General features: G+C 41.7%; 25 protein-coding genes and 1 non-coding gene across 64 annotated transcripts in view; 12 read left to right on the forward strand and 14 right to left on the reverse strand.

The window, feature by feature from the left end:
- The window catches only part of LONRF3 (LON peptidase N-terminal domain and ring finger 3), a 19,774-nt gene extending 18,829 nt beyond the window's left edge, over nt 1-945 (forward strand). For all 4 annotated transcript variants that reach the window (XM_032702290.1, XM_032702291.1, XM_032702292.1 and 1 more), the window contains one exon: nt 1-945. This exon is cut by the window's left edge. The gene's annotated coding sequence lies outside the window, so the exon portion shown is untranslated.
- Nucleotides 946-16,808: 15,863 nt separating this feature from the next.
- On the reverse strand, nt 16,809-56,535 carry KIAA1210 (KIAA1210 ortholog). Its single transcript, XM_032702361.1, has 14 exons — nt 56,354-56,535; nt 40,555-40,631; nt 35,866-36,034; nt 31,477-31,606; nt 29,387-29,545; nt 28,741-28,806; nt 27,312-27,524; nt 26,726-26,828; nt 25,286-25,555; nt 24,081-25,132; nt 23,446-23,494; nt 23,174-23,322; nt 22,582-22,687; nt 16,809-18,955 (listed from the first exon to the last, which is right to left on the reverse strand). Exons 1-14 carry the CDS (start codon nt 56,413-56,415, stop codon nt 18,783-18,785), a joined length of 2,778 nt encoding a protein of 925 aa, XP_032558252.1. The 5' UTR covers nt 56,416-56,535; the 3' UTR covers nt 16,809-18,782.
- An 18,454-nt stretch (nt 56,536-74,989) lies between these two features.
- Nucleotides 74,990-81,322, forward strand: PGRMC1 (progesterone receptor membrane component 1). Its single transcript, XM_032702125.1, has 3 exons — nt 74,990-75,370; nt 77,152-77,307; nt 79,391-81,322. The coding sequence occupies exons 1-3, from the start codon at nt 75,052-75,054 to the stop codon at nt 79,489-79,491; spliced, it is 576 nt and encodes a 191-aa protein (XP_032558016.1). The 5' UTR covers nt 74,990-75,051; the 3' UTR covers nt 79,492-81,322.
- Nucleotides 81,323-83,415: 2,093 nt separating this feature from the next.
- On the reverse strand, nt 83,416-94,654 carry LOC116793964 (A-kinase anchor protein 17B). 7 transcript variants are annotated; one of them, XR_004359657.1, is made up of 8 exons: nt 94,585-94,654; nt 93,173-93,269; nt 90,746-91,014; nt 90,366-90,490; nt 88,322-88,558; nt 87,265-87,456; nt 85,950-86,114; nt 83,416-85,380 (listed from the first exon to the last, which is right to left on the reverse strand). XR_004359657.1 is itself a non-coding variant. In XM_032702232.1 (8 exons), the coding sequence occupies exons 5-8, from the start codon at nt 88,409-88,411 to the stop codon at nt 85,244-85,246; spliced, it is 1,449 nt and encodes a 482-aa protein (XP_032558123.1). In that variant the 5' UTR covers nt 88,412-88,558; nt 90,366-90,490; nt 90,746-91,014; nt 93,173-93,269; nt 94,585-94,654; the 3' UTR covers nt 83,416-85,243. The 7 variants fall into 7 exon arrangements, 5 of the variants coding, with proteins under 5 accessions (XP_032558123.1, XP_032558120.1, XP_032558119.1 ...); XM_032702232.1 differs by having other exon boundaries at nt 86,400-87,456; XM_032702229.1 differs by having other exon boundaries at nt 85,950-87,456; nt 90,746-90,844.
- Nucleotides 94,655-99,997: 5,343 nt separating this feature from the next.
- SLC25A43 (solute carrier family 25 member 43) lies at nt 99,998-118,788 on the forward strand. Of its 3 annotated transcripts, none has more exons than XR_004359662.1 (6): nt 99,998-100,353; nt 102,907-103,148; nt 104,133-104,305; nt 115,374-115,508; nt 116,554-116,832; nt 118,623-118,788. XR_004359662.1 is itself a non-coding variant. In XM_032702244.1 (5 exons), exons 1-5 carry the CDS (start codon nt 100,082-100,084, stop codon nt 116,755-116,757), a joined length of 1,026 nt encoding a protein of 341 aa, XP_032558135.1. In that variant the 5' UTR covers nt 99,998-100,081; the 3' UTR covers nt 116,758-117,908. The 3 variants fall into 3 exon arrangements, 1 of the variants encoding a protein (XP_032558135.1); XR_004359661.1 differs by lacking the exon at nt 118,623-118,788 and adding an exon at nt 117,670-117,908; XM_032702244.1 differs by lacking the exon at nt 118,623-118,788 and having other exon boundaries at nt 116,554-117,908.
- On the forward strand, nt 116,718-121,538 carry SLC25A5 (solute carrier family 25 member 5). Of its 3 annotated transcripts, none has more exons than XM_032702247.1 (6): nt 116,718-116,832; nt 118,623-118,688; nt 119,528-119,693; nt 119,805-120,291; nt 120,407-120,547; nt 121,149-121,538. In XM_032702247.1, the coding sequence occupies exons 2-6, from the start codon at nt 118,639-118,641 to the stop codon at nt 121,304-121,306; spliced, it is 1,002 nt and encodes a 333-aa protein (XP_032558138.1). In that variant the 5' UTR covers nt 116,718-116,832; nt 118,623-118,638; the 3' UTR covers nt 121,307-121,538. The 3 variants fall into 3 exon arrangements, with proteins under 3 accessions (XP_032558138.1, XP_032558137.1, XP_032558136.1); XM_032702246.1 differs by lacking the exon at nt 116,718-116,832 and adding an exon at nt 117,353-117,454; XM_032702245.1 differs by lacking the exon at nt 116,718-116,832 and adding an exon at nt 118,283-118,492.
- Nucleotides 121,539-126,442: 4,904 nt separating this feature from the next.
- Nucleotides 126,443-131,065, reverse strand: C14HXorf56 (chromosome 14 CXorf56 homolog). Its single transcript, XM_032702248.1, has 8 exons — nt 130,962-131,065; nt 129,993-130,500; nt 129,684-129,801; nt 129,517-129,558; nt 129,261-129,399; nt 128,651-128,740; nt 128,410-128,502; nt 126,443-127,651 (listed from the first exon to the last, which is right to left on the reverse strand). The coding sequence occupies exons 2-8, from the start codon at nt 130,114-130,116 to the stop codon at nt 127,589-127,591; spliced, it is 669 nt and encodes a 222-aa protein (XP_032558139.1). The 5' UTR covers nt 130,117-130,500; nt 130,962-131,065; the 3' UTR covers nt 126,443-127,588.
- An 89-nt stretch (nt 131,066-131,154) lies between these two features.
- UBE2A (ubiquitin conjugating enzyme E2 A) lies at nt 131,155-140,320 on the forward strand. The gene is made up of 6 exons (XM_032702249.1): nt 131,155-131,470; nt 131,806-131,886; nt 132,000-132,025; nt 137,248-137,337; nt 138,382-138,470; nt 138,863-140,320. The coding sequence occupies exons 1-6, from the start codon at nt 131,427-131,429 to the stop codon at nt 138,989-138,991; spliced, it is 459 nt and encodes a 152-aa protein (XP_032558140.1). The 5' UTR covers nt 131,155-131,426; the 3' UTR covers nt 138,992-140,320.
- A 1,518-nt stretch (nt 140,321-141,838) lies between these two features.
- NKRF (NFKB repressing factor) lies at nt 141,839-150,465 on the reverse strand. The gene is made up of 3 exons (XM_032702162.1): nt 150,138-150,465; nt 146,725-146,846; nt 141,839-144,678 (listed from the first exon to the last, which is right to left on the reverse strand). Exons 1-3 carry the CDS (start codon nt 150,341-150,343, stop codon nt 142,682-142,684), a joined length of 2,325 nt encoding a protein of 774 aa, XP_032558053.1. The 5' UTR covers nt 150,344-150,465; the 3' UTR covers nt 141,839-142,681.
- A 523-nt stretch (nt 150,466-150,988) lies between these two features.
- Nucleotides 150,989-180,581, reverse strand: SEPTIN6 (septin 6). 8 transcript variants are annotated; one of them, XM_032701889.1, is made up of 11 exons: nt 180,505-180,581; nt 173,872-173,986; nt 166,602-166,797; nt 165,281-165,467; nt 164,889-165,050; nt 160,780-160,876; nt 160,352-160,520; nt 159,707-159,839; nt 158,857-159,047; nt 156,894-156,937; nt 153,411-154,405 (listed from the first exon to the last, which is right to left on the reverse strand). In XM_032701889.1, exons 1-10 carry the CDS (start codon nt 180,529-180,531, stop codon nt 156,934-156,936), a joined length of 1,281 nt encoding a protein of 426 aa, XP_032557780.1. In that variant the 5' UTR covers nt 180,532-180,581; the 3' UTR covers nt 153,411-154,405; nt 156,894-156,933. The 8 variants fall into 8 exon arrangements, with proteins under 8 accessions (XP_032557778.1, XP_032557777.1, XP_032557775.1 ...); XM_032701888.1 differs by lacking the exon at nt 180,505-180,581 and adding an exon at nt 174,719-174,818; XM_032701887.1 differs by lacking the exons at nt 153,411-154,405; nt 156,894-156,937 and adding an exon at nt 150,989-151,894.
- Nucleotides 180,582-182,193: 1,612 nt separating this feature from the next.
- On the forward strand, nt 182,194-184,173 carry SOWAHD (sosondowah ankyrin repeat domain family member D). The gene has a single exon (XM_032701713.1). The coding sequence runs from the start codon at nt 182,383-182,385 to the stop codon at nt 183,385-183,387; it is 1,005 nt and encodes a 334-aa protein (XP_032557604.1). The 5' UTR covers nt 182,194-182,382; the 3' UTR covers nt 183,388-184,173.
- Nucleotides 184,174-187,601: 3,428 nt separating this feature from the next.
- Nucleotides 187,602-189,700, reverse strand: RPL39 (ribosomal protein L39). The gene is made up of 3 exons (XM_032701731.1): nt 189,224-189,700; nt 188,909-189,012; nt 187,602-187,922 (listed from the first exon to the last, which is right to left on the reverse strand). The coding sequence occupies exons 1-3, from the start codon at nt 189,224-189,226 to the stop codon at nt 187,874-187,876; spliced, it is 156 nt and encodes a 51-aa protein (XP_032557622.1). The 5' UTR covers nt 189,227-189,700; the 3' UTR covers nt 187,602-187,873.
- LOC116794137 lies at nt 188,038-188,172 on the reverse strand. The gene has a single exon (XR_004359705.1). It is a non-coding gene; the product is annotated as a small nucleolar RNA SNORA69 (small nucleolar RNA).
- Nucleotides 189,701-190,154: 454 nt separating the features above from the next.
- UPF3B (UPF3B regulator of nonsense mediated mRNA decay) lies at nt 190,155-223,172 on the reverse strand. Its single transcript, XM_032701732.1, has 12 exons — nt 223,168-223,172; nt 205,856-205,860; nt 196,739-196,996; nt 196,368-196,474; nt 196,149-196,255; nt 194,985-195,083; nt 194,528-194,638; nt 193,779-193,822; nt 192,964-193,152; nt 192,320-192,471; nt 191,304-191,616; nt 190,155-190,462 (listed from the first exon to the last, which is right to left on the reverse strand). The coding sequence occupies exons 3-12, from the start codon at nt 196,973-196,975 to the stop codon at nt 190,316-190,318; spliced, it is 1,506 nt and encodes a 501-aa protein (XP_032557623.1). The 5' UTR covers nt 196,976-196,996; nt 205,856-205,860; nt 223,168-223,172; the 3' UTR covers nt 190,155-190,315.
- Nucleotides 197,257-198,126, forward strand: NDUFA1 (NADH:ubiquinone oxidoreductase subunit A1). The gene is made up of 3 exons (XM_032701730.1): nt 197,257-197,440; nt 197,643-197,732; nt 198,024-198,126. Exons 1-3 carry the CDS (start codon nt 197,339-197,341, stop codon nt 198,078-198,080), a joined length of 249 nt encoding a protein of 82 aa, XP_032557621.1. The 5' UTR covers nt 197,257-197,338; the 3' UTR covers nt 198,081-198,126.
- On the forward strand, nt 200,020-201,813 carry AKAP14 (A-kinase anchoring protein 14). 3 transcript variants are annotated; one of them, XR_004359570.1, is made up of 6 exons: nt 200,020-200,169; nt 200,289-200,391; nt 200,485-200,576; nt 200,668-200,910; nt 201,231-201,283; nt 201,659-201,813. XR_004359570.1 is itself a non-coding variant. In XM_032701729.1 (6 exons), the coding sequence occupies exons 2-6, from the start codon at nt 200,298-200,300 to the stop codon at nt 201,744-201,746; spliced, it is 504 nt and encodes a 167-aa protein (XP_032557620.1). In that variant the 5' UTR covers nt 200,021-200,169; nt 200,289-200,297; the 3' UTR covers nt 201,747-201,813. The 3 variants fall into 3 exon arrangements, 2 of the variants coding, with proteins under 2 accessions (XP_032557620.1, XP_032557618.1); XM_032701729.1 differs by having other exon boundaries at nt 200,021-200,169; nt 200,488-200,576; nt 200,731-200,910; XM_032701727.1 differs by having other exon boundaries at nt 200,023-200,169; nt 200,731-200,910.
- On the reverse strand, nt 202,317-207,318 carry NKAP (NFKB activating protein). The gene is made up of 10 exons (XM_032701722.1): nt 207,052-207,318; nt 206,620-206,700; nt 206,166-206,239; nt 205,836-205,955; nt 205,355-205,400; nt 204,855-204,970; nt 204,632-204,707; nt 204,004-204,153; nt 202,712-203,381; nt 202,317-202,668 (listed from the first exon to the last, which is right to left on the reverse strand). The coding sequence occupies exons 1-9, from the start codon at nt 207,300-207,302 to the stop codon at nt 203,207-203,209; spliced, it is 1,089 nt and encodes a 362-aa protein (XP_032557613.1). The 5' UTR covers nt 207,303-207,318; the 3' UTR covers nt 202,317-202,668; nt 202,712-203,206.
- ZBTB33 (zinc finger and BTB domain containing 33) lies at nt 207,388-217,452 on the forward strand. 4 transcript variants are annotated; one of them, XM_032701714.1, is made up of 2 exons: nt 207,388-207,490; nt 212,425-217,452. In XM_032701714.1, exon 2 carries the CDS (start codon nt 212,427-212,429, stop codon nt 214,458-214,460), a length of 2,034 nt encoding a protein of 677 aa, XP_032557605.1. In that variant the 5' UTR covers nt 207,388-207,490; nt 212,425-212,426; the 3' UTR covers nt 214,461-217,452. The 4 variants fall into 4 exon arrangements, with proteins under 4 accessions (XP_032557605.1, XP_032557608.1, XP_032557607.1 ...); XM_032701717.1 differs by lacking the exon at nt 207,388-207,490 and adding an exon at nt 209,957-210,070; XM_032701716.1 differs by lacking the exon at nt 207,388-207,490 and adding an exon at nt 210,988-211,087.
- Nucleotides 218,795-242,103, reverse strand: TMEM255A (transmembrane protein 255A). 2 transcript variants are annotated; one of them, XM_032701725.1, is made up of 9 exons: nt 241,979-242,103; nt 237,559-237,701; nt 233,448-233,510; nt 229,039-229,128; nt 228,298-228,360; nt 227,270-227,358; nt 225,358-225,520; nt 223,924-224,067; nt 218,795-221,124 (listed from the first exon to the last, which is right to left on the reverse strand). In XM_032701725.1, the coding sequence occupies exons 1-9, from the start codon at nt 242,034-242,036 to the stop codon at nt 220,966-220,968; spliced, it is 972 nt and encodes a 323-aa protein (XP_032557616.1). In that variant the 5' UTR covers nt 242,037-242,103; the 3' UTR covers nt 218,795-220,965. The 2 variants fall into 2 exon arrangements, with proteins under 2 accessions (XP_032557616.1, XP_032557617.1); XM_032701726.1 differs by having other exon boundaries at nt 225,358-225,517; nt 241,979-242,080.
- A 2,348-nt stretch (nt 242,104-244,451) lies between these two features.
- Nucleotides 244,452-254,119, forward strand: ATP1B4 (ATPase Na+/K+ transporting family member beta 4). 2 transcript variants are annotated; one of them, XM_032701723.1, is made up of 9 exons: nt 244,452-244,576; nt 244,764-244,828; nt 246,881-247,043; nt 248,718-248,846; nt 249,712-249,816; nt 250,069-250,265; nt 250,906-250,962; nt 251,662-251,757; nt 252,683-254,119. In XM_032701723.1, the coding sequence occupies exons 2-9, from the start codon at nt 244,766-244,768 to the stop codon at nt 252,842-252,844; spliced, it is 972 nt and encodes a 323-aa protein (XP_032557614.1). In that variant the 5' UTR covers nt 244,452-244,576; nt 244,764-244,765; the 3' UTR covers nt 252,845-254,119. The 2 variants fall into 2 exon arrangements, with proteins under 2 accessions (XP_032557614.1, XP_032557615.1); XM_032701724.1 differs by lacking the exon at nt 244,452-244,576 and adding an exon at nt 244,580-244,645 and having other exon boundaries at nt 252,683-253,295.
- An 850-nt stretch (nt 254,120-254,969) lies between these two features.
- LAMP2 (lysosomal associated membrane protein 2) lies at nt 254,970-268,898 on the reverse strand. 3 transcript variants are annotated; one of them, XM_032701718.1, is made up of 9 exons: nt 268,739-268,895; nt 267,570-267,688; nt 266,862-267,075; nt 266,062-266,223; nt 265,075-265,292; nt 264,449-264,568; nt 264,116-264,194; nt 263,134-263,301; nt 254,970-257,378 (listed from the first exon to the last, which is right to left on the reverse strand). In XM_032701718.1, the coding sequence occupies exons 1-9, from the start codon at nt 268,893-268,895 to the stop codon at nt 257,236-257,238; spliced, it is 1,380 nt and encodes a 459-aa protein (XP_032557609.1). In that variant the 3' UTR covers nt 254,970-257,235. The 3 variants fall into 3 exon arrangements, with proteins under 3 accessions (XP_032557609.1, XP_032557612.1, XP_032557611.1); XM_032701721.1 differs by lacking the exon at nt 268,739-268,895 and adding an exon at nt 267,915-268,319; XM_032701720.1 differs by lacking the exon at nt 254,970-257,378 and adding an exon at nt 259,515-261,843 and having other exon boundaries at nt 268,739-268,898.
- An 8,134-nt stretch (nt 268,899-277,032) lies between these two features.
- Nucleotides 277,033-302,142, reverse strand: CUL4B (cullin 4B). The gene is made up of 20 exons (XM_032701919.1): nt 300,974-302,142; nt 298,193-298,308; nt 293,496-293,599; nt 292,505-292,574; nt 292,043-292,116; nt 290,886-291,048; nt 290,696-290,785; nt 290,329-290,411; nt 289,228-289,295; nt 288,001-288,119; nt 287,041-287,233; nt 285,872-285,961; nt 285,447-285,572; nt 284,618-284,703; nt 283,981-284,088; nt 283,616-283,729; nt 282,703-282,808; nt 282,454-282,626; nt 281,761-281,913; nt 277,033-280,606 (listed from the first exon to the last, which is right to left on the reverse strand). Exons 1-20 carry the CDS (start codon nt 301,503-301,505, stop codon nt 280,511-280,513), a joined length of 2,664 nt encoding a protein of 887 aa, XP_032557810.1. The 5' UTR covers nt 301,506-302,142; the 3' UTR covers nt 277,033-280,510.
- A 3,247-nt stretch (nt 302,143-305,389) lies between these two features.
- MCTS1 (MCTS1 re-initiation and release factor) lies at nt 305,390-311,390 on the forward strand. Its single transcript, XM_032702130.1, has 6 exons — nt 305,390-305,519; nt 306,111-306,263; nt 306,966-307,063; nt 307,803-307,936; nt 308,965-309,032; nt 311,154-311,390. The coding sequence occupies exons 1-6, from the start codon at nt 305,509-305,511 to the stop codon at nt 311,233-311,235; spliced, it is 546 nt and encodes a 181-aa protein (XP_032558021.1). The 5' UTR covers nt 305,390-305,508; the 3' UTR covers nt 311,236-311,390.
- A 3,028-nt stretch (nt 311,391-314,418) lies between these two features.
- C1GALT1C1 (C1GALT1 specific chaperone 1) lies at nt 314,419-316,444 on the reverse strand. 2 transcript variants are annotated; one of them, XM_032702140.1, is made up of 2 exons: nt 316,361-316,444; nt 314,419-315,607 (listed from the first exon to the last, which is right to left on the reverse strand). In XM_032702140.1, the coding sequence occupies exon 2, from the start codon at nt 315,600-315,602 to the stop codon at nt 314,646-314,648; it is 957 nt and encodes a 318-aa protein (XP_032558031.1). In that variant the 5' UTR covers nt 315,603-315,607; nt 316,361-316,444; the 3' UTR covers nt 314,419-314,645. The 2 variants fall into 2 exon arrangements, with proteins under 2 accessions (XP_032558031.1, XP_032558030.1); XM_032702139.1 differs by lacking the exon at nt 316,361-316,444 and adding an exon at nt 316,002-316,044.
- GRIA3 (glutamate ionotropic receptor AMPA type subunit 3) lies at nt 316,272-919,247 on the forward strand. 9 transcript variants are annotated; one of them, XM_032702135.1, is made up of 24 exons: nt 316,272-316,465; nt 336,222-336,311; nt 584,907-585,044; nt 627,695-627,810; nt 672,478-672,553; nt 678,704-678,712; nt 764,766-764,918; nt 768,772-769,175; nt 769,960-770,116; nt 772,266-772,424; nt 805,537-805,776; nt 836,347-836,534; nt 853,923-853,976; nt 855,434-855,595; nt 859,197-859,364; nt 862,691-862,795; nt 864,121-864,228; nt 865,358-865,564; nt 875,153-875,529; nt 882,645-882,843; nt 897,412-897,659; nt 913,639-913,753; nt 915,939-916,186; nt 916,756-919,247. In XM_032702135.1, exons 9-23 carry the CDS (start codon nt 770,026-770,028, stop codon nt 916,182-916,184), a joined length of 2,667 nt encoding a protein of 888 aa, XP_032558026.1. In that variant the 5' UTR covers nt 316,272-316,465; nt 336,222-336,311; nt 584,907-585,044; nt 627,695-627,810; nt 672,478-672,553; nt 678,704-678,712; nt 764,766-764,918; nt 768,772-769,175; nt 769,960-770,025; the 3' UTR covers nt 916,185-916,186; nt 916,756-919,247. The 9 variants fall into 9 exon arrangements, 7 of the variants coding, with proteins under 7 accessions (XP_032558026.1, XP_032558024.1, XP_032558022.1 ...); XR_004359634.1 differs by lacking the exons at nt 316,272-316,465; nt 336,222-336,311; nt 584,907-585,044; ... (3 more) ...; nt 764,766-764,918; nt 768,772-769,175 and adding exons at nt 769,490-769,516; nt 898,217-898,331; XM_032702133.1 differs by lacking the exons at nt 316,272-316,465; nt 336,222-336,311; nt 584,907-585,044; ... (4 more) ...; nt 768,772-769,175; nt 913,639-913,753 and adding exons at nt 769,490-769,516; nt 898,217-898,331.
- A 7,308-nt stretch (nt 919,248-926,555) lies between these two features.
- THOC2 (THO complex 2) lies at nt 926,556-974,413 on the reverse strand. The gene is made up of 39 exons (XM_032702372.1): nt 974,263-974,413; nt 968,506-968,561; nt 967,230-967,321; nt 966,025-966,076; nt 963,924-963,994; nt 963,097-963,218; nt 962,208-962,341; nt 960,682-960,848; nt 959,982-960,074; nt 957,492-957,647; nt 954,897-955,069; nt 954,560-954,755; nt 953,423-953,464; nt 952,430-952,560; nt 952,242-952,343; nt 951,094-951,178; nt 950,652-950,745; nt 950,092-950,172; nt 949,718-949,814; nt 947,840-947,957; nt 947,151-947,330; nt 946,416-946,580; nt 945,494-945,769; nt 944,942-945,083; nt 942,427-942,584; nt 941,707-941,835; nt 941,089-941,220; nt 940,819-941,003; nt 939,912-940,096; nt 939,507-939,609; nt 938,682-939,118; nt 937,785-937,843; nt 936,247-936,282; nt 931,951-932,088; nt 931,548-931,617; nt 931,310-931,467; nt 930,595-930,671; nt 930,442-930,489; nt 926,556-927,413 (listed from the first exon to the last, which is right to left on the reverse strand). The coding sequence occupies exons 1-38, from the start codon at nt 974,322-974,324 to the stop codon at nt 930,462-930,464; spliced, it is 4,782 nt and encodes a 1,593-aa protein (XP_032558263.1). The 5' UTR covers nt 974,325-974,413; the 3' UTR covers nt 926,556-927,413; nt 930,442-930,461.
- Nucleotides 974,414-975,175: the final 762 nt, after the last annotated feature.

Genomic DNA, 975,175 nt, shown 5'->3' on the forward strand with positions numbered 1-975,175 from the left:
CTCATTTAATTTGTTGGCTTCACAACAGAAATTGTAACTAGTGCAGCACATAGTTTAGGATCTGGGGTTTATTCCAAAGCTCAGTAAATCACTGAAAGTCTTACAGCTACAGAAAAATGGTAGTTTGAGCAAAGTGACTCTCTTGAAACACTTTGCTAAATAAATATTGTCTGAAAGGAGAAAGAAACTAATCTGCTTAGACAGGATTAAAATGGTGGATAATAAAAACCTGAACTATTACATTGACTTACTCATCCAGGTATCATGTGAAGTGCTTACTAATGTTGGAGTTTCATAAGGTCTAAAGTAACCCTCACATAGAAGTGCCTGTATTCTGTTATTGCCATTCTTGAGCTTTTTAATAGTCATAGCCATATATTTTATAAATATAAAACATATGCACCTTTTAATCTTTACATTCAATTTGCAGAACAAAGGTTTACAGAGCAGAAGTGTAGCAAAAACAATGTAATAGCTTCTATAATTCCCTGATGAGGAACGGGAGAAGTACAAAAATGTGGAGCAAAAGACTATCTGTGTAAGATGTCTTAATTTGGAACCATATACTTGTCCAATTTAATTCCATCAAGCTATGTGGTTACAAGAGTGCCAGAAATATATCTATCAAGCCATTTTAAATAAAAAGTTTTGTGGACTTGTATATTCCATTTGTTTGTAAAACATCCTTTTGTGCACTGTAATGAACTTGAAATGTAACTTAAGTTATACTCTCATATCACTGGACAGAGTACTGTTCAGCTACCTCTGCATAAGGTTGAAGTAATTTGTTTTTTCCAGATTTGTTTGCATTGTCATATAAAATATATTTTAAAAAAATCATAGTCCAAAGAACCTGTATGTGTTTGTAGATGTACTTATAACTATGTTGTACCAACGAAGTCTGTGTGGAGAGTTGTTTCCTAATTAAAATTTTTGTGTTCTTTACTCTTTGGCTTCCATAACAAAGAACTACAGAGATGAACAAATATTACACGGGAGATACTTTTTGTAGGTATTTTAGACAAAGGAAAAAAGAACAGCTGGATCCTGCAGTCACACAACAACACTTGAAGTGAAGAAGCCAAACCGTAGAAATCAAGTTGTTCAAACCTCAGAATTTGTAAAAGAAAATACAGCAAGTACTTTTCTTTTTTTTCCTTGCCTTGTTGCTGTAGTAAAGTAAGAATAATGGGAGCTGAAGAGGGCCTGGCTTACAGGACCACCCTGCACTTCTCTGGACTTTGCTTCCTCTTATTCACTACTTTACATTTGCTTTACAGTCTGCTGTGATTTAAAACTGTGACCAGGATACCTTCTCATTTACACTCTCAGGCAAGAATGCATCCTGGCCACACTTAACCTGTATCTATGTGGTGATGAGAAGATTGTTTTTAGTGAAGAAGTTCCATAGGCTTATCAAAGCCATTAACTTCACAGAGAAAGCTAGAGAATAGTTTTATTCATAAACTTGAGAGTTTATTCTACTAAAATTATGAAATTTGCAAAGGTTTTTGCAAGTCACATATGTATGGGCTGCTTCTTTTACCTTGTCATTTAAGCAAGATGTAGCCTGCTTGTGATTTGCTGCCTAAGCCCCAGCCACTGCTAGGGTCAGAGGTTGGCTTGCTGGTCTCTCAATGTAAGCTTGTTCAGGCCCTGCATTTATTTTAGAATCCAGGGCACAAGCTAAGGCTGTATATGGTGGACCAACAGCTCATTATGTCAAAGCTGCTGTTTTCTACAACAAAATACATTTGCTTCTGCGTAGAGGAAGTGCTTTGGTTAAAGTGCTTTTTCATTGGGAAACAGTAAATAGTCAAAACTGAAGCTTTGCTAGGGAAAATGTTGATTTAAATTATTGTTTTTAAGTCATAACTTTAGTTTTGAAACCTTTAGGAGCAGTTATAAAAATGTGGGGTTTAGATGCAGTATAAAACAGAATTTAAACCAAATATAGGATAGCAAAATATTTCCCATTTGCTCACTGTGTTCTTGTTTTATAAGTGTACCTACACAGATTGATTCAAATGATATTTGAAATATGCTAAAGTCATCTACACTTACATAATGCTTCATATTAAAATTATCATTAGCAATTTTGGATGATCTCTATCATATGAGGCACTTCAAGGAAAACTTCCACTTCCAGTCAGCCTTTGCTTCCCAGTTCCCCGACACAAGACCCGGTGCTGACTTCACTGTGGGTGTGAGGCTGAGGGAAGGGAAGGGTGTGTCACAGGATAGCTCCTGGCTGTGACCTGCCACAGCTTTTAAGATGTCAGTCAGCTGTAACATATCTTTTATTCTGTGAATGAGATGCCACAAAAATCCTGGAACATCTCTTAGCATGCTGTGGTTCTCTGTATGACTGGGTGAAAGGTGTGGCAACAGCTTTTAGCTTCAAAAGCTGTGCTGACTTTCTTAGTTTCAACAGTTCTTCAGCCCTGCTGTAGGAGTTATGGCTTGCCTGGTCTTTGCTCCATACTACTCACAACCAAACCCAAGGTAAGGAATGCCATCAATCAGCCTCTTGGCCACACATATAGATGAAGGAAGACTAGAAACTGCATTACTAAACTATTGCAGGGCTGGGACTGTTTTTTTTTAGAATTCTTTCTGATTTTCAAACAGGTTTTCATCAGCAGTAACTAATACCAAGTTCTCTAAAACATACACAGTAGAATAACTGGTTAAGTCGTGCCCACCAGTGAACAGCAGTGTCATTGGGCTGCCTTTACCTGTAATGTTATGGTTTTAATTACCCAGATAAATTGTATATTGATACCAAAAATTAACATACAGAGGCTACCTGAAAAACACAGCACTGATGTAAAGAGCAGGCATTGCTATGAAGATTAGCCAAATACTGAATAGTTCACATCTTAGGATAGGATGGCTTTCAAGTTCTTAAAGCCCAAAAATCACTGGCTGGACAAATCCATATAATGAAAATCTGCACATGCTGTCAATACCAGTTTTATGCCAGTGTAACATCTTTTGTTTCAGTAGATCTGCTCTTGATTTATAATTCCATATAAATGAAAGGAGAATTAAGCTATTTATGTAAGTGATTTTATATAACTGACTTATGCTGTATTATGAGATGGAAAAGAAAACCAAGCACATGTCTTTTTTGTGTTTTCTATGAGCTACAGAAAGATTTTGTAAAAGTAGTGCTAGTGATAAATAGTTTTCTCTATTTGACATATTAGAAATTCATTCTCATCCACATGGATATTTATCATGAGTGGAATACAGGGTAACAGATGACACAATAATGTGGAAGGATTTTAGCAAGTCTGCAGACACTCCAGAAAATGTGAATGCTGCACATCACAATTTAGACTGCAAATCAGTTCAACAAAGCAATTGTTATTCAGGTTCTTCCTTGTATGACTCAATGATTTGTACTGTGACTATTAGTACTGAATGTACCATCTAAAATTCATTTTGAAAGATTACTGAAGCATTAATGATTTTAAAATGGGTTCTACAAGTATTTTTTTTTTTATCAATGAGAATCCCAAACACTATCAAGGCTAAAGAGTATACACAAGGATTTTCAACATTACAGAATTAGGGTGGGTTTTTTTCACGTACTTTTACATTGTTTTTTACTTCCTAGTGAACGATGACTATATAATATTTAGGAAATCAGGGTCAGTAGAGTAAATGTTTCTGTAGCAATGTGGCAGACACACCTTTCATAACTCATAAAGTCACTACTGGAAAGGCACAACTGGGTCACAGAAGTGCATGGTGGGATGCTGCTTTCCAGTTATGCAACCAGGGTAACTAAAGGTTAGAGCAAGCACTTGAATAACGAGCTTTTTGCCAGAAAGAGTCGAACAGAAAAACACAGTGTTTTTAAATGCTGGCTTCTGAGCAGCAGCCGCCTAACGTGTCTAGTTGGGAGTCATCAAACCGAAATAGAACCGGATGCGTCAGAACTTTGAAGAATGGCAGCTCAACATCCCAAAAGAAAAATACATCTGCTCGTATTCCAAAAGCAGATCCTACCGGTTCTCTCATTCCCACAGATGATACTAGAGACATTTGCAGCGTGCTGCTCCGCTTTTTCTCCTGGCTCACTGCAACTGGCTTTGTCACTCATCTTTTTACTTTCCCCATCATCCAGCAACATCTTAAACTTTAAGGAAGTCCAGTTTGCTTCTGTTCTCTTTCCTCCTTCTATTCATATGTTGCTGGATTACTTATAATAACCATAATTATTGCAGAATTCTTACCTAACTTCTGACAGAGGAAAGAAGAGAGAAAGGAATCACTATAATGATTTTCCAAGGTTTGGAGGGCTTGGACATAGCCCGAGGGCACAAAGTATGACATAACTAACAACTAACTGCCATCAGTTTTGGGGATATTAGTTACAAAAACTGAAGGCTATGGCAAAGAGACTAAATAAAACGGTGTTCTTTTAATCACAATTACATCTTCTGTTACAGCTGCACACCAGATAAATATATTAATCAAAATGACCTCATTTTAGGCATGCGTAGCAGCGTGTTATGTAACCATGTTAAGTATGCTATTTTATTTTCCTCTCATCAAGGAGAAATGGTGTTTGTCTTACAAGAGTTCCAAATAAGTCTGGTTTTAAAGTGATGGGGAAAAGAACAGGAGGGAGAGACGAAAGTGAGAGCACTAATAAGCAAAATGACTCATTCCCCAAGTGCAGAGGTGACGTTACACTCTGCTTCTGTCTCAGGGGCTCTATAGGAAACTAATGTTGTCACCAGCAGTCTCAGCATTCCTAACGTGCCCAGTGTTTCTCAGGATGGGAAAAACAGATGTGTGACAAAGATGGAAAGTACGTCTTTTCAGATCTCATTGGTTCACAGCATTCTTGGTTTGTTTTCAAAGCTGTTTGTGAACGCTGCTTCCATAAACAAGGAGTTTGCAGAATTCCTGTCACTCTTTTTGTTGCTCACTTCTTTGGTGAAAAGTGGCATTCAATTAATTCTTTTCTAGTGCTACTAATGATGCTTTAAACAAGCTCAAAAGCACCCTTAAAAGCAGAATACATCCCCCCCACACACATAACAAGGCTGAGGCTCATCTAGATTTATACTGCACTACAGAAAAAAGGACCAAGAGGCGTACATTTTTGCAATATAAGATCACTCAGCCAGAGAACTCTGATAAGTGCTGAAAATGTGAAAAACAAATGGCAGGGTATGCATTTCCCATTTGCTCAATACACACACATAAAAGAAACACTGTGTAGGCTTCTCTGCAGCATACCAGTGCGTCCAAAACTCAAAGGTTAGTTACATAAATGATAAGGCGTGGGCTTAAATGCTTCATTCAGCTTGTTAATTACTTGCTTTGTGGCCTGAGCCAATGTTCTGAAGCAGGTTCATCCAATATTGTGTGGCTTCCTCTGAATTTTCATTTATTGTATTAAGCTGAAGTGCTGGGAACAATTTGTTGCAATACCTAGGAAGAGTCTGTTTTCTTTTCAAGCAATTCACAGAACAATCTTACTCAGACTAATCCACAGATGCACTTTAAATGTCCTTGCTATTTCAGAAAATTGTGAGATTTAATTCTTAGAGCATTCTCTTTAAACAAGGGAACTGCTGGCTGCATAAATATGCATGTGTTATTGGTGTATGTTTTGAGGGTTCCTTTTTTTGTGTGCTTTTTAATCTACACAATCCAATGTGGGGAAATGAATGGCAGTGTGTTAGAAAACTCTCAAAATACTTGGTATGTCTCCAGCAGAATACAAGTAGATTTACTTTTTAGTAGCAGATGGAAATATTTCCACCTTCAATTCTCTTAACTGGGACACCTCATTGATGAGGCTCTTTAATGCCACGGCTATGAACGAGACCTCAGTGATCAGCCCATCCCAAGCCAGATAGACCAACCAACCATCTACTTCATGAGATGTGCAGGCAGAAACTGGAGGTTTAGAATTCCTTACCCTTTGTGGAAATAAATCATATTGTGTTTGGAGCAAACTGCAGTTTTACTTCAAGATCTCTCATCGAGATTGTACCTGGGAACCCTAAGATTTACATCAAACAACAGAATTTGTTTTAAAATTAGAACTTCATACCTTGTTCTGTTTTCAGCTGTGTACACCTGCAGACATTTTGATTTGCAACTCAGACATGGGCTAAGAAGCCTATGGAGACCTTGAATTTAACAGCAACAATAACATAGAAGCAAACTGAATGCAAACATCTCAGAAGCTCTTGACTACCTTATTTTAAAAGATTAAGAAACATCCTTCAAACCTCACCTTTCTATTTCTACATGAAGGTTACATTTTTTTTCTTTAGTAAGGATGTCACTTAAAGATTTCTGAGTCACAAATGCAGATTAGCATTTGGATTTGAATTACAAGTCAAAAAAAAGGAGGTTGACTGAACCAGAAATCTCATCTGGTCCGTTATATGGACCAACTGCAAAATACAGATTGCAGCTGCCAATCTGGACTGAAAGGTGATGACATTTTCACATTCCCAGTCTATGTAAAACCCTATTTCTACATCATGCTCCAGATTTTTCCAGGAGTATTGCTTCTGAGGTTAGTCATTCCCTTTGGTTCTGCATTTCATGTTATTTTCCCTACTTGTACCAGCTTGCTTTACTTCACACATTTCGTTATTTCCTGCCCATGGGCCATATCACATAATTTCATCAATATTTCATTAGAATTACTTCCTACTGGAATCAGTACAGATTTCTGCTTAAAAATTGATGATGCAATATGGCCCCACATTTCTATCCTTATGTACCTGTTCCTCTTGAGTTACAATCCCTCTATATCTTAATACTTCCACTGTTCACATTGCTTGGAACAGCAGAGTATTCTAACTGTACTTAAACTATCAAATGAATACAATTTCTAAGTTAGAACATGTATAAAAATGCATTTTCTGTTACCAAGTGAGACTCAGCCACAGTATTTAGCTGATTTCACTACACAGATCACTTTTGTCTTCAGGCTAAACATTGTTTCTTCAAACTGAAGATAAAAACTACAATTAAATATAGGCCACAGATGTTCAGGATGCAGAGGACAAAAATATAGGTTTCATAACTCGACAGTTATGCAACCAGTTGCTTTTCACAAATTAAAACCAACATTTAATTTTATGATCTTATTTACCATTAATCTAAACACAAATAAACCTGCAAGAGATTCTGAAAATGGTGAGACTTGAAGAAAGATCTATTGTAATCTTAAATAATACTTTCCTCAAGATGTTCATTGTTTTCTAATTTAACTTCAGATCCCCAAATACTCAGTTCTCAATTGCATTAATGAGACACCTAAATAACTTCGAGGATATCAGTCTTAATTTTGTCACAGATCTGGCAAAGGCTAGACTATTTTAAAATAAAGTCATTATATATAAATGTTATTTACCTTACTTACTGCATCTTATTTAAAGTGTTTACCCTGATAGTCGAAGTCCTCTCTGGGCTTGGCTGCATGACACCCTGCAGCACTGAAACTCTCATCTGGTAGAGTACAGTCATACATGCAAGAGATAAGATTTTTATAGCAGCTGAATCTAGACTATGGAATTTAATCCCATAGCAGATAAAAATGATCAGGGGAATAAGCACTTTCTGTACTTACATAAAAATCCTTTTCTTCAACTTAGCTTCCCTCTAGTAAATCACACATATTAATTATCTCACACAAAAATAAAGCAGCAAACTGAACAAGTTGTTCTGTTTGCTGACTGTAAAGGGAGACAGAATGTAAAAGTGAGGGACTGTTCTTCTTACAACTGTTTATACTTTTAGCCTGGTTTTCTACAGAATCTTCACTTACAGTATGATCCTGCCTGTCCATCCCCTCTGAGAAGTTTTGAACCAGGTGGCTGATTTTTAACCAATTTATTTGCCATTTCTACCACCTCCTTTCAAATTTGAGACTGCCAGCCAGTCACCCAACATGCAGGTGCACACACAGAGAAGGTGGTGAGCTTCCAGGTGGCTCTGGACTATCTTCAGCATGGAGTAGATAACACAAGAAATCAGAGACCAATATGGTGGAAAACATGGAAGAGAAGGTGTACAACTCTGTATGAGAGCAAAGTCCTTCAGCTTCAGTAGTCACAGAATTAACTTCTTAAATTCTCAGGAGAGTACTTTGGCAGTACAAGCACAGTTCAGAGAATGAGAAATACAAACCAAATGTCTTGCTAGGTATTTCATAAGTTGTTTAAATTAAGGCCACAAAGCACTATCTTAATAATAAAAACAATAACAAGTAAAAACAGGATAGGAAGACAATAGGTTTGCCCAGAGTCAATAAAGGCAATCATTCCCACAAGAAGTCATTTTTTGTGATCAATGAGATAGGCCACATAGATATGTCAATTCATATTTTATGCCACAGTGTGGATATGCAGAACAGGTATGCTTTTATTTTTAAGGTTAAAAAGTTTAATTCAGACACAGAGCCTCACAATACCATTCTGCAGCCATTTTAGAAGCAAAATTGCACTTTGGAGAATGCCAATCAGAAGAACTAAGAGTCTAAGATTTCTTAGAAAAAAATCCACATAAACATCTAGGAGAGCTCTTGACCCTTTTGCAATGTCTGAGGAACTGGAAAGCTACACAAACAAGACACTTAATAAATTTGAATTACAGCTGCTGGTATAAAACCCCAATGTGTGTGACTGTTCATTCTGAGTCCCCATGGCCTTGGAAAGCCAGAATCAGCTGTTCCCAAATTCTGAAGAAAATCTTCAGTAATCTTTTCTAAGAATCTGACACGAATCTTTTGGGTCTGTCAGGTTCAGGCAAGCTGCATGAGTCAGGTCACAGGAGTCAAGAATAGAGTTTTACTGGTAACTCAGAAAGAGAGAGATGGAGAGATGGTTGTTTTAAACCCCCTATAATAGCCAGTCTGAATCTGGCAGGTCAGTGCCTCTCCACATCACAAAGCAAGCTTCTCACAGTTTCTAAATGAAGCACAAAGTCCTTAATGCAGTTACTAAATGAGAAGTGGCATCTCAGTGGGCTGCCTCAGTGGATTAATTTTAAATGCATAATTCAATATAGACCCACATAAACCTTTATGAATAGAAATAGAGGTTATATAAGCATGTTCTTACAGCATATATTGCAAATTTAAAGGCCAGTTTGAGTATAAATCAACTATCTTTTATTAATATTTTCACCTTCCCATTGGTTCATTTCTCTAGGAAATGTGCTAATCAGATTACTTCCTCACTCATACACTGAGATGCCTAAAATAAAAATGGCATTTCATTGCCAGAGATCAACTTTTTTCTTCAATCCTTTAAGAGACGTTTTAAGAATCAGGTTTATTCTGTGGAGGCAGTTTGCATCAGTGATAGTTCAGCAAAGCCACTGAACCATCATTTCACACTGGTCAAAGTTAACCATCCACAAGTCCTGCATGTCTCACAAAGCCTTGTCTCACCAGAGCATAAAAGATTCTGCACAAACTTCTACAGAAAACCAGTGCTCAAAGGCAAACTTGCAGAAATTTTACATTCCAGGAAACATCTTTAGACAAAGTAACAGGTAAGAGCAAAGTGGGATGTCATCTAAAAAACAAGGCAAAAGCTCTATGTCTACTCCCTGCCTTCCTTGGAGCAATAACACACACACTCCTCTGGGAAACCAAAATGGAAACCAACTTCCTATTTTCAGCCCTTCCCAGCGAGACAAAGTTGGCCTGCCAGCATTAGATATACAGGCACTCTGCTGCTTCTGTGGCAATAAAAGGTCACAAGTCCATCAGTTTAGCTATCATTTCTGTGCTTTAAGCACTCAGCTGTTAACTGATCAAAGAGTTCAGAAAGCCAAAATAAATCAAGACCTATCTCAAAACTATTTTTCATATAGTAGATGAACCTTTCCCCATAAACTGATTTCTTTCAAATGAATAATAATATACTTCACTGCACTACAAAAAATAATAATAATTAAAAAAAGGGTTAGTTTGACGATTCCAGAAATACAAAGAGAGTAAAGACAGCCATCTTTTTAGCCAGGGATTAATATTGCCTTCAAGCAAGGTAAATCCCTAGCCCAGTGAATGCCAATTTTGCAAAACTGATTAGCAGCCTCACCAGTTAAAAAATATGTCCAAAGCATTACTACAATTCATGATTAAACATAATCAGATTAATTAAGTCAGAATGTCAGGCTTGGGCTATTAGTAGAAATATTTATGATTACGTGTTGATAGCTGCTGCTATTAGGCTGTATATTAACAGAGTGAGTCCAAAATGAACACTGCTTATAAGAATGAGAAGATTGCATGGGTTTAAAAGCAAAAACAGTCCTCCAAATATCCCCAAGCTTTGGGGGAATTCAGATCCAGATTTGGATCAGAGCAGCGCATCTGAATTAGAGTTCTACAACACACAGTACCACAACCTCAGTTCAGTTACTGAACTCTGGAGAACTTTCCATCTAACTCAAAATGTCCCTTTCTATTTGGGGTCCACCATCAATGCAAACATAAGTGAAGAGGGGGCTGTGGATGCCCATGGAAATGCCAACACTCTGTTTTGCAGGGGGATGTGACCTTGCTCTCCTTTCTCTTGGAGTCAGGTGGATGTTGGTCAGTTCTGACCAAAAAGCCACTTCACCAGAGGCACCACATCACATCAGTAAAGCTGCAGGAGAGGTGACATGTGGTGCCACCTCACCAATTCAATTGTGAAATCTCCCACTTGGGGAAAGTTCAGGGAAGAAATGTCTGCAGTGACGTCGAGGGAGTCAGGCAAGCCAATAAAATAGTATTTTTAGTAAGAGACAGCTGTTAATTACAAGTCAAATTCTGAAAGGGCTGCCTAGGAAACACAGATATTTATTCAACAATTTTTTCACTGTGGACTAGTATCAGACAGCATGAATTTGAGGAAATTTCCTCCCACTTCAGCATAGTCCTGGCATAGCTAGGAGGAGACTTGTCTTTAAGCTGTTTACTAAAATTTATTTTTGAGCAATGCAGAAACAGAATGGCTGAATTATAATCTTACTTAGAACAAACTAATTCCATTGGCTGTAGCAGATTTATTCTTTTCTGACAGAGATGTTCCTAAGATCTGAAAGAAAGCCTAAAGTGCCACTTAGCACTGAAATCCTTCCTGTTATTTTACATTTCTTTGGAAAATTGCATGAAGTCTGCTGTTGTTTAAGTCACTCCCTGAAATAAAAAATCTTTGGTGCAGTACTGTGGTTACAAACCCATACTGTTAATAAAAACAAATGCAGAAGTCTAGTAAAAGTATGAGTTCTGTCTGGAAAATAGCTGGTTTTATCTGTTCAGTCAATACAAAAGCGTGTGCATACACTTCTGAAATTCCCATTATTAAACAGAGGGAGAAGACTGACAAGCTGCCTCTTTGAGGCAAAGGAATCAGATGTTCCAGCAGCTCTGGCTCTGGACACCGCCAGCATTGCTGGCTCAACTTCTTTCACGTGGTAAAAGCTGCGAGAAAGTAATTTTGAAGACTGGGTTATTATGCAATGGCCTTGGTTACGTCAGCACAGCAAGGGAAACACTAGGGGAGAGTAAATAAATGTCAAGGCTCTGCGCCTGCAAGACGCAGCCGCCTGCAGAGTGTCTGCAGGAAGCCGAGACACTGATCCTGGCCGGGAAGGGCACGAGTGGCTCCCGGTCAGCACAGGCACTGCCGCGATCCTGCAGGAGGAGCTCGAGGCTGGCTCAGGCCGTGGGACTCCGGTACCTAGAGCAGCCTCCTGGTTCACCCCACTGCACCCAAGCCAGGTTTCAGGTTCCTGGCCAGGGCAGAGAAGGTGAAGCAGGAAGGGGAATGGGCTCTGGCACACCTGAAGTCCCCATAGAGAGGTCCAGGCATCCCACCCCTCCATCCCAGCCCCCTGTGTTATGCTATTAGCTTTTCAGAGATACAACCTGTCTTTCTAAAGGAATGGAGTGCTCTAAAAAAGAAATAGGCATGGCAGTGTCTCTATATGCTCTCACTTTTGAGTTACTGCCTTCAAAGGAGAAATCCACAAGGAAAAGGATGAAGTAAGATACAAACTAGCATAAACAAATTACATTCCCACCCAATTCCTGTCAATTCCAGTGACTTTGGCAAAATTGCAAATGAGACCTTTGCTACATTGGGCCAAATCAGTTTCTTGCACTCATAAGGACACCTGTGCTGTAGGAAACCCACTGAATTAGATTAATTAAACATTCCATGGAACACACCAGAGGTCCCATCTGGACAATGACTGGCTGCAGCTCACTCACCAGTCTCTAAACTCAAGTTGCACAAACATTTCTTTCTCTGAATTGCAGGAGGGAGCCTCTGTCCCAACATAAAGCCAAATGTACTGTGGAGCAGGATGCTCGCTGGCATGGATGCAAACACACTGCGTGGAGCAGCTACTCCTCATTTGGATTTAAAGGACTCAGAAGTAACTTATCAAACTTGGCTTTAGAGAAGATGCATTTGCTTGGAACTTCTGACTGAAGTCATCAGATCCTTCAGATAAAACCATTTTGGGGTGCATTACCCAGGAATGAGTGAAGACCTTCACACTCAGCAAGTCTGAGCCAAACACACCTCCTAGAGGTGTAAGACCAATCACAGCCCCAGAGTCACACGGACCTGGTTACCAGACCTGGATTCCCAGGACTAAGGGGTAAGACCCAACTTTCCCCCCATTCAAGGGCAGTTGGACTTGAGATTGCAACATTACTTTGTCACATCAATCCATGCCATTTCAACCCCCAAGTTATATTGTTTAAATTTGGATGACATGGTTGATTATAAAAAAAAATAACATATTTTTCTAGAAGTTTTTGTTTCACTTTGTTTAAACATCTCTTAAAAGGAGCCAAATCCAATTTCCAGTGTGTCCAGTCAAGAGCAGGACTAGACCTGCAGTCTAACTTTCTACAGGCCCCATGGGGTCAGTCCAAGCCCTACCCCATACTGATCCATGCTAGAGGACTTTGTAGAATTTGTGCTTTAGTAGCAAATCATACTCTGAAACTATTAAATAAATAGCAAATAAGAAGTGATGTTGATTCTCCTAGCATTTTTCATGCAATGTGCATATTCCCCATAATTATTCTACCACCATATGTAGTACTTCTAACAGCCAAAGCTCTTATTTTATAAACAATGCAAAGTAAGGAGACAATTATTTTTTTAAAAGGGATCATAACACTAAGGATGTTTATGTAATAAATTGTTCAGTCAAAATGGAAATTAAAACATAAAATGAGACACTTCTGATTTCTTTTCATGCAACTACAGGTCAGGTCACTCATCTTTGGGTAGAACTACTTTTACAAATTAAATGTTCTACTGAAACAGATATTTATTCCTCCTCTTTGAAATATGTATGACTCAGAATCCAAACTGAGTAAATGCCTCTTGTGTTTAAAACACAGCTCTAGTTTAATGTAGATATATCCTAATTTGTACATCTAGCTGTGACAGAAATGTCACTTTATTTACTCCTGTATGAATAAAACATACCTCCACAGCTCACAAAGTCCAGTGAAGTTATTTCATCCCACAGGCACAACTGGTAAAATGCTGCACCTTTGGGGTGCACGTCACCCTTCCACCTCTTCTCCGTGACTGTCACTTTACCCCTCTGCCCACGTCAGCAGTGATGCTGGCATTTAGCACAGCCTGAACGACACACAGAGCCAGCCAGCAACATCTCCTCCTGCTTTGTCAGCTCTCAGCAGTGCCAGTGACACCATTAGGGAAGGCTGCTGCATGGAATTTAAACTCTATGGAAACACAACACAGTCCCAGGACTTCAACCCTTTCCCATACATTGCTGCCGTTGCTACAGTGAACTTATTGTGTAACTTGGAAAAAGTTACCTCAATGCCACAGAAACATATTCCTAAGCATTGTGTACTGGTTCTAATTTTAAAGCAGCCAACCTCATCCTTCTGTGTTGGAAAATACCTGCAAATCAAAACTAATTTGAGGTCTGACTGGTATAATAGGGAAAATGAAGCTTAACCATGTAGGTTAGGATGACCTTTGAACAAGATACTGTTGCCAGTATTGACAGGTATGTGATCATGGGCTTGTCAGCTTTTCATCCAAATTCTGTAAAATATGGCTGATTACAAAACAGGTTGAGTAAAAATTGGTTTTGATCCCACAAATGAAAAGTAAGAATGCTTAGAGAGAGAAGTGAAATATTGTGAGGCAGAGAGAAGAAAGGTTGGAACAAGAGTTTCAGATACCAAACAATCTTTTCCATGTAGGTTATTTATGTCAATCAATCCCTTCCTGCTGCCTTTTCATTTCTACATCATACAAAATTATATAAATAAAATACTCCACACTTCAGCCATTTCCATACCTGCTTCTTGTTTAGCAACTAACTTGGTTTAGACCAGTCTAAGAATTGACAGTTAATAATCCTGTTTAGATAATCTGCCTCCAGATTTTTCTTCTTTGAACTGCCTCTAAAAAATAAACAGCTTTAAAATAGCTTCTTTTAAAATCACTCCTAGCACAATAAGAATAAAAATAGCATCTCACATTTTCCAGTCAATAATCTGCCCCTCAAGACAGAGAAAGCTGCTAAACTTTGGCTTAGCTCACTCCTGAGAAGCTGCATTTTTAACACATAGATTACACAGAAATTCCATTTAAACTGTTGTGCTGCTGTGGACTTGACCAGCAGGTCAAAACCAGTTTTGATTTGCAGTGCAGTCATGGTGCTCACCTGCTTAATGTGGTCCAGAGCAAGGAACAAGGTCTGGTAAAGAAGTGTTACCTCTCCTGGGCCAAATGAAGTAGAAGTATACAGGCTGCATCAAATGAAAGAAGGGAAAAAAAAAAACAAAACCAACTCTGGATGGCAGTGGGCATCTCTGATGTATTTCTGCTCTTCACAAGAACACATCACATTCTGCTGCCTCATGTGCAGGGAGAAGAGATGCATGAAGAGCCACTACTTCAAGTCCCCTTTCATTACCTTTCCTTGGGCTTAGATCCATCCCACTATGGAAGAATAATTGGAATTGCAGCTTCCCACTCTAAGCCTGTTGTTTCTCAGCTTGAACTGTCATTCACTGCAACCCAGCCATGCCCTTTCAACCATCCAGCTGGAAATACCTGAACAAGCTTTTTGTTCTGGGCAGAGGAATGGGTTTGTGTTCCAAGTCCAGAATTTACAGTTTATTTCACCTGTGTACTTCCACAAAAGACATAAAATTCATTTTCAGTGAAAAGCAGAGGTTTCAGTGAACCTCTGCATCAACAACTAACCGAGGTTGTAGCCTGTAACAAATATTGATACTTTGGGTGCAATACTTCCTGACAACATAGAACAGGCAGAATTCAACAACTACAGCAGGCAAGAAGTCAAGGTCAGAATCCTAAACAGGTGCTCACGTTCCCCAAATACAAGAGGTTCAACATCATTATTAATATTTTGGTGATGGCTGATGAGACAAGTTTGTCAAATCTTATAACCTGATTAAATCTCTAACAAAATTGTAGGTAGGTTAACACACCCTGGAGGAAAAGACAAAGAAAAATGTTTGCTTTCTTCAGTAGGCTGCTAATCACATCTCTCATTACCTGTATCCTTCAGATGTATCATCTTCCAGGAGCAGTTCTAAAGGATAGAGTATCTCCACAGGCTAATATCCTTCCTGTATTGATCTCAAAAGCACTTAGCAGAGCAGGTGGCACAAACTCAGGAGTCACAGCGTCGCTAAGCTTAGAATTTCTGCTGTAATGGTTCAAAACAAATTACATTCGCTATTTTAGACTGCAGCCCTTAAAAAGACATAACGTAATATGTTAGGGGGGCCCTCTCTATCCAAACTTTAACATGAGAAGGGCCAGTGTTTAGTGCTTTCCCCTTACTTTAACAGTGCACCTACAACCACGCTGAAATTCGCCTTCTCCAACACTGAGCAGCCTCTGCGCCGCTCGGGGAAGGCTCCAGCACCCTCTGCTGTCACACAGCAGCACCAAAGCCAAGCCCCAGTCTCTGGACTGTGCACAGGGAATTCCAGGGACAGATTTCTACATCCTCTGCCAGAGATCCCGAGGCACAAAACCTCACAGTGACGTTCTTCAAAGAACTCCCCACTTCAACACAGCTCATTTTCAAAGATGGTGACTGTGTCTAGAAATAACCACCCAAAGGGTGCTTGTTATGTTGGTTATTTTTACTGATCGAACACCTGAAAACCACACTTGGACAACAGGAAATCAAAACCCTGCTAATGGAGTTACCAACTTCTATAAATGCATCAATAAATCCCTGATACTCCAGAGCCTCAGTTTTGATGTTTTCTCTATGTGCTTTTTGTTCCCTTAGTTGGAAGAGAGAAACTTGAAAACAATAATTTCAGAAATCCAAAATGCAAGTGAATTTCAAATGCAACATCACATGATTCTCTTGTGTTTTCCTTCTTTTTTAAAGCACCTCCAAAATGTTCTAGAGCAGCTTGTTTGAACACATTTGAAGAAGTATTTTCAGGGCTTCCTACAACCATGAGTGCTTGCCTTCAAACCAACTCTTCACTGGAGGAGCAATAACTCCAGAACAAAAGGAGAGCCATCAGCTCTCTGATGATATTTTTAAACTGCTAAATAGCTAGATTTAGAAAAGTTTCTTAGTCTGACCAGCCATGTTGATCAGTCTTAGGTTACACAAAATCACCTCAAAACAAAATCTGTGCAGTATATCCATGCATAGAGTCTATATTGACCAAAGACCTCTTTTTTATTTTTTTCCTTAATGAATGAGGGTCATTCATCCCTCTTTTTTTCCCAGAAATTATACCATCATCACTGGCAACAGCATTTAATAGTAAACCAAATATGGGAATGGAATACAAACAGGGTTCCTTCAAGACAAGGATTACAAAAACATATATACATACCAAACATAAAAGACAGGAACAATATTAAGACCAAAAGCAAACACAGGGAAAGAGAGATTATAGTATCATTTGCAGTACTTTGGATGAAGGATCACAATCCATATTAATAAAAAGAGATGAGAGTTTACTGAATATAGAAATGCCCGTATTTCACAGGGTCAGTAAGCTTGTGATGGGATGGCAGCTGTAGAAAACTTCATGAATCAAAGCTGAGTATGTTCACTTACATTACAGTCAAAAGTTTCAGAGAAATACAAATGTTTCAGTTCTTTGTAAGAGAAGATATGCTTCCTAAAGCAGAGAAAAACAAGTAATAAAATAGATATTGATTACCAAGCCAACGTGAAACTCCTACTCTTTCTGGTGCTAATTCCAGAATAAAGAGTATCTATAGATTCTGAGCCTACTTGGGTAAGTTTTCACCTATATGAAAAAAAAAATTAAAAATCACTGTCTACCTCATAATTAATACTGTTTTCAAATTGCTACTTATTAAATTCAGGCCAAGACTGGAAGATTAAGTCTTGTTTGAGCTGATCTGAACCAATTTAATTTCATTTTGCAGTTAATTCTATCAATAGATATTATTATCCCTAAAATATCTACCAACTTTCCAGCTAAAAACAGTCCATCAGCCAAGTCAGCCTTCAAATCTTGCACTGACTGTAAACAAAAGCTACATAATGTGCAATGCTGTAAGAACTGAAAAGGACCATTAAGTGCTACTACCACTTATGTCACTAACATCATTTTACAAAGCTTCTTTTTTAAATGTCTGTGTCCTTCAAAGCCAATAGCAAAACTTTTGTCAGTTTAAGTGACTGCAAGGCCAGGCCCTGAGAGAATAATCCTGCCCCAGCTGCACATTCTCAGACTGATGTTGAGTTACAGGTTAAAGACTGAGGAGACAAGAAGGAAAGCAGATGCCCCTTGTATCACTAATATTAAATACAACTGACTAAATACATATCCATATGAACATAGAGAGTGGCACTTCTTGAAAACAAGATGCCACCTTCTAAGGAGCAGAGTTCTCATCCCCAACACAGTCTTTAAGAGAGACAATTGGCTGAGGAATCTCACACACACACAAAAAAAATCACTGTTTGCCATAATTAAAGAAAGGATGGATTCTTTTAGCAGAATGTCTAAATTACCCCAGATTTCCAAAGGTGGAACCAAAAGCAGAGCATACACTACAGTGTGATGGTTTTCCAGTGCATGGCAGAGAATGGATGTGTGGCTCTGGGCCATTCCACTGGGTATCTGTGAGCAAAGCACCAAGACCAAAGCGTTGTGACTTCAAACCACACAAAAGCCAGAATTGCTCTAACTCATAATGTGTTTAGATCTCACAGCTATCACAAAGAAGATCCATTAACAATCTGAAGCAAAGTCAGACTGCCCATCCCAGAGCATTAGAGAAAGAAGTGTGATGACATCAGTGCCCATGAGTCATGATGCGTCAGTGCCCAGCATTGTATCTATTCTATAGCATACATTAATTTCTTAGCTCAAAGAAACTGCACAAAATACTGTATGGTCTTTAAAAGAAAGAGTTTCTTTAAAAGAAACTTTAAAAACATATTTTGCTAGAGAAATGTTGCAAAAGCCTGAAGCATGTCCTCTTTGGAACATCACCATCAATGCATAAGGATATAAAAATCAAGTTTTCCTAGTGTTTGGTAGTAGGAAATGTTCAGCTTCCTAATACATCAAATTAAGCCTGCAATGGCATTTCTTCATCATGTATTTACATACAACAGTCTGATCAAAGCTTTAAGGCTCTAATTTCTCCAAAAAATGGTCACAGTAAAGAAGGATTAAATGGAGTTAATGCAGCTATTGGCAATACAAAGAAGGATGCTCCTGTCATTTGCTATTGTACAATCTGGGGCATTTCACTCCATGCTTTGGCTTTCTTCTTGGCCAGGGACAGCCACGGTGGTTCAGCAGGACTGCAGGGTGTCATTGGCAGGTTAGAGGAGTGCCTTGCTTCCTTTTCAACAGCAGGAATCACAGATGCTTCCTGAGAAATAGGTTCAACTTTACCTGCCAACAAGAAGATATCCATCACTCATCCGAAGGCTAAAGACTCCATTTCTGCCAGTAATATTTCCTCATCTTTAAAGCAATTGTTTTACAGCCCAAAATGCTTGTGAATCACAAATAAGTCAGAAGATTGTTAAACTGGTTATCTCTGCACTATCTGGTCCAGCTACAGCAGTAGCAAGGGCCAGCTACTGCAACGGGAAAATTGATAGCAAGCTGCTAGTGAGTAATATAAGAATCTTCTCTTCAGTCCCAACAGCAAGTGTCTAAGCCCTGATAAATGAAGAAATTCTCAAAATTCTTCAAGCATGTGGAGACTATAGCACCAGTTATTTTTCTAATTCATATTCTCGGCTAATTAATTTCTAATCTTTTCAAACACTTGACTTCCATTAAAGTGCACAGCAAGGAGTTCCACAGACTACTTCTGCTCTGTGAGTGCAAGAAAATCCAGGAATAAGACTCCTGAGTACATAGGAAAATGGAAGCAAAATATCTGCAGGATAAGGATCACCCCAGGCTTGCTGTGGAGTTAAAAGTAACTGGTATATGTTTTTCAGCACTGAGAAGACTTAAAGTTTTTTTTCAGTCCTCACTGCTGGCACAAATATTGCTGCAGCAATATTATTAAATACTAGGTAGGGATCAAACCAGTGCTTTATATTCTTGGACTTTTAAGCCAAAAAACTGGACTAGGTGTTTCCTCTTGATGCAGCCTAACAGAAGCCTGTCATCCTCACAAAGGAATGAGGAATACAGATAATGCTCCCTGTATGCCTTTGAGTGCCTATTTAGAAAAGGCCTCCTCCATTCATCTTATTTGAAATTTTTCAAAATTAATGCCTTCAGACAGACATCCCAGAATGGGGCTTCAGGGAATGCAGCTCTCATTCTTGAGATATGGTTCACAAGTCTTTTCATCATCGTGCTCTCTCCATCCATTTCAATCCAGGGCAGTACTTCATTTCTGCGTCAGTCAAACTAAGAAAACTCAGACTTTTTCTCATACTTGACTAGTCTGTGTGTGGTGTGAGGCAGGTATGATTAGGCTGCTGTGCTCCAGCACAACAACAGAGGCCACATGTGGACTTAAGCCATGTTAAGTGCAAGAAGCTTGAGCTTGCTTGAGCTGAAATCAATGGAAAATATCCATCAGCTCCATCAGTCACACTCCTGAGCAGAGCCAAAGTAGTTCCCTATTTCCACTCAGGAGGTCCCTTGTCTTTCAAAAATTCTGGCTGGTTGGTAGTTCTTGTGGGAGGCAAACTGTACTTAGGAATACTAGAGGAAGTATACTATTCATTAAAAACAGGCTGCAGCTCTACATACACAGCTCATACGCAGCAGACTTTCAGAAGTATCTAAGAAGATGTAGGAATTTAGGTGTTACTGAAATTTTTATTTTGAAAATTAATTTCCACATTTTGGAAGACCTCCTTCTTTTTAATAAGCAAAAGCGACTCTAAAACTGTTTGCATGGTCTCAACAGCACAAGGTAAAACAAAATCCAAAAACAGTGGCTCACTCCTGTTTGCAGGAAGACAGGCTTGAGACCAACCTCATGGGGCTTAAGGTGAGGTGGGAGAGCAAGAGGAAACTTCCCTTGGTTGTGACATGGGCTGTCATGCAGTAGTAACAACACTCATTAAAGTAAGGAACTGATGTCTTGGAATTCTCTTCCAAGCTTAGCTGACCTTGAGCTGTCCTGGCTCTTGCTGTTGCATGCAGCTTGTGTGGATCACATAGAAAACTTCAACCAGTCATTAAGAAAACTGCTAACAGTTAACATATGCCAAAAAGCATGATCCAAATTAATAATTCCTCTGGATATTAAATCTACAGCCTGTTCACCACCAGGACCTTCAACTAGCCAAATTGCTGGCTGTGCTAATGGGAATCAAATAAAGGGGAGGTTACATTTGGGATTCCCAGTTTCCTACTCACACATGGACAGTGCTGAACATTTCCTAAACAATAGGGTGTGGTTTTGCAAGCAGCAGAGGAGCAGTGTTTTCCATAAACATCAGCACTAGTCAGAGCTTTTCGTGATGTTCAAGGTGTGGAACACTAGAACATGCCTATAAATAAACGCTGTCTCTGGAGGCAAGGAAACAGTTATCAAATGTCAGGAAACTAGGCCAATTCTTAGGAAGAGGTGATGCACAAAAACTTGTAATTCTGCTGCAAGGACCACAAAGAGTGCAAGTTCTAGTAAAGGAGTAGCGGATTTGTTTGTGAAGTTCTGAATTTTGACTGAAGGCTGCTGGCTTCCAAGGTTTAGATGATTCAACAAACAGAAATCCAGTCTGCTTGTGCCAGTCTTTCAAAGGAAGACCTAATCCAAGCAAAAATCTTGGCCTGTTTACATTTCATCTCTCACTTTGCACCTAAAAGCATAAGACAAAGCTGGCTTGTAACAAAACCCTTTCTGTATGTTAGTCACACAGAGTTAATTGGCAACTGCCATCAGAGCTTCTGTTTTGGTGCACACATCCTGAGCCAGCCAGATATCTGTAGCGAGGGAGAAAGCTTATTTTGTAGAACCTGTAGATTCAGAAATGGATAACAGCTCTAAAAACAACTACTACAGGGAGCAGCACAGAGGTACCACCTAAAGTCTCTAGCACAACAACTCTGGATGCTGGCAGATTACAAGGGAAAAGTGGCCAGGAGCGTGTGCTCTCTCTAGACAGCATCTCCTACTGTGTCAGCACAGGAATCTGGAACAGAAAAGCCACAGCTCTGACACAGTGGGGCATTTCTCATCTTCTTAGGCAGTATCTGAAATCAATAGCTTTCAGCCGGCACAATATGCTTTTACAGCTGAAGAACCAGCTTATCTATATGTAGCTGGAGGTTTGGCACCACACTGAGTAAGCAGAGAGGGATAAGCTGCAGCCCAGCAGAAGCCTTGGAAGAGGGTAATGTGAGTCACGATGTCTGAGTCACACTCTTCCCCTGCATCTTTATTATCCAGAAACTCAGCTAACAGATCAGGAGAGGGGGCATCGAGCCTCTGTTCACCTGAGGGTGAAACTCACTCTGCCTAAATTATTCTTGATACGTGTTTATCTCTTCAACACATCCAGCAATGGAAACTGCATACACTCCATATGCAAGCCACACTTTTCTGCACTTCACCACTCTTATTATTAGATGGTATTTCCTAACATCTAAGCTAAACATCCCCTGGTGCATTTTAAGCTCATAAAGACTAGCCTTGGCCTCTACAGAAAATTCTATTGTCTTTTCTAGACTAAACAAATCCCCTTCTATCAGTAATTTCCTGGCTGACTGAGGTCTAGAAGTCCTGACCTTTTTTTGCTGCTCTCTTCTGGACGCTCTCCAACTTCAGCTGCTATTCTTTAGTACTGACCTTGGCCGGTAATAAATCACCAGACTGTTTATATGCCATTCCGTGAACTGGCAGTGGAGATAGAAGTTCCTCACTTGCTTTCTCTGCTGAACGAGCAAGCCATTATGTTGACTTAAGTACACTCTGAACGGGCCTTATATAAAATGTGCTGACTATAAAAATGGGTCTATCTTCCCCCATCACCTGCCACCTACACCACTTACTGGTATAAACCATAGCCACTACGTAAAGATGTAAAGAAAAAGAATACCTGTTGCTGCAGACACATTGGTCTTCATTTGCATTTTCTTCTCCTGAGAGCTCAAGTTGGAAGGCAGATTCTTCTTCAGTATGTTCTCACTAGCACAGATCCCTTGCTACAGCATGAGGGGAGAAGAAAGAATGCAACTGAACCACTAGCCACTGGCATTCATAAAGCTCACCCTGGCAACATCCCAAACCCGACTGTGGGAAATGCAGCAAAAGCCAGACAAGGATGGCTGGGGACATCCTGTGGGAGGGAGGGAGAAGGCAGTGAGGAAGCTAATACAGCTCAAAGCAGCTCTTGGGCTACATAAATACATTCTGGGCAATAAGCAAGCTCTGAAAATGTTTGGGTTTGAGTAGTGCAAAGGAACATACAGGAGCTCTGAAACAAATCACTGGGATAGTGTAGGCACATGTGTGTTTGCTCACTTGCATCAGTTGTCTGTGTCAGTGTTTTTAGAGGCCAGCCCTGCAAATCTTTCTTTGGGTAGTGCTCACAACACACCTCCCATGAAGATGACATTGAACAGTTTGCAAAAGCACCCAGGCAACCTAGGGCAGGATTCACACCCGTGCAACATTACTTGGTACTCTACCTCCTCCTGATCCACTTTGGTCAAAGCTTTGTCTTCAGCTTTATGTTCTTTGGCAAGAGGGTGGTCCTGGAAACCCTTTTGTTTTAGCTTTGCCATGGAGACCCAAGCTGGCTCAGAGGAAGCAGTTTCCAAATATGGAGTGACTTTTTCTACAAAAGAAGCATTTTTGAAGTAAAGAAGGGATTTAGGTCAAGTCAGACTAAAGCTAGTGTTCATGTTTTAAAATCCTTCAGCATCTGTAATACTCTTGAACACTGTGGAGATAAAATTACCTTCCCTGATGATTTTGTCCTTGGCAATAACTGCTTTTTCCTGTTTATTCTGGAGTTTTTGACCTGACTCCGCTTCCATTTAAGTCAATGGCAGAACTCCACTAAGGTCGTTGTGAACTGGATTTTGTCTTTGAAACAAAATCCTTATATTGCAGACTAAATTAACATGCTAAACATGATTTTTTTTCATGTAGACAGTAAAATACAGGCTGCCTTGTCACTTTTTAAATATTTTAAATTAAGTCATTGTAGAAAAAAATAATCACACCTAATGCAACTTCTAGTTAAGGTTTGAGCAGATGCAGTCTGAATTATTAACTACCAAACAGTAGCAAGTTTTAAAAAACTGTGTTAAAACTCTGACTATATGCACAAGTACCTCGTACCAGAAATGTTTCAAATATAGCCCTCAAGTTATTGTTGTTATTCTTGCTGGAACACACCCCTCATTAAGATAAACCAAGAATTCTCTTGACTGACCAAATCATCAAGCCAATTAAATTATAGTTCTGACAAACTCAAGGCTGAATTTGGTCCTCACCAAGAGGATTTTTATCTTTTGTTTGCCACTCTGCCAAGCCTATTACATGACCACTGTTTTCTACAGTGTCTGGTTAAAAACACAGCATAAATACCTGAAGGTTTATGACCATTTTGCTTCTTTGCCACTTCTTCTGATCTGGTCTTGGGGGATTTTTGTCTTCTAGGAGATCAGGCTTTTTAACAACTGGTTTTGTGCCAACAGGAAGGCTTGGAGGTGGCTTCCCAGTTCCCATCAATTTCTGATCCTCCTTGGTTGAAGCAGAAGAAGTAATGGGAACAGTTGAGGGGATCAGCTTTGGAGACTCTACACGGCTTTCACTCTGGTATTTTAGTAAAGAAGATGTTCTCCTTAGTCTGATCCCAAATGGGTTCTCAGCATTTTGTGTTTCATGGTCAGCCCACTCCATAAAAGAATTCAAATGCAGATCTCTGTCCTTACAATCTCGACCAAATCTATCTGAATTGGTTTTTGCTGATTCCTGGATGTCTGCATCAAAACGTGTGTGCTCTTTTGTTGTTCCCTCAAAGAATTCTGGTCTTATAGGGGATGTTGGGGAACTTCTGGAATAGGAATCTTCCTTTGAATTTGAACCCCCTGAGAGAGATCTTTGCCATGCTGGTGCAATGGTGAATCGGACTGGTTTAGCAGAAGGAGTCTTCAGTGGAGTTTTCACATTTTCATCTGAAGACTGATTGCCTTCCACTGTTTTTCTGTGAGAATCTGTACTGCTTATCTGGTACTCCCTACTGTCATCATCAGAAGGTATATTACTCTTCAAGCCAGCCAAACTCGAAGAGGCAAGACACCCAATGGAAAGTTTTTCAGAAATGCACGATGTGCTGGCCTGTTTGTTACCCTTTGAAACAGGAACAGTTTCTGCTTTAAAACATCCTTCCAATTTACCACGAGGTAGCACACAACCTGCTTCCGAGACAGATGCAGCAGTGTCTATTTTTTTTTCTGCATTGCCTTTGGGTGACTGAGATTCCATAATTTCACAAGTTTCTTTCTTATTTCTTGTTACTGGACTGTTTTCAGGCTCCAAAACAGCCACTGTCTCAACGCCACCACAAGACTCTGAATCAGCTACTGCAACCTGTGAGTGCTTAGTGCAGTACCTGGGACGCACAGTTGGAATGGTTTCTCAGCAGTACCCAAGCAGGTTTCTACTTTGCCAGTAAACAGTGGATCCCCCTTTTCCTGGGCTTTGATGTTTGGGTCCACAGAATTTAGTGAGGACATATTTGCCAATATATCTATGTCCTCTGTTTCTGCACCACCGCTAAACAAGTCAGCTGCTGGTATTTCTGGAGACACAGCAGCTTCTCCTTTGAGTTGTTTGCACCTCTGGAAGTGGAAGTACTTCAGTCCCAGTACTTTGCTGGTGTTCTTTCAATTCATCAGCAGACTCATCTGAAGAGTGCAACACTTTTGCACTGTAGTGTTCCTCCAGACTGACTGGGGAAGGCTCAGGTCTCAGAGGGAGTGTGGCTGCTCTATGATGATGGTCCATGCAGGGAAGGCTTGCATCCTCCTGCAGCAAAGCACAGGAGCCTCCTGCCACAGCTGTGGAATCACAAGAGTCACGGGCAGCATCAGTGGGAGTTTTACACCCAGTGTCTCCACAGAACTGCCTCCCTTTGAAAATTGTCCCACCTGGGCTGATAATCCTGTATTAAACAGAGAAGAGTGTGCACTTAAAGGTTACAATTCAAACACCATCTGTATGACTAATTCATTCCAGACAGTACAATCATTTAACACGTCTGGGTACCATTAACTGATAAATAAGGCTGTTAAAAGCATGTTTAGAAAAGGGCTGTCCAAGTGAAAGAATAACAAAGTTTTTAGTTTGAACATACCTAATCCAGAGAATCCAGGGAACGACTGAAAGTTGCTGTCTGCTTCAGGTGTACCAAATTAGTTGATGTTTAGTTGTTTTTTGTGCATATCCCCAATCGTAAGACTACTAGCTAGATTTCCCTAGACATTTCTTCATGCATATGCCTAGAAAGGCTGTCTACAATGACCTGGAGAATTCTCTGCATATAAGCATGACACCTCAACATCAGGTAGCTCTGCCTCCTGCAGCTTCAAGCAGGGTTGTTGATCACCTGGATAGCTTAGATGTGCCTGCACACACAGTAACTGATGCCTGATAGCACTGGGTTTGCCCTGAGTTTGCCCTGACAACAAAGTGCCAACGTTCCCATAACACCATTGCACTACCATCAGCCAGGTAAGGTAGTGCTACAGAGAAAAGTCTTTTGGTGCTGTTTGGAGAAATTTCATTTGTTTTACAACTTCCAATTGTGTTACTACTGGCAATTAGCTGTTATTCAGTTGATAAGGGGGTGAGCAGCAAAAGAAGCCCTAGTAAACACAAGCCAGTCAAAGTCACCTGTCACACATAACAGATATAATGCTGAGGTTAAGGTTTTCCTTAGTGTTAAGGAACTTAGTTTGATAGCCAATGTGACCCAAATAGCTGTGTAGGAGAGGTACTTCTGAACATGGTGCTTTCACTTAATGTATTTTTTAATGCTGCCCTCAAAGTTCACCACTTCAGCACCACTGTGTTGAGTGTACATGACTTTTTCCATCATAACACTTTAGCAGCCAGGATTGATTTTATGATATAAAACCAAAAGATAACTAGTTTTAAAAGACTTAAAATTCAAATAGGTCCTGTCAGAGTTCAAGCACCTAAAGTAGCAACAATTAAGTCTTTATTACCTTCCCAATCACTTTTATGTTTGTCACTCTCAAGTAATTCTGTTGAATTTTCCTTCTTTTCTGGAGTTGCAGGAACACATGCTCCATTTTCCAGCTGTTCCACCTAATGAAGTGCAGTAAGATCTTTTAATTAAAGAATCACGCACAAAGATTGTATTTAATACACATGAACTTTTATGAATACTCAAAACATAGACACAAAACCTCCACCCTGTAATTTACCAACACTGTGGTTAATGTACTACTCCAGTTAAGAACTAGACTTGTAGAAATAGACTTAAGCCTCTTTAAAAATGACAGCTAGCTTTTCAAACAACAGGAATGTTTTTACAAATGAAGCATAACCCCCAGCTTTTTGGCTAAATAACGAAAACCAAAACTTCCACTTTCTTCAGTTTCCATGATACTGAAGTTTTCCGAGGCTTTTTTTGGTTGGTTGGTTGGTGCAAATAGGTGGTTTCCCTTCCTCCAACACAAGAAGTAAATGAACATGGATAAGAAAGAAAAAATTTAAAACTATTTAAATACTAGTTAAAATTCCCATTATTTCCTTCTGCTGAGCGATTCTTTTCAGGAAAACACTTACCTGGAGGGGTTGCTGATTCTTGTTGGTAAAGCCTTTCTGTTTCCGAGGGTTTATGGCAATCCTGTGCCTGGCTGCTGAGGTGTCCAGGCAGCCCAGGGGACTGGCAGGGGTGGTGAAGTCAACAGGAAGGAAGCTGCTGCCTCGTGAGATGGAGACCCCCAGAGTGGCAGGGGAGGAAGGACTGATGGGCCTGGAGGAAGCTCCAGAAGGTGTCTGTAAAAGACAAACACAATGCTCTACATTCTGCTTGGCTTCCCTACAACTCTGGAACAGTTTCCTCCTGCTACCCCTTCCATTTCAGAAGTCTGAAATGGCTGTGTTTCGGGGCATAAAACCTCTTTTTAAAATACTTGCCTAAAGTCGTCTTTGCACAGAGATTACTCAGTTCTGTGTGTTCAGCTGTATGTTACACAGAGTGAGAAACACCTGTCTCTTGCTTTCCCACAGTAAGAGCCTCAGCTTGTCTCCTTCCCATTTCTTATCTGAAAACCCGTTTGCAGTACATGCACACACCAGCAGGAGACACTGGTGCCGTTTGTATAGCTGCATTCCCGTATCAGTAATGTGACAGTACAGGAACACAGTAATAAAAAAAAGTACAGAAACCACCAAAAGTAGCATGGATGCTTGTTCCTCTTTATCTCTAAGAAATTTGTTATAGCCACTTTCTCTTTTAATATCCACTTTCAGGAGAATCAAATGCTTCTGTCCAACAAGTATCCCAGAACCATCTTCCAGACAGGGATGTGGATCTCAGCCTTGCAGCAATGCTGCTCTGGGGAACTAAAGAGCAGTAACCTTAGATTAGGCTATCAAAATAAAGGGTTTACACAAGTGTTCATAGAAAACCCCCTAAACATGCAGTTTGACTGGTTTTGCTACTGTTTTGAAACGTGGACCAAACTTTTTGGAACATCTGCAAAATGTCACAGATGTGCCAAACAAGCTTCATTCATAAAGCAAGGTGACACACAGCCATTGCACTGAGCCTGGCATTCAGATTTTAGTTTTGTTTCGGCTTGGGATATAAAACAGCATTTAAAACATGTACGCTGATGAAGTTTAGAGATAATGAAAATATCTTTCCATCCGATCTACAGAAATTGTCAAGGTACATTTTTTGTGTGTTTAAGGTAGCTAAAATTTTTGTTGTGTAACTTTGCAGATTCATACTTCGTCAAAGAACTGACTATGCTGTTCAAACAAACCACTTACCACTAGATTTCTGCCTGACTTTATTTCTTATTCAAAACTCAAAGAGGCACATTTTCAGTATTGCTTGCCTCACTCTGGAGTGCTAAAGAATTGTTTCCTGGGATACACTGTACCCAGAATAAATTTTAAAAAGTAAAATGATTGTACTGGCTCCATACAGACACCACACATGCTGTCTCAGGAAAGTTTATTAACAGGAAAAGTAGCTATTTACCTGTTCATCTTCACTGTCTGTGCCGCCTAAACTCAAAGAGCTATGACGCTGAACAGGGTTGGAGGACTGTGGGATAAAATGAGGAAGAGGGTAAGTCAAGGGAAGTATCACACTGAATTATCTGGGGCTGGATATCCAGTGCTAATTATGAGAAAACACAAGAGGAAAGATAAAGGAAGGGTCACTGAGTTCCTGCCTTACACAGTAGCTTTCATTTCTTCATTGGGATCAAACAAAGTAGCGGAGCTTTCTCCTGCTATGAGATTTGCCATGAAGGTTGACCACATGAGGCAACATATTTTATACAATTATTTTGGCTTATTGTTTTAAAATCTTCAAATTTACAAGTGCTCACCTGTTCTCTGAAGTCCAAAATCATTCATTTGCTAATTATGTAGGTCACAACTGTCTCAGTATTGGTCTACACAAAAGCATGGAACATTTTACCCAGAAAGGGTATTTGTAAGGTCACTTTCTAGATATCCCTCAGAGTGACAAGTCCACAATCCACCTATTAATTTTTTCTGGTTCTGACTGATCCATACCATCACAATTTATCACAAGCAAGCAAAAAGGTCTTCCCCTTCTCCAGGCAGATTTTCTCTTTTCTGTACAGGTGGTCATCAAGGTGACGTGACAATTATACCTTGTTTGGTGAATCTGTCAGAACTTCATGAAGGGTTGAAATTTCAGGAGGGCTTCTAGGTAAACCATCATCCTCAGAAACAGCACCTGCATCTTCCAGTTTCTTTCCAGTTATAACAAGAGGAGGTGATCCAAGTCTGACATTCTGCTGCAGCTGAAGCTGTGGTTGAAATTTAGAATACAGACTTTCAATGGCATTATTTATAGGGAACATTTTGGACACTTTTAATGCAGTTGCTCCTATTAACAGCAAGAATGACAACAGCAGCCAGGAACAGCTTTGTTTGCAAAGGGATATGGGGATTCTTTTCCAAGATTGCATAAAAGAATGCTCTGGCAGACCCTGAACCAAGAAAAATAAAACAAAGTCTGCAAACTCACAAGCAGCCAGATGTTCCCTCAAACTAAAAATGTTCAGATTTCAGGAAACACCATTACTAAAATTCTTGGCTTAAGTCTGTCAGCCATGTCAAAGCTGGAATAGAAACAAGGTCTGAACAGAAACTTTGTCCTTCAACTGAAAACATCTCTACAGAATATTCCAAGATAAACATGTAGACTTGTGGTTTTTTCCACTTCTTTGCTTATTAAACCATATTGGGAAATTCTAGGCCTAATTCTGTGTTTTCTTGCAAGATATGTATTCATTTACATCTCTGTAAAATAGATCTAAATAGCTGCAATTCTTATTCGACAAGATTAATATGCAATGTAATTCCTCAAGATCTAACAGCCACACAGGGTAGCACAATGTCACCCTTTAATGCACCAGTCCTCCAGTTCAAACAGATTTCTAGCCCTTATTGCAATATATGGCAACACAAGACATACAACACACCTGTGCACTTAATGGGAAGGAAAAGGCAGAAAGTCAATTTGCTTTGGTGTATTTGCACAACTTCCTATGTTAGATTTATTAAATTTGTTACATGCAGACAGCAAAGCTGTGTGGGGGAAACTCTGAATTTACAGTCTGTCTTCTAGTGGTAGAAGTTAATTTAGATTGCTAAGAAAGTAACAGCTTTTATTAGCGCTTGGCTTTTATTCTGACATGAGTCAAGCTCACAGAAAAAGGCTGTCTCTTACAGCTACAAAAATAGTGCTGGCAGTATTACATTACCTTGCAGGATGATGGATGGATGAGGAGAGGGCACAGTGGACTGGAGATGGTATGAAAAGAGCTTTTTTCCCCCACAACAAAGTTCTGTCATATATAAACATGATTTCTCCTGCTACTCCTATTGTTGTACAAAAAATGTCTTGGACTATTTTGCAGTCTTATGGATGAACAAGCCCCTCCATGCATCTTCAATTACTTACCATGTGATGCAATTGTGTTTGCAACATGAAGCTCACACTGAGCAAAAGAAGAATTTCAATGGCCTTTGGCTCCTTTATCAACTATTTGTATTTGACCCCTGGAAAAACCTTAAACTTTTATCTCAGTGTTCCAAGCTGGGCAGTTACTTAAATGCATTTAATATAACCAACAGTTCATAAGGGAGCTGTCAAGGAGGGTTCAGTATAGCCTGGGAAGAAGGAAATGATCTAGCAGAATACAGTATCCTTTGCTGGCAAAGACCAGAAGAATAATCATATAAATAAAGCTGTCACAGCACCCTGACATATCCATCATCCCACAGACGTACACAGTCACTGGTGATAGCATGTACAGTGAAAACATCAGAGCCAGAATTGCCAAAAAAAATAACATAAATAATATTTAAAGTATAACAGCGTAAGGGACAGTCTATAGTATAAATAAATGGCCTTAACCCAAAAGCAGTAGCTATGAAGTAAAGAACATAAATCCCACTGAAAGAGGACACGTTCAATAAGGAAAGTTTCCAAGAGTCCATGAACTGGATTCATGTCACTCCAACACTGTGAGATCTGGGCAAGGCTGAAAGCACCAGCACTGCTCAAAGATGCAGCTTCCAAGAGGCAGAATAGATCCAAAAGTAGTAAATCTGCCTTTGGACACTTTAGTCAGCAAAATCTTAAGGCACACAGCAAAGGAATCAAGAAACAGAGTTTCCTAGGAGACAGTTCACACAAAGCAGCACACGAATGAGAGGATGATGTTCTCACCTGCAAAGTTTTCACTCTTCCAGGTATGTTTTCCCGAGACAACACATCACCTGCCACATTTCCTGGTGCAGATTCAAAAATGAAGACACTGTCATGGGACAAGGCTTTGTTTCCCATGCTTCCTTTGGGCCTGGGAAGGAAGGAGGGAAGAGTGGTCAGTGCACTGGGTACCTTCCCCACACTATTTCACCAGGGCAGAAGGATCATAAAGAGTTCCAGTGCAGGATGCATCTCACTTACTTCAGATTTGTGCATGTTAGTTGTTTAAGGTAGTCACTGCTAGCTTCTTTTATACTCAGAAGGGAGGGGAAACACTTTTGAGGATGATGATTGAATGCAGATGTCTGTTTTCAGACTACTCAGCATCTGCATTGAACACAGATCAGTCTGTGTGAACTAGAGAGGGAGCCCAGGGTGATTAGTCTGATGGGATTTAGGTGGATGCACACCACCCTGAGAAATGTCTACAGTGCAGAAGGGGGCAACAGAAATCCCCTGCCCTCCTTGGCTGGCAATGGGCCAAGCATGAGACATTCAGGATACAACCTTTGCATCCTGGTGTGTGTCATACCTGCCAAAGATAGGGGGTTATTTTTCTGCATCTCGCAAATGTGGGCAGAAAATTAAATTTTGTTACATTAACAAACTTGACTCAAATCCTCTCATGTCCAGTAATAAAACCAGTTGTGTTCACCTGTATCTGGAACATCCCCAGATCCCAAACATATTAAAAAATATAGGTGGGACAAATGTCCATGTCCATATTTACACACCCATCTGTGGCCAAGTTAAAGTACCCAGGTAAGATATTCCTGCTCTGTTTCTGTGCTCACTGGGTGTTCAGCCCAGTGAAGCAAAGTTGAGTTCCCACAACAACTGTTAACTGAGTTGTAACAGGTGAGATTGATTTGGTTTGAGCTATTAAGTTGGGCAGGGAAAATTTTACCCTTGGCTGGCACAACAAGGAAGACTTCATATCATTTATTCACCAAGTTCCACCATCATAGGCAAGCACTGTCTGTACATTACTTTGTTCAGAAGACCATAAGGATGGCCTCTACCAGGATTTCATCCTAGCTTTTAACTAATATTCTCTCATCGTAGGCCATGAGATCACTAACTCAAGTTACAAGAATTCCTTGGCTCAGGAAATGCTCACTGGCTCTGGAAGTTTGATTCTGGGTAACACAGGATAATTAGGAACACAGCTCTGACAAGAAAAATCCAGGATGTCAAAACTCTTCTGCAAGAAAATCAAATATTTCTCTGTTATTTGCCCAACCACAGATTCTCTATTTAGAAGAAAGCCCTGAAGGACTGTGAGCTCTCATAAAGTAAATACACCATGCAAAAACACCCCAAAAATTACTCTTCTTCCTCCCACATCTCCCTTCTTTAAGTCTCCAGAGACATCTTCAGCTGCTTACTAACCCTCCTGTTGCCACAAAGGTATAGTCAATCAGTTTACAGTTATATCGAGTCTCACAGTAGGGCAAAATAATTTTGCTCCATGTTTACATTGTGTCAAAGGCAATCTGAGCTCTTTCTCTCACAGCACAGGTCAGAGTTTGTGCTTCCTTCCATTATAAGTGATGGTTAATGTCTGTGTTAGTCTACAGGACAGCAGTCCTACACGCAAGCAAGGCACTTGCCTTACTTCATGATTAAGTTAATGAAGCCATCCCATCCTTTTGTGTGCTTGCTTTTATAGTCCTTTTCAGCATGAAAGATACTCCATATGGGCAAGACATAATTTTACTGCATTCGGAAAAACAGTCATGTAACTTTTATTTACTGTAATGTATAATCATTATTACTTAGCATATTCTATTTACTGCAAAGAGTGTATGTGCATTAGGATGTGTTAACCTTTCCAGTCGGGGATTTCCTCACTTTCTTCACTTGGAATTCCTTGGCAATCGCAGCTAAGGTTTCCTTGTTCTTTAGACTGCCAGTTCAAGACCTGTTTCTTTTTTCCTCTCTCTGCATGTGTATCATATGTGTTTGCAAGAGAATGACTGTATTTTCTTCTGGCATTCACAGAAAGAGCATTAGATTAAACATAGAATTAACTGCAGCTTTAGTACAGATGAGTCGCTTATGTGCAAATCTGCATTCCTGTGTAATTCCAGGCAGTGTATTTATATTTGCATTGACGCTAAAGATGCACTACCTAAAGCCCAGATCTTTTAACCACTGTATCTCCACAGTGATTTCCCCATACAAATGCTCGATTCATTCATGTGCATCAACATTTGAGCTGCCATGACTAAGGAAATGATGGGACTCTGCAGGCAGCAGGAAAGCAGCTCCTAAACCCATTGTGGCCTGTGCTGTCTTCCCTTTCTTGTTGCTGCAACCCCACTCCTTTTATTAGTGTTTGAAGCAGAGGGATGAAAAGTGGTGGTAATTGGTGAGTGATCTCTCCTTGTCTGTATCTTGACCCACAAGCCTTTAACTATATTTTCTCTTCCATGTCCAGCTGAGGAGGAGGGTGACAGAGCAGCTTTGGTGGGCACCTGATTTTAAAACAATGCTTAAAAAAAAAAGAAAGAAAAAAAGAAAACCAGTGCTTCTGCCTCAAGCACAAGCAAAGAGCAGCATTGTTCTAGAACTGGGTTTTATAGTCTGCATGCCAGAAATTGCAAAGCTCAGGGTCCTGCTATAAACCCTCCACAAGCTGTATTTCCACTGGCTTTCAGGATCAGGTTTTCCATAGGATTACATGGTTCAGTCTCTTTAGGTACTTATAAAGTGTGCTTATGCCATGCACAGTCTGGACATGACAGGGTTTTTCAGTAGCATAAACATATCCCTAAGTTTTTTCGATAGTCCATCTAATCCTATCTCTAAGGGAAAAAAGCAGAAGGGTTTTACTCATTTCCTGATCTCTGATCTTGCAAAACAGTTCATAATCACTGGAGGATAGCACTGAGGTAAACAGCAATTGGACTTGAAATATTTGGTTAAGGGTAAGAGAAAGAGTTTGCACCGACTGTGCCTCTGGAGCAGACAGCTGCCTCCTATGGGCTGATGGGGTAAGCTCAGCTGTCTCTAAACTTTTTGGACTGGGCTGAGTCACTCTAATTCCCCCTACCCCAAGAGACTGGTTGTGTGGTCACTTACTCTGTTGCTGTTATGCTAACAAACAAAACAAAGAGATTGTTGTTTCGTTCCCAGATCATTTTCATGATACAGTTGCATAAACAAAACCGAATGAGTGAGGAAAGGTGGGGCAAGGAGGAGCCAGCACCCATGAGAAAGTAACATCTGTAAGTTTTCCACCAGAAGAAATGCAGTGTCCAGCTCCACCCAATGCCCTATTTGATGATACAAAGCATCTGGCAGCAGTGCTGATTTCAGTCATGTCCCACTCTAGTCAACTGTTCATGCCCTCTACCAGTGTCACATCCATCCAGTGCTCCCTCCAACAAGACACTGCAAACCATTGGACATGGCCAGTGTTTTGTCACACTTTGTTAGCCTGCAGCTCCACAACCCGAGGTGTAGAGTAATCCAAAGAGAGGCCTGGTTTAGTGGCTAACAGGGGAAGATGAGGAGGGTGGAGGAGCTGGAAAACAGCCAAATTTACAGGTTACCCGATACTGTTCCATGACACACCTGGCAAGAGACACAACCATGCTCAGAGGGTTATCCCAGCCCAGATTCAGTCAGAGATTTGCAATGTAAGTGTTGTGTAGTTTGGTGGTCTAACATCAGTGAAGCAGTGTTAGCAGTGCAAGCTGATAGCTTGTACAACACCGACTGAAAAAAGGACAAGGGTTTGAACTAACATCACTCAGGGTCTGAGAACTGCTCTGGACACACCTTATGGACTTGTAAACCTCACTCACATGCCCAGACCTCCAGGGGTGGTGACACAAAACCAGGGGCCTTCAATCATTTTCTATGCCTAAATGGCTAGGTAAGAAAGTTAAAGAAGCAATCACATGCTGATAATATACCAGAAATACTTCTTTCTCTTTACTGCAGCCATGATAGAGGGCACTGATGCTAAAAAAGCAACTCCACACGTGTTCTCTGTATTAACACTACTCAAACATCATCCTCTTGTAAAGCTGCTGCTGATCAGGCCTTCCAAGACAGATTTCAAACACTAAAACCAATCAAAACAATCTGGGCTATCTGTAGTTGTAGACTAAGAGGCTGGATCACCCCCGCCCCTGGCTGCCCTCCCCCTCCTCTCCAGTCTGACTTTTCAAGCACTAGCAAAGAAAGAGGAAATTCCTGGAATTCCTTCATCAGCATTAGGGCTTGTTTTGCACAAACTTGGACAGAGGTTGCTCCTAAGGGGCCAACTCATGCTTTCATCCCACTGCTGTGAGAGGCCTGCTTTTATTTATTTATTTTCCTTCCTTGCCAGCTTACCCAGACTCCTTCGGTGAATGAAGTGCAGTAGCGTTGAGCACAGCGATGCTGACATCGCTGCTGGACTGGCAAGGTTTTAAATTACTTTCCCCCCTGGGAGGTGGAGGCTCTTTCCTTTTCTTCTTGGAAAAGAAGTTCTTGAAAGTCTGAAATTTGGATTTTTTCTTTCCTGCAAGATGAGAAAAATGAAAATTTATGAAAGTTGGTGATATCGCTTAGCTTGGAGAATGTTATCTCTTAAATTCCGGAGCAAGCCTTAAAGCTAAGGCAGCCCATTCAGTTTTAGTCAGCTCCTTTTAAATTATTCAGTGCTAGAGTCCAGTGAAAGGTGAAGCTGCAGTTCTTACATCTGCTGCCTCTAAAGCAACACTGGCATTAAGCTGACAATAGTGGTGCCTACTTAGGTTCTAGTTTATGCAAAAATACCCCTTATATAGAGAATGTATCTACCTACAACTGAACACCAATCATAATTGCTGTATTTTTAATAAAAAATTGCTGTCAATGTCTTTAACTCTTAACGTTCTTTACTTAGCTTTGTTTAGTTCTGCTTTCTCTTTACTCAGTGCAGTAAGGAGACAACACCTGTAGGACATTCAAATTTGGCAAAAAGATTGAAACTGGCAAAATAATTTATAAACTCTAAAACAAAAATATCTGTTTCCACATTAAACCACTGTCCCAGAATAAAAGCAAGTCCTTCAAGGACAATGGAGCAAACTTAAATTAAGACATTGCCCTGCAGGACACGAAAGTCCCAAACACAGAAGCACTAAGAACACAAATAGAAAACTGTTAATCTGGTTTCAAATTTTCCATTGTCTAAACAAAAATAACAAAATAAACCATATGAAGCTTCACTGACATTTCCTTTTTAGTAATCTAAGATACTTTAACATTCTTAAGTCTGCTTTCTTTCAGCACACAAGTACTGCATTTTGTCACTGACCCTTACATTGAGGGGTCACTTTGGAGTGGTTTGGGCCAAACTATTGTACTAAGACCCCCGTGATTGACTAAAATACATAGGCAGAGCAATAACATCATTGCAGATCTGAGCCAAGTTCTTCGTTCAATAATACTTTACAGCAGTTGGCATAATAAATGCCCACAGCTGGAGGATTCCTTCATAAGCAAGGCATTATTTCAACACAATTATTGTCTTCTCCCAGTAATGATTTAGTCGCCGATGCTCTGTCTCAGCGTGTGCCCTGTACGTGGAGGGACCTCTGCCAATGGGCCTTATCTGGGCTGAAACTGTGCCACTGCACAGCTGCATCAGACAGTGGCCACTTTGAGAAATAAACAATGATACTGAGGTCTACTCACCCTGTCTCCTCCCTGCTCTCCAGACCAGTGCCAGCACCACACATCAGAACATGCAGGACACTGTTGCACTGTCCAGCGTGGACTGGCGACACGGCAGAGCAGCAGCAGCCAGCAAAGACCTGCACGTTGCTTTCCAAGGGACGTGGGCTGTCTCTGAGACCAAACTATCTTTCAAACTATCTGGAGCAAACCTGTCACTGGAATCCCACTCATCTGAATAACAATGGAATGTGTCACTCTTACAGAGGGTTTGTCAGTGGAAGGTCCTTCCATCTTCCATGGTTGCTCATCAGTGAATGAGACAGTCACAGAAAACATACAGGTCATATTGCCTGGATCAGACTACAGAGCTGATCTCAAGGCTTTTGGATTTGTTAAGGCTCTCATGGGGCTCAGTGAGCTCCACGCTGCACCCATAGCAAGAGAAGAGAGGTCACACAGCAAGAATAGGCCACAGAGCCTCTCAAAGAAAACAAGTATGTTGAGGGTGCTTTAGAGAGTCTTCAGAAACACCTCCTGACCATTCCTGTCTTTCATATCAGGAATTAAGACAATGTGCATGGTATTCTTCCAGGAAACTTGTCAAAGCTGATCTGGTTTATTTTAGATAGGCAAAACAAAAGTTGAAAAAGTTTCATGAAAGCAGTTCCCCAAAACTATCTATTCAGCCATGTCTGCTAACACAGTCCAATGACTCAAAGAACAAAATGGCAAACTTTGATACAGGCAAAGAGCTCTGCAACTCAAAAGCTGTCTAAATGAGAAACAAGGACATTGTCACGTACATTGGTCAGATGACAGTGGTACAGACAGAAAGCAAGTTGGATTTTAGTGCAAGTATTACTGAGCTTAATTAGGTGCCGGTATTTCCAGAGACCCAGAGGAGTGTTAACAAAGCAAACCAAAAAACCACAACACAATAACAAAAAAGAAGTGAATCCATGGACATTTAAGAGAAACAGACATAAGTCTTACCACAAAGGCTAACATTGCCAAACACTACTCCAAATACTTGTCTAGATCAGAAGTGGTGCTAACTTTAAAGTGGAGCTCATGGAAAGGATTTGCAAAAACTGCCAAGGAGCAAACCTCAGCTGGCATGGGACAAGGTTTGGGTATCATTGTGCAACAGAGAGTCCTCTGATGCAGACACATCAGTTGCTTCAGTGCCTTCTCTAAGCCTCTAATTTATGTAATGTGCAGGGTACATCCCCTCCAGCAATAACTCCTCTTCAACCACGCTCTGCTCAGCCCCAAGCCTTCAGCTGTCTCGGATGAGTCAGAAATCAGTAAGTTTCCCTGGAGTTCCAGAGACTGGCACTTGCTATATTATTACATTAAAAAAAAAGATAAAATCACTACTAGACACTTAGTGCTGGATGGAAACTGTGGGGCTGCTCTGTGTGAGAGCATTTGGCACAAAAGGCATGGTTCAGAAGGACAGTACCCATATTTGCTTCCTGCTGTGAACAGCTGTGCACTGGTTTTGCACACCATTAAAAGGATGCTACATTTAAGTAACAATTCAGTGCACTGTGAAGTAGCTCAATATATCACTGAATTGGTAGAGTGCTCTCTGATACTTGAACTAATAATATAGAGAGGATCTTATTACTTAAGATGGAAAAATTTCGTTGCATAACAAAAATCCAAGCCCAGACAACTACATCTATTTCCCCTTCACCCACTGATGAACAATGACTCATGATTTTTGAATTCTTATGGTTACTAATCTTAAATTTCATGGCATTAAAAATAAAATATTAAATTTAAAGGTTACTACCCTAAAAAGCAAAAGCCTTCCCAAATATTAGTTGCTTATGTTAACTATGATTTAGCCAACTATAACAGAAAAGGAGCAGGAATAACCATCTTGCTTTCTCTGTAAAGTTTGTATATTCTGTATTTTTTGCTGTTTGTGTACTGCCTATTTCATTGTGTCTTCTGTGCACAGAGAATTAACACATGACTTTCTGCTCTTTCAATCATTCTTTCCTATAACAGGATAGAAAAGATAGATGCTTCTTCCAGTGCCAAACTGAGACTGTAAAAAGCATAAGAATCATCTGATTTGGGAGTTCAATGATCATATTTAAATTAAACAGTTAATTTAGGGATCTTCTATGGTCTCTGACTTCCTAGGGTGCGGTCAGGATAGATTTTCTGGTTTTTCCCCTCAAATTCAAGGACTGGATACTCTTAACAATAAAAACACATGAAAACAAAAACCCTAATCCATAGACAAAATTTTCAGAAAATACCATTATTCTAACTCCATAAAAAAACACCTGATATTGCCAGACAGGCATTAAAATCATGGAATTCAGCAAGGGTAACATTGGGTGCTGACAGGTTTTGGTCAGTGACCTGGTTACTGCCATCAAGAAGGAGCAGCATGCACTGGAAGCCCTCTGCTACTAGTCAGAGAATAAGGCAGACCTCAAGAAATCGATTTAATTGACAAGACTGTGAAGGCTGAGGATTTTAGCCTCCTGGAACCTTTAGATCACAAACCAATTAAAGTTATAAAGAGGTGAGGCAATCCTTCATTATACTGGAAGTAAACAAAAGATCCTCAAATGGCTTTATCCAGGTCCAGTCAAGTGTCTCTTGAATACCTTGGCAATAGAGCAGCAGCCTTTAAGTATTTTGCATTTTTGTTCATTTAGAGACAGAAATATTCCTGGTGGTTTTAGAGCCAACACTTCAGATCATGAGCCATCTCCTGCTTTCCCTGTCACCCAGCTCAGAATCTGATCCATTTTGTGAATCTTAGTGAACCTGAGTACAAAATTTTCATGCATGGGTTTCACACAAGCTCACCAGTTTGACAGGATAGCACTAGACTGTGTAACAAACTAGATTACAAATTTAAGAAGCCAGCCACTGCTGAGCATCCATCATTACACTTTTTTCACCTCTCTCCATCTGCCATGCAGAGTTCAACTAACAGTCACTTTGCCATTTGCTTCTCTCTTCTAATAATATTTTGATGGTGGCAAATATTAGGGGGTACTAATACAGCTACCACAGACAGAAGTTGGTTAACAGGCTCAGCTCCCACCTCTGCAGGATCTACCAAAGCAGGCAACACAATCAGCTCTTCAAGTTCTAACATCGTGCTTTTAAAAATCCAAGTCAGAAACAAAAAGAATATCCTCCATCAGGATATGCTGCTCCATTATCACACATTAAAAAACCTTTCTCATAATACTGACAATGGACAAAGCCATATAGATATTTTTTACACTACAAAAAACCAAAACAACACTGCAAAATTACTCACTACAGACCCCTCTGCCTGAAGAAAATAAATTTTGACTTCCAAATCAGCTATACATTCTGGGAACAACTGCTTACCTGTGCACTCTTCAACTGTGTCTCCTGATTCAGGTGACTGTGTGACCTCTGTGGGTCCCGTAGCCATGATATAGTCACTGAAATAGAAATAAAAGTACCAGTTAAATTTTAGTCCATTGCCCCAGTAGAATATGGTCCCACTCCACATAAAGAAAGAACATGGATGGATTCTTTCTGAGACCACATGCCCAAATGGTTATCACAAACATGGCTTGCACACTTTTTTGTACATTGGCCACAGAGCTTTTCCTCATTTTTTAATAACAGTTATTTCTCCAGCCACAACTAACAAACCAGTCTAATTATTGCCAGTACCTCTCTCTTTTTAGGAGACCAGAATTAAAGTTTGCTTCCATGAAAGATGTCACTACACTTGCTCACCAAACACTGTAATGCTTCCCAGTCTTAGAATAATGAACCTTCACTAAAGAGTGACAGCTCCATGCTACTGTAAAAAATGTAAGTAAGTGCTCTGCTGCCCAGGGTTCATGTTTAACAGTGTCCTCACAGCAGGCACCAGGCTAGTCTGTCAGCATTATTAAAACCAGTTAAGCATCAGCACTGAAACATCATTCTGGGCTATGCTACATTTGTGGAAACCAATAGATCAAATTATTTTGGATACAGTGCAATCAGCTTTTAGCCACAAGCTCTGAAACCTTATCGCCAGCAGGGCTATTGATCAACCAAATTAGCTGATGGCATCATCTTCCTCCCCGATGAAAACAAAAGTTCAGCCTAGTTTTAAGATCATTCAATGTTAACTGGCTCCACTTTGTATTTTCCAAGACTCCTAAATGAGTGTCTGTCAGAGACAAAGGAATGAAGCAGCAGTCCAGAGAGTTACAGTACAAATGTCAAGCAACAATGGAAATGTGACAGTTTAGCAGGGCAGCTCATAAATACTGTCCTTTGCTTTGGAAGATACCTAGGTGGTACTTTTATATCATTAGCAGTTCCAATACACTGTGTCAGGACTTGAAGAGTAAGAAATCTTTACAAACAAATGAAATTACCCAGAAACAAATCCTGCTCCCTCTTCTGCATAGATCTCATCTAAATATTTTCCGCCTGGAAGTAGTGTAACAATATTGCCAAGTCAAGTACCTCAACAGCAAGCAAGACTGATTCTGTACTACTTTGGCCAATCACTAAACTATTTCTTCTGTATCACCCACATATTCTATAATCAGTTATGCCCAAAAGCACTGGGACTTTCCTATGAGCCCACACTCTCAGATAACCTTAAGGTGCACAAACTCAGAGGGAGAGGTGATGGGACTGTCTGTCTGAAAAAAGAAAAGTGCAGCCCATGGAAGTAAAAGAGAAAGGGCTCCTGCAGAAAGACAGGTTGTGGAGTAAGCTTTCCCTGTGTGAGCCACACAGGAATGCAATCTGCCACGCTGCTGAACTGTGAGTGGGAAAGGGGGAGATACAAAGCAGAGGCAAAGTGCAGTCTAATATCACCTGCTAGCACTGAACACAGGAGAGCATCAACACACTGTAGTTCCAAATAATCTCACCCCAACTTGCTAAAAGGTAATGAAAAAGTCATTGCAGCAACAAGGAATGATTATACCTTTCCTAACTAAGATACACTGGAGTTGTTTTTGAAACAGTTATTAGACAATATTGAGAAGCAACAAAAAAAATAAGACTTCTAAGATTTTCTCCTTTCAGATGATCATAACCATTCAGCTCTCATCCCTTTTCCCCCATGTCTCATCATCTACCCATAAAAAAGTTTGCATTTCCTGCATATTTTCATTTCATCAGTAGATTTTCTCATAGACTCTTTCTCTGTATTAAAAAGAAATTTGGTTCCAATTTTTCCTCTCAACTTTATACACCACGCATATTGCATTAGATTTTTCTTGAGGGAAAGGGAAATGCATTTGAAACAAAACACCAAGAAAGAATTCAACAAATTTACAAGAACAAACTGGCAAGTCTCCAGACTTGAGCTTTTTTTCATAGAATGTGTGTGGACCCAGAATTTGGCTCATTTAGACCTCTAACTCCTGCTTTACCCACCTTCAATTAAAGCAAAGCAAGAGAAAATTGCTGCTTTCAGATCCAGCTTTGTTTGCACCAGTTCAACATTTATTTTAATCACTCAATCATCTCAGCTGCTCACTCAGAATCCTTCCAGGCACTGGAGATATTTTGACTGCAGTGTTTATTGTAACTGCAAGCATATATTTCCAAATGGTATATCTTTTATACAAGTAGAATTGTAACTGCAAAGCAGTTCAGCTCTGGGGAGGTTTCTTAAGTCAAATCAACTCCAGCATTAACTCGATTTTATAGTTCTCTGGGGCACATGGAGCTCAAGTGTCAATTACAAGGGTGCCCCATTTAGGACCTAATGGTTTGATGCCTTTCTATACCTCCTCACAGTATCACCTTTTTTCAAGTGAACTGAACATCACAGATTTTCCCAAGCTTTAAGTTAGCAAGTATTTGAATTAAAAGAGAAAACCATATATTTAAGTGGAAGTTCCATCATTAAAAACCTGATTACATACCTGGAGGAAAGTTAGCAATTAGATGACACATAGACTTCCAATTTCTGGTGGCAGTGAGTTGCACTTTACAGAGAACAGCTAGCAAATGTTCTGAGCCACAAACCCTACCCTGGGGGTCAATGTAATAGAGTAAAAGAGGACAAAACCCCATCAATACAAATACATGTGAGTGCACAGGCATTAAACAATTGAACCTCCAGACATTCACCACTTCCAGGCCTTAATGACAGCAGACAGATGCAGTGTCAGGATGTATCAATACCATGTACATCAGTTCAACCCAGCTGGCACCCTGTGAGCTCTCCCAGAGCATTACACCATTAGAGACAAAGTTTTAAAGAAATCCTGTATGTGTATTGATTTTCAGTGATAAAAATAGCAGGTTAAATAAATGGCAGTATTTCTGGTACCCTTCAGGTGCTACAGGACATCTGGGAGAAGGAGCTTGCAGAGGGATGGAGGAAATTGTCTCCTCAGTGCAACAGATACGGCCAGACAAGACAGTAGAGTTGTCAAGTCACACCTATCGATTGCTTCTCACTAGAAGTGGAACAGTGGGCACATTTCCCCATTCTACAACTTTCTAACCATGTTCTTAATCCTATGTCTAACAGCATTTGCTATGCCTGTATATGCATAGGCCTCTTGCTGCAGAGGTAAAGGGCAAACAAGATGCTGAATCTCTGCCAGACCCCTCAAAAGTCAGACTTGGCCCTGTTCAGTAAGTCCACTGCATCAATTGCTGCATAGGGCCATGGAAAAGACTGAAAACTTACTGAAAGCACAGTATTTGCCTCTCCTTGCACAGGGTGATGGGCTGGATTACCACAACTATGAATTAATGAATTACTTGCAAACAGTGGCTTCCTATATAGATGCAATCACAAAAATAAAACTGACATTATTGGACCTTATTTGCATTGCTAGGGTGTACTTTAAAGCAATAAAACTCATACAAAGTTGCAGGGCTTGCTGTACTTTCAAAGCAGACAACAGGACTTTGTTAGCAATCATCACTACCCTTGCTTGGTTTGATGGTTTAGATCTAGGCTCCCTGCTATCCCATACAAAATTTCCATTGATAGCCCTACTGTGTTGCACTCACTTGGAGCTCTTCAACTCATTACAGGAACTAATGAGCCTGAAGAGAAAAAAGAAATCTCCAGGAACAGGAGAAATGTCCTTGTCTCCTCTTTACAAACCGAGGCAACTGGACAAATATTTGGAGTGCTCTATAGGAGGGCAGTGATAGGGCAAAAGAATAAAGTTTCAGGATGGTGTTCTGACCATTCGCTTTTCCCAGCTGAACACATGACTTAACATGTACATGGGGGGTAGGAAAATGCTAAATGAAGGAAAGACAATTCCCTTTCACTGCTTGGTTTGTGTATTTAATGCCTCCTGGGAAGTTAACATTATACAGGACTCAAGTTTCCTGCATTTAACAAAGGCCCAAGACAAATGCTTTCTGCTCGGCCTCAGAGAAGGGACACAGCCTCCTTGCTGTCTCTCCAAGGGAGCAGGAGACCTGGAGACTGCACAGCAAGCAAGCTCCTACCCCACCTTTAGTGTTTCTTCAGCTTCAGTCCCATGGTTCTGTATAAGCATTCCGGAAGGCCTTATGACAGAGAGATCAAAGGAGATTCTGAGCCCTGAACAGCCTCTTTCCTATTAAATAAATGCTTGAAGAAACAAAGACTCAAGAATGTGAGGCACTGTATTCAGTTAGCATCTTCATAGCCTACAGAAGACAGACAATGGCAAGCAGCCAAGACAAAGAGGTGAAATTTTTGCCTGGAGCTATTAAAGACCAATTTCCTTCATGCTACAAAAATTATTTGAAATCAAGCTTATGCTCCAGATTTCAGGACACACACATTTCACAGCAAGGTGGATCAGCACAGGGAAATGCATGCCCCCATCTGGTCCTCTAGGCCACCACCCTGCAGCCAGTCTCCCTCAGAACATACTTCAAGCTACCGCAGGACCTCAGAGAAAGACCCTCTATTTCTCCTAAGAAGCAAGGTTCAAAAAACCACAGATTTTGGTATGGTTTAGTGTTCAAATTACAGTCTTCAGCAAAAGGTGACCAACAGATTAAATTTTATTCTCTCTCATTAAAGCACGTTAGAGGACTTTATTCTGTCAAAATGATGGCTTTCCTCTCTGGGCACCCAACAAGGTAGCTATCAAGGAACTTGTTAATCCAACAGGTGAAGGATAAGTTTACCCCCTGTAGCTCCACAGAGCAGGATTTCAGACTCAATCATGGAGCAATAGCAAAGCCAGCAAGATTTCTATTCAATTTCCACACCCCTTGAGCATATCAGAAACACACCAACCAAATATCCCTTTGCTCTCCATGCAATGAGATGAGTGACCTGCACTTCAAGGCCCGCAGTCACAGAACATGCTGAACAGTGTGGGATTCCACACACAACTCTGTTGAAATGGGGTACAATCCAACACGACAGCAGGAACCAGGACCTGACCTTGCACAGCTGATCCCATTGTGCTCTTCTGGAGTGTAGTGTTTCTAGGATGAAATTCCCAGGGTTTCTTGCCAGCCTCTAGCTGGTATCTCCCATGGGGTCCCTCCCGTGACTGCTTTATGTAGGCATAAAAGAATAGCACAAACAGCATTAGGATTCTTGCTACTACCTCCACTGATAACAGTGACGGGAAGAGTTTACCAAGTTAATGAATATTGCTCATCTAATTTTCACTGAAGGAGGGATAGTTTAAGAAAGTTTAAGGTCCTTTTCCAGGGATCACAAATAATACAGCAATAGTATCAATCAGGAAGTCTGGATAAGCATCTAGATAATACTTAATATCAATAAAATATTCTCCCAGAATCAAGCAGGTGGTCATAATAGCAACAGACAACATTCAGCTCCTGCCCTTGATGAGATATCCAGAGCCAACAACCGGTCACACAGAGAGATCTGTTCGCAGCTTTCACACTTTGCATTCAGACAGCATCCCCTCACCCCCCTCTGTCCCCACACCTTGGCTTCTCCACGAAGGCTCGCCAGAAGACAGGTCCCAATGTGCTGAACTCTTTTTACCTACAATCTACTTTGAGAAGCCTCTGTCTGACAGCGATTCTGAAGGACTTCTGCTGTTCAACAGTGCCTGAAGCATTATGTGCTGCCCTCCTAGTGAGTGTGTGTGTAACACTAATGGAAAGCAGCTGGTGGGCTGAAGCCAACTTTAAAAAAAAAAAGTAAGAGGAGGAAATGCCTTTCATACAGTCACACAGGCTCAGTCTGTAATTGTGTGAGAAGCCAAGAGGATAAGAAGGGGGAAGGGTAAATAAGACAAATTCATAAGCACTGTTACAAGTCCAGGAACTGAGAGAGTCAGTGCCTGTGTTCCCTACACGCTGCCCCACCTCCACAGGCTCCCTCCCTCCCAGCACTCATGGCATCTGCTGATTTAGCCCTGCAGAACCATCTCCCTGCATGTGGGGACACACCTGTAGGACACATACACAGACCTGTGCTACCTTACACCTGAGGCAGGTACCAGTAGCAGGGCAGATGTTAGTTTGTAGTCAGCTCGAGAGGCCAAACTGCAGTCCCACCTACCAGAGCTTTGCAACACTTGGCACCCACACCAGACAGATTAACCTGGTTTGGACATGGCACTTCAGGCTGCCCTCAAACACCTAATTACTCCACAGTGCTTATTAGCATGAACTTGTGTAGCTCCTGTCAGTGAGAAGATCTCAGCTGCAAGTTTGTATCTGCTCAGGGAGTAGAGTAAATACCTGTTTCCCAAAAGCCAAGGAAAATGTTTCTGAATAGCCCATCCTTCGTAATAATTTGTCGCACAGTTTTTCCAGTGCATTTTCTGGTCAGCACCAATAAGAAGTGTGACAGAACTTTGCTCAAACCGAGACTGGCACTAACAGTCATGATCTAAACCATGCAAGAGCTCAGCCAAGATTTTGGGTCCAGACTGCCTCCATTTTAAAGGAATGTACGTTAAATAACACAGCTGAATTCCACCATTTGGCATTAGCATAGGAGTAGGTCAGTGCTTTTCCCATGTAGTAATTCTTTTTCTTCAGACTGTCACACTGAGGAGATTTCAGGAAGCAGCTGGAATGAGGATCTTCTTCCACTCTTCCTAAAAAGAAGTAAAAGAAGCAGGAGAGTCTTCCAGCAACTGCGCTAAGGAGCCAGCAGTAGGAGATACTCTCAGATCTACTTGACATGGATACATTTGAAGTAGTTTGGAAGGAGAGGGAACATGCATTTACAAATCAACAAGCATGTAACCAAAGGCTGCCTTTGCCAGTTAGGGAGCTACGCCCAATATGTGCTGCTGCCTTTGGAAATGGTTTCAAGAGCAAAGCAACAGGAAATGTCAAGCCACTATCTCTGAATGCCTCATGCTAGCAGAGTCAAGATGTCAGAGAGTCAAGTATGGGTATAAAAGTCAAGTTGCTGTCTTCTGCCTCTTCAAGTGGTAAATTCAACAAATAAGTGTCATCTTCCATCCCAGATCTGGTGGTGGGCATATTTGGCCACTGTTTTCTAGCTTGTGTGTGTGCTTTTTACCTCCTCTCCAAAGTCCTAAATTAATTTTGTTTCATCTGTGGCCTTCAAGCATAAAGTTAGATGACTGGGATCTGACCTGTGGTGTGCAGAGCCCTAGGAGTCCATAGGCTGCTTTTCAGGGATCAGCAAAAGGCAGCTAAGGAAAGGAGTTTGCCATCAGCTGGCTTCAACACGCTCTACAAGGGCCTGAAAGACTGTGTGCCTGAGAAAATGGAAATTGCCAATATCTGCAAACCATGAAGGTGACAATTATTAGTTTAGACAGTAAAATCTATTAGATAGAGCTTGTCTTCAAATATAGTCTAGCAGATGGAGACTACAGGGCTGGACTTGGGTAGATCGACTGATTTTCCTGGCTCTATCACTGGATATCAGGGCAAATTACTGGATTTCTGACAGGAGCCTAGAGTTTCTTTACCTGTGGAATCAAAATGGTCACACTGAATGCCTGAAAAGCCTAATGAGCCCTATAGAAGAACTAAGTACTGCCTCTGCTACAGGAAGCCAGCATGCTGGAACCATACCCACTGACACTGCTAACAAGTGCTACCACTACACAGAAGATAAATAACAAAAAACCCATAAAATTTCACAATAATAGCCTGCATATCTGCCATGCCCCTGTATTTGAGTCACAGTGATTTCTAAAATGTTATTCTCACAAAATGTGAAGAATCATTACATCCTGAGCCTAAAAGAAAGAGTCTGGAGGCACTTTTACCAAATTAAGCTGTCTGACTACTGCAGGGGAAATGAGGCTGAAACAATAGAGAACTGAACGCCAGAACTGAAACATGGAACTTCAGGCTATGTCTAAAGCTTTCTTTTGTTAAGGTTTTTCCAAAACAGTCACTTATCCCTCGGTTTGGGGGTAAAAAGCAGCTTAAGGATGGGAAAAAATAAAACGAAGTTTTCAGATAGATCAAACTTCCCAGGACACGTCTCTTGGAAGAGAAAATAAAGACACTTAATGGCCAAGAATGCAAAGTGCACTGAAAAAAAAAGGAGAGGCTAACAGAAATTTCCAGGATGAATTGTGTTACAAATTTTCACTCTGAGGATCAAAACATCATAAAACCAGTCAGCCATCTTTTGGCTACAAGAAAGCAAATAAAACACAGGCTTTGTGGTCTCAAAAGCTGCCTTTGGCAGGAAGCTCAGGAAATCTCTCTTCATGTGAAGTCCCAAAACCTATTTGGGGCAGTATCTACTGCCTGTACACACACAAAAATAAAAAACAAGGCCAGCTCCTTCCTAGGTTGAAACATACTGTGTCCGGCTGGCTAAATCCCCTGAGTTCCCACTGCCCGTGGGTATCTCTGTAATTCAGCCTCTATTTTGGCTCCTGATCAAGGAAGGCCTGAGGCAGCCTTAGTGCTTGCAGAGAAGCTTTTCTACAGCTGTGTGTAAAGTTTGATGGTCTCCCTTCTTTTATTCTAAAGGAAACCTCCTGCTGTCCCTGCTCTGCTTTCCTGGCTGCTCTCTCTAGAGCCTCAAGTTAGGCAGCTCCTGAAGTATAACTGGTCTTGAAGCTCATGGAGAACTGTTGGAGCCAAGGAGTATCATCCATGTGCTCAGTGCAGTTCCTGAGCCATTTCTGTCCCAAGGGCAACTACTGACCTTTCACTTTAGTATGAGCAACTGCTAAAAAGGGATCCTACTTCTCTGGGATTCCAGACACAAATACCTCTCTAAAACAGGATCATCTAAAATAAGATTATCTGAGCTAATGCTGTTTTGCACCAATGGAGTATCAAGCTGTATTCAACTGTGTTTTGAAGGTGGTGGTACAGCAGCATCAGAGAGCAAAGATGGTACATGACAGCAGGAAAACCCAGAAGGGTGACACCAAAGACAACAAAGACTTCAGGATGGGGTACTGAAAAGCAGGCAGTGAGGGGAAGCAGAGAGGGAATCAGATTGGGACAGACATTCTGTAAGGTCTTCATAGGCCAAGGCTGAAAGGAAGGAAGCAATAAGACAGTTGCAAGTTTTTGAGGGAAAGCAATGACATTTCAACTTCTGAAACATTCTTTTCACTAAACTGAGATGCTGGAAAGCAGTTTAACTGCTGGAGTGAATGAACAATTCTTCTGCACCCCTGTCAAGTCTGTATATTCCCACATACTCAGGTAGGTTGATGATTACCATGATGTCTCCATTCTAAATCTGAGCTGGAGCATTCAAACACTTCCTATTTGCATCAGAACTACTGTGTGGGTCAGAACTGCGTTGTTAGATGAGTGATACCTGGAAGACCCAGCAGAAGCACACACTTACATTTTTCTGAGAATGAATAAGCATAAAGGAATTCATCATGAATAAAAGTCAAACATTTAGTTCACTAATTAGCACCAGATCCTTGAATCTCAGAGGCCAAAAGAAACAGCCACCACAAGACTTTGAAGATGGAAAGCTGCCTTAGGCTCTGGCTAGATGGTTAAAAAGCAAGATCGGGTGGCTTTGTCTGCACAGCCAAGTTTCTCTGCTCTGACCACGAGTGCTACAATTCCCTCTAAGAGCATGCTGATCTGGGCTGAAGTAGAGCTAATTTTCATCATAGGAGCTGGTAGGGGGCTGTGGCTTGGATTTGTGCTGGAAACAGTTTTGGTAACTCAGAGATGTTTCGTTTTTCACCGAGCAACACTTACCCAGAGCCAAGGCCTTTACTGTTCCTCGCCCCACCCCACCAGTGAAGAGGCTGGAGGGGCACAAGGATTTGGGAGGGGACAGAACTGGGACAGCTCATCCCAACTGACCCAAGGGATATCCCAGACCATATGGCCTCATGCTCAGCAATAAAGCTGGGGGTGAAGGAGGAAGGGGGCAAGTTTGGAGTGATGGTGTTTGTCTTCCCAAGTCACCATTACCCGTGATAGAGCCCTGCTGCCCTGGGAATGCTGAACACCTGTCTGCCCATGGGAAGTGGGGAATGGATCCCTTGTTTTGTTCTGGTTTCATATGCAGCTTTTGCTTTACCTATTAAACTGTCTTGATCTCAACCACAAGTTTTCTCACTTTTACCCTTCCAGTTCTCTCTCCAATCCCACCGGAGGGGTGGGGAGTGAGCAGCTGTTGTAGGGCTTAATTGCTGGAGCTAAACCACAACAGTTGCAAAGATACCAACATGCTCTAGCATGGGGACAGGATATGATAGACTACAGAACATTGTGGCACCTGTACACCTGTATGAATGCAGCAGCAGCACACACCGGTATAACAATGCAGTTAAAGAAACAAATAATGATGTGTGTGGCCCAGGTCTCAGCTTTTTCACATACATTGTGTTGGAAAGGTTGAGCTGTTGGCACAACCCTGACTATTAACATAGTGATGAACAGCATCTACAAGTAAAATCAAACAGGATATCAACTGACTGGGGGGTTTTCTTGTTTGTTTATACAGTGACTCCCTCAGTGGGGCCTTGGAGGGCCACCTGCTATCTTGATACAAATAATTACGAATAAAATAACAATATAGATAAAGTGAGTCTGCAGCTAGTATTTGCTGTATCCAAAATAATTTTACCCAACCTTAAGACTCTAACAGATTTAATGTAGAACTATAAGCTTGAATTGCATTAGTGTGGAGCACCTTGTGCTCAATTGTTTTCTTACAGCAGCAGTCCCTAGGAGAAATGGGGGGGGGGAAGTGGAAATCAACCTTGGAATTACCTTGCTGGTTTTTTCCTGTTTCCCCATGGACAGGCTTATCTGAGATTTCCCCAAGTCTGTCTGGTAATCAGCTCCAGCTGCCCTACACCAGCTCAGGTAGGTTATCTACCAGAAGTACAGTTTGGACCTACTACATTTTTGTCCCACATATCATCAAATTTCAGCTTCTAAAGCCAATTCTAGGCCTTTACATCACAGCTATTAAATTTTCTATACCTCTGCAAGAGGATGAAATGACAATCCCTCCAGTTGGCTGTAAAGGTACAAAGCTGGACACTTTGAGCAGCAGAAGTTTCTGTGTAAGAGACAAAGGCCAGAGTCTACACAAGGCAAAATTATGACACGATATTTTCATGGCTCAGTCTGGCAAAATAATGTAGACAAAAAACCTGGCAGTCAAATGATGCAGAAGACTGAGGATCACATTCAGCAGACTGTCCCAAACCAAGAAGCTTCTGCTCCAGTGCAAGTGATGTAGGACAAGCAGCATTAGAGGTCCATTTGACAGCATGTCTGTCAAATACTCAGAACCTTGGTGATAGGGAAAGGGCTGAAACCAAACAAACTGGCATGCCTGCTTGGAATTCCTCTGCCTACAGCCAGCAAACACACTGCACCACTGTGGCTGCTAAAACAAACACCATCCAGAGAGAAGCACGAACAGAATGAGGAGGACTGGGAGATGTGGAGTGACTCACTCGTGTATTAAGCCAGAAGTGAACTTCTTGCACAGAGATGAGTCAAATGGAATGAATCAACAAAGAGAAATAGTTGATTTTTTTTGTTACTAATATAGCACCATTGTACTAACTGTGCCCAACTGCCTGCAGTGCCATGGCTCTGACACCTCCTGACTGCTTTTGTTTACCCTCTCTATCATTCTTGAGTAAGAAAACAGGACTTAAGCCTCCACACATTTAATACCAGGCATAGCACTGAATGATCCTTGTGGGCCAAAACCAACATGCTCCCAAATGTCCACTCTGTATAATTGCCAAGTACAGGAACATGCTCATAAGTTGTGTATTGAAAGATTTCCTTGAGAGACTTACAAGTCCAAGGACTCCTTTCACCTCAGCTCATCCTCTCTAACTTGGCCCCAGCTGGGAGAGCTCTCCACTTTCCACAAAAGCTGTTTCTTGAAACCTAATATTGTCACTCCTATGTGGATCCAAGGATTGTCTGCACAGGTGAACTTGCTTTGCTGGGCAGAAACTACCTATCATGCTCAGATATTTTCACCTCAAAAAAACCAACACTGAAAAGCTGTTAATGAATCATTCTTGCCCTTGTTGGGAAACATTGTGTCAAAGTGATGTACAATAGAGACATGTAAACAGACATATTTAAGAATACCAAAGTGTTCATGGAAAGCATTTCACCACAATTCATCAGCCACACAGACAGATCCCTAGCTCACCACAGGACCACTAGTTCTGCCACAACTCCCAGGAAGCACCAACTCCAAAGCTGCACAGCCTTCTGACTGTGCCAGTGGCACTGAGCCCATGGACCACTGCTGAGTCGAGACAAGCCCAGATATGCAGGGGGATACACAGGCAGGGACGGCCAGGGAACTCAGTGTCTTGCTTTAAACAGCCTTTGAGCCTTGGAGAGATGCTGCATATCTAAAACCATGCCAAAGAGCACAGCATCATGTACTGCAGGCAGTCAGTACACGCAGCTACTGAGACCCCGTGGTGATTACATGGCTCCAAAAAGGGAGAGAGGCCACAGGAGGCGAATGAGCTGCTGACAGAGAAAAGCCAACAGTTTTAAACTGTCAAGTTGCTACTTCAGTAGCAGTCGGTAGAGCTTTAAACCACTTCCAATTCACTTGCTACTGTCCAAGCTAAAACAGCAGCTGCTTGCTTTGGATGGGGAGCAAAAGGCTCAAAGGACTCCACACACGTATGAAAGCTGTAATAAAAGTGTAATTAGCCCCAAGGACAAAGGGATTTCTGGCACTCCTTCCACTGTCCCCTATGAGCTTCTCCAACAAGAGGGCTTGGGGTGAAGGTGCAGGAGGCAGTGAACAGACAGCTTGGTTATCTGTCAAGTGGACAGCACTGTACCAACTATGAAATAAACCCAGCAAACATCAAAATCTCTTCCTGACACTCATCTGAACAGGCAATATAAACTACAGCAGCAGCACCTAACCTAGAAAACACATTTTACTGAATTTCACGGTCATAACATTGTTCTACATTTGCAATTACTTTCATCTCAAGCAATTTAAAAATATATTGAAAATTCTACTGATGTATTCCTTGATAGAGTTGCTTTACCCTAATGCTAAACTTCTTTGCAGGGCAAAAGTGCACATCAGCATTTTTTGACAATTTTGGACTATAGAAAAAGAACACGATTCCCTACTGGGAATGCAGAGCTTAGCATAGCAGAAGACATTCAAATTGAAATGTCCATAATTCTAGGATTGTTTGTGGAAGGCACCGTGAAATCCTGAGTGACCACATTGAAAGCAGACCAGTTACATACATTTTCTTATAGTCTGCTATACAAACCAGTTCTGAGCTGGCACATAAAACCTTCAGCCAGCTATTTTATATAGCTTCTAACACACTATTTTTGTCTTTGGAAATTGGCAGTTTCTGTTGACCATCAGTGAACCTTACTATTCAAGCAACCACATTTTCAGCTTATAACAACATACTTGGCTAGTACCAAAAACTGAGGAACATATGAAAAGATTCCTCCACAGGTTTTAGAAAACTTCATCCTATCTGTCCAGATCTAATTTTTTTTTCTGACACCACACTTGGACCGAGAAAAAACAAAACTTTGCAACAAGGGTGATGAGCTATAAACTTACCAGAAGAACAATTTAAGGTTATTCAGCTGGCTAAAGAGAAATATGAAAGCAATCTACAAGTTTTACTTCAGTGACGTAGCAGCCAAGATTGGAGCCGTGATGCAGAATTATCTGGATTAGGCTTTGGCCTTTTTCTTTATGTCATAAAAGAACATTAAAAAAACACAGGTACAAGACTGCGCACAAAGATCAGATTCAGCCACACATTATTGCACCAGGGCAGAGCCTTTGCTTTCTCTTGCAAAACGAGGGGAAGGTAAATGTGACAGCAGCACAGGAGAGCACTACCCAAAGCTGCTTTTAAAACAGCCCAGGTGCTTTAGCTGGACTCAGCAGCTCAAGGCCCTGGAGGGAACCCTCTCCCAGTGTCCATGGCAGGTTTCATGGCCTGCACTGAGCTCTGTGCCACTTTGGCCAAACTCCTGCTGGTGCCCAAGCCAACTGCTTAACACATAAAAGCCACTTCATTCCAAAAGAGCTTTCATTCAGAAAGCAAACTAACTCCTACAGGTCAAATGACCACGTGAGAACTTGGGGAAGCCATTCCAATGACGCATTTGTCCAGAAAGACAAACACTTCACATCAAACTCCAAACAAATTTCATCCAAAATTAGTCTCAGGCTAAAAACATCACTATTACTGCAACGGGTGTCTTGGACTTATTTTAACTGCTAATAACCACAGCCAAAGCAGCATATAAAATTTGCAAAGACTGCAAAGTATTAATAGTTGCACTAATTCACTTGGGAACACATCACAGGGCTGAAATAACAGGCTGAAGAATATGATCTGTATATTATCAAGTGTAGAGACCTAACTGAAAAATATCAAGAATGAAGAATCTGTTGAAGAAAAAAAGCCCTGTTCCTCATAAATCAGGTGGAGATCTACCAGGAAAGAAGAGATGGTATACCACATGTAAAAAGCTTCATCTGCCAGCCTTTATAGCCTCTCAGACTTTCAATTTTGTTTTAAATGCATTAGATGCTGGAGAATTTGGGGAGGGAAAAAAGCCTCTTAGCATAAATCCAACTATGTAAACAGGGGGTTTTTTTGTCAATTCAAGTGCCAACCCACCTATCTTTATCAAGACTCATTCTTAGACCTTTTGCTAGTTATGATGGCATACTCTTCCTTTATTTAAAGCAAATATTAAATATTAATTCCCTGTTACAAATTTCAGAGGAGGAAAAGAGTCAATATGGGATGGAAATGCTAACTGAAATCCAATAGAGTTGTGTGCCTTTGAAAATGCACATTTCCACCAGAGTAACTTGAGACAAACTGTTAGTGTGAGGGATACAACCTTTAGGAAAGGGAAAAGGAAAAAGAATCCATCGCCCCTCTGCTAACTAGGACTTACACATTCAACTGTCAGCATTCACATCCTAAGCCTCAAGACACAGCTTCACTTGCCTTCCACTGTGCATGTTCCCTGTCTGTAATCCCACACTGGGTGCAAGAATAGAGCCCTCTGCAGTCTGCTGGCGCAAAACATGATCAAACCACTGCTCGAGTTTGGCAGCAGGAAATTTTGTTCCATTCCTTAGCAGGGGGAATGTCAAAGCAGAAACAGAATGCATCTTCATGGTGGTTTAAAGCACAAACACTAACGTGCATTATCTCATTCTCTTCTCTCTTTATAGTCTACTCCAACAAAACATGTCAGTGAAGCAATAAAAAAATATTTCTTTTAAATACAATCGAATCTCTCAACAGGGAGCAATTACAGAAACAAACTTCAGATTGCTTATAGAAAATCTGAGCACATCAAGTTCTTAAAGAGCATTTACTGCCAGACTTCTAGCTGAATGCTTTTATAAAAGCCAATGTACATTTCTGTATTTCTCATTTTTATGTGTTAATATACAAACAATATAGCTAATCACTAAGGAAGAAGACATTTTTCCTCTTGCTATAGTTAAACAGGAAGAGATTCTTAATTCCTTTTTCAATATTTCATGCCTACACCTCTGAAGGAAAAAAAACATGACCAATTCTCACCACACTAATATTTTACTCAGGACTAATTTTTTGCACTTCTGCCCTCAGAATGTTGCTTCAGTCCCAAGGCATAAGCACTTTGCTCAGTGCTGCAGCTGCAATACAACAAAGACAGGTTTTCAAACTACTCAGTAGACTCAGCTCACTTTGGAAAGGTGGAGGGGAAGGCTCAGCATGGCACTTACTTTTTACTTTTCAGGCACCCGTAGAATCCAGCCATGGTGTTTCCCAGGCGGCGTGTGTGCATTTAATTCATCCCTGCGTGTGGATGCCAGCAAAAGGTTCTGCAGCCTTGTGTCGTGCTCAGCACTTGCCCACACGCGCGCACAAGGCAGCCAGCATGCCGATGCAATTACTGGCCAGATAAAGTTCCTGATCTGAGGCCCTCAGACTCTGCTGAACTGGGTCCAAGGAGGGCTGTGCCTGCTCCATAAATGGTTATGAATTGTTAACTCCCCCTTTTCCTGTCTCCTTCCAGCTCTTGGTACGCGCAGCATCCTAAGTGTAAAATACCATATGGCATTTGATTCTGTCTCGCTGTGGGACTAATGAGAGGCTTGGTTGTAATTAGGATGTGAAGAAGCCCTGAGGAGATTAATTGTTATTGTTATTTTTTTTGACAGAGAAAAGCTACAGAAAATACTTGCAACATCTTAGAAATAACCAGTAAAAACTGTAATTATTCTCCAGCACATAAGGGGTGCACAGCACCTTCCAAAACAGGCATTATCCCAATTCACTGTAAATCATAATCTATTCTAACAACACATTAACAGAGGGAAAAAAACCCCAACTACATCCCTGCAATATTGCAAGGTCAGGCTAAAAGCTCTAGAGTTTAAATTAGCCAGCAGACCCATATGACAAAATTACTGCCTGGTGATGACCTCTGACAATACACTAATGATTGTTACTCACTATCACAACTAAGGACACCCTCACTGGGTGTGGAAGGAGGAAAATGCTGGGGAACATAAACCTCAAGCAGCTTCATTCACAGGGGTGACCCAAGTCCGGGGGACAACATAGCTGTACACATTTCTGACATTATATTGCATTAAATTCATGTGGAAATGAATTTGCATCATGGCTGTTAATGGCCTCTGTTGAGGTAAAAGCAGAGATATGAGGCAAGACATTGTTTGTGCTGCTTGCACACAACAAGGGAGCAGCAGCAGCCAGTAACACATCAGTCTGTTCCTGGAGTCACATGTCTTGCTAAGAATTTCAGCTCCTGATTTTAAAAATGCACATATATTTGAAAGTAGGAAGTTCATAACTCTCATAATAGCAAAGGAAATATTTACAGTCGTTCCTAGAAGACCAGAAGAAAACCACATTTATTTGTGTTTCTCAGCTAGTACACAGTACTAGCTTACTGGCAAGCCAGTAAGAGGCAGTATTATTATTTCTATATGAGCTCCTCTTAAAGGCATTGAGAAGCAAGACCAGATCTAAGGTGGAGCAGTTCTTCTGGAATACTAGGAAAAAAGTATTTTGTTTTAATACCTTTCCGATAACAGAAACACGATGTTTGAGAAATGGGCCTCGGGTGAGAAGTCACATAAGTGACTCAGCTACAGCAGTTTCCCACCAGTGCAGAACTTTGAAACCTATGAACAGACAACTCCATTTCTCTATTTTCTATTCAGGCCCCTTCACAAAGGAAAGTCATGACACAAATAACAGATGACAGCAAGTGCAAGAGCCATCACAAAGAGGAAACAAATCATATTCTAGTCTAGTTTCCCACTTAGCAGGCAAGCAAAAGCCTCTCCAAGCAGCCAGCTTCAATGCCATCCACACAAGAACTGCAAATCAAACCTGACCTCGAGCAGATACACTTTCTGTCTCTAAGAAAAGAAAGAAGCAAAAATACAGTAACACTGGTTAAAGTTCTACCCAAGGAAGTTTCACCATTGTCCTGAATTACTGCATTTGTCACAATGACTTCATACTGAACTCCTAATCCCAGTAGAAAAAGGCTCGCTAGAGAGCATTAATCTCCACCCATCAGAGAAAGCCCACAGGAAAAAAAAAAATGCAAAATCAAGGTTTCAGTTATTGGGTAACAACCGCTGGGAAGGAATTCCTGGAGATTACTGGAGAAACCTTCTGACTGGCCTAATGTTCAAAACCTTGGATGTAGGATTGCATATGAAATTTGCCTGGCATTTAGTTCAGAAAATGCTGCCAACAGAAACATTTGTAGTACAGTAAGAAATGAAGGAGACCTCATGAAAAATTCACATTTGTATTTAAAAGCTGGAAAGATCAAATGGCCTTCCAGTGGGAAGGCACAGTCCCTAAAGCCAGTGGAAGGGTGCAATCTTGATGGCTTTGGAAGAATTTCATCACTTCACCTGGTGTGGAATACAGCCCACAAGCTCCAAAATATTGGAGTTTTTGCTAACATGAAGCGGATTCCCTGTCTCCAAACCTCCTCAGACGGTTTGCCTTCCTTTCATTATTTTTGTTTTCTTTCATGCATTTTTGTCTTGAAGTGATTTACCTGAACATGCAAATCTTCCTCTGATGGGTTCCATTTAGGTCAGACATAGTCCCATTCCCAGCAACTGGCAGTTTAGCAAGACACATTGCACCATCTCAAAACTCCCTTACTTTCCAAGAAGCAAAAACTAGTAAACAGTCATTAAAAATAATTACCCTACCTCAGGATTTAATCCTTTTTGATTCTCTATCTTCATATCACTCTCCAAGCCACTTCATGTTAGATTTATTATTCACTGCTCTTCTTCTTTATCACTAGCACAGCTCCAAATGGCTACACACTGAGCTTTTTGGGTACAGGTCTGAAATGTTAGATGCTGAAAAATATCATGGCTCCTCATCTACAGGTAAATCAGTGCAAGTAAGCAGTTATGTGCTGCACCGTGGGTTTGAGAGCCAAACATTGTTACACTTACATTAGCTCTTCATTTAAGTGCTGAAGTGAACAGGCTGCTCTACTGCCAATTAATTAAAGCTGGTTTTAACTTGGAAAGTTAGTGAACACCAAATAACCACAAATACAGACTTTGGCAAAGTTGGTTCTTTAAAGATAGGGAAGACAGCAAGTTTAAACACCTGGAAGTTGAATCAGATCTGGATTTCCTCTAAAGTTTGTGGCTTGGCTTGATTAAAATAGCCTACTTTCACTTGAAAATTATGGCCTTCCCCATTTTAACTCACTGTCAAACTCACTGTCACTGCCTTCCCTCAACAGCCCAACATTGCACCACCCCCTGTGATCACTGCACATCCAAATCCACCTTGCTTCCCCTTCTGGGAGAACAAGCAGTCCTGGTGGGAAGCTGCCTTCCCGCAGTGGTACCAGCAGCAATGAATGGGCAGCAGCAGAGATCCAAGTGCCTGGTAAACGTCCCAACGAGTTTCTCAATTTCTCCAAAGGAAGGAGGCAAGTCTGAGCAAGGCCCAGGAACCCAACCACTGAAAAATGCTTGCACCAAAATACAGCTCCTAAAATCAGCAAGCTATTCATTTCTCAGGCACTGTGACCTGTGCCATGGCAAAAAAAAAGGTCTCTTCAACATAAGTAACCAACAGCAACTACTAATCCAATGGAGGAAATTCAAATATATACATACTACAAATACATAGGGTACACACCAGCAGCCTGACAGCAGAGGTGTCAGGAACTATACACACAACCAGCAATTCTAAACATGTTCCATGTCTGACAGAACTACTGCTGTTTTTGTAGCCTCTTGCAACTGGGTCTCTAAGAGCTGACCACATCCTTGCCTCCCCGGCTTCCAGATTGCAAACACTTCCAGCTTCACAAATTGCCCATCCAAAGCTGGCTTGCTCTGTCCATCAGGACACAGACACAGTGCACAGCAGCAGGGATGGACCAGATGTCACACAGTTAGGAAATCCCATGATTCACAAACTGTGTTTAAACATGGACGTTTGGTTTACATTTTTTCAAATTTTTTCCAGAAAGGGACAAAAGTTTCATGTGAATTTTTCACTAAACAAATTTAGAGGTAGGAGTAAAAATCCCACAGCAAACTAATAGACCACAGCATTTCAGATTTCCTTTAGATTTCTATGCCTCTGAACTGAATTCAACAAGGCAGACTTTAGTCTCCCATTTTTAGCCTTCAAGCTCTACCAAAATCTAATCTACTTTCTTCTTTCCTAGTCACTGTAACATTTTGATTGCATTCCTCCGGTAAGTTTTGCTGTTTTGAAAACAGTGTCTATCAGGTGAGAATTCACTGAAGGAGGTTTGCAGCTCCCCTGTCACCACTGTGACAGGGTGAGCTGTCATATACTGATCCATGGGCACTTGGATTTTATGCCATGAAGATTCCATGCATTTCTTACATGCATGTTGCATCTGTACTCCTAACAATGCCCTGCAACTGTGTGCCAGCATAAACATGATTCTCAGAAAATACTTTCCTGAAAGATAGATGGATTCAGTTTTCTTACAAGTGAGATTCCCAGGCTGGCAAATCAGCCTGGCTTAGAAATTTTCTGTGAAAGCCCTTCAATTCTAAAGAAACAACTAAATGTGCACTGCTGTTAAAAGCTGCAGTATCAGAGCTTTAAACAAACAGGGTTAGAATCAAACACAGTACTCTACAGACAACAAAGAAGTGGAGATAAGAGGATTTCTGCCTTGCAGAGTTTATACATCCATCTGTGATTAATAGTAGAAGGAAAATGAGGGTCAAAGCCTATCTGTGAAACTGAAAGTAGAGAGTATAGTCAGACACCTCCAGCTATGCACTATTAATGGCTTTTTATTCATGCATATAAACCAGAAGAATTTGCTGTGATACTTTATCTGGAGTCTAATTACTGTACGTTGCTCTAATTAAGTCTATTTTCACACTTTGTGTACAATGTGTGGGATTTGGGGGATTTTTGTTGTTGTTATTCCCTGTTAGAGGACTTCCTGCAATCTCCTTCAATAACAAGAATATTTCAAAGAAAGCAGCAATACATATAATCTCTTTGATTCCAGTGTTTGGTAACTCTGAGTCTGAATTGTTTCTTGCAGTTTACCACAAACAGACTGTCTTCACCTCTGAGGAAGGAGTGAAGATAAACTTCAGTATGGGATATCCAGTGCATTACCGAATTCTAAAATACAGCCAAAAATACTGGTATTCTAAATCTATCCTTTGTGTCCCCACAGCCAAATGTGAACTCTTCCTGGATTATCTGGAGATGAAGGTCAGACCATGTGTCATTCAAAAGGTAATTTCCTCTAGATTTGCAACAGGATCACAGATGTAACCTCAGACTTCAGTGAGAGAAAATAGCAATTGACAAAAAAGTAATACATATCCAGAGACAGATTGTTTGTTTGACATTTTACAACTGTACAAGGATTTATTTGCATATAAATATATAATTTACTAATAGAGAAGTGACAGCATCCCTGTATACACAGACAATATAGCCAGCATGTGCTGCCTCTCACGTTTCTGCTTTTTTCATCCAAGATCATAAATCTAAAGTCTAAGATTTTAAAGAATCTGAACAAAAAGCAGATTATTTTTGACACAGTGGAAGAGCTGGTATTTCCTGTGAAAATACTAGCACGGTCAATATTTTATATACTAGGAAACTGTGGTTCTTTTGTCTAAGGGGGAGTAGTGCAGAAGTTGAACAAAGGAGCTCTATTTCTGTGGATTCTGACTTAAGAAAACACCGTGTTAAAAATATTAAGTTCCAACAACACAACTTTTCCTTCTCGGTGTCCAGGCAGGCACCAATATACAAGACCATCTGGAAAGAAATGTGAGAACACAGTATGTAGCTACAGGCACATGGACCAGTGCCTAGTCTAGATGTCGAACATCAGAGGTAACAGTTACTGAGTCTAAACAAATATCCTGAGATGATGTGAATAATGAATTGAGTTTTCTACGCCCCATTCTTCCCAAACTCCCCTCTAGGGATAGATCCAGTTAATGTCCTTCCAACACTCTCGCCAAGCTCCCTTGGAGACAGATCAGATCAACATTGCCACTAATGCCTGTGCTGTGAACAGCAGTCAAGTTTAATGACTTCCCATGTATATTAGTTTTGCACTAATGTAGACCCACCTCTTCAACAGAATTACTTCTGATTCGTTTGTGCAGGTATAAGCAAGAGGAGAATCAGGGACTCCCACATCTGGAATAATATTCCTAAAGTCATCAACATCCTGAATTTCAACTGCAACTGAAATAAAAATTCAAAAGCGAAGGTCATCTCTGATACCATCTCAGTGGCTGTTGGCTGAGGCAATAATACGGGAAATCACGGAAGCACAGCTCTGGGGAAAAGGCTGTCTGGCTCCAGAGCCTGCGAACACAAGGCTAAAGATAAGGTGACCATTAACCTTCAGAGAAGGGCAGTGAAGTCCCAGAATGTCCTGCCTGCAGGCTTTATTGCTCCAAGGGGAAGCAAACAGAAAAATAGAAGTCAAAACGGCATATTCTTGACATTTAACTCAAATTAGTAGGCAATGGTAACATTGTGTTTTCTTTGTTATCTTTTCTCTGTATAAAAGCATGAATACTGTACGTGGTTCATTCCACAAGCTGCAAAATAACAGAAAATATTAAGAAATAATAAATTTATTCCTACCACTTGATACCTGTGAGATACCAGACCTGTGTCCCTCTGCACAGGATGTATTACTCCATACTGCAGATACGGTGGGGAGAACAGAGGACAAGTAAATCAGTGACTATTCCAGAATCCATAAACTGCAACGGAACTCAAAAATTCCTGGTGCCTGGAACTGTGTTTTAGAGTCTTTCCCCATCCTCCCTTGCTCAATAAGGACAGCCGGAAAGACCCTACAAGAATAGTCACCCTATAAATACCCATGATAACTGTAAGTTCACTAGCCAGCCTTCGGCTGTGGGAACTCTTACAGGAGCACTGGCATCAAAATGCTGAGTTAAATTAGAAATCAGTGAGTGCATTGCATAATTTGACCTCTCATGTTCAGAGTTTTAAAATCGTCACATAATAAAAAATACCTCATACTGAGCCAGTTTCTCCAGAACAGACCCATAGCACAGCAGAGTCCTTACACAGCAGCCTAACATGTTACTCAGATTCAAGTTCTGGCAATCTTTAAGTATCCCAGTGTGCTCTCAATTGTCTCTTAAATATGCTGGAGCTGTTCCCACTATAATGGGAAGGGAAAATATCTAATAAATATCCAGAGGCAGGAAATAAGCTAATTGCAGAAGAATTTTACCTAAAACTGTTGAATAAACCACAGTTCTGTGTCACTAAGTCACATAATCACATGCTTAAACTGGATCTCTGCTTGGTCCTTCCCAACCCCAGAGCTTGGCACACACTTTAAGCTGTTCACTGAGCCGATGGGTCTATCACCCCAGGATCAGTTGTATCCAAAAATGCTGCAGTTAAGAGCCATGACAAACTTAAGTCCATTGTTTTATTATCTTCCTGTCTTACCACGGAGTTTAGGGGATACCAACAGCTTTCCTAGGATAAATGCCACTCTCAGCCTCACCACTCCTTTAAAGAGAACATAATTGATATCCACTGGTATTGGCATCAAGCCTTGAATCCTTGCTACTAAGTGGATCCTTTCATCCAGGTAGTTTTCAAATACTGAAATGCCAGCAACACTGTGGGTCCAAACAGAAAGAGAAGCAGTACCTGCAAAGTCACCTACCCGTTCTACAGGTTTTATCAGCACCTCCCCACGAAGACAAACTCAGATCCTCTCATGAAACATTTATCATAAGAACCTTAACATTTTAATGTATTTTCTTATACAATAAGATATCGCTTTTAATTATTGCAGAGCCCACAGCTTTAGGAGTTCAACTCATTAAATCCACTCTTCCATCAGCACAGTAGCAACACAGTGATGGTGTGTGAAAGACAGATTCAAAAAAAGAAAATAAGCAATAAAAAAATAAATGCTCAAAGAAGTACATGCTGGTAGTTAACAAGAGGTGTATAAACAATCTCATGTTCTTCTGTTCATTGTACTGCTCTTGAACCTTTAAGAGCACACGAACGTTGCATTGTGGCTTTGAAATTTACTTTGATGTGCTGCATGCTATGTCTCTTTCAAAGGACAAAAACCTTTAAAAAATTAAAGCTTTATGCATCTGTAAATAAGGTCTTTCTTAACACATCTACAAACAAAGAACTAAGGATTTTGAAAAAAACTGTCATTACTGTTGTACAGAAGGCAATTCCTAGATGGTATCACCAGCTGAGTTTAGTCTCCTAATGCATAGGAGGTTTTCTATGCCCCATTCTCTATAAAATTGTGTTGACATCTCTCCCTTTTTAATTCAGATTTAAAGCCAATTATATAAATCCACAAGTTCCCTATGAGGTGTTATATCACTTGAAGGTAAACTCAAATACAACACATAGATTGAAAAAGCTAGAAAATCAAGCAAGCACCATTAATAAACACTCCTGGCTTCTAGCACGTTTCTGGGTAATTATATTAAGGGTTTATAGTTTAAATTTTTAGAGAAACTCTTGGATCATTTCTCAAATGTCAAGTATACCACACTGTCTGCCTCTCCTGCTTTCTTTCACTCGTCCTTTCCCTTCCTCTTACTGAGATAATGAAATGTATCATATAAAAAAAAGGGTAAATTCAGAAGAGCTCAGAAATCCTGACACTGCTTTGAAAAACAGGATCAGAGGATGCATCTTCTCTAAACCTTCCCTCTCTTGTCATTACCAGTGCTTAGAAATACACTAATAGCTTCTTGAACAATGGGATAAAATTTATCCTGACACTGTGAGGAAGAGCCTTAGACCTCTTTTATCTGCCTGCAGTAATGTGCCACAGGACTGGGAAAAGATGCTGGTTTGCCAGATGCAGGATCCAGGGAGAGACAAATGTCCCCACATCACATCACAAGGGCTGCAGCTCCAACTCTGCTAAGTCAGAAATCTCATTAAAAAAAAAAAAAAAGGTGCAAAAAAGAGTCTTGGCACTCAAAATAGCAAAGACCCAGCCAAATACATGAGCATTAACCCTTTTTGTGCTGGCAGGTATCCTTCCTTTGTAACCTAGTGGAATACAAAACAGTCTCATAAAGTATTAACTGGGAGAAAGGAAAGGACACACTTGACCACAAGCTACTATAACATTTCCTGGCAAATGGTAGCAATAATATTTAACAGACTCCTATGAATAATGGCAGCCTCTTTTACTGGCAAATGTCATTTAAATTTAAGAAATGCATGTTCAGCAGAAAGAAGAGAGGGTGGAACAGTAGATGAAAAGCCAAAGAATGGCAGTGAAAGCAGGATGGGCTGTGTGACTCCTTGACACGCCATTTTGCTGAGGTCAGCCCTAAAGACAGCATCAAAGTTGTAAGCAAAATAAGTATGTGCACTAACTTCCATTTTTCCCCACAGGCTTTCAAGCAGAAATTTCAACAGAAGATGTGAAATAAGATCCTCATTGCTTCCTACAGTTTTAAGAGCTTAGAATAGTGCAGCCACCCAAAATTCAGCATTCCTGAGTCAGCAAAATTATGTGATGCCTTAAACAAGCAGGCATACTGGAAATATTTGGTGGTCTCTTCATTCTCAGTTTCTGAATCATTAAAGATCCTGCTTTCAAGCTTTGTGGCTGGGCATGTATTTTGACAGTTTTGCCTGGTTTTGTTTGCTCAGAAGAATGTTCAGTCTGGCACGATCACCTGGCTGTGTGAGCTATGACCTGATGAGATCTCATGGCATTTGGGGGGAACTGCAACAGTCAGCAGGAGTGAGGGAAGAATAGTAGTTACAACAATCCTTGTTAATACCATCAGCTGCAAATCTCAGTGCTGCTCGCCAAAGAGGTGGTTTCAAGTTCTAACCTGTAGCACTCCTTTCATTGCACATACAAGCTGTCAACTGAAGATATGGAGATAAACCTCTCCAGATGGAGAGATACCTAGGTAGCTTTATGCTTAAACTACACAATAGATTGACCTTAAACAGACAGAAGAACTGGCATAGAAACACATCTGAGGGAGTGATGAAGGGACAGAACTGCATTTCCACCAAACCCGGTGTTAAGTACCAAAATCTTATGCAGTGTGTTTGAATTCATTTAGAAGAAAATGATGAAATACAAATGGTATCTTTGCTTGTGGCACTGGCACTCCTTTTGAAAGCTATTTTAAACTTTAAGAGGATGTATATGTATCTGTGCATGCATGACTCAACATGATGCTGGTGGCATTCCAGTGAAGCCAAGCCACCGATCCTTGAGTTTGGGCCATATCCACAGCTCATTAAAATCAATGACAGTCTTTCCACTGAACTCAGCTCTTCCCATCATAGTGTCAGCCTGCAGTCTGATGTACCACAGAGACTACAGTCACACTGCTTTGTCCCCTGTTTGACTTACAGCACAGCTTGATGTTTATGTTACATAACTAAAGATATTGAGACCGACCACACCACGCACACTGTCCACAGTACAAACATAAGGATTACTGAAAATCCTCAGGGGGAAAAAAAAATCAGCTCCCCAGTTTGCTAAACCATGTGTACTTCCTTTTCATTTACATAGAGAGAGATTTCGTATAAATAAATAAATACATATGAATGAATGTCTAACACACGTCAACAGTATCAGATACAGTAAAGCGTTCTGGTCAAAGTCATAGCGGATTTTAGCAGAGATTAAGCAGGAACAACTAAAGATGTATTTGTTTGTATTAAATGTTTCAGACTCTCACATACACAAAATACTGTTCCTGAGTGCCCGTTTTCACAGCTGTTGAAAATTGAGCAACATCTTAGCCCTTCTCTTAAGGCTTATGCATGATCCCAGTATTTGCACTGGCAGCGAGTGCTTTCTTGTGAAATATTCTAAGTAACCATTGATCTCTAAATAAATTAATGAGCCTGTATTAAGCATGTCTTTGGACCAAGTACAATTTCTTGTTTCTTCTCTGACTGCCATACATCATCCTCTGGTAAAAGAAAACATAGGTGTGCATTTGTCTGTAGCAAATTCTCTGACTGGTAAGTTAAGAAACAAGTAGACACAAATACTAACTTTGAAACAGAAACAAATGTCAGTAAATCTTCTAAAGTGGTAAAATTTAGCTTTTGCTGAATAAGTCTGCACTCGCTGGATCCCAGAAAAACTAAAAAGAAGCTAAAAGGGGATTTAGTTCCCAAATGTCTGAATATAGCAAAAAACCCCTGTGCTGTGGGTTCCAAAGGACAAAGAATTTTGAGTCATCAAATCTGCCCTGGGCATGTCTCCATCACTGTGGTCACAGGAATCTGTGACATTTCATTTTCAGAAAACTTCCATCAAATCTTTGACAGAAACATAAACAAACAGCTTAAGTGGAAAAGTCTTCTTCTTCAGGAATTGGCCTGAAGCACTAGCAATGTGGTCTCTATATTATACAGCTAGAAGTCCAAACTATAAACAACCAAACAGTGCAAAAAGTAATTCCATGCTCATGAAATCACTGGATTAATTTTTCACTTGTTTTGTAACAGCAAGACAAATATATATTTGTATTTCCTATCTTACAGTGTACCTGCAAAAGTATTGGAGTCCTAATTATCATCTACTATATAGTGTGAGGGAAACAGAAATAGAAAACTCACAATGGTGAAGCTGTTAATAAAAGATAATGTCACCAAACTTGTTTTTCTGTTTTAAAGGTTCCTAACAGTATATTTCAGATTACCTGGAAAAAGGGACATTTTAAATGAGAAACTCCTCAGTTTTCAAGAAAGGAATTGGACTACACTATGGAAAAGACTGGAGGTGGTTTGCTGAGGTTCTTGGATATTTTGTGCTCATACCCTGCCTGCAGATTGTCACCTGGATGAAAGCACTTGCCCTTACATGAGCCACACTGACTTGTACAAGGATAGTTATCACAGGAAATTCATTAAAGTCATTAAGGCGTTACTCCTGCATACAGCTGTTTGCAAGATCAAGCTATGGAGTGTCTCAGCAAAATAAACAGGACAGAAATTACTCAGTGGGTGTCTTTTCATCTACTACAGCTCATGTATCTGACCCTTTACTACTTCTCTCACGTCACTCCTTCATACTAGCTCTGAGATCACATGGATTCTCCCAGTGCCCATACCAGTGTTAAGACTTCACTCCTGGGAGACAGCCGCCAATTCCAGCAATTCCACTAGCGCTGCAAGAGACAAAATAAACTCCAGATCATATTAACAACCATAACTACTCCAGCTAACTAACGTAGGGTTAAAAACCTGTTTTGGAGCATAAAATGCAGAGATCCGACACTGGAAGCCTGCGAGTCTGTAGTTCGGGACGAGGATGCCCGTGGAGCGTTCGCAGCCGTAGGAAGCCGGTAGCCGGTGAATACAGCATCGGAACAAAGAAAGCTTCGCAGAGAGCTCACGCCGCTCGCCTCCGCCACGGGAACACCCGCCAGCGTTATCCCAAAGCTGCCGAGCGCCCAGGGCTCCGCGTGTGCAACGCCCGACACAACCGAGGAGCTCCCCCGGCACCGAGCGGCCGGGAGGGCGGGAGCGGCGGCAGGAGCCCTTCCCGTGCCGGGGGCCGGGGCCGGGGCCGGGGCCGTGCCCCTCCCGGTGACCGCCCGCCTGCCCGTCCTCCCGGTCCCGGTCCCCGCCGCCACTCACCGCCCGCGCTCCCCGCACCGCTCAGCGCCCCCGCCCCGGGCGGCCCCGCCCCGCGGGCACCGGGCACCGGCCCCACCTCCCGCCACCGTGTTACCGGCGGGGGAGTCCCACGGGAGCAGCACGGACACCCCTGGGGCCGGTCCGATCCCCGCCTCCGCCCGAAGCCTGCGCGGGGCGTCGGAGACCACCTGACACATTCGCTGCAGGAATTTTGTCTCTTTCTCACGCCTTTGCGGGATGGGAAGACTGTGCTACGTTCAAGGCTTCCTGGGCTTCCCACGGGTTTGTTGCCCACGAAATCTTACAGACTCCGGCCTGAGGGACCTGTAATAATTCAGCTGTGAAGGCATGGCCTCAGCACGATCACAGAGTAGTAGAATCATAGAATATCCTGAGGTGGAAGGGGCCCATTAGAATCATCAAGTCCAACTCCTGGCCCTACACAAGACACCCCAACATCTGAGAGCGTTGTCCAAACATTTCTTGAGCTCAGACAGGTTTGGTGACCACTTCCCTGGGGAGCCTGTTCCAGTGCTTAATCACCCCCTAGGTGGAAAACCTTTTCCTGATACCCAACCTAAACCTCCTCTGACTCAGCTTCATGTGATGGTAATGGCACTTCTGGAGCCCAGCTCCTGAGACACAATGTCTTGGGAAAGCATTAAGGTTGACCTAAGATGTCATTCAGCACATTGCCTGGAGGCTGTGAGTGCAAGGCATCTTCTCAGCAAAGTGACACAGGTAACATCGCTCAGGCTGTGGGGTGACTTGGAGGGTCTGAAAGCTCTTCCCATCGAGGACATCATATAACTAGAGCAGACGAAAATTCACCAGGGTGGAAATTAATGCAGTGCTTCCTTATCACGTTGAAAACTGCATTCTACTGGATTAGTACTTAGCATTTTAGTTTGTGTCAAACTACACGTGACTGAACTGTCTTCAACTATTGAATAAGGTCTGAAAACCAAGGATAAAAATAATCAGACAAAAATTTGTCTTGCACATGGACGTGTATCTAATCTAGATAGACACTTAGATGATTTTGTAAAAAAAAAAAAAAAAAACAAGTGATAATCCTGCCACATGTCTGTCTTCCTTTATGGTTTTCTCCTTTTTACTCAGTCACCCCATCTTGTCTGTGCTGCTTTGGACTTGACCACCAAACTAAACCAGATTAAAGAAAGGTAACAAAAGCCCTCTTTGTAATCAAGTAGGGTGCTAGATGCAGATTCCAGCTAAACAAACCGAGATGAGAATCCCTGTCTATCTTGTTGCATTTCTGCAATTAAATTGTTGCAGAAACATTGCATAGAAAACCTCACAGTTTATTGATACCTCCCTTCTTCTAATCTTTGACTCTATTAATGTTGAAGCTGGTTGCCAATTCCCACTGAAACAGACTGATCTGCTCTGTAGCAGAACTGGCACTGCATCCCAGTGGCAGAGAAACGACAGGCCCTACTTCAGGGATACAGTGACACCAGTGAAAATGGCTCATGTATTCCAAAATACAAAGTAATGTCTCCAGTGTAAGTAAAAATTAGTCCTTGTGAACAACACATGTACATGCAATGGATACCATTTCTCTATCCAAAACTAACGGAGCAGAGATAACATTCCCTACTCCCTCTAACAGTGCTACTGGTTTGACTTGATCTGGGAATGCACCAAGTTTCCTTCATGTCATCCAGTTATTTCTGACACATAAAATCCTTCTGGCTCATCAGATCTGTAAGCAAATCCAAGTTGTTATATCCCAAGGAAGTCAGGGATTTTGTTTACTCTTCCAATGTAAATCAGTGTGCTTTCTAGGGATACTGAACCTCTTACATGGCAAGAATCACATGTGGATTTGTGTTTTCTTTTCCTTGCCTCTTCCAGAAGTATCTACAGCTTGTGCAGATTGTTTCTGACATCTGCTCCCTTTCAAAAAAAAGAGCCAATACTGAGAATTCACACCTAGATTTTCATCTATAGTTAAAAGACACCTCCAAAACTTCCTAGTGTACTTGCTGTACATACTGACCGAGCAAGCTTTCTTGTCATGGTGACTGTCAGTCCTGTTTGACATGATTGAATCAACACCCACAATCCTGGTAGCCTACAAGACAAGCAAGCAAGGGGGAAGATAAGGCTGATGTGGGGAAGATTTTAGGTGCAAGGTCACAACAGCGTATTTCTGAGGAAAGCAATTCTCCAGCATGAGTGGTCTCTGCATTTCCAATCACCTTCTCCAACACATTTTCTAAAACTTGTTAAAAATTCCCATCTGGAGCTGTTTTATGCTGCAGATGTGTACACATATATCTGCAGGAATGACACGGTCTTGATAGCCTTCAGCACAGTGTCGTCTTCACATTGCACAGTCATTTCTTCTCCCACTTAGCTGGATGGAGAGCACAGCTAGAAAGACAGAAGATGCAACTGAAAAAAGAAACAGAAATGTGGTGGAGACGGAAATAAAACCTGAAAAAAAAAGAATTGTCCATCAGAAAAATGCTCTCTGCTTTTGATCTGAGGACTAGAAGTAATTCAGGGCATTCCTAGGTCTGCACCTGGAACAGATCCGCTTCATATAATGCCTTCTGCCAGCATTAGTACATTTGACCTACTGGATCTCTGCAGTTTAGGGAGGGGTTCTGCTTCCTTGGCATAGGTAGGCCCTAGTCAGTAAAAGAAGTGTGAGATTACCCCATCTCATCTTTCCTTTCTTTTTCCTTGTTAGTAAGTTAAATTATTACTGAGGGCAGGGAACAGAGGGGAAAAAAAGAGGGAGATGTAATAATCGTATTACACCAAACTAGTCAGACACGATAGAGCTTGCCTACGTAAAAATATTGAATGGTCTCATATAAGACGTGGTCTCCCTAGAAGGTTTGATTTCCTGGTGTCCTTGTAAGGCACATTTAATCTTGCTTTTAAAATTCTTTACTTAGGGAAGTCTACAGGTTCCAAGAGGCCATGGGACCACAAGGCAAAAATCGCCTCTCTATGGCTACTTGGTGTCACGAGCTGTTTGCACTGCAATCCTACAGCACGTTCCTGAAGTCTCTCAAATTCTCGAGTGGGAGCTACAAATCAGTCTTTAGTCTGGGAAGCAAAAACCACTTTGCCAGTGGTTTTATTTGTCACCAGTTCTCAGTAATTTCAAAGACTAAGATCTCTGCTTCAGAAACCCTGGGTCCTTGCAGGTGGAGTGAAAGCCAGCAGTAGATTAAATTAAAATGGTCAATCAGGTAATTCAGAGAAAGGAATTCCTGTGAAGGCCTTCCAATGAGAGAATGTGAGGCCCCAAACCAGCTTGGCAACAACGGTCCCCAGGTACTTTGCCAAGATAAAATGTACCATGGGCAACGTAGGCAAAGCACACTTTGTTTAGAAGCATTAGATATGCTCTAAAAGATGCATTACATCTACCAGACAAGTTCCAAAGTGGAAATAGAGCAGTAAGAAGAATGCTGAGGTGTAGTAGAGCTACTTTTCCTTCATCTCGAACAGATTTATGCTGCTTAGAAAAAATACAAGTAGAAATATTGTAAAACTGATTGAACTACTTTGATTTGCAAGGATATGAAAGTTGTCTGAGTTCCAGTGTTTTCTTCAATTAATAAGAGAGCATTTTACTAGAACTGCTCTATCAACCCATCTCATAGGTGTTAACAGAATGGTTTCAAGGAGGAAGCTATTGTCTATCAAATGCAGAGGAAAACCTGTGTGGGAGCATGGCTGATGCCTGAGGTATTTAACTAGAGCTGGGGCCAACTCTTCTCTGACTAGAACCTGTTTAAAGGAATTGACACACAGGCTTGCTAGAGAGAAATGTGTAGTGAAGGGTACATGAATTTAGATAATTCTGACTGATGTATCATAATTTTATTCATACCCACTTATTTCTAAATGTCTGTTCCTATTTTTTTTTCTTAAGATGCATTCTTAGGCATATGACTATTTTTATATGCTGCAAGGTAAAAAAAGAGCTGGAAGTTGGGCCACTGTAACTTGCAGCAACAGTGCTTGTGTGGCAGATAACTTGAGATTCCATCAATCTTGGCAATGTTTCCTGGCCCTTCTTTATCTAAGAATGAACTGTTCTTGGATGGTTTCTCTAGGATACTAGGCATAAACAAAGCTTCTTTTTCCTTGACTTCAGTGTCTGGTTCAAGGTCAAATTCAGGGCTGGGGTTGTTTTGGAGTCTGGGGGTTTTTTCCTTGCTTTTGAACAAAACGTGTTGTAAAAAAATGAAAGAAAAATCTTCCACCAAAATTTCTGGGTTTTTTCTACATCTATTCCTATAACATGTAATATCAACACAATGAAGTGTAATAGTGTCATGTCTACACTGAGCAGAATTAACTAGGTAATACAGCTCCCAGTTTGAATAAATCTGATGTTTTGGGTATTTCTCTAGTATACTAAATAGGCCCAAAATTCAGAGCTACTTTATTAACAAGTACAAATCTCAGTCGTCAGATCAATGAAACAAGTAGTTTTTGCGGTTACACAGCAGGTGGAAGCAAAAGTCAGTGTATACCATGAAAGGACAGATTAAAGTTCAAGTGCTGATCAATAAAACAAGGAGCTTCCCAAAGGAGACAGCAGATGGAACCAAACACCCTCCCTTGCAAGAGCCAACATGTTTAAATGTCTTCGTGCTCAGAGGTTTTGAGTGTACCCCAAAAGGCAAAACTTCATCAGTATCTCCTGTGGCCCACAGAGTTAAAATGTTCCTAACACTGAGAATTAGAAAGTAAATGAAATGCACTGCTTTTGGTTTTCTATAAACAAATGTCCCAATGCTAGGTTCAGTAAAACCTGCCTCCTTCCTCTGAAGCAGTGATGTGAGCCACCTGCCATGCTGTAATGCAAGATAAGGTTAACAGTTAGACTCGATGATCTTAGAGGTACTTTCCAACGTTAATGATCCTATGATCAAGCTCAGTATTCTACAATTCTTCTCTACGTGTACCCTGAGTGATGTTACTGACTTGTGTAGAGGGAATGACAATATTCTAGCAGGGTATTTGTTTGTGTTCTTTTTGAAGGATGGTGAGGATACAATTTGCAGAGATCCAAAACATCATTTACGTTTTCTGACAAAAGATATGAAGGAGCAGAAGACACCAGGGGTACAAAAAGGTATTCACGGCTCCAGTTGCTCCATCTGGACACCATATCAGGTAGATACATCCAGTTAGTGCTTTCTTCAGCTTAAGTTTTACTTCACCAAAATCTACTCAGAAGAAGCCTGAATAAAGAATTCCACAACAGGACACTTTTCCATGTTACAATAACACATTGTGGCTGCTGCTTCTGTAGTTTTGGGTGGGGCAGGGTTATTACCTGAATGACAAAACCCAAGAAGTTTGTTATTTTTGTCCCTTTTCTCCTGCATTGAGTTTGGCACCATTCCTAGAGAGCACTCCAAAAAGTCACTGCCCTGCCAGGAACACGAAGATGTTCCCTGGCACAGGTGGAGAAACTGCAGGGAATCACAGAATCGCTGAATAGGACAGGTTGGAAGGGACCACAGTGGGTCATCAGGTCCAACCTCTCTGCTCAAGCAGGGTCATCCCAGAGCACATTGCACAGGATTGTGTCCAGACAGTTCTCCAGAGGGGGAGACTCCACACCCTCTTTGGGCAATCTGTTCCAGCAGTCACACGCATAATAAAGTTCTTCCTCATACTCAGGTGGAACTTTCTGTGCATCAGTTTCTGCCCACTGCCTCTTGCCCTATTGTTGGACACCACCGAGCAGAGCCTGATCCAACCTCCATCCTTCATCCCATCCATCCCGAAGGGCCCGGCGGCTCCCAGAGCCCAGCGCGACAGCTCTGACATGCCTCTAACGCAACGCAGAGGGGTCTTTTTTCCGGAATTTCTATGGAGCCGTGTGCCGTGGAACCGTGTTCCACGGAGCCGCCGCCGCCGCGGCCTGGCCTGACCCGCCCCACCGCCGCCTCGGGGGGGGCCAGCGGCCGGCGGGGCCGCCCCCGGCTCAGCTGCGCGGTGTCCCCGGGCAGCGCTCGCCATCCCGGGCCCGTACCACCACCTAACGCCAGCGAAGGGCTCGGACCGGGCCCGCCGAGCGCGCCCGGGCCGGGGGCGGCACCGCCCCGCCCGCCGCCCCTCCCTCCTTCCCCTCCCACCGCCCCCGGGCCCGCCCCGCCGGGCCGGCAGCGCTCGGAGCCACCGCCCCGCGCTCTCACACCCACCGAGCTGCAGCGCACCCGGAGCCATGGCCCGCGAGGAGGCGGCGGTGGCCGGCGAGGAGGCGGCGGGCGAGGCCGGCGGGCTGCTGCTGGAGATCGTGGGCTCCCCGCTCAACCTGAGCCTGCTGGGCCTCTGCCTCTTCCTGCTCTACCAGATCCTGCGGGGCGAGCGGCCCGCGGCGCCCGCGGGCGAGGCGGACCCGCCGCCGCTGCCCAAGATGAAGCGCCGCGACTTCACCCTGGCGCAGCTGCGGCCCTTCGACGGCGTGAGCGACCCGCGCATCCTCATGGCCGTCAACGGCAAAGTCTTCGACGTGACCCGCGCCAGGAAGTTCTACGGGCCCGGTGAGGGCCGGGGCGGGCGCGGCGCGGCCACCCGGGTGTTGGCGGGGCGGGGCGGAGCCGGTGCTGCCGGGAGCGCGTTCCCTCGGTGCGCGATCCGCGCTCCTGCCCGACCCGCATCGTGGGCCGGCTCCGGCTCCGGCGGTTTGGGAAGGGCCCGGCTGGATTGGAGCCGGGAGGGGCGCGCACACCGAGCTGCCTCCCGGGGAGGCGGAGGGCAGGGTTACCGCTGCCGCTCGAGCTCCGGGGTCGGGCCTCGGTGGTGCAGAAACTCCTGCTTTGCGAGCTAGCGTTGCTTCATTATTCTGTGTGTTTGCCCATGGCAGGTTACAAGTACCGTAAGGGGTTGGGCGGCTTCGTCGGCCTGAGGTGCCTTTGCCCGATGCCAGGCGGCAGAAGCCAAGAGTTCTCTGAGTGTTTACATTCCCTTCCCAACTTTTAGTGGACATCACTCTGTTGCATAATATTTATACTAAATATCTACCAATTTAGATTAAGCCAGCTTCCTAGCAGGAGCATAGTTCAAACGTGCAAAGATTGAATAACCTATGCTCGTAGAGCAGCCAGTGATGAGAAGGGTGGGAGTAGGTGCACCCAGGTGCAAGAGTTTAATCACCTCCACGTGGGCGTGGGGGTTTATTTTTAACAGAGGCCGCCTGTTAAAAAGCCCCACTCAGGCTTGCTGATTTGTACCAGGACCTGTCTGGCATAACCACTCTTGAGCTGTCCAGACAGCTGGTAGCTGCAGTAGTGAGCTGCCAGTGCTACTTAGAGACAAGAAGAATAGTGCAGGACACACAGTGTATTTGTAAGTGTTATCAGTTATACTTTGGTCCATACATAGACTGGAGACTGTCACTGAATGATGTCAGACTGTAACTTTGCTTTCTGCAGCAGTCAAGATGATAAGTACAGATGAGTTAGATGTGCAGTTTTGTATTTGTGCAAACTGAAAACCACTTAAAGTCCATGCTTTGGATGCTGCCTTCCCTGACAACAGTAAAAGCTGCTGGATGGTTCACCACAGTGTCTGGCTGGTTTGGTTTTCATTTTAATGGAAACATAAGATTCTTTTGAGGAATTTAGGAAAAAGCGTGCTTTGGGAGGAGTGGAAGATGGCATGTGCTCTACAGTAACCAGCGTTCACATCTAACTTACTTAAGCTCCCTTAAGAAGAACTTTGAATGTGTAGTTGCAACATGCAGTATCTCAAATTTTGGCTTGTCATGCAAGCAAGTTAATCATTAATGAAGTTTATCAAGAGTCTGTCTTGGTATCTCTGATGTTCTGTGAGTTGCATGTTTTGGTAATTTGAGTTCATCTCACATTTTGAAAATTTTAATAGATGTTTTTTCCAAGTTAGTAATTTCTAGTATCTGCACTATTTTTTCTGTCAAGCCATCCTTTCATCTCTTTAAGTCAGGAGCATCCCTTGGAAAACTTTTGTCTCACCTCACACTTAAAAACCCTTCCTCTGTTCCTCGTTCTGACAATGTGCTTCCCAGTTGGTGCTTGTCCTTCCCCTGTCTGTATGTGCCATGCACCACTGTGGTGTAGCAAACTCAGTGTCTTTTTCCCATGGTCTTGTTTCTTGCCCTCTTCCTCTGTTTTCCCTTATTACCAAGTAGCATAAAACTTAAAAACATTTCAGAAGCTTGAGGCACCTCTGACCCACAGGTCAGGGTAGGAACTCTTTATCTGTTTTAGTCTGAGGTCTCTGATCCATGAAGATCACACAGCATCCGTTATCTCCGTAATAATGCAGCTTATGTTTTTATTTTAAGAGGGTCCATATGGCATTTTTGCTGGAAGAGATGCCTCTCGAGGTCTTGCCACTTTCTGCCTGGATAAGGAGGCACTGAGGGATGAGTACGATGACCTCTCTGACCTCAACGCTACCCAGCAAGAGACCTTGAGGGACTGGGAGTCACAATTCACTTGTAAGCAATTTTAAACCTATTTACAAAGAAGTCAGTAACTGGTGTGTAAGAGGGGAAGCAATGGTCAAAAGGCTGTTACCAGCTGAAAGCATCAGTCTGGAAATTAATACCTGGGTTTAATATTACTAGAATTACTGTTACTAGAATTACTTTTACTTAGAATTTAAGAGAAATGTCAGGTTCTCCTGCATTCTCCCTCCCTCTGTTCCTTATTGAACAGTAGCAGATACAAGCACTCTATCACAGCGTAAGATCTGTAAGACCACCCAAAAAGTTGACAAGATATGGAAATAAAGACCATGTTTTTTTATAAAGTTAAGACTGCTTTTACAGAGACTAATAGATTTTAATGCTCTGGAAAATGAAGCTTATGTCCCATTCAGCTTCTCAGAAATAACAGTAACATTTTAATTATTACTTCTTGGGTTTTAGTATTTTTGAAGACTTCCCCTTGGAGCTCTTGATAGAACTTTTTCTACTCTCAGTAAGTTATTCTGCATGGCCTTGCTGGTGGCTGTGGCAGATTCACAGACAGCTCTATTCAGTTGACTTTCTCCCCCAGAAGGTGATCAGGAAAATGGGCAAATGTCCCCTCTGTGCTTTCAAGCTGCCTGATGTGTACCGTACCAGTGATGGCCAGAGGAAAAAAGGCAACTTGAACACTTGAGATGTTTGCTCTAAAATTAACAGGAGGAAGTCACTTTCATAGTAGCCTTGTTTTATGCTTAGTAGTAAAAGTTTAAAAAAGCAGTTCCAACTGGTTTGTGTCATGTGTCTCAACTTGCTGCTCAAAACCAACTTCAAACCACAGTTTTATGGAAGTTGCTGTTCTGACCTTGTACCAGGGCATGCCCACTAGTATGATTTTTTTCCCCTCCAATTGCATATCTTGTTGATGAAAAATAATTTCTCCATATCTCATGATGCCTTTTAAGTGAGTGAACACCAAGGCAATTAGTTCTATTCATATAAGACAAAAAATAAATATGTCAGTTGCTTGTCCTGATGAATTTATATATATATATATATATATATAATCTCCATGAGGGAAATTGCATATACCAAAAAGCAGTATAGTGGAAATCAAATGTGTTTTGTTTTTACATCTAGTGTTCAAAGATTTACTCTAACTGGCTACAGTGGAGTTTTCCTGCACATCATGTTATTAGAACATCTCAGTCCTGACCTGATGTGCCCCTACTATTTTGGCTCTCTTCCTGTCTTAATCAAGACTGTTAATCATGCCACACTGAATGGCTGTTTTATTATGCTAACAAGCACGTAGCAGAAACCAGAAATGTGCTACCAAATATCTGACCTAAACTCGTGTTTAAATGTACCTATACAAGAGTTGAGCATCAGGACTGACAGTGAACTTTTTATTACTGTGTTTCTGTTAAATATGCCAATTAGTTGCTTTGAATTCTTATAAATTATAACAGCAATGCTAGGCCAAGATACCTGTAATCCGGGGCATCTTTTGCTCTGTTGAAGTTGACACATGGGCAACACAATATAGCTCTCAGTTCTTACATGTATATGATCTTGGTTCAAAAAGAGATATAAAATAAATCAGAGGCTTAATCACATAATTGGATAATAGATCCATCTTTATCTTCGGGAGAAAGAATCTCCCTTCTGTCCTATTGGATATTTTCAACACACAAAAAATAAAACCCCTTCAAAGTTGTGTATATGGCATGTACATGCATATATGTATGTGCATGTTTAATATGTAAGTAATCTGACAATGCCATCGGTTGAAAAACCACCTTTGACACTGGCAAGAGAAATAATCTAATCCAGGATTCTGGTTTTTGTCTTTACATTCATTCACCTTTTGGCTTAGGCAATAGAATGAGAATTACAGTTACATTCACTTGGCATGATTCTTACACTTAGTACCACATTAATAGTAATTCAGGTAGTTGATTTTGGCTCTTCTCCTTCCCCGCAATGTTTGAAACAAGTTGCTCAGAGTTATTTTATTATAATACAGGCATTTTGTTAATTCAGAAAACAGAGTTAAAAAAGGCACATCTTCAGGGCAGAATAATTACTTGGATTCTTTTTTTTTCCCCAGTTAAGTATCATCATGTTGGTAAGCTGCTGAAGGAGGGGGAGGAACCCACTGTGTACTCTGATGAAGAAGAAAAAGATGCCCAGAATGCAAAGAAAGAGTAGAGATTGCAGTGAGGAACAATCTGTTTTTGAATCGTAAAGGATCATTTGTAACATTCCACTTGTTTTACAAGGTGCAGCAGCAGCAATGCTTACAAAAGGTCCAAGAGTTACAGTGAATTGTTTCTCTTCAATGGTTTCCTTTTCAAATTCAGTGGCAAACTACTGAAGATCTGTCTTCCTTTAAACCCACATAATCAGAAGTGTGCACAACAAATATCTGTGGAAAAGTAAACTGCAGTTTTGGCAATAAAGGACTATTACTGGTTTTCTGCCATCACCATTTAGTGCAGAGTAGGTTGAAATCCAGTTTTTCATTAACAACCTACTACTGTGGACACAAACATGAGTAACTTCACCTATGCAACACAAATTCCACTAAATCTTCTTTTGTTTTAGCTTCTGCAGGGTCTGGCCCTTGGGTTGTAGTTCCTCTAGGAAAGGGACTATATTTTATTTGTCCACGAAGCACTGTACTCATTTGTTGCGCAATGTAATTCAATATTATATAAGATAATTTGGCTTTTAAGGGTTGTGTTAGCGGTTTACAGATGAAACACTAACTGCTTTTAACAAATATCAAGAATTTTTCAGAGGTTAGATCACTTTTAGATACTTAAAAATTAATAAGGACTGATGAATACTTGATGTATTCAACATGCATAATTTTGCGTGGATTAATATTCTTTGTTCACAAGTGTTACAAAGGTTTAGATACTGAGTGGAACTAGGCACCCCTAGAGGTACACCATGAAGTGTGACTGCACTGGACTGCTGTTCATTCAACTTTCTTAGTAAAACTCTTCTGTTAATTTCAATAAAATTATGTTAAACATGGAAGATCAGCTGCTCTTGATTCCTATGCGTAAGAAAAACAAAGGTTGCTCCTATGGCATGATTAACAAGTGCTCTTGTATATGCAGCTTTAACTAGCAGAAAAATGTTACTGGTCAACATAATTTACACAAGTTTCCTGTACACAATAAAATAACATGGTGTAAGCCATTCTGTGCTGAGGCCCTTGTTGCTTTGGAACTTTGCCATTAAAAGAAATGGCACAATCTAATTCATAACCAGCAGTGGGGACCTGACCTTTGAGTTGCCGTTTACTTATTTGCTCTCTTTCCTTACATCTATGCTTAATTACTACGTGACCTGCCTCCTACCAGAGAGGGCTGGGTAAATGGATCTGACCAAGGAAAAATGTTAATGTGCTTCATCATCACCCAAAATACTTTTGTAAAACTTCCTCATAACTTCCAAGATCACTGATGATTTGCTGATCACCTGTAAATGCATTTCGTGTCCAGGTGATTCCGCTGGTGCAGAATATCCCAGGGTGCCTGTCTGGTATAGTTCCCTCTATTTCATTTCTCTGGCTTGGCTGTCTGGTCGTTTCAGTTTGGCAACACGACCAAAACGATGAACTGAGTCCTGAGTGGGAAGGTGTAAACTTCAGTGTTCAGAAGTAGAGTGCATTGCACAACAGCAGCTTTCATAAACAAGTTGACACAACGTGTTTAAAGTGTCTGATACCATCTGTGGTGAGAACAAGTGACTTTCCCTCAGTCCAGACACTGTCCTGGCATTTTCTTTAGGTTGCACTGGGCCTTCCAATGAAGAGCATGATTGTTTGACAGCATGAATAAAGTGGTACTGTATGAACTACCTAATGAAGGTCTAGAGACAAATGTAGACCTTGTCATGACCTTTGTGTTGCTGTTTTATTTTTAGAGACATTTATACTCTTTGCAAACTACTACTAATGGTTTACCTCAAATTGGAAATGTGCTTTTATTTGTTTAAGGCAGAAAATAAAATACTCTTGCATAATGGTGGTGTTTGTTTTCATTAACTGCAACCACATGTGATACTTAACCCTCCTCTAATGTTTCATCTTGTCTTTCTCCAATGTTTTACATTATCCAACACATGGATCAGTATAATACGTTCTAATCAAATGCCAGTAAATGCAGTTCTGTGTAGCATAACTTTAGCAGAATATTAAATAGACAACAGGTTCATGTTGTACAATATGCTTTGTTGTTGCAAAAGCAGAGTCAAGCAAAAAAAAAACCCCACCACACAATTGTTAATACTGAGCAGAAGATGGAGCTTTGTAAAGCTGTCATGTGGTGGAACTAGGCTAGGCTATAACCTACCCTTCAGCAGACCCAACCACCTTACTCTTAAGTTACTCCATAAAATATCCTAAGGAACTGGACATTAAGTATTAATCTATACATTACAACGGGATGCATCAGAAAGAAAAGTAACAAAAACGATGCAGGAAATGGGCAGTAACACAAGACAAAGCTTAATATCTCTTGGGAAGGAGGTATGACACTTTGGTAAGACCACTACTTTCGTCAGAATAAACAGAATTTGTTATGAAAGGGGAAGAAGCAAGTCACGGAAGCATGAAGCAGCAGGCATGGATTTTTACTTCCTTCTAAAATGTTGTAGAAAATGGATGGGTCTTAGCTTCTTTTTTACTCTCTGCTCATTGCAACTTGATCCCTTCCTTCAACAGCGACTGGCAGCAATGACTATACAAAAAGAATCATGCCAGGCAGCTTATCAGGCTGTACATTAACCAGATAGGACATGATGACACGCTAAGTGCAGAGACTGTCACCAATCTCCCTCCTCTGAAGTGTCCAACACCTGTTAGGAGTGTCACAGAGGAATATTTGAGGAGCTCCTGGACAAATCAAAACAAATGAATAGCATCTCGTTTCCAACCAGTTCTGTCATAAGGTCAGCTGCTTTGTAAAATTCAGATATTCTTTTATCTGGACTCTCCCTGCTCTTAATCACCACTATTTGTTCTTAATTCCTGCTGTTTCAGCTAAACAAAAGTTCAGTAATGAATGCTTCTGTTGAGAGTTATGTAAGGGGCTTTACAAAAGGTGAGGCATTTCTATGCATTGCCTGGAACCCCTGGATTAAGAAGAAAGGGCTTCATATCATAATTGCTGTATTGTATTTCAAGCAGATGGACTGATGTAATGGGCTTTGTGTATTTCTGCTTTAAAACCAGCCTTTAGGATTCTGACTTCAGAATTCAGCACAAGGTACAACCCACAGGTCACGTATTTTCAGTAACAAAGCCTTGTTCAACCAACTTCCCTGAGAGGACTTCAGTTCTTACCAGCTCTATGAGGAGGCATTTGCATTAGTTCTGTACAAAAAGTCATATTTGATTGCAAGGTCTGCAGCCTCAGGGCCCTACTTCATACATGTCAGACTAAACTGTTTCCATAAAAAGAACCCAGCCTCCTGAAACACCAGCTGGGCACAACAGCACACACCAGGCTTGAACTGAAAGGTGTTCTACATTGCCACTGCTGAACTATATAAATGCTGCTTTGAATGCATATTTTCACCTAATAATTGTTCTAATTGCCAAAACATTCGGTAACTTCCATACTTGAGATGTGATATTTATTCCTGTAACTACTAAAATCCAATCTACAAAGCTATGTATTCTAAAAGTTTTAAAGCAAGCTGTTACATGTCTCTTTAAAGATTAGACTTCAGGATAATATAATTTACTGAGCAGTCCAGCATATGAAAGGATGGGACTCATATTAAATGTGCTGATAGGAAAAAGAAATTCTTGACTGTGAGGGTGGTGAGGCCCTGGCACAGGTTGCCCAGAGAAGCTCTGGCTACCCCATCTCTGAAGGGTTCAAGGCCAGGTTGGATGGGGCTTGGATCACCCGGTCTAGTGGAAGGTGTCCCTGCCCATGGCAGGGGGTGGAACAAGATGGTCTTTAGGGTCCCAATCCAAACCATTCTATGATCTTGTGAAAAGTAATGAATTAATATTAAAACACCTGAAAACAGATTCTAAATAATGTCACCTGTAAACAAATAGGAATCACAAAAGTTCTGTTTCAGTATGAAGATTACAATGGTGTCTCAATTTAAAGTGCATGCATATTTTATTTACTAACGAGGTTTTACATGGAATGAGGACTTGGAGACAGAGGATTTGCTTTATCAGTTTCAATCAGTGTAGGTGAATGCAAGAAGCAATTGCAGAACTGGAGTGTTTATTTGTTATTGAATATTGTGCCAGCACGTTGATAAAACACTGGAAATTTACACCGAAGGAAATCATTTGTTCCTTCTCCCCCAGATTAACAAAAAGAAATAACTTCCTCACCTGTAATCAAAAGGCCTGTCTCATGGGAAACAGGTACTCATGGACACAGAACTGCCTATAGATTGACAGAGGGGGAAGTTTTGTCATCTTTAATCTGCAAATATTGCATAGAGAAAAAACACCCTTGGTATGTCACATCAGTGCAACTGAAAACATTTTACACAGTCAACAAGTACAACAGTTGATCTTCATTAGAAATGTATAAAATACTAAAAAGGAGACTTAAGAGGGGCATAAATGTTCTCCAAAATAGTCAGAAAATATTTCTGTCAAGAAAATAAGATCTTTTTAGATAAAAGTAATAGATTAACACTACTTTGAGTAGCAACCATTTGTCATTCATAACCCTGAAAAGGCACTCAACATCTGAACATATGAACAGAGAAGGCTGATAAAACCTAGCTTAGAAGCCTGTAGGAATCACCAGTATTGAAGACTGGGGGGAAATCTATCTACCACAAAAAATTACAATTATTCTTTTTTATTACTATTTATTAGAGCAGAAGTTACAAATATGGGTAAGATTCTATGTAATGAAGGCAACATTTTCACATTAACTTAGTCTACTGACATGTAATAAATAAAGCATTAATAAAATGAAAGCTGCAATAATCAGAGTATTGAACTTTGAGCTGGTCCTCTATATCTTGCTAAGGAACTTTGTCCAAAAGCAATTGTGGCTGTCTTGTAGATATAGCCAGCTGAATAAATATGGATATAACTCAAGCTCCTAGACTGCGTTTTCACATTTTTACCTACATGCAGCACAAGTCCCACAACATTTCACAATTCCTCTGGAAATTATTTGTAAGCAAACTCATACTAAATAGCTACCTCACCACATGTGCCTTGGAAATTGTGTGAAAAAACTGTCAACCTGCATTTACAGAGGACTGTCAGCAGGCTGAGAAGCATTGCCCTTTCATTATTGAACACTCAGAGCTTTGCTTAGACAACCATTCAGATTCCTGGGAACACTACATCGAGCACAAGTTCAGTGAAATCCTTCCTCCCAAAGACCAGAAAGTTTTCAGAAACACCTCTAGAATTGTGAATAGAAAACAAGCATTTTTCCAGTGTGGGTTTTACAGAAGATGGGATTTTTTTCATATCTGGAAATCTATTACTTCACACAATTGAGTATAAATGTCCCCCACACCTTCCAGCCCCATCATTATAACAATCTGATTGAGGAGGCACTTCATATGCTTGCTCTAGGATTGACAAGTATGTTTGTTTCCAATGACTCATTGCTAAATACTGCGATTTTGATATTTACATGATTCCCTACATTTAATCAAAGTATAACACTCCAACATCTCAATTCATATCTTTTCAAATTCTTAGCAGCTGATCCATGAAAGTTTGTCTGGCCCTGGGGAAAGTTTTGGTCCTCTGTTATCCAAAAGGCAAACACAGATTCTGCTTTTGTGGGTCACTGCACCAGTCAGATATTCTAACCAAAGGAATTACCTAAGCAAAAAAAACCCCAAACCAGTATTTCATATACCTTTTAATGATCAAAGGGCTTTCTTCTCCCACTTCTGTACAAAAAATTCAGAACTATTATATCGTAGCTGTTCAGCATCCTCTTCTGGGTTCTGCTCCACAGAAAGTATCTGAGCAGGGGTTTGTCTGAATTATCTCAAGAGGAAATAGAGGGCATCCTCTGACATCTGCATCCATCTCTCTTCTCAGCATTAGTTTCCTCTCATCTCCTGTAGATAAGTATATGAAAAAGTTGCTTGAAATGAGTTTGTCAAGCGGGCAGGAAGGGAAAAGGATGGGGAGGTGGCTGTAAGGTGTCCACCAACCACCTGAAAGCACAGTAAATTGTGAACGGGCTCTAACAACTGCCAGTAGCAATCCTGTATGAAGATCAGATGATTACCTCTACAGAAATTCACTAACCTCCGACAGTACTTCCCACACAGCTGTGCCACATATTAATTGCCTATCAATGTTTTAGTTGTCTAAAGCATGTTGTTAGCATGCATGTTCTTTTAACAGAATAAGCACCCATCTGCAAACGCCCATGCCAGATACTTTGCTACCCAATTAAGTAGACAAATACTACTCTTCAGCTGCAGCTGTGTGTACTGTTTCTGAGCTAAACTGAACAAACCTGTAATTGCAGAGAAGCTGCACTGTTTCTGTATGCCACAGTTATACTTTTTAAAACTCTTTTCAAAAACATCATTCATCACTGTAAGAACTGTGGCGACTGACCTCACCTGCAGGGTCTGTCAAATTCAGTCCCCTTAGTTGTGGTGTCCCTCTTTCTCACCTCTCCTCTGGAGGGTCTCCTGAAGGGGTGAGCCATCACAAGGGGTCACATCTGGTGCTGCCATGGCGGTGTGAAGTGTCTTGAATTTCACTTTTTTGTGGAACATTTTCTTACATTTTCTCTGTATCTTTCTGAGCGACTCCAGCTGCATGCAACTGTCCGTCTCTGAAAAGCCACATTCATCAGATAAAAAATTAGAAGAAAGCTTTTTTCGCTTTTTCTTCATTTTATGAGCATTTCTCTCCTCTTCCCTGGATTGTCTCTCACTTTTCTGTCCTTCATGTCTTAATCTACTACTAGACCGCTTGCACGACTTTTTAAGCTTATGTTCCCACTGCCTTGTCAAGCTCTCATGGACAGAATTAGAACAGGAATTACATTTGTTGGTTTCCTTCTCTTGACCTTCTAGAGCTACATTTTTATGGTAAACCAGCAATTTTCCTTCCTCACCTCTTCCAGGCAAGCACCCTCTATTGCAATTGCTGTAAATTCCTTCACATCTTTTTTCTGCTCTCTTCATTGAGCTGCCACATGCCTCTCTAAAGTACTCAGAATCACTGATCTCTTCCAACAAATCCTTTAATCTGCAAGCAGATCTACATGTTTCGTATGATACAGTGCCTTCATCTCTACCATCTTCTCGTTTGAACTCCTTATTCCAAGTTACAGCAGTGCACTCCAAAGAATGATTCAGAACTGCATGTGGTAAGTTATCAACAGCGAGTGAGTCATTCCTCTGCACTTGCAACTTTTTTGCAAGCTTGCCCCCATGGACCTTGTTTTCTGACGCTTTGTCTGTTGATTCAAGTTCCCCAACAGTGATCACCAGTCTATAATTACTATCGCTACTACAATTTCTCTTCTGGAGGTTTTGTACAGGACTCACTTCTCTGAGGTGCTGCCCATGTTTGTTACTCAAGCTGATATCAAAATCACCACCATCACCAGACACCACTCTCTTCCACCAGGACTTGGTCGCCGTGTTTTTTGGCTCTAAGCAAACACGTGCATAGTGCGGTGTCTGATAGTAGTTCAGTAAATAATGGATGAATTCATCAGTCTCATAAACCTTTTGCTTTTTGCAATCATCTTCCTCAGGCACTGTCTCTGTGTGAGCTGCATTCAGTGCTGGGTGGTCCCTTCCACCGAGAGATTCGATGACCCTGCTGTCCTGGGTGACCGTAATCAGCAAAGATCCCCAGCCAGAGGAGTCGCACACGTCTCTGCCAGGCAGTCCCTCAGAACCCGGGGCTGGAGAGGGCTCATTTAACACTGTCCTGACTATGTGACAAGCAGATGCATGGAAATTACTCACATCTCCTTCCTCACTGCACAAACCACCACCTTTTCGGGTTAACAGGCACTTAAACTCTTCCTGGTGTTTCAGCTCTTTGTGCGTGCGACAGTGGGAGTTAATCTGTTCCTGGGGGATGTCTTTTAATGCTGTTTCAGAAAATGAATCGTCCTTCCTTACACCCAATGAAGGATCCACTTTTTGACTTGCCAACTGTGAAACCAAGAAAACAGAAGTTCATTTAACATGTCACCTTCATGATTAAGAAGGCCAATGTCAGATATTATGGGGCCCTAAAATTCATGCAGAATGGCAAGGGTAGCCTCTGACTTCAACTCATAGTACATTATAGACCTCTGGAAATCTTTTACATCTAGGACTGGGGAAAACATACACTTGTTAAAAGCTTGTAAGCAAATCTTTTTGAACAAATAGTGAAGACAAAGCCATGTTAGAAATTAAAGCCCCAGAGAAATTAAAACCCCTGTTTTCATTTAAATTCTTTTTTTTAGCCCAAAGCACTAAACTAAACCTCCAAACATTAATCTGTGTGCAAAACACTATAATTTTGCTCACTCCTCTGCTGACTTTCTCAAGACATTAACTGAATCAAACTGAAATGAACTTGATAGATTAGTGCTGGCCCCCCAAAAAAAGAGGCTATTAGAAATGCAACTGGTATAATCTGTGACAATTTAATTCAGTCACTTGTAGACCTGAGATAAACCAAGCAGAGAAAGCATGACTTGTGTCCCCACCCCAAAACTCCTTCCTTGCAGTGCTGGATCAAGTCTAATAGAGCTGATACAGCCCTTCCACCCCTATTTTTTATTCAGTAATGACAATGCCTCAGAAAAGCACCAAAAGCAAAGTTTCTGGCTGAAAATGCACTACACATTTGCTCTCAGGGCAAGACTGAGAAGAGATTGTCACAAGACACAGACCTCAGGCCACCTCAGTGTTTGGTCAGCCCCAAGGCATTCTTCTCAATAGCATCAAGACATCAAATGTCTAGTGAATTATTCAAGATCTAGTAAATATCCTTCAAAATTTAAAATATGTTTTAAAATAGTCTTACGTTCACACGATTTAACAGCACTGTAAGCAGTCTGACAGACTCCACTCTTCTCTGAGCTAGCAGGGATTTCCTTTCTTCCCATTCAGGCATATTCTCTGGCCACTGCTGCTCTTCAGCTGGTACCTTCTGCTGCTGTGGGGGGTGTTTCTCATCTCCATCTATCTGCCTCTCTTCTCTCCTCTCGAGCTTAGCTTTCTTTTTTCTCTCTTGAACTTCTTTTCATCACCACGTCTTTTTCTAGGTAATTATCAATATGGGACAATTTAGATGACACTTATTTTACAGTTTGAGTCCTGGAGAATTGGATGTAAGTCTTTGAAGTGCTAATAATAAGCAACCAGTCACCAAGAATCACATGTGATTAACAAGGAATCTTGTTTGTTAAAATAACATGTTTCAAAAAACATGGCATAAAAATTACACACACACAACTGATGCCCACAGTTAGAAAGTTCTTTGTCTCTTCAAATTGTTTGTATTCTAGTGTTTTCTTTATAAGCACTGCCAAGACAACAGTATCACATGGTTGTTTGTCTCCAAGGACACAACTAGAGACTAATCATTTGGATCTAATTCTTAGATTAACAAATCTCCCCTACAGATTAGCAGGAGGGTCCCATTTAAGAGGTATTACAAGAGTAATACGGGGGTTATTGCTGAGCAGAGCTTACCCAGAGCCAAGGCCTTTTCTGCTCCTCACCCCACCCCACCAGTGAGGAGACTGGGGGGGCACGAGGAGCTGGGAGGGGACACAGTTGGGACAGCTGATCCCAACTGACCCAAGGGATATCCCAGACCATATGGCCTCATGCTCAGCATATAAAGCTGAGGGAGGAGGAGGAAGGGGGGGACGTTTGGAGTGTTTGTCTTCCCAAGTCATCATGACACGTGATGGAGCTCTGCTGTCCTGGGGCTGCTGAACACCTGCCTGCCCTTTGGAAGTGGGCAATGAATTCCTTGTTTTGCTTTGCTTGTGCACATGACCTTTACCTATTAAACTGTCTTGATCTCAACCCATGAGTTTTCTCACTTTCACCCTTCTGATTTTTCCCCCCATCCCACCAGGGAGTGGGAGGGAGGGAGCAGCTGCTGTAGGGTTTAATTACCAGCTGGGGTTAAACCACAACAGGCTGTCACTGCTTTTTGGGAACCTTGCCCTGCAGAAAGTAAATCTACCAAATAATCAACATGACACATCACAAAAAGCTCCAGAAAATTCAAGGAACAGTGTTCACACAAATAAGTGTTTAAAAACAGGTTTTTAAGAAGTATTTGAGTAAGGAAGAATTAACAACTAAACCTTTTGGAGACCTAGCGTGCTATGCTTCCGTTGCATGTCACTATGCTCTGCATTCTGAGTGTTGGGGTTTTTTAAGACATGAAGGTACATAACATGATTAATTACTAGTGACAGTTTAGGATGTCATCCAAACACATTATCTAGAGAATCAAAACTTCAATATGCTACTATTACTCATACACAAAATTTAAGAACACTACTCTAAAGATATCAACAACGAAAAAATAACATGTAAAAATGGGTAAAGAGAGAAAAGTATTAATTTCTAGCTTTGGACCTTCCAGTCAACTGGGAGGCACCTAGAAATGCATGTCACATTAATTTTATTTCAGGGCATAACGACATCATTTATGATGATGCAGCACAGAGCAATACAAAAAGTCCACATGCAGAAATCTTAAGCAATCAAGCCTCAGATCAACTTGAGAGAAAGAGCTCTCTGATTTCACGCCAGGCCCACAGAGTCATCGAATAATCCCATCTGAAAGGGAACTCGGAATGTCTCCAGTCCCACCTTTCTCATAATCAAGACCCCTGCATCTGATGCCTTACACAGAATTATCATGATGCTTTGCATTCTGAAACACATAAATTAACAACTACATAGTAGTGTTTCAAGTTCTCCAACTCCTGTTTCCTCAAAGCCTGGATTTTCACATAGCTGCTCTTCCTGGATTTGACTCGGTACGAGGCAGTGTAACAAATCTCAAGAAAATGGGACATTCTCTAAAAATATACTCTCACCTTTCAACCCCCTCTCTTTTTTTCCCCCGTTTTCGAATGTGCTCCTGTTCTTGCAGCTTTAGTCTTTTCAGGCTTCTCTGTCTTACAGCTCCTTCACTAAAATGCCTGGTTGTATCAAAAGTCACCTGTCACAGAAGAAGCAGAATCAGACTTAGCAGCCCAGTTTGCCGTGTATTTATACAAACACAGACAACATGCTGAGCAAATGAGAGATCTCAGGTGACTCCCAAAGCACCACTACACTCATGACAATGTCCCTCTGTACCCTGACATACTAGAACACCTCCTCTGAAGCTCACACTGGGTTTCAATGAAGCTCAAACACCCCACTCCCAAATGTGCCCTCCCTGACACCAGAGGCTCAAAATCTGACACCATACCTGTGACCAAACCCGTTCCTGGCATGCTCTTCTGGAGACTCAGTTCAGCATGTTCAGCAGAGCATTCCTGGTCGCAGGATTCAAGCAGTTCTGCCAAAACTAGAGTCCACTGACTCTTAGAGCAACATCTTTTGGATCAAATGCTTATTTGCTTGCTTAAAAATTGATGAATTCTGTTGATGTGTGCTGCATTTCATCAGCTTCAAATGCCCAGATGTGAGCACACTAAAACAAAATACTCAAGCAAGTTGCATCAAGGTCTACCTACACTGAAAAAATAAGTAATAGGATGTATTATTTCCAGCACAGAGGTAAATATCAGGATCACAGTTTAGAAATTACCTTCTGGGGGAAAAAAAATGGAACAGGGCACACCTTAATAAGTGCTTACAGCGGCAAGCTAATAGGCTGCTGAAATTAAGCTTACAGGTTTGCACATTTTCTTTTATAATGCCACACTAAGCATAGCACTTCAATGGATTCATCTCTCAACATACCTCATCAAAAAAGGTACAGAGAAGAGAATAAGTACCCTTTTCTAGCCAAGAATCACCTAAATTAGGGCAGCTGCTGCACCTATTTCATATTTAACAATAAGAAATCAAGTGTCAGTTCCTGAGATCATCTCCCAGTTTCAGTGCCAAGCACACTGAAAACAATGACAAGTTTTAGCTTAGCCAGACAAATTTTTAGGACATCAAAACAATAAAACCCTCTTTTTTGATTCAAGGACTGAAGTTCAGATACTTCAACTCAATATATCAATATCTTACATCCACTACAAACAGGATAATCACAAGGGTTGGTTTTTTCCCCGCACATGGTTAAGTGTCCAAAAAGTTTACAGAGAGGCTTCCCTTCCACTGGTTAACTAGGATTTCTCAGACCTAACTTCCAAGGAAAAAAGAGCAGAAATTGGAAAACCACCATCTGTGCCGGTTTATTCCACAAAATCTTATCACCCATATTTTTCTTTATTTTTATCCACCATTTTAACATAAATACAGACTAAACCAAATTGGGGGGGGGGGGGAAGATACATATACAGAGAGAACTGCAGGAGTGCCACATAAAAGCTTCCACCAAAGAAACATGAAAAAAAAAGGTTTTCCTAGGTTAAAAACTGTACTGCTACTGCTTGAAAAATGCCTGTTTGCCTTCAATACAGGAATGTACAAGGGAAGACAAGCCCAGAAATTGTTTGGAAAAAGAAGGTGATTACACTTTATTGAGAATGATGAAGAAAAAGCCCCACAAATGTACTGAGGAAAAGCTAGTGTAATTAAAATAAAATAACCATGAATCTTGGAAGCAGCAGCCACAGCACAATCTGAAGGACTGAATTGCTCCTCTTAGGGAACTGCTGCCAAATGCACTCAATCAACCATAACTTTCTCAGGCAAGGCTGAATCTCTCAGGATTAATCTCTGCATATAGGAGTGTATGTACATACACACACCTTCAGTGTCTCATATAAGCAAAGTAGATACACCCAAAGAACTTACTGCAAAACTGAAGCAGTCAGTAATCTCTAGAATCCTTTATTCCCACTACGCATTAAGATAAAGAGAATCCTAAAGCTAAAGTGTAATATCAGCTATACTTCTTCCATCACACCAAGATTTGTGGTGCAGCAGGTTAAAATATCCAGGACACTGCTGTTGTAACCTGTAGAGATATGACAGTCAAGCCTGAAGAGCAGTTGCTGTACCCAAAATCTTGTTCTGTTTTGCAAGTACTTCTCCTATTAAACCAACTGATGTTATCCTGCCCTTGCAAATCTTCTTTCACTTATATCCTTACACCACCGTGGCTGCAACCATGTTGCTACTACTGTAATAAATCACCCAAAAGTAAGCCCAAAACTCCCTTCACAGAACTGAGTAAGCTATAGTGGTTTGCCAGTGCACACTGTTACCCTTGTTCTTCTTCAGAGCCAGGAGCTCTTCAAGCATCAGAAATCTATTTCTCATCATGTAACTGTGTACAAAGCACAGAATTATTTACTGCCTGATCTCAGCAGCATGGCCTTTTGGAATCAACCCTGACACATCAATAAGCTGTTATCTTAGGCTTTAATTGTTCCAACTGAATAAATCACAAGAAAATTGACATTCCACCCCTTTACCAAATTATTATTATTTCCTTTTAGCCATTCTGTTATAACATTTGGAACACATCTGCCCTTGAACTAGGGTTTCTTACGATAACTGCAGGCTGTCCTTATCTTACAACACCCTAAAATGTGTTACCTAAGTTCATACTTTAAAACAAAATTACACTCTAGGGAAACATTAACAACCAGGCAACATCTGACCTGAAACACTCATACAGTCCACATGAGCAACATGCAAGTAGTGGGAATACTTTGATCCAAAGGTGTCCCTCATATTTGCTCACAGTACTGCTAACTCAAACAGCTCTTACCAACCCCAGCTTCCCAGCTGGTCACTCATGCCAGGCCCTGGGCCATCACAACAGTTTCAGAGACCATACCATCAACCAAGTCAGGAAAGAGGGTTATCTTGAAGAAAAAGAAAAAAAAAAAGTATTTTGCCAGGTTACTTTTCAGACATCTGGTTTCCCTGCCCTCGTGCACAGAGTAGTCCCAAAGCCTGAGAGGAAATATCTTAATTCTGCAGAGGTGGGTACACAAGAGCACCTACAAGCAAATGCAATGTGGCAAGTATATGAATTGATACATAGCAGCAGAGAGTTTATCACACAGAGAAAAAAGCTCCAGTTGTTAAGCCTGGAGAAAAGGAGGCTCAGGGAGGTCCTTATGACTCTCTACAACTACCTGAATGGAGGTTGTAGCCTGGGGTCGGTCTCTTTTCCCAGGTAACAAATAACAGGCAAGATGAAATGGCCTCAAGTTGCATCAGGCGAGGTTTAGATTGGATATTAAAAAAAATTTCTGCACTGAAGGGGTGATCAGGCATTGGAAGAGGCTGGAATCACCACCCCTGGAAGCGCTCAAAAGATGTGTGGATGTGGCACTTGGGGACATGGTTTAGCGGCAAACACGGTGGTGTTCCCAGATGGACTCACGAGCTTAGAGGCCCTCTCCAACCTTAGTCATTCTACGACAAGTGTCTATCAGGAAAGAGCCACTTAGAGAAGTTTAAACAAGAGGTTTAATCCGATTTTTAACAGATGAGAGCAGTTTATCCAGCTAGCTCTGTGCAAAATAAGGTAAAAGGAGAGGTGACCAGATGCGCGACTGCTCGAACAGACATCGCAATAAAAGGGACGTTTTGAAGGGAACGCTCCCAGCGCCGCCGCGCCCCATCCCGCCTGCCTGAGCTGGGGATACCGCAAACCGCCCGCCAGTCCCGGCCCGATGGACGCGGCCGCCGGAGGCCGCGGTGCCCGGAGCTCCAGCGGGTCGGCAGCGGCCGCAGCCGGGTGACGGCACCGCCGGCCGAGCGGAGCCCAGCCCACCCCCGCCGGTCCCGGGGGGAGTCGCGCTCTCTCCAGCCCCGGGGAGCTGCGGGCCCAGCTCCCGCCGGTCCGAGCGCTGCGGCAGCCGCGGGCCGGGCCGGGCCACTCCGGGTCGGGCAACCCCAGGGCCCGGCACCCCCGCACGGGCCGGGCTCCTCCGGTCGAGCCCGCCGCCGCCCCAGGGCCGCAGGGGAGGCAAGGCCGTCCCGTCCCGGCGGGCCCGCGGGCTCCGGGCAGCCCCGCCGGAGCCGCCGGGCACCGCTCCGCCCCCAGCGCCCGGCGGGCGCTGCACCTTCCCCGGCCGAGCGGGGCACCGCGCCCCCCGCCCGCCCGGCCCGGAGCGCCCTCCGCCGGCAGCGCCCCGCTCCCGCTCCCTCAGAGCCGGCCTCCCTTACCCTCCGGCCGCGCTGCACCGCCGGCCCTTCGCGCCACCACCCCGGGGCGGAGCGCGGCGGCCGCAGCAGCGCCGGGGGGACCCGCCCCTGGGGCGCGGCTCTGCCCGCCCCTCCCGCGCGTCCCGGTCATCGCCCGCCCCGGCCGCACCCCGGGGTGTTTCGCGGTCGCCAGGCTTCCGTGAGGGGGCGGCCCGGCCCTTGGGTGGTTGGGGATTTGACGGGTGCTTTTGAGGAACGATTCGCGAGGTGAATCCCGGTGGTGCCGGTGGCTGCTCTTCCCGCCCGGCTCTTTGCCCTTGAGGGTCCGCACAGCCCCGGGCTGACCCTGCACGCCCGGCCTCGGCTGCACCGGCCTGGACCCGGCATCCTCGGCCTGTGGGCATCGTGTATGTGCAGTGTATTAAAAACATGCGAAAGAGAAAAGGTCGCCCCTCAGCAGCTGCCTCGCTCGGGCAGTGCGAAGGCCTGCTTGTGATACAATACCGTGTTTTCCTTTGTCCTGCAACACAGGTAGTTCATCCACCACTGCTTATGAGAAATAGCGTGCGAGGGTTTATGTCTGGCTTTTCCCTGTATTAGCACTGGCTTGTACGTGTTTGCCCAGTGGGAACACTGTGCCTATGTCTCAGCACCGTACCAAGGCTCCCAAAGGTGCCAGCACCTCACCCGCGTGCTGCTGGAGGTACCAGCACTTCCCAGCACTTGACTGTTCTGCTCCAAGATCTCCAGAGGAACTCAAGGTAGAGTAGCCATTCACTCAAATACTCCCTCTGTTTTCAGTGTTGGTTTTGTATCTTGCGATCTTCCAAACATAACTGTAAAACATAATACATTTTTTATCTCTCATGCCCCATGTTAGAAACAGACACTTCTATCTCTTCTCCTGGGGCAGTACGGTTGTAAATATGATGGGTGATGATCATAGGACATACACAGGGCTTGGGATGCAGGCAGAGGGTCTTTTGCTGTTGTGGAATATCCTGCCTGCTGGGACTGAGCTCTGTACTGGAGCAGTATGAAGAGTTACTCTGGGAATGAGCAGTAAGTTGTATTTCCTCTAGGAAAGGAGACAGGAAAAACTGATGTTAAGGAAATCACTCTGGCAACGTTCTCATGTTATGAAGAAGTGTCTTGTCATGTTATTAAACATACCAAAGCCAAAATTGATAAAAGGATGATTCAGTTTTACACAGTGGATGAAAGAAATTATTCCCTTTTACAGAGTGAACAATAAAACTGTGGAAATCGTTGCTACAAAGAATATGGGAGACTGAGCACCTTGCTTCAGATGTGGGTTTGATGTTTACAGAAGCAACAACAAAATACAGAGTTGTTTTGCAGATACAATTTTAAGCCAGTATTAGTTATCTCATTCTATGCAAAAGATACAATGTTGAGACATTAGAAAGAGATTTTGAGAGGATAATTTTCCGATATCTCCCTCTTGCAGAGGAGTTACACTTCCCCCTGCACCCTGCAAGCTTCTAGGCTTTACCCCATCTGTTACCTGCTTACATTTGCTCTACTCTTACAAAAACTTTCTTCTTAGAACTGGTCATAGCAAGGAAAGAGGAAACCCTTGCCTGAACAAGTCATATGACACCTTTGAAAATCAGTTCAGGGAAAACTGGTGCCAAGGACTGTGCAGAGCCAGCTCATTTGTTTGTTCTGGGTTTATTGTCATTTAGCTAAAGTGGATTTGAAGTGAATCAACTTTAGTGCACAGAAATTGCAACATCATAACCAGCTACATTTCAAAGGGGTATTCTTTAAAGCCTGGAAACCAGTGTGCATAGGCAAGCTTCTCTGGAAGCTTCAGGATTAGGCTGGGGAGGAAGATGGTTGGAAGATTTGAACATGAAGTGTGTTTGAGTATGTGAAAGGATGAATCTTGGCTATAGTTCTGCTTGGGGCTTGGTAATGCCATTCCAGGAGCTATGTCTGTATGTTATGTACTGCTCAAGTAATTTAAAAGCTAGGATAGCTTTTCCTGTTGAGACTATATGTCTCTCTACCTCTAGGTTGTACAGTCTATCAAAAAAATCAAACCTCAGAGTTGGTTTTCATTTTGAAATAGAACAAGGGACAGCAGGAAACTTGCATGGTTTCATTTCATAAATAAAAGTGATACAACCTTGCTTCATGCAGATGGTTGTCACTGTGGATTTGACTCAGGAAACTAATTTGTGCACTGCTGAGATATTTTTTCCCTAGATACTGATGTGATCAGTTATTGAGAGGCAGCTGACCTACACAACCACTTTCTAGCCAGGAGCAAGTGAATGATGGGTTGAATACTGCCATCCCCTGGCTGGCTGCACAAAAAACTCGTTCAACTTATATGTCTTTAAGGTAATATTAAAAAGTACGTGGTGGTTTGGTTTGGGTTTTTTTAACGTGTTTAACTTCCCTGTCAGGACCTTCTAATCAGCCTGTGTGGTGATGGATTTAATCCAAAAGAAGGTTACCTCAGAAATACTTCTTATATAAGGGAGTGATTTTGCTTAGAGGGAAAGAAAGAGAAAGAAAGAGAGGAAGAAAGAAAGGAAGAAAGTTAGTTCATAGTCCAACATGTAGTTTTGGCTTTAAGAAGAATTAGTTTTCTAGAACATAGGCTGTCCAGCCATGGGAAATATGGTAATTTATAAAGTCCTGAATACACAACCCTTAATATAATTCTGTTTTATAACATTTTGGAGCTATGCTTAGACTGTGTATTAGTGGGAGATCTTTTATATAGACCAAGTTTCTTGGTTGCTTCCTCCTTCTAAAGTCTGCTCTACAACTACCCAACCCAGCTGACACTGTGAGTCGCTCGTGGTACTGAGAGGCAGCTACTGATGAAGTCACAGGAGTAACAGTGTGAGGTTCTATTTCTGGCTCAGTCACAGACGTCCTGGGTTATCAGAGGCAAATCTGCTAATTTTTGCTATCAGGCATACAGACAACCCAGCTGCTTGCTGGAGTGGCTTCTCCTCCCACCACCAATGAAGGAATGGACTGAAAGCACGTTGTGCTCTAGGAATCTCCAGAAAATGTCCTGGAAAGCAGTGGCAACTGAACATCTGTGAGCAGGGCTAAATATAGAGATTTTCTAGCTTGTGCGTGAGGATGGCATGGGCAGAAAAGGGGGTTCTTTGATAGCTTTGTTTATTCTCTCTTCCTCATCTCAGAAGATTTCCATGAAACTTTAAACATATTCTTGTTAGATACTGACATGGCACCCAAGGACAACAGTATCAGAATAGAAAGGAGTTTAATTTAGAAAATGACAGCACACTCCAACACCAACTTTACTAGTAAAACCAGTGTGTGACAGATCTCAGTGCCTGATTCTGATGTCAGCCACACCTGTATTGTGCTGAAGCAACTCATTGATAGTGACCAAACTATTCGCAGTCACAAAACCAAACCAAACCAAAACCAACCAGGCAAACAAAAACCCAACTCAACCCAAACCAAACAAAAATCACCCAAACAACAACCCCCCCCCAAACCCAATCCAGATCTTGATGTTTTCACTGCAAGGGTTTCTGGAGCAAATTATTAAGGTGGTCTTTTCCAATTAACAATTCTGTGATTCTGTGTCATCACTGATTAAAAGATGTGTATTAATGCAGGATGATGTCAGTGTAGGCATGATTAAAGAATTAACTAGCAGCTACTTTAAGACAGTGTACGTTGTTCTTTATTAACTACAACTATGCAAGACAAAGGATAAAGAAATACCCAGCAATCTTCTAGTAAAGAAAAGTTATGTTCAGAATAGTTCTTACAAATGACTCAACTGCATAAAACATTTGTTTAGAGAAATTCGGTGTCCAACTGTTATAAAAATCTATTTTTATATAAATAACAAAAATCCCTCAGAGGATTCACTGGTAGTTTTTGCAGTGATAGCTTTTGAGACAGAGGAAACTAAGCAGTACATAAACAATATAAACTTGATTGAGCTGGCAGAAAGGGTGAAAAGAAGGTGCAATTTAAAGTATTCATTTTTAGTAATCTTAGATCATAGAATAACAGAATGGGTTGAGTTGAAAGGGACCTTAAAGATCATCCAGTTCCAACCTTGCTGTCATGGGCAGGGACACCTTCCACTAGACCAGGTTGCTCAAAGCCCCATCCAACCTGGCTTTGAACACTTCCACTTCCTGCTGGTGACAATCAATCTTTTATTTTAATTTTTTTTTTAAGGACCAGTTTTCTTTTGTCAGGTCCCTTTATATGGGAGAAAAAATAACAACAGAGAATCTCACATCAACCATCTTCTTCTCCATGGATTAAATTGTGCTGTGGAAGGCTGAGGTCATCTGGTGATTCATTTCGTCATGCAGAACAATTCTGTAAAAACTTGCCCCAAAATGAGTAATGGAAATGGGAAGACTGGATGAAAAATACCAGTGCTCAGAATCTTAAGCTGAGGTTTGTCTTGTGCAGACAAGCAAGAAAAGCAAACCTCTGTAAGAAATATCACCCTTTTATGGTTAGAAGTCTTCTGTTTCCAAGCATTATTAATATGTGGCGAGTTACACCCATTTATCATTTTTTTTTCCTCCTCTCTGGTGATTAAATGGTTTCTTCCTACCAAGGAAATACAAGACCAGAAGTAGTTGAGCTCCTGGCAACTGATGTCTTTTATCTCTTTTATTGATCTGGGAATACTCCATTGGATCATCAGCAGAGCATTCTTGCCAAAGACAGGCTAAGGGACATTTGATACTGTTCTGTTGGGTGCACTGTAAGAAGATATTGAATGTAGGTTTCAATTTAGGTGGGTTTTTTTGTTTGTGAGGTTATGTTTGTTTGTTGGTTGGTTGCTTGCTTGTTTTTTTTTATTACAAGAAACAGAACAGTAACAGCAAACATCCTGTTTTAGGGCAAATCACTTGCTACCCCTTATCTCCTCATTCCATAGATCCTGATCGCTACTTGTATCTCACTTCCATTTTCTTCTCTTCTGTTCCCGTGCCCTTTTTCCCTTTTCTCTGGCAGTACCTCAACAAAACCTGAAGTAACTGACCCTGTAAATCTCATTAATGGTTTTCACACTGTCGCTCACTTCCAGCATCAATGCACAGGGCTTCAGAAGCAGAGCTCACTAGTTGGGACGCAATGTTTCTGTCCAGGGTAGTGCAGTGAACGACCAGCAACTGGTGGATGCATTCGATCCCTGTGGGAACATGTAAAGGCGAAGGGGAGTGTCCTGAATGCGCCCGAGTCACTTTTTAAGCCACATAAATGGAAATAACGCGACGCTGTGTGAGTTCAGGCCCGAGCAGGAGCAGGGACCGCCGCCGGGGCACGGGCCGGTCCCAGGAATCCGCTCCGTGTTTTCCTTCCGCCTCCGCACAGCGCACCCGCGGCGCGAGCGCCCCCCGGCGGCCGAGGCGGGCGGTGCCGCCCCCGCGCTGACCGCGCCCCGCCGGGCCGGGCCGGGCCGGGCCGAGCGCTCCGCTCTCCGCGCTCCCTCCGCGCCGGCGGGGTCGGCGGGGCCATGGCCACCCTGCGGCGGGACGGCCGGGTGACCGCGCTGCAGCGCCTGGGCTGCGCGGGGCTGGCGGGCGCGCTGAGCTTGAGCCTGACGGCGCCGCTGGAGCTGCTGACGGTGCTGGCGCAGGTGGGCACCTGGCACTGCCGGCGGGGGCTGCGCGAAGCCGGGCGCTGCCTGTGCCGCACCGAGGGCCTGCGGGCGCTCTGGAAGGGGAACCTCACCGCCTGCCTGCGCCTCTGCCCCTACAGCGCGCTCCAGATCGCCGCCTCCCGCCGGTAAGGGGCCGGGGGGACTCCCGGAGGGTCCGCGCTCGCCCCCGCTGTCCTGTCTGTTGCGAACGCGGGGGGGGAAGGTGGAGAGTTTAGTCTGATGTCTCTCTGGTTATGCCCCCTCTCTCCCCAAAGGCACGGACCCTGAATTATAATTTGTTAATAATTTATTTAGTTTATTCAGCGCGTAGCGATTCCAAGGGCCTGGTGGTATGCCAGCTTATAAAGTCTAGGTGTTAGTCACCAGCAGTTTCTTATAAAGTCATAGGTGTTCTTTCAAGTGATGAAGGGTCGATAGTCTTAAAACTCTTCTGCTCAGATTCCTTTAGAAATGAAGTTACAGCATAACCCGCAGATGTGGCTGCCACATCTGTTCTTTGCAACCAGTTTATTTTATTCATTTATACGCTCTCGAGTATTTATGTTGTCTATATCAAAGAAAATAGCGAAATCATGAATCAAATATTTTACCCGATCGTGCAGCAGTTGTTAAGCAAATTTGATCAGTTTTGACGTTGATATGTGACATTATTTGTTTTAAGATCTTGTTTTCGATAATGCACTGACATTAAACTAAGGTAAACGCTGGAAGGGCTGCAGCAGGATCAACATGGAGCAGTGCTGACCGAGCTCTGCCGACCGTGCTGTTTCCTAGGATTCCCGTTTTCTGCCAGTATCTCTCAGCCCTTCCAGGGAGTGCCTGACTGTTCGCACGCACCAGCATGTTTTGCCGCTCGGGGGGTTGGGCTTCGTTCTTCTATTTTTTTTTTTTTTTTTTTCACAGTCAGCTGTTCACGGCAGCACATGACATTTCCACTCAGCTGGGCTGTGGGTTATTCGGTTCTTGGGCAGCAGCCTGGGCTCACTGGCACTGCCAGTCCGCTGGGTTTGTCACTCATCTGCCCCAGTAGGTCACCGACCCAGTGCTGCCTTGTGCCCTTCAGGAGACCACAGATGAAGTGACCCTAAAACTGGGCAGCTTTGTTGTACCATAATACACACAGTGGTCACAGGGGAGGGATAATGGCAGTGGGAAGGCACAAACAGTGATTTAAACGTCACTTAAAATTCCCAGAAAAGGTGGTGTGTTGCACCAGTATAAACCAGTCAATTCTGAGCAAAAGAACTAACTAATGTCACTGTTCTTTTAGCTTGAAACAGTGTATTCCCTGTGCAAGGCCATATTTTGTCTCTATTTGCACAGGGTGTTCTGAACGTCAAGTTGAAGTAGGCTATCAGGAAGTTAAATAAATATGAAAATAAATACTTATTCCTTGATACATTATTTGGGAATTTTTCAACGTGTTTTCTAGTAGTAGAACGGTGTGTATGAAGGCAAGAAACACAAAAAGAGAAGTGTTAGAGGGCAGCTTAAGTAAAGGGTAATTCCAGTGGCAGGAGGAGTGGGGTTGAGCACAGCCGGCACCCTGGGGACAGTGGTGTGGGTGGAGCTGGCTGGGCAAGGGCGGGTTGGCTGACTCCACATTCTGTCAGCAATTACTGGGCACGGTCTGTCATTCCCTGGCAGTTTCAAATGTTATCTGGGTAGTACCTAGGGACACCTCACCACCCTCCCCACGCATTTGTGCACACACAGGAAAATCAGGCAGTGTGGGTTTAAGGACTGTACAAGACACATGGGAAAAAAGGTATATGCCCTTTTGCTTCTGCTTGACTGAGCTTTCTGCCCTGGGCTCTCCCAGGGCTCGGGACAAGTAGATGCAGGGATCTGTCATCCAGTAGAAAATGCACATTCCTGTGAAAAAACATCAGCCGAGCAAGCAGTGACTTGTAAATATTTGTAAATCATTTTGTTTTGGACATGGTTGCACCATGTGGGTTAAATGTAGATCTGCTGTTTAGGCAGTTTAGTTAATGCTTCCAAAATAGGATAATAAGTTTCTTTACCTCCGGCTAAACCTCTCTTCTTGGATGTTTTTACTTGCTTCTGGCTGCCTCCATAACACTGCTCCCTGATGTAGGAGTGCCCTGCCATAGAAAAGTCCTTCTCTGCAGCACAAATGCATGAGTTGTGTGTAGCCTTTAAAACTCTGCTTCAATTTCAAAATTTCAAATTTAGACTTAACCTTCCTCTGCATAATAGTGCCTGGACATAAGTCTTCTCTAGAGGCATATCCATGTGGATCCTCCTGTTCTAACACAAGCAACAGAGGAAGGTTCAGTTGTTCTCTGAAGGCCCGTGATGACACTATCTACATATTTCTTCTTACGAGATAACTTTGGCTGGTGTGTTGGATCAATGTCTCTAACTGATGACTGATGATCAGATAATTTCATGCAGACATGTTTTAAGTCATGGTAATTTTCATCCAGTAGATGAAAATGTAAAAGAGAGATTTTCACCCTGTAGATGGATGCTTGTGTGGTGCTACATAGAGTAAGATCTTGGATGATTTACATATTAAAGTTTCAATTCCTGCTGCTGAAAGGGCCTGTGGGCAGAAGAACAATTGCATCAAGAATTATCTTCCTTAATTTTTCATGTGTTTTCATGTTCACAATGTCACTAATAAGACTTCTTTTACGTGTTTACTTTAGACTTGTTATACTTTTCGCGGATGAGTTGGGTCATGTCTCCCACTGGAGAGCCATCATGGCAGGAAGTCTGGCTGGCATGGTTGCAACCATCGTGACATACCCCACTGACGTGATTAAAACACGGCTCATTGTGCAGAACCGACTGGAACCATCTTATGAGGGAATTCTTCATGCTTTTTACAAAATTTATCATCAAGAAGGACTCCGTGCTCTCTACCGTGGTGTTTCACCAGCTATATTAGGTAAAGTAATAACAGGGGAAATCACTTCATTGCCTGTTGTTTGTTGCAGCTGTGTAGTGGGTTCACTTGCTCACTTGATTTCAAAAGCAAATAGAAATGTTTTCCTGTAGAAGATGCGTAGATTTACAAGGCACTGCAATACTGATTACCTCTGCTGCAGCTTTATTCTTTCAAATCATGACCATGTGTGTAGCATTTTATGTATCCTCTTTACCTTTTTTTATAGATGATAGTAGAGGATATAGCTAGTAGTTGTGCTCGGATGCATGATTTTCACTATTAAACTCTTTAAATATATACACACACAGAGTATTCCTAATTGCTGTCTAGGTGTGAGAGTGTCTCCCAAGCGGTTCAGCAAAACCAGTGTGAGCAAGCAGTGCATAAGTGATGTGAAAGGTTAAGATTAGTTGTACTCTGTCTTTACTTAAAATGACATTTTAATTATTTATTTACTCTCCATAGCCTCTAAAAATGCCATTTAACTTTGAGTCCACTTTTTCACAACATGGCACTATAAAAAATGCATAACAACAACAATAATAAATGTGTAATCCCACTATAAAATTGATGAGAGCATGAAACAAGCAAAAGAGACCAGAATTATCCCTCATGAGCTTGACTGAAGACATAGCTCTGTTTACCTATACAAGTGCTAGGGTTGGGTTGGACTGGGAAAGAGCTTGTCAGAAAAAAGGTAACCTGGAGAAAGAACTGACCTGTCATGAGACTAAAGCAGTTAATTCTGATAACATGGAAGTTTCAATATGTAAATGTAGGTCCCTAACTGCACATCTAGGTGCTACAGTATGGGTGTTTGGTGGCAAACCAGAGACTAAAGTTCTTCCAAATCGGGATTGGGTTTGAGGAATGTGAGGTGTAAACTGGCAGCAACTCCTCCCATCTTTCTAGGCTATGTGGTGAGCAGCTCTGTTCTCTTAATGTACAGTGTGTTGAGATAAACCTGTCTGGTTTGCTTTCTAGGTGCTGTCCCATTTTCTGCAGGCTCATTCTTTGTTTACATCAGTCTGGACAAAATCTGGCAAGAGCCCATAGTTCAATTCACTCCTCTTCAGAACTTCATAAATGGCTGTGTAGCAGCTGGTGTGGCCCAGACACTTTCTTTCCCCTTTGAGACTGTCAAGAGGAAGATGCAGGTACAGAGCATTCATGTTACCAGTACTTTGTTACAGGTGCTTGTTGCAAGAGCTTGGGAGAAGACTAGCGAGGTGATCATGAGTGCTGCTTTATTTCTCTTACCAGGAGGCTACATAGACTTTGGGTTTGGTTTTGTTGGGCTTTTTGTTTATTTGGGGTTTTGTTGTTTTGTTTTGGTTTTAGTCTGAATATTATTGCTACAAGCGGGTTGTTATACTTTTAACGTGGGTTTAAGTACTACCATGGGATATATGTGTGCTCTCAGACTCTGTGTCTGTAGCTTTATTTCTTTTCTTTTTCATAGTAGTTCCATCAGATTCTCAAAGTTCAGAGGTGGCAAACCTTCTGTGAAATACAGGCTGAAAGTTTGCCAGCTGCAGAAATTCAGTCCCCTTGGTGGTAGGCAGGAAGATCCATGTCATTTGCAGAGCCTGTGTGTCTGCCATTTATGCCTCATCTAAGTACTGGCAACCACAACAAACTTCCACAGCAAGTATTAAGTCTGAAGGATCATAACTGTCCTTGTTTTTATTTCTGACTCCACTGGTTAACGAGGGACTTAGCAGCTGCTGGTTCTGCTGTTTTCCTGGAGCATCAGCAACATGAGAGTTACTGTATCTCGTGAGCCTTTCTCCCAAAAGTTTAATAATAATAATATAAAAAAGGCCCAAACCTCACAGAACAACCCTACCCCGCAGCTTCCATCTGACATAATTCACTTGATGATACTGACTTTTCATTAGAACTTCATCCAGTAGAGTCACAGTGAATAGTTGTCATTGTCTGGTGGCTCTCTGACTGGGGCACATGATTTTGGTTTTTCAGCCTGGTTCATGGGACTGCAGATTTATGGGAGGATTCTGTGATCTTATAAAAAACCCAGTCATTTGGTGTGACAGCATTACGTAGGTCCCTCTCCCCTTCATCAAGTTTTAGCCTGGTTGACAAGCCACAAGGTAGCAAAAAGTCAGTGAAACTGTGAATTTCTCTCTCCTGCTCCCCAAGTTCCCCTTTTCAGGACTTAGATGTCATGTCACAGAAGCCTTCACTGTCTCTCTCCATCTCGTAACAAAGGACCTCAGCAGGAGAAGTAATGGCTTTTATTAGACCAGCTCATGTAGTTGTTGTGTCCAGAAGTCAAGTTTTAATCTGAGGCCTTTCATTAGGTATCTTATAAAATGTCTCAGGTGAGAGACATTCTGAGCACGAAAACTTGATTGTTTTTTCCGGCTGTATAAGTGGGTCTAAGAAAAGCAATTACTATTCACAAGTATTCTTTTCCTTTATATCCTTCAGCTCACAGCAATACTGTTGCCCTAAAGAATAAAAGAAAAGAAAGGCATTTACTGTGCTGTTTCCCTTTTAAAGTCTTCTGTTGATACAACAGTTAGTTGGACATTCAGTTTTTGGAATCAGTTCAAAAGTAGCTTTCAGCTGTGACTGGTGTTAGGTTCTGTGTCAAGCTGTGGCAGGGAACTGAAGAAGTGGGACAGGCCCATGTTTCATTTTCCTGCCACTAGGCCGTGCTCTTCCACCTGAAGGATGCTTAAGTCATCTGATCAGCGCTTCCAGAAATAAGGGAACTGGATTTACTGCCTAAGTATGTAGGAAGTGGAGATGCTAAAAATACTTTGCATGGGAAAAAAAAGGCTCATCAAGAGAGGGTTTTTTCCCTCATAAGTACATTGCAACAACTGAATAGTTTTTGTCTGAGCTTAGAGAAACACCTCCTGTTCGGTAGTTTATTCTGAAGGCATGGGAGAAGGCAAAGATGTCTCAGGAAAACCAGCTGCCTAGGTGTGAAATTCTGTAATTTGTTTGATACTGGAAATTATTTAAATCGTGGAGGCTTGATCAGAAAAGAGACCTGTTGCAAATCACACCACAACTGACACCAAAAGCTCACTGGAACTCATGCAAGGTCATTCAAGAAGTTTGGTTTTCACAGTTAGCACCAGGGTATGGCCCAGCTTTGCAGGGATCAGCTCTGCTTTGCCGTTACCTCCTGGTCTGTTCAGTTTGTGGGGTGGTGGTCAGAAGAGAGAAATGTCTAGAAAAGATATCATGTGAAGGGATGGGCCTAGAAAGGGGGAGAATAAAGAATGGGGGGGAAAAGAGCTCAAGACAGTTCGGAGTTCTGTAGAAAGCAGGGAGGCAGATACTTCTGATCAGTTTTTCTCAGACATTCTGTTCAGCCTCCATTCAGTGATTCACCTTTCTAGCTGATAGAAAGAGGGGATACCAAAGCCTTCAGCTCCCCTGGGCCTGGTGTGTGCTCTGCAGTGAACGAAGGGAAGTGCTGGCTTTGTTTTGGAGCAGTGAATGCTGGGTCTGTGTATGAAGAGCAACCCAGCACACTGAGGAGGTCACTATCAGATTCCTCTTCCCTCCCTTCTGTCCCACTGATCTAACAGATGGAGGGAGTATGTTACAAAAGAAGACTTTTCCAGTGAAGCTGATGGTGATGGGGAACGAGGGAGTTGTAAGGCAGTCTCAGGAGCTTCAAAAACTGAGAAACTAGGACACAAGGCAGTCTTCATTGATTCCAGGATGGAGAATAAGCCTGAGACCAGGACATCCAGCTCAGATCTTTACCTGATATGCTAGGCAGTCTTGAACGAGTTAGCTCCATCCAGCTCCTCGTCTGGACAATCTGTTTGATTTGTTTGCATAGACTAGCAAATAAATTCTGCTATGGGAGGAAGGATAAGGTGCTATTTTTAATCTCCATTGTAATAATTTTGTTTCATCCTTTCTCATTCTACGTATCTGAATCCTACACTTCTGACATCAGCTGCTTCTGTCACTGACAGCTGTGGGAGTAGGAGCTGACTGTCAGTGAACAGTTCTTCCTCTGTGCTGTGGTGATGATTTATGATGTCAGATTTGTTCTGTAACCATGACTCCTTCCCCCTTTGCTGTTAGAATTATCTTTGTTGGGTTTGCTTTTTTTTCTTTACAAAGATGTTGTATTTGTTAAATACGTTTTAATGTTTTTCTTATAAGAAATGTTTATTAATGTGAGCGAGTCTTACTGAATATGTGAGTCCTCTATGTTGTGTTTATCCTAATTTTATTCCTTTGTCTTCCTTTTTTCACTTTGCTCCTGATTGGCATGTTAGAGAATTCAGAGGTACTGTATGCATGTTTCAGCATGGAAATATGGCTTTTGTTGTGCTTCTGTAGAAGGGATTAGTGAAGGAGAGGGTTATTCAAAGGCATGTTCCATATTAAATGTTTTCCTGGTTCACTTTTATGATGTATCTGTTTCTGAACAAAAACGTACTGATCTTTACATCCTGCTGACTGTTGTTCTTGGCTTTCCTTCCTTAACTCACAATATCATTTTCTTTGTTAAATCCAGTTTCTAAGCCACATTCCAGTACTGCACTTTTAACTTGCAGAATGGCATACAAGAACACTTTTTTCTTTTTCATTTTTTTTTCACCTTCAGCAGGAAAATCTCTTCCTTTGAATGAGTCTAAGGGAAGCACTGGTAATATGTTTCCACTCCCCCACATCATCTTTTTGCCTGTGATAACATCCATAAATGCCTGTTGGACTGAGCTGTGGCATTTCAGTAAGGGAAGATGAATTTAGAGCTGTTACAGGCTGTACAGAAGATTATTATTAGGATGGCACCAATCCCAGGCTATGTGTGGAACTGAAAATCTACAAGCATGCAAATGGTCAATGCAAACCCAATACCCAAGTTTGGTACTTCCCTCTGTTCTCGTGACGTGCAGAGGTGGGCTCAGATACCCCGGGGTGTCACTTCTCGGCCTCTGTTCCAAACTGACCTGTGACTTTGGTAGTTTTGTAAGGCAAAATGCACAAAGATGTCCCCAAAGTTTCACAGATATTCTACCAACTGTACAGTTACTCCTCACCTGCTCAGATGAACAAACTTTGCATGGTTTTCAGAAGCTCAGCCCTCTCCCCATATTTTGATGGTATAATTTGTTTTGATATCTGTGACTAAAACTTGTCTTAAACTCTCCTTCACCAGTAAATGCTACTCAGGTACAGTTTTGCTATAAAACCCTTGTAATACAGAATAAGCATACTGTTAGTACACTGCAGGATTCAGTGGTGCTGACTTTTGCAGATTTTTGGTGCTGACTGCACTGCATCCTCAAGCTGTGAGGACATCTCTGTGGGAAAAGCATTATTCAGTACTGATCTTTCTCTTTTAAAATCCAGGCTTTAACTTCTCTTCACTCCCACAAACAAACAGGCTCACTGTTCTTGGTTAGTGTAGACTGTTGCCATGTGTCACCCAAGAAGTGGCCTCTTTTCAGTGACAAAAGTGAATCAGTTTGGCCTCAGCTGCCTATAAATCTGCAATGCGTTTTGGGTTTTTTGTTGGGTTTTTTTTTTAGTTCTTTGGAACATGGGATGCTCTGCAAGTGTGAAATCTATTGTAAATGCTATGAGTTCTTAATAACCTGGAGAAAATTAGGAAGTTATTCCCTTTGTGAGGTAGCTAATTTAAAATAAAAGCCTCTCTTTAAAAGTAGTAGTTATTTAAGTATTTATTTTAAAACAGTCCCCTATGTTCCTTGCATGGTAAAAGTCGTCGTAGTTAGAACTGGCTGGGTTATAAACTGAGTTTTGGAAAAGAAAATGATAAATAGTCCTCCTGCCTGCTGAGAGGAGGAGACAGTGCTCCTGCTTTGCTTAAACATGAGTAACTTGCAAAGAGTGCTCTGTCTTTGGGCATGGTCTCTGGGCTGGCGTGGCAGCCTTGGGAAGCTCACAAGCTGTGGTGTCGCTGCTGGTGGTGAGATCTGTGTTCTTGTCAGCTGGGAATATGAAAGTTATTGGAGTCATGACCTGATTTAAAAATAAGAAATCCTTTTTGGGTCATGTGGTTCACACGACATCTCGAAAGCATACGTGCTCTGAGTCTTTGTGCAGGGAGACCCTTTAATAGGGAACGACATGGGAGCCTTGAAAATTTTGACCACACAGAGCGGCAAGTTCCATTGTGTGGAAGCAAATAAGTAGCAATATTACTACTTCTATTATGATTTCATGTGTAAGTAAGGCTTATATGGTTGCTAGCTACCTGTCCTTGTCCTTGCCCCCAATAACTTTTGATCCTACTGTCCAACTTCCAACTGAACTTAACAGAAGAGTGGAGATTTCAGATACATTAACTTCCTTCAAGTGTTGTGAAAATAAGTGCCCAGATAGGTAAAATATTTTGGAGTCTCATCTCTAAGGGGAGGCTACAGTGTGAGTTCTTACTTTTCTTACTTCTCCCTATGATCTCCCCTTCTTCTTGCTGCTGGGATTCAGACATCAGCCAGGTCCCCACATCCTGAGTCATGCTTGAACTTGGGACCAGCCTGGCTCCTCTGATTACCAGCAAATAGGTAATAGATGTCAGATTCTGGTTGTGGTAAAATCCGTTCCTTCCTTCTCTTTTCCGCTGTGTCTAAATGCTTTGAGCTACCAGCATTTTCTATTGTTTTGTTGATGTTGCTATACCACTTTCTCTGAAGCTGTTGCAAAATAGTGCCCTACTGCTTTGGGAAGTATTTGATCCAGTAAATTGTCAAGACAATGCCTGAAAAAAGATAGAGAGCATAACATGGGCTTTGCTTTCTGTAACAGCCTAGATCAGCTTTTATGCATCTGAGCAAACCTCAGAAGCATTTCTCTTAAATCCCCAGACTTCCATAGGAGAGAATCATGAAGACTGTCTGTTAAGTTAAAACACTGAGAAGTATTAGTAGAAAAACTGAATAAGAGAAAAAAATTATAAATCAAGAACTGGAATTAGGATTGGGCTGATCTAGCAGTGAGGTCTGCCTTGTGACAGCTCATGCTATGAAAATCATCTCTAACCCTGTTCATCCAAGAATCTGTGGTGTGATAATTATGTAATGCTCACCCTGAAGTAGAATACAGCAGTAGCTTACAGCAGTAGCACTGCAACACAGTGGCCTGCTGAAGAAAAGCAGGAAAACACTGCACCCGTTTGAAATGCAGGAAGTCTGAGGGAGGGCAGAATGCAATTCTCTCCAAACGGTTTTCCCAGATGCTGAAGTGGCCACACACTCCCAGTCCTGGATTTGGTAGTGCCAGCTGAGCATGGCTGCCAGCCTCTTACAGCCTCTGCAGCCCTGTGATCAGTGTGGTGTGAGTGAGAGCTCTTTAATCTGCTTTGGGCCAGATCAGATGGGTTAACTCAGCCCACCGTTTTAAACTCAGTAAGCTCACCCAGCTGGCACAGCCTGACACAGGTTGGGTTCACTGCTGTGCACACACAGCTATTATAGCCATCACTTTCAGCCAGGGGACAATAATGTCTCTGGAGGTACACTGTTACCCCAACATGAGTACTTTTGCATCAATTATACAGGACAGTTTTGTATTCAGTTGTCTGTGCTTGTGACATGTGACGTGACTAATTATGCAAAATACTCCATAAGGAGGAGCTAAAACTTGATAGACACTTTGCTTTTATATTTGATTTATTTTGATTTGATGTAGGTCCTTACCTCATCCACCAGTGGCCACCAGGCCAGTGGAAATATGTCCTCTAGAAAGCTACAGTCCTGTAAAAAATTAATTTTCTCCTCAGTTCCTACACAGGCATCGGAAGGCGCAGGAAGTAGCATCTGTCCACTGTGTGAAGTGTGGGACCAAGCAGGTCTGCCTAAGGTTTTGCACCATTAAATAAACTAGTGCTAACGTGCATGAAAATGGTGCACCCATTTGTAGGGCTTGAACTGAACCATCGTGAGGCATTTGGAAACCACCCAGAGGTGCCCATGAAAAGGGTTTGCACTGCCTTGAGGAAAAGGACTTCTGTATTAAAGACTTCTGCATACCAGAGGTGTTAAAAGCAGGGAAAGCTTAGGTTCAGTAGTAAAGGAGGGAGTCTGCCACAAGCCATGAAGCCTCAGGGTACAACAGGCTTGGTGATAATGGATTTAAAGCGGAGTCAGACTTTTTTGCTCACTCAGAAAGATGAGATGGTTTGGCCCCAGTTCAGGTTACAGAGGACACGGTGTTCCTAGAGCGCAGGAAGCTGGAGGTCAGCAGCTGTGCTGTGCTCTGATTGTATCCTGATAGTTGTCATGGTTTACCTTCCTACGTGCCTGAATACCTTTGGGTGGACTTTAGCCAGGGGTAAGTCAGCATTACCAAACCTGACACAGAAAAGACAATGACTGCTAAGTAAGGCTGACCTCCAGGAGGAAGGATTGATTAGCCCAAGAGAGTGCTTTTCTACCCAGTATTAATACTTACTTGCATTTTAATTCTTTCTTTTTGGAATGGAATTAAATACTCTTTCAAGCATTCAACCTTCACTTGAGTGAAATTTCTGATGACTGGAGTGGCATTAACTTGAATGAGAACTGCAGTCTTTGTCCTTCCTTTCCTTTGAACTACAGCTGCACTTGCCCTTTGCATGTGCCCTTATTAACCCAGACTGCAAAGACTTCTTTTAGCTTCCAGATTAAGAGTGTGAACTCTTGAGCTGTGTGTAAAGTGTCTTCCTGTACCTTTTTTTTTTTTTAATTGATTAGAAGTGTAAGACACCTGAATCTGTTGAAAATACAGAAGTAACAAAGCAATTTTACTCTATCTACCATCAGGGTACCATACTGGTGATGGCAGCTATTCACTGTTACTTGGTATTTCATACTCTGTGCCAACAAGTACTGCTTACTCAAAAAAGAAATAGTAAATATTTGTACCAACAAAATTTATGAAGAGGGAAGGGGAGGGAAGTACTTGAATTGAGAGGGAAGTATTTTCAGACAGTTTCTGATACATGTAAATTCAAATAATTGCAAGCCAAAATGTCCCAAAAGGCCAGTGAAAAGCTTTTCTCTGCACAGGAGAGGGGCTCGGGGAAGTAATTGAAAGAGTCTGTGAGATTGGTTCCCAAAATGGGATTATGTTGTCCTGGCAGTCACCTCATAATGCAGACAATGGAAGAGACAGTGTCTGAAGAGTCTTCAAGTAACAATTAACTATAACAATTAACCTGAGTTTTGTCATGACACTTCGTGATTTAAATATTTTATTTTAAAAAAAAAGTGAGTGCAGGTAGTTGGGACTTTTTTTTTTTGTATATGTCTCTCTTGAGTTTAGATTGCCACCGTAGAACAGAGTGCTGACTTTGGGGTTGTATTGCAGTGACTTAGTAGACTTGGTGGCCTCTGGATATGAAAATACTGTGTTTGTGAGAGAGCAGATGGAGCCAGTTCTGCATTTGATGTGCTTTAATCAATGCATTGCCCATCAGAGGTAAAGGGATAAGCAACTTAGCTCTGCTACTACCATGACTAATACCTTGGCACTGTTGTCAGCACTGGGAGCTGTATTGTATCTCCAGCCTCCTGCAGTTTGAGACAGCAATAATGGGGGGGAAGGAAGTCTTTAATAGTGCTCATAACAAGCAGGTTTCCATGCAGCAGCCCATAGCATCAAGGGGTGTCAAAAGAAGGAAATTCAGGCTGCTTTGAGGTGCGTGAAATGTCTCTGTCATAAACCTGACCTTTTTGGTATGAGATTAGCTGTTTGACTTGTATGTCATAGAGGGTTTCTGCAAAAGAGGTAGAGAAACTAGTTTGATCTGTTTTGTTCCTTCCATTTCTGGCTCTGTTGCCATGGGGTGGTTGTGAGGATTGCAGTGTGGTGGATGTGCTTAGATGATGAAGAACCACCCAAAACCCACAGTTAATGTTTTCATTAAAAACAGTGCCAAATGAAAGTCCTTGGTAATATTTCTCTTTTATTAATGCATTTAAACTTTGTTCAGCTGTGTTCCAAAATACTGAAGTTTTAACTACACACTGATACAGTTTTTAGGTTTCCTTTTGCAGTAGGTGGTTCTGAGATTCTGTGGACAACAGTTATTTAAATACTGTGTGTAGAGTCCTACAAACATACAGCTCCTGTAAGGCAGAAAGACTGGCAACACATACTTCACAGACTGAAATCTTGAAAACTACTCTATCTGTGGTGAATGTTGCTATAAATAATTTTTCAGTAAATCTCTTAAGAGGTCAGTGTCTGTGGGCAGATTGGGAACCTGGATGTTTGACTTACCTGTTCCTTTTTAATTGTCTCCTAGCAGTGTTTACTCTGTGCAGGATCTTAGTGAAACCTGCGCTGTGCTTGTTGCTAGTTTTCGTGGAGTGCTGTAATCAAAACCTTTGATATGTGGCTTTACAGTGTATACAGTAATGAAGGAGATTAAGTCAAGCTCATGCAGTTAATTCTGGCAGGCCATGCCCTACCTACTATAAAGGGACTGAAAAAGGAAGGGAATTGCGTGTTAACAGCATTCCTGCCTTCCTGAAGCATTTCAGAAACTTGTCCCTCTTCACTTCTTTAACTTTCTTTACCAAAAAAACTCGTGGAACCCGACTGACACTCCAGAAAGCAGAACAGGCTTTTGAATCCAGCTCTCCTATGACTGCTGTTGCATTTTTAGGAATACTTACATAATTTGAGTGTTCTTCTAAGCATTGCTGCTGCTAATATCACCATTCTTAGTGGAACTGGTTGCTAAAGTCTCAGATCCAGCATTCAGCATCTTCTGCAGTACAGACATGAAAGTCTTTGTGCAGGAGGTGTTTCTTTTGCCATAAGAAGTATTTCACATGCAATTCAATCATGCACAAAAAAAAAGAAAAGAGAAAAAAATGATGATGTGTGGATTTATTTTTTTTTGTAGACAAAGAAGACTATGCTGTTAGTGTGTGGGGCGATCAGGGATTTTTTTGTCAGCTTATCAATCTTAGCAGTAAACTTCCCAGTAATGCAAGGGAATGCAGCAACATTTAAACTATTTGATTAGCAATTTCTCTTATACACCTAGAGCATGAGTTTTGATCTTTTTGCATTTCCAGCATCTCAGTTGCCAAGTACTTGAAATGCTATAGCTGAGGCATCCAGAAAATGTCATCACCACTTGTACATTTATGAAAGGCTTACCATAGGCTTAGCAGCTCTGAGAAGCTGTAGATTAGTCTGGCCAGGGAGGGAAAATTTGCTATACTATATGGTGTTTCAGATCAATGTGGGGATAATGGCACCCATCAATGAGTCCACTGTACAAGTCCCATTTCTATCAAACTTCTGCCTTATGATGATCAGTTTGCACCTGTGAGTCATCAACCTGTGTCCTGGGGTCCCCACACACCCCTGACTGAGAAGTGACATTTGTCTTGTGTTTGAGTGAAACCCTGATTTGCCAATGCAAAATAAACCCATGGCTGCATGTGCACAGATGGATGAGGAGGGGATTTTTGAAGGTCAGGTTATCCTGTCTGTGCTAACGCAGTAGGAGATTAATGAAGAAAGGATTTAGCTGTTAAAAATGACCAACTACACTTCTTCCATGTGAACAGACACGGTCTGTACTGCAGCTGGAAATGTAGCTGCAGCCCAGCAGGATGATCCCAAGCTGACTTTTACCAGTCTGTATGAACTGAACATGTTGACACAGAGCGTGGGCACCAGCTGCTACTCTGCAGCCCCTGGTGGGCTTGTACTGCCTGGGCTGAAATCTCTGTCCTTCCATTGCTGCTGCTGCTGCTGCTGAGCCCATAGTACAGTTCACCCTTCTCATTGCAGTGCAGACACAGCCTAGGCAGCCAGAGGTGAGTCAGCTGGTTCCATTAGTTACAGGAAGGCAGTGTGGCATCAGGGACCAGCCCCAGGTTTCCCTCTCATAGGTGCTCCACTGCCAGGGATGTGAAATACCTCTCCCCAGACCTGAGCAGCTGGCAGACGTGGGTCTGATGGGATATGTGGCTCTGGTTAGGATGGTTTGTCTTCACAAGGGTGGGATTTATTTCATGTAGTGACATGACACAAAAGGAAGTGCTGTGTGAAATTACTGTTCTCTTTCATACCTATCAGAGAGTGAATTGCCTCCCTTTTTATTTTATATTCTTCTTTCGGGAAGAATCCAGATCAGTCTGTTGAAACCTGGCATTGAGTGTTCCTTATGTACCAGAATAGAGAAAATAATTAATTACTTTGGTTTTCCTCTGCTTGTTCTAAATCCCCCTGGGTGTCTCTTGGCAGGCCCAGAGTCCTTGGCTTCCCCACTATGGAGGAGTTGATGTCCATTTTACTGGCATGGCTGACTGTTTCCGGCAAACTGTGAAGAACAAAGGTGTGCTTGGACTTTGGAATGGACTCACACCCAGTCTGCTCAAGGTAAGGTTTTACTTGCATCCCAATCCAATACTATCCTAAAGTAATCAAGACAGTTTTGGACAGTTGGGGTTATAAAGTTTGTGGCATTCCTCTGTACTTAGTAGGCAGTACTTATAGACGGCTGATCTGTGACAGAACAGGTTAGAGACCAGCCTTGGAACTTGTTTGTATTGTATTTCTCCAAATGTAAGGTTGGCTTCCAGATGTCATTACTTTCAAGCTCATTTGAATGTTCTTAGCCAAGGGAGTGCTGCTAACACACAAGGTAGGAAATGGATGGGGGATTGCAAGTGATCCACTTAGGACAGCTAAACAAGTTCTCCTCCTCAGCTGAGCTCCAGTAATTTGACATGTTGTACTGAGCTGTAAAGAAAATTGTGTTTGTATAAGCCACTTCCCCAGAAGTCCAAAGCAGCACTTTCAGCCAGTTATTTAATACATGTGTATTGGTTACTACAGCCCTTGCTGAGTTGAAAGCATGAAATAAAGCACAGTAACTTAAACAGAAGGTAATTTAGTGTGCATAAATACGTTTTATAGTGCTGCGATGAGGATTACCTACATGGAGTAATACAGGTCAGCTAATGAGTGCTAATTGAGTGACAATGTGATTGATTGTGATGGGCTGCCTGTGCCTGCCCTACCTTGGCTGGTACAAAGCCACACAGCACCAGAGCTGCTGGTTCTGCATGGGAAAAAGAAGGGAATTGTTCAGTCACTCTGCTGTGTGTAGAATGAATTCCACATTTCCTACCAGGATATGTTCAGGGGCTTAGGTATTTGACAAGTTGTAATAATCTATAGTCTAGCATAGACCTTGTTCCTCACAATATTGTTATAATTAGTTATGTACTAGTAATAAACTCCTACTTTTAACATGCTGCAGGTGCCAGCCTAGTTTGAGGTGAGACTGGTTTTATATAAATGAGAACAGGTCTATTAGCAGATCAGATTTGAAGTTCTACAAGTTTCCTTTTTTAAAACATCTAAGCTATGAATGCTACTAGTGAGTCTAATATTGCTTTTTTTATTATTATTTTATCAGATTGTCCCGTACTTTGGTGTTATGTTTAGCACCTTTGAATTCTGCAAGCGAGTCTGTCTGTACAGAAATGGTTATATTGAATCTCCTTTAAATTACAAGCTGACTCCTGGTGTGGACCAGAGCTTGCAGCCACAAGAACTGAGAGAATTAAAGCGCTACCGAAGGGAAAATTTTGAGCCAAGGAAATCGGCTCTTGAAAACTGACTTCAGAGTGTCCACTGCAGATATACCAACTACCTTTCTTAAGGAACTTTGCAAGAAAGACATACTGAGCTACAGGTACTGGCGTTTCAGCGGATTGCATGGTTTTAGTACTGAGACACCTGTGACAGGAAAGAATAAACCTTGTATTTCATTTGCTGAATGGATATAAACAATATAAATAGCAACCACATACTGAAGAGGAGACTTGCAACCAGTTTGAAAACTCTCTACTGTTGGAACTTGAAATGGCATTATTTTAGGTGTTTTTTAATACTGAATAGCCACTTGAGGTTAAACCAGTTGCAGAAAGGCAAGAGAACAGAGATGAGGTTATAAATTGTATCTTCAAAGCCATTAAGAAATCCAAATTTTTTTTTAAGCAATCTGAGATACCAAGTCAGCCAAACATAATAAAACAAACAAAATCCATGCAACATGCAAGAATTTCTACTGAAGTCTCCAGGTTTTTTAGTGATACCGTGTGGACATGGCATTCTGCCAAGCCAGAATTAGTCTCAGTTGAGTTACACTCCCAAATCCAAACCTCAGTTTTTGAGACTTACTCAAGAATAATAATTGTGTGTGAAACTCCAGCACAAAGATGAAAACATGCTGCTGCAACTATGCTTTTGCTAAGAGAGAACTGTAACTGCAAAATGGACTGCAACACACTGGAATGACAATCTTGCAAACTTAAGTGCGTACTAGGAAATCTTCCTCCCTTTCTTGTGTGTTGTTACTGCACCTATGTGAATTATTTCAGTTTGAAAAATAGTTTTCCTGAAGTTCTCTAACTGAAATATTTCCTGGAAAATGCAGTTCTTAGGTGTGTTAGGTATTTCAGAGCCACGAGCCTTGTCATGTTGTTTTGGTATTCTTAAAGCTCTATTTTTATATTAGACCACTTTTTAGTTCCACTGCACAGACCTAGGCCTGCTGTGCTGCCCGGAATGTGCCAGCAGGATAGCACCATGCACACCACCTGTGATTGCTCCACTTTAACTGCTGTGATCCAGGAGCTGCAGACAGATCCTGTGTGTAGGAGCCTCTCTGCAAGACCACGAGGTTACTGCCAGTGCCAATGCAATTGATGGGAGTCTGACCAACCTTGGGAGGTTTTGGACAATAAAAGATCATCTGAGGACCTGTGATATTGCTCCAGTTCCTTTGTAGAAGTTCAGCTATGGAACAGCCCCATCCCAGTGCCTTCTGATAGAAAACCCAAAGGCTGTGTCCCCGTGGGAAGGTGGCTGTGCCCCCTGCGGCGTGTCCTGCAGGCTGTGGCAGGGTGGGAATCACGGCATCTTGAGAAAGTGTGTGCACATCAGCTCTGCTCCAGCCCAAGCTGCAGCAGCCTGGGCTCAGCACAGGGTTTGCTGCTGCTCTACACAGCTCCTTGTGGGCATTTTTGCACTGTTTATAACCCCTGATGGGTGGAAATAAGTAAATCTCAGAATCTGCTAGGTTAGGACAAGTCACAGCAGGATGAGGCATTGGCAGATCCATACAGGAACAGTCTGTGACCATGGAGAGAAACTTGCAGAAAGATTTGGGATAACTGTAAGGCCTGCCCTGCACCTAAAACTCACTGTTGATATATCCTACAGCTGAGGATGGTAGAGAGCAGATCTGGTAGCTCATGCATCACACTGAGGCTGTAAGTGCTTTGGCTCTAATCAAGCTGTCTAGTGAACATGTTTCTCTGTGCCTCAGTTTCCCCATCAACACAGTGCAGGTAATAATGCTGGCACTTATTGGAGATGTATGAATAAGATGTGACTTGTAAGCGTTTTGGGAAGGAATGGATTTCTTACCATGTCCAAGCATACCTGTATGTTTTTTATTAATACTGTATTTCTAAATAGATTTAAAGATTGAACGATGGGTGCATATGAATGTCTGATCAGCTCTTCAAACCTCATAAGAGTCAAGTGAGTCAAAAAGTTACCTCTAACTTGTTTCTGATGTGCTAATACCACCTTTCCATTGTAATGCACTCCTACAACCTATAAATCACTTACTAACCTTTTACCAGCCAAGCCTCTCCTTTGTAATCACATCTGTGCATGATAAACACCGCAAAAGGCAGCACTAATATTTGAGACAGCTCCAAAAGAAAGCGCTTCAGCAGTGGATCACTAGCATGTGAAATGGTGTGTGATCATGAACAACCAGTGAATAGCAAGGCTGAACTCTTGGGTAGGTGAAGTGTCACTCGAGTGATGCAGCGGTGCCATGGAGGTGGTGGGTGGTACCTGGTGGGGGGTGTGTCTGAGCGCCCCAACTGAGCTCAGCAGTGATTGACGGAGGGAATCCATGCAATACTCGGAGGGAATCCATATACTACTTGGGAGCTCGGTGACTCCTGGAGCATCATGTGTGCAGGGGGGACAGTATCCTGAGAGGTCTCTGAGCGAATGTCTCGGCTGAGGTTCAGGGAGTCGGGGCAGTCGGATGTGGGCCTGTTCATGGCTAGGATGGGGATGAGCCGTGTGGCCGGGCCGGGGCCATATAACCCTGTCCGCCCGCGGTGCCGGTGGGGTCCACATCCCGGGGTGCCCCGATCCCGGTCCCCCCGATCCCGGTCCCCCCGATCCCGGTCCCCCCGATCCCGGTACCCCCCGATCCCGCTCCCCGATCCCGCTCCCCCCGCCCGTTACCGCGGCGGCCCCGCCCCCTCCCGCAGCCAACGGGCGAGCGGGGCGCGCGCCCCGCCCACGCGCGCGCCACCGCCCCTATATAAGCGGCCATTGCGGCGCCCCCCCCTCAGCGCCGCCTCCCGCCTTCCTCGCCCGGCATCGCCTCCCGCTCCCGCCGCTCCCGCCATGACCGATGCGGCCGTGTCCTTCGCCAAGGATTTCCTCGCCGGCGGGGTGGCGGCCGCCATCTCCAAGACCGCCGTCGCGCCCATCGAGAGGGTCAAGCTGCTGCTGCAGGTGAGCGTTGGGGGCCGCCGCAAGGTCGCCGCAAGGAGAGGGGGGGTGGCGGCGGCGGGCCGGGGGATCGCGGGGTGGCGGCTCTGACGGCGGCGTGTGGGCTCCCCGCAGGTGCAACACGCCAGCAAGCAGATCTCGGCCGACAAGCACTACAAGGGCATCATCGACTGCGTGGTGCGCATCCCGCGGGAGCAGGGCGTCCTCTCCTTCTGGCGCGGCAACCTGGCCAATGTGATCCGGTACTTCCCCACCCAGGCCCTCAACTTCGCCTTCAAGGATAAGTACAAGCAGATCTTCCTGGGCGGCGTGGACAAGCGGACCCAGTTCTGGCGGTACTTCGCCGGTAACCTGGCGTCCGGAGGTGCCGCCGGCGCGACCTCCCTCTGCTTCGTGTACCCCCTTGACTTTGCCCGAACCCGCCTGGCAGCGGATGTGGGTAAAGCCGGGGCCGACCGGGAGTTCAGCGGGCTCGGTGACTGCCTGGTCAAAATCTTCCGCTCGGATGGCCTCAGGGGCCTGTACCAGGGCTTCAGTGTCTCTGTCCAGGGCATTATCATCTACAGAGCTGCCTACTTTGGCATCTACGACACCGCCAAGGGTAGGTTGACCAAAATGGCACTGAAAGGGAGACGCTGTTCTGCAGCAGGCCTGCAGTGCGTTTCAGCAGCGCTGGTGGCTCACCTGCCGCGCTCATCAAAGCCTCTCTCCTGCAGGCATGCTCCCAGACCCAAAGAACACCCACATCGTTGTCAGCTGGATGATTGCTCAGACCGTCACTGCTGTCGCCGGTTTGGTCTCCTACCCCTTTGACACGGTTCGTCGTCGCATGATGATGCAGTCTGGCCGTAAAGGAGGTAAGTTTCCCCTTCATTGTATAAGAAATATAGGGCATCCCTGAATCAACAGTTGGTGTTGGAGCTGAGGTGAGGGTGGCTTAGCTTTCACCAGCTCATGTAGATATCCTCACGTCCTGTAAGAAGAGTGTGGGAGGGACTGCAGAAGCAGGTGACAGGCAGGGGCATGGGTGGGTTGGCCTGCACAGCACACCTATAAAGGGGCTTGCACAAACCCCTTTATCTGCCAGTAGGGAGGAACAGCAGAACTTCCCCAAGGATGTTGCAAACTAGTGTCTCTGGGGCAAGAACAGACAACCCTCATAGCAGGCACAGCCTGGCTACCTGTGCAATAGCTTTTAGGTCTGGAAGTGTTGGTGTCAAAGCAAACAGTTGCTGCCTTCTGCTCAAACCAGTCCTTCCAGTGTCTCCCAGGGGTAAGGCGGCAGCAGCATATCTGCTGGGCAGTCTTATCCTCCAGTGCACTAATACTGGAGAAAGTCAGTGAAGAAATGGGGGGAGGCACTTGAGGTTATAAAGCTGGCAGATATGTCAGGCCATTTCTGACTCGAATATTGGGGGTCTTGGGCATCCAGTTGCTAAAGCTGTCTGTCTTCTGCAGCTGACATAATGTACACTGGCACTCTTGACTGCTGGCGGAAGATTGCCCGGGATGAGGGCTCCAAGGCATTTTTCAAAGGTGCATGGTCGAATGTACTCCGAGGAATGGGTGGTGCTTTTGTCTTAGTCTTGTATGATGAAATCAAGAAGTACACATAAGTTGTTCCCTGTTGTGAACTGGCATGTTGTTCTGTGTAGTCTATGACAGTTCATGGACTTGTTTGAAAACCATCTAGTTACTAAACAGTGACGGCTGATGTTTATACAGGTTGGCATGGGGCAGGGGCGACAGCCTGCTCTGTCTTTATTCCCCTTGATGGGACTCATGATGGTTTCTATTTCAGTCACTCCTGCTTAAAGAGTACAAAGAAATAAAAATCCGAAACCAATATTCCTCATCTCATGTTTGTTCTTGCAGCAGCTGCAGCACGAGGGGGGTGGGGGTCTCGGTGACTGTAGAGAAGGAGGAGGATGAGCCATCTGCATCCTGCAAGCCTTGCTACCTGCAAAGTACAGCAGGTAAACACAGCGCCGGCTGCAGAGGAAGCTCTTTGCTCCCCAGAGGGAGGCCAGTGGTGTGGCTGAAATGAGGACTGGCAGCTCTGAAGGACTCACCCAGCTGATCTCCCTGAGACACTGGTAACCAGAGATGATGCACTAACTGTGTGCCACAGTCCTGCCTCTGGCCTGTCTACCCCTAAAGCTGCTGAAACCTGGTTTTGAAAGTGCCAAGTGCCTAAAGCCATCTGCAAAGCACAACACTCCCTATGGCACTGAATGCCTGAGAGGCTGGAGAAATGCTGTCTGGAGGAGCAGAGCTGGCCTCATGTTCTCTGGCTTAGAAACTGAGCTGCCTACTTGGATATGTTAAAAACCCAACCAGAGAACACAAGTGCAGGTAATTGCTGCTGTTCTCTAGAGCCCCTGGCTAGCCTTGCCCTCACAGGAGGTGGTGTGCTATGGGGATGGAACAGCTGAACTGAGACAGCTTCTGTGCCAGCTCTGCTTACCAGGCAGGGAGCTGCATCTCCAGGCTCATCCCTTAACCCTGGAAGTTAAGCTTCCAAATTCCAGAGGAAGGGGAAAATTCCTTCATGCTGCCAGGGCAGTTTGCAGAAAACACTGCAAGACTGAGTAATGTGGGTGGCTTGGCCTTTACACAGATACCTCTGTGGGTCTGGGAGCCACCCCAGTGAAACTGCCTGGTTTCTGCTAAGGGATGTGGAGTGGTGAGGGGATGCTCTCCTGGTCTTCTGCCCTTCAGATCAGCGAGGTTCCTTGCTTCCCCCACGCCTTGGCTCCTTTCTGGCTGCCCAGGCCTGCTCAAAGCAGTTGATCTCAATCACTGAAACTAATCTTAACTACTGCCCAAGGCAGCTAAGCAAGACCTTGTATTGCTTAGGGTGAGAGTTGTTTTTCTTGCTGAAATCTAAGGGCAACCAGGCGTGAGAGCGGAGCACTATCCTGCTGCAGGTGTTGGCTTGCCAAGGTCCCTATAAATGGGCATGTGCATTCCTGATGGGAGGTGGTGTTGAGCCAACAGCCTTTGCTGATGTTTTTCAGCTGGCCCTGGGCTGCTGCAGTGTGAGATCCCCCCGCTGTCTTCTGGGGAAACAAAACCAGCTGAAAGTTGCCCTGTGAGATGTGGAGCAATGCCATGAGCTGGGCAGTGCTGAGGGTGCAGGCAGCAGCCTGGCAGGGGGCTCTGCCGTGGGGCAGCTTTACCAGGGAGCCCTCTCCTGCTGCAGAAGTGCAGCTAATTAATGGAGGGCTCTTGGCTGTTATTGCCTCCTGCTGCTAAGCTCTCCTGGATTTCAAGGGCTGTTCTTATGCTGCTGGTTGCTGAGCATGGGGCATCCCTTCCTGTCCTTTCCTCCGCAGGGGATGTGTGGCTGGGCCGTTAGCACAAGGAGGTAAGTGCATCATTTCTTCCTGCACGTGGTGGTGGGTGACCAAGGTGCTGAGCTGGGCTGTTGTGCCAGACTGCAAAGGAGCTGAGCCAGGGGACCCCTAAATCCTTAGACCTACAGCACTATGCACTGGGCTTGGGGTGCAGGACTGGCACTGAGTGAAATGGGTTGTAGCTACCCACAATAGTTAATGCCCTGGGGACTTGGGAAACAAGCTTGTGTTTCACAGCTTTTTTTTTTTTAGCTCTGGCACGTGGGAGATGCAGGACAGAGCCCACAATGGGTTTTACCTACAATCCAATGCCAGGGAGCACAGGCTGGCAGCCCTTATGGCACTGGGCCCCTGGGGCTTTAACTTCCCCCTCCTGGCAGTTCCCTGGGAGCAGCTTTATCTGGGGAAGCAGGTCGGGGGGTTCAGCTGCTACTGGTGCCTGCCACAGGAGCACACTACACAGGGATTAAGGGCTTTCTTTTTGCAGGAAAACTGAGGCAAAGAAAAGGGACTGGAGCCATCCAGTGGCAAGGCAACAGAGTGCAGTCCCTCCAACACAGCATTTTGGCCACCAGGCTGGGCTGCCCCGAGGACAGCATGGACAGGGTGGATTTTCCTTTTAACTGTGATTCTCCTGTGGGAGGGCTGAACATCTCGTATGCCATGATTTCCTCCACAGGAGCCATGTCCTGGTGTATCCGCCCCTTTGCTGGTGGGGACAGGTGGACAAACACCTTCTATCACCACTTTTATCTCGGCCCCTCGCCCAGCAACTGTAAATCCCAGGCTTAGGAGGTGTTGACAGAGCATGGCTGTGCATGGGATCATATGAAACACTTGTCAGTGGCTGGGGCAGGTGGTGAGTGATGCTGGATAGTTGGGGTGGCTCAGTGTGTACCAGTCTGCCCTGGCTGGGCTGGCTGTGCTGCCTGGTGTGTGCTGAGTTGTGCAGTGGAGAACATCCCACCCCAAGGACTCACCTTGTAAAAGACCAGCGGAGTGCCAGCTCATCCCCTCCACTGTCCCCTTCAGCGGTCCTTGGGTCACTCCAAGCTGTGTCTCTGGGGGTCACAGGGAGCTGCTGGAGAGGTGGTAGTTTTGGGAGCAATGAGCACTCAGGAGCTGTCAAGACCGACACCAAGACCAGCAGCATCAGAGAGGTTGTGGGAAGTGTCATGCCACCAGTGGTTTGTTGGTGGTTGTTGTCTGATCCTGCTGGGATTGACAGGATTTACAGCCCTAGCTGCAGGGATAGGGCAGCAATTTTCTGGCTGGCAAGGAGACTGGCCACCTGTGCTTTGAAATCCACCCAAAATACCAGCACGCTGTGGCCAGCTAGGTTCATAAGAACTCTTCAGTGGAGAGAGCTACAATGCTTCCTCCTCCATCCCTTGGAGCCCAGCCCTGCAGCCTTTTAAACAAGTCCATCCTTTTATACTTTCAAATGCCTGGAGGTAGCAGTGGCCCATGGACCTGTGGGGCTCTTTAGGAGAACACCAGGAAAAGCTGAGTCCAGTTCAATTCAGGCTGACCAGTCAGTGCTGCTCCCACTTTGTCATACACGTTGTTAGTGTGCAGTTATCAATATTCATTGCAATAGTCTAGGGAGTCAGAATTAGCCATCTGTATGCCAGTTGGCAGGTGAAATAGCACAAACACAGAGCACAGCCCAAGGAGAGCTGTAAGAACTGACCAGAAATACTTCCCCTCAGGAGGCAGGCAGGGAGGATGTCACGCTGCTCCCCAGGTACAGCTGCAATTAACACCGACAAGGTCGGATTCAGCATTACCACTTCTCTTCAGTGTTTACAAATTGTGTGGGGTTTTTGTACAGGTAATGGGGAACAAGGCAGCATTTTTACACCCAGAGCTGTTCTGACACGGTAAATCAGACTAGGGTCTTGTGAAGGTGCCTGGTTATTGGTCTGGACTAAGCCATGAAACACAGGAAGGTAAGTCTGGCCATGTGTGCCATTACTTTTGGAACAGATCCCCTCCTCTACTTTTATTTCACATATTATTTTGCTTTGTGATACCTCTGCATCTGGACAGGTTCTTACATACAATATGGTGCTCAGTTAAACAAACAGGTTTATAAAAACAAATGTTGACTTTTACAGTAATGCAAAATCTGAATTTGCTTTGGTCTGAACTCTGCTGCAGATCCCCCATTTTCTACCAGGGTATGAAAAAACAGCTGTAGAACAGCTGGTTAGGACATTTAATCAAGTGTTTGAACTATGTGCCCCTGTTTCCTGTTGCTACAGTCAGCTAATATATTTTAATTCATTTAGATCTAGAAATGAGAAACCCAACTTGATTTAACCCGTTGTGAATTAGATCTAGTTAGAGTAAGAAATACATAATAATGTATTGGGTCAGAGTCTCTGTGTTGGAGTTGTTTCAGGCATTGAGTTTGTAACTAGAGTGTATCAAAAGCACCTCAGGGACTGCTGGTGCAACAAGTGATGTACTCTCCTTTCTGACTGGGTCCGTGCACGAGTCCTGAGCCAAACTAGGCAGATCTCCAGTGACAAGAATGACAAACACTGACTGAGCATGGACTGGCCTTCCAAAATCGAGGAGTGCCTGTGCCGTGCCTCAAGGCTCCAGCTGCACAGCTGAGGAACTTGGTGGCACTTGGTAACAGCTACATTGGACAACTTGTGCTGAGCTGGGCACTCACCATATTTTCTTTGTGCCTCACCAAACTGCAGATGGTCCTAACCCCACTTGGTAGCCCCTTCACAGCCCAGTTGAAACCTTTTGTCACTCCCAGCCTCAACCCTGACTGTAAATCACACTATCCCCAAGTCAGCTTGTGTACTGGTGTCACTTGAAGCAGGACTGCACTTCATCCTTGGACAACTGGAGACTCAAAGTCTGCATCCCAGCGGACTTCATGTGGTTCAAAACTGATTTTCTGATGTCAGAGTCTTTGACACGTGCTTGGGAAAAAACTTCCCAATTTTTACAGAGACCAACTTGCAGTTACTCGGGGCTTGGATCGCTCCCAGGGGAGCCGTGAGGCCCTCGCCTGGCTGGACTGTGTTACCACACTGGGGAAAGGGATTTGTGTACCAGAGATGTACCCACAAACGCCTCCTGCCCTTCCCAAGTATGGCACACCACCCTGTAATTACTTAACTGAAGAGCTTCTGGAAATAGGCTTCAGATTAACAGGTGATAAGCGGGGAACAAGATCAGCGCTGTGAGTTAACCTGAACACCTGCTTACCCAGCCTGGCATTAAATTGCCACAGGACCTATGGACACATCCCAGCCTGCTAACTCTAGCACAGAGTTCACTCCCTCTGTTACACCTTGTTTCCCCAAAGAAAGGAAGAACAGATCCTTAGGCAAAGCAGAGCTGAATTTTCCCAGTCAAGGTTATAAAGCCAGATGGAAAATCTTTATTTATTATAGGAAGTTTTCTGTAATAATTGTGGGAGATGAAGCATCTTTGCTCAAATTATTTTATGATACTTGCTAGAGTAAGAACACCCTAGGAAAGGTATTTTAGTTCAAATCCATAATATGGCATTTAATCTCAAGTAGAGCAACAAACACATGGGCTGTAGAGCACGGCTATTAAATCAACAAGAAATACAAAATATTATTCTCCAAATAAGGTAATTTAAAACCGATGTGTAATGTTGTCTTCATCAAGTCCTTAGTGGTCAGAACATTCAAAACAATTTTTCCTCCACATTTCACAAGTCCAGAACTGACACTGTTTTTCAGAATGGTTTAGTTAAGACATGCAGTGGTATTCTACTTTAAATGCTTACCAACCATATCAGTAGCTTCTCACTATATATTTGAACTCATAGTGGCAGTTTGTTTTCATTAATTTAAAACAGGGTTGGATTTCATGTTCTTGTATGGGGCAGTAGCTATTGGGACACTGTAATTCTGTACAACTGCAGCCTTCCACTGTTCCACAGGACCTGAGGCTGGAGTGCTGCACCCAAGCCTGTGCTGGCTGCCTCTGGCAGGTCAGGGTGAGCAACAGAATGATGCTCAAGCCTTGCATCCCAGTTGTTCTAGACTGTGTTGGAATGGCATGTCCCTCAGGCTGCTGCATGTTTTGGACACAGTTAAAATAACAAAAAGAGTAACAGGCACAGAGCATACTTTTGTAAGGATGTCTTTGTTGTACAGTTGACCTGTTGTTCTAATACATTCAAGGAAATCTTACACTACCAAAATAAAAAGACAGGTATCTAAAAGTGAACTCAGGAAGGCACCTGGCAAAGATTTTCCCGAAAGTAAATATTCTGCCTGGAACAGCTTGCTCATAACACTGGGTCTGTAGAGAACTGCAGTTTCAGCAAAGTCTCCAGTGCTGTTGGAGTTATTAAAATTGGTACCAGAGTATCACTTATGACAGAGAGGTTCTCACCCTCCAGGCTGACTGCAGCACAGTGCAACCCTTGAACACTGTCTGTTACTTCTGCTGTGTTAACAGATCTATTAACAGATCCCTGCTCCTGGTAACCTTCTCCTGTCTCCAAATACCCAGCAAATACGTAGCATTTCATTTGAACTGGTTATCAATCAGGGTTCCCTTCATCTTGGCTTTCTTGGCTTCCAACTCAGCCTGAATAAAGGAAAATTAAGACAGAATGAAATAATGTCTGGATATGTTTCCTTTCAGTGCTCCAGTGAGGTTTGCTCTTGTCTGACCACTGCAAACTTTCCAGTTCCCAACCCAGGGGCAGGAGTAGCCCAACTGCTTTGCTGACTCCCTCCTTCCCTGACGCACAAAACGAGGACCACCTTTAAAATCATAAACATCCTAAAACTAACTGCTCAGGAGACAATTTCATACTTTCTATCCCCAAGTGAAGCTGAACATTTCCTCCCCCTCCCATCTACCACCCTCCTGTCACAGCAGGTAAGATCAGCTGTGATGTTCTTGCCATTCTTCAAGTGCCTCTCAGTAGGGGCTGAGCTGCAAGTTCTCCACAAGAGCCTTGCCTTGCCCTGACACCTCATGGCAATGACCTGCTCTGCCAGGCAGGCACAAGAGCACAGTATTAGGGGTGTTCTGGTTGGCAAAGCCATGGCCTTATGTCCCCTTCCCTTGATCCTTGTCCAACACGTTGCAGAAAGCCTCCCTGCAAGCTGGCTGCTCTTGTTAGCTCTACAGGTAATCGAGTACTATTTTAATTCTAGAAGGACTAGAAGAATATTTCTATAAAACCTGTAAAGGAAAACTCATCCTCACAAAGCTACAAGTTACCTGTGACTGTACCAGAACCTCTCTATACTTGCAGTCTGATCTGCAAAATAGTTTTTGTGTGCAAAACTAACAGATCTCAGGGAGTTGTGCTGAACACCAAAGAAAACACTCACCAACTCCTGTAGCCTTTTCTTGCTCATGCCTTTGCGTTCCAGCTGTTTCTCAATCACTTTTGCATTCTGTGCATAGGAGTCTGCAATCTCCCTCTGAAACACACGCACGTCACTTTGCAACAGCAAACCCCAGAGTAACAACACCTCACCCAGGTGGTGAGACGAGTGCTGGCTCTGCCCCACGCCCCAGACAAGCTGCCCAGCTCACATGTGGGTGCCACCAAGGGCACCCGAAACTCACCGCTTCGATCTCCTCCTCCTCTTCATCAATTGTGGAGACTGTTACAGAACTGAACTTGCCCATATCTTTCGTCCGTTTGGTCATCATCACCTGGGTGAAAAACAGAGTATTTTGTTAAACCTTGGGAACAGTTGTGCCACTAGATAGTGCTTCCCCCTTCCAAAGTTTTTAAGGCTTCTTAAGTCACTGAGATTACCTGAACTCTGTGGGTGGCAAAGGAGAATTATGCCCAGTGAGTTCTGGGCTTAAAGGTGTCATTCATTACCAGAAGGAAATTCGCTGATATAAAATAGATGAGCCAGATTTTGAAAATCACTGTGCAGGCTACCAGCCTGACCTACTTACAAATGGAAACTTTCTGGTAACTGAGCCTAAACATCAGACACAGTATAAATTTTGAAGTTTATTTTGCTTTCCTTTAATGCTCAGACTCCAAGCTGCAGTGACCTCTGTAAAGGAAAACTTTAGGAAGACATGGAGAAGATGCTAAACTGAGTTATTGTTCAGAGGTCCTGTTTTTTCTCCCCCCTGCCCCAACAATTAAGTTATTTTACACACAGCACGTTTTGAAAAGCAAAGATAGCCTTTTTAATTCTCTAGAGCCGATTACCTTTTTGGGAGGTTCTTGTTTCTGAGTATATATGTTTGTTTTCCCAAAACCCTGGCCAAATTTGACCACAGCACCATCGACAATGAACGTCACAGGAGCATTCTTCTGTTGGTGTTGATAAAAGAGCAGCAGTCCACACCTGGAAACAGAAACACAGAGCTGAGAGGAAACTCAAGATTCTGGATTCCTGTGGTTGAGATTATAAACGTCAAGAAAAGGTTATAAATGTTAGTAAAAAGATGCTGTGATCACTCACTTGCCGCACTTCTTCCTGAACTGCCGCTCTATGCCTTCGGGTCTGGGGGAGAGAGGAACAGCTGGAGCAGGGCGCACAGACAGCGGGGTTCGGTGGCTGCCAGCCGGGTGGGGAGGGCAGCCGTGAGGGGCTCTCAGGGGGTCGGGGGGTGCCGCGGCCGGGCCCACCTGCGCAGGAAGACGCTCTCCTCCTCCTCGGCGTTGCAGAACTTGTGGGCGTGCTTGGCCGCGTCCATCACCCGGGCACGGTCCCGCGGCCGCATCGGCAGCTTCTCCAGCTGGCAGTCTGCGGGGAGCGGCAGGGCCGGGGTGGCGGCGAGGCCAGGCGGGCACCCGAACCCCGCACATCGCACTCGCAACCCGAACCCGCGGCCCCACCCCGCACCCGCCGCCTGCCCGGGCCCGCGGCCTGACCCCTCCCGGCCCGCGGCCTGACCGCCCCCCCCGCCCGCGGCCTCCCCCGCCGGCCCGGCTCACCCAGCACCAGCACCATCTGCCCGCACAGGCAGTAGTAGACGTGCAGCGGCTTCTCGCCATCGTCGTACTCCTCGCGGTCGCGGGTGTCGGAGCACACCACGGAGCGCGACACCACCTTGGGCATGGCGGCGCCTGGCCCTGCCCGCCCGGCCCGGCCCCGCCCGCGGGGCGGCTCCGCGGGGCTCCGGGGACACCCGGTGCTGGAGCTCCCTCAGCTCCCGTGTCCCTAAAGCCGGGCTCTGGACACGGCTCCTCCTGACCAGCTCGCACGTTTCTTGTGGCACAGGCCGGTGGCAGCAGGGAAGGTCGGGGACGGGCGGTTTGCAGCGCGGCCGCTGATAACCGTGTGTTTATTGTTTCCTTTTCGTGGGTCTCCTCCCGTGTCTCTTCCGAAGCTGCCTCCCCACGCGGCTGCCTCACGTGAGGATACGAGTGAGGATAAGCTCGAAAAACAGGGCCCACCCGGCCTGCTCTAGACAGCAGCAGAGAGATCCTTTGCTTCCAAAGGCTGTTAAAGAAAGGTAGAAAGGAGATTATTTTCCCTCGGAAAATGCTCTCTAGGGAAGCAGAAAGTGCAGTGTAGAAGGTCGTGCTGGTTTTGGCTGGGATAGAGTTAATTTTCTTCGCAGTAGCTGGTGCGGGGCTGTGTTTGGATCTGTGCTGGAAACAGTGTTGATAATTCAGGGTTGTGTTTGTTGCTGCTGAGTGGTTCTCACCCAGAGCCAAGGCCTTTTCTGCTCCTCAATCCACCAGAGAGGAGGCTGGGGGGGCACAAGGAGCTGGGAGGGGACAGAGCTGGGACAGCTGATCCCAACTGACCCAGGGGATATCCCAGATCATATGGCCTCATCCTGAGCAATAAAGCTGAGGGAAGAAGGAGGAAGGGAGGACGTTTGGAGTGATGGTGTTTGTTTTCCCAAGCTACCATTACGTCTGCTGGGGCCCTGCTGTCCTGGGGATGCTGAACACCTGCCTGCCCTTGGGAAGTGGGCAGTAAATTCCCTCTTTTTCCGTGTGTGACGTTCGCTTTCCCTGTCGAACTGTTTTGATCCCAACCCGCAGCGCCGCCGACGCTCCGCCCCCTCCATGACGTCAGCAATCACGTTCCACCCCCGCCCCCCGCCGCCGTTGGTACAGCCCCGCCCGGCACCGCCCCCGCGCCCGCGCCGCGGTGGTTCAGGCTGGGCCGGGGGCTCCGCCACATCCGGCTCCGCCTCCCCCCCCCCGCGCCGTTGGTACATCCCGGGACCGTCCGGCAGCCGGCGCAGGAGTCGGTGCAGCTCAGGCTCCCCCCCCCGCGCCTGTCGCAGTGGTAGAGGCTGCGATCGCTCCTGTCGGTCAGCGCCGCCGCCGCCTCAGTCGGAGCTCGAACCGCGCCCGGCGCCCCGCGCTCTCTCCGGCAGTGTATGCCTGAGCTATAACCCTCAGCCCGCCATGTCCACTCCGGCCCGTAGGCGCCTCATGCGGGACTTCAAGAGGTACCAAGGCCGCGGGCCGAGGAAAGGGGTGGGGGGGCGGGCGGTAGGAGGACGAGGGGCCCAGCGCTGGCGGGGGAGGAGGGGGCAGCACAACATGGCGGCGGGGCAGGGCGCGCTCCGCTGCTGGCGTAGCGCGGGCGGCGCTGCCCGGCGCGGGTTACGCCGTTTGCGCAGCGCGGCCGCCGCCAGCCCAGGTTACGCTGCTGGCGCAGCCGCCGGCCCGGGTACGGTGTTTGCGCAGGGCGGCGGCCCCGGGCCGGGTTACGCCGTTTGCGCAGCCCCGGGCCGGGTTTCGCCGCTGGCGGGGCCGCCCTCACGGATCCTGTGTCCCGCAGGCTGCAGGAGGATCCCCCGGCCGGGGTGAGCGGGGCCCCCTCCGAGAACAACATCATGGTGTGGAACGCCGTCATCTTCGGGTGAGTCGGCGCGGCCAGGGGCGGCGGGGCCGCAGGGGCCGCTCGGCCGCCGCGCGGGGGTCGGAGCCGGGCTGCCCGCGGGGTAACGCTGTGCTTTGCTTTCCCTCCTCCAGGCCCGAGGGGACCCCTTTCGAGGACGGTAAGTGCGGCGTGCGGGGCTGGTGGTTGGCGTTCTGGGGGTAAAACTGGTGCGGTTTGACACGGCCTTGGTGTCACTGCCGTGGACTCTGCAACAGGTGTGGGCCCGGGGGTGGAGGGGGGGCATGGGTCACGTTCACCTGACTGCACACCCGTGTACTTGACTTAAGTAAATACCCTTTTTTTTTTTTTCCCCCCCCTTACTCCCACTTCCAAAAACTGATGTAGATTTAGATTGCTGTGCTGATTTACTGAGATAGACAGATTAGCTTGTAGGGTCTTGCTTGTAGTCTTGAAGTCTGGCTGTCCTAAACCTAATTTAATGTAACATTTTAAGGCTCTTCAAGCTTTTCTGTTGAACCCTGGACTGTGTTTTTAGGGACACTCGTATTTGGAGAACCATCAAAATCCTGGTATAGAACCGTTGTCTTTTGTTTGAGTTCTGTGTTTCTTTTCTGGTGCTGGAAGTGTTTTGTGAGTAAGTCCCAATGTGAGCCAGCTGAAGTAGGAAATGGGCTGCATGTTTGAGGAAGTTCAGAACAGTTGGGTTGGGTTTTTTTTTTTTGGCATTTACTTCAGTCTGCTACAATTGTTATCATTCAGGGCTTAAGATTAAAAGAACTTTTTAACTCTAAAAGCTGACTAAATAGGTCCTGGTAACATACCTGTAGTTTCCATCTGGCCTTATTGCCTTTGATAGGTTTACAGGTGCTGTGTGAATACTTCAGCATCTTGTAAAAACCTGTTAGACATGAAATACTGTCTAACTGAAATCAGTGATGCATTTTTTTAAAGATATTTTCAGTGCAGGCTATAATTAATCTTAGATCTCCGTGACTCATGACAAAAGCATAGGAAAAATTCCTTACCTCTTTTATGTTGTTCTTGGCTAACTCCCATGTCTCTGTTTATCCTCGGAGGTAGCACCTGTGGACATGCCTCTAAACTGCAGATTGTTTTTCTCTGTGAAGATTTTAAATATCTCAAGCCTAAGAAAACTGCAAAGATTCCAGTTACTTTTTTTAATGTATTTGGTTAGTTGCTTGCTGTAGTAGCTGCTTCAGCAGTCTAATGTTTAGAACTTAAGTGTTCTATAACATTGTATTATAGAACTGATAGACTAAATACATTTTGTTATCTCATCTTGTAACCTTTAAAGAAGGCTCCCTTAAACTTGAGGGTTGCTAGAGCTGCTTAGGCTCTTGGAGCACTGCTGCTAATGGAGTGATTCACTGTTTGGAGCAGAAAGCTGTCTCCTTGCAGTGTGCTAAAATGCAGGTTGTTACCATGCTCAGGCTCTTCCAGCTCAGTGTGTGGTTAACAGATGCTATAAGGGCTTTTTTTCCATACATTTCCATTTAGTTGCAGGGGGTTGAAGACTGCTTTTGAGAGCCCTGACATATTGATTTCCTCTGTGCTTTCTGTGGCAGCATCATTTTTTTATCTCGGATGCCGAGGACGCGTTGGACTTGCAGCAGTTTGAGGTTCAGGCAGATGCTTGAGGCTGCTGCTGTCCTGCTTTGGTTGATTTTGTAATCTCAGGGTGTGATGGATTGCTCTTTTCATAGCAAAGTGTGTGTTTTCACACTGTGCTCAAGAAAACAGATGTGTCTTGTGTTGCAGGATATCTGCTTATCTCCTCTTCTCTGGACATATCTTACCTTGTGCTAGATAACAAAACACTAAGTGGTGCCTGGAGATATGGCATTACTGGTGCCTCAGCTGTGCTTTTCCATTAAGTGAGTAGAGTAGCACAGCTCAGATAATGGTAGTGCAGTCCAGCTTAATGTAGGTAAAATTAAGGGAATTTTAATTGAACAGTATGCTAGTTTGGGCTTATTTTGTAACTGTGCAGGCCCTTGGGAGTGTAAGGTACACTGAAACTCCGTAATCTTTCTCATGAAGCCTTTGAGGTCAGTGCTTCAGAAGTTCCTTTTGTATTTTTGGTTTTAGGCACTTTCTGGTGATGCTGTAAGACTTCAGATAGCTTAGTTCTTGTGAAAGTAGCCTGTGAAGTTTTGGGGTTTTTGTTAAAACCAATGTGTAATAACTCCAACATCGTGAGAATTACTGTTCTTTATCCCCCCTCTGCTGAGGCCCTTCCCCAGTCCCAGCTTCTGAGGCATCTGGACTGAAAACCTGAAGTTCAAACATGTTTGTTTACTTGCTGTGCAACATACTGCAGCTAACATCCCTCCTTCTCCACCCCCAGACTTTGGAGGGTGTTTTCACAACTCAGTGTTCAGGCTGGCTCAGCTTAGGAGCAACCACTAATTCAGATCAGCAGCATAACTTCCATCTTCTCGTTTAAGAGGATTCGATTGCAGGTGTCTGCAGTAGTACCCTGGGGATATTTATCCCTTCACCATATTTCTAAGAATCTATATGTGTGTGGCACTTAAAGTGGCAGTGCTGGCACAGCCGTGGAAGCCCAGGCTCTCCCAGTCTTTCAGACCTGTTTCTCTGGTCAGTGCAGGATTCCTGGCTTGGAGAGAGTTAAGTAATACAGCTGTTGTAGTATCCTGCCTTGCTGTCGTCATGCAGGAGGCTTGAACAGGGAAGGCAGGACATTTGTGTGTTGTGGTTTGTTCCTTGCTTGTGGAATATGGATCGTGTATCCTCATGCGGGAGCGGAAGAGATTGTTCCTGCTCTGTGGGCAGTGGAATGGAGGGGCTGCTCTCACTGCCTGCAGTGAGGGGGCCCAGCAGGGGCACAGGCCCTGCTCTGGGGGGCTGCTGGGGCCAGCACATGAGTTGTGCAGAGACTTCTGTTAGCTGTGTCAGAGACTCAGATGCTGAGGCAGGAGAAGCTGATCAACAAGGTGAGTACAGGAGAGAAAAGAGAATGTTTTCTCCTCAGTGATGATCCCAATATCAGTAATGACAGTGAATATGATAATTTATGTTTTAAAAATGGCTGTATAGGGTAAGTTGTGAGGAATACCAGTTGAAAGCTTTAAAATTAGTGACAGACCAAACACCAAAGGCCTCATCCCCAGCAGTGTGTGTTGTGACACCTGATTGACTTGTGTTGGCTTTCAGTGTGAGTGACCATTGGACTTTGGTTTGTCAGATGTCTGGATTTGTCCTTTACTAAAGCTCAGCAACGAGGTGTTGTGTACTGGGGAGCTGTTCCAAAAAGCCATTGCCACTCTGGGCCCTGATGTGGAAATCTGAGTAGGGAGATACTCCAGCTGGACACTGTCTGCCCCTCGCTCAGATTTGTGTTTAAAGTAATGCTGTCCTGCCTCTGGTGAGACAAAAGCTTCCCTTTCTTTCAGTAGTTTTAAATAGATTCTAAGACCAAACTGCCTGTTACTGCCCTTGGGCTGTCTCGTCTGTCCCTTCTGCTCCCACTTCAGGCAGAGTTCCAGATCAGCATTCATTGGCTCAAGTGTGCTTGTTGAACTCTACCCTGTGATGGTTTGTGCTCAGTTTTCAGCCTGCTGCTTGCTTAGTCACTCCTCCTTCCTCAGGAGGAGGTACTGAGAACCAGAACTGGGGCAGGGAATCTCTGAAATTCAGAATCACATCTCTAAGCATTTGGTTCTATAAGGCCAGCATTGCTTGGGACTGTCACCATGTAGGGAAGGAAAAGTAGCCCTGATCTGATGTTTGCAGCTGGTAGAAGTTGTTACTGCCTTCCCAGTACTGGCTTGCAAACTGATCTCAGACCTGGCTCTGTGCTTCTCGACTAGCTGGGGTAAAGCTTGAAAGCCCCACTGCAGACTTCCATTAACTTGAACAGTCTTAACTATGTTGTTCTGGGTTTTTTTGTTTCACATTAAGATAGCATGGTGTTGGCTTTGTGCTCTTATGTTGTTAGGCTGCTAATAAAAAACAAACATGCAAAAACTTATTTTTAGGGTGTTGAGACTTCCCACTGCTGTAGGGAAAGCACTGAGGCATCTGTGCTGTGTCTTCATTTGCAAACTGGAACGTCAAAGCAATGACCTTCATTTCTTGCAACTCACTGTTACAGTTTATCTCCTTACAAAGAAAGGAGTCCCTGGGAGATACTGCAGGTCCTTGCTGATCTGAAAAGAAAATGAGGGGGAAAAAAATCTGTTTTCTGGCTACCAGTTGTTGGCACATGTTTACCAGCCAAAGAAAGGAATAACTTCATTATATTAGTGCTGGAAAACTCCCTCGTAGCACGAAGCAAGGACACTGAGTGTGGGGGGGTGGAGGGAACTTGAACCTCTCACTGATACATAAGAATTCCTTTTGAAAAAGGCAGTGTGTCCACCCTGGCAGCTTGTTACAGCTCCTACTGTAAGGTGCAGTCCTCTTACAGAAGAGCTGTATATTTATATGAAGGTGCTTCAGAGATTTCTCTCCAGGCATACCCAGGCCCTTCCTAAGCTGCCACCCGGGCTGGTTGCTCTCAGGTGATGTCGTGGTTAGGAGAAGCTCACAGGGTCTGCACTGGACTGTGTGAGTTCTTTAGTTATCCATCTGAATCAGGAGCAGTCCTTAATCCCCTGGACCCATATGTGTGCAGCTTAGTTGACAGACTTCTTATTCTCAGATTGTCACAGCCTGAGGAGAAGGGCTAAAATAACTTACGTTGGTGCAGGCTGTTAAAACGTTGGAGTGGGACTCAGCTGCAGTTTTCTGTTTCTGCTTAATCAGTCTTTCTCCAAGGAAGAGCAGTTAGTGTGAAATAAATGGTGAGATTTTTATTTCGAATTGTTGGATTTGGATGCTGCATTCAATACTGCTTTTCTGCAATAAGATCTGATTACCTCACAGTTGTTGAGAAACATGATTTTTTTTTTTTTTTTTAAATGCAGAGAAAATAAATAAGGTCCTTGTCATGACAGCACATTCCATAGATAGGACTTACCGAATCCCGGCTGTTACGCAGATGGTTATACACCCACTTGTGTTGTTTGTACAGGGTGCTGGGATTGGGCTCTGTGAAAGAAAACCTCATGGGCAGATTTAATTCCTTACACAGACCCTTTGACTGGGTTGGTGGTTTTGGCAGTAGAAGTCACGGGAGATACTCTTGTACCAGCAGTGTCTGGGACTTCAGCACTAATGATTAACTCCAGGGGAGTAGAGGAATGGCTGTAGGGCTGCCCAGTCCGTGTTCCATGTCCAGCATGCGTGTGTGAGCACAACAGTATCAGTGTGTGTTGTGGAGGGATGCTACTTACTCATCCCTTGTGTAAATTCTTGTTGAATAAAGGTTGCTTATCTCTCTTTCAACTCCAGGAACTTTCAAACTTACAATAGAATTCACAGAAGAATACCCGAATAAGCCACCTACTGTTAGATTTGTCTCTAAAATGTTTCATCCAAATGGTAAGTACTTACACAATGCCTGGTTTTACTTCTGTTGTTTTGTTGGGTTGTAGGGGGTTTTTTGGGGGGTGGGGGGAGGAATTTTGTTGTTTTGGGGTGTTTTTTTGTTGTTATAGCTTGCTTTAGAAAAAGATCTAATTATTATAAAAGTTTCCCCTATCTAATAAGGCAGCAAAATCCGGTGTGGGTCCGTGTAGTTTTGGTGAGGAGGGATACATGAGCAGTGCTCAGGCTTGAAATGAAAGGGGCAATAAAAAGAGCCTCTTAACTTTCAGGTGTTGTAGTGCAGTACTGTGCTATAACTCTCTCAACTGCCTGTTGTTAAGCCTTACAGAAGAATGTTTTGTACTTAAATAGCAGTGCCTTGGACTTCTATCTGTTGTACTGCAGATACAGCATAGTGATGCTGCTGAATGCAGCTGACTTCCATCTCTTCCCCAAAATCCCTGTAAGAGCAATATACCACGAAGTGTAGTGTTACTCTCCACTATAGCTAGTCACAGTAAGATTGTTCAATAAATCCCCTTGGTAACTAAAGCTGGAGAGGTATCCCTGGCCTCCAAATATCAACTTTGTGAAGAAATACCTGACACTTTCAAATGTGCAGGAGTGGGTACAGTGCAGGGAAGGAAGGTTCTCCTGTAGCTGCTGTGAGGAAGGTGACTGGACTCTGACTGATGTAGAGACTTCTTGGGGAAGCCTTGAGTGTAAACAGCTGTTTGCTGGTGTTCTTTATTTGGTTCACTTTTGGGTAGCTGAAGTTTTTTTGCCTTAAAATCTATTCGTGGTTTTCTATAGTGGTTGTTACAATGACACAGAGAAGTTTGATGTTAGAGGGTTGAGTTTAAATACCTCAGGCAGCTGTTGGTGAGGGGCTTCACTGCTTCCTACCTGCAGGCCTGTTGGCTGGATTGCAGTCTGTCAGATGCTATGGACTGTTGTAGTGTCTGTCTGAATGTAGGTTTTCAACATCAGGCAATAGCAGGAAAAAGGCAGTAGCTGTACAACTTCTGTTTTAAGCTGTTCTCTTTGAACCTTTTCTAGTCTATGCAGATGGTAGTATATGTCTGGATATTCTTCAGAATCGCTGGAGTCCCACTTACGATGTCTCCTCCATCTTAACATCCATACAGGTAAAAGAACTCTGCATGAAAAGGTGGAACGAAATTAGGATGCTTTGACAAAATCAGCTCAGGAAAATTTTTTTTCCCCTCTCCCAAGAGTCAGTATAGCAGCTGTACCTTGATACTGGCCCAGTGTGAATCCTTCCCAGGTGTAAATGGGCTGGGCAGTGCCACAGGTGGGCACTGCAGGGATCCACCCAGGGATGCACTGCTTGGCTGTCACAGTCCCCTGTGCTGAGCAGTGCCAGTGTAGCCAAAGCCTGTGGTGCCTTCCAGCTGTAAAAGTGCAGTGTGCTGCACCCAGACTAACCTCTGTGCTCTGATTAGAGGGGGTAGTTTACAGGACACGTTGGAAAGTTGTGTACTTTGCAATGCCTAAGGATCTTTTTCTCTTTGCACAGTCTCTATTGGATGAGCCAAATCCGAACAGTCCAGCAAACAGCCAGGCAGCTCAGCTATACCAAGAGAATAAGCGGGAATATGAAAAACGGGTTTCTGCAATAGTAGAACAGAGCTGGCGTGACTGTTGACCCAGGATGATGCAAATGAACACTCTGTTGATGAGGAAAATAAACAAAGTGTCCGAGTCATCTTTTTCCTCCTAGCATTTACTTTGCAAGCAGAATAGCTGTTGTGCTGTTGCCACCCTCCCTTGCTGAAGCTTCTTCTCCTTGGACATCAGAACGCACCCACTTTGAAGTCAAACGTTCTGTACTTGGGTTACTTGCAAAAGAGTTACTGATGCTGAATTCATTTTCTGTGGTCCCTCTCCAGTCTTAGGGCAGTATTGTGCATTTCTGTAGTGTACACTAAGCTTTTAATTGTAATTGTGTTATACACAGTGATGCTTATGTGTAGCTTGATAAAAGGGATGTTTATATACATACACATTTTTTAACTGATATTAACTAAAGTGCTGATGTGTCCAGGCTGGTCACTTCCTCTACTATTGGTTTAGACCCCACTGCATTTGTAAGTATTGAGTGAAGAAATAACCTGTTTCCTTTTTGTATTGGTTTATTGACTCCTTACTCATGTTAAAAAAATCAACTCTTCAATTGATTCCAATTCAAAGATTTAGTAAGACCCTGGAATGCTTGTTACTTCTGCACTTCACATGCAAGATTTATGTACAGATCTACATAAATCATTTCAGCTGTGGTACTTGGATCTTTACTGAGGGCGAGAAACAAGCCCTTTTTTTTTTATTATTATTATTATTATTTTAAAGGACATGCCTACAGAAATGTCAGTAGGTTTCTATAGTCCTGAGGCATTACTGGACAAAACCAGGTAGAGGTGTGGTACTCAGCAAAAGGCCTTCCATGTTAAGGAAGAGGTAAAACATGACCTGTTCAGCTGTGGAATTACTCTCCTCTGGTATCTTTCTCCTGCCCCTTATATTTAGCTGAGAAAGATTTAAGTTCTTTGGGATCTAACTTTGTCTTGTGGAAAGTCTGAATTAAGTGCAGGGTAGGCACTCGAGTCTCTGCAGTTTCTGCTCTTTGTAGATGACCGCGTGGTTTGTGTGAGCTACTGCTGCATGCTTGAGTTTGTTCCCTTCAGTTTTATGAAAGTATTTTTTCAACTCTGAAAAAAAAAAAAAACAAAAAAACATTTGTAAGTCCAGACTCACTTTTTTTGTAAGGCAAGTTTGTACCTTTGGATACAGAACCTTAAGCAGCAGTGTGGGATGGAACCTACAATTGTGTTGTCCACTGTTCCAGTGTCTTTTGTGTGCACATTGGTCTGTTAGTTGAAAAGTATAACTTTGCACAAGTAACCCATGTAAGAAACTGTACATTTTTCAAAAGTTGTAAATAAAGTGTAACCTTAGTGCTTATTGTATAAATAGGCAAGAAGTGTATAACTGTGCTTATTTAACTGGGGTGGCAGCAGTTGGGTGTGGGATCAAGCTCCAGCACTGACATACTTCCCACTCAGGGCAGCAGCTGGAAGGGTCAAGTCACTCCAAGGTCACAGGAGCCCTCCTAGCAGTCCCTCCATTCTTGTGTTTGTCTTGATAGTCACAAAAAACCCACCACAATAGCAGAATGGACTCAAGGCAGCCAGAAATGAGCTGCAGAAACACCAATCTCCCCTTCACCGCTTGCTCAGGCAAGGCCTTTATGCACGGCCTTCATTATGGCCTTCATTATAACCAGCCCTGACGCTGCACAGACTCATTGGGGAGGGTGGGGCTGCTGCTCTTCAGCTCCCACAGCTGCTGCCCCACCAGCCAAACCTACACCTGCACTCCAGGTCCTGCACGGGCACCGTGCTCAGCAAAGATGGGTCACGGCCACTTCCCGGGGCAGGAAAAGCAACACCCTGCCCTGCACAGACTACACCGGCCCACTACCCCAACTTACAGCCAGTCCCCACCTCTCCCAGAAGAGGCATTTTTCATCCTGAACACCAGTGGTGCTCTCACTGCTTTTCTTGGCATCAGCAAGCTCTGAAGAGCTGCTGCATACCCGAGTCAGGGAGGGGGAGCTTCACTCCTGCTTGCAGGAATATCTCCCTAGAAAGTACCAGGCTTCTTCCACTCCTACAGCACCATCTGCTAGAGCCCAGCATTCTTGACAGCAGAATTCAGAACCAGAGAAAAGGAATAATGCACAAAAAAACCCAAACAAAATGAAAAAACCAATCTACTTTCAGAATTAACTGCCACATTATTTTCCTACAGCAAGAGCAGCAGCAAGTTGTTAGTTCAGCAGTCCAAGCTGGCAGAAGCTGTGCTGCAGCCAGGCAGGGAGAGGAGGGGATGCTCACTCTGCTTCCTGAGCGAGTCTCACCTGCCAGGGCATCCTGCAGGGATGAAAATGCCTCTAACTACACATCACCAGGAGCTCCTGCCTCAGCGATAGAGGAATATTTAAAAAAGCACGGGGAGTATTTTAAAACAGAACAGGAGGTGGGGAAAAAAGGTAGAGGATGCCGTAAAGAGATGGAGAGGCAAATACAGGCAGCAGAAAACCAAAGGCAAGAGCTGAGACACAATGACAGGAGAACAAACAAAAACACTGCATGAGGACCAACTTAGCGGTACAGAACCACTGCTGACAGAAAAACCAGCACGCCTGACTCTGGGCTCTTCCAAGGCCAGTTCCTAACCTTTATGCTTCCCAAGCATGAAGTGAATGTTCCCCAAGGCTCACAGAGCACCGTGTCCTGTGGTGCTGCTGGCGGAGCAGCACAGCCAGAGGTCAGCCTGCTTCCCTGGCACGGAGAGAAGCGTTCCGGCCTCCTGGAGAGCTGCCACACTCACACGCGGGTCAGAGCAAGGCCACAAGTTCACTGGTGAATCGCCCTTGACAGGCACAGGTACAGGGATGGAGCGGAGAAATAATCAGGCACAGATTTGGTTTTGCTCAGGATTAAAGAGCTGATATTCAAAGTAAAAAAATAAGTTATATAACAGTCCCCACAAGCTACATGAGCATCTTTGAGCGTGGGCTCTGCATTTACCTCCAGTTTTTACATTTCACACTTCACCATGGCATTTGCACATGTCAAGCAGTTCTCCAAGGTAGAAAGGCGCTGGAATTCTCTCAGTCCAATACGCTGGCCACGAAGGTGCCTTCAGTGATTCTCAGAATGGGAGACTTGGGGTAGAAATCTATGAATAAAACTGTACTGCTGGTTAAGGTTTACATACTGTACATACACACGTGGCAGAGACAAGACCTCAATACATGTATTTCTCAAGAATAAACAGTTTTCACACTTTTTTTTATACAAAGTGTGACAAATCCTTTTTTTCCAGAAATAAAACTTTATTGTCATTAATATCAATTTTACATACAGGTTTATGCCCCCTGACTGCATTTCCTTTGTTTTTTTTAATTATTTAAAAAAAAAAAAAAAAAAAAAGAGGCTTCTTTTTCCTTCCTTGTTCAAGAAGAATAATGGACCTATGATTTTAAATGATGTCAAATTCCTTCTCATTGGACATGTGTGTTTGCTATTACAAAACTATTAAAATGTGAAGGAACAAGTAATATCAAAGACACATACAGTAACTGCACTACTGCTTTTGGGTTGTGCTAATGTACTGGAACAGAACTCGGTCGGTTCTAAACGCCTAAAAACATTTTAGAAATTATATTGCCAAAGTAAAAGATGATATTATTACCCACAAGAAAAATGCAGCATCTCTTTCTTTAGTCGAGTGTCTGGGAAGCTCAGTCTCTGGTCTAAGGGGACACCTCACCTCAGTTTGCTTGGGGCATGATAAGCTCATAATGCCCAACCTGGCCTTCCTGCTTCAGCTGGTCTAACAGATCTTCCTTGCGCCGCTTCCTGCTCACCACCAAGTATCTGTTGTGTCCCTGCCCGTGGGATTTACTTTTAAGACCATATTTTTGGGCTATCTGATGTATCTGCTTCCGCTCATCCATGGTCAGTTCTCTAGAGAAAGTCAAGTCAATGTGACTGTCTGAGCGTGCATAGTTTCGAATGATCTCTTCAATATCTCTTTTAGCAATTCTGTTCACCCTTTCTACATCAAGCCCAAGTCCTTCCCTTTTAAACTGCTCCTTCACTGAAATAGGCTCTCTAATTCCTTCACCATCTTTCCCTAGGCCACCGCCTGTCCAGCCCATCTTTCTTAAAATTTGGTTCCCAATGTTGTCTTCTTTGATCTTCTGTTTGAAAGCCTCTTCTGCTGATCGACCCCGGATCTCATTTCTGGAGATGACGTCTTCGACGGTGCCTTTCTTCAGGTTATTAACAACAGTTGGCTGAGTCTTTTTGAGGATTTTCACAGCTTCCTCTGCTGCCTCATGCTTGACAGATTTCTTCACTCCAACTGCTTCTGCGATGAATTCATCCTCAAGCATCACCTTGCATTTCCATCGCATGCCTGTCATCCTCTCAAACACGTACTCCACCGTCATCTTGTTGAACTGGGCGGTGTCGTTCAGCGTACACACGGGATTGCTGGAGTTCTCATAGATCACCAGGTCCTTCAGGTCCTTCTTCCTCCCAGAGCCCCGCGACGAGCAGCCCACTTTCTGCACCTGGGTCACTTTGAGGGATGCTATATTTGACTGCATCTTCTGCAGGATTTTCAGGGCCTCCTCAGCTGCTGCGTGCTTGCTGGTCTTTTTCGTGCCAAACCCCTCGGCCAGGCAGTGATCTTGGAGATACACCTGACACCGCCACGAGCGGTTGGGCATCAATTCGTACTTATATTCAACAGACATTTTGTTGTATGAGGCAGAATTGTTCAATATTCCTATTGCGTCACTGGCGTTCTCCGTGAGGACAAAACTAGTCCAGTGTTTGTTGGTATTGGCGGAACCTTTCACGGCTTCAGTACCAGGCTGCAGTGGGACACAGTCCCTGTTGGCAACTACAAACTCCTCGTGAGGCTTGAGAGCAGGAGGGAAATCCGTGCGACACACGCCCGCCTCGCACACCACCAGGTCCTCGTGGTAGGTGTGCTTGAACTTCCGCTGGACAACTCGAACTTCCACGGACTTCTTCAGCAGCTTCACTGCCTGCTCCGCGGCTCGATCCCGGGACCCGTTCTTGCTGCCGGCGTAGCCAGTGGCCAGGTAGACATTCTGACATCGCACCTCACAGGCAAAGCCATCTGTCAGGAGCTTCTTGCTCTTGGGGAGGTCAGCAGGGGCGATCTCTTTCAGAGGAACATAAATATACTCAGGATTTGTCTTGCATGCCTGAATCGAACGTGTCAAAAGATACGTGAAGTTAATTTTATCAGTCCCAGTGTTTGCATCTGGGTTGGCGAGATTTTTCCAGACAGCTGCTGACAGTTTCTCCATAAAGCTCTGCTTCAGCATTATTGCTGACGGAGGGAAAGTCTCTGATGCAGATGGGGCAGTTGAAGGGGAAACAGAAACCTGCAACGAGCTGCTTGTGGTAGAGTCCACACTATTCACAGCCCTCTTGGCTGTTGCTGCTGCTGCTGCCGGGCCTGTAAAGCCTAACCCAGCTGTGCCGGAGAGCTGGGGATCCACATCCCGTGCATTCACAAAAGAATTTGTACAGTTTTCAGCTGGCTGTGCCGTGCTGTTTGTATTTGCCTCCTGGTTCACCTCCTGCGTTTGGTTATCCAGAGAACTGTCCTTCTTGCCATCCTTCTCAGCACTGGTGACAAAGTGTATGGGTTCAAAACGTGGTCGCACTCGGAACTTGGGGACCACCTTCTTGGGTGGCTCAGGAATCACCTCCGGCTCTGGACCTATGAAATGGAAGAAAATTACACAATTACCAATATGTGCATGACAGGGAGGCAATGTTTTCAGAGAGAGATCTCCAGGAGGAGCCTGTGGGTTTTGAACACAGGACTCTCACTCCTTAGCCAAAACCCAACAGGTTTCTTTCCAAAGACATTCACAATTGATCAAAGACGACCAGTCATTCTTGTGCAGGTCACTACAGTGGTATTTCCACCTTCACAACTACCACACAAAAATCTTTACCTATTTAGCTACACGATGCTGCCCCCCAGCACTGCCCACTGAACCCATCCAGTAATTGATGAAGTTAATCCATTAAAAGCTACTAAACCAAGTAAAACTACAAGACAGAACACCGGAGCAGGACAGAGCCTCAGCTCTGATTCTGCTGCATGGTTGTGGAATGATCTCAGATAAACTACTTCATCTTCAGGTCTTCTCATCTGAGGGGGAACACAGTGAGATTGAACCCTCCTTTCCAAAACACACAGGGTTGTTACTGGTTTTGACATTTTCTATCAAAGTAATTGCTTTTGGCTAAAGGGCACCAAACATGGAGAAATCTGCCCAAGTGGCAATGGGGGCCCCATTATATGTTACTGAGAGACCCCTTGTTCCTTCACCAGAAGAAATGCTAATGAGGCAGACTATCTTGACATGCACAGGGACTGCAGAAAAGGAGAATCAAATAGCTGACAAGCAAATATGTAACATCTAAGAGATGGTTATACAAGACTTCTGTGAAAGATTTAGCCCCCACACGCTGACGTGGTACATGTGTGTAATTTCATCGGGGGAGCAAAAGGCCACCTCAGTGCTGGGAAATGCTGCCTGATCCAGGGCCAACGTGTGCAGCCCTAATATAGGTCAGGCAGCACATCTGTCTAGACATCAACCACCAGAGCGTGGTTATCATGGCCCAGCTCCCTGCAGGTGAAAACAGTGCTCTGCATACAGCACAAACAGCCCCTCCTTCCTATTTAAATCAGGTGACAAAGCTCTTACACACGCGTTAAATCCTTTGCTCATCAGTTCTGATGAATTATGGCAACATTTCCATTTCTTGCTGTTTGTATTTTGATGGTTGCACTGCAGCAGCACCTAAAGGCTCTTGCCAGCAGAACAGCTCTTTATGCTGTCTGTGCAACATGCCACAGAGAAACCCTCCTCTCAGAGCTGCTGCCTGTGACAGACAAAACATGGGAGAAAAGCAGTATTTATCTCAGTTTTACAGCTGGCCCATGGAAGCACAGAAAGACTGCTGGCTGCCAAAGTAAGGGAAGCAACTGTGGCAGAGTTAGGGATTATATCCAAGCCTAGAGGAGTCCTGTGCTTCACACAGGGCACACACATTTGTGCTGCACACAGCCACAGTGCTGGCTGACCCAAGGGCCTGCCTGCACCCACACCACACACAGGGACACGATTCCCACCCCTCTCCAGAGGGAGGGCAGGCAGCTCTGAAGGTGCTGCAGAGAAGCCAGCAGACAGAGCCTGTTGAACTGCCAGCCTCCTCTGCCTGCTGCATTTCCTCCACTGGAAAAGCTAGAGCTGGAACACTGATCCCTGCGCCCATGGGACTGGGCTGACACAGGCAGGACTCTTCCATTCCAGCAGGGAATTAAGAAGAACAAAATCAAAACTAGACATCATCTCACCCCTCCTCCCAACAATTCTCCAGGTAGGTCATAACTCAAAATCAATGAGCTGAACTCCACATCTCCACATACACGTACAGCCCCTCCTTGGGTTAGAACACCACCCCAGAGGGATTCCATTACACAGATTCGATTCCCAACACTATCCCTAGCAAAAACCAATTACCTGATAATCTAAATGAAAAATGGCATTTTCTTAAGCAAAGAGAGAACTATGCATGAATTATGCACACAGCAGAGGAGGGGGAGCAGCTGCAGTCCAGCAGAGCACGTCATGGACACATCTCCCCAGTTTGCCATGTCAGCTGTCACTGCCCTCCCCACACTGCCACTGATGCCCGCCAGACAGGGACAAGGAAGGGGGTCTCTGACACAGGCACAAATACTCACTGTCTGATGGAGAGCGGTGTCTCTTGAGCTTCCTGCTGGGAACCAACTCGTAGGTCCTCGTCTCACCGATGTCGATGCCTTCGGCCATCTTGAGAACCTTCTCCATGACCTGCACCCCGTATCTGTGTGGATCCAACAGCAAACCACCTGAGAGCTGGTCCCACGGGCAACACACACATGCACACACCAGCTTTTGTTATGTAAAATGAGAACTAAGGCTGCCTGGGACACAGCAGCTGGTGCAAGGGAGACACTCCCTTGATTCTGCTGGAGCAGAGCTGAGCACTGTCCCCCTGCCATGGCCAGTCCAGCATGGGCAGAGAGCCCCACACCAGCTGAGGGGGCTCACTTGTGAGTAACAAACCATGCAGCCACCACACTGACAGTGTTCTACACTGAAATTTAAATACATTATCTGACAAAATACAGTACTTGGCAGAGCTACTAGGAGCACTAAGGAACACAGGGTCTGGAGAAGGAGGAGCAGCTTCAGTGAACTAAGCTCAGGAGCTCAGGCTGGCACTGGAGTCCCGTGTGGGGCAGCAGCCACAGCCTGCACATCACCAACACCACAATCAGGTGACAGAGGCACTGATCAGGTGACAGAGGCTTTGCTCAGCCTTCATCGACCACTCTTTGAAAAGCCAGACTAAATTCTGGCTTGGTGCTGTAACCAAAACGTTTCAGATCCCCGAGCCACGATGGAGGTGAGGAGGCTGTAACGCCCCAAGCAAACCTGACCCTGCCACAGCACTCGGGGTTCTGCACAGGTGGGACTTGCACAGCACGGCCCTGTCCCTCTCCAGCCCCATCCCTCTCGGCCTTACAGCCCCGACCAGCTCAGTTTGCCATTGCTCTGGGGATCTGTCACATGATTTCAAGCCATTTGCACACTGAAGCTGAACAGGAAAAAAACCCTAAACCTTTCTATCCAAGGATAACCTACAATCATGGCCTGAAAGCAGCCTCTGAGAGCTTCACCCCGTGGTTCAGAAAGGAGAACAAGCAATGCTGCACCTGTTCAAAGTGTGCTCACCTTCCAAAGCCAGAAAGCATCAGGTCACCGCCCATGGACAGGAGTCTACAAGTGTCATGAAGTGCTGCAATAACTTGCACCAGCTTTTAAATACTACTGTTTCAAGGGCTCTGGAAATCCACTCATCCTCCACTGAAGAAATGCCCTTCCTGCTCCTGATTTAGAGGGCCAGGCAGAAATTAGATCCATTTAAATTTCTGGCTGAGAACTCTGAGCACACACTCCTGCAGTCCCAGCACAGCTCAGCCCCCAGCAGAGAGGCAGTGGAACTGTGCAGGGGAAGAAAATGTCAGGAGGGATCAAAGGGAGGCAGATAGTGGTGACACCCTCACCCTCTTGCAGCGGAAAGGGAGAGGGATGGGAATCTCTGTTCCTCTCTCTGGCTTACAGGGAGAGGACATTACCCGTGATGGACAATGCTCCTTTCCAGCAGGGTGCAAGAACAGCTTAGATTTGACATTTGTCATTCTTCTTCACAAAGGATGGAGATCTTTGGGGCTCAGATTTCTGCCGGGGGGGCAGGGAAATCAACCAGTCCCAATATGTTTGTCTAACCTGGCCTTAGCAATCTCAGGTTCTGGAAGCTGCATGTGGAGGCAGAGGACTCCCACGCCTCCAGTGCCTAACTGAAGTCTCCCTGGTTTGATTTTAATACATTACCCCTTACCCTGATCCCAGTAGCTGTAGAGCACAATGCTTCCTCCTACCCCATTCTGCAGCCACCTTGAACATATCTGAGAACACAAACATCTTCTCTCATCCACCTCTAAACTAAATGGAGCCTTCTGCCTAACTCCTTTCTCACAGACCATGTTTTCTAAGCCTTCTGGACATTCTCCAGATCACCTAGCAGAACACTCACTCAGATTTCATCAGCAAAGACTTTGATCTGTATTTACTCTGACAAACAGGTTGTCTTCAGCCAGAAAGTAATCAACAATAGCAAAACAAAACAAAACAAAAACCAAATCCCACCAACTCAAAAATCAACCACCGAACTTAAAGAGAAAACAACAAAAATCCCCCAAACTTTGAAGCTATTCACTTGCTACAGCAATAACAGCTCTTCCCAAGCAGCAAAAGGCAGTTCCAGGGAACACTGCAGGTCCTTCCCATTCCCAGACAATACTAAGCAAAGCCGGAATTGTCTTTAACAGCCCAGCATGTTCCCCTGCTGTGTGTTCCCAGCTGAGCACAGCATGGGGAAACATCCTCACTGGTAATGGCTCAACATCCATCCAGCCCAAACTGCATCTCCCCTGAGAGCTACAGGTGAAGATGATCATCAGGCACAGCATGTGCACTTACAGGCTTAAACTCTATCAGTTCTTGGGATCTGAGCTCTTCACACACAGTCGTTCACTCACTTCTGTTACCAGCACTTTGTATCACCGCACCAATTCCCAAAAGCACTGGCACAAAAAAGGCCCCCCAGGACAACACACAAACGCATTAACATGAGCTGATGGCCCGCACAGTCTGTTTCTTAAGAATAAAGTCTCAATTTCAACATACTACTCAAGCTTGGGAATTGGAAGCTATTTTAAAATTATGTTTAATTTCGGTGCTTGCAGACCAGAACAGTTTAGTACTTGAACCAGAAAGGAACAAGGGAACAGGCAGATCTGTATTTAAGGATGCTGACTCGGCTCTGTACAAATGACACAAAGTATTCCCCCCACAGGGCTCCGGGACGGAACAGTAATCAAAGTCAGTTACGTGCCCTCAGCGCTCACAAGCTCCTCTGTCACTGCACAGCTTGCTGAAGTTGGTCGTTAAGCAGTTGATTCTGCCCTCAAAGCCTCACGTCCACTTAAAAACAATCACAACACCGGAGGTGTCGGTCGGAACGTGGGTGTCGTTTCTGCAGATCTCCAGTTCCGTTGGATTCTAGTAGTAGAATTCCGTTGGATTCTAGTAGTCCTGATACAGGACTGTTTTCATCCCACAGGCCTGTTTCTCCCAGAAAAGCCGAGAATTGAGGGCACTGCACAGGCTGCTTTACGCGCAGAGGGAAACTGCTCACTTAAATGACTTAAATGACAAAGCACAGCATCACCAGCTTAACGAGTCCTGGGGGCGGGACATCAAGAACTACTTTCAAAACACAAATTAACTTTTCCAGCAGCTTGCTTCCCTCCACATACAAACACGGGCATATCCGAGCAAAGAAAACTGTCAAGGAGCTGAATACTCCCGCACCAACCCGTTCCACCTCAGCCCTTCCGCCGTTATTTCTTAGAAGGCAGCTGGGGCCGAGACGGCCGCTACGGGAGCCTGAGCCCCTTCTCCCAACGGGGGCGGCTCCAAATTCTGCCCCGAGGCGGGACCCCCCGAACCGCGCTGACCCCGCGCCGGGGGTGCCCCCGGGGCTCACCTGCAGCCCATGAAGACGTGGTTGGTCCAGAGCACGGAGAGAGCGAGCAGCTGGTCGATGGCTGCGCCGGGGTAGGCGGGCAGGTGTCGGAGGATGAAGCGGCGGCGCAGCGCCCATTGCCGCTCGGTCTCGTTGTACTGCCGCCACTGCTCCACCGCCGGCTCGGGCACCGCCTCCGGCTGCGGCTCGGCGGGCGGCGGCGCCATGGCGGGCAGAGGCCGCGGCGCCGGACCCCGCCGGGGGCGCGGACCCGCCGGGCCCGGGCGCGTTCGGCGGGACCAGGCCCCACGTGCGGACCAGGCCGCGGAGCGCTGTGGGCCAACGGGGAGCGCGGGCGCGGCCCGGCCTCAGCCGCCCCCCCTAGCCCCGCTGGCCGGTGCCGGTGCCGCCGCGGGCCCGCCGCCCCCGCCCGTCCCCGTCCCGGTCCCGGTCCCGTCACTCGCGCGGGGCCGAGCAGGGCGGCCCGGCCGGCACCGCCTCACGTGGCCGCGCGTCACGGTCGCGCGAGACGCCGCGAGACTCCGACACCACGGAGGGGCCCGGGAGCCGCGGGGAACAGCGCCCCCTGCCGGCGGCCGAGGGCGGGGCGAGGTCAGACGGGGCGGGGCCACGATCAGGGGGCGGGGCCTGGACAGCCCCGGCGGAGCGTCCCGACGGTCCCGAGGCCGCTCCTTCCCTTCCTTTTCCTTCCCTTCCTTTTCCTTCCCTTCCCTTCTTCCGTCTCTCCGCGGGTCCCGCCCTGCCCCCGGCGTTGCCGACCACCGTCCCCGCCGGGCTTTGACTCCCCCGTGACGGTCTGGAACTGCCCCGGCCCCGGCGGGAGCCCCGAACACAAACCACAGCAGGCGCGCTGGCTTTTCGTAATTTTTTATTTAAAATTGACATGAAAGTTAGAAAGGTCACAGGCGGAACAGTGCCGGTTCCTCGGTGTTTTGCCATGTAAATATACGCGGTGCAGTTCCATGTGTAAAAAGGGAAGGGGGCCGGGATGGGGAGGTGGCTCTGGAAGCATGCGGGGAGCGGGCAGGGCAGGACGGGGCTGGTCCGGCACTTCTGGACCAGCTCACAGGGTGCGGAGGGGCTGCTGTGATGGTTATCCCGGCCCCCAGCACCGCCTCTCCCTCCTGGTACTGCCAACTTTCCCTAACTTTAAAGAACAGGAGGAGGTGCAGTTAGGAAAAAGAAAGTACCACTTGACCCACGTCCACCAGGCTTGTTTAACAGGGTGGTGAGACACAGGAGGACACCAATGAAAACACACAGTTCTTACTTTATTTCTTTGATAAAATTAAATATTTTGTGGCTGCCAACAGAGTAAGTTGCACCATGTTCATATTTCCTTTGATTCTTGAATGCACGGTTTCCAAAACCAGTCAAACAATAGCATATTGAAAATATTCCTTAGGCTTCACACCCCAGGGAAGCCCACGACATTTATATTATTAAAGACAACATTAGAAAAAAAATATGCCCATAACAACGTTTGAAAATGTATTCGCTACATCATTAGTCCAAACATCACATTTCTGTCGCTCTTCAAAATCCCAGGTAACAATCAGTTCCCCTGTCTTGTCACACAAATTACAAGACACTTCAATTTTAGGTATCATGCAAGTCAGTAAAAGAGCTTCTTTCCAAGACACTAACACTGAAGATTTGTTCCCCCCCTCCCCAGACATAAGACCCTTAAACTCTTCTAGAAGTGGCAGTCTTCTCCCTCAGACACAGTGCAGCTGGCGAAGACAGATTAAAAAAAGCTACAGAGAGAGAAAAGGGGAAAAAAAGAGAAAAAACCAGAAGATTAGCAAAAAAAAGAGAAAGACACTCAAAAAGCAAGAAAAAGAGATGCAACATGAAAACAGCTGACAGAGGAGAGATGGCATCTCCTTGTGGCACCCTCAAGTACTTCAGAAACCACACATATAAAACCCCTTTTTTCTTTCAAGTCTTTTTAAAGACTTTGCATAACTTTAAATAACTTTCTAATAAGGCAAGTGGTCAGGAAGAACAGTCAATGACCTGCAGTAAGGTAAAAAAAGCAACATTAAATGGTTATTTAGCAGGTAATCTAGAAATCCTTGACAGATTGATATTGACTGGTTTGGGGAGCAGGGTAACATGCAACAGTAGAGGAAGAAGTAAATATTCAAATTATTTTAACTTCCTAAAACCCCCCAAATGAACCACAAAGCAATCAAAGAGTTCTACGGGACATGAAATTGTGTTTATGGTGAAACAGAATACCTGAGAAAATACATTGCAATCAAGAGTTTGGACTGCCCTGACTGTTGGAAACAGGAGGCCAGACCTTAGTGTGATCTGGGCAGCTGCTGCTGTGAGCAGGAGCTGGGCTGACACTGTGCTGGAACTGCTCGTGGGCCTTTGGCATCACCTAGAGCACTTCTCCAGGAAAACTCTGAGCGGCAGCTTGCACTAAAACAAGACCACCTATCAGGGCTAGGCCTGACATGAGCTTATCTCCTAAAAACCCAGGGTTTGGAGGGTTTTTGTTGAGGCTGTTTGGCAGCAATGCATCCTGATCTTTCAGCAGGGGCAGGACGTGTGGATTCACCCACACACACAGAGCACTGAGCCCGCCCACAGCACGACTGAAGAATCAGGGTCACAACAAGGAACTCTGAAATGGAAACGAGGATTTACATGCTAGTCTTCAAGGAGCATGAACTAGCAACAGAAAAAATAAAAGAAAATTTTAAAGGATAGATGAAGCCATGAAAATGACACCAAGTTTAAAGAGAAAAGAGTGCTTTATCTCTAAACTATGTGATAATTAAACTAAGGTGGTGTTGTCATTTTAACGTCACCAATAAATACATTTAAACTGCGTTGTTATTTTGCCAGCAAAAATAACTCACAGAACTTATTTCCCTATCCCTTATCTATCTAGGTAGAGAGAGACCAGGAAAAAGGATAATCCATTAATTGTAGGGGAAAAAAGTATGGTAGGATTGGAAGTTGCAGCATCCGAAACCTTGTTAGCACTAATTTTACATTGTTTAATAAAAGCAATAACCATGAGTACATAGGAAAGACAGAATCACAACGAGGATATAGGAGAGAGCAAGGGTAACACCCTGGAAAGGTCACAGCTGAAATGCTGTCACGTTTTATTAGACCCTCCGATCTAACAAGTAAATGAAGGTCCATTCCAGCCCATTGTATTCTGGGGTAATTACTCAGTACAGAGCCATGGGTTACTGTAAAAGAAGGGCAAAGAAAACAAAAAACAAAAGAAGTAAATGTTAACCAGAATTCACTGTCTGATGAACTCTTTATTTAAAAACAAAACTCAGCCAGAAATACACAGAGAAGACACCTGCAGGCAAACCACAGTTGCACTTGGCCAGAGCGAACTCCTGGCCCAGTGAGCAAAACACCCTCCTTTTTAGTGCAGATCTTGCAGTAAAAACAAGGCTTTTGCTGAATAGAAAATAGGAAAAGCAACCTGCCAACATCTGTACACTTTTAAATGGATGCCAGCTAAAAAACATACAGGTTTTTGCATTAAAACCAGAAATTGCTGGAATCACTGAGAAGAAAGTCAAAGAAACAGCATCGTCTTTCTTCACAAACACTGATATGTACAGCAAGGTGTCCAGCTTTCCCTGAGATTGGATCCAGGATGTGCATCCAGGCCAGCACAATGAGAGGGAGACAAGGCAAGAGATCCTTCGTGACCCCTGCAGCATTCAGAGAACACTTAGTTGCAAACCATGGATCCAAATTTGAGAATTCCCCAAGCCTGAGGACCAGAGGTTTGGACTCAGGCCCATGCCTGTGAGGATGTCAAGTTTTGCAAAAAGTCCTTGAAAATTAAATGAGTCACACAGGGCAGCACAGAGGGGGTAACAAGGGGTTAGGCACAGCAAATTAATAAGAGAAGGCAGCCAGTCTCTTGAGACAGCACATCCCACCCCACGGCAGCATCCGGGGTCCCACCACGGGAGGTAAATGCACCCCCCAAGCAGCCCTGGTACAGCACAGAGCAGGGACAAAGAGCTGAGCAATGGGAAGAGGGGACACACACGGGAGCACCGGGAATCAGCAACGAGCACCTCTGGGCAGCTCGAGTTCCTCACAGGGACAACCACAACAGCCCAGGGCTCTCACTTTAACCAGAGTGGTGAGCACAGGGGGGGAGCAATGGGCAAAGGTGAGCAAACAGGCACAATGGCACAGCCGCGTGTTAACCGGGGGTGGGGCATTCGCCTCTGGTGCGAAGGGAAAGGCTCTACAGGAAACCCGGACTGAAAATGAAAGAAAAAGGCAGGTTAATGGTTTTATGGATTAATGACCAAAAAAAAAAAAATCCAAAATAAAAATAGAAATGTTTCCTAACACACACACACACACAGAAAGAAATGCTGCTAAGTGTTAATGATGTTTAATTTGACTACAGAACATGCTTTATGCAGACACACACATGCATACACGCACACACTCAGCAGTGGGATGAACCAAATTTATTTTCTAAAACAATCCTCTCACAGTTTTGCAAGATACAGAACTCATCAACTGTGACTTGTTTGTATTCATGCAAAACAGTGGAGCCCTGCAATACTTTATGGATCAATATGGAGAGTGTTTTTTTGAATTCTGGGAAAGTACCATATATACATATTTAATTTAGCAACGACAAATGCTCATTGAAAAAGGCACTGTCTGCATTTGTGTAGCGGGAACAAAGAACTTCATTTGATTCAAAGCCCAGCACACAACAGTGTACAGTTATGAGGGCTGCCAAAAGCAATCCAAGCCCAACAAAAATCAGCAATGTTCACTCTAACTGCACTTTAGCCGTGCCTTCGTACTCAGCACCAGAATGAACAGTTATTCTTTGAGCTTATTTTTTCACATTCCAGAGTCTGATAAGGAGAGAATTGTTCTTTTCATTGTTTTACAGTTACCGGTACATTGATTCAACTGGACAGCTAAAGACGACTGCAAGCTCCAGTTCGAGGCAGTGCAAGACCCTTCTGAAGCTCTTCTGTTAAGTGGAAGGTCCCATTTAAATTACATTCAAATGCCTCTCACTGACAGCTGTAATGTTTACTTGCTTTTCCATTTCCCTTGGTGGAGCTAAGAGGGTAGGAATCCTGGAATCAGCTTTACCTATTTAAGGGCAGACCATAATTTAGTCTAGACAATTCAGGAGGGAATGTAAGTCTTAGCTTTGTCTGCAGGGAAGGGTGGACTCGAGGCTGAGTTTTCAGAGTGTTTTACAGTTAAGTGCTGATGTTCCAACAGGTCACTTCTCTGAAAGGCCTGCACACCTCAGCCTGGGGTGCTCTAATCCTTGCCTTGGATAATGAGTATTGCTGCTCCTTCAAGAAGCAAGACATTCCTGTGGGAGCTTCCTTTTTCCTTTCACCAGAGAATCAACAACAAATTAAAAAGGCTCAATTAAACACACTCAACCTAGTTGTAAGTAGATGACTGTCATTAGCAGTTTAACTAATAACTCTAATGAGGATGCTGCTCTCCTGCCAGGCAGGGTCATTTCTTATGCATCTATGTTTAAATGACCCTTCCTTTTACAACAGATGCAGGCACTCTGCACTGCAGACCCTTGCTTAGGGCTGGCTTTGTTAACCCTTTCAGGCAGCCCTATCTGTTCCACAAGCCTGGCCATGACTTTGTGGCCACCTCACACCCCTGCTCCCATGCAGGCAGACACAGTGACAGGCACTGCAACTGGAGCAGAGCAGACTCACAGCATAACACCCCTGACAGGGCTCTCCTCCAGTGGGAACTCTCCACACCTTGGCAAAACTCCTCAGGCACCTGGATGCTGGCCTTATTCAGGGCTAAGTGCTCTCTGGCAGGCTTTCTGGGCACAAGTTGAGCACAGCCCTCTTCTACCTCTATCCTTACCCTGGCCATGGGCACACTTGGCACGGCTCCCAGGGGTGTGGGTCTGTGTCTGCCTGCTACAACTGAACAGTCAATCCATGGGTGACCAGTTTGCCTCCTAAAAGTGGCATAAAGACTCTCAGTCTCTCTTCAGAGCCTTCATTACCTGCTAATGCTCAGCCCATTATCCCTTGTGGTTTTGCACAACCAACTATAATCGGTCAGCAGGTGAATACTGGTTTGGTTACTCAGCAGTAGCTTTTTTAATGTTCACACACACACACACACACACACACACACACACAGAGTTTGGTGATTCTCTGGCGCTCTGGGACAAAGGAGAGCTCTAGGCTTGGCAGACTTTACTATCTGTTAGCATATGAAGAGGGGGATCTACCTTCACTGTAACCACAAGTTAACACTACAACTTGGGAGGGGTGGGAGGGAAGGAGGAGAAAGGGAAGAGGCATTTACATGGCTGGCTGGGCTGTATCATCAGCACCACATCTCCATAGCAATTGTTGCCATAGTATCAACATGGCCTGTGTGATTAAAGAATATAATTTATTTCTAAGGGAGATGGAATAAAGAGAACAGAGCCAACAAAGTGCTGGGAATATTTAAAAGGAAAATGACCTAATCCTTATTTTTTACGTTTCATATCCTAATACAAAGTCTCTGCATTTTACTTTGCAGAATCTTTAAAGACAATTACATCCCTTTTCTACAACTGCATATGTAGAGAGAAACTGGTAGAGCACATATTGTGAGGGTGAAAGCAGAGGAAGACAGAGATAATACTTAGAGGCTTCTATTACCCTTCCCTTTTTTAGGAAGGGTACTTGATCCCACTGTGAGGCTCTATTAGTTAATGACGCTTACCAGGACAATGTGCCTCATGCACCATGCAGCCAAACAGCAGCTAACTGTAAAACAGCACACAGGTAAAGAGCTAATGATGATGATAATGATGTCACAACAAAACCAACAAAAATAAACTAAGTCATGATTAGTGCAAATTGCAGAGCTTAAGCTTAAACGAGTCACCTGTGAAAGAAAAAGGCTAGTGTACTGCCAGACAGTAGTGAACTAGCTACAATTAAGCTACAGCTTGTGAAATTCACGGATTGTTAAGGAAAATTTATGATCTAAATACTGAAATGGATTATTAAGGACAACTGGAGAAGTTACAGAGCAAAGAAAGCAGCACCATTTCTAACACAGCCATTTTCCCAGAGGAAAGCCCCCTAATATCTTCCCAAGCCGTACTGAAGCACTGACCCATCTCTGTCATGGAGTTTTCTGTGCCCTTAAATGACCAGGACAGTACCAAAGCTTTACCACATCACTGTGCTTGGTGTCAAGGAGCTCTTCTGAGATCAGAAGCACTTCGAAGAACAAGAGTGTGACTCGGGCCACAGCAACTATTTGCTGATACTACAGGGCATCTTGTTTCCCTTTCCTGCACTCCTGACCCTGACTAATCTCAGGGCTGAAGTCTGCAGTCCTGAGTGACCAGATGTCTGAGGGCTGTAAGCATGAAAGAACTCAGTTGTGTATTCCTTACACAGTCCAGGCTGGGGAGAGAAGTCTGCTCCCAGTCAGTCTCAGACTCCTCAGCATGAAAAGATACTAAAACCCCCTGAAGGTAATTCAAATGAGCAAATCAACATAGGCAGTGGAAAAAGCAACAGACTAGTGAGAAAAGGGCAGTGCTAATTACTCATCAGAAAAGAATGTTGACATAGAAACAGCTCCAGTTCAAAATTAAAAGACTAAAACCAGGATCTCATTTTTGTTATTGGGTGTTTCTCTCCTGTCTCATTTGATTCCAAGCTTAACGGTCATGGGCTTTTTCTCTGACAAACAATGCTGTCAGCTCTTTGGGCACATCCCATATTGTCCAATTTAACAGCACTTCCTCATGTATTTGAGACTGCATAGTGCAGGCAAGATTTGCTCAGGATTTGCCCCAGGGACGTGCAGAGGGGGGATTGTGGCAGTGGTACAAAACCAGACTCATTTGTCTCTGCATCACTGTCTGTACACACGCCCAGGTGGCACAGGGCTTCATTTTGGGAAACATACCCCATTGGGAAGGAACTGCTCACTGCTGGGAGAACTGGGAGCACTGTTTCACTGTACAGCTGGTTACTCTTGATCAACTGCAGAGCTTCAAGAGCCCAGGCCCCTAAGGGGCACTGCCCAGATCCCAAGACCCTTACAAGGGGGTGGATCCTGAAACACCAGTCCCTGGCACAGGGAACCCCTGCTAAAGCCATGCAGTATCTCCCACTGCTTATGTGGAGGGCAAAAAGCTGATTTAGGACTGTAGAAGAGTACTAGTGCTAACAAGGTGCTGTAACCTGTCCCCTCATTTTGCAGCCTTACATTTTGCAGGCTTCATAAGTCAAGACTTTTCACAGTCCAAGTTTTTTCCCAACCTGAACAAGTAAGAATCTGAGACAGGACACGCTCCTCTCTGGGGGTAGAGGAACACCCCTGCTACCCACACCCTCGCCTTGGCAGCTAGCATGGTTCCACTTCATTACAAGCACTGACAGATCAGGGAAGGAGCAGGGAATCTAGGGGAATAAAAATAAGTTCATCCTCTCCCATGCTGTCAGCAGGCAATGAGGGAGGTTAGCACTGCTCCCAGCTCTTCAGGATGACAGCTGAAGGTTAAACGCTTCCAGCTACTGCTCAGCCTTACTAGGCATTAGATCTGGCTGCAAACCTTCCCCTGATAAGGACTGGCTATGTTGGAAGGGAGATATGAACACCCAAAAAATTAATAAAGGAGAACCATTACCAAAAAGCAAATGCCACTGGGTTAGCAACTTACTTTTTCCTTTCCTTATCCCTTTTAAGAGTTTGCGATCCTCCAGCCTGCTGAGCCTGAGACTGAAGCAATTCAGCTGCTGTCTTCCTTTGTTTAAATGCATTTACTTCATCATCCAGAGACTTCTTCTTATCCTCTAGCTTCTTTTTTTCATCCTGATGTAATTTCTTCAGGCGATCAAACTTTTCATGCAGCTAAAGGGAAAGGAGAGAGGTGAGCAGGACCCAGCACTACCAGATACTCTGTGCATAGGAAAAGAGGAAGATGGAAGGATCCCTTGATACCTGAGCCTGCAAGTCTCTACTGGTCTCTACATAATTTCTAGCTCCTGAGCTGACAGTGCCTAGACAAGAGCAGGGAACAGTCTCCTTCCACAACAACTCACAAACCAGGCAGTGTTCTAGTGAGGCATCACTGTGCACACTAAGAACAGAGGATTGAGAGAGTAAAAAAATCCCCAATCCATTTCCACGAGTCTCTTCCTTATTCCTCTTTAAAGGTCAGTAAATTAATGGATTTTTCACAATGCTAAGGAAGTTGTATGGGTATCCTTTTTGTATAAGAAGTTTATTCAAGGGCTGCTTCTCTCCTTGACTTTTGCCACACTGCACCTCTCCATCAGAATCAAGTCTATGGCCCTTTCCTATTGCAGTAAGTTGTACACAGTAAACACTGTTATTCAGTTCTATTCTACAGGATGAACACCTTAATGTCCCCATCTAAGTTAAACCTTAGATTTCTTGATAAGAAAGTCCTAAACCCCTCTTTGCAGAAAGTGCTTTGGCAGCAACTACCTACTTGGGAGTGAATCTATCACGCATAACCATGAAGAGACAAGTACTGCAGTCTTCACCTCTTTTTCAGCCTCCTTCAGCTCTGCTTCTTTCTCCTTGACCCTCTGGACAAACATCTGCCTCATTGCCTCTTCCTTTTTCTGCAGTTCCCCCAGAAACTCATTTCTTTTGGCTTCATAAGTTTCCTGTAAGCTAAAAAGAAAGGAAAGTCCAGTGATATGATTTGGGACAAACTCTGCTTCCTCTGACCTTCTGAAATCAGGCCCTCACTGTGAATATTGCTTGAACACAACACAATATTGCTTGAACACAATCAGCTACTCACTCACCCACGTGTGCCCAAGGTCTTTTTTTGTCCAGTAATTTTTGGGATCTGTTACACTTTTCTGTATGCTGAATGTTGGGCAATTCAAAGAAACCCACCGGCAACAAACACCGGCTCAGAGGAACACTGCTGTGTCTCTGCAGCACAGATATTTCTCCTCTTATACTTGCAGTTTCAGTCAGTCCCGCACATGCTCCCCGTGTTTTCACCCTCTCTCACTCAGTCAGTACCTTTGCTGAATTGGATTTATCAGACCTGGCAGGTTTTCTTGCTGCATTGGTTCTTTCCATGCTCTCCCAAGGACACACACACTTACACACGCACACGGCACATCCAGCAGTGCCTCTCTCAGGCTCTCCTGCCTCCTCTAGGATCTCACCTGAAGGGTTTGCTGTCTGGATCGGTGTCCTTGAAACCCATCTCTTCCAGTTTGCACCGCCGGTACAGCTCGTAGTGGCGGGTGTGGGTCTGCTCACGAAGGTCCTCCATGTTCACGCGGATCAGCATCTCCCGCAGCTTCACGAAGTCACAGTGAGCTTCATTCTCCACTGGAAGAAGACGTGGTAAGGACTAAGGTGGGGACAGAAACAAAGATCTCTTCCCATATTCCCCACTTGTCTACTCCTCCAACAGGTTTAACAGCCCTTTGGAGCAGAGCAAACTGTCACTATAGGCCTGACACAAGGATTTAGCAAAGGGTAATTCCCCATGAGATAATAAACTCCAGCAGGCCTTTCCTCCTTTTATGAGAGCCCACTTGCACACATGTCACCATTCATGCCACGAAAATCCCAGGGCTCAACTCACCCTGCACTGTGCCCCAGGGGTACTGACGAGCTTTCATCATTTTGTTTCCTATTTTCAGCTCCTCCGTGCTCCCGATCACTGCAAATGGCAAGTGGGCCTGGAACACATTTCATGATACCCACGTTAGTCCCTCTCACACCTGGCTGACCCGCCAGCACACAGAGATTAGCACAGCCACTGAGCAGAACAGTCATTACGCACACGCTAATCTCAGGGAGTCTAGTCACTGGCCACTAGCTCAAGACAAAGGGGGAGCAGGGTGGGTCCTTTTTGGAAACCTTGTTAGTGCTACCACTCTATATCCTCTACCTGGCTGATCCTCCCAGCCACAGGGTCTCAGGTGAGATGAGCCAGTCAAGACTGGCATCAGAATGCCAGCTCGAACAATGTGCTGCGCGGCGCTGACTGCGGTGCTGTCCCGGGGCTGCCGTGGCTGAGGAGAACATCTGCACAAGCACAGAAGCAGTAAGAGGTCTTGGAGCCTTCTTGGTTTTTTATCCCCCCTCCACTCCCTTGGCTCACACTGGAGCACAAGACTCCTTGCTCCATCGGATCATGAGACAGAAGTCCATCCTTCACCCCCAGAGAACAGCTCCTTCCTCCCCGCTTGCGTCAGCCCTGGTGAGGAAGGGCTGAATGTGTCCCTGCACAGGGTCAGCCTCCATGGCCATGTGTGCCCCGAGGTGTGCCCCAGGCTGAGCTGGGAATGACTCTGCATTCCCTGGGGCTCACAAGAGAGATCTGCTTTTCAGAAATTCAGAAATCAAAAACAGTCATTTCTGAGTAAAGATGGTCTCTCTGAAGAATGCAAAAAGTAAGAGATTTGCCCAGTGCAAGCTCAGTAAAACTGGAAAAGAAACACTCCCAACACTTATCTAAGCTCTGAAGACCTCACCTTACAGTCCCCTCATTCCCCAGACTCAGGCAGCCAGGCAAACCCCCAACACTGCCATCATACTTTGCTGCACTTTTCTGTGGCGCAGTAAGTGAGATTTGTCCACACTTCCACTTGCTCTTGGGAACGATACTGTGCATTCTGCCAAGCTGCAAAGAAGTCCAGTGCAAAGTTTCAGCACTTTAAAAATGAGAGTTCCAGCTCCCTGCACCAAGCCCTTCTGCTGAGTTTCGTGCAGTGACATTTGCTAGAGAGCTTTTAAAGTGTGCTGAGTTCTGGGCAGTTGAAAGGGCCCCAGGAAACCAACCACATGGAAGATGAGTGACCCTGGATTGCTCTCAAGAGCAGGCAAGAGAATTCCATAGGTTATCTGAAAACTTGGACAAGTTCATGACAGCTGATACAAGCAAAAGATTTCATAGATTATGTTTTCTGCTCTCAGAGTATGGCTCATAGAGTCAAATTGTAAATACAGCAAAACTGCCAGCAAGCACTCACACAGATGGGTTCTTCCACTTGTATTGCTGAGCCTCCCACCTCTCACATGGGACACACAGAATAAGTGGGGCTAGTGGTCAGCCTTGATGGGGCACCAGAGGTGCCCACTTCTCTCCTCTTCCCATCCTGCTGCTTCTGAGGGAGAGCTTCCAGACTTCCCTGTTGGCTTCTTTGGACTGTCCATGAGGAGCATCCCATGACTGGCTTCTCCCACAGCTGTTAATGCTTTTTGTTCGCTTTGTATCCAGGCCTCTGGGAGAGCAAAGTAAGGGGATTTTCCAATGGACAAAGCAAGCAATAGGAACAAGAGGAGAAGCCTGAGGCAGTGGCAGATACACCATGCTATGGCCACACAGGCACAGCCTGAACCTCGGCCATCAATGGACCTGGTTACCCTCAACAGCAGAGACTCTTCCTCCACAGCCACCAACTGTCCAGTTGCTGTCTTTGCCAGGGAAAGTGCTGGTGATTTCCTTTTTCCATTAGTAAGGAAGTTCCAGCTCCCACCATGTGGGACAGCTCACACAGCTCCATGTGATCTCATTTAACTAGCAGGTGCAGGAAGAATATTTTTTTCAGTAATTAGACTAACTAATTCAAAATGGAAAAGCCATCAGGGAGTTGAAAGAATAGGAGAGCTTGTTTTTCTTATTTGATTTTGTGCAAGAATAAAATCTAGATGGGAAGAGACCTAATGAATTTTGGACAGTGTCTTCTCTGAACTTGTATACTTTGTGGGAAAAAGGTAACTGATCCAGAGAAGCTGATGGTCAGCAAGAAGCACTACTTAATTATGAAAACTGCATTTAGAACCTTTCAAAGACGTTGATCTGTAACAGGCAAAGACAATTAAGCTTTCTGTAGAGGAGTACAAACACAAGGTTAAGGTAATCTATTTAAATCAAAGTTTCCCATTCCTCAATTTTAAACATGACTAAAATTGGCAATTTAAGTTGTAAACCTAAATCAATCCATCCTGGCTCTTTTAATGGCCTCAGTCCCTCCACAAACTCATCTCCTGCCCTGAAGCATAAGTAGATTTGTCTTATGTTGCTAATAAAATCACTATTTGGATACAAGTTTTCCAGGCCTGCAAAATTGCCTTGATCAGATTCAGATTCTGGCCTGCTTAGTTCCCATAAACCTGGTAATTCTGACTGATATGATTTTAATGGGGGATTAAAGAGCTGATCTCTCTGTGAGCAACTGACACAACCCAAAATGTCAACACTGCCCCAGACAGCAACTCCCTCCCAGGGAACATGTGAATGGCTAAAAGGAAAGATGAGCAGAGAAGGGCTAAGAGGGAAGGACTTCTCCCTTTATCATCACACCTCTGGTTCCTTGAGGATGGAGTGATGAGCACTCTATTCCACTCTATTCCTACACAGTGAGAGCATTAAGCACTGAGAAAGATACCATCACAAAACCACTCTGACCAGGAAACCACCACTGACATCAGGACAAACCTTATGTTTCTTTTAGGCCTCTCCAGAATACTCTTTAATATTAGATCAAGAGGTGACACAAAAGCACATCAGGTAGACCTGTACTACATCAACAGCAGTGAAGTAACTTCCCCTACTTGCTTTCCTGTAAAAAGCCTTCTGGAATATGGGACCATGGTCAGGATGCACTGCCAGAGGGGCCAAGGGACAGTTTGCTCCCTCTTCAAGGAACCACAGACAGGCACCCACCATGCTGTGCAGGCCAGAGCCAGAGTGAGCACCTGCAGGCACTTTGAGGTATGTCTGGACCAAGTTGTGTACTGGTTTTCACACCCTGCTGGTTAACCTGTGCAACTCCTTGCCACCAGATCCTGGAAATTTACTGGTGGCAGGACATCATGACAGGACATGGGACAGAAATACAGAGAAACTCTTGAGCCAAACAGGGTTAGACACCAGGGAAAGTTGTACACACTCCTTCTCTTCTTGTGTACTCCCAAAGTGACCAAAAGCAGAAGAGAAGGGCCACTGGGCTGCCTGGGCCTCTGGTCCCACCCTTGTGTTTTATTTCTCACATCAGCACCTGGATGTATCTCAAAGAAAGACACTGTTCTAATCAGCCTTGTTGCACTCCCTGTCCACCCATTCTGGCCAACAGCAACCGAGCCAAAAGGCCAAACCAGACCACGACCTAGCTAAGAACCTGGATCAATAATGGAACAGGAACTCAGTGCAGACAAGAGACCCAGAGCTGGCCAGGTGAAGGGGCTCTGCTGCAAGGACAGCCATAGGCAAGAGGAGACATCCATAGAGGTAGAGCTTTGCAGGAAACACCAGTCCAGGAGAGCAGAACTGTTCGGTGAGAAAAACACAGGGTGAGGAGCAGAGGTGCATGTCTGCAGACAGTCTGCCCCTCACATCAGACAGGTAACACTCATCTTATTAGTCCATAACCCATGTCCTTGCCCTGCACAGCCAGGCCTCACTGTCTGTCTGGCTTCTTATATATCCCTCAACAGATACGGATGAGGACAAGGAGGGGGTTAAAAGTCTGTTTTCTGACTAGAAAAGCCCACCAGAGTGTCAGTAGCTGACCACAAGGCTCTGCTAGTCTAGAATGACCCTATAAGGAGGGGATCTCTGTGAAATCCTGTTTTTAAGACACAAAATAAAAGGGAAAGCAGATTTAAGAAACGCCCCAATATGCCCCACCCACCCCTATGCTGACAGTGCTGTTCTGTGAGAGGAGGAAGCACCCAGTCACTTACATTCATTGTCCCATTTATCTCTGCCACGGATTCATCGTCTGTTGGGAACTGGTAGATCTGAACCCCGTTACTGACCAGTTCACTTGTGATTTTAATTTTAAACTTGGTCAGCTCACTCTTGGAAATGGCATCAGATTTGGCAATGATGGGAATGATGTTCACCTAGAAAAGAACAGAGGAACAAAGTAATCAACTTTGCTCCAGGGAGTTTTTCCAAGTCTGCAAAACAACCTTCAAAAAATTATAAGCGATCAATAAATCTACAGGATTTATCTGCCAAGCCAGTCATTTCCACCAGAAGGGCTGTTCAAGGTGGGGAAATGCTCTGGAAAAGCAGCAGCCTTTCCACCATGCAAACAGCAAACCTGCCCCTTAAGAGTTAAAGTGCCCACCTTGCTGTCGAGCTTCTTCATTGTTACCAAGTCCAGGGATTTCAGCGAGTGTCCTGTCGGAGCAATGAAGTACAAGCAGGCGTGGATACGGGTGTCATGGTAGTTGTGCAGGACCCTTCTTATCTTCAGTTCTTCTTGCAAGTAGGCTTCAAACTGAGCATCAATGAACTCAACGATGGGCTTATAGCTTTGGTGAAAGGAAAAAAAAAAAAAGCTATACGTCTCACAGTCAGAGAGAAAAACAGACAGTGCTCCTTTGGTTGCTTTTAAGAAACAAGCTGCTTGTTAGAATTCACCTCCTGAGACCAATTCTCTCCATCTCCCTTCCTCTCCACCCACAAGAAATTTTAGAGTCACACTACTGACATGGAGATGTGGTCCTACATCAGACTCTAGCAGCCTGTTTGTCAAAACACAGTACTGGGATTCAGCAGAGGACAGGAGACACGTTATCCTCTCCAGGGAAAGAGGACTCTCATACTTTGAAATGTGAGGGTGAGAGACTTTCTAAAGCAAGAATCATGTAGACTCATTTGCAGCAGTGTGTAACCCCTGCTTGCACTCAGGGGTTGAATGGCTTGCTGCTCTCACAGCCCTGAGTCCTGCTGGTGGAAGATACAGCTCCATTCAGTACTACCTTTGCCCAGTGCTCTGCAGCACCCTCCCAAGGCCTTCTGAAATACAGAGCCTTTCAGACTCCTAACGTAAAGGACATCAGTGCATCTTAAACACAGCTTAAAAAAAACCAAACTAACAGACCCACAACAAAGCAAATCCCATCAGCAACGTCTCTGTGAAGATGCACCTTGGAGACTGCCTGCTGGAACTGCACATCCCTTAACCACCACAGCCCAGCCATGCTGGGATGTGAGCTGCCAGACACACTTCCCCTGGATATCTCATTGCACATTTATCGTGCTTCCTTTGGCAACACGGAGAAGTGGGTATTAAGCCAAGTGGTCACTAGACCACACAGGTGGTTTGGTTGGCAGCTTGTGGTCAGCACAGCCAAAACAAACCCAGATGCTGCCCTGGAGCATTCCACTCTCCCCACCAGATGAATTTGGGCAGAAGGCTGCCAGCAGGGCAGATATTACTCTGACAGCATAAGAAAAGCTGTTTCATAGCCAAAGCAGTGCTGACACTCCACAGTCTCTGTCCTCTCATCTACCTGTGCCATCACAAAGACATGACAAGGACAACCCATAAGAAGGAAGCAGGAAAAGTGTACAGTGGTGGGCAGTCTGGCCCACCTAGGGCACAGGAAGAGACCTTGCATGAAAAACTAGGTCATGATACAGTCTCTCTCCCCCACACTCACCTGTCCTCTTTGTTGATCTGATCCCCAAAGCCCACTGTGCTCACAATAGTCAGTTTGAGGTTGACATTGCTCTCCTGCAGGTCGTAGGTACTGGATTTCAGCTGAACCCCAGGCTGTGAGTGAGATGCTGGGTCACCTTCAAACTTGGTGTTGAAAAGGGTGTCCATGAGGGTGGACTTACCAAGGCCAGTTTCCCCTGTTGGAAAAAAAAGAGAGTTGAAATGTTCAGTTGAATATTAATATGGCTTGGCCTTTCAGCTTCCAACCATTAACAGGGGTGAAATTGTAGCAGATGAAAGCAGATCTCATGCTCCCAAGGGAGCGTCTGGTAAACAGAAAGCCATGAACAATGGGAGGTCTGTATTCTGGGCAAATTACATTTCACAGTCTAATGGCCATTAATATCGTTAGAAAATAGAGATGAAAAGAAAGAGGTGAAAAGGCGAAGGGGAAAGCATCATTCAGATCCTGCATAAACCCACAGCTACACTACAGAAGATGCTGTTTTCATTAAAAAGGGGGGGGGGGATGGGGCTTACTGCCATTTCCAAAAAAAGCTGCTCCAGATCAATATGTGTTTAATAAGCAGCCACAGAAGCAGTCTCCTACCGTGCAGAAACCCTGAGAATTGGTTCTAGTCCTACAGCAAGTTGTGCAGTGGGTTTCTACTCACAACAGCTTGAGTTGGGGAATCAGCCTTCTAGACTGGGAGGGGGCATTTTTGGTAGTATCTGGTTTCCATATCTTAGGAGCTACACAAGCTTTACAATATTCCAAAATCTGCCTCCAAACTTTCTGCAGCATTGAACTGTTATTTGGATTCCATCTATCAACAAGTAACTATTTCCCTGTCTGGAAGGAAGAGAGAAATCCCAGAGACCAGTCTTAAATTTGTTTTAGATACATCCCAGGAAGAATAAAACAAATCCCTCTGTGCCTGCATTCCACAGGGCAGCCTCCCTTGCCAAGCTCTGAGAATGGAGCCAGGTCTCTGAGCTCAAAGGATCTGACTTCCTATGCAGTCTGGTTTGTTGCCCTGTGAGGGCTGTTGTGTTGTGGAGAAACAACAATTTCTGAGCTGCCCTGCTGGCTTTTGCAGAAACTTCAGGAGCCGGCTGAACCCCACCCGCTGCGGGAGCACAGGGAGGCTGTGTCTGGCTGCAGCAGCCTTTCCCTCCTTCCCCCAGCCCTCAGCTCCCAACCAAAACAACTTCATCACGTTCCCACTTTGCTCAGAATAAAAGAGCTTCTTATTTTTGTAAGTTTAGAGCTCTGCAACAGATCCAAACTTGCATGAAATGCTCAATTCAACAAGGGGAAACTCCTCCCCATCCTCCCCCTTCCAAATGTCCAAATCTCCAAGCCTCACCCCTTCAAGCAGGCAAATTCCTCTCTTGGCCACAGAAGGGATTTCTCTCACTCAGGGCTGAACTACAAGATAGGCAGGGCAAGGCAAACATAGATTCATAAAATCACAGGATGGTTTGCATTGGAAGGGACCTTAAAGATCACCCAATTCCAATGCCCAAATCCCCTGCTCTGGGAATTGAGCTTTTTTGATTGCCAGGATCACAGATCAAATACCTTTCCAGAGGCAGCAAGATTCATTAACATTTCAAAGTCAGCATACACCCTGAGCTGCAGAGCTGCCTGGGAGCCAGCTGAGCGCTTGTGCTCCATCACCAGGGGATGCCAGATATGGCCAGAACAGCCACCAGTCCAGTTGCTTTTTGCATCAATCCCATTTGCAATCCAACAGGGGGAAGAGGGAGCCAGCACCAGGAGCTGGTGTGGCTGCAGTCCCTTGTGCTATGTCAGTGCATCAGCTGTGCCTACAACACTGCTGACCAGAGCAAGGCACGGGGACCCAGCAAAGCACAACGTTACCTCTGTCACTGGAAAAATAAGCTGGTCCAGCAAGTCCTTCACTGACTTGGAATCTCATTGTCTGGACTTCTCAGGTACCATTTGCCCCCAAAAGGCAGCAGGTGCACAAAGTGCAGCAGAGCAGAGCATTGCCACGGTTTGGACAGGGATTTTGAGAGTTAACAGCAGACAGCCTGTAGGACCTGCCAGGCCTTTCTCAGGGATTCCAGGAAAACGGCAGTGTAAAAAAAGACAAAAATCTAAACAGCCTGAGAAGGCTGCAGCATTTCCAGAGCCCCTGCCAAGGGATGGGTGGGACAGAGCAGCAAGCTGGCTGCTCGCCTGTGAATGCCAGGAACCCTGGATGGGACATCTCAGGGTTGGGGAGTCCATCAGCCCTGGGGTGTGGGACCATCACCCACACATCACCCTGCAAAGCCTCCTCCTATGCTGCTGCCCCACAGCCTGGCAGGCCCTGGAGCAGGGTCAGATTCAGCAGTCTGTGTCCCAAGCCTGTAGGGTTGCAGGACAGGGTGACAGGGGAGCAGCAGTGGTGACCAGGGCAGGGAGAGCTGACCCCTGCAGTGGATACACAGGTCATGTGTAACCCACACTGACTTCCAGGCAGACAAAATACCCTGTAAATCACCTCTGGTTTCTGCCTCCCTCTTTCTTTTGGGCAAATGATGTTGATGTGAGGCCAAGACTATTGTTTAAGCACATCCTGAACCTGTTAATCATTGCCTACTTTAAATCAATCTAATGTGCTGTTTCCAGCAGGAAGGACTTTAATGTCAGATGGACCAGGTCAAGTGCCTAAGAGATGCAGGACATGCTTTTATATTCTATTTCATGACACCTACACAGGGCCAGCAAAGGCAACCCTGAATTCAAACACTAAGTTTTTTTCTTTTGGAAGGGGAAGATCTGAACTGGTAAGTCATTTTTCCATAGGTGGGAGCTGACCATCCAAACACCTACAACTTCATGTTTAAAACACAAAACACTCAGCCACTAACACAGTATGTCAAACATGAAGTCTGCACACCAGGAATTACATTGAGCCAGCAGATACCCCCGCCCCTGAGCTGTGTGACCCCACTGACACGGCACAGCATTAAAGCTGCCAGGGAAGAGGACAGTGGAGAAGAGAGGAAAGACTGTCTCAGTTGAAAGAAACACGATGTTAACACTGACAAAGTGACATGAGATGGCAAAAGACTGAAGATGCTAATTGTGTTAAATATGAGCACTGTTACTCTGAAGGCCAAAATGACAGAAGAGAGGATTTCTGAATCTCCTGGGAATTTCTGCCTCACACAGAGGCAACTTTCTGCTGGCTGGAAGATGTGAATGGTGCCAACTGCTACTTGTAAGGACAGGAGTCCAGATGGAACAGATGGCCTGATGAAAAGGACAAAGTGGTGCGTGCTTGTTCCAGCCAACAGCACTGGAATCATCTCCAAAAAGCAGAAACGATGAATGGGGATTAAGAGGCAGAATTACTGTGAAAAAAGCAGCGGTGTACACAGACCGAGTGAGAGGCATCCTTGGCAGGGGGATTATTTCCTGATGTCAGGCTTACGGGCACACATGTGATTTGATCTCCAAAACCGTACTTAGGGGTTATGCAACTAGGCAGTGGTCTGCTCTCCCGAAACAGGGCTGACAAAAGAGGACAGGGCAGAGAGGGTGACCTTTACTGGTAGAGTTCTACACCAGGAAGCTCTGACAGCTACTGAAAAGCTGTGGTGTTGTGCCTTTCATCATGAGATGGAAGTTTGCTGCTAAGACCCACGATTTTCAGAGACATTAAAAAACAAATAAAAATGGCAGCAGACACCACACCAGGTTCTGGACACACAGCAGCCCTACAGCAGTGCCCAGAAAGCACCACCCACTCTTAATGCTCACAGTAGGCTGTCAGGCAAGAGTCACTGTGCTGGGCTCCCCACACCTCCTCTCGTTCTGAGATGTGCTCTCTGGTCCAGCTGCACATGCACACGGTGCCTTCAGTGCTCTATGGAAATGGTTCATCAAATCCCACATTGATGGAGCAGTGGCATCACTTGCAGCTGGGACAAGCTCCCAGATTCCCAAATCAAGACAGGTATCTTTGTGGTGAATGAATCTTCATGGCTTCTTCCTTCCACAGAAATTTTGGCTTCCTAAGCACCCTGCAGCAGTAAGCTGCATTATACACCACAAAAGCTGTACCTCCTTTTTTTGTAGCTGGAGATTTAATTTGCTTTTCCCTAGGATGTGATAAGTGAAACAACAAGCAACTGCTCGCTGGCCCCCTTCTCCACATCATTCGGGATTTAAGAGGCCCCAATCATATGATCTTCATTCAATTCTGTGGGAGGACAGAGAAGTCCTTGCAGTATTTCCCTGTTCAAAGGCACAGAACAGCTTTAAGAAGAGCACCCTTTCATGAGAGAGCAGCACCTGTCCTTCACAAGATTAACAACCGTGCCTCCAGATATCAAACAGTTCAAGTTTAAAGAAAATGTATACGCATGCACAGCCTTTTCATGTGTAGAAATGGGAGCTAATCCAATGTAGCAGGTTTGTTGAGACAAGCCCTGAGGCAGCTCAGCCTGATAAGGGCATCTCTCAAGGAGACAGGAAAAAATAGCTCGTTTCATCTGACAGGTGTACAGAGACACCACACAATTCACCCACTGCAGGGCAAAGGCTGGGTTGTGGAGGCAAGAGGAGCAACATCAGCTCACAAAAGATGCTGAAGCACCTGAGAGGACCACCCAGCTCCCACCATCCATCCCAGGGGAGCAGCGGCGAGGGGGCAGGAGAGGGCTGAGGAGACAGATGGCTTTTTGGTTAGAGAAACCCTGTTCCCTCCTCAGCTGGTTGCACCAGTGACCATAAAAACAACCACGGGGTAACTTCCAGGCTGTACAGCTCATCACCCCAGAGAGCTGCCAGCTGGAGAGCAGGGAAATCTGTGCACATCCCTCCCTCCTCCAGCTGGTGAGAGCTCCCACACACCACGGGGCTCACTCGTTTGGAGTGACAGACCTCAAGCAGTCTTGGTACAGCCCCTGGAGAAAGTGAAGGTATTTCTACTTAAATAGCCATTTTTCATTGCACTGGATAGGCCAGTTAGAACAAGTTCCCTAAGAGAAGAAGCAGGAAAATCCTGCTTATAACGGGATGCTAGTCTAATGCAACTGTGATCTACCCTGGCCAAAACTGAGCAAGTTTACATTAAAAACTATATATCTTCCTCTTTTATTTCCCCCATCTCACTGAGAAATACAGTCAGCACAGAAAGTTTCAGCCATTAAATACCTCTCCAGGCTTTGCACTGAACTAAGAGGCAACTAACAATTTATCACAGAAGCTTTAGGAAGAAAATGATTGTGCTGAGGAATAAAAGATCAGAGAAACCATCCACAACCCCTAACTTCTTGTAAGAGGTTTTCTCATTTATTCTATCTTTGGCTTTAGTCTCAAAGGGGAGACAGCTTTCAGCATGAGAAGAGCTAAAAATTGCTCCACTCTGGACGTGCTGCTGAGAGTCATTTTTGATGCTTTCCTTGGCTTCTCCAGCAGGAGCTGGAGGGATCGGTGGCTCAGATCCAATATGACGCAGAGTAAAACTGCCATTGGATTTTTCCTCCAACAGATGCCACACACATCTGAAAAATGGGAGGCAATGAAGTGCCTTTCTGTCATGCTTAGTGGCCTGTCTATGGGATCAGTTCATCTATTCCTTTTGTTTGCTCCAATCCTCATTTGCTCTCTCTTCTTTCAATTTTTCACCCCAAACTCCTGCTGTTCGAGTGAGATCCAACAGAATAAATGACAGATGAACTCTGGGAATTTTGGGTTTTTTCTCCAGGACGTTTAAGAGTTTAACTCTGTTTCCACAAGTTAACAGAGGCACCAGACAACTCTTAAAAAACACTTTAAAGCCTGGCCTCCTCAACTCTAGATTTGTGGATCTTTTTCTAATTAAGTTTATTAATTTTTTCTATAAAGTTTCTTTATTTCAGGATTGACTGTGTTATTACTATTCATAAAAGACTGACATTAATAACTAATGCACATTGATCTTGGTGTGTCCTTGTCATTCAGATCGACAAGGGATTAATGTATTCCATTTCTGTCCACCAAAGAGGAAAGCAGAGGCATTCAGCTCCTCTCCGCACATCAAAGTGAACAGGAGGCACTCCCTGCTACACCTAGAACTTGTAGAAAAAAACACTGCAGCTCGGCAAGTGGAAAAGGAAACTCTTCAAGGCTTCAGTCTTGGGGCCAGGAGTTTCACTAGGTCATATCACATTTACGTACTGTGGAAATCACCAGCGACTCAGCCTGACAGTGACCTCCATTTGTCAGCAAAGTTTATCATCTCACAGGAATGCCGTTGTACAGAAAATTTTCTTCTCAGCTCCATTTAACAGGGCTCAGCTCCCCTCTCCTCGCTCCACTACTCTTGTTTCAGACTTAACCCTGTCCTGGGCAAACACCAGGTCCATACCAAGAGCTGCATCTCTCATGGGAGGGGACAGAAAAGCTCCGTGTGCATGCTGACCACCAGCTGAGTCCCCAGGAGGTATCCACAGCTGCTTCTCTTCCCTCTGTCACACCAGGCACAGCTGGGATCATCTGCAGACTCATCTCAGGGCTTACCCTGAGCAGCCATGGCCACACAATAACCTCCTGCTCCCCAGAGGCAGAGGATCAGCATCAGTAAAACAATCAGACAATTATTAATTCTCTATTATTAATTTCCTTATCCACATTGCCAAATCACTCTATCAAAGCCATACAGGGTTTTTACTTCTGCCTCCAAGGAGGGACTATTTGGGATCCTAACCCTGGGAAGACCTGTGAGACGGGATGCAGGGACTGACACCAAGTCCTGCTACAGTGCCAGGCCCCAGCTGTGATCCACACATGGCATCTTGGATAATCGTCTGACCAGTTAAGGCTTGGCTAGACACAATTTTAATTCAAGTATGCACAGAAGGGAGGAGAAGAAAATAGCTTTTAGTGATTTAAGAGGCGATGACTAGTATTTTGTTAAAATAATTATAATAATAATTCAATACCTAGCCAGACAAGACCTCAGAACAAAGTACTCTGGCATGAGTACCTATTTTCTTTTAAAAAATGTGAAATTCAAACATACTAGGAAAATAAAGATCATAATAATAGCCTGTGATTTTAGGCATTTTATTTCACTGCTTGGTAGAAAGCCATACTGCAGAACACCAGCGGGGATTTCCCAGAGCACCAGTAAATCTTGTTACTGAAAATAGAACAGTTGGGGAAATTTAAATCAAAGCTACCTTGTTAACGCTGACACTGACAAGCTACATCCAGCTGCAGAGAACTTTTCAGCAAGAGAACTTCCCAAAATGGAAATACTCACCCACACACAGGATGTTGAAACAAAACCCATGATTAACTGACTTATTAACCAGCTGGTCAGGCAAACTGTCAAATCCTACGTGTCCAGAGAGCGGGACAGTACGACAGCCTTCACCCTGAAATACAATGAAATAGTTGTGTCATTTTCAAGCAAAATACACTGCTCTGTCTATTCTCTAAGACCTCCCAAGTAGAATCAACTGCACAGTCCAAGCAGATTTGCAGGGATGCTGTCAATCACGTCAGCATGCTTCCCTTTTCCCCAAAACAAATCCAGGCGGCACAAATAGCACGTTTCATTTGTCACACATCTGAAGGTAGCCCTGTCAGAAAAATACTAAACTTTGCAAAACACATACCCAAACACAGCTGCTGAAATAAAGAGGCAGCAAAACACTTGTTTCTTGAGAAAATACGTAGAAACTCAAGTCTCATACTGAAAACAAAAAGAATCCCCAGTCCAAGGAGTGTATTAATGACACTTCTTCCTACAAGCCTATTACAATTCACTTTATGTGAATTGGAACTCACACGTAATTTCCATTCACAGCTGCAATTACAGAAACTAGCTAGAACAGTTAGGAAAACTGTACCTAGTAACTGAACAACTGGACCTACATCTAGTAACTGAGCAACCCAAACAAATTGTCTCTGCAAAGCTCAATTGCTGCAGCACAGAAACAGCAGAGAATACAGTCTCCAAGCTATCAAACACAGCAATATCTTCTGTACTGCTGTGAAAATGAAAATCTCAGACTGCAAAGAGGAGTCTGTCCAAATCTGTTAAAACAGCCACTGGCACCTGAAAATCAGGGATCACTGAAAGAAGCTGCAAGAGAGATGCTCACATAGGCAGGTGGCCAGACCATGCAAGGCATCAGGTCTTCTCCAGCTCCAAGTGTTCCTATCCGAGCTTCAGAGCATATCTTTGAAAGCCAGGAATCAAACAGGAAAACACAAACTGAGAAAACGTGTCCAGAACTCAGCTGCTCATAAACCCACTGCCCTATCAGAGGGGAGCCTGCACGAGGATTTGGGAGTGGAGGTACCCAAACCTGCCTGCTGGGGGGCAAGGGCTGCTCCTGCCCAGCCACCCAAAGGACTTCATGACAAGGTGCTCCTGCACCCTCTCTCCTGTGCCCAACACCACCAACCCAGTCTCCCCAGCCAGGTTCCCTCTTCTGCCCCAGGACACAGAAGGGCTGAGGCCCAGCTCCAGCTCCACACCATGCACAGCCACTTCCTTCTGGAGGAATTTCCACCTGGCCATTGCACACAGGCCTGTGTAGACCAAGGCACCCAGGGTTCCAACCCTGCCCAGCAAACAGCAATAAACCACATGCAGGAGCTCAGCCTCAGAAATGGCATCATGCAAAACAGAGAGAATGGTGCTGCACCCACATTATTTGTGTGTACTGGAAAGTTGTCCTCCTGCAGCCCCCAAAAAGCAGCTATCTGCCTCTCTGAAGAAAAGGCTTCTCTTAATAACGTATTTTAGTGTCAAAACCAGAAAATTCCCCTCTGGCTTTCCAGGAACATCATAAGTCTGCAAGAAATACTACAGCCAAAAGGCAATAGTTTACAGGGTGTAATTTTTGGCTTGTTCTTTCAGAATCATGCTTTCACGTATCTTGAAAGACTGTTTGCAGGGACAGGCATACTGGTTTTCCCTCTTCTGCTAATGGCACTGGTATTTTAAGTTAGGAAAACATCCCCAAGGAGTGCATTTACTACAGTACCCTGTCGGTATCATTACTTGCCTTGTTACTGTTTTGCTGTTGTGGGTTTGTTCAATTTTTTTTTCAGATATGAGGCTCCAAATACACTGCAGCCATTAACCATATTTACCAGTCTGTGATGTGTAAATATGTTTCCCCTTAGCCATATTTTGTGTATTAGTCTGACTCTTCCTGCCAAGATGTTCACCAAATATGGTGCTTTATTAATTCCTGAGCACCTTCCCTCCCAGCGACACATTCATGAGGAAGGCGCTCGAGTTCCCCAGCAGATTCTGGTTTTGCCTTGAGGATGCAGCTCCAAGTGCAGCAATGCACAAACAGCTAGAGCAGAAGAAAGGGAGGCTGTCAGGCACACAGATTTTTGTGACAACACACTCAAACTCTCCTGGACTGCATTCACCAAAACAAAACCCAGCACCGGGGTATCTTATGGCAGTGCTGGATCTGCAGTAAAAGCACCCGGTCCTGGTGAAGAACAGATGGGGGGACAGAGTCCATGAAGCATGAGAGAGAACCACAGGCAGACTGCTCCTGGGGAAGGAGAAATATCAAGTGTATTTTTAATACTCAGCCTTAAAACTGCACCGTTGGAAGACTGCTTGAACACTACTCTCCCCAGGAAGCGTGGGCGGGAGTGTAGGCTCTCATTAAGAACAAATCTTCCCCTCATCCCTAAATATAAGTTTGATCCAGATGGAACAAAATAACCGGTAGAAGTTAAGCCACGCTGGGCTGAGAGCAGGCATTTACCATCGCACAGAATGCAGCCTCCAAGTCATTTCCTGCAGCTTCTTTTTCTAGTCACCTGTGGTTTTATAATGCAGTTAAACCACACTTCACGTCTGCTACAGGCCAGGAAACAAGTACTGTGAAATCTGATTTCCAGTCACAGCAGCTGAGCCTTCACGTTAACTACACAACCATGTGCTACTCTGGCAAAAAAGCTAAAACCTCCTTGGCCAAGGCATCAAGAGATCAGATGCAATGGGAAAAAAATAAGAAAAAATGTTTTAAGGTCAAACACACATCAGAAAGTTGTCAGCAGTTACCAAACCTGCAGAGAGAAAATAAACATTTTCTATCTGATCCACCAAGAAACTGTGCAAGTCACCAGTCTTCAGGCACCAAGTCTCTGTACCCAGAATGCTGCTATATATAAAGACCATCATCATAAACAACATATGAACACAACGATTAGTCATCCTGGATGTATATTAAATGTAGAGTTGGATCACCTTGTTCAACACTGAAGGAGGATACGTTAAGCTTATAAGCTTTTTGCTGATAAAGTGTTCAAGAGCTGTCTTGTACTATTTATCTTTGAAAACAAAGTTTCAGATCAAATTTAAAACATATACAGAGGTACTAACAAGGTAAGGCTGAACTACTGCGTGAAGGTTTTTTCCCTGAGCACCAGTGAGTGCTGGATGGCTGAGTCCTTCCATACTCTCCGTTTTAAGGTTACCAGCTTCTTGGAACGAAGGCAAAGATGGAATGTCTGGAAAGGCAGTGTGAACACTGGCACCACACCAAGATCCCAGATGCCTTCTTTTCCCCCATATACACAGAGTGACCCCCTCCAGGATAGAATGGGCTGTTGTTGCTCGGGAGGAAGCGAAGCATGTTTGTCACAAACAAGATTAAAAGAACTAAAAGAGCAACACACTCTCTTGCTGCATCATCGGGGTACTGCAGAGTGAAAGTAAGGAGCAGCCACTTGGAGAGGTTATTTTACTTTTTGCCTGTCTTTCAAGGATTTACACAACCTTTTGTTAGTGTTTCTCCGTGTCACAGAAGCCACCACTGCCTACTCTGATTCTTACAGAGAACTATCAGAAATGTATGAAAAATACAAAGATGTTATAATGGACAACCCCAAGCCTGAAAGCACGGCACATTAAATATTAGTTTACATAAAACTGGCGAGATTTAGACTCCAAGGTGTTTGAATCATTCCAGGGTCCTTGGGATGAAGAAACGATTAAAGGAAAATCTTGCTGAATGCATGTCTGTGCCTCGATCTACTTTACACGACAAGCAGGTACAGCACTGTCACTTCCCAACGTCCTCAAAGCCCTGAGAGGCCGTTTCCTCTTCGTGGAGATAAAGCAGAGCATGGTCCCTGAGACACGCAGTGATGCTGCCATTGCAAATGTCAACGCTGCATATTCAGGACTATTTCTGGTGGCCTGGTCTAAAGGACACCACAGCAAATGAAAAGCCTCCACTTCGTGATATTCAAGCAGAGCACGGCAAATAAAGAACGTCACAGCTCTGAACCCAAGGGACCAATATCCAAACAAGGCCAGTACAGCATGAAACTGCTCCCAAAGGCTGCATCTAATTGAGAAGACTGTTTCTGTTTAGGACACTGACAGCTGACATTTAGTACTTCTGACACAATTTCCCACCTCTTCCCAAATGAGAATCACTTAAAACACTGAGGCCTTGGAGACTCCCTTCAAAGGATTTCCAGACTGCTACAACAAACGCAACAGCACCATCCCACAACAAAACCAAATCAAGCAACACTCACAGAGCTCCAGCACCGCTGCCAGTGCTCACAGCAGCCACCCCCCTGCCCCTCTGCTGCCCCGTAATGCTGAGACCTGGGGGCTTAACCCCCCAACCTGAGACAACTCTTGCACAAGAGGTCACATCACAAAGCAAGGCAGAACCTGAACCGAGGTTTCCACACCACAGTTTTTCACATCAGAACAACATTAGATCCCTTCTCCTGACCTTGGCGCTACGGCATCCACTTCCCCAGACTGCATTTGGCTCTGATTAAACAGCAAATTAGAGCAACACTTGTACGAATTACTTCTCACTTGTACAAGTAATTCTCTCATGCAACGAGGGAATTATCCAGCAGACAGTATAAACATCCTCCCCGAGATAAATGTAAAGCAAGAATGTAAAGTCTAGATAAAGACTTTGTATTTCTTCTCTTTGCTCAGCTGGTAACAAATCAACAAGAATATAAAAGAAAAAGAAAAGTGAGAGGGAAATAATTTTGAATCAGCCACCACAGAAAGCAAGAAACGTCTCACCAAAGATCCTGACCATTGACCACCCTCTTCAGACGCACTGCATCACTCGGCCACTCAACATGCACAGTCAAGTGCTTCCAAAATCTCAAATTCTGACAACTCCTAAGATTACACTTCCTTATGCCCCTCCCAAAAGGCTGCAGAAACTCCAATGCAGTTTGGATAAATTCCCAGAAGTCTCCTCCAGCAACTCAAAAATACATATCACTACCAGCAGTCAGAATGGTTTTTCTGACCCCTACTAGAGATTGAGAGTTGAATAGTGTCTGGCAAGCCGGTCCTCTGCACACATCCTCCCCCCTGGGCAGCAGAGTGGACACATTCCCTGTGGTCTCAGTGTTTAAATCCTGCACCCTCTGCACCAACAGAGGACAGGAGAAGGGACTCAGCTTGGTGGTGACACGGCCCCACTGCCTGCCTGGGGAGGAGGGGTTTTCACTGACCATCTCCACAATAAACGCGGGTTTGATGAACAGTTTGCTGGGGCAGAGGCTGGGTGGTGATCCCAACTGCCCCACAAACCCAGGCCTCACACATTTAACCCTGTTGGCACACTCAGAGCCCTCTGCATTATCTGGACAGTATAGCTGACTGCTCCACAAACCATGGCCATGACCGGACACCCAAAACCCTGGCTGACAAGTCATTTATCTGAACAAAGACGTGCAAATTTGCAGCACATTAATTTAAGCCTGTCTCACAGCCAGCTTTCCCTTTTGCCTCCAAAGAGAGGCTGTGCCATATCATAATTCATGCCAGGCCACAAGCAGATGTCTGAAACTCCTGTACATTATCTTAGGAAAGTCTAACACTCAATTGCTTTTAAAAGATGGGGAGCAACTGAGTCACTTTACATACCTTGGCAGTCACATACAAGGCAATGGGTATGTCCAGGAAGAAATAACATCACAAACTGGCAAGGAATGGCTACATTTACCAGTTCAACAAGACTGGGTCCATGTTAAAACCTACTGCTTTGAAGACGAAATGGCAAGCATTCATCTCAAGTATTATTTCGGTACTAAGGCATGGACATCAAAGTTGGAAGCCCATCAAATCACAGACAAAACGCTTCCACATGCAAACGCCTTACAGATGCCTTCTTAGCATTTCTCTAACATACGCAAAGGTGGCTCGGCTCCCTCTCCTCCTCGTATCTCCTGCGGAGATAATTCTCCGCAGGCACACAGAGATCTTGTGTCGAGCACGGCGGCGGCCCGGGGGGACATCTCGGAGAGGCTCTCCGGGTCAGCGCAGGGGGGACACGGCGCTGCTGCCGCTCTCCTCCCGCAGCTCCTCCGGCACACGGTGCCGGCCCGGCCACCTCCCCGCACCACGCACTGCCGAGCACGGGACGGTGTTCCTTTGGGAGAGCAGCATCCCTGGAGAGATCGGGACGCCACCGCCGCGCCCCGGTCAGCGAGGGGCCCCCATCCCGGGCTGGGGAGCAGGGCGAGGCCTCCCCAGCGCTGCAGCCCGACCAGCCCGGGTCCGGGGGCACCGGCCGGGCAGGATCCCGCGCCCATCCCGGTGCGGGAGGGTAAGGCACCGGGCCGGGCTGCAGCGGGGGACCCCAACACCCCCTACCCCGGGCAACCCCGACACCGCTGGGGACGGACCCCAAACCTCGACTCTCCGGGAGCCGCCGCCCCAGGCCGAGCCCCGCAGCCCGCGGACGGCCCCAGGCCGGTGTCCCCGCAGCCCGCGCTCCCCGCCGCCCCTGCCCGCCGCCCCGGCCGTGCCCGACTGTCCCGCCCGCCGCCCCGGCGCTGCCCGGCCCCGGTTCCCCCGTCCCGGAGCTGCCCGTGCCCCGCGATGCGGTGGCCCCGCGCCCGCCCGCACCTGCCGCGCCACCTCGGCCGCCGCCATCGCTGCGCGCCCGCCGCACGTCCCGCCCCGGCCTGCGGGCGGCTCCGGGCGCGCCCACCGCGGCACCGCGCGGGGGGACCCCTCCGCGGCCCCGCGCCCGCCCCGCCCCGCGCTCCGTGCCCCGCCCCGCTCGGCCCCCTGCCCTGCTCGGGCCAGGCGGGCCCGCCGGTGCCGCCGCCGCCGCGCTCCGGGGGGCACGGGGCCGCTGGACCCCCCCCGCGACCGCCCGCGATGGTGCAGCCCGGGCTGCGGGCGGGGCGGGCGGAGGGTCCGGGGCGGTGGCTCCGAGCGGGGCCGGGCGGGCGCGGAGCTCCGGACAGCGGGCGTCGATCCCCGGACGGCGGCTCCTCGGCCCCTGCCAGTCCCGATGTCCGGCTGCCCCTGCGGCCCCTCCGGTAGCGCGGGCCGTGCAGCCCCGAGGCTGGGCCGGGGTTCGCGGTTTGGGTCTGTTCGGGTCCCCTGTCCGAGCACGTGGCGCACTTGCCGAGAGCTGCTGGACGGTTCAGGCCCGCCGGGCACCCACTGACCGCGGCGGTAGCGAATCCCCTCCCGGTGGCACCACAGCCCTTCCCGGCCCCTCTCGGCCCGAAGGTGCAGCCTCTGCTCCCTCAGCTGCTTGAGCACATCTGCTGCTTCCGGGGGGTGTCGCTGCTGCCGCTTGGGTTTTCCTTCATTTGGTGCCAGCACGAGCATCAAACAAGGCTGAGAGGAAACTCAGTCCCCACCCAAAGCAAGTCACTTCCCCAGCCCCTGGGATCCCCGAGTAAAGTCCCCAGGCTTGGCAACCTGTTTTTTATCCTGGTCAGAGTGCATCCAGTGCATCAAGTCCCTAATGCAGGTATGGCCAGGGTAGCCCTAAATGGAAGCTTTGCTGTGCACCTCATTCCCCAGGAGCAGCACCTTGTTTCCCTCCTTGTTTTCCCCAGCTGCCACCCAAGTGTTTTCAGCTCTTCCCCAGGATCCCACGGCTGTGTGGCTCAAGTTCTCTGAGCCCACAGAAGCCACCAACAGCCAATGATAAATCCAGGCAGCACCAGAAAGGGAGCAAGGGGACAATTACATTTTCACCACCAGTCATTTGGGCTTTGAGATTATGCCAGCTCCCCACACATCCCAGAAAAACTGGTTAAAGTGGTTGGAGAAAGGCAAAGGTCCTTGAGGGCGGACAACCAGCCCAGGGCAAGTCAGAGCAGGGCTAAAGCTTAGGGAAGGGATATTAAAAAGGTTCAAGGGGCTGTTGTGGCTCTTCACTGCCTGACCAGCCACAAAACCCAGTGACAGTTCAGCCATGGGTGTCAGAGGAGTCATGGGTTAGAGAAAGGTCTTGGGAGAAACAGGACTAGGAGCTTTTGAGGCAGAGGAATTTGTCCTGATTTCTGAAAAAATTAGGGTACAGACTACTGGTGGCTGCAGCTGCCACCACCACCAGCCATGGGCTGTGCTGGAAAGTGAAACACAGCAAGAGAGAAAGGCCAAAATGCCTCTGGGATGAAACATCATGTGGCAAGGGACCCAAAACACTGTCCCAGGCTGGGTGTCCCTTACAGCACTCCCCACATCCCCACACAACCACCTGCTCTCCCTCTGTGACACCGCAGCTGAGTGGGGCCGGGGGGCAGACAGTCTGTGGTTGAGGCCGTGCACGGCGCCTGCGGCAGCCACGGACACAGCGTGGCCAAAGGTCACCTGCACCGCCCGGCAGTGCCGGGATCTGCCGCCATGCCCTCCCGCCACGCAGAATCGGTTCCTCCTCCGCCTAATGCCGGAGAGGAAGCGTGGGGTGAGAGCTGCGGAGCGTGAGCTGTGCCCTGCTGGGGATCAGGCTGCTGGCCAGCCCGGGGAGGCACTGCCATGGCCCGGCAGGAGCAGAGCTTGGCAGAGCAGAAGGTAGCTGGCACCGGCCAGAAGTTCTCCTTCCTGGAAGCTCCCCAGCCCCAAGCAGGGAGCCGAGCCCGCAGCTCCCAGCTCCGGTCAGCCACCCTGGGGAGCAGGGACAGTTTCTATACGCTGCAGAAGATGGACACCAACAAAAGCGTCAGCTGGGGCAGGCACAGCCTGGGGAGCTGGGGTAGGACTGCAGGCAGGTTCTCCATCGGCCATGGCAGTACCCGGAGGAAGGAGCTGAAGGAAATCCTCCTACAGACCAACAGCCCTGGCAGCACCTTGCGGTTTGCCACCACTCAGAAGACATCCAACAGCAGCAATCTCCTTGCAGGGCCGCAACAAGAGCAGAAGCCTGAGCAGAGTCCTGACCTGCTGCCCCTTGTCCTTGATCCCCTGGAGCACGCGTGGCTGCTGACGGTGGCCGAGGGCGATGCCGAAAGCATCATCAAGCTGCTGGACTTGGATCCCAGCCTGCTGACCAGGAGAGACTTTGTGACGGGCTTCACCGCTCTCCACTGGCTTGCGAAGCATGGCCACCATGAGAGCCTCATCCAGGTCATCTCCCACGCCCAGAAGAAAGGCTATCCCGTCAACGTGAACATCCCCACAGCCAGCGGCGGGCTCACCCCCTTGCACCTGGCTGCCTTGCAGGGACATGAGGTGCTCATCAAAGTGCTGGTGGGAGCTTACGGGGCAGATACCAGCTGCAGGGACCACAATGGGCGCAAGGCTTGGCAGTACCTGAGGGCAGACACCTCCAGGGACTTGAAGGAGCTGGCAGGGGCCTTGGAGGAGGACTTGGTCCAGCTGCGCTCTCACAACACCAACAACAACTGTAAGTCATCCAAAGAGGCCAGGGCAGGGCAGGACTCTGTGGACTCTGGGGCCGAGGGGAAAGCCCAGCACTCCTGGAGCCTGTCAGCTCTCCGAGGCATTGTTAGACAGGCATTTGCTTTCTTCCAAGAGCACTGAAGCTCCTCTGCTCCCATTCACCTGTAAATCCATGCCGGATAGCAGCCAGAAGAGCCTGAAGGGAGCTGGGAACTTGGGTGCTTGAAACCCTGGCCAAGTGAGGATTAAACCACAGCACCTCAGCCACCCTGGGTCTTGTGTAGTCTTTGGGGCTGTGCTGGTGTGTGTGGGGAGCACCACGGCCATCGGAGCACAGACTAGGGACAGCCCTTCCAAAAAACTGCCTGTTGGCAGAGGGGCTTTTACCCCATGCCCAAGCTGATGGGAACTCCTTGCTGCAGCCCCTTGGTAGGGACTCACATGTCAGCTCTGCTGTGGGGAGCTGCTTCTCCGACACCCCATGTGCCCATGAGAGGATGCTGACCCACCACGTGTGGATCCCATGCTGGGGCTGTGGGTGGATGTTTGAGCTGCCTGTCCCAGGCTCCTGGCAGACTTTATGTGTGCCCGTAGGTGGGTCACACAGAAATTCAGTGACTTAGTTCTCCTACCTGTAAAATGAGATGCCTGAGACACTCAGCCCCATTGGGGATGGGGGCCAGAGCAGAGGAGGCAGCAAGGACACCAGTGGGGTGGCATGGGGTGGCTTCTGTGGTGACTGGAGTTCAGGAGCAACTCTGGAAAGATGATTCATTGCTCAATACCATGGAAAAGGTATGTGAGGGCTGTGAGATCATCTTTATTGCTACTGAGGTCATGCTCAAAAATGAAACTGATAAATATCCCTGCAGCAGCAAAATGCCATGTGTATGTACTGGTCACTGCATTAAAAGGGCAAAGCCTCTGCTTGCCTGTTTGTGTTTTGTTCACCAAATGGAGCTCTGCCCACGATTTCAACTTGCTTTTACATTCTTGAAGGCCAGGGCTGCTTAAAAATACCTTCAGAAAAACAATGTCCCCTTCCTCTTTTTCATCAGCACAAGACCATTCCTGCCTCCTTAAATAGCAGTCCCATTTGAGCAAGTGTCTCTCAGACAGGAACCAGGGAGTTTCTGTTCCCCTCACAGAGCAACAGCCCTTGCAAGACACACCTCGTTTGGGAAGGGAGTTGTGGTTTCTTTCCAGCTGCCTTTCTGGGGGTCTGCAGAGGTGGCCAAAGGACTTGAGATGATCTGGTCTGGCTGCACAGATGAATTTGCATCTTGATGCAGAAAGATACACACATAAGTTCCTCTGGGGAACCTGAGCCTGTGAGTTTCACAGACCCTGAGCCAACCCCAATTACATACAGATTGTGCTCTGAAATGCTACTTGGACACCCAGTCTGCAGTAGGTGACAAAGGGAAGAGCAGCCTGCACATGGGTGGATAGTGATCCAGGTGACTAGGTGAACATATAGATGTGTCTTTTTAATCTCTGGGGTCAGCAGTAGATACATACAAAACATGCTGGGAATGAATACAATGCCTGATCTACAGCAGTTTTGTAATGCTTTAGCTCTAATGGATTGAAGAGTATGGCAACATAGCTCCTCCTGGAACTGCTCTGGCCACATCCATGCCATGGGACAGCAGGTCTGGTCACAGCAGCACAAGCTCCATGAACAGCACTGGTGTCAAGTTCTGGTAACCAAAGTGCTGTTGATGAGACAGGTGGGACTGACAAAATATTTTTTGTCCTGTTAGTCCTCTGTCACCCTTTCACAGCTGTCAGGGAAGGGACACGGGACTGCTCATACATCTGCCTCTGAGTAAGGCACAGAGTAAACAGTGGAATTCATGAGAATTGCCTTGAAGGAGCCATTTCCTTGGCACTTGTAACCTGCAGCTTAGTCACACCCCACCAGGAAACCTGGACTTCAATGTTCCATTCAAAGGTAAAATTTAGCTGGCAAATGCTGCACTTAAATAACACAAAATGATTTTTAATACTTGATTCCCCTTGACAGGTAACGAAAATCCCTTAAAGGCAGCTTTTCCCCCATCTTTTGGTTGTGGATTTAAACCTGCATTCTGTGCTGAGACAAATTAGGCAGGGACTTCAGAAAGAGCAGAACCAGAGCTCAGCTTCTCTGGGTGGTGTTACAACACATTCACCAATGACACCCCCCTGCCCTGCCTGGGTTCTTTCCCACTGAGCAACAAAAGGATCTTCTCCTGCTGCTGCACGTTGTGTTTGCCCCAAACCCCCCACTACTTCCAGTGACACGCCCCCCCTCTGTCTTGCATGGTTTATTTTCATACCTGCAGAAGGGCAGTTGGTTTGGATATACAGACACATTTAAAAAAATATTTCTCAAGTACACAATTGGCTTTAACTTTGCTTCTCACTCAAAAGCAACAACATATCTACCAAAACTAATGTAGTAAAACATCCAAATGATTTAGATTTTTTTTTTTAAAGCTTCTGTTGGTATCTCAATTATCTCATTAGCCCAGTTCTGCAGAGATCCCTGATCCCCCCTGCAAGTCTCACAGAGAGGACAGGGCAAACAGAGCTGCCACAGGAACAACAGAAACCATTCATAACCAGGGGTTAAGATTCTGCAGAAGGCTGAGTTTATCCCAAGTTTAATTTGTACTAAATTTACTATGTGCTGTCCTTTAATGTCCAATTTGAAAAACAGATTGTCAAATGAGGAAAATAATACAAGGGGTTATTTCCCAAAGCAGCTCCTTAGTAGAAACTGCTTCCATCTGATAAAAATATCACAGTAAGGACAGTAATAGGGAGACTTTCTAATAAATAGTAATAAATTTTTCAATCTATTGCTCAGGAAAGCTTTCCCACAAATGCCATGGAGAAAACGTTCTCTTTCCATTCTCAAGTCCATAAAATTACTGTTTTCCTCCTCAGCCAGATCCCCATAGACACAATTAAAGAGAAACTCTAGAGTAGCTTTGCCTGCCACCAGTGGTGCTGTGGAGAGGCTGGGGGAGGTTCACCGGGCTCCAAGGCAGATCTCCAGTCCTCAGCAGTGCTGTTATTTCCCAACACTTGCCTCAAGAGCAAAGAGACTTCAAAATCATTGGGGTCAAAGTGTCTGCAGCATGTGAGCCTCTCTGGCAATGCTGCTTGCTGCTTTCCTGTTGCAGTGACTTACTGCTTCCCTCTGATAACGAAGGAGTCTAGACTCTGACCAGACAGGAAGAGAACTTAGATGATACCTCTGCAGCGTCCTGAAGTCGGGAAAAATCCCAGCCTTGCTCACCCCAGCTCACAGAACCTTCCAGCACAGCTTAGGAGGGACAGATTGCCATGAGTGAGATGTCTAGTTGTTGGCATTTGCACGTGTGAACATGTGATGTGCCCAGCGTTATTTGCTACCAATCGCTATGCGAAGGAGGTAAATCTATTTACCTTCAATGTGAAAAGCAGCAACACAGGTGTGGCACCCTGAGGCTTCCTCAGGAAGCTGCATCTCAGGAACGGAACCACCACAGCAGCTGAACCCAGGAACCTTGGCAGCCCTCAGTGTCAGGATGGGCTTTGCACCGTCAGGGATTTCCTGCTGACCGGAGCACCTACCCCGGGTCAGCTCTGCAGAAAGGAAAGGAGCAGCCACGCCGGGCTGGGAGCAGAGCACAGCCACCTCCTCCACTTCCCCGAGGTAAATAAATGGTTCCACAGGCCCCAGCAGAAAATACCAGCATCAGGGAGCTGGAGTGACAACTACTCTGAGCCATTTTATCCGTTTTTAACTCTCCTCTTTTTTAAATAGCTGACTTGTCTTGAGCTACTACTGTCTGCGGAAAATGTTTTATATTAGGCTGCACCTGTGGTTGACATGAACTGACTTATCAAACCAATACAGAGCTCCAAAGCAAGCTCAGGTTATCTCATATTCTAGGGAGCACGCAGAGATGATGTGCTACAGTTTACAGTACTGCATTTTGTAGGAGGTCGATCTACTCACCCTTAGCAAAACTTTCTTTCTTCCAGTTATTCCACTGCACCCACTCCCCAGCCAGGATTTTAATCACAGGCTCCAAGGGCTGCCCTGTCCCACATCCTACCTGGGAGTAGCTTCTCTAATAAATTTTTTTTCATTTTAACGCCTCTAAAATCAGTTCTGATTTTTACACCTTTTTTTTTTTTCTTTTAAAACTGGTACATTTTGCTCTCAAAGGTTTACAGCCTGTGAGTGACAAGGAAGACACAGCCTACTCTACCTGAAAAGAGCTGCCAGGGTTCCTCATACTAAGTGAGAACATACTCACAGGAATGTTATTTTTTATTCTGTTATGATCCCACCATATATATATACGAAATTATTTCAACCAAGTAATTCAGGTCCATATTTATTAGTAAGCCTGTGCACTGTCAATGCTAATGTGATGCTCGAAAGAAAGAACACTAATAGAACACAGTCTCCATGTTTCAGATGCAAGAAGAGATTTTCCCAGTTAACATCAACATCCCAGACCAGCTTATAAAAACCCCACACTGGGGAGTGCAGTCCAGCACCACAGAAGGAATGACTTGAGGGTGTATCAATCTGATGCAGAAAGACCAGTGTTCATTAGAGCTCCCGGGACAGTCTCCCTTACAAGCCCAGCTTGGTCCTCCTCCAGTGCCTCCTTTTGGAGTTGTACCTAAGACAAGAGCAGGGTAAATTAGCAAAGTGCACACACACATTTGTTCAAAACATGAAAGAAGAGCAGCACATGGAAAAGGTCTATCCCAAGAAATATCCGTTTGTGAGCATGTACTTGTCCATGTTAAGAACAAACGTTTTCACCACGGTGCAGGTGAAACCGCAGACAGCGTTTGTAACAGAGTTGCTCTCAGCAGGAAAATGGCAGTGCTCCCACTGCAGGAAGCTCTGCAATTGCAGCCTGCTTCGGCACACAGCTCAGACACAGCTGATCACCAAGGTGCTCAAGTGCCACACGTCAAAAATCCATCATTTTGCCCCACGGTACAGTACTCCAAAGTACTGCAATTTAGCTAAAACAGAACCTCGTTGTAAGTACACGCCACCAATCTTGCCTAGAAAGAAACAAGTTGGGAGGAATTACAGGAACAGAACCTGGCAATCCTACCCAGTTTCACTACCTGAGCCAGCCACTGCTGCTGTGGCTCTCCTCACTCCTTAGGGTGAAGAGAGAGAAAGAGGAGGAAAAATTCTGTTGCCTTAAAGTCCAGACAAAGAAGTGGATGAGATAACAAGCTCTCTGACCAAAGTATACAACAGCTTTTAACCAGAGGGCTCAGACAGGCACCACCCTCCGCACGCCCCACGTTGACCAAGACCGTCAGGAACAAACACACTACCAGGGTACAAAATGTGGAATAAATTACCCACAAGTGCAGTTCAGGCTTTCGCTTTACATGTGCCATCACTGAACACCTGTGGACCCTTGCAGAGCAATGGACAGAACGGGTAAAGAAAGAAATGGCATGGAAACCCCACGATAACACACCTGCACTGCCACCCCTGCTTGGCCCTCACGGCCACAAAACCGCACTTTTGGAGGCATAAATGCCATCAGCTCCTCCTTCGGCCCGCACCGCCCGGGCCGCCTGAGCGCACCCGCGCGGCCGCGGCCCCTCAAGACGCGCCAGCCGCGCTCGATACCTGATCTTATTGCCGGTTTTCATCCGGATCCATTGAGGGATGGGCCGGTTCTGCTTCTGCTTCTTGGCGAGGAAGCGCTTGATCTTAAACGTCTTGTGGGACGACTGCAAGAGAGCGCAGCGGTCAGTCCCTCACGGAGCCCCGGCACCGCCCCGCCAAGCCCGGGCGAGTCGCACCCGGGCCCCTCCCGCTCCCTCGCGGCCGCCTCGCCCCGCCACCCCCGCGGCCGGCCCGCCGGGCCCCCCCAAACGCTGCGGCGGCAGTGCGCGATGCCGGAGCGCGGCGGATGGCGGTGGATTGCTCGGGGGGTCTCACCATGGCGCGGAGCGGAGCGGCCTCCCGGCGATGGCGGCGGCAGAGGAGGCGGAAGGGGCGGGGCGGAGTGGCGCCGGCGGCGCTGGCACAGCGCCCCCTTGCGGCCAGGAGGACCCGCAAGCAGTGAGGGAACGGCGGCTGCGGAGGAGCGAGTTTGTGCAGTTTTATTTGGGTTTAGTACAAAAAAAACAGCTATGGCTAAAATTCGCTAGCTTGAGAGGAGCTGCTACTGGCGAAGTCTCGTTCTGGGCTGTAAAACAATACTTCAAGTTATGAGGGAAGAGGAAGCAGTTCCGAGAGGGCAGGAGTTGGGAAACATTTCAGACTCTACAGAAGGGAGAATGCTGGAAAAGAACAGGATGCCCAAACCAGCTACATTTGATTAAAAAGAAGCATTTCAATGTAGGGAGACTTTACATGAGAATTTGTCAAGACATATTCCATTCTTAAGCCAGCTTATTCATACACTCCAACTTAGTTACTTTATCCAGAGAACCACTGAAGAGGAAGGTCTCTCCCTCCCTAACACTGTTACTGCACTGCCAGATGTTCTGCTCCTTACGTGCCAAAGTGCTCCTGTCCACTGGTACCTCAACAACCCCAGCCTGTATACCTGTCTCAGTGCTAGACTGACATAATTTAGCTTTCCCTGCCTCAGGCAGGAGCACCACACAACATAGCAACACCTGTATTACGTCTGGGCAATTCCAAGCTTGCTCTGCCTAAGTGCATCCAACACTAGCTCCCATCGCCGTACAGTAGAGCTCTGGCTTTAGATCCAGGTGTCATCCCCTCCTGACCACAGCTCATTTATTATCATAGTTAAGGCCATAAAGTCTTTCTATTTCGCAAAGATTCTCTTCCCTGTTGTAGTTAGATGCTGGGAAAATAAATTCAAATAACTGAAAATACAATGAGAACACATTTCAAATTCCGAATCTACAACTGAGGTTCTTTAACCAGAAACATCCAACAGCACAATGCCCCCTTTTCTTCCTTTGTTCCTTCTTCGCTTCGAAGGCACTTCTGGATTGCGTTGTACATGCTCTTTGGCTGCACAGACAGTCAGAACACATAAGGCTTGCATGCTAGTCACTCCTCTTCCTTCATGTGACTGGTCTCACTCTCTTGTTTCTTATCCACTCCCTGATCTGTGGGCTTTGCAGCACTGTCTTCATACTGACACAATCTGCTTCGGCTTCGGGCTCCTGGCTGGTACAGCTGCATTGCTGGGCGATCCTGAAACAAACCAGAACTGTTTAGACTCTTTCATAGCTCCCTGCTATCAGGGTTATTATGGCAGCAGTGGTATTAGAAATGGCTCAAATTCAAACTTTTCTGGGTGTTCTAAGTTAAATTACTCCACCATGGTGGCAATGTAACTTCAAGTGTCTCAAATCAAGGTTGTCTCTGTTGTAAGGCAACATCCCTGTTCAAGCCACAAAGAACACACTGCTCACAGTTGAAGTTATTTGTAGAGAGTTTCCTGTTGAGTTCAGCTCACTCTCAGAAAAGAGGCCAATTTCAAATCTTAAAAACCCTGAGTTTCATTTGTACCTGACAATGTCTTAAGTGACATGAAAAACATGCACACTGATGCTGCAAAAACTAATTTGCTGACGATATAAAACTAAACTCAAGACATTTCTTGAGCCTACAGGACATGCCCTATTCTGCAAGTAGCAGTCTTGACACTGCTTTGGAGGAGCCTTTTCAATCACTCTTCCACTTCGAGATGCATTTTCAGGCAGCAGAGATACTGATGCTCTACCAACACCTTAAAGATACAGCCCATGGCATAAGTCAGCAAATGAAAAGGTATCAGTGTCTTACAATTTAACCCATGGTATCTTGGCTTAATTCCTACTCAGTGACAAGAAATACCACAAATAATTTAGCAAAGTTCAGTGGATAAACAGGAAAAAAAAAACCAACCTTCTAGTAATGGCAGAGTTTGTTGCCAGAACAGGGAGAATTTTCAACAGAGAAACCACATGGTTCTTTCCTTGAAGTGCTTTTATCCTAAAAACCACAAACTGACCCCTATGAATCAACATATGAATTTAAAGAAATTCAGCACCTTGTTTCTGATACGATCTCTCTTAATTGTATCCTCTTTTTTATCATCTTTGGTTACTTTCTCAGATTTGTCCGTGCTGCTGGTAAAGTCTGTAAGATCACTTTTCTTTCCCTTTTCTCTGAGTAAGTCTCTCTCCTTTTTCACCTCTTCCTCTTTTCTTCTAAAAACCTTCTCTTTCTCATAGCGCTCTTTCTGCCTCCGACGCTCCTCTTCTTGGCGTCTCAGTTTCTCTCTCTGCGCTCTCTCATATTCTCTGTCTCTGTCAAAATCTCTATCTCGGTCCCTGTAGTCCTTTACACACTCATCTTCTGATCTGTATGAAAACAAAACTGAAAATTAAGCTCAAAAGATTCATCAAACAGAGCCGGGAGATCAATGTAATAGTGGTGTAAATGTGCAATAGGAGGACGACACACTGGCAGGTTCTAGGGAGCTCTTGGGCGGCTGTGACAACCCGAGTCATGCACGACAGCCAGAGAGGACACTGACCACTAGCACTTCCCAGCCTCCTACTTGCATAGCTGGTTGAGTCTCCTCTGGCTTTACAAAAACCTGAATTTCTGTCTCTCATCTCTATTTCTCACACGACAAAACTGAACCTCGAACAGATCACAGAGCTTTCGAGAATTACAATTTCCACTTTGACCTTTTCACAAGACCTTAGAGGGACTAGTAACTGGAGAACACCTCTCACCACGTTTATAATCATCTCATTGCAAGGACAGTGCTCACAGCCTGCTGCAGTCCCCTACACCTGGGCTTCTTTAGTGCAGTTCTCACATTGAGTTGCAAAAATATTAAAATTTGTCCACTAGTGAAGAATTTTCAGGTAATTCACAGAGCTTTCTGCAATCACAGGGATGTGCACTGCCACAGAGAACACAGCCTGTGCCTTATATCAGAAAAAGCATTTAAAAGGAATTTCAAAACATTGACAAAGCAGAGCAGCCTAAGCCTCATTATGATCAGGAAACAAGTTATAGATACATATATATTTATAGCAAGTACTAAAATACTTTTTTGCCTTCTCTTCTTTTGTCTCCCCATCAGATCGTTTGGCAGATGCACTACTCGCAATTTTTTCCTCCCTCAGAGTCTCTTTTTCCAGTTTCTTGGATTTTTCTTTTCTCTCCAAGTCTTTTTCATCTTTTTCAGGCTTCTTAAGTAGCTACAAAGAAAACAGAAGTCTCAACTAAAAAGCTCACTCTAATACATATTGTCTGGCACAACACCGAAATTGCATCAAAGGAACCACAGTCCAGTGAGAAGTGAACATTAAGGAAATATTACTGCAAACAGCAGCATTTCTAAAAGCTGGAGTGTATGAGTAAGCATTATTCACACAGCAGACTAGGATTTTCTCCTAAACCAGGCCATTTTAGAAAGCTTAAAAATAGTCTCCATTCCATAGTGAATTCACAATCCTGTTTACCACGGCATGTACAACAGTCACATGACAAAAAGTTTAAATATTACTATGAAGCATTACAGCATGTAAACCTTTACATTGCCTACTATTGAATATTACAAAAAATTGGTAATTTACTAACACCAAACTCATGTGATTTTTCACACAATACTCAAAGCACATTTTGAGACTGATATACAAATAATAGGGGAAAGGGAGTGTAACAGTTTATAATAAAGAACTGTTCTAGACCTTAATCTTTGGTTCTTCTTTTGATCTGTCTCTTTCTTTTTCTGGGCATCTGTCTACTTTCTTCAATTTTTCTGCTTCTTTTCTCTTCCTTCTCTCCTCCTCTTTCCATTTTCTTCTCTCTTCTTCTCTTTGTCTTTTTCTTTCCAATTCTCTCCTCCTCCTCTCCTCTCTTTTTTCTTCTCTCAGTCTCTGTGTGTGTAAAAGCAAAGAGAAACAGTTTATCTCCACACCAGAAAACATCTCTTTAAGCCATCAAATAACTCACCTCAAAGCTGCCTCTACTATAAAAGAAAAAAAAATCCTGTCACCTCTACTGTTGTTGTGAACCTGAACATGTTGCAGCAGTATTTTTTTCTTACTCATAAGCCTTGATTTGTACTGTCTTAAAAAGCCCAACCACAACACTGGCCTCAGCCTTTATCATTCTAATTTTCATTTAATCTGCCCCACCTCTCATTTTCTCCATCGCTAAAAGGTAAAATAACATCATGTGCTAAGAGAAGGATCATCCACAAGGACCTCAGCTGTAAGTGCACTAAAAATGGAAGCATTAAAATGGAATCTGCTTTAGCAGTGCCACAAGAGACAATTTGCTGGGACCTGAATGCACATAAAGCACCACCATTCCTACAAGGACCAACATTCTAGTACTTTAAAATATGTGAACCAAGTGTTGACAAGTGAGTTGGGTCAAAAGATCATTTTTCAAAAGGAAGGGCAGAAACATATCAATACACAAATTGCAATATCTACAACCATGCTTTAAATGAGCAAATTGTACTTGCAAACAAGAAGATTCTGGAGGTAAGTCTTACCTGTTTGTTTTTCAAGAAGTTCAATAAAGGAGTAGTCTTTTTAGCTAGAGAATATACAAAACAAATGTAAACAATTTGCCTTATCCCACACTGCAATAGAACAAAACCCTGTATGAAGTGAAGCATTCTTACAGATTCCCCTGCCTGTCTCCTCTCACGTACAGCAATACTTTGAAACGAGTATTCCAAACCTATCTCTGAACAGTGGCAACTATTAGGATTCTATAAACTTCTTTAGGACACTAATATGATACCCAGTACACCTCTGTGTACAAGGATACTCAGTCTGCATTAGGCTTTTCCCAGACTCGCTTGGTTTTAAAGATATTCCTGGAACATGCTTAAAAAGAGCAATCTGGCCATTTTTTGTAGTATTTTACCCAATCACATTATCTCTTAACTTGTGCCTGCATGGAACATCACCACTCACAGCACTGTGCACTAAACATCACTGCATCTAATGAAATGCAGCCACTCCACAGCCTGGTCTGGCTAACAAACATCTGACCAGCAGCTGGCAACAGGAAGGAACTTTCTCACCTAAAACTTAAACCTAGAGAAGAATTTAGAGGATGGGAACAAAACAAAATATACACTGAATAATATTAGCCTAAAGGTTTAACAAATACTAAGCAGGCACCCAAAAGAATTCAGTCTCCTCCAGGTTGAGAAATCACAGCTTCAAATTACAAACCACGTGTTTCTTTGTGCTCTAGGAAAATATAACTATAGTACACAGATTTCCATACCTATTAGCTCTTTGTTTCTTGCCTCTATTTCCTCTAACAAAGTTTCAGGAGTGGAGGTTAATTTTTCGTCATCTGCACTGTAACTTTCCAAAAACTTCTTGTATTCTGGATCTACAGAGAAGGGGAAAAGGAAGGGGAGGGGAAAAAAAAAGGGAAAAAGAAAAAAGATACATTGGAGCATGAAAAGCATTTGCATTATGCACTGCTGGAAGTCTGGGTTGGATTTACATAAGTTGGGTTGTTTATATGCCATCTTTTCATAAGTTGGCAGCTCTCAAATGAGCTGCTGCATTATGTTTGTCAGGGACAACCATTTAACAGACTTGCACCTCACAAAGCAGTGCCAATAAGCAAACATCCCATTGATGGAATTACAGTGTCCCAGTAAAAAACATATTCAAATTACTGCTACGATTTTCAATCTACACATGCAAAACAAACTATCTTGCTGTTATACCATCTTCGATAGTTCCAGTTTTGGCATCCTTTTTCTTACTCTTCTTTTTTGCAGCTTTTTGGAAAGGTGCAAACTCAACTATGGCAGCATACTCCTGACCTGTTAAGAGGAGAGGGAAAAATACATTAAAATAGAGATGAAACAGATAGAAAATAGACCATATTGTCCATATCTAAAACAGGAAGATAAGCCTCACAAGAAACATGTAATACTAGAAGAGATTATTTAGGCAGCATAAAAAAATTCTTCCATTTTGAAAGCAATTTAATAAAAAAACCACCCTAGAGACAGCAGAATTCGTGAACTTGTAACCCTCCCAAATAAAGAAGAATCTTATGGACAGAGCTTTGTCACACAGAACACCTGTCTGGATGAATTGTAAAACACATGCACTTGAATCAAAGCTCCAGGTGAGACCCTTTCACTGCCCAAGCCAACAGGAACTTTTAGTGCTGCCCAATGTAAGCACTTCTGAAAGGCAAAATTTAAAACCACGAAACCTAACATGTTTAGAAAACAGGTACGTGGTGACTAAATACTCGAATTTTTAACCAATTAATTAAACCAAATATGTTTCCTACAGATTACTGTCTCCAGAGCAGTCACTTTAACAACTTAATCTGCAAAGAAGCAGCTGTTTCTTTTACTGAATCAAGATGACTCACTCAGTTGTAAACTGAAATGAGCAACAATTTCAGGTAAAAACTGATCAAAAGATAAGTGACACTGTTGGAAGTGCACAGAACAGGTGAGGGGAGTAGCAGAGGGTGACATCAGTAACCTCAGCTTCATTTGTTTGTACACTGACAGCATGTACCTGCTTTCACTTTACAGACTCGATATTCAGGTATGACAGTGCAAACATTCACCTCAATATCAGGATTTATATCAACACCACTGCTGCCTTGTATACACCCATATGGATTTTACACATCATATACAAAATCCATTAAAAATATATCTATTAAAAAAGTCAATTTAAACTAGTTTCCACAAAGCATATGGAGTTTTCTTTGTTCTGTGAAATACTGCATAACATGCATTTAAGGCACTTAACCCAAACAAGCCAGAATTGGCTGCTCACCCCCACCCCTCCAACACTCAACCAGCACACGGCACAGACAGTGGGAAAGCAGCAACACACACTGAGTGCCACTCACTCACCTTTGTGATCGACGAAAACATAGCCGTCGAAGCGATCCCTGAAGAGGACTATGTCTTCCTGGTTCTTGAAGTTGATGTAGGCTCTGGAGAACATGTGCGGGTACAGGCTGCGGAGACACAAACCGAGGGCGCTCGGCTGACGGGGCGGCGGCGCCACCGGGGCCCGGGGGGCGGCAGCGGCGGCTCCCGGGAGCGCCCGGGCGGGGCCCGCGGCCGTACCTGGAGTCGTTGGCGAAGAACTCGAAGTAGTCGTGCTCGGGCAGGGGCTGCAGGTGCTCCTCCAGCTGCTCCTTCGTCAGGCTGGGCGGGAGCCGCCGAATCACCACCTGCGGCACGGCAGGACCAGCGGTCAGAGGGCAGCAGTGCCGCGGGAGCGGTACCGCGGCCGTCCCGGGCGGCTCCGTTCTCCCCCGGCCCCGTTACCGGAAGAAGGCCCCGTTACCGGGTGGGGGGGGCCGTTCCTGAAGGGGTGGTTCCTGCTACCGCGATAGGGCCTGGTGCCGGGGGCTGCCCGGTCCTGGGGTGCCCCGTTCTCGGGGGGTGCCCGTTCCCCGGGGGGTGCCCGTTCCCGAGCGCCGCGCGGGCCCCACCTTGCTGAGCGTCTCCTTCTTGTCCTTGGGCCGCTCCAGGCGGTCGATCTCGGCCGCGCCGGCCCTGCCCTCCGTGCCGGCGGCAGGGCCCGGCCCCGCGCCCAGTACAGCCCCCGGCCCGGCGGCGGCCCCGCGCCGCTCCTTGGGCCTGGCGTTCTCCTTGTCCTCCTTCATCCCGGCCCCGCTCCGGATCCCGATCCCGGGCCAGGGCAGCGCCGCGCGCCCCCGCGCGCCCATTGGCCGCCGCCTCTCGCGAGACTACGCCTGAAACGGGCCGATGGCTCCGCCGGACTACAACTCCCGGCGTGCACCGCGCCCGGCACCGCCAGTCCCGGTGGTGTCAGCGACCAGCACCGGGTGCGGGATTGGGATAAGGATTGGGATCGGGATTGGGATCAGGCGGGCTGGGGCGCGGGTACGGCCTCGGCCTCGTTCCTTGCCGAGGGCCGGTCCCCCGCAAGCGCTGTCGCTCCCGCCGCCCCTCCGGGCCCGCCGGGCTGAGGGGCGCGGGGCAGGCCGGGAAGGGCGCGGGGCAGGCCGGGAGTGCCCCGGGAGCGGCGCAGCGGGACCGGCACCGGGACCGGTAGCGGCACCGGCAGGATGTGGTACGAGATCTTGCCCGGCATGGCCATCATGGGCGTCTGCCTCAGCATCCCCGGCTTATCCACCATGTTCATAAACCGCTTGAACAACGGCGGCAAGGTCAGCGCGGGGCGGGACCCGCGGCCCCGGGGCTCCGCTTCCCTCCGGGACCGCCCTTAGCCCTCAGCCCCCTGCATCCCTCTGGGATCCCTTCCTTCCTTCCTTCCCGAGGCTCCCCTTTCCCCCATCCCTCGGGACCCCATACCGGCGAGCCCGCCGGGGGCCCTGCCCGGGACCGTAACAGGCATCGCTGTGCCCACAGGAGAAGAGGATCGCCCGCTTCCCCTTCCAGTGGACCCTGATGGAAAGGGATCGGCGGATTTCGGGTGTCAACAAGTACTACGTGTCAAAGGCAGGTTTTTGGGGCATGGGCAGGTACCGCCGGGGGGGGGAGGCGGGAGCCAGGCTCTGCGCCTCCATCCCCGGGCTCTGGGATGGGGTTCCCGCGGCCGCACTGGTCGCTCCCGGGGCTGTCGGGCTCCGTGCCCGCAGCTGATCTGCCTCTGGGGCTGTGCATTTTGAGTGTGTTTTAACTAGGACTTGGGTAATTAGGTGTAGTTTGAAAACCGGCATTTTCAGCTATGCCCTGTTGCACATTAGTGGCAAGAATGATGCAGATATAGCTGTTATTTTTTCTTTCTAGGGTCTGGAGAACATAGACAAAGGTGGCAGCACTTTGAAGAATCCACGTATCTATTGAGAATGATTTAACTCCTAAATAAAGATATATGTGTGTTCAGCCCTTGTACCTGTGTTGCTGTGGTGGAGTGACTGGGGCTGGACACCAGCTGCTCACCAAAGCTGCTCTGTCACTGCCCTTCTCAGCTGGACAGGGGAGAGAAAACATAATGAAAGGCTCATGGGTGGAAATAAGGACTGGGAGAGATCACTCAGCAATTACTGTCAAGGGCAAATGAGACTCAACTCAGGGAAATTAATCTATTGTCAATCAAATAAGAGCAGGATAATGAGAAATAAAACCAAATGATGAAACACCTTCCTTCCACCCCTGTCTTCTTCCTGAGTTCAACTTCACTCCCAATTTTCTCTACCTCATGCCCTCGAGCTGTGCAGGGTGACAGGGAATGGGGGCTGTGGTGAATGTCATCATGTGGTGTCTCTCCTGCTCCTTCTTCCTCAGGGGAAGACTCCTCACACTATTCCCCTGCTCCAGCCTGGAGTCCTGCCCATGGGAGACAGTCCTCCACAAACTTCTCCACTGTGAGTCCTGCTCATAAGCTGCACTTCTTCACAAACTGCTCAGTGTGGGTCCCTCCCACAGGGTGCAGTCCTTCAGGAACAGGCTGCTCCAGCGTGGATCCCCTGCTGGGGCACAAGGCCTGCCAGCAAACCTGCTCCAGCATGGGCTCCTCTCTCCATGGGCTCACAGGTCCTGCCAGGAGCCTGCTCCAGTGTGTGCTTCCCATGGGGGCCACAGCCTCCTTTGGACTTCCACCTGCTCTGGCATGGGTCCTCCATGGGTTGCAGGTGGATCTCTGCTCCCCTGTGGATCTCCATGTGCTGCAGCAGAATCTCTGCTTCAACTTCTGGAGCATCTCTTCCCCCTCCTTCTTCACTGACCTGGGTGTCTGCAGAGCTGTTCCTCCCACATATCCTCACTCATCTCCAGCTGCAGTCTTGAAACTGCAAGGTTTTTTCCCCCTTCTTAAATCTGTTATCCCAGAGGTGTATATGAGCTGCATAAGTAGCATAAAAGCTTTGGACAGAACTGGTTTTCTCACTTTATGTGCTCTGATATACACCAGGCAGCTGTCTGTGAGAGGAGGAAAAGGAATGCCAGGAAGACTGATTCTATTTTTGCACCCACTTCTGATGTGCAGTTCCCTGCTGCTGACTGCAGCAGCCTGCATGAATAGCCAGTGTCACCTCCTGCAGCTTGGATTCTTCCCTCCCAGCATAGCACTAGGCAGCAGTCTCAACTTACAATAAAGCCAAAACTTGCCTCTGCTACATCCTGAACCCGCTATAACGATGCCTGTTACTTATCTCCTTGTTCTGGAGTGGCAGTCAGAGTGAAACGCAGATCTTGTGTCACTGCCACCAACATTGATCCCCTGTGAGACATGGGGTGTGGAATGACCACAACCAATGTGGAGGGAACAAGGTGCAGAGTCACATGGATCAGACAAATTCCTAAGAAATGTCCAGGCTTGTATTAATGCTCTCTCAGCTGGACAGGAAGCATCTATGAGACCACAAGGACTAGGACCTACACTTTGCTCATTATTGATCTAGCAGCTGAATCCATATAGCAGCCTTTTGTCATTCTGGAAGAGCAGCTGCTGTGAATTCAGCACACTGTGATATGCTAAAACATTTCTGGCCTCTCTCTGTTGGTCCTTTCCCTCTGAAGGGCTGGGAGACTGCAGCCCTCTGTGCGCCGGGCTGGGCTGAGACTCCGCCCAGCACAGCACAGAGCGGAGGCTGCTTTAGTTCCCCCATTGCCGAAACCGGCAGAAACATGACAAACAGAGAATCTGGCAGGATCCCACAGCTGTTTTCCTGGGCATAGTCTTCCTTTTCCGGAAGACTGCGGCTGCTGGGGACGCATTTCCCCGGGGTCGGTGTATCCGCAGGGAATGCCGACTGGGATGCCGGGAAGCGGCCCCGCCTCTCCATGGTGACGCGAGAACGCTGCCGTGGCCGGGGAGCCGGGACAGCGGCAGGGACACCGCCGGGGCCCGGGAGCAGCTCCTCGGGGCTGGACACCTTCCCTGGAATAAAAAAGCCCCGGGACCCTCCGGCCGGCCGGGGCAGCGCTGAGGGGGGTGAGCGGGGACGAGGGGCCAGAGAGGGACTGGCCACTGCTCTCCGTGTTCCTCTGATGGGTCCTGCAGTTCTCGGGCCGGCTCTGTCTCACTGTGTTTGTGCTTTTCTTTCTCTAAAGGTGAAGCCAATGGACAAGGAAGAGGACAAAGATCACACACCCCCAGTCAATGAGAGAAGCAGTACAGAGGACTGTCTGCCAGAGCTGAAGAAAAAGGAAAAAGGTATTGTGTTTGCTCTATTAGCCTGTGTTGTTTTGTTGTGTGGTTTTTGTTCTTTTTTTCCAGGAGGATTTGTCAGCATTTTATTTGTTTTAGAAGCCAAGCGTGTTATCAAAACTATCCAGTGGACCACAGGCAACAACTTCACAGTGGAGAGAGGGCGGCAGCAGATTGAAGAGCTCATTTCTGTGAGTGACAATTCCATCCATTCAGGAAGGTCACACCTCACTGTTAAGAAGTGTGAAAAATTTAAGGACAGCACCTCTGGTTCCTTTTTAGCACTGCCCTCAAGTCACCTCTACCAGACAGAGGGAATCTTAGTGTGATGCCTTTGTTCGACAGACATGGGACATTCACAAAAGCTGGCTTCACCACTCAGAATTTCTTGAGGAAGAAGAACTGAAGGACAGCAAGAGGTACCATTACAGAGCTTGCTGGGGCATCCCAACACGCAGAAAACCCATCCCACGAGCAACAGCAAGTGTCTACTTTGTTATAGTGATCTCCAAACTCAAACCTGACGTAAGTACTCAGAAATGCCACACACCAGTCCTTAAAGGGAAAAGAGCACAGGGATTCCTGAGGCAGTCAAAACCAGCACAACAGCCCATAGCTGGTCAGAAATCTTACATCATCCCACACACTTAGAATTGTAACTTATGAGACTTTACAAGAAAATACTCACAGAGGCTTTAAACTAAAACTATTCTAATCTGTATCAGAAATGTTGTACAAATATCCAGGTTATTTTTGAAGAAATAGATAGTAGCTCTTACCTAACTACAATGTCTGCTCTTTGAGGGGCTGTACATGACCTCTGCCCTGTCTCTGCTCTCTTGCAGACCTCGCCTGTGGAGGTTTTCTTCAGACTGGAGTCCAGCAGGCTGATTCACAGGTAAATGTCATTACTCTTCTGTCACTGACACAACTCAGGAGGTTCTAGCAAGCTTTTCCATGCCAAAACCAAAGAGGGAGCTCCATGTAAGTAAGTTTGCAGTCACATCAGGGAGGTGGAAGAAGCTGTCAAAATTTTGCTACACAAAATGAAATGACCTTGCTTATTATTAGCTTCACTCCCCCACAAGCATGGATAGCCACCCTATGGGCATCTGCCTTCACCAGGAGGAATATGTCCTGCTTACCCAGGTCTAGGCATGGTCTTTATTGCAGCAGATAGGCTTGCCTGGTGAATAAAGGTCAGCTCTGAACTGGCCAAACTTGGATTCAATATTATTCTTACAATTTACCCTCTTTTTATTCCATCCTCCAGGCCAGAAGAGTGTCAGTTTAGAGAAAAGTGGCTTCAGGACATTATTGAAAATAAAATAATCCTCATAGAAAGACTCAGTTCCCAATGAGCAGCTCCAATTCACCATCACCAATGCTCCGTTTTGGAGAACCAAATAAACACAATGAAGAAAGAAAGGCTCTTCCTTAGCAGCACTTCTGCTTTGTGGATACATAAAAAGCATTGAACCTGTGCAAATCAACGATGCCCTGACATGGCAGTTGGCTTTATGGGACAGTTGCTGGCAGGTATGGGTGGGTACACCAGGATGGAACCAGGTTCCAGAGTGTAAATGGGAAGAGACAGCTGGGAGGGATTTGCTGGTCTGTGGAACTATAGGGAAAACATTACAGGACTTTAGGACTTTTATCTTCTTTGCACCAATATACGAGACATCTCGCTGCCCAACTTAGGGGAACAAAAAAAATAAATAAAGGATTTAGGGGAACAAAAGCCCTCTCAAAAACACTTTCTTTTTCTCAAGTGTTTTTAAAAACAAGTTCAAAGTGGATATGTTTGGAAATATGCGGTTGAATCAAAGGTAACCACCACATAAGCACTGCTCGAGCAAGGCCTCCAAGTACAGAGCTTAAAGCAAACCATGTAATGCTGCTGAAACAAGACCAAATTAAAACACTACCGGAGTTAAAATAAGGTTTTAATCTAGAACACTTTCATAAACATAAACATTTCAAATAAATTGAAAGACACATCCTTGTTGCCACTGTATACATCCAGGGGTTCCAATCACTGCACCCCACTGCTCTAATGCCTATGTATAACATAGGAGAAAAAGAAGCAAGCAATTTTGTTCTTCACCACAGATTTCAGTGAAGAGCAGACCCTCCTGCTACTGTTTCTTTATACCCCAATTGCAATCTGCTTGCTTTAAAGTAACTGAAGCCCATCTGTATTAAATTACAAACTCATTTACAGAATATTTACAAGTCTAGTTTGAACCACAAACCAAACTTCACTGTTTTGAGAAAAACCTAAATCTAAAAAGACTTCTGAAGAAATAGTGGACAGTCCAACCTAAATCTAAAAAGACTTCTGAAGAAATAGCGGACAGTCCTAGATCTTAAACAGGAACTCAGGAGTTCCTTCATTTTTGCTGCTGTTAGTAGTAGCTTGTTCACTGTCTTTTCCAAGCTAAATGAGTCTATGAAAAATCAAAATAAATGGAATAAAAAAAAAATGACGCATTGGTATTATGTAACAAAGCCCTTCCCACAGGATCCTCCTGCTTGTCTGATTCAAAGCAAGCGCAGAACATCTGACACCTCTAATCTTCCCTGTCTGTTCCTGCCTTGTAGCCTTTCGCTTTACAGGGATTCCTTGTAGATGGTGAACAAATCACCCTAGAGAATCTGATGAAAGTAACTGTTTTCTTGACAGAAGTAATCCACTCCTGGGGCCCAGTCCTGTTGGGTGAGAGGCGCTGCAGCACCTGCAGCATTTTTCAAATCACGACTGGAACAGGTCAGCTGCTGCGTGGTACAGTCTGTGGTGCACAGCTCAAACGCAGCATTATTTCTCCTCTTTGCCCTTCGTCTTTCTGTAGACCATCTCTCGAAAGCTTGCGAGGATCTTGTTCTCTCGTTTCCTCCTCTCCTCTTGGTTGAAGGAGGCCAGGGCTCTCTTCTCATCTGCGCTGTAGATCTGGTTCTCCTTGCGCAGACGCACGGCTTCCATGCGCCGGTGTCTGTGGGGGGGAACGTGGTGTGTGTCATCATGGGCAGACTGCCCTGGTACAGCTTCCATCCATCAACTGGCCTGAATGTTTTCAGGGGCTTTAAATAAAGATACCTGCACTACAAAATCCAAACTTGCACACAAACCTTCCCAAGAAGGAGTGTGGCAGAGCAAGGAACTGACTTCTGGGCGTGTCTGCTCTCAGGCAGTCAGCCAGAAGTCCCACCTACCCCCAGGGTGTCAGCTGCTGGCTCACCAAAATTTAAGTGAAATTCCTGGAGGACTCATAGAGCAAAAAGTGCAGCCAACTTCTCACACTTTGTCTCCTACTGGCCAGCACATCACCAGGGCTGTCCAAACACATCACCTGGCACAAGCATCTCCTCATTTGAAACAAAGATAATTAGAAGTATATTGCCTGGAAAGAACTTTTGCTCTTGAGGAGAAAGCATCCTTGAAAACCTCACCATCTGTCTACAGCAATGGGGAGTTTGGTGTAGATTACTGCAAGCATACAGAGCACCTTCTCCTCCACACTTTCAACTAGAGCTTGGAAGCGGTCTTCCACTCAGCCAACAGAGAAAGCAGCTCTTGAAAACGTCACTGAACCATTGCCATCATCAAAACCATACCTGCTGCCACTCATGACGTAACCAGAGCTCTCAAACGATGCAATCTCTTCACTGGTTAAACCGATCTCGCCTCTCCGGGGAATACGTTTTCCTGCTTTTACGTACTCTGCCATTGCTGCACCTTCACCCGGCAGGAGGGCGTGTCCATAGCTAAAAAAAAAAAGGGAGGATTGCAGTCTCAAATACAGAGAGCCTGAGCTAAACCTCCAGCTTCCCTGTTCACCACCAGATACAGCTGCATTTTTAAACACTTTCTTATTCTTTCCCACATATTGGCCTGTTCTTTCTGTATGGCTAACACCAGCAAAAACATCTGAAATTACCAGTTGAGTCCATTCTGATTAAACAATGAAGAAGACACTACAAAGTCACAACACTGCAGAGCATTGGAATAAAGGTACCTTACAACTGATTTTCTAAGAATCAAGACTAAGAAGCACAAACCAGACTTTTCCACCCAAATTCAGGCCAGGGGAAAGGCTAGCACCACCAGCACTTCTGCTTGCAAGTTTCTGGCACAGCATTTCTCCCTCTGCATGCCATGTTGTTGTAACAGCCCTTTTGATCAGTAACTTTCATGCTTGATTTACTTGATTTGATCAAAGCACTGTTAGAGCTGGCTACTCACTTCAAAGGCCTGTCATCCTGAGACGCATGAGTTTTGGGAGCCTCTGGTCCAATCAAGCTATCAGCTTCGGTATTTTCTGCAACAATCAAATAATGAGGAAGGTTGATATTGTGCCCATTGTTCTTTGTTATCAGAAGTGTTCCACAGGCCAGCAAGACCTAAGAGAATTCACAAAAAGGACACTAAAAAGTTTCAATCCAAATTTAAAGTCAGGTGAACCTACTTGATCTCTCAATCCAGAGATCATCCCCTTGAACTGTTTCATCGTCAGAATCTTCGCTACTGGAATCGCTGGATTCCTTCCTGCTCTTCTTATTTTTCTTTTTCTTATACTTCTTCCTGTGATAAAGTCAGACAGACATACTATTTACCAAAATTTGCTTGGAATCATACTCAAATAATTAGTTCCTCAAGGTAACTTCTACTTATGGGAAGACTGGCTGGCTGCATACAGATTGTTGTTTTATAGAAAACACCTTACAGCAAAGCCAAGGCAATGTTACACCTTTCAAAGAGCGTTAGAAAGTGGCTCTGCACTTGCAGGGAGTTGTCTATGCTGCACGATTCTGTTGATTCAAAGAAAATCCATCAAATTAATATTACTTGTCAGCACTTGCAGCCTGAATTACCAGAGTGCTCAGACTCCCTCAGAGCCTGTGAAGAAAGTGGAGCTGCTCTCCAGCCAAAGAAACCAGAACTAAACGCAGCAACCTGGGCACTTACTTTTTGCTCTTCTTTTTCCTCTTCTTGCTTTTCTTTTTATCTTCATCTGAAAAAAAATAAAGTATTTCATTACCAAAAAGAGATGATTAGCTATAACTAAGTAGTTTATTGTACTGAACTGCCTCCACCAGAATGCCCTAGCACACACACAGCTTCTCAGACATGACTGTTTAGATATCAAGCAATACTAAGAAAGCATTAGTAGAAAGCTACCTGCAGTATTGATGAATATGAGAACATCTCAAACAGATCTCTATGATGAGATACCCAATGGATGCTTAACTCAGAAATCCCATTTCCTGAGGCCAGACCTCAAGCACTCGAGGAAAAGGCACTATAAACCCATCAAGATGGTGAAAGAAAAGACCATGGATTGATGCTGCAGCTCTGTAACTTCAGAACACTGCAAGCATGCAATAAAAGCCAGAAGTGTCAGTTTGTGTTCAGCCCTCACACACCAGCCAAAACCCTCCTGTCTTACCACTGGAGTTCTGCTCAGACTCTGACTCACTGTCGCTGTCCTCGGAATGTTTTCTGCGCTTTCTTTTGGATGCCTTACGTTTTTTCTTGTTTCTTTTCTTCTTCTTTTTCTTCTTTTCCTCTAGAATGTTTTGAAAATATAACATTAGAGATCAATCAACTAGCTCCATATGTACTTCCCAATCTTCCCAAGGTAATGCTCTCCTTTGAACTGGAGCCCACTCACTTCCAGCCATCAAAACCAGTAACCCTCCAGCAAGTAACTGCAGCAGATTCTAGAGTTCAATAGCTTCCCATTTTCAAAACAAGCTGTGTGAGCCAAACAAAATACCTTCTGAGCTGGAATCCGAAGAACTACTCTTCGATTTTGCCTCTTCATCTTCTACTGGTGTATGCTCATCAGAACTGAATAAAAAGAACAGTTTGCTATTTAAGATCTATTTTGTAGTACTCAAGATCAAAGATACACATATGACCAAAGGCTTGCAGGTTTTGAGTCAATACTTGCAATGAGGCAAACTATTAAAGGGTTCATTTTCAGCATGGGAACTGCTTTCAGAACCACAACACAAAGGTCACAATATTTGTAAAGCAATTTATTGATCTACAATAAATCACATATTGGAATTACCTGGGGGGAAAAAACTAATAATCTCATATTATGTTGATTCAGAAGTTAACTGATACAACAAGAATTGTGTCAATGGGACTAGTGCAGGGATAAGGCATTTTTGTAAATTAAACTAACATAAAAACAGAAGAAAAGAAGAAAGAATAAGCCTTACTCGGGGTCAGGAACCTTTGGTGACAGCCCCCAGACTTCAGGTGCCCCCAGCTCTCCAATTCTCTCTCTCTCATTGAGTCTCCTGTAAAGGAAAACACCTTCACTGAGTCCTTGTGTGCCACACCCAGTACATAAACACTTTAAATTTAGTACTTGTCACCACTGTTAATCGCAGCACGGAAAAGAAAAAAACCAGGCGCAAGGAGCCAACGCCCAGGCCGGGGGGCTGGCAGAAGTGCCCCCCCACTGCAGAGGTGTTATCCCCTCCCAGCCGAGCCCCGGCCCGGCCCTGCCCGCGGACAGAGTGGGGGAGCGTCCGGAGGGGCCGAGACCCGTGGCCGGGCCGTGCAGCGCCGGGCCCGCCGCCCTCCCACAGCACCCCCAGACCCCGCCGGCAACCGGCAGGACAGCCCCGACCCGGCCCAGCGCTTGCCTCTGCCGTAGGATCTCCTCCTTCTCCTTCTCGTAGTACTCGGGCCAGCCCTTGCCGTGGTGGTGATGCCCGTGGTGCGCGGCGGAGCGCGGCGGGCCGGGGCTGCGCGACCGCGACCGGCTGCGGCTCCGCCGGTGGCTCGGGCGCCTCGGGACGTTGCGCTCCCGGGATCGGGATCGGGATCGGGATCGGCGGGCGCGGCGCTCGGGGCTGTCGGCGGGCGGGGAGCGGGAGCGAGAGACGGGCGCCATGGCGGCGAAGGGGCGGGGAAGCCACTTCCGGCCGCTTCCGGCCACTTCCGGCACCTCCCGGCCGGGCGAGCGCGGGGCGGCCCCGCCCGCGGGGTCACCGCCCCTCCGGCGCGGGCGGCACCGGCGGCTCCGGCGGCTCCCTTTGTGCCGCCCGGCAGCGGCGGACGCGCGGACGGCGGCGGCGGCAGGTGAGGCGGCGGCGGGGGGCGCGGGGGCGGCGAGTACCGGCGCGGGGCCGCGGCCCCGGGAGCTGTCTAGGGCGGCCCGGGAGCAGCACTGCCCCGCGGACAGCTCACCCTGCCCCGCCGGCGCTCGCCTTCCCAGCCCGGGCCCGGCACCGTCACGGTCCGGTTGGGAGTGTTGGAAATCCGGCGGCTCCCGGCGCGGCCTGATACGGCAGCGTGTCTGGGGAGCATTGACAGGGCGAGGGGAAACGGCCTCAAGTGGCGCCAGGGGAGGTTTAGATTGGATATTAGGGAAATTTTTTTCACGGAAAGGGTTGTAAAGCATTGGAACACGCTGCCCAGGGAAGTGATGGAGGCACCATCCCTGGAAGTGTTCATAAAACGTGTAGCACTTGAGGTCGTGGTTTAATGGTGGTACTGGGTTGATGGCTGGACTTGATACGACCCGCCCCAGAAGGGGAGGGTAACCCAGGTTCTTGTTAATAAATTCCTTGGGGTGGATTAAAGTGAAACGACACTGAATGATCGGTGTTTGTAAATATATATGTAGGGTTTATTTTAGAGCAATTCTGTTTCAAAGGAAAACAGGTGGGTAGCCGTTTTGCTTCTTATCATCTAAAGTAATACAGCAATATTAAAGCATAAAAGTAACACTATAAGGAAGAGAAAGAAAGGATAAAAATGGAAAGATATATGTAGTCACCACTCACTGGATCCAGCGATGAAATTTGGTAGTTGCACCTTCAGTGTTCTGTTGGTTGAAGATGGTGGTTGCAGTCCTGTCCAAGTGATGGTCTTGATCAGTTGGGGGAAGCCCCCTCCTCCCCTCAAAACTCAAAGATCTCATGAGTTACATACATTCGGGCTCAGGTGGGAACGCCCAGTACCTCCCGTGGGGCGGGGAGTCACGGGACACGTCACGAGATGGAGAATGCTTCTTTGTCTCTCAGGTTTGTCAGATCTTTAAAAACGTTCTGTTCTCTCAAACTGGAGTTTTTAAAAGCAAGAGAGCTCCTCAAACTGCTTAACTGAAAACTTGTCAGTGAATTGCGTATTTTTTTTTCTTCTCACAAAAGCCTGACATCTTTAAATTTGTACTTCGTATTTTCAGAGGCTCAATCCCAGAGTTTTTTTCATCACTTCTATACAACAAAATAAAAGTTGCCATTGTGTCTCTTAGCTATTTTTTCAGCTCCAAGAATAGCACGTTTAGTTCTATGTTTTAGATGTTTCTTATTAGTATCTTAGATAAAATGGTTCTTTTAAATCGTCACTGTATGTGTTGATGTGACTTGAATCACCTGACACTTTATAATCTTATCTAAAAATAAAAGAGGAAAAAACAACCCCAGAACTAAGAATTGCATGCTAGACAAAAAAATATGAATGTTGAAATTCTGCATTCAAGTGCAGGAGGACTGAGTGGCAGCTTTGGTCAAATTTAAGCTGCTCAGAGCATTAGCTCTGTTCTGACCACAGCAAGGTGACAGTGGGGTTCAGATTTGTATCTGATAAAAGAAGTTGACATAGAGAGAAGCTTTTCCAAATAAGGTAAAAGTCAAGGAGGTGATGCAGCTCTCCCAGGTAGACCAGCAGCTTTTAAATCAGCCAGTATTTCTGTGCCTAAGGGTAAGCAGTTCAAACCTGATTTCTGGGAACCGGTGATGCCTCAGGAGCAGGGCTCCTTCCAATCCAGTGCTCATCTTTAGCTGTAAATTATCCTGTTCGTTGTTTAGGAATGGGATAGGCAATTAGGAGAAAAACCATTTCTTAGCCTTTCATCCTCCAGTTTTAAGGAGTTAATTTGGGCCATCACACATTTTTGGAGGAAAAAAAAGAACACTGGATTAAGAATTAAAACAATTATAGTATTATTTTCATTTAATATATCCACCTGTGTAAAAATTATTAAGAACCTGGATCAAAGGAGAAAACTTAATTGAAGGGTTATATGAGGAAGAAAAGCCTACCTTTTCCTCGATTATTCTTTTCTGTTATTTATTCTCCTCCATTTGACTCTCTGGTAAAAGCTATAAATAAACAGAAACCGGTTTATAACATTTCAGATATGAGAGCTTGCTTCCAAAAGGCACTAACTATACAAACACTACTAACTATACAAATATAGGGAGGCTGGCAGTGATTTTTTTGCTAGAAGGGCTCATATACTGGGGCAGGATCATTTCATTGCTGATATATGTAGTGTGAGGGATTGCAGCTGTTTCTGCCAGTGACTGTGGCCTGTTCCTGTTTTTGGTCGAACTTCACCGGAGGACATTTGTTCTTGTCAAAGTTTTTAAATCTTAAAGAAAAATAGGAACCCCTGTGGTTCAAGTCCACAAAATCCATAGGAAAAAAAAAATGGAAGAGATCAGTAACTGAAGATGAAAAATATCTTTTATGATCTCAGTGCTCTTTGAGTTCCAGAACAGCGACAGTTTCCAAGAGGCTGCATTGTGGATGTGTCGCTTTGATGGCCACATGTCAAACCTGGAACCTGTCGCGCGTTTTCTCAAAGATACTTTGTGCTGAGGCTGTGCACGTCTGCACAGCTGCCAGCGGGGTCCAGGACATGCCAGCGAGGTGCAAAGAGCACCAAACCAACGCTCCTGCAACACGGGCAGGGGTGCCCAGGGTCGAATTATACAGGGGTGCCCAGGGTTGGATTATACACGGGTGCCCAAGGTCGGATTATACAGGGATGCCCAGGGTGGGGTCACAGTGGTGCCCAGAGCTGGGTTACAGGGGTGCCCAAGTCGGGTTATACAGCGCTGCCCAGGTGGGGTTATCCAGCGGTGCCAGGTCGGGTTATACAGCGGTGCCAGGTCGGGTTATACAGCGGTGCCAGGTTGGGTTATCCAGCGGTGCCAGGTCGGGTTATCCAGCGGTGCCAGCTCGGGTTATACAGCGGTGCCAGGTCGGGTTATACAGCGGTGCCAGGCTGGGTTATACAGCGGTGCCAGGCTGGGTTATACAGCGGTGCCAGGTCGGGTTATCCAGCGGTGCCAGGTCGGGTTATACAGCGGTGCCAGGTCGGGTTATACAGCGGTGCCAGGCTGGGTTATACAGCGGTGCCAGGCTGGGTTATACAGCGGTGCCAGGTCGGGTTATACAGCGGTGCCAGGTCGGGTTATCCAGCGGTGCCAGGCCGGGTTATCCAGCGGTGCCAGGTCGGGTTATACAGCGGTGCCAGGCTGGGTTATACAGCGGTGCCAGGCCGGGTTATACAGCGGTGCCAGGCCGGGTTATACAGCGGTGCCAGGTCGGGTTATACAGCGGTGCCAGGTCGGGTTATCCAGCGGTGCCAGGTCGGGTTATACAGCAGTGCCAGGCCGGGTTATCCAGCGGTGCCAGGCCGGGTTATACAGCGGTGCCAGGTCGGGTTATACAGCAGTGCCAGGCCGGGTTATACAGCAGTGCCAGGCCGGGTTATACAGCGGTGCCAGGCCGGGTTACAGCCCCGCTCGGCGCTGGGCGGAGGTGCCACAGCTGCGTCACCCCCGTCGGAGCAGCGCCAGCTCGGTCCCTGCCCCCGGGAAGGAAATGAGCCGCAGCGGGAAATAACGTCTGCACGGCCTCATCCACACGGCCGGGCACAAGGCAGGTGCCGGGACAGCCGGGCGGGAACCGCCAAGGCCGCGGCGAGGCCCGCGCGTGAGGCCCGAGCTGCCCAAGGCCTGCGGTGGGGCAGGGGGGGTTCTGCCGGCGGGGAGCGGCCACCCGGGCGGTGCGACCGGGCGGTGTCCGGGAGCCCCGGAGCCGCGCGGCCGAGGGGCTGCGGGCGAGCCCCGGCCCGGGGGCGGGAGCGGGAGCGCGGCCCGGCCCCGCCCCGGCGCGAAGGTTCCCGAGGCCTCTCGGGTCAGGGCCGAGGGCAGCGCGGGCAGCGCCCCCCGGCGGCCGAGGCGCGGCGGGTGCGCGGGGAGGCGGCGGGGCCGCGGCCGGAGCGCGGGCAGGTAACGCGGTACCGGGGGCAGCGCGGGGCTCGGCTCCCGCCCCGCCGGGGGCTCTCCCCGGCTCGACGAGGGCCGAGCGGCGGAGGGGCCGCCCGTGGGTTCGGGCCGCTGCCGCCAGGCCGCTCCCGGAGCCGCCGGTCCTGCCGGGCCGCCCGCGGCACACCCGCGGCGGCGCTCGGGGCGCTCGTTCTCACGGTAGAGCCCCGCCGGGGCCGCGGGGGGAGCGGGGCCGGACGTGCGGCGGCCGCGGGGCTCCGGCCTCGGCGGCTCATCCGGCCCGGCCCGGCCTGCGGAAATAAAAGTTTCGCTGTTCTATATTTTAATGGGTTTTTTTCAGCCTATTGGGGGCTGTGAAGGGGGCAGTGCCGAGAGAGGGGTTAGTTTGACTTTGCAGGTCTGTTTTGTTGCCGTGCTGCCTCGGTGTCTCTGTTTGAAATACAAAATAGCCTTGCGAATGTATGATCGGGGGTTAAAAAAAGTTTATTTTTCTGGGGCAGGAAGTACGGTATCCATAGCGTTTTCATCAACTCAGTTGACTGGTGATATACAGATACCGCTGTGTGGCCCATGAATAACTTCATGTTATTGGGCTTTCTCATAACAGTTTATAGAATATTTTCACAGTCAGAAAGAAATGTCTAATAGTGTTTAAAGCTGTTTGAGGGACCCAAATCTTCCATCTGCTTGGTTGTAAAATTTACTGTATTTGCTGTTGCATAAAATAAGCAGTTGTTTCTCTGTTCCTCACCTTGTAAGAGTAGAGGATATATGTTCAGAATTGCACTTACCTTGTGTAGAAGGTGAAAGGACAAATAAGAAGAAACAAATTTGCCAAGTGCTGTAGCATATATCTTTATGAACAGTATCTCAGATTTGTTTTCTTCCAAAGAAGGAACAGACAGTAAATATGGGAATGTTGTCACGCAGTTACAACTGTATATCTGTATTTTTACTAATTTGATACTTTTTACTTTCCTTTTGTAGGAATGGAGGGAAAAAAACTTATCTCTGCAACAGACACACAGTATTCTAGTGTGCTTCTTCAGTCTTTGAATGAACAACGTGGCCATGGACTTTTTTGTGATGTTACAGTCATCGTGGAGGACCGGAAATTTCGAGCTCACAGAAACATCCTTTCGGCCTCAAGCACTTATTTTCACCAGCTTTTCTCAGTGGCTGGTCAGGTGGTTGAACTGAGCTTTGTGAGAGCAGAAATTTTTGCAGAAATTCTTAATTATATTTATAGTTCGAAAATAATCAGCGTTCGATCCGATTTACTTGATGAACTGATCAAATCAGGGCAGCAGCTGGGGGTGAAGTTCATAGCTGATCTGGGCATAGCTCCGTCCGAAGAGAAAAACGTGCCAAGCGAGGTCAAAGATGGTGCTTCAGAAACTTCTAGTCCAAGTCAAAGGGATGCTGAAACACAAGTACCTCTAATCAGGCCAGAGAGTCAAGAGGCAACGGATGGGATGCCAGTTATAACACAGTCATTCTCCTTACATGGCATAGAATATGAGACTACAAAAATTACAGTGAGCGACTCGGATGATGAGGACGATGATGTAATTTTTTGTTCTGAGATTGTTCCTCCAAAAGAATGTACTAAAGATAAAAATGCTGCAAGCCAGAACCAGCCTTGCTCAAGTCCAGCTGGAGCTTCTGACCAAAAAACCTGTGCCGGTGGTGGCTCTCCCTGTTTGACAAACACCACAGCAGCTCAAAACCTCACCTTGTCTGCCAGTCAGCTAAACCCAAACCAAACACAGTCAGGTGCTGAATCGCTTGTCTCAGCAACTCCCCAGCATTTTACCCCTAATATCATCGTGCTAAACAAGCCTCTGCTTAACTCATCACTTGGTGCCAGCTCCTTGCATCAAACACATGTGACCCCTACAATTAATTTACTTGAGGAGAACCAGCAGCCATCTAATAAGAGCTCCTTAACTGAAGTGGAAACAACTGCTGTTGATGATGAAGAGGTTGTTGAAGATGATGTCGATATCATTAGCTCCTCTAGTCCTGGTTCAGTCAGCAGCAGCTCTTTGGTTCAGCAGTCTTCTGTTCCCAAGGCAGCAACCACTGAGGGATCAGGCGTACAGAAAAAGCAGGTTGTTACATTTCCACAAGAGTCATTTGCTAAACCTGGAGAATTTAAAATAAAAATCTCAGATGTCCTTAGTGGAAACAACAAGGAATTCAATTCGGGCATAGCATCAAAGAATGTGGCAGATGGGCAGAAAATCATAACATTAGATACAGCAGCTGAAATAGGAGGCTTATCGACAGGCTGTAAGGTTTATGCAAACATCGGTGAGGATACGTACGACATAGTCATCCCTGTAAAGGGGGATTCCGAGGAGGGGGAAGCCAAGCCTGAGGACACGCCCAGAACATCTGGTGATGAATCTTCAAACAGGAAACGCATGAAAGTAAAGCACGATGACCATTACGAGCTCATAGTGGATGGCAGAGTGTACTACATCTGCATCGTGTGTAAGAGATCCTACGCGTGTCTGACGAGCTTACGGAGACATTTTAACGTCCACTCCTGGGAGAAGAAGTACCCGTGCCGGTACTGTGACAAGGTGTTTGCTCTGGCGGAGTATCGCACCAAGCACGAGCTCCACCACACCGGGGAGCGAAGGTACCAGTGCTTGACGTGTGGCAAGACTTTCATCAACTACCAAATTACGGTCTCCCACATCAGATCGGTTCACAGCCAAGACCCTTCCGGAGACACCAAGCTCTACCGGCTGCACCCCTGCAGGTCCCTGCAGATCAGGCAGTACGCCTACATCAGTGACCGCCCGAGCAGCATCCCGGGAATGAACGAGGGGGGAATTGTCTATCGTGTTGGCTCAGGGAAGGACGGCACTGAAGGGGCAGCACCTAACTCTCCAGCCAAACAAATTAGCTGGGATGACATTTTCGTTCCGCCGGGAAACGAAACGATGTTCAAACAAAATCCGTCAGAGGGAAGTACTGAGTTTGAGTTTGTAATACCAGAGTCTTACTGAAATGCATTAAGTGCTGGAAAAAAGGATTCAGTGCAGAAACATTGCAGCTGTTTTAACAGGACTGTTAAAATTGCTGTAAAATAATCAAAACAAGCTAACTTGTTCTACAAAGTCACCAAAATGGTAACACTTGTCTGGATCATGTTATCTGCAGTGATTTGTGGAAGCAATTCATCTCAAATTTACCTGAATAGAGAGGAAGACATTTCTAAGGAGCTGGCAGTGTTTTCTGGTATGTTAAATTTGATCAAAACATGAGGATTTGTAGCTTGAAAAGGTACAATTTCTTCTAAAGACCTAGAAATATTTCTAAAATAATTATTTTCTGTACCCATACCTACTATGTAAACCCTTTCTTTCATGTTAGCACTTTAATGCTGAATTCTGTTTAGATGTTAACCAAGAAAACAGGCTTTTTTTCATTGTCTCTTGGTCGTGGAACCATTTTAAAAAAATAATCCCACACCTCACATTTGTGAACAGTGCATTACTGCAAGGGGCCAAAATAAATGATCTGTTACTAGACTGGAGTAGTGTATTTTTGAGCTAGCATCTTAGTTTTGCTTTTATAAACATTATAAATCATCTGTCTTCGTGCAAATAGTTTTGTCAATGAGAGATAATCAGGGCTAACTTGAACAAACTTTATTTACACTTGGCAGGATGGTGAGCAGAGTATTCAGTGTCTGAACCATCATGTTTCATTCTTTTTGCAATGGGGAAAAAAAATCCAAAACCTACAAAGCTCTGTAGTGAAGAAGCTTAAAACACTTAGGAAGGAGATAATTTTACTGTTTTAAAGCTTGAGGAATAAGGTCAGGTTTTCTTAATGCTGGAAAAAATGCCAGTAGTTAGTTTGATACAAAGCGATGTTCCTTTTTTCACTCTTCAAGAAGAAGGGCTTCAGTCTGGAATTTTAAAAACAGTAATACTTTTGGTAAAAGTAGTGTTTGGGTTTTTTTTTTTAGCTGAAGGCTTCTCAAAACTGGGAAGTCGTGTAAGTGCTGTATCAGTTCAGCACTGAGACTGCTGAGGATCTTGTACGACTGTTTGTCTAGATCTTCAAGTGAAACAGGGATTTGGATTTTTTTTTTTCTCCCCCATTTATAGATTGTGGAAGCATGAAGACTAAACCAACAATCAAAAAATACCCTTTATTCACCATAATCTAAAGTATAATTTCTCTCTGGTTGTCTAGTTGTCATCTGTTTTCAGGTTTGGGTTTATTATGTTGTCCTTATTCTCCTTGCACTTGGTACATTTTGAAGCTCTTAGAAGATTAATGAGACGTCCAACTTGAGGAGGAAATGGTAGATCTGAGAAAAACAAATGGCTGTTTAGCACTTCAGATTTAGTGACTTGTTGAATTTTTGTAAATGGTAATATAAAAACTGCTCAAGTTCTAGAGATGACTGAGAAAGACTGTTGTGCGTAGTACTAGTTAGTTATTGCAGCCTTTCATTGCTTAAATTCCAGTTACAGGTTTTTCTTTCCTTCTTCATGTTTTAAGTAAGCATCTTGATCCTATGACTTTCAAAGTCAGGATTTTGGACATACAGGACTCTAGACAGAAAGGCTTAAATGGTAAATGATTCAAATATAACTTGAGCTACAGAAAAGGATACCAGAAATCCCTGTGAGCAACGGTGGGAGGAGGATTTGTTTACCTTACACATGTAAAGCTCTGCACTTCTCTTTTGTTGGCCAAGAATGTGGTACACTGATGATTTCCAGATCATATTGCAGACCCCTTGGAATATAATGGGGCATGCTTTAAGTGTTACAGGTGGGGTGTTATCTGAGGTGGCATTTCAGCAGTCAAACATAATCCTTATGCAACATGAGTATGGATTGCCTGTGTTGGCACAGGTGGTTCTGCCCTAGCTGGCTGGTGCTATGACGGGAATTCTTGAACTTTGACAAGACAAATACAATGTTATTTTTGTTAATGACGTGACAGGTTTAATCACACAACATTCTGAGTTGGAAGGGACCCTCAAGGACGATCAGGTCCAATTCGTATGACCTGTACAGGGATCTGGAATTAAGCATACATTGCAAAGTGTACAAAATTAAATATAATGGCTATCACTGTTTGCTGCTGGTATATTTAAAACCTTAAATTAAACTGTGCCTACTAAAGGTCTCTTTTTGGAGGAAAACTGGAAAATTAGGGCTTTGTAACTATTTTTGCTAGAAGACTCGTGCTTGCATGTGTCTCAGGGTCTTCAGTTTTCCTTGGAAATGATTTTTGATATCCAAAGTCCAGAGGTCATGTAAAGCATTTTTTTTTATTTCACTTCCAGTATTTATTGGTTTGGAAACACGTTAAATCCATACTTCTAAAACTTCCTATGGGGCCATGAGCTTTTATATTTAGATTTCTGGCTGTTGCACTTATATTTGTGGGTTTGTTTGTTTTTGTAAGCATTTAGCTTCCAGTTTAACTTAATGAAAAAAACTTATGTAAATATTAAGAAATTGGCTTTGGAATAATGGAAAAAAAAGGTTGACAAAGCATTTATATAGAAATTAAAAATTTCAACAGACTGTGGTGGCAAACCTTACAGTCATTTATATGCATATAAACCATTAACAGATCTGCTGCAGAATATGGTAACGGTGGCTGCATCCTCACTGTCTGGTTTCTTTGGGGATTCATACCTAACATTCCACTATGTGAACTAAGCAAATATTTGTTTGTTTAACAAATAACATTGACTGCTTATTTATTTTTTACTGTTAAGGCATGCAGCTTATAAAAGATGCAGAAGCTGACAACTATATACATTGAACTCTGAATTCTACAGCTATTGCCTAGGAAATGTTCCATGTGAAAACATTTCTTGATTTTCCCAGATCTGTGATGTATATAGTTGTACAGTCCTTCCTTAACATACTTTTTAAAGTTGTGTTCTACTTTTCATTAATCGATACTTGATATTAGTTCTTAGAGCTTTCTATGGCAAAAATAAAAAACTTAAATTCTAAAGATGAGTGGTAGCATGTTTCTTTGTAACTGCAACTCAAGTTCTACAGTCTTAACGTGTTTGATTACCAACAGCTTGTAGCTTCCTTTTCCAGGTCTTTGGGAATAGCAGGGAACCGCTGGGGCGGGGAGGAGTTTTTTGGGCCTGAGGTTTGTTTGTTTGTTTTTGTTGAACCCTTTCCAAGGCAGCAAATTCACTGAACAGCTCCAGTGTGCTGTGAGAATGCTGTGACAGCCACAAACTCTCAGAACAGGCAGAGCTGCCATGGAACAGTCTGACCAACTGCTGCTGTCATTGCAAACAAGCTCAAAATGAAGAAAAACATCCCTAGTGACCAGTCAAACATCCCTAGTGACCAGTGCGATGCATTTCAGCTCACTCATGGTTTGGGCTTCTCTTCTTCCCAGCTGCTGACTGTTATGATTCATAAGGGTTTGACTGTAGGTAACAATTACATGGAGGTAATCAGTTACTTTGTGTAGACTTATTATCACTGGTCAGGACTGAAGTTTAATAAGTAACATATGAAATGATGTTTTAGATGCCTTTATCTCCTTGGCATAGGGCTTCTACCTAGCTCTGCTAACATCAAGGAGCAGCTGACTTCATCAGGACAGAATTAGGCCCATAGTAAGCAAAGGAGACACTGAGACTCCACTGTCTACATTATTCATCTGTGTGTTAAAGCAAAAAATCAGCAGTAATGCCTTTATAGTGCTGGAGGTCAGGGCACCATGTTATGTGGGTAGAACAGCAGAAATACAAAGTGTAGGGACATCTGTGGCTTTCAAAAACAGAATTTAAAAAAGGTGTCTTTGGTTAATCCTGGTATAAAAACACATTTCCAGTATAACAAGTAGAGGTGGGGGTTTTTTTGTTCGTTGGGTTTTTCTTTTTTTTTTTTTTTTTTATTCACAGTGCAATTATAGTGGAATTTCTCAAGTAACATTAAAGATGCTTTTAAGACAGGAAAGTTGTTAAAATGTAAAATGCAATTTATAAATGTTTACAAAAGTCACACAATTTTATTTAACTTTGGTAAAGTAATAAAAGGGTACATATGAGCCACAATCTTGACATTCTCATAAGAAATGATGAATACAGTGCAGAATGTTGCAGTTACATTAAACGCTTAGTTTTGCTCAAGCAGAAGGACACAGGTAATTCAACAGAAAATCCCACCAGTAATTTTTTTAAATGTGAAAATGGCCTTGTCCTTTTATAGTGAATTTAAAGCAGCAATGTAACTTTTGCTTAAGTATTCCTTAGAAAAAATGAGAATTTGGATATTTCCTAAGTTTAATATTTTTCAACTCAAAATCAATAATTTCCCAGTTGTTTCTCTGCCAGTAAGTTATGTTCCTCTCAGGAGTTTCAGTCCTGTCCTGTGGTGTCCCCTAGTCTTTCTAGCCCTATTTAGTTGACAGGCACAAATGGTAGAGTGTTTGTCAGAAGTGGGACAGGACTGTTATTGTCTCAAAGATACAGCAATAAAATGTTTTCTGATACTAAACTGATGTGCCCTTCTAATTCTAGTTTTGTGGGGAGTTTTATCAAGAGAAGTACTGTCTGTTTTGAAATTGCCCGTGATCTCTTTATCAAGATTTAATTCAGTAAAATGTAATATAAAATGGAGGATGCCCTAGTATATAAATTTATTTTCAGTATGCAAATTTATAGGAGCTGCACTTCAACAAACAAAATGTGACCAGGATATGTTTTGCATACACTACTGCTTTAAATCCCATAAGTTGTATTCCTTTCTCCAGCTGTTTAGTTCCCCTTCTTACTGGAGAAAAGTTACACTTGCTTCTGGATAAACAATATTATCCTTTAATATACTAACATACTGATTAGTATTTGACAGTGGAAATGATAAGGTTAACACAGAGTCTAGCCTAAAGGCTTTGCAAATGCATAGGATTAAAAACAGCATTATAAAGTGTGGGTGTACTTTCAAAAGTGAGATCAGAGACTTCAGTGTTTGTTTTCCATGTTGACAGCATTTTAATTGATTTTAATATTTTTTTTTAAATAGATTAAAAGGAGATGCCACAGTTTAAAATCCAACTGGATTTTTCCCTACCCTACTAGCATATATTCCACTTTTTGATTCTGAAATCCAGATTTAACTTCTAGGTGCCTTTTGGTCTGCATCAGTTGCAAGTAAAGGTAGGCAACTGAGGATTAGAGTCAACAAACTGATGCCAAGGAAATTAAATCTTTAGGAAATAAGTGGTAAAATGTCAATACGTTATTTGTATCCCTGAAGTAAGCAGTTGAGAACACTCAGGTTGAGCAGCTCAGATCTGAACACTGTCATCTGAAATCACTTCCTGGAGTAGAACCACACTTTACAGGTCAGTGTGTCACATATCAAAGCTGACCTTCTTTTGTTATGCAGGATGCATGCAAAATCTGCTTTAATCTAGATCAGTCAGCATAGTCATCAGCTGAAGATTAAATGAAAGTCACAACAGTAATTGCAAATTCCTCAGTTTCATCCTATATTACAGGGTGTTGAATTTTACTGTGTGAGACTTATGTCTTGGAGAACTAGTAGTGGATATTCCTTATGTGCAGCCCATAATACAGCTACTAAAACAGTGCTTATTCAGGGAGCTGATTCAGTCCATTAAAAAAGTTAAAAGTACAAGCTTAAAAAAAAAATCCCAACCAAACAAAAGGGAAATAAATAAATACATTATGTTTTCACTGCACTGTTTCAGTGACTTGTGGACAGCTTCTGATGCTCTTTATAGGAATACAAGGGTGATTTAGGCAGTGCAACCACCCAAAATGCTTTACTTCAGCTTTACTTACACAGAATTCAGAGAGAGACAACTCCATTTCACCTTCCATTTCACTTTAAGAAGCATTCTGAAATAAAAACAGCTTGCCTGTTAAAGATTCCCCTCCCTCAAAAAAGCAATGTTCCAGTTGTTTTGCTACAATCTACGAGACTATCCTAGGATGTTACCTCTTTTCAATAGGGTTGAAGTTTGAAGATTTTTCCAGTGTGTAGGCTGTAACCAACAAGTGATGTGAGCCAGGTCCTGTGCCTCCCTGCCCAAAATCCCAGCAGTTGGAGCCTGAAGGCCAAACAAACCCAGTGGCAAGCACCCTCACCTTAAACAGACTGATAGTCTCTGGCAGCTATCGATCCTGGCTACCCTTACTTCAGCTTGGCACAAGATGGAGTAAGGCAGACCAGAATCTGTCATCTGTGTTGGATCACTTTATTAAAAATCAAGGATTACATGAACCAAAGAGGCTGACATTTAGGTCACCTGCTACTCACCAACACTTTAAAACATCAGCAGTCTGTCCCTTTATCACAGGCCATTGCTGAACTTCTGAAATAAGTCTCGCAAGAAAGAACAGTCCAATCTAATATTTGTATTTGCAATTCTCTTCTGTATCTATCCTCCTGCTGCCTCCCACAGTAAAATATAAATACAAAATGTTCACAATTATTTCGATGGCGAGTATTTTTGTCTTCTTTCCCACATTCTTTATGGTGTGTAAGGTGGTGGCTTTTCAAAAGGGGGAAAATACGGTGGCGAGTAACGAGGCGGCGCATTAGAGGCCCACATATAGCTGGGAGATGGAGACATGGACTGGGGGTCATCGGAGAGGCCAGAAGGAGTGGAGGCTGGAAACACGCTGGAATGCTGCAGAGAGACAGCAAGAAGGCTGTAATGTAACCACTTCATAATGTCAAGGACCTTGGCAAAGCGATACTTGATTACCGAGCAGTTCAAAATTAACAGTGCAAGGTTCGCCTCTGCAAAACGTGTACATGCAAATAACAATTCTGTTATTTCCACTTGCGCCTGTGCTGGTTTTGGCTGTGAAAGAGTTAATTTTCTTCACAGCAGCTGGTAGGGGGCTGTGGTTTGGATTTCTGCTGGAAACAGTGTTGATAATTCAGGGATGTTTCCCTTATCACTGAGCAGAGCTTACCCAGAGCCAAGGTCTTTTCTGCTCCTCACCCCACCCTCCAGGGAGGAGGCTGGGGGGGGACAAGTTGCTGGGAGGGGACAGAGCTGGGACAGCTGATCCCAACTGACCCAAGGGATAACCCAGACTATGTTGCTTGTGCACGTGGCCTTTGCTTTACTGTCCCACAAATTTTCTCACTTTTGATTCTCTTCCTGATCCCCCCCATCCCATCTGTGTGGGGCCCAACTGGTTGAGGTCAAACCACGACAACTCTTCTGGCCACTAATACACGGTGGGTTTGCCCCAGACAGTCATGGTGCCCCTGTGCTGCTGTTGGCCACCTGGCTCACCTGAACGGGCCACCTGCAGAGCAAACAGCGTTTGGTGGTGCCTGGACACACCAGCAAACACTGGGGCAGAGCCCAGGCACCACACACCCCTCCACCACCCTTTGGCTGCGGCACGAACTGAAATCCCAAATGCTCCTGGCTTAAGGCCCTGGCAGAGACCCAAGTGTGAGGAGGATTTGCACTGCACTGCCAGGGGCATGGGAGTGCCCATGGGAAGATGGCATTAATTCCTCCTTCAACACGGGGTGAAAGGCAGAGAAGGTCAATGCTTGCCTGCGCTCTTGTCAGAGCCAAACGTGGCTCAGGGCCTGTGGAACTCAAAACTCTGAGGCTTTCTCACCCAATTGCCCCCAACCAAGAACACAATGAGGAGTAAGATGTTGGCACTGCTCCCACCAGGACATTTTCCTACTGCCCAGTTCCCATCACGGCCCCCTGCAAAGGCCTGGTGCCTTCCTCACCACTGGAGGAGTGTGGAGTATCATTAGCGATGGCACAAGTAGTGGCTGCTGCAATACCCACCAGCTCCCCAAAAACCAGAGAGCTGGGTCTGCCATTTTAAATTTGTATGTGAAAGCTCTTGCAGGGGCACAGGCTTCCTCAGAAATTCTGGAATAGTGCTGTTTTTTTTTCCTGTGAAGGATGTGTGGGATGAGTGGGAAGCACTCTTGCACCAGAGGCAAATGCATCCTCTGCAAGGGATTTGAGAGGCAAGGCTGGGCCTGCTCTGTGCACTGCAGGATGGCAGAGAAGAAGGTGTCAGGGTGGTACAGTCACTGCTTGGAGCAGAGTAGGGTTCAAGGCAAGAGAGTCTCCACAGCCAGAGGCTCAGCTAAGGCTCTCCTGCAGGCCCTCAAGTTTCCTGGAAGATACACAAAGCACAGACTTGGAATTGCATCTGAGAGACTTGGCTATATTAAATTTAAATTACCTGAATTTATGCCCAGCTTTTGTGCTGACTCCTAAGCCAACACCTGTGCTCACAGCACTGAGACCCAGAGACTTTGATCCATCCAGCTGAGCTCTGTTAGCAGAGCCCAGCAGTACTTCCAGATAAAAAGCAGGAAAATCCACCCATGCTGAGCTCTCTGCAGGTACTGGGGCCACTGTACTGACAAATCCTGAGTCTGACAGCACTTAGAACCGCTGAGAAGCTGGAAGAGGACTTTGCAGACGAGCTTGGTTTGGTATGCACTGAGGCTGGCATTTTTGTAAGTGATACGATGCCAGTGACTGTCCCAGGTTTCATTAATCTCAAAAATGCATCACAAATCTGTATACATAAATCCTAGAAATTGTGATATAAGTATTCAAGCATACCTAGGAAGCCCTGACAGCAGTGTTGTCTAGTGGCACTAGCAGTAAAACCAGAAAGGTTTAGATTTTTGTTAACTCTCATGCATGGGAGATGGTGGCTATCACAGAGCACACCTCTTAGTTGATTTCTAAGACCTTAACCTCTTGTTAATTAAAAAAAGTCTTCAGCCCTGATGGTTGCAAAGAAAATGTATGATGTGTTATCATCACCACTGTGATAACATCCACTTGACAAAAGAGCTGAGGAGGAAATGTCCTCATCTGCTTCACCAGTGAGAGCTGAAAGCTTCACGTGAATGCAGCACTTCCAACAGCACAGCTCCATAATTCAAAGAGGAAGGGATGCATTACAGCAGAGGTGATGTTTGCAGAGACCACTCTTAGACCAGCTGAACCACGTGGAAAAAACCCACACAATAGCTTTTCAGGCATCATGTCTCTTCAGGAGATCAAATAGCTTGTTTCCAAAAGCTCATCTGTTTCTCTCAGACACAGCAGTTGGCCCAATAAAATCTAGCACCTGAACACCTGGCTTTGCCTCTCTCCTCAGAACACTGCAGTGCCAGAGGCAATGCCTATTTTTAATGTGGCCTCTACTAGTGAGAGGTGGGGAAGGCAGGCAGGCAGCAGGTTCTGTTGCCCTCACTTCAAAGACAGCTTTCAGGAAAACACTGCCTTAGTAAGAGAGAGCACTACCAAGGACTTGGTCTTTCCTACCTAGTAGGAAAGATTGGATATGTTCTGCAGGAACAAGAAAATTAAACTGTGTGAATGATGGGAAGGCAGGTCTCCAGAGTCCTGCAGGACTGGCTGGATTTAACCTTGCTGCTAAACACAAAAACATCCTGTAACATTCCCCACCTGAAAGTCATATGCAGAGTAGGGAGGCAGGTGAGGAGTGCTGTGGTAGTAGGTGTTGTAAGATGTCACTTGTGGCCTTGAGTAGTAGGTCACTGAAGGGTGTGCATTTTCAACCGTACAGTTCAGCGTAGGGAGGGAAGGAGTCTGTTGAAACAAAAAGAAGAGAATTTCAGGCTGCTAACCAAGTCATGGAAAGCTGACAGCTGAATGAAAGCAGAAATGATTTAGAGGAGCACTGTGTGTCTTTAGACCTCAATTCTGTTGAATTAGCAACTGGCAATCCAGTTCCCTCTCAGGGCAGCAGCTAAGTCCCAAGGTCATTTCATTCATCACCCACTCATTGCTTCCTCTCAGATTCCACAGAAAAAGCTGATAATAGCCCAGTGCACACCAGTACTCAGACAAAACAGATTTGCATCTTCACAAGTGGGAGAAATGATCCATTAATTCTGATTACTCTGTTATTCAGTGCATTTTGAGATATTTCAAATCCTCTTGTACTGCTGTTCACAGACACTTCTATGCATCTTTTTTTTTGCAGAGGTTTAGAGGCTCTCTGGTGTGGATCAAATCTCAAAAGGCTCCAGTGCACAGCTAGGAATGTGTCTCCTATTTTTTTTGGGAAGATACTGGTGAGTCTGAAAAGAGTTCAGAGTTCTGCAATAGGGCACCCTTAGTGCAGGGTCCAAGATTTCTTTGTAAGAAAAATGTATAGCCAGGACAACAAATGCTCTTTTTCCGTGTGTCTCATTTTGTATTTTTCCAAATGAGTCACAAGAGACTGAAAAAAACCCAAGTGTATCTGCTGAATGTTCAGCTCTCCCCACTGATTTGTGCCTTCAGAACAAAACTGTATGGAAGGTAGCCTGGTCAAGTGAGGGCATTTCAAAGCTCATGTTGTCAGAACAGCATTTTCTCCATTATCTGAAGTTTGGTTTTGATCCCCAGTTCACCCTTCCAGGTTCCACACCATGAAGAAACTAGATGGAGGGTTTTAGCCTAACACAGCTGCTTTAACAGCCTGTAAAGCTCAGAACCCTACTACTGCTATAAAATCAACAATTCATGAGCAACCACCACACATTTCCTTGTAGAATGAGAATGCTTTGAAAAGGAAGATCAATTTTTAAGAAAGAGCTTATTTTCATTCATCCTGGTATTGCCAACACCTCTGAGAAGGTTCCTTTTGAAAATACAACCTCCTAATTTTGTTCATCTTTTCTAACTGTGCTCAGGTGGTGACTCGAGATCAGAAAAGTGAATCACTTCCACTTTTCCCTCACAGTTATTTCCTGCCCTCCTTTTCATCCTGATTGCAGTGATGCATAGATAATTTGCATGGAAATACTAATAGCTGTTCTCATGATTATTTTTAAAAGGCAATTTGCCTGAGATTTTTTGCCTTAATATACAGAGAAATTGATACCCTCTTACCATGTCTTTAAAGCCTCCAAGGATTGCTGCTGTAATGATCCCCAGGAATAGCCCCACTATGTTCAGAATTGTTGCTGACCAGAGCAAGTGGTAAAGGTGGATGATGTCCTGGCAGCTGCTGACATCGATGTATTCATAGTAGCCTCCAGAAATCTCCACTCTGCTAGATTAGGAAAGAAAACAATAATGATAAAAAAACTGCACCACGCATCGTAAAACCTAAGTACTTCTGCTGGACAGTAAAATGCTTTCTGCAATTCAGTGACAGCCTGGACCTGACTACCAAGGGAGTGGGGATAAAACCTGGTAGATCCCATGCTTGTGCCATCCAAGATCTCCCTGCACAATGACAGCAGAAGATTGATGTGCTCTGAAACAAACAAGGCCTGCAAACACCCAAAAACCTGCACGTTGGCTGGCTTGACCTCCGTGTGACCCGAGCACACACCGTGACCGCCTCCAACAATACAACCTGTATGTGCTGCTGGCAAGAGCTCGTTCCTATGGAGATGTGTCAGAGCTCTCAGCCAGCCTTGGTGCACCGACCAGAACATTCTGCACTGTCAGAGACGTACAGCAAGTACTTATCCACGGGAAGGGGCTCGTCCTGTGCTGCCACAGCCGGAAGGATGCAAGATTGCCATCACTTTTTCTGCATTTTCCATCCTTTACACGTGCACTAACCGGTCTTGAATGTCCATGCCTTTCTTAATGAGATCCCAAAAGAACCAGCACCTCCTCAGTGAAGGATATTTTTGTGGTGCTAAGCAAGATTAAGATGGTAACAACTAGTATCTTGTATCAAAGAGGGGAAAATGGGTCAGAGGCAGGACCCTGAACCAGCCTGCCTGGGGACAAAAAACCCCAAAACCAAAAGAAAGGGAAATACAGAAAAGTTTCAAGCTTTTCTATTCCAAACACTTCTCTGTGAATCGCTCTCTCCAGCCAGTACAAAGGGATAATGTTCTGTAAATTGCTAAAGGAAGGTGTGAGCTTGCCCCTCTGCAACAGCTTTCACAGACACGAAGTCCTACAAAGACCAGGGATCACGTTTCCCAGCACAGGGAACCACCCACCCTCTCCCAACAGCAGCTTTTGATCTTCCTCCACCACAGTCAATGATTTAAGTGGGGGCCAGCCCAGCTAAGTACTGTGAGAAATGCTAAGCCTAGAACAGCCCTAGGCAAGAACGAGCACTAAAAAAATCAATTTATTAATTGCTTGCTGACACACATTAGAGACTCCACATGATATAAGCAGCACATGCTGTAAATGAAGCTGGCTTAGCCTGATCTAGCTGGTGTGATCACTCTGCAGTGGCTCTGGATTGGTAACCACCTTCTGACTCTTCATTGCACAGTGCTGATTCACCTTCCAACCCTCTGTGACCATGAACGATATTCAGAAATGGGCAGAGAGGTTTATGAACACCAGCCTGTGAACTCTCCTCCCTGTTGGCAGGGTGGGGAATGAAACGGTCACAAGGAGAGGAAGAACAGTGTCCCAGTTTTTACACCAATAATCATCTAAAACAAAATAAGACCCACGGAACAAGCAGTGCCAACAGAGAAGGAAGGTGACACTCAACGGGGGGAAAACTGAGGACACCAAGCACAAAAGCAATGGAAACTCCTGTCCTCTTCATTTTTCCAGCTGGGCTGGCCCAGAGCATGCTCACCCACAGGTGGGATGGCTTTGGTGAGTTCACACACCCCTTTATTTGGTTAGCTTTTGTCTGGGACTCCTGGTGGTTGGTAACCACAGCTTAAGATCCCTTCCCACAACAACTGTCATTAACCGATACTGTCCTGGCCTGGCAGACACCTGCAAGGCAGACACCTGCAAGGCAGACACCTGCAAGGCAGACACCTGCTTGCCCTTCCCATGGCCAGGAATGGCATTTTTGGCTTACTTCCCACAGTTGTACAGGTCACAGCAGAAGCAGGTATTGGTTTTTATTTTTGGTGTGCAGGGGGCACGGCGTTGTGGGTGACAGATCGCCTGTGTGAACACAGAGAAAAATACATAAAGCACATTGGGACATCCTCAAACAGTTTCTGCTGCTATTTGGCTTGCTCTACATGTAGATTTTGCACTGATCTCCAGATTAGCCCCAGGCAGATTTTTCCTTCCTTATCTTGCTCCTGCAAAGTCCACAGTTACTGGAATAAAGATGTACTAGACTAGAACAGACCAGCATTTCCTTTCACAGTGGGGAGTTCACAGACAAGCCCACGCCTGCATAGGAAGGGGGTTTGCAACTCTTACAGGCAACTGAGGTGTTGCTGAACCAACACGGTTCACCACACAGCAACTCAGAGCACAGAGCTGCCAACAGCACGGTACAAACTGAGCAAGAATTCCATACTGGTGCATAACTGACCAAAGTGGGTATTGTCTGCCCATGGGTGGTAACACCCAAGCTCACATGGACAGGCTTTGGCCTGAAAAGAGAGTGGACCCCAGCAATGCTGCTGGGTAGTATTTAACTTTGCACTTCAAGCAGGCATTCTAATTTGAAATACAGTGGTTATTCAAAACTTCTTGGGAACTTGGGAGCCCTGAGAGGCTTTTCTTTGGAGAATACAATAGCAGGGGTGCAGAGGCTGGTACATGTTGCTCAAACCCACAGAAATTACTGCTGTCTGAACTCTTAACCCACACCTTAATCCCATAATGAATGCACAGCTGAAGATCTAGAGAAACTGGTGTATTTCCCTACCCCCCATCCCCTCCTCTCCACCTGCTCCTTCAGTAATAAGGCAGCACCAAGCACGGAGGAATTCACCTCCTTGAGTCCTCCCACCCCAGGCCCAGCCTCCCACCCCCTCCTCACTTTCCAGACCTCCAGGACACTGGAGCAGACTCCTGGCAGCAGGTCCTTCCACCTGCACCATGAAGGTGCCCCTTCAGAGCCAGCACAACCAAACCTGCTCTCACCTCAGGCGGGGTCGTGCTCTTGGAGTAGTACTGACATCGCCCCGCGTACAGCGGCCTCAGGTCCTGCGGGGGGAAAGGCACCAGGATCAGTACTGCAGCTAAACCAAAAAAACCACCTAAAGGGGCTGGGGAAACTTAAGAGACTTGCTTTGTACCATCCCAGCCATGGCACCCCCCCACCCCAGCTCGCTGAGCCCTGGGTGATGTTTGACCCTGGTCCTTGGAGGGATGCACTTGCCACTGCACTAGTGATTGGTCGTGACAGCAGCAGCTCATCATTTTTTTAAGTCACTAAATGGAAACTGAGAACAACTGTTTCCTGTTTATACTCTAATGCTTTAATGAGTTTTGTATCAAATTGCTTCATTCTACTACAACATTCAGTGGCTGACTCTGCATTAAGAACTACCTCTGCCTACATTTAAAACGAAATAGATGTTACTGGTCATATTTTGTCCCTTGGCGATAGTTGTAATTCACACGACATCTTAAGAGTTGTGAGACTCAGTAAACACATAAAGCACACACACACAAAGTTTTAAGATCTCAATTCTTCATGCTAATTTAAAAATATTTTTTAAAAAAGATACATTTTTCTAAAGCTTATGATTTAAAACAGCATTCAGCACATGGTGTATATTTGCAGGGTTTGATGTGTCCCGATACAGGACTGCAGACACCATCACTTGCTTTCCTAGAGTAAAAGCATTGCAGGACCTGTGTTTTCCTGGAAGCACTTACTATGTGTCTGGCAGCAAAGACACCGTCTACTATGGCACAGCAGAACGCAGCAATGACACCAAAGCTGATGAAGACGATCGATGCAACCAGCTGAGAAAGGAAAATAAAGCAAAGTATCATCTGCCTCTCCACAACCAAGTGATTTGTGCCCTCTCCACAAGGATACGTAAACCACAGTCAATAAGCCCTCGAGCAATCAATGACCCAAATGTTTGCCTGGGCTGCACAGCCTGCTCTCACTGAAGGCAGTGGGATGTGTGTCTGCTCTGGAAAAGTGGCAGGAGCAGCAGCACTGTGCCAGACTGGTTCTCTGGGCACTTGAGATAGTAATGCAGGTTTTTCCATGACTCCAAAAGGCTAAACTTAGGCTGAGGATACACCTCCTCTTCTGGCTGCTGCTGTCCTTAACTCTTCCCTAACACAATCCAGAAGGATCCTATGTGTATTTTTAAAGTACCTGAGGATTTTTAGGTTAATCACACCGGTTTTACCTAGATCTCCCTAAGTGAAAACAGGCCTTCTTCCAGCAACATCCATGTGCAGAGCAGGTCAGCTTGAGAAACGAGTGGGGATGCAGGAGGGCTCGCTTGGGACAGTGGAAATGGTCCCTGTACAATTGCTGACTTCACTTAGCTTCAAAATGAGAGAAAATAAAATGGTTTTCTAGATGAGGCAAGTATTCAAGGCATAGACATAAAACCTGCAGCAGCAGATGGAGCAGACTGTGAAATGATCCCAGTGACCACATGAACACATCACAGCCACTAGGCTGCTACTGGAATATTAGATGCTGTGCCACAAACTACTTGCAGATGGCAGCAGGTGACAAGTTTTCCAGGATCAGATCCTACACTGAGACCTTGTTTCTGTCAGCTGTAAACACCTGCATTTCCTCCCCACTCAGCCTCAGCATCTCCACATCTGGATCCCAATTCACATTATCCATCACAGTCACCCTGTTTCACAACCAAACCAGTGAAATTACACAAGAGGAGAAGGTGCAGCTTCTCACAGTCTCAGTGGAAGAATGGGGCTTATGGCTTAGGTTATTTTGTAGCAAGTTTGGTTTTCCTCTGTACTGTCCTTTTTTTCATACATACATGAAAGAGGATATTTTCCCTAAATAGCATGAGCCTTGGAGATGGGAAGTGAGCCAAACACTAAATATATACAATTAGGGTATTTGTTGGTCATGCCTGCTTGCAGATAGGAGCTGCTAATATGGTTGTTTAAAATAAATACAAGGTTAATGATGATACTTTCATAACAGCCCTACCAAGAGATAAGGATCTAATGCTAGAAATGGGTTTGCTCACTTTATTTACACAGTTTCCTCTCTCTCAGCTGGAGAAAGAAAAGCCTGAAAACCAAACACTGAGAATTTATGATAAAGAAAAATCAAACAGCAAATAGAAATATACAAATTAATTTTTAAAATCTCAGTTTTCAACTTGCCACCAAGATTTTTGATTTGGGCTTATTAGTTTGTCGCTGTAGCAAGCAGAAGCCCCTCTCAAGAGCTGAGTGATATTCTTGATTGGTCTTCACTCATCTAACTCTTGATGAAGTCAGCCACACCACGCAGCACTCAGACAAGAAAAGACAAACTGGGTTTGGACAGTGCAGGAACCAGGAAGCAGGAGTGTCCTGGGCTGAGGATCCCTTTAGGCGAAGGTACAGCCACTCGTGGGCTGTGAAGCTGTTGGTTCTCACTTTTCCCTGGCCTGCATGACTGTCATAAAGGCACGTAAACCTCTGACTCCTCGGCTGAAAACTGCTGAGCAGGTAGCTGGGCCTCCCTGGGGGGACGAGAGCTCTCCCTTCCTCTGGCAAGTGGGAAGTGCAGATGTATGGCATGGCAGTCAATATGCTTGGGTGGGAAAAAACAGAGAGGTCTATTCCTGACAGCAGGCAGGAGAGAAGTGAGGAGTGAGTGCTGCTTCAGCTTAGCTCTCCCCCTAAGCCACACTGGCTCATTCCACTCCTCACGCTCCCCAGTCACCTGATGGACAGAAACACACCTGAAAACATGGCTGCAGAAGTTGCTTTTAGCTTTTTCTGCCATCAGCTGCGTAACAAGCCAGACCCAGACTGTCTTTTAGCAAACTACGACACTGGGGAAGTTCACAGGAGATAATAAAACATAAATCCTGCGCTGCCAGTGGCATTATGGAAACATGTAATGGACAAAGCTGCCCCTGGGCAAGGAGGAGGTGTGACTAAAGCACAGGGGCAATAAGTGACAGCTACTGCATGTCCTCTCTGCGGTCAGAGCAGAGACACGCTCGCTGCCGGCCGAGGCAGCAGTGACGCAATCCCTGCAAAGCTGGGTCATGTGTGCTTTTTAGGACACAAAATGATAGAGAGATGAAAAGAACAAACACAGGCTACCCAGGGCTCTTCAAAATAACCAAATAGTCAAGTCAGAGCCATGCTGGCACTCGTGGCCACTCCTGTGGAGGTCCAGGACTGGCACAACATGGTCATTGCTCAACCAGACACTGACATGCTGCTAATATATGATGAGCAAGAGGCTGAAACCCCGCTAGGACAGAAAGAACAGGACATGTTGCTCTTGCAGAGCCAGGGTGAAAACAACAAAAAATATCCACTGGGAAACTCACCTCCCCTGCACCCTGTCTGACTGTGGGAAAGGCAGATGTCCTCTCCTGCAGGGTCTGCCTCACCCTCTCCCTCTGGCTCTGCAGGGAGCCTGCTATTTGCAAAGCAAAGGCTAAGGCAGCACAGCCGAGCTTCCGGATTTGGACAGGCAGGAATTTCTCCCATTTCCCCCTGCAGCTTGGCCACCACGCCTTAGCCTTGGTCAGCAGCACACCCTGCTAATCTGACTCCTGGGCCCCCTCCCAGAGGCAGCTCCATCCCTGCAGAAGCAGCAGCAGCCCAGTGGGACAGGCTGCAGGGACAGCACCACCTCCCTCAGCCCTCTGCTGCCCCACACCAGAAGGCTGGAGAGATCTTGCTGCCAGAGCATGGGGAAACCACTGGGGAGGGGGATTGCAGCCACTCTCTTGGGAGAGCCCAGCCAAGGCAGGAGACAGATCTGCCCACAGGGTGCTCCAGGAGCTGGACTGCTCCTCCCCACATGCTACCTCTGGCCAGCCATGTGTGGGCAGGCAGAGGAAACAGGCTTGGAAGGATTGAGCTCAACAGCCTGCCAGGACAGTATCGGGTACCAACTTCTACTGATCTTTCTCTACCTTCACCTTTGGCTAAATTCTCCAAAAAGCCTTCCCCCTGCCCTAAGCCCTGTTACTGATGGCCCCAAGCACTACAGCCCCTACCTCCAGGCACAGGCATCAAGGTGTGGGGTTTGTGAAACAGCATCTGCAAGATGCCATCAGAGACCCGGACAAGTCCACAAGTGTCCTGTGGCAAAGCCAAGTGTCCTGCGCTTGCTAAGAGGGGTAATCTGAGCCAGCTCCATCCCCACTGCACAGAGAGACCCCCTCCCACCCCAGTACAAGCCCAGTTGTGATCTCATCTCCCCTGGTTTGTGCCACCTGCTCTCTTCTGAATGTTGCTCCCAGCCCCAGCACACAAAACCCTCCTTGCAGCACAAGGAGGGAGCCCAAGAGCACTGGGGGCTGCACACCTGGTCTAGCCAGCACCTCCTGTGTTTCTGAGGTCCCCAACTGCTGGTCTACAGCAGTTTCTTGGTTTTCCTTCTCACTGGAAGAGGTGTTTGGAAACAGGAACCAGCAACAGGTGTGTTAATCAGCAGTGCTGGAGAGATTGGCTGCTTTTCAGTTACATCAGTCTTCATGCTTTTTGTCATGATGATATCTCAAGTGACTTATGCTGTAGACATTTGTAGAGCAGACAGCTCTGAGCACTCCTGTCTTCAGGAAGGACTTTCTGCTGGGCTCTCTAGGGGATTTTACCTCCAGACTGCCTGTTACACCAGCTGCTTGATCTTCTCCTCTAACCATTGCTTAGAATAGAAAGTGGCCAAAAGCAATTTTTCTAGAGTTCTGGGCTTCAAAGTATTTATTTTAGAAGATTTAAAATAACTATATTATTTTTATCTTATTTACCATATTATGTATCACATACTGAGACAGCTCAAAAGAAAAAGCCCTGGGCATGAACCTGTGAAGCACTGACTATCCTGAAAACTCCAAATGCTCAATTTCAAGCTCTTTAAAAAATCCCACCAAGTTCAGTGAGACTGTGTATAGTCACTTTGTGCTTCCTTGAGCTTTTTTTTTTTTTTTTTATTTAAAAATAGAGTTAACAGCCTTGTTCTCCTGGGCTGCCAGAAACCATCTCTAGTTCTCAAGAGGTATGCAATACTACCCTGGAAGAGTTAGGAAAACCAATAATACTATCTACATACAATACTTGAGTTACTGTCATTTTTTTTAGAGAAGTTTCTATAAAGAACTTACCATTTGCCTTTTGTTTTCTATCAAGTTTGATCCAATTATTCCAAGAAACGACCCAAAACCAAGCTGAAAAACAATGTATTGTTAGCATTTAGATCAGGATGATACCCGACATATTTTGTATACAGACAGAACACATTTAAACCCAGAAGCAGCAAAAGAACATACTGTGGATGTGTGAGCACTCTTCCTTAGCAAGAAACCAGTGGAGTCTCACTAGCAGGAACTATCAGGTGTATCCCACATATGGCACTAAAAGCGTGTGTAGAAACCAAAAGGATGAGTTCTGAATTCCATCCCCGCCCCAGTGATGCTGAGTAATGGCTGGTGGATGAGGATATGCATTGGTGTCTTGGAACAACCCTACCAACATTCAGGACTCTCCAGATGCAAACCTTGCAGGACCGTGGCACTAACATCTGCAGGACCAGGCTTCTGTAACCTCACCAAGCCTGTGAGCAATCACCTCAGTTTTTAACTCAGAGACTTTCTTGATGTGAAGTATGAAATAAGGGAGATTTATACTTGAGAAGATTTAGCAGCTTTCTGCCTTCTCCTACTCCTCCCTCATTTCCAGGGGTGAGGATGCATCACCAGGGTCTTCTACCAGAAGAGCTCACGCCAACCCAGCCAACAGAACAAGCTACTGCAGCAAAAGCATCTTTTTTTTGCTGCCATAACTGACAACACTTATTTCAGCTCAATGAAGTCATCCAGGAGTGTGATTTTCCACCTCCTTTCTCCACAGCCTTAAGCTATTTAGCTACACTAAGTAGAAGTTTCCAGGACAGAGCACACCTCAGCCAGGCCAGAAACAGGGACTTCAAGGAGGAACCACAGGCTGTGAGGGGAGATGCAGAAGTACTTCTGTGTCACGCCAAGAAAGGTCTCTGGTTGGTCTAGAGCACATCCATCTCCACTTCCATGGGTCAGCAAAATGAGAAATGCCAGAAAAGTCCTACAGTTGGACCTGTCATATTACGCAGGTGCAAATCCAGACAACAGACCAAGGGACAGTGAAGATCTGGGTGAGAACACCCAATAACTGGCCAACTCCCCAGGAAGCAGAACAAAGCACGAGACAAACTGCAGTGATTCAAGAATGAGCCAACCAACCTGGAATCGATATTTTAAGAGCCAGGAATAGAAAACAAAGAGTTAATAAACCAAATACTTTCAGGCAGAGGCATATACAGAGATTAACAGACACAAATGTGAAGAAAAGTTGGGCTTAAACCTTCTGCCCTGCTTAAGCCCAGTAACCTTTGGTGCAGCGCCGTGGGCAGTGAGGGCAGCTGGCTCAAACAGCAGGGATTAAAGCAGAGCAGCTGATCAGGCAACACACACCTAAGGCAAATGCTCAAGAAAAATGTTTTGTGCCCTTTGAGCTTTATCCATAAGAGAAATATCCATGTGGTCTTTCAGAGCAGCTTCAAATCAAAAGGTGAAATACCTCAGATAATCTAAGATAATTCAAAAAGAAGAAATTACAGCAAGTCTGTACATCCAACAGGTGAAGACCAAATAAATCAGTGGATTCTCCTTAACAGGAATTCTCATTGCATTAATGGAAAAACTATTCATTCTTCTATGGATGGGACAAAGAGATCTTAGGAATCTGCATCAACTGCATCATTAATTTGCTGATGGATGTGATGCCTTGGGATGCCTGTTTGAAAGGAGGACAGGACACAAAATGAATGCACTTTTCAAGCCTGAAGCCAACATCCTTGGCAAGGAACCACTACAGAAGAGGTTTGCCAGTGAAAGCATAAGAAAGGTCAGTCACTTACACAGATTCTGGAAGCTGTTGTAACTTGGAGACAACACACGTATCTCACAGTCTCACTTCACAAGGGTGCTTGCCCTGTGCACCTGATCATTACTCTTGTCTGCTGAGCACCACTGTTATATTCCAGGCTTCCCTATCCCAGCTCTGTCATCCAGGCACATGTGAGGACATTTCCCACAGAGACACAGCCAGGGTGCTCACTGATGTAGTTGTGAAAGTTGGGGGGTCATGGAGGAGGGTGAGGGCAGCCTGTCTACAGGACATGTCACTGCACCCTGTGCTTCAGCTTCTCCAGTTGTGCCAATGAGGAACTGAGCTGTTTTGGGGAAAAACTAACCTCAAGCCCTCAAAAAACCCAACCAAACAAAATCCCACTCGTGTGGATGGTCTCCAGTGCCTGGTTCTGCCCTTCCTTGGAAGAATACGCCTGGGAAGACAATCCCCCGCATTAGACATCACTTCTTTGCATGTCCCCTCCTCCACAAGAGGTGTTTGCCCAAGGAACACAAGTTGAAGGGGCAAAGAACGGTGCATTAGGCGTGGCAGTGATGAGACTTCTGGCTCTGTGTTTTCCTTACCTTACCTACCAACACAGGGCACTCAGGGTATGACTAACAGTGCACAGAATCCCTGAGGGAAATGCACGCAGGGCTAACAGCAGTGTGAGGTTCTGGATGACAAGAGCTGCAAGGAGCTGCTTCTTCAGGGCTGTGGAAGTCACCTGCTTGGGGACAGCTCACCGAGTACTCACGCACCACGGCAAGCCCTTTTTCCCAGTAAAGGGAGAAAGCCCAGCTTGTTATGAAACATCGGCTATTTTAAGCACCTGCTGAAGCATCCAGCAGCACACTGGAATGTTTTCCTGTGCAGGGAGACAGGTGAGGTCATCACACATTACCATACAGTGGATTAATGAACCGAGAGGGGGAATTTGGTGATAAACAGAAATTGCCAGGGTGCCTCTGAATAAAGTAACTCAACGCCCTTCCCAAGTCCAGGAATTCATTAATTCCTTGAGTAGACTAAGTCCTAAAAAAGCGTTAGTGATGCTGACGTTCCCAGTCCATAAATAGCGCGGGAGATGTCAAGGGGACGTGAGCAACAGACTCAACCCATCCGCATCAGTCTGCAGGACCTGCTCTGAAGCACGAGGTTCAGCTCAGGCTGACAGGGTGTAGGCTAAGTGTGGAATGTTTGAAACCCTTCTCAACACTTTCCTTCTATACTTCTCTTTAAAAAAGATCAGGTCTAAATGCAGGAGTTACTGTGAGAAACCAGAAAACCTAAACAGAACAGGCCCAACATAATCTGTAACAATGTTCCACACTAAGGGCTGTAAAGTGGCTTTCTTCAGTCATAGAGGAACTCTGTCACAGAGAAGTATAAAGCTCCCTGAGATGTGCAATGCATGGCAAATAAATCAAACAGCAATAAGTCAAGAACAAGCCTCTACCTAGTTATCTAGACTGTTTCAAGCCTCCGAATCAGAAGTGCAGCACTCCACAGCTGTTAGACCAGAAACCTCTAGCTGGGGCTACTAGCTACACTCAATATGCTAAGACACCCATTTTGACTGCAGTTCAGTGCTTCTTTCTGAGCATATCTCAGACAGGCACAGGAACAGACCAGGACTTGCTTTCCAGCTCGGGTTAGACCTTTGCTCATGCTGGGAGAGGCACGATGTACTTGTCCCTTATGCTTCTGTGGGAGGATATACATCTAATAGCAGGAAGGCTGGACACCAGTAGTCTTCTCTAAATTAAGCCATTTGAAGCTACAAGATTGTCCTTTCCCACTTTCAGCTGTTGATAACAAAAAAGAAGAAATAGATGTGCTCGCGGCTTTGATGTACATGCTCCCCTGGCAAACTGCCACAGCTCCTCATCCAGGGACTCCAAGTCTTTAAACACTTTGGCAAGTGAACTTTATCACCACAAGTCACGTGAACAGTATTCCAAGACCTGGTCTCTCAACTGCTCTTGGCACCTGTGGTCCTTCTTTGCCTTACTTCTGCCTGGGCTGAATGTGATCTGTGCAAACAAAGAAGTTCTATGGTTCCTTCTACTGACATAAAACCTGTCATACCATTAGCTCAAAAGCATTAGTTATTACCTAAGCTCAGAGGAAGCTGCCATTTGGATGTGATTTTTGCATGGGAATGAGCAGCAGGTGCAAAATAATAATAAAACAAATAAATCAAATGGCAATGAAGTAACTGAGCAAAATATTCAGGACAAGAACACCCTTTATAACATTTGCAGCATTACAAGGGACTTTGTAGGCAATAAGTTTTCTAGACCTACCTAGGAGTTCTATACTTACAATAACCCCTGGGTAATAACCTCCAACAGTCACATTTTGGGTTCTTGTTGTAGCAGCTAGGCCCACCGTTAGAATTAATACTGACACAATGAGGAGAGTCACAGTTACGTAGAGGGAATTTCTTTTTCTTCTATTGAACGACCCTAAAAACACACACACACACAACAGAATTTGCTGATTTCATCTGGGGACAGTCACGACACCACAAATTTCTCCTCCCACCGCCAACCACATCATGGTGAATTTCCTTTCTTCCAACTCGAGAATATTTTTGGGTTTGGCTGTCACTTTTCACCTTCACTAACATGCTTTATCAAGCGTTACTAGGGCATCTGAATCCACATTTACTTATCATTGCTCTGACGTAGATGAAGAGAGCCTTAAGAACTGTAACTCTGCAAAGCTCATTTAGATACATCAGAGTCTCCCAGCCCCTCTGGCCTGGGGCAATTGAGCTAATGAGAAATATTCCCATTAGGCACTAACATATTTTCTGATCTGTCTGCTTACATCAAGCTAAACAACCACACTGTATGCTGCTTGTTTTGAGGGGGGCAATCTTGGCTGTAATCATAAGGCATCCACGATTTTCCATGCAAATGAGACATCACCAGTAACAGCCACTCTCCTGTAGTATCATCCCCTACTTTCAGCAAGGACCAGCTATTTTTACATGCTTGAATAATGAATTTGTGGATTAGTAAAACTCATCTACAGCTGCCTGATGATGAGGTTTTTTTTCTTTTATATATTTATAGATCTCCCCAAATGAACATAAATACAAAAAAGTGATTCCACCAGCCAAGAGGAAAGCTGGCTGCGACATTACACTCAGCAACATCCTTAGGTGTGTTTGCTCAGCGTGTGCTCTGCCATCTTCGTATCACTCTGTGGAACAATCCTTTTGATTATATTTCATATATTATGTAGACATACATATGTCCTACCAGCACCTGCAAGAGTGGCTGGTAGGACAATGGACTATAACAGCCCCCTGCCACACTCCCTGGGGGCTGCTGGGGCCATCCTGAATTCCATTCCCACAGCCTGGGGCTCTCCAGCGTGCCTGGGGAGCAGGTAAAGGTAATTCCCACCCCAGAGGCTCCCAAGCCATGTGCATGCTCCCAGCACTTCTCAGGGTATTTCAGAGAAGGGCAGGGAACATGTCCCAAGGGCAAGGAGCTGCTTTCACCATTGCTGAGTGTAGTCCCTAAAGGAAACCATCTTGGGAATCCCCATCTGAGGTGTTCAAGGGCTCCCTGACAGCCTCTACATGGCTAGATAAAACACCTGCAGAAAGGCCAAGACTTGGCCAAGCCAAACACAACCTCCTTGTCCAAATTCTCCAGAAAGAGGAGCACACCAGGCCTTGCTGGGCAGTTTCTGTCTCAGAGGTGTACACCCCAGGTGCCCACAAGCCCTTCCGTAGGGTTGTGCCTATCTGCAGAGCAGACAGAGAGATCTTTTCATCCCAACAGCTACACCAATGTAGCCATATGGACACACACTGGTACAAATTATCTCCCTTCCTCCACAGGGACAGCTCTCCCCAAGGAAAAGGGCAGCAGCTCCCCACTGCTCCTCCACACCCGCTCCAGCCTGATCCACCGCCGTGCTGCTGGCAGGAGTGCTCCCTCTCCATGCTCTGGACTGGCACAGCTGCCATGGGCATGGGGCTGGATCATTTCACCCACATCAATCAGATGAGCTTGAAATCACAGACAAGTCCTAAACTTGGGGCTTAAAAGCCCAACACGAGGAGATCACAGAATCACAGAATGGGAAGGACCACTGGAGGTCATCTAGTCCAACCTCCCTGCTCAAGCAGGCTCCCCTAGGTGAAAAGTAAGAGAGGTTTGTAAAGAAAAGCACCATCCTTTCTGACTGACCAGTGTCTCTGGAAGGAAAGCTCTCCACCTGCAAACCTTCTGCCTGTGTCCCAGAGCACAGCTCTGACTGCACCAGTGGGACATCACTGGTTCTAAGAGCAAGGAGCCTGACAACTAGTTAGTCCTTAGCTGAAATGAACAGCTACACAGTTACTAATTTCAAACAAAAAAAAACATTAAATAACTACTAAAGAACCTTAAGATGCAGGCTGGTTCTTTTCTCAATGATCCTTAGTTTTTCATGCCATGCTTTTACAGCCTGGAGATAAAGGTACCCAACTGTTTGCTGCTTGTTGTATTCGGGGTTATTCTTTTTATTCTCCTAAATCTGCCAAATAAGTTAATAATATAAAATCTAGTCTTCTAAAGCATTCAAAATTCATCAAGATATTAAGCCTTTCTGTATGTATTGCCTCCCAAATACTATCACTTGTGCCACACTGCAGTTCTAATGTAACCATTTAAATGCAAGTGTCCCATAAATTTCTTAAAATTCCATAGCACTGGGACCAAAATTTAGCTGAACAAAACTTCAGAACCTGGAGAGAAACTGCCGCTTCTTACACAGATTAGTTCTGAAAGGAGAGAAAGAATGAACCCGTCTTGCTTCCACATGATCACCAAACTTCTGTTTACTGCCACAGTTTGGCTGGCAAATGAGCAGAGGGTAAACAAACCCAGCCATATGTTCCTTGCACAGCTCAAACTGTGCACGGTTGGGCTGTGTGGGTGTGCAGATGTTTGTGTGCCCTGCAAAACCACCCTGCAGAGCACGGCCCAGTGGGCGCCGTGGGCACAGGAGCACAAACCAGTGCTCCTGCACTGCCATCACAGTTACCACGAAAACACCTGCAACACGCACCGTTTGTCTCAGAACCAGAGTGTTTTTCAACAGCATTTCTGCGGAAAAACACCCTAAAAGAAGCAGTTTGAAACACTGTTTATGGATTCTGAACTTGTTTTTGCACCACCATGTTTTCCACTCTTCGTTTCCACATCGTTTCCCCTGGTCAGGAGTGGCAAACATCAAAATGCAACAGAGAAGAGAAACAAAATGTTTCCCACTGGAAAATTTCCAAAAGCTTTTCAATATTCCTTATAAGATTAAATTTAAAAAAAAAAAAAGCTTTTATTCCAAGTTCTGACAAAACCAACGATAGTCCTTTACCTTGATATTGAAGAGAGATGTGAAACTGAAGAGATAATGTGATTACCTCCACTTTAGCTCTGCACTGGGACACTAATCACATTTTTTCTTTCTCTGAAAACACATTTTGCTATGTGTGTAGAGAGAAAGTGGTTTTGTACTTCTATAAGGATGGTTGCAGCTGCTCCAGCATACATGGACTCATATTCAGTATCTCTGTTGACAGCTGCTGAAGGGCTGCCCTGGCAAAATCATCTCCCTCAACATTAATTTTTGCTGAAAGAATTCCCCATCACATCATTCTCCTCTTTGTTCCTGAGCTTGGTACAGCTCTGTAGACAGAAGCAGAGCTACAAGAGCATTGCTATCTCTGCTTTTAAGAGATAGCAATAGCCTTTTCTCTGTGATTTATCCTAATTAGATACCTCAAAACTCACAGTGCTTACCACAGTGGGAGTATACAAGGTGGTCGGAAACACTGCTTAACTTTGGGAGTGAGATGTAAAGAAATTACTGCTATCCATAGTCTGGCTATTGCTTTTCCTAAAATGGCACTCCAAATGTGGACCGGTCTTAGAAATATCATTTTTATGTTAAGCATCAGAAACATCCTTTTATTATCCTTGCCATATATAAACCCACTCTAAAGACAAGGTTGTAGCAGGTTTTTGCAGATTACTTTAAAAGTTTGCAATAATGTATATCTTTGTACTGCCCTTGATTTACTTCTGTTTTTTCCTGATTATTAAAAGAAAACAGACAAGATGGCACAGAAACAGCACCGACTTCTCCATCTTGTTCTTTGGGGCGGGGGGGGGTGGAAAACCAGAAAGCGAAGAATAAGCGCAAAGTAGCCCAAGGAAGAAGCCAGCTTCAACTTTTACCCCGAGAGAACGGGGGGGGGAACAGATGGCACCGAGCCTCCCTCTCCCCAGCCCCTCTCCTTTTGTTCCATTTTTCTCTGCTAAAACCGCGCCAGCGCGGGAGCGGTGACCCCACCGCCCCCCGACTGCGGGCCCGGCAGCGCACGGGCGGGGGGCTGCGGGGGCTGCGGGGCTCCTGCCCCGCTCGGGCGGAGCGAGGGTGGGGGGATCGCGGTCCGCGCTCAGGGACGAGCGGTGCCCGGCCCCAGCAGCGGCCGCTCCGAAGGATGCTGCTGCTGCTGCTGCCGCCGCTGCGGGGCCGGGCAGCGACCCGCCCGCGGGGGTCCCGCCGCAGCGGCCGCGGGGCTGCGGGGACACACGGACCGTGCCCTGCGGCCGGACCCGCGCCCAGCGGGGGAGCGGCCCCGGCCCCGCTGACCCGCCGGGTCCCCGCGCACCCACCGCCCCGCACGGCCCCGCGCCCCCGGCCCCGCCCGGGGTGCCCCCGGCCCGGCACTCACCCACGGAGTCGGGCAGGGCCACGCCGCCCGGGCGCTGCTGAGTCAGGGACTGCCGCATGGTGCCGGTGCCGCCGCTCCCGCCGCAGCCGCGGGGCCACGGCGGCGGCCACAGCCCCGGCACCGGCTGCGCCGCGCATGCGCAGTGGGGCGGGAACGGAGCGGCGGGGCCGGCTCGGAACCGGGCAGAGCCGAGCAGGAACGAACCGAATCGAACAGCACCGAACGGAGCCGAACAGAACCGGACTGCACCGCCCGCTGCACCCCCGGGTCCGCGGGGAGCGCTGGGGCACGGGCACGTCCTTCCCAAGTGACTGCCCGGGGCCGTCCCGCTGGAAACAGCGGAGTGACAGTGCCCCAGGAGGGGCTGGGGAGGGAGGGACAGAGCTGCTGCCCCATCTCTGGAGGGGACAGAGGTGCTGCCCCTTCTCCGGGAGGTCCCGCCGCACTCACCGGCAGCCCGGCCAGAGGGGCTCCCCGCCTCGCTGTTGTTGGCTCTCCCCATCTTTCTCCAGCCCCTTTACCTTCAGCAGCTCCCAGCCCTCTCAAGCCCTGTTGCTCTGAGACATTCTGTCCCTCACCAAACACCTCCCTGGCACATCTCTGTTACCCCGTCCTCCCCATCTCCCTCCTCCCTGAGGTGTGGGTGACAGTCCCGGGCAGCCACACGGCCACGGCCACCGGCCCAGTGTTTTGTTTCCCGGTGCTCTGAGACCTCCGCTCTGGTGGCGATGCCTGTTGCTGCCCTTGCCCTGTCCCATGGAGGCAGCAATCTTCTGCAATCTCCCTGCATCTCTGGCCAAGGAGCCAGGACAGGCCCTTAACCTCTGTTTTCCATATCCTATCTATAAAATGGCGATAAAAGCATCTTCCCAGCAGGCTTCATAATTGCTTGTAAATCACTTTAATGCCTTGGGCTGAAAGGTGCTAAGTACAAATCATATAATTGTTTCAAGCATATTTCATCAAGTTAGAAGAAACTAATCCTATCTCTGCTTAAAAAAAAAAAAACAAACCCACACCACACTTTAACTGGATAAGAGCCTAATGACCAGCTTCTCCCAGGAGAAAAGGGAAAGTGTACACTGACAGCGGTGTGAGAGACAAGTTACAAATGCCCAGATCAATTAATGGCAAAGAACACATCACCTCCAGAGAAAACAGCAGTTATTCACCTCGGATGAACTGCGCTCACTGCCTGTGTCCCACTGGACAGAGGGGCTGGCACTGGTCCCCTCCTGCTCAGTCGCCCCCGCTCTGTGACAGTGATGGAGGAGGAAGGTCTCAGTTCCCTCCTCCACTCCATGCCAGGGCAGGGCTGAGCAGCAGCACAACTGCTGTGACAGGGTGTGTGTGCCCCTGGGGAGCTCCTGGTGCCCTACAATTGCCCAGGCCATGTTAAATCCCTGCATCCCATCCCAGCTCCTGAGCTTCAGGAAGGCAACCCTTGCCCCAAGGCGCCAGCCTGGCCAGGCCAGGAGGTCCAGCTGTGAGCACAGCAGCCCGAGTGCCCTCCTGCCGGTGGGCTGGCTGCGGGCAGGCACCGGCACCGGTACTGAGCCAGCCCTGCCTGCAGACCCAGCAGGCGTGTGCCAGTCCCAGCCAGCTGGGCACAGACCAGGGCAGCTGCCAGACCTCTTTGTTTCCTGCTGTGCCCGTTTATTAGTGCAGCCGGTGAGGGCTTTCAGCCATGCTCAGGAGAGGAGAGGGAGAAGTGGTGCTTTGCCTGCTTGGAAGGCACCGTGCAGTCCTGTGGGAGCCTGGGACAGATGTCCCTGTGCCTGAGGGCAGAGCCCCAGCCTAGGCAAGGCAGTCTTTTGCCACTGTTGAACAGGGCCTGGCTCTCTTGTGAAGGGAAGGGTCACCGGTCCCATTGGAATCGTGCCAATAAATGAGCTGGTGGATGGTGCCAAGTGTCCTGCTGGGACAGACATGTAAAACGAGCCCTGCTGTTCCTTGAGAGCTGTGTGGGCACAACCAGGGCTGCCTGTCCCTGCCATTGCACCACTGGAGCTGTTCCAGGAGCAGGGCTCCAGCATGCAGTCCCTGTGCCCCAGTGCTTCATCCTGTGCCTGTAATTCACTGATGGGTGAAAAATCTGACACCCCCCAGCCCCGGTCTGCTGGATGCCACAGCAAGGTGTCCCTCTGGATTTTGTCTGGTTGGCTGTGCCCAGATCTTTAAGCCAGGTCGAGGAAGCCAATGCTGTGAACTTCTGGCTGCTGTCTTTATTTGAAGGGGTAAATATAGACCTGCCCCTTGCACTGCCCCTTCATTGCAAAAGAGATTTTGTAAGCATTAACCATGGCCTGCTGTGACTGACAAGCACACATTGACCGACATGTGACCATAGGAAACCCTAGTGATTTGCTAATGTTTATTAACAGCTGCATGGTCTCCTGGTGGCGAAGAGCCTGGCTTCCCATGTAGGGCACTGACTGGCAGTGATGGGGACTCAAACATGAGGCAATATGCAGTGAGGGGGCTGCAAAGGGCACCAGATTCCGGAGGACTCAGGATGGGATCCTGTTGCATTGAGCTCACCCCTGTTGGGAAAGCAAGTTATTTTTTGATCCACTCCTGAACACTGAACTTTGCAGGGTAGGGAGGGAAAGCAGTGTAGCTCCCCACAGACAGGCAGAGGTCTTGGCACAGCTGTGTTTTTGGGAGGTGCTGTGGGGCTATGGGGCTGTGCCTGTGGGTTCCTGAGAGCTGGGGTGACATGGTACCCACAATGGGGCTCATGTTGCTGTGCTAACATTCATGTTTCTCTGCATTTCCCACCCAGAGATGGACAGGAACACCAGCACCAGGGGCATGGAGGGCCAGCACAACAGTTCCAGCCAGGAGGCGGTGAGTGTTTTGGGGGCTGCTGGCCACCCTCCAAGAGGAGAGTGGGAGCTGCTGCAAGGATCTGCTTCATGGCTGATAAATATAACTACTTTGCTTTAGGAAATGCTGCTTTGTCCCTTCGGCAAAGCACTTTGGGGAAGGGGGGGAAAGGGCAGTGGCAGGTCTGGCTAGGGGTGCTGGATGATGAGGGGGACTAGGAGGGGCGGGGACACCTGGGCACAGTGACTCTCTGCACACCTGGATTTCAGCGGGAGGAATCCCCCATTGAGAGCTGACCTGGTCTGGGGTGAGGAAAAGGGAAAGCCCCTGGCTTCCCCCAGGACACCCACGATAGCCAGCACAGAGTGATCTCGCCAGGGATCCAGCTTTTCTTTTCCTGCTGTCTGGCCCACAGCAGCCCAGGGCTGTCCAGTGTTCCAACACATCCTACCTGACTGTGTCTCCCGTCCTGCCCCAGCTGCTGCCACTCCTTCTACACCTTGTCCAAGTGAAAGGGACCGCTCCAAGACCGTCTCTGTCCTGGGCTGCAAAGCTAAACCGCCTGGGAGGTGTTTCATTCCAGATCCGACCCAGCTCCCTAGCTAAGAGGCGTCTGCTAGGCAGTGTGGTCATCCCATCCTGTCCAGCTGCCCCAGACAGATCCCGTGTTTCCATCAGCCCATACCATGTGTGCCCTGTACCTCTGGCCATGCAGGAGCTGGCTCGGGAAGGGCTCCAGCCGGGGGTGCAGGATCTGGGCCAAGCATTGCTTTGGCTGTACGGGCAGCAGTGGGCACTGTGCCGGGAGCAGGCTCTGACGCAGGCAGGCTAACAAAGGAGTCCCACCGGGGCTTTAGCCAGAGCCGATCAGGGCAGTCAGTGGGATGCTGATGGTTTACAGCCACCCTGGGTCTGACCTGGCTCCCCAAGGGACACGTTCAGGCTTTGGAGTCAGTACTCTACCCTCATTCTCGCTGTTTTGCAGTATTTGCGTGTCTGCGCAAGAGTTTAATCCCCCCGCCCCCGATTCAAAGGTGTTTCCAAGCCAGGCGTTCTGCCAAGCTGTCGGCCACTTCCCGGCTCCCCCGGGGCAACCTACGGGGTGCAAATGTCTTGTTTGTCAGCCCTGGCTCCAACAGGTGCCCGCGGCCGGCAGGTTTCCATGGCCCTCGGCGCAGACAGGGGGCGATGCTGCCGGTGCAGCTGCTGTGGATCCGCGCTCGGAGCGGGCACAGCAGCCCCGGGGAGCCGTGCCCGGTTTGCACAAGCGTGGCTCTGACCCAGCCGGGGGCGGCTGAGCCCTGCAGCGGCATCTGCACTAAATGTGGGGAGGTGATGAACCCATCCAGACCTCAGTATCGCCCTCCTCCCGGGCTGAAAGCCAGGTCGGCACCTTCTCCTACCTCACTGCCTGCTTTTGGAGACACAGAACATGCCCAGGTTCAAGGAGGGCTGCTGTGTCTCAAGTGACTCTTGGTCAGGGCCAGGCACAGAGAGGTTTGTGTTCCTCAGTTCTGGACAAACAAGTTTTCACCACCGAGGCAAAATACAAACTGTTGCAACCTGGGGAGATGCTTTTCCCTGGAACTCAGTGTAATTGAAATATAACAACACAGGGATTTCTCCAAACACTAAACACTTCCTCCTACACCAAGAAAAACAAACTGGATGACCTCTTATATGCTGCTGCCTGCTGTCATCTGTGGTAGCACTGAAAATGTGCGTTTGAGCTCAGAGATGTTGCAGAAGCGTGGGAACAGTCCTGACCCTCCCAGATCACAGGTTTTCTTTGGTCATGTTCATGCAGGTGGAAAAAGATGAGTTTCTGTAAATGCCACGACAAGGAGACAGTACCCAGTGTGATGGCAGTGACGTACATGTCATGGAAAAATGGGTGCTGGGTTCTAAGAGATCTTAAGTTGGAACAGCCAAAACTGCCTCTCTTTAACTCAAGAGTGATGATGGGAAAATGGAAATTTGAAACATTTCCAGCTATTAAGTGCTTTTGCATTTATTTTTGGCCAATGAGATGTTCAGCTTGCCTGTGGGGGTTGTGTTCTGTAACTCTTCCAGGAAAATAAGCATGAGGAGAAGGTCCAGGATCCTGACAGAGGGAAGGACGAGACCAAGGCAGAGATGGGGAGCAAAACCTGGGCAGACCTGGCTGGGGAGATGAAGATATTCCTGTGGAACCCGGAGGAGCGAACATGCCTGGGGAGAACAGCCAAGAGCTGGGGTAGGTCCTTGCTCAATCCCCACTTCTGGGGGTTGTTGCCTTTTCTGCTTCACAACAGATTCACTTAACTGTGAATGTCCTTGATAGCTTGGACTGACCACCCCTGTCCATTTTTTTAGTGTAAATGTTTCTAGCCAGTGCAATAAAGAACTAGTGAGGAGGACAAGCAGAAAACTCTTGGTCTGGATATTAATGTTGACTCAGAGTGTCAAAGCAAAGATTTCAGTCTGCCCAGACTGAGTCCTGGAAAGAAATTTAGAGCCTGAAAAAGCATGGGAGCTGCAGGTCAGCCTGCTGCAGCCATGCATCTCTGCTTCTGCCAGCACCCCAGCTCCTGCCTGTGTAAGTCAGGAGCCTGTGGGACAGTGGCTTTGGGGTCATCAGGTTGGTACGGGAAGGGTACTCAAGCTGTAGGGCAGGTGTTTTGTGAAGGGTGCACACCACAGGGCTGAGCAGCCCTCCCTGCCTATGTGATCCCTGGCTCTGGGGAGGGAAGGGCTGGTCCCCACTGTCACCCCACAGCTTTCCAGGGTGTGCCATGGTGCCCACAGCAGAACTCACAAGTGCTGTCAGGGCCAGTGGGCTGGGATGTACCAGTGAGGGTTCTGAGTGCCCTGTCTATTTTATCTGCATCAGCGGCAGCCCTGGGAAAAGCTGCACCCCCATTTCTGCTGGTGACAATGCTTCCTGCTGCACTGCAGGAAACATCAGAAGGGGAATGCTAGTGGCAAGATGTTTCAACAAGCATCATCTTGGCACCCCAGCAGCAGTTCCAGTTCTGCCAGGCTGGGGCAAAGGCACCATCCAGCATCACCGTGGCAGGGCTGGGCATTGTCTCTGCTGTGCCACCAGCAGCAGTGATGGTCTCATGCACCTCAGCTCAGCTCACAGCAGGACGTGGCCCTCAGTGTTTCCCAGCACCGTGGCTGCGGCAGAAGCACGGCAGGAGAGCACATCTGTGTTCCCAGGGCTCCCCCCGAGCTGCCAGAACGTTTCTCCTGGGAAATGTTTGGGTTAGGGCTTCACTTTGCTTTCTGAACCGCTGGGTTTTATTCATAGGCTGTGGCCTCCTGAGACATCCTCAGCCATGAGCCTGGTCCAGAGGAAAAACAAACCCATTCCCTGAATGTCCGGGCCGTGAAACAGCCAGTGTGGTGCTGCAGCCCCGGAGTGTTCAGATGCTGCTCACTGAGTCTCAGCACAGGGTCCCTGCCATGCAGGGGACACGAGTCAGGGCAGGAGCATCACCCCACAGCCCCATCAGGAATTTGGAGGTGCTAAAGCCAGTGGGTATCCTTGCATGTTACTGTGCCAAGAGTGGGTGGGAAGGGCGAGGCAAGGCTGGGTCTGTCTGTCGGAGAGAGCCGAGGCAGGTGGACACGCAGACCTGGTCCTGACACAGCTCTGGGAAGGGCCTTGCAGCAAAAGGGGTACAGAGCCAAGTAGCAGCTGCCCCAGCCCCAGGGCTGGGCAGGGAGCGTGTCTGGCTGAGAGTCCTGCACCCAAAACCACCAGGGTGTGCGTGCAGGGTGTGTGTGTGCAAGCTCCCACCTCCACCATGGACTCAGAGCTGCGGAGGACGCCGAGCTGAGCACGACTGTGCATCCCTGTGGGACGCCTCCCACGGGATGTGCTCTGGTTGCATCAACGGCAACATGCCTCTGTCTTTTGCAGGCCTGATCTTACTGTTTTACTTCGTTTTCTACACGTGCCTGGCGGGAATGTTTGCTTTTTGCATGTACGTGATGCTGCTCACGCTGAGCCCCTACACGCCCAGGTTCCGGGACCGTGTGTCTCCGCCAGGTACGTACCCCAGCCAGCCTGAACCTGGGCACCTCTGAGGGCACTTGCCCAGCAATGGCCTACTGAAATGGCGTGGCTGAGACCTCAGACAAAGCCCTGCTGGAGCTGTACACTCCCACAGTCACCCAGCCCTTCATCACACAGGGTGTTCTCGCTTACCTCAGGGCACTGACAGAGCTGCAGGTTCTCTGCAGAGGATCAGACATCTTAAATAGCCCCATGGGAAGCATTTGTCCTGATTATACTAATTGTTATTCTAATTATGCTATTTATTGTTATCATTATTCTCAAGGTAAATGGCCAAGTTCAGTAATTTCATAGGTGATGAAATTACTATGAATTTCATTTCAGCTGCTGCCTGTTTATATCTCATTTCTTCAAAACAAAATGCAAATCAAGAGTAACTTTTATTATTTGGGGGAGTTCTGGCAAAATAATGTTCAGAAAATCCTTTCCCTGTATCAGACACAGCATTTTCCCTGTGTTTTTGTGTTGGTGGGGAACACAATGCCCTCTCACCTTGACCCCTGTCTGGAGCCAGCCAGGCAGCTGGGAACATGGAGAATACCTCAGCTCCTCTGTGCAACCCCAAGCCTGTCACTTACCCACAGCACTGCTGAGACCCTCCATATCTCCCATGTTTCCTGGGATATTTTGACATGTATATGGTGTTCTCTGGGGGTGAAATGGAGGTGAGGGATCAGTAGGTTGAGAAGAGAGTCGATTTGTGCACTGGTGCTGCCACTCTCATGGCTGTGCCCAGCCCCAAGCCTAGTCACAGAGCAACCAGCCCCCACAACACACACCCCAAGCCCGTGGCCAGTCCACCCACGTTTGCTCTATCAGGGTCCATCTCCTTCTTCAGGAGTGATGATCAGGCCGTACTTGAATGGCTTCACCATTGCCTTCAATGTCTCTCAGCCCAACACGTGGCAGCCCTACGTGGACAGCATGCACCACTTCCTAGCAGGTAAGCTCTTCATCACCCCAGGAATCATGCTGGTGAGTTGTTTCCATCCATGCATACATGGATGCAGGGGTCTCCTCCTGGGCATCTCATGACTCCCATTTGGAAAGGGAGGCTCAAAAGGGAGCTTCTGTGGGAGGGAGCTTTGCCTTTCTGGGTAGGACTTTCTAATGCCCTTGACATGTGGATGTACTCTGAGAGTGTGGGTCTGTGCAGGTCTCAGGAAATTTTAACAAGTCTCTTGGTCCCCACCAGCTTATGATGACAAAGTTCAAGAAGAGAAGAACATTGAGTGTGTCTCGGGACAGTACTTCATCCAAGGGGGTGATGACAGTGAGGAGAAGAAGGCCTGCCAGTTCAAGCGCTCGCTGCTGCAGAACTGCTCTGGCATCGAGGACCCAACGTTTGGATACTCCAAAGGCCAGCCCTGCATCCTGCTGAAGATGAACCGGGTACAGAGGAAGCTTTTCATCTCAATTCCTTCCTTCAGTGCATCCCAGTGTGATAAAGATCATGCAGGGACTGAAACTCTTTCGCTTCCCAGGCCCAGAGAAAAAGTGAACTAGAATCCCCAAACTTGCTGGCTCATACCCACTAGAAAACATAACAAAGAAACACTACAAAACTTGCTTGATTTGATTTGCTGAGGCCTGAGTGCTTAGAGGGTCTTGTGCCAGGCCCTTCTCTGGGAGGAACTGAGCTTTCAGGGTACATTCCAGACCCCAGGCACTTTACAGTGGGAATTTTCATAGAACTGAGTTTATTTTAAATCTAATAGCGTGGTGGTTCAGTGCATACTGCTGGGAAAATAAGCCTAAGAGGAAGTGAACTGTGTGGGGAGGGGGCTGTGTTACTCCAGGGTGTTTGGGCTTTCTGGGTGCTCTGCTCTGCCTCTGCTCTCAGGCACCAATCCAGCACTCAGCTAAGGACAGGTTCACACTGTGTGGGGTGGCTGACCCTGCTCTAGGGACACACAGCTCCTGTCCTGAGCAATGTGACTGGCACCCAGAAAGGTTTAAGCCCTGGAGAAGGGTGGCAGCACGTGCTTGGCACTGCATTTCCTGCAAGCATGGATGGTTTTTGTTTTTGCAGATCATAGGCTACCGCCCTGGCGCTGGGGTCCCTGTGAGCGTGGACTGCAAAGTGCAGGTACTGCTTTCCTTTGTACTGGGCACTGTGGTGGGTACAAGGCCAAATGCCAATGCCAAATGATGGACCCCACCACCATCTGTCTTCATTTTAGCCCCAAACACCCACAGGACCCAGTGCTGCCCATGTGTCTGGGTGCAAGTGGGGGCTGGTCAGCTGAGAGCAGCAGAGGCCACCAGTCTCCTGCTTCCCACCTTGGCCATCGCCCTCTGAGTGCTGCTGGCTGCTGTCAGCCTGACTGGCAGCACTCTGCTCAGCCCCTGTGAGCAGACCTGCTGGGCTGGGTACTGCAGTGCCAGCTAGAGCCTGGAACTGGGGGAAACATGCAGGAACTGCTCACATCCATCTCCAGCCTCTCCACAGCACCCTCAGTCCTGGGGGGCACCCTGCAAGCCAACTGCAATAAGGGGAAGGAAGGGCTCCCACTGCCCAGGCAGCTGCTGGATCATACCCTAGAAATCAACAGGCAGCAAACTCAAACCCTTCCCCATGGCTCCACAGCTCTGTTCTGCCCTGGCTGGGATCAGGAGAGCAGCTGTGCTCACAGCAGACACCCTGCGGGCAGCGCAGCTGAGCCCTGCCGTGGCCTGGCAGGAGACATCCATATTAAAGCTCCTTTGCCTTGCTCTGCAGGGAGCTGCATTTTGTGTCCCATGTCCTGTGTGTGTGTGTGTGTCCTTATTTTTTTTCTGATCACAGAAAGGCAATGAGAGCCATCTCAGATCCGTGGACTTCTACCCTGGGAACGGGACATTTGACCTCATGTATTATCCCTACTACGGCAAATTCACTCATGTAAGTGATGGCTCTGGTATCTCTGTTCTGCCTCTTTGAGGAGAGGGCAGGAGCTGCTGCACGGAGTACAGATGTGCTTTCTGGCTATTTTGGGCAGATGCAGGCAGGAGGGAGGCCATGGGCACTGGGATTACAGTGCTCTATTTCTGTCTCTGACAAACCACGGGAAATCCTTGGGGACTCCTTGCTAGCAATGGGAATGGTTACATTTACCAGCTGGAGACTAAGATGGCATTGCTAACTCCCAGGGAAGGTCTCAACACCAGCATTTTCCCAAGATATTAGGGAAGTCAGGGGTTAGGTGACACAAGAGGAAAATGATAGGGCATCTGACAAAGCTATGGCAAAACAGCTTTCAGGCTGGATGGCTCCAAACAGAGCAGTCCAACATCAGCAGCTGTTTCTGAACAACGCTGGCCAGCACTGCTCTGGGCTGTGCTGTGCTGTGCAGTGTTGGGAGGGAACACACCATCACAGAAAAACCTGAAACGGAAGATGAGGCAGGCACTAGACTCCTATTGTCACACTGCTGCCAGCTGAGGGTGAGTAACAGCCCCAAATGCCATGTCTGCACATCCTTTGAGCACACAGATCCATGGAACACCATGGATTTCTTATTACAAACCATAGGCTGGTTTTTAGAACAGCAGAAAGTATTTGAGAGTCCCATTGTCCGGTGTTGTCCTGGGTAATCAGCCCCAGAGGCAAAGGTGCACTACAAAACTCCAACATGATCCCATCCCTCTGAGGCACAGGCACAGAAAGGCTCAACTTCATCATCCCAAGGGATCATGATGGACATCAGGGAAACGCTCTCAGATGCCTGGGAATCGTGAACCAATTACCAATGGTTTTACTGATCGTGAGAGCCCAGCCTGCCTTTCTGCTCCCTCAAAAATTGCACTTAAATCTCCCTTCTTTTCAGGTCAACTACACATCCCCACTGGTGGCCATGCACTTTACAGATGTGGAGAAGAATCACATGGTCCCCATTCAGTGCAGTCTGAATGGGAAAGGGATTATCAACGACCTTAACAGCGACCGCTTCCTGGGCCGAATCATCTTCACACTCAGCATTGGGAAGTAGCCACTGCCAACACCAGGCACTTAGGTTAAGTCAGTCAGAGGCTTTTTCCTTTTTAAAGCATCAAGCCAGCATTTTTTCAGCTAGGAAAAAACAGGCACATGGAGATTATTGTTAATTTATTTTTGTTCATAGTTAGGAAACAAAGGAAATGCAATGGAGCATGGATCCACATTTTTCGTCACCTGATGTAAATCATTATTAGTAAAAATTAAGTTATCTCCTGGGCAGAGAACCTCCAAAAGCATTTCAGTTTTGATTAAAAATCCTCTGGTATCCGAATGCTATTTTCATAAGGTCTTTTACGAGTGACCCCTGTGGAATGCATTTTTCCTGGCTTTAAATTTTAAATTTTACCATAGTTTTATGTGCATTTCTCAGGCAAAAGCTAACAAGAGGGTAGTTTATTAGCACTATTATTGTTAAAATAATAAACAGCAAAAATTCTGGATTATGCCTGCAATAACTGAGTTAAAAAGTGAAAATGGCAGTTCTCAAAATGCCTTCTTCAGCACCAGAAGCATCTTGACTGCAGCATTTTACATAGCTTATTCAGCACACCCAGCGTGTTGAGCAAGGGCCACATAGAAAATCATTTGCCCTTGAACCTTTCCAGCTGTTCCTTTCTGATGTGGGAAGATTAATGGATTTGTCCCTCCCTCCTCCTCACTCCAGTACTTCTCTCTGCCCCAGGAATCCTCATCAAGTCTCTTAGGCAGGGCCAAGCAAAAGGAGCCCTCTTGTCACGGTTCACAGGTTGGCAGTGCCTCATTCCTTCCCCTGATCAGGCACAGAAGTGCCCAGAGCTTTCAGACTGGTTCTTCCCTGTTCCAGAGAGGTCACAGCTCTAACGCTGCAGCGGCCGCAGGGAAACGCTCGGTGGTTTAGTTGTTAAAGGGTCAACGTGGATATGGATGAAGCCTCCAGTTCATCATCCCCAAAGGCTGGTGGAGCACATCTGTCCCTGTCCCAGCAGAGCGCTGCCACCCCGAGCAACCTCTGCTGCACGGGCCACCCGACCCTCCCAGCCCTGGTGTTTGAGACATGAACTGCACCCTGCATGTTGGGAGCTACGAGAACATAGCAGGACAGGACACCTTGGGATAATGTACTAGTTGGAAAGCACACTTACTAAAATTACTGACTGAACAGGAGCATTATGGTATGTTTGTCCTACATCCTAGTCCAGGTACTTAATCTGCCGTCATTTCCTGATCTATATAAGTCTCTAAGAAGTAATTTTTTGTATTAAAAATAAAGTGACTACAGTAAAATTAACTCTGTGGTAGCATTCTTCAAACATTGGTGTAAGAGATGCAGTTTGGGACTTTAGCTCCCTGTGCTGGCCAGTTAGGGACTGAATTTCAAAGCAGTGTGTAACTTGATCCTGGAATTCTGAGCACTTGATTAAGTGGAATTCTGAGAACTTGATTAACTTCCTTGGGCCAAAGAGTTCAGGAACCCAGAACAATAAGACTCCCTCTACCCTATCACAACCAACCATCTGGCAAAACCTATTTATTAAGAACTGTTAAAAACCTGAACCAGAGGTAGTTTAGGAACTAATTCTGCTCGGATGTCATCATTCAGATGACACTGATAGAGCCAGGGCAACACAATCATTCTGCCTGCACAAGTTATCTGAAAGGGCATCTTCTGATCTACAGAAACTGCCTTCTGCCAAGGAGGAGGATGCTGGGGGAGTGGCTCTTCTTTTGCCATCAGAAATAAATTGAACCCACAAGCACTCCTCCCCCTGCCAATTGCTTTAGCTCTTTTAATACATTTATACGTCCGTGGGGTCTTGAAAGGAAACCAAACCCTTCATGCTTTTTGCCATGAAATTAACAGTTCTTATGCTAGCAACAAGGTAAAACTTTATTTAATATCTATTCCCTATCTGCCTGTTGGAAGGATTCATGAGGTAGCAGGCCCTTTAGCAGACACTGGACCCTTGCTTTGATCAAATCAACGAAGAAAAATTGACTTATTTGGATGCAAATGTGTGAACAGCTTAGAAGCAAGAGCTTCTGTTTCCCCACCAACATCCAGATCCAGGCATGTTGACAATCCCATTGGAAAAGCTCTCAGAAATGGCATGTGTTGTCTACTTACACTGAAACAAAGCTTTATAAACACAAGAGTTAACTTTATTTTCCACACACATATTCTGCTTTCAGCATATTTGTACAGTCATTTCAAGATCTGGAAAACTGTATACGCCACTCTTCATGCTGCAACAACCTGAAAGTGCTGGATCAACTTTTGACTTCTATTGAAGCTCAAAATAATACTTTATATGTATATATAAAATATATATATATGTGTATGTGTCTGCATCTGGGAAATGACCACATTTTACTAAAATAGCCTAGCAAAAGTGATGTTAAATACTTCAGTCTGCAATCTGAGCATGAAACCATAGCTGGGATCCATCTGCTGGCAGCAGAGAAGCACCACACTCACAAGGGGGTGTTATTCAGAAATTGCCAGCCTTGAAATAATTCCATTTACCACTCTGGCAGGGAAATCAAGTATTGCGAGAGCAAAGGTACAATATAAAAGACCAAGACAACCAAATCTGAAGCACACAGTCCAACTCAGCAGCATTAAATTACATTCCTAAAAAAAAGACAACTTGGTTCAAGAGCCCATTTGCAGTACAAAGTCACTTTTGTCGGATTCAGGTAGAGTGTATCTTTGGTCACAGTGAGGACAAGAATAATTGAATGAACAGGCATTTCTCAGACATCAAAACTAACTCTTCAGAAATCTCCCTTCCCTGAACATAGAGCTGTTGTGAGTTACTTAAACATCAGTGTTGGCTGTCACCTCTAAGCACGTGAATTTCCAAGGGTGCTTTCCCTACAACGTGGACGTGGGCTCAATGCACAAAGAGATTAAATATGAAAGCAGCTTTAGCAAACATTTGCTGCAGAGGACAGAGCTCTGTGTGCCCTCAGTAGCTCTCTGCAGACCTGGCAGCTCTTGAGCTGTCCTGCAGCTGGAAATCAAGGCTTCTGCCAACGTGGACCAAAAAGGCTGAAAGAGCAAGAGGCTCCTTTCATCCTTCCATCCCATCAACATGAACCCGATGGGAGTGAAGCAGAACACAACCACTAATGACTAACTTGTATTTTGGTACAGTTTATATATGGAACAAAGAATTGCAAAAGGTATGGCATTAATAACAAGGAAAGCATCTTCAAACAGGTCAGATGCTCTTATTCCTTTGGAAGTCACTTTCTTCACTATATATATATATATATATTCTGCTTTACAATCAGCATTCCTCATGCTAGAAATTTTGTGCTCTTACATTGAGACAGTAATAATGAGGAGGTTAAAAGCAGATAAATTCTATCAAAACCAACTGGTTTTATATCTTCACTTGCACTCCTAAATCACAGCTTTTCAGTGATCCCTTGTTAACCTATGAAAGCTGTCCAAAGGATCTGCAGGAATCTCTGAGCAATCTGTGTTTAGTCAGTCTTTGAGTGCTCTCAAAATACTCTTGAGCCTCACATGGAGCAATGCTGTGTAATTTCTTTTATGTTCAGAATCAAAGCTGAGAGAAACTGCAGCCACTGAAATTCCAGCCTCCCACCCTCATTTCACAATTGAGCTCAGAACAAAAGGAAAAATGCAGTCCAACAAAATAGCACAGGAGACATTTCATTTAGCAGACTGTTGGCTTTTCTGAGTAGCCAAAGTTCTCCAGGACTATCTTAGCAAATTAGACATCATGCTAAGTGCAAAGCTATTCAATATATGTTAGCAGTCAACTTCTCCATACTGATGTTAAACAAATTAATTTACTAGAAGATTCAGATGCTCTTCTCACATTATGTTATTAGTGAGATCAGGTACCACCTTTACATTCAGAAGGAACAGGAAATTCAAACTGGTTCACAAGAACAGCCATATGCCAAGTTCCCCATAGAATTCTGTTAAGAGCTTGGTATTTTTTCCCACTGCATGTACAGTCCCTTTTGACACAGCATTCACACTTTTAATTATAGTTTTAGCTTTAGCATTATCCAAGACAAGCTGTAGGCAGTTAGAAATTTTCTTGTATAAAAAAATTAAACAACATAAAGCTTGGTAGATGTCTTCTTTCCTCAAAATAATTTCTCACAAGGACACACATCACCTCTGCTCAATTCTATGGTCCTCAGAACACTTACTTTTTCCAAAATCATACAGTAGAGCTTCAAGTAATCACAACTCATCTTCATACTCATGGCATGTTATCCTACCATGAAGTGATTTTAATCTTTTTAAAGAAAGAAACCGTGAATTAATTTGTTTTTCTTCTTTTTAAAGGGGCAGATCAGGGAGTCTGGGAAAGGGAGAGGAGCAGGGAAGGTGGCAACAGAGATGGAATTAAGAGATTATACAGACTGATAGCCAGTACGACTTTTTCTTCTTCCAATGAGGTAAGATATAAAGACAAGAATGATAAGGAATCCGAGCGCCATGCCCACTGCGATGGGAATAAGAAAGTTCAGGTCAGAATCAGCAGGGCATTCTTGGGCTGCAGAAAGGAGAAAAACAAAAAAAGAAGCAAGGGAGAGTAAGTTAGTAAGGGAAATCAGGCATTAGAAACCAAAGAAAGCAAGGAAAAAAAGAGGCATTTTTGAGAAATTATGCTGCATTAGATACAGTAATACATCTAAAGTAAAATCAGTATTGAGTAAAGAATTGATGGAAAGAGTGATTTCTTTAAACATATATTCTACACACATAATTTATATTGGTACTATACTTCTTCCGATTTCTACATTTAATTTCAGCTTATTCCAGCGAGGATAAATCAGAAATGTGAGGACAAACCAGCAGCCTGAGCACCAGTAGCTGATCACACCTCAGAGTTAGCAGCAATAAAGCAACAAAACCCCCAGACTGGTGTATTGTTGCCTTGTCCAAGGGTCTTCCCAACCCTCAAGTCACCAGCACCTCTCTGGGTTCTAGACATGAAGAAATAATGGACAATCCAAGTAACAAAGTGGAAACTTACTGAAAAGCACTGAATGGAAAACGCTGAAAGACTCTCTTGGGTTGGGTACCTTTATTTTCAGCAAAAAAGGGATACCAGTTTCAGATGAGAAGGACACAGACCTTACTGAAATCCACAGAGGAGGAAAAAACCAGAAGAGGCAGCTGTAACGCTACGCTGGTTTTTAATATACAGATTATAAAACATGTGAGGAGTACCTTGCTGATATAAACACTCATCAAGGATTAGCAAACAATGCTGGGAACTGGTTTCAAGCTCAAGGATACACCTCAGACACGGGGACAGGGCTTGGCATTCTGTGCTGTTGGTAACGAGAGCAGAGCTCCACCTGCCTGGTGCCAGAAGAGGTTTGGTAAGATGTTGATATTGTGCCTGGAAGGGCGCCTGACTTACATGCTTCTCATAAAGCAGCACTCCTTATAAAACTTTTTTGCCTGAGTTTTCCATAGAATCAGCATTAGTTACAGAAAATTTACTGTCTTCATTTAGCCTATTACAGTCCAGCACACACTTGCCACTGCCCCTTCATGAAACCCTATACAAAGCCTTTGGCTCAGGGGAAGAACAACACCTGGAGGCTCCACACCTGAAAATACTAAACCCAGATTATCTGAAGGCGCCTACTGCCAAGCAGAGAGAGACTTGGAAAGAAAAAAAAATAAGGAGGAAAGGAACTACTGAGAAAGTATTTAAGCATCTTAAAGAGAAACCTGCATTCAATGTTTAGTCATCTTTGTTCAGTGAAGATCAAGATACACAATTTCCTACATGCTGGATAATGGGTCACTAACCCTAAACACAAATGGATTTGTTAAGTATGAAGGGTGCCCAGCAGGTAGGGACAGACAATTCCCTGTGTTCTGTAGAGGAAGGAGATGGCTGCAGTACACATCACACTAGGACAACTGCAAAGAATTCCCAGAGAGGGTTTCTGGTTTCAGACCAGGGATGGTCACTGTACTGGTCAGAAGCTTCAGAGAGGTGTCTCCACCTGCAGAACTGGTAACTACACCAGGGCACAGGCCCTGCATTCGGGCCAGCAGGAACAGCTTTTTTGGCTGACGTGGTTGAATGTGCCTCCATTCAAAGTAATCCAGAAATTTTGGCCCAAAACTTTCTTAGCCCCAGTATAAAAGCTACCTTCCTTTTTAATTCCAATCATGACATTCAACCAATAGCCCCAAATGTTGCGGTTTAGTGGTGTATGCTATGCAACAGAGAACACTCTGGTAAATTTAAAAATTAAAAAACAGCCAAACAAAAAACAAATTAACAAATACCCCCCCCCCAAAAAAAAACCCCAAGTCCATTATTCATCAGCTAGAACTGCTTCTTTTGAGACCTCTTAGTATGACATCTTTAACATAAAAGATCAGAACTCTTGGCATTTTAGAGTACAATCTGACTACTTAGTAAACTGTGTATAAGGCACAAACCCAACCACACTCTATGATAGATGATATGTATTAATATTCAACATCCACAAGCACATACTATTGAAGTGCTGTTTCCACAGACCAGAACAAAGCCAGCTATGTAACAGAATCTCAGGTATAGACTGACTGGAGTTGACCTTACTCATTTAGTTTATTTTCTTTAAAAAAAGACAATACAAGACGTCCATTTTCAAATCAGTTAAAAAATGTGAACAAGTTTCCTTAAGAAATAGAACAATCTTTATTTTTTTAGAGCACAAGTTAAACAGATTGACAGTTCCCTATGGAGCAATACATACAGGAAAACTAGTGGTTTTATAACAACAGGAAGTCAGGCGAAACTTTGATGTTTTTTGAACCAGTTGTCTGCACATGAGTCTAGGAGTGCTTAAAACTCTGAGCCAATGTCCTTGCAGGCTTTTGCAAAGGTATTAGTGTTGATTTTTGGGAGCAGTTTGCACAAATCTTCTATATTATCACTTGGAAACTGTGTACAGTTCAAAAATTTGCATGGCCAGAAGAATACAGTGTGATGATTACTCCTTAACAGAAATGCATGTTTAACTGGTGCCACTGAACATCACTCACAAAAAAAAGCTAAAAAATCTATATGAACTTCTGCATTTGAGGATATATTAATAGGAAAGTCATTAGATCCATTTTTTTAAATTAAAATGGTAAGTCTTGAAGCCTGTTTCATGATTAAATTTATAGCAGGTTCCCCACTTTCATTAAAATGAATTTCAGTAACTGATGCAAAATTCAAGCTGTAGACTACAAGCTATAGTATTATCCACCCATACCTGCTTCCTTAGATAGTGTCAAGAGTAAACTGTTTTTACAGAAAAAAACAAAACCAACCCAAACCATTACTGAAAGAAGTGTATTTTATGATTTGTATACAAACATGCCACAGACATCTCTACAACCCTAGAGAACACTAATAAAACACTAGAGCAGCTTTGATGCAGGCTAAACTCATCCTAAAAGGGGAGACAATGTTATGGTCATTAAATAGTTTAGGCAGCTGATGTTATGACATATGCAAAAAAGCCACACTTATCTAAAAGTCTAAAAGACTTCTTTTTTCCATGCAGTAAGAATATGTATTACAGCACAAGGAGGCCAGAGAAAAGTTGTGCATCGAGGGTTTGTCTCTACAGAGCTGCAGTTTAAGAACAGTCCAGTTGCACTGCATATTTTAGCCTAGTTATTCTTTCCATACAGCAAGGAAAAACAAGGTGGTGTGGGTCCATCTCAGACTAGTTTTGGCTTTTGCATTCTTAAACATTAATAAAATGCTACAGCGCAAACAGTCAAACACAAAGTACGCTGAACATTCAGAATGCCAAGGGCGGGCAGTTAGAACGTGGATTTTGGTTGGCAGAGAACCATTCAAGATGAAGATTTAAAAGCTGCAACAACAGATACTGGCTCATTAAACGAAAGCATCTTTAAACAATGGTCATTCAGAGCAACAAGACAGACCAGTTCTGTGCAGAGTATGGTATGAAGTTAAGTGCACTTTAAAGTTCTGGAATATTTAGAAAGGTTATTCCCTTTAAACTGATGCCAGCAAAAAAGCTTGCATTAATTTAGCAGAAGTCTGCCTTAGTTGAGTATTTCAGATGATTGCCAAGGTATAATAAGGAATGAAGAATTCAGTGCCTAACAGTTGTTATTTCTTTTGAAAACATTTGGAAATGGCACTGAAGTCTTCCTACATATCCACCCTTTGGCAAATATAGGTTACCCATTTTGTTTTTACAGCCAGGGTACAGGAATGACTCCTGAAATTACCCCAAGGCAGGAGTAAATTACTCAAGTTCTGACAAAGGTAAGTAAGTTACTGCTGCCACTTCAAGAGATCACTTAATCACCAACCTGAAGCTCGATCCTATGGAAAACGAAGTTGTTACTGGGCATCATACAATCCTTGTTAAATACTACACAAGTCAGCATAGTGACTAATGCTGCCAGCTTAACCCACAATTACAACAACAACTAAGGAATGCAAAGGAGATAAGCAAGTACAAATTCTATGCTATTCTGGGAGTTGCCCAATGCACATCAGTTCAGAATGTGTTCTTGTTTCAGGCTACTATTTGTAAAAAGCAGAAATAAATCCTAAACGCTTTAGGATTTTTGCAAGATAGAATCTTTAGCCTAGCAATTCATCCAGTATTTGACATCTTCAAAACAACAACTATGAAACCCACGGCGTCTTCTTAGAGCAGGGAAACTGAAACCGTAGTTCTGCTTCATCTGAGATAAACATTCTCTCTTTGTTTCTCAACTCCAATTAGCTGTGGCTAGTAATTACTCTTAAGTTTGGGTCTTTTTTGGACTTCAGAACTTGCACTTGCTTTGTTTAGAGTGAAATCAGAACAGGAATCACTTTTAGATTCACAGAGTTTGGTATCCAGCATAGCTTTTTCTTCTGCCAATTATGTAAGCAACCACTATAATGGCAATCAAGACAGCAAGTGCAGCACCAACTACAATTGGGATTAGAATGCTGTCATCATCCAGCGAACACTCCTGGGCTGTAGGTGAGAAAAAGGTTGCAACAAAGAATAAATAAAGACAGACTACTTCCTAAGTGTGGTAGAAAAAACCTGTTTTCCTTAATATGAACATGTTCAAAAGTCAATTATTTTTACATCTTTAAACTGAGACAGAAAGAACTGCAGAGGTCTCATGGCTACATCTAGCATATATTAAGTATTAATCACGTGGAATGTTTGATAACATACATATAGCAATATATATATGTTATATATATATATATATACACACACACCTAGAGCAAAGTAAAGGTGCCTGAGTTCTCATGTGCACAAGTTCTGCATTAGACAAGGGAGTAGCCATTCTTCTATATTTAAGAACCAGGCTTATCTATTTCACACTCAAGGCAAGTCTGGTTTGTGCTTTTAATTATTAAGGATAAAAAGTGACCTAGATTTGGTATCAAGAATCTATCCAGAATGGAGACATATTACACAGATAAAATAAGTGTAATTAGGAGGAGAAGAAAGCTAGCTGCAACTTGAACTACAAAGTGAAATGGGACCCTAACTCTTTAGAAATACTGTTTACCCAGCACATATCTGGAGAGTTATTTACCTCTGTCTAAAAAAAAGAAATTGAAAAATGTGCACTCAGTCTATATGCCTACATATCAGTCTAGTCCAAAAAGACTGTGCTGTAAGTATTATTATTAAGAACAAAGACCAGGTTACACTAAATATGAAGAATGAGGTCATTTAAGACATTCCAATTATCTGCAGACAAGACCCAGATAATGCAAACAAACATTTTAAAAATCTTTCTTTAGTTCTGGATATTTAAGACTGCCTCTGAAGGAAGCTCTGTCAGTTCATTCCCCCCCCCCCAACACTCCTATTCTTGGACTGACAGGTAAAAAGAAACAAAACAGCTAACAGCACTCTCAAGTCCACTTCTGCTTAAGTTCTGTCCTATTTTCTTATATATTTGAGCTACAAAAAGCTGTATGTCAAGATAACGTCACATAACTTCTAATCTTTTCTACATGGCAAAGCTTAAGTCCCTCTTCAGTGTCTCTAGTTCATTTGAGTTTTGTGAAGGAGAACCACACCACATATCTAGCAGACATTTTTTAAGTGAGAGCAAAGCTTTGTTTGAACTTGAATGTCAGTCTCAGAGCTTCTCTTCACTCCACGTATATAAAAACAGATTAAAAAAAAAATGGAACAAGAGCTTCCAAGATGAATGTTTGTACCCAATGCTGGTGCTTTTTAGCAAGTTAAGAATCTTGCAAGCGTTGATAAAGTTAACAAAAACATAACTCTTACCTGTAGCAAACTTATTTGCCTCCACAAGGAATGGCTGAATCCGTAGATTAAAAGTATGTACTTGAATATCTTCACTAATGTCAAGAGTTTGCTCTTTTCGGCACATGTAAGAGCTCCCAAGGAAAGCATCCCACTTGCTGAAGTTGTGGTTATCTGCACTTGAAATGACTAAACAAAGGGGGGAAAAAAGAAAGGAAATTTGCATGTCCACTTTAAACGCATGTCAGTTGCTAAAACAATCACTAGACTGAGGAGCTGAAACGAGAGGGGCCAACATTTCAACAGTGACTAGTCTGAAAAGCAAAGTAGTGAGTGCAAAGTGGGATTGATCTGCTTAAACAGAAGTCAGGCACTGAAGTTACTACAGTACTCAGCAGTGACCTCTCCTCAATATATACACATGACATCAGGCTTTCCTTGTACCTCCACTCATCCCAACGTTGCAGAGTTGCAAGTGGTTTTGCTTTAGTGCTCTTTCAACTGCTGTAGCCATGACAAGTAACTTTAGAAAAAAAAAAAAAAAAGAAAACAACATACTTTTGTTTTGGAAAAAAGTATGCTTTAGTTTTTTGAAGGACTGGCCTCTTTTCCCAGTGAGAGTTAAGTACAAGTCGCTGGAAGATACAGCAGCATCTTCAATCAAAGAAAACAACAGCTGGTTTAGGAAAAAAAGCTACTAAGTTGGTACAACTGTACTTCACACCTCAAAAAATTACATTACTGAAAATAGTTGTAAAGAAGCCCTATTAATTTATATAGAGATTCCACTGGCAGAAGTTTCATGAATCATAGAATGATCCCACACTGCTGTTTAAAGGAACTCTTACTGGCATTTCTGCTCATTATTTTTGCTCATACCAATTTATAGACATAAAGTAGGAGCTAACAGAAAGCATGAACAACACTGAAAAAAGTCAGAAGTATTTGATGCAGACATTGAGTAAAATATTACACTTGCTTTAAGGCAGATACTGTTTCTTACCAGAACCATTCAGACGGTTGAGCAGCGTAACATTCACCTCTTTCAGATAAAACTTCTGTACACTTGCACTTGTATTTTTCTGTTTAAGAAGCAAGAACCAAGTGTCAGTGTGCAATTCTGCATTCGTAACTGTAAGAACACACTCTTTACAAAGGCCAACACATCCACCAGTCTTACATTTTCTACATCTTTAACCCCATTTGTCTTGAGGCAGCCAGTTCCACTTCCCATATGGGAACAGCTCACCACAGCAAGTGACACAAGGATTTTACTATGAGTGATCACCATGCAGTGCTGTGAAATGAAAAGCTTAGTTTAAAATAAGTTACTTACAACAACAAATGTGAAACTAATCAGTGTGCTATTTCCATCATTCAGCTTCAGAGTTGCTGTTGTGTTACCACAGGCGCCATCTGCGATGGTTGTCTTTGGATTGATGTTGATCAGGAGAGGCTGAAACACAGACACACCACAAAGACATTCAGCTGTTGTTTGGAATACATTGTTCAGTCTTGTCACAAACACGACAGCAGGAAGATTGAGCCTGGCTACCATCAAACCAAGGCTATTTGACTTAAAAATTTAAATGCTGGCAAAAACTGAAGCAAACAAATTGCCCAGAGAAGTCCTACTTTGTTCCTCAACACATCAGGCTACCTGGCTCCCTCTAAGGGGAAAGACAGTATCTGCAGGCACCAACAGCCTGCAGATACAGCTAAGAAAGCTCCAGACTTCTAATCACGTTAGAAGTACTCCCATAACAAGCTATGTTGAATCCACATAAGGTTTTGAAGCCAGATATTATGCCACAAAACTATTCTGATGTCAGAGAGGTGCTTAACACAATACTCAGAAGCAGTTCTGGACAGCCAGCAGTGTACAAAGCAAACACCCTGCATTCAGATTTCACACCCAACAACTACAGCAACCTTTTACTCTTCAAAACAAAAGAAAAGCACCTTGTCTTGGGAAACATTCAGCTGCAGTCCCACAGTAGCCAGAAGACAAGTTTTATTTCCACTTTTAAGAGAATAGTTTCCTGTGTCTGGATTCTCCACAGGCTTGGGAGGAGTGGTTGGAGCAGGTGACAAAGTGGTGGTGGATGCAGTAGTTACATTGGCAGTAGTAGGTAGAACAGTAGGTGCAGAAGTAGGTGTATCAGCACGACATCTAGACTCTGAAAAGACATTTTAACCACCATTTCAGTGCTGAATTTTATTAAAATCTTATGACTCAGTGGTCAGTTCAATGCACTTATCAATTGCTTTGTTGAAGTCTAGGCTCATTGGGAGTGTGTTAATCACCAAGTCAGAAGCCCCAAACTTGGCACTGTGGCACAGTATTCCAAAAAAATGTACAGCTACCCTCTATCCTCAGAAATTCTGTAATGTTCACAGTTTTAAATCCATGCAGTACTACTTACCTCTGATACATGAAACCAAAATACACACAGACAGCTAAGTGGTTATAGAAGTGTGATGTCCTTCCTGTCACAAAGTGAGAGACCCTGTTAAGCTGCAGGCAGCAGGATGATGTGCTCATCTCTTTTAGCAGCTGGGGTGGGAGATGAGACAACAGGCTCTGGGCTGTTCAAATGCTATAAGCAGAGGCCCCACTGGAAGGCAGTCAGTTAAAAGCCTTCGAGCTCAAATGAACTAGTCAGCAACAGTAGTTCTGAAGTGCTTATTCTTAAAACCCCAATTACTGGAACACACACTTTAGGAGCCTACCCCCTTGGCATGGACACAATCGACATTACAACACACTACTAAATCTGTTCTCCTAATCTATTATTCCAGGAACAAGGAAAGAAGTACTAAAGGATATTTACATGAGTATTATTAAACACAGCACATTTGAGAACTGGTGGACTTTTTACTATGGGACTTTGCTCCCTGCACTAAGGTGCAACACAAAAAAGTTTATTCACAAATTTAAATGCTCACCTTTTTTACTGACTGTGCCATTCTGAACAAAAGGCTGCAGAGTAATATTCCAGAAAACCTGTGTTACATTTTCTGCTTCAATAAAGTCACCATTATGACACACGTAGACATTATTCAGTTGAACTGGATGTGCAGGGTCCTTTACAACAACGGAAACTGGTCCTACAAATAAGTAAAAATATTTTAATGCCTTGTGAACTACAAGAACTTGGAGGTAGTCTTACGTTTTATATAATTCCATAAAACAAAGAGTAAGAGATAATTAAGTTTAACAGTCCTAAGCTCTGTTTTTTGTTTTCCCTATGCATCCTGACCTCAAGTGCTGAGTAATGCAGAGAAGTAACCAAGCTTCCAGAACCAGACAAGCCATTAGAAAGGTAAACCCCTTTACTTAAGTTACTAAAGAGAAAAAAAGTCCTATTATTAGCAGGCATTAGTACACAGAAAGCCTAACACTGCATTGCTTGGCAAGGTGGAAGGTCAAGTAGTGCACGCTAAAATGAATTTTCCAGGTGCCTGCTGTCTACCAGCACCACACTGACCAAAGCTGCTCAGTTATCCCTCCCATTCCGTTCCACTTAAAGGAATTACACATTCAGCCAAGACAACTAGTCTTATCCAACAATTGTTATCCAGTAGGCAGGTGGGATGAGCAATAGCTGGCAGCATATGGAGCTGCCACAGAGCTCTCTACACACATTACTAGTTCTTCTAACTTGGAAAACACCAACCAAGATCAGGTACCGAGGTCTGACACTTGTGGCTGAGATTGCTCTGCCAGATTCTGCTCTGAACATTACCTTTTCTTTTAGCATCAGGAAACACAGCTGTGTCATTGGTGTTGTAGGTAAATGTGACCAAGTCTCCCTGGAAAGTTTCGTTGGTTTTCGTAAAGTTAATGCTCCAGGAATGACCTTCCCCAAACTGCACTGCCACAAGTGCAGCTTGTGTGTCATTGCCACAGACGCTGCCATTGTGTGTCACGCTGGATGACAAATTCAAGGTTGTGGTTTTCTAGAAGAAAGAGATAGCAGTTCTTCCTCATGACAACATCATAAACCTGCTGGAGTTAGATGGAACCTTGCACAAGATAAGTGAGATTATTTCAGGTTATTCTACAAAATCACGAAAAAGGCTCCCTGACATCGGTATGAGAAAGGAGCCATATCAGATTCAAGCACAAAAGTACAAATCTAACTTGGCTGTAAATCCTGACTGTGCTGAGCTGCAGTTCAGATTTACTGTTTGGGCTAAAACACAACTTTGCTGATACTGGTTAAACTTGATGAGTTCTGTGTGTGTCATTTAAGTAAGAGCAACAGGGGACTTTCAGTCATTTGTATGACTGAGAACTTATGCTTCATTTTAAAAGGAGTATGTAGGAATACTCTTAACAACTGAGTAAAAAAAAGAAGTAAGAAATCAAACACTCTAGGTAACACAGTATACTTAAACTTCTAAGCAGGCCAAAATACAGTTCTCAGCAAGAGTTACCTCCAAATACTTACATAATCACTAGTGTTTGATTCATATATTATCAAGAACCTCATCATCCAATTTGCATACAGGCATGTAGCATTAGAGGCATCCTTTATATCTACTTCCACTGCATGGGACTGGAAAAAACCTGTAAGATATGATTATTAGCTACTAAGACATTGCTTTTACTTCATTTTCTAGAACCACTTAAGAGGGCAGATCATCACAAAGCAGTAAATTATGTCAGGACTATACTCAATTTGCCAGACACTGAAAGAAAAGCTAGATTTCTAAAAAGTATTAAAAACAGGAAGCATATTGTGAAGTTATCAAAGCTACGTAAAAATTGTGAGAACATTTTATAGTCTGTTTACCTGACATGGACTAATAATCTGGAAGTGTTGGATTCCCCAATATTGGGCACTTGTAAGATTAGGCTGGACAGGGTGTTGGGCCATCTTGTCTAGACCGTGTTTTTGCCAAGAAAGGCTGGACCAGCTGATCCTTGAGGTCTCTTCCAACCTGGGATTCTATGACTGTATGAAACAAGCCCTGGCTTTCTGGTCACACACTGAGCGAACCAAGTGCCTGAGCACAGCACTTAAACAGCGCCCTGCTCGCAGACCAGAGTCTCCCTATTATTTCACATGTTGTGCGAGTGGTTATGACTCCAGCTGAACCCCAACAGATGGGATCAGCGAGCCTTGTGCCTCCACAATCCCTGGCTCAGAGCACATGGATCGTTGCGTTTTTAGAGAACTCTTCCCAGCCTGGGGATTTTTAAGGGGGTGAACGCCGGCAGAGCCGTGGCTGTGCCCTCTGCCCCCACGACGAGCGGCGCTGACGGGGCAGGACCGGCCCGGGCGGGCCCGCGGCCGCGGCTGCCGGGCCACAGCCCCGGGGCTGCCCCCGCGGTTCTGGGCCCCGGCGGCGGCACCGGTGGCGCGGGGCGGGTGTGCCCGGCAGGGCCGCGGGGCCTCGGCCCCCGCCGCCCTCGCCTCCCTCTCCTCCCCTCCCCTCCCGGCGCTGCCCCCGCCCCGGGGCCGCCCCGCGAAGCCGCCGCGGGGCCGAGGCGGCCCCGGGACCCCCCGCGCGCGCCGCGTCACGGAGCGGGGGGAGCGGGACGGGCACGCGCCCGCGGGGACACCCCGCGCCCGCCCGCCCCCCCTCCCACGGGCCCCGGCGCTGCCCCGCTCACCGGACACGCCGAGCAGCAGCAGCGGCAGTAGAAGGCGGCGGCGGGAGGCGGCGGCGGGGCGGACCGGCTCCATCGCGGGGGTGCTGCCGGCGGGGACTCCGGGGGGCGGCGAGGGGCCGGGGCGAGCGGGCGCGACAAAACCCTCGCCAGCGGTCATGTGAGGGGCGGGGCGGGGCCGCCCGAGCGCCGCCAATCGCCGCGCGGCGCCGCCGCTCGATTCCGTGGGTCGCGGACGCGGAGCTCGCCGCGAAGCGCCGCGGGCGGGCGGGTCCGGGGTGCCCCCCGTGCACCGGCGGCACCGCGGGGCTGGACCGGGGCTGGACCGGGGCTGTGCTGCCGCTCTGGCCTCTGCAGGGCCACGTCCCGGCCGCTTGCCCTGGGCCTCGGCAGCGTTTGCGGTTCGCTCTGAGGCCGCTGAACGCTGTGAGAGGACGTGCGCATGCAGAGAAGTTTAATATAGAGGCTTTCACTAATAAAGAAAAATAAAGAATTAAAATTTGTCCATGTTTGCGATAAACACAGAGGGGGAGAAGTGAGCTGCACTGCTCTCACTGCACGTGCCCTGAGGCTGGCGGTGCCCTTGGGGTGGGCTCGTGGTGTCCCTGGGGGAGAAAAGAGCCGCTGGTGTGGAGGGCGGGAGAAGAGAGGGATGGGCAAGAAACTTGGTGGACTTGGGACTGGAAGGAGGTATAAAATGGGATGGGTGTTGGATTGCAGCCTGGAGAGTATTGATCAGGGGAAAAAAAAGAAAACAACCCAAAACCCAAACATGAAGGCTGGCTTGGCAAGGAAAGAGGAAATGGGGAAGAAGAGACTGAAGCTGGAAGATGGCAAGGAAATAGGAGGCAGATGCCTGAGGAGCTCTGGGCTCAGCCGGGAAGGGCCTCCTGGAATGATGTATTCCTGTTTCTGATGCTGTAGTAGAACTGAGGATTTTGAATAATCAGGCTCTAGGAGACATCCCCAGCTATGGGAGAAGAAAAGAAGGTTGGAAAAGACAATAAAACACATTGACCTGATATAGTGAGACAGCCAGAGTGTAGATGGTGTTGACAAGAAAGCAGTTATGAACTCCTGAGGAAGTGGCAATAATGCAATTTGTTATCAAATGGCCGTTAATTTCTCTCAGTTTTGTACTTGCAATACCAAACTTTTCCATAGAGCACCACAAAACCAAAGCTGGTGTGTCAGGGCCACCACAGAAACCAGGACGTGGAACAAATGAGGGTCCCACACACAAGTGCTCGTGTGGTCAGACACATTCGCTGCTTCTTTGCTTTTCTTTGTGTGCTTAATGACTGCACCTAGAACCCACTTACCATGTGTATTACATACCTGCACATGCAATTGTCTAAGCAAGGTTGCATGTGAATATCAAAATTCGTACAATTTCAAAACACTTAGGATAAATTTACATTTAGCCTTTGGGCTTAATTATTGAAAATTTATTTGAAGAAATAAACTTTATATTTAATAATTGAGCCAGCACTTGCTGTAGGCTGTGGGGGAATGTCCAGTAGCAGCAGCACAGCAACACAAATTTTGAAAGCAGCAAGTCTTTGCTCTTTCCCAGTTTCACCACAAAGAATGGGGCATTTCAGAGGCGAGGGAGAGTCCTGGTCTGAGGAATTTTATATTTCCTCAGGCTTCACTATTTTAGTTCAAAGTCCTGTTTTTAAAAAGTGATCTCTCAGGGAGTTAGGAGCAATTACATTAGGAGGATTTGACTATTAGCAGACAGACAATGAATTAGGCTTTAATTAATTGGAAGAGGAGAAAATGATTGGTCTGATCTATGCAGTTGGTGTGGTGGAGTGTCACCTTCTGTATCTGCTGGAATATTTACTTCAGGACATGTAGCTTTATATATAAACATTGATCTGTTCAAACACCCCCCTTGTTCTGAGTGAAAAATCCTGAATATTTTGGTCTCTTTCTTGCATATAGGAAATGAACTGTAAAACAGCTAAATGTTCTGCAGACATAACAGGAAGGCTGATAACTTGTTTCCTTTATGCCAATTTAGTGAAGCTTGAAATGAAATCTAATGGTAGCTATCATAACAAGCAAATCCCTTTCTGTTAATAACACAAGAAAAGTAGCAACAGGTGTGGGATTAAGGAGTAGTATAATTTAATAATTTAGCATAATGAAAAACATATGCTTTGCACCAGAAATACCACCATTATGCAAGAATGCAGATTATTCTTTCTTTGTTTGCACCTGGTTACTTTGCCCTCCCTGTGCCTCCATCCCTGCCATGTAACAGCCTTCCATGGCCTTCCACAGGTGGTGATGTGACACTGGTTTATCATGATCTCAGCAGACTGTGAGCTGGTGGTTTATTGTCATTGTCACAGTCTGTCACAGGGGGACTGACTGTGAGGTGTGTGCATCAAGGCTGACCCCAGCGACTGCACAGCAAGAGATGAGGCAACCACAAAGCTGCCCAAAGGGCTCCTGCCCTCGTGTGGAATCCTTGGGGAAACAAATGGATCGAATTTCACCTGCAGAGAGTTGGTACAAGCACCTCATGGTCATGTCCAGGAGGAGGTTTGTCTAACAAAGCCCACATGCTCCAGCCATCTGAATGTGTTAAAAGGTGTTAAAAGCAAGGTACTCTTGCATTTGCACAGTGATATTCTCCTCTTGCCCAGCCAACTGACAGAAGCTTGATTTTGGCACTGTTCCTCCCTGAATAAGAATTTTGGGCAGTTCCCAAAGCCTATCTCTTCTTTGAAGCTCTGAAGGGAACAAAATGAAACAGTTCCTCTCCTTTAACAAATCCTTCAGCTCTCCTTAGAAAAAAAAATTAGTGTTTGGGGTCAGGTATTGTCTGATTCCTCTTAAATTCCATAAGCTATTATATTCAGTACTTGTAGGATTCAGCTTCATATTTATCAGAGTAATTTCTTTATTGATTGTGTCAGTCTTAAAACCAGTAAAATTTATGTGATAGTTGGACTTCAGTGACATAAAACTCACACTCATATGCAACTCAGCTACTTTCCTTTAATGATAGAAGACTGAATGATTGTTACCAGAATGCAGAGAGAAATGCCTTATCCTTTGCTAGGGAGAAATGCTTTGCATTTGGCATGATTTTGGGAGCCGCTGATGGATGGCAAGCTGATCCTGGTTTTCTAAGACATTCCTTATGTTTATTGCTGGGTGGGAGAATAAGGACTGTAATGTTTTCTGTAGGGCATTACAGTTTTACCATGTTGCACCAAGTCTGATGTCAGTCATTTTCAGAAGGTATTGACATGTACTGAGAACAAATATGCAAAACCTATGATTTCTTTTTAAAGCTTTGTTCATCAAGGAATATGGATTTATGCCTAATTTCAAGTGTAAAGGCTGTTCAGTAACTTTCATTCACATCATATGCTTAATCCTCTGTGAATCCTTATCAGTTTCGGCTGGTGGTAGGATATCTGTAATCAAACTTTTCTTAACCCAGGGACTTGTAAAAATTGGAGAATGTGTGTGGCCAGAAGTGAAGTGTCCAGTGTTTAATGAATCACTGAGTAACTTAATGTTTCGGATTCCTGGTGCAGAAGAGTAAAGATTGTGATAAAAAGAAGGAAGAGATAATGCCTAGGACATGCAGTAATCACGACTTTATTCTAATGTATTTTTATTCATTCTTTTAGATATCTCTTAACAGAAGGGCAATTCCTGTATTTTTTTCCAGGGACAAGATTGTATCAGAACCAATTATTCCTTTCCAGGAGGCAGAGGAAGGATTTGGTACCATTTCATGTGGAAGGGATGGAAAGAGGAATATAGTAATGCTGGCCAGAGAGATCACATATTCACTTGGCAGAGGGGAGTGAACCGCAGGGGCCTTCTTGGGACTGTGCCAGCAACTGAGAGTTACAGCTGTTTTTTCCTTCTCATGCAGCCCCAGTCTGTAGCCTGGGGACTAGGGATTTGGGATCTGGACACCGTAATGAAGACCATACTTTGTCCAGCCCAGAGTGACATCTGCAGTGCTTCGGCTGTGTGTGTGAGCCTGCCCAGGGACAGGACAGGGAGGGCTCTGAGAGCTCTGCGCTGCTTGCTCTGAAAAAACACTCCTTATCTAAGCTGTGAGAAAGCTCTGAGCAGATGGCAGCGTTTCTGAGCCGCCGGGTTTCTGGAGGAGGTGGTGGTAGGAAACCAAACCAATAAATGCTGCTGCGGGAAACTGCTGAGTCAAGACCGGGGAAATCACGTGAAATGCCAAAAAAAGAACGGCTTGGTGGGGCAGTGAAGAGATCAGAGAGCAGGTTGCAGCAGAGGGCTGCAAAACTTCCTGCTAAAGCCCTGTGAAATCTGGTGTTGTGACACAGCTGGAAAAACACATTCCCAGCGCAGCAGGCCGGAGCAGAGGCACAGGCGGCGTTTTGTCACAGCCTGTTAAACAAACACAGCTCACACACACGCGGCTTGGTTTAGTCATGTGCTGGTGCTCTGAGGGGGGGGAAAGCGGGGCAGGAGCTGGGCTTGGACACGGTGCCGGGGCAGCAGCTGCTCCTGTGCTGTCCCACTGCTGTGGGATGGGGGGCGAGGCGTGCCACTGGTGTGGGGGTGCCCTGTTGTGCTCAGAGGCATTTCCAGCTGCTGCTGGATGTGACACGTGCTAGAGCGATCGGCAGCTGGGTTAACATGTGGCAGCAGATGAGATTTAAGCGTTCTGTGAGTCACGACAAACTGCTTCTGCATGTACATCTGTTTAACGTGAAAAAAGAACGTGTTTGACCGACAGCTCAACATGTTCTCTGGGCTCGTTACAGTGAAGTAGAAAAGTGTCAATACTCTTCGCTTTTGTGGTTTTATCGACACACAGTGAGAACTTGCTGGAGATACATCTGCCAGCTTCAGAGCAGAAATTATTGTGTGAAAATGGCTCTGCACAGGAGGCACCTCCCACTTCCAGCTCTTATGAAACATGTGTTGGCTGTAAGATTTTCTGAGAGATTTCAGCAGGAAAGGAAGTTATATCAAAAACACAGGGTTGGGAGGGAGATTATGCAGTACACAGTCATTTTCATATCTGGATATTTTAACTGCAGGATTTCAGGGCTACAGGATCCCTTGTGACCTAGAATAACATTACATCCCCTTTACAGAGAGCATAACGATATCTGTAATTAGTCTACAGTTCCCAGTTCTGACAGAGGTTGGAAACCAGGTCTGGCAAACCCTGAGCTGATGGCTGTTTGGACTGCATTGTCCTGAGCCCTTTTGGAGAATGATCTCCCTCCAGTTTGAGGTTGTGTGTCTGCTGTGCTTTTGGAGCTAGAATATGAAGCAGCAGCTGCTGCTGTAGGAATCAAAAGAAACTGAAGGGATATGAAGATGGTGCCAGTTCTGCAAGCGACAGAATCGAAGCTCTGTGGTTGCAGAACCAGTTCTCTGGAGGAGTGAGCCTGACCTAGTCCCTGACCACGTCCTACAGCTTTACCTGTGCGGTGACAAGGTTTCAGTTCATCTCTGCAGAGGCTCTGTTTTGTAATCTTTGTTCCCATCTCGTGCCCAAAAGGAGCTGTACCTCCTCCCCAGCACGCACGTGGCAGAACTTGGCCCGCACAGTGTCTTGCCCCAGCCTTTAGTGAAAATTAGTAAAGCAGCCTTGCCTCAAACTAGCACCAACTGAAGGACTTGGTGGATGTACTTAGGGGACTGCCAAAAGTGACAAAGGTATCTGTTTTTGACCATGGTAACAAATTGTTCTCATATGTATCTCAAGCTTCAGAGACTACATAAGGGTAAAACAGAACAGGCATTTTGTGTGAGGTTTGGTCCAGAAGGGGGAAAAAAGCTACATATTAAGTACATATCTCACAATTAACTCAGCACTGATATTTTGTGTTGCATTAAATCTACTTACTGCTCCAAACAGTAAAAAGAAATCTACTCCATATCATTGTAGATGCAGTTTACTTGTTTGCTTGCCCTTGTCTGCAAAGTCATAGTGACTAAGCTTTGCAAAGAAGCCTGGGAGCCCTTGAGCCCTGCAATGGCCTGGGCATTATTGTCAGTCTGACACCTGACCCTCTGTGTGCCTTGACTGCATAAAGCATCTAAATGTTGGATCTACTGGAAAAGCAGTTACTGCAACTTCCTTGCTACTGCAAATACCATTAGATGGAACAAAATCTGTACACTTTTTGGAAACAACAAAATTTCATAGCAAGTTACGATGACTCAGGCATTTTAACACAGAAGCACCTAGTGACATCCCTGCTTTCCTCCAGCTCTAAAAGGTTTTTCAAGCTGAGAAACAACTGGTTGTTTTAGGGAGTAAGCTAAAGAACTATCATCAATGTTATAGAGGAATTAGGTTAAGTGTCTTCTCCTCTCTGAACAGTCTCATTTAGCACTGGTGTCTCACCATCAGCAGCTGAAGCTGCAGAAGCCTCAGGTCACAAGAGCTGACCAAACATAAACTTCTGATAAAACAATGCTGCTAACAAAGAACTCCCTGAATTCAGCAGATAGGAGCAGAATGAAGATGATAAGGACCCAGGAGACAATTCCAAGGTAATAAAGTAACTTCAGAAGGCGGCCAGCCCAGTGACAGTGAAATCCAGTAAGAGATCAGGAGACCATGGACCAGAATTTAGTGACTGATTTGGGGATCAGGTGATGGGTGGCATGGGTGTAACTGAGAGGTGTGAACTGGGGTAGAGGTCTCTCTCTCTGGAAGCACCAGCTTGAGCTGTAACTCAAGAACTAACAAGACTAATTGAAAACACTCATTTAGACTTGACATTCTCAGGATCAGACCCAGTTACTGTGGCAGGCCTGTGTAAATCTGTAGCAATCAATAAAAATTTAGTATTTGCTGGATTTGAACTACTTTTCCTAAGCTTAAGACAAGGGGTTTATCTATGGTGCTACAATGTCCTACTGCTTTTAGAAAATTAACTTTCAAAGTTATTTTTCTTGTTTTGTTTATATCCTAATAAGCAGTGGCAAGACAAGCTGTGAGTCATTTTAAAAGTGACCTTGTATCAGGAAGCAATTACTTAACCAGAAGAAAAACCTGCTCCATTGAAGGGTAATCACCATCCATTGCTCCTGTTCCCAGTTAACTCCATATTTTACAAGATACCCTCTGCACAAAGTCTAACATCTCTCAAGCACTTGAGTAAGTTTTGAGGTGTTCCCTGTCAAAATGTATGTCCACAGGCCCTGGCCTCTTTTAGGGGGGAAAAAAGGGCAAATCCAAAGCAACCATCTTAAATTTGATTTGGCATCAGTTTCTCTCAATCAGGAGAAAGTATAGTAGCATATGTTGCATTTCATACAGAAAAGAAATTAAAGAATTTACTGCTTTCTGGTCTTATCCTCAGAGGAGACAGACAATCTATTCGTCTCCAAATAGTCATCTGCTTCTGTAGGATTCTTTTTTTCCATGGAGCATGGAGGAGGTAGGAAATACTCTCTTTAAGGAGAAAGTGTTAATAGAAAAACCATCCCATGCATTTAGATCCCTCCAGGCTGTAATAAAGTAAGTGCCTGAGCAGGATTAGTGGCAGACATTTCCCAGACCTATCTGAACCCACCTGCACTAGGACTGTTTTGTGATTACAGCAGGGCTGTGTGACCTCCTGCAGCAGGTGCCAGCTTTCCACAGGTCAGTCTGCAGGACCAGCACTTGCTTTGTTTCAGCTGTCCAAGTTTCCAAAACCCAGAAAAGAAATTCAAAACACTCTGCCTCCCATCTCCACTGAGTTCTCAGAGCTCCTGCACTGGGAAAGGCCAGGCTGGAGATGGTCCTGCTGCTCAGATTTGCTCCAGTGGTTCCAAATGGTTGAAGAAAACTCAAGGAATGGCCAGTTGGCCACCCTCAGGAACAGAAGCAAATTCCCTGTGAAGCCCTGTCCTTTATACTTCAATAATCATATCAGAGCCACTGAAAAAATTATAAATTTTAACCGGGAGACAAGGAATAATCATACAGGAGAGCAGCCTCCTCTAACAGCAACAAGCCACCACTTTTGGTATTTTTGTACCATTTCTGACACTGCTACACATTCTAATCCAGAGCTGGTGAGGATGCTTATTTCCTTCCTCTCCAAGAACCACAGAAGTGAAAAACCCAAAATAATAAAAATTCAGGAATGGAAGCCACTTAGAAAACTCAAGGGATTTTAATGACTGAATGAATAAGGAACTATTTAAGAAGCAAACAAGTATTTTGCTATCAAAGCACAAGCTAAAGAATTTAAAGAAGCCATAAACATTAGTAAGCCCAACATACAGAACTTGGGAGTAAGAAGGCATTTTACACACAAGAGTTTATCAACACAAAACTGTTTAATATTTATTAAATGACACAAAATACCTAGATAACAGACTCACTCTCTGAAAGGACATGTATTTACATTATTTACCAACTTAAGAAAGACTCTCTGTACCCATATCAGACTTATGAAACATAAAAAAGGTTTTGCTGCTTTTTGCATCAAAGGATGCAACGGTGATACATGCCCTGTTTGCAAGTCTGCATAAACTATAACTTTTTGATGCAGTGAAAAAGCACAATTCATATTCTGGTAGCTGAGGGAAGAGGCTTCTGAAAAGTAACAGGGTTAGTTTTTTCCCCCCACTCCAGACACACTCTGAAGACTGTTATACAAAAAGTATATTACATTTTTGAATGCTGCTGTACTCTTACATTAGTGTAACGTTTCAAAGAAAATATTCTCCCTACTAGATGAGAGCACTAAAAAAAGTGGTATTTGAACATTTTTTTAGATGCACTTTTTTTTCTTTTAAAAGAAAGCATTAGGGCAAATGATATGTCTAGAAAAAAATGAAAGGCTGACAAAAAAAAAAAAAAAGAGCAGAGACCAAATATGAAGAACAGCTAAAGCAACTTAACAATTTGCTAGGGTTTGTTTGTTTTTTTATTAACTATTTACTTTGGCACCTTTGTGTAAACTATAGAACAAAACAACGTTTACAACACATTTGCAATTACAGCATTTAAACAAAATGGTCACTTTTGAAACCAGCCAAGACAAAAAAATAGTCCATTTATGGGTATAAAGATTAAAAAACCTAAAATATATATTTCTAAGAATAAACTGCAATTTCTTATGAACAAGGTGCTATAAACTGCATGCAAGAGTCAGGATTAAAAATGTGTGGCCAAACAGACAAGCTGTGTTCTAGCCAGATGAGTTGTGGTCCAGGCCCACTGGAGTTTTTTCTTACAGAGATATATATGGCTCAATAGGCAGGCACATGATCCCAGCAAGAAGTTGCAGAGTTGTACGGCTAGACGACAAATCTTGGCTGCAGCTTTGTCATTAACCAGGAATGAGTGAGACCTTAGCAGAAGAGATGAAACAAGTTCTTGGGGAAAACCCATGAAGCTACAAGGAGAAGCCTTCTCCCCTCCCCTCGCTCACCCCCTCTCCTGGCCTGGCCAGGGTTCTCAAAGTCCATTCTTTGGGTTGCTTTAACTCGATTGTGTTTAGGGTCTGCCTCGGCTCGTGGAGTTCTGATCAGATCTGAGGATATTTTCTATATAGTATTTTCTGCATTTAAGTTACAGAAATAAGACAGGATAAAAACGAACTAAACCTACAGACCTTTGGAGTTTGACTGAATGCAACACTTGTGTAATGAGGGAGGGTTTTACCAGAATGGGTATTTAAACATGTAGTGGTGTTAGATTTATATGCTACAACGGACTGAATGGAACCAGTTCCATACTGATGTGCATCATCTCCTGTGTCCCAAAGAGTTAAGTCTTATGCTTCTTCCCCAATTCTCTTTAAAAGGAATCTTTTATTGGCTGAAGATACAAAACACATACAAGAAAAAGGAACATTGAATGCAAAATACAGAAGGGATATTTTTATGGTGGGGGGAATTCATTCCTCCCCAGTGGATCTCTATTTCAACTCATACTTGAAGATTTGCAGGAGCAGTCTTCAAGTTTCTTACCACATAACTCTACTGTCAGTATTTTTCTCACAGAGGGCAGGGGTGGTCCTGGATGTCTACCAGTGGTTATGCTGCAAAAGTGTCAAGGGGCAAGGTAAATTTTCTGCAGATCACGAAGAGCTGTACGACAGTTAGTTGAGGGGGACTGCAAATAATTTAGTAGGAGAAAAAACCCACATTCGCTTCATCTGTCAGCTGAGGACTGCATAAAAAAGAGCTTGAGAGAAAACACAGCTGGAGAAAGTATGGAATTAAACAGCAGATAAAAAAAGCAATAAGGATGGGATGTGTCAGATAGAAAACACACACGTACACACACTCGCACACATGCACAACCCTGAATGTGGGATCACAGTGATAGAAGTTGCAGGTCATAGAGAGCTAAGTTACACTGCCATTAAACAAAACTAACATCTGGCTTTCAGGAAATATCTGGTATTCCCCAGGACTATCAGTGCCTGAAAGAGGATGAGGTTTTTCATTGTGCTCTGCAACACAGCTGATCGTAGATCTAAAGCCTGGCTGGGTAAGGAAGAACTGTTATGTGGAGGAGTTACCTTTTCTGCTGACACTTTTTTCCCATATATTCCTGGCACATGCTGCTATAAGCAATTAAAAAAAAAAAAAGTATTTTGTTGAAACAAAGCTCTACATTCAAGTGACTTACTCTCCCATGTCTTATAAAGATGCAAAGAATGCTCTCTGGTCATCTAAGAAAATATATTTAGATGCCTTGTAGCAATACTTAACTTTCTATATGAGAGGTAGGCTTCTGGGTTCTAGGAGGCCTGCTAGGCTCTAGGGCTGAGTTCTTAAAGCTTTAAGTTAAAGCAATCCAAAGCAGGGCAGTCCTAGAAGAGCTGCCCTGTCTAAACCTTGAGGTTAATTCAAGTTTAGAATGTTGCAAAGCAAAACAAGTATTAAAATCCATTTGCAATTTTTGTTCTTACAGCTTTACCACAATAACAGTGTGGCTTTTCATAGATATCTGTATATAGATTCTCTTTTCTAGAGTATTGCTGCCAAGAGGTGAAGGCCTCCTACCCATGACTAGTAACATCTGTCACTTCTTCCATTATGGCTGTTTTATGCTTAAAATTCCCAAAGGTGAACACCAAGTCTCACAGGCAAGCCATATAAATCTAATCTGAACTTGGTTTGTTGTAGCAGTTATTTAAGAATGGTGTTTGTATATACAGTATATATGCCCACACCGCAAACTTTATACATTGTTTATACTGGTAACATTTTGTCTTAATTGTGACCAAGAATATTTCCCATTAGATCAGCAATAAGCATAGCTTGGCTTATTCCCCATTTTCCCCTCCCTCAAGGGAAAAAAATCCAAGTGTGGGCATCAACCAAACCAATGGTATGTATAACTGAAATGCATTCTGTACAGTAAATTAAAAGTTTGCATGCAGTTTAAGCATTTTTAAAGGCTATTTTCTTATATTAATTAACCTTCTGTTTCCATTTAAAGATGTGAAAGACATCTGTCATACATCAAGGGACTCCTCTTCAGACCCAGAGACAAATGGAATCACAAAAGACCAGGTACTTTCTTTCAGCTTTCTGCACATCTTACTAAATAACATGCAAAGAGTTCAACAGCATTCTTCTTAAAATGTAAATAGTACTCTTTAAATGGGCATGTTAACCACTGAAAGAAGTCCACTCTACTATACTTTTCCATTACACTGCTTTCATTCAATCATCGGTAGTATAAAAAGTCAATTAACGGGATCAACAGGCTAGTTTATCCACTGGCAACTGTGTAGGACACCAAGTGTGCAGTAAATAAAGGCCAACATATGTTTATGCAATATAGTTGTACTGATTCGGGTTTTCTTTATCTCTTTCCATGTAGTCCCTGTCAATTAAGGATTCTATTCTCTTCTTAAGGTCAGCAGGCTGAAAATAAAGCACATGTCAGAATTATTACTTGCAGTCAATGCCTTTTGGGTTTCTTTTCCACTTAAACCAAATGTCTATAGTGCTTAAGATGACTAGGAAAGAATCCCAGTGTTACAACACAACAGAAACACAAAAATGTCAAATAACAGCCTCTAAAGCAGAGCTGTTTAAAGTCTGCAAGTATAACTGATGGAACGAGAAAAGTTACAACCGAATTAACTTGTCCCTGCAGTTAAACGTTGTTTTTTTTTTTTACAGCAGGGAAAGATATTTACTGCTGTTTGAACTGAACTCTAAAGAACTGCAGTTCATGCATCACATACCAAAGCGTTTCTATTTCTGACTTTTAGCTGGTAAAAGATGGTACAAGTTTTAATTCCTCTTGATGCAAATGAGTTTTGCAACAGTTTGGGTGCCCTCTGATTTTGTTGGGTGAAGGACTTTATAAAAATCCCTCACGATAAAGAGTGAGGAGAATCATTTAGATCAGCTGTTATACTCCTACAAAGCCCAACTGCAGCTTATGCAATACTTAGAGGCCTGCAGGAACTCACCATGGTAATAAAACAGAATGAGATGGCATGACCTTTCATTTTACATTTCCATCATATATTTGAACTCCAACAATGCATCACTGTTTATCTGAAAACCCATTTTCATATGTACACAACAAGCTAGTCATTATATATTGCAACTGTGGGCTTCTTCAGCTTTGAGACATTCACCAAGATTTTATTTTAATTCCTAGTTATTAAATAGTATAATCTGTCTAGAAAAACCACTGTACATTTATTGGTTACTAATTTATTAAAAAGTATCAACCAAATTAAGAATGTAATGCAAAATTGGTTTTGAGATCTGAAGCATTTTCCCCTTGTGCCCAAGAATGCCTTGCCAGAACACTGCAAATGCAGGTAACAAGGAGAGCCAGCTGCACCCTTACTGCTGACAAACTCCAGCACTGAAAGCCTTTGGAAGCAGATATTTTTAGTAACTGGCACTTCAAAAATTCCTGAAAGTGAATATTTGCCCTTTCTAATACTAAAGAGATGCATATTTTAGACAGAAGCACTGTTTAACTGAGGGCAGGCCAGGGAATATAAAAAGAACTGGTAAGTTTTAGAAGAAAAGAAGAAAAATCAGTAGCACACCTTGACTGGGAATTTGAGCTGGTTGTAGACCTCTGACACGAGCAGGTTGTGACTCAGTGTCTTGCGCATCTTCATGATCCGAACGATTGCGGCGTCGATCTGGTACTGCCGGTCCTGGAACACCCTCTCTGTAGTGCTTGCCTGTTCCTCTACCTGGAGGATCCATTTAGGAAAGTTTTAATGAGAACACTGGTACTGTCAAAACAATTCTTCTTCGTATCTTTAAGGCAGTTCTCAGTGTAAGACAGTAAAGTGTCTGTTGTCAAATATCTGACACAAATCCTTTAAAAATAAAGACCGACTGTCTATTAAAAAACCACTTGTACAAGGAGTTAAAATCTTTGCACAGATTTTACATTGGATAGCTGTCAGGGAAAATTCGCTGTGAACTTGTTTCTATGTTCAACAAAATATTCAGTAAAGCTCCAGGGAATGATAAAGGATGAAAAGAACATTCCCTAATTGGAATTTCTCTTGAACAACCTTATTTAGAGACATCACTGGTGTCTTAGTATAGAAGCACACATTTAAATCAGCACTGGTAGGTATGTGCTGTCATCCAAATTACACGTGTAACTTTGACAGAGACATCAGCATGTACATCACAAGTGAGAGGAAAAAAGCTTGGAAATGGGCAGGCAACAAGGTTCTTAACCCAAGGATCTAAACCCCAGAGGATTAAAAAAAATATACCGTTTCTTTCATCTGAATTTGGTTGATTTTTATCCTGAAGAGCTTATGTCTGAAATCATCATTACATGTGAATTTATCACCATCTTCCACATCTTTGCCTTTGGGGCTTTTAGTCAGTACTCTGGCTTTGCCACAAGCCAGAGATTGAAGTGTCCTTCTCAGCTCTCCATCCTCTAAAGCAGAAACAAGTTGTTTAGGTTTTTTTTCAGTAAGAACACTTGGAAGCAGTTGGCTGTTTTCAATACCAACCTATTCCAGTGGCTTGCTTTATCTCCTCTAAACTGAACTCCTCTCCTTCATTAAACATGAGCAGCACCAGTGTCTGGAACAAGGAGACCTGAAGTTCTTTTTTGCCCTGTCACAAGGGAAATAAAAAGACATCATTAGGCTGGTTTATTTTTTTTTTGGGGGGAGGGAGGAAGGTAGAGGGTGGAGGGGAGGGGATGGGGGAGCATGAGGAACAAGTCACTATTATTTCACTTTAAGGACATTACTTATTTGAGAATATGAAAGAATAGAAGTTACTTGTCACCTTGTGTTTACTATGAAATGTAGCACAAGCTACAGGTCACAAGGCTGGACTACTCTATCCTGTGACAAAATTCACCCAAGATATGCATCAGCTTACTCAAGACAAATCTCAAAGCACTGAATGCTTAAAATTACAATTTGAAAAGTCTTCAAGTCAAAGTCTAACACAAACATTAGTTTAAGAAACATAGTATAAGGAACTATAGAATCTTTGAAACAACCAAGTTTGATATTACTTGTTTTAGCACTAACATTTTTCTGAAAAACAGAACTGGCAAACATTCCTATTTCATAAGAAGATTTCATGTCCATGAAGAAATGCTGAAGGGGAATAACTGGAAACCCTTTTAAAAACAATTGTGTTCTTGTACAATCCAAAACTTTACAGTAAGCTTTTCACTACTGAAATAAAGAAAAGATGCTTGATGCTGTCAGATGATGTAAGGCCACCTAAGGAAGTGCCCCATTTTTTTTTCTCCCCACTATAAAATTAGTGCCATTTTTAATCTGGAGCTAAACCCATTGAATATTTCCCCAATAGTAACCAATTGGGACTTCCTGATATATCCCTAAGGTACAACCCAGTCTTGGAATTGACAAAGCAAAGGAGTAAGAGAAACAACAGACTCACCTCTTTAAATTCTGCTTTTAGCACACAGTGTCCTAGTGTTGACTGCCACTGAAGTTTCCTACCACTGTGTTTTCCTAAATAAAAGGTCTTGAAAATCTCCTGCAGTTTTACCATCTAAAGAAAGAAAAACCCCAAAACACTAAAACACAGTTTCTACTTTAAAAGCATCCTTCCCTCCTCCACAATCAATTAAGCCTTAAATCAAGGCTTGGAATGATGACAGGAATTGCAAGAAAACAAATTTCATTTACAAAGAGGCAGTTCTGCATTTCTTTCTCTATGCATATTTAAAAGCAAGTTGCAGTTGATTCCAAAGATGCATTTCTGAGAGGCTGATACTTGTAAAACCTGTCTGTGTTCATTACCTCTGGGGGCAGATGGACCTCCATAGGCACGTAGGTTGGCCAATAACCCATAGTCAGAATATTCACTGTTAGTTCAATGTTGCCAGGGACATTCTGATTTTGCATATACTGCAGAGAGAAATAAAACACATGGAAATAAAGCCATGTTTATTAAACGTATTTCAGGTAGAACTGAAAAGTTAGACCAGGCATTGCAAGAGCAGAGAAGAAAGGGACCTATAAAATGCAAGTTACATACAAGAAAATTAAGAAAAGCACTTTTCTCAAGTTCTAAAGGCACTTCAACACAGGAAGAAAACAGCAAAAGCAGTGTTTTAGCAGACTGATGTGAAGATCTACCTAATTATGTGTGAATGGAGAAGAGAATGTTAAAATTTCTTTGAAATCAAAACACTGCCAGAACTAATGGGTAAAAACTTCCAAGTCAGGCATCAGAATATAGTGCTGCTAAAAATGTTTTAGAACTGGTGTTAAAATGTTTTTTAAGTTTACAAATCTTTTACTGCTCCAGGGGCTACTTGGTTTATTTGTCTGAAGAAGGCAGTTTCCAGGTTTTTTTAACTGTTACTCAAGAAAACCCTTAATAAATTCAGTAAAATTTTCAAAAGCACAGACAGCCCAGACTTTCCCCCAGTACCTGTTTGAATTGTATCATTATGTCTTTTGAAAGCTCCATATCTTTAAACATTCCTTCAAGTTTGCTGGTGAAAGCAGCTCCACATTCTATAAAAAAAAAAATAATGTAAATCTTAGAAATTAACCTTGTTTATTTTCAATGCCACAGAGTAGTTGTTCTAAATATCAGAATGCACTTTTAAGCAAGATGACCTATTTCAGCAGATGCTCTTACATAAAAGCCAGGATTCTAATTAAGGTACATATTAAGGTTATAAACAAGAAAGGGGAAAATGTTTTTAATGTGGCAGCTATTTTTAACCCAGTCCTTTCTGCACGTGGACCTGACTGTCCATCCTGGGACTATGGTGGCAGCCTGTCATTCAGATGACAATTCCAATCCCTACCAGCTGCCTGCCAAACTGTCTCCTGATGGCAGAGCAAGATCAAGCTCTAAAAGTCTTACTCTTACCACCCAAAGATTCCATCCAATGGAACAATGAAGATCAGACTAGAGGACCACTAGCTGGCAGCTTTGTGTTCCAGACCTTATACAGAGTGAATAACAAGTGGAAGTCATCCTTAAGTTCTCTGAGCCCATCACTGATTTACTCAGCAGGGAACCTCAACTCTATCCCACAGGCCAAGATACACTTCAAGCTCCTGGTTTTTGGCTATTGATGTTATAACTACAAAACTGAAAGCAAATGAGTCTCCTCAAACCCCACCAGTCATTCAAGACTTGCACAGGAGGCTTTTGTCCTCATGTAAAGGGGAAACACTAACAGCACCTCTTGGAAGGCCTCTTAAAACAAAAACTTTTAAAAGAAAGCAAGCTGGTAGATATTTACCATGTTTGAGTTTGGAAAGCATAGATTTTTCAGCATCCACTGATGCACTCTTCCCAACTAATAGTCTCTTTGCTAGATCTTTTTTATAAAAGGCCTCAAAGACATCTTTTCCTGTAAGAGACAAGATTTGGAAGTGATCACAAATCACTGTTGGTTTTTAACAAACATTACCTACAAGAGGCCCAATTCAAAGCTCAGTAAAGGAAAAAAGGCCTTCACATGAAAATTTCAACAGGTTTTAAGTCAGGTCTTGTTACTGACATTTTAACAGGCAAAATGTTTAAACAGCACTACACCAACAAACCACATCCACAGAGAAAGAACACCTGAAAACGCAGTCAGACTGCAAAAATAATTTCCAAGTACCTCACTGATTAAACAACAGTATCCCCATGAAAAAAATCCCAATACTTATATATGAATCTAAATATGCATAATTTTATCCAGCATTTTTTCAAGTTCTTCATCAGTAGCTTCTTTGTTGCCTGCACGAAGCTTTGAATCTACATATTTAGCTAAAAGTGTTGAAGAATAAAGGGTTTAGCATATGCTTAATATAATAACGAAACAAAAGTTTATAAATCTAATATTGTGAAATCTTGAAAATGTAATTGATCCTGAAATCACCTTCTATCAGTTTCACCACAACAAACTTGATACCTTTTCATAGAGGCTATAAAGTTATAAAAACATTATGGGCCAATATTTTTTCACATAAGGAATGACTGCATTTTAACTTTACTGGCATACACAACGTTAAAAACATTTGTGCTTGTGTAGGAAAACCCTGGTCTATATTGTGATCTCAAAGCAAAAAGTCACTGTTGCTACAGATTGACATGGATATAATAAAAAAAAAAAAAAAGGAATCAGAAGAAAAATATGTAAACCAGTTATTTAAATGTGTTGACTACACTGCTGAATTCCTCTAGCAGATTACTGGGTGGTTTTTTTTTTTTTTTAATTTTTTTAATTTCAAATGGTCTGATAAGCACAGTACAGTTAGGGAATTAATGTAAAAAAAGGGAGGGCAGAAAGCATCACTCCACAAACCTAACAGCAAAACCAATTGCAAGGCAGGTGTTATTCACTGTGTGGGGAAGATGAAGGAATTCAAAAGTGCAGAGTGCCAGGCATGGAGCACAAATCTGTAAACAAGGTTCTTTGCAAACTAGAGACTGTCCCCACATGGGAGCTCCAGGGCATCCTCATCTTCACTGTCACATATTAAGCCCCAGATATCTGCAGAGCCCCGAACAGCTCTGTGCACGTGTGCTGGTGGCACAGTTATGTAAGCTGCTGGAAAAAATCACATTAGCACTACTGTCACACCTGGACAGCAGCCAATGGCTGGAATGCCCAAGTTCTGATGCCCTGGACTTTTCTACAGCCTAGCCAGTGAACTGATAAACAGAGTTATTGATATTTAATGCTACCCTCTCAAACAATTCCCTTGCATCGGGCAGCCCAGGAAAGCCCCAGTCTGACATGCACTGTGCATGGACTGACACACAGTTCCAGCATATCCCATCTGCAAGCTGCATCAGCAACTCCACACCCAAATTCTCACATGGAAGAAACTGAAGAAAAATACCTATGAGTTCAGCTGGCTTATTTGGTCTTTTGTTAATGAATGTTTCAAAGGCTTCTTTCATGGCATTTACAAACTTCTCATTCTTCAGAAAGCAAACATCAATAATATGGTCAACTTTGTCTTTAAAATCAAGAAGTTCTTGGACCATGGTTTTGTCTTTTTCTGGATTAATTACTATGGTGCTACCAAATGCCTGCAAAAAAACATAACTTCCAATTAGCCTGAATAATTAATTTATATGACAAGACTTGTAAAAGCCTAAAGTTACCTTCTTAATGTGTTGTTTCTAGTACTCATATCAATTCCACTAACAACAAAATAGTATTATGAAGTATTTACTATATAATCATTCCTAGATTTTTTTATATTGATTCAAAACCACTTGATAAGTGAATGGATTCAGAACTTCTGTCTAAAGAAATGAAGTTAAGCATGACAAAATTAACACACCCTTTTTTTATCATCTATAGCCTCAGGTTTCACACAGGTAAAGCTCCCACTAAACTCAATTTTATTTAACATTCCAAAGCCTTCCTTTACAAGAACCATACTTTCTATGACATTTTCACTGAGAAATAAGATCAAACTTCTTAACTTAAGCTACCGCTCATTCTGACAGGAAATTTTATCAGGAAGAAGACAAACATTCTGCTGTTACCAAAGTAACTACTGGAGAAATACAGTTGTCCCCCAAACCTAACAATAAGAAAGATTATGAACTCCAAACTTATCTGGAGTTCAATAATTCAACTCAATGTTCAGTATTTTCTTTGACAGGGCCAGAACAGTTACTGTACCATTCCCAGGATGTTTCAAAAGCTGTCTATTAAACACATGTTTATAAGCAAGAACATATAACTTTTCGAAAAACACAATAGTTTCTAGAGATGACTCAAATATCTGTGTATAAACCCCACTGATGCAGTAGTGGTATCTGCTCCAGAGCTCTAGCAACAGTACCTTTATGTACTCAATCCAGTGCTGCAAGAGAACCTGTACTCCACCTCTTACACGACTGAACAACTGATACAGAAGAGACAGGTCTTGAATTCGGTTTTCATCAAGAAGGTGGTTTAAACCTGGGAATGCAAGAGTTTCAGTAGGAAATTAAAACCAGCGTAACCCAAAGAAAGCATGGCTTATTGTTACAGTGAGAGACCTCTTCAAAACTAATATTTTTTATCAAACAATTACTGGGGGTGGGCAGGGGGGTATTTTAAGCTACCTAATTTAACAGCAAAACACAGAATGGCTGCCTGAACCAGCTCAAACCTTAAAATTTGTTATTACAGTGGATATCTTGGGCTACATGTACTTCACATAACATCCTTATCACAAAACCTTTGCTTACATCTGCTTTACTATTCTCTAAAGATTTGAAAAGTTTACACTGTACTGATCTGGAGGAAAAGTTCCTTGGCAAGGCAGCTCTGAGTCTCAACTCCAGGTGTAAAATCAGTGTTAATGTTTGAAGGCAAGCAGCTTGGAGGAGAATCTTCACCATTCACATTTTAACTTTCTGGAGGAGAAGGCCTGATGCATCACAGTAAGGTTCTAAGTAGATGGGTAAATATTGCAAGCTTGATACTCCTCTCAGTGAAGAGTTTGTTAGAGATGTGCAGGAAGATGCTCACATACTCGTTTCATCCAGAATCCAGCTACTAAGGACTTGGCCATTTTATTATTCAACTCTCGCTGCACCCACTTCTATTTCCTGATTCTCAGATCAACAGAGGGTCACTTGACTCCACAGAGGCTATTGCAGAACTGAGGCAATGTATTCCACTGCTCAAATTATGCTACATTTCTAAAACAAGCTGCTTTTTGTTAGGAGTACTCAGTATTTCTCCTTTCTGTTACAGCCATAATTTGAAGGCTACTCTTTTCTTTACCTCCAAGTCTTCGAAATGCTATTTAACAGACTGAACTCGAGTCCCCTGTTCTAGTTGTCCTTTCTCTTTGCTGTGTATCAGAAGACAGCACAGCATCTCCTTACCTCCAACAAGGAGAACGGGACTTGCCCTCCTGCAAAATGGTCAGTGCTATTTTGTGAACTGAGGAGCAAAGGGTGTTATAGAGTGATGGAACTTGTGTCCTCCCCCAGCACCTGAATCTGCCACTTTCAGCACAGGAATTGAAAGCCCTGAAGCAGTAATTCAAAACATTTCTATAAAAAAGAAAGATTACCTTTCTGAAGAATGGCTGTTAAATGTTCACCTAGAAGCTGTTTTTCTACAGTAGCAATTAGTGGCTTCCTACAGAAAAAAATTATTACAATTACTTTTCCTTTTTCCATTATTAACACTTTTAAACCTTGTTTTGAGATTATGTTAACTACATTTTCATTAGGAGTGCTCTAATTATAAGTGGCTAAGGACCCAAAATGGTTATACACATATTTATCCTTTTCCCTCCCCAGTAAGCAATCTTTTTTCTGTTTGCTGACTGATGATTTTAATTCACACAGTAAGTCTGCTGTACATGATCTGTAGGCAGCTGGACAATTATTCCATCAGGCAAGAAGCTGAGCAGAAGTCTGTCAAATAATATACCTACTCCTGTTTTATGGGAGGAGATTCATGTCTTGGGAGATAAACCAAGGAGATAAAAACCCACACCTCAAGTCAAGAGGTATTAAAACAAAATAGGGAATTGGCCACTAATAATGGTGTGGAAGAAGGAAGCCACTAAACAAGTGAAATGTTTTTAACAGCTGAAGGAGGAAGAAAATAAAAATGTGTGATGGTAGTGATAAAATACCTTCCTCTCAGAGATCTTATAAATGACCTACATTTTTTATGGCTTCATGGTAGGAGAATATTTCTCCTGCCCTACCAGTCACGACTCCACTTGACTGTGTGTGAAGAAATCCTGCCTCTAAGTACAAAACACTGAAGAGTGACACTATTTGATAATTTCCCAGACTCCATAAAGAATATACAAATATTTTAATGAAAATATTCAGAGCCCTTAGTTTGAGAATTCTCTGTCCTGGGTCCTATTTTTCAAGTAGGACACCAGTTGAATAATTGCATTTCAGCAAGAAAGAGACATTTGGACTGTGAATGGCAGCCTATTTTTCTCCAACCAAAAACCCAACATTTATGTAAAAATAATCACTGACTTAGAAGAAAAAGCTCTTAGCTGTGTGAGCCAAGACAGTGCTTCACTGTAAAGTGAAAAGCATTTGATAGACAGTCAATAACTGAAATAAACTGTAGCTATTTAAATGGCCTCATCAGAAGAGGAGCCAAACAGGTAATACCACCAGGCAGAAACAGTACTTACTGTGTGCTCTGATCTAAATAAGTGATTATTCTGTCTGCTTCTTCTTCCAAGCGCTTGTTGACATGGTGAAGATATTCTGGAACCTGAAATGCCAGAGTAGTTTTGTATGTTTAAATAAAACCCAGAACAACCAAGAAGGGAAAAAGAGAGACAGTACTGGTCTAACAGCAGCAGCAGCTCCAACTTTAAGCAGAAATCATTAGGACTGTGACAAGGCAACTGTATGTGCATTTTTTTTTCAGAGTACTACAAAACAAAGGTCACATTATTATTGCCTTGCACACTGGGTAAGGCAGCAGCAAAGTTCCACTCCCTGACACACGCTTTGTCATTAGGCACAACAAATACTGTTAAACATTCAAAATACCTCTCGTTCCTGCATAAGCCTCTGTCCCTCTGCTGCATACAGGCGGTTTGTCTCTTCCAAGAATCGATGTTCGAAGGAGTCCTGATAAATCTGGGGAAACAACACAACAGCAATGCAGGGTAAAGCTTACTGAGCACTAAATAAGGATTTGAGCTATTTATTGGTTTAGAGGTAAAGCAGGTTTACTCACCTGCAAGTCAGAAAGCATGCTCAGAAGGCTCCGCAGCAAACTCCTATCGATAGCCTCCCCATTTCTTTCCCTCTCAATCAACAGAAGAATGCCATCAATAGTTTTGTTCTGAACCTTCTGATCACTGATTATATGAGTTCTGAACAATTCTAGCCCCATATCCCTAAAGAGACAACAAAGACTGCTCAAATAAATTGCATAAGAATAAACCTCAGATATCTCTATTGTTAAAACTTGATCTAGATCAAATAAAGAGGCCAATACTAGCACTGCTCATTTCTCTGCCCCCAAATCACTCCAGATGAACTAACACATGAACACTACAATAAACCATGACAAAGCATGAACAGTAAGCTACAGGTTTGAAAGACCAATGCAGATATTTTTTCCCAAATAACCACACAGCTTTTGCAGCATCTTTATTTTTCAGCTGGTTGACAAGATGTTAGAATGGCAGCCTTCACGAGAAAATCATAATGTCCCTGGGTTCAAACTCCACAGTTAAATTTTTGGACAACATTCCTTTTTCTCCATCACTTGCCAATCTAATTCTTAGGCAGGGCTTAGAAGAACTCAGTGGCGTGAAAGACAAGGATCTCTGTTTTGGGTGTCCCAGTTAAAACCTTCCATGAATTTGAAAACCATAGGTCTGGACACTTTTAGGAAAAGTCAGGGCCCTCCAATCTCTGGCAAAGGAATTCAGGTGGTGCCAAAGGCATGGTAGGGCACAGACTAATTACTAATAATATGGGGGGGCAGAAGTTGAAGTCCAAAAGAGAGCAACTTGCTTTTAATTTAAGTAACTTTTCCTTCAAAAATACTTACAGAACTTGGAATACTGTACATGCTAAGTCAGTAACTGGGCACACCAAGCCCTTGCACTTTGGTTGTTGAACAAGACCCCCTCCTTTAACTGTGCAAACTGGAGGCTGTACCTACTTCACTGAGATGTGGCATCACAACTATTCTAGAACACACTGTAATTCATGGCAAATAAATTAAACATCTCCCTTTGCAACAAGAACATATGCATTTATCATGCAATTTACAGGTCACTACAAGGTTTAAATAAAAAATCCACAAAACAACTTGAAAATCAGGAAGATATAAGCAAGTTTAAATGTACCCCCAAATAATTTTATTCTTTGTGCCCTTACCAAATAGATGGCAGCATGGAATTCTGAAGTACATAAGTTCGATCCAAGAATAAAAAGATACTTCTAATCATAATCTGTCACGAGAAGGAATAAAACAGCCACAATCATTTTACTCTTGAAACTAAAGAGCAACACAAGTTATGCTCAACAACAACAAAATTCCCATCGATGGGAAGTGTCTAAGTGCTTTCCTAGACACTGCTATTTATTTAACATCTCGTGCCAATCGCAGCATGATGATCAATGTGACACTTGGCATGTTTCTGTATAACAGAACAGCTCCTTGAAAAATAGGTATAAAAGAGAAAGGTTTGCATAAAAGTGACAGTGAGGAGCTGTGTGTGTGTGTGTGTCTGCATATACTGCAGGCAGAAAATATTTCAGAAGTTTGAAAAGGAACAAAGTTAAGCAAAACACACGCTGCGAGGCAACCGGTTTTCCTTAAAAAGATAAAAAACTTACCATTTGTCTGCAGTGATCTTGCCAACATTTGTCTATTTTCTTTAGAAAAAGGACACTATCCAATGAATCCATGAAGAAATCATTAAGAAAATCATAATTAATAGGTAGTGCTAGCAATGAAACGAACCAATCTTATCGTACTTTTTAAAGGCACTTAACAGAGAGCACAACAAACTCACCTACTCCCAGAAAGAACCAGCTAACTTCTTGTAACGTGTTTATTTTTAATGAGGGCCCTTGTGTTAATAGTCAGAAATCAAAATTATCTGAACAAATTAAAAAAAAGTATCTCGACACTTGTGAATGTTTTGTTTAATCTCCCATCCCTGTGGAGCGGAACAAACATCCACACCCCCACACCTCAGAAACCAACAATCACAAACACGTGTAAGAGCCCACCACTACACAGACACTATAATTTCAGCTCATGCTAAGAAATAACATTAAGAGATAAATTTTGCCCTTGAAGTTTATCTTTTATTCAGCTCACTGCACAGTTCTGGTACTAATTAATATCTGCTTAACAGGATCTCGATCTGATGCAACTCCAAACTTTTGAAAGTAAAACATTTTGATCTCAGAATCTGATCTGTGCTGCCAGACCACGAGTATTTTCCAAAAAGAAAACAACAATTACTTGTTGGAAGACACTTCTGTTTACCTAAGCATGGCAAGTTCAGTATAAAAAAGCCTGATGTGATACAACCAATACAGCCTTTTTAAGCCTTGCTGCAAGTCTAACATGAGCTTTTGTAAGATGTCAAAGTGTTTCATAAATACCAATGAAACTTTCCCACAAACTTTTCAAAGGGTTACAGACATAAAAGAAGGAGTTGTGTTCTCTGATGCCCCACAAAAAAAATGAAAACAAAACCACTTGTGCAAAAACCAGGAATTCAGATTACCGTGGCCTAACGTCATGAACTAGTCAAAGAAATCCATCACTTGCTGATAAAATCATTTTGGCTTGACAACAACTAAAAAAGGATATTCTCTGAATTGGTGAATTTGTGCTTTAATGTGGTCTTCACAGATCTGTCTCAGTTGTTTGTACAAATTTGCAGAAATCTTGTAGGAGCAGAGATTTTCAACAGCCTGAAGTAAAGAGAAACAGATACTAAGAATCTGTTTATATTTTTGTATGTGATTTTACAAGGAGAGGGCCCAAACAACCATGGAATTCTTCTGGTTCTAACAGCTTTTAACATGCAAAACACCAGAGAGAGACGTGGCACTGTGCAGGTAACAGGAGACAAAGGCAGGCTATGAACAGCCCACAGATTATCATCTTCAGCTCGAGTACAGGTATCTCATATGGAACTGTAGGACTGGCATCTCTAAGAACAAGGATGTGACTTTAATAAGTTCCAGCAGCTTGCTGGGCTTCACACCTCAGAGCAGACACTTAACGTCTTACTTTTATGAACTGCTGTGCTCTGCAGGGGAAAAGCACTGCTAGTTTAATTTCCTCTTTCAGTCCTTTCCTTGATTAAGCTTCCCTCATCCCCAGAAGTACATACATATACATATTTTATTTATCTCCATCCACCAACCCCATGCCTGAGTAAGTGTAGTTATAATCTTGAACATCAGTAGCATGACTACATTCCAGATGTTTACAGTGACAAATCCCATTTCTAGATCATCATCAAGTATTAGAAGAATTATCACTGTGCTTCACAGCAAGGGAGAAGAAATTTAATGTGGGCATGTCTTGGAGACTATCAAGCAAACAATCATTAAGTGCATAAGTGTATCTCCAGACTTTTCCAAAATTCATATCCATTGACCAGATTTGGAAAGCAACTGAACAACTTTAACTCTTTGCAGACTTGTGACAGACAACATATGATTATTCTATAAAACACCTGTAGAAGCTAGAGGAGAGATATATGATTTCAACTAACACTTCTTGCTATTATTTATTTATTGGAAAAGACTTCAGTTGCCAGTACCACCAACTCCTAGGGGAAAACAAAACAAACAAAGGACTGGAAGATCAAGTTTGTTCCCCAGCACCTGCAGGCAACTGTGCAGGGACCACAGCTCAGAAGCACACAGAGCAGATCTACTCCACTACACTCAAGTCCCTCAGAATCCTTCCCAACAGTCCAGACAGTCACCAATAAATAAGCACAGCAACAACCAAAACAGCCAAACAAGGAGTTCCTCGATTTCTCCTGGATATCAATGGCGATTATTGACGAGTGCAAGTGCACTACATCCAGGATTAAAGAAAACCCCAGCAAACCAAAACCACAAACAAAACAAACTTCCATAAAAACCAAAACCCCAGAACGAAACCATCCCACACAATGATAACAGCAAAAAAACCCCAGACCTGCATGAGCTTACTGTCAGAATTTTACAGGTACAGCAAGAGAGTGAGTGTGCCAATTAAGACTAAACCAGGTCTGAATGACAATTATAAGGAAAGCTGGAATTATCAACCAAGTATACAATATTAATATTTGGAAACAGCAACAAGTTTAACTCTCAGCCTCAACATTTAAGACCAAACAAATATAATGATGTGATAAAAAAATATAACCTATAGTTCACTGTTCAGAGCAGGTTATGGGCTCTGCTCAGCTCTATTCCACCACTGTACCCCCAGGTTCAGGCAGGAAATAACCGGATACTTCGATTCAAAAGAACAAAGGTGTGGAAAACACTGAGCATTAAAAGCCTGATTAGACCTTCAGCAAGTGCAAACTTGCTGGGTTTCTTAATTTCTTCCACTTACTTTGGAGGAGCCAACAGAGAGCTGGGAAGGCAAATGTTTTGGATGGAACTTGACTGTCACCTGTGGAACCACCGTTAGTCTTGACCCACCAGCCCAGGACACCAGTGGCCCCTTTCCTGGGCCTCTGGTCAGCTCATCTCAGCTACCAACACTGTCATAAGTGCTGACTACCAAACAAGTACTTCTTAACCATGCTGCTCTAAATTCTTAAAAGAATTAGCCTCTGCACTGTAGATGGACAAATGCATGCGATTAACTTTTAGTGAAATAAATTAACATGTATTAATATACAACTACTTTTATGGAGTGTTCATATAAATCTGTGCTTTTGCATTTGTGTATCAGAAATTCCAAAGTGTTAAATACATCTGTTAGGATTGAGTGTTTCAACATCAAGTGCAAAACTTCTGCACCTTTGTTGATAACATCCACTGAAATGTTTTAATTCTAATTTGTGAATTTGCTCAATGGCTTTTTATTTTCAAGAGATTAAACTTTCTAAGCAGACAAATACCAAATCTTTTATTAACATTTGCTTTCTGAAGCATAACATCACTACTGCAATATTATGCTTTGCAAATTACTGGTGTTGCACAACAGTAATTGTAATGTATCAAGAATTCCCAACAACTTCAGGGGCTCTAGTTCAAAAAATTATCCTGTTCTGAATTAGTGGAATAAGTGTTTCTGATCGGGGAACCTGTGCCCTGAAGATGGTCAGAAATCTGAAGAACTGTCATATTTCCTTTGTGTAGCATAAAGGTAGTTGGCTTTTGGTTTGGTTTGGAGTTTATTGTTTTAGTTTGTTCACTGCAGCATCAACACCTGGGTTTGTGTGCTGAGGAAAAGTAGGAAAAAGAAGTGAACACAGCTCTGATGAGAGAAAATCAGAACTTTCCTCAAGTATTTAACTCTTGATTGATTAAAAAAAAAATTAGGTGGGGATCTGGTACCAAATATCTAGATTTCTACTTTCAGGCACTAATCTAAGGAAAATTATTCTATGCAAGAACCTTTCAATTCTGTAGCACTTCAGCATCTCAAAGATGTGTATAATTTCTCTTGCTGAGGAGGAACAAAGTACAAAACTTGAGTCTTGCAAAGAGATAAAGCTTCAAAATGTTTGCCCAGTGGGATTTTCCAACACAGACAAGAGTTAAACCAAACTCAAGAAGTTTAACTCCATTAAAAAAAGAAGTATCTTCTTTTGAGGTGTGCAGCAGAACTTTTGCACTCTTTTGCAATTCCCCTCTGTGTTGGGATAATGGTGTCTGCCAAGGCATATTTGGCATCAGATCCATTTACCAAGCAGCTGTTCAGAAATGGCATTAGTTTAGTTAGCATCTAAAAACACTAGTGGTTCCTATTACAATTTTTAAATCAAGACACTTATTTTTAGATTTATGTAAAAAGAGAAAAATTTCGTACTTCATTGCACTCTATTTCACTGAGAAGTATCTAAGTTATTACAACGTTGAATCATTGAGATTTAAAACAAAAAAGCTTATCTTTTGTTTTCTGACCACAAGCAACAATAAATTAAGCCTGTGGTAAGAGTGAGCAGAAACTTAAGTAATAACTGTGAAACAGAAGCAAGGATTCCAAGAGAACTTTGTATTTTAAAAAAAAATTTTGGATATCCTTCAAGCATTTAACAGTTATTTGCACAGTTATTTAGTCTAGAGTAATTTACAATACCAGCCAGTACAGTTGCTTGTAATTTGTTATTAATTTCATAAAGTTTTACAAAAATAACAATACTATATATTATTCAGTTAAACCCCACTATTTTTAGTTAATTAATTGAGGATTATAAATTACTGACTCAAATCTTCATTCACGAAGCTTAGCCATGATGATGATGATGATAAATTACTGTAGTGAGCTAAGAATGCATTGCACTGAGGAACTGTGTGCCACGAGGAATGGCAATTTATTCTTCCTTAAACCCGTCCCCAAACCTTGTGCAAACCGGATCTTTTCCCCACACAGAAATGCAACTTGTACTGAAAAGGGGAGGGCAGGGGGGAAGAAGAGACACTAAAAAGAGATGGTGAGAAGGCTGTATACACACAGAGGAACAAATCAAACAGCTAACCAGGTAAAAAAGGCTTTAAAAGTAGAGTAAAAAGTTCAAGTGGTTCTTAATACCCAGCTTGGGCAGCACCGTTGCCAAACCGCTAAAACCGCAATACTGTGACGTCTGTAGGGAAAAGGTGAGGGGGGGAAACCTCCCCAACACCTTCAGCTGAAAAAGCAGAAGTGGAGCTTAGAAAAAAGAATCAGGAAATGCCCTTCAAGTCTGATCACTTCCTAAAATATTTAAGACAAAACAATCAGAGCTGCTGCTGAGAATAAATTTCTGGTTCTCGGCTGTTAGAACAGACAGACTGTCATTTTTTGGCATTGCAGCAATCAAATAAAACCAACACAACTCCTGGAGAAAAAATGGTATTCTGTTCACATACAAGAAGTCAATAAAAAGTTTCAGTTTTTAAATTATCTCTGATACTTGATCATGGACAGATACTGTCTCCAGAAATTGTATTTTAATATAAATCATCTTTTTCTTACCTAAACACCAATGTTTTAGGATTCTGCATTTCTCCTTTAGCAGATAAACACCATATCCCAAAACAGAAAATGGAATACAGATCCTTGCCTTATTTAATTATTGTCAACTGTTGCAAGAGAAACCATACCTTAGATTATGTTGTGGCAAGTAAAAAAAAGAAAAATTGTGAGTTCAATGTTAGGTCTTGTGAAATTTTTATTCATGATTTTAAAACAGAAAAACTATTTGGTGACAAGTTTTTCAATGACAAAAGCAGCTATCAAGCAAAATGTCATATTCTTACCACCATACCAAAAGTGTTCTAAGCAAAAAAATCCTGCAACAACCCAAAAAGCCCTACCCCATCCCTTTCACTTAACACACTTACCTGGTAGAGCTCTTCTAGATTGTACTTAATTGAAGTACTGTTCTGGATAGCTTCTACAGCTTCTTTCAGTTTTTGCCAGGTTTCATCTGTGTAGTTTTCAGGCAATTTGGGTTTATCTTTAAAAGAAATTACATAAAGTTTGAGCAAGTGTTTAGATAAAGCAGCACCTTTTAGAGAAATGAAAAGAAGGTAGCTTTGAGGGGAAAAGGTATGGGTTGATGCTCTAGACTGGAATTTATACTTACATGAAAAGAAAGCGTTCATGTAAAAGCAGTATCTTATTTACATTGGAAAGAGTAACACATTGTAGAAATCGAGCATTGCTTTTCAAATACACATCACAGCACTAGCAGCCCAAAACAGTAGGTGTGGTTACAAAAATCACAATACTGTTCCTGATCAGCTCAAGAAGGGATTAAACCAGCAAGAACGGTCTACATCTTCATTGCTCTCACTACCAGGACAGCAGAGCCAAAAAAAAAGCAAACATAAAAGGTGAAAATGATGGATTAAAAGATACAGAGTTGTGTGTATCTTATTTTTTAATGTATTGCTCATTAATTCTACTCTGTATTAGCGGTTGGAAAGAAATCCTCAAGAAACATGCATGGAAACACTGTAATTATAATACAGGCTTTATGGTCCCAAGGAAAACATTCCAATTTTAAAGTAATCCATTTATGTCTCTCTTGGGTTTGGCCAGTGGATATTTGTTAGAGTTAAGCCTCCTTTAATGTTCAAACAGCTCAAGCTTCACAGATCTGACCCTCTCCGTTATTTTTTCTGCCTCTTCTCTAGAGATGCCCCTGCCCTGCAGCACCTTCAGCAAGACCAGAGCATTTGCAACAGGCTCAGATATTCCCCAGGTCACATCCCCAGAATATTTCAAAATTCTGTGTGTTCCCATAACTAACTAAAACCATCATGTTTGTTCTAATATGCACGTTCCCAAATGGACAAAGGAAGGAGAAGAAAATTTAGGGAGAAAGATGACACGTGTACATCCATGCCATCAACAGGTCAAACTGGCCCAGAGTTTATACTCTATTATAGTTGACTTTTACATACCTAAAGGTAAAAAACAAATTTTAAAGCTTTATGATTTCCTGAGAAATAAGTAACAGAGAGAAGTAATTTTTTTTGTTCTCTCCCAAGGATTTCCCTACAATATTGGCAATATCCCAACATTAGCTGCATTGTAAGGACCCGGAGAGACAAGTGACTACAGACTCACCTATTTTCACTAGCAACTCCTGAGTACACTGCTCAGCACTAAACACCTGGGATATGGATTTTAGGAAGTTATTTAAGTTGTAAAGGATGCTACTGCTATCACACTAAGATAAAGACAATAATCTTATTATTCAGTTTAGTATCTGAGAGTAAATAAAAAGCAAAGCTGTCACATTACTGAGATGTCCTTTCTAAGCAAGTGATTCAAATACCAATTCATAAGCAACGATGATCATAGCACCATGCAATCCATGACATTTAACAGGTAATTTACATGCAAAAAGTTAACTTCTTCTAAAGATACGCGTGTACAAACAACCAAAGAGTGGCTTGCTTTCTCACTATGCTGCATCATAAATCTATATTTTAAAATAATCAAATAAAATGATGCTGCTGTGATGGGCGGAGAACATTTCTGAGAACTGGAACCTTAAAGTTTCACTGGGATCGTGAATTGCTGTAAAACATTACAGTGGGTAAAATAATCCTAATCCTTACCTAATGCAGTACCTCTAGTGAACATTTGTGCCAACTGTGTATTTAGAAATCAGCTATAATGTCAGTAATATCTTTTACCCCTCCCCAATCCCGAACACATGAGGAAGAAGAAACAACTCAAGAAAGTAAGCTATTGGACTGTTCTGGAAGGCAGCAAGAGGCAGGAAGTAAGAAAAGTCCATGATTTCCTCATCTTTATAGGGAAAAAATGACAGCATTTTAGCTTTCTGACTACACCTATTTGTATTTTTGTTTACTAGAAAAGGAAGCTGCATCATAGCAGAAAAGTTTCACTTCTCTGCTTCAGCTGGTCTCTAGTAACAATACTAGAGAATCTCAAACACATCTTGTGAGAGAATTTATAAAATAAACTTGTAAAATAAGAGTAAGTTAAGATAGAGAAAAGAAACTACAATTCTAAACTACAGTGAGGATATTACAAGGAAAACACTCAGTAAAAATCTGAACTACCTACTTCAAAGGCAACTGGGAAAACCAAAAAGGAAATCCGCCATAAGAGCCTGATAATCACCTTAGTTTCAACATTTAAAACTAAGCACAGGCAGATTAACCTATAAACAGACAACACTGACAGAGGCAAGACATGTAGATTCAAGGCCAATTTAAAAAAAACCAGGATCTGTGCAAAGACTTATCATAAACTAGGTTAAAATAAACACTAAGCCCTGAATCAGGATGACTAGCAAAGAGGTATCAAACGTTAGAAGTTTGAACAAAGGCAATTTACACACTTAGGTAGTAAAACCTTTCATCTAACATACAAGTTAAGGCCTTCTCGACTGACAAGAGCGAAAGAAGCCTGAAAAATAATTCCAAGCAGCAAAGTGTAGCTCGGGATGTGTACATGACTGGGCAAGCACACATCAGAAAACATTATTCTCCTTTACATAAGTATAGAAATGTTCGCCACAGAAAAGCCTTTCCCGTAAAACCTGGAGCTATTTGAAAGGAACCGGTTTTCAGGCTGAAAACAAAACATGAAGTCGAGTGTCAGCTCCCCCTAAGTTGTGACAAATTATGGCCTGTTACCTTTAAAGTTCTTGATCACTAATTTCTTAGCAGAGCCAGGTTTACTGTTGGCGAAACTGGAAACAGTAGAGGAGGCAGCTTTGGTCAGGCCATTTGCATGGTGCCCCACAGCCACTGATGAAATTAAAAGGCTTTTATTTTTGAGCTGCTGTTGGTGCTGCTGCTGGGAAGAGGCAGCAGGAGAGGAGGAGGAAGAAGACTCTTCAGCCATCTTCACATCGAGTCCAATAAAATCCATGGAGTCCTCAAAGCGCAGCTTCTTCTGGAGGTGATGGTTGGAGGAAGCAACCCCTGAGGAGGAGCACGAGGAGGTGGTGATGACGGAGGAGGATGAGGAGGAGGTGTTTTTGGAAGGAGAAGAGGTGCAGGAGGAAATGGAATCAAATTCTTCTTTTTCGGAATTGCTGTTGCTGCTGTTATTTAACTTTCTCTTCTTGCAGGAGGAGCTGCTGCTGGTGTTACCATCAGTGGCAGGTCTGACCTCCTGGGCTGCAGCTGGGGGGTTGGGGGAAGAGAAACCTGTGGGAAACATGAACACACAGAAGTGAACAGGCTGAGGGGCATCAAATCCTTGTGGTGTGACAAAGAGAGGGAGAGTTTTAGAGTCAGTCTCTGTTTGCTGTCTCTCGTGGGGGGGTCTTTCAACTCCTCTCTCTCATCAGTGGAGTCCTTCCGTATTCCCTCTCCTTCTCGTTCTTCTTTGTCGGAGCAATCACTTTATCTCCTCTTCCCCTTTTCTTTAATACTTTGTTTCTTCTCGTAGTTTGCCTCTGCCTTCCTGCTTCCACTCCTTCCTCAGTGGAGCGCCTCCGTTCCTGCCTCTCGCCCCCCACCAGCTCCTCTGGGCTCTGCTCTCCGGCAGCGGAATGCCCCACGGCCGCCCGCTCCCCCGGCTTCTCCTTGCGCTCCCCTCCTGCTCCGGCCGCCTCGTCTCCGCCGAGCAGCAGCGGGGCGGGCTGAGCGCGGCTCCCTCTCGCCTCGGCTCGGCTCCAGCCCCTGGGCCCCGCACGCTTCCCGCTCTGCCCCGCGGCCGCTGCGCTCGGGCCCCGCTCCCCCCTCTCCGGCTGTGCCCGCGCTGCTGAGGGGGGACGGCCCGGCCGGTTGTTATTGTCACCGCACGGCGGAGGGAGCGCAAAGATGGCGGCGCATCCGCCCGCCGTGCATGACGGGGCGCGGCGCACGGAAGCGCGGCCGGGGAGGCGGCGGGACCCGCCCCGGCACCGGGGAACCGCCTCAGGGACCGCCCCGGCACCGCCCCGGCACCGGGGAACCGCTTCAGGGACCGCCCCGGCACCGCCCCGGCACCGGGGAACCGCCTCGGCACCACCCCGGGACCCGTCGGAACTGATCCTGGCTCGTTATCCCCGCGCTGGCGGGCTCGTTCTGTGTGGTGGGACTGCGGAGTCGGGAGGTTTCGTACCGGGGTCCCGCCCCGCCCCGCCCCACCCCGCCCTGCCCTGCCCTCAGCCGAGGCGGCTCCCGGGCCCTCACCCGTCCCGTCCCCCCGCGGGTTCCGGCTGCGGTCGCTGCGGCGCACGGCGGGATTCGCTGGAGTCCGGCCCCGGAGCCTGCGGCCAAGGCCTCGGCCTGTTATGGAAATGGTTTTTCTTACACGTATTTATAAACAATCATTTAGCATCAGCTTTTTCGTATGACTTAAATACATACGGACTTGCATCCAGGTTTTCTTTTTATTTTATTTTTTTTTAATTTATTTTTTTTTAAACTTTTGGAAGCAAATACAGAAGTCGTGGCCCTTCAGAGTCTGGTTTTTTTGATGCTGGTGGATCTGTTACCAAAGAGGGCTGCGAACTCCCCGGGAACGTTGTTGTGATTCAAACGCTGTTGAGAAACGGCCGTGGAAAAAGTAACAAAGCAGGCGATGAGGTTTTTTGTTCCAGGAGGTTCTCCAAGGATTTCAGCAGAGAGTGCACACCTGCCTGCCTGACAGCAGAGCTCCTCGGGGGAAGGCTGGTGGCACTTCTGTGTTTGATAGGGAAAGATATGCTAACTTGTCTTGACAGAAACTGTGGCGCAGACAGATAGGAATGTGATGTTACTGAGGTTCTTCTGGAGCGTGTTTTGTTACTGAGTCACCGTCAGACAACTCCTGAGGCCTGGAATGTAATGCTAGTGATGTGTAGAAAAGTGCTTTTTCCAGATTAAAAAAAATACATCAGCAAAACAAAGCTTAAGTCTGGTTTTGACTGGCTTTAGAACAGTTTGTGGGTTCCCAAGGCTAATACCTTACATTCCAAGTCAGATGTAACAGAAATAAACAGGTTTGCTAAGTAAATAAAACTTATGTGACTGTGCTGTAAAATTTTCCTTTGTTAGCAGTAACTGTCATGTTCACTTAAGCCAAATTAGGTAAGGAGTGTAGAACTGTAAGAGATACAAAATTTCTACAGATTCTTGGTTTGTTGAAAGGATTAGATTTAAAAAAGAGGAGACATGATTAAGTGCCCCTTCTCCTGGAGATGCAAAAGGGTTATCCTATCCAGGAGTCAGTGACTGTGTCCCATCAGCTCTGGGATATGGAAGAGCAGGTGACGGTAACGTAAAGTGCTGGGGATCCACGAAGAAACCAGGTGTGACAATTTCTCCCCCCAAACTTATGGGGGAAGAGATTCTAAATCCTTTCTATTTAGCTTGTGGTCCTGAGGGGTGGTTTTTCTCAGGGCTGGAAGGGTCGTAATGCCTTTTGCTGGATATGCCCCTTGCTTTGTCGGTCCTGTCCAGGTAAAGTGCTTTTAAAATTCTTGTACTTAAAAGTGACACTGCAACCAGAGCAAATGTCTCCAGCTTCTTGGTGGTGAGGCTGAACAGTAACACTGAGAGCTGTATTACAGAAGTCCAGTCCAGGTCCTTGGAGCCTTCTTCAAAAATCCTCTGTACAACCACTTTTAGATTGGGTGAGCCATTACCTGGCCCTGAAGTCTGCAGCTACACCAGCAAAAAATATTTGGAAGAGAAGATGGAAAAGGTGACACCAGACTCGATGTTAGCTCAGCCCCGAAGGGAACCAGTGGTCCAAGTGCTTTAAGATAGTAAAAGAATGGAGGTAAGGCCTTCCTATTGACAAATGCCATTTTTGAAAATTAGGGACTAATCTTGCTTGTTTAGGCAGGCATGAAAACCATGGCTCAGGTGGTTACAGTCCTCAGGAAGGGTAGAATTTTATCTTTTTTTTTTTAACATCTGAGGTGGAAGTATGATGAATTTTTCACTACAGTTTTTAAAAATGTGATTGTTTATATGGCAAAGTATTATTTAATGAAGATTTTTCTAAGGAGCACCAAAAATGCATGACATAGTTTGTCAGTGTGATAAGCTGTTCTCAGTTTCTAATCTGGGCATGAGCAGTGTCACTGTGTTTCAGTTATAATTGAATTCTTGATTATAACTCAGTATTTTTAGTGATGTTACAAAGTAGGTGGAGGTGGCGTTTATGAGTGAAATGCCTGACTGTTTATGTAATGCCATAGTTCATTCCTATCCTCTTAAAAAGTTATTAGTGTGTTCCTGATGCTGTACTTCACTAGTTGAATAGATGATACCACATATAAAACTTGATTTTACTTTGTATGACTGCTGTAACTCTTAGGATTTAATTAGTTGTTCTAGTATTAAAGGTGATTTCATAATTTTCTGTGGAAAAAAGAACTTGGTTGTTGGCATAATGATAACCTGGTGTTTTATGTCCTCTCCTCCCTTCCCTTTACGCCAGTGAAGGGACTCTAAAAAGAAAGGATGGCCACCTGTATGTCTGCTTATATAGCAGCCACCCGCCTAGAGAACAAACACATGCATGTCTGCTCCTCAGAGGGTGAAAAAGCAGTGTGGTAAATTCCCTCTGTCTACGGTTTTCTATTCACTATTGCTGGAGCCATCACCAAGCAAAATCTAATGTGATTCTAATAAACACTGTGGACCATAATTGTCCCCACCACAGCCCATCTCTCTGCCTGGCAGCTGAAATCTCTGCAAACCAGGCTTCTGCTCCCACTCCCTACTGAAGGATGTGGCACTGTCACTTGTGACTGACTCCCTGGCCGGCTCCAGTATCTGCTGCTTGACAAGAAACGCTTTTTTGTTTTGTTTTTTTTCTCCCCCCCTTTTATTTCTAGAATTCTGGTGTCAGGGTCGCGTGTCCCGCTCTGAAGCTGGCGGGCGGACAGCTTCTGCCTCTGCTGGTTTGCAGGTGGCAGCGTTTTTTCCTGTTCAACACATCTTGTGTCTAAATGACGTGAGTAGCTACGAGCACTCCGACACTCAGTTAAAGGATTTATCCTGTCGGAGCGGCGGCGCGCCCGCAGGTATCCAGGCGCTGGTTCCCGTGGGCAGGGGCAGGGCCGCGCTGGTGCCGGGGGTGCTCGGGGAGGCGCTGCCGGAGCCCCGCCCGTTCCGCGGGGATGGAGCGGCGCTTCCGGCGGGCGCGGAGCGAGGGACGGCCCGGCCGGAGCCGCGTGTGAGCAGCGCCGAGGCTGTGGGAGCCCGGCCCCGGCCCCCGCCCGGCGCCCTCCGCCCGCAGGATGTTCAAGAAGTGAGTGTGGCCGGGGCCGGGAAGGGCGGGGGAAGGGGAAGGGTCCGGGCGGGCCCGGCGCCCCCTCAACCCCGGGCTCGGCCCTGCTCGGGAGCGGCCCCGCGGCCTCCTCGGGCAGCGCGGCCCCGGCTCTGCCTCGGGCACTCGGTTGTTAGATGGGAAACCCTCCGGAGGGAGCTGAGTCATTAACTTGTCTCAACTTCGGGGTGGCACGAAGCGCCGCTCGTACTTGTGTGGTGGAGGTGAGGGGCTCATATCCCAACAGGGCTCTGGGCGTTTGTGTTGCCAGCAAAGCGCTCTTGGAGTTGAGTGAAATAACACTGTGTGTCTGTGGGGCTAAACACGTGTTTCGTGGAGATATCCACAAAGTTTAGGGATGAAGACAGCCTGCTAGTGGGGCACCCCTACCATCCCTCTGCCCAGTGTTCCCAGGAGACAAATTTAAGTCTCGTGAAATCCTGGATTTGAAAGTTGGACAGTTGATGTGCTGTTCTGTATTGAATATATAAACATTTCTGAAGAATGCTGCAAATACAGCATTGTTCAGGCAGTAAATTGTGCATTTCTGAAAAACTTTCACTCACTTTACAGATTTGATGAAAAGGAGAATGTATCGAACTGTATCCAGCTGAAGACTTCAGTTATTAAAGGTATCAAGAATCAACTGATAGACCAGTTTCCTGTTATTGAACCATGGCTAAACCAAATCATGCCAAAGAAAGACCCGGTCAAAATAGTAAGATGGTAAGTTTCTTCTCTCTTGAGCTTTGCTTTTAAGGTGCTTCCTTTATATGTTGACTTTGTAGAGTAGATGAACCTGCTGTTTTTGAAAGGCATCTATCATATCTTAATAGCTAATAGTCCAAGTTATGACCAAACCAGAAAGTTTACATGTGCTCATTGTGCTCTTGAAGGCACTTGCTGTTGTAGGATGCTTGAAGAACATAAAACTGCTGCCTAGTAGTGAAGGTGCAGTGTGTTCAGGGACTGCCCAAGGATTAGCCTGTTGTTGAAGGGAAACATTCAGCTTTATGGGTATGGAAGTTCAGACTTGTTTGGATACCTTCCAGTAACATTTTTTACAATTTTTGGGCTTCCATATATTATCTCGATTATTTAATTTTTTTTTTTGGATAGAGGGCTAGTACATTTTTGCTGACTCTTTCTCCTTATCCACCCTTTGCACTACATTCAAAAACCCCAAAGAAATGCAATTTGTGCATTTTGTCTGTAGATTTTTTTTTTTAAAGGGGAAAGAAGTGAGCAGGAGACCATTGTTGAAGAATAAGCTGTGCAAAAAGATAATATTTTTAGTTTTATATTTTCTTGCTAATTGTCTTAATTCTCAGGTGCCAAGATAGACCAGACTCTGTGAAGTGAAATATTTCATTTAAACTGTAGAAGGATTTAAGTAGCTATTGGAATAATTATTTTTTAATCTTGCAGTCATGAACATATAGAAATCCTCACTGTGAATGGGGAGTTGCTGTTCTTCAGGCAAAGAGAAGGGATTTTTTACCCCACACTAAGGTTGCTTCACAAATGTAAGTTTTCTGAGGGTGGAAGTGCTGGGAAGAGAAGGATGAAAAAAATATTTTGTGATCTGTAATGAGTTTAATGATGTAATCTGTACTTGCCTCCTGTAGAAACTTAGGCTGCATGCTTTTTACTTTTTACAGTTTACTGTTGCATTATTTTTCTTGCTGTTCTGCTTGATTGTGTTACTCTGATTTGAATCCCAAAAAATGTTATTCAGTCAAATCTCAGTGCTGGAAATACTTCAGGAGGGTGCCTGCACTTGAAGGATGGCTTGGAGAGCTGACAGCTTTCATGAATTTTGTCCATCTTTGCCTATTTTGTCCTCTTAACATTAAACTGTTTCTCTTTCATATTAGGTTAATTTGTAAGAGTACATTTGAAGGATTTGAGATCTCTTTTTTTTTTTTTTTAAGACCTCTTAGTATCTGGGCACTTGAGAAATTTATTTCCCTTTGGGAACTTGTTACAATTGTTACTCAGTATGTGGGTCTGTGAATGTGCAGGAGGCATAGGCCTCTAGTGCTGGATTACCTTTGATTCTCAGGTAAAAGATGTGTCCTTTTGGGACAGCACTTGTGTCCTTTTGGGACAGTACAGCCCAGCAGGAGCCCTGGTGATTGTCAAACTTCCTGCCCTCCCAGCACACTGTGTATCTAATTGCCCCCTCTAAACTGACTTGGTAATGAGTTATTCCTGTTGTCATCTTCCTGTATTAACTGTAATGCTGTATCTTTCCCCTCCTAGACCCGTTTATTCTGCCACATCAGCAGGTTGATAAAGGAGCCATTAAATTTGTCCTAAGTGGAGCCAATATAATGTGCCCTGGCCTGACATCTCCTGGAGCAAAGCTTTACCCTGCTGCTGTCGACACTGTCGTTGTATCCTTCTTTAACTCTGAGTTACTGCCTGCTGTGAGACCAGTTAAATTCCAGTCTTGTATTCTCAGATGATCATAATCTGGATTACTTTGGATTTTAATAGGATTTCATGAAATAACTAGTAATCAGAAAAGAGCTGCAGAGGTTTAGATGTTATTTGGCAAGGTTACATTGTTCTTATTTTTTTACTTACTGTGTTGTTCCTGCTGTACTGTTGGGTAGGTTGCTGTTCCATTAATCTCCTTGGTAAGTGGAGCTTCTTGGTGATTTTATGCAGAACTGTAAAAGTAGATGAGGTGCAGTGTAATTTGTCCCCTGCCTCCATAGTCAATCTTTTATTCCTTTCAGTTAAAGAAGAATTCTTTCCTGTTCCTATGGAATTTGGAAAGATGTTAAGGATCAGCTTTACTGTAGTCAGGACTTGCTCTATATGTCTGATGAAGTTAGCAAGTGTAAAATGAGTAAAGTGCTAATTCACTCCTCATTATATTACTGAGAAAGGAAACCCTGAGCAAATACAGCATTAATAACACCAAGCTGTGCTGCTTGTGTTGTTAGATAGATGCTGTAGGAAAAGATCAGCTGTTGGCACCATGTGTTGCTAGACTGAAAAAGACACATCTGATTTCAGTACTTCTGTTTTTTTAAATTTGTGTCCCAATTCTTCTGTGCCTTGGAATGTGAAATGGCCCCACAAACATGTGCCATTTTGTTCCAGAAAGGAGAGACTGTCATCTCTGTGATAGGCACAAAGGAAGACATGGAGTGTAGTGCTGGGAGGTTTTTTTTTTTCTGTAATTGCTGTTCCAAGTTCATAAATACATGCTTTGTTCTACACACTGTGATTCAGTTGTTAAATGCAGTGCATTGTTTTGTTTATCTTTAAGAGCTGCAGCTTTAGAATTACTAAAGGGGTAAAAGTTCAACGTGGGCTTTTGAAAGTGTTTTGGAAATCGTTTCTTCATATTGCTTTTCCTTTTCTGAAATAGTTTAAAAAGAAATCTGTTTTCCTTAGCAGTAATTTGTAGGCAATAATGGCAGAGGGAAAACAACATGCATTATGTGTGGGAGTAATGAAGATGTCAGCTGAGGACATGTAAGTGTTTTAAGAATTGAAATATAACCTGTCCCATGTCATTATTCTTAATGTTAGTTTGGAATATAAGCAGCACTGTCAAGGTTACTGCATCACTGTTGCAGCACATGCTGTTCAAGTACAGAGTTTTTTAAGATTTTGTTTTATTGATTGGTATTCCGGGAGAGAAGAGGAGGCAGGGAATATCTTCTGTACTTATTTGGAATCAAATTTCATGTGAATATGGATTTTAAGGTGCACAGCATTAGTATTACTGCTGAATGTTAGTATTTCTAGAGCTCTGATCATACCTTGTCAAAGATCTCGTTGAACAAAGAAATATTTGTATCAAGTACCTGGGCTGGGCAAGAGATGCAATTTGGGTTTGAGAGGATTGAAAATGTTGAAGTGATTTTTGTGTGCAGGGACAGGGAGACTGAAGCCATGCTGGTGTTTGGCTGCCTGTCTGGGCTTTGCTCTGTGGCCTGCCCTGTACCCACAGGCAGCATTCCTGCTTGATGTGCTGACTGGCTTATCTGAGCTTTTTGTGAAATGTAGAGGTCTGTTCAGGGGATAAACTGAAAATTATTTGAGAAGGAAAAGGGATAGAAAATGGAAATGGGTGCTAGTTGTTCTTGGCTTTCACACAGTGCAATATTGTAAGTAGCTAAATCACCTTGTCGTTTCAAGTTCTGTAAGGTCTTGCAGCAGGATGTGAGGGGCACCCAGCGGGTTTGGGCTGGTTGGTTCCAGCCCTGTGTGCCATTTGTGGCAGTGAGGAAGCTGATTTTGATGAAAACAAGTCACTCTTTTCTGTGGGGATAATGCTCAGCAGGATCATCTGCTGCGCTGGGTGACTCCATGGTCCCAGGTCATAATGGTGGCAGCACAAGGGAGAGAGGGAATGTGTTACAAGGACAGGGATAGAGTGGGACTGGAGCAACCTGGACTTGGACCTGCTGTAGCTGTTGAGAAATTATATCTCTCAGGATTCTTTGTAGTGCTTCAAAATACTCCAAGAGTACGCGGAAAGAAAAGCTACTAAAGTGTCCCAGGCCTAAGTGTGCAGTGATACGCTGTGATCGTTGCAAGCCAAGGTTATCTGTGTTCCTAATCCTAACTTCAAATTCAGCAGCCTTGCGGCTGAATATCCTGTTCCTGTGAGAATTATGATGAACTGGAGAGGAAAACAAAGTGATACGGATCTCTGCAGCCTGCTGGCTGCTTTTTTGTGTGACATTGGTTAAACCAGAACATTGTGGAACAGTGTGATTTCAGTCTCTCGGTGTGATTACAATAATTAATGTGTTAATTCTGGGCTAGCAGCATTTTCCTTCCTGATTACTTTTGGACAAGCTGTGTAAGTAATAGAACACTTGGTGTAAATACAGTAAATTATATTCTCCAGGGGAACGAAACTTGTTCTCACTCCTAGAATGATGAGATTTGTCTTGTTTATTGTGACAAAACTAATTTTTTTTTTCTGGTGGAATAATGTACTGGAAAAATGGTAAACACAAATTCAGTGCAGACACACAGACTAAAAATTTTTAAAAGATAACATGACTTAAAAGATACAGAGTCAATACTACAGAGGATGGTATGTTTGTAACATGCTGCAAGCCCTTGGCACATAAATTTAGCATTTTTAATTCTTTCTTAAGTGGGTAGATGACCTGCAACCAGCAGCAAGGCAACTCACCTGTGTTTGATTGTGTTGGTGGCACACTTGGAACCAGAACTTGTCAAATTTCACATTCCAGTCATGTTGTACCACCTCTTGTGCTGGGAGGGGGAGACTCACAACTGCTGTGCTACTTACATAGAGAAATGCTAAAAATTAAAGTAAGTGGCAGAAGTCTGAAGAACTGTCTCCCACAAAGAAGCAGCAAAAATACTGTGGAAGGCTGTTGACAAAATGTGGAAGGCAAATATTGTCCTCTTATCAGTCAGCAATGTGGGCAAATGTAATAACAAATATTGTTTCTGGTCCACCTGCAGTTGAAGATAATGATTTTGTGATTATTAGCTTTTCCCCTTCCAGCTGACAAATGCTGCACTTTCTACTTCAAATAGTATATTTTATACTGCTCTAATATTTCACCTATCTAATACTTTTGTACCTTTTTCCTCCTTCCACAGTGAGAAGGTCAACAAAGGGATTGGTATTGAAAATATCCACTATTTAAATGATGGCCTTTGGCATATGAAGACATACAAATGAAACAAAAGGAACTGTTACTCCAAAGGAATGCACTTAGATTAAATGTGGACTGCTTTGTAATTCCTTGTTTTTAATGTGACTGAATGTACAAATTATTTTGTTCTGTGGCTATGCTAAATAAATCACGTGAATGCAAAAGTACTGTTAGGCTACAATAGTTTTCTAGATTTCTTTTTATTACAGTTATTTTGTTTTGTCTTAAACCCAAGTCTTCAGTGACTGAAGATACCTGGTGGAGAGATTCTGCATGGACTGTGAGTAGACTATTTCAAACAGAAAGGAGGAAAAAGCCAAGAAATGTTTACATTTTTATGCTCTTCTAAAAGAGTAATATAAAGTGTATGTGAAATATAAATACAGTTTTTAAAACCTCTGAAACATTTCAGATTTTTTTCTTCCGATTAACATCTTGTTAGTCTACGTGTTTCTTGAATGTGGAGAAATCATTTTTTTTTGACATTATTTTTTAACTTATTAACAGCATTAACTTCATTTTACTTAAGGATTTTCTCTTTTTTAATATGCATTTATCTGTATAGGATTTATGAATTTAGACTGATATGTGGACTAGAAATTCTTTTATGCTGGTTCATATCTGAAGACTATACCTATGTTCAGATTTCTACCTGCCAACACTTTGAGATTGCTCTCCTTGTAGTGGAGTTTATAGTATTGGTGGGCAGGCTCCAAAGGGAGCGTGTGCCACCCCGGTGCCTGACGCTCTCTACTCCCTGTTTGCCGCCTTATTTTAGGAGCAGAAGCAAAATCACTGTTAGATAAAGGCATGATAGGAAACCACGGTTATCAGTGTAGCCAGGAGCAGCTTCTTCAGGTGGAACTTCAAGAGATCTCAGCTTGTGCACACTGCCACACGGACCTGCAGCTACAGAATGGGTTCAGGAGCACTGTGTGTTTGTCTGGATAACCCAACCCTTTGTTCAGCAACTGCATACCCAAAGCTATGCCTATGGAAAAATGGAATCATGTAATAAACTAAGGAAACCTTAAGGTCTACCACTCGTAACTGTCTCTGGGAGCATTTATTAATATTTCAAGTCTCTAACACATGCACTGTGCAATGGCAGAATGTAATTTTGTGTGCCCGTGCCTTGTCTCCGGTGCTGTTCTGCATGTTTGGTTTCCCCACCCTGGGACCTTCACAGAAGAGAGTGGCCAAGGAGTTCATCTGATTCTAAAGCCAAATTAAAATGTGGGAGACAGAATATATTACCTAGTATGTGCTACTTTAAAATTTCTCCTGTAAGATTGTTTACGAGATTGTACTTCTGAAAATGACAGGGTAAATCTGAAACTATCAATGTAGGAAGACAAAATTTAAGCAGTGTAGCAGAAAAAGTTTCATCAAACCTCAGAACTTCTCAATGCTGATGGACATTTTTATGCATCTTAGAGGTCCCACTATAAATGTACTAATTCCTGGTTAGTGCTATGTGAAATCAGTTTGTGCTTCAGTGTTTTTTTTTTCCTGTGTAAAACAAGCTAGCCTTGTGTTCTGTGGCTTTTTGCATTGTCTCCTCTTGTTGATTTACAGTACCTCTCAAGTCTGTGACAAATGAGATTCTCATTTGAATTGTTCACTGCCATTCTTTCTCCTATGACTGCTGTTGTTGGGGGGGGTCAGAACTGTCTTTAATATCAGAAACACTGAAATCAAAATTTTACTTTCTTCATCTGGTTCTGTCAAAGTATTCCCAACAGTGGGTCTAACCTTTATAAATTATTCTGTAAGAAGATACAAGTCAAATCAGGCTTAAATTGTTTATCAGTTTAGCAAAACATCAAAAATACAGGTTTTATATAGGTTTTAGCAGCAATCATGGACTTTTGTCTTGCTCTTTCAGCTGAGCTCTGACTGACAGGACAAGAAGGTGCATCTTGCCTCACCTTTTACACGTTCTGAAACAGCTGAGCTGTGGGAGCTTGTCAGGGGGTCTCAGCAGTTGTCTTACCCTTCTTGTCAAAAAGGAAGGACCTGATGCTTAAAACAAAAAAAACAAGATGTGGATATTCTCAACAATTTGAAGCAGCTGTTTCACTTTCCCACCTGCCCCCTTGCAGGGTAGGGTGTCACAGCAGTCTGTTAAAGGTGAGATAACACCATCTTCTCCGGTGTTTTATGAATATTGTAGTACCAACAAAGCCTGTGATAGTCCCAGTTGTAGCAGATAGATGTAATACCTTCCTTAAGTCTTGAAACACCCAGGTCAGGTCAATGAATTCTAAATGGAGTAAATACTGAAGTGGTGTTTATTTGCACATGCTGTGAGGGGAAGAGAGTGTGACCCAGTAACTTGAGCCTCACTTGTAAAAAAAGAAAAACCCAAACACCAAAAAAACCAAATCCAAACACCCCCCCCCCCATGCCCATCCTTCCACTCCCCAAAAAAACCAAAAACAAAACCCCAAAACTGTAACAACAAACCCAAACCCCATCACCCCCCCAACCCCAGTATGGGGGAGTTCTGCAGGTTGTTTTGTTGTGTTACCTGTGTCACATAAAATTCCAAGGGTGGGAGTGCAAGCATGTGCTGCTCTTTCTGCATCTTCATGTTAAAAGCCTCTGTAAATGTATCTACATTTTTACTGACAATTAACCATCTACTTCCTTGTAAACACTATTAGTACCACTAACATGAGTGGAAATAACACCAAACCTTTATTCTAATACACTTATAGGTGGAGTGAAGTTTTAAATGAGCAATTACTCCTGTGCAAACAGGCTCCCTGACCACATTAATACTTACTCAAATACAGTTATCTCTTTCTTTTGTCTGCTTAGAAACAGCAGTCCAAAGGGCACTTGATATGATTATGCTGCAACTTCCTAAAGGATTTCTTGCCACCTTGCTTCCTGATAATTCCTTACTGGATTAGGAGGCTGTACATAAAGCAGCAACTGATAAAACAATGTAGCTCAAGCTATTGTGTAGTTGAGAGTAAAAGAAGCATCTTAAAGTTAGTCTTTGAGACTGAATCTGTAGTCAGTTTTATTGGTATATTTTAGAAAGATAAAAAGACATTCTAGAAATGCCTGGAAGAACTGAGAGAATCAAAGTCTTGTAAAAATATATTTGTAAGAGTAGACTAAACTTCATTTGAATTTTCATTAATAAATATTTACATGTACAAACCCCCCCATATAAACTTAATTCCCTTTCATTATAAACATTAACAACTTCTTTTTATCATTTCACTCCGGCTCTGTCAAAAGCCAGAAGCATTTCCGTATAAAAGATTTAGAAAAAAAAAAAATTTCTCCTTCCACTTTTGAAATTAAGACCTTTACCAACCCTCAGTGTGCAAAAACAACCTGTACAGCAGTACCAGCACGTGTCAGTACCAACGGGTGTCGCGAGATGAGCCGACTCCACTCCTCCCCTGGTGGCACCTCAGTCGTTGTCCGAGCCCTCCGGGGGCAAGAACACGAGGGCATCGCTGTAGGAGTGTCCGTAGGGCCGCAGCCTGTACACCCCGTACATCATCACGTGCATGTGGCTGGGGCTCAGCCCGCTGAAGGTGATGGCCATGTCGGAGCAGCAGCCGTCCACCACCTGCTGCGGGTGGGTGCCCATGGCCTCCTTGATGAGGGCGCCCACGGATTTGGTGTTGAAGACGTCCTTTCCTTCCGAATCCTCCGCGTTCTCAGCGAACACCCCCGTGTACTTCAGGCAGATTGCCAGCTGCTTGTCCTCGGCGAGTTTCCAAATCATACCTCCCTGCTCCGGGCACTTGTTGGGGTCTTCAAGAACACTGGAGAGTCGTCTCAGTGACTCGATGCTTAAGACGATTCCTCCCTCGCCATCCACGTACTCGAGGTCACCAGATTTCACAGCGTGGCCGATGTAAAAAGGCTGAGAGGGGTCTTTCCTCAGTAAGAAGTACTTGAGATTTTCAACAATAGCAAATGTTGTTGGATACGCAAGAAAGAACCAGCTGAATTCATCCTTGTAGCGTTCATAGGTTATCTTGTAAGCTTTTCTCATCATCACCCACATGTCTTTTGTGTTGAGGGCCACAGAATCGAACACTTTGACATTTTCAGAGCTGTAGAACTCTGCCTTGTCGCAGTGCTTGCTCCAGGTCTCCTTTGCTGCAGCCCAGTGCCCCAGATCTTTTGGTTTGACAAGGATGATACAGTAAACACGGATACTTTTACTAAGCTCCATACGTTCACCCTCAGAAAGGTTTAAGACATCCTCTTTGTCGGGAGCCTGGATGTGATGGTGCTCATGGTCCCGCGCTTTGGTCCCGTGCCCCACCTTGATGTGCCCCAGCAGTGTAACCAACATGCAGAAGGCTCCTCCAAGCACCATGCCCTTCACGAAGGAGCTGCTTTCAGAAATCATTTTTCCTAGGAAAGAGACGCACCGTGAGACCTTACAGGAATTAAGTGCACCAGAGCACTAGCCCATACGGTTCTAATTCATTCTCCAATTTACAGACCCAGCTACAGTTCCCTGACCTCCCGCACCGGCACAGAGCCGGTGGAACGGGTGGCAATAAAGAGGTTCCCTGTCGCGGCTCTGGGTACCGCTAACGGTACCACAGACCCCGCCGGGGGAGCCTTGTGCCCCGGGCCCCCCTCTGCCGCCGGGATGGCGCGGTCCCGGCCCCGCCGCCGCCACATCGCGGCCCGCGCGCTCCCGGGGAGCGCTCCCGGAGGCCGGGCCCCGCCCGCTCCTCCCCCGAGCCCCCCGAGCCCCTCGCGGTCCCGCCGGTCCCGGGGCCGCCCCCGCCCCGCTCACCGGAGCCGCGCGCGCCGCCCCTTCCTGCGCCGCCGGAAGCGCCGCGCGGCCGCTCTGGGCCCCGCGCGCGCCCGGGGCGGGGGCGCCGCCTGGCGGCGAGCGGGGGGTACCGCAGCCCTCGCGGAGCCCTCGCGGAGCCCTCGCGGAGCCCTCGCGGAGCCCTCGCGGAGCCCTCGCGGAGCCCTCGCGGAGCCCTCGCGGAGCCCTCGCGGAGCCCTCGCGGAGCCCTCGCGGAGCCCTCGCGGAGCCCTCGCGGAGCCCTCGCGGAGCCCCGCCCGCCCCCCCTTCAGGCGTCCCCGGTGTCCCCCGGGGAGAAGCGCCAACCCTGCTGTGCCGGCGCGGTTGTTACAGAAACTTACCAGTGTGACCGTCCCCGAGACGCTCTGGGAGCCACGCTCCCGACGCCGGACACTGTCACCGCTGGGACCGGAGCCCCTTCACAGCGGCGGCTCCGGTGACCCGAGGTACCCCCGCTTTGGCTCCCCCCGCACACCCCACTCGCACGGTTGGACCAGGTTTCCTCACCGGCTCGACCCCGGGTTTCCTCACACAGCAGAGTCTCAGATGTCTCGCTCCATAAAGCAGTTTATTCACGGCACGGTAACACAGAAACAGCTCGAGCTGGTGCCTCCGAGGAGGGACCCCAACAAAGGCACTAAACCATACCCAGGATCAACCCAAATATATCCAGTATATCCAGGATCATATAATATCAGATATATCAATAGCTCAAGTATATCCAGGTTCAAATCATGAATACACTGCCCTAAATTTCCAAACTAATGCAATAAACTGTGCTTCAAGCATGGTAATATGATTAATATTTAGAGTAGAGCCAAAATTTTATTTTCTACCCTTTCTTTTCTTTAGTGATAATTGTTCCTGAGCTCCAGATTGTCCAAATCTCTTTCTACACATTGTCGCTCAAGAACTTACAGGTGACACCTGATTTGAAAAAACATCACTGACTAACAGTTTGATCCCTTTTTCACCACCCTCTTGGGGAAAAAAAGAAAGGTTTTACATGTTTTATCTCTTTATTAGCTGATAGTGGTGTACCCTTAGGCCACCACAGGGGTTAGGATAAAGTCCTATATGGGTTTTCCCTATAATTTAAGGTATGCCCTGGTTGGATGAACGTAGTGGATTTTATTTAAGTCAGTTTACAGTTGAGCTGATCTGGATTTTCTGGCATCTGTCTGGGTTCCTCAGATGCCTCAGTTATTCAGGTAAGGATGGTTTTTTTAGGCTCATGGCTGTACCATAGACTTCAAGGCTTAAGGATGTTATCTTTGGCAAAAAGATCTGCAAGACCATCAATTGCTTAACTCTTCTGGGCCTGGGGAAGCATTGCTCTAGGTTCAGGTAAAAATGCTACAAAATAGTTACTTTGTTTGGATCAGTGCATGTCCAGAATGGCTCCATTCAGCGGAACTAAACACCAATTACACACGGTGACAGAAAGTACTGTCAGCTTGTACGGGCAGTTCTGTCACTGCACTAAGGGAACATCACTCATCCTATATTTTCCTACTTGACTGCTTTCAAGGTATAAAATAGGTGGACACTCAGATTGTTATCACATAGCAGAGACTGGAGGCGAGTTCAGTTTGTTTTGTGTATCTCCTGTTTGCAGAATCAATTGTGGCTTTCAGGGCTTCAGCAGTTTGCTTGATCGTGTACTTTCAAGAGATTTGAGTGAGTTGCGACTTGCTGCTTCAGCTGATGCTTCAACAAATTGTTTTCCTGCATGACTTCAGTGAGGTTCTTTCCCGTGTTCTGACAGAATGACTAATGTAGCTACAGATCTTGACTGTCATTTTAATGTTTTTTCAACATTGTTCTTATCCAGCAGCAGATAAGTGAAGAGAAAGTCTAAGCATCATGTAAAGCACGTTAGAAACCCAGAAAGACTCTCTGCCTTCTCTATTCCTTGAAATTGTTGGTTGGCTTGAAAGGACTGAAATGGCATAGGAATGCATAAGGTCTCACAACAGCCACTGTTAAGTATTCTGGAGCTCGTTTAGACATGTGTACTCCTATAAACTCTCCATTTCAAACTACTACAAGTAACTGTTTTTAAGAACTTCAGGAGATAAGTATTTGAAGTCATTCTACCATCGTCTGGGAACCAGCCAAGTGTCATAGCTGAGGAAGGGCTAGACCTAAGATGGAAGTTAAGTGAGGAAAGCTCAGTCACACGGTAGGAGTGAACCAGGAAAACTCAGTGATCAAGGCAAATGGCCTTGCTTTAGTTTTGTATTAGAACATGCACTCATGTATGCATACAGAATATCACCAGATTTCAGCTTTGAGCACTGACTTGCCGTCCATGGAGAAGTTTGTTAGCGGCAGTTTCATCCCTTACTTCCTACTGATCCTTTGTAGGGTCCCTACCACACTCTGGAAAAATAGCAGCCTTTGGAACCTGCAGACCTGTGCCAGGATCCGCACTGCTGACAGAGCTGACGAGCTCCATGGCTCGTTTCTTGTCTCCACAGACAGCAGTTTCCCTGCTGTTTTCTGTTTGTCTTTCTTTGCTGGCTGCAGCTGCATTTACCTTCTGGTGCTCTTTCTTGCCTCCAAGGAAAGACATAAAACATGCTCTCACTGTGTGGTGCAAAATGTCCCTGAGAGATTGGCTATTATCAAAATATATTTGATAGGAACTTTGCTCCAATTAATGTGAAATGTTTCAGCTGACACATGAGTTGTCATCTTTCATGGGGACTGCTTGTTAATGATCACAAATGAGTGTCCACTGTCTCAGAAGCAGACTCATCTGTCTCTCTGCGTGTGCAGCAGGGAGGCTGGGCCAGAGCTGCACAGACACATTCAGAACAGGTAACTGAAGCCAGGGGAGAGCTATTGCAGCTGTTTCTGAGCAGTTAAAACACCAGCTGAGCTATATGTCATATAGAAAGAACCCCTAATCAGGAGATACAGTTGCAGTTCAGAGAAATGCAAAGGTAAGTTTGAACTGGGACAGCTGACTTTGCTCTCACATCACCCATATAGTTTTAATGCTGAAGCTACTGGAAAACACACAGGTTCTACCTGTCCATCTGATTCTATCAGAAGAGAGAGTCAAGTGTGGTTATGAAGGTTGCAAACTCTCACCTTGAATAGCTGAAAGCCCATTGGAACCAATAGACACAGTGCAGGAAAAGGGCTTTTAAGAAGAGGCCAAGTGTTACTGTTCTGTCACACACCTGGTCCTCCCACTGTTTCATTCAGCCCATAAAGGGCGTAATCGAACAAACGTGTCTGCTGAGATTTCAGTCCTGCTGTTGGAAGGTTTGGGAATCCTTGTTCTGAAGTCATAAAATAGTCAGGTGGAGATTCGAGTTAGCAGGAAGATAAAGCCAGATTTCTTCATTCCCTTCATGGGGCCCTGCTCATTTTTTTTGGAGGAAAATGGATTCCTGAGCCAAACTTTAACCACCCCTTCTGAAATTTTTGCCCTGCATCCTCTTCTTCACTTTAGTTTCACACTCAAAATCTGGAATCTGGAAGGATGTGAACCCTTTGTAGGTCATGTGCATCCTGAGCCACATACAACCCCAAGATCTTGTCACAGGGGTAGGCACTAGACTAAGGAAGCAAGTTTTAAAGCCAAAAAGTGGCTTTATAATTAATACTAATTTCAGAACTCAGTTTGAAGTATTTACCTCTGAAAAAGTGTTCTCTCTGGTTGTTGGACAAAATTCTGGAACTACAGGATGAAATTCTCCTGTATTTATAGGAGATAATGCATAATATGATCTTTTAGCCTTGAAATCTGTTAAATTGATTAACTATGTTAAATGATACTTTTAAATCACTTTCCTCTTTCTTCCATGAGCACTGTCAAGGAAGGGCTTGGAATTGAAATGGTTGTTATTTACATAGTGCCCTCAAGCACAGGAAGATATGTGAGAAGCAAAACATATGTGACTCCAAAAGAACTTACCAACTTTGGATTGCTTTATAATTTCTTCAGTTTTCATGTGTGTAGCTGAATGCAAAACCCATCTTATTCTCTGGATATGCTAAATCAATCAAGTGAATGCTAATGTCCTCCTAGCTCCAACAATTCAGCTGGAATTGAACTAGCAGAGACAATGCCCAGAGCTGAGCTGACATCATTGTGAATGACTGCTGCACAAATACAACAGAAAGAGAATAGGAATTAGACATTTTAATGTCAACTCTCTTAGAAGCATAGGAAAGAAAGAATTATCATTGATCAAATAGAAACAGACGAGAAAAAAAAGGCAGAGATAGGAAAATCTTATATTCAAGCTCCCAAAGGAAAAAAAAAGAAAAGTGGAGATGAAAATAGCATTCTACCAGAAAGAATGGGTTCTTAATAGGCCTTTAAAATAAAGTGCATGAAACAGTAATGAAGTGATTTTGCTGCATCTTTAAGGAGCTTGGTTTTGTCATTCTGGGGTTATTTGAAAAAGCCCTCTGAAGAAAATTATGGTCTCAAATTATGGCTTTTCAGGGTCAGATTGCATAGCTAAGAAGCACCATTGTGAGCAGCAGCGACAGAGACAGCCCTGTGGCACACAGAGAAACCAGAAGGGGAACCTTGCTCTGCTGGCACTGCCTTGATGTGATTTATGGACAGTTTGTGGAGCCTCAGCACAGGACTAGGCTTGTGTTTTGGCTTACAGGAATTCTGGTCTGGTGTCTGAGAAAATTTTTTGACATTGCCTTGGTTTGGCGACGTGCAGCCTGGAGAGACATAAAAGTTTCTGGCGTGGAGTTTATTGTAAAAGGGCTTATGGTGAGTAAGTGGTTATTGTTACTAGATGGAAAGATCTGTGAAGTTCTGTTGCTATCAGCCCATTAAGGGAAGAGGAGAAAGAAGAAGGATGAAAATAGCAGAGCATTTGACAGGCTTGAATGTCTGTAGCTTCCATGAGATGCTTTCTTGTACCAAATGTTGACATCCCTTCATTTTGCCAAGGAAATGGAGGTTTTGAAGTATCAGATTCTCCAAGCAGACATTTGCTTTCCGATACCGATGTTGAAAGAGTAGACTCCTGAGTTGCATGTGCAGAGACAAAAATGTCTGCTAGATATGTGTTTGCAACAAACTGGAATTACTAATGATGTTAGAGCAGAACTCAGAGCCCTGTGCTGCAATTTATCTGCGATTTATCAGAGAGGAGACGCACCATGGACATGAAATGCCTGGTCCTGGAGTGGAAATGCCTTTCCAAACACTGGGAAGAAGTGTTTGCTGAGGACCCCTGAAAGAAAGCTTGTTCTGTGTAGGAGGGGCTGCTGTCACTCCAGCACTGTGATCAGGTGTAGAAGCTTTATGCTTTCTGGGGAAGCAGGGATGTGAGCAGTGCCACTAGCTCGGGAGCAGCGAGAAGCAGAGACTGCAGGCAAGAGAGGAGAGCGCACAAGGTCTGAGATTGCCGAGTTTGAGATCAGCGATGTGTCAGATTTCAGCCTCTTTCTCTTTCAAACAGATGTTGGCAGTGCTGTGTTGCCTCACAGGGGCTCAGCCCAGCCTGACCAAGGTTTCTTTCATTGGGTTTGGAAATAGTGGGCTGTATTTAGACTTGTGACTTGCACAGCCTTCTGCTGCTGCAGCTGCTGCACTGCAAGCCTTTCGCAGAGGCTCTGCTGTCAACAACTAAAGCACAGCACTCCCGTGCTCTGCCTTTTGTGGGCCTTTCTGGAGCCCTTTAGCAAATGTATAGAAATGCATAGTGCCAGGGTGCTACTGCTCCTTAGCACTGTGGTGTATCTACAGTGTGCCAGAGGCTTTATCCTGTGGGAATGGGCACCAGGAGAAAGGCACCGGGGGATTCCTGAGCCTTCAATGCTCGGTGCTGCTCCTGGCTCCCTGCAGGGCTGGCACCGAGGATGGCAGTGCTGTGAAGTGAATATTGGTTCTGTTCACACTGGCAGTACCTCCCTATTGAGAGGCAAGGGAGGGGATGCTACAGTGCTGCATGGTCTTCTCTTTTCTCCCCTCATTTCTATAGAGCTTCCATGTACTTTATACTCTCTGTGTGGGACTTTTTTTTAATGTGTGCCATATCTAACATGCTCAGAATTTGGAGAGTACACTCACAGTTTGGGATGCTGATATGCTGGTCCATGGGTGATGGTGCCCTAGTTCCTGCTCATATCTTAAAATCTACCTCAAGGTAAATAAAGCAGTAGCTGATTGCTACACCTCTGGGCTTTGCTATCTCATTATTCTGAGGATTTTTTCTTGAGGAAAAAATTATACATGCTTAGGTCGCTTATATCAGTACAAGAGGATGTGAAGCTGCTATGAAGGAATAGAAAAATCTCTTTAGAAATTGTCAGTGATGTACAGTATCTATTCACACTCTAAAAGATTAAATTAAAAGTGATAATTATGTGCTGTTTTTGCTGCTCAAGTTGTTTAATGCCATTATGACTGTGCTACTTAATAGAAAAGCTTAGAATTAGACTAGCGTGGGAATACTAAAAATTTTAATGGATTTCTGCTCAAGTCATTCTTCCTAATATGAAACAAACCCACCAAATATATATAACTAGGTCTTTGGATTCAATTATTAATCCTCTCTCCTAATTTGAGGAGCAAAACTATCGCTTAACAGCAGTTCTCTGAAATAGAATTTTAATGATACCAGTCATCTCATAGTTGAACATGATTTTTCCTGATCAGAGCAAAGTTAGAAGATTCTCAGTGCTGAATCAGGGTTAATTATTAATCCCAAGCAGGTGAAAAATAGAATGTCAACAGTGAGTCTTGAACATCTATCAAAGAAGCTGTCAGAAATGTTTTCCATGGGTTGCCATGTGTTACCTGGCTTCTCTGCATGAGGAAAAGGCTCTGGTACATGGTATTGGAATGAGGCTGTAGGAATAATGCATAGGAAGAGAAATATACCATTCACCAGCAACCTCCTGACACATCTGAAAATCCAGTCACCTCTTTAGGCCAGCAAGACGTCAGTCTTTATTCACTGTTATGGTGTTTTATACAACATGAGTCAAATCAATACTGACCAAGAGGTTTGTCTGGCCTGTGAGCAGTAGTAAACCTCTGGTCATTCTTCAGAGAATACCCAGTGTTACAGCCTGCCAATCTGTTTAGATTATTACATACTTTTCCTTTTCCATCTGTTTGTATTTTGTTTTGGCCTTTTCCATACTTTAATGACAAAAAAAAAGGTGTAATAGACTCACATTGTGTATTCCCAAGGTCTTTCTGATGGAAGTGTTGGGACTTCTTTACAGTTGCACTCAGTTTTGATGACTTAGAGCAGAAAAACAGAGCAATCTTACAGCTCTGAACAATTACTGTGAGGTTAAATTTCTTTCCCTTTGAAACTGAGAAGTCGATACAAGTTGGCAGAAACACTCATATGCAAACAAGTTTGGAAAGGCTGACTCTGAGGTTCTCAGATGCTACTGGGATCAATGAAAATATTGCTGCTTCATTTTCTGCTGTGGTCCCAAATTGTCTACCTGCAGTAGCTAATTGTGGCAGTTTTCTTCTCTGATGGTTTTTCTGGTTGGATATCCATTAGGAATGACACCATGATCAACATTAATATAGGTCTTAGTACTGTTCTGCCTCCTCAGCTTGAAGTCAAAGGGAACTGAGAGTGCAGGATCAAGCCTTAATTTGTTACTTACACTTGATTTGAGGCTTAGTGTCCAAGGTTAAGCTAAAAGGGTGACGGAATAACTCAGGCCTGTGAACAACTCATCATGTCAGACACAAAGCAATTGGGTCCAAGGCTCAGCATGCTGGAAGTTTGCCACTTCCTTTCTCTTTCAGTAACGTTCTGCATTCTCACTCCTGTAAACAGTCTCTTCATCTCTTTCTGTGGGTAACTGGGCTTCCTTCCTGAAACCTTCCCAAATTCAAACTGCATTTGACAATAATTTTGTGTTTGTGCTTATTACAAAAGTTTTCAAAGGAGCTTCACAGACACTAATCAGGGTAAAAATGCAAATCTAAAATCTGCCTTATTCTAATGTTTCCTTTGGAAACCATTTAATTTCTTACAAGCACACTTTGGCAGATGATGTGGCCCTTATAGTAATAAATCACAGGAACATAAGACACTTCACTGCAGCTGTGACATGGCTAGTTAGGATCCTATTCAAGAAAAAAGGCTTAGGCAGTGTATTTTCTTTCCTATACTCTGCTGTACCATTTCTCCCTCTTATAGATCAAGTGAAAAGACTCTCAGAATGCTCTTATAATTGTCTCCTTAGAGTTATAGTCTGCAAATGCTTTTTTCTAAAAGATAAAAATACCCAAATCTTAATGGAGCCTTTTTAAATGGCACATCAGTAACTCTCCAACCTCCTTCACGGTTTTGTAAATCTCTTTAATAAGGGTGAGAAGAAGCTTACAGAGGTCTCTTTGATTAAAGGTTTGACCTGGAATTACTTTGAATTTGTATTATGGAGTCAGCAGGTTTACTGTGGTAAGTCTCAACAGAGAATCTTTTGAAGTGCTTTGCAGGTAGAGCTGTAAAGACAGTAAGTATTCTATAAAACTTGCTAAAGCCAGTTAAGCATCAGGGCACTATGTTGCAAGGCCATATCCACAGAGCACTGGGAACAGGCTGCCTTGCTAGTTTAAAGCCTGAGTTTGCAAGTCCTGTGAGTGGGAATATATGGCACAATTTCAAGAAAAGGAGGATGGATTCAGTGATCCATAAGGTCCCTTCTGCCCTATGGCTGGTTTCCTGCAAGATTATAATCACTAAAAAATAACAGTTCTAAGAAATTACTTAAATCAGTAAGAAATATAGCCAGGACAGTGAATTTCATGGAAATTAATATTCTCAGTGCTTCATCTCCATTCATGACTTGGATCAGAGGAAGCCTGTGAGGCCTTTTAACCCCACTAATTTTGAGTTTTATGGGTATAAGTTTCCTAAAAGGTGATATTCTCCTTAAGGTCACCTAACTCTCCACTAACAGATTTGTTTTATTTATCAGTGGTGATCCTGTAATTCTCATGAATGGAAATGCTCCTGTGTAGGATAGATGGCCTCACTTTCCTGTGCTATAACTCTTTGTAGGATCTCTAAATCTTGGGCAAAACTTTCAGTGTGGGGCAATGAGTCTATTCTGTATTTATTGCACAATATTTACTGATTGACTTCAGGAGTATTTAGGAACAGAATCATCCAACATCTACAGTACTACAGCTCTCCTGTTGTCTCTCTCACCTACCCAAGGTACAGGATGTACCACTGAGAACAGCTCTTCCCCCGACACACAGGGCAGCTCCACACTGGCAATTTACTGGGGAGAGAGGGGAGCACTGCTGATGGGCAATGGGAAGAGATAAGAAGGGAGGAGTGTGTTTTTCCTCTCCCAACTGCTAGAACAGGGAAAGGCTGCTCAAAGAGGACCCAGATCTGCAGAAAGGAAGCAAGGAGAGCCCTCAGAAGGAGTAGGCAGAGCAGAGATGGTGCAAAACAGGACATGAAAGTGGCACAGCAGAAAACTCTTTTAGTTTTAAAGAAAAGTGAAAGGTCTTTGCAACTTCTGAAGGAAAGCCTGTGGGTAGGGCTTTCTGTCAATTTTCAGGCAATGTTGAAAACTCAGACTTCTGTTGCTCTGGTAAAATGTTCTTTCCCTTTGCAATGATAGCATTAAAGACATTGCAACTGAATTATTAGGCTCTTGTGCTTGACACATGCACACCTTACCCCGGAACTTGGCTGAACATAGACAGAATTCTCTGCAAGATGTTCAATGGTTTTAATCCTTCCTGAGGTCGATGACAGAGGAGGCTTCAGTGCTTATCAGAAGCCCTTTCAGAATAAACCCCACATCTACAGACTCTGGGGAAACCGCTGATCCGTTTAGTCTGATGAGATGGCAGCAGGGCTGAAATTGCTGCAGAGTTGCTTGAACAAGAAAAATATCTAAGGTGGTCTCAGAAGTAGTTGGTGTTCAAAGCACAGCTCAGGTGAGCACACTCAACACGTGATGGGACAGAGTAGAGGACATGGTGGAGCAGCAGCAGTGCTGCACTCAGAGAGCAGTGCCAGATGCACTGTAGGCTTCCTGAATGCCTTAGGGTTTTGAGATATTTTTGTTACTGTTAAGAAAGACAATAGGTATAAATTCCTTAGAGAGCAGTAGCACAGGACCTGCCTCCATATGTGGCCAAATGGGACGGTTCAACAGCAAGGCGAACAAAGTAAAGCTTTTCACTGATTTTGCTGTAGTTCCAGGATGCATTTCCTTTATGACTCCCCAGCAATCTGCACACATCCTCCTGGAGAGAGAAGTGATTATTCCTGCTTCTGACAGCCTAGTCTTTTTTGGAAATAATACTGCAGTATTTAAATCTACTCAAATGCTGGATAACAGGAGCCAGGACAAAACCTCAGTGTCTGTGCAGCGCTGATGTAACTGGTGGGATGGTCTGATGGTAATGAGATGAAAAAGCTCCAGGTCACTATTGCCCTTTGTCTCAGTAGAGAATGCTGTCCTTCACCCTGGGTTTGATCCAGCTCCAATTAATATGACACAAAAACACCCACAAACTTTTCTATTACATTAGTTTTCAAAACAGTAGCAGAATATCTAAAGCGATGGTGTTGAGGCAAGCCCAACAGTTTTCCAGATGAAGGGGATTATTCACTCCTTCCCTGTTTTAGACATGTAATCTTTTGGCCCTCTGCATCACCATCTGCATTGGAAATACCCCCCTTTTCACCCTGTATTCTCCTGGGTGGAGCACAAGTCCCTATCCTTGCATACTGTGTTGGAAACCAAAGCAGGCTCTGTGTGTCCCCCCCACAAAGCTGGAATAGGAAAAATAAATATGTTACTTTCTATTCCTTGAAACTCTGACATCTGTCTCCTATTCTCTGATTTTCATACTATACCATTTCCTCATTTCTTCTACTGGGTGTGTAGGAACCTTTATTGCTTCCAGTACTTAGATAAAATGAAACTATTGCTTAAATGAATAGTTCCTGAAATTGTTTCCTTGCTGGGAATCGTTAATATACCATATGGATTCGACTCATGCATCTGAACTAATATTGCAGCCAGAATTGCTAAAACTATGTCTTTCAAGCCCTTATCCCTTTATTGGACAGAAAAGGATGATTTCTTTTCTTTGAGTAGCCAGAGTTTCAAACGTATATATGTTGCAGTCATCTGGCACATTTAGGCATCTCCTTCTCTGGAGAAGGACCTCAGAATATTTTGCAAAGGTATTCTCAATCCAGATGTGAGGAAAAGGAGGCATAAGAAATGTCAAAATGCCTCTTACAGAGCTGAGAATAGAGCTGCCTTCTGGCTTCCTAGGACACCAGGCAAGCCTCTTCATTTCCCTGTGCTGGTGGTCCAGGCACCTCTATTGCTCAGGAACACATCTCTGTCCAGCACTCAGAGGTCAGTGGGGAATTCAGCAGGAACTGGCTGGAGTAGCCAGTGTTGGGAGAGTCAGAAAAGGCTGAAATGAAAATGTAGAGTAAGGACACTTGATAGAGGTTTGAAGACAAGTGGTTGACAGTGCTCTCCCAGCCTCCTGCAAATGCAGAATTAAACATACTGCCTTTAATCACCCTCCTCAAGCCTTTCTGATGTTTTCCTGCTATATACAAGGAAATAGTCACCCTGGCTCAGCTGACAAATGGTAGTTCATTAGGATATGGTAATTCCATTGCTTTTGATTGCCTTTCTCTACTCTTATTATCCAAAAAAGAAGAGTTTTCTAAATTGTGAGGGAAATAATTTGTCCTGATTTATGCCACCAAAAAAAAAAAAAAAAACCGGAGGAAGATTAATTCCAAGGAACAAAAATGTCTATTAACATAAATGACTGTTAGCGAGAGTGAGCATTAAACTATCTGTTCTCTCCTTGTGGCACCACAGTTTTAGTGTAGAGGCTTGAGTGCTTCATGAAGCTGAATGAGGAACAGTGGAAGGTTTATTGCTCAGCTAGACATTGAAATGGTACCGGTTTGGAAAGCTTGACAGATGAGACAGGCCTGAGAAAAATAGGTGAATCAAAGCTGTAGTTAGAAAACCAACTCAGTCCCAATACACCAATTTCTCCTATGCTTTAGTAACGATACTTCTCTTGATTTACTTACCTCACCTTGTCTCAGGAGATGAGGTCTATAACAATGATAGAGAGCTCCCTTTTGAACTTACGTGAACTCACTCTACAAAAGGATTAAAATTGGATTTCAGCTTAGTAGCTCTGATGTTGTCTGGCATCAGGAAGGGCATCGCTAGCAGGATAGATATCTTGCCTGGTGTGTGCCTGTGTGTCCTTGAGTATTAATGTGCTACACAGATGCCTCCCATTTGTAGGGAGGGTTGCCCAGAGTGCCACTTGAAGGCCTGTTGTGGCTGAAATGATCCCTCAGCGAGCTGTTCTCAGACCAAGTGGGCTGTGCTGGTCCCAGCCTGCCCCTGCTCGCTGCCTTCGCGGTGTCACTGCCATCTCAGCTGGGGGAGGACAGTGCTGTGCATTTACAGTCTCCATTCTATGTGCTGGCAGGCAGCCACGGGCTTTGTGCCTGCCTGCACTCCTACAGCTCTGCAGCAAACCCAGCACATTTTCCTCAGCTGACAAAGCTGCCATTCTGCACTTACAGAGCAGAGTGTGTTTGCTCTGGAGGTGTCAGGGCTGTGTGTGCGTGGCCAGCCCAGCACGGAGGGAGGAGATGTCCCTGTGCTCTCTGACCCTTCTCGGGATGAAACAGGGCAACTGGCCCTGCAAACCAAAGATGGGGTACGTGTGTCTGTGCTGTGTGATGGAGCAGCCTCTTGCATCCTGAGCTCCGTTCCCTCCATTTACAATGCTCCAGCATGTTGTGGTCACACTGGGTTGATGAGTACTCTAAAACTGAGTTGCTTTCCATCTACCAGGTGGTCAGTGGACTGTCGTCTTGATTATATTTTTTTTTACCAAATATCTTCCTGAAGGGGGAAAGTAAATAACAGCCAGCCAGCTTCACCTCAGTCAAAAGAGCGCTGCCCTTTCCCAAGCCTGCGCTCAGCACCATCACTGTTCCGAGCCAGACCCAAGAGCTGGATTAGTACCCTTTTACAAGCCTTTCTAACAGGTAGACAAAGCAGACCCCAGAGAAGCTGACTGTGTTTTGGGAGAGAAAGAACTGTCTGAAAGCTTCATCCTTTGTTAAGTTATGGTTAGTCTACTGCCTGTCATATTTTAACTCCAGCTGCCTTTCAAGCAGATATCTAAACTCTTGCCAGTAGGAGATGTTGTAAGCCATTTCATTCTGACTGTTTGATATCTGCTGTTGAAAGACTGTTGATAAAATCCCATGCATTAAATTACAATGGAAAACTAGCAGCATGATGCAGAATGAACTGCGGTGTTGTATGCATAAAGCTCTTGGCACAGTATTAGTCTTGGTCTACAAGGACGATTCCCACAAAGTAAATTAACAAATTGCACAAAATTTCCTCATTAAAAACATTTATTCTACTTTTGTCAGCTCTGCAGTTATTTCTAAAAGACCCCAAACCAGATCTGTGCAGGGCACAGCTGTGTGAGAACACGTCTGTGATTCATTGGCCCTTGGCCGGGCTTTGGCAACCAAGACACAAGAAAAGGATGTGGGAACAGGAACTTTCTAAGATAAACAGGCCTGACCTCTTCTACATCTTAAAATAATGTATTGAAAGTGGAAAGGACCAGGGCTGGCTTTCTTGCTGTAAGACGTTTCTCTCAACTTTAGAGGCTGAGTTGCAAGTTGCATGGATAGAGGGGCTGTGAGTGACAAAGGATGACTGTTGGTGGGGCTGTGCAGGAGCTTGGTAAGCAGCTCCTACTGCAAGTAACCCAGGGCTCTGCTGGCTCCCACTGGTCTGGTTTGCTCTGGGTGGGTGGAAGAAATTATCTCCACTCACAAGACACAGTGGAGCACAGTAGCCTATTTTAAGAGCAAAAGTCAAATTTTTACAAGTACAGCTAATGGACTGGGTGTTTGATGTAGAGCCCACACAGGTCACTCAGTGAAGCTGAAATAGCACCAGGAGCCTTAAATCCTGACAGCTTCTTGGTTCAATAGTGGCCTTAGATAATAAAAATCTGTCTTTTGGAGTTCTAGTGAGTGCCAGGCTACAAGCTGAATATGCTCTTTTGCAGTGGGATGGGGTGTTAAGCAGTGAAGAGGATGGGTAGGAATCCTCTCTTGGCCCTGGCTTCCTTTCTTCTTGCAGGATCAAACAAGTGAACCTGAGACTGGAGAACACTGCACAGAAAACAGCAGGTGTGTACAGGTCAAGCGTAACTATTCTAGATGGAATAGGGACTAACATGTTTCACTACATTTTTTTCTTTCCTTTTTTTTTTTCTCCTGCAGATGGGTTATTTTGTTTTGACTTCAGTTATATTCACAGTTGTTTCTCAGGAGAGGTGTTTGTTTTTATACCTGGGAGCTGAGGCTTTTTGTAGAAGATGAGTTATAAAGTGGTTAAGTAGAAGGATGGAGAGCAGCTTGAAATGAAACCTGCACCTTTCCAGCGAGAGTGACATTGTACTTCTCAGCTGTAGAGGCTGTATTGATTAATTCATGCTGCCTTGGAATGCTATTGTGCTACTTACCTTAGCTCCAGCAAATGGTGTTTTTATAATGAAGTGGAAAGGGTTTGAAATAATGAGGCACAAAAATGATCACTCTGCTGGAGCAATAGGAAACTCCATCTTCTTAACAAATGTAAAAAGTGGTCAGTGCAATGGCAGAGTAGCAAATCACAGTGACTGCTCTGCTTCCTTCATCTGAGATGATGGGGAAGGCAATGTCTGTATTGAAAATGAGAACACAATGAGAGTTTTACACTACTCCAGATTCCTTGGACAATGTGATGAGTAAACTTAGACAACGAGCAGTATATCAGAAAACCAAATTGATTATGTTCTGCTTGAAGAGGGGTGAGGAGGCAGCTCTTCCTCATGCCCTCAAAAATCCACACCAACACCAAGCCCCAAACAAACTGTCAGGCTCTTTCTTGACTGTTTTGTAAGCAAGCAGTCTGGTGTGCATCTAGCTATAATCAGCTGGGTTTTTCTGAGAGAAAGGAAACCAAATCTCTTAATGTTAGTGGAATTGTACCATGGGTATCTATCTTGTGGCAGAAACTGGAGGAGGAGAGGAGAAGGAGGAAGGAGACTCTTGTCCTTGACAACATTCTTGTTGTCTATATAAAGTAAGTTTGATTGAAAATACTTATTTGAACTGAATGAAAGAGAGGATCAAAACTATTGTATCACACCTTGTGGGTAAAAGGGGTGAAGGAAGGGTACAAAAATTTCATTGCCTTTGAAACAGCATTTTCTAGCAGCAGAAATTGTCACCTGCTAGTCAGAATTCTTAATGGCTTTTATGTAAAACAGACAAAACACCTAAAACCAAAACCCACTCGAATGGTTCTCAGCAGTTATGTATCATTCTCTATTCATACCCATCAAGTACTTCTACAAGCTCTGAGTGACTTCAGCTGGCAAACTACCAAAAAGTAGTTATTAATATTTGCCCCTTACAAATGGGATGGTCTCAAGCCTAGGTAATTTTGAATTGTGATCTTCAGAGCTGTTGCCTTCTTACATCCCAGCTGAAGACCAGGGTAGCTGGAGGAGCTTCTCCTAAGAGAGGATAGAACTGGGCTGAGTTGGGTATGTGCTGTGCTGCCACAGGTAACCGAGCTGAGAGCAGGGCCAGGAGACTTTGCCTCTCTCTGCACCTGCCCTTTCTAGAAAGCTCTAAATGACTTACCAGGAACAGAAACCAGGTCTGTGCCGTGGTAGTGATCTTTCTGCTCTCTGCATGTATTTTTGAGATGAATATATGTTGAAACTTACCTTGTAACCATAAAAATCAGTAAAAATTACCCTGCTTGGAATAAAAATATCAGACCCACTTGTGGTTATTTGAAAGAGGAAAAAGTCATCACCTGCTGCATTAATGATGAGGCCTGTGCAGCAGAGATTTTTAGGAGATGCTCTGTATTCTCAGTGCAGCACTGATGGCTACTCTGGGGCACAGCTATTTAAAATAATAGTTTCACTTCATTAAACTATGAGTTTCTTCAACACAAAGTAAAGTCCAGAGAGAAGTCTTCTTTTAGTATACTCTTAAGAAGTCAACAGTCCATTGCTTCCTGATGTGTATCCTTGACTGTGGGAACAAGTGCTGCTGTAACTACTATGAGTCCCATCCTTTTTCAAAGAGGTAAAGTGTTTCTCTAATTAAAAAAAATTGGGATTATTTGTCTAAATTTTTCTGTGTAACCTGAATTAGAGAACTGTGGATTTGGATCCCAATGTAATATGCATGCAATTAAAAAATCAATGTATAAAACAGAGCCCAGAAGAGAATTATATTTAACAGGAGACAGAAAATCAAAACAGATTCCAAACAAATTAGAAATTAACACTGCAGCGGCTTGAGCTGAGTTTGCCTTGTAGGGGAAGCTTATTAATGTAACTAAGGTGATTTTTTTTTTTTGCTGGAACTCCTCATCAGTATTGTTTGCCCATGCCACGTCTCTGTTTGGTGACTTAATACAGCAATACATGTGGCAGATCAACAACAGTAAAATGCCAAGAAGATAATTAAAGCTTTATTTTACAACATGTTGGAACTTTCAATATCCTGGAAGGTGCTGATACAAACGCTGAGCACCTGATCTGTACCAATATCACCCAAAAGAAGCAATACAGCTTTTAGTGTAGAGAAATATCCTGTATTTCCCAGATCTAATAAAGTTTATTGGATCCTTAATTTATTTTAGAAAACGATCCAAGTGCTTTGCATTTGTTTAACCTAATCCAATCTTAACCATTGGTAAGATGAAAGTCCTTTGTCTTTCATGTCACACGGAGAAAGATCTACTAAATGTATTGCTTTTGGAAAAGAATCTGTGTTTACAACAGCAACCAAAACAATGAGAAAACCACCCTCTTTCATATAGGTTCAAATAGTTTAAAAAGCACTGGAAGTCTTACAACTGTTTGCTAACTAAAATATTTATAGGAACGGAGGGTTCAGGGGAGACCTTATTACTGTCTGCAGCTGGCTGACTGGAGAACAGGGAGGAGACAGAACCAAACTGTTCTCACAGGTGCACAGGGACCACTCCAGAGGCAATTGGTGCAAGTTGAAACTTAAGAAATTCTGGTTAATTATAAGGAAAAATTGTTTTACCATCTGTAGCAGCTGAAATGACTCCAAGGCATTTGATTTGACAGTATGCATGGCAAAATCATTTACATCTGGGGCAATATGTGTCAGGCTGTTTTTCATGGAGTTTGGAAGAAAAGAAGCAACAATGGGATTGTTTCTGTATTTCCCAATGTCAACATAGTTGAAAATAACAGGAGTTAGAATGCTGACTTTTGATGCTGAAAAATGAAAATTGGAAAGATAGACCTGTTTTAATTAAAAAAACCCCAGCCTAACCAAACCAAACAAAAAAACACAAAAAGAAGAAAAAGAAACTAATTCAGGATATGGCCTCATGTTATGAACTTGTTTATGTGTCCATGCTTTGGTAGGAGAAGGAACATCTTCAGTGTTACAGGTTGACAGTGGAATATATTTTACTCTGACTTTTCAATGAAATCCAACACAGATTCAGGGGTTTCCCCAGTGCTTTCCTTCAGGTAACCTGTGTTGCAGTGGCAAGTGTTTTATGGACTTCTCTGTTCCTATGCCCAGTTCTGCTGCTTGCCTTCCTGGCCCCGTACCATTCCTTGGTGACAGTGTCCATTAATGAGCAGCATGTGCTTCTTTATCTTTACTGACTGAGATTTTTTCTGTCTGAAGCACGTGAAGAAGCTCGTACAAGGTCAGCTGGTTATTTACAGCTATCCAGTAGTCCACTGAATGTCTGCTCTGGGTACCTGGGTCCATATGTCCATTTGGATGGACATCTTAGAATGTGTTTGGTGCATTTAAGCACCGCTGCTCCTTTCCTCCCTTGAGTTACTGCAGCATTTTTCTCTTTGTTTAATTCATTTAAAAAAGAAAATGTTTAATGAGCCCCACTTGTGATTTTCCAACTGTTGGGCTGAAAACTGTCATTTCTAAGAGGTTATATTAATGGTGCTGTTATCTCTTGATCATGTCAATGTTAATGCATGTATGTGCTGTTTCTGCCTCATTTCCACATAATTATAAGCCTGCATTTGGCAAATGAGGGTATGTTTGCTTTCTTGATTAAGAAGGTTCTAAGAAATTTTTACATGCTTGGTAGGACATAACTTATGAAAAGAGCTGGCTTAGAAGAGAAGCTCAGCAGTAGAGATTCTTAGCATTTCCCTAATACTTTCCTCTGCTGGGCAGAAAGCATTTTGTGAATACTAATGAAATCAGCTTTGCATTACCCCAGTGAAGAAGCTGTGTGTTATTCCTATGAGGAGATGGAGGCACAGCATGATTAAGTGACTTGTCTGGATTCATATGGCTGCTGGGATTCCAGCATTTGCTCAGGTGTTGGCTTTCAGCACTAGACCCAAAGATCAAGCTGGAACACAGTGCAGGCTTGGCAAAGTCTTTTTTTAAACTTCTTTTTCTCCTTCTTTCTTTTTCTTCCTGGAAGCTACTATTTTGTGTCCTAAAAGCAAAGGTCTTGTTTAAATTAAAATGTCTCTGCTCTTTTATGGGGGGGAAGTTAATATCCAAAACATGACCTGCATGTAATCAATTCCTGTGGTCAGCCTGACATAAATATTAGAGAGGATTGAACTGCAGATGTTTCTCCCATGATGGGTTGGTTCAAAAGGTTGTCATGAAGACTTGGATGATAATGGCAGCCACTGAACTGTTTTTCCTCCAGTCAAATGAGGCAAGAAAGAAGCAGGGTGGGCACCCTAATGTGCTAGAAGAGACTGTACACATCCCACCTTCTGCATCAGAGGGAATGGATATTGGGTTGTATGTGAATTCCCTTTTCTTTCCACTCTGATCCCTTCCTGGGTCACAAAGGGAAGAGCTGACCCTTGGAGATGATCAGTGATGCACCTTCATTCAGTCACCCAGTGGAGACCATCATTTAATGATCTTTTCTGAAGAGCTTTCCCAAGTCCCTTCATAGCTCTGGCATTACCAGGACTGCATGTTTCAGACTGGCTTCTTCTGCTGTAGAATTTGAAAGGAGCAGCCTTACTCTATGCTCTCTTGTTGTATAATGCTTGTTATGTCTTACTAAGGTTGTTTTAGTAGCTATTGTAGTTTTGCTTCTGTAATATTATAATAATATTTGTAATATTATAATAATATTTTTCTGTATGGTCTTCAGAAAGAGCTGGGAAACATATCAATAATCTTCTGTGGTTGTGAGTTTGTTTGTGGCATAAGCCTCTCCTTTTTTTGCCTGGTCTGCTGAGCAAAAAATTTTGGGTCAGTTTTGAAGCCTCAACTACATGTGCACACACAAGTATTCGACAGAAGCTGGGTCATGTCAGTCTGCTTATCATTTAAAAAAAAAATCTTAGTGGTGAAAATTGGCGTTGGTTTTATTTGTTTGTTTGGGTTTGTTTGTTTGTTTGTTTTTTTGTATTTTGAATAGCAGAAGAGAGGTAGAGTGCTTTGCTGTCTTAACAGCCTCACACCTGGCAGAATCAGTTAAAAGGGAAAGTTATGGCAGCGTGAAGATCAGAGCAAAGACTCTGACAGAGTGCAGCTGGTTCAAATCAGTCTTCATTAATCCATCACCTGTGATTGGTGGTGTAAAGTTGTCAAGGTTACTACATACAGGACAGGGCTAATGGTGGTTATTCCTTGAGTATCTGGGCTTTCACCCACATTTATATCAAGCCCTAAATGAATAATACTTAAAATTGAAGGGAGGCAATGATGTCCAGCAAAGGCTTATTCCCTTCTTTCTGAATTTACTCAAGAAGGCAGTTACAGGACAAGCTACTACTTTTGGAAGTCCAAAGCTAAAATGCTTATAACTTTAATAGCCCTGGCAAAGTCTGTGTCTTCAGGTGTACTTGGGTTTTGCTACTGAAGTGCCACAGGTGCCTTAAATTCTGCTGCTTGGGTCACAGAGAGGTCAGTCCCACCTGTGCTGGGTGGGCCAGCCTCTATATGGGGTTGTGGTAGCCTTGTGCTTGTTTTTACTGGAGCTGCTGATCTAGTAGGTATTTGTCAGGGCCTGTGTAGGCTCTCTGCTGCCCTATAGAAGGGGAAAATGGTATTATGGGAGGATTAATGTTTTTTTTCCTTTATTTAGGAGTAATTGATCTATCTGAGTAAGTGTTCTGGCTGCTAGACCACATTCCCTTTGGAGAAAGGAACGGATTGGCTGCTGAGAGAAGAGAGAGTGAGTATAATGTTTTCACTTTGAGATTTGGAGACACTGGGAGAGGGAGAAACTTGGAATCCTGTTATATATAAAATAGTAATAAATTGGAAGGAAGGACTGCAATTCAAGTTGTTTTTCTCTGCTAGTGTACCTTGGGTACTGTGCTCCTCTCTGGTGAGTGAGTGTGTAACTACTCAACGTGGAGTAGATCTGCCTAATCTGTATGAGTGCAAGCAATGCTCTTTCATCTTTGCCCCAAGTAGCTTGTTCCTGGAGAATCCTCCTTGAAGCAGGGTGTGCTTGAGTTCCCTCTGGCAAGAAGGGACCTGAACCTTTGACTTTCTGTGTACTTGATGCTAGGCTTAGGTGGGCTGTGTTAGAGCAAAGTTTAAAGACATCTCATTCCCAGTGAATCTGTAATTGCTGGCCAGGTCAACAGCTTTTTATGTGTCAGTAGAAAACGTTGCAGGCTACTGGGGGATAGGTGTTGGTTAGCACAAAGGGTGGTTAAAAAAAACAGGAGTGGTGTTTCAAGAAGGCTTCTTTCCATTGAAAAAATTAGTGAGACTTTCTGAGGTGTATAGGGAGGTCCATCTCTGCAGGTGAAAGAGAAAGCACTTTGGAGAAATGGGCTTTTTGTGCTCTCAGCACTCCCTGCTTTAGGAGACTCCTGTTGTGTTTGTGGGAGTTCCTGTAATCACCATGGGAGTCAGAGTCATAACAATAGAGAGCCCTGAACATCCCAGATAACTAATAAATCATGGCAGGAGGAACTTGGGAGGGAGTGGTGGTGTTACTTTGCTTTTGGACTCTGTACTGGGTGGTGACCCTGGTCCTGGTGTGTGTTACAACTGGGTTATGCTTCAGCTGAAGCCTCACAGAGGGCTCAGTGTTCAGTGGATGGGTTGTTGTGGTCCCCCTTCTGCAGTACCCCACGGTTTGTGTGGTGTGTAGGGATCCATGGGAGTGTTGTTCAGGTTCCCTGTGCTCCTTCACAAGGCAAAACAATGCTAAAACATGAGCTACAAAACTCTGCAGAGACGTTTAGTGGCTGCAGCTTTAATTTCTTTTGAATTGATGTACTTCAGTGCTGTGCTGAAAGAACACAGGGCTGTAATTAGTTGAGTCCTGTTTTTCTGATAACTACTTAAGCCTTAGTATCCTGAAAAGCATAGTATTTTTCTATAAAAAAGGAAGGTTTATGTTCTGTAGTTCCATAGAACCTCATTCTTAAGGAGAAGCAGTCCATTATTACATAGAATAGATTTCCTGCATGCTTTTCAACATTATTTGCTTAATAGAATCATTAGTAGCACAATTGCTTATAAAGAAAAGTGCCAACTAACCAGAAAAATGCTCTGCAGGTCTCAGGCTGCAGTGAGTATAATGCTGCTATGTACTTGATAAGCAAGGAGATCCTTCCATATTTATTTTGAAAGCTGGTATCATGTTGATAAGCTGAAGGCTTCCTTAAAGCAAGGTTTTAGGACAGTCAAATCCTACTGAACTTGTAATTGCTGTTTGCTGGCAAGGTCAACAGCTTTCGGATCTCAGAATACTGAATGGTTGCAAACCCATGCTATCCAAATACAGCTGCAAATATATCACCCTCTACCTCTGCTCCACCCACACATCACAAATACCTATGGGAGGAAAACATCTACTGCTGAGCAAGAAGATTCCTGAATGATAAGCATCAATAATTTAATCAACTATAATTTATTCCTTCATTACTCATTGCACTATGGCTAAAATGAACGTCTTCGTGCTTTGCTCTTTCTTTTCTAGCGGTATTACCATAAGTACAGGTTCCTTTTTTTATTCCTGCAGATTCAGTGCATCTACAGGCAACAATTTATCACAGCAGTGCCAGTGAGTGTGTGCAAAGAATGGCAGGCTGAGAATTGCTCTGCTCACAAAACCCATGGGCAGGCAATCTCTACAGAGCTCAGGACACAGGGGAGGGGAGGAAATGTGCTTCTGGTTAGATAGGTAATTACTCACACTGCCCATCAGGAGTTTTATTGTGAATTATTTTTCTTTTTAATCTGTGAAGTAGCTGACCTAAGGTTTGTACCTCATTCTGAGGAGAACCTGTATAGTTTGCATAATTTACCCTGCAATTGGCTACTGAACCCAAAATGCCGCTGTAACAATTGCCATCAAGGAGAGGCAACATGGCTTGAGAGTGTCTGTACCTGTTAGACAGTCTGTTCATTGCAGCTTAGTGTTGAATAAAATCCATTTTAGTTTGTGTGAGAAGCTAGACACTTCAACAAAAAAGAAGTCTGAAGATAGGGTGTTAGTCTGAATGTCCAGGCTTCCATAACCCATTGTAGTAATATTGCATAGAGAGTATATAAAAGCCCAGGCCCCATCCAGTGGAGTTTTAGATATCTCCAAGGATAAAGCTTCTCCACCCACTTGGCCCCTGTACTGGTGTTTGATCACCTGCATGATGGAAAAAATAAAATAAGAACCATGCAAATATCTGATCAGAATTTCAAGTACTAGTCTTGATTTGGTGTTGTCTGCAGACTTGTGGAGAATATTGTGTAGGTAATTTAAAGAAGGGTTTTAAATAGCATTGAGTTTAATATCTGTCTCAGATGTTAGTGGTGGCAGCAGTTGGATGTAGTGCTGTTGATCCTGAGACTGGGGTTTTTCACTTTAGCCAGTTATGCTGTGTTTATAGGATTGGAGCAAAATCTGATGACTTTAATGTTTCACCTTGTTTTTGTAACATGCCTGGATGTAGTTCCTCTCTCGTTGGTTAATGTCCCCCATGCACTCCCCATTGAAAAGAGCAAAGCAAGTGGAGTCTTGTCACTAATGTGTCACTTATGAGCCATGCAGTCATAACTGATGTTGAGATGTATCTCGGTGTAGCTCAGCAGTGCTGGCCTGAAGGGCCCTTTTCCTCTTTTTCCTTCTTTTGCAGAGCACCCATGAGAATGGGCCATTCTTACATTGCATGGCTTGTATTTTGGGAGCAGCAGATTCTTAGCAATTCCAGCTTTCATGGGTTTGGGAGCAAAATATCACTAGGCTGCTGCTTTGTGGTGTGTAGAGACCAGTCAGGATGAGGGTTGGGAGGGTGTGAGGCAGGCAGCATGCCCAGAATGTCAGCAGTATCATCCACCACAGCTCTCGCTGTTCTCACGCGTTGCCTTGACTGTCTCCTGCCCATGTTCAACTACTAATGATGGCCCAAGGGTCAGTGTTGGTTGTAGAGCAGGGTTTGGGAGTAGTTTATTTTAGCAGTGATGTACTTTAGTTACAAAGGAGTGGAGGTTACTTAGATCCTGTTAATCACTTTGAATATCAGATGCTCTACCCCAGGGGTGGGTAAACAAGTCAGATGTCAGGGAGCAGAGAGGTTGGAGTGCTCTGCAAGGGCAGGTGAGCTGGGGAACCAAGGGTGATGCTGAGTCTGGCAGAGCAGTGACCTCCCAAACCAAGGGCAAGAGGCCTCAGCTCAGACCTCTCCTGTGTCTTTCCCCCATGTGGCTCTTCCCAGCAGTTGGATCCCAGGGTATCACTCTGCCAGGTCAGAGCAGGCCCTGAGCAGCCAAACCCTGCCAGGGAGATGTTGCACAGTGTTTTGATGCACCTAGACCATTACATTTTAGCAGGAGATGTGAATCTCTCTAATTTGTGCATCTGAGACTTTTTAAGTGCTACTGAAGATTAACAGTAAGACTCGTTATTTTATCATGTGGAATGTTTTCTTAGAGTTGATAAAAAAAATTAGGACCTGAAACTCGGTGTGTTTTATCTAGCAACTTAATCAGCTGTGAGACTGACTGTGCAAAGCAGATCATAGGCTGTTAATGAAGATTCCTCTGATATGTGTAACACCTGAGGTATGTTGATAGCAGACAGAAATCAAAGGAAAAATTTGTGTTTTTCAGCTACAGACTTGACAGAAGGTGAATTTTGAGAGCAATAATGTCAGCCTGAGCACAATGTCTGACTATATTATAGTATGGAAACTTTATTTCCAGATTAATAACAGAAAAGAAAGGGGATAGTGTTTACAGATCAAGAGGTCAAATCTGTAGCCTCATCTCCCTGACTGAGAGCAGGACCATCTGTTTCTTGCGAACGTTTGCAAGTGTCAGCTTTTGTTGCATTCCATCTTCCTTGCTGCTCAGGGAAAATCACTTGCTAATTAACAAGAAAAATCTCCTGGCATGTAATAAATATAGAGACCTTTCTTTAAACCTTTTCAGCTTTACTGAGAGGTGTCTAGTCTTCAGATGGCCAACTCTTAACAAATGATGGTACATGTCATAGGTAGCTGTCATGTCCCCTGTGATCTGATCTGCTCTGCTCAGGAGAATGGCAACGTGTTTGGAAAACACATGACCTTAGCCATGGTTCTGCTACTCTGCTGGCCAGATGACGAGGCATCTCTTGCTTTTACTGCTTTCCCACTATTTTTCTTGCCATAATGTTTTCATACTTGTTAAAATATTATAGGTTTGTTGTGTTACTGGCTGTGTGGTCATACTTTCAATTCCAACTGGCTCCTCTTTGTTCTGTGCAGTTACTATTCAGAAATTTATTGTGTTACTTATTTGTTTTTCCAGATCCTTCCACAGCAGTGTTGTATAAAATGGAGTCTAATGTTGATCCTTGTGGAAGCACACTTACAAATAACGCTCTTGTTCAAAACACCACTTCCCAACATTGTTCACTGCTTCTGATTTCCAGTTAACTTTCAAACCATCTGACAGTGCTTCTGTCCAAACCAATTTGGTACAAGCATTTTAGTGATTTTGTGAGGGACTGTTTGATGGAAGTCAAGATATTGCATCTCCTGTGTTCCCTTCAGCTATTATTTTTTTTTTGTAATTTGATCAAACAAAGCACTCAATCTTTCTTGTCCCAATTTGTTTTATTGGCCATAGTGCCATTGCAAGCAATAGCCCAGAGCGTGGGATCTTCATTCCTGCTTCAATCCACAATGTTCTGGTGACAGTTACCAGGGTTGCTGTCATTTCTGCCTAGACAGACAGGTATTACTGTGCAGGTGATGAAAATGGAAAAGACACATAGATGACAAATTCAGCGCTTCACTGTGCCAGAAGGAGCAGTGCTGTGTTGGTTCTGTGGCTTAGTGTGTGTCCTCAACCTCCTCTTAGCTGGGCTTGCCTGTGCAGCCTTTTCATGATCATTTCTTTTCTCTGGGCATTTTGTATGCCAGTCTCTGGTCTCTGCTGGCTCAAGCTCTAGGTGCTGCAGTAATGTAGGTATTTTAAGAAATTTTCCTTGGTAAATTGGGCCACAGGGGCTCTTCAGAACCGTCTGAACGAGCTGCACTTCTGCAGGACTAATAGGAATTTCTCTGGCTGAAAACTAACAGTATAATGAGCTAGTGACTAAAACTCAAGATGCAGGAGCTTTACAAAACCTAGTCAAGGGAGTTTGTTCAGTGTGGTTAGAATACAGTGAGAATTATAACAAACCTTGGCAAATATAAACTCTCTAGTGCTCTTTCTCCCTGCCAGCACAGTAACCTGCTGCAGTCAGCTCTGTACGGCAACTGCCCCTGTTACTGCCCCTGTTACTGCCCCTGTTACTGCCCCTGTTACTGCCCCTGTTACTGCCCCTGTTACTGCCCCTGTTACTGCCCCTGTTACTGCCCCTGTTACTGCCCCTGTTACTGCCCCTGTTACTGCCCCTGTATCTTCCCAGTCAGCCTGGAGCCATTTCTCAGAGAAACCTGTAGCTCTGAGAGTGCCCTTAGACCTGCTCCATGTCCTTCATGTCCGTGTTTCAGCATTGGCAAAAGGGAATCGAAGAAAATGGGTTTACAGTCGGAAGAGTGCTCAGAGCTAGGAAAAGCTTTCATGTATGGAAATGCGGTGAGAGGAAAGTTTTCAAAGGTTATCTGCAGCTCCTGGACTCAGAGAGGGTGAGAGGAGAGTGTGGTTGAGCCCAGGAGCCTCCCACTGTGCAGCTGGAGCGTGCAGGGTGTCCACAGTGTCCAGTTGGCACTGTGTGCCAGTATGCTCTCTGCTTCCTTGGCAGTAGCACTGTGCTGACCAAGCTCCCCTTAAAGCCTTTTGCATTTGTCTAAAAGCACTTGCTGCCACAGCTGTTCAGTGTGTGCCTTTGCAGTGATGGCCAGGCTGGAGCTCTGTGCACGTGTCTCAAAGGTGTCCTGCTGGGGCACACAGCAAGTTGCTTTTGGTGGTGTCATGTCCTGCCTTTGTGGGGAATCCCAGCACTGCTGAGGTGGTGTGCTAACAGAGTGTGTGTAGTTTTTTTTCCCAGTGTCTCTGGAAAGACAAGGATTCCTGCATATGTCTTGTGTCTGTGCTGCACAACCACCTGTCTGTGCAACTGGCAATTTGCTGCACAGGACCTATATCACATGCAGAATTTGTGACTGCAGTTGGGAGGTTTATTGATTTCATGTACTGTACTGCTCTTCATCTCTTTGGAGGTCAGCATCATTACAGCTGTGCTGAGAGCACCTGATTTCTCCCCTCTGCCCCTTAACTGACTGAAACAACCTAATAAGCAGAGTTTTCTGGAAAACTTGGGAAGCAGAGTGGAAAAAAAAATAGCATATCACCTAAATAAATGAAATGGGTAATGTTCCCCAAAGCAAATAGGATTTATAGTAATTTCAATATGTGGGTACGGGGAGAAAACACCAACTAGTGTAATAAAAGAAATATTGGTGGTTTTTTCAAGCAATCACTGTGTAAAATATTGTCCTTGGGAGAGAAAAGTTACCTTGATGCTGAAATAATGCATTGGGCCTCTGCCTGTCAGCATTATATCAAACCCTCAGTACATTTTTCATTCCCCCAGGCATTATTTTACAACTATTGTCCTCAGTACCAAACTCCATTCATAACAAGTATTTATAGCTGGACATTCTTCATAATATGTAAAAATGAGGAAGCTGCCACAAAATGGCTTTTGGTTTCCTTTGAGACTTGCAAAATAGATGTTAAAAACAAATGATTTAAAGCAGCAATTTTATTAAAAATGTATTATTGCCATTTGTAGCTTTCACAGCTATTCTCCAGAACTACCCCAGGCTTCCAAGGATGAAGTATGAAGCTTTGAATCTGCAGCTTTGTTTTTAGTTTATTTTAAGCTTTGAGGCAACAAATCTGCTGGACCAAATTTATGCCAAATAAACGTGTGCCAGACTTATGCTAGCAGAGCTTCTGGTTCAGTCTGTTTCTCTCTCTTAATATATATTTTCAGCTTTTCTTTCATTTCAGTGGGAGACAGTCAAGGCAGAGAGAAACTAAGGACTAGTTATATCTGGTTACTTAGTTATGCAGATCAATACCCAGGTGTATTTAAAATGTCTCAGGAGGTTGTGTTTCCTTGCCCCTGGCTGTGGGAGTGAGCCACCTTGAAAGCTCCAATAAGTACCCAGATACTGTTTGGGGAAATCAGCTATGGGCCAAATGTATTTGTCCAAATCATGGAGAAGCTTGATGGAGCAAGAATTTCCACCTAGATTGCCCTGATCCAACTGGTGATTTCTGCTTGGAGGCCAGGCTGTGCCAGCTCTGCTTTGCTGATCTGGAGTCAGAATCTGCATATTGATCCAGTTCTTATTTAGCCTTTTGCTTGTTTCCAAATTATCAGCAAGTACCAGTCTGTATTTCACTGGTCAGTCTGTTGAAGTGGTAAAAGAGATGGTGTTTAATGAAGACTGATTGCATAGGCCAGGTAATGCTGTTGGCAATTAAGATACATAATTCAACATGAGGATCACAAATCTCTGAAAGAAATAGGAATCCACCCAATGTCATTGGTAAGAGGAGTAGTCAACACTTGCACTGGTAAGTTCCCAAAGTGGCAGAAGAAGACTGACTCTTAGCACAGCCCATCCCCATTTGTGGTGTAGGATACCTTTCAAATGGGCAAGACATTGATAAAGATGGACAATAGTTTTTGAAAACTTTAAGATTTCAGTGTTTTCTGTGTACCTGTTCTGGTCCATGTGCACACATGAATTACTTCATGCAGACAGAACTCTTGAGCTCAGAGATGAAACGGGCCTTTTTCAGTGGTAGAGAAAGGGATCCCTTAGTGCAGAAGAATTGCAAGACATAATATTGTGTTCTTCCTTTGCTGGAAGCATGTGGGGTTAGGGTGAAAGTGTTCCTTCCCTGCACACCTCTCCTTTGCACAACAGCACAAAGAGAACTGGGGGAGAGTTTCATCTTTGCAGGCTATAGAAAATTCTCCCCCCCCCCCCCCCCCGTATTTGGCTTTATGTTGATTTAGGTAGCTCACTTCTCCTTCCTCTCTAACAATTGAAGAGTGAGATAAAATGTAAGTGTAGGAGAGACTTTGACAGTTGAATATAACCTATTGATTAAGTTGACATTTTTGTCAGTAGCAGTGGAAGAAGTTCAGTTCAAGTTAGAGGGTAATGCTTGTGCTGCAAACCCTTCTTTGTGAGCCTATTTAGTGAGAGAAAACATTTTTTATATCTCAAAAAAGATCTTGACTGCTGCATTATGTCATCAAGTTGCTATTTTTGCCATTAAAACTATTGGGCATTTTTAAAAAACCTCCACCTTCATAAAGAAAGCAAAATAGAGACATTAAAACAGACAGGATATACTTCAAGGTACTGACTAGATCACTGTTTTCCCATCTCCTGTTTTTATTATTCTTTGCTTCTGCTAATAGCTTCTTTAGTGGGGATTTTAAAAATGGATTGCCCATGATGTTCTTCAGTGTCAGATATAAATAAAGGAAAACTGCTGCATGTTATTTTGTTGGAAGCTTCTTGTAAAGCTGTATAATCAGGGCAATTAGAACTTTGCCTGTAGTTTGTCTTGTGGGTTTGCTGTGCACATCAGTTAGATTAGTCAAGAACTGAATGTAATTGCCTGACCTCCTCATACATCTGGAGACTTGCTCAGAGAGTAGTGGTTTCTAAGCTGACTCCCCTGGATCCTACATTATTTATGACAACAGTTTTTCTTATCCTTTCAAATCTATTTTGAGGGTGTTTTGCTTTTTTGCATTATTCTGCTTGTTTGGCATATGCTGAGATGCCTGCTAATACCAGTCTTGCAAATTAAAGGGAATTAATTTTTAGCAGTATTTTTGATCTGTAAAAGGACATTTGTGTTTCCTACTCCTTTGACTACCTTTTGAAGTGATAAGGGAGATGTCTGTGGACTCAGTGCTTGGGGGAGAGGAGCGTCCTACCCTTTTTGGTGTCAGGAAATTAAGAAACAATAAACTGAACTGGAAAACAATTGAGAGGAAGAGCTTAGCTGTGATGTAAGTCTTGAGCGACAAAGGTAAAGACAACCTTGGTCAAGCTACAAATGTCCCTTCCTTCAAAAATCAGTTATCCTCTGTCTCATATCCTGTCCCAATAGTCGAGTGGTGATGCCTGTAGGGCATCCTGGGGCAGCTTGGGAATTTTTCTTTCTCTAAATAGCAAGGCTTTCAACATAATAAATAATAGGCCTTCACCTAGCATTATTTTCTGGCATTTAGAGATAATTAAACCCACTAAATTTATGGAAACATCAGGAAATTTCAATTTCCAAAGTCTCCCATGATTCTGTGTTGGTTTTTGATTGAAAACTGATATTTTTTGGAAACACACGAGTTCTGGCAACTTTGATTGAATAGCCAAGTAAACCTGAGATGTAGTAAAAGGCAAGTAGCTTGGGGCTTTTGTCTTCTATAAGCTAAATAAAAATGCTTTGCAAAAGGGAATAGTGTAAAAATTCTTCTACAAAACACTGCACCTCATCTTTTTTTCTTGTTTCTTTTAACGGCAGCAAGATTTTTTTTTTGTGTGACTTGATAAGCTGGAAAAATGGGAAAGGATGTAATAACAGGCTTGAGATCACTAGTTGTGAGCGTATTTGAGCTCTATAATGGTCTCTTGAAACTTATGTTGTGTGTACGTTTGCTGACGAGCAATACAGCATTCTATAATTGACTATACAAGTGTAAAACCTGCCACTTCCCTGAATAAATTATAGTGATGTATAAACACCCAGATACGTTTTGTTCCTTTGAGTGATGATAGAAGTAGTCCAGGGGTTTGCAGTTAAGAGTTCTCCTCCTCTCATCCTTTGAATGCACTCCCTATTTACTGGCCTTAGCTGACAGTTTCTTGTTTTCAAGGAGAAACTCTGAAAAATATCTTTCTCCATGACAAGATATGGTTTGGTATTAACACTGCAAAGAAACTTTTCTTTCAGTTAATGTTCTAGTGAGTTGCATAATAATTTGACCCAGCACAAACCTTTAAAGGACCAATATTCCAACACTTAAAATAAACAATACAGGTGTTTCTTTTCCAAAGTAGTCCATCAGTGATAATTTAAAAGCAGTCATCTGCTTTTCTTGCCAATTAAACCTTTTCAAAGCTACCACAGTTGGATTTTACAGGCAGCCATTTGTGTCATCCTTCATTTGCACACCTAATCCAAAGGTATGTTTGGCTCCCCCTATTTGAGTGTGGAAATGACTTCTCCACTTAAGGGTTTCTTTCAGAGGGAAAGGATCCATGCATGGAGGCTGGGGAGTAAGGGGATCAAAGCTGGCAGTTAGGATGAAAAACCATAATACAAAGAATTTCTTAAGAGATGTCATTTCTAAATTTGGTTTCCCTTTGCTCTGTTTCTATCTTTCCAGTCTGTGATATTCTGGGTAAGATGTGAGGAAAATGAGTTAATTTTGAGGTATAGTCTTGAAAGCAGACTAAAACTTGATCTCTATTCTGCATTCCTGTTTTGAATTAAGCCTGAAATATGGCACAAACATCCTTATCTGTCCCTTACTGATCTCAAGGGACCTGATGTGCCCAGGCCCTGGGACAAAAGATGGGAGTAACAGCGAAGCAGGTTTTAGGATTGTGCCCTGAGGAGCTGTGTAGTAAATGTGGAAATGTTACTCATGTATTATGGCAGAAAAGGAGAGTACACAACTCCGTATTTCAGTGGCCTTACAACCTTCTGTAGTCACTTCTTGACTCTGCTTGCTTTGTGAACCTGGGTATCTGCAGCTGCTTACTCTGGAGCCTTCCTGACACCCCTGCTAAGCCATTGTTTACCATCCAAGGAGTGCTGCCACATCCCCTAGCCCAGATGACAGTGACTGGTATACAGGACTGGTATAAACCCTGTGGGGATGATAACTGAATGCCAGTGCTGGGATAAGTGGATGGACAGGCTTATGATCATCTTGGGTGACAACTGGCAAGACCCTTGGGTGTAAGAGCAAAATGAATTGAATGGAAAATCATAACACATGAGATGAAATTTTTGGGCAAGGTGTTTATGAACCAAGATCTATCATCATGTAATAAAAGTAGGATAACTGATAAAAGTAAGAACAGTGGTGGTGAACTCTGACAGAGCTTGCAAGTTTAAGTACTTCTGAGACAGGGAAGAGCTGGTTCTAAACTGGAACACATAGCTATTCTGGGTGCTGGTTGACTCAACTGTGACTTGCTCTGCAATAGTTGTCCTGCATCTTATCAGTGATCATAAGGGCAATTTGCAATAACGTGGTTAGAGTAGCCTGGGATTACGTGCATGAAAAGAGGCTTGGAAAAGTGAATTTCCTGGCTGGTTTAGTCAGGAAAATCCAGTCCATCAACAGAGGAAATTAGGGTAATAAAACCTTCTCTCACTAACAGGCAAGAGAAAAACAATGAAGCTGAGGGTCTGAGAGCTTCATTTCTAATAGAACCTCCCCTAATGAGGTGGATATTACTTGAGAATAGATGAGTGTCCTCCAATTTGAGAGAATTTAAGGGTTTAAGCTCTTCGTGGTGAGAGGCTGCTTGTAATGACAGCTTACTTGATTCTTTTCATCTATCCATGCATTTTTCTTCTCTCCTGGCCTTCATGACTATCTTCTGATCTCTTTTATACTGTATTTTCACATGAGAATTACAGCTTTGTCCTCTTCAAGTGGGGAACACTGATTCTAATGCATGGGATTATTCTTTTATTTGGTTTGTTCCCTTTCCCTGCTACTAACATGAGTCTTATGTGTGTCCCTCTGTATGTAGCAAGGGGAGCTTAACTGTTCCTCTGCTGTGAGTACTGAGACTTCTCATTTGGGCAAATGAGCTTGGGTCACTCTCAAGGAACTCCATCTCTGAAGGTTTAAAGTTACCCTTGAGACAATGATCCCTTCAATGTGAGAGAGCACTGACTAATAAAATCAACCTTAGACAGCATGGATGGAGAGATGGCTTGAGGGGGGGTGTGTGTATAGACTGTGGATGAGCAGCAGTGCAGTGTCAGCTACTGGAGTTAAGCAGGAGTGAACTTCTCAGATGCTTCTGTGATCCTTCCATGGTGTGCTGGAGTGACAAAGTAAGGACTGGTGACCTGACAGTGGAGTTGGAGGTATGGCACGGGACGAATGCACAGAGCCTGGGAATAGCTGTTGCCCTAGACTTCTTAGAGCTTCATTTTTCCTGGATAGTTTAAAAAATTGATAGCTTGTTCTGTAGCAGTTGGAACAGAAGACATGCATCTGAGAAGGATTTGTGCAGATCCAGGCATGTTTTCTCACCTGAGGAAAATTCAAGGCCAAGCTCTAGTGTTAGTCTTCTAATTTAGAGATGTACTCTGGCTGTGAATATTTTTTCTTTTTCAGCAGGAAATGTTGTTAAACTCATACCTCTCATTCAGTTTTGTTTGTTGGCAGCATGCGGCTCAGCTACTATCTAAGTTATCAAATTAACTTTTTAATTGCAATTACTGGTCTAATTAACAGTATAATTACCCACCCCCTACCCATTTGGAGCAGTAGAAACCACAAGCTGTTTCCTTCTCTTGCCAGTGCCAGCACAGAGTGAACTTCAGCTGAAGTGATGGAAGTTCAAGTGCTGAAAAATGCAGCCACAGGCCTGACTCTGAGCCCTGTGTTTCTTTTCTGCCTCCTGCCTGTGGTGGTTGTTCTGTGTGTGTCTGTCCTTCCCCTCTTAACACCAAACAGTAGCTCTGGCAGGTCTGATGGCACGGCACAGCCCTTAGTCTGTGCAGCGAGTTTCACAGCAGGTCGTTAGGAACGGGACGTGCCCGCGGAGTGTGAGTAGGGGCCGATGATTTTGTTGGATCCTACTCCAGAGACGGTCTTTTTCCCAAGACACGACTGTAGATGTCAGTGTTTAACTAGCGCAGTGCTACTCACTGCCCTGCTGCGAGGGTTTCAGCCAACATTTGATTCAGGCTTTTCACTGCAATGGGAAAAAAAGTGCTTTCTAAACTGAAACTCAGTGTCTGAAAAAAGCAGGATCCTTCAATGAAATAGTGCTGATTTAAAAGCCCGTTTTTCCTCATTTATAATGAAATTCCCCCTGTGACCTGGTATCTTTCCACAAAAAACCCCAAACTAAATTACAGACTGTAAATATGTGCTGTAGATTTGAAGCTTTTTTTTTTTTATGACAGGTTGCCCTATTGTATTCATGAGAAGCATAGAATAGTTCTGCATGCTTTTCAGTATTTCCTGAGTTTGTAAATAAGTATTTTTACCAAGGACTTGTATAGTTCAATTAATGTTTCTCAGTGGGACAACTGAAACTCAGTGGAAGCTTCCATTGACAGCAGAAGGCTATGACTGCAGAAAATGGTGATTTTTGAACAACAAATGTAGGTTTTTTAGCACCTTTAATTATGTAATCTCACTAAGCCCTGATTTTTTGTAAAGTCAGATTTGAAGGGCACTGAGAATTTTAATTAGATTCTTTCTTTGCTAACCCCAAATGTTTTGAAAATGAAGGTGAAGTAAAATTATCAAACGTTGGAGCATCTGCTGAACTATGGAGATGAATTTTTTTTGTTATATGAATGCTACTGGTTAAAATAAAAGTAATAAGTATATCTTGTTTCCAAATTAGGTATGCTGCATGTATTACAATGTGAAACACAGTTAACTTATACTCCTATACCTGACTTCTCAAGATAGCAGGGATTGCATAGTATAATGGACTTCCAGACAACTGCATCCATCACTGGCCAGTGAAGTCTCTCAATTAATAGAAGAAGGTGTAAATAGGACTTGAATTCAACATGCTCTGACTGCCCAGTGCCAGAAGTAAAGCCTTGCAGAGTGCTTGTTGTTACATATTCATTTTAGAGTGTTTCTTCAGCATTCTAGTTAAAATTTAAACAGGTCAATAATATTGCCAGTTGTGATTGAAAGAGAAGAGGAATTCCAACAAAAACCATTAAAGATCTCTTGTGAAAGGAATGAGATGATAGTCTTCTGGATAAGAAACTCTAGAAATGTTACAGATAGGACAGTCCTTTAACTTGTCTTGTATTTCTATGCCTGGAGGGGATGTAGAAAAATAATCATCTGGTTGCAATTTTTTTGTCAAGGTTCCTGGGGAAGATTTGTCCAAATATGGCCAAATATGTGCCCTCAAACACTGTGAAATTCCAGCAGGAACAGGACTCTACCTCTGGTGTCCTGTCCAATATCTCTGGCTATTGCAGGATAAGCAATGTCACCTGAGTTTTGCCTTCCCTGAGATGCTCACTTTACTCTCAGGAGACCTGTGCCTTGGGCATGGAAGTGGTGGCTGTGGTCTTTGCATTTGAGGGGACAGGAGTGGAGTAAATTGGAATGGAGACCCTGCAGGAGACTGAGGGGCAGGAATTGGAGAGAATTGTGATGTATCAGTGAAAGCTGCTTCCACTGGAGAGCATAAGTGCTACTTAACAAGGACCTGAATTGATTTCTTGTTGAACATTGTGTACAGTTCTGATGACCCATGTCCAAGGGAAATAAACTGGTGCAAAGGAAGCTTGCTAGTGTGATAAGGAAAATGAAGAGCTTACTTTATGAGAGGAGACTAGAAGAGGTTGGCTTGTTTGCTCAGCATAGTATTGCCGAGGCCAAGAGGGGGATATGTTTGTCTATAAATATCTAGGAGATAAATATCAGGTGGGGAGAAGGCTCCAGCTGGAGGCCAGCTAAAGTTTAGCTCCTATTAAAGGCTGTTGCCTTTATAGGGGTATAAAACATCTATTGTTTTGCTGGCCATGAAAACAAAGGCCCTGATGCTACTGTCCAATGGTAGTGGTGGGAGATGAACCACGGTGTTGAAGATGATGAGTCAGTCAAAGACTGACAAATGAAGGGTCCCACGGTCCTTCAGAGCAGGTTTCAGGGGATGGGAGCAGACCAGCACTTTGACCAGACTGGTTATGATGCACAAGGACCTCCCAGTCTCTGACAAATGAAAATCTCCATCCTGCATTTGTGTTTCTGTTGATATTTGTGGGATCAACACAGCTTGCCACAAGCAGCAGTGTTTGCCCATGCGGAGTTCAGACTAAAGCTTGCCCAGAACCTTTTAACAGGCAGATTTCATTGTTTGATTCATGGCAGTCTGCCATTTCTAAATTTAAACTTGGTGGCTTATCTGAAGTAATAACAGTAGATCACTTGTTAAGGCACTGATTCAGCTTATAACAGGTTCAGCTCTGTCAGCCTGAACTGGGCTTGAGAACTTTAACTTGGCATCTCTTATCTCTCGGTGTGTGTGTTTAGTCCTAGAGGAGTCACATTTTGTCCTAATCAGTTGCAAAAATGTTTTTTTGGAAATATATGCTTAAATCTGTATTGGAAATGGAGATGTCTTGACTGGTATCTTTTAATAAAGTGTGTTAGAGGCAAGAACTGAGAAAGCATGTGCTCTGGGAGCTGTGCAACTGGATTTTCCCAGAGACTGGGTGGGTACTGAAGGCTTTCAGAGTTCCCTATTTGTCTCTGTCCATGTGAGGTGCAGAGAGGCACAGACTGTTTCCACATCATGAAAAGTTACATATGTTTACTTAGAGGAGAATGCAGTTGTTGGCTTTGCTGGATTAGCTGATGTCTGAGATCCTTTAAAGTCAGTTCAAATGTCGCTGTATTGGTTGAATATAAAAAACTGGATTTTATAATTTATCAAAAACTTTACAGCAGGCTGTGAAAACAGGAACTTTTGCTGACTATTTAGTCAACTTCAAAGATTAATTTCTAATCTTTCTGCACTTTCTCATTCAAATGCATGCTAGGAAATGCTACTCATATCAGTAAAAGCCTGAGGCTTTCTTAATGTAAACCTCATAATTAAATCTGCTAACAGAAGAGATTTATCATCATTTATATACCTTCATAAAAATATTTATCATGACAGAATAAATGGGTAGGGTCCAGTCTTGCTGTCTAAATGTGGCAGCTCAAGGATTTCTAAAGTATGTCTTTCAAAATGGATTGTGGGAAACCCACTGTGCAGAGACTGTTCTTTCCATGCCACTGATTGCCAGTAATGGGAGTGGAGTGGCTTTGCCCTGTGAGGGCTGTCTGAGCAGACACTGAGCTCTGCCTGCTCCAACCTTCTGTCACTGGGAGTCCTTTCCAGTTGAAAGCTGACTTAGAACTCTGTGCAGAGCAGCTCCCAAGGGAAATGCTTCACAGCAAAGAGAACAATAAGGAGAAAAGGCTTCCCCCTGGAAAGACTTCTGGGTTATATACAAGCTTTGGACTGCTGTAGATCCTGATCCCTGTAGGAAGCTTGTGTTCAAATTACATGTTGGATTGAGATGTGATTTTAACCTGAGGTCATGTGTACTTCAACACTCTGTGGAACGACATTGCTGAGTTAAGCGTATTGCTGAAGATATATCTTGACCACAAAATACTAATTGCATCCTGGTTGAATTGAAGAATTTGCTCTGCATTTAAGAATCATCTATGAGAGATGGTTGTGATTCAGCACCTCCTACAATCACACCTGGTCAGGTCTCCATTTGCACAATCTCCATGACTGTAACTCAACTGAAATAGGATCTTTTTTGCTGGGATCTTAGGGCTGCTGTAACCCAGAAGAAATTTCTTAGAGTGAAAACCTGTGCCTCCCAGGAGAACTTGGAGGCTCAGGAACACTATTAGCTCTGTACTTTTCTTATCTACTGCAAGAATTGGTATACAAGGTTCAGATAGCGCCGAATATTTAAGTGTTTGCTGCAGGAGAGCAAATTCTCTTTCTACATTAGCCTTCTAGCTTCAATTAAGTGTATTTTTGAATTTTGTCTCTGAACTGTCCTTGGTTAGAGTGCTTTTGTTTGCATCATGGGACTGTCTTGGAGCACATAACCTGGATTTCTCTAGTGTTCTGCAGTTCACTTTCATTCAATTTAGGATTGCATTTAATATGTTCAGATGACCAATGGGCCTATCCTTCACTGGGGCCAACGAGATTTGGGCTGAAGGGAAATCTCTCAGAAATGTGTCTAATGCAATAATTTGGTCTTTAGCACAGCCTATTTTACTCTGTAGATCTGTTCCCTCTATGCTGTGCTACTCGTCAGAGGAGGTGTATAACCTGAGCCCTTCAGAGCTGATGTCAAAGAACCCCTTTGAGACAGGAATTCTTCCAGTGTCAAGGAGATGAAGGTAATCCTATGGAATATATGAAGATTGTCAGTAGACAACCATTCTTCATAACTCAATGACTCACAATTAAGACTTGAATGTAACTTGGTATTACTGATGCATGTTATGCTGGTTCACCGCCTGTAACTCAAGGTAGTACTTTAGTATTTCTTTAATTTACCTCATTTCAAAGAACAAACAAAAAAATCTGATTTTGGATCAGACACAATAAAAACAGTACAAAAAAAATTGCTTTTGGAAGCTAGACATTCTAAGTGGTGAGATGCTCAGTGAGAGGCAGACACAGACATCTCTAATAAAATGGAAATGCAATCATGCTCAAGCACTCCATAGGAGGGTACTTCCCTTCTGCTGACGCACAGGTCTTCAGGTAGGATTGCACTCCTCTGGAAGTAAGTGTCAAAATTCCTCTGGAATCCCCTGAACAAAGCTCATGTGTCTGTCAGCCTTTGTCTGACACAAGGCTGTGTTGCAGGGAAAATGAAACCTTTGCCCGGGTCTGCATATTTTTGCATACAAACTTGAATGTTTTTCCCCTAATGTACTGCCCACCTTCACAGCTTTAGATGTTTTGTTCACTTTATTTTCTTATAGCAAAGTGAGGTGTTCCTGGGGACAACAGGATTTGGTGACACACTGATTTGAGGCTTTGTGCTGCACAGTTTAATGAAAGAGTATCTTGTGCTCTGGCAGTGACTGGGGGAATGTGGGTCGGGGAAAGTTGTATCTCACTGAAGGTGTATGAGGCAAGGTCTGAATTATGATTCCTGTTAGTTTATGTGGGGCTCAGGGTTGTTCTGGGCAGAGTATTTCCTTTAATTTGATTTAAATAATATCAAATCCCCAGGGTCTGGGGAGAAGAGGTGGGATTCTGTAATTGAAGAGTATTAAAATCCTCAGGCAGGGTTAGTTCAGAATATGAAAACTCAATTACTTGTTCTGGCAATTACTGAGACATCATAGGCTTTCACACTGCACACCACACAGTTTAAGAGCCAGATTCTAAGTTCACAGCATGCTACAGCCTTAGTCATCCTAACTTGCATGCATCAGGCTCCCAAGAACAGCTCTATTTTCATTAGCTGGAATGGTTTGCGTGAACCTCTGTGGTACTGATGTCTGAACCATAGAGGTTGGGTTGCAAAACACGATGCTTTTAGCAAAATAAACTCCTATTTAGACCAAGACACCTCATGCTGTAGCTTATTCCTATACATTTGTGTATATATTGGATCAACAGTGGGAGCCTGGTGCAGAACAGCAGGACATAAGTGGTTCCATTGTTTCAAATGGGAGGCCTCTCTGTGGAAGGTTTGGTTGCATGGGACTTTTTCAAGGTTTCTTAGGAAAGGCTTTTCAGTGTTTGAAATAAGTATTCAGTACACAAGAAATATGACTGATCCTCAGGAACAGTAGTAGGATACTTGATAGAAGGCAATACTTGATCTTACAGGGTACCACCTAAGTGGAAATGGTAAGATCTAGCTGCAGACTTTTCATTGATATAAACATCCACATGACCTTGGGCAATTTCTGCTCCTTTCTTCTGTTTCTCTTCTTTTCTGCTTTCAGTGTCAGCACAGGGTACTTTTCTGGGGAGAATTATCTGTTTTGTGGGCTTTATTAGCAGGTAAGTTTACTCATGGTTCACACCTCTGGATGCTTCTGCAATGTAAGTGAAAATAAAAGTTTTCACAGGACAGATAATTATCCTTCTCATATCCAGGTAGTTCTTTTACAGCACATTCAAGACAGGCCTCTGAGCACCTGTCTGGGAAGCAGGGGACATGTTACAATCTAGGAGAGGGCAAAAGGATTAGAGGGATAACCAGTGTACAGGCCATAGAGGGGGATAAGACATTTTGTTAAAAATTAAATGAAGAAAAACTGTAGTGGTGTTTTCAGCTTATTTGTTGTGAAGAGAAGACAGAGTCCCTTTTTAAGCTCCACGTGCTCTCTTGCAGCTAAATACCCACTTAAAAGCGAGGCTAAATTTGACCCACTGTTACATGGCAAAAGGTGATGGGCCTGTGAGTCACCTGATGTTAATTCTTAGGAGGCAATTTTTAGTTTGAGAGCTTTTCAGGGCTTCAGAGCTTTCCTGCTGTATTCCCTGGTAATGATGGGTTTGCCTTGTGGGGGCATTGGGATGCTTAATGCTTGTCAGGTTCTCCACAAAAGATCTTTGGGCAAAAGGCAGTCTGAGCCTTCAGCGTGGCTTCACCCTCTTGCAGTTTGGCGGGCAGTGTGCTGAATGGAAACCTGGGACTGACGGCAGGGGAGTACCCACAGCAGTTCTTTCTAGTTACGTGCATTTTGACTTTGCCAATCGTGTGTTGGAGTATAACCAGACCCAAAGGCAGCAGAAGAGCCTCTGAACTCGTCATCCTCTTTTCCTTTAGTGTTCAGGTACTGCCTGTCACAACAACTGCGCTCGAATGTCTCTGCACAGATTGTGCCAGTGCTGAGCTGCTTCTGCAGTGAAGGCTTCATCCCAAGGGGGTGACAGCTGGAGTGGCAGGCAGGCTGTCTGCTTAAACCATCCTCTTCCAGGTGCCTCTGCCCTCTGGGTGGCTCAATAGATGTTTTTCAGGTGGTTTATCTGCAGTAAAGAAGTTGTACCCTTGTTTGGGTTATTCTCACCCTGCAGATCTTGCTAGTGAGAGAAGGACTTGCTTCTGGAATTATTCTAAATCCCAAGGGCAATTTGTCCTTTTCAAGTGATAGGGGCAGACTTGAAATACAGCTGTAACCTGGGTCAACTCTCTGGTAAGCAGGACAGTATGATGCAAAGCAATGTTGACTTGACTTCACATAACATTTTTGTCTTGGCTAAGCCTGGACAGTACACTTGAAATATTCGCATATAATCTCACCGGCTTTCTAAAAAACTGAAACAATAACCTTAGAAGTGAAGCTAGTGGATAACTTCAGAGATATGATGCCAATTTTCATAAAAAGAACTGCTAATTACAGAAATAATGTGTTGATTTGACCCTATAGACAAACTTGGCACTGTCTTGTAGCTTGCTCCTAGCTACTTTAGAGTCTTTTTTTTTTCCTACATTGGACATATTTTCTATAATATTATTAGACTTACTTGTAGTAATCCTTAGGGGTAGTCATTCTTTCCATTAGATCAATAACACTTTCCTACTAAAGTGCTTTTTTTGAAGGATAGTCATCCCAAATATGGTATGCTTGTTATAAAACCCTGTAACTGTTAATTAAACCAGACTGAGATTTGCACCTTCTGTTAAATAGTTGTATTTGGAATGATACAAAATGAGAAGTTCTGTACAGGAAAGCTTTTTGCTCAGATATTGCAAATGTTGTCTGACCATCCCCTCGTTTCCAGAGTTGCACAGGATATGTGTTTTCCTCTACACTTGTAGCTGGCAATAGCTGTGGTATGTGTCAGAAATTATTGGTATTCCAGTGACTGCTGTCATGACTGAGAACAAATGCTGACATAATGGGAGTGCAGGATGATGTGTGTGCAGACAAGTCCAGTCTAGGCTTGACTGAACTGCGAATCATTCCAATGCATTCACGTGCTCCTGAGTTTGCTGTTGGTCATTGGCCAGTAGCAGTGATTATATTGGAAATATTGATTATATTGGCATGCAGGGGCAGGAGTTACCAACTCACCAGGTTACCATCACAGTAATTCTCTCTAGAAGTTCCTTACTTTACTTGCCAACCCCAAAGAACAGGGGCTGGCGGGAGAGCATGAGGAATATGGTTTCTTAGAGGCTTGACCTCAAGAGAGGCAGCTTACAGGGCCAGTCTCCAGCAAAAGCACTATGAGTAACTGGTGTTCTGGAGGCTGCAGAGAAGTGTAGAATTGTTGCAAACTGTCCTTAGTGGAGAAAGTTTTGTTCCATGCCCAAGTGAAAATCCCGAACAACTATCCCTCTAATGGATTGTCTTTTCAGTTTTCAGTGTTTTGAGAGTTTTTTTGAGAGTTTAAATGTTTTGACATATTTGTTCTTGCTGCTAAGGGGGGTTTGAATCTAGGAATTTGCCATGAAGCTGCAGGAAAGAGAAATCATGAATTCACATAACTTTTGGATCCATCCCTAGTCCTTGGAAACAATTCCCAGACCTTGGAAGATCACGTGTGCCTGGTGCCCTGACTTTGCTGCCTGAATTTTGTGACAGAAAATCAGAGGCAAAGTTTTGTCACTTCTTCAAATGCAATCACTTCAATAGTTTCATGTCACAAACACTGTTCAAGACAGGTGGACAGTGCCTGCCAATATTTTGGTATGGAAATGACAGCTATTACTGGGCTCTGAGAAACATTGGCACCCAGAAGCCATGGGGGAGTCTGGTGTCCATGAACTGTGCTGGAAGGGCTTCATTCTGTGCCTCTTGTTAAGTATCTGCAAGTTCAGTGCAAATGTCCCCTTCCAGACTTGGGGACTGTGTATACATATTTAAGAACAGAAATACAGCTTGTAATGAGCTTTTTGTTATCCTGTACCTCCCTAAATCTTTGGGACAAGCTCCTCTCCACTGCAAACCTGACACGCTGAGAAGCCTGTCTGGGAATAACTCAGCGTAGGGTCAATAAAAAGGTTAAAAGGGGTAAATATTGTGAACTGTGGCTTCAGGCCTCTTTTGAGTTCTGCCTTCAGGATGAAAGGCTGCTGAAATGCCACCTCCTGACTTGTTCCAACATCCATCCTCATGCGTGGTTCCTGTGCCCTGTTGACACGGTATTGAATTTCTTCACAGCGTCCACCGTATTTATCTGCTTAGTGCTCTGCGAGGGGCAGAGTAGCTGCTGTCCCCAGGACTGGGCCAGAGCTGCACAGAGGAACTTGGTCTACTCTGAGTGACAGCAGCAGTCCTCAGTGAAAAAAGGATTTAAATTGGTGGCTGCCAGTAGGTTAGTGCCTGAACTGTGCATCTTCTCTTCTTCCTTGCTGTGCCTCCAAATCTGGCTTTTGCTGCACCACAGGCATTTAATTATTTTTTGGTCGTTGCTGACCTCAGTAATTGTCTGGAAAATTCAGAAATAAAAAAGTATCTTTAAGCCCTTTTAAAAAAGTTCGTTCTTTGTTTAGTCACTTCTCCAAGCCTCTGGGACTTCACTACCTCTTCCTTAGCCTCTGGGGGGAGACAGCAAGTTGTGAGTGTGTTATTGGGACCACTTTAGCTTACAGGCCCTTGTGATGTACAGGAGGATGCAAACACCCTGCTGTTGAGTGTTGGCATGGGTATTGTTGAAAATGTGTAGTTTTTCACATGAGACAGTGCTATTTTGGTGAAGGAAACATGGTATTGGAAGTATTTCTGCACTTTTTCTGGAGGTGAATGTAGACAAGCAACTTGTTCCTTACAATAGAACCATGTTTCACTTAATGTGATGGGACTTTGACCTCTGATTGCTGTGGATTGCTGCTTTGGTGCATTAGGATTCCTTCTGAGGAACCCTCCAAATGGGGATGGCTTTTGAGACTTCACTGGTGAAAGAGAGTGACTGAGTCCCTACAGGAGCATTAATTAGTGCCTGGGGCAACTCAAGAGAGGATATAGGGGAGCTGGCATTTCACTGAAATATTCCCGTTGAGGCTCAGTTTCTGTGGAGCTAACAGAAGGAGAATATAGTGCTCTTTACATAACATTTCATTGTTTACTCCTAATTAGGAAGGATCATGCTAAAATGACAGTTTATTTTCATATTTACTTTTCATTTTCATGTTCTTGAATTGTTTTAGATTTCTGTTGTGCCTTTTAGGGATTTTTATATGTAAGCACTTGTGTCAAAGGAGAAAAATGTGTTATTATTGTATGCTGTTGTTTTCATATCAGGGAGATGTGAAATATTTCTGGCAATGCATTACAAATACACTGGAGTGGTTCTCTGTGTTCAGGAGTGGTGATTTGTGATATTTGTTCTTAGAGGAAATTCATCCTTAATTTCTCTTTTCTTCAGCAGTAATTGAATATTAACTGTACTTAAATATTCTGAAGGTCCAATGGACCTGAGATCCCCAAATAGCCATGTCATTATTTGGGCTGTTAAAAATAGCAGTCTCGTTGATTAATGTCTGCAAGTTGTACCAAATCATGAGAAGTCATCGTGCTCACTGAGGTGCTGACAGGATGGAGGTTCAATTTTTATTTTGGAAGAACTGTTTATAGTAAAAAATAGAAGCCATATATTTGAAATAGTTGGTGAGGAATAATGCCACAGTTTCCATCCATTTGACACACATGGCATGTTCCAGGCTAACGAAAGGCTGCAGGTATTTGTGCTGCTCTTCAGCTGCTGAAGTCTTTCTCCTGGTCATGCACTGAGCAAACCTGTGACCTGCTCCAGGGTCCCTTCTTAGTGCTTTTGGCAGACTACAAGAGGTATGATATCACTGTGTTTGCAGCTGCATCCTGGCTGCAGGGAGCGTTTGATTTTTGACAACTCATGGGTTGGTTGTCACTGGGTCTACTCACCATGTGTGACTTCCCTGGGCAGTCTGTCCTAATGCTTGACAACTCTTCTGGGGTTGAGGTGTCCAAGGAGATGAAGTGTCATGTAAAACTAGCAATTTGTGAAGCACTGAAGGTGTACATAACTCTTATAAAGCACAAACAATTAAACCTGCTACTGGTTTATTGTTGCATAAAGCAATAGGCACTATGGCAGAAAGTACAAGGATGAGCAACGCCGGCGTGGCAGAGCCAGCTCTCAAAACAGCCCCCTCTGTGGAGAGTCAAACATCCTCACTGTGACACAGATGAGAATACTTTGCACTTGCATTGCACTTTGCATGTTCAGTGTTGTCCAAACATTAGGTATAATTAATCTTCACAACACCCCTGCAGGGGAGATAAGTATTATTCCTGTAGCAGTGCTAGTGATTCTCACAGGTGGGCTACCACTGACTGGTTATTGTTGTAGTCTTCATGCAGAGTTCCTCAGCAGTTGGCACTTTAATTTGTACCAGGGTGTCATCAGAAATGTACTAAGTATCTCCAACTAGTTCCTAGTTTCGTGTGTCTTTTTAATCAAGTGGTATCTTGTACATGAGTGGCTTTAAGACAGTGAATTAGTCAATGTTCCTTTCCTCCTAATGGTTTCTGGGTTAATACAGTCTGGTCCTTGTTACCTCTCCACAGCCCACCCTCCCCTTGCTCTCCCAAAACAGTGTTAAACAGAAACCTAAAATATCTGTGTTGTATAGTCATGAACAGCAGTGATGGCCAGTTTTAGATGTTGTTCTGGGGATGTTTCTGTATAAATGTAACATTATTTCTATATACTATATAGGTGTTAAGAGGTACTAAATATGAGTGCCATTATAACTTCACAGCAGAGTACTTAACCAAACTTGGGGCCACCCAGAGAAACAATGATCATCCACCCAGAGATGCATTAACTTGCACACAGATTTTTGCATTCCTACATTCATGGCAGCTCTTGCTGTAAGTAGCCAGTTGTCTTTCACAGGATTTCTGTTCTGCTTATTCAGGGTGTCTACATGGAGTGCTCCTCAAAGCTGTCTTGTTAATGTGGGGCAAGTTATTTTAAAGGTATGTTGTTAACTCCTACACTTTAATACTGAACTTGTTTAATTTTTAGTCTTACTGCCAATGTGCAAGAAACACAAAGGTATTGTTTTTAAATTTATGCAGAAAATGTTCAAAACTAATATGAAAGAAGTTGTAAATTCTTGAGAGGTTTCAAAAGACACCTCTAAAGACTGAAAAGAAAATGGAATTTTTAGGGTCTCTTTTTTTCTTTAAAGGAGAGACATCCATGCATTAGAGATTTTGTTTAGGTGGCACTGAACGAGAACAGAGCTCTTGACACTGGGAAGCTCAGTATTTCCTACCTGTTCCCAGCTGGAGAATGTGCCCCCTTTCTGCTGCAAAGAGGTGGGGATATGTAATGCTCAGCCTTTCTGTAGGTGCTGCTCCTTATATTCACACTTGCTGAGGACACTGATATCCCAGAAGAATATTAAAATTCATCACATAGTGGTCAAAAGAATATATTTGTTGTTTAAAATTGAAGAAGGAGTGTTTTATGCCAAGCAGTCCTGGAGATCCAATTTGGAGTTCTTGGTGTTCAGTAGAGCCAGGATCAGGTTTTAGAATGAACTTAAAAAGTAAAGCTGTGTCAAGATTTATGTTTTAACAATGGAAGAGTTCAACAGGGAAGTTGTTGTAAAGACTTTTATATTATGAGTTCCCTTATTCTCATTACGGTTCCTGCCCAGATTTGAACATGCCAAACCAAAATCCTCATGCTGAATGATGTGCAAGGCTCACTCTTGTTCTGATCTGCTCGAGAGCGATAACATACAGATGTGTATCATTGGGTGCTGCCTCTGATGTATCTGCCTTAATGCAGGGTTTTTGTTGTTTTAGGGCCTTCAGTACAGTCTCTGTCACACTTATGGCTAAAAATGAGCTCTAGAAATGTTTTTTTGTTTTGTTGGTTTTGTTTTGGGTTTGGTTTGTTGGTTTTGTTTTGGGTTTGGTTTGTTGGTTTTGTTTTGGGTTTGGTTTGTTGGTTTTGTTTTGGGTTTGGTTTGTTGGTTTTGTTTTGGGTTTGGTTTGTTGGTTTTGTTTTGGGTTTGGTTTGTTGGTTTTGTTTTGGGTTTTTAATAAAGAGAGTAATAGAGGGTAGAGATCATTGTGCAAGAATGTTGCTTGTGCATATTATTGAATCACAATACATGCACTTGAATCAATGCAAGCATGTAAGGCAGGATGATTTGTTCCTGCACTGTTGATTTGTATGTGCAAAGGCAAGTGTACACCTGTGTACACTTCCCATGCAGGAGTTTGTGACCTGCCTCTGAAGCTTCTGCAGATTTGGAAAACATTTGTTTGTTGTTTGTTCTTCTCCTGAGTTACACAAAGGTTTGGATGCTTGTTTCAACTGCCTCTTTTAATTTTTTATTTGAGATCTCCTTGGTGGCTTTGGAGATCTTGCACTAAAGGCAAGGAAATGCTAACCAAGCTTTTCATTCAAAGCAAAGTTATTTGGAAGAGTGTTTCTTTTATCAAATTGTGTAAATGAAAGAGGCCCAAAGGAAAAGACTGTGTCTAGAAGCAGAAGATAAACATCAGCCTGACTGTAGAAGAGGGGAAGTAACTAAAATATTTATTTCTACTAGGTTGGAGAACAACATATGTTAGGCAGGCTTGACTTTTTCGAAGCATGAACTTTACAGTGACATGCTCTGCTACACACAGCAACAAACACTCCCTAAAGCAGAACATCAGCCTGAACATTCACTGAGCACAGGGTGCTGGATGCAGGATGGTGTTTGTTTAAAAAGAAGCTGGCATTTGTCAAAAGCCATGGCAAATACGCCATTATTTTTATTTTCTGCACAACCTGTGAGATATCAGACATGTTCTAATGAGATTCTGAAATACCAAGCTTATAAATATTGATAGGGAAACTTTGTTCTTATCCATGGAGAGAGATTGCATTTTGCAATTATACAGCTTCACTCATGTGAACTGTATTGCAATTTGTTCTTTTGTCTCCTTCACAGGAGAAATCATTCAGAGTTACAGTTCAATCTCTGTTCTCAATCAATCCTCTTTTGGCACCTGTATATCCTAGTGGATGAGATATTTAAAATTGCCTGGTGTTCAGAGGATGCCAAACAGAGAGATTTCAAAGGCTTATGTGCAAAGCTTATGAGAAAGCAGCAGGTTTTTTCTGCTAGAAGAATGTGAAATATGCTCACAATTTGTAATTTTAAAGAAAGTAACATATTTTTAACCAAAGCTTGTAAAATGTTGATGTGTTAAAATTTTAGGTTTTTTTGCAAAGATTCATTTATTTCAGCATTTTATGGATAAGTTCTCTGCAATATACTCTGGGATAAGTCACAGCACATTCCACATATTAAATGTTTCTGTGCAAAACCGGGCTGTAAGCCAGTAGTGTGCTATGGTTCTTATATCAGTTGCAGTAAAAACACAGAAAGTTTTGTCTGTCTTCCATTCATCACAGTAAAACCCATCAGAAGTTTCCAGGCCTTATTCAACTTCAGACTTAAAACAAAACAAACCCACAGATTTCCCAAAAGCAAAAGAAACCAACACAATACTTAGTTTCCTTGGTTAACAGCCTTGCTGGTGATACTTCATCGGGTGCACTTAACTGTGAAGTCTGTGAATATAAAAATTGGCCCTCCTTTCGTTATGGAGACGTCTCTCCTTAAGTCTGACTGGTGCACTGATTTGCAGACATGTGAGTGCAGAAATTGCTTTTCATTCCTTCAGCCTTTGCTGAGATATTCTCTGCTGCACCCAAGCTAAGGTGCACTGTGAGTGATGGCTGACAGGTACAGAGTCTCCTGCAAGCTGTGTAAGCCGTGTGTGTAATCTTGTGCTGCTTGTTTAGCGTCTTCAAAGCTGAAGACAAAGCTTTTGAATCTGATTTGAAATAAAAGATATATCAAGTAAATTCTTCCTGGGCAAAATGACTGATTTCTTCTGCTTACGTATAACCCTAAACAGGGACACTGAGCTTTGCTTTCCCTGTCTCAAAACATAGGCAGCAAAACCGTGCAATAGCAAAGTGGATTGTAATACCCCTGCCATCCAGAGGGATGTTTGCAAGGGCATGGAGGGCTGTTCAAACTGGCTGCAGCTTGTCTGTCTGTAGTTCTGTCTCTGGGATTTGATCTTACGGAGCTGCTTGGCAGCCAGGTCTGTGTGCTCCAGCATCAGACCCTGAGCGTTGCTTGGGACCCTGCTCTTGCTTGACTTGTTCTCTTTTCTCTCTGCTATACGGAAGCCCCAGTGCTGTTTAACTGAGGGATCACCTTAAAGGGTCCTTGCTGTGGAATAATAGGTCAAAACCATCATGGGGACTGGCTACCCTGTCAAGATAAAACAGGGAACAATCCAGTGGCTCTTCATTTCCTGTGCTAGTCACAGACTCTTTGCCTGCTATCCCACAGTTGCTTGTATTTTTGAGTCTGTTGACCATAATTTTCTATGATTATGACTGTTGTCTAAATAGAAAATAAGAATAGGCCACAGGGTGAATAGATCAAAGCTGCTTTAATAGTACACTTGTCAAATGTACATACCCATAGCAGAGCTGTATTCAGAGTCCTGTTAAGTCTTTATTGGTACCCAGTGAGAGCATGTAAATACATAAGAGATTGAAGTGAAATTACATCATGAAGTTCTTGCCTGCAGAATTATGCAGGCATTGATTTTTCAGTATATATTGCAGCTCCTTCATGCAGAACCATAATGTATTTACTTACTATCTCGTCGAAGGGCTTATGAAATTACCTGCTTCTGAGAGCGTGAACCTGTGTCAGAAACGAGCCAAAAATCAAACACAAGTAAAAATCCAGATCTCTCCAAGTGCCTGAAGCTGTACTGTCCTAGGCTGTGATTTGGCAGGGACATCCCAGTTGAGCACTTCTACTTGAGCCACTGTAGACATATGTACCTTGTTGCAGAAGGGGATGGCTCTTTAGGAGCCTCTCCTTCCTTGGATGAAAGCACTGAGACTGACATGTTCTCCTGTCACTCTGCCTGGAGACCTTCCTGTAGGTGAAGTGAGCAGCTTCATGTGACAGCCAGGGGTGAATGTCACAGCCAAGTTGAGAGGGGAAAAATCCTTGTAGAAGGAATGAGAGTGAGGAAGATGACTCACCTCTCCAAGTTAGCAGAGCATATTTGCTGGGTCACTGAAATACAAGGTGAAGTTAAAGCAACACAAAATTAGAAATTGTTTTTATGGCATGCAAACTGTGCTGATAAATGTACTGCGAGGGAGACACGTGTGGTGGATGGGAGCTCCTCTGGGCTCTGTGCCAACCAAAAGTCATATGGCTGTGGCAGGTACTGTGCTGGAGCTGCATTAACAAATTCTAGCAAGAGGGTGAACAAATGTTTTTTGGCAAGAATTTAGAGAACGTGGATTCAGCGATGCATGAATATGATTTTATACATTTTGGCCCTCTTGGACCTGGGCTATGTCAAGTGGACATTCCCTGGATACTATACTGGACTTTGTTGTATCAGTTTAGGATGGGTGTTCCCCTGGAGTATTTTTCCTACCACCCTGCAGGCCAGCCCAGCATGATGGAACAGCTGTGTGGCAAGAGGCTTCGCCCACTTATGACTTATTAAACTGGCACAGTAGGTCTTGCAAGAACAGATACTTTATCCTTTGTGTGTAATGAAATTACTTTATATGCAATTAAATATCAATACAGCATTCTTCATTCTTTTTGTGCTTTGTGTTGGCAGTTGCAAGCCATTTGTGTCTCTGTGTCTTCATTCCCCTTATCCCCAGTACAGATGCATTTCACTGATGGCTGGATGGTCTCTTCAAGGGTGTGTTCCCTACTTTAAACTATCCTTTGTGGCAGTGGGTGTTCTTCATGCTGATGACTTCAATATCAGGCCCAGGTTTTTTAAGGAGTCTTCAGATTCACTGAATGAAAATGCTGTGAACTGTAATTAGCTTGAATTTAGAGTAAACTTAAACACCCTTGAAGTAAATGTGTGTAAAAATTACTTTGAGCTTTTGATGGAGAAAAGACCATGATGTTCAGTCACGGATGTAAAGCTCATCAGTGTTGCAATGCTGTGGTGTTTGTGGTGGTATAGATAAATTCCAAATGTGAAGCTCTGCCCAGTGCAAAGCAGCAGTGATGTGAAGTTGTCTGTTCTTTATAAGTCACTGAATATAAAGAGAGTTTTCCCAACCACAGACTGTGATAAGACTGCAGCCTTTGGATGTTTCCTAATGCACTGCAGCATCTACGGAAAAGTGAAGTGCTTTAGAATGTGTGAAATGTTAGTAGAATATCTGTCATGAGTGTTCCCTGCTGATATTGAGGGGGAGTGACTAGGGTGGAATATGGACTAAAATACATTCTACTGCCTCATCAGCAACGGCTGCAAACAGATTTCTCGTTGAAATGTGGTGCTATGATATGCCTCAAGGACACATGCAGATGTGTTCCCTAGGTACTTACCTGTGAAGGTTTTGCACAAGTTGATGCATTAGCTACCTTGCATTTGTTCAAGGACAATTCATATGTAGAAAGAGAGGAATTTGAACAGCCCCGGGCAGTCCCTCTATTATAATTCAAAATTAGAAGGACAACATTATTTATAATTAGGGAGAAAAGCAGAAGCAACTGAATGACTTCTTATTATTAAAGAATAACTGAATATTCCTGGCAGATATGTGAATATGAACAAGAATTATGCTTTTAGATTGTTAGTAATAAGGTAGTGAATCTTTCTTGTTAATGCAGGAGAGATTTCCCTAGAATCGTTTGCTTACTTGCAGTGCAGTTGCTGTATTCTAGGACAAGAAAAACTAATGTATGTCAGTGTTTTCTTCTCATGTTTTTATGGCCAATTGCAGCTCACAAATTCATAAAATCTGATGTATTTTAGTGAAATACAAATGGAATAGGAAGATCCATGTGCTTATTTTTTACTGTTATTAACGCTGCAGCTTACGTAGGCAAACACTGAGGAATGGAAAAATCAATGTTAACAGTAACTCCTAAAATTGGGCAGCATAACTGGTTGACAGTAAGGAGGGGAAAATATTAGTATGTGTTTTGAATGATTCCATAAGGAATGGTATCCTTAGTGAGATCTTTCCTACCTTTTTCCTTGGGAGGTAAAGCTGTTGTTTTGAATTTCAAGATTAAACTGCTGCTGTTTGGATTAAATAGCAAAAAAAATTTGCGATTTCCTAATTACTGAGCAGACCACACTTCCAAACTGTTTTCTGATAGAGCTTCCTGGTATCATATCAGTGCTGTATCCAAGACCAATTTAAATAGTGTTGAATGCCCAGCTCAAATGTGGAGTAATGGAGCTGCAGCATGCTGGAAGAAAGCTGAACTCCTACTACCTATGGAGCTGCATCTGCAAGGTGGAGAAGGATGTGCACAGATGCAGAGCAGTTTTCCTGCTCCATGCCATAGAGTAAAGCTGTCAGGAACAGTTTCTTTTGCTGTTATAGAGTTAATCAGTGACTCTTGCAAAACACTGTTTTGTCCACCGTGCATCTGACTATTTCCTGCCCCCCAGGACCTGCCTCCTCCATGGGTTTTCACCCACAGCTTTGCTCAGCCAAAGGTCTGTTCTCCATCAGACACTTCAGAGTTGCCTTGTGTGACTTGAGTGGGACAAAGAGTGTTTTGCAGGTGGATGATTTAGAGAGGACAATCTTGCTGGCTGGCACAGGGGGTTTAACTTGCTAGCCCAGCATCTGTTGGAGTGGAAAAAGAGCACAAATATTTGATTTTGAAAAATCTCACGTGCGGATTTCTTGGTTGCCTCCCCTGAGAGAGTTTGACTTGCTGCCCTTCCCATAGGATCACTCCTGGAATAAGCCATTGGATGGGAGAGTCCATTAAGGATGCTTCTGGTATAGCACAGAAGCACGTGTGATCTCTGCTGCCTTGGGCTCAGTGTCATAATTATGAGATTTGGTTTTACCCAGGTGAAGCTGTTATAAAGCAGAATGGAGTTTTTTGGTACTTACATTCTTATGTTGGACTGTTTCTTTAAACTTACTTTGAATGTCATCACCAAGATAAGGATATCACTCAGATGCCATCACTGAGCATAATAGATGACTTAAGTCACTGCACACCACATGTCAAAACACATACTATAAGTACATTTTAATTTCTTGTTTAACCCTGTTTGTCAAGCAACAGTTTTGTAAATGGATCATACTGTTAAGAAGAAAATGTTACCATCATACTGCCAGCTGGGGCAAACTTTGCAGTGCATAGGAGGAGTGGGTGAGGGTGTAATCTGCTGGAGACTTTATGGCAGTTAATTTTCACTTCTACTTTTGGACTATTGGTACTGAGGCTTTGATCAGATATATTTTCTTATTGTGTTTAGCGAGTTACTTGGCATGTACTGAACTAGTTAAAGCACATAATAACAAATCCCTCATCACCTGAGGTTGCGTAGGCACTGCTGCCTCCTGTGCCTCCATTACTGGAAGTGTTAACACATCTTCCCCTTTAGCATGTTGGGGAGAAACAATCCCCTTGGCTACTTTTTTTTTTTCCTTTAACTACATACTTTGAGCCTGTGTGTTGCTCATCTTTCCTTTAATTTTCACTGTTAAGAGGAATAAAAAGGCTTGGTCTGGCCTGGGCCAATGCTGTGTGTGTAGGCTTTCTGCAGCACATTCACTATTGTAAAGTTTCCTTGCAGAACTGTTAGCAAAAGTATTCCCCTGGGTGTATTTCTCCCTTGCATCAGCAGCTATTCCTTGCTTTGGTTTACCCTTTAGCATGAAAGTTTTTGTGTTGCTTTTTCTTCTGGAAGAAGAGAACGATTTTCCTATTGTGAAAATTTTGTCCTCTCTGGCTCTACAGAGCTGTGTCCCACCCAGGTGGGAGCTGACAATCCCTGCTACCTTGCTGGCGTGTGATATAAATAGATTCTGAAAAGGTGAGGCAGGTTCAGCAGCTGGAGATAAGGACAGTGAAGGGAACTCAGCCAGGATGAAATGATGATGTTGTATGGCTGAGAATTTCTTGCTGAAGCAAATATTGGCTGTGAAATGGTGGGAGTTGACAAGTATTGCATGACATCTCTTACAGGAAAGATTTTCTAAAGATCTGTGGACAGATTTGACTTTCTTTTCACCACCTGTTTAAGTAAAAAACATTTGAAATTGGAGAAAGGGAATAATTATTCTGAGAATTTTTTTCCCCCTGAATACTGTTGATGAACTGTTATATTAATTTCGCTGGAAAGAGAAGCAAGTAATTGCTTTGGGCAGGTTTACAGGTTTAATGCTATTTTCTGGTGCTTGCCTTGTGTAGTCTTAAATTAGCATTTAGTTTTATATTAATAGGTGGCAATTCTGTCTCAATTATTTTGCACTGAAAATATGATGTTTACGAACAGAATGGAAGGATAAAGTAGAGGGTGCACTTGATCATTTCAGAAGACTAGTACTGTAAGTGAACATGTATGTGTTGCCTTTCATTTCAGATCCATGGAGGGACATAAATATTTCCACACAGATCCTGTTTTCCATTTAGCACAGCAGCCTGTGGCCAGAAGAGGATGCCTAGGGAAAGAATACATGGAACAAAGCAAATATACTCTAGTCTTCTGCCTATTGCAAATACTCTCAGCATTCAACAGTTTAAGATTGCAGAGATTCCTTAATATATCTGAATGAATCTGACAGATTAAATCATGCTTTATTTCCCTGTAAAATGATTATGCTGGGGAGTGAACTGTCCAACCAGAAAATGGGCTCTGAGAAGGGATATTAGAAGTTGCAAGATTCTCAGTTGAAGCTGGGGGAAGCAAATTAGTGTTCTAGCAGGTGGGGATGACAGATAAACAATAGCTGAGGTCTTTTAGGAATGAAAAAACTTAGAAACATCTGTTAAGGGACTGAATAGCTTAGTGACCGTAATAAATAATGTGCCATTTGCCTGTTCAGATTTAGTGTAGACCTCAAAAATGTGTTTTCTGTGCTCATGACTGTCAGAGAGCTGATAATGCTACTGGACTCAGTATCATGTATAGTGCTGAATATTCATTTGTTTTGTGTATGAATGAGTTTTCTACTTTGTTGGAATGGTGGATTATGCTCAGTACAGATGGGACTGGTGCTGGGCATGGTCTCCTCTCGTTAGCTCAGTGAGGAAATTCCCCCTGGTTTCACTGGAAGCATGCTTGTGCCAGTGCTGGAGTGCCTCTGAAAGCTGATTTTGGCCTGTGGCCACTTGCAGGGCAAAGGTGGATTTTTGTGCCAAAGCAGCAACATGTTAAGTATTTGTGCTGCTTGTTTGTGGATGAAACATGGGTGCAAAGATACAAACCCTCAATCCTTATTAATGTCATTTTTCAGCCATGACACTGGAATTTGGCACATTTCCATTCTCCACTACAAGGACATGGCATTGCATGGTCTCTGATGTTACTTGTGAGTGAAGTGTTAGTGACAGTAAGTTTTTCTAATTCATTAAAAAACCCCAATGCTTTGTGGTATATAAAATAATCCTGTGCAGAAACTGTTCTGTCTTGAAAGCAGCACTGCCTAAAAAGAGCAGAGGAACGGAATTGCTTGGGAACTTGCTCATGGCAGTGGTGTGTGGTCTTACCCACCTTTTGCTCTGTGTGGCTACTCTGTACTAAATCTGTACAGCTAAACCAGAAAAGATCTCTAACAGAAGCTTCCCAGAACTCAGGAGTATTGATATATGTAGTTCTTGGTTTAAGGTCTTGATTTTGCTGTTTAATTGCTTAGGAATGAACTGTGAACTTCTGAAAATCTTAATCCAAAATTACGACTATCTAGAAGTGTTGATATGAGTCCCCTTTCCTGTTAGCACTGTGAAGTTAGAGTAACTGAATATTTTGCTTCAAGCCTTTTGCCTTAAGTGGATGTGGTTAGACACTCTCCTCTGGCTGGAATGTCAGATGCTTGGAGAGTTTAGATGGGAACTGTTTAATTGGCTTTTGCTACAGATCCCAAGCCCTTTCTTCCTGATGTCCACTGAGATTCCATTTTATAAGTGTCTTTACTGAATGATAGATGTTATGTTTGAGGTCTCACAGCTGAGAGCAAGGCTGTAAAATATCTCCCCGAATTTAAATCTTCTCCAGATCTTATCAGTCTGAGGAGTACCTGGCTGAGGCTTTGCTCTGTCAAATTGTCTTTTATGAGTGTCTGAAAAATTCAGTGCAGAAAAGGACAGAAAATGAAGTTGACCTTTCTTCCTGCTCCTCTTCCCATTCTACTTTATTAAGAGAGAGGTATGTGACCCAGCACTTTCTGGGTCTATCTAGACAGTTGTGTAGAAGGATGTGAATTCTCTTTCCTCTCGTACATTCTACTTTCAGCCAAGGGACTCTTTTTTTTTTTTTTTTTTTTTTGGAGGGTGGTGGTGCCAGATGAACCTCAGCGTGGTGGATATTCTGGAAGGGACAACCACCTCATTTAGGTGGTAGGTTGACTGTTTTATGTTTTTTTTTTAATGTGCTTCTAGAAGTCTGTCCATGCTGATTCTGCACTTCATTTTGTTCTCAAACATTTGGGTCATCTGGTATTTAATGTGACCCTGGGTGACAGAGCCACCAAATTCTCACAACTTGGAGTTGACTCGAAGTTGAACAAAGAACTGTGTTTTCTTCACCAATGATAAAAATTGGTTTCCTGTGGGAGACCAGATATCTTTGAAGAACTCACTTTGGATTTCCCAGTATGTCAGGTGTTTCTGCAGCAATACATAAAATGAAAGGATATATCTATAGGTTGCTTAAGTTATTCTGTAAGTTGCTTTTAGAGGGAGAAAATAGTTGGTGGAATATGGGACATACCGAGTTGGTAAAAAACCAAAAGCCCATATCTCTCTTTTCCAGCCTTTTTCATACCAGATACCTGAGCATGGGCTGAATAGATGAATCCCAGAGCTTATGACTCAACACCATCATTTAAGCTCATAGAAGCACATTCCAAAAATACTCTGAAAAATAAAGCTGTTCAGCTGGTCTTTTCTAGCAGTAGAAAACGAGGCTTCCTGTGATATAGCACTAGGTATTGTGTAGTGTTTTAGTAAGTATTTTAAGAATCCATTTATTCAGGGCTAGAGTTAGACATTTCTGTCCTGAGCAGTATCATGTTTTGTTGAATCCAGGCACTGCTGACAGCAGGGGGTACTTAGAGACTGTGAGACTAATTCAGTGGTTTTATGCTAACAGTAAATATTTTTGCTTCAATGTTCATAGAGAAACTGCTATACGTGTATGTTGTGAATTCTAGTAATAATTTTTTATTAATTACCTGTTCAGTGGTGATGTCTCTCCCAATTTACCTGAGCTGGAGCCTTTTACAAGCTTACTGTCATCTGTGAAACTCTTCTATCTGGGCTGATTGTCTCCTGTCAGTTGTGGTGCTTCAGTGAATCACTCTGCTGAGGAGGTTGCCCCACACCTCTGCATCTTAGCAAATTGCCTTCTGAGCCCTGGCACTGAAATGCAATTGGTTATGCTTCATTATCTCATTCAATAGAAATTCAGTCTCCTGAAGACTGCAATTAAGTTTCCTCTTTGTCTGAAAGGCACAGAATTTAACTGCAATCTTGTTGGCTTTCCTTGAAGCAGGGGAAGGAGGAGAAGGCAGAAAAACACCAAAACAGAGACAGCACACTTTGACAGACTGTTTTTTATTCTGTAACTTGCTTTCCTCTGTGTGACTTTGACCTGATTTTCGTGGTTCTTTGATCCACAGCTGGGCATGCTGGGGGTTAGCCAGCTTGCCCAACAGGGAGGGAGGCACTGGGCTGGCAGGTACAGCCCAGCCTGGAGCAGGAGGCTTTGGGGAGCTGTCATGTTACCTTCAACACCTGATGCTTTGGCCCACATGATTTCTGCTGCTCATACCACCTGCAAACTCTCTTTGGCAAGCAGACCCCTTGTGTTTATGGTGCTTTAACTGTAGTAGAGGAGCTATACAGGTGTTGTGTTCTCTGTTGAATAAGGAGAAATGTCTGGTCATAGGCTACAAAAGTAGCTTGGGCAGTAGTAATGGGAGGCATTTACTATTGCCCAAATGGATGGTATATGGATTTTGACAGTAGAGGAATTTGTGTTCTAATATCCAGAATCTTTCCTTTTCTTGTCTTAGGACGAGCTAAATGCATCTAGCCTTATTTTCCCACGCTTGAACTCTTAGTGAAACAAGGGCTGTGACTAGTAGTGGGAGGTATGGCTCAGTGGCAGAAATATTTGGCCAATCCTTTTTTTCTTTGAATTGTGGAAGGCAGAACAGGACATGCCTCAAATTCTGTGCAAAGTCAGTGCTTGCTATTCTGCAAAAGTCAAAAAACCCAGATCTCTAAGTCTTAGCTCTTCCTGGTTCCAACCACTGTCCTTCCTAGTTCTTCCCTTTTCAGGTCTGTCTCATTCTGTTCCCAGGCCTGCTGAGTTATTCCATGCCACTCTTGTGAACTCAATGGATTTTTTTTTTGAGGTGATGGATTTATTTTTTTCCCTGCTTTTCATATTGCTGTCAGACTGCCCTGCAGGAAAATGCATTTCAGGTATGAGCTCTCACCAGTCCCTCTAGGAATAAGTCACTGCTTCACTTCTCCTCTGTAAAAGCAATATCTTCCTCTATCTTGTGGGATACAGGAATAGAGAGTTCATTTGTATGAGACGTTGAGACTCTGTAGATACAAGTCTGTCCGGGTTTTTAGGAGAGTTGTAGATGTTATTGTCCAAGGCCCTGCCTTTCCCTACTGTTTGTTTTTTTCTATTTCTGTAGGATAGTCCTGTAAAAATAATTCATTAGTCTACTGCTTTGGCAGAGAAAAATACTTGTTGTTCAGAGAAGAAAATGGTACTAAGAACATTCCCCCCTACTTAGGCACTGTGGCTATTAACTTCTGCTGAATGAAGAGGAATAGTAGCTTGTATTTTCCAGTTGTGAGAATTTTTCCAGGCTGTTTTTTAAGTTCAGACAATTCTACTGAGATGTAACATGATGTGCTGGCTTCACTGTCCTTAAACAACCTCTCTAAATCCCACTGAACAACAAACATATTGGTGTTTCTCCCTGTTTTCCATGACTGGGGAGTGAAGGTGGAGCTCTTGGAAGCTCTGGGCATGCTTCCCTTCACATTCTCCCCACCTTCACGTGGGCTCAGCTGTAATACTCAGTCTTGATTTGGGATGGGGTAATCCTGGCTACACATACAAATCATGTGTGGTTTCCTAGAGGAGCTGGGGGAATCCCTTCCACCAAACCTCTGAGCCCCAAATGTACAGTGAGCCCCAGCCACCCACTGCTGTGAGTCTGAATGGCTTGGACTTTTCTGCAGTCTGTCCTTATTACCTGACCCTCTCACAGAGGACAATCTGAAAACAGAGAGAGCTTGTGAAGTGCTCAACTCCTTCCTTTGAGTTGACTTGAAAGGGAGGTAGATGTCTGTCTAATGCAAGTCTATGTGCTGAGATGACTTGTTCAGTGCTTTCAGAAATCTGGGTTGGAGCAGGGCATGGAGCAAGTCCTGACTGGTGTCACAGTGGATCATCCTCCCCTCCACAGAGCCTGTTCAGTCATGCAGGCTGTCTCTGGCCCTTGATGAGCTATTTTCTATATCAACTTTGCTTGTTCTTGCAGAGCCTTTTTTTGACTGTGTGGTAATACAGTTTTTGCTACTGCTTGCCCTCTGTCCTGGTTAAATTGCTGATGCATTGGGCTGATGGAAGGGGGTTGGAAAGCTCTTTTGTCTCATTGCATTATGATGTGCTGTACAACAGACTGCTTCAGATATGGGTGGCAGAGTGTACAAAGGTATTCTTGCATGCAAAGCTCAACCTTTTAACATCCCCATTGTGGAGAGCCACACTGAAGGGGGTTCACTTTTAAGATGTGAGCGATAACTTTGGACACTTCCTCATAGCATTTGCCTTGCTCTGCTGTTAGAGTCCTCTGGATATTTCTGTTGTTGACAGCATGCCCGTGGCACTCATCACCTGTCTGCCTTCATTAACATGTCTTTTATTTCTTTTTCTAGAGTGCCAGTAAAGATTGCAAAATTACAGGCTGCTTTTTGGCACATTTCTTGCCTTACCCCCAGTGTGCTCTTCCTTGACAGATTGGGGCTTTATCTTTTGATACTATCCTTTTTTAATAATGTTACAGGCAACTGTCAGTAATCTTATGTCCCAGCTGTTCTTGGTTTAGAGAGTAAAATTTGAGACATTGTGCAGAAATCAAATGTATTCCAGCTGCTTCTGTGATAATAAACAAGTACTTTGGTGACTAGCAGAACTAATGAAACTCGTTTCCTATGGCTTTGTGTCTCATGGTTGATTGACTTTTTAACTAAATTATTCTGAAGCTACAGTAGTGAGGTAGAGCTTTATAAGACATCAGAAAATTCTCAAAAAGTGGGAATGAGTTGGAGAGTATTTTGGCCATGGGAAGAGATTTAACTGAGTTTATAACTAAGAGTGAGCTCTGGAGGATTCATAGTAGTATAAAAATGTGAATAAGAGGTAGAATTTCTCATGTCTAATAACTGCAAAGTTTTTGAGAGATGCTTTTTCTGCAGTTAGGGCACTCAAAGAAGGGTTTTCCCCTGAAGGTTTTTTGATTAATAAAGGCTGAGCTCATACTGATGTCTTCTTACAGTCTTTATTCACCATAACATCTTTTTTTTACACTTTTTTTTTCCTCTAGCAGATTATTTTCCATGAAATTTGAGGGATACAGTAAACTTGAAGACCCCTGTCCAGGTCGATTGCCATCCAAAAGTAGGTTTGTGTGTGATTGTGGCAGAAGGACAAACATGCACGAAGATTGCACTTTCACATGGAACTCCAAACCAGCCTGCCATCGTTTAGAGGGAGGTTATGTGGTCTTTGCAGTCAATTAAGGGTAATTCCAAAGCAGGCATTTCCTGGGGAGTATATGTGTTGTGGGACTCAAGGTCCGTCTGCCCAGACACCCAGCCTGTCTCAGGCTTTGCTGTTGCTTTTCCCCTTTGCTGCTCATCTTTCCCAACTTCTGCTTGAGTGTCCTTATTCCTTGTACAGTCCTTTTGTTTCAACACTTTCACTTACACTGTAAGCTTTCATGGTTGTGCTGCTTGTGAAGCTGAAAAGTAGTTGGAAAGACAATGGACTTATGACTGAAAGAAGTGGAACTTTGTGAACTGACAGTGTAAAACTTGCCATACTTGTTATGAGGAAGAGCATTGATTTGCTGAAATATTGGGGCATTAATTGAACACTGTTTATCCTATCCTATCTAAAGTGAAGGCCACAAATTAGTGTTTAATTGTGTGGTGGTTTTTTTCCCCCACTAGCCATTAGTATATTTGCTGAATATTTCATACTTCATGCCCGTTTCCCACATACCTTTTTCTTCATTGGCTTCTCAGTGATACCTGTCAGCAGTCACTTCTGTGAAGAGTTTGCTAGCTGAGCTGCTCTGGGTGATGAAAAGCATATTGGTTTTGGTTAAAGAGCGGCTAAGAAATAGAAAAATAAATCTGAAAATATGGATGTAAAACATCTCAAAATCCTAGCTGCGCCAGGGAGGGAAATGCTCTGAAATCCTAGGGAGAGGTAAAGTGCAGCACACAATGTATGAGGATATCTTCTTTAGCAGCAGGCAAGCCAGTGGCCAGGGATGCTGACTCTGTTTTATTCCCTCCAGCAATCTGTGTTTTTTTTTTTTTCTCTTCCTCATATGGAAAGCCTTGGTATTGGCTCTGACTCTTCCCTCAGGTGTGAAGTGTTGTATAACATCTCGGTTTGCCTGTTTAATGTCTTCTGAAAGAATTCTGGGCTCCCTGGCAGACATACTTTGGCAGTCTGGTGCTATATTTATTCAAGAAAAGAAATTGTTTCTTGTGGTGACCAGTGAAAATACTTTTTTTTTTTTTTCCCTCTCTGAATTATCATTGCTTTGTGCTTAACCAGTTGACAACAGTACTCTTCACATCAGTCTGTAATTTTAACTGTGTGATCTGTTTCCCATATTGAATCAAATGATAGACAGTTTGGGGGAGACAGCAGGTAGTCTGTCTCTGACATTTCTAACAGGATTCTGGCTGTTTTTTGAGGTTATAACAAGTAAAACTCATACATGTATTTAGAAGTGGCTGATAGACATGTCTTGTGATCTCTCTAGGCTCTAAGTTTAACCTGAAAGTACACAGAGTAAGTCTCCCCTAAATACCCAGAACTATGAAGAGATTTAGACATCAAAGTGCTGCATTTACACACTCACCTCCAGAATTTAGTCCTTTAAAATCCCTGCCCAACTCCTGCCTAACTATGGAGGGATCAATGTTTCCTTGGGTGAAGAAACTCATTTGGCTCCTAGTTTCTGCTTTTCTACTGGCAGGGCCAGCAGTTCTGAGGTCTGGATGGGGCTGCACAGTCAGGAACCAAACTTGCACATTAGTGCCTGACAGTCCATCCCAATCCAGCTTGTGTACAAAGCTCAGGCTTTCCCCCCTTGCTCATGCAGCACCCTGTGCAGGAATGCTCCCTGTGTCCCACTGTCCCAGTGAATATTAAATTATTGCACGTGAAGTGGGATAGCGCTGGGGCCTGGGATTGAGTGAGTGTTACATTGGCACTGCCACCACAACTGCCCTGGGCCTGCACAGCTTGGTTTGGAGCAGTTATTTAGTACCTTAGGTCACAGTAAGCAATCTACTTTGGAACAAGAGGAACTCTCTCTTTAGAAAGTTTGTTATTCTTAACTCTTCCCCCCTGCCTCCCTCTCTTTTATCTTCCTGGTAGTCTTCCAGCCCCTCTCTTCAGCTGCCTTGCCCTGTGCTTGACTTGGCCTGTCTGTGTACCTGCGTAAACCTCACGGTGCTGGTTTGGTTTCTTTCTTTTGTCCCAATAGTTGGCACCTCTCTGTGGCTTCCAGAGGAAATCACCTTCTGAGAACTTGCTTATGGCAAGTTCACACCTGCCATAATGGCTGTGATCCTCCCCAACTCTAACTTCGATGGGGATCTCTTCAAATGTTTAGGATGTAATTACTCTTCTCTAGACTTGCAACTCCCCAGCCTCTTTTGGGGCGCATTGTTGCTGTTGTGTAGGGTAAAGAGCATCCTTTACTTCTTCAGATGCTTTGGAGAGACTCTTTCTTGCTTGTCATTAATGTTTCCTTTCTCTTCTTACTCCTCTTCTGCCAAGTCTTACTTGCCTGGATTCCATGGGTGTCCAGAATATTGAATTCAATTGAAGACAAAATATCATCTTGCTTTTCTTTGTAGTAAATTCCCAATAGCTTTTCAGGCTTCAGAAACACCACCTTCCTCTCTTGTTAACCATATCCCCAAAATGTCAGAGTGCTGGGAATCCCTGTGTTATTAACCTGAAAGTAAGGTGCTTAACAAGGGTAGAAAATTAATGGTGGCAAACCAGTGGATGACAGAAAAGGAACTGTAATAGTTTTAGTTCCTTTGTGTCCAAAGTCTTACAAGCATTGTGGGATTGTTTTCCCTGTGATGTCCTGAGCTTACTCAGGTGAGCACAGTGCTGGGTAACTGTGGTCACTTTAGAGATGGGGACTTGACCCAACCCTAACTGTGTGTGCATATCAGTATTTTCACACTTGTGTTCAATGCACTCCTTCCACACACAGCCATTGAGATCACTGTGGAGCTTCTGCCTGCTCAGTTGTAAGAACATGACTAAGATCAGTCTTAATGTTCAAGATCCTGGAATAGCCTCAAGAGAGGCTTGGCAAAGCAGATGGTGTACTGCTCTCCTGGGCCATATTGCCAGTTCTTGGGAGCTCATATAGGTTTTAAAAGGACTTCTTTGTCCTTTAGGCAATCACAAAATTAATTGAAACAAACACAGTTAATATATTTTATAGAACTCTCTCAGATGGTTGGTTTGTTCAGTCTTTGGAGAAAAAGCAGAGTTGTGAGGGGTGCTTGGTCACCCTTTATAATGCTCAGTCATGAATGATGAAGCTTTCGGTAAGCTGGGAGTGGGGCCACAACTGATACTGAGAAACTGTTACCATGGAACAGAACAGACATGTTAAGTTTTGATTTATTCGTGACTCAGGGGAAAAAATAAATTGATGTTTGCCAAAGGGAAAGAAAGAATCAATAGGGAAAGACATTTGCTTTTCAAGACTTGTGAGAGGGTATTAAAACATGGATTAAAAAAATAAAATTAAAAGCTATAAAAATGTCTTGGCAGTGTAATTTTAATCTTAAAATTGGCAAAGCATACAAGTGGATTATAATGTTTTGCAGTAATGGAGAATTGATTGATGACTTGGGTTTTGAGTGGCTTTTTGATGTAAAGCATGGAGAACGGGGTAAATACATTTTTAGAGTGACAGCTCATTACTATCCTTCCTTCTTTGTGTTTTACCTCTATGGGATGTTTTTCTCCAAGGTGGGAAGACAGGTCAGTGTTAGGCAGAGAGATAGAAGGCCATCAAAAGAATTAAAGCCTAGGGATAGACAGAGAGAAAGGTTTATGTGATGTTGGAAGAGACCCAGCAGAGCAGAAGAAAAGAAAAGAAAAAGGAGCCTGTTCCAGAGACGTGCATTGTATGAAAAGTATCCTAGGTGGCAAACTTATCAATTTAATTTTCACATGCTAGAAGGTGGTCTACAGTTAGATAGGTTTTTCCATGTTCTTCAGAGCCCTAAGAAGTCTCTCTTCATTCCTGGAACCATCTCCCCTCAAGGAGAACAAGTGAAAAAATCTCTTCTTAGAAGCTTTGCACCTTTTTCCAAATTGTCACCACAGGGCTGTGCCTTACAAAGGTCTGGGCATGCTGCTCTTCAATATCCCTGTACCTGCTGCTCTGGATTAGTTTCTTTTCTCCAGCATTTTCCCTGCTCATCAGCAGGTTTAGTACTTAAGTACCCTGTTGTTATTACTCTATTGATGCACTTTCTTTTGAAGGCTGTAATTTCCAAGAATTAAATTGATTTATCCCTGTGTTCTTGATAAGGCAGTGGAAGCATCTGATTATGGGAAACAGACCACATCCATCCTCTCCACATGGCTCTGAGAAATGCAGCATGAAATCTTATCAGTTGTCTTGCAAGATTTCTGGCTGCTTTCAGCTTCCCCAGGCACAAGAGCATGGAAATGCTCTTGTGAGCTTTGTGGATGTTCCCCCAGTGTTTCCTGCTGTGAAGTGAGAAGGAATGGGCAGTAATCCATCTGGTCTGTAGGAAGAAGGCCTTAATGGGAACCGCTTCTCAAAGGCCCTCTTAGAGCAGATGGATGTGATAGCCCTTCCTGCTTCAGCCTCAATGGATGAGGTGATTTCATCCCACATGGGATGGTGGGAATGGAGGAAGCTGCTGTTCCAGGCCTGAGGACACGTCTGTGGCCAGGCTAATTCAATGAGACTGAGAGGACTGATGGCAGCAGCCTGGGGACTGAGTTCTGCCTGCGTGGGTAAAGCTCAGTGTTGAGCACAGCCTGGGAGGAGGTGCAGGCAGAGCTGCTCTGGGACATGGGCTTGTGGCAAAGACTGACTGACATAGGAGGGAGCTGGTTATGCTTGTTTACAGTGTTCAGGTGAATGGGATTTTGTAGGATCTTTTTTAATTGCGATGGCACCATTCTTGCTCTGAAAAGGAAGAAACTTAGAAGACCCTGAGTTCTTATCTAAGTATCACAGTTTCTTAACCCTTTGCATCTTGAAGATGATTTTACAGCCTAGGACTCTCGGTCTCATTTCAAACGTGTGATGGAAATCCCTGCATTGTTTGAAATTGGGTGGGAGGGTCAGAGAAGGGGAAACTCATGGGAAATGTTTCTTTAGTGGAACCATGAATAAGAAGAGGAAGGGGAATGGTTTCTATTTCCCATAGAGGCTGCAAACAGGACATCAGAGGCCTCTTCTGAGGTCTAAAACCAACAGCAGTCTCTCTGGAGAGGAGTGCAAGCTTTTTTATATTCTTTATCTGTGCTCCTCTGCTAACTCTGTCAGGCACTTGGGAAGGGAGATTCAGATCCTGGATGAGCTCACAAAGTATTGCTTGTGTGTCTGGTGCTGCCTAAGGATTGCTACCTGTACAAGCCACTAATTAATTGTTTCTGTTCTAGGACTGAGAAACACTCAATGCATTTTTGATACCACATCTGGTTCAGAAATGTAAGATGCTAAGGGCAGGAATAAGCCCCAGTAAGAGGTACAGTCTGCCCATATGGACATCCCAGTGTTACTGGGGAAAAATGGAGCATTGTGCCTTTCTCTGACTTCCAAATATTGATGGATAATTGCCAAAAATAGGGAACCAGTGAGTCCAGAAGATCAATAAAAAGCATGTGGTGAAAGTGCAAATGGAAAAGTCACATATCAAAGCATTTTTATGTAGTTCTAATGGTGATAATCAGAAGACCTTTAACACTGAGACTCAAATGGCTTTTAGTCATTTTAATCACCTTTATTTCTAAACAATGCTCTTGTCATGAATAAGCCTTTGCTGAGGATTGAAACTGTTGAGAAGATTTTGTAATCCTTTAATTAGTCTTGATAATGAGGCCTCATTTTCGGGGAAAACTTAATGGTCTTGCTATTGAATGACCTTGATGTGGTTAAGTCACTTGTCTATATGTGTGTGGGAAATGCAAATAATAGAGACTATTTTGGCTCCCAGCCTGTGAGCCTCAGTAAGGCACTGGATGTTACTTTAAATTTGCTTGCTTTGCAGGTCAGATTGAAGGATGCCTGAGACAAGTAATAAATTTTTTTTCCTGCTGTTGGGAGGTTGAGCCTGCTGATTAATGCACCTCTCATTTTTTTTTTTTCCCAAATGCTTGAATTCACTCTGCCTTTGAATTTTCTTTGTGGTGCTAGAGGCTTCCAAGATTTTTTTTTCCTTGGTAAATGCCACATGAGGACTATGACTCATCGAGGTCTGATAATTGAATCCAAACATGTAATTTATTTTAACTAGGGGAGCTCTGAATGTGCTGCACAAAATTTCTGTAACATGTTGCTCTTGAAAGCAAGATTGCACTTGAAACAGGAAGGGCAATTGTTAATGTTTGATGCCCTACTTCACTGGGCAAATGCTAAATTAAATTGTATGTATAACTGCATGTATTGATATATGTAATATATAGGTGTGTTTTCTTTCACCTTAAGCTTTTTTGTGTGTATGATTTTTCTCTTAGACTTAAGATCCCAACTGTAGTTTATTTTAGCATTTTTTCCATATTACTTCTTTGTTTTCAGCCCTAAACTAGCTCTTATGCGAACTGCTTTTTCAAACTTAATGGAGACCTGGGCCAAGGCATACAGCAGTGATGACTGGAACAGGGTTGAATTGTAGAGAAGGCTGTTTATTGCATCCTGGGGATGGTCTAATTTGTGAGAAGAGAGAGCAAGCTGCTATTTCACTGGGACAGCAGACTGAGAACACAGTATAGGAGGCACTGGAAATACCAGGTTTCTATATCTGGTCTTGCTATTAGTTTGCTGGATGGTGCATGAGTCACTTTATTCTTCTGGATCTGTTTCCTCATCTCTAAACAGGGGATGATGCAAACTTCTGTTTGAAGCTTGGTGATCTACTGATGGAAACCTTTCTTCTAGAAAAGCTAGTATTACTGTCCAAGTGCTGTTAATTAGGCATTGCAGTGAAAGTGGTAGTGAGGAAAACGTGAATGACCTCTTAAAACTGAGCAAAACTGGTATCAAAATGGGACAAACAAGGATGGAAAATAGGAGGGAAGCAGCTGGAACTATCCAGATTGTATCTATGTTCTTCTGTTTAAAGGGAGCATTGCCAATTGTGGCACAGCCCCAGTCATTACAGAGCTAGTGAGCCTTTGCTAATTGGTCCCAGCTAAGGACAGTCGTGTCCCTGCTCTGTGTTTTGCTTGACTTGAAACTGGCTTTGCACTTGTACTTTATGGCACTGGAAGACCAGAACAAGCAGCTGGGAGTCATGGCTGAAACTGCTGCTTGAGATACCACTGAGGTGTGACAGATGAGCATGAACCCACCTGTGTGTCACTTTTCTTGTTTGCAAAATAGATATTAGGCCTGCCTGTGAGAACACCTTGTGCTTCAGGTTGTTATCTATAGGAAGAATGTTTTCATGTGTTGTGGTGGACCTCAGTTCAGATCTAGGAGGCATGGAGCTATGCCCAGGTGGAGGGTGTTGCTGATTCCAAGCAGTGCAGTGCTGAATAAGGATGGCTTCTGATTGATGAGTTCTGGGATTACACATGATTTATTCTTGACCTCTCTCAAAGTGAGCTTTTGGAGTAGTAGTAGCACTTGTGAAGAGTGAAATGAGCTTGGGACAAAGGCCAAGGTAAGGGATGTACAGGGTTGATCCCTTGCTCTGGTGCCTGGTGGAGCCTTAAATGTGTCTTCTGTGTTCTCAGTGCCTTCAAGTTTGAAACTGGATTAGGGTTTAAACTGAAGCCAGCAGAGCACTGAGCATCCAGCTGATGCACTGAGAACTTTGTGGTTGTCACATCTTCATGTCAGGTATGTGTTTGCTCTGTTTAACTGCGGATCTACTGTGTCTGTGCCAGAAGTGGCCCTGTATTGTGGCCGTGGTGTGAATCCCTAAACCACTGGTGGTGCCTTCTCTCCATGTGAATGGGTGTGCAGGTGCACATGGGTGTGGAATTGTGTGATGTGTCCTGTCTCAAGTGCCTCCCTTACCTGAGCCTTCACCACAACTGACAACATTTCCAAGTACACAGTGTCACACACCACCCTGGAAGCTGGTGGGCAGTGTAGTGTTAAATCTTGTCTGTTAAGATGACTCTTAAGTCCAGTTTCTTTAAACAGAAGGTACTTTTCTGCCCCACTGAAGCATGGCTGACACAGCTTTCAGCTGGTAGCACACAGAGATGCTTTGCTGTAGGAAAGATGTAGCTGGGAAGCTGTGATAAAATTTGGGTTAAAAAAAGTAAAATTGTGTCCAGGTTGCATATTTTTCTAAAAACTTTTTTTTAGAAGTACATGATCTCTGCTTCTCTGTGTACTTGCCTGCTTCCTGGCTGCAGATGACTGCTAATTAAACTTCTGCCATTATTTGAGCAGCGCTTGTGTTGATAGGCAGCAGAGGAATGTACAGTCATGAAGAATATAACATTGAATTTCACCAGCTGGGAATTGGTACCCTTTCTTGTACATTCCCTCTTCCCAATCTTTCTTGAAGGAGAAGAAATAAAGGAAGGAAAAAAAAGAGAAACTTATGGAATGATCAGCCAAACTAGAACATATGTCAAGGACTGCACATGTGCCATGAGTCTGTTCTCACAGCATCTCTTATTGATGTGCACTGTTACATGCTCAGTCCACTGCCTTTGAACTTGTGCAACAGAGCAATCATAATAAAAATATTTTTAGTTAGTGCTATTTTAGTGCATCATATATTTGATTCTGCTGCAGCATGTTTTCCTCACATTCTAAATACTGAAAAGTTAAAATGAATCTTTTTGTGTCCATAAATTATGGTGCTTAAAGATTCAAATTTTGGTCCGTGCATATCCATAGCCTTAGATTTATGAACTCGTAAAACGCTCACTGTGTTTCTTTGTGATTTGTATCTGACTCTGCTTTTTTCAGATATAATGCACAAATGGAGTACACTGCTCCCAGATGACATCAGGTCTCTAGAAACCTATAAAATCATTCTTGTGTTTAACTGACTTTACACTATTGCAGTATAAAATTAGAATTTTATGAAGATGAATAGGAAACTTGCACATTACATAAGGCCTGCTCTGGAGCTGCAGTGCAAGCTGTTTACAACAGAAATGCAAACAACCTGACAGTCTTGAGCCTTCCAGTCTGCTCTTTGCCCCATGGATTGTCATGATGGTTCACTTACACTGACAATTGTACCTACCACTGATAAAGAGGTGGGAGTCTGGATTTGAGGGGAAGTATTTGAATATCAACAATATTGTATTTATAAAAATTGTCCCTTGGGGGCAGAGCTTTGCTGCAGATGAGCAAAACCCAGTTTACTTCTTGTAATCCATTACTGTTAATTTGTTGTTCTCTTTAGAGCCTTCAGCTGGCCATGTGAGAAATTATTTATCTTGCTGGTGTACAGAGCCCTCTGAACTCCAAAATGTCAAATGGAGCAGTGGAATGGAAGGGGAGGGGGATCCACCCCAACCTTGCTTTTTGAAGACAGCAGCTCAGCCTTGGCATCCAAAGGGCAGCTATGGAGGTGCTGCCTCCTGTCCATCTCAGTTAAGGAGAAATAGTCTGTTAAAGTGAAACCATGACAAGGTGTTCAGAATCTCTGAGCTCATTAGACAGCGGGGTGGCAGATCCCTGATGAGGCTGGTCACAGTGGAAGGCTCAGTTGCAGGTCAGGGAGCTCAGTCTGCAAGGAAGTAGGACGGGAGAGCTGGAGTAAGGGATCATGTAGCACTGCAAATAGCCTGGTCACAGTAACTGCTGCAGGAAAGGGAATTCAGGATGCAGGAGATGGGAATAAGAAACACAAGTTATTTAAAAATCAAGGAGACCTGTACTGAATGTATTATTGGATGTCTGTTCAATGAACAAGGCCTGTCCTTAAAGTTGATGGCCTCCCTCAAAATGAATTCCTGTTCATCAACAGTCTGCTCAAACAAATACCCCACTTGCAGCCCGTAACTAGTTCCTATGCATCTCTGTTGGTTTGGGACCTTGGGGACATAACAGAAAAGGGAACTGTCTCCATGTGGGTGATCATTCTCTTACACACCCTGTCCACACTGAAAATAATTTGGATAAAGCTAATTGTTCTCTGTCTAGCCCAGCTTTAGTCTATGCAGAGAGCTTTACGGGACAGTGATCCTGATGCTGCTTTTCCAGTCTCTTTTGCATCTCCATTCCAGCAGCTTACTCCTTAGAGCAGTGGACTGTAACCTTTCATGTTCTACACTAAATGCCAACAGCTGGAGTCTGGAAGGGAAGCTGCACACTGAGGAGAAGCTGAGAAATGTGTTAGATGGCCTTGGGGTAAGGAATAATTTGGGTATGTGCCACAGCCCTGCTGTGCTTGTGGGTGTTAGTTCAGATTGTTAGTGGTGAAGGTAGTCCAGGTTTGCTGGGTTAGTAACAAAAGTAGTGCTGGGTGAGTCTGATATGCAGTGGAGGGTGTAAGTGGAGCACAAAATGGTCACTAAAAGCTATAGGAGAACCAGAGTAGCTGTGATTTTGTTTGGAAAAGAAATGATTGGCAGCAACCAATCCTAGTCTTTTCTCTGTGCCTTCAGAATGTCCCCTAGGAGGTACACTTACCTTCAGCTGTGGCTGGAATCCACACGTTTGCCTTGGCTGGAATGGTGTTAGAACCTTTCAGATTTTTGGGATTGTATCTGTAAAGTTTCCATTTCAAGAATTCCGATGTATTTCAAGCTACTCTGTGGAGGTGAGCACAAACTGTGGGTTTTACAACCTGGTGCTTTCTGCCTGCCTGGGAACAGCAGTACTTCCCTTTGGAAAGAGGTTCGGAAGCTTCTTTGTCTCAGTGAGCCAGGGACAGATGGGAATAGAAGCAAGATGATCTCTATCACTTCTGGTATGTTTTAAACCATGGGCTATATAATTGCTTGGGACCATCTGATTGAACGTCTTCTGTTGGTCCATCTGGTCTCTCCCTGCCTCATGATGGACTGAGTGACACAGTTTTTGGATCAGCCCTTGCAGTAATCTCCTTGTGCTCTGAGCATTTACAAAGCCTCTCTTTTGGTTTTGGTTTTGTTAATTTGACGTAATATTCAGTGTACCTTTTTTTTGTAGTCTATAATCTGCATTTCCCCTGCTTCAATTTTAAGCCTGTTTGTGATAGGCTGATGACTAAACTGATCACTATAGATTTTTTTTTTCTTATATTTAGTGGTACTGTACCTGTGATGGGACTACTATTTTGTAACTAACTAATTATTATGAAGTAAGAAATCTGTTTCACATTTTAAGAGAAAGGGTGGAAATTCATAGCGGCTTCTTTTTCTCTGAAGCAAATGTTTTGCCATACAGAATTTAGTGATGTTTCTGCAAGCTGGACTGCAATTTTCTCTATGTGTGAGTTCCTCTTTAAGTTCTTAAGCCTGAGAAAAGTTCCTGACTCATTTTCTTTATATCTTGCTCTACTGTGGGTGGGAGGTTTATGGCTAGGAAGTGAAGTTTTCCAGATCAGGAAGTGGGAGGCTGCTGCAGGTGAGAAACTCTGCATGGTACATGGATTGCCCTTTCATGTTTAATTTATTGGAAAAGTGAAAACTGTAGGGGAGTGGAGTTATCTCCTGCTATATTTGCAGGACAGCAAACCTCTGGTGATAGTTGTTACAGTGGAGGACAATTGTATAGGTTAGGTAAACAAAAGCAAAAATTATTTCAGGCCTTCTCCCTAATTCTTTAGGATAAAATGTTAGGGCTTATATTGTTATGAGAACATTGTGAACATAAGTAAATAAAAAAAAGTTGCAGAAACTTGGAGCTAAGGCTGCTTATTGCTGAACCCTTCTCACTGATGTATGGACATAGCACAGAGATTATAAATAAAGGATGCAATGTTGTTTCACAAATAAGTTTTCTCCTTTCAGGTGCCTGTTTGCTCTAGGTGCTAAGCCAAGTCTGTGAAAGTCACTTATATTTGTGGTGTGTAGAACCTGCTATCAATTAAACTGAACAAACCAAGCATTTGCTGCCTTCTGTGAGGATAAAGCAACTGTCTTGTGCTCTCAGTCAAATGAGTTTTATAGCTTAGCTGCCCTCTCCCCTGGATTGTACCTTGTAAAGTGCAGAAATGACTTGATAGAAATAAGGAGTGAGCATTCAGTGAGGTCTCTTCTTGGTACAGCAGTTCTAACTTTGACTGTCAGCAACACAGCCTTGAATCACTGGGTGTGCCCTGCTCAGAGCCTGGCTGGGAGAGCAGAGCTGCATCCCAGAGCAGGGACACAGCCCGGCACCACTGGTGGCTGCTTGCAGAGCTCTGTAGATGGTGTTTGCTCTCCCTGCCCCTTCTTGATCTCACAGGGCTGATTTGGGCTGTATAGAAGAGTTGGGTGACCTGGGAAGAGATGCCCTGTAGCTCCTCAGATAGGCAATTCTACATCTGAGCAAATAAAACAGAGGGGAAGATTCTTTTACTTCTGGCTGTCCATGGCAAGGTACAGTGAGGTTTTTCAACTCTGAGACTCCTCTGTTTCTGAAGAGATCTGCTCTTGGATAAGAGTACTTGAAGCACTTGGTGGTGGTACCCATTAGGTATGACCAGCTCTTATGGACCAGTCAGTCATGTCCACTGGTGAAGACAGAAAAACCACTGAGTATTACTAAATGCTTGAGTCAAGGTTCTGAAAGGTTGAGGGAGAACTGGAGGAGGCATTATACAACTTTAGCCTGTTTTAACTTCCCTGTGTCCTCTGCTTGTGGCCAATGTTAGAGCATAGAAAGGTGGAATATTTGATCTGACCCCATTTGGCTGCTCTCATGTTGTCATTTCAAGTGTAACTCTGAAAGTCTGAAGCCTTGTCTGCTTTGGAAAGCTGGGCATCCCATGCTCCTTCTCGGTGCTATGTGTACTGGGCCAACAGATTTCAAAGTAGGAGCTCGTTGGCTGTTCGGAGTCTGTGCTGCTGATGATCCTGAACTGCTCCCTCACAACAGGCTTCTCTTCCAGCTGGGTTCCCAGCCCTGAGCGGAACAATTTCATCACACCCTCCTTGCTCTTTGTCAGTGCACCTTGGATGGGAAGGAGTTGCAGCTGTCTGGATGGGGCTGTCTCCTGGTTTTGGCTTTTCCAGAAGCATTGGCAGGAGTTTCTCCTGGACAACAGCTGCCTTGGGGTTACCTGGGCTCTCTCTGTAGCTTCCTCTGCCAGTCTCAGTGCACCTGGCCACCAAAAACTCACAAATCCAATAAGGTCACCACACAGGTCTGACCTCCTGTAACAGAGGCAAGCTGTCCTTGTTACCACAAAACACACAGCTTTTCCAAACAAAAAGAATAGGGGTGTGGTTTTGTGGGTGTGGCTTTTTTTTTTTTTGAGAAGGGGAATGAGCAGCAAGGTCTAGCACAGCTTTCCCTGGGGATTTGCTCCTTTTCTTTTCAATCTCTCTCACCCCTGAAAGCTTGTTGAGTGGTATTTTGTCTGAGAGGAAAAGGTGCTTGTTCAAACAATCCTGCCTCTCTGGTGTGTTGCAGGCACTGAGGGTGCTGTCACAGGCTGTTCTCCTTTGCAGTCCCAGCAGTGCTGTTTGCAGCATTTTACCCCTTCTACCTGCCCTGTCTGGGGGGCTGTTCATTTTATTGCCATACTGTCTTTACGTAAGGTATTGCATCAGGCAGCACAAGGAATGTGGTGCTGAATTTAAACAGCTGGACCTTGTGTTGTGTGTTTTTCAAGCAACCTTGAAATAGCCACGGGCTTTTTTAAAGTCCTTTTCAGTGTGATTCTGTCCATTCTAAGTGTTATGGCCATCACATGTTTCCAGCAGAGGCTGGTGAGTTGGTAACCAGTGGGATATTTTACCTGTAAACCTGTTGGAGGGGTTTTTTGTCACCACCACACACCACTGTTCTGTAGTGGGATATATTTTACCCATTTGACGTATTCAACCAGTCTGGTCATGGTTGACTTTGATAGATTTGCTAAATTACACTTTCTCTTTTCCTCACCCTTCACAAAAGGTTCCTGTCTTGGGTGCACCACTGCTGCAGGGGGTGTTCATTGGGTTGTTTTTCTCAGCCCTCTGGAAGGCAGCAATATTAGGGTTTGTCATGCAGGTACAGCAGCATTTTACAGATGATTTATCAGAGCAAACTGCCCCAGTGCTAGTCTCTCTTGCAGGAGCCTTGGTGAACTACTGTCTTATATATGTGCAGGCTTTGTGTACATCCTTTTGTTTCAGGGGAAGAGAGGGGTTGCCAGAGCTTTACACGGATGGCTTTGCATGAAAGTCCATGGAACCACCTGTGTCCTGCCTCATTCTTTTTTTAATGACTACTGCAAAGTTATCTCAAAGCTGTTTGTTAGCATGGCCTCTTGGCTGGCATTTATGCATATTTCTCTTTTATCATGTCAAATTCTTTTTTTCATGATAGGCTGCTATGCTTTTTCATTTCACAGCGTAAATTTATTTTAAATTTTGTTTTATAGTTGGTAGAGAGGAAGGTATGCTTTAAAATGGAATAGATCATGTTACTTTGTTGGAGTGGGTCCAGAGGAAGGCCACAGAAATGGTCAGAGGATGAAACATCTCTCCTATGAAGACAGGCTGAGACAGTTGGGGCTGCTGAGTCTGGAGGAGAGAAGGCTCAGGGGAGACCTTAGAGAAGCCTTTCAGTACTTAGACTTATAAGAAAGGTGAGGCTTGTAGTGATAGGACAAGGGGTAGTTCTTTTATACTAAAAGAATTTAGATTTAGACTGGATATAAGGAAGGAATTTTTTACAATAGGGGTAGTGAAATACTGCTGGAAGTTGCCTATGGAGATTGCAGATGCCCCATTCTTGGAAATATTTAAGGTTGGATTGGGTGGGTCTCTGAGCAACTTGATCTGGTTGAAGATGTCTCTGCTGATTGCAGAGGGTAGGACCAGGTCCCTTCCAATCCAAACCATTCTGTGATCCTTAGGCAGATGCTTTATCTTCATACAAGAGGTTTTGGGTTTTTTTATCTGTTTTATAAGCAAAATCAACCTAGAGGGTGAAAATGCATCTCTGATAACCTGTCATTTGGAACAGTGAGGTGCCAGTGCTGCTAATATGAAAACAAGTAATTTTAAGGGTGGCTTAGTACTTGAATACAGTGAGGGGTAGAAATTAATTGGTCTGAACTGCCTGGCTACTGACCTGCAGCAGGGCATGTTTACACACATTATTTCCTGTCTTGGGGCTCTATCCCTTTCACTTGCTGGGACTGTAAGAAAGGTCTTGGCACAAACTGAAGTTTGGAACTCATCTATCAACTGAGTCTATATTAAAACAGAGATGGATGTAGCCTTTTCTGCATGTCCTTTTTGCTTGGAAAAAGTATATATGAGGATTCAGGTAGGCAGCAGGAAAGCTGATGCCTTGTTAGTGGCACAGGGCTGTCCACAGTGCAGGCTCTGGTCAGGAGCTGATTGAAGAGGAGCAAAGAGCTGCTCACCACAGGGGTAGTGAAGCCATTAGAAGTGAGAGATACACTGGGGAGTGACACAAATTCCCAGTGTCCTTCTCTCTGAAGACTGCTAGGATCACTTTCTAGCACACACACACACACGTTTCCTGTTGTGTCACAAACTGTTCCATATACAGTAGTGCTATTTCTCCAAAGAATTATTTTTTCTAATTGATATTTGAGGACTTCTGTCCTCAGGATCAGGCTTTGTAAAAAGATAAATTATCTGAAATACGTGTGCATGAATGTATGCAGTATATCTGAAGTCTGCAGCACATACATCTCTGTCCAAGTCAAGAGATTTGAGATTTTGCCTCCAAGGCACAAAATTATTCAAGCTCCCCACATGCAACAAGAACCACTTTGCACCCTAATCTCTGTTAAATTGTGTGGTGCTTCTTGTCCCAACAGGGCTGTTCCATGATGGTCCTTCTGTGCTTGTTCAGGTTATATGTAGGACAGACCCTCTGTCTCCTTGGAAGTTGAACAAATAAAGCAAAACTCCTCAATACAATAAGAAAACTATTCCACATATAGTAAAGGGGAATAGAATTGCTTCTATACTTGGTTGACTCAGGTTTTGAGCATAGAGGAGCTTGCAGATGTGTATATTTTCATGGCATGTCATCTCATGAATTTCAGGACTTCAGCAGTACCTTCAGAGAAAGCAGTATCTGAATTAAAAAAAAAAATTAGCAGTAATTTTCAGAATTATATCAATGTAATGTATCCAGCTTCTTAAAAATCTGAGGAGATCTTGGAAAAGCCTCTTTTTCTTTATATTGCCCCTCTGTAAACTAGCTCTCTTTGCATTTTGTGAAGGATGTGAGCTCGCTAACGATTTTTCCTCTAGATATTTTTTTTTTCCAGATACCTTTTTGATTAAGACTTGACAAAAAGAAAGGCAAGCTGTGCTCCAGGACTCTCTGGGGGTTTGGTCTCAACCTCTGCAGCTGGAGCTGTTCTTCATGCAAGTAAATTAAAACTTTGTGGGAAGGACACTGAACCTTGTAGCCTGTCATACACTGGCTATAAGTCATGATTTATCTTTGTATCTTGTCTGCAGTAAACATTTATTTATAAAAGTAGCACAGCTGCATAGGAGTCCTGTCCCTGCCAGGCAGTGATAACTGGATTATATTGCTTATGGGATTGAGAGAGGCTGAAATTCAAATCCCTGGTTTGAATCAGTCACAGCAGAAACTTAAACAAGGGTTTCCAGAGTGTAAGCAGTGTCTGAGCCAAGTCCTGCCTTTATGCAGTTCACTGGTGTCTCCTTTCATTAGAACTCGGTGATTTCACTGCTTAACCTGGGATCTCACGATCTTCACTCTGGAAATTTCTTTTAAACCCTTCTCTTTTCCCTTTTCCTTCCTGATAATCACTCTGAGGGATATATGGGCTGCCTGAATGACCTCCCCCAGCTTCCTCAGTCCCCAAACTGCCAGCAGTGGCAGTGGCCCCTTTGCCAAATGAGAGATTCGGGCACCTTGTCTTTTCCTGCCATGCTGGATCAAACCCAGCACCCAATGGCAGTGGGCTCTGTTCCCTGAGGAGAGCAGCACTGCATTCCCAATTCCACCTTTTCCCAGTCCAGGTCCATAGCAGCCACTCAGATGTGGTCAGTTGTCATTTTGCTTCCACATGGCTTGTGTAGCACTGGGGACACATTTGGCACCTTTGGGATCTAGGCACCTCCATTGCAGCCAAAGCTCACTCACTCCAGTTGGCTGATTCGGGGGGTTGGTGTGTGAGAAATAAATGGATCTCTGCCTTGAAATCTACTTGGACTGAGAAATAACCATTTGACCTTTATCATGTAGCACCATTCCCACTGCTCTATTTTCCTCTGAGTAGTTTTTTGCAAATAGGGGTAAAGAACAGAGTAAAATAATAGTGATGTATTTCAATAGAAGTTGGATAAATTTTGCTGGCAATAGCAGCAAATAGCAGGGTAAAATTATGTTTTAATGCTGTATTTGGATATTCTTGTGAGACTTCCTGCCACAGATTTATTAATCACTCAAAAAAAACCCTTAAAATATTTAAATTTAAGTATGTATTTATGGATAATACAGGTTTGAAAGGTATGATGTTTCATTTTGTTCATCTGAAATCCCTTGGGGCATTCCTACTCACCATCAGCTGTCCTAGGTGAACTGTGCATCCTTCCTAAGTCCTTGGGTTGTTCATCTGAAGGAGCCTGCCAGGCTCAATTACTCTGATATTTACTGGGCATGTTGTGTCTTGTCTAGTTCTGAAGTTATATTTTTTCCTAAAAGCTGTCTGTAGAGATGGTTAAAATTGCATGTCTGAAATTCCAGGCCACTGAAATTCCAGGTCACGAGCCATAAGTTAGTGAGAGATGAGGTTGCCAAGCAGAATAGGGACCAGGAACTTATCTTGAATGGTGCCAGTGGGTGACTGGATAATGAGTAACTTAAGCTCAGCAGTGTGTTGAGTTCCCTTAAGCTTGTTCTTACAGCTCAGACTGTGAGTAGCCCATGGCAGGAGCTGTTTGTTTTACGACTCAGAACTGTTTTGCTAAATTAGGGTCTGAGTCTATATGACTGTGCTGAAAACGAGTCCTAAAGTTGTAGTTAGTTATGATCAGTAGAATACCTGCTGGCTGGCCAGTGCTGGAGTCACATCAGCACTGCTGAGGGTGGACAGGGAGCAGCTGATGTTGGAGAAAGGAATGTCTGGCTTGGAGCACGCAGGTGTGATGCTGGAGCCCACCCTGCTGCAGGAAGGTCTGGAGCAATGCCCCGTGTGCAGGCTGTGCTGCAGACACTGCTTTTGGTGGGACTCCAAGTGCTGAGCAGAGGATGATTATTGCTGGGCTAGAGAGGAGACCTTATTTGTTGCTTCTGTTGGAGCCCAAACCAAGTCTGATGTGTCCCTCCCTGTGCTAGAGCAGAGCTGTGGATGGGCTGTGGAGCTGGGCACCTCTGTTTCCCTCCCATCCCAGCGGTCAAAGAGTGGTAATACCTCTGCAATTACACTGCTGACAGCAATAAACTGACTTGTTCTGTTTCAGCAGGATTATAATAACATATTATCTCATTACAGTAGTGTTAATATTTCAAAAACATCTTCAATGGGAAATTAAATTAGAAGGCAATTGTAGAAATACAGTAAGCAGTTGTCCTTGTGGACTTCAGTAATGCTCACAGCATGAAGAGGACTGGAGGGTCTCGTCTGCACTGAGGAGTTCCCTGCAGTGTGGAAGCTTTGTCTTTTGTCTTTACACCATGACAACCCACATACAAAGCTTTCTTTAAATGCCTAGAGAAGGTGGAGAAAACACAGTAAGAAAGTTGTGTCTGAATGAGAGTGCAAAGACAACTGGTTTAGGAAAAGTTGGAAAATCACTATTCCTAAGATCTTATGATGTAGTTAATATTTCAAATTACTTATTTTGCTACAATAAAAGAATAAAAGTGAGTAATTGTAAAAATGGTGTTTCTCAACTAGACTGTCCTTGTAACTCATGGGAGGTGATGTCTCTGCCTTGAAAAGAGCTTGAAATAGTTTAGCTCTGCTAATCTCAGTGTTGTCTTTCACTTTCTGGAAGAATATAATGCATTTCTGCTTTTATTAATTTCTTGAGATGGGCAGCTTTTGTGTAAAGGGTGAGCTTGGATAAACACTCATTTTTGAGGTTGTCTGTGGAATCATCTTATATCCTGTTGGAGAGAGAAGACAATGCTGTGGTAATGAAAAATGAGTTTGTGTAAAAAGTTATCTTTCCTCCAAGATACTACGGAAATAGTGTTTCACAGCAGGGTTTATTACTTTTCCCTAAGATATATAGACATGTGTTATCAGTTTAATGCAGCTATTGGACTTACAGAGGAATAACATCCCTTCCAAAGTTGCAGATAATATTGAATAGATCTTAGGGAGTCAAAGAACTTTGAGTTAGCTCAGCTTTGGCTTTTGTTGGTGGTGTCTCTTGGCTTCTTAAGAGCTTTTGTATCGTTATTTTAGTAATTCTAATTTTCTGTTCACAAAAGTATAACTAATACAGGTTATACCCTTTTAAACAAAATTTTCTCCCCGGTGAAATGCCAGGCTATTTAAATGCAAATGGTAAAGGGGAGAAGTAGGAATTATCTTGCTAGATATTTGAATGCACTGAGTGGGTATTACATAGGTACTTGTTTAGCCCAGGAATAGTGTTTTCTGGAAGACACAGATAAATTTTCATTCAGTGAAGAAATTTAAAATCTTAAAGATAAACTTGAAAAGTGTGTGGAAAAAATAGTGCTTTGGAGATTTATAGAACTTAAAACTTGAGACTGATCTCTTCCCATTCCAGGATTACAATAAAAATAATTTCATTCAGCTTTCTTGAATGAAAAGGATAAAAGCTCAACCCCTTTTCCTTCCTTGTCCTTGATATTAGCATTGCCTCACTGTATTTAATGAATGTCATTTTCCTGGGTGTAATAATTTCTGAGAGGGAGAATAATCTTTGGAAAGCCTAAGAAAAATCGAAGGAGACAAGATAATTACAAGGACTGCCACTATCTGATGATATGGAGGTGCACACATTCTCTGCTTGAAGTGAAAAATCCAGGCATAATCAGGAGCTCCTGCATGAACTCCCACGCATCTGGATGAAGTCAGAATCGAGCCTACTGTTACAAGTGACAGTGGTTATTTAAGGTGGGAAGGTATTACTGCTGATATATATAGTGCTGGAAACCTCTCTGCTGAACGTCATGGGGCCATCCTTTACATTTTGATTTGAATGCAGTGAATTGCAAATGCCAAGTTGTAAAAACATCAGCAGTAAATTGAGCAGCTCATTTGTTAACTGTAAAGAAGAGTATTACTGTTTCCAATATGCAAATTGATAAGCATAAAAAGAGTCTTTTACATCTACCTTGAAATTGTTGATCTGCTGCTGCATGGCTGATGCCTTTGAGAAGTACAAATGATTAGAACAGTAACATTTGTCTAGATCACTCTGTATTTAGTAATGAGTCTCAGGGGTATTCAGCCACTTGGCTGAGTGCAGATTCTGAATCCTAGAAATACAGTACATGAAAATCAAAATGCAGTGCCTGTCTACTTCCTAACCACCATGTAAATAATATTCCTGTGCCAGCTCAAGGAGAATGCCTGAAGGTGTTAGTAGTAAAAAAATGAAATCATTGTCAGGCGTGCCTTGCAGGGCTTTCGTAGTATGACTTACTACTCAGAGCTAATAAGAGATGGGACAGCTATTAGTCCAAAATTGCTCCTATGAAGTGAAACAGCAAAACCTAATTTTAAACCTTGACCTTTCTGGTGCTAATCGCTGCTGCAGGGCACATGTTAGCACTGCCCTTTGGATTCTGGCTCGGTTATCCTGCCTGGGAGAGGGCTGTGCTCAGGCAGTGCCCACGGAGGGGTGCAGGGCGGTGATGGATGCCATTAAATAAAACTGCCTCCGAAATTGGTAATGGTTGTTATAATGACTTCAAGACACATAATGGACAGATTACTCCTGCACTCCCCTGGCCTCAGGCTGACTGATGAAATGCAATTCAAGCCACTCAGCTCAAAACAGTGTATATCCCTTACAGGAAAACACTATAGAATTTAATAGATGCTTAACAATAGCTGATAGTTCTTACTGCCTGTAAGATTGTTGGAGTGTTTCTCTACATCCTACTGAGCACTAGAAGATGTGTTCACAGGAGGTACTATAGAAAAGTCCATGTGCTGATTGGTGACGACTCCTTACACCCTCTTACTTCTGGTTTTAGGTATGCTCAAAGGGTCAGAATGTGTTTCTGCACTACTCCATGGAAAGCACAAGACTGCAGAAATCCCTGTGAGCTGGACTGAGGCCCTGCATATCTACTGTAGCTCTGGAAACTCGAATAATTTACAAAGCACTTTGTCCTTCAGATTCCTGCAAAGTTAAATGCTTCCAACAGTACCCTGCTTTTGCCATTTGCTAAGGAATCCTGGGATAAATAGCCAACTTATCGGTAGATCAGCAGGAAAATGTGTATTGATTAGATGGGCTGGAGGCTGGACATAGCTGTCAGCAATCCATAGGTACTACACAAGTGCTCAAGAACATTTTAGCTGAATTAAAATTACTTTTGTGGAGTAATGTTCATATGGCTTCAGGGTTGTTTAACTACCTAGCCAGTTTCTTAACATGGTAATGACATTAACATCTGTTCTATCAGTGATTGCCATTGTTAAGCAATTAATTTCTGATTTTGTGAAGCTTCCTGCAGTGATAATGAACCTTGGGCTATGAAGAAATTCTTCAACGTTTGCTTTGAGCATCTTGGGTTTTTGCCCTCTCAGGATTAAACTTTTTGTATCTTGCTACCCTGCAGCAGAAAATAAAATGATTGAAACTACAGGATAGCCAGGGAACACATGGGCTGTTGAATCCAGTCTGCTGCAGTCACAGGCAACTATAGAGCAGATGTTGAATTGAGAGAATTTCACAGAAATATCTGTTCTTCTTAAATGTCTCCTGAGCCACTGCAAGCAGATCATTAAACGGCTCCCATGTCTATTAAAATAATGAGGTTGTTTAGTACAGAGACCCAAACATCTCACATATTGTAGTCAAATCCTGCAGTAGGAGAGAGCAGAGGAAAGATACCTCCAACTCCACTGCACCCCAGAGGTCCATGGAAGAACCTGGCTTTCCTAAACAATCCAGATTTTTACCTTCCTCAGTGTCAAAGGTGTAAATATGGCAAACACCCTTGGATAATAGAACTGAAAATTCCATGAGAGGAGACGAGCTCTTTATGCAATGGGTTGAGAGGGTTTTACTGTAGAGACTTCAGCTTAATATTTTGCAGCCTGTTTTATCCTTTTAACTCTAGTGAGATCACTGAAGTCAGAGGAGGGATGAGGTTGCCCAGTTCCTTTTTACTGCCCTGGAAAAAAATTTGATGCATGCAGGGCTACGCAGAGTTTCCTCTCCTTTCTCTGAAGTCTCTTATTTTATTAGTCCTCCCTGTTCTCCTCCTCCATACCTTCTCCTCATGCTTTTCTTTCTTTCTCAGTTTCCAAATTGCTACATTCATCACTGTCGGCTTTCCCTTCTTTTGTAAACTCCTTCAACTTATCTTCTGCTTCAGATAAATGGTTTTAATTTAATATTTTAGATGCTTCCAGGTTTCTTCTGAGTTTTCCTTATGCATCATCTCCAGCTATTTTTTTTTTTAGCTGTAAATATTAGATTTGATTTTTATGTTGAGGGCCTTGAAGACTATTTTGCTCTCTGATATTTCACGTGCCAAATTTCATGCACTCAACTGTGCTTAAAATGAGAAATATCTTAAGGGAAGAAAATCTACAGAGGATTTTACTTTTCCTGCAGTAATGGAATAAACTTTTAGCTTGGAAAATGGCAGAGAAAAGCATGGATGGAATATGGCTTCAAAGCAACATTTACCAGAAGTGGACAGAGTTACTTTTGGGGTTGTTTTGATATACTCAGGCTGACTTTAATCAAATGTACAGATTTACATTTTTGTCAGTCTGTTATTGCTGGACTTGCTTTCATGAAGATATTGATGTAGAGAAGATGGAAGGCATCCAGAAAAAGTGAAATCTTACAGGGATAATGCATGTGAGAGCTTAGACCACTCCAGTTGTTGCTCAGTGAGCTGGACATTAGTGAGCCTGCTGGAAATTAGTCATTGGAGTCCTTCTCTGTTCTGCTTCTCTTCTGTTTTTTTTCAAAATGGATATCTGTGGAAACTGGATATCATGGGAAATGATACAAAGTGCTGTGAACTTTCTTAAAACTGATGTCTGAGATGCTGGCAAAGCTTTAAGAAAACAAAGATGGGGCCATATTAGACTGAATGGAGTATTTCAGGATTTTGACTTCCTTCTGGAGGATGAACTGCAGAAGTCTTCTGCTACTGTGGAAGTTTTCTGCTTCTGAAAGCATCCCTATTAATGTCCTTAGAAAGATTCAGTCAAGGTTCTGGTGCTAGAACTGAAAGTTTTTCAAACTCCCTGACAGTGTGTGTTGCCATCTGCTGTGGCAGGAGGTGTACCTTGCTATTGTCTCCCTGTGGTGTTTTTTTGTTTGTTTTTCAAATAAGTTTCTTTTGACACTTTTTTTGATGTGTGAGATATAAGACTGTTCCAAAGGAAACCCTGACAACACTAATGTGGGTAAAGAACTCTTCTCACAATCTGCAGGGGGAAGTATTGGAGACAGAAATATAAGGCTTTTTTTTAATTTGAATGTTCAGGGAGGAAAAAAAGTCTTAGTTTGGAATTTTATGGCAGTATTTTGTCCTTTATTTTGGTCGTGTTGCAGTTCTTTCTTTTCCCATTGCCTCAGATCTAAGCTTGTTGCAACCTTCTGGCACTCCTGGGATGTGACTTCCTGGCATGTGTGTCCTATACAAATATCTTGTTGTGCTTCCTTCCTATGGGACTGTTCCCCTGTAATCCCTGGGTTGGTCTCCTTCAGGGCATCACAGATTAACCTGGTTCATCTCAGTGCTGCTCTTCTCTGGTCTGTACTTCTGCCTCTCCACTGATTGTACCTCAGCCATGCAGCTTGTCGTGAACTTGGCTGAGAATTTTGAGTGTTTGCACTTGTTTCTTCCCCCCTTGCCCATCACAAGAGATGGACCAGAAGCTTTGTGCTAATTTTCTCCTGTGAGAATGTGAATGGCTAAGAAAAAGTGCTTTGCAAGTCTCTGGTAACAATCTTGAGTTTATTAGCAACCTGCACCAGCCCTTTTTGTGCTGGCTGGAGACTGACATGTTCTCCTGTTTTCAAGATTTTCTATCTAAAACAGTGACTAAAGCTATAGAACTGATGAATTGAGAGTCTAAATAAAGAGGTTTTGGAGGAATCTGGATGTGGTTTAAAATGCCAGGGAGAAGGGAGCTGAAATGCCATTAGGAAGAAAGCTTGGAAACATTGGGTAGAATACTTTAAAAAATGCATGGCCTATTGCAGGCAGACTGAAACGATATTATGGTTTTAGCATTTTATCTGAAAGTTTATATATAATAAATATCATTGATGTGAATTTGAACATATCACTGGCTTTGTGGCAAAACTGTTGCAGTGTGATGTTTAGTATTTTTATTCCCCCACTAAAAAGAGTAATTTTTGGATGCAGTTTTTAATTGTTACATTTGTCTCAAAAGGCCCACACTGAAGATCTAATTTACTGTCTTCATAACTGTGGACAGTGCAGGGTGTTTAGACTTCCACTTTTGCTGCAATGGTCTTATTAAATATGGATGTACTCTTGCTACATAAGGGAAAACTAAATCAGACCAAATTTGTTGCACTTTACATAATTACGCATTGAGAACAATGTATAATTAATAAACTCATTGTAGATTCAGACTATGGGTTGTTATTACAACAGAAATGTAAAATTTTTTTAAGGTGAGTTTTTCCTATGATTTTCTGGAAAAGTCTCTACAAAATAGAGGTGTTGCCCTAATAAATTAAATTACTGGAATCATGAATTTCTTCTGGGAGAAGTAGGAAAAGGTTCTAAATCAAGTAAACTGAGATGATTGTCTTTTCCCTATTTTCTTGGCTATTTCAATTTTTTGTGCCAGTTCCACAAAGTTTAATAGTTAAATATTGAATTAATACTTTATAGCTCAGTTTTTAATGAGCCAAAAAAAAGATTCTTTCTGAGTTAATAAAGCAGGAAGTATATACCTGCCTGGCATCAATTCCCTTTTTGGTTGCCACCTTTTTTTGAAAAAAACAAGTATTTCTACCGTAAGAAGCCAGAATGCACCTTTCCATGCTCAGTGTTTTATCTTGTGCTTTTTTATGTTCTGTTCCTCTTCTCCAGAAGTTTCCGTTGTCCACTGTGCATTTTAGCTGGGATTACTGATAATCAGTTTGGGATTTCTGCTGTGGGGTCTGGGCACCAGCACCCTTGCGAGCAGGTACCAACCTGGAGGATGGTTCACTGTACGTCCAGGAAAGCAGAATCAAAATATGTTTATCTCTCCCTGCAGACAGGGAATAAGTGATTGAAGGCACATTTTAATTACTTGGAATTTCAATATCTTACACTAAGATATAAAGGTGCTTAAATTAATTGCACTTAGAAATTGGAGGAATAAGAGAACAGGTGTAATTTCATCTATTCAGGTGCTTCTTTGTTGCTGTTCTGCTGCATTTCCTACAGGCAGCAGGGAAGATCTGATCTGTTGAAACACTGTGGTCTAAGAGAACTTTAGATCATATTTCTTCAGGCTGATATATGATAATTGTATTTGTCCTTCCTCTTGCAACACCATAGCAACGAGTCCTTTTTCTTGTTTGGGAATCAATACAGGAATACATTCTGCCAGCAACTGAATTCTGGAGCAGTCCTGAAAGGCAAAGGTTTAGGGGGAATCCTGATGCCCTTTGTAACTGTAATTGCTTTATTAGCTATGGCTTCATGCTGGAGCTGCTGCAGATTTATCCTGATGACTGTAGGTGGAACAAGGCGAAGAAAAACAATACAGACAGAAGCAGAAACTGAATGGCAAAGCACTGAGGCAAAAAGTTTTATTTATTTATTTTTTTTTTTTATTTGAGAGATTGCTGGTGGACTGTTTGGTGATGGCCTTTTAGTGGAGCTGTGTTGGGGCAATTACTTAAGCATCAAGATGAATTTTTCCTTTGAAACAAGATTTACAGGATCTGTTAACAGGCGTATGGTTTTTCTTGCTGGATGAAATCCATGACATTACTTTTAGAGGGGAAAATTAGATTTCAATCATAAAGATATCTTCTCTGTCTTCAGAGATTAGGATAGAAAGATGAAACCAAAACTGACCACTCTTTTTTTCCCCCTAGAGAATCCTGATTTCCATGCAACACTGCTGCTGTCCCAGCTCAGCTCAATCTGTGCTGTCATGGCATGAGGGTAATGAATAAAATGGTCATTTCAAGTCTCCACGTCAAGTGGGTTCACAAGAAGTAAGTCAGACTAGAGATTTTTAACAGCTCCAAACAGGGAGGAGATCCTGCTGAAATTCTGTTTAATCAACAGTATTCACCAGCTCCTCTGTGGGTTTTGGCAGGAATAGTTCTGTTGTGTAAACTTTGCCTCCAAAATAATGTAGTTAATATAGTCTGATAACCAGTGGCTGCCTGTTAAAGGCTGGTAAATTTATAGTGCAAACAGGATTTCCCTTCTGCTAACACAGAAGATGATACAAGGTTAGAACACACAGTAGTATTTTTCCCTCTTTCTTTTTTTTTTCCTTAGATCAAGACTCAAAGTTTATCTGTAGTTTAACTACACTTCAGCTGCTCCATTTCAGTGTGGGAGAAAGTGAATGAAATGTTGAGGTCTTTGTGTTGCCTCCTGCCTTAAGTAAAAAGGAACAAAATAAAGCCAGAAATTGCAGGATGAATAGCATTTCTAAGTATATTCTTCCCTTATAGCAGGTAATTAGATTCATTCCTGTCCACTAGGAACCTTCCCAAATCAGCTAGAATTTTAAGGATAAAAACTATCTCCCTGAACAGCACTTGGAAGAAAACTGTAAGGTAGGGAAAACTTCAGGGAATTACTGTTATAATTCTTGTGGCTTTTCTAAATAAATAGATAGTCTTCAATGTTGTAATATATTATTACAGCATAAAACAATTAGAGCTTATTCTTGATTGTGCTTGCAAGTCTTTGACCATTATTGCAGCCTGTGAGACCTTCAGCATCAAGCTAAAAAAAAGGCCAAAAAAAAATAATTCACGTATTATTCAAAAGTAGGTGTGTTCCCAAATTATAATTTGTTTGTATCAGCATCTATCACCATGGAGTCTGCAATTGTTAAATCCAGTGTTAGAAACTCCAGGTATTTCACAGTACCTATTTCAAAAGCAAACCTTAATGTGAATAATCTTTCAAAACGATTTCAAGGGCTTTGGCTGAAATTTGAGTGGAAAAACCCCTATATTTGATTTGTCTTCCTGCAGTGGACCCTTTATGGCTAATGTATTTAAGACATTGTTTTTCCCTGAGTTAATGTTCCCCTTCCTTGCATGGTCCAGGCTGTTGCTGGGTAGGTGATGATCCAGTGATGTTGTACCTGGTCCCTGCTCCTGATCTCCAGCACAGGCTTCTCACGGGTTTGTCAGCAAATTCATCAAAGGCTCTGGGCTGCTACTACCAGAGTGTGCTTTGGCCCTGATGAAATAACCCTGTATGTGATAAAACAGTCATGTGTGACTAAATGGCAGGGAGTTGCAGCTCTGACATTTACGCTGCAGGATGGAGGGGATTTTTCCACCCCCCTCTTTAACCGGCACCGAACCTCAGGTAATCTCTGAGGATCTTCAGGAACAGACAAGGAGTAATTACTGCCCTTCCAAAGCCAACCAGCTCATCAGCTCGGGGCAGTGTTGTTAGACTTGCCTCTTTTCTTTCTTGGCTGGCTTGGTTTTTCCTGCTTCTTTGTTCTGTGGGGTCTGCTGTGCCACCAGACCGAGTGATCCCCTCGGATCACTTGAGAACTGGAAGCCAGATCCTGAAAAAGACAAACTTGTATTTCCCTCTCCTTTGGATCAAATATAGGTACCAAAGTGCAACAGAGCAACTCAGAAAATAGCACCTAATTCCTCAAGTGTTTCAGCAGCCCATCAACTGCTGTTTGGCTGACAGGTGGGGATGCTTGAGGGGAGCAGTCCCAATGCCTTTCTTGTCTTTTATAGGCCTGTGTTTTCTAAAGAGAGCTTTGTTTTAAATAATTTCCTATTACCCAAATATGTTTATTTAATTTTGTTTTTATTCTTTCATTTAAAAAAAATTTTGGATTTTGGAAAAACAGCCCTTTATATATTAAACTTTTTTTGTATGTGATAACTGCAGGGAAGTCATACAGAGGAGAAAGACAACAGGAAAAATACTACTTTTTCTTGCCTTCTCTTCACCCTGCGGACAAGATTTAATATACCAAGCAGTTGGCCATGGATATACCGTTTCTCATTTCATTTTGCAAGCATTTTTTTGCATTCTAATTCTCTTACCTTTATGCTTACCTGGCTTCTTGGGAGGCAAATGTGTCTCATTTTCTCCCACTTTTTTTCCCCACTCTGGCATATGTTGTAAGTATGCTATAAAATGAAAATACTTTTATACAACAGTGAATGCTGCAATAGTTTTATATCAGGCTGTACTAACCAGCAGAAGATTTAGTATCTTCTCTGTGCTTTAGGTCAGTTAATTTATAAAATGAGAACATCTTGCACAAATACCAAGATAAGCTGAAATTTGAGACTGAAGATCAGTTGCGTCCCACGTTTAATTAGGCACATATAATAAATTACAAATAGTGATTATGGAAGAAAGGAGGGGGAGGAGAGGAAGGCCACATATTGGGAAGAAAGTTTCCTGCAAGCTACTTAGGAGTAAATGAGCCCTTTCTTTAATTATCTGCACTAGTCTTTGAAATGAGAGTATTTGACTACAGCTGTTCTCTAAAACTAAATTAAAACCTAAAGAAAATCCAGTCATATTCAGAAAGGGTTTGCCAAGATTTCTTCGTGGTCTAAAATGGCAAAAACAAGTGAAATTTGGGTGATGGAAATTCCCATGCTGGGCTCCCCCCTGCGATCTTTTGGAAGAGAGATGGGATCTCGAGGATGATGAGCCAGATCCCGAGGTCTCTGATCTGATAAGCCACTTATTGAATTCTGTGTACTAAAACATGAGACCATGTCTGGATTTTCTGGTGTTTGAGCCCTCTCTTGGGTTATTAACTGCCTGGTAACGTTTAATATAGGGAACTGCACAAGGTCGTAGGAAGGGGAGAAAAAGGCATGGAAAGAAAAGAAGATCAACTATTGTTGCTGCTTTTAATGTAGTGTAAAATAACATGGCACTAAGGCAGAGGGGCTCTTCTGAAAGTTTGCTCTTGCTTGGAAATGTTGAGTTTTTCCAGTTCCTTGTGGTAATAGGACTTTGGAAATGCAGCACCCTCCCTTGAGGAAGCTCTTAGCAGCATCTGACTGTTATACTGATCGATGGGCTAGTGTGAGAGATGTTTAATTCTCACAGAAATTTATTGCTGCTGGAGAATGATAATGGGGACCTTGCAGGGTAAAGAGGCTTATAACAGACTGCTATTTGTCTTGTGCTGTTTGTAGCCTTTTGCTAAACCCTTAGCCTAACTCTTAGGCTGAAGATTGTCAGTGATGTGGAATTTCTTAAATCTGTGCTTTAATGTGTCAAATATTTTTCCCTGATGTCCTGTGTTGGACGAGTACAGTTAATGCCATTAAATGCAGGTAAAAAATATAAGGGAAGAAGAGAAAAATGAATGGTCTAGAGATTTTAAAGGGTACTACTGGTGTTAGATTGATGTTTAATTGATGCTTAACATCAATTAAAAATTGAAAATAAAATATCCAAACAAGTTGGAAACTTGCTGTTGATAAAACTTATGTATGATATGTTGGTTAGTGATTATATGTTGCTGTTTTTCTAGATATTGCTTACCACAGATAGGATTACTGGAATGTTGACTTAAGACAAAACTGCAAGTTATAGAGGCTTTAGCAGAAGGTTCCAGTACAGTGGATGGAGAATCTGTCTAAAGAAAAAACTCAGGTGCTTTTCACATGAGAGAAGAGGCATGGAGTAGACCAGTGGAAATTGCCAAGGACAGTGAGATGGACAAACTTGTATTTGTCCAAATCAACACTGGAATAAAACTTGGCTGAGGATTGAATGAGAGCTTTGAGAAGTCAGTGGACTGCAGCTGTGGACATGGCTTCCTAAAGAGGCAGAGACAGGGTTAAACATCTTCTTCACATACACATAAAACCCCTTCTCCCCAGTGTGCATGCACATCTGTTTCTTTCTGTGCTACACTAGTCCATAAGCAGCAGGATAGAGCACCAGAACTCTGCCAGAGAAATAAACTGAGCAGAGTTTGAATTTTTTGAATGTATGGATAGTGCTCGCTTCTGTTTGAACCTCTTGCTGAATCAGGTATAGTTTTCAAAGGCAAAGTTGTGTCAGTGTATGAAAAATGATTTGGTTTTACTTCAAATGGAGATAAATTAATAGAAACCACCCCAGAGTGAACTGAAACCTTGAATGGTAAGCTAAAGAAGATCGAAAGGCTTGCTATTAATCAAACTGTGACACTTTGTTCCTGACTACTTGTGCTGCTGTCACTTGCCTGCACAGAAAGTCAGTTTAAGGCCATTCTTAACAGAGTATGACTGCCTTTCCTAATCCTTGCTAGAATCAAAGGTGCCATCAATCCTCATCTGAGCTTGGAGGTTAATATAAACTCTTTTTCTCCCCTCTTTACCTAGATATACAATTGTGTGTGTGGAGAACACTTTCCAATGTTTCAAGCCTTTAATTTATTGTTGCAAAATGCAAAATATAAAGCTATATTTTTCCAGCTTGTGTTTTTATTTCTCATGAAGATGCTGCCCTCTTAGTAACCAGACTGAGAGTCAGTTCAGTGGTAATCACTTTCAAATTAGTAAAGGTATCATTAAGCTCTATAAGAAGATAGTCTTTGTAAGGGTAAAATTCTTTGAGATTTATTTAATTTTGCTGCTCTTTCTTCTTTGTTCCTGTTTCCCATGCAATAGCTCAGCATACTGTTATTTTTTTTTACCTCCTCTGACAGGGGGCCTAAGTGTTAAAATGCTTATTAACCTAAGCCAAACCTATGAATTTGAGTGCACCCACGTTCAAATTTGAAGATTGCCATCTGGGCCCACCTCTGCATGCACCACAATGTCTGGTGCTGCTTTCAGACAGTTTGAATTGAAGAAGCACTGGAAACATCAAGACATTTTTCTCTGAGCTCTGTACAAGTTTTTTACTTTAACCATCTCTAATTTCTATGGCCATTGCTCCCTTCATCTTTCACACAGATGCATTACTGTTGCCACATAGGGGTTTTAATTTGCTATAATGTGACCCAGCATGCATAACATGGAGGGTCTCTCAGAACCGGTTTAAGTAGTTTTCATTTAATTAAATACGTAATGGTTTATTTGGCAAATGCACTATTTTGCTTCTTTCCTGGTACCTCTGCTTCTGTTGATTTGCTGGGTTTGGTTTTTTAGGAAAAAACTGCAATAGAGGAAATGCTGAATGATTACTGACAGTACTGCCTAAATGCAAAGAGAAATAAAGTGATAGAGAGGTGGTGCTGTTTAAAGATGCAGTGCTGGCACTGGGTGGAATATTTTAGGATTTGTTTTCATTAACATGAGTTAGGTTGAAGGCTGGATTCATGAGATAAAATGACATCGAGAGCGAGGTTATGCTGCTCCTGTGAGCCTTGCATGCAAATCATGATGTAGAGTTTGCCGTATGAACGATAGCAAAGTTCTTTTAAATGCAAATTCTTTATAAGCAAAAGTTAGCCAAGATTTGCATTTAACTGGGTGATGGGGGCAAGGTTTGCAGAAGATTAGCAGCAAGCAATACAACTTAATAGTAAGGAGTAAACTGAATATTGTTGTGTTATAATACGTGCTCACAGAATTAATTATAGGACTCTCTTAATCATTGTTCATTAATCACCGCAGAAAAAATTGTGATTAAAAGCAGGGTAGAGAAAGAAGAGTGCTCAGAATTTAAAGGCTGGATGAGCTGGTGGATAACCTTTGTCTGGGACAGTAAGGAAAGCAGGTATAATGGTGAATAAAACAGGTGGTGGCCTCTCTCTGGCACTAAGATCAAAAGGCAGAGAGCAGCACACATTCTCTCTTCCCTCTCCCTGGCTCAGTAGTGTGGCCTGGTCTATACTGTTTATTAGGAAGCATCCCCTTGCTGTGCTTGGCTGAGGAAAGGGTGTGTTGAAGTGCACCAAGGAAGACGTCAGCGGTCTGGGGATGCTCAAACCCAGACCCAGTTAGTCACTGCCTGTTTCTCTCTTTAAATTCCCTGCAGTCAAATACTGTTATCCCTGTTTTGTCCCTTGTGTATTTTAGGCATGGCCTGTGCCATGTCTGCTTATCTGGGGTCTTTACAAACATGGGTTTCAGTTTACCACTCTTATGAGTTGATTATTTTTATCATGGTAATAAACTGATGTAATGTAGGTGTTGCTAAAGGCACATTGTTGGAAAAACCTGGTTCTGTCTCCAACAATCTCAGTGTAAGTTGGGGGGGACTGACACTGGGCCCCCTGAAGCAGCTGCTTTCGAGGCTGAACAAGGGCCATCCACCTCAGCCTCTCCTGGCAGGGCAAGACCTGTAGGAACAGGTCATCTGCAAATGGTTTAGCACCACGTTTCTACAACATTCAGTTTTGAAAGCTGGAAGGTTGTGTGATGGGGATTTTTTTCACGTCCGGTCTGGCCAACAAGCAGTGTTCTGCCTCAGGTCTGCCCCACCCTCAGCTTTGGGGGGGTGCTGGTGGAGAAACAGTGTTTTGGAAGATAATGAAAGGGACCTGAGCTATTTTTCCCTTGCTGCTGGCAATTAGAAGAAAATATGCAGGCTTTCCAGCAAGACTGTTTAACAGTAAGACTAACAAGCAGGATGGTGTTGCAGGACGTTTGGGACTCATTAGTGCTCTGAACTTGAAGATGCATTACCTTTCCATCTGATGCTTGGTTTCTTAGTAATCCATAAAAAACCCCATTCCCTCCTCCCCTCCCTCCAATGTCTTATAGTAGGAAAACACAGTATCGACAATTGCAAAACCAACCTATCCTGTGTAGTCAGTTACAAAATCCAATCAACAAATACCCTCATCAAATAATCCCCCTAGAAAAAAATCTGAATAGAGGGCTCCAGGTGAATGTTTTTGCTCACGCTGCTACATAAAACCCCTGTGGTGAGATGGAATTAAGGCTGACCTGCTTGTTACCATTCAGAGCAAAAAAAATCTCAGCAAGGGATATTAGTTATCCCCCAAACAAGTAATATATGTCAAAAAATAATATGCTGTTAAAGGAACCTTTTATACCTCAAATGTGGGAACACAATATTGGAAACCCAAGTAACATGGAATAACAATGCTGTATGGTAAGAGAAGTTAAAATAATTACTATTTATGGTATTAAAATTAGATTTAAAACAATGACCTTTTAATATCCCTTCTCATCTGCTCTCCTTAGAATAAAGTGCTTGATTTAAGGGAAGCTGCTATGTTCATGAGCAGTGAGCATGTTTCATTTTAAGTCATGTGTAGATGTGTTTGAGTTAGAGCTCAATGTGTGTGTTATTTGTACTGGTTTATTTAATTTGTACATGATGGTTTTGTGCATTAAGCCTCAGTAAGAAACAATGTTCATAACTTGTGTAATATCAAGATCAGGTGGATTAATGGGGGACTAAGTGGATCAGGCAATTAGTGCAGCTACATAAAAACATTTCATAGATGGCTTTGCTAGTATACTGAATGCCAAAAAGTCTTCCAGTGCCTCATTCCTTGGCTAATAAGCGATTTCTGATCCTTCAGCAGGCAGTCACGATGGGCCTGAGAACAGCCAGTCAACAGTAACACACCTGCTGTGTCAGGTGTTGCAACCTCACTCATTCCACCATGCTGTGGGAGGATAGACTTGATCAACCTTTTTTAATCAAAGAACTGGCTAATTTTTCTGAGGAGAAGCTCAAATGCACCTGGGACTGGTTTGTGCATTGCTGCCATGGAGGATTTGCATTCTGAACACAAGAACAAGTAGTTTTTACGTGTGTTAATTGGTGTTTAATTTTCCCTCCCCTGTCCATCACCCGTTTCGTGTGCTGTCTGTGAGCATTGGAAGGTGTAGGTACTTTCTGCCAACATTTGCAAAGGTTCCTCATGTCATACAGCCCTTCAGGTGTGTCCTGGAGTGAAAGACTCCGAGGTCCCTCCCAGTCTCCGTAATTCTGTACTCAGAAATAACTTGCATATTTTAATTAATTTTGATGATGTGGAAGCTTAGAAATCTCAGTTCATTTGGGATAGAAAAAGGCCAACGCATGCTAAATTTCTTAAATGAATTAAACTGGAGTAATTAAGCTCAATTTAACTAATGATTTTGTTTGTACAGTCTCAGAGCAAGTAAATACTATCTTCCCCAACATGTGTGCTTTACTCCTCACACCCAAAAATATTCAGATCCCTGCTAAAATAGGGAGGAAGGAAGATAATGCACAGTTTCCTTGGGTTGTGTGGGTTTTGTGTGTGAGAAATAGGAGCGTATTTGTAATGTTTTTTCAGGACAAGAAGTTGATTTAAATCTAGAAAAACTATTTGATTTCCCAGCACAGAGCTATGCTGCTGCACAATTCTGCCTCCCACCAACTCAACCCAATGAATGTGTGGTGCTGCAAAATAAGCACATTTTGTATCTTGACAATTATTGTGAACTACTTCAATTTTATTAAGTGCCCTGAGGCCTCTGTTCAAACAAAAGTGGACAGAAATGGCAGGTGAGCATTTCCTTAAGCTGAGAAATAATTAACTAATTTGTGGCAGGGGAATGGTGACTATATGACAGCTATAATTTTGCAGAGAATGAGACTTTCTAGTATTCATTATGATATTATTATTGTGATAAGCTTAGGAAGTCACTGCACTCTCCTATGGTTTGAGACTTGTGCCAGTACTGCAAAGTCCTGCATCAGGCACTGAGAAAATCATAATGTTGGCTTAGGTTTTAAGGGAGTGTTCAAGTTTGGAAAGATTTTTTTTTTTTATTTTCCCCCCAGTCTTGAACTGCTTGATGGTTGAATTCTTTTTCTAAATCTACTAAAGCTGAAAGGATTCTTAAAACAAAACTCTGAAAATTAGAAGTATCTCTGGAACTGGAACTTGAAGAAAAATGTCAGAGGCCACAAGTGAGCAGCACTGTGTGACATAGCAAACATTTCACTGTGCAGCACCAGAACAATCAGTTGTCGTTGGCCAGGGAACAAGATAAAGTTATCTGAAATGCAGAGTGAGATCTAAGTGAGCTAGACTGTCCAAACTCTAAAAATAATGAAAAAGAAACAACCTCCCCCTGATTTACCTGTCAAAGGCAGCTTTAAGCTTCCCTACCATTCAATTTATTGTAGCATACATCACTCAACATTTCAATTGCAGCATGTATGCCAAAGAAAAACCTGAGTGTAAACTGATTTTAATATTTTTCTATATTTAATATATGAATAGTTTGTTGCATAAAAGCAGTTAAAGACACTCTGTTAATTTGTGGTATGGAGAAAGAGATGACAATCGGTGCATTCCAGGAAGGTGAAAATTCTTAATTATAAATGCCAGGCTAATTTGTTTCACTCTGAGCCATTGTTATTGTGCTACTGGGCTGTTGTGCAGTCTTGTCAGCTGTTTTCCTGAATATAAATAACTGTAATTTTCACACTTGTCTCCTACAGTTCGTAAAAACAGTTGGCTACAACATGAAATTAAATTGATATCTGAGCAGGTTTTAATACAAAAAGTTCTCAACAGAATTTTATCTTCTATAAAAAACCCCCACATATGGACTTAAAGGCACCCAGGAGTCCTGTTTCAAGCAGGCTGTAGTTATTTGTCAGGGAGCTTTGGTAATGCTTTTTTCTTGAGCTCACTTCTCCCAAGCAAAGCCCCTTTGCATTATCAGGGTTGCCTGGGAGGCCAACACTCCAGGCTCCCTGTGCAGGTCCATCAGCAGCTGAAGAGGGAGGGAATCTTGCTGGTGTGGGTGTGTTTCCTTCAGAAAATGATCTCCCACTCTGGATTTTGCTGTCAGAGGCAAGGCCAAGGATGTAGCTTTCCATAAATGGGGAAGTTTCTTCACATATTCAAGGATGGCAGCATAGGGTTGCTAAGCTGTTCTGCAAAACTTGCTTTGAACACCTTTTCTGAGGCTGAAGGGAACGTAGAGTCAAAAGAACAAACATATTGGGGAAACCAAGGTGTTCTGTCTGGTAGAGCATCCCACCCTGACCTGTGCTTACAGCAGAGTGTGGCAGTGGAGGGAACAGGCATCCTCCTGGGTACCAGGCTGCCAGCTCCAGTGTCTGTGCTTGTGGTCTCACTGAGTCAGTGTGTGTGTTATGTAGGATTGGTACCTAGGCTAAGACACTTGCATGAGTCTGACTTCTGCAGCCCACTACACTTTTCTTATGCCCAGGCAACACATTTTTCCAAATGATGATTTCTAATGCTAGAGAAATATGCCAAGTTGTGATTAGGCTTTCTTCAAGCCTTTCTTGTATCTCCAACAGAAGAGTCCTGGGAGTGCTTTGCTCCTTGGTTCTGGTTTCATGGGCAGGCTCAGCCTATGTGTCAGAGGTAAAAGGCCTCACATGTGTGCAGCCCTCTGGCCTGGGCCAGTGTTGTGAAAGCCTTGTGTGACACAGGCACCTCTTTACTGCTCTCTTATGCTCTTCTTAGAAGTGTTTTGATGAGGCTGTTTGGTCAAGCTGGCCATAAAATTGTTAAGGTTGGAAAAGACTTCCAAGACTGTTGAGTTAACCCAGCACTGTCACGTTCACCACTAAACCAGGTCCCCAAGTGCCACATCCACACATCTTTTAAATATCTCCAGGGATGACAATTCTGCCACTTCCCTGGGCAGCCTGTTCCAGTGCCAGTCCTCAGTGCTTGCTTCCCCCATTGGGTACAGGAGGAATATAGGACCAGGCACAGATGATTCTTCATCTGGTGATAGGGGAAAAAACTTTACCAAGGTTTCTGTATACCCGTGTTTCAGTGTCCTCTGGATTCATTAATCAGCTGACCAAAGCAGCAAGATATCTCTTCAAACATGCTGATTTTACAAGGGTTTAAATTATCACTATTTTGGGAGCTACAGGTGCTTTTGCACTCACGTGACTGGTGAGTGACTGGTAACTGGACTGGTTTTTGGGCATGTAGCAAGGAAGGGCAGGTACTGTTGTATCAAAGGTCTGGAAATTTTCAGAGTATTGGGTTGAATTTTTCCAAACTGAAAGTACTGTTATTTGGTGCATAAGTACAATGACAGAAAAACCTTTAACAGTAGTTTATGTAATATCTTTCTCACTCTGAACAGGACACAATTTAGAAAAAAAATTAAACATTTGCCTTTGTCCTAATTATCTGTGGAACTGCGTGGATGTACGCACTTGAAAAGCGGCAATGTAGCCCTTTCATTGCTGATTGTAAAAAGAGCTGGAAAAACTTAAGTAGGTACCAGTGGTGTCTGAATGTTATAAAACCCTTTGGAAGGTGTGGCTTGGCTCTCATCTTTCAGCAAATTGGCACCTCTGTCCATGTGCTGTTGGGTAATACGAGCTGCCCAGGGAATTGCCTGAAAATGGAATTAAAAAACCCCGCACAGAAAAGCAGTACCCTTTGTTGCTCCCTTAGGTACTACATGCAGGATCCTGGAGCTTCTTGGAAGGAAAGAAGCCCCGCTGCCACGAGCAGGAGCTGTGTTGGCCTTAGCTGAAAATGAGCAGTTTTTCTCTGCGCGAACGGGACCGTTCGTTGCCAGCCCCGAGCCGTGTGAGCGCTGTGCTCCCGGGAGAGCCGCTGCCACCGCAGGTGCGCGAGTCAATCGGGCAGCAATCGGCTCACGGGAGGAGAACAGCTTTTCTTGCGTGTGGCTGATCTTAACTCGCTCACAAGGACTAAAGGAGGAGGCTGTTGGCTGCTGCTGTTTTTTCACCTCTGTATTTGCAGGTTTTCTAATATCTGTAGGCAGGGGTTGTACCTGAAAAGGTTGATCATGAGAGGAACTGAGCAGCCTGGTCCCTGCCCACAGTGTTTTTGGTAACAGTGTCTAATCCTAAGGAAATAAGGGCATTTTTTTGAAATGAAAAAAGAAGGGGGGGGGGGAATCTATTTATATTCTGTTCAAACATTGATAATTTGACTGTGCAGATTTTCTTCATCTGACATGAATGTCAAAAAATGTGATTTTCTGTAATATGGTAAAATTGTTGTCTTTTTTTATCCACTTGTAATCCTTCTTGTGCTGCAAGTTGCAAATGTAATGTTTTGGCTGTCCTTTCTTTGGAAATATTTTTGTTTTTTTTTCCTTCCTCACTACTATTCCTTTTACATTACCAGGTTTTCAGCTGTCTCACATATTGTCTGTGTTTTCAGGAAACTTTCCAGTGTTCTACTTGCTCCTTGAATCTTAGTGTGATCCCTGAAATGGTTTCTAATGATTTAGAATGTGGTCACACTTCAGAGGCTTGCAAAGGCCATTTTGAAGAGAGTCCTCAAACAGCTTCTACTGGCCCTGCAAAGAGATGGGGGCAAAGTAGATAATCATCTCTTGGATCTGTGTGGCTGCTGACCTTTGAGGATGTATTCTTTGTAGGTCTTGGCTTTTCCCAGCTCAGAATAGAGGAAGATCAACTCTTCAAATGAATCACTGATTTGCCATCCTAGATATGCTATGTCCTGAAGAACCCACTAGTTTTAATGAAGTTTCGTTCATATATGAGTATTTTTCTAAGACTTTCTTAAAACAGAAGTGTTGTGTGTTTGGTGGAAATGAAAAGGCCTGATAGAAGAACGAGTTAAAACAGTAAAAATCAAAATTAAACAAAACCACCCCAAACCAACAATAAACAAAATAAATCTATGAAACCGAGAAAACCAAAACCCCAAATCCTTCTGATCTCATGACACTGCCATGGTCATTCCTGTAGAGCTTGTGCTGTAGTTCCTCTGAGTCCTTTCAAACCCTGCCTAGTGCCTCTGGACTTGGGTTCAGAGAGCTCGCATTTTTCCTATGACTGTTCCAGAAGTTCTCTTCACTAGGGCTTGAGCTGTTTTTCTCTGCCTATGTTGTAAGCTGATCCCTGTGGATATGAGCTAATGTATCTGTGCAGTAACAATGTGATACCCTTGTGCTCTTGCACAGAGCTTTTCATGGGTAGAGCTCAAAGCTCCCTCGGGGGGGTCAGATGTATTGGTTGGCTTTGTAGACACGATGCTGAAGTTCCTGGACTAGCTCAAGGTCACCTAACAGGCCAGCAGCAGATGTGGGAGCAGAACCTGCACCTCCTGAGCTGCCTCTGGGGTCCATCTGTCACATTGTGCTGCTGCAGCTTCTGCTTAACACAAATTACAAGCAGCTCCATAACTGTTGGCGTCTGGCTGGATCTTCAACATCCTTTTTTGCTTCAAAGGCATAGATTGGCACTGCTGAAAGAGAGTAACAGGCACATTTGTATCACTTTTTTTTTAGAAGATGCATCGAAAAGCTGATGCTGCAGTCTGTAAAGTAGAAGTACGTTAAATTGGAGGGATGTGGTGAGATCCCCAAGAGCATGGATCACATTAGGATCTGTGGTTAATGCCGAGTTACCTCCGAGGTCCCAGAAGAATTAATTCCAGTTTTCAACAGGAGCTGTGGCTCATGTCAGGATGGCGATGCTCAGTCCTTGTTTCTGCAGGTCACTCTCAGGGCATGAAGTCCCATGTGAAGTGTGGTGCAGTCCAGGGATACTGTACCGGTGTGGGCTCCAGCAGATGTGCCCACATTCCCATTGTCATAGCATGTCACTCTTCCAGCAGAGACAGGGTGAGGCCCTCAGAAGCTGATGGTGGCTGCTGCAGCTCCTGCAGCGTGTACAGCTCTACCTAGTCTTGTTGTGTGGTTGGGAATGTGGAGAGAGGCAAAAGGGGAGGGCAAGGGGCAGAAAGAGTTGCTGTCACCAACCCTCCTGTGCTGCAGTGAAGGGAGATCATAGAGGTGGGTTAATCGAACAGTGTTGGGAAGCCTCACATCCTGCAAGGAATTCAGGAAGGTTCCAATGATGAGAGAAAATCCTGTGAAATCATGTTGTTATACCTTAACTGCATGCACTGAGGTGCCCCTGCGCTTTTGTGAATTGGGAAGCTTTACAAAGCTTCTGCTTTTATGGTAAGAGTGTTTGCTTTCTCTATTTGTGTCTCTGTACTCTTCTGTTGTGCCCATCCCGTGAGCCCAAATGCTGCTGTCCCTGTGCTGTGTGCAGTGAGTGCTCCACATTGTTTCCTACTACTGGCACAGTTATTGTTTCTGAGCAAAAAAATGAAATGGCTGTTCACTGTGGGAAGAATAAGCAAAGATATTGGCATTTAGCAATATGCATTTGTAATCCGTCTCTGAAGCACCCATTCAAATGTTACTGTATGAGGCATCTTGTAAGAATGGTTGCTTTGTTGTATGACTTTTCAGTGGAAGAGTACATAAAATTTCACAACCTGTTCTTATTTAGTTGTAAGTCACATTTACTTCAAAGCTTCCTGGATATTGACTGAATCCCCTTTTTACTAATACAGTGGCATCCCCTTATAAATCCAAGTTTACGGCCTTGACTCATGCTCTTTTTATCTTCTGTCCATCTACACAGCCCACAACTATTTCTAGATAAGTATTTGAATGTTTTTCCTGTCAAATATGCGTCATCACAAAATATTGTTCAACAAAGCAGGTTTTCCAATGCCTTTCAATTTTCAGTATAAATATATAACTCTAGGAAGTACTACAGGCATTCTTCCTCTCCCAACCTATAAACTCTATTCAATTTAATCTTGTGCAAGGACAGTAAATTACTGTAATACAGAAAAGCAGTGGGAATTGGGGCATGTTTATGGCTCTTGGAAAGCAAAACCTGCCTTTGAGTCTAGTCCAGGGTGATGATAATATGATGACTGTACCTAGTGGCTGAGGTGGGAACTGGGGTAATTCTGTGGAAATCCTGAAGCTTTGGTTTATTTTGTATGTACACCCAGCCTGTCCTCAATACCAGCTCTCTATAAAACCTACTGGCTTGTTACTGCAGCACCACTTTTTTGATGCCCTTGGTGGATTAGGGATCCAGAAGCTACGTGTTGAGAGAAGTGCTTTTTCATTGATTTCATTAAAATGAAAGAAATAGCGTCCTGGAAACTTTTTGATTATCTTAGCTTTTGCTAAAGCTTGTTATAAGCCCTGAATTTTGGCTTTAATTTAACTTGGCAGTATGTGTCTAACTTCTTCCTTTCCGAAGCTGTCAAAAACCCCTTTATTTATTAGTGCCTACAATGTAGCTGTTTCTGCACTTTAGATTTAAAACATGATCTTTAAAAGTGGCAACCAATATAACACCGGGTGTCAGTAGCACATCCATCATGTCAGAGCGCTGTTTAGGAGGACAAAAGCGATGAGATGTTGTTTTAGCTATATTTACACGTCTCCTCTCTCATGCCTCATTTCTGTGAAACCCATTGCTGTTTAGAGTCTGTCTGGAGCTCTGCTTCCTGCAGGTGGAAACAAGGGCCATGTTCAAATGGCATCAGAGCACTGAGAGCGTCAAGGACGTTGCTTTCCTGTAAAAGGAAACTTTGGAGGTTTTATCTTGACAAGAGTCATGGTTTTTTGGGTATTAAAAAGTGTGAAAGCTTTTAAAAGTCAAACAAAAGTCCTTAAACAACATGAAATCCTTTCCCAAGTCTACTTTCACTTAAATCTTTGACCAGGATTTCATATTTCTCTGATGTATTTCACCAGTTTATTAAGGATATCTGTAAATCTCTTTTCTCGCTGTGTAATACATAAACCCAGGAAAGGATTTCTCCCCTTTACTGTAAACATGAACATTTTATTCAGAGAAGCCATCTGATGAGTCCTTCTTTCATTCTTCCAGTGGAAATCTGTTGTCTATTTTAGGCATATTTCCTTCTCCCAGGATCTGGGATAAAAAGGATAATAATGTTCTTTTTGTGTTGCAGATCTGTAGTTCTTAAAGGGACGTTCCCTTGAAGATGGATGTATTACCTGTAATGACTTTGTTTACTTGTCCTGTAATGCAGCAATAGCTGCATTTACTGGAGCTCTTTTAAAAACCTGGTGATCATGTTTTTTTTTCTGTCCATCAAAGACTAAGCCTGAATCCCATCAAAGTCAGTGGGAAACTACTGACTTTGCCAGACTTGCATTAGAGCTATGGGCACTGCAGAACGCTTCAAGGAAGGGCTGATGTCCAAACACCTTTCTTGAAGCATCTTTAATGTTTTTTCTCTCTTAGTAGAGAAACAGCATTATGGATAACCTTGGAAAGGCTCATTTCTTTAGATGGGAGCTGCACTCCAGTGTCAGAACACAACTCATTCTCAGCAGGGGCCTTTTCTGGAAGCAGAGAGGTGGTGATGGTGCAATACTCTCTCTCTAGACACTTGTTGCACTCCCAGCAAGCTGGACTCAAAAGCCTGGATGCTGGGAAGAGTTAAGTGGTTTCTGCTGCATCTGACCTTGTTGCCCTGGCTTTGCTGGGAGCGGAGCAGCCTGCACGGTGCTCTTGCAAGGTTTTGCAGGGCCCTCCTGGCCCAAGCATCCATCTGCTCCTGCCTGGGCGTTTCCCTGAGTGGCACCAGTCCCTAAACCATGACTCCACCTCTCAGATTGTGCCTTGTGGCTTTCAGATGAACATGTGAAGGTTATGAAGTGCACCCTCTCACCTTTGGGTGTAGCGGACAGTTTGCAAGCTCTTTACTGTAAACAGGTTCCTATGCCTTGGTTTGATGGATCACCCACTGTTCTGGATGTATTAATAGTGGCAGGCTGTATAGAGGTAATGCTTGCAAAAACCAAAATTCTAGTGGAATAAAGGTTAAAAACAGTGTAGAAATAAATAAGGTATGTTATTAGAAGAGGAAGGCCTCTCCTTTGCTCTCTCTGCATCTCATTTTCTGAGGGTGGTTAACAGTTGTCTCTAATTTGCAAGCTCTGGCATTCCCTGCATTTGTCAGGGACTGCCCTCACCACCTCTCTTCTCCCTCCTCTCTTTATCTCCACCTTGTGCCCACAGCTGGGTGTAACCCAGCTCTTCAGTACTGTCCATCCTTACTCCCCTGCTCTTCAAAAATTCCTGATTGAACCTCAATATAAATTAAAAGCTTTGAAACATGCTTGGCTTCAGTTCTGTAGCTGTGTCTTCCTGAATATTTAAAACAGAGTAACTTTGCTTCGTACACTGAATGCTAAGAGAAACATGGTGTAAATGTTGGTAAAGATGTATAAAGTTTAGTTTGCTATGATGCACACTCTAAAAGAAAAACAAAACCCTGATATGAGCATAGGCCTGCCAACATACTTTGGCAAACCCTTTAGAGATAAGCTTTACATTTAATATCTGTGTGTGTTTTGTTAATAACCAGCTTTGAAGGAAGAGCAAAAGCATAAACGAGGTCTTACAAGGATTTTATTTGGAAAATCTGGGATTCACAGCTACACGTGGAATAAATAACACGGGAGAGAAAGAGGAGGTCTAACTTCAGCCAATATCCTTTAAGTGAATGAAAGCCATTTGTACCACCTGGCAGGTGTCTCTTTCCAGGTGAGAGGATAAAGACTGTTGTAAATACCTCTCCCTTTTTAGAAGGGAAATTACAACTGTCTCCTCAGCATTTGTTTTTTTTCTTCTTAAGCAGCACCCACAATACAGGGAAACTCTGCCTGTTCTTTCTTCTCTGCTCAAGTTTTAAATGGTTGAGATTGAAACTTCTTACTGTGTCATTGCAAAAAGACAAGGTTAGCTGTCCCTCTGCATTTAATGACAAATGAGAGTGCCAGGTAACATTAGGGCTAGGGACTGCTTAATAATCACCTTTGTAGATATCTAATACTTCTTGCCCAAAACCAAGCACAAGCAGTGTGTTAGCAGAACTTGATGCCAGGCATGTATGCATACCTAATCTGACTCTTTTATAGATATTGAAGCTGCCTGAAATTCAGAAAACTCTGAAGTGAAGGTTGGTAACATCTTAAGCACTTAGCTTAACTTATAACACTGGAATTAAGGTCACATATGTATCTGTGTTCATCTTCAGGTACCCCAGCATCCTGATGACCTCTGGCAAAAAGTAAAGCCCTACCAACAGGGACAAACCAAATGATCTGAGTAGAAAAATGTCTCAAAGCTACCTCTTGTCTCTTTTTAAGTGCAAGGGAGAAAATCTGCTAAGATTTCTAGGTACTTGACAGAATATGAATGCTGAAATGTTAGTGTGTTAAGCTTGCTCTGCTCACCAGCCTGTGTCCTGTATAGATCTGGATTAACATATCCATGGAAACAATTCCACACAACAGCAGTACAGATGGCTTAGAAGTTTTGCTTGAGTTTTTGAATTTGTGAGAAAATTAAAGTTCATGCCAGTAGTGTCTTTTCAGCACTGCTAAGCACCCTTTATCTAAAACTACTCTGAAACAGGTTTTCTTTCCTATAAATTTTTGCTTCTAGGCTATATGCTTTTAAAATATACATTTTGAATATTTGTATCTTGAAAGAGTATGTTAGAACATGTAATTTCTTTAAGTTACACTGTTTATTTACTTTTTCATGCAGATAAATGTGCCTGGAATAGTCCTGATAGTTCCCAGGTTCCAGGTGGTTTCCTTAATTGCAGGTTTCTGCAATACAGAGATGAAACTTCAGCTTTAATTACTTTTCTGGTAGGACATGGTGATTTTTGGTTGGCTAATATCAGCCACTTAATCTATCTGACATCAGCATTTTGTCCTTTAAAGAGAAACTGTCTGTTATGTCTTTACATAACAGGGAAAATTTTTCTTTTATTTGGTAGCTGGGATTTTTCCAGTTCCCTTCTGTGAGTACCTTGTAACTTGCCCTTTGTCTTAGAGGATCTGATCCTCGAGACTGTGGGAGGTGGCAGCAGAAACCCTGGGATACGTGGGCAGGTGGAAGAATTGAGGGAGAACTTTAAGAATGAGCTTTTAAAGGTAAACTGCTCTCAAGGAGAATTTCATTAAAGCATTTATTTTTAACACCGTGCCTGGAAAACCATTTGTTTTGATCTGTGGCGCCTTATTTAGATTAACAGTTACCCTAAAACTGTAATAACCGTTATAAAAATATGTGATTATTCCCATTCTAAGAGTTTGGGAGTAATTGGATTTTTCTGGGCTCCTGTTAGTGAAGTGTTCACCTACAAACCCTGGGACCAGGGGCTCTAAGCTGGGGCTCAGCTGGTGTGGTGGAGACCTGCTTCCCTGTGGCAGTGGAGGCGAGCTGGGGTTTGCAGATGGATTAGCTGTCGCTGTTCCAGTTAATGATTTTCTCTTTCCAGCTATTCCCTGCATTTGTAGTGCTGTAAAAGAACTGCATAAGAGAAAGGAAAAACCAGTGCAGTCATGTTTTAGCAAGGGGAGGGTCTGGGTTTTTGAACACTCACCGTTTCTTCTCACTGTGCAAACACACAGGTTGGTAACATGGAACTTGACTACCGAGTTTTGGCTCTAGGAAGCCTTTCTTGAGGCAGATCATAAATCTCTAAAGGAAAGTCTTGATCCAATTGCTGATGCAACCTGATTATATCAGCGTGAATGGAGCTGCCAAAATACAATTAAGGAAAGATCTTATGTTCTGTCTTCCAGCCAGGATACAGCTGTTCATGTCACTATCACACTTATTATTTTCTTGGTGACAATTGATCCAATATACTGTTTGGAAAACACATGTGCTTATTCTTTCAGGGCTGATTTATGACATGATAAGGCAGTGGCAAATTTTTAGCAATAAAACAGATCCTGTGCAGCATGCTGTATATGGTCAGCATTTCATCCACTAGTCCCTTGATACTGGTGGATTTGTGTTTGTTTGAGAGAATTACTTCTGGCCACCCTCACCTACAGTTGCATTTAATATAGGTGAGGTGTGACACTTCCTTGGCTGATTCTCTTGTTATGCCTGGAGTAGAGAAAGGCAGGAAGGCTCATCGTGGCTCTACTCTGTGTGTTGTGAAGGCCCAGACTTCCCCCAGCCTGTGGATGTGAGTGCTGGCTGTGCTGGGGGAGGTGATGGGTGTGTTGGGAGGTTGGTGTGGATTTCCAACATGTGGCTCTTCCATCTTTGCCTCGTGTCTGCCCAAGGGATAATATTCCCTTGTTGCTCCCTAGGTGCTTGCCTGGGTAGGAAGGGCCTGATCCAGAACTCACTGGAGGCAGTGGGGACAGGAGTGTAGGTCTGGGGAGATTGGGTGGCTTTCGGGGCTTGCCAGGCTGGTGTAGAAAGCATCAGTGGACATGAGTGATATGGAACAGAAGGCAGGTCCTTTGCTCTATTGCCATCAGTATTACTCTTGTTTTCTATTTATGCTTTTAAAGTTAATTTTTCTGAAGGGAGGTTCGTTTTGATTAACTAGTAAACATTAGAATATGGATTTTTGATGAAGTCAAAATTTGGCTCTTAGTTTTAGAGTTTGATGATGTATCTGCTATATCACACAAACAGATGCATAACTGTAATATGCACTAGGTTCACTCCTCAATTTTACAGTTGTTTTTAATAAACAGGCCTGAATAGCTTATTTTCCAGATTCATTTTCACTAAGGTTTGGTCTGGATTTTGAATAGAAATTGGAATTAAATTTATGTGGAAAACTAGTGCTTTAAAGTAAATTAACATTAAATGTACTGAATAATAAAGTAAAATGTAATCAAAATACATTTCCCATTTTCCTTTAACATGTTATCTAATGTTTTATTAAATGCATGTTAATATGTATTAAACACAGTATTATCAGCACTTGCTGAATTGAAATGATAGTTTCTCATCAAAATATCTTCCTGTGGTTTTTATGAATAGATTTTAGAAATTAAAAACTTCTGAATTTTCAGATCTTAGCTGCTGGTTTACTTGAAAAGATTTAAAGATTAAACTGAACTAGACTGGGGGGCGGGGTGTATAAAGAGAATATATTCTTGGAATCTGTGGGAGAGAGCTTAAATAAGAAGTTTGGGTTTATTATATACCAGACTCCAGCTCAGATGCTTAGACAGTGACTCCCTCAGATAATTTTTTAAACAAACTTTGTCAATAGCATATAGTGCTTGAATATTAACATTTAATTTGTTGATTTACTTTCCTTTGGAAGTCCAGTAACTTTAGGCATTGAATATTGCTACTTATAATGAAAAATACATATTTTAGACTGAAGTATTTTAAATAAAACCAGCTTCTCTTATTTGTTGTTGGGGTGTGGGTGAATCCCTTGAATTGGTAATTGCCAGTCATTAGATCTCCAATTTCTAGTGAAGGTTTGCTGAGCTCCAGGGCATCAAATTGCCCTGCTCTCCTCAGCTGGGTATTTATGCAGACGTGATTAGGCAGACACCCAAGCCCTCTGCTGTGCAGCAGAGCTGCTGTTTGCTGGTGTCACCACTTTTTGTGGGGTGCTCCGGGAACAGCCACCATTGGACACATGGCAGAGCATCTGCCAAGGGGCATTGGCAGCCCAGGGGATGGGGAGAATCTAAAATCAGCCACCCAGAGGGATGGCAGAGTGGAGTTTGAGACAGGACCTTCTTGGAAGTGCTCCATGGAAGGGCAAGAGGCAGCAGGTGCTTGGGGTAGAACCCCCCCCAAGGACCATCTCCATCTGAACTCTTACTTCAACCCCCTTCTCCTTTCAGTGGTTTTGCATTAAGGCTCTGCTGTTCCCCTCTGTGAGTTTGTATCCAGCTGATGATGTCTGGGCCCTGCTACCCTGTCACTTCTGTGGATGCAAATTCCCCATCTTTCAACCTCCCTGTTGTAACTTGTGTATTCTGTCTGCGTGCTGCCAGCACTACTGGAACTATCAGTAATCCGTAAGGATTTATTAAAAGCTATTCTCTCTGAGGCCTGGAAGAAATTTTCTCATGATTTACCAAGCTGAATGTATAATCAGCACTTGTATCACTTACTGAATTCCTGGTGATATGTATTTCCCAATGGATTGGTGGATATTGTTGCAAATCAGCTTCCTTTATGAATGTCTTTGTATTGACTGTCACTTCTAGTTTTACTGGTTTTGTTTAAGAGCATTGCACATATAATGGCATTTGGCCCAGAGGAAAGATGCCTCAAAGAGTAATGGGGATTTCTTTAATGAGGATCATTATTATCTGTAATGCACTGACCTGGCCATGAATCAGCTTTCTATTGTGTCCTATAAAACCAGAGGCCAAAAGCAGTCTTAGTTTTAAACTAATTCCAACCAAAGCATAGGTTAAACGCTAGCAGAGCTGACTGTCAAAAGAACAAAGCATGTTAATAAAATAACTTTGGGGGGTTAGGAAGGAAAACAATTATTCCTGATTTAATTAAAGAAGCAAAGAAATCAGCTGCTCTGGATTTGAGGCTGATTGTGAGCTGATGTTTCTCTCTTGTACAGAATCCACATTTGACCTTTCGATAGAATACAGTATCTTCATGGAAGAGAAAATGTCTCATTAAAAGTGAAAGTGATAGATCACATCTATTAATCAATGGTATGGAAATTCTTTGGGCCTCAGACTTTGTGTTTCAATGCATCTCTTGGGAATCAATACTGTTTCCAAGTAAATAAAACAAAATCAATAGGAGACATGTATTCCTTTTTGGTTGCAAATCATTGGTTTCCAGCGTTTCTGAACCTTAAACTACAAACGAAATCTTTATAAAGTTGCCTTTAAAGAATAAACAGTACTCAGGGCACTCAACGTGTTAAGTCATTTGAGATACAGAACCTTGCAAGGATCTAATTGTTTAAGAGCTGCTCCTGTGGTTTTGCAATGCACTGTTACTGGAAAAAGGCTGTGTGATGGTTTTGAATAGAGTTAATTTTCTTCACAGTATCTGGAAGGGGGCTGTGGTTTGGATTTGTGCTGGAAGCAGTGTGGATAATTCAGAGATATTTCCTATATCATTGAGCAGCACTTCAGAGCCAAGGCCTTTTCTACTCTTCAGCCCACCCCACCAGTGAGGAGGCTGGGGGAACTGGGAGGGGACAGAGCTGGGGCAGCTGATCCCAACTGACCCAAGGGATATCCCAGACCATATGGCCTCATGCTAAGCAATAAAACTGGAGGAAGGAGGAAGGGGGGATGTTTGGACTGGTGGTGTTTGTCTTCCCCAAGTCACTGTTACATGTGATGAAGCTCTGCTGTCTTGGGAATGCTGAACACCTGCCTGCCCTTAGAAAGTGGGGAATGAATTCCTTGTTTGCTTTGCTTGTATGAGCATCTCTACTTGATCCTGCTGGGAGGGAGGGACCGGCCATGTGGGGCTATTACCAGCTGGGGTTAAATCATGATGTACTGCAAGCAGGATTCTGGTTGAAAATACTCCTCCAATGCCTTGGAGGTCTGTGGTAGGAAGAAAACAATCTGAACTTTATCCCTCACTCCTTCCTGTGTCTTCCTAATCTTCTACTCCTCTTTGGAGTCTTCTCGTAGAGAAAATGCTGATATAGAACACCAGGCTGACAACCTTGTTTCAGGCAGCATTCACTTTTCCCTGACACTCCCTTGTTGTATAAATTCCTCCCCAAAACGCATTGCGTCTGGTATCCTAAAAACCACTAGAGTTGGAAAAGTGTTACTACGATTCTGCTTTTCCTTCTGCCATGACTTGGAAGCGATAGTGTGTTGTGGTGATTTTCTTAGAAACAAACAAAAACCACCCTGAGCAGTTGGGATGTAAAAAACCCAAGGATAACAAAATCCTGCTGCCTCGTGTTACTCCTGAAGGCTTAGATGGACAACAGTTAAAGCCTTAAGAAAACAAAGTAGTAACAGAGGGTGGGGAGAGCAGAGCAGAACAGAAACTTTTCTGCAGGGAGCTAAGAAGCCAGTGAGTCATTTTTCCTCAGGGACAGAAGCGAGAGCCATTTGTCACACAAAAATAAGAAAGTGAATTTTGGGACACTGTCTGTGCTGCAGTGCAGCATTACACAGTCACTGTCCTACGTCGTTTCATTGAGTTATTATGTTGTAAAGTTCACACAATCCCCTCAACTGAGCACCTGACCAATATTACTCAGGTGCTCGGGGAAGAATGGGCCTATTGTGAACTCGTATCCTCATTAGCTGTAACCTGCAGAACATTCATCCTGCTTCCCATCACAAAAAGCCTAATCAGTGTCCTTGGTTTTCTTCTGTTGGATGATTCATACAGAGATGAAAGCATTATGGTTCCATCTTGGTTAATGTATTTCATAATGTTGTGCCCCCCTTCTGAAGTTAGTTTTGTTTGAAAAAATGTACCAGGGAAAAGAAAAATTAAAACTGGGTGACAGAATTTTCAGTCTTCTGCTCCAGAAGGTCAAAGGTGCTTAACACACACTTGAAGATTCAATTTAAGTGAATTTTCTTGGAAATTCTTACTGTTTTTTTTTTATTTGCACACTGTTTTACTCAATGCTGTTTCCAAAATGTGAATCCTCCCTTCTCCTTGGTAGTGCTTCCAGAGAAGCTCAGTAGAAAAAGGAAAAACCCAAGTCTAACTTCTCCCAGCTGTTACTGTGAGGATATGTTGACTGTGCACTTAACACAAAACCAGAGAGACTTGCAGCAGGAATGAAACTTCAACAAATCTGTTAAAAGCTATGAAGAAGAGAAGCTGGTGGAAGAAAGAAGTAGAGCCAAAGTAGCTCAGACTGGAGTTGAGTGAATGCAGCAATAAAGCATTTGCAAATGTTCCTGTGAGTAAAACCTGCTGATTTGATTTGCTGCTATTGCCTTCCATTTTAATCACTTACAAACATCTGGTTCTGCTAATTCTTATTCACAAGAACAAAACACAGAAGATGAAAGCACCATGGTTACTTCCATAGATATCTGAGATATTCCCACTAGAAGTGTTAGCCCTTTTGAGAAGCTCGTTTTTTTCTTTTAATTTGCAGAAAAAATGATCAAAGTTACACATGTTCATTACATGAACTCTTGAAAAACACAACCTGTTTGTAGAGCATTCATGAGTTAGAGGAAGGAAGATTCCGATACATGGTCTAATCATGCAAAGAAGGGAAAAGTGTCTCAGTTGTGACTGTCACAGAGGGGGGTTAGGTACGAATAACATGTGGCTACCAGTATATGAATAGAAGGGCTAGGGATGTTTCTGCTTTCAGTTTAGTTAAAGATTAATCCAAAGTCTGCAAGAGTTGACTGGTTAATTGCACAACTTTGGTGTCAAAGTTGCAGAGAGTTGCAGGCTTTGAGACGTGCCACAGGTGTGTGTTCCACAGCATTAACACACAGCAGCTTTGTCACTTCAGATGGATTCAAGTGTTTCTGATGGTTTAACCAACAGTGATGGGATTTGTGCAAGTTCAAGTTTTGTAACTCTCCACTGTCCCAATTTTATGGCAAGTCAAATACTGTTTGCCCTTCCATAGCAGGCAGTGTGTAATAATGTATATTACAGTGATCTAATGGTATGTTTCCTGAACGAGTAAGAGCTCTTTCTGTCCTTGGAACAGTATACTTTTCTGGTCCTTGGTAGAAACACCAGGCTATCTTATTTTAAATTTGTCCTTTTCCAGATGCACTTTGTGGTCTCTAACACCCACCTGAGTCCCTGTGACACCCAGCTCAGAGGGAGAGACTTTATTAGGTCAACATCTCTTTCATTTTCTTTTGCTTGTTTTATAACTTGCTGTGTGAGATGTCATCTGCCCACTCTCCCCTGAGGTGTAAAAGCCTCGTGCCCCCACAGCAAGGCAAGAACACACCGGTCCTCAAGGGGACCTGGGGGGAAGGAGGCTGTAAGTCCTTGTCCAGGATGGGATTAAGGCTATGATGTGTGGCTTCTCTATTTCACACTTTCATTTTTCTCTCATGTTTAAGTAAGTAAAGAAAGGTCTAGAGTCCATATCTGCTTTTAAGGCCTGAGTATTTTATTCTTCAGTTTTTCCTTGTGTAACTTTGTTAGTTGGGGCTGTTGCTCTCCCTCCATCTCTCATTGGCATTGATGTGCATGTGCAGAGGATGTGCTTATAGCAGAAAAAGCCCTCTTCCCTGGAAACTGATAGCTCTCAAAGAACTGCTTTACACCTATATTGGCCAAATAGTTGCTGGCTGGGGTGGTTTGTTTTTACAAGATCTCATAGGTAAGCATTGAGAGCATAAGCAAGGCCTTGGGTGCCACTCTGGGCTCCCTTTGCTTTTCCTCTGAGCTCTGTGCTCAGCTGTCCAGCACCTGTGGAGTGTTGAGGTTTATCACTGCCTTTGAGGCTTCGTTAGGCATGTGCTATTCCTGGCCAAACCAACACTACGTGACTTTTGCTCCCATAAAATGTTAATACACCGAAAAGGAATCTTCAGTTGATTTGCTTTGATGAGTTGGTAGCAGCCTTTTCTGGGGTTGAAACTGTAACCTTTGCTGCCCATCATTTCTCCAGACAAATGCTTTTCCTGCTGTTCCCTCCTGCAGGGAGACAGGCCTCTTCTCCCTGGTTGGACACTCATTTATCCAAATCTTGCTCCAAGTTTCACTGTATTCCTCAGTCCCATACCTGAACACCCTATTCCTCAACTTCTGTGGAAACAGAAGTTGTAACTATAGATATCAAACTGTATATTCTAAACTCAGGTTGCACCTGCAGCTTCCAGCTGCTGTTCTTCACTTGTTTCTGCCTACTTTCATGGTCTATCTAAGTCTTCCTCAAAATATCAAGGGAGTTGTTATATATGTGGGAAACATTAAGCTGCACTTACTGAAACTGGGTAAACAAGCCTAGATCCTGTAAAGATTTTTTTTGTATGTGCTTAACTCTGTCTAGTGGGTGTGTTTCTGGCTGGAGGGAGCAGGGTTGAGTGCATATGTGCCCGTGGGCTGGACATCCCAGCAACCTCTGTGACACACCATTCAGGAGCTCCATTTATGAGTGTTTACATGCACGAGTAAAAAGACTTGCAAAAATCCAGTGGAGAAAAGTCTTATTCTCTCCTTTCCCCTCAGACTGACAGTGTAATGAGTCACAGCAGTTGTTTTGCATTTGTTTCTTCTTACAGGTTCTTTGCTAAGGCAGTGTTCTTATTGTCAAATTGTTTACTCTTGCTATAGCTCCATGTTCCTGTGTGCAAATGGAGACAAGAGGCCACCTTCAACCCCCAGTCTGTACCTGCTGGAATTTGATTTTGGAATAACTCTGGAAGCTTGAAGACTGTACTTTGTAAGTTAATCTGTTCTGAAAGTCCAGTCTGATCTACCAAGTGGGGATTGAAGGAACCTGTTATAGAAAGCTGAAGTTTAAGTCCAAATGAGGTCACTGTAAACTTTGCTGTGGACTTCAAACAAAGGGAAATTACTGAAAAACACTTATTTATGTGTCTTCTTCGAGACCGAAGTTACCAATTAACTAGGAGGTATTGCAAGCTAAGAGTTGTTTTGGCTGTCAATAACTGTCATAAAAGATACATTAGTTCTCTTATGGGCACTCTACCACGGGAATTTTATGCCTCCCATAAATTTAAGCATGCATTATTTTGAGACAATTGCACAAAGGCTCCTACTAAATAACATCTGTTACAGTTAAGACACTGAGTTCTTTCATGACCTGGTGAAGCTAATGGCAAGTAAATGGTAGGTCATCTTGTTGGTAATACTGCAAACATATCTCAAAGGGGTTGGCAGACAGAGAGGGAGCATCATTACCTTTGATCTAATGTCCAGCTCTGTGTTGCCACTTCACTTGCTGTCTTAGTCATGAATTGATCCCAACTTGAAATTGGTTTACTTGAAAAATATTTTAGGATATGCTGGCGTTCCTCCCTTTAATCATGTTTTCTTGATCAAGTGAATTTTAGTAGCTGCTGTCATTGATTTCTGAAGCTGGAAATTGAATATGTCTATGTGTGAGTGCAAATTTCAGCTGATGGCAAATTTCAGCTTTCTTGCTTTTATGAAAACTGATAAAAGCTTTGGTCAGAAGCTGCTAGAAGCAAGTTAGTCAAATAAGAGGTTAAAAAACCCACAAAAACTTTTACATTTGTTTGGATCACTCTTGTATCATTATAGATTTAAAAAACATCCTTTTCCTTACTACTTTTTACTACCATAAAAAGAAATGGAAAATATATAGATTTTTATATCCCACAGACTTTTATTATGTGATGGAATGCTAGTGTCCTGGAAATCAGCAGAACTTTTTCCATTGTTTATATTTTTCTGCTAAATGTGTTGAACAAACAGGTTATTCTAAATGCATTTATTTGTCAAAGAAAGGAATGATGAGACAGACAAGTCTTAGAAGGACAATTTTGCATCTTGACTGAGCAGAAGTAACCCATCTAGACCTGCTGACCCTGTGTGAAGCAGTAGAGATCTCTTGACAAGAAAGCCTCAAGTTCACCTCGTGTCATCCAGGGCTGGATGTGAGACTCTCAGGTGCCTCTTTTGGTCTAAAGTGGTGGGGAAGATAGAAAATTTTCAAGAATGCAAGAAAGCAGAAGAATGGCTCTGTAGGTGTGGTTAGAGGTATAAAGGCTCTTCTTGGAGTGAACTTGGCCTTGAGTAGGACAGCCAGTTCTACCAGCACCGGTGAATATTTGGTGTTATTCAGTTGTCATGGGATGTGCTCTGCAAGCACATGCTAAAGTTGAAGTTCTCATGGTTCTGCTATTATTGCTTATGCTGGATAGAGCTAGATAGCATCCTCCCAAATGTGATTTTGTTGCTGTGAGAGAGAAGGTAGGCACTTATGCTGTAGATCATGCAGGATTATTGATTTCAAATACAATGTACACAGACTTTGATAAACTCCAGAGTTTAGGAGGATTTCCTTTACCTGAGATCTCTTGTCAGGTTTAATCAGTCTTGAAACAATTTTAAAGAGTATTTTGTAGGCTATTCTTGAACCCAGGAAGTGGAAAAGAATTAAAAAAAATATTCCTCAAACAAGCCCTAAATCCCTATTGCTTTCACAGTCTGTTTTTTTTTCATTTATTGACAGTAAACATATAGAAGTCAGTCTGAAACTAAAGCTGCACCATCTCCCACGTGCTGTGGCTTCTTTCCTAGGTGGACATGTACCTACAAGCAGAGGTGCCTTAGGTGTCACCAGAGCAGTGCTGACACTGGTGGTGTGGACCCTGCTCTCAACTTTGCCTCTGCAGCAGCTCTGCCCTGCACAACATCTTCGTGCCAGGGATGCTTCCCAAGTGTTATGGAGGTGACATCTCACCCAGGGGATGTGGGTAGTTGATTTTGGCAAGGAAAAGGAGAGGTGCCTGCCCTTTAGCAGGCAGCCCTTCTCTTGAGCTCTTCATGGAGATAGTGGGAGATGAGGAATAATGGGAATTCTTTTTATAGCTGAACAGATGTGTTAGTTGTCATAATAGCTTCAGTTTTGATTTCCTCCACTGTCATATGTTTTGAGTAAATGTGTCCGGGGTAACACGTTGAAACTTCTCCTGAGTCTGCAGTTACACAAACAGGAGTGAACGAGTCTTTTCTCTTAAAGCTTAATTTTTCTTTTATTTTGAAAATTTTCATTTTGAAATGAATGAGCATAAAAGGATGGGAAAAGGAATTGAGGTAAAGGGACTTGATCGAGACCATCTAGGAGATCCATAGTGGTGTCAAGGCTTCTGCCATTTGAATCCCAGACCAGTACCATGTTTACTGTTGAAAGTAGCTGCAGAAAGAGCCAATTTTGTTATCAAGGTTTCTTCTACATGTAATTTGTTACTTCCCCTCTCCTGGCCTTTTGCAAGGTCTTTAGGAAGCAGTTAGGGCAAACATTTGAAAATCCTTAGTTTTCTTCCTTGGTTTAGTCAGATTTTTACTGGTGTTTTTTTTTTCTTACTTCTGTGGGGCAAGACTACTATCAAAACATTTAGAGACTTCCCTGACTGACAGTCTTCATACCTTCTGTGACTGAATTATGTTACATTAGATGTTCCACACAGACAGTGCACTGATCGATAGTATAAAAATCAGACACTGCTGCAGTTCCCACTGCAGATTAACTGCCTCTATAGACTTCAAAGAGCAGGAGGAGATGAATGGAGACAGGCAAACAGGCCAGTTTTCCCCAAAATGCATAGAATATACAAAGGGCATCTCTTATGCAAAATTCCCTACTGTATGTCTGAGAGAAAGGTTAGAAGTAGAAGGTGTGTTGTGAGTGCACAAGTCTGTTTTCCATGGACACTGATTTGGCTCTTGCTGTGAGTGGGTGTTTATGCTGATCCCAGAGGGTGGTTCATGACAAAAGGATGGATGCTTTTGGTGCTATTGCTCAATTTCTGAGTACCTTTGACAAACAGGGAGATTGATGAGTCGAATGCAACAAGAATGTATCAAGTGGGTTTTGTTCTTTGGACAGATTCTGAATTTAAAATGGGAATGCTCTGGTGTAGGTATGTTAAGACACTTGCAGGATGCAAAGATGGGGGAATCAATGAGTCCAAAAAACTAAAATTGGATGAGAGGGAGCTCTCAGGTTCCCCTTAGACACCAGCACCATGAGCACTTCACAGCACTGGGAAGCATCTACCCAGAGATTAGAGCTCTATACCCATTACTGCTGACTCCTAATATTCTGTGAGCCTGATAAATGGAAAATGGGAAATCTTTCACACCCTTAAGAAGTCTGGACCTCGGTGACTGCTGAATGATGCACTGGATGCCAAGGAGCTCTGTAGTATAATCTGAGATGGTCTACGCTGGGAAATGTGAGTGTGCTAAAAAGGGAGGGATGGGGAGGGACAGTGCTGGAGCAGGAAAAAGGCAGCACCTGGAGGCATGTAGGGAACTCACAACAGAGGCAGTCCTGGAGCAAATTTCAGTGCAGGTGCCTCCTTTTAATAGAAGCAAATAGGGCTCTTTGAAGAGGCATTGGCTGGGGAATGTGGGGAAGGAATGATCAGGAGAAAACAAGAAAGATTGCTTCCTAAGGCAGAGGAGGGCTTGGTATATGGTTGCAGTATCTAGTACTGGGGCTGTGCCTAAACCGAGACTTGAGAAACTCCATACTTCACTTTCTTTTCATATCAGCAACTTATTAATCCATCTATTTTGGGAAATTGAAACTTTCCTTTTAACTGCAGTCTGCAATTTTCTTTGGCTATTCAACATGTTTCTTTTTAAAAAAAAGTTAGTGACATTTCCCATTGGTGTGAGGTGATATCAGGATGTGGATTTGCATGAGCTGCTCTTTATTTTTGAAGTGTTTGAAGACTACCTCTGTGCTTTGAAACCTCCTGAACTCCTTGAGTGTTGGTGAAGTACCATGTACAGTATTCACACTGGGGGAAAGTATGTGACTGGTGTAATTTGAGAACCTGGTTCTCTTCTTACTCACCTCAGTTTAATACCAAGGCAGCTCCAGGGACTTGTCTGAATGGGAGCAGACTCAGGCTCAATATCTCTTCAGTTTGTATTGGGACCATGTATTAGGATTAATAAATCACCTTCCTATCTTAAAAACAGAAACAAGCCCAGAGCCTGCTTGGATAATAAAACTTTCAATAATGAAATAATGATAGATTAGCTGGATTACCTGAGGTTAAAAGTGTGTCCGTTTCTCTGCTTAATATATTTTGCTCTTTGCTTAACCAGGCGTCCATAGTATTTCTCCTCTGCAGAAACACAACCCAACAATTCTGGTGACTGGATAGAGGGTCAGATCAATGCAGGACAAATTCCTGTTAATGAGATTTTGATTCTTTGACATTTCCAATCAATGTGTACTTGAAATATGTGGAGGGAGTCCGATCTTACTGGTCCCGTTCTCAATTGTTTCTCAAGTAGGCAATCAGAAATATGTCTCATGTGGATAAGTTTTTTTTTTTTTTAATTGAGGTCATAAACTTGTGTTGCTCCGTGTTAATTAGCTCCTTAATATGCCATAGTCTGTACTTCAGTAAAAACTTGCTTTTGTTTGTGTTATTACCTTTCTAGAAAGAACTGCTAGACAGCCTCAATGTCTCTTAATTAGTAACTTTTCCTAATTTACTTCCTTGGCAATGACTGTTTGAAAAATGAACTGTTCTTGCATGTATAGGTAGTGCAACCAGAATTCTTATTAAACATCAGAGGTGCACAACTAGGGAACATGTCCAACAGTTGGTATTCATCATGTTTTGGCAACATCTTGTTTCTGAGGGATTGCACTTTCCTGTTATTCCCCTGACCTCACCTAAGCAGCAACTTGGAGGTGGTCTCTCATTTCCTGGGTGAATGAGGTAGCTAATCCAACCTTAAAATATTCCTTCTTTTCCTTTCTGAGCTGTCAGGAACAGGAACTTAGAGTAATAATGGTCTGTGTATGCCCAGTTAAATGATGTCCTATGATGAAGAGCCAAAATGCCATGAAGTGTTGAGACAGAAATGTGTACCTACAGATCAATGGCAGGGTAGAAATATTTGCTGTTATCTGTCTGTCTTCTGTACTCATGGACACATTTTGAGACACCTCATTTCTTACAAAAACTATTTATGTAATAAATAGTTCCTACCTGCTCTCAGGAAAGCACCTTCTTTGAATCCAGAGTGTGTGAAGTCATTCAAACTTACAAGACTGTGTAATATTAGCACCTGCCTACAGGCTTAATTCTGAGCTTGAGTTTCAGTCCTGGGAACTGAGTCTAAATGGTTAACACTGGAATTCCTGACTTGCAGTGCCTGTGTTCTGCCTTAGATCTCATCCTGGCAATCTCCAGCTGTGGGAACTAGGATTGCTGCTGCAGCCTCCCTGTTAGACAGGTCATTTTGAGCCATTTATTATAGCTACTGCAGTCCTTTTGACAAGGCTTTGTCATATCTGCCTGGCAGGGAAAGGTCTTAGCTTAAAAGTTTTATTTTAGAATAAAGTGTAGCTCAAGGCCTGCAATGATAACTTTTGGTTCTTTAGAAAGAATTTTACTGGAGGCCAGTGCTTTCAGAAAAGACAAACCAGCGTTTGAAAGTTAGGCCAGCCAGAGCTCTTGCAACAAAAAGTCACCCAGACATGTAAGGGGAGAGTTGTTTGAGATGCTCCCTCTGTGGTCTGACACTGAATTTTCCTGGCACCAAGGACCCTCTGCATAAAAGAGAAAAAGACCCCAGTTCTAGGACTCAGCTGACCCTCCAGCTGAACACAGCTGGGTCAGGCAGCCATAAAGTAACTGCCAGAATAGTCACACGAATTGTGGTGAATCACAACTTCTCTTTCTGGAGAGGAAAAATAAAATCTAAATCTACTGAAATGGAAACATAATAAAATAAAATGTCTCTAATACAAGGTAATCGTGTGCATTTGCCTTATACACCATGCTTTATAGGGTCTTAAATGTACTGCCGATTTCTGTTGCTCTAGTTTTTTGACAGTCTTGGAAAACCGATCTGTTGAACTTGACTTTGAGAATAATGTAGTGCTGGCAGCATAGCTCTGCTACCAAACAGAACCACGTTTTCTATTTAGATGGAAATATTCAAGAAAATTCTTTTGTGCTGGAATTTTTATCCTTTAGGATAAGTAAGTGTCCATTACAATTAATAGCTAACCAAAAAGGAAGAATACTTTTCAAGATCTTGATGGAGGAAATGAATCTCAGAGAATGCTGTGAATTACCCTGGTAGTATCTTTCAGCAATGGAATACTGAACTGCAATTGTAGTCAATTATCAGCTTTTCTCTACGGTACTTTGATCCTCATAGCAATTTTTTCTCTTTGCTAGTGTGCATACCCCCAAAAAAGAAATGTAACAAGATGCCTAAATTGCTGACTGTCTCGTGCACACTATTGATTGGGCTCACTGATGCTGTGTTATCTAAGACTAAATTGGCGTCAATTTTTTCCCTCTGAAGCCTGAAGATTTTGTGTTCTATTTAATTGTTAGAGGAAGGTCAGCACAGAGTGTACCCTCTAGCTTTTAATCTTAGATGGAAATGTCCTAAATGAATAGAAAACTGCATGTCAGCAAAATGAACTCTTGCTGAAAGCAACGTGTAGGCTTCTCATGTTTTGCGTTTGTGATGACATAAGCTTTGACCTTGGCCTGTATCTTTTTGAAAGAAGAGTAACATTTGTTCCCTTCAGCCTAATAGCAGCGCTGATGGCAGGAAATGTGTCCTTGCAACAGCTCCTGTCCTACTGCAATTTGTAGCACTGGATGGAGAAAGACTTTTTTATTCTTATTGAGACTTATTCTTTATAATTTCTCATTGTAAGGATCCTGGCTTCTGTCTTTATATAGTCAAAATACAGGTGGAAGAGACAGGAAGGGTTAGGGCTTAACATGGTAAATTAATTTCTTTGGCTGTTCCTGTGGCCACTTTGGCAGATGGAGAGCTGAATTTGTGGGTAGGGCCATTCCTACAGCACAAGAACTTTCTGAGCTTATCCCTTCTCTTTTTTTCCAACTGCAGTAGGCAGGAAATAGTACTGCTCTATTACATCTCTTTGTCCCACAAAGGGGGAGGAATCCTCATTATTTCTCCCTGAATGCTCACTGAGGGCTGAAAAATGGGAGGAAACACAGATAAAAACTATAATTCATAAGCCACTGGCAGGATGGAGCTTCCAGCATAGACTGTGATGGGCCTTCCTACAAGGGTCTCTGTCCCAGAGAGATCCACATCTCTGTGCCAGGCAGGGAGTAATCCTGTGCTGGTGCAGTGTAAGAGAAGATTAATTTTAGAATCTACTTTCGAAATTACTTCAGGGCATTTGCATCAAATGCTGTGGTTGAATGTAGAGGAACAGAAGTTTATCCTCCCTCCACCTGAGCTCACCAAAAAGTATGGGAAAAAAATCCCTCAACAGCTCAAACCCATTTCCCTCAGGGCTTTGGTTCATATTTTTGTTTTGAGGCAGAGATTTGTGGTAGAAGCATAGCTGCCCATCTGTTAGAGGAGCAAAAGAAGTGAAATACATCAGGATCTTTTATTTCCTTCACACCCCATACACACCCCTCCTCTCCTAAGTTCTGCACATCCTGAGAAGAAACAAATTCAGTTTTCTTCTTGAAGCCCAATGAGGGCAAGAAGGAAGTGGAACAAATGAAAAACTTCTTAGCATATTAAAGAATAGTTGGAGGGTGAAACAGGCCTGGAGGTATCACTGTGACTTTCAATGAAGTTGGGAAGTTTTGCTGGTCTCTTTTTGCAGAGGTCTGTGTAAATGGTTTCCAGTTGGGTGAATTTAGAGGCTTCCCTTATCTGATCAGAAATTTCACTTCAATTTTCCCCAGTGGCTCAGGGACACTCTCAGGCAGTTGCATTTGGGATGTTTTTTGCATCTCCAGTTTGACCATCTGCCTTTGAGGATAAAATGTGTGCAGCAGTTGGGGTGTTACAGGGGGATACCCAGTACACACAAGGCAAAGTGCTGGGAGCTCTCTCTGTCTCGTTTCTTTGTTTTGGCCTCACAACAGGAGAACACAGAGAAAGGATTGGAGAAAGAACTGGGTTCCAATTTTCATTCAAAGCTTCCTAATACAGTCCCAAGCTTTCTACTGTGTAACGAAATGTAAAAACTGCTGCAAGTCCATCTACCAAGCTGCATGAGTGCTTTGCTGGGTATGAAGCATATCCTCTTTGTTGCTTAAAAAGAGAGAGTGTAAACAGAATGCGTAGTTATTAATTAAGTGCCTTGATGGTTAGTAGGCAGTAAAAACTGATTTATCTTTGGAAAAATAGTTTTGGAGAGTGCAAACTGGGAAAGTCAGCTGAGTTTACTTGTTTGTTTGTTTGTTTTTAAATGGGCCATGATTTGAGTCAACACTGAGACCAGCAAGTTGAATTTCTGACTGAAGTTCACCTTGCTTTCTCTGAGCCACCTTCCTCATCCCCTCTACTCTGATATTCTTTTTCACCTTCAAGCTCCCCCACCCCCTCACCCGTGTTGTGGTAGTAGGTTTGGGCACGGGGGCCAGGGGGGTGCTAAGGGCTGACAGGTCACAAGAGTTGGTGGGGAGGGTCACAGCTCCCCTTCCTCATGCTTGGCAGTTGGGGTCACATGGTAGAGCATGGAGCCAGGAACACTGGGGAGGTCTGGCTAGAAACCAGGTTTGGGGTAGCCTTGCCTCATCCTGTCTGCCTTTGTTTGCAGGAGATGCTGGTTCTGCTCTGTTTGGGCTTTGGAAGCTGCAGAGGCCAGGGCTCTCCCAAGAAAATAGCACGTACTGAAGGGGAGGTCAGTGAAAAGAAGCAGACAGTGTGTTTGTGTAATAAATCCTGGTCCTTCTTCCTTTCACTTTCCTGGCATGGTTGTTTCCAGATGGACCCATAACCATGAGAGGTACCTGTGTGTGCCGCAGCATCGCTGCAGCACTCGGAGGCTGTGGAAAGATGAAGGGTGGCAGTGAGGTCTTACTGCAGAGCTGTGCTTAAGCAGTTATTCATTTGCAGAGATAGGGGTTTCCTGGAAAAATCTAAAGAAATAATGTTCCAATTCCTTAAGAAATATGAAATGTCCTTAATTGTTTAGGGAGCAGAAATATTTTTCTTTTTTTTTTCCAGAGCTGGACCTCATTCATGCATAGCAAGAGTTTCCTTTGGTTTATACAGAGCTAATCTTGGAGGATGCTTTTCTCTAGTGATTGCTAACATTTTGTTCATGTTTTGTTGTACTATGTTAAAGCAAATGGAGTTATTTTCTACTGGGCAAAGAATTAAAAAGCAGCAGTTTTCAAATAACCCAGTTCAGCGGAATACGGGAAAACTTGCAGAACTCTTACCATTAGCAGGAACCTCTGGCTGAAGCTGCACACTGGGAGATTTGCTGCTTCTTCACTCTTTCTTCTTGCAATTTCTTCTGTGCCAGGCCTAGCTGCTTCCAGCAGCAGTAATGTGCTCCCTCTCTTCCTGCATCACTGCAATGGGATAGCCATGCCCATTTTCCTGGAAGATGAGGCAAAGCTTGAACTCTCCGGGTCTGCTCCTTCTCACCTGCCCTGTGTCCCACCCGACCTCCCTGACAGACCTCGGTCAGAGCTCACTGCGCTGGATTTTTGTCTCACTCACTCAGCACACCTGACACCAGATGTTCGAATTTATTGCTCCACTCTGTTAAGGTTTGACATGAGGAATGGCCCTTCTCTTCCCTCTTATTCTCTCTGAGACCATGTTTACGAGAGCTGGATTTATTTTTCCCTTCCTGTAGCTCTTTAAATGCTGAGGGCTCCATGTAGAATTATTAGTGTTCTCTTGTCCTGCAGGCTGTAGGAAGGGAGATTTTTTAGCAGAAGATCAGACTTTCAGAGGGTCTGCTGTGATGTGTTATGTGAAACACTTTGATTTCTTTCCTTGCAGAGCACATTATGGGTCATATTGCCCTGAACTGTTTTCCTTATACCCACCTGCTGTCTTGAGCTCACTTCCTGTGAGCTGTTTTGGGTTTTTTGAGTGTCTGTTTTGGGTTTTTTTTAAAGCACGTATATAATTGTCATCATAACTTTGTGATACTGAAAAAAGAAGTAGAATCCTTGTTAAAAACCACATTTTTACCTATCAAATAGTGAAAACTTTAGTTGAGTTTCTAGAATATGAAACACAGTCAATGAAATCTTAGTCTCCTGGTGTCTTTATGTTGTCATGTGTCATCATAGTAGTTTGAGGACTGATAATGGGTTAATTTCCTAATTAATATAAATTATTCCAAAAAGTGGCATTGTAAAAAAACTGCAAACCCTTCACGGGCATGAAACAGAGCACATGCTAAAAAGTTCAGATACAGAAAACTGTCTAGCAACAGAAATCTAACAAAAAATAAAATGAAACCAACTGTGGTGGTCTCGTAGTGCCACAGCTGTGGTGCAGCAGCAACGAGCTGCCCTGTCTGAGCCTCCTCGCACTGGGCACACGGTACCCACTGTTCCAAGGACCCTGCTGGGGATCCTCCTTCCTGTGCTGGTGCTGACTGAAGCTGAAATGCTGTACTATTTGATTTTAGAATAATTTACAATGATGTATTCTGGTTGATACATTTATATCAGAATTCAGAATGTGCGTTTTACCGAGTATAGGACTCATTAAAACCAAGGAATTGTCAGTAAAAAAACCCCAGTGCTTCTCACACAAAATACTAAAATGGGCTTTTGATGTGTATGAATTCATATAAGGGCTTGCTACCAACTGAGCCTTATCAATGCAAATTATGAACAATTTCTTACTAGTGTCAGGCACAGTACCATCTAGACATGTTTGGACATCAGAAGTGTTCATATTTTGTGTTTTATTGTAAATCTGTTCCTTGACAACCTGGTAAAATACAAAATAACAGAGACATAAAATGTAGTTAATGTTCATTGGCAACATATTTTTACATATTTTGTTGTCACAACTGAATTAACTTATGTGAAAAACAAAAAATCCTTCAAGTGAATTTAAATTATTACTTGTCATAGAGTATACATATTAACTAGTCTAGTGGCACTTTCAGTAAAATCTATGCTATTCCTTTACCTTGTGGATTGACTGCAATGGTAGTTAACCAAGAAAAGAAAAAAGACGTAATATTGTCTGCTTGAAAGCCAGGCAAACAAAAAAATTAAAAGGCTGTGAATTCACCAGTTACAACTTTTTAGTTGCTGCTTTGCAACACCATGTTATCAATTAAGAGATTCTCTGAAAATGTTGAATAATCTGTTCCTGTTCATCCTTCCATAAAGCCACAAACAATGAAAATTATTTCTTTTAATAAAAAAAGAAAAAAATAAGACAGTATAATACACCATTAAAAGAGGCTAGTGAGTGCTCCAGTCCAATTATAAACTACTGTTTTCCTGATCAATAATAATTCTTTTTGGTTTTGAGCCATGGATGTCATTACTTTGGCTGAAATGGGTGTTTGGGTTATATGGCAGAAAGCTGTTCTGGTATTAAAACACAATTTCACAATTTACCGTGGAAGAGGTTGCTTGGTGAATTGAGGTGGCCCGTTCCATCCCTGGGGATTCCTGCTCTGTAGCCTCTGTGTCTGGTTTCTGTCCCATGTCCACAGGGGATGGGTGACATCCAGGTGGGAATGGGAGTCTGGGGACCCGCTGGGTCTCAGGACCAATTGTTTGTGTGCTGTGTATTTAATGACGTGTTTGTGCTGTGGTAGCAGTTGGACATAGTTTTGTCTCTAAGGTCTTGGTTTTTCTAAGTGTGTGTTGCAACACAGGATCCTCCAAACTCCTGGTGTAAGCCATCCCTAGCCCAGCTAAGCACTGAGTCACCCTGTCCTGGAGTCTCTGGCACACATTGCTCGTGCATTTTAATCACATACTGGCAAATGGAGTAAACAGCCCAGAACTTCCAACAGAAGGTCCAAAAACTCTGCAGAGTTTCTCAGGCTGGTTCAAGGCTTCTCAGCCGAGCAGGGAAAACCATGTTTTCCAGCCTTAACCTGAGGGCTGAGAGCAGAAGTGGGGCAGGGAACAATGAGGGGAGAGGTCGGAAAAACTGGGTCGCTGACTCAGCGCTCCCTGGGGTGGCCAGAGGGAGCCAGGAGGCTGTGACTGCTCTCCAGCCCTTGGAGCAACCTGCCCTTGTCCACTTCATTTAGACCAGGAGCTGTCCTTAACAAGTAGGTGGAAACAATCTGTCTCCCATTAAAGTTTCAGTTGCTACTACCTGTGTGGTGACTTAACCCAGGCAGTTTCTGGAAAGATGCTCATCTCCCCCTCCCACTGTTTTTTAGCACCAGTTATAGGACTGTAGTTTATCTGGGTGTTTTCTGAGTCTGTATACCCAGATATGAAGTGTTGCTGCCCACAGCCAGGAAATAAAGCATCCAAAAGGGGATAGAAATGTTCTGCTTTTCTCAATTGAATTACCTGAAGATCTGAGAGGGATGCCTCTCTGTAAGTTCCTTTTATATAAGAGATGTTATCTCCTCATGACTTGCATTCAAATCTTAAGTCATGTAACATCATTATAGGCGAAAATTATTTTCATACCTCCATCTCTGAGTATGGGAATACTTCTGCCCAGTTAAGGATGTTTCAGATATTTTTCTCTTTCCAAGTGGTGTTAGTAATGCACTTCAATGAGCAAAGTTTCCCTGGTTTGCTGCATAGGGCTTTATGCAGAGTTTTTATAGGATCTTCTTGCTGTTCTCATGCCTTTATATGAAATAGCTCACAAAGGAGACCAGGTGTGAAGTGTCCATGGACAGTATGTGGACTTGAGGCTCACAAATCCAGAGGGAAGTGTTCTGTTATTCCCTGTTAACATAAGCAGTTTCACAGCTTATGCGTAGTAACACAGGAATTCAGATAACAACCACATTCACATATGCTGTTTCTAGAAAAACAAGTTGCAAAGGACTCTTGAAGATGCTAACCTTACACTGTACTTGCCTGTAATGCAATTTGGAAAGTGAAGCAGAGAGAATGGCAGGGTGAGCTATTAAAATTCAGCTGCACAACTGGTAGGAAAGGTAGTGTGAGCTGACTTCCGGAGACACTTGCTATAGTCTTTTGTTCTTGTCCTTCTTCATGTTTTGTTTAATGAAAGAGCACAAATCTAACATGAAAATGTCTGTGTGACTACTACTGCAAACTCCTCTGTCCTAGGTTTATGTGCAATAAAGCTAAAATCTGTCTTTTTGCAGGTGGTTGTTTTAGGTAATAAATATGAGTCAGGCAGGTAGGCAGCTGTGTTTCAGATTTCCGATGGAGCTGGGCATGATTAGCATAGACTGCTGGGGAAACAGGCAGTGAGGATGAAACAACATGCTCAGATCATGTTCAGGCTCTTCCTCAGGGCCCTGTTTGTTACTTCAAACAACAAAAACACCCTTACAAGGCAAGACAAAATGAATTGTCTTGCCTGGGGCTGGTTTCAGGAGTCACCTTGCCTTGCTGACCCCGCCAGTGAGTCCCATGCAAAGCAGGGAAGACCTGGCTCCACAGCTGGGATGGGCTGGAAGAAGGGTTGCTGGGTTTTAAGATGCACATCGTGAACCTACACAATTAATATAATTATATCTAATCTCTCATTATCCAGCCCTGTGGTTGAGAACTATTCAGAAGGAGTTATGGGTTTATTATGTCTTCTTCCTGAACCAGGAAAGACATATCCAGCCCTTTCATGGAATGACAGCTCTGCTCCTAGCTTAGCCAGCAAATTATGTCCCTGATGTAAGGCCTTGTTGGTATCTCCTTGAATTTTCTTTTTCATGTAGAAGTTGGTTCTACCATTTTCTGTAGATGAATATTGTAAATTTGGTCAGTAAATGTTATTATGACCATGTCTCTTTAACAAATATAACCGGGTATAACTAGGTCTGCAACAATTAATTAGCTGGACTCTCTTACTAATGAATTACCTGAGGATATTAAGAGTCTGTTCAGCAGGAGGAGAACTGGCGTTATTATTTAAAAAAAAACATTTGTAGAAATGTTCCCAGTGTTAAGTGTGTTATCATAATGCTGCATTTGAAGAATAAATGCTAATACAGTTTTTCTGTTGAAATAATTTAATTTCAACCCTGCTGGTTCACAGAAGTAACACATTTACTCCGAGTAAATATCCTAAAATTTTCCATAATGAAATTGTAGAAGTTAGAGGTGAAAACTGTGTGCTTATTCTTTCAATCTCGTTCCTTTCCCTTGTAGGATTTGTTCCTCTAGAATATATGCCATGTTTTCTTATTGCAAAGGAATTTTCCTCTGTGTTTTGCACACAGCACATTAAAATCTGACACCACTGAAATCAGAGGTTTTAATTTTGAGTGGTGATTTCTTTAGCAGAAAATCAGCAATAATATTAAATATAACAAAGAAAGAATTGGGAATTCTCCTTCCTGTGGCTTAGACATGTGGTGGGATGGGGGACTGGGTCTTCCCAGTGGAAATTAGGATGGGCATGTAACTGCAGAAAGACCACGTCCTGTCTGTGTGTGTCCTGCTGCCTGAACACCTGTGGCAATAAGTCAATCTCCTGACTGGTAAGATGTTCTGTTGATATGGTTGAGTGGTTCAGCCTGGCCTTGATAAAATAGCAGCAATTAGTATCATCTTTGCGAGAAACAGGAGTGATCTTATCAGGTTTTGGGAGGAGGTTAATGCTAGTGCAGGTTATTTGTGTGGCTTCGCATTGTAGAGTTTCAATTTGCAGCATGAATAGTTCAATTTCTATTTAGGGTCCAATTCCAGAGGAAGTATAATTACAGTTAAGGGGTGTCACAGAACTGGTGAAGCTTTAGGTTAGGAAAACAGAGGAGATATTTTGCGAAAACATTTTAGGGTTATGCCTTGGTAAATACAGAGGAGGCATAACTGAGAAACAGCTTAATGCTCAGTTCAGCATGTCACTTTTAAAAGTATGAATTAATAAATAATTCTTCATCTGACTTTGTTAACTTGATTTTTGAAATATCCACCTCTGTTAAAGCCAGTATACATATGTGATTTTCTAAATATGCAAAATATAGTTAGTGGTGCCTAAATCAGAATTTATTTTACATCTGTCGTGTTTGAGCTATTTTTAATGAGAAGACTATTCAGTACCATCTCAAAGCATACATAAATCTGCTCACTAGCAGAACTTATAATTCATTGAAGTGGGTACAACTGATACTCGTTTAATACGGACAAAGTTTGAAGATGAACATTTTTCTTTACTTTCCCCATTTGTTTTCTCTCGCACAGTACGAACACCTCACAGAGACCAAGATGGTCCCCTGCACACACCTGTTCAATCTTGCTGCTTTTTGAATCCACCCATTTACAGCAACCCCAGCATTTAACAAAATATTGAGATGCAATCAGACAAAGCTGTCAGATTGCTCAGTGTCTGAAGAAAGCTGCTGATTACTGTTGCCACTGAATTACTGTTAGCTGAATTACACTATTAAAGGCTTTTATGAAGTATTTGCATTGCTTGCTGATACAAATATCAAATCATGGCTGTGCCATGGTGAAAAAGGAAATAATGCTCATCTTGTGAGACATTTCTTCCAAGACAACAACAACAACAGTCTGTGGAAAACATCTATATACAGAACACATTTGAGAGTGTCTTTTGGTTTCTTAATTGCTAAATTGTTCAAATAACAGTCCTCTCTGTTGCTTCCAGCTCATCATGCTGGTCTTGGCAATGAAGGCAGAGTTGGTGAGGCTGAAGCCATCAGCCATGGTTTCATGAGCCATGAGCACATATGTGGCTTCAAGTTCTGCCCTGGCAACGCTTAAGCCTCTTGTTGAATTGGGGCCCATAAGAAAAATTATGCAACTGGGCTGCATAGCTGTGAAGAAAACAGATCAGCTGAGTGCCGAGTGTCTGGGAGGTAACTTGCTCAAGAAATGCATCATGTAACTGTGCATCTGTTTGTTGTCCCTTGAGTGTCACATACTGCTGTTACTCTGTGCAGTCCCAGCCCCAGAGGTCTGAGTTGGTGCAGGGTTAATTGCAGAAAGATGACTGTGGGACTGGAAAAAGTTGTGAGAAAGGCAGTGCGTGGAGAGATGTCAGCTCTGCAGATCATCCTCATGTCCTAAAAATTGGTGCAAATGGCGTCTGTGACAAGAAGTGTCAACCCTGTATGAATGCTCAAATAAAATCCTTGTACTACTCGCTCAGCAAGTACAATCTTTAGAGAGGTGTCAAACATGAGAGCAATTCTAGAGAAATCACATAACGGAAAAAGGGCCGTGGTTTAGCTTAAAAAGTGATGACACACTGAAGCTCTCCTTGCTTTCAACTGTAGCTGGAAACATCGTGTAAATGCAAACACTTGCAAATGGCCAGGCAGCTTGTGTGCTGCTGAGGCACATCTGCTTCCCCCTCTTGCTGCGGTTGTATTGTTTCTTGCATTCCTTTGTATCAGTTCTGCTGCGAATACAAAAGGAAATCTTGTGTTATTTAACAACAACCATTCACTACAAGCTGATGACAGAGCCTTCAGCAGGCAGGCACTCTCAGAGCACAGGGATACACTGCTGCAGGTTCATCTGTGGCAGCAGGGAACACCACAGCAATGTGACCAAGGTGCCCTGTGTTTATGTTTCATTGCTCAGAGGAGTCTTCCTCTGCTGAGAGGACTTGCCCTGTGTTCAGTAAGTTTGATTGACCTGGGATAAATGGATGGGGGACAATGCTTGGTCCCTCCTAGACCAGCAATGTTGAGTGACTTCCTGAGCTCTGCTCTGCTGCTGTGATCAACTCTGTGTGGAGCATATGTGCTAGGGAGAAAACATTGATGGCTGAAGCTGCTGATATTCCTGCCCTGATTGTTCCTGCTCCTGAGCTTGTTTTGGTGCAGAAGGCTCTTTGCCAGGCAACTGGCTCTGAGCAGTTGGCCTTGGACCGGGATGTATGAACTGGGATACTTCAAAATAGCTTTGCATGGGAAAAGAGGTCAGAGATGTGCTGGGATGGGCTTCCCAGCTCACCCAGTGTGTCCCTCCTTGTGGGTCACTTAAGTATCTCCTGGATTTTGTGCTCTTTACACTTTCTGCAGGAGGGCAGGACAGAGCCCTGTCATGTCCCCTCTGCCCCTGGGCACTGTGACAGAGGTGGGGTGGTCATTTCAGCAGTGACAGAAGCAATCTGGTTGGTGACCTTTTGCCTTGATGGCTGTAAATGTGTGATGTTGTCTGTGTCTGGGCATGGATATCTCTTGTCTGGAGTGGTAAGGTGTGAAAAGTAACCACATAGAGTAGAGCTGAAAGAAATGATACAAACCCATAATCCTTGGAGTGACCTGCTGTTGCCCCTTAGCACCTTTCTAAAAACTGTCTCTGTGTTACAATAATACACTTGAGAGAAAATTGTCTGCCTTGTCTTCTGTACTTTATTGCTTGTAAATGTCATTCTGAAATACTTACTGGTGCATTTCTATTATTTAATAGCCATTTAATAAGATGGGATAAAGATTTTACATTTTGGCTTTTGCTTTCAATCTAACCGTTCGGTGTGGTAATGGCTCTGGTAATCAGTTTTCAGTGTCGTCTGACTGAAACTCTAGTGAGTGTGACTGCTTTTGGCCAGCCATAATCTGAAGTTATAAACACTTGCAAAAATTGCCTTCGAATTTCTCATTTTAATTTGTGCCCATTATAAATGTGGGACTGTCAAGGAACTCTGTTGTCAGAAAGGACAAATAGACATCTGGAGTAATTGAATATTTGATTCTTTTTGCAAGCTTTTTGACATAATGATTTATCCTATACTTTAATACTACTTCTTTTCATTCTCCCTACTTTGTATTTTTTGCCTGATAAATATTTATACTAGAGTAGAAATAAATTCAAACTAGAGCCAAGTTATAACTTTATGCTCTAATAAGAACTAGAAAAAAAAATCAACTGATCTGGAAGCAAATTTAATGAGAATATGAAATAAAATAGTGACACTCTCAATACCAGATAGTCCTTGTGTTTCCCTGTGAAACGTGACAGAGAGCTAAACTCACTTGATAAATGTCCCAGCCTGGAGCAAGGGGCACAGAACTCATGTCCTGGGTTCTGCTTTAGGATCTGCACAAGCCATGGCGCTGGTGTTGTCTGTGCAGCTTTAACTCTCTGCCTCTGTTTCCTCACCCATCTCACCTATTTGAGATAATTAAAACTGAATGAAATGTTCCTACAAAAGCATTCTAAAAAAATTGCATATACTTGAACTGGCCAAATATTGAGTAATTTCACTCCAGTCAGTCTGCATCAGCCCATTTCTTTCTGCCAGCTTCAATTAATCTGTTCCTGAAATTGTTGACAGCATGTGAATGTCTCTGCTGCTTCCTGTCTCTCCGCTTAGCACATGAGAGGGCGATGGACTAAAGACTCTTGTCATCCCCTTCTGATGTGGTTTGGCAACAGATGGCAACAGGTCTTTGAGGAGAACTCTGTTGTTGCTACTCCCAACACCAACACAATATTTCAGTGCCGTCTGGGAGGGGGATGTGACGTGAACCTGAACTGGCTTTCAGCCTTGAACATTCTTTTATCAATTAGCAAAACCACTGATGGATTTGACACAGCCTTGGGAGAGTGTTCCTGTGTCCTGCAATACGATCTGCTGTGCATGCTGATGATCTACTCTATGCAGAAAGTTGGGGCATATGTTAGTCGAGTTTACAGTGTTTTTTTCTGTTCCCATTGGGTACACTGTCTATTGTTTGTTCTAGAAAGGCTGGAATACAAAGCCTGATGCTTTCAGGAATCACAATTATGCACAGTATATTAGGTAAACATTACAAGCAGAAGCCACCAATGCCAAAACTTCATCCGGCTGAGTATCATCAGTTCAGTGCCATCTAAGTGCTGGTTGGTAACCTGCTGATGTGTTGGGGAATTCTGATTTAATGAATGTGATCAGTATTTCCCAGCATGACACACAGCACCCCTGCTGCTAAATGGAGCAACATCTAACACTGGGTCTGGCCGGGACATGGCTTCCCAAGTGTGTTGGTGATTCTCTTTCTCTGCCACTGACCTACCACAGTGTTTGCCATTTTTGCTGTACCTGTCCTGAGCCTCAAGATGAAATAGTTTATGGGTGGTTTCATTGAAGGAGAGCCTGGGGCAGTGCACAAAGCCAGGGTGAGGGTTAGCTGGTGGGGTCATGTTCTCTTAAGCAGGCAGGAGGGATGAAAGGGCAAGGAGGAGTTGCCATGTTAAAATAAAAGGCTCAGGGACTACTGAGATGAGAGGCATACTGAAGCTTAGCTAAATGCAAGTGCCAAGACGCTGTTATGTCAGTATTTGCTCTGCACAACTCTGGCTTATGGGTCTCAGCCAGGTCAAAATGGTGTAGAACCGTCAGGGCATCAAGAGCGGCCATTCTGGCATCCCCCGGAGCTGGAAACAACCCCATGAGTGCCCAGGCTCACATTTTAACATGGAGGTGGATCCTCAGTTTGATATTGGTGTGCTTGTTTTTTCTTCTTTTATTTCCTTTTTATTTTCTTAAAAACAGTACCTTGCTGGCAGCAATAGTTTTGGCCTTCATCATCCTCATCTTGAAGGACACATTCACAAATCTCAAAGTTGTGTCTGGTCCCACTTCTTATAGCTCTTGGATACCTTCAGGAACCCCCATAGAGAGTATACTTTGGTATTTTGGCCATCTTTGTTCTCCTGTTCGCCATATGCTGGGACAGATTTATAAAGGATTACATCTGCATAATCACCAACCTGGTTTATGGCATCAGCTGTTCCAGTTGGCAGCACCAGGTGCTTTTCTCAGTCTTCCTGCTTTATTTTTCATTTTAGTTTTGATCATTGCCCACAAAACAAATGATCCTCCTATGGCCACCTAAATGGCTGCCATTGTCTTATTACCATATGGCTCATCCCTCAGTGCCTTGTCCCCAGTTCTGGCATCCCTGAGCCCACAGGCTTTGCTGCCTTTCCCTTCTCCTAGACACGGGGCTGTTTGCACTGTCTGGGGATGTGGCTTGAGCAACTTCTGACAAGGCGAAGGAATCTCAGCACTGTGTCCTTCCCTGAGACACCTGTGCATTCCTCCTCTCAATATAAATGATTTTCCAATCTTACCAATGATATCTATCTTCTGTTTTGTGAAATAGGATGGGACTTACCCGTGAATAGCTGGAAAAGGTGGTTTTACTACTTAAATTAACATTTTTATCTTCAGAAGACAGCTGTGGCAGCCTTTTGGCTGTCCCTTACTAGACAGAAACTTTTATTCACGTCAGAGTGCTGTCTCTATTAGGGTTTGCAATATTAGTGCCATCTGAATTAGTATCACAGACCTTGTTGTGTTTCAGGATTGGTTTTGTGTTTTTTCTTTGTTTAGAACAGCCAGCTGGGACCTACTGCGTTATTTACCATAGAGATAATACACAGTGAGACATTTTAAACTGCTTTTTAATGTGTCTTCTGGCAAATTATGTCTGTTGCTGTGTTAGGTGTGAAGTCATCTTAAGGAGGACAAGTGATTTGGCATTTGTGCAGGCTTGTTGATTCTAACTAACATTTGCATTAGATTAGAACAGTAAATGCTGTCTCCAGTGAAGAAATGCTTTGCATTTTCTCAATGGTATTTTAAAATGGAGCATTGCTAGTTTGAATGAGTCAGCTGAAATTACAGAAAATGTTTCCTTTAAAATATCATCTGAATAGAAACAGCTGTCATATCACACAGGACCTGAAACAAAGCATAGCACAAAACTTGGTTGGCATGTAATAACCCTACTATTAGATTCTATAATGTTTTAATTTCTTCCCTGGGATATCTTTTGTTCACCAGGAACAGTGCATTTGCATGTGAATGGAAAAAGCTAAATTATATTCCTAGGTTCATGCAAAGGAGCTAATTTCTAACACTATCGATAGAGGAACTTCATTTTTATTTCTAGAATCATTGTAACTTCTCTTATTGCCATCAGTGTGTTTGTCAGCTGAAGTTCTGAGATCATCTAAATATTGTATGAGGTTCAGTGAACAGTGAGAATAATCTTGCTAAGACCTCTCTCACTAATAGATTAATCAGTACAATAGTTTCTTATAGGAAGGTATTTGTAGTCAACTTGGTTTATGCTTATCTTTCTATTTACTTTTGGAACCACCTTCCACAGCTCCATTAATTCCAGTTCATTTCAATTCAGTGAAAATGCCCTGAAAATTTTAAAAGAAAAGTACATTTAATTTTGTTTACAAAACAAACAGGGGGGAAAAAAATCAAACCAGAAATAGTATCCTCTATTGGTTTATTTTTGATGCTATGACATAATATGAAATATAATTTTTGGAAGGGTAATCAAAAGGAAATCATGAGTGTGTTTGAAATCAAAATGATCTGGAGGTACAACAAACACAAGGCATTTTATTTATTGCAAAGAAATTTCACACAGAAGAAAGATAAGAGTGACTTGGTAAACAAGTAGCTTTTAGAGAGCAGATAAAATTGTAAAATGAAAGCATAGACTGATGGACAGAAAATGTTAAATGTGTATTCCCTGAGCTTTATTATCCATTTCACAAAGTGAAGCAGCAGACTGACTTTTTCACCTCTCTGGCTGGTTACATAAAATGGCAGTTACTGTATTTAGTCAAATTGTCATTTTAGATTAAATATTTCCAGGAACACGGCACAGAAGTATAATCAATACACTGAAAGCCTTTCCTGAAAGGGGAGAGAAGGGTAATGGTAAAAAATGAGTGGAATATTCAGAGCAACCTTTCTTTTATAATATTTAGGACTGCCACAAAATGTGGATGAAGAGGATCATAATCTCCTGCTGCTCTTGCTGGAGGTCTCACTTTGCTTAAAAGGCGGATATGCCTGGATCTTAAAAATTTGCTAATGGTGTGCTGCACTGAAAGCAATTTGCCTGTAATATTTTGAGTGGAACTCTTTTCTTTCCTACTCCCCTCCCCCAGTACGGTGGGAATTTTCAAATTCAAAACCGAGGGTAAAACACAACCTAAAGAATGAGGGTGGAGAGCAGAATAGCTGATGTGGCCAGATCATTACTGTGGGCTCATTGTCATTTAACAAGCTCAGAAAAACATGCTTTGAAGTCTGTATAGATCTTTTAGCACTAAAGCAATAGGGCTTTGCTGAGGTTTATTCGCTGCTCAGGGTGAGCTGTGCTTTTGAACTTAGTGTGCAAATTAGAAACCTCAGTTTGGGGTTAAAAGGATAAAGAAGGTAAAAAAAAATCTGAGAAAAAATGTGGGAGTGTATTAAGACTTTCCCTTGGTTTTGTCTTACTCCATTGTACCTGTATATTGTAGAGGCTATGATCACTAGGTAACCTGATATTATTTTTATTTTAAATAAATAAAACAAGTAGTGTAGCAGGAATTGTAAAGGCTTCCCAAGTACTTTTTTGTCTTGAATCTCAGCGATCTTGCACAAAGATTTTATATGTATATGAACCCACCATACTCATCTGTGCCTTTGCAGTAGCTCTAAGATGGCCTCTCTGCCACCAGCTCTCTGAAACAGAGGGAGAAATAAACCCCAATGGAGATGCAGAACACAAGGACTGGGGTGTGTTCTGTACAGGAGAAGATTGAAATTAGTGTTGTTCCTATTAGTGTTAACATTTTGGGTGGGTCTTTCCAGGTCCAGGGATCCTTGCTCATCTAACAACCCAAGAGAAAGGAGTGCCAAACCAAAAGAAAGTGTAGCACAGCTTAACTCCAGTGAGGGCAGGGGAATGAACATTTGAGTGGCAGATCATTCACCCTCCGTGTCTGACAGCACAGCTGTTTTTAGAGAGACACAAGAATCACAGCATTGCTGCACCTCGTCGTAGCAGGGAGCAAAATGGGGAGTCTGGTTGTGGCACTTTTGAGTTCCCATCAAACTGAGCATTTCTCCAGTGCCTGTTGTCCTGACTGTGCTTTGTCTTTACCCAGTGGCTTGCTTGTCCTTCAGTGTATGAGAAACTCTCTCCAAAAATCAAGTGAAGCCTGGCTTGCCTTTGTTTCCTCCTTGGTCAAAATTCTCCATACGTTTCATACTGAGCATTTTTGTACTTCTTAACCAGTTAAAACTCCCTTTCTGTGTCTAATAATCTACCTTCCTGCCCTTTCACTCTACTACACAAACACTATAGATCTAGGAGACTTTAAAGCTCTTACATTATTCCCCTTACACTCTTGAACTTGCCTAGAGGATTGATTTTTTTAAATATTCTTCCCAGTCCATGACCTCTCCTGACAGTATCAGCCCAAGGCACATTGCTACTGTTAAGTTATCACACTCCAGACTTGAGCGTGCTTCTTATGTTTTTGCTGCTGGGGCTGTTGTTAAAGAAAGGGTAGTTTGTGCTTGGTACACCAAAATGATGCATTTGAATCTGAAATGAGGGGGCTTGCACTAAGAAAAGAAATCTGCATCTCCTTTGGTTTAAATATTTATTTTAAATGTCTTGCAAAAATAGGGAATAGTCAGTGCTATAGAGCAAATAGCTGTGTTTGTAGAATAATGTTTGATCAGAAACATTCATAACAATTAAAATCAAGACAACAGCTTTTATTTTTCACACACCTTCTAGGTAGATGGATCCTCAAGCCCACAGCAAAACTATACACTGTACAAAAGAATTGTTTTATCTTCACTAACTTCTTGTAGCCTCGGGGATATGATGTAGTGGTTGTTTCAACTGAGTATGTGTCAAGCACTGCCATGCTGTGGGGAGGTTTTATCTGGAATTTTCCCAGGACATGTGCTGAGAGTGTTTTTTCATTTGTGTGAAAGGTCTTAGTACTACAAGGAGTGGATTGATCTTGCCTCAGACCTCACTTGGGAAGAAAAACATCCTGCTTCCCTTCTTCTCCTAGTGTCTCTCAGCTGGCAATATATACTTGTACTATACATCTGTATCCATCTTTCTCCTTTCCTCGTTCCTCTTTCAGTCTGTCACGTTGACATGTGTGGGTACTAATCTGTACCTGTAAAGACAATATATTATGGACAGAAGAATTGTCTGTTATAATGTAACAAAAATCCTTTCAGTTCACCATGTCATTTTTCATTGATGTAATAGTTATCTGCAACTAAGAGAAATAAACTACAGAGAAACTGCAGTTTCACGATGGGGGGAAGGTTAGGCTCAGGCAAGAGTGCAAAGTACATTTATTTGGCATTTAAACAACATATAAAGTAATCAAAAGCAGTGTTGGATCACTAAGTTTTTAACAGAAAAATATTTAAAGTATGTACAAATATAGGGAAATGTGGCATTCACTAAAGTGACACTATTGTTGTCTGCCATATCCTATTATTATATGAAAGATAGAGTCTCTCATCAAATATATTATATTTCCATGGATATTGTGATTCAGAATCAGACAGTTATTAAGGAGAAGATAGGATGAGATATATCATCAGAGAGAGGTTTTCATATGCTCAGGTTTGTGCTCAACAGGCATGAAACACAACAGCCATATGGGGTCCATCCGGTACTTGTAAGAACCAGAGTGGAAAACAGGACTAAATACTAATGGATCACTGGTTTCTGTAATGAAGGAGTGGCTTCAGGCACTGCTGTGGAGTTTATGCTACATGCAGAAGTGAACCCAACCATAACCCACTTGTAGGTGGCAGGACAAATTCATGGTTTAGAGCCAGGCACTTGAACACCTGATCTGTACACAAGACAGTCATGGGTATTCATACATCCAAAAAATTAACAAAACTTCTGTATTGAATAATATTAACCACCCTGAGATAATTCTATTTTCAATCAAAACTAGCTGTATTCTCGCTTCTGAAAAGTTAAGAACACTGCACTTGATAATTTCATTTCATGTTTATTTTTTATATCCAGATGTTTCAAATACTTATGCTCAAGAGCTGAAAAAACTGATCTGGAAATTCTTCTGTACAAACGAATAAACTGTAGGCAGTGGTAGTGTCCCTTCACTGACCTCAGTAGTGATAGTGTGGGCACATTTGCTGGTCAAGTGACAAGTGTTGTAATTCATGTACTTTGTGAATTAATTCAGCTTCAATAAGCAGAAATTGCTAAATGGTGTCAAATTATGGGTAGAGGTTTTATGAAGCAAGAGCTTTTTTTCCCTAGAGGTGAGACCGGCTAACAAGTTATCTGGTCTTTTCAAAGGAAAAAAAAAAAGGCAAACCTGATAGGCCATAGAAAATTTTGCATTCACAAAATCAACTATCATTGTCTAATTTTTACATCAGAGTTTGGATGTGGTGACTCAAAAACTGTATCGTGTCATACATACAGTGAATTTTGCAAAATATATTGTTAGCTTTATGGTTGCTGTTATATTGATTTGTTACTTGCACACCAGATAAATCAGTCTTTTTATAAGGATTTCCAAGAGCAGCCTGGAGTCTAATATGTTGCTACCATACAGATGGCTGGTTTAGATCCAGAATTTGTGGTGCTTACATGGCTTTAGACAACAATCACTTGCACAGTCTCCAGTTACAATGCAATAGGTTTTGTAGCTGTAACAACATGCAGTTGTGTATGCTACTTATTTTAGTTAATAAATTCTCATTGCTACCTTTTTCTATAAAATATTGTTGGTTATAGCCAGAGTTTTATGGTTAGGTACATGTTTTTATAATGGATTCCATTACAGAGAGGAATTTTCCATGCTGCCATGCAAATCCTGTAGATTCGATCAGTGCTCTCCAGCAGTGTCACCATCAGAACAGTTTGTCAGAAATGGGAATGGGACCAGTCTTTCATGAACTGCCTGAACTTCTCATTTTATTTGTCTTTGTCAGATTTTCAGCTCATTTCCATGGCATTTACTTGCTCCAGGACTCTGAAATTTTCCCAGTGCTTCACATATTGACCCCTTCCCTCCTGCCTCTTCTGACTCCTTTCTTTTACACAGAGACTTTTGCAGAGAGATTAGAACATCTCAAAGATATGCTTTTATGAACTGATTGTGATTTTTATTATCCGTCAAAAGTGGAGCAGCTTGGAAAATAAACTCCCCTGAAAGATACACTGGATAACGTTTCTTACCTAGAAGAAACTAGAAGGCAAAGTGAAGGCAGTGATGATTCAAACCATTAAACACTTTGTGTATGTTGTTGTACTTTAGGGACAGCAGCTCTCTGAGTCTTCAGTAAAGCATTGGACAGGAACTTGCCTTTCTGTGAGTTCTATAAAACCTCTCTCTTACAAACCAAGAGTTGGAGAGCTCTACCTTTAAATGGATAGTTGTCTAAGGAGAAATGAGCCCTGGGTGAAACAGTCCATTAATTTAATCAGCTTTCCACACATTCCTGCTTGTCCCAACATGGCAGATGTAAAACCCAGTGATGTGAGTGTGGTTTTGCACAGTGGCTGCTTATGAGCTCCCTGGAGGCTGCTGCTCCTCCTGAGCCACACTGCAGAATCTCCCTGCCGTGCTATTTTCACTTTGCTTCCATTGGCATTAAATTTTGAGACTTACTAAAGTCTAATGATGACACAGCTTATTCAGTTGTCTCACCATCATGTATATTTATTGTTTCTTTTGTTTTCCTCTCTTTTTATCTTTTCTGAGACTTTTTGAATGATAAATGGCTGCTCTAATTAGCTATTCAGCAAAGGTAAGAACAACTTGAGCTCTACTGGCTACTGAAATTCTTTCTTTTAATACATGTGCTTTTGGGCTGAATGTGATTTATGTACCACAGAATAGTTACTAAAAAAACTCCTGTTTCATGAGAGAGGAAACGTTCCTTTTATTTCAATAGAAAACATTTTTCCTATGTGTTTTGCAAAATGTAACTAATTTCTTTTACACTTTCATTGATTGGATTTTGCAATTCAAAACATCTTTTACCAGTACACTTGTATGTATTAAAGCAAAACAATTTGTCTGAAATGAGATGCTTCATGCTCAATTATATCTAAATTTCTCATCTACAACTCTTGATTTCAATCTTGGGTGTCTGTGAAGCTATTGAGGCTGAAACAATGTGGAAAGGAAACGCTGTTATTTTCAATTTGTAGCAATTATTCTCAGAGTGAGGCAGATGTGGTGCTTTTGAGTTCCTGCACATGGTACAGGCAGGCAGCCTGTGGAGAGGATGGCTGATTTCTGTTATACCTGCAACTGTCTTCCTGAATATGGACTGCTGGACATAATGTGTGAAAACAAACTCCCTCTGAACAGTGGTAACTCTAAGGTGCAGTTAAGTCCTCCCATGCTTAGGACAGCACTTAAGCATTACCAGAAACACAGCTTGAATCTGTGTTTATCATAAAAGATATGGCCCTGACTCAAGAAAATCTTCCTATATAAGTAGACACTTAAACTTTGCTGTGTTTTAATACGAGCACGTTGAAGTCAGTGGTGTTATGTGTTCGTGTCCTCTGAGGCAGATTAGCAAGAAATTGAGAGCATTAATGCAGCCTGGATGCTCCTACTCCCAGTCAGTTTGACGTACTCAAGAAGAGTAAAACACTATGCCTTGATTTAATTAAGAGAGTCTGGAATTAAGTGTCTACCACAATCCTGCCTTGAACTGAATAATTGTACACTGGAGCTGAAATCCTCAGAGTGAGGATTGGGAAGTTGTAAGTGCATGCTATCTGGCTGAACTGGAAATTGTAAGGCCACTAGTGGCATTATTATTCTAATTGATACTCTAGTAGAACCTGGAGGACTTGGTAAAGTTTTGGCAACAATCACGTAGATTTTTTTCCAAGATATGAGAAAACATTGTTTTATCCAAATATTTGTAAGTGGCCATGGAACAGGGTATAAAATGTACAGCTCTCAGTGCTATAAACCTGCAGAGCTGTGCCCCATGCTGTGTTTTCTCTCGCTGATTCTGATAACTTCTGGTCTACAAAGTAGAACAGCTTTGAGAGAAGGAATAGAAAGCAAATGTTGCCATCACATGCTACAGATGCACAGTGGGAAGGTGGGCTTGCAGAATAAAGGTGATGGAGAGATTATTCAAAGCATAAAAACAAGGTCAATATGACAAAGCTGCCTGCACAGCTAAGGGCTTCTTTAGGTCCCACATTACAATTAAAGGTGTTTTCTAGAAGGAAAGCATGTCTGAGTTGGCATCAGGAGACACAGCTGAAAACAGTTCACCGTGTCCTGGGCAAGTGCTCTGTCTGCTGTGTTCCTGGAGAGAGGGTACAGGAAGGCTCTGACCCTTCTTACCTCCTTTTGTGACCCTTCCTACCTCCCTTTGTGAGCCTGTATCTGCTCTCTGAGAGAGCTGACAAGAGCTCAGGCTATGACTTTTTAGCAGAATGCTTGTCTCTCTTTCACAGTCTGGTCAAATCCATGCTCTGGGAATAACTCTTGTCTGCTTTGAAGCAGAGCTAGTCAAAAAGAGATTCTACAGCAAATTACTTCTTGCTCTGGGGGCTGTAGAGGGCAGCAATGCCAGAGACAATACAGAGCAGTGAGCTGCCTTGACCTCCACACTGTTCAGGAGCATCTGGGCTGAGGGCACAGTCCCCTGAAAGGTCAAGGACATTCCTTTCTTCTGTGCAGTGTTTCTTCAGGCACCTGGAGCCTTGCCTGGCTGATTTTGCTGCAAGTCAGCTTAACTTTGTACCAAGAGACTCCTTGATTAATAAGGTTTTATTTTTTTGTTCTTATGGCATCCTTTTCCACTTTTGGCCTTCTTGTGAGTTCTTTGGCCAGGTGGTTTTGTTTTGTTTGCCACCCCACACAGAACTAAATTTTAAACAGAAAACAGATTTGACTATGATGTGAGATGATCCAGGTATGTGTCTGTTGCAAGAGACACCTAAAGTTGTCTCCTCTGTGTTGTTGATCTTGTCCCATCCCTCTCCTGAAGTGTAGCTCAGAATTAGGAATTGCAAGGATGAGCTGTTCCATCAAAATGGAGTTTGCAGACTGACTCAGACTGTACAGAAAGTTTATATGTTGAACACTGATTCCCAGGGCACAATTAATTTTTGTTAATCTTCTGAGTGCTCATTATGTAGGCAACTGGGAGCACCTATGAATCATTTTGAGATTACATTTCCTTTTGAGTATAAACATAATGTAATATGGGCTGTTAAATTAAGCATTTTAGATTGTAAAGGTAGGTATGGGCCAGATTCAATTCATACATTTAGTAGACAAAAAAAAAGTTTCAACGAAGTAAACTCCTGCTGATCAGGTAATGCTGAGTATAATTAAGCTGCCTTCTGTTAAAGGAAACTGTCAGCAAAATAAAGTGCCGGCTAAGGTGAAGAATACAAAAACTGCAATGCACTACTAAACTGAAAACCTGCCAGCTTACCTGCAGCTTGTTTGTTCCTCAATCATTCTGAAATTTGATTAGAGGAACTAGGCTTGGAAAGAAATGCAAATACATTATTACCTTTCATTTTGAGATGCTCAGGCTCGTATCTATTTGCAAAGCTAGAGCTTCAACTCCATGCAGTGTGAAAAATGATTGTGCTTTTTAATCCCTGCAAAAGCAGAGAGGAGTCATGTTTTAAATTGCATTACAGAAATACTAATAGAGAGTTTTCAGTTTGTTTAGTCATACCATTCAGAGGAAGCAAAGTGCTGAGACTATGTGAATTGAAGCTTTATGAATAGACTGGTGTTCTGCAGGGTTTCCAATTTGGACGTTGCAGATTCTCCAGGACTCAACATATCTTTTGGATTAAAAAAAATATAAATTGTATAGTTATACTGTCACTAACATGCTCCAGATTAGAAAAAACAAAAACAAACAAACAGAAAGCTCCAACCAAAAGAGTTTTATCTCTGCTATCTAGAGTTTGAAATTATCAGGGGCTCTTCTACACTGTAAGTTTGTTTCTCTCTCATCCCTAGAAATACAAACATTTTGCATATATTGAATAGGAAACTGTTGAGTTGTTTGGGTGCTGGAGCCCATTTTGGGTGTGAAGGTGTCTGTGGGGCCGGGGCACAGCCCTGCCAGCCCTGCTGTCTCTGCTCACAGAGGCCCTGCAGATGTGACTTGTAGTGTTCAATTACCAACATAAAACTTTGCTGCATAAAACTTGAAAGCTGCTTATCCTTCTGTGGAGGTGTCTGTCAGCCTGCTTTGAACACAATGCACTGCAAACTGGAATTTACCGTGCTAATGAAATGCCTTCAGGGAGGAGATGATGAGCCATTAAAAGAAAGGGCACTGTCAGATAATTTAGGCAACTTTGAGAAAAAATGCTGCAAATGTGTTTTGTGTGTTTGACGATGAAAAACCAAAGTTGCCTCCTTTGTGTTCCAGAGCATTTCCCTGCCGCTGTGGGGAAGTGCATTCCTGGCCTGAACACCGGGTTATCCGCTGCCTTATTGTGCTGATCAGGCTGGGGCTGAACCTCAGCTCCTTGTGCTGAGGTTTCTGCAGGCTCCAGTCATCCTTTACCCTCCATCCCACACCCTCCCACAGTGCTGTGACACCTCTCAGCTGTTGTCCCAGCTCTGCACCTCAGACCCTGGCAGAGGCTCCCTCCTACTTGTGTTTAAGTCTGTGTTAAATGGACATCAGTGTCAGTAAGTCCATCCTTCCCAGGGCAGCTTTGTTTGATGACTGTGAGTGTGACAACACACGTTCCTCCTCTTCGCAGGGGTTTGGCTGCAAAGATGGTGGTGGAAGTAATTTTTGTTGTATCTTTTGGGGACACAATTTTACTAGAAATACAGCTGATACTTTGCAATATTTAGAGGTGGTTTTAACAGACTCATGTGTGAGTTGAAATAAAAGCCATAGTTTATATGTCCCTATTTATCAAATAGGTAGAAACAGAAAATAGGTACAAGCTGCCTTTTATTTTTGGACATATTCTTTCCGTCAGCATCACACCTTACCTAACAAAGCAGGATTTCTTACATTTTTCTGAACTGAAGATTGCTGCTACTACTAGGAGAAACTGAAATCTAAACTTAGTGAATACATTTTGCTGTTATAGTAAAATCCAATGATTTTTTGTACGAATAAAAGCAACCTGTTTGCTCTTTTGTCCATTGATTTCAAAAGACCTTAGTCAAATGCAATAATTTAAGACCTTGAAACAGAAATAGGCTTAATACTACTATTTCAATTTCCTAATAATTTAAAAAAACAACAGCCAAACAAATAATTTTGGCCCAAGTTTTGTTGTTTTGTTAGGGACTGAAATTAGAGTTACCAGACATTAACAGCAAAATTCAGGTTCTGTTTTCCTGTTTTTCTCATGGCTGTCATGGTTGTACAGTGCAGCCACGCACTCTCTCCCTCCCCTGACTCAGTGGAATAGAGAGGAGAAGGGAAAAGGGTAAAATCTCTGAGCTAAGAACAATTTAATATTTGAAATAAAGTAAAATATAACAATATTAATAATAAGGAACACAAGTGATGCACAGTACAGCTGCTCACCACCCGCTGTCCCTGGGTAGTGATCAGTGGCCTCTGGGCAACTCCCTGCAGTTTATACCCTGGGCAGGATGCTCTGGGCTTTGGCCAGCTCAGGTCATTTCTCCTACCTGTGCTCCCTCCTGGCTTCTTGTGCCCCTGCTCACTGGCGCAGCATGAGCCACTGAGAAGTCCTTGACTCAGTGAGCTCTACCAACCATCAGTGTGTTGTTGACTTTGTTCCCACACAAAGCACAGCACGACACCAGCTGCTAAGAAGAAAGTGAACTCTTTCCTAGAGAAAACCAGGACATGTCCTTTACTTGTTCAGTTCTCCAGAGTTTTGAAAGAGATTCCTGAGAAGTTTGATATTTTCAAAATATTTCTTTAATATCTTGCAGCTGCATATCAGAGATGCTTGATGAACTGCATATAGCTGTGTGTTTTGTATTTTATCAATACAATGTATCCGTGAATTATTAATGTTCGATTTTTTTCTCATAATTTTCTTATGAATTACCAATATTTACAATCAAATGAGACAGGGCTACTATTTTATTTATTTATTTATTTGTTTTTCTCTCTGCTGGGAAAGGTGGAAACATTATCCTGTTCCTCTTAAAACTTGAAGTATCCTCTCATTCTGCTGCCTTCTGCCCTTTATTATCTTATAACAAGCCTGTAACCAAGTGTGTAGGCTATCCAAGGTACAGACTGCCCTCACATAACCCACTTGACTGCTCAGCATAAATGAGATTTTTAATGGTCTGGTTACTTGTCATTAATTGGCTTAGACAGGCTTGAATTTTGTCACACGTCTTGACCTTTATTGAACCAACAACTTTGACAAATATAAAGGTCAAGAAATTCTGGCCTTAACACCTCTTATTGGATTATTTTGCTTGCATGCCAAAATCCAAATCTCTGGTCCCTAAAAGTGCTTCTATAAATACACCTAATTATTCTAGTACCTGAGTGGAGCTTGAGCATTAAAACATACTGTACATTAACAGTGGGTTAAGTGATTCCTGCTCCTCTGACATCACTCTGCATCAGTCTTTGAAGGGAAAAAACAATCCACAAAATTTAAAAATATGCCCTATTTTAAGGCTTAGTACTGTCAAAAAAAATCATGTTTCAGATCCCTAGTGCCTTTAGGCAGGATTTTCAGAGGGCTCTTTATGGTGGTTACGTCAGCAATAGTTCAGGCTTGCAGAAGACAGAGGCAGGGAGCAGAGTCACCATTGTCAGGTGCCACCCCCGCTCTGCCTGGTCCAGGCTGAGCTCTTCATCCTCCTTCATGTCTTTTTGTCTGTTCACATCCTAAGTGTCATGTGATCTGAGTAATGTTTGTTCTATAAAACATAAAATGAAATCTTACCCTCTATTAAAAAATGAACAGTTTTCATGGGGTTGCTATGTCTATAGGTTTCAAGAGGAGAAGCAAACTTTATATGCTGTCTGTAAATCAGTATCTTATTTAAATATTGAATTTGATACATTTTCTATGAGAACATTTCTATTTGGCCTGTGCTTCTGAATTACTGATGCAACTTTTAGTGCATTTTGATTCAATAGTTGAAGAGGTAGCAACATTTTTATCACAAAGAATTTAAAAAAAAAAGAAAGAAACCAAACCCACTTATTTGTGGAGCAGCCCTTCTATTTGTGAGTGTGTTTTGTGGCCTGCTGGTGCTCTCTGCAACCTTTTTGTGAATGTAGGTCACTGTTGTTGACCTGTGTGCTGCTCTCCTGGTCCCACAGGTCTGTAGCTATTAATGGTACCTATTTCCAGCCTTCCTTGAATGGTACTTTTCTTTCCCCGTGGTTCATTTGTCTTGGGTGTTTATGAGTCTTGTAGCTTTGACTTTTGTGAGCTGTAATTGGGGCCAGACGCTCTCCTATGTCAATATTCTCTAAAATCTGTGAGGGTAGCAAGAGTGCAATTTACAGTTGTGCTTGTAAATGGCAGAAGCAAATATCCTAATGAACCTGACATATGGCTTTAGATGTAGAAATTCTCAGTGGCATTGCCCTTGATCTTTGCTGCAGCCCTTCAAAGCTGCTCAGCCTGCATGAATCTATCATGAGTATGGTTCCTGCCTGTAAACAAGTGAAGCATTTTGTATGCGCTGTTTCCTGCGTCTGTCTTTAATTTTAGGAGGAAAAGTAGGTGATCATCAGTCCAGAGTGAGTGAGCTGTTGAAAGGTTACAAATTGCTCAAGGAGTGAAACAAGGAGAATGGCAGTAATTCAGAACTCCTGCCTTTGCAGGGGGGCTTCTCCCACGGTGCTCGGGGTTCAGTATTCTCAGCAAAGGCTGAAGAACAGGATGTGTCAGATAACGGCAGGAATTGTAGGGGATGGGGGGATTTTGTATTGCAGGGACACATACAAACAATCTGCTTGGCTTTTATTATGTGTGTAGGTACCATCTACCTCACAGGAAGACAAGCAAAAGTTGAAACTTCTTGTGGTAATGGTGCAAAATTTTAGGTCAGCCTGATTTGCTTCAGAGTCTGGAAACCCCACGATACCAAATACAGATGTCCTGGCTGTCACGTTCAGATAAAATGTGATTATTTTAAATACAGATGCACTGTAAACTCAGCTTAACAAGGCTATTTATATTCCTTCATCCATGTGAGACATCTTACACTCTTATATGATGAGCAAGATTTAATAAGTGCAGAGTCAGAGTTGTGAGTGGATCAACTTACTTCTAGACATTGAAAGGCAGCACTTGGGTGTCCAGAGCAGCTGTGAAACAGGCCTGAACTATTTACTGTTCCCTTTTAATTGTGGAATGGTTAATTGCCCTACTTTGCTATTTAGTGCTCTAAACCCGCCATCCAATTTGATATATTTTTGGCATTGACAGAATCCTGCTAAACCTTTCATTCTAGAGTAAAATCAAAATGTTTGGAGACAGCTGCCTTCAATGGATGCTGTAATTCTTCATGTTGTCTCAGTCATTGATATTTTTACCTCCAATGTGTTTTCTACTCAATATATATTCTTTGAACATCAGAAGACCCTCAAGAAGTTGAGACGTGCATACTTCTGCTCCTAAACTGAGAGTTTGCATTCAGAATTATTTGAGCTTTACTGACTCCAATAATTGTTAATTTAAGTGCTTCTTTTCTGCTTCAAATAATCTTTGTTAGTGCAGTGAAACAGCTACTATCTACTCACTATTTTAACACACATAATATAACTGAATTAAACCCTGACATGAGGTCCCTGTTTCATTTTGAAGGTCAGCAGCCAGGCAGGAGAAAGGACAGGAGTAGTCAATAGCTTAGACAGAGAAACTATAAATGTAGATCTGTTTCTTCATTTAAACCCATCCTTTCAGATGATAAAGAGCTATAAAAGGAACCTTAAATGAGTGTACCAGCTGCCCTCAGCCTCTTTGCCCTGTTCACTCTGGCAGGCTGTGGCCACATGCAGCCTGTTTAATAACAGTTGTGCAGCCTGCATTGTGTGAGGTTCCTTCTGCACCAGCAGAGATGAGAATACTCCAAGTTCTTTGGCTGTGAGTCCTCCAGGCCAGAGGAGGATTTCTTGTGTGCTTAACATAATGAGACCTTGATCTTAAGTGAACAACTAACTGAACACAAGTAGTGTTATCGTTAATCTTAGAAGAAAGTTGGAAAACAGCATCTCATGCCTTAGACATCTATTTTGGTATCACTTAAAATAGGATCTCAGTATGCAACAGGGGATAAAATGTAAAAAATAATTACTTTTGTGTTAGATCTCAGCTTTTAATTAGTGCCTACACCAGGGTCAGTAATGTTTTGCTTGTCTTAAACGAATTCTTACTGTGCAGAACAAAAAGGTGTGAAAATTTTCTCACAATTTAGTGCATAGTCACCATACCATCATTTTTATAGTTTTAAAATTTTTCTGGGGGTCTTGAAAGATTTTAACACTGTAAATGCTTTTCTTTCACTACTTCAAATCAATATTGGCTTCATTATGACATCTTATTTCAAGGTTAATATTCCTGTATTGTTTAAAGCTGTAATTTTAGTGAAATATCCAAAAATAACCTGTAATTTCTTGTTTTAAGAAATCTGATAATTATTTTGCCCCACGGCAGATAATTTTGTTCCCGTTATATTGGAAAATACATTATTATTTTCTTTTCCAGTTACTATTAAGATGGATATTTTTCAACATATTAGAAAATCATTACTAACTCAAAATAGACTTATGAAACTGTTAATTTGTCTGTCAAAAGCAGACCATGGATGCAGCTGAAAGAGGTACACTAATGGAATGGCACTAATGCAATTTCGCAAATAACTTAATGAAGCATGTAAAGCATATTTCTTCCATTAAGTACACATAGTATGGAGTCACATCTTGCTCATTGGGTGTGAAAAATATTTTTAATCAGCTAAAAGATGAAGAAACTCTTCAAGGTTATGCTACTGAAAGCCATAAAAAAAAGGCAAAAAATCAGAGAAGTCTCGTAGGAAAAAGCGAAGCAATAGTATCAGATGAGGAGAGCATTGAATGACAACAGAGATGAACATAAGGCAAAGGAAATAAATAAGCACTACTATAAACCAGGGAGTCTCACCAGCAATTTATTTAAAGTCATTATGTCTTAACAAGAAAGTGTTTAGAGGAGTTAAATACCAGACTCAGGACTAATCCCATAAGCCTTCCAAGTCTTTCCTTTCCTAAAGGTCAGTGTGATGGAGCATGCAGTTGGCTTCTCACACTGAGAGTGTGTATTGCTGAAAAATCTATATTGCCAATTAGAACCTGGGCAGTGTTCAGGGGGAGCTCAGCCCACGGTGCCTGGTCACGGTGGGGCCACGCTCTGATGCCATCAGGGATAAAAGCACTGAATGCCAATACAATGTCAGTCTGTGCCATTCAGGGGGACACAGTGCTGCAAAAAGAATTTTAAATCCTTTTAATCTTTTATTTCAAGATGGAATATTTTTGTTGAAATATAAAAATAGTTCCAACTATCTCCTGTGGTAGATACCAGTAAATTAATCTGTGCATGTTCTTGTTTGGAGTGCCAAATATCGAGGAAGTAATGCCTGTTATGCAACTGGCCAGCACAGATGAGAGGAAGAAAGTTATCTTTGTTATTTTAGTTATGATTTTACTTTTAAAGCTTTGAGTTACCAAAGCATTTAAGAGCAAACTTTACTTATCCAAGTATTTTAGCAAATACTCGTGTTCTTGGCTAATGACAACAGGTAGTTTAATTGAATTTCTGTTTTAAGTCACTTGGCTGATGATTACTTCAGTTCTAGTCACCACAAATTCATCAAAATAGGGATAATGCAATTTTGATAGAATTAAAACAAAAAAATTTTTTTTATTAATGTAAAAGTAAAAATGTGCATGTGAAGTAGAAATTTTCATTTTTGATTTTATCAATTTTATCAATATTGATATTGGTTTTGTATTTCTAAGTGAAATTCTTTTGACTAAGTGTTTTGTGCAAATTTAGCAATATCAGGACATGACAAATCTAATTTTTTAAAGAACTTAGTAAAAAGCATTTACAGCTGAGAATAAATTTGAACATTCCCCTTCAAAATCTTGTAATCAAATTTGAATCTTTTTAATCCAAAACAGACTTTATCTGAAATGTTAAAAATCAAATTGTAATGAACTAAGAAGCATTGAAACACCTTTCAAATTAAAGTAACCATAGTCTTTATTAGAAATGTTGCAGGTGGCACTTTGAAGAATTTACATTTTTGTCTCCATAGGAAATGGAATTTTTATAGTTGCTTATGGTCTTCCTTCTGACTTTCTCCCTTTCTTACAGTGCTCAGAAATGAATCTGAACATTTACTGGTGTATTAAAGTCATCAACCCAATTTTAGCAGATTGAGTAACAGAGGTCACCATGCTGTGCCTCTTTCACTGCTGGATGCAACAACTGTCCCTTTCAAAATGGCACTCAGAGAAAAAACTGTATTCCAAATTCTCCAAATCCTTTTGTCTAGCTATGAAGGAAAAGGCCTTTTTATTCATTCTTTAATAAAAAAAATTGCTCCTTTTATCAAAGTTCCTTTGAAAAACTGCCATTCTCATCTATATATGTGAGAACCGGTAAGGGAAAATTGCAGCAGTTCCTTTCAGTAAATGACCATAAAACAGGGTGAAGGTTTCACTAATCTTAGTGATTTCTTAGCTTCTAGTTCTCTTTAGTCATCTCTACCAACACAACTGCTCTGGAATACATTGGATGGTGAAAAGTTTTCAGAGTTAGCAAAAGATTTTACTGAAAAAAAAAATTGTACTTGCCATGTTTTCAAACAACTAGTGTTCACATTGCAGCATTATCTGGCATTTCACTGAAAATCTTTTGGAATATATACTCCTAATTACAGCTTTATTGAAGAATACTGGGAAAATCATTCACTGGTTTGTCTAATAAAATCTCTGAGGGAGTTTAATTTATGACATCTGTATTCATGATTAATTTCTATGCAGATGTTTTGTGTGCAGTACTGCTAAAGTCAATGGAAATTTGCAATGAAACATTGTAGATTTACCCACCTAATTTTTCCCCCAAGGTAGCCCATCAAGTGTAAAGTTTTGGAAATCAGATTTACATGCAGTTCTCAGCTACAAGGTTAATTTTCGTCTCGCAGCTACCTGATAGGAATCAGGCACTAATGTCATTGATTTCAGCTATTACACTCATGTTAAGCCAGTTTGATGGAAGTTCACTTATTTAAAACACTGCAGTGATGTAGAACAAACAGGGCAGTGAGTTGTGGCAGAAGGAGTTTTGCTGTTTCTGATTTCTTTGCCATAGGACAACCTGGTAAAGAAAGATCCTTTGTTCCTTCTGGAGTTTAAGTTTTGCCAGAGTGCCAAGCCAGTGTTTAAGGAGAAGGAGAGCTCAGCATGGGACCTGTCAGTATAGGCATTGTAGTGGGCATTCTTTTCTTAAAGCTAAAAGGATGAGACTCTAGAGAATATGTATTGATCCTTCTGTTTAATATCACAAATGACAGAGGGGTGAGGAAATGGCACTGCTTAAAAGTCTGGTTCTGAAACAAGGAGAAGAGAATTACCAGTGGTTTACTGTGTAGTGAAGTTGGGGTGGGGAGAAAAGGAATCCACAGGCTGCTGATACAAGTAGTTGGCTTGTTCCATGGATTAGCCATGACCAGTTTTTCTGATTATGGATAAAATCTGCAACTTCTTATTCTTAAAAAAGCCCCGGAAGCGATAAGCGGGACGGGTCACGGGGTGTAGTTCATTATTCTTTCACAAACGGTTTCTTCCCGGTTTAGCTTTGCAGCTCCTGCTTTTTCCAGGGCTTCATAGGGAGAAGGCAAAGGGGTAAGATTTGAATTCTCAGCAAGCATGCTGAAGGTAGAAAATTAGCTGATACTTGTTCACCCATCCATAATGGTAATTAACCCATGTCTGTCTTAAGGGGGTTTTCACAACTTGGTCCTTCTGATGAAGTCATAAACCCCCATTCAAAAGGAGGAGAAAACCTAATTAGAGTGCAAATGATATGAAATAAAAACCACCAATCAGTAAACAGAAACTACATAAATTGGAGTCAAAGTGTCTTTACAGAAATTGAATGTTTCTCACGCTGAATTAAAGAGATCAAGAATGAAATTACTAGTAATTTGTAAACTCTAACACAGGAACATGCCAATAAAGAAAGTGTTGCTGGGAATTTGTAACAATGAAGAAATATTCCTTTAAAAATATCATATGTAGTTTTAATAAAAAGTTAAATACATTATTATGTAAAACTAGGTATGTGTGCATATGCAAATAAATATGAATTACTAAATTTTTATACTAATTTTTTAAACTTTTTTGAATTTCACTAAAGGCTATAGATGATATATAATAAACCCTTCTCAATATTACCCTTTATTTGCATTTTAAGTAATTGAACCACCTGGACAATACATATTTTTCATGCTGCTCTATTTGATTAATGAAAAGACAAAGCCTGGTTCACTTTCTGCATATTATCTGTTTGTAATAGACAATGTTTGTTATGGAAGAGTTGCCCATAATCCTGCTTCTGCTGGGGTTTTAGCAGAGTTGAGAGAAAGCAGCACGTTTGTCAGACAAATATCTCGAGCAAGCCTTGGCTTCTGGTCCATCAGCACTTTGCACACTTCATCTGTGGAAACTCCCTTTGGTCTACAAAGTAAATGTACCAGATTTCTTTTCCCTCTTACTATACTTATTGTATCTTAGTGATACCGTTGGTGCTACTTTAAGGCACTGAAAGCCCAGCTGAACTTTGTATATGCCAAGTGTGGTGCTGAATTCTTCTGTTGGTGCTCTGTTAAGTCAGTGAGGTTGCAGTGATGTAAACAGGGGCCCAAGGACCCTGGAGTTTATTGTTAACTGTGAGGACAGAGATATGAAGATAGAGATCAACTCGGGAACTCTGGTGGCAAAAAACATGTAATTGCAAGTGAGAGTGTCCAGCAGCTGGGAATTACAGCCCCTTAATGTTAAATTATCAGCTGGGTAATATGCAAACCCAGGCATTTATTGTTTTATCATCTGCGGGTACTGATAGTCTTTGAGTTTTGAAAGTATATCCTATGCTGTATTTTCAGAATAAGATTGCTTCAGCTGAGGCATTTTAAGGACATGAGACAGAATGTAAGGATTTTTTTACAAAAATTAAATCATGTTTGCCAATGACAGAATGTACACTGACAGAATTGTGTGGTACAAGAAGTTCTGTGGTGGAAATTAAATGTAAGAAGACTTTGCTTAAATAACTGCAAAAACCTGAAGAATTCGAGAGAGCTGCACTCTATCTGTGTTGCTTTTAGGAAGGATTGTCATTCCTTACCAAATGTTTTTGATTTCAGAGCAAGGTGTTTTCCCACTTTGTGTTCTTTGTCAACAGAGTTGGTAGCCAAAGAGCTTTACATTATAGTTTTGATGGGAGAAAGAAGAAAATGTCAGAAGTGAGAATAAACCTAGTAGGAAATTCTTGGTCTGCATCAAATACATAAAATATAAATCTTGAGAGTAGAGATCTGCACAAATTGGTTATGCATTTTAATATTGATTTTATTGATCCAGACAATGCAGAAGCTTTATTTGCTATCAAAGCACATTTCTGTGGTGTGCTGTGTTGTATTGTCTGGATGTTTAGCATTTTGAATTTGTAAGTTTGTAGAATGCCACAGGGTGATTCAGCTAAGCCTTACTGAAGGCGGAGGGAAAGCTCAGGGGACACAGAGCAGCCACCATCCCACCAAGAGCTGCATGGCAGGGGTGGCCCTGCCTGCCCTCAGAGCCTCACCCCCCGAAGGAGTAGACACTAATTCTTTTTGTGGGAAAAGCAAAGGCAAGGTGCAGCTGGGTTAGATTTCTTTCCAAAGACAGTTCATACTCCTCTGACTAACGATATGCATTGTAAACTAGCTGTCATGGCAACTGGGAAGCCTCCCAGTCCCACTGCTCAAGGATCTATCCCAAAAGATTGCCCAAAATAAAGCACAACAGCAGCCTCCTCAAGGGAGGCAGCTAGTGAGGAATTAATGTTCAGGGAAGGTGAATGAAAAAGGTGGCACCTCAGAGAATTCTTTATTTTATACGTCTGTGTTTTTGTCAGTGAGACTTGAAAGAGTGGGTAACTCAGACTAGCAGGGACAGGATTTAGGATGTGCACTGCATCAATTTGGGATTCACAGGTGGGCTTAACCTTGATTTACTCAACATGTGAAGAAGCAGATCAGTATGGTACCAGCTGGCAGGAAAAACCTGGATGTGCAGGAGGACCAAATCCAGGAAAGGGTGTGGAGCAGTGTGAGGACACCCACATGCTTTGCACTGTCCATCCACCTTCTGTCCTGAATCCTTTAGACTTTTTGGTCTGACAAGACCTGCCCTCAGCTCTGTGCTGCTGTGATCAGATTGCTCCTCTGGCACAACTAGTTAATTTACAGGCTACTTGGGTTTGTCTGTCTTGCAATGAAGGTTATTGCCCCCTCTGTGTTAATCCCTTAAATGCCTTGGTTTCCCTGTGCCCTGCTGTAACTTCCTTACCCGTGTATGACAGTGCGCCGCAGGAATGCAGGTTTTGGCTCTTGCTGCCCCATCTGTGACTAAGTGATTCTTTTTAGAAATCAGAGCTGGCAGTTTGGACATAATAGTTTTCAACTTTCTTTGACTAGTTTTTAGTCTATGGCATTGGTATGTGGCAGTTTGTGGTTAGTGGGTTGCCTAAACAGCTTAACGGAGCTTGTGTTGCTAACCCTGCTCTGTTCTCCAGTTCTTCAGAAAAGTCAAGTGCTTTGGGCATTAAAGAAAACATGGTAAAAGCCTTTAATGTGCCTACTCCCCAATTACATCCCGAGTGCTCAGATGTAACTGATTTAACTTACCTGACCTTGGCATCACTCTGGTTGATATTCAATATGTAATTTCACACTTAATCTTTCAAAACATTCAAAAGGGGGAACCGATTTTGTTCAATTTCAACAACAAGTGTTGCATCTCATGGAGCCAAGGTCAGTCAAAATAGAGTAACTGAGCTGAATTGTAGGATTAAATTCTCAGGGAAAATTGGACAAAATCAATTACAATTAAAGAGCTTAGCAATACAATAGCAAAATTACTTTGGAGATAAGTGCAAAATCTCGTCATTTGTTTATGGATTTCAGGAGGTATTTTTCTCTAAAATGCTTAGGATAGTTCTTGAAATGAAAAAGTAGGAAATTTAAGAGCAATAACAGGTTGTAGTCTTCTACTCAAGATGTAGTCTGCCTGTGGTGCTCGTGATTGTAGGGCTCTTTGTTAGATTTAAAATAAGGTTATTGAATTAAGAGGCAAAATGAATCATAGGTGGAAAAGGGATATAATATCCTTTGGAGCTGCACAAAAAGGCATTGAAACCGAGTTTATTATCAAGTGATCACATACTGAAAGAAATAGATTTGTGGATTTGAAGGTCAGCTGAGACCCTGCTGTTCACCCAGTCCAATCTCACAGCACAGCCTGGGAGGTTCCTGCAGGTTGCCAGCTGGAATGAGGCTGTGCTGGGATTGTGCACAGCTTTCTACTGGGATGGGACCAGGGGGAGAAGGTTTGACAAATACAAGGAACTGGGTCATGGAACCACACTGTGGTTGCTGCCCCTGTCAGTGGGAGGCAGATGTGTCTGGGTGCATGTGGGGGGCACACCTGAGGCACCAGGAGTTCCTGGGAGTAGGGATCACACACTCAAGCCTGTCTGCTTCTGGTTCTGTGAGGAGATATTACCCCTAATGGAAAATATGACATCTTGTAGGATTAGATGTAGCCCGAGCTGTTTGAACAACTGATATTTTGGCTTGCAAAACGATTAAAATAAAGAAAAAGTTGTTAATAGAAAAAAACCCACTAGATTTAAATGTAGGCTTAGTTTTATAACACCATAGAATGATTTGGGTTGGAAGGAACTTAAATATCATCTAATTTTGATACACAATTAAAAAATTGCTCTTTAAGTTATTAGAAACAACACTTTTACTTTAAAGAATATAAGATGCCAGGTTTTAAACTGAAACAGTTCAGTTAATTCAGCATGATTTGCAAATAATCATATTTGATTGAAATTATAAATTGAGAGTATATACTGATTTCCAGAGGGTTTTGAATTGGCTTTAATGTAACATTGTTTTATTTAGACTTGAAAAAACCTGAAAAAACCCCCCACAAAACCAAAATGCCTCAGTGTGTCTTTTGGTCTCCCACACCATGTACCACAGACTTTTGGAGGCAATGGTAATATATTATAAAGATCTACAGTGAAAAATACAGACATTGCAAATGAAAATCTGGTATCTTAAATCCAAGTTGACATATATTTGATTTTGAAGTACAGAATGTTTCAAGTATTCTGTCCTGAAATGAGTATTAAGTACAAGAACTTAAAATCCTTTCTTCTTATTTGTGTCTCAGCAGGCTCATAAAGATGAAATAAAAAAGAGCAGATATACACCCTTCCTCTTCAAAATGTTATGTTTCTTGAACCAATCTTCACATTACCAAAAACTGTAGATAAAAAAAGTCTTCTACTGAAGAGTAAGGCAGCAAATATATCTGGTTTTATTTTTCTTGATCTGACTGCTCCTTGCAAGCCTCATTATTATTTGCCCTATGCAAGACTCCAAGTAGCTATTAGAGCATTTAAATCCCTGAAAGCAAAAATATTCTGCATATAGGCCAAAATGTTCCCCTTATTTTGCTCTCTGTGGCACTGCAACTCAGGAAATATGGCCATCTACCAGGAGCTGACTCAAACACAATGAGGTGGAAAAACATGACCTTCAGGAGGATGATTTAGCATGTAGATGGTAGAATACATTTCTATTAGGTTGCTTCCAGCTTGGAACCTTTGAGGATATTTGTAAAGAGCTTCATAAATACAGCATGTGGTCATGTACAAAAGTTGCTCTCATTAGGAATAAATCCTTGCCATAATATTAAGGATGGTCTCTCAACACGGACAAAGTAGAATTCTTGTATTACAGACCTTACTTAACCCTTGTGTTGGGTGAGCTCTCCCTGTGTAGAAATCATATTTGAACGATTGCTTTTTAAACACAAAGTGACAGCTGGTAATCAAAATTTTACCTCTAAGACAAGCAGAGCCAAAATGAGCCCTTGCAGTATAGTACAGAAAGCCTCGACCCAGAAAGCCTTTCTTCTTTATCTGCTGCGTGCCCCAAACTTGAGGGACAGCCTTCTCTAAATACTGGCAGTGTTCCTAGTCCCTTTGTGTGCTTCTTGGTTATTTTTTGCTCTTTCCATATGGTGTGCAAAGCTCTGAACATCTCTGTCCTGCCTCTAGAGCTGCCTTTAGGTTAGGCCTAGCACCATGCGGTCCTGGAAACAACCTTTATGCCAGAAAGACACGAAGTGTGACATTTTGTTATTAATAGTAATATTGACCATGATAATAAGGTTGTATTCTACCAAGGCTCTAAAAAAACCAGGAATGAGTGGGCAGGTTGGATAAAGATAAGTATTAGAAGCAAACCTTTTTTGCAATATTTGTGTTAACTTATTCCTGTGGTGATGGAAACAAAATCAGTGCAATCGAGCTTGCTCAGACTGAACTCACATGAGAAGTTGGGCCTAAAAAAGTTATTTGGTTTGATTTCAATGTGAGACCATCCTTGTCACCCCTTTTTCTTATCCTTATGTGTGGCCCCACCTCTTATGACCACTATGCTTCTCCTACTACTCTGCCTGCAGCTGGGAGGGGACATGGTGTGACTCCATGCCCACCTGGGGAGATGGACACTGGGGGGCTGAGCCTGGATAAGCCCAGCACTGTTCCCGGCCTCTGAGACTCTGTGGGTTGGACAAAGGGAATTGTCCTGCCCTTGGCTCACGGTGTCTCAGCGTGTGTGTAACACCTTAGCAGCTCCTGACTGCACTCCCTGAGGTCAGTGGTGTGATGTGTATCAGGCTGGGATTGGGCCCACCTTCCTCTTCTGATGGGTCTTTGGATAGGAGGCAGGTCCGTGCAGTGCCTACACGGGTGGGTTTGGTGTGGATGTTTTGAAGGTGATCCCTCTAAAGGTACTTTGGTTGGCATGAGACATCAGCACTCTCAAAGCATGGGAAGTGGATTCATTCTGGATCAAAAGAAACCAGAAGACAATGTGGAGCACAGCTCAAGGATTTCAAGTGCAAATACCTTTTCTTCAGTCCATGAGATCAGACTGCAAGCAATCTGAAGCGGAAGAAACCCCCCGGAACATACATATGATGGATATCCAGACCTCAGCATCTTTTTTGCTCTATAGATCTGCTGTTATTCCATGCTGCTTGATAATGAATTCATGCATAACCTAATAGCCATCCCGTTTTTTAAAGAACAAAGTGGAAGAAATATGAGATTTACAGCCTCTTTCTCTCCTTTGAGTATTGCCTGGCCGCATGACATAGATTTAGCTCCATAACTGTCATCCCCTCCACATTATGACAAGATTAAGCCCATTTGATGTTGAAATGTCATAAAGGCAGATGTGGTCCTTCGGGCCAACATCCTCTACAGCATTTCCACAGGTTTGAACAAAACTTGAACTAGAACAAAAGAATTGGGCAAACACTGCAATGTTCCCTTTCCAAGGGATAACACAGTTTGTCCATAACCATTCACAGAAGAATTGCAGGACTTTCAAAAGAATAAGTGATCAGTGCTCAAGCAGCCTTATTTTGAGAGTGGTTTTGTGGAGGATTGGGTCAAAAAGCTGCTGGGGTGGAACTAATTGGGTTAGACAGAGGAGCCAAGAGGAGAGGAGTCAATATTTGGAGTGGAGATGCAGAATGTTGCTATCCAGGATAAGGAGGATAAGAATGCTATTGATAGATATTTATAGAGCACCCATCTCTTCAGTATATTCTGTAATCAATACTTCTGTTTGCAGAGGCACTCATGAGAAATATAACATTTCAGAAAATCTGTTGATGGTAAAGGACTAGGTCTTGGTGCCTGTCTGTCCACATGAGAACCAGTGCTCATTTGCTGAAGAGAGGAATTGCTAGCTACATTTTTCAGACTTGACATTGACTTCAGGCTTTTAGCTTGTCCACAAATCACTTTAATACAAACTGCCCATTTAATATGTGAATTTCAGGATGCAAATTAAGGATTTATGACTTTTCTGTCTGTCAGTTTTGATTCCATCATGTGCTTTTTAGTCATGCCCTACTGTGCTGCCCTGTAACAGCTCTGAATGATGCTAGCCACAGATATAAATGATCCCTTTTGATACATTAGTTAATTACAAAGGAAATCATCCTTCTCCTGGCAAATTCAAATCCATCTTAAAATTTCATGGAGAGGTAATTCATTATGAGGAAAGTTATTTATGAGTTTACTAAAAAATGTGGATCTGTTCTCATTAAAATAAGCTTAAAGGTACAAAATGATAAAATGTCAGTTGTCTACTTAACTCTTTTGGTGCACGTTTCACTAATGAGCTGAGAGACTGAGAATTCTCAGCACTTACAATTAAATTCAGATAATGCAAAAGCAAAAAGAGACTTGGAAAGGACTTGTTTTATAGGTGTAAAAAATTAAAGAAGGAGGAAGGAACAGACAGAATGTATATGCACAGACTTTCTTACTTAAAGAACATTTAGATGCTGCGCAACTATTGTCTTTGTGTTCCTGTTAAAACACATCAAGTTTTGCCTGTAGTCATTACCTACTCCAAAGAGAGCTTAGGATTTAAATTCAGACTTTGCACAACTACTGCTATTTTATCCAGGGAGAGTTGATAGAATTGGACATGACCTTTGCTAAATTACTTTCCTTCTTTGATTAGTTTCTGCATCTTTGGAATAGGATTTTGCCAGTATGATCCAGTCCTTTCAGTCCCTGAGATGAGGTGTGCCATATGAAGGTAACGATATTAAGTTTTCTTTCCCCAATTTTTATTCTGTATGAATGAAGACTTTTACATATCAAGGCCTTGTTTAAGAGCTGGACTGAGAGATCAGTTGATCACTGTCCCCACATGTCCATCTGTATGCAAGGGATGAGAGGTGTTACAAAGCCATCCTCTCACCACCCCCACCAAATCATCCCTAAGATGTGATTTGAAGAGGACGGAGACTCCATGGTAAATTTGCACAGAGAAATATGTGGAAGGGGATTCAGGGCATCTTTTCAAGGAATGTGAAGTCAAGAAATCATCAAATGTATCAAGTTATATGGTAAATTTGTAGGATATGGTCTCCTCTTGCCTGGGAGCTGTGGTGTGTCTCTGCCCATCAAGCAGCAGTGGCTGTCACTGACCTCCTGCTGTAAATTTTCATCACCGCTTTTGCTGGATAGCAAAATGTAACTTTCTCTGGCTGAATGTGCAATCACACTTCCATTTTTTTTTCACAGGTGTTTCTTTTACTATACTGTAAGATCAGTAAGCTGAAAAGGAAAAACATGATGACAAGTATTCTCGGGAATGTGTTTACCAAATGACTGGAGAGTAGTTATCACGGGATCCATGTAATAGACTTTCTTCTGCCTTCTTCCTGGCTTCCAAAAATATACAGTTTTTCCTACCAGAATTACAGGTTGTAGAAGAACTTTGAGTGGAAAAGATGATTGCACATTTCCTCTCAGTTGTTTCTGTGATATTGAAGGTTACCACTGCCAGCAATCTGTGTGTCCTGCTTGGATCCAAAGGTGCTGGGTTCTAAAGGGTCCTGGATCTCCAGCCTGCAGGTCAATGGTTATTTGTAGATGCAGCTAAACTTCTCTCTAACATTTACATCTCATCAGTCCTTGTAATCATTTCAGTTGAGCCTCCAAGAGCAGATTTCTCAAGGCAGCATGGATGTGATCCTCTTCCCCCACCTTATTAGTGTTCCTATCCACGTTCCTGCTCCATGTCGTGTGGCAGGAAAAAGGCAACAGACACCACATCTGCATCATCAGGTCAGCCAGGTGTGCTGCTGCCCCTGATTTACCTCTCACAGGGAGAAATTCCACCTCAGCTTACACTTGTATACTTACAGGTTTTTTGGTGAGCTTGAATACCATCATCTAGGCTAGGATGAGTTAACAGTTTAAAAGGAAAATCCAGGAAAGAAAGTTAAAATGCTCACTATCTCCCGAGACTTTTCCTTCATTATTATTTTTAGAAGCCATGATAAATGTAATTTCTTTTGCCATTTACTTTTCCTATCGCTGATTCATACTGCAGTTCTCATGGATCTCTTTGTAATGTAAACTTAGGCCAGATGTAGCAATATACTCCAATATACTCCAATGTGAATCAGGATTTCTTTGTCAGCCCTCTACAGACACCTGGGATGGCAATGGATGAGTTTGCCATTCCTATGAAACCTTGGGCAATGTATTCTTACGTATAAAGTACATTGAAAAAGAAGAAGAGCAAAATGATTCATTTAGAGGTATTGGCTAAATCAATTATAGGTGACAAAGTTGAACACGATAACAAAATATTTGGTTTTTATTAGTGTCTTTTTAAAGCTTGCCCATTTTACTGAGCAGTAAGTTCACCAAATATCATTTATATATCCTAAATACTGTCATTTGTATTTTTTGAAAAATAGTTTTATCTTCTGTTTCGTTGTTTACAAGATAGTATATTCTACCCCTGACGGTCCATTGGCATCAGTGTGGCAGGTACAATAAATACTCAGCTTTAAATCCGGATATTATAAACCTACATGTTTTTTAGTTCAAATCAATGTAACTCATCACAGACTGGATAGGCATCTCACTAATTTAATAAAAACTAGGTCAGCTATATTATACAGTTCTTGTATTTTGCACTAAAAGGGGATTTGTAACTTGAAAAATGCATGGTTCAGAATTAAAGCTGCTGCACTTGTCATTCCAGCAGCCACTGTTTTACCTGTGGAAAATCTCTATGATCTGTCAAACTTACAGTGCAAGATACCATGAAGTATCAGCAATTAAATACTGGGCAGAGCCTTAAAATTTATTGTATGTGAGTTTTCTGAGATGGATATGAAGACGTGAGATTAAAAATGTAGGTCATCCCATTTCCTGTCTTCTGTTCTTCAGAAAAATGCTTGCTGAAGTCTTATGATCTGTGAATTTGCATGCACTTCTATTGTTCCTTCACTGTCAGAAAATTAATTACCTACAAGGTCCTTTCTAATCCTACCTCTCTCTGCTTCACAGTTTGAACGAGAAGTGGCCTCTGGAAACAGCTGAAAGAGCTTTGAAAGTGCTTCAGAGTTCTTTTAAGACCTCAAATTGTTCTTACTTTCCCATGAATAGCTGGAGTAGAGAAGGAAGTATAAGGGTGAAAGAGCCTTTATTTCCTGTCTTGGCACCAGCTACAGCTTCTTTAGTTTTTCTTGTTTAGCAGAACACTTGTAACACTTTACAATGGTTCCAGAAAGTGCACATTATTGAATTTCTTTGACTGAGTGCTTATCTAACAATATGGAGCAGAGCCTCCCAGCCAGGTAGCAGGACAAAATGGCTTGGTAGTGAAAAAAGGTTGTGATATATTTAATGAATTTAATTTTCTACCCCAGTAAAAAAAAAATCTAAGATGGCTTCAAGGCCAAAGGCTGTTCCTACAATGCTATTTAGACTTCATTGGTAATTGGTTTTGTCCCAACTCATTTTCAGCTACAGTGGTAGGCCAAAATGGAATGTAGTTTCCCAAAACAGTTGCTGCTGCTTGAGTAGGGTTTTGTGGAGGGAGGTGGCTGTGAACCCTTTTCCCTCTAGAGCTGTGACTGTCTTAGAGAAGATGGTCACACTACTGAGCGAGATGCTAAATGTATCTAACAGGATGTTCTATTGATCTCAATAGCATGAGCTTCATTTAGACCCCCATACAGCCTACCTAATGTATAACCTAAATCTGGCTGAGAAAATTTCCTTCTCTTAATTTAGCAAAGCATCAATAAGAATTTAAACTTATAAACCCCACTCACAGTGAAAGCCTATTTCCCAAAAGTTCTTGCAGGGCTTCTTGTGTATGGATGGTCTGTGAAAGGGCTTTAAGCATGTTCATTAATTTAAAATTATTCAGTGAATGCCCATGTAATTACAACTCAGTCTGTGAGTTGCTTATAAATGATCAGCTCTTAAACCTGTAGCAGGGATTCACTCTGTGAAGTTTGCTGTTTGTATGATGCAATCAGTGATATGATAGTTTTGCATCTGTCTCTCTTTCAGTGGCTCTTGAGCTGCCAAATAACTTTCTCAGTTTGAACAGCCACAGGATAACCCTAATCACCAGAGGGATCTGTGAGTGAATTTTAGCTCCTTTCTTGGGTTGGTACCAGGCTGTGAACGCAGAGACTGTGCTCCTCACCTGTTGGACACCTGCATTTGCACTGGAAGGAAGCCTGGGCCTGCTGGAAAGAGGGAGATGGTAGGCTCTGGTAGTCTGGGTGATGAAGGACCCTGTCCTGTGGGATGGATGGCAGACAGCAGCTGTTTTCCACCCTCTTCCTCTCTAGAGACAAAGAAAGAGGAAAAAGAGGGACGAACACGTGTCCAGTCAGCATCTGTATTAACTGGCCTAATACCATACTTTTCACAAATATTGTGCAACATAGGTTCTCTAAACTACTCAGTAAGTTTTTTTCCATAAATGCAAATGCTTTAGGGTCCTGTGCATTTGAGTTGGAAAGAAGCTGCAAAAGAGTTGCCCTAAATTATACAAAGGACTTGACCTGGCTGAGGGACTGGCTGCTGCAGTTATGACCTGTGATCAACAGGAGCTTTGGGACAAGATAGTGACCCTTATAAAGTGTACCTGCAGTCCTGTATTTCCTTCCTTCTCCCTGATGGTGCCTTGCAGAAGAGGCTGTGGAACTCAGTCCCACTGGGGCCCCTCTCAGCCCAATTCAGAAGTGTTTGTGGGCCTGGAACTGAAACCACCCAGGCACTGTACCCACCGATTGCTGTTTCCATGCTCTTTGCTGCTCCTCAGCATCTCCTGATGAAACTCTGCATGTACCACATTCACAATTACAGTGTGTAGAGCTGTTCCCTCAAGACGTGGGCTGCCACTTACATGATTCATCGAATTCATTTTCCCTCTCTCCCTTTCAAGACATCTCCCTGTTCTGCCTTTGATGAATCTGGCTCTGAGCCTATTATTTATACAGGGCACACGCTGTCGCTGAACTGGTGGCACCCACTTGTATCTCCCTTGTTGCAGTAATGCTTTCCTAATCCTTAATGGTTGCTGTTAAGGTTATATCAATCATTTTAGATATTATGAGGCAGGAAGACAGAACCTCAGTTTAATATATAAACCAGGATAACTTTCTTTAACTCTCTTCATTCCTAGAACATTAATGAATGGAAAAGCACAGAATTTTAATGGTTTTGTTTGTCTCATATTTAGCAACAAGGTAAAAATACCGTGCCCTTACTAACAGTTGATTTCATATCTAAGTAGTTAATATGATGCCTCTTTGTTTTATGTCATGATTTTAATTTCCTGGTCAGTAAATTTATAAAGAGTAACAAAAGAAAAAGCCCTCAGCTTGGGGAGTGACACTGTGGAATACACTTTGAGCATAGTGGTCAATCTTAACAGACAAGGTGGCTGAAGATGAAGCAGGTAGTATTTATGCTGTTAGGATTATGTGGTGATTTAGAGAATATTCTCGTAGTTAGTGTCACTATTTTAAAGCTTTTTTGTTTGACAGGGCTGTAATATAATGAAGTCATAGTGTGTGGGACATTTATGTTTATGCTCTGTGTTTAGGAGGAGGAGCGTGTGTTTGGCTGCCATAAAATGCAAAATGTGTTTCTTATTCCTTCCCCCTCCGCATAGTGAGAAAAACATAAACAATATAGTTTTGTAGCTTGGAATTATATAGTGCTGAGAGGGCAGTACGTGTCTCTTAACAGCTAATTGAACCTTAGCTCTATTTTTACAACTAAAAATTTTTTGTAAGTATTATATTTGTTTAATTTGTACATTATGTGTGCCTCCAGAAAATAAACCTGCCAAAACCCCCAGCCTTCCCATTTTGGAAATAGCTGTTAATGTGATATTTTAAAAAATAATATTAATAATATTATTCACTCAGACCAGTATCTGAGATTCCTTCTTGGAAACATTTTCATACTTTGCAGGGCTTGCAAAGATTATTTGCTATTCAAGGTTTCAAAAGGAAAAGGAAATTGGAAAAAATTAGACCTTTGGGGACAGCTCGCTAAAAGAAGTGATAAATGAGCTTTGCCTTCCTAAGCAAGGTCTCCTTTGTGACTCTGCTGACACACACTGGCCTTGGGGTTTCTCATGTATTGCCAGTCCCAGCTACACCTGTGAGACCCATCCTGGAGGTGCAGCTGGTTTGGGTGTGCAGCAGATGCTGCAGGGTTGAACCGAGGGTTAGTTGTAGGTTAACTTGTTTAGGGACAGGAAAACCTGGGTGCAAGCAGAGGTGTTTCCAAGAGACCAGGGGCTGCATGTTGGGAGATGTTTTCTGGTGAGGCTGTGCCTGTACTTGGCTCATAAATCATCCCTACAGAGCCACTGCAGCTTTCTCTGCAGTCCTGAGCAGACGTTGTGTTAACACCACATGAAGCATCTCAAACACTGCTCTTCCCAACACAGGGAAAGGGCAGCCAAGCAGGGGCCGTCGCCTGGTAAGGGTTAAATGTTCTCTCTCAAAGAATGACAACTGAATGGTCTATAGTACAGATTAGTAAATTCTACCAGAGAATCAATTTTCTTTGGAAAAGTAAAGCTCTTTCTCTTACTGTTTCTATGAATATTTGTAATCATGGACATCGATATTGCCACAAAGTTACTACCAATTTATATTGAAGCTTGCTGAAAGTTGGAAGCCAGCATTGTAATATTTAAATGGAGGCAGTATTGGAACTTTCTCTTGTACGTTGTTCGTTTGTACTGACATTGATTTTGGGTAGCAAGCAATGCTAGCAAAAAGGCTTGTTTATATTTGCACTTTCAAAATGAGCATGAAGCACTCACTGATGATTCATCAGTGCTCCTGTAAACAGGCTTTACTGATGTTGCTGTTCTTGCCTTCATATGAGATGTCTAAGTTCACTGGGAGTTCTTAGGACTTGTCTCAAGTTTGTAAAGAGCAGGGGAAAATTTTGCAATGAACATCCTGAAAGTGCTATGCAGCTTCTTTGGGAAGTAACTCATGTTAAAACTGTTCCCCAAATACAGAGAATCTATTCACAGCAATCATGGGCTAACACCTATTCTTGGCATATCACGTCAAGAGCTCTGGGCTGTGCTCTGTCTCACGGAGAGATGCTCTGCTGCCATCAGTCTACCCCCAAGCATTTTAGACTCAATTTTATCCTGCTAGATTCATCCTACCCACTGGTTTTCTTAATGAGACTGGAGCAGAGCCCATTGCCTGGGGGAGCTGCCAGGTGCTCCTCGGGCATGGCCAGTGTCCTTGAGCTGGAGGGGAAAGGGCCAGAACACATTGTACCTTCCTGGCACATGTGTGGTGATCAGCTGCAGTTTGGCACCGAGGTTTGACTGTGTTACCTGAATTGGAGAAATGCATAGATCAGGCTGTTTGCAGCACTCCTCTGGCTACAAATGTCCCTCAAGAACTGGCCAGGTTCCTTGGCATGGCCCTTAAGTTCATGCCCTAAAGAAGTGGAGGAACAAAATAGACCTGGAGATGCCAAGTGAAACGAGAAATGGTAAGGCAGTTTCTGCCCTCAAATATGAGAACTGGCAAACCAAATAAAAGCTCCTGTTTAGCTTACCATGCTTTTATCCCAGATCTCTTATTCATTTTACTTCTTTTAGAACAAAAATATAAGGGGTAAGAGTTTAAATGGCAAACAAAAATTAGTGGGCCTGACTGTCCTGCTTTCCAAATCTGGGAAATCTAAGTGTTATTGAAAGCACTTCAGATATGAAGTCTTGTAGTCGGAACACTGATTTATAGGAGAGGTAGATATGTAAATACCTTTGAAATATGGATAGTTGAAATTCTAACTTCTGGAGCTGGGATTTAGTATCCTAAGTTGCTTTGAGGTTTGTTTTTTTTTTTGGCAAATGTTACAATCAGTTCTAATATGCTGTAAAGATTTCTGCCTGGGACTTGATTTTGATACTAATTAACTATCAAATATTGTAGTAAGTAATCATAATGATAAAATCATATTACTATTCAGGTTGGCCCTTGTGACCTCTGAGGCATGCCTAAACTTTTAAATGCAGGGTTTTTTCCCAATAATACTTCAACTTAATGCTAATTTATTCTCCTAGACTGTTTAACATCTCAGCTGATTGATTGTCAGTTCAAGTCTACACATTACACAGGCCTTTTTTTCCCAGTGATACTGGAGCTGGAAGTCACATCACAACTTAGCATTCTCCAAGTAGGTACTTTCAAACATGGTCTCTGCTCAGAGGATGCCCATAAATCCCACAATTTATTACATTCATTAGTATCTAGATAAAGGTTATTAGGCAATCAATCAGGGCCATGTCTCATTACCCTTTAGTAGCTGGGATGTTTTCAAGGTTTTCATTAGGGAGTCAAGTTATTTTCTTTCCCGCTGCTGAGCAAAGAACTCCTCCAAGTGGATATTGTCTAAATTGGAGTATTGAAACATTAAGACCAGACCATGTAAAAAATGGTGATGACTCAGGCAGTTTATTAGCCCTCCTCAAAAGAATACAAAGAAGGAAATGTTCTTTCCAGATGGAGACGTGGATGAGTCATTTAAAGGGCAGCTAATAGGCAGGAGCTGTGGGAGAGGACATGACAAGGCAGACAGAGGTAGTAGCTGACAGTGCAGCTTTGGCTGTGGAGATCAACTGGAATGTGAAGGTTTCTGGTGTGGTCTTTTATCTCACTTTTAGGTGTGAGCTTGTAAAAGTAACAGCAAGGTACTGTTAGGCCTTTCCTGCAGAAGAGGGTAGGAGAATGAATTCAGTTTGGATCAGCTGTTGCAAGACTGGGGAGCCAATTCTCTATCCAGTGGAGCTGCATTCATGCATGCAGGCATAGAATTATCCTCTGGGTACTAATCTGGTGCTCCAGCCCTTTTCCTTCTTCAAGCTGGGGCTGGAAATCTTATGTTAGCTGCTTTTTTCAAAGTGTTTCAGCATACAATCCCTGTTTATCTGCACTCTTAGAGTACAGAGGCAAGAGAAATCACCAACATTTAAAAAAAAAAAAGTTGAATTTATATAAATGTCCACAGAGGTTCTACCCCAGCTATAATAAAAGGTTTGAGAGGTTCCTGTATATGCTGAAACCAATTTACTCTGCTATCCCATATTATTAATGGTACTTTGATCAATATTAATGGTCAGGATAGGTGTTCATAAGAGCTGTAAGTCAGCAACCACATTCATTTTGCCTCCGTGTGTGTGTATTGTGCATAGGGATGACTAATGACTGCACGAGCTGCATGACATTTACAGCCCAAAATCTAAGTGTGTGTCAAACTAGCCCACTGATGGGTTTAGGTCCTAGCTCAAATTTACTGATTTTTTGCCCATGATCTCTCTGAAACTTAGACTGCATTTTGCAGTGGGCTCGGTTTCCTGAAAGGTGATTTTTAAGTACACATAACATAGTAAAGCTTCTTTCAATTTTAGGTTTGGATTTGGTGAGTGTAACTCTTGGTGCAAAGCTGAGCTGTTTACACTGTGATCTCAGTATCTAAGGTTCTTCCATGAGGCTGGTGGTACTTCAGAGGAAAGTTTCTTATTCTTCCAGCCCCACCCTGAGCCATGGACTGGGGTGTGCTGCTGTCCTGCAGCACTGGGGTAGCTGGAAAGAGCAACTCCACTTCTGCTTTACGGTGATTTTGTCTTCGTGGGGGTTTATCAAGAGTTGTAAATCAGGTCCAGGCAATGATGTTTTTGTCATTTTTACCTAATGGAAGTTGTGCTTCGCTGTCAGACAGTGCAAGTGTGCTAGGAGGGTAATTGCCTAAGACCCTCCAGGAAGGGTTTGGGCAGCAGGGCAGCCTGTGACTGATGACTGTTGCATGATCCACTTTGCATAATGGAGGCACGAAGTTCTAATCAGCACTAGACAAAGCCCTGTCAAGTAATTGGCCAGTGTGATTTTGAACAATGTGAAGATTGACTGAAATTACTGACTTTTATTTTTGATGATGAAATTAGTGAATTTTAATATAGCTGGCACTTGAAGATAAAGTAATTCAAATTTGCACAGCTGACAGGATTATGCCAGAGAAGAATACCAAGATATACTGTGATGTAAAGGTTAATAAGTGAGGACTCACATTTGTAACAAATCTAAAAGTGCATCATGGATATGTGATTTTTAATTTCTTCCCCAAAATTGTTTCTATTGAAATTTTTCTATACATCTGTTCCAGAGCAGAACTGGGAAACCTGCTCTTTAGTACTCCTGTATATCACCAAAGTAACTGGGAAATGAACTTCCATGTGCTATTTTTAACTTGGATGTGCTCTGTTTGCTGTGGTGTCAAAAGACCTGTTGTAAATTAAAGTAGAAGCTGCTTGATTGCTTACCAAGTTCTTTGCTGTGTCACTAGGACATGGCATGCCAAGATGACTGAAAGTTAATATCATGTTCTCTGACATCAGTCTAGTGATGTATAGCTCACAGAATGAGTTTCCTTTGTCAGTAAAACTTAAAAAACATTTACATATATCAAACTCATAATTCTGACAGCCTTTAATATCCTTTCAATATATGCCATGGATCCCAGGAGCAAGGTGACAGCTGTATATCTATCTAGTGGGTTGTTCATTAGCTGCTGAAGACAGGTGTAATATCATTGCATATTTACTGCTGTGAATGCCAGTGCAAAGAGAAATAAAGGTGGAAAAAATGGTTAATATTTTTCAGAGATTCTAATTTTGCTACGGTGACAACATCCAAAATAAGATTTAAATGTTTTCAGAGATGCAGGAATCTCTCTTTGCAATGCCTTAGGAGCTCAAAATCAGAGTGAGTGCAGGAGGCTTTCATAATTTCTTAATTAGAACAAACCAAAGAAGTGTGTGGTACTTTGACATGACAAGGAAAGGCTATAAAAACATAGTTAGACCACAGTTGGCTCAGAAATAAAATTCCCTAGACATCAATAACTAAAAACATCCAAACTAACCAGAATTTTCTCCTTTATGTCCAACAATGCATCATTTTACCTGGATGCCTCCCCTCCAAGGCTGCACATTTTCATGGACCACACAACCTGACTGCATACTGGCAGGATCCTTCCTTAGGACCTTAGGAATGTGGCTTCTCTGGGTGGTCAGCCTTCTCTAGGACTTTTACCGACTCTTGTTGCTGTCCAAGAGCAGTGACTCATATCAGCAATCCCCAGAGCTGCTTTGAAGAGCAGCAAAACCCAGAACCAGTGAAAGAAACAGCAGCCAGCGTGGATGGCTGAGGTGCCTCTGGAAAGAAAGGTGACCTGTAGGGTTGTATTCACAATATCTGCTCCTGGGTGTTGGCCACAGCATTGCTGTTGACCAACACAGAGCACTTATTTCACCTCCATTGAACCCCAATTACCAAAGCAGCATCCTCAGCAGTCTGAGGCTGGCTCTGTGCTCTCCTTACCTGCAGTCCTGTATGACTCAGCCCTTTGGGGAAAGGAAAGCACTAAGGACATCCCTGGTGCTTTGTAACAATCATTCTGTTGTATCCCCTGGGAGACCCCCACCAATCTGTGCAGGGCTTCTGAGACATTCCTCTCAATCGACTTCCGTCGATAACAGGAGCAGCTGGGTAGTGGGAATGGTCTCAGAAGTGATGAATCCACACATACACAAAGGAGATGAGAACAGAGAGTCACTAATCCCAGTAGTCACATTCCCAAAAGCCTGTTTGTAGCCTTTGCCAATATTCTTATCATTGCTTTCTGTGCTGAGAGCTGGAAAGCCAAGAGCTACTCCTCCAGATACGGTGGCTGTTTTATCTTGTGTGATTTATGCCTCCTACAAAGAACTTTGAGTGAAGCAGAAGATATAAGCCCAAGTTTTACTTAAACAGTTCACTATTAATTGTTTTAAAGGAATGAAATGGCAAACTCCACTTCTTAATACTATGTTTCTACTGCAATGGTGCAACGAGTCCACCTCATCCCTTTGGGGATAACTTTTCCAGTGCTGTGGGTGCCCGACTGCAGCTCTGTGCTTAAAGATGGAAGTTGATCCAGAACTGTAGCTGCTGTATTGCTATGTGCAGTTCTTTGTGGTATATCACAGCTCCTGCAGTTCCCTGTGGCATATCACAGCTCCTGCATGCTGGCTCTGGCATCCCAGGCTCTGGGATGCTCCTTATCCTTTGAGTGTGTTCTTTGTACTGACCGAGCAGAGAGATGAGGTACAAGCAGCAGTGCTCCAGCTCAGCGTCCCATCCTGCCCTCACAGCAGGAAGTTTTCTGTTGCCATTCAGAAGGGATATTTGTGCCTGTCCCCAGCACAAGCATAGCTAAGGCTAAAGCATATGTTGCTCTTATCAGCACTGGTTGTTTTGTAGTTTTTCAGGCAAAATTTCCTTTTTTCCCCCCCCCCCCAATGCTGTTTAGCATTTTCTCTAGTGACAGAGTCACTTTGTCTCATGTCACCAAGTATATTCACTCCTAGCACAGTCCCTGGATCTTACAGTAAAGGGATAGAACTAAATTAAAGGAGAGTATGGAGCTTGGCATGGGTTGACACAGGACAGGACACCTAGAGAAGGTGAAATTCCTGTGAAAGCAAGCAGTTTACCATATGGATGCTTCAATTTTACAGCTGCAGGTAAATGTGGATGCATTTGTTTGTTGGACATGAGCCTTATGGCACCTGTGAATTAAGCAGAAAGATGTTCAAGTGCCATTAATATCTTTTCCATTTGCCAGTCTTCTAGCAAGAAATTGTGAAAAAGGACTGAGAAAGGGAGAGAGGCTTTTCAAGGATGAATTCCCAGCTAAAAAGCAGTAAAGTTTTCTCACTGATGCCCTTAGACATTGATGCTGATGGCTGGAATTGTGGTTTAGGTGTGTTGTGTTTAGGTCCTTTATACCTTTCATTGTTTCTGCCAGTTTCTACTAGACTGTCAATATTCAAAGATGCCTTTTCCAAGGCTACATTAGTACTGTAACTTCATTGTGTAGGGACTGATCTTTCTTGTGTAACTTATCTCATTACCTTTTATGATTTCTCAAGAAAGTATGTTGTGCTTGTATTTAGAGGAGTATTATATTGTAAATCCATGGTAGTAGTAAGTCCTTTTTGGAAGACAGCTGCATTTTTTGTTGTATGCTTTTGCATTTCAGCCTTTGATTACATTTCAGTGTGCAGCAGTGACCCAGTAAGTCCTTGTGTTTGTCATTTGCAGCAGTGGCTGGCATCACTGAACTTTAGTGAAGTAGGTTTTCGTGTATTCCTTAATTAGGTCAAAACAAATAAATGTCTGGTACTTTGGCACTACAAGAAAAAGTCATAAAAATAGAAATATAACACAAGCACATCCTGGAATATTTTTTCTATGCTCCCTTAAAAGCCTTTGCACATAAGAATCGAAACTAAAACTATTTACATTCACAGAAATGAATGTTGCTTGAAAAGGGTTAGTGTTTAGCTAGTAGAGAGCATCAACAGCACTGCAGGTGAGGCAGCCACTGCAGAATGTCGTGAAGTGCTGAAGATCTGTCTTAGGCTGATGTCATTTAATTGATAAATTCCACATATTTTACTGCTGATGCTCTATCAAACCAATAAAATACATCTGCAAGAATGTCTTCAGCTGGAAGTCTGTTTCCATCCTGAGTGCGCTGCTGGAATCAGAATGTATTTCCCTCTTTACTTTGGATAGATTTCTTATTATAAAATGCTGTCAGAGAAGTAGAATTGCCACCCACTGAAACCAACATAAGTCATGTGCAAGTGAGAATATAAATGGATTTAGAGCTGTAGATAAGAGCTTTACTCTATTTGCTACACTCAGGCATCAGTGCTGCTCTTCAGGCTGGGATACAGCTCTATTTTGGCAGAGCACTTTACCTGGTGAATATCTGCTGTGGGCAGTGGGCAAACGTGCCCAGGCTTGTTGATGCAGTGAGTGAGCCCTGGCGTGTTCCTGAGTCCTCAGCACCGAACTGATTTAAAGGTCTGATCCCTCCCTATGGAGAGACAGCACAGACCCCCAGGTGGCAGCTGCCTTGAGCACATTCATGAGCATTATATTATCTTTTCTCATATTTTCTGTAAATATTCGCTCTTTAGAGGAGAAACCTTTTGCTGCATTACACACATGGGTAGCTCCACCTTACATTTCCTCCTCAGCTGCAGTTCTGATGTGTCTGCTGTCCTGCCTCTGGAAAGATGCTGCCTGTGACTATGAAGGGCACAAATGGCACAGCTCCAGTGAGTAACCTGGGCTGTGGCTTCATCAGTCAGGGTTGTCTCCTGATTGTTCTAGACTCTTGATTTAAGCCTCCAAATATAGCTAAAAATACTCTTAGAAGCTATTTGTCTCCCAGCTACGGAGTTCCCAGACATTATACTACCTCCACTGCCAACTGGCGCAATGCTTGCTACGAGGGATGACTGATCTCAGTGGTTATCTTGAATTTATTTAGCATTTGGACATGGCAGTGGCCATGTTTCACATCAGCTTTCTCACAATACCATCATAATGTAGGAAGAGAAACTTATCTTTCTCGGTGCATGATGAGGCAGTAGGAGTATGTAGTTTGTTTGCTCTCTGGAATTTTGGTGGTCCCTCAGTTACCATGGTGATGGCCGTGTGACACTTAGAATTTGATGCCACACACAAGAAGAGGGTCCTGGCTTTGAGCAAGGACTAGAAAGTACTGCTGCATGTGTAATAGTGTGTGTGGGCAAGATTCTTAATAGGTTGTTGTGCCTGGGAACTTAAAATTCACATTCATCAAGACATTTGTCATTCCTTTAACTCATTAAATGAAAAGATTCCACTTGGGTCGAAAAGTTCGCAGGATTTGTTCTAATTATTTTGGTAAGCTTCATAAATTAAGCTGTCTAAATGCACTGCAAATTTCTCTCCATCACTAATAGTTTTCTGCATGCTTCACATGGGAAGGATTGTTTGTGTTCAGTTATTGTTCCACATATTTCTTCTTTTAGCAGAATTCTATAGGGATTTTCCCCAATCACTGTAATATTCCTGCTGCTGAAAATTTACATCTGTTTGAATCACTGTTCTTTGAGACCATTTGGAAATATAGGCACTTGGGAGGTAAATTTGTTTTCCACACATGCAGCAAATATCATAAGGAATAAGTTATTCTAAGGAACAAAAGGCAGAGAGCTGCAGGATTCAAAGTAGTTTTCCACTGAACAATAAGGATCGGGGGCTAAAAGGGGTGGATCAAGCTGGAATTTTCAACCTTAACCCTCTGATATTTCAAGGTGAAATTTGGGCTTATGAACATCTGAATCAGATATTGCAGTCCCAAGTGTAGATTTCGACTCTGAATGGGACACAATAGAAGGAGGGATCCATTTTCCTGGTGTGGGTGCCTTGTCCTAAAATATTTTTAAAGTTTCTGTGAACATTAATTGAGACACTGATTTACCTTTGTTAGGAACAAACAAAATATGTTTTCCCACAAGCATATTCAAGATTTCAGAATGCTCCTAGGGAACTTGTAACAGCTGTGTAGTGTTGGGTCATTTTGTACAGCCATAATCCAGGTGTGTGACTGCAATAGGCCTCTTGTGAGGGTTAAGTGGGTTGTTTAGGAACCTGAAACACCCCCTGTTCCCATTTGACTTTCACTTAAAATTGTGACTCCCCTCCCTTACAGTTTTCCTTTAGTGCAGAACACAGCGAAAGAGGCTGTAGATCTGATATTCCTGGTTTGGGAAGCAGGAAGCACTTGGAAGCATCTCAGTGCTGCTCTTACAGATGTCTTGCTGGATTGCACTCTGCATTGTTTGGAACCTCAACCATCAGCCTGCAGCCAGTCATTCTCTTTGCACCTTTGGAGTTTCACTCATTCATAGCCTCAGGTTCTGGCTGGAGAAAATGGAAGGCTTTCTTATACTTTAAAGGATTTTATTTATAATTTTACAGTATGTAACTATTGACTCTTCAGCCACTGGGAGTTGTGGTGCTTTCCATTCAGTTCAGAAGTCATTTTGCATAGGGCAGCTGCAACCTTTTCTTTTGCTGCCTCTCATAAATATTATATGTCTGACATTTGGGCTTTGCATCTCACAGTCACTGAGATCCTTCTAATAGCAGAGCCTGAGGTCCTATTACATGAAAAACCAACTGTGCTGAAATCCAAGAGTGAGAAATACCTGTTCACCATGAAGTATCTTAAAAATGACCACAGTATCCTGGCAAGGAGCAATTTCAGTAGCTCCTCATCATGCAAGAGCTCCAGTTGGCAGTGCAACCTCTTGTCGACTGAATAACACAGCCTAGTTTCAGATTAACATTCCAAGATCTATATTAGCTCTTTATGATGCAGAAATAATAAAATTCAAGATATTACTCAAGATATACATAGTTCCTCTGGCAATTTAGCTGAGCCAACACCACTCAATTGCTAGTATTTTTTTTTCTATAACCATTATTCATTTGTTTATCCTCAATATTGTATCCTAAAGACATAAATCCTTAATATATCCTAATGTATCATGCAAAATAGATGTTTCCTTGTATTGTAAATCCATTTTTGTAGAAGAAGGAAGAAGAATAAAAATTGCATGTGAAATTTACTTGGAACTGCCTGTCTGGCTCTGGTGTCAGGCTCGAAAGCTCAGAACATCACCAAAATTTCTCATATATTTAAGGCTGAATAACTGTTTCCCCTCAATTACTTTATCTTTTGATCTCGTAAGAAAAATATCCCAGTCTTTCTCATAGTCTTAAAAATTTCCTGTTCATAATGCATGTCAGGAGGCTGCATTTTTACATTTGGGGAATTTGAAACCATCTGTGTAATAGGTTCAAAGTACAAAGCCAAGCAGTAGAAACTGTGGTCCCACACTTAAGAGATTTAAAGCACTTGAAAAATGCAGGCTTTAAAAAAGAAATAGGCTTTCCTCTTAAACATTGTAGGCCTTGTCCTTATTCAACACAATTATTATTTTTAAACATTCATAACTTTTCCCTGTGTCATTTCTGAGGCATCAAGAAAATAGTTTTAATCTGTGTAGAATTTAGTCAAACTAGGGAGATAATGAAAAAAAGGGTGAAAGATGGTATGAAATAATTACTTGGTGTGGGGTTTAATTGGGTCTTACACTCCCCTGGGACTCTAGAGGAGACAGAGGCTGAGGGAAGAGGAAGCTCAGAACAAAGAGCTGAGAAATGAAGCGAATGGTTCACTGTGAGCTGAAAAAATGAAGGAGAAGGAGGGAGTAGATGCCAGACTTAGACAAACTGGGATGCTATTCCAGGTTTGGTGGGTGGAGTGAAAGGAGCCCAATGACAAGGAGCTGAAAAGCAGTCCTATAACATTTCTGCAGTGTGCACACCTTCCTTGCTCCCTGTCTCACCGATAGACACACATATATTATAAAACCGTGCGTGGGAGCACCACATGGTGCTTTCCTATACCTCTTAAAAATTCCATATGAAACGTTTCATGATTTACCACCTGTCAGCTTGTCTAGATTTATTTTTTTGCCTTTACTTTTTCAGTTGTTGAAAACAAATGTGCTCTGCTGTTTGTTGCTACCCCTCCCTGCCCACCCCTGGCCTTCCCCCAGCAGCTGCAGTGAAGGGCACAGCCCGTGTGTCGCTGCCGTGACAGAAACCGCCACCTGCCCACGGAGCACGACTGCTCTGCCTGGGGCTCAGCAGTGGAACAGGGACAGGAGTGACAGAACTTGGCTTTTTGGTGCTTGGGAGAACAATCTGTGAAGGAGAACGTGGGCATGAGAAAAGGGGAGGTAGGAACTGTCTGCTGATTCTCGGGCTTGAGAGACTTGAGGGGTGGCTCAGTCTGCACAGAGAAAACTTTCCATGACACGTAGATGGAAAAGGTCCCTCCTGAGCAGAATTCAGAACTTGTGCCTTAACTGTTTTCTGTTCCCTGATCATACATTAAACAGGATTCTGCAAGCTGACAAATACATATGGTGAGACACAACAGCAAGAAATGGTGTTCTCTGGAGGTGGTGAGAGAGGCTGAGTGTAGGAAACGGTGATTCCAAGGTGATGGGAATAGCAGGAGAACCTGGATAGACTCACATGAATTCTTAGACGCAGCTGAGGACTGCTGCTTGCAAATTATTTTCTTGATTTTGTGCAGCAGTTCTCCCCTTTGCAACAAAAAAGACAATGTATAAATCTGTCAGACTGGAAGGTACCATAATAAATCTAATGCCCGCGTGGCATATTTACAGCTTTATACTTGCCGTTGTTGATGGATCTGGACAAACAGCATGCTAATTGCTGTTCTCTAGAGGGGTTAGGAGGAGAAGAATCATTAAAGAAAAGCTCCTTGGCATAATAAAGAATTGCCATTGTCGTTTCCAGCCTTCTTCTGTGTGTCCATGGAGGATGGAGTGGGTTACTTGATTTAAAAAAAATACAGTGTATTCTGTAGTTTGTTTCTTTAGTATTACGTGAGAACTGTTTTCGAGAAGAAAAAGGATGTATAAGGCAGGTAACAGCCATGACAAGGACAAACAACACTGGAATTAAAATGCAAAATGGATTATGTTTATTTGGAATTTTGTGCCATTTAGTGGAGGTTCTTTAATTTGTTTATCTCTCCCTAAAATTGCCTATTGAATTTAATTAAGTGCATCATAGATTTATGAGTCAGGGCAATAAGAAGAATTTTTTTTTTAAAGCAAGCTTATTTGTTCCTCGGATGAGCTTTTTCAAAGATGCTGTAATTATATGCCTGGGTTACTGCTGGCACAGCAGAAAGTTCACTCAAATACAGCAATTGCAGATAGGCAAGGGACATGCCATGGGCTCAGGGAAGTCTGTCGGCCCCCGTGGGCACCCATCTACACCTATCTGTCGATTGCTTGAGAGATCATTGTTGATGATGCATCTTTAAATTACTCATCGTGGTTGTAATGCTTTTAATTACATACATGACATATCTCAAGTCATATCTCCCATAGTCCTGGCTTGTTTGTTTTGCATGTTTGTCTAGAATCTTCTACAATTATCTCCCTCTTTTCTTTCAAGAAATATAAAAGACTTGTCTGTATACTTGTCTGTATGCTTGTCTATATACTTGTCTACATACTTGTCTAAACTTGTGCCCATACAAAAAGCTGACCGAGGGCTCTGAAATGTTGCTCATCAATAGCAACAAAAACAACTGAGTCATTACATTTACCACAGTACTCAAGAGAGTAGAAAGCCCCTTAGTAAAAATGAGTTTTTGACTGTTTCTCACTACAGCATTCCAGGTAGGTGGTGCATTAATGTTAACGAGGTTCCTAATCACAGTTTGTCAGTGATGGATCTGCAATAACTAGTCCGTGACTCTTCAGATTATTTCTGTAAATAGAAAGATAATAAGGGAACCAAGTGGGTCTCTTTTGTGTGTCTGGTTCACCTGAGGGAAGAAGTGTCTTGCCAGGAATAAGGAGAGGTTATGCATGTTCTGTGTGCCTCTATGAATTGTTCTTCAGTGTACTACATATACCTATAGTTGAATGAGCAGAGTCTGAACTCGCTGCAGCAAATTCAGTGGAAACCCCCTGACTGAATGAAATTAAGTGAGAGGAAGCCCAACCTTGGTTTTGAGCCTTCTCTGTTCCTCCAATGGCTGTAACATATTAAAATAATTACTAATTGATGGGCTCTGAACCTTAGAGTAATGTGGCTACAAATTACACACAAAAGGATGGTTTACTATACCCATGATAAAGCTATTCCTTTGAGTTTGCATTTCAAAAATGTTTAATAGGTTGTTTTTAATACAGATGCACAGGGATTAAAAACCCATAAATAATAAAAAATGCTTTTTTATTGTAACAAATATGGAACTTTCAGTGAAACAGTGAAATTCTAGTCCAAACTGAGCCCAAGGCAGCACTCCCATTGCCTTCAAACGGTCTGAGGTTTCAACTGCAGTAAGTTATTTAGCAGCTATAAATCTTAGGCTTTCAAACTGGTGCCACAGCATGTTGGGGGTTAGGAATCAGTGCAAAGATGTGCTGTGTTAGTCTGGGCTTCCAATTGGCCAGTATTTTTACTGTGTGAACATTTCATGAAGTCTGAAATTTGAGGCTGGTTTATTTTGGTTCAGTAAAATGAGGTAGAAGTAAAAGAAGGAATTTAAGACAATTTGAGAAAACCAAGGTGGCTTGGGATTTTGGTCAGAAACCACAAGATCCATAATGGCTTTGATCAAAATGGGGGATCTTGGTGGTTTCAGTTGAGTTTCCTGTTCCAATCTGTGATTCATTAAAACTGAGCATAGCTGTCAGCTGATACTGAATAAAATTTTGATTAAAATTTTTCAAGCTGAGACATCTTCATACAATAAGTCACACTCTAGTGCTACTGTGACTACCTGTAAATAAGTTTTTCTGTCCAGGTCCCTGAGTGTGGGATCTCTGGAAGCCCTAGCACAAGCTGGAGCTCTCCAGACCCTTGGTTCAGGACTACAGTGGGAATTTTTAGGCTCAGACTTCTGCAGCAGAAAAGGTGACACCCACCCAGGGTGACCAGGGCCGGGGCTGCCACATAGGCCAAGGACTGAAGAAATGAGTGCCCCTGGGGAGTGAGAGCCACTGAGCCCCAGGGCTGCCCTCACAGGGTTTGGTTTGAGCCTTGGAACTTCAGCAGTTTAACTGTAATTTCAGTACCAGCTGTCAGAGTCCCAAGAAGCATATTGTGTTTCAGAATCAACATATGCTGGCATTTCAAAAGTGAGTTTCTCCTCTACTGTAAGAATTCCACTTTATGGGAATCCTGAAATGTCAGAATTTCCTCTCTGTTGTCTCTGAGTGCTGAAGAGTTTTGATCACTGTTGCTGCAGTTCTCTGAACCTTCTTTGGTCTTTGGTGCTTTCCAAGATGGGGAAAATGCAGCAGCAGGCTCACTGTGGAGTTATAAAATGGCATAATCATGTTTTCTCTCTTATTCTCTCTTCCTTTCTAAAAATTCCTAATGCTTTATTTGCCTTTTTAAGTGATTCTGAGTACCAAGATGATGTTTTCATGGTACTATCTGTTATAGCTCTGAGATAGCTTTCCTGAAAGTTAATAGCTAATTTAAACCCAGTCACTGAATATGTACAGTTAAAGTTACTTTTCCATATATGTTCTTTACATTTATTTACATTGAATTTTTTTCTGTACTGTTATTGCCTAATTATTCTGAATCATGACATTTCTATGCAAGCCTTTGCAGTTTGCTTGCCTTTTTACTACTCTAAATAATTTGCCATCAGGAGCAAATGTTGCTATCCCTGCCACCCCTTTTCCAGATCATTTACAAAAAAACTAAATAGCATAAGCCTCAGGCCAGAGGCTTCATTTGAAGTCCTACTATTTATTCCTACTTTACTTTCCTGTCCTTTTAATCTGTTATTAATCCATAAGAAGACATTCTCATGGCATTTTATCAACTTTTGGTTAAGAAATCTTGCTGAAAGCCTTTAGAAAATTCAAGCACAGCATATAAACTGCCTTGTCCTTGCCCTACAGAGAACTCCTAAGAAGTTGCAATGCCATGACTTACCTGTATGAGAACTGTGTTTGCTCGTTTTTGTTATAACAGGTTTGTTCCTTCCTCTGTGGTTTCCTTTGCTCATTATTTTATGATTTGGTTGTGTGCAGATACACTTGCCTTGAAAGCAATATTCTGAATGAGGTCACAGGCATCCTTCAGTGTGAAGTCAAGAGTTAGGTTTTTTCTTTTGGTACCTAAACAAACTTCCCCAAAAAAGCAAATGTGTATGATATGGAAGGATTTTGTCTCAGTGTCACCTACACTGACACCTACTCAGTATATGTGATTGTCACAGTCATTGTCACCTTTCTCATAAGTCAATAATATAAACTTCATTCTCCTATTTTGTTGCCTGTACTGGAATTTCACTTTGTAGGGATTCTGTTCCTTCTTGGTATATTTTATTTATGTATCAAGATTTATTCTAAACTTTCTTTAGTAAACAGCCTGTATATATATTTGTTCTTATTGCTTATTTTTAGGCACAAATTCAGGACTTTGTTCAACTTCTGTTTGATGCTTCCTACTTGCATTTTGTTGATTTTTATCCTGTGCTTTGTTGGAGGATGCAGAGCTGTTCTAACTTTCCTCTAGGGAGAATTGTTATCCTAAACTGTGTGTTCTACTCCTGCCAGCTTTCTCTGCCTTTTTTATTTTTTTTTTTTGACTCAGAAATATTTCTGTAGAACCATTTTAAATGTTAGCATTGAAATAAATTTCCTTAAGAGTTAATGCCATATTCATCTCTGGACATAGACAAGCATCTGTCAGCAGTGATATAAAGGCATTTGAACCTGCTTTGAGGCAAGGAGCCTTCTAGCCCTATCACTTCTTTTAAATTGGTAACTGGGTAAACAGATACAAGTTCTGTAATCTTCACAAAGTACCAGATCCATATATTTTTTTTCCCTGCAGCTGGATATTGGAGCTCCTCAGAGATAAAGAAGTGGGTATTCTATTAAAGTGCTGGAGAGACAAGGATTCTGATGTATGCTACCTTTTTATTACTGTTAGGATTGAAGTAAAGAAGGGTTTTTTCTTCTCCCCAAAGTTCCTTGTAATATTTTCAGCCATAACTCCAGCAGAGCAGGCAATCAGTATTTGCTTTTAAGAAATACAGTGTTGGTTTGTTTTTTTTTTAATTGGTGATGACAGTATGTTTCCAGTCCTTTAAAATATCCTGTCTTCAGTTAAATTTGTTCCTATGATGTGATGCAACTTTGTAGAATTCTTTCAACCATATTGGTATGGTCAGCTGTCTTGCAATACACAGAAGCAAAAACTCACACACTAAAAAACTGCAACGAGGAGCTGAAAAATAAATCTTTTTTCTCTATCTTTTTGTTGGTAAATTGTCCGTCACTGACTAGCACACCTCTGGTTGTTGCAGTTTTTAAGTGACTGCGCATCTTAAGTTGAGTACTTAGGATTGCTAATGTAAAACCTTTCTGCCTCGGCACAGTGTCTGTGAAAACACTTTGGCTTTCACTGTATTTGTCTAAAATAGCACAAGGGGCAGTCACGCTGTACTTTATTCCACTTGCATTCAACACAATGCCTGCTAAGAATAGTTGGATATCATATTGTATAAAAAGTAGCATAATGGCATGTGACTGCATTTGCAATGAGGGAGGCGGTGTGTGACTGCCCTGGCAATGAGCTGCAGCCTCACACTTTGTTATGCAGTCCTGCTTGCCTGAAATCAGACTCTGCATGACTCATCAGCCACTCAAATATTGTCATAGTGTATCTCCATTGCACAAAGCAGTATTTAAGACTCCCTAATCACATTGCAAATAGTGTTGATAATTCTACACGGTGCTGAGAGGGAGCAAAAGACTTCAGGAAATCTTTTCAAAATATCCCTTATGTAAAGACATAGACACGATATATATACATATATATACGAGGTACACAAAATCCCTCAGCAGAAGCTGCAGAAGGATGTAGATGAAAGCACTGACAGTGTTGCTGAATTGTTAAATAATAAAGTTTACACAATTAATTTGGCTTTCAATATATCTTATTACAGCTAATTTAACGTTTTCCTTGATAATGTCAAACTAGTTTTACTATTATGATTGACTTCAATGTTGCTGGTAAAACTTGAAGGTGCAAGTCACAAGGACATAAAGATAAGGTTATGTACTTTTGAATTTAAAATACAGAAAAGATTTAGAAGATGGAGATGCTAACAAAAATAGAGGAGTAGAAGAAAGACGGAAATAATAACAGAAATCTAATAGCGGCTAAAAGAAAAATTATATAAAATTTAGTGTTTCAAAAATGAATGCACGTGGGAAAAATAAACAGATACACAATAATGGACTGTAAATCCTCTACTATTGCTCAGGGAAGAGATCTTGGAGTCATTGTGGGCATCTCTAAAGAATTAGACCATTTCTTAGCAATAAAATAGAACCCGAGGCATTATTAGTAAAGGAAATGAGAACAACACTGTAAACATTGTTGCACCATCATTTATTCCCCATTTGTCCACATGTTGAATGCACAGTTCTGGCTCTGCCCTCTCAGGGAGGACATACCCAGCACTGGAAATATAGGGAGAAGGGGAACACAGATTGTCAAGTTTGGTCAAAAGCACTAAAAGATTTCTCAGAGAGGAGATACCAAATGCATTGGGATTCATTCATCCAGAAAGGGAGATGATTGAGGGAGGGAGGGAAAATATGATGGGTATCTATAAAATAAATAATGTGAAGCTGGCAGGTAGATAACAAATATATATTGTTTCCCATAACAGAATAGTGGAAGCTTCTTTAGATGTTAGGCAGATCTAAAGAAATTAAAAGATGACTTTTTTTTTTTTTTTGGAACATACTCAGTTGCAAAATTCATTATTGCTGGAAGTTTTTGAGTACAGAACTGTAAATAGGTGTAAAAAAGAACTAGGCAGCTTACTAGAGAATAGACACAGCAATAACAACTAAACAGGATTGTTTGGATGCAAATGCTGTTTGACTCAGGAAAACCTAATTTGTGGATCCCTGGGAGCTGTGAGGGGAGGTATCAATGGCAGTATCACTTCTCTTTGTTTTATACCCCTGCCTTCCTCATCACAGCTGGAGACAGTTAAGACTAAACTGACATTTGCTCAGACTTAGTATGGAAGTTCCAATGTTCCCACCTGGAAAACTAGCATGCAGTAACTAAAGATGGTTACAAGAGTTTTGTTGCTGTTGAATAATTCAGAATCTCCAGTGTTTATGAATCAAACACTGAGGTTATATGAGCTAGATGGAAAATCTGGTGTCTGGGAATTCTGGACCTCTGGCCATCCTGATCCCTTGTGTTCATTTCCATTACATATGAAATGGTCACACCACCTCTGGCCTTCTTTTCTTGCCTCCCACTAATGCACCCCATTCCTCTGGTTATGTCTTGGATTGAAAGCTATTTGGAGGGGAAAAAGCAAACAAACCCAAAAGAACAAAACATCTATCCTTCAGGGATTATTACCTGGTTTTTGGCTGAAACCTGAAGAGGCCTCTGCTGGTTGATGTAGAGCCCTGCTGAGGAAGCACAGCCATGGATTTCTGGTGGATTTGCACATGAGCAGAGCTCACCTCCTTCTCCTCTCCTGGGTCTGCAGCCTCCCTGTCACAGCCTTGCTTGTACCAGGGGGTTGTGGCAGTGTGTCCTGTGCTATGCCAGCCTGGACAGCTACACATACACAGCAATGCACTGCGTCTTCCTCTTCCTTTAGCTTTAATTTTTGATGAAATATGCAGAAATTTCTATGTCTGAGACCTTTAGTCTTCTGTCAAATTGGCTGAAATTGTTCAACAGGTTCCAAATGCGCTTGAGGGAAAATAGCAAACTGACAGATGGCCCGGCAACACAACCACATATGCCTCATTTCTTGAAGAAACAGGTTAAAAATACATCATTATAATAGACTTCCAGAAGGAAGGCAAAGAATGACAGGAAAACAATAGGTTAGAAAGTCAAGAATTGGCTATCTGATGTACACCTCTGCCCCTCATGGTCCTTCAACTTCAGCAGGAAATGGCTCCTGTTTTTACATGTCTTTTGGAGCTGCAGGTTCTCACTGAATTGCCTGATTCCATCTCTGAGCTCTGACATGTCCAATCTTTCTGTCTTGTTCTGACGGAATGTACCACCCTGGGATTCATCCCTGGTAGCTGCCACTAGGGAAGGGGTGAGATCAGAAGTTACTCCTGTTATACAGCTGTAAGTAACTTATACAGTGTTACAGTGTATATCTATAGGCTTAAGTTATAAATAGTGAGTTAAAGGTCTCCTTGTAGAGAGCTAAAAAGGGAGGTAGGCTGTGTATTGTTTAGATTCCCTTTTACTAAGCAGTTTTCTGTTGAGCGGGTGTTGTTGAAAATGAAAGATTGGAAGTGTTGGTTGCAGCTGTGTAGTACTGGCTGGTGCTTTGCAATCTTCCAGGTGCACGTATGCAAGCTCCTTCTGGATTTGACTTTCACAAACCTGCTTAGTGGAAGTTCCTAGACCTTTCTGAAAAGAATTTCCTAACCATTCTCAAGGAATGACTTTGCTGTGCTAAATGTTTGAAATTAGAGGGAGTTTTCTGTAGCTGAGAATGTGCAGGATCACTTTTGGGTGTTTTAGAGATGAGGATAAATAGATTAAATAATTGCATAGAGCTATTTATTTTTCACTTTGAAATTGGTTCCATGACAACTCTGTAAAGTCAGCACATGAACACAATGCATCACATGTTTTTCACTCTTCCACTTCCCTCAATTAACTGGTCATACCAAGATGGACAAAGTGTTTTCTCTTCCTCTGCTCTTCTCTATTGCACAGTTGCTACAGCTGTTGTCATATTTTAAGTGAAGGAAAGCAACAGCCTAAATGTTTCTGTTTGTTTTGCTGCATGGTTTTATTTATGGGACTTATTTTTTGTGAAAAGCTGTCTGCTTATATTGGAGGATTGTAATTGTCCTTCTGTGGGCAAAGAATACATATTAAAAATGGAAATCAAGAAGAATTCTTCTGCTAATGAGAAAAATATTATTATCTTGCATGTATTTAGAGATGTGGAAATAATCTCCTTAGATTTTCAGTAGCAGCAGGTTAATTAAAACAATCACCCCTTCCTTTTTAATCTTAGGAAACTGCTTCATCCCCTGAGATAATGTTAGGAAAGTACAGCACTTCAGGAGGGCAACATCCTGCACACAGTAGGAATAAGCAAGAGCTGTCTCCATTCTCTGTTGTTCACAGTATTAGTAAATAGATTAAGCGAAAGGAAAACTTTGTCTGACATTTTATTTATACTATGAAAGTGCATGATATGAAGTTCTAGCCCTAGTTTCCTTTAACACACAAGTGCTCCATAACCAAGGAAGATAGTTGCTAATGAAGGGCTAATTACAAGAGAAGGGAGTTGATGGTAAGGTGTATCCATGTCCAGTGTTTGTACTCACACATACAGAGTAACGTTGCTTTGTCACAAGATATTAACGCAAAAATGAGAAAATGGGTTTTGCTGAGTTCCCTGAAGCAGACCAAATATTGTTTTCTGGCACAGTCTGCCAGTGGAGGCCAGCAGGTGATACCTTAAAAGATGTAAGGGAGGTCTGATGAGACATCTGTGTGTTTAAAGTCAGTCATTGCATTTGACATTTAGTACAATCAATTTAAAAGCTGCAACTTTTTTATTTACTGCGTTAAATTTTCTAAAGTTGCTTTAGTACAAGATATTTGGAAGGAATTTAATAAATGAGCATCTCTAGAGCCCTGGAAGATGTAATCACTCTTCTTACCCAGGCTTCCTCATAAGTCTTTGGATTACAGTGAGAGCTACTCTGCTGTCAGAGCAGAGTCTGGTGGCACAATAACCCTACTGTACTGATTTCGTCAAACTGGTTTATTAGAGGCAGATTCTTCCTCCTCTATTCTTCTTCCAAGTCAATCTGTCTGCCTGTTACCTTCCAGTCCTGCTGCCCACCTCCAAGAGCTGTCTGACTGGAGCTCTCACCCCCACAACACTGTAGTGGGTGGCTGCTTACGTGTTATATTTCACATATTGTATTTAGATTTACACATAGGTGTTGGCTAATATTTTATATAGCTGATAGATTTTTAGATTTGTTCCCTTTATTGTTATCTGAGTTTTCAAGGATTCTGTTAAAAGCAAACTCTCAAACCCTTGACGATACCAGTGGAATAAGAAACATCTTGGACTCTGCCAGCCCAGCCTCAGTGCCAGCCCTTTTCCTCGGGGCAGCTGCACCTTTAAGATGCCCAGATGAGTCTGTTGAGTTTTGCAGATGCTCCCGTTGCACTGCACTGAGCAGGTGATTAGAGGAAGGCAAATTGCCATCTCAGTTGTCTTTTATTTTCGTGTATTTTTAGGTACTGTGTCCTGAAATTTAATACAAACTATCCAACCCTGATTGCTGCCCCACTGACATCTCCCTAGTTTTCTGTGAAGAGATGCCATGAATTCAGGTTCTGATGTGAATCTAGTTAGGCTATTGGTGCTGCCAACCCCAAATTTAGAGAATAATGAATGATCTTCAGAAAAGGTTCATTCTTCTTTCAGGCATTTTTAATGAGAAATGATCTTTCACCCATGAATCTATTTCTCTTCTCAATACTGAATATGCAAAGTTTGGTGTCCAAGTGGATTTTTATTGAGGCTCTCAGTGCCTTGTTCAAATTCTCTAAGGCGCTGATTTCAAGATGTTGGATAAGACATTTCTTAATGAATTAGGAAAGTGATCTTATTACACTACAAAAGTCTTGTAATAAAACATAATTTTCTATTTTCAGAGTGTTTTCAGATGGGATTTGCAAGACATTTGCATATATGGTATGACTTTACCTGTATATTGCAAGATAAATTGGTGCAGTTTGAGATAATTTCTACTCGATATTCTTTGTATTTATCAAACAGTATTGCTATTTATAAAGCTACTGTGAAGTAAATCAGATGCTTATCATGTTAATAGAAATATATTAAAGTGTATAACACAAGGATAGCAAATCCAGTGTGTACCAGATCATATATGTTAGTAATACCCTACTGCAAGTCACTGAGAGAACAACAGCAGCTGAAGAGAATCAAAGGACCTCTATATGTTTTTTGTTCCTCTTGATGTTTAATGAAAGCAACATTAATATCACGCTTTATGGTAGTGCTATTTAACTTTTAACTTAATGTATTCATATTTCTGTATTAATTACATAGTTCAATTCAAGGGGCAAATATTATGTATACTAATAACTTAGGCATCCACTTCACTTAGAACTGAACATCAAAACATCTAATATTGCAGGATTATATCCACTATCTACAGCCCTTTTTGATATCGTCAGCTTCTGAAAACAAAGGCTAGTCAGCTAAATTGACTCTTTTATCCCTCCCTGGGGGAACTCCACAAAGAAAGAATTAGTGCTGTTAGCATTTAAACCGTGAAGCCCTTAATAAAATATTTTGAGTCCTGAGAAATCTCAATCTGCCAAATATGATTCTGACAGGGGGTTAATTGTCTAGAGGTGGAATTAATGTTGTGTTGGCAGGAGATAAGAACTTTACCATAAGGTGTGGAATAGCTGTGGGTAACTGTGATAGAGCAGCAGGTCAGCAGATGCTGTAACAGATACTGATTTACCAATACGCAGAAGACTAAAGTAAAAATTCTGTTAAATTTGGGAGTTCAGAAAGTTTAAGGGTGCCCTGCCTTGCCACAGCTTGTACACTGGATATCAGTCAGGCACGAGCAGTGCACTTCTGCTGCATGTACTGATTTCAGGGAGTACCCTGCACTGGCAGAGCCTCGACCGTTGACAAAAAAAATCTTAACAAGTGTGGATTGGTGGCTCAACAACCCAGATGTGACTCTGAAGATGTTCACAGAATAAAATCGGGAGGAATGGAGATAATAAATTGCAATAAAATCATAGTGATAAAATCCCATTTTTTGAAATTTTCTTTTAGAATTATTATACAGAGTGAAAACAGCCATGTATTTTTAGGTTAAAAGCCAATGCACATTGAGTTAATTCCCATTGCAGTTTTTAGGCTCTGACTGGAACTTTTAGTAACTAGCCAATAAGGTATGCCTGAGCGCTAAAAAAGTTGAACTATGTTTGACTTACCTATGTTGGGTTTTTTTCAGGTATCTCATTACTTATAAATAGATGCATGACACAAAGGAGAATGTTTGCACAGGGTTTCATTAAGATTAATTTATGACAGCATTACTGCTTTTGAACAATGTCTAAATTTAGGGCTACCCTACAACCTAGGGCTTGATAACCAGCAGCCACATACTGTATATATACAGCTTATAGATATGTAGCACCATCTACATCTGGGAGGTAGAGACTGATGAGTTAGAGAGGGAAAAAGGAGAGATATAAAAAAACTTGAGGTAAAAAAATTTGATTTTGGCAGGAAGCTGGTTGTGGCTGAGCTTGTTAAAGATTTGTAGAGGTACTGCAGGAACAACAAGAATCCCTATATTTTTGGTGCAGGTGAAGTCAGGAATGGACATAAAGAGGTATATAATTCTGCTTTTGATTAATGCTAGCATATCATAGAAGCATCTGTCTGTGTACCAGATAAAGTCAACGATGTGTCTCATTGTACTCATGGGTGTTTACCTTGTCCCATTTATTAGGCAGTGCTGTATCCCTCCATTGCTCAGTTTTTCTGACCATCAGGGAAAATGTTTGAAACAGGGAGAATATTTGAAACACCTTCATCATCTTTGCTTCTTTTTACTTCAGGCTGTTAACATGGGTATTGCAGACAGCAAGAAAAACAGCATATTCATAAACAGCACTCTATCAACAGGCTTGAGGGGAAACAAGCTGCTGGAGGAAGAAAACAAGTTCTACTTGAGGATATTTCTTAAATAAGAAAGAACTGTACTTGCCTTTCATAGCTATTATGAAATAGCTGAATAGTTTTGCCAGAAAGATCTCCAGAACCATGTGCTAATGTACTTTTTTTCCCACATCATTCTTAAGCACCAGGGTTTTTGTACATTTCTCTCCTAAATAAGGTACAATGTGGAAGTATAACTTTGCTCTTAGCAGAAAGAGACTTGGAGAGTTTTAGTTAACCTCAGAGTTCAGCTCCTATGGGAATGTGGAGAAAACTGTGCTTTCCTAATAAAATGTCGCAAAACAGTTGAAATCCAAATTTCTGAGAAAATGAGGACACACTGAAAACACTGTGAAACCATTAGAATGGCACAAATATATCAGGGGAGAGAGTTTACTCCAGAGCTTGTTGTCTTCCCAACAAGTTCATTATTGTAATACATTATTCAGTCTTGCTTTACTGCATAAATGCAAAACACTAATTTATGTATAATGGAAGACAGAGATTTTGCCCTTTCTAGTACATGTGATCATTCATTTGGAATGACTGCTTGTACAGATCTGTGCATTGCACATCATTGGGTTATTTATTTTTGTTATAATAACAGCATATAAAAGGCAAAAGGGAAGAAAAATTGTGTTCCTGAATTATGTTTGCATAGCTGAAGTTTCTTTCAGCCTCTTCAAAAGCCTCAGGCTCTTCTACCTGGGCATCGTGGTTCTAATCTACAAATGTGATGTATGAAATCTGAGCTCCTGAAAGAGTATCCTCAGCTCCCTCCAGAGACTTAACAACTGTAGAGCAAAGCATGCCCAGTCTGTGAAAGCTTCTCTGTTTTACAGTCACGTATTCTTTGGGAAACCTGCATTTGATAAGGACTTATTTTCAAATTTGACTTTGGTTTTGATGTTCCTGTCGCATTTCTATTGTTAAGTGACTGTAATTTCCTCCTTCAACCCAGGGCTGTCTGTTCAGCTCCTCTGAATTTAGCACAGTCCTGTTAATCCATGCTATTGACTCAGAAGTCCATCATTAGAGCAGCAACAGAGACAACTTTCTTTGGTTTTGGTCTCTGCAAAATTCTACTAATTTGTGGATGGCTATTGATGTGGGAATCATTTATCTGGGCTCTCAGGGAGCTGAAATGTGACATTCCCCAGTATTAGGGGGTTTTCCTTTGGTTATAAGTTTGCCAACTTTTCCACATGACTACTGCAACTGGTTAAATATATTAAGACAGTTTGGTTTATATATGTATGTGTGTGTCTCTTCCTGTGTATTCCTGGTCAGAATTCTGGTCTTCTGGGGACAGTTTAGAGAAAATCTTAGAACCTCAAGACCAATATAGAAATCCCTAATCAGTAGATCTCAGTAGCTCCCAGTTTGGTACAGTGATTACCCTACACTTTCTTAGCAAAACAAATACTCATTGTACAGGAAAATGTCAGTTGTTATTTAAGATGTGTAAAATTAACTTCTGAAGGAAACCTTTTGATGTAGATAAGAAACTTTTCACAAGTTTTGTACTCCGTTGCTCCAGATATTTATTTAATGAGTGAATATAATATAATGACTGTAGTTTCCCAAGGGAAAGCTTGGGATTTTGATAACATTGCAGAACTTTGCAACGTCGCCTAGTAACCCACCCATGCTACAGAATATCTGATGTCACTGTTTTCAACATTGCTCTCAGACTGGGCTTGGTTTACAAGGCCAGAAATAGATGAAAATTGCTCAGAAGAGCTTTGTTTTGGCAAAGCAGCAATTCCGTCTCTAGTGAAAAATAGAGCTTTGCAATTGCAAATTGTCTTTTCAAAGAGGTCTTTAAGCTTTTTCACACAGGAAAGTTTGTTTTAAAATGATGAAAAAGTAAATGAATCACCACAAAATGACTCATATTAGAAGATTTTTGCAAAGTAGTTGTCACAAGTAACTCGTGTGAATCATCTGGAACAGTTTTTGTCAGGAAGGCAAGGTTTTCAGCTTTCCCTAAACAGTGAGATGTAGAAGAGCAGTGCAATTAGAGATCTCTTAAAGACTTCAGGGTGCTCTGCCCTAGGATTTTGCTGATTTCAGGCTACTGAATGGTCTGGCATTAGCTGCAGCCAAAAGACAACATTAAATGAAAAAGATGTTTCTGAGGTGGAATGTTCAAGCTTTAGGTTATTCCCATATCCAGATGTGATATTAATTTACAGTTTCTAATTACTCTGTCACATTATATTATCCCACCTTGTGTGTGCACAATGAGTGGAGAGCAACACATTTTTCCTGGCCTCCTCACTTAGAAAGCAGTGATAGGATTCATTTAATGCCAACCAATCAAACTGGAATTGATTATGTGGGATTTCTTTTTCTGAAGATTTCTGTGACTTCCCCAAGTAAAGTTCCATTTTGAAAAGTGATTTAGACACTTTTAAACCTTTTTATTGAGAATTACAGAGTGGAGCTATGCACAAATACGTTAAAGCCTGTATCCCTGATAAAGATGAATTGCTCTTTCAAGACCACTCTGATGTTCAGAGGTATTACCATCACTGGAGTGAGAATGTAGTGTTGATCCAGTGGGGAATGGCCAAAGGCTGAATCACTATAGGCTACATTTCCTCATAAATTCAGATTTAGGCCATTTCTGAGAAATTTTAGCTCAAATAATTACACAAAGCTGTAGTCAGCCATCAACAGGATTAAGGGAAACACGGGATCTGCTGTGGCACTGCAGCCCCCAAAGCTCCACCTTGAGACAGCTCCATGGAGAGCGCTGTGGAGCTGCTGCCAGGAGCATCTGCACTGTGTCTGCTGCTTAAAAAAAACTAAAGTCACAGTTTTCTCTTACAAAATAACTAAAATTACTCCACTGAATGTTCCTTTTGGCATATGCTTTTAACCCCATATCTCTTTGAAAGCTTAGAACTACAACTGTTTCAGCATAATGACTTTGCACGATCTTTCAAAGAAAATGACTTTCCACAATACATCAAAAGCTTATTAAGATTTAAATTCTTCTTTGTTTGATCCTGACTGCTGGTCAGTTTTCATCTTCTTTCTCTAAATGATTCTTTTTTCCATGTACTTCCACTAGTTTTTCTTTTGCTCAAGGCATAAACCCATCTTAGAGATACTTGTAATCCTTTCCTTTTGCTAATAGATTCTTCTTTAAGTTTCTGTTCTTTTTTAAGGTGTTGACATCTGAAGCTAATTTTCTTCTTTTCTCCTCGTCTCCTCTGTTGTTTTCATTCCCCCTAAAACTGCCTTTACTTTTTATTTTCCCCCTTTTACCCTTGCAGATCATTGCTGAGACGTCCTCCCCCCTGTTCTCACTAGTGCTCTGGAGCAGTAGCTGCACACAAAATTCCCTTTCAGTGGTGCTATTTCTGGATGCCACCATCTGCCAGGTTTTTCTTCCATTTCAAACAAACTTTCGGTTCAGTTTCATCTTTCATTTGGAGGCACAGCTGCTCCTAAATGCTGGGTAATCACTGGTGTGCAGCAAACACCTGTAGCCAAATGCAAAAGGAAATAGCAAAAAAGAGCTATATATTCCCAGCTTGTTAGCCATTAAACAGGTTAGGCAGGGAATGGGGACTCTGTTATCTTTGCTTGTGCAGATCTTTATTTTATAAACAATATTTTCTCAAAGGACTAATAAAGAAGAGCAAACACAGAAGAAGGATTACCAAGCTCCTCTTAGAGTGAACCTTTGCTAATAACAAGTTTATCAGGGCAGTGCATGTGCAGGGGGCTTGGCTCAGTGTTAATTTGTCGCTACCACCGAATTAAATATGCTCTATTTTGTTTTCTTTCCAGTTTTACATCCTTGATTACATATTCATAAAACTGTCCTTCCTTCCAAGCATAAATACAACTGCTTTGAAAATATAATTGTCTGTGTTTATCAAGCACCTAATTTGTTTTACTTGCCAGCTACTAATTACATAGGAAATATAAATGAATTGCAGGTCATATATTCCATTTGAAGCACTAAGAGAAAAACTTTCCAAATCACAAAATTGAATTTAAATTGCAGCATGGGACATATAACATGAAGTACTGTCTCCAGCAGCACTAGTCAAAGAAAACAAACATTTTTGGCTGATGGCATGTTCAGATTTGTCAAAATATACTGAGTGATGTGCGTTCTGTTTAAAGTGAATTGTTCTGGTAGCCTAGAGAGCTTTCTCTCTCTTTGGTTTCTGTGTAATCTGAGTCTATCACTGCTAAAACTTGTTTATAGTTGAGCAGAGAAAATCAAATGCAAAGCAGACTGAGAACACGGTAGGATTTGGTTTTATCCACCATGTCGTTCATTTTCTGTCTCATCCATTTTCTGAAAGAGATATGCAAATTCTGTCTTGCTTCCGAGTTGGATTATTGTACCATCTCAATCCATTCAAAGTAATAAAATGAGATTTAATAGACTATGTTAGTTAATTGTTTAGGAAACATGGAGTTTTAATCACTGTGACAACCACAGATCTGGGACTGGAGAGCAGAATGTCTTTTGCATATGTAACAACTCTTGCAGAAATTTGGTGTTAGCTAGCAAATTCCAACTTTCACACCAGTCTTAAAACTACTGTCTGGAATTTATATAGCACTGAACAAACTATTAACTATTTAAGCTTAGTAACACATTTGTGGTGTAGGTCACTAAACATAGATACAATCCTGAATATTTGGAATTTCAGCAGTGGGAAACAAGAGCACTGAATTTTAAAAAGGAAGGTGATGCTAATAGAGCACATAATGAAAAAACAGATTATCCAGTTGTCATTTTTAGCTGCATCACAACTCCACAGCAGAGACAGGGCTGAACTCATTGTATTTTATGTTTGTAAATGGGTTCTTCTGCAGGTTATTTCAAACACTCTTCACAGGATTACAGCACAGTTATCTAGGGAGGCACTTGGGTGCCACCAAAGCATTAGTGGGGGGATTTTCCCTATAGGTTGCTGTAGCCTGATATTTATCTTTGTACTAGAAAGATGTATCTAGTTCCATTTTCCTATGAAAACTTAGGGAGTTAAGATTCCTGCCCTATGGGATATGATTGGGTTTCCAGTCCTTGGATATTTTCACATTGGAAATACCAACCCTGCAAAAACACAGCCCTCAGAGATGGAGGGGGTGTGGGGTTGGCAGATGGGCACCACAGGCTGTCCTTGCACATAACACAGGTGTGTGTGCAGGGGAATGTTGCTGAGCCCTGGGCTCAGGCTGGAGCTGCTGGGACAGTGTTTGACCTTGAAGGAGCTTGAGAGAGATCTGCTGATTTCAATGCACTTCAGCCCAGATTCCAGAACAGTTTTTGCTCCTGGTTTTCTTTCGTTCATGTTAATTGAAGATGTCGATGCCTCTGACTTGCTCGTGATTGTTCCACTTTCCCTCTATGCTTTTCATGATTTTCCCTTGTGGGTGTATTGGCTGTCACTGGGGGAAGTGGTTGTTGGGGAAAATCACAGTTTCTAATGGTGACTCCAGATAGTTTGGGATAATTATTATTAATAAGCAAGAAAGGTGACTGAGCACAGAAAATCTGGGCAAAAAGCTACCATCTAGAATCCATGGGTAATATGGTATCGGGGTGGCAAAAATGGAGAAATCAAACGTTCTCTTCCATGATGGTGGATCCCATTTCATTAATAAAATGTATATTTCTTACACAGAATTTTAGCATATCTTGCCTGGAAATCCAATAGAACAGTTAGATGAATGAAAATGTAATAAGCTGTTATAAATAAGAATGAGATAAGCAGAAAGATATTGGTTTTCTCCAGTCACAGAATATTTAAACATAGAAAGCAGCAGATGAAGTGGGTTTTGTGAATAGGATTCACTGAGTATTTATAAAATGTATGCAGTTTCCCTCTCTGATATTCCCTATTTCCCTCCTTTTTTTTTCTGCTAGAGTTAGGAAAATGCATCTTCAGTTGTTAATTTTTAAGATTGTAGTGGCTTTAGGGGAGTCATCTGAGATTTGGGGTAAGGACTGCTGCACTTACTTAGCCATGCAAATGAAATTAGATTTTTTCCCAGGCTGTCAAATGCTGGGCATGTCTCCACTGCACTGTGTCTTTTCTTTCTTTTTTAATCTGGTGAAAGGAGAGGGTAAAAGATCATTCTGAGCTTGTTTGAGAAGTCAGTTTACGGAACGTATTACCCAGTGATTTGTGTTACACAAGATTATTTTAGTAACTGTTTTGAGTGGTAGAAATGTCCTTGGTGCCATCAACTTAAATTTTGTCAAGACACAGTAACATGCTGAAAGTGCAATAATTAGAGCATTTCAGTGGAATGCTCATTCTCATGGCATTTCCAGGAAGGATCCCAGTGGTGCTGGGTCAAAAATTTATACTTTTTTCCTGTTACTTGTAAAGATGCATTTTTATGTGTGTGTAAACCTTCTGTGCTGTATATGGGCACCTTTATTTCAGAGCAGAAGGGATCTATGTATCTTTTTAGCCCATTTTTCTTCCCCCTCCCTTTTTAAATGTGATGTTTTCCTTCCATTTCACCAAAGTATTCTTGGATTGACCTTGGTGTCTTGGTTAATTTGAGCCTTTTATTTTTCAGTTTGTGTACTGGAAGAAGAAATTAGAGAGTTGTCCCCAGAACACAAACTGTGTTCACTGGCAAGGACTTGATTAGGGGAAATTTGTCTAAATAATTCTAGAAGCCAAAGTTGCAGAGTAGGCAAAAGAAAAACCCAAAGCTGCCAAGGTAAATTAATGAGGCAAAATTTGTATCTGCTGAGGTTAAATGTCTGACTTCATCATTTTCATCATTGCTGGGAATTTTCATCTTGAAACAGCAAGGCTGGTGCTTCACAGCACCGTGTTAGAGCCCTGAGTAACTCCACGTGGAGTCTTTGCTCTACCTGTAGACAGTGTTTGAAATTTCAGAACTTGGAATGAAAAAAAAAAAAATCAGAATCTGACTGATGTCCTGTAGGAACATTAGGGAGAAGAAGAGAAATAATTTCTGAACCTTACAGAGGGTCTGCATTGACCTTACAATATTTAAAGAGGTGAGATATCCTTATGCAAAGCTGCAGAAACTGAAGTCAGGGCAGGGGCAATGTAATTCCTCCAGGCTAAGGACAATGAGTCTTGTGCAGCACTTCAAATGGTGAATGGTTTAAAGAACATCTTTTAAAAAGTGTTTCATCCCGTTTTAAAGGCTTACATTGGGAAGTCTATCACCTTCAGTGAAAACCGTTCCAGTGTTTAATTAGCCTTTGTGATGGTAAGTTATTTCTTATTCCAGATTGAATTTGTGTGACTTCAGCTCCCATCTGTTGGGTCTTGCTTTTTCTTTGTCAACAACTTTGAAAAGCTGCCACTACAGCTCTCTCTTTCACCTGTATGTACAGTGATCAAGCTACAGCTGAAGCTTTTCTTGAAAGCTAAATATATTTAATGCCTTAAGCCCCACGTTGTAAGGCATGTTTCCCAGCTGGTGAATCACATTTGTGGCTCTACTTTAAACTGCTCATCACTTTTTCGCATCTGCCTTGAATTAGACTGGGAGCAACAGCCCAACAAGAGCTTCACTGAAGTTGGGTTTAGAGGTGATAGTGACTTTGTTCTTCTTCAGTTGTCTTCTTTTTAATCATTGAGGGATGGTATTAGTCCTTTCCTGCCACTGCACACTGTTGGGAAATCATTTTGAGGCAATCACCTGTGATAGTGCCAAAGCTTTTCCCTGTACTTCTGTTTTTGAATTAACACCATGACTTGTCTCCAAATGTATTACACGAAAAAGTGCTGTATTAAATGTGTTTTTCTTAATAGCAGTTAACTGGCAGTATATATCAGGTTTATACCATGTGTAAAGCTGCAAGATGCCCAGTCACTGCTGCCCTTTCTGCATTGCCTTTGCCCTTTTAAATACACAAACTAAGCTGGCAGTTCTACCTTCCTTTAAAATTTTCCTGCTTTCTGAGACAAGTTAAAATAAATCTCAGTGTTTCAGAGGCATTTTTGGCTCTCTCCTCAATATTTGGGCTGGTTAATTTGGAAACAACAGTAGCTTAAGCTGGCTCTTTGGTGTCTACAGGAAAATTCCTTTTGTTTTCTTTTTCATTCTCAATGTTATCCATCAAATACAAACCAGAAACATTTGTTCAACTTTTCTACATTGAAAAGAAAAATAAATCTAATCCAAGTAATGGATTTTTAACTCATGTAAAATTCTCTTCTCTTTCATTTTCAAGTTCTGTTGTACTGTATTTAACCTATTGCCCACCCTTAGTTCATCGCTTTAACTTACAATATCTATCACTGTTGTTTTACAAGTAGTAACATGTTAATAGCTAGTTTAGTTTCCTTTCATTTTATACATGGAAATCCAGATTGTGTGGTTATTTTCATGCCTCCCTTTAACCTGGATGGTACTTGTGATAACATCACTCTTTGGAATACACCACTGAAATTCTAGCTGTTTGACTGAAACATCTTTTTAGATATTTTCACTAATTTTATGAATGTTAGGGGCTAAAAGAATGAAATGTGGGAAGAAAAAAATTTAATCTGAATCTGAATTCCCTTAAAAGGTGAATTTTCATTGCTTTTCAATGGGATTTGTGAACTTACCTCTCCCTAGCCTCCCTGAAGATCATAGTCTAAATCTGGACAAATATTCTGTTACGTATGGAGAATTCGCTTGCAAACTGCTCGTTTTATCCCTTTATTCCTCTGAAATACCATAGGGACACTTAACATTTTATTCTGGATCTAGTGATATTAACAATGTTTCAGCAGGAGTTTCCTTTTTACATACGAGGGAGTCATCTGAATCTTCAGTTTTTCCTGCAACTCGATAAAATTCTGCACCAACTTCTCATTTCGCCTTCAGATGGCCTCTGTTGTCCTTAAGAAACCAGACAAGCAAACAATTAAAACCCAACAAAATGTGGAGATAAAGGAGAAACCGATATCTAAGGTAAATTCCAGGTAGCAGGAGCCTGACTTGCTGACCTTGCATTTACTCCTGCAGTTGTATTGTGGTGATGCTTCACTGTAGCTGCAAAAAAACCCCCAACAAACCAACAAAAGAGTCCTTCCAAAATGAGGCAAAATGCAGCATTAGTTGCCTTGGGACAACTGTTACCCGCTCCTGATAATTCCCAGAGCTTGCAGTTGGAATTATAGAGGCAGCGGTGCTGTCCCTCTGCCACATCTGACTGGCCCCACAGAGAGTGATCAGACAGCAGGCATTTGTAGCTTAATTAAAATACCTTTCTGTTATATCATATCCTTCCCCCTCTTCTATGCTGAACCTTTGATTAAGCAGATGCATGAGTGACATTGGTGCCAGAGCATGTATTATGGACAGTGAAGCCATCTCCCCTGTTGACTGATCTTTTCTGCTCAGAAACACTGACCATACAATTTTAATGTTGAGTTGGAGATACAGAAGCTATTTAATGGGTGGAGGAAATACACAAATCAAGAGCTGACAAGTAAAATTTGCAACGGTGATGGTTAGAGGAGCTTTAGGGAGAAGGAATAAGAAAAAAAGAGAGGTTTTTAAAGTAAGTAAAAGAAAAGATGTGGATCTGACTCTCACCTCCTCTGTGTGCCCCTCAGGCAGTGTAGCTGGTGGGATTACAGGTGGAGCTGCCAGGAGATCCCAAACTATTGGTTCTGTTTCATTAAGCAGGTGGCTCAAGTGTGCTGAGCCCAAGTACTTCAAGGTGTTATAGCTTTGTGTGATGCAGGATCTCGAAGCCCACACAGGTTTGCTCTCAGATGGTTTCAAAAGGAGGAAGCTCTCCACGTTCAGTCTTCTGAAATAAATAAGTAAAGAGATTTTTTTTCATCTGGGTTCTGATTTTAATCTAAGCAGCATTACTCACTGAAGAATTTATGAGACTTTAATATTAAAATTATATCTATTGAATAGTGCGATCTTTAATGCTCATTGTAATTTCCTGAAAACTTCTTGGACAAAAATCTTTGGATGACTGATGAATTTATGAAAATATATCGCAACCCAAAAAACATCCAGATGTAATTGTCATGCCTGCAGTATATAAGAAAAAGTCTTATATATTTATTTTCTTGGTTAGAGTCAGGGTGGATACAGGCAAAGAACCTGAGTCTGCCTGAGATGTGAGTGTTTTGGCAGTAGCCTGGGACTGGGAGATTTTGCCAAAATGTTAATGAGTGGGACCTCAAGTCTCCATGTTTTTTAGAAATTTGAAGTAATTACAGTTAAGGCTGGTGCAGGGGTCTGCACAGGAGGATCTTGCCGTAGCACATTGGCATTCACATTGACCGTGTCTCCGAGACCTGTGTTTCTTCCCTGGTCCCTCTGATACTTTTCCTGTGCTGCTGAGGCAGGTTCTGCTGCATCCCTGGGCTGCTCCACATCCTCCTTACCTGCCATTATCCATGGATGCCCCCACCCTCCAGAGCACCCCGTGCCTGTGTGCCCAGGGCCTGGCCCAGACCTGCCCACACTTTGTCTCTGTGGCGCTGTCCAGTTGGGAAGGAGGCTCCGGGAAGGCCGTGCTTCCCTGCAGGCTGCAGCTCATTGCAGGGCAACACAGGGTAAAGAGCCAGGGCAGCGAAAGGTACCAGAGGAGGAAATGCAGGGATGAGCCCCATTCCAACAGGGAGGATAGAGGAGTGCTGTTACAGAGCCCTCCGGTGACACTTATGGATCCCAGCTTTCCTGGAAAGGATCTGGTGTGTTCACTGCCCACTGTCTGCATGGCTGGTCTGCAGCACACGTGTCACTGACCATGGGCTGTCACTCAGCAATGGGGCCTCCATTTCCAAACAGCCAATCCAGTGTCCAAAGCAGAATCCGTGTGCTTCAAACCAACGTGGCAGCAGACAGACAGCAAGAGCGGGTGGAATGTCCAGCAGCAGCATGAAGTGTGATTAGATATGGATAATTCCCTTTTGAGCAAAGATCTTTCTTGAGGAGGCTGTCCCTTAGCTGTTTGTGCTAACACGATTATCGACACCACAAATCTAATAAGCACCACACCAGAAACTTAGGGAGGGCTTGCAGCTGAATGCATGAACAAAGTTCTTTGGCCTGGTTTATGATGATGGAGTGAGTACTAGTACACAAATGCATGGTGTGATTTACCTGAAGCCAAGATATGGCTTTGTTTCTGTACCTACAGTTGGTAACAAACTCCAACACCAGTCATACAGATTCTCATAACCTCCCTCAGAGACAACAAGACAAGATCTTGACAGACATGATACAGGATGACTTTCCTCAAGAAATGGGCCTGAAAGATTGACCCCATTCCTCAGAGAGTCTCTCAGGAACCTAATGATGTATGGGAAAGATTAGTCTAAGGGACTACTATATACTGTTAATTTTGTGGTGAGCCTTATTTGAATATCAGGCATGATAACAGACAGAGAGTACAAAACAGTTTTCATTTTCATACATCTTTGAAATTAGCAGCCAGGAATTTTGCTCAGAAAGAAAGCTTTTTGGGTTCTGAACTGCAAAAATGGGATTCGGACATCTTTTATTTTTCTTTCTGTTTAGCAGTAAAAGTCAACTGAACAGTGGCTAAAAAAATAAAGGAGGTATTTTGCTTACTCAGAGGTTATTTTTCCTGCAGGTATTGTCCTGTAACACTCCAGATTTGTTTGCTTAAATCTGTAATGAATTCAGTTATCTGAGAATGAGGTAGAAAATTCCTATCAAAAAACCTACAGCTGAGAAGAATATTAGATTTATGGGAGGGGTGAGAGTAGATGCTGTGTCTAAGAAAAGGTTAATGTGAGAATATTGGGAGGAGGGGAATCTAAAGCAGATGCAATGGGAACAGGGGAGAAACTGCCCTGGAAACAATAAGAAGATAATGAAAAAGTCAATTTTTCCTCTAGTAATGGCCGCTACAGGGCATCTAGCAGAGGAGGAAGACTTTGAGCATAGCTTATTCCACTCCTGTATTGCTAAGCAACATGCTCAGGCTTCAACTGTTGTGGCTCAGAATGGAAACAATGAAGAAAATGTGTGAGTTGTAGGGGAGGAGGAGGCAGGTGACACAGGTCTTGTTAATGTAAACAAAGTGCGTTACAAGCTGGCCCCAAATGCCAGATTTTCTGCTATGCAGTTATGTGTTGAGATGGAGTCTAGGGAGAAATGGAGATGTTAGAATCCGGGATTTTTTGTGCCTGGCTCTGCATTCAAGTCCAGGTAAGCACTGCTTCAGTCCCAGCACCTTCCCTCACCAGCAGGACAGCCACCATCCATCTGCCTCCCAGCCAAAAAAATTTTCTCCTCTGAGTGATGGACCACAGAAGGGAGTGCTACTACTCTCACAAAGGGAGTAGGACATGGCAAAGTTTGTGACAGAGTGATCAACTCACTGAAAATACTGCTTTTTGCCAGGTTACCTATGAATTTTTTCAGGTGACCAGCTTTTGCCTTGGTCATTTTTACACTTGAATGTTACTTGAGTGAGCTAAAGGTTGGTTAAAAAGTGGCACCAACCTTGCTGCAGGTAGAGGGAAGTGGCAGCTGTTCTGGCTTTCCTCCTCTTACAGAATGTGATCTGGAAGCCATGGCTGGCAACTGTTCTCCCTGCAGGGCAGTGTTGCAGGCTGAGCTGAGAGCTCTGTGGGGCAGAGCCTCAAGAGCTGCTTCACTTTCTCAGTTGCTACTTAAGCTGAAGAATTCCTCTTTTGGCATTTTTTTTTTTACAAGTTTATTTTTATTATTTTCTTTCTAAGCTGTCAGGTCCTGAAGATTTAGGTTTAGATTTGGTTCTGCATTATTTTCTACTTTTTTGATAATCCTGTGAAAAAGAGTATAAAACACAGATACAGCAATTGCTACAGCATATCTCTGCTGCCCAGTGTAAATCACTGCATGTGCTGCAAGGAAGTGAAGGAACTGCTCAGGGGCTAACTGGGTTTAAGTGCATCATGTTATTTTTATACTTGACCTTCTGTTCAAGAATTTTTCTAGGTTGTCCCTAATTTTCTGGTCTGTTTAATATAGCCTTATCTCCCCCTTTGCATAGAGCTGATCCTTCATTAGATCCCTTTGGAGTACTCCAGCAATCAGTAATGACTTTTTATCAGCCAGTGTGAGCAAGAATGGGCTGAAGTGTACTGAGTAATTATAACAAACTTTTTTTTCTTGCAAAATCAAGCCCTCAGCCTTTAAAATCAACCTCCTCTGCCAAGCTTGGCCTTAAAATGCTTTGAAGTTAAATTATGTAAAGAGAAGAAATCTAGCAGAGGATTCTTTTCTGACACAAGCCATGATATTCTTATTTAAACTCCTGCATCCTTTGCCAAAGATCCTGAAAGCTTTGGGGACCAATCAGCTCAAAGAGACCTGTGTAATCCACTTCTGAAACTATGGACACATGAAGCTTTGCCAGGACACAAGAGCTGCAAATTCCTTACTGACCCTAAACTAAACTGATCTTTTTCTCTCTGTTGCTTCTAACTTGGTCCTTTGGAGAGGTTTCATTCCTCAAATTAGCTCAAATGGAATATTTTTATTTATTTGTTGCAGTTTGTCTGCATATACTGAGCCTGAATTTGTCACTGGACCCCAACTCAGCTGCAGTCTCAGCATCCACCAGTTGCTCAGCTCTAGGAATGAAGCAGAGAGCTATTAGCATTACCAGTAGCAGTTCACAGGGTAATAAATAATGGAAAGGAGGTTTTCCTGCCAGGACAGTATGTCCAGAGTGGTTTTATGGTAGGAAAAAAATCCCCTGCCTTTGACTTTAGGGGAGCTTTGTTTAATTTCTAGATTTGTCACAGACACATCCAATTGTGGTTATGTCTAATCTCTGCTCCTAGAACAAATGCTTTCCATAAATAATATAATTAGCTAATCTTGTAATAGTATAATACTTTCTGTGACCTTTAAAGTGGCTATGAATTTAGAACCACCTTTCTTATTCTTTATTTTGAGTTTGTATTGAGAGCAAGAAGATGCAGTACCTTTGCTAGTCCCTGGGAGTCACAGTTTTAATACTTATTGCAGCTGTAGAAGTATCATCAGCTGGATATCAGGAAGGCAGTGATGGCTGGGACCCTTTCCTTGGAGAAATTCTGCTGAAAGAGAACACTGCTTCTACTAAAAATATCAGTTCTGCAATAGTAAGCATTTTTTCCTCCATCAAAAGCTTAAATTGTGCAAAATGTTGCAGTTTTTCTGATAAGATTTTCAATTTTTAATTCTGCTTTGGTTTTGATCTGAAACTGTTCTCTTTTCAACCCTACTATCGAATGGCTTCAAAACAAACCATCCAGCTACGTTTCCTTAAGAGCAGCTTCAGCTGAAGTAGCATCTGAATGTTGGTACATCTGAATGTAAGTGATATTCAGTTAACTCTTTTCTTGTGCACAGATGTGGTTGGAATTTTTTTCTGCCTGTTTCTCCACTTAATCATACATTCCATGGAGCTGTGCAAATTTCAATTAACAGTTCCAGTGCGAAAATTACAAATGCTTAATTTTTACATTATATTATTATGCTTGTCTGAAAAATCCCAAACAACAGCTATTTTTGTATTTTTGTTCCACAGTGAATTTTCAGCTTTTCCATTTGAGCAGGAGCTTGAATTTCTTCAGTGTTGAGTTTTGGTGTTGTGGGACTTCAAAATCTTAGAATCATAGAATCATGGAATATCCGGAGTTGGAAGGGATTCATCAAGGATCATCAAAGTCCAGCTCCTGGCCCTTCATGGGACAGCCCGAGGAATCCCAGCAGGTGCCTGAGGGTGTTGTCCAAATGCTTCTTGAAGTCTACCAGGCCTGGTGCTGTGATCCCTTCCCTGGGGAGCCTGTTCAGTGCCCAACCACCCTCTGGGGGAAGAACCTTTCCCTAATACCCAACTTAAAACTCCTCTGAATCTTGAAAACTCTAATTCAAGCAAGTTAGAAAGCTAATGAGCTTATTGTAGAAAGTCTGCAGCACAGAAAGGTGTTGCTGTTGTTTTAAGGAAGGTGACATGAAATGCAGTATTTTCAGTGTTTTGGTCACTGTGACCTGCAAAGCTTTGACTGTAGCTGAGAGTTAAACCCAGCAATCCCAAATGCACATTTTCTTTGTTGCTGAAGGACTGTCATCCTTTCCTGAAGGCTTTAACAGACTGAAGTAGAAGTTCTGACTCGTTTGTTCTGTGGCCAATGGGCTATTTGGGCAATGGGTCATGGCATGAAAACACCATTAATCCTGGCTGCTTTGCAGGACTGCTGGGAAAAAATGGTGAAGTGCTGCTGGTGAATTTTAGCAACAGAACTGAGAATCTTATTTGTATAATATATACAAATTATATATATTATATATATATAAAATCTTATTTGTATAATAAGACTCACTGTCATGGATAATACAGTAAGTAATGATGACTGCATTCCAAAGGGATAAAGGCTAAATATTTGGAGGTTAAATGTCACAAACATTACTTTTCAGTACAATCTGTTGAAATCCTGAGGCCACCTGAAATGCCAGATGACCGTACTTAGTTCTATATTTTAAAAATTACATTGTAGAATACTTGAACATATAAATTATAGGAAGTTTCTTTTAGTATTTAAATTAAAACTGGTATACTTCAGAAAATTTCTGTGTTCTAATGTAAAAATTCTCCTTCTGGTATCTGATATTTGAATCAAAAATCTTCAACTATACAATTTGAGTGAAAGGACCAGATTTGTGAAACTTCTCAGGCATTTAGATCCCTTGAAATAGGTGCATCACTGAAATAAACAGGACTGAGAACTTGAAGTCTACTCTTTATTTCAGAGTGCACATAAAGTTGAATCTGTTGTCGATAAGCTCAAATTTGCTAAACTTTAGTGTTCATATTAAAGAATTCAAGGTGACAGCCTTTTTTTTTTAAATTTTGGAAACAACTGTTAGATACAAAAAAATACTACATTCAATTCAGTACCTTTCAGAGTAACTTAATTGCAGCCAAACAGACATTCTGCTGTAAAGATACACACATCCTCTCCCCTTCCCTCAGCAACAGCCTGAGCAGATGGATGAGCTTTGTGCTGTGCCCTGAAGGTAAACCAGCTTTGGGATATGTCTCAGACCACGGTGCAAAGTGACTTGGTTTAAGGGCCCTCCACTGAGATTGCTTGTCACCAATCCATATTCCCGGGTAGGGATTTGCTGCAGTCAGTCCTGGATGGGTAAGTCCCGGTGTGTATTGGGCTATTCATGATCTCCATTATATCCTTCCAGCAGTGAAAAGCCTGGGAGGGTTCTGTGGCCTTGTATCCCTAAAGCAAGGTAGGAGGTGATTATTAATTTAGCAGTGAAACAAGCAGCAAACACTCTAGCAAAGCAGATTTTTTGGTGTCATGTAGAGTGACCTTTAAAAAAGCTGTCAGTACAATTTTTAGCCACACCTCCTAAGATGCTGCTGCACATTTTTGGTTATAGGGGCTTTAAGTCCTTAGGGGCAGATTTTGTATTAAAGGAAACAAACCACAGAAACCATAGAAAACTTGTAACACATTATTGAATTAGGGTCCAAAACATGAATCTTGTGTCCAGCTTTAGGTGTGTCTGTATGCAGGTGTGATTATTTATGTCCTCTCTGAATACGAATTTGAAGGGGTTGGCAGAACCCAGTGGGGCTCTGGGAGTGTGGCCAGCACAGGGGGCTCGGTCCCAGGAGCAGACAGGTCTTGGCTGTCACCCAGGAGCTGTGTCAGGGCTGGGAGGGCTGTTGGCTTCATCCCCCAGACTTCTGACCTGGCCTGGCCTGTCCTTCACCAGGACTGGGATAAGTGTGCATGTCTGAGTCTTCTCTGGGATTTCTGCATGTTCATCACTTTCATCTGGATTAAAAAACCCAAACCAACTGGTTAGTTAAAGAGTTATTTAATTTATTTCTGTTAAATAAAGGATTGGTTAGACTTAAAGTTGATGCATGAGGAAATTTTCCCAGGAGAGAAGACATAGGAGGTTTCCTTCACTGCTGGAACTTTCCTAGGAATTTCTGGTAGAGATGTTAACTTCCTTTTTCATGTTTAATGGTGTTCTTTTCAGGTTTTTGGTCCTGGAAGCTATAGCAGAAGTCCTTGATGCCATTTGAGACCACAGGAACTTGTGGCAGAGGGCCCACTAAGGCACTAAGTCACTGTCAAGGCACTCTTTGTTGTCTAAACAGTTTTGTAGTTTCACCTCATTCAAGATAAAATAGCTAGGAAAATTTTTGCTAAATATTGACAAGACAGGCAGTTTTATTTGTGTTATATAAAGGGTTTGAGGAGATACTGAACCAAGCTTTCAGGATTACAGTTTCAGGGAGGGATGGAGGAAGAAAGAAAAGAAGGGAAGAAGGGGTTCTGCTATGCCACAGGTTTTCATAAGATGTTAGGTCCTTTCCATCTAGCTGCCTTCCCAGTGGCTACTGCTAGTCTGTCCTTTTGAGACTTTCTTGAGAAAGAAGAAATGAACTTGCAGATATGCCAAAAGCAAAGTTATTCATATGTGATATTTCCTGAAGAGAGAAATCCATGGCAAACCCCTCTCCCTGGAGAAAAATGGACTCATGGGGTTATAGGTTGAAGTCTCTAAGAGGATGGCTCTTTCAAACATGGTTTGTAATACCTGACCTTACCCCTTACAAACCTGTTGCCCTCCAGGATAGAAGTCTCCTGGGGACACAAGTGTCCTGCAAACCTACATGTCACCACGCATGCTAAGGACTGCATGTCTCAAAGATTTTGGTGGGAAAAGTGGTGCAGGCAGGGTAGGATGAGGCCTGTGGTTGTGTGCAGTGAGTGATACCTACCCACAGATCTGCTTTTGGCTGCAGCTGCCTGGCTATCTGTCTGTGCAGGGACCATAAACTGGATGGACTGGTGTTTACTTTGTGTTTGGGAGGAAGCCTGTCAGAGGCACAGCGCTCTACAGCCTCAATAACCTTTTACTTTTCAGGTAAACAAGTGAGCTATTTCTGGCAGAACATAAGGGGAACTTTAAAGTCTTGAAGAGATACTATAACCAGTAGGATTTTATTTGGTGGTGGTGGAAATGCCTGTTGGGAGCAGCTTTGGCAAAGGAAACATGATGTGTTTCCCTGTACTGCAAATGTACCATCTATTCACTGTGACAGCGTAGTCAGAGCAGACTGCTGTACCCACTCTTCCATTGGAAAGCAAAAATAATTGTTTAATTTACTTTTCTGAGAATAAAATCAGACTTGGGTTCTGCAAATTGCTGCTTGGGCTGCCAGTCTCCTGTGACACATGTCCTGGGATTCGTTCCTGAACCCGGCCATGCCCCTGAGGTCCAGGTACCTGCTGGCTGTCTGGACAGTTGTCACCTGGGGGTCCTGCTGTTTCCTGTGGCAGTGCTTGGTGAGGGCCTTCCCTGCAGAGAGCAGTGGGATATGCTTCAGAGTACCTTTCTTCTGATGTGCAAAATGTAGAGAAGGCAGAGTAATCCAGACCAGAGGAGCAGTTGGTGTGTCCTGTTCTCTGTCACGGAATGAAGACCAGGTAGGGACTAGGGAGTGTCCAGCTCCTGCAAAGGCAAATGGTGATGTTCTGTCTTTAAATTAGCCTAGTTTGCAAGGTACCACTCAATTCTAATAAAAATATCTGCATTTAACTGAAACAACATGGACGTGGTGGTGTATCACAGCTATTACCTCAAGCTTAGCTAGCAGCAATTTAGTGATGAAAGTACGGTAGATTAAATAAGATCTCATTATTAAAATTTCATTTACATATCTTAAAAAGAAATCAAGCATCAATATGGTTTGTTGTTTTGGGTTTTTTTTAAATTAAATTGGCAAGTCACATCTGTATTTTGTTGGATGCCATGACTTTACTATCAGACAGCAGCATTTGTCATCAAAGCAAATGTCTTGGGAAGGGGAGTGGACTAAATCTGTGGTGAAACTAAGTGCCACATTTGTGTTTACAGTTGAAGGCTGCTATGAGTTTTTATGAACCACCTCAGGAGTAGCAGCTGCAGCTTCTTTGGGAGGATATTTGCTCTGATATTAAGGGAATGGCAAGCGGAGGAGAACAATGAGCTTATATTTGGCTAGGACTTAACAGGCTCTATTACAGGCAGTATGATGTATATTAAATAGATCCAACTTGCTGATGTAAGTTCGTCCCTCTAGTAATAGAAAGGAGCCCACTTAATGCCTGTATTTACGGTTGTTGCTCCATCTTCCTACACCATGTGGAAGAAAAGCAGCTCTGATAAAACATGTATGTATTAAGGATCTAATTTAAATTCTTCCACTGGTTGCAGTGGAGTAGGCTTTTGGTGAAGCTGCTGTGCCTTGTCTTTGCTGCTTTTTGTTACTGCACAAGTCTAAGACATTTACATGTATTCTGGGTTAATTACAGCCAGAGTGGTACCATTTCCTGGTGGTGAAAGCTTTGGTGAGGATACTCCTGTGGAAAAAGGACTCAACAGCAGAAACTGAAATTCTGCTTCATCATTTTCTGCCCAGTCCTAACAGTAAAACAAGTCCTTGAGAACTGTAAAGCTCCCTGTTGTGCAAAGTCTGAGGCTGGGCAGCCTGTTTATCTAGGAGGTGGTAGAGACTGAGGCCCTTTAAATGCCACTGCATTGCCTTTTATTTATTATTCATTCAGTGAATGTATCAAATAGCTACAGGCATCCATCTGTCATTCTGAGGCCTGTCCCATCAATTCAAACACACAGCTGCACAAAGGGACGGCCTCTCAATATACTCACCTCTGTCCCTGGCCTCCTCACCAGTCTGCAAAATAAAAATAAAGGCTGATGGATGAGTTACCCGCACAAGCAGCTATTTTAGTTCTTTCCTCTGGGTTTCGTGATGATATTTTAGCCTCTCCTTTCTCTGAGGGAGGTAAGAAACAAGTGACAAGTGCCTCCCAGGGCGTTCAGTGAAATGAAGCTTTTGATGAATCCATATCTGCTCGATCCCCTTTGAACCCCGAGTGCTCTGCTGCCCGTGCCCAGCTCCTCTGTGCACAGCACCCAAGGCTTTCTGGCTTGGGCACACTACTCCGACCTCAAGGCCAGATGCTGGCATGGGCAGAGTTCCACAGCTGTCATCAGACATTCTGTTCAGTTTTTGAGTCTGAAAATAAGTGAAGTGGCCAGACTTTTCCAGTGTTATTCAAAAGCTGCATTTCTTTTCCCCAGACTAGTGAAAACCACCTTGATTGGTCTCTGTCTCAGACAATTGTTTAGTTAACCTGGGAGATTTCAATCCATTTAGATTTTTTCCTCACATTTTATCATAGCAATGCTTTCAGCTGAAGCTCTCAAGGTTTTTTTTGCATTTGAAATGAGCAGAGTTCAGGAGAGAAACCTTTAGTGTCACATTTGTGCTGTCTGTTTAGAATATGTTTTTGTTCAGAGCTCAAGATACAAAGCTAAAGGTAGAGTTTTTTCAGTCCATCTCTCTCCCTCCTTCCCATTCACATGGTGCAAGTGCAGATGAGAAGAACTTCACTGAAAACTGCCAACAATTAAAATCTTTCAAGTTCTAAAATAATTCATCCAGATTTCGGTGTTGTTGAGCTTGTTCTAGGGCACTGGAGAAATGCATGAGCCACAGACAAAGAGAGAATTTAATGTGCTTTTTAGGTGCATATCCACAGTTAAAACTGACTTTGTGATTCTCCTTGCCTTTCTAATCTTTGCCTAAAGAAATAGGTTTGCAAATACATACAGTCTAACCAATATCTCTGTTTAAATCTGAAAACCTATTCTAGGGAGAATTTTTTCCAGTTGCTTGGTCCTGTTACCCAGAATCACATCTCTTTTAGAGTACCCTATTATTTATGACAACAAGCATGATGATGATCAGCATAAAACCGTAGAACCAATAAAAATTCCTGTTACCAAATGTATGCTGAACATATCCTCAGGCATTAAAGAAGTCAAGTGGATCAAGGAGTAGCTACTACTTTGCAGACATCTGGTAAAAGCCCAGATTGTTTCTGAATGTCCCCCAGCAATGAAAAAGTGCTATAGATAAAGAAATAACTAGTATTGCAAAAACATCTGCTAATTTCATGTTCACTGGGGAATTCACAACACAGAAAAATGTCGCTCCTTCATTTGCAGTTACCTGGATTGCTTTTTACTTAGGACTAGATAGTGCAAGTTGGGTAATAGCAAAATCATTTCCAATTGACACAGTTGTAAAAAATATTCAGCTAATTTTATTTATTATGAGAACCAATGTGAAATGTCTGACTCTGCACTTCCTGATGGCAGCACACAGGGGTTTGTGGCTCATTCTCCCCTTCCTCGTGCAGTTCTGCTTTGCTGGGTGAACAGCCTGTTCCTGCAGCATCAGGGATCTCTGGTGTGGCTGGGTCAGGCTGCATTAGCAGGAGCGATTCACTGGCTCTCCTGCTGTTCTCATCTCCAAAGGAAGATGAGGGAGAAGATTTTAGCAATACAAGGGCAGTACAGGATATGGAAATTTTCCAAAGAAGTGGCTGTGCAGTGCTTGGAGCTCTGGCTTGAAGCATCAAGAAAGAGGGTGCCCGGGGGGAGCACTCCCCTGTGCTCTTAACTCCTTCTCTGAAAATTTATCATTCTTCCTTAGGCAGCTCCTGCAGAGCTTACAGGCTCTGCACTGTGGCTTCTCCTAAACTTCACTAAGCAGCACAAGACAAGTTATCCTGCTTCTCTTTGCCATGAAATGTAAATTCAGAACAACTCAGTCCTGACTGGGCCTTCGCTCACACCTGTGCCCTGGTGTGTGGTTGGGGGCACACCTGGGGCTCGTTGGACCTGCTGAGGAACAACCCGGCTCAGCTGGGCAGGATTCTCTGCCCGCTCTGCCATTCCTGCCTCGTGCTCAGTGTGAGGGGGGCACAGAGCCCGTCGTTCCTGGCGTAGCTTCAGTGCCCCTATTCAGGATCAAAATATCTCCTGCTTTTTGTTGGAGGCTGTGCTGTGGTTTGCGGAGGGTACAGGAACGGGAAAGCCTCTGGAGGGACCTGGAAAGTGAAGGTTTGTACTGCTGCAAAGTGGGACCTTCTGTGAATAGCAATGTGTTTGCAAAAGATTTGAGGTTTTCAGTGGGGAACTGCCTTTTTTTTTCTTTTTTTGTTTTGTTTCAAGTGGAAGTCAGCTTTCAGCTAATATAGATTTATCCACTTTGGGATACAAAATCCTGCTTTCTGCTCTGTGCTATTTTTCCTGAATGCCACAGGAGGCTTTATTTTTCCCTGACAGCTAGCTAAAGGGCACGTTTATTTGACAACTCCTTCATCAGTGAAAAAGTAGAAAAGACATTAATCTAAGGCCATGTGCAGCATAGTAGTGCCAAGGAGCTCAATTTTACTTCAGAAAACAATAGAGGAATTTACAGTGGTGTGGGGTTAACTGGGAGATCAAATTTCTCTCAGTTCTAATGTGTGATCTGCATGTGGAGAAAACTGCTTTCCAGGAATAAATCTGGTGTAAGTGGTAGGGGATGGGGGCGATGGGTAGGAGGAGAGTGGAGAAATTCCCAAGGTGAAAGAAGCTTCTTGGGGTGTTCTTGGATCAAACAAGATAAGCTCTACCTGCTGTGAGTTACAGCATCGTACTAATTACCTTAGCCTGGATTTTTAAAATTATTTATATTAAAGCATCATGTAGAGGCCTGACTCAGGTTACTATGCACACACAATTCAAAGGCAGTCCTTGCATTGAAGAACTTTTCAGGAAAGGAAACTAGATCAGTAATTCTTACATGTGTGATTTGTTATTGGCCCTGTGGGAGTTTTCATGGACTCAATGGGACATTGTAGCAATGTATGGTAAGATGGGTGCCTTGAAGGGACAGCAGTCCTCAAGAGAGTAAAATCCAAAGGTAGCTGCTGTAGATAAACAGGTGAAGGGCCCCCGAAAGCCCCCAAGACTATGTATATGTCTAAATCTAGACATGTGGCTTACACTGCTGTGAAACAGGAAAGTAATCAGAGGAGGGAGGGAGAGAGAGTAGAGGATTGTGAACTTCTTGTGTGCACTGGCTCAGAGCACAGCCCCAAGTACCAGGAATGAACTCCTGGCTCCTCTGAGGGTTTTGTACTTCTGTTATTGACATCAGTTGAGACAAGGTTTCCCAAGTCTGTTTCCCTTTTATAGCCTTTTATTATGATCTGACCGACTGAAAAGGTTTGGGCTTGTGCAGATAAATCCTTTTCATGCATTGAATTTTCCTGACAGTTTTAAATGTCAATCTGTTCTTAGTCGGAGGATTAGTGAGGCTTATTATAGACTATGTTAATTTAGTCTGTATATGTAGATCTGCATTTATAAGTAGCATGGAAACATGTGTTAACAGTTTTACATAATGACAGGTAAAACACTTGTCAATGTTTCAGCTGTTGATGAGAGGAGTCTGAAAGCTTGTCCACAAATGCTTTCCTGGGCAGGCAGAGCTTCCTTGCTTTGCCAGGGGGTCAAGAAAGACCTTTCCTTGTGGACAGAAGAAAGGAAAAAATCTTAGGTAAATTGACAACACAACCAGTGGGGATTTGGTGTGTAGTGTTGACAAGTGCCACCTAAGATGAGACCAATCTAATTTGATTCCCATTAAAATGCAGTATTTGAGGTTTAATTCATCCTTGTCTGCACCCAAGGCTGACATTACTTACTACAAGAATCTGCTTTAGTGTTTGAAAAAAACCCCAGCCCACAATCCAATCCCCAAACTTTAATTACACAGAATGTTAGAAATGAACCTTGAGAAAGAGAAATCTGTGCTAGTTGTGGGGGAAAAAAAATGAAGGAAAGTCATAAATCCTTTAGTGACATGTTTTTTAGAAAATGGATTCCTTTGTCAGTTTTATTTTTACACCAGGAAGAAACCGTGCCTTTTAGAGATGAGGAGCTTGTACAGTTCTTTGTAGGACAGTATTTCTGGTATTCACAAGAAAGCAGACTAAACAGAAAATGTGAATTAGTAATTTCTGCAAGTTAAAGTGGAACAATCCCTTTTAACACATAATTAGATTAAGTGGAGTCTTTACAATTTGGAATACTGATTTACAATATGTATAAGGTGAAAACTGTATATTAATTCATATTTCTATATTTGCTTTGGGTAGTAGTCTTATAGAAAAAGTTGGTTAAAAATAAACATATATTAATTCTGGAAAATAAAAAGACTAGCAGAAAGGTAAACTTGGTGCTGGGGCCTCTCTTGTTTGTGCATTGTTGGAAATAGTAAAGTTTCTCATTGTTAGGTTAGTACAATAAAGAGCTGAGCATCTACTGCTGATGGAGGAGCCAGAGAAGAATCCAGATTTCACTCCTGTGACTTTGAGATAACGGGAGTGAAACGCAGAAATGTTTGTTTAACTTTGAACACATGAAGAGAACAAATCTGAGTAATGCAGTGCATGTGGAGTGCTTTTTTCAAAGTCACATTGATAATGACATTCTTCCTTGCAGGCTGGGAATTAAAGGAAGAATATTTATACTCAGAGTCTCTGTTTTGTATGGGATAGGAAGCTCAAATCTACACCACTTTGTGCGTGGCTGTGCTAAGGAATGAGTCATTTTGGTGTAGCACTGAACAGCTTCTACCACTAAGGCACATTTATTACCTTTTAAAGTCACCTACTCTGCTCCACTTGAGATTCCAGCATTGGTTTTTTTCTGCTGCTCTAGGATTCTGTGTTAGAGTTTTAAAGAAACGATCCACATAGTGACTTTAAGGAAGAAATCCAATAATGGTTGTTCTGTTTGTTTAGATACTGCCCTGCACATTCCAGTAGTTGTTAACCAAGTGAAGTTATTGAAGTCAGTATCTTGCTGTCTTTATAGCTTGTTGTAAAAGTGTGGTACTTGTAGCTGGGGTGAAGGGGTTGTTTGCTATTAATAAAAGGCTGGGATTATTTTTGTAACCTTGGCTTCATGTGGCATCTCTGTGTTAAACACCCACGACTTGCCCTTATGAGACAGAAAAGTGTAATGGGGAAAAACGGTGTGTTTAAAGCACTGTAGGATCAAGTGTTTCTGAGGCCTCTGTGTTGGTGGCAGGGGAAAGCAGAGCTGGGTGTCCTCACAGAGGCAGCCAGTGACACCAGCTCCCCAGGGCTGCAGAGGGCTCTGGACTGTGTCTGGTGCTTCTGTCAAGGACAGGTAGCAAAGGAGGCCAGCACAGGCTGTGCTGAGAGAGACAGGTAGCCACACCCAGCACCTTTAGAGGGGAAATGGCTCTGTTAGTGTGGTTCTGTGCCAGGGACAGTCCCCTGCAGGTCAGAGGGGCACTGGAAGCCATCTCAGATGCAGCTGCCTAGCAGGAGTTTCACTGTTAAGGGCTGCTCTTTGAGGTACTGTCCTCACCTCAAAGCAGTGACCAGGGCTGGAGGGAGCGGTGTTATCTTGGGCCCTCTGAAACCAACTTTCCAGTGTCCATTACTTTTGGTGTCAGGGGTGTGTTGATGACAGTGTCTCTCATTGTGGGTTGAGTGCCATGACATCCCCCATTCCTCCTGAGATTGAACTGATCTAACCTTATCACACTTAATTTATCCGATGACATATAGTTTGTTTTGATGTTTCTTTTTATGACAGTCACTTCCATTCCCAAAAGAAACAGCGTTACTCTAGTGCTAATGATGCATCCTTGTGCCCACAGGGTACCAGTGGAGCAGTATGTTAAATGCAAACCTTCAGAAAACACATCTTCATGGCCACCTAAACTTTGTACTCACAACCCAGCAGTGTAGAAATGAACCTGGGGTCCTGTGATGCAAAAACATAGGATGCACCACAAAACACAGATTGTCTATGAGGTGAGCAGCTGAGCTGGAAATATAGCCACTGAATTCAAGGTGCCAAACTAGTTTAGTAGGGGGAGATGTAAAGCATTTTTCACCAATTGAAATGAATTGCTGTAGGTTATGATGCCCATGACCTTTAAATATTTTTGACAGTAAAGCATAACCTGTTCTCATGAGAAGAAAATCCCCATCACAAAAGGACACCTTCTTACATTATTCAATCCTTTGTTGTGCGTGGATAAGTAATTTTATTTGGAAAAGTTGGTATGATTTCATCACGAGGATGCCCTCTGCTTTAATTCAATCTCCCTGACCTAAGTTCAAACCCATCACACATTGTAGCAACTGCAAATAATTCCTTTGTAAAGATTGTCAGAAGTGAAATGAGGTTAAGTCAAAACCCCTCAGCTCTGCAGAATGCATGACTAGCGCACATGAAGGGGTGATTGGCAATTGCTGGCCCAAGTGTCAGTTTTAAATTGTCCTTGCAAGACTTGTCATCCTCAATCAAAGGTTCAGCTCAAAGACAAGGAAATTAGAGAAGTGCCTGTATGAGTTGATCTCAGCTTGAGAATGCTCAACAAGAGTGTAAAAGTTTGAGAAGATAATTTAAGAAATGGTAGAAATGTAACTTTCTCTCCACCTGAATGTTAACGGCTAATACTATAAGCTACTTTCACACTGGTTTTAACGTTCTGCCTTAGCCTCAAATCCTGGTTTTGGCTGGGATAGAGTTCATTTTGTTTTTAGTAGCTGGTACTGTGCTGTGTATTGAATTTAATATGAGAATAATGTCGATAACGCACTGATAGTTTAGCAGTAGCTGAGTAGTGCTCGCTCTAAGTCAAGGACTTCTCAGTGTCTCGTGCTCTACCAGTGTAGCAGATGCACAAACAGCCAGGAGGGATCGTGGCCAAGAGAGCTGACCAGAACTGGCCAAAAGATATCCCACCCCATAGAACATCCTGCCCAGCACAGAGACTGGGGGGAGTTGCCCAGAGGCCACTGATCACTGCTTGGGGCCGGGCTGGGCATCGGTCAGCGGGAGGTGAGCAATGGTATTGTGCATCATTTGTAGGTTTTGGGTTTTATGCCTATCTCTCAGTCTCCTTTTCATCATCATAATTACTATTATTATATTTTACTTCAATTATTAAAGTGTTCTTATTTGAACCCATGGGTTTTGCCTTTTTGTGATTCTCCTCCTCATCCAGCTGGGGGTGGGCGAGTGAGTGGTTGTGTGGTACTGAGTTGCTGACTGGGGTTAAATCACAGCACCTTACTAGGTCAAATTTTAAAAATATTCAGGGACAGGCATGTAGGTGACAAGTAGGGTTTGCAAAGCACAGGAGACTAAGTCTGTCTAGCCACCAGCAGGACTTGTGTCTTTGGCCTGACTGGATATTCGGGCTTGTGAGAGGAAAGCAGTTTCTTAACTTGTACCTTTGAGATGCCAAAATACTTATGAAGATAAAAGTCAGTCATCTCTGAGCCTGTAGAGTCTTCTAAATGCCTGTTTGGTTTTGGCTGGTACTTTTTCTTTTTTTTTTGGATGAGATGCATTCTGTGCTTTCTTTGGAATGTAGATTTTATTCTGCAGTAGAGTTTTGAAAACTTGATGGGTTAAAATAAGGTGTTTTTATGTTAACACAGTGAACATGGAGTTGTGTTCTCCAAGTGGTGATGTTTGCATAGGTGATGTTCTTGCTCCTGTGAGTTTGCACTTAAAAGAAGCTTCTTCCTGGCTCTTAATCAAAGGTCAATATTAAAAGATGTAAATCCTGCCTGTAATAGGATGGGGGAACTACATCAGAGTAATTACATCAGTATAGTTGCCCTCGTGCTGCCTTTCTGAAGTCACCACCTTTCTTGCCTTGTTTTTGCTAGAATTAATCTCCCATCCTGTTCCTAGAGGAGCAGGAAAAGACACTGACCACAAAGAATTATTGGTGAGCTGACTTTCAGCAGCCACTAACAGATGGGGCCAAAGGTGAAAAAAAACCCCAACCAGTAGTCTTTTAAAAACAAACCAACCCCCATTTAATAGAGCTCAGTTTTACTAAGGTAATAGCTGTGGAAACTTTACTCCTTTAAGAAGGGGGAAACTAAGGAGTAGGAAATACTACATTTCTCTCTCATTCTCTCTGTTTTCGAATAATAATACAGAAATAATAATACAGAGGGGGGAAAAAAAAAATCCTTTACCATACCTTTTCTGCATATATGTAAGATAATTGGAAATGTCTCTTTGTGCATTATATCCAGCTACTTCTATGAGCTTCTCTGCAATGAATCTTTCAAAGTTAAATTTAACTTGACACCTTTCTGGGTGACCATTAATTTAGCTTGTAAGAGAGTCTTGAAATCTTTGATACTGATATTGTGTTCCTGCAATTACTGCCCGTGGTCCTGCAGCCATACTAAAATAAAAAGGGCTGCATACTTTCCTTTTAAGTCAATCCCTTAGAGGCTCAATCAGTTTAATTTCTGAAACCTGTGCTTGACACTGAAGCTGGTTAAATTCTGCTGATATCAAGGCTGGGTTCAAAATCTGGGTGCAATGTCATGTTCTCATAGTGAAGTTTATTATACCAAATTTTGACGTTTAAGAATCCAGGTTTCAAAAAAAAACCCAAATAAGTCTTCCAAGAGTATGAGAAGGTGTGTGGAGCTGGGTAGAAAGTTAGGCCAAAAACAATAGATCAAGATTTATGAGGCACAGACCTTTTGGTCATGTTGAGTTACTTCTTTAAGCATGTTTTTGCAGTAGTAACTGGGGCTGCTGCTTGTCCCCGGGCAGCAATGGGTCATCAAGTTGAAGCAGAGGTCAAATGCAAACTAATGCCCATGCCTTGATGCACATTTGTTGTTTTTTTGCTGTGTAAGGAAATGCAGTAAATTGCCCCAGAACTCAATTCAACATAAGTTTCTAGGGCTCTCATGGATCTCTCTCGCTTTGAGATTATCTGTATTAGCTTTTATATGACATTTTCAGGCTTATCTAAGATGCAACTGAAGAATTTATATCAGAGAAGAAATGATTCCTCCATTTCCAGTGCCACAGACTCTCATGCTCCACCCGCCTGTTACATCAGACTGTCTAGAATTGGCCTAGATCACTGTTATTATTTTGGTTGAGAAAAGCAACACTCCATTTTACCCCCAATTGCTCTCATAAATTATACTAGGAAACGTCTGTCAAGTAATAGGAAGCAATGTATCCTTGGAAATGAAAGGGACGGAACTGTTAAAAATAATCCACTCCTCAGTAATTGTAGCATCCTTCTCCAAGCCTTGCAGTCAGGGCATCAAGCCAGGCAAGAATAAGAGCTGGGTAAATGGGAGAGAGGGATTTTACCACTTTGTTAGTTAAGGTAATGTTTGTGGGAAATGATAAGCCCATCCTAATTTACCCTAAAGGACTCTGTCTAGCACAGCTCTTCCTTAAGGAAGATTTTAATGATTGTCGGTGATTCTTGAGTCCTGAGGAAACCTTAGTCCAGGGCGTGATCTTGGAGCTCAGTGAACTACATCTTCTCGAGGAGTTGCTCAGCAGGCCCAAAACAGACACACTGAACTACTGCCCAAACATTTTCCTGAATTCAGGGCATCGAGCTATCCCTCTGAGTCAATCCTTGCACTTGTGACTGTGTATATGGCTTCTGTTTTTCATTAACTTTCCAACAGGAAATTTCTTGGCAGAAATATTTTCATCACTGAAGTGATTTTACACGTATAGGAATGGCTGTCTATAAAAAAAAAAAAGGAAAGGTATTCTTAAAGGTAATGACATACCTGAGGATATCTGGTTGCAAGCCTTTATTGCTGTCAGTGGGAAAGACAAAATGCTTTCCAATCATCAGAAAATTAACCATTTGATATCCAATTTGGGTGTGAATGGATTTAATGATGCACTCATACATTTCTACACTGAGATAACTGAAGAAAACATGAATAGGATAGGCTGTTAGAAAAGGCAGGGGAGAATTGCATGTTATTTCTATGGATGAACTGTCCTGGGTGACCAAACCTGTGAATGCAGCTGTGCAGTACTGGAGAAGTAACTTGCAATAGTTTCAGCATCCAAGGCTGCTCTGATGAAAGGTTTTGCTTCTGGTTTTCTGCAGTGTAAATGGGCACCCAGATGTACCCAGAACACATGGAATTTTTCAACTCTGAGTTCTGTTATGAAAATTGTTGGTTCCATCTAAGCCCACAATTACTTTCTGTGAAATTAGTGAAACAGTCTCACTACCACTACGGTTGAGAATATCTGAAATAGTTACTGAGATCATGAAATTCACGGAGGAAGGAATTTTCTTCCACTAGAGGAATTTTATCTAAGTAACTGTGGTTATTTGAATTATTTTCTTCTTAAGATTGTGAACAAACACAACATTATTCTTTCTGACTGAAGGTGATGTAGATCCTCACTAAGTAGCAGGGTAATGTGAAACAAACCTTAACCACATGACTGCCTGCAGCCCATGAGAGAAGTGCCCTTAATTTCTCTGAATTAATCTTAAAGATGGAATAAAGAAGTATGAGACATTATTCCAAGCAGGAGAAAATGCATCAGTGAAATGATTTCATTGTGGGAAAACCGACTTGGATTTCATGCTATTGCTTTAGACAAATGAAATTAAAAGGCAGTTCTTGTATAGCTGTGTATTTACTTTCTAAACAAATGGGATCCCAATCAGTCTCAGTTCGCTTTTAATTCTCTCTCTTGCTGATGCAGATTGACCTTTTGCTCCAAAATTTAAAATCAAAATGCAGCTCCTCTCTGTGGACACAGATACAGCCCAGAACAGAAGATAAGGTACTTGGAAATAATAGCATAGTTCACATACGATTGTACATAAGAGATATAAGGTCAAAGCAGCATCTGAATTCAGTGCTTGGTTCGGGAGGAGGCTTCACATTTTCACAGGTGATACAGCAGATACAGCACAGGGAGTTGATTTTTCAGGTTCCTTCATTTTTTTTTTCTTTTCTCATTCCCCAATGGAAAATTATTTTGAAACAAATAACTACAAATTCAGCAAGCAAATTTTCAGTGAAGCACAGTGTGTGTGGGTTCCTAAGGGCAGGCAACAAGCAGCCATGTTCACAAAGTGCTGCATGAAGATCTTTCAGGAGGTGTCTGCAATACATCTAAGCCCCCTAATTTCTTTTGATTCCAAGTAATGACTCACAGTGATGTCAGGGCTCAACAGACACAAAAATGTTTTCAAGTCTGTGGGGGTATGGGAAGGTTTTAATGTCTCTTACTCATGTTTTTGATGACTGACAATTGCTTCTCTCTCTTTCAATGTCTTGTGTTGGTTTGGGCACAAAACTCCATGAACATTACCACAGTCATAAGCCACTCAGTTTTAGGAATTTGACTGATTTAATGTTTGTGGAGTCTTTAAATGTGAAGTCATGTATTCCACTCTAAACGTGGAATTCCTATTCTTTGAATTCTGTGTATCTCTGGATGCATAATGAAGAGATTGCTGCCCCTGAGCTCATTAGTGTCTTTCCATCTGTTTTCTTTTTCCTGTAAGAATACACTGAATATTTTCTGCATCAAACATTTAATTTTAATTAAAGCAGGAGTAAATAAATGCTCTTGGCTAACATAAATCTGAACCTTGCACTTCTGCATTTCCTTGTATAAACTGTACTTCTTGTGCCTTGTATCCTTTCTACCACTAACCCTAGACAGTGTGGACAGGTGAGCATTGTGGATGGCCACAATTATTTCCCTCTGACTTTGCTGCCATGCGCTGGAGGAATGTGTAGGATGTCTCAGTGACGATGGAGCAGATAGTGAGCCAAGGAATGTAAGACCTGTAACCAACTACTACTGAATGGATGTGGGAGGAACCTTTAATTCTGTGAAAAGTGGCTGAACTTTTTATTTTGTGGGCTGTTTTTTCTCCCTCCCACGTACTCTCCCTTCATTCCCCTAACAAATGTTGAAGCTTTGTGGTGTGTGTATGAATTTTTGGCGTGTGTTTTTTTGTGAACACAATTTCTAGGCTTTAACTAGTTGTATTTAGTGGTTTCAAGCTGTAGGAGTTGACTGCTGTATTCTATGCAACATATTTTGATGTTATTTGCCTCAGTGTGTAGTGGTTATTTCAGAGTTGATGTACTGACCAGATAAAATACAAGCAGGAATCACAACGTTGGGGTGAATTATCTTTAACTGATAATTGACCTATGGGTTCCAAGACACAAGGAAAAAGCTTAGGAATCTCTTATATTAGGCAAAAATGGGTCTATTCCACATAATGGAAGTAATTTACTTCTTGGCATGTCGTTGAAGGAGTCATCAGTTGTACTGAATTAAGATGTTTTTACATCTGGTGGTGAAACAGAGAGGTTCTGGACCACTTGTATAAAAGCTTTTTAGGTGCAACCTTCATTAAAATGATACTCAATTATAGCTTTTTCTGTTTTTCATTAAACTATTTAGCTTTTGGCTTAAAAATAGTTAAATGTGGATTACACTTCTAAACTCATGAAGGGAGAAAAGTACAAGAGAAGATACTGCAAAAGCAAATGTTTGCTGTAAGCATTAAGTATTTCAGGTCCCCATCAGGACTGGAGACATGTTTTCAAGATATTTTATGAGCCTTTAAGAGAACAAAGTCCTTCCCATGATATGTTTCTTTCCAATGATGTCTTTGTTTATTTACAGTTTGGGGGTTTGTTTGTTTTTGGTTTTTTTTGCTATGTACTGTATTGTTCAGAATTCTGTTTATAAACTTAATCCTTAAAACAGCACAATTGTAGAAGTGCCACATGAAAAAATTCACACTGAATTTGTCTCGGTATGTTTCGTTCAAGTTGATTACCAGTTATTTTCTGGATGATCTGCTCAGAGTGAGGGTGTTAGAACTGTACTTTTTCAAAGTACTATTTTGGGTTGTAGAGCATTGCAGATTCTGATTTGGTATAACAATAGCGTTTCACTTATGGAGTATGGCTAGCATTTAAGATCTTCTAAGCAAACTAAAACCTTAATCTTTCTAAGCAATCCTGCGAGAATCACCCATGTTTACATTTTGCAGTAATGCAGAAAGAGAATACCACACAACCTGCCACAGGCTGGGCAGGGAGCAAGTGGTAAAGTGGGGATTAGAATTTGAAAGCTGCTGGTTCTCACGCCTGCACTCAACCCACCAGATATCACCAACCCTTCTAATCAAACCTCTGAAACTACGATATCTTACCATCTGCTGTGCAAACTTCCTCGGGGAACTTCAAGACTCTCTTTTACATTTCAGGCTCTCTGAAAACTGTATTTCAAAAAAAACCCTGAACAGCTACATGTGAACAAAAAATGCATAGAAGTCATGCATTTATATTTGTAGGGGGTTGGTTTGGATGTTGGAATCGGCTCATTATTGGGGAAAACAAAAGGTGTCTCCTACAGAACACTTCAAATTTTCATCTGTTAGGCAAAATTTTTTTTTTTTTTCTCCTGATGAAAAGGGCAAAAAACCCGGCTTAATTATTTCCATCTTCCACTCGTCCCTGTCACGCTCCCCTTGATTCAGTGACTTGCCAGAATTTACCCATTGGCACAACATTTATTTTTAGACATGTCTCTAGATTTCAAGTAAAGCTCACTGGTGCATACAAATTATTCATTTAAGCATTGATTTGAAAATAATAATAATAACATATATCTCTCTAACAGTGTGTCAGGAAAGCATTAAATGCAGGCATTCTGGAAGCAGTAATTGTAAGCAGCAGTTTATTGTTGACCATTCAGGTCTGAATGACAGACAATACAAGCCACAAATAAAGAAAAGCAGGAATTGAAGTGCCTGTTGTGCTCTGACATGTAGTCAGCATCCCTCAGAACACCAGCCTGCCTGTAGCAGCCACAACCTTGGAGCTGTATGTTAGAAAGCACTTGCTCCATCTCCACTGCTGCTTTGCAGTACTCTTGTCTCACAGCCAGTCTGCACAGAGGAGCAGTGAGGGTCCTGTGCTGGGGTGAGGAGGAGCATTTTTAGCCCCTCATAGCTGAATTACCAAGGGGCAGGTGACCTCACTTCTCCCCTGACCTGGAACCTGCAAAATGCTAATACTTAAAAGAAGATGCCCAGGTGTTTTAACATCCTTTCCTATGCAGCACCAAATGAAAAGGTTCCTTTGATTAACTCTTGGTAGCTTTAACACTGACCAGTGCACCTGTGTGTTGTGATGTTGCTCCACCTATGCAATGGGGAAGTCTTCACATTTTGGATGAAGTTCTACATCTACCCGTGGTCATAATTAACTTAAGTCGCCTGCACCTCATTTTGCTTGGGTCTCTCCTTACTCATCACATCAGTTGTAAGCTATTTAGTTATCTGACACCTGCCAAGGTGTGATTGCTGCCCCACCCCTTTTGGCAGCGCTCATAGTCTGAGGATACTGGCTTTCCCTTGCTGCTTCTGAATTTCATATGCATGAAAAATTCTCTTTGGTCTGTTTGGAGTTGCTGCTCTCCTCCATTAGTCCCCTGTGTAGAGGCTGCTGGCTTGGGGGAGCTGTGCTGAGGCCCTTATCTGCTGAGGGGTTTGTGGGACAGACTGTGGGAGTGACTGCAGAGGCGATCTGAACTGGTGAGAACCCACATGTCACATGCCATGTGTGTACCTGTGACACTGGAGAGATCCACAGCAGTGAGCAGGTGGTGCCCTTTGCTTTTCTGATCTCTCACCTTTAGTGAGTTGTCCTTAGGCTGTGGGACATTCATCTGGTGCTGTAGAATGTCCTCAGTGAGCAGTGGAAATGTAACATGGCACTGCAGGAAGCTAATGCACCATGTTTTTCACTAAGGCAACACTGAACAAAGATGTTTCCCAAGGATTGTCATCTGTCTTGGCTAGAAACCATGTGCTCAGTGTCTAGACTATGCAAGATGAGAAGGACCTGGTCTGTGTCTGGAGCTCAAATGGCTTCTGCTTTACACCTTCAGATCACTACCTATATGAGGTACCTGCAACTCTGCGTTGTAAGAATTTGTTACTATTTTTGAAATCTATGGTTAAAAACCTGCTCTGCATGTAGTCGACACTGAAACATCATCCAGTCTTTGGGGACTATCAGATAGTGACTGTTTGCATATTTTTTGGACAATGTGCTACATAATAAACAAGCTTAAAAAGTTATTGATATTCGATAGAATCCACAAGGCAGGGCAGATGGATTTTGAGAGGGGTTGGTCTGTACATATGTGCATCTGTTTCTTCTGTCAGTAACTCGTTTATTTATGTCACTTACTGAGTGGCCCCTGATAAAATATCTACTGACTAGCATTCATCCAGGTTTTTGATTTTGTCTAGAGTGTTGTTGTTTGTTTTTTTTTTTTTGTCAAAAGTGTAAACCAAAGCACTTTCCCAGCCAACCAAAATAATTTGGAAGGCTTCCTAATGACTCCACTGGGACTTAATCTCCTAAACAAGGGTCTTCCTTGCTATCTTGTAATAAATAAAAAATAAAAAAGAGAGAAAATATACAATTCCTACTTGCTCAAGGATTAATGATCTGTGAATTCTGTGATAAAAGCTATAACCTAATCAGGAGAAAAATCAAATCAACTAAGAGATGTGCTAAAACAGCTAAAAAGTAAGAGGGGCTGTCTGGGCTGTCTGTGAAGGGGATGGGATGCCAAAAACTTGTAGCTGGCCCTCAAAGAGAAGTCCAAGGGTTGTCATGCTGTTTGTGTGGCTGGTCTACAACCAGACTGTATTCTGACACCCCTCACTGTAGAGTGGAGATGCTCTGAGTTCTGTTTATTTACTTTTAAATGTGACTGTCAGTTCTGAGAGTGAACTGTAGCTCGCATCTGCCTCTTGTTATTGTTTTTTTGGGCAGACATTTTGGATGTGGGATGTCTTGCTGGCAGATTGCAGCTGACCTGAGGGGCTGCTCTGCACTGAAAGGGGTGCTGTGCTTTGTCCATTCCTGTGCATTATGTGAGCACCCACTGGGAGGAAGCAGTTTTGCTGTAAATACCAGAATCTTGTATTCTGGAGGGGTGGGGACAGGGTCAAAGGCAAGAAAGAGGAAGAAGTATGTTCTGTGTGGGAGAGCATAGTGTGCATTTCCCTTTGGGGTGTTCTGTCTGTGCTCCACCTTTAGGAAATCACGCTGTCTCCTACCAAAGGAAGGTGCCTTACGAGGGTGGTCCAGGTAAAAACAACACAGAAGCAAACAAATAAAAAAGGCAAATCACGCTTCTTGAACTCCTACCTATTCCATGGTAGGATGAATAATTGCTTTTGCAATTTTTCTAGAGTTAACTTTATGTGAGGCCTGCGATCTTTCATTTTGGACTCACAATCATTTCTTCACTGAAGCCACAAGCTAAAGGAGTTGACTGAGCACAGTAATTCCTGGCATTGCTAGACCAAAATACAGTGAATTTGGCTAGCTGGGAGTGATTTAGCTTCCCACTTCAAATTAATTAAATCCCATGCATGTTTAGAATGGGATTTCAAAACCAGAGCTGAAGTCTTAATATTATGTAGGAGTTTGGGTTCCCATGACAATATGGGCATGACAGGAATATTCAAGCCCATTTGAAATGGTGCAGATGTAACTGAGAGGTGGAACAGCTCTGCCATACTGGGTGCCATTGTTGTCCAAGTTTTAGCCTACAGGAAAGTACAGGAATGCTGGTATAGGAAGTATTTCGCTAAGTCACATTGCCAATGAAAATATTTTCACTTATTCATATTTAAGAGACATGACTTCACACCAGCTCTATTTTCACAATTAGTAGGGGCTTCACTGTCCTGTTAAAGGGTTGCCAGTAATTCTCATTGCCATTTTATCAAGTTAGTCCTACTAGGATAGGGAGGAAATTTTCTTGTTTTTACAGAGAGACAGAACCAAGGCTTCTGGCTGAAATTTCATTGCATAATTATGATAGAAGTACTGTTTCACTTTATAGCTTTATGTTGGAGATATTTCAACGAATCTACTGAAAGGATTTAAACAGGAGAATACTTTGCAGAAAAACTCCTGGAAAATCTTGTTAAATATAATATTTTGCAACCATTCTTATCATACTGAAAGACCCGGAGGGAACCAAATATACATAATGCATTGGGTTACTTGCATTTACTGACAAATGCTGCCTAATACAGATTTTAGAGAAAGAATTCAAATGTAATGTTAAACTACATTAAAGGGACATCATTAAGGTTGCAAAATTAAACAATCAAACATAAGGTTGTCAGTGCAACCCTAATTCAGGCCCCCTGTGTGTATGCATTATGATGCAGTCTTTAATTACATGATCATATACTACCTTTTTTCCTCCTGCCTCATTCAGTGAGCAGGATGAATAGCACTCACTAAATGAGCAGCTATTCAGTATTATGTTTTCCCCATTGTTCAGTGTGTGGTCCCATGCTTTATTTATGGCACACTATTGAAACTCTGCTCTGAAAAGAAAATCTAAATCTCCTCATGGGTTTTTTAACAGCAGTTGCCACTGCAGTGTCTGAGAGCTTCACAAGCACTAATGATGACTTTATCTTCACAACAAGCCTTTGAGATGAGGCAGTGACAGCAACTAGGGGAAGCTGAAGCAAAAGAGAAAAGGTCAGAAGTCTTTTGCCAGCTTGTGGTGCTCAATTTAAGATCTTTAGCATTGGAGACTGTAGTGGCAGTATTGCACTCTGACTGTTTAAGAGCAGTTTCTGCAAACTGAGCCCTGATGTCTGTATCCCTGCCGGGCTCCGTCTGGTAGCACTGTGCAGTTGTTTTAATTATGAGTGTCCTTTCTTTTCCTGTTCTCTTGACTCTAATTTAGATGGACCCCTCTCCTACTCTCCAGTGCAGGCCCAGGTGTCAGAGTTCTGCACAGCTGTGTGTGTCATGGTTACGTACAGGAAAAGGTGGAGCACACTCAGTGGCAATGAGCTTATGCAGTATTTTAAAGAGTGAAATGGAGGGCTTTTGTCGAATGTGTTCTGTCTGTAGTTCTTCAAAGCTCAGTCTGGCCGGCTTGGGTTGTCTTTCATGAAGGTAATATAGGGAATATCTCTCCCTATTGCATGCCTATTGAATTCCATGTGTTTATCCTCTCTAGGGCTTGGGGAAAAAAATTTGTTAAGAAGTTGATGGTACTGTCCTGATGTGGTGAATGGGAGAATGGAGCATACAACTCGTTTCCATTTTATTTTCTGTAATCTTTTTGAGTTTTTCTTCTATTTTAGTGAAGTATTCCAACCTTATTGTAATAAAAGTCTGACTTCGGATCACTTTAGGAGAACTCATAGCAGAGAAAACTATGTTGACAAATCTCAAAGCTCTGACTGAGCATCACAGAAGAATATCCACACATGCTTTCTTTGCTGTGCAGATGAATTACTTTGGCTGAAGTTTGCATGTAATTCAAATCAGCAAGAGGACAAGACTTGTTATAAAAATATTCAGTATTGTGTACATTGGCTAACCCCAGGGGGAAGAGAAAACAGGCTCTTATAATGGGAAGACAAGGAATTTTACTGATGCATAGAATTACCAATCCTGGCAGTGCAAATGTCAGGGTTTCAGCCAGCAGAAATGACACTGACTGCGTGGACTCAAAGATGGCATGTTGATAGCGCAGCTGACAGTCCTGCTAGCGTATTTCCAAACAATGTTTGTTAAACACATAATGAAGAAAAAAAAAGTTGCAGTGCCATCTGTAAGGTCTCGTTCTGGACACTACTGAAGTAATCAGAAGTTTGACAGGATTTTCTCGCATGCCTCAAGAACATGAAAATATAGAATATGTTACATTTTGTCACAGTGCTAACAAAAGTTGGGTATTTATGTACATTCTTCCTCAGCAGTGTAAATACCCAGTTTGGCGCTCTGAAGTTGCTCTTTTATTTTGCTGTGGGTTATTTGTGGGGGCAAGTTGGTGAATTATTTTTTAGTATTGCTGAGTGGTTGGTGATAAGAGATCTGTAGACCATGCTATTGTAAAAAACTGAGTCTTTCCACATTTGTGCAGAAGTCTTCTTCATTGCTCTTCTCCATTGTCTGGAATCAAGTACAAACCCAGGTAAGAAGGCTTCATAATTCATGTTGTGGTAAAAAACAAAAGCTTCTTCAGCTCTGCGTTCCTGCTCACTGTTCTGTCCATTAGCAATCCATGTCTGTGTATGGCTGCAGTGATGTCAACCTGGAGAAGGATAAAGAGGTGAGAGAGAAAGAGGAGGACTTCTCTAGTGAGTTTGGTTTGTAGCTGAATTGATTGTATTCTGAAGATGTAGGAGTAGGTTTTCTACAGAAACTCTGGGGGGGTCTGGAAGCACAGTGGAGTTCATAATGTTGCCTCCTTGAAAGCAGAGACTCCTACCTTGGCTGTCTCATTGTGGCCTGTTTGAAATACCAACTGTGATGAATTATCATAGCTGTAGCACACAGATTTGCCCTTTCTGGAAAACAGTCTGATTTCTTGAATATATGAGCAGACAGGCTGGCAAAGATCAGCTTTCTGCTTATCATACATAAAGCAGAAGCTACTGCTGAGCTGCATTTATGGATCCTCCGGTGTGTCTTACCAAATTCTTCTGTTGCAGTGATTATGAAACAAAGCCCGGTTGGTGACAGAGTGAGTTGAACTGGTGCAAGGACAGCCAGATTCTTCATTAGCTGAGTGCTATGTATTTATTTTTGAGATTGTTTTCTGTCTGGTTGAAACAAGCTTTTCTAACAGTAACCAGCACATTAGAAGCCTGCAATTGAAATACCTTGATATTAGGTGTTAGATTTTCAAAGGAAAAGGCTAGTGTGGACTTTTTAATGTCATAGTTATACTGCTCAGGTAAAAGTGCTCACACAGCCCTTAAAAGATGGTGTTCTTGTTAAAAAATCAACCTGACTTAAACCTTGCAGCTTTTTCATACCTACTTCATCAAATGCAGTTGTAGTTAACCCATGCAGCAGAAGCCCTTTGCCAAGGGTTTTGTCAGGCCTGGCTCACAGGTTTGTGTGTATGTTTATGTCTCTGGGGTGGATCTGATGGACCTCTTGTGCCTGTCTAGCTCTGAGCTTTGAAAAATCCAGCAAGGAATCCTCTTTCCAAAGCCGGTAATAACCAAACAACTTTGGCAGCGGGCTACTTAAACTCCCTTTCTCTGTCTGCTGACATATTGCACACAGTTCAACCTGCACATTGCAGAAGCACCTCTTACAGCAGACAGTGAAAAGTCATTATACTGTGCTAGTTGTAGTGTGCTGTTCCACCCTGGATCCTGATGGCACGTTCTAATGGGCTGTGTCACGGTGGGCTGCCTGTCATGCTTTGCACAGGCAAAGCTGCTGCATCTTGCCAAGAATTACAGGGTTCAGTGTACGACATTAGAAGCCTGTTGGAACAAAGCCTGGTGTGTGCTGCTGGCAGGAGAGAACAACTAAGCTTGTGGTAGTAAAATAAATGACTATCAAGGAATGTCGCTTCTCAGAAAGTAATTTGAGTGCTGTGTGATGTGTGCTCTGGCTACTTTGCCAAGTGCTTTTGCATTGAATTAGTACCTGTTTGGAGAATGGGAAAAGAAATCAGTAGCAAACTCATTCTGAAGTTTGGAGCAGTGCTTTGGGCCATCTCCTCTCTCTGTACCCTGCATTCAGAAGCAGAGCAATTCACTTGCTGTGGTGCTTGTCCAGCAGAGAAACTAGATAGTCCTTCATCCACTGCCCTGCTGCCTGACACTGCCATGTTTTCTGTCAGTAGCATCTGCAACAGGATGGTCAGCCTTGAGTGTTTGCTATCTTACATGTGGGACATTTGTCATGGTGTCTCCAGGCTTTGAGGTGAGGCCCTTTAGGCCCAGTCATACTTTTCCCAAGTCTTGTCCCTTAATTCTCACAGCGGACATTTTCTTGTTTCCCTAACTTGTATTTCCCCTTCAGGAAGAAAAAATTTCCAGTTGTCCCTTATTTGCTACTAAAGTACATCTGTAGTATTAAAGCTATCCCTTCTCTCACTGGGATGGGGGAATTTTGATAGCACTTTGATTTTTAACACCTCTCTGAGGGATTCTTGTCTAGCCACAAATGCAAAGCATCTCTTGAACCCAGCTGAATTTTAGTTAGTGCTGCTACAGTAAAGAAATTTGCATCAGGTAAGGAAGGGTCTTCTTTGATAGAAGCAGCCTTCAAAGCTAGGTGACCAGAAAAGAAATAGTAGAGCAGAGCTGCTGCCCTCAAAATGTCACTGTCTGCCCCATGAGCAATAAAATCAGAAACCTCTTCGAGTTGTGCAAGACAAACAGCAGCCCTGGCAAAGTTAATGGCTGTGCTTATAGTGACAGCAGAGAAGGCTGGTGTACTGTACTCAGTAGGAATCTGTCTCCTGAAATGCAATGGCATCTCTTTTAGTGGGTAAGAAGAAATCCTTGACTTGACTGAAGAAACCTTTCTCCCATGATTCTGCAGCAAAACCTCTCTGCACCCTCCTTTAGCAGGGGAGGTGGCTGGGGAGGTGGTGGCAGGAATGGAACAGAGCTGAGATGTAGCTGTGCTGAACAGCCTCCTCAAAACATTCTCAGCAACTGCTCAATTTCTGGCTGTAGCCTCAGCCCTTCTGCTTATATCCTTTCTTTTGGGGTTCCCCAGAGTCTAAAAATGCGCACAAGTCACCTTCAAAAGGCAATGGTGTAAAGTGTTTCAAGTGTGTATGTGTGTGGGGTTTCAGAACCTTCTTCACAGATCTATTTTTTATTCAGAAGGTGGCTCCAAATGGTCTCTGTCATAGCCAACGTTTGCTGTCAGATGTTTGTTGGAGTTTGATTGATGAAAAGAGCAGACTTCTTGAGGAACCATGCTGGGACAGCTCTTCATAGGCCTTTTGAAATAACTTCTCTTATTAGCTTTCAAGTTTCCCCTGCTGGGATTATAATGGGTTAAACAGTTTAAAACCCCTTTTTTCTTCTTTTTTTTTTTTTTTTAAGGTGATTGAGAACCCTTAATAGGCGATTAGTAAAAGAGCTTACTGCTCTGTTTTGCTGGGAACACGGGCAACAAGATGAAGAAAAGTTACTTTCTTGCATCTACTGGATGGCTGGCACTTGGTCTGGGGCAGATGCCTCTGAGTTCACAGTGCAGCAGGCTTCATTTATGAGGGATAAACTTTGCTTACCTGTTAACTTCTTTTGTGAAGCAACTGATGGAAGCTGATAATATTTGACAACTGGATGTTGGAGCAGAGTGTTATTCTGGTGGGAGGTGAAGGTGCACAGTTGTCAGCAGTACATGTGAACCATGCCTGATGTCTGTCACTTGTGAGCTGGCGGTCATGGTTTCTGTATCATCAAATTTTGAGACTTGGGAGGGAAGGGAGCATATTGGAGCTCCCTTTTAAGTTGTGCACTTCAGGTTCCCTCTTCACAGAGACCAGGGGTCCTGCAGGTTGTGTGGAGAAACCATAAAGCTCAGAATTGGTTGACATCACTCAATCTCTCAGTAACTGGAAGGGTGGGCTATCTCAAGGAAGATTTTCTTTGTGCAATCTGCTCCTCTGAACAGATAACATATATTTTCTGTGATTTTATTCTGGATCACTGACTAGTGATTGTAAGGAAGGGTAGCGCTGGGTCAGTCAATGTTCTGCTTTTTTCTCTTGCAGTTATATAACTTTATTTTGCTCATGGTAGTTACTGTGTGTCACTGGGGGTTTTTAAGTGAAATCTTTGGTAATATTTTTTTGTATTGGTCATGGTGCTAAATCTGACAAGAATATTATAAACAGAAGAACAGAGAAACCAGGCACTAACTTTGTTCAGATGAACATGTAAATCCTCAGCACAAGTGACATTATACCCTTTCTTAACAGCAGAATTACCTAGCTGTACCAGTGGATAGAATGAGCTAATCCCCAGAGCCAGAGATCATAATTCTGAGCAAATCTTTCAAATTCTTGTATCAGGTATCACCTACTGTCTAGTCTTGGGGAAAAAGATCTTGCTGTGCATAAATGGGAATCACTTCACCTTTGAAAATAATTAATGCTCACACACAGTGAGGTGTATTCAATATAGGATTTGCTTTCAGAACTGTGCAGTTCATTGCCTACTGTTGTTTGGGTGTATCTTTCTGGTCCTCCTAGCCAACTTTTTTTTTTTCCTATTAGTACAAATGCATTACCATTACTTTCTCTGGAATCTTGGGAAATAAAAAATACATTAAACAATTTCAGATAATGTTGTTTCCCACAGATAATCACATTTTGAAGACATTAAAGGAATTTGGCAACAGTTTCTGCTTTGTTACATCTTGGAGGGATGATTAACAAGTGATGAAATTTCCATTGTGAGTTGGTTTTTGTTCTTTGTATACTGGTCTCTCATCTCCTTCTCTTTCAAGCTCTGAACATCCTTTACCCCTACCCCTTCTCAGTATCAGCCTGCTCAGAGAATCAGGGGGCAGATCCTGTTTTTAGGTGCTGGCTGTTCCTGGTAAAACACTGCTAGCCTGGCAAAACAGGATGATAGGCTGGGCTGGGAAGCTGAAAAAGTGAGCACAGAGCCTGAGGGCCAAGAGCACTAGGAGAGTCCTTGAGGAAAAATACATTGCTACAGGAAGCTGAAATACCAGTCCAGCTGTTCTCACCTGCTCAGGGCCATCTATCCAAGCGTGGAGTGACAGCTGAGCTCCTGAGAGGGGATGCTTTAATTTGGTACAGCAAGACCCTCCAGCCAGGGGCTGTTCATACTGTTTGAGCCCTAGCCAAGGTTTGGGCCAAACGAATTCCCTGATGTCCAGTTAAACATACATGTTCAAAGCAGCTCTAAGAGCTTGCTGATTCTGCCAACTGTAGAGGTTTATCCATTTAAATTTTTATGTTGGAATGTCAGTGCTAAGGAAAGGGGTTTCCCCTCTCTTCTGTTGAGATCTGAGCCTTACTGTAATCTGTGCTGTAATCTTTTGATGAAGGGAGAGAGAGGATAAGATAAAATTAGGCATCCAGTGTCTAGTGCTGCTTAAATAGGTTAGACTGTCACTAGGGCTTTTTCATGTCCTGTGTCAGATTGTGACCTGGCTTTAAAGTGGCATTGAAAAACCTGAAGCTTTTTATGGATTAATTACTAATGATATTTTGAGTACTGACCACAAAGACCAATATTACATTTGTATTGGTCACAAATCTTATTTCCAGTGAATGCTAAGTATTATCATGAAGTAGTTGACTGTTTTTCTTGGGGAAAGGATCAACCACATGAAAAGTAAGGGGCAGTATCATATTTTGAGGGGTGTGAAGTATGCTCTCTAATAGTGGAATTCTTTTGGTAGATGAGGAAAAATGACTGAAAATGTTTCTCATCTTCCAAATTGTTGATTTATCTGTACCACAATTCATTACACCATCAAGAATATGAACAAAATACTTTGAAGCAACTGTTTATAATTATTTTTGTTTATTTGCAGTTAGAGGGATGTCTCTGAAAAATACTGTTGGAATTACCTGTTGTAACTATGATATTTCCAAACGTTTAAATAATTTGATTTAGCTGCACTTTTATGTTTCAAATATTTCTAAAACAGCTTTACTGCTTTTCAGCTGTCTACTGACAAACATTTATGAAAATCATGTCAATGTTTCCAGGATCTGAAATATTAGGAATCACAGAGGGGGAAAAAGTTTACTTCTTAGCCAAGTCTATAATTGTTTTCTCATTTAAAAGAGGAACTAATGTATTGTTGGCAGTACACAAGGATTTTGTTTTACTGCAATGTATCATTTTTGTTCTCTTAGGGAGAAGGGGGTCTATTTAATTTGCTGTCTCAGTTAAGTGATCTGTATGAATAACTGTAGATGATACTGTGATACACTCTGGCTGTTTCTCTAGCAACCACCTATGGGTTTTTTGTCTGCGTTTTCACATTTCTTTCCAAGAAATGTTGTTGGGGTGTTTTTTCTGCAACACTTTTGTTCTCAGTAGCGTTGCTTGAATTATTTTTATGTTCTTCATTTGCACGCTGTCTTATACGTGACAGTCCACCGTGAAAAACTGAGAAATTGTTGTATAAATTACCCAAAGCACTGTGGCAGTTATAGCGATCTTTAGTGATCCTTACGCTTTCTGTAATGAGTAGAAAATTGATTTTTGTAATTCCTCTTCTTTCTTTTGAAGATGGTAGGCTTATCTGATGAAATGTTACTTTTGCAGCCACTGTGACAATTATGATTTGTGCAGTGGTGTAGCTCAGCTGACTCCAAATAGAAGTGAAATTTAAATTGCTTTGCATTGGTTGCACTATATTCCTGGATACTTTAGTGCTTGATAAATACATGGTGTCATAACTTTTTTTTTTTCCTCAGTGACAAAAGCTGAAGAATTCAGCATGAATTTCTGCTTGTTGTCTGTATTGTTTGGGTTTTTTTCTTTTTTTATAAACATTCTAGTTGTATCAGTGGTTTTTGTTTGTGGAGTTGTAGTTTCATTTTATCAAACCTTTTGAAACAGATCTGAAGTACCTCTCTGGGTGACAGCAAATACTGAGAACATGTGCTTTCTTCCCTCGTAGTTCTGTCTTGCTTTCAGATTCTTCATCCTCAGGCAATAAGATGTGGGATTTTTACAAGATGCTAGTGGTTGACTGACTTTGCACAGCTGCCAGACACCCCCCCAGGTGCTCTGTCACACCTGCGCCCAGACCCCACCCCAGCAAGATGTGGGACAAAATCAGAGGAGAAAACTCATAGGTTGAGATAAAGGCAGGGAGAACACTTATCAATTATTGCCATGGGCAAGACAGACCTGACTTGGGGTTAATTAAATCAATTTATTGCCAGTTAAAACTAGAGTAGGATGGTAGAAGCGAAGACAAAAACATAGAGCCCCTTCCTCTCCAGTTTGTCCCAGGTTCACTCCCACTCCTTCACTCCCAACCCTTCTGCCTCCCCCGGCCCTCAAGGTGCAGGAGGTGGGAATGGGGGGTCGTTGTCTGTCACCTCTTCCTTCTCACACATTCCCCTGTCCCAGTGTGGGCCTTCCATGGATGCTGTTCCTGTCAGGAAACCCAGCTCCTGAGGTCTCTCCATGGCCACAGGGCAGTGTCTGCTGGGGCCTGTGGTGCCTCCTCTCTCCCCCTGCCCAGCCCTTGTTGCTGCAGGACTTTCTTCACTGTTTTTGCCTCACGGACCAGCCGCATTTTACCCTTTATTGAATATGCTTTGGCTGAGGCCTGCACAGAGTTGGAACCGGTCCTGTCCCGAGGGGACACCCCTGAGCTCTCCTGCAACCCCAGGGCCAGCACTGGGGCACGGGCAACCCAGGACAGTAGTTGATGACCCATTTTTTTAGTTTCCCCCCTTTTATTTAACAAGACTTTCTCACTGTTTTCCCCTGTGGCTGGGCCGTGCAGGATGTCTCTGACTCTGAAGCAGTCGGCTCCTGTTTCCAGAGCCATCCCTTGGCACCGTCTCCTCCTCCACAGCTGTGACAGCAGGTCAGGCTGTGGCACACGGTGTTGTGAAGCCCGTCTTGACTTTCTCCTCTCACAGGCTGCAAAACTAGCAGGAGGTTTGTGAAAATATTTAAGTATCTCCTTACATGCTGGGGATAACATGCAGTGTTTTAATGGGCTAAGACTCTAACGTGAAGGATCACCATCTGTAATGACGAGTGTGCAACTCAGTGCAGGCCTTGGGCTATGGCAAAGAAAGGACAATACTGGTTTCCTTCAGTGTCATTTTTGAGTTGTTAATTACTCTTAATATTCTCTACCTATCTAAGAAACTTTCCAAAAAACTCTTCTGTGCGTTTACAAAAATGGAGATACACAGAAAGTGCAGGTTGCAGGCTTCAGAGTGGTGACACTTTGAGCTTTCCACAAAGGGCAGGTGTATCAAATCATACATTAGACATCTGGGGAAGCTGAGGCTTGCAGGTCAAATGACAGACCTAGTATGTAGCCGGGGTAGTTTCTGTCCTGGATTAGACTCAATCTGCTTAGTACTTTCATGTTAATGAAGTTAGGAGCTTTTTGGTATTCTCCAGTAATCTAGCAAAGCATCAATATTTTCAGTGACAAATAGGTGTTGATTACCTGGTGAAGATTGATTACAGGCTTTAAATTTGCTGGACTGAAGCTTGTGTTAATGTCCCCCCTCTAATAATCATTCAATTTACTCAAATCTAGTCTAATTTCAGCCCTACGGTACCAGTGTTTCCACTTGCTGGTGCCGGTTAAGTCCTCATTGATATTGGTTAAGCCATTTGGACAATGTGATGCAAGAAAAATGATGGATGGCTTTAATTTGATATTCTTAGACTGTCTTTGATGTTGCTCCTGCACCACTGAAAACTTGCTGCAGAATTAAATTAACACTGCATCTGCTTTGTGTTTGTATTCCAATAGCCAGGGGGCATGTAAGCCTGCATTAAAAAAATAAACAGAAACTTCTTTTTACTGTTGCATTGCTGGATGGGGTTGGATCTGAAACTCTCAATTAGAGTGACAATGCTGATAGCCAAGATCTTACTTTTTCTCTTATAGCTGCATCAGTTGTATCCTTCAGTAAGAGGTACAAATAATATGTTTGTGCACATAGATATGTTTATATTGCTGAAAATGCAAATAATATTTTGAGGTAAATGTTTCCTTTTTGTGCAGAGGGTCCTAAAATGTCCCATACTATAAGAAAGTGATGAAATAAAAGTGGGGGGAAATATACACTCATATATTTTTTACCTTTTTGGTTTCATCTTTCATATCAACAACTTGGACTTAATCAGTCTTGACCTCTAAATTCTTCTTAAATGATACTTTTATTGATTTGAAAGAATGGATTAACTTTCCTCTCACATGACTGCTCCTGTGAGCAAGGGCTGTATCCCTGGGTAAGCAAACACAGCAGGACGTCTACATCTCCTGGGGCTTTTTGACCCACATGAGGGGACTGTTACCAATCGCAGTGAGAAGTTCCAGTAATTTATTTAAAAAGAAAAACCCAAACCAACCCTGTTGCTAAAGATGGTGGTTTGTAATTATAGGAGATAATCATCATGTTAAATGCTGGTTACAGAACAGGCTTTTCTCTTTATTTTTTCTGACACTCTGCTACCGGGATTGTGTTGGTTTCAGCACAGTCTGGTGATGTGGGCGAGGGGCAGGTGAAGGGTGGTGGATAAACCTTCTGCTCCACAGATAACAACAGGAGGCATTTTTCTTCCTTTCCTTTCTTTTTCCTTGTGTCTTCTTCTGCTTGCTACACTAAGCTGCTTTTCTCTTTACACCATGGTAGCCTGACTCCGAGAGTGCAGAGACTTTCTGCTGCAGAAGAGAAACCATTTCTGGGTTCTTCCTTGCTGTGCTGATTGTACCATCAGTTGGCCAGCAAATCTATCCAGCCTTATGTGATCTTGGTGGTGGACTGATTTCATCTGACCCACTTGCTAACACTATGTGCTTATCAGAGGTCTCCTGATTTTTTTAAGGTTTAAGCAGTTGCTGGTAACATAGCACTATTTAATCCCCAAACCTTTATGCAATCCTTTTGCTACCCTTGGTAGTTGCATAATCACCTTACCTACCCATGCTGTTAATGTCTAAACCCTGAGATGCATAGTATAAACCAAAAATATTTTCTCAAGGATCTAATAGGAAGAATTTTTGCATGAAAATATCTTAATTAACCTCCCTGTTTTTGTGAAATTTCTGCCAGCTTGTAATTGCGAAGATGAAAATATTTGCCATGTTAGACATGGAAATGAACAAATCTGTTTCCAGCCTCTGATGTTGAAGCAGTTGAATTCTGTTTTTAAGCAAAGATTAGAGTAATGGCAGAGGTGCATATTCGATGTTTGTTGCTCTGGGAGAAAAATCAAACTTAATATACCAATTAATACCTGACCAGAAATCTGTTCAGATCAATGAGTACCTTTCTGATGACTTTGAATGGGCTTTGGATCAAGTCCTAGTGCACAAATTATAGATACTGTACCCAGGTCATTTTATTCAAGGAATACATCGAGCTAGAGACTGTTCAATTTTCCACTGACATATGCCCTTTTAAGATAGTTCTTCAAACAGTACCATACTCACTGACCTAAGTCCAGACTATTTCACTCTGCAAAGGCCACAAGCTCTTGCCAGACCGATCAGCATCTGCACCAATGCTGTTTGTTCAGTTTATGTGGCTGGACTTCAATCCATTCAATAGCCTCAATAGATCCATATCAGTAGTGAAGAGAAAATGAGTTTTACACTATTGAAGTGTAAGTAGTATTTACAAGATTCAATAAGATCATTCCAAAGCTTAACCTTTCTTTTAGAGACTAAAATAAATGGGGGAGGACAGCGTGTGCTGTTTGGGCTGCTTTTCTGTTGCACAATTACAGCCAATGGATGTCTGCAGGTCTAGTTAAATGTGTTCCTGTATCACATAAGAGTAATTTTTAATATTCTAGGTAGACAAGTTATTGAAATACTCACTTGGTTCTTCAGAGGGCATGTTATCTCACCCTGGAAACGTTACAGGGGTTGGACTGTCACTGGAGCTGTCCAAAATGGTTTTGGCTTCTTTTTTTTTTTTAGTTTCATTATAGATCTGAGACGGTTGCCTGTAGAAGGGAATCACTGAAGGTGCATTGAAATATCTGCACTGGAGGAATTTTAACTCCTCTTCTCAGCTCCTCCCTCCCCCCAGCAGATCTAACCATGGCCCAGAGAAAGCCTGGAAGCGGTTGTTTGGCATCTGTGAAAATTAAATCCCTCTGATTTGGACACCTAAGGAAAATTGCACAGACTTGGCATTCAACACTGTCACTGTTCTTGATGGTTTTAATCACTATGAACCAAAAACATCTGTAAACTCGAGATTCAAGTGAACTGGTTTCAGGAAGGAAAGCCATAAAAGCAATACACATTTCATGGAAGTATTCACAGCTGTAACTTGAATAAGGTTTTTTTTTAAGACAGGATGAGTCCACATAGATTTAGACACTCAGTTTATCTTTTGGTACATGAATCCCAAAGAATAATAAAAAAAGAAATTAATTTTCTTAATAGTTTTGGAATTTGTACAGATGTTTTTTGAAGTGTATGCCCCAGTATTTCCTCTGAAATCTTAGAATAGAATGGTGTTAAACCCAGACTCACTTTCTGGCCATTAGGTAAGATGTGCTTTCAGATATTTCTGCATATTTTTTTAGTTGTTTATTTTAGCTGCATATTTAAATTGGCAACACCCACTCCCCAACCCCTCATATTTTGGACAGCACAGAGTATACCTACCTCTGCTTTACAGTGCAAGTGAGGGAAAATTATACCTGCTCTCTACAATGATCACTTCTGCGCTTCTGGCTGTTCCCTCAGCCTGTGCCTACGGGTTTGTTATTAATTTAATTTTATTTTTTTGTTTGTTTTACTTTTGTTTTTTGTTTTATTTTTGGTTTTGTTTTGTTTTGGTTTCGGTTTTGGATGGAGGTGGTCCTTTGGTCTTCATTACTGCCGTCAATAGCACATGTCAGCAACTACCAATATTTTGGCATAATTTATACTAATATTCCTTTCCCTGAATCTCTTTTCATTATTGGACGCCTTATGGCTTTATTCCCTATGATGTTTTAAACAAATACTGCCTTATAGTCCTCTACAGAACCATAGGATTCCACTGCCATAGAGTCCTAGGAATTTTGTGAACCCGGATTTGCATCTCCTGGCCAGCACAGATTTGGTTGTGTTGAAGTACCACGAGAAGGAGGTGCTGAACAAAGCCATGAAACAACAAAACTTCTCTCCTTTGGGTTTGCAGTTGCTGGTAGGATTTGGAGAAATTCTTGTGATAGTCTGTCTGAGTGTTATTACCTGTTATCAGTCAAATCATCAGCAGCTCTATCTTGGAGAAAAGGGGAATCAATTTCTTAAAAGTGTTTTTTAACACTTGTTTCTCTCAAACAAGGTGTTAGTTTCTTGCATCAGCAAGGAGCTTAATTTAAACTTGAATAGTATATCATCACTCTCCCAGCAATCTTTAAATGAAATACTTGCACTGCATTTAGCTATATGTGCTCTGATAGCAATCACAATTAACATGTGCGAACATTCCAAGTGCTGGGTGCTCTGGCACTGAACCAGGAGAGCATTTGGGTGTCTGCCTGACTTCAGGAAAAATGGACTTGGGTCTTCTTTGAATGAAATCAGCTTTCATGGTGCAAGTTCACAGCTGGTTTGAGTTATCCCAGTAAAGACGCAGGGAGGGGTTTTTTTTTGGTGAACTTAGAAGGCTAAAATCAGTGGGCAAGGCTACTCATGTCTTTAATGGACACAGAGAGCCTTTGTTTGTTAATGCCAGAGTTCTCACTATCTTGCATGACTGAACCTACTTTGAAGATCCCTAAAAGAGAGAGCTGGAACCTCTGCTATTTATGGTTTCAAATAAGTGATTGAGAATGGTTACTCTGACTGGGTTAACATGCTATTGAATGCTTTGGTTAAACATTTATTTTAAAGTGTTTTATGAACTTGAAATAATGCACTCATTCCTGGCATCCAGTATGATTTGCCCTACTTAATCTATTTTGCTTCTCTTCCTTCCCCCCTATCTATTTTCAGATTGACTTTGTCCAATTTTTTTTTTATAACTATTTTTAGAGGTGAATGTCCTTTATGGTGTATTTTTAATCATGCTGAGTTGCTATATTATGTTAAAGTCTTATTAACAACTGACATGAACTGAGAATAGTTCATTGTACTGGGCAGTAGAGTGCAATAACTTATGAATTCTTAAAATAACTTTGGCTTTTTGATTTCTCATTTTCTACTTCTGAGAGAGATTGGAAAAAAAAAAATTAGGATTTTAGATCCCTCCTGTTACAACATCATAAAATTCTTTGCTTCTCTGAATTGCATAATTAGCACGGTGTGACAAAGGAGAGGGAGGGGAAGATTTCTAGTACTTGTCTTGGTCCCCTTCTACTTTCATTTGTGAGCGAATTGCACTTACAGGTTGAATATTTTGGAATCTGGATGGTTATCTAGTGGATACGAGGTGCTCTGCAGATCTGTTACTGAAATCTGTACCTATAGAAGAGCACAGGAGACCTTAGTGAGTTGTCCCTATGCTTGCTGGGCAGGAGAGATGATAAAGATGACTTTTATGGAGAAATGAAGTGCTTCTCTCAGGCTGCTGACTGACCTCAGTCTATGCAGGGACAGACCAGAATCAGGAGCCTTGCTGCTGCAATACATCACTGCTGAATACTGCATGTTTTCTGGCACAAATGTCAGTGAGGGAAAAAACCCCCAAAGCTATCTCCTAATGCCCTGTACCATTTTGTTTTAAAAAGCACAAATGATGGCTGGTGCCCACTGCCCCTGTGGGCTGGTGAGTGGGTACAGAGGGTTTGCACGGACCGGCCGGGTAGGTGCTCAGTCCAGCCCGGCTGGCATGTGTGAAGTGCTGTGCATGTGGCCTGATGCCTGTACAGACCAGCATTTCTAGAGCTGTTGCCTTTATTCCTGAGATTCCTTTCATTTCCAAGAGATTTTCAAAATAATGTGCTTAAAGACAAGGATCAAGAGAAAAACATTCTTTATCCCTTTTCCCTTCCTGTTTCCATACCGGAGAGGCTGGTTTGAGGTTTTATCTCATTCTCTAGTTGTGCTATTAGCTTGGTCTAATCCCTTTCTGTTATCAAGCTGCCCTTTTCTTGTCTTGATTAGTTTTCCACTCAAGAAGAATTATAGGCATGGGTATGAAGGAAAAGTGGGGGCTGTAAAAAGGGTTAAGGAACTGAGAAGTCTGTCTCCTCATCAGTCCCAGAGTGATGGGGAAGAGGAATGCTCTGCTCACTGGACCTTTGTGGCAAACTTCACTGTTATTTTCACAAAGACAAAATGTTAAGATTTTATAATCTTCTTATGAAAGTTTATCTACTACACTGCATGGTTACTTGTGGTGTGGTGAGATAAGTGCCCTGTGTGAGGAAGGTGTGTAGATTTTGAATTCAGAACTTGGAGAACTGTGCTGTGATATGAGGTCGGACAGAGTCTATTTGCATAAATCCTTCTTTCTCTTATTGCCTTATAGTTTCAGTGAAGAGGTAAAAAGTTGGTAGGTTGTGGCCTAAAGGGTAAATATCAGAAACCAGCTAGTGAATTAATACAATGTAGGATGTTTCAGTTGAACTAAGATATGATTTGCTGTTCTTATCAGAAAATGTCCAGTGTGATTAATTTGCATGTAGTGATGAAAAAAAGCTTAAACTGAGCTGTCTACAAGTGTTCTTCATCTTCATTTTCACACTTTAATTTTCCACTATGTTTTAAACCTAGAATAATTTGTGTTTCATTTTCTTGGTATAGTCTAAGGTTTTAACTTACTCATGGTTAGATACAGTAGAACTTTCAGGGAAGTTTGGGGGTAGGTATAGCATCCTAGTGAAGGTGGAACCTATTTCAAGTTATTACTGCCTGCAGGGACCTCAGCAAGTTACTCAGTCTTGGGCCTGATATGCCTGAAGTGCTCTGGGGCACTGGCTGATTGCCACGCTGGGATTGTAACTGAGTTGGATCTGTAAGTTTTGTAGAATGGCATTCCAAGAGATGCTCCAGCGTAAGTCATGGCATTTGTCAGTTCTCAGCTGTTTTTAACCTGGGAGTTGTGTGATGAAAGTCAGACTGCTTCACTGGGCCTGGAACTTCTCACTGGGTTCCATAATGGAGCACTTCTACAGAAGTTGCCAGAATCATCTAATCAAAGACTCCTCAGCTCATTGCAGTGTTGGATGGAGGAACTGGTTGTGTTTGCCTGTACTTCTCCCCAAGCATTGCTTAGAAGGGTTGTTTGACTTCCCCAGGAAAGGGCTGCCTGGTGTGGACTGTGTGCACACACCAGTGTTGCATCTGTTCACAATTTTCCTGGCTTCTGAGAATCCAGGGAGTTACTCTTCTCAACTTAATCTGTGTGGGAGCTCTTAACTGAAGTACCACCTTGACAATGAGCATTGATTCTGACTGCTCTTACAGGACTTTGCCTTTGGCAGTAGTAATAAATATTGTTTTCCAACATGTGAGGAAAGAAAGTGACCTTTCCTGGATCTTTGTCCAAACCTAAGATCTTTTTCCTTGAGGTAAAACCTTTTCACCTTGAGGTGGGTTAAAGAGAAGAAAGAGAGAAATTAGAAAGAGGAAGAGAGAAATAGAGGATGAAAGAAAGGTCACCAGTTGCAGCTCCAGCATCCATCCAGCTGAGAGGGTGTCCAGGGTCATGGGGATGTGCACTCAGGCTTCATGAGGGTACCCTTTTATAGATAAGTTTTCTCTCCCTGGAGATAAGTTTCCTGCTCTCTGTGTAAGTTAGTTGTCATGTGCAGTTTGTTCTTGACCTCTCAAGAAATTGGTTGGAGACCTTCAGGGGTCTTTGGGGGTCTTGATCCCCCCCTACTGGGCTGGCCTTTGTTCAACAGTCCATGCCTGTTTCTTTACCTCATTCCTCTGCTTATGTTCAGGAGCCACAACAAAGATGTTTGTCCCAGGAAAGGGCTGCTCTACCTCCATACAGCCCCTTTCTCCAGCCACATCCTCTTCCCTCTCCCAGCGTGTTATTGCCAACACTCCTGGGTAGGCTCCTCAGCCATCCAGCTCTCGGTGTTTGAGACACACACATCAGCCTCCTTATCTTCTAGGCTTCTTCAGCACCTGGAGCACCTCCTTCCCCTTCTGCACTGACCTGAGTGTCTGCAGAGCTGTTCCTCTCACGTACTCTCATTCCTCTCCCAAAGAGTATCACCACTGCAGATCTGGAATAAAAACGGCTGAGCTCTCTCAACTGCTTTGAGTTCCACTGGAAAAATGTTTGTTTGCAAAAAGACAGAGCTGGAGTAACTCAGTGAAACAACTGGCAAAGCCAAGCCCAGGAATGACCCAAGTAGGGTTCTTTAACTGGCTTCTGCTACATGCTGCTGCATGTGAATTATTCACCGGCTTACACTTATGAATAAAATACGTGCCTCAGGAAATCCAGCTGCTCTGTGCCCTTCTTCTGCTGTCTCCTCTTCTCTTCTTCTCTCCCCCTCCCCCAACATTAAGTCTACATTCATGTTTTCTGCATTTCCAGGCTAGGACAAGTTTTGTGATTTAGTCATAATATTCCAGGGAATATCTGCTGTACTCAAGCCCACAGCTGTGCTTATTCAGCTTTTCACTAATAACTGTGTGTTTTCTAGTGAAGGATATTCTGCATGTACAGAGCAGGCTTCACATAAGCTGCTGGGACTCCTTCAGCATGATGGTGGGTGCTGCTGCAGGAGAAATGAACATTTTGGCTTTTAGTGCATTGTCAAGTTACTCCCATTCTCAGTGCACAGTATGTTTTGGAAATTTTTTTGTAATCTCTTAAAATACTATTAATTCTCTTAAAATGTTGCATGAAACATGATGTTCACTGAAAACAAACGCTGCCACCCTCACCCAAACCCATAACCTCCCCAAATGAGGTTCAAATAAAGGTTATACCCCCATACCTGCACCTGTCCCTGCCTTCCATTTGTCCTTGACTTTAAATGCATCTGCTCTGCCGCTGGACCTTTACTGATTAGAAGTTGCCAAAAGGGTGAAATCTTTTGGTTACTTGTTTATGTCATAAAGGGTTAGAATTAGATCATGAAACTGTTTCCCCTTCATCTAAATTATTTAATTTTTCTAGAAGGGGAAAAAACAGTGTGTTAATCTCTTCATGAAACCTGTGATCCTGTATCTTTTCTTCCTCCCCAACAAGAATTATGGCTGATTTATTTAATAAAACATTCAGCAGATTTTACAGATCTCATTATCACTTTGCTTAGACTTTAAACAGATGCTGGTTCCATTATTGTGTCTGCTGCTGCATTCATTTGGCTCCACAGGAGCCAGATATAGAGGAATTGCAACAGCCCGAAAACAAATGCAGCCTCTCATTATGCTTTTGAGTCTAGATGAAAGGTCTTGGGTGATCCAAGTTGCAGGGATGGGCCTTGCAATTGCACTGTAGCACTAATAATCACAGTTACAATAAAGATATTAATGACCTAATCAAAGGGTAATTCTGCTGTGCTTAAATTCAAGATTATATTATAGGCTTTGTTGTGTAGGTAATACCCAGCAGTGTGTTTCTACACAGGTCTTCATCTCAAAGGCTGGAAAGTACAGGAAAAAACCTGAAGTGTTGGGAGGAACTAATGATCTGGCAAGAGACTTCTTGAGGGTGTCTTTCAAGGAAGTTCTTTTGGCAGTAATGTAACTGCCCTTCCAGAACAGCTGAAATATGCTGGGGAGCAGGAGCATCAGTAGTTTATGGATCCACAAGGGAACTCCTGCTTTCTGTCCATGCTGTGTTGGGATCTAAATCCCTTTTCAGTTTGGACAATGCAGGACTGCAGCCACCAGGTTTATTGGAGGGCTTAAACTGGTCATCTGCTGGGTGGCTGCTCTGGCATGGAGAAAAACAAAAGTGGAGAAGTCCAAAGCAAATTTCAAAGATACTTTTCGTCATCCTATTCCTAGTTTGAATTTGGTTTTAGGCTTTTCATGTGCTTTTTATGTTAAACATAGTAAGGACTTCATGAATAACGGTGGAGAAGTAGCTTCTTGTTATAAAGGAGACCAATATTGTTGCAATGTACCCTTCATGTTTTGTCTAACTGTAGAACACAGTGCCATGGCAGGTTTGCTTGTGGGAAAGAGAAACTTGAATGATCAGCAATGTATTTTTGTTTTTCTTACAATGGTTTCCTCTTCTTAGTATCCATAGAGAGAGCTTTTTCAACCAAATATTACTGACAGCAGAAACATTATCTAGTGTATAGACAGATGGCAGGACGATAATTGTTTAGAGGGACAGATGGTAGTTTCTTGTACCCACTTTCTAGTTTCTGTGTTTTTAAAGCTCAGCAGTTGCATTGTGCAGCATTCATGGTGTCATAAAATACCAGCCACTTTAAATAACTCTGAACCAGGCTTTCAAGTGATTTGTTTAAAAGGAGCCAGTCCTATTTAAAACATGATCAGCTGAGGATGCCTAGTTATTTGACAAAGCAAATTGTAATTTAGCAAAATTGTGCCTAACTTGAAGCTTATATTCTCAGCAAATGCAGACCCCTTCTGCCTCCTTTCTGTCAGAAATAAGAAGACTGAAATTACAAAAGAGGAATACTCCTTTCCAAAAAGAAAAAAAAAAAATCTAACTTAGAACTAAGGAGAGGGCACTGTTGGAATAAAAATAATGTATGAGTTGGAGTGAGCTGCCACAGATATTGTTTGTAGAGGCATGCCTGGAATTCCAAGTTAGTTTTTGCCATGGACTACTGTAAATGTGATTAGATCCACAACATAAAGAATCTTATACATAAATGCCTTACAATGAAAAAAACCCCAAATATTTAGTTGCCCTGTGAACCTGAGGATTACATGAAACACCCTTTATCCTTCTCTACAAAGACTAAGAGATTTTTTCAGGAGTGATTTTGTGAAACACATGGGGATGCTTCAGGCCGAAACCTGCACAGTTTAACAAATGTTTTGCTTGTTGTCATCTTCTGGTGCACGTCTCCCTCCCCTCTGTGCCCCTTTGTTCTTCATCTCATTCTTTTAACCTCTGCAAAGGGAAAGAAGAGAGATACCTGTTCAACAGGATTGCTTTGCAAAGTTAGGTTGGTGGGAGCAGCTTTCAGTATGACTGAAGCCCTCATCTCACGGAGGATCAGGGGTCGACATCATCGGCTTATGTTTTCTGCTGGGCTTCTCTTTGCCTCCACACAGTTCTGCTTTATACAGCACACTGAAATATTTGCAGGCTTTCTGGGGTGGAGGCTTTCATCTGGAGGTGAACTACAGGGATTCTTGCCTTTGCTCTGATACTATTTGTATAATTATCAATTATCATATATGAAAGAAGACTATAAAGTTATTCACACGGTAGCTCTCAACATAGCAATAGCCATAGGCAAGGTGGCTGCATTCCCAGTAACAATCCTGGGGCTGCTTGAGTGGGGAAAAAATTTAAACACCTGTACTTTCAGGAGCCAACCTTCAGGATGCTATGCCATGAGAGACTTGTCAGTCACAGTAATTTAAAATTTGAATAGATATAAGCAGTTGAAATAATAGTTTCAGTGTTTTTTAAAAAACCTTTGTGTATATGTTGTTTGTCAGCTACCTGTTAAATGATTTTATAAAGAGCGTATGGGGGAAAAAACTAAATTTTAAATTTACATTTAGAGAAATGTGTGAAAACTGCACTTTCAGCCTGTGGACACAGACCTGCCCAGTTCTGAGACTAAACGCTGTCCAGTCTGGGAAGTGAAAAGTATGCTGTGCAACACTAGGCAAACCAAGCAGCCTAATTTATTTATTTATTTATTTATTTATTTATTTATTTATTTATTTATTTTAATATTTTGTAGTCACAATGAACTGCTTGTGAGCAATCTGGAATCTCAGAATTATTTGACAGAGATATTTTGCAAATAATTCCAAATAAGGAGTGTGTGTGAAAAATGCCAAGCATTGTTGGACAATTAGCAAACAGAAGGAGGCTAAATTCATTAAGTGATTCACTACATATTAGCTCAGTTTTCCTTCTGAGCTTTGAAGCCTGTTGGAGCTGAAAATCACTTTTGTTGTCTTTTTATTGAACTTTTTTTCTCATTTTCTATTCTGTAGTCATGTTGATTGAGCCATTAGTGTGAAAATAAATGTGGAGGCAATAAGAGACTTACTGTGAAGTTAAGCCTCTTAAGGGGAGCATCACTGTCTGCACAAACACACATGAAACACCCTGCAACTGTTAAGAGGCTGAACTGTATGGAATTTTCCCGTTTAAAATGGCACTTTTCTGATCAACATGAGTCCTGCTCACCTGGGTGTTTGTTTGAACGGTCAAACCAACTGAAGGTGTGTGGGGGGGTTAATCTATTTATTTTTTGGTTTTTTTGAGGAGGTTAGTTGAATTTAGTATCTGTTATGACTTTGCTATCAGTTCCTGTGAGGGTCAGGGCTCCCCTTCCTCAGACCTCAGTGGGCAGAGCGATGCCAGTGCTGGGCACTGTCCCCCGGTGCCACCCCGCAGTCGCCCGGCTGAGCCCACGTTCCCATGGGCGCTGCTGGGACTGGGATTCAGCTGGAGAGTGCTCGAGGCTCTCCAGTGGCCTTGTCCTTCATTTCCACTACTCCACTTAGCTTAATGCTTTTCCTTAACTGCTTCTGAGTTCTTTCACGATAGCAGATATATAGCCAGTGTCATCTGACAGATTTTTAGGCATCTCTGTTGTAAACATGTAAGTATTCATTTAATGCTTGAATTGCTTTACCATCCTCTGTGGCTGTATTTCTCATTCCTTTCTGAAATGATCTTTCTTCATCCTTGGCTGAGTCCCCTTCTATACTTTGAGAAAAAGCTTCTTGATATCTAACACTGCCAGCTATACTTCTTCCAAATTTATTTCAGATTCTTTCCTAACTCATGTGTCCTTTTTTGTGAACTCTTTCTTCTTGCTCTCTGCTGTCTTGCTTCACTTTTTCTTTATGGCATGTTTATTTTAAATTTGCTTGGTCTTCATAAAGTCTTTATGAAGACTTGCTGTTCTTCATAAAAGCTTAAAAAGATTTCTTAAAAAATTACAAATGGCTGCTTAGGTTGGTTGTTACCCTGACCTAGGGAGGAGATCTGAGCCGAAATATCTCAGCCATGTCTGGGGTCTGGGAGGAAGGTTTACCCCCACCCCATTTCTCCCCTAAATGGCAACATAACCACCACCTTGGCAGCTGACACCTATTTCCACACTGAAAACCACATGTGACTGTCTCCTTATTCATAGGAATGACACGATTAATCAGGCTATTCAGAAATCTATTGTGCACATGCCAAACTATTTCTAAATTAAAAAAACCCCTCATTTATTCTTTCCTTACAATTCTTGTCCCTCTGCATAAACCAGCTGCTTACAAGAAGGTGGTGATTTCCGTTAGCTTTCAAAAGTTATGCAAAATACACTTCAAAAATAAGGGCAGTTGAATGGCAGGTTATCAGAAAATATTTGCTTCTTCATGATCCTTTGATTTTTATTTTTTTTTTCCCTCTTCCCCCCCCTCCATTAATCTATACTACTTCGGAACAAATGTTTGCATTAATTGTGCCAACTTCTGAATTAGCAATAGATGAATCTCTAGCGGCTTAAAAATTTGCTTAAGTAAACAACCAATGAATCACATGTTCCTCTAGGGTTTTTTGAAAATAAACAACAATTTTTTTTCCCTAGTATGAAATAGGACATTTCTGTTTTAAAGATAGGCTCTCTGCTTGAGGCTGGAGATAGACTTAACTTTTCTAATGACAAAACATACTTTTTTGGAATTCTAAAAAGGTCGATTTCTGAGCTTGAAGCAATCATACTTTTAATGGCTTGGAGAAAGTCTGCCCTTTCTGTGAGTACTTTGCTTTACTTTGGATTGATTTGAGTTTGGAGATGGAATCAGGTCAATGGCAGCAAAGGAACCAGCATTTGGTAAATTGTCGTAGTCTCCTCAGCATGCCCAGTGTTGGGCTGTCCTCTTTGTGCTGGGGTGATGTGATGGTGTGAATGATTAATCTTTCTTTCTAGCAGGGCATCTCAAAAACTAAAAGCGAGTTTGGAATACAGAATTGGATCAGTTCAAGACATTTTCTAGGCCTTGTGTGAACTGAATGTTCTCAGTGTGCCAGGTTGTGGGGCTTTTTTTTATCTAGCACTGCATTAGTCACATCATTTGGCAGCAGAATATTTATTAAACAGACTATTTTCATCAATTATCTCTCTGTTTTTCACATGCATCATAGAACCCAGTGGCTTTTCTGCCACATATTGCAATGAAACCAGTGGCTTTCAGGTGGATGGAAACCATCCCACTCCTGTTCCTAATGAAAGACGTGGATCGAGGCTTGTGCCAAAAGCCACAGCAGTAAGTGACTGTCAGCTGCTTTGTTACAGTCCATATGATTTTGCTCCTTCCAGTTCAAATTAAAGTGAAGATGTTCTCTGTTAGCAGTAAGGACAGTCTTTCTTTGAGTAATTATTTTAATGAAGAAATAGAAATGCTGTACTGTTGATGTTATGGGTTTAGATGGAGCTGATGACACATTCAGTATAAATGCAGTTCTGCATCTACATTTGTCTTATTTGCATGTATTTAATAACGAAAACAAAATGAAGTTTTCTGAACAAACTATAATGTTGTCCTTACCCAGGAGAGCTCAGGTTCCTAAGTCAAGGCATGTATTTGAGTGAAGACCTCTTTAAAAGTAGAGGTCCTGTTTTAAAGGAATAAATTACTCAAAGGCCTTATTTTTTTTAATTTTGTGCTTGACTGAACAACTGACATTTTTAAACCATTTAAATAACAGCTTTTTTTTGGGGGGGTTGTGACATTTAAGCCACTTGTGCTTTGCTGCTTCTTAGCTTTTATGTAATTATGCTTAACATAGGTCATGCAAACAGGTAAGAAAACAAGTTATCTGAGCAGGTGAATTGTATTAACACAGACTGGAGAGCAAACACTTGGTCTGATGTCAACTATTAAACCATAGTGAGAAGTCAGGGGTGAAATGCTTAATAATCTTGGCACAGGAGAGTTCAACCAGCAAGCATTTGAAAGTTTTCTGGTAAAAAAAAATCATAAGTAGCCAAAAAAGGCTTATCTGTAGCTGAACACATCATTAACTTAAAGCCTACTTTAAACTGTGAATAAAAGTAAAAATTTATAGGAGAAATTCACAGAATTAGAACAATGAAAAAATAGATCAATGGGGGAGAAGGGAAGAAGACATGAATCCTGAACTGCACATATAACAGCAAACAGTCTGGGGACAGTGTTAAATACAGAGGAGGGGGATGGAACAACAACAGGAGAGCATACTCTGTACTGACCACAGAAGACTGAAAGGAGATGCTGAAGATGGACAGAGCTGTGGTAGAAGAATGTACCTCAACCAGGAGCCTCCAGCCTGGTGAATGTGGGCCCGAGGAGGAGCTCCAGGACCTGTCCCCACATTCAGCTGCTTCCAGAGGAGGCTGCAGAGTGGGCAGGCCAAGCCAACTTGAAGCAAGAGAGTAGAGTGAGTCTAGAAAGCAAAGGGGAAAGAGAACAGTTGCTGTTGGGAGAATCAGGGGAAGGCTTTTCTGGATCAGCCACGTGCTGCTGGACGCCTGTTTTAGTGGATAGGCACAACAGGGTCTTGCACAGCTGGAGGTATCTGATAAACCATTATTTCAGCACAATTTCCTCTGCAAATAGTCACGACTGAGTGGGAAGGGTCCATTCATTCTCCTTCCTCTGTAACTGATTCAATGAGCCATGATTTTTGAGTTATTCTTTCTTTACAGCTGGATGAGACTGCAGAAGGCTGAGATAAAATGGCATAGTATGGGCAGGTACAACTTGGATCTCATTACTTCTCACCTTTCTACATGTTTTTCTTTGCTCTGCAGCCACAGGAATGTGACATAAAGATATTTGAGTTAGCTTAGATGCTGGTAAAAGGTATCATTTCAGTACTTTTACTCTGGTACAGTCACTTCTTTGAGTCAAATTGCTGGCTAATAATGTTGATGTTAATATTCTGCTTCTGGTGAGCAGTAGGGTACAGTACTGTGTGTACCTTGAAGCAGTGAGGTGCCTTGGCTCATTTGTTCATTCCTGTAAACATTTTCTGCTCTTGATGAAGACATAAAGGAGCTTTTTGTTCTCCACAAGAAGAAAAGAAAGACTTTCTGAGATTGATATTCTGGAAATCATTAGGAGACAACCCCTGGGGGCTGAGATCTCAGACTTTATTGAATGAGACTGAAACTATGAGTATGTCTTCTGGTGTGCACTTTCTTTAGATACCCTGGTAAGATGTTCTATCTCCTGATCCATACAGTGAACCTGGTGTGTGAGCTGTATGTGGAGCTGCTGGAGTGGGGCACACAGCCCCTGCTACCAGAGCGTGAAGTGTGAACAGATTCTCAAACCCAGGCATTTCTACTGGAAAGTTTATGCTCTTCTCCCCAGACCAGAGTTTCATGAGGGCCAGCAGCATCTCTGTTACCTCTGCCTGGTCTGAAAAGCCACACTGGTTGTTATATCTCTTCAGTGCTTGCTCAGGCTGATCTGGCTTTAGGTCTCATTTAGTAGCCGTTTTATTCCAGCCAACTTTTCCCGGCTGGGCATGGCAAGTGACACTGAGTCACTGAACAGTTTTTTTTTTTCCCGGAATGATATTCCCTTTCCAGTGATTAATCAGTTCTGTGCCTCTCACTTTATGTTAGAACGTAGCTTCAAGTGTCTCCTCTCATGTTTAAGAGGAGGCAAAGTCATCACATAAACAATACACAGTTATCTTTGCTTGAGTGTATAACCATTAAATGAAATACGAGTAAGCTCTGGGAGACTACGGGCAGCAGAAAGTTAATCACTATTTCCTCGTGCTTTGTGTATCTGTCTCTTCTGGAATGCATTAAAAAAGGACATCAGTTGCCCACTAAGTACTGCACCAGATGCTACTTATTCTGAATGAGAACTGAAGGAACCATCATAAAGGGAAAATTCATGTAATTTGAGTGTGCAGTGAAAGCAATTTGCAGTCATGTAGGGAAATACTGGTTTAGAATTGCTATTAGTGAAGTTTCACAGGGAGGCAGAATATGGTGGTGAACTCCAAACATGAATATGTTTGTTTTCCAAAGGTAAGGAATTAATAGCTTAGGATAGAATAATCTAATTCGAACTGGTGCTAAACGATGAGTCACTCCCTATCTGCTCTTTGCTCGAGAAGGTTAAGCTCCTTGTAGTGTTGTTAAATCATTTTGACCCAAGCGCCGTATGAGTTTCAAGGAGATATTCAACTCAAAATCACCATCTTGTTGAAAATTGTTGCCTTCTAATGTTATGTGCCTTCGCTTTCACCTCTGACCATAACTAGTTTCTGCCTGTTTGTTTGCTGTATTCTGAATTTGGGGGAAAAAAAACATGGTTGTGAAATGTTGTGTATCTAAAGATCAGGTTTGTATATAAATTTTAGCTGAAGTATGTCTGAGGTGAATTTCCCTTAGAAGGAGCCTGTTTCTCCCTCGTGATGATAAAGACAGCCTCAGGTGGCAAGCTTATACAGACAACAAATTTCCATATGCCTGTATTAGGTTAGCTGAATCCTGCCTGAAGAGACTGACAGTTTGGCTGGAGTGTAGACTGAGGGTAATGTTTCCTCAGAATAATCCAATGTTTTGATCCCTTGAAGTGCAGGATTCCCCTAATATAAAATTGAAAAAGAAATCAACTTATACCTGTTTAAAATATATTTTACTGAAAGCACTGTAGGTCTGTTTCAGTGAGCAGAAATACATTCTTTTGCCTATGGAGCTGCTGTTCGCTGAGGGCTCTTGGGTCTACTCATTCATTGTGCACCTTTGCTGAACCCTGCAAAAAGCTCAGTAGTGACTACATGGCCCACGATCCCTTTCTAAATCAAGAAAAGCTTTCTTAGCTGGTGCATTACTTTCTGTTTGCTTCAGGCATTCTGGTAATTCTATAACCATAAACTCAGGAAAAATCAGAGACCTATTCGTAATCTTGTTCAGAAAATTTGCTGCGGAGTGGTGCTGTAGCACGTAATAGATGAGTAATAGCTTTGTTACGAACTAGTGGGGGCTTTTTGCTGTTGTTTTGGTGCCTTTTTTAAAAAACAAAACAAAACAAAATCACATAACATATTTGTACAACATTAAAAAGTCCCTGTAAAATATATAGGCACAGATAATATTGGATTTCTCAAGCTAACTTGAGTACTAGAAAGACTTGCTTGTATTTAATGGAGCAATGTGGTTTGGAATAACATTCCCCTTTTCTGAGCCACTGGGAAAGAAGTGTGACAAAATGTTTGTAGATCTGAAGACATCTACAGCAAAAAGTGAAGGACCACTGACCGTAATCCATTTCTAGCAGTCAGTACATATTTACCAGCATGCCATAGAGTGCGTTCAAAGCTAGAAGTTCTCTTTCTCCTTCCCCAGTTAAAACAAACAAACATTTCCCTGCTGAGAAGCCTGTGCAGTGGCTGTCAGAAAGGACATTTTAATTTATTGGTTACCAAAAAGCTGGCTGGCCCTAGAACACCAACAAAGTGTTCTCTGCTGCAGTTGCTCACCATACAAAGTAAACTCAAATCATCTTCTGTGCTGCTGGAAGCATTTTTATAGTTCTGACTTCCGAGAGCAGACAGTGCTGAGTAGTCTCAGTTTTGCTTTTTTTCTTTGAGGAAAATGGAAAATTTCTCAGGCTATACATCCATCTCTCTGATTTATAATTCTGAAGATAAGATTGACCAATGAAGCTGCTGCAGAATGATATTCAGTTATGGAACAGGGCATACTCTTTCTCATTATTTCTGCAAGATAGGCAATGCTGATTAGATCTAAAAGTTTGCCTCTGGATAAGAGGAGATCACAGCACTGTCTGCTGGATGACAGAGGCTGTGACCTGTCTGCAGAGCACACTCAGAATTGGCTGAGGGATGCTGGGGGGCCAAGATACCCTGCACAGAGGAGAGTTGGCAGCACTCTAAAAACTTGCTCTGTCATCCTCTTCCCTCTCACCCTAATCTGTGTCATTTATGTCCTGCTTCTTGGTAAATCCTTTGATATTTGATTGTGATTTCTTGGCCAAAAAGAGGAAAACTTACTGCAGTATTGGTAGTGCCTTGGGATGCACTCGATGAAACCAGTAGTTTCAAGGATATTTTACTTGATCTCGTTTTAGAGCTGTAGCTTATGCTCGCTTTATGATATTAAAAGGTTAAGAGGAATGCTAACACTATGTCAGTGTTGGAAAACCTCTGGAGAGACATGATCCAATTAGTGCAGACTCTCTAGAAAGTGCTGCTTTATAAAAGAGCACTGCTTTGAAACTGCTGTCCTTTGTAAATGAAGGAGACTGAAGGGCAGAAGAGGAGGTCCACGCAGATACACCTGTCTTTGCTCTCTGTCCCTCCATCTAGGATTATTTGTTTATTGCTGCCTTTATTGCTGGGTTTGGGCTGAAGATACTAGTGGCCTTCTACTCGGCTTTCCAGGACATACAAGGGTCGAGGGCGTGCTGCTTGCAGACAAAAAATGACTCCTGATCTTTCTCAGGGAATTCCCCAGAATCTGCTGCTTCATCTCAAATTCAGAACAAATGAACTTGGGGTCTTTCAGTGTTTTTTGTTGCTGTGTTGTGACTTAATCTCCCTCCGCCTTTGGAGAAGTTTCTAGGCCTTACTTCTCTGGGCTGTCAAGCTCTGCACTGTCTATATGAACCTTGCAAGTTTTGCTTTATACCTTGTATTCTGTTGCCATAGCACTGGTATTTTGTGCTTTTGGAGCATGGACTTGTGATGGGTCCCCAGGCTCAGGAGCAGGGGCAGCAGCACGAGAGGAGGTTAGTAATGAGGGCACAAACAATTGATATTTAGTTGGTTTTTGTAATTTAACCCTTTCGCTTTGGTTTGCTCTTTTCATCATTACCATAAACAGGCAGAGTTTTAAGCACAGGCAGCTGTTTTACACAAAAGCCAATCCTGTTTTGCTTCTGCATGGTAGCGTGCCTCAACCAGCCAAGGTTTGCTTGAGGAACACTGTAAAATGTGATGAACCACAGGCTGTGTAGCCCACTCTGACCTGCTGCATTGCCCCACCAGCTTAGCTACTGTAGCTAATTAATGGGATGTAGCTAATATGGGGTGCCCACATGAGGTGCAGCAGTCCCAGAGCAGTTGGAGGCACCAGATCCTGCCAGGTCTCTCCCAGGGCTTCTGCAGACCATGCAGTGCCATGGTGGCATGGAAGCTCAATGGCACCTGGAGTCTGCTCTGCTTGGGAGCAGAAGATGCCCAGAGCTAAGCTGAGCACAAAAATCCTGGCTTTTGTAATGCCAACTGCAACCTGGGTGTTTCTTGCACGGTGGTGTTTCTTTCTTGTGCATTTGGAGTATGTGGGGAAGGTGATGGCTTAAAAGATACGTGCCAGAAGCAAAGGAGAGAGGGTCCAGGGGAGGGCCAGGAGGGTGCCATCACTGGTGTGTGCTTGTGAAATGACGTGTTTTCAGCGCTCTTCTGTTTCTTCTGTTCCTGCTTTATGCTGTGCCTTTCTGGTAAAGCTGAATAATACTCTTTCTAATAATGTATTTCCCTAAGCCCCTGTTTGGGTGTTGGCACTTCTGACGTCAACAGTTCCAAGAGTTTGTAGTCATGCTAGCTGGAAGGCTGTTTAGTGCTGTGGTTTTTGGTTTGGTTTTGTTTTTACTACTGCCTGATTCTGTTACCCTTTATGCCAAGTAATTACTACTGAGCTCTGCAAAGTTGTCTCTTTGCACTAATAACTCAAGCACATGGAGATAGCTGTTCTGTTTGTTGTTCTCCCCCACCTTTCTTTCTTGGTACCATGATATGATTACCAAAGGGAGTCTAAGTAAGCCTGTCAACACACACACACACACACACACACACACACACAACCTGCCCCTGTAACCAAACCAGAGTCCTCCCAACAGTGTTTTCAGTGAACATGCAAACTCTGTCATCACTGTCCTTAAGGGAGAACATCTGTTGTCCTATCACCAGTTATCTCCTCCTTATAGCTTTCTTTCCTCTTGGGCGTGCAATCACAGACTGCCTTGTTTCCTGATGTTCTGTGTGATACATCCTCAGGGTTTTGAAAAGACCTGTATATTCACCTATCTGTTTTTTCTTACAATGTTTCTATATCCATTTGCTATCTCTTCTCATGTTCTATTTTGCTCAGTAATCTTACTTTTTACTCTTTGCTACATGACCATCCTATTTTCTGCTGTTTCACAGTTCAAACACGAGATCTGATGAGCCATTTCCCATCTCCTTATCTTCCTGCCCCTTTTTATTTTCCCTGCAGACTTTTGCAGATTCACTTTGGCTAATTACGCCTGTGTTTGGTAAGAGCTGCTGGCACAAGCTCTAACACAGCTTCTTGAAGAATCATAGCTTCTTGAAAAATCTTACATCTTTCAGTTCTCTGGCTGCTTTGTGCTTTTAACTAATTTATCACCCTCATCTTCAGAAGGACAGAGCTTGTCATAAAGAACAAAAATCCATGATTTCCTGAGATACATTACATCCTGTGGTGCAGTATTTGAAAAGCTTTGCTTATTCTTTGCTAATGTTAACCTGGTTTTTGAATGAGCCTGATATTTATTGACTCTCCAAATCCTAATGCCTTCCTGTTGTATGACGTTGCTCAGCATCTCTCTGTCTCAACATACATTTCTGAATTACAGTAATAGTTGGTTTTTTACAAAATTGAATAAACAATTCTGTGTAAACAAACACTTGTATAAAGAATTGTATAAGCAGGTATTTTCCATTGGTTTTCATCACATCACATTTTGCCAGCTTTCTTGTTTTGGTTTCTGAGGGTTTGGTTGTTTGTTTTAAACAAATAAATAAATGCAAAGAATCTCTTTCCAGGGTGAAAACCTGGGAGGTGAGGTCAGTCCTTCCAGGATTAAGTTTTTATATACAAACTCGGTTATGGAAGGAGAAGTATTGTCATCCATTCTTGCAAAGAGCAATGTAAGATACAGAGGATTTGCTTGTGCCTGGAAGCACATACTTTAAAACAAACAAAATCTAGACTTGATATTTGTTTCCAGTGCAAGCAGTACCATTTTTGTGGACTGCAGTGAGGTCTAATTCACTCACAGTGCTGTCAAAAATGCTGTAAATTGAACATCTTAAAGAACAACCTGCTATAATGAAAAAATATTTAATGTTGCATAATATTATAGGCTGTATATAATTTTGGTCAAATTCCCCATTTAAAAATATGTTAGTAATTACTTTCTCACTTTCCTTGCAGAACACCATCAGGCTGTAAGTTTTTGTGCAATATTATTGTAACACTAGAAAGGTTTTTACTTTTCTTTCCAATGTCACTGAGAGCCTCAGAAGTTTCCTCTTTAGCAACAGTAAAAATGAAGTATATTCCAGGTTCTCTGAGTTACATCTATCTGGACAACTTCAACAGTTGGCTTGAATTTCCCCCAAATTTTGAGACAGTTCAGGGACAGAGTCATTAATGGAGTCATTTAGTGTGCTTTGTTATTCTATAGTGCCTGAGCTTTTGGAGTGTGTGTGTGTGCTATAGGATATCCAGCATTAACAGCTTTGAGTTCCTGGGGGCAGTAGTAACATACAAATGATTTTGTGCCAGTATCCCTTGTGTTCACCTGCTTTTGAGGTTGATTAGTCCAAAGCTCTCCCCCGAGTTGGAAGTTTTGCAGTAAGTTTGAATGCCAGTGGTTTCAGCCCCCATCACAGCCTGTCTCCTTCCCACTGCCCTGGCAGGGCAGCACGTGCTTGGTCTTCTGCAAGTCATTGGCCACGTGCACACGAGGGAAGTATTCAGAATAAAAAAACTATTTAGAAAAGCTTATTTAGTCAGCTGTGCTCAGCAAAAGTTTTCTGTGCTTCATTGAAAGGAGAATTGAATCACTTTTAGTTCAAAATTGGCAAAAGGGCTGTTGGCTAATAGGGGGCCTCTACCTGGCAAATGTCCAAGCTGAGCACAATTTGAGTCACTGCCTAGCCAGTCTTGGTGTCTAAAAGTTTGTCAGACATTGAGGAATATTTTAGAAATTAATCTCTCATGCTTGTCACTTAATACTGCTATCTTCCTAGACCTTCCTTTGCAAACAAGAGGTTTATCTTGGTTACAATAATATAGTGTAATTAACTGGATAAGTTTATTAATTAGCATTATAAAACTTTTAAATTAAATGTAACGGTGAAGGGCCTCCCAAGGTCTAGCCATGCTGGAGATTGTTGTGTTTTCATACATCATTCTAAACAGATAAGAGGCTGTAAAAAGATTAGCATAACTGGTGACTCTATTTCATTGCTTTACAATCTCATGATTTGAGTCATCAGCTTTATCTGTGTTAACAGGTGACTTTAATCCTGAATTTCAACCTTTAGCTCTTAATTCTTGTAGATTTGGGAAGGCAGTGCTATATGGCCCAAATCCTTAGTCTTCATCAGACTGAATGTGTGTTCCAAAATTTGCATCACGTTTCAGAGCACTCCACGTGTGTCTGTGGGGCTGCAAGGAGCCTTCTGCTCTTCCTGGGTTTTGTTTTGCTTCTGGTCTCTTTATCCCTGGGCTCCATTTGCTGTTGGACAATTTCTGACTGACTATAAGTGAGTGGTGAAGCTCTGCTGGCCCCTTTCCTAATCCATTAAAACAAGTTTCTGTCCCAAGGGACCATCTGGACTGAACTCCTTCAGGTCCCCAGCCTCTAGGCTACTGCTGTGCCCTACTTCTACATGGCCACGCAAGAACATGTGGCATCAAAACACCTGCTATTTAAGCCTGACCTTCAGGCTGCCCTCAATCTAACTTACTCTACATAGATCCCATTTGAATATTTTGTCCCTTGGAGTGGCCTTAGCTTCTCTGAGAAAACACAATTTCCACAAAGCAGTGACACCAGGGCAGCTGGGATCATTACTCCACACGTAGTTAAGAACAGGCCAGAATTCGTGAGGCCTCAAGGGGAAAATGTGAAGTTGGTGTGATGGGCCTGTGTGATGTCTTTCCATCTCTCTTGTTTGCTGCTTTGATTTAAATTTGATCAACAACTATCCTGCAGGCACTTTTAACCTTCCATTGAATTGGAAAATCAGAAAAAAAGGAGGGTATTTTGGGTTATCTGCCAGCACAGTCCAATCTGTGAGGAGAAAAGCTTAAACTTTCTCTTCCCACTTTATTTGAGGAGTCATATCTCTTGTTAAATGTTCACAGCTGATCCTAGAAATAGTAGTTATTCATATCTGGTTATTTGGGATGTTATGTTTACCTGTCAAAAAGGTCTTGTTCACATCTGGAAACAGCAGAGGAAAAGGACAATACATGGCATTGCTGAAAATGGCTTTAATGAGGACAATGGTGTGAATAACTGCTGGCAATGACAATACTGAAGATTATAGAGAAGTGTGTGTTCAGACCAGCAGTAGGGGCAAGGATACGTTGTACCAGGCAGCAGAGGCTGGCACACAGACATCCAGGTGCACGTAAGCCCTGGCCCTGTGCCACCAAAGGTACCAGCACAGGCCTACTCCCATATTTGCAGCTGAACTCTGTTTCTAGGGTGATGTGGTGCTGCCACACTGCACACCCTGCCTCTCCCCTGCCAGCTTTGGGTTTGGGAGTTGTTGCAGTCCTGACAGCAGAGAGTAAGAAGAGACCTCAGGCTGGTGTGGGAGAGGCTGCGGGTTGTGGAAGGATGGAGAGTGGAACCTCTGTATCCCCTGGCCTGAAGTGCTCTGTGCTGCCCCTCTCTGTGGTCACCCCTTGGATTCACAGCTTTCCCTGGTGTAAATGGTGGCTGGGCTGGTGCAGAATGATATTGGTGGTGGTGGCTGGAGGAACCTCAGCAGAGAATGTTCCTCTGAGCAGCTGCCCACTTCTCCCCAGTGTGTGTTGCCTACGCAGCGTGAGCAGCTTGCATCCAGAACAAGGCAAGTGTGCAGGTTTTCCTTTAATAAGACAATGTAAAAAACCATAAATTTGGTAGGAGGTGGTTTAAATATGTTCTTCTCTTCTTGATGAGCTTTCATTTTGCTACTACTTTATTGCTGTGGAAAAAAATAGAATTTTACCTGACCCATCAGTGCAGTAGCAATATGGAAAAAGATTTAAAGTTCTAATAGTATTTGAAATCAAGCCATGCACTCAGTGCTGCAGAAAAGAAACCTAGGTAATTATTCATGGAAGCTGATCTAAACTTAAAACAACCACTGTTGATATTTTAAACTGGTGTTTCAGGAATAAAGCAGTTAGTGGAATTCACATGTCCTGTGTCTCCAGGCATCTTGGTTTGAGCAACCCCTGTAAAGAGCCCTTTTTCTGTGGCTATCTCTGCCTGAGGTCTGCATTCCCACAGGGGATGGATCTATGCAGCATGCTATAAGAAATAATTTCATGCACCACTGCAGTCTCTTGAAACTAATTTAACATCCTATTTTGTTGCAGCACTTCTTTGTGGTAACAGGCACAGCTTAGAGTCCCCTTCACATGCTGGCCATCTTCTTCCTTTTTTGTTTGCTTGTTTTTGTTTGGTTTTCAGTGCTTAGCATGTAACTGTTTATATTAACAGTGTTGCTAATTACTGTCTAAACAGTCTAAACAGGTAATCATTATCTTTTTCCAGGTGGTTAATGGGGGCTCCTATTAGTATCACCAAGGACTAGCCAGGAGTGTTTGTTTACAGACATGAAGTTGTCCTCTGGAGTGCTCTAAAAAGAATGCAAAATGACATTTTCCAGTATCTAACCAAAACCTGTTTTAGATAGGTTAGTCTTGAAATAATGCAAAGTAGTTCAAAGGGTCAGTATATTTGTATTCTTAAAAATTTCTGAGGCATACCTACTTTATTTGCATTCTGTGAATTAACTAAAAATATCACCAGAAGCTCTGCATCTGTATATCTAAATTTAATCTTAATTGTTGCTCCTGTATTAATTGAGTTGTTGCTAGCTATGTTCACTGGGCCAAAAGGTTTTTTCCCCCCCTTATCTCAAATATTTTTATCTTGTCTCTTTTTGAGGTCTCACATGGGGATTTTCAGAATTCTCTGCAGTGAGAGTCTGCTGTTTTCTATTCAAATGTGTGCTGCTAATCACTTTGGGAGGGATTAAAAGGAATGCTTAAGTGAGACTTCAGCAGTAGGTACTTAACTCCAAAACTGAGTTGCTGAAAAACCTTCAGCTAATACTAATCGTGGAGGCACTTAGGGGGCCCCGGGTGTGAGCCAAAGCACCCTCTTCCCTGACATGCAGCAGGGGTTTTTCACCAGGGAGTGGCTGAAAGCTTGTTTGCAAGGAGCAGGTTTTCTTAAAGGGAATATTTATGAGCTGGGCTCTCTGCATTAAAAGACAATGGATTCTCAAACCTTTGGAAAAATCACGGCCTTAATTTGTACATGAATGATTAAAAATGGTTCTCAGAAGCCCAGCGCGGTTGTTGTCACAAGAAATGAGACCACTTAGCAAGCGTTAGAAAATCATCCTGGAGCACTGTTCCACAGCCTTGCAGGAGTAACTGGGATGTGGAATGCTGCCCAGGCCTGTCTGAGTGGAGGCACGGCTCACTGTGGCTCAGGGTAGACGGGCTGGGTGTCAAGCTGTGCCCCTCTGGGCGTGAGACCCTCTGGGCTCCCAAGGTTGATTTGGGCCCATGGTTGCTGACTGGGCCACCCTAAAACAAGAATATTTCCTACAGACTGGAATTTACCACTTGTTGATGTTATCTGAGGTGGTGTATAATGCAGCAGAGGGATAGAAGTTTTGGAGGGAGGGTTGTTTGCTCAAAAACATTCAAAATACACCTGGTCTGCTTCATTTTGGCTGAGGTCTATAACATGAGTGTAAGGTCAGTATTACGAGCTGGAAAACAGGGTGAGAATAAAGTATCTGGTTGTTAATTCATGTGTTAACATGGTTTAAGTCTGTGTGGTCAGCTCGCATATTCAGATAGTTTATTCCCTCCATAAAACTTTTGTTCCATCATAGGAAATGACATGGAGTATCACTGGAAAAGAGCTAGTGATTCATAATCTATTAATGGATTCAAATAATTACTGTAGCAGTAGGGTCATAACACTTTCCAAAATGTCTAAGATCAAAATAAAACAGGGAGAAAAGTACTTAATTAATTCTGTACTTTTCACATATGGCTCAGCTGTATTTTTGGTTTATGTTTTAATAGAAGGAAAAATGCAAGGATGTCATATACTTAAGGAGTCAGCAGTGTTATCATCACTTCATCTTGAAGTGTATTGAGAAACATTTTCTTACTTGAAGGAGTGGCCAGTTCACTATTTTTCTCCATCACTAGAGGGCTCAGATCGCTTTCAGAACATTGTGCATCTGAGTCAACTTTGGTCTTTAAATAGTCCTTGGTCTTTGTGTAACACGGGTGGTACAGAGGGAGAGGTGCTTCAGTTCTTAATGTGCTGATGTATTACTGTGCTTCTGACTTGCCTTTCTCTTGCTATTGGAAGTCCTATACAAGCAGCTGAGGACATGGCTATGTTCTGCCCCATGGCATTTCTGTGTTCATATTTTTTTAAATTTTCTATGATCTCTTTAAATCTCTTGGATTTGGAAGGGATTTTTGAGGTGTGTCTTTGAAAATACATTTTAAAGCTAGTAGATGTGCGTGTTTAAATTTCAGAACATTTAAATCTCTGGGGCAGCACCAAGTTTATACAGTTCAGTCAAAATTAGGACGCATTTTTCTACTGAGAGGATGATCGAAAATTGGAACAGGCTTCCTAGGGAGGTGGTTGATTCCACAAGCCTGTCAGTGTTTAGGAGGCATTTGAACCATTTTTTAACTTTTGATCAGCGCTGAACTGGTCAGGCAGTTGGACTGGATGATCATGGTAGGTCCCTTCCAACTGAAACAGTCTGTTCTATTCTGAAATGTGAGATGTCACTCTGGTACATGACAGAATGATCCACTGGTGATGAGACAGGTTTTCAGAGCTCCTGATAACATTAGGAATTGTGGATGGAGAAACCTTTCATTTGACCCTCCTAAAGTGCTCCTTTTAGGGGTTAGAGCCTGTGCAAGTAAGAACAACACTGCACTATTACTGCAGAGGTTTTTTGCACCCAGTATTACTCCTGCATTCACCAGGATGCGTTTCCATCTTCTGGAAATGTTTTATTTGGTCTGTTCCTGAATTAATTAATTTTGTCTCTGGAATGTTTATGAGGCAGAGAACTAATGGTTACAGGCTGGGTATGCTTATGGCTATCTCAAGGATTGTTAGAGGTCTGTGTTTCTTGTCCTAATGGTGCATGAAGCCCAGCAGCGAGAAATTCAAGGAATCCAAGAGGAGACATCTTCCTCACAGCTTTTTACAGTAGAGTCACTGGAGTGTTGTGTTGAGAGACTTGTACTCAGAAAGGCAACGTTGCACCTACAGTGTGTGCTGGGGGCTTCTGAGAGGTTAAAGTGAGCTGCCAGAAGACCAAGGAGGAGAGGAAAATGAGTGGATTGAATCTAGCTTAGCTTCCATGAAGACAGCTAAAGATACCTTATTCTTGAAAATGGAACAAGAGTGAGCTCTCAGCAAAAGTATTGCAGATATCATTCAAGTCCTTTCACCAAAGAGGTCCTTGCTCTTGGAGCCCTAGTGTTGGAAAAAGAAGGGAAGGGACAATTGGACACAAACTCCTTCTTTAGTTCTCAGATTGTGGCTACAGTACTCCTGAAGTAATGAATGGAGCATGTCTGGCTGACAGCTGCAGGCTTTATTCAGGCTCTGTTAAACCAGGATCTTCAGAGTCTGCACGCAAGCCTGACTTGTGGGAGTTTCTATTGAATGTGTAGGCTCACGTAGCCTACTCTCTAGCAAAGTACATTCCTAAAGAAGCCAAAATCTTGATGCTAACATCACTTTTAAGCCTCTCATGTTTTTAGGTATTGAATCTAAAAGAAATGGAATGAATCAGTGACTGTTATAAATATCTTTAGTGCTTCATACAATCTCAGTTGCATGTGCCGTAAATGATACCAAGGTATTTTGTTGTGTGGTTGAACTAAATCAGCAGTTTGGTATTTGTCTCATGTAAGTTCCTAGCTTATTTCACATTTGCAGTATTTTTAAACTCAACTAAAATTTTATTTTTCATAATAATCCCATTGGCAAAAAAGCATGGATTACTTTGGGTATATCTTGGAGGAAAATGAAGATGTGCTGTTAATCAGAGAGACATGCTTACTTTTTTTATGTGGGAACTGGGCCAACAGTTCTACCTCTACTTTGAAGTTCACCAAGATAGGAATAATATTGCAAACTCTAAGCTGTATTCAGTTTCTGGCTAAATTTTGTGTTCTCAGCACATACTTCTGAACTGCACTTTGTTGAATTTGAGTGTGAGGCTCAGCAAAGATCAATCCTTCTCTTCTTTTCCTTTGAAGAGGAAATATCTGGAAAGGGGCCATCAACTGCTGTAAATGGGACCTTGATCTCATTCTTTGTTAGGCTGTTGGGAAAATGTTCCTCAGATTCAGTGACCAAAATGCAAGCAGTGCTCTGTTATGTCAGTGATCAGGCTGGTCTGGAATTGTAATTTATTCCCACTGAGGAATGTTTCCAAGCTGAAAGTGATTGCCAGTTGTAGCAATAGCAAGTGAAAAGAAAATCAACAAATTATTTATTTATCATTGCCCTTCCTTAGCTGTGAGTGTTTAAGTAGCTGAAGTGCAGCCCCTCAGAGCTCATGTTTAGCTACGGGAGGTGTGCCAGTGAGACTGTGGAAGAGGCTCCTTCTGCCAGTGTGTTATTCCTGAATTACACAGTACACCCTCAGATAAAAGTGCAAAGGACTATCTGCCCATGGATCAGAGTTTGAAGGTGCATGTTGGGCAGTGATGCACTCCCGTTGCATTCTGCCTCTTGGAGAAATTGGGATTTCATTTTGTTGTACAAAAGAAGCAAATAAGTGTTATTTTTGTCCTATACACTGGGCTCTGGAAAGCTCTTTGAACAACTTTCTCAGTGATAGCTAGCCAGTACCTTGTCATGAGTTAATTTAGAGTTACAACCTGCTTTTTTGAGAATGTTACCCTATACTTCCAGGCTTTGTAGTTGTTCTTGGTGCCTTCTAGAACATTTAGTGATGCAGTTTCACTAATCCGTTTTCTCTGATTACCTCAGTAAGTGGATTACAAGGTTTTTCCATCACTGTAGATCTTGATAGTTTCACAAAATGTGTTTTATATTGTTTTTTATATGAGTGCTAAACAAAAGTACTGTATTTTCATCTAAGGAAGAGAACTTCCTCTACTTTGCAGAGTCAGAGAAGCTGTGTCTTAAATGATCTTTCCATCATTCCATAGTGAGGGATGTGATGTCAATGATTTTGTGGCTTCATCCCCCAGACTGGATGACTTGTGTTCTAGGTGAGGATGAGAAACTCACTGTAGGAGGTTCCATAGCCTGAGCAGTTTTTAACTCTGGTATGATGCATTTGTGCTTTTTCAGTTAAAGCCACTGAAACACACTTTTTTCTGCTCAGCAGCCTTAAGGATTTGTTTTCTGCACAAATTAAGATGACTGTTTTTTCTGAAGTTGTACTTTTTATTAAAGTGGTAGTGAAGAAGGGAAGACTTTGTTCAATGATTTTATATTATGGTGCACAGGAAATGGTACATTGAGACAGTGGTTAATTTTGTCTAGTTAAGGCTAGAATTGAGATGTTGAGAATAGTCCTTCCTTGCACCCTCCTACTGGCTGTTATTCATAGCAGGAAACAGCACTCAACCTTTTTTGAAAATTAACTGTCACTCAGGTGTCGATTCACACCACGGCTTATTCCATCAACAGCCTTTAATTGGTATTTTTGTAATTCATGTAAAGTTACTGGTACACCATTTATCTGTATTTGAGAGCCTTGTTTTGTATTTCTGATTATAATCACACTGTGCTGATCTGAACAAATTATGCCAGTGTTGAGACAAGAGAGTCAAAGTTGGCCACAGGCTTCTGAATGCATATAAATTTCTTTTGTTGGAGCAAAGAGAGGAGGAGTGGATCTCTGACTCAGCTCCCCTCTCTCTCTGCTGACAAACTGTGAGCTTGCACCTGGGGAAGTGCTATGGGAGGGAAAAATGAAGGCCAAAGTCATCGTGTTTGTGAAGCCTTGCCAGAACTTGTGGGGAAATTCCACCTAAGATAATGTCAAAGATACCTCAAAAAGTGAGAGGAGAAGAAGGATTGATAAAAGATGACATTTCAAGAGTAGCACCACAGTCACGTATGATGGAAGTGTTAGATGGGGCAGTGGGAACAAAATCGTGTTTCTGAGACTTGAGTAAGACTGTCATTCATCTTGGTTAGAACAAATTCAGAAAAATGCCAAGTGAGGGGTAGAAATAGCAAGCAAGAAGTGTATTAGAGAGGAAATGAAATGGAAGACCAAAGTCTAGTTAAAGGTTAGAAGCTTTAAAATGGGAACGACTGAATCATGCTTGTGTTCTAAGAGGAGAGACTAGGAAATGCCAGGAACAGCGGAAAGGAACTGCAAGGAAGGAGGAAAGAAGGGATAGAAAATAGAAGTTGAAGTGTGATGAGTAAAGATGATGAGCACCTCTCTCAACAGGGGTGAGAGGAGTGACTGAGGGGAAGAGAAGGGGCAAGCTAAGAGGGGAGATAATGTATGTAGTTCAACGTGGAGGGGGGAGAGAGAAGATCCCGAGCGAGGAAATGACACCAGAGCTAGCTCAGCTGAGTTGCTGCCATGAGTACATTTGTCTTACGCTCCTCTATCACACTCCCCACTCTTTCCTCAAAACTGCACTGTTTTGTAACACTTCTGTGTTGTATTATGTTGTTATAAAGTGACTTCTACTGATGTAATGGGTTGTCTCTATAGCTTTCCTTCTCTTGGCCCAGTTTGATGACCAATCAAAGCTCCAGTTTTCCTGTCATTTGATCAAGAAGAGAGAGGAGGGGGCTGGTGACATTTTTGTACTTGGTAGACTTTGTCCTTTCTAATGGTGCATCAGAGTGTCATGCCCCAGTCTGCTCTGATGAGGCATATGCAAATGAGTACCAGGAACAGGGCAGGGTGTCATAGAACATAAGAAGAGTGAAAATTATACATTTTTTCGTTTTATATTTGGTGGTGCTCTGGCATGAAAAGTAAGGGAAATACTTTGGATGTGAGTAAGACAACGTTTCTCATACTTGTCTGCTGGTGAGGTTGCTGCCTCCTTTTCCCTGCTGCCATTTTTCTCCCTCTTGCATTCATTGCTGTGCTCCTGCCTCAGCCTCTTTCTGCTGCTGACAGTAGTATTTTGGTAGAAAGCTTTGACTTTTAGATTCATACATGCATTTTTTTTTCTTTTTTTTTCTAACAAAGGAATTACGTATTAAGAAAAAAAAAAATCAATATGTGGGTTCAGCAATTCTGCTCAGAAGACCTGCAGTTTGTACCTGCCTGATGCCCTCATTCTCTCATAGGCTGGGTTCTCTGTGGTATTTGGTTCTTTGCCATGCACCACACAAGGTACCCAGAGGTGCATGAGATGCAGTTGTATCAAGAAGCATCTGTCAGTAGGAAGTGAGAGGCATTTTTGAACTTTCCAATTTTATCTCTGATGTATTGCAAATCCCATCCCAAGAACAGACTTCTACTTCCTGCTTTATTCAACACAGGCCTCTGTCCAGGGAGACAGTGTTTTTAGTATCCATTGGCAAACTTACATGGTCATGGCCAGTGTAGTTTGATCTTCTCCCAGACACAAGTGCAAAGATTTCTTTTCTGACACAAGAAGAGTGAGTTTGTCTAAGGAAGTGCTTTTACCACTTTCTGAAGTGCTTTTATTTTCCTTAAACCTCTAACATCCAAATTTATTTATTTATTTATTTAGGCTGGGAGGCCTGGTGAAGCTTGGAGCTGTGTGTGGGGGTGTTTCCCTGAAGGAGCTGCCAGTGAAATAGATACAGCTGAGCTGACTGCAGCACTTCTTGCTAGAGCACACCTGTCAAGAGGATGAATGAACAGCATGGTAAGGATGCAGTATATCCTCAGTTTAAGAAAGAAAACAGCTCTCTGTGGTCAATCTAGAACTGAAAGTGTCAGCCTCAGAGTACACTGTGTTAATCCATGGTTTCACGATCACAATACATTCTGATTAGTATTGCTGTGGAAGAGTCTACTAAAGCAAATTCCAGAGCACTTCTGTTATCTTAAAATGAGAGCCTTGGGGACTTAAAACTGAGCTGATCACTCTGAGCTGTGCTGTGTAAACTTGTGCATGTCCAGTATGCTTGAAAATGAATTAATTTGCATGAAAGGAAGAGTATCTATGTCCATATCTAATAAATATCTCTTTTCCCAAGAATTTTGAAAGTTGCAAAATCCTCAGGTCAAGCCATGCTTGATCCCAACTGTGCTCTAAAACACTGTTCAGGCTGGTAAGGGCAGCAAAACCATCTTCCAAGTGGGCACTCATTGGTACCAAGTTTCTGTGTATTGCAATTTAACTAAACTGAATATCCATTGTGGGAGAATCGTGTGTGTTTTATTTCATTTCCACTGAATAATGAATATAGGCTGTTACTGATTACATTAATATGTAATTATTACCATGAGAATCTAATCCCCTGAAACCATTGGTCACTTGGTGTATGTTCATTTAGCTACAAATGCTTTTCGTTTTCCATTTGTATTTTATCATTTAATTGCTTTACTCCATTCAACATCACCCTTTTTTGATCTCCTGTTAATCATTATTTGGAATGAGAATTAGCCCTTAAGCAAACAGTGCCCCAAATCTATCTTGCTTCTTTGTGTGTAGTGATGACCTTGTGTTGGAACAGAAAAAAAACAATTAGCTATCGCTTTAGATTTATAAAAATTCTCTAATTGTATTTGAAAATTGCAGCTGAAAAAGAATCTTAACATTTATTCGTATTGTAAATCAACAGGACCTCAGACTCTACAAAGTCCTGATCTTCTGAAAGTGTAATGGAAATCTTTCTTTAAAAATGAAGTCCACATCTCATTTCCTGAAAGAGAACTGTCTGTGATACACTTACGAAATCAGGTAGCTCTGCAATGTCCCCCTGACCTGTGTATTTGTTTTTCTTCCATAGGAGTCTTAAATGTGAGGGTGAGGAGGTGTCAGGGTTGTCCAGAGTCCTTTGGAGAAGGCCAACACGTGCACAGCTGGTGCTTGGTGCCTGCTTCAGAGAGGCAGTGCTGTTCCTCTCAGTAGAATGGCATTTTCTTCTCTGAACTGAACTGGGTTTGTAAGCCCTTGATGTTTACACTTTTTTGTCTAAAATTAATGAGCATCCACCCCCTTAAAAATCTCATTAAAGTTTGGTTTTGGCAGGTTGCCTCCCAGAGTCTTGACAACGCTTAGGGTGCTGATGATCTGATCGAAGTGTCTTCTCATTCCCTCCTCCTTCCCCATCTGTTTGTATCCACCTCTTGTGTTACAAAAATAAACTGTTTGGGGTAGGAACTGGTTTTTCTCCTTTTGCTTGGTGCAATGCTGTCTGGTGCACAACTCCTCTGCAGTATGATTTAGCCTCTGCTGGTCGCTGCTACCCTGCCTCCTCTAGCCAAGCAAGTTCCTTGAGCAGCTCCCTGCTGCAACACAGGATAGTGCAAGTGATTGTCCTGCTTACCTGTGTGTAACCTGCATCTCAACCCATGCATCTGTAGCAATAACTCTGACAACTTGCTTAAAATCAGAGGTTGAAGCAGAAGGAGTACTGAGAAGGTGAACAAAGGTATGGAAGATTAGAGGCTCTGGGTCTTGTAGGTCTGGTCCCTGCTCTTCAGTATAATCTGCACTGCTACTGAGTCGTGAAGGGGGGAGTGACAGGAAGCTTGTGCACTGTAAATATGAAAATGTAGTTGTATTTTAAGAAATTCTAAGATACTTCCTAAAATGCTGCTCTTTGTCTTCTGATTTACCATGATCTGAGATGATGGAAGGAACAAAGGAAGGAAACTGGAAGCTCAAACAGCCTACACTAGCAAACGCTGTACTTATGTGCCTTTGAATATGTTAAAGCTAGGATTCATTAAACAGAGCTTGCAACTATCATTTAAAAATGCCTCCTCTAAACAAACAAGAAACAGTATAGCCAAATGCAAGTAAGATAAACTATAAATCAGTGGTTCTTCGCTAACCCTTCATTAAGGATGTCTGTAAGGATGTCTGCAAGCAGTTTTACAACAGACTACATAGTCATGTCTATTCAGTGGGCTTTAAGAAACTGGGGAGATTGTTGTTGTTTAGGAATATCAAAGAACTTTTGTAGTTATTATATAGCTTTGGTGAACAAATCATTAATCATCTTAAAAATAACTGGGGGCAGATAAAATAATAAAGTGCCCCTGGGATGTGTTTCTGTTTTATCAGCCAAGAGTTATAAGTAAAAGGCAGAAATGGTGCTTCTAGCTAGTTTTATTTAAAACAGCAAGAATGAAGGAAAAATTATCAGGATGGGAAACACATTAAATCATGGCAAGTAAATTCCTTTCATCTTGAGTATGGCTGCTGACTGTCAATAACTGAGATTAATGCTGCAGGAAACAAAGCAGAAATGTTAAATATAATGACATTTAAAGAAGAGCAATAACCAGTTTATTAAAGGGAAGTGTTTTGAACTCTGTGAGGCTGGCAAATGGAATTTCAGAAGCATTTAAGATACTTTGGCCTCATCTAAATCATCATAGGAGTAAATTGAAAAATATCCTGTAAATGAGATCTGGTGTCTCTTTGTATTATCTCCTCTAAGGGATATACATACTCCTAATTTTTAAAAAGGACTCAAATGTCCTGATGAGCCTGAAATTCTGTATCCACAAAAATTGCCACTTTGACAACTTTCTTGTGTGAACACACTGAAATAGGTGCTGCTTTAGCAGTGCATATTCCATTAACAATGAAACTGAGCTGAGTGTTCTGTCCCACAGCTTTCTCCCTTCCCCAAATTTGATTGTAGCTCTGACAATGTTCAGTACTGCTGTTCATGGTGAAGTATGCAGCTGGGCTCTGAACTGGCAGCCAGGGAGAGTGTGCAACAGTTTTTGGTTCAGTCTCTGTTTTGGTCAGTGGTGTGTCTGCAATGTGGTGTCTCTCCCTTTCAGTGAATTACATTCTTACAAGTCCTGCAAAAATTATCTTTAGGACTTCTAAGGCTCATTGCCTTGGGAAACCTAGCCAAAATTGTCTCATGGTCTAGTGACCTTGGCAAAGACAAAAGGCCTCTTAGTGGGGGAGCTGGAAGGAATTTCACCTGGAAGAGCTCAGTTGGCAGAGATGCTGGTTAGAGGCTGTGGATGATGATCTCTGTCGTTCAGGGTTCTCCAAGAGTTAAATGCATCCTGCTCTATAAATTTCTGTGGAACCCTATGGATGGAAGGGCCCATCTATGTAGAGAAGGTGATTGTAGAGGGACCTTTGGTCTGTGACTGTGCTCTTGAAGGGGAGAACTCTAATGATCTGATTGAGTACACTGTCATTTGCCACTCCTACCACCTTCCCCTTTTTGCTTGAATGTTGCATTTACTCCAGTAATTACTTCTCTATTAATGTGACCAGTTTCTGTCACCATCCCAACTGTGCATGTCAGTCTCTTTGATGTGTACCTGTTTCTTTTAATGAATTAGTTCCAAGACTAGATATTCCTTGTGATCATCTTACCTGTCCTTCTGTATAACAGACCATGCAGCTTCCCTGAAACGACTCAGTGATAAGAGGGAGGTATTTCTCTCTAATGTTCATTTAATTGGGTGGAATGAATAGTCTTTTAGTCCATCAATATTTCAGAAGAAAGCCCACCCAAACCTACAATTAACTGAGAGCAATAAACATTTTGGGAATAGAAAGGTAAAACAAATAGATTCAAATAGACTTTTGAAGTTCATTTGTAAAAGTAACTAATTTCTCTGGCAATTTCTAGTTTTTACAGACACAAGTCTTAGAGGGACACTTGGCCTTTTTTCCTGCCTAATGCATGAGTAGCTCCTGTTAATATAAACAGGATGTCTTTAGTAAGGCTCCTGCGTGGCTGTGGATACGTCTGTCAGCAGTGCAGAGCTGCACAGGGTACCTCCACAGGCAGTTTGGGCCACCCTGTTAATCATGGGAGCTGACTTCATACTGTTTAGAGTACAAAATGAAGTTTGCCATTGTAGTACCTTGTTGAGAATGAGTTGCATCAAACGGTATGAAAGCTGTTTCCTCTTAAGGGCAGCGTGAAATTCTGCTCCTGTCAGAGACGAGAAGGTGTTCAGATGTGAGTGGGGCCAAGGACTACTGATGCATAATGGAAGGTGGCCCTTGAACGTGCTCGTTTGGGAGCAGCTTTCATGATGATGTAGTAATTAGTCCTCTAAGAGGAACATATTCACAGGCATTTAACAGCAGCTGAAGAAACAGCAGCAACAGAGGGGATCAAAGAGAAATGGCATCAAGGCTGATGGCAAAGAGGGTGGTAGCTGGAGTAAGTACTATTGACCTTAGATCTGAAGAACGTAGATGATGGTTTCTCTGGAGCAGGCAACATACCCATTATGTTGTTTAGTAGCTCTCCTTTTTCCTTGACGATAATGAATCTCTGCATCTCTAATAGAATTTATAATTAGACACAACAAAAGCTTGAGTGAAGAAATTATTTCAGCCTAGTACAGTGTGAGAGAAGAGTTTACATGTCTCTGCTCTTTGGAGGCTCTGTAACCTGCTCCAGGGAACCAGAGGCTTAACTGCATTCAGGGACTTGGGACTGGACGCCCTTGCTTCAAGGCCCCTTTGTTAATTAAGGAACTAGAATTGCTTTGTACCATGTCTAACAGTATTGCTTACAGGATATGGATCTGTTTGTTGATCTTATCTGCATAACTATGAGCTGAGGGGGGGAATGAACAGTGCTGGAGACTGCTGGTGGCTTTTCATGGATGCAGACTCTCTGTGGCCTTGCTGTTGGAATGGGTCATGGACATGGCTCAAACTCAAACCAAGACCAGCTACACGACCTAAGCAACTGCTTTCTTTATTTTGTAAAACTGGCACTCAGTAAACTTATATAGCCTCCATTTTTCATAGGAAGAACTCCAAGAGTGATGTGGGAAGTGCCACATGAGATGGGCTCTGCAAGTGCAATATCCCTGTAGCACACGGTAGATGAATGGAATTTTCCTGGTTATGGTGTGTAAGAAAACATGGACAGTGGTGTGCAGCCAGGGTGGTGCTTTGCTTTTTCCTGTGCTGGAGAGCCACTGGTAAAACACAAAAGTCGATGTAGTGTTGGGGGTTATTTTGCTCTTTGGCTTTGGATCCTTATTTTATGATATGCCAGAATTTGATGTTTCACATGACATAAATGGGTCTTTGTTGGTCTTTGGAAGGTTGCTTTATCGATCCAGCATTTACAGATGTGAACATCAAGTTCACTGGCTTCTGCTTATCAACATTCTGTGTGCATCTGGACTTCTAACTTTTTGCAGATAATAAATGTTTCTAATACTATCTGTACTGCTGTGTTTGTATTGACTTAAATGCCTCTTCTTACCAATTCAAGTACAGCAGTATGTGGATTTAGAGGAAGAAATGTTTCACTGAATGGATTATCAAAAACCGAGAGGAAAAAGTAGTTTTCCAGATGACTTGATCCTGCTATGTATATCACTAAAAATATCAGAGTTCCTAAGCAAATGGATGCAAGGTTCTGGGTGATGTAGGCTGAATAAAGTCTGTCTGGACTGATGCTCTGTTGAGTATGAAGGCATCTGAGTGAAAATGCAGCAAATGGGAGAACACTCTTAGTAGGGGGGAGAGATTGTTTTGGTTGTGACGTGGTACTTTATAGGGTGGGTAAAAAGCATTGGCTGATTTTTGGCTTGCACTGCCAGTAGGTACATTCTGTACAACTGCAGCAAGGTAGAGATTTTAGGATAAATTGAGCTGAGCCCAGGTCTATGGAACTGTATAGTATACCTCTGCTTCCTATTACAGCCATGAATGAAGATTTGCAATAATATTTCACCTAGGCTTTTAGACGAATGAGTGTTTACTTAGCAGTAACACTGAAAGAATACAGAACTGCTTTTCCTTATTTGATGAAATGCCACATGAATGCATTTCCCTTCTGCATTTCACTCCGAAGCAAAATGGCTGCGTCAAAAAGACTTTCCCCATTCTGAATCTCAGTGTTTTTTGGTTGGGTTTTTTTTTTTAGAAAAGCAGAGTAATAATGTTTACAAACTGGGCTATTGAGAAAATATGAGAAAATAGTATATAATATAAAAAGTACTCAAAATTAATTTAAAAGTGTTATCTTCAAATTGGGTACACCTCTTTTGTTTTGGAGGAGATTTTTGGGAATTTGGTGATGTTCTCAGTGCTTGAAGTATTGGTTTTCAGTAATCTATGTTGGGAGATTAGTTGGAGAACACATAATTTTCCATAATCATAAGAGACAAGAGATTTGAATAGTGACCTCAGACTCCCTGGGTCACTCACAACTTAAATTAATGTCTGTTGGTTTGCTGGTTGGGTTTTCTTTAATCTTCTCTTCAAGATGGTTAAGAACACCATAAGGCTAGCTAGTAGGAGTTTTCTCGTCTGTTGAATCTCACAAGGATTAATGAAGAGGAAATGGGAGCTTTTGTTGTAGAAACTGAGTGAATCTTATGGCCTTTATAGGAAACTATTTGTTGATTTAGTAGAAATTGTGTTTCACTAGCTGGGTAATTCATCAGTATCAGACACCAGTAGTACTGTATGTGCTGCAATCAATTTTGTGTGAGGTACAGAGCCCACTGGAAATCTTATGCTTTAAAATATCTTTCTGGATATGATAGAGAAGAATCAAGTGATTACCCTAAACTGAAGCAAACAAACATGCTAAGACATGTCAAGCTTTATCAATCAAAGCTATTTAATAAAAAAACCCCATATGCATTGGCCATTTTTATTCGTGTTGGCAAAAAAATTCTGAAAAACTGCTCGGGAAAATTTTTATCATGTTGGGCTTCTCAGACAGTAAGGTTGTAGATGGAAAATGTCATGAGCACTATTAACTGGAAACAGTTGATATGCTAGTAGATGATGTATGAGTGCACAGGGCCATGATGGTCAGCACACAGCCCAGAACAGGCCTGGCCTGGCTGGTGCTGAGAGATGAAAGGTTATGAGTCCTGGGATTCTTCTCCCCCCCTGCTTCTAGAAAGGCTGTGGGAGGGTGTCCCTGTAGCCACCGACAGCTGGGGGACTATTGCTGGACATGCCACAAAGGGGCATAAAATATGAACCAAGACACAAATATTGGGGGCGAGTGATGAGGAGTCGGAGACAGTGATTATATCCAGTAGTGAAGAGAACTACCTGCAGCTTTAAATCCTGGTGATATTTGGGTACATGAAAGCTCTCATTAAGCTTGGTGGGACTGTGAATGAGAAGGGGCTTATGGATGACAGTATGACTGTCTTTGCCCCTCAGGTTTTAATTCTCTTAAAAAGAAATCCAGTTTCTGAAATCTTTTCCCCTCAGACCTTGCTTTATGTGTATGTACAGAGGAAACTAAAGACCTATTAGTGAAAAAGAATTTCATTCCATGTTAAGTCGGGCCTCCATATACACATTCCCCCTATTTTATAACTGGTCAAGCTGAGCCATTCACAGGAAGAACTGCTTCGAGCTGAATGCCTAGGGCATAAAAATTACCCACAGTTGGAAGTTAATAATATCATGTAATAAGGCAAACTAATGTTTGTGCTAACAAAAAAGTATTGATTTAACTCTTTGCAACGTATTGTTGGAATCCTCATATTTAGATTCTTGCTAAAGGTTCACTGAGACACATCAACTTCCCATTAACCACACAGTCATTGCTGGCTTGAGTTTCTGCAGACAGCAATTTTGCAGTGAGTGGGCTTCAGAGCTTATAAAAAACCTGATGTTAGTCACGCTTGTGGTAGTATTAGAGAATATTTATTAGGACTGTCATTTCTAAAGCAAAAGCATGTAACAGGGGGCACAGTGTCCTGGTGATGGTCTGTGACTCAGCGCATGAAGCCTGTGCCAGGCTGGCTGGCACCAAACTTCTGGGGTAAAAACTTTTTGTGAAAGCATATGTGTAATTAGGATTATTTCATTTTCAAGAAAGAAATTGTGTGTGGATGTTCAGGAGTATTGCACATTAGAAGATTAATTAGTCCCTACTTCTTATTTAAAGGTGAACACCCAACTGACATGGATGCCCATAAGCATTGTACTGCTCTGAAAACTCTAAGTCAAGGGAGAGATTGAACTGCAGTCTTGTGGTATTCCTGGTGGTTAGAGCATGTTGATGAACATAAAGGATTGCTCTGGGTTAATTCTAAAATTTGTCTTCCATACTTTCTTGTTATTTTTTTCCCTACAGGGGAAAAATTAACCCCATTCTGTCTGTCAGAGGGAATCCACAAATTTGTATTCAGAAAGCATCTCCTGGTTTATAGCTGCTTACACAAGTCAACCTTTTTATAATAGCCCCCACTAAACTGAGTGTCAGTATTTTCCCTTCGTTGTCATACCTGTGGTATGGAATGCACTGGAGGAGCACTGGGAAACTACAGGGTCCCTTTCTACTGCAGCCCAGATGTTGGGAGCCTTCAGTGCTGCTGCTTTCCCAGCAGAGAGGGCCTGCAGCCAGCAAGTCACTGTGCTGCCAGGAACTGCAGTGGAGAAGACCAAAATGAACCGAGGAGACAGAGAGGCTTGTTTGTAGTATGCCACAGTTTATTGCTTATTTATTGTCCAAATCTTTAAAGATGGGCTAATGGAGAAGGGGAACTAATCCTGTGGGTGTTGAATCTCTTCTGATAGCGAGAAGCGTGAGCGTAAAATTGCAGCAAAGCAGGACGACCTCTGAAAATTTTCCTTGGAGTAAGCTTTCTTCCCCCTTGCTGTGCAAAACAACTAGAACATTTCCATTATAACCATGCTCTTCACCCAAGTTAATCGCTTTGTATCAGGGACTGACTTTCCTGAGTAGCCTTCCTCGGAAGAGAGAAAGAGAATGAAAATTTTGCATGCTTTAAACTCTACCTTGCTCTTTTTTGTGTCAGTAGGAGATAAAGGAGATAAAGATGGAAATGCCATATGAAAAAAAATGGAATAAGTAAACACACTACTGGATATGCCCCAGAAAATTTAAATTGATATTACATATATAGTTTTATGTTTATTCTTTTGCTTAACGAGAGATGGATCTCCTTTTAAATACCACAGTTTCAGAACATACAGAAATTATGTGATGATAATGTTCTTAATATCACAATTATCAGAGGGCTGGAGCACTTCTCCTGTGAAGCCAGTCTGGGAGAGCTGGGGTTGTTCAATCTGTAGAAGAGAAGGCTCCAGCAAGACTTCAGAGCACCTTCCAGTACCTAAAGGAGCTACCAGAAATCTGGAGAAGGATTTTTTACAGGGACATGTAGTTATAGGACAAGGGGTAATGTTTTTAAACTGACAGAGTAGATTACTTTAGATTAGAAAGTAAGAAGAAATTCTTTCCTGTGAGCTGGTGAGGCACTGGCACAGGTTGCCCAGAGAAGCTGGGTCTGCCCCATCCCTGTAAATGTTCAATGCCAGGCTGGATGGGGCCCTGAGCAACCTGGTCTAGTGGAAGGTGTCCCTGCCCATAGCAGGGGAATTTGGGAGTCAATGATCTTTAAGGTCCTTTCCAACCCAAAGAATTTTGTGATTCTATGAATTATTCTTAATATCACATGACTGTTGTTCCAGATCCAAATATTTCTTTCTCTGGTTTATTGTAAGGATTCCTGAAATCCCTTAATCTGCAGCTGGTAATCTCTCCCAAACACATTGCTTCTGTCTGCTGTTAAAGGATTGAACAGAATTTGTATCCAGGAAGAAGTATTTAGGGGGTTGTTTTTCTGAGGTTCAACCTTCCAAAATTTGAAAGGATTGGGTGTCCATAGTCAAAAGGAAAGGCTATAATCAGAGGGGGGAATTGAAGATAGGAGGAGAAACTGTTGGCACTTCTTGTTTTTAAAAGTGTTTGTAGTCTAGCCATATGCTTGTTACTCTCTTCCCAACTTTGTTCCATTTAAATGTTTTCAGTTTGTAAGAACTGGCTTATGTTGTGGTTGCTGGAGGAGTAAGTGCAGGCTGTGAACAGAAGGGGAGAGAAAGTTTTGAGCAAAAGCTTTGGGACAGCTGGGCCACTGCAGAGGCCGACTGTCTTGGTTTGGTTTTACTTACTATGATTTTTTTTTTTTCTACAAAACAACTGGCAGTAAATTCAAGAGCTAAGGAAGGTTCTAGTCCCTCACAAAACAAAACAAAAAAATCCTACACTTCTGAGAAGGAATCATATTTTGGTCTGAATCCATTGTATGTTGAATGATAAATCTCATTCTTTATTACCTTATGGTGGCACCAGCCACAAATTTGAGCTACATTTGTAGACTGAATGAGGGTTCTGAAATGGCACCGAGAGCCAATTTGTTTTTCTTCCTGTGAACCAGCACCAGTAAAATAATAGAACAGATTGTTTGAAAGATGCTTGTGCATCTTGAGACCTTCAGTCATTGATCTTCAGAATGTATTATACATCTTTTTGTTTCAGAATTTCTTCCCAACTTTGGGTTTTTTTTTGAATTTATTTAATTTACTGTCATTGAGCAATGTTCTTCCTAAACTGGAACTAGCTGAAGTCTGAAGTAAGAGCTTCACTCTCTTTTTCCCTTGAGCATTAAGCCTCAATAAGAGTTAGACTATAATATTGGCAACCAGAATACAGAGGAACTTGCATTATCATCAGCTGTCATTCTGATCTGACAATACCGTATTATATTCTCAATACATACTTTTGTGAGCAAACAATGAGTGGCATAAATGACTGTGCTGGTCTGACATGGGGAATTTGACTTGTCAGTTAGAGAAGAATAAGGCAAAACTGGAATACATGGCCGAAATATTTAGCATAAAACTACTTGTGCTCCTCCTCTGCAGAAGGAAGAAGAAAGCTGAGAGGGAAGAGAGAGGCATATATTTAACAGATGGAAGAGGCTGCCTAATTGTGCTACCTCTGTCAGCACTGTTGTCTTCTGATAAATGAAGTGCCCTGCATTTGCTGCACAGCTGTGGATACTGAAGGAGAAACTGGAAATGTGTGTTGTTCAACAAAAAAGCAAAGATTATTTGTCTGAGCTCTTCACTTATCGCGTGGCTCCAATATGTGTGGTGGCAGGGCTGCTGGGTGAATGATTGGGGTTACATTCTTCTGGAGTAGACCCTCTTACAGGCTCTGACCTTCCTCGGCTCAGTGCCTAGAAAGCAGTGTATTCCAGCAGAATGGAGCCTCATGAAAGATACATTGCCAGCCACAAAGGAATTTGGCCTTATTTAATATAGTCTCAGCAGAAATATAACCGATTTACTTGCAGGGCTCAGTTCCTTTAGAGTGACTTGGGCTGAAATACACGACAATTTAGTGTACTTTAAAAAAAAGTGTCGTTCAATCAACTTTAAATATGGAAAAAATTCTTTTTAGTATGCAGCAGTCACTAGAAGCATGACTGTAATTGTGTTCAGTTGAAAATCTCCAGAGGCAGAGTAATTTACCTTCAATATCACTTTATTATAGCTTTCTTCTAACTGACCTTCGTGAACTGATATCAGTTAGGCAGTACTTCAGCCTTTCTAACTGTGCCAGAATATATTTTTCTAGTGTATAAAGTGTTTTTTAAAGATCTGTGTATGTACTCTAGTATAATGTTATGTGGAATGAGACTGATTGTTGCCATTGGAAGCTTGTATCAGGTTTGTGACCCCAAATAAAGTAGAATGTAGATAATAGCTGTAAACACGACTGTAGCATCTTTGAATTAAAGTTCCTATCTGGTTGTAAAGTTTACAGGTGCTTCAGAGAGATGTTTTAATTACAGGAGAGTTGTTTCAGAATCATCTTATATGTGATAGAATAATGCTTGGAGGTGCAGCAGAGATCAGAGCTTTTCTGGTGTAGCTGCAGTGCAGACTCAATAAAAATTTAAAAAGCCAAGAGAAACATGAGTGATAAAAAGGAACTAGGGAAAACTGGTTTACGAGTGGGAAAGCTGTGGCAAGTTGACCAAATCACTGATTGAACCTAAACTGGATTCTTAATATGGCACTTTCAAAATAACATAGTTCTTCTCTGGAGAAGAACTTTCTGAAAAGCAAACTTTAAAACACTACTTTTTTTTCTTTATCAGAAGAGGGTTTTTAATATGTCTCTGTAATTTATCATAATTGGACAGTCTGAAATGAAAAATACAATTCTGTATTAGAAATTACGTGTTTCTTTCTCTGTAGCACACCCTGTCCAGAAATGTTCTTGGGGATGGTGCTTCTCATACGTGGATCACTAACTAAGCATTCAAGGCACTCTGACCTAATCCAGTTTCATCAAATTAAATTAAATAGAAATCACAAAATAACTGGCTTTACAGATCATCTCACCTCGGTCATTTTGTACTTGTGTTGGTGGAATTAAATACTACAGTAGACAAAATGATTACTTGTAAGGTAAGAGAAAATTTAACGTCATGTCAGCGAAATAACTGCTTTTGAAATTGAAGGGAGCCAGGAAGACCATAGTGAAGGCAAATTCTTTAAGGATAAGTTGTGAAATGCATTTAGAATTCAAGATCTGTGAAAATAAAAGTAACATCCATAGGACCTCTGCTGCCTGTCAGAAAACAGAAAGTAGAGGGGTGATAGGGTTCTAAGTTCATTAGAAACGGGATCTTTGATTGAAGGCCTATAGTGCTGGTTGCATGCATCTTTGGGTATTTGTTCTTTCTTGTTTAGCAGAGACAAAGGGGGGCAAAAGACGAATCTGCCAATGTTAAAATGAAAATTAAGTCAAGCAGGTTCGAAAAGACCCTTTTGCACCACAGAATCTTTTGTAGCATTGCTGTTGTTGCTGTTGTCTGAGCCTTCAGGGCTGCGAGCCTCAGCCTTGGTTTTGAGATATGTTTTTTGAAGACAAGCTCTGAGCTAATTAATGATTTGGTAGCACCTGCCTTGCATTGCAGATTCAAAATCTTGGAGAAGGGAAGGTGGTGCAGTGTTTGCCTGTGGAGCTGCAGTGCTGACAGCAGACCTGCAGATGTACAGCACCAGCACAGCAGCTTCCTCAGCTCCTCATCCTGGTCTTTGCTAGTAAGACAGACTCCTTTTCCTTCCTGTACCCCATGTTAGCAAAACTGCAGTTATTGGACTTTGCAAGTAGAACCACTTCTTAGAGAGGAGATTGTAGATTACTATAGTTAAGATGACTTTGCTAAAAAGTGAGAGTTTAGACACACCCTCATCAGTCTTGCTGTGATGACTTAATGTGTTAGTCCAGCTCACACTTCCCTAACTTTCCATGCCACCTCTTTGCCAGAAGTTCTCAGGCTACCTTGGAACAAGTGAGATAAAAAAAGCAAGTGCCCCCTCCTGGCCCCCAGGGAAGCTGGAATGTGTTGGCTTGAACTCAGCCCCTGAGGGGTGTGAGCTGAGCACCAGCTTTGCCCTCGGTGGGTCGAGTGCACTGGTGTGTCCCCCCGGAGCGAGCTGGGGGCTGGCAGGGGCTGGAGGGATGCTGGCGGTAGGCAGAGGGCAGCAGGAGGCTGGCAGTGCTTTGGGCCACCACAGCTGTTCAGCAGGTGAATGGTGTCACAGCAGGCTCTAAGAAGTTTGCATTTCCTTCAAAAATTTCTGCAGTGAACAAATGTGGTGTACTCGGTATTGCTGGCGTCCCCTTTAATGGGAGTAGCTTTTGGTGTCATTTGCCATATGGAAAGTGTTAGTCCTTTCTTAACCATGATTATTCTTTTATATAGCCTTGATCCTTTAATCTCCTTCTGCCATTCTTGCCAGATAATGTAAAGTTCATTATGGAAGTTTTGTTTATAAAATTAATGTTCTTGCAGAGAGTGCACTTTTAAGACTGAGAGAGAAAGTTTTCAGGATAGTTGCATTTTCTTATAATTTTGTGTGTGCTGCATTACCTTGAAAAATTCATAGGCATTGTATGGAAGGTTTCTTATTTAAAAATATGATCATTGCAAGTGATTTTTGGTTCTTTTCTATGAAGAAAAATATATCCTTTTATTGTGCAAAGACAGAATGACTACTGAAATTTGTGCTTTCCTCTGTGTTTAGTTTTGAAACACCATTTAGTATTTATACCTCTTATTTTTGCTGCATATTAAAATAAATCAGACAGTAAAATTAGACTTCATTTTCTTTGAGAAGAACCAGTGGTCCATGCATTCTTATAGAGCCTGGAGGAATTTATGATAGTTTATCAGCTGGTGAATCTGAATCAATAATTTAGTTGTCAACTGCCTCTTTAGAAATCAAAATTTGTTGTTGATATACCAAAAAAATGTTACAGTTTTCTTTATTAAGAGAACTTTACAGTTGTACAGCAATTTTCACTTAAGGACCTCAAACCATTTTAATGAAGTATAAAAAAAAATCGTCTTCCATTTCTTGCAAGTGAAAAAGCTGAAAAGTATAGTGATGAAGTGCCAGGGTAGAGAACCCGTATTTATATTCAGACGTGCAGAGGACCATTCCCAGCCCTGCAACCATCTGGTGTGCAGTGCCCCATGTCCATGATACTAAATTTACTGAAATAGGGAGCTGCTCAAAACTGTTTCTTGGAAGTTGTAGCTTGAGGCAAGGACCATTCTAAACGTTGTTTAGAAATGGGGGGCAGAGGGGGTGAGTGGCAGGATTTGAAGATGTGTAACACAACACTTACATGGGACTGTTACTATTGTTGCCCTATTTTTCCTGTGATCTCTGACCCCCCAGGTTTCCCTGTTGGGTGCTGATGTGCTACTGTCAGTGGGAGGGACCAAGTGAGTTGAGCCTGAGTCTGTGGAGCTCAGTCCCAGCAGTGTCCTTAGTGCTGCCCAGGGAATGCCATGGAAGGGAAGGAGCTGGCTAATGCAGCTGTGCTTGCACCTCCTCAGGGTCTGGCCCCGGATCTATAATTGCAGGAGAATTTTCCTTTCCAGCTGAGCTGAACAGCAGAGCAGAGATGAATGGGAACCATAAGTGTGAGGATTTCACGGGGGCCACATCAGAGCCTGCTGCAGGCCGGCCTTTCTATTAGGAGGGTGTGATTTGTGACATTTCATAACGCTATTTTCATCTATTTTGAAAATGATCAGAAACTAAATTTTCGTGTGGGGAACACAGATTCATTTTATAAAGATGGTCTCTTTTTCCTTTTTCCTGTTTATTTATTTATTTATTTAAAGAGGGAGAGAGCGCGAGCTTTACAGATCACAATAAATCATAGTGACTGGTGATAACAAAATATTTGTTAGGATGAAACTCTGTTATATTTGATTGGACATTAATCATCATCTTTGTGTGCTGTGGATGTGGTTTCCATGTAAATTGTTCACCAGAAAATACATAGTTGGTGTTGAAAATTAAGTGACACTTTAAATGGTAACATATTCCCTTTGAAGTAATAAAGATGGATGACTCTTCTCATTATGACTACTGGGATCTGAATGAGAAATATTTTGAGAATTGACAAGTAGCAGAGGTTAGAACTGCAGTCAATGGTAACTGGCAATATATGTGTTTTCACTGAAATTTTCAGTTTATGTGGCATGGATCCATCCTGATCTTAGAGAACATTTACTAAAGAATTCCTCCTGTTTGCAAGAAGGAGCAAACCAGCAGTGATTGTAGTAGGAATAACTTGGGCACCTCCTCAATGGTTTGGATAAACTCACAGTGAGATCTGACATTTTTGTGATTTTCTGTGAATTAAAACTGTTGTGCTTGTACTGGACAATGACACTCTGTGAGCAAGTGAGGTGAGGCACAGGAGCCAGGAATGTTTTGCTTCAGAGACTAGATGGCCTTTTTATGTCCTTCCCCTGTCACTGCCAGAATCTTACAGGTTCTCTTCACCTACTTGTGATGCTCAGCTGTAAATACCATCTGCTCTGTTAAATAGCTGTCCTTCTAGGAACAAAAGGGAGTGAAATGCAGCCTTGAAGCTGACATATCTGTATTTTGTAGAAATTAAGCAAGTTATGTTCCAGCATTGGCTGAATATTTCTTAAAAGGTAGCACCCTCTGTGGGGTTTTGCAAAACACTGGCAGGGTTTTGTGTAGCCCAGTGCCTTGCACTGCTCTCATGTCTGCTGTGGCAGGGCCCGTTCCTGCTGCCTTCCCCAAGACCCTGCTAATGACAGGACTGCAGCAGCAGCACAATGAATTACCCCAGGCACGTGTCTCCTCTTCCCCTTTTCCCTTCTTTGACAGTAGTTCAGCAATAAAATAAACTCTTGCCATGTTTCAGGACCATGTCTGTCTGCCCCAAACCTTTTTGGGTTGGTCTATGCTTTCCAGAGCCTTTCTAGAACAGTCCTCTTTTCTTTCCTTGCTCTCTTTCTCCTCCTTTCATAGTTAGTATTTCTTTCATTGGTTTAAAAGCATTACACAGCTCTATATGCAACTTATTTGTGTCCCATCATTTTACTGGCATTCATTTGTGAAGCTTCATTCTTCCTCATACATTGGCTTGATTTTGGTCTGGTTTTCCTTTCAGGGGAGTTTATTTGGAAGCGGTTTCCCTGGCACAGAGTGTGTGTAAAGCCCCACAGCAATGACTCTGGCCATGCATGTTGTGGCCATGCAGGGATGGACAGCACACCAGTAGCTCTGCCAGAGCTGTTTGCTATTAACCCTGGTGCAGTTGTATTAATGCAATTAAATTCTGACTTAAGTATGTTGGGATATTAGTGCAAAACCACTTGTAGATAGACTTTGTTGTTTGGCACTTTGAAGCATTTGACATGGAAAGGGGTTTACGTTTTCCCCATTCCTGATACGTATGTTCTGTGGGGTTTCCTCCTTCCCCCTTGACATTTGGATCTGTACTGATCACACTCTTTATTTCTATTACCTTTTTTTTTTACTTTTCACATCGAAGGGCTCCTCATAACTTTCATTTTGCAAATTAAACTGGCTTGGTGCACTTCTTTGACCTTTTCAATATTCTGTAATTAGATTGGCTGCAATTCCTTGTTTCTTCCTGTTTACAGTCTGACTAGCCTCTGGGAAGGGATGGAATGCCCATTTGCTCAAAATATAAAATACTGCAAAGGTCAAAGCATAGTATAAAGCTGCATTTTGCTTACTGTATCAATATTTTGAAGAGATGCTGGTGGAACATGAAGCATTCCACTTGTTCATGTATTGTCATGGAGGTTTCCTGGAATTTCTTCAAAGCACATCCCCTTAATGCATAAAATTTCTTACCTCAGCTATGGCATAACTTGGCATTGCAATCTCCTGCATTCTGTAGGCCTCTGTTAGAAGCTTCTTCTAATGGAGCTTTAAAATCCTCTTGACACAGACATTCTTGCAAATGATTGCAGCTTTTGAAGTTAAGGGCCTATGATATTTTAAATTGAAAAATCAGTGCTGTGGGGTTTTTTTATCTGTTTTATTTATAGGCTTGCTTCACTAAGTGTGAAGTATTAAAGTGGGGCTAATCACAACAAACCCAGAGCCCTGTAATATGAGACGAGCTTTGGAGGGGTTTGTTGTTTTGTTTTGTTTTGTGATTTGTGTTGTTCTGTGTTTTGTTGCGTTTTGTTGCGTTTTGTTGCGTTTTGTTGCGTTTTGTTGCGTTTTGTTGCGTTTTGTTGCGTTTTGTTGCGTTTTGTTGCGTTTTTCCCCACTTTGCTCTTTGGAAGTAGTAACAAAATTCTGTGGACTATCCCAGTTTCTAAATATATGCCCTTGAGCTACCCTCTGGTTTGTTATGGTGGAGATAAGATCTTGATATGTGTCACATTTGTTCTGATTGCTGTTTATGATGCCTCACTCATTTTCTGGTGGAAAGTTGTAAATCCTGTTCCAAGTTGTTTCACTTGAAACCAGAAGATCACACAACAGTCTTTTCCTCTGTCTTTTGTAGCTGCACTGTTGAACAAGTATGTTGTTTATGTGAAGTTTCTTTAAAACATTACAAAAATTGTGGTCTCCTCAGTCAGGCAAAACAAATTAATCTCACATCATCTGTTTTCCATAGGCTTGTACACTGTTTATGCTGTATCATATAGGGAGGATACACATAATGTATATTCTTTATACTGCCTCCTCCACAGAACCCAAGTTTTCTGTGTGCTTGCTGAGGTGATTGTGTAGGAGATGAGGGAATCTCACGTTGTTTGCAGTGGAAACACCAAAGCTGGCTCGATGCCATTCTACCTGTCAGCAGAGATTGCCTGGTTTCATTCAAAACAGTCAAGAAATGCTGAGGTAGAGATTCTGTCGTATGCATTTGATCAATAGTTACCTCTCAGCTATGAAGCAATTCTGCTTTAAGGACAGTGGGTGGTATGTGAATGTGGCCTTTATATTGGTTCCCAAAGAACCTGTATTTCCTAGTGCTAGTCTGGTCTTATAATAGCAGATGAGATATTTGCCATTTAGAATGGAGGGAAAAAAAATTGCAGGAAGCAATTTAATGTTCATAAAATGGCCTCCGACTCATCCTTGATGCATATGGTGTTTTTATTTAATGTGTGAGAACTTAAATGCTACAGCAGTGAGCAGTAAAGAACTTCTGAATGTGAGTAGCTCATCTGCACTTACAGTGAGCTTCTGAAGGGAACAGCTTCGTGTTTAGTGCTGTTTTGAAGCAGTGCTAGTCTGTGAAGGCCTTTTTGTCCCAAAGCTTAATTTATATGATAGTTGAGCTTCCTTCTGTATTTCAAGTATTAATATAATTGCCTCTGGGTGCATGGAATGGGTTTGTGGTGGACAATTGCACTCAATTACAGTGTTGCTTATTAAAAGGCATGCATTGTGCCAGGGGTAGAAGGAACTCTTATAATTAACTTTTATAAGCTGCAATTGCACAAAATTATACATGATGACTTTCTCCACGAGTGATATTACTTTCTGTGGGAATAAGATGAGAAAGCAGCTTAGAAAGGTCTCTGGTCTGTGTTGTCAGAATGTCCTGGATCATTCACGATTGGTTTGGATCAGTGCCAGATTCACCACACAGGAAACTTCTGCAAGCGCTCAATTGATCAGAAATGTTCCACAGTTTTTAGTCAACCTGAAGGGACTTCAGATCATGTTTAATACTTGAATATTGCAGAACACAGACGGTGTTGGTACAAACATTTATCTTCAACTGCCTATGGAAGGGAGCTCAGCTATACCAGCCCCAGTTCCTGGGTGGGGAAAGGGGGACATCCAGTCCCCTCACTTACTTCAGGCCACTTGTCTGCCCAGGAACAGAGACTAGACTTGAGGTCAGATTCTCTGAATCCCCAGCCTTCACCTTGCTTTTGCTATCAGTATTCCAGGAGAACACTTTTGCTGCCGAGTTAAAATATAACTCCTTTCTCCACTGGAAGACTAATACTGTTGAATTGGTAGGGCAGGGATTTATGGCTGGGTCTTTCCCATCCCTCGTGTCTACTGTAACTATTGGACCATTAGCTGCTCTGGCTGTAGGGAATTTAAGCTTCCTTCCTTTTGAATAATCTTGAGTAGAAATTCTTACTGGAACTGAAGAAAACGCTTGCCAATATTATCACTGAATACGTGTTTTTCAGGAGAAAAAAAAAAAGTGTAGAAAATAAATTGGGTTCCAGTGAATCGGTATTTTCTGCCAAAAGAAAATAAGGTTTTTTGAAAATGGAGACCAACATCCTGTGTGGCTTTGAATATACTAGTATTTATGAGTGTACACCTGTTTTGAGTTGAGAGCTTAATCTTTTATTTCCAGAGTTTAAATCATTGAAACTCTATTTGAAGTGTGTGTTAAGTTCTCTCCAGAGGGAAAAAAAGTGTGTTCCAGGAGAACTATCAAATTAAGCTGATGTTATGCAGTCTTCTGCTGAACAGTCCCATTTCACCCCCAGAAAGCCTCCATGGTTCCCTTTTCTTAATATATAGTCGAATGTAAATGGAGTTCTCTCTGACCACACTTGCATCATTAATGTGTGCGCTCCCTGTGAACTCCCTGGTGATGTTTTTGCTTGCACAACTCCTTTCAGAATGTGAATGTCAAGCCTATCCAAATTCTGGACAGTGTGGTACATTTGGACACTATTTGTTAGCTGGATTTTACAATTTATGGTAGGCTAAAGGTACTGGGTGTCATGACTGCAAGTTACAGGTGGTGGATTTGGGGATAAAGGCCCCTTTACCCTTTTGTTAGTCTGAATGTGCAATAATCTTCTCTTTGCAGTTCTCTAAATGTATGATTGATCAGGAGAAATAACAGGTAGCTGGTGCTGTGCTTGCAGAGTTCAACCCCATTGCAAGAACTGCTCAGAACAGCACTTGACCATTGAGCAGAAGTATTTAGTAGGACTAGCTGGGTGTTCCTGGGGACTTTTCAGTACTGAACTGGTGAGCTCAAAAGCCACTGCAACATCTTTCTGGAAGAAATGATAACTTCCAAAGCTTGAGGAATTTTAAGTGATGTTAATCTTCCTCCCAATCTACTTTCTCTCCATCTCTCTGCTTGTGATATTAAGAATTCCTCAGGACACATTTTACTCAGGTGAGTAAATAGTGAGTATGAAAACCTGGTCCAACTAAGTCTCTTCCAGGGCTCCCAATAATGGGTTTCAGGTTTACTGTCAAATGCTAAGTTAAACTTAGCAGTTACATGGTTGTTACTGAGAATATGAATTGCAGATGCTGAAGTTACATGGGCTGTGTTTTCATTCTTGGTGGTGATTAAAAGATAGTTTATACACTTGCATCCTAAGGACATGATATAATGTTATCATCTATATTCATCTGACCAACCAAAATAAGCTCAGCTGCATTAACTGAACACTTAGAAGGCATTTTTTCAGATAAGAAGTCAGTTTTTGTTGAGGTTTTTTAGAGCTGCATCAGCAACACTTTCAGCTCAGGCTTATGATACAGTTGAGATGTGACTAATCTTATATGTTATAAATTGTGAATCAGACCTTGAAAATCTAAAGATTGAAAAATATATGTACTTTCTTGCCTTCTCTTTGGAGCATGTCTGTGTTTTTCTCTGCAATGATAGGGGCTATGGTTTTTACTTTTTAGAAGATAAAATGCCCCTCAATGCCACGTGATGAGAAAAATCCAAATTTTGCAAGTCTGAGCCGAGGAATTGGGAATTTTGCTTAATATGGTTCTGTGAGAGCATTGGCCAAGGTACTTGTTTAGTATGTCCTGGGACATAACACCAGTGAGCCTCTTCAGCCCCATCCATGGCTTCTCATACAGTGCAAACCTTCCCCTGGGCCATAAAACAGGCCCACAGATCTTGTCATTACAGCATCCTGTACAGTATGGGCCAGCTGACTTACAGAATGAAACTATTTCTTACACTCCTCTGCATAGCAACTGTCAGAATTTTGACAGTTTTTATTCTTTCTGGATGCAGAGAACTTTGCATGCCCTAAAGGCTTATCTGTTTTGCTGCCTCCTAAACCACTGCTATGCTCTCAGAGAAGATTTCTGGGTACGTTTCTGACAATGTAACAGCGTTTCAGATTGAACTGCAGATCACAATTCAAAGCCTGTAGGTCACTGAATGCTGGGGCTCTACCATTTTCTTTACAGACCCAACATTCCACTACTTTAAATAGAAGCCAAGAGGATGCTGAATTACTTAAATGAGGTTGCAGTGGGCACACGCTAATTTATACAAAAGAATGAACATTGTAGCATCCATCAGCAAAACATGTTTCTAAAATAAAAATATACACTTACAAAATAGTGATAGCAGTCCCAGAGATCTGAATATAATTAGAAGGGGATTATGATGGAAAAAAACCTCTGCCTTGGAAAATTTTTAAGAATTTCAAACAGCTCAATTTCTGTGTCAGGATGAATATGAGACTGTGGTCATAACAGAATGTTCCCTTCTGGACAATGCCTATGAGGGCTTGCAAGGGATCTGTCTAGTGCCTTCTCATCTCTGTTTTAAATCAAAAGCAGAAGAGATTTGAGACAACATCTTTGTCTCAGGTAAAGATCTATCTCTTCAAACTGCCTGCTATTCCAGGTTAGCTTGAATGGTGAAAATTGTGTTCTTTACCTGGCAGCACATTACCAAAGAAGTTTCACTGCAACTAATTAATTTCTACAAAATATTCTCTTTTAAAAATGATTTGTCAAGAAAGCTCTGTTTAACTTCTAGATCTTATTAAAATGTAGTAGTGCTTTTCTCAAAAATGTTTCACTATATAAAGTATGATAGCAGAAATCTCCTTTTGAAGGGTGGTCAAGAAATAAATGCAACTTTGATTTTTACTAAAAATGAAAAATTTTACCTATACTGATATTTATTATAATTTATTTGGTGCTGATCCATTCAAGGACTTCTTTCCATGCATGCTGGGAAGACACAGTCTTTGTACGAAAAGACCAAGATAGACAAGAGGTGAGACTGGTAAAAACAGTTATTACAGAGACCAGCAATTTGCACGAGCTGATTCTACCAAATCAGTAAAGAATGTCAGTTAAAGATTTATGTTCCCTGATCTTCTCATCAAGTCCCAAATGCCTGATGATAAAAGTGAAATTCGAGTGGGGATCAGAAGAAAAATGAGTTTAACTACAAAAGCTAGGAATTGTAGCTTATACTACTTGCATATTTATGTCTTTTAACATTCTTCCACTGAATTTTATTCAATTTTATTCAGACCACATTCCATGAATATGTTCTTACAGGTGTACTGGTATTTCATACAGAGTAATTCTAAAAATACTGTGAATGTAGTACATGGATGAAACTGAATCTCAAGGCATTTCTGCATTTTCCTGTGCAGTATCTTCCTGAAATAAATGGTACTTCTTGCAGTGGTTTACGTCCACAAGCCTGGCAAATTTTGGAGAGTTAGAGAAGAGTGGAGAAGGTGAGAGTGGTAGGATTATTAAGCAAAGATTCAGGAATGGTGTCCTGTTGGGATCCTTTGTTGAGACTTGAGTTTGAGATGTGCTTACTATTTGTCATCTTCTTCCTTATGCAGTGCTTGGAATGCAATAAAATACTGTCCCTCATAAAAATGAGTCTTAAATTTTGTATGAAGAGTGACCAAGGCTAGGAGAGAAGGGGTAACTTTTATAACAGTAAAAGCAGGGCTTGGTTGCTTGGTTGTTTTTTTTTATTTGGTTTTGGGTTGGGTGGTTTTTGTTTTGGTTTTTTTAATCTGTCAAGCAGAGGGTGGGGATACTTTCAGAACTTGGGACTGTTTGGATTGAGAATTGTGCCTTTGTAAATGGTGTAAAAATGGCTCCATACAGAGCTTCTCCAAGGAAACTGTCATAATAAATTAGAAGGAAGGCTCTTGTAGGGTCGCTTTGAAGTTGGATGGGCAGATCTGACATAAGAGCTTGACGACAGGCAGGTAAGGATGGGGTGGGGAGGCCCAGGAAAGCTTCAGCCTCTCTCTTTTCCCTCTGTTACCAGTGGAGGGCGTTTGCTCAGAATTTTGTGTTTTGATCTATGTGCAGAATATATGCTTGGTCTTTAGAAATAACCTATACATTTTGGTTCATGTCTGATCCCAGCCTTCAGTATGTCTGCAGTAAATCTTTTGATTTCGGTGAATTAGAGCTCTGTTAAAGAAAACCAATTAAGGATGGAGTCTGAAATGGGTTCCCTACATCTGCTTATACTTATATAGGACTTGCTTCATTTCTGTGTCTATGGGGAAAGGAAATTGATATACAGGAACTAAGTTGGTTGAGGAACTGTTTTATGAATAGATGAATCTTCTTTGTGAAGGGGAAAAAAATCTGAGTTTTTTTCCTTAGCAGTGTCATAGACAACTGTTTAATTAGGGATCCACCTACCAAAAATGTCATCCCGATTCTATTTTTCTTAATTTCTATTCTCATCAAAGCAATTTTATTTGAAAAGCTTAGTTTCACAGATTTCCATTAATTTTCTTTAGTATGTTAATGATAAAATGTACTTTACTTCATACGAGTCAAGTTCCTTGTGCCTGTGTTATTGAGTAGCAGTATCTCCTCCCAGCTAGATTGGCATTAAAACCCTGATTCTGTGTGTTTCAGAAGATTTGGGGTTTAACAGATTGGTGCAATCCACTTGTTCAAATGTGGTAGAAAACTACATTTGAACATAACACTGATGGTGAAATTTAATCTTTCAAACAGAAAAGAGTTGGGAAGCTTGGGAGAAATGGATTCTTTGAGCAGTAGGATAAAGATGTTAATTCGAAATTCACAAGGTTTTAATTTCAGCATAATCCAGCTCAAATGGATTTCCTTTTCCTGCTAGCCTTTTTTTTTTAAAATCAGATTGTCAAGTTTTTCTGATTAATGACTATCTCTTACCTTCACAGTGATGATCACGAGTGTATTTACAAATATTGGGGAAAATATGCTTTGGCACTGCAGACAAAAATGTCAGGGTATCAATTACGACTGTACAGATGGAGGAAGAGGGAAAGGCCAGACCAGCAAAACTTTTATTTTTCGAGTTACTATCTTTCACATACAAGGTATATTCCTGGTTTAGGAGTAGGGGGAGCAGGCTGGGAGTGAGGGTGGTTTAAGGTGAGGTCAAAACCAGCTGAAATCTGCCCTGGCTGCTTCTCCTGGGGCACCTCGACCTGCTGCGAGGTCGTCTCACAGGGCAGGGGTTTCAGTCATGGTATCTTTTGGTTTTTTCTCCTCCTTGTGTCTCTGTGGAGCTGAGGCAGCATTTCAGTCACAGCCCCTGTCGGTGGTGTTGGTGACTCCAGCCACACACACTCACCTTGCCTCAGGCCCCTGGCAATGCTCACTTCTGGTTCCCTTGGAAACACAGCATTTTGTTACTACTTGCTGATGAGATGTGTCACATAAAATTGTGTACCAAGTTAAAATAGGAGGGAAATAATCCCTCACCAATATAATTTTAAATAAAAGCAATGAAAAGACCATTCAGGCTTGCTGCCCAATTACTTCTTGTAACCATTTGGCTGGGGTGTCATGTCAGCACCAATCCAGGTTTTTCTCTCAGCCTTGAAACAGAGCTAAAAGAAACAGTCACTACATGATAATAAATCATGCAAGTGTGTAATCACTACAGAGCACAGGGTAATACACACTGCAACCTCAGGATTGTGATGATACAGTCAGCAAAAAAATTAGTGCAATTTTCTTTAGACTTAAAAGTGTTGATAGTTATCAGGAATTTTCTTCTGACACAAGACTGCAGTTCCTGAGCTTGTTCTATTTTTGTGTGTGTGTGTGATGTTCTTTTATAAGAGTTACCGCAGAGCTGATTTTTACAGCAGTATTTATGGCATTTGTGGAAATTGGGGAGCAGAGCTAGTGAAACAGATTGTCAGAGCTGCTCTGCGTATAGCTAGGTACAGAATACCCAAATCACAGTGTTTTGATGATATAAGTTTAGTAACTGAAACAGCAGCAAACTTTCGGGAATCAGCATAAGACCAGAGTACATAAAGAAGCAATCAAAAATGTGAGTGTTTAATGAACTTGACTAAAGAGAAAAAGAAAGTAAAACCAATCTCTTTCCTAAATGAGACACACAACTGGCAGTTTTCAACAGGCACAGCTCTCCGAGCCATGGCTCTATATGCTGATCAAGGTCCATGCTACAGGTAAAACAACTTTTTGCAAGAGCGACTGCAGAATTTTACATCTGTGCCAGGCTTTAGAAAGGCAATTCCATGGAGTCTCATCCTATAGACAATAGATGTATGCATAATCTGAGAAAACAAAGCCATAGTAACCTTGGATGGCTTGTCATGCAGCACGGTACGTGTTCTGGTTTGGAAATGGTGGATTACCTGATACAAATATTCTGCAACAGAAGATTCTCAATCCTCAGTAATTCTACTCCTAAGAACTAATAAAATTTTTGTTAAATATGCAAATACGTGATACATTTACCCAGATTTTATGAAAAGGAGTTTTCTACTTATCTGAAAATAGACTTCCTAAGGGAAAGGGCTGATTCATGTCAGTTCCTTTTAACGTTGTATAATAGAATAAAACAGGGTATTTGAATGGATAACCTTTAATTACTAGAGGGTATGTATTTATTAAGTCTGTCTTGCAAGGAAAGGATTTATTTGCATTCTGATGATAAAGTTTACAGGATCTGATCCTTTGAATGTTGGTTTTGGAAGAAAATGAAAAGATAGGACTTACATTCTTTTAAAATTTGAAAATAATTCTAAAAATTTTACCAACATTTGGGATACTCTCCAAAATGGAGAGGACTGCATAGACAGGATATAGCTTTATGTGTTATGAATAAATGTTTTTCTTAGCAGCTTTCAAGAACAGTCCAACATTAAAAATAGAACTGTGTACGGATGGTATTTGGAAGGCGTTACTGATGATGTTCTAGACATTTATAAGTGTGTTTCAACAATATTTCTTCATTTCAATAAAATACAAAAATCCTGTTCTCTTTTTCCCTGTTGGAGAACATGGAAAATGTCCCTAATCATTTAAAGTTATAACTTGCTTATTTTCATGATACCTGGATTCTGTGCTGTAAGAACATACTGTGTACCATTATAATTGGTCCTAGTATAGAAATGAGCTCTTTTCTTCCTTTACTGACTTTAAGCAACCTGGACTATGAAACCTATGGAGTAAGTCTTTCTGAGGTACTCTGGCATATCCAGAAGCAGATAAACACTTAAATTTAGTTCTACAGATGTCGTTATTAGGAAATAACCACTGCTAAACCAAAAATGTCTTAAGCACTTGCCTCTATTCTCAGTGCATATGAATCACTTCTGCTTGACTCTTTTTCCAAGTTGCTGCCTAGCGAGGAAGCAGGGCACAGCAGTAATGAGGTTAAAAGAACAAGGACTTGCTTTGTGAAAGAAATATAAATAGATTCCCAATGTGGACAGCGTGGATACAGAAGTCATGGTGTGGTCACTGTCTGTTACATCATTACAAAAACAAAACAAATCTGTAGCAGTCTGAGGCTTTGTTCTCCATCTTCCGCCAGTGATCTTTTCTTTACCAACCAGTCTGGCTGAGTGGAATTTCCTGAGACATTCAGAAACTTGTTTTACAAATAAAATCTCCAATCAGCTTGTGATGCCTAAGAGAAGCACTACACATTCATCACAGTCCTCCTTTTTCTCTGCATCCTGGCAGAGCATTTATATTGGGTGGTGTTGCATACAGCTGAGCAGTGTTTCTTTATATTCAGTCAGGTCCCTGTCTTTATGAGATCCAAAGTCTACAAAAGCTTAAATCCAGAGGAAAGTAAAAGGAAAATCCTTGAAAAAATCATCATATGGTAACCTGTGTTGATTTGTCTGTCCATTTTTTTTGTAACTGCCAATATCATGCCTGTTTTATGTTTATACATGCATTTTATCCTCAAGAAGGATGTATAGTCAGCCAGTTTCTTTTATCTGTGAAATGTGTAAAGCCAGCTGAGTGCAATGCTTGTCAAATATGTAATGTAACATACAATATGGCTGGTATTTAAATAGCATTTCCTTACATAGCTGAAAATCATCTTAAAATGAAGGACACTGGAGAAATGTTTTGTCTGATACAAAATAGGAAGGGGAAATTGGAGCAGGGATATTTGTTGATGTCTCATTCTTAATGAAAATCAGTTACTTTATTTTCATACCTGTGGAAAGGGAGAGGAGGAACTTGGAGGATTCTTGATCTGCTTTAAAAGGGAGCAAGTGTTTAGTCCTCTCTAGTCTCCTGCTATTGTTTTCCCTCTGCCATGTGATACACGAAGGAAGTGCTGGGAAGTGTAAGGCTCTTTTTGCAGTGGTTCTCTTCTTTTGGGTTGGAGCTGCCTATGGAGGGAAGACTGAAGGAAGAGTGGAGTGTGCTCTCTGCAGAGTCTGAGTGGTGATAGTAGAGCTTCTCAGACAGCCTGAAAACAGGCTATGATGTAGTTCTAAGTGACTACTAGTACAGAGCGGTCTCGTTTAATCAAGATTGTAAATGCCACAAGGTGATTTCATTTCCGTGTTTGATTACAAAAGCTTAAATGTGTCTCTAAACCTTTCAGAAGTAGGTGATTGTCTGCAGTTCATAATGACATACATAAAAATGTTTTACTGAGTGTTGGAGACATTTTAAAACTTTGCCCAAGAAGAAAACCCAATGACTATTTACCATGATGCTATAGTATTTTTTTTATTTGGAAACATTGCCAGCCATTTTCTTGCCAGTCTTGAAATGCTTGTTGCAAGCAATGAAATCCTCATCTTGTGTTTTGTCAGCCTGCAGTAGTTTGCAGTGCAGCATGCTGGGGGTGATCATATAATTTGAAGTGTAAATTGTAAAAGAAAAATTCGTTCGCTTACCTGGGTTTCCTGCTGGTGTTGAAATAGGCAATAGTGCTGTGCATGTCACAGTTAATTTGCATAATAGAGGAACAGAAAAATATCTAGATTTTATTTTATTCTGCTCACATTAACTTTACTGCCACAGCTTTGATTAACTTTAGTGAAAAGTGGCTGGATTCTTCATGGTCCATGATTTCTTAGCTCTCTGCTTCTGAATAAATTATTTACTATCAAAAAGAGCTTATAAACCAGACAAAATTAAATGCTTCATCTTGAGATGGTTGCTAGTGATAATGGAAATTTTCATGTTAAAAAATACCCAACTTATCTTCTTTCCCACTACTTCTATTCTCTCCCACCCAAGACTCTTGCAGTTTACATTTTCTCTGGTTGGAATTTCTCCATCATGAGAAAATATACTCAGTAATCTGAAGCATGGTACCAACTGGTTTTGCACACAAAAGAAAGCTGTTCCCTGCAGCAGAGCAGGAGGTGGGTACCATGGGGTGTGGTGTTTTCTGAGGAGCCATTGCTGAAAGTTGTAAACCTGGGAGAGAAGGTGGAGAATTGTAATAATACTCACCTCATTGCCTCCAGAGAAACCTGGGTCAAGCCCAAGTAGTTTTAGCACAGATTCCAGGTGTTTGCAAGACCAGGCCCTTAATTTGTGTCTTCCCTTTGCCTTCAGTGTGATTCACTGTAGCTTGTAAAGGTCTTGAACAATGGCATTAAATCACTGACTCTGGATGAAACATTTGTTTCTAGTGCTGGTCATCATGTACAATCCCTGAGAGACTGCAGAGGCTCCCAGGTTGGATGTCTATATGTAGGCTCTGTACTTTGAATTACAGAGGAAAAAGAGCTCATTATTTCTTACTGTCAATAGAGCTGTCTGTGTTACCTAAGAATAGTTAAACAGAGGAGTGGTAGAAGGTAAGAGTAAACACTAATGTACCTTTAACATTAATAATTCACTGTATCATTCATAATTTAAAACTTAGTGAGAATTATTTTGCTTTATCTTGTATCACGAGCCAGTTATAAAGAAAACTAAGAAAACCTGGTTGTTGTCCAAAGGCATGTACTTACACTACTGGTCTTCAGCTCAGTTTATTCAGCCTCTCAATTTTAATGCTTCATTTAGTTGCAATGCTTAAATTGAATGCAATAAATTACTATTGTGGTTTTTAATAGTTGATTTTGAAGTCAGTAAAAGATAGTCTAGCTAATTCTTCTATCAGGTCAGAAGCAACACTCAACAGTCATTCCCTATCCTGTTTACGATATTTATTCATGATTTTATAGATCTGTGCCATATTCCCAATCTTTTTGGTTTGCAGGATGATTAAATAGTATTCAATACAGAAGCTATAACATATTTTTGATTATCATCTCTTTCCTTCTCTGTATGTTTCCTATTTCTGCTCCATTAATTTTAAAGTAGAGCAACTGGAAGTGTTTAGAGCAGTCAAGACATGGTCACACTGTAGATTCATAAAACTGCATCATGGTTCTGTTTTGCTTTTTACTTCTATCCTAATAATACCCAATATTTACTTCCTTCTTTAAGATACCTTTTGTGAACTGAGTTCATGTTTTAGTAAAATTATCTTTTCTGATGCTAAGGAGTTGTTTCTAAGTGAGCATAATTTTATATGGAAAATTATATTTGAGCTCAGTGTTGTTCCCTCCCCCCACCATGGGCATAATTTTAGATGAATGTAAAAGCTGCCTAAGAGAAATATTATACAGGTTAACATACTGTAATCAGTGTATTCTCTTGATGACTGGACATATACACAACAAAATTTAACTGATGTCCACGTCAGAGAAGTGTCCTCTCTAACTCTCACAATCTCCCCTTGCCCACTTCTTTCCACAAGGATTTCATTGAGGAAAATCACAAAGAGTCAGGTTAATCACATTTTGGTTTTGCTACACAGAGATTCTGTTGTATAAGGATGCAGAATTTTTCATTTTACTCACAACAGGAATTCAACCATAGGCCCTGTTTTCATTATGAGATAAAATTGTCAGTGTAAGTTGCAAAGGCTTCCTACAGGATGTAGCATTGCTTTGTTGGGGAAAAAAAAATCTGCTGCTTTTCTACCCTATCTTACTTGTTTACTGTTCTCCAGAGAGGTCTATATAATGTCTTTCAAATGCAGCACAAGTTTTTGAACTATCCCCTCCTCTAAGTGTTTGGGTAGTCATATGTAGGTCAGGCACTACAAATAAACAAGATGATGAATCTGTGCACTGGATCTGCAGCTCCCAAGTACTTCTTCCTTCCCTCTGCGTGGCCTGCTTCAATTCACTGTTTTTCTAGATGTGGTTTACCCAGCCTCTGAAAAACAAGGCAAGTATGAATCTCTTAAGACCTTCTCTTTTGGGAAGGCACCAATTTTAAAATGGCCATAACATTGCCAAAGAATATCTTCCTCTAATGTACCATGACTAATGAACTGCAATAGGTTTTCCTTATTATGCCACTGCTATTTTTACTTTTGAAATACAGAAACTTCAATCACTGTGATTATAGGTAACAAGACAGCCTGACAAACTGCTGAAATGTCTGTTTTTATTATAACTTCTATGAGTGCATTTAGAAATTGTTATTCTTGTTTTCATGACTCTCAAAGGTTTTAAAATTGTGCTTTGTAGAAATGAAAATGACTCAGGCCCGAGTACATTCAGATGTGGACCTCTCTGGGCTTTCAGTTTAAAACTCTTCCAACATCGACGTTCTATTAGGAATAGAGGCGTGAAAATAAAACCAAACTCTTATTTTTAGAAATCTGTTTAAGAACTTATACTGTATTTAAGAACATTTAAATGTATTGGTGATTTTTCACAGCCAGTACCATTTCTTTCAGAGTCTAGCAATGATCCACTAAACCTCACAAGGGACCTTCACTGCTAATGGTAGGAGAAACTAATGCTTGCACGAGCAGTGAGCTCCTGTCCCACAAGCTTGTTGCCAACACACACAGTGTGCAATTAGCCATGAGATATCAGCTCAAATCTGACGTGATAAAATTTAAAGGCTCTTTTATTATCGCTTAACCACGCTCTTCAACCCCTCTAATGATGCATTTCTTCTCTGTGGGAGTGTGGGAATCGTGTAGGTTTTGGTGATATAGGGAGAGCATTCCTTGCAGTTACCTGAAAATTAATAAAGAGAACTTGATTTTCAGTCAGCGTTGTTGGTTCTGTTGATCGTGAGGGAAGATGCATTTGATGGCAGACAAGGGCTTCACCTTCAGTCTGAAATTTAAGGCATATTTTTCTCTATCCCCAAAAGGTCTAACAAATCTTTTTTTTTTTTTAAAGGATAGGAACCCTCATTGCCTGCACAGCACTACTTGCTTTTAGGCAGGGCAGCTTATGGTTATGCAATACTGCACAGAAGCCAAATGAATAGAAATTAAGTTTATATGGGAAATTTTTAATGTTTAAAGGCAGAGTCACTTTTTCAAATGCTAAACAAGACATCAGCTTTTAATTCTGTTTTTCGGGGTCTTCAATCCACAGAGATGGCCATTCTCATTAAAAATTTTCAAACCATTGAACATTAATGTCTAAAATTAACGGAATGCAGCATTCATGGGGAACTTCAACAGTATATGCCAAACTTTAGTTTAAAAATGCCCTTCAGAAATAAAAATGATGCTCTTATATAACATTATTTACTCTTTTAGTATTGAAAATACTTTTCCCCCCCCCATTTACTGATAGCAAAGTAGTCCCTTCCTTTAAGTACTTGAAAGAGAGACTCTGCTAGCTCTGATAATCCTTTTAATAAAACTTAATGATTTTTAACCCAGAAAATTATTTTTGGCTTTTTTATGTTAGTGATTAAAAATACCTGACATATCTTGAAGGTCAGTCGACAACTCTGTGCACAGTGAATGCACACACACTCACACACTATAGCTGGAGACTTTTTTGAAAATCTTTTGAGTCATCTCTGGATAAAAAACTTGACATTTTCCCATACCTTCCCACATCTTTTGGAAGAGTTTGAAAGCCCACCAAAGTGCTGTGCCCAGATTTACCCAAAAAGAAGAGAGGATTATCCAAACTGCTGCACAAAGATTTTCTTTCCTTCTTATATAGTGCAGGTATAAAGTGTGAATCTTTGAAGGCTTATGTGCAGAAAAGGACAATGATCCTATCTGTCTATACTCTGGAAGAGCCACTGTTTACACTCTTACTTTTTATTTCCTGATATAAGAGATACCTCCTCTTACTTTGTGGAAGCACAGGTTGCTCTTTAAAACCTCATCTCTTTTGGCTGGAGATATCCCAAAAGTCTTTTGCAGGAGGAAATTGCCGGTTTCTTTGTCAAACAGAAGTGCATGCTGATACAACATTTAGCTCCTGCTTTAATGTGTCCTCTCCAGTAGTGGCAATCTTCACCGTGATTTATTGTGAGGTTAAGGTTCCATGTGCAGCTGGAGAACAGGCAAGTGTGGTGTTAAGGTGATTCTCAGTTTGCTGGTGTTTCCTTCACTTTTTTCATTAGCTTTTGTCATTAAGCATGGTACTCATCTTTGATCGATAGCCACCCCCCATTTTATTTGGCTAACTGTGCTGGTTGTAGGGATGTGATTTTTATTTTTATATTAAGGCATCTAGAAGCTGAGATGATCTTCCATGGTATGTAAATAAATAACTGAATAAAATATGCTTGTCTATATTATTTGGGGATTCATAAATTGACATTAATTGGAAAGTATAGGAAAACTCATTTTGTTGCTTAGTGTTAATTTTTTGCTTTTGACAATGACAAGTTGTTCATCTACTCTAAATGTCCTTAGAGAAGTTCTAAATTATTATTTTTATTGTTGTGCAGCGGCACTATTAAAGTTTTCTTTTCTCCTAGTATTTAAGTATGCAAAAGCCTCCCACACTTAGCCAGCTGTACTGCTTAGGTAAAGACTGACTAACATATGTACATCAAACTTTGAAGCAAGACAAAAGAAAATTTGCTAACAATCTTGCCTTGACGTGGTTTACCTGCCAGAGAAAAATCCTTCCTAAGTTTCATCCCACACAGCAACTTACTTTTCTAGTCAGAATTCTGTACTTCTTGTAAGTAGAGCATTGAGTAACTGTGTGCCAGAATTTCAGCTTTCTGTAGGTGTCAGACTGGTTTGTCATGGATTTTGTTTTCAACATGGGATGTATTTTGCTGGTTTTTGCTTCCCATAAAAGCAACTCTCTCTTCTGGTCTGCCACCCCCTGTTGATTAGACTTTGCCAGTTATAGTTCTAGGTGGGACAGAGGGGATTCTAAAAAGGAGTGAAGCACTACCCACAACAGTCTAGTACACTCAAATACCGAAGAGACTTGGACTGGATTCCCTGCAGTCATCAATAATTACTCTTCCAAATGCTTCAGTTCCAGTAGGAGAGATTGTGAGCTGTTCCCCCAGAATGTCTCCCAGCCCTGTGCCTGGTAACCCCCCGGGGTGTTAGAGGCAGAGCAAAGGAACAGAGGCTGTAGCACAAGGGAGCAGTTTGTTCCTGCCCTCTGTGCCCAAACATTTGAACCAGAGAAGGCTTTGGCAGCTGCCATTTTTCACTTGAATAAAAGGGTTCCAGCAAAGCATTTCAGTTGAATCATGGTTTCCTAACAGCAGCATCATTTAATCCTCCCTGACCTCTATGGCCTTATGCATTGCCAAGATGTCCAGCACAGCGTGGCTTTGCACATTGTAACATAAAACCACTTTCCAGACCCCTTTGTTTAAATGTTATGAGAAGGCAAGTTACTTGCTTGGGCCTGAACCTCTCAAAGTCCACAGGACCATGTGCTAACAGCAGAAATACTGGCTCAATGCAGCTTATGACAGTTGTGCTTAAAACTTTGAGGAAGGACTCTATTTAAAAGAGCTGGAGAATTTCGAAGAATACTCTGGGAATATTTGTTTTTCTTTTGATTCCTGTAGATTACCATAAAAACATTGAATTGATGTTCTTCCACAATCTTCCACTATGTATTTTGAGTGTAGATTTAAACTCTGGCTGCTCAAACCTCAGAATGTTTTCTTTATGAAAAATTCCATATCTTTGTTTTGGGGGTGGACATCATAATAAGCAACAACTGATTTTGAAACTCCTGAAGAAAATTTTGAAACATTTTTGGAAAAAACAGTGAAGATTTAATTAAAATGTTCAACTGCAGTAAAGTTTCGTTTTGTAAGAAAATAAATACAAAGTTGAGTATAAAATAATAGTAGAAAATTAAAATAAAAAAAAATATAGAAAATAATTTCTTTTTTGGAAATTATTTTTCAAATGAGATTTGTTAATTTTTCAAGTTTGCAAAAAAATCGGTTTGTAGGATTATTTTTGTAATTAATATGATCTTACATCTGCTTCAGCTTTGTCAGTATTTTATTTTGTAACATGAAAACTGGACCAGGGAAGAAGTTAAAACTAACAACTTGACTGACAACAAAAATTATTCACATTTTCTGAAGTCTCAGAACTTCCTTGTTTTCCCGCAGACTATTTATTTATGAATATTTATACAGATCCTGTCTGAACTTCAGACCATTGCATACATAACACAGAAATTATTTCTGTAATCTCCCAGGTATTGTTAGAAAAGTAAACTGATAAGCACACACACAAACACTGCTCAGCACAGGATCTGGGCTTTGAAGTGAAGGGGAAATGTATTCACCCTCTGCTGTGTTCTTTTCTATTACATGTTATCATATTGATCCATGTGATCTCATATAACTTTAGAGTTCTGAGAGTTCTCTTACATGAGGATATACTGAAATTTTTTGGTTATTTACATTTGAAAGTTATATTCACAGTTCATACTTATTTTTGCCTGAATTGTTGCTCAAGGTTAATTATTTTCTGGAAGCCTTGCGAGGTGGTAACACAGCCCATTGCTCAGTGTACTTGATGTGTGTGAACAGCAGCACCTGCTCTGGGCAAGTCTATATGTAATCTGCAATTTCATGTTGCCATTTGTGGAAAGATGTTGAATATTCTTATCTGACTTTTTACTTGACTCACAGGCAGTCCTGGTCAAATGAAAAAGTACTCGACAGTATTTTTGCTGGTCATATTTCTGCTTTTGCTCATTGGAAATACTTAACTGAGTGCCAGCTGAGTCCAGACTTTATTGAAAAGCTCTTGCTTAAAGCAACTTTGTTAGAAGCTTGTTGGGAGAGGACTATTAATTTTTTATCATTTTTTGTAAAATCTTTGGTCATTTTAATACAGTATGACTCAGTAACCAGGCAACAATTCAGTTAAAGTGGAGTAATCCAGTACACAGTTGAAATGTGCTGGCTGAAGGGAGTCAAGGAATTTGTGTCAAATAATCTGAGCTGAAAGAAAATTAGGATCAACTCCCAAATGACTCTGCTACTCTAAATTTACCATAAAATGGCAATTTTATGGTCATGATGGCAATTTTCACCAGTCGTATTTGTTTAAAAGAGGGACAAAGCTTATGCTTGGTTTACCAGATGTCTGCCTTGCCCGGTGTCCTGTTTCTGGCAGTAGCCAAAGTGAATAACTGGGAGAAAAGTTCTCAACAGAGCAACTACATTGTAATATCTCCCTAAATATTTTCTCAGCTTCCAACACTCTTCAGTGAAAGAATTTTATGGCAAAAGGGTAGTGACATTGCACTCAATAGCCCCAGGAGACTGCTCTTCCAGGAGCTTGTCCCAATTTCCTTTGAGCCCAGGTACTTTTTCAGTAACTTTATCTTCTGCAGTAAAGGCTTGCAAAATCAAAACCCACATGAACTTTGTGTATACGTGAAGTTCCTTAACTCTATTTTTTTTTTTTTATGTTCAGTTGAAATCTGCTCTACACCACTGATGACCTGGCAGACTTCTTTCTCGTTTGTCCCTTCCTCTCTGACAGGTTTAGCAGCTGTTCCTAACTTTACCATCCCTGTCATGCTTTCCTGAACCATTTCCAGACCCTCTATATAATTTCTGAAATAGTACTGGAGTGAGAGGGGATCAGAGTTGCACACATTATATGATTCTGTCATGTAATTTTTCATTTTAACCTCCAGACCCAATTTCTGAGTGGGCATGTTTAACTTGGCAGACCTCATCCTGCACATGATCTTTAGGCTGTTTTCTTGTATGTCTTTCTTCATTTTTCTGCTTTTCTCCAACTGCCATTTTAATGTAGCCTTAATGTAGCTCTTCAGTCAGCCCTCATTTTCACTGCAAACTTAAAGACAAGCAAATAAGATGTTTACGTATTTTTCATTTCTGAGGTTGACTCAAAGACCCTGTGTACTGCAGTGTAGCACATCCAGAAGACTGAGCTAGAAGTTAATAACCCTGGATTTCATGCTTTTAGTGATTTATCAAATGTAGTCTTACATCTATATAACACTTAGGCTGGACCCACTCTTATTTCTCATATGTGTCAGAGAAGGTTTTCCTCAATGCACTTATTTTTATGAGCACCTGGAAATCCATTTCTTTAAGTGTATCCTGAAGTTAAACACTCATGGAATAAAGCATAATTGTTATAATTTCTTTCTTTTTTTCGCTCTTTTGTCCCTTTATATTGGCTAGGCTTTGGGGAGATTTTTGCGTTCTGTTATGCTGTCCTCCTGTAGCTTCTGCCCTAAATTAAGGAAGTAGGAAGCTGTTGTGTTCTTTCCAGGCAAGTGGGATTCTATGACCCACCTCTGCTACAGGGATTTAAAGATGTGTTCTTCAGCTCAGAGCACATTCTTTAAAGAAAAATCAAAATGCTAGTGTTTTATTAATGACATCCTCCTACTTTGCCTGGGTAGGATGGTCTTTTAAAGCATTAGATTAGCACTCAGCAGCTTATTTTCTGGAGAATGAACTCACTTCAAGTTTCTCAGAAATAGTCATTTGTCAATGATTTGGATTTAATTTCTGACTATTTGCATATTAGCTTTTCTGACTCAAGTGAAAGTAGGAAGCACTGCTTGTCATACCTAAAAGTGTAATCTCAAGGAAAATCTCCCACTGGAATTCCAGAACAAAGGATTTCTAGAAAAGATAGCTATGCCCTGGAGTGACTGAGTGCTTATCTACTGCCAACTCCCCCCAAATTATAAATAAACGTGAGTCTAGGATAGACTCTTCTACACTTGACATCTAATTTAACTCTTCCTGGCATTTCCACTGCAGAATGTCAGGCTTCATTTCCATTGTCTAATTAGAGTTATTGAAGACCAAAACTTCTTCTCTTGTCCAAGCTGCTGTGTGAAAATCTTACTCTGAACATGTTGGTACAGGTACACACAGGTACAGGGCCTGCACATCTGAGCTTCCTGCGGACATCTGGAGACAGGATTTTGGATATGTGCATACACTAGACATTTTCTTTACCTCATACAATGCTGTAAACACTGCATTTGCAGCTTTGAAATACTGAAAATTTGGGGTATGATTTGAGTAAGGTTGACTGTAAGAACATTGAAATAAGGATTCCAATACTTAGAGAGGCAAACCAGAAAGAGAACATCACTGATGATATTCCTCCCTTCATGGACTTTGTTAACTAAGGTCTCATTTTTGGGGAAAGCAGGTCCTTTCTTTCAGGAAGCATCTTTTGTCTTGCAGGGTGAGGGCAATTGCTGTTATAGCCCAGATAAAATCTGCCATTTAACATGCTCCTTGAAGACAACAAATCTTAGCCCTACCTTTATACAATGATTACAGCTCCAAAAAGGCAGCTTTGCCCTTGAATTGATGCAGATGGCAGAAGTCAGCTCAGTTGCTCAGAGTTTGTTTTTGATTTTCTTTTTGTTTGCCAAGGTAAAAGTCAGACAAGCAATATCTAAATTCTTTCCATATGAATTGCTCTGATCTTGATTAAAGTCTCAGCTTTGGAAAGGGAAGTCAGTAGGGAATACTCTCGTTTCAAAATAGTTCTGTTTCAGCCCTTTCCCAGGTCTGTTAGAGAATGCTTAGTACCTTGTCCCATTGCTTCCTGCAATGCTTACTGCCTACAGTGTTTCACCACAAAGGACCAAATCTTAAATTAAGTGAGGGTTAATTAGACCTCATGCACATCCCCCTTGAATTTGGAACACTTCTTAGCTGGGTTTTGCTTGCAGTGGGTGTATCAGCTCTGATGAGTTCTGGTTATATTGCAGCAGAGAAAGTGAACTTGAAGGTCAACCATGCCCTTGCTTAGGGGATCTGGTTACATCTGTTGTACATGTTACCTCTGGTCCTTACTCTGTGTGATATCCAGCTTACTTTCTCCACGAAATTTCAGCATCTGTCCAGCTGTTCAGGCTGCCCATGTGCTGAGGGGTAACTCACTGCATCTGCCTTGGGCATCTGTCCCCACTGGCTGGGGATGCCCAGCTGAACTTTTAGTTCATTGAATTAGTTCATTTAGTTCATTTGCACTGTCGTTGGCCAAACTTTTGGGTACTTGTTCTGATGGCAGCAAATGAAGAGAAGCAGTATTCCTTCGTTCAGCAGCAGTGTGTGAGAGTGAATGCTGGCTGCACCCTGACAACTGTGGGTCAAAGTCTGTGGGTTCAGGGATGTGCTTTTAATATTTTAATTTTTTTCCTTCGCTGATCCAAATTACCCAGTAAAGAAGTTAAGGTTGCTCATTTGATTCCTGCCTTGAGGCCCAAGGCTGGGTTGCTGGTCAGTTTACTTTGCACATATCTGTGTGATAAAGAGTCCCTCATGACTAGACAATCAAAAATCTGGGTCTTGCAAATGTGAGTTTATAAATTGTCTGATTTATAAGTGATCTTCATGGATGGGCTTTAACATTTTCTTTAAAAATATAGAATGGAGTCTCTCCTGAAACAGAGCATTTGCTTTCAAGTTCTGATTTGGGAATGATTTCACTTCCTCTATTCAGAATATATTCTTGACTTGAAAGCTGAAATACAGAGGCTGACGACTGCTGATCCACAAAGGGAAATTAGGCAAAAGATGCCTAATGATTCAATTGCCTTGTTTTAGAGTAACAATTAATAAAGTTTTGACAAATGCATAAGGTTATATTCAAGAATATTTCCCTTTTACGTTGAGGTTTTGATAAGCATTGCTCCTGTGAGGAGACATTTGTATTGATCTCCTCCACTTGTTCTTTTCTGTTTCAGCATCCCTTGAGCAATAGCTTACAGTATACATATTTATTTTACTTTTTCTTACTGTATCTGACATGAATATTGACATAATTCAGGAATTTGTAAGATTTTGGAGCACAGAAATCCCCTGAATCAATCACTTTGTATGCATATGGCAGCATCAAGCCTGTAAAAATAAAATGCAAACTTCTGGAATCTGACTGATTCAAATCAATTTCTGGGGAGAGTCAATTTTTCTTCTCTGGAAACAATCTCTCAACATTTTGAACACTTCTACTTAAGCTAAAAATTAAAGAAAAGGTCATAAAATCTCTGTGTACGAAATCAGTTTAGTTTGGTCTAACATGATTTTATGCTAGTAGTCCAATCAGATGCAGCACTCTGAATTGGGCTGGAATAGTACGACTTTCATATTCATCAGGAGCTGCCTCAGTGGTCATGTCTCAAGTTCTTACTGATTTTGGTGTGAAGCTGGTTAGCCATGTGCCAATGTGAAAAAATCAACAAACAACCCCCCAAAAAACACCACAAACCCCTGACAAAACTTGGCATCCCTGCTGCAGTGCTTGGCTCTCACCGCTGCACTGATGCAGTTGTCACAGTGGCTCAAGCCACGGGATTTTGAGTGCAATGTGAATTCAGATGCCCTGTGGGTCCAGCCTCGTGCTGAAACAGTGGAGTCATCTCTGGCCTGTCCTTTGATGCTTTCATCGAATAGGCAGTAAAACTTAAATGTTTATAAAGCACTTTACATAGTGGTGCATGGCACGATTTATCAGAGGCATAGTTAAGTTTTGTATTAAGCTCCCCTTCACAAGTCCCAGATTCTGCTGCTTTCAGCACAGGCACAAGGAAGGTGTCAGATGGAGCAGCAGAGCTGGATAAAGCAGTGGCAAGAAACTCAAGACTGAACAATTGGTTGGGGAAGTGACTCCAGTGCTCTTTGTGGACCAAGAAAAGTAAAAAGATTGTGTATGATAGAATCAGGAGAACAGTGCTTAGACCACAAAACTCTTCCATAAAAATGAAATAATGGAATATTTTTTTTCATATTTTAGCAATTTTTGAAAATTAATTATCCCATTACAAAGGAGACAATGAAAAAATAATTAGTATGATAAAATACCTCCTAAAAAAATAAAAATTTGCTAATTAAAATATTTGCCTTGTATTTAATAGTGCATTATGTTTCTTTTCCTTGCCCAGACCACTGGCTTCTTTGTACTTAAAGATGCTAATTTCTGCAGCCTTTCAGAACATTTACTAAAGTAAAATAATTAGCTTACTTCTAAATGTCAAAGTTTTCTTGCACTTTCAGCATCTAGGTAACTTACTGACATTACAGCCCTGAGAGAGAAGTAAGCCTATGGGAAGACAATTGATAAAACAAGGGATATTCAAAAGAGCAAACTATGCATCCGCAAGGAAAAAAAAAGTATCTGAAAAAAGGCCAGTGCATAAATTTAGGCAGTGCTTCCTTGCACTCATGCTACATAGTCAATCAGTTTGGTAGGTAATTTCTATCATATGGTACTAAAAGAAATTTCTTCAGAACTTCATTTGTAACATCTGCTTGTTGTAAGAATCACCTGCATTTCTTCTCATGAGAATATTTGAATGTTGATTCTAAGGGTAAATATTTTATTGGAAATGAGGAAGGAAGAAAAAAATTGACAAGTTTTCTTTTGAATCTGCATTACTTCATCCAAGGCTTTGGTTGTTTTGCCTTACTGTAGAGGTTTTTTGGTTTGGGACATGGGTTTTAAGGTGGGATTTCTGGGGGGTTTTTTGTTTGGGTTTTTTTGTGTAATTTAGAATTTAATGGAGAACGTGTTATCAGGTATCTCGAAAGGAGATAACTTTTTCAGTGAATATGATGCTTTTAGAAGAAAAAAAGAACAACTATATCATGAGTAGTGTGAGACTTCCCTGTATCTTGCCTATTTTCATGCTAAAATCTCCAATTCTTTTTAGGAAGAATGATTAATACTAGGCAGTAAAGGTTTTTCAGTCTTTTTGTCTCTCCAGACCAATTTCCATAGCTGCTGCTGGGTGGGATGCTGACTTTTATAAGAGAAACTCTTGTCCCTGGAGTGTGATACTTCAGAGCAATGAAGAGTCACCAAATTGTTACTTTGGAAATATGTGGCCTAAAGATGGTCTCAATTCATTTACTTCTAGAAGCAAAAGCTTAAGACAAAATGTGACATTTTTCATGTTATTGATCTCACATCCCAAGACACAACTGACTGTATTCCATAAGTGGATGCATTCTTTTCAAGAATACTTTTACAGTTGCAAACCAAGGTTCAAAGAAAGGTGGTTCATAAATATTTAACTGATATTGCATTTTAGGGAAGCAATACCTAAGTGGCAGCAACGGTATCTTCATGGCACATATTTGACCTGCTATAGCTGATAAACACACATGTTGCTCTGTAATTGCTGTTCAGCAGAGAACTATTTGATTAAAGAATAATTTAATCAGGTGTTAGAAAGGGAGGTTGGGGATCATTCACCCCTAACTCATTGCTGCCCCACTGTTTTCTGGTCTCAGTCAGCAGTCATGAGCTGTCCTGTTCACCCTGTGTATCACAACAGTTTGGTTGTAGTTTCAGGCATCAGCTCCAGCAAATGTGTTTCGTACCCAAGAATGCCTGTAAGGTGCTCTGGGCAGGGGAGAGGGTTTTAGCTCTGTGTTGATTTACTACTCTTTTACAGGTGTCAGGTGATTCTAGCAAAAAGTCATTTGTGTATTTGAGGAGCCTGATCACTATTTTATTTAAGGAAGCTGATGACTCTGTCCCTCTTGGAAAAGGGAGTTACAGAGTGAATTCAGGCAAGGAGAGGCTGAATCTTTCTGAGATTCTGTTAAACCTAGAAAGGCAGCACCAAAGCAGTGTGGCTCTGAATGCTCCAGGGTTTGAAGGTTTGCCCAAGGAGGGCCTCTGGAGCTGTTTTCTGTGGTAAACTCTTACAAATGACTTTCCTAAGGCAGACACCTGAGCAGTCTTCCTCCCTTGGGCATTTCCTTAGGCAAACAGGGGTCACTGAGAGATGAAGCCCACGCTGCTACCTTGCAGTTGCCAACTAGGAGAGACAGAGCTCCCTTCCCTACTATAGAGTTGTTTCATTTTATGCTGTGTGTCTCTTATCAATGCTTTCAACCACGTTGTCTGATTTGGGTTGTTTATTTCTGTTTTATTGTAGGCTCAAAAAAAGGGTTCTTTAAAGAAGCTGAATAATGGGGCATTCCTTACCTGAGGAATGGAGGGATTCTACAGCCTCTGTCAGTCCTCCTGCAAATCTCTGCTCACACCAGAAGGGTAAGATGATGAACTTGGCTCTTTGGCAATAAGTTTATGTGAAATTCTATCACCTAATTTTTGTTGTCCTGTTGGGATTTAGCTCCCCTGTGGTGTAGGTAGTGATCCAAAAGAGTGTGATGTAAGAGGTCCTCAGCTGAGTGTTTTTAAATTAGTGGACCTTTAAAAAAGTTCTGGGAAGAGGGAGATGAATACCAGGGTTGTTATCTGACTCCCTGAAATTCTGCACCAGGTAACGATTTCCTGTACTTGAGTTGCATTTTTTGGAGAGATGAGAGAAAAGGATTTTAGTTATATCCTTGCCTGAGAGGGTCTGCCTATGAGTCAGCAGAGTAAGGAAGAGCTGGGGAGTGAATTTGTACTTCAGAACTCACATCTGCAGGTGTTTAAATTTACAATCCTGATTTAACATTTCTTCATGATTTTTTTTGTTTTAAGGTCTAAAGTGTGCTAATAATAGGATAAAGTACATATAAATGTAGATTGTCATTTGTCAAATGTCTCTTTTTTTAGTTTCTTCATCTTTCAGTATTAATAAGTTATCAGAGTTACTGACCAAATATATTTTGATTTCTGGCTCTTTTTGAACAATATTAAGGCATCTGGGAAAGAAGTACAGGCTAAAAAAGCCTTATTCCCAGAAGAAGCAGGATGTGCTTTTCTTTTTTTTTCTTTTTTTCCCCTTTTGTTTGTTAGTTTTTGTTTGGAGTCTTTTGTTTGTTTGGGTTTTTGTGGGTGTCTGTTTTTGTTTGACTGGTTGGATGGTGGGGTTTGTGGTTTATGGTTGGTTGGTTGGGGGGTTTGTTTGTTTGTTTGTTTGGGGGGGTTGGGGTTTTTTGTTTATTTTTTTTTAAAGTGAATTCTCTGGGACAAATGAGAAGGAGCAAGTGTTCACCAGTTCCACATTAGCACATCCATTTTGAAGAGGTGCTGTGTATTTTGCAAGTGAACAAGTTTGAACACCATCTTCAGTACAGAGTTTGCAGTGTTTTATAATTCATCCTTTTCATGCAGAACAGGGGGCTGATGCAGCAAGGTAGAGAGATGATCCCAAATCTAGACAACTGCAGGAGTCAGGATACTTGTTTTCTCTGGTCAAAACTGGATCTATTTAGAGCTGTGGTGCACCCAGAAATAAGTACATAATATTTCACATTTCTTTTCTCTGAGCATCAATGCAAACTCCTTCTCTTGATGCAGTGTATCTGTGGCAAGAGTCTTATTTCAGTGAAGCAGTAAATAGGTCGAGGTGCCTGCTGGGGGTCTGCTCCTTTGGGACTCTGTTCATGTTTAAAACAAGGACTATCCTCGTACCTGTATGTAGAATAACTGTGGAGTTAGAGAAGGACTAAAGCTGGAGTAGAAGTGCTAATTTTCTTCCTAGTAAGTAATGTTCCTTTGGAAAAGAAAGCACCCACGTAAGAGAACCCAGATACTTTCTGAAGAATTCTGTTGTTGCAAACCCACTGAATATGACCCTCAAAGCCCCCAAAACCTTGCTGTGCGTTGGAGCAGATGCAGGTCTGTTCTAGGTTGGTTGATAAGGGTTCTGATGAGATTTTTCAGCTACTGTATTTTGAATGAGTTGTTGGGAAGCCCTAGGCTAAAGCAGGGTGCAGATTTCATTGAATGGAATAAAAAGTTCTCTATTTCAGGAAGATAATTTAATAATGTGGCAGCATGTATTCAATTATTTAGATTTAAAGCATCTGATTAGTAAAGTCTTTAGAAATCTTGATTACAAGCATCAACAATCATTCTGCATATAAGTATCTTGACTATTTAAACTTCTCTCATCTCAGACTATTTAATATTGTTTTTCTAACTGTGCTACAGTTCAATAAGTCCTGTGAGCACTCTCCCTTAGTGCTCTAATTGCCTGGCTTCTGCAGATACCATATCAGCCCATCAGTATTAATGCAGCAGAAAGCAAGTACACTTGTGTCTCTACAAAGCCAATTTAAAATATTTCTAGAATATACTTTTGAATTACTTTTTCTTCATCTTATTTTAGATAACACTTTGATTTAAATAAAACTGCCTGTGGGGCATTGTACATTGATCAAAAAGTGCTGTATTGTTCTATTAGTTTAAATTCTTGGTGCTGCAATAAATCATTTGCCTACTTCATTTGCATTTTTCAAGTTCTTAATTTAGTTCCAGCATAGGATTGTCTCAAATGGAGGAGGCAGAGATATGAGATGAAGTGTGGAGGAGCAACAGTTATTGAAGAGGTACATGTAGCAGAAAGGATTTTGGCTGAAATACATAATTAGAAGCTTTTTAAGAATGAAGCAAAGGATTTAAATTTTCTTCCAGTCTATATGAATCGACAGAAATGTAAAATGAGGGCTGCAGTGTGGGGTGAATGGAAGATTACAGGACATGGTGTGTCAGGTGCATGTTTATTAGTAAGAATCTGACCTGCAGTACTCAGATGAAAGCACCCTTTTCTCTGAGTATCTTCAGATAAATGCTAATCTTTAGCCTATGCCCTTGAAAGAACTCACAGGGAAGATTTCTTTCAGGGTTTTACTGCTCTTCATATGGCTTTGCTTTTGAAATAGGGTATAAAATTTTTCTTCGGTTGTAATTATAGAAAGCAGTTGACTACTTTTCTTCAGCAAAACAGAACAATGATGTTCTTTAAATAGGTCCATTTATTGAAGAACTAATATATTAAGCAAGCTGAAGATTTACCTTTTTCTTCTTTCCTCTAATACATATGTAGAACTTTGCAATCCTATAATTATGACTTCTCATTTTTGGCATACAAATTGTTGGCAAATGGTTTTTCATTTGTTCTTTTGTGCTGAAATGTAGAACCTGGAACATTGTCTTCTTCCTGTGTGTGTACAGCACGATTTGATTTCTGGGCATCTTTACTCCTCTTCTGGCCTGCTGTATCTGTAAAACTGTGAACTAGTAAAATTTTTTCTCTGAGAAGTGGATGAAAGGAAATCTTTCTTGAATTTGACCCGTTAATTTTTTTCAACACATTTTTTTGAAGTTTCTTCTTTTTAAGTAGTCCAGAGTTGTTCCTAGGAGGATGTTTTCTGGATATAGACCTCTAGCCTGTAGTCACAGAATCACAGAGTCATCAAGGTTGGAAGAGACCTTCAAGATAAAGTCCAACAATCCACCCAATGCCACCATAATCACCCTAAACCATATCCCCAAGTGCCACATCCAGATGCCATTTGAACACTTCCAGAGACGGTGACTTCACCACCTCCCTGGGCAACCTATTCCAATGTCTGACCCCTCTCTGAGTGAAAACCTTTCTTTCCAATATCTACTCTGAACCTCCCCTGGAGAAGGAGTTATGCTCAAATGTACCTTCATGAATCTGGGTCAACTAACTTGTGGTTGACTGATTAGACTTGCAAATTGCTGCCAAAATCTTTAACCTAGAATTCAAAGAAACTGCACACCCAAAGAAACCAGATGAGAGCCCAATATTTCTTGTCTGTGATGCCTTCAAAAACATTCAGCAGGTGTCACGTGGCAGAGTCTACAGATGAAGTTTATGGACTCTATTTGGCAAACAGATTCAAATGTGTTATTCATCAGCAAGAAACCACAGGTCTGCCTGTATTGATGTTCAGAGAAATAAATATTTCAGTGAGGTTGGGAGGTGGAGGGCACTGCTTCACATCAGAGTAGCAGTGCTCTGGCAATAGCATGTAGCTACGAGGGCTCAAATTTCTGCAATATGAACTGTCAAAATTCTTCAGTTTTGATGAGAATGAGGAACCCAGCAGACACTCCCAAATTCATGACAAGGCAAGTTTTATGAATGTGAGCAGACAAGGACTAATTTTAACCTTGGAAGGACAAATACACAGAAAGCAATTTTATCAATTGTTATTAGATTATTATGCTAGAAGGACCTCTGTCCTGTTGCATGAATAGAAAAGAATTCATAATTTATAATATAATTTGGCAATTTATAGCTAGCAGCCTATAACTTTGAAAGTGACTGCTGTCTTTGTGTGATGGTTCATCAGTTTTGACTGTGAAATGTGAGATTCCAGAGGTCTGAATTTTTTAAAGCATGTGAAACAACCAAAATTAAGTCCCTGATAGCTGTATTGCTGGAAAACATAAATTTATCTCTGATATTAAAATGTCCTAAGGAAGACATAGTTCATTTATTCTACCATTCCCCACAAATATAATAGCTAAATATTACATATTTTCAATGTGCAAACTACTGTGGAGCTGAAAAACACAGAATGCATTTTAGAAAATGATGAGAAATGTTTATTTTGCTGCATGTCATAGGTCAATTTAGATAGTCTTAGTTCTTAGTGGAGACATATTGATTTTCATGTTTGTCCTATTAGTTGGAATGGTATATACATGATACCAAATGTGAAGAGCAGCCAAGGTTCATATATCACAGTCCCAGTGCAAACAAAGACCTTTTTAACGCTCAAAAATAATGGAAACAGAATGAAATAAAGGCCAGTATTCAAATACCAAGTTAATTGGGAAACACAAAAAAGATCTCTTTTCCTCTGGTTTTTAATATTTCTTTATTGAAGATGTGTCTGAGTGCAATTGCTTTGATAGTTTGAGTAGCTTGGATCTGTTACAATTCTGTTGTCTGTAAATCATGTATTAGACACAACCATATTTTTTTCACTCCTCCACACCTCTGGGCCCAGCAAACAAAACAGCTTAAACTTCCTGTGTTTTAAGGGTATTCTTCGACAGCTGATCACACAGCCAGATGTGCTGGGATGTCTGTCCTGTGAGCCCAATGAGCTGAAGCCCTTCTTGTCTTCCAGCTCAATCTATTTCAGCAAGAAATACTTTCAGACTTTGGACAAGAGAAAGAGCACGAGGTTGGGATGTCTTAGGTAGGCTTTCTGACAGAATTGGAAAGATCCAGGAAATTTTTTTGACCAAGATATTACCTTGTGGGCTAATAGGGATAAGAAGAACTGCTGGTTTTCAGCATCTTCATTGTCTGTGAACATATATACTTTAACTTTTGATAAAAATTCATGAAAAAGGCAAGTGTTTAAGGGCAAATATAAAATCTTGTCAATAGATCCTTTGAAATATAAAGTGTATTCTATTATTTTATTTGCCCATTTTGTGTGTGTGTATGCATTTATGTGTATATATATATACACTAAAAATACAGACACATACATACATATGATTTATGTGTGGTTCTACTTTTCAAAACTCTTGCTGATTATCTGCATTTGCTTTTATGCATCTTGTTCTTCTCTGTTGTGGCTCCAAGAGGTGTGAGAACGAGCTGTTTGCCAGATAGGCCGTGCCATGAGTGTGCAATGGGGAGCAGCCGCCTCACTGCACCTCACACGGGTAGAGCTGCTTTACCCTAGGAAAAACAAAGGCAGGAAAATTCCTTCTTTGCAAGAGGGCATCATTCTTACCACAGCAGTTTCAAAGGACAGACAGCGAAATGAAGAGGCTGTTTGTAGTGATTAGAAGGAACAGACAGTGGCTTTTTTCTGGAATTCCCTGCCTGCACTGGTGTAGAGGAGCGGGCGGGCAGGTGCCGTGTGGGAGCTGTGATTTACAGGAACAAAGCAGTTGTCCCTGGTGAAACAACATCAGAGATCTGCAAGCCTGGTCCCTGTTCTCTTGGTGTTTGTAGTTTGTTAATAGTCCTTGGATTGTGTAGTCAGTCACTTTATTTTATTTTATTTTTGTGGAAGGCAAGAGTTTTCTGAACATGGTAGACTGTGGCTCATGTAAGTGTGCTGTAGGGTCAGGATTGGGTGTAGGGGTAGTAAAGTAAAAACTAAAGGCTGACTGCTGGCAAGAGTCTGCACTGCCATTAGGCTCTGATTCTTTTCTGCTTTTGTATGTGCTGTCGTGCTCTGGGAGTCTGGGGTTGTTTTAAGTCAGGTCACAGTTAGCAAGAGGAGGAGCTGCGGAGTTTGGCTGCCTGAAAACATGTTTAAGTTTCAGAGAAGTATGCAAAAGTCCAGCATGGTTTGACAGGCTGATGTGTGGAGTGGGAGCCCCTGTTTGATGGGGTTTGCTCTGATCCAGGGGATTAGTGGTGGGTGAAGCAGAGGCTGCCGAGGGTGATGACCTGCCAGAGTGCCACTGCTGGGCAAGGAGCTGTGGTTTGGCACTGCTGGATTCCCACACCTTTCTCCTGATTGATAGTGTCAATGGGGTCCTGAGCATGTGTTCTTTCAGCAACAGGGGTGTGGATGTCAAGGTTGAGGCCAGCATGGAGCTAGACCTCACCATTGTCAACATCTGCAACAATTTGCCATTTCCAGAAGGGGTGCTGATGCAGTGTAGCATCAGCTCTGGCATTTTGCTGCTCTGCCCATGGAGCACACATCTTCTGTGCTCATGTAGGATTTATCTGGAGTTCTCACATGCAGTTATACTTTGAGTTTAGTAAAATTGCAGACTGTTTGCTGGCATTTTCTTAGTTCAGACAGAGATGGCTTCTTTCTACTCTTGGTTTTACCAAGCTTACATTAATGTCCTTGTATACTCAGCTTAACTTTTGGATCTACAGCACTCTCATTTGGGAATCATCTAATTCTAGTCCTTTTTTTTTTACTCTGCTTTTTTGAAGGGTTACTGTTTTCCAATCTTCTGCCAGAGCCCTTCTTGCTACAGACTGCAGTAGGAAGTGTTCACACATCAGACTCCTGGTATTCCGTATTTTGTTTGTTGTTGTATTGCTGTGGCAATTTGTTTTCTGTTTTGGCTTTGTTAGGTTTAGAGTTTGGAGAAGTACAGCACTTGTGATCAGAACTTTTATAGTGGGAACGTGAGGTCTGCTTTTAGATTCTCATTCCTCTGTACTTTTCATGAAAAGGCAGCAAACTTGGGAAATGTTCATCTTGGATCGGGAGTAAAAGAAGTAGTGAAGTGTTTTGAGTGGGCTCTTTGTGGGGAACTAGGCACTCTAGAATGAAATGAACTGAGAGGACATGAGCAATTCATAAGAAAAATTGATCTGTCCAGCCAGAGAAAATTGACACTAAAACTTAAAACTTAACCCAAACAAAATCCATCAATTTTTTTCTTTATTTTTCCTCTGGAATTTCAGCGCCTGTGAAGACTAGAGAACACTGGAATTGATTGATTGGGCAGTTCAGTGTGGTACAGGGAGTGTTTTCTTATGATGTTCCCATCTCAAATGCAGTAAAGTCTTCTAAGTATATAGACTAGCAAAAGCATAAGCTAGTGCTAAGAAAAACTGAGCCTAGTCTGAATCCCCTCGAAATAGGGGTGTTTTTCAGAAGTGGCAAACTAATGCAGGCAGGTATGGAATGACAAATCAATCCCAACATATAAATGCTCCTTAAGTGAGCAGTAAAATACATGTTTACACTTCAGAGAAAAAAATCATAAAGAAAAAGATATCTTTAAAGAAGCATAAGCTTTTTAAAATGGAGAAGGTATTTTAAGCGTTTCTTTTTAAAATTATCAATTCTAAATATGTATTGGATAAAATAAAAGACTCAATTTACATGAAAAAAATGGCCTGGAAGACCTTGTCCAGAAATGCACCGTTTTCTACTTTAACAGAAAGAAGTCATTTATCTCTTTTCAGAAAACAGACTCCAATTATAGATTTTGTACATGTTACACTCAATATGCAGAAATGTGATCAGATCAAATGCCTACACACAGGGCACACCACTTCAGAATTACTTTGGAACAACAGCTTGCAATCTTTATGTAAATTCGTATGTGTCTCTCTATCTTGTTCCTCCAGTGTTTGGTGTAGCATGAAAAGCTGCATATATCGTCTCTTTTGAGGGGAAATGACTGATGCAATTTTAATAAAGGTTACTAACAGAGTGTTGTGATTCAGGTTCTATGAAATAGTAAGAGCTAGGTGCCAGACAATTTTACCCTGCAACAATGCAAATTCTTCCAGTAGAGGAAAACCTGCCCATGGAATGTGACCTCTTCTTTGTAGTAGTTCAAAAGGCATTAAAATGCTTCTGACTCAAAAGCTGAAGATTAGTTTATTCTAAATTATTTCAAATACCAAGTGAAAGAAATTACTTTAAAACATACCTGCCACATTTTGAAGGCCTCTCTTGAAAATTGTACTTTCATTTTGTTCCTGTCCCTCCGGCCTGGATGTGGCACAAGGGTCACAATCCTTGTGGGGGTTCAGTTAAAAATGTGCTGATCTGAATTTGGGCACTGAGTTTGCTTTGGAGAGAGGTAGGGGTGGCTGCTGAGAGAGTTCAGGAAGGTCTACCATGAAATGTGACATGATATGTCCCAGTCCCCCCGTCAGATCAGATTAACTTTAACACCGAGTCATGTGCAAAGTGATGCCTTTGACCTTTTGACATCACGTTACTTAAATATGTGAATTGTCATCTGGGGTACATAGCAAAACTTCACTGGGTTAGATGGACTCAAATTTTCAGTTACTAGGAAAAGAGGAAAATTTTCCAACATGGCAATAAAAACTGGGTAGGACATGGAAACAATGGAAAGAAACACTACTAATGGAACAGAAGTGGATAAAGAGAGAATGGTGATGGACTGCAGTGTTTCTTTCATTAGTATGTTTTGAAGATGCTATAGAACTATTATTTTACAGGTTCCCTGATGGCTGTGCTCTAATGAACGGGCTCAGCCACAGGTGTTTGTTCCCTGCTGCAGGTGCAGTTCAGGGCACAGTCTCTGTTCTGTGTCACTGAAGGTGCAGTCGACAGTGAAGGAAAATGTCACTGCTGTGATAGAAGGGAGGATGATCTGCATGATTTGGGGAACAGTAACAGAAGTTCCTTTGACATTTGTTTTCACTCTAGAAATTCTACAGGGAGGAGAAGAAATGTTAGTTGGGGTTTTTACCTCCTTGGGATTTAGAGCAGTATTTGCAGGCCATAGGTTTGAGAGGGTGACTGCATAGATACCACATTTATATTGCAGAAAAAACCCAAAATTACATTTCCTGCTCCTACTGTGGTCATTGTGAGTTCCTTGTCTTGTGAGCAGCATTTGTTCAGAACTTGCACTGGTAGGGCTGTTAGACATTGGCTATTTCTAGCCAAAGGCTGAGTGCTGCTCAGCTGGAAGTCTGGTGCCACTCTGGAAGCTGTAGTGGTGTTTTGATAAATGCCATTGCATTCACTCTACAGTTGTTACCTGGCTGGTTGGTTTGTAACTACACCCAGTATCTCCATATTCAACTGCAATTGTTTCTGTGACTATCACAGTGGCACCCACAACTCTGATTAAAATGAAGTTCTAGTCCTACAGAGTAGAAAGTAGATTTGTCTACATCCATACTGATCAATTTAAACAGAGATCTTTGCATGCTACTGTGCCAATCCCATACGTTGTGAAGGCCTAAATTGCCAAACAATTTAATTTGTTGTTGAGATATGTCTTTATTCAACTGCATAGATGCTTGAGAGAAATGCAGAGGTCCTAATTAGCGTATTATGCTGTATATTCTCGTAACTAGATTTATAATCTCCTGCCTTGTCTTGCATTCTCTGGGTTTTTTAGTGGGCTTGACAGGAGGCTTTGCATTTATTTTAATGGTAGCTATTTTCTCAATCCACTGTAAACTGAAATGTACTCCACTCCAGCTTTCTTTCTGAATCATCAATTTATGTTTTCATTTTCATCTGGTTTTGACCATTTATGCAGTGCTTTGGGAGTTCACAACTGTAGCTGAGGAAAAGTGTAATGTAAGGGTAAAACAAATCAGTGTTGTCACTTGATGCTTTTTTTTGTTCTTGTTTGAGTCTCTGATACCTCAGCTCTGATGCTGCTGCTAGGAGTGGGAAGTGCCATAATCAATGAGAAATCAGGTCTCTGAAGCATTCAGGTAGGAATGTATGATAAACAAGAGCTATCACTGAAGCAACTTGCTGTGTAGAGCTTTGCTGTTCGGATGTACCCAAGAGAGAAAAAGCAAATCTGGTCTGTGACTGTTGAGAATTGTTCCTTTTAGTGATTGCAGGTAATTCTAAGCACTGCATTGGTGAGCAACCATCCTGATTCTTCTGGGCTTGAGCATCCTTTGTCAGCCCCTTCATGATCATCTCTGGGGCTGTCAAAAGGCCAAACATTATCTAAAGCGTTCACTGCTTTTGTTTCCCTCATTCTCTCCCTTTCCCCACCTTTTCTCTACATTGATGGCAAGTGAAGAAAAAGAAGAATGTGTTTTCTTCCACAAACATCACTGCAGACTGGAGAGCAAATAGGAACCTCTTCAGGGAGCTAGCTGCTAAATAATAAACTTCCATGAGGATCTATTTTGGTGTAAGAGTGCTTCATAAATAAGCTATATCATTGTACTCTTTATGCTAGAGAAGCATTTGTGTATATTCATCTTTGTATCCCATTGCAAAGCTCTGTAATGCCTGCAGTAATACCTGCTTCAGTGCTGGGCATGGCTGAGCTGTGAGAGAATCATCTTTAGTGGTCTCAGTGGCAGCGGGAATTCTCAGCAGAAGTGAACTGCTTACGGTGTAAATCGCAATCAGCTGCAAAAACTTCTCTTTGGAAAGATAATAAAAATCAATAATGGGCCTGCTAATGTACAAAGGACAGCAAGAGGCAGACATTTAATTTAGTTAAAAAGTAATCGGAAAGGAAAGAGCCAGACTAAATAACCTGTGTAATTAAAGAGTTTAAAGGGACTTCCAACTGGAATGTGCAGCTTTTATGTGTGGGAAGTAGGGAAAATATATGTATATATACTGAGCTAAATTTAAAGTTTTTCTGGTACTACCATAGACTCCAGCAAAGGAATTTCTGCTTTTGACAGTGATGCGAATATTAAAGCAATTTAAAGATTAATATGTTATATAGAAAAATCAATGAGTCCCTTAAATGCTCTAAAGCCTGAAAGGAAATGGAAAGCTCACATAGAAGAAAAAGAAGGCAAAGACTGGGCGGTGAATAAGACACTTGCTGTGAATTGATAGAGGAAGAGGAAAAACTGGCAAACAGATTGTGACTTTCTCAAATGTCATTTTTCTTGAGCATATTTCTCATTCTTCTAAATAGCTCACTGTGAGGCAGTTTTGGACTCGCATGCACCCATGCTTGCAAATAGGAATGAGTAAGAGTCTGGCTCACATCCCCTCCCACAGTAGCCACGCCATGAGTCTGGGTTGTGAGGAATCAGTGAAGCAATGCACCAGTTTGCACCAGTTTGCACCAGTTTCCAAAAGCACGGGCAGGACTTACCCTGACCTGCCTGCTCCTGAGCATGTCCCAGGCTTTGGGTTGCAAATTTTCACTTTAGAAGTGTTGGGTTGGATGGGCAGGGGTGTTTTGCATTTTGAGCAGCTGCCATTCATTCATTTGCAATTCTTTGATTAGATGTGTTAAATGAAAGTCATTCAGAGCAGAGCTCTGCCAGATTTCCTTGCTGTGGGCTGACCTGTGTCTCCCTGACCCTCAGCAGACGGGCTGCAGCGAGGCTCAGCTACTGAGGGCTCACAGCCTGTGCCCCAGAGTTCAGGGGTTTGTTGCCTGAGACAGTGAGGATTTTTGCTAGAATATTTCTGAAAGGAGAAGAATCTAGCAAAAACCTTTCCCATAGAAGGTCTTTTAATTTTTCTGTTCTTTCAGTTTTCCTCCTTAGTACATGAAACAGATTTAAAAAAAATTCGCAATCTCATATACAAAACAAAAAGATGAATAAATCTTAAAGCACCAAGTTATAAAGTGTGAAAACATCTGAATGCAAAACTTGACTGCTGCTCCACACCAATAGTGCTTTAGTAACTTGGTGGGAATGGGAGATTTCTCAGAAATATGACTATTTTATTGAACATTTTGCAAGATTTTTCTAATTTCTCCGAGGAAGAGAGTAATGTTTTTGTTAGAGGGCGTCTCACAGCAGTAGTACTTTAATAAAATATTGGTCTTATATTTAATAAACCAAGTCTGAGCGAAAGGTTCTGATCATCCCAGGACCGTTCCCATGATTCTTTCTGATCACTGCTGAGATGGATGGAGTTTAGAAGTCGTGATGATTTGTTCCAGCTTGTCATATTTTGTGTCAGTTTCTCAGGTACTTCTTTTGAACCATCTACAGTGTTTTCTCACTCAATCTGTTCTCACTCAGTCTTCATGTTCTTCCTGCAATAATTACAAGCTGTTTGTGACAAATTGCTGTACAAAGTAGCAATTTTTTCATGTTTACCACCACCAGTTAGCTCACTGAAGTGACTGTTTGGTGTTTGGAGAGGAAAGCGAAAAGTTGAATGAGTGTAGACAATACAAAACCTGGCTTTGCTGTGACAGCAGATGCTGCTGATGCGTTTTAGTTTCCCTTAGAGTCACAGAATCATTGAGGCTGGAAAAGACCTCTAAGATCATCAAGTCCAACTGTTAACCCAGCACTACCAAGTCTACCACTAAACCGTGTCCCTAAGTGCCACATCTGCATGTTTTTGAGCACTTCCAGGGATAGTGATTCCAGCACTTCCCTGGGCAACCTGTTCCCAGTGCTTAACCACCCTTATGACCCTGGAATCTGAACCACTGATTTGCAGTCTCCCTCCATTGCCAGTGCTTTGCTCCTGCGTCCAGGGCTTCAGCTTCTTCAGTGTGAGGACACACAAGTCTCTTGATGGGGTAGACCAGTCACTGGCCTCCCCTTACTGTGCTGATGCCTTTTTGCCTTAAAATTTAGGCTGTTTTTTTGTATGAGTCCTGCTGCACATTGCTCCTGAAACTGGTGCATGAACATCTCTATCTTCCAGTAGTCTTTCTCCTCAGGAGCAGGCTTGTTACCTGCCTTGAGTGAGGCTGCTCAGCAGTGCTCCTGCAGGTGCTCTCAGCCTCCTCCTCCTTCCCCAAGTTCCTCCAAATTGAAAGCCCTGGCTTCAAGCCAGAGCCTCTTGCTCCCAGTTGCCTGCAGACCTTCTGCTTCCCCACACCGAATGGTCTTGCACATGTGAGCCTTGACACAGCAAGCTGGGCTACTCCCCACCCACCCCAGCTTTCACCACGTTTCTCCTGTGACTGTGTAATCACTTTGCCCTGTACTGAAGCAACTCTCTCGTCTCTAAGCACGAAGCTGGGAAAGCCTCTGGCTTCCTCCAGCTGCAGCCACGTCTACCTGTTCAGCTCTGCTCCCACCATGCCGGGCTGGCCTCTGCCAAGCAAACTCCTGCTCTGCTCTGCCCAGTCCCTCTCTGCCTGAGCTGCTGGCCCTGAATGTCCTTGAGCTGCTGTCAAACACCTCAGCTTTAAAATGGAAGTGTGCAAACAGGAGAACTCTTAAAATGCTCTGGGAACCCGCTTTTTAATTGCCTTCTCTTCTGCAATATGGTCTTCTGCTCCAGAGCACGAGATTAGGGCTTGTATATGCAAATTCCTTCCATCCAACTAGATAAAAAACTTTAGAACCATTTTAGAGCTTTAAATCCCTGGTTTCAAGTTGTAATATTTAATTTGAATGAAACTATGTACCGTGATAGGCTCTTTTTTTAACAAGCAAGTGACTGGGCTGTTCTGGGTTTCCTTGACGGGCTCTGGCTGCTCTCACCAGGTAGGTGCTGCAGACCCAGCTGGGTGCAGCTCTGGGATCTTCCTGGAATCCTAAAACTGAACCTCTTTTGGTGCCTGGGAGTTAGCTAATCCCAGCTTGGAGTGTCCTACATGTTGCTTAGACCACTTCTTACTTCACCGCGTGCTTAAGAACAACAAGAAGCAAGGTCTGATTGCACAGTAATTATGAGCAGGAACTGCTCCCTGTGGTGCCTCCTCGGTTCCAGTGTCTGTACAGGCTCACCTGTCACAGTTGTGCTGTGCAGGAAAGATGTCTGATCACAGACACCAGTGAAAGCAGAAAGCACCCACCTTTCCAGGGCCAGAGACCTCTCTAGTAACACATTTGTGGCAGAGGCAGGCTGATGCCAGTCTGACTGGAACAGAAGTGGGAAGAGGCAGTGGAAGGAGTGCAGGAGCTCCTTGCAGTGCTAGAATTGGAAACTAGAGACTGCAAGGATCATGGAGCATGAGGATAGGTATGTGCAAGAATGAAGACAAAAGAGACCCTTATGGTGCAGAATGGTGAGCTGGGGAATGGGCAGGTGTTGGATTTCAGCTGGGAGAAGAAATAGAATTAATTGGATTGAGGGAACCGTGGAAAAAACCAGAAAAGCAGCAGCACTGGGTAATCAGTGAGAGCTGTTGCTCAGGGACATGAGCTGTTGCTTTGCTCAGTGAATTGAAGAGAGTAGGGAGAGATGCAGTGAGGAAAGTTGGGGTGCAAGGTGGAAGGTGAAAGCACTGAACAGATGCATCTCTTTTCCATAGGAAAGGATTGTGTAGGTGGGGAACAAAGTTCCTTGAATCTGACTTGGTGATTCTTGTGTTTTGTTGCCAATCTTTTAATTTTAGAAAGAGACAGGAGTTGAAGGAGAAATTTAACTTATAGGGTTCTTCTGGGTTTGGGTATTTCTTTTGTTGTTTTGTTTTAACAGTGGGCTTGATAATTCTTGTTGGAATTCACATCACAGAATTATAGAATCTTAGAATCCTGGCTTGGAAGGGACCTTAAGGATCATCTGGTCCAACCTTTCTTGGCAAAAGCACCACCTAGACAAGATGGCCCAGCAACTTGTCCAACCAAATCTTGTCCAACGTTTCCCTTAATTTCTGTCCTTACTTTGGTAGGTAACTAGTACTTGGATTCTGAGCCTTAAAACATATTCTCTAAAATGTAGATCTATTATTCACTGGGGTTCCAGTGTATGGATCTAAGCCACCAAGTAATAAAGTTTATATACATTTGAGGACTTCAGAGTGAGTTACAGCTTTATGTTGACAGCTGTCGTGACTGATATGACTCAGATATGAGAGAATAGTGGTATCAAAAATAGACTGGGTTTTGTACAAAAGCAAGATTTTTATGTGGTTCAGTCCGATAGCCATTTTATAAAGAAGTTAAAATAAATGCAGAGTTATCCAAATGTGGATAGGGTTCTTAAAACTTACCTTGAAGTAGAGAGGAAGAAAGTTCATTTTTAGCAGTACTTTAGGTATTGTGTATTTTTATTATATTATAAATTAAAATTATGTAAAAACATCTACAACCTTGGACTTTATTGCCTTTTTATATACTGCACTAAATAAGCAGAATATTTTTATTAGAAATGCTTCGTTTAAAAGGAACCTAAAGGTGAAAGTAGAAGCTGGATATCTTCATTTTAATGGTAGTGGGGAGATTTTACTCCCTTTATAGTCACAGTGAGCAATTCATTTCTCAGAGTCAATAGTCCTGGGATAATTCAGTGTGAGCAAAGGGGCAGAAAATAATTCTTTGTATATCTTGGAAAAGTTCCTTCTTTTTTTTTATAATCTTTATTTTTAAAGAAGTCATTTTTTTAAAACAATGGGAAATAATCCATATTGTGGGGGCTGCAGCATATTTATAAATGTAACTGCTTTTGTTACCAGGGAACCTGTCTGAGTCAGCGAAGCTTAGCATTTCAGCAGCTTGTTCTTTCCTCTCGTTCCTGTTGTTCTCCATCTGATTTTAGGCACCTAATGACCTAATGTACTTTATCAATGCAGGAATGGGTTGTCACAGGTTTCTGTAAGTTTTGATAGGTGTACCAAATCTCTGCATCTCATGTATACTCCTGGATGGCAAGAGGAGGCAAACGTTCTGTGCTTTACTCCAGTGAGAATTATTTCTACCTAGTGCCAATATCTGCTCACAGATCAAGAGTATGGATCAAACACATTAGGAGTGTAAATGAAGCAAACAGGACCTTTGCAGAGCTTATCAGATTTTGAATATCTCTAATTTTAGATAACAAATTCCTTACTGCATCCTATTGCCAGTCTGAAACAGAGACATCTCTCTGGGGGGTTTTGGCTCAGTTTGACAGGAGCTGTAGCTCAGTGCTGATTATCTTCACTAGTCATCTTCTCCAGAACACAAACATCCAGGACTTGTACAGAAGAATATTATCTGTTTCTTGCAACAGTACAATCAGTGTTAAATTTCTGCTGCTTTCCTTAGCAAATATGCTCCACACGTGCCTCCAGTGACCAGAGTGCAGAGCAGGGCTGGGGGTCCCTTCACTTTGCTGCTCTCTGTTCTCCTGGGTTTGGGTCCCCTGAGAGGGCTCTCCAGCCTCACTGGCAGAGCAGGTACAGCTTGTTCAGCTCAACTTAGAGGCCAGTCTGTCACTTTTACACAGACAACTGTGTCTCTGCTAACTGATTTTCTTAGCTGTGGCTTCATCTAGAGTGACTTGGGTTTAACCCTCGATGACTTGAAAGGCCAACATTGTGGGTGTTTTCTCCACAGAAAGTAGCTGAGTACAGTTACACTAACTTTGTTTCCTCATATGAATGAAATTTTTTTCCTGTTTTATTGTAATGTACTTTTAGATTAAAAATACATTTTGGTCAAACAGTTGGTATTCACATCTTTATTTTAGGTAAGCCCTTGACAAATGTCTTATGGTAGAAATGTCTTTTGTGTAAGATGAGATTTTTCTGGTTTTAAGAAACTACTGTAAATGTTTCAACTCTCTGATTAGCACACTGGAAACATGCACAAGCATGCCTCAACCATCCAGGGTTTAAGCATTTTCTATCATCTTCTTTTTACCATTCTTATAAATTTCAACTCAGTAAATATGCTTAAAGTACAAGAGTAACTTCTAATAGATTGTAATCTTCGTGCAGGGTAGATGCATAAAAATCTTCTGGATACCCTGGGGCATGTTCCTTTGTGTTTGAGATTGGTTGAATCTTTTCTCATGTAAATTTTGGAACTCATACTTGAAGAAGGGAGATTGAAATATTTTCCAACACACCACTGAAGATCAAGTGATGACTCATCTTCTCTAACTTTGCTTTATAATGCATTAGACTATCAAATGCAAGCAAATATTCATCCTCATTATTATTGATTTGAAAACAGAGCAGTGTCTCCCAAGATTAAAGGTACCAGTTTTTCTGCAAATTCTTTCATAGTGTCAGAGCTTACACCATATGATTTTTGTGTTTTCTTTATATTTTTTTAAACCTCTGCAGTATGCCTCATAAGCCACAGTGGCTTATGCTCATTTTAAGTGTGTCAGAGCCGAAGAATTTTAAAAAAATCTAGATAAATTTTAGGCATTGGTGACCACTGAGAAAATATACCATTTTCAATCAAGTCCTTAATTGTTTTCAGTTGAAACAGAAGCTAGATTACTGTTGGTGTCCATAGAAGTCTTTTAATCAAAGTTGTATCACTTCAGGGTGAATCTTGAAATACAGCATTGTTTAATTTTCTTTTACAATCAGGAGAGTCATAGGAGTAACTGTAGATAATTCTCTAATGGTCTCTGATTTTTTCCGTAGCAGTGTCCTTCTAATTGTCTGTATTTACATGTTTCTTAGCACTACAATAGCTTCAAGAGCTTTGTTTTTAGACACTGTTAGAATTACTTTCCTTCTCCATTTTGGTTTTGAAAAGTTACAGGAAAGCACACGGTTTTTGTTTGAGACCAAGTACACAGAGCCTGATCTTAAACACTAAGAAACCTAAACAGTCACCTGTAAATGTAGCTCAGCACCTTTCACTGCTCAGAACTTCATTCCTTTTGAAGAATAACTTTTCCTGTTGTCTTTACCATACACCTGCCAGTTCTGCATTCTTCAGGCAGCGACCTCTGTGCTGAATTGCAGAAAATGTCTGCATGGCTCTTTGAGGAAGTCTTCCCTGTTGGATCTCTCCTACAGCTTTTATCCAGGCTTTCTCCAGAACTTAAAGGAATCTATCTCATTTTCCTTTCACTTTTGTCTCCCTCTGACATCCTCCTACAGTCATTTCAACTTAAACTATGCAATTAACCCAGTACAGTAAATCTCCAAAGAGAATACAGTTTTATTCAACAACATTGTAAACCTGGAGGAGATTTCCAGAAAATTCTGGTAAGGCCTTCACCTTAAAACTTTATAAACTTGTCAAAAAGAATTTGTCCTGCTCCCTTGTTTTCAGGCCCCGTGCTTTGCTTTGCAATACTGAGGTTTGTAACATGGGGCCCCCAGCTGACAAGCCACTGCTGTCAGCACAGCCAGCAGAGCCTTTCCAGAAGCTTTCTCTTCCTCTCAGGTTATTTCCTCACTGAACTTGCAAGTACAAAAGCGGTGATCTGGGCTAATTTCAGGTTTTGGACATCAAAGTCCTCTTCCTTGATTATTTTAGGTATGCAATTCATATCAGTCTTTAACAATGCAGCAAGAGAGGCTTTTTGAATTTATTGCTTTTTGAACTTTTCAGTTGCTTTAAAAGACTGGGTTCCTTCAAGCCGAATTCTGTACTGAAAATAACAAAGTTTAATTAACACTTGTGCTGCTTTTTGTTGCTCTGCCAAGGTTTGATTGATCGATTCAACCTATTGAAACAAAATAAAAGTTTGGTGGTCACCTGAAGGAGCAAATCAAATGACTGAGCTGAGTCCCTTCATCACTGGGCTGCCTTGGAGAGGTGCAGAAGGAACTAGAAAATGTTTGTGTGCAAGAACTGCCCTGAGGGCTGGGTTGAGAACTCAGCTCAGGTCCTGATATTCAGCAGGTTCTCTGGGCTCAGGCTGAATATTTCTGTATAAAGGACTTTTAATGGGGTCAGTGGCAAGAAAACTTTTAGGTCTACATACCCAGTGGGACTGCAGGTTGCCCATTTCACACTGGCTGCTTCTTGCTCTGGTGCCCCCTCAGTGCACCTGGGCTGAGTTTCTGGTCCTTTCTGAGTCCACTTGCACAAGAGAACCCCTTGCCATGGTGCCCAGCACCACACAGAAACACTGTGTTACATTGCCAGAGCACACACTGACCAGAAATCCCATAGTTACAACCATCAGTTTGAATGTAGCACTTGCTAAGCAACCCCTAGAATGATCTTGTCTGTGCTACCCCAGTTAAACTCCACTAAACCTGAAAGAAATGATATGAATTAGCTCTGGACTGAAATGGCACCGGTTGAAAAACATGTCAGTACATTTGCCCCCTACTTCATCTTGAAGACAAATATTGCAGTGTTTAAAACCTTGAAAATTTACGCGGGGTGATATTAAAGTGTTAAGGTAGTTTGGAAATTTAGAGCATGGAGAAACAGGAAATATGTCCTATGTGCTGTCAGTATGACTCTGAATATAGCTGTCAGTCATGGGCAATTCTTTAATTTAATGTGGAAATTTCAGCTTGTAAAAAATATAACCTGCAGTAATGGCTTTGTTATTGGAAAATGTTTTTCTGAAATTGAAGGTTAGCCTTCAAAATTACAGTCTTGCAATGGTATGTTCACTGTATTCTGCCCCATCAGTATTGGTGGCTTATGTCAATCATCCCAGCCATTGGCACATTCAGTAGGGCATGATGCACAGGGAAAGATGTTAAAAAGTAAATAATAAATACTCTTGTCTTCAGACTATGAGTCATTTACCGAAGTCTGGTGAGGAATGTGAGGTTTCTATGCCCCACTACAGTAAACATTAGTACTTAGCAGGATGAGGTCCAAATCAGTGGTAAAAATGGTTCTGCGGGTAGAAGTTGATATCAAATACGGTAAAAATGAATATGAATTGAACATCCTAGTGATTTATGTGCAACTTACCCACCTGAGGCAAAAAGTATTTGTTCTTTACCATATGTTATTGTGATCCTTGTGCATCTCTCTAAAACATTAGGTGTAATAATGGAACTAAAAACTCAACCACCTTTGCCTTGCCTTGCCTTGCACTGCACTGAAACTCCTCATAACCCTTCGTCTTTATGCAGGGGAGGGAGACTTCTTAGTTACTGGGAATGATTTAAACCCCACTGTAAACCAACCCAGTAAGGGAGAAATAATTTCAAAGGATCAAGTATGTATGCATGTCTTGAATTAAACTGACCACATTGTTGTACTGTATGAAATTATCAGTTTGGGTTACTCTTTGCCTTTAATTTTCTTACCTCTGAGCTCGGCTTGTAAAAGAAATTCATTAGAATAATTTTTCTACCACATGTTCACCTTTTTCAATCGACAGCAACATCAGTGCAATTTATCTTCAGTCCACGTTTCCTCATCAGAGTTGTTCTGCTGCTGATAGGTAAAATTAAGTTGTATCCAAACTCTTTTTAAACTGTTCATTCATTTTCAAACCTTTTACATATAATTAATAGTCATTGTACCATAAGAAACCTTCAAAACTTAGCTTGTGAGTCATGGACTGTGGCCATGCTAGAGAATGCTGGGAAGTAAATAACTCCAATAAACATTTAATTTAGATTTAGTAATTGATACAGAAATGTTTAGGGATGTTAAACTGTATACTGCAGGAAGGAAAAGCTATTAACTGAAGTAATGCAGTTTAGCAGAAATTAAGATCTGAAAATGTGAATATTAATTGAAGTTCTGATTTCCAAATCTAAGCTAAACTAATTAGGTTGCTATTTAAAAGCTTGAAATAATTTCACTGAATTATATAATTTAAGTTTTGAAATTTTGTGGAATAGATGTAGTTTTTAAAAAATAAACTTGCTATAATAAAATGTTGATTTACTAATATGCAAGAGGGTGGTGTGTGCAGAAAAATTCCTTTCTGCACATTCCAAAATACATTCTGTTGATTTCTCAAATCTGGAAATATAGCTGACTGTATCTTGAGGCATGGACCTCAGCTTCAGTGAGAAAATACCTGAGCCAAGGTGGACACAGAAGTTAATATTTACTTCCTAGAAGAGAGAAATATCATCTACTTCATCCATCTGATCAGTTGTGCTTTACTTCAGATATACCCTCTCCTTTATTTAATGGAGCCAGGCTTGCAGGTTTGCAAAATCATAATGCACAATTTCATTTAGTCATGGGTTGTTCATTCTTAGAAGTCCTGTTGATTCCTTCAAAGGCTTCTCCCATAGTTAGTGGAGGATCTACACTGTTATGCAAGCTGAGTCTACCCATGCATATTTGCTTTGAAAGTTATGTCAGTTTTTGAGAGGTCTTATAACTATTAGTACTTACAACTGAAATTCATAAACTCTTTATTACATTATACTTCTCACTCGTTATTCTAACAATGAAGTGTTAAAAGCTGCAGATAAATCAGCAACTGCTATTCCTTGCAGTTGTTTGCATCTTGCAGAGTCCTGCAGAATACTATAAACTATTTTTAATTTCCACAGATTCAGAAAAGCATAGAAAACTTACTCCCACTTCTAGAATATAGGTGGGTGGGCAGCATTCCAGTCCTACTTCTGGTCAAATAAGGCACACCAGCTATTCCTGATGTTAATAGACCAGAGCCAGAGGAGCCCCATTGATTTCAGTGAAGTTGTTTAGCTAAAGATGACCTGTGTACATTAAAATAAGAGAAAATCACATAATAGATTTTTTTTTCTTGCCTGCAGCCACTTTGTTACTGCAAGGTGGTTCATTCTACAGAACTGAGATCCAGATCCTCAACATCTCACTGCTCAGTGGTCTTGAATTTTGACTTTTAGATCAAGCTGTTTAAAATATAAAATCTAGTTCTTAATTGAAGTTTGCATTTCAAACATTTGCAGAGTTTGTGTGCATTTCTTAATGTCTTTTAATAAATGATTGCCAATGCCTTCATACATATCACACTAGTGCAAACAAAGAGCAGTTGTTAATATTCCTTAACTATGCTCAGAAAACATGAAGGAGTGGCTTGCAGTTTGTGCATGGAGATTCAAATGTAGCAGGAGCTCTGTGTGAATATCAAAGAGAGCTGGAGGGGAATAAAAGAATTTGGAGCTGGAAACAGCATCTTTTCTCTTTTGTTCTTCTGTTGTTATCATTAATAAATGCACATACTGGTTTTGCAGATATATTAGGAACAAGTGTAAAAATGTTATTTCAGGACTATATGAATTTCTGCATTTGCAACTCTTGAATGACCCTCTTCATTCTACTGTTTGTGTTCCTCGATATGTAAAGAGAAGAGAGGATTTGGTGCAAATAGGGATGGGTCTCTGTATCTGGATCTTCTTCTTTGCGTGGAGAGTATTCAAAGATATGCCTTGATCTAGTTTTCACAGTAATGGAGGTTTTTCCCCAGTGTGGGAGCAGTTCCAGACAAGGCACTTCATTTCTGTCTCTTATTCAAGGCTGGCAGGAAAGGCAAAGTTCCCTCCACCCAACCTTCTTGGTCCCATCTTTTCTGAACAGTCTGGGAATCTTTTCTAACTGAAGTAATAATATTTTGATGATGCCTAGTGAAGGATTTTCATTCCAACATTGGGCCATCCTTGCATATGTTCCACCTTCTACCCAATTGATTCAGGTAAAGCCACTGAGGTCATTGCTGTGGGATGGAGCCACACAATTTTTGCAGCTTGGTCCTGACAGAGAAGCTGCTGCATTCCAAACAGGCAGAGCTGTGAATTCATAGCTCTTCTCTCGCTCTTAATATGAATTCACCTAGTGTGTACTAAGGCAAAAGCACTGAAAGAACACTGATGAGAGGAGCCTGCTTAATTAAATTTAGTTTAATTATATTTGTGCAGAGCAGTCACCACAAAAATGTAAACAATGCCTTCTGAAAAGGTGGATGAAACGTGTGGTGCTAGTGGATGCAAACAGTAAGCAATAGGTAAAACACTTCTGGACAGAAAAACACTTGTGAGGACTGGAAACAGGTGCCTATGTCTGATCTCATTTTCTAGCTGAGTTAGGTGCTGGGCCAAAGAGTTAGGCCAAAGTGCAAATTTTGGCAGTCATAGTATCCATACCAGCGTGAAAACAGAGCAAGTGTTTCTCTTCCTACCAGAGGGTAGAATGATGTCCTAACTTGAACCTTTCTAAAGTGCAAAGAATGTTTCCTGGAAAATGTCAAATACTGTTTTAAATTGTGTTTTGCATGAAAGAGGCAACATTTTGTCAGGGGACAAGAAAACACTTTCACTAAGTTGGAAGTGTCAGGAGCAGCAATATTCTGTATTTAATGGTGCATCTGGCTTAATGTAAATAACCTCAATGGGTACATTTTATACAGGGTAAATCCTGTGCTGGTGCATTGGTCAGAACATTCTTTCCTTTGAAGAAAAGGTGCTTCTAAGGCAATTTCAGTGCAGAGTTCCTCAAGGCCATGGTATGAAGGTCTGGGACTGTCTCCTGGTTTTGTCTGGGATAGAGTAAATTTTCTTCTTAGTAACTGGTGAGTGAGTGGTTGTGTGGTTTTACGTAGCCAGCTGGGGTTCAACCACTATGAGATGCTAATGGGAATGTGTTCCTGTATCACTCAAATACCCTTTTCTCTGAGCTGGTCCACTTCCTACACATCAAGGGATTCAAAGCAATGTTAAATCCCCTCTGTGCTAGTATAGCAGCCCAAAGGGGTTTGAACATCTGCTCAAATACAACTCCCACAGCTGTGTCCGACCAGTTGAGTTCTTGCTGGTGCCCTCCTAGGACACTGCTTGCCTGGCTGGGTGAGTGCAGGGAACTGTTCCCAGCATGGGGTGTGCAGCTCTCAGTCATACTCTGGGGTACTGGTTACTGCCTCACTCTTCTGAGAAATGAGGATTTCCTCTTCCTGTTGTCTCTGGAGATGTGTATTCTTCCCATGGATACCCCAGGCCTCTAAAGTTGACATTTGCCATTTGAAATTTCCTGTGGACTCTTTCTGAAGCAGTAATCTCCATATTTTTATAGCTGCTGCACAGTAAAAAATTTCCCAAGCTGTGAGGCTTGTAAGTCTTGTACTGGGGGGCAGGAACACACAGCTAATCCTCTCCTTTTCTAAACAAGATAGACCAGCTGTTACTTCTTCTCTTGATGTAAGGAGTTGTGATGGACATAAATCCCATTAGCATTAATACAAGTTAAATGTGGAAATCCCTGCTATGCCAGTGGAAGCACTGATTTCTCAGTTCCTCTAACCTTTCTGCTTCACTAAAATCCTGAATTTCCTGTTCAGGTTGCCCACAGCTATACCACATGCATTTCTGTGGTGTCCTTTCTTGATATGACAACTCTTGTGAATTGTTCCGCTGTCAGTTTGTAGACCTTTATATTCTCAGGTTTTTGTACTGTTGCAATAAACTCAATTTAACTTTTAATCTCTACCTCCATTTGTACATGTAGGCATCATTTGTGATTATAATTTTATTAAACTGTTATTGTAATATGACACCCTCTGTCTACTCAGAAATGGGTAGCCCAGTTCTGTGCCAAATACATTCTGACAGGGCCATCCCTCAGTGGTGCCCCAGTTATATCCTCCTGTTCAGTGCCTGGTCATCTGGGCTTATTCCATGTCTCTTACTTGCAGCAGTTCCTAATGTTTTCTGTTGTCCATCTATATGTTTGATGGTTGTTTTTTTCCTCCCAAGTCTGCTCACCAGCTTCCTTATCAACATACCACATCATATATCTCGTTTCTGATGTCTCTACCAGTAAAACCTGTTCTAGTGAGAGCCAGGTGAAACACCTGCTTCCCCTTCAGACTATTGCTTTGTAACCTCCAGCCCATAAAAAGCCAGGTTATACATTAAATATAAACAAAGATGCCACAACATGAAAATTTAATTATTCTCCCTCTTCTTGCATCAACCATAGAGTTGCAGTGTGTGCTGTTGCATGATAATTTACACAGTCACCAGTAGCTAGGGAGAGAAAAACACAGAACTGTAAGGAATGGGGTTTCTTGAGTCTCTTGGAGTTGGAAAGCATCACATACAACTATCTTTGATAATAGTGATTACTATTGTTATTTTAGTTGCTAGACTAGGCTTGCAAGCCTTCTTTCAAGTAGTTCAGTGTCTCAAATTGCTTCAACTCAGGAGATTTCACTTCTAGCCATGAAGTTAAACACTTTGCTTGAGCTCTGTGTTTGCAAAAGGAGCTGGCTGCCAATTTGCTAATTGTGGAGGTCTTAAAATCATGTTTGCATGGTGTGTCACAGAACTTTGGAAAGCTGAGCTATCTGGAAATTAGAACTTGTCCTTTTTTCACAAATAGGGTGTCTCAGATACTGGAAAATCTGCATCACGCTATCGGCTACGTATGCAGAACCTAAAACACCAATGGAAATTTTCCACAGAGGCACATTGATCCTAAAAAAAAATAAATTTCTGAACCAGGGATCTATTCCAATGAAAGGGCAGAGAACAATCTGGCTGTATTTAAACTTGTATCCTTTCTCTGTAAAGGAAGGTACTAAAAAGAGAAAAGAGGGGAAAAACCACTTTGAGCATTCAGATTTTTAGATCAAGTACATTGCTGTTGATGATCATTATGATACAAAAGGCATAAAAGTCATTTAAATGGCCATTGCTGAGTTCTCCAGGACACTTAAAAAACAGGGGAGAAAAAAAAGGCAATGATATAAAATAATTTTTAGCTTTCCTGATGTTTAATTTTTGTAAGAAGAGAAACACAAGGTCTGTTTTCATTCATTCTGCAATGCAGTCTCATTGCACATGCAGGAACAGCATTTATTGTGGTGTGTGATGATGATACAACTTCAGATGCTGTAAAATGGTAGCTTGCCTGGAAAGCCATCAAAGAAATGCAAAAAAATCAAGCCATCCTATCAATATGATATGTCCAAAAGAAGACTTCAAAAAAATCTCAAGATTCACATTTTGCATATTTTTATCCCTCGTATCTCTGGTTTTCAGTTTTATTTACCTTTTATACAATGTCTCTTATTTTGCTTTCACCTTACCATAATGTTCTTAAATGCAGTTGCTTCATGGTTAGATGAAAGGCTGGAACAAATTTCCCATTGCAGTTTCTTGTCAGTGTCTGTAGTTTGGAGTCAGCAAAACCTTCCTCATTCCAGCAGCATTGCCTGATTCAATTTCCATGCATCTTTTTTCCATGTATGAACTGTATCACCAGTATGCAGAAGGTCAGCTCACTAAAGCAAGGAATATTAACAGTGCACTTCAATTCTTTTTTGCATTTTGCATCTAAACGACAAAATTGCTGTTGATGCATCACTTTATGGCCACATTGAATGTGTTTTCCCTGAATTACATCTAACCTGAAGGCTACCTGTCTCTTTTATCAAGTATTAAAAATCAGTGACAGCTTGATCTGCCCACCTTTCCCTCCCCAACTGCAAGTTCATATTAAAAGCATCCTTATTAACCTCGACACATAAAACCAGCACTTCAAGAGGCAACAAATCCAAATGGAACTTCTGTGCTATGCAAAAACCACTCATATTTGAAGAAGAGAAGGAAGCTTTTCTGAAGAGAGACTGAATTGTCAGAGAGTAGAGAGTGTTTAACACTTTATGTAAGCCTGGCACCAGCCTTCTTCTTGAAAAGAGAATTCAAAGTAGTGAAGCACAGTTGAAATGCTGTGAGGAAGTGGTAAGAGAGAGTTTCCACTGGCATTATACAGCTCTTTGTAAATCAATTAAAAGTAGAAAGCAGGCTAATCTTTCCATTCTGAAATGTCTTGAAATTTTTTTACCACTTCTTTTTGTGACTGTTCTATAGAAAACTGGATGTGAATGTATCGTACTGACAAAAACAAAACTGCCTACAAGTTTTCTCCCGGGGTATTTCAAAGAGCTAATCCCAATATCAGATCCAAAAAGCTCTGCTTTACAACTTTAATGTTTTGAAATGTAAATTGACTCACTGAATCATTTAACTTTACTTTATCTGATTATTAATATTACAATAAGGAATTGAGAAAATTGAGAATTAAATTTCTTTACACCTTTCCTTTGGAATAGCTGTTAGTCTCTCAGAATAACTATGTGTTCATTTAAATACCCTTAGTTATCAGTAGTAAAAAGTGGACTTCCCTGAACATTACAGACTGCCTTAACAGCTCTGAAATAATGGTGACTGTTGGATTGTTTTGCAACGAAAAAGTGGCTCATAGTTGTATAGCAAGTATTCATTTAAAGAGAAAACACTTGTATTACCAGAACTCCTGTTTTTTTGTCGAGTCTCTATAGATTTTTTTATCTCTTCAGTCCTTTTCTTTTACTTCTTTCGCAAAAATACATGTCCCAGTGGCTTAGAACATATTTTTTGTTCTTCACTTCCTACAGTGTAGCTTCTGTCTTTTCACTTTATCATTTCATTTTTCTTGTATCTCACATATTATTTTATACTGAAAAGAACACATCTTTTAATGAGTTATATCTTCTTTCACTAGCAACTAATATCACCCTGTGCTCACTCCAGCCTTCACATTTAAAGACAATGAATCTGCTTCAGTTTTGTTCTATAAATAGAGATGCTAAATCTTAATTATCCTTTCAAGTTGCTATGTCTGTATCTAGCCATGCATATGAATGTTACTGATCAGCATATATGTACTACTGAATTTATTTTTAATCCCAAATTGCGTTCTTTGGAATAAATACAACATCTGAAATAATTAACTTGTGTTTGTATGGACACATGTCAAATGCTGAGAGACCTGTCTTATTGATCTTGGTTTGCTTCAGTCCAGAATTTCTGATTTATAACATTGCATTGGAGCTATGCAAACTTATATTTTCCTTTTATACCTGCTTTATTCAGGCTGGATTCCCAAAGATAACATGCAAGTGTCAGGCATGAAATTTTGCAATCCTCCTGTATTCCTTTCTTCATGAATTTGTAGCATGCTATGAAAGCCAAGCTGCTTAAAAGGATTTTGTATTTTAGCCAAGCTTTCACCTCCTAAGTGTATAAGCCTTTACAAATATGTCCTTAAATTTTGAGTTGAAAACAGTTTATAATAAGAAAAGTAGCTACTTTTATTTCCTCCATAGCAAAGTTATTACTTCATTTAAAATAAAATAAATTGCTATGAGAGGAATTTTTGAAGAAGAAGTCTAGAAAAAATGGTGCTATATCAAAATAAGTCAGTCTAAAGATACCTAAATCAGTCTAATATTACATTAAGGGTTCTATTTACCTCTGAACAAGAGCAGCTAGTGTTTCAACAAAAAATCTTCCAGAATGTCTCTGTAGCAAAGAAAATACAAACCCAAAAGATCCTTTGAAATTTTTGATTCATATGGCAAAGAGGAATGCTGGGTGAGGCAAGTTCACCTGAATGCAGCAAGGTGTTGTCCTGGGCAGCAGCATCATCTGTACAGTTGATGTGCCCGATTCAGAAGGAGGTTTTGGCACAGCTGGTTTCACAGCTTTTTAACCTGTGGAATTTCTGCAAGTGGCCACAGTCAAAACACCCCAATTTGACAAGTCAAATACACCATCCAAATGTCCCCGAAGAGTAAAGGGTGTTGTTGGGTTTCCCACCCACCCACACTTCGAGACGTTCCTGTCATTTCTGAATTAGGCCAAGCCATGCCATAGCATCGTGCCTGTGCTGTGAAATGCCCTTTGTGCCCTTCTGGGAACGATGTTTGTGTCCTTGGTGCTGCAGAGGGACACGGGGAGCACGGGACACGCAGAGAACTTCGGCCTGTGCTTGGTCTGCACATGCACGATGGGCAGCCTGAGGCCCAGAGGTCTCAAATGTCACACTGGGGTGAATTTCTTTAGTAGTGTAGTTTTTTTACGGTAACAGATTTAATAATATGCCTGTTTATATTAGCTATAGATAAGAACTTTCCTGTAGAAATTCTGATCCTTCCTACTTAATTCTTTGCCAACTTCTGCCTTCAGAGCTTTTTTTTTTTTCATTATTCGTTTCTCCTGGAAAAGAAATACTTGCTACTTCATACTTCTCATTACCATCAATAAAACATTCTTTTCTCAGTCTTCCCTCAAGAGTTTCCTTGCCAATGAGTACTGTACACCCACCTTTGTCTGAACTGCTGGCACCAGCTTTTGCAGAACTTGAGGACAGATGGTATATTTTATCTGGTGTTTTTGTGTGTTCTCAGAAACATGTATGGGCCTCTGTCAAGTTAGTAAAATGTTTATTATTAATATTACTTTGGATTTGCCTCCTTTCAAACCAGAAGAATATTGCAAAAGCTGCTTTTCTCATTTTGGTACTATTGGGATCAGAGGATTACAGAAAAATCAAAACGATTTTATGAGAATTATTTAGGTTTTCACCTTTTTTATAATTTCCTTCATTTCTTGGCTTCTGCTCCCGCTCCAGGCAGATTTTTCATTTTAATCGGATTGCTCTACCCATCCCAATTATGTTTTGTGCTTTGCATTGTGTCCCTTAGCAGCACCTCATTCCAGGAGAGGATAACTGGGAACCAGATTGCAGAAAATGAAAAAGCTGAACAATAGGCAGCTAATGCATTGGGCCTGGGTGCTTCCTGGGAGCCCCAGGGAAACTGTCTGCTGTACAGGTCCAGCACAAGTTGAATACACCATTTTATGTTCCAGGATAAGGTCCCCAGGAAAGCTTAAGTCATTCTTAGACTATGTATAGCTTTTATCCTATGACAGAGGGGATTATTTTTGCACAGACCTCTTCCGCCTTGCGTGGAAGGAGGAAAATCTGCTTGCTGTGGTCAGAGCACTATTCTGCTTTTACATGGAAAGCAAGCCATTTACTTTTTCTAGCATTGTTACCTTTTCCTCTGAGGAACTGGCATTTTACAGAGCCAGCAGTCGACAGGGAAGCCGTGCTGCTCTCCAGTTTGCTGCCACTAACAAAATCAAGGGCAGTGATGGTTCAGAGCCCCTGGACAGGCAGCTCTTCCCTCTTGGAGGCCAAATGAATTGTGAAAGCAGAGTCTGGCTTAGTCTCCATGGAGAGGGATGGTAAATTGTATTCCTGCACAACATATGTTTAGGGATTCCTTTTTCCTTTTTCTATCAGGCTTTTTCCTTCCATGTATGACCTCAAGCGGCTACTCCTTTGTCTCAAACCACCATTTGGCTACATCCTCACTCCCTTTCCTTCTGAGCTCCTGCTTTGATCTCCCACAGCTCAGTGCCAGCAAAGCTGACAAAGGCAGAGGTTTGCCTTTTCATCTGCCTGCTAGATTGTTAGTCAAGAGCAGCAGAGAAACATTGTGCAACCTGTCAATGCAATTTAAAAAACATACTCTAAGTTGCCACAGAGGTCTTGTTCACTGGAGCAAAAGTCCTCCAAGAACCAGCTCTCTGAGGCTGTTCCCCTCTTTTATGTCAGAACAAGAGACTGCTAGGGCTTCTCCCACAAATGTTGTGGGGTATGAAATTAGCCTGCTGATCTTAGGAAGAGAGCAGCTCGAAATAAAGCAGTTATTGCCAGCCTGATGAAGTTCCACTCCATTTAACTTATCATAAAAATATCAGTTTTCATATTTGACCATCTCTGTTAGGAGAAATGATTTACTGACGGTCACCTCATGCTCTTGCTGTCCAGGCTCACAGAAAACCCTCTCAGCATCTCCTGCCAAATTGAAGAAGGTGAGGAGTCGGCCACCCTTTATATTAATATTTTTTTAACACAACATCTGCCCCTCTTGGTTTTCAGACTGTGATCAAAATTCCCTCGATTCTGAGTAAAAGCTGAGTAAGGACCTTGGGGTATTGCCTGTGGGTGCTTGGAGACTGCTGGCATCAGGCCTGGAATGAGTTGCTCTGAGATGAGTTCGTTCCCCGGTATTTCCTCCTGTCAGAGCCACAGATGTGCTTCATTTCATTAGGTGTAGCTGTGGGCACACTGCCATCCAGCTCTGCTGCTGACTATATCCCACTACTGCTGAAGGCCAAGTAATCATAATCATTTCAAGTTGATAGCACAGTATATTTCCCCAGGGAATGCTATTCAAATTAAATCAGTCATACCAACAATAATTTTATAATTATATAAAGGGAGCCCTCTACTTCAGTTATTTTCTTAAAAAATTGTGCATTCTATCAAACGGTTATTGCTCTTTCCGAAGTATTTTCTTCCCACAAATCTTGATAGTCTTTGTCGTCTTTTATGTAGAAAAAAATTGTAATTCTGGTAATTAGCATGGTTAAGTGCAATCAGTGTCAAAATAAAAACAAATATAAATTTCAGAATTTATCTATATGTAGGCAGTAGCTGCCACAAGATGATTTTCTGCTGGTGATGGCAATAAGTCAGAGCCTTGACTAACCTCATTTTGAAAGCACTGAAGGCCAGATTAATTATTCCAGTCACACTCAATGGAGAATGAAATTCTCCTGTGAAACTACCATGATTGATATTTATTGGTCAGTCTCAAACTCTCCAGCTCCAAGCTCAGCAAGGAGCTCTGTCTTGGAGGTCCTGAGTAAATTCCTGATGTTCCTTAGACGTTAGGCAGGAGCATGTGGGTGTAAGGCCTTGAGCAAAGGAGACCCTGAGGGATCTGGTGCAGCAAACTATATCAGAGAATTAAAGAATCATAGGATGGTTTGGGTTGGAACGGATCTTAAAGCCCATCCAGTTCCAGGGATTGGGAGTGAGTACAGTTGATCTCTTTGCAAGCCGGTTTTATTTGAAACAGTGCAGCTTCTGCCTTTTCGTATTAATCCTTCCATTTTCTACAGAGGAGCAATAATTAGAGTAGAAAAATAACCTCATTTCTTTTACTGCAAGCAAATTGCTGAACATTTATGATGCTCTGAGTTAGATAAGGAGGAGAGCCAGCTTAGGAACTGGATGAGGCCTCTTTTTTAGGCTAGATCAAATTGATTGCAAAAGAACTAGAGCTAAAAGTGCTCCACCTTTTTAGAATGGGATGATTTATATCTCCTTTATGAAAGGAGATAAAATGTTCTGCTTCTTACACTCTCCACAGAAATAAAACAGAACTAAAAATAAGTCCTAATGCAGACAAGTTTAAAATAGAGCTCAGAGCAGACAAGTATTGATGAGCAAATGAGTTAATGATTTCTGACTGGTTGGGCATATACCGAAATATTAAACATAACCTTTCCTAGGTGTGTGTGGTTTTATTCCATTGCTAGGCAATGAGTAACAATGACTGGCAGGAATTGTGGAATCCTTCACTGGATAAGGCTGAATCAGTGTTTGAGGCATGGCTTCAGTAGAGTGCAGGTGAACTTTGTATGTCCCTTCGCTGCTCATTTTTCTGTACTCTTGACAACTTCAATGTTTACACATACAGTGACTAATTCCTTTAAGGTGGGCAGGAAAGCTTTTCCAAGGCCATGATATGTAAGGGAAAGGAACTGTGAATGGTCAAAATTTAGTTATGAATCTGATTTTTAATCACAGGAGACTTCTGAATGTTATGCTTCTGTGGGTTTATCACAAGTGTTTCCTTTCTTCTATTGTGTTATCATCAACAGCTTGTGAAAAGATCAAGTTCAGGAGATTTCTGGTGGGTAGGAAAACAATGAAATTCTTAATCTAACTGTGACTGTAGCTTTTGTTTTCGTGGGTGTTTTTTTCTGTCTTTAGAAAATCATTTAATCTCAAATGAACACTTCTGCTGCCAGAGAGAGATAAAACTGATTTAATGTTTTGAGCATGATGGTATCCCATTCTCAGTTTGGCAATTCCTGAAAAATAAAAGACTGGGTTACATTGTAATCAGTCACTGGTATGTTTCGGGGGCTACGGTTCTGTAACCAAGATTCTAGAATTAAGTTTGCCTGTCCATTTCAGCTGACCTAGAAAGCAATGCTTCAGCTCATTTCAGCTTTGCTGCTCAGGAGTGTACATCCTTTGCCTTTCACCAAACAAGAAAAAGGTCTTTACTTTTCCATCATTAACTCCCAAATCTTCTCAAAATGAAATAAAATTGCTCCTACAATGAAAGTATGAATCTAATTCGCAGCAACTGATTTCTCAAAGTGTACATGGCTTCTCATCTCTTGGAGTCCTTCCATCACAAACCGTGTTAACGTAGCATATTGATGTAATTAGTCTTTTGACACCTACAGAGACAGTACACATGTCACACTGTGCCTCATCAGTGCAATAAAGGTTATGGGAAGAGTTGTATCAGAAGACTATGTGCATGTTGTGTTTACATGATCTTATATTGTACTTTGTGTGCTATGATTTGGCCCTTGAATTTACACCTGGCCACAGCCCATTGTTGCACCTCAGCAATCCTGCCCAGCTGTAGGTGAGGGCAGAGCTCAGCTCTCATGGGGAAGGTGGTACCACTTGGTTCTGAGTTTGGGATATCACAGTTTGGGATATCCTGTGCTGCAGCTGACTGGAAAATAATAATGTTGGGAGAGAAGCTGTTGCTCACCTAAGCCCTTTCTGTGGGTTTTGTCTCGTATCACATGGCCATCCATGCATTGTGAGCAGTGGCTGTCCTCCTGTCAGGAGATATCCTTTGCCTTGGGCTGCTATTGCAAACATGCCTTGTTATTCATGAAGTGTACTAATTAAGCATTCACCTAATTATAGTGATTACAGTTTCCTCATCTTAGTGATTTTCGTATGATTCAACTAGCGTGACACCAGTTTATTGCTTCTTCTTATAAAGCATTTAAAATGCTTTCTTTCAAATTCTGAGTCTCAGTCCAGAAGCACAGGTTTCACAGTATTTCCTCTCTTCAGGACAGTGATTTGACCTAAAGATTGGAGCCTTCATTGTCATCAGAGCGATATTGTTTCCTTTGGTGACACATCTGACCAATTTTGACCAAAACTTCAGAGTCACTAGGAATGGTGACTTCACTCAGCTGGAATTCTCTTGCACACCAGTTTTGCCTCAAACAAATCCTCTTGCTTCTTTCTCCCCAGGGCACATTACTAGCATTTGTTGGGACTGCCATTGACCTTTAATAAACTAATTTATATTCATTAATATACTTTCTTCCTCTTCAGTCTCTTTTCAATTCCTCCTCGGCCCACCTCTACGTAGTGAATTTTTTTTTCCCTTTCTTTGTACTTTTTTTGGTCTTATTTTTATCATATAAGTAATGGGAGCAAGAGAAGTCATGCGATAATGTTTCTACTGATTAAATTAGAACTACAGTATCTACTGCTTAGGGCAACCTTTAACAGCTTGATAATGTGATAAACTGGAAACAGGCAGACCAGTAAAACTTCCTTCTTTGCCTAAATTCTGTTTTCCATGTGCATTAACTACGTCATTACCATCCTCTGTGCTGGCAGCAATGCCTAGCATTAATCCAAATTAAAGAATTCATGAGACAAAGGAATAGTGACAAGTTTGGACCAGACTATGACCAACATCATATGGATTTATAGGAAGAAGAAATGCAGCTATGAATAAAACCCCACTTTGTTCCCGGTCGTAAGGAATAAATAAACAACTAAAACATGCAATTGTCATGCCCAAAATTATAGGTGAAAAAGATAAATTTTGAGAACATTAGAATATGCAGTAGATATTTGAAGTACATCATCAGCGTCAGTGAACACAAAAGCCCAGGAGGAAATTTGGCATTTTGTCAAAATCTAAATTATTAAAATGGCATTCTAATGCTGACCTTTTATTTTCTTCATTAGATGCATGCAAAGTGAACAGTTCAGTTTCAGAAACAGTATGTTGAAATTAAGAATGTCAACAGCTCAAAATGAAGCATTTTCAAGAAAATTTATGTAACTTGTTTCGGTACTGTACTTTTTACTTTTCAACTTTTTTTATTACTTACGTTCACTCTGTCTTGGACCCTCCAAAAGTTAGCATCTTGAAATTCCTCACAGACTAGGAATTTCCTTGTCCAAAATCCCGCATCCTGGATATGACATCTGGCACCTCCTGTGGTACTAAAACCTGTCTGAATATATAGAGAGATTATTTGTCTTTACTGTCACATAATTTGGGATTTTCAATACTCAGATTTTCTGGGTGGCTCCTGGTCAAGCTTTCCAGGCTTTTGGAGGCCTTTCTATTTAAAAGCTGCTTTGTTTTTTCTCCTATCCAATATCTACTGCTTGAAGTTCCAGTGGAGAATAACCAACAGCTACTGAACTGACACTTTGAGAAATAATGAACTGGGTTTCATTTGTATATTTTGCTTCATTTTCCCTAAATTGGATTTTGGTGCTTTTGAGAGGAAATACCTTCTTCATGGTGGGAACATAAACAAGATAGTAGTTTTGGGGATTCTGGATGGGACCTGAAGTTGATGGTGTTCATAGATTTTGTGAGAATTTGAGCAGTGAAGGGTTGTTTTAACATCTGTGAGAGCATCTGAAAGATTACAATTTAAATTCTCACAATCTTACTGCAAATAGGAGCAGTTGGTTCCTTAAATGAAAACGTCTGGTAATTGCAATTTAATTTTTTATTAGAAGGATAATTAATTTTTTTCCTAGCAATTTGCAATAATACCAGTGTGTTCAGGTGTTGCCACTGTCAGAGACCACTAAATATTTGAATACTTTTGTCATACTTGGGACAGTAACAGCTAAATCCCAAACTGGAGATTTTTCTTGGGAACATCTGTGTTCAAGTTCTTTTCCAGTATGTAGGGAATAGACAACGGACATTTCTCATTCATTCCCAGCTTCTTGCTGGCCCTGCAGTCATCGGCCTGGGCTGCTGAGGGAGAAGAGCTGGAGCTCTAAGACTTGGTCCTACTGACACACCCTCAGAAAAGTAGATTCAGTGAAGCCCATGGATTATTCCCACAAGTAGGAAAGAGACTAAATTTATGGGTAAATAAACTTTGCTTAGGAAAATATTACTGTTTTGTTTGGAATATTATCATGTGGTCAAACTCTCATCCTGGCTCTGCTGATGCTGTTGAAGGTCATAGGCTTGTGCTGAAAACAACAATAGAGGCTGTTCTTTTCAGCTGTTGAAATCTTCACAATATTTTGGTGACAAATATGTGGTTATTATCATAGCACTATCCTGTTCTTTATTTGAATGGGTAGAGTGACAAATGTAGTGCAAATAGGGAGATATATATATGGCTGAATTTAGCACAATGTGTATTGAGCCACTTGTGTTGTACAGATCAGTGACAGAAGAATACAGAGGCAGCCTCCTTGTTTTATCTTCCTCCCTGGGCTGTCCCACACTCTCAAAGCAAGGTAAAACAATCTTTAAACCTCAGTCACTGTTTGGGTGGATGGGAGCGCTGTACCCGTGTTAAAAAAATATGGTACCCATCATTTAGGGCTGATGCAGCCCCAAACTGTGCTTATAAGCAATAAACTAATATAAAAACCCCAGATCTGTGACTCTGTTAAACCAACAGTCAGCTACATTGATGCAGAAACATGGGCTTAAAGTCAGAAAACAGCATCTTTTCATGTAAAACACATCCCTGCAGAAGGGCCAGCCAGGTTCTGGTTGGAGCAGTGGTACAGAGCAAGTCCCATCTTGTTTCATTTCTGGACAGTGTTTCAGTCATGGAGATACCACTGTATATAAAGATTGTGGTACATTTTCATTGTTATTTATCCCAACATTTTAATAATGAAAGCATGTCTTCCATTCTAGTATCTCAGCATATTTGTGAAGTGCAGTAGATAAGTACTGAGGAACTAATTTGCAGAGTTTTGCATACATACTCATTATTTTATTTCAAAATTCTCTCTGAAGTTAAACTTCATAAATTGGTCTAAAGCTTTAAAATAAGAGTGATAAAAATGTATATGAATTTTATGTCATTATTTGGATGACTCAGTGTTTTTAAATGTAACTGATATGAATGAGAAGTGAAGTTGCACAGTTGCTCCAAAAACAAAGCTGCTTGTGTGACTAAACGGCAATTTGGTTATGTGACATCAGGGGACATTTCACATACTTTGTTCCAGCATGTTGATGTCATGTCATTAACAACAATTACGATTCCTTTTTAAATCAGTAAAGCTACAAGGTTTTCAAGCATATGTATCCTTATTCCCCCACCCACCTATATTTTGCTTCTCCCGCTGTAATCTCAGCATAAGCTTTCTGATTTTTCTTCTTATGTGTTCCCTAAAGGAGCTAGATGAATCTCAGAACCAAACAGTTCTTGTTTAGCCCCTCTCTGGAGCCCAGAGCAGATGGTACAAAAGAACACACATCCCCGAGGAGTTGCATAAAAAGCCTGTGGGGGCCTGGTACACAGTGGAGCTGCACTGCCTAAAACATTTCCATAAATCTCCCTGCAGTTCCATTAAATGGTGTCTTTGGCTGGGAGGAAATACAAGTTTTGGGACGCTTCTAGTTAGTGGTTTCTTTAATTTGATTTTAAGAACATTCAGTGCAATGTCCCCGAGATGTCAGACAAAGGTCCTGGCAGGCTCAGCGGGGTTGTCAACCTGGGCCAATCAAGAAATTATGCTTGATGAACCTCTTATCCTCTAAAATTAATGTTGTTCAACTCAAATAATTCATGTAACATCGTTTCATTCCATAGAAAATTGATTTGTCCTTTACTGAAAATAAAATTAAGTCAATTACTTTCCAATCTATTATTTTAAGTTTATTAAAATTAAACACAGGGCTATGGAGGAAAATTCTGCTAAATTGTAAGTGCATGTTTTATGTGTTTAAATTAACAAAACCTTGCAGTACCTGTCGGGAGACCCAGTCATTGCTAATTTTAAACTTGTTCAAAATTATCTACAAAGTCAGTAGTTGAGTTAGAAATAGATCCAATGAGTCCTGATTAACCAGGTGACACTTCAGATAAATGAGCAACCTAAACATCTTCTTAGTTAACTGTGGCTTGTTTGATTAAGTAGCAGAACTTAGAGCAGTTCCTTAGAGAAGGGCTTGATTCCCTCATGATGTCAGGTTGACCTCAGTTGTAGAGTTTTGCATCAAGTGATATTAGTTGTGTTGGAAAGGATGAGTAGAGAAGGACTGAAGAAGGGAGGGTTTTGAATATAAAGTTATATGAATTGGCCTTGGGAGAAACTTTGCTCTTAGCAACACTGCAGAAGACAGGTGCCTTATTCCTAGAAATGCAGTTCCTTCATGAATCATCAGATGTTCTTTGTCTAGTGTTGTGTGATAAATTAATTACAGACCTGTGCTAAAAGGCTCAGATGTGTTACCTTTAATTTCATTGGTTTTCCTCACTAAGTAGAAAACACTGAGATAGTACTGACTAGTAATTAAGAGCATCCTTGAGGAGGTTTTTTTTTTTTAATTTCTCTCAAAAAACAAAGTATTTTGGGAGTTTCTTTAAGATACAAAACAGAGATAAGGTTATGAAGGAATTCAGACATGACATTCTTTAACAACCACAAGGAATCAAAACTTTTTTCTGTTCATGAAGTACTGGTACAACCAGCATTTCTGAGTCTGTTTTGAGCGACTTGAATTTTTTTAGGGTGGAGATAATCAGTCAATACAACTGCCTTTATCTAGTCTGCAACCAATTCCAGTTCTCATTTGTTCTGCTAGATAGATCTGCCTGTCAAGCATCATTTTGGTATGTTTTTGAGATGCAGGAACTCTCCAAAAAAGATTTTACTTTAGTTGCCATCAAAGTGATTTCAACCCATGCATGCACAGGTAGGAGGGTACAGTGAATCACTTGCCTACTCAGCTCTTTTCCAGTTCTCATTTCCAGCAGTACTGACAATGATAATACAACAGTACCTTTTGCTCCCAAATTCAGGTTTATCTACCAGGAATTGCTATTGCTGTGTCTGTTAAAGCTTTCTGAGTTGTAAAAAGAAAATCAATATTCATTTGATGTTTGCTGCTGGAACTTACACTAGGTAGAAATGTAATGATTTTGCTGTTGTCAGCATAAGTCTAGAACTGAGCTGACAAACAGAAATTCAGAGGAAGGACTGAAAAAGTCTTGTTAGTATGCCTACTCTTAACCCAAAGAAGAAGTGAGCATTTGAACATTGTCAGAAATGCTTTATGAGCAGAAGCTTTGGTTACAGAGCTCTTGATTCAAGGGGATTTCAAAAAAGAAAAGGTTTTATTTGTTAAAGCCTTTATTAAATGTAGTACTTGTAAGGATGGCCTTAAACATGCTGAATAATGATTTTGAACGTTTTTTCTTGTTTGCTTCATTAAAGCATTCCATGTTAGGGAAGGTGAGAGTCTGTGCTGCTCTGCTTTTTTTACTTTTCTCTTCTTGCTTGTCTTCCTAAAGATAGAGAACCAGGGACTCCTTCAGTTCCTGTCTTTGATCAAGATTTGCGCTTCTTCTAAGAAGAGCAGAATTCTGGACCCTCAAGTAAAACTTTTCAGGCTTAGTTGTCTTTTAAATACAAATATATTTCTAACTGAGTAGTTCTGTTTTCAGAAGCGCTTAACACTCCATGAAAGAAGGTTTTAGCACATTTGTAAACAGGATTTGGTCTCTTTTCAGGTTGAAAAATTCAACTTCCCTATAAAATAGAAACAGTATTTCTGTGTCTAATGTAAACAGGCAGTCATGGGAAATTAATTCATTGATAATAAGGCATCATCTAAAAATCATCAGATAGGAGCTGTTACAAGCTGCAAGGGAGAGATTGGCATGGGAGAGATATTCCATTGTTAGCATCCAGAGCCAAACTATGGGTTCATTCTCCTATCAAAACTGGATTGCTTGTGCAGATATTCTTTATATATTATTTATCTGTTCTTCATGTATCAAAGACTGCATAAAACTGTGATAGCAAAGATAAAAATGTAGTAAATAAATATGCAACACAGAAAACAATAGTGACTTGCAAGAATTGAAATCCTTTCTTGTAAAGATATGCACTTGATTGTGGAAAGATCTTGCCTGAGCTAGCAGAGTTCTTGGCAGTGTACAAAAGGAGAAACAGTGGCATAGCTTTAGGGGCTTACCTGGTAGAGCTGAAACCTCAAGGGGAACAGCACTGTCCTGACCCTCTAAGCCAAACACATGGGCATGTGAGCCATGGAAAGTTGCTCCTGCACTCCTGACATGGCATAAAGGCAGGACCTCTTGGGAGGGAGATCAAAGGACGGGGGTGACAATCCAAGCAAAACTTCACCAAAATGTCTGTTACATTTCCCTCATCTTTTAAAAATGTGAAGGTGGGAAAAGCTGCTCATTCCTCAGTTCAGTGGGTATCACCCAAAGAATAGAGGAAAGGAATTTTTCGTATAGGGACTCTCAAATCAAAGCCACGTGAACGTCAAAGCAGGAAGGTAAGGGGAGAGATGATGTGTGTGAATCACCTGTGCTGATTGTAGAAACAGTGAGGAAACTAATTCAGACTCAGATGGAAACTTGGCTGCAGTTTTGTTTCAAACTACAGCTCTGCAAGCTATTGATCTCATTGCAAAGACAATTTTTTTTGGTCATTTTTTTAATTTTCCAGTTTAATTTTGTTCAGATCAAATGCTTTGAATATATTTAGCAAAAATGTTCTTACAGAGATTTAAAAATATGAGGGTTCTTCAAACAAACTTTATGCAAAGTTGTCAGAAACCCACGCTACTGGCCTAAATTGTCAGGTAACTTTATTTCCTGCGAGGAGGAAGTTGGATATAGATTGTAGTCTTAAGATGATTCATATATTTCTTGCTCATCTCCCAACTGCTGCCCTCCTACAGAAAATACAAGATGCAGTATCTCCTACAGATATCTGTGCAAGCCAGTCTCACACACATTCTCTTCCTGTAGACAGATAAGTGAATAATCCAGATATAAACAGATTAAAATAGTTTGACAAGGAATACAGTTCATAGAATTTTAATTGATCCGGTAAATCTTTTACATTTCTGCTCGGTTAAACCAAAGAACTCAAACGACACCCTTGAGATTATTTTGTTCTCACGTTCAAAAATGGATGCTGTTGTGCCACACTTGGAGGATTAATATATGCCAGTCTCTTACGTGTAAGCAGAATGTTTTTCTCTTTCCAGGGAACAGAAGCATTTTAAAAACACCAGAGAGCCCTGGGTTGATTTAGAAATGCTGTCCATATAGCCTGCTTCTTGGCAATGTATGAGTGTAGTATCTGCTGTGTAAATACTGCATTCCGAGCACAAAGGGGCCAGTTCTGCCAGCTTTGCCATTTAGACAGTCCCATTATGATAAATAAAAAATCTCAGGCAGGATTAAGACTTTGCTACAAGATACATAAACTTTTTCTGATGCTATGGAGATAATGAGTAAGCTTTCTTGTTGGTTTTGATTTCTTTTTTTTAATGTATGGAAAAGAAGGGAGAATTAGAAAAACAGATCTTCATTTTTTTCCCATAAAAACATAGGTTTTCAATGCATATGTCATTTAGTAGCGCGTCCATCAAAATAGGAAGGATAACAATTTTGTAAAAACAAGCCCCCAAATACTATTTTAGTATTCAATAATGGAATGCATGACACTGAGGTGCATTTATCCTAAAAATTGGCCTGCACTGACATAGGGAATCATCTAATATAATGACAAAAAGCTCTTCCAAAGGATAAAGTGATTCAGCTGACAAACTGGCAATTACTCCCACTGACTTTTCAAGTCTGTCTTTAAATAAAACATTTGTTAAAACATTCCACTGTATGCCTCGTGTCAAGATGAATGCTGCACTACATTCTATCAGTTACTTTCAATTAAAAATATTTCAAAGCATGTTGATGGAGCTGGAAATGCGCAGGTTTTACATTTTTGGAACTGTGAGATTTACTTTTTGGTGCTGACTAGCAAAGACTAACAAAATTGTGTATTAGTTAATTTAATGGTTACAGATTTATTCATTCATAAGAAATCTACATTCTGTTTATACTTCATAACTACCATTGATCATAACTACTGTTATTGCAGAGCCAAATAAAGCCAGATTGGATTGTCTTTACTTGCCCAGTTGTTTTCTGCCCTGTGCACTGATTAGACATTTACAGCAGTTGAATAGTAGCTCTACAGTGTTGTGATTCTTTGGTTGCTGTTTTCAGTACACAGGCTTCAAGATAACAAGGCATCATGGCCAATGAATATTACTAGAAGACATTAATCCAGTTAGTTTAGCATAATTTATTAGGCAGCACACAAACTAATAATGTGTCCCTGTGTTCAATATTATGGCACTGCAGAAGAGAGAGATCCCATTTTTTAAGCTGACAGCAGGTTCAAGGCAGGGTTTGTTGAGAGAGGCCATGTATCTAACTCAGCTGACTGGTACGTTTACAAATAAGGTTTGCACACAGCTTCTTGTACTTCTTGGAACCAGTGTCCTTGAAGAAGAGAGCTAAAGAATACCTTATGTATCTGAAAACTTATCTTTTTTTCCCCCTTTAAGGTATTGTCTGGGCTAATAACAGTCCTATATTCACTTTTGAACCTTGCCTTGCTTGTGTCTTAGACTGATACAGCAACAACAGCTCCATTGCTAAAGCTGTGTATGCATCCACATTATATGTCAATGTTCCATTGATCTATAAGGTTTGGCAGAGTATTGATAGCAAACACCACATCATCTGCTAAAATCAATGGACTGCATGCTGCTAAATCCTTAGAATGTTTTAAAATTTGGGTGTGAATGCCCTTCTCAGCAAGGACAGTCCGCCAGAAACTGGCCAGAATTATATCTCAAATTGAAAGCTGTTAAAGGAAGAAAAATATCACCATGAAAGAAATGGATATGAATTTCTAACATCTCTAGGGAATGTTGGGCACAATCCTGTGAGCGACACCTGGAGTTTGTGGTGTGTTTTGAATCTTTAGGTACAGTGAGTGGAAAGTCATTGTTAGGACATAACAGTCTGTGCCTTTTATTTATTGTAACATGCACTGGTTTTCAACATGTAGTGATAAAGGTCCCACTGTTCTCATGTTAGCCTGTGTGTGTGTAGAACTGCATCACAATCAAAGCTCTACTCATGATCTTGCTAAAAGCTTTATTTCCTGCTCACCTCAGTTGCAAAAGGAGGCAGTTGAAAACCAGGTCTGTCTGTGGTGGGGTGGGGATGGGATGCAGCAGGGGGTGCTGCCATGAGTGTCCTCCTCACACCCACCTGCCAAAAAATCTCAAACCCGTAATAAAAGGGTAACAATTACTGCTTTCAAGCTGCAACTCTCTCAATAAACATCAATAGGAGAGTCCTTTTTTTTGGTTGCTTGATTACTCCGTCAACAAGGAATTTGGAATATTTAAGACTTGGGAGAAAATGAAAATTGCAGGAAACCCCAGCACACGGAATTGCTGAGGAAACAGAAGCTAAATAGTTTGAATTTTCTCTAGTCCAGGAAACCTTTTTCTTGTTTTTAGGCATCCAATATAACCTGAGAAAGGAGTGATTTTTACAGAGTTGTGGCAGCTTACAAAAGAGCTGAATGATGGGACAAGGGGGAATGGCCTTAAACTGAAAGAGGAATGTTTAGATGAAATATTAGGAAGAAATTCTTTGCTGTGAGGTTGGTGAGGCACTGGCACAGGTTGTCCAAAGAAGCTGTGGATGCCCCATCCCTGAAAATGTTCAAGGCCAGGTTGGATGGGGCCTGCAGCAACCTGGTCTAGTGGAAGGTGTCCCTGCCCATGGCAGAGGGGTGGAACTGGATGATCTTTAAGGTTCCTTCCAAGACAACCATTCTGTGATTCTATGATTAGTGAAACAAAGCTACAGCTGCAGAAAAGTAATTCTCTCTGTACTCTTCTGGATATGTACTATACCATGTACTAATAGTCAGCAAAGATGAGATAAAATTGTGACTTTAGAGACTTTATCTGTTCTCCCAGTGTTTTATAGAAATTTTCAAACATTTAATTTACCTGTTCAGAACTGCTGAACTTTCTTCCTAGTTATTAATTTATAATCACTTTAGTTCACCTACATGGGGTAATTTAGTATCTTTAAATTTTTAATATCTTTTTAAGATTGATATTTATGGTGTGTTTATAACATTCTATTTGAATACCATTAAGCGATGTGGTAACAAAATAATGTAATATATCTGCTATGGCATGTTGAATAATGTATGCAATTGTTTCTCTGAGAAAGAAAGAAGCTTTCTCAGGCCCTCAAGAACAACACTACAATTTATTTGTAACAAGTTCACTATCATTTCAGTTAGTAATTACTTCAGGATAGCATGACTGATAAAAGAAAATTCTCAAGACTAATACATAGAAACTAACAAGCAAAATTAACTTGTAAGCTGAGATGGTGAAGTAACCACTGAGATTAACTCTTCAGAAAAAATCTGGTTTATATATATATGAAGCTGCTCTCCCTCTCTTCTACTTCCCTTCATCCTGTCTTTTTTTTGCTGCTGACTGTAATGTCTACACATACATGGTAATATCTGTGGGGCTCTGTATGGATAGTAATAAATAATAGTATCTCCAACTGATGTTCCTAGAAATGACAGCTTCTGAAATATAGTCAGTCATCTGACATATAAATCTTCCTTTTGAATGTTAGCAAATAATACTTCTCTTCTAGATTTGTCAGCTGCCTTTTAGATTCATGGTCTCCATGGTTTGGTTGATGCATCTTTCAAACAACATGGGATAATCAAAGTTGCCCTTGTTGGATCCCATTAGAATCTTTTTAAGGAACCCCACAAGGCAATAGACTGCACACACCCAGAGCTTGGTGCTCTTGACTTTCTCATTACTCCTGCATGGGTTTCAGAAGAGTGACCATGCAGCTCTCTCATTCAGGGCCCATGGTTAATCTAGATGTAGATTAGAGGATACTTGCTTACAAGGTTGCCAAAATGTAAAGAAAATATTATATAAATAATATTGAGCCTTCCAACACTTTTTCTTTTTTTGTGGGAGGGGATTGGATGAGAGGGAGGTTGGTTTTTCGTTTGTTTTTTTTTTTTTTTTTTTTTGTTAAACCATTGTGGCAGATTTGAGTGGTGGCTCGTTTAATAATACTGCTTTTTAACTAAGCATATTTTCTAATAGCCCACCTAGGGCACTGTCTTATCTAAAATGTTAAGGAGACTATAGAGAAAAATAAAGTTGAATACATAACTCCAACACAAGAATGTTTTGTCCATTTTTCCTTGTACAGGAAATCAAAATTGTTCAGTGGTGCTGAAATGGATTCTGAGCCCTCTGAGACAGGACCAGCAGCCACAGAGGTACCCGTCACGTGAGTCTGCTGTTCTCTTGATGCCAAACAAAATATCCTCCAAGGTTTCCAGGCAATTGTTAAGATTAAATAGAGCAATCAAACTTAATTAACATAGTTTATCAGTCAGATAGCTTTGGACATTTTTATGACAGTTAGAGCGTACATTGGAATGATTTAGATAGTTTTCATTTCTTAGCAGGAACTAGACCTTTGTTTATGGTATGTCAGCATACTTGCATCTGCTGAGGCTCTTGTTCTACATCCCCAATGAATTCAACAGTTTTTAATCTGCTGGATAGATAGAGGTGCACACAGAAGTGAATGTGTTCATTTGCAGCAGGGCAGATGTGCTCTAGTGCAAAGCAGCCACTGGAGATGCTTCCATTTGATGTTATTGTTTGACAAGGGTAAGGGTTTGGTAAAGGGGCTCCTTTGGCACTGTGAGAAATGGTTATCAGGTCATGCTGTGGGTTGAAGTGTAGGTAACATAAAGATTCTTTCACTTTTATCAATCTTAGTCAGATACTCTTCTCGATGTTATAAAATATGTCTATGCCAGATGATACAAAGAGTGGTGTTCTCCTGTGGTTCCTTATCTTTGGTTCTTTGTCTTCAGTCTCTTATCTGAACATGCATTTGATTTTTCCCCTCTGAAATGCCCAATAATTTTAGAGCTGAAAGCAAATCCTTTGAACTAAAAAGTTTTAGCCCCAGTAAATCCAGGACTGAAGAGTAAAATACTAAGTAATGACAGCAAAAAAATATATGAAGCTTTGATATATTGGACCTCAAGGCAAAATATACAAGAGCTTCAAAGATGCAAGGTGGAAGAACAAGAAAACCTTTGTCATCTGATGTGGCTCTTGCGGAATTTTGGAATAATTTTGTGTACTTTTACTGGCCAAGGGGTCTTGTTACAACTCTCTACATGTACTGTGTTGATTCAGAGTTTTATTAATGTGATCTTGAATCATGTGGAAGGAAGAAAAGGGCAGCCTGTTTACAGGCAAAGGGCTTGTGTAGCGATGGTTATAAGGTGGCACCAGCACCATAGGGTGGCCAGTGAGGGGACAAGTATAGCCTCTAGATATTTTAACAAAAATATCAGGCCACAAGACTTAAATTTGAAAGGAAAAGAACTCCAAGCCTGCAAATAACATCCTCAAAATGTATGGGACTGAACATGCATTAAATTAAGAAATCTGTGGGCTTGTAGCACATCAAGCTGAATGGTTATTTCTGTATCCTGCAATAACCAGGTAAGAATGCAGTTACACATAGATGTATTATAAATACATGCTAATTGCTGTCGGCAGTTGTGTTTTGAAGATCATACATTTTTTATGCATAGCAAAGTGTTAAAATATCCTTACTAGTTATTTCTGCATTACAGCATCCTTGTTGAAAAAGCACTGGCAGAAAGGTCTTCCATTTTAGTATTTCCACCAAGACTTTGAAAGCTCCTGGTGAAGGTGCAAGAGAGATGTGACAGACATCGCATTAGCATAAAGCTCAGAATACTTATCAGCTTCTGCTTCCCAGGGAAGCAGTCACTCAGCTTCCTGTAAAGGCAAAACACATAAAGAGACTGGGATCTGTTATCAGCCCTTTTGGGCAGAACTGTGATACAGAGTGCTCTGCTTAATATTGCTTATCACTAATTCTGTGCATGATAACTGAAGCATGAACAATATCCGAGTGGGAAGCAAACTAGATCTATAGCTGCATAGCCAAGCCTATCAAAATATATTGCTGAGATCCTATAGCCAAACAGTTCTGCAGAATATCAGCTGAAACAGGATGTTCCAGCTCACTGGGCCTCCACTCACCATATGCTTGTGCAGCCTCACCTGTAATAGCAAAATAGCTGTGCTCAAGGCCAGGTTGCATTAAGAATTAGGAAGGGATGCTGGAGTGAACCTGCATGATATTGAAAACTGATGGGGTTTGTTACTTCCTATGTCCTACTGAGTTTGTGAGGCAATGACGAGGAAGTTATTGAGCCTTGCTGAAATCACTCACATGAGTGAGGAGTGTATATCACTCTTAGAAATATATCTTTGCAAAGTCTTGCTGTGGAGATTACCCTGAAGAAAATTCACTCTTGTCTGACTCTTCATTCTATGGCAGAAGTAAGAGAAAGAATGATAGTGTTGCTCTGTGGCTTGTCTGTTTAAACAGGAAAGGTTCTCTCTTCTGAGCTTATCCTGTACAGGAGGAATCATCTGTGTATTTTGACCCAAGTACAGACATACATTGTTTCTGAGAACATAGGATGAGAGTGGGATTCCGTGACAGTCCCTGCATCCTTCATGCACCTGTGTAAGCTGTGGATCACAAACTCTGTGCTGGTGAAGAGCCTGAGGATGCTCTCTGGTTTTAAAGCAGAGAACCTAAGGGTCATCCTGAATTATTAATGTCTTTGTTTTAATGTCTCCAAAAGAAGATTTTTTTTTTTGTATGTAGTCATATGTAGCTAGAAACTATTTTTCTGGGAATTAATGCACAAATGCTACAATTAGACTATTGTGAAGAAACACGTGAGGCTTATAACAGTTTATAACCTGTTCTTTTAACAGCAAAAAACCCTATTTGCACTATAACCATACTTACAGGAAATAATTGAAAAGTTTAGTTAGATCAAGTGTCTATCAACATAATGATTTTTCTATGTATAAGGCTAAAACATCTTCAGAAAGTTTCAAGGCTTGAGGACTGAGCTACAGACAGGCCCAGCAGCAATAAGTGGTTTTCAAGTTTCAAGCAGGACTTTTTCTTAGAAAGGAGAGGATGTTTAGTTTAATTCAAAGAAAAAAGCTTAAAGCAAAGAGAATATCACTGTGTATTTACCTCCCTTTCCTTTATATTTGGTCCTATAATTACAATTACAATTCTTCTGAGTGGATGGGTCCCGGCACCTCCTCAAAGCCTTGGTGGGTGACTGGTGCTGCTTCCAAGGAATGTTGGAACTGGGCTTCCATTAGTGTTAAAAATTGAAAGACAAAATCACAAGGCAAAGGGAAGAGGGATGTTGTCTTTCTTTGATGTCTGCTCCAGTCAGTGCACTGTATGACATCTGTATGTCATGCTGTGAGTTAAACATAATTTTGCCACTGATAGACAATCTCTACAAAGATTCTCCCCTGCTGGTGGCTGTGGAATCCAGCTGTGGAGAGAGTCCAGGCAGGATTGTCTTGAGCTCCCTGTGAAACCTGTTTAGTAAATGTGGTTCCTTATCCAGTGTTGATTTGGATAAACAAGATCTCAGGCTGTTTAGGCACAGTGTTAGATAGCACGTTCTTCACCAAAAAAGTTTTTCTCTGTTTATTCTAAAAATCAATGTTTTTATGATTAATCTTCATTCTAATGACATATTTTTTTTTCTCTGTAAATGTGCCCTTCTGGTAACACTGAGGACAATAATAAGCTGGTGCCAAGTGCAAGTCAAATAAATGGGCAATTGCTAAGGGAAAATATTAGGAACTGCTATAAAATCATGTGCCATTAACAGCATTTTATTTTGACCATAAATGGTAATAATTATTCTTTTATGAATATTTCAGAAGACTGGGACAGGTTATTTGGAAAGGATGAGATAGGAAATTGTTCAATTTAACTGTACTTTCTTCACATTAGATACCCTGACAATGCCATTTTCCTTTTTAAAACACTATTTGTCATTTCTGTCCAAATAATTAATTTGAGCAGTAGGTAAATGCTCTTATGATACCAGTTACAACTTCATCATTCTAATAAGTGTGTGTATAAATGAGCACACATGCATGGAAATAAACATATAGGGTAACTGGTGGTGCAAAAAAGCATCCAAAGTTTCTAACAGAGCTCTGTAGGCCATGGCACCAATTTCATGCTTGGTAAAAACCCTGTGTTGCTTAAAACATCTTGATAACCAGAATAAAATGATGAATTTGTTCACATTACTTAAACATATTACCTAAATGTTGCATTATGAATGCTCTTATATCTTTGCTGGTTTTCATTTCTGTGTTATGAAAAGGCCTAGAGAACATGAGATGTGTTGAGAAGGGGAAAGAATTAGAAAATACTTTGAAAATTTTAAATAAAACATTCCATATAGTTCCTTTTTCCTTAGAACAAAATTATGATACACTTAAGAGAAAGAGAAATGTCAGTCAAAATACCAAAAGCAATATTAGTAGTGACCCAAAAAGAATCTGCAAGCAGGCAGGATAATCTTTTGAGTTTTTTTCAATACACCTATCTGAACTCCAGCACAAAGTAATTAATTACAGGTTCTGGTGCAGAAATGCATCAAATATCATCTTTAAATGTCTGCCTTTTCATAACATACTAATTAGTCCTTTTTACACTGTGACTTTGTTAAAATGCAGGGGGTGGTAGAACAATGCTGACATTTGAAAGGGCCGGACTTACATTCCCTGATAATCCACCGGAGTCACACAAACTGCTTTTCTTAATTACCAGACAAAAGCAGCAGGCTTTGTTCCAGGCTGCTTTGCTCTATAGGTGTATATATAAGCCCTAGCTTGTTTAAGTGGTGTGTTTTTCGTCTCTGAGTATTTGGGGGATTTTTGTCCTCCTAGAAAAGCTGTGACATCCCACTGCTGCTGCTGACGGGCTGTGCTGACCCTGCCTGTTGCAGAGGGACTGCACAGAGTCTTCCCTGAATTCAACCTGCCTTCTGACGTCCAATTGCTTTCCCAGTTTGCTTAACTGTTTGTGGGTTTCATCCAGTTCCTCCAGGACTAGAATTTGCCAGAATTAACAGTTTGGAGGCTTGACCAACTCTCATTCCCTTGCGTTCTCTGTGCATGCGAAGGTTTCCACTGACATTTTCACTGAAAAAATGAGCAATTTAACATTTGAAGTGGAGAATTTTCTATAAAAAGGAAGGAAAGAGAATGTATCATTTCCATCTTTTAAAAACCTCCACTCCTGAATGCTGGAAAATGTTCATTAACTGTGGCAACCTGTTCTGAGAGCACTTCAGTGGATTTAGGGAACAGCTGTTTGGTTTCCTATACAGTGTTTCTATAAGGCAGCGGGTTTATTTTTCATATAATTTCCTGAAGATGCCGAGATTTGTGTTTCACAACTTCAATGAGTTCCTCTCTACCTGGAGTTATGGGTGTTTTCTAGAAAGGATGGGACTTCAGCAAGAGTTTGGTTTGATAAGGTTTTATCCATACAGGCTGTGAAAAATAAGCCGTGTTAGATGTGGTGGTGCAGCTAGAGCTACATACACTGGGCAAACACAGGACAAAGCTAAGCATGTTATCTCTTCCAAACTAAAAAAAAAAAAAGATGAAAGAGCAATCCATAAATGATATGAAATCTATGAGGGCATTATGTGTTTATACAATGTTAGATTTATTGTTGGAGTATAAAGGTTACTTTAATTTTCTGAGAGGTCTATACCTGCTAGATATATAGACAACATTGAAAAATCCCTTATAAAATGGGTTTTGTTATGGCCTGAAGATGCAGCTTATCACAGGTAAGTAGAATATTGCATTGATCTCTGCTGTAGATAAGGAGACTGCCGGGGAGCAGCAGCCTTGTCACATGAAAACAATTGTGGAGCACAAGTCAAACATGCTGGGGAGTTCCATGTTCATTTTAAACTGAGCTATAATAAAAAGGGTAAACCCTGTGTTAGCAGATACATGGGCAAGAGGAGTCTACTGGGGAAGAGGAGGGAGTCAAGAAACAGTGCTTGGGGTCTGAATGGACATCATGATTATGTCCTGAGTGAGGAGGGGAAGCACGTGCTGCGCTGATAACCTACCAAAGGCATGGGCCTTCTGCTCCTCAGGGCACACCACAGTGGCACAGGAGTTTTGTCTGCTTCTGCCTCCCATGCTGCCGTGGTGCTGGTGCAGTGAGTGGGACGCTGTGCCCAGCATCCTCATGAGCCTGTCCACTAATCAGGGAGGATGAGCATGGTGAGCAGGTAGCTCTACTCTGCACTCCTGGCAAAAGATGCTCGTTGCTAGGAATGTTATTTAAACAGTATCCAGGGACTGAGTGAGTACACTTGTCTTATTGTGTTAAGTGAAGGGCTATTACCAAAAATAAAGTATATTGGCACATCGTGAAATAGTACCACTTAAAAGATGAGCAGGATTTGTGTTCCAGAGAGCACATCATCAGGTACAAGTGCATTCACGTGGCGTGCCCAAGTGGCTGCTTAGTCATTCAGGAGCAAAGTGGAGGAGACGGAGTTGCTGATAGCAAAGGAAGCCAATGCCCAGCCCCTCTCCCTGCTGGGAAAGGCTGTGGTTCTTGGAGAGACCCCAGTCCTGCCTGGTAGGATGGTTGGCACTGCACATCTCCAGCATTGGTGGTGCTGTTTGCAACAGGGAATAACTGGGGCAGGAGGGGATGACACTCAGCCTTTGCCTGGGATCAGGCAGTGCTGTGAGAACTACTAGAAATGAATTGGGGCATTCTGTGAGTTCTTTTGTGTTAAATCACTGCAGTCCACTGATATGATATGATATAATATAATAATATTTCCTTCCTATATCCTAATATACAACTTGGTTTTTGCTTATTCTTCCTCTGTTCATTTTTCACCTCAGTAAGCTGGCACTCTCCTCCCTGCAGTTAAGGTGTAAGGCTTATCCTGTACTTGCTTCTTGGCTGGCTACGTGGTACTCTTTCCCTCAGCAATTTTTTCTTTAAGAAATATTAGTACAAATGGACAAATGATATATAAGAGATCTTGGTCAACAGCAAAATGTAACATTTTTCCTTTAAAAATTCCAGCTCCTGCATGTTCCTGGCCCTGCTGCTGTGGTACTTTAATCACCCACTGAGTGTGAACCACAACACAGACACTATTATGCAAATAGTTAATGTTAAAGTGAATGGGTGGCTTGTTTTGCTTATTTATATAAACTTGTTTCTCTAAATCGTGTCTATGTACTGTGAGCTTCAGGGCAAACAGCCGGGCTCTGCTCCCACTGCGTGTGAGGAGTTCATGTTTGCAATAGCAATGCAAGCCCAAATTACAGGTGTGCTCTGCACCCAGGCTGTGCTGTAACAAAGGAACCCGTGATACTGCCTCTGGTCAGGAAACCACGGCAGCAGGAGAACGTACCAAAAAAGCTTTGGTTTGATAAATCCCTTTGCTTTTAGTTGAGAATCTGGAGATGTTGGGCAAGAGAGAATTTTAGTCTGCCCAAATATGGCCGGTTTTGAATGTGAGTGCAGCCTTAGGAATACACAGTTTCACATTACAGATATGTGCTTTGGAATTAAAACAAGATGTGTGGAAATACAGCATTGTCAACATGTCAGCCTGGTCGACACCTTTCAGCTGGCAATGAATACTGATTGCCTTCTCCACAGCAGACAATTCTTCTGTCTAATATCACTTCCTTAAAACACAGCTGAAGTGAAAGTCTGTTCAGTTCTAATGTTAAAGGAATTTCTTGGGTAGATCAGGCCAGAAATACACGTTTTCCTTTAAAAAAAAAAAAGTGGGAAAATCATAAAAGAAAATATTTCATTTGAATATTAATGTTTTTCGCAAATGAAAGCAACTCTTGGAAAGGAATATTTCTTGGCTGCTGATGGTGCCTATAATGCCATATTTTTGGAGGAGCAGTCAACAGCTATTTATTGTTAGATCTCCTATGTTTTTTACTTTTATGCTGTGCTGCTATAAACATGGTGTCTTTTTGATGCCACAGTAGAAAGTACTAGTAATAAAGATTTCTTGATAGTTTAAATGTGAGAGATCTGTGTTGTTACACTAGCAGGCTTCAGACAGGTCTGTTCAAGTGAGAATTTCTGTTTCAGTGGAAGGTTGAGCACTTTGACATGTTTGAATTGAAACATAACTGTTATCCTTTTCCAAACTTTTCATAAGTGAAGCAGAGTACCCATCTGGCCTGACTCCGAGGGGCCTCCCCATCTTTCCCTCTGGGCCTTCTTGCAGAACCCTGAGCTCGTGCCCACCACCCTCCATGCACAGCAGCTGGAGGGCATCAACTGGAAGATTGATGGCATCCAGTGAGCTGCCAGGACCTCTGTGTGTTTCTCATGGAAACTCCCAGGGCTTTGGCAGAAGTTTGCTACAGCTGAACTATTTCTGTAGAACATGTGCTCTCCTTGAACTAGTGAAAAATTTTTACTGTCTCCCTGAAGTTTTCCACACAGTCTTCCTGAAGTTCTGTGTGTTTCTGGTACATGAGAAAGTCTGATGTTTGTGATATCTGCCTTTAGACACTTACTCATGTCACCTCATGAATGAAGGCATTTAAACTCATATTTCATCTTTGGAGAGAGGAGTTTTTTTACCACTGTAGGAAACATACCCTTTACTTGTCCCTGTCTCTGGGAACTTTGTCTAAATGAAGAGTCAGAGCTTGAAACTTTGGTCTTTAACATAATAAAGCCAAATTGTTTATTGGTTTCCTTTTTCAGAGAGAGGATGGAAGGGGCATGTCCCACATTGCACTCTCTAATCTGATACCTCATATGTTGCCAATTATCAGAACAAAATGGGAAAGAAAATCCTTTATAGATGCTTCTTTGAGACCTTCACAAATAAGATTTCAACAGTGCTGAGATTTTTATGACAACATAATTAGAGCTTCCTCCAGATTGTAAAAACTCAATTTGTTGAAAATTGTGTAAGCTGATTTAGGGTCAAATCCCAGACTTCTTATTCAGGCTTTCCTCTGAATTTCCATTGATCTCAATGGCATAACTCAAGTTCTCTATTTGTAGCAAAGTGTCTCTGTGCTTCTTTCCTTGCTGCTCCAATGAGCAATCTTCCTTCTCACAAACTGTATTTCAGAGACATATGTTGAAAAGATGTTACTGATGCAGTTAACAGAGCAAATAGGATCTGCTGTGCCTGTGATGATGACTTTGACATTCACTTGATGCTACAAAGATATGAAGGTTAGCTCCAACTTCGATAATCTCATGTAATGTAGCTTGGTGTCAACAAAGCCACAGGTGTGGACATAGAGATAAGATGATAATTTTGAGTCTATTTTGTGTTCTCTCTTATTTTTCTCACAGTTGCACTGTTCAAAGTTCAAATCTCTAGTAAATAGAAGAGTGAATCTCTGTTTCCTATCTCTTTTCTTTTCTAAACTGGTGTCATGGGGTTGTTTCTCAGCAAGTCCTGAACAAATTGGCTGAATTTACGAATACAAAGATGTGTTTTTCTACCTGCCAGTTTCATCTAACCTCACACTTGCATCTGAAAGCCAGGCTGTATTTGATGTGATCTAGAGGACCACCTATAGAGGCCCACCAGGGCAATAATGGTATGGAATCAGTTCAGTTAACTGAATTGCTCTTGTGGGGAGGATTATTAGCTTATACACCAGATGGAGGAGCAGGTTCTTACTTTGCAATCTTGTTTCTAGGTCAAAAACCATGGGTAGGCCCCAGCAATGTTCCCTGAATTATGTTCTCTCTGAAATCCTCTAAAGAGGAAGTAGCATGAAAACTTCCTTTTCAAACATCAGATACCAGACTCCAAACTAATGTGAGAAATCTATCACTGAGTAAGAATCTTCTGGGATTTCTTAGAATCATTTTGTTAATCTTGGTAGTGTGTGGAGAGACACGCTTCACATGATTATTGCTATCTTACAGTAACCCTTAGAGACTCCTCCTGCCCCCAAGAGTCCCTTTGTACTAGGGCAAACCTGGGAGAGGCAGAATTTCCACATGGTGGGGCTTATAATCTTCATAACATAAGGTAATCAGAGAGTAGAAGAATGTGAATGTGGCCCTTTTCACTCAGGAACAGAACTGGAGGACAAAATCAAAACTGGGTTAAGGTTATTTTGGTGACAGCAGAGGAGCAAGAAATGACCTGTGGTTTTCTTCACTGTAGTACAGAGGTCATGCTGCCCAGCAGGCTTCCTGCTACAAACTATTGGAGAAGTCTTAGCAGTGCCAGAGCTAAGGCAGTGTTATTCCGGATCTTCAGTGAAGGAAGGAAACCCGGGAAGGTTTCTGTATTGAGAGGTCTAGAACCAGCCAAAAATTCCCCACCATGAACATCTAGGAAGCTTTTCCAAGCTCATGCTGCTTTTTCAGGGCTCTGGGGTGGGCAGCAATCCCAATGGGCATCACTGGCAGTTTCCTGCACTGAAAATGGAAAGGTGGCTCACAGAGTCTCAACAGCCCACTTTTTTCATATCTCACATAATACAGAGCTCACACACATATTTTTGAAAGAGACAGGGAGACCATAATTACCATCTTCTAGGATCAACTGCAAGGCCATAATTTTGCATACTAGATACTTTTCTTAGCACAAACTGAGTTGTATCATTACCTGGGAGTTCACAGCTTTCCAGAACCTGACATTGCAGGGAACAGAGTGTTGAGATGACAAATGGCTCGTAAGCTTTTAACAAGACAAGTAATCTTTTATATCAGAATTGCTGTAATATCTCCTCAGAATGTACCTTTCCAGTAAATCATCCTTATTGTCCATTTTAAACAGAGCTGAATTCAACCTTTCTTCTTTAGGAGACTTCAGATCTAAACCCTGAGGCTTATTTAAAGCATTGAGGTTTGATCTTGTAGGATGTTAGACCCCTTCAAACCAATGTAAAGTCACTACCAACAGGCAGTGCTTAGTGTGTCCCACCACAGTGGTCTCAAACTGCTTTGTGCACTTTCCAACAGGAACACGACCTCTTTGGTTTCCCCTTCCCTTCTCTGATGTTCCTGCTTCTCCAGGTTCCTTTTTAATGAAATCCCACCAGAAAGGGTGTAACACAGCATGATGTAGAAAGGCTGTAACACAGTGTAAGACTAGCATGATGTTTTCAGGCCAAAACCCACGTTACCCTCTCTGTGCTCTCCAAGGGGCAGGTGGAATCTCCTCATCTGTGCTCAGGTGTTTTCCATCCTCGCGGGACCTGACCCTCACTGCTGACTCCCAGACACTACCAAACAAACCTCTGTAATACCAAATGCCAGGGCACACACTTCTACAGGTCAGCCATAGGCAAGAGGAACACTGGGCTGATGAGATGATCTGCAGAGGCAGCAGGCAGGTTAGGGGCATATTTCTCTATTTATTCTTGAAGAATCATCCTTTTTGGGATGATGATGATGACCAAGAAAAAATTCAAATCCTAGTGTTCTAATTCGTTAGTTCTTAAATATTTTAGCTTTTTGTGTACAGCAAACCGTACTGGAAAGGGAGAAAAGAAAGCCAGCTCGAGACATTTGCCAAGATTTTTTGCCTATTTTTTTTTTTTTTAAGTATGTGTAGGTGTGGGGTGCAGGGAGAAATTCTCCAGCTTTGTCTCAGTGGTACAAGGTCACTTAGACTGGCATAAAAATACCTTCTCTCTTGCTGCTGTGGGAGATGTAATCTATTCATTTTAATGGCCAGCGAGCAAGGGCCGCCAGCGCCGCCTCAGTGTCCCTGTCACTGCTGTTCTGTTCCAGTGCACGCCCCGAGGCACGGGTCACACTTCCAAGCAATGACAGAAATTTTAACATTTCAGGCAAGACTAGGTGATGAAAGCTTTAATAACTGTAAACTTCAGTAAATGTTTGAAGGAAAATAGCCACCGATTTCTGTCTTTGTGTGAGCAGACGAGAATGACATTGTAAACCACATAACCGGGCTGCAGCAATCTTGATGTAATTCCCAGCACGGCTGGAAGCTTTTCATGTCATTTTTGGGCCTCTGGCTTCACATACCCTGTGCCTCTTCTCCTGCTTTGAAATGGGATAATGATATTCCCTTTTTCAACCCTTTGACCACTGCAATTATAAGGTTGGAGGCCAGTGGCACATTAAGTGTTTCTGCAGCACTTAACAGATCCTTGGTGTTGCATAAAAAATCAAGCTGCTTTAAATCAGTAGTTTACATGAGGGAGTAAACCATCATATGTTTTCTGAATATCTGGTAGAAAACACGTGAAATTAATTTGATTTTTTTTTTTTAAGTCCAGTTTGTAAACTTCATTTCTAGTGATAAATGAGATTTTTAAACAACACTATTTCTGTGAAGCAAGTAAGTTCTGTGTGGGATTTTTTGAAAAATCTCTTCATGGTAATAGATGTTGTGTTTTAGTCCATGTCACAAACTTATGAAGTCATCATCTGAATTTGCTCTACTAACTGAGTTTTTCTTTTCCATTTACATTGCAATCTTTTGCTTTAAGAAAACGCTTTATATCATGTTGTCATGACAACAGAATATGCTCTTAGGTTGAAATGCTGACATTTCTCCCAGTGTTCATAATGCACCCTCTGCTTGCTTCTCCCTTCTTGGCCAGTTCTGAGGGTCTCTGCACATAAATGTAAATCTACAACAGAGAGATCGATTTGGGGGCCAGAAAAGGCTGACTGCTGTATATTTCTTTTTCTGTATTTGTGAGTCTGTGTAAGTGGGTAATCATTTTAAAGCTTGGGGACACTATTGTACCAACATCTGTAACATAATTCAAAGACTCACAAATACAAGGGCATTCTCTATATCACCAAAACACATCTAAATTGTCTTTCAACCAAATGTCTGTGCTGGAACTCACGTTCAAGCAGTCTTGGGTCTGTTCCAAATGATGTTAGGGGAAAAAAGTATCCTATGATGGACTTGAAAAGACAGAAGACCTAGAATAGGCTGTAAGAAAAAAAATAAAATTAAATTCTATTTTGTCTTATTATCCTCTGGAGATGTTCATAAAATTGAATACATGAATATGATGTGAGTCCTACAGTCCTCAGGGTATTCAGATACAATCTTCATATTTCCTCCTTTACCAAAGAGAATAGGTAATGTTGAATTGTACTAATTCCTAAAGAATTATTTTATGTCCACAATAAGTGGAGTCCATAGAAAGGGAAATGGGGAATCACTGTAAACAGTAACATTTCTGAAAATGTTTATTGCATGCAGCTTCACTGATTCCCTCAGAAGAGTGAGACCTGAAGGTGACCTGTTAGTCCAAGATTACAGACATTATTCCCTATAATAATGAAAACAATAATACCAATTTGCTTCTACTTTGCTTTTCCAAATAACACATTAACTTTCATTTGGCTAAATCTCCTATTTTTGTAAAGGTTAAAAAGAACGCTTAAAAACTTCTTAAACCTGTTTCAATACTTGCCTATTCTTCTGAATATCTGAAAAGATGTTTGTAGGTGAAGTGAGTTCCCGGACTGGACATTGAAAGCAGCTGACAGAAAAGGGAAAAGAACAAAAAATCTCACCGGATATGACTGATGAGGCTACATATGAATAATTTTGATACTGGAAATATGCCTTATTTTTTCAAGCTCTTAGAATATAAATGAACTTATGGACTGGATATAGTTCTGCATGGGAGTTAGGCAGAGCAGATTGTATCACATCTGCTTCCTGTAGGGTCTTTTATCATCTTCTGAAACATCTGGTACAAGCAACTGCTGGGGTATTGGATGATAACACACTGTGAATATGGTCCGCCTTGGCAACTCCTTGTTTCTTCACACAATATTGTAAATAGAAAAGTCTGACAGGGAGAGCACAAGCATAAAGTAATTGTTGTGGCTTGGGGGAGAAGCTGAAGTAGCAAAGTAGAAGAGTAAACAATGGACTCATGCAATCCATGGGCAATATTCTCTGATTCAGCAGCTTGTGAAGTGGTTAATTGGCATCGATCGCGTTGTTAGTTAAACAAGAAGACTTGTTTTTATATGCAGGACACAGACAAGGTTAGAACTTCCTTGCTAACCTTTATGGCCTATTCAAACTTTAAAGCATCACCTAAAATCTCTGAGCAGGAGATGTCAGAAAACAAAAATAGTAATAATAATAATGCATTTTATCTACTTTCTCATTTAGTCCATAAAAATATAACTATAGGAGAAAACGGATGGATAACTCAGAACAAGACTTTCAGCTACATGAAAAAATCCATAGATTTGAAGTCTGAGCCCTGGTGCCAAATGAAATCCAGAATATCTAATGAAAATTAGCTCAAGGAGCTTCATAGTGAGGGACTTGTGAGGCTGGCATTTGTGGACTCAGAGCTGTTCTTATAATCAAATGCAGCATGTTCAGTACCTCCTCTGTTGTAGATGAGATTTGACCCCTAGGTTTGATTTGTATTAGCTAGTGATTATTCTCTAGTTTTCACCAGAGAAACCTTCAGATTAAATTTTTATTAAACAGGATGTAGGTCTCTGAAAACTTTCAATCCCAACTAATTGGCTTTTTTGGGTAGGAAAATCTTAATTAAAAAATCCCCAACCAGCTGCAGTTATAAGCCCTCTTATTTCATTACATATGTGGGTCTTTCTTTCTCTCTGCATAAAACTTTCCATGCCAATGCTACGTCAGCATGAAGACTGGTGTGTGTGTGTGTGTGTGTGAGTTTAAGGGTGAAGATAGATTAGCTAAACTAATGAGTATAGATGAGCTTAATTAATAGTGAATTTAAAAATGAGAAAATAATTATGGCACCGAGTAAAACAGCAAGATGAAGAAAGCAACTGTAACAGATTATGAACTGCAGGGGGAAGCTGCCAGAAGACGTGTCTTTGGCTTGCTAAATGGAAGTATGGAATCATGGAATCATTTAGTTTGGAAAAGACCTCTAATACCTAAGACTAAACAAAGCAGCCACCTAACCCATCTCTGACATCAAGTATAAAAGAGTTTGTCCACTTAAGAACTGATGTAAATGACAGTGAATGAACTGCAGGGGTGCTACAGTCTCCTCAACCTTCTTATGTGGTCAGAAGGAAAGGCAGGAGGAGCAAAGGGGTTCCTGTGTTGCAGTGACTTCACTTGACATTTTTATTTTAAGTCAGAATCTAGTCCAGTGGTGTAGTTGTAGTAACTCCAACTCAAACTGTAAAACAGTTAGTTTTCTTCTTGAAATGCTTTCCACGATAAAACTGAAAGAACTCACAGAAGTCAACTTGGGAAATATCCCCAGAGCATTGCACCCCGATGGAAATCTAGGGACTGCTGCCTTGGTGTACTCAGCTTCTACTTCAGCTAGGACAGAATTTAGACCTCCCACATATTTTCAGTTTTAGCTGATAATATGCCAGCAGGATGAGAATGAAGAACACTTCTCTAAAAGTAAGTTTTATCTTTCTTTCTCTCCAATTCTGGTCATTAGCCTGGTTGAGACAGGTCATTCTTCTGAAGCCTTATGAGAGACAAGCATTTAGCTGAGGTGCTTGTGTCAAGATTCAAGCTGTTAAAAGTCACTGTCAATCACCAAAAGGCAAGTCTTGCTCCTTCTGCTTATCTCTCTTTACAACTTATTTCCTCAGGATCATAATTCTGTCCCTGTAGTTCACTCCACCACATTTTTCCTAAATAAGGAAATCTGTGCGTATGACTATGTGAAGCATTTTAAAAGCTTCAACTAAGGCATCTTAAGAGAGCAGAGCTATTTCACATTCTCTCTGTTCTGGTTTTTGGCTCAGAGAATTCTCCTTGATAATTTGTAAATGAAATCAAAATTCTTCAGAAAGCTGTGGCATGCCAGGATAACTGGGCTGTGAGGAACCCTTGTGTCCTGAAGCTTGTACACAGCCTGGGAATCTGGGAATTCACTGAAAATTTTTTTTATGATCTCCCTCCTCTAGACTTTAAGAAGGTTGGGGCTTTTCCTATCAATTGAAGTTCTTTAACAACAGGATTGTAGCATTTCCTGAAAGAAAGAGAATGAAAAGCTTTTAATTCTCTTACATGCATTGCTGATTTGTTCAGCTGGAGGAGATTTATGGGGGCTGGTTCAGTGTCTCTCCATTCAGTTAAGAGCAACCTTAATGGTATTTCTAGTGGGCAAACTTGCTCTCATTCTCACCTTCTCTGTCACTCAGCTCATTTATTTTAATTTTCATCTTTTGAACAAAACCAGGTCTGAATTAAGTGAGCAATATATCCCACTAATAATGCCCTATTGGAATACAGTATGTAGTGACTCCAGGTCTTCTTTCTTTGTAGAAAATTATGTATTAGCATGGTGTAGAGGGTGTCTGCTCCTTCCAGTAATCACACCTGGGGAGTTGGAACTGGTGGTCTAATATTGCACCAAGGGTGAAGGGGGTTGACTGTGATGGACCAGCCCCAGCACATTTAGAGTGACCACCTCAGGTAACATCTGACAAACAGCTATGCTTCACCAGAGACATCACAAAAGTCATTAATTTTATGCTATAGCCTTCTTCTCATTTTATTTTAATAGGTAATTTCATTATCCAGTAGTTTAGGTGGGCACTTTATTACATTTCCATTAGTGGCAAGCTGTAGGTAGCTGAATCGTTGTGATCTTGTTTTAATACACACACCACCACAAAACTGAATCCTGTTTCCATGCTTTTAAGATTTTACAGTGGTACAAATTTCCTGATTGCAGCATTTATTCCTCATTGAAACATAGGACTGATGACAATCTCCTGCTGTGCTATAGCATTCCTAATCAGGTAACGTGGGAGTCACTCTGTAGATCAAAAAGCCCCTATTTTCACATGTTTCAGTACATGACCAAGTGAATCAAACAAGGGGAGTGAAAAGAAAACCCTCAGTAACTCCAACCTTATTTATAGAAGTGTGTATCAAAATCTGAAATCAAAAGCACAGTTTTCTGTAGGATTTTGCAGTGGCCAGGTATTATCCTCTGTGCTGGGGTGAGCCTGGCTGGGCTTTTGGAATGCAGCAGGAAAATATCTGTGGCTTCTGCAGACCTTCTACAGATGGGTGTACAAGGGCAGGGACACTGCTCTGACATTTCTGCAGTTATCACAGTCAGAAAAAAACTGTTCTGATGCAATGGAGAACGTTGCTTCTGAAGCAGTGTCTGACAGTGTATGAATAAACATCCAAACCAAATGCAAAGTCGAAAGCCTTTGAAGTTTGCCCATAAGTTTTAGTTGAGTTCCTCACTACTTGGAAATAAAAAGTAATACTGAATAACAGAAAATTGCTGAAATTTAAATTGCTTGTACACCCACAGAAATGCAGTGGGTTTGGAGTTTGACTAATGTACAAAAAGAAGGAATTCACAACATTTTTTCATAAACATTTTAAATGCCTAAGTTAATGCATAGTTCGTGATAAGGAATGAATTTAATACTTTGTAACCCAGGCAGGACATGATAGGAAATTTTCCTTTTTGCTAAGAGGCCCATATATCTAAGGGAGAGCATAAATGAGGACCTGGAGAGCAGACTAAAAGAACCTCAAGAAAGAAACCTGGCATCTGAATCATATCAGGATCTTACAAAAAGATGATACATTTTCCGGATCACAACACATTTGTAAAACTTGCTCTCAGCCTAAAAGGAAATGGAGGCCAATGCAGAAAGCACAAAAATATTTGTTACTAGTCTGGGCTAATGAACAATTTGAAGATGCTAATTTTTCTTTCCATTTGCTTTGCAGCTGACTGATCTTTTTTGTTAATTGCAAACAAAATTTTAAAATACCAGAATTTTTCTGGTTTCAGTTCACTGCATGCATTTTCAAAAGCTGAAATACTATTTGGGTTTTGTGTTTGTGCACGTGCTTTTTAACAAAAATTTATTTAACTGAAAAGAGAATTTTTTCTTTGCAGAAATTAAAATGTGATGAAATTGGAAATGTTGCACCCATACCCCCCCTTCTCCTTCAAATCCTGTTTGTTTTTGTGTAGTTAAAAGACTAAATTTTCTTTGAAATAACAGATGTGTATGATACATGGTGAGCAAAACAGCAAAATAACATGATTGCTATTTAATCAAAGCACAAGGGTGTGAAGCTGCCTTTCCATTGTTAGCAAGTACTGCTGTGTGTCTTGGAAAATTGGGGACAGTTGCAACAACTGGTAGAGCTTTTGTGTATCAGATCCAGCAGTATCATTACCCAAAATGCAAATCTATATTCCATCTATTGAAAATAAATATTTATGACCAAGACTAGAGAAGACCCCAAATTATCTGTGCTGGATCATAATCATAAGTGAATTTGGCACCAGAACTCTGTTTTGTCTCTGAAGCTAAAGTTGCTTCTCCCTGTGGTTCACCAGGGAACAGACTTTCAACAAGTTTGTGGTTTTCTTGCCAAATTTTTTCTTTTAAACCAAATCTTAGCTTCTGCTAATGCAATATCTCACAGACCCATAAGTGAGTGAGAATTCAGTCATTTCTTCCTAATGCTATGGCTTTCTAGTTGTGAGGGGCGTGAGAAGCTCAGGCCATTTTATGGATCTTGCTTTGGTAGCCTATGTATAATTCAGATATATGGGCTGTCCTGCAATCACAGCTTCTGTCTCGGTGCAGCTTGGTCTCCCCATGAAGCTTCTGTTTGCAATACAGTTGTCAAGAAGTTATTGATCAGGTTGGAGTTATTATACTGTCCCATACAGCCTCTTCTTTCTTACTTTTTGTCATTTTGTTTGAATTGGTTTAAGTCTTCACAGCAGTACTTCATGGGTATGGTGTAGAAATCAGTGGTATTGCCCTGAAAACCTTCACATCATCATTAAAAATGCCTGGTTAGTTAGACGAGTGAGGTTCAACAATTTTCCTGCTTATTTTTAGCAGTGACTTTTTTTAAAAGCACATAGAGTCTCTTTCTGTGAATATCACTTGTGCAGAACAGCAATCTGGTGAGGTTACCTCTGGTTTTCTCACCTCTACTTTGATGCACTTGGTCAATTAATAAGCTTTAATGATGCTCTGTGCAACTTTCTCCTAAAAAAACATGGCAAGATAATGGATGTTTGCAAGTGATTGACTAGCTGGCAAAACAAGTTGTTGGTAATGTGCTCCATCTGCTTTGTGTTCTCCAGGATCCAGTAGCAGTTGGTAGTGAGACTACCAAGGCGGCAGTCCAGATTTACATTGTGTCTAGTGTGTAGGCATGAAAGGAAAGAAACGGAGGAAGGAGTGTTAGATTCCCTTCAGTCTCTGTACAAGCAAGTAGGACACCTTAAAACACATTAGAAAGAATTTCTCTTGTGCGTGACTGAAAGTATATCAGAGAGACATTTTTCTAGATAATTGTTCAAGTAGTTGTTTATCGTATATCTCCGGTTGTACAAGTGAAATAAATCTCATATAATTTAGCTTTTTAACAAACTATCCGAATAGCGAATGAAAATGCATTCCAGTCACTCCTGCTGCAATATCTCTGTCCTTTATAGACACACTGGCACACTTAAGTTACCAGAATGATCTGGATGTGAGCCTGGCTTTAGGCCAGGGCAGCACAGGTGCAAATTGCAACTTAAACAACCTAATCTAGATAAATTCCCAAGTTTAGGAATATGTTATATCTAGTTTCAGATCTTGTTTCTCTACTGCAATTCATTAACTTCAACATTTCTCCATTTTGCAAACAGAGTGTAGGCTTTTCTTTCAGTTTTAGTTTGGTAGTCGTGAAGCACAAGTGTGAGGCCCAGAGACTGAAATCTGGATATCACTGGCATCACATAAGCAGCAGCAGCAGAACAAAATTCCTCAAGCCTCAGCCTTGAAGTTGTAAAAGCAGCGAGAAAATGCTGCCTCCCCAAGAAGGTTTTCAGGTTTTCTGCTGGGCCATCTAACTAGGGTATTTGAATGGTGGAGATATTTCCTAGCTAGATACCAACACTTGAGAATTAACTGAAACTGGAAAATCTCATTGTACATAAACAGTTATTAGGACGATCTTTCAATTGCCCCTGTTTTAGGCAAAGTTTGAACTGATACTTCCCCCACAGGCAGAAGGTTCCATGTCTTATTGCCACTCCTCTGAGTCATCCAGGTATTAAAATAGTAAAAATCCAACAGTTTCCATAGTGACTGTCATTATTTAATATTTTCTTTCTCCTGTCCTCTATCTGCCTTTAGAGTTGCTATTGCCATATCGTTTATTTTCTTGCAGCAGTTGCACTGCATGACTGATGGTTAAAATAGCAAACTCTAGAGACCGATTTTCCCCTCAGTATATGTCCATGGTTGCTTTAATGTTAATAGAAATCACATCTGTGGAGAAGCTTCATCAGTTTGTAATTTACCCCCTTCATGCTAGAAATCAGAATCTAGTTTATTAGGATTATAAAAATACCCTTCTGCTAACCTTAGAGCTGTCCAGTCCTTGCTTGCCTCAGAGCCTCACGTTTTTACTGGGGCTTAACTGTATTAGAACAAAAACTGGTCCTAAGACAACATAAAATTAAACCCATCCTTTCTCTGTGGCTGTTTTTGCAGTTGTTGCCCTGAGAGAACTCAGCTTGTGCACGGTCAACTGTGCTGGCCTGGGGTCTGGGGAGAAGCTCCTGGTTTAGCAAATCCTAATAAGGTTTTGCAGCAGATTCCCCCCGCATGGGATGGTGCATTCAGGAAAGCACCATGGGTTTGATACAATTAATTATGCAACTAATTTCTGTAGCCTATCTCTGATAATGATTTCGGTACACAATTCAAAGCACTTCCATTAGGATAGATAAAAATCTTGACTGCTTCAAATTATTAAAAAGGGCAGCTCCCTTTGTTTGTTTGACATGAAAGTCTCCTTAAAGGAGACTTAGAACAATATCCTGGAAAAATGTGAAGCTTAGGAGAACAACAGGGAAGATATTTTCCTCACTGTATGATATTGGCTGAGTCTGAACCATCAGTTCTCCTTGAGAAGTGGCACCTTTTGATCTGGAGCCGAATGCTTGCTCAGAACTTTCCTTCTGTTTAGCACCAAAAAGAAATTATTTACTCAAATTAGGGAATCTGGAGCAGAAGTTAATCATCAAACTGAAACCAGTGAGAAAAACACAAACTCTCTGAAATTAAGGTTTTGGTAAAAATAGTTTACTATTTTTAGGCTGCCCAGGACTTGAATCTAGCTTGAGCTCTGTGGGAGGACTGCGCCACCTTTGAGGTACAGCTCAGCCACAGTGAAAGAAGAGGCAAAAATCCACTCATTTAAGCCCAGCAGAGACACGGGTGATCACAGAAAACAGATCTGTCACATTGATCCCTTTGTGAAATCCACCCCTAGAAGATCAGTTGAAAACAGATTTTTCTACCAGCACTCTTTATGTCATACCCTTAGCAGTATGCTCCTACTATTGTTTGGCAGTGTGTCCTGTGACCTTAATACAGCAAAGGAAGGATGGATGAGATTCCCAGTGCAGGTACAAATTTCTAAGCATAAATAACCCCAGCAAATAAAGGTTTTGACTAAGGCATCCTACCCGTAGCACAGCAGTACCAGAAGCTCCTGTTCTTCCCTCATGGCCTTTTGCTTGACAGATACATGTGTACTGCCCTTTGTGAATAGACACTTCTCCCTCTCAATCTGTTCCATCAGCCCTCTCTATCCCATGTACCCACTTGTATAAGGCGTGAATTGATATATTTTTAACTTTGCATCTGTGTGGGTGCATGTGACTGGCAGGCTTCCAGCTTCTGTTGTTTCTGAACTCTTGTCTTCAATCATTTTGGAAATAAGCCTTGTAGGGAGACACTAAGCAGGGATGAAAAAGGATTTCAGCCTACCTACTATGTGTGGCAGTAACTAATCACTTAAAAGGAAAACATAGAGATAAAGTTCAGTGCAGAATTGAATTGAGGGGAAAAATTCAATTTGTTCTTTTGAATCTCAATTGTGCAACCCTTCGAATAGGTGATTGTGTATTCAAAAGCTTAAAAACTACAGCCAGATTTTCTATGGGGCCAGATAACATCCTGGCACCCCTCTGCTCTGGCTCCCTTTCTATCATCTAGAAAGGTTGTGGAAACAGAGCAACCAACCTGTCTGTGTCAAATGACCGCTAGGAGAGTGAGTTATGTTTTAGTCAAACTGTACTTTTTTGGTGTGATTATTTAGCCCAGGCAGGGAAAATTATTATTTAATCCCCTAAACTTGCTTCCAAACTAATAACATGCCTCTTTGTGAAGCAGGATTCTGACACCCAGTGTGAGCATTAATGTTATTTCCAGAATATAGTGTGAAAACAGTCAATTCACAAGTCACTGGAAGATGTATCCTCTTCCCCAGCAAGTTTATTATCTAATAGAGATGTGATATGAAACAAAGAGAAAATCCAGTGAAAGGCATTATGGTATGATGTCTGTCATGTGGGTAGAAAGGAAAGTGTTCTCCTGTTGCTGAAGACACAAAAAAATTGAAACATACTCTAACATGAGGGGATACTCAAATCATAGAATCATAGAAGCACCTAGATTGGAAGATACCTTTAACATTATCAAGTCCAGCAGTTAACCCAGCACTGTCAAATCCACCATAACTACATGTCTTTTAAATACCTACAGAGGTGGTGACTCCACCACTTGTCTGGGCAGCCTGTTCCAATGCCTGACCACCCTTTTGATGAAGGAATTTTTCCTAATATCAAATCTAAATCTCCCCTGGCACAACTTGAGGCCATTTCCTCTTGTTCTTCTCTTTCTTGGGAGAAAAGATCAACCCCCACCTTGCTAAACCTCCCTTCAGGCAGTTGTGGAGAGCAATAAGGTCCCTCTGACTTCTCTGTCTTCCAGCCCAGGGGAGCTAAAATCTCTGCCTAGCAAACCTGTCTTCCCACATAAACAGTTTTTCATAATAAGTGAAAACACTCCTTTCATTAGACTTGCTATAGGATCTCTGGCCTCACTTAGAGAATACTAGAGCTTCTCTCTTCATATGCATTCTAACAAGCTTTTAATGATCACTGTAATGCAGTTGCCTTAGAGCATGGTGAACAAACCTTACTGAGGTTGTAACTCAGATTCCCTTGGTTATCTTCAGTGACATCTCTTTGTCTCTGTTCCTGCATCTGGACTAACAGTAATATATTGCTTTCATAGAACTGGAATATAAAAGCACATAAGAAACAACAATGAAGTATTTCAGCTGTTCAACCATTCAGAAAGTCCAGTAGACACAGGATGGTCACTTTTGTCTTAATTGAAATAAGAGCACAGAAGTGTTGAAAGGGTTAATAGTGTCTCTGAGACATTCTGGAGCTGTAATATGTCAATTTTTCATACCTGTGTATAATTTCTTTGTATTCTTTCACTTCAGATTCTTAATTGTGACCTATTTTTGTCTCAACCCTGTTTTGGATTATTCTATATGGAATGAAATTTTACAGCTCTTTTGTCTTTTTTTTTCTGTGCTAAACCTTCTAGGCTGAGCATATTTCTCTGCTCTGCTCTAATGCTTTCCTTTATCTTCAGGGCATTAGTTGTATCTGTCACAAAACCGAAGAGCATCTGATAGAAGTAAAGTTTCTCTTCCTTTTAAACCATGGAAAAATGTATTGAATGTAATGTTTGGTTTTGCAAATCTCATATCTCTTCAGTATGTGTTGCCTTCTAACATCAAGTCTCAGATGTGTTGTGCTGTATTTAAAAAACAAGGCCACTGTTTATGAGAATATAGCTTTGGTTACTTTTTAATATTGGTCACGTTTTGTTTTATACTGCTTAGTCACGTGTTTTTGCTGTTCAACTTGGTTCTGCTTCTCTATGTGATAAAATTAACAGATTTGGGTGCTTCTCTATAATAGTAAACCCAATCTTAGTAATCAAACTGGGAAAACAATACTTAATTTTGCTAATTTACTGCAATAGAGTGCCAATACAGAAGTTGTTCCTCATGCCAAACACTGTGTGGCCAGTAGACTGGCCCAGTAAGTCAGCTGAAATAATTTCATGGAATTTAGATTAGGCTCAGTGTTATTTGCCTGTCACAAGACTACAAGATTTAGTGTAATAGTGGGTTTTTTTGTGCTGAATCATCAGTAGGTCGTGTCCCATTTATTATATTGGGAATGTGAAGCCTTTGAGCACAGATTATTTGTCCTCTTCCACCACTGCCTGTCTTAGCATCAGTAAGGAGTCAGTGCCTTGTCCCAGTTCTTCCAAATATGCTCTAAAGACGGGAAAGCTTCAGGAAGGTGGAGTGGCTGCTAAGGCAGGTAAGGAGATGGCTTTTTAATAACCTGCTGAAATGAAGGCAAGATGAATGCAGAGTTTTGCAGTCTACATTGTATATCTGAGTATATTATTTCATGCATCCGAGTTTCTAATTTAGGTATGTAGAAGTGTTGTACAACAGATAAAAGCATCTATGGGAAGCCTGAGGTGAGGGAGGTGACCTGTGCATCGACCACATTCCCTCTTACTGAGAACAGTTCTTGTATGTCCCTGGCCACCCTGCTACATAAGATGATTTTCCCCACTGTTTGCTCTCTCTTGACCTACATCCTAGTGTACTCACACAAAACATTGTTTGCTGTGAGAGCTGCTGGCTGTGAAAACCATAATGTAGCACAGCTGACTTTATGGGGAAAAATTAAAAAACCAGTGATGTGAGACAAGTTCCATTAAACCCATGGACCTTGAAAGACAAATAAAATAGATTAATATAGTACAAAACATGACAAAACTTGAACATTGTTTCAGTTCATTGGGGTTTTATGCATTACTTGTTGAATTGCTTACTGTGATGACAGAAAGTAGATTGAAAAACATGGAGTAAATAAAGGGTGAAAGGGAGAAGGCCCTCAGCTTTGTCCTTGTAAACTAGCAAGCAGAGAGTCCTAGGCCATCTGTCACTTCTCACTTCAGAAGCTCATGCCAGTATAGACATTTGAGGCACGTTTTTCTTATGAATGAAGAAGAACTCCATTTCCCCTTAGAAGGATGGTAAATTCCTGGTGGAAACATAGATAGCAAAAGATCATGTTAAATTTCCCAGTGAGTAGTTTTTCCATTGAAGAGTCTAGTTTTGGAATGTATTTAACAAAGAACAGATAGATCATAAAAAGTAATTCCTTAGTATTTTTTCTACTTAACCTAATTTAGACTAGTTCAGAAGACCTTCTTTAATCATCTGATATAACACAGAAATGTGTTTAGCCTTACCAAAAAAAAAACTCAGAGATGAATCATTGAAATAATTGATCTATTAAAGTTCTGCTGGAGACACATTTCAAGGGCATAAGTTATTTCTACATGTCATTAAAAAGACTTGGTGCGTTGCTACAATTAATTATTTGATTAATATTAAAGTGGAATGAGATTTTTGACCTCTCAACTCAATTGTATATGGGTTTTCTTAATATGTTGTTTAATTCTATGAGGACTTTGTAGCTCACAATTTGAAACTGAATCCTCAACCCCTGACTAGTAATGTATTTGAATTTGGAGAGATTATTTGAAACTGAATTTTTTGAAGTTTTGATGATTAAAAAGGAAATTGAAAGAGCATACAAAGTTACAAACCATATGACTTGTTTTTCATAGGTACATAGGGATTGCCATATTCAGGGGGATGATAAATTTTCAGCCATAAATTATTTCTGAAAGTGGTCAGCGCCATATTCCATCTTGGAAGATGCAAGAACACCTACCACGTTTCACAAGTAAATCTCAGGCACCTTGTTGCAGAGATCAAGTCACCTCTAGTTAGAGATGGGAAAAACACAGAACGGGGAGCTCAAGTGACATCTGGGACATCACCAAGCAGCCAAGAAGCTGCACCAGGAGGAGAATCCAGATGTTTGGAGACATGTCAGTGCTGGTAGAACCCTCTACAAAGCTTTCACCGTGTGCTCACTAAAAGGTTTGCTGTAGAAGTTTCTTCCTGGCCTGAAGTAGTTTGTGGCAGCAATCAAAGAGACAGTGCACTGTTGATTTAACTTATCCTTGTTCAGGAACATTTCTAACTTGCTTTGGAGCCTGATGTCTCTTAAGTCAGAGAGCTTCATGCTAGCACAGTGTCTCACTCAGCATGTAAGTTCACCTTAGATGGAGAACTGAGCCACACTTGTCTAGTCCTTTTATGAATGCTTTTGTGAATACAAAGTGCTTGGTCTCAGTGACCTATTGCAGTACTGACTTGACAGGTTAATTATAAGTGATGTGAAAAAAACCTATTTATTAGCTTTAAACTGTATTGTGCTTCAACTTTCTTGTTCCCTTATTCTTGTTCTAGGAAAAGATAGATAGTAACCCCACATTTATCTTACTATTTCTTCTGTCATGTCCACTATCCCTGAATTAAGTACTGCGTATTTTTTATATTTCTATTCTCTTACACAACAAAATATATTGAATTCTTGTGCGGGGAAGAGAAGATCTTGCTCTCATTAGACAGATAGCATTTGAAAGGGCCAAGACTATGTTTCAACATTGTCAATTTGCAGCTGCAGAAAGGCTCAAGTTCTCTGTCTTTCCATGATTATACCTCTGAGGCAGAGGCTGAGTAGGAAGCAGTTATGTCTGAAGAGAAAACAAATTACACTTTGTCCTATCATTCACAGCCTGTGAAATCTCTTTAGTCCAAACTGAGAACAGAATGCTATCCTGAGAGCAGGAAACCCAGTCAGACAACCATTCGAAAACACTTCTAAACCAGTCACACGTCCGTCCTCCCTCAGTTACAGCATCCACATTATGTTTCCCCTCACAAAAGTGATGGAGTTGCCATCCCTCCAGGTGCTTCACCACAGAGATTACCGAGCTGGGGCTGTGCAAAGCAGTGGCTGGGGACCAGGATCAGCCTTGTATCCATGTGTTGAATCCCACCCAGGATGCGTGGGGAAGGTGGGGAAGAGGGTGGCCTTTTGTCCTCAACTGAAGGGCTGGCACAAGGCTCCGACTGCGCTCCTTTAGCACTGGCATTTCCAATATTTTCTTCAGGCCTGTAGGAGGACCTACAACTCTGTTCATGTCCTAATGCACTCTCACTATTGCAGAGCAAATATCCACCTCTCTTCCTCTGCTCTCAGTGGCATTTCTTCCACCACCAATGATGCCTCTAGCTTTGTTGGTCCAGCCCTTGCCTCTTAGTCCCTCTCAGGAATGGTTACTACTTATATGTTCTCAAATGCATTCTGAATTCTGTTTGCAATGATCATTTACACTTTTGGTACATTGCATCCTCTTATTCCTCTATTCAGCAAGGAACACTAAATCAGCTGCTGAAAGGCAGTGCTGTGTTTCCTGCTGCTGTGGGAGAAGCAGTATTTGCTACAATTCATTGCAGTACCAAAGAGTTGTCTTGGACTCTCCTGAGGCAGATAACCTGCTAGAGAATCACCTGCAGCATTCACAGGTGCAACAGAGGCATTACTGTAATTAACAGTGTCTCCTTAAAAAGTAATATATTTATCAGTACTGATAGAACTCGTGCAGTGCTATATGATATTTTCTGTGCCATCCTCCTTGAAAATGCTCGGGTGTAGAATATTTAAGTTTAATAAAATTGCATCCTCTGGCATTAATAAATAAATTTCTTAGATCGTATCAGAGCTGAGATCAATATTTTTTGCCACAGAATTTCATAAAGCCAGCATGTGCACAGTAACATGTAGATGCTTTTGAATAGCCCAGCTGTAGTTGCTCTATCCCACAGGCAAACACTGCTGTTCTTTGACCTCTGCCACAAGGCCGAATCTGAGAGAAATGTTGCAAGAAGAAGGAAGAGAGAGAGTGGAGGATGGAAGGGTACATTATTCAGAGTGCAGGGAAAAAGTGGGACAGTCAACTGACTGCCCATTCTAGAGTTCATGGAATTGGTGTTAGCTGGAAGGTAGAATTGCACATTGCTTTGTCTTTCTGGGTACCAGAGAACTGCAGACTAATCTTCCAGAAATCTGGAAGTTTCCTTTCATTTTAAATGGCCTTTAATCAGGTACAGTGACCTTCTGAAGAATAGGATAGTATAAAAAACTTGTCTTCCGTATACTCTTAACCTTGTTTCCCAATGCTTTATCATTCTCTGTCTTATAGCAGGAAATGATGTTTCTTCCTTCTAAAAAATACCAATTTTGACTATACCATTATGGTTTTATAAAATTTAATTATTTTATTGGTTATTTGTTCTGTATTTAGAAATCTTGGGAGGGCAGGAAATTTAAAAAAAAAAAAAGAAGGGATACTGCTTCTGGGGCATGATAGTTTTGTCTCTATCTACTGTTGTTTCAATAGACAACTGTTCTCAAAGTCTTATTTCACAGTTATTTGCATTTCTTAAAATAAGAAATCCTTGAATCTTGTACTTGTACAAGCAAATACTTGTACTTCCTACATTTCTCTGATGTCTCATGGTATCTCTGTTATCTCATGGCATCTGTGTCTCCTGTTCTGTTGCAGGTATATAAAACCTTCCTTCTCAGCCTGAAAACAAACTAACAGCCATAAATACAGTGCAGATCCCATAGGTTGTTTTCAGTTAGGATGAACAGGAAAATATAGACACAAAGCCATTTTTCCCTTTTTACTTGCAGGTCACCTTTGGGGGTATAAAAAATTACATATTGGGTACATGAAATGACAGGCTTTTCCAACATAAGACTCAGCAGCTGTCAAGATCAGCCTGAAGGCCTGAGGGATATGGCCTGCCATATGGGATTCCTGAAGCTCTTACTGTACCTATTCCACTGCAGCAGCAACAATACACAAAATGCTGATGGGAAGAGTAAGCACTAATTGCTTGAATTCTGAACTTCACTGTTTTGTGGCCAAAAGTTTACTTTCCATTTCCAGTAAACAGTTCATCATTCAGTGAACCTCCATAATGCTTTTGAGCTAAAACAAGCCTTTATTGTGTTTAAATATAACATGGAGGGAAAGCTGGAACATAGGAGGTCCCATCCATGCACGTGTGGCAAGATGTCTGAGCAAGGGACTGGTAACATCTTAAGGGCAATGTTAGTAGCAGCCAGTCCCACGGGTTTGACTCCAGCACACACAGTGTGTGTCCCCCTCCCCAGTCACTGGGAGTCCATGGGATCTCTGCTTGCCCCTCTGGAAAAGGTGCAGTGCCAAAGTTAAAATCCTGACTCCTACTCCAAGCAGGAGAGAAAAAGATTGTCTATTTTTCCTCAGGGTAACCTTTCATTCCAAGGTCTCGTTAATGCAGCAGTTTCTTACCAAGGGTGTGGCATGTACCTCTCTGCTCTTTATGGCAGTGGCCAAGTATTTTGGCACGAGCACACACCGATAACTGGTAGTCAGCACCTGAGCACCACGGGAGGGGAGCTGTTTTGCCGCCATCTCTTATGGACTCAATGGTACCAAGAGCAACAGTGTGTGCAAAAGGGACAGGAGAACCATGATGTTCTCTGGATCTGTTTGTCTGAGAGGCTCAGCACTGGACCCGCTCCAAAGGAAAGGGAATTAAGTTTACTGAAAGTGAAATGCCACTCCCTCCCTTCTTCTCTCATTTCAGTTTGTCTGAGTGGTTGGAGGAGCTGGACATTTATTTTGTTATCTTTAGAGAAGTATGGAAGGGCTAAGGAAAAGAAAAGCAAAGTAATGCATTTTATTTTGCATTGAATGAAACAGTTCTGCTTTTGAAGAAAAAAAATTTCTTTTTCCTTTCCTAGGGAAAAAGTCCCCACTATTGTTTGCACATCCCAACTATTTTGATATCCCATATCCCTTCCTTTCTTGAAGAGGCAAAGATGAAATTCCACTCAGCTGATCATGGTCTCCCAAATGTTCAATTTAGCTCCTGCCATCCTTTTTTTTTTTTTTTTCTTCTGCTCTACTCTAAATTTCCCCTCTGGTCTGTTCCTGTATTGCTCTCGTGCTACCTCCTTCCCAATTTGGTTTTGAAGTAAATTCAATGGGACAATGAAGACATCACTAAGGACAAGTGCAGAGTGAGGACAGTGACTTAACTCATTTAAACACACAGGCTCAGATCTCCATCATATTGAGTGAATTCTGAAGGACTGCAAAATCTGACGCTGCATGTGCCCACATAGCTCAATTTTAATGTGATATAAAAGAAAAATCTGCCTAGTGTTCAAGTAGCAATTCTCACTTGGCTTGCAAAAAAAGAAAAAATAATCCTAATGAGAAATCCATCTTGAGAACTCAATTTCATTTCTTCCAGCTCGAGAGAAGCAATTGTGTCCCTCCCTTGTTTACAATGCAGCGGAGGGAAACCAGTCACCCACAGTGATGTGAGCTGCAATTAACAGATCAATAGCTACTTCCCCTCAATAAAAGCCACAGTTCTGTGCTGGGCTGATATTTTATTCCTTTATTGTAATCAGCACAATGGATCTTTCTTTAATCTCTGCAGGAGTGTCTTGCCAGGTACTTGTGCAGCAGAGATAGGTGTGAGGCAGAGGGCCTGAGCTGAGCTCCCAGCACAGTCTCACCCCTCACTGCAGTCGGGTCCTTCTGCACCACTGTGTAATTACTCACCTCGTTCCACTTCAGTGCTCTGTGTGTATTCCTAATGATTTCCCGTATGACTAAGTAGAACAAATCTCCAGTGACATAAAATGCAAAATGTACATTTTAATCAGTACAATATTTAGATATCTGCTTGGTGTATGTTTATGAGGAAGTTATTTATTTCTGATGACTGAGAGCTGCTCTAGTGGAACTAATAGTGATGGATTATTTTCTTGGCTCTAACAATTTATCTGATGAACTTAGGCTGCATTTGTTCTTTGTCAATTGTCCAAAGCACTTGGGCTTCTCTAAATATATGTATTACTTGTAATTGCCAAATTACTTTACCAGTGGTTCTTGGTTTTCAGACCATTTATGATCTGTTACCAGCTAGTACTTGCTTGTGAATAGAAGAGATGTGTAATTTTGTTTGGATTAGTCACATGGCCTTTAACCGGATGAGCAGGACTCCTGATGTGATCTTCAGACCTTATGAATTCAAATTTTACTTCTAAAGGCTACTTATTGATTCACTTGTGTTTCATGGCTGCTTCTTTTTCCTGCCAGTATAATATTATTTATTTATGAAATGCAAGCATAAACTGGACATGAATATAAAAAGCTTATTCTGAACTTGGGGGTTTTCTAGGGGGAAAAAAAGATTGGGGTAATTAAAAATAAATGACAGGCAAATATTTATGCTTCAAGAATCCTTCACTCCCACTGAAATACACACACTATAGATATGGGTTCCTCTCTATATGAGAGAACACTGGTGGTTTTATATGCAGAATTCTTATTGGCTTCAACTGTCTAGAAATTGGCTGAAGGTTAAGTATATGGATAAAAGGTCACCAGTAGCCACAAAGTAAGTCATAACTGTTACAATTTTTCATTTAACAACTTGAGAAGCATTAAAGTAATGAATTATCTATTATCCTTTCCTAGTAAATGCGTTCTCGGCATGATAAGCAAGAGTCAAATGTATGAATATAACCCAGATAAGAAAAATAGCTGACACCTGGACACTGGAAAATGAAAAGCTAACTTTTCCTGCAATGCAATTAACTCTTGAAACAGTTAAGGTTTAATTGAATGGGGAAGCATCACAAGATAACTTTATTCTTGTCATTGGGTCGTTTTTACCTTTGTATGAGAGGTGTCATGCTTGATAGAAACCAATTAGAAATGAATTTAATTTTGCAAATTGTTCATTTAATCTTTAGTTCTCCCTTATCAGACTAGAAAATAACATTATTGAAATACATAGAGAATGTGAATTCAGTGATGTATATTGCAAGAATGTTTGAGATTTGCATCTTCTGTGCCTCAGGAAGTGTCTCCAAAGACATTCACAGCCGTCATTATTTGACACATATGCATTTAAAAGTCCTGTTTATTCAGAAACTGAGGCCTTTGTGCTGGTTTTCAGATCTGTATGCCAGACACTTCCTTTGCTTTTACAGACCGTGTTAATGGTGGTGTGGCCGTGATGGTCTGAGATATATGAGAAGTAATTACAGAAGTGTAGCTGAATGTCAGTGGATACCTCTTAGGAGTTTAGAATATTGTTGAGGCATAAATGATGTGCTGTTGCATGATACCGATGCAGTAAAACCAAAGTTAATTTTAGCAGGGGACTGGGACAATGTTTTTTGGGAGATTTCAAGGATCTCTTGAGCCTGTGCAAATACTTTTCAAAGGGGACCAGCAGGGCTACCCAGCACTTAGATGGGCCCTGGCATTGGTTCAAAAGATTTAGCAAAGAGGAAGATGCAAATAGTCAACTGTGAAAAATTAGTAGTAGATATTTTACAAAATTGGTGAACTTCCCCATCTTTTGCAGTGTTTTTCTTCATATATTTTTTCTTTACTGCTTCTGCTTTGTAGGTTCTGTATATATCATTGTTTGCTCCTGAGAGTATATAAAGCTTCAGTCTTCCTGTGCTAGAGGTTGAATGCATGTGAACACTGCCTTCTCTTGAGCACACACTAGACACAGAACCCAACAGAACTGCATGGATGGTGAATTGAGGAAAAGCATTTTTAGCTTGAGAATGTAAAAAAGCTCAGGTGAGCTGGAGTATCTTATGTCTCTTCCATGTACGTTAGAGCTGCCCTGATCCATGCAACAGGATCTGAGAAGGCAATGCCAGCCTTTCAGCGGGCTTATGCCTTCCTGAACACATTTGAAACGTCTACTTCATAGGGATAGGACATGCTCAGCCCCACTGGCGTGGCCTGTGAGTGGGAACTCTCCAGTTCCTGTGTGCATTGACAGAGAAGCTCAGACTCTGGGGGACAAAAGACCTGCGCAAAAGCCATGATGGGCAAAATACTTTCCAGACAGCAAATTCCAGATTGGTAATGACAAAAGTACCTACCCATGCCAGGAAATTTTGTGCCTTTGCCTAATGTGTGAGAATCCAGGGAATTCCTTCTTTGCTAACAGTTAAACTGAATGACACTGTTAAAACTAGGTGTTAATGCTCAGGAGCACAGCTGACTCCAATTCCCTTGCTCTTCACTCTGCAAGGTCCATCCAGTGTTGCCAGTAGGCTCAAGTCCTTTCCCCTGCCTTTTCTCTGGTTCCCAGATGCAGGGCTGTCCCCCCAGTCTGCCCAGTCTCTCCTCTCTGGTTCATGGCCAGGTATTTCCACGTTTCTCACAATGAATAAGTAAGGCCAAAGCCAGCCCAGACAGGCAGGATTTTAATGGTCCATAGACTTCAGGCACGTCATATTCCTTCTGATTTCCCTATTGCATTGGTGTGATAGGTTGATATATTGCAGTCAGTTTTGTTCTTAGTACTCACTGGAGCCCTCCAGTCTGGTATTAGCATTGCTAAACAGGAGCTGAGCTCCCACATGAATAGGGCATTCTACCCTGCACCACTTGGTGGGTAAGCACAAGATTGGAGTTGGTGTATGGATTTATGATGCTGTGTTTTTCCACTCAGGAATACCTTTTAAGAAATACCCTGCTCTTTCTAGGAAGCCCCAACCAAGTGTTAAATTTTAGCTCTATTATATGACAATGGCACCTGGTGGTTACTGGACACAGAGTTTATGCACTTCTTAATGAATCATGACACCACCCATGTATTACCAGAGTGGGATGGTAATATATCAATAAACAAACTTTCCTTCAAGCCAAGCAACAATAGGACCTACAAGCTTGGTTGATTTTGTATGTCAGGCTGTGCACACCTTGTAAAACCCAAAGAGAGAATGGCTTTGCATTCTGAAAAGCTGTGTTGGTTACAGCAAAGTAGCCCAAATCCTTCAGCTTCTTCAAATTTTGAAATGAAACATATACTGCTTTTGCATTTTATTATATGCGTATTTATTTCTCATTGTGCTTTCTTTAATTTGGTTTTGTATCTTGGAATATCAGTATGTGTTTTCTGTGAGACAAATCATGGACTCGCATCAACAAAGAAAATTCGTCTTTCCTCTTATTTGTATTCAGCTCATGTAACTTTATCCTGGAATGGTAAAAATAGGTTTGAGAGATTCACATATAATGTTCATCAGATCTTAATGAACGTGTGAAGTGATTCCATCACAAATGTGTACTTATAACTTCTGCACAAGGTCAGCCTTTGTCAGTATTGATTGGGAACGGAATTAAAATGCCAGAAGTTGTCCAGTTTATCATCAAGCTGCTGAAACTATCTCTTCTCTGATATTTCAACAAAGGAGCCTCAGGCAATCACAGTAATTATTCAGAAAAGCAAATCTCAACTACTTTTAAATGCAAAATTCTCTGTCCTAGCCAAATTATTGTTAGCAAGGGATTACAGCATTATAAAAGATACTTTGCCCTTCCTTGTGCGTGAATCAATCTTGTTTACATCTGACCAAGCAGCAAAAACAAAAATTCAGTCAAAAAATTCTAGAGATCAGGCTTTGATGCACAGCAGATGATGTCAGTAAGTATGAAATAATGCAAGAGTGTTCAATAATACCTACTTTTTAGCTGAAGCATCTTGTGACATAAATCAATACACTCCAATAAGACTGAAGGGTGTTCTATGATAACCTTCAAGTTATTTCAACTAAAACACTAAATTCCCTCACCTGGAATAATCTTAAATGTGGTAAGAGAGGTTTTTTCTTTCAAACTCAGACTCATAGGTTTGAAAGCATATAAGGAAATGAGAGAGTTCACATTGGGACTCTCACTTCTTTCACAATTAACTGAAACAAGTCTTCTTAACATGTTATCAGAGTAGCCAAGATAAAAATAAATAGGTAAATAAGTATAGAATGTCAGAGCAAGGGAAAAACAAATCGCTCATAGCCTGCTCCTGCTAAGAAATAAGGCAAAGAGGATTGAACTACGTGACAGCAGCAGAGACCTGGGGGGGCAGGTTGCATGGCAAGCAACAGTTAGCAGCTCTTAATCCTGCTCAGTTTTTAAATGAAGGTCTTACCTGCCGGTCTCAAGGAAGGTTTAGAACAGGGATTGGACTGGAATTGAAATGTTGAAGGTGTAGTGAAGAACAGGCTATACAGATTGAAGACATGTGGCATGACCTCAGTTGAGGCTGGATCCTCTGTTTACATTAAGTGACTCTTACAGGCCCTTGTAGATCATATTCTGCCTAAACCAAGGTCTGGGTTCTCTTTGGCCACAGTGCACTCCAGCACTCGAGTCCTCCGTGCCAAGGACAGCCTGCTGTAGAGTATTCCCCTTCTAATGAGGCCAGATCTTCTACCTGATAGCACTCTACATCACTCAACTGACTAGTTCATTTAGGTTTAAATGGCCCTTCTGCCTGAAGAGAAGTGTTGGTTGCTGTCTTCATCTGTCATGGCCATCTGCTCTACTCCTTTTTTCTTCTCAGCGTGACTAAAGTAACTTACATATGAGAACAGATTGTGGGACACACATTAACCTCTTTAGAGACCATGAATGATCCCTAAGGAGCAGAGAGTTTACTCTTTAACTCTGATTCCTCTTTTCTTGCAAGCACACATGCTATCTCATGCCACTATTCCCACATCTGAGTGTTTCAGGCATCTCAAAATAACCGTCTCTCTAATTTTCTCTTTGGGGCACGTTTTGCCTTTAGTTTTTACAGGCTTTCTACTGACGTCAATGAAAGCTGTGTGCAAATATTAAGGGCAACATATGTCCCAGAGTCAATACTTTCATTTTTCTCATGTCTTTTCTACCATAGTAGAGTATCATCTTGAATCAAATCTGTGTCACTAAAAAATAATAACATGCTATGACTTTTTGAGCTCTCTCATTGCACTCACTGAATGATCTTAGACATACACAAGTTAATCACCTCAACTACCTACCAATACACCCCCTTCCTATAAACACAAGGTTGATTAATGTTAGTTGGATAGAATTTAAATTTTACTATCAATGGTTCCTAAAAGTAGGTTTTATAAATAAAGATACAAGTGGAAATTTTTCCCTCTTTAGTGGTATTTAAAAAATGTAACATATATTTCCAAACTGATTTACTTCGTATGTCTAGAACACAAAGGTTACTGTGCTGATAAAAAGGTGGTACTTCACTAGAATTCAGTTTATTGGAATCACCTCATTTCCTATTAAGAGCTAAAATCTCCCAGATTTTCTGACACCAAAATATACCAAAATCTGCAATTCCTTAGAGAAAGGTCGTGAGTTTGTGTTTATTCATGTTAATTCTGCTAAATAGTACAACATACTGTAAAGTACAGTAATTTAGCCAGAATGGAATCAAACTGTGATATCAACAGAGATACATTCTGAAGGGGAAAAAAAGCAAACAATAGAGGATGAGAGCAACCAGGGTAATTCCTTTGAAACTTGCCCAGAAGTCCCACACAGCTATAAGGACTTCCTTAACTGTATCTTCTTCAACTTTTCTTGGGGGAAAAAAACAAAAAAAAGAGCAAACGTGGTTTATTTGGATTTGAGATGGAGCTGCAAGAGACAATATGGTTGGGAAATACTCTTTCCTAATCTAGTCACTCACTGAGCAATCAAATAAGATGAAAGACCAACTGTTTTCCATACGTGCTTTATGGTCTGACTCACAAGCTTCTCTCCCATTAAACAGTGCTTACCTACATGAATAATCCTATTGTACCCTGAACAGCCAACCCCAGTGAAACTCCCTGTGCTGCCCAGGATAAGTGAAGAGTGCTGAATAAGACTCACTATAATTTTCACTTTACTATCTAAAGACCTACTTTTGTATCACAGGGGAAGCCTAATACTCACAGATTGCACAGAGGGTGTGGAGTGTCTCTCACTGGAGATAGTCAATACAGACAGTCCTGTGCAATGTGCTCTGCAGTGACCCTGCTTGAACAGGGAGGTTGGACCAGATGACCCACTGTGGTCCCTTCTATCCCGACCCATTCAGTGATTCTTCTGAATGTGACAAATATATTGTTAAATGCCAGCAAATCAGCATCATACAGAAACAACCAGGGCCTTCTCTGTTTGCCTATGAAATAGCTCCAGATTGAGTGCAGTTTAATAACCCTATTCCAAGCTGACAAGTTGTACCTATGTGTATCTATTTTAATTGAGGATTTATATGTTCTGCAAATTTTGTGCAATTTGTTCAGGAATTTAATGCCTCTGCCACTGATGGAACCCAGGAATAATTTTTATTCCTTGAAAAGTAATCTCACAAGAAATTAATAAGATAGAAATGAAAAAGGTGAATGACAGAAAGATGCTGACATGGCTCGGGGAGCAGATAGTTCTGTTTGCAGAATCAAGACCAGCATCAATTTGTCCCTGCCCAAGGGTGCTGGTTTATTTTAGTTAAAGCTCTCAATGTCTGTCTGTTGTGGCATTCCCAACTGAATGAAAAGGATCATAATTCTCCCTCTCACTTGCTGTAACTCAATGTAATCTTTGCTGATCTACCCATCCCACAGCTAGTAGAGTACCCACAGCCCTGGAGTGCAGGAGTGCAAGTCCCCAAGTTGCTGTGGTGAACACTCAGGGTGTGTTTTGGACAGCTGGTGTTAAGCTTGGTTTGTAAAGAGTTTAGAAGCCTTGTGATGAAATAGCTGACTGCTTTCCTCCTCCTCCTCTCAAGAGGTCAGAGGCTTTGCAGCCAATACAGGCAGCACCAAAACCTTCCTTTTCACAGAGTAAGCCTTTTTCTGGAGAGATTTGTCTTCTGTTCTTGCCTTTCGTGTGAGATCCCTCACAGCCCATGTGACTTGTGGGTGCTTTTTCCTTACTCCACTAGTGGCTGTACAGCTCATTTTGTTCCTGGCTGCTATACCTTAAATATTGTTTCAATATTAGCAGAGAAACAAAAGATTCCACATGATATAGTTGAGAAACCACAGGAGAGCAAAACAATAGATCAGTAAAAAGGTCAGACTCTACCTGTCTCTCCCAGCTTCAGTACTGCAGCCCAAAGAACAAGGGTACCAATTCCTGGTAGCCACAAGGAAGAAAGAAATTATGAGAGATCTCAGGTAATAAAAGCTTTTTTCCACTCAATTCAGCAAATGTAAGAAGAGGCAACCTGGCCTTGGGCCAAGCCAGCCCAGCAGCTAACGCCATGGTGAATTGGGAATCTTCTCCACCAGTATGAGAGGAAACTCTGCCTTGCAGACACAGTCTCAGCTCCCCTGTCATCCTCTATTGCACAGCAAACAGGAGTTACTGTTTTTTTTTTTTTACGGCCCAAGCATCAGAGAAAGGAGGAAATGTAAATGTCTGAGGTTCAAGTGAAGGTACCACCCAGGTTAGTAGCCTGGCATCAAAGTTAAGAGAGCTTCAGTTAGAAATGTGTTCAGATGTTTATTGTAGGATAATGTATCCCTGTGAAGATCTCATCTTGGTCTCACTAACTGCATCTCAGTTCCATCCCTCAGCCATGAGATTTTTGCATTCCTTACAAGGGTTGCTTATATTAACTATTCTAATGCCAAATATTCTCGGTGCCTCACATGTTGTGATTCAGCCCTGGATTCTGGTAAATTTCTGAAAATAAATTTACCTTCATCCCTACTCCATTTGCCAGTCCTGGCTCTTCTCTTGGCAGTGTCCAGGACTGTAGAGTTTTGTGCTGAAAGCTGTGCTGACCTATTGGCATCTCTCACAGAATGGATTCTACCTGTAACTGCAGTTTCTACATTGACAGTTATACAGCCTTGTAAATAATATGTTTTGGATGAAAATATTTCCCCCCCAGCTCTACCTGATTAACACATTTGCTTATATACTTTTAAATACTTTTCCCATCCCAGTAATTTACAAATCAATACCTCTGGCACACAATTTTGTTTAACAACATAGGCCAACACTTAATTAGGGCCTCATAATCATGTGAAAATCCTGTTAACACAGTAACATAATATGTGCTGGATTTTTTTTTGTTCTAATCCTGGCCTGCTGAAAAGGAAGCCATAATAAACATCTTTCATAATTAATATACAAATGTAAAGAGATTGAGCTTGGGCCCTATCGTCCAGATACAGCTTGTGTGGAAACAGTAAGTGATAGTTATGTAAGTTTTCTAGGCCATCAAAATACAGCCATCCCAAAGGATGTACTAGAGTATGTATGTACAAGGTCAGGATTAAAATGTCCTTACTGAGCCTCTCTTTAGCTCTATTACGTGCAGCTGTGTCTTGAAAATGCTTCAGGCCAGAGACTGTATTTTTCCATTTGGTTTTGGAGAGTCTGTAGGAGCACTGCAAGCAAATGATAACCACTCCTGATGAATCTCCTGCTTTTAGAGTAGTCTCATGGGATTTTCCTACCATCTCACGACAGTGATGTTGCCCTATTTATTTACCGGTTTGGAGGGATCTGCCTTTTGGAAGCAGCTGACAGACCACCCCAGCTGAACTTTAAACAGCTACTTTATGTAAACTGCACTATAGGGTCTCTTAAAATGAGCATGTTCTCCATACACACACAGTGCAGCAGAGTTGGCATGAACCAGTCCAGTATGTATTGGCTTCAGTGTCATGAAACTTAGAGAACATGTCATGCACGGGCACCAAGAAATTTTCCTGTGCATGATCATCCATTTTTTATGGAAGTTAGTTAAAAAATCCTGGAAATAAGCAGAACAAGTCTAAAAAGACTGTAATGTATTGTCTTACAGGAAATTTCTGGGCTTTTTTTCATTCTGATATGCAGTTTCATTGCCACAGATGATGCAACATCGCCAAGTTACCCCTGGTCTTGATAGTGTAGCCCATACTTCTCCTCTGTCGGTGTGCAGCTTTTCTGGAAACGCAGTAACCTGCACAGCCTGAAGAAAACACTTTGTAGGTACAGAAGGCACCTGTCCTGTGTGGGAGGTGCACACCAGGGTTTGGCTGCAGTGAGGTCAGGGGAGCTGCACACTGGATGGAGATGCCCTGAAGCACCTTTGCTCACATCCTTTGGGTCTTCTTTTAACTGCACTGTCACAGTTCTGAAGACTCCTGACAATGCTCCGACAGACCCCACACAGTCAGAGTTTCCGTAGGGATCTCTTAGAAAAAGTAGTTATGAAGTAATGCAGCATGGACTGCCAAACATCTCAAAGTTTGTAAAACAAGTTTTAAGTCTGCTGATTTATGTGACACCAGTAAGAGCCACCTGTAAGCCTCCTTGGTACAGATAAATTGCAGAAAATATTAACTAGTGGTTCCATTAAGCCATATACATATTCATGCGAGATTTGTTATTTGTATACTCGTTATTTTTTCTGTCGTAAGTATTTAAAAATCAACACCTTTTGTATGCAAATTTCTGCTTAATAATACTTGCCATCCTTCAAATTAATGAATTGCAAGCATAATTTTGCGCATGACTTTGAATCACAGAACAAATTAAGATTCAGTCACAAAGATGCCATTTATCTTCAGTTTTGCAGTAGATGATTCTTAGTGGCCTGTGCGTCAGCATGTAAATATTCTGGCTGGAGATGCACAGGCTTGTACAAACAAATTAGTGAAAACTTCATCTATTGATAGTGCTTATTTTCTCATGTTCTTATATGGTTTTAGTAACTGCAAAGTACTCTGAGCATTTTCAACAGCTGTGTGTATATATATATATGTGTAGCATTGACAGAGTATCATCTTAACACTATGAACAATATATAAAAGGCCTCCTCCTCACGGATACGTAAGGGTTATATAAAGATTTGTGGGACTTAGCTGTGCCTGCAAGTGTTGTCCAAATCATAGCAAAATCTAAACCTTACACTTTCTAATATAATAAGCAAAATATGAAAGCTCATGGCAAAATTCTCTAACTGTAGAAGGCTGTTTCTGAAACATCACTTTCCTCCACGACTCCCTGTAGCTCAGCTGGCAGGTCACTTCCACAGCATTATGTAGAACTTGTTTCTTATTGTCTAATTGCCAGTTAATGCATCCATCATGTAACCTTGGGGCTTGGTGCTGATATAATTGAAGTCAGAGGTGTAAGGGAGAGACTGGGCACGGAATTCTTGATGCTGTAAGAGCAAAGCATAAGTGCAGGCCAGTCAGGTGTAGCAGCTCAGTGTTTTGGTTGAATGAGTGATCCCTCAACCAGGAGAAATGATGTTTAAAAAATGTAATGAAGTAAATGCATATTACCGAAAGTTACACGTTCCTAAATGAAACAATGCTCCTGTCGAGGGCAGTTCATTTCTGACTTGAGGACAGATTTGAGGCAGGTTGTTATTTTGGTTTCATCAGCTTTAGTTACTGCTTGGTTGGTAAAGAGGAAAAAAAATTAATCAAGCTGCACTACAATTAATCTGTGATATATGGCATGAGCAGTTATTACTCATAGTGAAAAGCAATTTACCAATTCATCCAAAAATAGCATAGGAGAAATCTTATCTGTAAAAATGATCTTCTTACGCATTATTTCCATTTATGCATTAGCTCACTACAGCTACTTCTTATTAACTTTGAGAACTGTTAAGCATTTCCCTAATGTGCATATCTTAGTAGGATTTTCCACCATTTGTGTTTCCAGTTGGTATAATGGCATTTCTGAGGAAATGGTTCTTGCTTGTGTTCCATTGCATTATCTTGCTTTTTCAGTTCTAAGCACCATCTTCAAAAGCCTTTTCAATTCAGGTTTTCTTCTGGTTTTTGGAGTGGGATTTTTTACAATATTTGTGTTTGCAGGGAAGGTACTCAAAGCAGAAGCAAGAACGCAAAGATTTCACAATGTTTTCTCTTAACCTGCAGGAGATTTGAGAATTTGGTCCAGTCCTCATTTCTCAGAGCTGCTTGTGAGGTGTAGGCAGTAACTTGTGATATTTTACTACAAACAAGGTCTTCTATTGCACTGCTGTAATAGTAGTTCTTGTGTAGTGTTCTTGTCTTCCAATCACAGTAATAAGCTCCAATAATCTTTCCACTCCACTGCTATTTACACAGTCAACAGCAGCACCACTGAGCGTCCCCAGTAACAGGCCAAAGCCAAAGGAGGCTGACATCAAACCTGTGAGCAACTTATTTTTGGTTATAGCTGTGAGTCTGAAGAAACATCATGATAGACAGTTAATCAGAAAGACACTTTGCTCTTGTCTATTTGCTGTTGTGCTTGGCACATAACTGCCATGGGCATGGGCTGGTTTCCATCCAGGTAGGCTGTGTTTGGTGTCAGCTAAGCTGTTTTGCTGCTCAGTCTTGCTCCAGAACACTCTGTAGAGCACGTGAGTCATGGCAAGGTGGTGCTTGAGTCCTGTGTGTTTCCTGGCACAGGCAGGATCTACACATACCTTGTCACTCCAGTTGTTTGCCTTTTTTTCATTCACAGCAAGGTCAGAAAGATCTACTTAAGGTTAATGAGCCAATTGTTGTTGTAAAAGACACCAGTCACAATGACTGTTTTCCTGCTTCTTATTATGTACATAAATTGATACTGGAGATGGAGAACTATTGTAGTGTTCAGTATTGTTCTGTGTACAAGCAGACAAAAATTGCTTGCCAGAGATAATTACCCACTCATGTACAACTCAGAAGAACAAATGACTCTTTCATTAAGTTTGTGATTCAGTACACACATTTTCATGCACTTCGTTGTTAGGCACAGCACATAGAAGATGTATTTTTAAGCTTTGAAACAAATTTAGGGTAAATTATAGCAATGTGAACTCAGTTAAGTTCCCTAGGATTTGCTGAATCTGTCCACTTAGTTATATGCAGGTGAAAATTTGAGTCTCTTAATGTAGCATACCTGCTGAGGCACAGGAAGAAAATAAACGTTGTGCTAGGAAATTACCCTTTTAGATGATGTAGTTGTATAGTGAAATACTGGTTTTCCTCAGACATTTTCTTGCCTGTAACCACTAAATATGCAACTAATTTTTTACTTAAATTTCCAAATTACAACGTCATTGTTACTTAGACTTCAGAGGTGAAGACTCTTCTGAAAACATCCTCTTTTGGTTGGTCTCCCATCCACAGCTGAGGAGAGCATTTTCAGCACAGTCCCCACCCTAATATATCTATTTCCATGTTTAACCCCTACTGAGATACTTTTGGCTGCCTACAGAGTCTACAGTAGACTAAGTTGTGGGGTTGTTCTTTGGAACCATTTCCTTTAGTAGATAACTATCTTGGGGTCATCCTTGGACTGTCTTTAATCTGATTCTGAACATCAGTTTGGTTAAGCAGCTCTTTTCCCTGGTGCAACAGCATTGCTACTTCTCTCTGTGTACTGTTTAATTTATTTTGGCTTTGCCTTGTGAGTTGCCCCTTCTGAGGTACCAGTTCCCCACCTCTCAGCTATGACATGCATCAGTGAATGGACCTAAGCTGGCCCATAGCTGAGGAAGGTGATTGATGATGAGGTCCCTCAGCAAGCAGCAACTAATAATAAAAATGACCTTATGGGGTGATTTGAGTTAGTGTAAGCAAGCACCTACTCCTCCCTGGTTCCCAATCCAAAGCCATATTGCACTCACTTTGCAGTTTGTCAAACACACGTTCTGACCAGTTTGAGGAAAATGTTGTGTATGGTAGAATTTCATTCCATAAGGATGATTCTGAGAACTGTGCATACATATCTAAAATTATTTCTTCTCAAACACTTTTTATGATCACCTGATGACGTTTTCACTAGGATAGATTCAGCTCTGCTGTTTTGTAGTATCCTTGAACCTTTACTCCTCTGCTTTGCTGTCTGCAGTAATAGTTTGCTAAGTACAAAGCAGTTTTCATTTGCTTATAACAAAGTGATTTAAATGTGATAAAAATAAGGAAACTGACACTAATGAGGGGGATTTTTACAGCATTGAGAAAGCTGGGATTGCCACTGGTGATTGATATGCGTAGAGCTTCACACCACACAGTTCTGCTCTCTTCAATCATATGCCAATTATTATACTAAAATGTTAGTGATACAGTCAGCAAGTTATACAGTTGCTGATTTCTCAAGTTAGCAGAGAAAATGCAGGTAATTCAAAAAAGATGACAATTTTGGAAAGTTACTTTGTCACTGCCTGTTGAGAAAAACCAGAGAAACCATTCAGAGATGCAGAAATAGGCCAATTTTGTAACAGCTACAGATGTTCATTACAATTTGTATCATGAGAATTTTGTTCGCACTCTCTTAGTATCACAGCTAAAAGATTGTTATGAGGGTGTTATAAGAATTATTCTATTTTCTCTTCTCTTTTAATCTTTGTAGCAGTAATGAGTCATCACAGAATTTCAGTCTTCAGTACATTGCCAGTTTCACAATCACGTCAAAATGCAGAGCAAAAAGAGAAACTATGCAAGTTGAATCCCTTTCTGTGAAAATTTTAAGAGAATGATGATCTGCTTATGATAAATTGTATTTCTAGGGCTCTTCCTGATGCAGCATTTTCTAATCATAGCTATAAGGTAGGTTGTCAGAGAATTCCAGAAAGAAGATGTGTGAAATATCATTAGGAGTTTATAATGTGTATAATAAGTCGTATCATCCATCAAATATATGCTTGTTAAAGTATCATGATGGATAAATTACCACCTTATTCATGGTAGCTGAAATCACACATCCAGCTTCAATAGTAACATTGGCTCTGTTTCTGGCCTGTAAGGGGCAAAATCACACAGATAATCAACAGTGCACACTTTTATTGGGCACAGAGGACCTGGTGATGTGTGAAGAGTCCATATAAATCCCAGGTCCGTCCTGGGACCATCACACTATCCACTGGAAAACACTTGGGCAGTCTTGTTCCAGGCTGACAAATTAATTCCTGACCTAACCTGACTGAAGTGTGTGTGGTTACACGTCAGATAAAGTTGGCCCCAACTGGACAAATCACATCTGCTCAGTACTTCAGTGCTGCAGTTGGCAAGACAGGGTGTCCATTTCCCTACCAGAGCAATGATGATTTATTTGCACTCTTGCTAAATTGTGTTGACCTCACAGTGGTGATGTTCAATATGTGTAATTGTATTTGTCTCTTGGAGGATGGGCTAATGGAAAATATTCTATGATAAATACATTCAGTCCAATTTGCCATTAACAGATGATGTGGTGACTGTCAACTTTGCAAAAGAAGCGTAAAATGATGCCCACTCAAGGCAGGATGTGAACTCATTTTCCACAGGCTTAGGTGGTAACTCAAGATGCAAGGCAATGTCAGCTGGGATAGGTATGCTCCTAGTGATGTGCATATTTTATTTCTGTTGTTTCTCTTGGTTTATATTTTGCATAGCACAAAATCTATTATTTAACTTCATAAATCACTGTGTACATTCTATCAGTTTTAAAAGACCATGGCAATTTTTCAGTTCTATAATGAACTAATTTTGGTCTTAATTTAAAAGGACATTGGGTTCTCAGAGGTGTTTTAGCAGGAACTTTCTTTTCTTTTAAATGTGCCCAAATGAGGTTTAGTCATTCTCACTTGAGAATCCTCTCTCTCTGATTTTTGGCATCATGAAAAAATCACTTTTCTTGGGTGGCTCTTGCCAGCCACAGAAGCAAGGGAGAGAAATGGTGTGGAGGTTGCCTTAGGAAGCACAATAGAATCTGGATCTGAACTTCTCCTGCATTAATTTTTCTTGGGGCTTGCAAACAGGAGCAAATCTGAATCTTTCCCTGGATTTTTGATTCCCTTGTCTTTGGTATGGATTCATTTCCTATACATGTAAGAGCACTCAGAATTTCCCACAGCAGCAGTCTTCATTCTTGAGACTAGGAAATTAAAGCTAAGGATCTTTAAGAAATTAATCCCATACTTGAAAACCTTACCAGTTTATTCTGTTCCATCTGCAAATCTGCTTGCTGTATTGTGTAATTGAAGATCCCTCGACATGTCACTGAAAGTTGATATTAATGACAATATTAATGTCAATATTTTGAAGAGGCTGGTCCAGCCCACATCAAATGCTCTCTTCCTGTCAGTCATTAGTGTGGGCTGTTTAGTGTTTCTGATGCCATTTTTCTACTACCAGTTGGTGACACTTGCCCACTTTGTATAAGGACATGCTGAGGTCTTCAAGTGGAGTAATAAATTTTCTATCCTACTTTATTAAATTATTTTCTGTTATATATACTAAGTACTCTTTTTGAAATATTTTCTATCTCTGTGTTTAGAAGGGGAATGCATATTAGGAATTGCAGAACAACAACCCACAGGATTTCTTTCAGGATTGAATTTACCCTGCTCACGAATTCCATCACATCATCCCTTTCACACTTCCCTGAATGACTACTCAGGAAAGGCAAAATTAAAGATAAAAATCCACATTCCACCACTGCTAATAAGAACTGCCATGCTTTTTCTGTAGTATCCAAAGACTCATTTGAAGAAAGGAGCCTGAAGTAGCCAGGCTTAGATACACAAGAAGATACGGACCTTACTTCATCATGCAGATGATTATTATTTATACTGAAAAATCATTAAATTACATGCAAAGGAGAGTATTTCAGAGCACAAAGGAAACTGTAAGAGGATCCGCTCATCTGTCCTTTAAAATTAGAAAAAAAAAAAGGACAACCCAAGTGATACTGCATCATAATATCAGGGCTGATTATTTCAGGGCAATGTGAGCTAATGCATGAAGAGAACTGCAGCTTTCATGTTGTTAGTTTAAGTGTTAACAGACACCTGCATTTAATTTCCTTGATAACAGAAAGAAATACAGTCCCATAAAAAATATAAGGCAAAATTTACTATCCATATTAACATGAATTTAAGGCCATTGCTAACAGCTACTGTGGAGTATATACAGAAAGAGATGTTTTATTCAGTGCTGGCACAGCTTATCACCAGCATGTGTCTGCGCTAGCAAGGGGAGCTGCTGTACTCCATCAAAGGCTGGGGCAGTCTATAAAAACATTCAAGAAACTGGGAGAAGCAGCAGACTCTGTTCCAACTAAGAGAGACAGCAGCTGTGTGCCAGGATGTCGTTCTTCCTGCTGTAACAAGTAACAATAGTGAGCATAAATTAAGGAGGTGGAATGGGAAGTGATGGAGAAAGAGTAACTGAACAACTTAGTGAGAGTAATTTGCAAATTGTTTGACTGTTTGGCATATCCTAGTGCCAGCAGGGCTGGATCCAGCCTTGTATATCCCTTCCTGAAGACTGCCATCATTCTGCTGTTGGTTTGGATGCGGAGAACAAAGACAAATAATAGTACTGGGAAGCTGAGCCTGTATAATAATGGACACAGAAAAGATACCTCGTGCAGGAACTGTTAGTTGTTTCTGGATAGCCCTCTCTTCACTTGACCCACAGACTGAGACCAAAGGTTCATTTCACACAGGTCAGCTCAGAGCCAGCAGATAGAGGTGACCTTCAGGTACTCAATTTGGTTTGTCCCTGTGGGCTGGAACTGAACAGCCTCGCATCCTGCTGCCAGTTCTCTGACTCACACAGCTCTCTGTTGGCCCCTTTTTGTTTTCAAGACCTTGTACTTTCATTCTGGAAAATCTCTCTAGTGACGTCTGGAAAAAAAATTCAGCTTCAAGCCTAATTTGTGTTTTTAAATAAAGTATTCAGTGAAGTTCAGAAGGGGAGCAGTTCTTCCCTGAAGTATATGTACCTTCCAACAAGCAATGAGACCCCCAAGGAACAACAGAATCTTGAGCAGTGGGCAGTGATGCTGAGAAAGAAACACAGCCACAGGATGTCACCACATAGATTTACAGATCCCCTGACAGGATCACCCTAGCAGGGTACTCTGGAGCTTCTATTTAAAGTTACCCTGCCTAACGTGATTATGTCCACCTAGAAGAAAACAGGGCAAACAGCAGCTGTCCACTGTGGAGAGATGTGCTGGGATTTCCAGATGTGCTGGGATTTCTTACTTCCTGAACTTGCCAAGAATGACATATATAAAGTACATATTTCTCTCATTGTATGCAGGAAGCAAGAAGCCACATCACTCAAGACCCAGCTATGGGGTACTCATGCTAATTTCCATGGCCTCCTGCAAAATGCCATAGAGCTTAGAGTCTCACTCCCAAAGGATCTGTGTTCTCAAGTGTCAGCGTTTGTTTCCAGAATAATTTCTGTTTTGCCAGGTGACATTTCAGCTCCTTTAATTTCCTCCCCTTGTCCTCACAGCATTTTTATGGCTACCTTTTCAGTATAACAATCTATCAGCCTCATAGAGAATATTTTGATGTATTTGGCCTCCCACAGTTGTACAAAATTCCCTAGCAAATCCCCTACTCTTTTAGAAGAAGGTATAATTGCACTATGTCTCTTTTCCTTTTCCAAAGCTGAGTGGGATTTACAATAATACAAGTAGAGCATCAAAGGAAATAAAACCTATTTGTCAGTTTTCAGCTAGCAAAAGAGAAGCACCCACCCACCTTATCCATGTGGGTGTTCTTGGGCTGTTCCAACAAGGTACATGCTTTAAAATAAGACTGGAACAATAAAGCTTGGGAATCATTCAGCTGAAATCACCAGCCTGCATACACTTGGCAGATTAAAACTCCGGAAAATTTCAGGCTGACATTTAGAATGAAGTGAAATTGTTTAAACTACATTTAACAGTAACTTTTCTATAGCCCTCATCTCTTCATCTTCCAAGCAGGAAGCCCGTGGGCAATGGCCCAGCAGCCTGCAGTGAGTCTGGCTGAGATGGTGCCAGTCCAAATGGGTGATATACACTGCACAGGTACTGTGGTGATTCAGCGGGCTGCACAAAGACACCTGACAGAAACTGTGCAGAGAGGAGGCTGTTTAGCCCTTTAAAACCATATCTGGAAGATATTTTGCAGTATCACATGCTGGAAAACCACTGCTGGTTCCTGGCTGACTGACCTCTGTGTTAACCCTTACCCTGTGTAAACCTCTAAGATGTGTTAATCCCTAGTTTAACATATTGCTGCTGCACTGAAAGTTGCAGTTATGCTGTGCTTAGTATAAAGATTGGCTAAGGTTCAGGAAGCAATTATTCAATTTTTAGTAGAACAGTAAATTGACTCTTCAGGTTTTGGGATTAGATGTATCAAACAAGTTGCTCATTTTGGCTTGGGGTTGCGAAGCAGCCATAAATGCCAAGAACTTCTTTTCCATGATTCCAGAGTACTTTGGGCAGTAGCAGCAAAATTTGCCCAGCACTAACTCAATTGTGTTTCTTTCCCTGTTTTATGGTAATGTCCAAACTTTATTGTTCCAGTGACATATCCCATTTTGGAAAGTGGTAGCATAAGGTTCATTTTCTGATCTTGGCAATTGGTTGCAGTCCCTTTCTTTAACTGTAGCTTCTATGATTGAAAGGTACTTGCCTAATTTCCTGACATAAGGGTGCTTAATTTTGAGGGGTAGTGTTGATATCTTATGCTGTGGGTTTGATTAAGGCCCTTAGTTTCCAGAATTATACAGTTCATTGAAAAATGTCTTTGTAGACCATAGAAACCATGAAAATAAAGCTGGAAGAGACCTCTGAAGATTATTTATTCCAAAGCAGCATTAATTTCAAAGTTAGATCAGGTTACTCAGGGCTTTGTCCACTCGAGTTTTGGCAATCTTTAAGGATGTATATATATATAGAGAGAGATCTGTAGATATATACACATGTATATATGTATATATAAAATATGATATTATGGTCTTCCTTCATTCCTGTTCCTGTAAAGACATATAATCAAGTAATAGACTCATTTAGGCAAAGCAAGCAGCAAGAACTTCTGGTTCTTGCATACAGCTGGAGAAGGTTATGGAACTCATTTCTTCTGTGAAACAAAAACTCTCACTCAGATGTTACAGCTTTTATTTTTTTTTTTAGTGGATGGAAACTTCGTGTCTCATTTCTGCTTCTAAAAGAGCCCAACCTCCATTTTCCTGATTTGTACAGAAGCAAATCACCTTATAGAAGTGGCTGTGTTAACCCCTACCCCAGATCAGCTGAGAATTGTTCTCTTTCTCTTATTTTGCCCTAGCTCACTCAGATCTTTGGCTGCTGCAATTCTTGCACTGGGCATTCATACTCTACATTCCCAGACTACCTGTATTTTCAGACAAGGAGAGCTTTAAAGGTGCAAATTTATTATGTGTTTGTACAATATCTATCCAAGAGGGTAGTGCCTTCTTTATGGATTGGAACCATGACTGAGGAAAAAAATGTTAAATAATAATAAAAATCCAGTATAGTCTGAAAAGCAAATATATAAAAAGAATTATTTCTTTAACTGTCCTGCTCACCTCTTTGTGTGTTCCAGTGATCTTAAGAGAAAAACCTTGGAGAAAGGTCTCTGGGGGAGATGTTTATCTTGCAGTCCCAGTTAGCTACCTAAGGAAGGAAGGGATTTCTGTCTGGAGAGTCTGTTCTCTCTTCCTTGATTAGCTGTAGAAAGATGCTTAACTTTGAAACAAGTAATGCTGGCTGAGATACATTGCAGTGAGAGTGGGAGCAAACCTGGGAATCAGCTTACGAGCAATAGCCTTAGCAATATGTGCAGAATATTAGGATTTAATTGCTTGCTTCTTTTGCAATATCCTTCGGGCACTCACTGAAGTTGGAAGTAGCCTAAAAGTAGCCCAGCTGCTTTATACAGCATTAGTTTCACCCAAGGATTCTGTGCCATGCGAGTGTGTTCGCTCCGGCGGTGGGCAGAGCCGAGAGATGGGGTGGGAGGTGAACACCACCTGGCATTTCATAGCACAGTTGTCACCGGAACGGTAAAACCTACTCAAAGGATGCCGTGGCATTAGAATCCTCCTCCCAGACACCAACAGAATTTCCAAGAGCTGAAAGCCGCTCACAGCCCAAGCATGAATGAATGTGCTGCCGTGACATTTGGGCTGGTCGCGTTCTCAGCTCCCCGGCAGCTGGTACCCCACGAAATGCCCCAGGGCACAGCTGGTGCCACGGGGGGCACAGCCCTGTTGACTGCACAAGGATTCAGTGACCTGTGTAGGTAAGCAGGGAGGCTTGCTGGCCTATTAGATACTCACCACATGCTATAACAGGGGAACTGACCTTCCAGGCTCCATAGCCATGTTAGTTTGCCTTTAGAGGAAAGGAGGCTTTTCGTCATCCAACAGAATCATTCCTGTGTCATACTCAAAGACCCTCTTTAGTGAATTTTGGTGTTTAACCATAAGTCACGTGTAACTTCTGCTCACCTTGTGAACTAAATAGAATGAAGTGTACTCTCGGCTAGTAATTATAATGTGCTGGAGTTTATTTTTAGGAGCTTACAGTACTTAATGTAGGAGAGCTCTGTTGTTCTAGCAGCTGCATTTGTACTCATCCTCAACAGTAAATCATTGTAGTCAAACCTCATCAATTATCAATCTTATCATCTTATTTTCCACTATCATGATATACATAAAATAGTACTTATCTACTTCTGGTAATATAACTATATAATCATTCAGTCCTTGTTCTTAGTAGGCAGACTTTTAGTGAAAATCTGTAACAACAGGCAATTTTGCAGCTCAGAGAAAATGTCAGATAAATAAGGGCATAGCTCACACTCCACTAAACCTGTGGAAAGACTCCTATTGACATCAATAGGAATTCTATAAGGTTTTAAATGTTTCATCCTCTTTTACCCCTTTTTTCCTTGTACAGTTATCTGTAATCTTCTCTCTTAAATACAGTTCACCTCGTACATGATAATGAACCCCCAAATAAGGGTCAGAGGAATCTATTAATGGATGGAAACTAGCTGACGACAGAAGCCCATTATAGTTTTGTAGGATTTTGGTGGCATAAAAATCCATGGACACTCCCAGAAAGGAGAATTTTGCAAGGAGATTTTCTTCCACTTTTAGCCAGAGTACTGTGATCCTTAAATATAGGAGAAACATTAGGAAACCTCCTGGGCATTGGCTTTTTGGGGACTTTATCAGGAACAACTTAAGTGAATTTGTTTCTTGAAAAGCTTGCAAGGGTTTTTTGGTTATTTTTCTCTGCTTTTTTTAATAGTACACATAAAAACACTCAGAGGATCTTTAGAACCTTTGTTCAAATGAGATATAAGAAAGCATTACACTAGTTATGAGCTGGAATGCATGCCTGAAAAATATATGCTATTCATTTGAAAGCATATTTCAATTTTAAGACATCTGCAGATAAATAAGAGCTGCCTCTTTCCTAGCAGACTGTGCATGGCAAAAGTAGAAAACCTTCAACGTGTCTTAACTTTAGAAACAGGAATTTGGTGCTTTTCTCCAATTATCTCTGTTTTATTTTATTTTTCTCTCTAGCCATCTGCAGCCCCACTGAGGTCTTTGCCTTCCAAAGCCTGGTAAATTCACATTCGATACAGAAGCACATAGGCTGAGCACTGAAGCTGCAGCAGTAGTCTTTGCTGTGCATTCTCTGGCAACAAAGCCACACTAAATAATTCTCATGCTGTCCTGTCCCCTGTTCTGTTCTCCTTCTTGCTTTTCCAGCTCCTCTAGGTTACTGTCCCATCAGATGTTATGATTCATCTGTTTGTAGGGTTTTGGCTGTATGACTTAAAAATTAGGATTAAGAAGAAAATATTGCAGGATTTGATTGGTTTTTATCACAGTCTGTGTCAGGGATCTAGTTTATGACTTTTTCTCTGAAAGCTAAAGTAGTCTTGCTTAGAGCTTATCCCCACAAATAGTTGCATCAGCCTGGCAAAGGGAGCGGTAAAGGGCAGTGGTGAGCAGCAGTGGCCAAGCCAGGCTGAACTCTTCCAACTCTGGCCTTCCATGCTGTGAGACCATGATTAAAGCCTGGGTCCAAAGCCAATTAACAGCTGAGTAAGTCATGTGTGCCCCTGCAGTCTGTGAGCTGTCCCACAGGACCCACGGAAGGTGTCTCCCATGCTGCAGTAAATATGAGTGGGTTTATCCCACTTCATTATGTCACCCTGCAGTGCTCAGTCCTGGTCATGGGCAGATGGACCTTCCCACGGGGTAACTCACATGCTATAAATCAAAAGTTGTGCTGTCCTGTTCATCTTACATATCCTAAGTTCTGTTCAAATCAGTGTAGAACCTGATAAAGATCCAGCCATTCATTTTTTAACTTAAATTATTTTTGTGTTTTAAATTAAGTTTTCCTGTGCCCTATTTAAAATCCTCCACACTCTTTCTCCAGCTCTCCATACAGTACAGACTTATCTGCTGCACACACTCTCCAGTGATTGAAAATACTGTGCTTTTCACTCCCAGTGCAGCCAAGTCAAGCTGATAAACATGCTTCCCCTTCTCCTATGTGTCAGTTTGCAGTGTGCTGAACTTACATTTTCATTAACTTGACTTTAACAAAACTTTTCACGATCCTCCAGGGACAACTGCTCCCTGGTGTGACTGCTCAGAGCTCCACTGAAGTCAGACAACTTATGACAATTGCTACCAGCTGAGGTCTGGCCTGAGAGCACTGGGTTGTGTTTGACACCTCAATTTCTCATGAAGCAAGATTTATTCTAGACTCCTGTCCTTTCACTGGGCAGCTTTCTGCATGAGGAGGATTGCATGGATATGAGTGGATGAGAGTGTTTCTCAGCAGAAGTTTCTGCACTTATTTCTGCAGAAAATTCTTTGAAAGCAGTTTTCATTGAAAGGGGAAAGGGGAAAGACAACCTCATTGTTTTGAAATGTAATTTTCTTGCTGAATTATTTATTGTTCCTTCTGCTTCTGTTGCCTCAGGTGTTCTTTCAAGTGAAATGCCCTTAAAGCTGATCACATCAATGCCACTCTGTCTTTCCTCTCACTTTTCCGTAGTACTACATTTCCTTTTTTTCTTGTGTCTGCTAGGAGAGCTATGGCATATCAATTGCAGAGCCTACAGCTTCACAAAGTTACCATGCTAGACAGCTTTGAGTTTCAGGAATGTGTCAAAGGTTTTTTCCTTCACTTTTGTCCTTTCACAGCACAGAATACTTGCAGAGATGCTGTGGTTATTTCTTCCTTTTAGTTACATTACATGATTCTGATTATCAGGTAAAATTATAATCTCATTCCCCCCCACCCCTCTCTCTTTCAATTTGGTGGATGTAATGTTGTTTGACCCATGACTTAACAGCCTGTTTGCATATTATGTTTAAAAGTAGAGCTCAGAAACCACCACTATACTTCATACTAAATATTTAACTCATGTCCTTGGCAGGAAGACAAAACCCTCACCATAGATTTAAAAATGGCCTTCAAAATCAGAAACCATTATCTACAAAAAAGGTTTATTCTCAGTTCAGCCATCTATAATTACTGTACAATATCAAGCATCTGTCTATCCTATTTATATTGCAAAGATGAAATTATAACCATGGCTTTATTCTCTTTATTTCTATACTGAGAACTAGCATAATCCACATTCTTTGCAAAAATAATCACCCTCAGCCATTTTATGCTATTAGCTTTTCATTTTCACCAAGGCTTCAAAATCTCTCTCCATATTAAATTTATTAACCATTGTCAAATAAAAGTATTTTCTAGATATAATTATCTGTTGTTCTTACTTTATAAATGTAGCAGCAAGAGCAGCACTACTTGATTAACATCAGTAGCATTAACAGATTTAGAAAAAGGGGCTCCTGATGCAAGTATTCTCACCAGGGTCCTACTGAACAGCAAGGGTTGCAATGCTTAGCTCAGCCAGTAACCAGAAACACATTCACTGTGTGCTGGCTCAGACTGTAGAACCAAGTTTATATTTCTCATATGAATAATTCCATTGCCATCAATGAGACAATTTATATACACTGAATTCCCATATAGCTGTATGTTTTCGGGCTCTTGCTGAGTAAAATCACATAAGCGTGTCTGCAAAAATGAGAGGAAATTCTGGGGTTTGGTCATAGATTAGCTCTGTTGCTTTTTCCAAAATCTCAGGTTCAACTCTTAGCATTTTCTTTTGATTGATTTGACCTTTGATCCAAGTCTTACATCCATTTCCCTATGTTTTTAATTTCTGAGGCTCAGCCTTGCCCCACTCTGTCCCCTAAGTAGCAGCAAACTGGAAGTTAGGTCTTGGACATCATCTTCATTTCTCAGTGATGTGAAAAGACACAACACATCCATGATTCAAAATACAAACAAATCATTCAAAATTCCAGTTTTAGAGTCAGAATCAATTTTTGTTTTAATACCCAGACTTCAAAAATAAGTATTTTTAAATTAATAGAAATACATTGTTTCTGCTCCTCTGCTGACATTTATAGGAATTTTTTCAGCACAGAGACTAATTTTAGACTGGAAAAAGTGAAAATGGATATGCAAAATTCAAGCTAAAAATTTTGATAAATTGTTGACAGTGATGCTGTTTAGTCTCCACAGTTACAGCGGTCTCAGTACTGGAGACTACTAATAGTAGCAGAATTTTACTGTGTTTTTATTAAGTTCCAGTCATTTTAACTCTGCAAGTTAAACGAGTTTTAGTTAAAGCTAAGAAAAAATTTGAAATATAAATATTACAGTAGGGAACAATGGAGAACTAAAGGTCAAATTCTGTGCTGACATGCACAGGCCTCTGAGATTTTGGAGGGGTAGAAAGGTTATTTAGCAGCTCATTTTCTTTGGTTAATTTTAGGTTGTCACTTTTTTCAGGCATTAGAAGTGAGCAGATGGTACTGATATTTTGCCCACTTTTATCATTGCTAACCATTCCATTTGGAATGTATTTATGCAGCCTCATTGTCATGGAAATGCACACACAGGAAACTTTAAATCAACCCAACCATTTATGTGCTTTAGTAAACCTCTGTTTTCCTTACTTAGCTATGACATGAGCCTGTTTTTTCGTGAATCCACATAATTTTAATATTTGATGTTTTAAGAAAACCTGGTGAGCAAGTGTTGGCTATATTGAATTAATTCTGGAGTACAAATACAGGGGCACAGAGGTTTCGGTACTGCATTTACATCCAGGAGCAAAGGCATTGGAGTGGTCTCAGAAACTTCTGTTAGACCACAAAACATTTGCAAAGGTGCTTTTGGCTATTCCTCAGAACCACTGAATATTTATGTAGGGTCAGCATCTCCCTTCAGTAAACTGATCAAAATGAGATCGATAATGACCTTTCCTCTGATCCAAAGCCTTCATCATATCATAGAATATTCCTAGAGATGTAAAACAAAGGGGACAAGGTCTATGAGGGAGATAGAGAAGACAAACAGCAGCAGAACATAAATTCAGAGTGTCTGTTGTTCAGTGCCCAGCCCAGCAGTGTCGGGGGAGGACCTGCTTTCGCTGCTCGTGGTCCCCATGGCAGCTCCGCACGGTGCCGCATCGGCACGGGCCAGACAGGGCCCTTGACAGGGAAACTCGGTGGCCATGGAATGACTGAGGTCCTGCACTGACACACAGGAGAGAAGAACTGCAGTTCTGTCCTGATCCAGTCCAATGCTTGTCAACTCCCCAAAAACCACAGCTCTGATCAGGGCAATGAAAGCAAAGCGTGTGTGTACAAACGAGTCTCCTGGTAAAGCCAGTGCAGTTGTAGCCCCACAGAGGAAAGCAGAGACGCTGTGAAGGCTAAAGATTTCCTTATGTTTTCTTCTCTGTGCACAGTTGTTCTTAGTGACTCTCCTCTTAAAAAGAAACCAACAAAACAAGCAAAAAACCAAAATAATTTCTCTCAAGTCAGAACAGCTTCATTCAGGGCAATTATTCTGAACTTCTTGGGAATATGAGGGAGTCTGGTTTAATTTTCAAGTTTTCTGGTTTTGTAACTTCTGCATTAGTTCTGTCTCCTGAAGGATGTTTGTGAATCATCAACCTCAAAATGCAGAGTAAAAAAATCACCCATAATAAATGCATTAGCCAGTAGTGAAGAACTGGAACATTTCTAATGCTGGGAGAGACCTCCTGGAGAAGGCAAGCAGCAAATTAGATTTGCGTTAGTAATTGATAGGGTAGCATGAAAGACAAATGCAATTTGGGGCAAGATATGGAAAGACATCATGTGACAGAGCAGGACGAAATGTCATATTGCATTTAATTCTGGGCACCAAATAACCAGAAAGGTCAGTTAGGAGTTAATTAGGATGCAGTGTATCGGCTCCTAGAACCACATTCCCCCGGGGATTCTTCTAACTTTAGTGCACTTAGCACCAAAAACATTTTCTGCTTCTTCAATGTACTAGTCATCCCACAGATTTGGCTTCATTAGAGTAGTTTTCTCAACTGAAATGTCCATCATGATTCTGTCTTTGCACTTCAGACTCTTCCTGGAAAAGCAGGTGGATGGTGGCCACCTCATTATCATTGTAAGGGATTGGAACTCTCTGTGTTCTCTGGGGGGCAAAGATGCACATTCACAAGTTCTCTAAAGTTCTTCATAAAGTTCTTCTCTAAAGACTTTTTCATAAGCATTTTCTGCATCATTTGGATCCATGTTTGAATCACAGCAATAAAGGAAAAAGAGGCCCAGAAAGGTCAGTATCTTTAAAGTTATAGTGCTGATTCTGTACAGTCTCTTTCTGTTATCACAACACCAAATCACAGTCTGAATAGCCCTAAATCTCAGTTTTAGTTGACATCACATTTCTGAAGCTAAAATGCTTGGAAAAGCCTGCTTATGGTAACTGTCAAACTTTTGTACTTCTATACCAGATGGTAACTGTCACCTTGAAATTAGCACGGAGACAGATAATGTGAAGGTACAGATTGAGTGATTTATGGGCTTCCCCTTTTCATTTCAGTGCTATTACAGTCTCACCTGAGATCACTGCTGTAGCCTAGATGAATGTTACAGAGCAGAGTATAGACTCTGTAATCATTTTTTGCCAATGCCTCTTAAAGGAACTGTTATTGGGATGAAACTGTAAACCAACACTCTTGGTTGGAAAATTATAAAGTAGCCACTCAGGGCTCAGCTGTAAGTAGGCTGAATAATACAAGGTTCTCTTTGCTCTTTTATTTTTTGTCTCTTAGTAAAATCTGTGAACAAATATCAATTTATCTTAGTGAAATGTGGTGATCTGTGGTAGTGCATGAGGTGTTAGAATACAGATGGAATGGGTATGTGTACCTATGACCCACAGTACAAGCTTGCTTCAGTCTATTATCAAATGTACTGTAATGTTCCAGTCTGATTAGATATACAAATACAGATTTGTTAACATTTGTGGATATCCAGTTTGGCTATCTAATTTTTCTAGATTCTTTTTCAAAACGTATGCTCTTCTTATTGCAACCAGAAACAATACTTTACTTTGTACTCAAGAAAGATGTTTGAGTTTTTTCTTCTATTTCTGAGTATCTATTTTTAAAATTTTTAAAAAATGTTTATACTGCACTTAAAATTTTGTGTTGGATTCCTGAGATAGGATTTAAGCAGAAGCTAATAAAATTATTGGAAATCACTTGGGCATGTGCACATGAATTCATGTGCACACCAGTTAGTCCTCTCAAGATTCTTTCAGTTCTTAGCTGAAATTTCAGGCACATTCAGGTTTAGGCAAATTATCTCTCCTTTTCAGAAATCTCCAATTACTGTGAATGAGCCCCAGCATTGTAACATTGTGTAACCTCTGTGCTTCCTTACTGGCCTTTCTTAAAAGCTGAATAACTGAGGAAATAGAACATTTTGGCAAAATGATCAAATATCCTCCTCAACTATAAAATGTACTTTTGAAAAAGTCCTTTGGAGAAACCATTTTGATCCAATACTTCATTTTAGTATAGTTATACCTTCCTGGTATTTAGTAGCCTAAAAATGAGAGAATGAAAAGAGGTCAGCAGCTGAACCTCGATCAGCTTCATGACAACGGAAATTTCTGCTCCTTTTTAATTCAGCTAGAGGACAGATTCTCAGATCTGTGGGGTTTAGCTCTTTCATTATTGCAGTTTAAGTGTGATTACTTGTTTTACATATCTGTAAAGTCATCTTATTTCTAGTTTTTAAAGTTCTTTTATACCAACCCATAAATTGAGAAATCTCTCCGCTGTCCTGTGTTCTCTTTCTCTTTTCCAAACCTAAATACTTTCAGGTATAATTGGAAGACTTCTCCACCTTTCTGTTCCTCTTGAAGAAATTTAGAGTAGGAATAAATCTGTCAAAACTCCCATCAGATGAAATAATAATTTTACTCATTTAGTTTTTGGTACCTGTGCTCAGAATATATAGAGCAGAGAGTATATTGCATAATATCTTCTCTGGAGACAGGCTGTTGTAATTATATTAGCAATACTATCCCATTATAGTTGAGCTCATGCATACAAATAAAAAATAATCTAAGTAAATTTTGCATTATTTTTTTTTAAAGAGACATTAGGCTATAACCTCTAAATGAGTTTTTCTCAAACATAAATGCAAAGCTCTCATATTTGTATTGAGCCTTAGTCTTCCAAGACTCCATTATCCGATGATCAGTTGACACTTGGAAAGTACTGCAAGTGGTGTTATTTCGAAAAGATTTTATTGTCATTGTTAGGTTACAATTTCAGAGCCTCCACAAAAAGGTACTTTGGAAAGATTTTTGAAAAGAGAGCAAGCGTGCAAAGTAAAAGACTTTGTGTGATCCCTGAGTTTTCCTTCCTGCTTCCCATGTACATTTAGCAGGGAGTAGGATGGATGTCTGTGGAGTCTGGAGTAGCAAACAGGGCTTATGAGAAGGATCACAGATGTCTTTTCCTGAAGAGGAGAGAGGGTGCCAGGCATCAGCTGGTGTGTATGTTGAAACCATCTGGGATGTGGTCAGGGCCCTGGTTTGGTCCCTACATCCCTGACACAAGGATGACGAGGGAAGGTCAGTCACTACCAGTTTAAAGAAGCCTGTGACACAGAAGGAGCCAAGGGAACAAAGTACTTCCTCCTCCCTTGCTCAAAGAAGGTCCAGCATGGAGCACAGACAGCTTCCTGTGCCCCACAAAATTCATCAGATTTGAGGGCAAACTCACTAAATGTGCAGATTTTCAAACACCTGGAGAAACAGCCTGACGAAGGAAAGAGTTTTCATCTTTCACGGTAGCACAGATAATGCTGTCTTGATGCATGTATAAGCCATATGTATGATGTTGGTGCATCAGGGAAATCATTTCCTTTCTACAGATTAACAAAAATGGAACATCCCCGTCTGACTGGCTTATTTGTCATAGGTGGAGATCAAAGAACAGCTGCCTAAAGGGCTGGTAAATTTGACCAGCCGAGTGCAGACTGAGATCCACTCTGGTTGCCCACAAGTGCAGAAGTGGTTACCCGGCTGCTGCTGAGCTGCTGTTGGTTCTGCTCAGGTGCCTTTTCCAAAGTTAATGCAAAGTGAGCAGATCAGGTGGTGTTGCTCGGTCCCAGGAGGCCCCACGATCCAGGTGCAGGGCTCTGGAGCAGCACAGCTCTCCCCTGGCCCAAGGCTGTAGTGGGAGAGCTGACAGGGCTGGGCATGTTCAGGGGGCTCACCAGCTGGTGCAGCTCTGTTTGCTCATATGGCAAAAAGGGAATTGAAGCATGGAGTTCACTGCACATCTTTGCAAATACTGTTGGGCCAGTGCACAGTAACAACACAGAGGAAAATTGGGCAGTAACAATTAGCTGTTCTCTTTCTTCAGTGCAAAGAGGAGGATTCTCTTTAGAAATATCAGTTTTGCTGAACCACAGAATTTGCCTTAAGTGCAAGCAGTGAGGAGAACCTAGTAATGAACTGGGGCATGGTTTTACTCTGCTTGCTGATTTCAGGAGAAGCCAGGGCTCAAAATCAATGAAATCAATAGAAGCACTTCCTTTGACTGCAATATTCTTCACTGTGGAACTTCAGTGATATTTGAAATATGTCTGTATTATTAAGACACTTTTTGTTTTTTATTTGCTGTGCACATTTACTGGACATGTGATCTCCTCATTAGCCTAAATAAGCTTATAATTCTCATCTGAAAGAAGATCAAAGGCCAGGAAACTTGCAGCTGCACTGTTAAATGGGATGAGCAATAAAGCACACAGTGATATGCAAAGAGTTAGGGTTGTACCATTATAAGGGAAATATCTTATTTGCAAGTAGAGAGAAGACCTACTTGTTTTTCTATCATTCCAAATAGGTTAGTAGTGACCCAAAACAAATTGTATCTATGCCAAATAGGGAATGTTCAATGCTATCACTGAAGAAAACAATCATCAGTCGAGGTGCATTATTGCCTTTAGAAGTCTAAGTGCATTATTACCCATAATAGTTCTCCTGTAGCCATCAAACTATTATTTAGTAGAGCAAGCAAAAAAATAAAGCAACATGTTAGATCCAGAATGGCCAGAGAGGTCCCCCCAGTACACAAACTGGAATAAAATATACACTTATTCTAATACTGATGCCAGTAATTTCAACAGTGTAAGGCATAAAGCATTAGACCATGTTCAGTAAGATACATCTCCATCAGATCTTTATCTTTCCATACATACATATCCAGCACAATAAAACATGGACTCTGAATCCTTAATTATAGGTACATATAAGCATTATTTTGAAGATATTATATTGTATTGATTTTTCCTCCTAGCTACCTCAATGTTTAATAATAAAAAGAAATAGAAAATAATTACATCTGCTGTGATATTAAAAACACTTCACACTGCTCTCTTTTAGTCCCAGAATTTCTGTTCCTTTCTTTAGAATGACCCCAGTTCATTATGTGGAAGCCATGGCAGGAGGGAGCTTTTATTAAGCTTTTTATCTGAAACTATTCATTTTGATTTAAGAGCCTGCTTTTGTACCAGAAAATTCATTGGGATTTTTCTGTGTTCTGGGGCAGGGACAGGAGTCTGAAAAAGAAGTGTTTTGCTGCAATACTGCTATTTCAGCTACTAACTCTGTATGTGCAAATGAAGTCAAACTAGTCAGTGAAAGAGGAAAATTAACTAAAATATCTGTAGATAAGTCAAACAGAATCTGGAAATTAATCTGCTGAGCTGAACATCCCAAAGACCAACCTGAGACAACTAAGCTGTTACATAGATCAGTGTGGTTGTAAATAAGCTGAAGAACATTTTCTGCAGAGACTTCAGATGGACAGATCAACAATTTTCAAATGTCATGACTGGTGGAAGGTGTCCCTTATCTTCACCTTGCTGTCCTCTTTTAACACTCTGAAATTCAAAAGCAATATGATGATAGGAAGGTGAAGAGTGCTTTGCATGTGATTCAGCAGGACTTGCTTCTTTGAGTGGTAAACAAAGGATAATCCCCCTATTTGTACAAGAGAACAAAAAAAAAGAGATGTAAGCACTGCAACCAAACATGAGTAAACTGCATCCCTCCACAGAGGCATCTGAGTACTAACACGCTATCCAGTTAATCAGGTCATAGACTACCAGGCCAAGAGATGCCTCTGTGCTATTATTATCTAGCTGTGTTAAACATCTATGAACTTGCTGTTCTTTGAACTAGAGTTCTAAGAAAAACATCTACTTTTGATTTTCAAATTACCATTGATAGAATTCTTCACAACCTTGATTAAATTGTTGCAAGCTCTACTAACTCCTGCTGTTAAAACTGTGAATCCTATTTTTAGCTTTAATGTATCAGGCATCTATATCTAACCACTGAGCCTTTGTTAAAGCTTTGTTTGCAGACTGAAGATACCATTTGCAGATTTATGCTCTCCACATTGGTCCTTATATACAGTTGTCCCCTTTCCCCTTCATCTTTTAATCAGTAAACTGAATAGACTCAGTTCCTCTGCTATCCATTCTCCCATCTTCTAAACATTCCTGTGTCTCTCTATAATCAAGCAAAAGCCTTTTGAATTACACTTTTCCAGTACAGGCCTCAGTGGTATCAAATAGAGAAATAATATTTTCTCCTAATCAGTACTTCCCTATTTATATATTCAAAGATTAATCCATTTGGTCTCAGCATCACACTGTGATGGTTATCTACCAGGATCAGACAGCTTTTTTACAGTCAGTGCTTCCATGTCAGTCTTTTATCTTGTAAATAGTGTTTGACTGTATATGTAGGTCTTGACTTCTGTTTGTACTATACTTTTGTGTATTTTTGGACACCCTAGGATGTGACCTAGTGCACTCAGATAAATAATCTATTTACACTATATATACCAGGAATTTATTTCCACTTCAGTTTTAATCACCATCACAGTAGATTCATTTTTGTTAGGTTTTAACAGTTCAAAGATCCTCCCCTAGTCCCTGAAGATAGTCACTGCAGATACTTGCTGTGGAGTCATGGTTTTCAGAGTTAACGATTAAGGAACAAGCTTCACAAGGAAGGGAGAAGGGAAACCATGAGGAAACAGAAAGTTTAATTATCTAATTTAAATATATCATGTTAAGTCACTCTTAAAAAGCTCCTGTGTCATGTTATCTTATACATATTATATGGCAGCTGGTTCTCCTCAAACCACTGTGCTCGATAGTGAAGTCCCTGAGCACCTCTGCTTGCCAGACTCTGAAATCAGGGCTGAATACATATTTTCAACTGTATTTAAAAACTTTTTAGTGTATAATAAGTGATCTATGCTTAGTGATTTTTCTTTTAATTTCAAGAAACCATTCATGATGTGATCACCTGTATCAGTGTGCAGCTCCTTGCTCCACTGCGTAACAAAGACTAAAGGAAAGATTTTGTCTTTATTTTAGTCAGTAGAGTTTAGAAGTTTTACTGTAATCCATAACAGCTCTCTTGACACATCATCTATTCTTCTCTTTAATTTTAACTTGCTTCCAAGCTATTCTCATATAAAGGTTGCTTGCTGCAACTCCTTTTCATGTAGGCTTTTAAACTTGTGGCTGAAAGTCATTCCTACACAAATAGCTGATTTCAAGGATTCATGTGTTTGCTAATTTTTCATTAGCACTGTGCAAAGATTATACCAATATTCTGGATAATCTGGATGAGAACCACATTTGCTATAGGCCAGAAAATTGAGAAATAAAACTTTTGTGATATATTTATCATTTGTAAGTGTTTTCTTACCATAAATGTTCTTAGTCTGTCAACATTTCATGATGTTAGTTGCTAGAATAGAAAGTCAGCTGGGGTAAGAACAAAGTGTGGAAACAGGGAGTCAAAGCAGAATGTAGAAGATGAGGTTTTCCCATTGCACTGGTCCTGTGCAGAGTCCTGTTAAGTACCTTCTGCTGCTTGGTTGGCTTTACAATCCCCACTTGCCACAAAACAGTTAAATAACCTTTATGTTCAACAGGGATCTATATACTGGGGGGTGGGAGTGGGGTTTTTTTATGGCAGCATGTGATTTAGGGATTATTAAGGCAGCAGTGGCAGAGACTCTTAAATCATGGCAGAGTTTTGTGTTAAATTACATAGTGCTGAGTTCTGTGCTCCTGAGTAGTTTTTCTTAATTGTGCTTGTTAAAATGTACTTTAGGGTTACATGTCTCAGACAGTGATTTATGGGCACAGATCTTGCTTCTGCTCATAAATAAGAAACTGTGCATCGTCCTGAAACTGTGCAGCTGCCTGACCCATGAGATACCTGTCAAGGTGTGCTGTCCCAGCAAATCTTTTCGCTCATTCCCTGAAGGCCACTACCAGATGTTCTCTCAGTCTGCCTGGTTTAGGGGTTTCGTCTGATCTCTTGCCCTATTACCATTCTGATTATCCACTAAATTAAATCTACCTGAGGAGGCCCTTAGCACTTTTTCTGGTCATTTTTTCAGGTGTTCTGCCTCAGGTCAGACCCTGACTGCAGTCAGCAAAATCTGTACCAAATTGGATTTGAACCTTCTCTTCTGTCCATTTTTTGCATGCTGCTGAGGCTCCATTCAAAGTTTGCCATCTCCTTGTTGTTACCAAAAGAACTCAAACTAGAAGCCAGCCTTCATAAATTTAGCATATTAAGTCTCATAAACCTCAGTACTAGAGATTTTTCTCCAGCTCAGATGAAAAGCAAACACAATTCTCATTTGCTCTGGTAAACTAGAACAGATTGTATGAGGAGTTATTTCACATTTCTATTCAGAATTTTTACACAGATTTCTAGTGTAGAAATCAGTTTCAAGATTCTGTTTTCTGGTAGAATTTATTCCTTTAGTATGTTACTGCAATTAGTCTCTAGTGGTTTCTTTCTTTCACTGTGTGGAGTGAATCTTGCCTGCTATATCATTTTTCTTAAATACTCAGAACTCCATTAGAAGTTTGGTAACAATATATGTGCTCACTAGGACATTTGGTGGAAAACCATTATACATGTTTCTAATTAAATATCCTACAGGTGAAAATTTTATAAGCAACATTTGCCTAGCAAATGTTGTATTTTTACCAGTACAGGAGGAGAATTACATGTCTAGTTGTCCCTCCCTAAGCCTCTATTTCTCAGATGTTTAATGAATTAAGCAAAGAAGACACTGCTACCTGTTACTCTTTTCTATTTGTTTTAGAAGACAATTTGTTGTCTCTGAGATGTTTACATGTATTTTACTGCTCCTGACCATGCACGCACACATTCATGGTAGACCACTTTGAAGTGCAGTTGCTCCCAGTTTGTATTTGGAGAGCTAAGGCACGAGAAGAAAAAGACAACTTTAAGTTGCAGATGAATGCAGGGCTACTGCTAGATCTGCAAGGAAGAGTACAGCAGCACAGGTGCAAGAGACAGGTCTGAAATGCTGCATTTCAGAGTCAGCTGGCTCAGCAGTAGCTCTGATTTCTGCAGGACACTGAGCCACCAGATATAAGTGTGCTGGTTGTGATTTCTCTAAGGTTACACAGAAGCCAATCCACATCTCCCGTGATAACAGTGATCAGGAGACCATCCTTTCTCCTGTTGTTCACCTCCTGGGTGTGCAGATCTCACTGCAGAGACAAAGTGCTCCGAAATCTTTGCAAGCTCGTGGCTGGCAGGGAAACAGATACCAATCCTGTACAACATATCAGAGACAAGTGGAAGAAAGGATACCACTTACCCAACACTGCTGTAGCCATCAGACTATACTGTTTCCAAAATACTCTGAGTTTGTGTCTATTAAAGTGTTTAAACAGGCTTTTCTTAGCTGCAGAATATGTAAATTCTTGACTTTTATTTTCAAAGATCCATATTCTTCAGTTCTAGTAAATGTCTTTGAAATATTTCACTTAAATGAAAACTTGCATATAAATATTCAATGAGTTCTGCTGACCAGAATAGATGTGCTCATTTATCCTTCAGGCAGACATCTTGGAGAGTTAGGAACAGTTATGCTTGCTTGGGGTTTGGTCCAGGAAGTGCATTTCTCTGTCAGTGTCAGACTTTCCTGTTGCTCTGAGGCTCAGTATCCACTTCATAATGTGGATGAAAAATACTATATATGAATCCTGTTATATACACTTGTTCTTTTTCCATCCCATTCACTATGCTGAATAGATTGTCCCTGTTTACTGAAGGGGAGTTGGATTAGATGACCTTTAGAGGTCCTTTCCAACCCAAACCATTCTATGATTCTATTATTAATCCTTCCTTTCAGTTCCCTCATGATTCTGAACTTGGTTTCATATCTTCCACAGTCTCTATTTTTTTCTCTTTGCTCACAGGCTGTGTTTTCTAGGCTTGTTTTAGCATCTCTTTTCTGAGAGGACTGGCCAAGGTCTGTAAGGAAGATACTGCCTAGAATCCAGGACCCAGAATTCCTCATTTCCTATTTGCTGTATATCAAATTGTCACTGGGACACTAAACATTTGTATCACTGTGGGTGTAATAATACTTAATAACACTACCATTGAATGATAAATATTTTCAATAAACATTGAAATTTACCAGAATCAGGAACATGGAAGTAAATACTATTTCATAAAGGATTCAACACAGCTGTAATTAACAAGAACTGCAGATTTGGGAAGATCACTTAAATTGTTTTTATTGAAAGAGACCTTGGAATCTGAAAAAGAACAGTTACGTGTGTAATGCCAGAAAAAGACAAACTAAAAAGGGACCAAGTCAGATTTATCTCTAACCAAACTTGAAAAACAGGAGTGGATGGTAGATCTTTACAAAATACATAATAAAATTAAATAAACCAGGTTATTCAGCTCCTATAAGCTGCAATCATGGTTTAGCTCCAACCTTTTTCCTTGATATCTCCATAAATACTGTTATCCTAGATAAAATTTGTTTTAATCAGAATTAGTTCCATGACTAAGGTGATTTCTGACCTCTATGTTCTGTCTCACTTCATACAGCACAGCCCTTTCAAGCACACCAACACACAGGCTGCAAAACTGCCTTCCAGGACAGCCAGGTTCTGCACGTAGCTTGCCTGAGTATGAACTAAAGGGCAAACATTTCCCATGTTATTGGAAAGACCTTACATATTTGTGATCAATTCAGCTTTTATGAGAGCTCACTAAATTCACTATTTGCACAGTTAGCTTGAAATTGCTTAACTGTAATGAGCAATGAATATCAATTATGTGATTACTAATGAAAACTTAATCTAGCCTAAGCACAATTAATTTCTGTTGAAATCTGACCCCTCAAAATGTAAGTAAATTGACTTGGTTCTGTTTAAATGAAAAGATTTTTTTTAAAATATTAATATTTTAACAAGCCATGTCAATTTGATAAAACAGGGTGTACAATTCCAAAAGCTTCCTCTTCCATTTGCAGATGCATACATTTGGAAAGTTAATACACCATATGTAATGAGAAATTTCTGCACACCGATTTAAGGCATAGAAAACTATTTGTACCCAAAGGCCCCATCTTAAAAGATGTGCACACACTGACCATAATATCCCAGGTATACTCTGTAAGTCAAAAGGCTTGATCCTTCAAGCTTCTAAAGAATTATGTCATCTGATCCCCTTATCAAGATCCCTTTAAGGGAGGGGAGCCCTTCCCCTAGGGTATTCCACAGACCACTGCCAAGAGAGAAGGCCAGGAACTGAAGAACTTGAGATTCAGTGTCTATGAAACTGAGAGATTTGTGCTATAAATCCCCCCTCAAGACAGGACAAGGGTTGGAGCTGCTCTTCCTGTTGCTGAGCCTGATCTGTCTGCATGGTCCTCGAGAGCTCAAAATATGTGAAATAGGTGACAAGGAATCATTTTTTTCATTTGTCTCAGCTGCCAGTGAATGAATTGTATTTCAGTACAACAGTACAACAGTAGGGCTGTTTTACCAAAATATTTGAGAAGGCTTGGGGCTATTTCTGAGATTAGAACTGAATTTTAAAATGTACATGCCACACCACACTTAGTGAAGGAGTTTGCCCTGGAAAGTTTAATTTCATATCAAGCCCTTATGAGACAAGAAAAGGAAATGAGACATTACAAGAGTTACCAATCACTGCTTGTCTTCTAGAGGTGGTAATTCAGCATTTCAGCTGAATATGGAAGACCTGATTCAAATCTCTTGAAAGAGGCTTGGCCCCCCAGTCTGGATAACTATCCTGATCTCCCAGTTCTGGAGTTTTTCTTGTTTACCTCTTCCACATCAGTGAGTAGTGGACAGATCTCCTTGTCCAGAGGAGAGGCTGAGGATGCTGCTCTGGCCCAGAAACACATCACAGTTTAGGAAAGACTAGGACAGAGCCCTCCAGACTCCCAGTGCCTTGTGCTAACCACTACCATTGAAGGACTACTAATTGGCTGTAAATCTACCATTTTCATCTTTCAACTTCAGATGATTTGTTGAATGCTAATTAAATTTGTGATCAGGAGCAGTGGCCAGCGTTTCAAGAATGAATAGGAATTCAGTGTTTCAGCATGTTCATTCATTTTTGTGCTTGACTTTAACTGATCACTTCACTTTGAAAGGAGCCCTGAAAATCAATGCAATAAATAAATACCAGTATTAAGCTCTATACTTGTTTGCTATGGAATCCATTGCTTTAAATTAAAATTTCAATACTCACTCATACTACAAAGTAGGATCACTGTAAATTTTAACCCAACATTCACACATTGCAGGGTACACCCATAAAATTTCTAGCGGTTATTAGATGTTTTACTTGTAAGTTCCTTTATCATTGATTTAAAAGCTGTTAGCCGCAAGGCTTGCCAACATCAAGCTTTTGTTGTTGTTGTTTCTTTTTTTTTTTACAGTGAGGAAAGCTGGGCAGGGTTCTAAGTCCTCAGACACTGATAATATGCATAATATTATGTGCAGCCTTTTAATAATACAGCAAAAGGATATGCAAATATGCCAATTTCATTTACAGAGTTGAAATCTGCTTCAATAATTCTTGTGAGATAAGAAGAGATAAACTATATGTATTCGTTTGCATCAAAAGCCTATTTACAGGAACTTTTAAGAATAATTCTGGTGCTTTCTTTCTCCTAAAGTACAAGTTGGAATTTTTATTTTCTAATAGAAACAGGACATTCAAGTGAAAATGGACTATTGTATACTGGATACAAGGCAGCCTGCGCTGGTGTCTGGCTATCACGCATCCTCTTCAAGAGCCTAGAGAAAATATTTTCACCACCAGTCATTAGCTAGGTAGTTCCTCTCCTACGTCTATCAGCCACCTTGGAAGTAGCAGTCAATGTTATATACTGGAGATTATAACCTATATATGTAAAATAAGCAATTCGACTGAGTTTTCCTCATGACATTGGTCCCCAGGAACAACTGAAGTGCAATTTATACTAAGGTGGGTTGCCAATATAGTGAGATGGTCCTTCAAAAATCTTTGACTCCTTCAAGGTGATCCCCTCAGAAGTATACACTTGTAAAACAGAGATGGTATACAAATTTTAAGAAACTGGAACAAGGATATGTGGCACAAAATGGCCTAAAAAGAAGTCTCTGATACATAAGTTAAATGACATCTACTGTTAGCATTCAAAAGGCTTTTAGGAGTAAAAAGAATAGAGTATTAGTCCTTTTCTGAGCAGCTTGAGGTTGTTGAGGGACACAAGGGGCATTTTTGTTGCAGGAAAATGATTCAGCCTAACTTTGCTGGTCTAGAGATAACCAGTGAATGTGTAAGACACTTCCAGTCAATTCCCTTGAATCGACCTGGTTATTCTCCAGAGTGTAAGTGCCCCACTGCTCTCAGGAGTGAGCACGTCAGCTTTGCAAGCTGGTTGTAGCAGTCCTTGTATGACCAGTCTGTTCCCGACTGTCCCAGGATGTCAGCACAGCAGGAATCCAGAGGGACCAAATGCCATTCCTGGGGGTCATGGCTGAGTCCAGGCTCTCCCCTCAGTTGAAGATCAAAGGCCAGGCAGTGCTTGCTTAACTCATCAGATCTGATACAGCCAAAGGGAATGTGCATGTGCTACCTCACACAGACAAATCTCTCCAGGCAATAAGAAGGCTTGATTTAGTCTTGCACTTCTTTTTAATTACAAGCAGTGTTCTTCATTAGCTCTGATTTGTCATTTTTGAAAGTAAAAATTTTTTCTGATGTTATAAAACTGCTAGAAACTGCCTGTACATATTCATGACAGAGGATTAACAGAGGCCAGGCCACCTATCATTGCTGAGGTTTTGTTTCACATTACTTTAGTTTCTTTAGATGTCATAATGGTACAATTTGATTAAAATAGCTAGCCAGTCATAGAATCCCTCATGTCATTGGTATTTATCATCCAACCACACAGCTGGGCATTCACTATGTGTGCTACAAATGGCTCTGGCTGTGCTCTTTGTCTGGGGAAGGATCCTGAAGTGACATTTACTAGATATTTCCCAGTAAAAGCAAAAGAAAGAGGGGGGCAAAAGCAGTAGATTTGAATGTCTTTGTAGATACTGTCATTTTCACTCTGAAAAAAAATGAGTGACTGGAAAATTTAAGGGGAAGCCATGAAGTTTAGCAGATTCTGCCTGGGTTTACTGCTGAAGCTGTATAAAATATTTAAAAGTACTGTAAGAGGCCTAGAGTAAAGTACTTCTAATGGAGCTGTTTAAATCTCAGTTTATGAAGAATTAACACCTGGCAAAACTGTCAAATAAGGGGGGGGGGGTGATTAAGAACAAATAGAAACATAACATTTTTCCTTGACCTAGTTCTGACTGAAACCTTTAATTCCCACCCCATTAAAGCTAAACAGTAGAACAACAGGAGCACAGAGAACAAAGATCTTACTAAAAACTGACAGTGAGTTATCTGGACTTGATCCTGTAGTTAATATAACATGAGGAAGATGTTCAAATTAGTGCCTCAGCTTTCTGTATTCAGCTTCAGACAAAAGTGAGCATACAAAATAGTATTTGCTGGAGCTCCTGACTGGCTGAGAGTCATAGTGAATTATTTGATTAACTAACTTCCTTTCTCATAGCAAGGATCTTGACTTTGAAGCCTCTGAAACTCAAGTATGCTCTGAGTAATGAGAGAACTCTGACACATGTTGCTGTAACAGTTTAAATTACTGGTTTTTTGTGTTACCACTTCCTTAGAAAAATACAGAGGGAGCCTTGGCCTTGCCAGTGCCTAACCAAGTGTCTTAGATCAACCTTAACAAAAATGGAAATGAACCAAGATGGCCAGATCTGATCTGAAGTGACTGAAACACATGTGTCATTATCTGACTACCTGTCAGCAGAATACCATGAGTATGCTGCTGGGAGAAATACTTTCTTAAACTGATTCAAAGAAATTATCCAGAGCTCATGTCGTTGCCTCGTTTTAATACTTAATATTTTTTCCAGGGTTACCTAATCCTAAATGGTTGATTATCATCTTAGCATTTCAGTCTGTAGAAAGCAGGAATATTTCCCAGACTCCATCGAACAAAAAGCCTTCTGGGAAAACTCCTTGATGGATCAAAATGTGGGTTTTCTTTTCACTCTTCCACCTCCCTACATTGGCAGTGCACACAAGATCCTTCCACTGATTTCACAAAGGGATAGTATTCACATAAATATATTCTCTATATATAAACATCCTATTATATGCACATTTTAAAGGAATATTTCTTGCAGGTCTTACTTAAGAATTGAAAATGCACCAATTTGGGCTATATTTAAGCAATAATGACTGGCGGAAAGGCTGTTTCTTTTCAGTTGAATGTGCCAAGATTTAGCTTATCTGGTAATTAACTGCTGGGAAAGGCCTCCCTGTCAGTCATCACTGCTTAAATAAGTATTAGATGGGGGGGAAGGGAGAAGGCTTGTCATTAATCACTGGGAAATTTCAGACAGCTGCTGTTTTGCTGTAACAGAACATGCAAGTATTAAGAAAAATCACCAACAGTTACCTGCCAAGGTATCATAATTACATGTGGGCCTGCGAGTTTTCTTAGATATGGCTCATTTATATATAGCATTCAGACATCAGCATAATAACTGATAAGAAAATAGGGCTATACCAAATTTTTGATTATTAGTACCCTCACTGTGCATTTGGTTACTTTCAGTGTGCTGTTGTGCTGTGTTGCAATATATAAAAAATACAATAAATAAATAACAAATATGGTACTAATTATAAATTACTTAAAATAAAAATATATTTCATATCTATAGAAGCATATCTTTCTTAAATGTATTTAAATATAAAAATAAGTTAAAATTATGTAGATGATAGGCACTTATATAAACATGCCAAAATACAATAAACAAATAAATATAACCTACCACATAAAAAAAAACATGGTAAATGTCCACATAGGCAAAAGAGGCTCAGTTCATAGTTGTCTGGTGGTACTTTAGCTCTGGTTTGCTCAGCAACAGTTGCATGGATTCACTCTCATATCTACAACACCTGCTCTCCTACTGTGCTGTGAAGATGAAACTCAACTTCTCCAGCCCTAAGCTGTTACTGCTACCCTAAAAACTCTTCTACACTCAGCCAAGTGTCCCTTCACCTGAGATTAAAAGTGGCATTGGCTCCATCTCTCGCTCCCTGTGCATTTACCTGCCTCAGGAAGGGACAGGCTGAACCCCAGCTTTCCCAAGGCAGTGCATTCAGCAGGTCACTGCTCTGCTGGGGGGGCTCTTGGTGTGTGCCTGGCACATGTCAGGGAATTGCATGAAGGTTCCAATGGTTTCACAGTAGGGACCAACAGTCACACAAAGGTTTTTTTGCATCTTACCAAGAGCGTGGTTCATGGCACTTTCCAGCACCAATATCCAGTACCAAGAACCTTCCCAGCAATATATTCCAGGGTGAACAATCAGCTAGTGTAGTTTACCATAGATGCTATAAATATTGCTAGCTTTAAATGCTGGTGCACATATGGGCTGAAATCCTAACCTCATGGAAATGGGTGGGAGCTTTGCCAGTTACTACACTGTGATCGAGATTTCACTGTATCTTAAAATGTAAAATACCACCATATGTGATGCATGTAAAACCCCTATTTGCTGTACCTTTGGCAGGTATTCTATATAACAATGTTAAGATTATTTCTCCAGGACTTATTTTCTTGAAATTTCAATGGAGTTATAGGTATTGATGATACTCAGATGAGAGTAATTGCTTCTAGATATATTACCAAATATATCTAGTTTAAATCCTATGATTTCAGAACAAGAGATATAATAAGGCTTATCAGAGACTATAATTGCATAGCAGGCTGCCCTGGGGCAAGTAAGAACTAATGAAGACACAGGATTGATATTTTAGCCCAGACACAAAACAGACTTCATAATTTGATGCAGACACATTTTCCTCTGCAGCAGAGTTGATGAGCTTGCCTATTCTACAGCATTTGTACACAGCATATTACAGAGCCCCCTCATGAGAAAATCAGCCCAGGTGTGTGCACATTGTATAATGCCCATGGACAAGATTTTGCCCTGGTTGGAAGAAATGCTCCCAGCACAGAGACAGGAATGGGAGAACACTTAGGAGAAAGACAGACCAGGTCAGGTAAGGGAGAAGGTGGAATCAGTGACTCAGAACTCTGTTTTCCAACACTAAAGACTGATCCCAAGTTAAGTAGAACAAAAGAGTACTTTTATGGTACACATGAATTGGAAGGCATGTTTTTTTTCTGGTAACCACAATTTACAATTTAGGCTTAACAGGAAGACAGAGGAAGAGGCATTTCATTGAGAAAGTTCATATATTAGTCAGTATTTGGTCCACATGTGTGATTTTTAATACAACTTTAGATATTTTCAGACTTAGGTATATTAATGTTACAATTTATTACAGAAATGCTCCACCCTAATTTTAGGGCTGTCTAGGGTTAGGATTCAGCCAGGTGAGCCAGGTCAGCTCTATCCTGTCACCCACTCTCTCCATGATTTTGGGCAATTCCATTTTTCAGTCTCAGCTTTTCCCCTGCAAAGTGAAAATAGCAGTGATGGTACCTCTGCTTGTCTTAGCTATTCATATCTCTCACACAGGCATAGACTTCTGACTTTTTTTAAAACCTGACATATGTTGTAAACAGCAAGATATGAGCCTTGGTAGCAACTTTGGGGAAGAATTTGTATTCTTTCTGGATATACCAGAGTTCCTTTTTCCTAGATCTTGTAGGACAATACTACTATTATATAACTGTTAAACGATGATGTTGATAGTTGTACAGAATTGGTGTGCAAATGAGCCTTTAATAGAGATGTCCAGAAATGGAAAGGTTTTTCTGAAATAAGGTTAAAGATGAAGCAAACACAATAAGCCAGGCTATGCTTCAGCACTGCAGAAAAACCGTGGTGTGTGCTGTCTGGTTTACCTGTTTATCACCTTGCCTTGAAAACTTCTAGTTATTTTTAATTTTGTTAGGTTCTACTTTGAACTAGGACTTATACTGAAATTATATGAGCAGTTTCTCCTTGCCACCGTTGTATTGTCTTGGGTTTTCTCAATAAGAAGCTCTTATTTTTTAATACTGTACTAGGAGTATATTATGGATGTTCTGGATTGTCCAAAAGAGATAAAGAAAAGGATATGATGCAGTTATTTATAAACTTCTGATTTTAGAGCTCTTTACTAAAAGGAAACTGGAATTGAAATGGCTGGTTCAAATGAGAATGGTTAAATGAAAAGATCTGTGTTTGGTTTTGGTTATCCTCAAGATATAATCACATCATTTATTATTCTGTTAGTACTATAAGCATTGCTAAAGTAAGAGGTTCCAGAGACAATACACTGTAATTTTTTTTGTTTACTTTTTAGTTAGTTTTGTTACAAAAGTCTTTCAGGTACTAAGAATACTTCTGGTTGGGTTTGGGGGTTTTTTTGTCATTAACAAAAGCCCTTCAGAGACCAAGAGTAATTTTGGTTGGTTTTTGTCGGGTGGGTGCTTCCAACTCAGCTGAGGAAGTAGCTGATTTGCTCTGAAGTGAGACTGGTGGTCATCAGACAGCTGATGGACCTGCAGCCTCCGTGTGGGGAAGGTGCAGAGCCAGCCAGGCATCCAGCTGGGAGCTCAGGATGGATTTGCTTCACTGCCAGTGCTGCTGTTTCATGCTCCAGCTGCTGCCAGTGACACTCTGTATTCCCTCTGCTCCTGCACCCGATGGCCCATTACATGTAAGTGCTGCTTCCTTGGTGACTTCAACAAGGGAGTCAATTGGAGCAGCACCAGCAGCCCAACTCCACTGCCCTGTGCTGCACCTCGAACAGCACAAGACTGGGTGTAAATATCCAGCCTGGTATTACTTCTGAAGCAGCTTCAAATTGCCTGAGAATGTCACAATAAGCAAATGAAAGACAAATGAACTCAATTAAAGATAAAGGGGGAAGGAGGAGCTGGATTTTCAAAACTGCTTATATGATTTAGAGCCATAACTCCTGTCATAACTCCCAATTCTCCAGGAATTGACTGTCTAAATCTTTCAAGCTCTTTTGAAACTACCACCCCATAATTTTTCCCTGGGCAGATATCACTAGCTCTTGCTTTTCCCCAGTGAGATAACTGTATAATAAATAACATTCAGCAAAATAATTCCATAATATGCAGGTTTTATACACTTTTTATACACTTTCAGAAGGATCTATACTGTCTTTATAAAAAGTTAAAATGGTTTAGTTCTGCCATGGATTAATACATATTTAAAGTCTAAAATATTGATTCCTTGCCAAATCTCATCTGGGTAGTGTTTTCCAAGTCTGTCTTCCATTTCACTTCGGTTTAAAGGATCAAAGAAGTTACACTGGCCAATAAGCCAAATAAATTAGGGGGATCGAAATCTTAGATTCAAAATTAAATTTATCTAAAGGCTAAAAAAATTGTGTTGTGTTAGAGGTGGGTAAAAGCTGTAAAAATGCATTCACTTCACTGAAATGAAACGCTTGTTCCACCTTTATAGCCTACAAAAGTCATTTTTCAGTGCTCATGAACAAGAGGCTTCTTTATTTCCAAGCCAAGATGAATTTCATTGAATGTTTTGTGAAGTGTCAGCACACATTTGTGCAGTATTAGATATACCATTGTCTGTTGGAAGGTTTTTCCTGTCCTTTGGTTTGCTAATTTTAAATTATTGAGTGTAAAAAAACCCAACCAACCAAAAAACAACACAAAGACACCCACAACAACCAAAATCTGTGGCTATCCCATGCCTGGAAGTGTTCAAGCCAGGTTGGATGAGGCTTTGAGCAACCTGGTGTGTTGGAAGGTATTTCTGCCCATGGAATCATTGTCATTAGATGATCTTTAAGATCCCTTCCAACCCAAACCATTCTTTGATTCTGTGAGCCTATGCCACAGATGGTATGTATGTATGTATGTATGTATCTATCTCCATTTTAGTGTCTGATCTTCCTTACATCTGAATATATTTAAACAAGGCCAAGTTTTAATCTGTACCAATGACAAAGACCTTACCAGCTCTCTGCTCTTATCTGCTCTGCAGGGAAAATAATATGTGAGTGTATATAAACAGACATTTATGTACATCAGAAGCTACAATAGCAAAGGAGAAAGGGAGACAGATGCATTGACCAAAACAAATTGTGGAATACCAGGGATGAACAGAAATTTTAGAAAGAGAGATGGAAAATTAATCAAAACTCCATCTCACATCAGGACATATTTGCAGAATGGAAACACCTCTGGACATAAAGCAAAGCAGATGTTTTGAGGAGGTAGGAATGTTCTCATGGTCTCAGAGTGGAGCAGATTTGCTCCTCAGTCTTAGCACAAGGTGTTATTCGAGGGAGAAAGCAGCGAGATCAGAAATAAGAGCATTCCAGCTTGAACATAAGAGTTGCCAAATGATATTGTAAGATTTACATGTGCACAATCACAAACCAAATAGGTCCTCTCAGTCATGAGAAAAGAATATTAGAAAGGTTGATTTATTGTTGTTATTACAAAATACAGAGTTATACATTTGAAAGTAATTTTTTCCCATTTCATTATAGTTTACAATATCCACACTCAATACTGGCCATTAGCTCTGTAAACTATGATAAAATGACTTCCTACCTAATCCTAAGCAGTGCCATTATAAGCAATTTTAGCATATTTTATTGGGTCAGTGAAATTTTTATTCTCTGAAAGACTGTAAGAGAATGAATTGCTTTATGAAAAATACAGCATAGTACCACGTGCAGCTTGGAGTGCTAATCCATAACCGGTGAGATTCCCTGGCTTTAACAAACACCCTGACTTCAGAAGGCAAGTGCTTCTCCTCTGTGTGTGGGTGGCTCTCTCGTACACAGTAGTCAGGGAATGCCATCACTGGTAACGCTGGCAGACCTGTTACCAAAGTTCATGGTCTCTGGGGGCCTGAGGACAGAGAAGTGCATCTGCAAGTGAGTATTTTTCAAGCAGGTTAACTTGGTAGCTACTGCTAAGTAAACTGCTGTTTCCTGGCAAGTATTTCTCTGTCTGGTACCTCCATCATAGGAAGGAGGAAAGCAGGTGCTAAGGAGAGCTTAAGTCCTTTCCATTTGAAGACTCAAAGATGTAAGGGATTTCATCTTCCTAGGGGTGAATCCTACCTAACAAGGAGAAGGAAGGTGAGGGTGTTAGTGGCAGACTGAGGGGCTGTGGTGGGAGTGTGCTGGTCTAAAACCTGTGCAAGGCTTCTCTGAGCACAGGATCTCGTGGTGTGGCAAGCCTTGAGGTTCTGCACATTGCTGGGTCTTCTCTGCTCCATGTCACAGCCTCGGAGTGGAAAGAGGCTGAGACAAGACTGGTGTGTGACCCTGGTGTGTGCAGCAGTAACCAGACATTTAAGCTGGTGTGTCTCCAGGTGTTGTAAATGACAGACTTAATTGTGGCAACCCATATACAATGATTTCCAGGCTTTTTCAGTATAGGGACCCTAAATGGTTTCCAAAGGAAGCAGAGATCTGAATGAGGTAAAGTTAAGGCTGGTGGTGTTTTTTCCCTTAGTTACTTTTCTTGGATCCCTTTAGACCACTACCCTCTGGGGCTCACAGACCATAGGTTGAAAGCCACTGCTGCAAACATACATACAGATCAAGCAGTGGTACCAATATTGTTTATAGGCTGTCATTCACATTTGGTTTGGCTTTCTGGACTGAAAACTTTTCAGGGCAGAACTGCCATTTTCTGTGTATAATGCTCAACACAGCAAGTACTTTATTTCAGGTGACAATACCAGAGCCCAATAATGAATAACAATAATGAATGAATACAGTGATTGGCCCCTAGTGTCAGGAAGCATTCCTCCACGGAAACCAGCAAGTCAGAGACCTGCTTACAATGAGGCAGAGAAGGAGGTGAAAGAAGTGTTCCTTCCCTTTACTGACTCTATCATTTACTTATTTTCGTAGCTATTTTATTGGTAAAGTAGGACAAAGGTGTTGGGTGGAATGTGCATTTCTTCCTATAGCTATTGTACTTGCAAAACAATGCAGTATAAAATGTTGCAATATGCCTGCTCTCTTACAAGTGGCTGTCCAAACAGACACAAATATTGTACCCATGTTGTTCATTCCAGAAACCTGACATTTCTCAAGATGAGGCCAAATGTGTTTACAGATAGATTTCTGAGTTTATTCAAGCTGAAAGGTACTTCTCATCTTTTGAAATGTCAGACTGCTGCTCCAAGAAAAATGAGTACAAGAGATAGGGCCACTGTTGCACAGCTCCATTTTTAAATGAGCAATATCTGATTGAAGGTCCCAGGATTCATACAGTTCAGTGTTGTGCTATGATATATTGGCTGCACTGGCAAAGTGTAGTTACTTGACCACACTGATTATTTGCTTCCATTGAATGCCCACAGCAATCCCAAAATTCTAGTATCCTTTACAACCTTTATATCTGTTTAAACATCTGTAATATCACCTGAGGGGCTTTACTTTTAAAATGAGTGATTTAATAAGTTGGAGGGCACAGGTTCACTGTAGAGCTGCTCTGTAGATAGGTAAAGAGAGGCATAAGGAGAGCACAATGTAGTTAAGCCTCACTGTGAATCTTCAGTGAGCAAGTTACCTGTGCATTACAGGAGCAAATTGGGAATGGCAGGACTGAGAATGGCAGAAAACTCATGGTCTGTGTCTCCTGCTTCAACTCCCAGTACCTATACCTTTCATAAAACTTCTCTTGACCTCCTCTGTACTCTAGAGTCCTCTATTAAAATCTACATGTAATATCTCAGCCCTCATACCATACTGTTTGTGTACCTTCCACATATATGCTGGCTGGAGATGTTTTTGTTTCAAGCATCTATTAAGAGTATGGAATGTGCCATTTTATTTTTATTGTAGATTAACTCAATTAGTTTTGAGTATTTGACTCTAAATTGGTTGGATATGGAGAGTGCATCACACCAGAAAATCAAACAGGAGAGCAGAAGATTAAAAATGGTTAATAAATCATTTGACTATTACAAAAGTCCATTTTTGTTCCTCTGGTAGTACTGGAATTGTGTTAAGAGCCTGCTGCAAGACAGTAATGTGGATTTGCTATTGCTGTTGAAGCCTCAATTGGACCACTGTGCCAGAGTACCAATTACCCAGTTTACACTTAGCAGTGGAACCACTTTGACCCAGCTCTCTGCTAGAGCAAGATGACTTGTTTAGTTTAATATTGTTCAGCGTAAAATTACAGGTTAGATTATCTGTAGGAGCTGCAAGGTTTAAGTGTGGTAAAAGCACTGTGAAGGATCATGTCAGCTAGCTTCCATTAAAAAAAAATAAAAAGTGAAGCAGCTTTGAAAATCCGCGTGTAATTTTTTGACGTTAATCTTTTAGGATTCCTTTTCCCACAATGAAGGTGTTTGTTGTTGGCATTTATTACAAACTTCATTACAAACCTCAAGTGCTTGACACAAGGTGGTTTATTTTCACTGCCTCTTCAGACAATTTCATCACAGCCTCTCTTCTTTCTTTCCCATATGACACCTTTCTGTGAGAACAAATATTGACATTAGATATTTTCTGCTTGTATGGAGAATAGAGGTTTAATGATAATTAAATCACTTTTAAGTAAAACTAGTACTGCTGCTTCAGACAAGGCAAGGGTACACGTGAAATTTGTCCTAAAGAATCTATTCTATGGAGAAGTTTATGAGACAAGATTTGCATAAACAGGATATAAATAATATCTAGCTGTAAATAATAATAGTCCCTAAATATCACTTAGAGCACCTTATGAAAAAATTACAGGATCAGGCCAAATCAAGGAGTGTAAGGTCCATAAGAAATCTCTTGATATTCTCAGTAGATACAAAACAAGAAACCCAACTTGCAGTGGCTCTGCCGTGGTGGTGCATCTCAGTGAAGACTGAATTCTTCTGACATCTTCTACATATCTGACTTCAAATGTCTTCCTTCTGAAGACACCCATGAAACTTGCTGGAAAGTTGAGCTGTGTGTAATGTGGTGGTTTAAAGAGATGGTAGAGACAGCAAAACCATTGTTCTCTTCTCTCCCTTGATTTTGGAAAGCCATACAAAAAGAGAGGCTGAAGGCTGTTAGAGAGTCAGGAAGTGCTGCATCTTAGTCCAATAATTTTCTATCCAAAGCAGCAAACAATGTCCTCTGTAATGAACAGCTAAGATGACAATGGGGTGCTCAGTACTTCCCAAAAGGTTCCAGACTCTGATATGAGAACTACCACAAAACCAGGCAGGAAAGTCCAGGCCTTCCAATTACTATACCCAGGTGTTTAACTGGTTCAGATGATGCTAACTAATGGGTACTTGTGGTCTTATGTAGAAATACTTGTAAAAATTACTAAATATAAAAAATTTATTTGAATTAAAGACAGCACAGGAGGAAAGGAATTTAACTGCAGACCTCTCAGTGCAGTATCAATGCCTAGTAAAATTTTTCTAGTGCATTTTTTGTTAATAGAAACTATCATCATTTTATATAAGTTGGAATAAATTTAATGTATACAATAAATCTGATATCAGATAGAATTTGGACACACACTCCCCTACACACCACTCTCAGAAGAACTCAGTGTCTCACATTTATGAAGCTGTGTGTGGTAGACTAAGTCTATATTTGCTGCTGCAGCAAACATTTACACCTAATGATGACAAGTGTACCCTCTTTATGCCATAAACAATTGATTTTCAAGCAAAGATAAGAGAATTATATATTATGTATTCTATCTGTAAAACTAATTAACTCCTTTGATTTAGCTGAGAAAGGTGATGTTTTCTGAAGCTCAGCTTTACTGAAAATTGACCTTTCCATCTACAAACATACCATTTAATTTACAAGAGAAACAAAACCTTCGGAATTGTATTTACTCAGTAACTTTAATAAAGGTCAACCCTTTTCAGAAACAATTGTAAATGTGGCATTTAGCCTTTCATATTTTGGAAAGTGTTACTTGAATCTCCACATCCAAATAGAACATTGCTTTCGAATTAAAAACAGCTAAATAAATAAGAACAAAGAAATTTTACAAAATTTCTAGATCTCAGGTGTTGTAATTAACCTTTAGCCTTTATACTTCCCTAGGACTATTTTCTTGAGTCTTCTGTGACTGAGGTCAACTAATGTTCAATACCTATAGTACATATACTAAGAGTGAATATAATGTGTTTTAAAAGGTCCACCAAGTTCAGCAGAAAATAGAATGAGCTTTTTCTTTGACCTTTAGGAAGGAGACTTGGCAAATTCATTGAAGAAAAGCCTGTTATTCTGAGATATGGAGGCCCCAGCAAAGCACTCTGACTCCAAGTGCAGCTGCCCCACTGCAGTGAGTGGGTCCCCTCCTGTGCTTGAAGGCAAGCAGCTCTCGTTATTTGTGCTGGGTATTGCAGTTGAGCCTGGGGTGTCCAGCACAGCCCTGCTGTAGTGAACTGAAAACCCAAAACAAAACCAACCACAATAGATTATGAAAATTTCAGGATTAGTTTATTTTTCATTTAGACCTTTCCGAGATCAAAGAATCCAATTGCTCTGGTGTCCGGGTATGGAAAGTGGCATCCCTGTATGGCTAAAGGCATCCAGACAGAACTTCCTTGTTCTTTCTGTCTCTCATGCTTCCCTGTGTAGCTGTAAGGACTGAGTTTTTCAATCTGCCAATTCTCAAATACAAACTAGAACAAATGAAAGCCACTTGGATGAGAACCCCTTGAAGTCTGCACAATCTAAAGAGGAAACAGTCAAATGAGAGAGATAAGCAGGGTTTTAAACATGTTCTTTTCACTCCTAGTTTCTGCCTGAGAGTGCATTCTTTCTTAAGACTGGACTCAGGTAGAAAGCTTTCTGCCATCTCATGTGATACCATAACGGGAAAAAGGTTTGGAAGTCTTGGACCTTTCTGAAGAAAAGCCCATCTCTTACAAGGTATTTGTGATATGTTTCGCTGTGTGGTTCCCATCAGCAACTGCAGAACCCTTCCAACAGCTTCAATGAAGAAAGGATTTACATAAATCCAATAAAAAAGCTTACATTTGTACTCATATGATAACATTTCAAACTAGCATGTGGAAAATGCTGCCTAATAGAATTAACCAGAGAATTGGATAGCTCAGGACATTTCAGTCAGATTAATACTAATCTTACAATGATTTATAGTGTGAGGAAACTTCCTCTGCAGAATAAACATACTGGATTCAGTTAAAAAATGTCATAACTGTTGACTTCAGCGCTGTTACACCTGGAATGTATTAAAACTGTCCTCCCAAGAGCCCTTTTCTACAGTTTTTAACCACTATTAGTCCCACTGCCTTTAAGAGCCTAAAATAGTTGTGAATGAATCCAAAATTACTGTTTCTTTGATCTTCAGAGTTGCATGCTAGTCCTGTGTTTTTTGGACTGAGCGCTGTAGGCTAAAATTTAAGTTTGAGAGCTGCTGAAGCAAGAAATTGTTTTGCAGAGGCAGCATAAAAAAAGCCTCTAAAACAAACTCAGTGTACAACACATAATAGGGCTAAGCCAGAAAATATCTTGCTCGATGCAGAAATTGTTCTGGACTGCTGAAATTCCTTGTGGGTTCCATAATAGATAAGTTCAAAAAGCTTCTTGACTGTAAAAAGTTTGACCAAAGGTGAATCAGCTTCCAGCATTATTCATTCAAGACAATCATCACAGCCTTTAACTTTGACACCAGCATCTGACCTAAACTTCTGCATCCCTGAATCTCTTGAAACATCTTTGCTAAGAACCAGTCTCAGCCATGCAAGTCCAGTGCATTACCTTGTGTGAATGATATTGAGAAAACTCTTCATCTCACTACACCAAATAATCCTGAGGAATGAGCCATGGGAGTAGAAAGAAATCCACTTCAGAGGACTCAGCAAATAAACTAGCCAAAATTAACAGAAGTAAATATTTTATTATGTCCTGATATAACAAAACACATCTAGACTGGACTCAGCGGGGTTTGTAGCAGCTTTTCACAGGAAGACCAACTGAATTTTGTTACCAAGCATAAGCACCTTCACCAAGCTGTCAGCCAGCTGATCTTGTAGGCATACTGACAGTGCAGGTGGACAATCCAGAGCCATGACAGATGAAAAAGAACAACTCCTGTTTCCTGGTGCATAATGCCTTATCTCGCTGAAAGAGGAAGGGAAGCATGCTCATCTCTCCCTTTGCAGCTTGTTGGTGTTCTTGCAGCAAAGTGAAGGTACAGTGCTTTTTGTGCCATGAATTTTATGTTCTTATTTAAGATTACATTACTGAAATTAAATTGTTTGTAAGCTTTCACTAGCTACAGAAGACAGTCTCACCAGATTACTGTTAATTGTGTGCAGTATGGTAGAACCTTCAGGATCAATGAGAAATAAGGTCATTGCAAAACCAGACAGGTTATAAGTGTTGTTTTGTTTAGCTTTGGGCTGGGGAAAAAGGAGAGGCTATGAAAAAAAGGAATCATAGAATCATTAAGGTTGGAAAAGACCTCCAAGATCATTGAGTCCAACCTTTGAAAGCACCATGCAAAACTAAGTATTAAACAATCACTGAATGACCAAAGGTCCTTTACTTCAGGTGCTCTGTACCTGATTTATGTAGTTAAATTTAGTTTTATACACAGAGGATTTAGAAATCTCAGTTTGAATTCAAATTATGCAACTCTTACTATACTAAGACCAATTTTATTCTCTCAGTTTTACTAGAAACTGTCATCACTTAAGCCATGAAAGGTGTTTGATTCTGTATGAATTAATGGCTATAATAATGAAAAGGACTAGTTGGAAGTACTTGACAGATTTTTCACTGTAGAGGAGACTAGTAACATTTTGGCTATATGAATTATTTATCTCGGTACAAAAAGAACCTAAATTCTGTCTCATCATGAAATGGTCATAAAAATATAGGTTAATGACACAAGTTCAGTTAATCTTTTCCACGTTCACAGGAATGCATGCTTCACTTTCATAAACTGACTGTATTTTCTCAAATCTTTCAGGGTCCTTTGCAGTGTTGCCACTAAAACCTCAGTCTCACTCAACACAGTAATAAATCTCAAAGCTAGCTAGAGAACTCTTTGCAATGTATTTTAAGTGACACTTCTGTCCTCTCATGTGTCATTTAGACAGTAATAAAATGGCAGTGGTTGGCATGAAGCTCAAAGGATCAGACTGTATGTATTGGATCAGACAACATATACATATACAACATATACTATAAACATAGCAAGAAGGCAGGCAAAGCAGTCTGTTCCATTTAAGTTCTAAAAGTCCTTTTGTATATCCTTTCCCCGTTCCAGAACAAATTCCCTTCTAGGCTCAAAAGGGAAAATCACTATGTTTGAAAGCCTCACTGCTTTGGAGATGAAATACAGTGCAGTTTAAACATCAGAAGAAAATAAAAAATGTGTGCATGTGGAATATGGGTTAATAAAAAATAAATGTTAAGTCAATATGTTTGGTTATCTAAAAGAAACACTAATAAATGCATTGTTACTTTCTGACTTTAACTGTGAAAACAAACGTTTATAGCTTTCACTGTTAACAATTAACATTTGGTGGAATTTACTATGCTAAGATAACATATTTAGCAATAAGCACTACCTTGAATCAAGCATTAAAAGCAATTTGAGAATGAATACTAAAAAGATCCTTTTACTAATGAAGGAATCTCCTTAACACAAAATTCCAAGAGACAAATACATCCACTGTCAAGCACCAGCTGTGCTAGAGTTTCATGTTTATCTTATAGAGACCATGGGTACTAAAAATGTGCCCTTCACCCTTTCAGATTGGGCATAATTATTTCAGTAAAGAGAATTCTGAACATACTGTTCCATATTTTGAAAGAAGAGTAAGAAAAATCCTGCATATGTTTGTGTCAATACACTTAAATCTTGCAACAGTATTTGTTATTTGTAATGGTATGTGTGAATGGGATTTGTCTCTGAAAACTTACTCATAAGGGACTGTAGCTATTGCACTTGCAAATGTAAGGCTTCTGGCTGCAGCTCCAGTGTTCCAGCAGCACACCAAGGGGGTGATTGGGAAGCGTTTGGCACACTGCACTATCTAACTAATTCCCTCATATTCTTCTTTTTCCTTCTCTCCCTCCCTGGTTGACACAATTTTCCACTAGCAGTTTAGAAAATGAAGAGATAAAATAACAAGTTTCCGTTTATTCCTTAAATATTCAGAAGTCCCACTGATCACAGTGGGAAGTTTGCATATGAAAGGATGACGAGGTTGGGTTGTAACCAAAATTCATATTTGAAAAATGGCAAAAGCTTATGCTCTAAGCTTTCTGGATGATTAGAATGCAGCAATCCCATGTTTCTGTTCAGCTGCTATTCTAATGCAGGCAACTGGACAGCATAAAGATATATAAAATAAGACTAAAAGTGTCCTATTATAGCCACAATCTTATTTAACAGGTATTTCTTTGTTCTTTCTTTTCACATCCATTTAGAAGAAACAAGCAGTAAAGAGAGCATCCTACCCAGGAACAGCATGCAAAGGGCAAGACAAAAATGAAGCTGGTCATTCCTATCTTGGATGACGCTATATTTTGGTGCCCTGGTATTTTGTATCCCATTTGTGGCTTCTAAGCTGTCTCAAGCTCCTTGCTAACATTTGATTAAGACATCACATAGTGTCTTGAAGGTGATATGGCAGCTTCCCCCAGGCAATTTAAAACAAAAAAAATAGAGGTGTGAGTGCGCCCACACACCTATGGACTGTATTGACTCACACAGAACGGGTCTCCTGAGACTGGTGACAGAAAGCCAATGAGTCTGGGGCTTCCTCTGTGCCCTCAGAAATGCTGCTCTGACTGAAGACTCTGCTGACTTGTTTGGAGCAGTGTATTAACTCTCGCATAAACTGCCTGCACACATTTCTCTATTTTAAATGCAGTTCATTCTTTCATGGTTTTGTGAGCCTCTGTTTGATGACAAAGTAGCTCTTCGCTTGTCAAAGGCTGAATGCCACTTCTGTACAGCGCTGGAGCTTTTTGTGCCTAGCTATCAGTGCATGCCAGTGTTCAACAGCAAAGTGATGAATTCATAAAATGTACTAGCTGCTCAGCATTAAAAATTCTGCACCACTGGGATGATAATCACACTGACTTCTGAGAAAATGTTTTGGGGTTTGGTATTACAAAAGGTCTTTGTGGCTGGGAGTTGATGCTCTAACCCCTACTAGTAAGAGGAGACTTCTGCAGCATCCCCCCCCCTTCCTTTTTACAGATGCCAGCAATAGAATAAATTTTCTTTCCCTCAAGACTGTTTTTGGGAAACAAGATATCACAAGGATTTGAGCAAATAAGCATTCTCTGTGGATGGATTCACAAAGCTGTTTTGCCAGTGTTTGCAAATCATCCAGGTATGGATCAGAAATCATGGTGTGACGGAGGTGACCAGTAACACAAAACCTAGAGAGCCGATACTTCATTCATTCGATACGTAAGGAAGACGAACAGCGCTATTGCCTTTAATTCCTCTGGAGGGTTTTTCACATGAATATGTATATGCAGACCCTGCTGTTCCCTTTATAGATTAAATTTTGGAGAACTGAAAGAGTTTCTTATTGATTCTGAAGCTAGAAGGTGAAAGCACAGCCATTTGACTATGTGTGGTTACAAAGTATGTATTTTATTACATGCAGGCATTAACTTGCTTACATCTATGAATATAGTGCTAAACAGTTGCTTTTAGCAGTTTCTCACGTTTATGTGAGCACCTCATTTAAAAGATGAACTCCTGGAGGCAGGTGAAGGAATTTCAGAGAAATGAGGAGAGCTACCATGAGTATACAGGAGCCAAAATTCTCTAATCTAGCCCTGCTTTCATACAGGCTCCTGCATCTCTATTTCACCACGAAGTCACCAAGCTTCTCAGAGTTACAGAGCTTCTGCTGCTTTCACTGATTTATGTTGTTTTCAGGTACCTAAATTAGAGACTTTATTTCAGGAGGTATTATTCACAGTTTAACTGTAATGCAAAGTGCAGCTACTCAGCACAGTTATTCTGACTGCTTTAAAACTGTGCTCAGATATAGAGTCAGTTGCTTAAGTGGGGAATCAGAGTTTGTTTTTCACCTCTCTATTTCAGTTACTTTATATCAGTCAGTCACCCCTGGTTCTGCAAACACGAAACTGCTAAGCCTTTTTTAGAAAGTGTGTATCACATAATGTGTTCTTTGAGTGTTTGAGCCTGTGCCCATTGAGGTCAATGACAAAGCTTCCATTGACTTCTGTGATACAGAATCAGGCCCTGAGGCTCAAAGAATTAGTGCATTGTTAATCCCTTGGTGCTTGCAGGCAAAAGGGCTTGTAAATGCATAACCCACTGCCAACAAATGGATGCCAAGCCGTCAGCATTTCTTGTACCCAAAGCATATGCACTTAATATCTGTTCAGGTTTTCAGAAGTCTACATGAAGTACAGTCCTTCTCTAGGCTCCCAGAGATAAGTTTTCTACCTTTGGATTAAAGCACCATTAATTAGCAACCCAAATTTTGCTGTATTAATCAAACCAAACACAAATCTAGCATATTTTTGTATGGAAGAGAGGTATATAGCCTGCTTGTTTTATTATCTCCTCTGTCATTGATCCTGTACAGTCCATTTTACAGGGTAAAGTTTTGAAACGATTAACTGCCCTGTTCCCCACAGTCCTTCACACATTTCATCGATTTCTAGTCACTTCACTCAGCCCTGACCTTGCTGTGTTACAGTCGTTTCTATAGCTCCAAATCCAGTTAATCTGTGCTCAGTGTCTGAATCTATAGCTGAACAACCCAAATATTTAAATATTACCTACCCTTTGCTTCTATCTATATTCTTTTTGGCTTCCTACACTGTTATTGTATGATTGCAGTACTTAGCATACAAATTGTAGGGACAGACCCCGAGGTCTGTAATGCTTTCTGCAGCAAAAAGATCTACTGAGGATGGAAGTACATTCCCAAAATTTTCAAGGTTTTTTGGCTTAATCTCCTTTTTTTTTAGAAAACTAGACTATTTAGAGAATACTTATCAATGCCTTTGAAGCACTGAAAAGCATTAGGCAAAGGGGGTGAGGGTTGGAGAGAATATAGACAGTTTTCTAATAATCTGAATCCAGAGGTAGCGAACATTTTAATGTTAAAGTACATTTTTAATCTTAAAAGGAATATATTTGGTACAAGTAATCAAGAGATACATAGGATTCCACAATGCTGTTTTCACAAAGCTGCTGTGAAGTATTTATTTCTGGGTCAGTTGGAAGCATTCAACCTTTTGAATCAGAAATATATTTCCTGTTGTGGGTAATGTACACACATATGTACTGCATGGGCTTTTTAGATGTGATGATCATGGCCTAATCAAAATAAAATTAGGATATTATTTCCTATTTCTTTTTACATGTCATCTAATGACTTGGAATCCAGTCTGATGTTCACTGATGTCAAAGATGGTATCTTATTCACTGTACATGGGACCAGAACTTTATCTCAAGCTTACATTTTTATATTTCTAGATTTAATCAATCAGATCTAGCCTGATGACCTTGAGGCACTCTGTGAACTTTGAAAAATGCTGTTGCTACCAAGAGCTGCCATTCAGCTTCCCTTTGGCTTGAGTAGTCTAAGCGGTCTTGTATGTTCCAAAACCTCACTAATTCAGCAAAAGCCTTTTGATGATCACCAACTAAATTCAGAGAGTAGATCTTCCCCAATGAACCAATTTTGGAAATGTTAGCTATGTTTTGTCATCAAAAATGAGTGTTGCTGACGGATGTGAGAAGTGCTGTCAGCTGATCTTTGCGGTTTTAGCTTACGGCTACAGTTCTGAGAAATTATTTTCATGTATCTATTTTAGAAGATCACTATCAGCTTATTTGAAATGTATCAGAATCAAGGCATATGTGAATGTAAAGTTATGGGGATGGCCAAATGACTATTTGTAAATACAAAAACTACAGGAATAATGTCTTGTGAAAAACCTGGTATATATACTGCATACTGAACATATGCAGAAATCAGTTGAATTTTGGTTCATTATTGTGCAAAGTACGGAAAATGCATTCACTGGGAACAAGTGAAACAGCTGGATTCTGGTCTTGTTTTAAACACAAATCTCAGCACTTACTAAGTTCCCAATGTCATCTCCAATGTGAAACAGCTCTTTTAGCTTGAGTAAAGCTCATGCTCCAGTCGAGGGGGCTGTGGCCTGAGCTAAAACAGCAGAACATATCTGGAGTGCATGATCACCCTCACATGGTTCTGTGCTTATGTGGAGACATCCATCATGGCCTGATGTTTATTTGGGTTTGACAGTAGGTCTGCATGGGTATTTCTCAGGTTGCTAATTGTCACTGACTGGAGTTTCTTTAGATATCGACCCATGGACTGTTCTAGAACAATTTCTGCCTTTTCTGAATTAGTTTTATTCTCTGAATTACAGTGTCATCCTCAAGCCTCTTTTTCCTAGTCAGGCAGTGTCCTCTCCCCAGAAATTGTATGTGAACTGCCCTTTTAGAGAAACATCACTGGGCTGATAATTATTTGTACACAGATGTGCCATTGACTGCTGACTGAACAGGAGCTGAGACAACTCCTGGCACTCTGAGCCATATTTTACAGCTAGACATTGTATCTACAACAATGCAGCCTACTGAGGTGACATCTTTCAGCATTTACTGCAAAAAGAGACAGAGCATGTGGAATGAAGGGTCAAATGCTGAGTAGAGGTATATAAACTGGCAGGTAGCTTCTAGCAAGAGCCAAGTGGGAGATAAATGATTCAGAAACTACAGGGCCCAGAAGATGCAAAGCTTGAAAAACTGTACTCACTATGGTCCAATTCATATACAATTAGAATAATGCCCTGTCTCCTCCTTGCTTACTTGCTTTGCTTTTCATGCTCTCAATACATTAGTAAGTCCATAAAAGAGAATATTTATCCTCCAGACTGAATCCATAATCCAATCACATGTATACAGCAAACACACGACTTCACATGTGCCTTAAAGCCAAACTCCTCACTGAAAACTTTAGGAGTGCTGATCTACTTAGAAGTTGAATTCAGCTCCAGCAGCAAAGCGAGGTTCAAAGTTCATGTATATTTAGGCATAAGGGATTGTGTGATGCTGGTGCAATGGGGTGGCCCTAAAGCTATGAATAAGCTTGCAGTGAAAACATACCCTTTGGTGCTGCTGTCATCGGATTTCACCTTTGACAGCAGAATGTTTCCCTAAAGAATAACAGAAACAAATGCTTTCCAGAAGATTTCCAGCATGTCGCTTTTCATATATACTTAATACTTCAAAACCTTATAACAGCACTCCAGAAATTTACAGCACCAAGGGGCCCTATTTAGCAACGCCGTTCCATTAATCTGGTTTTTTTTCCCTTCAACTGCATAATTATATTAGAAATAAGGAAAACAACTGTGTGTTCATGGTCTATTTTAATAGGCCTCAATACTTTGCTAAAGCACTGCAGTGGATCAGTTGGAGTTAATTATTATATAAGATTACATTGCAAATAACAACAAAATGTCAAACTAATGTGTAAGGTCTGCCTTGCAGCACAAAAGTGAGAAATTTCAAAGTTAAGTCTAAAATTATGTGTTTACATTTCCTCCTTAACTTGCTACATCACACTTAATGTGTTACAGCCCCAAAGAAACCTTGTGTAAGACTGGCTACTTCTTAGCTAAGCCTTCTCATAACTACCTACAGCTGATTAACAAGGTCTTATGGACAATCCTGAATCATCTCGGTTTTTTGGGATTTAATTACCTGGTTAATCACTGTGAAAGTAATTGTGGAGTTGGTTGCTGCTCAGTCAGTGTCATAACCTAGGTAAAGGGGCAGAGCTACTGTTTCTGAAAAGGAGAGATTTTTATATAGACAGGTCTCAAGGTAGAACTGTAAAGTGACCTCTCTGCCACCTTTTACTTCAAAAAAACAAGAAAAAAACTCCCTGATTTTTTATTTTATACTTTCCAATACATAATGAACAAATATTTTATGAAATATTTCAAATACAAAAATTCTAGTCCTGCCTTTCCTGTTGTTCCCCAGTCTCCCTTGTACCTCAACACTGTGGATATGTAGGAACAAAATAAGCCATTAGCTTTATTCAAAGACCATTCAAGTCAACAGAATGGTGCTTAATGAATGTAATGGTTTTTAGATTAAACTCTTGGTTACTGCATCCCAAGTACCAAGAAAATAGCATCTGACTCATGGAAAGGAAGGATTTGGCTTGATTTGCATTCACTGTTTTCTATTTGCCAAGAGACATAAATTCTTATCTGAGACTGAGCATCCGTTACAGTGTTCATGTTCTAAACAGTTCTCTGTAGCACCAGAGGGGCAAGGGGAACAATCACATTTGATATCTGTAATATCTAGAATGCAATATAACAGATAAAGTAATAATTTGAACCAAGAAAAATCACAGTGCTTCTTTTTTTTTGTTTAATTTTGAGCTCTTGAAACCTGATTCTTCATGGGGTACCTATGCAAGTAAGCAAAACAGTAAAAAGAAATGGTAAACTCAAGATTATAGAATCATTTTTAAATGAAAGGAATTTTCTGCCTAAACTGTAGTCTCAAGGGAGTTAAATCCGCTACTCAGACCACTTGCTGGTGTGCAGGCCTTGATCAGAATCTTTGTGCCATGCAAAATATAATCCCTGCATTTACATTGCAGAAAAGTCAAACAGAGTCCATTTATACCACTCCACAGTAGAACTTATTTCATTCATCTAAGGTGCTCTACCTTGGATCAGGATTTGACGCAGTTTTTGAAAAGCAGCACTAAGAACTGTGGGACTATGAACACCAAGTAGATGGGTGCCTCTTCCTGGACTTTGTCTGAGTAGTTACACCCTGAAATCTGCTTTCAAACTTTCTGAAATTAATGGCTGTATAAACAACACAGAGCTTCATCATCAAAAGCAGGATGCTTTAGCAACATCATGGCTTAGACAAAGTTTCTAGAAACAGATGTTCAGTGATAGCAGTGATCTTACCTTCATGTTAGTGCTTGAGTGCTTAGCTATTATTGAGTGTTTATGAGGACCCAGGAGAACTCAAAAGAGAATTCTAGCAGTTCACATGTTCAAGAGCAGTTTCAGGATAAGCTGATACTAAACCAACATTTAACAGATGATAATAAATAAATATCTCTTTTCCTGTAAATCAGGTCTGTGGACTCCTGGCACACATGGGCTGCTTTTGAAGAGTCTGCAAAAGGTAATTAAGAAGAGTAAGCTATTGTCAGTCAACTTCAGTTTGCTGTATAAGGACCACTGCAGATCTATTGGAAAATGCTTAAGACTCTTCAAACTGATGTAAGGTGAGAATTGCTATTACAAAACCTTTCTGCAATTGTTTTTCTTTTTTTTCACTTCTTATACCTTCTGTTGTGCTGAAAGAGCAATCAAACAGTCAATCAGTTTTATACTGTAATTACCAAGATCCAGCACAATTGCTACAAGGTGTGACTTACAAAACCAAACAACTTTTAATCAGGAATGGAAGTTTCATAAAGCACGAGAACACTTCTGTTAACATTGGCTATATTGTTAATTTCACATCTTTTTCAAACAAGCCACTGGCTTTCTGAAGGATTTGCTCGTCTCCCAAACACTGCAGATTATCAGAACCATGTTGTGTTATTCACATCAACCTAAGGGTACAACTGTAGCCATCTTTGTACTCTCAGTTATCTCACTGAAATCAATGAAACAAACCATGTTGGGTGAAATTCATCTGTGCAGATGGACACTGCAAGTCCTTCACAATATGACAAAGTATGATTTAAAGACTCTAAAGTATTAGACCTTTTAGTGCACAAGGATCAAAACCTCCAGCCTGTTGCAACATTACACTACAATGTTGCAACAGGATATCCCTCTCCTCCTATGATTTTTCTCTATTGCCTTCTCAGATTCTGGGCTGTTTTCTAAGGAAATGCTTTTTTTCCATACAAGTTGCATAGGAGGGTCTTTTCACATTCAAGGTGATATTTCTTGGGCAGTGACAAAGCAAGGGAGAGACCAATACTCCACAAACACTATATTCCCCAGGACTAAAGGAGACAGATTAAAGTTCATTTTCTGTCTAATATCCTTCCCATATTAACTAATACCTTATTTGTATGAATTGAATGAATTCTAAAAAAACAGAGTTGATTCCATACCCTAGTGCTGCAAAGGCTCACTCCAGAAGTGAAAGAGGTTCTTTGAAATTAGAAGAGAATTGAATGTCAACTCTGAAACTTTACCAGACTGCTGGCTTAAGGGAGGGTAGGAGTCTCTGTCTGATCAAGTGGAAAAGAACAAATCTGAAATCCATAAAGCTTTAGTGAAAAACGTAAATTCTCTTTGTCTAAACATTAATTTCTAAGAATCTATGTGTTATTTTCCAAAGATGTTCTCATTAGAAGACACTAATACAGATTTGAACTGAGATGAGGTGAGCTATGGTAACATACAAATTCACACTGGAAGGAAAATAGACTTTTGATTGGCAAACAATTATCTGAAGCAATTATTCACTACTTACAGCTAAACTAGATTGTCTTTAAGAAAAGTATATTTCAGTAATTATATACAAAAATTAAATATTCAGTGGTCATATCTTTCACAACTGAAATGGGTATGAACTGGATATTACTCCCACAGTTGCTCGAAAGCTGTATTCATAGGTATATAATAAAAAGAGAGAGAGGATTCACTTTATTAACAGTATAAAGGGGCTACCATTACACTTTTATTTGATTTACTGCTTCCTGATGTAATAAATACAGATGAGCACAGCAAAAGTACAGGTTTAAGTAAGAATTGCAGGGTTGTGTTATGCCAGCAGTGCCTAGTGTACAGTTAATCGGAAAGCAGAAGGTAATATAAATTGTTTCTGACATTATGGGACTATAATAACACTACATTTCCAGCAGCTCCATAGCTCTTAGAATTAGAACTATGTATCCTGAAGATACCACAAGCCCAAGAAATATGAAGACATTTGTATATACTGACTGTTTCCACGTTCGTGTCTTAGTTGTGCAATTGTAATAGATACAGGTTATTACCATAACAGTCCGTGCTCAGTTCTGATAAAAGTTGCTGGATGAATTTGCTTCTGCTACCTGAAGTTGAATTAGACTCCAGCAATGGAGTAATGACTATTATATATGAACAAGTTCCCTCTTTGTCCCTGTTCCTATACAAATCTTGATCATCATTCCATGTACTAGAACGTATTCTTATGTTCTTATTCTAGTATGCCAGACCCTATTATTCTGCCAGGATGTATAGGGTACAATCCTAGCTCTGATGGTATGGGTAATAAACCTACTGTACATTTCCATAGTTCCAGGATTTTGCCTGTCAACCATTCTTAGAAAAAAATTGATAAAAACAAATCAATGATTCAAGTAGTCTCCCAACCTGTCTCTAGAACTGACCAGAAAAAAAAAAAACTTTTACAGAGCTTTAGACACACTGTAAACTCCCATCATGTATAAGGGAATAGGTCTTTCTTGAGGCAACCAGGAGCAACTTTTTGCCATGAATTCTGAATATTAATCCCTACAGCTTTTTACTAGTTAGTCTAATGCTTTTACTCTGCTAATTCACATAAAATTTGACACTTTTAAAAACAATTATTTTTGCCAAGAATACTGTGTGGAAGACAGCTTTATAGATTAGCTATAAACTGCACAGCAGAATATTTGTTAAACTGTCTCTCGTCTGCAGCTTTTTAATTTCACTTTATGTCTCTGTTATTGCACGGTAATGAAAGGTAAACAGGAGAGCTTCGACAGTTTGTTCTATGGCCACTCATAATATAATCAAATCTTAACTACATGTCCTTTTGACATGGTTTCCAAAACGTATGAAGCTGTAATGTCTGTATTCATTTTCCCTCTTTTGACACTGTACTTTCCCCTTGACTCCTTCTATCTGTAGTTTCATCTTGTCCCTGAATCCCTCTTCATCTTTGCTTCTGTCTCTCTCCACTATCACTCTATCTGTTAACTTTCTATTGTAGAATAATCAGTTTAGCTAATCAAAATGCTGACATTAACATAAAGTTCAGTTATTTGTGTATCCTTTGTTTTTATAAAGAAACACCCAGTTTAAAACCAGCAAACAAAAAAAGGCTGTAAGACACATAAAACATTTGTTGGCAATTATGGCCTGATGTGGTTCATATTGGAAGAAGTACCATGATTTCTAAAAACTTCCTGTCCGAGCATCTCTCTTACAATTAGAGAAAGGAATGACAAAAGTGATAAAGTCAGCTTAGTGCAGTTAAGGTGAAGCTTCAGCCACAGAATCCTGCTGTAGATTCTGCTATGACTTTATGCTAACACTGTGGGTTTAGCCTAGTAACATCAGAAAGCACAATGAGAACGCTGTGTCCCAAATTCCATTGCATTTTTCTAATCTACTATTAGACATTACAAGGAGAACACATTAGCTAATTATAAATCATTACCTTCTCCTGATGGGTAGATAGTACACAGAATCCCCAGTGTCTCAGAACACTACAGATCATCTAAACATGAAGCTTGATTATCCTGCAAAATCTTGGTTGTATTTAGTAAGGGAAGGTTTGGGAAAGCATCTGGTATGACCTCAGTTACCACGGAACTCATTAATTTGAGTCACTGAGCATTGCTAGCAAAGTATATAAACTATTTACATGGCATTAATATCCACATTAAGCCAAGTAATCTCCTACCATTTTTTTCTAGAACACACTGGATTCATTGTAAGAGAGATGAACTGGGATGGGGTCTCTTTGGATTTCTCCAAAATCCATATGGAATGGCTGCTGTACCATTTGTATCTGCAAAGACTGCCATGAAACAGACTGCATAAGCAAACAAGCAAAGTGTGTATTGAAAATGCTAATAATAACAACAATAATAACAACACACAAGGGGCTTCAGGATGAAAAATGTGCGTGGTAATGAAAATTCATTTGTCTCTTAGCACAGATGTATTTTGGACTATCACAAGACTGTCCATTTGGAGATTAGGCTGTGAAGGAACATTTTATTGGAGACAAGGTACCCACCCTACTGGCAGTGTGTGAAACCGAGACTGACACATGCCACATTCATTTAGGCCTATTTTATCTCTTCCTTGTTCTAATATCTATAATGCTAAACATAATTTCTTTCATATTTTTTTCAGTGCACCATCAGCTGTCAGTGTGGCAGGTGGCAGTCAGCCTGGAATACTCAGCTGCAGGGATGGAGAGAAGAACTTTGTGAGAGCAAGTGAACAGGAAGAAAGTAGAGCCGCTAGCAAAGGACACCAAAAAAAAGAGGACAGCAGGACTTTGTGGAGAATGCATTAGAAATAGGCTGGCACTGTACAAAATAGGAAAAGATAAGTAGTTTGGAACCAGAAAGAGAAATTCTTTGGTTATAGAAATGTGCTTTTGACAACTATCTTGAATGTCTAAACTTTCTGTACCTGTCTACAGTTTTCAGATCTGCTATCATTACCAAAGGACACTTGGGAGCAGAGTGCTCTACAGTGAAACTGGGCTGCTGCTCATGATTTTAATCCTGGGTCTGAAACTTCCTGGTTAGGTAAGCTGGGCCGGTTGCTTTCCCTGATTTTTATGTAAGGGAAGAACATAATCACGCTTCATGGAGATGTTTACAGGAATTCATAGATAATATGCATAGAGTGCTTTGAACTTGAGGAGTACTGTGGATGTAATGATGAACCTTAACCCACCTGTCCATACAGATGACCATTTCTTAAAAAGAGATAAAGTGACACCTGCCATCTCAATCTAAACAGGGAACGTTACCGTCCACCCCACAGCCTTATCCTTACCCCTGCCTGACCTGGAACAGACTTCATCTTCTGGGCATGATTCTCATAAAGGAACACAACAGGTAGCAACCAATTTATGCACCTCGGGGTAAGTAGGTGTCACACATATGTCACTAAAACCATATGTTATGCTCCTGCATCATGACTGTGATGCCCTGCTTTTCACCTGTGCTTTTGGCTTCCCTCAAGGGTAGTGGTTTGAATCTCTGATGTTGTTCATTAGCATATTGTGCAGTAACCTGCCACAATCTTATGTCTTGACCACTTACATGACACTATAGCCAGTGGCACTGGTTGATTATTTTGCAAACGCAAAGCCAACCACATTTAATGTTATCCCTAAAAGAACTGAACATAGACCCAAACAGTGCCAGAGTCTAAGATTAAGATTAAAAAAAGAAAGCAGAGGAACACTAAGGTAAAGCAACCTGCTGAAATCAGAGGAAAAACAATAAGGGAAGAACAGTCTTTGCTGGGCCTATGAAATGGACTACTTGAGATGGATCTCTTTTCTCTCTACATTTTGTATAGTTCTGTGAGCCCCAAAGCAGCAGAAAGAAAAGAGCTGCAGGATCCATACAGGGAGGTTTCAAGGAGATGGGTACAAGACTCAGAGAACCCAGCTTCAACCCAGCACAACAGCTCCCTGTGGATGTGCAGACCAAGTGGCTCAGGACTGGTGCTCCAGGTACACGGGATGTCCGACACACACCTGGCTGCTCCCCATCAGGTTGCCCGTGCTGTGCTCTGTGCTGGGGCAGCTCAGACATGTCCTGCCTTTCTACAGCACCAGGGATGAAATCGGGAGACTCCGTTGGAGTTCCTTCCTTTAGAGCTGGTTGGGAAGGACCTAATATTCCTTAGTGTGGGATTAAACTCTTCCTCGCCTTTCTTCACTTCATGGCACAGTGGGCGGATGATGCCTTCGTGCCGAGGCGCTGGTACTGAAGGAGAGATGGGGAGCACTAGGGCGCAAGGCAGGCAGCCCCTCCGGGAAAGTGCCTGGGCATCCCTTGCTGTGGCCCTTCCCAGCCCTCCCTCGGCAGCCCGTGCGCTCCCGGCTCTCCCTTCAGGCGGGGCCCAGCGCCGCCCGCCTGCCCCGGCCCTCACCGGGCCTCTCGCCCCCGGCCCCGAGAAGCTTCTGCCGCCTCTTGGCTCGCGGTCCTGGGGCGCCCGTACCGCCCGCCGGGCACGACCAGGACCCGACCGCCTTCTCCTCCTCACCCTCCCGGCCTCCCTTGCCGGCCCCGGCTCAGCCCGGCTCGGCTCCCGCCCCTCCTTCCCTTGCTCGCTCCCTCCCCCGCCCGCCCACAGGCACGCACCGCACTCTCACACACACACACACTCACACACACACCGAGGCGATGCAGCTTTAAAGGGGCAGCTGCAGCCCGGGGGCCGTTCCACGTGAGGCCGGTGCGCTCCCGCCGACCGCAGCCCCGAGCGCGGAGCCGCGGCCGGGAGACGGCGGCGCCGGGGCTGGGCGGGCGGGCCGAGCGGAGCGGAGCGGAGCGGCTGCCAGCCCGCCTCACGCCAAGTTTGATCGATAACCCCCTCCCGGCCCGGGCGGAGCAGCCTCGCCGGCTCCGCTACCCACCATCTTTGGGGGAAGTCCCTGCGCTGGGGGGGGGCTGCTGGAGACGGGGGGGAGAAAGGCAATCTCGCAGCCAATGAGCCCTGCCAGGCTGGGGTGAAGACGAGAGCAGAGGGATTTGGGGAAGGAAAGAGGAAAAAAAAAAAAAAAAAAAAGAAGAAGGGAAGAAAGGAGGGGGACCATCCTCCCCACCACCTCCGCCAGCATCGCCACCACCATTGACACCGCTCCGAGTCTCCAGTTGCGCCCATGCCTGTGCCGCCAGTTTCGGTTTAGGGGCTGAACCGCAGGGGCTGAAGAAAATGGGGCAGAGCGCGCCCCGGACCCTCCTGCTGCTGCTGGCGGGGCTGCTGGGGGAGGCTCTGGCGGGGTTCCCCAACACCATCAGTATAGGTAAGCGCCCGCCGCGGCACCGCGACCCGCGCCTTCCCCGCCAGCCGAGGGGAAGTTGTGCGGAGGGGAGCGGGGGGCGAGCCCGGGCACCGCCGGGAAGGAGCCAGCCCCGCTCCGGTTCCTTCCCCTCGCTGGGGGCGAGAGGCAGCGGCGGTGCCCGGGGGCTGCGCTGGCGGGCGGCTGCGAGCGGCGCCGGGCTCCCGCTCCCCTGCGAGCGGCGGGGATCGGGTCCGCGCTCTGCGGAACCGTGCCCTGGAGCGGCGCATCCCGTGGAGCACATAATGTGAGAGAGTCACGGCGTGAATCTGTAGCGACGTGCCCTAAACCCGGGGCCGAGCGAGCCGTGAGGCTGAGGGCAGCGAGTGAAGCGGGGGCTGTTCCCTGCCGTCCCTCGGAGCATCCTTTGGCTCGGCCGTGCTATCGCTCCACCAGACCGTGAAACCGCACGTTTGCCACGCCGCCGTGTCCTCGCACATAACTCTACAGTGGCGATATTTCGGTAGTCTGGAGATGATTTAGGAGCCACGGTCCCCCAAGTTAGACTTTTAAAGCTCTGTGTGGGCATCCGTGTGGAAGTGGCCTGGTTTTCAAGGTGCACCTGCAGCTCCCAGCGACTCCCATCGCTCGGGGGCACCTGGATGTGATGTGTAGCTTTAAAAGCCTAACTTTGGACTTGGAATATGTATTTCATGCAGGTGATCTGTGAGAGTTATGTGCTCAGGTTCAGCCTGCTCCTGTTCATTCTTTCCTGCAGTGTGCAGCATGCAAATGTAACTTATTGGCACTGTTTCTCCTCAAAATCCATTCTGAAATGCCTTTTCCCTTTTTATCCTTTCTTTTTCCATCCTAGGTGGACTTTTCATGAGGAACACTGTTCAGGAGCACAGTGCGTTTCGATTTGCTGTGCAGTTATACAACACGAACCAAAATACCACAGAAAAGCCCTTCCATTTGAACTATCATGTAGATCACTTGGACTCTTCCAACAGTTTTTCAGTGACAAATGCTTGTAAGTAAATACATGGTTTTTAAAAAATATTTATTTGTTATGTATCTTTACATTCAGTTTCTCCCTGGTAGCCTGGAGTTCTCTGTCATGCAATACAGTGCAACAAATGTGTGCAGTGACTTGAGGTTTAGTAGATTTGCAGTATTATATGGTTGAATAGTACCTTAGGAAAAGTTCTCTCACCACTTCTTTTCATCCCTTTAGTTTTGTTTTCCAGAAAAACAACCATGTTGTTGGTATATCAGTGCTGTGTAGCTGTGATCAGTGAATTGCCGCTGAAGATCCCTTTTCTGTTGAGGCTAGAACCTGGGTGTGTGAAAAGGCATAATTTGCATATAATACCATGTAGGAAAAGATTAGAAACAACTGTTTAGACATGACCTTGAGGGGACAAAGCTAGAGGGGCTTACTTGCCTCCTCTGCCCTGAAATACTGAGTTGTTTTCTTACAGTGCGAGTCCTGTGAAAAGCTGAGGAGACTGACTGTAAACTGACAGATACCGTTAGAGCTGAGGGGAGAGAAAATGGGATCAGAAGGCTTGGCGTTATGAGAAATAGCTCTGCACAAGCAGTGCATACGTATAATCTGAGCTTTCATTAACAGAAGATGCAAAACAGAACTTTGAGTATTGCTAATGTGGTGTTAAAATGCGAAATCTCTTTCAGAAAGAGATGTGCGTGTTCTGCATTTTAAAAAGCATTCCTTTACCAATAGTAGTTCCTGGATATTTGTTTTACTGATGTCTCCAAATTCAGTTCTATACAATTTTGATTTTGAACCTTTGAAAATGAAAGGAGTCCTCTTAGTTGATGCACTTTGCAATGTGCAGATTTATGTCTGTACATGATCTAAAGGACCTTTGAATGCAACATACTAACTTTGTCTTGAAACAGGTTTCCTCTCACAGTATGCAGGTTTATATTCACAGTGTAAAATGTTCAAACAGGAAGCATTGTACTAATATAATGAAGTACTGGAGTACAAAAAACTTATATCTTTTACTTTAAAACAATTTCATGTTTTGAATATCTTATTTCTTTATTTTTTTTTGTTACTGGGGATAGAATAGTTCTTGTATTCCTCTGTCCCACTGTGTATTCTGAGAAAGTTGATGGTTAGAAAATATACAATAAGGAAATATTTGGACAAATTTTGGATTGATATTCTAACATATCCCCCATGTGACTGCTTCTTGCTAGTGCAGCATTACACTTTTCAAAGGGCTTTGAATTAGGACCTTTAAAAGTTTTGCAGAGGGGTTAATTATGTAGTATTCAATAAAAATATTTGGTAAAGTGAAAAAAATGGTAAATAAAAGCGTGTCTCTACTTTGCATCTTATTTTACTAATCCTATCCGGCCTCAACAGCTCTTACAACAAACATCAGACTATTAATCCTTAATCAGTGTAATCCCTTCAAGAGGCTGTATCTCAAACACACTTTCCTAAATATCAATTATATGGATTTAAACTAAATACATTGAACTGCTTAGGTGATTAATTATTAATTGTTTTTTAAAAGTTCTACCAGCACTTCTTTAAAGATCCCACCAAGACAAGTGAGCCCTACGCTTCTTTAGGGGCAGTCAGTATATTTAGTCAGTGTGCTATTCATCTTCTGACATCTAATGATTTTTGTCATTGCTTATTTAAAACTGTGGTTATTTTAGTAAAGTGAGATTGTTTTCTGTACTATAGGGCTGCATGTTCCAACATCTATATTACCAGTGTAGTAAAATTGGGAAAACTTAAATCTCTGGAGGAACTGTAGACCAGAAAACATGAACCTACAGTAACCTATTTAAAAGTAGAATATGTGCAAAAAGAAACAGAAGAAAGAAAATGAAAAGGTGACCTTGTCCATAGCTATGTCAACCATCTCATGATACTGTTGTTAGGAAAAATATGGTGAGTCCAAGTCACCAGTCATAGGTTTCCAGTAGCTCAAAATACATTAAAAAAAATAGCAGAACATTTGGTCTTTTGAATCTGGAAGCAATTGTCTTTGAAAGTCAGAACACTCATGTGTATCAATGCATTAGGATGAACTAAAAGCTCATCCTATTACCTAGTTAACATTCCAGCTTAAGTACCTTTAATCACATCCTCCCTTCCTAGTGGAGTGGCAGATAATTTCAGGGTGTTACCACATCCATGAAGGAATTCTTTCCTCAACGTTTTTACTTCACTTGGAGATAAGCATATATTGTCTCCAGTGATGTCACACAGCCATTTGATCGATTTTTGCAATTGGCAGGGATCCATGGTAGAGAAACCTGCAGTGACTCTGCCTGCCTTCACTGGAGAGGGAGACTGGGGCTGACTTTGTGGTGGGATAGGTACAGGAACTGAGGGGAATTGGAGAAAGTAGCATGTATAGCTTGAGCCTGGTGCCTGTGCTAGTCAGTATCTGTAAAATAATACTTTTCTTTCTCCTTTGCTTTGATTTATATGGTAGTGACTGTAGTAAGTGTTCATGTGTGCAGGAATTGAGGGGGGCTCTGCTCAGGAAAGACTTATGTCCTTGCTGTACAGCTGCACATCCCACTTGATGCAATCTGGTGCATTCCAGAGGCAAGAGAAAAAAACCTCTTCTGAAGTATTCTCGTGAGCCAGAGAAAAAATACCCACCTCTGGTACGGCTGATTTGGCAATATCCCAACATGGGAAGAAACTTGTTTAGAAGCAAAAGAAAATTCCTGCCCCAAGCCCCTCCCCCTCATTCCTTTTTCAGTTAAATGATGCATAATCTGATTTATGTACATGTATTCCCTGCTTCACTGCTAGCACCTCGCCCCTCTCAGTATATTTAATTTACACACATTCATATAGTATTAATCCACCGTATTTATCTACCCATTTATTTATTTATCTGTATGATATCTTAACAGAGAACAAATGCAAACACAGATGAAAATTCCTGAGTATTTAAAGGTGAATTGAAGTTTATCAGTTGGCTCCAGGGAAATTATTACATCTTTTAAAATATGCAGCTTTTTGCTATCAGAAGAAACAGAAAGGAAGTTAACTTGGTCTGTGAATGTATAAAATCAAAATCATGTTATATTTTCTTTTAAAATGCTCATGCAGGGAGTGAGCTGGCTTTTTTAAAATCACATGAATATAACAACTCAAATCTATAAATTTGTCACTGGAGCAACATCTTTCACGCTTTTCTTATAACCCCTGCTGCAGGATGTTGGTATTAATGTTGAATTGTGTGTGTAGTTCTGTAGATCGTATTCCCTAGAAATAACCCGCGGATGTCGTTCTGCTCTGCACTTGTAGTGCACTATACTAACACTGCTCCAGCCTCTGCAGTGTCAGCTCATTAGCACACAGATCTCATATTCCCTCTCTGCACTGTCATTGCAAAAAATTGCTGTTGTACACCTTTACAGCCGACAAATGTGCACTCGCGTTATGTGCAATTTTCGAGAGATATTTAGAAAAGTAAACTCAACCTTATACGTAGCCTCCATGGAATTTCTCAAAAGAAAGCATTAGTTTTCATTAAAATCTGTTGATCATGTAATGATAGTGGTGGGATGCGTGCGGATGAAAAGGGGCTGTGATTGCAGAATCTAATTAATCTGCAGGCAGATTCCATCTCTCAGCTAAACCTAACCTATCAGCTACAAATTCTTGTCCCATTAGTTTTTCTGACTTTTTTTTTTAATATATCTTCTGAACCCAGAAGGCTTTTTGTATTTTATTGAATGTTGGTGTGTAGTGGGAATGAGAGCTTTTTCACAAGCTCTCATTCTTCAAGAGATAAAGAGGGAAGATGCAAAGATATGCTAAGCTTAAGTTGCTAAAATCCTTTAAGTGATTGTGTGGGTTCATTCTTGAAGGGGTCTGATTTCAGACTTTCTTAGAAGAATACACTTTGGCATCTTTGCTGTCCTTGTGTTTAATCTTTAAAATTCAACTTGGAAGATTTTAATGGGAAAAGTGCCTGTTCATTGTTGTGAGAATGTTGCAGAAAATGATGCCACAGGACTAGTAGCAGCCAGTTTTCCCAATTTGACTGTATTGCTCTCTTTCCCAAAGCACAGGTGTCTGTGTGTACATGCTCACACACACACTCACTCGCACACAGGAACACATGCGCACACACCCTTTTTCCTAAGGTGCTGTTCAGCATTTCTCTTTGCCAGTGGGCAGATAATTTGCTTCCCTTGCATCTGTGTGCTCTTTGGCCAGCTGGCAGAGGACACTGATGCTGCAAGTGGTCAGCTCCCTTCTGCCAAAAGCATAAGCATGTGTCTCTGAGAGTCCTGCCAAGTCTGGGCCGTGTACTGGTGGTTTTGTGTGAGTAGCGAGCACAGGGTAGATGCCGAACTCTCCTGACATGGAATGCACTCTGGTTTCTGCATCATTCTGTGTAAAACACCCGGAATTGTGCTTTCTGCACAACTCTACTCATTACAGATCACTGAGAATGCCTTTTAATGTGCTGCAGAAGGTGCTCAAGTGTTGTACGTTACTGCTGTATGACAAAATCAGGTGGCTTCAGTTTAGGGGTCGGAGCTTTTGCGATATTGGGCCTAGGTCAAAAGGCGAAAGGTGTTTTCCAGTTGAAGTTTGTTTCCACTTCATGGCGGAGCAGGTGATTTTTCATTAAGCTGAATGTGATTTCAGTGTTAGCAGAAGGAACCCTACCACTTTCAACTATGTTTTATTATTTTTCTAATTTATTTTAAAATAAGCTGACTCTCCTTTCTTTCCTTCTCTGCTGCATACATAACATTGATGTACTGTTTAGATGTTAGGGTTCCATTTAACTCACACTGTAGAGATGGAAAAAATATTTTGCATGGATGGACACTTGAGAAACTCTGTATTCACTAAATGAATGAAGAGTAAAGCATGATGAAGAGTACCATTTATTTTTCTAGTTTCAGAAAGATTTTATGCAGATGCAGACATGAAATTGTTCACTTTTCCTATATAATGCTGGGCCTGGAGCACCTGTAGGGCTGTTAGGGTGGGATGGAGAGCTCCTGATTAACTAGGCATTCCAATAAATATGTAACAGCTGTAGTTTATCCCTGAGAGGAAATGGAGATGCCATGATGGGAAACAAGCCTGTGACAGAAGCTTTTAACAACAACAGAAAAACCCCACAGTTCTGTTGAAGGCTGACTTGGGAGCTTGTCCAAGAGCCACAGAAACAGTGGGTTTCTCTTCTCTTCTCTGGGTTCGTTGTGTTCGGTGTCTGGGCAGTGGGAGGCCATCCTACTGCAAGTGTAGGACTGTTATGCAAGAAGGTGTGAAGTGAGGGAGCTGATGTATTTGGACTGATTCTTTATTGTCACAAACCATCGATTTAACATTTTCTATTTAAAGCACATATTTTGTCATCACCAATTTTGGAATGCTAATTTTGATTTAGTAGGCATCCTTAAGATGTTTTAGAATATGTTATTTTTAAAACAGCAACAGTTTGGTTTCATAGTTCATTTCAAACCAAGCCAGCCCATATAATTGAAAACCTGTGTTCATTTATTTTGAGAAAGGTGTTTGTATGAATTTGTCTTGGCATTTAAGCTGCAGCCTGAGAGCAGTACTTTCTATGCTGCTGGAGAGTAGAGATCACTGGAAGGCCATGACCCCCTTTCTAAGGAAGCTCATAAGGCAGCCAAAAGCTCTGTACCTGTTGTCATGAGGTTTGCTGTATGGGAGCTTGTACTTCCACTGGAACAATGAGGTGATCTAAAAATAGAATTATAGAAATGATTAAATGATTGATCTAGATTAAACCACTTTCTGTGAAACTGTGCTGATCACAGCAGTAGAACCAACTTCCAGATTTCATCCATGGGTATTTTCTTCCTCTAAAAATGTGTGTGTTGTATTTCCCATCAGAGCCAGAGGCTTCGCTTTGTTGTATCACATGCTTTCTGTTATTGTTGATCTTCAGAGTATGAGGTGTCTTAGAAACTTCAAACTTGAAATCATCTTAGAGTTTTTGATGTGCACTCATGTGATGAGGACTCTAGAGTAGACACTCCTGTTGGACCGTTTGTAGTCATTGCAGTGTGGACACCAATAACTACCACACAGCCTCACAGTATTGGGGAGTTTGGAGATATTTTAATATCACCAAAGATGCAGAGTTCATATATCAGTGTGTAGCTATATTTGAAATATTCAAAGGCAGTGCATGCCTTTTCAGTTGATCTCACACACATGTAACTATTAGTGGTAAAACCATCATATATACACAGAGCAAGAGAGAAACGGGTGTTGAGGTGTCTGTGTAAAGAGGAAGAGTGAATGTAGTAACATGTTATGTCAGTGTATCCACGGAGCATTCATTCCTGCATATCCTTCTCATTTTGTCTGAGGCTCTGGATCTGTTTTATTGTCTTAAAATAGCAAGTGACAATGTGCAACCCTGACACAAACACTACACAGGAGGCACAGAGCCCTTATGTGTGAGGATCAATCTGCAGGGACACAGTGCTGTGGATAACTTGCCCAGGCAGTTGTAAAAAGGGTGAATTGCTCTCCTGAAATTGGATAATAGCTCAGGTGGAGCACTCTTCTGCTGGAATGATCTATCTGGTCACTTTTATGTAATTATTTTACTGGACTGTTTGGACATTTCAGATACGCTGAAAGTTTTTTTGCTTGGTTTTGTCAAGTGCAATTTACATGTTCACTTTCAGACCACTTGTAACTTAAGTGATTGCCTTTGGATGTGTGGTCCTGCCCTTGTGCTGGGCTTGTATTTGTTGGAGTTTATTCAAATGTGATGTTTGAAATTCTGATCAAGAATTTACAAAAAATGCAGGACTGTATGGAGACTTCACTGTCCTGGGACTTTTTTAATAAAAGGACTGTCTGTAAAGTTATATGCAGCTTTCTGGGAAAGGTATATCCACTCCGATAGTATCTGGTCTATACTTACTTCATTTTCTGTATACTTCATTATTTTCACACTTTCTCCTGGGCTGATGAGTGTAATGGTGCTTGCTGATTTCACCACTGGCAGTTTTGTCATATGCAAACATCAAGTATTTGGGTCCAGCCTGTGTGGTAAAGGGACTGAACCTGGGAAATTGTGGCATCTTCTGGTGGCTCGTAGCATGATTGGGAGTAAGTCAATTTGTCCTGTTTGGTAGTGCAGTTTTGCTATCTCTTATACAAGGGTAGTACAATTTACCTGTATCGGACAGGTATTGCAGGGTGTTGTTTTCAGTGAAAAACTCTGAGAGCTTCTGCAACAGCACCTTCTTCGATTTTCTTCTTCCACTTCCTAAAAAACACCAACCAAACAACCAAACAAAAAAAAAAAGGAAAAAGATAAAAAAAAAAAAAAAGAAAAGAAGAAGAAAATCTCCACCAAAATCCAGCCTACTTTTCATCCTATTGAAAAATGAATTGAAATTAACACTTAGAAATTTGCTGTCCTTGCTGGAAGAAGACATACATTCCCACTGATGGACCTGGGAGAACATGTGTCGAAGCTGTACAGCAAGCCAATCTATCACTTGACAAAGGAGGAATTTTCAGCTCTTTACCTGAATGAAACAAAGCTGTTGGAGAGAAAGCAAATTTAATATTGGAAATTTCTTGTCTCCTATTGCACCCGGGGTCTTTATTACAAGTATGGTCCATAGTTCAACAGCACAGCATGTGCCCAATTCTTGCCTACCTTATCCCACAGTCAAACTGCTTATTTGAGTGATGGGAGAAAGAACCATCTTTACTAGAAGTGCTGCTGTCTGTTGATTTCTCTCAGGGAGGTCTGTAAAACGTGCTGTAATCAGTATCTCACAGCTGCCAGATTTCCTGAGATGTGCAGCAGTGCATTTCAGGGGTTGCTGCCTCCCATGATTTCGTTGTCTCATTTCCATTTCAGAGATCTGAGTCCAAGATAGGTGCTGCAGCTGCTTAGTGAACATGGATCAGGTCTCATGAATCACAGGGTTGCTACATCATGACACACACCTTGATTTGCCTTTATGCCCTGCTGTGCATGTTAAGTTCCTTAAAACTTTCTGGTGGTTGTCACTGATATTGTTGTTTGTGTTTTTCTTCTGTGGAAGAGGTGCATGGGGGGAAGATGGTTTGGGGAGAGGTAGTAATTGGTATGTTTTTTCAGGTGATGAACTTTCTGTAGCCTCTCTACAGGAGAGTGTAGCCTCTCTACACTGATTCTTACCATTTACAGAGGTTTCGTCTTCTTAGACTTTACCTGTTGTGTCACCACGTTTGAATTCTAATGAAGTCTGCTGATCAGAAAACTCAAGTTCATGTGCATTCTTTTCCCCAGCAGTTAGATGAGAGCTAATTAGTGTGTATTGATTTGCAAAGGACTGACCCAGAGTCTAACCCTGCATTGAATCAAAACTGTTAGGGGGATTCTAAATTGTCTAGCAAGTTTAATGTAGTCACCCGTCTTTCTCCGAAGTGTTTGTGCAGTGGTCAGGTAGCACCTGCAGAGTGGCTTCACTACCATTGTGGAATATGTCAAATGGAGTTGGACCTGAGGAAATGGTGAATGAGTGAACAGTCAGCATAATACCTGCTATCCAACTTTGAATTTTTTTAAAACGTTGTTTCTTGTGCTTATTTGCTTAGGACTTCTTGATGAATGGAAAATAATGCTAAAGAGAAAAAATGTACGTGGTCGTACTGTGCCAGCTAATCCTGTTTCTTTCCTATTTCAGCCATGTCAACAGAGTGATTCTCATGACTAATGGTAGTTTTTATATATTTATATTGAATGCCTCAGCCAGCTCAGACCAAGTTCCTCTATAGAACCATGATCCCACTGCTGTTCTGCGCATCTCAGAAACTAATTGTGTATCCCAGAACATCACGATTGAAAATTATGGAAGCTGTGTGACTTCTAATCTTTCATTTCAGTTGTAGTTCCAAAAAAGGTTTTAAAGATTAGATTGGAATCAAGCAGAAAATTAGAGAATTAAAAATAAAAGCTTTTTTAATAGTTTCAGATATAAAAAAATTGACTGTTTCAGTTGAAGCCAAATGTTTTGTTTTACAAATGGTGATTTCTGTTTTATATATTTTTTTTCTTGACTGAAACAATTTGGTGAAGTCTGAGTTAGCAAGACGTTTCTGCAGGCATGAATCTGCCTTTTTCAGTCTAAAAGCACCTATTCTGTCCAATTTTTATAATGACATAGAGATGATGGATGTGAAAATAAAATTGTGTGTGGTTTGGGAGAAGCTGTCTGCTTTTTTTCCAGGTATATGGTTCAAGCTACTTGTGATGGATTTTATGGATAGATGATTTTTGTCAGTTCAAGTATGTATGGCATGTCTTTCCACACCATCTACAGGCAACTTACTTTATTACCTGGAAAAGCAGTGAGATAAGCCCAAAATTGATTAAAATGAGACCAGTTAACCCTCCTTAAGTTTTCCACTACTCCAGTTGGGCACTCTGAGTGTGGAAGCTGCCTTGAAGTTGCACCGGTATAACTTGATTTCATGCAGAGTGTAGTTATGTATATCTGCAATGACCTGTGGGACCCACATGTTTTAATGCTTCATTGTTCTACTCTAAGAGAAAGAAAAAAAAAAAAGCCTCTTTGGATCCCATTAGATAAATAGGGGCAGTCAAGACACATAACGGGGTCTTCCTCTGATGTGACTGACACCAGGGTAAATCTGGAGTAGCTCTGTGGGAGTGAAGTCAGTAAAGGCTAAAAGCAGAGTAGTCCCTCATGGAGTATTCCTGGCTTTAACCCTCTGGATAAGTAGGGGATATAGATCCAGGACAGCCAATGGATTCTTCCAGGGAGATTCTGAACATTTTAATCAGTAGTGTACCTCTCCTCCAGGACTACGCAGGTTGTCCAGACTCTTGACTTCAGCAACTGACTGAATACACCCTTGTGTGGCATTGCACATATTTCCTCTTGGAACTTTGGGAACTTTAGCAAAATGATCACGTTCAGCAGTAATAAGTGTCCCTTTATAAATGATGCTGGGTATCTCAGAAGTATCTGTAATAGACTGTGTAGAGCAGAATCTGCCAAGGAAAGATTTTGTTTTTCAATTGAAACAAAATAGTGTAAATCAAATAGTCTCCAGTGGAAAGTGCTGACCTTGCTTTTAGCAGAAGGCACTTATACCATCTCTACTTTCAGATTTTCTTTTTTTTTTTTCCCTTTCCCCCCTACGTTTGTTTTTTTGGGGGGCGGGGGGGTGTAGTTGTGAAGCTTTCACTATTTTTCTCTGCATCAGTTTATGGATTTTGCAATTCTTTCATGAATAGAGGCTGTGTGACATTAAAGACGATAGACTCTTCTGTGAAATTTAACTCACTGTGTCTCTTAGGTGCTTGCATGAACAGTGATAGTCTTGACTGAAAAACATGGTACCTTTTTCTGAGTCGCTCTAGAGATAATTCAAGAACAGATCTCTGGCAAAACAGCATCTTTTGGCTGAAGCATAAAGCAAACATTTTAACTTATTTTCATCTGTAAAAACATCCTGTTGTTTTTCATAAATAGGGAACCTATTATGGGTAGTGATGCTGCTAACTTCTGCATCCTGGTCATGTTCCAGCTTGGATCAGCATCAACATAAATCAGTTATTCTCCTGGAAGCTTTATTCAGATAAATTATCTGCACTTCCTGTCTTAAATTCTTATTGTGTTGTTCTGCAGTGCTAGCCCCTGTTTCACATAAGATGCATTTGAGATTTGAGGCAATCTCTGCATACGCTGGAGGATACAATTTGATATTGGAGTATATTTTCCTTGCGGACTTTTCTGAAAGATTCTGTGCTATCTTGGTACTGTCTGGAGACTCTCTGTGTTAATAAGAATTGTTTTGTTAATTGATTCCAGAATCTGCTGCTCTGGAATATAGTCTGCCTTAATCAAGATCTCCACATGAATTTAAAAATTACATCTTTCTGGACAAAATTCTGCTTTCTACTTTATGGTCTCTAAAACTGCTTATATCAGCCCAGTCTATTTCTTATATATGCTGGGTTGATGTCAGTTGATTGTATCATTCTCTGTAAGGAGATTAAAGTCAAAAATTATTATTAATTGCATTTTCCAGAAGCCTGGGTGAAGCTATGTATGAAATACGAATCCGTCGTTTAAGTTTCTCAGAAATTCAGCTCTGTAATTCAGTGTGAGTGGAGTACACTTGCAAAAAGTGTCTGAAAACTCCAAAGACAGGAGACCTTCTTCTGCAAAATGGGTGTGGGAAGGGCAATAGCAGTTTGAGTCTCCCCTGCTGTCCTGCCTGCCTCATCCCTGGATGAAAGAAGCTATAGAAGTGTAGAGCATTAAGATTAAATCTCCTGGGTAATCAGGACTGTGACTTTGTTCTGCATGACAGAGAAGGGCCTGCAGTTCAGAGGCTGCTGCCTGCCTTCTCCCCTGAGCCTGCCAGCAAAAGGGTCAATTAGTGCCAACCACAGGAGTGGGGTACAAAGGCCCGTGTCCACTTAGAACTGTTCATTTAAGCTCTCATTATGGATCTCAGGTTAATAATGGTGTATGCTGCCACCTATTCATTTACCTGAAACTGAGAGACTTTATTTTAACAGTTTAACCATCCTTCTACCCAGTTTGGGTGGTTTTCTGTGACTGAGTCCAACTTTAAATCTCCAAGAGAAGTGTATCATGGTGTGCTGTGATGATTACAGTTAAAATGTGTAGAGATTTATTGCTAATACAGAATAAAAAGTAGTAACTTTAAAATATTGATGATCAAATCAATAAAGATGTGCAGCTTGATAAATTCACCCATTCTTAAAAGCTGACTTTTCTGTATAGATGTCCTGCAGACAATTTTACTTTTACAATATAATCAAGGCTTTCTTTTTAAAACAGCCACAGCCTACCTCATGTCTCAGAGGTGTAGAGGAATCAGGTGGGTTGTGAACTTCCCCCTGTTTGTCCACTGTTGAGTGAGTTTTCTCTTTTCAAAGAGATTGGTGCCATTAATCTTTCTGCTGTTGGTGGTTAGGCGAGAAACACGCCGCTGAAATGCTGGGGTGGTGTGGTTGGGCGTGCTGATTGTCAGTCACATTAAACTAACAATAAGCTTGTAAATTGGATAATGCTGCAACTTGAAGATTATTTTAATTACCAGGATATAAATTTTCTGAGCAACAGGCTTTAAGACTGAAAAGTGATCGTTTGTGGCTGTAGGGGGTGTAATGTAGCTTTTGAAACTTGGTCCAGCAGCAGTTTGGTTACCTGAGTGTGCACACCTATGCTGTTGCTTCCTGCCTGGTACTCTGTTCAGAGGGCTTGGGCATTTCTGCAGAGCTCATCTGATGGGGTTTCTTTGGAGCAGTACTCTGTGTGTGAAGGAGCTGAGGTGATGGCCTTGGCTCCCATTCATGGTATCCACAGAAGAGAATTGCTGCAGTCTGGTAGTGTATTGAGCTCTCTGCAGTGATGCCTCGTGGCAGCACAAATCCTGCCTGGAAGCCAAGGAGTGCCAACTTCTAGGTCCTTGGGAGAACTGATCATTCCTCTGTTTTCCCTAGAGCACACACCAGCTATCTTGTAATTCCTAATGAGTGAAATAGGGTAGAAAACCTAATAATAATTCGCAGTGGTTGAGATTTTCCTGCGGGAGCAGAAGGTATGTGCAGTGGCTCAGGGCAGGTGACCCACAAATCTGCAGGTTCTCATGCTGGGCAGCAGTGGTGTTGCAGTGATAGCCCACAGCCCAGCCAGGCTGCCAGGAGAGACAGAATCACTACAACTGCAGCAATTAGATCTTTTTCACTTCAGGGCTTTGAAAGCTTTCTTTGGGATCTGTACTTCGCGGAGATGTGGTTTTTCCCTTTAGTCTGCTGTCTTTATTCCTTTTTTTCTGTTCTCTGTTCTTGCCTGGCTTTGATAGATAGGAGCAGATAGAGCATAATTAAAAAAAAAAAAAAAGAAAAAAAGAGCTATTTCACTTCCCAGAGACAGCAAACAGGCCTGTGAATGGCGCCTTCTGTTCCCCGTCTGCCCGGGTTCACCTCGCACCCAGCAGCCTCAGCGTTGTCTCATTCACATGGAGCTGTTAGGTTTGTTTAGCTCTCAGAAACTCTTGAGAGTGGGCAAGTTTCACACTGAACTGGTTAAAGATCCCAAACTCGCTCCTGTTTCCTCGTGACATTAGTCACTACCCAGGCCAGGTTTGCTCGATCGCTGAAACTTTCTCTGAGTCGGGTTTGACTTTTGAGGTGTTCACCATCCTTGAGATGGTGTGAGTTTCCTGCAAAGCTGGAAGTGCTGGAGCGCTGGAGGGATCCTGGAACTTTCAGTGGGGCCTGTATGTAAAAACAGTAACCGTATGAATGAAAAACCAGCAGTATAATCCATTAGCATTTCTTTAGTTTCTTGAAGCCTGCCATGCCTTTTGCACTGATATGAGACTTCTGAAGCTCCCAGTGATGAACCCTCTAAAACAAATGACTGAGATTAGTATTATTTATAGATAACCACAGAGATCATTCATCCCTCTCAAGCTGTTTATTTTTGGGCAGCCCAGTAAAACTGATGAAATTGCCAGTTGTCTGAAATGCTGCTGCCAGTTGTTTGAATGAACAGTATTGATTATAGTTACAGGACTATTCATCTCAGACTGGCACACATACAATACATGGATTATAAAAATGTTGTCTCTGTTGACAGCTGGGTTATGAAATGACACACTGAATTATATGTCCTTGTAGGCAGTGTATACATTGACTTTTCTTATCCTAATTCAAAAGTATTAAAAGTTACTTGAAGGAATACAGAATGGAGTATCGGACTTTGAAAATATTTTAGTACCTTTGTTAGAAACCACCAGTTAACAAGTTTCTATTGAAATGAGCTGACACAGCAAAACTCCAGTGCGTACTAACTGGTCTAAACAATCTTCTGCTGTGGAGGTGGAGAACATTTTGTTTTATTAAATGAGTAAAGAAGTTCTTAGAAGATGCAGATAGAAAAGAGACCATTTAAATCTACTAGATTACCATCGTTTTGTTTTAAAATCAAAGAAAACCTCGAGGCTAACCCTGTTTGCAGTGCATACAGTAGTAGTCTTCTGGCTTCAGAGCAAATACGTTCATCTTTCTGATTTTTTATTTTTAAAAAATGCAGTGATGCAGTGATCATGTTTGTCTACACTTACCCTCAACAGTTTTCCATCCTTCATTCTGTCACTTACTTAATGATGTGTATCCCAGTTGCCTGGGTTGCTCCATCACGACACCTTTCGGTGTGGGATCCACTGGAGAGGAGCTCAGCAGATGGCCTGTTGGCTGTGGCTTCTGTCCCTTCACTGGAACAATCTGTTCTTCCAACTCAAATGAGTTAGAACCCCAAAAGTTGAAATAAAAGCCCCTCTCACATTTTAGAGAATGTACTCTTTCATCAATGCATTGCTGTATGCTCGAAGGATTCCTGTTTTGAAAAACTGCGATTGTTCAACAAAGATTAGATAGATTTTTAAGTGTTATGCTTGAAAATTTCCGTTGTCTTGCTCTGTAGTCATAAGTGATCAAAAATAAAGTGCTCAGAGCACTTTTATTGTAAGTTTTATTAATGCTTCCTTGTTTATATCTGAAATAACACCATTGCCTCCAGCTGCTACCCTGAGAGCAGACTTTCCCTATATTTACCTGAACTAATTTGGTACATTGAACATAACTTCAGCAGTACACAGTGGTGACAGTTGTAACTGTAGAATGCTCGGGTGTGTTTTAAAATGTATTTACAATTGTAGCAAATTTATTAAATAACTGCATTTAAGGTTTCAGAAAATATGTAAGTCCAGATCACAGCTGGAGTAGATTGTGTTAATGTGCCTGATGGAACCAGATTTGTGTCACCGTGGTTCTTAAAATGGTCTTTAGCAGTTCTTTTTGGCAATACAGTGATAAAAATCTTTACAAATTTGCTGTAACTTTGTGTGTTGTTTGGTTGCCAAAGGATCATATTCTTCCTCAGCTTGCATTACCTGTGGTAGCTTTAAAATGGAATATTTTTTATCATAATTTCAGTTTTATAAACTATCGGTTTCCTGAATAGGAAAATATTTTTTTCTCTTGTTCTTTCTTTCTTTTCCTTCATAGTCTGACATTTTTTTCTTAACCCATAAGTAGAATTTGTAACCATGAAAAAGCTTCATTTGAGCATCTCTTGTCATGGGTTTTTCAGATCCTAGCAAGCCACTTCTTTTGTCTCCTCTCTTCTGCTCAACGCTTCTTGCTTTTCCTTTGTCTCAGTCTCTGCAATGAAGCTGTTCAAATACCACCACTTTAATTGATGATGCTTTATTTTTAAATGCTTTCTACAAAAATTTAATCTCCTGTTATGAGGCAGGATGTGCTCATTCTCTGTATAAGTGGATGAGTTAGCGGGATAAATATCCTACATGTTCATGGGAGAATAGACACCTGCACGCCCATGCTGTCAGCAGATAGAGAGATGGATTCTGTTGGTAATTTGTGTGATGCAGTGGCTGAGAAGATACAGTAGCAAGGATAAAGCACTAGCGACCACACTTGGCAAAATTTGGGGATATCTTCAGCTGTGAATGGCTCTGCTTAATTGTTCCCAAAGCCTCCCCTGCTGAAACGATGCATCAGAGCAGCACAAGCTGAGCAGTTGTGATGGCTGAACTTGCTCCTGCTGCTCCCGAACCAGAGATACTGTAAATGCAAACAGTAGGTGCTCCCCTTACCTCTAATTAAAGTGTGAATGGAAGTTTGACTATTCAGCTGCAGTATCAAGTTACTCACGAAGCTAACTTGTGAGCTGTAAAGCAGGTATTTTTGGTAGATACATACTCTCAATACCTTTGGCTTCCTCAGCAGAAAGGACAGCTTGAGTACAGTGATTAATCTCTCTTTTTTCTTTTTTTTTTTTTTTTAATGTATAACTATGGACAACTGCGGCATTTTCTTCATTTAGGAGTAAAGAGGAAAATCTCCCAGGAATCCTAAGGAAAGGTGTCCTTCCCTAAGTGATATTTTCTCATTCTTCTGTGGAGCTGCAGTATGACTGCTTCTGTCCTGCTTGTCTTTTGAACATACAAGGTCAATTGTGATAATAAAGATTACATGTGATGGTTATCCAGATTCTTAAGAAAAGAATGGCAGAGGAGGGAATAAGTAAGGACGATATTGTCGTGTGAGAGGATGCTTGTATGTGGCTTGTAGCTGAAAGATTTTCTGTATGATATTCTCCAGTATTCTCTGGAGAGAATTAACGCCCATGAGGGTGTTAACACCTTGTTGGAGAATTCAGGTATTGAAACTGGACACTCACATACCCAACTTGCCTTTCAACAGTCTGTTCAGCTGTATAAAATGCTGGTTGGATATTCTAGTTCAGGCCCTTACTTTGTTCCTTGTTAGTAGCAATATCCATTGCAAGAGCCAACGTCTGTAGTCTCCATCATGATCTTCCATTAGATGTCCCTCAAATGTCTGCTTTTGGGTAGATTTTTTTGTCTTCCAGGAGAAAGAGGACATGTGGGCTTTCTTAGCCTAAATAAGTGGTTATTTTTCAGATCTAGTTAATCACAAGCCCAAGTTCTTCACCTGAACAGTCTTTCCACAGTCATCCATTTAGGTAGCTTTTCTTAGTCTTGGGCAACAATTACACTTTTTAAACACAGAAACCCTGATTATATTGTTTTAGAGGAAGAACCCTTCCTCTAATGGTTGATTGTCCTTATTTATAAAAAGTCTTGATTTTTGTTTATATTTTTCTTTCCGTTCAAGCTTGGTTTTATTCTTTTTCAGTACAATTGCATCATGGATTAAATGCACGTCTTCTGTTTGTGCAGACAACCTCTGCTTATATCAAGGACAAAAATTTTAAAATTATGTGTACAGCAGCAACTCTGTGTAATATTACTGTAATCAGTAATGTTCCTTAATAAGTGACACAGTATTATTACTTCATTCCTTATGAGAGTCTCACAAAGGCGAGTTAAGTTTTCCAGCGTGAGATTAATTTCTCACTTGCTCCCCCCTGGCCTCCCAAAACTGATATTCAGAAATAAATCTTTTAGGAAAAGAATATAATTATCTTGCATTTCCCACGTTGTTGGCTCTAATTAGCTGACTGTGCTTTGGATTCGCTCCCTCATTTGGGAAGTTTGAATGGACTCTGTAGATACAACGATTTTAGAAAGAGGCCGGAGAATGCGGCTTGTCAGGAGAGCACAGCTCTGGAGAACGTGATTAGTTTCACTTATTGGTTGACCCAGCACATTTATTCTGCTTAGCTGAAGTCATGAAAATCCTAGATACTGAACTTATTTACATTTGTTTGAACCGTCCTTTTGGTAAAAGAAAATATTTTCATTGTGGCAGTTCAGTGGTTTATCTTTATTCCTTGGTAATACTCTCCCTCTTGTGTTTTTATTCAAAGTTAATTGTGTGATAGCAGGATATTGTTTATTTGAGAATGGTTTAGGGGGCTGGGAGGGAGGAAAAGTAGGACCAAGTAAGTGAAGGGAAGCCAAAGCTTAGAAAAGGATCCAGAGCCAAGAGAGTTAAATTGCATTTCTTTCTAGGATGTGAAATGGCTTGAAAATATTCCCTTCTAGGCCACAAGCTTGGTGACTTTGCTGGTACTGCTTTGAAAGATTTTCAACTACTTTATCATGGGTAGATTTTATGGAAGGGAAGGTTTTTTTATGAAGAGCAGAAATAAAATCATTCTTGCTTCTTTTGGAACTAATATGTAGTGCGTAGCCATGTATTCATGGCTACTGAGTTATCCTGTTTCTGTCAGTGTCTCTTCATGTTCCTGTAGTCCCTCAACAAAATAAGAGGACAGATTCAGAGTAAAGAGGAGGCTCCTGTTAGCTGGCCATGATCTGAATCCTTGTATAACCCAATGATTTTGATGCGATGAAAAATTTCTATTGAACATAGATTAAAACATAATAAAATCCCAAAGGTTCCATGCTTAAAGAGGCAGTGTTAATTTATGGATTGCATATACTCAGTGTAAAATTATTTCCTGCTGTCCTTACTCATAACACCAATGTGACAGAAAATTGATAGCCAGGAAGAGATGTTTTTGGATTATGTTGATGGTTGCAAAATAATCTGGGATTTTTCAGTCCATGGAGTTCATCATTTGGTTTGTTTGATGTGGTTTCTGTAGGTCTCAGGACTTCTTGAAATATTGGACTGTCAGTGCTTAACTAAAGCTGATGACAGGCTAACTGTGTTTGCATTTCTGGCATGTTTTTGCAGACTTTTGTTGGCTTAGCGAAAAACTATAAAGGTCAGTAGCTTGCTCTATGCTCAAATAGCAACTTCAGTGTTCAGAACCGTGCTCTTAACCAGAAAGGGTGTTACAAGTGTATTAGTATAATGAAAAAGATTAGAAACAAATTGGAATATTTTTAAATGTTTCACATTTACTTACAGCAGATTCAACAGTGAGTTTAGCCCCAGAGGCAAAGGAGAGCATGATAGAGGGACTTGAATACCTGTTTTTCTTTTATAGGTGATCCCTGTAGAACAGGAGGTAAGAAATATTGTCTGAGCTTCTTGGGGAAGCTTGGAAGAGCTGATGAATTCATCAGTCCCTTTTATGCAGCTCTTCTGGAGGATTTAAATCTTCATGTCTTCAATTTATTAAATTATTATGAGAAACTCATTCTATTGTTATCAAATTCATTTTTCTTATGCAAGTTTCTGTGCTATTTTTGTTATAGAAAGATATTGTCTCTCTGATAACATTGCCAGTGGGAAGGAGGGCTTGGACTGGCTCACGTAAATGGAAAATATATGGAGAAAATCAGAGTACAAAGAAGTCTTCTGTGCCTATAGCTGACATTTCTTAGAAAATGAGGTCTCTTAAGCCTCCTATTATAGTCTAGAAAGACACTTCACTTAGTCTATTAATCTATCTGAAAAGCTTTACTACCTGACTTCACCAAATAAATCTATTCAAGACCTACAGAATTTCAAGTCCAAAAATAATCTGTTGATGGGTTGCTTTGAAAAGCTTGACCCTGTCAGGGAGTCTATTTGAAAATCAGACTAGCAAAATTCAGTAACAGTAGGCTGGCATTAACTCCATACCCGTATCAGTTTAAACAAATACACATTATCATACTCCTTTTTGTTGTCTTAACAGACAGTGTAGAAATGCATAAGGATGTTTGTGGTGCAGAGAAACAGAGTTTTCCTGGTTTGGAACCTAAGTTTGTGGTGTGCTGCTTTTTTGCTGGATGATGTGAATACTTCTCTTGATGACTGTTACACTGGTTCTAGCAAGAGAAAAATATTTATTTAAAATTTACTCTGAAATTGGCACTGCAAGTTGCAAGTTAAAATTCAGTATCATTAATCTATAAAACCTGGAAGATGCTGTGAGTTACTTTATAAAAAATTAGTAATGCAGAAATAATTTAAGAAGGTTTGTGGGTTTTTTTGGTGAGCAAATCAGCCAGTTGAGGGAGGTGATTGTCCCACTCTGCTCTGCACTGGTGCAGCCTCACCTTGAATATTGTGGCAATTTTGGGTGACATAATATAAGAAAGATATTAAGCTATTCGAGCACGTCCAAAGAAGGGCAGCGAAGATGGTGAAGGGCCCTGAGGGGAAGCCATGTGAGAAGTGACTGAGGGCACTTGGTCTGTTCAGCCTGAAGGAGACTGAAGGGAGACCTCATTGCAGTCTCCAGCTTCCTTGTGAGAGGAAGAGGAGGGGCGGGCACTGATCTTTTCTCTGTGGTGACCAGTGACAGGACCCGAGGGAATGGCCTGAAGTTGTCTCAGGGGATGTTTAGGTTGAATAGTAGAAAAAGGTTCTTCACCCAGGGTGTGCTTGGGCACTGAACAGGCTCCCCAGGGCAGTGGTCACAGCACCAAGCCTGACAGAGTTCAAGAAGTGTTTGGATGATCCTCTCAGGCACATGGTGTGACTCTTGGGGATGGTCCTGTGCAGGGCTAAGGGTTGGACTCGATGATCCTTTTGGGTCCCTTCCAACTCAGCATATTCTGTGATTCTGTGACATGGGTACATTTAAATTGAAGTAAGACATTATTTACAGTCTCTAACTGTAGTCACCTATCAGTTCCTATTCTGTTGTGCATAGTGAGCTGATTTTTTTAAAAGCTTTTTTGAAAGGCCGATGAAAAATTAATCGAGTTCATTGAGTTCATGAATGGTTCCTCCCATAGTTATGTCTGTGCCTCCTGTGAATAAGAGCTTCCCTGCCTACAGAGCCCTGGTCATGTCATCCAGAACTCTCTCCAGTTTGTCATCTCTCTGTTTGACAGACCCTTCCTGTCCTTGGTGCAGTTTTGTTCCGTGGTTGACCTCCCCGAACAGGTGGTGCTGCAAACAAGGGACAAACAGGAATGGGGACAGACCTTCAGGATGATGATGGTCTGCTGGAAAGAGCTCATCCTGCAGCTCACTGCAGAGCTTGAGGAACGGTTACAGCCCTGTGAGAAATTTCCTTAAGGCAAAGAAATGTGTTGCCGTCTGTCATCCAAACTGCTGCAGTTGAGCTGTTTGGTGCTGGTCGGTTGGATGTCAGGACTGCTGTCATGGAGACACACACGGCCGTTTTAAGGCCGTTTCCCCCAACTTTGCACTGATTTGGGTGTTGCACAGTTGTGTTTGAGACACTGGTGAGGCTCATCTGCTTATTCCTTGGCTGAACAATACTCCCTAAATTGGCTGATTCCTTACGGTATGGCAAAGGGTGATTAAGAACTCTGGAAGGTTTACTGAAGTGACTTACTGAGGGAAGGATCCACAGTGCATTACTCCTTAGAAATTCAAGCCTATTTTCTGCCATAAGGATTAGAATTTTTGTTCCCAAACCAGAAAAGGCTTGGATACTGTTGCAGCAAATTTGTTGTTTTGAACTTCCCCCCTCCTCAATTTTCCTCTTCCCTTCTGAGTTTACACAGTGTTTTTGCAGGATGCTTGGAATTTGTTGGTGCAAGTTGTTAGCAGATTCTCTCTGTGCAAAGCCAGAGAGAAGAATTTTTTTTGATACTTCTAATAAATACTGCTATTACAGAGGCATTTGGATGTAAGGTGCTAATGCATCTGTGGAGATGGAGCACATCTATGAACCAAGAGGCTAAGGAATCACTTGGAAAGTAGGCCCTGATACAGATAATTAAAGAGTAGGTTGAAAAAGGATTTATTCAATAGCAACCAATTTATTTAAGTATGTATTTATTTACATGCTAAAATCCCAGTACATTAAAACAGGCCCATGTTTGAAACAAATCAAATCATGAACCAGAAACTTATAATGTAAAAAAATTAAGAAGTTGACAGTGAGCACACTGGTTAACTGTACATATGAAACAACAGAAATTCATGCCATTACTGATATTAACCTTTGTGAATATTTGATATGCAGCACACACTGTCTTATCTATCAAATTCCACTTTTTCGGTCAAAGAAACTGCCAGAGACATCAGAATATGTTTGCAGTAAAGATTTTGAAAAAAACCCCAAAACCAAAGAGGACAAAAGCTCTTTCATGAGTCACTTTATACTTCTCAAGGGGCACCAAGAATTCAGTCTTAGGATCCTCTTGGATAGGAGGATATGGAGGCAAAGCATGGACTATATAACCCACTGATGATGAGCTGTGGTGTGAACAGTGTGTGTGACTTGGTAACTTTGGTAAATGTCAGAATATTTTCAGAGGAAAGCTAATGTTTGCTAACCATGTTTCTGATAGGGAGAAGCTCTAATGGTGATAACCTAATCCAAATTTTTTTTTAAAATATCTGTGGTTCTCCATTTGTATTTATGCTGATGAGAACACAAACATGGTAAGATCACAGCAGAATTCTTTGGCCTTAATGGTGTTTGTGAATACAAGAGCTTCTAACTCATAGGAGTGAAAGTTACGGGAAAATTCTCATGTTCTGGTAGCTCTCCTAGCAAGTGTGAGAGAGAGAGGGAAGAAAGGGCTGATATTAGAAGTCATTGATTTGCAGGTATTCTACTGCTAGGATAGACTTTAGTAAGTATTAGTAGGGAAGATACTAGAGAGGTGTGGAAGTGTAGTGGTGTAAATCAGACTAAATCATCTGAGTGCCCATAATCCAGCTAGAATGCAATGCATCATGGAAGGGGGACCTCCTTCCAGAGTGAGCATCACGGTAATTTAACCATCAGCTCTGATTCAGTGTCTTGATCACATTCTTCAGTCTGTGTCTGTTCATCAAAACACCTAAGCATGTTCTTATATTTGTGCATGCACCTTTGGGATCTAGGACCTTTAGTAAAGCCTTGCTGGCATCAGTGACGCAATTCTGTGCATGTGGAATAGACTAAACTGTGGTTCTTCAGGTGTGTGTGGTTCTAGAGAAAGTCAAGTGCTGCCTCACGCTGCTGCTGTCTCATGGCACACCAGGTTTCTGATGAGGACTTCCAGGACCTCTCGAGTAGAACCAAAGGGTTGCTAGTCTGGCTTTGGTATGAGGCCTTTAGCTCTTCTCTGTCAAGTGAAGATATGGGAAGAGCCCCATTTGTCTGTCACCGTCACACATACCCCTGCAGACCACAGTCTCATGCTGTTGCTGATGATTAATGAGATTGTTCTCTGCTCACAAATGTAGCAGTGTCTCATGGAGTGCAGAAAATGCGTTTGTACCAGGTTAACATCTCACTATGCAGCTGGCTGAGAGCAGACTTTAAACCAGTATTTAAAGCTATGACAATCTGTCCAAACGCTCTGAGATTAACAAATAATTTCAGACTTGGTCTATCTCTCTTGGCTGCCTCCTCCTCCTTTGAAAGGGCAGTAATCAGTTAAGAATTAACATGTAGCAATGTGACTTTTCTTTCACAATCAGGCTTTTGCTGTACCATTTCCATCAATTTTGGCTTCCACATTATTCAGCTGTGCACCAGGCAGCTCTTTTGTTATGTGCCAATTAACCCATCTTGATAAATAGTGATTATGCATAATTTATAAAGAATAATATTCTTGTTATTCCCTGTAAATAAGGCACTGGCTTAGCTGAGGGTACTGGTCTGTGAATTACTGTCAGATGTGATTGTGAAGGTCCAGGAGGCTGGTAGCAAGAAGGACTCTTTGGACAGTAAGGCAGATAGAAATTATAGTGAGAATAAAAATAGATGGGGGATGCTTTTGTAAGGGCAGTGGGGATTTTAATTTTGCATTTCTGTAGTTTACTCGTTCAGTGTACTCAATAGGTCTCTCAGTTCTAGTCCAGCTCTTGCTGAATTCCGTGTGAACTTCTCCAGTGACATTGGTGGGTGCTTTACTGGACCCCTAGGGAGCATCTTCAGATAATTTCCCTGGCTACTGAAGGCAGCCTTCACAACCATTCTGTTTCCTCTTCTGTGTTAACTAGTCTGAAGCCTCTCAGACTGCTAAGCTGACAGCAGTGGGACACGAGGACTGGGTGAGAATTGCATAGTCCCATGAACCTTGAGTAAACTGGGGAAAGAGATACAGAAGTGTGAAATCCAGTCCACCGGTCCGAGATGTTCTTGCAGTGCTTGCTGGAATGCTATTGCCGAGCTTCCAGCAAAGTGTTAGGGACTGTTGCTTTGGGTAAACTGAGCTGTCTGTCAGCCAGCACCATGCTCTGCATTCATAGAGCCAACTGGAAACCCTCCAGAGCTGGAGGCTGCTTTCACAGCTGCTGTTTTGGCGTTTGCATCCCCTTTCTCCTTGGACAACCTTAGTTGTGGCCTTCACCTCCTGGTGAATTTTACCCCGTTCAGCGCTTCAGGTGTGTTGGCCGTTTTGCCTCTTCTATCTCATCCTCTGTAATATATCCCCACAGGCCTATAAATGGCACCACCTCAGCAGACTCAGCTCATCTTTCATCACAGTGCCAGAGCCTTGTTTTGATTTATTGCCTTTCACCACAGTGGCCCAGAATGAAGTCAACTTCTGAAATCACTTAGGGAAGGATCTGCTGAACAAGCATACATTTAATAATACGCCTCTGCCTTTTTACTTCCTCCATACTGAGGTGTTCCAGTGATACAAGAAATCCCTTCAGAGCACTGGAATGCTGGAGAGAGCTGCTGCTGATGCGCAGCTCTGAGGCACAGCATTGCCTTCAACTGCTGTGCTTTGATTCAACCCTACGTTCTGCCTAACATCCTCAACTGCAAAATGCTGCCCTTTTCTGATGGGTGTGATTTATTTTTTTACTTCATACCACAAAACTCTTTCTTTCTCTTAGCCTGTTGTTTGAAGTATTGACGAGATGTGTAAGATAAATCATCTCTGAAGATGGTAACAATGGCAATTTGGGTACTCCCTGGTCTAACACATCTTGTCATGTTCATATTAAAAACACTTTTTTGAGCATGTCTTTTTGTTCCAAGACATAGTGCTTAATGACTTTTGGGACTCTCATTACTTTGAATAAAGTTACAGAAACATTCATGATTTTATATTAAGCTATTAAATGTTACTGTGTTCATTAGAATATGCATATTAGTAGAGTATATTGGATATACATATTAGTAGTATATTGGCTGCCTGTAAATAAATGGCTGCTAAATTTTCTGGTGTGCTATAACTGAGTAATTTTTGAAAGAACAGGGTTTTTCATATTTTCCTCTGATCAACATTTTTAGAAAAATTGCTTCAGAAAATAAGAGATACAGTTACCATCCAAAGTGATCACAGCATGCTGGCATAACATACGAGATTAAAATTAAAAGCATTTCAAATGGTGCAGCAGATGGAAACAAGTTATTTCACTCGAGTGAGTGTTACATATTTGTGTTGCATGCACACTGTCCATGTTTCTGCAGAGATTAGTCACGAAACAGGAATTGGAGTATCAGATGTGAAGGACGCAAATGATCTTTGTTTGCTGTGAATATATTTAGACTCTCACGGGAAAAGCTTTGCCAGGTCCTCTGGCTCCCTCACACAGGTGTCAGCTCATCTTCCATGCTTCCTGGAGAAAGGAGTATGTGGTTATGTGTATAGGACAGGCTAAGCCTTTTCTCAAAGGGCAAAGCTCAAGGAACTGCTTTACATCCACTTGTTAAGTCTCTGACACTCTCTAAACTTGAGGGAGGCCCATGGCATAAATATTAAGCATCCAGGATGGTGGGGCTGCAAACAGGAGGAGAGTGTTGGCATTGCACATACTGCTGCTGTTGGCAAGGCATTGATCATGCTGGAGTAACTGAGCAGAAACATCTTTTCATCAGGGGATAAAAGGAAGATATCGATGCCTTTCCATTTTTCTCCAGCAATGAGTTTAAGTGTCTACAAAGAGAAGCCTCTTGCTGCTTCTCCTCCAAATTCTGCTTTAGTGTCAGGACCAGCATAGGCAGAAAGCAGAAGAGGTCACAAATAGTACAAATCTGAGTCCTGCAACAGTGTTATAAAGTCTTCTTTCTAAAAGCTTTTTGTTTAAAATTGTGTGGTATGTATTTAATGTCTTTCCCTTAAAACTAAAAGGAATACTTCCTTGTGAGCATCTTATGGGACTGGTGGGATCAGGATGGAAAGTGATCTGTTAACAGTAGAAGACCGTGAATTGTCAGGATGGGTTTAAGAACAGACAACTTGGTTATAATTTGTGGGGCCTGGTCTGAAAGCTTGAACTCCATCTTCTAAAGACACAAGCAAGATAATGCAGTACTCTGATCAGCACGTACTTAAGTGTAGTCCTTAAGTACCTAACACGTTTTTTAAATCATCCTCCAGAAAAATCAGTTGATCTGTATGGCACATATATATCTCCTCCCACCTTTAATTCATTTTAAGCTTCAAACCCCTGTTTTGCTTCTTTCAAACTCCAATGGATTATATTTCAAAATGAATCATGATAATCTGACTCATAGCTTTTCAAAAGGAGTGCTCTCATAGTACTCAGAATCCATGGCATTTTTTAAAAAATCGGTGTGTAATAAGAATACCAGGTAAACAAAATCTTTTTATAATTTGGACATTCTGATAGGCTGATACTTTTCCTGGAAACTGGGTGGAATGACTCCTGGGTTTCTGCTACCATCAGAAATGTGTCATAAATACAGAGATTCTGAATGGCAAGTGATTTTTCTTTTTTTAATGAAAAACATACATTATAATTTGGTAGGTTTGAGGGACAAAAGACTCATCTTGTGCTTAAGTTTTAACAAGGTTAAAAAAAATTAATTTTTTTTTTTTTTACTTTGTGGCTAGTAATCTGAAAACAGAGGTAGCTAAGATTCTACAGCATTTTAGGTTTGGAAGTAGCTTGGGAACTAAACAGTGAGTAGAAAATAGCAGCACAGGTAGCATAGCCTGTTCCAAGCTACTCAGGCTACCTGCAGTACTCTCAGACTAGAACAGCTTCCAGAAAGTTAAGCACAGCTTTCCCAGGACAATCGAGATTGTGTTCAGCCCATCTTTCTGTCTGTCTTACAGTTTGATGCTTAAGAATGTCCTTTTTACTGACATTTCAAACGTATTAGTTTTTTTTTTTTAAATATCAAAGCTTTCACTTGCATATGTATCAAGTTGGCAGTTTGGGTTCACCTTTACCTGACTAAAGGTACACTAGTGAACAAACACCTCAGACCTGAGTGAGCATCAGCTGCCTTTCACTGAGAGCTTTCTGAAACTGCAGCTTTCTTTTGTCAGCCTTTCTGTCTAAAAGGATCTGACTTGAGAGATGCACTTCTTTCTCACGAGCAGGCCCCTCTTGGCATCATGGCACGTGTGAGACTTGGTGCTGCTGGTGTTCCCACCACACTGTTACAGCCTAAGTGGCCTATTTTTATCGTTGCAAGCTGGCATTTTTCATACCCTCATAAAATTCACACAAATGTTTCAGTGTGAAAAGAAGATCCAGCACACAGCAAATTCATGTACATTGTTAGGGTTTTATTTGACCGTGGTAGTATATATAAAAGCCAAAATGTGTAAAGTTTAATGAGTCAAGTATGTCATAAATAATTGGGCATATGAAGGAAACCAGGGCTGTGGTGATGTATTTGTACAGCACTCAGCATGGAGGAACTGTAATTGGGATTGGTGTTCCAAAGTCATCCTAAAGAGCAGATAAGAAATAAAAACTGCTTTAATAGTGTGTAATGGAGTTGTGATAGGGTGACCAAAGTAATCTTGAACAGGATCTTGACCAGGGAGTGTTTGGGGATGCTTGGATCTGAACATGTGTTTTGAATTGCTTTCTGGTAAATGGTTTGTAAAATATGAATGGATTAATCCTCATGCCTTTCATTTGCAATTTAATAATATCCCCCTCCTGGTGCCTGAATGTGCTGGTTTTATTTTATTTGCTCTCCTAAAAAGAAATGCAAACTGAAGGAACTCTGTATGTTTGAAGAAGGCATTAGATAGAATGAAGCAAGCAAGCTTAGTTCTTTATAAAAAGAACTAGATAAAACACTGCAGTTATATCATTGAGAAAACTGATGCCATAAATGAAGTAACAAGGGTAAATCATGATTTTGTTTTGTGTTCCACTGTGAGGTTTTGGGTTGGAACTTTTTTCTTTTGTTTTGAGTGTATTTCTTTATGTTTGTGAGTGCATATCCATTTCTGGGTAGGAAAAGATGTGCTGTTACAGCCAATGTCTCAGGAAGATTTGTATCCAATTCCAAGTTGTAACTTCCTAGGTTCCCTTCTGCCCCCAAGAATATTCACTGTTAACTATTCCAGAAATAGCTTTTTCCAGAAATCCGTCTTTTCTGACCTAAATTTTAAACAATATAGTGAAATATTTTCTTCACGTCAGAACTCAGTGTCTTAATTAAAATGTAAAAGCTGGTTTTATTGGCTGTAGGTAAATGCGGTTCACCTCATTTTAAATTTTTAATATGATGAGTTTGTGTTTAAAGGAAGCTCTCAAGTCTGATTGTCTGAAGCCCCCTGAAAGTATCTCATTCTGCATTCTGGGGCACTGCTGTGCTGATCTCCTGAGGGCTCAAGGTAGGGAGAGTGCCCCTTTTCATTCAGTGTGAAAGTGGAAGAAAGCAGTAGAAGCATTGTCCACCTCTCTAAGAGCAAGACTGTAGGTTGACTGTAAGAAGTGATGTTCATGACTACACTTGCATTATTACAGCAATGAAGGCATTGGGGGGAGCCTTAGATAGGAAATGGCAACTGGTCTGAGGTATGTTGCACATTATTCCATTGTAAAGTAGTCCCATTAGTCTGTTGGCAGAAGCTGGCAGTGAGAATTGTGTGGAATCCAAGACAATGGGCAGAAGAAAGTGGAGGGAATAAAATTATTTCACAGCTCAGGGAAACACAGAACACAAACCCGAGGAACTGATATGAGCAGCACACAGTAATGTCCGTGGTGACGGAGCTCCAGCAGTGCCTTTCCTCCCAGAGAGCTGTAGGTGTATCACTGGAGCAGTGTCCCTTTGACACAGGTTGATTTTGTCAGATCTACTTTATAAGAAATTGATATGGACAAAGGGGAAATTACTGGTTCATAAAAATAGTAATGAAGATGGAATAGTATTGTAACTTCCAACCCCTGACTCCAAAACTACTGAGCTCTTAGATCCCGTGTGGAAGTGGAGGGTCCTGCTGACTTTTACAATTCAGTCACTAATGATATCATCCAGTGGAAATGGTGTATTAAGTTCCACCATTAACATATCCCTTTTGTTGGCTTTATGTGTCTTTTCTCTAAACAAGCAAAATCCAAAACTGCTTGTAAATGTTCCTAGTAACGCTTCAGTTGTTTGTAGTAAGACTGGAAGTAAAAAAAAAAAAAAAAAAAGGTGTCAGAGAAGTTTTGGCTTTAGCTTCCAGGCAATAGACAGTAGAGATGTCAGAGCCTGTACAACCTTGCAGTGTCAGGAGTACTCACAGTCACTAGAAGATAGAAAAACTAAACACCATTAGATAGCAAAAATAAATTTTAAAAAGACACAAAACATCTAAGAAGAACTTGTGTGAAATGGGGCGTCTTTTGAGATTCTGGCCCACGGCCTTCCAGGGGTCTGAGTGAAAAAAAATCTTACTGGTTAATCTTAGCAAGTTCCAGTGGTGGGCCTGACTTGTCTGGAGGGAGGATGGAACTGCAAGTAAAACAGAAGTCTGGGTTCATTGGGTTACACTGACGCTTAGGATGGCTCAGCTGCTTTCAGTACAGACACCGAGATTTATTTATGTGGCTTAAGTGGGATATTGTTTCCTTGGTTTTGGTTTGGTTTTTTATTTGAAAGTAAATTCTCCTTACCACTGTGATCACTCTGGCTCTGAGCATTTTCCTCCCTTGACAGGAAACACCAGTCTGTCATGACCTGAAAGTTTCTTATCTTCTCTTGACATGCTTGAGAATTCATGGGCTTCTGTCATACCATCCTTCCTCTCCTGAACACGATGGCATGTGGCAGCTCACGTACTATGAGAACAAGCCCAGTGTTAAGTCAGCATTAATAAATACTCACACCTAATGCCAAAATAATGGCTTATCATGATCTCCTGTCGGAGAACTGCTGCTCAGGGCCTCTCTCCCTTGTTCGTGGAGGTTGAAACTTATTCAGATCAAGTTATAAAGCAACTTGCATATGTGCTTGCTTTGGAAAGAGATATGCATCACCATAATTAATTAAGAGCAGTTTCATACAGGCATAGCTCAGCAAAAAAAATTGGGTTTTTTTTCTTGAGGAATGAGTTTGCATCAGGATGTGTCCAAATCATTTCTTTAACAGCCAAAGTATGTGTTTTACCATCTGCATTTTTCAAATAGGGAAAAATAAACATAAATCAACTGTGATTAATTAAGGAAAAATACCAAAATTCTTACTCAAACATGAGGATAGTTGTGATTGTCAATAGAAAGTACTTTGTAAAAAGAGCTTAAAGCTGAGGTTTAGTTACCCTTTTTAAAATTTTCCTTCTAGCCCAGTGATGTTAGAATAATAATGTAATTGAAATTAATGTAATTACATGTTTGGTTTTTGGAAAACAAATAGCAATATGACTGTGAGTTCATGGATATTCAATTAGTTCTTTTGATAATATAGGAGATTAGGTCACAAACTATACAAAAGATATAACAAGACTGTGAGTTCAAAAATGCAAATAAACACAGAGGACCAAGATAATTAGCCTTTTAACTTTTCCTTATAAAAACAAAAGTTTATTTGCCTTTTAAACAGGTCAGTAAAGTAAAATTGTCATGCTACGGTGCATGCAGGATAGTCACGAAGAATATGCTACTAACAGAAGACAGATAGTCTGTTAAAGGGTTAAATCTTTAAAATCTGCAGTGAATACAAACCTGAATCAGGGGAAATACAACTGGACAGGGCCTTGCATTTGTTAGAAGATATTGTTGGTGATTGTCTAGAATTTTTAGGAAAAACAGTTGCAAATACCTGAAAGGCCGAATCAGCAGCTCTTGCCTCCATGCAAGCAGCAGCTCTGTGGTGGCTATAAGGTGTTACATGGAGAAGGTCCTGCTTATGGTCAGGTTGTCCACAGACTCTGTTTGGTTTTTTCCTCAGATTACTCACAAATTAAGAATGGGCTCTTTGCATAAGTGAGCACAATCTGCTATGAAAATGCAGTTTAATTCAGTGTTTTAAAATAGCCATGAAAGACAGAATTATGTCCGAAGGACAAAGACCTTGAACCATTTTCAGACTCAAGGCTGCAGTGCCTTGGTGCTTGTCTAAGAACAAGAAAGAGCACAAAGCTGACCACTTTCCAGCTGGTTCCCAGCACAGGGCAGAGGAACAGGGGAGAGGAACTGTCCGCACTGGAGCCAACCACTGTCAGTTCCCTTTAGTGCTGCACCTCTTCTCTACTGACTTTATGGGATGGAGGAACTAGCAGTCCCAATAAGAGCTAGTCTGTATTCTCCATTAAAATCCTAGGCTTGGTTAACATGCTGGGCTTTTTGGGCTCCCGTGTGACTTTTTTCAGATGCAGTGTCCCTACAAAGCTGAGCGATTTCACTTGAGTCACGGTTCAAAAGTATTCCTGAGCCTTATACCTCATACCTGATAAGAAATAATGAGTGAACCCAGGATTGTTTGAAATACTCTGGGTTTTTAGGATCAGGAGACCTTTGAGAATATGTTTTGTTTGCATTGCAAGAAGGGATGTTTCCTGGAATAATTGCTTTTTTCTGCAGTACAGAATCTACATAAAAACTAGTAAACTAGGCCATTAATAAATATGTAAAAGAAGCCTGATCTGTGAGGTACAGGCTCAGTGTATGTGAGGACACTGAGCTCCACTAGTCCCACTCCATTGATTATTCACGTGGAATTAGAGGGTTTACAGACCATTGAAATGATTTGGAGACTGCCAGACTTTCTAATGTAATCTTTATTTTTTCCGTTTTCCACCTGTGAGTTAATGCTTTTTATTTGTTACTTCAGCAGATATTTTTTATGGAAGCTTTTCAACTTTATATCCTGCTGGTATATAGTTTAACAAAATGCCTTTTTAAACAGTGTATTTAATTCCTCAGTCATCCCTCTGGGAATAAATTCTTACTGTATTATAGCTTCTTTTATATCTTTTTTTTACTGTGGTGAAGAACTTCTGCAAACTTTTATTTCAGAAATCACCACTTCTGATTTCCTTTCTGTGTCTCATGCATGTCTCTTTTATGTCTGCACCAGCTGTGATTTGCTGCTGGTATCCAGAGCTGGTCATGTCCTCTTACAGTATCTTAAACACTTAAAGAAATTCCTTAATAGCATTTTTATTTTTACATCTGGACCTCCAGGAAGAAAATCAAATTTCCACACCTGACTGCTGGTTTGAGGTGTTATCAGTGATGCTGTGTCAATGAGCTGATATTGTGGAGAGTCCTGTTTAAGATTACTTTAGCAGTCTTTAGTGATTCTGAATGGTAGCCTTTGTGGTGGGAAATGTTTCATGATGGTACTCTCAGAAGTAGATGCTGTATATGTGTGTGTAGAAGTCAGGTCTTCCTTACTGGTAATTACTTGCCCTTGTTTTTTGCAAAGTTAAATATGCAGCATTTTGGCAAAAGTGTTTAGTGGGGTTAGTTGGAAATTGTTGTTAAATCCAGTTCTTGACAAGCAAAATTGTTACAATTGAGTGAACGTTTTTCTGGGAGACTTATTTTCATTACAAATAGGACTTGCTCTTCTCAGTCCAGAAATGGTTTGATTAGAAGTGCTGCTGTGCCACAGTGTATTGCAGTTGTACAGTCTTTGCTATGAGTGAGAGTCCCAGCCCCTCACAGATCAGGCTCCCTCACTATGTCTGATGCAGAATCCCTTCATGGAAAGAACCCAGGGTCACAAGAAGTTTGCACTTTTCCTACAGAGCTGAACAACAAAGAAAATCTTTTTTCCTGCAACTCCAATGAAGTTGGCCATGTTTATAAATTGAAATACTTTCATTTTTGTCCAAAATGGTCATTGTTCAATCTCTGTAAAGGATGGGAAAGAATGAAGTGTGTGGAAAAAAAGGGCCTTTGTCTGCATTTGGATTATTTTCTGGTGCAAGATGGGTTCCTCAGGACAGCAGAATGGTTAATTACTAAAAGCCTCCCAGTTAAGGGATACCAACCCTTGTCCCATGAAGCAACAAGATGTGTTGCTTATTTGTGAGGTCATGTAATAAGCCACAGACTTTCCAAATTCTTCTGAAAGCTTTTAACACTCAAGTAAGAAGTCACCATAATTTCTCATTGAAAAAGACCACACAGAGATATCAGAGTTGTGGACTGTAAGGGAATAAAACATCCAGACATCTTTGAATCAGATCTGAATCAAGGAAATCTCAGTCAAGAAAACTACACCTTAATGTTTTGACTTTTAGGCAGACCTGACATTTGTTACATAGCTGCTAACAGAGATCTCCAGGTGCTGTCAAGGGGAGGTATTTTACAGATAGGCAATGTAATCCCATGTTTGTTTTTAGAGAATATGGAGAGATGGAGTATTACAATATAGCAGAAGTCACAATCAAAAATGTGTTCAGGCCAGTTTAATTGTTATAAAGTCAGTACAATTTACTGCTACACTGAAATTATTATATATTATCTCGTTAATTCATTCCATCTGCTGCATCATACAGAATAATATCAGGAATGGTTAGAAGGCTTACCTGAAATATACTTTGAAAGTTTGATTGCATTCAGTGTTTTTCAGATTTTCACACCCTTGTCTGTCTTTCTTAGTCTGTTCACAGTTTTCCAGAGGAGTTTATGCCATCTTTGGATTCTATGACCAGATGTCAATGAACACACTGACATCATTTTGTGGAGCCCTTCACACATCCTTCATCACACCCAGCTTCCCAACAGATGCAGATGTGCAGTTTGTCATCCAGATGAGGCCAGCATTAAAAGGAGCCATCTTGAGTCTCTTGACTTACTATAAGTGGGAAAAGTTTGTGTACCTCTATGACACAGAACGGGGTAAGCACCATCATTTTAACTGATTTTTATATTTCATAGCTTGCTTTAAGTATTACCAGAACCACTATGTGCAGCACAGTTTTCTTCTGATGTAGGTAGCATGTGGTCCTAGAAAGAAGAAACTAAAGTGAATGGCTAAATGAAAAGAAGGCATCCTAATATTAATGATCATTTTTTAAGAGATTTTCTGGAGGATATTGTTAACAATGCAAGCATTCAGTTGGCATACCTGGTTTCCATGGAACCACAGACTCAGCACTTGCCAGGGTTTTTGAGTCCTTGCAAAATAAATAAAGTTGACATTATGAAGTTGGCTGTTAGGCAAGACCTTCCACCCCGTGTGACATTGCAAATCCTGCACCACTTTACATAAATGCACATTTCTGCTGTCACTGGACAAAGAATCCATGCTCAGATATGCTCTGGAGATGTCTAGGCATCAATAAAGTCTAAGAATAGAGAGCGTAAGATGCTTTAGGGCTCGGCTGGAGAAAAGATGCTCCAGATATGTCACATGGATATCCAGAGACAAATTTACATACATGACAAGAATGACCAGAGTTATGTTTTACTGAGTGGAAACATACTAAAACCAATGTTTCCAGACTTAAACCAATTATTAAATACTAAAAGCACAAAATGTAGCAAATACTGTCAAAAAGAGATCTAGACATCAGAAACCATTTTCTGTGAGGAATCTTGCATATTTCTGTGGAGCAGCTGTTGCCACCTGCTCTGAGCACACAGAATTTGCTCTGTTACAGATTTCACCTGGGCAGCATTTTTTGTATCAAATAGATGTGCCAATGCCCTTCTCACCAGTTTTATGATTTGCAATTCCAAGACCTTCTTCAGAGCAAAGTGATCTGGATAGAGACAAAGAAGCTTAGATTCTGTTCCTGGCTCCCATGACAAAATTCCAATCCCTTAGGCTACTGCATATTGTTAAGCATCAAGTCTTCAGTGGCTGTGCTTTTCACACTGAAGGTTAGTAGCATCACCCAACTAAGAGCATATCATATGTTGAAAGAAAGTAATTTTCAGTCTGATTTTAGGTGAATGTCAAGAGTTCAGAATTTTCTGAGTGATTTCGAGGTGTTAAATATTTCTAGAACTGAAAAAACACTAGCTATGAGATCAAGTATGAAATATGGAGAAGCTAAAAATGCCATTACTTCTTAAATCTTGTAGAACACCCGTACATCCGTATTTCTAATTTAGTCCACTTTTAAATGAAAGCTCCTGTGAGTAAGCCATTTGTCTGAGTAAAAAAGGCTTGATGTCATTTATTCCAGGACTGATGAAACTTATCATGATTAAGGCTAATAAAGTTTGCTTTGGAAAGAGTTTCAGCAGTTGCCCAAGATCATGCCTAATAAGAAATTTGGCTCTTCAGACTGGAAAAATAATCCAAAACAGTAAGAGTTTCAGTAGAATTTGTCTAGATGACATGACTATCAGACTAACTGAGATAGTAACGGGAGTCATGGGGGGGGAACTGGCAGCCTCAAACTTGCAGTTTTTGGCAATTCATTTTGTATAATCTTTAGGTAGAGTCTAATCATGAGCTTATTGTGATGGCTAACCCTTTTGGAACTGTTTAGGTTGTGTCTAGGCATTATTTTGCCTTGTTCATGCTAAGATTTTAATTACAGGTTAAAACACAGCTCTTGCTGGTGGAATTAGCCCCAGGAATCTGACTTTACCTCTTTTGCCATCTGCCTCTTGTGTTGTCTTCCCATTCACATCCTACTCATAATATTACAATTACTAATCCAAATCATATTGTGAACCTACAGTGCTTCACATGCACATAAGCCCTGACATTCTGATCTAAGTGTCAGTGACAAATCTGAATTAGATGACAGTGAAGGTGAATGTAGGATTATAAAATGAAGCTGAGGGCTTGAAGATAAAGGACAGTTGTGTCTTTAGGACAGAAGAGGCATCAGTACATATAGGTAGCTTGGTGATGAGTTTTGAGTTGTTTGGGATAAAGTTACCACGTGTTATCTGTCCTCCCTATACATATATCCTCTTTGCTGCTGTTTGGTGACATATTTGTCATCTGCTAAAACAGGAACAAAAATGAACAGTTTATTGTCTTTAGGTACTGGCACTTTAATTTGGTTAATACAAACTTGGTAGCAGTCCTATCAGTTATAATTCTTCCAGTGTTATAACAAATTAAGAAGTTTTCTATAGGAGGGAGAGGCAGGGCAATTAGGTACTGAGGAATGGACATTAGAGTTCTTTGTTTGAGGAGTGGTAATCATGGATGACAGCACCTGAAATATGTGGCAATTCCAGTAAGCTCCCTAATTTCTTGTGACAGACCTTCAAATACCAAAAAAACATCCCAAGAGTTTGGACAGTAATAATGGTGAATGACTCTTTGTGTCAGGCAGTGAACAGACTGTACATGTTCCTTTGCTGAGATACCACTGGAAATGCAAACACTAGAGCTGTAATAAGTTTTAATAATTCCTGTCTTGGATACTTAACTGCTTTGGGACACAAATACTGTCAGGAGAAGGTGTTAAGCAGTTTACTGACAGTTCCTGAAATAAACTATCACTTAAATACTTCCTTTCTAAGAAGATTATAATCTCGCTGAGAATCTGAGAAATCACTAAATATTACACTATTCTTTCTTATGTTGAATTTAGTTATGCACTAAATTGTTCTTGCACGTAGTTTTACAGTGTTCTGCTGAAGCAAAACACTGCCATGTATTAAACATTACATTTTCTACTAATAAGCACTGTAGCATATTACAGAGGCCATACAAAACTGAATAAACCCTGTGGTTATAATGAACTCTTTCGGTTTAAGCTTAGGAGAATGGAGCTTTATAAAATTGCTTCCTTTAAGCAGTGGTCTTTTTGTTCTTTGCCATCAAATCATATAATCATATGGTTTCCCCCTTGGTGACAGTGGGTACAATACTGTCATGTTTGGCTCCTGCAATGAAGACAAAAGATAAATCTCAAACAATAGAATAAAGTTAAGATGTACAATTACATAGATAGGTGGTGAAGCTTTTAATCCAGTGATTTAGTGTGTACATTGTATATATTCTTAAGTATAAAATAATATTTTATTCTCTGTTGCTATGAGATGACTGAATGTTGCAGATTGTGCTCTCAAATATGTATTTATGTGCAGGTGTAAAATTCAGTTTCTTAAAAACTTCTAAAGCACACAGAAAAAAATAAAGTGTGAGATTCATGATTTTCACCAGCAAGAATTATGTCATATCATTGCTTATTTCAGTTGCTGGAGTTATTCTTCTACAGAGAAACAGAAATTTAAGAAAAATACCAAATTCCATGTTCTTTCCTAGTACCAGAAGAAAAAAATATATACTTTGCAGAGTAATGATGCATTAGGAAATGGCTGCTAAGGGAAGAAAGGACTTAAGCAGTGTGTAGAAGAAATAGTCATGTGTTCATTCCATGCCTCATGTGTTTAGTTCATGTGAAAGGGAAAGGCAGGGTTGATTTCTGTTTGTATTAACTCACATCAGTAAGTTGACACTGTTGGTTGCTGTGATGTGTGCAAAGTATCTGATTAATTATATGGTGCTAACTGCCTCCGTAGGCTTCTCTGCAGTAGAACTAAGACTAATTAAGATTATGTCAGGATGAGATGAGGTGAGGTTACATACAGAAAGCTATTAAGAATTTGGGTAGCACTTGTCAGGAAAGTCACCTTTTGCATCTCATGCTGAGAATTATGTTGCATCAAAAACCTCAGGTTTACTTGCACTCTTCAGGTCTGTTTCTCGTCTTGCTTTGCTTTAAATCAGATGTTGTTCCACTGAAGTCAGTGGTCCGGAGTAACACAGGTGTGAATGTCTGGAGAGGTGAACTTGTGGTTTTTCACAGTCATCTGATTGTGGCATGAAAGTGTGAAGTACTTCTCATTTAATTATAAAGATGGTACGGGGAATTATAATACTGAAGCTTTTGTTTATTTAAATTTTCATGGTGCTCCATTTCAGTTTATTTTTGCCAGAGAAACATAATTTTGTACAGATTGTTCACCTTCCATCTGTCAGTATAACACAGGCATTTTGTCCTAAGTCACTTTGATTTGTCATACCTACTGTGCAGAAAGACACTGATTTCTGTCATGTAGATCATTTAAACAAAATCACACCAGGTGATTCCTGTGATTTGCATCAAGTCTTCATGTTCTTCCTTTGGATCATAGGAGTCCTCACAGGACATGAAAGTGCTGCCTTGGTTTATCTAATGCCTACCAACTCAGTAGCAGGTCAGTCTAGGCAGAGATACAGAGGGATCACAGTCTTTATGGCACTGTAACACATACCTCACTAAATCTGAAGTATTTCTGTCATTTGGTTTTGATATAGCCTGTCAGTACATATCTAGTGTGGCCTACAATCAAGGAAAAGGAGTTTTGATAAATAAGGTTATGGTTGGCTAATATATTTTTTTAATTGGTTAACACTGGCTAGATGAAGGCTGAGGCAGAGAGGTGTTAATCTAAAGCCCGGGTTTATGTGGCTAAAGAGAGGTGAAAATGTCTACTTTAAAAGCAATTACATCTTTAATCCTTACTGCTACAGAAAGACAAAAATTTGACCTGAACGTAATGGATGGGTGCAGAAGGCCTGAAAATACAACCTCAGGAAATACAACCAGTCCTATTTCTTTTAGATACAAAACCTTCTGGTCCCCTGTTGCATAAAGAAATACCAGGTAAAGAGCAGGGGGGGGAAAGGTACAAATAGAAGCTTCTCAGCGATCATGTGTAAGGCTTCAAATTGCCTTAAAAGGGGTTCAGTACAAGGCAATGAGATCTGATTCACTGCTCCCGCTGAAGACAAAGAATAACTCTGTTTAGTTCTGCTTTTACAAAATGAGGTTAGTTATCTATTGCTATCAAAGGACAAGACACTTCTGTACTGCTTTCCCTGGAGAATGAGAGATTGGAGCTGATAAAAGAAGCAGTATGTAGAACCAGGCTCATTATAGCTTCCACAAAATTAAATTGATGGATTTTTTTTTTTTGGTGAAATAAGAGTTGCACTGAAAATTACTCATATATAGAACATAACATTTTTTTCTGCAAAACATCTGGGGTAAGATTAATTTTTATGGAATCTAAAAAGACTCTGCTTTAGTACTTGATGGATTCCTAGGGATTTTAGAATGTTGTGTTCTGGTGGACTGTCTCTCCTGAAAACAGCAATGGAAAATGTAACCCAACACAGAATGACTGACTCCTTTTTATAAGCACCTTCCATCAGCAGAGAGGTGCAGAAGAACTCCCTCCACACAGCTGATTTGTTAAACTCTGTATTGTATTTCTGCATGTCAGGAAGTTTTATTTTATTTATAAAGATCATTCGTCAATGAAGGGGGAAAACGAAACCAGTGGAAGCAGCTACACCAGCAACAATAAACCCTCAATTCAGCACCTGCTGATCAGTCAAATGTCAAAAGAGTCGATAGCTGAGCTGTTCATTAACATGTTTATTTTTCAGAGCAGGGGAGTTATTCCACTAACTGAATAACTGCTTTGAATCCCTTGCATAAAGAAAAAAGGATTTAATGCTGGCTTATGCTTTTCTCAGAATTAAACATGGGCTTGGTCCATTTTAAAATTACAATTCTTGTTTGCTAGTATGCTCATATACCTGTTTAATTCTCAGTTGCACCTGTAAGGTTGATGCAATGTATTTTGCTTATGCTTTCAAAAGTATGAAAGGATTTAAAATCTCGACATTTTCTTCTGTAAAAATCAGTCTGTGGTGAAGAATAATGGAACATACAAAGCTTGTTTGGAAGCCTATAAAACACCAGAGGTGACAAAACAGGGAAGAGTTACTGCAAACCTTGATTCTTCTGAGTTTTTTGGCTCTCTACAGGAGTGTTTTGGACAGCAGCCCAGGTTCATGGGGATGACATGCAGACAGTATCAATTGTTAGCATTTAGGTAGCTATGTAGATGAGCTGTCTCATTCTCCTTTCCCACTTCTTTATATAGTGGGAAATGCACAGCAGGGAATAAAATCTTGGCAAAACCTCCCGAGCTGAGGCTCAGCCTCCATGTCACAGATCTGTACATTTGAAGAATTATGTGCCCCAGTAACTGCCATCCAGAAATTTTCTTCTAGGTCAAAAGAGAACTTGTAGCATGGCCACAGAATGTGGCATCTTTTGCGTGGCTTTTCTTGAAAGGATGTATAGTGTAGGTTCAGGTTTTCATGCTCTGGTACAATAGAGAACACACGCAGTGTAAGGATGCTTACAATAGAAAATCCATTATTTAGATTTAAAGAACAATCACACTTCATGCACTTACATGCAGTAAGAAAATTATCTGTTTCTGTCACGATCAGCCTTTTGGGAATGAGTGATTTTACCATATTATAATGCCTAGAGTTTGTATTTATATAGAATTGAAAGTTGTAGATACTGCTTAGCAATATTTGTATGAAATATAAGTAATTTACCCTGACAGAGAGGCAAACCTTGACATTCTTATTAAGGGTGCATTGTTTTGTTGCTTTCAGCAGTATAATGTATGAACCAAGGCTCTGCCCAGGAAATATGCCAGGATCTTAACTGAAAAATTCCAGGATTGCTTTACTGTTTAATTTTACTGCCTAAATGTGTTTGGGAATAATCTGAGCCTGAACAGTTAAATCTAGCTTTTGATAATCACTTTCCATTTATTTCCTCTGAAATCTCTGAAGTCTCATACAGACTCCTTTTATCTTGGTCTCTGTGGTACACAGATACAGAAGAAAGCCCTTTCACTGATCCTTGCCCAAACAAACATTGAGACCCTGTGTGGGAGAATGGATGTTGGCTGGTTTTTAGGTGGACTGAGAGCCTTAAGTGTTTTTCTCCTGATCTTTCCCATTAGCTGCTATTTGTTTAGCTTACCCCTGGTAATCACTTAAACCGTTTTTCTAGCTTATGGACAAGAGTGTGAGTCAACTTTGAAAGTCATCCAGCATGAGATGTACCATACTGGCAAGACTAACATGCAGCTGAAAACCAACAGCACAGAGTTCATGGGGTATGCTGTACTGCAGCTTTGTGCCTCTTGACCAGCGTTGTGTGCACACAGTGGGTTCAGTTTGGTGTTGAGATGCCCAGGCCAAATTCCTGAGGATCCTTTGAAGCTGTTGGAACACACACTACTGCCAGCAGTGCTTTCCAACAAGAGGAGTAACTACACATGTGCAACACGTTTGTGTCTTGTTTCATGGGACCTCTGAGAATAAGAAAGTGTGTCAGCCCATTCATGAAGAAAAGGATATTATGGTAGCCTCACTCACACTGGCTGTGAATCCGGTTGTGGCTGAGAAAGTGTCAGTATCTAACTTGACTTTATGTGAAATCAGGTCATAAACCTGAGTCAGAACGTTCAGTATACAGAGTATGAACAGGCAGGTCCTGCGTAAATAATTTCTGGAAGTCTGAATTTCTGGAAGTTCTGGACATGTGAGCCCTCGTAGTCCTAATGAAAGCAACTGAAACTCTCAGGATCATGAGCTGTGGCCCTGAATATCTTATGTAGTAAACAGGAGAACCAGCAGCACTTCCATTCACCAAAGCCTTAGAGATGAGCCTGGGAATGATTGTATTCGTAAGCTAAATCATGTAAATGCATGCATTTAAATATTTAGCTTTTCATAAATATGCATGTTTTATCAACTTTTGGTAGAGCTGTAACATTTAATTTTTTTCATTGTTTGCACAAGTCATTTAAGTAGCAGAAGCTTTAACTGTCATTTGATTGTATGTGGCCATCAGCAAGGCTTAAATGGTCAGTATCTCACTTCTCCAGATTTCTTGAAACAAAGCTGAAGTTCAAGACAGTTTCCGAGTGCAGGTAGAGAGGGGAAGGGCTGAAAAGATACATGAGAGGCATTGTTGGCCCTTTTGCTCTGAGGCAAAGGAAAGGACTTGACACAAAGCCAAGCTTTAGAGGTGATAGAAAGGATTTGCTTGGAATCAGAGGCAACGAGGTGGAATTTGTTGATCCTGTCGAGGAGATGGGACTTTTTAGACTAGAAAGGATGACTGTAGAAAAGAATCTCTGCGTGCAAAAGACTGCAGGTAAATCTTTATCAACCCTATTTATTTAACCCGTCTCACCCAACAGATCTAGGAGTTACTGAAAGTTACTTTGCTTGAGTTTATTATGTTCCATCTGTATATGCAGAACAGCTTTAAAAACTTGAAGTCTTTGGCTCACATGCTCCAAGCAAGGCAGACTGGCTTCACCTGGGGAACTGGGCTGATTCTGTTCATGGAAATAAACTATCTCACTGACTTAAAGTCTGCATAAGGGGGCTGGTACTCTGAGGGTGACTGAAGACAGCAGCACTATTTAACACAGAATCAAGAGGAAGCAATTTTTGAGGTATGACGTTTAACATTGAATTAGTGTATGAACTTTAGTACTTGTTTCAATGGAGGAGCATGTTCTGGTTATCACGAGTTTTCCAAAGGAAAGACATTTTGACACCCTATGCCTTAATGCAATTAAGGTGGCAGTTGCTTAACATGTTAGTATTCTTACAAGTTTACAAATGTTATCACCCTTCACTGGATCTTGACTGTGTGTTTACTCTTCCTGTGCATCTTTCTTAACCTAGAAATTGTTGTTTCTTAGCCCGAGTGACAGCTATTATTGGTGGCACATGGAATTTATGCAACAGTGGCTGTTTCTTATTCACAGTGAGGGAACAGATAACCAACATACACTATGAGAGACCGCACACTTCTGTGAGCTTGATGCGATAGTGAGAAGATGGTTTTCGGCCCAGGCAAATGAACCAGTCACTGAGTGAAGAACTGTGGAATGAGCACAGGCTGTTGTGGCTTAATGGAATGACTGTAATAGTTGCAAGTGATAAAAGAACACCAAACACAAAAGAGATTTCTCCAGCGTTTGAGGAATATATGAGTAAAATGGAGTATCTCAACAAGTTAGTAAATCAAAGCTTCTCCTTTCATAGAGCGACCTCAGATACTCCAAAACAGTTCTCAGCTGAGCAACGACATGTTCTTTTCTCACTACTAAAAGAGAGACTTCATATGCAGTTTGAATTTCTTTTGATGCAGAACTATATCATGCTGGGTGAATGGTGTGTAAAAATTTAGTTTTGTTAAAGGCTTTGTGCTCCTGAAGTGATTTTCATTTGATGGTCTCAAACAACAATGAATGGATGTTGATATGCAAGGGATTCCAGTCCCATTTTTGAGATGGAAGATTTGATGTACTGATCAGCAGGTTACCCAACCTGGTCTTCATCTGCTTATGTATGCAGAAATACCTTTGTTGCATTGAAAGCGCAGTGAGCTTTGACTTAAGATCTGCAGAATGTCATAGTGGAATTCAGTGGCCATGGTTACTAATGAAAAGCAGTTTTTCATACTCCTGCACAAGAATTCCCTTAAATTTTAGCATGAATTTCCCTTTTCATGTAGAAAAATACTTGAGCCTTTGAAGAAACTCATAATGGGTTACTTAGAAGCTTTGCGTTTAAGGGAGTTATTTAAAGGTGTTTACCATGGAGTTTATATGAACAAATCCATTGGTTATAGATTCAGTACTTTCATTTGTCTATGACACTTGGCCCTTTTAGATGTAGTTTCTTCTTTCAGGCTTCAGAGAATTTACCAAACTAGTTTGTCCACGTGCCTTTTTCTTCCTAGAAAATATCAACTCTGTTAGTAAGTATAAAGATTACTCAAGTGCTTTGTAGAAGAAGAATAAATGTGAATGCATTTGTGGCAAACCCACTCAGCTAGCAGGTAAAATGACCTTGTATTGTATGTAGGTTAAGGAGTTTTTAAAGAATTCTTCTTTTTAGAAAGAGATTTTTCTCTGGTTTCTCATGAGACGTTTAATATCACACTGCCTTTTTTTTATTTTTGAATTCTCTTCTTGCAATTCAGAGTAGGACAGCACTGTGAGCCTGCATTTCAGGAGGTGTATAAGATACAGTAGTACAGTCGGATGAAAAATAGCTCCATAAAGTGATTAAGTATTAATCTCTAAAGAAAAAAAGTTAAAAGTTCCTGACATGAATTTTGTACTCAGTAACAAGTAATTATTCATTTCTTCAGCTTCAGATGCATAGCTTTTCTTGGCCACCTCTTTTGCTTTGGTTCATGATGCAAAGAATCATTGGGAGGGAAAGGTGACCTGAGGTTTTATTCCTCCTGATCCTGAGCTCATCGTGTTCACAGACTGTTGCTTTGCACTTACACGTATTTCTGACTTACCTTGGTTGTCAGCAGCCCAAGGAAGCAAATCAGCGGTCAGTGCTTTGCACAGCTTAGCAGCATTTAGTCAGGGCCCCTCTTCAGCTTGTTAAACTGAACAGAGTTGTCATCTCCTAGAACAGCAAAGTATCCCCTTTAATGCTGAAGCATTTCTCCTCCAGTGTTTAGGCCCAGATTCCTCAGTGCTCCACGGCGCAGGGGTGCCCTGGAGTCTGGATTTGCCCGTGAGGTGCGTCTGTGCTCCCTCCAGGTGTGTGGGATGAAGCCTGAGTACAGTGCTTTTGCCAGGGGAGTAGCTCAGTGAGCAGTGTGGGCTAGTGCATCCTCTCTGAGACTGAAGAATTCCATAAGCCCGAGCTGTGACTCCTGGAAACACAGCCCAGTCCTGTTGTGTGCCCCAACACAGGGATCTGTGCTGGAGCTGGGCGTGTTGGGAAGCCATGAGCACCACAGTGCCATGCTGACATCAGTCTGGAAGGGTTAACAGATACCAAGCAGTGGTTGTTAAGGTTTCTTAGGAGCTTCTGAGGTGTCGTTTGCTGAGGAGATATTTTTGTCAGTGCTGATAATAACAATAACATGCAGTGAATTACCAGGGCTGTGCACATACTAGGCATAAGAGGACTACCGTTATTTGCATGAAAGTGGTAATATCTTCGTAGCATTTCTTCTGCTGTTTATGAAGCTATGAGTTATTTCTCGACTTCCTGTTCATATTCAGGAGAGAAGTAATTAATTTTTGATAACTCAGATTTTGATAATCTGCCCAGCTGTACTTGAGAATGGGGTTATAAAAGAGCAAGACCACTCTACACTAGGCATTGAACCCTACTGCCCAAGGCCAAAGACACATCCGAATTGCTCTCTTCAGTTGTGGCGTTTTTTTAATCAGCACCTATGGTTTGTGAGAATTTAACTGAGGCTTCTTTCCCCTTTGTAAAGTAAAAGCCACTTCCAGATATTCTAGTGAAAAGCCCTTTTACTCCTTTCCTGTTGTTGTGACATGGTGTACAAAGCATTCTCAAATGCAGTGGCTCTGAGCTGTTCTTAAGCTGTCTAGATCTCATAGTAATAGTTAAGAGGACTTTCCCAGAGAAGAAAATGCATTACAATGGTCATTAAAGGTTTTCTCTGGGTACCTTAGAATGTTTTAGGCACTCTGAAGCCATTAGATAGATATGGGAAATAATGCAGAGATGTTCAGGTGTCTTTTTTAGCATGGTGTTTCATGCTGGTCATTGTTAAGGACATAATATTGTCACTTTTGTAGCAAAGACTATATATGGCCATGTAAATTTACACTATGATCCCCCTGGTGGTATAAAAATAATGATGTAGTCTCAGAATTAATGTGGGAAAGCATTTGTTAAAACTCTTGGGTGCCTTCAACTCGGTATGATTGGTGTAGTTAATACTGAATTATGTGTGGTTCTAATGGATGAGTACATCAAATAAACTAAAATATTGGATAAAGTTGTGATATAAACAATATATTTGTAATTTTCGGTTACTTTATGTCCTGTTGAGCCATCTGAAATATCCGAAAGAATCCATAATTGTCACTCATCTTTACGAAATGCCAAAGTCATATACCACACTGACCTCAGTCTGTGTGCATTAATTCATCAAGAATTTAATTTTATGAGTTTAAGTCAGAACTGCAGTATAAAATCCTTTCAGTGCAATTTAATTATTTTATCAGCATTATATACACATAACAGCATCGTAGACTGGATTCTGTCATGATCTGCACCTAAGACTAAAGATATTGTGTGTTTTTAGATCAAAGAATGCTATTTGCTGCAATCTTGGTTCTTACCGGCTTTTTTTTCCCCAGCTTAAACAAGGGGATATTATGGTTTTAGGAGCAAATATTAGTCTACAGTCTGTGTAGTTTAGCACATCTTTTATTAGCAAGATAAGGCTTTATTCTTTAAGGGGAATGAAAAAGAAAAGAGAAGAACAAAAACAGGGAAATGAAAAACAAAGAAGCCAGTCTCCTGACATTGTTTGGCTCAGCAAGATCAAACCTTGCAGCTCACTACAGTGGTGTCAGTAATGGATCTCTAGACAGAATTGCCTATTGCTTGGTAGTACTACCATTATTGATCAGTTGTTTTTGTCCATGAACTGACAGTGATAACCACAAATTAGATCAAGTTTTTATTAAAGGAATAAAATCAAATTATACTGGACTGTAGACAAATAATAATGAGTTATATGAACACATAATTATTACAATAACATTTTTTGCAGATATTTCTTAAAAAAATAAACCCCTAAACCCTCCTGTTTTTTCCTGATGTTTGTTATGCGGTTCTCTGCCTCCCTCACCTCACGTGGTGAGGCAGGACTTTCAATGGCATTAACAGATTTTTAATGGCATTGTAATGGTTGCCACAAAGAGGTGGAGAGGTGGGGGCAGGAGGGGAGAGCTGAGCTTCTCTTTGAAAGGGAGGTATATGAGGGTGAATACAAGGATGCATAAGTTATTGCAGCCTCAAGGCAGCAGTAATTTATGCACTGACAGTTTGAGTTTCATGCTATGCTATTTTAAAAAAGCCTTACAATGAACTGCCTCAGTTACACAAGTGTCTGTGGTGCTTTTAGAGATATTCCACATCATGGAGACAGTTTGAACACAAACTTTTGGAACACATTCATCACAGTGTGGTACTTGTCCTGTTTCAGTAAGAAAAAAACAGTAATAAAAAGACTTAGTTACTTTCCACATTTTAACATTAATTTGGGTGCCCTAAAGCATTTTTCAGAGTTGTCTCATTGCTTATTTGTCTGGTTTTAGATATGTTGGTGCAAGTGAAAATTGTGTGCATCTGTATTGTGTTATCGTAGTTGTTATTGTAGTCATCCTCTCTGGAACCATTTAGCTACACTTCTCAAAGAAAACAGTAAAATGGATGAAAATGGCATACATTTCATGATGACCAGTTTGGTTTGCATGTTTTCCTTGTGCTACAATTCAGAGAGAAGTCTAAGTGCACACAGCATTCATAACATACAAGACCAAACAATGCTTTTCACATGAACCATGTAATAATATCTCTGCAGTAAAGCACCATTTCATAATAGGGAAGTATTCAGCTTAATTATGTAGCATTAATTTCCATTATTTTAACAATTATTGTGAAACTACACATCTGGAGGCATAAAGAAAAGCAATGATTTCAAAAGTTTGACCTGTATAGAACTACACTGAGTAGTTTTCATTAATAATATACATGAAGCCAAGCACACTAAGCTTTAGACCATTACAATTTAGATTCAATTTATGTGGTCTCTGGATTCACCTTCTTCAAAAACTGGCCACAGTAGGCAATGTAAACACATCACTGTGTGGCTCAGAGTGAACTTCAGATGCCAGCTGCATCCTCATAACACTTTATTGGGTCTCTTATGAAAATTACAGATAAAAAGATAATAGGAGATATGTTGTTATTTGTTCTTAAGTTTGAAGTGCTATTCATTTTGCATAGATATTGTCTTGGTTTATGGGATATTCATGTGCATTTTTCTGCAGATAGTGTTTTTGTGACTTCACTGACCTCCCTCTGACTATAAAGCTGGATTTTATCAAAATGTTTTTAACATTAAAACCTTTACTGCAGGGAATTCACACTGCTACTGGACGTAACCAAGTCAGTTCAGTTGTGTAAAAATCAGCATATGCCTCAGAGCATAGCAAAAGCCATTCATTGCATTTCTTTGAAGTGAAGCCATGCAGATTTGCACAGGTGAAGGTTTGACCTAATATGTTTAAAAATAATTTCTTGACAGGTCCATTTCAAACAACAGAATTGTAACACAGAGATAAAAACTTGTACAAAATCATTATTATGAAAGAAGATGAAAAAAATCTGCCAATTTTTGATATTCAAATGTGTTCTTTCTTCTAAATCCCAGGCAGGTAATCTTTAGGACTTCACATGAATAATGGATGCTGTTTAAAATGTTTGCTTAAGAACAATGACTTCATTGTATCAATAATGAGAAGTTTTGCTGTGGACCACTTTGTAATATTTTGATTGTCTTGTTTTATACCACCCTTGAGGTCAAATGGTAGAACTTCTCTTAATTACTCTATTTAACCTGCAGTCATTACTGAAGGTGGGGAGTGAATACATTTTTGCTCTCTGTTTCTGCAGCATCTGTCACAATGGGGATTCTTGGGAACTACTTTAAACAAATAATTGCTGATTATTACACTAGAATGAAGGGAAATGGAGAGGCTTCAGTGGACGTTTTACTAGAAAATCGAGAATTAGCTTCAGTTTTATTGCTTGAGGTGTATTTATATGAGTTACAGTATGAAGAGTAGCTGCCTCAATTGTCACACAGAGACCACAGTCTAGAAGCAATAAAAGCAGAAATTGCTGTATCACAAGGGAAACTAGTTTTCTGTAAACTAATAAAAATGATGTTCTAATGATTTCTCTGTGATCCTTCAGGGATTTTCAGGGACATATTTGTTAAAGAAAAGCTGAAAGCTGTTGCATTTCCCTGGTTTTAGTCTTTTTTAATGACTCTCCTTTACTGAATATTCCTTAGTGCAGTGTCTTCTTCTCAAGTTACTATTCACAGTCTTTTCTCATTTCCTTTACAGGGCTTTTTTTCTTTATCCTGTGATAGCATAGCACTAGGTTCTTCAACATAAGTGACAAATGTATATTTTCTTTCCTGACTGACAGAATTAAAGCCTAGAAAGAATAACTTAAAGTCAAGTGGAACCTGAGAAGGAGTGGGAAATGTTGGGTGAAACAGAAATTACAACATTCATTTTGGATGAAGTTGAGAAATGTTAGTTTATCTATAAGAAATCTGGTCTATGTTATTTCAAGACTAACTTGTAGTCTAATCTTTGTTCAGTTTTGAAAAGAAAAATCATTTACTTTGATTTTGAAAAATTATTTCCTTCATTTTTTTCAGCCTGAGTTATAAATTCAGCCTGGCCTCATAGTTGTGGTCCTCTCCTAACTGTCTGTTCTGCAGTGAATGCAATGTTAATTGAAAAAAAATCACCAACTCTGTTACTGAATTAAAAGAGCTGTAATTGCTAACTGGACACTTCCATAAACAGTAAATGAAGTTATACACCCAATATGACTCAGGCAGGGCATCAAAAACATTTCTGCTTTATTTGAGACCACACTGACCAGAGTTTACAGAAGAAAACCAGCCAACAATAAACATGCTGCTTTTTTGCCAGAAAGAAATATATCAGGACATTATTTTAGTAATCTCCACATATCAGTTTTTGTTAAAATTGCTCAGGTGCAGAGCAAACTTTTCCATGTTTGTTTTATTTTCTGTTCATTGTGGTCTTGTCCCCATGACATTTTCGAACTGCTGTGTAATGCTGATAATGCATTATCTCTGAAGACTTCTTAAACATTGTTCACTTAAGCAACAAGTTAGCAAAGTGGGTAATAACATATTATTTTATTGATGTAAATGAGAGATGCTTTCCCTTTGCCCCAAGTGTTTGTATTTTTGTTGGGAATGATTATCAGAAACATGCTAGAATCATGTCTGTTTGTAAGGAGCTACTCAAGAGCTAATGCTGCTGAGAGAAGTTTCTGCCCAGACACAAGAACCATCAGACAATAAGCAGTCAGGTTTCCTTGCTGTCATGTTTCTTGCCTGGTACTTTCCAGACAGGCAACCTAATCTCTGTTATTTTTGTCTTGCCTCATACAGAAGATGAATAGTACTTGTGGCACCACAGGAGTCAAGTGAAGCTGTGGTACACACTTGCATCTCTGGTGGTGATAGTATTTTTGCAGATGGAACAGATGAACCTAAACAAAATCTAATGTTAAGACTGTCTTATCTCTTAGCCCTGGTGGCATCTATCGTTCTCACACTGGCCCTTACAAATACCATGATAAAAATCCTGTTAAAACTGAGAGCTTTTCCTTTATCCTATTCAGTTTTCAAAGCAAAAATCCTAAGCAACAGGCCAGAGACTCCAAAATCCATTAAGCTATATAACAAAAAAATTACCCTGTCAGGAAAGTAAGCTTTTATTGTATTCCTTGTGGAGAAAGGAGAAGTTGGTGTCTCTACCATCAGCTGTGGCCCTGATCATAAAGGACCATTGCCTACTATTGTATTCTAGCAGCCAGCTCTGCCAGTGTAATAAAAGCAGACCCCTTCCATACCTCTGGTCTTTTTAGATAAGTCAAACTGCAAAGTATCCCAGCTTTTTTCTTCTGCAGTTAATAGAAATATGTAGTGTAAAAGGCAGGCCTCTGTACATTGTTTTCTAATGGTGCCTGGAAGAGACTTTATGCATGAACTGGGCTTGTTTCACTAATTGGATTGTTGCATTCAGCTGCTCTGAGTTGCTTTGACAATACCCAGTGGAGCCTCTGCATTTTGTGAGCAAGGGTACGATCATGGGGCAGCAGTTTCACCGCAACTGCAGCTGTGTTAAAACCATCACATTTGCTGACCATTCAATAAAGGTCATTCTGTTTGTGACAGAACAAGCCAGCCAGAAAAGAATTACATGGCTTCAGGCCAAAAAAAAAAAAAAAAAAAAGGATAAGGGCACCATAGAAATATTTTATCTTTAAAGATGTCTCCCTTTTTCTTTGCTTTTTTTTTTTTCCCCCATGGGATTCTTTCCAAAGAAATTAAGTGTATTATTCATGTGACTTTTGGGAGAAAGAATATTTGAAATAGCCTTTTAGCAGTATATCACTGAGATCAATATGTGTATGTCAGATACAGGTGTTGCAGTTTTATTAACTATGTAGTGCAGAGGGATGTGATCTGATCCAGCCAGGTGGGGAAAAGCACTGGAGTGCTAAAGCTGGATCCAGTGTGTGCTTGAAGATCACGCTCAATGTTGTTCTGAGGAACTGTGTGAAGGATACAAGAACTGAAGCTTCGGTAGGGAGTGGAACTTTTCTCACATTGTCAATGATTAATGTTTATTTAAGAGGAAAATCAAGCAAAAAAATAGGAATGATAGCAAGGAGGTGCTTTCCTGTGCCACTGCAGATGTTCAGCTCCACTCAGAATTCCTAGAGAAGTCCATGGGAGGTATGTCTAGTGTATTAGACTTTTCTGTACTGCTTGAATCTCATGTCAATTGGCCATGAATTGATCTCTGTGACTTCCTAGAATATTATAATTTGGCTTCAAATTTACACTTTCTCCCAGCTCTGGACAGTATAAAATCAGCTCTTTTAGAAGACTTAAGTTACTCCTGATATTCTATGAGAGCTGCATATTCATTTCTTGTCAACAGGCATGAGTTTCCACTTTGGTAAGTGCTACTGGTAAGAATTAGATTCCTGGTGGTTGAAGACATCCATCATAAGGAAGCTAAGAAAGATAAGTTGAAGTATGTGAAGTTGGCAAATAGAGCTGAAGAGACATGGTCTTCAATTTTTTATGCGTAACAAAGTAAAATATTGTTTTGCTCTGTCTTTAATAATTTGCTGCCGTTGGCCAGGAGAAGTTAATTTTTAGCTTCAAGAGACGAGCCATGTAATTGTGTTCAACCAGAAGTAATAAGCCACCTGCACAGTGCAAAACCTGTGGTGCCTGCAGTGCAAAATCACAAAATCATCCTGCAGATGTGTGTTTAACCTTAGTGTGAGCAGTTTGATATAGCTCTGAATGCTGTTCCCTCCACAGTGAATGGCAAAACTGCCTGGAACTCAGTGTGTTGGAAAAGCATTTAGTGATTAGGATTAGGTGAATTACTTTGTGATTACTTTGTTTCAAAGGAAGCATTTGCAGGGCTAGACTGTAAACAAGATGATTTACAGCTATTGATATGCTTTGTGGCTGTGGCCTGATATCAGAGTTGAAGAATTATGTGAAGAATATTGCAAATTGTTGTTTTTTAAATTCTGAATGGCATGGGGTCCTTCCTGTCACTCAGATTTAAATGCTGAGATCTGAACTTTGTCTTTTTGTAAACTCTTTTTGGAATAGCACACACTAATCTCTTTGGGAATATGGGGCGAATAATTGCAAGTGATCTCTGAACTCCCACAAGAATTCCACATGACTTTAGCTGAAGCAGATTTAGGCTAATGCTGATTGCCAGTGTTTTAAAACTCTTGGCAGGGAATGGGAAAGAGCTGATCTAGAATATACACAGTTAATTTAGTTCTCTTCCTGCTTCACTCCCAAGGTGTTATGGTTCCAGGATGGAAGAGGGAGAATAAAATATTACTATATGTGGAAAATGAGGTGGGAGTGTTATGTGGAAGGCTGAGGAATTGGAAAGTTGTTTCTTTTCTGCTGTTCGAGATAGATAATGGAATAAATCCACTCCTCTCCAGAGTCTTGAGAACAGAGGACATTTGGGAGTGTGCTTGGGATAGATAGACTGAACGTCTAAAGTGTTTTATTCTGGAGTACCTGAACCACTAAGGTAACATAATCAGTGGAGGTGTAGATGTGCTTCACTGCATGGCAGTAGGACCATGGTCTCAGCCCTGTGTCTTTCAGCATGCTTTTATTTTTAATCCTCCCTCAGTTCCATATCATCCAAAGTGACAGAGGTGAATCACAATGGGGGAAGTAAATTGAGCAGAAGCCATGAAGTGTAGCAGAGGAGGACAACAGTGCTATTTCTGAAAAATAGGAATGAAGACAGCAAGACTTCCATTACAGGAGAGACAGAAGGGCTATCCAGTGAATGAGGGCAGAGATGCACAGTGTAGACCTTGTAAAACAGGAACAAAACTTTTGCTGCACTGAAAAGAATAAAAAGAAAGAGAATCAGTAAAGTGATGGCACATGCTCCAAACACTGAGCAAAAATATCTGGCATTGAAAGCTGAGACCTTTCTGGGAGCTGTTAAACACAGCAGTACAGCTGGAATGTGATTCTAGAGCTCTTGATATGCTATGGTGTATAGCACAGTCGTAAGGATCCAGTGTTTAAAGAATATGCTTTATAAGTGTTTGCTTTTTTTTGCAGAAACAACAGTAGAACTTTTTGCTGTAAAAAAAAAGATGTTGGCTCGATATTTCACTGCAGAGGAGAGTTAGTTTAGTTTTGAGTACAGCCAGAGGGGACCAGCTCCCTGGAGTGAGCACAGGCATTACATTTTGAGCCTAGAACATCTGTACATCAATAATTAGTAAGGTTAGATGGAAATTTTTTATTGAAGTCAACTCCGGTTGCTTGCAGGCGTGACCGACCTGGTTTTCCCTTGTATTTCATACCTGCATGGAGATAATTACAGTGGCAGAAAGTGTTAAAATTTTACTTAGTTTACTTGGGGGGAAAATATAAGAGTCGACAAGAAGTGTCACCCTACTGCAGGAGGGCAGTGATGGAACGAGAGCCTTCTGTTTGAAAGTGTTGATTTGCACAGAACACTTACAACCTTTCCACTCTTCAAACCAGAGACCTCCCCTGTTCTGTGAAATCTTTCTTTGCCTGAATGACTACAGGAATGTTAAACTGGGAGATCAGAACTATCAGTGCTTGGGCTTCTAGCTGTGTGTGCCATTCACTGTGTATTTTCTACTTCAGATTAGATAATACTAAAGTTTTTGCATATTTTACCATTGTAGTTTGCTAACCATGCAATCAGATTTGTGGGACTTTGGAGTCATGGAAGAGTAGTCATGCATCAGTATAATATCAAAGCAAATGGAATAAAAGAGTTCTTTTGTTTCACTGAATATTGGACTGAATATTCAAATAACATATAAGCATTGTAAATAATAATAAACACTTGGCAGCATAATTGCGTGCAAAACCCAACATAATTGGAGTACTGAGCCTGACTGGTCCCAAGGATGTGTTTGTTATAGTTTCCTAATTTTACAAAACAACTCAGAGAAAACATTAAGAACAGTTTAGTTTAAAACTGTGAAAACAGGGAGTATGCAGTTTACATGCAACCCCTTTCTTGTCATAGGTACTCTACCACACTGCAGCCATGGAGGGGAATTTTCCATCTCCTTTCACTTCTTCAAGCTACTAACTGATAGTCTGTCTTGGATATATGTACATCCCATTTAGTTGGACAGTCCTTATCTGTGCACCTGTTGAACGTGTTGCAGTGAAATAACTAATTAGCAGCATATTCTGTAGAGAATTCTGTGCCACTTTTTAAGCAGGCCACAGAGTACATATTCTGAGATGCAGATATCCTATTTTTGTAAGTGATTTCCAAAGGGACACAGGACAGGTATTTAGGGTTTCAACACACACGGAGTCACATTGTGAAAAGCACGTCAGTGGGATCTGTGTCTGGCTGCCACTGAAAGCAGTGGAGTGCAGGTATCTCACCCACTGAGGTTCTTCAGCATCTGCATCTTAATTGCCTCTGAAAACCTGGTTCCATCCTTCTACCCAAGCCATTTTTGAAGATGAAAAGCAGATACCTGTGAAAATTTTACCTATGCTGTACTGTGAAGTGAACCCATTTCTGAGAGGATCACAGGCAAAAGTATTAGTTGTTTCAAATGCTCTGGTTATTACCATTTCTAGAGCATTTAACAGCATCTTTACCATTTGCCACATGCACATGCAAGACCAAGATTTTTTTCTTTTTTTATTGATAATATAACACTAAGAAACACAGTTTCACATGTTCAGTGATTTTGCTGTATAGTCATGGATAGATATGGGTCTGTAGTTCAGCAGCAGTTAATAAAGATCTAGTGACCATTAGTTCTTGAAGGATACCATTGATACCATTCCATGTTCATGGTGATCCAGCAGTGTACACTTTCATTATGCTAACTTTTGGACAAATTTTGAGGGCATATGCCTGTCTGTTGGCAGGTTCTTTATATGCAGGGCCAGGTATTAGCAAAAAAAAGGCAGAAATAGCTGAGTGACTAAAAAGAAACACATATGCAGGCTGTGAATATGGATCCATAAATTATCATTTATATTATCATAAAAACTCATTTAAATTTCAGAATATTTTTAAGCTTGGTACTCACCCTTTGATTGCTATATTTTTTTTAGTGTTCAGAATAAATAAAAGGAAATTAACTTACGGGTTGAGACATGAGACACATTCCAACTGCAAGGGCAATTAAAATGCTGGATACCAAAGGGTGAGATGTTGATGAAGAGAGACTTTGAAAGGCTGATAGCATCTGTTAATGAAAATTCTCAGAGGCATAAGATTTGTTTGCTCAGGTAGTTTGAAAACAGAAAGTGTAGATAAAGGTTAGGAAGAGGAATAAATATTTTTCTAACTTGATTGACTGAAGGTCAGATAGAATAATTTTACTATGTTTGAGGACAATTCAACTAGCATAATTTTTTTTCCAAGACATTTATCTGAGGTGAATCCAGGGGGGGTTTTGTGATGAATATGTATTTCAATTCATAGTCTGATTACCATAATCTCCTGTGATTGTTTCTTCAAAGGAATAATATTTATCATTTTTTAGACTCAGCAGTTCCAAACATGTGTTTAAGAGAAAGCAGACAGCAATACTCTTGCACACTCGTGCTAAAACACCTATACATGTCGTGGTAGAGAGTTAACTTGTGTTATCAATATTTTTAAGTTTGCAGCATATATTGAAATTGTGTTTTTCACTCTTTGGGTATGTGAGCCCAAGTTTTAGCTATATTCGAAATCCTTTGCTGTTGGTAAGTGAATGTTTCCTTTTTCCGGAACATCTCTTGCCTATAACATAATAAATGCAGTAATGCTTTCTTTTGCCTTAAAAGATTATTTAAGCTTAAAAATAATTCATTTTTATTTCCTTTCTCAGATGATAATTCCACGCAATACTTTCCTTCTTACCTCTATTTGTAATCGTATCACGATTATGCAACTTTACCTGGAATAATAAATACTCTTTCCATCAGTATCCCAGCTCACTGGGGCTGGTAGCTATTTAACTTACTCTAGCAAATAAGATAAGAGGGAAATGTATTCTGAGATACCATATGGATGGTTTTACTATATACTTTCAGTGTCTGATGTGTTTGTAGGCAGTACAGGAATCTCTGAAAGTGTACATTTAACTGTGTTACAGGTTGAAATAAATATAAATCTAGATATGGATCAGGACAACCTGAACTTGAAAATTGGCTCTATTACTAATACTCTCTGTGGGATAGACCAAATAGTCTTTTTCTGTGTCAAATTTCTAATTTGCCTATTTAATGTGGTAATATTGACAACGAATCTGTTCATTTCCAGTGCTTTGAGTGTCATTTAAAATTGTTGTTAGCATTATTCATGGTTTTGTAAGAATTTTCTGAAAGCTGAATGACGCAAGAACATCTGGTGTGAAGTGCAGTGCTTTGTGCTAAGTGTAGACCACTCCATGGGAGAGACAGGCCCACGCAGGATGTGCTTCTGAAAGAGTGAAGCTGGGCTGAAGTGTGTTGTTAAGGTGGAGGCACGTCAGAAGTTTTGTAGATTCATTGGAGAGAGGAAGGAAATCCATACAGCCACGTCAATGCCAGTGTCAGCATTACACACTGGAGCAGACCTTTTGTTTCTGAAATAAAAGACTGTGTTCATTGCATCACCTCACTCAGCCCAGCCAGAGCCAAACCTTGAGAAAGGGAGTTCAGTGGCTTGGCTCATAGTTGAGCAGCAGCACACTGTGCCATTATTTATCAGGTGGCTCTTCATTTTCTGGTTTTCTCCAAGTCATACAATAGGCCAAATACTTCTCAAAATCAGTATTTTTGCCAAAAAATGAGTTAAATTCTCCCCATCCTGCAACATCTACATATGCTCTGATTTTGAGTTTTGTAAGCTTTCCCTTTGAGAACTGGCTTCACGTGGAATGTGCTACAGTTGTTTTGCAGACAAGTTAGGTTTTCCTTTCCCGAATGATAAATGTTAACTCTGTGATTCCTAATTAGAATCTTTTTTTCTGAGATAAATATGTAAACACAATTAGGTATGTATTTTTAACATGAAGTAATTAGCCTCATCAGTTGAGTGCTAGTCAATACATTGAGATTTTTGTTCGCTTTTAGTTTTTCAGTTGCAGGTAAAGGTTGTGAGTGATACCTACATAGGGATGCCTTACACAACTTCATTCTTTTATGCATTTTCTTCCACTGATTTCCATGCATGTTGCAAACACAGAAAAATTACACATCATCTCTGTCTCTCCTGACTAGAAAGAGGATATAAGAGGCTGTCATCCAAATATGCTTGAAGTTAAGGACATATGAAGGCCAGAGCATCTCGCTTAGGCCTCATTATGGTCAACTTTGTGGTGTCTGACATCAAGAGGATTATGGCAGAGATATTTTCTGTCCATGGTGACTAGATCTGGTTTCTTCAGTAACCAGTGCACAGGACTGCACTGGTTTCCTATTTGTGTGAGGGAAATGATTGGAAGTATCTGTTTGTCTTGGTTTTTTCCTTTTTTACTGAAGAAAATTCTGTTCTGATTATATCATTCAAATGCTTTTCAGATGAAGGCTGGTCTGTCACAAGCAGCAAGGCTTCTCTGGCTTGCTCCATGCAAGAGGCAGTAAGTGAGGCTTCAAAACACTGTGGTCATGGGCTAGAAGTGCCCAAAGGTGAATAGAAGGGAAAGAAGGCTTCATGTAGGCAAGGCTGTGGTACTGTACTAAGATTATGGTGTTAGTTTCCTGATGCCAGTAGGATGCAGGATACTCAGCAAATGTTGGTTTTGCTGATGTTGCTTGGAACATCTTTGCTGGAGAATTCAGGGCACTCAGGGAAATTGGTGCTGACCAGGAGTATCACTTGAACTGAACTTTTAGATTTGTATCTCACTGTATGTGTAAGAATTCTGTGTTTACTGCATAGTTTTAGGTTTTGGGCTCTGCTAGGCAGACAAAGCCCTAGACTCAGTGTAGAGCTTTGCAGATGAAATTTCTCTGTACTTAAGCAGATTGGTTTTGGTTTTTTTTTTAATTCAGATCTTCTAAAGCTTGGAATTTAATTATTTGTAATGCTAATGTAGATTTACAATTTTGACATTCACATATAAAAAGTTTTCCCTTTGGGTGAGCTCTCCACTACTCCTCGGCCCGTGTCTCCCAGATCTTGGCATCGGCTGGTGACAGAGTGCCCTCACTGCTGCTTCTGTCAGCTTTCTGGTAGCATCAGTATCAAGAGTTCTTAGTAATACATACTGAGGATACCCTGCAGCCCGTGCCCACTGAACAACACAATGCTCTTCATCTTCTGTCACTTCTCAAATACATTATTCCTTTCTCTGATTTTCTGTGCTAGTTCTGCCTTCACTACATGGTTGTTTACCTGTTATATTTTCCTCAAGCAGAATGTACTCTGGTTTTGAAGTGGTTCCATCACATCTGTTCTGTTACCAGTCTGCATCCAGAAGCTGTAATCACTCAATTATTATTCAGTCGGAAATTATTTAAATAAAGATTTGCATAGGAAAGCTAAAACTAGAGCACAGCTCTTTTGATAAACTTGGGATCATATTGTTTTATTGAGGTATCCCTATCTGTCCTACCCCAGGAGACTTGCTCACATCATTGTGAAAGTCATATGAATAAGTCCCCTTACGGAAGTGACAGCATTGCTTACGGCATCTTTATTTTTGTCCTTGGTTATTGTACTCTTTGATCCCTTACTACATTGCTCTCATTTTACACTGGCACAGCTTCATTCAAAAACACTGGAGTTGCACTGACCTAAAACTTGAATAAAATGAGGGGTGAATTAAATGCAAGGTTGTTATGAAAGAAGAGATCAAGGTGAAATGGATTCAGAAAGAGCCACTTGGGGTGGAGGGAGTGGGGGAAGAAAAGGTATTTTACTTGAATTCAGCAGCTCTGAATTCCTGCAGGTTTAAGCTGTATCCCATCCTAAGCAAATACAAACCAGATGGTTCCTGTAAATTCTCCTTTAGAGCCAGGCAAGTTCACATTCACTCAACCAAGCTGACATATCTATTTGTGTATATTTCTCTGTTTATGGATGACAGGTTGCAATACTGTAATGTATGTGCAGGGGAAACTAGAGGTTTACAGAAGAGAAAAAGCAGAAGGAAAAAAAATAGTGTTAGAGTGTGTTTGCTACTTGGTGTAGAAATGTGTTTGCTACTTGTCTGCTACCAGAGTAGTGGAGTGTAAAGATTTATGTGTTGGTTACCAGCTAGAAGTGATCAGGTCAAAACCAGATGGAATACACTTATTCTGCTTTTATTTAATAATTTGAACTTCTGTGTGTTAGACTGAAAGAGCACTCCAGGGTACTTGAGATTTGCTGCATCGCTTCCTGGTGACTCAGTCAGTAGCTTGTTCCTTGTTTCTTCCACTACTATGGAGTTGTTAAGCAGACATAGGTTATGGGAAGCATGTTTGCCTCATGGACACATTTGGATTTTGAATGATGGAGAGGGTTTGGGGTTGGCTGCTTGTTTTTTTACTCACGCCTAATATGTTGATCTGTTTGCTTTCAAATTAGTGCCAGGCTCAATGCCAAACACACAGAATATCCAAGTATATCTCAACTTACAGACCTCTAGTACACTGGAAATGTAAGGTGGTGTCATAGAATTTGTATTTGTCTTGGGGAATCACTTGCCTGGATGGCCTCCTTTTTTGGTGAGTTCATTGTGCCCTTGTCAAACACAGCTCCACACTTAAATCCCTGAAGTTCACTCGTGGGCCAGAAGCATAGATCTTTGTATCATGTCCCAGATACATAGTTCAAAACACAAGTATTCAGATCAGAGCTGATGTTCATTCAGTTGGCGCAAACATGCTGCATGTCAGGAAAATACACCCCTCATAGATCTTTGGTACTCAGCAAGGCAAAAGGAAGAGGGACTGCAAGCTCTTTCATTTCTGTGGGAGGCAAGGACATTCAGGAAAAGATTGATTTACATAAGTGGTAATTTCTTCTCAGTAAGTACTTTGGTGCCAACTGCGAGGGCTCATGTGACACTACAGATGTTCCAGTGTGGTCGCTTAGTCATGTCCCATTAATGACTGCTGTTATTTAAACAACAGTAGGTTCAGTGATGTAGTACATAGAATTTCATATGGCTGAGCAAATTGCTGAGGTGAATTTTGCCTACGTGGACGTGGGAGAAGTTTCGTGAGCTTTCAGAGATGCAAAAGAGTGAAATGTTCTCTTCACCTGTGTTAGCAGGGTCAGCTGAGAGATGCTTGCATCAAAAGAACGACTGGAAAAACTGAGATACAGGCTTTGCTTCCCTGGCAGAATTAGGAAGATACTGGGTGAATATATGTCTTAGCCCAGCTGCAGGGAGGACTGCTTAGAATGTAATTCCGTCTGGGTTGTTTAAAGTACAGAGATGGCATTGCAACAAATAATATTCTCTCTGCTTTGAGGGAAATTTATGTGAAATATTTTCCTTCTTTGCAAGCTTCATTCAGCAAAATTCAAAATATTTGCTTCAGCTTGCTGAGAGGCAAGCTGGGCACTTGTTTTGTTCTAGTTTTATTACTATATCTACCTTCAGCCCAATCATTTTGAAGGCTGTTTAGGTGAGGGTTAGCGCTTTTAAATCATCAATATTTTAAGAATGAGACAGACAATGATACATTTGAATATTAAGGCCAGGATCCCCTAAGCTTTTAGTGCAGATCAGATTGACTTGTGAGATTGCATTCAAAGATCACAGGAGCAACTCCTCCCCAGTACGTGGATAAAAGGGACCAAAACATAATATGGGTCTGTTACATGACCTGGCAGGTATGGACACAACCACTGTGTGACCAGACTGTTTTTAAATCTTTAACACCAGCTTGCTAATAACATTATTAGTGCAATGAAGGGATGTGGTGCCATCAAGTGAGCCAGCCTCAGAAGCAGTGCATTCACAAAACTGCATGCCTTTCATCCTACTGCTTTTTCATACATCCAAGGTATGACTAAAAAAAAAGAGGTTGAAAGACCAGATTGGAATCTAAATCATTTTTTTCTGTTGTCTGTATTGGTGTTAATGACTACAGGATGAGCAACTCTGAATTTTAGTGATGGTATTATGAACTGGTTTTGAGGTGATCTCATTGCTGTCATCTTCTAGAAGCATGACAATTTTTCTTGTCTTAACTAATATTTTTTGGCTTTATTGATTGAAGTAGTATAAACTGGCAACAGTATCAATGAAAGCCTTTCCTGCATGACTTCTTCACAGACCTGTGATGAATTATCGATTCTTAGTCTTTCAGAGTAGGTCTGATGCACACCAAAGAAGAACTACAGACTGGAGATAGTGGCCATGGCTGGCTGGTCTCCTTTAGGGGGAATGAGGTGAGAGGTACCTGCAAGAGTTCCACACCTCCAGAGGAGAGCATCTCTTGTAAAGCGTTCACTGGGTGTGTGCACTGAGGGCAGGGTGTGGAAAAGTGCAGTGTACAGGCCTGGTCACCAACATGTGCAGAACAGGGAAAATAATTTCCCCGTTCATTACCCAGGCAGTGCTCCTGAACTGGCACAGCTTGCATTGTTATGCTAAGGAGAAAGGAAAGTTCACATTTGAAGATAAAATGGTCCTTTTATTTAAACAATCACACCGCTTATGTAACAGCTCTTTTAATGGTAAAGTACAGCTGGAGCCTGGAACATGTTGTTTACAGAAATGACACGTAATGGGTAACGATGTAAAGTGCAGTAAATGGCACTGAAGGCAGTAGGCATGGAGAGAGACCGGAGGCTGGGAACAGCGAGGATGTGAGTGCTGCCTTCCTGAAAGCAGGAGGTTGGAACCAGGCTTTTGTAAAGCAAGGGGAATGGGCTCTGTAAAGGTCATCAGAGGACTGGCCTAACGAGCTGCCACAGGAAAGGCAAATGGTTCTTCTCAAAGCAAGGATGGGAGAGGGAGAGGGCCTGAGAGACAGGAGCTGGCACAGCACAGTGACCACAGGGAGAATTTCAAGAACTGGCAAGGGTAGAGGGGACTGTGACTGTAAAGACTTGATGTGACAAGAAAGAGGAGGTGGAGAACACAGAAATTATGAGGCTCTGAAACTTTTCACACTAAGTTTACTATAACTGTATTTTCATGTATAGGAGAAAGGCTGCTGAGTAACATCGCTCTTCTTTCTCTTGAGATGGTAACCACTGACTAATACACACACATACAAAAATACACACACACTCACACCCACATAAACATGTAATTGCACAAAATTAGGAAAATTGCCTAACTTTCTTCTGAGATATTCAAGGTTTAACAAAGCAAGTTCTGACTCAGTGTTATCTGAAACAGGGAGCGTGGCAGTCAACCGATAGCACCTGCACTCCGGCATGTTCATTTTCCTTCTTTCCTTGAGACAGTTCATGACTTTTGTATGTGTCATAGCAAAAAATAGAGCTAAAGTGTCATTCTTTAATAATATGTTGAACCAGTTTGTTCAATTTGGAGTAAAAAAAATTGGACTTACGAACTGTTTGTTGTTTACAGCAAGCTCAAGGTTCATGCTTAGACATTATATGAATGATGAAACAAAGTCGTAAATATTTATTACTTGGTGGAATCATGTTTTTTTTAAAAGCATATCGTTGTACACAAAGCATTTGTAAATCCCCATTAGTGGTTTTTATGTTCCCACATAAAAATTCCTCTTTTGCAGCCAACAAAGTATCTTAGGCTTAGATCTTCCTCCTACATGTAGTGGAATCACAATGCTGTCACAGACATCACAACCAGTTTTGTAAAATATGATGTTAAGGAAGACTGAGTTCATTGTACTATACATATGTAAATGCCTCTCTTTCAATAGTCTCAAAGGAAAGAAGATACCAGAAAGAATTCTAAACGAGCGTACATATTAATTGTCACCACCTTTCATGGGATAGTAAAGTGCATTCATACAAAGGAAAGCATTAAGAATCAAGGAGCCTGCATGGAGAAAGCGAGGGCATTTGAGTGAGACTTAAGGAAGTCACAAGGTGAATTATAATAATCTAATTGCAATCCAGAAAATCACTCTTTCCTTCTTTGTGTCTGTAATGAGGTAATGATGCAGCTCCTCTGGCTTCAAACAGCCACTACAGGTTTACAGCAGGCTACGGAAGACCAGGCAGCGCAAGTTCTTTGTTATTGCCGTACCCCAACAAGGGTGTCTGAGTTCAGAATAGCTCTTGGTGTAATTTGCAGCAGTGAATGCGTTGCTCCTCTGTAGCTCAAACTCCTTTCAGTTTCAGAAGTGTAGGGAACTGGTTATCACAGAGCACAGCTAATGAGTTGTTGATCCTCTGTGTTTATGTGCCTGCATGTAAGCTTTTCAAATCTAGCTGTGGGTAAGAAATCCACAGTATGACTAAATAACTGGACTGAAAGTTTTGGAAATAAATTATCTGGACAGAAACAGCTACATGGATGTGCTTCTGAACAATAAAACTCCACTGAAAACCACTGTGTGCTTGAAGTAGGTGACGTCTCTCTTTGACTGGCGTCTGCTCAGAGTTGAAATGATTAGAACTATGCACAAAATTAAATTTCCTGAATCAAAACAGCTAATGCACCAAATTCCCATCTACATACTATAATAAAGGGTTGCATATCAATGTCTGATAACTCCTACATAGCATGACTTGAAGGAGATTCCATTCCCATTTCCACTGCTGTTCACTTAGGGACTTAGTTCTGCCTGTTGCCAAGGCACGGCTGTTCACATGAAATGAAATGCTGCTTGCCTGTATAATTTCCCACTGTGCAGTCTTTGGTCATCCTGTGCTGTTTCTCTCTTCTTGAGGATGCTAAATGAGTTGATATTACCTTAATGAAAGTATTGAAAGGGTGGTTAGTGCTGTTAGACTCCATATTTAAAAGCATTTTTTGAAATCAAAGTGAGTATCAGTAAAATATTCTCCTGTGGTTGTGGCTCCAATGACCAGTACAATGACTTAATTGGCATTCTTGTGCAGTGCTTGGATCTCTGCCAGTTAATGACCCATTGCTGCAGTCTGCAAATCACCTCTTCTGTCCCGCTCCTCAAGCTGATGGACTTTTGCCCAAGTAATGGCTGCAGACTCCTATTCTCAGCTGGCACAGACCCCAGCATGACCATAAACATCCCTGAGAGGATCATAATATGATATATTGGACAGATTCTGATACGCCTTGCAATAATATACCACCAAGCAATTCTGCTGAAGTCAGTGACTTTGCCAGTGGCATCGCTGAAAGAAGAGACTGGTCCCTACACTGTTGCTTTCTCAAGTAATGTAGCACTTCCAGGCTCTCAGCTATTCTGTGTCCCTTTAGATGATGCAAGTTTTTGTGAGCCCTTTGTCAAACATTCAAAATAGGTTTTATGTTTGTTCTCTTTTTAAGTGGATGCGTTGTCTCTTCCCCCACAGGATTTTCTATTCTTCAGGCGATTATGGAAGCAGCAGTACAGAACAACTGGCAAGTGACAGCCAGATCTGTAGGAAGCATAAAGGATGTTCAAGAGTTCAGAAGAATTATAGAGGAGATGGACAGACGGCAAGAAAAAAGATACTTAATTGACTGTGAAGTAGACAGAATCAACACCATTTTGGAACAGGTATATGCTTTTCAGAAATTGTGATCTCTCTGTGACAGACATTGTTAATATTCCCAGAACTGTCTATTTCTAGAAATTAAGTGTCCATTGAGATGTGAGTCCCAACAGCTGCCCAGTTACCTGGTAAAATTAAAATACCACAGTGATGCTCATAGTTGGTGGCAGCACTTACGTGTAACCTACCACGAAATGTCTCTGTGATATTTTTTCCCAGATGTTAATAATGAATTATTTTTAAGTAGGTTGAGAACCTAAAACCTCAGCTGCCAGAGTAACATTATTGGCATCGAGGCTGCTTGTAGGGATTGCAAGGCAGGTGCAGTTCATTAAGTGGAACATGAAACAAGAAATAAAAAGCCACTGAAGTATCATAGAATCATCTTAAAGAATTCCCAAAAGAAAATACTGCTAATGAAAAATTCAGCTGGTAGTCCAAAGGACACATTAGCACTTTTTGGTACATAAAGCCCTTCCCTCTGCACAGCCAGTGCTGTTGACAGGCCTAAATTGTGAGTGATAGAGTCTAAACACCTTTATGGGGGAAGATGCATTTGAGGTGACTGTTCTGCTCTTGCGTGGCCTTCCCAGTGTTTCCTTTGCCCCGGAGGAATGGCCATACCCTCTGGCCATCCCAGCAGGCTACCCAGAATGCCTGTGCCACTGATTGTGGCTGTGCAATGTGCTTGAAGAGGTGTAGTAACAGATACAAATCATTGGGAGCGGACACAGCACAGTTGCCTGCTGGCTGGGCTCACAGCAGAGCTGGTGTTGGTGTGGAACCAAATCCATGCTGCTTGGTTATTCATAGGCATTTGGGAATTCACTTATATTAGGACTGAAAAACCCTCTGATTATTGCCACTTCATAAATTTAACTGTGGGTTTATATTATGGAATAGATCAAAAGTAACATTTAAATTTCATGAAGCATTAGCATATCTCTTAGAAATGTTATATTGTAAACTACCAACAAACTGACCTCACTGTAATAAACCCTGGGAAATACAAAAAATATGTTCATTGAGTTCCTTCTCAAAATATTCAGTTCCTATCAAGCCTTGAGGTGTATCACTGAGGGTCAGCCTGAGGGGGCAACCAGATGCCAGAGCTGCTGCTTACAGAGAAAGGAAAGAGATGCTGAAGAGAACGCAGCAGAAGGTGATGCTGGTCTGTAACTCTGACAGCTGGTACGGTTGTGATATTAATACACAGCACTGCATTTTACACTGTATTTTTAGGCAATATGGTGAGTGCTCTCTTTAGAGAAATTCATACTGTAAAATGTAAGGAACATCTCTTCTTCTGCAAAAGATGCAAAACACCTACCCACGGCCCACTCTTCTGCAAACACTGTAGGAGAGTGCTCTGAGCCAAGCTTACATGAGGGCCCACTCTCTGCTGAGAAACAGGCCTTTTGTTTGATCTGTCTAACTCCATTTACATTTGTTCTCTCTTTCTCTTCTGTAGTGCAAGTGAGAGAAAAAAATAATCAGACCTTTCCAGCACCTGAAATGAAAGCTATATACCAAGCAAACCATATAGCAAAAAACTGGGGACTCTTTTCTTCTGCAACTATTCTAAATTCAACTCTAGTGAAGTTGTAATTTTATTAAATGGATGATTCAGCTTTTTGTCAATGTGATTAGCATCTGAGTAAGTAAAAATTTGCTGCTGAGGCCTCCAGGCTTCCCCAAATTCTACAGTACACACTGATGCCTCTGATGCTAAAAATATCTACTGTTAACAATTTCCAGAAGTTTTTTTATTGCATACTGAAAAGCAGTGACTTAAGTTTCTGCAGAGAAAGTCAGTAATGGCAGGCCCTAGGTTGACAGCTTAACAATTGGTTTTAGGCTTTTCCTTCCGTCTCCTCTGCTTACTTTGTTATCTTCTCATAAAGTAGTTAAAAGTTTTCACACATGTGTGGTACTTAAATCCATCCATCCAGCTTGCTCAAGGGAGTGGAGAGTTGTCTTTTTTTTAGCCAATTGTGTTTGCTGATAGCATACCATTGAGGGGAGAGATAAATCTGGATTTGCATATTTCAAATCTAGCAGTTTATTGCAGTTGAAAAAGTCAATTCCGTGGTGCTATGTGTGGAGTCTAGAAAGTCTGCTCAGCTGAGAGGCAGTAACATCAGAGCACAGTTCCACATACTGATGCACAATTGCAGCTGGGTTTGAAGAGCTTTCCTCCAGTGAGAGCAAAGGGAAGCCAAGACTCTCTACCTGTCTGTACTGATGTCAGAGAACTGATGGACAGACTGCCTCATTCTGATGTGGGCTGCCTCAGCCAGGTGCCTTTCCATTCCTCTCCCTTTTTTGGCCTCCTAGGAGCACATCTTTAAAGGTCAACCCTCACATCAGCTGGGAGTGATGGCTCCCTCCCGAGAGGGTGTTTACATGGTCACTGGGACTGTGTGACACCTGTCATTTCATTAGCTCTGGGACAACAGCTGCATTTGCCAGTGACCCTGAATTTCAGAGGCTTAAATAGAACTTATCCAAGAACAAAAGTCATAGCAGAAATAAACAGACTGTAAACCACTGAACAGTCTACACACGCACTGAGTTTGCTATCAGACTTTTGGGCTCTTGGCCAGGCCATTCAGCGAGCTTGTCAGTTCTCTGCTCCAGAAACCATGTATCATGGCTCTGTGTTAGTGCTTGGGTTAAACAGGAGTGACCTCTTTTCCTTTATCAGGCTGATCAGTGTGTGCAGTTCTCTTCTTTGATGCTTTTTTCAACCAGTTCTGGTGGGGTGTACCTCTCTTCCAAAAGTTCAGGCTTATCTAAAGACAATTACACATCTGAGGATTTTCTTCAGAGACTCCAAGTTGTTCTGGAATGTTCTGTACCTTCCTCCAGCGATGTACAGACGTGAGTCAGTGACCTTGAGTATTCCATAGGCCTTCAGTACAGATGCTAAATCTGTACGTTCCTATGTTTCCAAGATCTGTAACCCATCATATGAAGTATTTCTCTCTTCAGAACTGGCTGGTACCTGACCTTTCCCAGCTGTAAATATAAGGTAGGGGAAAGAGGGCACCTCAGATCCTACTTTGCCTGAGTAACCTGTTTTGTGCCAAATTTCACTCTGCCGACACATCTGTTTTCATTCCCCATTCAGATTATTTTGTGATGGACCTTATATTTTGTTCTAGAAGTGGAAACCCTGCTCAGATCTCTTCAGCTGCAGAGTAGGGGGAAGCAGAGGGATTAATAGTTATTCTGTAAGTTACCATGTTTGTTCACTTACCCTATAGTTCTATAACCACTGAGCATGTGGATCTGTATCCTTCCTTGCACAACAAAACTATATCCAATTTAATCATCTAGTGGCCTCTCAAGCATACAGATAGCAACACTTATGTCATGCAAAATTCATAAGCTCCCCACACTTCTTGTCCCTTGATGCTAAAATATTCCGTATTCCTTCACAGATAGATACAAAATTTTGTTCTCATAAACAGAAGAACATTTTCTTCTGAGAGCTAACAGTAAGCTTTAGCCTGTTCAACCGTGTATTTAGAGACATGTTTTTGAGTTAAGAAATATGTTTTTCTTATTCCCAGGATAATAAGCTGTATTTCAGACTAGAATGGCTTTATGTCCATTTAGAAGAAAATCTCCTGAGGGAAAATGAGGAGAGAGAAACTCCATTCAGGATCAAAATGGTGAAACTTTACAAAAGACCTGTTTGTTCCAGAGACTGCATGCTTTTATCAAAAGGCCACTATCTCCAAACATAGTCATAAAGGTTAGGCTCCAAGGAAGTATCTGTATTGAGTGAAGGCATCTCACAAAGCAGAAGCAATATTACAGTAGGGAATGCAGTCCCCAAAGTTTTACAATGACAGCCAGACTGTCAAAGACGACTTAAAGTGAAGCATCTGTAGGATTATGAAGGGTAATCTGATTGACTGAACTCTGTCCCGTGCAAGCACTGACTGTGACTTGACCTTCGAGTCTGAAATTTTGAGATTAGGAAGATGTTGTGCAGGTTCTCGGTACAGCCACAGCTGCATCTCTCTGCAGTGCTGCTCAGATCTCAGAGGAGTGTGCTCACTGCACAGCAGCTTTCACATTGAGGGTGTTGTAAGAATAAACACAAAAGTGTCGTATTTGGTTGACCAGTAGTCATTAAAAATAACAAGAAATAAGGAAAAATGTAATTGAAAAAAATGAACAGCACTATCATGTGAACTTCTTGCTTTAAATGTTCGGTTATAAACAGTCTGGTGGGGGTTTGCCTGTGTCCTCTGCAGCAATTTAAAATATAACTGCCTACAAACACAGTGGGACACTTAAAGCAGGAGCAGAGCAATGAGTAGCTGTAGCTTCTGCTTTGCTTTTGAACCCCAGTAATGCCATGTCATCTGAAGGTGGCACACCACAGAGCACACCCTCCAGATCAGTGCATCCCTGCTGCTTTCTCCAGGACTTGGTGCCATGGCCATGTCAGAGTTGGATTTTATCCTCTGTCTGAAGCTGTGTAGAGCAGAGAAGGGGGTTCAGCTGAGGCTCCAAGAGAGTATCTGCTATGTACAGTGTTGTGTAACATCACTCTGAGACTGGTACAGTTCATTTTTACATTTCCAATGAACTAGAAACTCAAAATTTAGGACATTTCTTCATTAGGTACCCATGAGTATTGTTGAAACCAGGATCTAAAGCAGAATGAAAGGTCACTTTTTTCTCTTCATATCCAGAAAGTTTCAGCAGCTCACAAGTCCATATGGACATGTGGGGAGGAAAGGGGAAGTACTTAGGTCAGTCACCCTCAGGACTGTAGCCAGTGGAAGGGTAAGTTAAAAATGGGTATATGTCAAAAGTGACAGCTGTATCTGCCTTGGAGGGCCTGCTCCTGTCAGCTGTGAAACTCATAAAGGGCAGGAGATGGATTGGTAAAGCAGAGAAAAGTAACATCTTGGGTTAATCTGCCCCACATATAGCACATTTCACACATACCTGAGGAGAGAATTTCTAGCTTGTAAATAGGAATGTCTCTCCAAAGCCATCACCCAGACTTCATAAAACAAGGCAGGTTCCAAATGGCAGGAATTTAATGGAGTATTAGTCATCCTGCAGAATGACTGAGGTAATGGCACACAAAGCTTAAAAGTGTTCAAAAGACATTAAAGCGTGGTCTTAAATGTATCTGATCAGTTAATAATAATAATTAATACAAAGAATGTCTCACTGTAAATGTGGAAGCTGCTGTATGTAGAAGATCGCTGCCGAACAACTCTGGTTTCTTATGCCAGAGGCATATGAACCTGAAGTCACCATTAGTTTTTATTTTTCTGTGATAGTAGCAATTACTCATTTTATGTTTTATGATAATTCATGGGATATAAATGCACACACCAATGCACACATGCATCTGCTTTTAATGTTTTGCATATTTTTACCACAACATTTCTAGTATGCAGTTATGCAGTTACAGTCATCTTTATATGGCAACCTCTGTATTGCCATTAAAATGTAGAGAGAACCAGAATCTCTGCTCAGTTACACTGCTCCAAGTAGAATCAACCATTATCCTGAACATTATCCTGGAGACAATATTTAAATTGATGCCAGTGTGCTCATACAGAGACTGTATTTGCTTTGAACTTCAGTTAATAGGTAGCTGTAAAAGCACAATTTGCTGCATAGTTCACCTTTCTTTGCAGCTTTTGAGTGCACAGAAATGGTGCATGTGTTTGCCCTGAGCAAGTGCTCTGAGGGTCCCACTCCTTGTTGAGGCTGTGTCCACACTGCCTGAGCTGTTCCTGCAGCTGGCACTAATTGTTACCCTTGTTGACAGTCTCGGGAGAAAAGTTGAGCCTGAGGGCCATTGGCGGAAGCCTCTCACTCCCTCTTTTGATGTGTTTTAGAGGCAGATGTACACACTGATGCTTCTCATGACATATCTGGACTGGGGGGGGAGGGAGGATTTGGTGTTTCATTAGCTGTACAGGTATTTTTCAAAAACAGCATTGACAAGAAGTCTTTTAATGACACAGAGTATTTGAGGGAAAGGGAGAGCTGGCTAAAATTTGCTCAACATGAGATCTGAGTTTTTTGTCCCACTCTGTCCATCTCTGCATCCCTAATAGCTCTGGGAATCTTTGTCACCTCTTCTAAGCCCCTGCCTGATTTTGAAATCCCTTGCTCACTCATCTCTTCTAGGTTTTAAAAATCAGTGTTGTATAAAAGTTGCTTTGTTTTAGTTCTGGCGTTTAATGTGGTTCTTTCTTCTCCATATAAAGGATAAACCCTTTCATCTTAGCAGACATTACCTTAATTTCTGCATCTGTCTCTCAAATAGTTTAATGCTTGAAACTCTGCTTCTAACCAAAGGCTTTCCTTAATTAGTTTCCAAGGCAACCAACCATCTTGGCGACAATTCAGATGAACCAACTGCAGGGAGAGGAAGGAAACACACTATCAAAATGAATAGTAATAGCACAATACCACTGTGAAAACAGGCGTTGTACATCACCAGAGACAGCGCGATAGTTCTGGTGTCTCATCAGTTCATTTACAAGGGAAGAAGTCCCAACTCAGTAAAAGAAAAGCTGCACAAGAGTGTATGTCTTTTTTTCACAGCTGACTAGGCTGGGATTAATGGCTTCAGTGTGATATGAATCACGTATCAGGGGTAGGAAAAGAACCACAGGGGTTTTTAGGGTCCTTCATGCACCAGGGTGTTCCCAAGTGCATTTTGTAGAGCACTGTTACCCTGCAGTTCAAACAGCAGGATTTTCCAAGTGGGGGCCACCCCCTGGGCTTTTTTAGCCCAGATGCTGGTGGTGCAGTATGCAAGACCCTGGCAATTCATAGCTACAATCTTGCAGGGAGAAGCCCCTAAACATGAGGTCTGGAGGTGTGATCCAGAGCTGTGGTGCATTTGCTCTGGGCTACAGATGGGTTTGGATCAGGCCATTCTACAGCAAAGTACCATCCCAGTCCCATCTCTCACTGCTTGTAATTACACATTCATGCAGGATTCCTCTCTCTTATCCCACCCTCTTACATGTGCAATTCCACTGGCCTCTGGGGATCAGATTAAAGCCACTAGCGGCAGCCAGGGCTAAATTTATGAAGAATCAGGTCCTGTAAGTCATCAACTCAACTCAAATATAAACTTATCCCACAGTATCCAACCAGTAAGCTGGAAAACAGCATAACAATTTGAGAGGAAGTTAATGTTCCCAGGCTTAAGAAAAGCCCATGTTGCTAAATAAAATTTATTTGTGTCACACCATGGCTGTGCATGTGCAGGTATAATGATGTATGTACTACTGGAAGCTTGTTCTTCCAAAACATGTAATGAATAAAATTATCAACAATATATTAAAAATACCCCAAGTAATTCTGTACTGGGAGAATGCATGTAAAGAATCAGAAAAGAAAAATATTGCTATGACTTTATTACTTGATATGAATAAAACAGCCTCCTCTGCTGCATAAACTAAATCTAGTAAAAATAAATTAACTCTTCATAATCTTTTTCAGTTCATGGTTTATGCACCAAGTTATATGGGGAATATTGCAGAGTGCTGTTTATAGTGAAGCAGAATAAACCTTTCAGACGCCTTCAAAGCATTGAAAAACCCAAATAGAGTGCAATTCCAGTCACAGTAAAATGCCATTTATAATAAAAAATATAAGAAAAAGTAGCCTTGTTTTTCCTGGAGGAAGTTGCATGGACTTTTTTTTCTTAATTTTGTAGGGCATTTGAAAAGGAAAGGAAATGCTTAAAAGGAGAAAAAAAAAAAGAATGGCTACTATTCAGTATTTTTGGTCTGTTTGAAGGCAGTGCTCTGCAGTACAAAACCCCTTCCAAAAGATTCTCATGTGAGCATTGGGACTGAATTACTGCGACACTTCTGGGTTATATCCAAATAATAGTTTGAAGTGATCCTGACATGCAGTAATGGTTTATATAAGCAGAATTCTTTTTCCAAGGACTGTTGTTCAATTCCAGGGAATAATATGGAATTTTACTCTAACATGCTGATGAAGTATGGAGAAAATGGGAAGTTTGTGTATTTTTTAAATTATAACATGTGACTCAGTTTACCTATTTTCTTCCCCTCTGCCCCCCACGGATCCTTTCATATTTTAAGCAGCCATGACTTTAGAAGTTTTGTGTATCCCATGGGATATGCAGAGAAGAAATGAGCATTATGTTTGTGATTGCAAGGGTGTGCTCTTAGGAATGTTCAAAGTATGTTGTCAATACCAGTTTCGTGCTATTGAAAGCCAAAAGGGACAGTTCCATATCTCCTGTGTCACAGGGATTGGGCACACGATGCAAAGGCCACTAAAGAACCGCTTGTTGATGATGTGGAGCCACTGTCAAACTGTATGACAGTGATGAAGCATTTGTGACTCCTGCAGGAGGTTTGGAAACCTAAGAAAAAATGTGAAATTGCTGTTATTAACAGTCTTTGTGAAAGTGACTTTAGGTGTTGTGAAACTTAGTGAAGCACGCTAAGCTGGAAGTCGGTTTTGATGGTGCTGATTTTGATATACCTGATGTGGACTTGCAGGTCTGCAGTGAGAGCATCCCCAACTGCTGAGAAGTGAGGAGGTAGCATAAGGAAAGAGAGCGTATGTGAAGTTGGAAATGAGGATCTTGTTGTGGTGGGACCATGTTACATGAGATTGGAGTTGGTTGCACTGCAGATTGAAGGAAGTTTAACCATGAACGTTGCTAGGGAAAGCAACCTTTCTGTTATTTCTGTGAGATCTAAAGCCTCCGTATGAAATTTTAGGTGAAATTTAAATTTGAGAAGAACTTAGGATTTTACAGAGGCTTCAGAAAGTACCAGAACTTCTGTGAAATTACCTCAGATGTAACTTGGATCACTCTATTACGAATAATTTTTAAGGGAGTGTATTTCTCAAAGAATATACTAGAACTGCATAGACAAAATATTATGTCCTTCTTAAAATTACACACCTATGGAAATCACTGCCGCAGAGTAACATATGTAATTAATTGTTTGCTTCCCATAAATACAACTGCAAAAATTCCTCCAGAATGCAACTGGATTTTTAGGCTATTATGCTTACTCAAGAAGCTAAAGAATTCACTAGCAAAGAATTTCTGTGACACATCTCTTCCAGGAAGTTGTCTGGGAACAAGTATCTTCTCTTGAGAATATCTTGGCAAAATAAGGGGCAAAGGTCTCAACAATTTTGAGTGTTCTTTTCATATGCTACAAAGAATTTTTGTTGTGGTTGTAACAGCCACTTATATCTGATCTTGTTTTTAGTGAAATAGCTTCAAGTAATGAAGGGTAGCTTAAATTTTGATTGTTTTTGACATGAAGGTTTTTGTATTGAAGGACGTGACTTGTGAAGAGAGATGCAGTCCTGAGAGATATAGTGCTGTTCTTGTCTGTCTAAACAAAGCAAAAATTTTGATAGAAAGAAAAGTTTATTTAAGGAGTTTCATTCAGCTTAAAGAGTAAATAACTGTGATTATGAATGTCAGTTAACAGGAATCATGAAACTCTTCATCTCCATGTTCTCTGAGGTCTGAGGATATTTTACAGTAGAATATGTCCTTTAGCAATAGTTGTGCCAACAGATTAGTTAATCTGCCAATATTGCTAAGTCACATCAAGGAAAATGAATTTAGGAAAATTTGGTCAGGGCACAGAAAATTCACAGAAAATTTTGTCATCACAGGGAAAGAAATTAGGAGAAAGTATCGTGCCCTCAGAACCTATGTTGCAGTTTGTGATATTTTTCTGAAGTAATTTCTAATGTAACCTTTTATGCACAAATTAAATGCATATTCCACTACAGAATCTTCAATCAGCAAATGTCAGATTAGTTATGAGAAAAGAAGGTTTAGCCATATGGAGGGAGAATGAAGCACAATACAGCTTTCAGATGTTGCATTTAATTACCCTCCAAGGACTAACATGCACACCATCATCTGGAGATGGCCTTAAAGGCAGAATTTCACTCTTGATGTGACTATCATCAAGGAGAGAGGCAAAGGAGAGAAGGGCACAAGAAGGGGGCCAGAGAGGGAAAAGCTTTAATGAAATGCTGCAGAGGCATCTCAGATCCCTGCTTCCACCAGGCACATTTTTGTCTCCTCCTCCTAGGAGATTCCAGTTCTCTAGGAGAGTCTCTCCCGTGAGAGATACACTGCAGAGCAACCAAAAGCTGTTTGAAGAATGTTTTATAAGCCCAAACAAATGATCTTGATACTGTTCTATAGAGAAAAGTGAGATTTGGGTTATGAGGTGTAGTCACAAATGTGTAAGGTGGTAATTGCATGGAAGTAAAATCCTTAGGTCCATATATTGCACAAAAATACAAGATACACCAGTTGGGACAGTGTATGGGTTTGTGACATTCCCTAAAGGGCATGAAGACTCTGAAAAGGTGATGAATTAATCTCAACTATCTCTGCAGTTATTTTTATCTGCAACAAATAATATGTGTGTGGAATCTTCTTCTTAATATTTAATACATTCTTCATTTAATATTTAACTCAAATTTAATCTAGTACTCATTCTTCATATAAATGAAATCATTGTTTACTGCATATTTTACAGCATCACAATCCCTGGTGGCCACATTCCCGTCCCATTAATACTAAGTGAAGAAATAAATCGCCTTCCCTGGGTTTGCACTACAATTACAGTCATGAAGTTTTGATGCTTTGTATGAGGGAAGCTGCTTCTGCTGAACGTAGAAATGGTTTTGTCTCTGTGGAATTAAAGGCAGGACAGGTATCACTTGTTTGGCAGGGACAGACCACCAGTAGCTGGGACGTATCTTTTGCCACCACGAGATTGCAGTTCCTTTGGAACTTCGTATATTGGCGTTCGTGTTGTTGGTGTGATGGAAAGAGACATAATCATGACCCCCCAAAAAGGAGGGTTTTTTACAAATTTACTGAGGGAAGATTGAACTTTGTCTAGTGTTTATAATACTCAAAGGGAATTTGTACTTTCTTCAGGCGCCTGTGTGGAAATTGGAAAACCAGCAAGTGGGCTCTGCAAGCTTACAGTAAAATTGAGCTACTGAGGTTACAATGGATCTTATTTCTGCTGTGGCATCTGGTTAGATGAGGAAAATCCTGTTCACATTTCAGGATAACTTTTATTTTCTGCTCTTCTCCTGTTTATCCTACTCCTGTCTGGAAAATTTACATGAGAAGGGGTGACCTGTGCAAAGTAAACATAGTGAGGAATGATTATGTACTGCTGTCAAGTACTGTTGCACCTTTGCTCCCATGGAGATGCTGCAGAAGGTACCTGCATCGCTGTTAACAGTGCACTGACCCCAGAGACCTGCAGTGCCATTGCTGCAGACCCCATGGGCGGCTCCCCCGCTGCAGGAAGGGCCTGCAGGAGTGGGAGGGAGGCAGGGGAGAGGATTCTGTTTTCCAGCTGAAGAGTTTCATCGGTTTCTCCTTCTCTTGAGTGGTAGAAACAGAGCTGAGATGCAGCACTTTGCAGGTGCCACTCAAGAGAAGGTAAACACCTTGCTAACATACTGACAACATTTTGGGCCTTGGCTTCAGCTTTCATTGAACTAATTGGATGGTCACCCTGATATTCTGTTCCTCTCCTTTCTTAAGTGTGTCCTGAGGACCAAATTAGCCAGTGCCACTGGTCCAATAGAGTGCTGCATCACAGGGCACAAGTTTTCAATCACTCAATCCAATATCAGGTAGGAGCTGCTCATATCTGAGATAAGATGGAAGTAACTCCATAACAGAAATGCTATCAATTAGGGTAGAAGCTAGAAACCACCTGACCTGATACCCTGGTGAGAAGGCAGTGTGCTCCACAACAATTTAGGCTTGCCAGACAGTTGTTGCTGCGCTTGATATCCCTCTGTTCCCACGAAGTGCAATCAACACTGATAGCTGAGCGTGATGATACTGTTAAATTTTTTTTTAGCCCTCAGTCCATTTGTCTGTTTTGCTTGTTTGCTGCGGGAAAGAAAGAAAGAATTGTGCGATCACTTCTGGTATTTTTTCCCTGCTTTGAAGGCAAAGGTGTCATAATTTTATTTCTATAACAAGGTTTAAAGGCACATCACTGTTCAACTGGAGGTAGCTAAGGTCTCCTATCCTCAGAAATGGGAACATATACTTAAAAATTAGTAGATTGGGTTTTTTTCTTGAATATGGGCTTTTTGCAACAATGGAATTCAAAATAATGCACAAATAACCTCAACAAAGACAACAAAATCCTTTTTTTATTCCGAGCTTATAGGAAATCTCATTTTTCTTACTACTGTCATTTTAAAACCTAAGAAAGAACAACTCTAGAGTTACACTGCCTTGTTCCCAGATAGGGTCGAAATGGAAAGACACATTACAGCAGGTCAGATCTCTGCCTGTCATTCCATTAAAGTGGCATATTTCTGCCACTTGTCTGGTATGAAAAGCACAGTAAAAATCTCCAGACTTTCTTTGTGGCAATACTGCCTGTCAGCATCAGTATGTTATGGGAAGATCTAATAGACTCATAAAATATCATGGTTTTGAGCTGTACTTGAGTAGTCTGTACATTTGTGATCTAGTTTTTTTCTTTCTTTTCTCATTTGTAAATAAAGGATGATAAATAACTTTGATTAAACAGACTAAACTGACCAGATGGCAGTGGATTCAAATGAAGTGAAGATGAGCTTCTAACAGGTATTAATTTGACATGGTAGTTTTCCTTTCACTGCTGCCAAAGTCGTGATAGCTACTTCTCTCAGTAAAAGTGCAGGCGTATCCTCTTAGCTTGTATTTTTCAATGACTCTTTAAAATCAAAGCCCACAGGGGCAGGAAGGTGGATTTGAAAGTGACTGAACTGCTGGGCTCAGAGGGTTGTGATAGCAAGACAGAGGCCAGCTGGAGGCTGTTCAGTATTTGGAGTCCCCTAAGGGTGCTGGGGCTAATACTGTTTAACCTCTCTATAAGTGAACTGAAGGTTGTGGGATGGAGTGCAGTATCAGCAAGTTGGCAGATTATACCAAATTGGGAGTTTTGTACACTAGGTAGTTGTGCTGCAATACTTGGACAGGCTGATGAAGTGGACAGAGAGGAACCTCATGAAGTTCAGCCAAGGGAAATGCAAAGCCCTGAGCCTGGGAAGAATAACCCCATGCTCCAGTACAGAGGCTTCCTGGCTGGAAAGCAGCTCTGCAGAGAAGGATCTTGGGGTCCTGGCAGTCAAGTTGACCACAAGCCAGCACTGCAGTGTCACAGTGAAGAAGGCCAACAACGTCCTGGGCTGCACTGTATTAGCATGGTCAGCAGGTCAACAGAGGTGACCCTTCCTCTCTACTCTGCAGTGGTGAGGCCACATCTGAAGTGCCGTGTACAGTTCTGGGCTCACCAGTATAGGAAAGACACAGGCATCCAGGAGTAAGTCCAGGGAAGGGGCCCTATGACCATTAAGGGACTGGAACATCTGACCTGCGAAGAAAGGCTGAGAGAGCTTGGGTTACATAGCTACCTGGCCTGAAGAGGAGAAAGCTCAAAGCAATATTGTCTGCAAATACCAGGTAGGAAGGAATGAAGAAGTTCGAGTCAGGCTCTTCTCAGAGAGTCTCTCTGAGTTTCAGGGTCTCATCAATGCCCAGTGACAAGACAAGAGACAAGGGCACAAAGTGAAATGCAGGAAATTCTGTTTGAACATAAGAAAGGTCATTTTACTGTGAGGGTGGTCAGACACTGAAACAGGCTGCCCAAAGAGCTTGTGGAATCTGTCTTGGGGATATTCAAACCTGACTGGACATGGTCTTGAGCAGCCTGCTCTTGCTGCCCCTGCTTTGAGCTAGTGGTTTGGAACAGACAATTCCTAGAGACCTCTGCCAGCCTCACCCATTCTGTGATTTCCTCCATCCATAAAAGAAAAATGTTATGAATCAGAGACAGACCATTGATATTTTTAAAAGACAAACTAGGACTACTCAGTCCCACCTACCAGACTTGCACTGTTCTTCCATTGCTTGATTTCTTTTGAGTCCACAGGGTCTTGTCATTCGTTAGCTCATTCTTTCCTTGCCTGTGGTCTGCAATTATTGTTCACCTACACACCTTGTTCTTACCAACCTAGTTCCTCATCAGGTCCTTGGAGAAATATTCATTTCCTTGACTTTCCTTGCCTTGACTTTCATCTAAGAGTTCACCAGTCTCCTCATAATGTTTCCTTCATCCTTAACCCCAGTATTTAATTGTCATGGCCTAAAAACCCAGATCCATATTCTAGCACTGCCTGTGCTTGTAATTTGACTAGGAAATAAGTCAAAAGATAATGTAGCAATTGTGAAGTTAAAGTTATTTTGCTTCCTGTTCATTGTCCTTCCTCTTAGGTGTTGTTTAGTCTTTGAACTGCATCATGAGAGAATTGTCATTATTGCTTTAGAAATATTGCAACAGTTCATACCAATTTAATATTAGCCAAATAATATCTAAAGTGCTATCTTCCAAACTAAGAAAAATGTAAAAACTAAGGTAATTAAAATTTGTACTTGCCTTTCTATTATAATGGTGACTGATGCAGTGGAAACCAAATTGTCTTTAGGCTTGCATTGAAAAAATAACTTCCCCAGGCAAATCAGAAAAGTAAAACTGGCAATGCTGACTTAATTCCTCAATCTGGCATATAGGTCTGCACTTCAAGTAAGCCTGGTGTTGGCCAGCAGATTTTACTTTTATTTTGAAACCAGATACATTTTAATTATGTTCCCTCTAGATATTCTCTTAATTAATTGGAAATATCCTAAGAGTTAATTAAAAATACAAACTTTATTTGATTCTATATCAAACCTGACATTATGATCTTTTTATCTACAAAGCAAGAATTATGTGGGATCAGAAATCTGAATTATTCATGATGGTTTCCAGCCATTTTTTTCCTTCCTCCTTTGTTCAGTGTAAAATCTTATAAGCTTTTCTTTCAGTCAAGGTGAAAGCAATATTAAGTCTCGGAAGTCAAACTTACGAAAGACATGTAGCTCTGTGAAATCCTTGCCCCGTAATCCTGGCTTTCTATTCACCACCACTATTCAATATCCCACTTTCAGTATAAGCTTCACAATATATCAGCAGTTGATGAGATTTATTTGTTATACTCCTGTTTTCCTTCTTCATAAAGAAGCTTTATCCATCCCTTCACTCCCCTAGGAGTAACACATGTCTGTGATTGTTTCTGCTGGGCTCACTAATCCAGCAGCTCCCTTCAACATGCTGGGCAGTTGGTAGAGGGTGGAAGGTGAGGGAGGAGTAGAGCTGTACTTGTTAAGATTTAGGACTGCAGTGTAGTGTGTAGTGAATTTTAAAAACATTGTTAAGATCCAGTTCAATGGTTATGAGCTAACAGGGTTGGTTGTGTGAGTAGAAATGCTGGCAGGTCACTTCTAAAAGATGCTTTATGAATTAAAGCTTGACTGTAGTATGTTGAACCTGTCTACAGGACTAACCAGAATTATTTCTGGTCATTTTGAAGACAGAAGTTGAGTCCAATCTATGCTAATGAGCCCTACATTTCCTATTTGCATTATTGCTCCTGATGCCTGTAGCGGCTCCATGTGTGTTTTTCTTACAGCCTCTGACTTCATCTGTGGTGATATTTTTCTCTTAAATAAACACATTTCTGTGTAGAAACGTAAAAGCTTTCTTATTTGTTATTAAGGTTGAAACCACAAAGAGTATTGTTCTTAAATAAGTTCTTTGTCTCTAACCTGCCTTTAAGGTGAAATTAAAACACAGAGAATTCAGTATGCAAATAGCATGCACACCAGATGATCTGAAGAAAGCCTGCACATTTCCATAGAAAACAAATGTGAGTGTAGGAAAGCAGATGCTTTCTACCAACGGAGTGTACATACAGTTCTCTAGAGGACCTGAACAGCAATTTATTTTCAGACTGCTGGAAGTATGCAAATTCCTACAGAATTAAATGTGAATTTAAAAGAAATGGCATCTATTAAGGACAATACTACCCAAAGAGGCAATTGGGAACTTAATAATTTAATCAAGAACTCGAACAGGCTCAGCCGTATATCTAAAGTCAGTGACTCAAATGTCATCTGTTTTTAGCAAAGACATAAGTGGTCGTATTGAAAAGATGTCTTTTAAAGTATGGGCATTTGGAGCATTTTTCTGTGACCATGGACTAGTATGTTTGTATGGTGTGTATAGATTTTCCAGTGATTCTCCATCAAAAAGCGTCATCTGTTCACTTGAGCTGCTCGTAGGATGTAGTCAGTGATACACGTGTGTGTATCCCCAGCATTATGTTGGTTATTTTTAACCCAGCAGTTCTGGGTAAGGTGAGTTATGTCCTGACACAGGTGGAATCACCACAATTATAAATTAAATTCTTACTGCTGGATGTTGTTGCACGTGATGGCTGTAGGACTGGATGGATGTTACTGAGATTACCATCTGAAGGCAAGGGCTGGGTCCTAAGTGCAGTGGCGTAAGTCTTGCACGAAGGGATTGCTGGTGAGGCAGCAGCCAGCTGCATAGACATGGGAGATATGTGTGTTTTCCTTCTTTATGCAAAAGCACAGTATTCCTAAAGTGGGGATGAGCACACAGGATGGCAGAGTTCAGGCTTGCCAGACACTCTTCCCTGTGACCCTCACAGAATCCACCTGCTCAGTTTGTCCTACTGCCTTTTTGTCTCTTAGCAATTCCATTTAATGACTCTGTTTGTACAGAGAGATGCCCAAGTGGGGTCAGGGAGGGCAGGAGATGATGTGCAACATAACATTTAGTAGAAATTTTGACAAAATGCTTAAGGTCAGATGTATCCATTTAGATGCACTGGAAGTGACAAGTTTTCAGGCCTTTTGAAAGCTGTGAAAAGGCAATGAAGGTCACTGCTTATAAATTTGGGAATTTGACTTTAAGCATTCATGTATGACAAGGCTTGGCCAGGGTTGTCACGGCAGGAAACTCCCTGTACAACCTGAAGCCCACCCAGCCCTGCTGTGCTGGTAGTTTAATAAACACAGTGAGTGGCTGGGCTGTGTCCTCCACCTCTCATATACTCCACAAACAAGGAACAACGTAAACGGGAGTTTAGTGAGTGGGTGGATATAGTATTACCTCATTTCAGAGAAGAAATGCTTGAACTGATAACTAAAATGAACCTGGCCAGCAGGGAAGACACTGTGATCACAAGAGTGAGTTTGCCGGGTAAGGTCATCTCTGCAAGCGGAGTCTCCTCAGCCTTGTGAGTTATGCTTTGTTTTACTCTGCCCGTGTGTTTTAAAAACAGAAACGACTACATCACGTCCATGGATTGAGCATAAAAGATTACCAGAATGTTCATTCTCTGGCTGTTTTCCACTGGTTGAGAGTCACTTTCTTACAGCTGAATAATATGTAATTTTTTTCTTCACACAGGTTGTAGTCCTCGGCAAACATTCTAGAGGCTATCACTACATGTTAGCTAACCTGGTAAGAACTTTTCTTCATGACAAGTATAGCTACGTTTTAGAGGGTAATATATTCTGTTCAGGTTGTGGCAACTTTAATAAGAAAGTGGAAATGCATGGATGAGTTCTTGGATTTTGAGAAATTACTTCAGTAAATACTAGAACTGGTATTTCATTTTTACTCAGTTATGGTCGTTCTTTTGTCTGAGAATCTCATATCCTCTACCAGTTTTAAAATAATAATTTAATTGTATGCTTTGCACTGATTTCTGTCCTCATAAATTAAATACTCGTGACTGTAATCCTTTATGTAACATACTTTATACTTAAGCACTCCAGGAAAAGTAATTGTAGCATATTTGTGTATAAGTGGTAAAAAGCTGCAAATTAGAACAATTCCATTAACTAAACCAGCCAAGCTGTTTCGCTTTTCTTTTGTATTTCAGACTGTAGGGTTGTGCTTTTGTATGTGCTGAGCTACCAGGAAGAGGCAGTACATTTTCACTTGTATCAGAGCTTCTTCTGGATTGTAGGATTGACTTTCAGGGACTTCTGTGATGCGTTTGAAACACCATCTGCTTAAGTTCCTTATAAACATCTTGTATTGTAATTAATGCTGCAGGAAAACTCAGTTTTGAGTTCCGTGTCTACTGTGAGTGGAAAAATGTTTTTCCAAAACTCACACTTTCTAGTTAGCAACCCTACTTGCTCGAAGATTTTCTGTATCCGTGTTTTGGTGTGATTAAAGCAGAAAAGACAAAATTTAAATTACTCTTATTTAGTATAAGTACTGTCTGACTTTAAGATGTGTCATTTTGCATTATAAGAAGCAGTCATGATCTCACTGATTAGCGTGTGCATAGAAATACAGAGGTTCTTATTCTGGGTTGCCTTTTAGCGTGTGTAACCATTGACATTCAGATAAACATGACTGCAATCAAGTCATACTAATCAAAAAGACTCCAATTTACTACCTCAGGTATAAATAACAACAGAGTGGGAGAGAATCATCCCGTTCTGTTTGCAAGTGAAATGCTAAGTAATGCTGTGATGGAGAACTGCCTGGCAAGAGGTGTGTGCTTTGCCCGCACAGAACAGTTGAGTGTTGAGTGGTTTTCTGCTCCCAGCCCTGAACCTTCGTTTGCACTTTGCTGCACAAATGGGATTTGAGGTCTTTGACCAGTTTCATCATGCTGAGGACAACAGAGGAAACAGTACTTCAAGTTTCCCCACAGTTTTCTTTCTGACTGGTGAACATTACGTACCACGTTGCCACAATCCAACAAGGCAGTTTTGTATTGAAAGAACAAAAAGATGTTTTAAATTCTATTCTGTGTCTCCTTGGTAGAGAATATTGTCAGCTAACAAGAGGGACATTAATCCATTTCTTTTGTGCTGCACTTGTAGCAGGTAAAACTGAGCCAAAGAAAAGGGACTTTGGATGACAATGATTCTTGTTTTCTACATGCATCCTCCCAGGGTTTCACAGACATTGTTCTGGAGAGAGTAATGCATGGAGGTGCCAACATTACTGGATTCCAGATTGTTAATAATGAAAACCCAATGGTTCAACAATTTCTACAGCGCTGGGTGAGGCTTGACGAAAGGGAATTCCCTGAAGCTAAAAACTCACCATTAAAGGTATTTATTTTAGCCTGACAGTGATGGCAATGATATGCTGTTAATAATTATTTGTGACTTTTTAACCTCAGATATTTGCATGTGTATGATACTGGTAGACTATACTGCAACATTCACTGCCCTTCCAGAAGAAAGAAGCAGAGGCTGGTAGTCAGACCCAAGTGCCCACCATGGTGGGAGTTCCTTAGAGGCAAAGGCTTGGTCTTGCAAATCGTGTCATTGTGCAGTGGATATAACAGCTTTTGACTTGAGCTTCTTGAGTTAGTTTTGGGGTGGATGTGGGGGCTAATTAGGTTAGGGTTTAGATGCAGACTGTGGATTTCTAGTCCATCTAAATGTTAATAGAGAATTTCATGTTCAAAATGTAGTAGCTCTGAATTCACTGAGGAGCCACTGCTACCTCACAGTCACTGCTGACAGTTGCCCTCCTAATCTAACCCTGTATTTTGTATCTCTGTCCTTTACTTGAATAGTCTGGCCATTATATCTGCAACCAGTAAAATTTTTCAATTTTTTTTGAATGGAAGTCCCAGGTTTACCAAAACTGTCATAGAGTGAGTGAAGTAAATGCCATTCTTATTAGGAGACTGGCAACCTCTTACTCTCTCCCACAGATCTTTTTGTGCCTCTACTATAGCATCTCTGTAGTAGAGATGCTATTCACTGTCCAGTCAAGGAGTGCATCAAGGATACTCTGTCCAGGCATGGAAATCAAAAAATCTTCTAGGACCACTGCATATTACTAGTATTCCTATTACATTCCTTCTTTCTCTTCTTCTTTTTGTGAGGCTTGTTCTTTTTCAACAATATCCATAGGTGAATGGATATTAGTCTGGTGGTAGATGAGAAGACATTAAATTCTGTCACTCCCAGAAGTCCAGTCAGGGAAGCCAAACCTAAGAACCACAGCCATGATTAGACAGTTCATGTCTTTCCTGTTTATTTGGGTGGGACACATGCAAGTTGATGAACAGATTTGGAACTCCAAATTACTTTGATAAACTGGGATCATGTCTTGGTATTAGTAAGACAAAATTCAGGAAAGTATTAAAATACTAGATAGGAGGGAAAAATCTCTTCCAGTCCCATGCATGGGGGGCGTTACCAGGGTAGATGGTAGTGCTGGGTTGGACTAAAGACACAACAGGAACCAGTTATGAGGTTCTGCTGCTTCTGGCAGTGCCATTCAGAGATACACTTTTCCATCCCTGGGAGCATATGATTTCTGTGAGGGAGGAAAATTATCTTAATCCCACACCATCCCACAGCCTTGGTGGGCATTTCAAAGGAAGCAGAGAAAGGCAAACAGAGGCCCACAAAGCCCAGATTAGCGTTTTGTTGCCCGTGGATTAGGACCTAGTCCTGCTTTCTAAAGCTTCCTTGCAGTGATGCAGAAGTGAAGATAAGTATCATACTAATCTTAAAAGCTCTGAAATACATACAGTTAACCTGAGAAAATTTTATTCCACTTGAAAGCAATTTACCTTGAGGGAATAATTATTCTTCCTCCTTAACAAAGATTCTTAAGTATATGGTACAAACACAAAGATTACATTACCTTTGCACAAATGTATCACTCATTATAGAAATGTGCACAGTATTTGTCAATCAGACAAAAAGCATACTTAAAAATTGATGTACAGTATTTTTGATTAGGAAATAAAATTGCCTAGAGATTAAAGCCCCGATGTTTAATTTATTCTGTATTTTATCAGCCTTTCCCTTCTTTCTCTCTTTTTTCTCTTTGCATGCTCATGCATTTATAAGTAGAATTCAAATAAAGTAGAAAATTAGATAGCTCTCTTGGCATGACTTGGAAGGGACTGCATTAAGGTTACTGACAATTGACGCAGTCTGCTGAAAAAATTATCAGTGTGTAAGTTTTATGTAGTGCAAGATTGGACAGCTATTACAAGATTTTTTTTAATACAAGAACAAATACCTTAAAAATACTGTCTGGTTCTGTATTGTTGCGTGGATTGTGACGTATAACCTTTGTTAACTTTCTAGAAGAGGAGAGAGTGATCACTGCAAAGCACTACAGGGAGAGGTGCAGGTGGGCATGATCAGAGAATGCCTGTGCCTTTACAGGCAGAGCAGGAACCACCACACACACCCAGTAAGAGTTTATAAACTGTTGTTGTTTAAAGGTCAGTAAGAATGTCTGCTGTATAACGTTTTTCACAGCCCTACCTTTGCACTCTTTTTTATCAGACAGAATTCTCTTGATCTGCACGTGCAGACACGCCTCACTTGTGCAGAATTCATAAGGGCTTCTATCAAACTGAAAGATAACACACAGTTTAAGAAATGCAGACCTTCAGTTCTGCTATCCTGCCCTACAGGATAGAATTAACTTCTTCTGTATATAATAAATCTTATCCACAAAGAGAGAATTGGAACAAGCAGTTGAAACTTGGATTTTGGCCTGACTCGTGCATGGGCAGCACGTCTTCTGGCACGAACTCCAGCATCAGGTTCCTTGGGAGACAGGGTCTCTGTGGTACCACAGACTGCCAAAAGAAGGGCAGGAGCACCAGTACACGCAGATCCCTCTTACATTCTTCTTTTTTCCTCTTCATCTTCTTACAAACGCTGTGGAAATATGAAGGATCAGTTACAAGGGTGTTGAAATCTGGTTTTAGGCACTGAACAATTTTGATTACTCCCAGTAGGTGTGTGCTGACAGGGTCTCCTCTACACAGACCCTGAAGTTAGAGGTGTAATGCCAGTGAAAGCCAGAGATGTCACATGCAAAGTCCAGGAGGGACAGACTTTCAGACAAACACATAAATGTGGAAAAAATGTGAAAAAACCCCCACTTCCATAACATTTCCTGGGTGATACTAAATTTATAGCACCAGGGGGTGTCACCAGATATATGTGACAAGCAGTGGACGAAGTTGACAGCAACATGAACAAGTAAGTTAAGTTGTCTGGGGGTTCTGTTCAAGAGCTGCTGCTACACGCAGTTTCCCACCCTCTGCAGATTTGCCATGGAGTAAGGGAAGGCAGGTGGGAAATTACTGAAGAGATGTAATGCCTAAAGTGTATTTTGTGATTGCTTGCCTGTATAGCTGTTTTCTAAGAAAACTAATCTGATCTGTTTCTTGCCACAGATGCTACCTAATCAGAATTGTGATCCAAGCAGAAGTGATTTATGTTAACTTCAGTTCAAAGCTGTCTAGGCAATCTTGTTAAAAACAAAAAAAAATGATCCAAGCAAAAACCCACATATGAGCTTTTCTTTGGTAGCAGTATGGTCCAGCATGGAACTGCAGACTTTTGTACTAAACTCATTTAGATGAATAAGGTTCCAATTAAATTGAAATTTTGTGCAACTATAAACTGGTTTTGTTATTTTGCTGCTATATATGCTATACAAAATGAAAATATTTTTAATTTGTTAATTGAAATAAGTTGAATTTTTAAACTAAAAAATCACCAGATTTTTTTGTCTGAAAGACAGAGGGCAAGCAAATGGGTTTGCAAGCATGATTCTTGTAAGAGTGTTCTAACAAAGAGGAGGAGTTCACCTGACACACCTGGGGCAATTCTAAGATTGCAGTTTGTCACTGTCTTCTCTTTGCCCCGATTGCAGTACACATCTGCACTGACCCACGATGCAGTCCTGGTCATAGCAGAGGCTTTCCGTTACCTCCGAAGACAGCGTGTGGATGTCTCCAGGAGAGGCAGTGCTGGAGACTGCCTGGCTAACCCTGCAGTACCATGGAGCCAAGGAATTGATATAGAGAGAGCACTGAAAATGGTAAGGGCAAGCGTGCTGGCTAATGAATGTGTGTATTCCACAGCAGCAGCAGTTCTGCTGGGACCGCGCTTGTGTCCTGCTCCGTGTACACAGAGCTCCTGCCCTCACACTAACATCTGCAGCTCCTCAGGGGGAAAAAAGAAAGAAAGAAAGTAAAAACCAACTTGATGACAAACTCCAAAGTATGGATAAAATGGAGAGCAAGGCATAACAAACTAGCTCTCAAAGCTTCAGACACAATCTCATCCCTCTAAGTAGTGGTGCAGCAGCTGCCTGGTTGTTCACACCAGAGCACCTACAGTCCCTCAGATCCCCCATCACACCCCAGCTTCCCCTGAGAGTGAGCATGAGCCTTTTGCAGTCAAACATGTATTGGAGGTTTCTAAAGTCAGGCTGAGCCTGCAAATCTGACTAAGAGAACTAGAGTGGGTCTACAGCATGTGTATTGTAAATCTTGCAGGAATACATGTATTTATGAACTTAAACACAAGTGTGCAGTTTTGTTAATTTGACAGTAAAAAGTCAACTCAGATTGGTTTAAAGCAGTAGAAGAATTGTTGTTGGTCATAGCAGTACTGCTGGATTTCAGCACCAGCCTGAACCTTGACACAGTTTAGCCTCCAACCAGTTCTGATTCCTGGCATAACACTCAAACAGATTACCTGCTACATGGCCAATTTTTTATTCCTGACACTAGTTATAATATGGGATCCTACCTCACTTATGTCTCTAATTTTGTTGATTTTTCACTCTTCTTACGCTGCTATTTGTGTTAAATCAAGTGACAACGAAAAATATTGAATAATGTTTTTGTAGATACAAGAGACAAGAACTCTGCTTTTGGTTGGGCTCAAATAACTCTCAAATAAACCTGTTAGAATTGATTGTATTAATGCAGACATAGAGCTGGAGTGAGTGAGATCAGAATTAAGCCCATGTTAGGTATAAACAAATCCTAGGTCAACCTTCATACACTTGGCTTAATTACTGCTTTTTCTCAGTTACCAAACTGTTAAGGATTCTATCAGGAGGTTATAATGAATTGTGAACAGTTGTAATCAGATATTATTGGTTTTAGGAGTGAGAGAGATGGTTCAGTCACACATGAAAAGAGCCAGAGCTCTTTTTTATACCATTTTGTCACTTCCTAACTGCACATTCGCTAATGTAGTGTTACATACTTTTTAAAAGAAATAGCTAAATTCAACCTTCACAATAGATGAAGAATTTGTACTGTCCATTTGAACTTAATTACAAGCAAAACATAAAACTCCTCTGAATGAGGTATGAGGTATTCATGTCAATAGAGAAAACCAACACTTCTACAGGACACTCCGTTGTTTAGGGGAATTTTTTTTAAAAAACATACTAAAAAATATTATAAAATACCAAACTCATGATTGGCAAAAAATGCAGAAGTTTGACTTTTGGCTGGTTGCCTTGTATTGTTTTAGCTATCCAAAGTCATGCAAGTGAGTTTTATATACACCTCCAACAAGAGCTACCCAAGATCATCCCACACTGCCTTCCAGTCCCCATCTTGTTCCATCACCCTCTCTCCTTCTGTTCAGACAATGATCTTGAATCTTTGCTTCAGAGAAAAAAAAAAAACAAACAAAACTCTGATTTAACAATGTTTCTGCACTCTGTAGCATCAACTCAGATAAGAATATTTTTTTCTGAGATATCCTTGAAATATCCATCCCCTGCCAGCAGAAGGTTCAGTGCCACACTGTAGTCATCCTGCTGGCCAAAGAGAAATAGGCATTACTTGAATCTTCTTCCCTACAACCTTGAAAACTGCACCTGTCTTTGCTTCTGAAGCTGGTTCTAAGACATGAGGTCAGTGGCAGACAGTTTGCCTGAGCAGATCTGGACACTTATAAATAGTCACTGTGTTTGTGATTGCCTTCACATGCTGCTACCAGAAGAGTTTCAGTCCTGGTGAGCCTTCCTGCCTCAGTGCAGCCAGGTTTTGCAAATTGCTGAGTTTTCCCACCAAAGATAGAAACAAATTAAATTTGAAGTCCAGAGGTGTCCAGTGCACGAAGCTCATGTCTCAATGCACATCAGGATGAAGCTGGTCTAACAAGCTCTGCTGGGACACACAGTCACTGCTGTGCTAAGGTAGCCAGACAGCTTCCAGCAGGAGCCAAAAGCAGGCACAGCAACTCACATCTGGATGCAACTTATGTGTCAACTGCCCTACAAATACATTTGCTCAGTCCACAGTTGATAAGACCTCTTAGGGTCAAGTTTGGTTTTCAAAGTCCAGTTCATCTCTCTAGCTTTCTGGAGGTGAGTAACTCACATTTTCTTCAAGCCCCCTGTAATGACATAAACTATTTTAAGAAAAGTTCAAATCCATTTACTCATATGTCAATCTGAATTTGACTCACTGGATAATTTGGGGTCTGTGGAATTTCGGTTATTTTATGTATCTTTGTCCACCATCTCTAAACTGTGAACAGCAGATCAGTCACCAGCCCTGAACAGTTTGCCTTTGACTAGTCCAACATCACTTCTTCCTGGAACTTCCCCAGTTTTTGCTAAATATTAAAGCTAATTTACCCCTCCTGAAGTTTGAAACTGTTACCTCTTCTGCCTGCGATGACAGCTTGTCAGTGTTGCTAAGTGATGTGAGTGAAAATACCTCATCCTTTAATACAGGGAAATAAGAAGGACTTTTTCTTTGAAATGAGGTACTTTATACTTCCCCTTTGGATGATTCATGTGAGTAGGCAACGCTAATGACTTACCGTCTGCACACCCATCCATCCCGACCGAGACCAAAACTCCATAAGCAGCAGAGGCAATTGTCTGTGCTCATTCAGAGAAGACATTCATTCCTTTCTCCTGCACTGGGACTGATCTTAAAATAAAGCACTTCCTGGAATGTGCTATGTCAGTCTGGTCCATACTGCAGATCGCTCTGTACCATGTTGTGAGGGGTTTAATGGCACTGAATTGTTGCTCGTGCCTCGCTGATGCTCCGTGCTGTACCAGTGAACCCAGCGTGACCAAGCGTGGCAGAATCAGTCTTTCTTACATTTAACATACCTGCAGGGCTAATTTCATTTAAATGCAGCTCACTCTGCGGCACTGAGTCACCAGCTGAGTACTAACTAACAAATATGTACAGCTGGAACTTAGAGAATTTGGATTGGTTTTGTTTTGAAGAATATAACTGGCTGTGTCAAAAGCACTACCAGGCTCTTACATAGATAAAAATTGGGCTAGAGCTAGTGGGTTCCTGCAAAATATAACAGAGCGAAAAAATAAAGTGAATCTTTTATTAAAATGTTTTTCCTGTTTATTTTCTTAAGGTGCAAGTTCAAGGAATGACAGGGAACATCCAGTTCGACACCTATGGGCGGAGAATGAATTACACAATTGATGTGTATGAAATGAAAGCTGGTGGGTCACGGAAGGTGAGTTTCAAGATATGCATCCAGATTTCACACCTTCACCAATATTTATCCCAAGAAACTAATGAAACAAAAATACCACAGAGGCAGTGTAATAACGGGGCCCTGAGAAATCCCCACCTTCTCTGCTGTCTTCCCTCTCCCAGGAACCTTCTCTATTCAGTTCCTGGACTAAACCACTCACCTTGCTTAATATCTTCATTGCTTTCTGTGTCAACTTCAGGCACAACTTCTTCCTCTAAAACCTTTCTGGAGGTTTTCCACTGCCAACCATAATACCTGCTTTCATGCTCCTGTGCTTAACCTTCTCTTCTAAATTTTTTCGATCTTTCCTTCCCTATCCATATAGTGCTTTAGAGCCATAGTGAAGCTGGAACCAGTGAAACCTTCTGAAATTAACAGAAAATAAGTTTGGTTTTAGTTAGAATTTCCTACTCATTCTCTTGTCTCCTAAAGAAATTATAGATCCTAAGTGGGATAATCGTCTAGTTCTGTGTTATAAAAGACATTTAAGGCAGATTTTCAAAAATAATTAGATAGACGGGGTCACAGAAGTACTGAGAGAGGAGTCTGCATAGCTGAGTCTCTTAAATCCCCCTGATTTCACCTGGAGATAGGTACCTAACCTGCTTGATCACCACTGTGACTCCCTAAACACTTCTGCACATGTTTGATAAAATGCCTGTCAACGTGGCCCAGGCACTCATGTAGGTGTACAGTGCAGCCAACAGTGTTACTTCTGTGTTGTGCAGAAATATAAAAACTAATGTAGTAGCCTAGTGATGTAGCCACAGCACCACGAAGGTCAGCACTAAAACAGCTGATAAACAGTCACCTCACAAAGGGGTTTGTATCCTGTACTGAAGATAAAGCTGCTGTGCCTGCATTGCTGACAATGTCTGCATCCCAGCTCAGGAAGGTCTGCAGGGGCTGTATTCACTGGCCAAACTGCAGCAGAATATGGATAAAAATTACAAAATCAGAGAACTTTATTCAGAATGCAGTGCAGTTTATTTTCTTGCCTGTAGTATATTCTTATGCTGTAGAAACATGGGAATTTATTCCACAGGCACCACGATGATGTTGATTGAGATAGGGGAATTTAATATGTATTTTCACTTTGATTTGGCTTGTGTTTATTTGCTCTTAGGATTGAGAACATTATTTCTTTAACGAAATTAACTTAAAGCTAATGTGGTCCTTTAATGACAGAAACAGAAATGTGAGAAATGTTACAAACCCATATGTTTTGACAGTTTCTTTTACAAGTTCAGGTACCAGAGTCCTTGTAAAGGTATGTAATGAGATAACCATCTCCATTTTTATAGGCTGGTTATTGGAATGAATATGAAAGATTTGTGCCAGCATTAGATCAGCTCCCCTCTAATGACAGCTCATCTGTGGAGAACAGAACTATAGTAGTCACTACCATCTTGGTAAGTTTTATGTTCTTAGTGTGTTTGTGTTTAAGAAACAAGACACGTGGCTCCTGAGGTGTGTTAGACACCTCGCCAGGAGGCAGATGTTGTGTGACTTCAAGTGACTGGAAAGTTCAGTATCTCCCAGAGTTGTTCTGAGGGCTTGACCCTGCAAACTTATCAGTAAGTTTGCTCACAGGAGGAGCTCGCTGAGCTCACCATTGTGTTTTGCTGCTTCTCAGACACTTGAACTCAGTTAAATGCCTCGTGTGAGTGAAGTTATTGTGCATGTATGTAAGTGACCACAGGATCTGGCCTTCCTGCTGTAGGGTCAAATCTTGCACCCCTCACTCAGGTACAGCTCCTGTAAACGCAACACCTGTGGACTGAGTAAGGGTGGCACAATGAAGCCTGTAGAGAACTGGAACTGCTCTAGCACTGTGTGAAAAGCAGCCTATACCTGTGCAATTCCAAAGGAGCAAAGCTCTTCCTGTGTCTCACAAGCAGCAGCACCTCCCAACGCCTCTACAGACCTGCTCTGTACAGTATTCATTGTGACTTTTGTGCCTGTTACAGTTCTGCTAAGCATGAGCCAATTTTATGCTATTTCCTGAAGCATTGTATTTTATACTCCTATGGATTTAGCGAGATGTAACCAGCATTTCAGCTGGAATTTCCCAAGAAGGCTAAGGGAATTCAATTACAAAAAATTCTGCTGAGGATTTTAGCCTAGATTCCCTTAGGCTGCTTTGGAAATACCTCCATCAGAGCCCCATTCTACATCACTGGGGCCTTAGGAAATGATGTTGATGGTCCAGGTGTTGGGTATGTCAGTTCTTAAACACTAAAACCTGCAGTGATGCTATTTGACTGCCTAATCAGGCCTGCAAACAGAAGTGTAACTTTGTTTAAAAATCCTGCTGTCTTCGGTGGGTCCGTATTAGGAATGCAATCAATAGTATGTGTGGCTGTAGGATCAGCCAAAGATTTTCAAACTGCAGAAGTCTGTCTTTCTAAGTCTGTACCAAAGCAGGAAATATTGTAAATATTTGCCAGTAATATAAAGGATAATAACAACTCTCATTTTGTGTGGTTTACAGCTGTATTTTACATTCATAGACTTTTGATCTTTACTTTTGTTTCAAAGGAATCACCATATGTAATGTATAAGAAAAACCATGAACAACTAGAAGGGAATGAGAGATATGAAGGATATTGTGTAGACTTAGCTTCTGAAATAGCAAAACATGTTGGAATAAAATACAAACTGTCAATTGTTGGAGATGGGAAATATGGAGCTAGGGACCCTGAGACTAAGATATGGAATGGCATGGTGGGTGAACTGGTCTATGGGGTAAGTTTCTCTTAACCTTCATTTTAATGTTCTTTATAAAAAGTTATGCTCAAAGTTAATAAACTGCAAAATAAAGATCGTCTGTTTGAATACTACCTTTAAAATTCTAGATATTTCTTTGTAGAAATTTCTTTTAATAGTCTACTTTTCTAATTGTTTCATTGCAGGAAAGTGTCTCTTTTTTACTGCTGTTCTCCAAATAAGAGTCCACAAAATGTTGAGAAGTAGCATTGGGCAAATTTCAAATTCTTGTTTAAAGCAGAATTTCCAGTTTGCCCTTCATATGCTGCTGCTTCATTTGTCACATCTTTTTTCTGTATCAGTCTCTTAAGTGCTGGGAGGGTGTCCCTCCCATTAAAAGTCTCATCTGTGATTCCGGCCCTTGTTGAGTCCCTGATGCTGGTTTGTGTTAACCCCAAGGTTGTTTTTATCTTTTTTCTTTTTAAACCCTTGATTTGGTTTTAAAAATCAACTGGCAGACAAAAAAAAAAAAAAAAGCCTAATTCATTGCATTCCTCTTTATATTTCTATATTGGGTGTACATTGCTTTGTTTAGTAAGAACAAAAACAGTCCGGAATTGCCATTTTAGAAACTTCTTTGAAAATGAGAATTTTGGAATACAGATAAACCAGATGGAAGGGGGAGAAAATTGGCTCTGCAGAAAAGACTTTTCAAGCTGATATTTCATCTTTGCTTTTTTTTTTTTGCCCCAAATGCTAATGAGATGATTTGTGATTCCGCCCAAATCTTTTTTACAGTTTATTTTTAACAAGCTTTCCTCTATTAAAAATATCTGAGCAGAAGCGAATATTTCAATTGCTTCCTTTTGTTCCATGGCTGAGTGTAATTTCTAAAAGTCACCTCAAAATTTCCTTGGGATAATACATCATCATTATTGCAAAATGTTTGGTGAGATAATTCTTTTCAAATGAATCAGTCTTCTTAAAATAATTGCTAGATTTGCAGAAGTTTTCTTACTCTGGAGCAGTCAATTCTGATGCCTTATTATATATGTGGTAGTGTCTTCAACCTCAAAATATTTTATAAAAATAAAAATGTTTTTGTGGTATCATATTATGGCAGGAAGGGAAATGTACTGATGAGAAAGTAAACAGGGGGCTGGACCCCTGGATTACATCTTTGATTCCCTGTTGCATTGAGGTTTGACATTAAGCAAACCTTCTGAACTCCCCATGCCTCAGTTATGCAACTTGGGAAACTGATGTTGGCTCTGTTAGAGAACACAAGTCCATTGAGAAGCTCTGAAGCAAAGGTTTCATTTAGTTCCGAGCAAATTACATCGCACTGGAAATCTGAACCCTCAGTTTCTCTGTGTGTGGTTCAAGAAATATCAAGAATATCAGCTGTAATTGGGTCCTTTTGATCTATTTTCGAGTGACAAGCAGTTTATTCACTTAAAAAAATAATCATACCATAGGCAAAAAGCAAGGCAAAAGAGAACCTGAACTTGCTGCTAACAGTCAGGCACTGGGAGTGTCTGCACTAGAGGAGGAAAGGTGTGGTGTGGGCAACTTCTGCTGGGACTTGAGCCGAGTAAGATGAGCCTGTGCACCTGCTGTGCTATGTAAGATCCATCGGGATAAAGGGCCACAGAAGTGCTCAGATGGGTGGAGCACCTCTCCTGTGAGAAAAGGCTGAGAGAGTTGAGGCTGTTCAACCTGGAGAAGTAAAGGCTCCAGGGAGAGTTTAGAGCACCTTCCCGTATGTAAAGGGGCTACAAGAGAGCTGGAGAGGGACTTTTTACAGGAGTGTGTAGTGATAGGATAGTAAGAAATGCCTTTAGACTGAAAGGGGGTAAATTCAGATTAGATATTAGGAAGAAATTCTTTACTGTGAGGGTGCCAAGGAGCTGGCACAGGTTGCCCAGGGAGGCAGTTGATGCCCCATCCTTCAAAACATTCGAGGTCAGGCTGGACAGGGCTCTGAGCAACCTGATCTCATGGAAGATGTCCCTGCTCGTTGCAGGGAGGTTGGCCTAGATAATCTTCAGAGGTCCCTTCCAACCCAAACAATTCTGTGATAAACAGGTTGGCTGCAGCTGCCTTTTCCACAACCCCTTGGGATGAGCCTTGCTCAGAGAGCTCTGCCTCCTTAGCGTCAAACTTAGCCCTGTCCACGTCCCTGTGACCAGCCATACTTGTGACCTTTCCACACCAGCAAGACCAGCCCTGCAGGCACCACAGACTGTAGCTTAAAGCAACCCCAAACCTACCCCACCATGCTCATTTTCCCTTGCAAAAAGGTCTGTTCCTTTGTATTCTGAGCACAGTTTTCATCTGTGTTTTCTTGTTAATGAAAAACTGAGGAATGTTTTCCTCCCTGACCCCCAACAGCTCCTGTGCGCAAGCTGTGAGCTCTGTTACTGAAGCCTCTTCTCTGCAGTGCTCAATTATTCAAAGGTCAGAGTCGTCCCGTGAGGTTTGAGTGCAGGCCCAGGTTAATTCCTACAGCCCAGCTCTGCTGAGCCAGCTCCCTGGCCTGCCAAGCTGAACTGACTGGCAAGCTCCATGGAAATCCACCTGGCTTTCTGTAAGCAGAGGAAACAGCCCATGAACTCTGAGTGCAAACCTCACCAGCCCTCCAGACCTTTTCCCAGCTCTATTTGCAAACATCATGAAATACCCTTGGCCTCTTCCTCCATCTGTTGAGAGGGGGCTGTGTACCACACTCATGAGGACGTGCACTAAGCCCTTTGAAGATGAGAAATGCTATAGAAGTGCTAATTATTTGGAGCAAACGCCTCATTTACGTACTGACTTTCCTTTATCTCTCAGGGGCTTAAAACTCTATTAGGGAACTAAAACTGTACGTTACTCTAATGCCCCTGTGAGCCTTGTCGGCAAAATGACTGTCAAATTTGGCTCCTCTGGATTCCATTTTGGGAAGACAAGAAGGAGATTAGATTTTAAGTATCTTTATTAGCATGTATGGAAGACAGACTTGGGGGGATAAAAGGGTCCTGATTGGTTTTGGTACCAGTTATCCAGCAGCTGAGCTGAGTTGTGGCAGAAACACAATCCTTTAGATTGCATTTGTCTCACGTAATAAACAGGGACTAGTCATTTGTCAGATACAGTGTATTCCTGACCCAACAGCCTCCTCACCACCACCTGGCACTGCTGGGGCTTTTTGAATACTGTGCTCTTTTTTGCTTAGCCCTGCACATACAGCTCTTTCCTAAAATTGCTCTTAGGACAGTCATAGGAAGTGAATGGCTTGTCATTTTAATGTCAAAACCCTAATTAACTATATTTAATGTTCGGTTTGTGCCAGTTCATTGTTACTGTTGCTCTTCCTTCCTGTGGAATGCAGCACAGAGCCAGGAGAGAATATGCAGCCTCCAGACCACTGCATTGGAGGGCTCTGAATGTCAAGGAGCAGAGGGATGGGTGGGATGGGAGGGGGCTCAGACTCCCCTGAGCTGTACCCAGAGCAACAGGGGTGCTGTGTCACTGTGCTGCAGGTCCTGAGGCTGCCCAGCACAGCCCTGACTCCAGGGTAAGACTAGCCAGAAGTCAGCATTAACTAGGCTAACTGGAGCAGTCCTGGGAGTTACACATTGCCATTTACCCACTAAAATACTTCCCGTTAGAAATTCTCCCTCCCCTGTCTCATATCACGTCAGGGCTGGCTGGAGGGTGTAAAAGTCTACTGTGCTGTAGGGTCTCTGAAGACAAGGACAATCTCAGCTCTCCCTCTTGGGCTTTCCCTTGCAGCTTTGCAAGGGCCTGTACCAATGCACCTGGTTACAGAGGGATGGGAGCCCTGGAGGCAGGGAGTTCTGCCTGAGCAGATATTCCCAAACTCCCTTGCTTCAGGCAGGAGAAGCCAGAAGTCTTGTTAGAGAGGAGCTAACAGGGCTTTGTGACTTATTAGCAATTTTTAAATGTTGGTGATAGTAGTAGTAGTAATGGTAGTAGTAATAATAATTAATAATGATAATGAAATTTGATGTAAAATGAAATTTATCTGATTTTTTTTAACTCAAAAAGTGTCAATTCAGGTTGGAAAAAAACCTTAATTTTGCTCTTTCATTCTGATGGTGTCAAAATAAGGCTTCATCCTCTCAGAAAAAAACTACCAATTCGAGCACTATTATTGTTTTAAACTAAGAGCAATTTCTAAAGCATAGTGGAAACTTTTGACAGAATAAAAATAGAAAATAGATAGAGCTTTTTTTTCCTGGACATTTCAGATGAGGGAAAGTAGCTAAATCATTCTCAGACCAGGAGACTGAAACACTATTTAAATCTAACCAGCAGAGCAATCCAGCAGGGCAAGTGCTGTCCTCCAGTAACCCACGGGCTGAGGATGTGCCCTCAGCTGGGGCTGTGGAGCAGCAGCACCTCCCTCAGCACGGGCCCCATGAGGCTGGTGCTCGGGGCTTTGTACCCACCAGCTGCTGAGCACTAGACAGTCGTCTTTTCTCTTCTGTGGGGTCAGCCTCTTTCTGTAGGCTTTTATTTCTTCTTTCCCTTTTAAAGCAGGCTGCTGTTCTTCCTTCCCAGTTCAGCCAGGGAAAGCCGTTCCTCTCCGGCCCTGATGCTTTTCACAGCGCTGAGGCTAATTGACAGGAGGTTTAACACAGATCTTAATTGTAACTACAAATGCTTTGGGAATGAAAAGAGCAGCCAGAACTTACAGCCTTTAAAACTCTTCTCAGGTTAGAAAGGTCTTTGTAAAAACCTTTCAGTATGTAAAATAGCACAAAGGAATGAAGCAGTCATGTAAAGGACAGGCAGTCTCCAGAACGCAGCAGTCTGTTGGAATGGGACCACCGACACATCTCCCTGCCTTTAGTAGACTGACCAGCTCCATGTGGTGCTGGCCTCTCAGGCTCTCCCAGCAGTAGAAGAAATGCTGCAGATGGCATCTACAGCCTTTGAATTGTAGGAGAGAGGAAGACTAACTCAATTCCTAGTTCTCCTCAAAATGTCCCATGTGCTCTTAGTCCGTGGCAGAGCCTGACTGTGCCATGAGTTGGTGGGTGAAGCTTGCCATTCCCTCCTCACCCCTGGTTTCTGACGTGGTGGCACTGCCACACGGGGGGCCGGGATCGCAGCCCTGGCGCAGAGCCACACTGCTGTGGGCCCAGACTCTGGCTGACCTGGGTCTCAGCACAGACACAGGAAGCACACATGCCCACAGCTCCAGAAGCAGATGTACCCTTTATGTCTCCATCTGCATATGGCAGTAGTGTGTCAGAAAGAGCTGTGGGCATCCACATAAAGCACGAATGGACTTAACGTTGACAAACTGCAGCAGACAAGGCCAACTGCCCTTTTAACACCTTAATACCTTTTTACACTGCTCAGCTAGTACACATTAAGATTTCAATGCACAGCATGTCCCTAGTCAGATACCAGCTGTTGGTTTTAAATAAGTGTGAGCTAGTGTGTTAAAAGCACATTGCCCCCATGACCTGGCCTCTCAACACACCCCAAATATCCTTGGGGATACTGGCCTGTCTTTACAAAGTTAGCTTTTGCCAGCAGATACCACAAGTGATGTGTTGCTCTGTCTGACACTCTTTTCTCATACCTGGAAACCTCAGACTCCAGTGAGAAGTCTTAAAACATGCTCAGAGTCAGTCACCATTCCAATACAGTCTCTTCTGATGCCTCAGTGTACCTGTATTCAGCACTTTTGGGGTACCCAGATGTTTGGCTGCCAGTGGAAGTCAGAGAGTGTCTCTTTGTTTCAGTCTGCACACAGAGTGCTGCCTTGCTTGCCATCACACAAAGGTCTTGCAAAGTGACTGTAGCCCAGCCCCACTTCTTGCAAATTGACACACGAGCAAAGGAGTTGTTCAGTTCTGCGGGCAGGAATGACCCCAAGCACGTGCAGGCAGGAGCACAGCCTGTATCTCTTGCTGTCTCTAGTGCATAGCTTTGAAGTTAGGGAGAGTCATCTGTAAGCAGAAGAATTCCATCCCTCCTTTTGGATTACAGAGGTGGAACATCTTATCTTCTTTCTTTTCCACATAGAAGGGGATTTCCATTTGCTATTTTTTCTCCTTCCCCATAAGAGTCTTGAGGTTTGCAGCTCCCTGGGGTCAGCTTTGAGCAGAGTGGGCAGTGCCTCTGTGCTGCATGTCCTCTCTAAATCCATCCCTCCCACACTAGTAGGCAAAGACAGAACAAGCCTCAGAGGAATCCATGACATTTCTCGCCCAGCTCAAATGCAGTGAAGTTGATGTTTGAAACGCCATTAGTCATGAGTGATTAGCAAAGCTTAGTTGTTGAGGTTCTTAAACGCCCTCCAGTTCTGCACAGAGAGGGACATGTTTGTGGTTGTGTTCTTTTTATCGAGCTCAATTTGTATGGGTTCTGCTTATCTGCAGCCATAACAGGGAGGGAAATTCTCAAGAGTGCTGCAGTTATTAATGATCCTTTAGGGTGCTTAGAGCTCTCCATAAGCTCTCCATTTCAAATACTGTATCTCTAAATAAATAAGCAAAGAGCAAAATAGTTTTTAACCTCCCTGATGCAACTAATATTCAGGGAAGTGGTGGGCAACCAGGCTCGGGCACTGGATTGTAGCTGGTCCACCCTCAGTGCTCTGGTTGTTGATGGTTTCCCAAGACCCTGCATGTGAACTGATGCTTGTTCCCTCTGCAGAAACCAATTGCTGCCATGTTCATTTAGGGATGAGGGTATTTGCTGGTGTTTCCAATATAGTGAACACCTTTGGTAGGAACAATAGGAAAAGAGGGAGACTGAAATGTATCAGAAAGATAAATGTTTGTATCCCTTGTAATATTAAAATGCAATTTGAAAGTATTTACAATGAAAATCTGTACTGTTTGATATGAATGAGGACATGGTAACAGTTGAGGCCTTTAAAAAGTGATTTGTCTGTGCTTCAGCACAGCATCATCTTCATCCCCCCAAAGTCCCACAGGAACATCCTACATGAACTCAGCTGGGCATGAAGGAGATACAGACCTTATTGCATGCTGCATCAGCACTTAGGAAGAACTCCACCATGTCTACTTTGGCAATTAAAATATTACTTTGGGAGAATTAAATTTCTCCAGGTCCAGGAAAACGTTCCAGAAACTAGATGCTCTTATAGCTGAACCAGCCTTTTTCTTCCTTGACAAGGTGTTCCAAGGCTGACCATGTGCAGAAGTGCCAGGCAGTAAGACACCTACCTCCCACCTAAGCTTCAATTCAGGTGGAGGCATTGCTAAGTCTCTGCAGGGGTCCTGATCCATTAAGCTTTCTCTAATAAGGATTAATTTGTAACTACCTCATTAGTTCAACACGAAGTACAGTGGCCATGGTCAAAGTGCTCAGTCTTCCAGCCAGCTGTGGACTCTGACTGCATTTAAAACTGATATTCTGTGTGCATCTCATACTGACTGCAGACATCTAATATTTAACAGTAGCTCAATGAGCAGCAGCTACAAGGCAAATATATGTTTTGGGGGAATTCTTCAATGAAAAAGTTCCAACATCATCCAGTTCTTTTACCTCACTCTATCCATGTCCCCCCCCCAGTCTCTCCATTACTTAGGTGATGAACACATTCATCTGCAAAGCCAGTGAACACCCAGGCATCCCAAGGCATTTTCAGGTTTTATATTCAAGCCACGTTAAGCTAGATTTTTGCAGTAAGTGACCACATAGCTGAGGGTTTTCTCCTTGAGGAAAGGGTCACTCAAGGGGAAAGGCAGTGTCCCAGTACACATGACTGTCTAAAGGGGCTGAGCAGGGCTGTCAGAGGAGGCACCCAGGGCCATAGTTTCTGAGTGGCTTCCTTAGGTGCACAGGCATGGCTTATCTGATTATTCCAGGCAGTGAACTTGTGCACGTACCTTGTAGTTGCACATGCCAGGATAAACTGCTGAGGGATATTCCTGAGCAACTGGAGGAAACACAGAGGTCGTGTGTGCAGACAGTGCCCTGTGGAGGGAGGCTTGCTGTGGGGAGGGCCAGTGCTCATCCGACAGGGCTGCCAAAGCCTCGGTCAGCAAACCCCGAGCCAGTGCCCCAGGCACGGCTGCTCGGTGCTGCCAAGGCACCAGCAGGCACAGAGCCCATGATGCTGAGATCAGCCTTAGCAGAAGCCTTCACCATTTCTGCTTATTAAACTTCAAAAGAAAACCTAAACTAACTATCTAGGAAGAGGAGCAAACCAGACATTAATGACAGTCACGTACATCACCGTTAGATTTACATGAAGGCATATTCAATTGTTTTATGGCACAGATTTTAATCACTTCCTTTTAGTGTTTCCTATTAACTTGTATTCAAAGTTCTACTTAATCAGGCTTTATTTTTCCACTGGAAAGAGATACATAGTTAATAATGGGGGGGAAAATCAGATTTAAAAGGTGCACAGTGGTTTAGGTTCTGGTAAGTTAAGCTTTCCCTAAGAATCATTTTTTCTTTCTGAAATTCATAATTACCAATGAAAGGCCATCTTTGAAAGTATAACAGGAATAGTTACAGAGTGTTTAAAATAGATCACAAAAAATGTATGTAGGTATGTAGGCTCTCATAACAGTAACTTTTAAATGAAAAAAGCTCTTTTTTTAAAACATTCTATTCCCCTCTGATGCAAGTGCTGACACCTGCTAGGTTATTTAAGCAGCATGACTTGAATCTTTCTTGCATAGACATACAGATACAGTTAAACATGTTGAAAATCTATTCTGGAATGTTATTTGTAAAGGAAACCAATTTGTTTTCACATTCCTACCCTGCCATGGAATCCAGCAAAGGTGTATTGATTGAAGGGAAGGGTATTGGGTCAGGGTATCCCATGTGCTGGTCAATGACAGGTGCAATAGATGCGATTGTGCTTCCAGATGGCACAGCCCCAGAGCACGGTCTGTGTTACAGGGCTGCAGAGGCAAATCCTGTATAACAGGAGGGCACACAGGAGACTGAAAAATACTGCTTTGCATTCTTCTCAGATTACCCAGGCTATTTACTCCTCAGGGATTCACAAATCTGTGTTACTGTCCTTCAGTGAGCACAGAAAGGGTGGGCTGACTGGTTCCTATCCACCACTGTTAACCATCTTCTGTCCTTTATTGCAGTGGAGTTTCAAAGGAGTATACAAGTAGCAGTACCCAAATGCAGCTGAAATTCAGTGACTGATTACTTCTCATAGGTTCATTTTAAAGATCCTGTAATCAGTAAGGCAAGAGAACTTGCTGAAAGAATGGAAAAGACAAAATTAAAACATAGAAAACATAATTTGCCCGAAGTCTTTGAGACAAATGGATAGATACAGACCATTACTAGAAAATTACAGTGTTTTAGTTGCCATCTCACTGTCCACTTTGTGTAGTATTTATTCATCTCTTTTAACTTAATAGAAACACCTGCCTCTGTCAGGAGCACCTTGCACAGATTTGATTGTAATTTTTCTTGTTAATAGTTGTCTATTAATATCATGTAGTCCTTAACTTCAGTGACTGCAAAATAGACTGCAAAGAATGTTTCCACTCACTCTTGCAATTTATCATCTGATTCATTAGCCTGACGTTCTAGATTGTGCTTCTGTTGTGTCTGATTTGTAGCTAACTTGGGTTTGTTTTCCCTTTTCAGAGAGCAGATATAGCTGTTGCCCCCCTCACCATAACACTGGTGCGAGAAGAAGTCATAGACTTTTCCAAACCCTTTATGAGCCTGGGCATCTCCATCATGATCAAGAAGCCTCAGAAATCTAAACCGGGCGTATTCTCTTTCCTGGATCCTTTGGCTTATGAAATTTGGATGTGTATAGTCTTTGCTTACATTGGCGTCAGCGTAGTTCTTTTCCTAGTCAGCAGATTCAGCCCTTATGAATGGCACTTGGAAGACAGCACTGAAGAACCACGTGACCCTCAGAATCCTCCTGACCCTCCAAATGAGTTTGGAATATTTAACAGCCTTTGGTTTTCCCTGGGTGCCTTTATGCAGCAAGGATGCGATATTTCTCCAAGGTTTGTTCCATGTCACTCCATCACCTTTTTGCATTTTATGGTCATTTTCTGATGCCATGGTGCATATACGTTACTTTTTCAAATTTCTTTTTTAATTCCAAATTTTTTATTTTGAGATTCCATTCAATGTTCAGCATCATCTTCAAGCCACCATGCTTGCTAACATTCACCTCCAGAGTGAGTAGCATTGCTTATAATGCCATTTATGCATTTCTGCCAGACTTATATTCACCATGTTAAGGCTGTAAAATGCATAGGGTTTTCTGTTTTCAGCAATGCTTGGAGGGCTACCGTGTTTTTGCTGCATATCTCATTTTACGGTCATCTCCTTGGTGCATAAAACACATTCTGCTTTGCAAAATAAGAATTATTTATTTTTGAAAGTCACATGCAACAGCACTTTAAAGCATCTCCACTCCCATTAAGGCTCCTGCTAGTCTTTTTACTTTCTTTTGAGCCTAATTTCTCCGGTTTTGTTTTTCTTGAACCATCCTTTCATCTATTAGTAATTTGCTTTTCACCACATTTTTGCATATATTTGGGTCTCTGTATTCACTGTGTCTGTACTGCCTTGTATCTCTATTGTTATTTCAGTCCAGTCTAATCTGTTGTCCCTCTATTCATAGTCAATATGGTCTAATAAGCATTGCCAGTTTCCATAAAGATATTTCTTATTCATGAAGACAGTCTTTCTGGATAAGGCTGTAGTAAAGTATGTTTGACATTAGTTCCAGTGTAACCGAGAACAGGGCTATTAACTATTGTAGACTTAATTTCTGTATTTGAAAAACCAGCTGAGAATAGTGAGGTTCCATCTGATTGAACAGTGCATACCACAGATGTTTTTTGAATAACATATAGCATGTTTCTGCATTTACACTGGTAAAATGCTTTAGTGATATGCTTGTGATAAGCAGTAAAATTATCTAGTTTCTTAGTGAGGGAGCACTAATTATATTTTGTATGACAATAATCTAATAATCAGTTTACAGCTATTTTAATTATTCCAAATACCTGCTTAGTACAAACAGGATGCAGTTTTTCCATTTAACAAGGTTGCTATTTAGAGGAAGAGAGGCAGATCATTTCTGAGCATTGGCATTTGAAATGCACCTTTTTAATCTCCACGTTTGTTACCTTTTTCAATACCTGAATCACTGAAAAGTCGCCAGGTTTTCCTGGTCCATATAGCAGTGGGGTTCTTGAGTAGCCCCCATGAAACAAGTGACTATGAAGTTTCATGGGAAAGATCATGATTTTACCTGTTATAGTGTAACAACAATCCTCTAAATTCACAGTCGTTGCATATTCAAATGTCCTTCTGACGGCAGTGAGATCCAGGACTTTGGTAGTTACTGGTGTGTGCCTGGTGATATTTGATGCAAGTCACGCCCACATTTTAAAAGTCTTGACAGCAGCAATTGTATTTCATTCTTACCAACGAATCCATGTGTACCCTCTGTAGCACACACACGTTTTGCCCTGGCTGTGACCACGTGTCAGTTTTCCCGGTTCCCTGTGCCTGGGTGTGCTGCCTCCCTGTGTGGTTACAGCTGTCGGTCTGTTCTTCCTGTTCACGCTCCGTGTTTCTGCTTTATGCCTAAATCCTGCACTGAAACTTTGCCTCCCTGCTTGCTGTGGAAGGGGATGAGCAGTGATAACATTTAAATTGCTGTTGACCATGTGTGTGCCCAACATAAAGGACCGGGAAATAAGCACTGGGACATCACATGGAAAGCTGCAGGCATTGCACTGTTTCCACTAGGTCTGGTTATTGACAGTTAAATAGAAGTGCATAGGATTTTTGTTAAGCTCTCATGTGACTCTTTGGTATGTTCAGCCATTTCCCTTATATAACAAGAGGAACATAATCTGGTTTTTCTCAATAGTACCATGATAAGTGCCTTGGATATACCTACAATAAAGAAAAGAGGCAGCAGTATACCTATTTATTTTAACTGTCCATCAGAAGCTATTAGCTCAGTATTAATATATAACCCTTGTTTGAAAACATTGTCCAGTTCTTTTGTTATCTTCTATGATAACATTCCAGACAGTTACATGCATTGTTACTGAAAAGAAAGACAAATTTAACACTTGGGTTTAAATTCCAGAAACACTGTTTCTTTGACCTATATGTTGATTTAAGTTGATTAAAATGTCAAATTTCTTTTCCGTAGAAGGGACTATTCCCAAGTATTCCATTCTTAATCCGTATCTTTGTAAGGTTACGCCGTTCACAGTACATTGACTATATGAATGTTTCATACTATTTTATTGCCATTAAAAGGGGCTTCATTCTTCCATTGTGAGTTTTGTCTGAATAAATTTCTTATATGAGAGCATACAGCACTTGTAGAGAGATGCCGACAAGCAGTCTGGAGAGATCACTTTTGTACTTGCTGATAAAGGCTCTTTCAGCTGCCTTTGTGTGGAACAGCTGTGACATCTAATGACTAGTTAGATCTGTCCTCGGTGAGTATGCTGTGTGGATATTCCAGAGGATATATCCCTATACTCTCCTCTCTATATTTAATAGGAGTCGTCTAAACAGAATCAGAGAGCAGCCAAAGGGTGGGGGTTAGTGCACCCCTTGATGGAATCAACACTTATTTCAGCAGTTTTGTTCTGCTATCAAAGGCTGCTGTGTTTTCTGCATAGTGAGCTAAAGCATTGAAAATTCACTTTTGATGGATCAAAAGTAGATTATTAAACTTGCTTTTATGTGAGATGTGTACAGCAAATGGAATCAGGAAAAGACACAGTCAGATTTGTAACACTGTTTTGAGCGAATGTATCTTTGAAAACTCTATGTGAGCATGTATTTTCATTTTGCTCTTTATTCATGTAGAACAAAGAGGCTAGATTAATTAATTGCTGATGGAAAAAGACAGGGGGTTCATTAAAAACTGTCTCAAGAGGTTGGTCATTTTGAGGGTGTATTTCTAGGTCCCTGTTTTAACAGCAGGAGACTCGAGAGACTCCTATTAAAGGCCATGGGAATGACTTTGTGGGACTTTCACAGTAACAATGAGAGCCAGGTAACTAGAGATTTCTGAAACTCCCACTGCCATTCCTATGATGGAAGCATCTCAAGCCAGTGCTTTAGATGCTGTTGTTGAGTGTGTTGTGTCCCTGTAGCTGAGGCGAGGGCTGGCTGGGTGAGAGAGCGAGGGGCTGGGCTCGCAGGTAATGTGTGCTCAGAATATCAAGGGCTTCTAGACCAGGATAGTTTGTACCAAAGTTGTTCAGGGTTATTTGTCAGTACAGCAACCACCTTGTGTCGATCCAGAGAGCCCAATTAAAGACTGAGTAGTTGTGAGAAGCTTATTATTTCTGTGTACTATAGGAAATCAAATATGTTTTATGGCCATGAGCAGAAACAAAATTCAAGCTATCTTGATAAATGAGGTTTTGGTTGAATGTATTATTCTCCTGGAAACTGAATGTGAATTTGAATATTTATTTTGTTTTTTCTCTCGTTACTAATTTGCTCTCATTTGACTCCATGCTTCCTTTTAAATTTCCTCTCAAGGTATGCACTCTTCCTTGCTTTTGAAAACACCATCTGACTTTGTTTTGACTATGGAGTTATAATTGTGTTATTCCAAGTCTGTGTTGCTCCTCTCATTTGTTAGCACTCTATTTCACTTTAAAATAATGTCATACAAAGTATCTAATTATTGAGGGGATTGGGAAAACTACATGTTGGGATAAAGCATTAGTTGTTTTGGTTTTAAATTACAACACTACACATGTGAACAGGTGTGTCTTCAGAAAATGTGGTGCTGGTATTAAAAGCTGTGATTGATTTTTCTATAATTATCTGAGTAGTGGACAAACATTTCTGTGGGTCACAGTACAAACCATATGGTTATTCTCTGACTACCAGCCTGGTGGTTCATGTACTAACCCTTTTTCTCCTGCATCCCTCCACACCAGCCCCTGCAGTGGGTATAAGGAGTCTTCGTATCAGCAGATGGCCTGGGGGGAACTGGGGTCCTTTGGGCAAGGAGGCTGCCAGGCCATGCTTGTCCATGTCCTTGTTCTTCAACTCTGTCTGTCTGTCTGTCTGTCTGTCTTTCCTTCAGTGTCAGCTTTGTGGTTTATTTAATCTTTCTTTTGCCCCATCCTGTGCTCCCACCAGTGACAGCCATGTCAGCCCAACTTCATAGTAGCCGCTGTTTAATCTTCCTTCCTGTGCTCATGGGAAGAGTCTGAGAGAAACAACTTCAGTGTCATCCAGTTTTCTTTCAAGTGACCTCAACTCTTCTGAAAACAGCTCTGGTCCGCTTCTAGCAAGACCCCTCTCTTGCATGTAGGACCCCTGAGGAAGTACCTTCTTCATCAAGGGATCCCCCCATTCCCCCCCTCCCCTGCCTCTCAGCTGGTCTGTTTTTGTCCTGTATCTGTCTGATTTGGTTCATGCAGGTTGCAGGATCTCTGGGGTGAGATATTTTTACCTTTCTTGGTGTGCTGGATGCTGTCTGAGCATGCAGCCCAGCACAGAGTTTTTATTGTTGCAGCAGTGTGAGCTTGATGTTTCACTGGTTTGGAAAATGCTTGTCTTCTGCACATCTCCATCCCAGCAGCCCATCTGTCCTGCTAACAGAAGGGGCAGCTGCCAATGCAAGTAAGAAATTTCCTATGGGAAACAACAAGGAGAACGAACACATACTATTTTATTCCCAATGCTTCTACTGAATTTATCAAAACACTCTGGCAAGTCTTTTCTTCATCTTCCTTTTTCAAGGCCTACCTTAAAGCAACAGGGCTAAGAGAACCTGGAAAGTCCAGATAGAGCTAGTTCTGCTGTAGGCAAGTGGATGTTTCATCTGCTGTACCTGCTACCCAAAACCTCTGCTCAGTCTGGCTCTGAAATTGTCTACCTCATGCATGGAGAAGTTCAACTCCAGATCTTCTCTGAAGACAGAAAGTATGTAGTGAAGGAAGGAGCAAAAGTAAGATGAGTTTCACCTGATGTAGCCATCTGAAAGCAATGGACTGATTTTTAGCGAGGCATCTTGGTTCCCTCCAAGGTCATGAAACAGATGATTTAGATTTATCCTGCATTACAGCAAATGAGATAAATCTCTTTCTGAGTGTGTCTGTCTCCTCTCTTTCTGTCCCTTGGCTCCAGAGGAAGCTTTACATGGTGAGTTCAGCAGGCGCTGCTTTGTAGTTGGCTCAAATTGTGTTAGCCCATGTAAGAGGCCGATTCAGTGTGTAGGGTATCAGGTTGTACAAAATAGCTAAAGCCAAGACCCTCCCTGGTAAGGGAGCTGACCAGAAAGAACTTAAGCCCTCTGTAAAATCCAAAGATATTCAGGCGAATATGCCTGATACCTACAAAGAATGTAGAGAGAGGTGGAGAGATTCCACGACTTCATGCATTATTCTGTATTTATATTTCTTCAAATTCCCTTTGCAGTCACTCAGTAGCCTTCTGTTAGTGAGCACAGCAGCTGCACAGCCCAAGCTGAAACTTGGAAGCCTTTTATCTTCTTGGAGGCCCTCAAGAAAGGCAGAGAAGCCTCCTCTGATGCTGGGTGATCGGGTGGATGTGTGCCTGCCCTGAGGAACCAGCCTGCATCTGCCCTCTTGGTGGGAGCTGCTGCTTCAGCTCCGTGGGCAGAGGAGAGTGGAGAACAGTAGTGCTTCACCTCTGTGTTTCTTCTCCACATTCCTCTCACCTGTTCCAGATTGATTTCTCTGTTTTTATTGTGTTGGCAATTTTTTTAGTTTGGTATGTTCTTTAATGTTGGATGGATAATTTTTTTTCTTTCTTTTATTTCTTAATAATTTAATGGCTTTTTTTTAATGGCTCAGGCAATCTCAGGCTCTGGCCAAGACTGGGCAGTTTACCAGCAAAACCCCCCTATGTGGGTGGGGTGGGGGCATGGCACAAGACTTTTGCTTTTTGCCTACCTCCATCTGTTGGTAGGACAACTTGTACCCACTGTCTGGGGATGGCACTGAGGGGCTTGAAGGAAACAAATAATCAGGTAAGAGTTTTCTTGCTTTTTACTTCTTCTCTTCACACAAACTGAGGACTACACCACCCAGGTTCCACCAATGTGTCTGGGATTATTTCTCCACTTAGCAGAGCTAAGGGAAAACATATGAAATAGCTTTGTGTCAGCACCTGAAATGATTCTTGGTCAACATACTGTTTGAAGGACGAGCACTGTACGTGGCAGTGACATTCCCCACCCGGCTGAGTGACGTGGCACTGGCATCCTTCAGCCCAGGACAAATACTTTGAGCCTGGTGTTCAATTGCTGTAAAGCATCAAGAGCTCTTACTGACAGGATCTAGACCTCCTGACCATTAGGCATTTTGTGATTGTATGTTTGCAGATAAGCTTTTTTTTTTTAGTCCTTATTGGATCCCTTTAAAAAACCTCAACAAAACCAAAACACAGTTAATTTTTTTTCTATTTCCTTCTCTGTTGCTCTGGTGGTTATAAATCAAGAATATGCTTGACTTGGAACAGTGCAACATGCGAATTTTAATTAACATAAAACATAAACCAAACCAGCCTCTCTCCTCACTTCAATATGCAGATTCAGTCTGTAATTCCTGCTCGGTTGTGATGAGAGAAGGATACTGCATCATTTTTGGTGTATTCCTTTGCATGTTTGCTCAAATTCCTTTTTGCAGTTTACTGTATCTTACATTTTGGGAGTTGATGAAGTAAAAGGTACATTTGTGTCCTCCAAGCTGGGCAGCCCCCAAAAAGAGACAATAGCAGCATATCACAGCAGGCAAGTCCAGCACAGGGAAAGATGGGCACGTGGAAAAGACAAAAGCCTTCTCCAGCAAAGTATTTGTGGAAGTCAGGAGAGCTTGTTCCTCTCCAAGCCTCAAATGAAGTATTTCTTAATTGATTGTCCTTGTTTTCACTGAAAGGCAAAGGGATTTCTAGATAAGACCAGATGTGTTCGAGTTTTCTCCCTGATGAAGGCTCTTAGGAGCTGGTTCACAGTCCACCTGTTCACAGATACCTGGAGGATCTGGACAAAAGGGTTGTGCATGTGAATTTCTCTTCAGTGAAGAAGAAAATAATCAAGGAATGTCTTCAAAGCAATTTGATGATGTGTGTTTTTCCATAGATCTCTCTCAGGGCGAATTGTCGGAGGAGTCTGGTGGTTCTTCACTCTCATCATTATCTCTTCCTACACTGCTAATCTCGCTGCCTTCCTTACGGTGGAAAGGATGGTTTCACCCATAGAGAGCGCAGAGGACCTGGCTAAACAAACCGAAATAGCCTATGGCACTTTGGATTCAGGTTCAACCAAAGAATTCTTTAGAGTAAGTCTGTTCAATCTCCACTAGAGTTTTTCTGAACTGTAAATGCCTAATTTATGGGTTTCAGTTGTTTGGTTTTACCCAGCTGTAATAGCTGTTCTGGTGAAAGCTGCTTTGTGCAATCAGGACAGGCCTGAGTGCAGATTTTAATATCAAAACGCATTTTATCAAAAATGAGTGGTTTTGCTCAACCTGAAACATGTCAAGATGGAAATGTGACCTCTGCATATCATGCGAAAGGTTTTGTAACACCAGTTCCAGAACCTTGGTCTGATGAGCAATAATGCAGTTGTTAGCACAATATTTAGCAGAGAAAACTCTTTGTGAGGAGTGATGCTCTTGACCTACTTGCTCTGCGTGCCCAGCTGGCAGCCGGTAATGCCATCCGACATCGGTGCTCACTTGCCAGAACGAAAGGGGGATGGGAGACATGTGTTGCTGCTCATTTCTATTGGTGCATTGATTGCTGCCATTGTTGTTTCTGTGTCTTCATCGCTCACCATTGTCTGGCTGTGGCCCTGTCAGGCAGTCAGGGGTAAAACTTCTGTACCCCAGAACACTGGGGTGTATTCACCTTGGTTAGAGAAATGCTGGGTTTGCAACATTTGGGGGTACAGGGGGTGCACACTTTTATTTACGATCATCCTTTCTCTCTCCTCTTGCCAAGCCACAAGCTGAACTGCAGAGACTTTGGTGAGGGGCATTAAGAACTCTAAATATGACCTCAGGCCACTTTTATGTCTCTGAAAACGTTGTCCTGAAAAGCTCTTATTTCTGGCCTTCCAAGGGCAAACTGAAATGCTCGGCCCTTTCAGGGAGCTCTTGGTTCTCTCTCAGCGGTGCCAATCAGGTGCCATTCAAACCAACATTTTTTTTGTATAGAAAAGTGGTCAGTGCTGCAGGACTAATTACTGCCTGTCACGGATGCTGGCCAGGTGCAGGGGGGAGGGAGGAGGGAGGAGGCAGACAAAAAACCCTTGCTGCTGTAGGCTGATGAAATACCAAGGGCTCCTTGAATAAATCCTGAGGGCTCCTTGGATTTACTTAAAATTTCAATACATGACAACACACATACATGTGCATGTACATCTAATGTAAAGATGAAAGTGAATGCAAAGGTATTTATGAAGCTTTTGTACTCTGCCTTACCTGCATGTAATGTCTTTATATTCAGATGGATACTCAGTAGTTCTTAATTAACTGTCATAGCTGGTACATTACAAAGGCTTCTGTTTGTGTTAAAATCCTGTGAGGTAAACACTGACCCTGTAAGGGTGACATTAACGTATAAAAAGTTTTGTTCCATTTAATTATCAGCCTGAGGCAGTATTATCTGCTCAGCAAAAATTAGTTGAGTGGACCTGTCAGAAGAGGTAGTACAACTTGATTAGAAATATTGGTTCCGTTTATAGTCACTATACTGTTCTTAGAGGGAAAAATATCTTCTTTTGAATATCATGTTACTGTTAATACAGAAAGAGGGCTTGTATAGGGGTGTTTCTTCATTTCCTTAATAGTTTGACACAACAAGGAAATCCCTTCTCGTGAAGAGATCAAAGGAGTGAGTGTTTTGTGTGAAAGGATACAAAGTCTGGTAAATGTATGAGTACTTTGTTGTGCTGTTGATAGTCTTGAGATGAGCTGTGACTCTCTCCTGGTGCTGGGGAAAGCAGGGCTGTAAATGAGGCTGATCTGTCAGGAGCTGCCAGTTCCATCTGGCCAGGAGAGGAGTCAGATGGGGATGGAGGAGAGCAGAGCCCTGGTAGTGTGGAGTGAGGCTGGATGGGCCAAGTGGGAAGAAGAATGGGCCCTAAGTGGTTCTTCTCTCTCTTCAGCATTCTCAAGGCACACAACATAATTTCAGTTGTATTAACTTTTGCAGAGTAATTAATTTGAATAGGGTGATGCAGCCATGAAAGTGTTGTAATTAGAGTCTTCTTCAGTTGATTTGAAAAGGGCAAAAGCTTTGCCTTAGATTAAATGTGTATGTTCACATAAATACTAAATTGTACCGTCTTTATTAGTTACTTAATGAGAGGGTAATGGTGGCTGAAACTTGAAATAAGTCCTAGAGGACTCTGGGTTTCTGAGGTCCTACAGCACAGACTGCACTTCTCTATGTTTTAGGGGATTTGTTCTCCCTTGGCAGATCTTTTTTCACTGCTTCTGGAACATCAGTGGGAGTGATGGTACTCTGAGTCAGAAAAGCTATGGGTTTTCCTGGGTACAGGGTGATGCTTATGCCCTGTGTAAGGGGAATATCCTCTCTCACCCATTCTCCCCCAGCATTTAGCCAGTTTAAGCAGCAGTTGGCTGAGTGGTTCAGGATCAGGTGCCCAGTAAGAAAGGAAGTTTTAACTGAGGGAAAGGTGCATGAGGAAGTTAGTGCAATCCTTGTTTACACCAGTTGCCCATGCTTATCTACACACTCTGGCTGTGGCATGTGTAGGTAAATCTTCCCTAGAGATGGGGGAAGTTACTTGGCTGTGAGCAGGCAGTCAGCACATGTGTAGATGCAGCAAGAACAATAGCTATCTCTTCATAGAGCTGTAAGGCTAACGTTTTTCAAAGATATTAGTCAGATATTGATCTTAATGGTTACTGTTGGCCAGAGAAAGGTACCAGCAGAAAGGAAAAATTGCCTCCTCACACATCATAGAGGGAGCTTCAGATCCCCACCGTGTCGTCTGCGTGTGCTTAGAAGGAGCTCCTTCAGGCCATGGCTCCCTTCTACCAACCCCATTTCCAGATAGGATCATTTTTGAAGGTCTCCTTTACAGTGTAAATACCTGTGAATACCTGAAACTGGAGCGATACCAGCCCCTCAATTCAGATGAACAGATGGTAATGACTTTCAGCCACTTCAGGCCTGGGCAGACTCCAGCCAGTGACCTATTTTGCAGTCCTGGCGGTTTCCCTGAGCATCTCAATGTCTCCTGGGGAGACACTGTCCCAGCTATGTGGGTTAAGCTGGATACACCATGGCTGTTCCAGGCAAGCACGGGGACTGCTGTCGGCCTGACACTGCTCTCACAGTCCAACCACAGCCAGTTTGTTGTAACAGCTTCACAGCAGACACTATTCACACTTCTCACTTGTTGGTGACTCTCTGTGTAAGGGAATTTGTCCTCCCGGTGTATCTAAGAATCAAAGGAACCTTCCTGTGTTTTCATGGTTGTTGCTTGTTTCTGCTCAGAAACATTTTACATTTTGCACTAATTAGCTTATAAAGGCATTTAAATGGCAATCAATAGATTACATCAATTCCCTTTTGGCTTCTAAAGGGCACTCATCCATATTGAAAAGGAAAAGAAAGAACCTCTCCTTAGTTATTTATTAACACACGGTCCCAAATTAACAATGCCAAAATACCTCTTTCTCTTTCTTGAGCACTGGTGGAGGCCTGTATGAAAAAGCAGTTTCAAATCACTAAACTACTGCTTTTAAGGGTGTATCTGTTAGAATTATCTTCTAATACATTCAATTAAAGTTTCAGCATATCTGAGCAGCTTATCAAATCAATATAACACCATTTAATCTAAATTCAGCACTGAGCCTAAGTATAATACCAGTCTAATAGATTTCACCTCCAATATGCATATATTCAAAAGGCATGACCTTTACAACCAATTAGTAATTCTTGTATAAACTTGGCTGTATTTGAACTTCAGTAGAAGTAGAATGAGTTTGTAGACATTTAGAAATCTAAATTACCCATGAATTTGTGGTGGCTTAATTGATAACAGATATGAGTGGTAAGAGACTTCTGCAAAATAACTTACCAAGTGTGTGTTTGATCATTGACAAACACAGCTGACCTGCTGGTACACTTCACTGAGAATGTGAAATTTCAGAAGGTGCCCTCGAAATTTATCTGGTGTGATCAGGCTCTACAGGAAATACTGAGGCAGGTAACATGTAGCAAGATATTCTTCCTTTTGTGGGAAATTGCAGGTGGCTCATATCACACCATTACCAATGTAGTAAGTCACCATTAACTAAAACTAAGGAAAAAGAAGGTCTCAAAGGAATGTTGTTTTATTGTAGAAATTTTTTATTTGTATATTTCTCAGCAATAGTTTAAAGATGTCCCCAACAAAACAACTCAGCTATCCAGTGGCTCTCCCATGCCTCAGGTGAAATGACTTACTGCCCTGAAGTCAGTTCCTAATTTTTTTCTCCTGGAAATGTCATTAATTGCCAGGCCTGTTAGGAATTTCAGTAGAAAGGCCAAAGACCCTCTGGGCATGATGGTTTCCTCTTTCCAAACCACATTCAGATGTGAGGCCTTTCTGGACTTTAAAACTACAGGTTTTAAGACACAGGAAGTCATGTTAAGGATGGCCCCAAAGATGTTCCCTGGTTTTGTCTCATCTTGGTTTCGTCAAGTCAGAATAGTTCAGCAGGAGCAGGTAGAAAAGCACAAGATGCTCTGGCAAGAGGCTTTTTGCATTTGTGGTTGCCCATGCTGAGGAAAGGTGCTTTGACATGGTAATGGCTACCAGAAAAAGCATGTAGATATAGTAGGGGAACTGGTGAGGTATTTCTTGAAAAGAAATTTAAGTACAAGTTCTTTAGCTGGTAAAACTTAAGCCGACACAGAAAACAATTTACTCAGAAGCAAAGAAAAAAACAGCAGACAGATAGGCACCAAAGCTGAAAATGAAAATTTATCTGAAAGAAAAAAAAACAGTGAAAGAACAAATGAACACATTGACTCCAAATTCCTTGGAAATTAAAAGAATACGTTCCTTAAACCCATCAAAAGGATTTTGAAATAACTTCCACTAAAAGCATTTGGGGTAACTCAGACCTCCCCTCCTGTTCAGCACTGATGTGTGTCGGGCTGTGTAATGTGGGGCTGTGGTGGCACCAGTGGGTCCCTCCTGGCTCGTGCAGAGAAGACTCCCCATCCAGGTGCCTCTGGGGCACTCAGTACGGGCAAACTGCAGTGGACAAGGCCAGTGCTGTGCTTGGGCAGCCAGGCAGGAGCACAGTTCCATCCCAGAGCTGTCAGGAGAGAGGGAGGAACTATGACCATAATGCATTCAGAAGCACTAATGTGTTACACCCTGTTATAAGTTAAAGAGCTCGTTGCTTTCCTCTGATGATAAGGTTGTGTGAAGATGAGACTGAAATAAATTCCACCAGCAAGCAGTTTAGGTGAGGAAAAGCCTCAGGTTATACACCCATAGCTGCTGTGTGATTTTTATGCATTCTGTGCAATCAAGCGATATTGAGATCATCATTAGAGCCTATTAAAAACACCATCATGAACTCTGTGTGTGCTGTGCTAAGGACTTCATCTGTAGTTAAACTCTTTGATTTTTAATTTCAAAATTTATTTTACTAGTGAAGATGAAGGACTTGTTTCTAGCACAGCACTCACACAAATGCTGTGCTTTTGCCTTTGGATAAAACTGTGATTAGCAGTTTGAAGCTTTGTGTTCTTGACATGGAGCAAAACAACACAGTCATCATAACAAATTCCTGACAAAAATATTGAAGTGCGATTGTATTTATGGGCTTTAAAGAACAGAACATCACAGAAAAGTGATAGCTTCAAGTAGGAGTTGTATAGATCTTTGATAGGCAATTAATCAGAATAAATACTGTGGTTTAACTGTTTTTAAACACAGGTGTGAAAATTTTATTCACCCATATATTCTCTCTCCCTTCCTTGTTTACAGGTGGGAGTGTGCAGAAATATTAAAAGGTGAATGAATGTATGTGTGCAGAGAGATCACAGCCTTCCCATTGCATGGATGATAGATGGTCTGCTTGTGGGGTTCTTTTAATCTCTTGAACCTCCTTTCTGCCACATGGCCAACAGGCAGTTTTAAAGGCAGCAGGAAATCAAATGTGACATAATTACAAAAGAAATGGTTTCCCATGAAGTGATCTAATGTCTTTAAGGCTATAGATTGGAGAGGAAAATGTATCCTTACGAGAACTAAAATTAACAGCTCATCCATCATTCACTGCTTGGAAAGGAAGCGTTTGAATGGTGCTGGGGTTAAGGTGGCTGAACTGTTTTACTAATTTCAGCAGGAAAGCTAGGATTTAGCAGAGCTTTCAGTCAACACTTAATAACAAATATTTGAATAGATCTCTCCATTATCTTCAATAACAAAGGGCATTTGTCTATCAGCTCTGCTTGTGTTTGTGGTTTTGGCTTTGCAGTTCACTTCTGTCTCAATGCTGCCCAGCAGTCACAAGCTGGGTCTTGGGGGCCAGGTGGTATGTGGGGCTGCAGCCCGTGGGAAGCTGGGCACAGAGGGGCTGCAGCTCATGGGAAGCTGGGCACAGAGGGGCTGTAGCCTGTGGGAAGCTGGGCACAGAGGGGCTGCAGCCCATGGGAGACTGGGCACAGAGGGGCTGTAGCCTGTGGGAAGCTGGGCACAGGGGGCTGTAGCCCGTGGGAAACCGGGCACAGCAGCTCACAGTGTGTTAACGCTGTAACTGTGTCTGCACCACAGAGGCGAAGCAGAAAGCGCCTGGGGGGAAAATCACTTGCTGTTTGAATGCTCTACTTTTTGGAGAGCAGCTCTATGATAATGATAATGACATTGCTCAAGACAGCGAGGATCCTGGTTTTTCAAGTCTCTCCTACTTTACGTAATGCTGCTGTGTCACATTAGTACATGCTTATTAGGGATTCATTTAAAATACATGGGTGCTGATAAATTACTCACAGCGCTGCTACTGTTACTTTTGCATAATTAGAAAATATATGAAGGTTTAGAAACTCTAATGATGTGAATATGAATACATCCCCTCTTGCAGTCTGCTGGGATTTCTCCATCATTGCCTGTATATTGGCCTTTTCTGTCTGGAGCTGAAAACTCATTAGACCTGACAGTGTTCAGATCGTGTGCTGGAAATGCCGTTCTCTGTTAATTTATTACGGGCCAAATCCAGAGCAGGGCTGGTGTGCTGCTCAGTTGCCCAGACAAGACAACTCTGCTGAATATGTCAGTGCTGGAATGATGCCCCTTAGCCTGAAGGCTGACGTAACCCTCCCTCCAGCCAGCTCTTGTGCGTGCTGCTCCTGCTCCCCAGGCGGGCAGGCAGACAGACAGACAGGCTTACCAGCACAGCCATCCGGATCCCCGGCGTGTGCCACCCAGCCCATCATCCATCCCCCCTGGAAGTGCCTCTTCGGGGCGAGCCCTGTGTCCGTGAGTCACGGAGGATTTACAAAGGCAGCTTGTCGCTGGTAAAGACTTTCATTTTAGTTTCCCAATCAGCATTGCAACGGGGAGGAGTGGATGGCAGCAATAAAGCAAGGAGATGACTATAGTCTGAAGTTCAGTGTTGTGCCAGGAAGGGACGTCTTAAAATCTTGATTTACATTCTGCTGCTCACACTGTTACTGACATGTCAGCGACGTCTGGTTGCAGCCGGAGTGACTCTCTGCTTGTCTGTTTGTGTGAGCGGAGCTCACTCCAGAAAAGATGCCTGTTAAAGCAGCTACAGCACATCACCCGCCTGCTGCCAAAGGTCACACTTTCTAAAGGACTATGATACACAGGAAGAAAGTCTCAAAAGACTCCTACAATATTGTATTATTCTTATAAGACAGTTTCTTTTGTAGTCAGGCCACTGTGTATGTCAGGTGTGGAAAAACAAGTGATGCTGAAGCCTGGAGGGTTTTTTCTAGGCTGCTTCCCCATCTGTTTGGGTGGGCAGCACTGCTGTGAACCCTCCTTCCCCACCATCACCACTTCCACCAGCTCCTTGCTGGATTCCCCATCCCTCCACCCCATGCAGGGGTTGTCTGCATCTTAGAGGCTCCTAGAGAAATGCTGCAGCCCTGGGGTTTGTGGGCCTGATCCTTCCACTCTCTGGGCTTCATTTGCCCCAACTGGGAAAGGAAAACGCCATTTCTAAAGCATAAGTTATTATCTGAGCAACAAACCAACGTGACAGCATCTCCCATAACAAGCTGCAAAATACTATTAGTCACGAGGTCATCCTTTCTTTTACACTTATGCATGTGGTCTCAAAGGTTTGTGTATTCCTACAAACACGCAGACTAGTTTACATGCACATGCTTGAACCTTGCTTTTCTGTGGTATCCCACAATTCTTAAACTGGGTAGAGTGGGCAGAGTTTGGTAGATTTGGGGGGTTGGCCTTGCTAGAAGAAAAATGCCCTGTGCATGCTCATGGCATTTGACCTACTTTCTTCTGCTGAGAATGTAATAAAAGCAAGAGGTTGATGTAATGATGGGATTGATTTTTCTGTCCATATAGGTAAGTAAATTGCTGGCATCACAAGTTATCTGTGGCTAAAAGCTGTGACATTGATCTATTAGACTCTGCCCTATGACCTTCAGTAAATGACATCTCTGCTTTCATGTCCACACTGGGGAAGGGGGACTAATGGTGCCCTCTGGCCCTTATGAGACCTATTTTTACCTCCTCAGTAAAAAGCTTGGAAATCTCAGGCAGACAGGCCTTACTGACAATATTTATCATGGTCCTATTACTAATGTAGCATCATTAGGCCAACCCCACATGCTCCAGAGCTGGGATTGGGCTGGGGGCTCCCACCACCGTCCCTCGCTCCTCCCAGAGTCATCTGTGCCAGGGGTGAATTGACATAAGGCTTGAGGGGGTGTGGAAGTCAAAGCCTTATCCAAAACGACCACAACAGTTGTAGACACTTCATTGGAATTTACCATGTAGGAAGTTCAAGCAAGCAACTGCCTAAACCCTGTGGATCTCAGTGGTGCCCAGGCCAGGCAGCAGCAGCGGTACCAAGCCAGTCTCTGGCAGTTTTTCATTCCTGTTTAGTAACTCGCTCTTTAATGGTTCATAAGCTACTGGATTCATTAGCTGCTGTAGAAGAGCTAATTGCACATGTGGAAGGAAAGCAATGAGTGATGATAATGAAGCTAAGGTTTGCATTTAAGTGCCCAAGTTCATACCAGCGAGGTGTGCATCTATATAAAGGCAGCTTGTATTATTCAGATTAAATACCTGCACTTTTTTTAGGACGGACCTTTGTGTTTTGTATCAGCAACATCTGTCTGATTTAAGGTCTATAAATTTCTCTTGTTATAGAGCTATAACATAGTCATAGGACTGGTATAGCAGAGGAGTCTGCTGCTTTAGGTCCTTTATTGATGTCTCTGCCTGCCTTGGTGTGCGTGCCATGGTCAGGATGGTCTGTGCACTTTTTTATTTTGCTGCACTTCCCTGTTGGATTTACTTCGTTTCCATGTATGTTGGCCTACTCCAAGGTATATTAAAGTTTATGTAGCTTGGACCCAGCCCTGACACCAGGCATCTGTAACTGGCTTCCTTGTAGCTCTTCTACATCCCTAGTATGCCCATTCTGTTCTTACACTGATATTGGCCAGCACAAAATGTTCTCCTGTTCTTCCTCATAGCCCACCTAGTGGATTAGTGGAGAGACCTTATCTTAGTTTTGAAGGCAGAGGTAAAAAAATTAACATCAATATAATCTAAAATTTTAAACAGTATAAAAGGGAGAATATGTAAATGGATTTTAAAACTAAAATTGATTTGGGTGAAAAATGGGTGAAAAATCATCATGGCTGGATGATCAGCAATCATCACCTATAACAGAAAAATTTAAGCTTAACTGCTGGGAAATCCTTTCATGGTGCCTGCCATAAGAAATTAAGGACCATTTTGGTCATTTTAATAAAATATCCGAACAGGGTGCATGAGGCAGGTGTTTTGAAGAAGACCTGCAGGTTGTGGAGAAGGTGGCAGGGAGGGCTAAATGTTCTAAAATAGACAAAGGACATCCCTGTAACATGCTTTGAACTATAGAGGAGAAATGCTGTTTCCTTCAAACACAACATTCACTGGTGCTCAGCAGTGGAGGAGGTGACGCAGAGTCACTTCTGGCAGAAACATGAGACAGATGTCTGCAGAGGGGGAAGGTAATTTGGTCAGTGGGAGGAGGCTTCAGCTACAAAGGTATTTTAGAGCTAAATTTAACCAGTGTCAAGGAATCGTCCAACATGTGCTGAGCTTTGCTGTGTAGCTCTAGGTGATTTGGGATGTGCCAAAGCGAACCAAGGCATCTGGTTTCATTCAGCTGGAGCCACAGTGCTGGGTTTTTTGGTGGTTGGATAGGTTGAAGAAATAACTGCAACTGAGAGGCAAACCTGCCTCCTTCCCACTGCCTGTATGGTGCACCCAGCCCTGGCCGGCCACACTTTTGGATGCTCTCACACCCTGTGGGGTTGTTTGATTTCTCATTTCACTACTGGAGCCAAGCACACATCAAAACTGGGGGAATTAGAATGAAAGACAGTGTTAAAACTGTGGACTGATTGAATTGGCACCTTCTTTTCAAACGAATGCTTTGCTACCCAGAAGCAACGTGTATTTAGGTACCGATGAGTAACAGGCCAAGTGAAGTGAGTCGTCGGCACGAGAGCTGCTGGCTCTGCTGACATGGAAGGGAGCTGCCTGCACCCTTGGCTGAGGTGTTGGTGGCTCATATTTCTGCATAAACATCTCAAATAAAGAAAAAAAAAAAGGCAGCACTATTGACAAAGCAAAGGCCAGCTCTATTTATATCTGCAGTAAGGCTGTGATAATGAAAAGACGCTTTAATGTGTCCCAGGGCCTAGATGAAACGCTGAAAATGTTGCTTTTAAGAAAAAAATGATAATAATATCCCCTTGAAATCCCAAGGAAATGTGTGTGGTGGACTTCTGGAGAGCAATATCAAAGAAATGAAATAAGAGTTGCAGAGCATAGGGAGTTACTGCAGTTATGGGCTTTGAATTGGTTTAAATCTTTACTTTTAAGCTTTTTTTTCTAAGTATCTCTTTAAAAGTAACACTTTAATGAGAGAGAAAATGTTTTACTGACGCTGAACTGTAACAACAGTGCAGATCTGTCAGACTTTACCTTATTTTGAAGTGTAAATTCTTTCCCTATGGTTGCTTCTGCTGTCTGGCCCCCCTTATGGGTGTCAGACTCCTGGAGGGGACTGGGAGGGGTGGCGTGAATGTCTGCAGAGGAGGACAGATGGGTGAGAATCTTATTTCAGCAAAGGATTTGCAGCTTTATAGTTAGAAAGGAAAGAAATTTTCCTTTTCTGAAAATCTTTTAGGGTAGTTGGTTTTTGTTGAGGCAGTTGGAAAATTGGGAAAATGTAAATATTTACTCAAAATATCATCTTTCATTTCTTCTTGTTGCATCTTTGACCAGCTTTAGGCAACAAGTTGTTTCATGGTATTGAGCAGGTGTAACATATGGTTCCTGGGGCAGAAAATGCCCTTGAGCACTGCTGAGTGGATGTGCAGTATCCCTTTCTACGAGAAGCCTCATCATAAGTCATTTTTTTGGCCTCATTATGAATTTAGGTGAATGGCTGCAAAAAGCAGCACTAACCAAGCAGGACTCAGTGGCCAGAGCCCATCACCTCCCTGGTCCTCTCTCCCAGGACAGCTGTGGGTCCTCACCAAGACTCCCCCCAGCTGGACTCTCTGCTCCAAAACCAGCACGTGCCTGATGCATTTTATTTTAACCTTTCCCAGTCAATACTGTTCATTTCTCACTTGCATTTTTGTCTACTTCTACTAGATCAGATTGTTATTCTCATTTAGGTTATTCGATAATAACAAGATACTGTGAAAATCCCACAGCAGAAGAAAAGGTGGGCAACGTTCTTATAGAAATGGGAACTGATTTTTAACCACATCATCCAGAAGAGTTAAATGAAGGCAGCAAACTATAAAGCTTAGGCTATTTGTTGAAGTTGAAAAGGGATCAGGTTTTGAGTCATGGAATGTGGTTTTCTGAAGCATGAATGATGATATTCACCCTTTGCCCTTGGAGCTGGGAACGTGCTTTGTTTGGACCATGTGCAGCCCTGAGTGTGCTGTTGGCACTCATGGGATGACTGTGATTATAAAGAATGCACAGATGTACTGGCTGTTGCTTTCAGCTAGTCTGGCCAGCTGGAAAGAGTATGAAAGAAGTTATTACAGACAGGTATTCAGGTGTGAGTTAGAAGACTAAAAGGAAAAGAAATTCTGGTTTATCTGTGTAATTAGAGGCATGCTCTGTAGAGAAAAACAGAAAACAAGCAAAAGTATATGTAATGCATGCACAATTGGGAAGGCTCATTGCTGTAGCTTGCTGAGAGGTAGGAGAAAGTGTAAAGCTGGTTTCATACCTTTCTTTTGTTCCTTAGGTGCCCATTTGCAAATATAAGTGGGCAGGTGCATTTGTATTATTTATGTTAGAAGAAGATGAAGGTTGTAAGGAAGAGAACCTTGAAACTGGGACACGCCAGGTTTACCACTGCTCACTCAGTCTATGTGTTGGCCAGCCAGGCTGTTTATGTTCCTTTTCTGCCTGAGGGAGCTGCACAAGAAGAGCAGGCAGACCGGCCGTGGGCAGTGCCTTGGGCTGTGGTGTGGGCTGCCCATGCTGCCTGCACTGCTGCCTGCACTGCTGCCTGCTCAGGGGCACAGTGCTGCCACAGGGGCTGTGCTGCCCACAGGGCACGAGAGTGGTGGCAGCTGCTGAGACAGTGACAACCACCCCGTCCCGGCACTTCTGGTGGCCCTTGGGTCCCCAGAGCCCCTCTGGCGGGTGCCTGGGCACTGTGCACTGCCCTGGTCAGCCCACATGCATTGAGGGGTGGTTGGAAAAGCAGGAGATCCAGGCCAGTGTGCTCACAGAGTGGCAGCAGCCTGGTTTGGCCATCGGCCACTGGATGCCTGTCTGAGAGCCCCAGTGGGACATCTCCCCCTGGGCAGGACCCACAGCCCTGCAGCCAGCCAGGGCTCAGAGCTCCCCTCTCCAAACCCACCTGCTGAGGCTGGCACGGGCCAGGAGCTGAGCTGCCACACCCCCCTTCAGCTTCAGAGCCACCATCCTCATCTCAGGGTATTCAGTGTTTTCTGTTGCAGAGGAAAGTCAGGAAAATCCCAATTCCTTCTTTTACCTGTGTAAGGACCATTTCAGGCCCCACTTATATCCTTCTTCCTCCTGGTGCTGGACAAACAAAGCCCTACAGCCCCTCTTTAGCCAGAAGATGCTCTCTCTCTCTTGCTTATTTTTCACACCCACCACCCAGCCAGCTCCTCTTCAAGCTGGGCTGTATTGTCTCTCTGATTTCCTGTTGTCGATTGGGTTGATTTTAATTGGTTTGCATTTTCAGTTGTTTTTCAGCTCATCAGGAAGGATAATTAAAATAAAATCCTGCCCTCCGTGCTCCTCTCCATCCGTTGTAGCAACACCAGCTGAGCATGTTAATCTGAGGAGCAGTACAGGCAGGGCTTACTCCCTGTGAAGTGTTTGGAGGCTGGTTGTCAAGCGTTACATTATTCAAAATGCATTAAATTGTCCTGAATGAGGAGGAAACATGTCTTGATCATCAAGCTGATGGACATTAGCAGTCTTCCACCACAAGTTTGCTAAATTTGAACTAGATTCACCTACTGCCTGCCTCATTCCCGTTCTGAGAGGAAAGCTGTGGACAGGCAGCTGGCAAGGAGTAGGAGGCATAAATTCGAGATACCCACAGCTTAGACCAAAAGCCTTATATAAATCCTTTGGATTTCTAGACTTTAGAGAAATGCAGTTAGTATTACTGCCTTCTGTTGACCAAACAGGAAAGTTTAACTGGTAGTTGAGGATACGAACACTTAAGAGTCTGGAGGTGGCTTTGAGATCTGAGGGTGGTTTAAATGTTACTGGTGGGGAAGAGGGAGAAGGGGAAATAACACATTTCTCAACATTTCCAGGTTTACAAAGCGTGTATGCTGAGCTAAAGGCTTTTAGGATTGGCTCATTCTCAAGACAAAGAAAGCAGGAAAAAATATATATAGATGACAGGCAAGCACTTAAGCAGAGATTTTTTTCAATTTATTAGTAATACTTGTGTTTGCTATCTTTTAGGTAAATGTGAAAACTCTTGAAAGTTTGACTATTGACTGCTAAGGGATTTTGTAATTCGTATTTATACTCCTTGTATGAGCAGCACTATTAGAAGCCACTAGGATGTCATGGTCTCCTATATCATAGACCTGCCATTGGCACTGTGAAAAGCAGACTCCTACCTTGCTGAAAACTTGTAATAAGCAGATGTCAGTCCTCCCTAGCTGCAGTTAATGTAAAAAAAACAATGCTGAGGATTTGTGTGAAGAGGAGAGGCTCCTTTTGCATCTGTTGGCCATATAGCTGAGCTGGGATTTCCCATCCTCCCTCTGGTTCAGTAGCAGAGCATCACGCAGGCAGATAAACCCAGCAGAGAACAGGAGCCAAGTGCTGGGACAGGCACACGCCATTGCTCATTCCGACTGCCAAGCTGCCAATTACACGGTGATTAGTAGAATAGACGTCTGAGATGTATTTCCCCCTCCCCAAACATTTTATGTCTTTGTCATTGTTCATGGGGCAACGTATCTCGTTTCCGAGCTACCTTGATTTTTTTTTTATTTGCTAGCCTTAGTCAGGTACAGGGTTTCATTAAACCTCCAAGCCAGCTAAGCCCGAGGAGCCCTTGCCCTTGTGCCCTTGCCGACGTGACTCTTCATTTCCCTCCTTTTGTCTCTCCCAGAGGTCAAAAATAGCTGTCTACGAGAAAATGTGGTCGTACATGAAGTCGGCCGAGCCTTCGGTGTTCACCAAAACGACGGCGGACGGGGTGGCGAGGGTGCGGAAGTCCAAGGGGAAGTTTGCCTTCCTGCTGGAGTCGACGATGAACGAGTACATCGAGCAGCGCAAGCCCTGCGACACCATGAAAGTTGGAGGCAACCTGGATTCCAAGGGCTATGGTGTAGCAACCCCCAAAGGCTCAGCATTAAGGTGGGTGGAATAATATAACAATATCCATGTTGTTATAGTATTCCACCTACCCTGATGTATTGTGTTGTCATTTTCTTTCTTGTGGATTTTGAGGTAACTTTAAAGTTTAAAATCTTCAATATTCCATGGAGTTAAATAAGACGGTAAATTATGGTTTCATTTATTTAATGCATCCATTTTTTGTGTTCTCTTCGTGTTGTCCTTTCTGATTGTTTGTTGCTGTTTTAATTTTACAGTTCAATGGCTTTTTCAATTTAAATGGTAAAAGCCAAGTTAACCTGCCATATGTGACGAATGTTAACTGCATGATGTGGTGTTCTTGTTACTTTTTTTCTCAAAGACGATTTCCCCATCCCGCACACTTCAGTTTTGAGCAAATGTTATCCTCCATGCCACCTTCCAATATTTAACCCTGTATTTGCTGTACAGACATTTTGATAGCTCCACGTTCTGTGAAATTTTAGCCAATTTGTCCTCTTGTGCTCCTTTTTTTATACGTTACGATTTCCTAAGCATTTGTGCATTTTTTCTTACAAGTTATGTTTTATCGTTTCAAGAAATGCTGTTAACCTGGCAGTATTAAAACTGAATGAGCAAGGCCTCTTGGACAAATTGAAAAACAAATGGTGGTACGACAAAGGAGAGTGCGGCAGCGGGGGAGGTGACTCCAAGGTCAGCCTCAATGTCACCACAATCGGGTACCTTAGCAAAGAGTAATCGGCAAGGCTGTTATTTCGCTTCTCAAGAAAAAAAAAACAACCCCAAAAAAGAAAGCAGATGAAAACCATTTCACTAATTGTGGTCGGGGAGAAAAAAAAACATTTTCTTGCTCAGTAGCTCTTTCAAAGAAACGGTCTTATTTAATATCATCCGCAGGCTTGGTCGAGCTTGGAAACCTTATTTAACTAACAGATAGAAAGTCCAGTACTGGTGGGATCTATGCCGAGGAAATAAGTGAGGTGACTGTGCAAGAAACCAGTGATGGCATCTGGCCTCTGTAATAACCCCTGAGAACAAGGCTTCAGTCCTCGTCCATGATTTAGCTGTGATGCAGAGCAGGTTTTGAGAGGCTTTTCTTGCCAGGACCAGCTGTGCCAGCACAGACCTGGAGATGAAAGGGCTTCTTTGCTCTTTGGGCAGGGGTCAAACAAACCAGTACCAGCACGTGAGGCTTTGCTGGCCTGAACTGGTGCCACGAGAGCACCTGGGAGGAAGCCTGGTCTGCTGAGAAGAGTTGCTGGGGTGGGGCTGTAGCTCAGGGAGGGAAAGGGTGGCTGCTCACCTAATCACAGTGTGGGCCAGAGATAAGAGTTAAGCAAGGATCATGGCAAAGACATAGTGTTACACAGAGATGGTAGTCCCCTTTAATGGTAAAACTGTAGCAACAAAGGTAACGTGAGGAGCTTGTGGTAGGCAAAGCTGAAAGGAGGTGCATTGCTTGCAACAGGGAGGTGTATTGCTGCACCAAACTGGATATTGATCTTAAGGAAAGCGGGTTTGAAAGTTTTGCCAGGAGTATTCAAATGTCACCTTTTGTATGGCACTGACCAGTCTTCTGCACACACCTAAGCAGGAGCCCTGCCTCTGTGTTTGACGTGCCTTTGATACAGATGTAGGCTCAGATCTGGCTCTAGTCACAGCAGTGGCAGTGCTCTCACTGCCTTCTGCTGAGCTGAGGCTCCCCCCAGCCTTCCAGGCAGCGTGTTTAGTAGTGAGGCTCATGAAGTTGCTTCAATGAGCTCGTGTATTGCAAAAGTTAACTAATGCGCTTTCCTATTGCCACCCTTACCCTGTAAAACTGGCAGTTTCTGCAGTCTTTAACCCAGTGAGGAGAAGCTGTAGCTAAAGTAGTCTGGGTACTGTTTGTCACCTCAGGTGCTGGAATTACCAAGAAAATTAATTTAAATGACATTGTTATACTGAAAAGTACTGAAATTCATTTTCATAGTGACACTCTCCTACAGCTAGTAAAACCAGTTCTTTAGGGAACAATAACTCCTAATCTTGCTTATAAAAATGCTTCAGCTTTGGTCCAAAATCAATAATACCAGTATTTTCAGTAGACTGCAGTTTTGGACAATTACTGCAAATTACTGCTGCATTCTATTAATAAGAGTTACTTACAGTTGGCTACATAGGAAATTGCTCATCTGGTCATGTCTGATGTTAGCAAAAGCCACTGTGTAATGTTGAAGGAAGGAAAAGCTCTTGAATTCAGGTTTGTTCAATAGCTGGAGGTATGCAGTGCTCAGCAGCAGCCTAGTGATGAGGATGAGCTTTTTTATGCTTTTTAGCTCTGCTGCTCACCCTTCACAGAACATTTTTATCTTATGTCATACTTGGCAGTATATTAAATGTTTAATATTCTTCTGGGATCCAGCACCTCATTGTCCAATGCTACCTCCATGAAAGAAAACTCTTTGTGCAAACCAGCTCCAATGAACTGCATTGCTTCAAGTTCATTGAATTAAACTCAGCCAATAAAACTTACAGCCCTAAGGAAACTAAAAAGGATTTTTTAAATGGTCATAATTAGGGCAGGACCATCCTTCTATTTTTTGCTTGTGTTGAAAGACCTTTTAATGAGTGATATTGTCTATTAGCAAACCCTTGGTCTGCTCAGGGAGTGTTGCAGGAGTGAGTCAGGGATGCTGTGATAACATGAATTGGTACCCAGAGAAGAGGAAAGGGGAGCAAACACAATTACAAGTGTTTTGCTGTTTTAGTCCAAAGTGCTGTCTTTCTGCAGTTTGTTGTAACCCGCTGTGGTGAAGGACTGCTGTTTGTCTGAGCTGCAGACACCAGCTCTCAGGGCATGGCTCAGCTGGGACAAGTTCCCAGGGAGGAGAAGGTGGGTAGGAGAAGACCTCCCACCGAAGACTAAGCTGAGGGAGGCGGAGGAGGGGTTAGTTGCTGTTTCCAGGGGTGTGGTAAATCAAAGGGCTTTTTTGTTATGGTTTTTCTGTTGAGGTAGCATCCCGTAGGCTCTGAGCGCTGCAGGCTGCGATGCAGCGCCCTTGCAGCAAACAGGAGGTGCCTTCCCTGCAGTGCACTCCCCCAGCACCGAGTTCAGGCCATGCCCCCACCCAGCGGGAGCCCCACTGCCCTCTCGGGAAAGCTGAGCACCAGTGCTGCCTTCTGGGCACTACAGCTCCAACAGTCTCGCTGGCCTCTCTCTCCTCTCTGTCCTCCCACCAGAAGTTGCCCTCATCATCTCATCCCGTCTCTCCGGTTAATTGTTTATACGAGCACGGCTTCATTTATAGAGCTTTCGGAGGAGGTGCTTCAAAACTGTTCTTTTTTTTCCCTTAAAGGAGGGGGTAGCTGGTGGGAATCAGAGCAGACGGGGTGGTGAAGGTGCCTGAGGCTGAGATACAGAGCTTGCACCGCGTCACACGGGGTGGTGTGGGGACATTGCTCACTCGGGGCAGCTCTCTCTACCGGCTGAGCTGACAGGCCCCCTCTCAGCTTCTCCAGTAGAGACCCAGGCTTGGGAAATCGCCGCCCCAAGTTTGCAATCATCCACCTGCTACCTACTGCCGATGGGTTGTGTGCAGCTGAAGGAGTTGTTGTAAACTGATAGTGCCGGGTTCTTGAGTTGAATTCCTCTGTGCACTCTGATATTCTAGCTCATGCTGAAAGCCAGAGGTAAGTATGCAGCCTGCTTGCCTGTGCCAGTGCCCATCATTGTACCACAAAGGACCCAGTCACCCAGAAAATGCCCTCCTGTGCTCGTCCTCCCTGCGGCCTCGCATGCGGTGTGCCTGTGCTTGGAGAGGAATGATTCTGAGTTGTGAGTTCATCTCTTGTTACCATATCTTCATTGACATTGGAAATTAATCAGTGACTTCCAGTTTCACAAGGATTTTGAAGCGGGAAAGAAGAAAAGGTATTCCACTGACTTTCTGCAAGATTTTTAATCTGTTGGGTTACATGGAGTGTAAGGTTAGTCCTGTGAGCTTCCTGTGCTCCTGGGGTTCACTCGTAATTTAAGACTAAAGACATTGTGCCATTTTAACAAGATTGTTTTAAAGGCCTCAGCTGACATGTGTCTTGTTTTCAGTGCTACCAGTCTGTGCCAGTGCTGGTGTGGAGCAGAGGGTGCCAGTCTGCCCTGAAGTGCCTTAGCTGCCAGTACTGCCCTGGCGAAGGGAGTTACCCAGTTTTTATAGTGGTCCTTATTTAAGAAGTCTGAAGGGGAATGTGCTCTGTCTATATGTAATATGTGTGGGCTGACTTGGCTGGTGCAGACGTTCTGGCACATGCATCAAAATTTGTTCACTTTGCCCTCCTAAACGAGCATAAATTCAGTTTCATGGCAAAATTATCCTCTCTTCAAATGCTCTTATACATGTGAGCTGAGTTCTCAATCATGAGAGAATACGAAATAACAGTTATAAAAAAAAATATTCCAGGAAATATGTTATAGTGTATTACAAGTTTGGAAACTAATTATTTTGTTTATTATACAATCCTATCATCTTGGGGCTGAGTGATGGCTGAATAGGAGTTTAACAAGAACTAGACAAAAGGGGATGCAGACGGCAGTAGCAGGCTGAGTGACAAGTGAAATTAATTATTCAGCTGCATAGGAACAATTTTCTGCTAAGATAAATTTCTGTAGTTCTGCTGTTGATAGATTTCTTGTATTCTTATACCTTCATGGTAACATTTAATGACAACCAACACGGAAGGAGAATGTTTGAATGCAGCTTCTCGCCAGCTTCACACGCCAAGATTCCTTGCTAATTATTTGACTCAATTTCTCTTTAATATATTCTTTTTTAGGCTGATATCTCTTTCGGCGGATATCTGTGAAATGACGTGCAGTGTAATGCTACTTCATTTTCCAATTGTTTCTTTTTAATCGTGGGATTACTTTTCAAACGTGTTAGCTGAGTTGTGCCCTCAGAGCCACGCTCCATGCAGCATCACATTCCCAAGCTCTTCTGAGCCGTGAGTGCGGCCATTAGCAGATGGAATCTGTTCCCCCATTTCTCTGTGCCGGTTTGCTTTGATAAATTTTCAGCACAGCCGTTGGCATTTGCAGCATAATTTTTTTAAGTGGCATATTTTTAGAAGAAATCTGTTATGCATTACTTTAGATGATACCTGACGCCTGAAGAGCACCACTGCCAAGCGTGTCGTGCGTAAAAGGGGACATTTGGGGAAGTGGCTATCTCTGAGAGATGCAGCACGATTTATTTGAGCAATTTGTTTGGAATTATGTTCATCAGCATGAATTTCCTTGTCACCCATTCTATAGGCCTGGGTTATGAGCTGGAAAAAGATAAAATGGCCGATCAGAGCCAGTGACAGTAACACAGAGCTAATTCGTGCTCAGAGCTGGGAAAGTTATATGAAATTATTGTATTGTGCAAATTAGTGACAAAGCAAAATAATGCTTTAAAAGGAAGACATCAGAATATTGGTTTAATTGACAGCTATTACTTTATAGCAGATTAGGAAATAATACTGTGTATGTTTTGTGCCCAAGAATGAAGTCTTAATGCCCTAGAAGTTCATTGGAGTATCTCACTTAGGGCATTGCCAGGAAGGGCAGAGAGCCTACTCTGGTTTGCAGAAATAGCAGTGCTGTTGTGCAGATTGTTGAGGGCATTTTCCTGGGAATGTAACTGGGATACTCAAAACAAGAATTTGGGATGAGCAGGTTGCCCAGGCTGAGAAGGAGTTGGTGGAGTCAGGGCTGGTGGCATCTGAGGATTGGGAACTGTTTTCTTTTGCCTGTATAACCTTTGTCGTCTTGGGGACTGGCTTTGCTGCTTTGCAAAGCCTGACCTGACGTGCTTGTGCAGCATTAACTGCAGCAGTGCTGGGGCACATGCAGGGACACACATCCTGCCTTTATGGCCATAAGAAATCTTGGTGAAAGACTTGTTACTTGTGTACTCTTTTTAATAATACCTGTGGCGCTTAACAGCTAATTTCCATAAATTGCTTACATGAGTCATTTATCCTGTACTGTAAGCATCAATGTGGGAAAAGTGGAGGCAGAAGGCTCCGTGGGACTGGAAAAGGAAAAAAAGGAAAACCAGCAGCTGGAAGTGGAGCTCCCAGCAGCAAGAGCAGGGCCCTTTCTTTGAACATCTCCCCGAGGGTCTGGGCTTGGCTGTTTCCTCTTTAATAGTAACTGCTGTCATTTAACATACAAAGGGAAAAGTAAATGCCTTTCTTCTTGTTCTTCTTCAAAGTGACTCTAATGTTTCAGCATTGAGCTCACGTGGACGCAGGCACTTGTGCTGATCTGTGGATTTCTCTGTGCTGGCCGGCACTGTAACCGTGGGTTGGACACCTTTAGCTTTGTACAAGCGCCGTAGCTGTTCTTTGAATGCCTTGTGTAGCCTTTGGACTAAGCAGCACCTCCCTGCAGCCTGAGGAGGAGCCAAGAGCAGGAGCCGCAGAAGAAGCCGTTCCAAGAGGAAAGTAAAGACGGGGGGAAAAATGGATGTGTCTAGAGGCAAGAGAAAGAGAAGGTGAGGGGATAGCCCACATGCAAGGTAAGTTGAGTCTCTTGCTCATACCCATCCTGATTAGAAAGGATCCAGGCAATGACAGAAAAGATCCATGCTGCTGTTTCAGGTGTTATAGGTTTGAGCGTGAGGTTAAGCATCTGCCCTCCCTTGTTCTGCCTCCGTGTTTGGGGAGCTCTTCCTCCCACCCCTCACCACATCTGTACCTCAAGTCTCGGGCACTGCTATGAATGAACTACAGTGACTTGTTAACAGCTTGCATTTCCTAATCCCATTGGCATGGTATTATTGCATTAGCACTTGGCGCTTCTATTAAATTATGGTCCTGTTAGTACAGAGTTTAATTTGTTTGAGCTACACTTATGAAACATATAAATATACTTTCATAGAGACAGCTGCTGCTGGCAAACACAGGCTGCAAACTCTCTGCAAAGAGCACAGGAGCTTGCAGCCTCAGGTGGTAACACATATGGCTCTGTACAGGTGTGCACAGAGTGTGTGTAGATGTTACAGTGACATTGTACACCAGTTCAAACACCTGAATTTAAAATGTATACCTAGTTACCACAAGGAAAAAGACGACAGATTTTGCAAAGATACAGTCGTTGCTCCAACCTGCTCTAAAAGAAAAACAAAAAAAAAAAAAGGCAAGAATCCTTGAGCTGACCAGAAGACCACTATTTACAAAAAAGCCCAGTAATGGAGACTAGAACAAAGTTCTGCTATGGGGAACTATTGCAGCTACCAAGTACTCAGCAGGAACTAAAAAAGCCTGTCCCCTGGCAGCCAGGGAGCTGCAGCCCCAGGATGCTGCTCACCAGCACTTGGGGCCCTGGGGCCTTGAGCACAGGGAACTGCTGCTGTCTCTGCTATTGAGGAAAAACAACATCCTTCTGTCAGGGGGATATATTGCTCTGCCTCTGAGCACTACCCTAGCCAGTGACATGCAGTGTATTTCTTAGGTGGCTGGGGTTTATATGGGGCTTGAGGAGCTGAGTTTTAATCTTCTAATTTTTAAAGCTCTTAGTCTCTTCAAACTAGATGGCTTTCACTTTTATCCCTTCCTCTGCCCACCCATAAAGCGTTTCAGTCCCTCAAATGTTAAACCTTGGAGATGTGCAATTGCTGGTAACATAGAGCAGGGGAAGAGTGTGGGTCTGAAATAGTAGCAAAGAGCAACCAAAGGCTCATTTCTTAAAGAAATCTGTGGTGCTTTTTCCATGAATATTAAATGTTCAATGTGGAATACCAAAGATCACTTTCTGAGATAGAAGATAATTATCAAGTAGGAACAGTGATTGACAATATTGGTTTATGCCCATGTTATCAGGGCTCTTCACTCCTGCTTGGGGTACCAGGTAACTGTAGTCTTTAAAGAAACACGTGGGTTTGAATAATGAGCCTGTTTCCACCCAAAATCTGCCCCATCCCTCACATGTGGGTGTGTCACAAAACATGAAGTCGTGGCACAGAGACGCTGCTAAATTGGTATATTGCAGCAGGCAGATGGATCTGATCTGGGCAGGAGCAGAGCCCTTGGACAATGCATTCACCCCCAGCTTTTGTGTCTTTTCAGAAGTTATTTCAATAACAAGATCTGACAAAAAGTCCATTCAGTAGTTATAGATCAGGCTGGGATTTACAGAGCTTGGGGGAATAAAGTGCCTCATTTAGTTCAGATGGGTCTTTAACCTCAAGCGATGCCCTCTAGAGAGTAATGCTGGATTTGGTGTATCTTCCTGGATTGTTTCTATCTTTATATTTTAACAATACCAAGATGGTCATTAGTGAGATTTTTATGGTATTCTGTCAAATTAAGCAGAGTGCCTGGACTTGATTTCTGCCTTTGTCAGTGCCCTGTGTGGCCGTGTGCCTGCACAGGCTGGCTTGGAGATGCAGTGGTGGCCACTTGCCTTCTGGCCCGCTCAGCTACAGTCAGCAGGACTGGAAACCCCTTTCAGCATCAACTCCCCTTCTTCCTACCAGCCAAGTGGAGAAGGCTGATGATTCTGCATGATGTGTAGCAGTGAGGGGGTTCTCTGCTGTGCTGGGTACAGTGCCAAGCAATGGTGCAGTTGTTCAGGGTTATTCTCCCTGTGCCCTTCACGTATTTACCTCTTGGAGCGTGGCAAAGGTGACACATCCCACATGTCCATAGCAACTGCCTGCTCTGCTTCCTCTGAAGTTAGTGTAGATTGGCCTGTGACACCAACAGGAACAATTAATTCAGTATTTTCAGCAGTTCTACCCAAGAGGATTTTAGGAAGCATTTGGAATTAAGAAAATACTTGTTTGTTTGTGCCTTAATCCACTTGCCTTTCCTGTCACTGTGATGTGGATTTTAGAAACCCAAGCATTTAAGTTCTGAACTCTTTGATGTTATAACGTTGTTGGTTGGGTTGTGCTGATGTGGGCAATCCCAGAGATGCTCCAGCCAGCAAGGACAGCTCTGGTCATAAGGAACAAAGGAAAACAATTCCTGCTGCAGAAGTGAGAATGCTCTAAATATGTCAGATTGCTAAATTAAAGGGATTAGGTAAAAATAACAGGGATTAAAAAAAAGTCAAAAAACACTTTATAATGCAGTAACCAAGACCTGGTACCATCATGGACTCTCACCTCCTTCACATCACTGGGATTCGGATGGGAGGGTGATGAGCCCTTTGCAGGGAACACAGCCCTTGGTCTGACCATGGGGCTGCACTCTGATGTGGAGGGAGGATGTCACGCTTCATTAATCTTGCACTCTTAGGAGGGACAGATTTGCCAGACGCTTCCTGTGGCTTTTTGTTGCTCTGATGCCACAAATCAGCCATAAACCTGGCCTAGCCAGATATTAGTCCAGATTTACAGCTGTTCTGTGCTATGCTGTGTGACACAGCCAGAGCCCAGGGGTGTCTTTGGCACTGCAATTTCACCTCCCCCAGTGGACCCAAATGGGCAGTACTAAGGTACAGTGAAACAGAAACAGCTTTGCTGTGAATACCACATCCCAAGTGGTGTGTGCCTGCATTTCCACAGCGCTTCTCCGACCAGAGGAATTTGGCGTCTGCTGTTGTACTGATGGGAAAAATGAGCAAGAGCCTGTTGGTGACCACAGAGGATTCTGCATCATGGCAGGTATGGAGTTTGGTGCATGGGGAGGTCACGTCTCAGGCCTGCTAATGATGGACGAGGCTCCTGGTGACCACATTTACCATATGTTGGGAGCCATCATCCATCTGCCTGTGCGAGAAGGATCCTCATTGCCACTAGCCTGATATTTTATCTCTGAGTGGACTTTTCTGTCACCGGATGAGATGGACCATGTCCCTCCCAGGTGCTGCTGGGGACATGGATGTCCTGCCTGAGTAGCCCTGCAGAAGCCATGGAGCCCTCCTGGGACTGCTCATGAGCAGTGAAGCTGCAGAGGTTGGAGCTCTTGCCCAGCATTTGACATCCTCCTGAGCCAGCCGGGATCCCTCCTCAGCTGATCAGCTCTTCTGCAGCTTGTTCTCTGCTATCCTGAGCCTCAGCCCTGGGCTTGAGTGAAGAAAGGATATTTTCAAGACAGAGAAGATCTCTCAGTGCTGATGTTATCCTGGTCTTCCTTCAAGCTCATGGGTGATTTCTTTAACTTCTACTCCCAGAAAAGCTACATTTTAACTCTCGAGATGCTGCAAGCAACAACGTTGCAAAAGTTTCACACTGTGTTCTCTACGCCAAATATTCTAGGGAACATCAGAAGTGGGCTGATGGTGGAGGTGAAGAAGCAGTAAGACCCAGGTGGTGAGAGGGGCCAGGGCAGCCCTTGGGCAGTCCCACGGCCCTGGAGATTCCGTGCAGCCCATGCACTGCCCTCTCTGCCCTGCCCCACTCCGAGGAAGCCCTTCAGTTAGTGCTTTGAAGAGCCTTCTCTTGTTACACCTTTGCTTTGCACCTCCCTTTTCTGAAAGATTGCATCTAAAAATTCTAAATGAATTCTGAGCAATGGTTCATCTGGTTTGAAGGAACAGTGTGCTGCCTGCCATGTTCATTCACTTTCCTTGGCAATGTTTGGGTTTGGGTATAACGTTTATATTACATCCATTAGAGCATAGAATGAGGTGTGAATTACTCAAAGCTGTTCCAATCATCACTTAAAATCTTTATGGATTGCAAGTAATAAACATAACTACAGCATTGCTGAGACTTCATGCCACTCAGCCACCAGTTAGACACAGCTAAAAAGAGTCTGCAGATTATTGGGTGAGATATTCAAGTCCTAAAGTGACTTTTGCTCCTAATTTTCACTTGCAGTGGTTACCGGCTCTTTGTATCACCTGCTGTGACTTGTGAGGACCAACCCCAAACACTGGCTACAAAGCCGCTAGCATCATTCCTGGAAAATGGCCCTTTCCTGGCAAGACCGCAGTGTTCTTTTCATAAATTAACAGTACTTTTCCAAGAAACTGCTCTGACTCTTCACTGCAGTCCAAGTTTGTTCAGGGAAAGGTCCTTTTTACAGCACTGGCACACAAACACGATGGCCAGTAACTGGAACCCAATTGCCAGAAGAACAGTGTGGCCAGCTTTTGCAGTCATATGTGGGACCACAGCCTGCTGAACCTCTGTCTTAAGCCAGTAGAATTTAGTGATGGGCAGGAGGTGAAACATCCGGTTTGGGGTTATCTGCTTTAAATAGGTGCAGGAGAAATCAGGAAAATGAACCTAAAAGGTCATTAATCAAACTGCCAGAAACCTGTTATGATTTATAATTTGAGAGGGGCAGAATTTCTACCTTCCCACTTTTGGGACTAATAAAGATCTATTTCTTTGATGATTAATTTACTCGTCCTCGACTTCAAACTTGTTCTGGCCAGAAAGAAATATTATAATGCCACCAGTTTTCTCAACAGAGATAAAATTTACTGCAACTAACCTGCGCTAGTGCTTTGGCAAGAGGAGGCAAAGCAAGAAATCCCTCGGACAGATGTGGGTGTCTCAAAGAGAAATAAGAAAAGAGATGGCCTCTGAGTCATCATGTTCCCTCTTTTCCATCTGAATGGCATGAATATAAGATAGATAGTAATGAAATAGAAATGTAATGAATGCTCTGCAAAGAGCACATAGCACATAGCAGCTCCTTCTTCTGAGAAGGGGCATCTGCATGCTGAACATACTCAGCTTGGAAGTGATGCCATATTTTATACAGGATCAGCCTTCATGTCAGAGAAGTGCTGTAGCAATTCCTGAATTTGGAGAGTTTTTAAACTTGAACCCAAAGCTTGGGGGTGAGATTTTAATGAGTGAATGCACATTGTTTTTCAAAAATCAGTTCACTCCATCAGTATTGTCCTGTCACCTGGGGCCACCAGCAGCGAGGGGTGCAAGGGGGCTCGTGTCCTGTGCCCAGAGGGGCTGGAGTGCAGCAGGGAGGAGGCCCCAGGGCCACACAGCAAAGGGAAGAGGAGGTTCCCTTTGAGATGGTGTTACATTAAATTTGGAAAAAGACTGGCATGGCTAGTTTTCTAGCAGTAACTGATGGCTGAAGAGGAGAAGGTAATACTGCCAGCACCTGAGTAGAGTCTTCTAACAGGGTAGCAGAGAAACCAAACAGCTGAAACACCAGTAAGACCCACCTCTGTCCCAGGTGTAAAATCATGTTTGTGGCAGCCTCTCATGAAGCCTGTAGAATAGAAATCAGCCATAGCAGATGGCTTAATTGTCTGTGAGGGCAATACTATTCCATACGAGGCTCCTGGTACTGTTTCTCTAAACTCAAGTCTTCCAGTCATTTGTAGATGTCAGCAAAAAAAAAAATCCTAGTAGGGTTTGGTGAATCTGCCCAACAGATCCAACCTCACGTGCTTAAGCCTGGATGAGCCAGATGTACTGGATGAAAAGGACAAACAAAGAAACAACAAAATCCTTCAGCTATGGGGAGGAAGAAAAACACTGCCAGTTTCTGCACAAGGGTACCATCCTGTGGCGTCGAAAAAGCCGACATCTCGATCCAAATGGTCTCATCTCGGTTTTTTGGTGTACAGAACACAAGAGCTCAAACCTCTGAACGTTTTACTTGGATAAAAGCAACCACACTAATAGAGGGCTAGTCTGGAAACAACATGGGGGAGGTGAATAAGAACCCCATCATAAATTAAAGCAAGGAAAAATAGTGAAAGCCACCTGGGAAAGGGCTGAGGACCTCATAGGATATCCTATACAGCCCATCAACAGCAACCTAGTTAGAAAAACAGATGGAAAACATAAAATTATCCCAGGAAAAAGATGAGGAAATGGAAGTCTTTTGAGAGAGAGACACACAGAAACTGAGGAAATTACCCTTCACAAATTGGTGCCTTTTCTTGCACACTGAGAGGGTGTCCTTGCTGAGGTACTGATGTTCATCCCAGTGCCCCAGCCAGCAAAACAGCCGAGCCGAGGGGGGCTTGGAGCTGGCTCAGGCAAATCTCCAGGTTGTGTGCAGGGGGAACGGGAGGGGCTAAGGCAGGGGAGGAACCGCCCCAGCAGGGGAGCCCCCTGGCATAGTGACAGCTCCAGCAGCAAAGCCTTGGTGGGCCAGAAGCAGGCAGTGGCTTCTTGGCACCTATCTGCCCATCCCATTCGTCTCCTCATACTGGGACAAATGGATGGACCAAATCACCTGTCTCATACTCAGGCTGAGGGACCTCACCTGACAAACAGGGCCATGACAAACTATAGTGAAAACCCCAGTTTAGGCAAATTCCCATCTGTTTAGCTAAGATAATTTTAGTTTACTACTTTTTCTTTTTTTTTTTTTTTTTTTTTGGCAATTGCGTGTGCACAATTAACTGCAATCTTGGTTTTGGAAAAAAAATACAGCACCCTAATTAGCATATTAAGCCTCCTCATTTCCCAGTACTGTATAATGTTGTGAAAGCTAATCTATAATGTATTGGATGTTATGCAAATTCTTGGTGCTCCGTATGGGGTTTGTAAAGGCATGCAAATTAAAAATAGTGTTTGGAATAGGACTGGGGGGAAGGGAAAATTTGCACAATAAAATATGCAGGTAGGAGGAAAGGTGTTTATAACCTTCTTCCTATTGTTTGTGTATTCTCAGCTGTACAATGCTTTTCAAAGCGGAGAGATGTATTGCATAAAATCTCTCCAAATTGGATGGTTTTTAAATGAAATTTAAAATGAGAGCACTGTTCTCTAAACAATAATTCACCTCACTCTCCGCTGGTGCTTGTAAGTGGTAGGTAAAGGCACTCAGCTTTCACTGACTGGCATTTCAGTCATGCACAGCTGCTCATAGTGTGTTTGCCTGGGTGTCACTGGGGGTCTCAACACAGCCACTGCTGTCCAGGAGAGTCCACAGTGGTGGCCTCACTAGGACCTGGCTGGTGGCCATCAGTGTAACCCAGCGGGGCAGGTGCATTACTTGCAGCACCCAGGGTGTTTGCAGTGTGCAGAGCGTGCTTTGATCCTGTTAATGTTTTATGGCCCTGCCTACAGGAGGATGTAAGTGTAGCTGCAGCACAGCTGGCTTTTTAGGATGCTGCTGGCTCCGGGTGGAGGGGCTCCGTGCCTGCTGCCAGCACCGAGCCAGCAAACATGGTCAGTCTCCTGCGGCTTGTCACTGCCAGCCGTCGGCTGTGTCCGCCTGAGTGCGGACAGCCAGCCCTGATTGATACTTAATTAGATTACAGCTGCCGCTTAAAAATAGCCATTTTATAAAAATAAAATCTTGGCTGGTGTCAGACGGAGCCCTGTGCAGACCAGAAGTGGTGCTGCCTCTCCCTGGGCATCCAGGAAGCTCTGCAGGCAGTGCTGGCATTGCTGCCGCTGGGATCAGGGACCGGTGGTTCTCCCCGCCTCAGTGGCTTTTCCCTGCCCTTGCCTTCCTGGTGGCCTTGGTGACACCACACTGGGTCATGTCAGTGGGAGTGGGGAGTTCAGCTCAGGAGCTCTTGAACATGATCATTTTTATCTGGTGCTGCACAAACTGCCTGGGCTCAGCTGAGCACAACCTATCCCACCTCCATGGGGCTGCTGCCCTCCTCCCAAAGGGCACGTAGCACCTCCGAGGGCAGCGCTGTCCAGCATCAACCACCAACAATCTCACAGCCATCTCAGAGGCAGCTCCTTGGCAGATGAGGGAAGGGGGCTTTTCTTTACCAGCTGCTTCTTCCAGCATCTTGCCTTGCCCCAGGCATGGCGGGGCTCGCCCTCCTGGTCTGGGGACCTTTCCCTAAATTCCATTGTGCAGTTAAGCTTGTATTTCAGGTGTTTTGTATAAGTCGTGCTACTCTGTCTCCTGAGTCTCTTCCTCTCATCAGAGTCTCAGGCCCTTTGGCCAAGGGTGGGAGAAAGACAGGGAGCAGCAAGATCCAGACACGAGGCTGGCACTGGGGCAGACATGGGCTCAGCTCCTGCATCTCCTCCACTGACAACAGGCCTGGATGGACCCAGAGTGGGCCGTGAATGTGTCTGCTTGGTGTTATCCCATGCAAAGTGGCACAACATGGCTGAGGATAAGGGCCCAGCCCTTTCCACCCCACCAGCTGCCCTGCACTGCCATGGAGCAGGAATCAGAGCTTTTCAAGCAGGAGCAGGAACTGAGGATGTCCCTTATGCGGGGAGCCTGTCTAAGCGAAGCAGGCAGGAAAAAACCCAAGACATCACACAAGGAGGAGATGGAAATGACAAAACCCAACTGAGAGTTCCTCAGGTGCTGCTTTCCCACAGGGAAAAGGCAGATGAGCTCAGGTACCCTTGGGCTGTGGGCTCTTGGCAGCACCAGTCAGCAGCTCCCTTTGTCCTGCCAACATTTCCCACCCTGGGCACTTTCAGCAAGCGTTTCCATATTCACTCATTTGCTTCACAGAGGTCTGCATTTGCTTATTTTCTGCTGCAGTTCCCTGGGCTGGAGGAGTTCAGGATGCTCTGGGGAGCGCAGCCAAGCACCGTGCCTCCGAGCACAGCCCCTGCAGCAGCAACCACAGGAGCTGGAGAAGCCACCGCTGGCAGGGAAGCAGCGGAGAGCGCTGGCAAAGCCTCCCTCCAGGAATGCACCCTGGGGGCCTTTGCTCTGCAGATGTGCACACACCCACCCACAACACGTGGGCTGTGGGGAACTGGGAGCCACGAGCCCTGTTTGACTGTGAGAAGCCACAGGGGCTGGATTTGGGGCTTCTGTCTGTTAGTGCAATACGAGGGTCCTGCTAGATCAAACCCACCCGAATCCATAAAGCTACTGCAGGTGTCTGTGGGGCACCAAACTGGGAAATTGGCCTTGCTTTGTTTCTACTGCCTTCATTTAACAGTGAGTGCCGATTACTCAAAGCGATATGGGCAGGACCTGGTAATGTAGAGATGCTCTAGAGTTAACTTAAGGGGATGATCCAGTTGCCTGCAGTGTAAATACTTTGTGGCCAGGAACCCTGCTTTATCGCTTTGTATAGTATTAAAGTAGTTTAAAGATTGAATAACATAAAATAACATAATATAATGTTATTTATGTTATTTCCCACGTGAAGAACTCCTGTAAACCTTGCAGTATTGAAACTCAGTGAACAAGGCATCTTAGACAAGCTGAAAAACAAATGGTGGTACGATAAGGGTGAATGTGGAGCCAAGGACTCCGGAAGTAAGGTCAGTCGCTGAAGGTCTTTTTGTACTGATTAGCAATCACATTTTGACCCACTGTTTGTTTATACCAAGAATGACTTTCAGAAGTTGCTATTTACATTTTGAAGGTTGAAAGAAAAGACTAGAAAAAATAATTTAAGTCTCAGAACATGACAGCGTTTTTCTTATATGCAGTAGCAGACTGTAGTTGTAAGTATGTTTTACTATGTGAGTATTTTGCTAGAAAAACATGCAGAGAGAAGCCCCCAGAGTCTCCCAAGGTGGTGTTTTCAATTAAATGCACAAATTTTAGCACAGTCATTTTGTATTATTCAGGCCAGCATCTTTTCTTATTTTTAGTTTTATTGAAAAAACACATTTTTGTTTCAAAATTATGACTTAGATTCTCTACATGTCAGTTTGGGAGACAATCACATGCTTGCTAAGGATGTAAATTTTCAGGACAGACCATTGATAAGGAAAAAAACTCCTCTCCCACCTTGTTTCCCAATTCAGTCTGAAATGGGTTGGATTTTAAAAAAAAAAAAAATCTAGAAATCCCAATGGTGAGTCATTACCTGAATGTTGTATATTCCTTTTTATATTGCTTTGAACCATTTTGCTGCTGTACTGCCCTGTTGCCCACCAGCTGTGCTGTGGGGCTGGCCAGCCTCATGTGGAACCATTGTAGACTCCAGGGGAGATCACACTCCTGAGGTGGATCACCCCTTAAATTGCAGGAAATATTTATTTACACCATTCAGTTAAAAGAAAACACAGAGGGGTTTTTTTTCTTAATGCTTATAGACCCACTGGGGAGAAAACCCCTGTAAAAGTGCTGGGCTTGTTGGAGTGAAGGACATTTTCAAAGGCACCAAGAGGAGGAGAAATCCAGCTCCAGCTGAAATCGGTCGCAGTTGAGTGCCTAACTCCCCTGGTGCCTTTGGAAGTGCTCTCTGTAATCATTCAAACAGAAAACTATAATTTCAAAGCACCCTCTCAGTGTCGGAGGACAATTTCAAGTTCCAGCGAAGCCAATAATAAAATTTCATTGATTTCAGTTGGACTGGAAGTCGCTAAGGGCACAACCCTGTAGCTGTTGTATGAGATAAATTTGGGATCATGGGATATGTGAACACGCAACAGCTGCAGAAGGGAAGTGTAATTGGAAAGGGATATAAATGAGTAAGATCTTTAGTTTACATGGCAGGCTGTTTGCTACAACTGCACGTATCCAAATTGCTCGTGAAATGCACAGACACTTGCAAGGTAGACCCTGTTTTATTCCAACTATATGCGATTTTTTCTCTCCCTGGAGAGACTTGTTAACTGAGCTCTGTCAGCAAGTGTCCTCTCTGGGCACAGCCAGGTTGCTTTGGCACCTGCCTGTCCATCCCAGAGTGGTGTGGTGTGGTGTGCCAGCCCAGCCAGGGCCATGCCAGCCACCCTTCCTGCCCACAGCCAGCCTGCCTGCCCGTGCAGCAGCAAAAGGGTCGCAGCTCTATTTATTGTGATTACAGAATCCTGTTCTTAAAAATGCAAGCTTCTCTCCCATCTGACATGTATTGAAGGAAGGTAAACCCTGGCCAGTGATTTTTGGTTTACAATGTCTGTTTTTATTCAATAACTCACTCTCCCAGAGGTGCTAGTTTAGCTCAGGACTCTGCTGCTTGACCTCTAAGTAACTGACCATCTTCCTAGGGTGTTTTGTTTTTTTTTTAATATTGAAAAAAAACGTAGATAAGTTTAGCAGCATCTCAACAATTTTACCTACATTCACCAGAACCAAGTGTGCAGTGGTTTGGCTTTTTCTTGTTCTGGTTTTGTCATGGCCTTTTCTAAATCTCGCTGTTTTACTCAGCCCCTGCTTTCCCCGGCACAGCTTTCCCACAGTGCCTTTGCCACCAGGGATGCTTGGCCGTAGGCAGGTTTGCTCTGGGGCACCAAAGGCCTGGGACAGTCAGTAGCCAAAAATATCTCATCGCCTTGGAGTCAGCCAGGGCTTCACCCGCCACAGGGTGGAAGGCAGAGCAGTGACTGCTGTGCAGCCCCAGGCTGCGGGGATGGGGGGACAGCACTGGTCCGTGAGCCGGACGCCAAACACCACGAGTGCAGCTATTCCTGCTAGGACTAAGTGCAAAGTAACTTGTTGTCTGTCTGCCCGTCTGCTCCTCCCAGCAAAGCTAACGGCGTCGCTCGTTTCTCTTAGGACAAGACGAGCGCTCTGAGCCTGAGCAATGTTGCTGGGGTGTTCTATATCCTTGTGGGAGGCCTGGGGCTGGCCATGATGGTGGCACTGATCGAGTTCTGCTACAAGTCTCGGGCCGAGTCCAAGCGAATGAAACTCACCAAGAACACGCAGAACTTCAAACCTGCTCCCTCCACCAACACCCAGAATTACGCTACCTACAGAGAAGGCTACAACGTGTACGGCACAGAAAGTGTGAAAATCTAGGGGTACGGCTGCGGGCCGGGAGCTGAACCCGCTGGGGTTTCCTCTTTCTTTTTTTTTTTTAACTGTCTGTGCTATTGTGTTGTGTGCATCAGCGGGCTGCTGCAAGAGGGCTTCTGAGACGTCATCTTGTGGCAGTCTCGAAGTGTCAGTGGTTTAATTTTCTGCCCTGATCAGAAGTAAGCTTGGTACCATCCTGTATTGCACACAGTGGTAGCTGGCTTCATGCTGTAGTGAGTAACTCCTCTCTCCAGCATCGTGCTGGTTCAAAATGGAAGTATTTTGTTAAATGCTTTAAAAATCACATCTCTCTTGCTGGTGATCTCTTCCCCTTTCTTTTTTAAACTATGATCAGGTAAGTGCTCTTAGGAAGTCTCAAAAAAATCTACAATAGAACAAAAACTTCCACACTAGAATTTGTGATTTCTAAAGCAGGAAAAAAAAAATAGAGCTGAATTGCTGAAAAATTACTCTGGAAAAGCCTGGTTAGCCCAGAGCCTGTGCCTCTCCCCCGGCTGAGCTCTCCTGCCCCTCGCTGCCAGGCAGTGATGAAATCTTTCTGGTTTTATTATAGATCCTCACCCTGACAGCATGCAAGAGGAAAAGCAGCAGAGAATGTGGCTACTTCATGGATTTGGACCACCTGAGCCAGTCGTACTCTCTCCGAGGTGTCAGGCGTGACACGCGTTGATGATGGTGCAATGTACTTTTAATAGGAAAAACTGATTTTTTTTTTCCTTCAGTGCCTTATGGAAGACTCTGAGACTCACAACAATGCAAACCATCAGTGAAATATTCTTGCTTTGCTTGAAAGAAGTAAAAGAAAAGAAGAGAGGAAAACGAAAGAAAAAGAAAATTTAAAAAAAAAAAAGAGAAAAAGAAAATAAAACCAAAAAAAAAAAAAAAAGAAAAATGAGAAAAAGAGAAAAGGAAAAAGAAAAGGAAAGGACGGGTAACAAGATGTTGGTATGAGAAAAAAAATTCTTGTAATAAAAATCAGTGCAACAAAAGCCATTCTTTGATACCACTGCACAGTAACTGAACTTGTGTCCTGAAAGCAAATCGCAGCCGGTTTCCTCAGCCACCCCAATCGTATCAAATTATGAAACTCCTCCTGACACAAAGCCTCAGAAATCTGCTGCGTGCGAGCACGGACCGGCCTGCCACTGCTTGTAGGAGCTGATGTCAAGATGTTTCAGTATTTACTTACAGTGGTGTGATTTTATTTTTTTTTCTGAGCCACTTTGATCTCTCCAGCTAATTTGAGCAATTCTGTATAACAGTAAAAGGTGTAACACCTGAAGAAAAGAGTCTGTGCATTCAAACCAATTAAGGTCAATGACCGTGAATCCGTAAATCCAAAAGAAGGGAATTTGTGGAACTGCATGTCTTGCTTCCAGATCAATAAATTAATTCCTTGACAAGGTAGCTAAAGTGCAGGCAGAAAATATTGCATTCCTTTTTTTGTTCTATCATCAGGCATACCTACAGGTGCTTTATTAAAATGACATTGGGTGGCTTTTAAAATAAAAAAATAAAGGAAAAGCTACTTGCTGTTTAGGTTCAGACCATATATCTCTTTTCTTGCTGTGCATTTGCATTTTAATTCACTGTTTAATATCAAGCAATGAAGCAAGAGAAGGGCAGGTTAGTTTTTTCCCAGGCCTGCTTCTGCTTCACCCCAGTTCTCTCCCAACTAGCACTGTGCTCAGCTAATGCTTCTCAGTAATGGTCCTTGTAAAACAGAAGTAAGAGAAGAGGATAGTAACTCAAATTAGAGCTGCAGTTCCAGAGTAATAGTAAGCGATCTAACATGACTCCTGCTAGTACTGTTATATTATATCAGCTCCTGCCAACTCTTGTTTCATGGCTCCTGGTGAGAGGATGCTCCTGTCCCTGCCTCTCAGTGAGGAGGACACCGCACTCCACCAGCTCTGCTCCAGGCAGGGGCTCGCTATTACTCACATCCAGCGTCTTAGACAGCAGCATTTCAGCCTTGAACCTCTGCCTGGAAACTACTGAACTTCATCTTTAAAAATAAAAATTTAAAAAAAAAAAAAAAGGAAAAGACAAAAAAAAAAAAAAAAAAAGGAAACCACAAACCTTTAAACATATTGTCAATCACATGGGAAATGTTCAGTGGAATATCTGCATACTAATTACCTCTAATCGACAATATGTATTTTCTGTAGTTTACGATATAGAGTTTTATTTCATCAGTAACATACAATGAAAAAGAAACTCATTTAAACCAGTCTGACCCTTAGGCGTTTAGTTTGCTGATGATAGATTTGAACTTTTAATAGGATTTAAAAACAAAAACAAAAAAAAAAAAAAAAAGAAAAAGAAAGTCTCGTAAAAAATAAGTATTTCCAACAAACTGTAATATAAAATCATTTTAAAAGCTCATAGGAGAATAATTTATTGTTCGAGTTTTTAACAAGATATTGACAAAAAAATTGTTGTTTTGTTTTCGTTTTCTTTTCATGAAACTGTGATCTTTTTTTTTTCGACTTCTGAACGCGATCACGTCCCCAGCAAGGGCGAGCTAAAGCTGTGCGGTTATGAGTTGTATTTAAAACAAACATTTTTCTTAAAAGCTGTATAAAAGATGTATGTTTATCAGATCAATTTTTAAGAGTGGAGGCTTCACACCAGTGAAGGGAGTTTGGTAAATGGTTCGATATTTTTTAAACTTGCATGTAAAGCTAAAACAAAATGTGTTGAGTGCTTACCAATTTCGGCTACCAACTTCAAGCTATTGGAAGTTCGGCAGTAGTCTCACAATGATTTGTTTTGGTATATTTTTTTTAATTTGTTTTGCTTTGGGGGATTTGGGGGTTCTTTCCTTTTGGGGTATTTTCCCTCCTTTTCTTTTTCTTTTTTTTTGTAATTTAAGTTCCTATTTTTGGTCGTTGAAACTGCACTTCAGTGAGCAGAAAAATTGCCAAGCAAACTAATGGCTGTAAAAGCATAAACTGCATGTGTGGGCATCAATTACTGAGCCTCATTTTGATGAGGTGTTGTACAAAGAGTTTTAATACATTTTGTAAATAAAACTGTAAAGAAAAAAAATGAAAGAGCCTGCTTATCTTTTCATCAGAAGAGAAAGAGACCCTCCCTACTGCTGTCCCTTTGACCAGTGTGGGATGCTCCACAGGTATTTACCACAGAACCCTCCAATGGTTTGGGTTGGAAGGAACGTTAAAGATCATCCAGTTCCAACCACCCTACCCTAAGCTCACTAGACCAGGTTGCTCAAAGCCCCATTCAGCCTGGCCTCAGGCCTCAGGGGTGTCACCGGTGCTTCTCCCACCACACTGCTGGAAAGTGCATATTTCTGGTTTGGTACCCTGCAAACCAACTAATTTATTGTTTTCTTGATGAGTGAAGCTGGTTGATCCTGGCCAGGTCCAAGGGGCACCCTGTGGGGAGCAGGGAAGGGGCAGGGGAGAACCCTCAGGGCTCCAGCCAGGGCAAGAGATGCTCTGCCCCTGCAGTGGGCAGCAGTGTGGGTAAAAACATTCCTCAAATGGTGACTATACAGATGTATTTTCCTGCAATTCCCACCTCTTCAGCAATGCTTTTTTAAGAAAAACCTTCACCAACATTGCAACTAATCCCAACTCAATAGAGTTTACTTCATCCACAGCATGGTTTTTCCGAGTCACCACAAACTATGAACTATAGGAAGTAATCCTGATATTAAACAGGATTAACAAATGGAAAAACATATGTGGCAATCACTGGTATCTTTTGCAGCTCAGCATCCAGCACCCAGCAGTTGGTCTCAACCATGGGGCTGCTTCAGCCTGGCCCCAATCCCTGTGGAACTGCTGCCAGCCACTGGTGCTTGTTTTATGTGAGTACAGCAGTGGGACACGGGCTGAGCCCACCACCATGTCTTCAGCAAAGGCTTCAGCAACAGCAAAATAAGCTCAGGAATAAGCAAGGGCTAAGTGAGAAAAATAAACAGCAATTTTTTGACCCTAAAAGTCCTACAAGGACAAAGGCTTCGGGTTGTGGGTGTGAGCAGGCTGTTGTGCTGGGCACGCCGGGCTCTGTGGGGGCCACCCTTCCCCTGGGAGCAGGGGCACGGGCCTTTCTAGCCTTGGCCCTGGGAGAGCTTGTGCTGAAATGAGCCTATTTATATGTAAAGTGCCCACACAATGAATGCAGGGAGACATGGAAAAAAATATTGTTCTGTCCTTTAACCTTCATTTCATGCTCAACGTCCAGGCAAACGTGGGCGGGCTGCGTTTTCTAGAGAGCGGTCTTGACCTGCTGCCTGACAGCCAAACGCAGCCCTGCACCAGCCACGGGGGTGAGCAATGGTCCCTTCCCCGGGGACCTGCCAAAATGGGCCACTGCGAGCAGGGCTTAATGTGCCCGCTGAGCCCCAGCACTGAGATGGGAGGGTGTGAGAGGAACAACAATGCCAGACTGATGCCAATCCTGGCCCTGCGCGAGCAGCTGGTGTGGTGCTGCCCCACCACGGTCTCACCAAGCACCAGATCCTGCAAAATGAGCGTTGAGGTTTTCTAATACATTTGAGTCGGGCAGAACAAAGCAATTAGGGTGAAGAGACGCAGCTGCACGAGTGAGCTGAGAGATCCTGGTCAGCTGGGACAGGGTGGGAAGTGGCTCCACATGGGACTGCAGCCACAGGGATAAGGGGCAGGAACAGATCCTGGGCCAGGCTGTGGCTGTAGGGAATCCAGAGCATCCTTGGGCCACGAGGACAGTGCACTTCAGGCCAAAACCTGGACTTCACTACATAGGCTGCAGCAATGGCAGCAGGGCTGCACCACAGCCCTGGAACACTGGGCTCTAACACACCCCAACGTGACCTTGTCTCTAGGCTTCGGCGGGGGGGAGTAATATAAGGAAAAATTCAGAGTAATGTATCCAGTTTCCAGAGTCATCAATGGGAGCAAAAGGATGTCAACAGTGTTAAAGTTCAGGCCTAAAAGCCCAAAGCAATAGCAGCTCCTCCCCACGGTACAGAGCACACCTGACAACAAAATAAAATCCATACTGTATCATTATGGCATAGTTTTTCCTTCAAAGGTTTTGTGCAAAGGACTGCAACATTTATTTTTTTAAAATAATTATTCTTTATGGCTATTTAAATAATAATACATCATGGATATCAACATTAAATTACGAAATGTCTTTGCTTCTCATATTCATCATTTCAGTCTGGAAAATTGGCTCTGTTTTGCAGGCAGCAATACATAAACAAGATCTGGATAATGATAGCTCTATTCAATTAACCTAAAGGATTTAAGTACAGAGATAATATTTGCATGGATATTATAAATTTCAAAGTAATATTAGCTCAGAATATAATACATCTAAAATTGGTATCAGGGAGGACAGTGCCCCCAGGAGCAGCAGTGCCTGCAGCCCAGTGCTGTGCTGAGCCACGTTCGGTGCCCCCGTGGCACTGGGGCTGCAGGAAGAGCCCAGGCTGGCATTTCACCATGGGCTAATTCCAACGGGGTCAGGGCAGCCACTGCTGCATCGTGCCCAGCCCAGGAGCCTCAGGCCAAAGCCCCACCACCACAATGGGACACCTCTCATGTGTGCCCTGTGGGGAGACAAATTTGGCTAAAATTCCCCCCTGTTCCCACAACATTCCAATCCTACTCTGACTCTGGGCTTCCTTGTCTTTGTTTCATCAGTCTGAGAAGGACTGATGAGACTGGTTTATAGTGTGGCATCAGTACTACAATAGCATCAAGAAAAATGCTTTCCAGCTTCCCCCAGGCACAGGCATTGGCAGCAGCTGCCCCACAAGGCAAGGAGCAGCCAAAAACCACACGGTATCCAGAGAGGAATCCGAGCAAAGGAGCTGCCATACACACCTTACAGCAGCATAACAGTAAAACCTCTGCCCTTCCCTAATGGATTTGATCAAGCTCACTGGAAGCACCTGCAGCACTGGTTTTGCTGGATGCCATGGCACTGGCAGACTTGTGCTGGGTGGCAGTGACTCCATGGGCTGACACAAAGGGCAGGATAATGAAACCTTTGTGCACACACTAAGTATTTACTTATTGCTGTTTCTAACATTGAAGTGTTAACCCTAAATTATTTATACCATCGTGGCATTTTAGGATGACAGGACATCTTACAGCAGAGCAAGGGGAGAAGATCCCACTCTACAGCAACTTGCAGTCAGATGAGCAGGAACGGGCAGCAGGAGCAGGGAAGGTGCCATGAGAAGTGGTGGAGCACAGGGCAGGGGAGAGCAGAGCCGAGGCAGAGCAGAGGCTTTCCAGAATCATTTCCCACTGGTGAAGAGGCTGTTGACACCTCTAAGTAAGCAGGCAGAGCTGACACCCAAGGTGAACTTGGAGCTAATTTGTAGCAGCAGATGAGGATTGAAACCAGGATGTGTGGTGGCACCTGGCCTGCCCCAGCAGACAGTTACAGGGATTCTCCTGTCATCTGTTTTGTTGTGTTTTCACGTCTTTCTTACTTTATTCTACTTTCAGGAATGGAGGAGCTGAAGGCAGCAAAAAAAAAAAACCAAGCTAAAGCCAAAGGGAGACAGCTTGAGGAAGGGCTGGACCTGCCATCTAAGAGTGGGGACCTGCACAGAGCCAAGGAATGGGGCTGAGCTGGTGGCTGGTCCACAAAGGGTTAACCAGGGTCCAGGCAAGAACCCAAGCCTTGATGGCAAGGAGAGGGAAAGGCACTTAAAGCCTATAAAAAAAGGCACAACATAAACTGCAGCCATGATGCTGGTAATGACTGGTGCTTTAGATAATGTTTAGCATATAAATAAAGTAATTGACCAATTAATGAGCACATGGCAGATGCTTGATACGCTGTAACAAGTAGGGAAGGGTGTGATATAACACCAGAAATTGATTAAAGGAATATAAAAGCAGAGCAGTGTGGGAGAGCAGTGCCTGGGCCCTGGGCCAGCTGCTGCAGGCAGGTTTGGGGGCAGGGCCGCAAGAGCAGGGAGAGGGGACAAGGGTTTGGTCCCTGCTGCAGGGGCAGAGTGGGGCACGGTGGACAGCGAGGGAAAGGAGATAACTGTGGGGATAACTTATGTGCACCTGCAGTCCAGAAAGCCAATCATACCCTGGGCAGAATCACAAAGAATTGTGGACAGCAGGTCAAGAGAAGTGATTCTACTCCTTCTACTCTGCACTTCTGAGATCCCACCTGGAGCACTGTGTCCAGCTCTGGGGCCACAACATAAAGACATGGACCTGCTGAAGCGAGTCCAGAATAGACCATGAGGCTGGAGCCCCTCTCCTATGGAGGCAGGACCAGAGTTGGGGCTGGAGTAGACAGAGCACCTTCCAGTACCTGAAGAGGCTACAAGAGAAATGGAGAGAGATTTTTTTCCAAGCCATGGAGGGATAGGACAAGAAGGAATGGCTTTAAACTGAAAGAGGACAGGTTTAAATTAGATCTTGGTAAGAAATTCTTCCCAGTGAGGGTGGTGAGGCACTGGCACAGTTGTCAGAGAAGCTGTGGCTGCCCCACCCCTGGAAGTGTTCAAGGCCAGGTTGGATGGAACTCTGAACAACCTGGTCTAGTGGAAGGTGTCCCTGTCCATGACAGGGCGTTGGGACGAGATGATCTTTAGGGTCCCTTCCAATCCCAGCCGTTCTATGATTCTGTAACGTCAGGATGGATCAGGGAACAGGGACGGGGATCTGCTGCCGTGCTCGGCTCAACACTGACATGCAGCGGCCGGGATGGGGGGAAACGCCGCCTCCTGTGACCGGCACGGCCAGAGCCCTGCGCGGCCCCGGCCCGCGGTGAACACCGGGCACCGCCGCGCTCCGGGGACGGCTGCACGTAGCGAGCCTCGCGTTTATCCCTCCCCTGTCCTCGGTGAAGCAGATTTTTAATATCATTCCAAGCCTTTCGACAAATATTGGATTTGAATTCCAAATATGGGCTGAGCAGGCTAATTACCCAAAAAATCCTGCAAAATTAATGTAAGAGCCACGGTTTGATCTGAGGCAAATAAATATAAATGGTGTTTATTTAATATTCCCCTGCCCTTTAAACAAGGGAAGTTTGCCAAAGTTGAGGCGAAATGCCTTATTATGGAATAGCTGAATCTGTGACCTATCACAGATGCTGCAGATTACACAGAGCAATTAGAACATCACAGCAGATAGGTCTTAATTAATGGGTGCAGGTTTTCCCCCAGGACCACGGGCCAGGACCACCACCAACCCAGCTTTGTTTGTTTTTCCCCACAACCGTCTCAAATGTAGTCATAAAATCACTTAGGTTGGAAAAAATTTAAGATCATTAAGTCCAACTCTTAACCCAGCACTGCCATGATCACCACTAAACCATGTGCCCAAGAGCCACACCCACACACCTTTCAAACACTTGCAGGGATGGTGACTTCATCACTTCCCTGGGCAGCCTGTTCCAATGCCTGATCAACCTTACAGTTGTTCCCTAATATCAAATCTAAACCTCCACTGAAGCATTGAGATAATTTCCTCTTGTCCTGTTACCTGGGAGAAGAGACCTGGCTACAATCTCCTTTCAGGTAGCTGTGAAGAGTGATAAGGTCCTCCCCAAGACCCTTTTTCTTCAGCTAAATATCCCCAGTTCCCTCAGACACTCCTCATCAGACTTGTGCTCCAGACCTTCCCCCAACTCTGTTGCCCTTCTCTGGACCTGCTCCAGCCCCTCAATGTCTTTTTTGTCATGAGGGGCCCAAAACTGAACACAGGATTCGAGGTGTGGTCTCAGCAGTGCCCAGCACAGGGGGACGGTCACTGCCCTGGTCCTGCTGGCCACACTATTGCAGATCCAAGCCAGGATGCCATTCTTCTTGGCCTTCTGGACATAAAGTTGATTAGTGTGCCAGTGGCATGAACAGCTAAACAACCTGGCCAGCTCCCCTTCTTTCCATGCTTTCCCCAGCCCTCTGGGACTCACTGACCCCCCACTTTTTCCACTCAAGGTCCCTGGCGTGCCCCCTGCATTGAGCTGTGCTTTAATTACAAATCCCATCACCAAACCCTCACTGACTTTTCCACACATGCAGCCAAGTCCCTGCAGAGATCCATGTAGGATAGAAGGATCAGAATGACCGCCTTTTTCTTTTTGAAATCTCCTTGAGGTAGAAAACCCTCCTGTAGGCACTAACTTGGTGAGAGACTGCTCCTGTAGCGGAACATAGCAGAGCACACCCAAGTCATCCCAGCCACAGAATGCTCTTTGTGTCACAAAGTTCAGTTATTTCCCTCTTCTGTGGCAGTTTACTGTGGGTGTGTCTGCACTTGCCAAACCAGTGGCAGAGTCAGCATAAGCATCCCCATCCCAAATCTCTTCTCCTCTCCCCCCACTGCTCCTGCCACATCAGGGGCAAAGCAGGTGAGGGATGAACCCTCCTGCCATGGCAGGTACACAGTTCCTCAAAGCCAGATTTTAAATGATTGTTTTTCAACTCACCTTTCAGTGTGTGGGATGCCAGACAGTCCCCTGTTTTTTGGGAGGTCACGCTGTATTCAGTGGCCAGGGTGACCTCTGCCCAGGTTCACCCACCTCACTGTGACAGCCCTGAGCCCAGGGCAGGATGGTGGCTGCAGCCCCAGCCAAAGCCCCACCTCTCGCACTCCAGGAAATCCCAAAGACTAGAGTGACTTTGATAGAATTATTTCATTTTAGAATGCCCTAATAAGTTAATTAAAAGTCTGAGCATTTAGCTTGGCTACTCTCCTTTTTAGGAATTCTTTCTCACCTCTAATGAGCTGGATAACTCTTACTCAATTCTCTTCCCAATTTGTCTGTGTCGTCCTTGCACTGCAGGGCAAGGGTTTGTAATCTTCTACAATTCACTCAGAAATAACCTCTAATTAATCAGAACAAAGCTAATCACAAGAGTGTTACTGATCAAGTCTATAAGCACTAATATTTTTTAACATTCAGTATTTCAAATACAGTCACCAAGACAACACCCCTCTGTCCCAAATCCGATTACTGAAAGCACAGAGCACCAGGAATGCTCAACTTCTGATTAAAGTTCCCTTTCTCTGGATAATCCACCAAAACACCAACAAACCAAACCCTCAGAATATTTAAGAGACAAGTAAGTCTCTGTGTTTAATGTCCAAGAGGAGATTTTAATGAACTCTGGATGAGGGATAAATGCCTCAAAGGAAAGGTGTAAACTTGACTGAATGCAGGAAGGCAAACCCTGACACGTGTGTCACTTCACAGTAGGCACCACACTCTGTAACCAGCCCTTCTGTTAAAGAACAGGTGCAAAGGGCTCCTCAGCAAACTCAGGAACCACCCTCCCACAATTCCAACTAATATCCAATTTTTATAATAATCCCTAAAGCAATGAAGTGACCACACAGAGAATGATTTACGACCCATTGAGAAAACTATTGTTTATTTAGAAAAAAGGTTACACTAGTAGAATTCAGCAGATAAAAAAATTCTTTTTTTTTTTTTTTAAAAACGTCATTGTGAAATCTTCAGACTAAAGTTCAGCAATACAAAGCTCCTGTAGCTGTAACTGAAACTTAATTTATTTCAGTTTTGAAGAGAGCATTTCCAATCAATCTAAAAACAACATGACAAACAAAAGGTGTGACAAGGGACAACTGAGCACAGGTTTAGGTTGGGATGGGACAGGGCTCATTCTTTGTTTCTTTAAACAAGTCAACGTTATACACAATATACAAATAATCTCTAAGCATTGCATGAAAACAGTGCTCCCACTTAACTTTTGTTTTTTAGTTGCTGATATTAAAAACAGGCCAAGTAATAAATAAAAACTGAGTTTAAATGAGGTAAATCCAAAAAGGTTCAATAACTGTTTATTTGTGGTTTTCAAACATCTAAAAGAATGCAATTTCAAATTGAAAGAATTACTAAATTCAGGCAGTATTTTCGACAAACTAAGTGGAACTATGTACACATGAAACCTCATTTGCACTATGGCAACTGTTTGTTTGCAGCACATTGTGCTAAAATATGGAATAGGTAACACTTTCAGCCAGGTACTGAAAATAAATGTGTAAGAAACTAAGCAACAAGTTAAAAATACAGTAATGTACAACTTAACAATTAAGTCCTTAGCACGGGGAAATAAAGCAGAGAACTGAATAATTTAAGGAGATGCAGATGGGTCCTCTTCATTCACAATTTTCTGTGCAATCTATACTCTGGAAAATACATTTCTGGTCACAGCTGGATATCTTCCCATTTCAATGTCACCTGCAACAAAGGCATACATAATTGGAATTAGATTTTGTTCAAATGAATGCTGATCTCACAACTTCACATTTTGATCCATTCACAACTCAAAGAATGATGGGGGAAATAGGACTATTTTCATCATTCTCTAACTCTAGTTTATTCCCCAGCAAGAACTATATTAACTTAAGCACTGCATTGTAAGTAGTGTAACAGTAATTTAAAGACACAAATAGGAAACAAGTAGTCACTTGTGAAGGTATAAACTCTTTTAGGAAGAATGTTAAAGATTTAACAAACAGGAGCACAGGACCAGATTCCACAACTGTGTTGCTACACACAGCACTTTTTCGTACTTCACTGAGCACACAATGTGGTGCTGTCAGTATTCCAGGCCAGATGCTCCAGTTTACACAGTTGGATGGGAATTCTACTGTGCAGCTGACATTTACCTGAGCACTTGTTACTTACAGTCATCAAAACACAATTGTGCTTTTTCAGCTGATGAAAATCCTCACTTTACACTGAATTGCTATTCAAAACTTCACATTTTATTATTAAAGAAGCTGCAAGTGCTCTGTAGTCAACTTCATCTACCAAAACTGCCTTTTTTCTTTTTTTTCCAAAGTAACATTCAAAGAAATGGGGAAAAAATTCAGATCCATCCACAGTGATCAGATGATACTGGCTATAAAGGACAAAGAGTCAAAAAAATTCCATTAAATTCCTTCCAGAAAGCTCATAGTTTTCAGTTTGGAAACTATTCACAGAAGCATCTTCATCATTTTAAGAAGATAAAATATTAGTACTAAGAAGTAATAACCTGAACTCCAATCCTTTCTACTACCAACACCTTTCAAAGAGCACAGGGTATCAGCACGTGCTTTGTTACCCAAAACCCTCATGTGCCCTCACCTTCAGTGGGTGAAGGAGCCACGACACCAAATGGAACAGGAGACCCTTTTTGCAATAAGCCCCCCTTTGCTCTCTGAGGAGACAATCCATGAGTGGAGACTTCTTCCAGAAGACATTTCCAGATGATTGAAAGATTTCAGAATTCAAATGTCGTTTCTTGTTTGTTTTGTTGGACCCTCATCAAAACATCCTATGTTTATATAAGCAAACCTGCAATCCTTAGGCCTCTTGAACAAGGATTTTCAACAGCAAAGCACTTAACACCTTTCAGATTTGGTCTCTGTTAGACAGAGGTAAACAGAAGACCAGAGGACTATGTCACACTCTTTCCCTGACAACCACTACAAGGAACAATGTTCATTTCAGGAGTCCACAGTCAATAAATCTCACCACTAAATTTTGCCTTAAGTATTCTCAAACCTGATATCCATATAATTGAATTTCGAAACAAATGAGGTTGGAAGGATCTCTGAAGACTGTCCAGTCCAACATCCTTGCTCAGAAGGCAGAATGAACTAGAGCAGTTGCTCGGGGCTGTGGCCTGCCAAGCTGGGTTTGGAGTACCCCAAGGATGGCAGCTCCCCTCACCTCTCTGGGCAAACTGTGAGTTTCTGACCACACTCACAATATCCCCATCTTTCAATGGGACTCACAGCAAATCCTGTCTGTAAGTGGTAGCATCACTTTCCAGATCAGCCAAGACAGTAATGAAAAGAATAATTCTCAGCCATCTCAACTCTCCTTCAAAATCTGAGACGAAGAACGTGTGTATTCAAAAATGTTAACTTCCCTCTCTAACAGTATTGGTTTGTCTGACACAAAGGAAAACTGCCTGTCTTATATGGTTTTCAATATCATTCTATGAAAGCAAATAACCTCAAACCATGAAAAATGTGTGGCTGAATAAAAAATTGTTTCTACTTCATTTCTTGACTGCTCATAGAGTCTACAAAGTTTTAATAGAAACAATTCATCAATTCTAAATAGAGAACAAACACAAGAATTATAAAGCACTTGGGCAATTTGTGAAAATCACGAGAGGAAGAAGTCATTCTTTGATATTTGTTGAATACTATCAGTCATTTTCATGCTTACCCAACATAAACACACTTTTTAAAATGTATAATTTTCCACTGCTTTACGTAGAAAGATTAATAGCAGTCTGTGACTGAAGTTGCACAGGTCAAGTGAACTAATTTTAAGTTTCCTGGGGCATTGTCCTTCCCAAATAACTGAAAACAAAATATTTTGAAACTCTTAAAATGGCTCAATGCAAAGAGGAGAAAAAAATCCCACCCTCACACCTGTAACACAAAATATAAGGGTCCACATATATGCATAGGTCTGAAAAAAACCAAACCCTAAAACATTCAGGGTACCATCAACTTCAAAGAACAACTGACTTTTTCAAAAGATCCAGTCTGAATATGTGTTAACCAAAATACCCTGAAGTTTCTTTTCTTTCTTTAAATAGTCAATGCTTCTATGTCAAAGTTTTCCTTTATCTTCCTCCTCAAATCTGATCAGATAAAAGATTAAGCAGAGATACTGAACTGACTTCCTACACTATGTAGCAATTTGGTTTAAAAGCTGGTGCTTTTGTTAAGTAAGAAGAGGATACAAAACTTGAGTTTACAACATATTAGGCAAGACACTCCTAATTAACAGGCAGATTATGAAGACTGATGACTCTCAGGATCACATGGATTCACCTTTTTTTTGGTATGGCAACTTTTCTTGGAAAAAGCAACAAAGATGGAACTCCACCAAATACTGCTGACCTGACACAGCACATCCTCCTGCCTTTTTTTTTCCCCAAAAAAAAAGAATTGAGCATCTATATAATCTCTGTGCTGATGATGGGGAAGTTTTTTCCCCTAGAGTAGAAATTTAAAAAAAAAAAACAAAAAATTACCACCCACAAAAACCAACCCAAAACCATACACACCCAAAAAAATCACCGCAACACCAAAACACAATCAGCCCAAAAAAATCCCCACAAAACAACCAAAAAAACCAAAACCCCACCCAGCCCCCTTGGTGATTTCAGGTTGTTTTGTCTGTATATCCTTTACCAGTCAACAGGACCCATGGGAGATACCAAACCAAACAAAGTAAATAATAAATCTTTTACCTTGACTGAAAGAATCTTCATTATCTATGCTTGTCTGAAGACTTATGAGTAGATTCAATGTTAAGGAAAAAAAAAAATATATATTTTGCTACATATAATAAAAGGAAGATCACTTTCAGTAATTTTCTGAAATACTACTGTGTAAAAGGATATTGTTTCTTTTCTTCTTTCCCTCCAGCACTGTCTCGTTTATCTTTCTTCTCTGTTTTTTCTTTATCATGTCTTGATTCCTTTAAAAATACACATATGGGAAACAGCTTATTATAGTACACATTGTACAATCTGATTAGAACTGTAACATTTAACATTACAACTGGACACAGCTAAAAAAAAAGAAAAAAATCAGTCAAAATGACAGTACTCAGCTTCTGCGACTTTATTTTAACTTCCTCTTCCAGTTCTCTGATGACCACTGGCACCAGAGTTAAAACTGGCAACTACTGTTTGGTGGTTTACAAACACAACTAAAACATACCTACCTGTTTTCACCAAAAAAAAAAAGCTGTGCTGACACATGCACATGAAAATCTGAATTACAGACTGGTTATATGTAAGTTAAGCCTGCTTTATCTACTTGCTCTCTACAGCAGTCTGCAAATATTCTAGATTATTCAAAACCTGAAGGCTAAGTTCTGAATTTTCCTGGTTACTGCCAAAATTAACTAGTCCTGCATTTATCCTGCAAGGAGTGACTGGTGAAATATTTAAAGCCACAAGATATCAGAAGTTTCAGAAGTGTTTTCCTATACATTCACAGTGTACCTTTTTAATTTAGGCCATAAAGCAGCAATAAAATTTAGGGGAGAAAAAAAAATCAGCTTGTTCTGTCAACAACAACAAAAACATCAACAAAATTAAAACATTTTACCTTTTTGCTACCAGAGGAACTTTTCTCCATCTTTTCTGCCTTGATTGAATCACCTTTCTCTTTTCCTGAAGATTTTGATTTGTTTTTCTCCTTCTCTTTTTCATTTAAGCGAGGGGAATCAGAAGGACTTTCACTTTTGCTGTGTTTTGAAGAACCAGCTACAAACAGAACAGAAAGTTGTAACCCACAGCAAGTAAAAGCCTAATAAACACACACACACAAAAAGTTAAATACATACTTGTGCCATTTTCCTCTTTGCGTCGTTTAGTTGAATCCTGCGGTACCTCTCGGTCACTGTTTGAATGATCCTGGCACCAAATACAATTATGCAGATGTTAGACTAAAACATACTCCTGAAGTAGCACCTGCTTAGAGTGTCATTTTGTTGAATATGTAAAATGTAACTGAGTTGTTACATCTTGTGTAAAGTTTCTTGAGGTCGGTTTTGAGGGGGAGAGGTTTTAAATGCGTTACTGCAAACCGACCTTTGAAAGAGTAACAGAACAGAAAACCCAGCTCTGATATGAGTCACTTCTACTCAGATGGGCTGTACAGCCAATTATTACTGCAAGGACTTGGAACAGAAGGCTTCCCAAGCATATACCAGCTGTCTAAACTAGTTCATTAAAAATGTCACCAACCCTTTTTCGATCTTTCCTGTCCTTCTCATCTTTCTTCTCTCTCTCTCTGGATCTCTCCCTTGACTTGTCCATATCTTTCTTCTCCACTTCTCTCTCCTTACTCTTGGACAGTGTTGGAGTGGTGTGGTTTATGTAGTGCTGTTAAATTAAGGCAACATCACCAAATATTAATATGTACTGCTAGATGTGTAAATAAAAAGTCTAACATATTAGATCTAGCTCAAAGACCAAAATTAAACATAAATATTTTAGCAGCAAAACAAAAAGTGATTGAAGACACGTTCAAACCTGTCATCTATAATTTAACCTACAGCTTATTGACTCAACACTGGAAATTCAAGAATATTTTCTCTTAACTGAAACACTTATATTTAAATACACACAATGCTGTTCACCAGCACTGCTGGATGCATGAACACAAATCAGACAGCAGGGCTACAGAAACAGGATATGCACATTACTGGACTGAGTTAACACTTGCAATCTTGCCTGAAACGAATGAATGGAATCAGCTGCTTAAACAAGCTATTATTAATTTTTAAGGAATAATCTTTATCAACCAAGTATTTAAACCAATACTTTGAATAATGTGTCTTTTCATCTAATTCAAAAACTTCAAATGATAAAACCAGCTGAACAGAGATAAGAATCGTTTTTTTCTCTAATGCGTTCTAGATTTATTCCACAATCTCTTCTAACCAATTCTGATAAGCTCTGTAAAACATACTAGTTTCACAAAGTTGAGTATTTTGAATATAAACTGGGGTCAGGGGGGAGGAGAATAGAAAATAAGTCGCAGTAATGTCAAATGTAACACCTGATGAAGTTTAAATGCTACTGTATATATATATACATATACATACATGTATGTATACTTACATATATATACATAGAAGGTAGCACATATGTTATATAAATACATATATTACAGTCACTAAATCTGACTTTTTAAACACAGTTTTAAGTTAGATCTTACTAAGAAATATTAAGAGCACATTTTAAGTAAGTCTATCAAATACCAAGGGAAGTTGGTTTTAAGTTATAGCAGCACACAGATTTAAATCAGTATAACTTTAATCTTTCTCCAGTTCCATAAGCTAATGATTTTATTTTGGGAAAAAAATATCTTCTTATTAAAATGCTCTCTGTATTTATTTTTTGAGAGACACTTTACCTAAAAGGAAACCAACGAAATAGGTAAGTGAAAGATTACTTTAGAACAATCTAGAAATCACTTGAACCAAACCAGTTAGAACTTCAAGTAACTTTTTTCTTTTAATTTAATTAATCCTGTCCTTCTCTAGTTTCAGTAAATATTTAACTTACCAAAACCTGATGTTACTGGTCCTATGTTAAAAGTCACACTGACAATGTTAGGTCTGTTTTCCTTTATTGCTTAACTGGAATTTTATTTTCCTCTTACAGAGATTGAACCTTCAATACTTCTTTCACTGGATGTCTTTCTTTTTGTTCTTTTCCCTCACTCCTCCTCTTTTCTTATTCCTTATTCCAAGTAAATTTATCCTTGCTCCCTTCTTTGCTGACAGTGACATGCAAACACGTTTTCTCTAAGCAGCTCCATTCAGTTGTCTCCCAGAGATGATTTCCACGTGAGAAAACAAACACGTAGCTCTGCTTTCTCCTATTCCATTTCTTATGTTCTCACGGCTGTTCACGATAGGTTCCACTGCTCTTCTAACCATTCCAATGCAGAGTTTTGGAAAACTACATCCATCTTCCCCAGCTTTACAAGAAAAGCTTTATCAACTTGCTTCTAGATGTGCTGCCAACTGAAACCACATCAAATTTTGGGCACTGCTGTACATTGTGTAACTTGGGCAAATGACAAAGAAGAATAAACACAAACCTAACTCAAGTCTGGCACCATTTATTTCATAACCTGCAATGTAAACCAACATTTCCATGGTCTGCCTCTGGAAAATGAGCCAAGCAAGGAAAAAACCCAAGCCTATAAGCAGACAACAGCACTAGACTTCTAAACTTTCAGTGGAAGTTGAACTCATATCTTACAGGCTTCTGAATATGCCACCCCTTCCCCAAACAAGTACATGGCAGTAAAGAGGAGAGTTTTGTCTTGCACTATGTACAGGGAACATTGTCATGAAGTGCTTTAAGTCTGCTAGAATGGCACTGAAGAATGAAGATTAGTTCATTAAGTAGAAAGATTAGAAAAGAGCATTTAGGAGAGGAAGGAAAGGTTTGTATACCCCCACTCCCCAAGCACTAAAAGAATAAATCCACTAAAAAGTCACACAACTGCAATAAACTTCCAGCTAAGTCTACACAGAGTTATTTCTAAAATGTAACTTTTCAAATTAAGAAAAATTAAGTTGTTTGTTAATCATTTAATTACAAATAGCTCCACTGTCTGCTTGATTACATCAATGTGCTAACAAGTAGAATACATATTTTTAATTAAAAATTTGGCTTAACTAATGAAAATGTGAGCAAAATTTCAATTAGCCAGTTGAATAAATAAGGGAGGGAAGAGTGAGATTATATAGGCTCCTATATACCACACTACAGATAGAGGTGAGCTCAACACAAATATTGTAATCTTTTAATTAAAAAAATTAAATATACAAGATACCATGATGATGATTTATAAAAGTATCTGGATTCAATCTATAGACACTAATTTCATCAACTGTAAGATTAAAAGGACACTTCCTATATACACTCTCTATAAGCAGGTATAGTCGGCATTGAAAAGATTCAATTAAAAATCCATCAGCAAGTGCCCATTACAGACTCACAGCTATTCTGAATGAAAACATACAAAGTGTTCTCAACACTGTTTACACAAAAAGAGCTACAATTAAAACAACAGTGTAAACACAGACTAGGAAGTGGTAACCATTAAGTATTTTTAAATTAAGTGAATATAAGTAATCCTAGATATACCCATAAATTATCCAGGAAGTCCAAATGGTTGGCATTTTCCAAGTGATAAATATTTGCACTGTTTAGTTACACACTGGTACTGACTGTGCAATCAAAGATCTTTATAGCAACTTTAGAAGACCAGATCTATTTCCCATCAGTCACATACCCTGAATGTATTGGCACATTTGCAGTTGTGACTGTTACTGTGCAACAGTTATTATATGCTTGAGTTCTAAAAAAGCAACAGAACAGTCTCAGAATCTGTCTAAAATACAATATTCCAAGGGTTTGTCAGGCCACACCTGGAATACTGTGTTCAGTTTTGGTCTTTGCTGTACAAAAAAGATGTGGACAGGTTGGAGATGGTCCAGGGAAGGGCCACCAAGATGACCCAAGGCCCAGGAAGCCTGGCATATGAGGAAAGGCAGAGAGAATGTGTTTGCTTAGGAGAGAAGAGAAGGCTTGGGGGTAATCTTATCACCATGTCCCAGTATTTAAAGAGTGGCTACAGACAGGATGGAGACACGGAAGACAAGGGGTAACGGGTACAAATCACTCCCAGGGAGATTCCAATTGGACAAGAGAGGAAAATGTTTCACAGGAAAAACAATAAGCCATTGGAATAACCTCTTCAGGGAAGTGATGGATTCCCCAACACTGGACACTAAGATCTGGCTGGACAGGGTGCTGGGCCATCTTGCCTATACCATGTTTTTGCCTAGAAAGGTTGGACCAGCTGATTCCTGAGGTCCCTTCCAACCTGGGATCCTGATCCTATGAACTCCTAAGAGCATTCTTTAGTATTCCTTCTCCTAAGATAGTGAATCTGAAGAGCATTTACAGGAAGCAAATGCACAAAAGTGATAATTTAGGAGGTTGTCTGTGATGCTTAGAAACAGTACTAAAGCACAAAAACATGAATACAACTGTATGGGGAAAGAGGAACGACATTCCAGAGATATGCCTCAAATATTCTTTGTTTTAAGCTGTTGTTTTTTAAGGTGTATATTCAAACTCCCCAAACTACTATAATAACTATTTTAGCTATTTATTAGCTTTTCAACCAAATGAATGACTTAACCATAAGGATACTTCTATATGTTTACAAGTTTCAGAAGGGAACAGAAAAGATACTGACCCATAAAATCTCTTCAAAATATTGCCAAAATGGTAAATTCAAGGGATTTTTGTTATGTTGTTTCTACATAACCAACCCTTTTCTCCTGTATAGAGGTTTTTTAAAGTAGGACAAAAAAAATCCCTGTTAGTATACTAAAATCTAAAGGAATGGAATTTGAATTTTATGGAGTTTGCAACAAGAGCAAAAGTTAACTTCTCTCTGCGACAAAACATGAAAATAAACTTTGGTGCTTTCTAAAAGATTCAAACCTTTGCTGAAGAGTCCTTGAGTTCGTTGAGGTTGTCCTGTAGAAAATGAACGGAGATGACACGTGAGCTGGAATAGTTTTCAGAAACCAGAGGGACTTTGGGAAGCACGGCCGTACCCTTGAAACAAAAAACAGCTACTCCTTCTGGAATAAATCTTATGTTAATACTGTACTCTGAATAAAGCTAGGAACTGATATACTTATTAAAAAGAAAGAAGGGAAAAAAAAAAAGACAGTCATATCTATTCTCTTACTAAATAAACTACAAAATGTGTCTATATCTAATTCTTTCTAAAACAGTGAAAAAACACTCTCTGTCTAGACAAAATATAAAGAAAAGGCAGTCTTAACTCTGAATATAGCTGAACCAGAGGTGAAACAGGTTTAAAATACTTTTAAACCTGTATCTTCTCCACTTTCCGTTAAATGTGGTAGAAGTCACTCTAGAATGACTTTATGCTGCCATTTATGAAAAACTTGATCATTATGAGTAGTTATCACTGTCACCTGTTTCCTCGAAACTAGTAAAAGCTGTTTGAGTTTTCCAAAATTAAGCTAAATCTTTCAAGTAAATCTTACACAGAAAAAGATGTACTCTTTGAAAAAAAACAGAAAAAAAAAAAAAAGAAGAGGTTGTTCTAGAGTTGGTAAGATGGTGAAGTTTAAAGACCCACATAATCCATCACAGTGCTCTCGATGAAGTATTAGTAACTTACAGTTTTAAATGTTCAACGTACTGCAAATTCAAAGATTCCATGAACATAGATGGTTTAGAAATAATATAAATATGGAGCAAGGAATGGCTACCCTGAGTCTTCAAGTAGGCTACGCCCATGGTTTTGTGCTGCGCTTGAATGCTTGGGGTTTCTCTTTGCTGGGTAGGAGGCTTGGTTGCCACATCTGGTTTTATCGTAACGCAGGGCTCAACATGGTGGGAACCCATTGGAAATAAACAAACCTCGAAGGGAAGGTACAACAGAAGCTGCATGCGCACTGAATATACACAACTACAGGAGAACTGATCACCAAGGAGACTTTAAAATGGAACTCCTTTCAAGACTCCTCCTTAGAAGGCACATATCGGTATGATGCTCATCAAGAAGCCTGATGAATTCAGAGGTATCGCACATCCCGTATCATCCAGGAATCTTCAGTGCTACAGATTCTTCAATAGAAGTGCAGAAAAATATGCTCCACTCTGTTGCAAAGACTCATTTGCTTGTAGCTACCATTGCACTCCAAAAAAACTGACTGCTTAAAGCAATGAGGCACTTCTGTGTAAAAATTCTCTTGCAATTTCCAAACACTATTTTACAAAATTTGTGCTAGGTCCTTGAAGTATTATTTTGGTTAATTAAAAAATATTTTTATAGAAAAAAGACAGTCCGCCAATAAAGAAAAGGAATGCATTTTCTAATGCAACAAAAAACCTCCAGTGGTTCCAGTGTATACTTGGCACAAAACTTGAAGGAAGTCGAATACTGGCATCCCAAACTCGTGAGCCTAACATGGGTGCTGCCTTCCTCAGGCTATACTAACCTTTACTGTTGAGGAATGTGATGGAGAAGAATGTGTATCAACTTTGCGGCGTTTTTGTTCTGAGGAAAGAACAGAACAATGGCGTTATTCAAACAGTTAAAAGAGGAGAATCCAATAATATCACTTTCTGAAGTACCAACACAATTTAAGCTAGAAGTCATTTTGTACCACCAAGTTTTGTTTTCCTTAAGCTATCTAGAGTTACTAGCATGCCTTGACTCACTTTATGAAGTGAACAAATTGCTGCAAAATTATGCTCACTTCAAAACTTCCACTTTGTGGAATTCAGTATCTGAATTTCAGAGTTGCTTTGAAGACTCTGAAAAGGTGAACCCAACGAAAAGCATTACAACCCTCCCTTATGTGGTTTGCCTTAAGCCGCACAAGTATAAAACTCAACATCAACCTCAGATCATAAAAGCTTAAAATATCAGCATTAAAGATTTGCTAACCCTTAATATAAGAAGTAACTAATAAAGCTTCCTGTGTCCTTCTTAAGGACACAGACCTACATCTTCCACTCTCCCTCTTCTCTTCCAATACAAAGGTTGTGATGAAACTCTGAGAATACACTACTGAGGTTTTTGCACTACATTTCTGCAAAACTTGAAAGGTTAAAGTTTTATAAATATATTTTAATAAAAGACTGTTTAGACTTACAGTAGAAAAAAAATGACAGGCTTTGTGAAAACAAGCATTCACAGAAGACACGTGAAGTTCACACATTCATAGTTTGGAGATGTCCTGACCACCTATTTTAGATACTGTATTGAAAAGCCAACACCAAAATCCCAGCTCTTATGTAGGGATTTTTTTTCACCTTCTCTAGCATTTGACATTCAGTGATTTTCCAGTGACATTCTATTTTTCTAGACAAGAACAGATATCCAAACTTACCCCTTTCAGATTCTGATGTTTCTGATCGGGGAACAGGTGACTTCAAGGACCCAGCTACTGGCACCTTTTCTCCTCCTTTAGCATTTTCCTTGGATTTCATTTCCTTCGCCAAATCTCTTTCTCTGGACGGCTCCTTTTCTCTCTCCTTTTCTGCAGTTGACTTTGACTCAACGATGGTAACAACCGTCTTGGATTTTTCTTCTTTTGAAGTTTTTTCTTCTTTCTTGACTTTTTCCTTCTCTTTGTCAGATTTCGGTGTTTTCTCCTTGATCTCTCTTGCTTTCTCCTCTTTGTTTGCCCGTTCTTCCTTAGGTTTATCTTTCCCATCCTTCCCAAGTGCCTTCATCTCCGGAGTGGCAGCTGGAGTCTTGTCTTTTTTTTCTTTATCTTTTTCCTTCCCGCTTTTTTCTTTATCATCTTTCTCTTTAATAATTTTGCTGCATCGAAAATAAAAAGGCCAATTAGCATGCATGCAAAACACACCTCCGGTTTTATCATGAAAGTTTTACTTCTAAGGTTTGATAGCCTTTCCTGAAGCAGTCACTGCAAGATTTCAGATTTGCTGTTTCTTTATCGGAACAGCATCAAGCAAATGTTCTCATTTGTTTTATCTTTGTTTAGCTAAAATGGAATGCATTTAACAACAATGTCTGATTAGTACAGCTGTGTATTTTGAAAGAAATAATCTCATTTATTAAACTCTAAAGAAATGTAAACAATCCGTTCAGAACCTGAAAGTAAAAATAAAAGACAGGTAATTTTCAAGCATTGCTCTGTGGTTTGGAAGGAAGAAAACTGAGAATGAGTAAGAATAGTTTTTCTCACCTATTAGATGCACTATTTCCATTGCTTGCTGTCACTTTTGGTGTAGCGTTGACAGTTTTATTAATAACTTTCACCACACCCTGAGACTTCTCCTTCAGTTTATCTGTTTAAAAAAAGAGAACAACTCTATTTTAACAAGCTAATACACATCCTATTGGTTAAAATAAAACAAGTAGCTAAGCATATTCATGTATGGTCATGTGTAGGTAGCAGCTAAAATAGGCAATTAGATTAAGAACACCCCCTCCCAAAATCAAGTAAAAATAAAGAATGTACACTGACCCTATTTAGCACCACATTTATATTTTTTCTTTTCAGCTTAATGAGCCAAATTTTGAGACAAGCCTGTAATGTCAGAAGAACTCTACTAAGAAATAAACATATAATAATCATAGGTGTGTTTACCAGTCTCCTCAGTAGTGCCCTCTTCCAGTCTAACTGTATTTATTGTGAGAGATGTTGGCATCCCAGCACCACCTGGCCCATTTTGTACTGGTGCAGGTACAGCATTCCTGGCAGGTGGGTCTTTGTGGTGAAATTCATTTTCAGGTATCATGAAAGGCTTCCTACTTTTCAACTGTCCAGAATAGCTGCAAGTCGCACAGATTGTTAAATATGCACAAACATAAAGCAAAACATGGGTTGAATCTTAAATGAGGATCTAATCTAACAGTTCATCTGTTATTTATTTCACAGTTTTTCCTAACTGATACGCAGTTTCTTCCCCCTTTATTGATGAGCTCAAAAGAAAAAGAAAAACAAACAAACCCACTAGACACAGAAGCAGCCCTACCTCCACACCCTCTTCATCACCACACACACACACACACACATCTGTCAAACACATGGAACTGCTGACAAAACTTAAACTGTTCGGGCAACCTGAACTGCCCCTCAGGCACACGAGGATGATTCCACGTTCACCACAGAAAGATGGAACGTGTAACTAAGCATTTTAGAATCATATAAACTTTCAAAATCTAAGCAGTCTTGCAGAAATAGCCCTCGGCTTTCTTCATTTTACTATCCCTCCTATCTCCTTGCTGCTATACTATTTCTCTAAAATACAGCTATGCCCCTGTGAGTGGAAATCTGTACTATTTAAAGTGTTTTACTAGAGTCTTGTAAAGGAACTTAGTGATCATCCAGCACAAAATGAATGTTTTCATTCACACTGCCAGCACCGAGACGCAGGATAGCGAATCTTCTGTGATAAGGTAAAAATCAAATGTTAGGACTGTAACAGTTCCGAGTCTTTAGATGCCTTTCACGATCCACTTTTAACCACTTTCTTAAAGTAAGTTGTTGTTACCCCATAGCCAATGCATATAGATCAGGTCTCTTCTCTTTCTCTTCCTGACATATCTTGTGTACTCTTCTTTCCAAGGCTTGACCCAGGTTCAGCACTTTTGGATACCATGGGAGGATTTTGGTCAGCACAATCAGGATGTTTCTGATATGTGTATATTCACCCGTTTCCAGGCAGTGCACAGAAGCCTAAAACACAAGTTAAATTTAATGAAGTTGCTTGTTTTTTTATTAAAGCTTCCAAAAACCTCAGGTTTTTGGCATCTCTATTTACCTTAGTTAATTTATAGTGCCATTTGTGTACCACGTGTCTAAAATTCTCATAATCCAATTGATCAGCCTTATTTCCACCATCAAATCCAGTTGCCCGTAATATAGTCAGGAAGCCTGGATAGTTGCCACATTCCTACATATGCATCAAAGAAAAGAAAAAAAAAATCATTTTTCAGGAAACAAAACTGGTAATTCTAAATTCGGAAGTCTAAAGAATAAGACACAATCACAGTTTACAAGACTTACACACTTTTTTTTTTCCTAAAACCTTGTTTATATCAAAATTTTAGTTGTGGGTGAGAGAACAGATTATTCATAATTTAACTAGGATTTTTTTTTTGCAAGGAGTATTAGGAGAGTTTCCATATGTTCCCTAAATTATCTTCAGACAAGCTATGAGAAAAATCAGAAATAGAAGGGGTTTTTTAGCCAATATATTTTTAACACTATCCAAAATTACTTCTATCAAAACTCCATGAATTACAGAAATTTAATTCTACAATTACACCGGTAGAAAAATCCAATCACACTGTTTTTAAATCTAATTTCACTAAATCCAGTTTTACTGGGCTGAATTACACAAGTGGCCATTACATATTCCAAGGAGAAGCTCACATACCTTTTCATATATGACTCTGTCACTGTGCCATCTAGTCACGGTTTCCAGCATACAGCATAAAAACCTGCCATACCTACTGGCTTCATTTTCAGTGCAACTTGCAACTGTATATATAATATCAGAGAAAACCTGTGAATAGAGCAAGAAAAAGTTACTATGACTTTACTGAACAATAAAAACTATAAGAATCACAAATTTCTCTCATCTAAATCACCATCAGGTTGGTTTCTAAATACAACAGAAATTGCTTATAAAATATTTTGTTTGTTTTCAAGCCTTTCTTACCCAACTGCTGGTCCTTCACACTTAGCCCAGAATCTAAGCACTGTGCACAGCTGCTGCTGACACACAGTTTTCAACAGTTCAATAGTTCACTGACATAACTGTTTTGTTTTCCTCTAAGAGGAGGCCATGGAAATGTAGAGTACTTAAAAAGGTTGCAAAACCTGAAAGCAACTCCCCTGACTGCTAATGACTTTGCTCTGAAACTCTGGAGTCGTTAGGGTAAAACACAAACATAACCCCCTGAAGCTTTAAGAAAACTTGGTTTGTAAGATCTGAAGTACCAAAGTGAACTTCCGATTGTTACAGATTCTGAAATTAAACTTCAGAAATTATTTGTTTACCTCTTTTGGGAGGCAGTGGAGACACTAGTTTGGCATGTTCACATGGTAATGAGGTGTACACCACACACACACACACAGAGTTGTAGCTACTTACTCGGTCATAGCAGAGAAGTGTGGAGAAGTTGGGTGTTTTCTGCTGATGCACCAGTTCAACAAAGTGAGCACAGTAAACTGCATCAATTGCCGAAAAAATGCACCGGGGAAATATGCACAACTGCAAAAATTTGGTGATAGTCTCATTTTTGGTAGATTCTTCCAAAACAAAGAAGTTGAGAGGGAAGAAAGAAAGGAAAAATAAAGTAAATGAATGGGTTAACATTCAACTACTCTCTTCCCAAGAAGTTCAGTTATCACACATCCATACTCTGGTGTTTGTACATTTGGCCGCCAGACATATCTTTGGTACTCATCAGAAAAAGTCAAAATAAGTGTAACTGTTTGAGGATGGGGGAAGGATAGCAGGGTGGATGTAGCAAATGTTTATTTCTTATTGGAAAAATTCTACTACACAATGCAGGAAAAAATAGGTTCTGGAAAAGTTTCAGTAAACTTGCTCCAATTGTGCACATTAAGAAAAGGAACACCACTTGCTATTTCCCTACAACACTTGCTTTCACCTTTCTAGATAGGGCTGACTTTCAGCTCCATATCCTTAGAAACTGAAGAACTTGCTGTCTACATAGAATCCATTAAGAATCATTTTTCCAATCAGTCAATTAGAGGAATTTAAAGAGGAACAGTCTTCAGTAAACTACCACCCCAATACACATATTTTGTGAAAGTTTCATTCTAGTGCTGAGTAAAAGACTGCACTGTATGCTCGAGTTACCTGTTTCCATTTGACAGACCACTAGTTGGTAAACTCAACAGCCAACACATTCCCAAACTGGTCCTCAAATGGCAAAGAGGAGCATAAAAAACAAACTAGGAGGGATGTGCAGCACAGAAGGAAGGTCAGAAGAAAAACATATGGATGAAAGCACGGAACTGAAAACTGCAAGTGATGCCTTCAGAGGAAGAATAGCCATGATCCTCATGAGGGCAACTGGTGGTTTTGCACAGGTCACAAGTCATTAACAACCAGGATTTACTTGCTTCGATTTTGTGATGCTTCATGTTAAGTTCATTTAATTTTAGTATCTACTCCTCAAAGGTTGTAACAAACCTTTGGTACTTAAAAAAAAAAAATATGAAGAGAACCACAGTTCACAGAACAATCAAGTGTGTGTTACTTCAAAAACTGTACAAATAAAGCAAGTAAGCAGCCAGTCAGAACAGCTCGTCTCCAACTGTTTAAGGTACCAGTCTACTTATTCTGCCAAAAATTAACCTATTCTTAATGATACCAACACTATCAAAACTTTCTACACAAGAAGCCAGTCTTTAAAAAATTAATTAAATATTAATAATTTTTTTAAGTAATAATAAAAAAGCACTACTACAGTGGATGTGCTGTCCAATTTCCTCATATAGTACAATTACAGATGATTTATTTCAGTAGGGAAACTACTGAAATAGTAAGTTTGTCTCTGGATACAATACTGGGAAACTTCTTGCAGCTGAAGCCTGAGCACTCAAGAGCCAACAATAAGCTATTCCCAGTATCCCACAAATGCTTGTACTATGAAGAGTATGTGTTTATATACAGATCATATCTACACAACTTTCTACATGCTTTCGGGTGCTTCCTTAAGTAGACGAATTTACCACGTAAGCTCTAGACCAAGCTTTAGTCAGGTAGTAATTTTTCAACCAGTAATTTCACGAAGCTCATTCGCTGTCCACACCAGTACATTAAACATTTATAGGGAACAACTTCTCTTGATTTAATTGTCAGTGTTTCTTCATTAAATCAGTTGGGTGGATCTTACACGAGTCGGACAATAAAACTCTTTTCCACTGGGTTACGCTAGGCTTCTTGGGACAGACGAACTACTACTTCCAGTTACAAACTCAAAGTTCATCCAGAGAAGAAAACTGACCAGAGAAAAACATTTCAGATTAACCATATCAAGCAGAGTTCACAATCAACATGAAACATTACAGAGGAGAAAAACTTGGTTCTGCCTCCTGCGCATCTGCCATATGAAACACGTGCATGCTGGTTTGCTGTGTGGTGCTGTTATGCTGCCACAATATTTATCTTGTCATTGGAACGTGGTTTATGCTGCTGCCCAAACACTGGCATATTGCTTCTTATCACAGGATTCAAAATAAGTTAACTCAAACCACTTACTGAGACTCTACATGCCTATTTCTTGTAAAGTAGCCATTATCCTAACTCAGCAGCATTCTAACTGCAGTTAGCAAGTACAAACCAGCTTGCAAATGCAACCCTCCACTGACTTGGTCAATCTCTTACTTATTGCCTAAATCAATGCAATATTTAGAAGGTCTTGAGATTGCAAGAAATAAACAAAACACCTCTCTGAAAACCTCAGCATTTGCACAGACACATTATGTTCTAGCTAAAAATTTACCTTGCTAACGGACCTCACATATAAAGAGATCAAATTTTCAAATAACCATTAAGGCTATTAGTGCAAGCAAATTCTGGGGACAGTGATAACTACAAAAAGATCCACAGCATTTCCCCTGGACAAACTTACTTGCCAGAAGCCAGTTATCCTTCTCTAGTTTCAGTCTCTGTAGAACTCTCTGCACATGCTCCAACTGCTTCTTCTCCTCTTCAAGGAGCTTGTCCTGCAGAGCTGTGCAACGTTCCTTTTCTTTTTTCTTTTTATTTGGAGGCTACAAAATGTCAACATAACTCATTTACTGCTATACTCATATTTGCTATAGACAGAGCAATAAGTTCCTGGTAATACTAAAGAATATTTGAAAACCTTCCCATTTCACTCAAGAGTGTTCTGCTCTAGTAATCAACTGATTTTATGAACACTGGTTGACTAAAGATAAAAGCAAACAGATAAACCACAGATACAGGTGTCAAGAACTGCTTTCTGAAACAGATTTTCTAGTAATTTTTACTAAATGAAGTCATTGGTACTTTTAACATGGGAATTATAAAGAAATACAAATTATGTTAATGTGACAAATCAGAATGGATGAACCAGGTGACAAAACCTCCCAGACCTAAACAACCTCAATATAATACTTCATGAAAAGAAAGTCTGGACCACAAAACTGTATCAACATACCATTTCCTGATTGTCATCTATGGCTTTCATCTGGACTTTAAGTTTATTGACTTCTCTGTCATAGCTGCTATGTGGGACAGCAAGGTCATACATTGTCAAAGACCAGAACGTGGCATAAAACTGAGGGCTGATGTCATCCCAAACTTTGGGGAGGTGCAGAGAAATCACAGCTTCATGAACAGGAGCCATCACCAGCTCACACGATGTAATATATTTGTGAACTTTGTGCTGCTGTTTATTTCCCTTCTCTGCTTTTTTTAGTTCATCATACTTTGACTGTGGATTAGAAAATATGAAAAATAAACTGTAATCTATATACACAACCAAAACTTAAACTTTAGCAATATAATTTAACTTTTCTCAGAAACCTTTCTATATAACATTTACACACATGCAATGTCATTTATGTACATAAAGCACTGAAGAACATCACACAGAACTTTAAGTATTCATCTGTCTTCACTGATGCTGCTATCTGTTGTTATAGTAACGAATTACACTACACCAAGTAAAATCTGCTCTCCATATTTAGCATTTTAGATGAAGGAGTAAATTTATTTCTGACACTTTCTGAGTTACCACACCATTTGGCAGTTGCAACACTTTCCTCCACAGCAAAAATCCATCTAGAACACCTGCAGAAGAACTTACATCTTTAGGGGAATATGGAGGGAGAGAACTCCTACTGATGACCCAAGACATCAGAAAAGGTGACTTTGTTAGCTACAACTTCTGTCAGTTGTACGAAAGTCGACACGTGGGCTGCATTTTCTAAGAAGATTGAGGACAGCTTCTATTTCTAACTCTACTCATAAAACTTTGCAAGTTTTATTTAGCAAATTTTATCAGGAACCTAACATATCTGCTGGTAACACCTAACAGTGCAACACCAAAAGCAGACAAATGGAAGGGTTGTACTCACTGAAATGTGGTGTGCATACATGGGTCTTGAGAGGAAAAACGCAGCATCGTGAGGCGTGTGAAACTCATTACACAGAACATCGATAGAAGGCACTCGCTTAATGTAATCCTCTGTGCTTAGGTTGGATGCTAAAAACCCACCAAATTGTACCAGGGTGTCATGGCACTACAAGTGAAAAGATACAAAAAGTTAGCAAACAGTATTATTTTGTTCAAAAATTAAGTTAGGGAGAGCTTGAAAGCTTGGGTTTGGGTTTTTTTCCCCAACGCCACACAGGAGAGCAAGAATTTTAAAGCCAGCAGAACTCTGTAAGAGCATTCTGTTCTACCAGAATGGAATGCAACTAGTTCTTACTGCCTAAGGCAGCAAAAGCATTCTTTAAAAAAAAAAAAAAAAAAAGGATAGAAAAAAAAAAAAGGAAGTTCCACTACCAAAGTAAGATCAGAAAAATATGATGGACAACTTCAGAAAAGAATTTAAGTTTTTATGACAAAGGATGCTTTGATCTTTTACTCGGAAGTCACTTGTCAATATAATATATATTTAATACATTCATGTACTTTAGTAATACGACCACTGCAATTAATTTTAAAATTCTTATATATTCATATTTATTGTACTGAATTCTTACATATAAATGGATATTTTTATGTGCTGAATTCTTATATATTGTGCTGATATACTAGAAGTTAACAAAAAGGAGGGGCTCTCATAAATACAAGTGGTTTTACTTGCCTGATCATACAGCTTTCCCACCAGCTTCAGATGTTTTTCTCCTCCCTCTTGAAAGATCACACCATTTCTCTGCTGAGCCATAAGCAGGCACAGTGGGAGGGCAAGATCATGGTCCAATAATGCATCTTTCAACCTCTGAGATGATTTCTTTGTATTCCTGATTTGGCCAAAGTATCCACCCTGCACAGTACAGAAGAAGTTACCCAAGTTTGAAAATGATGCCTCACAAATGGAATTTATGTGTGCTGACTGCAGGAATACTGATGAATTAACATCAGATTCCTGTCCATCAGTAAAACTCCCTGGGTCTTGTACTGCAATGTATGGATAGAAGAATCAGACACTAACGAGTCCTGCTTGCTATTAACTAGTTCTTTTACTCCCCTCCCCAGGGAGCTGCTCACCCCAGAGCAGGGCTGTCCCAGCAGGACTGCACCACATCCCAGCTCGCTGGCTGCTGCAGGTCACGGGCCTGTCATGTCTCGTTAACAGGAGATGCTGTGATGCACAATTCAGGTTCACATGCCCTGTCTTGGCTGCCTGTCTCAAGCCCTGTAAGCTCAATGGAGTGGGAAACTCTCTGATGAAAGCACACCACCTTTCTCAGCTAAGCTGCCAGAGCTCATGAACCAGTCTTTAGAACCACCATTGATTAGCAACAGCTATTATTCTATTTAACATGAACACACCTCAGCCTTCAGTTGTTCTCCACCAGTCATGGCTTCCAACTGTTCCATTGTCATTTCTTCAGTAATTTCTATCCCTGCCATTTTCTGTACAACCTCTTTTAAAATAAGCAAATCAAAGCTGCACAGAAAACAAAAAAGTGGAGTAAAAACAAGACAATTTGTTTAAGAAATGGAAGCTATGGCATTCAATACACATTGCAAAGCAACATTACAATGCACGTTAAAACAAAATTTTCATTCTTTTTGAAGAAGAAACTAGTATGTTGAGCACAAGGATTTCTTTACTGCAAGTAAAAAGTTAGTACTTAAAAGCAATTCAGGCAATTCAGCAGCTGGATTTTAGAACCCCTTCAGAACAGTTACTTCATTGTTTTGAAGATGATAGTGAACATGGTGCTATTAACTTTTAAGTATGATCAAATTAATCATAAAGTTTATGTTCCCTTTTCAAAGTGTATCTATACAGTTATTTCATGAACATGGAATATTTTCTTATTTTGCTAAAAAGTTTGTAAACCAGTACACAGCCTTAGAAATGTACTGGAAAAGTTAGTCTGGGAAGGTTATTTGGAAAGACAGAAAATTGTTTTCTTCTATTTAACATACACAACACACAAAACACTCCAATAATCATCCTGTCCAGAGACTAGGCTTTACCTCCTACTCTGAATTCCATAAGGACAATGACCGTTCCTCAACACAAGTATAGTAAATTATATCACAACCACACAAATGAGAAATGTTTTCCAGTAACTTCTGAGATGTGTGACCTGCTTATAAAAATCACTGACCCATGCCCTCCAAAACAAAACTTTATATCTAAATAATTTATATGGCTAACATTTTTGTTTGCTATTGCTAACATGGCTAGCATGTTTTTTGCCTAGAAAATATGCAATACCAGGATATACTCCAATTCAAATACCTGAATATTGCAGTTCTATGGAATTGGTCCTACTGGTAAATCCATTTTATTTTTATGATCCCAAGTACTAAACCAACTTTTTTTTCCCCCTAAATACTTAAAGTCTTAATTCAGGGGAAAGACAATAAATATTACTTACCCTTCCTCTGTAGCTCAATGTGGTTGTACCATCATCAGAACAAAACAAATTAGGGACAGGGGAGCATATGGAACTGTCTACATTGCAGGGAAGGGGAAAAAACTAGATTTCTCAACAAAAATACCCTAAAATAACACGCCCTGTTATCAGCATTAGTAAGTTACCTTTCAATAACTATATGGGGATTCCTACTAGAAAAAAGTTGATAATCACCTATGTGATAAAATTAAATAAGTAAATGAAACAATAATACTAAGTGATGACAATGGAAAGACAAAAGGAAAATTTGAATTGCAAACCTTGTTTAAAAGTATTTTTTGAGTTATGATTTACACTGGCATATGACAAAGCAAGTCAACTGCCACTAAATACATTGGGTAAAGAATTTAAATAAGATGTTAAGAGCTGTCCCTACAGAGAAGACATTATGAGAAAGGAAACACTAAAACTGTAACAGTCATACTCCTTTATATTGGATACTTGTTTTTTAAATAATGTACAATAACTCCTACGATAAAATTACAGACTGGCAGGTTCTCTCCCCATCTGGTTAGCTGTTAAAAAAACTATTAAAGTAAGTAACAGATGAAAAATGAGTACTTCAAAAATGTCACAGCTATACAATTAGAGGAGAAGTGTACTAAAGAGGACATTATTCTTTCCACTATTTAAATTTCTTAACCTTCCCAGTTACTGTAAGTGGAGTTTTACCACTACTAGAGCAACTACTACATCGAGTGCCCACATACCAGTAAATGTACAAATAATACATTATAAAAATTGAATTTATAAAGATCAATTATGCAAGACTTACCTTTTCCCAGCTTTCAGTTGGTTGGCTACATACTGCAGTAGACCAGCAAGCTCAATTGGGTATTTTCGGAAAACTGCACCACAGAAGCTTGCCAGACCTAAACCAGAGAGAAACAGCTGTGACTGCACCTCACGGGATACTAAGCATTAAATAAACATTAACAAAGTGCATATGGGACGTTAGCCATAAATGCATTTTTGCATTACAAAGGAAACACTATTTTCCTATTGATTCAATTTGCCAGCTCTCCATTTTGTTTAAAAGATTAGCCAGTAGATGCAAGTGAAATATTGATCATAGTGATCAATGGTATAGTAGATCATAGGGAGGGTAAAGCATTTTAAACATTAATGTAATAAAACAAGAATACTAACTCTGCAGCCAGCTTGAGATCGTAGTGTCATCGTGCTTCATTCTCTCCTTTTCAGGGTTTGCCAGTGCTTCAATGATACAATCTTTAGTGGAGTTAAAGACAATATTTTTCCTCAACTTATAAAAACAAAAGATACACAGATCTGTTTTTCTGGCTCCACAATTTGTAATATATGAACATGACAGGCAAGTATAGAAAGCATGATATAGGAGATCCACTAACACAGTTATGGTATAAAAATATGAAACCATGAAAGATACAGTAACTTCAAAGCAGTATTTACTTTACTATTTTCAAGATCGTTATGCCTTCAAGACCAGAGTGAAAGTAATGAAAATCCCTTAAAAATAAAGAATAATTTCCCAGTGTGAAAGAATTAGCAGAGAGGGTTCCATAATCCACTAAAAGTGCAAAGGTATTTGCAAACCTCACTCAAATTTCCAGCAAAAAGCAACGAGAATAGAAAGCAACAGAAGGTATTTACTTACAGACAACAGATTTAATCTGGCTACAACTGCAGCTTTATCAATAACTAATGTATTGATTTCCATTAAAGGATACATGCCAAGACATCGTAGTTCAGTGAAGTGAGGTATTTCAATGAATCAACGACCGGAGTTATTAAGTTATCGTATTTTTGTATTTGTGATAAGATCTGAAAGTTACAAAAGACACGGAGCTGAACATGGACAGTATTCGGTATCTTTCACATAATAAAACCACTTAACAATATTTGTCTTCAAAACCTACAGAAAACACGCTTTGAAATTTATATTTCAGAAGATCCTAAGCCACTGTCGAAGCGATAGATGATCTCATTAATTTCTGGTACCTTAAGATACCAGTGAAACATATCTCAGACCTGTGCACTACTAAAAAATGACTAGATGTTAAAATTTGCATCAGAAGTAAAAAATAATGAAATCAGAACTGCAGGTCCCTTCCTGCACTTCAATATCTGTTGTTAGTATGAAATAGTATTCAAATACATGTTACTACATACATAATCAAATAAAATTGTAGGATTGCTGTGGCTGAGCTTCCCAATTTGTCTCCCAGAGGGTTTCACATTTTCCTTAGTTAAACGCCTGTAAAAGAGAACACATTTTATTGCAATAGACAAGCTAAAAGAATATTAAAACAACAGGTTAGTTCCAGTGAAGAAACGCCTTTATTAGTCTCAGAGATTAATAATCAGTCTCAAAAACTGATAATCCCACAAGATTCAGATGGTACAACCACACCAGCTGTCCCTGTATTACTATGGGCCATATTCTAGTTTCACCTTGGAGCACTTCGCTTTCAGAAGTCGTCAGTGAAACCTGTACCACATACAAAACTACCATGTGATCCTAATCTCTCCTGAAAATTTAATTTAGCCACAGATCATTTTATATTTGTTGCATTCTGTTCACTGAAAACCAATAATAATTTCTTTGTGTTACACTTGCACAATCAAAATTCACTGCACAAGGGAAGGGAGGGAAAGTTTTACGGTCTATGCAGCAAATTAGAAGGGAACCAAAATCACTGTTTCTAGCTTTCACAGCTCCAAGTCCAATCCAGTAACAACTACTGTCTTGCCTATGTACAGGTTCTGATTATCCACATTATAATACCACACCATCTGCTTTCGGCAACAACAAATGCAGAACCCAAATTCCTGACAATGTCAGAGACATTAAATGTGAGGTAAATCTGAAATTGCTGTGAGCCCACTTAAAAATGAGAATTAATCACTTTGTTCAACTTACTGCCCTACATCCAAACCTACAGAAACCACGACAAGATTTTTGAGACTCTTTGGATGAAGGGGTCTCCATACTCAGAGAAAACACGTTGCACTCTTATATTTCCATAAGCAACGTAATTTATGAAACAACAGCATACCCATGCAAAAAGTTTTAAATCACTTAATGGGACATTTCTCATAGATTAAATACCCTTGTTGGTGACAAATTTGTCTGTATCCTTGCTTACTTGACATTTTTTAACGACAGTAACATTAAATACTTCATGAACAAGGACTATCAGCGAAATTACAGAGTCATTAGAAAGCGAATGTATTTATGAAGTTCTTTTTTCTTCAGTTGGTGACATGCAGTACATTGTACCACAGTTCCCAACTATTTATGGGAACAGACTACTTACTTCATGATATACTTGGCTCGGTCTATGGTTTGAGCTTTAACTTTCACCAGGAGTGGGTGACTATTGTACGTTTCGTTCTTCCACTGCCCGTAAAGGCGGTACCTTCAAAGATTATACAGGAAAACTAATTTCAGTACTGACAATTCAACAGATCATTCCAAAGAGTGGAAACTAATTATTCTACCCACCTGTACTGGTATGGAAAAGTTTTGAACATCCCCCATAATTCCTCAGACATGCATGCATTGCAGTCCATCAAAGAAAGGGATGGAAGCAAGACTTGATCGGTGATACTCAACAAACAGCTGAACAGTGTCTCCTGAGAGAAACAAAAAACTCCAGGTAACTCCCAAGGATTTGCCTCAGAAGGAATGTTATGCATGCAATGCAGACAGAGTACCAATTTCCATATTATCAGTATCCCATCTTTACCCTTTCCTAAACATTTCTCTTTTGCATTGAGCTATTTTAGAATGACTGTAGCAGCAATAAAAAAAAAAAAACACCAAAAAGTGAAAAACTCTGAAGAGACTAATTTTCTCTGCAATTATTCAGGAAGACAGAAAATTATCCTAAGTGAGAAAGAAGAGGAACAAGTAATAATGAAAAGTGCATAAACTTCATATTGAAAACTTACTTGTTGATTTAAGAAAAAAACAACAATTTGTTTTTTCGTAAGTTAGATTTCAGCTGGACACTTGTGAACAATCTTGATAATTCAATAACTTATACAATTTAGAAGTAAATAAATTAACCAAGTTAAAAAAACCCCACTATACTACTAAACACCTTCACTACTTCCAATTTCTCTTTTTCTCTGCTTTCCCCAGTAAATTCTTTTAGATACCATGAAAAGTGTATTTACAGAATAAATAGCTGGAGGTTCTCCAGCTGATTCTGAGCAAAGAAGTAAGATGCACTGGACTAAAGAGAATAAGATTAGATCTGAGGAATGCAGGGAGAAAGAAAAAAAAAAAAAGAAAAAAGGACAGGAATACAAACAAACCCCTGAGACTGGATTGTATTTACCTTTAAGAAAAAAAAAAAAAAATCAAGACAAGTCTATACCTTTATTAAAGCATTAAACTCTATAGAGTTTTACAGAAGTGTCACGCAGTTGTTAAACATTTGGTCACAACCACAATCTTCCATAAAAACACCTTTCTCCAAAATAAACTCACCATTTTCTCTTTATCTTCTTGTTTGCTTCCATCAGACTGAAACTATAATAAAGACACATTAATTGTAGCACAGTTAACACAACAGTTGCAGTTTCAGAACAACGGCTACTTCAGCAAAAGCACAAACCTGCAGGGCCACGCATATATTAAGTGTTTAATTTGCCAGATCTGTCAGCATTAAAATAATTTTTAAACAGAAATTCAAATGCATAGATGAAATGCATTCCTTACACATATAGGGACCTTGCACAGTTTTGTCCAAAAAGAGATAATAACTGAAACTACATGGAAACTTGCTATTATATATGAAAATCTGAATTTTCTTACTGGAGAGAGGGAAAAAAATGCCCTAAGCATTCACCTTCTACCTAAAAAACCTCAGGACTTCGAATGCAATTATCAACAGCCACAGACTATTTCTCCACCTTTCTCTCACAGTAACACTCTCTTAAGCTTTTAGTCTTCATTATTAAATTACTTTTCTGCTCTTCTTGCTCCACTCACCAGGAAAAGCATATTAAGCTATCACACCAGTAAGTGCACGATTATTTTAAAGGTACACTTAAGCATGAAAGCTGCAGTGCAATGTTAGTAGTCTAACTTTTAAACTACTGTATGGGTTAACTTACAGTCAAATTACCTCCAGTTATTTCTACTGTGTGTTAAATGTAGTTTCACAACTAGAACATGCTGATGGCAACAGTGCATTAAAAATAACTTTCCCTATGTTACCTTAACCACTCTGTCACTGACGAATTTCTTCACAGTTCCAACCTAGAGCAAATAGCTAAAATGTTGCTCATTCTTGTCAGAAACACATTAAACTACTATATAAATAGATTTACAGTAAACCTGCACAAGAGATTCCTATAGCCAAGTAATCTCAATTCCACTGTACGTATCTACAGAAACAAGGGCTTTCTCACAAGCTGAAAGTTCCTTAAGTTGTTCATAAAAATGTTTATTGATCATAAAAATGATCAAAAAATTTGTAAGATTCTCCAAATTTGTATTAGGTCAAAGCAATACTTATGTTTTATCATTCAAATACCTACACAATTATTAGACATGAGCATTTTTTGACATCAGAATAATTGGTATTTTTCAAGTTTTGACCAGCTGTTGTGTCATACCAACCTCTTTCATAAATGCTTTTCCAAGGCGCACTACTTTTGCAAACAAAATGGGATCATGGGACAGATGAGGACCAAGGTAACAAAGCATGTTGAACACTTCCTTTCTCAATTCCTCAAAGCTCTCTGCTTGTTTTGGTGCTCTCTGGTTTGGCAAAGAAGAAATCGGTGACCCCTTAGCTCCTTTAGGTACACCAACTCTGAAAAATAAGACACGCAGCATTTCACATGAAAATAGAAGTGAAAATTTTAGAAACGTATCAATAATTAGGTTTATTAGTGAATTCATGCTTGTAAAGAAATCGTTTTCCCCTCTGACAGAACTCTGGTCTTCCCTTTACCTGCGGTACAGAGGCTCAATTGTCACGTGGACGAGCTGGCAAAGGGCAACCGCGATCGGCTTGTGCGAAGTAGCATAAAAGGGAGGCATCTGATCCATAATACTTTGTGCATGGTGCCAATCACCAATTTTTAATAAGGCTTCCAATAAGCCAAGCTTTTGATTATCAGGAGGCTGCAAGATAATAAAGGAAAAGTGTATCCATAAAGTCTTTCTAATACTTCTCCTTAAGCAGCTGCGATCCAGAGCTGAAGAAAAAAAGCAGTACTTCAGCTGTGCAATGAAAAACTGTGCAAAATAAAATTCAGCCACACATTTAGACAATAAGCAAACTTCAAAAGAAATAATAAACCAGTCCACGTAGAATCTAAGATCTGGATCAAAGAAAAAGTTAAAAATAAAATTTAAAACAGGAATTTATGAAGTTGCCTGACATATGTCTGATCGTGTACTTTTCAAACCATCTCAATCTATTGCAGCTTATTTCTTTACAAGACATTTTAAGAACAATGCAAGCATTTATGTTGTGTGTTTTTCTGATTTAAAAGCACAAATTTCTCTTGCAAAAGCAGATTAAAATAGAGAAAAACAAAAAAAAAAGCCAAACCAACCCCAAACCCTTTCCCTGTCTCTTAGTGGGCCTGTACCAGAAGTTTCACATTAGCAACTATTCCAGGAGACTCTAGATTTAAAGTGCAAGTCTCTCTAGGCTGTATGTGCTACAGCAGGCACTGCTCACACACACACAGGCTGCCTGAGTGGGCCTCTCTTAGGTAAACAGGCTCTTCTGACGTGAGCTCTCCAAAAGCCAACAGAGGCCTGGCACAGAAAGGTCAGGTTGGAAGTGCTGCCAAACCCAGCCAGGCTGCCAAACCCAGCCAGGCTGCCAAACCCAGCCAGGCTGCCAAACCCAGCCAGGCTGCCAAACCCAGCCAGGCTGCCAGGTGCCCTGATTCTTTCCCTGTCTCCCTATTATACAGTTATGTCAAATGCATCTTAAAAGGCCAAAGCAGATAATGCATTTATCAATACTAAATTATTCATATTAGAGTCATGAGACAATAATGAATTTTAACCACACAAAAATAAGCACTTTGTGGATTTAAAAGAAAAGTCATTTCAGTAGTTGTTAAACACTACTTTCCTTACCCAGGCATTTATTCCATGGTACTGTCTCAAAAATTGTACATTAAAATGACATACTGGATAGAAAGTACTTAAATTTAGACTGTCAACAGCCTTCATATGTAGTTACTCCACCAATTGCTATGAAGTGCACAGTTAAGCACATACGAAAATACTTTTAACACAGAACAAGCTTTTCAAGAAACAGCATGCATTGCATAACAGTGTCTACAGTCACAGAAATTGGTTTTTGTTAAGTACAGCTCTTACTTTTCCCATCACACAGGTTCAGACTTTGTTATTTGTCATTTTAATCCTTCAGAAAAACGCTGCAGTTTCTGCTACAGCTTAAAATTCCCTAGTTCTTAATTCTAAAGCTTAGCCATAAAAACTGTCTTAATTCTTCTGACACTACTTGCAATACATTCACTCCCCATGTCCCATGAAAAGTTTATTTTTCCATCAGATCATGGTGACAAGCACACTTCAGAGAATTCCAGGTAGCCCCATCTGACTGGATCAAAGCAATGTGGTACAAGGGAGAAACTTAAAGCCAGTGAAAGGAATCACTTTAAGCAGCAGCTGTGGCTGCAGTTGAGAGCCAGAGAGAGTAACTGTATCAGTTGCCTGAGGGAAGAAAATGGAATTAGATTTTTCAAGCTAGGCAAGAAAAATGGAAGGAGGGAGAAAGGTCAGAGATTAATAGAATCAAGGAGGATACAGAAAATCAAGAACAGAAACTACCAAGACTGATGGAGCCCTCTTCCCACTTCAGTATGCCACTTACAAAATGCAAATACCAAACTTTTATTTTACTTTTTTTTGTTTAAGTAAGATGTTTGAGAACTACTTAGGTACTCAAATGAGCATGACAACAGAAAGGTCGCTAAGAGATTAAATAATTTTGTTTCTAAAGTAAGGTTTGGGCACACTGAAACAAATTAGACCTAGGGCAACATGAATATGATACAGTAGGAACTTAAATAAAGAGTATAATATAAATCCATACATATGGAGATACAGGTTTAAAGTAAAGTACAACAAACAGCTACAATTAAAAATGTTCAATTACAACCTTTTTCTACAATGCAGGGTAATTATACCAACATTCCTAACTCTGGCAATTCCCTACATCCCAGTTCTTCATTGAGAGAAATAAGGAATAAACTCTCACTGATGTCCTTCCTTTTGTGAAATCAACTAGGATTATACTTCCACAGGTCCTAGAAACACAGCTGCTAAAGGTTGTGAAGTGTATGAATGTTGGGACATACTGACACAATAAAAAGGGAGGAAAAAATTACTCACTGAATCAAGAATATTAAACATAGAGAAATCCAGAACAAACCCCAAAGCATGCATTTTTGCACATTCCATATAACAGAAATGCAGTCAGAGGACAGACAAGCCACGTTTAGTTTAATGCAATTTAAAATCATTTTACTGAAAAGAAAGTTACTCAGATACACACCTTTTCGGTTTTCTCCTCCTCTTTTTCCTTTTCTTTCTCCTTTTCCTCAGTCTTTTCAGATGACAAGACAACCATTGTAAGTTTTCTGACAATTTGTTTAGCCTCCACTATCTCTCGCTTGTGTTCCTCCATGATGGCATTATCCCCTGGCAGAAGCTGAAAAAACAGAACAAATATATCTGAAAACTGAAGTAACCTAGTGCTGCTCTGGATCACTTGAGCTCAAAGCAGAAGTCTGTCCTACCTTGTTACTAATCAGATTGCCTTTCAGGAAATCAGTTTCTTTTCCTTATTACCATCATCCCAACAGGGAATTACACCATTAAGAGACTATTCTAAAATCAAGGACTCATGAGAAATAATACTGCTCTATTTCTTCACAACCATGAGTTGTCCAAGCTCCTGTTCCCCTCCCCAGTTCACTGTTCAGCTGTAGTTGTGCAGAGACAGTTTCCCACAGATTCCATGATAAGATTAACACAATTCAGTGCCTTTAAACCAAGTGAATATTCAAAAGCATGAATTTTCAACTTGCTCATCTAAAGGAAAAAAAAAAATTTAATCCCCAAGGAAAACCAGATAACCTACTTAGCCACACATTCTGACTACCCCTTTAAAGGAATACCATTTAAAGCTGACTACATTTTTTATTTATCAGCAATGGGGGTTAAACACATGTACTATCTGCTCTTTAAAAACCACCTTAGATTAAGAAGTACCTAGTATAAAACCTCAGCATAATCTTGTACTTGAGAATGACCAGGGTGAGGAATATAACCCCACACTCAAAAATTAAAAGGTCAAAGTCCAAGACAAAAGAAAAGCTCTTTTTCTGACAAAGCCAAACCTTAATTCAGTTCCTAAAACCAAGCTCAAACTTAACTGCAAACAAGTAATCAAAACTTCCTGCAGAGTCATGACCTCTGACACAATGATCTTTCCTTTTAATGCTTTTAACAAGGGATTTTTTACTGTTTTTTCTTTCCCCAAACTGATGAGAAAAAGGAAGACAGTAGAATTCCTACACTTCACAGAAATTTAGGCAAGAAGAAACACCACTTGGAAAGGTAGAAGGTTTAAAGAGCTGCACTTTCTCATTTGAAAAGACAGGGAACCTACTATGACTCACCAAGAAACATCTAGTACAGAATTTCAATGGGTAGGTTGTGTCTTCAGGATGCAATACATGTTCTATAGGGCTGAAGAGAACAGTTCTTACAGGCTTTGGAGGGAGGGCAGAGGTGGGGAGAACATTCTGGATATGAACAGTAATCCCACAGTGCTCTTGTACAGCAGCCACACAACATGCACCACTTCAGACTCAACATCTACATCTAGAAACTCACAGCAAGTTAAACTAAGCCTGAGCTGGAAACAGATAACAAAATATGCCATCCCAAACATGGAGAGACAGAGACATGGCAGAGAGATTCTAGAACAAGACTGAGAATCCCCATCACTCAGGTGAACAGTGTACATGAGCACAGGGACTGTCAGAGGACGTGCCCTCACCTGCACAGTCTGAGCTGAGATTGCACAGGTCACTCTCACCCCAAGTCTGAGCATGTTCTGTAAGCTTACAAACATTCCTGAACAAACAAGCATTATCATCACACATTCCTCCCTCCACACCAACTATCTGAGACGTGCACTCCGACCCTTGCTCCACCCAACACATTTTTAGCCAAAATACTCGACAGTTACTGACAAATCAGATTGTGACTAATGCTATGAACTGTCACACAAATTAATGGCAGGACTACCTTCCAAAACTTCCACAGCTGTAACTAGAGCTCATTTCCTTGATTTCAGTGCAAGAGTTGAGTCTTAAAATACCTAATCTTGAAATATCTATGGATATTCTGGAATTTAAAATTCTTGTATAATGTAAAATTAATTTGATAACTGTAACATTCTGTCTGCCATCTGTCAAATTGGGATGGTGGTTGGTTGATGTCTGACTGTCAGGCTGCAGAGGATAAGTCTCTCTGATTAAATCTGAACATATAACTCCCTTTCTCTTTCAACCTAACAAATGGTCAAGATTCTTGTGGAGAATGAGAGACCTATTCAGGAACATGCAAGAGCTTAAAAAAAAATAATCCTACTATTAAACTAAACAAAGGATGTTAGGAGCCAACTGTCCTACCGTTTTTTTCAAAAACTTATCTTGTAAAGCAAAACTCAAAGGATCTAATTCTTAAGGAAGGTTGTTAAGGAAAGTTACTGGGTTACTGACCTATTCAGCCAGGAGGTAAACAATCTGGAGAATGTTACATAAATAATTCAAATAAAGTTTATCAACATTTATATTTCAGTGTGTGCTTATTAGAAAGCACTGAAAATTTTAAAAGACATTAAATATTGTACGTACAAAGGCATGAAACAGTATGCCATGAATTTGAAGCTTTAGAAATAGGGTAAGGAATCTGTTGGTTTTTTTTAATGTCCTTAGCTTTGGCATTTGACAAGGGTAGTGCTGTCACTTACATGAACATAAAGATCTTCCAGCTCTATGAGATTATGCTGCAAAAGGATAGCAGCAACTCTGTACAAGGAGGAAGGTGTCTCACCACTTGGATCCTAAAAAGGACAACATTGCAAATTCAAGAAAAAAGCAATCAGACCACTGTAAAAGGTTATGAAACAGAAAAGAAACCACTCTAACTTCAGATGAAACATTAACCCACAATTCTCCTTGTTATCATGTTATTTAACTGCTGTTTCTCCAAACCCACTGGACTTACTGCAATACACAATCAGTATTTTCAGAAACAAAAACATTCAACTTTCATCACACCTTACAGGGGTGCTTGCATGCAATTGATAATTAAACATATGAATAAAAACCTTGAATATTTTATCAAATATCAACCATGACTCCCCTGCAAACATGCTCTTCACTCTCGGGGACAAGTCTTCTGTTTATAAGGTACAATCTCTTTGTTCATGCCAGTCCTTATACAGCTACACAAGTTCAAGTGGAAGATATCAGGATTGTTTTCAGCTCTTTTAGGGAACACTAAGCATTCTCCCAAAAGAGACGTCCACTCAAATGATGACATTATTGCTTTTAATACTGGAATTTTACTAATTAAAAATCTGCAGAAAACATCCTATCACTGACTGCAGTTCAACATTGTGTATAACCAACCACCAAACCCAAAAATTAAGAATGGAAATGTATTACCTGATAAAATTTGAATTTGAACCCAAGGATATGGCATAGAGTTTGAGGTTCACACATGTACATGTAAGACTCTATCAGTGGTACAAAGAAGTCATCATACTCAGGCCTGCACTCATAGACTTCTAGGATAATATCCAAAACTCTGTTAGGATCAAGGTTGAAACATCCTAGTGGAGAAGAAGTAGAGAAGTTGAACATTGTTAATTTTCATCTTCATTCTGTTTCTAAAATACAAGTGCATTAATTTTTAAAATTAATTATTTTCAGTTAAAATTGAGCCTGGACTTATAAACAGCAAAATAATCTGGATCATCCCTAAACACAGCACTGATGATTTTGTCTTGCTGGATATTGAACTAGGCAAAAGTACTAAACAGGACTTTCAATTCAGATTACAGAAAAAGAAATTAACACCCTGAGAAGAACATTTAATAAGAAAAACCCAGCCTCACTAAGACCACAGTGCCAGCAAAAGGCATGGGTTGCTGCTTCTCCCCTTGTGCTGGCACACATATCCATTCAGTCCCACAAATCAGTCAGGTCGTAATTATTTTACACTTATTTATTTTATCCAGACACATCCACTATGCAGACATATAACTGCATCAGTCTTTCCTCCCCCAAAGACATTTCCATTTCACGAGAACCTACTGCAAGTCAGTACTTTAAAAGAACTGACACTTTGTATGAAGTCTATTTGCAATTCCTAAAATTCCAGAAGACAGAAAAACGTCTTGTTACAAAATTCCTCAAACTGAGTGTATTTTTTACTGTAATAACTAGCAAACCCATCCTTCTCTCTAGATCTCTTCCAAAACAAGTAGTATTGTTACAGGGATTTGACACACAGGTAAAATTATATGATAAATGAATTTTTTATTTTTTTTTTTATAAAACAGTAGCATAACCTTTTGCCCATTACTGCACTGGCACCATATGAAACAGGCACAGGTGCAAACATTGTATTGTATTGTATTCAATATGATATAAATATTGTGTTGTACAGAACTCTTTATTCTAAAACAAACTGTAAAACACAGGCAATTACAGGTATTTCCAGTTTTTAACTTATTTTGCACTTTGACGTGACATTCTTGTCAAGACTCAACTCAACCATGGACAAATCACACTAAAAAACTAGATAAAGGAAGAACATTTACTACTTCTTATTTCTCTTCATAAGGAATCACTCACTGAACTTCAAGAATAAAAGAATATTCATGCATTGAACTGAGCATCTTAAATAGCAAAAAGCATTACTTTGTTACACTCCCATCTGCCTGTTGAGGTGATAAGCACTTCATCAAAAAATACTGCTGAAATGAATTGAAATCACAGCATATTTGAGGCTGTACCATAAATTCAGAATGTAAAGTAAGTTTACCTACACGACATTCCCAAAATTAATTTTTCCACAGAAATGGGAACTTCCAAATGTCATAATTCTATCCAAGGTGATCTACTTTCTATAGTCATAAGATCATAAAGGAAAACCAAAGCCTATACTCTTTCAATAAATTCCTTACCTATTAAAGATTTGATATTTTCAAGGATTAAATCACTAGTGATATTTCCAGATAAGTCTTGACCCAGTTCTGCAATGAGCTTTGCATAACCTTCGTTCTCCTCTCTTAGCAAATTAAACTTCTGTTGCTTATAACTGCAAATAAACAGAAATTAAATACTATTGTGTAACACATATCCAGTGACGCCATTTATGCCTCTAGCAATTTGTTATACAAAATGCTAATTTTGAACACATTTTTAAGAACTTGTAATTTAATTGAGCTATTGCAAAAACTACTGAATGCAGTACACGAATTCCTGTAAGGCAGCAAGCACTCCATAAACAAATCCAGCTCTTATTTCAAATGCAGACCATTTAAAATATGCTTACACTTAACAGGAAAGCTTGTTCTTACACATTGCACTGGAGAACTGCTCTCTAGCAGTCCATGCTTAAGGTCCTATTCTAGTTTCAAGTGAAACACTGGATGCAGAGACAGAAACCAAACATTCCCAAGAAAATATAACCCATAGTGCCCAAATAAAGTAAAATAACTATGTTTGCTTATTTATGAAAACAAAAGTCTATGCTTAACTGATGCAACAGAAATAGTTAAATTTCTTATACTTTCTAAGTTCACATGTCAAATAAAATTAAGTATTAACCTGCATATGTAGAATCACCGTAGCAAAAACACAAGTAACACAAAGACTTTATACTGCTCAAGAGTTTGAAAACTAAGGGCTAACAAAGTTCTTTTGTCAATGACAAGTTACAAACACATTTGGTAAAAAAAACGGAACACCTTTGAAGAAACATTACACATTGGTAGCAAACACTATTACCACACTAATTATCATTGCCCCTCCCCACCCCTTCCCAAACAACCTTTTTGCTCCAAAACTTACAATAGTTTTGTCTTTATTTTAACAGACTTTTGATTGAACTGTTGAGACTGCTTGATGAGTCCCAATGACTCCAGTGTCTCTGGATCTAAACGCTCCTTTAGGACAGTGTCAGATACAAGATACTAAAAAACAACAAGAACATACACCAAATTTGTGAATTACAAAGACCTAGAAACCATATGATTATTACTTTAGGCTACATATGCATTCTGACTACAACAAAAAAAATTTCATGATATTAAATGCATTTTGTTTCAAACACAGAAGGGGACAAAACAAACTATTAACCGAAACTGGAATTTTACAGTGGTGGATTTTATATACAAGAGCATCTTGAAGAAACAAGCCCTAGAGTCTAATTGCTGATTACCAAGTATACATTGCACAGCATCTGGAGACATTATTACCAAGAGCTGCATATTTACAAAGGTTTATACCCATTCTCATATTCTGGGAGAAAAGCCTTATTTTCACAGGCTGAACTTTCCTACAAATCAAGCTTATTCCCTGTGATTAAGAATGCTACTTCTAAAGACAAAGGAGGTTGCATGAAGGAAAAGTGCAACTCCAAGCATACTTCAGTAGCAAAATTTCTGTTGAACTGACAGGTAGAAAAACTGAAGTTCTCTCAAGCCTCTTTAAAGAATTCAAGGGAGAGCTGTACTATATTCCTCTACCAGTACACTTTGAAGAAGAATTTTTAAATTATTTGGGCATTTGTGAAAACATTCTGCAGGGGGAAAAAAAAGAAGCAAGCTTCAACACTGATTTTTCTTGTTAGATTTTGACATGCAATTTTGCCAAAAGACTTCCTGGGTGCAACTTACCAAACAGGCCAACACTAGTTGTGTAAAATGATCCCTCTTGTTTTTTTCCTCTAAACAACTTGTTTCAATGTCTACAAAAGAAGATGGGGGAAAAAAAGAAATAATTTCTTGCGAAATTTTTTAAGAGTTTCTTTTTTTAATAACTATTCTGATAAATGCTAATGATACTAAGGTAAAGCAGCTTGTTGATAACATGCTATCTTCTTGTCACCCACTCATCCCTCATGAGGTCCACATAATATTTTGATGACAATTCTCACACATCCACAAGTCTTATGAAAAGGTAAAACAGAAACTAGAGGAATGCCTTAATTTTTCTTGCCCTTCTCTTTGCTGCAATAACATTTAGGTAAGCATTAAAAATCAATAATAAGCACAAAACCAGAAATACAAACTGCTGAAGAAAACTCCATGATCCTGGCCTTAATGTAGTGTCCTAATCTCTCCCTGTGGCCTCAGAGTAACTACCATTTACTGTCTGATCTGCAGTCTTTTACCAGCTATGATTCTTTATGACCATTAATTTCTTTTGTATTGCCAACTACTGAAAGCAATTCATAAATTCACTCCTATGGGAAGCCAGGCCAGAGAACAGTGGTCAAGGAAGCACACCTGTCTAAAATAGTTTAAAAAAAGCACATCGTTACAGGAAGTGAGGAGCTGCAAAAGGAGTAAAAAACTCCATAAAAGAATGCAAGGTAGACATTACAAAAACTAACCAAACAAAAGGCCCTAAAAAAAAAACCAAACAAAACCACACATAACCCCATTAAAATCAGACCCACAGAGAAAACATCAACAACAAAAATGTGAGAAGACCCCAAAGAGACTGAAAACTAATGATGTAGTGGAAGTAAGGCTGGAAGTGGAATCAACAGACCACCCAGATCAGCCTGGACCCTACAGCTCAGCCTCTCAGCCAAAGAACAATCTGCTGAAAAATGTTAGTCCAGGGAATGTGGATGAGTGCATATACCCCAATTCTCATACACTAAAACACGTTAACTGTAAGAAAAAAAATTGCCGATAGTAGCAAATACTGATTAAAGAGAAAAAGTGTTAGAGGAAACAAGCAAGAAAGTGCCCAATGTCCTTTGTCCCAGAGTTTGAAACCTAAGTCTTTAACCTTACTATTCTCTGCTACTAGTCAAGGGATGGTATTAGGCTGCACACTAATTAGAAGGAAAAGAGAAAAAAAAAAAAGACAAAAAACCACAGACAGATACAAAAGGAATTATTACAAGAAGATGATACAAGTACACAGAATGAAGCACTATCAAAAAAAAATAAATCAAAATTCATCACTTAGATGTTCAAATCAAGGCTGCATATGTAAGCTTAATTAAGTGCCTCTCTTCACAGGCAGCCATAGCACAGAGGACACCTCACTCCTTTAGTACAGGTAACAACAGGGTCTGTGATAAGCAGACCATCAAAAGCATTTTCTGAAAATTTTCAAGTCGTTAAACTAGACATGGAGCAAGACAGAAACTGCAAGCAGTTAAAGCTATGATCTGGAAAATGCTACAAACATGAGAGAAACAGCTTTGGATCAACATGACAATATAAAAATCCAGAAGTTATCACCAGTATAAGACGTACACATCTTTAAAGCCTGCTCAGCTGGCAGACAGCGACTTGCCCAATGATGCCATTTGCCTTTAGATTTATGGACAATTTGCATAAGCTCCATTTCACTAACAGTGACTGTACAGATAAAAATATTTACAGAACACATTCTGAGAAGAGAGGATCTACCTACCAGTAAGTCAACTTTTATTTAAAATATTTAAGAATGATAACATCACTAAGTCACTGATTCCATTAGCTAACACCCGACATTCTTACAAGCTAACTCCTTTAACTATTCTTGGCAGATCAACTTCCACAGCCTTTAATAGGCAAACTTCTGGAAATGGAATGAAAATACATTAACAAGTGAGATACAGATACACTGAGGAGGAATCAACATACAGTTTGTAAAGAGAAGCCATGCTTTACAGATTCAATGATATTTCCCAAAGAAGTCAACAAGCAGATTCACAAAACATGTATTTCTCAAAATCTGTTACAATGCTGAAAGGAAGGGAACCTGACTTACCTAATATGCAGAATACATCAGCTAGGATAGAAGGCATGTCTTCTCGAAATTCCTAAGGAGGAAAAAGATCCCGCTTAATGAATACAGAATTCCAAAATGCACACTTACAAAATTCTTATTCCGCTACATAAAACACTTAATCATAAAGTAAGTTCATATTCATTAATAATTCATATTAATAATGAAGATGCTTAATTATTGACTAATATCTAACATAAGTGCTGTACTAATTATTGATACATAATGAAACACCATAACATTTTAATGTAATTTAAAGGTGTAGCTAGTGACCAAGGGGGAAAAAAAAAAACCCTGGTCAGTACCTCCATTTCTCTAAGGCCAATGGAACTCCCTGTGTGAGGAGCAGCAGCCTGTACAGTGACCTGCACTTGCTCTAGCACCAAACAAATTACAATTTCCTACAGCAACTAAAGATCCAACATTGTCACATGCCATCCCAAAAGCAAGGTGCCCTACAGCCTTGACTTCCCTCAGACCCAATGCACAAGTTTAAAAAGCACAAAAAGGTTAAACTAGATTAATGCAACACGTACTTTTCCTTAATGTTCCGTGCACATCAATACAGCAAACCAAGAACTTCCAAAGAATAAGAAATACTTTTTATGAGATTTTTTTAATGTATTTTTTCTGGTTTATTTTTTTAAGGAACGGTGGTATTTGGTAATCTTGGAGGTTTAGAAGAAAATACTCTTTTCCCTACTTTCTCATTTATTCAAAGCATTTCAAGAAAAACTTTTTTCAAACAAAAAAATAAGTCTAATGCATTATTTTAAAGGCCATCACAGAACTTGGACATCCCAACAGTAAAATGGCAGATGTTGTTACACTGTTATAAAAACCAGTAGGTGGCATTACAGATGTGCTGCATTAGCAAGTGACACTTATTTTTAGCATTTATTAGAAACGTCAGGCTTCATATGCCCTTAAAAAATGACTTAGTTTTTAATTTATGCTGAAATGAACACATCTATTCCTCACCATAAAAGGTAGGGGGAAAAATGAAACCCTGACAGATTACATATATATCAAGTGCACTCAAATGAAGAAAAAGAGTTTGATGAGAATGACTTCTCAGACACGGAAAAAAAAAATCTCTTGAATATTATCCTGCTTGGATTTCATTTGGACTTTTATAATAAAGTAAAAATTTAGTAAGTATACAATGATTATAAATATATACTCACAATGACATCGCCAAGAACATTAGAAGCTTGATCATGCTTTAAGTTTCCTCTGACAACATGGTATGCAAGCTCATACAAAGCCTGCTGGATATCTGTTGAAAGAAAAGAGATGATTAAAGAACATGTTACGTAATCCTTCACCTGACTGCTAAAGCAATATTTACAATAATGCTGGAGACTTCAGACACCCTGCAAGCAAACAGGGTATGTTTCTGTTACCAATGAGAGGGATTACTTTGCTACTGTTGATAGAATAAAATTGATCATCAATATCTAAGACTTCACACAAGTGGAGAGTAAGAGATGATCCACTTTATCTAGAGAGTTTATGGAATAATTGTAATATGGGATGAAAAACTACAGTCCTGCATATAATAACTTGAGTACTGGCAGTTGGTTTAAAAGACAACTTTACCTTCTTCACACAAATACCATATTCTACACCCATAAAAAACATTTCTAATGCTATTTTCTCCTTATCGTGTCTCATCTCAGATATGCTTTCAAAAACCATTTTTCTTGGAGTAATTAAAATTTAATTGGAGAAAAAAGTGCTTAAAAAGGACTTTTTAATTTAATTTTTTTAAAGAGAGTCTCCTATAACTCAAGAATGCAACCTTACAAAGGCCTGTATTAAGCTGAAGCACTGAACAGAGGCACTGCATTTGAGAAAAATCTTGCAATGTTAAACACGGTCGTTGGAAAACCAGCTGTGGTAAAACTGTAAGGTTCTTAAACAATACATCACAATGTTGTGACACTTTTTACTATATGAAAAATAACAAGCCCCCCTGCTTTCACCTTGCACTCGCACCACATGGTTCACTCAATAAACAAAATTCAATAAAGAAGTTGCAAATCTTAATGCCTCAAACCACGTACTCAGTAACATGGTGACTGCAGACCACTGTAGCTGAATTAAACCCAATTTTATTTTTTAAACAGGCAAGTTAATTTCACACTTGCACCCATTAGTGTTCATATATTTAACTCTTAGAATAAAATTTAGATGTATGTTGAGTTTGCAAAACACTGTTTCATTTTCTACAGCAGAGACCAAATACTAGATGATGCTGACACCACTCACTGAAGACAATCCCAGTTGTGGATATTTGCATTGCCTTAGTATTTGTAGTATTTGACTTTAGTACACACTAATGGTCACCATATATGAACATTCTAAGCACATACATGCAGAGGTACCAAGATCAACTATTTCCAGGGTTTTTTTTTTAATTTAACAAAAACCAAGCAACAAACCACACAACCAACATACCTCTGAAACCCACATCATGGTTTTTGTTTTCGCTGAGAGCACGACACAGCTGCACACTGAAATAAAAAAATATTAAAAGAAAAAAAAAGGAAAAAAATTGTTAGATATTGGCATACACACAAATGTTTTGGGGTTCTTGTTTTTGTTGTTGCTCTGGCTAAAGCAGCTTAAGATTCATGGCTGACTACATTTAATTTTTCCAGAGTAAACCCTCATTCAGAGAACTTACACAGCAACGAAACAATACTCCCAAGAGATCTCATACACATATAAATCACAGACTTAAAAAAATATTCTTCCTAACATTACACACTCTTATACACTGAAAGGTGAGAGCATGAGGCAATTTCAGCATGAATGAAAGCATGGAAGTGGCAGTAATAACCTACTGTTGTTATCCAGAGAAGAAATTCTTCTCACAGAGTTATTATGACTATGATAGTTTTCAAACTCTGGCCTGTAAAAAAACTTTCAACATTAAACTATGTGCATGATGTTTTACCAAAAGGAAGGCAGAATTTTATTTAAGAGAATCCACTATAGGATGAGACCTGTCACATTCCATCGTCATTGGTCACTCCTGGGGCTCCCTCAACCCAACAGCCATATGCACAAAGTACACTAAGTACTCTACAGACTGTTCCATGAAATAAATTAATGGTTCTCTGTATTATAAAATAAATGCTTAAAGAGCAGGTTTCTCCACTACACTGACAGCTTAGAAATGGTCATGCTTCCAAGATACAAGGATCTTCCCTCTTCTCTACCAGTTCTGTCACCCCAGGATGAGGCTTCAAAAGCAGTTTCACATTTAGAAGTGACAGTTTTTTTAAAAAGGGTAGTGATTTACTTATATTATAACAGACACCAATGAATATTTTAAGAACCTTTGTCACACTTGCACATTTTCAACCAAAAGTTCACATATTTTTCCAAGTATCTTTCCCATGCAGAAACTGAGGACAGTATCAGAGCTATGTTGCATTCCTACATGAGATGGCAAGACTACAGTTTCCTGTGGGAGCCATTTTTAAGTTGTCTCAAATAAGGCAGGTATGCACAATTATTACAGAAAAATAAACAGTAAAAGATACTTCTGTAGCAATCCATTACTCATTCTGTTTGCATCCTATATAGATCACCGCCTCTCTAACAGGACTAAACAGCTGTTCCAGCAATCACAGGATTATAATTAGCAAATATAAGGTATACACACCCTTTACAGACAACTGGAAAGTGGGGAGTTTCACACAATGTAATCAGCAGAAACAGAGAAGCTGAGCAAAAAGCGAGGGTGTGGCTAAGATGTTCTAAATGCTATTGAGGAGAATGCAATGTATATGGAAATAACCAGAACAGAGACAGCAAAACAGGGGAATAGATATTTTATTTTTCATGAACAGTAAGTACATGTTTTTTAAATAATAGATTTTATCCCCAGCTGTCCTCAAAGAATGTTTCAATTCAATATAAATCAATTTCCTTAAATTTTAATTACTCCTCCATAAAGAAAGCAGCCTATAAGCACTCATTTCTACGCTCTGTACACAAATAACAGTAAAGTGAAACATCTGATTCCAAAAAAAATTATCTGAGATGCACACTTTGACCCCTATGTCATAAGGTGGTATCATCAACCAGGTTAACAAAGTAATAATACAAGGTAAGAGTTTTAACCTCTTCCCATTCCCTTTCCAGCAGCACCAAAACAGTACTATCAACTTCACATTACTGTAAGACATGAACCTGCTTCATCAATGTAACAAGAAACTCAATATTTAAGATCAGTCCGCAAAACAGTTTGCTTAATATTTACAATTAGAACCCACTGAATTATTAAGCTGGAAGAAAAAGTGGTAAAAGAATTTCTTTTTGTGTTCATGTTCTTTTCTACAGGCACTCTCTCTCCAAAGGAAGAAGAGCTTTTCCACAGGCACTGCCAGGCAGTACAGGAGAGCTGATTCAATGACTTGGTGCAGATGGACACATTCACCAACACTTCTTCCCTTCTCAGCCCCACAGTTCCAGCCCTCACATTACCTACATCAGTTTTATTGACAAACCTGGCAGAAAACTGGTCAAAACCCAAGTCCTCAGCTGACTTGAAGCAGCTCACCAGCAGGTCAGACAAACACCCAGGTGACTGAAGACAGGGCAGAAGCCCAACCTTCCAGTAACAACTAGATGAGAGACTAGTTCATCTATCTCAACTGAGTGCACCTTCACAAGAATAGAAATATCAACGTTGGTACAGTTTGTTAAGAGTTCATCTGCAACTTTTACTACTCTGATGTTGTAGCTCACTGCTGCAAGCTGAGGATGGAGAACTTCCTTGTTCTATTAAAACACATCTCTTCAAACAAAGATAAAACTGTGTGAAACAAGAAATTCTGAAGCAGCGTGAGCACCTATTAAACAAGTTTGTATGGCAGAGCCAGCAACTGAACCAAGGCCTCCCAACTCATACCCCACATCCTATAACCTCCATTTCACTCCCACACATGGATTAAAGCAGTAATTATCAAAGTGCATGTGCCTGCTAACATTTAAGTATATGCATAATTTAACTGATGTGGGTAGTTCTCCGGTTGAGATAAAGTACAATCAATTGCATTCTGCAGTCAGGATGGCAAAACCACAACTGAACAGTTTCCCTGACTCTCAGCCCTCTACTTGTATGAGCAAAGTCAAAGTGTTGAGTTAATGCTGAGAGTGCCTGAAAGATCAGGTCTCAAAATTTCACATTCACAGAATGTTAAGCTTCTTCAGTTTATCTTGAGGCTTAACATACTGCAAAAACTGCCAGACAAGTACTTTATTAAAGCCCTCCGTCCACACTAAAGGCTCCCTGATGTGTTGAATCTCTCACAGAACAAGGTATCAATCAGTGCTTGCCACTGCATGTGTATTGTACACGTCCATATGGGCTTCAGTCATGGACAAGCATCTTGTTGGGAAGACGTGACAAAACAGTCTCACTACATGGGCAGTACACAAATAGGTCTACAAGGAGTCCAGACTGAGCAGCATAAGTAGTCACCCTCGGATTCCAACTCCATCTGTACACAATAGCTGGCAGTAGCAACAAAAGAACATAATAAATTGTACTTAGATAGAGAAGGGTCTGAACAATATAAAAAATGACAGACAAGATGACCACATCCTGACCAATGTCTAGTTTTGGCAGCCAAGAACACCTGAAACTGCCACGATATACATTTATGTATTTGAATTAGATATTACACATCAGTATCTTGATTAATTAAATTCGAAGCCTGTACAGTTTTGAACAAGGTCTCTGAAAAATTTCCTGGAAGCAAACTGTCACTGCTGCCCTACTAATTAACACTATGACACTCTAAGACACACAAAATCCTTACCTTCTGGTTTCTGGATACTACTTTTAAATCATGACACCACACCACTCAAAATTTAAGAAAGGAGAGCAATTTTTCTAAGCATCCATTATTTATCCCAGTAGAAGATAAAATACCAAACTAAAACAAATAATTTGCTTCTCTCAATACAGTTTCATATCCCTCCAAAACATAAAACTGTGCTTTCATTTAGGCAACAAGTAACTGCCAAAATACTATCTCAACTGATCTAGTCAGATCATGAAAGCCATTTCATGCTCCAGCAAGTAAATATTTTTTCCATAAGACCTAATCTTTTCTTTCTACTAATTATGGGGGGGGGGGGTTTTCCCTCACTTTTCAAAAAAGTTGGTATTTGTTTCCCCGTGAATAAGCCCACCACTTTGTTTAAAAACAAACCAAACCCCACCATACAGAAGTGAATGCTCTCTGCCTTCATGTGTGGGCTTTATCAGACCAGGTTTCCACACAGTAACAAAAAAAAAAAAAGAAAAAAACCTTCTAAATTTTTGCAAATCTTTTATTTGCTAGCAATGTCAGTTTTCTCCTTTGGCAGTATCCTTCTCCTTTCCATTTTTCTAACTTATTTATAATGTATTGTCTTAATTTTGAACCACAAAACCCATGACTGGACTTAGGTCTAGACCTAATTTAAGTTTCTGGGCGTATTGGTATTAGATAAGTAATTCAATAAAATTAAGAAGTATCATTACATTTATTCCCCTTTTACTTTAATATTTAAAAATATTCCATACTTCAATATTTCATTTTGAAATTACAGCATCCTAGTTTTGTTTTCCTGTAGTAAAATAGGATAGGAAGTTATGAAAAAAGAAACATGAACTTACACACTGAAGACTCTCCCAATAAAGTCAGCTTCCTAAAAAGTTCTCTAAATAGTAGCTGCAGAGATGCAGTTTAGCTTCTAGAAAGTAAGTTAAAGCATGTTCCTTTATGTTTATAAAGCTACCACTGTAAAACCTCACAACTGTCATCCAAGACACAATCACGTTTCTTTTAAAACATATGGCCTCTCCTGCAAACTGCTCTTCAAGTCATGCCTGGAACTGCATTTAAGCAGTATTCCAAATGAAGTGCAAATGCCACAAATACAGGAATTTAGCTAATCATTTTGGTTTTTTGGTCCTGCAGCAAATTAACACTCTATTCCCATCGTGGTTAAGAAGCACTGCTCTAAGGGGAGGGGAGAATCCTAAAAGGTTTTATCATGGTCAAAAGCTGAGGTAACTTGCTCAAAATGCTCAGAATTCAACATGAACAGAGCAGCTGCCTTTATAAGATCAGCTATGACATTTCTACCCTCGTGCAAACTCCACACAACCTTCCAACATGTTTAAATTACATACTAACATGATAACGGCTCCAGCATAATTCAACCCAAAAGTTACATGGCTATAAAGAGGGGCCCCTTCACTACAAAATGGAGGACCTGGAAAGAACAGTATTTTGTGCAGGGAGTCTCTACATTCTCTATTCTCTAACCCACTACCAGATCCTTAGCAAAGCTGCACACCCTTTTAAGAAAGATGAACAAAAGAAAATAAGAAAAAGAGCGACTCTCAAGAAGCGTTTCTCAAAGCGATCCCCCAAACACTGGTTATTTACAATTGTAGGGTTTTACAGTTACAACAAAAACAGAAGTGCATGGAAGAAAGAAGAGCATTTAAAAAACATAGTTAGTACACAGAGTACCGCTGTTAAAGCTAATAGAGTAACGTGAAATGGTCAAACTGGTGAATTACCCCTGAAGAGATGCACTCCTGGAACGCAGCACACAGCACTCAGTTAACTTGCCAAGATGGCTTAAAACAGACACACGCGAGGCCCTGAACGGAAGGCTCCCAGCACACCTGGGCTGGTCTGGGAGGCTGCACCCAGGCCCCTCGGTGCACAAAGGTTACTTTGTGGGATAGAACAGGCATGACTGGCTGATCTACCTCGCCTGGGTCAGAGAATACAGCGCCAGTCCCCTCGGAACCGGCAGAAAGGTGGGAACGGGGGCCGAGGCCTCCACCAGAACGGCCAGCACCGCGGAGCCAGCGGAACGGGAATGCGCCAGGGTCCGTATCACCGCGGGGGGCGGCTGAAGAGAAGCCCGACCCCCGATGAGCCGGGCCCGGAGGCTGGAAGGGGGCGCTCGGGGCGCCGGGCCCAGCTGCGGGGGCCGAGCGTCGGGGCGGGCGGCAGCACCGGTCGGGGCGGAGGCCCGGGTCCTCCGCCCGACCGCGGCGTCGACCCCCAGCCCGGCAGCAAGGACGCAGCCCCGGTCGCCGTCCTCCCCGCCGCCCCCCGCCCTCCCCGCCCCGCTCCCGCAGGCCGCAGCGCCCCATCCCGCCCCGCGGCCGGGCCCCGCACTCACAACTCGCTCTTGCCGCCTTTCTCCCAGTTCTTTATCCACTCTCCCGGGAGCAGCGCCGCCATCTTCCCCGAGAGGCGCCGAGGGCCCGGATGGAGCGGCGGCGGCGGCGCCGGGTCAGAGGGGACGGACGGGCCGCGAGAGCCGCGGGACGCGGCGTGCGGGGAGGCGGCGGGGCGGGGGCTGCGCCTGCGCGCTGTCCTCGGGCCGCGCGCCGCGGGGCGGTGCCACGGGCCGCGCGCGTGCGCTGGGAGCGCGGGGCGGGGCGGGCGCGCGGCCCTCGGGAACGGCCGCGGGGGCGGGAGCGCGGCGGGGCCGCGGGTGGGCGGCGGGGCTGGGGCAGCGCCACACCGGGCCCTGCGCGCCTCACGGCCGCGGGGCCGTGCGCTGGAAACACCGCGCGGCGGCCGCGTTAAACCGCGCGTGTGCGGAACACCCACGGGGCCGCGCCTGCGTTGGGCGCCGCCACCCCCCCCCCCCGCCCTCACCCCCGCAACCGAGTGTGGCGGGAGGCGCGAGGCGTAAAAATAAAATGGCCAAAACAGCGAATTGGGGGGGGTGTGTGTGTTACTATTATTATTATTATTTTTAAAAATAAAAATGTCTAAAACGGGGAGTCGCGGTTTTTAAATTATTATTTAAAAAGTAAGAATGGCTAAAACGGTGAATCCTGGTTTTATTGTTATTTAAAATAAAAATGGCTGAAAGGGTGAATCGTGGAGGTTTTTCTGTTGTTTAAAAAGTAAGAATGGCTAAAACGGTGAATCGTGGTTTTATTATTATTTAAAATAAAAATTACTAAAATGGTGAATCGTGGGGGGGTTTCTATTATAATTTAGAAAATAAAAATGGCTAAAATGGTGAATTGGGGGGGTATTGCTATTTTAAAAATTAAAAATGGCTAAAGCAGCGAATC

This window comes from Chiroxiphia lanceolata, chromosome 14, assembly GCF_009829145.1.
Source record: "Chiroxiphia lanceolata isolate bChiLan1 chromosome 14, bChiLan1.pri, whole genome shotgun sequence".
Lineage (NCBI taxonomy): Eukaryota > Metazoa > Chordata > Aves > Passeriformes > Pipridae > Chiroxiphia > Chiroxiphia lanceolata.

Coding starts and splice junctions, on each gene's coding strand:
- KIAA1210 (XM_032702361.1), bottom strand. CDS start 56,415: ATGCACACACGCCGCCTGGGAAACACCATGGCTGGATTCTACGGGTGC. Junction 25,556..26,725: donor ACATAAAAGTGATTGGGAAG/GTAATAAAGACT, acceptor GTGATTCCACAG/CTGTGGCAGGAGGCTCCTGT. Junction 25,133..25,285: donor TGTCTCCAGAAATACCAGCA/GCTGACTTGTTT, acceptor GGTACTGCTGAG/AAACCATTCCAACTGTGCGT.
- PGRMC1 (XM_032702125.1), top strand. CDS start 75,052: ATGGCCCGCGAGGAGGCGGCGGTGGCCGGCGAGGAGGCGGCGGGCGAG. Junction 75,371..77,151: donor CAGGAAGTTCTACGGGCCCG/GTGAGGGCCGGG, acceptor TTTTATTTTAAG/AGGGTCCATATGGCATTTTT. Junction 77,308..79,390: donor CTGGGAGTCACAATTCACTT/GTAAGCAATTTT, acceptor TTTTTTCCCCAG/TTAAGTATCATCATGTTGGT.
- LOC116793964 (XM_032702230.1), bottom strand. CDS start 88,411: ATGCCTGAATGGGAAGAAAGGAAATCCCTGCTAGCTCAGAGAAGAGTG. Junction 87,457..88,321: donor TGCTGTTAAATCGTGTGAAC/GTAAGACTATTT, acceptor TTGGTTTCACAG/TTGGCAAGTCAAAAAGTGGA. Junction 85,381..85,949: donor GGAGACCCTCCAGAGGAGAG/GTGAGAAAGAGG, acceptor ACTTATCTACAG/GAGATGAGAGGAAACTAATG.
- SLC25A43 (XM_032702244.1), top strand. CDS start 100,082: ATGGCCACCCTGCGGCGGGACGGCCGGGTGACCGCGCTGCAGCGCCTG. Junction 100,354..102,906: donor CAGATCGCCGCCTCCCGCCG/GTAAGGGGCCGG, acceptor TGTTTACTTTAG/ACTTGTTATACTTTTCGCGG. Junction 103,149..104,132: donor TGTTTCACCAGCTATATTAG/GTAAAGTAATAA, acceptor TTTGCTTTCTAG/GTGCTGTCCCATTTTCTGCA.
- SLC25A5 (XM_032702247.1), top strand. CDS start 118,639: ATGGGTGCATATGAATGTCTGATCAGCTCTTCAAACCTCATAAGAGTC. Junction 118,689..119,527: donor TCAAACCTCATAAGAGTCAA/GTGAGTCAAAAA, acceptor CCCCCCCCTCAG/CGCCGCCTCCCGCCTTCCTC. Junction 119,694..119,804: donor GGGTCAAGCTGCTGCTGCAG/GTGAGCGTTGGG, acceptor GGCTCCCCGCAG/GTGCAACACGCCAGCAAGCA.
- C14HXorf56 (XM_032702248.1), bottom strand. CDS start 130,116: ATGCCCAAGGTGGTGTCGCGCTCCGTGGTGTGCTCCGACACCCGCGAC. Junction 129,559..129,683: donor GAGAGCGTCTTCCTGCGCAG/GTGGGCCCGGCC, acceptor TCTCTCCCCCAG/ACCCGAAGGCATAGAGCGGC. Junction 129,400..129,516: donor TTCAGGAAGAAGTGCGGCAA/GTGAGTGATCAC, acceptor TTCTGTTTCCAG/GTGTGGACTGCTGCTCTTTT.
- UBE2A (XM_032702249.1), top strand. CDS start 131,427: ATGTCCACTCCGGCCCGTAGGCGCCTCATGCGGGACTTCAAGAG. Junction 131,471..131,805: donor CTCATGCGGGACTTCAAGAG/GTACCAAGGCCG, acceptor TGTGTCCCGCAG/GCTGCAGGAGGATCCCCCGG. Junction 132,026..137,247: donor GGGGACCCCTTTCGAGGACG/GTAAGTGCGGCG, acceptor TTTCAACTCCAG/GAACTTTCAAACTTACAATA.
- NKRF (XM_032702162.1), bottom strand. CDS start 150,343: ATGGCGCCGCCGCCCGCCGAGCCGCAGCCGGAGGCGGTGCCCGAGCCG. Junction 146,847..150,137: donor CACGTCTTCATGGGCTGCAG/GTGAGCCCCGGG, acceptor GGATCCACACAG/ATACGGGGTGCAGGTCATGG. Junction 144,679..146,724: donor ACACCGCTCTCCATCAGACA/GTGAGTATTTGT, acceptor TCCATTTCATAG/GTCCAGAGCCGGAGGTGATT.
- SEPTIN6 (XM_032701882.1), bottom strand. CDS start 180,531: ATGGCGGCGGCCGAGGTGGCGCGGCAG. Junction 173,987..180,504: donor CGGCCGAGGTGGCGCGGCAG/GTGCGGGCGGGC, acceptor ATTGTATTTCAG/GGTGAAGGCTGTCGTACTGT. Junction 153,839..158,856: donor AGGGATAAGGAAAGGAAAAA/GTAAGTTGCTAA, acceptor TGAATGCTGCAG/GGGTCACGAAGGATCTCTTG.
- SOWAHD (XM_032701713.1), top strand. CDS start 182,383: ATGGCCCGGCAGGAGCAGAGCTTGGCAGAGCAGAAGGTAGCTGGCACC.
- RPL39 (XM_032701731.1), bottom strand. Junction 187,923..188,908: donor AAAACCGGCAATAAGATCAG/GTATCGAGCGCG, acceptor CTCTTGTCTTAG/GTACAACTCCAAAAGGAGGC.
- UPF3B (XM_032701732.1), bottom strand. CDS start 196,975: ATGGGCGCGCGGGGGCGCGCGGCGCTGCCCTGGCCCGGGATCGGGATC. Junction 194,639..194,984: donor AACTGGAACTATCGAAGATG/GTATAACAGCAA, acceptor CCTTCTCTGTAG/ATCCAGAATACAAGAAGTTT. Junction 190,463..191,303: donor GAGATCGTATCAGAAACAAG/GTGCTGAATTTC, acceptor GGTTTGTTTCAG/GATCGCCCAGCAATGCAGCT.
- NDUFA1 (XM_032701730.1), top strand. CDS start 197,339: ATGTGGTACGAGATCTTGCCCGGCATGGCCATCATGGGCGTCTGCCTC. Junction 197,441..197,642: donor GCTTGAACAACGGCGGCAAG/GTCAGCGCGGGG, acceptor CTGTGCCCACAG/GAGAAGAGGATCGCCCGCTT. Junction 197,733..198,023: donor ACAAGTACTACGTGTCAAAG/GCAGGTTTTTGG, acceptor TTTTCTTTCTAG/GGTCTGGAGAACATAGACAA.
- AKAP14 (XM_032701727.1), top strand. CDS start 200,298: ATGGACAAGGAAGAGGACAAAGATCACACACCCCCAGTCAATGAGAGA. Junction 200,392..200,484: donor GCTGAAGAAAAAGGAAAAAG/GTATTGTGTTTG, acceptor TATTTGTTTTAG/AAGCCAAGCGTGTTATCAAA. Junction 201,284..201,658: donor TCCAGCAGGCTGATTCACAG/GTAAATGTCATT, acceptor TCCATCCTCCAG/GCCAGAAGAGTGTCAGTTTA.
- NKAP (XM_032701722.1), bottom strand. CDS start 207,302: ATGGCGCCCGTCTCTCGCTCCCGCTCCCCGCCCGCCGACAGCCCCGAG. Junction 206,701..207,051: donor GAGGAGATCCTACGGCAGAG/GCAAGCGCTGGG, acceptor TTTCCTTTACAG/GAGACTCAATGAGAGAGAGA. Junction 204,971..205,354: donor AGGAAAAAGAAGAGCAAAAA/GTAAGTGCCCAG, acceptor ACTTTATCACAG/GAAGAAGTATAAGAAAAAGA.
- ZBTB33 (XM_032701714.1), top strand. CDS start 212,427: ATGGAGGGAAAAAAACTTATCTCTGCAACAGACACACAGTATTCTAGT.
- TMEM255A (XM_032701725.1), bottom strand. CDS start 242,036: ATGCGGCAGTCCCTGACTCAGCAGCGCCCGGGCGGCGTGGCCCTGCCC. Junction 227,359..228,297: donor AGAGCACGACCCCGCCTGAG/GTGAGAGCAGGT, acceptor GTGTTCACACAG/GCGATCTGTCACCCACAACG. Junction 221,125..223,923: donor ACTCTGCATATGACTTTCAG/GTGGGGAATGTT, acceptor GTCTCTCTGCAG/CATTCCAGCGTGTTTCCAGC.
- ATP1B4 (XM_032701723.1), top strand. CDS start 244,766: ATGGACAGGAACACCAGCACCAGGGGCATGGAGGGCCAGCACAACAGT. Junction 250,266..250,905: donor TCCTGCTGAAGATGAACCGG/GTACAGAGGAAG, acceptor TTGTTTTTGCAG/ATCATAGGCTACCGCCCTGG. Junction 251,758..252,682: donor ACTACGGCAAATTCACTCAT/GTAAGTGATGGC, acceptor CCTTCTTTTCAG/GTCAACTACACATCCCCACT.
- LAMP2 (XM_032701718.1), bottom strand. CDS start 268,895: ATGACCGCTGGCGAGGGTTTTGTCGCGCCCGCTCGCCCCGGCCCCTCG. Junction 267,076..267,569: donor AATCAAACACTAGTGATTAT/GTAAGTATTTGG, acceptor TCTTTCTTCTAG/AAAACCACAACCTTGAATTT. Junction 257,379..263,133: donor GGCAAATAAGTTTGCTACAG/GTAAGAGTTATG, acceptor TCCTTTCTGCAG/CCCAAGAATGCCCTGCTGAT.
- CUL4B (XM_032701919.1), bottom strand. CDS start 301,505: ATGTTTCCCACAGGTTTCTCTTCCCCCAACCCCCCAGCTGCAGCCCAG. Junction 290,412..290,695: donor GGCTTATGCAGGAACGAGAG/GTATTTTGAATG, acceptor CTGGCATTTCAG/GTTCCAGAATATCTTCACCA. Junction 280,607..281,760: donor AGCTCAAATTCCCAGTCAAG/GTGTGCTACTGA, acceptor CTTTATTTTCAG/CCTGCTGACCTTAAGAAGAG.
- MCTS1 (XM_032702130.1), top strand. Junction 307,064..307,802: donor ACTAAGGTTGCTTCACAAAT/GTAAGTTTTCTG, acceptor TTCCCCTCCTAG/ACCCGTTTATTCTGCCACAT. Junction 309,033..311,153: donor AAGATGTCAGCTGAGGACAT/GTAAGTGTTTTA, acceptor CTCCTTCCACAG/TGAGAAGGTCAACAAAGGGA.
- C1GALT1C1 (XM_032702140.1), bottom strand. CDS start 315,602: ATGATTTCTGAAAGCAGCTCCTTCGTGAAGGGCATGGTGCTTGGAGGA.
- GRIA3 (XM_032702133.1), top strand. Junction 772,425..805,536: donor TTTTTCAGTGACAAATGCTT/GTAAGTAAATAC, acceptor TGTCTTTCTTAG/TCTGTTCACAGTTTTCCAGA. Junction 853,977..855,433: donor ACTACATGTTAGCTAACCTG/GTAAGAACTTTT, acceptor GCATCCTCCCAG/GGTTTCACAGACATTGTTCT.
- THOC2 (XM_032702372.1), bottom strand. CDS start 974,324: ATGGCGGCGCTGCTCCCGGGAGAGTGGATAAAGAACTGGGAGAAAGGC. Junction 954,756..954,896: donor ATTGAGCCTCTGTACCGCAG/GTAAAGGGAAGA, acceptor CTTATTTTTCAG/AGTTGGTGTACCTAAAGGAG. Junction 945,084..945,493: donor TAGATGACAATCAGGAAATG/GTATGTTGATAC, acceptor GACATTTTGTAG/CCTCCAAATAAAAAGAAAAA.